General features: G+C 45.4%; 3 protein-coding genes, 1 long non-coding RNA gene and 3 pseudogenes across 5 annotated transcripts; 3 read left to right on the top strand and 4 right to left on the bottom strand.

Annotated features, from left to right (window-relative positions):
• Window positions 1-49,959: 49,959 nt before the first annotated feature.
• On the bottom strand, window positions 49,960-655,058 carry Tmem132d (transmembrane protein 132D). 2 transcript variants are annotated; one of them, XM_060382291.1, is made up of 9 exons: window positions 654,192-655,058; window positions 505,214-506,099; window positions 383,106-383,252; window positions 234,289-234,472; window positions 123,641-123,784; window positions 63,480-63,685; window positions 60,499-60,772; window positions 58,053-58,244; window positions 49,960-53,391 (listed from the first exon to the last, which is right to left on the bottom strand). In XM_060382291.1, the coding sequence occupies exons 1-9, from the start codon at window positions 654,268-654,270 to the stop codon at window positions 52,210-52,212; spliced, it is 3,294 nt and encodes a 1,097-aa protein (XP_060238274.1). In that variant the 5' UTR covers window positions 654,271-655,058; the 3' UTR covers window positions 49,960-52,209. The 2 variants fall into 2 exon arrangements, with proteins under 2 accessions (XP_060238274.1, XP_060238275.1); XM_060382292.1 differs by lacking the exon at window positions 383,106-383,252 and having other exon boundaries at window positions 654,192-654,979.
• On the bottom strand, window positions 301,022-301,409 carry LOC110557622 (profilin-1-like; annotated as a pseudogene).
• LOC132653676 (uncharacterized) lies at window positions 654,101-661,455 on the top strand. Its single transcript, XR_009591462.1, has 3 exons — window positions 654,101-654,237; window positions 655,041-655,627; window positions 659,320-661,455. It is a non-coding gene; the product is annotated as an uncharacterized LOC132653676 (long non-coding RNA).
• Window positions 661,456-775,975: 114,520 nt separating this feature from the next.
• LOC110550162 (large ribosomal subunit protein eL8-like) lies at window positions 775,976-776,769 on the top strand (annotated as a pseudogene).
• A 42,559-nt stretch (window positions 776,770-819,328) lies between these two features.
• Window positions 819,329-822,275, top strand: Fzd10 (frizzled class receptor 10). The gene has a single exon (XM_021639822.2). The coding sequence runs from the start codon at window positions 819,436-819,438 to the stop codon at window positions 821,182-821,184; it is 1,749 nt and encodes a 582-aa protein (XP_021495497.1). The 5' UTR covers window positions 819,329-819,435; the 3' UTR covers window positions 821,185-822,275.
• A 2,577-nt stretch (window positions 822,276-824,852) lies between these two features.
• On the bottom strand, window positions 824,853-864,275 carry LOC110550163 (uncharacterized; annotated as a pseudogene).
• A 32,427-nt stretch (window positions 864,276-896,702) lies between these two features.
• LOC110550164 (proteasome subunit beta type-3-like) lies at window positions 896,703-897,320 on the bottom strand. The gene has a single exon (XM_060383230.1). The coding sequence runs from the start codon at window positions 897,318-897,320 to the stop codon at window positions 896,703-896,705; it is 618 nt and encodes a 205-aa protein (XP_060239213.1).
• Between the last annotated feature and the right edge of the window lie 38,024 nt (window positions 897,321-935,344).

Here is a 935,344-nt window from a genome sequence, read left to right as displayed (position 1 = left end):
TATTCATGGAGATAACCTAGAACCCCTGCACAGATGTAGCCCATGGCAGTTCAGTGTCCAAATGGGAATGGGAAGAGGGACTACCTCTGACATAATCTGATTGGCCTGCTCTTTGATCACCTCCCCCTGAAGGGGGGAGCAGCCTTACCAGGCCACAGAAGATGACAATGCAGCTACTTCTGATGAGAACTGATAGATTAAGATCAGAAAGGAGAGGAGGACCTCCCCCATCAGTAGACTTGGGGAGGGGCATGTGGGAAGAAGGGGGAGGGAGGGAGGGATCGGGAGGGGAGGAGGGAGGGGCTTATGGGGGGATACAAAGTGAATAAAGTGTAATTAATAAAAGTTAAATAAAAAATTAAAAAAAGAAAAAAGAAAAAAAAAAAAAGCAGAGACAGACCAGCCTGGTCTATACACAGTGAGCCAGGACTACATAGTTAGCATACTGAGACCCTATCACAAAACAAACAAACAAACAAACAAACAAGAATTTCCATTCTCAGATCTGGCAGTTTCTTCTAGCCTCATGCCTGGGTTCCACATTGTGCCACCATCTTACCTTTAAAATAGTTTGTCTTTGTGGTTTATACCAGTGTGGGCTGGGTTGTGGTGAGAGAGGCTAGCTATGGAGCATGCTCAACCTCTGTGCTGCACAGAGCCAGAGGTATCTATCTATCAGTGCAGCCGAACACGAAATCACAACATTAAGTTAAAATCTTAAGATTTTTGAGATTTTTTTCCCCCATAACTTGATTGTGCAGTTTCTTGGGCCTAAATTTTGTAGATGACAATGTCATGTGAAAATGTCAAAGGTGTGTCCAACACCTGGTAGTAACTGAGTTGGGACAAGCTAAGCCATGTGAGTTGTGAAGTGTGCTACTCCAGCACAGGCAGGTCACAGGTGACAACTCTCTACTTGAGCTTTGTCAAGCTTGGTGAGCCACACAAGGTCTCTAGGCTCTGTGGTGGCCAGCAATTCAGCCACCTCTTACACCTTTTTCAGCCTTGGCTAGACCTTTGTGCCTGTGAGGACACAAGGTCTGAGATTTGCAATAACGAGTTCTTGGCCCCGGGCAAGGAATGCTAATTGCACATGGCTGTCAAGTATCTACTCTCTCCTTCCTTGTCAACAGAAGCGTGGCTTTGCTTAGGGAGGCAATGCGTCTAAATGACATGCTATGTATCCACAGTCTGAGCCTGCCGGGTGTGACCGAGGGGCTCTGAATAGAATCACCTAGAATGACACTATGAGAGACAGCAGCCATTTCTTCGTACTGTGTAGAATTCAGGTATGATGGCTAGTACTCCAGCAGCTATCTTGCAGGCATTAGGGCAGAGAGAGGTGACAGCTGGGATGTCCAGTGGTGTACTGCCATTTCTGTTTCCAGGGAAGAGAAATCTGTTCTCATGTATTCTTTTCATCCCTTGTCATGAAGAAATTTGAGCATACCTAATAGCAAATGGTATAATACAACATTGTGCCCATGTAACTGTCACTCTTCATCTACAAATGCCTGTCAGTCATAGCCCTGTGGGAACAAGTGGCCCCTCATCACTAAGGAAGGTGTTGTAAAAAGGTTGCTTATAAAGACAGGGCAGCAGATAGGAAAGTCACAGCCAGTTGAATGTGCCTGGGCTGGTGTAGGAGGAACATGCACCTTCCACAGACCTGAAGACATGGAAGGGACACGCCTTACTTGGAGGGGAGCTATGTACAGGGGTTCTTCATAGGAACTGCAGCCGTGTGTATGTGTGTGTGTGTGTGTGTGTGTGTGTGTGTGTGTGTGCGTGCATGTGTGTGCATGGCTCCTGGCTTCATGGAGAGTCTTGACCTCTCATTCCTCATCTTGTTCTCCTGCTGGAGTATCAATGGCAAGATCCACTCAGAAGGCACAGGGAAGCAAGGCAGGTCTATTTGGACCAGGAGCCTCTACAGGCAGATCACGGGGTAGAAAAGAGGGTGGGTGGAAGCTTAGTCCATCCCCAAGACTTCCATGGCAGGTGGTTACATTCTTGTCACTTCAAATAACAGACAATACTTGCTCACAGTCCTGGCAGCCAAGGCCTGGAATGAAGGTGCAGGTAGGACTGTGCTGTTCAGGCTCTCGGGGAGGGTACTCTCACCTCAAGATATACTCCCTGCATAAGCCAGGCAATCCCTGGCTTATGGCCTCATTGCTCTGATATCTATCCCTGGCATTTGCATTGTCGCTCTGTGTTCTTGACTTGCCCATCCCTCTACCCAACAAAGAATCCTATTGGGGTCCACCTTGCAGGATGCTAGCAGAGATTTTTCTAAACATCACTGTGTGCTGAAGTTTGGGACACGCATCTTGGGGGCCACAGTTCAATGCAGCTCACCAGCACATAAAATATTTTAGCCGAGTTAATACCATCTTTTCATGTATCAACCAGACCCTGGATGCATACAGGGCCAGATGATCCAGGATTTTCTGCCATTCTGTGTATATGGAATACTGAATAAAAGTCCCAGGGTTTGTGGGGATGGGTACTTGAGGGCAGCAGGGGACATGTCATCCCTAATTCTGACTTAGCTAAAACCTTCATGTTCTGCCCCTTGGGACCAGAAGGGACACTGAAGAAAGATCTGTCCCCAGGGCTTTCATGACAGATGGCCAGAACTCTGGTAACTCAAAACAATACTAAACGTATGAACACGTGAACATCACCAGCTCCCATGGCTTGTAATTTTCTATTTGGGGTAAATCACATTTCAGAGCACAAGACAGTGTCTCTCTGAAGTAACACTGTGCCACTGACAGGTTCCTGCCGCCAGAACTGTTGCAGGAACGCAATGTGCACGTATAGATAGAAAATAGACATTTAAATATTGTCTAAGTGTATGTATAAATGCATATTTAATAAATATGCCAGAGCTTACAATGCAGAGTTTATCACAGCTCCCAAATTCATATCTATTTAAATGATATCTATGAAGTTATAAATAATGGCTTTAAGCGTATTGCATAAATAGCAAAATAAATAATGAAGACAATAAAAACTCAAGCATATATGTGTACAGCCCAATACCCCCATCTTCATGAGCCTTAAAAATATGAAGTGTTTCCTGCCTAACCCTTTTGCTTGTAGGTATTTACCCTAACAATGCAATCAGAGATGATTAAAGAGACTCATTCATGTGGTGCCATCTGACAGCAGCTACAATGGTAAGAGATTTTGAACAATACACATGGCCAGAAATAACAGATTCCATAATTAAGCAATTGTATGGTTATAAAATTGGGTTGCGTGCAGACTTTTTACTGTATTATAAATGGCATTACCCAGCAAGGAGAAATATCATCAGTGTGTGTGTGTGTGTGTGTGTGTGTGTGTGTACACGTATGCGCACGCACATGTATCTGTTAGGACTCTCTTAATGTAAATGACACTTCCTGCCTACAAGTTGAAATTCAAAGGGGCATCCTTATATTACGTGAAGGGGCTCGGGATATGTCTTAATTTTTTTTATCCACGTTTTTGAAATGAGGGTCTGTCAGGGCCAGCTCTGGGTTTGATTGGTATGTTCTGACTCAAAAAATAAGAGAGAAGAACCAACAAGGAAGATTTCCGGCATCAACTTTAGGCCTCCACAAGCATGTTCACATGCATTCCAACACACTGACATGGGAATACATACACACATTTCAATATGCATGCACATGGGCAAGCACAATGCATACATAACACACAAAGAAAACAAATTCTACTAAAAAGTAAGGGAATCGCTGAATGTGGTGGTATATGCCTGCTATCCTAGAATGGAGGAAGGTAAAGCAGAGGACTGTACTTTCCTCTCCAGCTTGGGCTAAGTAGCAAAGACCCTGCCTCAAAAACAAACAACAGCTGGATGTAGTGGAATAAGCCTTTAATCCCAGCACTTGGGAGGCAGAGACAAATGGATCCCTGTGAGTTCAAGGCCAGTCTGGTCTATGGAGAGAGTTCCAAGGCAGCCAGAGCTACATAGTGAGACCCTGTCTCAAAAACCAGCCAACCAAAGAAACAACCAACCAACCAAACCAAAGCAAACAAGCCAAAACAAACAGAAAACAAAAACAACAAGCAGATGAAAATAACTATAAGAAGACAAAGTGAGAAAAATAGTCACCAGCTGCCCATTGCCTTATTCCTCAGTGACTCAGGGACTCACGTACATGTGCTCTTTATGGAATGAAGACGCTGTAGGCATGGGATACAACAGCTACTTCCTAGGTATCTTACTGGAGATGATCTCTTCCAAGGGGACTTGAGATCTCCACGGGAAGTTAAAATTGAGTTTCCTTTAAGAATTTCATGGGTGGGGCCAGGATGTAGCTCAGTTAATAGAGTGCTTGTCTGGCAGGTAGGCGGGTAGGGCCAGGCTGGTCTGGCATGCACACGGGTTTGATCTAAGCAGAAGCCCAGGCCTTCACTTCAAAATAAGAGCACTGGAGACTCAGAGTCTTAAAAGGGAGGCAGTTTATTTTATATCCTTACAAGTCTGGCTGGAGCTCTGGGTAGATACAGGCAGAGAACAGTCTTCATAGCCCTAGTCAGGCTGCTTCCTTTCTTTCCTCATTAGTGGAGTAACAAAAAGGGTACAGTCTTGCATCCACTGCCAAGAAGCTATCTCCAACTGACATCCACTTGCAAAGGAAAATTTAGTTTTCTCCAATGGAGCCTCATTGGTATATAAATCACACTTACAGTAGGCCCTTTGCCCAGCAGCAGATGGCCAACACATAGAACTCAATGGTATTTGTCTTGTCTCATATTGCTTTGTTTGGGCCCTTGTTTTTGGTCTTACTGGTCTTTTGCTTGTAGTTTGCGCATGCACACACGTGTGTGTGTGTGTGTGTGTGTGTGTGTGTGTGTGTGTGTGTATACTAACATAGGTTGGGTTGGGGTAGCTGACTTCCCGGGAGTCCAGTGTTTTCTGTTTATCTGTATCATAAGATGACTTGATTTCTTATGGATCCCCAACACCACATTAAACCAGACCTGGTGACACATGCCTGTAATCCTAGCACTGAGGTTGTAGAGGCAGGAGGATCATGAGTTCAAGATCATTCATGGCTACATAGTAAGTTCCAGGCCAGCCTGGGCTACACAAGACCCTGTCTCAAACAGCAACAACAATAAAATTGGTATTTTATTTTATACCAATAAAAATTCTAGGAGCTTCTGGCTAATACTGGACTTTAGTCTTCTAGAAAATACTTAATAAAATGGCAGCAGCCTAGGAGTTGAATCTAGAAGATGGGCACACCTCCTAAACTGTAGCCTGAGACTGCTGACCCACCAATTTTATCCAGGTGAGCACAAGACTTTAATCTTCAAGGGTGTTAAGAGGGAAATATGCAGGGACTGTCTCTGACATGAACTGACTGGCCTGCTCTTTGATCACCTCCCCCTGAGGGCGGGAGCAGACTTACCAGGCCACCAAGGAAGACAATGCAGCCAGTCCTGATGAGACCTGAGGGACTAGGATCAGAAGGAAGGAGAGGAAGACCTCCCTTATCATTGGACTTAGGGAGGGGCATGAGTGGAGAAGGAGGAGTGGGGGTGGGGTTGGGAGGGGAGGAGGGAAGAAGCTACAGGGGGATACAAAGTGAATAAAGTGTAATTAATAAAATAAAAAAAGAAAGACCCCCCTCCCCCAAAGAGGTAAATATGGAGAAAATTCCCACTGAAACTTGGCATAGGCCATTCTTGGCCTAGATGAAATCAGTGTCCCCATGATGGGTCAGCACATGAATCGTCGTGTGGAATTCTGACAGTTGGTAGCAAGTATGCTCCGTGGCTTAATGGCAGACACTTGAGGTGCCAGCTTCAATTCGAGGTCATCCAGAGTGATCTAAAGTCTTGGTAGGCAGCCCAGAAGTTAGTTCCTACATGCAGCTAGGTTTCAATCTCTGGGAGCTAAAGTTGCCTTTTTCTTACCATGTAGCGTTAGCCATCGGGAGGTAAAACTCACTAAGAGGCGGCTTCATCTCTCCTGCTGGAAGGTGATCATGGAGAACTCAGCTGGAAAGAGCAAATAGCTCTCTTTCTGTGTGAGTGGCTTATAATCCAAGCTAACCCCAAGCAGTGTAATTAATAGCTCATTATAATTGGAAGTGAGAGTGTAATCCATCTTGCACATTCTTGTCCTTGCATCCATAGCTGCGTCTCCACTGGTGAGTGGTGAAGCTTGAAGAGGCTGTATTTTGGAGAAAGTCTCTTTGGTTAATCTTTGTCATCCTTCACATTTCCATTAAAAAAAAAAGAAGAAGAAAAGAAAGGAATAGTTTATAATGGGTTTGTCACAGCTGATTGGGGCTTCCATGTGGAAATCAACTGTTTAATGTCTCAGCGGGAGCTGAGAAGTTTTCATTAAATCATCTGGTAGAATTTCATCACTGGGAGCAGCTTTCTTTCCTAGGTTCTTTTGGGTTGGACAGAAAGTCACTGGAAAGTCAACAGCTCTGAGTGGTCAGGGAAGGTGTCTAGGAAGATGCTCCCAAGATCCATTCTCTACAAATTTGCACCTAATTCCTGGGTTTTTCTTTCTCATGGGTTACTCCTTCCCAGAAAAATGGTTGGTGGTATCTTAGATACTTTTCTATTGCTGTGAAGAGACACCATGACCAAAGCAACTTTTGTAAAGAAACGTGCTTTAATGGGGGTGGCTTACAGTTTCACAGGTTAGTCCATTATCATGGTGGGGAGTGTGGCAGCAGCCAGGCAGGCATAGCATTAGAGTGTGGCTTTTGGACTTGATAGGGCTATTTGCACTCCTGGACTCATAGCTGTGGATACCTGCACAGAATCAAGCCAATCAAAGTTGTGGCTGGCATAGATGGAGGTGGGAAAGAGGTGCTCTTCAAGGCCCACCTTTACTGAGGACCCATTGGTGGTTGGTAGTTTTTAGGGGAGAGAGAATCGCTCTTTAATGAGGGTACGGCCATTGGTTGGCTTTCCACTCTCCAGTGGGAGGGGCATACACACATGAACATACAGACAACAAACTAATTAGACTTAGCAAGTTATCAAAAAAAAAAGCGTGTTTTAATTTGGGGGAACATGGAAAGAGTAGTAAGAGGTAAAGTTAGTGGTGTATATTATATTACCTTGTATGCAGATGTGTATCTATTATACATGTATGAAGCTCACAAGGAAAAAAAAAGAATTTTTTTAAAGAAAGCAGCTGCCTTTGTTGGACCGTGTTCTAGTAAGTACAGTCTGTCTATATAGAAGCCAACAAGTATATGTTAGACATTTCCACTGATGGCTTAGTGTGGCAGAGAAGACAAAACAGAACTAAGGATGCCTGGAGATGGGGGTGAAGATACTGATACTCAGATACTCGGTGATGGGAGGAAGAACATCTTCACTGAGAAAGGACTGTCCAGAAGGCTGCAGTTCACAAATGTCAGGGGACCATGGCGCTCAATTTGAAGTAAGAGTGAGTATAGAAGCCCTGTGGTAGAAAGGGCCTTGGGAGGAATGGAAGTCAACCACCATTGAGGTTAAGAGGTTAGGACATGAGATCAGATCTCACAGGGTCTCAGCTCAGGGGTGTGCTCAGCTCAGGTGTTCACTCCCAGTGTGAGGGAACACTGTTGGATCATATCAAGCAGGAAAATGGTAGAATCATGTTCTTCCACTGTAAAGAGAGTGGCGAAGGGCCAGGAGGGCACAGTGGTGGGTTGTGTAGAGCTGTAGAGGAGACCTAGAAGAAGACAGACTCTGGATGCATTTGAAGTGCATTTGCATTTACATGTTAAGTCAGATATGGAGTATAACACAGGAGATGAGCCATGGGGTTTTATAAGATGAGCAGCTGAATGGGGGTGGAAGCACCATTGTCAAGGATTGGGGTGTGATCAGCATGGCTAGTGTCTCTTCTTCTTTTACTATAACCACAGAAAGCATAGGAATAATTAATATTGTCAGCTTGACAGTATCTAAAATCACCAAAGAAACAAATCTCTGGGCATGTCTATGAGGAAGTTTATAGACTGGGTTGAGGAAAAATATGGGCAGCACCATTCCATTGGGTGGGGTCCTGGACTGAATAAGGAGGAGAAAGGCAACTGAGTACCAGTGTCCATTGTTATTTATTTCTGACTACATATGAAACATGACCAACTGCCTCATGCCCCTGCTGCCATGTCTTCCCACCATGCTGGACTGTACCCCTTGAACCGTTAGCTAAAATAAGCCCATTCCACTTTAAGTTGCTTCTTGTCAGGTATTTTGTCACAGAACTGAGAAAAGTAACTAATACAGGTGGCAATTGCTTATGTCCGCTGTGTTGGTTTCCCTTGCAGCTAGCTGTGAGCAGGTGATTAGGTTCTGTCCAGATCAGGTTGAAGGCCTCTTTGGAGGAGCTTCCAGGAAGGTCTGACTATTGAGAGCAGCTGAGTTCCCTTTTCAGCCTTCTCCTTGTTGCCCAGAATAACCATGTGATCACTGGTACTTCAGAGGTCATCATGTGACCATTAGTGAGAAGCAGATTAAGTGTCTGAAGGTGTCATTTTTATTGTTGTCATTATTATTATTGTTGTTGTTGTTGTTTTTAAGACAGGGTTTCTCTGTGTAGCCCTGGGTATCCTGGAACTCATTCTATAGACCAGGCTGGCTTTGCATTCACAGAGATCCACCTGCCTCTGCCTCCTAAGTGCTGGGATGAAAGGCATGTCCTATCACACCCAGCTCTGAAGACTTTATTATTAAGTCATCCTGTTAGAGCAGAGCTCATTTTGTTCACGTGAACATCATTTTGAGCTTTCTGTTTTGTGCAGTTGACCTTGCTCTGAAGGTGAGAGATGACAGTAAGAAAGAAAGCCAAGTGTCTATGTGCCTAGGAAGAGCAGGCAGCCTTCTAGATGTCACTGTACCATTGTCAAATGGGTTTCTCCACAGACATATAGAGCTCATTAATGAATTATTAATCCCTGTGCTGCATATAAGAAATAAGTCTTTCCTATGCCCTGCAAGAAAATCAATTTTCTTATTAGCCTTTTGAAATTGGAGAATAGAAACTGGAACACAATGCTCTAAGCAAACATGTTTTACCATTCTGGCTGTTAAAAATTAGCTGACTACCTCCTCTGCATATGCCCAGGGACTGTGCAATCTCTTGTTCTTTCTAGGTAGCACTGAGCGCAGTGTATGTCAGGGCAGAAGAGCAAAGGACTCAGTGGAAAATAAGAGGGCTCTTAGAGAGCCTTTGTAGGCCTCTAAAAATACTTTTACTTCTCTAGAGACATGGATGGGCATCAGTTAAGTGTGAGAGTTTGTTCACAAGTGTTTAGATTTTTAGGGGCTTCAGGGAGAAGAAAAGCAACCTAATGTACAGGGTGTCACATGACAATCTTCTTCCTGTGTAATCTTTTCTCTAGACTAAAGGTCTTTGTCGCTCAAATTTAAGCCATTCGAACCTTAGCTGACATTCAGTAGGGTCGGAACCATTTCCCGACAGTCATACTGTAGAGAGAGAGCTCTCTGCTGTTGCCAGAGTCTGGGGAAAATAGAGAAAGATGTGGTAACCAATCTACATAAGAGATCCACTGAAACGTGTGCACACGATCTGGCCCACGCACCCACACCACCACAGTCGTCTTCAAGGCTTTTGCAGAGTGCTGTACACGGCGTATGCACGTTCCTGCTGTTTTCTTACATTCACGTGGCAATGGGGACATGCAATGTTAATACTTAGCTATTATGAGTTCTAAAAATAGAATGAGGGGCCCTGGAGGTTTGGAACATACATCCCCTTCATACATGTTACCCAGTCTTCGTGTAGTATAGGGAGCCGGAAACACAGTTCCACATATGAATTTACTTGATTCTTCTGTGAACACTATGAGCTATGAGCTATGAGCTACTGAAGCATGTGCTAAAGGATGTCTTTTGTCTCTGGCACCTTGCTGTATCTCTGATTCCTGGCTACCATAAATTGAGTAGCTTTGCTGTACAACATGCTGACTGAATGACCATGTCCCAGAAGTAATGGAGTCAAGGACACACATTGGTGTGGTTACCACGGGCTATTCTTCCTTGGTTCCAGTCACTGATCTCCAAAAAGTAGCACAGTACAGTACCGTGGATTCAGACATTCCTGGAGGATGCAAAGGTAAGCCTCACAGGAGACCTATGATGTTCGAGACAGCTGAACAATTTTGAGGTCTTTTCTCTTGCTCTATCACTTGTAGGGTATGTAGTGCGTACAGCTAACTTCATGGTGGTGTTCGGCTTGAGAGCCCAGCTTCTTTAGGTAATTGGGGTACAGGTGAATATTGGTGATGGTGACTAAGTTCACCGGCCTGCTTTTCCTAGAGTCCCCTTGTTCTCCTCAATAGCTGGGGTTTCAGGGCTGCAGTCAGCACATTCTGAAGCATGGAGTTCAGGCAGAAAGGTGGTATAGCTGCAATGGCAAGCCACAGGGAAGGTGTGTAGCCTGGACATTGCTCTTGGTACTCGGTCCATCTGGGAAAGTGAGAAAGGTTATATGGCCTCTAGACTTGTCTTGGGGAAATGGATGCAGTGGCACTAGTGTCCTAGTTTCAGTACTAAAACACTCAGATAAAATGCAATTCAATAAGGAAGGAAAGGGGCCATTTGAGCTAGTAAGTAGTTAGGGCAGGAACTCAAGCAGGAACTGAAGCAAAACCCATAGAGGATGCTGCTTGTAGGCTCACTTGAATGTTCATGTTTAGTTAGCTTTCTCACATAGCCCAGGACTCTCTGCCTAGGGAATACTGTCACCCACAGTGGAATGGGTCTTCCTACATCAATTAGCAACCAAGAAAATCTTCCACTGACATGCCCACAGGTCAATATGATCTGAGAATCCCACAACTGAGAGTGACTCTTGGCTGTGTCATGTTGACAGCCAAAACTGAACAAGACAAGCAGTGTATCCAAGCTCAAGAATGTGCCTGTGTTTTATTGTGGAGGAACCCAGGATGGCTTGATGTAGGACAAGGATCCTTGTGGGATACAGACTTCTCCATCTGAGGAGAGTCTAGGCCAGGCAGCTTACACATCCCTGAGCAGGACCAGGCACCATCCACCAAGCCTGATTCAGACAACAGAACCACAAACCAATGAGCTGTAACCGTCATAAGCTACTACAATAAATTATAATTAGTCAACTCCATTATACCATCACAAACACCTTATAATAATAAGTGGCAATCATAAGTCTTTGTTACCTATTGCTATGACAAAATACTTGACAAAAGCAAGTCAAGGAGAGAAAGGTGTGTTTTAACGTATAGTTTGAGGCACACAGTCCATCATGGTGAGGAAGGCATGAGGCAGGTTACATGGCAGTCACAGTCAGAAATCATGGTGAGGTGAATCCTGGTGTTCTGCTCATTTTTTTCTCCTTTTTATTTAATCGGGGACCCCAGCACAGGGGGATGGTGCTGTTTATATCCAGGGTGGGTTTCCCTCTTGAGTTAAATCTGTTTTGGAATGTCCTTATGAGACACATCTTGTGTCTTCTAGATGATTCTAAATCCTGTTCAGGTGACAAGCATGATCAACTGTCACAGTAAGTGAAACAGTTCTACCCAGCTCTCTAGGATTTTGTGCAGTTTGTTGGGAAATGATAGCCAAGGGAAAGATGGGTTTCTTCTTGCACTTTGGCCAGATTCTGACAAAAAAAAAAAAATCACAGAGATACTGCCATGCTGCTGTGGACTTTTTCAAATGGAGTTGCTTTATTGTAATGCAGAGGTTGAGCTAGGATCTATGCACTTATGAGAAACTAGCTGAGTCGATATTTTAAAATCAAGACATTTCATAAGAAATCCCACTTTCAACCTCTTTCAAGAAATGAAAGATCTGTCAATGTGCTCCCTGAGGGCAGTGGTGCGCAGAGCTGAGAACTAGCTGTCTGAGTCTGTACAGTGCCTGCTCCTGTCCCTGCCCCCAGGGTCAGGTAGAGGGCTACAGATGGACATTGCATTCTTGGGCTCTTAATTCTCCCCTAAAGCCAGACCTCTGTATGTGAGCCAAGGTCTGTGTTAGGCTTCTCTGAGACCAGATGAAACATGACAGAGTGTCAGCAGGCCCACGCTTGATACTTGGACCCCTCTCTGATGTTATCACCATTGCTGGGGGCTTCTATGGAACCCACTGGGCCTATAGGCATTCATGGTGTTCATTCTTGTGCTGAGACCTTCCTTTACCCATGCTACTCCTCCTTGATTGTGAATGTGAGTTCATCAAACATCGAGCAGCTGGTTGGAACCAGGCTGGGGGAGTTATGGAACTGGCATAGTCCCATACTTCTAGCACTGAGGAGGTGGAGGTAAGAGAATAAGGAGTTCAAGGTCATCCTTGGCTATGGGGCAAGTGTGAGGCCAGTCTAGAGTGTAGGATATCCTGTTTAAAATAATAATAAACAAACCTGAGTGTGGTGGTCCACCCCTATAATCCCAGCATTTGGGAAGGTGATGCAAACAGACTGCCCAGGGTTTGAGGCCAGCCTATACTAATTTAGTAAGTTCCAGATTTAGAATAGCCTAGAGAACAATGAGACCCTTTCTCAACAAAACAAAACAACACAACAGCATAAGACAGTACCATGGCTGAAGAGATGACTCAGCAGTTAAGAGCCCTGGCTCTGAGGACCCAGATTCAGTTCTAATACTCATATGGCAGCTCCTAGGTGTCTGTAACTCCAGATCTGGTGATACAATGCCCTTTGGTCTCTGTGGGCACTTCCCTACATTTGGTATACATAAACTCATGAGGCTGGAGGAATGGTTCAGTAGTCCTCTTCCAGAGGACCCGTGTTTAATTCCCAGCATCCATGACTGATGACTCATAATGGCTGTGACTTGAGATCCAGCTCCAGGAAATCCAACACCCTCTTTTGTCCTTCAGGGATGTTGCACTTACCCTGACCCCACCCTTCACCCATCACACACAGAAAAATAAATGTCAAGAAACAGGATTCGCTTTCTTTATATGTTCAGTTCTACGGCTGCACAGAATGCATTCTAACTTGCTCTGTGATCAGGAGTCCAGAAATTTCCATGTGCTGTTCTCTGTCCTAACACCCATATTTTTTGCTCTTTACCTTTGGCATTCCTTACCTCTTCTCCCTTAGTATAGACTGTGAGGGCTTCATTTTTAAAGGCCGTTACAGAAATGGAATCATGTGGTCTACAAGCCTTGATATTGGCTGTGATTATTACTAATAGCGCAAAATTGGATCTAACTTAAATGCACAGCAGTAGGAGAATTCTTAATAAATAGTTATTGGCATCCTGTGACCTGCCATGCAGAAAACATATGCTAGAGCTGTCTGTGCTGGCAAAGGCAGACATCTAGACCTAGAAAGATGCAGGCAGATCGTCTGAGCCCACTGTCACTCATGTTCCCACCCCCGTCTATAGGTTCTGGGTAGATACAAATAAAGAGGAGTGGAAGTATATACAAGAGACAGATGGCAATGGAGCCACACCCAGAAGGCTCAGGGGTGAACCTGTGTTCACTCCCGTTCTGCACCCACCACCCTTCATTCCCACTCTTCTCCCATCCTCAGGTTGAGGCTGTCTCGAACCTCTAGTCTATTACAGATGTTGCAATAAAGTCTCCAAAAAAGGCACTCGTGCTCTCAGTGTTAGTATCGACTCCACCATCTGTGCCCTGCTGTGCAGACTATCTCTGGCTGTGTTACTAATATGTAATCATGAAAATGACAGCATGGGACTCTCAAGTCCACACCCAGGTTTTCTTCTCAGGTCATTTGTTCTGAGAGAAGCCAGCTGGAAGGACCCCAGGCCACCTCAGAGACTAGTTCACTTAATGGTGGATGGAGGAAAAGCCTTTGCCTGGGGTTTGCATGGATCAGAGGCCTTCCAGCATCTTGAGTGCCTTCCAGCCCCCAAGCCATCAAAGAAGTTACACCTTGACTGAAGCCTTGTGAGAGGCAAAGTCAGTGTTGATTCCTGACCATGACAGCTATTTGTGGATTCAGGAGAGTGTGCTTTAGGGAGGTAGTTGTACAGATGTGTAGTTGTACAGATGTGTAGGTCACTTCTTGCCATGTAACAAATGTCCCCAGTAGAGCATCTGGAAGTTAGTACTAGGGGTCTATACAGACATTGTGGCACAGGGTCACTTATGGGGCTGCCACCATGGTGCTGGTCCTACAGTCCCTTCAAGGCCTATGTGGCGACTGTGGCTTCCAGGGTCATAGAGGTGGCATTGCTCAAACTTTTTTTCTGGCTAGACGGGTCCCTGCAATGCTGCTTTGTGACATGGCTCCTACTTCCTGTAGAACAGTGGTTCTCAGCCTTCCTAACCCATCACCCCTTTATTCACAGTTCCTCATGTTGAGGTGACCCCCCAACCATAAAATTTTTGTTGCAAAATTATAACTGTAATTTTGCTACTGTTACAAATTGTAACGTGGATATCTGTGTTTTGTATTAGGTGACCCACAGGTTGAAAACCACTGCTTTAGAACAAGAGGAAATTCTTGTGTCCCTTTCTTCACAACTCTCATAGACTGTATACCTTCAATAGTTACTTCAGGAAGTACAGGTGCGGGGGTGCACTCCTGTCATCTCAGCACTCACAGAGGCAGAAGCAGTTGGGTCTCTGTGAGTTTGAAGCCAGCCTGGTCTACAAGGTGAAGCCAGGACAGCCAATGCTACACAGAGAAACCCTGTATTGAAAAATAAACCCCCACAAACAACAACAACAAAATTCAGGAAGGTGGAAACCCCAAGTAAGGGGCTCAGAAAGAGATGTCTGGTTCAGCCTGGTTTACTAAAATTAGGATGGTTGCATTCTTGTCTCCTTACGTGGTGTAGGGGGAGAGGGGGGAGTGGGCAGAAACATTCTGGGAGTGGGAGAAAGAGCCAGAGAAGAGGAGGAAGCGGGGGGACAGAAAAAGAAAGAGAGCAGAGCGATAGGGGAGAAGATAGGTGTAAAGGAGAGAGAGGAGACAGAGACACACATACACAGGAGAGTCAGAGAGCACCAGAAAGAGAGAGGAGGGGAAAGAAGGAAAGTGGAAAGATGGAGGGAGGGAGGGGCGAGAGAAAGAATGAAGCCTGGATGTGTTGTTCATCTCTGTTTTTCAGATTTAGTTATTTTATACACATTAGTGTTTCACCTGCATGTGTGAATGCCCTGTGTTTGTGCATGATGCCTGTGGAGGTTGGGATAGGGAATCAGATCTCCTGGAACTGGAGTCATGGACAGTTGTGAGTTACCAAATGCATTTCAGGTTTCAACCCAGGTCCTCTGAAAGAGCAACATTGCTCTTAACTGCTGAGCCATCTTTTTAGTTTCCTCTCTTTTCAACCAATAAGGACGAAAGTCTTATAAGTTAGGGCTTCAACTTATGAATTTTGGAGGACACCCAGTCACATACGTAATATTGCCCATCAGCTCAACTTTTATACCCTAATTCGGAAACAATACCCCATCATTTCTGCTGCATTTCATTGTGGCTCCCATGTAAAGGGGGAATGCTCCTGATGTAGACAGCATGATGTAGACACCAGAGAGGGCGTCCTAGAGACAGACTCCACAGCATGGACACAGCATCACAAAACAGCTTTCAGCAGCCAATCACAGCCCACTTCTTCTAAAGCGTTGGCGCATCCTGCCACTTACGGAAAGCCTTTCTTTAAATTAGTCCCTTGTGCGAGCACACACTCACCTGCACATGTCCTACTCCCTTTAAATCGAAGCCGAGCTGGTCATGGCTTTTAACTTGTTTTTCGTAGGTTGTGGGGTATCTTCATGCAAGTAGGAACAAACATAAAATACATTCTTACTCCCACTACTTTTATTTACACACAGTTTAGCCTGCTGTCTAAAGTGTATCGTAACCCACAGCACACTCTGAATCACTTCTCTCTCCATTGTTGTGAGATCTTTTCACTCTTTTTTTCTAGTTATGTAGAATGCTATTACATATTCCAGTAAATGGTTTGATGCACTTTATCCAAACAATCTCTTATGGATGAGCATATGGTCTTTTTCAAGCACTTGCTATTACAAGAAAATGCCGCCATTAAATATTCCTGTACACACAGCACACATGTGCAAGTCTGCAGGTGAGGGAAACTCGCAGGTGCGGGTGGAGGATCAGAGTGGTATACATCTGTAAGCCGATGGCTGTTGCCAAGTCCGTCCAGATGGAGCTTGTGCCAGTTTGTGTCTCCAGCAGCGACGTCCGAGGCCCTTGCCTCCCACAGCTTCTCCAACACAGCATGTTCCCATGCTTTGGGATGTGTGCCAATCTGCTGGGGTAAAACCACACTACTCCTGCCTACTTTTAATTTACACTTGGGATGCTATGGAGTCTGCTTCAACCTCTTCTCATTTGTTTGTAATTTTTTCTTCTTTCTTTCTTTGAACTGTCCTTGTGAAAATGACATTTCCAATCCTCTGTTTTTCCCATAGCAGATGTTTCCCTAGAATGCCGGGGCCCTCATCTTACCCAGAATGCTCTGTTCTTATTTTACTCATAATGACCCAGTGCTCATCTTACCCAGAATGCTCCATGTATTCTCTCTCTTTTTCTCTCTCTTGGTTTTTTGAGACAGGGTTTCTCTGTGAAGGCTTGTAGATTTGGTTGTCCTAGACTGGCTGTGTAGACCAGGCTGGTCTCAAACTCACAGAGATCCACCTGCCTCCCTGAGGGTTGGGATTACCAGCCTGCAACACCTCCCCCAGCTCTCTGTTCTTATCTTACCCAGAATGCCCTGGTCCTTATCTTACCCTGAATGTCCTTTCCTTAGCCAGAATGCTCTAGCTTTTACCTTACCCACATTGTTCCATTTCTCACCTTACCCAGAATACCTTGGTCCTCATCTTTAACCAGTCTTCTTTTTTTCCTCAAGACTACCTTGAGGAGCAGTACGCCACTAAAAAGACTCACAAAATTCAGCAAGCCTTTACATTACTGATTGTAATTTACCACTGCTGGAGGGTCAGATCAAAAGCAGCAGATAGGAGAGATGCTGTGGCAGGGCCAAGACAGTTGAACAGACCATGAGATTCTAGTGGACAGCTACAGAACCAATATGTACTGACCATGTGCAGGCCATGTGTCCTAACCCCTCCCCCCCCCAAAAAAAAAAAAGGCCAAACAAGTCTCAGAAAACCTCGATTTGCTGTCTGGAGGCTTCATTGAATATTGGCTCTGCATTCAGTAGATAACCACACTGCCAGGGCCCAGACTCACCGCTGTCAGCCATCACCACTCCCCACGCTCCCAGTTGCCAACGCCCACCATTGAACACACTCATAGCTGACCACATTCACCACTGGCTAAGCTCACAGCTGAGGAAGCTCATGGCTGACCGTGTTCACATCTGACCACTCACTTTTGGTCACATAGCCAGCCACGCTCACGGCTGATTTCACTCACAGCCTACCACGGTCACAGATGACCACATTCGTGTCCAAACACACTCATGACTGACCGTATCCTCAGCCCTTCCCTAGGCTGAGCTGATAACTGAATTCTCTTTCCTCTACCAGAAATCCCACTCACTGTTTGGTGATGGTGAAAGGTCCCAGCTCTTCCAATAGCTCAAACAGGATTTCCCCAGAGTCTGTGGAAAGCAATCATGACCAAGGCTCAGTGGTTCATACCTGTCACTCATGCATTTAGGAGACTGAGGCTGGATGAATGCAGGTTCAGGTGCTGCCTAGGCTATGTGGGAAACTTATTTAGACGGTCTCAAAATGAACACGAGGAGCAACTGTAGCTCCCTGGTGAAGTACCTGCCCGGCAGTCTTAAGGCCTGAATTCCATTCCCAGTTTCACACACACAGACACATAGACACATATACACTTGAGAACACACATGAACACACACACACACACCCCACATACACATGCACCCACATACACATTCACAGACACACATGAGGAGGGAGCCAGGAGAGAAGCATTTCCTTTGAGAATGGAAACTATGTTACTAACAACCACACATGGAGATTCTGCTCCTGCCTCCAGAGTTAGCCAAAAGCTGCCCCATTCACCAACCCTGAGAATAAGTGAGAATTAACCACCCCATTTCCTGTGCCTTCAAACCATGGCCATGGCCCTCTGTCATCAGTGCTAGCCTTTTCTCTTTAAAATTTATTTCATTTTGAAGTGTGTGTGTGTGTTCTTGTGAGTAGAGTATGTTCATGTGGCTTCCCCAAGGAAGCCAGAGGAGAGGGGACAGATCCACCTGGAACTGGAGTTACAGATGGCTCTGAGCCACCTGACATGGGTGCATGCCAGGCGAACTTAGGTCCTGTGTAAGATCAGCAAGGGCTCATAGCCACTGAGCTAGCTCTACAGCCACGACACGGGCCTCTAACACTGAGATGTTCTGAAGGCCCCATGATGAGGAGTGTGTTGCGGATGTTTTTCTGAAATGTCTGTGCTTTCTCACTCACTGACCCTGCCTCCAATCTCTCCAACTCAGCTCCCCTTTTCTTCAGCTCCAGCAAGCCCCTTTCTGTTTGTTTTATCAAGTCGGGGTCTCATGAAGCCCTGGCTGCCCTGGAACTTTGTAAGCAGCTGAGGATGACCTTGAATTTCTGATCTCCCTGCTTCTACATTCCAAGTGCTAGGATTACAGGTGCAACCGTCCCTGGTTTATGATGCAGGTCTGGGGTTAGACTCAGGGCTTTGTGAGTACAAGGGAAGCAGGCTACGCCTTGTGCTACATCCCTAACCCTCCTGCTATCTTCTGGTGCTCCATTCTATTGAGTCACAGTTGTCAATCTACCATGCTTCTGAGGAGACAGCTGATCTTCAGTCAGAACTGAGGCAACCCTTCCCTTCCTTTTCCTTGCTTCAAAACTCTGGTCCCTAGCAGCCCTCCACATTCTCTGATATCTCTGTAGAAGATGCACTGAACACAGGCCACCCCATCTGCCACACACACACACACACACACACACACACACACACCTCTGCCCACAGGTCTTAGCCACATTTCAGATCTTTCTCTTCCATGGATCCTAGCTGCAGCTCAGTGCAGTTCCCAAAGCCACCTGCTTCTTGCTCATTGAGAAAATCAGAAATAACCTTTTAAAGCTCTGAACCTCACGTCTACAAACTTACAGAAGGTCCATCCTATAGCTGGAATGAGTTTTTATGCTCTGATTGACCAGCACCCTGCCCCACCGTCCATCAGCTACTGGAACATTCATCGCACGCACAATGTGCCTTATATCCTCTTGCTATCTTTTCTCATTTGCTGGCTGAGCCATGCAAATGCTGGGCAGCTCTGGCTTCTGAGGTACCCAGGCTTCCTTTCTTTGATCTCCTGTGCCTGATCCTTCAGAAAGGTATCCCCAGTATTCTCTCCTTCCATCCTTGATTGTACCTCTCATTTGATGCCGGTCAATGAACAGCATAGAAATTTGGTGAGGTCCATACTACTGAATGTCATGTGCAACACTGGTAATCTGCCTTTAACAGCAGGGAGACAAATTGCTCATTTCCACTTTCCCTTCTATCCTTTTTGTGTGTATGTGTGGGTACACATGTGCTCATGCGTGTGTGTGTGTGTGTGTGTGTGTGTGCACTGATGTGCATGCATGTGAGAATATTGAGGTCAAAGGTTGACACTGGGTCCCTTCTTCAATGGCTCTTGACATCATCATCATTGTCATCATCATCATTTTGAGACGGGTTTCTCGCGGAACCCAGAACTCATGGGTTTAATGAACCTCCGCGATTCTCCTGTCTCTGCCTCTTCAATGCTGGGATTAACCTGAGTGCCACTGACTGGCGCAAAGTGTGCTCAAGCGTGGACCTCCCTCCGTTTCCTGTAAGAGTAAACAAAGTGCAGGTGTGTGGAGAGTGTTCTCCCACAAGGTCGCCTAAGAAGCAGTTTGTCTCCATCTTTCATTCTCTTCCCCCTCTGAGCTTCGTGATTCGGCTGTTGGGGGCAGAGAGATGTGGCCGGCAGGTTTCTTGGCACCTGTCATATCTGCAGCAAGGTCTCAGCTTCCAGAACACTGGGAGCTTGAGCTGAACTGTGTCCCCAAGAGAAGCCCATGGGTTTGAACGACACCTGCCCGCTGCCATGAAACTCACCAGCTTTGTCTTCTTGCTGTTCTCTCCTGCCCAGAAGGACCAGGTCTATCCTAGCTGCTTCCCAGGCTCAGCTGTGAGATTCAGCAGCAGCTGTGATGGATGAGGATGCATCGAAGAGGGCAGTGAGCAGGCAGCCACGGGGTTCCCCCACAACACTTACAGCCGCCAGCTCTGGGTCTTTACCACATCACTCCTAAGCACCTCCCTTGCCTCAAACTGTTGCTCCGTATTTTTAGCAAGGCCGAAAGTTCCCTTAAGCATCGTAATTATCTCCACTGGAGCTGTCAGGAGCGTTTACAGTTAAAGACGAAGTCGGCCCGCTGCCTCTGTGATAATAGGGCGCAGCTGCGGAGCAGAGCTTTGGAGGCTGCTTTACATATGGACTGGGGCTGAGATTGTCCTTCTGGGAGCCGTCCAGGCGTAATTTCTCTTCAGTGGAATGGAGTAAGTTATTCTGACCCATACGGCTTGCACCTCGGGAGGGAAGAAAAATAAATTCACTCAGTAGAGAGTCTTCCCTCGTTAGTGAGTTCTGATGAGACTCATGGGCCGGGCTAGTCTGAAGATGGCAGTACTGGCCACAGCAGACAGACACAAGCCATGAAGGGTTGGAGTGCTTTCGGAACCTGGAGGCTGCGGGAAGGAAGGGAGCCAGAATCTCCTCCGGATGGAAGACATCATATTCGAACAGGGTGCGCTCTGGAGGAGGTGTGCAAACGTGATGGTCGAAACAGTGAGGTCTCCCCAGTTTGAGGTCAGACTCCTCTAGCGCCCAGCTTTGCAACTTCCTGAGCACGTTTCCCACTCTCTCGGTGTGAAGTGGAGTCGAGTGGGCTCTCCGTCTCATATGCTACAGAACAAAGGGGCAGTGATCTCAGTGACTGAAAATTTGGAGGTCACCTCAGATCACGTGTTCGTTGTATCATGACGTCACAATGTCTCGAATCTTTAAGATCTGTGTGAATCAGCTACTCTAGAATGGATAGTGCTGGTCTTGAGTGGAAGGAAGGAAAGGAAGGGCCAGGGTGGACCATGCAACAGATTAAAAAAACAGAACACTTAATTATTTTATTTCATATGTCTGTATCTGAGTGTGTGTATGTGCACTGTGTGTGTGTTCCCACAGAGGCCCCAGAAAATGGCTCTGGGACACTTAGGTGTGTCTTGTCTTGTGGGTGCTAGAACTTGAGCCTGGGTCCTCTGCAGGAGCAACAAATGTTCTTAACCACTGAGCCATCTCTTTAGCTCACATGCAATGGCTTTTAGAAGCTTGGAGGAGCAGCAAGTGTCATCTCTGCCCACACTCTGTTGGAGAGGTAGGTCTCATGCTGTGTCTCTGTTTATGGCTGGAAGGAGATCTCTCTCTCTCTCTCTCTCTCTCTCTCTCTCAGCCTGTTCCTTCAGGAGAGAGTAGGAGAGATACCTTAATCCCGTATGCTATCTGCCGCAGGCCATTGACTTTAATCAACAAACTGGTTGTTCAATTGAACATTAAGTCTTAGAAAATGTCTATCTCTTTGTGTATGTATATGTTTGTTTGCATATGTTTGTGCCTATGTGCATATGTATACACATGTGTGTATACACTGTAGAGGACAAAGGTCAATCTTAGGTCCATTTGACTTTTGAGACAGGGCCTCACATTAGCCTGGAGCTCTCCAAGTATGCTAGGTGGCCAGCCAGGAAGCCCCAAGAATGGCCTGTCACCACAATTGCAGGCAAACACTGCCTCATATGGCATTTTTTCCCTTGGGTTCTGGGGACTCAAACTCAGGTCCTCATACTTGTATGGTAAGTGTTTTCCCAACTGAGCCACCTTCCACCTCAAAAAATTTCAAATCACACACACACACACACACACACACACACACACAGATATGACAAACATACACACAGAGAGAGAAATACTAAAATTGCACCTATGTGTACACCAGCCTACAGGGCCTAAGTGTATCACTCTTGGTGGATCCTGAGTGGTATCAAACCTGGTACATGCTCACTCTGATTTTTTTATACATATGTATGCATGATAACTTGTATAAACTAATCATGGTAAGAGATTAATGCCATGTCTGACTTGATATCAATCCTTGCAATGTTTTCTTTCCTTCCAAAGCCAGCTGTACCTGGCTGCAGAGACAGCCCAGCAGTTAAGAGCACTGGCTGCTCTTACAGGGGACCTGGGTTCAATTCCCAGCACCCACACGGCTGTTCACAACCACCTGTAGTTCTGGAGGACACAGGACACACGTGTGTATAGATAGAGATGCATGCAGGCAAAACAGCTGTACACATGAAAAATAAACAAATTTACAAAAAGGTTAAAAGCCAGGTGTAGTGACACATGTTTGGGATTCTAGTGCCGGGTAGACAGAGGTGGGCAGATCTCTGACGCCTCCAATGAGATCAGGACCAGTGAGAGACCTTGTCTGGAGAACCAGGCAACCCTCTGAGGTGTGCAGGGGTGAGGAGAGGCACGTGTACATGAAGACACAGGGAAACTGCTGTTGTATATAGGGGTGGAATGACCCAGCATTTGGAGAAATGTGTTTGCCTATAGAAACTTTTGATTGCTGGTGTTAGTTATGTGTGTGTGTGTGTGAATATGTGTGTCTGTGTGTGTGTGTGCCCTGGTCACCATCTCTCTCTCTTTCTGTGTGTGTTGTTAAAATTCCTTTTCTGGGGAACAGAAGCACCATTTCCTCACTCCTGATCATCCTAAGGTCCCAATGACAAACCAAGATGTGATTCCACCAAAGCTCACCCTGGGGAACAGATGGGTTCATTAGGATTCCTTATAGAGCCTGAGTGTGGGGTTACTGGCTATCTTGGTCAACATTCTATGCTGTGAAGAGACACCATGACCACAGGAATTCCTATAAAGGAAAACATTTAGCTGGGGCCTGGCTTACAGTTCAGAGGGTTAGTCTGTTATCCTCATGGCGGGAAGCATGGTGGCACACAGGCAGACGTGGTGCTGGAGAGGAGCTGGGAGCTCTACATCTGGATCTGCAGGCAGGAGGAAGAGCATGACGTTAGGCCTGGCTTGAGCATTGGAAACCCCAAAGCCCACCCCGCAGGGACACAATTCCTCCAATAAGACCACACCTACTCTAATAAGGCCACATCTCCTAATCCCTCTCAAGTAGCACCACTCCCTAAAGACCAAGTGTTCAAATATTTGAGCTTATGGGAGCCTTTCCAGTTCAAACCAGGACACTGGCAAACGTGTGGGTGGCCTTAAAGCAGTCACACTGGAGGGGCTGCACCCAGCGTGGATGGTGACTCCCACATGGCTTTGAAGATGGTGCCTCTTCCCTTATTTTCCCCTGTATTCTCTAGCCCTTCCCAAAGGCCATGTGCAGTTAGAATTACATACAACTGCTTAGGAGTGGTAGCTGGACACTCAGGGAAGGTTCTGTATTCTTCCTACTCCACTTCTTTCAAGGGGGAAGATAAATGGCCAGTAGGCTCAGATGGGATGATCTGTGGTGAGTAAGTTCAGCTGGACTCCCAAATATGGTGGTAGTTCAGCTCAGAGTATATTCCTGCACAGTACTGTGTATCTGTGCCTTCTTGCTGATAGGTGTGTGTGTGTGTGTGTGTGTGTGTATGTGTGTGTATGTGCTTGTGTATTCTCCTGTGCACCCTCACTGTCAGCTGTGTGGAGGGGCAGCATCATAAACAAAGCAGCAAGACACAGGGGAGCTGTGTCTTTGAGGAACTTGGACTGTGTCCTGTGCTTGCCTCCTGTCCAGCGCACCCCTCAGGCATTCCCAGAGGACGCTTCCAGCCATCATGGCTTCTTTTTCTCCACCCATGCAGCTATATATTTCTGGTTGTCACAGGGTCGACTGTAACAAGCCCTTCATAAAAGCCTGCTTGGGAGAATGAACATATCTGAGGCCTTTCTTTCCTGTCGACTTTCCACTGGACAGGGAGAGGTTCCCAGAGGGACTCAGCAGCCTGCCCCCAGGGACAGGGCAAACCCTTCCTTGTACCTGCGTTCCAGTACAGCATCCTACAGGTGCCTTACATTTCCCCAGCGCACAAAGCCTCACAGCCACAGCCACAGCGTCCAGCTGCCTTCTCATGCTAATCATGCTGCAGGCTACTCCTGCTCAGAAGCACCAACTGGGGGAATGTAAATTGCAACTTGGGTGTGGAAAGAAAGACACCCCCCCATCCACCCCCTGCAGCAATGAGAGACCGGTTTGGCTCACGTGTGAGTGTCTAGAGCCGAAGTAGGGGCTGGGGTTCTTAGATGGGATTTGTGATTTTCATTAATTAGTTTGAGGGGTGACAGGTCCTGGCTGCAGATCCTGTAGAGCCGTAGCTAACAAGAGCGTCACGGAGTTCTCCACCAATCTCCTCATTGTGGGGCATCAACTATCAGGCTTGGCTACCAGGGAGACATTGCTCTCGGTGTCTGAGAGCTGGAAGCAGGCAGGGCTTTCCAGGAAGAGCAAGAGCCATCTTTATCATAGCCTGGGCAGATGGCTGGCCAGTTGGCTTGCTGGAGAGCAGGTGTCCTGCCAGCATCGCCATAGATGTGTTAGCCAGGCTCACTGACCCCAGGCTCACTTTAACCAAGGGGAAACCCATTTAGGGTTCAAAGCCCTGCCCTAGTGGGGGAAACCAAAGGGAAGGGAGTTCAGGGTATTGGGATTTCTCCCACAACTGCCTTAAGACTCAAAGTTCCACTGCATTCACCCTGTGCCCACTCACCTTTCGAAGTCAAGAATTCACCGTGGCTCTAGAATACAGTGCCTACCCAGCATGAATGAGGCCCTGGGTCCACCTATCTGAGGTAGCACCAGCTATGTAACTGGTACATATATGTACATGCAAGCAAAACACTCACACATAAAATACAGATGAATAAATCTAATTCCACAAAACAAAACAAAAATGACATTAGTATGAAAAATGATGGGGTCATGGTAGGCTCCAAACTGAGATACAAACCTGCCAGGACGATGAGCCAGTTGCTGCCATGTGCAGATGGGTCCAGTGATAATGGACTGTCTGACTTGCAGAGGGCACAGAATGCAGTCATTGACCCTGAAATCATCACAGATCCTGGCCCTCATCCAGGAAATCCCAGATCCTAGACATCAGATGGGATACTCCCTTTCCATGTTCTTGTAGTGTCTCCGTGTCCATCATTTACCTCTGAGTTCACATCCCTTGTACCTCACTGGAGATTCTATCCCTACTCCCTGAGTCACACCCACAAACCTCCACTGAGGGCCTATTCAGGGGAAAAACAGGCCTTCCAGGACCCAGGGCAGATATCCCAAGGGCACGGGAACTGACTTGGGCAAAGAGGGTGGTGCTGGCAGATAAGGACCCTGGGAAGACCATGTGACCAGGGCCTTATCCCTGTGGCAGGGGCTGGAGTGTCACGGCAATGCAGCAATCAGCTCTGTGCTTGGCCAGCGTCTCTTCTGAGCGCCTTGTGGAGCGAGGGCCACATAAGAGTGACCACAGAGAGCTCGGCGAGGGGATCGGGACTTTCTTCCCACAGTGCTGGAAGGTACTGGTGCCGACAGTGTCATTAAAAAAAGCGTGAGGCTGGCCAACCAATCTTCTATGCAAGAGGTTTATTAAGTGGGTATGGAGGGAGTGGGGGAAACAGGGCATGGAGGGGAGAGAGAAAAAAAGGGAAAGGGGGGCGCCCCAAGAGAGAGAGCGTGAGAGAGAGAAAGAGAGAAAGCAAGAGAAGAGAAGAGAGTGTAAGAGAGAGACCACGTGTCGGGGTCATCCCTTTAAGGGGCAAGGTAACCACGCCTTCCAGGTGGCCACCTGGCCAGCCACACATGATGACATCATAGGTTGCTGGGTAACCCAGGAGCAGGTTGTGTTCCAAAATACTAACAGACAGAAGGAAGGAGACATGATAATAGAATGTTCCAGTAGAAGATCAGCTCTTGCCCATCACACACAACCACATGACCTGACCAAAGGGCTGACTGACACCTCGGGGCTTTGACTGGGAGGTGGCCTAGGGCAGAGCATGCCAGGAGTCACACTGCACTCTGTATGGGTCTGAAACCGAGACAACAATCACAGTCACAAGACTCCTGGAACTGCAAACTGCAGATCTCCTTGAATCAGTTCCCTATTAACTGGCTGAAGAAAAAAAAAAAAAAAGTCTGTCTTCTAAAACAAAGGTCATGTCTGAGTAGGTTTTTCTGGTTGTTCATGGGACAGTGAGCTGTGAATAACCACTTTACTCTTCTGGATGCTGAGGGTGAAGGACTAGAAGCCATTGACCAGAGCAAGGTGGCAAAGGCTCACCTTTGTTTCAACCGATTTTAAAAAAATAACATGTGAGGAGCCTTAAAGGTAGAGCTTTCTCTCCTGACTGATGCCTCTGGAAGCCATAGAGAACTGCTCATATCATAGGTGACCCATCCTCCCCTGGCTACATTTCCAGAGACATTTGGAGACACATTTCTGCACTTGGCTGATTCCTTCTGCTGAGTGGCTTGATGTTAATCTCCTGGGTTGACATATCATTTCTAGAAGATTAGGGGGACTCATATTTTGAGGTTATCCAAAGTCCCTTGGTTGCCAGGGATTTTGACTAACCAGATGGAAATGGGTGTTATTAAGGGGCTGCTTGGTTTCTTATAAAACAGAAAACTTAGCTGAAAGCTGGGATAAAAGTGGGCAGGAAAGACTGTGGTCCCAGAGCAGAGGCAGATGACAAGACTGATGGCTGGGCCCTCGGGGCACTGATGTAGGAACGGCATCCCTCCCCCCACCCCCTACCCTTAGTGAAAGAGGTGACAGTATCAACCTGTTGGGCTGCATCCTGGGCAAGGAGCCTCCTTCCTTCCCTGAGCTGATCTGGGATGTTGCTGTCAAGAAGAGGTGGAAGAGTTACAGGAGGCAAACAGTCAACAATGGCCATGCCCTCTGATGGCAGAGATTGCAGTCAAAGCATTTACTAAGTAGTATGAACATTGAGCCATCAGGGTGGAGCTTTAACGTCTCACGTGTGAGGTGGAAGGGGGCCACCAAAGAGGATTATTGGGGGCCAGAAGTTTATTAGACTGGTTATTAAGCAACGGACAAACAGACAGAGGACAGCATGGTGGGGACTCTGAGGAGAGCTTAGCCCACAGTGCCACAGACAGTAGAGTGGGGGTAGGGTTTGGTACTGAAGAGGAATGAGAGCCCTGAGAGAGGAAAACAAGTCTCCTCAGGAAGAAATCTGAGGAAGGAAGACGCTTCATAGCAGGAGGCAAGCCTGAGGCCAGGTTCTCTAGGGGAGAGGGGAGGACCTTGGGGAGTGTGTGATGTGTGAGCTCCAATAGCCACTGGCTATCCTTTCTTGTGTCAGAACCTGCAAACCCAGTCCTCCAAGTGAGAAATCCAGACACCCAAGAGTCTGCAGGCTAGACATTCACAAATAAGTGCTCTCAACAGGGAGCCTGGCAGTGTCTGTCAGAAAGAAAGACCACAAGTGCTGTGGCCAAAGAGCATCCCTTCGGTCTGGGTTGCAACAGAACTGATTAGGAGCCACTGGGTGGGCCCTAACTAAGAGCTGGGCAAATAAAACCAAAACAAAGCCCTTCACACTAGGCTCTTATTTGTATCTCCCTCCCCTGCCGAGTATCTTCATTTCCACCTTTGGAATCTGTGTGGACAACAGGAATGAGTGCTGATTAGGAACTCAGGACACTCTCCCTTGCACCTGTATTCTCAGACCGGCTCCTGTTGTGTTATCTTAGTTGATTATCTCATTGCCAACTTGGGGCTTTGAACCTCTGAACTCAACTGAATTTGAATGATGGAGGTTGAGTTCTTATGCCCTGTCTCTCAGACATGCCACGAGTGATAAATTGCCTCAGCTGCAAACGAGGGACCATCCCTGATTATGATCACCACTCTTCCTGTGGTTGCTTCCCTTTGTGCGGGGGTGGGATGAAACATGTTTGTGTGCTCTTGTGTGTTTGTGGGTCTCATTCCTCAAGCTGACTAGCAACCCCTAACCATCCACCTGCCTCTGCCTCCCTGGTGCTGGGATCATCACCACGCACTACTCCAGCTGGCTTTTTAAACTGTGTACCATGGGGATTGAAGTCGGATCCTGGCACTTGCAGGGCGAGTTACTGACGAATCTATCTCCCCAGTGTCTCAGTTAGGGCTTCATTGCTATGAAAAGACAACACGACCGCGGCGACTTAACTTGGGTTGGCTTTCAGGTGCCGAGGTTTAGTCCATTATCATTACGGCAGGAAGCATGGGGCCACACAGGCAGACATGGTACTGGAGTAGGGGGAGAAAGAAGGAGGTGGGGCTGGCGTGAGCCAACCCCAGAGCTTACCCCCAGTGACACACTTTCTCAAAAAAGGCCACACCTACTCCAACAAGGTCACCCCTCCTAATAGTGACACTCCATGGTTACCAAGCGTTCAAATCTATGAGCTTATGGCAGGGGGTGGGGCATTCAATCCTGGTTGTTCCTAAGGTGGAAGAAAACAAAACCCTTGGCACTTGACTTTATGTTAGTAGAGTCAAAAGCCCATGGCCAGGAGGTCACAGGCCCTCGGTGGAACTGACTAGTGTTATTTTGCTCAATAGTCATGTTTCCAATGGGCATTCTAAATATTTTCATTTATACTCATAGACCCGGATGCTCTTAATCCTGGCTAGAGAAACTCTTTTGTGCAATGGGCAGCAATTAAGGCAAAGACTCAACAACTGGTTCGAGTGTGGAGAATCAGAGAGTGAGAGCTGAGGTCTAAATGGGATATCTGTATCAACATCCCTCTGTCAAAGTTTAGGCAACGTTATGGAAAAGGAGGCAGGAAGGACGTAAGAACCAGAGGATGGAGAGGAACGCTGTGAAGTGCTGTCCTCCAGACACGGTATGGCCATTGCAATCATGAACTCACCATTGCTGTGACTACCTTTATAAGACCTATCCAAGAGCATACCAGTCAAACATCCAGCCAGGATCAAGGAACTCTGGGGGCCCTGTCCATCCCTGTCTGAGGAGCCATTAGCAGTTCATGACTGATGGATGGCCCCCACCATCTATTCACATGTAAACAGCACTAATTAAACTCAGTGGGTTATTGAAAAAGACATGAAGTTAGGAGATGGTTGTGCTGTGTGTGTGTGTGGCCATCTTTCATTGTCTACATGCATGAATTTCTCAAAGATAATTAAAAAAACACCTCAAAAACATCCCTCACACTGAGAAGCATCGAAAGCTCACATACCTGTGTCCCTATTCAGTGGTTCTTTTGTCGTAGCTGGCTGTAGATGGAGGAAACCCCTGCCTGCCTAGCAAAGCTGAGCAATGTGAGTGTGTAATAATTATTTGTTTTATAAGTATGGGTAGACATATTTATCTGTATATTCTTATCTGCTGATTTCATGTGCACATGCTTGGGAGGTGGGAAGCCAGATCCCCATGAAATGGAGTTCCACATGGTTGTACAGATGAAACTGAACCCAGGTTCTCTGCAAGAGCAACCAGTGTTCTTAACCACCGAGCCATCTCTACAGTCCAATGAGAGAGCCTGGCTAAATAAGCCTGACCAACTCCCTGACAGGCTTCATTTTCTTGCTAGACAGAAGAGGCCTAAGAGTTACAGGAAAAAACCACAGAAAAAGGGCAACCAATCAGAAACAGCCAAGACATCTGGCCTGGGGAAGATAAGGTTGCTTAACTACCAGTTTGAAAGTACCCAAGTCTTGACCAGACTCATGTAGCCTCCACGGTCACCAGCCAATCCCACGGTAGGAATTTCCTTTTTCTGGCTTTAAAAAGGGCCCTCAGGCTTCCCTTGGGGTTGCTGCCAGTTTAGAGATGGTGACCCCAGGGTGCTGGACTTCTGCAGAATAAATGTCCTTTGTTGCTTGCATGCTGCTCGAGTCTGGGGTCGTTCTTTCAGTGTGTTCCAGGCCCGAATACCAACAGTGTTTGCTTTTTTTTTTTTTAATTTTCAAGAACAATAGCTTAATAGCTACAGCCATTTAGTGATTTATGCATTGAAATGTAGAGAGAGTCCAATCTATAATCTATAAATCACATTAAATAATTTCTATTCCCTTGAACAAGGAAGCATTTTTTTTTTCCTTCTTCATGCTGTAGTATATTATCTGTGTGAAACAGATGCTGGCTGACTTAAAACAAAAAAAAAGACAGCGTGTTCTACACAAATTTAATGAAGCAGTTTCAACTCTTGTAGGTGAGGTGAATTTTGCAAGCAGCCATCCTGAATCCTGCTAAAACAACAGCTCATCTGTGAGACACAGAGCAAACTTCCAGATGATGGCCCAGTTTGGGGATGCCATAGTTGGGCTCCACATCCCAGGAAACAACAGGCAGCTTCAATGGCTCTGCTTAGTTTCAGTCATTCTTTCAGTCTGGAAACCCGGAAGGAATGGGAGAAGGCAGGAGAAGGAAAAGCCCACACCTTTTAGGCTCAAGGTTTGCTTGAAATTCTATGACGGTGGCAGGCAAGCTCTAGGATTTCAATCTCCCAGGGCAGAAGGTGGCTCTGGTGAAAGACAAATGTGGCTCGCTTTCTCTTCTTTGTGGATGTTAGCTTTGACACTTCTTGATGTGAGTGCTTCCTTTGGAATGCCCACAGAGATCAGGAAATTAGCCAGGGGCCTCGAGGGATGGCAGACAGGTGCCCTCAAGTGAGGGCCGACAGAATACAGTGCTAACAGGGAATAGCAGAACAGGAAGGGTTAAGTGGGGCAGGGGTGGGGATGGAGGGGGGTGAGGTAGAAGTGGGAATACAAGGAGGGGTAAATAACACTGACACTGACGGCCCTTTGAAACAGTCCCATGGGAAATATCCATAGAAAGAACATTGTTGGGAAGACATGTGTCACTTTGTGATGGTCGAAGCCAGGCATCCTGTCGGGAATGTCATCACCATGTGCAGCTGTCTGCTGTGGAAGCTGAAGAGCAGGGAGTCTTCCTCTGGGTGTTGGTGCATCGCTTGGACTTGTCCAGCTTAAAGTTTTCGCTGGGAATTCTGCTTCTTGGATGTGTTGTGCATGGAGCAGATGGGGGAAATGTCTCAGTCAGCCAAGTACTTGCCTTGCAAACACAAGGACCTGACTCTGATCCCCAGAACCCACGTGCAAAAAGTTGGGTGCTCTCGAGTATTCACACACACACACACACACACACACACACACACACACACACACACACACACACAGGATATGTAGGAAGAGGACATCTGTGGGTTCCCCCTATGTCTTGTTCCCTGTGGTCTTCCTGGTTTCTGTTCATTTATACTTAGCCCCAGTCATTTCCTAGAGACTCTGGTCCCCCAATGAGGGGGGTATTTTTAGCCATTGAGCCTCCAGCAAGCTTTGCATCATCAAATGCTGTTTATTTTGCCTTAGTGGAAAAAGAGGCATTGATGGGTTTTGCAAATATACAGGGCCTGAGGATAAGAACGCAGTTCAGCTAGTCCATAGGGCTCATCCAAGCACTAAAGAATTTGCATCCATGAATTCAGTCTTTATCGTTGTATTTTAATTCTCAGATTAGAAAGCTAAACCAGAAGTTTGGTAGATAATTCCTTGGATGTAGACAACAAAAAAGTGGGAGGACCTGGAATCGAGGGAGTTAGGTTGTAGTTCTTAACCCCTTAAGCCCCGCATTTTATGTCTTGCCCAAAGCAAACCAATGTTGGTACTTAAAGTTATCACAAACCACCTGCAGGTGAGGCCATCATTTTCTGTGTGGCTGCCATATCCTGGATCATTGGATAAGGGTGATTTTTGTTGCTGCTGGAGCTCTTGAGGCATCTCCTCCCACACCTGAGAGAAACTCCATTTTTCTGTTGCCCACTGTGTCTACACCCTGAGTTATCTTATTAATCAGACAGTAATGTAGGCGAGGCATATTGTTTATCTGGCGCATAATGGAGAAGGCGTTGCCATGATGCCTACCTGCTCTCCGAGCCTTGAAAAATTTGGATTCTTTCTGCTCAAAGACATTACTTAATAGCTGAAATGTGACTGCGTGCAGGCTTTGCTTTGTGATTTTCCTACAGTTTGTGGAGCATGTGGAGAAAAGATGGGAGAGTTTACTGAAAATGACGTGTGTGAATTAAGAGCTGAGCTTACTAAAATTCATTGTCACGGAGAGATGGCTCAGTGGTTAAAAGCACTGGCTGATCTAGCAGAGGACGTGCATTTAGTTTCCTGAAACCCAAGTCAGGCAGCTCACAATAGCCAGTAACTCCAGATTCAGGGGATCCAATGCTTTCTTCTGGCCTCTGTGGATATCTGCATTTGAATGCACATTTCTACCTCCTACTCTATAAATGCATTGTTGTGGTTTGAATAGAAATGGCCCCCATAGACTCATATATTTAAATGTGTGGTCGTTAGGCAGTGGCACTACTTGAGAGGGATTATGAGGTGTGGTCTTGATGGAGTAGGTGCATCCCTGGGGGTGGGCTTTGGGATTTTCAAAAGCCCAAGCAGGGTCGAGTGGCTCTCTCTTCTGGTGCCTGTAGCTCTATCAGCTACCATGCGTGTCTATGTGCTGTCATGCTTCCCACCATGAGGATAATGAACTAAACCTGTGAAACTGTAAGCCAGCCCCAAAGGAAATGCTTTCCTTCATAAAAGTTGCCATGGTCACAGGGTCTCTTCACAGCAATAGGACATTGACTAAGACATACATAATTAAAAATAATCTTCAAACAGTCATTATTGAAACCAGGAAAAGTGAATGTGATAGTTATATCGGTTGTTACTCTAACAAGAACTAAAATCGCCTAGGAGACAAACCTCTGGGCGTGTGTGTCAGGGAGTTTCTAGATTGGGTTAACTGATGTGAGAAGACAGTGACGAAGGGCAGTGCCATCCCATGGGGTATGGTCTTGGACTCAATAAAAAGGAGAATGTGAACTGAGTATCAGCATCCATTTTTCTTGTCTCTGACTGCAGATGCCGCGTGACCAGCTGCCCCATGCTCCTGCCACCGTGTCTTCCTTACTATGGTGGACTGTGCCTCTAAACTGTGACCTGAAATAAACCCTTGCTCGCTTCCATTGCTTCTGACAGCTATTTTGTTTTAGCAGCAGCAGCAATAGCTAATACATAGGGTAAGGGGCAGAAACTTTGCCACTTGATTGCTGGTTCAGAATAAGATAGCTAGGAGTGTGTGTGTGTGTGTGTGGGGTGTCCTAGGATTCTTTCTATTGCTGTGATAAACACTATGACCCAGAGCTACTTGGGGAGGAAAGGGTTTATTATTCTTTTTCCTGCTGGTGGGGGAATTTATTTTCTTTCATTTTTTTATTAGTGATAGTGTGTTCACTTTGTATCCCAGCTGTAGCTCTTTCCCCTACCCCCTCCTAAACCCACACTCCCTCCCTCTTCTTCTCCTATGCCCCTCTCCCATTCCACTGATTGGGGAGGTCCTCCTCTCCTTCCATCTGACCATAGCCTATCAGGTCTCATCAGGACTGGCTTCTTGGTCTTCTTCTGTGGACTGGTAAGGCTGCTCCCCCCTCAGGGGGTGGTGTCAAGAGCCAGCTACTGAGTTCATGTCAGAGACAGTCCCTGTTCCCCTTACTAGGGTACCCACTTGGACTAAGCTGCCATGGGCTACATCTGTGCAGGGTTTCTAGGTTATCTCCATGAATGGTCCCCATGAATGATACCCCATGAATGGATGGGGTATCAGTCTCAGAAAAGACCCTTGTGCCCAGATTTTTCTGCTCTGTTTCTCCCCTTGTGGAGCTCCTGTCCCCTCCAGGTTTTTCTATCTCTCCCTTCTTTCATAAGATTCCCTGCACTCTGCCCAAAGTTTGGCTATGAGTCTCAGCATCTGCCTGGAGTCCCTGAGGGGTAGAGCCTTTCAGAGGCCCTCTTGATAGGCTCCTGTTCTGTCCCCTGTTTTCTCCCTCTTCCGATGTCCATTTCATTTGCCTTTCTGAATGAAGATTGAGAATCTTACCCAGGGTCCTCCTTCTTGATTAGCTTCCTTAGGTGTACAGATTTTAGTATGTTTATCCTATATTATATGTCTAATATCCACTTATAAGTGAGTATATACCATGTGTTTCTTTCTGCTTCTGGGATCTCACGCAGGATGATCTTTTCTAGATCCCACCATTTGCCTGCAAATTTCATGATTTCTTTGTTTTTAATTGCTGAGTAATATTCCATTGTGTAAATGTACCACAATTTCTGTATCCATTCCTCAACTGAGGGACATCTGGATTGTTTCCAGCTTCTGGCTATTACAAATAAAGCTGCTGCAAACATGGTTGAGCAAATGTTTTTATTGTGTGCTTCAGCATCTTTTGGATATATGCCTAAGAGTGGTATAGCTGGGTCTTGAGGTAGCACTATTCCTAATTGTCTGAGAAAGCACCAGATTTCCAAAGTGGTTGTACAAGTTTACATTCCTACCAGCAATGGAGGAGGGTTCCCCTTTCTCCACATCCTCTCCAGCATGTGTTGTCACTTAAGTTTTTGATCTTAGCTATTCTGATGGGTGTAAGGTAAAATCTCAGGGTTGTTTTGATCTGCATTTCCCTGATGACTAAGGATGTTAAGTGTTTCTCTGCCATTTAATGTTCCTCTATTGAGAATTATCTGTTTAGCTCTGTACCCCATTTTTTAATTGGGTTATTTGATTTGTTGCTGTTTAACTTTTTGAGTTCTTTATATATTCTGGATATTAGCCTTCTGTCAGATATAGGGTTGGTGAAGATCCAGAAAGGGCTTATTTTATCTCACAGGTCACAGTCCATCACTGAAGGAAGTCAGGAATCCAAGCAAGAACTTGAAGCAGAGGCCATGGAGGGGAGGGTGCTGCTAGCTGGTTCACTCACAGGCTCATGTTCAGCTAGCTTTATTAAATAGCTCAGGATCACCTGCCCAGGAATGGCACCCTCCCCCTCCCACACACACACATTTGTCCTGAGTCCTCCTACATCAATTAGCAATTAAGAAAATGCTGCCCACATATCTGCATGAGCCAATCTGATGGAGGCAATTTGCAAGTCTATTTGTTGTCAACTTAATTTAGAAACACACCACTGTTAAACCATAACTGTACCCAACAATATTGCCAGAAGAACCAAACCATCAGGGTGGCAGCAGGTGACTTTGTCCACTGAGCCACTGGGGTTGTAACCAGAGTCCTGACCTTTGTCATTATAGGGCATTTCTGCCTGTTATTGATCTTCATATAAACCTACCGTACTTTTGGGGTGCCTGACTTCCTCTTTATCTTTTCTAACACTGTGCTCATTAGTGCCAAATTAATTTTATTTTTTTAAAAAAAGATTGATTTTCATATAATGTGTACGTGTGTTTGCCTACATATATTTTTGTGCGCTGTGTGCATGCCTGGTACACCCAGAGGCCAGAAAGCATCGAATCCGCTGGAACTGGATTTACAGTCAGGCATATGCCTCCATGCAGGTACTGGGAGTTGGACCCAGGTCTTCTGCAAGAGTAGCCGGAGCTCTTAACCACTGAGCTATCTCTCCAGCCTCTGCCCCTCTGCTCTTTGTTTCCTGTAATCTCACCATTCTTTATCCTTGATCCTGAGACTAAGGACTGTCTATGTGGAGACTTCACACAAACCATGAATTTCACTTCCATCTTCATCAGCTTTGTGCTGAGGAGTGGTCCCCCCTTTTAAGAGAACATTCCCCTTAGTGCCTACCCCTCTCTGATGTTCCCCCAGCACCAAGCCCAGGATCAGTACTGTAATACATGGAGAGGCCTGTGCTCCTGTGTTTCATACAGAAGAGTCTAGAGTCAATTTTGTGTTTCAGGAACCGTGGAAGTGAGTGCAATTCTCTATAAGTAAGTAACTACCCTGAACATCTGTGTAATATGCAAGCGAACCACATTGATGCAGAAGGAGAGGCAGCCAGGCATGGTGGCTCATGCATTTCATTAGTCGACTGACTCTCAGGCACCTGAGTTTCTACACCATTGGTGGTGAGGAGAGAGCACAGCCAGCCGGGATCCCGTCCTGGCTGCCACCCACCATGACTGGCGGAACGTGAATACAGGGACAACCCCAGTGAAAAAGATGAGAATACAGACACTGTATGGCCTGTTTTGGGATGGAATCCAATCCTGTATCTCATTTAACTTGAATGCTGTGACGATGTGACCAGGTAAGGCTGCATGGCTGTTGGAAATGAGGGTCTAATATGTGCCAGGTTGTACGCTGTGGTGAGGTATGTCTCCTATGGGCAAAATCGTGACCCCAGCACTCACAAGAGACTCCATGTCTGCTGGGCACTTGCCGTTAACTTGTGTATTTTCCTCAATAACCCATTCAGGTGAATATTTCTATTTTCCTATTTGATATATGAAGATACTATAGATGTGAGGAGGTTAAAGTTGTATCTAACTGTTGGAGTAGCAGAGAATTCAAGCTCAGGTAGTTGGGCTTCATAGTTGTCTCTTCAACTGCAATACCACACCCCTCCTATAGCGTGCCAATCAAACCACAAGGTAGGCCAAGCAGACACATTCAGGCCCTTTAGACCCTACCTTTGGTCCTCTGTTTTTTTCCAGAGCATAATTATTAGTGGCTAGTGTGTTATCCCAGCACAGAACTTTAACTAGGAAGGTCTGATCTCATCTATGTACTTAGACTCATCCATCAGAGGGTGTTCCATTGCTATGTGATAAAGTGCCCTGTTCCTTTCTATATACTCTCGCATCAGGTAGAGCTGGCCCTGGAGTGAGACATGGGGAGGGTACTCTGTTAGAATGATGTCATGTCTATGGATTTCTGTAAGAGGTGGGCAGCTCAGCTGATACTCATATTGATTTATTATTATTTTTTTCCAAAGCGGGAGTGCAATGCCTTCTGCTAGATGGCTCTGGTAGGATAGCCATCTATGCATTTTATCCTAGGGTCCATCCCGCAGCTGATGACCAAACCTACACCTTCTGCTCTTTGAGTGTTTCTGGGGCTCCTTGAGATGGATGACTTCATACATACAGAGATGACCTCAAGGACGCCACAAAACCAGAGAGGCTGTAGGAGCCAGTAGGTAATGACAGGGAGCCACAGAATCTGAGAGATGCATCATGGCCTTACCTGGTATTTTAGCTAGCTGTTGCTACAGAACACAGAAGCACAAAGCACAGTGGATAATCTGAGTAGTGTTTACCTCTTGGACATGTGCCTTGGCTGGACTGGACTGGACTGGACTCTTCTAGTCCTGTCAGGGCTCATGGCTATACCTGTGATGAGATGGTGTATTCATGAGCAGGTTTATTTTGCTGGCTCTGGCCAGGCCTTTTCATGGGACATCCAACAAAGGTACCAGTTCCACATAACTGACTAACTCATCAGCAGGCTGGCCTGGGCTTGCAATTTGGAGGCAAAATGTTGTAAGGTTGTCCTTAGATGGCCATGCAAAGGTTCCTGCGTCTTGAACTGTCACATGTGACTTCCACCATGCTCTGAGGACTAGCTCAAGTGACAAGGCCACCGCAGATTCAAAGGCTGAGGAAATACATTCCACTCCATGAGAGGAAGAATGCAAACCTCATATCACCACACCATAGGTATATAAACAAATTCATCACAAGGTGGCTTGCACATAGACAAGCTTTATTTGTCAATGAGATGCTGTGAGCTAAACAAAGAAGAAAACAGTGTACATATGAGGAGAAAGATTGAAAATATTTTCTGTGTGTTTGGGCTCTAGTGTCCACCCTGACCCAGACATTTCCGGACACTCAGAACAGTGATTTTCACCCTTTCTAATGCTGAGACCCTTTAATACAGTTCCTCATGGGATCTCCAACTATAAAATTATTTCATTGCTACTTCATAGCTGTAATTTTGCTACTGTTAATGAATCGCAATGTAAATGTAAACATGCAGGATGTCTGACCCTCCCCCCACCATGAGGATTGAGACCAACAGGTTGTGAATCATTAGCATAGAAGGTCCATGAAGGGCATGTAGATCCTGACCAGCCTTCAAGACGATTGTACCCATACTGTGCTGAGAAATCAACCCTGACCTGGTTGTTTCTGGTATCTAGGAATTCTAGAGATTTCTGGTATACTAGAATCTCTGTTGCAAAGAGCCTTATGCTGTGATCTGTCTTTGCACAAATGTGTAGCTGCACTGATGGAGTAAACTGCCTACTGTTCTCTGGAGAAGAAATCCCTTTTGTTTCTTGGTGGGTTATTTGGCTTAGTACCTCAGCAGCTGTGAAAAGGCTGCACAAGGGAGCTGAGCTTTGCAAAGATGGCCCGGGAAACACAGTCACCAGCAGTGGCAGTGGTGTTCTGACCATTGGTGTCCTCTGTCCTGGGGCCCTTGGCTCACTGCTCCTGTACAGCTGTCACCAGTCTTTCCCACAGCATCCCACTGAGACTGTTCCTCTAGCATTCTTCTCCACACAAAGCAAAGGGCAGAGGAAACCATCTGTGCCGGGATGGTCCAGTAAGGCAGGACTGTAGAGATCAATGCTGTGAGAAGAACCTTGTCTACCTGTTACCCCGGGAACCACTCAGTACACACACAGGGAAGCCAAGAACTAAAAGGCAAGCTGTGGGTCAGAACTGTAGAGAGGGAAGGTCTACTGAGAGTTGTATACGCTTCTTAAAGTCTGGCTGGAGAAAGGGCTGAGGCTGGCATGTCTAACAGAAGACAAAACGACAAATTGAAATGGGAGAAAATAGGAATATGGTACCTCAGAGTCTGGAGGCCACTGCTCACCCCTGCTGCCCATTAGAACCAACCAGGCAAAGCTCTGGAAACACAGATGCCTGCACCCGCTTCACATCTATCTCCTCAAAAGTCCTCGGAAGTAAGCCTTTCTCCCTTTTCCCCTCTCTTACCTTTCCTCCCCCTCTCTTTCTTTCCTTCACTTTTTTTCTACCCCCTTGTGAAACAGGGTCTCACTCTGTAGCCCAGACTGACCTTGAACTTTCAGTAATTCTCCTGCTTGAGCCTTGTGGATGCTTAGCTTACAGGTGTGAGATTGCTGTGTGTGTGTGTACGTGTGTGTGTTGACACTTGTTTGTGTGGGAGATGGGCCTTTCACTCTGGATTTTGGGAATGTTCTGAGTACCCTTCAAGAGCTTTTTGTATCTAGGATTTGTGCATTTTCCACCATCCCCACTTCTGAACCCTGGGATGGGCGACATTCCTAGTTTTATTTTGAATATAAAAGAACTGGGAATTATTGAGTAAATCAGCAAAGCTAGGAAGTGGCCAAGCATAGATTAAAACCATGGACTGACCACCAAACTTCAACCATGTAACACTTGATGGCCTGTTACTCCTGACCACCCCTTAAGTCCTGGTTTCCTGAGTGTTGGCATAATGGGCTCCCACTGTCATGCTCACAAGTTTCTCTCTCTCTCTCTCTCTCTCTCTCTCTCTCTCTCTTTTAGCAGAGTTTCTTTATAGTCCTTCTGGACTCTCTTTGTGGACCAGGCTGGCCTCGAACTCACAGTGGTTCACCTGCCTCTGCCTCCCTGAGCACTGGGATTATAGGCGTGCACCACCACGCCTGGCTACCCTGTTTATTTTCAACTCTCAGTTATTTCTTCTGCATAATGGGTTCAAAAGCAGCAGTCAACTCATATGCCAATGCCTGTGACCCAGACTTGAGCGCAGCCCTGAAGAGCACCCTCTGCCACTAAAGATAGCACCCTTGACTTTTTCTACACCCCTTGTCTGGTCTAGGTACCTATCTCTGGAGAACACAATAAACACTGTCTATACATATATGTCTATATATCACAATAAAACAGTGTGTATATGGATATGCACATATGCTGCATGTGTTATCTGTCATGTATATTGCATGCACACACACAATTGTCATCATACATCCCACTCCGGTGACTCATAGCTCTTTCTGCTAGCAAACCTCTGTAGTGTTTCCTTAAGGATGAAAATAGAGATTGCCCCGGACCCCAGAATCTATTCTTCTCATCTCCTTTCACTAAAGGAATCTCTGAACATCAGCCAGGTACCTGAACACTCCTGCGGAAACACTGCCCAGCCTCCCTGACAGCAGAGGGCAGATCAAGGTCAAGTTTGTGCTAATGGCTGTGAATAGAGAGAAGGCTGGAAGCATCAGGGTCACACCCTTATGAATGGACACTCCTCAGGAAGCCTTTTATCTCTTCCCTGTCACACAGTGGGCTAGAATGAAGATTCCATGCACCAGAAGGGATTTCTATGGTAGCTGGTGGCCAGAAGTCCCCAACGCTCCTATAAACCATACAAACCAAAGGATGGGCCAAGCTTGATGACGCAGGCCTTTAATCCCAGCACTCAGGGAGACAGAGGCAGGCCATCTCTGAGAATTCAAGGTCATCCTGGCCTACAAAGTGAGCTCAGGACAGCCAAGGCTACACAGAAAAACCCTGTCTCAAAAAAAAAAAAACAAAAAAAACAAAACAAAACAAAAAAAAAAACAAAAACGAGGAAAGAAGTCCAGAAGAAAACTGAGGTAGAAGAAGCCATCCTAGGTAACCTCATGAGCCAGAAACAGAGTCACCAACCAATGTTGGATCATCATCCTCTGAAGTATTACTTCAAGATGAAATAAACACTATTTCTTTTTCTCCTTGGATGCTTAGTTTGTGTGACATCTGATACAGGGCCATAGGAGAACCTCAGTCCCAGAGACCTCCAGGTGACCACAGGCTATGGACGGAGAATACCATGCTATTTCATTGTTATAAAGCATGTCTGGAAGACCAGCTTAATCTCAATAAGGCGTCTTGCGAGCGTGAAACTGACTGACTGCTTCTCTAACTTATAATTTACTAGGAGGCCAATGGGAATGTGGATATCAGGTTGGAAGCTTAAAGATGGACAGAGTAGCTTTGGAGGCTGGAAATGGAAGGCCAGGAGCCATGGTTCAAGCACAGCTTCTGAGTGCTTGTACAGTCATTTCTTTCTTTGACCCTGGGTCATGTGCTTCACAGTCACTAACTTGAGAAGGATATGCTAGTCCAGCGTGTGTGCCCACCTGCTGGCCAGGCACCCAGGCGTGCTAGGAGGAGCAAAGAGTCTCCTGGTGCCACCTTCATTTCTGTGGCTACAGTTCTGCCACTTGGTTCTGTCCCACCAGGTCTTATAATGGAATGAGGTGACTCCCTGAGGAATTGCAGGCTGGCTGCCATTGTGGTCTTAGCCACTGATCAAGGTTAAAAGGCCATGCTATTTGGTATGCACATGTCTCTGAGAAACAGCCTTGAAACTCTGAAGGCCTGAAGATTAAGACTGGACTCTGGGCATGCGTTTGGAGGCCAGAGGTCAAAGAGTGGGTGTCTTCTTCAATTTCCACCTTTTAATTTAGTTTTGTTGAGACAGAATCTCACACTGAGCCTGAAGCTCATTGATTTGGCTAAATTGGCTGGCCATGGAGCCCCAAGTATCCCTCAGTCCTCACCTCTCCACACCTGGAATTGCAATTAAGCACCCCTGTGCCTGGTTTCTTAAAGTAGATGCTGCAGAACACCTGGACTCAGGCTTGACTGCAAACACTTTATTGTGTGAGCTGTCTTCCCAGGCCCCAAGAATAGATGCTCCAATGACCCATCCCTTCCCGTGGAAAGTGACTGTGATCCTGACCCACTCAAGCAGGAGTGTAATTTGATCATCACTGCCAGTAACATTATCCTTCTTCCAAGATCTATATATCGACACGTGGCTCTTTGCCTATCCAATTTCATGTCGACAAATGGGAAATATTAATTGATTTTGATTTTTGTCTCAGTTATTTGAGAGAAAGGGGTTGTTGGAAAACTTTTTCATATACTTTGGAATATCTCAAAAGTTGGGAAGGGGTGAAATGGCTCAGCAGGTAGAGGCTCCTGCCACCATGCCTGACGACCTGAGGCATTAATGTGTGGCACATAAATGCGCCTCCCTGATGTAATCAAACAGATAAATAAATAAAATAAACAAATGTAATTTAAAATAGTTGGGAAGAAACAGACAGAACCTACTCTGTCATAATAACCCATGGGGGAAATCTCACAATATGGTCCAGCCCATCCCGTTCCCCCTCCGTTTCTTCCACTCCCTCCCTTCTGCCAAGCTTTTACCATGGTCTGGTACCTGGACAACAGTTCCAAGAGGGCACAGGCTGACTTAGCTCATCTCTGACAAATCTCACATCTAATTTCCAGGAAGATCTGCAGACAGCTTAACGAAGTCTGTATTCTCAGCTGAGTTTTCCCTCCCCATGGAGAGACTCAGGTACCAAGGGAGTTACCAGAGACTGCAGCTGATGTTGGATGATCTTTTCTGCTCTCCATCACCCTTTTTCTGTGGAAAAAGGAAAGTCTAGACCTCTCATGGTGGAAGTACTTTCTTTTAAACTCAACCTCTGTGAGGTGGGTGCTGGGCATGTGAGTAGCAGAGGGCCTGCTGAGAACACAGTGGTATCCAGTGTGATCCTGACTCAGTGTGGAACACTGGCATTCACTTTCTTGATTTTTATTGGAAACGTTTACAGAGCTGTTGTTTGTATAACAGTTTACTGAGCTCTTTGGTGTCAGCCTATCATCTGGGGAAGATCATTTTGTGGCTACATAGAGATGCATGGGATCCACCCTCCAAGTGGTTCCCATAATCCCCTCATCTACATTTTTAGTTTTTGTTTTTTTTTTTTTTTTTGTGGTTCCTTTTCACAGTGATTAAGAGTAATCCGTGCAAACAACAGACTATAGTGGAAATTATAATGTTCGAGTTCTGGAGGTCGATCGTTAGAGCCATGGCATCACGCTCTTTGTCCCTTCTTGGGTCACTCATGTTGGGAGAAGCTGCCAGACATGTCAATAGACCTTGATGTGATGCAGGTGGCAAGGCTTCCTTTGAACAACAAATCCCTGCTTTTCCTTTCCAGACTGGTCAGTGAGCTATCTCAGAGGCACACATTGTAGTTCTAACTAAACGCTCAGATGATCATAGTCCCAGTCAGAATCTATCAGACCACATCCCACTGAGAAACCCTGAGTGGAAACCACCCAGATGAACCACTCTCAGGTCCTGATGCAAGGAAGCGTGGCAGGAAACATCTTTGCCAATGGACAGCTAGCAAGCAGGTTTACAGGACTTGTCCACACTGGAGAATCATATGAGCTTAAAACATTGATCTAAAAGTCAATCCAACCATTAAGTTCTCCTCTGAATAGCCCTGCCCAGCTGGATCTCCATCTCTGCCTCTGTGGAGGAGAAAGAATGAGAAAGGGAGGGAGAGAGAGAGAGAGAGAGAGAGAGAGAGAGAGCACCTTGCTTTTCAAAACAGGATTAAGATTTTATTTTGAAAAAAAGCCTAACTTGGGAAGTTTTTTACTCTTGGTGTCTGAGCTGTACATTGGGGCCCCTCCAGGTTCCATGACTGTCTTCCCTATGGGAAATCAGAGGTGATGGTTTTGGCTAACAAAAGCACCCCTGGAAACAGAAGGAATCAAGCACAGGAAAGAGCTGTTAGAGTGATTATTGGTGGTGTGTGTGGAGAAGGTGGGCAGGAAGCTATCAGCCTATCCCAAGGATCCCAGGAAACAGTTTCTTGTCCTGACAGTTTCTTGGCGGTCAGCGGAATTTTGCATCAGGGAGACACTCAGTGGGCTGTCTGTCATAATCTTATGATGATGTTCTTGGGTTTCTTCTTAGAAGATGGTTGCAAAGAATGGATGGTGACGTTCTGTTTAGGGCTCCTGCCTGCCTGCAGGGCAAAGATAAGAGCCGTGTTTGTCTTGGTACTCATCTCTCTCCTGGGGTGTAGTTACTGCTCTTTCTAAGGCTGACAGATCTAAGACTGGATGAGGTTGAGCCAGCCTTAGACATGGAGTCTGACACAAACCTCCAAGGGTCTTCCAGGTAAAGACCCGAGGATGACAGATCTTTCTCACCCTAATAATTCTTCTTGTTACACCAAGAAGAGGCTCTGCCTAGTGACAGCGCCCTCACTTGTCATTTCAGTGAGGTAGCCCGATATGCTGGTGGGACAAGGCTCTCCTAAGTCTTGGCACACTGAGGCAGAGGCACAAACTCAGATCCAGGGACTTTGCTGAAGTCAAAGAGGAGGAGAAGAAAAAAAAGAGGAAGGAGATGAAGGACTGGGATTAGAAAGGAGGAGGGAGGAGAGGAAAGAGAAGGGGATGAAAGTGGGGGAGGGAGAGGCAGAAAAGGGGAGAGGAAGGAGGAGAAGGAAGGAGCTGGAAAAAGGGAGAAGGAGGGAAGAGGGAGGAGGAAGGAGGAGAAAGAACGAGGGAAGAGGAGGGAAGGCCCTTTGGACCTAAAGATGAATAAAGAATGTATTAATGAACAGTAAGTAATGCCAACCAAAAGGCAGAGGTGGGATCCGGGAAGAACCCTACCACAGAGCAGTGTTAACCTGCCAAAAAGCATGGTGCGTGCCAGCGGTTCCTCCTCATAATTCTAGAGTTGCTCAGACCAAGAGAGACTCTTTATTACAGACAGAAAACTTACAGCTCAGGATGACTCAGTGGCTTGTGCTGTTTTCCCCAGCTTGACTGCAGAATGGAGCTCGGGCATGGGAAAGCTCTTTCAGAGGAGTAGGGAGCCCAGGGGGCTTCACTAAGCACAGCTCCTCTGAACAGCTGAAGCCTCCTCTAGGCTCCAGCCTGGAGGGCTGCCCAGCTCTGCCACTCTGAGACAGAGTGTGCACTGAAGTGGGCTGAAGCCCTGCTATTTCCAGACCTTAAAGCAGTGTGTAATGTCTAAGGTGTTTGGGCTAAGTGTAGAGAGGTACCTGCTTCTCTAGAGCTGTAAAGCTTCTTGTCATAACAAAACATGCTCCAAGGGGGCAGATTGGGGTGAAGGCCATTTGGGAGCTGGAGAAACTAACCAGCTAGAAGTTGTTGCAGGGAAAGCCAGGCTCTTGGGCAGTGCTGGCACATACAGCCAAGTCCCAGCTGGCTAATGAGCCCTCTCAAGCCAGAAGAGAAGGGCAGTCAAGTCCCATCATTCTTTGTAGTAAGAATCACAATTAAGCCTCTGGGGATATCTTCGCTCTCAAGAAAGTATGTGTGTTCTGCTCCTTCGGGCCAGGCCTGCATTAGCAGCTGGGTCAGGTCGATCCTTAAAGGGAAAAATAATAGATTGTGGCATGAAGCTGGCCCCTGGCTGCACACCTAAGTTCCCACTGTGACGCCAGGATATGCTCTGGGGAATCCAACTGCATAATGAACCGGCGGCATCTGATCAATATAACCATGGTAATTGGGCCACCGTGGGGGCTACCAAGGTAGCAAACCAAAGTGTCAGTGATGTGCAAGAGCTGAGGTCCTCCTTGTCAAGAAGAGGCCTGTGGGAAGTCCTGTGGTGGCCAGACTCCTCCACATGGTGACTCAGGGATCCATGTGTCAACACCCACATAGAAGCTCCACAAAGTCGACTGTTCTCATAGAAAGTGACACCTGTCACCACTGTCCACAGCTGTTGCCCAGAACTAGTTGGGAAGCTCCATCTGTTACAGAAACCAGGAAAGTAAAAGGGGACCATGTGCAGGGGAGAAGGAGCTTTGTGGAGGGGGGATAGGAGGATATGGGAAAGGTCCCTGCATTTAATGAGGAGGGGGAAAGGGAAGAGATGGAGGGGGGGGATGAATAACACTAAGGATATAAGGATGGTGGAAAAAAAGCCACCAGCAAGCATTATTTTATGTTTACTTAAAATATATACTTAATATATTTGTGTCAATGCATATCTTAAGCAATTAAGTTATGCCACTTGCTCTTGCAAAGAACCAGAGTCAGTTCCCACCACCCATGTGGAGCAGCTCACAGCCACCCGAAGCCTCTGCAGGCTCCTGCAGTCACATGCATGTTCCCAGGAAGTGCTTTTGGCCTCTGACCCATCTCTTCAGCTCTTATGTATTGTCTTAAATCACTTGCATCAGAAACATTATGTTTTGTTTTATTCTGAGCCAGGGTCTTGCTTTGTAGCCCTGGCTGTTTTGGAACTCACTAGATCAGGCTTGTCTTGAACTCACAGAGGCCCTTCTGCCTCTGCCTCCCAAGTGCTGAGATTAATGGCGTGTACTACCATGCCTGGCAGAAAGATTAAAAAAAAACAAAAAACAATAAACAAAAACAAACCTTCCACCAATATAGGACTTTTTCCTTCCCAAGGGGCATCTTTCTCCATGGGATGGATAGAATTATGTCCTCCTAAAGAACCATCAAAAATCTTACCCTCAGTGCCCATGGAAACAGGGTTTTCAGAGATGTAATGCAGGTAAGATGGAGTCATGCTAGAGTGGAGCTGGTCTTATTTATGAGAAGACTGAAAAATAAAGAAACAGTAGGAGGCCATGCATGGCCAGGAGTCATCATAGACCTCAGGAGGAACCTGGAGATGCCCTTAGACTTTTGGACTCTGACACAAACAGAGAGCACATTCCTGTAGTTTTAGGTCACACGGTTAGTGGTGATTTGGAACAATAGCCCTGCAGGTAAACACCCCTCCACACACCCAGAAATGCATCTCTCTCCAATACAGACACCAAAGCATTTTGCTAGTGTCTCACATTTTCAGTGTTAACTGAACCCAACAAGGGTCTTCTCAAGGGATGCCACCAGTCAAGTTGTCTTGTACCTGGATCTCTGGCTGGCAACCTTGTTCTTTCTCATCACCCAGAATGCTTTTGTGATGTCAAGCGGCCAGTGGCCTGGAGGATATGCCCCTCCTGGGACAGCTTCCCTGGTCTACACACTCTTCTTACTGAATGTTTTGCAAAGGCAGAAGCAAGGTGGAGAGGAGCTAATGTGGGCTCATTGGGAGGTGTCAAATGGGTGGTGAATTCACAGTTCTGAGCTTTCCCAGGGGGAAACACACATATTTACTGGCTCACACTCCTAGCATGCCCTAGCACAGCTTCATTTGTAAAGTGGGTGTTAAATGAAGAAATGAGGGTGAAGAAAGAGCTTTTGGGTTGAGACATTCTTGGAAACTCCAGTGGACTGACTGAGCCTGAGCCCCAAACCTAAGCCAGTCCTAGTAGTAGCTTCTAAAACCTCTGGATCAAAGGCTGATAATGTGGGTTGAACTACAAATTTCAAAACAGAAAGGCCTGATCCTAGTGCTGGTATGTGACTTTGTTTCAAAGCAAAATGTGTACATAAACAGGTGTCTTTACAGGGATCTTTGGCCACACTGAGAGAGACCTAAAATGAAGGTAGCAGCAGATAGAGGGTGATTTGGGGGAGGGAGATTCTGGGGATCAAATCCAGGGCCTGTACATACCAGGCAAGTGTTCTACCATTGAGCTACATTGCAGTCCCAAGGCACTGTTTCTAAGAGCCAGAGACATCAAAGGCCACTAGCAAACTGCAGGGAAAGATGCCCCCTGCCTTGAAACTCTCAGAGGGAGTGGATTCCAACAGCACTTTGACCTCAGAAACGCTGTCCTCCAGAGATGAGAGGCAGCATAGTATCCAAGGCTCTTGGTTTGCAAAATCCTTATGGCTGGACAGCTGGATGAGGTCTGTGAGGCAATGAGCAGGCACACTGTCAGGATGTGATGCTGAGGAGACCGTAATGGTGGCTTCAGGATGGTTCCCCCAACATGTAGGCAGTCCACTGCTCTCATGAGTGGTATAGTGAGCACACAGGTCAGGTATGAGAGAGCTAGAAAGCATGGCTTTGTTTACGCTTGAAAGACACCTGTAGGGGTTTTTGTGGTTGTTGTTCATTCAGACTTTGGGTTGTTGCTCAAGTTCTAGGCACGTAAATCATGTCAGAGTGTGTATCTGAAGTTGTTGTGTTCTTTGTGAGCGTGTGCTTGTATGGGTGTACATGTTTGTAAGGTGCACATATGTGTATGGACATGTACACATGTGTGCATGCAAGTGGGGAGGTCAGAGTTCAACCGTGCTTGCTGTTACCGCATGCTGTTCCAATTGCTAGTTTCTATTATTTATTTTGTTATGTGTATGAGTGTTTTCCCTGCACATATGTGCAGAATGTCCATGCCTGGTGTCTGCAGAGGCCAGAAGAGGGGGTTGGATCCCTGGAGCAGGAGTTTCAGGAGGTAGTGAGTCACCTTGTAGGTGCTGGGAATCAAGCTTGGATCAGAACAGCAAGCAGTCTTAACCACTGGGCCATCTCTCCAGCCCCAACTTCATAATTTTAGAAAGTTTTACTTGTTAATTATTATTATTATTTCTAGAGTGTGAGTATGCATGAACACGTCACAGAATGTGTATAGGGGTTGGAGGACAACTTCATGGAGTCTTCTCTCTTCTTCCACCTTCATGTGGGTTCCAGGACTGAACTCAGGCCATCAGGCTTGCACAGCCAGCTCCCTTAGCTGTCAAGCCATCTTTCAAGACCACATCCTGTTTCTGGAAACAGAGTCCCTCACTGTGTCTTGGGGTCACACGGTAGGCTAGCCCTGGCTGGCCAGTGAGTCTTAGAGATCCGTCTGTCTTCACGTCCCCAGCACAGGGAGCCCATGCCAAGCTTTTCGATGTGGGTGCCAAGGATCAAATTCAGATCCTCCTCCTTGTACAGCAAGAACTTTGCCACTGAGCCATGGCCACAGCCCCTTACACTCTGCTCTGCGGGGACTCTGTGATTGTCTGGGAGACTCAGAACAGAACGGTCCCCCTTGCTGCAGCATATTCTGTACTCTCTTAAAAACACAGCTCCTTTCTCTTTCGTTTTCCCCATCTGGGGATGGAGTTGGCTTCAAGAATCATTTTCCTTGTAGGAAGGTGGGGGCAGCTGGAATTGAAGCTCTGTTCCAAGTGTACCCTGGGGTGCAGGGGTCCCCTACTTGCTGACCCTCTATCCATACTAACTATATTCTTTCTCATGGTGTATGGTTTTTAAAGGACAGTAGAATCTGGATATTTTTAGGCAAGAGATGGGGTTTTAAATACTGTTTATTTTAATTTTTCCTTCAGTTACTTGTTTTATTGCTTTTAAGAAACTTATGGATATCACCAAATTATTATACCTTTGTTAGTCCCTGTCTCCAAATATAGAGAAGGCCTGTGAGAGTGACATGTGTCCCACCCGCATGGCAGAGGAGTTGTTCAATAAATGGCTGAGTGACTAGCACTCATCTGTGTGTGTGTGTGTGTGTGTGTGTGTGTGTGTGTGTTTGTGCACACGTACGCACACATGCAAATCCCAGGGCTCTGCCATATTTCTTCTATGAAGAACCATGTTGGGGTAACAGTGAATGAAGTTTGCATCTCATGGTCAGTGTGGTCAATTGTCAACATCAGAAATCATTCTATGTTGCTCTCCATGTCATCTTTTTGAAACAGGGTCTCTCGGTGAACCTGAGGCTCACAGGTTCAGCTAGACTGGCTGGCCTGTGAACTCCAGGGATCCTCCTGCCTCTGCTTCCTCCACATTGGGATTAGAGACACACAGCACTGTGCTTAGCTTTTCATGTGGGTTCTGGAGCTCTGAGCCACCTCCATCAAGGTCAATTTTTGAATACAGCTGTGTGTAAACACCTAGGAGACCCAAGCAGAGGGCAGAATGCCCTCATTGCTCCAGCATACGGGGAGGCTGGGCCAAGAGCTTACCTCTGAGGCTCTTATCTACCATCTGTCAGCAAGCTTTTAGGAGAGAATTACACACGTGATTTATTTTCAAAACCTTTCAGGTCCTGAAAGAGACACTCAGCACATGGTACACTCTGTCATCAAGTGTCAACATCCCCTCGATGCCGGGAGCAGCATTACAGGATGTCAGGGTGTATGTAATTGGATTGCCCTAGATCCTTAATCTACATTTTCATTTACCAAAAGCCATAGCATTGGGAAAGCCATTTGCAGTGGATGCTGGGGCCCTGGGAAGGGGGAGGGTCAATGTGTAGAAAGACAAAGGCCAGCCATAAAGCCGCAGAGTGCATGTTTTATATTTACAGTCAGTAAGTTTATAAATATATATTACATTCTTACAATCTACAATACATTCTACACTTGGAGGGGTTTAGGAGCAGGCATCTGCCGCAGTGTTCAGGGAAACATCACGTGGGTAAGAATGGGAAGAAATCAGAACTGAGGCAACTGAAAGCAAAAGATTATGGAGGTAAAAGGGGCAAGAGTTTCACCATCCACCCAAACAAGGGGAGTCTACTGGGAGACAGGAGCTGGGTGGCTTGCTGGCTGTCAGAACAAAAGGATTAGCACCACAGTCAGAGGGAAGAGGGCATGAGGGGAAGGGGAGGTGGTGGGACTCACAGTCCTCTAGGGAGATTCTCTTATATGGCAGGGACGAGAATAACAAGATGGGTAAGGGGAGGGGAATGAGGAAAGAGAGACAAGGTGATAAAGACAGAAAATAATGGGAAAGAAAACTGAGAGATGGGTTCAAAGGAGACAGAAAGACCCAAAGAGAGAGAGACAGAAAGGGAGAGGAAGAGAGGGAGAGGCAGAGATGGGGGAAGGAGGGAGAGGGAGTGGGAGAGAGAGAGAGAGAGACAGAGAGAGATCGAACTGAAGGGCAGGAGAGAAGGGAAATGGTGATGACGTTAGAAATACAAGGAGACCAGTCTCCTTCATCCTTCAAGGTCATGGCTACTTTTCAGCCCACTATCCTCACTTCACAGTGAGCCGGGGATTGGGGTGGGGATCGCCTGATCATGCCTCCTCTGCCATCTCCATAGGCTCAGCTTTTGAGGGATCTTAGAGACATTGATCAATCATTTTGATTTGAAGCAATGCTAATCCTTTCTGGGATGACTTTGGGTTTGCAATGGTATGCACCCCCAAACACGCACACACAGACACATGCACACCCTCCACATATGCACACATACCCACTTTATGCACACATATGCCCACCCACACACACATTTATACACATGCACACACCTGCACATAGCCATCATCTCTCATGCTGTGCAAGCATGCACAAGCCCACCTTCTTGTCACTTACCTCTTACAGCTCAGAACCACCCACCTGCTCTGAACAGAACCCTGCTCTCTTTTAATACCCTGATGGTAAATTCTTGGACAGGAGACCCAACATGAGTGGCAGCAGACCCCATCACAAAAGAGCCCTCTATGGTTTCTAGGAAAGCATGGAAGGGGGTGGGTAACCCATCCTGAGTCCTGCTTATACTCTGGAAATCATCCTCTTCAAAGGGATGTATGTCCCTGGGACCTTCTCCTTAGAAAATCGCCTGAAGCTGACATAAAGCCCAGGGGAAAGAGAGGCAGGGAAAAAATTCTGAAAATTGTCTTCCCTTTTTCTCTCACAAATAACCAATGGCTGCAGAAAGGGTGTCAGTGGAGAATAGAGATCAAGTTCAAATTTGTGAACTTGTTAAAGGAGCCATGTGGTCTGTACCCAGTGTCCTACAGACAGGAGGCTCCTCTGAATTGCTTCAGTGATGTGTGTGTGTGTGTGTGTGTGTGTGTGTGTGTGTGTGTGTGTTTCTTCACATGTAGTTACAAAGATAGTTGTGGACTCATCTACCAATTTGCTTTCTGCCCTGTTTACCTCTGCCTTGACCTGTCAATAATCCCTGGCCAACTTTGACCCCATCTTTGCAAACTACCAGCTCAATACCCTGCTTCTTGTAGCTAGCTTCAGTGCTAGACTCTGCCCGTGAGCACACTCAGAGTCAGCTCCGCTGCTCTGCTCAGATGGCACACTTCTCACTGATCCATGCATACTCAACCTGAGCCTTTCTTCTTTCTTTCTTTCTTTCTTTCTTTCTTTCTTTCTTTCTTTCTTTCTTTCTTTCTTTCTTTCTTTCTTTCTTTCTTTCTTTCTCATGGTCTGAAGTAGCGACTATCAGAGCATCATGGATCTGACAAAAAAACCAGATTGCTTAGATTAAAGGGAAAAGAGTTCTTCCCTGCAAACCCTCAAACAGGCACCTTTGTTCCAGGTTTGAAAACATCTTGCCATGCACAATAAACTTCTTAAGTTTAACCAAACATCCTGAGTTATGGCATGTACACGGGTACTGACTCTGGGCATCCTCAGCTAAGAGGACATCATTTCCCAGGGCTCCATGGACAGTGTCACCCTTATGGTGTCCTCTTGTCTCATTTCTCCCCTGGGCGCATGTCTACTCCTCATACCCAGGTGGGTTAAAGGCTGAAAGGTAAGAACAACATTGGTGTCTCCATTACACGTGCTCATGTAGCCTCTCCATGCAATTGTGAGGCTCGGGGCACTCCCCGGGGTCCAGGGCCTGGCAGACCCACTTAATGTCATCCTCATTACTCAATGCCATGGTGTTCCCAGAAGGACACCCATCATCTGAGGAGATGGCAGAGAACGTAGAAAATGTCACTCTTTTCCTTTTGGAGGTAGGGGATGTAGGGGGTTCACTTTTCTGCTCTTTCTCGTCTGTGAGCAAGGCTCCTGTGGATCTGAGCAGCTGTCCATTGATGCTGCTCTGAGAATTTGAGCTGAGAAGGAGTTTGCTCTCCTCAAAGTCCAGACCCCTGTCAATGGCAGTGATCTGCTCCTCTTGGGAGGAGGCAAAGTTTATGTGGTTCCCCAACAGCTCTGTCCGGTTGCTTAGCCCAACCCAGTCGTGAGAATGACTCAGACCTTCTTGCTCCTCAAAGGGAACCTGCTTGTGCCTGTATTTCAGGGCAAAAGTTACACAATTAATTAAGAACACCAAGATGGCCAGGCAGAAGACACCCAGCAAAGCATACATCCCAATTTCCAGGTCACTCAACCCCTTGGCTGCCTGATCAGGGTCATGCTCCTCAGGGCCCGCATTGCTCCTGGGGAGGTCCACCTGGTCTGGGAAGCTGGTGAGGTCTGTGGCCATGGTCTGCGAGAGGATGATGTCATCTAACAGGCTTTCCTGGCCTTCCTTCTTCTGGAAAGTTGGCCTCTTGGTGGTACTGCCCCATCCTTCCATGAACCCCATAGATGAGCTGCTGTAGTATGACCCTTCGGGGCTTCCCCATTCCTGAAAAGGCTTTTTAGACCTCCTGTCATTGACGTTCTCCACATGAAGCCCAGCCCCAAGGTGTCCACTCTCACTGCTGTTGGGGTTTGCATCATTTTGTCCAAATTTAACCTTGATGTTGGCTGTTCCCACAGCCAGAACGCTCTTCCGCTTAGATTTCTGGCAAGATTCGCTGATCAACATCTCCACCTTCACCAGAGCCCCCTGTCCTTCATTTTCTGCAGCGATGATGGGCCACTTGAATTTCGAATCCTGGAGGATGGAGACAACCTTTTCATCCAAGGATGTGGCCATCAAGGAGAAGTCCTTTTCATCATAGATGTCCAAGGGTGTGACAGAACCATCACTGAACTGCACCCAACAGCTAATGGCTGCTTCCTGTGGAGCAAGAGAAGTAGGTCAACATCTGCCAGGGGACTCAGCAAACAGGCACACAGGGTGTGTGTGTGTGTGTGTGTGTGTGTGTGTGTGTGTGTGTGTAAGTAAAATTTTCCTGTGGCTTTAAGAAAAAGCCAGTTAGACAATGTAGAGAAAGCCAGGAGACACCCTACCGTAGAACATGGAGGGATATGAATTCCTATAAATAACCAAGGGGTGGGGGAGAACCAATGGGGCCAGAGTAAGCCTTCCAAAATAAGATAGGCATTTGAAGTTGGGGGTCATAGTTCAGCTCATGGAGTGCTTATGTTTAGAAAGTTTGAAGCCCTGGGTTCCATTCCTAGCACCACATTAACCCAAGTTCAAGAGCATACAACTCTAATTTCAGTACTCAGGAAATGGAGGCAGCAAGTAGTTGGGGGGTCATCCTTGACTATGTAATGAGTTCTGGGGTAGCCTAGTCTCAAGAAAAACAAACAAACAAACAAAAACAAAACTAAAACCAAATTAATGTTGACTTATTTTCTCATCTGTTAGAAGACAAACAGTCTCAGAGACTGCCCAGGATCTTCTGTACAATTTTAAATGGCTTGTTGAACTGTATTTCTGGTGTGTGGGCTCCTTCATGAGGGTCACAGGTAGAAATTAAATGTGGTATCATGCCATCTGAGCCCATTGTAGCATCCAGTCACATTATCACACATAACACAGATTGCAGGCATTGATCTAGACACCCCTCAGGGCCAGAGAGGGCCATGGTTTCATTGATCCTACCTTCTCTGGGATACAACTGGCTTGTACTCATCTGGAGATGGCTTAAAGGCATGTGCAAAACCAGCTAGATAGAGTAGGGGACTTTGCCTCTATTTCTTCCACCCTCCATTTCAAGAAATTGGAAGAAACCTGAGAACCAAAGGCAGCCTGCAGCTGAAGTCTCTGTGTGTCTCCATCTCTTGCCTTCTGCTTTTTGTGCTTAGACATCTCCATTCATTCATAGCACGGGACAGTGGCTTATAGGATAGGCTTCTTTTTTTTTTTTTTTTTTTTCAATGCAGTTTATTTAGGAACCTTGAACAATCTTCTGACCCTGGGGAAAGCCAGCCCACAGCTTAAATAGCCTCTGGGTAGCCAACCCCAGCGTGCCACCTGGGCAATGCAGATAGGTCCACATACACAGAAACAAGCCAGATCCTCAGCCTTAGCCAAATATGGAGTTGTTTGTGACAGAGAGCACTCACCATCAGGAAGGTGGAAGGTGGAAACCAGCTCCATCTTTAAGGTGCGGCATTACGCAGCTCTCTACAGTTCCCCCTTTTTGTTTTAGATGCATCAGGCAAGAGGAGAGGTCTGATCTCTGATATTAGAAATAAACTGGGGCTATGTACCGATGTTCATTTAGGTGTCTTCCACCCAAAGAGCATCAGACGATAGGCTTCATTTTAAGAAAAGCCTTTGATCTTGGATATGCCAGTGGATGGGCATGCCTACTGCTTTCTGCCTCCTCAAGTTCCCTGGAAAGGCTACTTCATCCCAAGCCCTGCCCCCATCTCCCAGGACATACAGATTCAAGTCCTGCCTGGGGAACAGGCCCTAGAGACCCATGTGTTGCTTGCCGGCCTCAGCTAGTTAGAAAGGAGATTGCCATGATGTATATCCCTTAAGCTGAGCATCACTGAGTAGGGTCATGTCTTTCCCCTCCCTCTCTCTTTTATATCCGAAAGAGGAAAGACAGACTGAGATACTAGCACAAAAGATGAATGGTGGGAACCTAAATAAAACTGAGGAGTAAGGCCCCCTTGGACACCATTTTAGCTCACAAATAAGGAAAGATATGAGTAATTATGCACAGTAAGATAAAAAATAAAGTGATAAGGTCTCAGGGAAAGAGTAGGGACCAGATGATCTGATCTCCCAGCCAGGAGAGTCCCCCAACCTCTAGCCACCTCCCTATTGATTGGGTTTCCTTTTGTTGTTGTTGTTGTTATTTTAATGTTGCTGAATTTTTTATTATTATAAACAAATGAAAATTTTCAAATACTGCTGGTATCCAGAGTATTACACAGACTTAAGATGATTCATTATATTTTGATCTGTAGTGCAGATGTGATTATTGATGACCTATACCTAGAGGTCATCAAATTTCTTGTATTTAGGAGCACAATTGCCCTTTCTTATTTACATACTCTTACATTTTTCCTGTTTACCTTAAAATATTTTAAAAATTCTAATTTTACATAGTACTATTTTAGCATACAACTTGCTTTAGGATAGAAATATCCCACAAACATATTCTATTTTCTTTTTTTAATAGCCCTCACTGGTGACCGAAGTAAATGTCTCATGGATGGTGCTTAGCTTGGAAGAAACAAAGCAAGAAACAAAGGTGGTTGGTGGCTTCCACACCATCCTTTTATTAGCTGTTGGCCTGAACTGCTATGTGGGAAATCGGCCAGGATGAAGTACAAAAGCCACAGGACCCAGCGCTGACCCACCAGCTTACTCTATTGTGCCAGGAAGTCTCAGCAGAGGATGTCTTTGGATGCCCGGCCTTTTGAAGTTGTCAGGTCAGAGCCAAGCTCTATAAGGGGATTGAGGACCATGCAACCACTCCCAGAGCTACCCTTAGGGGAGCAGGCGATACTCTGCATGTCAGGGATGGATTAGCTCTATTCTGGCTACGTCTTATCACTTTTTAATTCCTAACTGGTTGTGGTCTGATTTTATCATCCACTGAGCTAAGAGGAAAGCTTATCTCTCACCCTTCCTATCTGCACTTTGCAGGCTGGTGTCCGTCCTTCTAGACAAAAGGAGGCTTGATTTTTGCCAAGAGTTCATATCTGTTACTAGGAATACTAACTCTCATTTTTTTTTTCCTAATCCCAAATCTCTCACATAAGACTATCCTATCAGGGATCAATGACTGGCTAGCACCTGAGAGGGAAAGTTGAGGTGCAGGTCTAGCTGGAAGATAGAAGTTTCGAGGTGGTGTCTTGGGCTTTGTCTTCTTCCTGCTGTGAGTATGGTCAGTCTCTGCTGATTCCAGGGGCTTCAAGGAAGCCTGAGTCTGGCAACCTTCCCAGCCGAGGGTAACTGTGGAGGAGGATTTCTGATGGGTAGGGAAGCTTCCAGAAAAGTCCCTCTGTGGGTTCAATGGATATTTTCCCCATGCAGAGAGAACCGATTGTTGTAAAGTTCACCTCATTCTCTACGTTCCATCTAAGGCACAATGTCTGTCCACCTCCGTAGAGGCAGGTAAGCACAGACTACTGTAGATCCACTGTACAAAAACCTCTGTGTCAGTACACTCAACATTATACAACTGCACACATCAGAGTATACTCACACACAGTGCCCACACAATACAAGCTATATATGCTACATACACATCCAAACCCAGAGTACACAGTACACATGCAGGTGTCTACACAAACATGCATACAACCAATGAGACACACAACACAGGACACATGAAGAAGATCAATCCATCCATACACTGAGCACACGGTATGCTTACACAGGTACACAGACACACACATAGGCACATGTACAACACAAAAATGTATGATAACAGACAATACACTACATAAGATACACATATACCCACATGCGGACACATACATGAGCACATATAAGACACACAGACTGGTGCATCTACAGACATATGTCCTACATTGGTTGAACTTTTGTCAGCTTGACACAAGCTAGAGTCATCTGGGAAGAGGCAGCTTCACTTGAGAAAATGCCTCCATCAGATTGGGATGGTAGGCCATGCCATGGGGCATTTTCTTGATTAATAGCTGGTGTGGGAGGGCCCAGCTCATCTGAAAAGCTGGCTCTCGATGGTAGAAGAAAGCAGGCTGAGTAACTCATGAAGAGAGAGATGGTAAGCAGAAGTCCTCCATGGCCTCTGCTTTAGTTCCTGCTCTGAATGTGAGCTGTCAGCCAAATGAGCTCATGGAGTTGCTTTTAGAAATGGTGCTTCTCACAGCAATAGAAACCCAACACACCTCCAGAAAACAAATAACACAAATGCATAACGCAGCCTGTTAGTACACTGGCTTCAAATAAAGAGAAGGGAACTATATGACTCCCGTCAGTTCCCTACTTCTGCCTGAGAAACAAGGAGGGGCAATGTCATCTTATGCTCAGTCTCCAAATCTGCTGGGACCTGGATGCAGGCTGTGGTAATCCTGAGTCTGCTCCTGCCTCTACCTACCTCCCACTGCTGGGTAAGGCCGGCATGCCAAATGCCCTGGCAATTTGGACCAGAGGAGAGTGTGACCCACCCAGGTACCCACCCCAACACACTTGCGTGTGGAGGGCAGGGGAGCATCCTCTAGTGCTTTTACTCTAAGCAGCTGTCGGTCACCCCCTGCAGTGCTTGCCCATCCTGTCAGGGAGTTGGGAGGCAAGAGGCTTTTCGAGCATGTGCTAGCAGATCCTTTTCAGTCAAGAATCACAGGATGTGTGGTGTCTGGAGTACGCAACTCTCCTGGTTAGAGCCTTTGCCTGCTGCAGGGTCCTCACACTGGGCCAACCATCTGGTGTGACTGCTCTGGGGTGTGCTGACCTACTTGGTATATGGTGACCTTACGTAGTGTATGCTGACCTCAGCTTGGGTAACACTCAGCAAACGCGTGTCTCAAACTCCACCTCCTTACCTGCTTGGGCCTCTGCAGAAGTTCCTGGGCCACTGCAGTGGCGAAAATGGCTCTGTTGCTCCCAGGGCTGAGCTGTAGGGACAGCGAAAGCCCCGTTACCAGCTGGACCCCAAGGTCTGTGATGGTCACCTTCTCATCCAGCACAGTGATTGTCTTCTCGGCAAGAATGGCATCTGACAGAGGCGACAGGATCTGAAGGCAGAACCAACATGATAAGGGGGGAGCTCTATGTGGTCACAGAACTTCAGCCATCACCTATCATTAATGAGGGCATGCAGAGACAGGGAGCTCACGGAAGCCCAGGGGAGCAGAAGAAGGCCTCCTCTAAAATTAAGCCTTAGTCATGGAAATGCAATGATGCAAAATGCTTCTGTAGAACAGCATGGGAACAGGCAGCAAGTTCATACTACCCTCCAAATACCGGCACACTAACTCTAATTGTCACTGTGTTCCATTCTTATCTTTAGCAATGGAGATTGATGTCACTGTTCCCTTGAATGTGGTGATTCCTGTACACAGCACAGGCCACCTCTGCTATTGCCAGTGCATCCTTATTTAAAATTATTCAACTTTCAAACAGCTTTATGTCCCCCAGAGAACCATGACTTGGCACCATAACTGTATATTTGTTTCTGTCTCACATGGGAAAGCCAGCATGTAATTATAAAGTAGTGCTTCTTGAGGCTGGAGTGATGGCTCAGTGGTTAAGGGCACTAGCTTCTCTCCCTCCCCTCTCCCTTTTCCTCTCTATCTTGGTTTTTCAAGACAGGGTTTCTTTGTATAGCCTTGCACTGTCCTGGACTCATTTTGTAGACCAGGATGGACTTGAACTCACAGCGATCCACCTGCCTCTGCCTTCCTGAGTGCTGGGATTAAACACATGCACCACCATGCCTGGCTGGCCACTATCTTCTCTTGCAGAGAACCTGGGTTCAGTTTCCAGCACACGCGTGATAGATTACAACCATATATAACTTCAGTTCCAGGGGATATGACAAACCCTTATGGCTCCTGTGGTCACCATGCATGTATGTGGTTCACAGACATACATACAGGGAAAATACTCATACACATAAAATACAGATAAGTAAAACAAATCTTAAAAAAAGAAAGTAGGGCTTCCTCATCTAAATATTATCTTGTCCTGGGATCTTGAGTTTCACAGTTGGATCTCTCTCTGTATATGTTTTTTTTTTTTTTTTTTGAGATGGGATCTTACTGTCTAACCCTGACTGTCCTGAAACTTGCTATGTAGACCAAACTAGTCTTGAACTCACAGACATCTGCCTCTACTTTCATAGAACTGGTATTAAAGGCTTTCACCAACACATCAGGCTTCAGTTTCACACTTTGAGAAACTCGGGACCACGAGATCCAGTGGAATCTTGAACTCTCATCTTTCCTCATATGGCACCACCCACACCGACACTGACACTTTCTGAGTCCAACCTGGTGTTGATAGTCCAGTCTTGACTCTCTCTTCACACCCCTAGTGACCAGGGATGCCCAGCCATGCTTTTGAAGGTTCTAGGGCTGCTCTCTCCACCCTATGTATCCTCAGTCCCCCTTAGGTCTGTGCCTATGTCCATCTGCTCTTTTGACCTTTGTACTTAAGAGCAGCATTTCAATAAAAAAAAAAAAAAACAACCAACAAATCAATATTCACAGGGTCCCCCAGAGCTCATGTTCCATCCACCCATCACCTTCGGTTTACCTGTCCATGACCATTCAAATGGTAATGGGAATGAGGTGAAAGTCTTCAGAAAAAAAAAAAAAAATGAATGAACAAGTTTATCGCCTGGGAACTCTGTGGGACTAAAAGTGGTCTCAGGACTGGATAACTGCCCCTGACAGTCTCTATGCTTCCTGCCTAGGAAGACAGTCCTTTTCTTCCTTGTCAACATACAATTCCTCTTTGGACTTGAATCATCTTTCAAAGTGAACGTTTAAAGCCAAACCCTCCTCTAGGTCCAGGCTCCCAGGTATTGACATTGTCTTTTAATTTTCTTCCTAATTCCTTGATATAAAGCAACATTAAATTTGTTTTTCATCTTCTTCATTATCATCATCATCATTATTATGTGTGTATAGGTCAGGGGACAACTCTCAGGAGTCATGGAGGGATAAAAGGCTCAGGTGACCAATGGTCAGTATGAAGGAGCTGGCTAGGCTTGTGATCCAGGAAGGGCAAATTTCTCTCTAGGTCTTTGCTTCTCAAAGTTCTACAGCTTTGAGGGGACATGACCAAAGAGAGGTGAAACGTTGTTTCTACTATGTGTTGGGTGAGGTGTCTCAGGGTCCTTGTTCTATATCACATTCAAACTGTGTCCTGGGTGATTTCACTAACGCAAGCTCCAAGGAGAGTCTGTTCTGGGCAGATGGTTGAGAGGTTCACCTGACCCAGCAGGAGTACAGAAATTCCTGTCCAACTTTGCCAATGCCTCACCTGGATGGTAGTCATGCCCAGCTCCTGGCCAGTCAGGACCTGCCCTCCTTGCAGCTTAGCAATCCTGGGCTCCTCCACCTGCATGAAGTCAGTTATCAGCTCTGTGATGTCCACCTGCCAGTCAGAGCCCAGCAGGTAGGCCAGGTGTCCCCCGGGATCAGGCGCCTCGGCCACAAATTGGGTTAGGACTCGAACCATGGCATGCTGGTACTGGAGGGTGCATCCTCGGCCCCTCTTCTCGTCATCATCTTCTTCCTCACTGTCCCGAGCTGGCCTGTCAAAAGATACCTGTTTGTTGAGGGCTCCACGAGTCTACCTCCAAATTGTTTCAGCTTGCTCAAGGCTTAGGCACGCACTGAAGATTTGGGTGTTTAACCACCAGTGTGCCAAGAGTTCTAATTGGACAGAATGGAGAGGTATGACAGGTGCTTAAGAGCTTTCCAAAGGCCCCCACCCCCTGGCATTTACTCTGTACCACTGTACCACCCCTCTTGTTAAGCACAGATTGCATTTTAAAACTCAATTCAAAAGTGATTAAATAGTCCCTCCAATCATTAACATTTTATTAACCTGTATTAAAGATATATAATAATGGGTTTCATTATGACATTTTCATACATGTGCATGATGTATTTTGATCATATTCTTCCCCACCATTATCCTTTCTCTTTTCCCCTCCCATTCTTACTGATTCCCTTTCTCTTATTAGCCAGCCCATCCACTTTTGTGTCTTTTCTTGTTTTGGAGGTGAACCAATGAGTTTCACTAGGATTGCTTACAGGATCAAGTGTGAGAGGCTATTTGTAGAAGTCTGGGCACTTTGTCAGTGGCTAAAACACTGAAGATGTTTCTCCCTCTCCAACAACCTTTACCTGCCAGTATATATCAAGAGTCAAAGGCTCCTTGAAGACTTTTATTCAGTTAATGTTTGCTGGATGGACGAGTTTACAAGACCTTTTGTTTTTCTTAATACAAGGTCCCACTATGTAGCCCAGGCTACAGTGCTCATGCCGCAGCTTCCCAAGGGCTGGAATTAGAGATATATGCTATCATGCCTGCCTATAGGATTGGGTTTAAAGGTAGTGACATCAGTGTGGTTTGTAGTCTTCTGTGACTTCTCTCACTGGCTCTGATGAAGCAAGTTGCTGTGTTCTGAGCTGTCCTAGGGAGACATCCACCTGGCAGGTACCTTTTCTCCACTGATCTGTAGCTAGTGAGGAGCTGAGCCCTGTGGACAATGCCTGAATGAGCCTTCTCTGCAGGAGCCACCAGACAGGGTGTCAGCCTCACTGGCAGGCAGCAGCCTTTGAGACCTCAGCTCCCAGGACTTCATTAAGCTACATCTGGATGCTCCTGCACAGATCTGAGAGACCGAACACATCAGTCTTCAAGCCATACTGAGTTTTAGATTAAGGCTTGGCATCATGCAGTGTTCCGGTTTCCTTTCTGTTGCTTTGATAAAACACTCTGACCAAAAGCAACTTGGGGAGGAAAGGGTTTATTTGGCTTATACTTTCAGGTCAGAATCCATCATTGAGGGAAGTCAGGGCAGGAACTCAAGTGAGAACTTGAAGATAAGAACCATGGAGGATGCTGTTTGCTGGCTTCCTGACTCATGCTTAGAGAGCTTGCTTCTATAGCCCAGGGCCACTTGTTTAGTATATGGTGCTGCCCAGAGTGAGTGATTAATAAGACAATTCCCTATTAACATTCACATAGACCAGCTCAATCTAGGCAATTCCTCAGTAGAGGACTCTTGGCTGTGTCAACCTAGCAATCCAGGCTAACCAGAACACACAGAAATATGTAGGTAATATTACAGGGTTATGAAGACTGGCAATACGTTCTAGGCAAGCACCAGAAAGAGGTTTTTACCTTGAAATTGGTGAGATACCATAATCAAGGCAGACAGGAACACGTGACTTCAAACAGACAGATGTTGGCTGTTCCCTACTATCTGATACCTTGTGTACACTGGCTCATTCCCAACATCGTCTCAGCCCCCATCAATATATCAGCTGTCCACTTCTCAGAGAGCTCATAGCCCTAGGTGAGCCCATCAGCTATGGTAGTGTCTGAGATGGGCATCCACCAGACTGGCCAGTTCTCTGCCACCACAGCGTCAGCATCAAGATCAGCATCAGAGTCAACATCATCATCATCAGCAGCAGCAGCTGAAGCACCCGCCCCACCATCTATCCCAGCCCCTGGCAACCCAGTTCTCTAAAGAAATATTTCCAAGGACCATCCTTCTTCTGTCCATTGTACCCACCACTTTCCTCTCCAAGCTATAGCCTCTTCCAGAGGTCACAAAACTAGAGGGGTGAACTTCAAAAGTGAAGATTATCAAGGTCCTCTCAAGTGATAACCAGTTCGAATCCTCTGCTCTGTCATAACCTACAGGAGTCTTTTCTTATGTGTCAGGACACAAGCTTACTTACTCTGACACTTGAACACCTTACTCTATTTCTAGTGCTTGAACATATGCACAGGGGTCCCTGCAGTGACATTCAGAAAGGAGAGCCTGAACATCATGACTTCTCCTCCTTCCAGTTCTCATCTGGCTTTCTGATGGATGATAGGTGGCTCGCCTCTCTACCCAGCTCCACCTGAGGTGTGACAGGTGTACTATGGCAGACAAGCCTCAGACCTCACCTCACCAGTGCCTGGAGTTTAGAACGTCTGCTCATGAATGGCACCTGCAGCTTGCTTCTTCGTAAAGTCAGTTCTCAGCCTGAGCCTCATCCACATGACCCCTTCCCCAAGCTCGTCTTTCTCTAGCTGGGGTTTGTGGCTGGAGTCTAGTTGCCCATGAGGCACCTGAACCCTCACATCTATTCTTGCCTTTAGCTAGCTACCTGTCTGCTTCCCTCCTCCATCTGACCACAGTGGACATGACTTTCTGTCACGGATGCCCAATGCACAGGGTATACATGCATGCATGGATGCACACAAGCACTTATGTGCTCATATACACCTACCTTTTGTTGGAGACAACGGGGACCCGCCAGCCCTTGATCTGGTTCAGCTCCATGTCTGAAACCTCAATCTGCAGGGGTAGCCGTGGCACCCACACTGTCATCTCCAGGGGGCTGCTCAGGTGCTGGTAGGTGAAGCTGACTATCACATTCACCTTGCCCTTCATTTCCTTCCCATTGACAAAGACATAGTCGCATCTGTCAGAAACCTGGGGTCGGGGAGGGGAGGAGGGAGAGAAGCATGGAGAGGGGAGGTGAGCTTCATCACAGTCCATGGTCCAGGGAACAGGACAGCACCGTGTTTGAGAGTCCCAGAGAGAGGAAGGCAGGTGTGAGAAACCTCTAGGCACTAACCGCTGGGTATGATAAAGGTCAGGGATGGATGCTAACCTTACCTCAAGTATCATGTCAGCCTCAGGACCACACAGGAGGCAGCATTTCACACACGACAAACCCAAAACCAAGGCACAATGATGACTCTCGACACCCCAAGGCCATGTTGAAGGGAAAGGAACAAGACTCTCTGTCCCTCTGTTTTTCCCTGCCCCCTCACAGGTGCCATTTCAGCCTAGAGCTCATACTTTCCATCTTAAAGGACAAAAAAAATCTACTTTTAACACTCAAAGGGGTGTTAAAGAAAGCAGACAGAAATGAGTAGGTTGTGCAAAGATCACAAAGGCTTTTCTAGTGAAAGTGCTTTCATCTGCTTTAGAGGCAGCATGGATGCTGGATACACAGGATGGGCTATTGTGAGGCTCAGCCGGGATGGGGAAGTCGATCAATAAGTGTGAAGAGAAATGGGCACCGGGCTCCTCTAAGGAGGACTTTGTCATCTTCAATGTCTGCCAATAGCAAAAGTGCTTAAATCTGATTGCATTGTCCAGTAGGACTAGTGATGGCTGGTTTATTATAATTTGTGGCCTGGATAGAGCTTGCCTTGCTTCAGGGGTTCCGGGAGTCTTTAATTTAAGTCTCTAATTTTCTCTTTATTTCTGTTTATACTCAGGTTGAGCATTTTCAGAGTCCTTGAAAGAGAGAAAGGCGTTGGGATGCTGGGCAAGAGGAGATGAAAGGAGTGAAGAAAGAAGGGAGGGGGCGAGGAAGGGATGAGGGAGACAAGAAGGAGAAAGATGAAGATGGAGAAGGAATGAGGAAATAGGGAAGGAAGAAAGAGAGGAAAGAATGATGGAGGGAGGGAAGGGAAAGGAAGAAGGATATTGTAACAAATTGCTGGTAAGACTCGTTTTTAGAGCAACCGAGTCCATGAATTTAACCCTTAGGGCCTTCCTGCTGAATACGTGACACTTTTAAAGGAGCTTAGAGCTCATCCCAGGTGAGAGAGCCACACAGCATGCTCTGCATTGAGAGAGGTATGGGTTGGGATTCACTTAGCCTGATGTTAAATATAGAACTACCTTCATCTTGGTTCTTTAATTCAATGTTTATTTGTTGAGGGTGACAAATGTTGGTACAAATAAGGAGGCTTTTCAGGGTGTGTGAGGCAGGGTTGTGTAAACAAGGTCAGGGGGACATCGGAGCACAGCTTTGCACAGCACATCTTGGCTCCATGGATCAGGGCTGACCTCACATGTGGCTGAGTAAGACAAGCTATCGTGAGTGGGGTTGGAAGCTTGAGAATCTGCCTCTGGCTCTCTGAAGGTACCTGTGGGGTGCACCCCACCTACATACTCTGAGGCAGTCAAAAGAGCTGCTCAATAGCGATTTCTCCTTCTTCAGGCTGTCAGGGACTTGCCTTCTGCCTTAGCTGCTATTGAGTGGGGATGTGACCATCACTGGCTATGAGCTGTGAACGCCAGTGACATTTGTCCCTTTCTTGCCGGGACTTCACTCTCCAGTGAGTGGCCAACATTGTCTGTTGCCCTCTAGCTGCTACCTTGCTGGAAGGCTGATGTCAGCCCAAGATCTCGGAGTTGGGATTACATGTAGCTGTCGGCACAAGCAGGGGTAAAAAATACAAGCGAGAAGAGCCATTGGGGGGGGGGGGTGTGAGTCACCATAGCCATGAGTAATTTGTTACTTCACTTCATGAAGCTCACCATGACCGTTTATCACACACAGGGGGTGTGTTCTAAGGGCTGTATTCATAAGTGAGAACCTGCCAAATCGATGTATCAGTGGGCTAAGCCTGCCTGAGTGGGACAGATGAAGACAGACAAACTCACACAGCCCCAAACTCAGAAACAGCCAAGAATGTAATTGGGGTCGGCACAGAGCAAGGGTCTCTGTCCTAAGGGACCTTACACACCTAACTTCCAACTTTCAGGTTGAGGAGGGGCCCTCCTAGTACAAAAGATGGTCAATGAGAGGAAATGAAGGCAAACACAGGAAATACCAGCCACAGGGAGAGACATAGCCACACAGCTCCCCATCAAGGGGGTGGGGGAAGGAGGAAGGGTTTGGGCAGGATAAACAGATCATGGTCTAGCCTCAAGGGGAGACTTTGGTGGTTGGCTCCTGGACATAGTTCTCCTAAGCCTATATTCTTGGGAGGGTTTTGATACATCCTAGAGATATCAGTGGCTACGAACCAAGCTTCTTATCCACTTAGAAAATGTTGATGTGTGCTCACATAGGTATGTGCATATTTCTGTGGAGGTCAGAGGTCAATTTTAGCTGCTATTCTCAGGAAGGCAGTTCACTTCCTATCAGGCAGTGTCTTTCATTGGTCTGGGGCTCACCAATCAGGCTCAGATTTCTGAGCCGGCCCCTGGGAATCTCCTGTCCTTGACTCCCCATCTCAGGTATTACTGATGTGCACTGCTGTACCTGGGTTGTTAATGTGGGTTTCGGGGACTGAAGTCAAGGCTTTATGCTTTCCAGGAAAGTACTTTACCAACTGAGTGATTTCCCAGGATTGATTTTTTTTCATTAACTTCTTCTTCTTCTTCGGTTGTGTATATTGAAGGTTTATAAAATGATACTTTGGGGTTAACATGGATACTGGAAGACATTAATACAGTGAAGGAATAATGTATTCCCTGTGATCAACATCTGTTTATGTGGTAGGAACAGCTGGAATCTCATTCACTAGCACTTCAGAGTCAAACCTTAACAGCTAGCATCTGCAGGAACCTCCTGAGAAGTGTAACTTCAGGGAAGTGTGACACAGAGAATATTTGTCTTATATCTGAAGTCACCCAAGCTCATGGTCGTTACTCACAGTGGCCATGGGTGACCAAAACCTCCTTCTGGTCTCATGTTCTACCTCCTGTCTCCTGGTTCTCACTCTGCCCTAGTGTCTCTCAAGTCCTCATACATATATTTGAGCATCCCATACCAGCTCTGCCCCAAGTAACCTGCCCTATGCTCCTCCAGTCCGGAAGACCTACTGTAGCTGGGCTGGCCTCAGCTGGGAAAAATCAAGGCTCATTTCTTAAGCAGACAGGGCTCTCCACACAGGAGGTCCAGGGCAAGCACTGGGCTCCTCCTTATGGAATCCACAGGAGCAGGTCCCCTCTCTCCTTCCATCCATAGCACCAGGAACTTAAACCCTACAGACTGCCCCTTCTGGGAGATGAACCAGAGAGATTCAACCATTTAGGTGAACTGAGAGACTTCATCACTTCTCCTTCAAGTATGATGAACGGTACAGTGTCAAATAATTTATTAACTAGCACTTTACAACGTTGGTGACTTCAAGGAATGATTGAGTAACACTCTCAAGTCCCCTCCATAATCCATTTTCAGACAGTTCCCCCTGCTCTGTGGTGGAGACAAAGCTAATATTTCTGACTCTCGTGTGCATAATCCTGGCACTTATGTGAATTTAATGCTAGCTCTAAGCTCTTCTGGTTAAACGCTGGCTGGATTTAAATCTTATCTAAATATCACATCTGTGGCAAAATTTATGTTCTCTGGGTATTTTTCTTTTTCCCCTTTCCTTTCTTTCAAATGCTACAGCTAAGGATAATGAGCGCTTATCTTCCCTCCCTCAAACTGAGCAAACAGTGACATTCCACCGGAGGCTGCCATCAGAGTCTCAGGCTGGTGCTACCCTCTTGTGATTGGTCTTTATCTTCAGTAGGAAAAAAAAAACACATTAGTGATGGCAGTAGAGGTAAGCACAGCAGCTAACATTTAAAGTTTGCTAAAGCAATATGCTGTGTGTAGCACTAAAACCCTATTCCATCTGTTCTTCACGGTAAATACACTAAATAATATGACTTGGAAGCCGGGCACGGTGGCACACGCCTGTAATTCCAGTACATGGGGATGCAGAGGCAGGTAGATCTTTGTGAGTTTGAGGCCAGTCTGGTTACAAACGAGTCTAGGGCAGCTAGGGCTACACAGAGAAACCTTGTCTCAAAAACCCAACTATGTCTGTCTGTCTGTCTGTTTGATCTTACAAAAAATTTTATAAGAAGGTCAGTGGGATATATATACAGTGGGAAAGCCAGATGAGGACACAGTGAGCATGTGGCCACATATACCCCAAGGGAAGAAGCAGAGGAGAAAACAATTCTGTCATCGCCTCCATCATATGTATCTATGTAACTGTGTATCTATGTATCTACATATAAACACACACACATATATGAAGGACAATGAGGTAAAAGATTTCTTCTATTTAAGCCACTCACCCCACCCTGTGGCATTTTGTTATAAACAGACCCAGAAAACCATGCAGTTGACAGTGCAGATAAACAGTCATCTAAACAGTCCCTAGAGACCATTTTCCTATTTCAGAGGACAGTTACCAGTTTGAATGGAGAGGAGGCTATCAAGGACTGGGGGGAACTGACCTCCTGAGTGGGTCCATGTACCAGTGCCAATGAAAGCTGGCTTCAGGGATGGCCATCTTTTTGGAGCCTTCCCAAGGTCTCATTTGTTTTGGCCTATTTTATTCTTATGGTTTCCCAATGAAAGAGCAACCATTAAAGGCACCATTGTACGAGACAGGAGAAAGGCAACTGAGACAGAGCAGTGTCTCAAGTTCACATGGCTCATTTTAAAAGGCTTGCCACACCCTGGGAAGACGGTCTCAACTGAGAAATTGTCTAGATTAGGTTGGCCTGTGAACTTATCAGTGTGTGTGTCTGTGTGTGTCTGATTGTTAACTGAGGTGGCACCCTGAATTGTGGGTGTCACTCTTCCCTAGACTGGGCCTCTGAACTGGATAGGAGTGAAGAAAGCTAACTGAGTATGAGCAGAAACAAGCAGGCAGCAAGGGTGCATCATCTCTTTGCTCTTGACTACGATGTGATATGATTAGCTTCTTTAAGTTCCTGCCTTGACTTCCTGCAATAATGGCCTGTAACCAAATAAGAGCAAGCCAAATAAGCAACTTTCTTCCTCCATGCTTTCTTAGACAAAATGGAAATCAAACTAGAATATATGGCTGGGAATGTTTTAGAAGAGAGGTTTGTATCCAGGCTATTTCCTCCAGAGCTATTTCCTGTATCCAGGCTATTTCCTCATGGTGAGACCATGGAGCCCCTCTGAGGAGCAGAAGTTGAAGAAGAAAGTGTGTTGGGTGGAAATACTAATGGAAGAAAAAGAGAAGGAGTGGGGCCTGGAAATAAAGATCTGGCAGGACGGATGTTACCAGAGGGCATTCTTTTTGCTGGAGATAGCCAAGCCCTCTGTGTCCCCTCTGTCTTATGTTACCATCTCTAGCCATCCTAAAGAAAGCCCAGGATAGAGGGGACACCATGAGCCACTTACTGTAGTCTATCTTTCCTCAAACACTCCCCAAGGCCAAGTGAGACCTTTCTCAAGGTAGCATAGCAGCTTCATCTTTGTGTATCACATCATGCCTCTTAAGGACGATGGGAAGAAGAACTGTTCATGTCATTGGAATTGTCTTCAGCAGATGCTGTACCCCTAGAACCTGAGTCACATGCCCAGGAGATGATGCCATTCCCAGAGAGCTTCAGCACCTTCCTGGGGAAGAAGGGGCATTGTGCTCAGAGAATGTTCTCTTTGGTTTTTGAACACATGTCTAGAGGCTGCCATTGTCTTCCCATGGTTACTCACTAAGTTTGGATAGAAGAGCATTTTTATAATAACAATTGTCTCCAGAAACTCCGCTTCAGCCCCAGTTGAAAGGACTCAGTGGCAGCCATGGGGGAGGCTATGGAATGTGAAATAGCACCCTGGCCTCTATACTACATGCCAACAGCACCCTTATACCAGTGGGGGCAACTGCAATGACTTAGACACTATCAAAGGACCTACAGGTCTCCCCAGAAGTGATTTGTTCAGGGTTTTCTATATGTTTATTTTCGCTACACAAAAGTCCTCAGCCTGGATCTCAGGACCATCTTCACAATGAAACCAGAAACTTGGAAACACTGGGCATGGCCATGCAGCCAACAGAGTCCTCCCACATCTGCCCTTATGGTCCAATGGCCATTGCTCTAGGTGAGACACAGGGCTCAGAGCAAGCCACCCTGCCAGTCACCTCCACCATCCCCTGATCTTCCCAGAGATTCTCTGAAGCTTCAACAATTCCATCGTCCTTTTCCAGACAGACAACTCTGAGACCCAGCCAAGTTGATGCATACAGCAGATTGTATTTTCCAAAGACTGCCCCTCACCTTACCTCATCTTCTCTTTTAAAGTGACCTTATGATGGCCAAGTTAAAGAGCTAGGCCCAACTCATCCTGGCTTCTCAGCTGGTCTCAGAACTTGCTTAAACATCAGAACTTGATTCCACAGATTGTGTGATCTCCTCCTGACTCTATTTTGCTGTTTCTCTATTTTTGTCTCTGTCTCCTCTCTATGTCTCTCTTTCCCTGCATCTCTGTTTTGCTTTCTCTTTATGAAATAGAATGAAAATTAATCAAACCAGGTCTTGGAAAAGCACGACCCTGAAGATGGAAACTGGGAAGACCAAGGGATGCCCTTGCCTGGGAGCTTTCTGGTCTGTCTCCTCTCATACTCCTGATGTCTTCCTCATCACCCCCCCCCAAAAAAAAGCAAAAAGAAAACAACCATCAGAGAGCCAATATATATGCATTCTCTCTTACACACATGTATTTGTGTGGATTTGAGAATATACGTTGTAAGCAGGTGCTTGTGAATGTGTGTGAACATGCATGTGGAGGCCAAAGGATGAGGTCAGGCAGCAATTGTTCCCCACCTTTTATTTTTAAGGTCTCTCGCTGAATCTGGCGTGCATCAGTTCAAGTAGAATGCCTAGCCAGTGAGCTGCAGGGATCTGCCTGTTTCCCCTGGGATTGGAGACTTGCACCACCATGCCCAGCTTTTATATGGGTGCTGGGGATCGAACTCAGGTCCTCATGGTTGTGAGGCAAGAGCAGCATTGACTGAGTTATCTCCCCAGCTTTGTGTTCTCTGACTCACTCTGATTTCTCATTCTTGAAAAAAGTTTAGTGTTCGGCACTAACATACCGATAACTGTAGCTCTCCCCTCGTTTGGTGCAACTTGCAAAAGCAGGGAAGGACAGGGACAGTTCCTCACAGAGAGAGACTGTCCATGTGGGGCACTGCTCGCCAATGCCCAGTCCTTATGAAGAATCTCACTCTTGTGGTAGGTACTGTGGCTCTGAGAAGAGAGAACCCTCTGCCAAGATTTCCTCACACGCACACACAGCACTCTGCCTGTGTTCACAGAGGGCAAATGTCGGTGATGGTGTGTCCTTTGCTCTGTCCCTGTCCTCACAGCAACCAAAGAAGGACAAGCAACAGCTTCCATGAGTAACAGAGATATGCTTATCACTCAGCCAGTCAGTATCAGGAAAGCAGAACAAGCATGCTGTGTTCCTACAGCCAGGTGCCAGGGAGAGGAGAGAGTTTATCCTTCCTGAGAATAGACAGGATGAACTCACTTCTCCATGTGGGTGGTAACAGGTCAAAGTTAATAGCTCACCTCTCTCACCCATCATTATTACACTGACCTCTGTCTGGGTGCGTTCAGCATAAAGCAACTTCACAACAGTCCATTCTTTAAAGAGGCCATGAGTGTCCTCTCTCGAGCCAGCTACATCCTAGGTAACAGGAAGTGGTCCCTGTTGGTCCCATAGCAGCAGGACCGATGGGAAGAGGATGCCCAAGGCTCGACCTGGGATGTGGAAGCTCCCTATCTTTCTATGGAAGAGGGGTGGGAGTTTGTCCTCTACACTGAATAAACAGTGGGAATGTGAATTCAAATTGTAATGGTTCGAATAAGAACAGCCCCACAGGTTCCTATGTCTGAAGACTTGGTTCCTAGTGAGTGGAACTTTGGGGGAAGAATTGGAAGGTGTGGTCTTGTTGGAGAAGGTAAAACCACTGGGGCTGGCTTTGAGGTTTCCATTCCCAGTGTGCCTGTCCTTGCCTCCTCCACGTCGATCAATGTGTAAAGCTCTCAGGTGTCCTCTTCTCCACACATTTGCTCAGTCATCAAGAACTCTGACCCTCTCAGACCACAAACCCCAAATTACATGCTCCCTTTCATAAGTTGCCTTGCTCGTGTTGTTCTGTCACAGCATTAGAAAATAAATAAGACAGTTCCTTTTCATTCTGCCCAACCACACATTGAACGGTCTTGAAGACAGTTTCATTAACATTAGAAAAGGTTAAGTCATTCCATGTGGGTCCTTCTTAGATTAATGCATTGGGGGCTCCTCTTGCGATGAATTTCTCTCTGTTGCAGCGGTGTGTTGGACTGTACGTGGTGCATTTCTATATTTTCTGCATCCACTGGTGAGCTTCCCATCTGTCTCACATCCCTACCTGGTTCCCGGTGGTCATGGGAGATGACTCCCATCCTTCAGCCTCAGAGAACACATGTCCCTCGTCCTGCTGGAGCAGCTGTGACACCCAGCAGTAAGGTGGGGACTGAGTGGCTCAGGTTGACTTCTCCCTGGATTCTCCGGGTTTTAGGGATGCCCGGGTTTTCTGAGCTCTCCTGTTTCCTCTCCCATGCCTGGGAATTCACGTCTTCCCTCGCCGATGCTCAGTCTGCAGAATGTGCCTCCCCTGCCTGCCCCTGTTCACTTTTGGGTTAGTTCACCCAACCTCTTTCTACCAACATTTTTATTATGAAAAGCACTAATCAGAGGAAAATTGAAGTCGAGCACTCAACGCCCACTGCTTTCCATCGATAATCACCGACTTGCAGTGTTTGCTGTATCACAGATCCGCCTGCCTATCAAAGCTCCACCCATCTGCTTTTATGAGCCCCACAAACATCCACTTCCCATACCCCTGAAGGCTTCAGACCACATGCTATTAACTAGAGTTCAACAATCACGTAAAAGAAAGTGTGACCAAAAAGATAAACCACTTTGTATTCTTACCAGGGCCAGGACACTGTTATCACGAGGATCAGAGACATGAACTCCTTTCATGCAAGTAAGTAGTGTCAGGAATGACAGGGTATGGGTGTAGCCTGAGACCCTCCAGCCTGGGTGGTCCCAGTGGGTAGGTGTTCTGGTGTCTCTCCAGCTGTGTGGCCACCTCTCTGCTTCAGTTACCTACCTGCGAAGTGGGGATGACCCCATCTTTATTAGGCTGTTTGGAGACCCAGTGAGCTACCGTTTGTGAAGTCTCTGGGCTTCCTGCATGTGGTAGGAGGTTTACTGTCTATATTCAGGTCTCGGCTGAAAAGGCAGTGCTGTAGACTGGTGACAGCCGTCGGCAGTACACCCACTTTTCCTCTCAAGAGCTTCGGAACGCAAGTTCCAGCCCTAGGACCCACGTCCTTGAAAAAGAATGATTTCTACAAGTTACCCCCTGACCTCCAGATGCAAACTGCGGTGCTCATGCCTCCTCGTAAATTAATAACAATTTAAAACCCAACTACTTTTTAGGTCTTTATTTTCTTTTAAACTATAAAAACAACGAGGCTGGAAAGATGGATCGGCTCTTAAGAGCACTTGCTGTTAGGACCCAGATTTTTGATCCCTAGCACCTACATGGCGGTTAACAACCATCAACAATTCTAGTTCCAGGAATCTGATGCTCACTTCTGGCCTCTGTGGGTATTGCATGCATGTGGTGCACAGACATACATGCAGGCAAAACACCCATACACATAAAATAAAAATAAACAAGGTATTTAAAAAATAACAGATATTATTAGACACACACACACATATATATATATTAGAATATATGGTAGTTATCTTTATCCATGTGCCTAAATTCCTGACAAGGAGCAATATTAGGGGGGAGTTTAATATGGCTAAGAGTTTGAGAAGGGATATGGTCCATCACGGCCGTGGCGAACAGTGGCGCAGAGCAGGAAAGAGCACAGTCTGGAAGGTGTTTGACACCCACACCAAAGGGCCTAGTGTGGGCCTGGGACTGCGCCTCTGAGTCCCTGGGAGCTGGCCAGGGTGCACTGAGTCAGGCTTTAAGACTGCCCAGCTACGAATGGGGTCAAGCGGGTGTTCTGCTTTCATTGTAGGAAGATCACAAGATCTAAAGGCTGGCCTGTGATTCCCAGGCTGAAGCTGTCCAGTTCTCTTCTATAGGACCCGTATGAATAGCCGCCCACTTCAGGAGTCTAGCTGGGCCTGCTCACCAAAGAGCCTCACGTGCCTCTCAGAAGGAGAGGGTGGGGAGAATCATGGGACTTTCACCGGTGCATCCAGCTGCCCTTCCCAACCAGCTGTAGCTCATTTTTCCCTAATTGCAGGAGACCTCGGGGTCTCAAGGAGGGGCTAGAGCAGGGTTTCTTAATCCTCCTAATACTACAACCCTTCAATAACAGCTCCCCACATTGTGGTGACCCCAACCATAAAATTGTTTTCATTGCTACTTCATAACTGTAATTTTGCTACTGTTATGAATTGTAATGTAAATATCTGTGTTTTCTGATGGCCTTTGGCGAATCTAGGAAAGGGTCCTTTGACCCTCAGGTTGAGAACTGCTGGGCTAGAAGATAAGGGTAGGGACAGATGAGCAGAGGTTCTCTACCCAGCCATGGGCTAGCCACCATTCCTTCCGCTGTGGCTGCCATGTCCTTACTGCATGCTCTGGAAGGAATCATTGGTTCCCCAGAGGGAACCTTGGTGGAGGAGCATTGTTGACAGCAGTGAAACTGGCCATCCGAACACACCTGTAACAACCAAAGCTGGCAGGAGAGCACACCAGTGACAGCCAGGCTGGCCAGCACAGTGGCTTTTCTGTTGGTTCATAGGTGGCTTCTACCTTAGCTGCCCAAGGGATCCCTGGGAACACTGTAATGAAGGGTTTACATACTGAGGTTCCTGTACAGAATTGCTGTGATAGAGAGAAAGAAAGACAGTTTCCATGTGTGTATAAAACTTCCGGAAGGACTCACAGGAGAACAGAGAAGGGACATGGGCCTCAGATCAGAAGAGGCAGGAAGGCTCCGGGTTGTGAGCGCTGTGGATACCTGGATGTCAATTTCCATCCATCATGGTGGCGAGAGGATGAATGTTGGTTTTAGGAGAAGAAAGACCCAGTTTGTGGCAGATTGTTATGGCACCTGATGAAGGCTGAACACCTGCTACATTAGCCTTCCCTACCTGGCTTTGGGGTCTGCCTGTGACAGACTGCTTGTTTGAATTGCTGCTGAGTGCTGTGAGAGGCTGGGTCCCAAGCCCAGGCAGCCATCCCGTTATCCTTGCTGTCCACAAAGGGCATCTAAATGAAAGAGCTTTGTACAAAGTGAGATCACCCATCACTTCTGAAAGCTCCAGCTCAATCTCATCTTCTAAGGTAAACTTCTAGCAGATTCTATAAGTTTCCTCCCTCCCAATCTGTCCACAAAAGCCTGGCTTCCTGAGTTGCTGTGAGCTAGAGGATTCTTTGCCGGTGCTGAGCAACTTGAAAGACAGCCAGCCTTCCCACATGAAGGTGAGTAAATAGCACCTTCATACACACGTCAGGTGGAACTCCCTTGCCAGCCAGGTCAGTGTTATCTGCGAATGGTATGGCTAGTGCAGAGGCTGCCAGAATAGTGTCAACCCTTGCTGCCTCCAAAGAAGCACCTATGGCTTGGCATAGGTGACAAGTTGGAGTGGGCCGTGACCAGAGACATTTGCTCCATCCCTGACACGCTGGCTTCTGCCTCTCCAGGAACCAAGTTATTCATTATCCTTTTTAATAAATTGAATAACTCAGTGTCTGCATAAACCAGCCAAGCTTGTGTTTCATTATCTGTAAATAAGAATTCCGGGAAATTGGAGTGATGGCTCAGCAGATAAAATCATCCGTACAGTGGCAGTGGCTTAACTCCAGTTCTAGGAAACCTGACACCGTGCCTCCATGGACACTGCACACTCATGATGCACACACACACACACACACACACACACACACACACACACACAGATGAAACATGCATGCACATAAAATATAAATAAATCTTTAAAAATTATTTTGTAAAACACAAAGAACAAAAACAACAAAAAATTATGTTGATTGCCATCTGCATGCTTATTATGGCTTCTGTCTCATTTATTTGAGACAGTAATGACTGACATGAAGTGATCTTGGTCTGGGACTCATTATATAGCCCAGGTTGGCCTCAAACTTGGGCAATCTCTCTGCCTCAGCATCCTGAGGGCTGGGATTATAGTCATGAACGCTCAGTTTATCAGGTTGAAACAGACCAGCTGTTGCTAGGCAGAGGCCGTTGTCTGGACAGGCAAGTTTCTCTGGAGACTGAGTGCAAAGAGCGACACTGCAATTCACCCCGTGAGGCAGGGTGGGGGAATGTTCCCTAGTCCCAGCTCAATGTGCTCAAGTCAAGGTCACTGATGGTATTTGTTTGTTTGTTTGACACTCTCATGTTAGGTTGGCTTTCAACTGGCTACATCAACAAGGCTATGACTTGAACATCTGACCCTCCCACCACCCCTTTACTCTTGGCATGTACCACCATACCTGGAGTATATGATGTGGGGGTGGGACCCAGGGCCTCTGGTATGCTAGGCAGCTACTCTGTCAACTGGGGCCCATCTTGGCCCTTGAGGCACAGCTTTAAAATTAGCCCAGGTAAAACAGCAGAAAGTTGAATCCTCCAATATTAATATCCACCGTTTTTTTTCTACATCTATGGCTACATTGTCATATTTATATCTTGTCTGTGGCCTTTAGCTCAGTGGCATCTTCAGCCAATTAAGATGTCTCAGTGGCTGCACAATGTTGGGGTTACCACTGGCCTCCTTTTGTCTCAGTTTCTTTCCTGGCATAATGATGCAGGCATGCCTTACCTCCTTGAACCTCTTCCCACTCCTCAGCCCTGGCTGCATGGAAGGATCAAGGAATGTGGCAGCCTTGTGGGGGAAGCTGCTTGGGATTTTATCTATTTTTATCTAATTAGTGCAGAGAACATATCTTGAATGTGAAGCCATTCAAGGATGCAGCAGCCCATGCAAAGCCTAAGGGTTTGGCTAATTGGAGAACAAAGCCATGCCAGTATTGTGGTGGTAGGGTTGCAGTGTGGGATAATGACCTTGTAGTATGTGTGCACTTGGCAAGAATTAGTGATAAGTATCGACTACCCAGGGGCCTTTGCACAGAGGCCTCCCTTTGAAGGGTATGATAGAAATGAGCCAGTAACGGATGTCTCTGTCCATCTCGGTACAACGTTGTTTTAACATTCACAAAGAGCTTGTCTACTCACGATTAGCATCAGGCAGTTACAAACGAGTAGCTGGTTTTACACAATGGAAGGGATATGCCATTAATGCTAACAGACCTGTCACTGGGAAGATAAGAGGCTTGGTGCTGGAATGAGGATGTCGTATCTCCGGGAACACTGGGTATATAACGGTCCACAGCTGTGGACCATGTGAACACAAAAGTATGCAGCGCCATGACTCATTTGCTTCAGAGCAGCCATTAGAGAAAGACCAACAAACAGTGGACCTGCCCGTCATCTGAGTTCTGAGAGAGACAGGGAATTGTGAGATAAACCAGGACATCTGCTCTGGGGCCTCCCATGACACTGACCCCAGATAACGCATTTCTTCAATTTGTGATATCTCCATCACCCACCCCAGACTGCCCATTCTAGCCCACCTTGCTCTCTTAAAGAAATTTAGCACACTCTGTAAAAGCTGTGCTCACCAAGCTTTCATTCTTTTGTGTGCCAGATCTCTCCTTGCCTCCTAGTATGAGCAAGCCTGGCACGGTCAACACTGATTTCATTGTATCATCTCAAACTTAAGAACAGAGCTTCCTGCAGTTCCTTGACGTGTCTTGAGAGCCAAATTTCCATCCATGCCATGCACTAGCAATAGCCAACCAGCCACATGCAGGAGAAAAATCTGCCCTCTGGGATTTGCTAAAGATTGGGGATTTAAAAGACATCTTTCCAGCAATTCCCCAGGCTTCTGATGGGATGAAAGGAGTGGGTCACACAAATGGACTTCAGAGCCAAGAACAGAAGAGTGGAAAGTTACGGTGGGCATTTAGTGAGGGGGACTCTTAAATTCCCCCCCGAATATGGCTGGCACGGACTGACATGTCTCTCTCATTTTCCCTAGTTATCTTCTAACTGCAGTGGTCATCAACAGTACTAGCCACAGGCAGATGAAAGAACTGGAGCCCTCACTGCCCTCTGGGTTCAGAGCAGCTGTCACCTGGGCATCTGAAGGAAGGTGGTAGGACTGTGTCTAAAGTCTTCGGTGGCCTGGGCATGTAGGCTTTCCTGGAAGGAGGAACTTTGAGTGTTACATCCAGTCCTGGATGAATTATGACAGCTGGCTGCTCATCCATCTGAATTCATATGCATGGAGCAGGGAGGGAGGAGGGAAGGAAAGGCAACATCCCTGAGAGGCCTATGAGCAGCATGGACAGGTGCTACTGGGCTGATGGACCCTGGCCAAGTGTGTTTTCAGGAAATTTCAGGTGTGTTCTGATTGCAACCCTAGAGGGCTCTCAGCAGGATGGAGTGTTATCGCAAATCCCTCATGCCTCCCTTAGATCTCCCTAGCCCGCAAGCTTGTCCCTGCTGTCACTTTCCAAAATGAAGGATCAGCTCAGAAGCTGCAAAGTCAAAGCTCTTATTTCTCTGGGAGAGAAAAATCAAGAGACGAGTTGTCAGAGTCTATCCCCTGAAGCAAACTGCAGTCACATTCTTGAGATCAGCTGTGCCGACTTGCCTGCACCCATCAAGATGACATCTGTGGGCTGTTGATATTCCTCATAGGTGAAGGGGTGAGAGGGGTCACTGGGCTCTCACCTCAGTATCTATCCCTGCTCCCAGCCATCTGTATGCAACACTGCTCTAATTACATATGGCCCCTGGCTAGAGAAGGGGCTAGAAAACGTAGACTAGGGAAGACCAGTGGAAGGAGCTTCAGCTATGCAGGTACAGGGAAGCCACTGTCCACGCTGTTTGGAGACTTTTCAGTGTGGCTGCTTTGGGGTCACCCATGCCTCTGTTTGTAGCCCCTCACCTATGCTTTGGAAGTGAGCCCAATAAACTCATTGGTTCTCCAAGGTGAACTTAGCGGAGTCATACTTTGATTTGTCGTTGGACCTTGTAAGGAAGGGGTAGATATGGTTCATACCCACCCTCTGACTGGGGAGGAATTTTAGTGACAGATAAGTTTGCTGAGATATTTATAGTGTGCTATATCAGTCATCATGCCATGTCTCCAGTTCTCTCTCCCTGAGGGGAAGGTGGAATGCCTTAGCTTCAGGGAAAGGTGTTGGGAGCTCCCCCATCCCAGTGGCAGCCCTCTGGAGCAATGTCAACAGCAGATCACTGTATTCCCCGGGATGCTTTTCCTTCAGGGAGCCTAGTGGGTGATCAGAACAGGGATGTAGAGGGTCAGTGCCATCGTGCAACTGAGGAAATCTCTGAGGAGATGCTTGTGACTGTCAAGTGTTGTCCTCAACAACAGTCCTGTATGCTGCCCTTCAGCTAAGGCTGCCTACTGCGGAGTCTACCGGACACAAGCATCTTCTGTACACACGAGACACACCAGCTCAAAGAGACTCATATCCTAGGAAGGGAGATGAAAAAACACCGGATGAAGCACACCTCTTCAAAGTTTGATGTTGACGGGAGTGAAATGGGGTAGAAGGTGGAGAGACAGGTTGCCCCCTCACACGAGGGCCAGGGTGCTGAGGATGCCACGCCCGTGAGAATCAGCCCCAGAGAAATATTGTCCTCAAACAGGCTGAACGTTCTAGAAACCAACACAGCAGCACCTGCATGCTGCACAGCGTCTCGAGCCAGTCCACAGTCTAGCTAAAAGGAAGATTGTGTAATAGCCGAGTTAGCAACACGTGGCCCTCTGCCCGGTAAAATTGCCCAGGGAGCCTTCAGCTGCCAGGACCCAGTCAGAGACTTTTTTGTCTTACATTTTATTTATTTTGTGTGTGAGGGTGATGTGTCATGCCTACGGAGGCCAGAGGACAACCTGCTGGAGTCAGTTCTCTTCTTCCCACTGTGTGGGTCCCAGGGTCTGAACTCAATTTGTCAGGTTTGCCAGATTGTAATTTTACCCAGGGAGCCATCTCTTTGACCTTCATGCAGAGATTTTGATTCAGCTGGGCAAATGGTATCCTGGGACACAAAGGTGTGTGGAGTAACACATTGAAAAAGAAATCTCAAAAATCAAATTGCCAAGCATTCAGAATGGCCAGCTTCCTCCTTCAAGACCCAAAGCTGCTCTCTCTAGCTTTAGAATTTCAGTGAAAGCCATTAGGCCCTGGGAACTAATTCTAATAATTAAATTTCTACCAAAATATACCTCTCAGCTCTTGAAAACATTAAATTAAATCCAAAATTAAAAGCAAATATTTTAATATCATCCTGAATTTTTCAGAGCACACACACATGTGTGTGCACACCCACATATCACACACACACACACACATACACACACACACACACACACACACACACACACACACCACATGCCAAACTTCAGGCTAGATTGCCTCTGACTGATTTTAAAATTTAGTCATTTTAAGGTGTTGAGATACATCAGAACTAAGCAATTATTGTCTGTTGATGAAGGAGTTGAATTCAAAGTTTTATCCTACCCCTCATTGTCATGTTTTATTCATAATAAATAATTTAAAAAGCATTTTAGAGGAAGGAAAAGTGACTGCAGTCAACTGACATAATAAGAAAAAGGAAATTTTCTGAAACCACTTTAAAGGTCAATAGTCTTTATTTAACAACAATCAACTATTATCACAACCAGCGTCATCACTATCTTTATCGATAACATCATCACCATCATCATGACCTTCACCACCATGACAATCATCATCACCAGTATCATCACCATCATGACCACCATCATGATCATCATTGTCATCCTCCTCCTCCTCATCATCACCACCATCATCACTATCATCATTACACTTACCAAGTAAGAAATTCAGGTCAAGGATGCCCAAGGCCTCACCGGTAACTTCAGTGAAGACAGAACCTAGTCCTACTGACTTCAGATCCCACAGCTGCTCATCTCTCTTTGAATCTGATGCTCAGAGCAGTGAGGGCTATATTTGCATAACCCTTTTCAGGTGGCAGGACCCATTATAATGCAGTGGGAAACGAGCTTATGATCTCTGAGAATTTTTTTTTACTTTTCTGATATATTCTCTGTCCCTTCTTGATTCACTGATCTTGTTTAAAATATAGACATATTACCAGAGCAATGGCAGCTATCTTGCAACCATGAAACAAGTGTCATCAGCAAGAAAACATGATGAAAATGGTACTTCACAATGAAAGGAGGATCCAGTCTCTGCAACAACATCACTGAGCAGCCACAGCAGCCCTGTGTTCCTTATTTCGTGTCACAGATAGGTTCTCATCTTGTTTATTTTACGTTTATGTTGCTATTGTCAGATATCACAACTATCCAGCTATTTGCAATGATGTGGACTCTTTTTTAAAAATTAGTTTTATCTTGTGTGCATGTGAGTGAGTACACATACACACACACACACACACACACACACACATATATATACATATATATATACACATACATAAACATACACATACATATATACACATATATGTATGTGTATGAGTATCTTCATCTGGCCTCTGTCTACATTATATGTATATGTATATGTATATGTATATGTATATGTATATGTATATGTATATGTATATGTATGTAGACAGAGGCCAGATGAGGATACTCAGTGTCTTCTTCCATTGTTCTCCTTATGTACTTGAGACAGGGTCTCCTACTGAATCATTTGGTGTAGGCTGGCCAGCTAGCAAGAGCTCCTGACTGTCCCATGTCCACTCTCCATTGATAGGGTTACAGCCACGCACATCATGCTCGGCTTTTACATAGTTGACAGAGACTTGAACTCAGGTCCTTATGCTTGTCCACCAGGCATTCTTACCCATGGAGCCATGTGCCTGCCTCATATGGGGTCCTAATGGGTCCCAAACCTAGAAACAAAACACAAGAAAACAAAACAAGAAGAAGAAGAAGAAGAAAAAAAAAACAAAACCAAAACCTCCTTGCTGCTTAAGATGAAACTTTCTTTATTTCTGAAGTTTTTCTAACATTTAACTTTAGTTTTGAGAGGTCACAGCTATAATGACGACAGCGGGGGGAAAAAGGCAAAACAAATGAATTAGTTTGAGGCAGATGAACCAGGACAGACACCTCCCCCCCCCAGCTTCAGAGAGCACTGCTAAGGTGCCCAGCTGTGACCTCTCCATAAAGGGCTCAGCCTTGCTAGACAGTTGATTTCCAAAGAGAAGCTACATACCCAATTTTAATATGAATTTTAATGGAAGGGTTTCTTACACTTCTCAATATTGGTCACTGCTCAAAGCCTCCAGAGCCGAATGCATCGTGCATAGGCCAGATGTGACCAAAAGACCTGTAATTTGTAACCTCTGACTTAGAAGGAAAAGCTAATCTCATAATATTTATTCATTTGGGAAATACAGGCGATGGAGCAGATTACAAGAAAGCAGGCCAGGTGTTGCTGCTTTTGACCTTTGAACTGGTAATCAAAACCACCAACAAAAACGAGCCGAGAAATGGGCGTCTCCTCACACTACCACTGATCATCAGCGCAGAGGCAGTAGCCCACCACTGAGCATCTCCAACTTTGTCCCACACCAACAATCCCTCCTGCCAAAGGATGCTAAGTCCAGGTTGCAACCTTGACCTCAGGACTTCCAGATAGACCTAAGTTTGAAAGTCCTTCCCAGATTCCCACCTAGAGTTCTGAAATAGGTCTTACAGTACCACTTGGGGCCCTGAGGGAGAGGAAATAGGAATATCATTATACAGACAGAAAGGGGGAGAGGCATTTTACTCGCAGGCCTATAGGAAGAAACCCATTGTGTTCTCTCTGATAGAAGGTGTCCGAATTTAGGGACAGGAGACATGGCTCAATGGGTAAAGTGTTTGCTGTGAAAGTGTTAGTACCTGAGTTCAAGTCCTCAGAAAGCATGTAAAGCTGGGCACAGTATGTGTCCGCTCCCGTAAGTAAGATGAAGGGAAGACATAAGGGAACTCATGGGCACTCGCGGGCTAGCTAGTCAGGAGTGTGCAGTAGTGAAGGACAGAAAAGAGAACCTGTCTCAGACAAGGTGGAAGGCAAGGTCTGATACCCAAGGTTGTCTTCTGACCTCCATGACTAAGGCAAGGCACACAAGTGCCCACATCCACACACATGGATGTATATACATACAACAACAATAATAAGATGAATAGCACTTGAGGTTGATCATGGGCCTCTATACAAACACACACATGCACACACACACACACACACACACACACACACACACGTATGCACACAAGCAGGCACGCATGAGTGCAAAGTTGGTAAGTTCAAAGAAAGGAAGTGTGTGTGTGTGTGTGAGTGTGTGTATGTGTGTGTGTGTATGTACACATGTGGGGTATGGTTGTGAGTGTGTACCTATGAGACCATGTGTGTGTCTGTTCAGACAGGACTGACTGAGTCTTGCTCACCCAACACAGTGGCAGAAGCAAACCGTACTTCTGCCTCTATGGCCTATATATACCTCTTATATTTATTTAATTTTGTCTTCCTATAATGAAACATATATGACAGACCATTTGGGGGTACAGTATGATGTCCTCATGTGTCCTAACTCTGTGCCGAAGTTAAATCACACAGGTTTGTGACTCCATTCTTAAAAAAGCTTATCTTTTTGTGTGTGTGTATACGTGTGGAAACATTTGAAATCTGTTCTGTTAGCACTTTTGGAGCCTGTGGTAATTGCACATAGTTATAGGGTCTGACGTGATGTTTTGATATGTGTCCGCATTATGGAAAGATTAAATCAGGATAATTAACATATCTATCACTTTATATCCTTATTTAGTGTGTGGTGGGAACATTTAAAATACAACGTTGCAATTTTGAGACATGTGTTACTATTAACTTCAACTGGCACGTATAGTTTAGCATCCTTTTTTCATGTCTATGTACCTGTTGTGTGCATGCTTCTGTGTGTGCACATGAGTGCATATGGGTGCGTGTGTTTGCATATGAATGGAAGCCAGAGGTCAATGCTGGGTGTCTTTCTTGTTCTCTGTCCCTTGATGAACCCTGAGCTCTCTGATCTGGTTAGTCTAGCTCACCAGCTTATTTTTGACGATTCCAGCTCTGCCTCCCTGGTTGCTGCCACACCAACCTTAGTTTTATAGGAGTGTTGAGGATATGAGTCTGGTCCTCACCCTTGTGCTTTACACACAAAGCCATCTCCCAGCCCCTGTTTCAGTATCTTTAAGGTATCACAGCAGCCTTGAACTTTCCTCTTTCTTGCTGATTAGGTTATTTTCTTGCATGTGGTAAGACTTGATCTTAAGTGTAGAGTTTGATTAATTTTGCTAACTGCAATCTCATAATCATCTTTACCACAACAATCAATCTTGTACTAAAAGTGTTACCTGGGAGATTTTCCTTGCTGCATACACACAGAGACACACACAGACACAGACACAGATACACATACACACAGATACACACACATACTACACCATAGACACACACAGAAACACATACCATAGATACAGACGCACACACCTATAGACACAGACACACACACCACAGATACAGACATACAGATAGACACGGAGACACACATACACCATACACACAGACACACACACCACACACACACATACATATAGAAATACACATAAACATACACACCATAGACATATAAACACACAACAGACATCCAGACACAGAAAAACAGACACACCACACACATACAAAACACAAATATGCAGATACACACACAAACACACAGAGACAGTCACATGGAAGCTCTGAGTGGTGATGGATATGAATTTTGCTTGATAGCAGCAATCATTTCATTATATATAATGATACATGTTATATACATTACATATATGTCAAAATATCCTGTTATTCCCCTTATAGACAACTGAGAAAGATATGTGATCTTTTTCCCTTTCCAAATTCACATTAAAATAGATACATGTTGTAGGAGGATGGGAGAGATGAGGAGGAAGGAGGGCTAGCCTAAAGGAAGGGTGAATAAAAAAGCCACATGGAAATTACTGAAAGGCCTGATTAAAAATATAATTAGAAGGACAGTAGAATACATGCAATATGGAAGAAGAGGCGGGAACACCAGAGGTTCAAAGATTAAGCAGGGATGAAAGCTGGTGATGGGGAGGAGAGTGGGGGTCAACCAAAAGGATGTATGAAAAAGTCTGTGGAAAACCATGAGTCAGGAGACTAATTTTAAAATAAAAATTAAAAGAGTTCTAACAGAGGTACCTTACATGGGTGGACAATGTCACTCCCAGAAGACACAGTTATTCAAAGAAAACCTGCAGAAAATACCCACAGGGATAGAATACCACATACATACATACATACATACATACTTACTTATATACATACACACATATAATGTATAACTGTTTTGCCTGTATGTTTGTCGATGTACTGCATGCTTACAGTACCCTCAGAGGCCAGAAGAGGGCATTGTATCCTTTGAAACTGGTGTGAAGTGCCAAGGGTGTGTGTGTGGTAGGACTCAAATCCAGGGCCTCTGTAAGAGCAATAGGTGCTCCTACCCACTGAGCCATCTCTCCAGCTCTGGAGTTTCCTTTTTCTTTTAGTTTTAAGACTGTGCACCATCTAAAGGACTTTAAAAATCTCTGTCTCCAGTGTACAAACGTAGAAAAGCAACTACCCGCCTTGCTGTCAGGGTACCTGCTGAAGCCACAGGCAAGCTCCCCGCTCATCTCTGAGATTCTCACCAAACTCCAAATCAGTATCGGCAGCTATAAATACAGTCCTGCAGATGTGCATTTTATCATTCATTCTTCTGTCTTAAAAAAAAAATTCAGATGGTCATTTTTTAAAAATGGGGACAGCAATGGGGAAGGAAGTGAGAACAACAAGATCCAAGCTGATAAGGTTCGTGTATATATATGTGTGTGTCTCTGTGCATGTGTGTTCACATGACAACCAGATGACAACCTCAGATGTTTTCCTCAAAATGGCATCCTACTTGTATTTAATTAATTCATTATAAATTTGCGTTATTAATTTGTGGCATTAATAATTCCCCAGTACATGTGTGGAAGCCAGGGAGTCAGTTCTCACTTTCTGCTATATGTTGGTCCTGGGGTCTAAACTCAGGTCATCAGGCTTGGCACCAAGTACTTTTACTCACAGAACCATTTTGCTAGCTCCACCGTATTTTTTGTTGTTGTTTGTTTGTTTCTGAGACAGGGTTTCTCTGTGTAGCCTTAGCTGTCTTGGTCTCACTTTATAGACCAGGTTGGCCTCAAACTCACAGAGATACGCCTGCCTTTGCCCCCCAAGTACTGGGATTACAGGTGTGCGGCAACAGTGGCCCCGGCTACCACCTTCTCTTTTGAGGCAGAGTTTCTCATTAATCTAGAAGTCACCGGTTAAACTAGACTGCCTGGCCAGTGCACACAGAGAGCCCCCTCTGCCTCCCCAGTACCAGGATTACAAGTGTGTGCTACCATGCTTTGCATTTTCACATAGCTCTGGGAATCAAACTCAGGTCTTCACTGATTACAAGACAAACACTTTTTCCAATTGAGCCGTCTCCAGGCTGGCAAAGCTGGCAAGACTTGAGGCTAAAATCAGAGCAAGCATTATCCAGAACAAGTGACTGAAAAATTAGGCTTATGTTGGGCAGCGTGTAACAACTTCAAATCAAGTACCATTTTGATGGAAAATACAAGGTTATTAAAAAGAAAAAAAGATTTGCCATAAGCAATGAATTCTTCTTTCTCATATAGTGTTCAGGATATAGCTGTCTTGGTTTTTTTTTTCTGATGCTGTGATAAAACACCCCGATAAAACAAACTTAAGGAGAATTTTTTGTTTATTTGTTTGTTTGTCTGACTCGAAGTTCAAGGATTTGATCCATCATGACAAGGAAGTCAAAGCAACAAGAGCTTGAAGCAGTTGGTCACCTCACATCCGTAGTCAAGAGCAGCGAGAGATGAAATGCCAGTTGATGTTCAGGTCCTCTTATCCCTTTATCCACTCTAAGATCCCAGCCAGGAAACAGCACCGCCCACAGCGGGCGGGTCCTCCCACCGCAATCAGTATAATCATGATAATGCATCCACAGGCACACCCGAGGTCCATTTCTCAGTGATTCTGTAGTCTCTCAAACTGACAGCATCATCCATCACAATGATTACACAAAAAATTCTGTCTAACCACTTGTGGATCTAGGTGGGATCCTTGGGTACCACAGCCAAATCTTCTATCACTGCTCTTTCTACAGTCTCCACTGGCTCCAGTGGAGCTTTCCAACCTTATGAAAGCAACCCTGCTCCTCTGGGTTAGGGGGACAAAGTCCCACCTCCCAGAAGAGACAACAGAGTTCCTAGGGATGAGTAAGACATTCACACCAGGAGAGCACGGTTCATGTTGTCCTATGTAGTTCATGCCCTGATTCAAAGCTTTCTTTAATGTGTATTTCTGCCTGTTCTTTAAAGTGTGTAAAGACTTCATAAGGACAGTTAAGGCTTGTGCTTTGAATTTCAGGTTTAGAAAATTATGATTAAGCTTGTAGTCAACATTTAAATCTATCCAATCGAACTTAAACCTGTGAAATGTGTTATTCTGAAAAGCTTTACAGTTCCCGGCCCGGTGAGCAGTGTGGATTAGTTTGGAGAAATGGAAACTGCCTGACAAGTCGGAACAATGAACGGAGCTCCTCGCTGTTTAACGCTGAAGACACTGTGGACACGCAGCCCCTCTTGCACCTTCAGAGTCTGAGCCGTGCCATTCCCTGACCTTGTCTTTGGCAGCTGAGGATGGCTTGCAAGGTTGGTGGTGAGCTGCTCAAGATGTGAGGTAACCCAGGGACCCAGGGAGAGGAGGGGAAGAGACGAGGTCTAAGTGTGGCATTATAGTTGTGTGGTGTAGAGCAGGATGAGGCAGGCCCTAGAGCAGGACAGTAACCCCAGGCTGGCTCACCCACCACCGAGGAGGACAGCCCTGCTTCCTCGGGGCTGAGAAACTGCATGCAAGCTTCCCAGAGCTTGCAATTGATATGAGAGAGCTGGGTGCGATGACACTGATTTATTCATTACATCCACAAATATTGACTCCTGCGCACCCAGCATGATAATAAGATGTACAGGATTGTAGGGAAGACGTGCTCTCCTCTGGGGTCCTGTTGCCTTGACATTCAGCAGCCTCGTATCCTTTATTAAGTATTTGGTGATTGGATAAAAGTTTGTGCATTTATAAATAAAACATAATAGTTTAGAACTTAGTCTAATGATTCTTTTTTTTCCCCTAAGGATCATATTGTTGTGATATTTTCCAATGGTGTCTATATCTGGCTTGAGAACAGATGGTAGTTATGGTAAGCCGTTTTTCTCATCTATTTGTTCCCTCTTTTTCCTTTCCTCTCTCTCTTTCTCCCTCCCCTCCCTTCCTCTTTCTTTTCTCTCTCTCCTTCCCTTACTTCCTCCTTCCCTTCTTTCAACTAGAACTTCCTGACTCCCTCGACATGACATCTGGAGTTTGTCAGCATGAGTTCTGCATGTTTGGAATGTGAAGGACATTTGGGGTGGGTTTCAGCGGCTGTGCTAGATCCTCTTTTTGCTGCTGTGGGGAAAAAATATCCCCAAGAGATGTAGTTTGATGGAGGAAGCATTTACTTTGGCTCACAGTTTCACAGGACACATTCCATCACAGCAGGGAAAGTGGGTCGCACCCTATCTTCAGTCAGGAAACACACACACACACACACACACACACACACACACACACAGAAACAGAGACACAGAGACAGAAACAGACAAAGACAGAAATAGAGATAGACAGAAACAGAGAGACAGAGATAGAGAAAGAACAGGAAGTCGGGTATGGTTGGTATATAATCTGAAAGCCTAGCCCCAGTGATCCACTTCCTTCAGGCAGAGCTCCATCTCCTGAAGGTCCCACACCATTCACAAACATTTCCACCAGCAGGGGTACCAAATGTTCAAACACATGAGCCTTTGTTGGACATTTCATCTTCAAAACATAAGTACCAACTAGTTTCTGAGAGGTCTATGATGGCTGCCCATGTCTTTGTGTGCACCTTGCTGAAAACACTCATTCTCAGTACGCCTTTGATCATACTTTCTCATTTCCAGCTTTTCAGAATCAAGGGCAGGAAGTAAATTGCTAACCACCAAAGAACAAGCAGCCCATGAGCTCAGCTAGGGTTTCCTCCTCAGACACGTGCAGCTTTTACCGAGACCCACTTCTTACAAAGCACAAGCAGCCATGGTTCCTTGCAACTGTTAACATAAAGTATTTTGCAAGAATACACAGATTATGGGGGTTGGATGGTTCAGTGGGGAAGTGTTCCATGTGCAAGCATAAGGATCTGACTTCAGATCCCCAGCGTGCATGTAAAAAGCTGGCCATGGCGGCCTGTGTCTGTAATACTAGGGAATGGAGGAAGGTGAAGACAGGAGGATCCACAGGGCTCATTGGCAAGCCAGGTTAACCATTTGGTGAGATCCAGGTTCAGCGAGAGACTCTCTCTCAAAAAAGAAAAATAAGGTAGAGACCCATCAAGGATGTCAACTTCTGGCCTTTGCAAGCACACACACGTGCACACAGACACGCATGTGCACACAGACACACAGCACAACACACGGAGAATACACGGAAGGCAAGTTCCGCTTCTACACCAAAGGCTCCCTGAGGACACAGCTTAACACCACCACTTGCTTCTAACACATGCCGTTCAGTTGGCACCTGAGCGCAAGATGCTTAGGCTCTGGCCGTTTGTACTCATTTTGTGATTCAAGGAAGCAATACGCTTTCAATGGGGATGATGTGAGTTTGTTTTCCCTGCCTTCAACCACGTGATGCCCTAGTGTAAAGAGCATCATTGTGTGCTTGTTGTTTGATCGGCGATATTCCCTTGGATTGCTGCACAGGTTTCCTTGGCTTCACGTCAGTCTGATAAAATCCGATTTTCAGAACATGACTGGCAGTCTACCTGGATTCCTGCTTCCCCTCCTCATTTTTATAGATTCGCTTTCCAAGGCGCATCTAGCTTTACGCTTGAGTTGTATCCATTTACATTAATATAACCATTAAAGATATAATGGCAACATGGCTGTCATAATCACCGATTTCACACATCAATTAATTTGCACCAGGCCATTGATTTATTTTTATGAATTGGGGCTGTGATGTCAAACACAATGCAAATAACAATGATTGCAAAGCTAATAAATGCAAGCAGAATATGTAGATTTCATCAAGATGCATTAGCTGCTATCAGTTCCTCCCTGATAACGGAATGCCAGCTCTAAATAAAACCCCAAACCATCTGGTCTCCATAATGCCTACATAATTTTAAGACTGTAATGATTATTAAGAACATAATGTGGCTTCTCAGATGATAATAATTAATCGCTGTTTTCCACGCATGATGCCTAGAATTTCATTGCTTCTCCCCCCAGAGCTGTCACATTACTTATTAGAATATCTAGTGGAGAAGAAGGGTCCAGTGAGCATTACTCAGGAGATGGATGCAGGAGATTCAGAAGTTCAAGGTCATCTTTAGCTGTCCTGTGAACTTGAGCAAAGCCTGGGCTATGAGAGACCCAGCACTATAAAAAGTCATTAGGGCAGAGGTGTAACTCTGTGGTAAAACATTTGTCTAGTATGTGCAAAGACCTGGCTTCATTTTCTTGTTTTTAAAAGACAAGCAGAGAGAGAGAGAGAGAGAGAGAGAGAGAGCAGACATACATACATACAGAAGACAGAGACAGGGACACAGAGGCAGAGAGAGAAAGAGAAAGAGAGAGATACAGAGAAATAGGCAGAGACAGACAGAGACACAGCGACAGACAGACACATATAGATTCAGAAAGTAGTGGGGGAGATATACATATAAACATTGTCTGTAGGGACTTAGTTATTGATTCCATGTTCATGCCCACAAATGTGCAGAAGGCAAAATTAAAAAGAGGGAGGGACTGAGAATGGTTCTTTGTTTCTGAAAAAGAAAACATGGGTTTCCTTCCTACCCCTCCTCTCCTCCTCTTCTTCTGCTTCTTCTTCTGACATATATGGCTTTAAACATCTTGAATGGATGCTATCTACACGTCACCAGGCTAGTATGTAGTGTGTAAGATGAAATCTCAGAACATACCCGGGTTAGGGAGTTGTGAGTTGGCTTGGAGTTGCATGCAGTTGTGCACTGGCTCCAGGAAAATGTACAAAATCCTGCAGAATGAGCACTGATGACAACGAGGACTGGAAAGCTGGAAATCTCAAGGAGTATCTGTCAGCCAAGCTGGGTCAGTGGAGGGAGAGCCACTCAATGGGCCAGAGAGGGCAAAGGATGCTGGAGTGTTGTGAAGCTCGGGAAAGGGAATATTCAAGAAGAGAGGGTGATGAGATTTGTGTAAGCTGCTGAGAGCTGAAGTGCGATGTAGGTGGAGAACACGTCTGTTGATTTTTCACAGAGGGTATGTAGTTTTGCAACCCGGAGAGAGTCACTCCAACCAGGGATGAAATAGACTCCTCTGGGCTGAGGTTGTTTGTGAACACAGACTTGAAGGCACTTCAGGAATATTCAAGAGGTTGAGTTCTGTTGATTTACTTCTAAATTTTTAATCCTGTGAATGCGAGTGTGCGTATGTGAGTGCAGTGTCCACAGGGGCCCAGCGGAAGGTGCCAGATTCCCTGAAGCTGGAGTTACAGACAGAGCTGCCTGATAATGGGTGCTGAGAGCTGAACTCAGGTTCTCTGCAAAAGCAGCAAGTGTTCTTAACCTCTGAGCCATCTCTCCAGCCCTAAGACTGAGCTTTGAAACACCTGTACTTAGGCAGTAGCTGAAGGAATATTTTACACAGGCCTTTCCATTCATTTGAAGGGATCTGAACATACTAACATCTGAGAGATATGTTCATAAAGGGAATAGATGACACATGCAGAAGAGATAAAAGTGATAAGATAATGGGAGTTGAGATCCAAAAAAGACATGTAGCAGATGGTTACAGATGGTTTTAAGACAGGAGGAAGGACCTTATCTATCAAGAGTGAGAAGAAAAGTGGATGATTGTGTACTGGTGGAGGTGGCTTTCATGTTGCTCAGTTTTCATGTTGCTGTGGTCAAATACCCAATAGAAGCTAGTTACAGGAAAGACTTATTTGGCTGTGGTTTAGAGGGGATTGGTTAGTCCATGATGGTGGGCTTGAAAATACAGCCTATATCATTATCTATGTCTATATCTATATCTAGATCTATATAATGTCAATCAGGAAGCAGAAAAAAGAAGAAACAGGAAGGAGCCAGGGAAAGATACAACATTCAAGGAACTATGTCCCATGGTGGTTTTGAAGGAAAAATATCCTCCAGAGGCTTAGATGTTGGAACATGTGGTCCCCACTATGTGGCACTGTTTGAAGAGCTTAGAGGAACCTTTAGGAGTGAAGCCTCCTTGTAGAAAGTACAACACTGGGGGTGGGATCTGAGGGTTTGAGGCCTTATTCTACCTCCTGTCTCCTCATCCTGTATGCTGATGAAAAAAACATGTGATCTCCCTGTTTCCTGCTTTGGCTTCCATGCCTTTCCCACCATGACAAATTTTGTACCTCTGAAATTGTAAGCTAAATAAACATTTGTTTTAAGGTGCCTTTTTGGTCATGCTATTTTTACCAGAGCGACAAAACATAACTAATACACCTACAATGGTAGTGATCTGCTCCCTCTAACTAAAGCCTACCTTCCACAGTTTCACAGCCATCCAGTGATCTAGTCACATCTTACCCCCACCAGAGGAGTAAGCTGTATCATCTGAGTGATCCAACTGTATCTGGAAACAGCACAGAGACACCCACCGGTGAGATTTCCTTGCCTCTAGGGATTTCTCAGTCCCATCAAGTTCCCAGCCCAGGAGTCACTATTATAACCCAGAGTCTCTTTTTCTCCAACATTGGGGTCAGACTTCTCTATGAAGTCTCTGAAGGAGGAGCTGAGGTAGGACGGTGTATTAAATACACATGGTGAGGAATGAAACCCTCATGGGCAGCCACTGGCAATGAACCCATGGAGCAGAAACTCCAGCTGACGGCACGGGGCCCCTATCAATTCAATAAACTGACCATGGTGCTTTGTGTTGGAAGGAACCACCCTTTCCTGGACCCTGTCTGTTGGGGGGATGACTGTTCCACACACATATCTGTTAGAGAGATCACATATGCCTTGGAGGAAAGTCTCTCTATCCTGCTGTCAATCCATGTGGCTCTAGTAACTGGCCTAAGAGATGGCATACAGTGCAAGCCTAGCCAATCTGTGACCCCAGTCTATCAGTTTACACTGCCTCGTCCATAGGTGCAATCAGATGGAGTTCCAGGACCCGACCTTAGTATAAGTGTGTATAACCCTCCCTTTTTTGCTTTAGATCTAACATCTTTCTTTAAATTATGCATACAGGTGTCTGTGTGTAGTTTTATGCATTTGAGTGCGGGTGCCCAGAGAGGTCAGAAGAGGGCGTGAGATCTCCTGGAGCTGGACGTGTGAGCGGCCCAAAGTGGGTGTGCTAGCAACGGTACTTGGGTCCTCTATAGGAGCAGTTAATGCTATTCCATGTTGAGCCATTTCTCCAGCCTCCAGACTCTTTCTACTGAACCGGGACAGAGTCGAGCCTGCCAATGTGCACTCTGAGAACAGAGCTGCCCAAATGAAGAGACACTGGCAGTGGGGTGGTGCCTTTGTGCCAGATGTCAGATGTAGCTTTGGACTTGGCCAACAAACTCTTCTTTGATTTATGTTTTCTGCACCATGGAGGTGTGCCTACTGGCCACTGAATGACCCAACTTCTAGAATTTCCTCTTTTCTACCTTCCAGTTATTATCCTCTGGCCTCCAAATTACTGTTATTTCCTCAAACATGAGTTAGCCACTGTCTCGTTGCTGTGATAAGATTCTTGCCAAATGCAACTAAGGAAGGGAGGGTGTGGTGGTTTGAATGAAAATGGCCCCCATGGGCTCACAGAAGTGGCTTTATTGAGAGGTGTGGCCCTGTTGGGGTAGGTGTGGCCTGGTTGGAGGAAGTGTGCCACTGGGAGTCAGGTTTCAAAGCCTTTGAGGTTTCAAAGGCTCAAGCTAGGCCCAGTGTCACTCTCTTTTCCTGCTTCCAGCTGATCCGGAAGTAGCACTCTCAGCTCCTCCAGCACCATGTCTGCCTGTGTGCCACCATGATTCCCACCATGATAACAATGGACTAAACCTTTGAACTGTAAGCCAGCCCCAATTAAAGACTTTCCTTTATAAGAGTCTCTTCAGAGCAATAGAAACCCTAACTGAGAGAGAGGGTTTATTTGGGCTCGCAGTTGGAGGGTGCAGTCCATCCTGGAGAGGAAAGCATGTGAGGCTCGTTACACATCAGTCCACAGTTAGGAAGCTGAGAGAGATGCTTCTGCTGATCGGCTCTGCTTCTCCTTCCGTCTAGGACCCCAGCCCACAGTCCCAGTTCACATTTAAGATGACCCTTCCTCCCTCAACTAACCCAGCTTGAAACTTCCTTATAGACATATCCAGAGCCTCGTATCTTACACGCTACATCCCACCAGGCTGGCAATCCATATTAGCCATCACTCTGAGTGTGGTGCATGTTGCTTAATTTTTCAAGCTCTCCTCATTAGGGTTAAAGATATCAGCAGTGGCGGAGAGCTGAGGGATGGAGTGGGACACTAGTTCACTTTCTGTGCTCAGCACAACAACAATTAAAAAAAAACTCACCCATTTTTATACATTTACTCATGCATTTTCCAGAACCTGTCTTCTCTAATATGGCTTTTGCCTTTCTCTGGGTCCCTCTGCTAGGCAGTGATTAAGTTGATGAGCCATTTAAATGGATCTCTGTGGTATACCAGCCTCTCTCACATCCAGATGTAGCAGCTAGGCACCCCCCACCCCCCTGAGATTGACCTACTTTGTCATGTCAAAATAATACAAGCTGAAAAATGTTGCATGAGCAAGTGTCTGCTGGCCTCAGGGAAGTTCTCAAGGGCTGGGATGTGGCTCTTGAGTAGAATACTTGCTCAACACGCACAAGACTCTAATGTAAGGGGAAAAAATAGGCTCCTTACAACATATTATTATTGCTGGGGAAGGGAAGGTTTTGACTACGTGAAAGTATTGGGGGACAGAGGGGAACTCCTTGCATGTCTATGCTGGGGACTAAGGCTTAGCAGAAAGGCCTGAGGAGTTTGTTGGGGAGCAAGAGGTTTAGTCTCTGTCATGTGGCAGGCTTTCGAGAAAATGGCTGGGTGTCACAGACTGAACTGTGCCCCCACTGTGATGGCCCATCCTAACTGGCAACAGGGATGGAGTTAAATCATGAAGGGGGACGTGCCTTTGGGCACTTGTGAGGAAGTTTCCAGAATCTTGGAGTGAAGGTTGCCCAAGGAAGGAAGACACTGTGGGTCTTCCTTCAGTGGCACTGAAGTGCGGGTGGCACTGTCCCGTGAGCTGGGAAATCAGACTGAATATAAGGTGAAAAAGGAGAACACCACCAGAGCACTCGCCAACACTGCTACCACACTTTCCTAGCACGATGGGCCATACCCTCAATCCGTGAGCCAAAATAACTTCCTTCAGATTGTTTCTTGTCAAGTAGTTTGCCACAGTGGCAGAACTGCTATTAACAGACTAACTTCCCACATTGTATGTTGATGCTGTCTGCAGGCCAACTTACTCAGAGACAAAGTCTTTAAGAAGGTGACTGTGGATGGGTGGAATTCACAAGGTGGGGTCCTAATGTACTCCCGTCCTTAGAGACGAAGAGAAAGGCCACAGGGATGCTGTCCCTAGACATAGAGGAGAGGTCCTGTGAGGCTGCAGAGACAAGGTGGCTTTGTGTGAGCCAGGAAGGGAGGGCCTCCGTAGACCCCCATTTGGGATCTGGAGGCTCCAGAGAGCCCAGACAATGAATCATGCTGTTTATGTGCCCAGCCTATGAGATCTTTTCGAGGCAGTCGAAGCGGACAGGCAGTAGATGTTTGACGGGGTGAGTGTTTCTGTCAACACTCAGGACCATATGTTACTGAGCCAACACCATCCAAGTGGCAACTGAACCGCACAGGGCCACTCAGCGGTGCCCATGTGTGCCCACCAGCTGCAACAGCAGCAGGCTATCTTTGTCCTTGAGCTCTATGACCTAGCCCTCCTAACCTCACTTGCACTGTGCCTGCCGCTGGGCTGTTGGGGTAATGTGGACAAGGGTGAAAGAATCTAGATAGTCTGATTACACATGCAATATGCTCTTAAGAGTCGAGTTTCAAGTAATAGAAGATACAGTTGTGTTTGGTCCTGAGCTGATGAGCCAGGTACCAACTCAGAGCGTCTGCAGCAGTTAAGTCCTTTGAGTTCTGTCTTTTTATTTCTTCTTCCTACATTCAAAAGCAATTATGATGAGTCCACTGAGCTTCGGCATGGCTGCTTGCTCTTCTTCTGTCTCTTTACACTCAGGCTCTGTCCTCTCATGTCCACTTTCTTCTAATGTCTTCCCACAGAGTCCAGTGGGTTTTAGCCAATGGGTGGCTTTGGCAGGAAGTCCCATCAGGAGGAGAGAAAGGCTGGTAAGTTTCTAACTCTACTTCTTCCCTGGTCGCTGCTGTTTCATGAATATTGTTTTATTTTAATTTCCACAGCCACCGTTGCAAATGACTTGTTATTTTCATAGCTGTTTCATGGGCCACGAAACAAAGTCCCAGGAGCACACAGAACAAATCCTTGAGAGGGAGGGGGCTCATGGCATCTGGTCTATGATTTGGAAATCAGGCATCCTAAAGTCAGAAGTCCACAGCATATTGTCAGGAAACTATGTAATATCACATGAGCTTCATGCAAAAAGGTTTTTCCTAATGGCTGTTTTAGTGCTTATTGATGTGGAACTTGGGAGAGCCAATAAGAATGGGTGGAGACTGTGGCCAAGTGGAGACCCTTGTTGATCTAAAGAGCCAGATGTTATGTGGGTTCTAGCTGACACTTGGCATGTACTAAATAGGGGTTGGGCTGCAAACTCAAGAGTGTCTCATGTCAAGGTTAAAGAAAGTATTTAGCTATTGGCAGATGAGGATGAAAGCACTGTGCTTGGCTGATTTTATAGGATTATTAAAAACAGAAACAAAACCAGAAGGATATTTTGAAAGGAATGGACACTGTACCGAGGCTTGGACAGAACTGTGTAAGCTTCCAGCTTAGTCTAGAAACACAGGTGACCCCAGACACCATCCCTGTATCCCAGGGTCGCTCAGCCCACTCTACTGCCCACGTGGGGAGCAAGCTGGCCTCAGAGGGAGCCTATATTGAAATCCTAGATATGAGACTTGTTGGAACCAACAGGATTACCAAGAGATCTCAAGAGGGATAGCCCTGGAGATCATTTCTCATGGGGTCATTGCCTTGGTCCCCTGTGCAGTAGGGACAGGGACTATCCATTCATCTAACATACCCAGCCAATGGAGATTAACTTTCTTGAGCAAGTTCTACCAATACTTAGCATTAAAAGCCTGACTGTGAGTTTGTACACAGCCACCTGTCCACCAGCAGACAGGCCTGCTGTGGGGCATCCCAGGAGTTTCTGTCTGGAGTCACTGGCTGGTCTTAGCATATCTCTCATTCATAACTCTTCCATGAATTTCTATTCCTTTCACGTGGACACAGGACACTGTAGGGTTTGATCAAAGCTACTTCATTCAACATAAGGCATGATAAGGTTGTTGTCTCTTTAATACTCACATATTCTAATTTTGACTTCAGATGATAGCTACCCAGGCCCTGGATGAGTCACCCTGGTCCAGACTGACAAGAAGATGGTGAGGAGCATGATGGTGTATAATGTCTAGGGACCAATGCAGTGCATCTCAAAGAAAAGATACTGGAGATGAATATTTCCCCTCTGGTTATCTCTAGGGGTCGCCAAAACAATCAAGATTTTTGTGAAGTGTGAAGATTTTAAGATATGGTTCTCTCCTGTCTTAGAATACAGACACAATGTGAGAAATTATTTTATTTATTTATTTGTTTATTGTTTATCTCTGTATTTCTACACTCTGAAGGTGGCTCACATAGATGGGAGTTTTAAGAAACAATGAATGAATGAATGAGAGAATAAACAAGTGAGTGAGCAAGTGAATGAGTGAGTAAATAAATGAATTTTTTTCAAGCCTTCTCCAGCTTAATCATTTTCATGCACTATGCTTTGTCACATTCATATATTTCACTTTTGCTATCAATTACTTTTAAAAAAGTTTTAAATACCCTTAACCTTCTAAGCAAAGTATCTGCAATCCTAGTTTTTTTCTGTTACTTACATTTCTTTCTATTTAATTTTTTTACAATTTATTCATTTTATATTCCCATTATAGTCCCCTCCCTCATTTCCTCCCTGTCCCACCCTCCCTCTCTCTTTCCCCCAACCCCTTCTCCTAGTCTACTGAAAGGAAAGTCTCCTCCCCTGCCTTCTGCCCCTAGCTTATCAAGTCTTATCAGGACTGCCTGGACCCTCTTCCTCTGGGACCTGGCAAGGCTGCATCACCAGAGGGAAGTGATCAAAGAGCAGGCAACAGAGTTCATGACAGAGACAGCCCCTGCTCCCCTTACTTGGGCACCCACATGGAGACTGAGCTGCTTATGGACTACATCTGAGCAGGGGTTCTAGGTCTTCTCCGCCCATGGTCCTTGGTTGGTGCATCAGTCTCTGCAGGGACCCCTGGGCCCAGATTTTTTTTTTTTTTTTTTTTTTTTTTGGTTTGTTGGTTTTCTTACGGAACTCCTGTCCCCTCCAGGTTCTTCTATCCCCTCCTCTTCCATAAAACAACTCCCTGCACTCTGCCTGAAGTTTGGGTGTGAGGCTCAACTGTAACTTACATTTTTCACACGTCCAATACAATGCCTACATATTGCATTTCCAAGAAGGATTTGTGGACTCCCTACAGTCCTCATCCTTGCTCTGGAGTAAGCACGTGCAGGTGATCATGCTGGAACCCAGCCAGTTCTTAATCTGGCCCATGGTTTTCTGACTTTTCATGAATAATCTTAAATCATTTAAGCATCTCTCTCTCTCCTTTAAAACTATTCTTTGCAGGCCAGGGGTGAGGCATGGAGTGGGGACTGATCCCTAGTGTTGTGACCAAAGCAAGCTGCAGATTAATAAAAGATGTTGGGACCTAAGGTTGGAGCAGCATCCAATTCTCCCCAACACTTGTGTGTGTTGCAGTGTGTCCAGCAAACCAAGAAGCCCCGCAAGCGTTTGTGGGTATAATAAGATCAATAAGGCTTGGTGCCTCTGCGAGTCTTCCAAATGGAGTGTTTGAAGAAAAACTCCTTTAGAGACGAAGGGCATGATCCTCCATGCTCCTAGTCGATGTTTCTTTTATTGCCCCTAAAATTTATAAGCCAGGATACTCCCTAATGGGAAGCAATCTCTCATATTAGCTCAGCCAGCCTTCATCTAGCTGGATTTTTTTTTTTTTTTTAATACAGAACCTAGCCTTTTTTTTTTTTTTCCACCAAAGATTTCCAGCCTAGGGAGCCCTCCCCTGAGGGCCATCTTTTAGTGTCTGTTTCTGACTCCTGCACCTTGTTAGCCAATCTCCCTTGCTGATCCGTGGTTATGCCCATGTGCAATTTTACCAGCGTCTCCCTCAGCCCCAGCCTCCTCTTGGATCCCTTTATCTCAGAAAGATCTGTTTGTAGCTAAGTCCCAGGCTGCTGCCTCCCATTTATAAAGGACCATACAAATGCATATGGCTGTTTCTGTGGATGTCCACACTGGTCAATGCCTTGACTGGCTCTTTGGGAAGATACCTTGTCCTTCAATGACACACCTCCTCCCCCTTCATGCTCATCTGTGCATACTGAAAAGGGGGCTGAAATCTGTATCCTCCCTCGCCTCCCCCATTTTCCAGGTTTTCTGAAGGAAGGCAAGACAAGCTCAATTTATTGTTTGAATTCTGGGGCATTTTAAGTCACAGTTTAGAAGAAGAGGAAAATGCATCCATATTCTAGGAAGGTTCTACCAGACCATCCTTAGCTTGTAGCAGATTTCTGCTCTCTGTATTAATCGGAGCATTGGAAAAACAGATGCTATCTTTACGGGAGAAAAAGAACCTGTTCTGATGTCATTTGATGACATGTGACTCCACTCCCTCACCTGTCTACAAATATTTTTACTTTAATCAATTAATTTTTTTCCTGAGAGGATTGAACCCAGGGCCTTGCACAGCTAGGCAGGCACTCTATCACTGAACAGTCCCTTCAGTCCTCTTTTTACATTTTCAATATTTTGAAATGGGGTCTTTAAGTTGCCCAGGTCAGTCTTGAACTTACTGAAGGTAAGCTTTGAATTCATCATCTTCCCTCCTGTGGTAGTTTGAACATGAATGTCCCCAGTAAGTTCATATATCTGAATGCTTGGTCTCCAGTTAGAGGAACTGTTTGGGAAGGATTAGAAGGTGTGGACTTAGAGGAGGCATGTTACTATGGGTGGTCTTTTAGGTTTCAAAAGCCCATGTCAGCCACTTCTAATTAGCTCTTTCTGGCTCCTGCCTGTGGATCTGGATGTGAGCTCTCAGCTGCTGCTCCAGCACCAGGGCTTTCTATTTCCTACATTGATGATCTCACCCTCTAAAACTGTAAGCAAGCCCCAATTAAATGCTTCCTTTTATGTATTGCTCTGGTCATGGTGTCTCTTCACAGCAATAGAACAAACAGTATCTAAGACACTGCCTCAGCCTCATGAGTGGCTGGGATTATACACCTGTACCACCGTGTCTGCTTGTGTGTGTGTGTGTGTGTGTGTGTGTGTGTGTGTGTGTGTGTGTGCAAGCACACTTTTATTCGCACACACATCACATGTATATGGGAGCTAAAAGTTGACAATGGGTGTCTTCCTCAATTAATCTCTAATCTAGATTTTGGGGGTAGGTCTCTCATTGGATACGTGCCTCACCAATTTGGAGATGCTGTCTGGCCAGGAAGTACTAGGAATCTGCTTGTCTCCACCTCCCTGGCACTGAGACTGCAGGTAAACTTTCCCGCTCCCAACTTTTCACACGGGTGTTGGGCACCGGAACTCAGTGCCTCATGCTTGGGTGGCAAGTACTTCACCAACTGAGACATGGCCCTAGCCCGGCTAATCTGGTTTTGAACAAGCATTTTTTAAATGAATAGCATCTGAGAAGGTTTTTCAGAAACATGTGCCATGCTGTGCAAATGAAGCCAGGACAGCAGGGCAAGGCTACCCACTGCTGAGCCAACTTGGCATCCCACTGGGGACCGAGCATTCTTGTTGCAGCAGTGACGGTGTCTGTTCCACCCAGCTCCTTATGATTAGTATCTGTAGCGTTCCTTCTTAAAGCTTCTTTTTAAAATTAATTGTTTTTTTTGAACTGATGCAAGTTGTATATATTCATCACATGCAACATGATATCTTGCTGTGCATATACGCTTATATGTTGTGATTAGGTATGCATTTCAGAATGGCTAAAGAAAACTGATTCTCTTGCATGTTATCTCTCACCCTCACCAGTTTTGAGGATAAGATAAAAAAAATGTGCTCTCTTAACAATTTCCAACAGGCTCTGACTTAACTCAGTCCCAAAGCAATAGATGATACTACATGTACTCGCTTCCTTTAAATTACCCTGACCATAAACAACCCAACGGAGAAAATGGGTTCTTTCAGGCCACAGTTCAGAGTCTGTGCATGGGGAGAGTCAGAGCAAGAGCTCAAGCAGGAACTTGAAGTAGAAACCATGGAGGAACACTGCTTAGTGGCCCTATTTCTCAGAGAGCTGTCTTCCATAACCTGGGCCCATCTGCCCAGGGAATGATGCCACCCACAGTGGTCTGGGTCCTCCTTCATCAATGGGAAATCGAGACAGTCTCCCACAGACATGTCCATAGACATGTATGATCTAGACAGTCCTCAATTTGATATTCCCTTTTCAGATGACTATAGACTGGATCAAGTTGACAGTCAAAGCTAAGTTTGACATCATACAAACCTTTCTTCCTGTAATCTGTTTTTTATTCCTGTTAGTTATTTTTACATAGCTGCAGAAAGCTGATTATATAGAGTATAAGATAAATCTCCTACAGGGCTCTTCAAGGCTCTTAGTAACTTCTCTGAGCAACACTATGTGGTATCTGGGGATGGACTCAGTAATCACGCTTCCTCCTAGGTTAGCTCCTGGTCCTGGTTCCTCCTGTTGAACACTAGATTTGTTGATTGATCTTAGGGACCATCGTAGGGTTGCAGACATCTTTGAAAGGCCATTGCGCTGAGATGTTCCCACTCCCAAAAGCAGCTGAGAGGGAAGACTGCCCAGAGAACAGATTCTGGGGTCTTCCACACCTTTGTCACAGTGTAAGTCTCAGTGTATGAATGGGGCCAAACCCTAGTATTTGATAGTTGTTTCTCTCTCTCATTTATTTTCTTTCTCTCTAGGCTTAGGCAAAACAATTGGATTCCCACAAGAAAGTCACATGTATGTGACTCCCTAGAAAACCCAGGAGAGGATGTGACTGATTTGCAAAATAATTTTTGCCAGGACTGCAAGGTGGATCAGGTAGAGATGATGACCCTAAAAAGAGAGAGGCAGCTACCACCTGCCTCTATTGCCAGCCTTTGGGAACCTTCACTTTGGCTACTGGCAGATAATAGAAACTTCTGTCCATTTTGCTAAGGCTGTCGAAGAAGCCACATGTCCAGGATGGGAAGCCAGCACACTCAGATCACACATAGCCTTGACTCTGCCTCAGAGAAGGGACTTACTTCATCAGATGAGTGACAGTCTAGCCGTCCTATCTGCTGACTCCCCACCCTGCAACCCTGTGAGGACCACAGGCTTTTAAAAAATCTGTTTCCAGGGTTCTGCCATGGCCTCCAGAGAATAAGAGGTACCTCATGGGTGGTTGATACATCCATTCAAGGGCAGTCAATTTCTTAACACAGCTCAGCACAGACACAAGGACCAAGTTTGCTGATTATGTGTAAGAAATAGGACTATTTCTCTTGACCTGTATCCTGGGCATTGCCTAGACATGTTTATTAGGTGATGTGCCAGGTACTGAGGTGTATTTAGCCTAACAAGTTCTGTCAAGCACAGCAGAAGGAAAAATGTGGCAAGGAAGCCAGCCTTCAGTTGTTTTGATTGAACTTTGCAGTTAGATGCTCCCCATTAATGTAGTGTAGCGTAGGGATTTCTTCCCCATAGAGGCGCCTGTGTTCTTGAAAGTCACTCGTTTGGTCAAATTACAACTAGTGAGCTTAAAGCTTCAGGAAATGAGGAATTAATGGGACAGAAGAAAAATGACATTAAATCCTTAAATCTGGATTATAAGTAAGAATGTCTCATCTTTACTTGTAAGTTTCCAAAGTTAGTGCACTCATTTATTATAATCACCCATGTATTTATTATGGGCCTCATGAGTTTTTACTTAGACAGATTCCCATATGGGCCCTATCAGTCAATAAAATAAACAACATTGTTGTTCTCAGGAGTCATGTATTCTCTGAGATATATGAGCGACAGTAAACCAACCGAATAATAAATAATTTCCATCATAGGGTATGGAGGAGAGGAATGGATAAGGGATTGGATCAGGGCAAAGGGGTTGGGAGTGTTCCATGTTTAAAAGCAATTAAGACTTTGAAGTAAGATGAATGCCACAGGATGTTTTGAGGTGATGTCTGAGTAAAACTTGAAAAATGGGTGCAGTCAAAATTATAAATTAGAGAACACGTGATTTGGCCACAGATAAAAACAGCCACAGATTTCCTGCCATGCTGTGCACAGATTAATCACTGGTAATGGGTGAAGGGGTGGGTCTCTGTTGCTCTTCTTATTAGGAGGTGATGTCAGATGTCTCCACTTCGAACCAGAGGACCATTAGCTAATGCAGTACCTATGCAAGAGGCTTTTCCCTCTCATCTCTGAAATGCTGAGCCACCTTTGAAAGGTGTGAGCTAAGCTTTCTGGATGATAACTGAAATATCTCTGACCTTGCACAGTCTTAGATGATGTTGAGACAAATGGTGGGTGTGTTGGATAGATAAGGGGGCTACTTCCTGACTACTGGGAAGAGCATGGAGAACAGGAGACAGGAAAACTCCCAGAACATCTCCTAGTCCATTAGGAACTGACACAGAGCAAACACAGAAAGATCAGGATAGCCTGACTATGGTGAGAGAAAGAACATGGAAGGGACTGGGGCTGGGAAATGTCTGATGCCTGAAGACTGGGAGAAAAATCTAGACCCGTAGTAGGCGGGATGGAGAGAGTCTAGTGAGCTTCTGTGGAGGGACCACATGGTGTCATAGAGAATAGGGGGCAAGAGGAGAAACAAGGAGGCTGGGCAGTGGTGATGGTCGGCTAGAGGCCCAACGGTGGGCAGGCACAGGCAGTGTTGCACGTATGCATGTGTCTTCTACTTAGGTACAACTTGACTAAGTTCTGATTTCCCCCCAGAATTGCCGTTTTCTTACTAAATTCTATTGTCTTGCTGTTTTTGTTTTGTTTCCATTTTTTTCCAACAAGCCACAATCCTGGTTTACTTCTGAAAAGCTCCCTTTTCTTTAGTTCCCACACCCAGATACACCCTACTCTCCATGCCCAGAAATGTTTTGGTCCTACCAAAGGGGACCTCTTGCCTGCCTTTGTCTTTTTCCCAAAGCCAGCACTCTGTCCAAAATGTCATTTCCAAGCGAACTTTTTCTCATGTGTATGTGGTATGTGTATGTTCATGCATGTGTGTATTTGTGTTTGTATGTGTTCATGTATATGTATATTCATGTTTTTGTGTTGTGTATGTGTGCACGTGTGTGCGTGTGGGGGTACATGTGCACATGTACTGGCCTGAGGTTGATGTCATGTGCTTTCCTCAATCATTCTCCATTTTATTCACTGAGATGGGGTCTTTCACCTGAACCCAGAGCTCATCCACTGCTAGTCTGGCTGGCCAGCTTGTCTGCTCTTGTTTCCAGGGTCTGCCCCACACAGAAAGACAGGCTCTAAATAAGGTCAGAAAACTGTGGGTCATGGCCATGAAAGTGAGGGCCAGGGAAGGTGGAATTCCTCAAGTTCTTTCTTATCTCACCCCTCCCTGCTCGATCCCAGAATTCTCTGTCATCTACAGATTACCAAAAGCAAGCCTGGAAAGCAGTTGAATTTCTGGAGTACCTGTCCTTGTGTGTGGCTAGCCAGAAGATGGACTTTTCATGGAGCCTCCCACATGAAGGCTGTCCTGTGCAAAGACTGTTGACAGGCAGAGGAGAGGAGTACCTGATCACAGTGGTTTTGCTTGTTTGGAGGTCTTGTCATAGCTGGGCTGTTTCATTGTCTTCCCGTAACACAGGGCTGTGCACTTAAGTCAGGGCTGTATCCTACATTTAGGGCAAGTGCACCCATTCTATGCAGAAGAGGGAGGTCCCTCTAACTCATTCACTGCCTGTTATCTTGCTCTCTCCTTTTAGCTGTTCTATTCCTGAATCTCTGGTTCTCTGAAGTCCAGGGACAGTTCGTCTAGTCCAGGGACAGTTCGAGCTAGTCAGACCCAGCAGACTCCCATTTTCTTCCAAACCCTTATCTGTTCATCAGAAATGTGATACAAAAGACACCAGGGTAGGATAGGAGCTGAGTGTCTTGTGGGGTGGGCCAGTGTGTTTTTGCTTCAAGATTCAAGCTTGAGAATCCAAGAGATTTGAGCTAACCTACATGAGAAGAGCCGGAACTGATTGGTGAAACCAACCGAACGACCCACGTGGGGAATGAGTGCATGGAAAGAATGGTGAATCTAAAGCCAGTTAATTTGAGCCGGGTTCAACTTGAGCTGAACCTATTTATTTCTTAAATTATAGAATACTGTCTGCATTGAACTTGGAGCTGAACTTTGCAGATTAGACTCCCTAGTTCTTCCTCCAGAGAGAACAGACCTGGGGCCCATCTGCTCTGTGCAAAGGCATGGATGTGATTGTGGACAGGTTGTCTGGGCCCAATTGAAAAGGTGTTTCTGAGATTCCAGACAGATGGAGGCTTGTGTCTTCTGTGTAGTGCTGGGGCGGGGAGGTATCGGGGGGGGGGTATGCTCACAATCTCAGTTTAGAAAAAAGTAGAAGATGAAACCGCAGCAAAATGGAATAAACAGAGACCAGTTAAATGTCTGATGCATTGTCCACCCAGATGGGAATGTTTTGTTCCAGCTGTCCTTGCAGCTGTTGGTGACAGATAATAGTGTGTGGGTGATGTTCACAATGGTCCAGCTTTTCAATCATCAGTCTGGCTATCTATGTCTCTATGTTTCTGGTATGTATGTACGTATCTATCCAACTATCTATCTATCAGTCATCTATCTATCAATCAATCTATTTATCTATCTATCTATCTATCTATCTATCATCAATTCTTCTCTTATCTACCTATTCATCACCATTATCTGACTGTCCCTCTGTCATTTGTCCATCCATCTATTTGTGTTCTGTGTATGTGTCTGTGGTGCACCTATTTTTTTTTTTTTTTTTTTTTTTTTTTTTTTTTTGTCTTTCATCCACCTTTCTCCTCATCTCAGCATTTAGGCAGCTTTGCTTATATAGATCTTCTGACAGGCTCTGGAGGCCCTGGACAGAATCTTGCTTCCACGAAGCTTTTCCACCCTGACAACATTCTGGGAAAGCTCTAACCTCAGATGGCACCCCACAGCCCTGGAGACCTGCCAGAGGCTTTGCTGAAGAACACAGCCCCCAGCTTCTTTCTTCCTGCTGACTGTAGACCTCAGTGAGGTCTGAAGTGTGCAGGACCCTGCTGCAGGTGCCCCGGGCTGTTCATGGGTGGGGAGTAGGAGGTGTCTATTCACTGTCACCTATGGAACACGCAGAAGCTTCACATAGTTACCAGCCTGCCAGGTGTTTCTGCAGCTCACGGCCTGATTCTGCAGCTGACAGCCATCTGACTCATGCTGTCTGCTGCTGTACTCCACAGGGCACAGACTATGGCCCCCATAGCCAACAGGGCACTGCCCCCTTGAACTCCAGTGCAAAGGGGACCAGACCTTCCACAGAGCAGGCTTCCCTCTTCTGCACCTTTAGTCACAGAACGTCCTTTCTTTCTCTGAAAACAGCCTGACTTCACGTGGCTCCCTGTCCTCATCTCCTGGTTCACTGAGAGAGAGAGCTGTGTTTACCTGTGGTGGACAGGCTGAGCCATGCTTCCTGGATGCACACTGTGGCTCCTACTCAACCTTCTCCTGCCCCTGTTTCTTCTGCAATACAGAACCGTGGGGGACCCGAATGATCTCCATGGGAGCTAGCATTCTTGCCATTGCTTGCTAAATCATCACAGCGATCACAAATCCAATACTAATATTCATTTTTTCAGAACTGGTTTTGAACAATACTAATATTTTATGAATGCTCAGAATATAATAAATTAAAGATTAAAATTAAATTCTTAAGCATTCTAGACACAATATTTGCATGCATTTTAGAAATGTGGGCAAAGAACTGAGGATGCTCACCCCTAAACAGGACTCCTATATCACATCCCTGTCCCAAAGGCTCAAGGAATTTTGCCTTCACCACCATGGTAGACTGGACCCCTGAATTCTGAACTGGAATAAACCCAATTAAGTTGTTTCATGTCAGGTATTTTGTAGCAGCAAGAAGGAACATAATGAGCATGGTGGGGTTTTCATTTTGGATTTTGTATGGAGTTTTCACGATGTCTCCTCAACTGGATATCTAAAGTCCTAATGTGGCCCTAGATGAAGAACATCTTAGAGCATCCTTCAGAAAGTTTGGGCACCCCTATTACCATACCCTGACAGTGATACCACCCGAGGTAGCTCCTTGAGCCCGTCTCCCTGGGTGATTGGTGGTGTTCTAATTTTGTTTCTGTTGCCCTGACAAAACACCCTGACCAAAGGCAACTTAGGGGTGGAAACGATTTATTTGTCTTAGAATTCTTGTCTGTTGCTGAAAGGAATGAAGGAAGAAACTCAAACAGTTAACACTCAAGAGCTTGCTTACTCTCATCTAGTTTTCTCCTGTCTTACACAGTTCTAGACTCTCTGTCTAGAGAATGGTGTTGCCCACCGTGGCCTGGGAAAATTAACAATTAAGAAATCATCTCATAGAGCCAACATGACCTAGACAACACCTTAACTGAGATTCTTCTCTGGTGACTGTAGGTTGTGGCAACTTGGCAGTTAAAACCGACCAGCACAGGTGGTGACCAGTGATTCCCAGCATCACAGGACTCCACAAAGGGGTCTTGCCTAGGATTCAGAGAACATGGCTTCCTGTTGTCTAAAACTTTTCTTCAAAGTGTAAAATCTGTCCTCTCTGTATTTACTTGTGGGGCCTTAAGAAACCGTGTTCTTTCTGTTGCTGTGATAAGACATTCTGATCTAAAGCAACATGGGGAGGAATGGGTTTGTTTTGCTTTATATTTCCAGGTCACGCTCTATCATTGAAGGAAGTCAGGACAGGAGCTTGGATCTGAAACATGGGGTCTGATACTTGTTGGCTTACTCACTGTCTCATGCTGAGCTAGCTTTATTCTTCTTTCTTTTTTGAAAAAAAATTTTTACTTTTATTTTATGTGCATTGGTATTTTTGTTTGCATGTATATCTGTGTAAGGATGTCAGGTTTCCTGGAACTGGAGCCACAGTCAGTTGTGAGCTGCTATGTAGTGCTGGGAATTGAACCTGGGTCCTTTGCAAGAGCAGCCAGTGTTCTTAACCACTGAGCCCTTGAACTAGCTTTCTTACATAGCCTAGGCTCACCTAATTAGGGAATGGTGCTCCTCCCATTGGGCTAGGACCTTATACATCAATCCTTAGTCAAGACAATCTCTTATACTGTCTTTTAATTTATTTTTATTTTATGTGCCTTGGTGTTTTGCCTGCATGTATGTCTGTATTAGGGTTTTGGATCCTATAGACAGTGATGAGCTGCCATGTGAGTGCTGGGAATTGAACCCAGGTCCTCTGGAAGAGCAGCCAAGTCTGAGTCATCTCTGCAGCCCCCTAGTCAAGATAATCCCTTAAAGACAACACCCACAAGCTAGTCTAATCCAAGCAACTCTTGAAGAGTGACTAACAGTCACTCTTCCCAGGTGACTGTCAGTTGTATCACCCAGGAAGGTGGGCTCAACTGGGTACCTCAGCAGGTATCATTGTCAGGACAAGACAATAGGAAGCAGAGGAGCTCCTGCCCAAGGTATTATACAGGTCCTGGGGAAGACAATAAACTTCAATGTGCAGACTCCCATCTCCTTCTCAAGCACTCATTAAGCCTCCTAGTACCTTTCTTTCTCTCTGGATTGAAGACCTTTCCCTGCGGGGGTGGGGAGGATGGCAGGTGCTTCTCCATGTCACCCTAAAATTAAAGTCAAGATCCTGCAGTCATTCTATAAGACAGATGGACCTGAAGGATCAACAATGCAAAATACACCATTGCATGAGCAAAGCCTCTAATTCAGAATTGCACAAACACTCTCTTGTCATCATTTCCATGATTAATTTTAGCTCCACCGTATCAGAGGAGGGGAACACGCCACTGGCTGCGTACTAATTATCTACCACTGTTTAATTAATGAGATTTTCTGGCACACTCAAGGGTTGGAGTCACAGCAGGTATGTCATACACATATACTCTAAGCATGATGTGCAAGATGATGTAGCTCCAGGCCTCATTTCAGGAGCAGTGGGTGCTCAGTCCTCGGTCATCATGCAGAAAGCTTCTTTTCTAACGCTGGTTTTCTAAAAAGGAAACGCACAGCTGACCTGTGCTAATCACAAGCTTTCTGTCTAAAACACTCAACATTTCCTTCCATGAACATTAAATTGACGCAGATGTAGAGTATAGAACATATGCCCTACTGAAGCTGTGGTCCGCATGTTTTTTTCTTCTAGATTAGCAGCCCTGTTTTCAGTTGAGGGACTATGAAGTCCAATATAGGCTTTCCGGCCCAGAGATGGAAGAGAATTGGAACATTTTGACCTGAACATATTGGAAGCCTGGAAGAGATTATGCCTGACCCTGGGCTGCCAGCAAGGGGTACTGATCAAGAAACATTCCTCCCAGTGTACCTCGCTCAATGTGCTCCAGAGCATTTGGCAAATGACAAATCTGATAAATGATAAAGTCCTATGAAGGCAACCTATTAAACACCACTCATGCGCGTGGACCATAAGAGTTTGTCAGAGATACCATGGAAGGAAATAACGACTCTGATTCATTCTAACTTAGTAGATGATCAAGCTTTACATTTGTATTTTTTAATTTTCGTGTGTGCATATAGTGTGTGTGTGTGTGTGTGTGTGCGTGCGTGCGTGTGTGTGTGTGTGTGTGTGTGTGTGTGTGTGTAGAGGCCGAACTTGGATGTTGGTTCTTGCCTTCTACTTTGTTTGAAACAGGGGCTTTTCACTCCTGAGTCCAGCAGGCTTGCTGGACTCTCTTCTCTGCCTCCCGTCTTGGCACAGGAGCACTGGGACTTAGGCAGTTTTATGTGAACGCTGGGTTCTTTCTTCTTCCATGGCAAGGGCTTTATCCACTGAGTCATCATCCCAGCTCAATAAACTTAAGTTTAATCAAACCTCTGCTTATTTAGCCATTCATCACTTTTATTCATTCAAAATATAATTACTCTCAAGCGGTTGCCATGTCCCAGGCTGTTAATGAGATCAGATGAGTGATAGATACAAACTCCAGTAGTGGACTGTGCCACCTCCCCTCGTTCAGGTGAGGAGATGCCCATCCACCTTCTATGAAGTAGACTTTTCCCAAGATTCCACATAAAGAGGAGAGCTATTCCAGAGGGGTCCAATGGGAGACTATGTCAGAGGTTTGAGAGCTGAAGAGACAAGTGATGTTTAAAACTGTGCTAAATCTTGCCTATCCCAGACACTGGGAATGAAAACGTTTTGTAGTCATGTAGGTGGGTCCAGCCTTGATCCACTGAAAAACCAGGTCATTCTATACACAGGAAAGCCATAGCTCACCTGACACCTAAGTCTGAGGAAAGGCTCATTCTCTGAAAAATCTCAGTTGAAGCTCTTGATGGCATCTATATGATCCTTTCACTCCAACTTTGATTAGAAGGACTTTGTAGACCTTGGAGGCAGGTTCCCAAGCCTCACTAACTTGGTCTTCTTACCTACCCAAGGCCTGTTCTTGTTCCATCCAAGCTGCCCAAGAAACTCAATTCACTGTCCTATTGTGGTCTTTTCATGGAGAACACAGAGAACATGGGGGAAGCTTGAAGGTCATTTCTGTCCTACTGAAAGAGCTTAGCTCTTTAGCAGGGCGTCATCTCCGCAGCCCTCTTCATTCCTACTGACTGAAGATATGGCACAGTTTTACACATCACCCATATATTCAGCTCTTGATCCTCCGGAAGAACCCTCCTTTTTATGTGGAGGAATTCTAGTTCATAGGAGGTGTATGGGCATCTCCTAACATGAATGAGGGTAGGCGGCATAGTCTACGAAAAGCAGGGTTTCCCTCCATGTAATTCCAGTCCTCGGCATGACAGCCATCAGGGTTGGCAGTCAGTGCCTCTTTTCCCTGTAATTTCTAAGATAAGGTCCCTTTTGCAATCAGTTCTCATGGGCAGCACACACAGCAAGAGGACCAAGAGAATCTATAAAAAAAGGTCTGGGATGTCTAGAGGCAGGAGCATCATCTTGGAGGTTCCAGACCTATCAGGAAGGTCATTGAGTCTGCATAGAAGGCCCAGGAAGTGATGTCAAAGGAACATAAGGTCAAGAAGGTGTATGGGAGACAGGGTGAGCTCCAGAGGCAATTGCAAGCCATTTACCTTCACTTATTAATATTAAAATTTGCATTGAGGGAATTGGGAAGCCACAGAAGAACCAAGTGGAGAAATAATATGATCTATATTTTAATTATTTTTAAAAACCCTCTATTATGTGTATATGTGCATGTGTGTGCATACATATATACATGTGAAAAACTGATCAGAGGACAGCTTTCTGGAGTCAGTATTCTCATTCCGCCATATAGGACCCATGAATCAAACTCAAATAATCAGGCTTCACAGCAAGTCCCTTTCTCACTTAGCCATCTCATCATCTCTTGATGCATGTTTTAAAAGAATCTCATTGAGTCTTGGGTTGAGAACAGGTTTGTGGAGAGGGGACAAAGTCAAGATTCACTACACCAGAGAGAAGACTCATGGAAAATTCATGTGTCCATCTAACCTTGACCACATATATCTAGTTCTAAATAATTAAACCTAGGAAGAATTTGTACAGACATTCTTGTAATTAAGAACACCGCTAAAGGCATTTTCCCAACCAGAAGTAAATTCACAAGTGATCGAAGTAACTAACAGATTCGGTTCTGAACATGAGGCAAATTCTAAATTTGTCATGACAATTATGTACATGCTACAATGCAAAAAAAATGGATGTATAATGAGTTTAGGCATTACACCATGGTTATATGATAGGGCCAGCATTTTTTCTTTTATTTGTGTGTGTGTATATGTGTGAACATATGTGTGTACATGCTTATGTGGGGAGGAGGACAGAGGTAGAGACTGAGTGTCTTTCTCAATTGCTCTCCACCTTCTTTTTTTAGATAGGGTCTTTTGCTGAAATGGGAATATAGCAGTTCAGCTAGACTGGCTGGCCAGCAAGATCCAAGGATTTCCTTCTCCATTTCCCTCAGCTCTGGGATTACGGGGCTCTCCCTCCAGGTAAAGTTTTCCACAGGTCCTTGGGCTTGTATAGCAAGCACTTTACCCATGGAATCAATCTCCTTCACCCCACATCCAGGCTTTAAGTCTGGGTAATGCAACTGAAGAGTCCCCAATCTTCAGCACTTACCTCACCTCACATGATCACATGGGTTGCTTCTTCCAAGAGCTGTACTTCATACAAGGACACCCTCTACAGTTTGCCATAGTCTCTACCGTTCTCTTGCATTTTAACTCATGTAAATGTTCACCTGTTTTTGGTGCTCTTCTAGCCTGATATCTCTTGCCTTAATAGTCTCTGAAGTTCTCATTTCTATAGGTGAGGTGGTGTGGGGAGGTGACAGAAAGGCCCAAGGCTGGTAATAATGAGAATTGCCAAATCTATGACTAAATACTCTATATGAAGATGCTCTGTATTCATTGAGATGGTGATGCCCAGCAAAAGCATGGTACTGGGAGGCATGATCTATGTAAAACTTGTCTCTGTGGATGACTTTCTAGGCTAATTTAGAATATAGGGAAAGGTTAGGTCATTTATGACCTACTTCATTCCATTTTCTGTGCTTTCATATTTTCCAAGAAGGTAAAATTCATGATTGTCTTTATTTTTATTGTCGAAGAGAAAAACAGTACCTAGGTATTGAGTCTTCTATAGGAACAGACTTACTTCAATAAAGAAATTGCAGAGAGAGATAAATACTTAACCCATTTTGCTGGTTACTCTTATTATTATTACTTTTTGTCAAAGTGACATAAGTTAGGTCATCTGGGAAGAAAAACCTCAGTTGAGGAACTGACTCTATCAGAATGGCCTGTGGGGCATTCTCTTGCTGTAGGAGGGCCCAGCTTACTGTGGGCAGTGCCACCCCTGGGTAGGTAAACTTGGGTTGTATAAGAAATCAAACTGAGCAAGCCATGGGGAGGAAGCCATTAAGCAACAATCCTCCATGGTCTCTGGTTCAGTTCCTGTCCTGGCTTCTCTCAATGGACTATGTAGGCCAAATAATTCCTTTTCCCCCTAAGTTGCTTTCGGTCAGAGCATTTTGTCACAGCAGTAGAAACCTAACTGGGACGCCCATTGGCCTGAAGTCTTAACAAGTGGACTGCAGTATCTGTGGCGGAGCTCTGCTTGGGGTGGGGGTGGCAGGTGGAGCCACGGTGGGTTGTGGAAATGAATGCCTCCCTGCCAGGAGATAGACTCCCGCTGGAATCCTTGAGTAGGGATTGGAGAATGTTTCCCATGGAGAACTGGGTCAAAAATTGGCTGAGGGGATAGAGTTTCTACCGCTGCTCCCAAGCTTTCTCTGGTATTAGTTGTGATTCAGGACCAACTTCTTAAGAATAATGAAGGTTGGACTTCAAGAGCAACAGAGACAAGAGCAAAGGCAAAGCTGGACTATGTCCTTCTGCACTGCAGTGATGAACAATTATCTGACAAGAACCAATTTTAGGAACTTGGGTTTATTCTGTCTCATGATCCGAGGAGATAAATTCTGTCATGGTGGAGAAGGCTTGGGGGCAGGAATGGGAAGCAACTGGTCACAAGGAGCCCATAGGTAAGAAGCTGAGAAGAACCAGGAAATGGGACTGGCCTATATTTTGTTTTGTTTTGCTTTTCCTTAGACATTTATTACTTACTTATCTGTAGGTGTTTTGTCTGCCTGTGTATGTATGTGCACAGTATGCAGGTGCTATGGAGGTCAGAAGAGGGTGCTGGATCCTGCGGAGCCTCCTGAGATGTATGCTGGGAACTGAACTCTGGTCCTCTGCAAGAACAGAAGTCAGAGCCTGTGAGATGACTCAGCCAGTAAAGGCTCTTACTTACTAAACCTGGCAACCAGAGTTTGATCCCTGGGATCCAAAATACATAAGGAAAGAATCGAAACCCTTAAATTGCCTCTGACTCCTACACATACACACACACACACATGCACGCACACACGCACGCACGCATGCGCTATGAAATAGCCACACCTCCACGTGACAAAACCACTCTTGCCCCCTTAGCTGTTTTTTTCCTAGGCCCTTGGGCAAGGCTATAAAAACCTCAATGTCTGCCCTAGTAACCTGATTCCCCCAATGAGGCTCCGCCTTCAAAAGTTCCCATAGCCTTCTAGGCCAGCACACTTTCTTTGAGACTAGATGTTCAATAACATGACCCTACAGGGGAAAGTTCATATTAAATCTAAGATTATGCCAACTTTGTTTGGCTGCAGACATGGGTTTCTAATGTTCAGCTTGGAAATGGGACCATGAAGGTATGATCATCATCATCTCTGAGATATAGCAATACCTTTCTAAGCTTTAGTTTCCTTATTAGAAATACAAGAATAAAGATGACTATTTCATGATGTGGTTGTGAGGATAAAATAGAAGATTCATATCTACTATGAAGTAAGCTCCCAGCAATTAAACTGCCACTATGTCAGTTTTCATTATTTTATTGACACCTTCGCCTCCTTTTATTTGCCACAATATCTGGGTCAAATGGCCATATAGCAGTTCTGAGATTGTACATAAAACTTAAAAACTGATGGACAGGTAGGTGCAGAGAAAGATTTTCAAGTGGGTCACAATATGGGGAGAAATGTGTTCATCCAATTGAGCAATTAAAACAATCTAACGTTACTAGGTCACTCCTGAAAACTATCTCTGTTTAGTATCCCCATGGAATACTAGGATTCGAACAGAATCTAGCTGCATGCAAATTTGCATGACCTAACGCATGTTTTTGTTTTGTTTTGTTTTGTTTTGTTTTTCCTCCTAACTTCCATCTACTGTGTCTGCTGAGTCTGCCCTGAATGGGAGGGAGACAAACATGGAGGACTCCTGTGTCCAGTGGGTGACACTCCCCACCAGTTGCCACAAGTTGCACCCTAGTGCTGGGGGCTTATTTAAAAATGACCACTCTTTATGGCTGAAAAGAGAGCTCAATGGGTAATGTGTGAAGGGCTGCATTTGGTCCCCAGCACCTATGTAAACAGCTATGTATGGGGCCTTACTTGTCATGTTATGACTGGGGAAGTGAAGACAGCTGGGTCCCTGCCTACCAACTTTGTAAGATTTGGGTCATAATGAGATCTTGTCTCAAGAAACAAGGAATGACATGTGATGTTGACCTCTGGCCTCCACACAAATGTGTGCGCGCACACAAAAACACAGGCATGAACACACATACAAATAGACTTAGGTGTATTTAGTGACATAATGTCTCTAAATTCATATCATCTGCCCACAGAATAGTGCATCTCTCATCAGAGAAGTTTCTTTGCACAGTGGATGGCGGTTAATCCAGAAATTCACAACTGGTCAAAGTGCTGAGCATATGTGTCAGCAGAGACACAAATGGGATACCAATATCAGCCTCCTTCCAGGGATCAGGGATCATCTTGGAAGAGGGATCAGATTGTAAGAGCCAGAAGTCAGGAGGACCACAGCTAGCCAGTGTCTTTGGGACAAGACAGGACCACTACACTCACAAAGCAGAGCAGCTGTGATTGCCTGCAGAAGATCCAGCCAGTCAACATACCAACGTGGAGAGGAAAGAGGTCATGATTCCTCATGCTCAAACTGAGGAGTCTTTTACGGTTGATGGCCCCTGGGGGAGAGAGAATCAGTTTTCTTCAAGGGTTTGGTCTGGATGGGTCAGTCAGGCTTCACTGGATGGCCACATACCCATAAGTATATGAGCAGCCCAAACTGGGGCTGAAAAACTATTGAATTAAAAGGAAGAAGAAGGAGAAGACAGGAAGTTGGAAATATGGAGGTGGATCTGGATCAGGTGGAGCTAAGAGAAGGAGTTGGGGAGTGAATATGATCAAAATATAACGTTCTCAAAGAATCAATAAACACCCTTTGCCTAGATGGGTGGAAGACTGTCTATAAGGATGTCAGACAGATTCCTCATTCCTGCCGACGGAAGCCTTAGAGAGACAGCCATCTCCTGTATCCATGTGTCCAGCATCACATTCATGTGTAAATGTTGATCAGCCATTCCTCCAACGTGTCTCTATACACCTGCTGAAGACAGAGGAGGTCTTCAAAGGAGGCAGCAGGTACTCTCAGAGAGACACAACTCCCTTACATTGCCTCATCCCCTGTTGGATAGTTAAGGAGGGGCTGCAGTGGGGACGGAGTGGGAGGACAGAGCCTTCCGACTGAGAAGACACTAATGAGCTCTGTCCCTCCTGGTGGCGTCTCTGTGGCTGCTCAAATGATTGGAAGTCCGGTTGGATGTTTGAGAGAGTGAGCTGCTCAGCAGGCTGGCACCCTGTGTTCTTCTCCACCCCAGGAACAAAGCTACTGCCTAGACAAGTCAGCTCTTTGAGCCCCAACTCCAAAGCACCCACTAAGGGCACTGAGTACTCTCCTGAAACCACCCCCTTTCTGTTCCTGTCAGGTGCTTAGCGTGTTAAGTACCCTGCTCCACTTCCCAACACCATGCTTTTCTCCTCACAGCAGGTTGCCCTCCTCATGAGAAAGAGATGTCCACGTAGACCTGAAATGAGGGTATTATAGCTTTTTTCCACAGTCTCCTGCTGGTGACCATCTCTGGGGAGAAGCCAGAATGGGCCAGACGATTCTGAGCTGTTCTGACGTAAATGAGTGTGGTCTGTGCTCAGCTGGGACTGGCTAGAGCTCAGATCCCTTTGCTGTTAACAGTAGACAATGGTGAGCATGGTGGTCCATACCGGAAATGACTACTTGCACCTATGAGTAATACAGGCTCTTGCAGGAGGTGATGAGCTCCCATGGGTTGGCTTCCTACATTCAGTTGCCATACCTGTTGCTTCCTAGGTTCTGTCAAGATGTCCCTCCTGCCCAGTCTCCTAATCCATCCTCCACTGAATGCCTACAGGGAGACACTCTGACTATACTGTTTGATTTGGGGGATGCATTCAGAGATCTGCCCAGGGGACCCAACTCCAAATACATCTTTGAGATGATGTGGTTTGGAACCTCTGGAGTCCCTAGTATGTCCTGATTTGCTCAAGAATAAGAGGTAACCTGAATACTCATGATCAGAACACACTCCAGGCTTTATATAGGAGAGCTCTGGAAGGCACACTTCTTCCTGTTGGCCATGAGCTCTCTCAGAGGCACCTAGGACGGCAGGCAGCTTTTGTAAGAATAGAAGTCAGAGCCTGTGAGATGACTCAGCCAGTGAAGGCTCTTATTTACTAAACCTGGCAACCAGAGTATGATCCCTGGGACCCCAAATACGGAAGGAAAGAATTGAAACCCTTAAGTTACCTCTGACCCCTACACATGTGCTATGAAATAGGCACGCCTCCACACAACAAAAACCATACAGATGGAAGAACAGGGTAGAAAAGAGAAAAATGAGACACAGGGGGGATGGACAAGAGAGAAAGAGGACAGAATTGGGGAGTAGGAGGGTGAGAAAAGGAGGAGGGAGAATGGGTATCTGGTAATGTATCCTTACACTCTCAATACAATCTACTTCAGTAGCCCCAACTCTGATACTTTCTGTCATCTATGACAGTGATTCTTGAGCCATGGGTCATGACCACTTTGGAGGTTTTCATATCAGATATCCTATATAAGATCTTTTTCTTAGGATTCATAACAGTAGCAAAATTACAGTCATGAAATAGTAACAAAAGTAATTTTATGGTTGGGATCACCATAACATGAGGAACTATATTAAAGGGTCACAACATTAGGAAGGTTGAGAAGCACTGTGTGTGTGACATTGTGTGTGACTGTGTGGGTTTGTGGGTACGTGTATGTGTGTGTGTGTGTGTGTGCATATGTGTATGTATGTGTGTGCACATGTGTGTGTCAATAAGTTAGCATGGGTAGGATTTTCCAGGATTTCTAACCCTTGAGGGTCACGTTTGATACTATTGCTAATATATCAGAGATTCTTCTGGGAAATCCATGCTTTCTTAAACAATAAACCCCAGGCATCCTTGAAGGCCACGTCCGGGGAGATAATGGGGTGATAACAGGAGCCTTGTGTGTTTCACAAAGCACCCTGAGTCAGTTTGCTTGTGGATTTCCTGCCAGGAGTCTCTGATATGCCTGGGGACAGGGGCGACACTGGAGCTTACTGGGTCTCTGGCTGAGGCTGGAAGGAAACTAATGAAGATAGAGAGTGTGAGGCCTTGAAGGGAGAAGGTATGTCTACCCAGAAGTTTCCGAGAGCCTGAGCAGGTGGGTTGATGCCACTCCAAGGCTCCCAAACCACAAGGAAGCACCATGTGTTCAGGCGACTGTCACCATCTGTGATATAGAAAGCCACACAGTGGCAGCTGGGGAGGTGTGTGTTGGGGGAGGTGGGATGGGGGTGGGCTGGAGCATTACATTGTGCACCATTTTTTTTTTCTTGTGTCCTCTGCATCTCTTCGAGTGGCTCAGGAGTCATTCCCAAGAACAAAGGGATAGAAGCCCCTTCCTCCTCTAGGCTCGCCCCAGAATCTCAAGGCTGCATCTTACCTGCTCTGATTAGGTACTCGGTCTATCACTGAGCCAATGGCTGGGCAGGAGGACCCAGTGCTGGCTGGCCATCTGGACTCAGCAGTGATTGTTGCAGGCTGCAGATACCCAGTGTGCCCTGAGCATCTTAATGATGTGCCTCCCTCTGCAATGCCCTTTGGCATCTTGTCTGTTTGGCAGGCTGGTTAATATTGACTGTCAGGTTGGTGAGATGGCTCAGGAGGTAAAGATGCTTGTCCCCAAGCCTGACAACCTGAGTTATGTCTTAGTTATTCAAATGGTGGAAGAAGAAAATTAACTCCTGCAAGTTGTCCTCTGTCTTCCACACATGTACACACCACACACACACACACACACACACACACACACACACTCTACAAAATTAAAAATACCATTTGTCAACTTGACAGAGTCTAGAATTACCTAGGAGGAAATCCTGTAGGCTTGTCCATGAAGGAGTTTCTAGCTTGGCTTAATGACTGAGTAAACCAACTCTGAATGTGTGCAGTGCCATACCCTGGTGCTGAGGACCAGCCTTCCTCTTGCTGCTCCCTGAGTGTGCATGCAATGTGACCAGCTGTCTGTCATGCCTGTCATCAAGATTTCTCCACCACTGCATACTGTACTTTTACTTTGTGAGCCATAATAAGCCCTTTCTTCTTTCAGTGGCTTCTGATAGGCCTTTTTCCACAGTAACTAACACAGCATCCTTTCTGTCTCAGTTTGAGTCCCTCCCCTGAGGACTGTTCTGTGACTTCATTAACTGTTTCTTGTTTGTTACTACAGATAGTCAGACTGGAGGGTGCTCTGACTTAGAATTCTTTGACTACGTGATGGTAAGGAAGTGATGCACACTCAATAGAAATTTTACTTTACATATTAATTTTAATTCCCCCCACCCCCGGGCTGGCAGTATGTGACATGGTACTCTTGATTCTGAGTGGCTTCCTTGTCAGGTGTCCCAGGTTATATAACTCCTCTTCCACAAGGCACTGCTTAGTTGGTTCATTTATTTTCTAATGTAGCCAATGCGTTCCATGAAATACTGAACGCACTCTCATAAGGTAGAGTTTGCGTTCCAAAGTTCTGCCTTGGACTATAAATTGATGTGAATGCTCAGGTAGGCAGGGGCAGGGCATGTGGTTCAGGTTCATGGTATTGAACATGTTTTAACTCAAGATGCTCTTGACTTAATGGTGGTGAGACACAAAATGAGGCCACTTTCCCAAGGATTCTTAGCTATGAGTAGTACGTTGTTGAACATTGTCAAAGCACTGGAATGTCAGTGACAGGCCCTCATGCCAAGAACCCTTTTAATGCTTACTTTTCCTTTAAATAAGCTAAGATGTTGGAGGCTGTGGTGATTTGGCTCCCTGAGTGACAGCTGTCAGACCCCCTTCTTGGTGCTTTGGATGGCTTGCTTCAGCAGAGGCCAGCTTTCATTACAGCTAGGCTGCATTGGACACTGCAAGATATCTTGAGGAAGCTGCGTAGCAATTACAGCTGCTTGCTGCCAAGGCACAACTCCAGCTCCGAGGGGTGCTGTCCAAGGCACAGCTGTTTCAGCAGGTTGAGCAAGAGCTTTCTGATGTCACAAGCTTCAGTTAAGCTCAGTAGCCAGTCCCACACAGGCCAGAGGAACACCAGAGTGAGCACTCATTGTGGTGCCCAGCAGAAGGCCTGTGGATGGGCTCACACTTCCAGTCAGTTGGGAGATCCTACTCCTGTGTTGTCCTCCAGTGTTGCAACGTGAGGCTCAGCCAAAGGCTTTTCTTAAGTGATGTTTTCTTGCCTATTTTCAATCTTTAGTAGAGCAAAATGAGCCAGTCACACAAAGTGTAGATGGTGTGGTAGAGAGGTAGGAGGAGGAAAGAGTTGTTGATGGCCATGATAGTAGCAGCAGCAATAGCAACACCAACCTGAGGGTGATTTCAGAGTTCCAGAGAGTGGTAGAAATGGTGGGAAGCAGAGGAGGTGGAGGCAACAAGGAATGGCAGAGGTACAGAGAAGGTGAGAATGGGGGAAAGCCAAGGGTGAAGGAAGGAGGGAAGGCTCCGAGGAGTCATAGATGAAAAACAGCAGGTTCTGGTTTCCGTGCATATTCCAGAGAACTGGCAAGCTTTATGAGTCAGAAGTCTCAGATTCCCTAGGTCCAAACCAAGAGCCATAGCATTAACTCTACAGGAGATGAGGCTCCCAAGCTATTCAGGAGTTGTGACAAGAGCAGGCAGTGCCTGCTGCTGCTGCTGCTGCTGCTGCTGCTACTATTGCTACTGCTGCTGTTTCTGTTGCTGCTGCTGTGATCTGAGGGTTACATCAGCTGCCAGACACTGGTGGTTGAAGCCCAGAGCAAGCTGAGTCCTGACAGTTTGAGTCTCTGGCTTCTAAAACCTGGAGCAGCAGGTCTGTGGCTCTCAGGGCTTGGATCTGTGAACCTCTGGGTCTGCCTTAGGCACTCAAGAGTTTAGGACAGCCAGTGCTGACCCACTCTGACCCACTCATGATTTCTAGCTGAGAGAATTATCATGGCTGGCTCTTTGGAAACAATGGGTTATCCTGATGCAACTCCACCACCACTGGAGAAGCAGCTGTGTGTCATTCATTCACTCATTTACCTTGTAAGCATTTGTTGATCATTCATGATGTGTCAGGTATTGTAAATGATGGGATTGTAACAATGAACAGAATGTACAGGAATGCTGACCTTTCATGGAGCTGATATTCTGATGAGGGAGGTCAAACAATAAACACAGTAATATATATATATATATATATATGTATTCATTTAATTATGTATTTATGTATGAATACAAATGTAGCAGGTTGGAAAGGCAGTGCTAGGTATCCATGACAACGTCACAAATGCTGGGTAGCAAAGGACTCTGTGGGAGGCTAAGTGAGGGCACAGACCACACAGTCATCTAGGGGAGGGTTAGATGTAGAGGCAGAAGAGGGTTCTTGGCCTCAAACAAACCACAGAGACTCTGGGTGGCTGGCATGATGGATGGCAAGGGTACATAACGAGACTGAGGTTGGTATGAGGTGTGCAGTCTGGGTACTCTGAGCTAGAAGGGAAGCTAGTAAATGGTTCTCAGTATCTGAGTGATACTGTTGAGTTGTCTCTAGTAAACCTGGCTGCTGCATTGAAATAGACATGTGGAAGGGATGTGGGAATGCGTGAGTATGGGAGTGAGAGAAGGAGGTCATTCCTTGATCTAGAATCCACAGTGTCCTAGACCAGGATGGGACCCATTCCCAGAGAAGAGCTGTTGAATGTAAATGCCTGGCAAGGAATCCCCAAGAAAGGTTCGTAGAAGACTGGATGTGAGAGCCAGAAAGAGAGAAATCAAAGATGAGCTGAGACATTACTCGGAGACACTGAAGGACTGGCTGCGTGTTGTAAAGAAGGCTCTGGAAGAAGTAGGTTGGAGTGGCATGCTAGGTAAAGTACCACAGCACTCTGCTATTCTGCTGCAGATCTGTCCTCTCTCAGCTCTGGGTAACTGTGCTTCTTAGTGGTCCTGGCATCCTGAGTAGAAACTAGCACTAAAGCAAACATTCTATTTGTGTTTATTGATTACTTCCCAAGTTGCTAGATGTTCATTTGGTGGAGGTTCCCTTCTGGGTAGACAGGCTGCAATACTCTTGTCCGGAAAAGCTGGGTGCTGTGCGCTATTCTTTCTGCATTTGGTGGGAGGAAAGCTCCAAGAATGTGTAGAAATCTCCCTCCCCTTCCTTGTTCACCCTGAGGATGTGACGTGACATCTGTCACCATGGCTCTGCCTGCAGAGTTGGTCCTGGTAGCTACAAACATCTACCTCCCCCACCCTGCTGTCTGGAACCTTGCTGAGAGATTCCTGGCACATCCAGACTGGAGTCTTTGCCCTAAGGCTTCTCCTAGCACGCTGTTGCCTTGAATCATTTTTTGCTTTCAATTTAAAAAGAGAAAAAAAAAAAAAAAAGCTCAGGAGGAAGAATGGAATCAGGGAATGATACAGAGGGACGGGCAAAGTGTGTGATATGTGTGGTGTCCCTCCCTCATGTAGAATTGTGAGGGAGGGTCAGTGGTTGTGAGTCAACTCCTCTCTCCAGTGGCTGGTTTTGTAAATCAAAGTTGGTGTAATCATAAACTTTATGCCTTTATCGATTTCACACAAGCCATCTGGCTCTAAACGCATCATGAACCACGGCTGCTTGTACACCAGTCCAGGTCCTGCCTCTCTTTCTCATACCTTTATAGCTCAAGTGGGTGGAAAGAAACGTTGGTTGTCAGTCCCCACATCCAATTGCCACCTCCCAGGGTCTGGGAAAAGATCAACATCACTTCACAAAGGCAGTGAAGAAAAGCTTCAAAACCCAGCTCGGGGCTAGAGCAGTGTTTGTTCTATTTGGCTTTGCTCGGGGAGACATTCCTGATTTAAGATGCCGGAAAACCAGAATGGGAGGAACCCTGCAGACCCCACAGATCCCAGGTGAGGATAAACATCCATGCCTAAGTGACTGTTGCATGGGTGAGGAACTGTCCACTTGCCTTAACCACGTCTTCATCTGATGACCTGCACTCCACCGAGTCCGACAGACCTTGGACTGTGCCATCTTCCTCTATTGAGATCACCTTCACAGGGACAGCCACTGTCTTCCCAGTGAGGATGGCCGTGTTCAGGATCTCTGCCTCCTGGAAGAATAAACATATTATCCATTACCTACTCCCCACATGACCTGTCACCTGGATGCCTCTTCCTGCCTCCCTGAGAAAGGACTGGTCCTTCACCTGGGCACAGGAAGCCAAGTGTTGCTAACAGCCAGCTGCTGAGAGGCCATTTCTGTTGACACGTGGATTTTGTAGGGACGATGTGATGGGAACACTGATGGAGTAAATTCATAGTGAACACTGTGTTTGGCACCCAGCACCCTTACAAGAGCACTACAAGAACTGACCCCACAAGCTTCACGTCACCAGATGAGGCAGGCAACATTCCTGTTTCTTAGATACCATGGAGAGGCGTTATGATTTTCCCAAGGTCACAAAGCTAGGGGAGAAATGAAAGTGAGACTGTGAATTCCAACTTCTGAATTCTTGCCTCAGTGACTTACACACTTTTCACTTTATATACAACAATTACACCTTGTAAGAGCTTAGATTGGTGATGCCACAAAGAAGATGGGAGTAGCATTGCTTGCTTCTTTCTGTTCCCCTTTCAGCTCCTTGTGACTTCCCACGCTTTTCCTGGGTTCTGGCCTCTGAATGCTGTTGTGGCCAAGATCACACTCCTGCAATCCCTTCAATGAACACAGCTTGTGCATGCATAAAATCAACTCACCCACTCCTAGAGGCTCAGGAAAGCATACACTTTTTCCCCCACTAGACTTTTCCTTTAGGGATCAGACAAGAGATTTGTCCCTGGTTCACCACATGCTCTAGTTGTGGGGTGCAGTGAAATCGGGCTTGAACTGGGCTGAAAACTAGGATGGCTATCCCTAATAGTGTTGAAAGGTAGAATACAGGCTGCACGGATTTCAGGGGTTGACCTGACAAGGTTAGAAAAGGAATGAAGAAAAGACAAACATATAGACACACAGTAAAGCTGGCATCAGGTGAAATGGGCTCTCTGATGGACAAGCCACAGCACTTTGTTTATTATATACATAATATATATGTTTATATACACTTGAACAGGGAGGTTGGATTATTGCATACTTGTAAACAAGGATGCAGGGTTGTTATCTACAGCCAGACATGGAGGCAGGTTTAGCTAATGTCGGTAGGATCAATCTCTCCCGGGGAGAAGTCTTCAGGCCATATATATTGTGGAGAAGCGATGTAGACATTTCTTTCCACACTATCAACATGGACCAGAGGGACTTGCAATTCTCTTGAGCCTCATCCCTGGAAGGCCTTGCCATTTTCCCAGAAGTTTGAAGCTCTGGGGTCTTTGACTTGGCTGAGTCCATGTCAACAACACACATTCACTCTGGAACTCACTTGCTCCCTACATACCACATACCCTTCAGATTCTTCACAGCCACAGCCTCCCACCCCTAGCTCTTGGCATGCCAGTGCCACTGTACCTTATTCTTCCTTGACAGTGTTCCCATGAGGCCTTTCAGCAATAAGCCTCGTTGCATTCTGGGAAATCAGGGATTGCCTAGCCCTGTCTCCTGGAACAACAGGAGACAGTTGGATGTGTGCAGGGTCACCTGACTCAGCCACTGTTTTACTTTGACTAGCTGCCACTGAATCAGGGTGTTCCCATTCTAAACTCAAGATTTGGGGGACTGGGGTAACTTCCTTTGAGACAAAGCTTGTAGATAGCCTTGTGAATTGGATATTTGTGTGGAATCACAACTGCCTATGAGTAGCCTGCCAGAAGACAGAGTAGAAGCTATCAAGTGACATCATCAGTTCCCTTATGGCAACCCTGATCCTAACATAAGACACATTTTTTTCTTTTCTTCACAAGGCTCACAGCTTGTCAACTCCTTTGTCGGAGACTTGGCCTTGGCTGGCATATGCTATTTTCATTCTAAAGGATAAGGCTCCACTTTGGAACATTCTGAAACTCAAAGTCAATGTACAGGCCTCCCAATATCCACTGAACACACTTTAAAATTTTTATTATGTATATTTATTTAATGTGTGTATGGAGAGAAAGAGATAGGGATTAAGACAAACAGACAAACAGACAGATAGACAGAGAATATGTGTGCAGTGGGCATATGTGCCATTGTGATCATGTGTAGGTCAGAGAACAATTTTTGAGAATCTGTTCTCTATTTCTACTGGGCAGAACCCACAAATCAAATTCAAATTGTCAGGCTTGGCTACAAGCCCTTTATGCACTGAGCCATCTTGCCAGGTCCACCATATAGATGCTTCCCTTGGGGTTAAGTGCATTATTATCAATTGTGAGAAATGATAGCCATCTCCATTTTGCTGGTGAAATGATGATCAGCCTCCAAGGTCAAGGAGGCTTCTTTTTACAGTGGGTAACAGTCAAGAAGGAGATGTAGAATTGAATAGAATGCTGGGAATGAGAGACTGTGAGTGCTCAGCCCTAACTGGGACATCAGTATCAACCCCTACAAGGCTCAGGATACATTAAGAAGAGATCAAGGAAGAATACAGAGCCAGAGGACAAAGAGAAGAGCTGTGAAATTCTGTTCTATGGACAGATGTGGCTGATGAACATATCAACTCCCTCCCAGGAGCTAACGTTGCCTGCCCAAGACCTGCACAAGATCTAGCCAGATGACATCCCAGCACGCACAGGGGAGAGGACCATGGGCTCCATTCCTAGCTGAGGAATTATTTGTAGTTGATGAGTCATTTTTCTTCAGGAGTGTGGCCACTGGAAGAGCATCCTACACTCACTGACATGTAAGCAGCCTTCATTGGACACGGAGGGTTATTTTTTAAAGGGGGGGTAGACATACTGAGGGAGAAGAAGAGGTGGGATGGGGTGGGTATGTTCAAGATACATTTTATACCTGTATTAAGTTATCAAAGGGTTTATTGTGACAAATGTACAAGACTGAAGAATCAGGTTCCAGATGACCTACCAAGATCACCTGAGTCCCTTCATGGAGAGAAGCCTCCTCCTGACCTTGGTAGGCAAGAGGAGTGACCAGGTTTTTCTTGCCCTATTGCATGTGATTTCAAAGTGACTTGTCACTGCCACATAAGCTGGTCTAGTCAGAATTTGTTCCATACAGTGGTTGATGACCTGCCATCTCAGTTTCTTAGACAGACCCAGCCTAAGTCATTCTGGTGACCCAGTGTTCCCCAAAGCATGCTCTTGCTGGGTGTGGTTGATTTCTTAAAGCTTTCAATTTCCTATCAAAGATCGATAACCTAACAAGCAGAGTGATAACTTACCACCCCGTCCTTGCCTTTTGTTTGTTTTCTGAAGCTCTTACCACCCTGGACTCACATACTCTCAATAAACAGCAAACACTGTCAGGATGATGAGTGGAGAGGTTTGCATGGATACCACATTAAACACAAGAGAGTTATTAGATGACCACAGAGATAGTAGATCCAATTAGCAATAAGACTGCAGGGCCATAAATAAGCCCTGTGCCTCTTCTCGCCAGTGGGGAGCATCACTCAGTCTGATGCCTGTGACACATACAGATTTACAAACCACTCTCTGTCCCATCAAGTGCGTGAGGGCCTGGGTTTAGTGGCAGAAGCACAGTGCAGAGAACTCTGCATTTTAGCCATCACCCTGAAACAAGACCATTTTTTTTCCACTTAATGGGGAACAATTGGAGTTTGAAAAGCAAAGCAGCCTGCCACTTAGGCTGGCTTCTTGGTGCCACCAAGACACACCTGGATATCTTCTTTTTCCTTTTAATTACTGTGAATTTAACTGTTTTATCAAAGTTGCACATGTTCACTGTTATAAAAAAATCATACCTGCTTGATAGTTCATGAAAAGATGTCCCGTAAGCACTCCCTCCCCGTCACCCGCTTCTGTCTGTTTGATCCCAACTCTCCGGCCCATGTTGTGAGCATGTTCCTATCTATTGAAATAGTATCCTGTATAACATTGTCTCAATGGAATAATTTTTAGATCTAATCTACTGTTCTAGTTTATTGCTGTTGCTGTAATAAAATGTGGTAGTATCTTAAGAGAGACGGTTATATCACATCCACAGTCAAGAGAATGCACACAAGTATGCTCAGTGAGTACTCAGCTCACTTTCTCATATAGCCTATGACCCAAACCTAGGGAATGGCACTGCCCTCAGTGGCCTTGGTCTTATCACCTCAATCAAGTCAATTAAGAAAAAGCAATACCTCGCTGATATACACACAGGCCAACCTCATCTAGCTAGTCCCTTATTCAGGCTTTCAGGTGATTCTAGGCTGTGTCAAATTGATATTTATGTAAATCAATCATCATGTAAGTATCAACTGATGGTATGATAGATGAGGCATTGTCTCTGCTGCATTTGGATCCCTCTCCTTAGTCACATTACATACTCTTGGTTGGGTCTCTTGACTGGACTTGCCTATTACTTCAAGGAAACTGTTCTAATCAGGCATTGGAGAGATCAGATAGAGAAGGCTACAAATTGCAGTTTGGAAATGATTATGCTCTGGAGATCTGATGTGCAGCAGGATGACTGTGGTTAGTGAGAATGTTCTAGATACTTGAAATTTGCCAAGGGAGTCAGGTTTAAATGTCCTAATGCCAATAACAATATCAGATAAACTATGTGGAGCTGATGGCTCTATTATCTACTGTGATGATGGCAATCCTTTCAGACTGTAACCAAAACCACCATCCTGCACAGTGTAGAGCATTTTCCTGTCAATTAAAACTCAATAAAACTAGGAAACAAGATACTGTATTGATTCCTAAATAGTTCTTTGGCATTTCTACAGGGTGGTTGAGGCTGGATTCTATCCCTCAATGCCACCTGGCTTCAGGGACACATGGCTGGAATCTAGAAAGCTGTGTGACTGCTAAGGTGAGGCAATACAAGGCAATGCAGGTTTCACCTGGACTTTTCCCAGGGATCCTTACTGTTGGGACTTAGCTGCCATAACAGGAGGAATCCTGAGTTACAAGCAGAGGGATATGGTTGGCAGGCCTAGAAGAAATGCAACAGTAACATACCAGATAGGGGACTAATGAGGTCTCTGTAAAAACTCCAAGCTGCCACCATCCTGTGTCAGACAAGGGACCCTGGGCAGGAGCCACCTACTCAGGACAGAAATGAAGATGGATGACTGGTGTTTTATGTGAGCATGTTTAATGGCTCTCAAGGCCTTGTCCACCTTGAGAGATAAGTGCTTAGCCATCCTTCAGCCTGTCACATGCTGACTCCCCAGCTTGCAGGAGCCAAATTTTCTGATCCTGCTTCCTCTGCAACTCTTGGCAAACTAGTGGCAGCTTTGAACCTCTGTTTCCTCATCTGCAGAATAAATCTTATAAATGCTACCAGTCACTGGGGTGGACTGAGGGTTGTGTATGTGAAGGTCCTTGGGATATGATGACTGGTGATACCCCAAAGCATGCTGGTCTTTATTTCTTTTGCCTACTCTACCTTATTTCTAGACTTCCAGTCATGCCTAGCCTCTGGGAGCAAGAGGAATTCTAGGTTGTGGAGTGGGGTGGGGTGGGAGGGTATGAACAAAGAGACCTTGTCTGAGGTAATGTGAGCTCTTGAGAGCTAAGTGTCCTGAAAGTGTCCTAAGTGTTCTGTAAGTCAAGGATGGTCTAGCACAGAGTCTGTTCGCGTGTCGGTGTGAAGCCTCTGGGTTCCCAGTCCTGTATTATATAGCCCTTGCTTTGCCCTTTCCTGAATGCATGCCTTTGCAAGTCACTGAGAGTCTTCTTTGCACCTTGCTCTCATCAGCCTGGGAGTCAGATTTCCAGACCACATACACTGAAATGGGGTTAGCAGATGAGCTCAGCTCTTAAGAGTGATTGATGTTATTAACTTTTCAATAAGGTTGGTTATTATTAAGTGTATCATAATGTATGCAGCAACTTATATGGGTCCAATACCTTCTTGGCAAAAGAAAAAGGCTGGAGAGATGAGGGAGGGAAGGAAAAAGCAGAGGAGGAGAGCGAAGGGAGTGGTGGGATAGAGGGAGATACAATCTATCATAACATTCCAGGGGACTCATGCTCCATCAGAAGGTAGAGCAGGATGAGAATGGGACCTTCCTCCCCTCTTGGTGGCTCTGGCATGGGTGCCCTGGGGTTTGTGTGAGCCAGATCTGCTGTGTGCTACTGGGACATCATGTGCTCAAGTGGGAGCCTGAATCTAGGCTCCCCAGCTGTGCATAGTAAGTGCTGCTTTAGTGTCTCCAGCATTAAAGGTACCCAGTGAAGATGGGTTGGATGGAACATAAAGACCTCACCCCCTGGCCTCTTTCATGTCCATCAAATCCACACATTAGGCTTTCCTTGGGGCGGTACAGATGGGAATCTGCCTCAACTGCTTCCACTCCTGGCCTCTCCATAGGGTTCTCAGAGCCTCAAGGTTCCGGCCTGAGCCTCTCAAGGGATTAGAACTTCTGGTATGGTCTGTGTCTGATAAACCGGGGATCCAACACAGGCTGCACCTGGGGATGGAGGTGATCACTTTACTTGGTATGGACAACCTCACACCTGACTCAGAGGGGACAGTTGTAGCTCCAGCCAATCACAACCTTTTAGACATGAGAACAGTTTGCTCATGTCTGGGTTTCTGCAGTGGAACCAAGATCTGATGTTTTTATGTGAAATCCCGTGAAAACTGGGACAAAACACATATGCAGTGACCCAAAGGTGCACCATGGGATTCTCCCCGACAGACTGTGCTCGCGGCTGACAAGGCAGAGGTGCTATGAATCCTTGCCTAACTGTCTGGCCTCAGTAGAGGGAGGCAGGCATTTCCCCCAGGACTTTCTGGGTCACCCAACAGCCTCAGTTCTCAGGGACTCAGGCTCCTCTTATCCCAGCCCACTTGACAAAACGCGCCCAGCATCAGCACAGCAAGTCTTGGCTTTGTACAACTAATTTCAAATCTTACTTAGCGTCTAGTTTTGGAATTAAGCATAGGGTGACAGCTGTTTAATTAACTCCTTAAGCTGATTAGATAGCGCTACTGAAATCCCTCAAGAAGGAATTTCTGACTTAGGGGAGAAGCTGGGACGCTCTGTCACTGCTGCAGGTTGGACTGATGGACTGTGCCCTTCTGGGTCCTGGAGGATGTGGTCAAGCATGGGTATTGATTCAGTGTGTTAGGGCTGCAAGGGAAGAGAAATGAGGATAATAAAAGGAACCTTGACTCTGGCAAGAAAGCACATTCTGAATAAAGCTATGGTACCAAGAAAATCCCCCTCCCACCCCACCCCCGAGGTTACTATGTTGTTTGAATCCCTGCGCTTGCTTGTATTGGTCAGGATTAGCCTCCTCCCCACACAGAGGGTACGTGCATTCCCTTTCACAAGTAATACAAAATCAAGTTAATGAGCTTAAGGCTTTAAGCCAATTTCATCCTCAAGATTATAGCTGTATAAAGAAGTCTCGGCAAGGAACAGGGGGAAGCCCAGTGCTCCTCTGACTGTATGTGTGAGGCTAAAGTTGTTAGGTGACCCAGGACACTCCAGAAATGACGGATTTTCCTTCCTATTTAAGTTTTAGTAGGTACCATGGAGTGCATGCCCCCCAAACCTGGTGGAAGGAATGAACAGGATAAAAAAAAAACCTCAACAACAAACAAACAAACAACACAGCAGGTATGTTGGTGCAAGCTTGTACTCCCAGCACTTGGGATGGAGAGTCAGGAGGATCAGGAGTTCAGGGCTAACTTTGACTACAGAGGGTTTCTGTCTTCAAAACAAAACAGCACAAACAAACAAACAAACAAAGCGCAGCCCAGTCAAACAATTGAATAGAAAGAGCATTGGCCACTTCCCTGGAGGCTCTTAGGGGGCTGACATAAAATTGACTTTTGAATTGTACTTCCTGATTTTCAAGTATGGTACCCCTGAATTTGGGATCTGCTAATTTTAGCTCCACACTGAACCTACGGAGACAGTTACTTGACATAGAATTCACAGTACAGACGGTCCACTCACTTAACATGAGTATTTATTGGCTTCTAACCTATTCAAAGGCCTGTGCAACATTGCACAGATTTTAAAATAATCTTATCTGATCCAAACTAAACTATGTATCTTTTAGCTAGCCTCACATATTCCCACCCCCAGCCTTGACCAATCACCTAATTCCTGTCCGTGGATTTCTCCTCTATGACTGTGCCCCATGAACTAAATCACACTGTGGGTGGTCCTGTGTGTCTGGTTGAGTCCCTGTAGTCTGGTATCGGCAGGTTCCTCTCCCCTGTGGCATGTGCATAGTTCTTGCCCACCCTTGACACCACTGAGTTTTGAAATGTAGAGCAGAATGACTTCTGATGAAGAAACATCAGGTTTTTGTTTGTTTGTTTGTTTGTTGTTGTTTTTTTCCTTCCAAATGCTGGCAAACTCAGCTTAAGAACAACACATATTCCTTTGAGTGGATCTAGCACATAGGCAAATTTCCCTGTCCTTTCAGTCTGAATTCCGTTCCAATGGACCACTCTCTTTGTTTTCTGTTGCTATAATAGAACATCATGGCCAAAAGCAATTTGGAGAGGAAGGGTTTATTTCAGCTTATAGCATGCAGTCCATCATGAGGAAGTCAGGTAGGGTGGAGACCTGGAGGCAGGAGCTGATGCATAGGCCATGGATGGGTGCTACTTTCTGGCTTGCTCCCCATGGCTTGTTTAGCCTGCTTCCTTATACAACCAGGACCAACTGCCCAGGGGTTGTACTGCTCATGGTGGGATGGACCCTTCCACCTCATCATCAACCAAAGAAATACCCTACAGACTTGTCCACAAGGCCAATCTGATGGAGGGAATCCCTCCACTGAGGCTTCCCGGATGACTGAAGCTCTTTGATAAAACCTAACTAGCAGAATCACACACTTAAAACATGGAGAAATGCAGATATGGGATTCAGAAATCCAGGCTTTGATTCAGGTGGGGAAGCAGCTGCTCTCCATGAGCCTTCCCCTTCTTCACATGGGGGAATTCAAGATTCTCCAGGATGTTTTGAGACTGGTATCCTGGTTCAGAAGTTTCTAGAATATTATCACATGAGTAATGTGCCAGGAAACAAATGAAACAGCTAAAGCTGAAGTCTGTAAGAAACACAAAGGATAAGAGAACAAGAACTCAGCTTCCTTTATCTCTTTCCTTTTTAAATAATTTTTACTCGTGCGGATGTGTGTGTGTGTGTGTGCACGCGCGTGTGTGTGGGCGTGTGCCTGTGCCTCTGTGCCTTTTGTGCACTGATACTCTTAGAGGCCAGAAGAGGGTGTTGCAGCCCCTGAAAGCTGCAAGGCCTGTGAGCTGCCATGTGGGTGCTGGAAACTGAACTCTGGCAAGCATGCTTACCTGCTGAGCTATTTCTCCAGCTTAATCTTGTTTTTAAGCGAGATGCTGTTTGTGTCAGAAAACCTATATACAGTGATTCGTAAGGAAACTAACAATATGACTGACTGCTGTTACGCATGCTGACACAGATCACCGGCTGACAGCTGTGGAGCTGACAATGGCTTTTAAAAGAAGTTTCTACTTCACTCCCAGCCCGCGAACAGCAGAGCCACAAAACACGTTCTAAGTACTTAATCTGTGTTGGTAGGTGCCTCCTGATGGCGTGAAGCCTTACTCTTTGAAGCTAGGGGGAAGCTCTGCCCGCAGCCTTCAACCAAGCGGGGCTCTCATCCACTTCTCAATTGCTACAGAAAAATGCATGTCAAATTGTCAAAGGCGACAGAATTTTCCGTACGCCCGGAGAAGCGTATCAGTTTTACGGTTCATGAGACTAAGGAATTAATTCAATTGGTTTGGGAAGGGCAGGCAGAATTAATAAATATCAAAGGGCCGCTCCGAGGCTACGCTTTGCAAACGGGGCCGTTTTGAAAGTGGGCTTTGTTGAGAGCCACAGCCTTTCTGGGACCTGCAAGCCCCAAGGATTTCAGCAAACCCCACATGGGGGCCAGAGCTGGGACCTAATCACCTACGCTAATGAGGGTGCCGAGGCGTGGCTAATGCCCAACAGCTCCGAGTGGAAAAAGTCATCTTCAGTTTAGCCCCTGAAGACACTATGTTCTCTCCCCACCACCTTCAGCAGACAACTTCTTAATTATGTTTTTCTTAAGCAAATGTAAAAACGAATTTGCATGTCTACAGCCCACACGAATTGAAGGAGGGTGGATGCCATGAAGATTACTCTGAGAGATGCGACTAAATCAATTCAGGGCTGAGTCAGCCACCCTGGGCCACTGGCCAAGGGGACATGTCAGCCATCTTTCTCTTCTTTGGTCTGGGGATACTGTGCAGGGAGAAGTCAACATTCTTTGCTACTTCCTGAGATTGGACTACCACTGTCCTCAATAAAGAAAGTAAAAGTCAGGTGAAATCAGGGGAAAACAATCTTTCCATCCCTTTCCTAATCAAGGTTTTGAGGCAGGCAATCTATGATAGTTTGAGAATGTCCTCAACAGGCTCTTGTATTTGAACATGTGGTCCCGGACTGTGGCACTGTTTGGGGAAGTAAACGGAAATTCTAGGGGATGGAGCCTTACTAGAGGGAATACATGACTAGGGGTGGGCTTTGCCTCACCACATTCTAGATTGAGCTCTCTCCTTCTTTGTGGTTAAAGGTGTGACCTTTCAGCTTGTCCTTGCAGCTGCCAGCTGCCAGAGCTCACCTACCAATATGGATTCTCCCTCTGGTACTGTATGTCCAAATACACTCTTTCATGTATAAGCTACCTTGGTCATTGTGCTTTTTTTAAATTTATTTTTAATTTATATAGTTACTTTACATCCCAATCATAGCCCCTCCCCTCCTCCCTTCCACCCTCTTCACCCTATGCCCCCTCCCCTTGTCTTCAGAAAAGAGGGGTTCCCTCCCCCACCCCACCCCAGCACATCAAGTCGCATCAGGACTGAGCTCCTCCTCATCCACTGAGGCCAGGCAAGGCAGCCCACCTAGGGCAAAGTGATCAAAAGCAGGCAACAGAGTCCATGTCATAGACAGCACCTGCTCAACTTACTAGGGAACCAAATGGAGATTTAACTGTAAACATTGGTTACGTATGTGTTAGGGGCCTGGGGCCATAATGCTCTTGGTTGGTGCTTCCATTTCTGTAAGCCACCATAGTTTAGTTGACTCAGTTGGTCTTGCAGCAGTACCCTCCAGGTCCTTCTATCCTTCCCTCCCACTCTTCCACTCCCCGAGCTCTGCCTGATGCTTGGCTATGATTTGGTCAGCTATGGGGGGGGGGGTGTCTCTCAGAGAACAGTTAAGTTAGGCTTCTGTCTGTAAACCTAGCAGAGTATTGTTAACGGTGTCAGGGGTTGGCTCTCTCACATGGGGTGAGTGTCAGGTTGGGTCAGGCATTGGTTGGAAATTTTCTGTCTCTATCTGTATCTCTGCACATTTTGTAGACACCCCCATATCCTCTCTGGAGCCTACCCTGTCGCAGGTCTCCAGCCTGTCTCAGTGATGCCTCCAGCTTTGGTTTCCCTTTTCTCTCCAGGCCCTCAAATCTCCCCTCCCCATTCTCCCTGCATGGTGTTTTATCACAGTGCAAAGAGTAACAAATTAAAAAACACAGGCAAAGCTTAGGAACCTAAGACTTTGCTCCATTTGAGCTATTCTTGCAATCCTTTCCTACAAATAGATTTATTATCCTGGGACTCCCCTCCTCCCCACACCCGCACCCTGCATCACATTACATGCACATCCCACTCCAAGCAACACAGCAGCAAGTGGCTCTACCCTTCAGGAACTCATGGTTTTGATTCAAACACATCTGGGAATTAGACACAGTAGACCAATCCAGCCTGACCCAATTTTGAATGCTTAAATAGAAAGATAAAGTATGTCCTCTGTGTAAACTTTTAGGGTAAATCCCATATTTACCATATTATGCCTATGGATGACTGGGTATGCCTATAATTACAGCCAGATGCATCATGGGAAGGGACCAATTCAGTTAATAAAGGTTTATGTAACTCAGGTCTGTCAATCAAAATCAAAGCATCACCTATGCCCTATTACAAACAACTGACTCCTTCTCTTGATACCACGAGAAGAAGCTCGGAGCTGTACCCAGAGACTCTAGATCGCTCTAGTTCACAGAGTCCATTACTTCCTTGCAGTGTTTTCAACCAGTACTATCACTTTGCCTGTGAATAAAGTTTCTTACCAGTTTACTATTTATATGAGCTTCTTCAGTTCTTTGAACAACATGCTAAGAAAGTAAAACACCCAGTTCAAACACAGACCACTGTTAGCAGTGGTAGAAGCTGGTCTCACTCTGAACAGTTTTAATTACAGACATGCATGCTATGGCAAGGCAGCCATGATGCTGGCTGCTTCCAGGCTTGGGCTTCTTCTCAGATATCTCCTGTGAACACTGATGTATATTCCACTGCCTCTGTTGCATCACCACTGGGATGGCTCATGCTTTCTGGGTTCAAATGTTTCTCCTGAAACCATCTTTCTGTCAGCATGTCAGATGTAGAAAGTGATACCTAAAGTTACTTTTCTGAGAAAGCCCCAAACCTAACCACCTATCGTTTCTTGCTCATGCCAGTCTCATACCCACCAGACTGCCCTGCTGACCCCAGTGCCAACATGCACCACAGATCTAGCCATTCTCCTATAGTCCATCTTAAGCACTGTCAATTAAACCACCAAGAGAAGTACAGCCATGTTACAGAAAAGCAATTGAAAAGCCCAGTTCTGGTTGACTTGCATCTTAATATTTATTCTTCTCAAGATCATGCTTTTAAAAAAAATCACTGCCTTTTACATCCATACTCAAGCTTGAAGATAAGATAGAAAGACAGAAGACATTAGGGAGACATGGCAAAGGAACAGAGGTCCTCATTCCAGTGTCTGGTTGGAACCTCCCAGAAACCGAGAGTGAAGAATTCCATCTGGATTAACATATGTCGTAAAGCCTGCTGACATAAAGGTTTTCCTTAGAAAGATATTTTAAATGAAGATATTAAGTGGTACAAATGTCATGGGAGTAACCAAACATTTTCTAATTAGATTTCAGCCATATTCCACAAGCCAAAACCCATCATTGGTGCTGTTATTGGGGCCAGGAACCTGTGGCCAGATAGCCATAGGCCCTAGGAGAGAATTTATGACTACAGTTCTGCTAAATGGACAGACACAGTATTAAACCACTCCTAAAGACACATGGCTGGAGCAATAGATTAATGCATCTATCAACCATCAACAGAGAACCGCCCCCTCCCCCATTGATAGTGTTTAATACAGAAACCAACAGCTGGTCAAGTTGCAGAGAATAAGAGACTGCAGAATGCTCAGACCTAAATGGGATATTGACATTGCACCCTTTCCTCCCAAGGATCAGGTATCATTGCAGAAAGATTGTAAGAGCCAGAGACAGTGCATAACTACAAATGGTATTTTCTGACACAGCAGGGTAGCTGCACATATGAACTCAGTACACACACAGCCTTAATAAACTCTAACTCTGCCTCATGCTGGATCATCCTCTGTTATTTTCTGCACAGAAGTCAAGAAGCCCAGCTTTACCTGAGCGAAGGTCCCTGCAGAGTCCCCTTGCCCCAGGCTGCTGCAAAGGGCATCGTGGATCTGTGAATTTAGCTCCTGCTTTGCTATCACTGTCAAGTGCAGCGAGGGTGGTCAAGCCCTCCTGGCCCGTCAGACTGAAGGACATGCCATTACTTAACTCACATTTCTTGAATTCATCGTAAAGTCACTTCTAATCAATTCTCATTTTCAACCGATAATCTACACCATGGCCTCATTCTCGTGGTATTTGGTTCCATGTTGCAAACTATACCACTGGCAGATCCTGGCAAACAGCTCCAGGTTCCCCTAGCTACAATAAGAAAATCTCACCAGATCCACAAGGCATGGTGTGTACAACAAGCCACATATCTACAGTGACCAAACTCCTTCATAATTTGGCTCGCACAGCGACATCAGTAACTGGGTCTTTCTTCAGTGCGATGTCCACAGCATCCCCATTTTCTGTTGCTGCTTTTACTGTTATTGTTCTTTTAATTAAGCTGGACTCTGCAGGAGGGCTGCAAGCCATACCGTTTCAACAAAGTATCTATGGTTAATTCTCTCCACTGCATAGCTCAAGGTCATAGGTTCAGTCACACCAGCCTACAGGTTTGCTCCAATTTAGCAGGCTGGGGTGGTGACTCCAGCTCCATCTAAGACTTTTGTCATTATATGAGAAGCCACAGGTTCGTCAGAGCCAAATTATTGTATCTTTCTGAGATCTTGGGACTCCTGAGGTTGGAGACTGTGGAATGATTTGCAGCTCAGGCTGATAAAGCATTAGCAGGTCATGGCTGATTCCTGTCTAGCATGTTAGACCTCTCCTTCCGGGAAGCAGCAGTCAGTTTTCATGTCTTTGTAGTGGTCCTCAAATATAGTGTCAGGTTGACCTTAGCCTCAGATTTAGACTCCGCATTGATTATTATAAATTTGCAATCCAGGAGGATGGGTATCTTCAAAGATGATCCATTAGGCCCCTTTTAGGCCTGAAAACATGTACTCTCAAATGTGGTCCAAGCTAGATCAGTCAACATACATGGCAGTTGACAACACCAGCTGTCATGTCAATATGAACGTGGTAAGTATCACAAGGCCCATGCCTAGCTGAAGAGCTGTAAGCAATTAATGGCTACTAGGAGAGGAAGATTTAGTCTTCTGCACAGATGAGCATCATGATGGGTTATCTAATCACAAGTGAGGACATTCTTATATCAGTAACAGCAAACTGACTAAGCAGCTTCAACAATAAAAAAGTAACAGGTGATGAATTTGAGAAGGGAGGGGAAACAGGAGAAGATGGAGGGAGAAAATAATAGGGAGAATAAAGAAAATTAAACAAACAAACAAATTCTACCATGGACTCTGCATGCTCCAATATTGCTATCTTGTTACTGGATACTTTTTTCTTCTTTTTAGTGAGAGCAGAATTGAGTCTGTGTGTAGGAGAAAAGTCTCTGAAATAAAGAGAAACATAGAATGGATGGAAAGAGGTAATGGGTCTTGTTTAGATTTCATTTTTATTCATGTGTGTATATGCCTCTCTGTGTGTTACGTTCATGTGCAACCAGGTACCCACGGTGTCCAGAAGGGGGTATTGGATCCCCTGGAGCTGGAGCTGCAGGCAGTTATGAGCGACCCAATATGGGTACTGGGAGCAGAATGTATGCCCTCTGCAAGAGCAGCAAGTGCTTTTAACCACTGAGCCACGTCTCTAGCCTGTTAATACTATTTTTACACAATCAACTTTCTGTTTTCAGAGGCTAGGGGATTCAGATAAAGACACCAAAGTCGAGATTATAGAAGCTACAACTTTGCCAACGTGTGGAGGGAACATTCTAGACAAAACAGAAAAAGAATTAACTTGACTATGAAAAGATGTCACACCTTTCAGATGGACTCTTTTCTTGTGAACGAGGTCTGTAAAGACAACATTGTTTTCTCACCCACTGAATGAGATGTGTGACCAGATTTAGAGGGTCAGAAATGGAACTCTACGTTGGCTTGTGGCAAAGATAATTTAAGTTAGGCCATTTCAAAAGAACTCATAAACGTGATTCCAGAGCGGGCAGGGAGCCAGGAATATATCCCACAGCATCTATGATACCGCATAAGGAAGGATGCTAAGAAAACGAAAGCACAGAAATTAAAGGAAGAGAGTGGGCATGTTGAAGAAGCCTGCTCATTTGCAGATCTAAGGGAGTATGAAAAGGAAGGCAAGAGGCACTGGTGTGAAGAGACACAACTTGCCTGTCATAATGTCATTAGAAACAAGCAGCGAGTGGGAGGGGACTGGAGTCCTTGCCTATCAGAGGCTCAGCTGTAACTCTAATTTTCTCAGGCTCCTATCAAGAGAATTTATACTAATACCCAGGCTACATTGCTTGAGAAGACAAATCTCTGCTTGACTTAGGCTTTGCCACCAAACGGCTACATTTCTGTAAAACCTGATTTATAATGACCTGTAGTCTTGTTCCTGTCTGCTCCAAACACAGAGCTAGGCTTTTTCCTCCTTGTTTCTTTTCTAAAATAAAGTAGGTTTCATAAAATGTCCTGTTTCACCTAACTCTTTGAAATATTATAGTCAGTTAGAATCACAAAATCCATATGTAATGTCACTAGTAATGACTTACATATGATAATAGGATAGGTTTTTAATAACTGTTAGAAATATAAGGACCATTACTGCAGAAATTTCTAATGACTTTTTTTTTCTTCTCAAAGACAACCTATGTGGGCTAAATCCATTATCTTCAGGGTATTTTGATAAGGAAAATCTATGTAAAAAGCTCTCTGCGTCCGTATGCAATTGTTAAAGCCCATTAAACACGCTTAATAATTAGCTGGCCAAAGAATCTCATTAGACATACATTAAGTGTGCATGGAAGTCACATTTGAGACACTTCATTAAGGGCAACATGGTGGGCTTTTCTGCATAACTTAAATACAAATTCCAGTCAAATTAAAACTTGAATTTATATCCCTCCCACCTGATCTTGGAGAAGAAACCCTGCGACCACTAGGGAACAGCCTTGCTTGGGCTATGTCTCAGCTAGCTAACAGATCCATTCAGATATGATTTACAATGCAACAAACAAACAATGTGGATGTGTAGAAGCACAGTTCAATGTCTTTTACCAAATGTATGCAATTGCACAGTAATCACCACAGTCCAGTTTGGGGAGAATCCTTCATGTCAAAGTTGGTTCCCTTGCAGCTAATTCTTTTTTTAATGCTCTATTGCTTTTTCAGTCTAGGGTTGTAAGTTTGATAATTTCATACACACAATCATAGAACATATAGTGCTTTCTAAGTAGTTTCTTTCCCTTAGCATGATGCTTTAAATTTTAAAATTTTTCTTTGTGTGTATGGGTATCTCTCTCTCTGTGTGAATGTACATGTGAGTGCAGTTGCTCATGGAGGCCACAAGAGTTCAGATCCCCTGGAACTGGATTTACAGATGTTTTTGAGCTGCTGTGTAGGTGCTGAAAAGTGAGCCTTGATCCTCTGAGAGAACAGCCAGTGCTCCTAAGCACTGAGCCATCTCTCCAGATCCTAACATGATGGTTTTAAGGTTGACTCTCTTCGCTTAACATTCCTTGATTATATGGACACATCTAAGGCTAATTGCATATCGTATCACTTAATGGCATTTGGGCTGCCACACTGTATTTGTTTTAAGAGATTCTCATTTTAAAGCTCTGATATAGGCTGGAGAGATAGCTCAGAGGCCAAGAGTACCATCTAAACTTGTAGAGGTTTTGAGTTCAATTCCCAGCAACCACATAGTGGCTCACAGCCATCTATACTAGGAACTGTTGCCCTTTTCTGGCACACAGGTGTACATGCAGATAGAACACTCATATACACTAAATAAAATAAATTAAGAACAAACAAACAAACCAAGTTTAAAACACCAACAACTCTGATGTAAACCCTTCTGTGGACATATGATTTTGCTTCTTTGGAGGGAGAAAATGTTGAATCAGATAAAAATGGTGCAATTTAAGACGCTAAAAATGCCAGGAGGCGCATGGTCTTTGTTTTTTTTTTTTCTTTGTATTCAAGCTTGCTCTGGTTACCTGGGATCCTCTTAAGTCCCAGATGAATTTTAGGATTGTTAAACATTTGGGGGAAGCACTGCTGAAATTTTGACAGGGTTACTGCAAACCTGTAGATTGCTTGTGGTGATGTGGACATTTTAACTATGATAGATTCTCTAATCCATGAGCATGGCATACTTTCCACTTCTTTGTGTTACGTTAATTTTTTTTTATTACCATCTTAAAATTTTCAGTGCACAAAATTTTCATCTCCTTGGTTTAATTTATCTAAAACTATTTTGTTTTGGATGTTATTGCAAGTTGGCCCTCCTTCCTCTCCCCTTCACTCTCCTTCTTCTCCTCCTCCCTTCCCTTTCCCTTCTCTCTCTCTCTCTTTCCTTCTGATTTCTTTTCCTTGCGTAGCTCTCTAGATATTTTCCACTCCCTTTCCCTCTCACCACATTCTTATGGACCTGAAGGAGTATCTTCTTATCTTCTTATGGTTTTGACTTGCATTTTAGTAATGATTCATGACAGTGAATTTTTTTTTTACAAATATTTGTTGACCATATTTCATAATTTTCTGGAGAAATGTTGTGGTGGATTGAATGAAAGTGGCCCCCATTGACTTATATGTATGCATACTTAGTCCTCAGTGGGCAAGGTGTATGAGAAGAATTAGGAAATATGGCCTTGTTGGAGAAAGTGTGGCCTTGCTGGAGGAGGTGTGTCACTGGGAGTGGGCTTGGAGGTTCCAAAAGCCCATGCTAGGCCCAGCAGCACTACCCCCTCTCCTGCCACCCTGCTTGTGGATCAGGATGTGGTTCTCAGCTACTGAGCCAGCGCCATGCCTGCCTGCTTGTTGTCACACTCTCCACCATGATAACAATGAAAACTGTAAGCAAACCCCCAAATGAATGCTTTTTGAAAATAAGAGTTGCCTTGGTCATAGTGTCTCATCACAACCATAGAACAGTATTAGCACTAAGACAAAGATCTTGTCAACTTTTAGTATGAGAGTGGCCCTTTAATCTTCTTGGGAATATAGAATCTTTTATTTAGCCTTTCACCATTAAGTATGAAGTTAGCCATGTCTTTAGTTTACACATAAATGTATAAATTGTATATATATCAAGATCTATCATATATGTTTATATATTATATAATAAAACACTGATATTTAAAGTAGTTGATTTGAGTATTTATGGAAACACTAATAGAAACATCAGTATAACCAATGTAATTAGCCTATCAATAAGCTACAACATTTTTCTTGTGGCCTTTGTTAAGTGACATCTCAGCCCTCTCTACTGATATGTTTTCTGTCATTAAATTAGTTTGAGTTTTCTAGAATCTGATATAACTATAATAATTTTAGAAAGCACCATTTTCATTGATTTTCAATGATAAGAACTATTTTAAAATTCATCTCAGTCCTTGTGTGGATCTAGTATTCTTTCTTTTGTATTTCTAAGCTATTCCATTTTGTGAACCAGCCTTCCTTGCATTCCTGGAACGAATCCCAGATGGTCATGATGAATAATGTTTTTCATTATTATTAGCTTTGGTCTTTAGTCTTTTCCCCAAGAACTTTTGCAACTGTAATCATTAAGGATAGAGGTTAAAATTTTAATTACCAAAAGATATACACAACACAAACTTATTCTTAAATGTATAGTGTGAAGTATACTTACACTGTTGTGAACCAAACACTAGAAGACATTCATATTCCAAGACAAAAACTTTTTATCCCTTAAGTGATAACTTGGCTTTTCCCTTGGCTCCCCTTTTTCGTCCCAGGAATTTAACTACTCTAGATGACCCATGACATTGGAATAATGCAATATTTGGGTTTTGTGCAACTGGCTCATTCATTTCACTTAGAATTAAACATTCTCAAGGTTTATCTGCCCTGTAGCAGGGGCTCAAATTCTCTTCCCTTAAAGGCTGTATAATATCCCATTACATGGTGGACCTATCACACTTTGTCCATCATTCACTAATATGCCCTGATATGTCATTATGAATAAAATCCAAAGAGTAGGGGAGCATGAATATTTCTGTTAGGTAGATTTTCAACTATTTAAACTGTATATCCAGGATATATGATAGTTCTACTATTAATTTTTGAGGAACATATGTATGTTCCATGGAGGCTGCACAGTTGGATAGCCTCACTTTACATAAGTGTTCTGTGTCCCCTAATCTTATTTTCTGGTCTTTTTTTCCACTTTATGATGGATATGAAGTAAGAGCTCATTATGTGTGCTCTTTTATTAATTTTTACCTTTTTGCTTTTTGCTTCTTTAGACAGGGTCTTGCTATGTTGCCCTGGCTGGCTGGGAACTCTGCTATAAAGGCCAGGCTGGCCTCAGACTCACAGAAATCAGCCCACTTCTGCCTCCTGAGTGATGGGATTACAGGCCTGCCCCACCACTCCGAACCTTGTTGTGGTATTGGCGCATCTCTTTAATGATTAATGACATTAAATATATTCACATGTTGGTAGGCCAGTTTGTGTCTTCAAAGAAGTATCTTCTCTACTATTTTGCCCATTTTCATCAAGTAGAATTCTAGGTTTGTATATTCTGGATATTAACTCTGGGATGGTTAATGGATCCAATGTCACAAAATGTTCCCCTGTTCTCCTCTCTGTCATGTGTAGTCTTGGTTTTCTTGTCTAGTTGTTCAGTGCATATGGCTTTGAGTTTGTATATGGTGTGAGCTAAATACCTAGATTCATTATTTTACATGTCGATCTCTGGCTTTTTCTCCATATTACTTTCTCAATATTTTGTTATTTTTTTCAGTTTCATATTTGTTTTCCCATGTAAAATCATCCTCCTACTGCCCTTCACCCAAAGTCTAGAACTTTCCTTAGAACTCTCTCTCTCTCTCTCTCTGAAAAGTTATTTCTACAACTGTTTTCAAGTCTGGTGACTCTAAAGGACTAACTGCAAACCAATTTTTGATGGTTAGACCTTGTTTTATATATTAATACAAAGCATGAAATCCAAAGCAAGAGGTGGCCTGGTTAGCCAATGCACAGCACTTCAGGGTTCTAGGCACTTTTTGTTTTTTATTTCTGCATTTTCAGAATTCCGCTTATTGGGGGTGTTTTCTAACACCCTAAGATGACAAAATGGCAGCTGGAGTTCCAGACATATCTTCACAGAACCACAAATACTGGAAAACCAAGGAGTATTTCTGGCCTGAATCTGCCTTCTGTTGAGAGAAAATTATTCAATGATAGCAATTGGTACCTGCAGCACTTTGTATAAAATAGAAATGTTCTTCTAAGTAGAAAAAGCTTATATGGAGCCACTATTGTTAGGCAAGAAATAAATGTCCCTGTGCATATGAAGGAAGAACATCCCACCTCCACCTAAACAATACAGCTCATAGCAAGACTCTTTGCAGGTACACACAATCTTACTTAGCTACCCTGAACAGCACCATATGCCTAACCAGACAGCTATCACTGCTTAATAAATACAGGGAGATTATTTCAACTGACCCATACCACAGGCTCTCAAACATGACCAGTCTTAACTAGCATCACTGCTTGCCTTTTGCTCAGGAAGACCTGAATATGGAAACCAGATCTTAGGAGTGGGAGAGGGGTCAGTCCCAGGGAAGGGTGGTTCTATAGACTTCTAATTGACCAAAATGAACAGTGGAGGCTCACTCAGGATCACTAACTCTTTGATCCAAGAGACCACGAGTTGGATCTCAGATCTAGCTGCATGTTGGAGTCATCAGGGATCTGAACTAGGCATCTGCAGATTCCCCACCCATTTCTCTGATGCATAGTGTGGCCTTGAATTTACCTAAAAGCCTTTGAGATGGTTGCAGCATACCAACTTTGATAACATCTGTGTTATGGGTCCTACTTTGTTTTCTCTCTTGCAAAGATTTGTGAAGGTTATCTTTCAGTGCCTTGTGAATATGACTCACTTTGAAATATTGTCTCTCTAGAAGTAATCAAGGCCCTCATCCAATGGCTGTTCTTATATGAGGAAAAGAGTCATTTAGACCGAGAACAGAGAGTATTCTGGCTGATTAGAGAAACAATGTTCTTGAAGTGATGCATTTTTATATGCCAGGGAATCTCCAGAGGGTGAGAATCCTGAAGACAAGTATGGTGGTTTGAATGAAAAGAACCCCAATAGGCTGATAGGAAGTGGCATTATTTGAAATGAGTAGGACATGTGCTCTTGTTGGAATAGTTGTGGCCTTGTTGGAGGAAGTGAATCGCTGAGGATGGGCTTTGAGGTTTCAGAAAGTCAAGCCAGGCCTAGTGATTCACTCTCTCTTCCTACTGCTTACCAACCCAGATGTAGAACTCTGATCCTTCTCCATCACATCTGCCTGCATGATGCCATGCTTCCTGCCATGATGACAATGGATTAAATCTCTAAACCTGTAAGCCAGCCCCAATTAAATGTTTTCATTTATAGGAGTTGTTGTGGTCTTGGTGATTTTCACAGCAATGGAAACTCTAATTATGACCCCAGACAAATAAGGTGACATCAGCCACTGGCCTTCAGAGGTCAAGCACTGTCCTGCTGATATGATGACACAGATTTCAGAACAGCAAAAGTAAAGGTGTTTTTTGGAGCCAACTCATGTTGGCTCTACATTTTCTCTAACATGCAGAACTTCCAAAGGCTATGATTATGGTTCCTTGAGTCTGACTCCGTGTTTCCTAAACACATTCCTCCTAATGTTAGGACAAAAGTGGTTCTCAACCTATCTGTCTCCATCTTTCTTCCCTTCTTCATTCCATTTCCTCCTCCTCTCTCCACTTTATCTGGTGTAGGTATATACCTGGTATAGGCAGGGGTACATGAAGAGAACATGTACTCTTCTCCCAGGCACCTCCCCCGACCTCTTTCTTTCTTTCTTTCTTTCTTTCTTTCTTTCTTTCTTTCTTTCTTTCTTTCTTTCCTTTCTCTCTCTGCCTCTCTGCCTCTCTCTCTCTCTCTCTCTCTCTCTCTCTCTCTCTCTCTCTCTCTCGTGTGTGAAAATAGGGTTCTTTACTGGCCTGGATCTTGCCAACTAGGCTAGGCTGTCTAGCCATTGTATCCTGGGAATCTTCCCATCTCCGTCTCCCCAGAGCCTGAATTGCAAGCATGTACCACTATGAGTTGCCTTTTGTGTGGATTCTGGGGATCAAACTTGAGTCCTCAAACTTGCATAGCAAGCACTTTGCTTTACCCACTGGGTCATCTCCCCAGCCCAATGTAGTTTTCTTTTAGCAAAGAAAAGAGAGACATGGCTGCTAGGTTGGCAACTGATGACGTTTTCTTCCCAGCCCAAATAAACTAACAGCTATTTCCTTGCATTAGGAATAAAAGATGAATCAGGCTTATTGTAGAACACTTAGAGACTCCATGGGAGCCCCCAGAAATAGGTGGCAACCCTGATACTCAGACAGAAACACTGTTAAAACTGCATTTTCTACATTCTCTGGCTCTTTCCCAGCATCTATTTTTTTCCCTCTAAGATATGAAATGACTCCTTGCTTTCCTTCCATGTCACCATGGATACCTTCCATTTCCCATTTTGTTGATAATGTAAGTTTGTTCAATGCTAGTCTTAAGCTGCAGTAAATTGGTTTGAATTTCCCCCAGGGTAGCAATTGTCATGATACCCAGGTAGATGCCGCACCAAAGACAGACCCAGGTGCCTGGAATATACTCAATTCTCAGAACTTTGCTGAATGAATTAAGACACTCAGAATAGTCCTCTAAGATAATGCATCGACTTAGACTGTATGTTGTTTACAAACTACAGCACTGGAGAGCAGAAGAATGGAGGAAGTTACCGGAATCAGCATGGGGAATAATCTCTTCTGCAGTTTAAAAGCTATGAAAGTACTTTGCAATTCTGAGTGTTAAATTTACCTGTCATTATCATTTTGTGGATGCTTTGTTCTGACAAATAAAACTCTTTTAGGTTGAGGAGCTGGGATTTTTTTGATCTGTATATTTATTGTGCAATTTCTGTTTTTTCTATTGTGTATGTATATGTGTGTGTTTGGCATGGTGTATGTATGCATGTTTGTATGCATGTGTGTACATGTATGTGCATGCATATAGAAGAAGGTATTGGGAGTCTTTCTTGATCAGGCTCCATCTTATTATTTGAGGCAGGGTCTTTCACTTAAACTCATGGCTTGCCAATATGGCCAGTCTGGCTAGCTAGCTAGCTCTGTCTACCTTCTGAGTGCTGGAATTAAAGGGGAGTCACTGTGCCCGCCTGAGCCAGAGGTGGTAGATGACTTCAAGGAAATTGTTTTCCAGCACAGTAGGGCAGTTGCACATACAAATGCACAGTGATTGTGTCAGCATCCGTGAGACCTGCTCATGCTAAAACCAGACAAATCCCAATATGAGGTGGGAAGATAGGAACAACATCCTACCACTAACCAAGGAGCTATTGTCATTTCATTGCCAGAGAGAGAGAGAAAGAGAGAGAGAGAGAGAGAGAGAGAGAGAGAGAGAGAGAGAGTTTTCTTTAATGATGTGCCTTCCTGGTTGGTCAGCTACATGCTAGACCCCACTTCCACACTAGCTGGGCAACATAAGCTGAACTCGAAGGGTAAAGAAAAAAAAAAAAAACAAAAACAAAAACAAGAAACCTCAAAATGGGGTGGGAAGGAGTAGGAGGTGATTACAGGAGGACTTCTTGGGTGTGATATGTTGAAAACACATTGTATCAAATTCTCAAAGAATGATTAAAATGTTGTTAGGACACACACATGCACATGTACCTGCATGGACACATATCTCTCCATTTCTGAGAGAAAGCGCTTCAGGCTTTCTTTAGTGCAGCTCTATCTCCTGCAGCTCTCTGGCTCTCTATGTTCTTTCAGGGCACTTGTCATAATCATATTCTATACTCACTTTTGTAATCATATGGTTAAAAGCTATTTTCCTCACCAGATCCCATGCTCCCAGGGGCTAAGGGCACAGCCCTTGTATAGCTTTTACCTTCAGCTCCCATCAAGGTACTTGGGAAAGAGGCACATGATGCAACATAGTAACTGAATGGACAGACTACACATACTATAACATCATTGTGAGTTTGAGCCCACACTAGGCTATAGAGTGAGCTCAAGGCCAACCTGGGTAGCATATGAGGCCCTTAATTACCAGATGACTGTGAAAAAGAGAACCCAAACCTATTTAAGCAGAAGTAAAAATGCATGCAGCCTTACAGCTTGACATGTTGAAGACTTTTGAAAGAGAAATTGTTTGAAGACCCACCCACTGCCCCTGGACTTTCAGCTAAGGGGGTATTTAGTGAAGTGTACTCCAAGTGCCCTCTAGGAGTTCCACCAAAACCCAGAGGCCATCAGTCAAGATGTTATTCTGAATGGATGTTGAACTGTCTTTTAAGTTTCATGAGAATAAGCTTTCATGAACTCTCACCAGCCAGCTCTGTAGCTTTTCTTTCTGCCTAATGAAGTTATTTTTCAAGGAAAAAGAAGTTTGCGAAGCATATTGCTTTGGTTAAATATTTATGCATGAGTCTAGAAGACGCTCCTCTGCGGGCGGATAGCTCAGCAATGTGACTGTGACCTCTTTATTTTGGTGTAGACGTCTAGCATTAAAAAGCCTGGTTTATATGATTGTCGTACATCCACACCAACTTCCCTTTAGCTAGGATTTGTTTCCTACACAATATCCCAGCCTTTTCTTTTCAGTCTTTTGGAGTCCTTACCTTTTAACGGTTTCCCTCCTTGACAAACACAAGAGTTTTAACTGAAGAACTTAATCATCTTCTACTGGTTATCAGATTAGTGCATTTCACTTCATGCCTGATGTGTCTTATGTGTTTTTGTGTTCTCTTTGCAGAGGATTTTTGAGGTATTTTGTTTCTTCACTTTCTTGCCTTGTAAAAATTTGGGTGAAATATTTTCCCCTCTTGTTTTCATTTCCCCTCCTCTTTACGGAAGCTACGTGCCCCCCCTTATTTCTCAGCAGTTAACCTAGACATTTTAATTTTAATGAGGCTCATCATTTGATGATTATTGGAGGAATGAGGCTCTGAAGACAAGGTAAGATGATTCCTCCCTCATCGTGGGGAGAGGAACGTATCTCTAATCTGAGGTCTGTAAGCTCAGTCAGAGTGCCACCTGCCCTTTTTCTTGTTCATGGATGGATTGGCAATAGATTCCATCTTTTTTTCCCCCCTGTAACACCTAGACTCATATTTACAATTGTTAACAAACAATGTTTTGGAGCCTGCACTGGCAGCTCACACCTTTAATTCCAGTTGCCAAAGAAAGCACTATGAGATTGAGCCTAGCCTGGGCTACATGGTGATCTCTAGGCTAGCCTGGGTTACAGAGTGAGCATTTATTTCAAAATACAAAAAGTCAACCCACCTCCCCTCCAAACCAAACAAAATATAGCAAGGAAGCAGCTCACCTGTCTGACATGCACAAGTCTTTAAATTTGAACCTTGGCACCACAAAAACAAAACCCAGCAGAAAACCAACCAATAAATCAGCTGCTAAACAACAAAAGGGTTCACCCTTCACTCCAATAGAGCAGAGTACACCATGCACTGCTCACACAAATGCATATATAAATGACCACACACAGACGAACACATACACACTTACATAGATACAGGTCAAGACAGAATGACTACCTTAGCCATTCTTCAAGAGCTGGTGTCAGCAGACTCCTCTAGTCTTGTGAATTAAAACCATTTCTCTTTATTGTAACCATCTGTTGCATATCTGACTCCACTTGCAGATGAGGACTTCTATCTATAATTAGAACAGGGATTTGAACCAGTTCAATATTGCCTGTACTACAGTGCCATTTTAAGTGGAGTTGGATTTGCATAAATTTGCATACACTGCATAAACAGGAGGAATCAGGTCAAAGTGGGAAGGGTTCAGGAGCTCTCAGGTCAGATGCCAGGGGACCCTCGTACTACACTCTGGATAAGCATGCATCAGCTGAATAAATACATCTTTGCCAAGAAGATGAGAAGACCTGGAAGTATCTGACCTTTGACTTCTTGCCTTCTTGACTCAAGGCTGTTTCTCCACTCTTAATTCTCTAGTTTTTGTACTATTACCTGACAAGATTTGATTTCAATTCTTGTAAAGGTGAGTGTAATGTGAAGTAAATTAGATTCTTTAATGGGGTTTCCTTTAGTATGAGCGAGGAATACAAAAGGCCCAATATTAAATAGCAAATTGTTCTTGATTAAAATTTTTATGGGTTTAGCTAACAGCAGATGGACTGAATCTCTTAGGTAATTGCTTCTATTAATGGCACACCTTGGGATGTTAATTAACCATTTGGATGTCTAGACTTTGATTGGTTTTGTTTTCTTGAATAAATAGAATGGGGAGCTCGCTCAGGTTTCAGCTTGAAATCGGAGCACCCCCTATTTTGAAGGAAAAGTTACTTTGCCAAGGGTTGGAGAGTGAGAAAGGGGAGCAAGAGATAGGGGTGGAAGCCAAGGAAAGTGACCCCCACGCACAGTGAGTCAGGGGGTATCTGTTGCATGCAGCTTCCTGAGTCTTGAGGTAAGGACAGAAAAGTTGGAAACAAGGATCAGAATAGAAAAGAAGAAAAAGGAGGAGGCTGCTTCAGTGGTTTCTGCTTGCTATGCCAAAAATGCAAGTTTAGGAGACCTTCATGGCAGGTTGCTAAGAAGCAGGGCATCTATTTATCTGTTCTGCTGCAGGTGGGCACACATGAAACCTCTACTTTGCCCAGCAGGACCAAGTCAAGGGTCCTACCCATCAGTTCAAATGCCCACTGAGAGTGATCTGTGCTCACAAGATGGTTGCTGCTCCCGATCTTCACAGATTGGATGTGGCACACAACTTGCTTCCAATGGAAACCAGTATTAATACTTCACTAGAATTAATTAGCATTATCTTTTGACAGATTCAATGGACACACATGCGTACCTGCAGATACAAATACATAAACCAACCATTCCCAACCCCAAAGTCTGTTGTGCCCCATTCTTACTAACGGAAGTCCACAGGTCTAAGACTCAATGTCTGTCTTAACAGTGTAGGCGTGTCTGACAATCAGACCATATTATAGACTTCCATCAAAGTCTCTTACAGAAAAACTCCATCAACCTAAAACCCACTATAGTCTACCTACTGAGTTCCTCCCAACCCTTGACAGTTACTGATTTTTTTTTTTTTTTTTTTTTTTTTTTTGCTTTCATGGTTTTATCTTTTACACAATGTCATGCAGTTGGAGTAACACAGCACATTTCCTTTGCAGACTGCCTTTTTTTTCCCTCAGCATTATTCTGGTTCTTCAATACATAGCCATGGCTAGATAGCTTATTCCTTTTTAGTCAGTTCTTTATATTATTTCATTGGCTAGATATACCATAGTTTATTCACCATTGAAGAATATCTTTTTTTACTTCTACAAGTTGTTTATTTTGAGGAAGGCTGCTATAATGTCTATGTACAGGGGATATTCTTTTTAGAATATTAGAATATTTCCTTTCCAGACTCCAGATGTCACTTGATAAATGAATAACTTCCTTTCCCCTTAATTATACAGAGCTGTAGGATGATTATAACATTATGGAGGCCCCAAATCAAAAGGAAGCAAGATGGTGTAAGGAGAAGAAAATAGACATTGTAACATGAAGACCAGCAGCTGGGATGCCAGGTATATCCTGCTATGAAAGAAAAACAGAATTAGTTATGAGCCTTCAAACATCAAGACATTTCCCATTAGATCCACAAGTAAGGTTTCTGTTGAAAGTTGGAGTAACTGTCACACCGGGTGTAGTTCTGAAGTGAAGTCGTTTGTCTGAGTTCAGAGGCTGTGCCTATTTGGACACCATGTGAACTCCCCAGCTTGTGCTTTTCCCAGAAACCCCACCTTGTCAGATACAATGGTTCCCATCCACTCTGCACCTCTCATCTCTCATCTTTCATCTCGTACCTCTCATCTTACACAGAAAGTCCAGGGAGAAGCTGTCCTAATGCAAATTTGCAGAGTGGACATTGCTCACACCTGGACTCACCCCAGTGGACCAATCTCCTAGTCACCAACCTCACCTATGCACTCATCTTCCACGCTAATGTAGGAGGGGAACAGAATTTTCTGCGTGCATGGAGTGGAACAGGCAAGAGGAGGTGGTGGCATAATAATGCCCAGGACAATTGTGCTGGCCCTTCCTTGGACATTAGCAGGGGTTGTTGGAAAGAGCTTAGGAGCCAGAAGAGAAGAAGAATGGCTTTGAAATGTTATCTCGTAAGTATGTCACAGCAACCATGTCACAGCAGCTGTGCCTTCTAGCACCTGCCAGTCAGCGATGAAGGCGGAAGGGGCTCGGGAGACTCTGCCACGAATTTCCTGCCTACTGACAATGAAGAGATTTTGGGAGATGGGGAGGCATAGTGCCTCACTGTGTACCCACTGATGAGCCCATCAGGCTTTGATGGAGCTTCCACACCCAGAGTCACAAAGACGGTTCTCTTAAGCTCCACATCTCCACATGACTCTAAGTCACACAAAAGCTAGTAAACAAAGGGAAGAAATTTGTAAGGAAGGAGGGCAGCTGGTGGGATGGGAGGGAAATAAGAGAGGGAAGAGTAACCAGCATATAACATATGCATTCACAAAGTTATCAAAGGACAAAACTCACTATAAGAAACAGAAAAGATAAATGGAACAGAGTAGGAGCTCAAGAAGGCTACCAATTCAAGGCAGCACAATGGTGAGGGCAGGTATTTCTATCCCACATCACCTGGGGCAGCAGGTAGCACCAAGCCAAACAGCATCACCATCCAGCACCTCACCAGCCCTGTTGATTTGCCAGAACTGAAGGTGAATAAATTTTATTACCTTCCAGTCAATGTCTTTCTGCTCATTAAGCTGCTATCAAAGACCGACACCCCATATAAGCTAGAAAATTTTCTCACCATATCGCTCCCCCTTGCTCAAAAAGGTGGCTCTGAAGCCTTCTACACAGTAGCTCATTTTTTTTTCTCTAAAAAATGTCTGTTAGTAAGTTGCTATGAGGAGGAATCTAGAAGACAGCTCACAGATTTTTCTCTGTTAACTGTTTTATTTGCTGTGGGTATAGTTAACCTCAAGTATGATGTCGGGGATGGGGAGGGGGAAGGAGCAGTTGTCTGCATTTCAGGCCACACAGCAGAAATGAGTGGATCTTGTGCTGTATACCATGTATGTTCAATACTGACAGCAGCCAGAAAAAGGCATGAGATTCCCCCTGAAAGGAGATACAGACAGTTGTCAGCCACCCTGTGGGAATGAGAATTGAACCCAAGACCCCTGCAAAAGCAGCAAGTGCTCACCAATAAGCCGTCTCTCCAACCCCCAGAGTCAATTTTTAAATGATGACATTTATAAAGGATGTCTAGACCAAACTGCAATCCCCACACTCCTGGCTTATAGAATTCTCCATGCATCGTGTTCCACCTGCCTTGAGGATAGTAAAATAACTCATGCTCTGAACTTGACAGCTAAGTGACATTTTCTAGCATTTGCATGACCACAAAAGCCCAATTTGCAACTGCAGACTCTCCTGGGATGCTCTGCTTGGGTCCCTTATTCTATCTTCACGGAGATGGGAAACCCAATTTGAATGCAAGTCACTCCGATAGGCTGTGCACGGGTGGGGAATAAAGGACAGACACTACACCTACCAGGGAAGACTGTTACTTCATGTTCAGGAAAAGAACACTGCATGGCACTTCCCCTTATGTAAGTGGGGGTTTCAGTACCATCTGAAGTCAAAGTGAGGAGCTGGCTACATAGAAGCAGAACATGACACAACCCATATGCCTTAACTCTGCCTGCTGCACAGTCATCCCCGGAAACGAAAGTTGCCAGCCCAGAAGATTGGCTATATTTTGTTGATACAGGGTCTCAAGTAGCTTGGGCTGGCCTTAAATTTGCTACATCATGGTTGACAACCTTGAACTTTTTATCCTCCTGACTCTACCTCCAGAGTGCTGTGATTATAGGTAGAGTCCACCATGCCTATTTTTTTTTCCTTAGATGCTGGATGAAACCCAGGGCTTAGTGCATACTAGCCAAGCTCTCAAAAAAGTGGACACTCGGGGACTTAGAAGCAACAACAGTCCAAGCCAGGGAAGTAGATGAGTCCTGTTATTTATACTCTAAACATACAATCTAAGCGGGATCTAAACTTGTCCCCTATCTTGATGGCATAAAGCTGACTGCTTAAATCTTTTCTTGCCAAAAAGGGGACAAAGGGCTTCCTCATGAAATTGAAATGTCACATAATTCTAAACACTTTTGACCTTGCATTTTGAGGCTGAGAATTATCACCGAGGATTCTGTATTAGTTAGACTATGCTTGCTGAAGGAAACCGTATTTGTTCTCATGATGCTAAAGCAGGGTCATGGGGAGCTTATCTGCCCATCAACTTGGTGATAATGAACTCTGTGTGACCTATTGCCCCTCACTAATTAACTCAGTCACCAGGATGGGGCTCTGTGTATTCTCAGAATTACAACATAGTGTGGGCATTCGTCTTTCCAAAACCCATCCTGCAAAGTAATATGGAGGCAACTCTAATAAATTTGCTTTCCAAACCAATGCAGACCCTCGGTGCCACAGCATAAAATTCACTTGAAATGCTGGAGAAGAACCAATAAATTGCTATTTAGTCTCACACAATGAGCCTGAGAATGAATACTATAGAACAGAGGTGGGTTTTCATTATGAGAATTCTTGTTTTAAGATTGATTTTTTTTTTTTTTTTTTTGGAAAGCCATCAAAATAGAACCAACCTCCTTATGGTACGAGGATGCAGGGGCAGAGCCCAGAAAATTAAGATGAAATCAGTTGTGGGGTTTCCAGGGCCTGCTTGCAGGGTGTTCTGTAATGTCCAAGAATACCGAATGGGAATCAAATTAAAAAAAAAAATCCATGTTTACAATTAGTACTTGCCTCCAATTATCCCTTTCATTATTCTTATGGTGTGACTTAGCTAATTCAACAGCTGATCCATGTTTCCTAAGAGTATGAGGGATGTGCATACGCTGGTGGCGTGGCTGACCCTAAACAGAACATCCATGCCCTCAGAAGACAAGAATGCAGCCTTACAACAGTGCAGCCTCCCCGTGCTCCAGCCCTGGAATCTTTCCCAGTCTTCCTAGACTCTTACTCTGAAGAGCCTCTCATTTGGACATCTTGCAGGCTTTGGACAAGATCTTCCACCATAATCTTGTATGTGTACTGGTCACCATTCTTTTTGTCTTTCCCCACAAGGGAGGCACACATGAACAGGGACTGGACAGTGGAAGGATGCTGATGACTAACATTGAAGTGACAGCCATGAGGTCCGGGAGAGGTTCTTTGTGATCTGGTTATGGCTGTCGTTCTTGCTGCCCAGACTTGCTAGTTGCCTTTTTTTGACCTTCATTTTTTTCCATGAAACATCCCTCACTTGGGATTTTGCATGGATGGACTACAGAAGGCACCTTGCCTGATTTAGCTTCTGGTTGGATCCAGATAATGAAAAGATGCAGTGAAGACAGAATGGAGGGAAGAGAACATGGCTGGATCTTTGGCATCTGGTCTGTTCTTCTAGGGTCTTCTCTGGTTCTCCATGTAGAGTGCTCAGCCTCTTCAGATGGTTTTCTTCTGGTTGGCTCATTCTTTCAATTTACTTTCTCTGTCTCCATGAGGTAGACTTCTCTGTGCCAAGCCCTTCCCATACCCACTGCCTTTTCCCCCTGACTGACAGGACCCCAGTCCCAACATTACTGTCCTTGTCTTAATTCAAGGATATTACCTGATTTCTGCCATTACTTAACTGGTTCACTCTCATTTTCTTTCAGACATGTTTCTCAGATGTTCTCTCTGAGAATCTCTTATTCTCCGAGCCACTCTGTATCTTTTCAAATGGACTTGCTTACCATTACTTAGCTGCAGGGCAGGAGTGTGTGGGACATAGATGGGCTACTAATAATGTTTGACCCTGATGAGGATGTTCATGCTCTCAGCCAATGAGAATACAACTTGACTGGAGAGCAACTCCTATCTCCTAGGGTCATGTTCACATTGCCTATACCAGGGACCAGGAGCAAACAAAAAGACATTCAATTACGCTTTTATCTCCTATGTCGGTTAGCTTTAACTGTTAACTTGACACCACCTAGAAATCACCTGGGGAGACTCCCAATGAAGAATTATCTAGACAAGGTTAATCCGTGAGCATGTCTGGGGGCATTGTCTTGATTGCTGACTGATGTAGGAAGACTCAGCCCATTGTAGGTGGCACCATTCCCTAGGCAGGAGTTCCTGGATAGTATAAGAGGTAAAAAGGCTGGCTGAGAGCTAGCAATGAAGGGTTCATGCACTTATTCTGTCTGCTTTTAACTATGGATGTGGCAGCTTAAGTTCCTGCCTTGACTTCTCCGCAACAATCGACTGTAACCTGAGATTGTCATTCAAATGAACACTTTCTTCCCTAAGTTGATTTCTGTCAGAGTATTTGCTGCAGCAACAGAAATAAAACTAGAGCACCTCCCCAGGATTTTCTTGTGTGGAGGAGGAATGTTTTACTTAGGAGGCTGTTTATGTCAGCAGGCACTGAATCATATAAGAATCAAAATTTGTTTGGGAAGTCTACTTAATTGCCTTTAAATTTCAATGTACCTGGTTTACTGTGAACAGCCCTGCACAGAAATAAAATGCTAACATTAAAAATCACTGAGATTTTAAAGGCTAAAGAAAAGAGAAAAAAGGGAAGGCTCTCTCATTGGTACGCTTGGTCCTCATGATTTTCTAGTTTTTGAACTAGCCATCAAATTTCTTACGTGCTGAGGGATGGATAAAGAACTCTAAGGTGTTCCTGTTTGCCCATGGATTTTTTTTCCATTCTATCTTATTTTAAGCCTATGAGCTATAAAGCATATTCTTATTTCTTCTGAAACACAAAATAGGACAGAGGAACAGCACAAAGCATAGAGTTAGGAATCAACATTTTGATAAAGACTATCTTGGACAAAGACTGTTCTCCTCACCTTGATTTTTACCCTTTCCCTAAGACACAGGTTAGATGATGTTTCCCAGATTCTCTTGGTGCTGAGTGCACTCATGTGACTAAGAACAGGCCTTCACTGGATCATGTGATTTTTCGGGAACTATGCATTTAAGAGAGCAAGTGCGACAACACTTGGTCTTTTTCTACCTCTGCTGGTTGGACATTGGACACAATGATTCTTGGGCCACCCAGACCTTTATAAGATGCTGAGACACAGGTAGGAGAAACTTGGGCTCTTCTATCATCTTGGCACTCTAATCTTTCTCTCAAGTAAATAGTGAGTCTGTGTTCTATTTAAATCCCAGGTTATTGGGCTTGCTGGGGCCATTGAATTGTTATCAACATCAGATCATGAAAACATTCAGTGACTGTGTACAGAAACTGGTTGCTATTCAGAGCTCAGGCTTGAAATTATGACGCCAATATGTTACAGATAACCAGAGGACTCTGAGGCAGAGGAAGAATTTCTCTGGAGAATGAAGCAGAAGGGTACACTTTTCTCTCTAGCTCCATAGACACACTTAGGTGAATAAAATATATTTCAGGAAGGGACTGACAGTGGGAGCAGATGGATAACAGACTGGTTCCCTCACTGGAAGAGCCCAGGTCCTTCAGCATTGCTTGGAACCAAAAGAGTGCCTGGGATCAAAGCAGTGACCACCCCTCAGTTACCTAATGAGGCAGAGGCCTGAGGGCCAGACAGAATCACCTCCCGCTTCACAGAGATGAGCTCATTCCCAAGACCTTCTCTCTGACCTCAGAAACAGAGAGAGAGACTGGGGTTAATTACCCTGCCCACCCATAAAAAATTGGGGTCTAGGAAAAGTAATTAGGTTGAGTTACAGAGAAGCAAAGAAATATTTCCAGATCAAGTGTGCCTGATGCCTGAGATTTATATTTACCCCAACCAGACTTGGGCTACTTCACAGAAGAGAATTCAAACTGGCTGGCCCGAATTCACCCTTCCCAGTCTTGCCAAGCCAAGGAGAGGCCTTCTGGGAGAGCAGGGTTACCTTCATGGTATCTTACTCTGGGATTCAAGCTTCTAGTTTGGTGGTTTGGTTTTCTCTCCATTTGTTAGAAGCCTGGGTTTCTTTTAAACTCGAAGATGCCTACTTGAGGCAACACACTGCAGGTGCAGCCAGATCAACTTATTCTCCCTACAACAGCTTTTGCATGGCTATGACAATCAGCCATGCAGCTTAAATCAGCTTAAAGGGTGAAGAATTCATTTTTGTGTTCATGGTTTCTAATGGAGGGGAAATCCCGGTGAGATAAATTAGCTCATGATGGACCAGGAAGTAGAGAGATAGGAAGATAGGAAATGGTTAGATAGGGTACTTGTCCTGAACTGCTGCCAGTGACCTAATTGTTTCAGGTTAACCCTATCCTTTAATTTTCTAGAACATCCCCAAACAGCATCAATGGCTAGGACTAAGCACCTAGGGAGGAGGGAATAGTACATATGCAGACATAATACCTACTGAAGCCATTTGGACACAAAGCCTCTTTGAAGGAGGGGAGGGCATTGGAAGTAGAAAGGGACAGTAAAAGAAAAGAAATGGGGGTTCTTGAAGGGTTAAGGTTGACAGTGCACAAGCACACTAAAAGTGTGTATGAGTATGTCATGGCAAACTGCATTATTTTGCAAAAGTGTTATATATAAATAGAATATAAATATTCTTTCTTTTGTTGTTTTGTTTTTCGAGACAGGATTTGTGTGTAGCTCTAGCTGTCCTGGAACTCACTCTGTATACCTGGCTGGCCTCAAACTCATAGAAATCCACCTGCCTCTGCCTCCTGAGTGCTGGGATTACAGGCGTGTTCCACCATACCTGTCTAAAGAGTCTTAATATATAATAGAATAGTTACTATAAATTAGTTAATAGAAGAAGATGAATGAATAGAAAATCAATGAGTGTAAGAACCTCCATGTAGAGGTATGGACTTTTTTCTTTGAAGTCCAGAGAGACAATATCTTGAGACATGGTTGTTTGTAATTCCTGAGGCAGCCCAGGCACTCAGCAATCTCTAGCCAGGGCCTCAATTTCAGGGGAAGATGAAGGGAAGCCATTACATCAGGGTGCTGTCTGGAAGGAAGAATTTGGGTGGTTGGAGCCTGTGCTTTCTCCTGGTGCCCCTCTCGATGCAGAGACATTCAGAAAGCTGATGGAGATGCATGCTGGGTTTAATCCCCAGCTTGCCACTTACTAGGTCATTGGCAAGTTGTATAATCTCCCCTAAGCCCAAGATCCCTCTGTAATCAAATAGGGATAAACAAGAGTATCTAAAACGTAGATTTGGGGCAAGGATTAAATGAGATTAAGGCTTCAAAGAGCTAAACACAGTTTGGGCTGCACAAGGACTCATGGCTATTTGGAACATGCTTTTTCCTCTCTCTCTCTCTCTCTCTCTCTCTTTTGTAAAGGGACATGTCAGAGGTTCAGGATCCTCTGTCCATTTCTGGAACGGGCATTGCCAAGGGACCATTCCCTTCCCTTTCTTCCCCTCCCTTCCCCTCCCCTCCCCTCCTCCTTCTTTCCTTTTTTTTCTTCTAGTATAGCAGAGCAGTGGGCTGCACCATGACTCTAAGGGACACAACTTCAAGACTCTAGTTTTCTTTTCCATGACCACTACATCTCCTTCTGGCTTACGTGTGTGTGTGTGTGTGTGTGTGTGTGTGTGTGTGTGTGTGTGTCTGAGTGCATGTGGGGGATAGGTACACATAAATATGAGTGCCTGTGGAGGCTAGAGCTGGAATTATAGGTGGTTGTAAGCCATCTGACATAGGTGCTGGGCATCAAACTCAGGTTCTCTGGAAGAGCAAAGTGTGCTTTTTACCACTGAGCTATCTCTCTAGCCCAACATCCCTGGTTTTTGGCAACTGTTTCTCTCTCTCTCTCTCTCTCTCTCTCTCTCTCTCTCTCTCTCTCTCTCTCTCTCCTCTCTCTCTCCTTAGTTTGCCACTGAGGAAATATTCCCCCTTACCTCTTGATTTGATTTGAGTGGGAGCATGTGACTCATGCCTGGCCAATCAGAACTCTTTTGTATTTTGGGATTCTGGACACTGAGATTAATTTATGAATGGAGCTGTGAGTCACACAGACATAAGGCAGAAAAAAGGTTTCTAGGAATTCCAACTGCATTAGAATCTAGGGGGAGGTGATCTTGATCTCTAGTGGCCATCCCAACACCATGAGAGGAGAGGCTGGCTGAGAAGTGGGGAGAAAGCAGATCTCAGTGACATCATTTGGGCTCCTGGATCCAGCAGCACCTGAAACTAGGCATGTCCTGAACTGACATGCATGATCAGCACAAGCCTTTTGTTGTCCAAGTCACTTTGAGTGAGGGTACCTTTTTCTTTCTGTAGATGAGAGCACTTTGCTGCAGCATTATCTAAGACAGATGAAATCAACTTTTCTCATCTCTGTTTTCTGCTTCCTTCTTTGCTCGGCCAAAATGAAACATGCAAAAATAATCAGCAAGTTAAAATATGTCAACAAAATAGATTGGAATTCTGTTGCCAGAGATATTAATTCAAGAAGTGTTAGTCTTTAATTGTATAAATTGTATAAGTTAATTGTATAAATTTGATAAGACCATAATCCTAATGTATTTATACATAAAAGACAGAGATTTAAGTGGATATTTTTAGAATGTGGCCCAAGTTTAACATCTTATAATCACAGATAGGAAGTCATTAAACAAATAATATATTAAAATGAAATAACTATAAGAAAAAATTTTTTATTTTTATTAATTACAGTTTATTCACTTTATATTCCCCCTGTAGCCCCCTCCTTCTTCCCCTCACAATCCTACCCTTTCTCCCTCTTCCCTACCCATGTCCCTCTGAGGAAGCACCAAATTGCTTTCCAGAGTTGTTGTACAAGTTCACATTCCCACCCGCAGTGGAGGAGGGTTCCCCTTTCTCCACAACCTATCCAGCATGTGTTGTCACTTGACATCTTAGCCATTAGATCTTAGCTAAGAGAGATCTTTGCCATTCTGATGGGTGTAAGGTGAAATCTTAGGGTCATTTTGATTTGCATTTCCCTTATGACTAAGGATGTTGAACATTTCTTTAAATGTTTCTCTGCCATTCAATATTCCTCTATTGCGAATTCTCTGTTCAGCTCTGTACTCCATTTTTTAATTGGATTACTTGATTTGTTGCTGTTTAACTTCTTGAGTTCTTTATATATACTGGATATTAGTCCTCTGTCAATATAGGATTGGTGAAGATCCTTTTCCATTCTGTAGGCAGTCATTTTGTTCTGATGACAGTGTCCTTTGCTTTTCAGTTTCATGAGTTCCCATTTATTGATTGTTGCTCTTAGAGCCTATGCTGTTGGTGTTCTGTTCAGAAAGTTGTCTTCTGTGCCAATGAGTTCAAGGCTCTTCCCTACTTTTTCTTCTAAGCGGTTTAGTGTGTCTGGTTTTATATTAAGGTCTTTGATCCACTTGAACTTTAGTTTTGTGCAGGGTGATAAGTATGGATCTATTTGCATTTTTCTACATGTAGACATCCAGTTAGACCAGCACCATTTGTTGAAGATGCTATCTTTTTTCCACTGAATGGTTTTGGCATCTTTGTCAAAAATCAGTTGTCCATAAGTGTGTGGATTTATGTCAGGGTCTTCTATTTGATTCCATTGATCCACCAGTCTGTTTCTATGCCAGTACCATGCAGATTTTAGTATTGTTGCTCTATAGTACAGCTTGAGATCAGGGATGGTCTGATCTGAAGATTTTTTACTGTATACTCACTCATATAGACCTATAATATAGGATAAACCTACTAAAATCTGTACACCTAAAGAAACTATCAAGAGGGAGGACTCTTGCTAAAATGCTCAATTCCTATCCAGGAAGGCAAAGAGGATGGACATCAGAAGGAGAAAAGAGGGAACAAGTCAGGAGCCTGACACAGAGGACCTCTGAAAGGCTCTGCCCTGCAGACTATCAATGCAGATACTGAGACTTATGGGCAACATTTGGGCAGAGTGCAGGGAATCTTAGGAAAGAAGTGGGAAATAGTAAGATCTGGAGAGGACAGGAACTCCACAATGAGAGCAACAGAACCAAAAAATCTGCACACAGGGGTCTTTCCTGAAACTGATACTCCAACCAAGGACTATGCATGGAGATAACCTAAGACCCCTGCACAGATGTAGCCCATGGCAGTTCAGTATCCAAGTGGGTTCCATTGTAATAGGAACAAGGACTGTCTCTGACATGAACTGATTGGCCTGCTCTTTAATTACCTTCACCTGACAATATTACCAGGCCACAGAAGAAGACAATGCAGCCACTCCTGATGAGACCTAATTCACTAGGATCAGAAGGAAGGAAAAGAAGACCTCCCCTATCAGTGGACTTGGGGAGGGGCATGCATGCAGAGGGTGGAGGAAGGGGGGGGATTGGGATGAGAGGAGGGAGGAAACCACAGGGGGGGATACGAAGTGAATAAAGTGTAATTAATAAAGAATTTTTAAAAAGTGAGATGTGTAATCCCTCCAATCCCTGTCTAAAGACTACACAGTCGTTCATAAAACCAGACAGGCCAGACTGAATTACTGACTCGGTCCTTCCTGTCTGGCTGAACACTCTCAGGCAAGCCATTCCAACTTTGCCTCTGTGCTCTCATTTGCAAAGCCTGGCCAGATGTCACTTAATTTACAGGGCTGGTTTTAAGGATTAAATGAGAGAGTCTGTGTGAAACAGAGAGCGCAGTTGAGAGACACAGCTAAGACCCTCTAGTAGGCACATCATTATTCTTTGCACACTCAGCCAAGCGTCAAGCACACACACCTGTGGGGCGGTACTCACCTTGGTCACTTCTGCAAAAAACAGAAGTGGGGTTGGTGAGATGGCTCAGCAGGTAAAGGTGTTTTCCATGCAGGCCTGACCACCTGTGTTTGATTCTCAGCAGCCACAGAGCAGAAGAAAAGAACCAACTCCACTAAGTTGTCCTCTGGTCTTCACACACATGCTATGGCTCACATGCCACACACACATATCACTGTCATGCACACACACACGCACACACACACACACACACAATGATACTAGACTTTTTAAAAAATAGAAGGAGCCTAGAAATTCCATGTCTCAGTGTCAAATTTATGAATAAATCATTTCAGGTCTATATTGGCTTATGGAATCCCATTGAGAATATATATATATATATGTATATATATATATATACTCTTTATTTTATGTGTATAGGTATTTTTTTCTTCATGCATATATGTGCACCATGTGCATGCCTGGTGGACAACAGAAGCTAGAAGAGGGCATCAGACCTTCTAGAGCTAGAGTAATAGATGGTTGTGAGCTGCCATGTGGGTGTTACGCATAGAACCTGGATCCTCTGAAAGAACAGCCAGTGCTTTTAACTTCTGAGCTATCTCTCCAACCCCAGAGACATATTTTTCCTAATGTCGATTTTATGTGATTATCTTATATTAGCTGTAAGGTGATACCTGTGATGGAAAGGTGTTCATTTTTCACTGTGGTGCCAGGAAACAGTCATTTCACTTTTTAGTTATAGAGAGCATACTGGCTGCATTCACTGACTCGCTCGCTCCCTCACTCACTCACTCATTCATTCATTCACTTTCATTCATTCATTTTCTTGGGTAATCATTTTGGATCTCCAGTGTACATCAAGTGCTATTCTGAGCCTAAAGGATAGCCAACTGTCCTTTAAAACCACTCACAATGAACGGACAGAAAATAAGCAACAGATGAATGTACAAATAACTTCAGACAACACTAAGTGCTGTTAGTCATATATAGGGTCATAGGCTGTGTGTGGTACCTGTGTAGTTTCCCAGAAGCATGGTGTGAGGGTGTGAGGGAAGGATTTGGGTGCACTGGACAAACTGAGCAAAGGGCTAGGGTATACTGGCTTAACAATGCTTGCAGGATTATTGCTTCAACTAGAAAAAGGGGGTTTCCTGGGTAGAAGATGCTGCTTTTATTTGTTGGTTTTGTTTGTTTTTGAGATAGCGGCTTGCCATGCTATTTTAGCAGTATTTGAAGTCATTTTATAGCCCTGGCTGGCCTCACGCCTCATGCATATAATTCTCCTGTCGAAGTGCTGAGGTTAGAGGTATGTGTGTCAGGCCCAGTGAAGCTGTTAATGTGTGTGCATGCACATGAATGAAATGCTTTCATGGGTCAGAAGAATTTCCCTGCATCTGGAATTACAGGCAGCCATGAACCTTCCAATATGGGTGCTGGGAACTGAACCCAGGTCCTCTGCAAGAGTAGCCAGTACTCTTAACCACTGAGCCATCTTTCCTCATAGAAGGCTCACACTTGAGCCCATTGGAGGATGTAGGAAATATTTCCTTGGTAACGGAGAGGGATGGATGGTACAGGGGAGAAGCAGAAATTCTGGGCAGGGGAAAGTCCCAGCTCAAGCACAGCTGCAGATGAACTGATCTCTCATGGAGCCTCTTCCAGAAACTTTGTATCTGTGTCACCTGGCTCATATGTCCCAGCCTGTCCCAGCTGCTCTTACACTATTTGCTGAAAGGCAAAACATTGGCTAATTTCTTATGGTAATACCCTTGATCAAGACAAAAGCCCTTAATTGAATAAGCGATTATCTTTGAAATTATCAGTACACACAGAGGCATAACAAATGACTTTGCTGATGGCTCTTAGCTGGAACCATAAGCTTGTCTTGGTCTTGGGTATGAAATCATTACCCTAATAGGTTTATTGTTAGCTCTCTGGTCACTTACTGAGTTTTGGTCACTGTAAAGGTCTGAGCAGAGCCCCATATTCAAGGATCTACTGAACTCGGAAGACAGGTGAAAGAGGTCAAGACACAGCCATGGTTAAGGAGAGATGTAGGCATAGGCCAGTCTGACTGCTCCCCTCAAAAATACCCCAATCTTTATTTCTATGAGTTATCTCTTAAGTTTTGCATATTTATAAACAATTCAACCTTTTGGGAAAGGCAATATGGTCAAAACAAAATAACTCTGTCTCACTGTGGTACCCCTGGAGTTATAATTTATAAGCTGCTGACCATGGGCTTTCCTGGTCCTCTCATGGGTCAGTGTGAAGGAGTGCACATGTGGGGAGTGTACCTTTGGCCCCAGACCAAAGGTCAGCACCAGCTAATGCTCATGGTGCTCATCCTGCTCTGCAATAGAGGCAGGAGCATCACCAAGGATCTGTGCTTCTTCTGCTACTTTTCTTCATGAAGGGTTTGGCCAGCAGTGCCCTCTAGCAATAAGTACAAAAGAAAAAAAAAAAGAAAAAAGAATAAGGCATGAAGACACTCCCTGTAGTGTCACTATAGGTGGAGGTATTCTTTATCTACATAGTGTTGATGCTGAGCAGTGTTCCACTGCATGCCTGTCTTTCTGGCCAGCAAATCACCTCTCTCCATTTATCTATCTATATATGCACCCATATATTTCTTTTTAATTTTTATTTCTGTAAGATTTATTTATTTGAGGGCTCTATCTGCACGTACACCTACACGCCAGAAGTGGGCATCAGATGCCAGGATAGATGGTTGTGAACTACCATGTGGTTGCTGGGAATTCAACTCAGGACTTCTGGAAGAGCAGGTAGTGCTCTAAGCCACTGAGCCATCTCTCCAGCCCTAAAGAATATCACCTCTTCTGAGCTGATGGTGGAAAGGTCTCCTCAGCTGATTCTCATGTCCTACTGGTCCTATGTTGGGTTTGATGACTTCACCATACTTATTCATCATAATCTGTTTGAAAGACCCATCTCAGGTATCTGTTTACCTTTTTTTTCCCCGGGATCTGGAAAGCACACCTGGTTGGTGGTGTCCTAAGAGGTCATCCCCCTTCCCTACAGCATCTCACCTCTGCCCTACAGTTTCGTTTTCTCTCCTCCCTTCCCTCTTCTTCTGTGTCTTCTCACTACAGACTCCATCCATAGTAAAGCTGTGATGTGACCATTCACTCAGTGAATCTAAAACGGATCTCTCCTGCCTCAGTCCATAGGATTCTCCAATTCCTGTACCCTGTCACATCCAGATCACCTATTAGACACCAAGATGGACCTCCTAGTGTATAATGGACCCAGACTGTCTTGAAGTCAGCTTCTACCCTACAATCAGCTCCTGAGTCCCATCAAAGCCCAACTGCATGAACCATCTCCAAGCTCAGCTCTGCCTCTTTCTCCTAGACATTTTGTTCCTCTTGATTCTTATCCAGCAACAGAAAGATCTTCAAGCTATCCTTACCTCCTGGGTGAAAACCTTCATGCTTGTAGCCACATTGTAGAACCCAGCTCAAGATCATGGGAGTTCTAAGATCTGGCCCCTGAGTCTTTGATCTTATGCTGTCTCCATGTAAGATCTGGCCCCTGAGTCTTTGATCTTATGCTGTTTCCATGTTCTCTCATCATCACACTCCCACCTCAGTTACTTCAGCTGTCATTTATATTGGACAGCATTGGCACTTTTAGCTCATCTCTTCTTTCCTCCTTTCCCCCCACTTCTCCTTCCTATTTTTCCTACACATTGTCACGATTTTCTGAGATATCCCAGGCTAACATTCAACTCAATATATACCTGAAGATGACTTGCACTTGATGTCTCTGCCTTAACCTTTCCAGGGATGGGATTATACACACCACCATGCCCCAGTTTCATGTAATGCAGGGGCTCAAATGTAGGGATTGGTGCATGTCAGGCAAGCACTCTATGGACAGAACTATAGCCACAGTCCCTTCCATTATTAAGGTGTCTTCCGACCTCTGCATCACTGGTTCTGTCCTTCACTCAGGCCTCTGTGCTGTCTCTTTAGAGAACTTTCAGACCACCCAGTCCAAATTGGTTCTTGCTGTCACAATCCTTATGTAGTTTCCTGTATTTAGTATGACATTTTGTCCTCTGTTCTCCCCTGCAGTCCCAGATCTCCAATGAAGAATCAACCCCCCCCTTTCTACCTCTCCAACCTTCCTTCCACTGTCCTAGTAGAAGGCTATCACTTACATTAGAGTGGGAATCTTGCTAGACTTAGCCCTTTTCCCCTCTGGCTTAGAATAAGGCTTGTAGATTGTTACTACTGAATGTGTGAATAAATGGATTATAGTATGAATGAATGTGCTGTTGAATTAACGAACCCATCTGCTGGCCATGAGGCACAGCTAGAGAATACAGAAGTGAAACCATGAATTGAGCAGTGGGCTGTTAAAACAGGGCAACAAAGAGCAGAGAAAGGTCAGCCTGGAGACCTTAATATATTTCATATTTTAATATAAAATATTAAGTTTCTCTAATTCCTGCTGCCAGTCCTAGGGGCTTTTCTGCTGCAGCCCTCCCCTCTCAGACCCACCCTCTTGGGGACTCCATGCTTCATTATTCCATCTGAGTTAGTTGTAGCATTTCTTGGAGCAGAGGCTGGTCTAATTGTGCATGTTGGATGCAGATTAGCATCTTGTTAGTAAAAGCTCTGTGACAACAGGGCTTTGGGTACTGTCACTTAGTGATAGATGGAGATATGATTGAGGGTCCTGAAGGAAAGGCACTGTTGTGAGATGGGGGTCAGGGGCTGTAGCTGATGAAGCAGTGACATAGGCAGTAATTCCAACTGGGACCATCCATCAAGCCACTTGGGAAAAGACCCCAGGCTAAAAGGAAGCATCTCCTAGGAATCTGATAAGCCCTGGATTTTCAGAGTCACTGTCTGTTAAATGTCGAGTCCATCTATGGCGTCAGTATCCAGATCTATGGAACACAGATAAGACAGCTCATCATCATTCCTTCCTCTTACTTCGCCAGCAATATTTTATCCTCAGTGCCACTGCTATAAAGGTAAGTGTTGTCAGAAGCAGGTTCTTCTAACCAAAGCTAAATAGCTGTATCCCAAACCAGACACCCAGGTCCATAAGCTGGTCTGGTTGTCATGGAAACCCTTTAGTACACTGGGTACCACTTTAGTTTACACTGTCAAAGCTCCGGAGTTAAAGAGGACCCCTGGAAAATGAAACTACTTGGTTTATCCTGGAGCCACCTGTGTCATTAAGCACAGGCCTCATCACACATCCCCTTGAAAACTCACACCTCAATGTGTGCACTCCTTAGCTGCCATTACCTCCACAAGCTCCAACAAGCGACAGGTGGAATGCAGTTGTGTTTGCAGGGTCTCACACTGGCCTTTGGGAGAGTGTATTATTACATCCCTCACGGTCAAATCTCGTACTTGGTGAGGCTGTGAGTGTGTGTTCAGTGGATGTGTGAAGCGTACAACTCAGTTACAACACAAAAAACATATATTTCTGTCTCTCTCTCTTTCTGCACCTGGCCCCCTAAACCCCCCATCAACAGACAGCTGAGATGCTTTCCAACTATTGTTCATCTTCAAATGTGGTCACATGTCAAAATATTATCATCCCTCTGGAATTTGTCACAGATAATTACAGTCATGACTAAGTTGAACTTGTATTCTGCTAAGAAATAACGGTTGCCGGGTCTCTTGCAGAGGCGCCCACAGGCTCTCATTTTTGTTAGGTAGAGGAGTATTTGCATTGGTGGTGGCTCTCTGTGACTGTTGCCTCAAAGACTATTTCTGAGTACAGAATAAAAAAAAATCACAACAACAACAACAAAAACCAGTGTTTTCTAATGTAGCAGACATGCACATAAAGATTTTTATCTTTTGGAGTGCATTTTCCCCTGAAGCACTTAGCGTTTAAGTAATGCTTGTGAAACTGACTTGAAAAGAAAGATCAGGGGGTTGTTTCCCTGGGAGTGAGTGATGTTAGGGGCAAAGAAAACACTCTTGGACAAGCTGCTGTAGGGGAGGTGGGGTGGCCATTTCCTTTTAACAGGCTTTACAGAAGAGTCTAATCTTCAGGTTTGTAACAAAGCTAAAAGCAGGACCATAGCCCTCTCCTATCTCCCATGAGGGACATGCCCTAGGGGATTATGCTTTGGTAAAATGGGGCTCCTGCCACATTCAGTCCTGTGAGATGGAGGGAGACTCCTCATTGATTGTTCATGCTCCTATAAGTAACCTCCTTCCCATGAGCTTGTAAACTACCCCAATAAGCTTATTGGTTTGCCATGCCACACATGGAATCATTTGTCTGGCTGATCAGTGCCCTTTATATCTGAGATGAGATGAACAGAATAGACAAGACAGAAAAAGGTCACAAAACAGGGGTTAGGGTGGCTGAATGCCAGGTTGTGATGATACAAGGAAATAACAATCACCCAGGCCACATGATGCGTTGCTACATCACATATGGCTCTGGACCATGCAAGGACCACTTTCCTGGGGATGGCTGTCAATGCAGCATTCAGACTGAACTTTGACTAGCTCAGTGGAAAGTGTTTCAATAAATCTCCAGGAAGTTCCCATGTATGCTGAGTCAAAGAATTCTTCCTGGGGCTGACCAGCATATCTGGCCATCAGTAAGCCCCGACTACAATTCCAGAGAATCACATGCAGGCCTCATTAGGTGAACTCACTGGAAACATAATTAATGAAGGTCATAATCTGAAATCACAGATTTCACAACATGCCCCCATGAGATGCTAGCAAATCAGATTTTTCTTTACTCTGGAGACACAGCGACACAGCTTGCTTTTTCTTCTGCAGGTTGCTTTTACGGAAAAAGGACCCTGAATTTAAACCTGCTCTGCCTTCCCCACAACTGAGAACACCTCTTCCCTCTGGCTTGATTCCCATGGCTGTGGAAGATGGGCAGGAACTGGTCAGATGCCACCAAAACAAGAGAAGGTTTGTGGGCACCTGTGTTTAAAAGCAGCTGGAAGAATTGCTCTCTCTCTCTATATATACCCCACATAGACACTCCTCTCTCAAAGCTGCTGGTTTTGCTGGGATATAGCTCAGGGATACCATTCTTGCCTATCATGTACAAAGCTCTGGGTCCCATCCCCAGCAGTGCAAGGAAGCAAGATGCAGCTGGTCTTTCAGACTGATGGAAAGGAAGGCAGGGCCTGCCCCCCCTAGGGGTGTTTCTGCATCCAGAGGCTGGGGTCTTCTGGTGTGTCTCAGATGGGGTGTGAAGTGGGTACAGGTTAGTGCAGTGGTTCTCAGCCTATGGGTCACAGCCTCTCTTGGGGGGGGGGTCGAATGATCTTTTCACAGAAGTCACCGAAACCATCAGAAAATACAGATTTTTACATTATGATTCATAACAGTAGCAAAATTATAGTTATGAAGTAGCAACGAACATAATTTTGTGGGTGGGGGGTCCCTCACAGGTTGCAGCATTAAGAAGGTTGAGCACCACTGGGTTAGTGCATGCATTATGCCTTAAAATGACACAGAATGACACCTGCAGCTTTCTCCTGCAGGAAGGTACCCTGAGATTGAGAGTACTAATAGTCCTGGTACCTCTGAGGCTGAACCAGGAAGACTGTTTCAAGTTCAAGGCAACTACAGACCACATGTTGAGAATCTATTTCAAAAGAGAGAGAGGTTGGAGAGATGGCTTGATGATTAAGGGCACGCACTGCTCTTATAGAAGACCTCTGCTCAGTTCCCGCCAACCCCATAGCAGGTTATAACTGGCTGTAGTGTCAGGGGATCTGATACTCTCTTTTGGCCTCTGCAAGTATCTGCATGTACATTGTTCATATAGACTCACACAGGCGCATGTGCATATAAATAAACATATTTCAGAATACATGGAAAAGCGCACCCTGGAATTGGTCATCTTTAGTACCTTGTTTGTTCTGAACAATAGGAGGGGTGAGGGCAGCGTAAAGTCTCTTTAGGAATCGCTTATTGAACAGGCTAAGTCCACTGCAAAAAGAGACCACCAAGCTTGCTGCAAAAACAGCAACACAAAAACACCAAAGATTGAGACGCTTTTACTTAAAAATAGAATTTCAGGCCATGCCACAGTGCTAAAGCAGGAATATATTCCTCAAAGAGACTTGAAACATAATTTATATGCTCAGAAAACTCCAGTCCTCCTTGGAGCTGAGATGTACAAAATAAGCCATGCTAAGGTAGAGAGAGGGCAGCTCAAATGTTCCTTGCCATGGGAGGAAGACCCTGAAGCCAAGTCCATGTGGTAGTGTTGCATTCAGGTCCAGCATCTGTTTTCTGGTCTCTCCCTGGCGAGATGCAAAAGCCCTGCTTGAAGGTGACTCTGCACAAGTTGGAGATATTTGGGAAGACGGAGTCTCAATTGAGAAAACTCACCCATAAGACCCGCCTGTGGACAAGGATGTCGTGTGTTTTCTCTATAATTTTCATGGCAAAGCCCAGACCATAGTGGGTGTTGCCACTCCTGAGTAGGTAGGCCTGAGTTGTATAAGAACATAAAGCAGAATAAGCCATGAGGGCCAAGCCGGTAAGCAGTGATCCTCCATGGCCTCTGCTTCAGCTTCTGCCTCGAGGTTCCTACCTTGAGTTTCCTCCTGACTTGCTTAGTGATTGACAATAATGTAGAATCTGTAAAGTGAAATAAGCCCTTTCCTGCCGAAGTTGCTTTTGGTTATGGTGTTCCATCCCAGTGATAGAAACCCTAACAACACAGTAAGGATCTTACGCGGTCCAGAGGATCAGCTATTTGAGACGGTGAGAGCAAGTCCTACAAAAACATGGGAGGAGGCCCACTCTACTTGGGGTGGGAGGTGCATCATTCAGCTGGAATACCTTCATGATTATCTTGTTAAAGGCCCAGATGGGCTGGGTGGGGATATAGGTGACTTGAAAGTTGGAGAGGGGTGTGGACTGCTTATCCCCAGCTGCAAGCTGGCCTTGTTTGTCAGGCATCCAGGCTCTTACTGCACACCCCAACCTTCTCTTGAGACACACAATTTTCTTTAAGAAACAGGACTTGTCTTCTGGTAAGAGCAGCTACTGATGGCTAGATCCCATCCATCAGCTTAGAAGATGCACGTCTCTCCTCAGCCCCTAAAAGAAAATTTCAAAGATGTGTCCACTCAAGAGAATGATATTGATATGACCCATCGGCCATTTTTTTTTTTCTATTTGGAATTTCTCCTGGTATTGTCAACCCAAAGATAAACTATTTGCTATCCAAAGCACAATTTCATTGAATGACAGCCTCAGGGGGATGGGAACTCTTATCAGAGATTCTAAACACTCTAATGTCAAACATGCTTGCAGAACCATTTTTTTTTCCAGTTAGATTTCAAGGGCGCTTATGATAAATCTATGAAAAGAGAGCTACTTACAAGCCAGGGATTTACAGAATTTGCTGGTTATTTGTGTCCCTTCTTTTGTCAATAGCATTAAGATCTGATGTTTGTGTGGGATTATCCACTGACCGGGACCACGGTGAGCTATCAAAATCTGCTTCTCAGATAAATTTGTGCAGGCGCGTGATACATTTATCAGCTCCAGGCATGCTGCCACTCTGTGGAGGAGGCTTTTTGAATCTTCCCTGAACACCAGAGGAAAGGCGGAGGCAACACAGACCATCGCCCATTTTTGCTGACAGTTTCCAGCAATTCCCAAGCAATTATTGTCTAAAAGAGCGGAGTAACAAAGTCTCTGGTTTCTTACAAACTTTTAAAGCAAGATGGCATGCCATTTGTTTACCTAACGCACTGCCCTGAGATTTAACTATGAGGCCCAAATGATGTATTGTTCTCCGTTGAACAGCGCACTCTGGAGAGTCCATGCTTCATTATGCAAAATCAAAAGCATTGCTATTCACTTGAACGCATCTCGGCGTGTCAGCAGCAGGTACCTTCCGTGACTGTCTGCAGGGCTGTCAGGGTCCCACTGTCTGAGACTTCAAAGCAAGAAAATGACTCAAGTAAGTGCCAAGTCTTGCAGGAAGAGATGCTAATTCAGTCTAGAGGGTAGCAATTCCACAGCCAGCAGCTGGGAAACTCTGAGAAGGGCCCTCCATGAAAACAGGAGACTTCAGTATCACAGAGCAAGGCACAGCAGGAAAGGGGGGGGGGACTTTGCAAACGAGTCTGGTATCTTTTATTTTAGTTTGTGTATATTAGTTTGGCTATATTAGTTTGTGTATGCCCATGTGTGTGTGTGTTTTTAAAGATTTTGTTTTTATTTTTAATTGTGTGCATGTGTGTGTGGGGTAGAGATGGGAGAGAATGGTGTTTGTGTGCATGCATGTGAGTGCAATTGCTCATGGAGGCCACAAAAGGGCATCAGACACCCCGGAGCTGGTTGTTAGACCCTCCCATATAGGAGCTGAGTTCTAAGCTTGGGTCCTTTGCAAAAGCAGCAGTACTTTTAAACATTGAGTCATCTCTCTAGCCACCCAGGTGTCTATTTAAGATTTACCCTCCTCTACCAGAAGATGCATGCTTAAGATATTTGCATCCATTTAATATTTTAGCATTATCTTGAAAGGTGAAATATAAGGTATTTCTATTTTATTGCAAATCTTGCCTATTATCACATGAAATTTCAAGACTACAATTTGTCAAGGACAGAAAAGGACACAGCTCCAATGATTGAATAGTTTTGAATGTGTGTAAAAAAATGATGTAAAAAAAAAAAAAAACTCTTCCCCGCCTATTTATCGATGCTATCAAGAATTTGAAAAGAACGTTTACAGAGATTTGATGCAGCCATTTCCAGCACACAACCAGATAGCTAAAAGTCATGTTCAGGCATGTGAGCTTAAGTTTCTCATTAAAAAGTTTTCTTTTAAAAGAGATTTAATTTGGAAGTCATAAACGAATTTAATATATAATGCATGTATTCATTGCTGTGGTACTGTGTGTTTTCTTATTATAATCACGTAATATTAAGAATATGGCTAGTGCTGGTGGTGCAGGATGGTAATTCTTGCTTTTTAGAGGGCCTAGGTTGAAAGACCGCAAGTTCAAGATCTACCTAGGCTGCAAGGTGAGATCAAGGCCTGAGTAACTTAGTTATACTCTGTCTAAAAAAGAAAGGAAGAAAGAGAAAAGAAAGGAAGAAAAAGAGGAAATGCTATATTAATCTGTGGGCATAAGGCCAAGTATTTGGACTATGGTTCAAAATTATGTGTTTTAAAGAAAGAAGTCAAATTATCACTATTTGCAGATGATATGATAGTATACATGAGTGACCCCAAAAACTCTACCAGGGAACTCCTACAGCTGATAAACACCTTCAGCAAAGTGGCCGGATACAAAATTAACTAAAAAAAAAAAAAAAAAAAAAAAAAATCAGTAGCCCTCCTATATACAAAAGACAAAAGGGCTGAGAAAGAAATTAGGGAAACAACACCCTTCACAATAGCCACAAATGACATAAAGTACCTCGGTGTGACCCTAACCAAGAAAGTCAAAGATTTGTATGAAAAAAATTTTAAGTCTCTGAAGAAAGAAATAGAAGAAGATATCAGAAGATGGAAAGATCTCCCATGCTCATGGCTTGGCAGGATTAACATAGTAAAAATGGCCATCTTACCAAAAGCAATCTACAGATTCAATGCAATTCCCATCAAATTACCAACACAATTCTTTACAGACCTGGAAAGAAAAATTCTCAACTTCATATGGAATAACAAGAAACCCAGAATTGCTAAAATAATCCTCTACAGTAAAAGATCTTCTGGAGGTATCTCCATCCCTGATCTCAAGCTGTACTATAGAGCAACAGTTATAAAAACTGCATGGTACTGGCATAGAAACAGAATGGTGGATCAATGGAACCGAACAGAGGACCCAGAACTAAACCCACACACTTATGGACACCTGATCTTTGACAAAGATGCCAAAACCATACAATGGAAAAAAGATAGCATCTTCAACAAATGGTGCTGGTCTAACTGGATGTCTACATGTAAAAAAATGCAAATAGATCCATATTTATCACCCTGCACACAACTGAAGTCCAAGTGGATCAAAGACCTCAACATAAAACCAGACACATTAAATCAGTTAGAAAAAAAAAAAAGTGGGGAATACCCTTGAACTCATCGGCACAGGAGACAACTTCCTGAACAGAACACCAACAGCACAGGCTCTAAGAGCAATAATCAATAAATGGGACCTCATGAAATTGAAAAGCTTCTGTAAAGCAAAGGACACCATGATCAAAACAAAACAACTGCCTACAGACTGGGAAAGAATCTTCACCAACCCTTTATCTGACAGAGGGCTAATATCCAGTATATACAAAGAACTAAAGAAGATGAAAAACAGCAAACCAAGTAATCCAATTAAAAAATGGGGAACAGAGCTAAACAGAGAACTCTCTGTAGAGGAATATCGAATGGCAGAGAAACACTTAAAGAAATGCTCAATGTCATTAGACATCAGGGAAATGCAAATCAAAACGACTGTGAGATTTGCCTTATACCCATCAGAATGGCCAAGATGAAAAACTCAAGTGACAACACATGCTGGAAAGGTTGTGGAGAAAGGGGAACCCTCCTCCATTGCTGGTGGGAATGTAAACTTGTACAACCACTCTGGAAATCATTCTGGCGCTTTCTCAAACAACTAGGAATAACGTTTTCTCATGATCCAGCCATACCACTCCTAGGCATATATCCAAAAGGGGCTCAAGTACACAATAAAGACATTTGCTCAACCATGTTTGTATCAGCTTTATTTGTAATAGCCAGAAGCTGGAAACAGCTCAGATGCCCCTCAACTGAAGAATGGATGCAGAAATTGTGGTACATCTATACAATGGAGTATTATTCAGCAATGAAAAATAAGGAAATCATGAAATTTTCAGGTAAATGGTGGGACCTGGAAAGGATCATCCTGAGTGAGCTGTCTCAGAAGCAGAAAGACACACATGGTATATACTCACTCATATAGACATATAATATAGGATAAACCTACTAAAACCTGTACATCTAAAGAAACTAATCAAGAGAGAGAGGACCCTGACTAAAACGCTCAATCCCCATCCCGAAAGGCAAAGAGGATGGACATCAGAAGAAGAAGAAAACAGTAAACAACCTAGGAACCTGCCACAGAGGGCCTCTGAAAGCCTCTGCCCTGCAGACTATCAAAGCAGACACTGAGACTTATGGCCAACTGTTGGGCAAAGTGCAGGGAATCTTATGTAAGAAGTAGGAAATAGTAAGATCTGGGGAGGACAGGAACCCCACAAGGAGAGCAACAGAACCAGAAAATTTGAACACAGGGGTCTTCCCAGAGACTCATACTCCAATCAAGTACCATGCATGGAGATAACCTAGAACCCCTGCACAGATGTAGTCCATGGCAGTTCAGTGTCCAAGTGGGTTACATAGTAATGGGAAGAGGGACTGCCTCTGATATAATCTGATTGGCCTGCTCTTTGATCACCTTCCCCTGAGGGGGGAGCAGCCTTACCAGGCCACAGAAGATGACAATGCAGCCATTCCTTATGTGATCTGATAGACTAAGAAGGAAGGAGAGGAGGACCTCCCCTATCAGTGGACTTGGGGAGGGGCATGTGTGAAGAAGGAGGAGGGAGGGTGGGACTGGGAGGGGAGGAGGGAAGGGTTTATGGGGGGACACAAAGTGAATAAACTGTAATTAATAAAAAATTAAAAAAATGGAGTGAAAAAAATTAGGATTTGACACTCTAGAACTACCACCAAAAAATAAAAAATAAAAGATAAGCCTACAAAACAAATTATGTTTTTCTTTTTAAATGGCAGTAAGTTTTTCTTTTTCTTCCAGAGTTTATGATCTCACCAGCTGTGCATAGTTGGCTATATTTACAGTACTAGAGAATGCTTCCCTCGGATTAAGCAGACCTTAAATCCAACTAGACCGCTGTTGGTTACTCCCAAGATAGAAATGCCACTGTTGCACCAATGTGGATAGCTTGATAGGTTGGTCATGTTGTGCTTTATAGGTTTTATAGCTGGGTAGGATGACTGATTGCTTTACTCCTTTGGCAGGTTTTCTCCCATAGCTTTTTCCAGTGGTTTCCTAAATAAGACTGGCATAGTGACAACACCAGCTGACATGCCTATGCTCCTAGATGAAGAGTTACAATCAACAGATTCTTAGGAAGGGAAAATGCAATTCTCCAAGGATGATCCCATGGAAAGCTATCCAATCCCAAGAAGTCATCCCTGAACACAGACATGTGAGCAACATTAAACAGAAGCAGCAGGTTTGCATATATATATACACACACAGATATATATGTGTGTGTGTGTGTGTCAGTGTCTGTGTATATGTAACAATAATAATTTGAGAAGGAAGGAGGACATAATACTTGTATGTAAAAAAATCTAAAAAAATAAAAATTTAAATTTGAAAAAAGAAGTAAGAGAGGGCTGCAGATGTAGCTCCATAGTAGAATGCTTGCATATATATGAGGTCCTGGGCTAAGTCCTCAGACAGAATTTTCATGAATCTCTCAAAGATGCTCTACAAGCCCCTCCCATCTATTGCAAAACCAATCATGTTCTGACACATAATAGTTTGTGCAGTACTGATTCAGCATAAGGAATGTTCACATACCATCACCATCTGTATAAGAGAAGCATGCAGAGGCCCCAAGATCCACCAGTGCTCTCCCGATCCATCCCGCTTCTGTGCAAGAAGTCAGATGAGGGACCAGAGACAACAGGAGGGAGCAGGTGTAGAATGTGTCTCCCTGAAAATACACCTGGTCCTTGAGTCAGGTCTCAGCCACCTCTTTTTTCTGCACCCCTAAAGCTTGCAACCCGAAGGAAAACTGCACCAGGGCATTTTTGTGGGTTCTCTATGACTACACTGAAAAAATCAGGTGGCAACATCTATGTCTCTGTGATAGGCTTCCAAGGTGGAAGAACCAGGCCATGGTCACCTCTTGGCCTGAGAATGATTCATGCCTGTTCCCTGACCTAGGCCTTCCTAGGTCATGCTATACTATTGATGCTGGTGTAGCGCAAGGTCCGTGGCAACACCTGGAGAGTGATTACTGAAGAAGGGGAGGGGTTGGTTCAGAGTCAGCAGCAATGGCCCTTTGTGCTCCCAGTCACTGCCTTAGCAATGACCCTGCGTGCTCCCTGTCACTGCCTTAGCCATTCTTTCTTCTGCTTCATAGCTGTACTTGGCTTCAAGAAAAGACACAGCTCTTGACTGCCTCTGGTCAAGTGGCCACTCTACCGCCTCTGATTTCTTCTTTAGGAAACAGGCTCTTTCAAGAGCCCCTCTACTATGAAGAGCTACTATGGGTTTTGCCTCCGGGGGGAATTAAGAGAATTTGGTTTTAGGAAAAAAAGTCATGTAGATTTTATAATGAGATTTTAAAGTATGTCACGAGACAGTGACTTTAAAAGTGGCAATTAGAATTTAATACCACAAATTAGCCTTTGTGATTCATGTATATTTTATTAATTAAAATATCTCCATGTCCCTTGCTCTTCTTGTCCCCACTGCATCTTTCATGAATATTAACAGTGAAAAATAAGTAAACACTTGCTCTTTTGGAAATTAAAAAAAAGTATATTTGTTTTATAAAACAAAAATAAATAAAAAAATCACTTGAATAGTCTTGACAGCTTCAAACTGTTAAAAATTGGAATTAAAAGAAAAGAAAAGCATACTGGGTTAGGAATAAGGCTCAGTGGATAACTAAGGACCTGAGTTTGATCTTCCAGCATCTGTGTCGAAAGCCAGGTTTGTGTTCTTGTAATCTCAGCACTGAAGAGGCAGAGACAGAAGGATCCCAGGGCTCACTGTCAGCTGGCTTAGCCTACCTAATGAATTCCAAGTCAGGGAGAGATCCTGTCTCAAAAATAAAATAAAATGATAAAATAAAATAAAAGGAGGAAGGTAGCCAAAGAGTGACAGCTGAGGCTGTGCTTCTGCCTCCATGTGCATACAGACATACAGACATACAGATATCTTCACATATGCATGCACACACACACATACACACACGAATGCACACTGTGTTAAGCGGTTAACAGGGTATGTATCCTGCACATTAATCTGTGACTGAATACGTGGCTGTGTTGATGGGATGTCACTTTCCTGGTGCTGGTGGCATGGGAGGCCACACACATGCACCAAGGTAGGGACAGGTAAAGACGTATCAGTCTGTATAGGGGGAAGGATCTGTCAACATGCCTTGAGGCTTTAGCGATCTGTTGCCGAGCAGCATCTAACTTGTGCATCAGTTTCTGGTTTGACAAGAGAGCCTGGAAATCCAGAACTTTATTAAATAGCCAATGTTAAAAACCTAGCGATGAAATTTAATTAGAAACTAAACACAATATCTGTGTAACCTAAACATAGCAGCTGCGACCCAGGAAACAGCAGCCTGTGTTTTCAGTTAAAAGGATGTGTCACATCACCTAGGAGTGATTAAGAAGGACCCTCAGGCATCCGGATACTTGTGGGTGACGGTCTGTCATCAGCATCCCAAGGGAGCACTGACCCAGCGAGTACGAACTGATGAACAGGTATCTCACTCCCTAGGAGCTTTAGAAATAAAATAATTTTACTCAGGAGACGATGGAAAGTCAGCTTCTAGGGATGCTTGACAAGCCATTGCTGACATACAAACTTAGAATTAAAGGAAATAAAGAAAGGGCTCAGTTGTTAAGACCCCTGGATGCTCTTGCAGAGAAGATCTGGGTTTAGTGCCTAGCACTCACATAGAGGCTCACAACTGTCCGTAGCTCCAGATCCAGGGGATCTACTACCCTCTTCTGGCCACTGTGGGCAGTGCACTAACATGGCACACAGACATACAGTGGTTCTCTTGGTGCATATGCGTAAAATAAAAAAGTTAAATAAATAAAACTCTAAAAAAAAAAAAAAAAAGAATAGAAAGAAAAACCAGGCTGCACACTGCTTAGAACAAGGCTCTGACAATTCTGTAATGACTATATTCTCTTTCTCTCTCTCAGTGTGTGTGTGTGTCGAGTGGAGACAAGAGGACCACTTCAGCTGTTATTCCTTAGACCTTATCCACCTTCCTCTCTGACAGGGTCTTTCATTGGCCTGCGACTGTGTTGTGTTCTGGGAACCCAAGTGTGCTGTCCCCCAGTGCCAGGATTAGAAGCACACAATGCCAGACCCAAATATTTTATGGGTTTCTGGGATGGAACTCAGGTCGTCATACTTATAAGACACTTTACCCCCTGAGCTATCTCCCTGGCCCCCAGATACGTGCCATAATATTTGCTATCTTTAACTTTATTAACAACCTGTATTATGTTTATTTATGTGTATGTATCTGTGCACATGCACGAACCATGGCATGGTGTGGAGGTCAGAAGACAACTTGTAGGGGTGACTTCTCTTCCTCCACCATCAGTCCTAGGGGCTGAACTTAGGTTGTCCAGCTTACAGAAAGTGCCTTTACCACCTTGCCATCCCTCATTTCACATAGCAGGGGTGAGGGGTATGGTGACGGGAAATCCAAAGCATGTGACATTATTAAATGGGGCTGTTTTTTTCAAGTATAGGTTTATTAATCCATTTATGTTATTCCTGTGTGTGGGCATGTGTTCAAGTGGAGGTCAGAGGACAACCTGTGGGAGTTGTTTTTCTCCTTCTACCATGTGGGTTTTGGGGATTGAATTCCGGTCATGTAGGCTTAATTGGCAAGCACCCTTACCTGCTGAGCCCTCTTACTGGCCCTAATGAAAGATCTAAAGAACAGATTCACAAGAAATCAGAGTTCTCAAAAAGGGGTATTCATGGAGACCGCCACTATTCTTAAACACAGATCATTTTGTCGTTATGGAAAACAAAAACAAACAAAACAAACAACTGAGCAGCCACGAGAGTATTGTGTTTCCCTTTTCCCCCAGGACTGCCTCACGACTTAGATCGACGATGGCCATGCGTCCAGTGGCTATTTCATTTTCATGCAGTCATGTGCGATTTGCTTCTAAATGACGTGACTTCATCAAAGACAGTCATCCAGATAAGTCCATCGTATCTGAAGTGAAGTCCGTTAATGTGGCTTGAATTAATTTTCCCAGTGTTAAAGTGCAAACGAGGCTAATAAAAACGACACATTGACTTTTGCCGAGAATGATGTTCAGTTTATGAGGAATGGCGGCATAAATGAAAATTAGCCCGGAGACAATGTTAATTACGCTCTATCAATTAGGAGGAGGTAATTGAATCACTCATTTCACAGCAAAGCAAACCCTGCTGGCTCCATAAAGGAAACTATAGTATTTAACGCTCTAATTAAGGCCCTTGACTAAGCTGAGTTTAGAGGAATGTACAGTAGAGACACAAACCATGAATGTCTTCTCATCGATCCTTTCCTCTCCCCTTCGGCTGTCTGACTTGCATGTAGACATGAGATAAGAGGCAAACACGGTCAAGTGAGCTGTAGTCCCATAAAAACTCTGATCTTTGTGGGACACATGAATCTACCCTGGGAACACACAAAACAGGCTTACGATTGCAGATGTGTTTTAAAACAAAGTGACTAATTGTGTTTACAGTGGATCCAGAATGTAGGTTTAATTCAGCACAAACTGGAAGAGAAATCAGATCTTCCCCCCCCCCTCGGGTCTTGTGCCATGTGGCAATCATGCTATTTGCTCCACTGTAGAAACTGGGGAGCCAACTGAGAGGGGTAATGGCATGCTGTGTACATGGACACTCACTTTTTGGGGTCCTGAATGTTGGTGATGGGATAGCTAGCCTTTGCCCTGACTTCTTTGGGATTATGAGTTATCTAGGATCTACCCTCACTGAGGACAAACAGAATCAGTTCAACACCTATATGACAGACAATGGCACCTGTTCTCATCATGGGATAGACAGGCTGTGACATTCTCTCTACCTAGTCTGCATGCACTGAGAAGTCTCATAGTGTCAATGTTTCTTCCTGGGTAATGTGACCACCTGATGGTTAACATTGACTGTGAACTAGACAGAATTAAGAATCACCTGGAACACACACCTCTAGGCATGTCTGCGATAGAACTTCTACATCAGGTTAATTGAGGTAGGAGAACCCACCCCAAACGTAAATGACATGATTCCATGGACTAGGGTCCTGAACTTTATTAAAAGGAGGAAGTGAGCTGAACACCAGCATTCATCTCTCTCTGCTTCCTGACTGTGGCTACAATGTGACCCGTTGTCTCACACTCCTGCCACCATGCCTTCCCTGCCACGATAGACTGTATACCCTCGAACTACGAGCCAAAATAAACCCTTCTTTCCTTGTTTCTTGTCAGGTATTTTTGTCATAGCATTGAGAAGAACAAATAATAGACCATCCCATCACCATCATAGAATAGAGATAACCATGACTACACAACAAAGCAGAAGAGTATGGCACTAGCCATGTCTACTGTAACCACGACTGGGTTATCAAAACCCTGTCAGGAGAGCAGAGTGAGTCATAGACTTCTTATCTGAGAGGCCAGCCATTTATTCTCTCCTTCTAGCCGCATATGGTGTTGGGAGGTGCCATAGTACATAGGAAGTGAAGAGTAATCGAGGATGAGTCACTATGATGGAAATCCCATGAGTTTATTACAATAATGTGGGACTTACCAGCGTTTTGCTTTTGACTCATGCTTGCACCCCAACAAGCTCATTGGCTTCCCTATCTGGTCTATGAAGGAATGTTGATTGGTTGTCTCCTGTCTGAAGAGAGTAAATGTTTGTCCATGTCTTCTCAAGAAAAGCATCACAAAAAAAAATGTGGAAGCTCACAGAATAACAGCCTCTCAAGACCTGCCAACTGGCCAGTGCATGTAGCTCTGCTGAAATCCTCAGGATACGATGTGCCCCTAAAGCCAATGTCAATGCCTTAGGGGTTCAACTCAGAAAATTATATCCAGAGCATCAAGGGTTCAGCTGAACCTGGATACCCCCAAGCAGGACGTCTTGCTCTTTTCTCCTCTTATCTCCTTGCAGTGTTCTGCTAGCAGTCCTTCAAGCAACTATTGACACAGAAAGCCTAGCTCAGCTACTTCTAAAAACCCAGCCGAGGATACAGTTGTAGTCACAGGACCCTGAGCACAGGGGTTTAATAACTGAGGCAAACACTGGGGACTGTGGAGAGGCAGCTCCAGTAGGAGTCCCCCTTAGGCAGAGTGCCGGGGACAGCAAACACACGTGCAGGTGAAGCTGAGAGTAGGGGACCATCAGAATATTGCTGATCTTTCCTTGGGAGTCTGTTTCTATCTTCCCCAGATAGAGAGGACAGCAACGGGACAAAGAAACAATTTCATGGAAATCTAGGTAGATGAGCCAGTGGGGTTGCTTATGGGGACATGGGTGACTCAAAGACAGCTGCATCATGGAACCTTCCTCCATTCACAGCATTGGTGACCAAAATCTACAGTAGTGGAATTACCAGGGCATGTTACAGGCAGCTCCATCAAAGACTCTCTGCCTCCCCTAGAAATTGCTTATTGCTTACGAACACAGGAAAGAACACTGTGTGTTTCCTGATCCCATGAGTCTGCGAAGTCTCTAGTGAGTTCCATGAGCCCCCTATGCCTCCCATCTCCTCCTATAATGGGATTTTTGGATCCAGAGGAAATAGCCACATGGCCTAGGGAGTGTCCCTTTCTGATGGTGGGCACTCCAGGCAAAGGCTTTGAACTGTGAAAGGTTCAAAGAACCCCTGAGGTCAGCAGCTTAAGTATCTGCATGGAAAGCAGATTGGAGGCATAGCCAGGATCTCCTGAAGCCCATTTGAGTGACATTTGTTGTAGGTAGAGCGCACATGTGCATGTCCCACAGAGGAGATGCATTTGTAGATGTCAGTGACCTGGGTGGACAGAGGCTTTCGGCTGGGTGATGGATAAACAGCAGCCAGGAGCAAAGAACTGCGTACCAGGAGGGGTGATGACCCTCCTCTGATCCTAGTGCAAGACTTGTTAATAACGAAAGAATTTATGCAACCCTGGGGGATGTGAGTTCATCCTTGAGATCATCAGAGGGAAATGTAGGTGGGATACAGGTGAAAGTGGAAACAGGGGTGAAAATCAGAAAAGTAGAGACATTGACATCCCTGACATATCTGAGTTACTAGAGTGGTAGACGTACTAAGAAGACCTCAGAAGCATTACAGAATATGATGTGTTGGGTAGATGGGCCCAATCCCACAGGTGGGATTTCAACTGCAGTTGATAGTGGCCCTGAGTCTGTATTTACAGATGTTAGTGGCAGATCATATGACTTCCTGGATGCAAGAGGAGAGAGTCCATAGTACCCAAGTCTTCACAGAGGCTCTGTTTGCAAAAAGTCCCTCCTAGACAGGAACTACAAATCATCCATTCATTTCGGAAGTTAACAATTAAACCAACAGACATTTACTTATCTACTGTGTATGTATGTGTGTATGTATGTTCCTGTGTATAGGCACACATATGTGTGTGGTGCACATGCATGTGAGTGTACGTTCAAGTGGAGACCAGGAGGGCTGAGGTCAACCTTGGGTGCTGTTCCTCAGCAGCCATCCATTTTAATTCTGTATATGGGTGGGGAGGTATGAGTGCAGTGTCCACAGAGGCCAGGAAACGGTACCAGATCTTCCTGGAGCTGGAGTTACAGATGGTTGTGAGCCACCTGAGGTGGGCGTTAGGACTGAATGTAGGTCCTCTGAGTGAGCACTGAGCGCTCTTAATCAATGAGCCATCCCTCCAGTCCCAGCCTCTGTTTCCTTCTGTTCTTGAGGTTTTCTTCCTACCCCAAAGTGTCCCCTTCTTCCTTCCCTCTTCCCCTCCATTACAACTAGACCAGCAAGGGGACTCCCATTCCAGCTCTTCCTTAGTCACATTTATGAAAGTGACACCACTTCACTCGGCAAGACTCCCATCCTCCTGTTTCCACGGACTCACTTAAGATGCTAAGAAAATGTTATTAAAGCCCATGATTTTCTTCTTGCCACCAAGAAAGAGATATCTTAAATGAACAGCTTATAGAAAGAAGGCTTTGTCAGCCAACCTCCTCAGAGCCTTGTCCTGGAGAGAAAGTTTCTCAGGTGCTAGCTTCGTTAAGGGTAACATGGAACAAAACTAAGACAGAATTTGAGTTCCAGCCATGCCAGCTCACCACAGTGGCATTCGATCATCATCCAGGAGAAAGAGCTGCCAGCAAATCCAGGCAGAACATGGACCCAAGCTACATGTGGGTACCAGAGTTTCATGTGCAATGTTTAATACAGTGTGGAAAGCACCGCGGTGTTCCCTTACATGAGGCTGTTGCAGTTTTCTTTCTTATTAATTTTGGGTGTGCACACATGACATGTATGTGGAGATTGGTGGTTCGGTGGTCTGCCTCAGATACTCTTCAACCTTACCTTTGGAGACAGGGTCTATAACTGGTTTGGGGCTCATAGATTCAAATAAAATGGTTGGCCACTGATGCCAACATGTCTCTACCTTCTCCGTGCTACACCCGTAACGCGGAGGCTCAAACTCAAGTTCATGCTGACGTGACAAATACTTTACGTACTAGGCATCCTTAGCCCCATCCAGCCTGCTGATAGTTCATCAGCCATTACATGGGACAATGAACTTGGGTGGTCTGCCACAGATGTGGCCAATGAGAGAGGTTCAAAGGTGTGTGCAGAAACATGACACATGGGAAGCAGAGTTCATGGTTGAATACATGGAAAGAGACCTCATTGAAAGAGACCTTTGTGCTTGCCACAGTGCCTGAACCACCGGGAGATGGGGGTTCTCGGCCTCTTTCAGTCTCATGTTGGGAGCCCGTGTCATATTCACGCAACTGGGAGAATCAGGATTCTGGGAGAGGCTTGCTGCAATATTTCTGGTTATAAGTGGCAAGAGGGCCCAGAGAGATGGCTCAGCAGCTCAGAACACTTGATGCTCTTCCAAAGGACCTGCATTCGGATCCCAGCGCTGTGGCAAGTGGCTCACAACCACCGGTAGCTCCAGCTCCTGGGGAGCCAACGCTTCTGTCCTCCTTGGGCACCTGCGCTCATGTAGGCAAACCCACACACAGACACACACCTAAATGTAATTAAAGATAATAAAAGTAAACCTTTTTCTTTTCTAATTACACAAAAACTAGTATGCTCCCTCAGCATTCTGAACTCAGAGTCTAAGTAATATTCTTCACTGAAAGGTGCCACCGGGGCCTTGGAGCATCAGCTTACTGAAGCCTGAGACAGACAGGTACTTGATGAGCTGAGACCTATTATGGCAAAACAAACAAGTAAATAAACAAATAAAAATAAATTATACGTGAGGGCTCAGAATTGATGTGGGTGGGGGTTGGGACTGAAGCTCAGTGGTCAAGTACTTTTCCAGGAAGTATGAGGTCTTGTGCACTGTCTGCAGGACTGACAAATCAATCAATCAATCACTAAACAAACACATACTGGGTGTACGGGAACACAGCAATCAGCTTGAAATCTTACAACCAGGCAAATGAAACAGGCTTGGTGGCTCATGCCCATAACCTCAGAACTCCATAGACTGAGGCAGGAAGATCACAATGAATCTGAGGACAACCTGGGCTATACGATGAAATCAAAGCTGGCTTGGGCTACCTTCATGATAAAGATAAGTTCTGATCTGTAGAATAAAAGAAATAACTGGGAATTCATATAACAGTCAACGAAGGCAGGAGGAGCAGTAGAAACAGTCACTGAAGGTAAACACTACAGTGTCGCCTTTTAGATGAGAGCCATGAGCAGACGTTTCACTGTCTGGGGTAAGTGGCTAGCTGGAGGAACACAGCCTTAGACACAGGGAAAGCATAAGCCTCCTAGTGGAGAAATCTGGCCAATTACTCAATGCTTTGATCACGGGTGATAGATAGGACTTATCAGTGTTATCTAACTCCTTTCATAACACCCCCGAAACACCAGCAGACCTGCCAGGGGTCCCACATTCTGTGAGAAGGCCTGGGTTTCTTAAAATTTTTTGTTTCTCTGTTATGTGTTTTAGGCACTCTTGTGGAAGATAAGTTGGATGTACAAGTGAGAATTTATTTCCAGGCTCTGTTGATATGTCTGCTTTTATGCTGGGCCTACCCTCTGTGAATTTGTGTCACTTTCTGACACATCATACAACCAGGAAGGGCGCTTTGTTCTTCCTCAAGATAGTTCTGACTATTCACAGCCTTTTCTGGTTCCACATGACTTCGTAAAGCATGGATGTATACCCGCAGAAGAATGGAACTGGATTCCTACACTTTACACAAAAATCAACTCAAAATAGATTAAAGACTTAATCTAATACTGGAAGCCCTGTAATTCCCAGAAGAACACAAAGGAGAAATCTCCATGACAGCGGTCTAGACAGTGATTTCATGGATATGACCCCCAAACTTCAGCCATCAACAGCAAAATGTAGATGAGGGGATTCTAACAAACCAAAGAGCTCCCGTAGGGCAAGAGGATCAAATCAACAGAGTGACTGAGATAGCCCCTAAAAGGTATGGGGGTGGGGGAAGGATGGGGGGTGTCTTCTAATTATGTATCTTATATGAAGTTAATTCATGAAATACGCACAGGGCTGCTAATGTTCAATAGCAAAAACAAACAAGAAATAAAGCTCACTGACTGCCAATTTAAAAAATTGCCTAAAGATTTAAATCGACACTCACCTACGAAAGACAAACAAATAGCCGATAGGCACATGGAAGGATGATCATCATTGATGGCTAGGGGAATAAAAATCAAAGCCATGGCAAGGAGCCACCTCGCTTCTGTTAGGATGGGAACATTTTGAAGTAAAGAAATAAAAGTTGGGGAGAGGTAGGAAGGAAGGGAGAAGGTGGCGATGTGGGTGGGAGAGGTTAACCTCTCCACATTCCATTCACAGTGGTCGTGGTAGCCGAGGTCTGAAACAGCCTGGAACCCCACCAATGGATGAATGGATAAACAAAGTGTTGAATATCTATGCAATGGAATACCATTTAGCCACAAAAGGAAGGAAATCGTGCCACACGTGGGAACATGATGACCCTTGAGACAGAAGAACAAATACTGCCACACTTAGAGGAAGTATCTAAAAGTCACAGGCCCCAGCAGGCAGGGTGAGAGCTGCCAGGTCCCCACAGAGGGAAATTAGGAGTGTTTGGATCTGTACAGTCATGCAAGGTAACATGTAAATCTTAGGAACACATGTTACATTGCTCTCATAGTTATAGCAACACAGGGTGTGTAGGAATGTGGTGGAGGATAGAGGTCACATGCTTAGTTCTTGTATCAATGAGGAAAGAAAACAAAAAGCAATGTACATTTGACCAAAGCCAACAGGAGGGGCAGCCTAAAAATGGGGGGGGGGTGCACAAGAGCTAGCTCGGTGGTTAAGAGTCCTTGCTGAGCTTGCAGATGACCAGGGTTTGGGTCCTAACAGCCACATGGTGGCTCATGACCTTCAGCTCCAGGGGAATCTGATGCCCTTTTCCGGCCTCCATGTGTACTGCTGTCATGTACACGTACCCCATCCCTCCCCACCCTCAACACAAAATTTAAACGTAATAAAAAAAGAAATTTAAAAATAAGAGAGAGAAAAAAAATGTCCTTGAAGAACAAAGAGAAAGCAAGGACAGTTGGGGCGATGCAGTAACCCTGACCTGTACCCTTCACACCACAAATGGTTGTTAGCAAGGCATGTTGGGGTTCAGATAAATACATATACAGGCAAAGGTTCATAGCAATGTATATGTGTACATATTTCCTGGTTTGTGGTTTTGTCAATTAATAACATTAACATAACATAACATATTAATAGAACATTAATATTTAGGAAAAATTAGTAAAGAGCCTATGGAAGTATTGCTGTTATGTTTGTGATGTATTTATGTATTAAGATTTCTTTACTTTATGCATATAGGTATTTTGTCTGCATGGATGTATAAGCAGTACATGTATGCAGTGCCCATAGAGGACAGAAGAGGATGTGTGATCTTTTGGACCTGGAGTTAAAGAAGGTTGTGAGCTGCCATGTGGGTGCTGGGAATCAAATCCCGTCCTCTGCAAAAGCGTCCGGGGCTCTTTACTGCTCAACCGTCTCTCTTGCCCTTATGATGTACATTTAAGCCTCAAATTCTTCAAAACAAAGAGGAAGCAAGCCGCACAGGCAGTGTGTCTTCCCTTCATCTCCCTTCCAGGTTGGTCTTAAAGACCAGGTACTGAGGCGAGGGTAGCATGAGACAGGAAAAAGCTGAGCCTTTGTGGTCTTGCATTAACTGGTGTCACCGCCAGCCTGGTGTAAACCTCACAGGGTTGAGAAGCTAAGATCTGAAAGGCCACGTGGCTGCGACACAGCTGGGCTATTCTAAGGAGCACAACTCAGGGAAGCTGACAGCAAGAAGCTGGCTCCGTGTGTCCAGACCTGAGTGGGGCAATAATATATATATATAATATATATATATTATATATATATCACATTGCAAAACAAAAGGACACAGAATGAATGCATCTGTGATGAAATAAAAGCTTCTCTCCTTCCACTATGGAAATTCCAGGAACTGAACTCAGGCCATCAAGCCTGGTGCTAGGCATCCTTTAATTGCTGAGATACTCTCTGGCTCTTACATCCTATCTTTGTTTTGTTTTGTTTTTGTTGATTTGGGGGTTTTGATGTTTTTGAGACAGGGTTTCTCTGTGTAGCCTTGGCTGTCCTGGACTCACTCTGTAGATCAGGCTGGCCTCAGACTCACAGAGATCCATCTGCCTCTGTCTCCCGAGTGCTGGGATTACAGGTGTGCTCCACTGTGCCCGGCTTCACATCGTATTTGGAGAAAGGGTCTCTCACTGATCCTAGAGCTCACTGATTCTGCTAGGATTTTTCTCCAGAAAGTCCCAGGGATCCACCTGTCTCCACCTCTACAGATCTGGGATGACAGGCACAATCCAGGAAACAGGTGGTTGACAGGTGTGCGTTCAAGGACAAGAGAAAATAGAAGAGTATGTTCAACCCAAAATGATGCTGTTTCTGGAGAGGTGGGGGACTGAGGAGGTGGCAATAGAAGCTTCATCTGTATTAGGCTAAATATGATAATATAGTCAGCAGCAATTTGTATAATTAAAATTCATGATAAAAGCAGGCAGGGTATTAAATCATTGACCTATACTAAACGCTTTGTATACCCAGGGCAAAAAAGACACATTTACAATATAAACCTCTCTAATTTGGTAGGTCCCCATTTGCTACTCATTATCTCATAAAGTTTCATTTCTCTGCAGATTTGATTCTAGAGTCAGTACTCAAGGTAGGAATTGAATAAAATTCATAACTCTTAACATTTTCCCTTAAATTGCATACAAAGTACAGCGCAGATGGTTTTGTGTGGTCAGTGCAAAAAAAAATGTTTTTCACAGATTTGAATGCTAACATGCCATTAGGCCAAAGGAGGGAGAAACCAGACAGGTGCAGGGGTCAAGTTAAAAACCCTTGTGATGTCTGCTTGACTGTAAACTCCCTGCTAGTCAGTGTTCATGGCGGGAGATATGTGCCTGCAGGCTTTGCTGTGTTCTATTTGAAAATCACGCATCTCTAATTCGGGTTTGTACTAATGAGGCCATAGGCCTCTAGGGTGGAAGAAGGGGGAACAGAAAACCCCCAGCTTGGGTGTTTCATAGTGTTTTTTTTGCCCCCAGCAATAGGCAGTCTCCATCTCCTTGAGCTCTTTGTTTCTGGCAGTAAGCTTCTTTCTCTGAAATGTTGCCTAGTTCTCCTCACACACAATGGGCCTCTATGCACCCGGTACACCACGGAGAGTGGAGGAGGCTGAGGTGTCCACTCTTACTCTAGACAGAGAACACTTCATACATTTTCATTTTTGCGGACAGAGGCAGAGACCAATCCCTGCTCTAAAAAGGCTGCACAGACACCTTTAGATCAATGGGAAAGGGGACTGTGGGCAATCACCTGGTAGGGCACCCTAAAGCTGAATGTAAACCCGAACCCCTTAGTGATCGTGGCCTCCCCAGCTCTCGGGGCCCCTTATCTACCAAGGATCCTGTAACATTCGCCATTAGACACTTTGACCTTGAACTGTCCTGCTTTTTCATCTTCTAACTCTTTAATTGATGGAGAACAAGAACTCACGAACTGTCTGTTTGCTGTAATGCATGTATTCATTATCGGAGTGTGAGATCAAAGCATCAACTCTCATCTTCCTCCGCTTCAGTTCTAAAGGCAGCTTGTAGGTTAAATATGATGACAGGGCATCTTCCTGCCATCAAGCCACCACACAATAAGTTGTGTGTCAGGTTCAAAGGAAACTCCATTTCTCCACATGCTGGTGGTTAGACAAGAGCCAGCATTCCTCAGGAACTCGTGGAGCCGGCTCCCCTCTAGCAAAGGAGCCCTTTCCCTTCTCACTGGCAGACGAGACAAATGGCTTTCTGTGATGCCTATTCGTGCATAGCGTCCTCCATGCTCCTGTAGTACCACACACACCAGTTACATATTTCAGTCCATGCTGACATCCTGGCCCTCCTTCACCCGAAACTTCTCCAGCTCATGAGCTCCACGCCCCTAGGCACTCACTTCTCCATAAAGCCCTGCTATTTCAGCTCTGCTCCCTTGCTCTTTTGCTTTCTCTTTCTTTGTCTTCATCTTTTGTTCTCCATCCACTCCTCTTTTCTTTATCTGTTCTGCTCCGGCTTTTCTCCTGATTAGATCCAGTCTGCCAGCCACGTTCAGTCTACTACTTTCTCTCCCTTCTCTGGACTCTTCTGGATGCCTGTTCTCTCCCATATAATAAAAACCTTCCCTTAACCATCCTGGGAGCAGCTGCATCATCAGTTTATACCACGTGTCTGCCAAGAGTCGACTAGACTACAGTCTAGTTAATTCTATCTAAATAGGACAGTCTTCCTATTTTTCTCTTCCAGAACTATACTCTTCCTCATCTGGTCCTGGGCACCTCTGTGTCTCATTCTGAACCACTAAGCTCTCACTAAGACCCCTCATCTTCTCTCCTCCAACTTGGATGGGCAAATGTTCAAGACAAGCCTGTTGATTTGTAATTTCCTATGGGAACAGTCCCTCCTGAAAAGATGGCTCGGTGGTTAAAAAACTTGCCGGATAAGCATGATGACTCACCTGTAACTCTAGGCTTGCAAGATGGAGGTGGTGGGGGTGGGGGTGTCCCAGAGTCAGATGGCTAGAGAGACTAGCCACATCAGTGCGCTCTGGGTTTGACAGAGAGATATTGCCTCTGTGAATACAGTGGAGGAGCCACCAAAGATGATTCCTGAACACTAACCTCAGGCTTCCTCATGCACAAACCTGTATGTGCACAAGTACCCCCTAACACGTACCCTCATCCATGCAAAAAATATATATGCATACAACACACACACACACAGAGGAAGGGGGAGGATCTACTTAGAAGGTTCACAAGCCTAGGTACATAAGCTGCCAACAATCGCTGGATATAGGCGGCAGTTTGGTGGAGGTGCCTGCAAGTTGCACAGTTGTCACCTATGCCTGAGTGAGTTTGGTGGTAGGTCCCCCATGCTCCTTAAAGCAACCCTAGGAAACTCACCAAGCTGGACCTGGGTAGAATCATCTCTCTGGCTGTCACTGGTGCTCTATCTGGAGTGACAGATGTCTTCCCCAGCAAAGTCACACACGGTGCCCATTCTGTACAGAGCAGCATGCAGACTGTGGAAGGAGATGCTGGACTCTTTGAGGAAAATGGCTGTGTACTTAGAATCTAACTCTCCAGATTGGTCACTTGGACCCCTAGGTACCACATGGGTCAGAATTTCCTGCAGCCTCTGGGGTCCCTGTGTAGTTCCCTTTGGTTTGGGGTATCCTGATGGTGGGCCTGGGAGTTGGGGAGCTTTCTCAGAGCAGTCTGAGCTGGTCTGAGGGTGACAACCAGACCACAGAGAGCCAGTGAAATAAAACCTTAACCTTGATTTGAGCAGAGGCTGGGAAGGTCAGGGAAGGGAAATACAGTCATTAAATTTACAGGAAGGGGACAGGAATGGTTGCTGTGAGGAACAGAAAGGACAAAGAGATCGTGAGTTTGAAGAAGAGGCCACAGCAGAAGCCAGGAGGTTATGGGAGGTGAAATGGGAGCTGTTTAAGGTGAACATACAGCGCCACCTATGGCAGGGAGGAGTACTGTAGATAATGCGGCTGGGGCATGCCCGCCTTATATGATGAAGTCCAGCTGTAAGAATGTTTAATTAGCCTCCACTTTCACATGTGCCTGCCCTTTTCATTGCCTCCTGACGACTTAGCAAAATAAACTGACTCTCATCTGTAGGTGTGAATTAAATCTTCCTTCCTGCTGCGATGACAGAGAGCATAGGATCTATGGTGACTTCCACAGTCCAGCGTAATGGGGCCTGCAGTGGGACAGTGGAAAAACCCCACCATGTCCCTCCCCACCAGCCTGCCTGGCTCCCGGCAATGGAGCAACCAAGGGCTTTATGAGGAGAGGGAAGCCAGAGCCAGGCCAGGTCCTCCCACTAATGAAGGTATTTACACGAGGCAAACAGATCAAATCTATCCTTTAAGGGTAATTATTTAACCACCAAGAAAAGAGACCAGCATACTGCAACCATAGCCATGCACAGCTCATCTCCAGACGCACATGAGTGAATCAGACCTCTGGCTTCTCTCCCGCCACCCATGCTGTGAGTGGATGTGGGAGGAGTCACCTGGAAAGTCCAAAAGATTCTCTGAAGACACACACATTTCCCTGTTTTCTCCATCTTCTGAGGTCTATCCTGTTTTCCTTTCTGAATGAGGATTGATTATCTTACCCAGGATTCTCCTTCTTGCTTAGCTTCCTTAGGTGTACAGATTTTAGTATGATTATCCTAAAGGGAATCTTATGAAAGAAGGGGGAAATAGAAAGACCTAGAAGGGACTGGAGCCCCACAAGGAGAGCAACAGAACCAAACAATCTGAGCCCAGGGGTCTTTTCTGAGACTGATACTCCAACCATGCATGGAGATAAACTAGAACCCCTGTACAGATGTAGCCCATGGCAGCTCAGTCTCCAAAGTGAGTTTCCTGGTAAGGGGAACAGGGGCTGTCTCTGACATGAACTCAGTGGCTGGCTCTTTCAGCCTTACCAAGCCACAGAGGAAGACAATTCAGCCAGTCCTGATGAGATCTGATAGACTAGGGTCAGATGGAAGGGGAGGTCCTCCCCTATCAGTAGACTGGGGAACAGGCATGGGAGGAGAAGAAGGAGGGAGGGTGGAATTGGGAGGGAATGAGGGAGGAGGCTACAGCTGGGATACAAAGTAAATACATTGTAATAAGTAAAAAATTAAAAAGATTTACTTTGTGTGTGTGTCTGAGTATTTATGTATGTGTGTATATGCATATGTATATGTTTATGTGTCCACATGTGTATGTCTGTGTCTCTATGTGTGTCTGTGTATGCAAATGTGTCTGTGTGTAATATGTGTGTGTATAAATGTGTACGTGTGTGTGTCTTCATATATTTGTGTATATGTCCATGTATGTGTTCCTGGGTGGCTATGTGTATCTCTGTGTGCCTGTATGTATATCTCTATCTTTGTATATGTGTGTATGTGTGTGTCTCTGTGTTTGTGTGTTTTTGTTTGTATGTATGTGTGTCTATATGTATGTGTCTCTGTGTATGTCTGTGTATGTGTGTCTGTTTGATTTCTGTTTGTTTGTGTTTGTGGCACGCAGGTCCCCAAAGAGGCCAGAGGGGATGAGAGCATCAGATCCCCTGAAGTTAAAAGCCTTGTAGGCTCTCCTACAGTAGGGCTGAGATCCAAGCTCTGGTCCTCCCAAAGAGCAGCAAACATTCTTAACTGCTGGGCCATCGCTTCAGCCTTGAACAAGTGCCCTCTTAAATAAATCTTTGTGTTTCCACTAAGTTATTTTGTGTATAGAGAGGTGTGCATGCCACAGGAAACATGTGGAGGTCTGAGGACAACTTGCAGGAGTCAGTTGTCTCCTACTGTGTGTGTACGTGTGTGTCTGTGTTACAAGGATCAGATCAAAGCAATCTGGTTAGGTGACATACCTTTTCTGACTGAACAAACTCCTTGACCCCTCAGCCATTTTAAAACTTTGGTTTTTTGAGAATCTTACTGAGTTTTCTAGGACAGTCTTGAGCTTATTATGATCACCCTGCCTCCAAACAGCTGGGGACACAAGCATGCACCATCATGTATGGATAAGAAATAATTACTATTAATAAACTACATATAACATCATTTCACTGCATGGGGGGAGGTGTGTAGGTAGAAAGCAGAGAAGAAAGTGAAAAGTACCATGTCCTGGGTTTTGTTTCCAAAGATGGAGACTTTAATGGGGGAGAGAAAATCTGGGCGTCGTTGGGCAACAGAGGGAGGGTTTAGCAACAGTGGCAGCTGACCAACTTCTTCCTCTGTCCTCAGGCTCAAAGGAAATAGAAGGACAAGTATGTGGGTGTTTAGGGGAGTGGTCTAACCCTCAGCACAAGCTCAGCAGAGCCACGATCTGACAAGAGGACCCGGTTATATGCTTCTTGAGAAAGACCTCGAGGATGTGAGAGGAGGGTCTCTTGGGAGAAGAGCTGAGGTCATGCGTGAAATGAAAAACTGAAGCATCTTTATCTCCTGCACCCCAGGAAGGTACAGAGGCTGTGGAAAAAGCTTGAAGACTCAGAGTCACTGGGAAGTAGCCAAGAAAGTGTGAGCCTGAAAAGAAAATCTACCACAGTATATGCTTCTTACCTTCAGCCTAGGTGTGGGGAAGAGAGGCCCAGTCGGACTTCCACATTGGGATGAACAGGAGTCAGAGAGCATGATGGTAATCTCAGAAGCTGCCCATATGAACACATCGCCTGTGGTCACATGTGTCTACGTCCACAGGCTGTGGAAGCTTGCTCTATGGCTTTCCAGGACATAAACACACCTCAAAAAAAAAGGGGGTGGGGTGGGGTGTGGAGTCTTATAGGATAAGGGTTGAGGCTATGGCTCACTTGGAAGAGTGGTTGCCAAGCTTGCCTGAGGCTCTATGTTCATATTCACCATTGCATAAACCAGGCATGATGGTAGATGCCAGTAATCTCAGCACTGGGGAGGAACAGGAAGGAAGATCAGAAGTTCAAGGTCATTCTCAGCTACACGGTGACTTTAAGGCTAGCCTGGGCTACAAGAGAACTCATTTTTTTTAAAGGAGCCAAGTTACTGGATATTAATTTTTAAAAATGCCTTCTTTTATTTTTTATGCTTACAGTGGTTCCGGATATGTATGGGATCATATAGGAATCATGAACAGGAATGAAGTTAGAGCAGGTGATGTATGTGGGTGTTAGAGCTGCTGTGAAGCCTGGAAGAGAGCCTGTCCTGCTGTCTATGAGATGAGGGGCTTTACATGCAGTGTGGTTCAGAGGACCTACCCCACCTGCAGGAGTCCCAGGCTCAGATGAGGGGGTCCTATGCCACTCAGGTGGTCCTATGTCTCATCTCTTCATCCCAAGACAGCAGAACTTCAGTCTGATGACAGTAATGACAAAGTCTAAAAGAGGCACTCACAAGAAGAAAAAGTACCTGACTAGCTGGAACCGGTTTCCAGCTTCCCAGACTCACCTCATGCCCCTCCCTGATTTCCAGGAGGCGCAGAGAACTGGGTTCCAAGCATCCCTATTTTCTATATTTTGTTTGTCAAACAAAATACAGTTTTACATACAATATATTATATACTTAAATGTATAAAATATAAAAGTATTATAATTATATATACATATATTTAAATATATGACACATTTTTATATAATTTAATATAAAATTGTGTGTGTGTCTACATGTGGGGACACCAGAGGTCATTCCCTGCTATCTTTCTCCCTCAGGAAGTGTCCACCTTGTATTTTAAGGCAAGGTCTCTTGTTGGGATTTGAAAATCACCTATTAGGCCAAATAGGCTGGCTGAGGAGCCCCAAGCATCTGCCTGTCTCTTCTTTTTCAGTGCTGGATCACTGTACATCAGTTTTTATGTGGGGTTGGGGGAGTCCCTCTTATTTGTGTGGCAAACACTTCATTTACTGACCCTATTTTCTCTATTTTTAAATCACCGAATGCCACCATTCCTCTGCATGCCCATCAGCTTCCTCTGCCCTTTGCATCCAGTCACCTGATAAAAAGATGCTTTTAATGCTTGTTGGAATCTACTCTGTGATTATTTACTTTGTCCCGTTCTGTTTGGTAAGATTGCGGGGAGGGGGAAGGAATCCACTTCTTACCACTGTGATGGTTCACCAAACTGTGTGATCAAACATTTCCTGGATATGTCTGTTGAGTGTTTTCTATTGAGAAAAACACTTAAAATGGCAAAGTTTGAATTAAAAAAAAAAAAAGCACATCCCATTCATAATGTAGATGGGGGCTATCTCTCTGTAGGTCAGTTGAGGTTCTAATTAGAAGAAGAATAAAAAGCATCTCTAAAGTAGGGGAGGATTCTCTGTTGGACTGATTTCAGACTGATTTGCAACATCAGCTCTTTTTGGCCTTTGGGAGGTGACCTTTGAACTCCAGGACACCAGCCCCCCAGATCTGCAGCCTCCCAACCCTTACTGCAAACCCTGGAGTTGCCGAATCACCTCAGGTCAGCAGAGGTCCTAATTAGAAGAAACAAACAAACAAACAAGCGTGACGCTATAATGCTGCAGAACTTAGAGTCGCCAGTGTGTGAGCCAACCTCCTCTGCCCTCACCACATCCATTCTCCAGCCGCTCTTCTGGATCCATGACACAGCTGTGGTCATTAAACTACACGACCTTCTCTCCTTAAGCACAGCTCTAGATCCAATAACAACAATGAGAACCCTCTCTCCCCGTGGCTCACCGTGGCTCACCGTGGCTCAGGAGCCCTCGGACACATCTACTAACTCGTACTTCCATGGTGTGGCAGACACGCCAGGCATGGTGGAATGGATTGCAAAGGGCACAGGTAGGGAGGACAGCTGAAGTTAGGGTCTGTTTATGAGAGCTGCCTCTCTGATCACCTCTCTGGCACCTTTGTATTACATTCCAGAACAGCAATTTTCAACCTGGTCGTTGAAAAACCTGTTCACAGGGGTCACCTAAGACCATCAAAAAACACAGATATTTATGCTATGATTCCTAACAGTAGCAGAATAACAGTTATGAAGTAGCAATGAGAATAATTTTATGGTTGTGGTCACCACAGCATGAGGAACTGTATTAAAGGGTCTAAGTATTAGGAAAGTTGAGAACCACTGTTCTAGAGGGAACAAGAGGTTTGGGGTGCAAGTAAGAGATACTTGTGCTGGACTTGGCATTTAAATATGTGTTTGGGGCCAGTACATGCATGTGTGCCTCAGTGCTCACATGGAGATCAGAGAACAACCAGCAGGAGTTGATTCTCTCCTTCCACTATGTAGGTTTGGGGGATTAAAACACAGGACGCAGTTTGGCAGCAAGCATCTTCACTCATTGAGCTGTCTCACCTGGCCCACCATTTTTATCTTTATGATCAGCAACTAATGTAGATGTCTCTGATCATAGTTTCTATGTCTAAGTGGCTATCAGTCTGGATAAAGCCAATTTCCCATCCCTTCTCCCACATGGCCTAGAGGGTCTATGCGTACAGGGTGTGCAAGGTTCCTGCTCTTTAAAAATGACATCATAAACGGCAGGTCAACCTGAGCTCCCAAAAGCAGAGCCTGGGTCAGGGTTCAGAGGTCATGTGCTTATCAATGTGTGAAGAGTGCCAGCCCTGGAGAAGGAGGGAGGAGAAGAAGGACATGGGAACCAGCATGTATATAGGATGTTGGGGTAACTAGCACGGATGGAGAGTGAGAGACAGACCTAGTTGGCTACGTGTATGCAAGGCTGGGCTCATGAGCTAGTGAATCTTTCAAAAGTCAGGCACATAGGCCCTCGGTTGGGTTGGAACTAGCTTTTCCCTGCTTCAGAAAAGTGTGTGTGGTTGGTCAGAAAGAGTTCTCTGTTTAGAATCAAAGTCCTTGGGCAGGAAGCATGGACAGAGGGGACTCCTGCTTCAGTGTCCCAGCTAAGTCCTTAGCATCAATTGGATGTAGTTGCCCTGGCAACAGCTGAAGATGGAAAGCTAGCCAAAGGCCCTGAAACCAGGTGTGGCTGAGAGGATAAGAATGGAGTAAATGGAACGTGAATTCCTCAGCCCAGTTTCCTCAGAGGCTATCCTGGGTGACTTTAGCCTGGCTGACTCTCACAGCAGGTTCAGGGCAAGGTTTACAGCAAGAAGTAGAACTGCACTTTGGGTAATTTAGCTGACGAAGGGAAATACAGGGAAGGTATCTCGAGGACTCCTGAATCAAAAGAATATCACAGAAAGCAAGACTCAAAAGGGCAAGGACAGAGCATGAAGAGAGGTCTGGCAGCCCAAGCTCACGCCTCTGCCTTAGTGAGAATTAGCTTCAAAGGCCTCCTGGTGCAATGGCTTTCCTGTCAAGTTAAAAATTCTTGGCAGCCTGAATAGTTCAACTCACACGAGAAGTTCCCCAGCCGTGATCACTCAGCTGAAGCTGGGGTGCAGGACCGTGGGAGGTAGGAGATGTTTTTTTAACATCCTGCATCAGCACAATAAATGACACCCTACCAGGAAACAGACATCCCCATGGTTTCATGGCTCCAGCATAGGTCCGTGTCCCTGGTAAATTCCAGATTTAATCTACAGTCTGAGACCAAGACTGCAAGAGGCAACCAAGATGGTGAGCATCACCAGATCCTCATCTAGAGAGAGAGAGAGAGAGAGACTTCCCTGGGGGATTCTGCCTAGGAAACCAAAGTAAGAACCAGTCAATTGACTCAAACCAGAAATCAAGAAGCAAAGAGAGTCTCACCAAAAACATGAGTTAACATCATTCACACCCAGAGCAGAGGACCATTTCCCAGGGGGTAGAAATGGACAAAGCAAGTGGACGCAGTGATCTATCTGTTTCTATTAGAAGCAGTGGTCATCATGAGGAAGACTAGAATAGCTCAGGCTTTCAGAGCTCATGTTTTCCAAAAGCTCACCAAGTGGCATTGCTAAATAATATTTTACAGTCTTGTTATACTTGAGAGCTAAGACTTGTTTTTTTATGCCTATTTTATTTTTTACTTATGTGTACTTGTTCAAGTGTGTGCTGTGTGTGTCTGGGGGCCTTCAGAAGCCAGAAGAGCACATCAGATTCCTCTGAAGCTGAAGTTACTGGCAGTTGTGAGCTGCCTGACATGGGTGCCAGGAATCCAACCTGAGGCCATGCAAGAGCAGTGTGTGCTCTTAACCTGGGCCATCTCTCCAGTTCCTGCATTTTTTTCTGTTAAGAGGCCAACAGAAACCCTCAGAAGACTCCTCATTGGTCAATTGCAGAGCCAGGAATAGACCGTGGGTGGCCCCAGTAGGCAATTTCCTTCACAGGGTGTCACCGTCAAGAGCTCCAGTGGTAGAACAAAGTCCCCTAGCCCACCCCAAAATGTCTACACCCTAAACCCAGGACCCTAGGTATGTTTGCTTCCATAGTAAAGGGGCATTGTGGTGGTGTTGGGAACATGCAATGTCGTAGGCCTTAATGCTGTGTGGAAGAGTGTGTCCTCACTGAGGACAGAGTCATCATGGGGGCTACATAGAGGAGGTTAAGGTAAGAGAAAGATTGGCAAGACTCAAGGAAGGGACCAGAACTGATGGAAGCAGCCTCTAGATTCTGAAAAGATAAGAGGCTTTCCAGAAGGAACAAGGTTCAGGTACCAAGTTTATTTCATCCTCCGGATCTCCAAGGTGTATACTGACTTGGTTTTTTATGCTTATAGCCTTGGGACATATGGTGTTTGTGTGTGGGTTCTTCAGCCAGGTGACACACAATTCTGTCTCTAGCACTGGCTACTGAGATGGCACCAAATGTCTTTCTACCTTAATGGGTCAATGACAGCCCTATATTTATGACTCCTGGGATCCTTTCTTTTATGAACAAAACTGTTCAGCAACTGGCCTTGCTCCTGGGCTAGTAGCCTTTCTGCGCATGCACTGCCCTTTGGCGTATCTGCTTAAGCCACATGCTCCTCATTTTAATTGCACAATGGGCCGACATTCCCACCATCCCCTCCAGAGGATGCAACCCCCCCCAGCACATTTTGAAATCCCCTCACCCCCCACTGAACAGCTGCCATTCTCTAAATCTTTGTGCCCAAACTCCAAATGTGCAGATGCTCACAAAGGATGAGGTGTGAGGTTTCTCTTTCTTTTTTGTTTTGACACCTTTTCTGTCAACCTTTTAAGTACTAAAGATATCTTTGTGTGTTTGGCTAATTTCGCTTTTTGAAAAGCACAGAAAAAGTGTGTGAGATTTGAAGTGTGCCTATGAAAATGATTAAGGAGGTTGGGAAGCAGCCGGGTGAGATGGTTCATTGAAGAAGGGGCTCAGCTTTGCGGCTCACGGAGAAGATTTGCCTCTGCGGCTTTAGAACGCCAGTGAGAACATTCTGGAAATGGCACTGTCCACTTCCTGTCATCCTCAGCAGTGAGTTAAAATGGCACTGTCCACTTCCTGTCATCCTCAGCAGTGAGTTAAACCTAGCGTCAGTAAAGAACTTAAAATGATATTTTATTATTAATGGTATCTGCAGATTTCAGGAGGTCAAAGGGCGGTTTAATGAGAAAACTGGGAACAGCCCTGTGGACTGTTGCCTAGAGGACGCTCTCTCAGCTTCCCTAGCTCTCTGTAAACAATTCTTTCAACTGTTTAGGGACCAATGTGCTCTCTGGAGATAGATTAATCAATCAAATGTAAAACAGTTTAAACTGTATGTGTGTTTGCGTGCACGCATGTGTGTGTGTGCATGTATACATGTGTGCTAGCTTGCAGGTGCATGTGCACACGTGTGCACTTGTGTGTGGAGATCAGGGCAGGGAGGATCATGGGGTACAAGGAAATTATGCTGAAGTATATTACATGCTTATATAAAAAGGCCTTTTATAATGATAGCAGTGTGTACACACACACACACACACACACACACACACACACACATATGTAGCAGAGAAAACTAACACAGACTCAAATTCAGTCCAAAAAAGTTGAGAAAAAGATGGCCCAAGCCTGAAAAAATTTTCCATAAGAATCAGTGATTTACAAAATCCTTCCCCCCAATACCTGCTTTTGATTTTGGGGAAACAGAGGTTGGGCTGAGTTTCAAGGGCTCCCCCTGTGCTGCTGTGTCTCTGAAGGTGTGGTGGAGGAGGATCTTGTGCAAAGTTGGAGAGGGAGACCTCAGACCCTGCACTGGTTTCCAGGTGACTGGGGCAGGGAAGTGGGTGTGAGTGACTGACAAGGTGGGGGCCTGCATTCTAAGCCTAGAACCCACAGGTTCTAGGGCAGGCTCAAGAACACACACAACCTCAGCAATGATGAGATGGGAGGCAGAGGCAGGAGGGTCCCTGGAGCTTACTGCTCTACTTGGTGGAGTTGCAAGTAATTCTCCAGGCCAAGGAGAGACCCTGTCTCGAACAAAAAGTAGAAGATGCTTGAGGAACAACATCCAAGATTGACCCCTGATCTACACACACACACACACACACACACACACACACACACACACAGAGAGAGAGAGAGAGAGAGAGAGAGAGAGAGAGAGAGCGCACTAAGACACCAAGATCTCGCTCTAGATCCCAGATTTTTAGAATTGCTTCCAAACCTCTCTGAGCCTAAATTTTTCTATCTTTAGTATGGAAACAGTAACAGAAAAGCCCCCTTGTGGGCTCTCCTGAGGCCTTACCAGGTCAGTTCCTGCAAAGCCCTGTAGGGGTGCAGTATGTAGTAAGAGTCCATCTGGCTTTGCTATTATTAGGGTAAGTAAATATTAATTTGCATCAAATTGTAGATACGAGAGAGATCATAATTAGAGCCCTAAAAGAGGACATGTTATAATTTCTCTGGAAAATATAGAGGCTTCTGGAAATAAAGCTTTCTACACATAGAGCTTTGGGAGCGTGGCACTCGGCAGCTCACCCACCCGCCAGCTGTCGGGGATGGGTTTAACTCGGGGAAGTGTTCTGAACAGCCGTTCTCTCTTCCCTGACGATCTTATCCCAGGGCCACCCAGCAGAGATGATGCCCAGCTTATTATAAGTGCACTGTAAACAAGGCCTGGGGTTTACATAACACCTTGGCCACTGACGGAGAAAAAGTGCCTCTAAGTGTTGTACTTATGTCTGTTTGTACAGCGATGGTGCAAAATTGAGAGGCTTTGCTAATATCCTGTTTACAGACAAAAAAAGATTAGAAGAAAATCAAGCGGTTTCTTCCTGTATCCCTGCCGGAGAGGCCCTGTCCACAGACAGCAGGGCATGGCGTCTGTACCATGCTGTCTCAATGGCCAAGTCTGGTCTCTTTGCTTTGATTCCATCTTTTTCTTCAGTAAAACAGAATTGGTATCAGGACTAGGGAGATGGCACAGTCGGTAAAATGCTTGCTGTATAAACTGGGAGACCTATGTTTGGATCCACAGCACCCAAGTAAAAGCTGGACATGGTAAATCTTGAACCTATTACCCCTACACTGGCATGATGGTGGAGATAGACAGGTCCAAGGGGTTCACTGGCCAAATAGATTAGCTGAGAGCTGGAAAATGATTGATGAAGACATCTGATGTTGAGCTCTGGCCTCCATCTTCACTCATACTATGTGCATGGCGCCCCCACCCCCAACCTCCCAGGAACATGTACATAGGTGAACACAAAAGCAATCAGTGGCACAATTTACAGGTCAAGTGGTTCACGCCAAAATTAATACCCCCCAAATAATAGCAGGCATTCTCTGTTATGCTTGGAAACTAAGAGCTCCATTGGAGACAGGAGTCAACATCAAAGAAAGCCCGAGGTACATCCTGTCCCAGTTCCCTTCATGCGGAAAATGAGCATTATTTACGGTTCTGGACATGCCTGCAGCAGACAGCCTCTGAGGCTGGTTAACTGGGCATTTCATGTTCTCAAGCAGAACGGTTTTTAAACATGAATTTGTGCCAGGTTCCAGTGCTCACCCACCTGGGAAATGACGCAAGAAAGTAAAAGAACAAGGAAACCTCATGACAGCGAGGGGATGGGTAGGGCTGGGTCGGCTCCCTGAGGCAGGCTTTGGACATGGCTGTGAACACCCTTCTGACAATGCAGAGGCCTGGTAGAGACAGTGATGGAATCAAGTGAGTCAGGAGTGCAGTTTTCAATGGTGATGCTACTATTACGATATGACGTAAAGAGGCGATATGGGACAATAATCAGAAGGTGTATTCTTAAATATTTTTGGACTGAGGGAATTTAGCAATCCCAAACATAACTAGTGACATTCTTAGAGGTGCTATTCAAATGTGCTATAAAATTAGGCTACTAGTTTCTACAGTCATGTTTGTTCGTGTGGGGAGATTTTAGGTTTCTGAGAAGACTGCAAATTAAAACTCTCCATGGAGAGTGTAGGCCTGTGGTTTACAGAGGGCCTGAAAACACTTGGCTCACTCACACACAGGTGCTTGGATAGCCACCACCTCTGTCATGCCTGCCGCTGATGCTCACTTGACAGAAACACCACAAGGTGAGGCCCATCGGTGTCCTCCCATTTCAGGATCAACCAGGCCCATGCTGGTTCTGACATTAGATAGCATCTCACACTCAGCTCTGTGTGGTCATACTGACACTGTTCTCAGGAGCAAGTTCAAGCCTAGAGATTTGGGGGAGGAGGGCCTGTGAGACTTTGATTTAAATCAAGTTTGCAAGGGAAAATTTGCCCTTTGCAGCCACATTCAGAGACTGTAGGACATGGCATCAAGTAAAATGAGTTAGGTATGGAAAGGTAGATCCCACGTGTTCTTAAGCATGGAAGCTAAATTATCTAGCACACAGGAGCAGAGCAAAATGGGGTTTGTCTGTGGTTGGAGAGTTGGGCTGTGGAAGTGATGGGCAAGAAGGATGTAATATTTCAGCTTCAGGAAAGAGCATGAAATAGTAGGAGATTGTTGTGAGTATGAAGCCAGCCTAGGCTAGATACAGAGTAAGTTCTAGGCTAGCCTAGGCTATGCAGCATGATCCTGTCTCAAAATACGATTTCACATATCCCAAATCATATTTACCTGGTCTCTTCTGGAACCATCTCATCTGTTGGTCAGCATCCTTGGAGGACCATCCAGGAACAAGGCTCAGGAGTTCTCCCTTCCTCCCAGCTACACATCACTTACTCTCCTCATTCCCAGTTTCCCTATTGTCCCCAGTGGGTCCTTCAATCATCTCTGTGTCTGGTCTCTCAATATTATCTCCACTCACAAAGAACTTCTTGGTTTCTAGTCCGCACTTCCTATATCCTGACTACCATTGATGAACCAGAATGTTCTCCAAACTCCTCTTAGGAATTTCTCTGTCTTGTTCATATCCTTCTGGCTCATCGGGGCCTGTTCTTCTCTTAGAATGTGACAGAAGGTTCATCCTACTCACTGGACCCTCATCCCTGCATGTCAGTTGACCGGCATCTCTAGAGCCTCAACACCCTCTCTGGCCTTCCAAATCAAAAGGTTTCCTCCTTCCCCAATCCTTAACATCTTACCAAAAAATTCTGTGGGTGCCTTTACAATCTTTGGTCTTATACCCACCACCTCTGGCTTATTTCTTCATTGTGTGTTTAATGCAACTCTGTTTCCCGTGTGTTTGCTGACTCCCTGGGAGGGGCATGCATGGCTATTTTACTTAACCAAACCTTCAGCTTTATTTCCTGAGTGTCAGACAGGATGATTACAGAGAGAATGCATGGCTGGATGAGGAAAACCCTACAAAGCAGTCTTCATTAAGAAGCAACATAATTTTGATTTAGGATAAATTACATAAGTATCATACAAAACACCCACAGAATGCCAATTCATCCATTAATTTACTTCCATTTCTCTGCCACCAAATCCTTTCAACCGACATATTAAAATGCAAGCAGTGTTTGTTTACAATCCCTCATGTTTAAAATAATCAATGACCCATTGCCTTGTTTAGAAATCATAAATTGAATATAGTAAAGAAATTAAATGATTCTTCCGACATGGCAAAACAGCCCTTAGTTAATCCTGAAATGAATAACAAATCATAACAAATAGTGCACACAAGTTATGTTTACAAGGATTTATTAACTAGAGTTTCGGAAAAGAAAGAATTGTCTTAATTCAGTCATCCCACTAGGCCATTTGGAGACACAGAAGGGGAGATGACTGGACAGAGGGAAGGCACTCTGGAGGCTCAGAGCTTTATCTATCTAGAAGAGGAAATAGATGCTGTGGGTGGTTATCGACCAGCTCACAATTTTACTTAGATGTTTTGCTGCTAAAAGGGAAGCAGATAACTAGCTTTTAGCCAGTGTCTATAAGGAGGATTTTCCAAGGCTAAGCTGCTTATATGGATGGGAAGGGTGGACCTTAGTATTCAGGGTGCACGGGGGCTATTCAAAGTCTCTCCCCATTTATTTACAGGAAATAAATTCAGTCCTCTCCCTCTCTCTCTCTCTCTCTGGTTGCCTGAATATCCACCTGAACAAACACTCTTAAAAGGCACTTAGCTGGCTATCTGTCAATAGAGAAACACATCATTATCGACGTTATCTTCAGAGAAATAGCTCTCTTGACCCCCTGTAGCGCAGACTTCTTTTTTCCTTTTGAAAGTTTTAAGGCCATAACAGAGATTGCCCATGTTCTAGTTGACATGTCTAGTATTCTGACTACTGTGTTGCCTATGGGCTTGTACCTGATGCCTGTTCACCTTTGTTTTGTGTGGTTATTGATGACGTTTGGATGTTATTAGATACAGAGGAAAGAGACTTTCTCATCATTTATCTAATTACTAGTTCTGTAATTACCTTATCACTACTTAGGCACCAAATTATCTAGATAGCTTCCACTTCAGAATTCTCTTTACAGTCCCTGAGGATGTGTCTCTTTAATACCCTCTGTCTTTTCTTACATTCACTTACCAGGGCATGGGAGTGGTGTGGCTTTGATCCACAGTAGTAGAAGCTGTGTAGGATGGAACAAGTTCTGTGCAGAGGCTGATCCAACCTATAGCCCAATTTCATGCACAATAGGCCCACTCCTCATCATTTAGATCTCTCTGCATATCTGTGGCATACATCTTTCTCCTTTCCCATTGCTAATGTTGTCTAATCTTCTTGCAGACACTGGGAAAGTTGCCTATCTTAGAGACAAAGCAATTAAAACAAGCTCAGTGTGGCTTTTGCTGGAAAGAAGAAGTGGAGGGCATTCCAAACTCAGCAAAGGTTAATAGGTGGTCAAGCCAGATAATCAAGGAATCTTGAGGGGGGAAAAGAAAGTCAAAATCTTAAGGAAAAAGAAAAAGAAACCAAAACTTGCAGACAACTAACCCATAAGAGCTATACCAGAGTCATCCTGTCAACCTGTAAGCCCTCCCCCTCCTCCACAGCACTCTTAAGTGGGAAGTGGCCAGTGGGGGAACAGTCAAGTGTGCTCACAGACAGAAATAAGATTTCCATAACAGCCAGACCAAAGATTCTATGGCCAAACCAAATTGATGAGGCTAGACAGAGAGGGGCAATAAGTCTCTGATGTCACATCAACAGACAGATGAAGTATAAAGGGACATCAACAAGATCCACACAACTGCTGGGGTTTTCCAGGGAGAATCCATAGGGTGGTTGGGGCAGGTTCAAAGTCCTAAAGGAGCCATTGGGGCCTCAGCAGCAACAGAAAGCCAGACTCTTTGAGGGGGCTGACCTAATGGACTTTTCCATTCATTTTTTTTTCAACTAGGAAAAACAAACTCAAGTATTTGAGTTTTAAAAAGTAGTTATAACATACTAATATTGATATAAAAATTAATTAAGTCCTTAATCTTATTGTCCTCTCAAAGGTAAGGTGTGGTTGCTCAGACCTGTAATCCAGCACTATGTAGACAGATGCAAGAGGATTGCTATGAGTTCCAGGCCAGCCTGGGATAAGAAGAGCAGACAAGATGAAGAAAGGGGAAATACCCAAGCGATTTGAGTTCCACATATGTCCAGGTTGTTGGCTCAAGCATCATGGTGAGGAAGGTATAGCTTGCTGATAAGGTGAAACCCCAGGGCAAAAAGCATTTATGTGAAGCAAAGAATTAAGTTTTAGCATTTTAATATACCCAGAATATTAGTTGAGCAATGAAATGTGATGTGAATCTAAATGAGGCCATTTCTATTATTTATTCATTCATTTGTTTATCTAGAGACACCACTGACATATACCTGGGATTAAGAATTCATTTACTTCGCTAGAGAAGCCTCTTTGTGGAGTGTGCAGTTTTGCAGAGATTCAAAACAACCGATCAATGTACTTGAGAAAGTGTGACTGTTGAGTGCTTAGCCCTAAGTAGTGAGTATTGAACGGCTCTATCAATACCCAATACAAAGGCTCAGAGAACATCTTGGAAAAGGGGGTGGAAAGACTGTAAGAGCTGGAAGATAAGGAGGAGAGCTATGAAAAGCTGTCTTCTGGACATGGCATGGCTGTTACGCTCATGAACTCACAGTAGCTGTGGTCATGTGCACAGGACAGAGTCAACAGAACCATCCAGTATTTCAGCAGGCGGCACTAATTGTGCTCAGTGAGCTACTAACAAACAAACAAGAGCAAACGTGAAGACGAGGATATGTTAGGGTTCCTAAAGGGCAGAGAAAGGAATTGTGGGTGAATATGTTCAAGATACATTGCTTTCCTCTACAAAACTGTTAGAGAATAAATAGATGTATTATTTATAAAAGACTTGTCTTAGATTTATTTAGAAAATAAAGATGTATGTGAAATGGACAGAAGTTCATCTTCTATCAATGTGTATTCTAGTTCAATCAATATCTATCTATCTGTCTGTCTGTCTGTCTTTAGTTTCAGAAGATGACTCCCTCTGGGACATAGACATGATGGAGAGCCATTGGGATTGAATGGGAAAGGGGATGTAAGGTCTGAGCACATAGGTGTTATTTCACACTGAGTAACTAGAATGATGAAATTGTCTCACTGGGATGGGGAAATAACTGGAAAGAATGGGTTTGGAATATGAATATCGTGATTTTTGGTTTAAGACATGCTGGTTTGAATTGCTTACCAAGCAGCCACAAGGAACGAGTGAGCCTGGAGTACTGGGAGGAATTCCATCAGGGAGACACACATGTTGGGATTTTCAACAAATAGATGGTATTTAAAGTTACAAGAAAGCACAAGATTGCCAAAGAAATGAAAGTTGGGGTGCGTGCGTGCGTGCGCGCACACACACACATACACACACACACACACACACACAGAGAGAGAGAGAGAGAGAGAGAGAGAGAGAGAGAGAGAGAGAGAGAGAGAGAGAGAAAACCCCATAGCCACTTCCTTGTATTATCATACTATTCCAGGGACTAATGGTGAGGGATGAGGAGAGAGGATGAGGTAGGAACTGCCTGTGAGCAAGGAAGAGAATTCCAGGTGTGTGTGGTCCCTGAGCCTTGAGTTCCAATGGCATGCCAGGCCCTGTTCTCATCAGAGAGTTAGTTAATGAACCGACACTGACCATATGCTTGTCTCAAGAGCTACCATCAACATGTGCAATTAGAGACTTAGGATCCAAAGGATTTTGGTTTCTGAAGGGCTGGCATGGTGATGGAGTGTATACTCAGCTGCAGATGAATCATCCACATCAGAATCCTCCCCATCCAAGTTTCATGGACCATAGAGAAAGAGTGGGTAGAAAGAATGTAAGAGCCAGCAGGTGGAGAGGAGTGCTGTGAAATGTCAACTTCTGGATGAGATAGGGTTGCTACACAATGTCAGCTCACATCAGCTGTGGTTGCCTGCACACGACCACGCTGATCTAAATTCTCACATGAGTTGGGGAGAGGTTCCCACAGCCCCACTCTTGGCTGAGTTGCTTCTGGCAGTTAGTTGTTGCTGAAAGAGGAAGAATCACAAGAGGTTTGACTCTGGGGGGTGTGACTTCTGGAAGGTAACCCATGTGTCAGTGGGTGAACTCGTGTTCACGGGAAGTGCTAATGGGATTCAGAGGGTCTTTGTCTTGGTTTGGGTTTCATTGCTGTCAAGAGACACTCTGACCATGGCAACTTTGATAAAGGAAAACATTTAATTGGGGCTGGCTTACAGGTTTGGAAGTTTAGTCCGTTATCATCATGGAGGGAAACATGGTAGCACACAGGTAGACGCGGTGCTCGAAAAGTGGCTTAGAGTTCTATATCCGATCAGCAGACAGCAGAAGGACAAAGGAACCCTAGGTTTGGCTTAAGTGTTTGAAACCTCAAAGCCCACCCCCAGTGACACACTTTCTTCAACAAGGCCAAACCTCCTAATAGTACTGCTCTCTGGTGACAATGTATTCAAATCTATGAGCCTCTGGGAAGTATTCAAACTCCTTCAGTCATTAATAACGAATGATATAGAGGACATGAAGTTTGGAAGCAAAATGGTGGGGATACTAAGGGAAATTGAAGGAATTAATAGTGGATAGGTATGATTAAAATAGCAACAATAATTAATGAAAACGAGGCCACAAATTTGAAAGACAACAAGGAGGGATATATTGGAAGACTTGGAAGGAAGGGAAAAGAAGAAGTTATGTGATTATGCTTAAATCTCAAGAATATAATAAATCATTAAAAATATATAAATGTATAAAACATTCCAAGAATAAATCTGGGTGTGGTGGTGCACACCTTTAGCCCTAGTACTTGTGAGATAGAAGCATGTGGACTCTATGATTTCAAGGCCAACTTGGTCTACTCAGCAAGTTCTGGGGTAGCCAGGACTGTACAGTGAAAATGTATCTCAAAAAAAAAAGCAAAAAATATTTTATTTTTTTACAGAAGAGTCTTGTACAATGTACCACTGCAGTGGGATTTCCCAGGAAGATCTGCTACAAGCTGGTTGATCTTCATTAAGATGCAAGTCCAAAAATGAGACATTTGGGCCAAAAGCAACTCTTTTGTCAACCCTTACATACAACAGTTTTGTGGCTATGAATAAGGCTTGGGAGACTGACTCTGGACTGAGTATTAAAATGACAACAAGCCATCACTTCTGGGGATGCTCATCATGGAATATTTAGACCCGAGAGGTTCCTGGGGTGGTACTGTGCTGTGCTGTGTGGCCTTCTCAATCCTTCTCAGCAGGTAATCGTCTGGTGTCTTACAGTTAGAAATGGTTGAAAGACAACCTGAGAAGAGGCTAGTTATCTGCTCCTATGTCCTCCTCAAGGGCCGCAGGCAACAGCTCTGGGGTTAAAAAAGGAGATATTAAGATCCAGGGTCAGTTTCTAAAAGAGCACCATCTTCAGTGTAGAGGAAGGATGGCGAGGAGTGGAGGGCAGGGAGACACGTGGGACTGAGAAGGTGCTGGGGCAGCTCGGGGTATAGCAGCATTGGGTACATGGGAAACGTGATGGTTTGACCATAGATGGGAGGTGAAACCAGCAAGGTGTGCAGCTGGGTTAGAGATAAGGCTGTGGGAACTTGAGAGGAACAGCTGTCAATCATGTAGTTGACGATGTAAATCTCTTCTATATCTAACTGATTGTGTACAATTAACCTATCTTTTATCTCTTTTATATACCATATTTCTACCATATCTTCTGTATTTACCTGTCAACTATCTATCTGTCTACCTGTCTACTTATCAATCATATATTTGCATCTTCTACTTTTGGTTTATCATCCTATATGTTATTCAGACTATCATCTACCACTCTTTTATTTGTCTATCTCCTGTCATTCTTCTATTATCTGTATACTTATCTATCTTATCTGTATACTTATCTATCTTCCCATCATTTATATCTATTTTTGTTCTATCTACCTACCTGTTGTTCAGACTGGGATCTAGCATCTGCCTGTCTATTAATCATCTGTCTACCTATCTATCAACTGTTTATCTATCTGAAACTATCCATCTTTTATCTATTATATGTCTTTTATTTATCATTCATATATAAATACTTATATCTACCTATCATCTATCTATCTATCTATCTATCTATCTATCTATTTATCTATCTATCCATCTATCATTTACCTACCAATTTGTCATCTGTTCTATCACCTATCTGCCTGTCATCTATCCACATCTATTCAGCATCTGTAGCCGTGTCACCTTTCACTTTCTCTGATCCACAGCCACAGCCATCATCACAATCCTTTGCTTATCTGTTCTGTGTGTAGGGAGATCTGGCTTACCCAGCAGTCTGTGCATCACTTTTCATCCCAAGAGAAGAATAAGAACCAGATGATCCCTGTTGTATTGTGGAACCATAATATGGAAAAATACATATGTGGTTGCAAAACATATTATGGCAAAACATATATGTGGCAAAATGTTAAGAGTTTTATTAAGCTGGTGGGGCTAGCACGGTGCTGCTCCATAGATAGGAAGAGGTGGCATCACTAAGATAGAAACTTGCCACAGTTGGCATGGGCAGAGATGTCATAAGGATGGACTTTCCTTCCTGTAGGTCTCATGTTTATAGTCCCACTATGCTAGAAGCTTCTGACATCACACACCTTCCACAGAGCTGGGCTATATATAGCTTTGCTTTCTTATCTTCCAGGAGCCTCACAATCACCCAAAGGCGGGACTAGGCTCCTGCAGCTTGCTCCTTGCAAGGCACACAGATTTGCTGTATCACATGTGTGTATCTAGGGCTGTGCTGGTTCTGCAGATGTACACACACCTCAGTTGCAAGGAACCAGCTTGGGAGTCTGATAAGCTTTTTACGATCATGTGGTAATCAGTAACTCCTCTTCAGGAACCTCAGTTTTTCCATATGAGAAGTGGATGTGGTACCAACCATCTTGACCCTTATTAAGACACTCTTCAGCTTATTTGATACACTCACATCTTTTCTCAGTAGTTTCGCTGTTTATTATTATGACTTCACTACTACAAAAGGAATTTCTTTATACAAAGAATAGACTTTTCTTAAATATGTTGTTTTTATTTATGTATTTGAGTGTCATGTAGGTACAATTCCAGTGGAGGCCAGAAGAAGGCACTAGCTCACATGGTGCAGGAGTTACAGATGGCTGTAAGCTGCCCTATGTGGATACTGGGACTCTTTAAGAACAACAAACACACGTAAATGCTGAATCACCTCTCCAGTCCATTCCCTTAAATTAAAAAAAAATAAAAACAAAATTATGTATTTGTATGTGTTGGGGTGGCAAGCATGTGCCACAGTGCACACATAGAGCACAGAGGACGACTTGAAATAGTTGGTTTTTCTTTCTACCATGTGGGTTCTGGGGATTGAACTCCAGTTGTTTGGGTTGACAGCAAGTATCTTTATCTGCTGAGCCATCTCAATGCCCCTGCCCTGAAAGGATGGATTTTTGTAGAAAGACAAAAGTCATAGGTGCCATGCTTATACTTGGGTTTATATATAGAGTGTACAGCTTTTCACTTATTTCTGCTTCTCCTTTCCTTCTTTTGTAACACTGGGGATAGAACCCACACTATCCCACACAGGAGGTAATTGCTCACTCCTGTAATGAGAATTTTAAGTTTTGGTTTAAAAAAAAAAAACCACAGAAGTATTATAAGAATATGTTTTTGTTTTAATTCCAGGTGGGGATAGGGGACAGCACTGCAGCAGCAGGCTTTGGTTTGCCTCATGCTCTATCAGAGGCATTTTGCCAACTGCAGATAGTTTCGACCATTGTGTGATGTTCGGTATTTTGGGAACTTTTCGGAAGGAATATAAATGCTAGGGTTCCAAGAGATGGTGGCGGCGAGGTTGGTGATTGGTTGTTGGTTGCTGTTGGTCATGTTTTATTAAGCAATCATGTACAAAGAAGAAATGGGGAGAAGAAATTACATATCCTGACAGCGAAAATCAAACTTGCCCCAAGAAAACTGATGCCCCTGATCAGCAGAAAGTAGTCCAACGACAGTGTCACCCCCTCTTTGACCCCTGACTTTATTCAGGGATCTTTTCCCTCACTCCTTATCCCTCTATCTTTCTTTCTCTCCTATCTAGTGATAGGAGGTGTAACCAGGGGTGGGTAAAGGATGGAAAAGAGTGGAATGCACAAAGTAGAAAATGCTGGCTACACAATCCCATGTTGTGAACTGTGACTTGGAAAGGTCATGTCCCTCAAGGGGTGGCTCCTAGGTATCCTCCCACAGGGCAGCACTTTGCTGTTCTAGAGGGCATGTAAAAATCACTCTCTCCCACTCCAGCTCATGCTTCTCATGGTTTTGCTATTGCTAAACTGTGGATAGTAACTTTTCCATGTTTTCGTCTCTCTGTGCACATTGTGTGCAGGTCCATGCACACCTACAGGCCAGAGGTGTTTTCCCCAATTGCTCTCCACTTTATTTTGTGAGACAGGGTCTCAAGGAACCTGGGCCTCACTGATGGAGCCAGGCTCCCTGCCAGTGAGTATTAAGGATCTGCTGTCTCTGCCTCCCCAGCATTAGGATTTCAGACACGCCTGAGCTTTTATGTGCCTGCCAAGGGCCTGAATTCAGGTCTTCACGTATATGTAGTAAGTACTCTGCAAAGCCATCATCTTCTGTCTTTTCCACCAGAGTCTTAAACTTCCCTTACAGCAACGGCCATTCCATTAAACACCGGGTGCGCAGCTGGTCACACGGGCATTGTTGATCACCAGCCCGGCTCATTTCACACGTCCAAACAGAAAAACAGACAGATGAGAAACATCTCACACCAGAAGAATTAACACGCTGAAGCGGAGCTAAGCGGTGAGCCAAAGACAAATGGAATTGATTCTGAAATTTGGGGTGATTGTGGAGGAAGACACAATTAGAATTCATTAGGACTTCGATTTAAGGAGATGTTTAGAGCACCCTGGTAAATGTTTGTTAAATCCTTTCTGATGGGAAGATCACAGGCTACACAGAAATACATTTCAGAGTGTTAAGCCCTGTCTGAAGTGCTGTCTGTGACATTTAATATCTCCGTTGGGGCTCTAATTTAGCTGTTGACAGCTGGCTGCACAGGATGGACATGCCTGTCCCACCTGTGGTCGTGTCACAGTGGCTGTGAGGGTTGAAGCTGGGAAGGATGTGTTTTAGCTACACATGTCTTTTGCTAATGAGGAGTGGTGGTGGGGCTCTTCCTTCACTGTGTCTCCATTTTTATTTTTATTTTTTTAATTTAAAATTTAATTTTATTAATTACAGTTTATTCACTTTGTATCCCAGCTGTAGTTCCTTTCCCATCCCCTCCCAATCCCACGCTCCCTCCCTCTTCTTCTCCTATGCCCCTCTCTAAGTCTAATGATAGAGAGGTCCTCCTCCCCTTCCATCTGACCCTAGTCTATCAGGTCTCATGAGGACTAACTTCATTGTCTTCCTCTGTGGACTGCTCCCTCCTCAAGTGGATGTGATCAAAAAGCCAGCTTATGAGTTCATGTCAAAAACAGTCCTTGTTCCTATTACTGGGGAACCCTTTTGGGCACTGAGCTTCCATGGGTTACATCTGTGCAGGGGTTCTAGGTTATCTCCATGAATGGTCCTTGGTTGGGGTATCAGTCTCAGAAAAGACCGTTGTGCCTAGATTTTTTGGTTCTGTTGCTCTCCTTGTGGAGTTCCTGTCCCCTCCAGGTCTTTCTATCTCCCCCTTCTTTCATGAGATTCCCTGCACTCTGCCCAAAGTTTGGCTATGAGTCTCAGGATATGTTTTGATACCCTGCTGGGTAGTCTTTCGGAGGCCCTCTGTGGCAGGCTCCTGTCCTGTTCCCTGTTTTCTTCATCTTCCAATATCTGTCCCGTTTGCCTTTCTGAATGAAGATTGAGCATCTTACCCAGGGTCCTCCTTGATTAGCTTCCTTAGGTGTACAGATTTTAGTATGATTAATCTATATTATATGTCTAATATCGGCTTATAAGTGAGTATATGCCATGTGTGTCTTTCTGATTCTGGGATACCTCACTCAGGATGATCTTCTCTAGTTCCCACCATTTGCCTGCAAGTGTCTCCATTTTTGAAAAGCATCTTTTCTGTAAGAAGCAGTTCTTTTTAAAATTCATTTTCTTCTGAAGGATTTGAGATTGTTTTGTGAATAAAATGGAAGGCAGTTGACTCCATCACCTAAGGCTTTGTGTACAGTCATATTCACTCTTCGTTTTTCTATGAGGGATTTTCCAGGCTGTTGTCCAATCCTCTTTATCAGCAATCTGCCTTTCTTCAGGTAGCCAACTGACCCGACACACTGAGAGTTCATGCTATGCTAGCACTATCTCATTTTAGCTGTCTTGTGGTGATCTTGTCCTGCTGGGTGAGATGAGCTCAGGAGACCTGCCCTTGGACTAGTAATGGGCCTGTGGTTCTTAGTAGTTATGAATGCAGCTTGGCTTGTCATAGTCTAGTTGAAGGGAAGGACCCCATCCCACAGCTAGAGATGGCTAAACCTTTAATGGGCTGAAAATGCTTCTTATTTAGGGAAGGGAGTTTAAGTAGTAGTTTTGGTAGAGTGGGACATGAAGAACTTGACTAAGCATGTTGGCATACCATTCCTCGCCCATGTAGAGCCCAGTGCCCTGTGGAGACATCACCTGATCATGTGGGAAGTCAGCTCAGTATGTAGCTCTTGCCCACAGAATTCTTAGCCTATGACAGCAGACACACGAGGTCTGATGAGTAGAAAGACAAGGTCCTTTGGCTTGGGGCTGGAGAAGAGAAGTAACCAGTTGGGAGGAGGTAGGGGAGACTGAGAGAAGGAAGATGGGGAGAAGAGGAACAAGAAAGTTCCTTCCACCCTATAATTGTGAGGAGGAACTTATATGTCAAAATCCATGATCTCCTCTCTAAAGATGCTCCCATGAAAAATGAAGGGGAGAAGACAGGGAGAGACAAAGGAAGGCAATAGGGTGGACATGACCAAGATACACTGCATATATGAATGGAAGTTTTAAAAAAAATGATACACAGCTATTTTTTAGGGTAAGTTTCACAGATAACTCTGATTTTCACAGAGGTTCTGATTTTCAATGTACAGCCCCTAGCTTGCATCTCTATATTGAAGGCTCTAGAGCCTTTCAGAGGTTGGACCTAGATGGTGAAGGTGAGTCTCTATGGGGTGGATCTTTGAAGGTTATGCCCTTCTATGGCTCTGCCAGACACTTTCTACCTCTTGGTCTTGTCACTAGGTGAGGAGTTTCCACCTAACACTCCAGGTGCCCACTAGCCATGTACACAAAGGTGGAATGAAATACTCAGGAAACCCTGAGCGAAAATAAATCTCTCTGTTCTCTTACATTGCTTCTGTCAGATATTTTGCTACAGAAAAAGTAATGAACACAATGTCTTAGCAATTCACTGACTGACTTATAAAAATATACAATTGTTACTTCCCCAGTTGTCCCAAGGTGGAATGTTATGATTACCAACCTCCAACCAAAGGCTAATAAAACTTTGCCCAAATGTTACCTAACTACTATTTGCTTTCACTAATATATCCAAACTCAGATTTCAGCATCCATTGAATGTAGACATAACGTTATTGTGTAATTAAAATATTGATTTCTGTACCCCCATATCTGGTTGTAATTCTTGTTCTGAGAATCTCTTGTCTTAATGTTGTGTAAACACTGCTCCCCAGTTGTTCCCTGACATGCCAATAAAGCAGCTTGCAGCCAATTGTTGAATATGGGAGAGAATAGGGATAGACATCCTGCCAGCCAGGGAAGGAGGAGTTAGAGGGGAAAGTAATCCATAATTCAGCCAAGGGAGAGGTTCAAGAGACATCACTAGAAGGAGCTAGAACAGATAAGCTACAATGTGCAAGTATATCTGGAATGTATGCTGAGAGGAAGCTAATTTAGCCTAGAGAGTTAAGAATAGAGTAATAACTGCTCAGTTATTGTGTTGTGAAGCTTATTATTAAACAAATATAAGACTCAATTATTTATGTGATAGCTGGTTAAGAGAAACTGAGAAACACAGTTTATAAAAATAACCTTAACAATTAAAGTTTTCAGTGTTTATTGGAAAATCTTGTGTAAAAGAAAAATTATGAAAGTCAATATGAGTAGACCAGTTGATAAATATATGTTGATAAATATGAGACTGATATTTTTCCTCTGTGCTGAATATGACACAGTTGGTACTGGTTTCAAAATATTTTGAAATTGATTCTTTCTCTCACTAGGAAACATTTTCACTTTGGATCAACACATGTTGCCAACACTATCGCAGATGGAGGCACTTACTATTTCAACTTGAACTTGAGTTCTTTATATTCTGATATACTTTATAGCCATTGACTGGGTGAGCACTGAGTGACAACTAATGAATGTCAAACAAACAAACAAACAAACAAACAAACCAAAAAAACCAAAGGTATGAAATTCTCCAGTCCAATTACCTAAAATATAGCTCGACAATTGTTTAGACAGATTTGCAGCACAGGAAAAATTCTCATGTTATATGCTAGGACTAGCCACAGGATTATCATCATGGATTGCTGCAGCCATGAATCATCTGAAGGAATGGGCGGGCATGGGAGCGTTAGCAGGCCTTCTGGTGTTGGTCTCCTTGGTTTGCCTGTGGTATATATGCAAGATTAGAGTCTCACAACAGTGTGATGCAGCCATGATCATTCAGGCCTTTACAGCCATTGAAGCAGGACATTCTCCCCAAGCATGGTTGGATACCATAAAAAGCTAAAATGTTACGCTCAGGATGTGAGGCTAAGCACTGCACTCAGGGTCAGCCGCTTTGGACCCAGAGAAGAGCATGTCTGATTGCATGCGGGTTGATACCCCAGGTCCCGCCTCTGAGAAAAAGGTATCTGACGGGTTTGATGCTCTTTGGGTGGAAGACACCTAAATGAACATCGGTACAAAGTCCCAATTTATTTCTAATATCAGAGATCAGACCTCTACTCTTGCCTGATGCATCTAAAACAAAAAGGGGGAAATGTAGAGAGCTGCGGAATGCTGTGCCTTAAAGATGGAGCTGGTTTCCGCCTTCCACCTTCTTGATGGTGAGTGCTCTCTGTCACGAACAATTCCACATTTGGCTAAGGCTGAGGATCTGGCTTGCTTCCATGTATGTGGACCTATCTGCATTGCCCACATGGCACGCCTGGGTTGGCTACCCAGAGGCTATTTAAGCTGTGGGCTGCCTTTCCCCAGGGTCAGATGATTATTCAAGGTTCCTGAATAAACTGCATTGAAAAAAAAAAAAACAAAAAAAACAAAACAACAAAAAAAAAACAAAGGTAACCATTGTTCTGTCTTATTAGGAGCTGGTCTTCATGTATACCACATTGCCTTCAAAGACCTGATTTTCTTTAAAAATATATATATTTTTTTCACTAATATGTAGAAGTGTGTGTTTCCATAATTTGAATTTTAGTTTAGGTGGTACAGTTTGAATGAGACCAGTCCCCCACAGGCTCAAGTATAACAGTAGGCTGCCCTGTTTGTGGAGGTTATGGAAACTTTAGGAAGTGGAACTTTGCTGTAGGAAGTACATCACAGGGGGCGGGATTTGAATTTCCATTTCCTGTTCTCTCCCTGCTTCCTGAATGTGGATGCAATGTGGCCAGCATTTTGTTCCTGCCACCAAACTTTTTCTTCCTGCTGCCATACCTTCCACAATATGGACTCTGACCCTTTGGTACTGCAAGCCAAGGTTAACCCTTTTTCATTAGGTTTCTAATGGAAAAGGTGTTTTACCACTGAAACAGAAAGTCACTCAGACAGATGGTCTCTGTTGCCAAATACACATTTCATAGTGGTGAGATGGTGGGTGGGCTTGGAAGTTAGTGGGAACACCTGAAATATACACAGCCTTTCCATGCAACGCATCTGTTCTGAAAATGACTTCACCTTCTTGCTGGCTGCCAAGATCCTGGGCACCGGGGGTGGGTCCACTTTACACAGTAATTTTCTCATTGGCTCTGAGCAAATAGAATCTAGCAATTACAGCTGCCCCTTGGTATCTGTAGGGAGTGGCTCCAGGTGCTCCAAGGAGCTCTAATCCACAGATACTCAAGTCCCTTCTATAAACAGGTTTAATGTTTGCATTGTGCATAGCCTCTGAGGATCTCTTCTCTGTTTATTTATAATACACGCATGAAACTGCGGCCCCCAAGGAACAGAAAAATAAATGGAGGAGGGAGATGAGTCTCCATTTTTCCCTTCTCTGCCTTAACTTTCTCATTCCCTATTAAGTTTCTCTTTTTTTTTTTTTTTTTGGTTCTTACAACACCAATAAGGGGGAGGGGGTAACAGGTCTACCCTGATTAATGAAAAACCCCAAACAACAACTATTCCTGTGCCTGTGGATAGAAACAAAGACCTAACCCCTGCACCAAAAGAATTGCTTTTATACTTTAGGACCCACAGAGGAGAGAAAGACAATTACAGGAAGGGTATTCAAACACAAAAATAAAAACCAAGACCCCTTAGAGTCAGGGTCTTCCCAGCTCTGAGGCCCCCTTGAGAAACATGTAACATTTGCCAATAAACATTTATGCTCTGGGATGAGATGTTTTCCCTTCCTTTAATTTTTTTTAACTGATGGAGACAATAAATCCACCTGGCAGCCAGCATCATGCTGTAGAGCAGGTGCTGTGTGAACAGTTGTTACACATCAATCTTTGGGGGCACAACATTATCAGAAGTCTGTATTCTGTACACGTGGAATGCTTTAGTCTGTATTCTGTACATGTGGAATGCTTTCTCCCTATACTTTGCATCCACAGACAGCTGGCTCTATCTGCAGACAGAGAACCTGCAGCCATTCACATAGGCTCTTGTGTCTGTTTACAGATCCCTTTTCCCAACCACTACTGACCTTTTCCCCGTAAGGCTCATTCATTCAAAAGTCTTTACCATTTAATTCTGATCCTACTCAGTGGATACCACCAAAGAGGAAAACAAAGTTAGCCAAAGAACCAGGGGTACCAAGGAAACCAGGATGGTCAAATGGCCTATGGGAAGAGCCTTTTGAGGGCTTTGAAAGGGTGGGAGGTGTTTTGGGAGTGTTGTGTCAAGGTTTGGTCACCAACAAGCTTAAGACTGAGCTGTCAAACTTCAGTTCATCAGAGAAGACTGAGGAGAAGACAGAAGAATCATACAACATCTGCTATGGTGTTCTGAGTGCTACAGAAATTCTCCATGGCTGAAATTGATGACAAAGCCACTTAGTCACTGCCAAAAGTGCTTTTACTCATAATAGCATTGGTTGATTTTTCTTTTTCTTTTTTCCAGTTAATTTTTTTTTATTTTGTTTTGAGGCAGGACCTCAATGAGTAGCATTAGCTGGTCTGGAACTCAATATGCAGATGAGGCTGGTCTTAGAAGTACAGAAGCCTGCCTGTAACTGCCTCCCTAGTACTGGGATTGAAGGCACACACTACCACAGAGTTCACTTTTTATTTAAAATATTTATTTCATGTATTATTTTGGGTGTATGTATGGTATGCAAGCTGTGGTACATGTATAGAGGTCAGAGGACAACTTGTAGGAATCAGTTCTCTCCTCCCATCATGTAAATTCTGGGGATCAAGCTTGACTGTAATCGCCCTTACCTGCAGAGCCATGTGGTTAGAGCCTGTTTCTTACATTGTAATGGAACTTTCATTAAAGGAGTACAAAAGTCACAGGCAACTGAATCTATGGCATCTTTTTCAGCCTCTGAAGGAGAAACTCAGGTATGGAAAAGTCAGGACTGTATTCATATGAGCTCACAGATTGCTGTGTTGACACCAGAAGCTGGATCTTAAGCCAAACAGTTAAGAACGGCTTTGGCATTGTAGGTAATTAAAAAATAATCACAAGCAGCAAACTGTTTTGTGACATGTGGACATTTACACAGATTTACATTTTGGTGCACATAAATGGCTTTACTAGAACTCAGATCCACCTGTCTTTTTCAAGGTTAAGGGCAGCTTTGGGGTTGAGTTGTGATGGAGATGGTATGATCTGCAAGATGGAAAATATCTACTACCTATTGCTTTGCAGAAAGCATTCACCAACTGCCTGTAGCTATTTCCTGAAAAAGGAAAGTATGCCTCCTTTAAGACTCAGAAAATAAAGGAAACATACAAGGATCAGGAAATAAGTGAAATAAATAAGACAAGGTATGGCTCCAAAGTTACACATATACTTGCAGTTGCTAGGAAGAAAAGACAGACTGGCCCAGCTAACCCCAGGTCAGACAGAGATAGCTCCATGGATGGAGGGCTCATATATTGGTGCCTCTGTTGACTGGCTTTTTACTGATAACTGGCTTTTTGGTGATGCAACTATCTTTGAGTCACCCATGCTCCTGTGAGTAAACCCTCACCCATGCTCTTTAAGTAAGGCCAATAAACTATCGCTTCACCAAGTTGGGTTTGGACGGAATCTTTAGTTTGTAATTGGTACTCTCCCTGGGGGTGAGCGGACATTCTTGTCTCCCCAGAAAAAAGAAATCACACAATACCAACCCTATTGTATCTATCCTATTTGAGCTAAGCCTTCTTTTACAAAGCTTTTAATATTTTGTTTTGTTTTTAATCATAAGTGTATATGTGTTATGTGTAAATATAAGTGCAGGTGCTCACAGAGGCTGCAAGTATAGGATCCTCTGGAGCTGGGGTTCTAGAGGCTTGTGATGTGGGTGCTGAGTTCTGGACTTGGGTCCTCTGTAAGAACAGCAAGTGCTCTTAACTGTTGAGCTGTCTCTCCAGCCGCTCCCCCCAGTAAACATTTATGCAAGAAATAAAACAGAACTTACTAACTACTCTGAAATTACAGTCATAGTACGAGCTATACCACAGTCCACCGATGCACATACTTAAAATCAATATATGATTTTAACTGAATTGTAAAACAAATAGTTTATTGGAAAATTGTACCTATCTGAATGCATACATTATGGACAGAAATTATTCTATAATTGTGCCTTTAGATCTCTGTATTTGGATGCAATGTGAGTAGCAGGAGATGACTGGGTGCTTGTGTGGGAGTCACAAACACCACAGCTGATATTATAACTAGTGCTTAATTGATAGCGTTGGCTGGCAGTAGCTGGCAGTTTTAACAAAGTTCACAGCCACTGTGCTAAATGGTGGTTACCAGCATAAGGCCTTCTCTCTGCTCCCATATCATGCTCGTTAGTTTTTGTCAATTTCGACACAAGTTAGTGTCATATGGGAATAAGTAACCCCAACTGAGAAAATTGCCTGTGGGCAAGTCTATTGGGGGCATTTTCTTGATTAATGATTCATGTGAGAGGATGTAACCCACTGTGGGTGGTGCCATCCCTGAGCAAGAGATCTTATAAAAAAAAAAAAAAAAAAAGGAAAGTGAGAAAACTACCAGAAGCAAGCCAATAAACAGTGTTTCTTTGTGGCCTCTTCAGCTCCTGCCTTGGCTTCCCTCACTGATGTCCCGTGTATAAGCCAAATGGATGTTTTCCTTTCCACATTGCTTTTCGTTTATCACAGAAAAAGATGTTTCTCACAGAAACAAACTACAATACCTACCAAGACCTTCTGTTTGATGAAATGCTAGTGGGCAACAAGCCTTTGGTACAAATCATAAAAGAAAGATTTCAGAGTGTAGTACAGGGTGGGGAAGACAAATAATAGACTCACAGTGGAGTAGGAACCAGCTACTCTCTCGGTAGTGAGAATTCTGAAGTTTTGGTACCTTTGAAATGATGCAGAAATGTTATAGGAATATGTTTTCATTTTAATTCTAAGTGTGTGACATGGGGCTGTTTCACAGCAGCTGACTGTGATTTGCCTCGTGCTCTAGCAGACGTGTGATTTTGCCAGCTGCAGATAATTTCGCTATTTCGTGATGTTTGGAATTCTGAGAACTTTTCAGAGGCAAGATTTTTGGTTCTGAATGCTTGAATCTGATCTGATTATTGTCTATTTGAATATGTAGGTGTAGTGCATGTGTGTGCATATATGTGTGCATGCATGGGTACATGCTTGTGTGTGTGTGTGATGCATGTATGGGTATGCACCAGTGTCTTCCTCTATCACTTTCCATCTTACTGCTTTTAGACAGTCTCTCACTGTCTCCCCTAGACTGGATGGCTAATAAGCGCTCCCAGGATCAGACCCACCTGGCTCTTTATATGGGCACTGGGGATACAAACTCAGATCCCCTGCTCTCTTAGCATGCACTCTTGCCCACTGAGCCATCCTCCAGACCCCAATAATCTACTTTTAAAATATTACTGTTAAATATTATACTGCTCATTATATAAATGCTAGAGCCCTGATAGGTGGGTTCTTGGTTGTTTGTTGTTAGCTGCTGGAGGTCATGATTTTTTAAGTAGTCATGCAGAAAGAAGAAACAAACGAACAAAAAATAAATATCCTGACTATGAAGATCAAACTTGGCCCAAGGAGCTCAAGCCCCTAATCAAAAGGAAGTAGTCTAATGATAATTTTGCCTGCCTCCTTTCCCCTCTATCTATTTTTCTCTCTTATCTAGTGTTAGGAGGTTTTAAGGGCAGAAGAAAAGGAGTGGAAAATGGTGAAAGAAAGAAGAACCCACAAAGTAGCAAAACCCCATCTACATCTCACCTTCTGCATCCACAACCCAAAACTTTCAGAGATGCCCTGTACAATCAGCTAGCAACTGACACAGCTGTTCAGATTCACATTAATCTTATAAGTTCAATGTTAAGCTCTACTCACTGAGCATTCGGCACACTTGATGTCACCAGACATTGCTGTGGCTGCCATACTGAATGGCTCAAGCTTTAGAATACTGACATCATTATATCAAAAAAGACCATTATGTTTTACTTTCCAGTCCGTACTCATGGTTGATTTTTCCTTTAAACAAATATCTTGTCTATTCCCTATGCAAGTCCCAGTGGCTCTACATAGGAAAAACATCCTGAGACATTCCATTTGACATCAATATCACCACCGTCATCCTTGTCTGAACTGTAATCCTTTTATGAACAAAGTAGTCTTACTATTTCAACCACTGGCCTCTCCTCCCCAAAACATATTCTCGTCCTGGCCTTAACAGTAATATTTTAAACGTAGATTTTTGGGGTCTGGAGGATGGCTCAGTGGGCAAGAGTGCATGCTAAGAGAGCAGGGGATCTGAGTTTGTATCCCCAGTGCCCATATAAAGAGCCAGGTGGGTCTGATCCTGGGAGCGCTTATTAGCCATCCAGTCTAGGGGAGACAGTGAGGTTGTGATTCAGTGAGAGACTGCCTAAAAGCAGTAAGATGGAAAGTGATAGAGGAAGACACTGGTGCATACCCATACATGCATCACACACACACACACACAAGCATGCACCCATGCATGCACACATATATGCACACACATGCACTACACCTACATATTCAAATAGACAATAATCAGATCAGATTCAAGCATTCAGAACCAAAAATCCTGCTCCATGCACAAAGGCTGGTAAGGATATATCCTACTCCCCTCTTGGGACCTCTGACCTCAAATTCTGGCACTGTCTCCCCCCATCACCATCTCAGCTACATAGGACTTATGCCATTCAAAACACTCCAACTGGCCTTCATTGGGCCATGGTGTCTACTTTTCCTTCTTCATGGGCATCTATAGCTCCTCATATCTTTGTGCAGATTATTACTGGGGCAGTGGCCCAACTCACTCAGCCTTTTTCCTTCAGAGTGCACTGCTGAGTTTCCTCTGAATCATGCATTGGTTCTGAAAACATCTTGCTCAATTATTCTTGACTTGTTTACCACGTGCTGCTGAGTAGAACTTGTGTTCTTGTCTGTCTTTAAGGCCAACACCAGTGCCTGGCACTCAGTGGAGACTCTGTAGATGTTCCCTGAGTGGGGTGTGCTATTGTGGTGTCTAGGAAATGAATCACATCATGAGCAGTTATCTGCAGAGAACAACTGGTTATACAACAGTTGGGGCTGTAATAACTGCATGGCATCCAGTAATAGCAATAGCCCTCCCGCATTCATTTAGTATCACATACCCGCAAAGGAACCGCAGTTCAGCAACCGCCCTCCTGTCAGTTACCTCTGGAGAGGACAGTTCATTAAGTAAGGAGCACCAGAGGCAGCTCAGGGGGCTGTGATGAGAAAGCAGTGCTCTGAGTATAACAAAGAATCATTTTCAAACAGCTTCTCTGACTTCAGAATCATTTCTCCGTTTCTGATTATATGCTTTCGTCTCTGAATTTGGATTTCCCAAGATCACCTTGAACAGTGCACTTGTCAACACCCCCTTGAACTAACTGACACCCTCCCCTTGTACAGATCGGCATTCTCTCTGCTACAATCAACATCTTGCCCTTGTACCAATCAATACCGTTTTGTACTACTCAATACCTACCTTGCACCTATCAATAACCTCCCTTTGTACTGGTCAACACCCCACTTCAGTGACCAACATCTTTTTGCACAAATCAACACTTACCCTTTGCCACTATCAACATCTCTCCTTGTACACGGCAACACCCCTTGTGTGCCAGCCAACATCCCCTTGTACTGATTGATCCCGCCACACCTATCAATACCCTTCTCTTACACTGATTAACATCCCTCCTTGCATTAATCAACACCCTCTTGTACTGACCTATACCTTCCCCTCTGTTCTCACCATGGGTGAAGAAGCATAGCGAGCTGATCAAGGCCTAGACTCTGGACTCTATGATCTAGGATCTAACTTGGCTCTATGCCTCAATTTTGTATCTTGGAGACAGGCTTACAGGCGCTAAGCATCCCCTTCCATTTGGGAAATGCCCACAGCTCTGAGCCATGATGGAAATCCCACGAGTTAAAGTATGTTCTGGAGAATGTAAGGCCTCACCTGGTACCCAAGCAGCAGTTAAGGGCTGGCTCTAATTATCCAAGCCTGTTTGGAGAACAGCAGCCACTCAACAAACATAAAAAGAAATAAGGCGCCTCAGAGCAGCGAGTTTCCTCAAGGGCCACGGCAGCATCTTAATTTGCACTTGGTTGCAGAAGTATGAAAATGAAAGTGGCAGTGTGCTCTGCATTTGTGACTGGATTTTCAAATAGTCTGAGTGAAACAACGGAGGGGCACTGGCGTGTTAATTAACAGGCTGACATGGGAAAAGAATACCACAGAAAGTCAAACAGAAAGAGCAGAATCCACTTTCATGCCCCAAATAAAAGGAATTCTCATTATCGGAGCCAGAAAAGAAAGCTCCCTTTATAGAATCTAGGGCTCTTTCCCAAGTCCTGATCTCAGCAGGGGGTTGCTTTGGCATGCTACCTACACTAATTTCAGAACCCCTGAGAGATGATGACTGGGGTCCAAATGATGGCTGAGCTCTTCTGTCTTCAGACTCTCCACAGGTGTGTATATATGTGATGAGCTGTGAGACTTGCTTTACACACATCCTTGAGATAGCTATGTGGGTGGATGCTGTGATTTCTGTTGGGTGTAAAGATTAGGGAAGACCCTAGAGTGAAGGCCATGGGGGTCCTGGGAGGGGAAAGAGACAGAAGTGGGCATATACTAGCCCAGTGGTTCTCTAATGCTGTGGCCCTTTAATATAGTTCCTCATGTTGTGGTGACCCCCCAGCCGTAAAATTATTTTCATTGCTATTTTGATAACTGTAATTTTGCTATCATTATGGATCACAATGTCAATAACTGTGTTTTCTGATGGTCTTAGGCGGCCACTGTGAAAAGGTTGCCCAACCCCCAAAGTGGTCCTGACCCATAGGTTGAGAACCACTGCACTGGACAGTCAGTTCCCGTGTATTTTGGTAATAAAGGATCAGCTGATGTACAGTCTGTTTCATTTAAGAATAGACAGGTCCTAGATTGAGTGAAAATTTTTAAAACTCATTTCCTGAGAAGTTTATAAGTTAAAATTTCATGGTCCTGAAAGCATGGGGAGCTTGCTCCATTGAAAGGAATTTCTGAGACACACAAGTGTTAGAGAAGATGGCAACTTTCTCATAACTCCAAAATCATCCATAGAAGGAAAACAACTTGACATTCTGGAGGCTGGAGAGATGGCTCAGCAGTTATGAGCACTGGCTGCTCTTCTAGAGGGCTTGGGTTCAATTCCCAGCACCCACATGGAAGCTCATGATCATCCATAACTCCAGTACCAGACGCCCTCTGCAGGCTACTGTGGTTATTGTGCCTGTTCTTTCTCTCGCATGCATTTTCTCAAACACACACACACTATAATATATAATATATTATATAATATATATGCATGCATATATAATATGCGTATTATATGTAAAATATACACGTATTTTAAAACCCTCAGCATTCATCCTACAGCCAAGTTCATCTGTGTAAGGACAGAGGTACTCAATGCCTATTTATGTGGGTTGTAGAACTTGTGGCACTCTTTCACTCCTTCTGATGAGAAAAAGGCATTTAGATATGAAATACAGTGTGTCAGAAGCCATGCACCACCCTGTAGCTGTGTGCCAAGGAGGAGCCTCCAAGCTCTTCTAAGAAATGCAAACAGCTTGCCCCATACCACACCCTGCTGTGTGGTCTGGTAACTACTGCTTTGGAAGAAGGGCCGGAAAGTGAATGCAAGTTTTTAAGAGATAGAATGAATGGGGAAAGAACCAGGAGGTTCCATCAAAGGGATGCTCAGGTCCTCATAAAGCATCTCAGTTTTGCCTGCTGCTGACCGTGGAATCCAATCAGCAGAAGCTAGGGCTCAACTGATGCCCTTTAACCTCAAGAAAATAGCAGCATCTGCCAAGCCCCTCAAGGAGCACCCTCGCAACGAGGGACATGGCAGGTGGGCTAGGAAGCAAGAACCCGTGCAGGTAGCATACTTGGTAAAGCCAGAACATGCTGTTAAGCTGCACTTCACAAACGAAGGGTACCTGTCACTGCACTTGCTCCGAAACTCCGTATCATACCTTCTCCCCTCTGGACCTTCAAGGCTACAAGCATATCTGTGCCTTCATGTCCCTGCAGCTATCATGAGACATCACCACTGTTAGTATTTATATAAAAACGCCACGCATACAGCCAGTCTTATAAGAAAGAGTTTTTTTTTTTTTTTTTTTTGGATGGAGATGGAGAAAGGGAAGGACAGGAATGGTGGGAGAAAGAGGAGAGAGAGAGAGAGAGAGAGAGAGAGAGAGAGAGAGAGAGAGAGAGAGATGGTAGGGGGAGTGGGCACAGCAACAGAGAGACAGGAGAGAGTAGGAGAGTAAGAGAGCACAAGAGCAAGAAGGCAAGAGGTAGACAAAGTGGTAGGTTGGTCTTTTTATGGCCTCTTCCAAGTGTGTCTACATGATGACATCATAGGTTACCAGGCAACCCAGAAACAGGCTGCCTAAATACTAATAATCACACCAAACCTCTTTGGACTTAAGAGCCCTCTTATTATTGTAAAGGGTGATGGCCTATCTGTGCTAACTGTTATCTCTGGGGTAAGTTTTATCTCAAGCCCCAGATCAATAATACTCAGCATTAAAACTTCAGAGGTGAAGCTGAGACAGAAGCAAAACAAGAACCTGGTTAGGAAATGGGTGCAGGATACTTGTTCTTCCAGTCCCAAATGATACTTGTATTGAGCTCACAGCAACACCCACAATGACAACAGTCAAAACAGCCTCTTCTCAAATGAGCGGAAATAAGGGTTCACTGAATTGTGAGGGGTAGGTATTAATGAGCTTTTAAGGACTTACTGGCCTGGCACTCCTAGCACGGAAGTGCACGCCAGTGTCTCGGAAGCCTGGAATAAGCTGGGAATTTGTTCTATCCCTTGCTCAGGAGACGGTGATGCGAAGCAGCCACCACCCTGGAGCTATACTACAAGCCATGGAGGAGCCTCCCAACTCTTCGAAGAAATGCAAACAGCATGCCTTATACCAGAGCCTGCTGTGCGGTCACCACACACTTATCAGGAAGATGCGTGTTTAATGAGCTTTTTTGTAAGACTCTCCCTCCCTGAGGAAGGAATAACGCTTCACCTTCAATACAGCAAAAAATGAATTTTTTTGAATAGCAAGAATTAAACTCATAGAAATTCATGATTGGTTTGAGAGAATGCAAAAGCCTTCAAAGCCCTAGACATGGGGAGACTCCAGATTTCCTGGAGGTGCAGTTACAGAGCCACTGAGAAGCAGGGATGTGACCTTTGCCCTACATTGATCTCTAAGCTTTCATGGTGTCATAGTCGCAACTGCCTTCAGCACTATCTTAGTTTGTTTTTTGTTTTGTTTTGTTGTTTGTTTTCCCCTCCTTATCTAGCTGTGTTGGGCATTGTATTATTCACGGGCTTTATAAGAACAAATAAAGCTGGTGTGCATTTTTCCTCTTAGAATTTATTAAGACAGTTGAGAGATTCCAATTATAGAAAAGATCAATAGATTTGACCACATTAAAAATTAAACAAGGGCTAGCAGCATAGCTCAGCAGTAGAGCACCTGCCTACAATCCCCCAGTGAGGGGCTGGGGACGTGACTCAGACACTAGGTATTTGCTTACCACATATAGGCTTTGGGTTCCATCCCAGGATATATGCATATATATATATATAAACATAATATACATTATATAATTATATATAATATATATACATACATAAACAAACAGGCAAAATCCTTTGTACCAACTCCTAATGTGTGAAATTAGGAGGCAAAGAGCAACTTGGTAAGAATCCATGTGACATGTCAACCAAAAGATGGATATCACTAATACTCAGACAGAGAAAGGATTTGGACTCAGTGGACCTAGAGTTTCAATTCTGTTAAACGAGAATGCAGGAGTAGCTAGTGCCAGCAAGCCCTAGACTTAAAATGTGATTTCCTCTCCTTTGTACAATGTTTTAGCTTTAGAAAAAAATAAGGAGTTGAATTCCCAGTAGGACAATAAAATGGGCAAAGGACAAATATTTAATAATGAAGTAAAAAATGTTACCCAAGTAGGGCAAATTAATGAAACACCGAGATAAGATGTTTGCTTAATAAATTGTCTATTTTTTAGAAAAATTAATATTCTCTGTTGGCAAAGTTGCAGGGAAATGGGTACCTTTACACACAGCAGGTAGAATTGTAAATTAGTTAAGACTTCCCAAAGGCAATTCAACAGACATTACAAAAATGTATTACAAAATTACATATCCTCTGACTCACATCCTTGAATTAAAATTTATTTCTAAAAGTTTTCCTCAAGGGATCGATGGGAGATACGTGCAAAGATTTCTATATCAAAAACACAGGCCACAATATATTTTATAATAGAAAATGTCTTTATAGTGTTTCAGAGTTATGTTAGGGGTTTTTAAACACATGTTTTATTGCTGTTTTTCTTCCATTCCCATTTTAAATGTAGAGGAATGCCTCAGCACCTATCAGGAGCATATGTCTCAGAATGGCTCAGTTGTCTGCTTTCTCACCACTGTGACATCTCACCTGGTGATCAGGCCAGGGGCAGCCTTGGGCATTCCTTCTTTCTTATGTCCACCTACCCAGGTAGTTTCTAGGAAGGAATTTCACCCCCCTTAGCATCTCTTGCCACATGGCTGAGTTTTCAGCTTAGAAGATAGATGCAAATTGTTATACTCATAAAAGAACACATCTGCCTCTGGTCCCTCAGCCTTCTGGATGCAAAGGTGGACATGATTTTTATAGAGTTAAAGGTAGTTGAGACCCTGGTAGGTGTTGGAAACTGACCTCCAGTTCTGTGTAGGAGTAGTATGCACTTCTTTTTTATTCTTTAGGATAGGCTTTCTCTGTGTAGCCTGTGCTATCCCGGACTTGCTGTGTAGACCAGGCTGGCCTTGAACTCACAGCGCTTTGCCTGCCTCTGTCTCCCTGAGTGCTGGGATTAAAGGCATGTACCTCAATGCCTGGCTTGGATTGTACTCTCAATGGCTGAGCCATCTCTCCAGTTCCAACATGTGTTTTATTAATTTGGGGTCACAGGGATAAATAATATCTTCAGGGTCACTCAGCCACCAATTGTAACATCTAAGCCACAGAGCAACCAGACAATCTCCACACTGGACACACAAGAGAATAAATTTAGGCACCAATCTTAGAAGACGAGTGTGATAAGGTCTTATGTAGAGAAGACAGAGAACAGACCCTAACTTTCTGTTTCTCCTTTGCCCATAATTCTTTCCATACTTGTAGCTAGAATGCTTCTGAAGAAACAAATAAGCCAGGGCAACTCCACATGGGTCTTTCTGCAGTGGCTTCCCACAGCATCAGACCATCAATTCGTCAAGCATTTTTCTGGGAACCATGCCTCTAATTTCAAACCCTCATCCTGGTCCATAGATCTCTGTTTCTCTACGAGATATCTCTCAGTGAACATACAAATTAGCAGATGCAAGGCCATTTCACAATGGTAATAGCTTCCTATGTAAAGTAATATTTTATCAACCAACTAATGAGGACCTCAAAATGCCCTATATATAAGACAGGGGAGTCTGAGCTTGAAATCACTCTTGGGCCCAGAGGTGGCCTTTCATAGAGACTTCTGGGAACTTATCAGACCCACACAGTATTTGACTCTAGTTAATTCTATTCAGTTCAAGGATCAATGATGGCTGCCTGCTGCCTGGCTTTCAGATTGCCGTCTACAGGGCTGTGAACAAGCCTTTTCCTTAGAGAACTTACAGCGTTGCTGTGGAGTATTCTTTGTATCTTGCTGTCAATAACAGGATAATCATAATAGTAGCTACTGTTTATTATATGTCTGCAAGGAATAAAAGTTCTTGTAAGGACCCATGAGTTATTTACTTACTCATGTATGTATGTATGTATGTATGTATGTACGTACGTACGTATCTATCTATCTATCTATCTATCTATCTATCTATCTATCTATCTATCTATCTAAAGTTTTGTTGGGTTGGGGATTAAAACCCGTCCTGGTACCTGCCAGGCAAGCACTACACCATTGAGTTCCAGCCTCAGGTCCAGCAACTGCTGTTTCATTCTTCGCACTAAATACTGGCTCTGATTTTCATCTACCCTCTAAAGAAGAAGTAACTGAGGACCAAATAATGTATGGTTGCATGGTGTGCTAGTTTGTTTTTTGTTTGTTTCTTTGTTTTGTGGGCTTGATGAAAGCTATAGTCTCTGAGAATAGGGAATTTCAATTCAGAAAATGCTTCCATCAGATTGGCCTGAGGACATGTCTGAAGAGCATTTTCGTGATTGATGACTGATATGGAAGGGTCTAGCCCATCATGGATAGTGCCATCCCTGGGAAGTTGGTCCTGAATGATATAAGAAAGTAGGCTGAGTAAGCCAGGAGTAAGCAGCATTCCTCTATGGATTCTGCTTCAGTTCCTGCCTCCAGGTTCCTGATTTGAGTTCCTTCTCTGAATCCCTCAGTGATGGACTTTAAGCTGTAAGTAAAACAAACCCATTCTGGGAGCTGGAGAGATGGCATAGGGTTAAGAGCACTTGTGCTCTTCCAGAGGTCCCGAGTTCAATTCCCAACAACCACGTGGTAGCTCACAACCATCTAAAATGAGATCTGATTTCCCAATCTGATGTGCATGAAGATAGAGTACTCATATACATAAAATCTGCATGGACTGAAAATAAACCCATTCCTTCCCAAGTTGTCTTTGGTCCTGGTGTTCATCATAGCAAAAGGAAGCAAAGCAAGAATTGAGTTGTGTTTTTCTGCATTACAGGAAGGTAGCTAATGCCAGTGGAGAACATTGTACCCTCAGCACCAAGATGAGTGTATCCCTGAGCCCTGTTTTTCTCCCATGGAGATAAGGACTCCCTGCATAGATGCTCCATCACCTTTTAAAACCTATTCTCTCTTTTCCTTGTGGAAGTGTCAAGTCACTGTGGTGTTGATGAATAGAGAGCCCAGCCTTCCTTGCATCTTGGTATGAGCATATATACACTTAAACCAAGTCCTCTGCACAGTTGCATGTGTTTAAAATCCTTAAGTAACTTACATTATGGCATGCATGTTCATCCCATCATCCATAATATTCTTATAAAGACAGGCTTATAACTGAACTACATTTTATAAACACAATTTAAAGAACATTACTTAGAATAAAATATGGTTGGCTATCATCAGTGACATTTCATGGACCCAGTTTTGTTCCCATCTTGGTATTTGTTGACTGACATCCTTGACCCCTAAGCTTGGATCACAGCATGAAGCCTTCCCATTCCCGGTTCCCCAAGTGCTCTCTTACCATGGCCAGTGGTATGACCCCAATCAAGTTTTTCTGGCTCACATAGATCTTGGACACCCCCAAGTCAGATGTGATCTCTCCTGGGTATTCAACCTGCCATGTGACAAGCTGTGTGCTGGGTGGGTCACTGGGTCCTTCAATCTCGATGTCAATCTTCATGACTTCGTAGGGGGCATCATCCACACTGTGGAGTAGAAATGAAGGAAAACAGAGGTGAGAAACTGAGATGCAGAACTCACCTGTGTTAGTTATTTTTACAAAATTGTGTTTGTTTCTCAGTTTCTCTCTTAGCCCAGCTATCACAAAGTAATTGAGATTCTATTATATTTGTTCACGAATAAGTTTCACAACACAATCGTGAGCAGTATTAACTCTTTTCTTAACCTCTAAGCTAATTTGGTTTCCCCCCAGCCTGTATCCCAGATACTTGCATTTTGTAGCTTTGCTTGTTGAGCTCTCTCTCCCGGTCCCTTATGGACATCTCCCTGTGGCTGAATCTCCTACTTCCTCTTCTAACTATTCCTCACCTGGCTGGCAGGAAGTCCAGCCCTATTTTCTTTCCTATGCAGTGATTGGCTATAAGCTGCTTTATTGGCATATCAGGGAACAAGTTGGGAAGCAGTGTTTATACAACATTGAGACAGGAGATTCTTAGAACAAGGATTACAACCAGATATAGGGGGCACAGAAATCAACATTTGAATTACACAGTAATCTTATGTCTACACACCTGTGTCAAAGAATAGAGTTCTTTGACACAGAATACTGGCACCTGTGCCTGTATGCTCCAAGCCTTGAGCAATTTAAGGACAAGCCCCCCTTGCCAGGGCTCTGACACCACTATTTAAGGGTAGCTCCTTCTTTTGAGCTATTCAGCTTTCCCAAGACAGTGGCTGCCTTCTCTAAATGCTCTCTGATCCATTTTTTTCCACGAAGAATAGCTCTTTCCCTGGTTTCCAAAAACATCAACATTATCTATGTTGTTCTTATTTCAAAGCCACAATCAATTTAGTCAGATGTACAGAATTTTAAGGGTATCATGGCCCGTGTTCCACTGATGGCAAGGTAGCATTGCACGAAAACATGAGACAGATGAGAATGTGGGCTTAGGGGTCAGCCTACTGCTGAGAAACATGAAGAAGTCATTAGATACCACCTGGAGACAAGAGGGAGTTGTGACAAATGCTGGTTTCTAGACATCTCAGTTCCCATAGGCATGCCTCTGGAAATGGATCTGGGTTCGATGAGCAGGACTATTTTATTAGCCCTTAGTTACTTTCATTAACTGGCTACTTCTGTCTCTTCAGAGTTTCTTCTTAGTACAATGTCTGCTCTCCTATGTGACAGGTGAGAAAGAAAATGGTTTCATGCCAGCCTTTCTTCAGAAGGAGATGAAAGTAGTATAGGTGAGGACTAAGAGAGGCTGGCTGAGAGGGGCTCTTAATGTAACATTACTGAGCAAATACATATCTAGAGACTCAAGTTTTATATCTTCATGAAAGTGTCTTTAAACAGTGATATTTATTATTATCAGCTGTGGTTTTTCATAGAGGACCGGCTTACAGAAACATGTCAATTATAGCATCCAACATGCACTCTCTCACAGGGAAGCTCAGGGACAGCCACTGTGAACAAATAAGGTTAAGATTGCTGATTAGTGATCATGTGATTGGATGGAGAAAAGCCAAGATAAAATCCACCAATAGAGAAACAAGATAAAGAGCCACAAAGAACAGAAACAAGGAAGAAATAAGAAGATACTTCCACTCCAACCTCCTTCTGTTCCAAGATGCTCTTGATAGCCTGGGTACTGCTCAGAGCATGTATTCAAGGATACTTGGTACCAGCTATCACTAGAGCCTTACAGTTTGGATGCTGGAAGCCCAAATCAGAAGCTGAATTCAATGTCTCAGAGAGGGAGGCAGAGCACAGTAAAGTCTGAAGTAGAGAGATTTTAAGTACATAGCCCACCCCCACCGCTGCCTGGCCAGGAAAGGGTCCAGGGTTGGTAGACATGCAAGCAGAAGTCACTGTCGAATCCTGATCTGTACAGAAGGTGCTTACCAGCATACCCAGAGGTGACAGCAGCAGAGGGGCAGTTAGGGTGGTTTCCTATCAACACCTCCCACCTTCCATAACACCAACCCTCATGAGCAGTGAAGTCTTACAGCAGCAGGGGACCTTAGTGGTAAGATGTGCTGGGACTCTTAATCTGATAGACTAGACAGGACAAACACGGTAGATCTTCCACCGGCCCCCAGAGCCTTGGCTACAGATAACCCTGCACTGCCCTGATAACCCCCCCAAATCGAAAGAGATGGGATGGAATTCCCAACCTGAGGAAATCAGAGAAGGACTTCTACCAGGAAGTAGTCTCTGACTTAATTTGAATGCCTGACATTACCAGCCTCGCCCTATCCGTGAAGGGAGAGAGCACCGCCCCCTTCCCTCCCCTCCCCACACACGAGCAGGAAGAAATACAGACTGATAGCATATACTATCTTCTGTTTTATTTCTTTATACATAGGATCTTACTGTGCAGCCCTGGCCAGCCTGGAATGCTCTGTGTAGACCTGGCTGGCCTCAAACTCAGAGAATCCTAACCCTGCCTTCCAAATCTTGGGAATAAAGGTATGTGCTACCACGCCTAGCTAATTTGTTATCAGTTTTAATTATTATTGTTTAATTTTATTTTTGTTTGTTGACTTATTTTTAATTACATTTATTTATTTATTTCTGTGTGTGTGTGTGTGTGTGTGTGTGCATGTGTATGCACATACATGGGGAAGTCAGACAAAACTCTGTAGGGGTTGGTGCTCTCCTCCTATTACATGAGCTTTGGGGGGAGGACTTAGGTTCTAAGGCTTGGTAGCAAGTACTTTATCCACTGAGTTCTCTCTCCAGGCCTTATTATTTTTATTTGAATTAAAGTTTCTTGATTAGGTTTATAAAGTCTGTCTTTTGGTTAGTCGTTGTATTTTAACTTGATTCTCACCAGAAAAGTATACATTGTTTTCCCTTTCCTTCCTCTACATCTAATATACAATAGTCTTCCTACTACTCACCATACAACTACCCAGACACTCTCCTCTCATTCTGACTATAAGTCTGTTTTTCCCCTTACCCATTCCTTTCTTATTTAACTACTTAAAGATTGAAACCATTAGCTCTAAAAAATATAAACTAGGTTTATTTTTTCAACAGGAACCCTAGCGATACTGTATCCAGATCTTCTAGAGGATACAGATGGAGGTCACAAGTGTCTTCCTGTGCTACTATTATTACTGGGACCACTGTCACATGATTATATATGCCACTGCAGTCAACTCCACCTCCAACAGAAATCCACACAAAGATAAGGCAACTCATCAGGGCACTTACATAAAAGAAAACAAAAAGAAGTGGGGGTTTGGTTCAGTGACAGAGCCTTTGCCTTGAGAGTGCAAGTCTTTGGGTTTAGTCCCCAGCACTGAGAAAAATAAAACAAAACAAAAAAAATACAACTAACAAAAGGGGCAGACTATGTCCCAAAGGACACACACTTTCTGACAACTGAGTCAAACACACAAAGCAAACAAAAGTCAGCAGCCAGCATAATGCATAATGGCATCTCACAAGCTGACATTCTCAATACCAAAAAAGAAAGATAATAAAATAGTTGAAACTCCATAAAAATATTTCACAGTCTTGCTTTAAAAATTAATCAAAGATCAACAGGACCCGGACAAGAAAGTGACCAGAGTAGATGAAATGCTCAGTAACCTTGGAGTGAGGATTTGAACACACAGAGGAAAAAGTCAGCATGTAAATCAACACAGTGGAATAGAACCAAAAAAAATTCTGTAAATGAAAGAATCAGTCAATAAAACTAAATTAAAAGAAAAGACAATGGAAAGCATTATAAATGGACAAGACTGGTAAGAGGATTGGATTTCAGGAATGGTGGCCAAGGCTGAGACAGTGCAAAGAAACATTACATATGAAAGAAAAAACAATAGAAATGACAAAATGTACAAGAAATCTTTGATAATAGTGAAGAGACCAAACTGAGAATGCCTGTGGTAGAGGAAGGCTCTGGGATAAAGCCTACAGGGTTTACACAATTAATTTGATGAAATTATAGCTGAGAGCTCCCCAGACTTTGGAAGCCAAAAAGATATGATGAGAAGGACTCCCTCCATGATGCATCATAGTACAAGATAAAAAAAAATACAAAAACAAACACTGAAAACTATAATGGACAAGTCACAACTCACATACAAAGGCAGAGACATCAGAATAACATCAGCTGTCTCAACAGTAACCAGGAGAGCCAGGAAAACATGGATGAATATATCTCAAGCCTTAAAATAAAGCATTGTTAACCAAGGTTGATACCCTCAGAAACTTCTTGTAAAACTGAGGGAGGAATATGAACATTTCAAGACAAGCAGAAGTTGGAGAAATTGATGTCAATCAAGGAAGTACTATAGATAATCCACAGAGGAATACTATAGATGAGGAGGATGACAATTTCTCTATGAGAAGACACTTAATACTAACGTATCATGAGAGGAACAAATGGATAAAGGGGAGCTGGGGAGCTATCAATCAATACCACCATCAAACCTCAAAGAGGAGGAAGGAAAGAACTATCAATAATCCAGCTGTCCTCATATGTGTCTCATATCTCATGATACTGAGATAAAACAATATCTAAAAGAAATGTGGAGAGGAAAAGGTTTATTTGGCTTACAGGTCATAGTCCCTCACAGAGGGAAATCAGAGCAGGAATCTGGGGACAGGAATTGGAGCAGAGGCCACAGAGGAATGCTGCTTACTGGCTTGCTCCCCGTGACTAACTCAGCCTGCTTTATTTTACATCCTAGGACCACTAACCCAGGGGTAGTACCGTACCAAGTGGGATGAGCCCTTCTACATCAATTATCAAAATGCCCCCCCGACTTGCCCATTGGCCAATCTGATGAAGGCAATTCCTGGTGTGTCAACTTGACAACTGAAGCTATGTCACAGACCTTCAAATATACTTTGCAAGCCACGAGAGAGAGAGAAAGAGAGAGAGAGAGAGAGAGAGAGAGAGAGAGAGAGAGAGAGAGAGAGTCTTGTTTCAAGACACTTTGAAATCAACTTTGCCTTTAGGGTCCTCTTCCAACTCTCTGAGTCCTGTGATGTTTCAGTAAATCAAAGCGAAGGCATGAAAACTAGAGCATTAGCTGTGAACGCTTTACTATGCGTTGCGTTTTGAGAGATCAAACACCGTGCAGATATGGACCCTTGAGTGGAGGCAATATTAATAGCTAAGAACTCAGGATGCTAAGACTCCCAGTCTTCTTTCTGTTGTTGCCATCAAAGACTGAATAAAAGCAAGGTTTCTATTGCTAAGACAAGACACCATGACTGAGAGCAAGCTGGGGAGGAAAGAGTTTATTTAGCTTACATTTTCATATCAATGTTCATCAACAAAGGAAGTCAAACAAGGAGGAAACCTGGATATAGGAGCTGATGCAGAGGCCATGGAGGGGTGTTGCTTAGTGGCTTGTTCCTTGTGGCTTGTTCAGCCTGCTTTCTTATAAAACCCAGGACCACCAGCCCAGGAATGTCACCACCCACAATGGGCTGTAACCCGCCCCCCCTTGGTTACTAATTGAGAAAATGCCTTACAGTTAGATCTCATGGAAGCATTTCCCCAATTGAGACTCCTTCCTCTCTGATGATTCCATCAAGTTGATAATTGTGTCAAGTTGATGTACAAAACCAGCTGGTACCAGGAGGAAAGGTTTGATTTAGCTTACACTTCAAGATCACACTCTATCATTGAGGGAAGTTAGGACAGAAACTCGACAGGAATTGAAGCAGAGACCATGGAGGAATGATGGGTGGTGGCTTGCTCTCAGGAATTATGTTCAGCTAGCATTCCTCCTTCTTCTTTCTTCTTTCTTCTTCCTTCTTTCTTCTTTCTTCTTTCTTCTTTCTTCTTCCTTCTTCTTCTTCTTCTTCTTCTTCTTCTTCTTTTCTTCTTCTTCTTCTTCTTCTTCTTCTTCTTCTTCTTCTTCTTCTTCTTCTTCTTCTTCTTCTTCTTCTTCTTCTTCTCCTTCTCCTTCTCCTTCTCCTTCTCCTTCTCCTTCTCCTTCTCCTTCCCTCTCCTCCTCCTCCTCCTCCTTCTTTTTCTTCTTGTTTTTCAAGACAGGGTTTTTCTTTTTGGCCTTGGCTGTCCTGGACTTACTTTGTAGACCAGGCTGGCCTCCAGCTTACAGAGATCTGCTTGCCTCTGCCTCTCTGAGTGCTGAAACCACGGGCATGTGCCACTGTGACTGGCTTTCAGCTAGCACCTGCTAGCTTTATACAAACCAGGAGCACCTGCCCAGGGATGGTGCTCCAGAAATGTCTGGGTCATTCCACATCAACAGTCTTTATTGATACAGACAGTTCCTCAGTTTATCTTTCCTCTTCCCAGGTGACTCTGGGTCTGTCATGCTGACAATTTAACTGGGATACTAGTCACCCACATCTTAATAAGACCTGTATCTGTGTTTTTTTTTTTTTTTTTATGGATTAGAAACCAATATATTATGGTATGGCCTTAAGAAGCACACTAGTGATCCAGCTTCACTCTGCAACCACCCACATGGGCGACTGGCTTCCAGAGTGTGTGTGAGCACTGCAGTAGCATGGCAGAGTGGGTGGGGGAGAGCGAGAGAGTGAAATTTCACTCCCAACTTAGGCTCCTCCAGATGGTCCTCTGAAGTATAAATTGGTGAAATTTTAGGAAACAAAAGTAAAGCTAGAGGTGGAGGGGCAGGGTGGGGGACTGGTCTAGGGCATGCATCAACTCTCTTTTTAGGAAAATCTTTGAGATATACTCCCAGTAACCCTTTCCAAACACTTTTGAAAATGTCACCTTAGGGTAAGACATGCTCTATTGGGTTAGAAATGATGGTTCATAGGACTGCACAGATTTCCACATCCCTTCTACCATCCCTCTGTACCTCAACACCAGACTCTAAATGCTTTAAATGCTTATGGTACATGTCTGGCTTCCCTTGGATAATTCCTGTTATAGTTTGGATGTGTTTGAACATTCCTTCCTTAGCAGGTGGCATTGCCTAGAGAGATTATGGACATTTCAAAGGTGAGGGCTAGGGACTGAAACTTGGTGAAATCCACTTCTGGGCCCAGCTTCTTGATTGGCCAGATGTGAGCAAGTTAGATCCCAGGCACTTGCCATTCCAGTAGCCATGCTTCCATTATGGACTGTAGTCCCTGATACAGTGATCCATGATTAACTTTTCAGGAATGAGGAAAGTTACTAGTACAATTCTTTTGTAATAGTTTACACATAAGTGGAAAGACCTGTAAGTGTTTGAGAGATGATTCATTGGGACCTCACCACTACCACTTATCAGAGATTGTTGGTACTGGAGTGAGATGATTCAGTCCTTGCCTCTAGAGGACTCATAGTGAGGGCAATGCTTATAGTTTAGTGCTGCTTGTGGCATCTCCTGGCAATCACACTTTGTGGGAAGGGCCGTTGCTTTGGGCTGGGTCTTCCCTCTTGAAGCCCTCAATGGGTGTCACAAACACTTCTTTCACACATTCATATACTAATAAATCTTCACCTTATTGGCTATTCTATAGAAAAATGATGCAAATGTCAAAATAAGGAGATAATGTCCTGCTTAGATTTTTGTCAACTTGACCCAAGCTGGCGTCATCTAGGAAGAAGGAACATAACCTGAGAAAATGGCCTGTGGACAAGCCTATGGTATATTTTCTTGCTAGGTGGACTAAGGTGAGAGGGCATCACCCACTGTGGGCGGTGCCTTCCCGCTGCAGGTGGTCCTGGGCTGTGTAAGAAAACAGGCTGAGCAAGCCAGGGGGAGCAAGCAAGTAGAAAGCACTCCTCCATGGTCTCTGTTTCAGTTCCTGCCCTGGGATGTGATCAGGGGTGTAGCCTAGTAAAAAGCCCTTCCTTTCCAGGTTGCTTTTGGTCAATATTTTATGATTAAAAAAAAAAAAAAAACAGGGCAGAAATCAAAGGCAATCAATGAATGTTCTGCAAAAACGCAGTGAGGAATGGGTGAAGGTGCAGAGAGCCTCACTCCAGGCTCAGCTACACTTTAGAAGGACTCCGCATGACAGTGTGGTTTCATGCAGTGGCATTTAGAAAATTTGCATGTGATGCAGACATGAGTGACCAGATGTCTCCCACGTGGGAGGACCACTGTCTTCCTTGTCTCCTCTTTCATGTCTCATTCTCAAGATTAAAATGGGAATATTACTCAAGCAAATTGTTTCTCCTTAGACATTATCAAGCTATTAAAGTTTTCCATTACTGGCACTTTTTTTTTCCTGACTTCTTCATTACCATTTTCAGTGTAAGACCTTTTATGAGGAAATAAAATATGCGCAATCCTTTTAATGCATATACTTTGTAATGAGATGTTTTTGGTCACTATAAATTTATCTTCTCATGAACTCTCTGGTGACCAGAGTCATTCTGGGAAGAAAAGAATAGAGGTGGGGGGAGAGATGGAGGGGGAAGGGGAGAAGGAGAGAGAGAGAGAGAGAGAGAGAGAGAGAGAGAGAGAGATTGCTTCAGCCACAATGGGCTACACTTTTCCAAGTCCCATATATGTCCCTCAGTCCACCACCAGTCAGTCAGTCAGCAATCAACGTATTCACATTGTTTTGGAATTCTCGTCATTTGCTTGTTGTTCTGGGTGATAGAGGCATAGATTCTAGAGTTATCAATGAAAGGTTATGATCAAGTAGTGGCTTTATAGTATCCTCTGAGCTGGGATTGCACTGTTGCTCAAACTCTATGCAGATACAGTCCATGCCAGTCCAAGACTGGTCACAGTAGGGGTTCATCAGAATGATCTCCATTCTACGAAGAACCCAAAGGGATCAGTGCAGAAGTAGAGTTCACAGGCATTTAGCCTGTAGTGAAAGAGTACTTTGAAGGAAACGTCATTCTATCAGGCAGAGAACCACAGCTCTGAGTAAGTGAAAAGCAGAAGGGCTTGCTGGGAGAAGAGAATCCCAGAGAACCTTGTGCTGGCAGGGAGGTTCCCAGGAAAAGGCGAGCTTGGGCTGAGGTCTCTATGATGCATCAGTAGGGAGACTACAGAGAAAGCACTCCAAAGAGAAGGAACTGCATGGGCCAGGGCGTGTGTGTGTGCGTGTGTGTGTGTTCAGAGAACAGGACAGGACAGTGCAGTGGCAACTGAGGCAACCTCTGTTTTGTGGTTGGAATCCTTAAGAACCTTGGGACTGAGAGGGGCAGGAGGTACAGGTGAGTGGTTGGTGGGGAGGCTGTACAAGTCTTCAAAATCATCCCCAAGCAGGTAGCTACGGCTGGCCAGTCACCTACGAGTCATAGCTTGCTTACGCACCATGTTTTAAGCTGAAATTAAGCTTTAGATTCTTAATTTTGAAAAAAAAGATTATGCAGCATAGAGTATGCATGGTCTATAAAGCTTGGCATATTGCTATCTCACCCCATACAGAAAAAGCTTGCCAATTGCTGATCTTTATCATGAGAAAGGAAGATGAATTAATAACCTTTAAATGATAAAATGATATTTACTTAATTACATTGATACTTCTCTAAAGAGAATATGAAGTAGTCAAGTACTTCTCCCCACAGCTAATGAGAAAGTCTGTATATAAGAGTTGACCCCAGGCTATTCTGGATTGGAACAACAAGAGAAGTGAAGAAATAAAAGTTTGCATAGGCAGGTCCTATTATGAAGGCTGCTGTTAGGGTGAGAATTCATACCCCAGGCTCTTCTTTTTTTATTTTTTTTGTAATAAAAAGTACAAAATGCTCTCAATTGAAATAGAGCAATATGCTAAGATGCAATGGAAAGAGAAGAAGGAAAAGGAAAAGGAGAAGGAGGAGAACAAGTCTGTCATCTCAAGACTTGTCCCTTGCATGCAGACCAGCAAACCCCAGTTAATCAGGATGGGCAAAACACAACCAGCCTTGACCTAGAATGGGGTTAAGTCCCTAGATGAGGTCTTACCTATATTACTTGATTGATACACAAATGACTGAAAAATAGAGATAATGTAAAGTTAAAAAGTAAAAACCAACACAGAGTTTGACCTGCTTGATTATTTGGGACCCTTGTCATCATCTCAAAGCATGAAGCAGAAGTCCCAGGGAGAAATGTGTCAGAGATGTGTTTTGTGGGATGCTGTCCTCTGGATAAGACATGGCTCATGTCTTCTTGAAGCTGCAGCAACTGTGATTTCTGACAGGAGACCCACACAAGATTTGGGCCATTGACATTTGGTTATGCAAGGGAGGGCTCATGTGGACCCACACTTCTTAGAGAATACATAAGCAGTTAGCTATTCTGGGCTTTGATTTGCTGCTGTAGCAGTACATAAGCTGCCCATGTTCCTGTGAGTAGCTCATCTCCCATGCTTCCTGTAAGTAACCCCTCACCCAAATTCCTATAAGTAAGCCCCCCATTCTTGTTCCTGTGAGTTATGCCAATTAAATTTCAGCTAGGCTTGAGTTCGGTTGTTTATTTGTTCTTTTTAGGATGCCCTAGCTGGGGTGTGCAGATTTTTAAATATCTACTCAAGGAAAGTTTACACAAAAACACAGTTACTCATTCAAAATGGTTCTAAAGGGAAGGGGTTTTCTTTGCAAGAGAGGACCTCTCCCACTTAGGCAAAGTTCACATTGCTCTTTAAGAATAAGCCCAACATTCTAGTTAGATGATCAGTGTGTTTGAGATGAAATAACATGACCTCCTAGGTTTTAAGTTTCATTTATTAAAAGACAAGTTCCCAATCTCACCCCTTTTGCTCCCATTTTAATTATATTTTCACCTCTGTTTTACCTGGATTGACTTATATAATTTTTTTATGGTGTACTTCACCTGGTATCCACAGTTCAAGAAGGCTTTCCCATGTTCTAAGGTAATTTCCTTGGAGACAGAGGGAGGAAGACATGAGGGGAAGGTGGGAAGGAGGGAGGGAGGGAGGAAGGGAGAGAGAGAGAGGGAATTGAGAGCAAAGATAGAGGATGGGAAATCAACTGTTTATAAAAGGCAAAATTTTATCTAAAGGCAGCTAGTGCCCTTGACTTCTTTGGGGAGGCCCTTCCACTCCATTCCCAATGGAAAGGCATTTTCCACACTTGAGCTGGAATGGCTTCGGTAGACAAACAGAGGGAGAAAATAACACTAAATCTTTCATCTCCACTTCGTGACATTTTCTTAAACATATTCACTTGGAGATAGAGAGATATTTTATTTTTATACATCTCTTTTTTGTTGCAAGTTTTTCCCCCTAAAAAAGAAAGAAAGAAATCCAATCTGTATGCCACAGACACATTAGTATCCTTGCCAGGGCTGCAGACTGTTCGAGATCACATCTTGTCTGCATAAACAGGTACCTTGGATGCCCAGCATCTGTGATGAAGCTTGAGTCTCTGGTGCAACTTGGGTAAGAACTACAAACTCAGAGTGAGGTGGAATTGTCAAGGACTGTAAGCAAGCCAATGACATGCACTTAGCTCCCAAATCTTGGAATCATGGACTTGGAGATCTGACGAAGGGTCTGTGATGGGCTAACTTAGTGTGAAGGCCCTGTTAGCTTTCTAGCAGGAGTTGATGAGTGAGTATGAGATTCTAGCAGTATAAGATTTCCCATCACAAAATTTTAATTAGAACCATTCTGCCACTATGTCTGGTAATTCTATTTGTCTTAGGTCCCATTCCAATTATTTATTTTTTTAAGTGAAAATAAACTAAGCAGGATTATATATATATATATATATATATATATATTTATATATATATATACTTCATCTAAGCAGAATGTCACCAGGAAGGTCAAAGGATAACAGATGTGAAGGGAGATTCAAGTGTCTTTACAGTACCTTGGTGCTTGAAAGTGGGAAATCAAGCCGCATATCACACACACACACACACACACTCACACACACACACACACACACACACACTCACCTGCAGCTGATAGCCAAAGCATGCCTGATACTTCAGGCATGTATAAAACCTGCAGTATGAGTTCCACTAAAATAAAAGACCCACAGACATTATTGTTCTCTATCCACAATCTCTTTAAGCATGCCATAGAATTGAATTGCTGGATTAGAAAAGCTCTTTTGTTCACATAAAAATTCAAAAAGGCATTATTAATTGGTAGTGATGACCAGTGCTAAATCTACTAATGGTTTTTCTCAGCTCCCATTTGACATGACAAATGACAGAGCTCACAGGCTCTGATGTTTTATTATCCTGTAATAAAATTAATTCAAATACATATATAGGTAATTCCTTCCACAAAAAGGGTTTCTGTTTCTTTAAACCTCCATGTGAAACTGTCACGCCACCACCCATGATCAATACATAATTGTGTTTCAGCCTTCTAGTGCCCAAGGTCTGAGACTGAGGAATTAATTTGCCGGTTGAGGTTAATGGAATGTCAATTAATTTCTTGGTATAAATGTCAATACATTCAGTTAGGCTTTGTGATTTAAATATAATTAAAGATAAACTTCAAGTCAACATCGCCTTTTCGGGTTTGGGATATGATGGGTGATTTACTAAAAATTTCATGAAGCCACAAAGGATGAGAGTTTGCCCGTTTGTTTTATTTCGTCCAGCAAGTTTAGTGTGTTCATTTCCAGTAGAATGAGGAAACAGAAATACGCCCCCTCTTGTCTCTCTCCAGCTTCACAGCCCAACTTTGGCATCTATACTTTCTGTTGCTCACTGTGGAGGGTGATAGAATGGACTTTGGAACAAAATGTACCTGGTCACAGTATAGAATACTGATTATTGCACTAATTAGGGTGCATCAGACTTAACTCCTGTGATTGTTAACTTTAATTATCAACAACACAACCTGGACTCACTGAGCATAGTGGCTCAATGAGGGACTGTTTACGCTGGGGAATTGTCCTAATTAAGTTAATCAATGCCGGAAGACCTAGCCCACTGTGGGCGGCTACATTCCCTAGGCATGGACTCCTTAACTGAGTTGAGAAATGAAGCTGAGCACTTGTAAGCAAGCGATTGTGCTTGCATTTATCGCTTTCTACTCTCGACTGCAGAGGTGATGTGCCTAGTTTTTAAGTTCCTGTCTTGGCTTCCCCACAAGAATGGGATATAACCTATGGTTGTAAACTGAAATAAAGCCCTTATCTTGTAAGTGGCTTTATGTCAGGGCATTTTATTATAGCAACAAGAAAGGAAAGGGAACTGGAACTCTGAAGGCCCCAGATTTGCACACAGTACAGTGTCCCTTAATCATGACCTTTTTCAGTGGCTGTCAGACCTCAGGATATGATGTGTCCATGGTGTGTTGAACTCTAGGTGGGACCATTCCATAGTACAGTACCTGCCTGAATTGCAATGGCAACATACACAGCTGGATGAGGCCATCCTGTCAGTGATTTAAATAAGATCACTGTACCAAAGGTTTAGGGCTGTGTGTATATACAGCTCTAGCCAAGACTTTTGTGGTAATAGCTTGCATCTGAAGGTGAGTATCAAATTTGGCATAAGCTCCATTTAGTGCCTGTGATGGGCCAAGGGAAGGCTAAAGATAAATTTCTCAGTGTCTGACTTTGAATGCCAAACTCCTTCCTAGCTGTGGGTCACAGACAAACTAGAGAAGCCACTTGCCACCCGTGCTGTGTTGTGAATGGTGTCCATGGTGCTAAGTGAGCCTGCTTGGAAACACCTCTGCTCCCAGGGAGACCACACTCTTAGGGACATCAGATTCCAAGAAAAACAGACAGAAGGTAAACTCAACCTCCCTGGGCTGGTCATATCTCCATTACTTCTCTCAATCAAGAATCAGAGGGGCAGATGAATTTCGACTCTCAAAGTTGACAATGTTTCCTGATCCACAGAGCCTGTCACCTCCACCTTATATGGCAAAAGGGACTTTGAAGTAAATTGAAGGTCTTGAGATGAGATTATCCTGGACCATAGGTGTGCCTCTAAATGTAATCCTGACTATCATCATTAGACAAAGCCAGTGGAAGATTCTACACTGGGAGGAGCCCCATGAAGGGCCAAGTAGTTGGAACACTATTCTTTGAAACTAGACAAAGAGCTACTAGACAGACTACTTCAGAAGCTAGAAAACAAATTGTTCCAAACACTTTATTTAGCCAGGTCTTTGCCTTCTGGGCCAGAGGAGTTTCCTCAGTGGCCTAAATCCCAATCACCATGTTCTGCTCAGGAGTATGGGCTGTGCTGTGGCCCCTCTATCCTGTCATTTCTATAGCAACAAGCTCAGCAGCAATTTGCCATGTTATGTAAAAGAGAAGATTAATCAACATCATATATATTATGCTTACAATAATTCAATAAATTATTCAGCACAGCAATCAGTAAATATGGAATGGTTTACAAACAACCAAATTATAAAGTATTTTGGCTTAGGATATGGTTGTATCTACACCATCGATAAACCTGGTGTTTCAGGAGACACCTTAGAAGGCTGGCCATACATTGGCAACACCTGATGTTTCCTGATAATACAGAGGGGGAGGGTTTTGTCTCCAGAGATTATAGGTCAGTTATTAAGTCTGGGATATATGATGGTCATGAATTTAGTGTTCAAAGTATCCCTCTTAAGACTCCACTGTAAAGCCACAATGGAGAACAGCTGATTTTGAACAGCAGAAAACCACCAGTATGAAACAATGGATACTCCATTAGATGGAGAGAGAAGATGTATTGAGAATGGGCCATTTGAGCCCATTGCCCTTTTCAGGTAAGGGGCAGTCACCTGAATATTAATTCAGAAGTTCTGGTCCGCTGGCCTAAAATTCTCTGCAGGCACCCAGATTTCAGGCATCTAGGGTATCTGGTATGCAGAGGGTATTGGTGGACTCTGGGGCATCATTCACATAGTCACTGTGACACCCACTTAAAGTGCACAGTGGTGACATGCACATCTGCATGAGGCTGCCATGCCACCAGTGGCACTAATTACATTCGATCAATGGGCCAAGTGTTTAGGGTCATATATTTGTGAAGGTGATCTAGATTTTGGAGGTGATAGTTTATATTTGAAACTTCATATCAAGCTCCAAATAAGCTTCATTTGGTGCTTGCGGGGGACTGAGGGTAGGCTAAATATTGGCTTCTTCAAGCGTGCCTTTGAATTCTGACTGGCTCCCACCCATAACAGTTAGATACAGACAAGACAATAGGTGCTACCATCACCTCCTCCTCAGAGCATCTGTCTGTAGTCACATGGTGTTTCTGTTTAAAACAGGATCCGCAGCTCCCTCAAATGCCATAGTTACTCCAGGTCTTCAGAGCCCCGGAAAGTCTGATTTGAAGGTGATCTGCTCTACACCATTGGTAACAACTGTCTTTACAACTGCCCAAGGTATCCTATCAGCACTCATGATTTAAACTGAAGGTAGGCACCGATGTTTGGTGGGGGAGCCAGGGGAAAAGTGAGGTTTTGAAATCTGATGATAATCATGGGCTTCTTCACTGAGGTTCCTAGAGGAAAAGAGAACTTGAAAAGGTATTAGGTCCAGACTGTGTTCCCCAGTTCACATTACCCTGAATGTCTCAAAGTTTGACCATTTGGAGATGGACACACTCAAGGATACAGAGAGGAGGTAGTTGGTGAGCAGGAGTCAGTCATAGTCAAATTAAAACAGAAAACAGGCATGAAAGATTCCCCAAGTAGACAAAACCACCCGTGCCTTCTAAATGACCTCAGTTTTGTTTGAGTTGTGTCCTGAGTTATTTTTAATGTCAACTTGACAAAAACTAGTCACCTGAGAAGATGGAATCTTAGAGAGTTGCCTCAGTCAGATTGATTTGGGGCCAAGTCTATAAAAGACTGTCTTGATTGGTGATTGATATGGGAGGTCCCAAGCCACTGTGGGTGGCACCATTCCTTAGGCAGGTGGTTCTGTGCTGTATAAGAAAGTTAGCTGCACAGGAGCCTTCGAATGAGCTAGTAAGCAGCATTTCTCTGTGGTCTCTGCTTCAGTCTCTGCTTGAGTTCCTTCCTGACTCCCCGCAATGATGAACTGTGACCTGGAAATGTAAGCAAAATAAACCTTTTCCTTTCTAATTTGCTTCTCATCATAATGTTTATCGCAGTAACAGGAAAGTAAATTAGAACTAAAAATTCGACTATTTGTTGCAATGTATGTCTTAAGGAAGAACTGCAGTATTGCTCACTGAATCAGAAACTACAAAGAGAAGGATCATAATACTAATTGGGGATGTTGCAACAGAAGAGACCAGCAGCATAATTAAGCAGTCAAACATCTTCCCATCCAATCACATACTTCCTTTGCTTCTATGCATATCTTATGAACTTCTCCACCTATGTCTCTCTGCAGAGTCCCTCATCCATTGATGGCTACAGGGGTAAGAATGCATGAGCCTGACAGCAGAGCTATGAACACAGCTTCCAGACTCAACATTCCAGCAAAGTGAAGCTGATTAGTATTTCTATGGCATTAAAACATGAGCTGAATTGAAGTCCTCCTTACGGTTAAAGATTTAAAATATTGTTATGACACTATTTACCTTTTAATCAGGCCCTAGTGTATTGACACCTAGATCTTTAAGAAGAGATTTTGTCTTGGAACCTGGAGCAAGGACTAATATGAAAGCCATGAGAATTAGCTGCTTACTGGCTTGCTCTGCATGGCTCACTCATATAACCTAAGTCCACAAGACCAGGAATAGCACCACTCACTGAGGCTAGACCCTCCCATATCATTAATCAATCACTAAAATACCCAATAGACTTTACCACAGGCCAATCTGACATTGGCATTTTTTCAATTTTCTCTCAGACCAAAAAAACCAAAAAAACATAAACAACAAAGACAGAGAAGAACACAGACGCACATGGAAAAAGAAAAACAGCAGTGGCAAAGGTAACCATATTTCTGTCCATACTCATGGGAAAAGGAATCCCCCTCCCCCGTTCTGCTATGTGTCTGTCTAGCAATTGGTTTTGATTCACCCCATGGCCACTGAATTGTATCATCACAGGAGAGTTTTTTTCTGCTAAGTTCAGGGAATAAGTACAGTCTACAACTTAGCAGAACTACAGGAGATTAATTCCCTGTATGAAGCTAACCCATGTTTTTTTTTTCCATTCCTATTACCCTTTTCGTGTGACCTCCTTTAATGAGCTATTCTTGTTTTCTAGGGTTAAATGTGGTAATTAAAGCCCATTAAGTCATCTTGGAATAAACTAAGGAACAAGTTATAAAATACTATCTGTAGTTTATTTGTGTGTGTGTGTGTAATGTCCACGTATGCATACACATATTTGTGTGGGGTGCAGCACGTGTGTGTGCATGCACCCTCTCTTGCACATGTATGTGAAAATCTAAAGTGGGTGCTGAGAACCATCCTTGACCCATCTTCCAGCTATGTAGTGGGATACTGCTGTGACAGACCTGATCGTGTTTTGGGGAGCATTGTGGAAGGACTCCGGAACCACTGAGTGTTGAGACCTCAGTGGGATGTTTTGTAGGAGCTTGGAAGATAAGAATGTTTTGAGCAGTGCAGAGGAGGGAGGACTGTGAAATTTGGTTTGTGAAATTCAGAGGGAAGATTAAGGACTCCTTCAGAGCTGTTTGCTATTTTGATGTAAGATTCTGTGGTTCTGGTTATCTGGGGCTGAAGAATCAGGTGTGATTAACACAAGATATCAGAACTACTAAAGTGGAACCTGCTCGTCACTGGGATAATTGATGCTGGTTAGCTGGAGCTATGAAATTAGCAGTGACTAAGAAGATACCAGCTTCACTGAGGAAAAATCTTCTGGGAAGTGTTTTCTGAGAGCACAGAGAAGCTGTGTTTCAGAGGTAGCCATGGTTGTACCTCATGTTGGCAGCCAGACTTGGTAATGTGTAAGAGTCACCCACAAGGTACTGGTTTTGATGGCATGAACAGGTCAGTTGTATTGCTTGGTTTTGTGCGCCAACTTTACACAAGCTAGAGTCACCAGAGAGGAAGGAGCCTCAGATGAAAAAAAGCCTCCATGAGATCCATCTGTAAGGCAATTTCTCAATTAGTGATCAACGGGGAAGGGCCCAGCCCATTGTGGGTGGTGCCATCTGAAGGGCTGGTGGTCCTGAGTTCTATAAGAAAGCAGGATAAGCAAGCCATGGGACAGCATCGTCCATGTCCTCTGCATCAGCTCCTTCTCCCCAGTTTGCAGCCCTGCTTGAGTTCCTGTCCTGACTTCTTCCAATGATGAACTATGATCTGGAAATGTAAGCTAAATAAACCCTTTCCTCCCCAACTTGTTTTTCAATCAAGGCACTTTGTCTCAGCAATAGAAACCCTGACTAAGGCAGGCAGAATCTTCCAATCAACCCAGAGCTCACCAATATGGCTAATCTTGCTTGCTTGTTTTTCTGAGGATTCCCTGTCTCTGCCTTTTGAATTTGAAACTCCAGGTGGGAATTTACATATTTTGGGAGGGGGAATCCAAACTCAGGTCCTCATGTTTGCATAGCAAGTGCCATAATCACTGGACCATCTCTCAGCCCCCTCTCTGTAGTAGTTTTGATCAGAGTCAATGCATCTTTATTATTCAATCTTCTCAGTCCACTATGGTGTGATGGACACATTCCTGATGAATCTGAGAAACAGCTGAAAGATACACAATGGCTATAGCCTCATGGAAATGTTCTCTCTAAGTGAAACTTCAAGATATACTTGGAAATAGTTAGGACATTGGGTCTCAGAGGAGACTACAATTAAAAGTTGTAAAAGATGTTTTAAGGGCAAGAACATGCCTGGGCTGAGCCTTTGAGGCTGACTATACCTACTGTGTCTATACTACCACATCTCCTGGCTTCCCAGATGCCCAGGAGCAGTTACCACCCAGCACTCTTAAAACTAATTGAATGTTGTGGTGAGTCTGTGTCCTCAATGCCCAGGTACATTAAAAGCGCTGCATAGCTGTGAGTAAACTTCTCAGGAACTAATCAGAGATTTTTATAGGAAACCCAAGACAGACCGTTTCAAAAAGAGCTTTGGCTAAGACAGGAAATTAAATAATGGTGTCTCAGCCTGCTTCCCCAGCCCCATTTTAAGGCTGCCTTTAGCCCTGAGACAACTCTGGCCACAGTTTCTGGCTGGCTTTTGATGGAAGCATGCCACCCCCATTTTCCACCCAGCTACTTGCAGGGCTCCATTTACTACTGAGAGAGGCTGCAGAACTGGGGCAGAGGAGGGCAGTTGTTTTAAAATTGGTCAACAGTGCCATAATAGTCTGCTGCTCTTTTTCAGTGGGGACTCATAAGCCACCGGAATATACAGTCAACACAAATGCCTGGCTTGAATAAATTTTTAAAACCAATGTCTGACACAGCTTCCGAGACAGGAAAACATCTGGCACACAAACTCGAAGTGTTATTTCCACCACAGCATGCCTGCAATGCCACAGGGAGATCACCTGGGATGGGGTACAGTGAATCAGACAGGTCCCCTGAGTACTTCATTCCAGCCCTGGATTACTTTTAATGACACTAATTATGGTGATAAGACCATGAAAATGTGTCTTCGAGCTCTCATTCTATGTGAGTTCTTACTTCTAAACACCAGTAAGTCCTTACTGGACTGTGAAGTCCAGGCTGTGTGTTCATATTTCTGCTCTTCACCACCACACACACACACACACACACATACATACATACACCCACACGCACACACACATATGCTCACACAAACACATATACAAACATGACCACACAAACACATGCACAAACAAAATCACAAAAATATATAAACATACAAATACAAACACAAGTACACACATATATGTACAAACATACATATATGTGCATATATATATATATATATCAGACTTGCCACCCATGTGTCTGATTCTGTGGTTGTATGTATGTTTGTGTGCATACATGTGTGTATACACATATATGTATACATACACATTCACATATACCAGACACATGGATGGCAAGCTGACAATTTTCACACATTAATAGTAGAAAGAAGAAAAGGCCAGGGAAGGGATGTGTCCAGAAATCCAGGAAGAATTGGAGGGAGTAAGGGAGTGCATATAATCATTTGACACTGAATTTCTCCAAGAATATATATATATATATATATATATATATATATATATATATACATATTTTAAAGGATAAAATCTTCTCTTAGTTGATTCTTGTCAGGTATTCAGTCACACCCATGAGAAAAGGCACTAATACAAAGTGAGTTTTAAAATGTAAAACTCAGGGCTCTCAAGATGGCTTATCAGGGAAAGGTTCCTATGCATACACCCTTAGGTGCGAAGCCTGAAGACAAGAATTTGATCTTCAAAACTCACATAACGGGAGGAGAGAATCAACTGCTACGAGTTGCTCTCTAATCTCCGAAAGTGCACCGTGGCGGGCACACTCTGTGCGTACACACTAAACAATTAAATGTAATTTAAAAACTGATTCTGAAAAAGATCTTTCATTGAGTATTTTAAAAGTTCAGAGGGCATTTTCTTACAGGTTATCAAACTGTGCTTTAAAATCTTTGCAATCTGAACTTAAGAGAAAATGATGATAACATAGGTATATTTTTTTTAATTTTAATTTTTAATTACAGACCATTATGAACTACCGTGTGGGCTCTGGGAATTGAACTTATGTCCTCTAGAAGAGCAGTCAGTGCTCTTAACCACTGCGCCATCTTTTCAGCCCCATAAAGGTGCATTAAAAAAAGAAAAGAAAAGAAAAACAAAACAGGAACAAGGTAATTATATCTTGGGTTACTGACCCAACATATTTTCCAAGAAACTCCTCATTTCCTACAGGAAATGGCTTCAGCAGGTCTGTCAATGAAGCCTCCTCTGTCATCTTATTGATAATTAAGGCTTTTTTTTTTTTTTCGGAACTTCTGCAGAGATGATTGCCATTTCTGTTGTGGTTGTCACAGCACAGTCTCTCCAGCCTTGGCTGGGTCGCCCTGAAGCAACATGATGCTTCTCCACAGTGGGTTCCAGAAAGAATGCAGATGTGGGCCCAGCACAGGCCCCACTCAGAATCCTCCAGCTTCATCCACATTTGCATGTGTGCACTGCCTGTATGTCTATATGTGTGCGTGTGCACTTGTGCTCATTCACATGTGCCTATATGTATGTGCAGGGCAGGCCTGCACATGTCCATGCATTTGTGTGTGTATATGTGTATGCATATACACACACATGTTTTCTGTGTATGGGCATGTATGTATGTACCATGACAAGTGTCAGTCAGCTCATCACCACTATCCAGACCCTCCCGTTCTGTTTCTTCCTGTTCCCTTTCACAGCAGCACCTGACCTTCTTCTGCCCACAGCCCTCATCTCTGGCAACTACTACTCTCTTCTCAATATCCAAACTCTAATAATTTCAAATGTGACATGAATGAATGGGATTGTATAGGATGTGACCTTTCTGAACTAGGCTTTTTTTTTTTCAACAATCGTCATTTTTTTGGAGCATCCTCCAGGCTTCTGGATATATTCACAGTTCATTCCCTCTTATTCTCAGATTTATTTTCTTTTTGTTTCTTTCAGTTTTGAGATTATAATTTCACCCTTTGCTTTCCTCCCTCCAAACCCTGCATATACCTCTCCTTGCCCTTTTTCAAATTCATCGCCTCTTTTTTAATTTATTGCTTTCTATGCATATATGTATATGTCACTACACATACATATATAATCCTAAATATAACCTGCTCAGTCTGTGTAATGTTACCTATATGTATGTTTTCAGGGCTAACTATTTGGTATTGGATAACCAGCTGGTGTGCCCTCCCCCGGGAGAAGACTATTTCTCTCACTCTCCGTGTTCCTTAGTATCTTGTGTGGAGGCTTGGAGTGCTTTTCCCCATCCATGTTAGCATGTCCACTGTAGCTGTCCTCGTTCAACTCAGGCAGTTATGTTGGTAACCTTCATGAGTGTGGCTTCTAGTAATGTCAGATTTAAAATTTTTAAGAAATAAAATTGATATCGAATCACTTGAGAGTTGTTTGAATGGATCGTCTAGTAAGGAGATAAAGTAAATACGTGTTTGCATTATCTGCATTCAACAAGAGCTCCTTCTGGCCAAGAGAAGCCATGATCCCTATGATCACGGGCTCACTCTGATAAATGAGGAAAAGAAAGAGACATGGATGACACAGCCAGGTAATGCCTGAAATCCTGCAGCCCTGGACAGCTCAACATGTTCCTCTCAGGCACCCTATACTTTCAAACCAACGCTGCTACCAAGAGCAGCCATACCGCATGATGTCTGATGTCCTGCATCTTTCCTGCCAGACTCCTGGTACATAACTAAGAAGTCTGATGATCAATATTAACTGTCAATTTGATTTAGAATCACCTCTGGCTGTGCCTATGAGAAAGTTTTCAAAGACCCATCTTGAATGTGGTCAGTGTCACTCACTTCATGGTCTGGGATCCTGGACTGAACGAGAAGGAGAAAGTGAGCTAAGCACCAGTGTCCACCGCCCTCGGCTTCCTGACCATGCGTGCAATATGAGCAGCTGCCTCACGCCCCTGCTGCCATGCCCTCCCCACTGTGATGGACTGTACTACTGAACTGTGGGACAATATAAACCCTTCCTGCCACAAGTTGTTGTTGTATCACAGCAGTAGCAAAGTCACTAATATAAATAACAGAACTTTAACTATACGCCGGAGGACCCCACCCTGCCTCTCCAAGCCAGTCTAGCAATGACAGCTCATGTGTTCTCAGCACGAGTGACTTTTGTCTGCTTTGGCTTGTTACATAAATTAACACAGATTAGACCCTTCTGCGTCTGGTTTTTTTCCTTTAACACGGGATATTTCCACATGCAGTTGTATGCCATCAGCAGTCACTGCTGTATAGTAGTCCATTGTGAGGATTACCGTGGTGGAGGTCGGCATTTTCTCATTGGTAAGCATGGCAGGGTTCCCCAAGTGGGTCTACACTCTGAGCATCCCAGGGCCCAATTTTGCAAACATACATGCACTGTTTTTCTCATCCTTTCTCAGCAGTGTAACTGCCATACTCTGAAACACAAGGGCATTCTTGGAAAAGCTGTTGATGGCATTGTGAACACTATGGAACCCTCTTAAATTTCAGGAATGATTGAAGTTTCCATTCTGCTACCAAAAGAACTTAAATTCAACAATCCATTTATACCCTCCCACTCCAATCTGGTAATCAAACATCATCTCAGGAGCCGGTTTACAAGGCTCCTTCTCCGAATTTACCACCTTTCAAGTCCTAGCCATTTTAATCAAGAGTAGAACACCTGATCACAGTTCTTTGAACACTAAAATTCCTTCCAGTCCATTAAATTGACAAGGGGTATTCAATTACCAAGTATTACTGTAATCATCCCTGGAAAGTGTCTGCAGGCAATACTTACAGCTCGGAGGTTTGCTCCAGCAAAACACTAACTGCTGGTTGTCCATCGTACTGAAAGATAGAGCTGGACAGACACTCCTCTATTAGGACGGCTCCCAGGGGACTGCACATTGGAGGAGCCCGGCCCAACCATTGTGAGTGGGTTGTTTGATGACAGACAACACAAAGGCTTGGATCTTCACCATTAAATAAATATTGACTGGATGGAAATGGCTGAAAGGAGAAGGGAGGGGGGAATTGAACCAATTCTCAGCCCTAGAAGCTCTCAGGACGAAGAATAGCTACTTTATCGTGACTACATGCACCACTTTATGGTAAATAAATGCCGAGCATAGGGCAATTTTCACATGTCCACTTTGTCCGCCTTGTTAAAAATTTTAGTGACTAGGTAGTCATCATAGTGAGCCTCAACTGTCAACTTGACACAACTGAGAAGAATGAACCTCAACTGTCAGAATCGCCTCCATCAGACTGGTCTGTGTTTGTGGCTGTGTGGCATTTGCTTGATTAATGGTTGATGTGAGCGGGCCCAGCTTATTGAAGTCAGTGCCACTTTGGGCTGGTGGTCCTGGGAGCTACAAGAAAGCAGGCTGAGCAGGCCATGGGCAGTAAGTTAATAAGCAGCATCCCCCCCAGCCTCTGCTTCAGTTCCTGCCTCTAGGTTCCCACCCTGCCTTTCCTGGAGGGTGGATTACAAGGCATAAGGTGAAATAAACCCATTCTTTCCCACATTACTTTTGGTCATGGTGTTTATCATGGCAACAGAAACCTAATTATAATAATTGTTATTTGTCTTCCACAGACTTCATGGAAAGCTGCTTTATCTGTGGCATTGTCAAAGCACCTTTCTGGAATGTTCTAAGACTGACAATGGTCACTTCAGTGTGAGATGCTGTAGTCCAGCACTTCATAATCCGCTCTGATGCTGGAATGGCTCAGGTTGACTGTCACTTTGAAAGGATATGGGATCAACTAAGATATGTACCTGTGGATGGCTCTGTGAGGACATTTCCGGGAAGGATTGACTGGAGGAACAAAGAACCTCCCCCAGAGTGTGTGTGGGGTCATTTTCAACAGCAGCCTAGATATGAAGAAGGGTCTCCTGTATTGGGGGACGCCCACCTTCATTCCTTGCTGCTGCTTCTTTGGCTTTCTAATATAGACTAAATACCAGTACCTCTCCAGGAATCCCCTAGGGCAGTAGTTCCCAACCTTCCTGATGCTGCGACTCTTTCACATCGTTCCTCATGTTATGGTGATTCCCAAGCATAAAACTGTTTTTATTACTACTTTATAACTGTAGTTTTGCTACTGTTATGAATCGTAATGTAAATATCTGACATGCAGGATATCTGATGTCAGACCCCTGTGAAAGGATTGTTCAACCCCCAAATGGGTCATGACCCACAGGCGGAGAACGACTGCTCTAGACCTCCAATACCAGATTAGGACTTTGAGGCACCCAGCCTCATGAACTGAGCAGCTGCTGGGTTCTCAGACTCTCCAGCATGCAGACGACCATTATAGAACTTCCCAGCATGTAATGCATAAGCTGTTTTAGAGAATCTCTCTTGATATATTCATTCTGTTGGTTCTGTTACTTCAAAGAGCTCTGACTTAGATAAATGCTATAGGGTATTGAAGCAGTAAAACTGAGATTCATGGTGAATGTATGCTCAGATATCACTCGCTGGCCTCCTGCCAAGAGGCATCCATGGCCAGATGTTGGATTTCTTTACGGCTGTCAGCACGGGGCAGTTTGTTACCCTCTTGGGATTTTGTGTAACTTTTATTCGATCTGGTTTCTATTGGTCAAGGCTGAATTCTCAAGGGCTCCTCTGTCTATTGCAGAGAATTAATAAACTTTGGGATTGCTGAAGTGGCTGAATGGTAGACCTGAAGCTGAGTCACCAGCTTCTTGGCATTAATGCTCAAGCCACAGTACAGACCTAAGTCTCCACTCAGATATGAGTTCAACAGGATACACAACCATCAGGAACCATCCATGCCATCTGTCAGCTCCAGTTGGCACAAGAAATCCCAGGTTGCCTATGTTCAGATGGATCACCCAAGTTCAGATTTGGATGCATGCGTTTGATTAAGGTACTTCAACTCACATGCAGGCATTCTCTCCATAGGAGGTTCTGGAAAGTGTGAGTCTCTGCTGTTCACCCGAAGGATGTAAAAATGCCAATCCCACCATCTCATCCCACTTCACCTCGATAAAATGGGATACTCTGGGAGGAGCTGACTCCAGGAAGTGTGTAGGCTTTCAGTATACAATCAACAAGGTAGAATTGCTTATATGAACTTGAAAACCCCTATTCTTTTAACATCATCAGTTGTATACACATTCTTTGTTGGAGGTGAGAATTTTTCTCATTAGAAGAATGATTATCTGTAAATTGATGCACAAAACCTAAAACACAGAGAGGCCCAAGGAAATGGCTCTATGAGTATCAAAGTAAGATGGCTTGCCTTGTAAGCATGAGGACCCAAATTCATGGTCAGAATCTATGCTTAAAAAACAACTGAGCACAGTGGCCCACATTCATAATCTTGGTTCTGAGTACAGAGAGCCAGGTGGATGGCCGGGGTTTTCTGGCCAAGCCAAACTAGCAAGTCCTGGGTAAAGATGAAAGACCCTGCCTCAAGTGACGAGACAGAAGACTCCTGAGGAATGGCAGCCGAACTTGTCCTCTGGTTTCCACACACATGCACCCCCCTAAACACACACATATACACTCACACGCACCATAGGATCTGGTGTGGAAAATTTTCACTGAACCCAGCACCAAATTCCACATATAAAGAGAGGTATAAGAACATGTTCTCAACTTTATTCAACCCACTCCACAGGGACAGAGGAAAGGGCTGGCAGGATCTGCACTGAAAGTGGCCAGGGGCTATTTTAATTAGCAAAACCTCCTGTAAATGAAAGCACGACATTTTGTGCAAGAAATGAAAAGTGCAGCCTCTAGCTGCTTGGTTCAGGGTTGGAAATTTAGAAGAGCTTCTTGGAAGCTTAAGAGTTAATCAAACAAGACAGGCAGAGTGGCATCCAACTTAAATAACTAGCACTCAGGAGGCAGAGGCAGTGGGTCTCAGTGAATTTAAGGCTATCCTGGGTATGTAGCAAGTTCCAGGATATCCAGGGCTACATAGTGAGACCTTATGGAAATAGATAGCTGGTAGCAAACTTCATCCTGTAAGGATGAGACGACCTAGGAGAAGCCAACTCTAAGCTTCATTCATTCTCTTCAGATGAAAACCCACTCTGGTCCTGGGCTTCTGGAGAAATGAAATGACAGCTTTCTTGGCTGTTTATGGACAGCAAGGTCTTCCAGGAAGGTTTGCTCAGGAGATCCACCTGCTTCTTGCTGGCCCACCCCAGGACTCTTAATGCAGGATGCACATTTTGAAGGCATCTCCATCCAGCTGTGTTGCTTATTCACTGAGGTCTCAAGCCCCAGAGAGAGCCTCTGTGGATTCTCCACCTGTTTAGACCACCTGTGTACATGCTGGCCTTTGAAAATGAAGTGCCCTTTTTAAGAACAATGCCATTGCTGCTGTTTGAGATGGTGTCTCTGTATCTTATGCTGGCTTCAAACTTGCTATGCAGTCGAGGATAAACTTAAACTCCCGATCCTCCTGCCTTCATTTCTCGAGTATTGGGATGATAGTCATGTGCCACGGTGCTGGTTTCTATTTAGGAACTGAGGATATTAAAAAGAAATTAGCTTTCTAGCTTACTAGATTGGAGGCAATCAGGCTTCTTCTAGGAGGATGCTTTGGTTATCCACAGTCTGAGGCAGAGCTGTGCATATCAAATGATCCCTAATAGTTAAATACCCTCCAACATACAAACTTGCCCACCCATCTTTCTAATGAGCACTTAAAACCACTGTGCGGCTTTGGAAACATCCTGTGCCACCGACTTATGTGGACATTAAAGGAGAGTTCTTTACCTTTATTCCCAGTGACCTGAAAAGCAGACGGCTTCTTTCCCTCTCACCCACCTACCAGCTCCGTAATTGCTATCTGTCTGGTTGATTTTTAGGAGAACAAGGTTAAAAAAAAAATCTCCTTTCTCCTTTAAATATGCAGCAGGAATTAGTTGGGAACACAAATCAAACCTCTGATGTTCTGACAGGATGGTAAGAAGACAAGATTAACTGCTGGGATGGCTTTCTATCTCGTCTTTAGGTTCAATAATTTAGAGCTCGGATTGTTTACACAGACGGCAAACAATATCTCACACTGCATATTTTATGATTGCATTGCAGAGCACAATAGGCCACCACCAACCACTAGTGCATGCTTAACCATTCTCTAGAGAGAGCTATTAGGGAAGAGGCTGGGATCAGCCCTGACACCAGAGGCTCAGGCTCAGATGGGATCAGCACCTGAGGGTGAGCCTCCGACCCTCCCAATTAACCTTGCCTGGACTCAGGGTACTTAGCAAGCAACAGTTTCCAGGCTGCTCTGGGATCTGCCTCCGAAGTACTCTTCCAGATTGGCCAACTGGGAGGCACATAGCATTTATTTATTTCAGATTTATTTATTTTTATTTTAATGTCCGCGTAAGTTTGTGGTACAGGATGCTTCCAAAGCCCCACCGCGGCTTTAAGTGCTCACTAGAAATATACTTATTTTATTTTATGCATGTGGGTGTTTTGCCTGCATGTATGCCTGTGCGTCACGTGCAGACATTGTCCTTGAAAGTCAGAGGAGATGTTGGATGCCCTGGTGTTGCAGATGGTTATGAGTCATGTGGGTGCTGGGGTTCCCTAGAAGAGCAGCCAATGCTCTTAACCATTGAGCCATCTCTCCAGTCCCGAAGGCACGGTCTCTTGAGAGTGTGTTGCTTCTCAGCCCTGTGTGATCACCTGGCATATGGGTTGCACACCCATGCCAGCCTATTGACACTGGGACCCTTGATACCTGAATGAAATCAGGAGCTCTATCAGTTCCAGTTCATTAGAAAAGAAAAGTGTCTGTTGTTAAGAGAACATATGATAAAAATACCTAGTGACTGTGCTTCTCAGGCTCAAGGGAGTATGAACCTGGCAGCTGTAACGTGATGAGGATACCAACATGAACGCTAGGACTGATGCTGCCTCAGTTCCTTTTCAATGGCTGTGGTAAAGACACCACGACAAAGCCAACTTATGGAAGAAAGGGTTTACTTGGGCTTGCAGTTACAGAGGGATAAGAGTCCATTGCCATTAGTGTGGGGAAGTGTAGGGGCAAGTGGGAGGGGGAATGGTTGAGAGCTTAGGCCTCATCTTGCACTCAGGAGAGAGAGTAACAGGAATGGCATGGAGCTTTGAAACCTCAACCCCTCCCAACCCCCAGTGACATACTTTCCCCAGAAAGGCCACATTTTCAGACCCCCTGAAACAGTTCAAGCAGTTATGGGCTACATGTTTAAATGTCTGAGCCAATGGGAGACAACTCATTCAAATCCCAAACACCAACACCATGGCCAATAACAATACTAACACTATCACCAAAGCCAACACTAGAGTTACGGAGGGATGTGAGTGGCCATGTTGGGGCTGAGAATCAAACCTGAGTCCACTGCAAGAGCAACCACAAGAGCAACCAGTGCTTTTAAATACTGAGCACTCTTGAGCCCCACAGGTAATCCTCTTGCCTCTGCCTCATGAGTAGCAGAGACAGCAGGTATATGCCACCAGTATTTCTTGGTCTTCTCATAGTAACTTCTTACCACCTTCTCTAACAATCATTGTCAAAGGTGTATCACCATAGTAGACCTTTCCTTAGGCTGGGATGGGAACATCTCTAATTGGACAGCTAGAAGAAGAGGAGGCATTTGAATACCAGAACTTAATCAAATATACACACTCAGGTCTAGACTGGAGTGCTTGGTGACAGGGGCCTTCCTTCATTAGCCAGGCTTGTCTTGCAGGGGCAGAAATAGGACCAGTTCCATAAAGTGTCTCTCTTTTTTTTTTTTCAATGCAGTTTATTCAGGAACCTTGAACAATCCTCGGACCCTGGGGAAAGCCAGCCCACAGCTTAAATAGCCTCTGGGTAGCCAACCGAGGCGTGCCACGTGGGCAATGCAGATAGGTCCACATACATGGAAGCAAGCCAGATCCTCAGCCTTAGCCAAATGTGGAATTGTTCGTGACAGAGAGCACTCACCATCGGGAAGGTGGAAGGCGGAAACCAGCTCCATCTTTAAGGCATAGCATTCCGCAGCTCTCTACAGTTCCCCCTTTTTGTTTTAGATGCATCAGGCAAGAGTAGAGGTCTGATCTCTGATATTAGAAATAAATTGGGACTTTGTACCGATGTTCATTTAGGTGTCATCCACCCAAAGAGCATCAGACCCGTCAGATACCTTTTTCTCAGAGGCGGGACCTGGGGCATCAACCTGCATGCAACCAGACATGCTCTTCTCTGGGTCCAAAGCGGCTGACCCTGAGTGCAGTGCTTAGCCTCGCATCCTGAGCGTAACATTTTAGCTTTTTATGGTATCCAACCATGCTTGGGGAGAATGTCCTGCTTCAATGGCTGTAAAGGCCTGAATGATCATGGCTGCATCACACTGTTGTGAGACTCTAATCTTGCATATATACCACAGGCAAACCAAGGAGACCAACACCAGAAGGCCTGCTAACGCTCCCATGCCCGCCCATTCCTTCAGATGATTCATGGCTGCAGCAATCCATGATGATAATCCTGTGGCTAGTCCTGCGTCCACTCTGGTAGAATTTACTGTGACAATGGCCACTCTCAGCTGCTCCATCGTAGTATCGAATTCTCCAGTCCAATTACCTAAAATATAGCTCGACAATTGTTTAGACAGATTTGCAGCACAGGAAAAATTCTCATGTTATATGCTAGTGACTCAAAGTCCAGCATATTTTCATTGACAGCCAAGTTGAGCGATTTGCCATAGGGTATCAATTTGCTCCTGCACGAGGTCAATCCTCTGATTGAACACCATCAAGCTTCCTTTTAGTTGAGCATTAATTCCTTTATGTACAACTAAGGCATGAGCTACATTGGCTAAATGATTGTTCAGGGTCTGAGCAGTCTGCCCAGTATGACTCATGGCTAATGCCCCGGTGGTAGCTCCAACAGCCGCCAATGAGATGGTAGTAACAATGGTGGCTGTAGTTCCAAGATCCCTTTTCTGTCTGAAGAGAGTCATAGCGTGAGGGGCATCAACGGGCACAGGCACCCAGTGAGGCATGCGAGTAACCAGGGCATACCTAAATTCACTAGAATTCCAGCATTGGGCAAAAAAGCAAGTATCATTACCACAATTACTTGGCTCTATCTGGCTAATAATGAATAAAAATGGGGGATATAGACAAACAGGTGTGGGCTTATAGGAAATATTATGAGAAGCCTTAACCCCCTCGTTGGAACATCCTGCGTCAGTTCTAGAACTAGCAGTGGTGGTGTCCGAGGTCTGACATAAAGTGTCTCTTGAGTCTGTGGTCAGCATCCAGTATTTTCCCTTGTCTCTGTGGAATAAGTTTATTTTTTTAATTCTATTATTTTTTAATAAAATCTGAGAAAGCATTAACTCTAGACCAGGCTGTATATAAACATGTCCAGGGTGGATTTCTCAGAATCCTTACCCTGGCTCTTAACCCAGAGATTTGGATTAAGTTGTCCTGGGGTGGAGCCCTGACAGTGGCACTTTCTAGAAGCTCCAGGTTCCTGGAAGTCAAGGTGTTAAGAATATTGGAGACAATACACATGCCACTGCCTTTTCTCCTCCTCTGACCTTCCTCTCCCCAGGGAATTCTGATTTCACAAGTCTGTGCATGTATACACAGGTGATTTGGGTGCCTACAGAGTTGAAGGACCTTGGGAAGGGTGCCCTCTCCAATTTGAGAACATGTGTTCTATACCCATTGTGGGAAATTCAAACCCTACAAAAACCAGGTAGGCAGAAAATCCAAGAAAAAAAGACTAGGCCAGATCAAAACAAAACAAAGCAAAAATAAACTGCAAGACAGTACTAACAGTGAGTGGTACCTATTACCTTTTGGTATAGAGATGAATGTGAGAGAAAGGGATGATGGTGGACTTAGGGGTGTGGTCCACCCTGAGAGGATAATTGATAACTATCAATAATGTTAGTGTTAGAGTTGGGAACCAGTGGAGTGCAGAAGAAATGCATAATATAAAAACACATAATGTATATGTACATCAATGTTTATATGTGTATTGATATACACACATGTAAGTTTTTCAGAGGCTTAGGATACTAGAAGCTCAGGTTTGTAAATGATAGTATGTTGTTTCAATATGGCATGGAGTTTATGTTAAGTTAAACATGACTGGACGCACACCATGCGGACCAGTCAATCTCTCTCTAAGCAATAGAATCCGTCTCTGTCTATAGATTTACAATTCCATCTCAGAGTCATGGAGGTGAGGGTCATCTTTGCCCAGAAAGTTGTGTGACTGTGGATGCTCAGAATTCATTGACATGAATGAGTGAAAAGTGAGCGAGTGAGTGAATGAATGTTTTTTCTTAACCACACAGAGTTCTTATTAACAATAAAGACCCAAGGAAGAGCATGTGGTTCAGGAGAGAACCATCTCCCTAGCACCAGTGAGGCTCTTGCTTCCATAAAAATTTGAAAAACTTGAACTCTGATAGTTGAGTGGTGGCTTCTTGGGGACTCTTTCCTGCTTTCTTCTGGGATCAGGGGAGGGCTATGCTGAAGCAGGCCAGGAGGATAGCTTGTGGAATATGAATTTTCATTCTCAGTTTGTGCTGTACCAGCCAACCATTACAGTTTTCTTTCCCATTTTTTATGTTGTGTTTTATTTACCTGCGTATGTGCACCATATGTGTAGGTGCCTACGGAGTCCACAAGAGGGAGCCATAACTAGAATTAATTGGTGATTGTGAGCTGACACATGGATGCTGGGATTGAACCCAGATGGGAGCAGCAAGTGCTGTGTAACCACTGAACTACGTCACCAGGCCCTTTCCCTGTTTTCAATGCATTAAAGTTCTGTTTCTGCTTCCATCATACCTCAGGGGCTGATCATTTCCCCCTTTCTCCTTCTCCACAGACTATTCTGTCTCCTAAAAGGCTCCACCAGCTTTTCTCTGAGGAAGATAATGCAATACCCAGATGGCTAAGACCAGGAGGCAAGCAGCTCACGCAGGTGAAGGTTGGTTCCCTCATGCAGATGACAGGCATCACTGAGAAATGTCAACACCCCATGTAATGATATGGACACAATGAAGAACAGTCACTGCTCACTGGGCTCCTTCCTGGTGACATAAATCCAGAACTGAGAACCAACTTGTGAGACCACAGGAATGAAAAGTCTTCCACTTCCTGGGGGAATACATATTTTTCCCGACAAGAGCCTCATTGACAATTTTAAAAAGCAACAGAGTCTTTCATGATCACCGTTTTCTCTGTAACAAGGCAGAAATCACAAATTGAATTAAATGACTCCACTCTCTGAGTGGTTTTGCCAGCGCCACACATTTTTTTCCCCGTAACAAGCTGAGAATCCTAAGCCGTTGATCAAACTGTGTGATGCTCAGCGACAGCAGGAGAAATAGAAAAGAGAGCGGCCCCTGAGCCAGTGGTTGCAGCTATTACTGTCAATTACAGCCTCTGCTCAGGAGCACTGTGGATATCGACTGGCCCACTCCTGATCCCCTCAGCACACTTCTGTGAGAACTGGGAATACAAAGCTGGAACGTGGGGGATCACCAGCTCCAGACCCCAGACCTTCAGGGCCAGACCCAGCGGGCGGGTGGGGGAATGGAATTATTGAGACCAGTCAGTGAAAAATACTAAGTGTCTTCCCTCAAGTCCCTGCTATGGAAAAATGTGACTCTTCCTCAGGAAGTTTCTCTGATAAGTAAGGTGAAGGATTCCCAAATATGGGCCATCTAGATATGAGAAGACAGAAGGACCATTTCTAAGGAAGGGCTTTGGGAGTGGTACTGAAGATGAAGGTGGCTTGGTGGCTCTGCTGTGCAACTCTGTGCCCAGGAGATGCCCACAAATGTATGTACTGACACATGGCATCATGCCTGCTAAGCATAGCAAAACTGAGAAGATATGTACTTTGTGGCTTTATTTACATTAGATGTTGCAAAAGGCTAAATCTGTATATTGATCTAATGACAGATTGATCAATCAATGACATGCAATGACATTGATCAACTATCCATGTCATGTCATCAATCAATTGATCAACAGATAGATAATCTGATAGTTTGAATAAGAAATATCTTCAATAATTTTGTATTTGAACACATGGTCCCTGGTTGAGGATGCTGTTTAGGGTTATGGAACCTGTAGGTGGTATAGCCTTGCTCAAGAAAGTCTGTTTCTGGTAGTGGGCTTTGAGGGTTTTAAGCTTCACCCTACTTCCTGTCCTTTGTCTGAATCCTCTATGAGGTCAAGATGTGATCTCTCAGCTTTTAGCCGGGATGCCTCCCCAACCACAATGGACTCTCTGGAACAGTAAGCCCAAATAAATTCTCTTTTAGTTGCCTTTGTCATGATGTTTTATCAGAACAATAGAAAACTAATACACAGGAGTAAAAATGTTCTGGTATGGTAGGGGTCACACGACTTGGTAAATAGACCCAGCACTCTGCAGCTGTGTACACAGTGCATGTGGGTGTAATGGACTCTTCTGGAATAAAGCTACAATGGCGGGGAGGGGGACAGATAGTAAAGGAACTCACAGCTGGCCAAAGTGCCAAGAATAAGTGATGGTGGCATATCTGGCCCCAATCAGGACAATTGTGTCACTCTCCTCAAAGCTTAGGGAACATCATGGAAGAGAGAGTGGACAGGAAGTAAAAGCCAGAGGATGGGGAGATGTGCAGCAAAGAGACATCTTCTGAAAGTGGCATGGCCATTGCACACATGGTCTTATCTGTACAAGGCCTGTGTGAGATCAGGTCCATGAACATTATATCTTGGAAGAGACTGGGACCCTGAGGCCCCACCCCTTCCTTGAGGGATTACTGGCAGATAATGGTTATAGGAAGAGTTGTTGCATTTTCCTCAGTGGTGTAGCTACTGATGGGTTGCTTTTCACTCAGTTAACTACCTCACACCCATGCTCAGACAGGAGACTCTAACTAAACTCAACAAATCACATGCAACTATTAGACAGGAAAGTAGGAGGCAGTCTTGTTGAAAATGGTTATAGGAGAAGAAGGATGTGAATGAGGGAAAAGAATGGGAGTGAAGAAGATTTAATTTTAGTCTGTAAATTATGAAATTCATGAAACTGTCAAATAATATAAAATAAATTAATCAAATTAAAGGAAATAAAAACAATGATGCTGGGGATTGGAGCACACTCCCCGCTCCCATACCCACACCCACAAAGAAACAGCCCTCAGGTGAGGGTGCCAGACTACACCTTAACCTCAGGAAGTTCTCCACCAGAAAAAATATGAGATGGAAAACAGAAATTAGTGTTGAGCATAGAGTTTAAAGGAAGCTAGAAGTCACAGTCATTTGTTCTCAGCATTTTAACCCAGTTATGGCTTTCTTTCTTGGTCTCCATGCCATTCCATATGGTCGAGAGACACAGTGGAAAATGAGACTGTCATTTGTACAATTATAAGATCATATCCATAAGAGAAAGCTGCATGTTTATTGCTCCCTCTTCCTTTTTCCGTGGCTTGGAGAGGGCTTGATGGTACTGAGTTCTCAGAATAAGAGCCCCAGAGAATGAGGACAATAAAACAAAAATGGGAATCTTCTGAGGAACACACCTACCTTCATTCCCTGGGTGCCTAGTACTGTGGACTTCCATGAGATGAGAGAAATCACTTGATATCTTCATTCATTGCTAATGAATGTTTAAGAGAACATTTACCTTTTTTGGTTTTATGTGTGTTTGTATGTGTGTCTGTATGAGCATGTGTATGAAGTTCCTACAAAGGCCAGCAGAGGGCAACAGATCTTCCAGCACCAGTGTTAACGGTGAACCACCATGCTGAATGTTGAGAACTGAACTTGGGTCCACTGCCAGAGGACTGTTCAGCCTCTCTTTAGCTCCATGGATTATAGTATCTACGTTGAAATTCTGCCCAAAGATAAAGGACGTTTAAAGATGAACTTAAATATGAAATTTTTATTTCTTAAAACAGCATGCAAGGGCTAATTAATAAAGCCTCACTCTTGTTAATTGCAGAAAGGAGTCTGTATACTTACTTCTATATTATTTGTATATTTTTCTAAAACTTACAAATATATACAAAAAAAATAAAGATAGTCCCAGTGCTTATACACCTGACTCTGATTGGGATTTGTTCTTGCTGGACACACATCACATAAACACACATATGGGTCTATTTAACGTCTCATATCTTTTCCAGAGACCCAAGCAGAAAAGCAACCCCATTCTTATCATTAAACTGATATTCACAATTCTGTCCCTGACCTTTAGTTCAAGGGTACAGACAGGGCAGGGATTTCTGTTTCCAGTGCCCATCCCCTTCACAGAACAGAAATCTCTGCAGGTGTTTATCCATCTCGACAAATAAATGGCCAGTTACAAATCTCCTTTTACCCAGGAGCTCCCAGACTCCTGCTTGTGTGGAAGATGGAGTGCTGACCATCTGCCACTCAGCATGTGCAGCCATCACTTGAGGGTCAGAAACCTTCCTTCACAGAGCTCTTGAATCTCGGGATCTTGAAAGCATGCCCATTCTAATCATGGTCTGCACTTAACCTTTCCAACTTACTCCATAAAACTAAATGATATATATCCCAGGATGGTGATCAGAGGGGTGGCTGTGGAAAACAGAACACCCTCTCCTTTGGATACACATAATTCACAAGAAATCTATTTTGGATTTCTGCACTGTACCACCAAGCCCCAACCCTCCCTTTTTGTTTTGAGCCAGGGTCTCACCAAGGTTCCAAGACTGCCCCTGGAATTGTTTCATAGTTTAGGATGGCTTTAAATGGCAGTCCTCTTCCCCAGGATTCCAAGAAGCTGAGATGACACACTTGTATCACCAGGGATGGTTAAAACCTACTTCCAGAGTAAGATAAACTGTAAGGGCATTGGGGGTATAGGAAGATAAAGGCATTATTATTCCCTGGTCACTTTTCTAGGATATATAGAAGTGCCAGAAATAATAGGGGATTGCTGTTGATTGCTGATTTCCCCAAATAAGACCACAGTCTGTTATTTCTCCATGCTTCCTAGCCCCTAAACTGTGCAAACAGGTAGGAAGTGGCACTCAGAAAGCATTTGATTCTGAGAACTCACAGTAACTTCATTGTTCTCAGCTACATATTTGCTCATCTTAGACTATACAATAAGAGACCACTAGAAAGCCAAGAGCTAGCAGAGAGAATAGGGCCAACAGGGCAGAGGCAGTAAACCCTGAACTACTACATGAAAATGCGCTGGGGCAACAGGTGTGCACAGGACCCAGAGTATGCGCGCGTGTGCTTGCTCAGTTGCCCGGACCACTCTTTTGGTTCTTCTGCTCCAACACCAAAAAGCACCATAATGAGAGAAGGAGATACTCTTATGGGAACTCTGACAAGGACACTGCCTATTTCTGATATTTAGGCTGCAAGCAAGAGAAAGCATGCAAACATGATTAAGGCTGAGAGGTAGAAGCTGTTCAAGTGAGCCTGTGGGTAAATGGTCCCTACCTCAAAGAGAACATTTAGGGATGATGGTCTATCTTTCACCTACTCATATATACCATCTGCCATTTAACTACTATTTATCTATCTATCTATCTATCTATCTATCTATCTATCTATCTATCTATCTATCTATCTATCTATCTATCTTGTATGTACGTGTATGTATCATCATTTATCTCTATCATAATCATCTGTCATAATCTGTCATCATCACCTATCTATCATCTTTCTAATATCTATCTACACTACATATCTCCTCAACTTCCCCCTGTTTATCTCATATTAAATGTTATGACCTATCTTTTTCCTGCCTCCTTTTCTGACTCCCTCCCTCTCACCACCAAAGCACCCATTCATCTAGCAACAGATCAGAATCCTTTATGCAAACTTACAGTACATTTTAATAAACAATTTCTACAGCATGATTATAAAGTTATATGGACAAATCAATGTGTAATAAAAGTTGATTAGAAAATGGAATGAAGAGGGAAGGACTCGTAATACCACAGCTCAATCACAGGCAAATATATGGCACAGAGGAAGCATCACAGGGATAAGAGAAGGAAGGTATCAAATGTAGACATAAGTAACTATCATGAAGGGACCTAAAATCTATGGGAAAAGAATGATTGGAATTTTGTGATGGCAAATTATTATATGAAAAAATAAAGTTATAGCCATCCCAGGTTATAAACATTAAACTCCAGATAAGAAATTTAGTTTTCATTTACTTATTTTCCAAGAGCTGAGTTAGAGAGTTGGGGTGGGAGAGGTCACAGGGTTTAAGCTGGCATCTCAGGAATTACATCAGATTCAAGATGAAAAGCACAGATGGGAAGAGCAGGAAGGAGAAAGATGCTGTGGTGGCTTAAATAAGAAACATCCCCTACAGGCTTGTGTGTTTGAATCCTCAGTCCCCACCAGGTGGTGCTGTTTGGGGAGTTTATGGAACCTTTAGGCCTTGCTGGAGGGAGTTGCTCACTAGAGCTGGGCTCTGGGGGGCTATAGCCCCACCCCACTTCTCTCTCTCTGTCTCTGTCTTTGTCTCCCTCCTTCTCTCTCTCTCTTTCATGAGGAGAAAAGTGTGCTCTCTTTAGTTCCTGTTACCATGTCATCCCTATCAGTGTTGATTCTCCCTCTAGAACCATAAACCAAAATAAACGCTTCCAGAAGTTGTTTTTGGTCACTGTGTTTTATCACAGCAACAGAAAGTAGCTACTATAGATGTATCCATCATCAGACTTCAAAATTATCAGCCAGATGGAGAACCTGATGTCAGAAGTATGTGCTGAGTGTAGACTCAATGCAGACCCCAGATTTCAGATATCTCCACCCCCGTGGCCTGCCAACAGCCTCCTGTGTTCAACTATCCTATTAAGAAGAGCCACTCTCGGCTGTTTTGATGGCAGAAACCATCCTATCTGCACCTTGAAGATCTGACGAATGGACCCCAGGGTCCCACCTACATACTGACATTTTCAATTCACCACAATGGGAAGGGGGCTGTGTAATTTGTACTTTTTTGGAAGAAATGTTCTCAGGGGAAAATATATAATCCTAATGCCAAGTTAAACATATAATATTTTTCAAATTAACTCTAATTGTTCCACGTAGAGTGGGAAATCTACCAACATCTCAGTGGGGAGTGCGTGAGTCACCAGGTTGGCCATTTCAGTACTCCGTGAACAAACTATGTCACATTGTATATCTGTGTCTAGATTCCCAACAGTGAAGAGCTTGAATGCACTCACCCAGTTCTGGTAAGCATTTCTTTAGTTTTGGACTTGAGCTGATGCTCTGCTTCTGGGACACCCCAATGATTTCACCCAATGCCATTGTCAGCTTTGGTGCTCGAAGCCCATGGTACCTATTTGCTGCTTGGCCACATTTCTTTGTTTACTTCTTAAAAGAGGTTTATTTCCGGGGCTGGGGAGATGGCTCAGTGCTGGTCTTGCTGAGGACCTGAGTTTGGTTCTAAGCACCTATGTCAAGTGGCTTGCGAGTGCCTGTAACTCCAGCTCCAGGGGATCCAGGCTGCAGGGCACTATGATTTCTACCCCATGTCCAGCTCTGTGACAATGCGTGCCTGACCTTCAGAGTAATTGGAGCAGAGGTTGGAAGGAAACAGGTTTACAGGGAAGCCAGGTCCCCAGGCTTTATATCCATATCCACATTTACATCCATGTCCACAGTTCCAGGTCCTCAGAAGGCATCAGTCCCTACCTTAGACTGCAGGGAAGTGTGCTAGTTAAAGGGACAGTTTTTTTTTTTCCATCCATATATTGAAGGGTTACTTTTAGAACACAGATAAAGGATTACAGGGAGGGAATCTGGGGAAACTCTCTTGGGAGCATCAATCAACTCTGGGAGCCTCCCTAAAGCCCCATCCCTATGGTTCTCAGAAGAAATCAAACCCCGAGTCTCACATTTGTTGCAGCCAGGATGCCAGCATGTCCCACAGATTCCCTCTATGCTCACTTGGCAACGTTACATAGCAACTAATCAACATACTAAGACCCTCTGCTGGCAGAGTGGAACCACAGAACAGGGTCAATTTGCTAATTGAGAAGGAGGAGGAGTCTTTCATGCTTAAGGGCATGATGCCAGGAGGTGGGCAGTCAGCAGGATACTGGCCTCTGAAGTGGGAAGCACCCACCCATTATGAAGAGTCAAGTCCTGTGCGTGTGTGCACGTGCATACACACACACACACACACACACACACACACACACACACACACACACAGCTGGCTTCACTACAGAACCTGTTGTTACACAACCCTTTGAATTCTGCCATGTTTTCCTCCTGGGTGTGTGTGTGTGTGTGTGTGCGTGTGTGTGTGTGTGTGTGTGCGCGCGCGTGCGTGCGTGCTCTGTCTTGGCCACCAAAGGAGGCTCAGCTAGTTGGAACATACCACTCCCCATCCCCTAGCAAGGACTGTGTTTGGCGCCTTATCAACTCAAACTCAATGGTAGGTATGAATTCCCAGTCTCCCTTGTAAACAAAAGGGTCTGCCCATAACATACTTTACACACCAGCTCAGCCCCTGTAGAACAAAGGTCATGTGACTTGACTCATTTCTGTTGCCTGTTACCAAAGGCTTGTCAAGCAGGGGTATTGTTACAGCCCAGCATGGCTGGGTCATTTGTCTGTGGAGCCAAGAAATGGCAAAGAGCCCAGGCATGTCTCTCCGAGGATGGAGCATAGCAATCACTTTAGGGCCCACAGAAAACTCCCCGAAAGAAGACAGCAGAGTGTAGACTAAATTCACCAAGCAGATGTTGGGTGATGGAGAGTATCAGGGTAGAATGATAAATCTCAGATAGAAAAAGCTTTGAAAACAGATTTTTACCTGAAGAAAAAAAAAGTCTACAGAGCAATAGCTGCTGTAGGCAGGGGGATGTGCTCAAGGGGCCTATGTGAAGCAGACAAGATAAGATGCATCCTGAGCCCTTGGCTGAGGTCCAGGCCTGTGTCCTGTTATGTGTACTGAGGGGAGAGAGAGGAGGGTGAGAGATATGAGCTCCTGCTATCGATGCTGAGTTGAGCCTAGAGAGTTACACAACTGGGGGAAAAATGTCTCCAAAGCTTACATGCTGGTGGTACTTATATATAGACAGACCACTGAAGGTGCCTGGTGCATGTCTGTGGACGTGAATTGGAGCAAAGTCCTGGATGCAGGGGAAGGATCGTCAGACTCATCAATGAGAAGGTGGTTCCAGGCAAAAGGAGTGACAGGATCAACCCCCTTGAGTTTGGCGTGTGTTTGACATGTTGAAAAACAGTGAAGATACCTATGTGGGTAGAAGTTGTAATTAAAGATAGGGTTGGTATCTGAGGGGACCAGAGAAAATCAGCCAGCAACTGAGGGAGTTTCTGATTAGTCTAAGAAAGACTTAAGATTATATTCTCAGTGGGAAGTAACTAAGAGAGACAACTGATGGACATGTTTAGGAGACCAGTTAGGGGCCCGGAGTAATCGGCTCCATGGGAAGAGCACTGTTCCAGAGGACCTAGATTCAATTCCCAGCACCCATATGGTGGCTCACAATCATCTGTAACTCCAGTTCCAGGGGCTCAGATGTCCTTTCTGGCCCTCTGGGTACTGTGTGATGCATATCTGTACGTGCAGTCATGCATGTGCCTGTTCACACTCATACACACACATATAAGCTAAAACAACAAATCTAAAAAAATTGAAAGACCCCCTAGGAACTGGGACTGTAGCTCCGTCAATAGTGTGCCTGCCTAGTATGCACAAAGCCTGACCTCTCACACTACACAAACTGGTGTGCCTGAAACCCCAGTGTTGAGGGGCAGAGACAGAGGACCCCCAGGGGCAAGCACACGCATGCACGCACGTGGGCATGCTCCCTCCGATTTTAACATGGACTCCATAGATTTAAAACACAGGTCCTCATGTTCGCACAGCGAATGCTTAACCAACCAAGCCATCTTTCCAGCCATTGACTTCCATATTTCTTGGTGAAGACTCCTAACACTCTAAAGTTCGCACAGGCCTCTCCCTTGTACATCTCGTCTTCTACAGGAATACATAACACGTGACTTCCCTCAAGTCTTAGGAAAACATTGCTGAAATGGACTGGGTATTTTTTTTATAAGTTTTTTTTTTATTTGTTTGTTTTTGTTGGAAAGGAAAACTCTGTGAGACTCTGTTTACGTAACAGCTGAACCACATTTGTGGTCTATGCTGTGGATTTCCTTGTACATAATATTTCTATAACGTAAATGTTTTTTTTTTAAATTTACCCACTGTATTAAGAATTTAGCATAAAAATATCAAAATGATTGCAAATTATCACTATGAACATATGCTAAATTGTTTGTTTACATGGTTTTGTTCCTAGACATTTATAGCCTTGGCCATTTATCTGAGAAAACCACTGGTTGGCCTCTTAACACAGACATCCTTATTTTGGTCTTCATGCTCACAGTTCCAGATTAACACAACTCAACATGTATTTGTCCTCGCATATGAGAATGTAAGCAGCAAGACACCCAAATATGAGCATGGTAGCATTCATCAGATAACTGAAGAAATGTTTAAAGGGCAGATGAAGATTTTTATGTTTCTTTAAAAAGTCATTTTCATTCCAGTGATAGAACAAGCCAATGAGAAATTTTACCTAGTGGATGCTGAGACTTGGATAGTGAACCCCTTACATGATTGATGAATGTTTGTCACCAATCTTAGGAAAATCTCTCTGCTGGTTAGACTCAAAATATCCCAGAATCATCTGGGAAGAGAGTCTGAGTCAATTATCTAGATAAAGTTGTCCTGTGGACATGTCTGTGGGTGCTTATCTTGAGTGTGGGATGTCTGCTTCCGGTGGCAGCATTCCCTAGGCAGGGCCTCGAATTGTGTATAGATAAAGAAAATTATCTGAGCTCAAGTGGAAAGCAGTGGCATTTATTTCTCTCTGATTTTGACTACGAGCATGAAGTGACTAACTGCTTTGGCTTCCCCAAAAGGGTGATCTGAAACCTGGAAGTGTACGTCAAATACCCAACCCCGTCATTTTTGGCCAGGGTATTTCCGCCATATCATTAATGAATATAGAACAGCAGTACTGTTTTAACTCATATTAACTAAGCCAAAGTGTTTCTTTACATATGACTTGTGGAAACCCTGTCAGCACGCCACCACCCCTCCCAAAACACAGTGGCTGCATGTGAAATTTCTCATCCTCCTGCTTGTTGCCATAGGCACACAACTTTGTGTTTACCTGATTCTCCTTCATCACTTCCATTCTCCCATCTATTTTGGATATTTTAAGCATTTCTTCATGTCGTTGGATTTTAGGATTATTTTGTTATTTTTCTAAAGACCTGTCTAGTATTTCTTCTTACATTATCAAAAGAACACTGAACTGTTATAATTTGTATAAGTGCAATATCGCATTTAGAGTCCTCTGTGCTGAGGGGATGTTTGATTTTATCTTTTCCACTAATGTGGTGGAGGGCCCGTCTAATAGTTCCTGTGTCTCCCCACCCCTTTGTAAAGCTTGGAACTTTTCTTCTACTGCTTTGATTGCTCTTCCATTTCCTTTTGAGTGCTTTTGATGAGACTGAGAGCAATCGGGCTGGGGCTTTAGACACTTAGGAACCGAGATGTTTACACACTGCATATACTGTTGAGAGCTGGGAGAGACAGCAGCATGTGGTCTGAGTCAGAGGCTCCAGAGTTTCAAGAATAATGAGCCTCATGGGATGTGACTGCTTGTGACAATCATCAACACTATGTGAAGATAAGCAGATGCAGATATCTCTGCATATACACTCATATACAGATCCCAAAGACACTGAGTGCAGACCACAGTGAGTCAGATCTGTGGCTTTCAGCCCTGCTCAATGGCCACAAGTTAGGAAAGCCTGTTGAATACACTCAATGTCTAGTCGTATTCATTTATCACTTATTTATCATTTATTTATTCACTAATTTATTTTGCAGAGACAAAGCTCAAACATAGCAATCAGTACAGGCTAGGCAGCTGCTCCACAGCAAAATTATGTGCTATGTACTCCAAAAGATCACCATGGCTGGTGAGATGACTCACGGGGTGGTAACTCTGGACAAGTCCGATGTCCTGAGTTTTATTCCCAGGGTCGACATGGTGTAAAGAGAGATCTGCACCTGATAAGTTATCCTCTGCTCTCCATACACATGCCTCCCCTCAAAAAAATCAATGAGTAATTTTTGTTGTAAAACAAAGATAACACTACTGGTCTGTCTATGTTCTAATCTAATCTAATCTAATCTCCTAGAGTGAGAGGAGAGCTACAGTTGTTGTGTAGCCCAGGATGACCTCAAACTCACTACATAGCTGAGGAACAAAGCATATCTCGGCGGGGGGGGACTCACACAACACTTTCTCATGCATCATAAGAAAAGACAGCAAAGTGTGGGGACACGAGCGCTCACAGATACTCTTGGAAAAAACTCTCAGTGTTGAATAAAGCATCTCTCTCTCTCTCTCTCTCTCTCTCTGTGTGTGTGTGTGTGTGTGTGTGTGTGTGTGTGTGTGTGTGTACACTAGTCATTTCAATTTCAACCATAAAACAAGTTGGGTGAAAAAGCATCCACCCTGCTGATGCCCGACCTGGGGAGTAATTTCCGGCATGAATCATTTCTGCCAGTTATGGCAATTTGGGAAGCTAATTCTTCAACAACCTTTCACAAGCCCTTTGCATTGCTCTAACTCCTGGGAACAAACAGAAGTGTTTCTTTACATATGCAGTGTGAACACCAGGTGCCTTTAAACAGTAAACACGCATTCATCTGTTTTGGAGTGAACACTGGGGAGCTAATACCACAAATACAGGAGGAAGAATCCTCACTGATTAGAGATGAACGCAGAAATGCCACCCAAACCCTGAGTGGCCCATATTGCATATGTTACACACACACACACACACACACACACATACACACAGACTAGAGGAGGTAAGACCTTTCATCCTGCTAATGCTGGGAAGACACACACATATTTATATATGCATGTATACAAATATATATGCATACACTGTGTATGCATGCATGCATGTATGTAAGTATGTATGTTTACAGTGTGCTCTGTGGAGCATGTAAATCAGGGTCATGAATTCCTTTTTACGAATTTATTTTACTCCAAACTTGTGATTTTCTTACTATACCACAAGGACAGAAAGTCAGCCCACAGCCTCTCATTTCTGCTCTATGCTCTTCTATAAGGCATCCCCTTTTCCCCCAAGAACTCCAGCTTCTTCATGTTATTCATTCTCTAGGACAGTAAAAGCCAAGGGGGGGGGGGTTGAGGAATGCTATCATCCAGTCATGATACAGCTGTGCACTCTTAAGCTCACAGTACCTGGGATTAAGACCTACACAAGATTGGGCCAGCTGGAGAGATGGCTCAGCAATTACAAGCTCTTCTTCCAGAGGACCCAGGTTTAATTCCCATAACCCACATGGCAGCACACAACTGTCTGTAATTTCAGCTCCAGGGGATCCGACACCCTTACAGACATATATGCAGGCAGAACACCAATATACATAAAATAAAAATAAAACAAAGATTGGGCATGCCAACATCCTGTCATGGAGGGTGTGATGGTTAGTCACTTGTTACAACTGATCTAAACCACAGTCATTTGGGAAAGAGGTAACCATGTCCAAGAATTACCTCCAACAGATTGGTTTGTAAGCAAGTCTATATGACATTTCTTGACTAATGATTGATGTGGGAGGACCCAAACCTCTGTGGTGGTGCCAGCCCTAAACAGGTGGTCCTGGGTGCTATAAGAAAACAGGCTGAGCAAGCCATGAGGAGCAAGCCAGTAAGCAGCATTCCTCCATGGCTTCTGCTTCAGTTGCTGCCTCCAGGTTCCTGCCAGAGTTCCTGCCCTGACTTCCCTCAGTGATGGACCGTGCTATGGAAGTTAGAGCCAAATAAACCCTTTCCTCCTCAAGTTGGTTTTGGCCATAGGAGCAGAAAAGCAAACTATAATGGAGGGAAAGGGGCTCACAAGAGCCCATCTTCCCCTGAGTATTTATAGGCAGTTAATAATTGCTGGAAGAAAAAAAACATTTTGTTCGGTGGTGTAGTTACTGACAAGGTACCCGAATTTCTGCAGCTAAGCCCCCAGACATGACTCCAATTCAATTAATTGGGTCACCAAAAGCAATGACATGGAATTAGAAGGAGGATGAGTTCAAAATGAGATGGAGATTAGTAGGGGGAAGAGAGGAACAAGAGACTATGATGGAGGGTAATTGCCATCAAAATACATCATATACATTATGTAACACACACACATTCACTAATGAAAACTTCTTAAAAGCACAACGAAAAAGAGAGCTCCCACTGAACGCAGAGTGAATTGCAAATTCTTCCATTTGGCCCGCAAGCTTTCCAGTAAGGAACAGTTAAGATTTGCCTCTTGTACAAACCTAGCAATGATTCCTGCCTTCTGAGGACCACTTAGTAACACACGTGTTTAAATTCAGTCTTCCTAGGAAGTCATATTCAGCTACTCAGCCTCTCATCAGAGGACACACCCACTGGGCTTGGAGAGATGGCTCAGTGGTTAAGAGCACTGGCTGCTTTTGCAGGGGGCTCAGTTCCCAGCACCCACATGACAGCTCACAACTATCTATAACTCCAGTTCCAGGAGATCTGATTCCCCCTCTGGCCTCTGCAGGCACTCCAAGCGCTTAGTGCATAGACATTGAAATCATACTCTCATATCGATGAAAAACAATGACAGCAACAACAAAGAACACACATACCTTCCTGGCTACAACTGCAGGCTCATTTCTGTTCTCAGCCGAATAATATTCCACTGTGTATCGTGAGTTGATAGACATCAGGCTGTTTCTATTCCCTGGATGTTATGAACTGAGCAACAGTGAATAGGGATGAGCAGCTATCTTGGAAACAGGCTGTAGAGTCTTTGGGGTGTATGCCCAGAGTGACAGAACTGGGTTATAAGTAGACCTATTTATAGCTGTGGAGGGACAGAAACAGTGTCCCCTGGTTATGATGTGGCTGTTACACTCACAAACTCACACAGCTATGGCTACCTGTGCAAGACCAAACCATTGAACATACCATCACTAGCCCCACCCCTAGTTGGCAGTTGGAGGCTTAGAAGAATGGACCCTGGTAGACTGCCTATGTTACAGGAGCATGTCCTCACACTCGTGCACATAAATATTAGACACAGTGGATCCCAAAAAGAAAATAGTTGGGTGAGGGAAAGGGCCAGGGATGTCTGGATGGCCTTCGAGGAGGAAGGAGTGGACATGATCAAATTACATTGCAGACATGTAAGAAATTCTCTAAGAATCAGTATTTAGGAAAGGACTGTGGAATATTCAGTCTGTGAGTCTTGGGGCTCATCACCCTGCAGAACCATCTCAGGAATGAGTGTCTACTTCATCTGTATGGTCCACGTGTGGCCAGTGGATTTTCACCAAAACCACAAAAGGCCAGTGGTTTTGCCTTTGGACAAGGTAACCCAGAGTTGTTTATACGCAGGGGTCCTGATGAGTGAAGTCATGTGAGTCTTGGTACCCTCAGTTTGCTTATACAGGTCATCAAGCTGATCAAATGATGCCTGCAGGAAGGCCGAGAGTAGGCACCTCCCCTCAGCATCTTTCAGCATGCAGGTGCACTTATTTCCATCAATTCATCTCTCAGACTCTTTCTGACAAGGTCATACACATTCTCCCACACTATGTTCCAACGTTCTCTTCGGCCCCCTTCGCAGGTGGTACTTCCCCTGACTTGTTATGCCACTCACCTATAATTGTGTCTCCTGTGAGTTTATCGAAGAATGCAGGTAAGATAATCAGGGCTCAAGAAAGCTCAACGTTGGCCAGATCCCATCTTCTGTTTGGTGAAATCCTGTGCGTTTCCAGCTCATCTGTCTGCTACCGCCATCGATCTCAGTGACGGATACATTACAACAGCATTAACATAACAAGGTGCATTTTGCAGAACGTCACGCTTACACATTCTTTATTAGTTCTTAGAAAATTTTGTACAACGCATTTTGATTACATTTAGCTCCTCTGTCCAACTCTTCTCAGATCCACCCCACTGCCCTGCTGACCTAACTTTATGTCCTCATTTTTGTTTTTAAATCCACTGAGTCCAATGTGTGCTGCCCATATACTCCCAGGGTCTGGTCTTCCACTGGTTCCACAGCAGCATAATCCAGCTGTCAGGGGTCATATGCTTAAAGAAAACAGAAAATCCTCAAAGCTTTCAATAGTTCCCTAACTAGGGGTGGGACTTCCTGTCCACATCCTCTCTCAATGGCTTGAGCTCATGGCAGGCCTTGGATTTCAAACATTGGATTAAAACATTGTTTTAGAGCAAGATTCTCTCGCTGTAGCCCAGGCTGGCCTTAAACTCATGATAATCTTCCTGCCTCAGCCTCTTGAGTGCTGCAATGGCAGGCAATGCGCCACCACACCCAGCCCAACATTTCCTACTTTCATTCATAATTTTCCTGCTTTGATATAATACATTGGCTTGCAAATGAATATTCTCCTTTAACATAGAGTTTGGGGGAAATTCTGGTATTCAATCCTCATAAAAATAAGCGGCAGAGAGACAATATGTTATATTATCTGCGACTTACTTTCCTGACTTCAAACGCTCAGGGGCCGTGACAAAACAGATGGTATTAATTTCACAGAACGCAGGTCTGATTTATAGGCATCGTGGTGGAATGACCCGACTGACCTACAAGAGAGCATCCGCCACTACTGCTTCACAAAAGAAACTCGCAGTCTCTCTCCTTCAGTCCATGGAGCAATAACCACAGACAAACGCTTCATCATCTTTCTGTAAAAATATTCTTTTTATAAGCATCTTTAGTTAGTTGCTGATGCTAATAATTAAAAGAAAGAAAATAGAAGAATTTTTTTAAAGCCAGGAATAGAAGCTAATACTAAGTGAAATGAATTTGAAGGTTTTTTTTTTTTTTTTAAGTAAAAGTCCTATTTATTTCATTTAACTATTTAACTACTGGAAATTTTGTTATTACTTTATATGCACGGGTGTTTTGACTGCGTTTATGTATGTGCTCCACATGGTTGGTGTCCATGGAAGCCAGAATAAAGCATTGGCTGGCGCCCCTGTAATTGTAGCTACAGATGGTTGTGAGCCACCATGTGGGTGCTGAGAATTGAATCTGGCTCTTCTGAAAGAGCAGCAAATGACTTAAACCACTGAGGCATCTTTCCAGTCTCACTACTGAAATATTTAACAAAGGATGCATATTGATTATATTTCTATATGCATCTCAATTTCATTTTTATTTAGTTTTAACATTTGCTTTCTTTTTAAATTAACATACATTAATAAATTTTAATATAATTGGTGTAGGACATTGTAGATCTTGACACAAGGTTCTGTGATGTGTTTCTTAGTGGTCAGAGAAAAACAATGTTATTTTAAAAGCTCTTTTCAATATTTTTATTTTTATCAATGTATTCATACGTGCACATGAGTGCAGTGGCCCTGGGGGCCAGAAGGGAGCATCAGACCCCCTGCAGCAGGAGTTACAGGAGGTTGTGAGCCACGATATGGGTGCTGGGAATCAAACCCTAGTTCCTCTCCAGCCCCTGGAAACTTAAAACAGATTTTTGTACAATATTTGGGTTCGTGCTGGGGGTGGAGCATAGGCTCTTGGGCATAATGGACAAGCACTCTGCCACTGAGCTACATTCCCAACCACTCAGGTAATTTTTAATTAAATATTTTGCAAATAAATGCTTAAGAATTAAATAATACAAAAGGATTAAAGTGAGGACAACCCCTCCCTTCCCACAGTTAATTCTGTTTCCTGATATTGGTGACAGTTATTTCATTTTTTTACTCCATTTTTTTTTTTACATTTTTCTGTTTGGAATAATATAAATAATCCTTTCAAAATTCCCTGTATCAATTTTTCAGCAAATTATTTATCTCTGGCCCTTTATCATAGGGCTATTGATCCATAGCATCTGACGTGGCAGGACTGGCTGCAGCTGTCTGGTGGGCAGGACGTATTTCTTCAGTGTGTGTGTGTTTTATGCCCTTGTAACATGGTTTTATTCAAGATCTGTAATGTTTATGTCCCACATGAGTGCGATGTTTTCTTCTGGAACTCTGAGTCACAATTGGCTGTGTTTTCCTTTCAAATAATGAAGGAACCCACGCATCACCTACCAGCACTTGCATTAGTTAACACATTCTCTCTTATAGACACACTTAAATCTGGGGAGTCACTTGTTTTCGAGGAACATGTTTTCATTTTTCAGATGTTATTTAATTTTCATTTGTGTGCTTGTGTGTGGATGTACATGTGTGTACAGGGCCCATGGAGGCTAGAAGAGGGTGTCATATCCCTTGAAGCTAGAGTTACAGTTGGTTGACCACCATACGTAGGTTCTGGGAACTGAGATCAGGTCCTCTTCAAGATCAGGAAGTCCTCTTAAGCACTGAGAAATGTCTCTAGCTCCAGTATCAGGAATTCATATTTATAATGGCTAGTCTTAGCTGTCAACCTGACTACTTCTGTAATTATTAAAATCCCCAAATGAAAAGGCACACGTGTGAGGGTTTGTTTGCTTGATTGTTTGTTGCTTGATTTGAAGTGGAAAGAGCTATTTCTAATGTGGATCCACCTCTATTCTGGGTCCCACCTTCTGTTGGAAGCCTATATAAAAACATGGAAGAAGAAGGCTTTTGTTCTTTGCCTGCCTTCTCTCACCTTGTTAGCATATCCATTCCGTACCTGGCATTAGAGCCTACTTCTTTGGGATTCCAGTGTCTACTGAAGACAACTTAAGACATCCAGCCTTAAGGACTGAACAACTGCTGGATTATTGGACTTTCCATTCATAGGCAGTTACTGTTGGATTATCTGGACCACAATCTGTAAGTCATTGTAATATATCGTGTGTGTGTGTGTGTGTGTGTGTGTGTATGTGTGTGTATGTGAGTGTGTGTGTGTGGTGTATATACACATACACAGAGTGAGAGACATAGATAGAGACAGAGATTCATTCTGTAAGTCCCGTTACTCTAGAGAACCCGGACTAATACATTATTCAAGGTCACAGTAGGTCTTCCTATTCTAGTAATTTGATGAAGTTACATTTAAGGGTGTTTAGCAGTTTTCCACAATAAATGTTCATACTTAAATCAAATTTTTCTGATATTCTAAAAGTGATACTTTGTAATAGTTTTAGTTTCATGAAAGAGCTAAGAATTTTATGGTGATGTTTATAAACCCATTATTTTGTTAACTTTTCTTTCTTCTTTTTTCATACTGGTTCCTGGATTTTTCAGGATACACAGTTATATCCTGTAAGACAGCACCTCTCTCTGTTTTTCCAGTTCTGTGCTCTCATGGCCTCAGTGCTGTAACTGTTGCCATACCACTATACAGTGTAAAGTGGCTGTGGGTGACTAGACACCTCTGTTTCCTCATGGCTGTGGCAGCCTCTTCTCCTTTAGTCTACTTCTTTTCCTCACGAGTTTCTGGCCAGACCAGCATTTCTGACCAAGAGCTGCTCTGGGGGCTCTGGGGGTGACCGCACTTGCTCTATCCTATGCTCCACTTGCTTTTCTCCCCTCTCATCAGCCACAGACGACCCCTGCCTTCTCTGGGTGTTCCCCTGCATCAGCTGATTATCTTTCTTGTTTCTTTCCTGCTAGTACATGTCTACTTTGCAGAGGGGGATGTGAAAACATGTGTTCACCTTTTCCCCTTAGCCTAGAAATTACCAAATGTGGACTCCACTCAAACATGGTGTCATGATCACTCAACATTTTTGTTGTTAATTTTTTTTTAAGATTGCCCTATTTGAGACAGAAAAATGAGTCAAAATGTCAGACTTTATAGCATAGACATTCCAAAGGAACAAAGACAAAGTCCAGCTCATTAAAACTTACCCTGAACTCTCATTGCTAGTATAAAACCCAATTCCCCAATGTTTCTGACTAAAGGACTGGGCTCCAGCCAACACATCCAGATACAGTGAATTGATTCATTTGTTTAGGAACTCTCTGTGAAGGATATGGTTACTTGTTTACAAAAAAAAAAAAAAAATCATTCTTCTTTTCTCTCTTATGTAAAGAACTTTGATTTGGGGAGGGTGTGGGGCAGGGAGGCAGAGGTTGGCAATGAACCAGAGTCAGGGGAGCAGATAACAACTCCATTGCTTATGACTAAGAGTGAGCAGTGCATGACCCTGCTTAAAGTTTTAAAATGCAAAAGTTTGGGACTGGGGAGATGGCTCAGTGGTTAAGAGCTTGCGCTGCTCTTGCAGAGAACCTGGGTTAGGTTTCCAGCACCCATATGGTGACTCATAACTATCTGTAACTCTAGTTCTGTGTGAGGGGATTTGAAACTTTTTCTGGCCTCCACAGACACATATATGTTACACACACACATACATGCAGAACTTACACACATAAAATAAAAATGAATTTAAAAATTTTATTGAAGAAGTTTGTTGTAGATTCTGGAGACATTTTGTGTCCCTATTAAATGGGCAACTCTATAGTGCAAGTTTTGGTTTCTTTAAAAACTCAGTTATGTTATGCAAACAGGTTTTTGTTTTAATCCCAAGTGTGTGATATGGAGATGCTTTTAATTTGTTGATAGCTTATAACAGCCTCATGGGGAGCAAAAGAACCAAAATATCTGGGCACAGGGGTCTTTTCTGAGACTGATATTCCAATCAAGGACCATTCATAGAGATAACCTAGAACCCCTGCACAGATGTAGCCCGTGGCAGCTCAGTGTCCAAGGACATTTCCCTAGTAAGGGGAACAGGAGCTATCTCTCACATCAACTCAGTGACTGGCTCTTTGATCACCTCCCTCTGAGGGGGGTGGGGGTAGGGGCAGCCTTAGCAGACCACAGAGGAGGACAATGCAACCAGTCCTGATGAGACCTGATAGGCTAGGGTCAGATGGAAGTGGAGGAGGACCTCCCCTATCAGTGGACTAGGGGAGGGGCATGGGAGAAGAGGGAGGGAGGATGGGATTGTGAGGGAACAAGGGCAGGAACAAGGGAGGGGGCTACAGCTGGGATACAAAGTGAATAAATTGTAATAAATTAAAAAAAATCTTTCTCCTTTCTAGTAGTCACAGTTTCTGGGACAACTGCCTTGAGGGTGGTGATTCATTCCTCAAGGTTGTAAGTCTCCCAAGTATTTATCGCCTGCCAACTATGTGGCTAAGTGCAAAGTGGGTAAGAAATCTTGACCTTGGAAAGTTTACCCACTCTAAGAGGCTAACATTGAAACAATAAGGAAAAAAATCTATCAGCGGGGTTTGGGCGGTGCATTGTTGAGACACACAGAGAAGAGTAATTACTGCTTGCATAGAAAGCTGCCTGAGTTATCATAACTAACATCTTAGCTGGCCATGAATTCACAATGTCTCCCACTCCACAGTTATTCACACAAGAGCATCTAAATGAAATCAAAATACTTGATCGCACCCTTGAGCTGGAACACAACCCACACACACCTATAGGTACACCCCACTGCCATGCTTTATTGTGAAGACAGAAGTCAGGGGGAGGAACTTGCTTGCCGGGATGACACCCACTGAGTCATCCCACTGAGTCATCCCCCACAAGAACCCCCTGAACCTCTGGGAATACAGCAGGATGCCAGGGCCTCTTCTTAATACCATATACCTTTCTTTTATTAGTGTGCATTACACAGGGTTTGTGTCTATGGCCTTCATTATGTACATGTCTTTGTAAAGGAAGAAATGGCTCCTGGCTCATTGTAATTTCAGAGTATCTAGCACATTGCAGGTTATCAGTTGCTATGTGGTACGTGAAGGAGGGACCTGTGAATTTGCGGCAAGGCTGTGATGATCATTGTTAACTTCACTGCAAAGTCAGGCCCTGCTCAGCAATAAGGGTCTGATTCTCCTTAGTAGAAGCTGTGTCTTCCAGCTTTGCTGAAGCACAAAGGACAAAAAATGGTATAGACTTAAAGTGTGTGGTTTGCTTTCATATGCACTTTCATGTGTTTGCAACAAAGAAACATCCGTGTGTGTGTGTGTGTGTGTGTGCTCTAGCATATAATAAGAATATCAGAGATTTACTCTCTCAGTGGATTTTAAGGGACAGTGAGATTTGCTAGATACAAGTCACCACGCTGGTGACAATATGTCTAGATTTGATGCAGCCTGTGATTTCCATTTTCAACCACTCTGGTTCCCATGCCAGTGCTTTGAGAATCTACTCCTTTTCATTGACTTCAGCATTGTTGGATCCAGAGTCTGCATGGAATGCTGTAGTGCTCCTTTCTGCACCTGGCTTCTTTCACAACATATCATCCCTTGGGTCCATCTGTGGGGTTGCAAGAGACATGTCTTCCCCATGTCTTAAGGATGAAAAGTCTTTCATTGTGTACAGTCACTTTTCTATATCCATCCGTTCATTTCTGGGATCATAGGTGCTTTCTTTGCCTTGGGACTGGGAACAGTGCACAGACCCTGGGCATCTCTTCTTCGGGTGTTCTTCCAGTGCAGACAGTGGTGCCACGAAGTCATTCTGCTTTCACTCCACTAACAGAGTATATTTCCCATTTCTATGCACTTACCAACAGTTAACGCTCATCCTCTTGGCGATAGCCTTTGTGATGGCCGAGTAGCACTGTCAACCTGACTTGATTTAGAATCACCATGGAGACACATCACTGGGTGTGTCTATGAGGGTTTCAGAGAGTTAAGACTGAGGGGGGAACACCTATCTTGCACTTAGGGGGTACCATTCCATGGGTTGGTCCCCAGACTACATAAAAGAGAGAAAGCAAGGGTGCCCTCAGCCAAACCTTTCTGCAGTGACAGGCTCCAGTTGGCAGCTGAAGTTCACTGGGATGGCAGGAGGAAGGTGTGTCCAGACATGGAACTGCTACTGTGGGATCTAGAGAGATGGCGATAGCAGTGTTCAGCACACCCTCGTTTGTTTCGAGGACTCAAGGACAAGGGAGGTCAGGCCTCTTTGCTTTTGGCTGGCTGCTGGCTACTCTTTGTTCATTCAGGACTATGACACCTCCGCCAAGCAATGTCCTCTGAATATGTGTGCTAGGGTTGCGGTGGAATCATCAGGAACTAATTTATTTAGGAAGAAGCTAATATTTTTTTGGTCCTAATTGACTATATCATACTATCTGACCAAAGCAACTCCAAGGAATTAAATTTGTTATTTTCACATATAAATTTAGGAAGTGTTGGCTAAATTAGTTTCAACTTTAAAGCTACCCCAGTAACTCAGTAGCAATGTTCTGGGTTGAGTCTAGATCAATACAGAGAAACATGTAGCAGTGCTGGTTCTTTTTCTTAAAGTATTTATTTAAATAGTTATTATTATGTGTTTATTTTATTTTATATTTATGTGTGTGGGAGTTTTCCCTGTCTGTCTGTCTTTCTTTACTTATGTATGTATACCACATGCATGCAGTACCTGCGGAGACCAGAAGAAGAGGGCATCAGATCTTCTAGAAATGGAGTTACAGATGTTGTTAGTTATCTGGAGAGTGTTTGTTTTACCTTCAACATTATGCAAAATCGAGTCATCTGGTAAAAGGAAACTTGATGACAAAGAGTCTTCATCAGACTGGCATGTGGGGCATTTTCTTGACTGATGTGGAAGGGCCCAGTCCACTTGGATGGTGACAACCGTGGACAAGTGCTCCCAGGTGCTATAAGAAAGCAGCCTGAGAATCACAAGGAGCAAGCCAGTAAGCAGCATTTTTCCACGGCGTCTGCTTCAGTTCCTGTCTCCAGGTTTCTGCCTTCAGTTTCAGATGTGACTTCTCTCGGTGAAGGACTGTGATCAAAACATTTACCTCAAATGAACCCTTTCCTCCCAAGTTGGTTTTCTTCCTTGTGTTTATGACAGCAGTAGAAAGCAAGTCATGGCTGGGACATTCCAAGGTAACTCAAGTCACCATCCTTTTGATACACCATTGCACCTGACTTGCTAACTTTTTACATGTGATGTTTATATTTGTGAGCAGAATTTAATTAGCAAGTACTATCATTTAATTTTGAGCTACTGTCAAGTGTGGACGAGTCTCATTTTTAAGGACATATTTTTGAATTGCCTTTTTTTTTTTTGCTGTGCATCTGTGAGTTTTCACAAACTCACAGATGATGTGGTTCAGATAATGAAGACACAACAGATTTCCATCACCCTCCCCAGCCATTTTATCTGCCCCTTCATGAACAAATATTCCCATTTTCTAGGTTAAGCCGTATTTTAACTATAACATTAATTCATGCTAATGTCAACGAACCAAACCACACAGTCAAGTTAATGCTCCCCCCTACTTTTCTGTGCTGTAAGAGAAATTTTACATATTTGGTTAGGATGAAATTCCACAACTGGAATCCAGAAAACAATATCTGCATAATTAAAATTATGCTGGTGGACTTTGCCATAAACAAAACCAAAGCTTTTGTTTTGGGATGGGTGGTACTTTGCAAGGATGTGAAGAGAGTATCGAGGAAGAAGGAGAGAAGAGGCAGGTGCTCCACAGAGTGAAGACTCAGAGGCAGGCATGTCTCAGAAGAGGAGATGCTGGAGCAGGATAAGTGCCCGAGAAACGCTCAGTAGTTGTCAGCGCATACAGGAAACAACCACAAGGCAACATCCACAACAGGTGGCTTACAAATGCCTGTAACTTCAGCTCCAAGGAATACGACATTTTCTTCTGGCCTCTACAGGCAACTGCACATCATGAACACAGGCACACATGGTTACATGCACATACACATAAATAAAATGAACAAATTCTTTCTTTGTACTGTGAGGCTCACTTGGATACCTAGCCACATAAATTAATCACACATAAATAGCAGTATGTGAAGACTATTTTAAGCTTATAAAAATGTTAGGAAGAAACAGCCTTTCAATGGGTGGATGGTTGAATGGGCTGTATACACTGTTGACTTCTATGTAGATATTTTTTTAGAGAAAGAATTCAGCCCATGTGAAAACATCTGGAAGAATACACATACAATGATTTTTAAGCAACAAAGATGAGTCAATCTCAATTTACTAAAATAAAGAATGCTCACTCTCATTTAGACAGATGTGGATGACATTTTCAGCCTGAAATGCATCATTTGATCATTTTCTTCCTCTGCTTTTCATTTCCTGTACATCAACATGAACAGGGTTCTCAAAACTAGAATTAAAACCAAAGTTTAGCAGAGCTACCACGTAGTAAATGGCTACCACAAACCACCCCTCAGCTGCGGATATCTGCATCAACTGTGCTTTATCATAGAAAGCCTCAGAAAGTGGGTGTCATTTTACGAGTCAAATGTGGCTGGGTGCAAGTAACTCCCTAGAGCCATGTCAAGGTTTGGTGGAAAGAGATACTATCACTGACTGTCGGCATCTTCCACAGATGGGGATAGGTCACTTACCTGATTCTAGATGCTGCCTTACATGTATTCTTAGATTGGAAGCAGAGGTCTGTGACTACCAGCAATGAATTAGGGTACAGTAACATAGTCAGACACAAATAGCACATAAATGCCAGTCTCAGCCTTCACGCAGCAATATAGCAATGCCTACTGCACCCTCATCTTTATATATAAAAAATATTTTCTGGGGCTAGGGAGAGATGGCTCAGTCAATATGGTGTCTGTTGCAAAAAACATGAGGACCTAGTTCAGATTCCCAGGACCCACATAAGAAGCTGAGGGTAACAGTGTGTCTGTAAACCAAGTGCTGGGAGGTAGAGATGATGTGGATCCCTGGGGCTCCCTAGCCAGCCACTATAGCCTACATAATGAGTAAATGCAGGCTATAGAGAGACACTGTCTCAAAACAGAAAGGTGGTAAGCAGCTAAGCTGGGCACATGCTATCAACTTCTGGCTTCCACACACAAGTACCACATATTGTGCATGCATACACCCCCACACAAACACACATCCACACTAACTAATACATATACATGCATATGTGAGTATATGAGCATTTGAATCAGAGCCATCAAGGGTACAGAATTCAATCTTTTATAAAGAAAATAGACTGTGAGTCCCAAATTCATCCATCAGCTACCAGAGGGCAGATCTCCTGGGTGACTCTGGCTGAAGACCTTTTCAGGGCTTTGCATAAAGTTATTCTGACCATTTGTTATAGCTTCCACAAAAATCTGTTCATCGTTTTTCATGAATATGTATGTATGCTAATGCAGACTGAGTATTCTGAATGAAATAGTATTGTCCAGCATCATAACACTCAATTATACCCACCACCCCAAGGACACACAGAAGCATCTCTGTATGTAGATGGCTTACTCTCCAAGAAGCTCTTTGTAAATGATATTGGTGTGACAGAGAAAGAGCATGGCAAAACTTTGCTCAGCAGGAAACATTGCCTTTACCATCATATTCTCCTTTGACTCACAGGAAGAAAACTGCATTCCATTTCTGACTTTGGAAAGACACTTTCTGCCTAAATATGCCGGGAGTCTTTATCCTTTGAGATCTATTTTTGAAAGAGTAGCCTAATAGCACAAGGAAAACAGAGATTCTTTACAATTAAATTATTTTAAAGATTTTTTTAAATTGTGTGTCATTATTTCTCTGTTTAGTTTCCATTTCATTGACCTGTCCTTCTATCCTTTTGGTAAGAGTAGGGTGTTGAAGTCTCCCACTATTAATGTATGGGGATAGATGTGTGGTTTAAGCATTATTAACGTTTCTTTTACAAATGTGGGTACCCTTGTATCTGGGGCATAGATGTTCAGAATTGAGATGGCTTCTTGGTGGAATTTTCCTTTTATGAGTATCAAGTGTCCTTCCTCATATCTTTTGATTAGTTTTGGTTGAAAGTCTATTTTATTAGCTATTAGAATGGCTACTCCTGCTTGCTTCTTGGGTCCATTTTCTTGGAAAATCTTTTCCCAGCTCTTTACTCTCAAGTAATGTCTATCTTTGTGGCATAGGTGTGTTTCTTGTATGCAGCAGAATGTTTACACATCTATTCTGTTAGTCTGTGTCTTATTATTGGAGAGTTGAGTCCATTGATGTTGAGAGATATTAATGACAAGTGACTGTTAGTTCCTTTTATTTTGGTGTTGGTTATGGACACTAGCACAGGTCATGAGTCAAATGGACGTAACAGATATCTACAGAATTTTTTACCCAAATATTTTACCCAAAATAATATTCCTTCTTCTCAGCACCTCACGGAACCTTCTCCAAAATTGACCACATAGTTGGTCACAAAGCAAGCCTCAACAGATACAAGAAGATTGAAACAATCCTTGAATTCTATCAGACCACCATGGATTAAGCTGGACTTTAACAACAACAGAAGTAGAAAAACACCTACACACACATGGAAACTGAACAACTTTCTAGTCAAAAACAACTGAGTCAGGGAGGAAATAAAGAAAGAAATTAAAGACTTCCTAGAATACAATGAAAATGAAGACACAACATACCCAAACTTATGGGACACATTGAAAGCAGTGCTAAGAGGAAAGTTTATAGCACTAAGTGCCTTCATAAAGAAATTGGAGACATCTCATACAAGCAACTTAAAAGTACACTTTGAAAGCCCTAGGAAAAAAAGAAACAGACACACCCAAGAGGAGTAGACTGCTGGAAATAATCAAACTCAGGCCTGAAATCAAGAAATTAGAAACAAGAAGAACAATTCAAAGAATCAACAAAACCAAGAGCTGGTTCTTTGAGAAAATCAACAAGATAGACAAACCCTTAGCCAAACTAACTAAAAGGCAGAGAGACACTATCCAAATCAATAAAATCAGAAAGGAAAAGGGGACCTAATGACAGTCACAGAGGAAATTCATAGAATCATTAGGGGTTACTTCAAAAGCCTATAAAACTTGTGACTTTCAAGTCACAAAACTTGAAAAATCTAAATGAAATGGACAATTTTCTTCATAGACTCCACCCACCAAAGTTGAATCAAGATCAAGTAAACAAATTAAATAGTCCTATATCTCCTAAGGAAATAGACACAGTCATCAAAAGTCTCCCATTAAAAAAAAGAAATTGGGAGGGGACAAGGGAGAGGGCTACAGCTGGGATACAAAGTGAATAAATTGTACGTAATAAAAAAAATTAAAAAAAAGAAACATAAGGAACATTACCAACCTCATTCTATGAGGCCACAGTCACCTTGATATACCTAACCTACAAAGACCCCTCAAAGAAAATTTCAGATGTTCCTTATGAACATCGACACAAAAATACTCAATAAAATACTTGCAAACCAAATCCAAGAACACATCAAAAACATCATCCACCATTACCAAGTAGGCTTCATCCCAGGCATCCAGGGGTGGTAAAATGTATGGAAATCCATCAACATAATCCACTATACAAACAAAATGAAAGAAAAAAAAAACACATGATCTTCTCCTGAGATGCTGAAAAAGCATTTGACAAAATCCAACACCACTTTATGTTTAAAGTCTTGATAAGATCAGGGATACAAGGCACATACCTAAACATAGTAAAGACAATATACAGCAAGCCTATAGCCAATATCAATCTAAATGGAGAAAAACTTAAATCAATTCCATTGAAATCAGGGACAAGGCAAGGCTGCCCAATTTTTCCATATTTCTTCAACATAGTGCTTGAAGTCTTAGCTAGAGCAATAAGACAATTAAAGGAGATCAAGGGGATACAAATTGGAAAGGAAGAGGTCAAAGAATCACTATTTGCAGATGATATGACAGTACACGTAAGTGACCCCAAAAATTTTACCAAGGAACTCTTGGAGCTGATAAATGCTTTCAGAAAAGTGGCTGGATAGGAAATTAAAAAAAATCACTAGTCCTCTCTTTTATAAAAGGCAAATGGTCTGACAAAGAAACTAGGGAAACAACAGCCCTCACAATAGCCACAAAAAAAAAAAAAACAACAACAAAAAAAAAAAAAAAAAAAAAACAACCCATAAAGCATCTTGGTGTAACTCTAACCAAACAAGTGAAAGACTTGTAAGAAAATAACTTCAAGTCTCTGAAGAAAGGAATTAATGAAGATATCAGAAGATGGAAAGATCTCCTATGCACATGGATTGGTAGGATTAACAAATTAAAAATGGTCATCCTACCAAAAACAATCTACAGATTCAATGCAATTCCCATCAAAACACCAACACAATTCTTTACAGATCTTGAAATAACAATTCACAAATTCATATGGAAAAACAAAAACCCAGAATAGCTAAAACAATTCCGTACTATAAAAGATGTTCTGTAAGTAACTCTGTCCCTGATCTTAAGCTGTACTATAGAGCAACAGAAATAAAAACTGCAAGGTACTAGCATACAAACAGACTGGTTAAGAAAATGAAAGAAAAAGAAACATGCTTGTAGAACAATTGAATTGAATAGAAAACCCAGAAATAAACCCACATATATATGGACACTTTATTTTTGACAAGGAAGCCAAACCCGTACAATGGAAAAGAGATAGCACCTTCAACAAATGATGCTGGTCTAAGTGGATGTCTACATGTAGAAAAATGCAAATAGATCCATATTTATCACCCTGCACAAAATTAAAGTCCAAGTGGATCAAAGACCTCAACATAAAACCAGACACACTAAATCTGTTAGAAGAAAAAGTATGGAAGAGCCTGGAACTCATTGGCACAGGAGACAACTTTCTGAACAGAACACCAACAGCTCAGCTTCTAAGATCAACCATTAATAAACAGGATTTCATAAAACTGAAAAGCTTCTGTAAAGCAAAGGACACTGTCAACAGAACAAAATGACAGCCTACAGACTGGGAAAGGATCTTCACCAATCCTACATCTTAGAGAGGATTAATATCCAAAATATATAAAGAATTCAAGAAATTAAATACCAACAAATCAAATAACCCAATTAAAATGGGGTACAGATCTAAGCAGAGAATTCTCAACAGAAGAATACCGAGTGGTGGAGAAACACTTAAAGAAATCTTCAATGTCCTTATTCATCAGGCAAATGCAAATCAGATCAACTCTGAGACTCTATCTTATACCCATCAAAATGACTAAGATCAAAATCTCAACTGACAGCACATGCTGGTGAGGATGTGGAGAAAGGGGAACCCTCCTCCATTGCTGGCTGTGGTGCAAACTTGTACAACCACTTTAGAAATCATTCTGTCACTTTCATAGAAAATTGGAAATAGCACTATTCAGGACCCAGCTATACCAGTTCTGGGCATATACCCAAAAGATGCTCCACCATACAAAAATGACTCTTGCTCAACCATGTTAATAGCAGCTTTATTTGTAATAGCCAGAACCTGGAAACAACCTAGATATCCCTCAATGGAGGAATGGATACAGAAATTGTGGTACATTTACACAATGGAATACTACTCAGCTATTAAAAACAAGAACATGAAATTTGCAGGCAAATGGATAAAACTAGAAAAAAATCATCCTGAGTGAGGTAAACCAGAACCCAAAAGACATGCATGGTATATACTCACTTATAAGAGGATATTAGCCATATAATACAGGATAACCATACTAAAATCCACAGTCCTAAAGAAGCTAAATAACAAGGAGGACACTAGGGAGGATGCTTAATTCTCATTCAGAAGGGCAATAGAATAGATGCTGCAAGTGGTAGAAGAGACAGAACAGGATAGAAGCCTACCACAGATGGCCTATGAAAGACTCCACATAGCAGGGAATTGAAACATGTGCTGAGACTCATACCCAAATTTTGGGCTGAGTGCAGGGAGCCTTAGGGAAGAGTGGAGGGACAGAATGACCCAGAGGGTACAGGAGCTCCACAAAGAGACCAACAAAGTCAATAAATCTGGGCCCAGGGGGCCCTGCAGAGACTGATGCATCAACCAAGAACTATGCATAGATAGGACCTAGGTCCCCTGCTCAGATGTAGCCCATAGGCAGCTCAGTCTCCATGTGGGTACCCTAATAAGGGGAGCAGGGGCCATCTCTGACATGGACTCTGTTACCCACTCTTTGATCACTTCCCCTTGGTGGAGTGGCCTTGCCAGGCCACAGAAGAAAAGGATCCATGCAGTCCTGATAAGACTTGATTGGTTAGGGTCAAATGGTAGGGGAGAAGGGTTCTCCCTTTCTGTGGTCTAGAGGAGGAGGATGGAGGGAAGTAGGTGGGAGGGTGGGACCAGGAGGAGACAAGGGAGGAGGCTACAATTAGGATATAAAGTGAATAAATTATAAAAAATTTAAAAAATAAATTATAAAAATTATGTCTATATGTGTTTGTGTGTGTGTGTACCATATGTGTGCAGCCTCACAAAAACCAGCAGAAGATATTGGAACTAGAGCCATAGATGTTGTGAGCCACCTTGTGGGTGATAAGAATAGAAACCAGGTCCTCAGGAAGAGTAGCCAATGCTCTTAACCACTCGGCCATCTTTCCAGATTGCACATCAGGTTTTACGAGCTTTCTGCTACAACATATTTTGACATGATTTAACCCAACCATGTCAAGTGTGTACTAAAATGATTTTAAGCAAATTGATCTAACTGTGACATCATTTTATAGGTGACCTTGAGGGACAGCCAAGCCCCGCACACACCCATGACTTCTGCACACACCCATACTCCTGACAATCACTAACTGCTTTCTGCCCTTGTGCATCCCATGTTGGATGATCATGTACATAGGACAGTGTGGAGTATGGCCTCGTGTCTTTTTCTTTCACACTGTGCCACAGCTTGGATATGCATCTACAATACATTATATCAAAAGTTGCCACTTGCTGTTTAAGCTGAAAGTAGGTGTTGGGGGCAAGGAGGGCCTACTTTGTCCCCTTCCATCTCCTCTGACATTCCTAGGTTTGTTCCTTGGTTCTTTAAAGGAGGGAGGAAAAGGCAAGAAGCGGCTGAAGGTATTGAAAAACTTCATACCCAGCTATGACTCCTGCTAGGTCATCTGCTCGTTGATGGAGGACCTCACCCCCAGAAATGTACAGGCAGAACAAATCAAAGTGAATAGATTATTGATTTTTTAAGGGGATGTGACAAAATTTGAGTGTGTGTGGGGGGGGATGAAAGTTAGACCTGGGAGGAAGTGAAGTGAATATGATCAAGGTGTACTGCATAAACTTTCTCAAAGAATTAATAAAAAATGTATTTGCAATAAAATAAAAATACTTGCAATAAAAGTATGGTACGCAACAATGAATGAGGTGGGAAGAGAAACCAGATGCTCATCCACAGAGAGGAAACTCATTCAGGAACTCCACCTGATTGCCCCAACCTCCCATCACATTCTATTGGATGTTGTAAGTCCCTGATTAGGTAACTTTTTTTTTCATCCATGGCTCCTTCTCCCTTCCTGCCAAACAATATTTGTTCTTTTACTTTTGCTTGCTATGTACTTAATAAACTAACTCACCCCAAACCCAAAGCATGATGTCATGTTGAATAGGCTATCCAGAGTCACCTTCAGGTTAAAGGTCATCTCAGCATCCATGACTTTGATAGGTGAATGCTATTCCACCATGTGGCTGTAACAGGCTGCACTGGTTAGTTCAGCATGTAGATCTTCGTGACCACCAATGCCAAGAACAGTCACATACATGTATCTGGGTGAAGATGTGGCTTTATTACCAGTATAGAAACTGTTGTGCTATATGATAGATTTTATGTGTAATGCTTTTAAAACTTGACATCACTTTTCTGTTCTTGCCTCGGTTTCCAGACCGCTCTGCTGTGAGTGCAGCTCCCATTTCAACACATTTGCAATTTTGTTTCTTCATCCCACTTTTGCTTTGCCTATAGAAGAAACCTCTGTGGTCTTACTGGCTTTGCACTGATGGGAACCGTGGCCCTCGTGTTCTCTGCACAGGTGTTGCAGTGCAGCCCTGTCTATGCACGTGTGCGTTGGTAATCATGACTGTGGGAAGGGGAACCGCCGCTCTGGGAGACAAAAGCAGGGAGGCCTTGAGCTAACACAGTAGAAAAGATGTTTCACTGTGAGAAGTCGTCGACATCTGGAAAAAAATGGGATGTTGATATATGTGCTGTGCAGTATTTGAGGACTCAGGAAACCTGAAGCCCGGCGGCAAGAGCTCCTCAGAGTGGGGTACCGAGATCACCTACGTGTCCATTAAAGGCCGTGGTCAGCTGCCAGCCAGCAGATCCACAGGAGAGACTCATTCCTCAGAGAACAGGGAATGAAAGCCCCCACTTGTGTCTGGGGCATATCATTTTGTTTTTTGAGATGAGTCTGCCCCTGTGAAAGGCAGGCAGTGGACACACCTCAAAGGGTGGTTGTGAGGAACAAAACGACCCCATGTCAGGAGCAGACATACATTCATCCTTGCCTTACCATTTGGAAGGTTTGCGTGTGGGGTGAGCATCCCACAGGGCTCATGACTGAGTCCTACGTGGTACTTCTGAGAGGTGGTAGAACTTCTGGGATGGCCATAAGTCATGGGAGGTGTGCCCTCCTGGGGGACTGTGGGAACCCTGTTTCTCAGGCTCCAGACCACTTATTCTGACTTACAAACTCTTTCTTCTCACCAGCATCCCTATGAATCCATGTAGATAGCAAGATCTCAAAACTCTAAAATGTGAGCTAAGCTTTATCGCTAGGCATTTTCCTTTCTTTCTAATATCATCCACTTCAGGCATCTTGTAACAGATGCAGCACTGACTAACACATCGGTTTGTAAATATAGTCTTGTCATCTCATTAATTAGCTGTGTGGATTGAAGTTTAGGGAAATATCAAAGCTAAGTGAATGCCAGGAAACAGGAAGCTGAAAAAAGAGAGGAGCTGAGGCATCATGGAAAAGAGACCTACAATGTTTCACTATTTCTTCTCTTTCACATAATATGGAGCACAACATTAAGGAGATATCAGTCAAGGAAGTCATATGCTTTGTGCTAGATCATGGCTATTTCAATGAAGTGTGTATTTGAACTTTTGTTGGAAAAAGCTAAAATCAAACTGTGGTTTTCAAGAAAAATCCAGGATGCTTAGGAAAAAGTAAATCTTAAAAGTTTCTTATGGACGGGAAGATAAAATAAGAGGTTTCAAGTTACCACCACATGACAGGTATTAAGGCTTTGATACTAAAAGGGACAGTTTGGCTTTAATTGCTACAGTAATGGAGCTTTCAGATATTACATTCCACTGAAAGGCCCCAGAGCTCCATTTCTGTATGGTCTCTGCTCCAGTTATATCCTCTGCAGAGTTAACTGAGATTTCCTGATAAGACATTTACACCCCAGTAAAAACCTGTACACAATACCCTATGATTTCACCTTCCTGCCAAAACTACAGAAATCTATCCAGACAGAAGTGGAAACAAAACAAACCAACAAAATGAGATAATGGTCGGACAGGGGTGTACATGAGGTAACCAGAGGAAAAGAAGTAATTTGTGAATTATTTACAAAGTGATTCTTTTAAATTGATTGTTTTTATATCATTGTCTAAATTGGATAATTCATTGTCCAGGTGAGGCTCTTCAAATACCTTGGGATGTAATGGAATCTTAATCACCAGTACATTCAAAAACATAAAAGCAAATCCTAGACATGAATGAGAAAGTAGCCAAGTTCCCAAGCACATCTCTCTGCTGTGTAGTGTTATGGCTGACAGGACATGAACTCAGGAATGCTTCCCCTTGGGCTGGAGAGAGGGCTCAGTGGTTAAGAGCGCTTGCTGCTCAACAGCACCTGAATTCAGTCCCCAGAACCCATGTCAGGCAGCTCACAACTGTCTGTAACTCTAGCTCCAGGGGATCTGATGCTGTCTTCTGGCCTCTGCAGCATTGCATTCATGTGCATGTGTGCACACACACCATACCACATCACACACACACACACACACACACACACACACACACACACACACAATCTAAGTAAATAAATCTTTTTTTTAGAATTGTTTTTTATTCAGAAATTTTTTTTTCCGAACACATATAGGAGGGGGTATGAGTGGGCCCCCTCTGCCCATGTGGTTTTGACAGCAACAAGAAAATGGGATAACACCCCCCCAAAAAAAAAATAATGGTGTGTGTGTATAGAAAGAAGGGGTACTTTAAAAGCTGAAGGGAACAGTGGGGAAGGGGACAAATGAGGTCAGCACTGGGAACGTTGCAGGTGAGAGGCCATTTTATAACACTTCCTGTTGATCAAACCACTGTGGACATCTTCTTTACCCATCTTGGGTAAAGCATGTTGGCAGTCATGGTGACAGTGACATTGAAGGCTACTCCAGTGCTCTTCGTAGGAAGATCCGTCCTGCACTAGTGAGTCCCAGATCACAGAACATTTCTGGCCCCTGGCTCCCAAGTAGCAACCCATTCACGAAAAACTTGACTGGTCTTGCCTACCAGGACACCAACCTGAGCTGGTGTAATGCTGACAAAGGTCTTCCCTGCCCAGACAGAGAGCAAATCCTTGCAGCCACATCCTGACAGGTTCAGCCCACCATGAGGCTGTTGATATAGGCATTCTACCCATACATGGCACTGGTGCTGGGGCTCCTCTGATGGCTGCTGTTGGGGACTGCTGGCTGGGCTTGGTTTGGCAGGCTGGAGGAGGCAGAGAGCTCCGGGCATGCACTGCTGTCCAGAATGCACTCTGTTAGCTAAGTAAATAAATCTTAACTGACTTCTAGATGAACTTTGCTAAAGAGGCCAACCAGATTGCTGCTGGGGCTAACAAGAGCATAGTGGGGCATCAGGAAGCCATTGTCCTATGGCTGACTCCTAGAATCCACCTTTGTGCATCTTGGGTGTACAGTTTCATTGTGGCTTTGCAGATTCACAACAGCATGAAGTTGCAAGAACACTTGATTCTTGTCAACCCCTATCAAGTTTTGATGGTGCATGACTGCAAAGGGCTAGCAGATCCTCACTCCTATCTGGTTATGAGATCATGTGACTAACAGAAAGATCCATAAGAAGATATGAGTGACAGCTCCTCACTCTCAGCTCTGCAAGTGTAGCTGGTGAGATGTGTGCCAGGTGAAAGGGATGTTCCTATGCACACACCTATGGTCCTAGGAGCAGATAGTGGAAGAGCTCAGAACTATGAAGACATTGTAGTCTTTAGACAAACCAGCCAACACTTGAGTTCTACTCAGCACTAGTTCACGGAACCACCTAAAATTAAATACCAATAAATCTACATCATCTCTCCGAAGAAGAAGTATAAAATGGCCAACAGGTGTGGGAGAAAAAGTGCTCAAAATCAGCAAACCTCAAAGACTGTATAAAAATTCACAGCGAAACGTTGCCTCATTGTAGTAGGAATGGCTTTCATCAAAGAGTGAGTGACAAATGCTCAAAAGGATTCAGGAAAAGGGAACCCTACCTCATGCTTGGGGAGCGTGGATTAGTGTAGCCACTATGAAGAACAGTGCGGAGGCTCTTTAAAACGTAAAGTATGAACTCATAGTGGACCTGCAAACTTTGCAGGGGACCTGTACAAACTCAAGCCAGACCCAATCGCATCACGGAGGGGGGAGATGAGCAGGAAGTCCCACCCCCTAGCCAAGAAGCTATTCATAACTACTAGCTTCTGGGAAAGGAAGAGTCAGTTTTCTTTCAGGGTCTGGCCCCTGGAAGGCTGTCCACACTCCAGTGAAGACCCCACACCCAAGCATACATGGACAGCACAAACTATACTCAATGAGTTAAGAAAAATAGAAGGACATGAAGTTGGATGGGTTGGGAAGGAAAAGCAGAACTGGAAGGAGCTATAGCAGATACGATCCATTATATGAGACTCTCAGAGAATTAATAAAAATTGTTATTAAAGAACAACACATATTAAGAGGGAAAAAATAGAGAACTGGACTGTAATGAGCAGCCCTACTGCTGGGTCTACAGCCAAGTGGAGTAAAAGCTTTCTGCCAAAACAACACCCGCTCTCTGTATTCACTGCAGTAACATTCACAGTTAATGACCAAGATACAGAATCAACCTGCTTGCCCATTGACTGACTTGATAAAGGGGCAAAACCAATATGGTATGTATTGTGTACAACCAAACACTGCACAGCCACAGGAAGAATGGATATTGTCATTTGCAATGACAAGGATGGAACCAAGTGTGTGACTTTTTTAAAAGAGAAGGAAAAAAAAAAAACAAGACAGAAAAAAACCAGGCACAGAAAGACTATCTTCACTGGCTCATTGAATGAGGAAGCAGAAAATGGTGATGTCATAGCTGTTGAGAGTGGAGCAGCTGTCAGAGTGTATAAGGAAGATGGGTGTTGGGAGGGAAAGAGAAAAAAAAAAAGCTGAATTGATGGGTCCTAAGTTACAGGCAAGAGTGAGGAGCTCTAAGTGATTAGAATTAAGGATTGTGTGTTGGCCTCTTTGTGTAGCCATGCCTAAATACCTGACAGAACAAGCCAAGGGAGGACAGATGTATCTGGCATCAGTTTTAGAAGCTTCAGCCACAGGAGGAACACAGCACTTTACATCATGGTGGCCAAGAAGCAGGATGAAAAGCTCATAGGAAAGAGCAAAGGTGAGTTAAACCCCAAGGAAAACCCACCCCCAGTAACACACCTCCTAACTGGACTGGACCCCCACCTTTCACCACCTCTTGATAATTCCATCACATTATACATCTATCAATAGATTGATCCATCTATAAGTCAGAGTTCTCATTATTCATTTCTGGAAATACCCCCAAGGACAAGCCTAGAGGGAGTGGCACTTCTCTGCTGTCCTACACATCACCAATATAATCAAGTGCACACGTAAAATTAGCTATCACATACCAATATGTCTACAGTACTAAAGAAAAAGGTTTTGCCATAAATACTGATGGGTGACTAAGGAAGTAGGTGTGTGTGTGTGTGTGTGTGTGTCTAGAGTATTCACTTATTAAATGTCAAAAGTTTCCATCAATTGACACACTTCTGTTTTCTACATATAAGTTTGTTTTGTCTTTTACAGACAGGGTTTCTTGCTATAGTTCTGGCTGTCCTGAAATTAGTTCTGGAGACCAGGCTGGCTTCAAACTCAGAGAGATCTGCCTGCTTCTGCTTCCCGAGTGCTGAGATTAAAGGTATGCAGCACCACAGCCTGGGTACATATAAGTTTAAAGCACATACACACACACACAAAACAAAACTAAAACTAAAACTAAAACAAATTAAAACAGAAGAAAAGTGTGCTATTTAAGTTTCTGGATTATCCTAGGCACTACGTTATGTATTTTTGCAGAAGATATTTCAGCAGAAAAATGACAGATTCAGGACTTGCCACCTATAGGACCAGGGAAGAGTAGAAGATGGTCTTCAGAAAGGGAGAAGCCATGAGTGATTGTCAGACATGACTTGGACCATTCCAGAGCTCAGCCTTCCTGCTTCCCGTCTTAGGCCAGGGACTTCCAGGAAGGAGCTAAAACTGGAACTGTATGTATGGCAGAAGGTGGGGTGATGTCATTTGGCTTGCCTCTTTTAGTCCTTGTGTGGCTTCTGCAATGTCCCCATCAGTGGTCAAGGAGAATACCATTCACTATATCCAGGGATATATGGGTCTCTATATAAGTCTCCTAAGCCTGGCACATGCTCCTCCCACAACACTGCCTTCCTGCCTCAGCCCCTAACCCCAGCTCCTCTTCTTTAGCTTCTCCCAAGGCCAGATGTTCTGTATTACCTCTCATGGTTGTCAAGCTGGACTGAGAACAGAGATGCCAGCTGCTGGATTGGCTCTTATCCTCCAGAGCCATGAACACCAGATGCCTTGTAGGTAACTTTCATTCAAGGCTCTGCTTGACAAAGCAGATCCAGGTCCTAACACATGCCACTGCCTTCTGTCAGCCTTGCCTCCTGGATTTGACAATACCCAATGGTCACCGTGCTTCTACTTCTGACCTCTGTGATTCACTGTACCTTCAACAGTCATATGTATTCAAATCATGCCAACCTTACCTCAGAATCCTGCTGCTGCCCATCCCCCATGCCACCCTCTTTCTCTTCTGATAAATCCACACTGGATAATCCTTTCCACAATCATACCATGTACATGTCTGTCTCAGGACTGTTGCCCTGGTCATTTATCCCCTGAATTCAGCTCTCTTCTTCCACGTGTAGATTTCTTGGATCTCTGCTTGGGTCAATTTCAGAATAAACTCCCTCTTATCACTGGGAAGAAAGTCAGACCTTGACCACAACACTATCTCATCACTTAGCTTTACTTCATTACTGCTAATACATTACCTATAGAGGGAGGAAGGAAGATGAGAAAGAGTTGGAGAACAGGTAGAGAGGGATGTAGAAATATGTGCGGATGGATGGATGATTCCATGAATGGAGAGATGGATAGATGGATGGATGGTTATAATATGGGTGGACGCGTTGATGGATGAATGGGTGGATGGGTAATGGATGAGTGGGTCAGAATAGATGGACAGAAAAATTCCTAGAGGCCAGGTGTATGGATGTGAAGATGAATGACTACATGGATGAATGGATGGAAGCACAGATAGGTGGGTTTTATGTCTTCTTCCTGTAATAGGTACTGCATTAGGGCAGCATTTTCACGTTTTATTTATGCTACATTCACAAGTGTATCAGTTTTCTAAAATTTGGTACCAATTTAAACACTTAGAAGCACTTTGTGACAAATGACTAATTTTTGAAAATGAATAATATTTTATATCGGTTTGTTTTCTTCTTTTTCTACCTCTCATTCAAGCCTTGCTCCTCTTGTGCAAAGGAGGGTTAAAACAGGAAAGAGAAGGAAGCAAAATTAAAAGTCCCCTGACTGGTTTCTTCCATCTCAAGTTTCATAGAAATGGTATTTTTTTACCACTACAAGAGCCAGCTAGATAAATTATAGCATTTTAAGAAATCCTAGGACTGAGCAAGGAAAGAAAAGCCTGCTTCTCCAAAGACAAGGCATATGCATAGCTGCCAGAAAGTGCTAGGCAGGAGAGGTCACCCAGGGAGGGCAGCATTGAGGTGCAACCACAGAAAGGCTCAAAGGGGAATGGGGTTCCTAGTCTTGGATAATGGGTGCTCCTAGTGAGGGCACGTCTGACAGTCAGAAGGGCCTGAATTGACCAACATCCAATCAGATAGATAACTGGACTTCAAAGTCACAACAATGAGAACTGTGGGAAGCAGAAAGTGGCACCTCTTGCACATTGGAGTTTGGGCCTTGGCCCCTTCCCTGTAACCAAAAACCCTTTGGGAACAGGCCATCTGTCCTTGTTTTCTTTCTGTTACTGCGATAAATAATGTGACCAAAAGCAACTTAAAGGAAGGAAGATTTTTATTTCAGTTCCTATGTAGGTCACAGTTTATCACTGAGGAAAGTCACAGCAGGAACCCAAGTAAGAACTAAAACCTAAAACCACGGAGGAATGCTGGTCACTCTGGCTCATGCTGAACTAGCTTTCTTATACAGGGCCAAATGCCTAGAGAGTGGTGCTGCTCACAGTGGGCACCCCCCCCATATCAATCATCCTTCAAGACAGTTTCTTACAGACATAGACATAGGCCAAGCTGATAGAGGCCATTCTTCAGTTGGGGTTACCCCCTGCCAGGTGTGTTGACAACCAGGACTGACCATCACATCATCTTTCCAGAACACCAAACAGTAGCCAGCAACTGTGAGATCTCCTTCATAACCCAATTGAGTTACCTGAGGAGGAACATTATTCTAGAAGTGCTGGAGGAGACGATTCAGCAACAAAATGTCAAGAGCTATAATTCCCCTTCCTTCTAAGATCCTTCCCCTTAATGTTGAGACAGTTATATAAACCCAGGTGCTCCGAGAAAATATCAGGTGATGAGTGAGGGCAGATAGCATGAACATACATTTTGACTCAGCCCCTTAGGTGGATGAACTTAGCCAAGTTGCTTAAGTCTCTGTGCCTCAGTTTACCAATACATAAAGAACGGTAAGTGTAGCCCTTCTCTGGGACAGCTATGGATGTTTAATGTGTTGCTATAGCAGTTTTCTAAGGAAAACTTCATGATAGGCAAGAAAAGCCATGGGCTGTCCAGTGACAGCATGAGGCAAGTTTCTTTAAGATCTAGAACCCTGCAGTCAAGGACTTCCAGGATGCTACCGTAGAAAAGGCAAGCCTGAATACTTACTTAATCAGGGTCAGCCAGAGAACACCTAACAGGGCTGTGAGAAAGTACCTAAACTCCATACTCAGTGTTGATCAGAGCATGACATGAAGTTGCCCAACATGATCAGAGAGCAGCCTGAGTAAATGACACAGTCCAAAAATGAAATGACACCTCTGTCTTTCTGCACTTAGCTTATTTTCACTTACCATGACAATATCTTCTCATACTATTGATTGGTTAGCTTAGACCGTTGACACAACCTAGACTCAACTGGGAAGAGGGTCTTAAAGACAGTTCATCTAACTCAGACTGGCCTGTGTCTGTGTCTGTGGGAGATGGCCTTAATTCAGTTAACTAATATGAAAGACCCAGCCCACTGTGGGTAGTACCATTCCCTAAACACGAGGTCCTGACCTGCAAAAGAGTGGTGAAATCAAGCTAAAAACAAGCAAGCAAGTCAGCATGTATGTCTCTTTGTCTCCTGGCTGTAGATGTCATGTGACTAGCTACCTGAAGTCTCTGCTTTGATTTCCTGACTTTCATTGACTGTAATCTGGAACTGTGGAATGAAATAAACCCCTTTTCTCCCATAAGTTGCTTTGGGGCAGTGTATTTCATCACAGTAAGAGAAACGAAACTAGAATCCCATGTTGTCATAGACAGACTTTCCTTACTTTTGTAAAGGTTAAATAGTATTCCATTTTTTTTCACTGGTTTGTGCCTAGATCGTTTCTGTATCTTGGCTCTGTGCTGCATAAACCAGTCACTTCCAGCTATTCATTTCATTTCCCTCCAGAAGTGGAATTACAGGATTATATAGCAAACTTGTTTTCATTGTGAATATTTTCTATAAATACACGGAACCAATGTATATCACCAACACTTTCCACCTAAGCCACTGTATGTAAAATCTCTGGGTGTGTAACAGCTTAGCTAGTTTTAAATAAATACCACTTAAATGCTGCTAGAAGTAAAATTTAAAAGAATGGAATATAGCCAGCATTTGTGTCTCTTTTATACCTTTTCATATTTTTTCAAATTTGATAACAAACATCTCACAAGACTCTCTTATGATACCATACTTTTACTGAAGAGATGAGAGGAAATGTAAGAATTCCCCCACTCTGCTGGTGGAGTATATGGGATGTGTAACCACCCTGTCCTTTGAAAAATGCCTGTGAGGAACAGAGCAAACAAACCTGGCGTGGAACACAGACTCTAGATAGCTGGGATTCTGTGCTCAGGAAACACTTGTTTCAAGACCCTCTAACAAGGTGCAGTGATCCGAGGGACTCTTCAGAGTCCCAAACCGGAACCCACCTACATACTCTTCAAAGGGATAGGTGCATGACTTTTGATGAGTTTGTTTAATGGATGCCAAGGACAATATCCACTACACTTTAAATTTGTCTAGTATTTAGAAAACAATTTGAATAACATTCAAAGCAGTAAAAACAGACATACAGAGAGAAAATAGAATAATAGAATTTAAAAATTAAAACAGACCAGTTATCTTAATGATTGCATGATAGAAAGTGAGCAAAGAGAAAAAGGGAAGAGATTTTTGAGTGCTGGATGCCAAAAATTATATCTCACCACCTTGGAGATGAGTCTTGCTGTCATTAGTTTGGTAAAAAGAACAGAGAGAGACAGTATCCCATACCACTTCATTTACACTACACGGGGACAGGTTACAGGAAGCCCCAGCCTGTGATTATAAAGGATACAATGACTTTTCCTTTGGTGATGTCTGAGTATTTATGGACAAGCAAGGACTGTAAGAATACCTTTTAGGGACATTCCCATGCTTAGGTCTGGCTGGTAGATGCCTACAGCAGGAATATGGGGAATTTCATTGTGTCATCCACTTCAGACCTTTGTATTTTTTTCTATGTGTAATTCAGTGGGAATTAGCTGTCAAATATCCTGACACTACCAGGGAGGTATTAGAAAGAAAGGAATTGTAGTTTAGAGGGGGAGCAGATCAGAAAGATCACTGGGTTATGAGTTTATGGAGCCTGTCTACAGCATAGAATGCAGAGTCTTGAAAATCCTATTGCCAGCCAGGACTTCTACACTCTAGAGCTACAGTTCTGATGCTCAGCCTGGGATCATGAGCCACACTCTCTGCAGGGTTTCCTTAAACACACAGGAAATTAGGTAGAGAGGAAAGTGAGGCTGCCTGGGAGGTCTCTGGAATTACTGCATCAATGAGGATTAAATCAAAATATCCCAAACTAGAAATGCACAAACCTTCCCTTTGGTGACTGACTTCTGGAGAGTTCTGGAGGGCAGCTAGAGCCCTGCTGTTTGGGCTGAAAGCCTCATCTAGTGTGGAGCAAATCTACCCAGGGTAATCCAGTTGGGCACTGGGTGGCTGCCCAGCTTCTCACAGTGAGTCAGCTGCAGTTTTTTCAATTCTACTTTAGCAGTTCTCAGTGAGTCAGTATTTTTAAATGATAGCTTAGCTCCCGCCTTCAGTACACAGTGAATTAATATAAAAATATTACATTAATATCTTCCCCTTTTCACTTTGCCCACTTTCTATCATGCGAGTATAGGCTAATTTTTTATTTTATTAAAATATTTTATTAAGGTAAATTAATTTAAGAGATTTATTCTATTCGCTCTTTCTTGTGTGTGTTTCTATTCTGAATGTTCATCACACTGTTTTTTAAATATTAGAAAAATTTGAAATGTAGTGGATCGTAGTGTTTTCTTTCCAAATGCAATCTGGTCCCCTTCGGGGTGGATGGACTGCATGTCCCTATTTATTGATTTCAGGCTAGAGCAGGTGGACTGCGTTAGTGAACTTGTGGCACAAGACAAGTGAGATATGAGCCCATGAGCCAGATGCCTAAGGAATTATTTTGTGGTTACAAGAAAGAGGCCAGATAGATTGGATAGATAGGATAAATAGCCAGGATGAATAGACTGGGAGTGGAAAAAGAAAGGACCAGTTCTGTCTCACTGGGTCTTGGGGAGAGGATGCCAGAGACCAAGAGGAACAATAACAAATTAGCATGCATTTCTTGTATAGGCCACGGACTTGAGAGACTGAATGACTGCGCAGTGTGTCATAGCCAAGGAACACTGACACAGGTATACACGGGTATCCTTTTTCCAGACTCCGTGGTTTGTGAATAGAATAAGATTCTCATGTGTCCAAAGAGAGCGAGAGGATAGCCAAGAAGTTGCTGACCTGCAAGGTGATTTACAGAACGATGTATTTATACTGCAGCGATATATAGCTGAACCCCTGGCAGACTTGACTCATGGCAGCAGATATTAGACGGTGATGATGGTCAGACCCAGGTCCCCAAGACTCTACTCTCAAACTCTACTCTCAGAGTAGCCCCTGTAAGCTACTCAAGGCTTGTGAATAATGATGCAAATAGTGTGTAATTAGATTGCACCCTGAACATTCAACCAGCAGAAGAGAGACTGGAATTAAAGAAGGAAGTATCTTCTCCATGTATTTAGGTCAGACTTGTATCAACAGTCACTCTTCATTGATCCATATTTTATTGTCGTTATTTTGGTTTTCTGAGACAGGGTTTCTCTGGGTAGCCCCGACTTTCCTGGAACTTGCACTGTAGAATAGGCTGGTGTCAAACTCACAGAGATCTGCCTGCCTTTGCCTCCCGAGTGCTGGGATTAAAAGTGCGCCACCACCACCCAGCTCATTTGTCCATCATTGATTGGCAATTCTTAGTTCTCTCAGTGGTGCTGGGTAGGATTCAACTAGGAAGACAACTTTCACCAGCATCAAGATAGTTTAGAAGACATTAGGCAGATGTTAAGATGTTCAAAGTGCTGCCTGTCTTTAAAGCAATCTCAAAAACAACTCCCAAAGGTGTTGGTACAAGTGGAGACCACAGTGGGATTGTCAAGATAAGGCATGGAAGAAATACCAATCAAAGAAAACAATCTGGGAAGGATACAGCAGGGAAGACGGATCTCCCCAGACCACACACTATAGCCCTGGGAGAAGCTAATATCTTGGTAGGGGTGGGGTGATGGGGACTGGATATACTGGAAAGGCAATATCAAGAATAGAAAGGAAGGTAGGAAAAAGAGATGAAGATGATGGAGAGAAAGAAGAAGATGCGGAAGAAAGAGAAGGGAAAGAGGAGGGGGAAGAAGGCAGGAAAAAAGAAGGAAAGAGAGAGAAAGGAGAAAAGGAGAGAAGGAGAGAGAGAGAGAGAGAGAGAGAGAGAGAGAGAGAGAGAGAGAGAGAGAGAGATATTTCCCTGGCTAAAGGGAGCTACATTCCCCAGGGCATTGCTCGCTCACCCAAGGCTGGTCAGTGCACTGCTGAAGCCTAGTGACTCAACAGCAGAGTTGTAAGGGGCTCCCTGGGATCCAAGGCTCTCCAGTGTCAGCCCAGGACTCTGTTGAAAGCACTCAAGTCCTAGCCTATGGTTCAATTTTTTTTTTCCTGCCGCTGGGCTGCCGCCGGATGTCTCCCAGGAGGCCTGGATGCAGCTCAGCGAAAGTGCCTGCTTCTCCCACATGAAGGTCAGAGCGCAGTCGGCTTCTGGACAGAAACAGATAAAACTTGGAGTCTCAGCTGAAGCGTGCAGAATGAGGTCTGTGCTCCAAGGCTCCCAATCTCACTGGGGCTGTGGAAAAGAGTTTTCCCACCAAGTTACAGTTAGCTCTTTTTATGAGATTGCGGGCACCAGACGGCAGCAGAAACTCGAAGCTCCGAAGCTGAAGGTGATATCGTATGCAATATTTTAGCTGTTGGATACTGGCGAATGCCTCTGTCTGATCTGGTGACCGCTAGAATGCAGGTTCCAGGGCTGATCCAAGCAGAAGGAACTTGGGACTCTGAGAGGTCCCAGCTGACTCGGGCGGATTGAGCAGTTGCCTCTAAGGGGCTGGACAAACTCCAGCAGTGACCAAGGCAGTTCTGCTATGGCTGTTGGACCAGAAGTCAAAGCCAGAGGTCCAGCAATGAATCCTTCAGGGAGGAGGGAGCCTTCTTTCCCCCAGAATAAACAACGAGTCTCAGGCAATCTTTGATGAAATAGACGGTGCTCTCCTGTTTATTGCATGTGAACAGGGACTTATAAACCTTGGGCAGTGGGAGGGGTTTTGAGGATGAATGCGTGTCATTGGCTGGGACTAGGAAGCTGGCAATGCCGTATTTGCATAGGGAACGGTAACAGGAGACAAGCTTCTGTGATGGACCGCTTGTAACCTTGAGTGACCACCTGTAACTTTGGGGGCTGTGTCATGTGCTCCTGAGGCAGGAAATAAGGAGAGAGCTTTGCCCCATGCCGTCCGTTCTCAGTATTAGATTTTAAGTCTCAAATGTGAGATTTCTGGGGTTTGAACATGCTCCAATCTCAATAGTCCCATGTCAGTTCCTCGGAGGCATGGTCCACAAGCCTGACACCAGCCTCTCCTCTGTCCACTCCCGATGCTGCTCTTCAGGGTAGGATCCTAAAGATTCCTCTATTTCAACCACAGAGTAGCTTTCTGGGAGCTCTTCCCCTAAGGTGAGTATGCAGCACCTAATGAGATTCTCAAGGTGACCCACCTCTGGCTGGGCTCAAATTCAGGTCTGAGCCATCTGTGGGACCCACCGAACCATTCATTCCTGCTCGGATATCATCAAAACGGCTTTCTATGCATTTTAATCCAATGATAAATATGAGATCAAGCCTCAAGCTGTGCAGTGAGCAGTGATGACTCATACCAAGGATCCACGCTCAAGGGTGTCCAGGACACCAGTCAAGCCCAAACTTCCCTAGTGGCCTGTCTATCCTCACTCCAGGTTTGCCTCCCAAATTCTCCCTCTCTTTATCTCTTCTTCTCACCCTTCCTAATCTGCCTTTCCTCCTCATCTCCCCAGCAGAAAGTTTTTTTAGTTCCTGATTGTATTCCCCGTGGGGTTCCAGCTTACGACCCCCAACCTTCTCCTCAGAGGGCCAGCCCCTCTCCATGCTGTGCCTTACTCTCTGAACCAGAGAGAAGCCTCCTCTAACCCAGCATGGGCACAGGCACGTTTCTTTGTCCACAGGGACAGCTTGCAGTTTTATCCTGTGACCCCAGTGATCTCAATCACAATGTCTATAATTTTAAATATGTTTAAACGAACTCTTTGGCAGCTTCATACGACGCATTTTGATCACATTCAGCCCCAACTTCTTCACATAATCCCTCCCCCTCCCACCTCTACCTCTCTACACTCCCCCTATTTCATGTCCCTTTAAAAAAGTTTAGTAGCATGTCTACTCTGATCTGTGCCCTCGCATGCTCTCACAGGTGTGGGGCCATCTACCAGGGCACAGTGAAACTTCTGGGGTCTACATCATTAAAGAGAACTGACTTTTCCCCCCCAGAAGCCATCAGCTGAGTACAGTTCCTTGGTTCTGAGTGTGTGTGTGTGGGGGGGGTCATGAACCCCTTCCTACTCCGTGAGGGAGTGTTGGCTATCGTGACTTTGGGCAGGCAATCACAGTTTCTACGAGCTCATGAGTGCAGTGGCCCCGTCATATCCCTAAGACACCCTTTTTCTCTGATCTTCCCCGGCTGCTAGCTCTTACAGTCTTCCCACTCCTCTTCCTCTATGGTCCATGATATTCAAGATGTAATAGAGATGTCTCAATTGTAGCCAAGCAATCCACTGACACTTGCTATCTGCTCTTTAACCGGCTGTGAGTGTCTGCCTTAACCACCACCCTCTGCACAAACAAAACAAAACAAAACAACAACAACAAAAAGCTTTTCTGATAAGGTCTAGAGATCTGAGTTTAGAGGACACTTTGATACTATGTTCATTTGACAGAAAAATGGTAGTAGGGTCTTGTGCAGAACCAGGCCAAGTATGGTGGGTCTTACATTCAGTGGTTGGTCATATCCCAAACACCCTTGCACTGCAGTAACAGCTTGACTCAGTTCCTGCAGTCCTGGTGGGACTTTCTGGTTGGCCTTTGTAGGAGAACATATCCAGCAGCAGCTTTTCACTGTTTTCCTCTTTCCTCCCTCCTTCCTAGGTGCCTATTGGCATCAAGAAGTCAGTACCCAGGAGGAACTGTCTCTGGATTCCTTCTACTGTGCATACCTCTGTGGAAAGGCTCATGACCTTCCTCCAACCCCCAGTATACTCACACCCAGATATGTGGCTGCCTCTGATCCATCTATCACATCCAGAAATTCAGAGCATCTCTACAGCACACTGCTGTCTAGTTTTTACTCTGCTCCACTTCCAGGGCTATGTACAGTGCCCCATAGAACCCCATACCAGGTCTTCCCTGCTGAGTCCTATATAGTAACAGGTCTTGGCTGCTGTTCGTTTCATAGTATTTATTGAGAATATGATGTCCCAGACCTAACAGGAAACCTGTACATGAAACAGGCAAGATCCATGCCCTGTAGAGATATGACAACTCTCGAGTAGCATACCAGCATCCCATCTTTACTCACTGACATCCTATGTCCATTGTGCTCGCTTACTCTCCTCTCTCTCTTTCACACACACAGACACACATACACAGACAGACAGATATACACACATACTTCTCACACCTCTGCTCTGCAGAGCTCAGGTCATCATTTTCCTGAATGATGACACAGAATGAAAATATTCACAGCATGATAGTTTCTTGGATCATAGATAATGCAGGAGCATCACAAAACTGATGGGAAATGGAAAATTAAATGCCGTCGTTAATGATACATTTGAGACTCCCGTGTTTTACAATTTCTTCTGTTATTTGAAGGAAGGGGAAATGCCATGGTGGCTATTTCTTGTCAGAGCAGCAACTGGGCCAGCCAAGTTTTAATCAACTTGTCTGGCCTTGAGACTCAGTTGGCACCAACTGTCTTCCTAGCCTGTTGAGTTTACTGTTAGCGAGTGAGTTTCCGAGTGGATAGCACTCAACATCTTTCATCTACCACTTCAGGTCCAGATGGGCTATTCTCACTCCGCACTGGTGGGAAGCCTCGAGATCACAAACACCGTGGGGCTGGCTGGTGTCTCACAAGCACAAAGCACCTGTTCTTCTTCCCCCCTCCCCCCATTCCTCCGATGTCACCACAGTGGTTGTAGAAGTAAATGCAGTCTCAGGCTCAGAGGGCATAGGACTAGGGATGCCACTCAATTAGTAAGATGCTTATCTAGCAGGCAGGAAGTCCTGGAGGTTCAATCCCTATGAACCACAAATGTTAGTGCACATCCATAATCCCAGCACTCAGATGGCAGAGGCAAGAGGATGAGGAATTCAAGTCATCCTCAGCTACTTAGAGAGTCTGAGGACAGTGTTAGCTACATGGGATCCTGTCTCCAAAACAAAATAGACAAACAAACAGCACATCAGAAAAGCACCAGCACTTTTATCCAGTGGTATTTTTATTTGCATTTGAGGAATTTCTATCTCAGATACTAGGGTCCAAGGCTTCTGTTCTCAGTCATCTAGGACCCTCTTCCTGCTCAAGACAACAGCTCTATAACGCAATGCCATACTGATTAAACATACTTGCTTTCTTAACTGAAATACCTCACTTCGAAGGAAGCTTTATGGCCTGGCTGTTAAGCACAGACTGGCATCACTCACTTTCAACATAAACAAGCAGGAGGAAAAGAAAGCCACGATATTGATTCCAGATGCATCCTGCCAAAGGTTCTGTGTCTAGACATGAGCAAATGATAAGGTTTAAAGATACTGTGGCATTAGTGGCCTTTCTCCTTGAGATAATAAAACTGCAATAGAAGTGTAAAGTGAAACTTTCTTTGTAGAGGCACAACACTGCAGGCTGGGAAGGTAGTTCAGTGGATAAAGAGCTTGCCATGTAAACCTAAGGACTGGAGTTCAAATTCCCAGAACTCACGTAAATTACAGGAGGCTGTGACACCTCACACCCATAATTCCAGTCTTGGAAGGTAGAGACAGGGCATCCTCAGAGCAAGCAGGTTAGCTCTTGGTTTGATGGAGAGACCCTACATCAGTGAATAAGATAGAACAATGGAGGAAAGGTTTTAATGTTAACCTTGGGTCTCTACATGAATGTGTACACATGTGCAAAAGCATGCATACATTCACACAGGCACACAATGTGTATGCACACACACACACACATGCAGGTATAAAATTAAAAAAAAAATAGATATGGGATTATATGATTATGCTGCCCTTTGCACATCCCAGCTTGCTGCCTTTGGGGGGCCAATGAAATGAACAGACTTTCCTGAGTACATAATACAACAAATGCATGGTCATCCCCCAACTTAAACACTCCTATTTATCTTTGTGTGTATGTGTGCCTGATATGTGTGTATACATATTTCTGTATGCAGGCGTGTGGGTGACAGGACACATGTGTTATAGTCAAAAGACAACCTGAGGTAGTTGGTCCTCACCTTTTACTGTAAATGAGACAGGATCTCTTCTTTGCTATTTATCAATGGCAGTCTAGCTGGTTCTGGAGCGTCCAGAGACCCTTTGTCTTGTCTCTTTCTATCATTGTATTTCTGGGGTTACAAATGCATTCTACTGCTGAAGGTTTTGCATAGACTCTAAAGAGCCAAACTCTGGTCCTTCTACTTGTTATCCAAACTCTGGATAACAAGTTCTTTGCTAACTGAGCCATCTCCTTGGCCCCTCAAGTGAACCTTTTTAAAAAGTGTTTTCATTTATTCTTCTCTCAGACAATATACCTGACCTCAGCCTCCTATCCCTCCAGACTCCACCCAATTTCCCCTGACACCTCTCCTCTCCTCTCCCCCAGATCCACTGTTCCTTTGATTCCCTTGAGAAAAGAGCAGGCCTCCCAGGGAGGGCATGGTATAACAAGATGCGATAATACTAGCCCCAAACCCTCATAACACTCTGGACCTAGTAGGAGAAAAAGGGTTCTAAGAGCAGGCAAAAGAGTCAATATAACCCCACCCCCACTTTTAGGTGTCCTACAAAAACCCCAAACTAAATAACCAGAGTTCATATGCGGAGGATCTAGTAAAGACTCATGCAGGCTCCATGATTGCTGCTTCAGTCTCTGTAAGCCCCTATGACTCCTGCTTAGTTGATTTTGTAGGCTGTGTGCTCCTAGTATCCTTGACCCCTCTGGCTCCTACAATCGTTTCTCCCTCTCTTCTGCAGGGTTTCCTGAGCTCTGCCTAATATTTGGGTGTGGAAAGAATGACACACTCGGTGTACTAACAGTAACCTTGGCCACATAACCCAGATACGTGAATTCATTTGATTCATCAGATATCTTTAGACCTCTGGCATTGCCTCCAGATGGGTATTTCAGTAATTAGAAGTTTCTAGAACTGTTTCTAGGCTCTTCCTGGGCCCTAGGAAACTTGTGCTCATTTGCTTCTGGTGCTCTGGACCTCACACTGTGGATTACCTACCTTTACCGTTAAAAAGGTTCCCTTCATAGGCTTCCCAGACCAATGCTGAAGCATTCCCCAGTCAGCCTTAGTACACTGATGCTGGACAGAGGTTTCTGAACACACTCAACCAGAAAAGCCTGCCAGCGCAGGCAGAGCAGGCTCTACTGAAAGCAGTCAACCACCTCTCTAGAAAGCAGTGTTCAAGACTGTAGAAGCATTGCTAAAACTCAGACCTATATCTTGGCAGAGCTGAACCCACTTAAGAATCCTGTGAGGACTCTGGGTAAGTTCAATCCTCATTCAGAAAGGCAAAGAGGATGGACATCAGAAAAGGGGGAAAACAGAGAACACGACAGGAGCCTATCACAGAGGGCCTTTGAAAGACTCTACCCTGCAGGGTATCAAAGCAGATGCTGAGACTCATAGCCAAACTTTGGGCAGAGTGCAGGAATCTTATGAAAGAAGTGGGAATTAGAAAGACCTGAATAGGACAGGAGCTCCACAAGGAGAGCCATAGAACCAAAAAGTCTGGGCACAGGGGTCTTTTCTGAGACTGATACTGCAACCAAGAACCATTCATAGAGATAACTTAGAACCCCTGCACAGATGTAGCCCATGGCAGCTCAGTGTCCAAGTGGGTTCCCTAGTAATGGGAACAGGGACTGTCTCTGACATGAACTGATTGGCCTTCTCTTTGATCACCTCCCCCTCAGGGTGTGTGTATGTGTGTGTGTGTGTGTGTGTGTGTGTGTGTGTGTGCAGCTTTACCAGGCCACAGAGGAAGACAATGCAGCCACTCCTGATGAGACCTGATAGACTAGGATCAGATGGGGAAGGGGAGGAGGACCTCCCCATCAGTGGACTGGGGGAGGGGGAGGGGTGGAGAAAAGGGAGGGTGGGATTGGGAGGGGAAGAGAGAGGGAGCTATAACTGGGATATAAAGTGAATAAACTGTAATTAATAAAAATAAAACTAATCCTCTGTGAGCTTTTGGCTGCCTATCTGCTGTGGTCTGAGTGATCTGTACAGCTTCTGGGTAACTTGTGTGACATGAGTGTTAAGTAGCAAGCCCACCGAAACAAATCATGTAAATGACTGACATGTTATGTTATGAGCAACACACTAAGAATGAGTAAGACTCTTATACTTGACTATGTAAAGTGGGGTGGATTAAAGTGTCCCGGTCAGGAGCCTGTCCAGTGAGGGATGGCCACAGTGGGGCTGGCTTTGTGGAAGGAGGAATTCAGAGAAAGTCCCTCTAGGTCAAGTGTAGTGACTTCAAGATGCTGACAGGCACCTGGGAAGGAAGAAAGATTCAAAGAATGAAAAACCGATGCTGGTTACAGGTACCATTCTGGAATGTCCCACCTGCACCATAAGACCTGGTTATGTTGCCATGGCAGCAAAAGGTACCTGAGGGGAATGTTTGCCTGGGGGGGGGGGTTGTTGACTCAAGTTTTTGGAATGGTCAAGGAGGAGAATGGAGATTAGAGAAAGATACAGCCTCGGGTCACAGGATGTGGGTAGGGAGGGAATGGTATGTCTTCCGTCTGGCCTCCAAGGTCAGGCTAGGGAGATAGAGTACAGTCTTTGAGCTACCATGTATTCAGACTGGTTCCTCCTTTACTCCAAAATTCTGTTCGAGAAGCATGATGGATGATCCCTCCCTGTCTTCCCACTTGGCCCACTTTCTAGACCTGTGCAGATAATCATTAGTGTTTTGCCTGAGAAAGGGACACTGTGTAATGGTACTTGCCTTGGGGGAAACTATAAATAACCAGCATGCCAAATGTCAGGATAAATGTGCACCCCTGTTAATGGTGATGACAGCGGTAACCGAACCTGGCTTCAGCAGATTAAGAACAGACCATCAACCTTCTATGGACTTGGTCAGTTACACTCCAAGGCCATTTCTGAGGAGGCAGGGGCTGCACTCCTTTGCAACATTGAAAGGCAATGTGGCTTGCACCCATTGCTCTTGCTTTTACCAAATGCTGCTTTGATTTTCCTGCGGTTCTTAAACTCATCACCAATCTTTCCCGGAAACCCAGACACACATGACTGTTGGCTGCAGCAAAGGCATAAAGTCCTCAGGGACCTAATGAGCAGCAGTCCTCCCTTCTCTCTAGTGAAGCACGATTAAATGTGGGCATAAGAAACCCATGGCACTAGGGATTGTTCAGTTAACCACGTGTCTGCCATATAAGCATGACAACCTGAGTTTGATACCCAGAAATGCTATACAAAAGCCAAGCATGGTGGTGTGTGCTTGTAATTCCAACAATAAAGAGGCAGGGACAAGCAGCTCTCCCAAAGCTTACTGGCAAGCCAACCTATCCTACTTGGAGTGGCCTAGACCAGTGACGGAACTTGGCTTTTTACAAAAGGTGAACAGCTCATAAGTAATGACACCTAAGGTCATACTCTTAATCAGTGACTCCCCCTTCAGTTCCAATTACAAAGGATTTGATGATAGTGTATAAAGAGTTCCTAGAATATGGATAAAGAAGACAAATAGTTTTTTGGGGGACGGGAGACTGTCAACTATGAACAACACCATAACACAAGGTATTGAACTACCAGGAATTCCTAAAGGAGAGTAAAGGAAGATGGAAGCAGGGAGCAGAGGCAAATGTCATATATGCAAAGGCACATCAATTGAGAAAACATTGTGTATTCTGGAAGCTTACTGGACAGTAAAGCTTGAGGAGCATGGAGGAGTATCAGTAGACATGGCTGTCTGCGTATGGACATTGCCCAATCTGAAAAGGAAACAGAATTATGCTCTCCAGGCAGCTGAGAGCCAGTGATTTTAACAGAAGTTCACATAGATGTATTATGTTTTAAAGCATGATCTTTCTCTTTCTGTTTAGACTGAACCCTAGAAGACGAGCAGAAGAGGAGGGAGGATTCTAGACAAGGCTACTACAATAATCCAGATAAGAGCTGATGCTGAGAGAGCAGAAGTCAGCAGGTTAAACACCTGATGAGCAGACAGAACAGCTCGTGATTGAAGTCAGAGTGGATAACAGAAGTTGAAAGCAAAGGCTTTGGCCCGAAGGACCCGATATCAGATCTCAATGCTGCCACCTCCCAACTCCGCATCGCCCTGTCATCAGGCTGCCAGCACCACTTTCTCACTGTAAACTGGAGATGATTTTTAATGGCTTTCTTGGGATCATGATGGCTAGATAAAAGAAGACACAAAGATTCATGAGCAGAGTCCTAAATATGTCCTGACCATTTAGCAAACAATACCTGCAGTCTCCCTTGCATGGTTGCTGTTGTTTTTAATAAGATGCAGGTGGGAGGACCCCTCTCCCCAGTCCTCCATCCCAAGAGCTTCACAGACACTCTGCCTGAAGATGGACTAACTCCAACCCCACACTTTGTCCTTTCTTTCCCATTTTTACATCTAGCTCTGTCTAGGTCCTTTCATCAGAAAAGGGACCTGGTTTTCTCCACAACTCTCTAGCCATGGTTGCAATACCAAGAAATTTTCTTCATGAAATTAGAAACTTGTTTGTTCCTGAAGCATGGTATGGATGAGCCACCAAATATTCTCTTACTTTTAAAAAGATCCACTTATTTATGTTTCACTGTCATGAATGTGTGTATGCCTGTATGATGTGTACCTCCAAGGTGTCCTTAGGAGGCAAAAGAGAGCATTGGATCCCCTGGAACTCGAGAAACTGATGGCTGTAAGCTGCCATGTTACAGCCATGTAGGTGCTGGGAACAGATTCTAGGTCCTCTGTAACAACAGTATATGCTCCTAACCACTGAGCCATCCCTCCAGAGCCACAACATTCTTTCTTATGTTAGTTAACAGAGCCCTCATTATCTTCTTTAACAAGAAATGACCCAAGGATTTGTTGGTCCTGAATGCCCTTCCTGCCCCCACCCAACAACCATCCCAAATCAACTCTTTCTTCCATGAAACATATCTTCTGTGGCCCCTTATTTCTTTTCTGGATTGGCTTGATGCAGAGGGAAGTACCATCTGCAGGGAGTAGAAAAGGGAAGGAGGCATGTGTATTCTTTTTCTGCTAGATCACTGGCTCTGACAGAAGTCCTGTTTAGACATCACATCCACACACCTTTTTGCAGGCACGTGGTATCCCCAGATCCAGGATGCTGTTTCTTTTCCTCCTTGTTCTTTCAGATCTGGGGATACCCTAGCTAAAGCCTCTGCAGCCTCAATGTACCTTCTACTCACACTTCCATAAACAGCCCCTCTCTAATGTTACTTAGTTTCTAGCTTGCTCCATGGCTATAATAGCAAGGCCTGAGGCAGGATCTCAGGCAGGCTGCTGGCCTCTTGACCAATCATATTTCTTTTCACAGCAACAGATAAGGAAAGGGGAGAAAACAGAATGATGGTGTTGGTGTGTGTGGAGCTGGTGTTTTACCTGTATTTGACTGGGCAGAGAGTTTTGTTTTGTTGGATAAAGATGGTGCCCTGTGATAATGAGTGAGACATGAGACACAAGAGAAGTCATTACAATTTGCAGTATTTTCTGTGAAAAAGAGTCTCTGAAATGGTTTAATCAGATGCATCTAATAAGGATAATTACATAGTAAGATTCCAGGAATCATGCAGAGGGAGAGAACTAGATCGAAGGCAACTGCTAACCTTCCAGCCAGGAGTCAGTGAGGGCAGGGAAGCTGGGGTAGAATACACAGTGGGGCGCTGGTGGGGCCCCTTGCAGGTGCTAATGGCATTCCCCAGGCAGGCTGACACAAGGCTTGACATTCAGCAGATGCTTTGGAAGGCATGCACAAATCTACTCTCCTGTTCTTTCTTTTCATTCTATTTTATTTGTACAGACGGTTGGTCTGCTCACAGGTCTGTGCTCAACCTGGGTACAGCATCTGCAGAGGCCAGAAAAAAGGGGGGGGGTGGTGGTCAGAGTCTCTGAACCTGGAGTTACAGCCATATGATTATGACGGTTGTGAGCTGCTATGTGGGTGCCGGGAATCGAACCTGTGCCCTCTGCAAGGGCAGCAAGTCCTCTTAACTACTGAGATATCTCCCCAGTCCTAATCTCCACTTCTGGCATAGCTTCTTCAGGTAGTGCAGAGAGGAAGAGGACAGCCAGCTCAGAGGGGCCTCTGAGACCTGAAGGATCTTGGTGGAGCTGTAAAGAGTTGAAAGCACTTCAGGCTCCACTTTCCCTGGTGTGCAGGGTTTCTTTATATACATCTCCCCCCCGCCCCCCGCCCCCCGCCCGCAATTACTCAGAAAGATCCAAAGGCTACTGCCTGCTGACCTGGGTCTGGTGGTCACATGCTTCCTGAATGAACACACTGAGTTCTGCCGAATGGGTTGTAATGGCAGCAGTAACACTCCCATCATGCTCCCTAAAGGTCTCTATGACTTTTCTATTACCTTGACTCTCAGTGAGCCCCACTTAATGACAGTTCTGGGGCAGGATCCTGGCAGGACACCTAGAAAAGATGGCAGGCCAAGGCCCAGAAACTTTCAGGGTTTTTTGTTTGTTTGTTTGTTTTTGCTTTGTTTTTAATGGCTGCTTCCTGCAGTCAAAAATCAAGAAAACATCTGCTTTGTTGAACAGATATGCTTAGCTCACTCTTAGCCTTCCTGCAATGCTGTCTTTGAATGTTATTAAGAATACCTGATAAGCTAGGGTCAGATGAAAGGGGAGGAGGACCTCCCCTATCAGTGGACTTGGGAGGGGGCAGGGAGGAGATGAGGGAGGGTGGGTGGGATTGGGAAGGAAAAAGGGAGGGGACTATGGCTGGGATATAAGTAAATGACCTGTGATTAAAATTTAAAAAAAATGTCTAATATCCACTTATAAAAAAAATTCCTGAATGATTCTCAGCCTCTTTAGGAGGCTATTGAGATGGTAAAGCCCTTCCCAGGAGCTATCCAGGGTTCTGACCTCACGGGCAACCAGAGAACAGTGTCTCTCTCCTGAGGGCAGAAGGGACACAAATAAAAGCCTTTCCATCACAGATGGAAACCACACTTTAAACAAGAGAAGGGGCACCAAGTGTTTCCCAGGGAACAAGCACAGGTACAGACACTCTTTCTGGATTCTTTATATACATGAATATTTCCCAAACACAAGGCTCCTCAAAGATTCCAAAAAAGCAAAGGTTTCCTTAAAACAATTCTACATCCCTTATATATTTTACTACCTGTGATGATGTACAAAGTAACTAGAAAGTAAGACATACTGGCTTTGGTTGTATCCAGAAGTAATTGAGCACATAGAACACTCAAGCACAGCAATCCCCCTGCAAACATTATTGGTTAAGTTTGTGGTAAAGTTGTATTAGGATGGTGTGTGTGTGTGTGTGTGTGTCAGAATGGGAAGAAATAGGTGGAATGTGAATAAAATAGCCAGTTTAAGGACTTATTTTGTTTCTGGGGTGTGTTATAATAAGAACACTCTTAGGACTTCTATAGATTTTTATCAGTAGAAATGACTTATGCCTAGCAAGACACTGAGTAGCTGGCAAATGTTACAACATACCCGGGCTGCAAGCAAGAAAACAGGGAATAGGACAGGATCCTACCACAGAGGGCCGGACTCTGACAGACTCTACCCAGCAGGGTATCAAAGCAGATGCTGAGACTCATAGCCAAATTTTGGGCAGAGTGCAGGGAATCTTATGAAAGAAGGGGGAGATGAAAGACCTGGAGGGGACAGGAGCTCCACAAAGACAGCAACAGAGCCAAAAAATTTGGGCATGGGTCTTTTCTGAGACTGATACTACAATGAAGGACCATGCATGGAGATAACCTAGAAACCCTGCACAGATGTAGCCCATGGCAGTTCGGTGTCCAAGTGGGTTTCCCTAATAAGGGGAACAGTGGCTGTCTCTGATATGAACTCAGTGGCTGGCTCTTTGATCACCTCCCGCAGAGGGGAGTGCAGCCTTACCAGGCCACAGAGGCAATACTGATGAGACCTTATAGGCTAGGGTCAGATGGAAGGGGAAAAGGATCTCCCCTATCAGTGGACTTGGGGTATGGGAGAAGAAGAGGGAGGGAGGATGGGACTGAGAGGGGAAGAGGGAGGGGGCTACAGCTGGGATACAAAGTGAATAAATTGTAATAAATAAAAAAATAAATTAAAAAAGATGAACTTAGGAATTGTCTCTGACATGAACTCATGAACTTCCCCTCCCCCCCTGAGGGAGAAACAGCCTTGCTAGGCCATAGATAAGGACATTGCAACAATCCTGAAGATACCTGATAAGCTAGGGCCAGACAGAAGAAGAGGAGGACACCCTCTCTCAGTGGACTCGGAAGGGGGCAGGGAGGAGATGAGGGAGGGAGGGGAGGATTGGGCGGGAAAGGGGGAGAGGGCTATAGCTGGGATACAAGTGAATGTATAAAATTATTTAAAAAATAAAAAATATTAATTAAAAAATAAAATTAAAATTAAAAAAGATGAACTTATTGGCGCTCTGGTCATGGAATACTGTTCCAGCATCCCCAAATGCCCATTTTACCCTCGGTAATTTCTGTCATCCCTACACTTGTTACTCCTGACATAGGGGATTCTTCAGACCCAGAGAAATGTGTAGATTAAGCTTCATTACTTTTTCTTTTGCATACCTTATATATTCTTTAAAATCCCATGCAGGCAGAAAACGTATCTTGGCTGTTCCCATTGCCATCTCTCTCCTCTTACTCCCCTAGACACCCTCCCAACACTCACCCCTCAGCCTTCATGGCCTCTCCTTTTCCTTTTATGTAATCCACTGAGCCCAATTAGCGCGGCCTGCTGGAATATCGACTGGTGCTGCTGACTTGATCCTGTGCCAGTGACCCTAACTGCAGGGAGTTCATGAACGTAACGACCACGCCTTGTCCAGAAGACATCATTTCACAGCACTCTCCCCACTCTCTAGCTCTTGCAATCTTTCCACCATAATGTTCTCTGAACCTTGTTCAGAAAAGGGTGATACGGACGTCCCACTGAGGGTTGAACACCCCATGGTTACTTACTCTTGGCGCTTTCACCAATTATGAGTCTCTGCATTGCCATCCATCACAGAGCTCATCACGTAGAAGCCTTTTCGGTGTAAAAACTGTTACTTCTCAAATGGAAGATGTACTATTTTTTTATTTTTAGACAGGACCTCATTATATAACTCTGGTTGTCTTTGAATCTTTATGTAGACCAGGTTAGCCTCAAACACACAGAAATCTGTCTGTCTCTGCCTTTCATGTGCAAGGATTTGAGGCATACACTACCTTATACTATTTTTTTTTCTTGGATTTGGCACTTTTTTTTTCTTTCTTTTTTTTTTTTTTTTTTTTTTTTTTTTTTTTTTTTTTTTTTACTTCAACATTGGAGATTGTAGAAGCAGGAGAAACTCCTGAGAAGTGACAGGGAAAAATCCTTTTCTGGGAACAGGAACTCACACGGCCCAGGTCTGAGTGGCAACACTAGTGCCTGACTGCTATAAAGTATTGTTTCCCTGCTTGGAAAGCAGCCCCACAATTGAAATTATCACCTGGCTAAGAGGCCAGCAGTTGTATAATCTATAACTCTCTCTCTCTCTCTCTCTCTCTCTCTCTCTCTCTCTCTCTCTCTCTCTCTCTCACACACACACACACACATTCTAGGACCTGGAGAGATGGCTCAGAAGTTAAAAGCATGTACTGGTCTTACATAGGACCCAAGTTCAGTTTTTCAGGACCCAGACTGAACAGCTCACAAGTGCCTGTCAGTTCTAGAGGACATGACACCTCTGGCATCCTTAGGCACCTGCACTTATGCACATGCCCATAGACAGGCAGATAGACAGACAGACACACTGACACACCGACACACACACACACAAACAGATATGCGCACACATTTTTGCTGCTTATTTTTTGTCTCTTGGTTTTGTTTTGCTTTGTGAACTCCTAGACCTGGTGACTTCTTTGCCTCAGTTTTCCGAGTCCTGTTATTACAAGCATGTAACACCACAACCGACAAGACTGGTCCTATGAAAAGTTTCCTGGAGACATCAGAGTACCACATTCAGTGGCCAGGCCTGGAGCACTGCACAGCATAAGTAAGTGCTCTGTGAGCTCTTGGGCGTCTGCATTTTTGTGATCGGTCTTTGTGGAAGAGAAACCACAAGAGCCATCCAGAAAAAGCCACATGGACACAATATCATGGTAAACTCCTTATCACCACTTAGAAATGACTGAGGGCAGACAGGCAATCCTTACTGCCAGAGATATGGAAATGGAAGAAATGGAGAAACTGAGGCAGAGTGAGTCTCTGCAGTGAGGGCACAGTAAGAGCTTCCTGTCCTGAGCATCAAGCTGTTAATTATAGGACTGGGAGGGAAGGTTGGAAGAAATGCTGAGATGCAATGCATGGGAGAGAGACACAGAGGAGGGGTCAGAGAGAGAAGGAGGCACAGGGGAAAGACCAGCTGGAAAGACATACAGAAACCCCGGAGAACAGGACGGCAGCCTGTCCTCATCTCTCACAGGCTTTACACGCTGCAGTTGCACCACCACCAATGATTTAAAAAAGCATCCTACTTCTGCATTTTCATACTTATAGGGGCTGGAAATAACACAGGGTCCGGACAGTTTTATTACTGGCCTTGCAGAAGGAACTGTTTCGATAGTGCCGTGGTTAATAAACACTGCACGTGTACCCACTCTCAGCCCTGCTACTATGGTGGGGCTCGAAGCATAACACACCCAATTAATTTTACAATGACACTAAATATCCTTCTTTGTTAAACAGAAATTGCCTGTACAAACAAGGCCTGGCAATTATATTTTTGCCACCCTTGGGATATGGTAATAAAGAGTTACTTTGTCCAATTAATGATTTCAAATTGATTACAAGAGGGACTGTGCAAATGTGGGGTCAAGCAACAGAGGATTAACCCGTGAATACACAGCCTTCCATGCAGCGAGTCCAGACAGGTTCCAAAATATAGCCGAAGTGATTGCACGGTGCTGGATAAGACCACAAAGCACAGGCAGCCAGCTTGGGATCCAGCCCTGGTTTTCCATCTTCCTAGATTCAGCAAGAGAAAAATGCTTAACAGGAAGGAGCTTGGAGAAGCCATGTGGCTCCCCTTAGCCTTGGACAGTTGACACAATGTACAGGATGGCTCATTGCGGACTGTACTCAGTGAACACAGTAAGCTGTTACAGGAACATTCGCATTACTGTTGTTTTCTGCAGGCTAAATCTCTAAGTGCCTGACAGTGGCATGTCAGCTCCCAAAAAAACCCAAAAAGTTAGGATTGTGGGAGTATTGTGGAGGAGCTGGCTGAAGGTAGCTATATAAATAGACCTTTTTTCCCATCCCCACTTCTTCAATTCTTTATTCCTTTCTTTCAACAGCAACTCACATTGCCCAGGATGGCCTCAAACTCACTAAGTAGCCAGAGATATTTTTGAGCTTCTGGTCTTTCTGCCCTTCACTTCCTAGTTACTGGAATTACAGGTGCACACCAACATTTTTACAGGCCTGGCATAAATGAAGTGTCTCCCCAAGGAGACACTTGTCTGTCAAACTACTGAAACAATGGAGCCCAGAGAAATGGGAATTTCCCCAGTAATCTCACTCCGAGAGAAGGAAATTCTCTAGCCAGAGAAGGGTAACGGCTTCTAAATAGAGATTACAGACAGTTCTGACAAACTGTCAGAGCACCTTGCAGGAAGGGACTGAAGCCCAGACTACGATGAGGCCAATGGTGGGTGGGACCATGCCCTCATAGAACTGTTTAGATGTGCACTGAACTACATTATTCCCCGCAGCATGGTAGGTGTCAGAGTAGCTGCTTAATGAGCAAATGCTTTAATAAATACCTAATTATAAAAAAATAGGTACTGTCCTGTTTGGAAGACTAGAAAGGAGCAGAATTCTTGCACAGACTTCACAAGTGGTGTATCACAGGATATCTTGCTGGGGGAAATCAGATGTTCGGTCTAAGCTCAGCCGCCCACATCTGGTGAGGGGCCTCTGTTTTCAGGATACAACCCTGGCCCTGCTTCATCTACCCCAATATCGGTATCTCAGTTTCTTCTTCCACAGCTTCTCCAACTTCGACTCCCTCAGCTCCTTGCATATTTAGCTACCTCCGGGAAACCCTAGCCTCCTCTTCCCAGATGGAACCTCACCAGCTATGCTTGACTTACATGACCATCCCCAGCCAAGCATTGCATCCCAGAGGCCACATGTTCTGATGGGGCAGGCTGGATTATGTGCTTATACCTGTTCCTGGGGCAGGAGGGGGGTCATTAAGGCAACCTCAATGTGCAGCTTTCCACAGAGAAGGGGAGAATGCTTGAATAGCAGCACAAGCATTCAACTTCAGAACCTGGAAGTGAAGTGAGGCTGTATCAGAGGTAAATAAGTGACAAAGAAGCCTGTATGGTCAAGGTTCTTGGATTTGGCTTGGAAGCCACTAAGAAGAACTAACCTATATGCTAGGGACTGGTAAAGGGCTGAGAGTCACCTGTGCTAGCATAGTTCTGGCTCAGGATTTGGAAATATGCTGGACTTGCAGGCTGCAGGAGCCAAGCTTAGCCTAGAAGGCAGGAGACCTCTGATGCTCTCTTCCCAGGATGAAGCAAGATAGCAGCTGCGCTACAGAATGCTTGGCCAGGAATCCACTTGTCACCCATATAGGCCAGCAGTCCTGCTGTAGAAATCCCAACCAGGAAGCAGTGTGGATGATATAGAGAGGGCTGAGCTGTTGCTATGACTAGAGATGAGGACAGTTTGAACATCCCAAGAAAGGAGAACACATGCAATATAGGGACAGCCTAGATGCAATCAGTGACTTCAAATATTTATTGTTCCCCTGGGTAGAACCTCCAATCGGCTACCTGCATCTGCTATCCTTTCTGAGAGGAAGCAAAGACATTTTAAAAAACTTCTCTATTACACTTTTGTTTAGCCTATATGTGTGTGCATGGGTACATATGTACATGTGTGCATGTACTCACACACTCAGCTATGTTTGTACTGTTTAGAGATCAGAAGAAAGCTTGCAAAAGTTTGTTCTTTCCTTTCACCACACAGGTCCCAGGGATCAAACTCAGGTTGTAAGCCTTGGCAACAAGCACCTTTAACCACTGAGCCATTTCACCGATCCCAGCAAAGAGGGTTTCAAGGTCTGTCACCACTGGGTACTGCATTTCTGTTGCCTGCTTTCTACCTTGGCTGGGTTTCTTCTTTTTTTTGTAGGAAGGCAGGAAGCATAAACTGCAGGCCTCATTGCTCCCTTAACACTGAGCTCCAGGGAAGCCATGGTGACTACAGATAGTGAAATCAGAAAAGCATGGCTCAGGCTGCCTTGCCAGCACACACATACCCACATGGTATTTGTGGGTCAGGAGACTTGGGTATTAGCCACGCCAGTGTGACATGAATAGTACCATGTCAGACATCCACAGGTGGACGGTGAGACAGAAAGGTCTAGTCCCCACATCTGGCCTCAAAGAGGCTCTGCCAGGCTGCTGGTCATCAAAGAGCCCCGTCAAAGGGATTTTGTTTGTTTTAGCCTCTGTGCATTTTCAAATTGAAAAACATCAGAGGTTAATAAAGAACACAAGTAGATACACAAATAGTTCTCCATTTTTATCTGCGGTTATATTTCTGGATAGCCACCTCCCAGCAGCTGCTTCTCCACTCACACTTCATAAAACAATATTTTCTTTAAAATATTCCATAAACTGCTTCTCCTCCTAGTAACCACGTATTTCTAATTACCCCAAGCCAGGGATGCTGGCTGCATTTTATTTTACTTTCTCTTTATGATAATATAAATCAATTCTAATGTTCTCCCTTTAAAATCTGGCAGCTTCCAGATGGAAGCAGCTGGCTTGCCCTCTTGATGCTGCTAGCTTCATTCAATGGGGCTTCTCTGAAGGAAGCTGAAGTGGCAAGGACAGGCTGCTTCATAAATGCTCTCTCCTGGGCTGTGCCTGAAACGCACAATCACCTGAGCACGAGCAGCTGCCAGAAAACAAAAACAAAAAGAAAACTTGCTCTCTGTAGTTTGATAAAGATAACTGACCCACAAACAAACAAGCAGAGTACCAAAGAAAAAGAGGTCAGCTCTGCATCCTGAAGGTATCATGGGTCTGTTCTGCTCAGACACCAAGAAAACAGGGAACTTTTCTTCATTCCTCCATAGTGCCTCGAAGCAAGACACTAAGATACTTCTTTAGTGAGGTCTGATTACAAGACTTCATTTTGAATTCTTCAGGCCGCAGACCTGGCATCAGCAGAAGCTTGTCTGAAATTCAAATTCTCCATCCCACGCACGAGGCTTCGAGCCTCACCCCTCTCAGAACACACCAAGAGAACTCTTAAGTCTACACACCTTAGAGACACTGGCACATTCACATTTACTGCCACTCCTTTTGCAATTAGCCAAGGTATAGAATCTTCCCAGGTGCCCCTCAACAGGCCACTGTTTAAGAAAATGTGCTATAGATACATACAGTGGAGTTTTACTCAGATATAAAGAAAAATGAAAAAATGATATTTGCAGGGAAAAGGAAGGATTTGGGGATTATCAAGCGAAATAAGCCAGACTCAGAAAAGCAAGAGTTCTGTATTCATCCTGTTGCCCACGGTAAAACCTGGCCAAAAGCAACTTAGGTGACGGAAGGTATCCTTGGCTCGTGCATCTAGCTCACAGCTACTACTGAGTGGAAGTCATGTCAGAACTCAAAGTGGGAACCTGGTGGCAGCCCTGCTTGCTAGTCCGTACAGTGTTATCTCTAATGAACTTACTTCGCAGCCAAAAAAGTGCTGCAGGAGCCATGGAGGACGCTGCTTGCTCACACACAGGCTCATGCTCGGCCGCCTTCCTCATACAGCCCAGGGCCACCTGCCCAGAGAACGGGGCTCCCCACAGTGGGCTGGGCTCTCCTCTGTCAATTAACAATCAAGACAATACCCCTTGCCATAGACATGCCTACACTCCAATCCGATTTCATTTCCTCAATGGAGACGCTCCTCTCAGGGGACTCTAAGCTGTGTCAGGCTGACAGTTACAACCAACCAGGATTCCGATAGCATATGCTTTCTCCTATGTACGGATCTGAGATTTTACACACACACACACATATACACACACACACACACACACACTCAGAGCTTGAAAATTAGAGGAGGATCCTTTGAGAAGAAGAAAACCAGCAAGGGGGGGGAACGGGAGGGGGTAGTAAGTAGCGGTAGTAGTACGGTCCACATGTATATTTAGGGACAATGCCATAATGGTGCCCATCACTCCATACAATAAATATGTAGTAATATTTATGTTGAATTATCTAGGGGTGCCAGCATTTGTATTTCAACCTGCTTTCCAGATGTTTTAAGGCAATGTCAAGGCTTAAGAACTGCTGATACAGGTAAGTGGAGATGTAAAATCTGGACATCCTTAAGAGAATAGAATGTATGTTCCTTACAGCTGTGACTCAAGCAACCATTGTGCACCTGCTCTGTCCCAGACACTGCATCTACCTGTCCCAAGGCCCCAAGAGCAAAGGCATTATTCAGAGTGCCTGCCCTGGCACAGCTTTCCTCGTCTGTCTGCAACTCCAGAGTGGTCCTGGCATGCTTCTGAAATGTAACACAAAGCTTTCAATTACAAAGAGCTAAAGGGTTGGCTTCCCCCCGGGGCAATCAGGTGGAAGGGGGAAATAAGGCTTTAGAAAGCACAGTGGCAAACGCTGGCCGCTGTGTCTACCTCATCTCGAGGCCGCCATTTGTTGTCTCTGCAGATGATCAAAGCTGCAGGTGCGCCGCCAAAGTGAAGTCATGGGAAACATTTTGCAATGTGCTATCCAGAAGCGTGGAACTGCAACCCCAGGGTGCCTGCTGGATACAAAGCCAACCTCTGTGAATTACTTGCCCCCATGGCAGTGTTTTGACCAGGGTCACGTTCCCTTTCCTGCCTTTTATAAGACACAGTGAGTGGAAAGGGTATTGACTATGTAATTTTGAAGAGGGATGGAGTATGACTGCTCAGCCTGAGTCTAGTATGTGAACCAAGTCCAGATATAAATGTGGTTTGATATTAGAAAATCAATCTTTATTCCTAGGCAATCAAGAAAGATACCTTCTCCAGTCTCTCTACTGACAGCTCATAAGGTGGGGCTATTGATCAAGTGACCAAATTTTTGGTTTTGACTATAAAAGACATTTGTTTGTGGGATACAGCTATATAAGATGAGGGCTTTGTGGCTGTTACCTGCAGGGATATTTCCTCTAGGCAACCATGCATGATATTGTAGTAGGGTTCTTTATGAAGCTACCAAGACAGTCTCTTGAAGGACTACAGATTGGGAAAGAATCTTCACCAGCCCTATATCTGACAGAGGGCTAATATCCAGAATACATAAAGAACTTAAGTTAAACAGCAACAAATCAAGTAATCCAATTAAAAAATGGGGAACAGAGATAAAGAGATAATTCTCAATAGAGGAATATCGAATGGCCGAAAAACACTTAAAGAAATGCTCAACATCCTTAAATATCAGGGAAATGCAAATCAAAACGACCCTGAGATTTCACCTGATACCCATCACAATGCCTAAGATAAAAAACTCAAGTGACAACACATGCTGGAGAGGATGTGGAGAAAGGGGAACCCTCCTCCATTGCTGGTGGGAATGTAAACTTATACAACCATTTTGGAAATCAATCTCAGGCAATTAGGAATAGTGCTACCTCAAGATCTAGCTGTACCACTCCTAGGCATATATCCAAAAGATACTCAAATATACAACAAGGACATTTGCTCAACCATGTTCATAGCAGCTTTATTTGTAATAGCCAGAAGTTAGGAAACACCCTAGATGTCCCTCAGTTGAGGAATAGATACAGAAATTGTGGTATATTTACAAAATGGAATACTACTCAGCAATTAAAAACAAGGAAATCATGAAATTTGCAGGGAAATGGTGGGAACTAGAAAAGATCATCCTAAGTGAGGTAACCCAGAAGCAGAAAGACACATATGGTATATACTCACTTATAAGAGGATATTAGACATATTATATAGTGTAATCATACTAAAGAAGCTAATCAAGAAGGAGGACCCTGGGTAAGATAATCAACCCTCATTCAGAAAGGCAAATGGAATGGACATTGGAAGAGGGAGAAAACAGGGAACAGGACAGGAGCCTACAACAGAGGGACTCTGAAAGACTCTACCCTGCAGGGTATCAAAGCAGATGCTGAGACTCATAGCCAAACTTTGGGCAGAGTGCAGGGAATCTTATGAAAAAAGGGAGAGATAGAAAGACCTGGAGGGGACAGGAGCTCCACAAGGAGAGCCACAGAACCAAAAATCTGGGCCCAGGGATCTTTTCTGAGACTGATACTCCAACCAAGGACCATTCACGGAGATAACCTAGAACCCCTGCACAGATGTAGCCCATGGCAGCTCAGTGTCCAACTGGGTTCCCTAGTAATGGGAACAGGGACTGTCTCTGACATAAACTGATTGGCCTGCTCTTTGATTACCTCCCCCTGGGGGGGGGGGGCGTGCAGCCTTACCAGGCCACAGAGGAAGACAATGCAACCAGTCCTGATGAGACCTGACAGACTAGGATCAGAAGGAAGGGGAGGAGGACCTCCCCTATCAGTGGACTGGGGGAGGGGCATGGGAGGAAATGAGGGAAGGAGAGTGGGACTGGAAGGGGAAGAGGGACAGGCTATAGTTGGGATACAAAGCAAATAAACTGTAATTAATAAAAAATAAATTAATTAAAAAAGGAAAAAAGCAACAAATCAAGAAATCCAATCTAAAAATGGGTACAGAGGCAACTAATATCTTTTCTAAAATTGTATATGTGTACTCAATTGTATGTGTGTACACGAATGCGCATACACATGCCACTGCATCTACAGAGGCCTTTTCTCTCTCTCTCTCTTTTGCACTAAGAAATAAGGCCGACCATTTGTCTATGCTAGAGTCAGTTTCTACTCACTCTGGGCAGGTAATGAGGTCAACCACTTGTCCGTGTTCCTAATTTGGGCTACAATTAGATTCCTTGTTCCTCTCCCCTTCTCTCTCCTTTCACCATGTAAGTTCTGAAGATGAAACTAAGGTCATCATCCTGGGCAGCAAGAATCTTTACTGGTTAAGACATCTTGATGTCACCTGATAATGCTTTCTAACAGCATCTGCATTGTGGCAGGGAGTTTTGGGACAAAGAGCCTCCAGATACGTGGTAACAGTGTCACACTTTGATAGATGCCTGAATGCTTGTAGCCTTTTCCAAAACAGTGAATATATCAGCTGTGGAGTAGTATTTGCTCTGGTCCATGGAAAATGACACTCTGAGAATGCTCAGTACTTCAGGCATTTTATTTGACTTAGTCCTTACATAAGCCCATCAATGGGTGAAGTGACTATAATCATTCTCTGCTTAGTGTTACATGCACTAAAACTCAGAAATAAATATTATTCACAGACCAACAGAGAAGCTGCTGGTGTCAAATGAGGTCCCTGGTATTGATGTCTATAGACCTGACTCCTTTCATAGAGACTCAGCCTGAGTTCTCTTGACCACTGTCAGTTTCCAGAACTTGGACTAGCCTCTCATTATATTCATTTAGATGGCCATGGTCTATAGAGCACAGGTCAGGAGAGTTGACCTTCCTTAATGAATGAGTAGGAAGTGTGATTGAGGGTGATTCTTAAGATTACCTCAGGCTTCTAAATGCTTGTGAATATCCTTCCACAAATGTGTGTCCATACACATGCAGAAACATAATTTACACACATACACACACACACACTCAAAAAAAATGAAAACAGAAAAGAAAAGAGCCTCTTTTCACAAACTATGCCCTCAATTTAGAGAAGATAGGAAGGACATTTCTAAAGGAGGGAGAAGGAAGATAATGTGGTCAGAGCCTGAAGATAAGTGTTGATTTTCATTTTAAACCAATTGGACCAAGAGTCACCCTTTTATAACAAAGATTTTGTTTTGACCTCTTTCATCTCTAAGACAAAACACATAGATGACACAATTACCTGAATGCATAATGCAAAGGAAATCTAATAGCTTCTCATAATAAAGACAAAGAAACAGGAGGAAAGGGCCATAATGAGACAGGATAGATTTTGATATGCAGATGAGCATGTAAGTGCTCTGAAAGATAGAACAAGACAGGAAAGGACTTCTGTCACCCACAGAGCCAGGAGTGTGAACTGGTAGGGTTTTCTGGAATGCTGGGCAACTGTTGGAACATCAAAATTTTCTTCACTGAAAAATTATTATATTTTAATTACATGTATGTGTGCACCTATGTGTGAAAATGTACACATAAATATAGGTTCCAACAGAGATTAAAAGAGAGTGTCAGACCTCCTGGAGCTGCAGAATTAGAGGCAGTTGTCAGCCACTTGACATGGGTACTGAGAACCAAACTTGCTTCCTCTGAAAAGCAGCAAACAGTCTTAACTGCTGAGCCCCCTCTCCAGTCTTTCCCTTTCTTTGACTTAACCAGTGGTTGGAGCCCTTAAACTTTCCATCTGTAGTAAAGCTATGCTTACATACTTCTGACTTACGGATAATATGAAGTTGAGTTTGAGAAGCAGCTAATCTGTAGGCAGCTTGTCATCCTTTGCTGGTTTTCCATGAGGATAAATGGAGAATGTGTAGGGTACGCGAGTGCTTCCTCTGCTGACTGAATCTGCCCTCCATAGCACAGGGCATCTAACATCTCCGGTCTCCAAGCCCATGAACACCAACTGACACAGCTCAGCAAATGTGAGAAGCACAAAGAATGACTCTGTACAATAAAACACCGCTAGATGGATGTGTCTGGATGTGTATATCTATGTGCATGCATGCCTGCATGAATGTTCATGTCCACGTGTGTAGAGAATACTTTCGGTAATATGTGGTCCATTCCTTTTCAGGAATCAGAATGGTTAGAATTGTATGAATGGGAGGACACAAGACACTCCCTTGGTTTGCTCAACCAAGTGACTGAAACTATACTTAAATATTATCATGAGCCACTTACATGAATTCCATAAAACAGCTCACAGGCTATATCTCTCCTCAGTGTGTTCCACGCCTTGCTTAGGTGACAGTCATTTGGGTGTTGTGCTGGTGAGTTTTAAATGTCAGCTAGCTACAACTTTTAGAATCACCTCATCTAGGAAGACAATCAACAATTGCCTTGATCGGTTCGGACTGTGGGTACATCTGTGGGATATTGTCTTCTTTGGTAATTGGTATAAGAAGACACAGCAAGGCCCACTGTGGGAGGCTTCATTCCCCAGGCAAAGGGTCCTGGTCTAGATAAGATAGGAGAATTGTGTATGAGAGCCAGCAAGAAGGATCCATTCATTTCTCTCTGCTCTTGACTGGCTGCTTAAGTTCCTGCCTTTACCTACCCTCAGTGATAGACAATAGCCTGGAATTCCAATTCAAACAATTCCTTTCCTCTGTAAGTTGTTTTGATCAGGGTGTTTTATCCTAGCAACAGAAATGAAAATAGAAGAGGTGAGTAGGACCCGAGCCAGGGCACTCTGTCCTTGATCTTGGCATGGCTTAGGACTCCTACATATTAATGACACTTTCTTATATTTGTGGTTGTGAGCCTATCCTTTAATGGCTGAGCCATCTCTCCAGCCCGTTTGACACTTTTTAGTCAGTTCTATGCTGTAGTTAGTACTCTCTTAATTAGGAATAGCTCATGTCTAACTTTGCCACATTAATATCCCATGAGGCAGTTTTCAACCTTGACCTTCTAAGCTCCCATGCAGTGTAGGATGTTCCAACACAATTAAAGGGAGGCTAGGCTTGAGGATTCAGGCAAGCATCCCTTAAGCCAAAGTAAAATTTAGCCCAGCTGAAATCTCAGTTGCAAGGGAAACAAAGTTGGCATCCTCTTAAAAGCCTGATAACAAAAGGTAAAACTTAAGTCACCATCCAAAGCAAATATGAACTGATCCTTTTAAACCAACTGCGTTATCATAAACCCCAGTTGTGACAAACAATCACAGTCAAGGACAAACAACTTCCAGTTGTCAGATCTGCTGCCTTTTTATTAAGAGGGGCAGAATGCAAAGGTTTAGGTTGTCTTTAAAAAAATGTATTTTTAAATCTAAGGCCATTAGCTACTGTTGAAGTATATTGATTTCAAAATGCTAGACAAAGAGTCTCTTGCTGGCTGAGCACCCAGGAGTTAAGAGCAGACTCTGGAGTTCCAGGGAGATGGAGTCCTGGGGGAACCTGCTGATGTCATTAACCTGAAATCTGACTAGATTCTCATCACACGCCAGGCACCGAGAATGCTAGAATACCTAAGACAATTTAGTGAACAAACTAGAAAACACATTCAGGTGTATGTGCATAACAGTAACAATTAAAGAAGAAGTCATGAGTTGGGAGGGTGTGACCCAGGTGGGGTTTCGTAGAAAAATGCTTAATGATATACATTCTCAAGATGTAAAATTCTCAAAAGAATAACAAATTTAAATTTAAAGAGAAGCACCAAGGTATTAATAAGGCACATCTGGTATGCTCCTGTAAGAACCTTTCCTGGAATAATTAAATGAAGGGGAGACATGTCTTGAATATGGGTGGTGCAATGCGAAAAGCTGGGGGGGCGAACTGAATTAAAGAGGGGAAACAAGAAAGAGATTGTGAAGAACGTACCCTGGAACAGGGAATATGAGATAAGAGGGGGTGCCTGGTATGGTGGCTCCGAGACAGTGATCTGAAACATTCTCACTGTGCTCAAAGGGGGAGCAGAGTGAGAGGGTAAGTGAGGAGCCACCTGAGGAGGCCTCACAGGTTAATGAGTATGGGAGGTACAGAGACACTGATACTTCTCTGGGGTAAGGCCAGAGGCCACCAGAGCTCGAAAACAGAGATGCAATGGGATTTTGCAGAACCCCTCTGCTGCTACACTAAGGAGGAGCCTGGGTAGGAAGGGGGACTGGCTCTCCAGCCACCCAGGTTGGAGAGGCTCTGTGGACACCTGTCCATGTCCCAGCAAAGATCTTTGCTGCAGGGAAGGAATTGTTGCATGATCTATGGCCTTTTCTGAAAAGCACACAGTCAGTCATCTCCTGAGGGACGATGGGAGGACACAGATTCCCAGAGGCAGTGTATACTAAGCTGAGAAAAACTGAGCAAAAGGGCAGGCTGGCCAATGCATGGGGAAGGCAGCGCTGTCCATGCTGCTCCATCAATCAGGCATTGCTCACACCAGGCTGCAAATCTACTGTGGTCCCAAAGGTGCTTCTGAGATATGAAGGACCACCGAGGAAGGTGGGCAATGGTTGACGCTGTGTCATCACTGTAGCAGGGTGCTGGGAGGAACAGCAGGGTACAGGGACATGATGGGAGTCATGACACAGCAAGGAGCAAACAGCTAGTGACACTCTGAAACACAGTCAGCCTGAAAGTGGCACACACAGATAAAGAAAAGAGAAGGTTGACCAAGGTCCAGGCCACACACTTCCCAAGTCTGGAATTCCAGAACAGGCAATGTCTACTGAAGCAGAAAGTTAGGAGCAATTTACTATACAAAGAGACAGTGGAAAACTATGTAAGGAGCTTGCCTATGCACAGAAAAGATCATTAGAACAATGTAGAAAGAAGGAATGAAAGCCAGGCCTGTTGGAATTGGCCTGCCTTCCCAGCTAACCAGGAGGCTGAGGCAGGAGGATTACAAGGCTAGCCTGGGCTACAGCATGAGTACAAAGATGCTGGGTGAAACCAAGCATAAAATAAAAAGTACAAAGTGGGATTGACGTGCAGGTCAGCGGTGGCGCATTTGCCTAGCATGTGTAAGATGTTGGGTTCACCCCAATACTTAATACATATATATATATATATATATATATAACATTTTTTCTTATGTTCATTTGGTTTATATATATATATATATAAAGAAGATGAATTATGATTAGAAAGAAGATGAATTATGATTTACAAAATGAACATAAGAAAATATTTTTAGTCTTACTAGTGATGAAGGAAATGAGAATTGAAAAGACAGGTTTTAGCCATAATATGGTCAAGTTTATAAAATTAACATTTACCATGACACTGATGTGGGAGATGAGGTTTTGAATTTGTTAGCAGGGATGACATTAATTGTGGCAACTTTCAGGGAAATTAAATTGGTGCCCCTTAGAAACGTCAGAATCTCACTTACCTAGCCTTGTGCCAGAGGAGCATTTTCTTTAGAGGGCCCTATGGAATACAGGCCACTCTTGCATATCCCACCAACATGCAGAAAGATGAACTTGGCATGTGGTCTTCTCTGGCCAACAGGACACTAGAAGTTTACTGAACACCAGCCTGATTTCTCCTTGGTCCCCTTGACCCTCATAACCCAGTGGCCACATGAGGGAACAGAGGGACCCAGCAGAAATAATGGAATTAACAGTGCTGGCTTCAGGGTAGAGATATGTGTGAGGAAAACCATGAGAGAAATCCTCTGTCTCCCTATCTGGAAGAGTGAGCACATGGCAAGAAGCCATGCTTTTTTTTTTGGGGGGGGGGGAGAGGGTGAGCAGATGGGAGTGGTCAGTGCAGGTGACTGAATTTTTATATATACTTTGAAAGGATTTCTCCCAGTGCATTCAACACTCTTGAAAATCAGATACAGTGAGTGTACGGCAAAACTGACAGGAGTCAGGGGAGCTCACCTCCCTGTTTCTGAGAACTCTGGGGTGCTCCCAATGGTCTCCAAGTGATTCAAAATGCAACATCTGTTTTGCTGTGTTAGACTTGGTTAATTCTGTGAAAGTCTCAGTGGCCTTTGCCACCTTCATTTCCAAGACTCTAAATCTGGTTGTGTGGCTCCTTTTCCAGAACGTTCTACTGAGGGGACAGACATCCAGTCTTATCTCTGAGATCAACATGCTGTGTATGTTTGTATTTGCGTATGCATATCTGTATGTGTGAGCCTGAGTATGAGATAATGCATGCATGTGTGTGGGAGCATACATGTGTATATGTGCATACATGAGAGTGTGTGAGAGTGCAAATGAGCATGTATGCATGTGTGTGTGTGTCAATGTATGCACGTGTGCATGCATGCATGTGCCTGAAAGCATTCTTGCATATGTATGTGTACATGAGTATGAATATGTGTGTAAGCACATGTGAGTACATGTATACACATGTATGCTTGCATGTATATATACATACCTGTGCATGCATGTTTACGTACATGTGTGCTTGTATGAGTGAATATTGTATAGGGTGCCTTGTGTGCTCAAATTTTCAGAAATTCCCTTCACTCTGATGTTAAAATGACTTGAAATCTTAAAAAAATAGATCCTCTCTTCATCCTCATTAAACAAAGGAGCAAAAATAATAATGTTGTTAGGTACATGACATGACACTTTCTTTGTGAATGACAAATTCATCCCAGGTGCTAGCATCCTCTCTGTTATGTTATACACAGGTGCTTTGGTTCCACCCTAGGAATTCTGTTTGATTTACATAGACCCTGGACATAAGGCTAGGGAACCTGTGTGGATAAGAACTGCTAACCTCTGATGATCAGGACTAATTGAAATTTTCAATGAACACTTATAATCCTCTGATCTTGTGACATTTGAATCAGTGACAAATTAAATTTCCCATCATTTGAATGTGAACTGCACTTTACTGAAGTTGAAACACTTGAAAATTGGTTTTAAAAATGCCATTTCAACTGATCACTCAGTCTGTCACTTCAGATGAGTGAAAACATGAAAACCGAGTGACATTGTAAGGAAACGGATGTGTGTGTTTTCTGCCAAAACACCGTGTCGTCGATACACGGGTCATATTGATGAGAACACTGGTACAGGGCGGGGTTCTTGAAGGGGCTGGCACTCCGTGGCTAGACAGGAAGATTTCAGATGAATTACAGACCCCTTGGAAAAGCATCCTTCCCTGGGGAAGCCCAGCCTGAAGGGATCTTCATTTCCCATGCCTTAGCTCTAACCTGGCTTGCACTGTCCAGTACATATGCACACAGTCTATTTACAGCTCACACTTGCTCAAGTGTAACCCTGTTCTTCAGCGTGCTTTCAGGAGGCTCTGTCTCATACCCCTGCACCTGTGCATGAGCGTCTCCATCTCCGCAACATGCTCCACGAAGATTTTCTGCCTCCTCCCTTGATTTGTGTTCTTGCTCTGAGTTTGTTAGCTGCAGCCTTTCCTCAACGCTTCCGAAAGTCTACAGATTCCACCGTGTCTGGGAAGGCTCGCCTCCTCCTCCAGGGATTGGATCAGAGTCTATTGACCGGGTCCTGGCCAAAGGTGACTCCATTTGTTGCCTTTCTTAAAGCATCCACCACGCTTTCTCTCAGCTCTGGACTCGGAGAAAACGTCATCACCCCTCTGCGCTCCCCTCTTCTCCCTGCTTCATTTCTGGGCAAGTCAGAAGCAGCATGGTGTTCACACCTCAGATATAATCACTTCTAAGCCCTGATTCCCTATGTTTGGAAAAAAAACAGTTTCCATATGCAAGAAAGAATAATATGTAAAAATTCAAAATGTGTAATTTCTCATGTAACAATAAATCCAGGTATCACTTACGGGGCTCTTGCAGGAGGAGTGGCAGGAGGAGCTGTCCTAAGCCAGGTCCCACAGTTCAGAGGACTGGCCTCATTTCTAACCCCACAGGGCAACGTGTCCACTGGGCCAAGTGGGACAGTACTCCAGGCCCAGGTGAGTTCTGACTACAAGGAGCAATGTGGGCATTTAGCAGAGAAGACAGGGACTTGAGAGAAGGGAGACTTGGATATGTGGTACCTGGATTGGCATTTGAAGCATTGTGGACAGCTGGGCTTTTCTCCATTTGGAGACCTTGGGGGACCATGTAGAAGAGGCTCCAGGAAATCCACACAGGTGTAAGTGGCTGGCATTTGTTTACCTGCTGACTCATGTCAGGTATGCTGGCAGGCTGAACACCTGAGATTCAAAGCAGCCCCAGGGAAAGCCACCCATACTTGCTTTTGCTTACGGGAGGCCTCCCTGTGCACAGTGGGTACTGTGAGGCTACCTCAGGGGCCATCAGTTTGTGTTGCAGTTGAATCCCAAAACATGCAAAGTAGATGAGGCAAACCCACCTGAGGTCTTTATCCCTGCTCCCCATTCCTGTCCCATATTCTAAGGATGTCCACTGCTATTCCTGTTCTATGCTCTGACAATGAAGCATGCTGTCCACTGCTGGAGCAAGAAAGAGCAGAGAGACCAAGTGACCCCCAGAGAACTCCCCTCTAAGGGTCCCTCTCCCCAGTGGCATATGCAGTCTCATGGTCAGGGAGGAGTTGAGGGCAGGAAGAAACCAGGAAAGAAGATTTTGGCCAAGGCTAGGTGTCAAATTCTACACTTTTACTTGACACTCCAGGTGCTTAGGAAAGTATGTTTGTTACCATGGGAGACCAGAACATCTTTTATTTGTCAGCTATAAGCTTCTTTTTTGACTCTGAATGTTCAGATAAGGGCTGTGTGGAGCTGCTGCTGCTGCTGACATCTGCCTCACGGTCCTTGGTGTCACTCTCTGAAGCCCTTCCACTCTCTGAAGTCCCTTCTTGGACTTGGGACTTCTGGCTTTACCTGGCTACACCTTTACCTTGAGGCTTGTATAGACAGAGCCTGGGTATCTCTCAGTTTAGCATGGTACTTACACACACACAAACACACACAGAGAGGGAGACAGACAGACAGACAGAGAGACTAGGAGAAAGAGAGAAAGAGTTGGGGTCATTTGGAAATCAGAAGGAGGGCTCTCACCCAACAGGTGAGAAGCCCTGTGTTCAATCTCAGGGCCATAAATAAATGTCAGAGGATGCCTTCAGGTGTGCATCCACACATAGTTACTGACAGTTGCAGCTGTAAGTGTCCCTTGGCCTTTTACATAATGTTGAATTTCATGCTCTTTGTTCTCAGAAGGTCATTTGTTCTCTTAAAACTTTTATTTCCTAAAATATGCACAGGACCCCTAAAGAGTCAATCAGTTTGTAAATATAGAGAGCAAGTCGAACTGAAAAAAATCACCATCCATGCAGCCCTTCCAAGGATAGTTACACTAACGGATGATAAAGGTTCTTCTGTGGAGAATATAGTGAGTGACGGAGAAAGTGTGTGTATGTGTATGTGTGTTTGTGTTTGTGTGTGGGGGGGTGTATGTGTGGATATATGTGTGAACACAGGCTCCAGGTTTTCTTGAGGACAGTCACTAAATCCATTTGCTTCCGTGCTGTAACTATCATGCTGTCTTAAAACGATTAGGTCTGATTAGGTGCCTTTCCCAAATTACGCTGTAATTTCTGCTGGCCAAATGACAGTCTGTTAAATACAACTGCTACACTTCCTTTACTTAATTCCCTGACAGTAGATATTTGAGTGTTTCCAGTCCCAAACTACTACATAGGATGCTCTCAAAATAAATACCCTTCAACACGGCTGAGTGCATTCAGCGTAGTTTGACAAACCAACTGATTTAGACCTTGGTATATCTGCTTCGGTTTCTAACGCACACAGACAATTAGCTACTCAACCACTGAGCTGGAGTTTGTAAATGGATCACTTACAGGAGTGCTAGGTTTGATGTTTTAAATATTTGAGATGTTGTGGGTATAGCTCTGTGATAAGGGCATAGGCTGAGCCCATGAAGCTCTGGCTTTCATCTCAACACAACAGCAACAAATCAAATAAAAACATAAAAAATTAATTAATAGCTGCTTGGATATTTTGTCTATATATCTAAATTTCTTCATTCTGGCTAAATAATCCTGATAACCTGGGCTGGACCCACATTTCCAAATAGCAACAGTTGGTGGGATCTGAGATTCGGTTCACATTTAGTTGGCACCATTATTTGCTATGGTCTCTCTTGCAACCTCCCATGGGCTCAGTTCTGGGCTCCCATTCAACCTCTGCCTGATCCACCTGGCTGTGCAAGCCTAGCTTATTTCTCTTCATGTTTGCATCAATTAGTGACAGATATGTCAAATTTTTTTATGCTAGGACCTGAGCCAAAAAATGGAGTTACCACTCTAAACTTAACAGAAATGAAATTTTATAAAACGGAATCTCTTTGAAACTGAATTTTCTTGTCTAGTGCCATTACCTGCAGTTTGTAAATATCAAATGCAATAACTCACACAGAAAGTTCTATGAAAACTGAGAAAAACTCCAACAGGTGCCAGCCATGCACCCACATTCATTTCTTTTTATTCCTGGCATAGAGCCAGACCAAACATCCTGGTGACAGAGGAGATCCTGTATCCAATCCAGTCAGTCCATTTGCTTAGAATGAGCCATGTCCCCTCCAGGGGACAAACATTTTGTGCCCATCACTACTCTCCTGTTTCCTCACTGGATGCCTGTGACTTTGATTTCCTGGTGAACTATGTGTTTGTTGTGGATAAGGGAACCAACATAAGAAGAAATCAGGGCCCAAAGCCATCATGAAATAGACAGCTATTGAAAGCAAAACCTTTGGAGCTAATCTCTAAAAAGGAAACTTCAATGGTGCAGAGCTGCAATCAACCTGGGATCCATCAATACACCCAGTGTCACTTACACTGACATTTTATAACATCTAAGGCAGTGGTTCTCAACCTGTGAGGTCGCAACCCCTTTGGTGGTCAAATGACTCTTTCACAGCAGTTGCATATTATATATCCTGCCTACCAGATATTTACATTACGATCCATAACAGTACCAAAATTACAGTTAGGAAGTAACAACAGAATAATTTTATGGTTGGAAGTCACCACAGCATGAGGAACTGTATTAAAGGGTCTCAGTGTTCAGAAGGTTGAGGACCACTGGTCCATAAGAACACCAAACTAAAAAACTTCCCGGACTTAGCTCAAGCATCTCTTTCCTTAAGTTAAAATCAGTGAGTCTGGTTACCCACGTGGCACTTGGAAACTGGGTGCTTGTGAGATGCTTCCTGGATGTCACGTCTGCTTGCCCACAGGCTTTGCAGAAAAGCAATTACTTTTTACTTTAAGGAAATGGGAGCCTTCCCATACAGAGCAAGGGCTATCAAGGGAGAATTTTGTCTGTAGTGTGGGAACATAGCGCTGTTAAACACTGTGCGAAGAACATCTAATTATGCAACCTACCACTAAGTGAACCAGGAGCAAAAGGTGGTGAGGTTGTGAATGAGCCAAGTCTGCACGCTACACACGGGTGTGCCCCCAGCACCCTCATCATTTTTTTTTTTTTTTTTTTTTTTTTTTTTTTTTTTTTTGCTTTTCTGCTTAGTGATTCTGTTTTCTCAGACATCCAGAGAAAACCATAGCATGCAGATATTCCAAGCTGATTTAAGGTGCTTTTGAGAACCTGCCATACAGAACTTCATGGCAGCTAGACTAAATTATACTCTATCAACTATGTGTGAGCGAACCCTGGAGAGCACGCCAGCAAGAAATGTGTCTCCAAGTCCTCTGCTTCAGTTCCTACCTTGAGTTCCTTCCTGCCCTTGCATCCATGGATGTTGGATTAGAAGCTGTAAGGTGAGATAAACCCTTTCCATTCCAACATGCTCTTGGTCATGGTGTTTTATCACATCAATAAAATCCCAGGACAGACTTCAAGTGGATGCATCAGAGAGACATCTACCTGCATGTTCACTCCCTTTTTATTCACAGTAGCTGAGCTATAGAACCAACCAAGGAGGCAATCAATAGAGAAACGAATAGGAAAAATGTGGGGGGGGGGCGGGGTATGTGTGTACATGCATGCATGTGTGTGTATGTGTGAGCATGTGTATGTGTAAAATGGAATTTTTCTCAGCCATGAAAAATCATCTTATTTTCAGGAAAATGGATGAAACTGGAGATAACTACATTAAGTGAATTAATCCTGTCTCAGAAGGATGAACAGTAGATAGAAGTACCTCTTCTTTGGCACCTCTTATCTCTCATGTGGCACATACCACATGAAACTAGAAGAGAAACTGTCTTGGGGAGGGTAGAGGATATATAGGAGGTATGACCAGCACATGAATAAACTAATATGAAAATATTCAAAGTAAACAAATTTCAAAAAAGGAAATGTTGAGGGGCTGGTAAGATGGCTCAGGGCGGTGAAGGTACTTGCCAAGCAAACTTGCAGACCTGAGTTTAATCCCCAGAACCCACATAAAGATGGAAGAGAAGCCATGCATTGGTTGGATGTTCCCTCAGTCTCTGCTCTATCTTTGTCCCTGCACATCTTGTAAGCAGGGCAAATTTTGGGTTGAAGTTTTTGTGGGTGGGTAGGTGTTCTCCTTCCACTAGGAGTCCTGTCTGATTAGAGGGTGACCTCCTCAGTCTCCATGACCCCTGCTATTAGGAGTCTCAGCTAGAATCACCCCATATCCTTCTAGGAGCCTACCCTATCATAGGCTTCCAGTTTAGCCCAACATAAGATCTTCACCAAGGGAGCAAGCCAACCCTTGACACTATTAGCAGTACGCTGCTATGATTGCAGGTGGAGACTAGCATAGCTGTTCTATGAGAGGCTCCACTCATCAATGGATTGGAACAGATGCTGAGATTCACAGCCAAACATTGGATGGAGCACAGGGAGCATTGTGGAAGAGTGAAGGAACAGACAGAGGAACTGGAAGGGGACAGGAACTCCACAAGAAGACCAACAGAGACAACTACCTGGGCCCAAAGGGGCTTGCAGAGACTGAAGTACCAACAAAGGACCATGCATGGACTGGACTAGGCATAGACAGATGTACATGATGGGAAGCTTAGTCTTCATGTGGGTTCCCAAGTAAGGGGAGCAAGGTCTGTCTCTAACAAGGACTCTGTTGTATGCCTTTTGATCACTAACCCCTGGTGGGGCTTCCTTGCCAGGCCGCTGAGGAAGAGGATATGTTCAGTCCTGATGTGACTTGATGTACTGGGTTGCGCTGGTGGGAGTGGGGCTCCCCTTTTCTGAGGGATAGGGAAGGGGGAATAAGGAGAACAGGAAGGAAAGTAGAACTGAGAGGAGAGGAGGGAGGGGACTATGATTAGGATGTAAGGTGAATAAATTAATTTAAAAAATTTAAAAATCTTAAAAGGAAAAAAAAAAGCCAAAAGAGAAGCAACTCCACAAAACCATCCTCTAACCTCCACATGAAAGCTGTGACATATATACCCACTCCAACACACACACACACACACACACACACACACACACACACACTAATATTAAGTAAAAGAAATTAAAGGAAAAAATGCCTTTGTAATGTGTCAAACTCTGGTTACTGTCGGCCTTTTTATCTGAAAACAGTACCTTTTCTCATTTTGACAATCTGCTCTAAGTATTTTGGGGTGTATCCTACCCACCGTCAGGTTTAGGTTTATCCCAAGCAGGGATACCACCAGCCAAACTTGCAGGAGCAGCACTTCTCATTCTCTAAAGCTCAAAGCAGACATGTGCTAAGCCAGATCAGAGAACAGACAGGAATTTCTAGGTTGCTGTGTTGTGCAATCCTGACTCTCCTTTCCTAGTAGTGATCTCTAGAGGGCCAGCCCACACCACACATGGAGCCCACAAGAATGGTGGAACTGTGTAACAAAGTCAAAATTCAGGGATGGGGAGCCCACACCCTCAAAATCCATCTGTACCCTTCTGTTGGACCTAGAAGCCAAACACCACCATGGGCCTACAGATATGTAAGCCAATCAATTTGTTTTCTCCATTTACTCTATTCTTCTCTGTGTCTTGTCTAACCTTGTTTGATTCTATATCTAGCCACCAGGGTCCAAACTAATCCATCACTTAATGAGGAAATCTTTGCTTACAGCTAGTTCTGTCTAGTCTCTCATCTGACATGCACCACATACAATGAAGTAATTACTGTGACCAGATTTAACATCTAAAGTAGCATTGTGGATGAAAATAGCATTTAATAGGTGATTACTATATGTGAGGCTTTGATTAAGTGATTTGTATAGCAATAATACACATGTACTATAAAAAATATTAAGGCAGTAGAAACTGGTATAAAGTTGCCTCTTTGCCATTCTGTATCTCATTTCAATCAGTAGTTTCTCTGTCCTCTTGCAAACAGTCTACTTAGAGAAGCAAGCATTATTAAATGTGAAGATTCACACATTTGAGTGGGTTTTTTTTTTTTAAGATTTATTTTTAATGATGTGTGTCTGTGTGTGGGTGTGTCTGTGTCTGTATGTGCATTGTAGCTGCTGAGCAATGCTCTACCACTGAGATGCACCCCAATCCCAGTCCTGTTTTTCTTTTTTCTTTTTAATTATTTCTTTTCGAAGGAGGAAGAGATCCAACTGGAAGTCAGTTCATAGAGATGTCACTTTGCCTCATTAACCATAGCCTCTGCCATAGTCTGTGTGAATAATTACATTTTGTTGAATAAATCTAGTGAGTAAATGCCTGTAAATTTAAACAGCCAGAGACCCTGGCTCACAGGAGATGGATGCCATTCCTGAGGGTGACACTTCAGGTTGTCCTCTGTCCTATATCCCCCCACCACCACCACACACACGGTGGGGAGGAGCTTTAGATAAAACACACTCAGGGATTTATATAAAATAAATCTTTTTTAATAAATACAATAAAGTACCAGGGGAAATGAAGGACAAGTGAAACTGAGGGCACCCTCTGAGAGGACACTGTTGATGACCAAGCCTGCAGGGAGAAGATCCTCGAAAGTCAGCGCCCAAGTCACCTGTCCTCTTTCTTTCCCTTCTCTATGGCCCACCTTCTAGCGCTATCTTTTATTCTGTAAAAACTTCTTTTTTTAAATGCAACTGTTCAATTTTTATTTAGAAATTTAAATAGCATTAAGAAAACACAATTGATATTTTTCACATATAAATTAAAGTCCATTTTTACCACATAATTTATCAAATTTGAAGCACTGAGTGTTTTTTTTTGGGGGGGGGTAAGATGTTATTAAACATTACTAATTTATTTTAGAGTAAGTAACAGACTTTATGAAAAAGATGGGATGTATATCATTTTACGTTTACTTGGAAATTTTAATTAGTAAAGAGCTAACAGAAGATGTTAATGATCTGGCACATATTCTCTAGAGATCTTCATACCTGTATACAATGTAGTGTGGTTAGAGCCACACCCTATCCCTTCTTTGCAGCTCCCCATGGGTCCCCTACACTGTGCCCCTCTTCCAGCTTCATCTCCTCTTATTTCTCCTGTTTATAACCCACTCATTCCATGGAGGTGTGTGCGTGGGGGTGGAGCCATCTACTGCAGCATGGCCCACCTACCTGAGGACCACACCATTGAAGAAAACTGACTCTCCCTCCTCCGCCAGCCATCACATGCCAATAACTCCTCAGTAGGGGCGGAGCCCAGCAGCTCCTCCTTCATCCATGCTGGATGTTGACTGTCTTGGTCTCGTGCAGGAAACTCCAGCGGCTGTAAGTTCACGAGTTCAGGGACCCTGTCATTTTCAGAAGACGCTATATAACAACAGCTCTCCCTGACCTCTGGCTTTCATAATCTTTCCAGCCTCCTCTTCTATTGTATTCTCTAAGGCTGGGAGAGAGGAGGTGTTATAGAAATAACTTATTTAGACCTGAGGATTCCATAGACACTTATTCTCTGCAGTTTGGCAAACTGTGAGCCTCTGTACTAGTCACCATCTACTGACAAAAAAAGCTTGTCTAGTAAGAACTGAGAAGTGGTCTTATCAGAAGAAGTCTCTTACGGCCCAGGCTAGCCTAACACTTACTATGTAGCTGTGGATAACCTTGAACTCTGGTTCCCCTTACCTCTCCCAAGTGCTGGCATTAGAATTGTGTGCCTCTAAGCCTGCCTCTCTAGCCCCTTTGCTCCCAGGGAGTGATAACTCATAAGGATTACCTCCTCTATGTTCTCTTCCTTAGAGTCATGTATGACCAGGGAATGTCAAATGTCTAGTCATGACTAAAAAAAAGAAACCAGTTTACCCACTGACTTATGGAGAATGTATTAGAACAATCCCCTTATTTGAAAATCTTTTATTTTTAATCTAGCTATACAATGACGACAAATCCCCAGCTTCAGTCGCTTCTTTCTTTTTGAGCACTGAAAAATCAAAGATAAAAACAAGTTTCATCAATGCCATTTGCTTGCGGCTCACCTTCCCACGTGCTCAGGGAGCAAGTAGGCGAGAGAAACGATAATAAAATGTTTCAATGACTTCTGGGGAATAAGCATCTTCAGGCATGGTCAGAATGAATAATGGCGGGGCTGCGCTTCAGGCTCTGAGGAGAGGCGGTGCTGCCCAAAACCTCAATGAATACAAGTAATGCTAATTGCAGCTCCCCATGTCTTTCTCCTAGGCTGAACTTGCAGAGATGGGTCAGAAGGAAGAGTTTTAGATTCATGCATCTAGTCCAGATGAGCATGGAGGGAAAGTCTGCTCAGCTGGGTCATCATACCCAGATCCTGCTGTGGACTTCAGTTAATTAAGAATCCTGGGAGGCAAGTGAGGGAATTCTGTTCAAAGTTGCTCAAGAACAATAAAATCCAACGTGGAAATTCAGGACTAACCTACCTAAGGAGGGGATGCTGGGAGATGCCAAGAAGGGCTAAAATCAGCAGCTCCAAATACCTCACCTCTGCTTCCCCCAATGAATCGCCATCACCCCTTGTGGTTTCTCTACCAGCCCCTCTTGTTCCCTGAGATAATCTGACTGGTGGAACATTGCACAGTGTAAGCTTGTTGCTAATTCTTCATTCATTCAGAAACAAGCAGGGACCCTCTGTTGTGTGGATATGAAGGTCAGAGGGTAAACGGTGGGAGTTTGTCCTCTCTTTATACCCTGTGGGACCCAGATACCGAACTCAGGGTATCAGACTTGGCACCTTTCCTTACCGCATCATCTCACTACTGAATTATGCATCCCATAATTCAAACCACAACCATGCTTAATTTGCTATCGCATATAAGTAGATAGCACAATAAAAATCACAGAGGGGTGTGTGCAAAGCCCGTTAATGTAAAAGGCAGTTAGAAAGAGGGGCGGACCTGGACAGAAATGGGACAGGGATTAGCAAATGAGATGGAAATGTGTGAAGCTGTGACAGTGGTCTGTGCTTCCAGATCTTCCTGTTGACTTCCGTCAGAAGAGTGACTGATGACGGAAGATAGAGTTCCCCACTCGCTACGGCTCAGAGAACACATGGGCTGAGCACAAGGAGGGGAGCCTGGAGCCTGGTTTCCTGCCCAATCTATTAGACCACTGCCCTATGCTGGCGACCTCACAGGTGACAGGAAAGGAAACAAAGAAACAGCCAAGTGTCCTGTGACACTGGATATGTGGTTTGGAGGATTGCAAACCAAATCTGAGGACAAATCTGAGCAAGGGATTTGAATTGAAAATAAAGAATGGAGGGGAGAATCCAGTCATAACTGCGGCAGTGTAGCATGATGCCCCTCTCCTGTGGGATACAGTGGTGATGTGTATGCATCGCTATCTAGAGAGCAACTCACGGAACCACAGAACCCCTGTTGACACTCTACACTCCATGTGGCTAAGTTGCCCCTTGGATCCAGCCAACAGCTCTGTCTCTCCCTGGCTTTCAGATGCTGTCTTGATGGCTTGCAGTGGATAGCTTGCATTTGCAAATGTCACCTCCACCTGCAGTTGCAAACACATGGGGCAAAACCTGCCCTGAGAGAGTAGGGTTGGGGGGTCCTCCCTGGACACAGTGGGATATGTCTGTGCCTAGTCCTGATCCATGAAATCTGCTTTGAGATATGTCTGGGCCCTATATCAATATATGCTCCCCCCCTCACCTATTTGTCCCTCTTCCCACAGAGAAGAGGAACTGTCTGCTACAGGTCATTAAGAACGCATCTCCTTCCTTCTTGACAAAGACAGGAGACAAAAATCTAAATCCGTTCTTAGCTTAGTGAGCAGTGGAAATGGCACGTATGCTTAATTAATTGCATTTGTGCCTTTTGTGTTTCATTTTATGTACCAAAGAACCTGTGTTTTGTGAGCATTTGCTAAATACTGCCCAAGGTTGCAATACACATTTTAGGATGAATGCCAGCGATGAGATGGGCAGATAAGAGGTGTGGGTGGGAAACATCGCCAAGCCAGGAGCAACAGTATGTACATCTCTCCCTTCCCACACCTGCCTTCTCCTCTGTTAGCAAGGCTACTGTCTGAGTGCCTTTTGTCTATCTCAAAGCAGAACACCACCCATAAAGGATGGAACCTAGACACCAAAGCATCAAGCCAAAATTGAATTCCCAGGCTATCTCAGGAGATGAAAATGCAATAAAGCTGCCAGGATTAGAGGAGAACTCGCACTTAAAATGACAAGCCAAGTGAGAGGTGTTTCACGGAGATGGAGGGGCTCAAGACGTACGGGCTCAGATTAGAAGGAAGAGGCAGGAGGGCAGAGTAGGAGCTGACATGGGCAACCCTAAAATACAATCTCACACTGTGCGGTTTCCCAGGCCGTTAAGAAAAGTGGCTTAGGGAGACACCCTGCAATTTTTCTTATTCTGGGGAAAAAACATCTTATTGTATCAGAAAGTCAAACTCATTTCTCATCTAAAACCTTTCAGATTTATCAAAAATTGCCACAGAATACATGGAAAGCATAGAAAAAGTTAGAGGCAGGTTCCATGCTGTACGTCTTCCAATTTTAATTGGCTTATGATGATTGTGCTCACTAATAAAGTAAAGTAAGATTTGGACACTATACGACCACATCATGGTTGCTCACGTATCCACTTCAAGTATCACTCGCTAGGTTTTCTATGCTGAGATTAAACCGCTCAACATTCGCACTCTAGTTTTATTCACTATGAAATACACTAAGCCAGAGTCAGCTAGATTCTGTCTCTGGGCTGCAGATCATCAGAATTTAGGACAAAGATATGAAGTCACCATGGACAACTGGAATGAAAAACAAAAAACCAACAATGTGGTGCGTCTATGCTGTGAAATACTATTCAGCCACAAAAGGAGCCAAGCTCAGCAACATGGTTGAAGTTGAATGTGTCTAAAACGTAACTGGCACAGAAAGGCAGTGGATGGTCTCATCCGTCTGTGGAGTCTGGGGAACTGGATCTTGCAAGTTGAATGTAATTAATATTGAGCAGAGACTGGTTGTAAACTCAACAAGGACCGACTGACACCCATATGGGCACATATAATCAAACCAACATTGGCTGCCTCACAATCTAACTCCCAACAATCTTTGCTCCAAGTAAAATCCTCCATGGGTCACAGATTCATCATCCTTCCAACTATAACCTGCACTGCATTTGTTGCAAGTGTGTATCTTTCTTTTAAGTACCTGTGATTTTTTTTTCTAACTACAAATGACAGACACATTCACAGTAACTGAGGGGACTGAGCTGGGGGTTTGGCTGAGTCCCTCAAATGCTTGCTGACCAACCATGAGGACCTTCAGGTCTGCAGCACCAACAATGCAATGGTGCAAGCCTGCATCCCAGTACTGAGAAGGCAGAGACAGGAGAATCCTGTGTCTTGCTGATTGGCCAGCCTAGCTCAATTCACAAACCCCAAATTCACAGTGAGATTCTATTTCAAAATCTAAGTGGACACGCTGGAAGGACGGCTCAGTGTGGATAATCCTACAGAGAACCTGGGTTCAGTTTTCAGCACCCACATGGCGGCTCACAATCATTTCTAAGTCCAGTTCAAAGGGATCCAGCATTTTCTTTTGGCCTTCCAGGCACCAGGTATGCATGTAGTTCACATACATACATGCAGATAAATATATACGTACAAAATAAAAATAAATAAAGCTTGAAAAAAATGGGGAAAATGTGGAGACTGGTTGAGAAAGATATTCAGTATTGATCTCTGGCTTCCACAGACACACACACACACACACACACACACACACACACACACGAACAAACAGGCACTTAAAACTACACATGGCAAAAAGAAAAAAAAAATCAAAGTAGAATTGAGAAATACAACCTCACTTGGACTCCTGTGCGTCAATGACAAGACATCCAGAGGGAGGTCTCCCAAAGACTTTCAAGGCCCCCATGCCCCGGTTCACAAGCAACACTCAAATCTCGGCCTAGGTATCCATCCTTTTCAGTGGATGAAACCAGGGCCTCTATTAGCCGAAACAAGTCTGTAATATTGTAATATGGATTCTGAAATAAAATTGAAATTTTGACACTATTTGCCTAGTTCAGAGTCAGAACTGTATCACGAAGATTACAGCAGGTAGGCAAACAGAAGTACTCCAGATTTGGCTGTTTTAAGCAAATAGATACTATTAGCTCACCGAGGGCAACATTCTGGCTCCGGATTTAGCTGGATCCAAGGTACACATTGCTACACCACAGTACCTGCTGGACTCTTTGCCCTGTGTGCAGTACACTCAGGCGGGGCCATGTCACATCCCACAGCCCACACAAGTTCACACATACACAAAGAAAGACAGCACCTTTCAGCACAAGTCCTGGAACCTACACTTATCAGACCTCCATGCACCACCGGTCCATACGTCAGTCTGTGCCTCCAGGAGGATGGTTTAGAGTTCTCTTCCCCTTCCCATGAGTGACAGCCTAAGCCAAGGGTATAAGCACGGGGGAAACAGTGGCTCACAACGTTCTCAAACCAACCCAGAGGGCAGGGACTTTGTATAATTCCTTGTTCAATCCCTGATTCCTCCAGTACTGAACCGCACGTAACAGCTACTCAATAAATCCATGGTGAAGGAAAGAAAAAGGGTATTCCCTGTAGTCAACCAAAGGCACAAGGCCCAGCTCCAGGGGGCATTCAGGTCACAACTTCATGGTAAGCACAAAGTGTCTGCTTGCATTCCATGGATACACACATCCATCAACAAAAGGCACACAAACAAGATCTTATGTGTTACTGCTTTCTGACTGCCTTTATCATTTATGTGTCAAATGTAAAATGTCTGTAGAATGGCTCGAAAGAGCCCAGGAACCTAGAGAGTAAGGAAAAAAAATAAACCAAGAAAACCAGAGATGGGACTGTGCAAGGGAAAAAAAAACAGGGTTTTTTTTCTTTGCTTAAGGATTAGAGGTAGAGATTTCCAGATACAAGGATGTTTACACTAATTAATAAAATAGTGAGTGTTTTGTGAGAGGGAAACCAGGAAGAGAAGTGTTCCACAGAAGATAGGTACTTTATTTGCATATTCAAATGCAAAGGAACTTTTAGAAATAATCTTAAGTATTGTATTGCCTAAGTGTTCTCTTGCTATGAAGAGACACCATCACCAAGGCAACTTACAAAAAGAAGCATTTAATCAGGGGGCTTACTTACAGTTTTAGAGGGTCAATTTATGACCATCATGGCAGAAAATAGACAGGCATGGCGCTGGAGTAGAAAGTAGCTGAGCGCATTACGTTCTGATCCATAGGCAGCAGGCAGAAAAACAGACACTGGGCTGGCGTGGGCTTTTGAAACCTATGTGCTGTGCCTGTGGAGGCCACCAGAGGGCATCAGATACCCTGGAGATGGAGTTATGGGTGGTTGTGAACAGCCACATGGATGCTGGGAACCAAACCCATGTTCTCTACAAGAACAGCAAAAGTTCTTTTATACACATTATTTTATTTTATTTTTACAATTTATTTATTTTATATCCCAATTGTAGCCCCCCCATCTCCTCCCTGTCCCACCTTCCCTCCTTCTCCTCCCATCCTCCTCCCCTAGTCCACTGAAAGAAGGAGTCTTCCTCCCCTACTATCTGACCCCTAGCCACATCTCATCAGGATTGCCTGGATCTTCTTCCTCTGTGGGCTGTCAAGGTCGCTCCACCAGGAGGAAGTATAGGCAGCTGAGTTCATGTCAAAGACAGCCTCTCTTCCCCCTAGTAGGGGACCCACATGGAGACTGAGCTGCCTATGGGCTACATCTGAGCAGGGTTCTAGGTCCTCTCTGTGCATGGTCTTTGGTTGATGCATCAGTCTCTGCAGGTCCCTCCCCAATTCCCCCTGCCCCAGCCTAGATTTCTTTGGCTTTGTTGGTCTCCTTGTGGAGCTCCTGTCCCCTCCAGATCCCTCTATTCCTCACCCCCTTCTTCCATAAGACACCCCGTGCTCTGCCCAAAGTTTGGACGTGAGCCTCTGCATCTGCTTCAATTCCCTGCTAGGTGGAGTCTTACAGAGGACATCTATGTTAGGCTCCTGTCCTGCTACCTCTCTTCCGCCACTTCCTCTGGTGGTGTCTATCCCTTTTGCTTTCTGAATGAGAATTAAGCATTCTCCCTGGGGTCCTTCTTGTTGTTTAGCTTCTTTAGGTCTCTAGATTTTAGTATGTTTATCCTATATTATGTGACTAATATCTGCTTATAAGTGAGTATCTACCATGAATGTCTTTCTGATTCTTGGTTACTTCACTCAAGATGATCTTTTCTAGTTCGAGCCATCTGCCTGTAAACTTCATGATTTTCTTGTTTTAAAAGCTGGGTAGTATTCCTTTGTGCACCACAATTTCTGTATCCATTCTTCAGTTGAGGGAAATCTGGGTTGTTTCCAGATTCTGGCTATTACAAATAAAGCTGCTATGAACATAGTTGAGAAAATGTCCTTATCGTATGGTGGAGCATCTTTCAAGTATATGCCCAGAAGTGGTGTAGCTGGGTCTTGAGGTAGAGCTATTCCCAATTTTCTGAGAAAGCGCCGGGTTGATTTTCAAAGTGGTTGTACAAACGTTCTTAACTGCTGAACCATCTCTCCAGCCCCAGGACTATCACATAATTTTTTTTTGGTATGTAAAATAATATACACGGGGCTGCCGAAACAGCTCAGCGGATAACTGTCAGCTACACAAGCATCCAGACTTAGGTTTGGCTTCCCAGCATTCATTTGTAAAGTGCTAGGCATCGTGGTGCAGACCTACATCTCAAGTGCTGGGAGGCTGACACAGGCAGATCCTGGTGGCTCACTGGCCAGCCAGCCTGGTCTAATTGGTGAGCCATGGGTTCAGTGAGAGCCTGTTTCAAAAATAAGGCAAAAAGCCAGAGAAGACAACATCTAACATTAAACCCTGGCCTCTGCACAGAAACACACAGGGACACACACATGCACACACATACAAAATATATGATGCACTGACAATGGAATGTTTTGGACTCTGCTTCTCCCTGACCCCCCAGATATCATGAAGGGAATATTTGATTTAAAAAAAAAAAGAAACAATGTTCAAGGGCTGAATGTATTTGATTCAGTAGCAACAGCAACTAGGCAAGAACTGTGCTAGTTGAAGCACTGGGAGAGCCAAGGTTCAAGAGAGCAAAGGAGCCAGAAGACGGCAATCAGCCTGGTTTCTTCAGAATAATTGCTCTTTTTTATCTCTTTCCTCTCCTCTCTGCCCTCCTCCTCTCTTGTTCCTTCTTCTCTCAGTCCTATCCCCTCTCTTCTTCCTCCTCCTTGCATAGAAGACTGCTTGGACCCTAGCTGAGCTCAGCACCCTTGGGAAAGTTGCTTTCTTCCTCTACCTTATATTCCTTCCCTTGTAGAAAGGAAATAAATGTATTTGTGTTACAGAACTGGTTTAAGAATGTAAGGCGAGGTGGTGTAGTGGGCCTGGAGAGACGGCTCAGAAGTTAAGAGCCCTTGCTGCTTCCATAGAGAACCTGGGTTTGATAACCTGCAATGACATGGTGCCCCACAACCACCCACAACTCCAGCTTAAGGGGACTGAACACCCTTTCCTGACCTTCAAGGAAATCAGGCATGCACCTGATAACCACGCATACATGTAAGTAAAATGCTGTCTTAGCTACTTGTCTATTGCCATGACCAAGGCAACTTGTTTTTAAAAAGCATTTAATTTGGGGGCTCACAGCTCCAAAGGGTTAGAGTCAATAATCGTCATAGTCTGGAGCATGGCAGCATGAAGCTTCTATCCTCAAGCTCAAGCTGGAGGCAGAGAAAGAAACCTGACTGGGAATGGCATGGGCTTTTGAAACCTCAAAGCTCACCTCCAGGGCCACACCTCCTAATCCTTCCCAAATGGTTCCACCAACTGGGGATTGAATATCAAAATACATGAGCCTATGTGGGCCATTTTCATTCAAACCACAAATATTCGTATACATAAAGTAAAATAAATAAATCTGAAAGAAATTTAAAAAGAGATGTTTCGTACATCAAAATACCTGTTAATGCTTTTCCCAAAATATACTCACTCAAAGAACAAAGGGTTTCACAGACAATGAGCAGTGAGCAGGTATTGAAGATGAATGATAGTGGCTGTAGATATGACTTGGTACTTGCCTAGCGTGCATAAAGCAATGTGTTCAATTCCTAGCACAGTAGCAACATACCTGTGTAATCCCAACATTCAGGAAGCAGAGGCAGGAAGACAGCAAAATTCAAGGTCATCATTGGCTACATAAGATCCTGAGGTCAGCATGGATTACAAGAGATTCTGTCTTCAAAAGAAAATTAGTGACAGGTGCTGGTTGGAAGATGCAGACTGAAGTATAGTTCCCCCATTTCTTATCATTACCAGCCCGGCAGACCTGGGGCTGCAGACCTCATCATTTTATGTGAAAACCCAGACGTCAACATTGGGATGTAAAATGTACCAATTTCAAGCACAGTGTGGGGGAAATTAATCCTATCCACAGTCCACATCAGGACCACAGCTTGCCAACCCACAAACCCTGATTACACTCATTATTTATGAACCAGCACTTTGAGCAATCAAGCCAATTGATGATTCAGAATGTCTGAGCTTGCTGTCTATAAAGGCACAGTGCCATGCCAGCTGGAAAGTTCTGAGGCCACTTTTAGAAGAACTCAGCCTCTTTCACCTCCTCCAAAGCATCATTCTAAGTCCTTGGAAGGTCAATGAGGCTGTAGTTAAATATTTATTCTAGGAGCTAGTGAGAGGGGTCAGTAGGTAAAAGCACTGGCTGCTCTGACGGAAGACTAGGTTTTTCTCCCAGCACCCACATTGCAGCTCAAGATCTTCAGCTTGATGGGATCCAACACCCTCTTCTGGCCTCCACTGGTACTTCAAGCACAGGGTGCACAAACACAGAAGCAGGCATATGCACGCATATAAAGTAAAATATATTTACAAATATGTTGAATCGTAAATAACTGAGTCACATGGTTGGGTGACATTTGGTAAATGTCTACAGCTTCATAAAAACAACCACAATCAAGACATAGAATATGTCCACAGGCCCTGATACAGTGGCCCTCAGGTGTCTACATACTTAGACACAGCTGCCTGAGCTAGCTTTGCATATTCTTTTCTTCATTACATGTTATATTTGTCTCCTAAAGACTTTCATGTATATGAATACATGAGAAACTCCGTATTACTAAGCTTCTTTGGACAAATTTATTTTATTTTGTTTTTTTGATTGTGTGTGTGCATCTGAACACTTGCACATGGAGGTCAGAGGTTAGCCTTAGGTATCATTTCTCAGGAGCAGCCTACTTTGTCTCTCTCTGGGGCCTGTGGTATTCTGATTTGACAGCTTTATCATCTAAACCATCTCCCACCAGCCCCTTCTCTTTTATGGATTTGTGATTCATTGCTACACATCAACACTCCTTCATATTTTTAGGTCTTTCTTATTCATCGCCGGTGTGTGGGGAAGTGTGATTAAAACTGTTGTGACTGGGGCTGAAGAGAGTTAGCTCAGCCGTTAAGAACACTGGCTGCTTTTCCAGAGGACCCAGATTTGATTCCCAGGACCCATAAGGTGACTCACATCCATTTACAAGTCTGGTTCTAGGGAATCTAATGCCCTCTTTTGGCCTCTGTGGGTACTGCATGGATGTGGCATATAGACACAATGCACACAAACACATGTACACATAGAAAGAAAGAAAAAGAGAGAGAGGAGGAAAGAAAGAAGGAACGAGAGAAAGAAAAAAGAGAGAAGGAGACAGAGAGAAAGGCACTGTTGTGGTCACGTAAGAGACTCTGTTTATCTGTTAGCTTTGAAGCTTGCTAAGCAGCTCTGGCTACCCTGGTTCTTACTATGTAACCCAGGCTGGCCTTGAAGTTAAGTTGATCCGCTGTCTCAATCTCTTGGGTCCTGGGGTTACAGGTACATTCCAATGTGCCTCGCTTATGTTTGTTTTACACCCAGCCTTGTTCTAGGTTATATTCCGACATCTTCTATTGAAATTTATGTTTCTCTGAAAGCTCGCTGTGCCAAGTGTCTGTCTTGTCATTTACCATCTGCATATTTTCTTTTGGGAATTCTCTGTTCAAACACATGGCCCATTCTTCTCTAAACTGGGTCATTTGTCTTCCGTCCCGAGCATCATCCCTCTGTCAGAATGATGATTTGCATGTATTTCCTCTTGGTTTTAAGACTGAAAACAATAATATTGTATGGTTTTATGTGCCATCTAAACATCAATCACCCCAGCTTATCCACAGGGGGGGTACTTTCTAAAGAGAAAGATGATATTTCATATCTTAATTTTTCAGATGAGAGAAATAAGACTCAGAAGAAAGTGTCCCAGCTAATGTCAGAGTTGCTCGATTGGGCAGGGTAGAATCACCAACTGGTCTTTCAGTGGCTGGGTTGTTTTTTTGTTTTTTTTTTTTCTTTTTCACCTCTTGTATTTCATTTTACTTTGAGACACAATCATATATAGCTCAAGCTGGCCTTGAACTCTCCGTTGCCAAAGATGACCTCAAGCTCTTAACACGCATGCGCCATCCCAGTTGGTTGGATGCAGGGCTGGGGATCAAGCCCGGGCTTTGAGAATGCTAAGCAAGCACTGTACAGATGAAGCTACACTCCAGCCCTGGCCTCACAGTGTTTTAACCATCTGAGTTCACTCACTGGGATCTAAACCCTATAATGTAGCAGCTTTGGATCTTTTGCTGTTTCATTCCTGAAACCTCAAGGGTTGATCTCAAGTGCAAAATTTGAGTCGCTGCACCGTTATCAAGGATTTAGGGCTTGGGAAAACCAATTTGCTGACTGTCCCCACATCTCAGAAGACCTAGCACTTGTGAGCAGCTGGGGTGGATGGCTTGTGGCCAGAGATTTCTTCTGATTGGTTAGGACTGTAGGTACCAGTCACCTGACACCCCCAACCACAGGATGGTCTCCCGAAGGAAAATCTGAATCACAGTATCATTGTGAACTGTTTCAGATTTTGGACTCAAGGGGAAAACTGAGGAAGATTGTCATTTGGGGTAAGAAATTTATTAGAAGAAATATTAACATCACAGACAGACAGACACAGTGGGAGCATCCGAGGCTCATATGGCCAAATGGGGTCCCTTCTTACAGGTGTTTGAGGCAGATAGGGTTCTCTGCTATGTGACTGGTGAGTCACCCATAGGTGCTTGCAGTCAGGCTGTCTTTGGATGGAGGGAACCTGGGAGCCTGGGGTCTATCTGCAGAATCAGCTCTGAGAATGGAGAGGGACACAGCACAGATGAGCATGACCTGAGAATCCACTGGTCCATGATTTTACAGTTCCCTAATATAAACACAGAGCTTACAGCCACACCTGACAGGAAGCTGGAACTAACTGGCTCTCTTCTTTCACAAGGAGACCATGGTCCCATCAGAAAGAATGTGCTTCTCCTGCAAATCTCTTCCTGGGACTCAGTGACCCTGACCTTACTCCCTCCCCTCTCTAGCACCTGGAATATACCTTGGCTATGGGGTTGGTTTGGTGGCAAAGCTATTAGACAGTCCAGTAGTTCTATGATTCTAGATGGACTGGAGGAGACTGTTGGGTGTTTTCAATTGCACTTGAAAATGGGATGGGCTGACTGTGGGACTCTTGTCATCCATTCATCACAAGGAAGCTGGGCATTTCTGAGAACAAGCTCAACAGGCAGCAAACATAGTTTACATTGGAGCTGTAAAACCAGTTTGTTGACTGTCCCTCTGCGTCCATAGTCCTGGCACTTAGGAGAAGCTGCGGTTGGTAGCTTGAGCTCAAAATCTTCCTTCTAATTGATGATGACTTGGTATGAGCTAGCAGAGGGTCTCCATGGAGGCTTCCTCGGAGGTCTGGTAGGGTTTATCTCTGCAGGAGGTCTCAATGTGTCTCCAAATGTCCACATGTCACAGCAGCCACTAACCTTAGTATGGGTCTCAAAGAAGATCAAAGTAAGAGTGGACATTCACCTTAGGAGTTATTCCCAATGTCCACATAGCCTCTGCTCTGGCCCATTTACTTCAGGCAAATAACCGATCATGTTACATCTTATAGAAGTTTATTAGACTCTGTCAATGGCAGGTGTTCAAAGAATTCACGAAGACATCTAAAGCATTGCCAACCACACACGAGAGCCTAGTTTTCTTTCATGAACCAATAACTCCAACACTGCTGCATCTCAATCAAAACTCTTTATCCCTTTCTCCTCTTTTCCCTTGAATAAACAAGTTGGAGACTTTCTGTCATTTTCAATAGACAAAACTGTGAACGACACACAAATACAAAGTGAGACGTTCTGGGGAGAACGTCATGTTCCTCGCGTATGCCTCTGCTGTCAAACTGTGGTGGGGTTTGGTTTTGTTTTGTTGCTGTTTTTTCCTTTTTTGACACTGAAAGCCGAGACTGTTATGTTATATGTAGAACATTGAAATGTCTCAAGAAATCAATAGCAAGCACACACCTCTCTCATCACACCCATCTCAAAGCGACAAAATGATTTATCTCTCTGTGTGAGCTGCATGGGCGCATATGACCTGTTTTATTTATCTCTGCTTCTTCAGCAGGAGACGAAGGGCCTCGTGTTGATGAGTCACCTCCTGTCATTGGCTGAGTGGGACGGATCTGACAGATTCTTCGACTTGAAAGGATGGCTGATGTTTGGGATTAAGAGAATTTTTTGCTTTTATGACACTTTCTTTTGATGGCTGGGATTTGTTTGAAGCTGGAATCCCCCACAGACAGGAGTGTGACCCTCAATCACAGAGCTGACCCTGACATTCCAGAATGCCTAGTGATGCAAGTGTAGACCTGGGTCACTGTGGATCCCAATACAACCACCTAAATTACCCTGCTGAAGTTTTGGGAGACACTACACTCAAATGGGCCTCAGAGGACATTAAATTCAGCCTATGCCTGAGCTGGGGCTCTGGACTGTCTACCTGGAGCATGAAACGCACATCTCTGGGACAGAAGGAGGAACTGGAGAATAAGAGCTACCTTCCTCTGGCTGCTAAAGCACATTGCCATAGATATAGTGAGTGGCCTAGAACCTCACACCTGGGCTCTCCTGAGTTTTGGAGGCACAAAAGGATGAGATCCACATGCCACAAAGACTCTGGGGCACTTCAGGGCAAATCTACTACCTTGGTTCTTACATCCCAAGCTGCCGCCTCACGCTCAGGGATAAAGGTGGGACCCAGACTCATCTCCTATCCTAAGTGTGCTACACTAATCATGCTCATTCATTCATTCATTCATTCACCACCAAGGTCAGGATGTGCTCACTTCTACAAAGCTCACTTACAAAGGGCTTTGTAAAAGCCCTAAACACTCAGGTTGTAGGGTCAAGGGCAGAGGTCAAGATGAAAGTGAGCTAGGAGGTATTACTCATCCATCCACAAGAGCAATTTCAGCATCCTGGATTTGAATGGTGCTTTTATCCAGTATTAAAATTAGGAGACTCAAGCGCTGAGTCCAGAAGAAGGAGGGGACAGGGAGATGGCTCTGTTGGTAAATGCTTGTCACACAAGCATAAGGACCTAAGATTGACGGACAAGACCCATGACAAAAAGCTGGGCAGTATGCTTCTGTAATTCCAGAACTGAGGAACGGGGAGCCAGGAGGATCCTCAGGGCTTGCTGACCAGCGAGTCTATCTGAATAAATGAGAGATCCTGCCTCAAATAATAAATTGGTGAGCTACTGAGCAAGGCACATGACATCAGTCTCTGGGCTCCAGACTGCACACACGTGCATGTATACCTATACACACACATGAATGAACACAAACAGTAAATATAATTAATTAAAACAGGAGGAAACAGAAGAGAAATAATTAGAAGAGGCCAGTGTGAGTCTGTAAGACAGATGTGAGATGTTTGAGTGAGTTGGCAATCCTCAGGGGTACCAAGGCATCATAGTATCTAACATTAGCAAATGTGGGATCTCCATTTAAGTCCTAAGAAAAAGATAACATTTGAAGATGGAAGAAGGAAGGATGAGAAAGACGTCCTGGCAAGCACATGTGAAGTAATGTACCTTTTTCTTTCCTTTGAACAGGCCCTCTGGAGGAAATGGGCAGGGGGACAGCAGTATCAACAGTGTCTGGCCACGTGTTAAGATCGCAATTGACAATAAATGCTAAATGACATTTTCCTTCCTCATGCAAAATCCAATTTGAGTCGTCTCATAAATCCTGCCTGAGGCCTCCGCTGCAATTTCTTAGGCTCATAACCCCAGCACAAGGTCACTTTGAAATTATTTTGCAGGCCATCTGTACCATGGCATCCACAGTTGACTAAGGGGCAGAAGAGCCCATACTTTGTTCTTTCTGGTGACATATATTCCTTTAAATAAAACCTAACTTCTCGTTCAAGTTTGTTGCCTTAGAACACAGTAATTTTCATCTTTCTTTTTTGCATGATTTTAACCCATATGCTCAGATGACTGAACACTAGGCTATGCCCACTCTAATTTACACTGTAGAGTGGTATCCCTATCCTCACTGGACACCTCTCACTCTTTACTCAGAGAGAAGTTGGTCCCATTTTCCCAAATGTTTCATGTCTGTCACGGCAAGCTCATCAGACTGCAAAACCTCTCAAAGAAAACTGCTTCATCTATAGAAAGCAAACGATTTCAGCCTCAATATCTGGACAGCTCCTTTCCCATCAACTGTCAACCTCAATTTCACACTCGAAAGAAAGGCTTGCATCTTTCCATGGTGAGTTTGTAGTAACAATCAGATAATTAAAACCCCTGCATGTGGGTTTTTCTGTTTTTCTTTTTCTTTTTTCTTTTTTTCTTTTTTTTTTTTTTTTGTGTTCCATAAGACTGGTCTGTGTTTATTACAGATTTTGGCACCTGACAGTCATGAAAGATCAAGGTTCTACAATCAGGAGTGTGTACACTCAGATTTCACTTTCATTTTTCTATACACAATACTGAACCTGGCACACTGCAGGCTACCAAGAAGCCCCAAGGCTTGAATTGAGGAAAAAATATATATTACTCCAGTCTCTCCCTCATTAGCACTGTGTTGTATTTCAGTTTCACTCGTTTGATTATGCCGTGTGTGTTCAAATATGTTTATACAATTTATAGTCATTAGGAAATGAGCTTGCTAATATATATCTTATTTTATGCTATTATAATATGCTAGAAAATGAGCTTTCTTCAACCTTTGGAATAAAAAAAAAAACCCTTAAAATGATTGGATTTGTTTTGCGTTGGCCATCTACTGCTGGGCATAGGGTCTGCTCTAAAGTGTGGTTTGTACCCTCAGTGAGAGTCCATTGGAGAAAACTAATGTTTCCTTTGTGAGTATCTGTCAGTTAAAGGTAGACCCCTGGGTGGAGATGGGGCTTGTGTCCACTGCCACTCTCAGCACAGGGACACCAGATGGCTCAGACCTGTGCAAGCTCTGTGCATACAGCCACGGTCTTTGTGAGTTCCAGTGTGTGTCAGTTCTGTTGTGTGCCTTCTTTCCTTGCTGTTCTCCATCCCAACTGGCTCTTACAATCTCTTTTCCTTGTAGCTCTCTGAGCCCCGAGGGGAAGGATTTGATGGAGACATCCCATTTAGGGCTAAGTGTTTCAAGGTCTTGGAGAGCATTTTTGATGTGCCAGGAATTTTTTTTATTCCAAAGACTTATTTGTTTCATTTTATGTGTCCAAGTGATCGCCTGCAGGAATAAATGTGCACCACTTGCATGCAGTGTCTGCAGAAGCCAGCAGAGGATGGGCAGGTGGTTGTGAGCCATCATGTGGGTGCTGGGAATTGAACCCACGTCCTCTGCATGAGCATCGTTGATCTTAACCACTGAGCCATCTCTCTGGCTTTCAGGCTAGTAATTCTTTGAAACAGTTTTTAATCAGCTCTGTTACACGTTTCCATGTAACTATGTTGAAGATATTTAATCATTTCTCAGCCACTAGAGGCTAGGGCCCTCAGATGGTGCCAGTACCATGAGCAGTGTGAAAACTATGCTCATGTTTACTTTTTATGTTTTGAAGATAAATCCTTACATTAGGAGAATGTTTTCCTTATTTTATTATTGCTGTGACAAAAAATACTTGACAGAAGTAACTCGTGGAAGGAAAGGTTTAATTTGGCTCATGGCTTCAGAGATATTTCAGTCCATCATGGCAAGAAAGGTACAGTAGGATTCATATAGACTGGATTTCTTCCGTTACAGATAAGAAAAAGAGAGTAGAGGCCAAACACACACACACACACACACACACACACACACACACACACACACACACACACACACAGAGTTATAACCTTCAAGGTCAAACATGCACTTCTGTTAGCCAAACCCTGCACCCCAAAGCTCCCCAAACAGCACCACCAACTGGAGAGCAGATGTTTAGACATATGACCTGGGGAAGGGGTGTTACAGAGAAAGACCTTAACAAAGACCAAAGGATTGCTGAACGATTTAATGCTGCTTCCTACTGCTGCCACATTGCTCTTCTATCTAGAAAATTAACTATGGCTTTTCTGTTGTTTATGATTACTCTCAGACTAAGCTTAGCACAGGCTTGCAAAGTAAATAGATTGGAGCTTTTAGCTTTAGGGGACTCTTTCCCTTTGACTAGGCCACATACTGTTCCAAAACCCTGAGCCATTCTTAATGCAAGGGTTATCAGTCTTATGTTTATGAACTCAGAGGTCATGGGCTACAAACCCAGATTGGGGAGAAAATGCATCCTAGCCTCAAACTGAAATTTAACATATCCTCCTATGGGGGAGTTGCCTAGACTGTCCTGTCTTACCAGTTCTTACTCCATACTGCTCAGCTCCAAAATGAGACCCATACCCAATGCTCACTTAGTGTCATGGCCATTGGTCATCAGACAGATTATGAGGCTTGAATCTCATGTTTTTATTAAGGGACACATATGATGCCCCATTGCTCTATAAATATTTTGAAGGCTGTTTGTCACTATGATTGCCTTCCTTGGCCCATGAATTTTATTTTGATGACATTAAGAACATTGTTCGAAGGAAATATAAGTATCACAGAACTGCTAAGTATCCACAGCACCCAAACCAGATGCAACAGCAGGTTTTTAGAAGCAGTAATCCAGAGGATGTATGTTTCTAAGATAAACACTTCGCAAACTATGAGAAATTCTAGAAATACAGGGCACATGCGTTATAAATGAATAATAAAAAGCTTGGCATGGTGTTGAACACTTGTAATCCCAGAGCTGGGGAGGCAGAGACAGCCAGATCCCTGGTGCTCACTGGCCAGCCAGCCTAGCAAACACAGTGAGTTTCTGACTCGAGACATCCTATCTAAAGAAACAAGGCAGGCGATATTATGAGAAAGAAAGCCTAAGTCGGTCTCTGATCTCAGTATACAGGCAACATATGTGCTATATACATACAAATACACATATCACACACATACACAAAATACATATATATATAATGTATAGATATATGCATATATTCATTTTTCTTTGTAATTGTTTTGTTAGCAAAAAAAGTATGTGCCATAGTCACTATAAAAGACTCAAATGGCACGTAATGAGCATTTGGGGGTGTGGTGTCCAACAGAACAGAGATTCACTAATGAAGCCTGCAGCTCCCTGCTTTCATCCTGAGAGAATGATGGCTGAGAAGGTAGTAGCTTGCCCGTTCTGTAACTGACTGGGCTGGCTGTGTGTTTTCCCTACAAGCTTGGACCCAAGCCAAGGTAGGGAAGGCACCAGAGAACCTTCTACCCAGTGATGAAGCTGTTTAGGTTGTTGTCCAAAACTCTGACAGATCAAACATGTAAAAAATGCAAAAACTCACCTTGGCCCTGAGCCATGTTCTGTAAACCTTCCCTGTAGACGCCCCGAGCAGCAGCTCCTGCCTCACTCCCTGCACTGCATCCTGCAATGCTCCTAAGAAATGCCTTGAATTGAAGACCAGGGCTTCTTGCCTCTGTCTCTGGGATCCAGCCTGTCCCATCTCAGGACAGCACCTCACAAGGACACCCATGATGCCATCGTCCAGCTGTAGTTTAGCACAGAACAATAGAACATAGCAAAACACTTCATCCTAACCACCACGCTTTCTGTCCTCTGACTTTCTGAGGGGAAAAATGAGTCTCAGGCCTGCACACACAAATACCTGCAGTCTTGAGTGTTGATTAACCTCTGTGTTGCTGTGATACAAATATGTAACCGAGAGGGTTACATAGTGTGTCACAGGGTTCTGTCCATGGATGCTTGGCCCCATATACTTGAAAAGACCCTCAGACAGCTGGGGTGGGGGGCATGCTCTCTCTCAGTGTAAGGGAAGCAGAGAGAGAAAATCCCAGGTTAATATACCTCCAGGCACTCCTCTCCCCCCACCACCCCCACCCCACTACCCCCATTGACTGACTTCCTGCATTTTGGCTTTGTTTTCTAAAGTTTCTGGAAAGTTTCAAATTAGTTTGACAAGCTAGGGAACCAAGTGCCAATATGAGGACTTGTGGTAAGGGGTAGGGATTTCAGATCCAAGCCATCATAGTCCTGAGAGGCTTGTTGACCATCTGCTCAATCGCAGACAGCACAGCCCTCAGAGCAGGCTGCAGCCACAGCCTCTGCTTGGGATTCAGTCATACTGATGTTTTTCTTGTTTGATTTTTTACAATTAACTTCTGAGTTCAGGATCCCCAGTTCATCTGTGTTGTGGTAAAAATAAACTCTACTGACTTACATTCAAATGGAAATAATTTAGAGGAGTGGGTGACCTCACAGGCTAAGATACAGTATTTTGTGAAAGCATGGCATTGCTGTCCGAGCCTGGGACCCATCACAACAATTCTTGTTACATAAACTATCTTCTTAAGGAGGCAGGGAAATAATGGTCTGCACATACAGCTGCTCAGCAGGTTATGTTGAAAACAATCTCCACACTAAACATCAAACTGTCCTCCCTACCTGCTCCCTTCAGACAGAGACCACCAAGGCTCATTGCCCTTTGAGGATTCCACATGAGTTTTCACTTCTATCATCATCAGCATCATCAGCATCATTATCAACATCATCACCACCAACACCACCACCATCACCATCATGATCAAGTCAGAGTCCCATGTAGCCCAGGCGGGTCTCAGTATCTCTATGTAGATGAAAATTACCTTACTCTCTTCATGCTCATGCTTCTGACTATCAATAGCCATGCTCCACCATGGAAGAAAGGCATGGTGCTAGGGACCAGACTCAGAGTCCTATGCACACTAGACAAGTGCTCTGTCAATCAAATTCCACCCTAGACCTCCATTTTGTTCTGTTCCTTGTTATAAGAATGACCCATAAATCAGACACAATGTTCCTTTGTCCAGTGCTGTGTGTCTCTGCGAGGGATCAGCTGACCCACACTCAGTGGGCACCCACACTCAGTGGGCACCCATCTAGTAGCTATTCAATCATGATAATACGTGACTACAGACAAAGCAATCCCAGGGACCATGCCTGATGCCAACTGACCCCACAAGGTGGCTTCTCACGCAGAGGAGGTCCCCACCAATTTCCTCTGCGCATTTTGAAATTGAACCTGATGTGATTGTATTTCATATTGGTATTCTGCGCACAAATGGGAAACCCAGTTTGCTCTGAAGCGATTTTAGGAATTCGGACTACTGGAAAGGAGCTCCTTCACCTTGAAATGGAGACTGAGGTCACCTGGGATCTTATTACCATGGTAGGACAATTGGTTCTACCTTCAAGACAAAGATTAAGTGCCCAGCAGCCACCAGCATTTATTGACCAAAATTTAATTTAAAGAAACAAACCTCATCAAAATAGCAGGCGAGAAAACTCCTAGTGCTGCTGCAGTTAGGGTGGCAGGCTAGAGCTGGGCTCTCGTCCCCTGAACTCTCAAAGCATTTAAATTGGGGCCAGGATGTGGCCTGGTTGTTAGAGTGCTTGTGTAGCCCACAGGAGGCCCTGGGTTTGATCCTTAGCACCCATAAACGGAGCCTGGTAGTGCATGGCTCTGGTCCTCATGCTCAGAAGGTAAAGGGGAGGGTCAGGACTTCAAAATCATCCTCGGATATAAAGGAAGTTTGACGCCAGTTGTGATTACATGAGACTCTGCCTGAATAACAGTAACCCAGTACTTGGCAGCTCAGTGGGTCCCAAGGAGAAGCTGCTATCTATTCATTAAAATTAGATCTAGAAGTTGAATTTAGCTATAGTCGTGAGCTGCATCTCCTCAAGCATCTGGCTTCTTTCAGCACACTTTGAAGTTGGTCATTACTTTTTAATGAATTACTAGTTTATTCCTTTTCCAAGTGTTCACCGTTTGTTTATCCACTTATTATTGATGGACTTTGATTATCTCCACTTAAGCACTATTAAGGAAAAGGAAAATTTACCGAGATAGAAAGAAATCACTGGGGGGCTTGTGGAGACTGAAGCATCAACCAAGGACCATGCATGGACTGAACCTAGGCCCCATCCGTACACAGATGTTCCAGATGGGCAGCTTGGTCTTCATATGGGTTCCCTAGCAAGGGGAGCAGGGGTTGTTTTTGACAAGGACTCTGTTGCATGCTTTTTGATCACTTTCCCCTGGCAGGGCTGCCTTGCCAGGCCACTGAGGAAAATTATGTACTCAGTTCTGATATGTATTGGGGGAGTCCCCTTTTCTGAGGGGGAGGGGAGGAGGATGAAGAAAGAGGAAGGGAGGGTTGGACCAGGAGGAGAGGAGGGGGCTACTATTAGGATGTAAAGTGAATTAATTAATTAATTAAAAAGGAAGAGACCACTGGTTGCCTAGAGTTGGGGTAGACACAAGGACTCAGAACACATAAACAAAAGGGGATTTCTTTACTGAAATGTTATAAAACTGCAGCCATGCCAGGGATAGTGATTCGTGATTGTAATCCACAATATCTGAGTGGCAGAGACAGAAGAACAAGAGTTCAAAGGTCAGTATGGGCTATTTAGTGAGTTGCAAGCTAGCCTGGTATACATAGTGAGTTCCAGGCTAGCCCAGTTTATATAGTGAGATCCTATCTTGAAAGAAAGAAAAAGAGAAAAATGGAAGAAAGAATCTCTGTTTTTCTCTGCCTCTTACTTAAAATGAACAATCAACAACATTTCCCCACACTGGCTCACTGGACAGCAGACTTGAAGTGGGCTAATGTCATGGCACATGATTTATAAGTCAGAACGGAAAGTGAGGCAGGAATGTAAAGTCCCATGCCCTCAGCACCAACTTCTAACCGTACAAGCACAAATGTCACCCAGAACATTCTTGGCACCCATCAGAAAAAAGATTCCTCTACAAACAACCCCTCGGACCCCATCCACACAAGCAGTAAATGAAGCCAGGCAGAAGAATTCCACCAAGTTAAGGTTTCCAGATGCTGTGGCCAGGTGGAGCTTTCCACAGTGGGACTGTGGACAAGCTTCCCTCAATGGATCACACAACTTTTGCTTTATTTCTCAACGTCACTTTGAACCTCTGTTCTCTTCTGACTGGATCCCCAGGTCCCCCAGAAGTGAAATACCCAAATGTGTCGTTGGCTCCATCCAGCTCACTAGAATCCTGGATCAGGGAGTATGGGAGTGAAACTCACAGTGAGGGCCGCTGTAGAGCAACAAGGTGCACTGAGCACTGGAAGGACACAAAGGCAGCTGGGCCTGACTGTGGTGAGGCAGCACTCCTCTCCTCTCTGAGAGAGAGCTGGGCTTCTCAGAAGAAATGCAGAATATGTTCTCCATAGCACATGCATATCACGAGCAACACATATCAGGACCCACACATCAGGACCACATGCATCGGGACCAAAACACATCAGGACTGCATGGATCAGGACTGCATGCATCAGGACCCACACATTAGGACCACACACATCAGGACCAACACACATCAGGACAGCACACCTCAGAACAACAGGCATCAGGCCCAGTGTGATTGCAAAACGTCACGCTCACCAGCAGACCAAAGAAAGCATCCCCTTTCATTTTGCAGTAAGCTCATACAATAGCTGTAGATAAGAAGCCAATACGAGAATAAAGACTTAGCAATATAGAAACATAGACATAGAAGGAGACATAGACACAGGGGAAAGGACCCAGAATTCCAGATCTCAGGAGGCTGCAGCAGGAAGATTTTGAGCTCATACCCAGCCTGGGATACAGGGTGAGAACTTGCCACAAAAATACAAAGAGGAGATGTCTCAGTCAGTAAAGTGCTCAGTGTAGAAACACAGCAACCTGGGTTTGAGCCCCAGTATTGACTTAAAACAAGCCAGGCAGGGTGGTGTGTGCTTTCAGTCCCAGAGCTTGGGAGGAGGTAATGAGTGGACCATTGAGTTTACTCGCGGTCAGCCTACATTACCTGGTGAGCTCTGGCCCTCTGAAAGGCTGTGTCTCACAAAAAACAAAGGTGGACAGTGGCTGAGGATGCCCAAGGTTGATTCCGGCCTCCACACATCCTTTCATAAAAATGTACCCCTCCTCATCCCTCTCCCACACTTTCTGAAAAGATCCAGAAAGAAAACAAAAAGAAAAATGAGGAAAGAGAAGGAGACCTGGGAATAAATCCAAGCATGGGTAATTGTTCTTATAAGGCACGGATGCACACATGTTCTGGAGAAGCATCAAGTTCAAACACTCACAGGATGACAAACAGCAGCTTTTCAGTCTCCTGTGTGTCACACTGGCTGTGACAGAGACTGCAGGAGCTTTGAGTAAGGCAGACACTGAAGAGTATTGTCTTGTCCTGGTTGTCTGGCATTCTGTGAAATCCCAATTCCAGAACAATCTATGTCAGCCATGAGCCACAGCATGGAAATGTCCATGAAAACCTCGGATGAGCCACATAACACAATTAAGGTTGATATTAAGTTATCATTTATGCTACTTTTTTTTTATGTTGTAGCTCTAGGGAGAAAAAAAGTATTTTCTGTTTAGGGCTCCCTGGAGACCTTGTGAGCCTGCAATGGTAGCTTGTGCCCAAACACAGTAACTCACCGTTACCCACCAAAAAAATGATACTAAATAATTTAACTCTAAACATAGTTCCTTGCTTGAAAATGGGAGATATTAAACACCAAATATATGGATGTAATAAAAAGGCAATGCATGGGTAAATTAAGGCAAGGCATGAGTCCCCACCACAAGCTGTAAAAGGGGACTGAGTAAAAGTTGAGGAGTCATAACTACAGCAGCCTGAGGCATAACTTCAAAGAGAGCTGAGCTTATAATTCCCCTTAACTGCGAAAGCCCTGTACATGAGTTCCTGTTGTCTCCTTGCCTTGTCTGTTTCTCATAAGCCAATGCAGAAATGCTTGTATCTGCAGGGCCAAAACAAAGGGCTGTGGTAACTAAATCTGAGGCCCTGTCCATTACTGCACCCCAAGTGTCCCTCACCTGAAGAGGCATCTACTATCTTGGATATTTCCAGGAGTGGTATCTCTACTCACAGACATGGTATCTCTTGCCCTCAAAAGACACCCACATACGGAGCTCTGTACATGAGGTGATGATAAGTAATAAGGTAAGGACTGGGGAAACAGGTCACTCTGGAAAGCACTTGACCCCAGAGCATGAAGACCTAGAGTTATTGATCCCTAGAACCAATGTAAAAGATCTGCATACTGGCTGGTAGAGCCAAGTGTCTCCCTGGGACAAATTGGTCAGCCAACCTAGCCTGTTGGGTGACCCAAGTTCCAATGAGAGATTATATCTCAAAAACTAAGGTAAAAGGAGATGGAAAGGTGGCTCAGAGAGCACGTGCTGTTAAGACCCAGGTCCTAGCACCCAACTGCTGACTAACAACTGTCTGCAACTCCAGTTCCCAGTGAGCTGACACCCTCTTTTGTCCTTTGAAGACACTAAACACACATTTGTGCATGTAGGAAACACTCACAGATGTAATTAAAAAAATAAGGCAATGGGGCCCTGAGGAATGATACTCAGTGTTAATCCCTGACCCCTACCTACATGCATATGTGTACATGCACTTGACACACATGAAGACATGCATACATGTAGGTCTACAGATATATATGAACACATGGAAGAAAAGAGGTAATGCTTTATATGGCTGTGCTGGCTAGTTTTATATCAAGTTAAGTCACTCTCAATGAAGAGAATGCCTCCATCAGATTGGCTTGTGGACAAGTCTGTGGGACATTGTCTTGGTTGATGACTGATGTAGGGCAGCCCAGCCCACTGTGGGCAGTGCCACTCCTGACCTGGTGGTCCTAGGTGCTACAAGAAAGCAGGTTGAACAAGCCATGAGGAGCAATCCAGTAAGCAGCACTCTTCCATGGCCTCTGCATCACCTTGTGCCTCCATTTTCCTGCCTTAACTTCCCTGGTTAGTGGACCATAAACTTTAAGTTCAAATAACCCTTTCCTCTCCAGGTTGTTTTTGGTCTTGGTGTTTTATCACAGCAATATAGTGCAGACTATGATAATGTCATTATTCAAATTTGCTCTTCTTCAAAATCACACTTTCAAGTGAACTGGGTGTTGATAAACATGAGACTAGGCCACCTCTCACCATTGATGACAGACATACCTCTTAACTCAGTTGCTCTCTGATGAACATGTCACCAGTCTAACTTTTTGCTATTTCCAAAAGGCATTATTGTGAACACAGCCCCTGTCTCTCCCACCTATCTCTGTAGCAGACACACCCAGTGCCACCACTGCAGGGCTGTGTGGTGTTGAGTCACAGACCTCTACACAAACATCTCCAGCAGACAGACCCTCTCACAGATCTCCAGTGATGCACAAAACATCACCACTGCCCTCATCACAGGAAAACCCATTTTATTGTTTCCATCCCTTCTCTGCCGATATACACAGGAATTGCGCCATTTGGGAGCACAGGAAACAACTGTATCATGCTATGGTGCTCGGTCCCTAAAGCAGAACCCACTAAACATACTTGGCTGGAAAGTTTCCTGGTGGACTCTGAGTGTAAACAGGTGGAGAGAGCGCCATCCCTGCTCAACACAGGTGTGTTAGTTAGGGTTTCTATTGCTGTGAAGGGACACCATGACCACAGCAACTCTCATAATGGAAAGCATTTAATTAGGGATGGATTACAGTTCAGAGGTTTAGTCTGTCATGGTGGGAAGCATGGTGTCATGCAGGCAGACATGGTGCTGAAGAGGTAGCTGAGAGTTCCACATCTGGATCCATAGGCTGCAGGAAGAGACAATGAGCCACTAGACGTGGCTTGACCTTCTGAAACCTCAAAGCCTGTCCCACTTCCTACAATAAAGCCACACCTACTCCAACAAGGCCACACCACCTACTAGTACCACCCCTTAAAGACCTATGGGGGCCATTTTTACTCAAACCACCACAACAGGCTTTGTGCACTGTTCACCTTGGAGAATTTAAATTCAGACTAAAAAGAAAAGATGCAGCCTAAAGAATTTGAGTATAAGGACAACACTATCCTTGCAGGCATGCTCAATGTATAGTCCTCACGGTTGCTTCCATGCATGTGCACACATGATGTTTTTAGGTCTCAAGACAGTACGAAGAAGAGAGCAGAGAATTCCCTTAGGAGAACCACATAACAACATGAGAATGAAATTCGTTATTTCCTGACTTGTATACTTCATGTGTCCCCTGCCCTCTCTTTTTCCTATTCGTGCTACTCATATACTTCTGGGTTTGGGGTCATCTACTAAAGCATGCTCAGCCTACAAGGGGCCAAATACTTAAAGGAATAACAGACTCTTTCCTACCAGCCATCAAGAGCCAGTTAGTCCTCAGTTGAGGTAGGGGCTCAGGAACCCCTTCCCACTCCATGTTGGGATGTTGACTGGCTCCATCTTTTGCAGACAGCCACAGCTGCCAGGAGTTCATGAGAGCAGCTGCCTTTCATGTCTAAAAGTCAGTTTCTCTATGGTCCTCTCCAACCTCTGGCTCTAAAATCATTCTCCCCTCTTCCATAAAGTTCCCGGAGCTTTTAGGGGAAGAGTATGGTACAGATGTCCCATTTGTGGGCGAGCATTCCACTGACACTTATTCTCTGCACTTTGATCAGCTGCAAGCTTCTCCATTACCCACCTTCCACAATGCAAAGGAACTTCTCTGATGGGGACTGAAAGCTTTACTGATCTACAGACAGAATACATGAATTTAAATGGCAACTTAATTTATACTCAAAATGGCAAATTAAATGAATTTTATACTACGTCCACTGAGCAGAATAATTGTAGATGGTTAACCTCTGGAGCCTTGAGCTACGCTACTGCCACCATTTTAAACTGTACCTTCAAAGATTTTTTTTTTTTATTGCATTCACAGAGCACCATGGCCGGCTCCAACACCCGAGGATAGAATATTCTAATCATATTAATCTAATTAATCTAATCTAATAGAGTCACTTCAACTCAGAAAGTTCTAAGACCTGCCCCACTGTATCACACATTCTTCTCTACTGAGTAATATTTCACCTTCAGGATATGCTACATTCTATTTATCCCACCTTTGGGTTTTAGATTAAGAGTGATCTCCAGCTCTTGATTAGCATAGCGCCCAGCTCTAGGAACATGAACATGCACATGTTCCTTGTAGGTTCTTGTTTTCTGCTCTTTGGGCACCTGTTTAACAGAGGAGTTGTCAACCCTAACTGTCACTCTGTGTGCCGAAACACGTCACTACTGCCATTTTTTCTTGTCATTTTTACATTGAAGTGTGATCAGTTCCCAGGGATTTCTCTTTGTTATTTTTATACATTTCTCATTCCCTTTCTTCAAGTTTCTATTTCCCGGTGCTCTTTATTCCACTACAATGGTTTTGCTTCCTGTAGAAGTCATTCTAGCAAGTGATTTTTTTTTAATCTTTTAACATCCTCTTGACCTGCAGCAGTTTTTTTCTTCCTGCAGGCTTGACTTGTCTTTGTGACATGATGCCAAGTTTGAATTGTTGGGGTCTGTTCTTATTTCTTTCTGGCAGTCATAATTCCTCTGCATCTGTTTGCATGTGTACATGCTCCTGATATGTTTTGTGCCCTGGACTTTACTCATATTCTGCTCCATTATTAAAGAAAAAAAGAAAAAAAAAGGTACAACTGAGATTGGCTGACTCTTGTCTTCTCTAGTGTGTATTTAGAGAGTGTTCCCTGAGTTTTGAGTCCAATGCTCATGTGGGTTTCCATGGTAATGTGACAAGTGATGGCAAGGATGAATGGCAGGACTGCTCAGCACATGTAACCATCCACTGGAATTCCCACCACATTTCTTCTTTGTAAATTACTGAGATGTTTGCTGGTCACTACGCCACCCATGTAACTCTTGTGTGTCAGGCAGAATACAGATTCTGAATTGGGACATTGTCTAGTTTCTGACTTTTCTTGGCTGCCTGCCATAGCCGTGTTATTCTTTCTGATGAGTGAGAGAGATAGAGGTTGGCAGAAGTCTCCAGGAAGGCTGTGCTGAATAAGAAGGTTCTTTCCTGTCACTCTGACTTGATCTACCATGCTGAGGCAATGTTTGGCACTCCTGCGGCTATTTTAATCTATGAGGATATATGCCAGCAGTTCTCAACCTGTGGGTCATGACCCCTCTGTGGGTCAAATGACTCTTTCACAGGAGTCACCTAAGACCATCGGAAAACACAGATATTTACAATTCATAACAGTAGCAAAGTAACAGTTATGAAGTAGCAAAAAAAAATATGCTTGGGGGTCACTACAACATGAGGAACTGTATTAAAGGGTCACAGCATTAGGAAGGTTGAGAAACACTGATATAAGCTGTGAGGGAATAGAGTATGTGAGCATAGTAGGTGCCTGGGAACCTAACACTACCAGGAGGTGCATGCCTGTTCTGGGTGGCCTTCTTTGCTCCTGTTATGTGACTAAGAAACGAATGTCTAGCTTATTCAAGCCTTTCTTATCAGGTTTAAGAAAATTAAACAATCTTATTTAATTGTCTTGCTTAGTTTTATTGCCAACTTGATGCAAGCCTAGAGTCATCCAGAAAGAGGGAACCTCAAGTGAAAAATTGCATTAATCTGATTGTATGGTGGGCATAAGTGGGAGGGATTATATCAGTTGATGATTGATGTAGGAGGGTCCAGGCCACTGAGAACATTGTCATTCCCTAGGCTGTATAAGAAAGCTAGCCCATTCTGGGCTGTATAAGAAAGCTAGCTTCACAGAGTCGGAGAATGAACCAGCAAGTGTCCTCCTCCATAGCTTCTGCATCATGTTCCTGCTTGAGTTCCTGTCCCAGCTTCCTTCAGTTATGGTCTGTGACCTGGGAAGTGTTAGCCAGATAAATCTTTTCCTCCCCAATTTGCTTTTGGTCATGGTGTTTATCACAGAAAACTAGAACATTAATCTTAACAGTTTGATATATATCTGTCAGGCCTCACTTTAGTGTAGCTTCATGAATTCAACCACAGCTATCTGTATCTAAAATAAAAATTAAGTATCAATTACCTCTTTTTTGCAGCTCATTCTATTACTTAAAATATATTTGTTTTAAAATGAAACACATTACCTATAGTAAGTGGAAAATCAGTTCTGCCTGGAATAAGTAGAAGATCATTAAGAGCAAGATTGAATCCTTGTGATGCATGCCTGCCTGCCTGCCTTCCTGTCTATAAGATGTCAAGAAATCAAGACTTCAAAACCACCCAGTCTCCCAAGACAAGAAAGCTGACACCTTACTGGGGTGGAGCTGTGCTGGGGAGAACTCAGAAGTATGCAGGCTGGTATCATTGAAGTTTATTCAAACTTAAGTCTGTATGCCAAGAACATCATTTGCAGATCTGCCATGGGAACCTCTGGAAAACCCCCATCCTTCAGGCTTTATACATATTTATCTAAGTCGGTGTCTAGCCAGCGAGATTCTGAAACTGTAGACTGGGATCTGGGGGCAAAGAGCAATTAGCTATTCTGCTGTGGTTTACAGATCCACGAAGGCAAATCAAAGCAGATCTGATCGCCGAGATAATAGCAGTAAGATGAGACTCTCAGCAAACAAACTTCTTCAAACAAGGAATATGAACTTGAAGCAGATAAGAGATCTTCACTAACTCCCGCCGAGTTCATCGCTGATACGAAAGTGGCTCCTTACCCATGAAATTGCACCTGTCACAGCGACTTCACTTCATTAAGGCGGCTTCCTGATCCGAGCAAGATTATCAGCAACACACAATCTATGACTCTCCAGCTAATGAAGACTGCCTCTCGTGAGCTCCCACAGCTGAGCTCAGAGTTTTAAGATAACAGAGAAATGGCCAGAGAGAAAGAAGGCTGTATAAAGCAAAACAGCCCCTCAAGCCAAACATAATCAAAGCGTCAACTAAATGATTTTCTGATTTCTGATTTTTCTGATTATCCTTGAGGGGGAAAAAAAAAAGAACCTTGCCTTGCTTCTGCACCACCTGAAATAACGGACCAAGGTTTTCTCTTTATTCTACTCTGTGAAGATAGAAGTATAAAATGAAAGGTTTTGAAGGGGGTCAGGGATAACTATTGAAGATGCTAATATGTGGTATCTAATAAAACTATTTTCATTATGTACATTTTGCTAAGTAGAAAACAGACACAGGATGAATAAAACAAATTCCATGCAGATGTTTTACTGCAAAAATTAATTTACATCCAGCCTTTCCTGGCTCCCCAGCTCTGCCTGCAGAAAACCCAGGTGTCAATCTTCTCTGGAGTTTTCCTGCGACAGCATCCACTAAGACAAATATCCTTCTATGTTTTTCTTGAGTAGACTTCTTTTAACTCATAACAGACTACTTCATAAGTGTGTGTTTAGAATTGAATCCTAATGTTAGTAGAGACAGTTGCATTCCAGACTTCATTAATTGAGCAATTATAGGCATCCTTCTGTGTACCGGGCACTTGCTTGGAGGCTGGGGACACTGCTCCAAGGAAGACATGATTCTGACACCAAAGAAGCCTCTGGTCTAGGCTTCTTCATGAAGTTCAGTCAGCCAACCTGTCACATGAGCAACCTGCACTGTTTGTGTCCTATAGACAGTGCACATTATCAAATTGCACACACGTGTCACTAGCATATTATAAACGGATGTTTGATATACTGAGTCCTCACACTTATATAAGGTACTGCATACAGAGGCTCATGCATGCGTACATTTTCATTATCTGTCTGCATAAATATAATCAAGCATGGGACAAGAAAAGGTCTCCAAATGGGTCGCATCATGATGCCATATCCTTCAGAGAAAAATACCTGGGTAGTCTATCCAGAGTCTTGTTTCTTAACGGACAGAGGCTCAGGATAAGAACTGACTGTTCCACACATTAGAGCGCTTACAGGTGACCTAGACTTGTGGTGTACCAGAAGGCCTGAGTTGTCAGAGCTGGAGCAAAGCTGCTTGTACGTTGAGCTGAGGAGCTACCTTCAAAGTGTGCTACTCTTTCCTTCTGTGTCCAAGATAAACTCAGCAAATTGTTACTGAGAATATTCAAAGCATAAAGACAATAAGAAATAACTTATGGTGGTTCAAATCCCTTTGCATCCATGAGCAGCATTACTGTTGCTTTCAGTGAGTCATGAGAGACAGTGAACAATGGCGCAAGAGAAATTGAAGTATATTATCTGGGATCTTTTCCCCCCACTTGTCGCTCCACTTGTGGTAGAGAATAAAAACATTCATCAACCACATCATTTAGCCATCCATTTATCCATCATCCATTCATGGTTCCGCTCATGTAGCCATTCATCTATCTACCAATCAGCCATCATCCTTTCATTCTGTCATCCAGCCATGCATGCATCATCATAACATTCAGGGATATCTTATTCATCCACTATCATTCATCATTCATCCACCATCCATCTATCCATCCATCCGTTATCCTTTATCTATCATCTATCCACCTACATATGTATCATTTACTTTTCTTATGGATGTGGCCAAATGCCCCATAAGATGCACCTTAAGGGAAGAAGGATTTCTTTTGACTCATAACTTAAGTAGAGATCCAGTCCATCTCAGCAGAGAAGGCATGAGTGTGAGGTGGGGCTGGGAATGGCAGCAACATACCTTTAATCCCAGCACTCAGGAGCAGAGGCAGGCAGATCTCTGAGTTGGAAGCCAGCCTGGTCTATAGAATAAGTTCCAGGTGAGCCAGGGTTACACACAGAAACCCTGTCTCAAAAAAAAAAAAAACTCAAATAAATAAAAAAGGAGTGTGAGGTAAGTGGTCACATTGTATCTGCAGTTAGGAAGCATAGGACAAGAAACAGAGCCTCAGGGCCCACCCATAGTAATCTACTTCCTCTCACAACCTCCCAAATCAGGCTACCAGTCGAAGACTTAGTATGAAACTAAGAAAGCTTGTGGTGGGGCACTGCACATTCAAACCACAATACCACGCATCCGTTCACCCATCTATCAAAACAAACTTCCACATCCAAATCACTCTGTTCGTCACGATCCATGTTTACAAGCATCTGTTTATCCATCTTCATATTTGTTGACTACCTGACACAAAGTCACCTTTGTGTCACAACATTGGTGCTCTTTTTGCAAATAGGATCTCTTTTGTGGGTACACTGGGCTGAGGCTATATATAAGACCAAGAAGTTCCTTTGTGTGACCCACTCCTACCTTTCGATCATCCAGGGCAGAACTCAAACACTGACTTCCTCTTTCCTTCTCTTTTTTTTTTTCAGTCAGAAAAAAAAGAAGGGCACATACAAGAGCTGCTGTGGGTGACCCAGATTCTCCCCCAGTTAACATCAGGTAAAGGAGCACAGAGAGGGAATTGAAGCCAAGCTACCCCTAAATTGGTTTCAAGTGCTTTTGTTAATGAACCAAGGGGGTAAGGGCTAAAACAAGACAGTAATAGCCACAAAGCAAGATTCATCACTTTCATATCATGGGAAATAAATGTATTTTCTAAACACTTGAGTTTTGAAATTTAAAACTGCATTCCAGGAACAATGGGCTACCTTCCTCAATTCATCCTTTGAGTTTTGCTCAATTTTTCAGTAATATGAAGAGCCAGAAGAAACCTAAAAGTGACAAGGAAAATGTATGTGACTAGACTAGGAATTCTCTGAAGCCACAAATGAGGTTCCGGGAGAGAGGAATAAATCAAGAATTCCTAAGTCTCCAAGCCGTTCTTTGCCCAGCTGTGAATTGCCTGTTTCTAATTTGGTGGCTATCAGAGGCAGATCCGGGGTTTTAATTTCTCCCTAGGGTGATTCACGATTGCCTGTAATTCCGCAGCAGGTGGCTCACTGTTCCATCAGAAAGCGACCCCCCAACTCTGTGCACAAATACAATCACATTCCTTATGTTGACATTAGTGCTGTAAGTGGGCTGTATACCCTGCCTGTAAAAGAATGAGTGCTCCTGTGTTTAACACATGCAGAAATACGTTGTAAGAGATACCCCACAATTCTGACTCTTCTGATGTGAATTATAAAGAAGTGACAACTTCAGTTACTGTTGGATGCCACTGCATGGAGAGGTCCTTGCAGGTCATAGAGTCCCTGTGGTCCTATGTGAGTCCACTGTGAACAGTACGTGACTGCCCTGACTGTCTGGAAGACTCCACCCATTTTACCTTGAGCCATTAATGACAGACAGCACACACTAAATACAAACTGGAGTCAGTTAGCAAAGCTGGGAGCAATAGGAAGCCACCTTGGCAGAGAATCTGAGTGCAACACAGGCCAGGTGGGACCTACCTCTTGTCTGAGCCAGCCGATTTCTTCTGACAAATGATGACAGCTGGTGCATACTTTCCAGTGTACTCTGAGCTCTGCTTGACATCCCAGATGGAAGGGCTGCTGGCTCTCACCCCAACGATGCTCACTCCTTTCTTAACCTTGGCCCTGTTGGAGACAGGAAGTGTATGTCTGAGACAGCCCTGGGGAAGTCCCCAGGTCCAGGTCAGCAGTGGTGCCGGAAACATGGTGAGCATTTGCACATTGTGGCTTTGCAGGTATGAACTCATGGGGAATTGGATTTAAACACAAATTTGTAACCACCTCCCTATCCATCTGTCCTAGCCCCCCCCACCCTTCAGTTATCCCCACTTCTACAGAAGGAGCTAGTAAAATGTGCTGGCCTTCAGCAAAAATCTGTCACATACAGAAATAGGATGTCTCTATTAATTAAAATACTGCACACAAAACAACAACAATAAAACCTACCTGAAATTCCTCATAGTGAGAAAACTAAATGGGAAATGGATGTGAGGTAAACATACAGAGATAGCATTCCCAATAAGGGAGCGCCCACAGGGACAGGTTCTGAGCAGCAGACTGTATGAACACCCAGCACTACATCTCATTTTCCCAGCGTCTGATTCTGTGTTTGAATTCCACACAGGAAGACTGAGGTTCAGACAGGTGAGCAGATATTCATGGGTCCCTGCACATAGAGACATTGGGCTGAACAGGACTAGCCAACTTCCATGTTTCTGTTCCTTCCTGACATTCTTATCATCTGCATCCCCAGAACCACAGCTTCCATAATCATCATCATCATGGTCATCTTCATCATTATAAGCCCCACCATCATCATCACCACTCCAACTTCCATCATCATCATCTTCCTTCTTCCTCATCACCACAACTCCATCATAATGATCATCATAACAAATTTCCCTTTATAATCATCTCCACCATATTCTTCACCATTATCATCACTCCAATCCTGATCATCGTCATCACCACCACAACCTCTGTTCTTCACCACCATTACCACAAGGTCTATTTTGACCAACTTGTCCATCACTACAACCCCATCATCATCACCACAATCCCCATCTTCTTCTTCACCAGCACCATCACAAATTCCTCTTCAACAGCATTGCCACCACATCAATATAACTCCCACCTTCATCCCCATCATCATCATCACATCCATCTTTATCACCATCACCACAACCTCCATCTCTTTCATCATCATCATCATCACCATCTCCATCTTCTTCTTAATCATCATCATAACCCTCTGTACTATGGATTACTTGCTCCCAAGTAATCCATTCATTATAATTCTATATCATTTTATCCTCAAAATGTCAGTTGCCATGGGAAATCTTGTTTCTCTAATGGCTTCAAAGTAGAGGAACAGGCCTTGAGCTGCCGGTAGTGAAGGGACTCTGGCCAGCTGGGGCATGGTAAGCATGGCTCTAGCAGGCCTTGCCCTTCTCCATTCTCTCTGCCTTGCTAAAAATTGTTAGATTATGTTCCTAAAGCTAGCCACCAAAATCTATTCCTTTATTTGGCCATTTCCTCCTCCTGAGGCTGACTAACCAAGGTTCAGCTATCAAAATCTTGAAGTCCATTAATGGAAAGCCCTCTTTGGCTCACCTAATTAACATGCTCAATTAAAATTAAACACCTGCCCCTAACAGGGAGTATTCCCCTTTCCTTTTATAAAATGCCATTTTCCTATAGCCATGCTATCTTTTCTCTATTCAGAGGCAGTCCTTATCTTCCAGGATAAATACCCCTTCTCTTGCTCTCTTCCTCCCTTCCCCTTCTCCGTCATCCTCTATCTCCTGTCTTTGTCTCTTATTCCCTGCCCTTTGTCCCTTGGTGACAAATAAATCTTCCTTGTGCCAAAAACGTGGTCTTGGGATGTCCTGGGACAATACTTTTCCTTTCAGACAGGAGAACACTCTGGATTCTCCTTCTATCACTCTGAACTCCTGCTATTGATCTGATAAAACTGATTGCATTCTCTTTCTCTGCCACTCAATGCTGGTTCGTTTGAGATAATGCTACCCATTATCTATTCATGATTTAGCCAAGGAAACATTCACCAAGGCAGTTCACCTCCCATCTGAGACTCCATTTGTCACCTCTCCCTCTTTTCCCTTCCTCCATCATGGAAGAGTGCCATGTAGTCTCATGCTCTTTGCTGCAAAGTATAAATACCCCTGCCCTTACACAGAAGCTGGATGAGGGAGCAAAACAGAGGCCCTCTTTGCATGCATGCCCTCATTTCTTTCTAAGAAATTTCAAAAGAAAAAGCCTCCATGCAATGGGAAGTCTGTGGCAAAAGGACGACATAGTAATTTTCACAGTTTGACTTACAAATTGCCTTGTAGATTTGAAGAAATCATGTGTACCACTGTGTCTTCCCTTTCTTATTCCTTGGGGAGAATATAAAAGGCTTAGAGGCGAAAGTACCTAGGGATGCTTGGAGGCTTTGATTCTCCTGGGGAGGAGATGGAGATACTAACAGCAGTCTGTGTCACATGTTCTGTGTTATACCCATGTGATCAGAAAAGGAGCCCCCAGTTCCTGTCTGTACCTCTGAAATCTTCACAGTTAGAGGCAACAGAACACTCCAAGGAATGAGGTATACAAGAAAATGGAGTCATGCCTGTCCTTAACTATTACTACTTCTGTTGTGAACAATTTTACACACACTGTGCAGGAGAGGGGGTGAGGTGGCTGTGTTCCTGAAAGGCCAACAGAATGACTGGCAGTGGCACTGAGGCTAGGATTCTGGGTGAGTTCCCACCATTTCCTAGCTGAAAATCATGCATTTCCTATGCAGAAAACATGATTCACATCTAGTACCTGGTAGCCTAGAGGGGCTAGGAATGTTGGCAACAAGCCCTACAGAGCACCACATGATCAGTCCTCAGTAGAATCCAGCACTCCTGTGCTGAGAAAAGCTTCTTCCCTCAATGGATAATACTGTACACATGTTGTCACAGCCATTTACTTCGGGGAGCTGGAGTCATGCTGTGTGGTTTCACAGGAGGAGGATTCTGGGAGGTTGTATCCTTTTCCCCTCTGTTCACTAGAATTTGTGTGGTTTTCAAGGTGTGAAGCTGAGCAGCACACATGTCTACGGGGTAAGCCCTTGGAGTCTTCCTAGGGACTTGTTGGACCTGGAGATGGTCTTAAGGACTAATAGTTTCCCACTGAAAGTCTACACTTCCCAGAACTCCCTCATGAACTATGGGAGTCAATTCTACTCCTATATAGCTTACAGCCATCTTCTTCCTGTGGGAATTTTCCCTCATCCACCCACACGACATAAGATCAGGCTCATCCACGCATGTGGGTGAGAACTGAAATGACCCCCTCCCTTTGTTTCAGTCAATAAACAGAGTCCTATCTAGAGGTTAGACTCCCTTGCCCTCCTCCTTGGCCATTTCTGCCTCTCTTAATCCACCCCCAATAATATATCATGGATAACTCCCCCCATACACATACTAGTCTTCAAGAACAGGGGGAGTCAACCACTTATGGATAGACCTGGATGCTAACACTAGCAGTTTTAGAAATGTATTTTAGTATACCTCACTGTTTCCATGCGGGGGAGGGCAGATATGAACATGCTATGTGGGAGTTTTGTTCTTTTGGTGTTGGGATGGGACCCAGGGCCTTATGCATACCTGACAAGCACTCTCTCACCAAGTGACAACCTCAGCAACAATACTGTTTTGTATTTCAGAAAATGACTACAGTAGCAGACTTTTGGGAGGCATCATTTATAAACGTGAGGTTTTATGTACAAGCCTCAAGCCCAGCTGGCCTGAGTGCTCAGGAGAAACTTCTGGCCAAGTAAGTTTGGGCTCCTGCTCTGTAGAAACTCAACTAAATTACAGGTGTACCAGCCAGGGGGAGAAGGGGCTGGGGAGATGGCTCAGTGCAGAAGATGCTTGCTGAGCAAGTATGAGTTTGACCCATAGTACTAACATAAAAGCTGGGCATAGAGGAGAGCGCTTATACTCCCACTGTTGGGGAAGAGACCGGAAGCTCACGGGGCCTTGCCTGCCAGCCAGTCTAGACAAATCCATGAGTCCCGGCTCTCTATGAGAGATCCTATTTCAACAACAGGGTGAAATAACTGAAGATCCCTTGAGATCAGCCCGCAGCCTCCACATATACCTGTAGGGCACTGCACACACACAGAGATCTTAGTGTAAAACTCCATCCACTGTGGACAGCTGTCCTTTCTAGATATGTTAGAATGGATTATAGAGGCTGTCCTAATTACTATGCACTGGAATTTTATTGAATCAGATTTGCTTAAAATAAATAGGTCACCAGCCTGGCTTTGGCAATTGTTTTTATTATGATCTGGAAGGTACTGGTACATAGGTCTTTACTGACATAAGGCTTATCATCCTAAGTAGGTCATTTAGAATTTGGATTATTTTCTCAGTGAGTGTTTTCATGCTCTTGTTTTTGTTTTTAATGAACAGGGCTATTCATTTAACCCTTAAATTACTTGAAGTTTTCTATAGCCGAGTGGTTTTGAAGAAGAAATTCTAAGATTTGCTGTAGAACACTAGAGTTTCCTGAGGAAACACACATACACACACACAGATGGTACACCTGACACGGAGTGGGAAGGAGATGTTTTCCTGGTGGAGGCCCACACCATGTGTGAGTGTCACGTACAAACACCTGCCAGGTTGGCTGCCAGCTCCTTGGAGATGGAGCTGTAGTGTTTACAGAACATGGCGAACTCAAGTTAATCATTCGGAAACGTTTCCTTTCAGAGTTACAAGTGGCGGTTTGTAGAAGCCCGTGGCAGGCAGTTCTTAGAAGCTGTGGAGACTGGCTTCACTGGGTCTGAACCAAATGCTAGTTCCTTCTTTGTTTATGACAAGCAGGTTCCTTACAGTCATTAATGGAAGTTTATAACCCACTCGTGGTTCCATAAATACAGGTTAACCTGACAGCCTCATTACCAGAGATAAACACAGCGCTTGATTTCCGAGGGCATTTTATCGTAGATTTACATTTAATAACACATCCACCATGGTGAAAGCAGGAAAGCCATCATTTTCCCCAGAGCATACCCATGCAGTGTAGGCGGATACAGACAGAACCTTGGGGTTAGGAGATAGTGTGCTTTTAAAATGTAACAGGGCACGCTGTAAAGACTGACATGTGTGTTACGTATGACGTTTATGTTATGTTTATAGCATATGCACAGCGTACACTCACACTGCCCAGGCACGGGATTCAGGAACTTGACTGAAATAGCCAGGAATAGCTGGCAGCCTGGACGCTGAACCCAGGGGCAATTTGGTTATATTTGTTCCTCCATCTGCCCCTCCACGACCCCAGCCTCTTACTCAGGGTGACTTCTTAAGCAACCTGCCCTCTCTGGCAAAGCTGGTCTTGATCCTAAATTGTACATCCAGGGTGTCTGTCCACAACCTTGTGAAAGAGGCTGACAGTCGACCCAAGCTAACTGCCTTAGTTAGGGATTTATTGCTGTGAAGAGACATTACGACCAAGACAATTCTTATAAAGAAATTATTTAATTGGGGCTGATGCACAGTTTCAGAGGTTCAGTCCATTATCATCATGGTGGAAGCCTGGCAGTGTGCAGACGTGGGGCTGGAGGAGCCGAGAGTTCTACATCTTGATCTGAAGGGAACCAGGAAGAGGCTGTGTTTTTCACACTGGGCGTAGCTTGAATATTTAAGGCCTCAAAGCTCTGCTTCCCCAGTGACACACTTCCTCTAACTATCTCCTCCGTTAAGCACACCTCCTTATAGTTCCATTTCCTATGGCCAAACATTCAAACACATGAATCTATGGGCATCATAGCTATTCAAACCACCATAATAACAACCTGTCCAAAAGCTCTCTCCTTTCCTCCCACCTTGCTTCTTTCACTCTATTCCCCGACATTAACATATGCAAATTAAATGCTCATTAGCATATGCAAATGATTGTTAGCCTCAGCAAATGATACATTCCATTGAGGTCAACAGATGCAAATAGTCCTCTAGTATTAACATATACAAACTACCCCCTAATATTAACCTGTGCAGGTTGTCCCTTGCATTAACATATGCAAATGAGCCTGTGGCCTTGACATAGGCAAATGATCTCCTAGCACTACCATATGCTACAAGCTCCAGGTATTAGCATATGCAAATGACCCCTGCATTAATATATACAAATGGCCCCTGTCATTCACATATACAAATTCACCTGACATTAACTTATGCAAATAATTCTGAATCTAGCTCTCCCAGGCTGTCCTTTGGACTATGAAATGGCAGCCACCTCCCATTTGGTGCCTTTTAAAACTAGACAAGAGGCGCTTCATCTGCCATAAGGCTGACTGAGGTGCTCTGATACCCCTAAAACAGGCTTGCTTTGGAAAAAGACATTGCACTTCTCTGATGTAGCAGCTCACAGCTGGCCTTGGTTGTGGAGTGGCTCTCATCCTCTCAGATACTCCAGGGTCAGTGCAGATCATGGTCCTGCTGTTTCCAGCCCTTGTTTTGCAGCACCTGTGTCCTGAGCACCCCAGCCACTGAGAAGAAGGAAGGGGCAAAGAACAGGGCAGGGCGGGCATGTGGCCGTGCAAACTCAGGGGCACTCACAGTCTATGGAACACATTTACTGTCTTGGCCACATATGGTTAGAGGTGCAAAGGCTTCTGGGAATCCAGTCCCCACCTGGACCTGCCAGGTGGGTGACTTGCATTCCTACCTCAGTTAAATGTGTCTTGCATCCTAGAGACACCGGGCAGCACTAAATCCCCTTGTACCGCTGCACACAGGCCCACTGCCACAGAGAAGCTCCACCCGAACAGCCACCAGTGGGCACTCAGCACAGGCACATTTATGAACGGTTTGACACTTGGATTATCAAAAGTGCCTGTGTGCGCAATAAGAGGTACAAAAATGGAAGTTAGAAGTGATGAAAGAAAAATAAATTGGGCTCAAAAGGAGAAATTTGAATATTTTTATTTCTTGTGAGATTTATTTAAAAATTTGTGAGTGCGGATATATGTGTCAGAAGAGGAGGAGGAAGCAAAGAAATTGAAAGAAAAAATTGAGACAAAGTAAAAGACAGGAGGGGAAGTGTCCTGGCGATGGGGTAAAAGACTTTTGGAGAAGTTTAGTATGTACAGAGTTCAGAGTATGAGAGGGAAATCTTGTGTGGCCTGTAAGTACAGTATATGTGTCCAAAAGACTGTTCCGGAAGTAGAAACTAACACTGGCCAAACACCCTAACATTGTCCATAATTCAAACCTGCTCGAGGATTCTCTGGAATCTGAGAATGGGAGGAAGGAATGGGCCTCCAAGCTGCCTCTAGTACAAAAGGGAAGGCTTGCAGGGAGCATCCTTTCATGAGATCTGAAGACTAAAAACTTTTCTGGAGCCTCATCTCCCAGAACACCAAGTCCTGCTAAGCACCAGCACCCATCACCCACAGTTGCACGAGGTTCTCTCTGTCTGCAGAGCGGCACAGAGATGGCTCGCAGCTGGACACCAAACAGGGATGAATGCTGTGCAGACCTTGTAATCAATACTGGAGAACACACTTCCACCCCTCAGCTCAAAGACTACTAGATACTGTGTTGGATTTTGGGAAATGTTTCCCATTTCTTGTTTTCTCTTATTAACTGTGGCCAAGAATAAAACAGTTTCCATTTTCTGTGGTATGGCAGCCAGGTGCCCCATTGGCAATCACTCGGTCAAGTCCACACATCATGCAGTGTTCAGTCCTAGCCCTGTGTCAATATTTTACCTGTAAACGGGCATGAACCTCCCCAGATACCACGGTCTATCCTGTGAGAGTCATGCCTGCCCCCATGTTCCCATGTGCCCTTGGAGTGACACTGACCCAGACCTTAAATCACAAGGTTATAGTCTTTGCTAAGCCTCCTCTATCCTGACTTCAAGGTTGTGGGGGTTTGAATGAAAAATCTCCCAAACAGTCTCGGGTAATTGGCACTTTGGGGGAGGTTACAGGACTGTTAGAAGGTAGAGCCTGGTTGGAGGAAGTTTCCCTTGGGGGTGGGGGATAGACCTTTGTTGGAAGAAGTATTTCACTTGGGGGCGGGGGGAGGAGAGGGGAGTGTTGAGAGTTGAGAGCATATAGCCTTCCAGTTTGATCTCCTGTTTTCTGTGTGTGATTGAAGATAAGCCATGGCTGCCATGCCATCCTCACCACTATGGAGGCTTCCAGAACCAATATAAACCCTTCCATAAGTTGCTTTTGGACATGGTGCTTTATTACAGCAACAGAAAACTAGCTAATATAAGGATTCTGCCAGTTTACGCACGCAGCTAAAGCAGGCACAGACGGGAGCGTGAGAGCAGAGTGATCAACATTAGGCAATTCCAACCCGATAGCATGTTCTCCGGCAGGAAACATATTTTAATGTGCCGTGTTGATATCAGCATATGTGTTTGTGAAGCTGGCAGTCTCTGCTATTGAAATAATTGTATGCTGCGCACAACGTAGCACAAGCAGAAATCAAAAGCATTGAGATGAGAAATAAATATGTTGAGAGATAGTGGCTATTCTTTCATTCCTATGAGCCTTTGGGCACACCTCCGGGGCGTACCTACATTACAGGGACGTTCTGCTTCCTTATCACAAACCACATGAGTACATCAAACCCCACTGCAGGATCGATTTGCTCTAGTCTCAGCAAGAGTGATGGGGAGATCCAGGAGAGCCCCACAGCACCTGGCTGTCAGACAGCTGCCACCTGCTAGAGATTAAAAAGGAAAAAGCCAAAGGCCAAGAAGAATTTGTTCACAGAGAGAGACCCCATGCCTGAGGAGGATGGAGCCACAAAAAGGAGTCAGGTGTGTCAACCAGGAAGAAGTGTGGTCAGGAAAAGATAGTGGTTTCTGAAGGGGGCGGGGTCTTTGATGGGTGTGGCTTCCAGGAAAAGGTATAGCTTCTGAGTGGCCAGGTCCCATACTGCACACCTTGTGGTAAACTTTGGGTTAGCTAAACACTAAGAGGCCATAAAGTCTGGGGGAGTAACTTGTGTGTTTTATGGATGTACCAGCTATCAATAAAAATCTGATTGGCCAATTAGCTGGGCAGAGATAGGAGGGGGGAGGGAGGTAGGAAGAGAGAGAAAGAGGAAGAGAGAAAGGGGGGTAGAAGGTGGGACTTCCTGAGGGGGCAGAATTCTGGGAAGGAGAAGGAGGAAAAGCCTTTGCCATGAGACAGATAGGGAGACAGACTGTGGACCAGGAAGATAGCTGGCCACACGGCTGGATGAGGCAAGGTGGATAGGTTAAACCAGATGAGCTAGCTGAGAGCCTGGCTAGCTAAAGCCTAAGCTTTAAAAAACTTAAAAGATCTTTTTTTATTTATTTTCATTTTTTATTTTATTTTTATGGTCTAAAGGCCGCCTTGGGGCTTAGGTCTTTCTTCACCAAAACATATAACACGCCAGTCTTCAACAGTAAAGGGAGAGCCTGTGCTGTGAAATCCACAGTATAGACCACACTGATGGAGACAGCACAGACTGGAGCCCACCCATGCCTTTATTCACAAGGCAGTTGTACCCACTTTCTAAGTTCATGCTGCTGCTAGGCTTTGCTGTGACCATCTTCCCAATATTTAAGGCACTCTGTTATCTTCCCAAAATTTTACACGCTGGTATGGGCACACAAACACACCCAAGTTGAAAGAAGCAGCCTAATGTCATCAGTCATGTCTGAAACTCTGTTACTAGGACCTCAGCATGTTAAGCATGTGCTAGGTGGGTGAATGAATGAGCCAGTTAATGGATGCACTGAGAGCTAAGAAAAAAGTCAATGACTACACCTTCACCATCATCATTTTAGCCACCATTCTCCTGTGTACCTCTTTATTTGTGCACTATCTGTAATTCTATGTAAATAGGACAAAGGCCAGGTCAGCCACATGGCCATCCGCTGGAACACTCCCCATCCAGGGAAGTTCTGATCATATGGAGTATAATATAAATGGGGCCTCCTTGAGTTAAGCACTGTTCATCCTGGGCATCTGTGTGTGATCGCTGTGTGTGACACGTGCCGCTGTGAGCACAGATCATCCAGGCTACTTTATCATCTCCAAAGATAAGTAAACCAACCTGATACAGAAAGCTGGCTGGCCGCCAACCAGGAATGAACACTCAGTGAAGGGAAGGTGCAGCCACAGAGCATTGCAGCTGGACCTGTGTGGCATGGAGTCCCCTTCCAGGCCACAGGTCTTCTTATAGGACGCCTGATGTTTTCTGTGTATCAGAGACTCTGTAGTCCCAGCATATGCTGAATGGCTTCCTTTGCCAGTTTCATGGCCACTGGCTCTTTCAGGTTGCATCAGAGCATTAGAGCCTCCTGCAGTCTTACAGCTTTTCTCTTCACAACTCAGTGCAAATAAGATGGTCAAAGGTCCATTTCCCTTCTGGCTTTGGCTTAGGGAAGATGTGATAGAGATGGATGAAGAAGGCTGTCAACTCCTACAAAGTATATGTTGGCAAGGAGAAGATTGGCAAGGGGTGACCCCATCTTCCAGCAGAACACATTGTCTACAGAGGACGGTGGCATATATGAGCAGGATCAGGAACTAAGCTGTGACTCCTGTGTTTTCTCACCAATGAGCCAGTCAACAGACGCCTCCTGGCTTCCAAGCACTTTGGCTTTGCACAGCACTGGGAAGACAGACATATTCCAGCCATCCTAGAGCTAGTAAGAGACATGGGTTTTGGAGGGTCCCCCAAAACACAGACACGTCTCTGTGTGTGTATGTATGTGTACACATAGGTATGATATTGATAAGTCCCCTGCAGGTTGTTGCCCAAGGCAGGAAGTGAAGGTACTATAGAAAATGTCCTTAGATATTGCTTACATTCCAGCCAAGCAGCAACTAGAAGGAAGGAAACATGTAAACAGGCTCAGGGCTGCCTTTCTCATTTGATTTGCTCTCTGGTGACTATGGTAGGGGGAAAAATCTCCCTGGTCTCTATAGGAAATGAGCCACCACAAAGCAGTCCAGGAAGATATATCCTATTTCTTGAAAGTGAAGCAGCCTCCATGGCTTATGTTTGGGGCCTTGATTGATAGATGATGGGCTTTGGGGAGTGATCAGATCTTGAGGGCTTGATTGCTAGATTAACACACTGACATATCTATAATGGAAAGGCATTACTGTGGTAAAGAGTGGGAGACAGGGACTTGCTGGAGGAAGCATTCCACAGGAGATGTATGTGTAGGAGCAAAGTCGGTCCTGTCCACCATGACATGAGACATTCCACCATGCCTTCCCTGTTGTGATGGACAGAGCCCCCCAAAGCCTTGAACTAAAACAAGGAATCCCTCCTCATGTTTCTCCCAGGCAACTGAGCATAAGAAAGCTGACTACCACATTGTTCAAATGTTTTACCACTAACAGTTTTACATTTTGTGTGTATGATGAATGGTGCATGCAATGTGGACACACATGTAAATGCAGGTGTGTGTGTGTGTATGTGTGTGTGTATGCATGCATGTGGAGGCTGAAGGAGAAATTTGGGTTCCTTGCTCTATTACTCTCTGCTTTATTCCCTGGAAACAGGTTCTCTCTGTGTCTTGTTTTTTGTTGTTGTTTTGTTTTGTTTTTATGTCTAACCTTGAAGGCTAGCAAGCTTTAGCAATCTACCCAGCCCCTGCCCCAGTGCTAGGGAGATAGATGTGTGAGGCCACACCCTGCTTTTGATATGCATCCTGAGGATCTGAACTCAGGACCCTATGGTTGCACAGCAAGAGCTCTCCCCAGAGAGCCATCTCCCAGCTCCTTGCTCCTTAAGAGAATGTGCTGCTTATGCATTCACCAGCATTCTTGGTTCTCCCTGGAAACCAGCTCCTCTAGGTTCAGAAAGGATAGAGCAGAAAGAATGGGGATCATATGCATCAGGAATGGCAAAGGATGAGAATGGAGGCAGAGAGAAGGTGAGATGGGACAGCCAAGGCTGGAGGCAGGGCATGTGACAAACACAAGATACCACAGTCACTGAAGAAGCACAGGTACTGTCAAGCCTTGGGGGTCAAAGGCCTCCTTCCTGTAGGTCCAAGGGCCTTGGCACTGGCCAGTAGGGAGTGGAACACTGCACCACCAAGGCCCATATTCAGTATCTGTGGCTACAGATACTGTCAACATCTACAGCAGCAGGACCTGCTGAAGCTGAGGCTGAAGATTCAACAGCTGCAAAGTGTCAGGTCATTAACATGCAAGGCAACAAGTCCCCAAGTTGAGGATGGAGAGCCATGAGTCTCTGACTTCCAAAGCCCAAAGCAGTAAGACACTAGCTTTCAAGGCTTGGAGCTGTGAGCCTCTGAGTCAGCCAGTGTGGTCCCCAGGCCTCAGGCACTCCAGGATTGCCGGCCTTGGCAACACTCCTCACCTACTCATGATCCTATGTGACTGTAGCTGAAGGACCTGAGGGTGATCAAATAAGAAACATGGGCTGCCTCTAGGCCTCAATTCTCACCTTCTGCCCATCTCATCTTGAAATAATTACTAACCAGTTCTGACCCTTCACAACAAAATCGAGTAAGACATGGACTTGCACTCCAATGTCAGATATTAGACACTGACTTAAAGTTTAAATCTGTCTTAGAAGGTCCAAATTTAGCCAAGCCAACAAGCTCCACATAGAAAACAGGACAGATATTTACAGAGAAACAGCCCTGGTGTGACAATGTGAACACCAGGGTTTTAAAACATGGGTTACCTCCCAGCCCCCAGATCATTGTGGTGCACAGAGGGTCAAGATGCTCTTGACATTCTGGGTTTGAGAGAAGACGTAGTTTCAAGCTGTGTGGTGGTGATATGGGTCTTTAATACAGGACTCGGGAAGCAGACACAGGTGGATCTCTGTAAGTTGAAGGCTAGCCTGGTCTACAGAGTAAGTACCAGGACAACCAAGGCTACACAGAGAAACCTGTCTCAGAAAAAAAAAAACAAAACTTTTTTTAAATTGTCTGTGAAGAGCCTCAAAGGTCTATTTCCACCATATACTTACTACAATTGCAGGTTGGTTTCTACTGTTTTCAAGGTGACCAGTTTTTATGAGAATTGCTTAAACATACCTCTTTATTTGAGGAAAACTTTCCACACCAAAAGCAGGATTCCAGCCAGAAAACACACATGTTCTAGGATGTCTTTGGGGGAGCCACGATTTTTAATTATGTGGAAAAAATAATATCAGGACGTTGTAAATAATGAAATCAGCATGAATGGGACCATAAGAAACATGTTTTGACTCTGAGAGTTCCTGTCCCCAACTTCCCCCTCTAGAAAAGTAAGATATGTGGATGTCTGATTCGACAAAGTAATAATTACATTCTGTGTATTAACTTGTGGTATTAAGAGATTAGAATCAAGCCCACTCTTTGATGGAGAGACAGGTGATTTCCAATTCTGGATACTGCAAGTGCTTCAAGGATTCTACGTCTACATGTAACTCCACCTTCATAGTATATCTTTTAGCCTAACTTTAACTATCAACTTGATCCAGCCAAGAAATGCAGAGAGGACTGCATCAATGGACAGGCTGCCCAGATCAGACTTGTCTGTGGAAACTGTCTTGGTTGTTAATTGATCCAAGAAGGCCAATCCCACTGTGGGTGGCAACATTCCTTAGGCAGGTTGCCCTGACCTGTATATGGAAGATAGCTTACTGTAAGTCTGTCAGCAATCAATAAGCAGAGTGCCTCTGATGGTTCCTGCCATCCTTCTTTGGTTGTGAAGTGAGTTCCTTGGTTGGAAGTGATTTTGTGTGGAATAGCAAGCAGGTCTATCTTCAAGTGCCTATTTTGACTTCCTGCCCTGACTTTCCTCAGTGACAGACTGTGACCTGAAAGTGTAAGCCAAATAAACCTTTGTTCCCCTAAGTTTCCTTTGGTCAGGATGGTTTATCACAGCAACAGAGAGGAAAACAAAATACAGAATGGACAGCAAACAAAGGAACTGCCATGTCAAAGAGATCTGAAGGTCAATTATGTGTGTGGTGAGAATACACATGTGTGAAAGTGCTTTTGCACATGTGTGTGAGTATATATGTATGTATGTATGTATGTATGTATGTATGTACGTGCATTTCACTGCATTGTGTGTGTGCTGAAGGTGTTTCTCAAGCCTTTGTTTTGAAACTGGCTCCCTGTTGGCCTGAAAGCCATCAATTTGACCTTTCTCACTGGCCAGTGAGATGCAGGGATCCATCTGTTGCTACGTCCCCTGGGGCTGGGATTATATTCTTGTGCTATCATACCAGGCTTCATTTTTTTACCTTCTTACATGTGTCCTGGGGTTTAACGCATAAGCATTTTACCACGTTAAGTATCCTCCCAGCCCCACAGGTTCACAGGTTTATTTTTGGTGGAATTTTGATAGCTAAATGGCCACTGTATTAGTTACATTTTGTTAATGTGATACAACACCATGAACAAAAGTGACTAATAGGTTAAAGGGTTTATTTTGGCCTATGGTTCCAGACGGAGAATCCATAATGGCAAGGGAGACCACAATGGCAGTGGTAGCAGGTTGTCAGAGCAGAAAGCTGAGAGATCATATCTCAACCACATGCAGAAAGCCAAAGAGAGCAAACAGGAAATGGGGCAAGGCTATAAACTCTCAAAGCCCACCCCCAGTGGCATACTTCCTCCAATAAGGCTCTACCTCCTAAAGGTTCCATAAGCTCCCCAAACAGCATGACCTGCAGGGTAAACAAGTGTGCAACACCTGAGCCTATGGGGGACACTTTTCACTCAAACCTTATTCAACAGGATTCTGCCCACTTTCACATTTTCTGACAACACCACCATGCCTAAGAGAGCTTTCTTATCCTTTCTACATGTTCTTATTTCTAATCTCTTTCTGTTCTTAAATACCTTCCACTCTATCTACTTGTTTCTTTAATATCGTATTGGTCCAGGATTTTTTGTGTATTAAGAAATTGCCATTTAGGGAAATCAGTCCATGGATCCTCCTAGAGTTTATTTCAGTAAAGTAGATGCAGCTTTATTTTTTCTGTTTGTTTTCTACCAGTGTATTTATTAAATGATCTGTGCATCTAGCACTTGTGATATGAAATTCCATTGTTAATGTATATTAAACCTGCCTGTGCTTTATGGCTGATGGTTGGCCTTGCAATTTGCAGTTATTGGTCTGAGGACCTTCTCACACTCCGGATACCTTTTGACACACTTTAGTATCTTGCAGGGCAATTTTCTTCCTATGGCCTTTTCTTTGGGGGGGCTATTTTGATGTCTCATATTTCAATAGGAAACCATTTCCGTTTGCATGTTTTCAAAGGCACTTTGAGTTTAGAAAAGAATAAAGAAGAGAGGAAAGAAGAAAGAGGCATAAATGGGGCACAGAGTGTTATAAAAATGACTCCCAGGTTTGGGCCATGCCAACCTTCAGTCAAAAAGTAGCACATACCAGTCAATTATAGGGTGGTGGCTCGCAGCAGTCATTCTCCCAGGAAGATAAGTGGTAAGTGTGCTGTTGGGGGACCCGGGTGACTCCTGAGTTGACTGTCCTGGATCCTATACACATAGAAATCTTCACAAAGAAGCTGATGAGGGGTTTTACACTGGTGGTTTTCCACATTTTTTACAACAGCCCTGCACCCAATGAGGATGAGAATAGAAATAAGCCTTTTCCCTCTTTCTAGTTGAGGGTGGGATGCAATCTCATAGATGAAGCTCAGGAATGGCCCCAAGAGCTACAAATAAGGAGGGAGCCTTCCTTCTATCACCTTTCTCTTCCAAACCCTTAAGCTTTGTAAGGGTTTGAGACCCTCAGCTATTTCACCACAAAGAATAAGGAAGCATACAGTGAGCTCCTGTGAAAGGAGAAGGTCTGGTTAGCTTTTCTGTTGCCTTGATGAAGTGTTATAACCAAAGTCAACTAAAAGAAGAAAGGGTTTGTTTCAGTTTAAGCTTCCAGATTACAGTCTGTCACTAAGAGAAGTCAGGGTAGAAACTCAGGCAAGAATATGGGACCAGACACCATGGAGCATTGCTGCTTACTGCCCTGATGTCTGGCTCAAACTCAACTTTATTCCTTATCTAGCAGAAGACCACCTGCCTTGGGGAATGGTGCTGCCCACAGTGGGCTGGGCCCTCCTACATCAATCGTCTATCCAGACAATTCCTCACAGACATGACCACAGGCTAATCTGATGTGGGTAGTTCCTTTGATGAAGTTCCTTCTTCCCCATGACTCTAGCTAGGTTTATGTCAAGTTGACAACAAGCATTCAGCTCACAGAAAGGAATAAGTCTTACTGTTTATTTTTGAGCCTAGATCCAACCGAGCCTGAAACACAATCACTGGCTGTCTTTCAGGTAAGAGAAGGCATCTAACCTTTGTAAATTGATTTCATCATCTTGTATTCCTCTTGTATGTTTACCTTTTTCTCCTATTGTGGTAAGAGCACTGCTCTGGCTTGAATATGCTCTCAAAGATCCCATAATGGAAACTTGATCTTTAATTCAATGGTGTTGAGACCTGGGTCGTTTAAGAGGTGATGAAATCAGGAGCACTCTGCCCTCAGAAAGTAGGTTAGCAATCACAGGAGTGTTTTCTGGTGGGTTTCCTTCAGCTTTCTTCAACCTGTCCTCTGTCTGCCCCTGTGTTTCCTGAAAAATGCTGTTGTGCTTGGACCTTGGACTTCTCAGACTCCAGAGCTGTGAGAAATTAACCTCTGTTCCTGATCACTTAACAAGTTTCATGCATTCTGTGAGAGTCCCAAAAATTAAGAGAAACATTTAACATAGGGTTCCCATGTCTAACAAAAGTTCTAGTTCACAGTAACTGTCGCCTCCTCAATAGAGAGTGGCTCTATGAACTCTTCACCTTGGGTAATTGAAAAATTGTGTCCATCTACCCATGATTCTCCTTTTTGACTCCCCAGCTAAGGTGACCATGCTTACACTCTGTTTGTGTGTGTTTGGTCATTTTATGTCCCATCTGGTGACAGCATTTTGGATGCACAGAGCAATTGTGGCCTTTTTACAGCATTCACACCCTCATTTAAGCAGCCAGTGATAGAGAAGAAGAACTGAGTGTTGGTCCAGCTGCGTGGCTCCATCCTGGCACTAACTCTGCCTGACCACTGACTGATGACAGGCACTCAGCTGCCCCTGTGCCTTCTCATCCAGCGAGAACAGGAGAGCCTGGCCTTACCAGGCAGAGGCAGGCAGAGCCGTTACCTCTTCACATCCACTTTGGGCTGAAGATCACACCTCTGAGCTGGACAGTAGGTCTTTCAGCACTGAGTGAGTGGCAGTGGATGTTGTTCTAGAACCTTCTGTGAAGCGAGTGGCTGGGGCCATGCGGGGACTTAACGAACCCCAAGCTCCAGCTAAGTCTCTTGTTGGCCTGACTTCTTCCCCTGTGCCCTGAAGTCAGCTCTGCAGTCTATGACTACGCATTTATTTATTAATTTTATTTCACAAACACTTAGCATAGCTCCTCTCACATCTACTTATGATTGTCTGATGAGCCAAGAAGCCACGTTAGTTAATCCCCGACACTTTGCTGTTAAGTGAAATGCTCTTAAATATACATATATATGTAATGCATATGTTGATTAAAATATTATCATTTTAATGGGGAAATTACGATTTTTCATTCCAAGTAGGCAACTCTTCAGGTGACAAAAGCTTCATCAATATTTGTATCCTTTTAAATATTTTTAGGTGTGTGTTTGTGTCTGTGTCTGTGTGTACTAAAATATAGGTCTTGTCCATTATCAGGGACAAGTAAATGCCCACAGGTTCTCCTTGTTGTTGTTTCTATATTTACTCGCTGATAGGAAAAGGCAGGAGAAGCTTTCCCTGGGTTAGTGCAGTACAGGCTGTAGGTGTTTGGTACCTAGGACACATACATAACGCCAAATACAGTAGAACGTGTTTGTGACCCCAGGTCTGATGAGACAGAGACAGGAGGAGCCCTGGGGCTCAGTAGCCAGGTAGCCGAAAATACTTGGCAAGTTCCAAGCTAAAGAAAGACTCTGAGTAAAAGAAAAATAGAAAGGAAAGAAGGAAGGAAGGAAAAGAAAAAAAGAAATGTGTATTGCATACATGCATGTGTATAAATGTTTGTGAATCCACAAGGACATCCGTGTCATTCCTAACACACTGTCCACTTTGCATTGTTTGTTTGTTTGTTTGTTTAATGAGAGCCTTTTTTGCCAAAGTGAATTGTTATTCTCCACATACCAATTTTCCTGTGTCTGGGTAAAAACGTTTGACAGTCACTGCCCCAGGAACTGGGAAAAGCACTTTGGAGTCCCACTGCTCCTGGGCTACACAGAGGGAGTCTTAGGAGGGGTGGCTTCTCTGTGATTGCCCCTTGACAATCACAGGTACCAGAGCACAGAACTTGCATCTCCCTTCCAGGGCAGTACTCACTCCATGACCCCACTTCAGGGCACTTAGCAGACCCCTTGCTGGAATGCTGTGCTTTGCCAGCTGCCAGCCGTTCCACATCCCACACATTTAAGTAAAGATTTCACAGCCATTACCAGTCTCGGTAATGACACCTGCTGAAAGCTAAGTATTCTGCGGGCTATAAACCACAAAAAAAGATCCAGGCAGTTGAAGATGGACACTGTGATAAACAAGAAGGGACAGCTGTGCTTTTAATTGATTGATTCAAGTCTTCACACTGCTGCAGCCATCTCCTCTTCTGAGTCCCTTTGATGTTCTGTAGACATGGCCAGTCTTATCCTCAGGGGCTGACGGTCAAGGAGGAGAAGGAATGTCAGGAAGGTCCTCTTTGATGGATGAGTCAGGCTGGGACAGGCAGACCAGTCTCAGGGATTCTCCTGTAACTCTTGCCTGTGTGTTTAGAGTCCCAGGTCAAAGTTCAAGGTCACCACACCATGCAGAAGAGACCCCACCTCAGAGTGCAAACACAGGCCAGTGTGGTGACATTGGCTCTGGTTCCAGGTAAGAGGCAAGCAAGGCCAGCCACATTTACTGTCAGTCTTCAAAGGACTCAAGGTTTTGTGATATTGCCACCTCCATCACCACTTTTTGACCAAGGCACAGGCATTAACAGGAATTAATTCACCTTTGGTATTATAGTAACAAATGGTTTAAAGGATCCCACGTATCTTAATCACTCTAGCTATTTTCTGTTACTATGATACACATCATGACCAAAAAGCAACTCGGGAAGGAAAGAATTGATTTCAACACATAGCTTATCGTCCATCGTGGAGGGAAGTCAAGATAGGAACTCAAGACAGAAGCCAGGAGGCAGGAACTGAAGCAGAGACCATGGAGGAACACCGCTTACCAGCTTGCTCTTTGTGGCTTGCTCAGTTTGTTTTCTTATGCAACCTACCACCATCTTCCTAGGGGTGGTATTGCCCACAGTGGGATGGGCTCTCCCACATCAATCATTCATCAAGAAAATGCCCCACATGTTTACCTACAGCCCCATCCGATGGAAAAAAGTCCTCATTCAAGGTTCCTTCTTCCCAGATAAACCTACCTTGTGTCGAGTTGACAAAACAAAGTGAAACAACAACAAAAAAACAAATCCTAATCATCACATCTTAGTTATTATCTCCTGACATGCAGAAATAAAGAGATGGAGCAAGATATGTATTCACTCCAGCTAACTTCCAATCTTCTAACCAAGATATCTGCAGATACAGGACATAGATATCATACAGATTAATGTTTCTCCCTTCTACACCCAAGACCCTGGGCATTTCGGTCTATAAAGCAAGCATACAAATCAAGCATTTATTGATTATAAATAATAAAGAAATTTATTTTAAAACAATTCTTTGGTGTGCATATAATTTTGCCATTTGTTAAAGTCAAAAGAAAATTTGAATATTCATGAGATGGAGTGCTTATTTATTTTCATACAAGTAAACAAATCTTGGCTGAATATCCAACATTGCAGGATGGAGAGCATCTTTGCTGTTTTTCAGAGCTGATCAATAATTTGATTTTATAATCATCCATGCTGAGAAATCTGCTTCATACAAATGCATAATATAAAATGGAAGAAATGTTTAGAGCTATTTCAGAAATTATTGGAAATTTTTCCCAGTCTGAAGCCAAAATTAATTCATCATTTCTTATGAAATTCAAGTCAACAACTCAAACAGCAGGGTTTTTTTTGTGGTTTTTTTTTTTTTTTACATCAACCATCCTAACACCACATGATCCAAAGATTATAAATTTGACACACTGAGGAAGGAAGGTAGGAAAAGATTAAAATATGAAAAAGTCTTTGTTTTCTATTATTAAAATGCTTCTGTTTCCATAACAACAGAAAACTTTGTTCTAGAAAAACACCTCCATTCACAGTGTACAGTCAGCTCAGATCTGAGCTGGGGAGTTGCATTACTGGAGTCAGATGGAGCAACGGCTTGCTTGATGCAAAGTGTGAGTATTTTGTGTTGGGAACTGAGACCGCAGTGAAGTCACAGAGTGCAACCTGGGTTAGCTCTGCTGCAAACACCCCCGGGTGCACAATGCATTTGCTTTTGGATTGAATTGTGTTGTGCACACTTTCAGATACTATTGCCTGACCTTCTGCACTGAGTTACACAATCTCGTTGCAACCATAGCTTCTTAAGCTGGGGGACAGAGCATGGGGTCAGGTGGTTTCTCATCTAGAAGAAAGAGTCAACCACACTGTGTTGATGTGAAGCTGCAGGCCCCACCACCTACCCACCCACCTCTCCTTGATGCACATCACAGGCTCTATCAGCTTGGGGAGGTCTGTTTGACCTCAGGAACATGAAGAAGCAAGGTATGAAAGGACACCAAGGCTATTTTCTATGACATAGTATTATTCCACTTTCACGAGCTGAATTAATGCTCAAAATTACAAACTTTCTTTTAAAAAAAAGTGTAGGTTTTTTTTGTTGTTTTTTTGGCTTGTCTCAAAATACATTATAATTCTTAGACTTCTTGCCTTGATAACACCCCGCCATGACGGACTGTGTGCTCTAAAACCATGAGCCAAAATAAAACCTTCAGTTATGTTGTTTTTGTCAGGTATTTAGTCACAGTAGTGAGAAAAGAAGTTGATCTAGGGATCACTTTCTCTCCTCTACTGAGAGAAGCCTGGAGACCAGAGAACCCAGGAGAGTAGGTGAGTGATGGACATAGAGTACCATCTGCCACAACAATGGCCCAGATCAAGCTGAGGGCACCTGAGTGACACGCACCAGGCACATGAACAGGCTCTTGGCTGGAAGGATCACCTAAGGAATTCCATCTGCAACTGCAAGATGCAGAACAAAAGGGATCATTTACCACAAGCAGACAAGATAAAAGCTCAGTTACCGTGACAAGGACTCCCACTGGAATACAGACCTATTGCCCTCAAGCCCCTGTCTCTGAGATGATGTCTCTCCTGTTTCCTCTAATTCCCTGGTGGAGGGCAAGTCGCTTGAGTAATTCCTTTTGTCTCGCTGCACTTGGAACATCCACCCCTCTCAACAGCTATTTTACCCTGCCAATCCTTGGACTGTCAGTAAAAACAATGGCAGTAATAGGAATGGAACAAATTGCAACATCCCTTGCCAAAGCTTCTTTTACAATGAGCAGGGAGAAGCTGATTTTACAGAACTTATTCTCCTCTTTGGTTGGTGCCAACCGCCCAGAGGCTTTCAGTACAGAGCTGGCTGCACATGGCTGGCCCTGATGCCCGCAAATAGAGTCAACCTATCACAGAATGTGTTTGAATTTGAGAATGCCCTAATGAAAAGGTAGGTCTGGTTTGGGCAGTACTTTTCCAAGATCAGACTCTGAATGGCTGTGCAGCCAGAGAATCAACTTGGCACACCCATCTGGCAATGTGGTGGCTTGAGCAGGTTTTGGTTAACTGAAAAGAAGAGTCTGCCTCTACTTCATCAATACAGCAAGAGAAGGGACTCTTCTTTCAAAGACGCTGATGTATCAAAAGGCACAAGATAGTCCTTAAAGGCGAAAAGAAATCGTCTGCATCTTAAAACTTAATTTTGTGGTTCATTCATTTCTCTGTTTCTTCACTATGGATGCAGTGTGTGTCATAATATATATGGAACTGCACACCATTCAAAAGGACTGATACCAAGAGGTTTATTTGAGGAGAAGGGGAAGGGAGGAGAGTTAGAGCCTGAGTTAGCCATGAGGATGGAGAGAGACAGACAGATAGTGGGAGAGGGTAGGAAGAGAGAGAGATGAGTGAGAGGAGTGAGGGGGTGCCCCAGAGACAGAAAGTGGGCAGGCAGGTCATATCTCTGCACACTTGGCACACTTGGTATAGGTGATGACATAGGACAAAGGTGGTGACCTAGGGTGTTGTCAGGTCCCAAGCGGCCCCTGAGGGCAGGCCAGTTGAATTGCCTGCACAACAGCATAACATTCATCCCTTTTTGTTTTATTAAAAACTGAGGAACTAGGAAGGGGTGGCAAGGAGGGAATGAAGGCGTTAGACTGCTTCTCATGCAAGTCAAGTTAAAGTATATAAATGCAGGTTCATTGGAAAGAGCTCTTGGCCACCAAGCAAGGGTGGCCTGGGGGTAGGGGAGGAAAGAGAGAGGCAGAGGGAGAGAGAGTAAAGTAAGAGCACCAAAATGTCCAGATTGTGTGGTGAAGTGGTGGGGGGGGTAGCCTGGTAAGTTCAGGGTATAGGGCAGAGTTGCTAGCCATGCCCTGCAGCATTAGGGACCTAACAATATGACCGGCTGCTCAGTGCTCCTGCAGCTCTGCCTTCCCACCATGATGGAGTCCACCTTCAAACTAGGAGGCAAAATAAGCTCTTTCTTCTGTAACTTGCTTTTGTTGTGTATTTTGTCACAAAGGTAGGAAAAGTGATAAAGATATCATCCAAGCCTTTCAGTGTTCACAGTGTGAGCCTGATAATTCACTGCATAGCCCTAGAACCTGCATTCAATAGCAATCAAACTAAAGAAAGAGATTGCTTCTCAAAGTGAACAGATCTTCTGACACATTTTTCACTGTTTACTCCTCAATTATAGATATAAGGAAAATAGGGTATGAGAACACTGGATCAAAATGTGACAGTTATCTCTCGGGTGCCGGGTTGTCTTGTTTTCTCATTACACAGCAAAAATACACCCTCATTAGATGTTCTCCAGAGTTCAGAAGGTGCCAGAGGAGTTTCTGATTTCCTCTGCATCCCTGCCTCTAGAGTATCCAAGTTACCTTCACACTGTGAATGTGGTGGTATAGGGCCCTCAGAAGAATATTCCCTCTGTTCTGTGCTGTCTTCACCCTCTAACACACACCCATGGGTGCTGACCACTGCACCACTCACCAATTGTCCATTTACCAACCTCAAAGAAAAAGATGCCATTTCTGCCTTGGCTATTTCTCCTCCCACCTGGATCAGAATGGAGCTTCCTCAATCCAGTCCCACCACAAACCCTGACAGGTATTTCACTACACGAAAGCACTCCTCTTTCTTCTCCATCGAGGCGACAAAGCTCTGCCTTCCACGAATGTTCTGGTGAAATGGACAAGGTATCACAGGGTATCCCAAGTTGGCAAAATATACCTCGAAAAACAATGACTGCTTGATTGCCTTCATTTCAAAGCAGTGAATGAAAATGATTTTTTCAATTTTCCTTGGACCACTTTTATATCCAATGGCCCAATAACCCGGTGACCTTGCTCACATGCAGTCTGGAAATGCACAGTCCAATCAGATAACACCTGGTCATGTGGCTCTATTTAAATTTAAATTAGTAAAAACAAAAATTAAATAGGTTCAATTCCTTGGTTGCATAGCAACAGCTCAAGCATACACAGCCCACATGGATGAGCGCCATGGGTGCACAACCCATGTGGATGAGGGTCACAGATGCACAACCTACGTGGAGGAAGATCATGAATGTGCACACTGCATGGATGAGGAGCACTGACACATACCCCACGTGGATGAGGACCATAGATACACAGCCTACGTGGAGAAGGGCCATGGGTGCACAGCCATGACGAGGGTCATAGCAGTGGGCAGCACAGTTTTTATTCTATTTCCAACATCCGAGGAAATTCCATTGGAAAGCAATGCTCTAGAGTAATTTTGACAAAGCTCTGCATCCCCAGGCACATTTTGAAGTTGACATTTAAAATTTTCCCTTCTAGGCTACAAAGGTTGGAATTTTCAGTATATTGAAACTATTGACATTTCCAAATTAACTGTTACATCTTTCTTTTAAAAGTATTCTCTAGACTCAAAATACCAGGGTGATTTGATACCCACCATTATTCATGTAAAGAAAAAAAAATACAAGGTCTTCTTTTCTACAGTTAAATTCCCTCAGTTATTTTTTTTTTTTCTATTCCCCTTCCATTCCCGTTATCTTGTTCACAGACACTTACCCTCAATACTATGCTGATGACTGTATGTCTTTTATGGATCATTCTCGTTGTCTGCAGTCAAAACACATAAAAAGAGTTATTTTTTTTCCTGGTAATCCTGAGCCTCTAAATAGTTACTCCAAGAAATAAAAGAAGAGTAAATGTCAGAGACTTGAGCTGGGGACACAGAGTCATGGTTAGCTTTGGCTGTCAAGTCAACACACTTGGGAAGAATGGCCTGTTGGGCATGTTCGTGGGGATATTTTACAACTGCTAATTGATGTGGAAAGTCCCAGAGTACTATAGGTAGTTCCACCCCTAGGTAGGTAGTCCTAGGTTGTAGAAAAAAGCAGGCTGAGGGGAAGGGGCATGGGAGGAGAAGAGGGAAGGAAGGTGGGATTGGGACAGGATGAGGGAGGGGGCTATAGCTGCGATTCATAGTGAATAAATTGTAATAAATTCAAGCCACAGGAGCAAGCCAGTAAGCAGCACCCCTCCATGGCCTCTGCATCAGCTCCTGCCTCCAGGTTCTTGCCTTGAGCTACGGCACTGGTTTCCCTTGATTGGGAAGCATAAGATGAAATTGAACCATTCCTCTCCCAGTTGCTTTGGGTCGTAGTATTTATCATAGCTAGCTAGGACATGGAGAGATGTTGTAGAAAGTGTGAACTTACATTTACAAAAAGAGTAGCTTCTGGGAACCTGACATAGAACATGGCTGGAGATGAGTATGCTCATTACCCAGTGTACATCCATAGCAAACAATAATATTGTAAGCCTTCAGTAATTCAGTCTTCTTTGTTAATTTAATACTGTGTGTGTGTGTTTATGTACACATGTATGTGCAGGCACACACATCCATGCACCAACCAGATGAGGACCTTGGGTGTCTTCTCTCACTTCCTGCTGTTATTTCCTTACGATAGTATCTTACTGAATTGCCAGTTTTGGAATAGATTGACAGCTAGCAAGCTTTAGCAATCCTTTTATCTTGAAGCCCCAAGCCCTGGAGATACAGGCATGCAGATCCATGTGTGTTTTTTTTCCATGAATTTTGGGGATCAGAGCACGGGCCTTCATGCTTATACAGCAAAGGCTCTTGTCCACCGAGTCTATGGTGCTGAAAAACTGGGTATCTTCATGCAGAAAAATGAAAAAAAAAAAAAACGAATTCTTCCCTCTCACCGTGCACTCTAATGAATTACAGACCTCAACTGAAATGAAACTTCTAGGTGAAAAAGTAGGGAGTGCGTGTCAAGATATAGGTATAGGTAAAAACTTTCTGAATACAACTCTGGTCGCTTGGGAAATAAGGTCAATAATCAACAAATGTATTTCACAAAGCTTTCAAAAAGCAAAGGAAACTGTCAATCAAATGAGGGATTGTTGTACTGAATGGGAGAAGATCTTTACCAGTGATAAATCCAACAGTGACTACACAACAAATAAAAACATCAAACAACCCAATTTTAAAAATGGAGCATGAAATTGAACTGAGAATTCTTCAATAACGAAATAAAAAATGATAATAAACAGTTTTTAAAGTGTTCAACATCCTTGGCCATCAGGGAAATGCAAACAAAAGCTACTACGAGATTGTATGTCACCTTAGTCACAATGGCTATTATCAAGAAAATAAATGAGAACAAATGCTAGAGAGAATGTGGGAAAAGTGGAAGCCTTACCCGCTGTTAGTAAGGGTTTAAATTGTTACAAACACTACAGAAGCCAATGTATAGGTTTCCCAAAAAGCTGAATATAGAACTGTCACATGACCCAGCTATAAATGTCTAAGAACACATATTCTGCATAAAACACTAAAGACAGACCTATCAGAAGTCAGATCAGCTTGTGCTCTGCTGTAGCAATGTATGGCCCCAACTCCTACTGGCATCAACAGAAGTTCATCCCATGTTTGTACTCATGGTTCCATATGAACAGGCAGCGATATGAGGCCTCCATCACTACCCAGGGCTTCCAAACATTTCCAAACCAATGACTGAGAAAGCAAGAAGGCTGGCATCTTAGCTCAGACATGCTTCCACAGAACTGACATTTTGAACAAAGAATGATCTGAGTTTACCACATAGGATTGAGGGAGCATAATAGTTCAGTGGGATAGACCTTTATTGTTACTTTTCATATAGCTGTGAGAAGATGCCTGACAAAGGCAACTTAAGGAAGGAAGAGTTTATGTGAGCTCACAGTTCAAGGGTTGCAGTGCATCATGGTGGGAAGCCATGGCGGCAGGTGTACGAGGCAGCTGGTCACATCAACTCTACAGTCAGGAAGGAGAGAGATAAATGCTGTTGCTTAATTTGTTCTCTCCTTTTTATCCAGTCCAGGACTCTAGCCCACAAGATGGTGCTGACTACCTTGAGGTTGACCTTCCCTTTTCAGTTACTTCTTTCTGGAAATACCTTCATGAATGTGTATGTGCATGCTCACTCCCCCCTCCACCTGCTCCTAAAGATGTGCCTTATATGTTATTCTAAATCTCATGATGCCAACCAGATTAATAATCATGGGTACTATCTAGACAGAAATCTGAAAGTGATGCTACAATATTCCCAGCCAAGGATGTTTGACATAAGGAAACAAAGCCAAAGATATTAGGGAGTTGGACTCACAAAGCCATTACCAACAATTTCACCTTGATGGGTGGAAAGCCCTACACCATGGAAATTCAGCCATGTCTGTGGCACCAGGATGACAGTGACCTTCCCAACCAAACACAACAGGGAAGAGGAAGTGTGGAAAACGTAGCACAGCTTCCGAAGAGAATGTAGGCATGCTGGTTATTTTTTAATTACAACCTAGACTTCCCTGGGAAGAGAGCCTCCATGGGAGATTGTCTGGGTCACGTTGGCTCCCAGGTCTGTCTATGTAGGATTGTCTTAATCCAGTTAATTGATGTGGAAAGATCCATTCCACTGTGGGTGGCACCATTCCCTAGTTTTAAGGTGGTTGAAACGTATGAGAGAAGCAATCAAGATGAGCAGAAACAAGTGAGCTATCTTGCATACATTCACTTCTCTCTGCTCTTGACTGTGGGTGTAATGTGACTAGATGTTTAATGCTCCTGGCTTAATTTCTTCCACAGTAGTGAACTATAACCTTGATCTGTAATCTAATATAAATCTCTTTCTCTTTGACACTAGGTGTTTAATTATTGATAATAAATAGTACATGCTATTTATTATATATATGAGAGTTGCTTTTTTGGTCAGAGTATTTGATCATACCAAAAGAAACAAATGAGAACAGGTAGGGACTGGGATTGTGATACACTGATGACATGCTCATCCTCACGCTCAGACTTGGCCTTGGGTGGAGAAGAAGAGGAGGCTACTTTCTACGCCAATGAGATGGGGCAGTATGGCTCCAAATCCCAGGCTTCAAGTTATGGAGAGTGCTCTGAGAAATGCTCAGGGAGCATGTTATCAGTGCAACACCATTCAAGCCTTCAAACCCCACCCATGACAAAAGTGACTTGTCACCAAAAGCAAAGACTGAGGGTGTGACAATTTGATCAGGTTCTGTTTCTGCATCAGTAGAAGCAGAGAGTTAGTGAGTAACCCCATGAGTGTTGTTTTGTGTTTTTTTTTTTTTTTTAATCCAGTCATAGCTGACATCTGCTTTCTCAGACACCAGAATTAGTAGATGACACACAAGGTCTGCAGTTGCTTATAGGTCAGCGTCAATGGAAGATGCTGGATAAGTGAGCAGGATGCCTCCACTGTGCTCTTTTCTTCCTCTCACTTTTAAAATAAAGTAGATAAGGAGACAAGATGAAGGTGAAGACTTTGGCACTAGGTATTTAATTATTTTTCATAAATAGTATACACTATTTATTATATGATACATTAATATATATGTAGAGAATTCAGAAAATATATTCTTTTAAATCTGCTGATGCCCATATATCTGCTGACTGGCATTTTCACCGTGCAAGACACTGTTCTTCCCATGCTCCTGCTGACTGGCATTTGCACCATGCAACACATTACTCTGAGATAAAGATATTTCAGTTTAAAACCTCCCAGGGGTCAAGAGGACATTGGTGGTCAGGTAGATGTGTAGCCAGACCATAACCCACTAGCCTAAGCCTGAAGATACCAGTTCTAATTTTCAGACACTCTTTAACACAGTATATCTTTCATCTGTACTTATACTATTTCATACACCCCAAAGATGCCCAAGTCCAGAGACAGTAAGCCTATATTCCAACTCCCCCTCCCGCCACACACACACTCTGGCACAGATGACTTAACCTAGACTTAGTCCCACTCCCTAAGTCAGAGCTATATTAAAAATTGCTCCACTTTGGACTCTATTCTGAAATAGACCCCCTCAAAAAAAAAAAAAAAAAAACTCAGCTCGATAAAATCTTTCATGTGGAAGCTATCTTCAAAGGCTTTTGATTTCTTTATGGTATTTTTTGATGTGTGAAGCATAAGCCCAGGTTGGCTCCTGCCATGTGAATCTAATCTAAGCCTAGTAATACAAGGAAGGTCTCCATGCTGAATATACCCTTGTACAAATCAGATAACAGGCAGGCGGTGCACAGGCACTGGCCTAAAATGAGAAGACTGTTGGAGGGAGGGAGGGGCAGGCAAGGAAATGAGGAGGCTGGCGCAACGAAAGAGTATCAACAGGGGTGACATCTAGGCGTAGTGCACACAGTGTAACGGCAGCCCAATTGGCAGCTTAAATTGGCACATGCATGGAGGAAACACTGATGAACACCATGCCTAGGAACCAGCGGGATACCTAAAATAAGAATATGTACTGTGCATCCCCTGCCAAACTATTAGAAAGAGCAGGAGACCCAATGGTCCTACTCATGACTTTGCAAAATGAATGAGCCAAGCAGGTGAGGGTGGGTTAAGCCCTAACGACAAAGGACAGCTAGAAAATAAGCAGTGAACGTGTTTCTCCCAGTGTTCCTGCCCACTGACCTCTCCCCTGAGCCAGAGCTCAGACAGGGTCACCCACTTAGAATGTCATCAACCACTGCCCCTAAAGGCTTAAGGTAGGACCCACACACCTAGTTCCCCTGTGTACACTCGGAAGTGGCAGGTCTCCTGCACTAATTTTCTTTCAGCAGCAGAAGCTACATGAGCACACATGATCTGAAGCGGATGGGCAAACTCAACTGCATTGTGAGCGGGAAAGCCGACTTCAAGGTGAGGAGGAAGACCTACTTTACAGGAATGGGGGAGACCCAGGCCAGTTCCCTTCTCTGGGGGCATGACTAAATGACTACAATGACCACTGCATGATGCAGACATCCAGCAAGATTTCTTAATGACCGACAGCGGTAAGTATACTGATATCAAAATCTAACATACCAGGAGAGAGTAAGCAAGGGAAGTGTGGGTTGAGGGGCTTTGGAGGAGGCCGTGCACTATTTAGGCTGTGACAGCGTATCAGCAGAGAAGGAATATCCTTTCCGTCTGACCCTAGCTCAGGATGAATACTCCACACAACCCATTCTATTTGAGCACCTGCTATGTGAGGTCCCTCCCAAAGCCCAGGTATGGACTCCTCCTTGACAGTTGTCCTCCACTTGACAATGGTGACTAAGGCTGGTTTTTCTAGGATGAGTCTTATTTGTGAGCTACCAGGCATAGAACCCACTCGGTGCCACGCAGGAAAGGGTTCAGCATATCTTCATGTCACAATATAGATTTTTCTGCTTGAAAACCTGCTTCAGACAAGTGCTGGGAGTCCCTCAGATGCTGCTGGAGTCAGAATAATTCATGGAAAGCCGTCGAGCGCCACACACATGCTGTCTGAAGCTTCATAACATACCCACACAAGCTCTTATTAAGGACCACAGTTTTCAGCCCTGTGAGACAGAAACCAGTTATCATTACGCATCTCCAGGAATGCAGATTAAAATTAAATCAATTTGTTTATCTCTGGGTTCTCTGACCAATTAACATTTCAGAAAGGAAATCGCTCTACACACACACACACACACACACACAAGGACAACCCTCATTCAAATGGATATATTAAAAATATCAATCTCAGGAGGGTTTTGGAAATAAACTTAATTATCCAAAGGGCGGGAGACCATGTGGGACTCTGCCAGTGTTGGTGCATCCGGCCTTCAAGGCACCGGCTCCTGCGCTTGTAGAAGGTGACATTTCCTTGTAAATTCATTTGGTGCATCTCCGAGTTTGTGTCCCTCTGGATAATTGTCACCTTATTTTTTTTCAAGCTTTTGTGTTTCTAAAATACTACTTAGGAAGTGTTTTTGCAATAAAATATTTTACACTTTTTCTTCTACGTTTTTCCTTTATTGTTTTAATTCGCGCAGAGGATAGCAAGCCTCCTGTGGCACTTTCCTACACACTCCGTTTTGGTTTATTCCTGTCCCTCTTGCTGTTCTTCCCCACCCTGTTGGACCCTCCCACTCCCGGTTCACCCTTTCCACTTCTGGTTTCCCTCTTTTACTTTATATACTATAGGTTTTCTTACCCTTCACATCTGTTACCTTAAGGTCACTTTTAACCTCTCTCATGGACTCCTTTTCAGTTCCCTGGTCTCTGTCTACCTCACTCCCACATAAACACACATAAATAAAAAATAAATACCAGGATCTGCAAATGTGACAGAACACATAGTATTTGACTTTTCTGGGTTTAGACTACCGGTGTTTCTGCCTTTTTCTCTACCTCTCCCTTCCCTTCCCTCTCCCTTCCATTCTGTCTCCCTTTCATTCCCTCCCCCTACCTCTCCCTCCCCCTCTCCTTTCCCTTCTCCTCCACCTCCCCCCCCTCTGTTACAGCTACAAAAGAAACAAAGAAGAATGGGTTTATTTTGATTTACAGCTCCAGTTTAGAATGTCTCACTTCCAGCAATTAAATCACAGTGGCCAGAGTGTGAAGCAGCTGGTCACCCCCGGGTCCACATCAAGAAGCAGAGACAACAGAGGCTGGTGCTTGGCTCACTCCATTCCACAGTCTAGAAGCTCAGCTCAGGGAATGGTGCCATCCACAGTGGGGCTCTGATGTTTGTTAACCTAATCAACAAAATTCTTCACAGACATTCTCAGGGACAAACCTTTAATGAGCTAGAATAATCCCTAGCAGGTTAACTCTGGAGACCGGTCCCCTAAGTGATTCTAGATAGTGTCAAGTTGAAAATCAACACAATCACAGCCCAGCTTTTAACAGAACCAGGGCTATTTATTAATTCACAAATGACCTAGGCTCTGAAAAAAAAAAAAGAAAGAAAGAAAGGTTTCAATGCAATCCAAGACATCTAGCCCAAATGCACCCACTTCTAATATTGAGGTTCAGCTTCTGAATCATGTGCTGAAACGTTGCCTTGACACTGTCAGATCTTGATGGTGTCATGGGATGGATGCCAGGTGCATCTAGTACCAGAAAGAAAGGGATTGTTGCTGAGGCCCATTTACCCAGGAAGAAGGTTGTGCCCGACTGCCAAGCAGGCTCACTTCCTGTGGAGACCAAACACATCCTGTGTGGGCGGACAAAAAACACTGGGAACAGAGGACCACAGCGGGTGTGAACAGACCTGAGTTATAGCATCAGTTCTGGAAGAGGACATCTCCTGTCACACCTCAAGAAAGATTCAATTCCAGATCCAATCTGATCTCTCCATCCTGGAACCACTGTGCGCCTAAACTGGTTTTTCTGGACATGGGAAACAGTAACAACATGCCTGCCCACCCCATGTGGGCCATCCCAAGGATCAGCTGAGACTGTATGAGAGTGAACTTTACCCCCTGCTCCTTGCCCCCCACCCATCACACCTGCACCTCCAAACACATCTGCTTGCCCTGCTCATACGACTTCCTGGTCCATATGTTCTCAGATTCTTGCTCATTTGGATACATTTTGTGGTTTCTTTGAGATTCAACTTGGAGAAAAGGTCCACTTGAGAAATCTGCCCTTATCTTGCTTTTCATGACCTAAATCAGATAAATGCCCCCTGTACCCAAATGGGATACCTGCCCCTAGCATGCTCTCTTATCTCTTTGTGTGTGTGTGTGTGTGTTTGTGTGTGTGCACATACCATAGCATGCGTGTAGAAATCAAAAGATCACCTCAGTATCACAGTCCTTACTTTCCACTTTGGAAGATAAAGTCTGTTTGCCGCTTGTTGCTCTGTATGAGATCCAGGGGCTTCTGGCTTCCCAGGGATTCACCTGCCTCTGCCTCCTGTCTTGCTCTAGGCATGCAGGGATCACAGGTACATGCTACCAGATCCAGCTGTACTTGGATTCTGGTTTTCTGTTTGTCTTTTAACTTAGGCCCTCATGTTTGGCAGCACTTTACAAACTGAGTCATTTTCCTGACTCCTTGACTCCCTCTCATCACCACCTCCCAGATTCTATCATGCCCAAGAGAAGCTCAGGATACAGGCTTGTAACACCACAGGCGGATTCATTATATGGAGAAGTGCCTCGGTCCGTTCCACATTAGGCAGCAGGCTATAACTGCTAGGTAGCATTCTCCAGAATAGCATTTCAGCATACAGTACTATCCCATCAACTATCTGTTTCTGTGAAGCCTCCAACACCTAGCTCGATGGCCCATGAGACGAGGCTTTCTGCCTTTCTCACTGCACACTTGTTCCTCTATCTTTTATGTATTTTTGATGCTTTGAGCTCATGGTTTGGGGACATGCGCACCTGTGTGCAACTGAGAAGGTCTTTATGTATCTCCTCTTATCCTTCTTCCTTTTATCCTCTTCTTACTCTCTGGCAAGGCAACACAAGGACACACGGAGTCTCCCTGAAGAACAAGGCATGGCAGCTCACACACAGGAAGGCAACATAAGAGAGAGCTATTTTTCTGGTTGACATTTTAGTCTGAAAAATTCAAACTACCAAAAGGCTCTTCCTACACTGAACATCTAAAGGTCAGTAAAGTTGTCCTTTCCAGAAGAATCCAGGGCCCTTGGGGAAGGACAGCCTGAGTGTAAAAGGATGTAGGGGTATAAGGGAGAGAGGACACATTTTAGATTTGCAGCTTAGATCTTGCAATCAGGGATGACAAGTGTAGGAGCCATCAAACAGCTGGGTACCTCAGCATAGCTGCTCTACTGTGCACAGGAAGGATAGGAGCCATATGTCCATGAGAACACAGGACAGTAGGAAGTAAGGCCAGAAAGGGACTGCTATGTCTCAACTGACTGATTTATGTGTTGTTATGGTATGTATTTGAATGCTTTGCCTGCATACGTGTATGTGTACCGTATGTGTGCAGTGCCCATTGAGGCCAGAAGAGGGCATTAAATCCCCTGGAACTAGATTTCTAGCTACCATGTGAGTGTTAGAAATTGTACCAGGTCCCCTGGAAGTACAGCCAGTGCTCTTAGCTACTGAACCATCTCCCAAGCCCAGTTTATTTTTATTTTTATTGCTTGGCTTAACAAAAATGCTAACAGTAGGCACATGTGTCAATAGGAACAGGAACCAGGAGACTGAAACCTCAGTGTAAACATTGATACTACATCCTCTTTATAGCAATGGTGTTCCAACCCCAGCTCAGGAGGGATCACCCAGTAGTCATGATGTTACAGAATGTTGAGCTATCTCCAAATTTCCCAGTTAGTAGGTATAAATGAAATGAATGTCTCTGTGTCTACTGAGAGCCTCTGGTCCAGGGTCCATAGTTTGAGAACCACTGCTTAATAGGCTCCTATGTTGAGACACTGTGGCCAACTGTTAGTTGCTAAAATGTTTGCATGCTAGGAATTATTGGCATGATAAGAAGCTTTGACATGAGGGATGGAGAGAAGACACTCCTAACTCCACACCCCGGCCATCAGTCAAGGGTCCAAATGGATAACCTACCTAACAAATTAATTGAGCTCTTCTGACCCATCTATGGAGAAGCCAAAGTGAAGGTGAAAAGCACCATGGAAGGCTCCGGGTAGAATCAAATTAGAAATTCAGTCTAGAGACATGTGGGAGAATTCTATCATAGAGATATGAATCATCCAAGGGGATTCTCAGACTGTCCTGTCCCTTCCCTGATGATCAGCTATTATACAAATACCACTGACTTTGGGGGTGAACCTGTTATTTGACTGTCTATACAGCAGGCATTCCATACTATGCAGAGTGGAAGATGCTGGAAAGGTAGAAGCGCCTGTGTGTGTGTGTGTGTGTGTGTGTGTGTGTGTGTGTGAAAAACTTCTGTGTTTCATGCTGAAGAAGTAAGAGAATTTCATAAAATTTGACTACAAAATTGTCACTGCAATTGAATTTGGATTTTAGAAATTGCAGAGAGAATATGCATGAAACAAAAGGGTGGTTCCAGGTTAAGGCAGTAGCTCTTACACCTGTGAAAGCCAACCATATGGGCTTCATTGAGCCAACAGGCAGGAACCCATTGCTTCTTTGGAGACAGTTGCCGCAGGACATGACCTAAAGGTGCCTGCAGGGGCTGTCTGAGACTGCAGTGGTATGAGAACAGGCTTCTCCTTTGGCATGTTGTTAAAGCAATGTTGTCCACTGCAGTCACGATTAGACCTTTTTGGTGGAGCACAGCCTCCTTATCCATACCTCAATATCCCAGTGGTTTAGAGTGCTGGATTTGACTTCCAGCACTCACATTTGGTTCACAACCATTATTTATTGATCAGGGCTCAAGATTTTAAATGCACAGTTATTGAAACCCAGGAACATCTAACTAGGAGCCAAGAGCTATTCTGAGACTATGATCACCAAAGACCACAGGAGGGAGGGGAATCCAACTCGGGTCATTGCTAGCCACCAGTGAAGGAGCCCAGCTTGCCCCAAACTCCACTGACTAACTCCTCTTCTTTCTCTTCTCTCACTCCATGCATCCTCTCTATTGAAATCCCCAAATCCAAATGAGGCTAAGCTCTTTCCTCTGTGACTAGACATTCTAAAATAGATCTTTTCATTTCTAGCCACTGGTTTAAAATACCATCAGGATGCACTGCATGTGAGTGCCTCTAATTCTGACCTAAGCGGGATCCTGAAGTGGACAAAACAGAAAGGTGCGTAGACCCAAAGACTAACTGAACTTCAGGTTCATGATTGGATCGTACACAAACCACAGACAAGAGTGAAAAGCACTGGCCATGAGATTACAAGATTGATCTAGCAAAACCTGGAAAGACACACAAAATGTACAATCAAAACACGAGATAGTCTCAGTTCCCCAAAGCTTTCATAGGCTGATGAGAAAAGTAACTACGTCCCTTGCTGGCTAGCTCTTTCTTGTATCCGACATTCCATACTGGTAAATTCTATGCCCATGGATTGGCAAGTTTTAGCTCACTATCAATGATGTTTATTTAAGGAAAAGGCTAAATCCTAGAAAAGGGGACTATAGATACAGCTCAGGGGTTAAAAGCACTGGCTGCTCTTTCTGAGGACCTGGGTTTGGCATCCAGCACTCCCAGCTGATTCACAACCTTCTGTATGTTTTGTTCCATGGAATCTGATGCCCTTTTCTGGACTCCATGAGCACAGCACACACATGGTGCACACACATAGATGTAGAGAAACACACACATAAAATACAAATAATTTTTAAATGATGTTTTAAAAAATTCCTAGAAATTTCTGAGGTCACATGACCACTAACAAGCCATCTCTGAATGTAGATCAACATATGGTTGAAACTGACCCAGTAACCTGAGACTTGCCATTGATGTTGGGGGAGGATGTTGCTTTGCCCACATATTATAAAACATAAAATCAACTCAGAAATGAAGGTGCCTCCAGAATGAACAGGGATAGTGCTGGTGGGAGAACAAGCCTGTTTTGAAATTAGGGTGCACTAGGGAATATATGATCCCAACTGAGCCAAAATATATGATCCCATCACAGCCAAAGGGGGCTGTGTTCTCTTCTGTCTTCAGAGAGGCTTTGCTGGCTAGAATTATTCTCCTTGCAGCAGAGTGACCACTGACTGCCTATAAGTACCCATAGCTATCTGCTAGTTACTCTTTGGGATCTGATAAAACATGGGCTTGAAGTGTGCATGAGCAATACAGGGAGATCAAGACAAGCAGCAGAAATGGCTGAGTGTGCCCTTGGAAGTCCCTTTGAAAAATGAGCATTGCCAAAACCAGTGAGTCGTCCTGAACCTGTGGAAAAGCCAATTAGAAACAACTTGACACTATTCTTAATCCCCTGTTCTAGCGGGAAAGGGAAGAGAGAGAGTACCCATGATCTGATATAAGGATTATATAGAGAGATAGGTTTAAATGTGTGCATGCATGTGTGTGCATGCCTGCATGTATTCGTGCATGTGTGTGTGTGTGTGTGTGTTGAGGTTCAGATATGTAGTGGCTGCACATGCGGGTAGAGGCCAAAGGACAACTGTAAGTGTTGTTCCTCAGACACTGCCCACCTTGTCTTTTGAGATGAGGTCTCTTGTTGACCTGGAGCTCAGCAAGTAGACTAGTCTGCCTGGCCAGCAAGGACCCATCTGCCTCTACTTCCTTAATGCTGGTTTAGAAATCCGTGGCCCCATGCTTAGATTTTACATGCCTTCTGTGACTCAAACTCAGATCCTCACGACTGTGGAGTAATCATTTACTCACTCAGCTATCTCTTCAACTTAAGTTTGGTTAAAAAAATATGTCCATGGGTGTTTTGCCTGCATGTCTGTCTGTACAGCACTAACATTCTTGGAGCCTACAGAGGCCAGAAGAGGGTGTCCAGTTCCCTGGAGCTGGAGTTGCAGATAGTTTGAAGCCTTCTGACCCCAGTTAATTTTTAAAGAGCACTATAGGTGAGGGAGAGTTAACAATAAGTGTCATCACTAAGTACAGTCTTCAGACAGTACAATCCCAGAGGTCAATCCTTGTGACCGGGACATCAAGCAGATGTTCACTGCTCAAGTACAGCATGGGAGAGCAACGAAGAGGTCGGGCCACACATACTTCTGAGGCCACCAAGACCTTGGGAAGAAAAGAGCCCGCTGATGGCTCCTCAGAGGCTCTTGAGTGGAATCCACACTAAGACAGGACCCAGAAACATGTCACATGAACTCAGATTGTGCACATTTGGACAGAACCAAAATTTCATCCAGCAGCCTGCAACCTCTTTGGAGCTGACTGGACGTTTCATGTCACACAAATCAGGAATGTTCCCCCAAGCAAATGTACACAGTGTATCCGGCAGGGTGTAGCTGTGGGACCTGGGAGATGTATCTGGGAAACAGGCTGCACTGAGGGCAGGTGGGAATGTTTTAGAATCTGATGGAAACCACCCACTTGACTGCCACTTTGAAGCAGAGTGTCTGTGGGGAGCTCGTTCCTGGACATACCAGACTCCTCAATGCACAAGTTCCCAAATCTATCAAGTTCAAGTCTTATATAGTGTATGTAATAGAAGATGCACGTATCCCCCACTCTTACCCCATACCCATCAGGGCATGTCTACATGACGTATGGTACCGTATAATACAATGACAGCATGATGTGTAATTTGCTATTATTCCATATTGCTTAGGGAATAACACAAAGAGAAAAGCCTGTTCATTTAGGAAAAAAAAGAAGTATTTTAAGATGCTTGGAAACATAGACAGGGACCCCACCACCACAGAGAACAAATTTATAATCACCCCCTAGATATTTGTGCTGGGATTCTGGGGAAAGCAATTTAGTGTTGTTGAAATATTTTCTCTTTTAAATTAGCCCAATGGAAAGTAAAATAAGATTGAGTCAAATTGATTTTTAAAAAGCAAATGCTTCTTGGCGCTCTTGCTTTACATACTCTGCTTGAGAGCAGGGTTATCTCAGCCAGCGGAGGCATCAGATGTTGCAAAGACTTTATAAACACGTTTGTGAAAGCCATTTCTTGGAATATTTATAATAGGCTATAAATATAAAAATGAATTAGTCTGATGGAACCAGGGCATGTGGGGGATGGGCCGAGCAGACCCAGTTCAGGGGTGGCTGTGAGCCATGGAGATGCAGCGCCTGGTGATGTCAGCTCCTAAGGGATCTCTTCCAGCCAGCTGGCCAGCTTTAGCACTGGGATGCTCCATGGGGTAGGGGGAGAATGAAAGAGAAAAGGGCAATGGAAAGAACCATACAGGACACAAATCCCTTGAGACTAAAGCTTCCAGCCTCTTACAGCTTAGACAAGCTAGCCCTATCCCTGACCCATCTTAGAAGAATGGGAGCTTGAGATTTTGTTGCCCAGGTAATAGTTACTAACATCTGCCAGCAACTCTGGCTTCCGAGTACCTGACAGAAAAATGACCTAGGGACTCTCAGAGTAGACTAGAGACTTCCAGAGACTTCCAACTCCAAGTCTCAAGTTCAAATTCTCCACCAATGTTTTAAAGCTATAACAGAGGGTGTGGGGTAGGCTGTGAATGTCGCTTGGTTGTCAGAGCGCTTACTTAGCATGCACAAGGCCCTGGGGTCCATCCACAACACCCCATAAGTAGAATCTGGTGGTGCATGTCTATAATTGAAACACTCAGGAAGTAGAGGCGGGAAGACCAGAAATTCATCCTTGGCTACAGAGTGAATCTAGGCCAGCCTGAACTACAGGAAACCCTGTTTCCCACCCCACCCTCCAAAATATAAAAGTATAAATATGGATTATGTTTCTTTAGAGTTTATAAGTGTTATCCTTATACAGACATTTTTATTCAAATATTCACACTTTATTTGTAAAATCCCAAACCTGGAAACAGCTCAGAGCTCTACCAAAGAAAAGCAGATAAAGTGTAGATGATATGGTTTACACAATGATAAGTACCAAGAAAGGGAAGGGATGATTGACATATGTAAGTACATGAGTAAGTTCCCAACACCATTACAGAAAGAAGTGATGCACCAAAAACTGTGTATCATATGACTCTCTCTATACAATGCTGCAGAAGCCGGCTTGGTGACACAAACATGTAACCCTAGAACTTGATGGGGAAGGATATTGAGGAAGGAGGGTTATCAAGAGTTTAGGACCAGTCTAGGCTTTGTAGAGTGGCCCTGTCTCAAAATAACAATAACAGCAAACACCAAAAGGGCATGCGAAAGAAAGAAAGAGAGAAAGAAAGAAAGAAAGAAAGAAAGAAAGAAAGAAAGAAAGAAAAGGAAAGAAAAGAAAAGAAAAGAAAAGAAAAGAAAAGAAAAGAAAAGAAAAGAAAAGAAAAGAAAAGAAAATCCATTCTGTGATTTTAACATAAGAAGGACACTGGAACAGGAAACAGAAAGATTGTAGAAACAGGGCAAAATGGTTCTCCTCTGGACATAACAGGGCCACTCCATTTATGAACTCACTGTAGCTGTCGTTGCCTGCACAAGGCCAGGCCAGTCATGAGCTCCCATTCATAACTGAGGAGTTATGGAGGGTTGATGGCTTCTGAGAGAAGGAGACTCAGTCTTCTTTAACTGGGTGACCCTTAGCAGGTCAAGCACACTCCCCATACCCAGGAATACATGGAAAGCACAAATTGGATTTGATCAGTTATTAAAAGAAAAAAAAGAAAAAAAGAAAAAGACATAAAGTTAGGAGGGGACCGACAATAGGGGTAGGTGACAGGAGGGGATCTAGAAGGATCTAGGAGGAGTAAATATGATCAAAACATGTTGTATGTATAAATTTTTCAAAGAATTAATAAAATGACTACATTAACTTAAAAAGAACAATGATTTCCTAGGTAGCTATCAAAAGCATAGAAACTGATTGAAAAGGGACATAGTAGGTCCTCATAAGACTATGCCTTATAGTCTGTCTCCAGACTGAAGGTTTCTGCTTTCCATTCCGTGGCCATTTTACACCAAGAGCTACAGAGAAAGACTGAAGTCTAGTTAATGAGATGCAAGCTGGAGAATTTGCCTCAAGTGCACTTACATTTGCAGGTTACTTTGAAGTATATCAAAAATAAACTGGATTAATAGATGCACAGAAGGGAGACTCAATTGCCACACGATACAGATGTGAGTGGAATGCTGGGAGCGGAAGCCAGAACTGGTCTGTGTGAGCCAAGAACACAATTTTATCAGCATGACTGCCTGCCCAAAGTTCTTATATAGAGGGAGGGTTGGGCAGGCACAGGAGCTTTTTGTCGAGTCTGACAATGCAAGTTCAAACCCCAGAACCCAGAGCTGGAGAAATGGCTCGGCGGTTAAGAGCCCTGACTCCTCTTCCAGAGGACGGGGGTTCACCCAGCCACCACGTGACAGCTTACAACTGTCTATAACTCCAAACCCTAGAACCCACAGAGTGGGAGGAAGGAATGCACAGACACAACACACACACACACACACAACTATGAAAAATAAAAATAAACAAGTTTAATATTAAGAGAGTTGGCATATAGCCCAATGGTAAAATATTTGCCGTGTGTGTTTGGCTTTGGGCTTCATCACCAGCACAAAGGGAATTTTTTTGAATTGGGAAAATATACAAGGGCCCCCTCCTTTATGAAACAGAGTCATTGGGGTACCCAAACAACCAAATTAAAAAAAAAAAAAAACTAATAAAATTCAAACATCACATGGGCCAGGATTTGCATTTGCATTTCTGTTTTGCATAGAGGTAAAGCCAGGGGACATTAGTGAAATCAGCAATGGTGTTTAAGAGCAGAAGGTACTTTATGAAGGTTTTGAGCCCATCATTACCCTGACCTGCAATGGCCAGGGATAGAAAGCCAAATGTCACAGCCATCACCTTGCCTTGCAGTGGTCAGGGACAGAAGGTCAGCTGTTAGTCATGGCATTCCACAAGGTAGGAGAACCTAAGAAAATTGCAACTTGCATAACAATCCAGTCTGAAGTTTCTTTCCTTCCTAAGGGATTTCAAAACAAAGAGGAGGGAATTCCATAAGGTTCTATATATAAAGCCTTTTTTCCCCCTGAGACATGGTTTCTCTGTGTAGCCTTGTCTGTCCTGGACTCACTTTGTAGACCAGGCTGGCCTTGAACTCACAGAGATCTGCCTGCCTCTGTCTCCCAGAGTGCTGGGATTACAGGCCTGCACCACCACACCTGGCTTATAAAACATCTAAAGCAGTTCCTCAAACATCTTTTTGTGAGGTTTAGGAATGGAAACTCTGATTATACATTTGAGTGACCCACTGAATCACCTCCATAGCCCGTGGGGTGGGTTTAAGTCACCCTGTCTGATCAACTGTTTGTTCAACAGAAAGTTGAGAAGCATAGAGTTGGTTCTGAGCCCTATAGGGAACAGAGCAAGAAGGAGAAACTTTAACAGATGAATGACAACAGGAAGACAGTTCTAGTATGGTACAGCGATCATCTTTTGATGGATGTGGGCATTAGAGACCTGTACACCTGCAGAAAATCAACAACTACATACCAAAAAGCCTGGCGTCTCTGTCTCTGTCTCCTGTTTGTGAATTCACTCCACCTATAACAACAATAGTGGGAGCTGTGACAAACATCTCTTCTTGTAGTAGCTGTGAACCTGGAACCCAGTCCATGGCTCCTACAGCACTCAGACTGCACCAGGTGACTAAATAAACAAATAGGACAGAAGGCTGGAAAAGAAAGCAGGGTGTGCAGTGGCCATGGAGAAAAGAGGACAGCAGGGGTCCCATGCTGACTGCACACATTTGCCACATGGGACAAAAGGTCACCAGGTCCTCAAAGGTCACAGACAATGCCCAGGCCACAGCACATGTGTGGAGGTGAGAGCAAAACTTGCTGCAGTTGGTTGTCTCTTACTAGCAGGCTCTGGGGATTGAACCCGGGTCTGCAGGTTTGACAGCAAGTGCTTTTACCCATTGAGCCTCTCACCAACCCCAGCGCTACTCTGATTCTTATTCCCTAAGGCAGTCTGTGTTTGTAGTTGATAACGAACATGAATTTTAATAAGTTTTCTCTTGTCTCTATTGATTTTTTTCTACATAGTTATGGAGTTGGATGCAGATCGGCTGACTGAGAGGGACCCCTGTTTGTAAATATACTCTCTGCTAGTGTCTGGGTGTTAAATGCTCCCCTCCCCCCAGAAGCCCATGTGGTAAAGCTTTATTCCTGTTCTACTTTCACCTTTGTCAGTGTTTGATAAACAATAAAAAAAAAGCAACGACGGGGAAAAAAGAGTTTAATTGCAGACTACAGCCCATGATGGAGGGGAAGTCAAGGCAGGAACCCAAGAGGCCAGTCACATGAAATCCACAGTCAAGAGCAGATAGAAATGACTCAAACTGTGCTGCCTGCTGGTTTCTGTAGTGTTTTTTTCTTTCCTGTTCTATATATTTCAGGACCCCCCTGTCTAGAGAATGGTGTTGCCTACAGTGAGTGATGTCTTTCCCACTTCACTCTATGAATTCACGATCAGGACAGTCCCCCTCAAAAAATCCATTAAAAAAAATTCTTTGATTGAGACTTTCTTCTCAGGTGACTGTTTCTAGGTTGTGGCAACTTGACAGTTAAAATTATCACAGTCTCCTGGAGAATAAATACTATGGGAAGATGGTAGAGGTGAAGGAAGGAAGTTAAGTTATTGGGGTATGCCCTTGAACATGATATTTGAATCTAGGTCCCTTTCCCCCTTTTCTCTTTGCTACACAAATGCCATGAGCTAAGCAGGTTCTTCTGGAAGACACTCATGCTATGATATTCTGCTTCAATTCAGTCCCAAAGAGTTAGGGCCTAGCAGCAATGGACTAAGACTTCTGAAGCCATTGGCTAAAATAAACTTTTTCTTCTTTTTGTTGATTATCTTAGGTGTTTTGTCACAGTGATGGAAATCCAGTTTTCTTGACACTTACTTTATTTTAAAAATTGAGTTTTGGGTTGGAGATATAGCTTGCTCATTAAAGGCCAAGCTTCACAAACAAAACATCAAAGAAAATGGTCTTTGAACATGGCTATGAAGTTTTAGTCTTGTGATTGGGTAGCTTGACTTCTGATTAGCCATATGGATTGCCTCAGCCTCTAAGATATGATCAGATATGAGACAAGCCGCAAGATAGGACTGCTTTTCCTCTCTGTGCCTCCATCTTCCATTCAGAACATGTCTTGACTAGTCTAATGACCCACAGAGAGACTCTGGACAAGACCAGGAATGTTAGTTACTCCTTGTTACTGTGACAAAACACCAGACCAAAGCAACTTAAGTAGGAAAGGTTATTTTGGTTCACAATTTGAAGATAAAGTCCACCGTGGTAACAAGGCAATGGTGGCAGGAACATGAGGCAGATGGTCACATGATATCCACAGACAGGAGGCAGAGAGGCATGAATAATGGTGCTCCCTTTTATTCAGTCCAGGGTTCCAGCCCATGGGATGGATATCCAGAGTGAGTCTTCCCATTTCAAGTAACCTAATCTAGATAGTCCCCTGTAGATATTCTCAGAGGTATGTCTCCTGAATGACTATAGATGCTGCTAAAGTGACAATCAAGGTGAATTATCACACAAGGCTTATGGGCAATTGCCTTTACACAGTGTGTTGGCACCTGGCATGGTTCCCAGCAACAGACATCACCTTAAACACTAAGATGTTACAGAGAAGTGTGAGAGGGAGCATTGGGTGACTTCTCTGGATATCTAGTAATGCATGCTGGGTAGCTCACAGGGAGAGAAAAAAACAGCTGTCAGAGGAGCATAAACCATCTAAGGAGGATCTCTGTGATCTAGTAACAAGCCTGTGTGATGTGAACAAAGCCATGCACGGGGGGTTGCACCTGTTTAAACCCAGAGCCACCCCTGGGAAGTCCACTTAAATATCACATGACTATTTCCACAGTGACAACAACGAAGAAAGTGACAGTGACACTGACTACAGATTTGAGGGTTGGGTAAATAGCTGCCAATTCAGCAATTGGATCAATGCTGGCTCAATTAATAGTCACTCAATCACTATGACCTTTACTAATTGTAGTGAAAATTTTGGTTTCTTTAAAAACACAGAAATGTTATGTGAAATTATTTTTTTTAAATTGAAGGTGTGGGATATGAGGCGGCTTCAGATTGCCCACAGTACTGACTATGATTTGTCTCATGCTCTGGTAGGGGTGTGATTTTCCCCAGCTAAAGTTTGGATGGAATTCTTGGGATTCTTCAGAGGGTATAAAATGTCAGAGCCCCCCAAGAAAGGCAGTGGCATTCCCTGCTGCTCCTGCTGCTGTTTGCTGTTTTCTGGATTGCTGGCTACTGTATTGCTGGTTGGAAATAATCAAACTTTCCCCGAGGAACTCAATTGCCCTAATCAGCAGGAAGCAGTCTAATGATATCAATGTCCCCTTTCCTCTCTAACCTTATTTCTCTCCTACCTAGTGTTGGGGGTTTGGAAAAGGATACGTGTGGTGTAGGGAAGTGTGGAAAAAAAAATCAATAAGGTAGCCAAAATTCTGGTTACAGCTAATTAAAGAGGAAACTGAATGTTGTGAACATGTTAAACAAAAACACCAGAGCAAAAAATAATTTTTAATATTTAAAATTTAATAAAATGAGATATTCAAGCTATCATCACCACTTTCTCTCCTCATTTTTAATTAATTCTTTGAGAATTTTCTACAAGAGATTTTGATCACGTTTACTTTACCTTCCCCATTGCTGAGATAAAGACTATGACCAAAATCAACTTGCTGAGGAAAGGGTTTATTTGGCTTACATATTCTGACCATGGTCTATAATTGAGGGAAGTCAGGGCAGGAACCTGAAGGCAGGAACTGGAGCAGAGGCCATGGAGGAATGCTGTTTACTGGTTTGTTTGCCCTGACTTGCTCAGCCTGCTTTCTTATAGAACCCAGGACCTCCTACTCAGGGATGGCACCACCCACAGTGAACTAGGCCCTCCCACATCAATCATCAATCAAGAAAATGTCTCACAAACCTGCCTACAAGACAATCTCATGTAGGCATTTTCCCAATCCAGAGTTCCTCTTCTGAGATGGCTGTGGCTTATGCTAAGTTGCTGGATAAGTAGCCAGCACACCTCTCAACTGTGTTTCTTCTTCTTCTTCTTCTTCTTCTTCTTCTTCTTCTTCTTCTTCTTCTTCTTCTTCTTCTTCTCTCCTTTTTTAAAGCCCTTTGAACCCAATTCATCCTTTCCATTTACACTAGAATATGTGGTTTTCCAGTGGAGTGTGGCTGACCTACCAGAGGCCACATCCTTAAAGAAAATCAATTCTCCATTCCTTGGCAGCTATCAGGTGCCAGTAGCTCCTCGGGTAGTGGTGTGATTCCACACCTCTCTTCTGTTACACTCTCCTCCCAAGGCTCCCAGTTATCTCAGAAGAGGGGATGGAAAGGTTGTAAAAGCCAGAGACAGTGGATGACATCATGGGACAGTGTTTTCTGGATATCAGAGGGAAGTTTGAACAATGTGCTCATAGTGGTTGTTACATTATCCATAATACCTATACAAGCTCAAGCCAGACAAAACATTACCATCACTTTTTAATAAAAGGCATGGGCACACTAAAAGGGAGGGCTAGTTTTAATCCCCACAACACACGGCTTTTCATGTTTATGTAGTGAGGATGGAGTTTTGCAAAGACAAGAAGGAATCACCATTACTGTTGGCTCATTTTAAGATCACAATTCAAAATCTGAAAAAAAAAAAAAAACCATAAATGAATAAATTCCCCAAATCAGCATTTTCTGGACATTTGGAAATGCACCCATGGCACAGCCACCAGAGGAGGTGCTACCACTCTGCACAGCCTGGCCCATGCCCCATGGCCCATGTGTTATTATTAACTATGACTGACCCACCCCTCTGATTATGGATACATTATTGGCTGACTCCAGCAATTCTTTAAATGCACAAGTATCTGGATTTGATCATGTCGACTTACAATCTTGACTCCTAAAATTATTTCTTTAGTTTTTGTTGTACATCAAATGTCCCCAGCATTATTAACATCAGCTTTAAATTGAGACTGTACCCATGTTCTTTGTTTTCAATGTGGAGGTAACTGGCAGAAGGGAACAATACATACAGATACTGCAACTCTCCACAAGGAATGTATAGATACAATGCATTTCTGATCAAGATTCCATCGAAAATTGTGTGAGAGGTAGCGTATCTTCATAATTAATTAATTTAATCTATGTGCAGCTGTGTGTGTGTGTGTGTGTGTGTGTGTGTGTGTGTGAACGCCATGCACATTCTGGTGCCCACAGAAGCTAGGAGAGGGTATCAGATCCTCCGGAACTAGCGTTACATGTGGTTGTGAGGTACCATGTAGGTTCTGGGTAAACGTACTACCTACCATGCCTACCCCAGTAGGCAGAGAAGGGTGCTGCCTTCTCTGGTATATTCCCCATTCCCACCAGTTGGCTTATACAACGGCAGGATGAAGTATCTGTGCAAGGGGATTAGTGGGGCCCAGCGTTTTTCTACACCTAACTTACCCCTGTATTTTTAGATTAAATATATGGATTTTCTGAATATCCTTGGTTTTAGTCTTTTTCAAGACAGAATTAAATGGTCCCCCTTTAAGGTTCCTTCCTTCCTTCCTTCCTTCCTTCCTTCCTTCCTTCCTTCCTTCCTTCCTTCCTTTCTTTTTCTTTCTTTCGGATTTACTTCATTTTAATGATGTAATATGTGTGCATCTGTGTGGGGTATTACTATGTAGCTGTGAGAGTAGTGCCCATGAAGGTCAAAAGGGAGCACATATCCCCGGGGCTAGGGCTACAGATAGAGCTGTAATGTGGGTGCTGAGACCCTTTAAAGAGCAGGACATGCTCTTAACCACCGAGCCATCTCTCCACCTCACCCCACCCTAGCTCTGTGCTTCTTTGCATTTGCCCTTCTATCTCTGTTGTATTTTCATACCTATCAGTTCTATTTGGCCAAGAGAGGCTCTTTTACTTTCCTTCCTCTCTGCGTGAATTGCTTCCTTTGGTACTTCACTAATACATTGCTGTTATTTTTTATTTCTGCCTTCCACATCAAGCCCCTTCTATGTCATTTAAGTCTCCTTACTAATGAGGTATCTGGGATAAAATACACTTCTGTGAGTGCCCTGTCGTCTGTGAGTCTGGGGTGAGCAAACACCCCAGCCACACCACAGTGTTTCCTGGACATGGGGTCAGTGTGATCTGGTCTGAAATGGCTACATTGATGCAACCTTCTCTGCACACTTGCTTCCATGATGCCCGTTCCGATGCAGCTGCCATGCAAGATCCCTCTTTTTTGCCAATTACCCATCATTTCTGTCAGTACACTGCTAAGCTGAAAATCCCTGCAATTGCTATTTCACTCTCTGCCCTTCTTCCCCATAAATCTGGCGAGAGTCTGGCAGCCTGTCCAGAGCCTAGGATAACGAAGTCTGCTCCCATCCTTCTTCCCTCGCTGTGAGGGTGACAGGTAAGGAGTAGATCACTCAGGATGAAGTTTCGGCTGTTAGAGCAGAGACCAAAAATAATAGTGGCTTAAATAAGACAGCAGTTTACTTTTCTGGAGGCTGCTAAGGTACAGACGGTCTGGTGCTCATAGGTACCTTCACTCCGCTATGCTTACTGGTTTGTGCTCACTCGTCCCCATAGTCCAGGGGGGCTCATTTCCATACATATATGCTGCAGAGCACAAGATGGAAAGTGGAGAGCCCTGGACCATTTTCATGGCACAGTACCGGTCCTGAATCCCTGGGTTCTGATGATCTGCTTTCAAGATAGACAAAAATCCTTGGAGACTCCTGTGTGACAAGGAGCTGGGGACCTCTCCTGCACATCTCAAAGAGGAAGAAATTCTTCCCATATTTAAAGCCTTTTATTACAGGATCATGCAACAGTCCTAAGTAATTGGATAATATAGGTCTCACCTCCTGTCCTAGCTCTAAGCATCCATTAGGCAGTAGGCTCCTGGGGGTGGGCCTTTAGATTTGATAGCTTGAATCCATTTCCTGTTGGCTCTCCCTGCTTCCTTGCTGTGATGCAATGTGACCAGTGACCTTGCATACCTTCCTTGACATGATGGACCATTCATGTCCCTTCTTAAAACAGAGGCTCAATAAACCCTTCTTCCCTTAAGTTGCTTCTGCCAGGTCACAGCATTAACAAACACAAAGCAAGATAGAAAACTGAACTCGGGTACCATGTTAACCTGAGTGAAGGCTGGAGGACTGTCTTGGTCTGGCATGCATAACAAATCTATGAGTAGATGCAAAAAGATGGTTTGCTTCCCTGGTATTGTGATAAACTCCATAACCAAAAGCAACTTAGTGAGGAAAGGATATATTTCAGGATACACTTCCAGGTCATAGTCCATCTTTGAGGGAAGTCAGGGAAGGAATACAAGACAAGAACATGAAGCAGAAATCATAGGGAAATACTGCTCACTTTACCTCACTCATTCTCAGCTACCTTTGGCTTTGTTTTTATTTAATTATTTTAATTGTATGTGTATGAGTATTTTTCTGCATGCACCACATGTGTACATGCACATGGAGGTCATAAGAGGGCATGGAATCCCCTGGAACTGGAGTTACAGATGGCTGTTAGCTGACTTGTAGGTTCTGGGATCTGAATACAGGTCCTCTGCAAGAACAAGTGCTCATCACTCTCGTCCCATGAACTCTTTTATATAATTCAGGAACCCCTGTCCAGTAGTAGCATTGACCACACAATCAAGACGGTTTGGCATAGATATGACCATAAGCCAATCTGATTTGGGTAATTCTTTTCAGTTGAGACTCTCTTGCCAGACTCTTGGTTGTGTCTAGTTGACAATGAAACTAATGAGGATAATAGATAAGTGAAAAGGGGAATAGAGCTGGCTAAATACCAAGGAGAGGTCTTAATTGCCATAAAGACATCAGAAGGTCCTTTTGTGTTCAGTTCTACTCAAAGACAAAGTGCAAATTCTATACAGCTACTACTGAGAGAGAAGTTATTTGGAGAAGGTTGGAGGTCTCCTTTGGCCTCACAGGCTGTAGCTAACAAAATCCTGGGCGGCTTTTTTCTTCATGCCCAAGGAAACCTCAACAATGCTTGCTGATAAAACTACACCAACTCAAGGGAATGGAACTTAAAGAAGTCTATGAGGTCCTAGACACTTTTTTATTATTATGCCACTGGTGAGAAGGAAGTAAAACAGAGCCAATCCAGGTTCCTTTTGCTATAGCAATGGAATATATCAGAGCTGAAATGACTGGAAGCTGCTAAGCGGGGGCTGATTTTAAATGTGTTGGAAAGTGGATGGAGAACACACAGACAGGAAGATGTGAAGAATGATTGTCCTACTTTGGTTTTCGTTGCTGTGAAAAATCACGGATCAAAATCAACTTGGGGAAGGAATGGATCATTTGGCTTATACCTCCCAGTCACAGTCCATTACTGAGGGGAGCCAGGGCAAGGAATCAAGGCTGGAACCCAGAGGCAGAAACTGGAGCAGAGGCCATGGAGGAATGCTGCTTGCTGGCTTGCTCTTCGTAGCTTGCTCAGCCTGATTTCTTATACAGCCGAGGACTATGGTCTCAGGAATGGCACTACTCACAGTTGGCTCGGCCTTCCTACATCACTAATTAAGAAAATGCCCTACAGGCTTACCCGTAGGCCAATACAATGGAGGCAATTCCTCATTGAGGTTTCCTCTTCCCAGTGACTCAATTTATTGTTGAGCTGGCAAAAGGTAGCCACCACAATGGGACAAGAGGAAAATGCTGGTAATAAACATCGATTGTCAAGCATTGCTGCTTTGGGGAGATGTGTTAATTACTTTGATCATTGTTATGACCAAAATACCTGATAGGAAGCAGCTTAAGGAGAAGGATTTATTTTTGCTCACAGTTTCAAGGTACACAGTCATGGTAGGCAAAGGAATCCTGCAGAAGGTAACTCTCATATCCACATCTTAGTGGGGCAGGGAAAGGGAGGTGCTAGAGCTCAGTTTCTTTTCTCCTTTTTAATCCATTCTAGGACTTTAGCCTACAGAACAGTGCCACCCACATTTAAAGTAGGTTTTCCACCTCAACTGGACTCTGGAAAAAGCATCACAGAAACATCAAGAGTGTTGTTTCCCTGGTGATTCGATTTCAGTTCATGATGCAGATTAACTATTTTTTTAAACTTTGTGTGTGTGTGTGTGTGTGTGTGTGTGTGTGTGTGTGTGTGTGTCTATAAATGTGATTCCTTAAAGCTCCCTGGTTTGGGAACGTTTGAGTGACTTCTATTGCAATCCACCAAGAGCTTCTTATTTCTTTCACCTTCATATGCATCATCACGATGTTTGGCAACCTTCTGTTGCATATTATTTAGTGTATGGCTAAGGTAAGTCTTCAGAGGCCCCACCTGGGCAAATTTCCAAGGCATTCTAAAACAAATACAAACTTGATTGTGGACTCCCTTGATTCATGGTCAGGCCAGAAATATGTGAACATACGGCACACTGACCCAGGCAATACATGAGGGAGAGAAAAGCAAGTTCAGCCAACGATACACAGCCCTGCTGACTCCTTCCCTTGGCATTCCAAACGGAGTTTAACAGCTGATTCAGCTTAGCAACCCCATAAGCCATGTGGCCTCATTTAAGACAATGATCTGCCCCTGTGTGGTTTACACATTTAAATTAGTCCAGAGATTTTCTTGACAGTTATCACGCTCCTGTTCTGAGAAGGGAATGTCATTAGTGTCACATCAAAGCCTGGAAATTACTGTGCTGTTTTCATAGGCATCTCAAAGGTTGATTACCAAGAGGCCCTCAGCCAGGCACAATGAATCACCTTTAGCTTTTACAGAACCAATATGAAAAAGGAGGGGCTGAGATGGCTTCATGGTTGACATAGCTCCTTTATACAATGCTGTGACCAAATCACAGGACCAAAGCCACTGCCCCAGGTTGCTTTTCTGTTGGCTCTATAAACAGCCTGATCAAAAAGCAAGTGAGGGGTTTGTTTCACCTTAAGACCTCCAGCTTGCAGCCCATCTTTGAGGAAAGTCATGGCATGAACTTGACTTTCCTCCAAGGCAGGAACCATGGAGAAATACTGTTTGCTGGCTTGCTCAAAGGCACCTGCTCAGCTAGCTGTCTTATACAACCCAGGACTATCTAGGATTGTACCAGCCCTTTTACATCAGTTAGCAATCAAGAAAATGACCCACAGGCCAACCTGACAAGAGGCAAGTTTTTCGACTGAGGTTCCCTTCCCATGTAGGTTGTATCAAGTTGACCACCAAAACTAAGCAGGATCCAGGCACTGTGGCACACACCTGTAATCCTAGCACTCCTGAGGCAGGGGCAAGTGGATCTCTGTGAATCTGAGGCCAGCCTGGTCTACAAAGTGAGTCTAGAACAGCCAAGGCTACACAGAAAAACCCTGTCTTGGGGAGGCAGGTGGGGGGGAGGGGAGAACCCTAATCAGGGTAGCTAGCCACTTAAAAGAGGAAGGATCTACTCTAGCCAACCGTTTGAAGGAAATACAGTCCATCCTGTAGGGAAGGCATGGCAGCAGGCATGTAAGGCTGAAAAGTCAACTGCATCAAGCAGTCAGCACGCAGAGAAAACAGGAAGTGACCAGACCTCAAGTTCTCCCTCATTGGTGTACTTCCTTCAGCAAGGCTCCACCTCCTAAAGGTTCCACAACTTTTCTAAACAGGACCATCAGCTGGGACCAAATGTTCAAACACACACACACACACACACACACACACAAATCACACATTAAGCCAAAATCTGTCCCAGTGTGATCTAAGCCTTCCTAAATCCTGAGGAAATCCTGTCTCAAAACTGTCTGCCTCTGCCTATGTCTCCAGCGGTCACCTTTGCTCTACTGTCAGCTCCCTGTGGCAGTGGCAGTGGCCCTGACTTCCTTCACATCCTGTCTGCCTCGTCCATCTCTGACAAAGCCAATGTACATAACAGACACTTAATTGACACTTCCCTGAAAAGCCGCCTGTGCCTGGGAGTGTTGCAGGGTGTGTAGACAGATCGTTGCCCCTGGCACAAAGGAATGAAAGCAATGCAAATTTACCTTGTTCGATGGACTCGGGTTTATCATCACAGACAGGCAGAGCCAAGAGCTAAGCATGAATCTATATAGGTTAATGGCTTTGTTTTACAGAGGCAGAGCCAAGGGAGAGAGCAAGAAGGAAGCGACTCCGAGGCACAGATAATGTTACAACCAGATCCCAATCAGAAACCTGACCCTCTAATTAATTCTAAGTGAATCTGATAATATGAATATGGCGGGAACTGGCATTTAAAACCTTAGCTTCCATTCCCCCTTCCCAGCCTTCGCTCTGTATCAAATGTCTACCTCGTACCTGCTTCAGATCCTGTGTGGAGATTTATGGATCTTAGATGTGAGCGTGGGGGGGAGGGGCGCATGGAAAGGGTGTATGCAAATAGGTAATCTGAGAAATTGAATGCAGTGAAGTAACACAAGATATCCTTGCTATGATGCTACTTTGGGGACTTGGGAAAAACCCCCGGGGTGTCTCCAATGAGCTGAGGACTGCAGATAAGAATGAGCCCACCCGAGTGTGGACTATAAAACTATGGCTAGATTTTTTTCAGCCTTCCGTAGTCACAATCTTCCTTATGGGACTGTGCAGTTCCTCCCACACAAAGGGACCAAGGAGGGGGTCTCCACACTTTGACTGTGAACAAAGATTTAACCCTAGTCATGTGGTTAAGTCCAAGAGTTGAGCAGATCTGACATACTATTCTTGTGGAGCCTACGCATGTGTACATAAACCATAGAGCTATTCCCAGGAGCAAGTCAGAAGATGGGCATTTGGAACGGAGCTGGCCAGAAGCCAGCAGGCTGTAGACATGAGTTGAAACTCAGTGAAAATAGACCAGCTTGTAGGAGCCTGTCCCCAGGCACCCAGAGGAAGGGGAGCCATCCAAATGTACATTGCTAGCTGGGCATGATGTCTCAGGCCTGTAATGCTATCACTCAGGAGGCTGAGTCAGGAGAATTGCTGTGATTTCAACACCATCTTAGATTATACTGTGAATTCCAAGCCAGCCTGGGCTCAAAACTACAACAATAATAAAACAAACACCCATGGCTTTGTGTTCAGTGTTGTCTATGAATGTTCTGGGCTGTAGCTGACTGGCATCATTGAGGACAGTTTTGGAAATAAGTGTTCAAGGAAATGATAGGTGGTAAGGTTCAAAGAGAGAGCAGGTGAGAGGCTAAAGGACAGAAAGCCTGGTGTGAAAGATGCTGGTTAAATGTGGATGTCTTAATAATGAGCTTGCAGATTGGTACATAAGGAACTGGGTGGGTGTGGTCCCAACAGCTCTCCTGGAGACTGTATTGGGATGTCAATGGATATTGGAAGGTATGTAATAAACTGCCAGGTTCTGTTCACCTTGTGGGTGGGTATTATGGTAAGGGGAGGTGAGGACCTGCTGGGATGTGAAAAGTGGTGAATGGGAGATACCTCAGCCCCAGAAGTTCGTGCCTCTCTCTCTCTCTCTCTCTCTCTCTCTCTCTCTCTCTCTCTCTCTGTGTGTGTGTGTGTGTGTCTGTGTGTGTATGTGTGTGTGTTTCTCTCTCTCTCTGTTTCTCTCTCTTAGTCTCTCTCCCCTTTCTCTTTGTTCTCCATGTGTGTGTGTGTGTGTGTGTGTGTGTGTACATTCATACACTTATATACACGCATGTAAGTGATTTTACCATTCACTTGTATGGCTGAAGTAGTAACCAAAACCTGTGCTATCACATGGGGAAATCCTCATAAGAGAGATTCTGCACTCTTGATTCATCTCTATGCACATGCCAGTAACCAGAATAGCATGAGATTTTTTTGTCCCCAGGTCCCAAAGTGCTCAGAACACACTTACAAATAAAATATCCCCTAATCTTCTGTAATGAACACCCGGTATTTGCATGCGGCAGAGCTGTGGCACTTCCCAGCATGATAAGGAAAATGGTTATATGGAAAAGGTTTCTAGCAGGACTCCCCAGAAGCAAGCGCCGTGTCTGCAGTACAAACAGGGGAGAGTCCCTGAGGAGGGAACATCATCTCTCCACGCATCCTAAGCACATCCCCTTGGGTGGCCTGAGGAGGAACATAGGAACATGCATTCTCCTAAATGGAACACAGAAAATTTTCCTTTGAAAATGGGGGGGACAGAGAAAAAAAATCCAAATGTAATATTCATGCTCTCACTGGAATTTCAGGTATGGCAGGAGCTTAGGAGAGAGAGGTAGGTATCTTGGCTGAGCCATTCTCTGCAGATCTAAAACATCCCAAATGTGGTCCTGCCTGTTGTCCATCATGGGTCATTTCCCATATGGGCTTTGGACCACCTGTGGGGCTCAGACAATTGTAGATATTTATGGATTCCAAACTGGGCTTTGTGCTCAGAAGTGCTTTATTGAGGGCTGAGGGTGGGTCTATTCAAATATGAGCTTTGAAAAATACATTAAAATCATACATGGAATTCAATCTAAAGTACTAAGTGGGAAATAGGAAGAGAAAACTTAGCAACCTCCCCAGGGCATATTACAGACACACACAAGACTAAAGAAAAGAGAGAAATAGGAGCTGGGGAGAGAACTCAGCAAGCATGTAGACCTGAGTCCAGCACCCACGTAAACAGATACTCATGATGGCATTTGTCTGCAATCCCAGCATTGGGGTGGGGACACAGAGGAGGATCCCAGGACTTTACTGGGTAGCCAGGTTAACCCACTCTGTGAGCTTCAGCTTCAAGGCGAAAAGATACTTTGGCGAGGGATTGAAGAAGATATCCAATGTCAACCTATGGCCTCCATATGCACATGTACCTGCATTCATGCGTACCTGCATGCCTGTGTGAGTGTCTGTGCAAGCGTGTGTGTGTGTGTGTGTGTGTGTGTGTGTGTGTGTGTGTACTCACACACATATACATTAGGCACACAAAATTGAAAATAAAAGAGAGGAAAAATAAGGAGTTCAACCAGAAAATCACACTGTACACAACTGGAGGTACAGAATATTCTAACACGTTGAAAGTTTCTTATAAGATTTGGGGACGTTTTCACACGCTACACCTCTCGAGTGAAAATGTACCTGAAAAAATGTCCCCCCCCCCCGTTCTTTTCTGACCTTTTGAGGTTTGCAGGGTGTGACTGATTTTAGTTCTAAGTGACCCAGAGGTTCCCTTCCAAATGGCCACGAAACAAATAAGCTTCAGGCCAAACCATATGCATGCAGCAAGCCTGCCTCTGACAGATGAGCCTGGCACCCAGCAGTGAGGATAGCAGAAATTAGCAGGGCGTGCTGCATCCACAAAAGACAGAAGGAGAAACACAGGTATGTGGAAGGCATGCCTGATACACTCACTGCCTGGACTTTTAAAGGTCACTGGGCATTAGAAGATTGTCTGTTTGCACGCAGTCCATTCCTTCCTCTCCTCGTACCACAGGCAGTACGTAGGCCTCTTCCTCACCCAGGATTCAGCTGCATGGCTTCACTGATTGCATCTTAAACTCATTTGGCCAGTATGTGGCCAGTCTCCACGGATGGGCACTTGACACAATAAAACACAGGTCCCTAGACTCACGGAAGTGACTTGGGACTTTATCTCTTTACCCAATGCCCCCCCCCCCAGAGACTGCTGAGAGATAGAACATAAGCCACACTTTCCCTCAGCCACACTTTCACCAAAACCATCACCGAGCTGAGCCTGCAAAGGGAGACAGGGCTGAAAAGTGGCAAGGTTTTATGAAGGCAATACCCCTTGGAATTCCCATTTCTGTGAACTAATAAATTTCCCATTTAAAATAAAAAATCTGCCTGAGTGGAATTCTGTCAATATTCACATATTCACTTCTAATAGATTATCAATGAGTACATTATCAATGCTTGTATTTCTTTAAATATCTGTTTTCGATTTTATTTGTGTGCGGTGGGGGGCGGTGAGTGCAACTACCTGCTACGGGGGGGGGGGGGGGTTGAGAAGCAGATAACAGATGCTCTGGAGCTGCAGTCATCAGGCAGCTGTGAGCTACCCCACGTGGGTACTGAGAGCGAAACTCCGCTCCTCTGGAAGAACAGCATGGACTCTTAACCCCTGAGCCATCGTCTCTCCAGTCACAGAAATGTTTACATTACAACAAGGGCCGTAAATAATAATGAACAGAGGGTTCTAAATAACAAGTTCTAAATGCCTGCAGCGATGTAGTCACCACACACAAACTCACTTCAAGTGCAATAAAGATAGATTTAAGTCAAAACTGGTTCCTGACACCACACATTTCTTTCATAATTAGTCACAATTCATAATGCCTCCCTCTGAAGCCCTTGCATTTTAACCATAGTGTCATTGCTCCAAAATGTTCACATCAGGAGCCAGTAGAGGCCATAGATTCTGTAACTCAAGGACTTTCATTAGCCTCCTGTCTTTGTGTTTTCATTACCTGAGTTTGACCACAACTATTTATTTCTCTCGTGGTGTCTACTCACTCCTGCTCTGGTACAGAGCACAGTCTTGGACCCCAGGGGCAGAGCAACTGTGTACACACAGGTGATTTCTGGAAGCCATCAGGTGGAGAAGTTTGCAGTGGGCAGTGATTACAGCCACTTGTGTGCAAAGGGCACACGAATCTCACAGGTGTGTAGTGATCACAGCGGTGTGTGCTTGGAACCTGTGCAAACCTCACAGGATGCAGTGTGCAATGAGCACAGCCACGGGTGTGTGGAGGGCATGCAAGCATCTGCCACCAGGTAGCTCACCACAGGACTCAGCTAAGAGAGAAACAGATATCAACACAGCTATGGAGTGTCTCCATTAATGTGCTTCTTAAAGAGGGCAGAAGAGTTACCTGGGTTGTCAGTATCTTGACTGAACTTTGGGGAGGACATCGTGGTGAAGGAAAGTAGGAGAAATTGGTGGGGGAGGGGATTGATGAATGGAAACAGTGGGGAGGAGAAATCAAGTTAAATTCATTCTTGTACCTAGCACCATATGCCCAATGGTGTAGACCTGTTTGCCAACTCATTATTGCTCTCCAGATCTGTTGTTAGGTGGATCACGTGATCACATGCTTTAAAAGACAGTCTTGAGCATAGTCTGAGGCTCAGAGGGACTAAGCAACCAGCATGGAGATGGTTCACACACCTTCTGCCCAAACATGCACTGCCAAGGTCATTGATGTCCCACAGTATGGGGGTACAAGCATCACAGCTGTTGAACCCACAGAGACCCATCATCATCAATGAGAGTCCAACCAGCCCTAATTTCACTCTTAGCACTCAACCACCATGTAAATCCCATCACTAGATGGCCCAGAATATCATCACCATTTCCAAACCCCCTGAGCTCTGCCCGTCCATCCCTTTCCCATCCTCCCTCTCCAAGCACTGACTTTTTTATATTGTAATTCTGGGCAGTCTTTTCACACCATGTCCTTTCACATCACCACAGGCACTGAAGTTTCCTTTGGATCCTTCATAGCTCTTCTCTTTCTAGTGCTGGACAATATTTATTATCTGGATTCCTATGGGTTTGATCCTTTCACCCATTGAAGGGCATGTTGGTTGCATCCAAGCTTTGGCAATCAGAAATAAAGATGCTGTAAGCAGGCACACACAGGTTGCAGATCTTTCTGTGGGCATCCGCTTAGCTCCTTTGGGCGGTATGCTTGCTAGTTTTATGTCAACTTGATACAAGCTGGGGTCATCTGAGAGGAGGGAATCTCAATGAAAAAAATGCCTCTGTAAGATTAGACTGTAGGCAAGCCCATAGGGCATTTTCTTAAATTAGTGACTTATGAGGCAGGGCAGAGTCTGTTGTGGTGGTTCTATCCCTGAACTGGTGGTCCTGGGTTCTGTAAGAAAGCAGGCTGAGGAAGCAAGCCAGTAAACAGCACCTTCCATGGCCTCTGCATCAGGTCCCACCTCCAGGTTCCAGCCCTGCTTGAGTTCCTATCCTGACTTACTCCAATGATGGATTATGATCTAGATGTGTAAGTAAACCCTTTCATTCCCAGCTTGCTTTTGGGTCATGGTGTTTCATCAAATCAGCAGAAACCCTAAGATAGGTGGTCACCAAGGCCCATCTGATATACTATACCCTAGTTTGAGACATTTTTTTAATTGGAATATCACAGATATCAGATATCATCACTTCCAACTGTGAACCAATTGTCCACCCTCTGGTCATTGTTCTCAGTCAAATTAGGAAAGAAGAGATGCATCAGAATCATTGTAACACATGTAACCACTCGGAAAATGGCAGAGATAGGGAGGGCTCCCTCCCCATTGCCTGGAGTATCATCATCTTTAGATAGTGAGGCATGAGATTTAATTACCATTATCATTATCTCAGCCTGACTAGCTGCAAATGAATTCTTGGTTCTAGGTACCCAGCCAAGGCACAGAGTTAAAAATGCTGTTTACTGACCTAATATTAGGCAACACACATGCACTCCCTCCTAAGAAAACAGTCCTAATTAAACTAGCCTTACCCTCAGGGAAGATGAGGTGGTAAACAAGAGATGGGAGATATTAATTTAGAACAAGTATGCTTCCACTTTAGAGAACATGTTAATTTTGGTATCTTTTCCTCTTCATCAAATATTTATAAAAATTAATCGCTTGCCATTAAAAATATCTTAGATGGGCTCACTCCTAAATACTCTGATCACAGCTTCAGCCTCTGGTTTTCCTCGATTTCCGTTTGTATTCTGTTGTGGAACACTGGAAGCAAACCCGATGGGTAACCGCATCTTTGAACCGGTGGGTGTGATTAGAAAAATAATGTGTGCTTGTAGTGAATTGCTTTTTATCACAACATCATAGTTTTCCTATTCTGCTGCTTTATCTGTAAAAGAATATCGGTAAAAGGAAACTTACTTCCTTGGGAGAATATCCTAGCTTACGTCGCCAATGATATATGATGGTTCTTAAATATGGGTGTGGAGATGGAGGGGAGAATACTTAAGTGCTGTGGGGGTGGGGGTGGTAGTATCTAATATCCTCCTGAAAACTCTTTGATCGACACTTGGGTCTCAGACTCAGACAATCCTATTGACCCGTGTAATCCTTTCCAAGCAGTTTTTAATTATACTGGGGACTTTGTGGTCCAGGCACCTGTGTAGGTGGGGAGGAAAATGTGCTGATCTGCAAGTATGCATTTGGAAGCCGGGACACTCAGTTCCTACTGTAAATTAAGAAGCTGGCCATGAGGGTTTTTTTTTTTTTTAATATACTATCCTTTATAGGTCAGAGGTCTTGGTTCCAGTCAGCAACAGCTATACTGAATCTGCAAGAGTCAATAAATGAGCTTTCATGATATGAAGCCAAGACCAGGAAATTACAGCCAGCAAACCAACTTCTGCTGTTCCACCAAGCTGTTGCTTCATAGCTATGACCTCTCATGTAGGTGAACATGTTATCTGGGGGAAAGGACCAGAAGGACACTTCAGACACATGCTGGATGGAACACTCTTCTTGCTCTTCTTCATGAGGTCTTGGGAAGTGAGCCTGAATAATAGAACATCCATACCTGGGATGACAATGCTTCCATTATCTGGAAGTATAGAATGCTAAGAGGAGGTCAGGATGGGTATTGATTGAACCAAAGCATAGAGTCCTCTGTAGACTCCCTTGAGAATGACTCAGTGATAACTTGGGGGTGGGCAAGGAAGATACTGTTGAACAGTTAAAGCCTGGTGTGCTCAGCTATATAGACTCCCAAGTAGCCTGAGAGCCATGAAAAAAGCAGCTAATGTTCCCCTGCTTTGTTTATATGGTGTAGATTAGCTCGGAGGTGAGCAGGCTTTCATAGAATGGATAATGATAGAAGGCCATGATGGACAAGGTAGATCAATGATGACACCAAAACCACCCTCCATCATCACTCCAGCCCCAATGAAGGTATGACACACTCAGATGCCGCTTGGGGGAAAAGATGAGAACATGGGAACTGAAAAACTATGGCTAAGTACTAATTGAGGTGAGTTTTCTGTCACTTGAATAAAAAGAAGACGGGGGAGAAGACACTAAATTAAATAGGAAATAAAATTGTGTTATTTGTATACCAGTGTGTATCATCTACAGTAATGCCATCTATAGGAAAGTCTTGCTTTTGGGGGAATGGTGGGAGAGGGACTCCCAGATTGCACCTGTCCACAGAAGGGAAGGGAAATGGTGGCAGGTGCAGCTTTGTTTGCTGTGGTCCTTTGAGCACTGAATAATATTCATCTGCAACTGGGAGTTTCCTTGTCTTAGAATTAGAGACATTGCATTCTCATCTCTTTGTGTCCATTCTTTACTTTCTGAGCAGTCTCTCCATGATGGGGAGGGGTGTTCCCAAGATGACTGTGTCCAAGTATTCTGCTAGAGGGACAGATACAGAACAGCAAAGCTATGATACCACCACTGCTGGTGACCACAGAGACATGACCCAGTTTAAAACCAGCCACAGGAAAAGAAAGTGGGATGATCCAGGGGGGACTAGGTAAGAGGATTCCGAGTGGAGTGGCACAGATGGTAAAGTCCTTCTAGTAAGAACCTGTGGCCATCTGTGCTGCACTACCAATACAGGAATGTCACTTGAAGCTCCTTGTTCCCGTGCCTACTACAGTACTATGGGCTACCTGGGTCTTTACTGGTATTTGTGACTTACAGTGACCACCTGGGTGATGACTAAGTGTAACTGTTTTCATGGTGACCTCTGGATAGTGGGTCTATGTCAATGGTCATTGTGACAGGTTGGGTGGTGACTTGGTGTCTATAGGCATGGTGACCCCTGAGTGATGACTTCACATCCTGGAATCATGGTGACCCCTAAGTGGTACCTTAGTATCCTGTAGTCATGGTGACCATCAGGTAGTGACTTGATGCCCTCTACTCATGATGATCCCTAGATACTGACTTGACGACCTGTCTTCATGGTGACCCCTACGTGATGACTTCTTGCCCTCTACTCATGGTGACTACCTGGGTGGTGTGACTTGGTGTCCTAGAGTCATAGTGACTTCTGTGTGGTGGCATCATGTCCCGTGATTATGGTGATCCCTGGGTAGTGGTGTTCAGTCTAACCATCACAGTGACCCTTGGATGGTGGTGTTATATTTAGTAATCACAGTGTGTTCTGTGTGGTGACTTTGTGCTCTGTTTGCCCAGCCCTTCCAGAGAGCCTGCTGACACTGTAAGAGTAGAAGTCCCACCCACACATTGAAGAGTTAACATGGAATACTGGCACGGGCCACATCTCTGGGTGTGAACAAAAATAATTTTACCAGGCAGGGCATTCAAAGGACTCAAAAGTTTACCTCCTAGGATCTAGGGACAAAGCTTTCTTCTGTTTGGGCAAGGCTAATCCTACACACAGCCAGGGCTCCTTGAGTGACTGCCACTGAATGAACAAGGGTCAAACAATTCCAAAATAAATTAACCACACATTCTCATGCGTCCTTTTCTGAGTTTGTGAGCACCTGTGGACAGCATAAGTCCCCACCCCCCAACCCCCAACCCCAACCATCAAAGCTGTGGAGGTGGCCTGCTGGGTGTTCATGGCATGGGTCCAGCTTTTGTTCCACCAATTGGCATATGCTTTCCAGAGCAAGAATAGCAAGTGCTGAGCTTCTCTGCATCTTGTGATGACAGCCAGCCCCAGCGGACATGCTGATGGAGCTGAGGAGGAGCAGGGATGTCTGGCCGTTTGTGCTGGAGTCTGTGAAATATTGTTTACTGTGAGGAAAGGCGGATGGCATATCACAAGAATAGAAAGAAAAAAGAAAACCAACAAGTCCCTGGCTTTTTAAACTAGGATCACCATGAAGGCTAAGTCATGTTCTAAGGAGATTTAATGCAGCCTTCCTCTTCACACTCAAGCATTAGAGACAAGAGCACGCATTTCATTCTCCTATGTGTACAGGCCTCTCCATTAGCAGAGCAGAGAGACTTGCAAAGATTTTCAAAATATCAACTTCTCTACAGGGAGTGGATGACAAGGCCCAGACGTGGAGAGCCTGATGGACTCCGTGGCACATGTCCATCTTAATTCTGTCCAGACCTGTGATTGCTTTTTATCTGTGAAGATAACACAGGTAATGGAAGCAGGTGGATGAAACAAGCTCACACAGGATTCTCTTGACAGATACTCTTGATGAGGCCAGTTTGTACTATGGGTAGAAGCACAGCTAAGTTTCCCTTTGAAACCCTCAAAGATGTACCTTCTTAGCCATTTTGTTTCTGAACAAGAGTAGATGGCATTTACAAGATAGAAGAAAGCCTTAAGGATGAGAGAGATGGTTCAGTGGATAAAGGCACCAGCTGTCAAACCTGATGAACTGAGTTTGATTCACAGAACCCATAGGATGGAAGAAGAGAACCAAGTCCTACAAGGTGTCCTCTGACTGCCACATACATGCCTCATGAACATGGATGCACCCACATGCAATAAAAGTTAAAAAAGAAAGGAATGTGCCTTTAGAAGAGCATACTACCTCCACTGACTGACACACTCTTCACTTCTCTCTCCCTCTCATTTACACCATCCCAAGTCCTCACTATTTCACATCCTCCCCCCCCCCCGCCAACAAATCACCCACATTGGCTTCAGATCCACATGTGGGAGTGTAGTTCTCAACGTTTGGGCTTAAATCAGTGATCTGGCAGCTGTACTAAAACAGATTGCCAGAGCTAGCCTGATTAAGGTCAAGGTGGGCCTCCTGTGTCCATCACTAAATGTCCAGATGATGCTGAGACTGGCAGTTTAGGAAGCAGTTTGCGAGTCAATGTACAGAGCTTCTCAGCCAATCACTGGAAAGACCATGGCAGACTTCTCAGAGTAGGGCAAAACAGACAAGAGGAGAAGAGGCAGAAGCTAACTATCAGTTCTGGCCCTCAGAGGTCTATAGAAGGCCCTTCCTACCCCTCTGTGACCTGCACACTTGGCCTTTAAATAAGAGAACACCCTTCAAGAAGTTACAAGAAACCTGGCAATGCCAGGATGATCATAGCCATCATAAGTTGACTTAGACTAAGCCTCAGTTATAGCAGGGACGAGTTGGGCCTCTCAACTGCACATGCTGGCTGTGGAGAGATGGCACAAATCAAGAGTCTGCACCTGGTGTTGTGTAAGCTCTGTCCTTAGCTCAGCCTGCACAGGAAAGCAGCACTTCTTTATTCTCTTTCCAGGATGGACTCTTCCTCCTTTTTCTGCTCTGCCCCACTTCACTTATCTCTCCATGCTGCCCTGGAGGCAATGGGTACCAGGCCTTATGAACCCAAGGTCACAAAGTTCTTGTTCTGCCTTGCTCTGGCCAAGAACTATGACTGTTGTTAATCAACATGACATGCTACCCTCCTCTAGGGACTGTTCAAAGTGAGAGAGAAAACATCAGTGTATTTTAAAATTGACCTTGTGCCCTGATCTCACATGAATACCTCCAAAGTCTTCATTTCAAAATACATTAATGAGTCCATTTCCTGTTTAAGTAGAAATGACTTCTGGTCTACCCTGTTTTCCTTTATTGACCTGTATGTTCATATTTGTGTACTAATGCACATGTACGTGGGGGCACACGTGAATGCATGCATGTGCTCATATGTGCATGTCTGTGTGTTTATGTCTACTGTATGTGAACTTGCCACCAGCCAACCTCACTCAGGTGTCTTTCCTGATACACCATCCGTCCTTTGGGAGAGGGTCTCTCTCACTGGCTTGGAATTCAGTGGTGAGGCAAGATGTGTTGGCTAAAGAGACCCCGGCATCCTCTTGTCTCTATTCACCAGCACTATGATTACAAGTAAAGGCTATCATGCCCAGCATTTCACACTAGTGCTGGGAATCAAACTCAGATCCTCAAGCCAGCACAGCATGTCTTGAGCCATCTCAAGCTCCAAGTTTTCTTTTTCTAGAAGTCTAACACTTGTCAGAGAGGGCCAGCCTTCTTTTCAATGGAGGCAACTTGCTATTTACTTCCTAAAACATCCTTCTAACCACTTGGCTACCTGGATGGGAGGGAACAGGGCTGTCCCTTCAGTTCACAGAAATGAGTCTGTCATGTAACTGTGAATTTTATGAATACAAGAGCTGAGTCCCTCACATTATGAACAGGTAAGTAAATGACGATGCTAACAGAAAATAACGATTGGAAAGCAGTTCTACTCACCCATAAGTGAATTACATACTTGTTCCAAGGACATCTTAGGAAGTAAACAGCATATAATCACAAGGATTTACAGGGCAATTAGGTTAAGTACTGACAAAAGTGCATTAGCCTGACATGGTGCAAACATCCTGATAACAGACAGACAGAGGCTCTGGTCCAAATTGTTCTCCAGGGAACACTGTGCAAATGCCTCCATCAGGAAGACCTGCAATCTTCATATAGTTCCAAACTCGTGATCTCAGCTGCACCCCAAAGTTTCCAAACCTCCATGGAGGTCTTTTGATCCAATTTCATTTCTGACCAACTAATGGATGGGTGTTGGGAATATTTTAGCTGACAATTCCAGGCCACAGTCCATCACTGAGAGAAGTCAAGGCAGAAACTCAAGCAACTACTACTCACATCATATCCACAGCTAAGAGCAAAGGGAAACAAGGATACCCATCCTGCCTGCCTGCTTCCCGCTCTCAGCCAGTCCCTTCCATTCTAGGGCTAGGACTAGCCTAGGACCCGCTGCCCTAGGGAGTGATGTCACCCATAGTAGGATGGGTCAGTTAACAATCAATACTCTCCTCCACACCAATGCCACAGGCCAACTTTATCTGGACAATTTTCTTCTGAGGCTCTTAATTCTTAGGTGATCCTAGATTATGTCATGCTGGCAATTCAGAATGAAACAGCACAACTTTTCCTATGCCTTTGCCACAAGCAGAGACTACCCATCAGTCTATCTGGTGAATGTATTTTGTTCATCTTCTCACCCTCCTTGTGTCCTACAAGACAGACAACTCCTATGTACAAGACAGATATGCTCCTATGTACAAAAGCATGGCTCTGTGGTCCCAATCTAATTATAAAAAGTTTCAAGATGGAGTAGGATGTGCAACTACTAAATAAACACAAATCTTCTACTGTGAAGATTCCAGTTTTGAAAACAGAGGAGCTTGGGTGGTAACTAGTGTATTCCCCAATTATACAGCACATATCTGTTTCTGAGTAAAGTTGACACTAGCCACTTATAAAGGCTCTTGTGTTGAAGGCTTGGTCCTCAGGTTGGGTCTATAACTGAGAGGTGACTAGATTCTGCCTGTTCTGGTATCAGTTATAAATCCAATGATGGGCAGGTAATTGGATGCCATTACAGGCAGAAGGCAGAAACTTACTGAGGTGGGACTGAGTTGGAAGAAGTAGACCACAAGAGGATATATCCCTGGGATCTGGGATCTGTATTTGTAATAAAATGAGTCAGCCAGTCTCTCTCTCTCTCTCTCTCTCTCTCTCTCTTTCTCTCCCTTCCCATCCTCCCTCCTCCCTCTCTTTCTCTCTCCTTCTCCACAACATTCTTCTTTACCTCCGTCCAAAAGCAATAGAGTTAGGTGAGCATGGACTGGAATCTTAGACTGAGAGCCTGAATATGACTGTCCACTTTTAAGTTGTTTTTCACATCACAGCGACATGAATCAGACATGGTGTCCTCTCAGCAATAAGAATTGTGCATGCTACCCTCACAAGTCCTGTGTATCTGGGGGAATTCCTCATAGACACCCTACTACAGTCCCTGACTATGGTAGCGGTCTGCTCTTTCCTTTCTGCATCCTCCTTGTCCACACCCAAGTCAAGTGCTGAAGATTGTAGAAGCATCACTCTCCCATCCTGTTCCTCACTCCTGGAAGACTGGTCAGGGGTGTGGCATCTAAAGCTTATTTTTAGGTCTGCATGGCTTTAGCACAGACCTTCCTGCTCATAGCCAATCTGGTGTGCACTAATCTTGGCTCTCCTCTTTTGGCAACATAAGGATCCATGCTCCTCTACCTTGCAATGCCACCAGTTCAGCCCATAGTAATTTCACCCATCAGGAAAAGGAACGATGGAAAAACCTAGTAGAGACACTGACATCACTGTACTGGATGTGATTCAATCCTTTAAACATGCTCCTATGCACAAAAGCATGCCTCTGTGGTCCCAATCTAATTATAAAAAGTTTCAAGATGGAGTGGGATGTGCAACTACTGAATGAACATAAAGCATCATCAAGGGCTTTACTTTTATTCCTTATTTCCAAATGATGAGCAATGGTATTAGAAGTTTCATCAGTCCCCAAGACGAAAATACAAAAACCTCATCCATTTACCCAACTCAGAAATGTGGATGAGGACCAAGACCAAGGGGTGGCTTATCAGGTTCAAAGAGCCATGATCTAAAAGGGATAAAATTCTGCAATCGACCTAGTATTCAGTGGGGGGGGGGGCGCCAAGGACATGATAGGGTTATCTTTTCCTATGATAGACCCAACATACAATGTGGGAGAGGGCAAGTACAGAGTAGAGATACCTTCTCTTTGTGATAGCATGCATTGTAGGCCAAAGACAGTAAGGGCCAAGGACATGATAGGGTTATCTTCTCCCATAATAGACTTAACATACAATGTAGGAGAGGAGAAGGACAGAGGAGGGACACCTTCTCTATGTGATGGAATCCAGATGCATGGCAGTAGACAGAAAAGGGATAATTTCTCCCCATTATAGACTCAATGTGCAATGGGGAGCCAAGAACAGAGAGGGACTCCTTCTCCGTGTGGTAGACCCAGCCTATACTGTTGGTCAAAGAGAGAATAGGGATATTTTCTCCCCAATTTACAATGCTGATCCAAGGATAAAATAGGGACACCTCCAGGTAGTAGACCCAGCATTCATTGAGGTCAAGGACAGACAGGGGCACCTTCTCCACATGATAGATCCAGCATACAGTGAGGCCCAAGAAAAGAACAGGGACAACTCCTCCACATAACAGACCCAACATGTAATGGAGAGCCAGGGATAGAGCGAGATACATCACTCAGAAAAGGGAAGCAGGGGAGCATGGCAGTATGAGACGCATCTGGATCTCTGCTGGACGGACTCAGAGACATCGCCCTCTACCGAACACAGGGAGGTTTTGTGTTCATTCAATGATTCTGATAAGTAGGAGGAATCTCTGCCTCCATCACATGAATATGACTGTCTACTTTTAAGTTGTTTTTCACATCACAGCGACATGAATCAGACATGGTGTCCTCTCAGCAATAAGAATTGTGCATGCTACCCTCACAAGTCCTGTGTATCTGGGGGAATTCCTCATAGACACCCCACTACAGTCCCTGACTATGGTAGCGGTCTGCTCTTTCCTTTCTGCATCCTCCTTGTCCACACCCAAGGCAAGTGCTGAAGACTGTAGAAGCATCACTCTCCCATCCTGTTTCCTCACTCCTGGAAGACTGGCCGGGGGTGTGGCATCTAAAGCTTATTTTTAGGTCTGCATGGCTTTAGCACAAGACCTTCCTGCTTGTAGCCAATCTGGTGTGCACTAACCTTGGCTCTCCTCTTTTGGCAACATAAGGATCCGTGCTCCTCTCTCTACCTTGCAATGCCCTCCAAAATGTCTGATGGGAACAGTGGAACCATTCCTCCTTCCATTGACCCGGCAAAATAACCAACCTTGTGCTAAGAATCACAGTGGGTGGGCACTGCTGCCTCAATGAGGTATTTTCAGCTCTCTTGTGGCCAGATCACATGGGGTCATCAAGAATAAACCTGTGCCTCCATCTCAAGGACCAGGAGCATGGTGGCATTCTGTTTGCAGGAGTTGAGGCTTATGACCCAAGCTTGGAGTACAAAAGAAGCTGCAGGGGTACTGTGTAAGGATTGGGGGGCAAGTTAGTATATAGCGAACCCTGTAACATCAGGTCAAGTCGGAGAGCCAGCAGCAGAAGTCAGACCACCAGGTTCTAGAACCTAGACTCACAAACATTCTGCCAAAGGAGGAACTAACTAGTGACTGAGCCAAAAACTAGACTAATTTTTCCCACATGAGCTATTTTTGAGATGATTCCATGGCTTGGTATCTTTAAGGCCAGAATAAGTCTTTAAGGCCAGAATAAACTGTTCCACGCTGTTCCATGCTGCAAAGAAGCTGGGGCAGCAGGCTCCTTGTCAGTGGCCCAGGTTATCCAGAGTCTTGATGCAAAGGAAGCTGGTAATGGGCTGGCTGATACCATATGGAGACAGGGACTGTTGCTGCTCTCTGTCCCTTAATTCAAATAGGTCTGTTCCTGGAGCCTGAGTCCCAATTACATGTCACTAAAATCTCTCCACCATTGTGAGCTATTGTTCAAGATTTGGCTGGCAGTGGGGTGGGGGAAGGAGTGGGCTGAAGCTAACCCAGCAGTTATGAACTCAAATGCCTAAAATCCTTCAGATCCTGGAGAGAAAGAAGTGGGTGAGAGCAGGCTAGTAGGGACTGGGTACAACTGAATTTTACCAATGGCAGACAGTTTTCCATCTGAGCAAACCGAAGCCCTGAAAACCTGGGAATTCCACACACCCAGAAATTAAATAAAACAAAACAACAACAACAAAAACCCACTCAATTCCAGATATCCTGGGGTGGGAAATGCATACACCAACAAAACACCCCGTCTGTAATCCAACAATCTTGAATATCTAACCTTAGTCCTAATCCATCTATTCTTTTCCAGGCCCTGTATACTGGGTCTTGACTCTCCTAAGATTAAAGACACATAAAAGCTAATTTATTATGCATGTAAGGAAGCTGTGTTTTGTTGACTGTTTCCAGGTGATGTCTAAAGCTTAGCATGTGATGATACAAGAGCTACAAGTGAATAGGAGGCATCTGCCTATGGTCAAAGCCACAAGGTAGAAAAACCAGTGTTCTGTCTGGATATAAGGCTGAGTTAACCTTTCCCGGGGAGGCACTTCTGCAAGTATCTTCATGGTGTGGATTACTGGAAAGGTTCAGGTAGCAAGTGGCAAAAGGGTGGTATGTAGTAGCTGACCAGCTGAGCATGGACACAGGTTCAGAACTGTCCATCATACCTGCGACACCCCGCTGTCCATCTAGAAAGTGATATCTGTGTGGTTTGAATAAGAAATGTCCTTCATGAGTGCACACTTGAACATGTGGTCCCTCCTGATGGTACTGTTTAGAGATGTTATGAAACCTTTAAGGGGTGGAGCCTGGTTGGAGGAAGTATATCACTGGGGAATGGTTTGGAGGGTTCATGCTTTCCCTCATTCCCAGTTTGCTCTCTTTGCTTTCTATGTGTACTTAAAGACAGGATCTCTCAGCTTCCTGCCCTGGCCGCCTGGCTGTCATGCCTTCTTCACCATTACAGACTCTCCCTCTGGAACCGTAAACCCAAACAAGGCTTTCTCCCAAAGTCAGCTCAGCATGGACATAGGCTCAGACCTGTTCATCTAAAAGGGCAGCATCTCAGTCTATTTAGACTGCTTTAAAAGAATGTTATAGCTGGGTGCTATGGTTTCAATATGTAATGGCTGCCACAGGCTCATGAAGTCAGCGCCTGGTACTCCTTTGGTGGTGTTAGCTTGATATATTCTGGAAATGTAGGAGGTGGTGGTTAGCTGGAGAAAGTGGTCTCTGGGTTGTGTATTATTTTTGGTTGCTTTCTCTCCCCCTCTGCTTCCTGGTTGGCCACAAAGAGAACAGTCTCCCATACATGCTCCTGCTGCTACAATGTTCTTCTGAAGTTTGTGGGAACCAATGAGCATGGACTAAACCCCCTAAAGCTATGAACAAAGCCTCTCTCCTTCTAAATTGCCCATCCATGGGTTTCTGTCATAGCTATGAAAAGCTAACTACTACATAGCAGTGTCTTAGGTTAGTTCTCATGGTTCTGACCATTTATAGTAAGCACCCATTCTTGCTCATACTCGGGACCTCTGCAGGATCATGAAACAGACAAACCTGTCCCCTGAATGAGGACACTCACCTTATCTCCGAGGGCCCCACTCTCAGGACCTAATCATCTCCCAAAGCTACTTGCCAAGGCAACCACCTGGGAGTTAGAATTTTAACCTATGAACTGGGATGGGGCATACACACATTCTGGCTATAGAGGGTAGAACATGGCATTGGAAGCCAATAGATTTATGTCAGACATGTCTGCTTCTTCTGACTCTCCCAACTGTATGGACTGTCACTTCTCTGGGCCACACTTTCCCAAGCAACTGTGGTAACTGCTGTGAGGACCATGGACAACATGGGAACCTGCCAGGCACAGCACTGTGGACCACAAACTTTCAGTCACACAGGGTAAGGGGAAATGCCATGGTTGTGAAGCAGTGAGTGTGTGCCAGGATTCCACTGTTAATTTACAGGCAATTCCACTAGCCTACCCTTGGGGACCTAGCAATGTCTTACATCATCACCTGCAGCCCTCAGGTGTGCCACTGCTGTTGAATAAAGAGACTGCCCTGACACCCTCAGCTCTCTCTCTCTCTCTGTCCTCACATTCTCTCTCTCTCTGTTCCCTCCCTCTATCTGTCCTTTTCTGCCCTCATGGCTCTGCCCCCATCTGTCTGTCTGCCTTTCTAAATGTCCAATCCCCTCCTCCTTTACCTCTGCTCCAGGCCCTAACCCCTCTCCCCTCCCCCAATAAGCCTCCCTATACCAGATATGTTGCATGGAGTAATTTCTCAGGGGCACACCTTGGCATGGCTGGCACACCCTGTCTCATAATGACACATTATGACATCTACACTATGCTCGCTTCGAGGCTCTTACAAGGCTATGCTCTGGTGTTGTCTCTAAACCCACAGCTGCAAGAATGTCTTCTTGTTTGTCCCTTGAACAAAAATCCTTGAAAACATTTTTGATTTACAAAATCAGAGAGACAAAAAACAGTAAGAGTAGAATCATAATGCTTATGATGACTGTGTGGACAGCTGCCTGCACTCCAGCCCCTACAGAATGCCCCTAGAGTGTTCGCTCAGCAGATTCCTGTGACACCCATTGTGTACCAGGCAGCACTCGATCCCCCAGTCCCACAAACTCATTCTGTAAGGATAGGAAATGTCTGTGACTTTCCATATAACAGAGCCATTTACATCTACTCAGCCCTACTCCAACTAAACTTCAATGAATTCCATAATTTGGGTATGGATGGAATCTTTTATCCCAGCGCTTAGAGATAAGTGGGTCTCTGAGTTCAAGGCCAGCATGGTGCACATAGTAAATTTCAACCCAGCCATGGCTTACATAGTAAACTTGTCTCAAAAACAAGCCAACAAAACAAACACACATGCGTGTGTGCATACACACACATAAACACACACACAAATCCAACAGATTCATATTGCTTTAAAAATCTCACATTCTTCTGATAATTAAAGTCATTATGGATGTAAAATCTACACATACACACTTTCACAGGCACACAAATGCATTCACACACAAACAAAGACCCATATATTGGCATTTACAGGTACACAGAGGCACATACAAACACACAAATTCACAGGCATCAGGACATCCCCCATACACATATTCACACACATACATACAAGAGCAGAATGGACCTCCTCTACCCCTGTTAAGCTCACTCGGGGTCACCGAGCCCTGTCAATCACACAGCTCTCCACCATGCTATCTATACTTCTCCCAGCACAGCCTACCCCAGAACCCAAGAACTCAGGCAGGATGATCCCACCGGCCAAGAGCTAGTCACCTGATCACATCCGAAAACACTTAGTCCATTTCCCTGCTCCTAGCTAATTTCCCAGAGTGCTTTTACTCCAAAGGACTCCCCTCCTCCATCCCTTTGATTTTTCAACTTCAGCCAAATTGCCTTCATTTAAACTCAATTAACTTCTGAATGCAGAGGTATCACCCTAATCCCATTTGCTGAAGGAAACTCTCCTAATGTGTCCATTACAAATTCCCATCTTCAGTGTTTTCAATAGAAAGATCATCTGACATTTGGTTTAAAGGTCTGTCTGCAGTATCCTCCAAACTCATTAGACAACTTTCTTTGAACCGTACTAAGTTCCCATAATCATTTACCTCTTCATTTAAATACTGTAACATTTTTTGAAGGGCATTTCATTTCATAATGGAGTCTTTTACCCTAACACCACAAGAACAATTAAAATATAACAGTGAGAATCCTCTAGAAAGACTACAGAATGCACTTGTGGTAGGTCACTGAGCCCTAAGAACAGGCTGACACGGTGCCACCCAAGCCAGCAGCACTGTGGGTCAAGCTGCACATATCCAAAATGCTTTTGCCCCAACCCTGCTCACCCTGTGATGGTGACCTACTGTGGGGCTGGTGCTGGCTGTTTCAAGCTACTCAAGTTCAAGGGCAGGAGGCTCAGCCTTCCAAACTCAGCTCCAATGTCATTCCCACTCTTATTGTTTCACAGGCCTCCTGCCCACTTGTTCCACTCCTGCACCTTCCGGTGGTCCGTGCTTTAACTCAGAGGCGTCTTTTAAAATATCAAGCCACAGCATTCCCCCAGATCCACCCTGAAAGCTGCTCCGACAACTGCAAAAAGTGAAGGCCACATTCCCTTCGCCCTGATGTCCCTGCCACCCAGGCATCAACAACCTTCCCTGTTCTGACCTCACTCCTGCCCCATTGGGGGGTCTCACTATGTAGGTGCCTCCCCCAGTGGCTGCTCCTGCCCAGATGTTCTCTTCCCACATCCTTGCTTCTGTGATCAGAGAAGATGCTCTTAGGCCCTTTCCTGGTGTCATCTGCTCATGCTGCTGCTGCCGCCTGGTCTGACTGCCTGGCAAATTGATGTGGCATACGATCCCACCATGGTTTCCCCTTTCTGGGAGAACTTACACGTTAGCAGGAAATAACTCTGAACTCAGTGTGGAGGCCCATGGGCCAAAGAAGAGACTGGGTACCACTTACCTGTCCCATGAGTGTTCTGTACACACTAACCCCTCCCTCTTCTCTGCTTCTGCAGTCTACTGAAGTGAGGTCTTGCCTAGGCCACACTGTGGGAGAGTGTGCCTACCCATTCTGTTTCAAGTACTTCAAAAGATGAACATGGTAAAAATGTCAAGGATGTGAAACAGTATAATCATCATCGTTCTTATTTAATGAGAGTACAAAGACAGAGGGGCTAAGCAAATCCCCAACGGACACACAGCTTCTTAGGAGATGCTATGCTCTTGCTCCTGCTATATTATATTAAATTGTCTCATTGTAAAGGTTCTTCCCATCTTTCCTTTCCTCTGTCCTTCCCTCCCCCTTTCCCTCTTCTCTCCATTCCTCATCCCATGCTTTTTAGAAGAGTAAAGAAGCTCCTTCTCCTCTCTGAGCTGCAACTTCAAATGCTACCCAGATTAATGCAGCAGCTTCTCCTTCCCCACAAAGACATTTATTCTATACATTCTTTTAAATGCAGTCTCTGGATCCTCCAAAAGAGTATCTAAGTAATGCACTGCATTACTAGCCTGCATCTCAAGGGGCTAAAGGTAGGTGTTAGCAGGGTGCTGTCAGACCCTGAAGTTCACACAGGAAGGGACCTGGAGGGCTTTGGCCAAGGGCCTGGAGGGCTCCCAGGCCAGTGTAGAAGACAGAAAACCACACAGATATCATAATAAAGGGATAGCGGGAGTAGGATGCACTGGGAGGCAGGAGGGTTTAAAGATTCTGTGGGCAGATGGGGCAGAAGGGAACCCCCATACATCTACTGTGGTAAGAAGGTATGGTGTGAGCCAGGCAGCGGTGGCGCACGCCTTTGATGGCAGCACTTGGAGGGCAGAGGCAGAGGCAGGTGGATCTCTGAGTTTGAAGCCAGCCTGGTCTACAGAGTGAGTTCCAGGACAGCCAATGCTACACAAAGAAACTTGTTTAAAAAAAATAGTGAGATGTAGATATACTAAAGAAAAGGTGTACTTAGGGAAAAGGTTAAACTGAAAGGCACTCTAACATGCCATATCCTCGTCTGCCCAAATCTCCAAATACAGAGAAGCCTACCGATTACGGCGGGCAACTTGAAACAAGACAGAACCACCTGGGATGCGAGGCTCTATGAGGGACTGTATACACTGGGTTGGTCTGTGGGGCATTGGTCTTGATGAGGATAATTCCTGTGGGAAGACCCTTCTCACTGTGGGCTGTGGGTAGCATTAATCCCTATGCAGAGGACTTGAGCTATTCAAGATTCGTGAAACTGAGCTGAACACAAGTAAGAAAATAAGCATGAATGTATTTACTTCTCTCTGCTCTGAAAAGAAGGAAGAGAAAGAGAAGAAGGAAGAGAAATAGAGAAGGAAGAGGGGGATGGGAAGGAAGAGGAAGAAGAGAAGGGCTAACTCATTTTATGACTTCACACTAAAAATATCAAAACTTATTTTAATATTGTGTGTTCTTGTCAGTCTGGTTGAATTCTCTGGGGACAAATGTACGTGTGTGTGTGTGTGTGTGTGTGCATTCATGTGTGTGCTTATGTGTGCACAGGTGTATATATTATGTATGAAGGCATGTGTGTATGTGTCTCTGTGTGAGCGGGTATATGTGTATGTTTATGTGTATCTATGAGTGCACCTGTGTATGTACAGGTGTATATGTATATGTGTAAGCACATGAGGATATATATGTGTACATCTGTGCGTGTGCAGGTGTATATATGTGTGGAGAGAGACGGTGTGTGTGTGTGTTTGTTTGTGTTTGCATGGTCACGCATGCTCTTGGTCCTTGACGTCTTAAAAGACAAGCCCCTCATAAAAATTTCTTTATCCCTCTCCTCTCCGTCCTTACCACAGAGTGCAGTGCCCTCGATACAGGACATTGCTGAATCAAATCTTTGGTTGACTGAGCCAATATGTGAAATGACCCAGTCATAACTCTACCTTCATTGCCTGGGAAACTATACAGCAACGACTATGTCATTTTTGATTACACAAATATATCCTGCTCTGCCATACTTAATCATCTCTTGATGGGCATGAAGCATATTTACCACTTTTTCACCATTCAGTTGCTGCTGTGAATATTCTTACCCATGTCCTTCAGAGCCCATCTCAAGGCTTCTCCTCAAGTAGAATAAACTCAAGTGGTGGGGGCTGCACGCTTCCAACTTTCCTGATGGCAAAGTCTCCTTGGGGAGTGTGTGAGACTAAGGAGAGTGGGGGACAGACAGGGGACCCTCCTAGTGTGGCAGGATCCTTGGGCTGGAGAAACATCAAGATGAAAGCAGTCAGGGGAGGACCGGATACTCCTTCCCATCAAGGGTTCAGGTGAGAAAATAGCTCAAGAAAAGCCCCATCTCTGGAAACAGGAGAAAGGAGGTATTATGCCTTCATTCATTCATTCTCATTCTCACCTAGTGCTCTCTTTCATTCTCTCTTTCTGAGTAAAATGGATGATTGATCTTCTTTACCAACAACTTGATTAGATTTAGAATTAGCATGGAAACACACCTCTGGGTGAGTCTACGAAGGTGTTTCCAGAGAGGTTTAACTGAAGTGAGAAGACCCACTCAGAATGTGGGCAGCACCATCCCAGGGTCTGGGGTCCTGGACTGGACAAAAAGGAGGAAGTGAACTGAGAACCAGCGTCCATCCCTCTCTCTCTCTGCTTTCTTTCTGTAGATGCCATGTCATGTGACCAACTGCCTCATGTCTCTACTGTCATGCCTTCTCCGGCAAAATTCATCCTTCCTTCTTTAAGTCGCTTTTGCCAGGTATTTTGTCACGTATTTTGTCACAGCAATGAAAACAAAACAAAAAACCCAAAAGACCAACATGCTTCCAACTTCTGTGTTCTTTCCTCTCCCATAGGAGGAACACTCATAATTGTAGATGAGCAGCTTCTTCATGGCTTCAGTCCCACAGACCAGCAAGCAATTGCTGCCTCTTCCTACAGAGAATATAAGGTTCCATAGAAATGCCATCCAGACGTGAGATGTTTCAATGAAGCACACACACAGTAGCTGCAGCAGGTAAAGGTAGGATTTGTTACCTTCAGCACAATTAGTTGTGTTACACACATCATAGCTTTTAATCCCCTAGGATGTTCAGAGGGGGTATTCCATTCCTCAACCTGGAATGTTCTGAGCTTAGTGCTCTTGTGGAAAATCACACAAGTAATTCTAACTTGAAACAATTTAACTTGAAGCATTCCTTGTCCAATTAAGGTGGAGAAACATTGAATTTACGGCACTAGGAAGTGGTGGTACATGCATGTACCTGTTTGCCCATCCGGTCTCTTGGAACATTGGTTTCTAATGGGATTTTAATCAGTGCTCAGCCCAAAACAGGGGAGTCCCATGGTCTATTAACTTTGAAACACACCGGTTAAATATGTTCAGTCCCTCTTCTTTGCACACATTCTTACGCCATATTGGTTCAAGGTTCTATGAATCTGTCCCAGAGCAATGCAAACTGCAGTTTCTCCAAGCTTTAATTAATGATAATCTTTCTGCAGCCTACAATGGTCCGTCTTCACGCTTGCCTTATTCGGGTTGAGATACACCAGGAGAACACTAAAACATATCCCTGGGTGTGTCTAAGGGAGCTTTTCAAGATGAATAGATCACAGGAGTGATCAAGGAATTAATCCTTGGTGGGTTCAAATTTGAATAGACTGTTGGAAGGTACTAGAACTGGACTCAGGCAACTAAGGAGCCCACGAAAAAGATGTGTGGTCCAACCAGAGAAGATGACTATGAGATGAAATGGAGGAAGGGATGAGGCAGCTGTGAGATGCACTGACTATCTTTGTGAATACACACAGCATGTGTCATAGTTCTTACCAACTTGGCAAAGATTTAGATATGCCTGGGAAGACAGAACCTCAGCTAAGAAAATGACACATAAACCTGGCCTGTAGGGCAAGCCTGTTGGTGTGTTTTCTTCATTGAAGATTGATGTGGGAGGTCTCAGCCCACTATGGGTAGTTCTAGGGACAGGAGAGAGCAAGTTAGGCACGCCAGTAAGCAGTGTTCTTCTCTGGTCTCTGTGTCAGTCCCTGCCATCGAGTTCTTTAAGTTCTTGGCTTAACTTCTCTCGATGATGGACTCTATCCTATAATGTAATAAACCTTTCTCTCTCCAAGTTGCTCTTGCTCATATGTTTATCACAATATTATAAACCTAACTAAAACAGTATGTGATATCCAGTGACATTGCCAACTGTGGCCCTGACCTCACCTAGTGGTAGGCTGTCTTAACCTCCTGGTATTTGTAGGAGGAAGTCAAAGTGACACAGTCCCTTGCTTTGAACAGCACTGCCCCATGGGGTGGGTTCCCCTCACGCTTGCATTTGCATCCCTTTCCTTTGCTTCTTTGGGTCCTTCTCTCCCCTTTCTATTGTTGTCTCTATCTCTGTCTGCCTCAGTGTCTCTGTCTCCATCTCTCCTCCCAACTTTGCTCCATCACACCCACACCAGCTACCTATAGCACACACTCCTGGCCCTTATCTTCTCACCACACACCTTCAGTGCCTTCCACTGCCCCCATCTGGTTCACTCTCCCTTATATTCCCCTTTACCCCTCTTCTGCCTTCTATATTCCTTCCTGAGCCAGTCTATGGCTGCAGCCACAAACAAGCTCCGATTGTCCCAACCTCACACCCCACTGTGCCTTCTCAACATTTGGTGGCACTAACCAGAGTTATAATTTTATGCTTATATGAATATCAATATTTATTGACAACTTGACAAAACAGGATCTAGAATCAATGAAGAAATAAGTCTCTGAGCATGTATATGCCTATACTTAGATATGCTTATTCACAGCCCTCTATTTAAATGTTAATCTCATTTCAGGACCCTGAAAATAAACTTAGAATCATACTGGGGTCACTGGATGTCTTTGTTCTTCTTTCCAATGGGGCTAGAGCAAATAACTCTGTTTTTGATACTATTTCCTATTAATTTGTCTGTTTTTATTAACCCACTGAGAACAGATGGCTTCACTTAGCTTCTGGGGGTGGGGGTAGTGGACACAGGCTTCAATGACAAGTTTGGTAACCATGTGCTCTGCTTGATGATACCCCTGCTGCTGTGTCCTCCATACTTTGATAGACTATACCATGAAACCAAGAGCAAAACTAAGCCCTTCTTTCTCCACTGTGTTTTTCTCAGGTATTTTGTCACAGTAAGTGGAAAAGTAATAAAAACAGTGAACGTTTCTATTTATCATGTCTGTTCCTCCTACATCAGCCACTGTACCCATCACTTATCTATTGGGGGTTGGTCTGGTGCTATGTATTCAAATGCTAAATACTGGCCCTCAAGATCCAGATCTGGTTGCCACCCAGACACCATTGTTATGTAAGCCTTGCTCCCCAATTTAAAGTTGGTTGGTTAATAAAAATAGCTAGAACCTTATAACTGGGCAGAAGAGAAGTGGGCAGAGCTTAGCTTCCAGGCTTTGGGTCTAAGATGGGGACCGGGAAGCAGGAGAGAGAAGAGAAGATAAAGCTGAAGAAGAAGGAAGTTGCCATGGTGCAGTATGGTCCATGAGTATGTGGCCATGAGAGCTGGCCTGATGCAGCAGAAGCAGCCCAGGCAATAACAATTATGGCAAGTAATATTATTACTTATGGCAAGGGAGACAAGGCTGGGAATAGGAATATAGCTTATAGGGTTGATGCCTACCCAGCTCTGGTGCTTTAAGGCTTGTTAAAAATCTAAAAGGTCTTTGTGTCTTTTATTCAGGAACTAAATGGTCTGAAGCGGGGTAGAAAATCCAAAGAGATATTTAGGAGCAAAGGAGGGTATAGCAAACCCTCCCAAAATAGTTAATGCTTTACTTATCTTAGTCTTATATTTTACAAGGATTAGGTCCAATAGCTTGGACAAGAATACAATTTTGCCATCAAAATTCTTCTCAGAGATCACATAATGGCTCAGCTGCTTAGCATCCAACACTGCTGACCAACCATTGCCACCATCAGGGATTTGCTGGTGAGTTTAGAATATGTTCCGTAAGGACACCCAACTTATGCACCTTTTATCAAAGCTGCTGGTATGTATAGCTAGTCTCAGTTGGTGAGGTTGTGCAGCTAGTGATGGCCCAAGCAAATATCGAAGGTCCATGGCTACTACTGGGTTCTCTCAGGGTGTGCACAGCACCTGCAAAGGGCTTTGCACAAGGCAGAGCTTCAATATGGATTTTCTGGGCATCTGGTCATATGGTCTTTAAAGCACAACATGTTTTGCCACATACATACCAAGCACACCATCCTCTGCATGCAAATTTGCCAGGTGTCCCTCCCACTAGCCAAGAGTACCAGTTTGTTCTAGTTTCCTTGGTGCAGACTAGACACTATCCAGTTTTAATTTTAAAGTGTTTCCATTTGGGATGTAAAGTCTGCATGTTGTGTGTACTCCAAGGAAAAAAGACAGATGGAACTGTTGTGAACCAGTACAATCTAATTGTTGCAGCTTTGAGTTCAAAGCAGCTATACGGAAAAAGAGGAAATATGAAAACATCAAGAAGTTAGGGGACACCTGGCATATAAGGGCCACTGGCTATAAATGAATGAAGGAGCAGGGCCTTGAAGGGGCATCATACAGAAAGGGATTTTTCTAGAACATTTAAGGAAAAGGATTTGGGACACAGAAAGAAAGCAAGAGGTTCACAATGGGCAGCCTAACCCAGTAGAGGCCATTCATAGTACTTGTCTTAGTCACTGTTCTACTGCTGTGAAGAGACACCGTGACCAAGGCAGCTCTTAGATAAGAAGGCGTTTAATTACACGCTTGTGTTCAGTTTCAGAGGTTTAGCCATTATCATGGAGGGGATCATGGCAGGCATGATGCTAGAGAAATAGTTGAAGCTACACCCTGATCCTCGGGCCAAGAGAAAGAGAGGAATACTGAGCCCGGGTGTGGATTTTTAAAACTTCAAAGCTCACCTCCAGTGAGACATTCTTCCTACAACAAGCCACACCTCCTAATCAATCTAATCCTATCAAAGATTCCCACTCCCTGGTGACTAAACATTCAAGTATTTGAGCCTATGGGAGACATCCTTATTCAAACCACCACAGTTCTGATGAATAAAGTCAACCTGGCATCGATGTTTGTGGTGTTTATTTTGTTTTTGGTGTGTGTGTGTGTGTCTGTGTGTGTGTCTGTGTCTGTGTACAGGTGCACATACTGTGCATGCATAGAGAGGCCAGATGAAGATATCAAGTGTCCTGCTCCAATACCCTCTGCCTTATTCCTTTGACACATGGTCTCTCGCTGTTAGTCAACAAGCCCCATGGCCTTCCTAACTCCATACCCCCCGACACACAGTGCTGAGAACATAAGCAGAGATACAATGTATGCCTGGCTTTTGTAGGTACTGGGGATTTGAACTCAGGTCTTTTTCCTTGGTTAGTAAGCACTCTTAGTTTCTGAGCTATCTACTCAGACTTTTGAATGATCCTCTTAATCCTCAACATGACCACCTGGGGTAGAAGAGTATAATAATCATTGTCATTACTGTTTTGAGGGCAGAGACAATGGGAGCATAGTCATTAATTAGCTTTCCCAAAGCCACAGGTGAAGAAGGGAAGGACAGGATCAAATCCAAAGCTTAGTGAGGTGATAGCCTGAGGTGACAGGCTTCGCTCTGCTGGGGGCCCTGCTACATGCTCAGGAGAAAGGCTCAGAAATTCCTCACAGTCCATCTCCACGCTCCATCCTCAAATCCTGCAGAAGCCTGTCAAGAGACACAGAGCAGGAAGCAGCAAAGGCTGAGTGTGACCACCAAAACACAGGAGCAGCGAGGGGTTCATCTACGGAAGAATTCCGGGAGAAGGGTGGTTATTATCTTCAATTGTGCATCCCCTAAGGAGCCCACTTCATAGGTCTCAAAAAAATGTTTGAAAGGGAATTTTAGGGAGGAGGTGGTGTGATTAGGGACAGGAGGGGGACTACAGAGTGCGGAGGGGGTCAGGGAGTCCCAGTGTTAGCATACAGGCCATTCAGCTGGCCTGGCTTCAGGGTCCTAGCAATTGTTTATCTCATCTTCTGCTGCCACCAGGTGCACCAGCTGTGTTTGAGATATAAGGACCCCAGGTACCCCCAGCTTTCTTTCTCTCTCTCCTCTCTCCCTCTCCCTCTCCCACTGTCTGTCTCCTTCTGGAGGAAGTGGAGGAAGTAGTGAGAGAAAGCTGCATGACTGATGACCCCTGGGAGGAAGTGACAAACTCTGAGCTGGGAGAAACTCACCACGGGAGGCAGAATGAGGTTTCAGGACCCTGCATCTCCCTCCCAGGCAAAGGTAGTCCACACTCTACCCTGAAAGCATGCTGATCATTTCTGTCCTGTTAGCTGACAATCAGAGGAACAATCAGAGATTGGGCGAGCCTTTTATTTAGTGAAGAAAAACCTCTATTTGGGAAAGGGCTGGCTTTCCTGTTCAAAAGTTATTCTGTAAATTATACATAATTTTATATTATTAAAAGATACAGAGATACTATGATTTTGAATGTAATGTGGTGAAGTTACACAAGTCATTTGCACACCCATCATCTCATATGCTCAGTTTCATAATGAGAGTGTTTGAAATTTGTCCTAGCATTCTGAACTGTGGAATACACCATTATTGAATGTTTCCAAAGCACACTATTACTAAGTATCCATCCACAGATGATGGGTTAACAACATAAAGTAAGTATACACAGTGGAGTACTATGCAGCCTTCAAAAGCAAAAGATACTCTATGAACCCTCTGTGAGTAAAGTGGAGCAGAAGATTATGCTAAGTGAAACAAGCAGGCACAGGAACACATTCCTAACTATATGTAAACTCTGTAAAAAGGGAAGAGAGAGGGAAGATAAGGAAGGGACCCAATAGAAAGGGGAAGAGCACAGGAGACAGGAAGAAGAAAGAGGGAGGAAGAAGAGGAAAAAGGGGAGGGAGAAGGAAGAAAAGGAGGATGGAGACATAGCCCACCCTAATAGGTTGTAAACATACCTATAACTCCTGTTCCCACACAAACTCAATAGATCCTTAAACTTACCATATTAGAACCCTATTAAGGACTGTTAATTTACACACACACACACACTCCACATACACCATTCCAAGGACCACATAATAGCAAACAAAGCCCAGGAAGTAAACAGTGCTCACTCTTCTCAACAAGAGATCATCACACACACACACACACACACACACACACACACACACACACACATCTTTTGCATATGGTGACCAGGAAGAGGCTGAGCTACTGGGTACCCACCCTGAAATGTTGTCAAACGGCGTGCACGCCATCCTTAGGAATATCATCTAGCTCTCCGAGCAACATTTATACAGAAATGGAAAGACCTGATCTAGGCTGTACTCGGGCACAGTTGTAACAATATCAAAGTCTTCCCTGGATGCTGGGGACTGAAAGAGGAGCCACCTGCCTGGTTGGCTGGAATAGCAGGGTGGGGTTTCATTTCCTCCAAAGCTCTTTAAACAGTGAAACCCAGGACGGATTAGTGTGCGCTCTTCAAAACCCATTTCCAACTGCTTTCTTTCTTCCTACAGAAGTTCCCTCTGTGCTGTGGCCTAGCCCCAGCACACAGGCCTTTCCAGCCGGCCCCTCCCTAGCCACCCCCTCACGATCATCCTTTCTGTTTTCTCCTTGGTTGTCAGTTGTGTCAGTCTTACCAAACTGAGCAGAACAATGTCGAGGCTAATTCCACTAACCAGGCCTGACCACCCTCTTTTCAATCTTTCTCTACTGCCACTCACCTTCAGAACATCAGCTCCAACTGCCTTGTGGATAACGGATGTCATTAGCCACATGGAAATCACTTAGATTCATCAGTTCACTAACTCACACATTCGTTCATTCAGTCAGGATTTAGGCAGCTTTCCCTTTACCCTGACTGTCCACTGTTAAAACCTGTAGGTAGTTCAGAAGATCACCCATAAACACGACCATGTCCAGTTCACTTTAGACCCTACATGGCCATAAGCATGGAGCTGAATGATAAACATTATTTGCATTTGGCACCATGAAAGTTTTAGTTTTAATACCGCCCCTGGTCTGTCCTCTGAGTTAGAAGGCAAACTTCACTTTTTATCCCTTTTCAGACAAGGGAGTAGAGAAAAAGGAAGATCTTCCTGGAAATTCCTCTGTTCTTTTCTGCAGAGATTCATAAACTGTATTCACTATGGGTGAATCACCTATGGATACATTAAAACCCAGAAAATCTGAAGTTTTCAAAAGTTTTCTGGTTTCAAATTCTTGCAAACAACTTCTATCCATCTAAATTATTTAAAGGATATAAGCTACCTGGTCTTACTTTTGTTCAAATTAGGTAAATATGAAGACAAAGAGGGAAAGCAGATTTATGAGTCTTCTGGCCAATGCCAGAGAAGACAGAAAACTTGTTACAGATTTAACAGCTGTCACCAGGGAGCAAGCAAGCCCTGGCGTAAAACAGGGATCCAAGGCAGAAGGCGCTTGCTAAGAGTTTAGTGAATGTGGGGGCTGTTTTTTGTATTTTTCTGTCTGTGTTAATACCCTTTGAAAGCAGGGAGCCTCAATTTGTGCCCCCAATTGCATTCATTTCGCCAGCCCTCTGGGATTGGAAGTACATCAGAATGACACCTCTGTGTCTGCAGAAGTGTGATGGATGGCTGGGGAACTCCGGCTCATGTGCTGTCGGGGTCCATCACTCTGACCATCCATCTCCCACTTGCAAGCCTAGGCTTGGCAGCGTCTTTCATATTGTTTCATTTTCTCATTATTTTCGAGCCACAACTGAGGCCTTCACAAACTTGGGAGCAACTGAGAAGGAACACTGGAGCTTTCAAAGCCTTTGCTCCCAAAACTTAAAAAAATATTCAACCTGAAAGATCCAGTCAATAACTTTTGAGGCTTTGTTTTCACGTAAGTTAATAGAACGAGTTATTTTTTTTTTCTGCCCAAGTTATCCTTCAATGTTGCTAGTCCAGGAAGGAATGGAGCCTGTCTGAAACCATTAGGAATCATGGTCACCATGGCAACTTCAAGGAACACCAGTGAGTGTCCCTACCTGTGCTCTACCCATTCAGTCCCTGGCAAAAACTAGGGGTTTAAGAAAGTGACCTGAGGGGACTGGGGTCAAAGTGTGAAAAGCACAGCAGTGCACGCATGAAGCCAGGCTTCTACATCCAATGCTGGGGAGAAGGAGTCAGGATACTCCTGGGGCTCAATCACCAGCTTTACTGAAATGGTAAGTGTCCACTTCAGTGTGAGATGTTGTCTCAGAAACAGCATCTGAGAAGGGACCACACACACACACACACACACACACACACACACACACACACACGTCCTGATGACTCTGAACTCACGAATCATCTAAAACACCTCAATTCCATGTAAATCTTGAAAATAAACCTGAAGATGCTTATATCCTTTTTGGACTATTCTAATGTAAATTAAAATGTCAGCTGCACAGAAAATGGAATCCTGGCATATCTGAGTTTGAACACTTTATTTAAACACTCATGCTGAAGTAGTTTGCTTTATACAAAGAGGAATATCATTTTGTCACCTCAGTATTCTCCATGCTCCCACTATAGAGTTATAAGACAGGGTTTTGCCTTTTTTGAAATGTGTTTTACAGTTTCATTAACACCTAAGAGATTACGCAAATAAATTATTTTAATCCATAAGTTTAGCTTTGTAATTTCCCTATTTAAAAGCGTAACACTGTTGGGGCTGGAGAGATGGCTCAGCAGTTTAGAACAGGGAGCAGCACAACTGCTCTTGCAAAGAGCTAGGACTCAATTCTCAGCACCCAAATAGGTGGGTGGGGCCAACATCACAGGCCCCACCCATAGACGAGTAGCTACAAGCCAGGAATGCCTGCTGAGAAGAGGAAGAATCGGTTTTCTCCATGGGTGAGCCTCCTGATAGGTTATTCAATCCCAAGTGCTCAGCCCTGACCACATGGACATATGAGCAACACTAAATGGACTCAGCAGGTTGTATTTACATATTTTTACATATGTGTATATACAAATAAAAGCATTATGTATTATGTTATGGTATGTATGTACAGACCTATCATAACATAATATATATACATGCATATGTATATACATATATATACACATACACACATATGTGAATATATACACATGTGTAAATACATAAATATATACATGTAAATATACATACATATATAAATATATGCATATAGATTACACATATTTATACCATAATATATAATATTTATAGTTGTATACATACATTTATATATATAAATACAACCTGCTGAGTTTCATATCTATATATGTATATATCATAATATACTGTATTATATTTATAATATATTAATATATTTTATATATTATGTCTTATTTTGTATATTAAATATTATACAATATAAATATATTGTATGTTTATTTATGGCATATACTATATATACCATAATACAATAAATAATACCATAATGCAATCTATGATATCCATCTTTAGTATACATATCATAATGTAATAGATATAATGCTATGTATATAAGTAATGATTAAGAGGTCATGAATTTGAGAGGGGGTAAAGAGGACTCTAGAGAAGTTAGAAGGAGGAACGGGGGTGAAAATAATGCAAATTCAGTGCTCATGCATAAAATTCTCCAGAAAAAGAGAAATAGATAATAAATTACCCTCAGTATAATTTTGTTAAAAGGGAATTAATGGAACATATATTGTTCTCTGTCTTCTGTCATTTAAGCAGCCCTTTACCTTTGGGGCGTATTAACTTGGCAGACTCGCTGCCACCAGTAGGTAGGGAGCAATGCCATCAGTCAGCGCCTGAGACCTCCATCATATATCCCCCTGCTTTCCTGGAAGGCAGATGTGTCCACAGATGTGTTTGAAGTGCTTTGATTTATAACTTTATTTTGTAGCTATAAAAAATTTTATGAAGTAGTTTCTGGGTTAGAGCTTGTTATTTGGGGCAAGTGAATGCATATTCCTGGGCCATGGTCACTCATACTTGGCTCAAGAATAAAACTATCTCTTACTCCCTGTGTATTGTGAGTTCAGAAAGTACAACATATGTAGTACCTTATCAGGAGTTTTCTCTGCAGATTTCATCCCTTAGACAACTCATCCTTGCTTCCTTCATTTTCATTCTGAGCCTTCAGAGAGTGATGCCCTTAGTCAGAATTCCCTCAGCTCGACCAAACTGCAGCCATGTCACTGGCTGGAGGCCCGGATCTCCTTAAGTTACTCAAAGCCCTAACCAAACCAACCCCAGCAAGCCTCCCTTCTGGTATTACAGAAAACCAGAAATTCCCCCAGGAAAGATCATTCTCGGAGCCTTTGAGATGCAAATTCTCTTTATAGGCCTCTTTTCAGCTTTACAACTCAGTTTTACAACCCAGGACACCCTGGAGTCACCCTACTGAGAGAGACCAAAGAAGGGAAGACTGAGCCCTCCCCAGTCTCCCTGGGAGGGCAGGAATTCAACTCAGAGGAATTTCCCTTTAAACCATAACCTTGACCCTTTGCTGGAAAAAAGTGAGAAGTTTTCCTTTTCCTTTGCTTAAGGCCAATTAATGAACAATGGTCCATTTGGGCCTCCCTTCACTCTTGCCTATAAACTGTCCATAGTGGATTCAGTGGTGCCTGCCTCTAATTCCAGAACTATGCAAGATTGTGGATGGAGAGATGCCTCAACAATTAAGAGTTCTCACTGTTCTTCTATATAGCTTGGTGTCCAGCACCCACCTGGCAGCTCACAACTCCCTATTGCTCCATTCCAGAGCCTCTTCTGGCCTGCACAGGTGTCTGTACATATGCACACAAACACACACATTCACATAAATAAGACTTTAAAAGTCCAAAGCCATCCTGTTATGTAGCTAATTCAAGAATGTCTATACACTAAACCTGTTAGAAGAAAAAGTGGGGAAAAGCCTTGAACTCATTGGTACAGGAGACAACTTCCTGAACAGAACACCAACAGCACAAGCTATAAGGTCAACAATCAATAAATGGGACCTCATGAAACTGAAAAGCTTCTGCAAAGCAAAAGATACTGTCATCAGAACAAAAAGACTGCCTACAGATTGGGAAAGGATCTTCACCAACCCTATATCTGACAGAGGGCTAATATCCAGAATTAAAGAACTCAAGAAGTTAAACAGCAGCAAACCAGTTAATCCAATTAAAAATGGGGTACAGAGCTAAACAGAGAATTCTCAATAGAGGAAAATCGAATGGCAGAGACACACTTAAAGAAATGCTCCATGTCCTTAGTCATTAGGGAAATGCAAATCAAAACAACCCTGAGATTTCACCTGACACCCATCAGAATAGCTAAGATCAAAAACTCAAGAGACAACACACGCTGGAGAGGATGTGTAGAAAGGGGAACCCTACTCTACTGCTGGTGGGAATATACACTTGTACAAGCACTTTGGAAATCAATCTGGCACTTTCTCCGACAATTAGGAATAGCTCTTCCTCAAGATCCACTATACCACTCCTAGGCGTATATCCAAAAGAGGCTCAAGTATACAACAAGGACATTTGCTCAAACATGTTTGTAGCAGCTTCATTTGTAATAGCCAGAAGCTGGAAACAACCCAGATGCCCCTCAGTTGAGGAATGGATACAGAAATTGCGGTACATCTACACAATGGAATATTACTCAGCAATAAAAAACAAGGAAATCATGAAATTTGCAGGCAAATGGTGGGAACTGGAAAAGATCATCCTGAGTGAGTGTAATGAGCCTGTAAGACAGCAGAGCTGTCAGGAGCAAAGTTAAGAGACATTTTTGGTGACAGTGACTGGGCAACACCCTTAAGTCATTGAGAGCTTGTAAGACAGCAGAACTGTCAAGGATAGATAAGAAGATATTCTTAGTGACAGTAACTAAGTAACGCCCTTAAGGCAGCTGGCGTGTGTGTGTGTGTGTGTGTGTGTGTGTGTGTGTGTGTGTGTGTGTGTAAGAATGATAAGCTAAGAGATGCTCTGGAATAAAGTATAACAATTAAAGTAACACCCTTAAGGCATTAAGTAATGAAATTAGGTAATGTCAGCTGATTAGCAGCTGGTGTGTGTGAAAGAGCAATAAGCCAAGCCATGCCCCAAAAAGTGTATAAAACTGCAGCCTGAGCCTACGCACGTGCAGCAGGCTAGACTCGTGATGAGGAAGCCACAAGACCACCAACAACCAGGCAATTCCCTAACAGCTGTTTGAAAATCCCAGACCACCTTAACAAACTGACCCTGAAAGGGCCACCTTATCAGACCAGCTCTGGAAGGCGGCTCCTGAGCAACCACAGCTTCCTTTGCATCTGAGGCCTGGCTGGAGCAGAGAAACTCCGAGGCCTATCAAGTCATCAGAAGACACACCTGAGGTCCAGCTAGAACTTCGAAGTTCCGGGACCTAGAAGACACCAATGCTGGGACGCAAAAGTGCCCGAGCCCATACCTGTGGCCAGGTTGTATTCCCCATAAGATGTATAATGTGCTATGCAATTCTTAGATATCTGTGTGATTTGTGTGATTAAAGCAGCATTTAAAAATCATTCTGGCATTGGCTTTTATCAATACCTTGCTGCCTTTTGTGGCGTCTCAGTTAAAGTCCTCTGGCATAATCAAGTGCTCGTGACAGTGACATATCCCAGAAGCAGAAAGACACACAGGGTATATACTCACTCACAAGTGGATATTAGATATAATATAGGATAAATATACTAAAACCTGTACACCTAAAGAAACTAATCAAGAAGGAGGACTCTGGCTAAAATGTTCAATCCCCATTCAGAAAAGCAAAGGGGATGGATATCAGAAGAGGGAGAAAGCAGGGAACAGGACAGGAGCCTACCACAGAGGGACTCTGAAAGGCTCTACCCTGCAGGGTATCAGAGCAGATGCTGAGACTTACAGCCAAACTTTAGGTGGAGTTCAGGGAATCTTATGAAAGAAGGGAGAAATAATAAGACCTGGAGAGGCCAGAAGCTCCACAAGGAGAGCAACAGAGCCAAAAGATCTGGGCACAAGGGTCTTTTCTGAGACTGATACTCTAACCAAGGACCATTCATGTAGATAACCTAGAACCCCTGCTCAGATGTAGCCCATGGCAGCTCAATGTCTAAGTGGGTTCTATAATAATGGGAAGAGGGACTGTCTCTGACAGGAACTGATTGGCCTGCTATTTGATCACCTCTCCCTGAGGGGGGGAGCAGCCTTACCAGGCCACACAGGAAGACAGTGCAGCCACTCCTGATGAGACCTGATAGACTAGGATCAGAAGGGAAGGAGGACCTCCCCTATCAGTGGACTTGGGGAGGGACATGGGTGGAGAAAGGGGAGGGAAGGTGGGATTTGGAGGGGAGGAGGGAGGGAGCTACAGGGGGGATACAAAATGAATAAACTATAATTAATAAAAATAAAAATAATTAAAAAAAAAAGGATGTCCCACAAAGAATAAACAAGCAAGCAAGGAAATTTCCCCACAAAGGCCTCATTCCACTGCAACTGAGCTCTGAGTACTGCCTTTAGTCCTTGTTGTCTCCCTTGATAGCATGGCTCAGGCCCCTTGTCTGATTGCTGAAGATCCCCTGAGGCTTTTTGTCCTGTTTTGAGACCTGTCCAAACATCTGACAGTTTCATAGGCCTAGGGGATGGGTACTAAGGGATCTTGGGTATAGAAGACCGGTTCAAACTCCCTCTACTTTGGAATGACTTTTCTGCATTTTTTTTTTTTTACAATCAAAGACAAAGATTTGGAATGAGGGAGTCAGACAGCTAAAAGAGCAACTTGAATTTATAAAAAACAGCCATAAGATAGCAAATTACTAAGCATAACTGCCCTCATCCACATTCGCACAGTGGGAATGCTGTCGTTTGCATTTCTCTCCAGGAAATAAACAATACACACACACACACACTCGCATGCGCAAATACATACCCAGACAAACACACACACACACACACACACACACACAGAGACACATATATACACAGAGAGACACATACAGACGCACACACTGACACACACAGACATATACATACATACCCACACAGAAAGAGATACACAGGGACATACACAATCACATAGGCAGACATATACACATAGCCCAACAAATACGGATACACATATACACACTTTCAAGTCAAAGCAAGGCACCTGGACTCCAGGGTTTCAGCCCATCCCTTACTGCAGTCCACAGTTGTGGCATCACGCTCCGGGCTTCCTGGGCTTCTAGGACCCTGTTTCCTTCACCATCTTTCAGGGTGACTTCTGTTACTCACAGGAAAAATCAGAGTCACCTCTTTCATCCACATGGTGCCAACATGGCCACCAGAGTGTCACGGTAAGCTTTGGGGTGGAAAAAACAATGTGAAAGTGCAATGAAGGTATGGATCCCCTTGGCCTCAGGGACCAGAAGAACTGATCCCATTCTTAACTGCAGCACCTCTCACCTACCACCACACTGACAAATCCCTAAAGAGGCCCCCAAATAGTATTTCCACAAAATGCTTCCTCTTAAAGGCACAGCACTAGTTCATGACTGGGCCCTCTTCTTCCCCCCTCTGATTTATCATTCATAGCAGCATAGAAGGCCAGTTCCTCAGGACAACCTCCCATCCAGCTGATTAATTTCAGAGTCTCTGAGAATTTGAGTAAGAGGCTCCTAAAAAACTCAAATGAATGAATGAATGAATGAATGAATGACTCCTACAAGCAAAACTGGCTAGGAAGAGACCACAGGAGCTCACTAAGGCTATTTGCATGATTCTCAAGGCCCAACCAGGTTATTCCCTGTCTTCCCTGTGATCTGTAATCCTCCTCCTGGTGTCGACACAGGAGGATGTCTCCAGTTGCATCTGACAACGCTAGAGCTAGAGCAGTGGTTCTCAACCTGTGGGTCATGACCCACATGGGGGTGTCAACCAGCCTCTTCAAGGAAGTCACCTAAGACCGTTGGAAAACACAGATATTTACACTATGGTTCACAACAGCAGCAAAATTACAGTTACGAAGTAGCAACAAAAGTAATGCTCTGGTTGGGGGGGTGGTCACCACAGCATGAGGAACTGTATTAAAGGGGTGCAGCATTAGGAAGGTTGAGAAGCACTGATGGCCAACCTCACTGTTAGTATTCTTTCTCTGCCAGGGCCCAGTGACTCAGGGACAGACAGACACACAGACACACAAAGAGACAGACAGACACACTCCTGGGGACCTGCCTCTGCTCTAGGACGGGCCCTGGCTGTAGTCTGTTCCATCGGCACCAGGCTCACCTCCAGATGAATTCTGTCAAGCCTGCTCGAGAATAAGCTCCCTCTTATAACACAATGTCCTGCAGAGAGTGTCTTAAGGGGCTATTATTCTATTTTTGGATTTTCATGGTGACAGTGTCTCATTGTGTCTCATTTTGTGGCTTACTGAGCTGAGTTATCTCATGAAAATTCTCTGAGTGTGAACTGCAAATGCCTCCAAGATGCTAACACAGCTCCATCCCACCTTAAGCCAAGCAGAAACAAACAAACAGCAACAACAACAAAACCAGCAGTTCTGTTTAGTCAGGGGGATGAAGGTAGGGGTACCTCAATATAGTCAATCTGAACAGAGGTGCTGCAAGCAGCCTGCTGTGGGTGCTGGCCAGCAGGAGCACTACAGGAAGGCTAAACTAAGATTAACTGACTAATTTGGGCTTTTTTTTTTTTTTTGGAGGTCTCATGCCTCCCAGGTTATCCCTGATTTTACTATGTAGCTAAGGCTGAACTGGAACTTTTGCTCCTCCTGCCTCCCCCCACCTGCAGAGTACAGAGATTTCGGACATGCACCACCACCCTATGTTAACATGGGGCTAGACCCCGGAACCTCATTCTACCAGCTGAGCTAGATATGGCCAGGTTAGGACTGAGCTGACAAAGGGAAAGGGCTAGAGGGAAAGAGGAGATGGGAGAAGTTGGGGAGGGAGGCACACACACACACACACACACACACACACACACACAGCACTAGCTAATGGAGATTTGATTGTAGCCTTTGAAGAATTTTGGGAACAAAGCAAAATTAGTTCACCTTCACTAACGCAACAGAACACTCCTAAATTCCACTTCCGATAGTGGCTGCACAAGTCCCCAGGAATGAAAGGTAGACAACCCTTGGGGCACAGGTGTTATTGCCCTTGTTAGCCCAGAAAACACAGAGGGCGTTTCAGGTCCCACAGAGCCAGTGACATCAGACGCCCAATATGCCACCATAAATGCTCAGAGCACCCTCCTTCTATTTCCTCCTCACTGAATTTCCATTAGTGATGCTGTGCATAGCTTCCTGTTGCTTCCTCAGCTTTCAAAATTCCTCCAGATCTCCCTCATCCCCTTCCTTCCTGCAGACTTACACGATCCAATGTGAACCTATAATTTGGGGCAGGCCCCATTACTCTGAGCTTCCTTTTTCTTTTCCACCATAAAACATCAACCCTGAACAAGAAACAAGTTCTCTACCTCTCAGATGCTTGAGGAGACCCTCCTTCATACTCAAATCCTTTCATTTTGAACAATGACTAAGCATCCTCACTGTAAATCAAAACACAACAGCACTGTAAGGCAAGGGCTCTGGGCGATGGACTGTCCTTAATGTTAGTGTGCCCGTGATTCTGCCCTCAGGGACCTAGCAAGTGCTTACATCATCACCTGCCGCCACCGCCACCGCCACCACCACCACCACCACCACCACCGCTGCCAGGTACAACCGGTGTTTGAAGCCCCATAAAGGACTGCCTGCCACCCCAGATCTCAGATCTCTCTCTGTTCCAATGCTTCCCTTCTGTCCTTCCTCTGCTCTCATGGCTCTGCCTCACTCCTCTCCATTACCCCCAGTAAAACTCCTTATACCAGATCTGTTGTGTGGCATAATCCCTCAGGGGCATACCTTGGCAGGGGCCACCTATCACCCCCTCACTGCATCATTATATTTCATAACACTTAACATCTGACTGAGGAAATCAGAAGGTATTACAGCAGAGGAATCTTTAAATATGCTCTGACAACAATTAAGGGTTTCTCCAAAACAGCCCAAAAGGTTTACTGGAATGAGAAAAGGGGTGCTTTCCTTACATGGGCCTCTGGTATATGCAGGAACGTTGCCCACCTCCACCCCCAAATCACCTACACCTCACTCTACAGAGGTGGGCGCGGAGAAACTCACAGATCACCTTCTTTTCGGCATTCATATGTGTGTATTTGTGTCATGTGCAGATATGCATGTACATGTGTGTGCATGTATATGGAGATCAGAGTTAACCTTGGGTGTTGCTCCTTGGATGTTGTCAACCTTTGTAGAGACATGGCCACTCAGTGGCCATGGACTCACCCAGTAGGCTAGGCTGGCTGATCAGTGAGCCCCAGGGATCCGCCCATCTCTGTCTCCCTAGTGCTAAGATATATGAGGAGCTCACCATACCCAACTTTTTGCCTACATGTATGTCTGTGTACCTTATGTGTGCAGTGACTGTGGAGGCCAGAAGAGGGCATCAGATCGCACAGAACTGAGTTATAGGTGGTTGCGAGTTGTTATGTCAGTGCCAGGAACTGGACCTCGGTCTTTTGGAAGAACAGCCAGCACTCTTAATCACTGGGCCATCTCTCCAACTCATATGCCTAGTTTTTTTTACATTAGTTCTGAGAATGGAACTCAGATCCACATGAACCTGCGGAAGCCACTTTACCAATGAACCACTGGCCATTCAACTACCTACTTTTGAGAATAAAGTTTTATTGGGACACAACTATGTTTGTCTACCTGTTGTTTTTTTTTTTTTTTGGGGGGGGGTTTGTATGTTTTGTTGTTGTTTTAAGAATTCTTACTGTTCTTGCAGAAAACCTAGATTCTGTCCCCAGGGCAAATATGGCAGCTTCTAACTGCCTGTAACTTCCAGCCTCTATGGGCTCCTGAACATAACTGGTAGATAAAACCTCAAGCAGGAAAATACACATACACATAAATATAATAAATAAATACATAAATAATCTTTGAAAATTCATTGACAAACCAAAATGGACGAGCTCATAACCCTCCCAGTATATGCATGGCACATGGTTTAGGGGACGGCTCCGGGAAGAGGGGTGATACAAAGGTTGTGACTGACAGGTGCCATTCTGGGCACTTGTGGTCAGTGATACCATTTAACCATCACAAGAATCTTGAAATGTCAACGCTACTTCTCAGGTTCTCAAAAGAGTATGCTGGTCTGAGGAGAGAATCTGAAATTCCCTGAGGCCACGCAGTAAGCTATAGAGTCAGATTCTTACCCACATCAATTGTTTTGTTGTTGTTGTTGTTCTTGTTCTTGTTGTTCCTTTGTTTAAGGTTTTTGGAACAGTAGCCCAGGCTCTCCCCAAACTTGTAGCTGAGAATGACCATGAACTCCTGGTCCTTCTGCCTCCACCTTCAGAGTGCTGAGACTTCAGCCTTGCACCATCATACATGGCTTCTCTCTCTCTGTGTTTTTTTGTTGTTGTTTGTTTGTTTGTTTGTTTGTTTTTTCTTTTTGAGACAGGGTTTCTCTGTGTAGCCTTGACTGTCCTGGATTTGCTTTGTAGACCAGGCTGTCCTTGAATTCTCAGAGATCCGTCTACCTCTATTTCTCCAAATTCTGGGATTAAAGATGTGTGTCACTTTGCCTGGCTGGCTTACATCTCTTGATCCTTACTAATTACCAGGCACTGGGTTTTGATAACAGGATAAACATGGCATCATTACAGAACCAACTTTTAAGTTCCTTAGTTTTTTTTCCCAGATGCCTACCCCCATCTATGAGAGATGGTAAGTAAAATAGAAAAGTGGGAATGTCCCTCATAGGGTCATGTATTAAATGTGTAGCCAACGGTACTATATTGACAGGTGATGAAGATTTCAGGAGGTTGAGTCAGTGAACAGCTGAGGGCAGTGTTTTATTCCAGTCCCTTCCTCACTCTCTGCTGCCTAATCTACCATGGTGCAAGTACCTGTGATATAGATGCCTACTGACAGTGTGTTTTTCTCAGGACAGGACCAGAATCAGTGGAGCTAAGGACTATGGATGAAACCTTCAAAACCATGAGCTAGACAAAGTCTTGACTCTCTTTAAAAAAAAAAATACAGAATTATAGAGTTACTTGTAAAATGGCATCCTTTAGTCACAAGTATCATACATGAAGGGATCTCAAGAATGTACCAAGATGGGGGAGGCAGAGCATCAGATGAGGTAGAAGGCACCTTGGTCATTTGACTGGGAGCTGACCACACCACACCACACCTCTTCATACTTCTGTCATCTGTATGGTAACTGTCACTATCATTTCCTTATTTTTTTAAAATAGAGTCATACTATATAGACTAGACTGGCCTTGAACTCAGAGAGATCTGCCTGCCTCTGTCTCCCAAGTTCTGAGATAAAGGTATGTGTCACTATAGCTGGCTGAAATTCTTAATTCTAGAACAATTGGCTTCAGTTAAAATCATTTTAGACTTGGAAAACATCCCAGACATGTCATCATGTCATGCAGTGTATATATATGTATATATATAGTAAGATATGCTTTATATAATAAGGGTCTACTTTAATATATGCAGATACATTTCTGCATATATATATGTATCTATAAAATGGACACTCACCACCTAAGACTAAAATTTTAAAAATACAAGGTGTTAAAAATCAAATGAAAGCCTCTATTTTCATTAAAATTTTAATTGTATATATGTGTCTGTGTGTTTATGCATGTGAGTGCAGTACCTTCAGAGGCCAGAAGAGGGTTATAGGCGCTTGTGAGCAGCCAGATGATATAGATGCTGGAAACTCAACTCAGGTCCTCCAGAAGAGCAGCAAGTGCTCTTAACCACTGAGCCGTCTCTCCAGTGCTTCTCCAAGTACCCTGTATTATAAACTGTATATTGCCATTTATGCAGCTATAATTATGTTTTCAGCACACACATTCATATTTATATTGGGTTTTACATATTGTTATTTTGCAAGTGTAAACTTTTCTCTTGATCAGGAGGTATCGTCTCCTACCCACAATCACGTCATTTTGCTCAGTGTTAAGCTCCTGCTGGGGACCCAGCTGTCCTTCATTTATTTATTTCTGCTATGGAATATGTTGAGCAAGCATTTCGATCTCTAAATGTTCCTTGGTGAGCAGTGTGTGCGCTGTTTCCAGTGTTTACTGTGCACACTCGAGCTTCCTGTTTAGCCCAAGCCTACATTCCATGAGTGAGCATTTCCTCTGCGGTTAGAAGCCAACAACTGAGTCACAGGCACTTCATCGCTACTGCAGATCCCAAATGCTGCTCAAGCTGAGAGTGAGGTTCCTCCTTAAGGGAAGACTGGCCACAGGAGCCCTCTTTTCAACACACATGGCTGACTTTTATTTATTTATTTTTTCATCACACTTCAGTCTTCCACTTGTCAATTTGATGGGTATGAAACGGACTTCCAGGGAGTTAAACTTTTTTATTTTGTATGACTGTTTCCTCATTTTTTTTTCCTGGAGGACCCAGCATCTTTCCTGATGCCTTACTGTGACTCACCTGTTCTTGGATTCCCCCATTGTCCCACAAATCTTTTCCACAACAGCCTGCAATTATTGGCCTTTCACCTGTTATGGCTTATCTGCAGCCACGGACACACTCCTGATACACAGGGAAATTAGAAGCTAGCCAGGCTTAACCCCAGCACTCTCAAAACCATAGCAGCTCCTGTCTCACCATCTTTGAAGACAGACAGTGAGCTTCTTCCTAAAAGTACAGGTCTGCCATTCTCTGCACCTGGCAGGCAGGGAGTGGGACTCTGGCTTCTCATTCTCCTTCTCCCTGGATGTGCCAGCATGTTGGTCATTATTCTGACTTTTGACAACCCCCTTGCTTTTTCGGCTTCAATGCAAAACACACAGATTTACTGGGAATGGTAGTTTGTGCCTGTTATTTCAGCACTTGGGAGGCTAAGGCAGGAGGATTGCCAAGAGTTCAAGGCTAGCCTGGGTATAGTGTGACACCTTGCCAAGAAGAGGTAGAAGAAGAGGGGATAAGAGGAGGAAGAAGAGGATGGAGAAGAGAAGGAGGGGAAAGGAGAAGAGAAAGAAAGAAGGAATGGATCAATAGCAAAGCACAGACTTAATCACTCTCAAAGACCCCTCAGAAACTGAAACTCTCTTCACCTTTCTTTTTTGAAGATTTTATTGGGGCTGAGGGGCACAGCTGCAGCTCCAGGCTATATCTAAACTTTGGAATCTTTGGACCAAACGAAAAAAGTCCATTTCTCAGCCTGTTTTTCAGCCAGTTCCTACTCTCTTATTTGAGGAATATACTGAACTATTAATGGCACGTGGGGGTGGGGGATGGATATACACGACTATAAAAAGGTACAAAGCAGAGATATTGAAACCACATGTGTCCACAAGCACAGGTGAAGGAGAGACACAGGCCATTAAAGAGTCCTCTTTTCTCATCTCACAGCTGGTGCAGCATTAAACAGCCCCCGTACAAATGGAAATGGACGTAACCCCTCATCAGCAGGAACAGAGAACAACATTGGAGCCTTCAGGTTCCCACAGCATCTATTTCCAGCTTCCATGTGATGGATTTTCATCATGCCTCTTTTCCCTGAGGCACAAATATGCTGGGTAGCTGTTAGTACTATCATCTGCCCCTTTCAATCTGCAGGTAAGTGATTGGTGTGTGGATAGGTTCATGTGTGTGCTGGTGTACTTGAAGGTCAGAGGTTGAAGTCAGATGCCTCCCTCAATCACTCGCCACCTTATGTTTTGAGACAGACTCCTACCAAAGTGGTGTCCACTAATTCAACTAGACTAACTAACTACACTATAAGCCCCGGGGATCCTCTTACCTCTGCTCCCATCAGTGCTAGGATTATAAAAGGATGCCATTGTGCCTAGCTTTTTACTTGTGTACAGGGGATTGAACTTGCTTGCATGATGAGCACTTTACCTACTGAACCATCTCCCCAGCCCCCCAAAAGGAGGAGTTTTGATATTACCTGCTTGCAGCCTCTGGCTTAGCCACACAAAGGTGTCATTCAGCCTCATGAATTGTAAATAGCTATTTGCCAGGCCACCCTCATGAGGAAGCTTCTCTGAGCACCCACGTTCACCAGGTTTCCAGCTAGAAAGGATGCCTTGATTTTGCCTGTCCCTGATGCCACCCTGTGCACACAGCCATTGAAGCCTTCACTGAACAGACAGCTGGCTGGAATATGTTCCATGACAATGGGACTGAATGGGCCTGGCCTCACATCTCAAGCATCATCAGGGAAATAAAAGTCTAAAAGCCTTATAGCCATCATTTACACATTTCCAGTTAAAATGAATGCCAAAAGTTGAGAGTATAACCTCTCCCCTTGAAGCAAAAGCACCTTGTACCTTTAAGGCTAATGCAATGGGCCATTTGCCTTCCTCTCATTTCAATAGCACTTAGCAACCAGTCAGGGGTGGTAATGGTCTGCAGGAAAACAGCCGTGGCCAGAAAAAGGGAAACATGTCCAAGGGTGACCTTAAACTCAGACAGTCTATGCTCAACTTGCTCCCCAAGAATGGGCTTGTGGAGTTTTGTGGAGCTTCTAGGCATACACCATCAATTTCTGGGTGCCCGTAGTTATCTTTTACATTTAGCATCTTTGAACTTGACTTTGACCGTGACCTTGCAGATCTGCTGTGGACGCTGGGCTAAGACAGGGGTCAGACAGAGCCCGTGAGTGGCATCCAGAAGCCAGCAGTTTGGGACCAGCCGTCATGGGTAGCAGACACTATAGAAAAGAGTGTGGTGTCTCAGGTAGTGGTAGATCTGCAAGGGGTAGCCAGATGCTCTGAGGAGCCCACATGTGTATGCTCATAAAGCTGAGACAGCAGGTGCTGACACTTTGGGAGGGGCAAAGGGGCATCAGAAAGGTAGAAAATGAATTATTGGCTGAGGTAGGGCTCATTAGAGTTAGAGCACTTACACAAATATTGAAAACAACTGAAAGTTGCGTGGAAATATCTTGGAATTTCCTTTCTTCATCTCTCCTACAAAGCTTCCACAAAGTCCCTGACAGTCACTGTGGTTTTAGCCATTGTCATCACTACACATCCCTGGTCCTGTTTAAGTCTCCCAGACTTCTTCCTCAGTTCTGAAAGCTGTTTGTATAAGTCAGCACTGCAGAGGCACAGCAGGCTTTTATGGAACCTCCCTCCTGGGCCCATAGACCCATTCCACTGTTTCACATGGACACTTCATGGTCAGAGGCTACCATCCACACCATCTAGAATAATGTAGAAGGTTCTAGCTCCCGTATCTCTCCACATAGCGTCTGTCCCTCCTGACTTCTCACCTCTACCATGGCTGTTAGAAGCCTCTTTCTAGATGTGCTCTTTAGCTACCTGACACAGGCTTCCTGACTGGAATTCTGCAACCTTCTGAAAGCCACGGCACACACAGGTTGGGTGGTTCTCCAGTAGCCACTGAGTGGGGGAGTGAAGCTATGCGATGACAGACATGTCCTTCCCTTAGCTACTCTGGGTTTAGCAAATAGAGAGAGGCTTCCAGGAAACCTAATTTTCACAAATTGCAAAGCACATTTCAGAAATAGAGATCAGAGAGGATGAAAGGTGGTTTGTTGGTCTGAAAATGTGATGCTTTGTTGGTATGCTAACCCATCAGTCCCGGTAGCTCTCTCAGATGAGAAAGCAGACATTATCTTTATTATGCCTCTGTAAAGGCCAAACTGCTGCTGAAGGGTGATTTGATGCAGTGGATACTTAGCTAGGATGCTAGGTTGGGGCCTAACTGTGCTTGCCCTAAAGATGTCTCTACTCTTACCTACTTCCAATTTGAATGATACCTAACTTCACTTGATGGATGCCTGTGCAAATACACAGTTACCCCCTTATTCCATCAACAGCACCCCCAGATCCACAGTGAAGGCAAACAGCAGACAGAACTAAGCCATGTGTATGAACATAGGTTCTCCAACACATGCCTCTGAGACAGCTTCATTTAAATCGGACACAGTAAGAAATTAGTGACAACAACAAACAAAAAATAAAATAATTGTGGACAATATATTTTGACAAAATTTATGTTACTGCTTTTTTTTTTTCTCAAAATAGACATGTCTATAATCCTGATGCAGAAGGATCATGAGTTCTGAGGGACAGAGCTACATAGAGTTTGAGGTCAGCCAAGGACATAGAACTACCCTATCTCTAAAATAAAGCAAAAACGGTAGACATAAACTTAATTGTATTTTTTACCTTTACAGCTTCTCTGTGTTTACATACCAGGACAAGATTGACAGTAAGAACTGCCACACCAAGATAGCTGCTCTGAGAACTGAGATGGCTGCTGTGTGGATAACAGGCAGGAAGTGTATACCTTATGGATTTGGTGGATAAAGAGATAGTCATGGTGAGACCAAGCAAAGTGTCATGATACTTTATCAGGCTGATCAGAATGACCTGTGCTTTGAAACTTAGGCACTGTTTATTTCTCTAAGTTTCTGATTCATGCTTTTAGACTATGGTTGACCGTAGGTAAATATAGCTGCAGACTAGGGACTTCTTGTACACCTATATTTGGTTTCACGTAAATATTTGGTTTCCCACATATTCATTTTACATTAGTCAGATGGGTGCTCATCTATGAACATGAAGCTGGATACATGGAAATATAAGACACACTATATAAAGACAAGGTGAGTATGCTCCTTTCCCTGTACATGCTCTCTCTCTCTCTCTCTCTCTCTCTCTCTCTCTCTCTCTCTCTCTTCTCTCTCTCTCTCTTTCTCTCTCTCTCTCTCTCTCTCTCTCTCTCTCTCTCTCTCTCTCTCTCTCTCTGTGTCCCTCTCTCCCTTCCACTCCTTTTTTGCCTACCCTCCTATCTCTCCACTGTGCACCTTTTCTGCTTGATCAGACAGTGAGATTTGGAGTCTTCGAATCTCCAAATGTACCCAGTATCTTGTGGTCTAAGCTGAATGCGTGAAATGTGGCTATGCCCATCTTCATGTGTTGTACATGACATTAGGGTGCCTATGGTTACATCTGACACAGAAAGAACCAAGCAAAGCTGAGCATGTCCATAGATCAGAAGGGCATCAGAAATACAGTTGGGGGGGGTATCATGCTTGGACAAGAACAGGAGGGACAGCCAGGATCCTGAGCTGAGCCCTCAGGTCCAACACGAGCTGTGCAAGATGCAAGCTTAAGCTTTTGCTCTTTCCTTCCCGGGACACTTTCCCTCTAAGGCAATGAGAATGTGCCTAACTTAGATTCAGAGTCAGACTCTTTTTCAGCTTTTGCAAACTTAAGTGTCTCTGAATCCACAGAGCCTTCTAACACATGTTTTTCTATCCCTTACAGCTTTATTCACAAAGAGAAGTCAGGTTTAAGCTAAGGAATAGCACAGGCAGAACCTATGACCATAGCTCTGACGCTAGGCTTGTTTCCTAACCCAGAAGGATGGGTGACTATAGGAGGCAGTCACAATCAGGCTTGCTCTGGGCTGAAATTAATAGATATAAATATAGTTATTTAGTAACATGATGATCCATTTATCTCATTGCAAAGAAATACTGATATGGAAAAGCTATGGAAGCCCAGGAATATGACAAACTATCCATCAAAGATCCAGGTTCCTTTCAACTTCCTACTCTGTCTCATTCAGATTCAAACCCTCAGTCTCCTGATTCAAGGTCAGAGGCAGAGCCCAGGCAGAGCCCAGGCTGTTGCACCAGGTAGGAATCAAGAAAAGGACAAGATGTGGTTTAGCTATTTGTATCTTAAATGAGGACCATCCAGAAACTGCTTAGCTCTCAACAGAACATACTAGGCTAAACATCCAACCATGACCATAAAGGATTCAAGAAAGAAAAGAATTGAAATAGACCTATTGACTCCAGGACAAGTCAGAGCTCTATTAGCAAGGACTGGGCAGGGTAGAGGTCGGTTAGGCAACTAGCAGTTTCCAGCAGAGTGACCGTGAATTAATTCTGAATAATTGATAGCAAAGCAACAGGCAGTCCATCTGTGAAGACCCAGTATAAGAGTAATTTTTAATCCAAAGTAGTGATTGTTTCCATGGTCCACAAATGAGTTTGCTTTACAGTGGACTGGAGAGGCTGGAGAGAAAACCCATCCTCCATGTTGCCAGGTTGAGTTGCTACAGCTGGGGTTCAAGATTCTCACACAAGGCAATACCACTATTTGAAGGTCCTTCTAAAAGAAGAAAAGCAGAGAGGACGAATGTGATACCTACACATCTTCTCATGCTTTCCAAACAAGGAGTCCCTGCGGCTTGACTTTGGGAGTTCAAAAAGAGAGGGGCCATATAGGTGGCTCTGATAAAGTGCCTGTTGTCAAGCATGAGGAGCTGAGTTCAAGTTTCAGGTATCTACATAAAAAGCCATCCACAGCTTCACAAGCCTGGAATCCTAGCACTGGGGTCAGGAGGATCATCTCCAGGTTAGATGACAGAGTCCAGTTCAAAAAGTGATGTGGACTGGGCAGTGATAAAGGATGATACAAACACATGAAGACACAGATACACCAAATGCCCAGGCACACAAATAAAGAAAGACTAGAGAAATGTCTGCCATCGCAGCTTAAGTAAAGGCAAGAAGATGTGATGACATTGAGACCCACCATGGCCTTCTGGATAAATCAAAATTGGGTCTTGTAGCACAGCTCTTCTTGGGATGTCCTGTCTTGTTCTCACCACAGCTTGGGCCATGTCAGACCTGGGCTTTCTGAAGGCTGAAGAATCTCAGCTGCAGGGAGAATATCACCTGCCTGGCAGGAAGTGGCACTATCTCAGAACCAGATTGACAAGACCATTAGAGAGCATGATAATGAGGGAGAAATAACCCCTCTGAGATGCTTTTCTTCTCAGTGTTCGGTAGTTTTCATCAAAAGAATATAAAGAATATAAAGTATACGCTAGCGAGCAGGCTTGCTCAGAAAATGTAAGAACCCTTAATTCTAGTCAGTGAGGAAACGAAATCACCAAAGGGCTGAAGAGATGGCTCAGCAGTTGAGTATGCTTGAAGATGCTCTTCCAGAGGACCCAGAACCTACATGGTGGCTCCGACCAGCTATAATTCCAGTTCTAGGGGATCTGATGCCCTCTTATGGACTCGGTAGGCACTGCACACACATTGTGCACAGATGTACAAACAGACAAACACTCATACACACAAAATAAAATAAAAAATATAAAAGTCACTCACTGTCAATCCTTAGGCATTGGTATGACAATATCAAAAGTGATGGCCGCAAATAATATTCACGGAGCCATCACAACACAGAATTCTGTCATAAGCAAATTGAACATGTAACCCTGCCACAAGCCACGGGCTCAGTCTTTCTTCTATGAGAGGGCTCAGACACAGAAGACTCAGCCAGCCCATCCCCAGAGCCTTAAACCTACTTCCTTATCACTGCTACATAGTAATGCAGTTAGCACGCAGTACCATCTTAGGTTACAGTCACTCCAGTTGCCCCTCTCTCACTCCGAGAAGTCAGCACACACCCCTCCGTCTCTACGAAGAGAGTTGATGAGCAACACTTGCTATACCTTGCAAACCTTGAAAAAAAGGGAGCCCCCACACTCCCCCTTGCATTTGCAAACAAGGCCTGCCCTGCAAGCTTCTGCCTTGTGATACAGCTAGACTTTCCTTAGTAGGATCCTGATATTTAGCAATAGGCTAGGTCACATGTTATATAACTTTCTTCTCCCCAGCCCTGCCCCCCCCCCAATTTTTTTTCTATAAGAAACAGAAATACCTTTTTGTTCTTTGGGTCTGAAGGTTCATGCTCTCTCTCTCCAGGGTGCCACCATGGCTGCTTATGGCCTTGATGCTACTGTTATCCTAATAAAGATTCTCTAGAGAATAATGTCACCTCAGCTTCCTTTCCACAGACATGCTTTATCTTTCGATAACAACTGCCCTACTTAGCACTTAATTAACACAGCCTGGAGTCACCTAAGTGGGAAAAAAAGAAAAAAAAAAAACTCTCCATAGAGGGATTGTCAGATTAGACTAGCCTGTGGGCATATCTGCAGGGAATGGCTTAGACTACTAACAGATACATGGGAGCCCAGCCCACTGTGGGTGGCACCATTCCCTTGGGAGGTAGTTCTGAGCTGCATATGAAGGCTAACTGAGCATAAGCCTGTGAAAGTCATCAAGCAACATTCCTCCATGGTTTCTACTCCAACCTCCTGCTTCATTTCTAGCCTCGATGTCCTCTCAGTGATGAACTGTGACCTGGAAGTACAAGCCAGAATAAAATGTTTTATTCCCCTAAGTACTTTTTGCTGAGAATGTTTCATCAGGGCAACAGAGACAAGAACAACCGCCTGAAGACATTGCCATCCTCTGCTTACAATGAACATACTCTGCTCTAGGTAGCTTTCGCTCTATACTACTTCAACCCTAATTGTGACGCCTTCATCGAGGCAGATGGGGTCATCATCCTCTAACAACTTGCTATAGCTCATAAAGCAGCAGTGATAGATACTCGAGGAGGGTAGACCCAGAACTGGGAGACAAGTCTGTCAGTAAAGTGCTTGCCATACTAGCCTCAGAACCCAAGTCTGATCTCTAGAATCCACACAAAGAAAGCCAAGAGTGGCAGCATTTGGTTGTAAGCGCAGCACTGATGAGACAGTGATGGGTGGAGCTTGCTGGTAATCCAGCCTGATTCCTGAGAGACCCTATCTCAAAAAACGCAGTGGGAAAAAAAAAAGCCTGAATGTAATGTCAGACTCCAGTTGCTGCTCAGAACACAACACTCTCAGCAGCCATTCCCTCCTCACAGACACTGACGGGCACCTGCTGTCATACTGCGTGCGAGTCGCTCAATAACACACCTCCCCAGGGTCTCTACCTTGGAAAGTGAGTTTACATCCAAGGGGGCATTAGTGGCCACACAGCCTGCTCCTTAACCATTTCCTTTCCCCCTGTCAGGAAATCAGAGAGACTAGTGCAGGCATGTGCTCTGAAATCATCATTCTCAGAGAGCTATAAGAAAAGATCCTGACCACCATTCGGGCTCTCTCCAGAGCCCCTACCCTTGATGTCTGTCTGTCTCTGGAGCTGGGACCTTGCTCTCCACAGAACCCTTACCATGCTGCTATTTTGTCTGTCTGACCATGGTATTAATGACTCTTCTAATGGACTCCCTTCCCCCAACAAGCCATTTCAGTGAGCTTCTTCATCCCACGTATGAGACCATTCAGAGACTGAGTGAGACAGCTGACATTGAACAGTGCTTCCATACATGTGCATTTATGCTCCTACATACTCACATGTGTACACACACACACACACACACACACACACATTTGAAAAGAGAAAGAAAGCTGGGGAGTAGCATGAGGAGGCCCAGCCCCCCATGGAATCTGTAGCCCTCGGGCTATGCAAGCTGTCCTCGGGAGATGCAGAAAAAATGAGAAGCCAAAAGCCAAGATATTTATTGGTGAGAAGAAATGGGGCAGAAGAAAGAAGAGAAAGCAGAAGGTTTTCGGACTCTTGCAGTCAGTGAGGGAAATTAGCATTTTAATTTCCTACTTAAAATGCCAACCTCTTCTATACAAGGACTAAATAAGTTAGCACATCATGGCTTGTAGAGATTTGCAAACAGCTTCTTGAGAGTTTCTAAACTTTGCAAACTGGGTAATGAACATCTCCGGGGCTCAAAACACGTTACACCTTTCTCTGCCTCTCACACCTGCAGTGTATATAGGTATGTTGCCTTTTTCTGACATATATAAAACATGCCTCTTTTGTGATGCTAAGGACTGAGTTCACAGTCCTGTGCATGCTTAAGAAAGCATTCCACCCCAGAGCCATACACCTGGCCTTTGCTTTACTTCTCATTTTGACACAGGGTCTCACTAAGTTGCCCAGGTTAACCTTGAACGTGTGATTCCCCTGCCTCAGCCTGTGTAGCAGGTGGGAGAATACATATCCCATTAGACTGGGCTAAAATAAGCATGTTATACCCACTCTGATATACTTTGATTTTATCTATTGCCTAATCATTAAAAACTTCAAAGTGACAGCATGTTTTAGTTCATTTTGAGAAAATGTGCCAATCTGAAATTCTGACTCTTTTCTATAATTAAGAGCTGTCAGGTTGCAGTGGAGGGGTCTTGAGGGAAATTTAATCATTTTCTCATTTTATATGAAATAAGTTCTATTTTAATTCTACTGAGGCTCTATAAAGAGCAAAACTTCTTTCTGTTGCGAGTATGCTTTTGAAACAATGGTCCCAGCTCCTCCAAGCCCCGGCAGACATCACAGTAGGCTGCGAGCCTGAGGGAGCCCAGTGCAGAAGAATCCCAGGAACACACATATGTACAATTGGCAGAATCCGTATTCATTCTCTCCCCAATTTGCAAAAGGAAAAGGAGAAATAATCTGTATTTGGAAGCGTTTATGAAAAACTCTTGGAAATATTTCTGATGTTTCCCTCACTGGGCTGTGGAGTCACTGAAATGTCTCTTGGCAGGAGAGAGAAAAAAACAAAGACTAGGTAAATATTGAGAGAATACATAAAAAAATATTGTTATGTGATATCCCTACCAAATAGAGGAGAAAAGCAACCTCAAGTGAAACACACTTCAACTTTGGGAAGCAGCATTAGTTTTGAATGAGGATAGATGGCTGGCCTGTCTTGCTGAGTGAACAAGATGAAACAGTCATTATAACATGCCTCCAATACGAAGCATGAGTATTCTACAGTGAGGAACAAGTATATGTGATCTGTACCAGACCGCAGGAGCTGCCCTCAGCACCCACAGAACACCGTTCGTTTGAACCAAGTGATGTGATAGAGGTTGAATATTGGCCAATTAGCAGAGAGGTGGTAGGAAGATGAGAAGTCAGGTAAACTGAGGTGCAAAAGGGAAGACACAGTAGGGGTGTCAGCGGCTTCCCAAAGGCACAGTGCTGGGTGCACCTGCTGACCAAGGAGCTGGACTTAGAAGCAGGAGAGGCACCATTATCGGCTGTTACAATAAACAACAGCTACTTTACATTCAGCAGACAAGACAGCGTAGCACAGCACAGCACAGCACAGCATCCGTGTCTGGCTTGTTCCCCTGAGTTAAATGACAGGACCCAGAGATTGTGTAGCAGGGCAAGAACAGATCACACAGGGCAAGAACAGATCACACAGGGCAAAAGGTTCACCCACACAGACATGTGGCAATAGCTTGGATTGTCCCCTCAAGCTGTTATGCTGAAAGCTTCCTCCCAGTTGGCTCTGCTGTTGGGAAATAGTAGAACCCTTAGGAGGAAGTGTAAGACCTGGGGTCTCAGCTCAGGAGTTCAATCGCGCCCTTCCCAGAAACTCCCCCAGACCAAGACTCGTTGCAAAAGCAAGAGGTTTATTTACCATTGTACAATGGGGTCACCCCCGCTGGTCAGCAAAGAGTGGCACCGGGAGACAAAGGCCTTCAGGTTTTTAAAAGAAAAATTGCGGGAGATTTGAAGTTCTAGTTTTGGCAATTTAGGATTAGATGAGGAAGCTATAAAGTAAGATAATTGGTTAGTCTTAGGTGTTCAAGCTTGGCCAGTCCTGCCAAGTGTGGATGCAGCTGCAATTGAAGGTGGGGGTGGTTAGCTCATCCTTGAAAATTAGGGCTGCGGGCTCTTGGCTGGAGGTCAAAAGCTAATCAGAAGAAGTCTAGGTTTGTTGCTAAGAAACACTATCTCAAGGACAAGGGTCTGGTCCTTCTTTTGCTGAGTGAAGGTCATTGCTTGCTTGCCCTTTTTTTTATATCTGTCCTCACGGATAGGGTCACATTTCTTTACTCTCTGGAAAGGTACTAAGAGGCTTTAGCTTAACATGGACCTAAAACTCAAAACTATAGGCTTTAGAAGACATATAGGTTACAAAGTTATCCTAACCCTTTCAGAAGTAGGGCCTAGCGAAAGGAAGGAAGGAAGGAGATCATCGGGGTCATCCATCTTTCCCTCTCTTGTTTTGTTTCCTGAGCACCATGATGTGTTACACCGTGATGTTACACATCACGCCAAATCCATGTGTTACATCGTGATGCTCTGCCTTGTCATAAGCCCCAAAGCAGCTGACACAATGAACGACAGGTGGAAATCTCTGACACAAAGGGCCATATAAGCCCTTCCTCCATTTAAGTCAGTTCTTGTCCTGTTAGAAAGATGGAAGCTGACCGGGAAGGTCGAAGTTGTGCTTCTGACTATTAGACTCTAAGATGCCCCAGTGAGCTCCCGTCCAATGGTGGTGATATAAGTATAAGAATGTAAGTATAATCATATACTTGAGGTGGCAATGAGTTAGGAGGAGATAGACCATTTTGGTAAAGGGATCTGGAGCCAGGTGGAAGGAGCTTTTCTTTAAAGAAAAAGTACAAGCCAAGGAGAAAAGGAAAGAAATTTCCAGGTGCCCTCCCAGCCAGACCTTGCTCTCTCCACAGCTGGTTACTTCCTCCAGCCAGGTGGCCATGTTCAGGTCAAAGGCATACAAGCCAAAATGATTGTCAGTAAAAAATAAGGCAGACTCCCACCATGGTCCTCTGTCCCTCACTTCCTGTCTGCTGGAAAGGTGTGAACGATTTGAGTCCTGTAGGATGGCAGACCTCAGGGGTAGCTGAGGACCCACCCCATGACAGTCTTCCCATGGTCACTGGCTCTGTGTGAACCAGGACACGCTGATTGTCCTGGGCATCTGAGACCTAGGGCTGTGTGTTGCGGCAGCTCATCTTGCCTTCCCTAACTGTTACGGGGTAGCAGTATGGCTTAGGCAACCAAAGTCAACAGGAGCCTGTTTGAGAAGAGGCAGGAATAGTGCGACTGACTTGTTGTAACAGACTGGCTCAGTGTAAATTGATCCAAGATGGAGTTAACACTGTGTCATCAGCTGTTTCTCAGTCCCAGGGCTGGCGGTTGGTTTTGGGTTTGCGTTGACTGTTGATACTTATTTATTGTATAAATATAAATTATCATTTGTATCCTGAAAGAAACAACACAACACAAAACAAAACCTGTGTCATCTATTACAATTAAAGTCACATTTAAAAATTTCTTGGGTCCTCTTATAAAACCTACATAATCATGCCATCTACACACACACACACACACACATGGGTAGGTCTGTAGGTATTTAAATACGTTAGCAGATAGTCCTAGGAGTCTTAAGACCTGCATAGATCCATGTGACCATCATTGTCAGGGGCAACAAAATCATCCCCCTGAGGCTCTGCAGAACATCCCTCTCTTCAACATCCAACCACCAGAATCTCTTATCACTGTGGTCTATTTATGACAATGCCACAACACTGCAATAATGCTATAGGCATCCTTTAGTAGTTGTGATTTTTACTTAGTATATCTCCTTTAAAGCTGTTTTTCTTTCTTTTATTTTATGCATCTTGGTGTTTTGCCTGCTCCAATGTCTGTGCGCTGCAGCACGCAATGCCGATAGAGTTCACAAGAGGGCGTCGGATCCCCTAGAAATGCAGATGTAAACAGTTGGGAGTTGCCATTTAAGTTCTGGGAATTGAACCCAGGTCTTCCACAAGAGCTGCCAGTACTCTTAACTGTGGAGATTCTCTCTAACTCTATAAAGTTAAATTTCAAAAACATGGCAGTGACCTGGAACAGGAAAGCCTGGGTAGTGCTTTATATTACATATATATATATAATATCTATTATAATTATATATGTATAATATAATTATATTTATTACATATGATAATTATTGGATTACCGGCTTGTGGGACACATGGCCCCATTTTCTCTAAACCTATAAGCTTGTAAAATATCAGTAATAAAAACTAGTCTTTAATCTGGGAAAAGTTATCTCTTTGATGACCAATTTACAGACCAGGGGAAGTGCAGTGTGATGGGTGGCAAAGAATCCAAGAACCCAGGGAGGAGGAGTGCAGGCAGACAGAGCCACAGGGTCAAGCAACCCATCCAGGCTGGAAAGGGACACACCCCCTGCCGGCAGGCTCAAAGGCCATTTTTGCAGCCTATGCTTTGCTCTTGAATGTGGGCCTCCAGGACCCAACAGTTCTAGACCTAACAGGGCTAAGCACAGTTTCCTGCTTCTCTATAAAGAATCATTACCCAAAACCTTTCACCTCTGAGGGCCAGTATGTGCTGAATGCAAAGGTCAAAGGGCAGATGAGGGCTAGTTAATTAGATCAAAGGCATCTTGTGTGACACAAAGATAACCAGCTGTGACAAATGAGTGTTGCTCCTCTTGAAAAATGACACAAGTTTTCTTAGGCCCAACTGTGTGTCCTAGTAGCTTTGAACCTGTCAGGGTAGTATCCTGAGGACCCCACACCCTCTTCTTTTGCTTTCTCTCAACAGCCTCTGGACAGTCAGCAATACGTCCATCTTTTGAACACTCACAACTCCCATCAACATGGAACAGGAAATGAGAGACCCAATGAGAGGCAGCACAAGAATTGAGACCTGCCAGCCCCAGGGCTTTCACCCAAAGTTAGGAAGGAAATCCAGAATTCAGCGGGTAAAATATAACAGTTCCCTTGTGATCTCTTCCAGCGTTGACTGAGCCCGAGGGAACATTTGGCAAAGACCGGAACCATTTCGGGTTCTTACAGCTCACATAAAACCAGACACAGTAAACCTGTTAGAAGAAAAAGTGGGGAAGAGCCTCGAACTCATTGGCACAGGAGACAGCTTCCTGAACAGAAAACCAACAGCACAGGCTCTAATAGCAACAATCAATAAATGGGACTTCACGAAACTGAAAAGCTTCTGTAAAGCAAAGGACACTGTCATCAGAAAAAAATGTCAGCCCACAGACTGGGAAAGGATCTTCACCAACTCTACATCTAATAGAGGGCTAATAACCAAAATTTATAAAGAACTTAAGAAGTTAAACACCAACAAACCAAATAATCCAATTAAAAAGTAGGATATAGAGCTAAACAGAGAATTCTCAATAGAGGAATATCAAATGGCAGAGAAACAAATGGAATACCAGTCAGCAATTAAAAACAAGGAAATCATGAAATATGCAGGCAAATGGATGGAACTAGAAAAGATCATCCTGAGTGAGGTAACCCAGAAGCAGAAAGACATATATGGTATATACTCAGTTATAAGTACATATTAGCCATATAACATATGATAAACATGCTAAAATCTATACTCCTAAAGAAGCTAAACAACAAGGAGGACCCTAATAAGAAGATACTTAAACCTCATTCAAAAGGCAAACAGGATAGACATCGGAAGTAGGAGAAGGCAAGTAACGGGACAGGAGCCTTCCACTGAGGACCTCTGAAAGACTCTACCCACCAGAGTATTGAAGGAGATACTGAGACTCAGCCAAACTTTGAGCAGAGTGCCAGAAACCTTAAGAAAGAAAAGGGAGATAGAAAGACCTAGAAGGGACAGGAACTCTACAAGGAGACCAACAGAGCCTAAAAACCTGGGCCCAGGGGGGGCCTGCAGAGACTGTTACTCCAACCAAGGACCATGCATAGAGAGAACCTAGACCCCCTGTTTAGAGGAAGCCCATAGGTTGCTCAGTTTCCAAGTAGGTTTCCTAGTAAGGGGTACAGGGACTGTCTCTGACATGAACTCAGTAGCTGGCTCTTTGATCACCTTCCTCTGGGGTGGGGGAGTGCAGCCTTGCCAGGCCACAGAAGAAGATGATGAAGCCAATCTTGATGAGACCTGATAAGCTAGGGTCAGATAGAAGAGGAGGACATCCTCCCCTATCAGGGGACTAGGGAAAGGACAGAGGAAGAAAAGAGAAAGGGTGGGTGGGACTGGGAAGAGAAGAGGGAGGGGGCTGCAGCAGGGATACAAAATGAATACATTGTAATAAATAAATAAATATGTTCAACTTCCTTAGTTATCAGGGAAATGTAAATCAAAACAATCCTGAGATTTCATCTTACACCCATCAAAATGGCTAAGATCAAAAATTCAAGTGACAACACATGCTGGCGAGGAGAAAGGGTAATTATCTATTTTTGGTAGGAATGTAAACTTGTGCAACCACTTGGGAAATCAATCTGGTGTGTTCTCAGAAAATTAGGAATAGTGCTACCTTCAGATCCAGCTATACCACTCCTAGGCATATATGTGAAATATACTCATACAACAAGAATATTTACTCAGCCATGTTCTTAGCAGCTTTATTTGTAATAGCCAGAAACTGGAAACAACCTAGGTATCCCTCAACTGAAGAATGGATACAGAAATTGTGGATTTACACAATGGAATACTACCCAGCTTTTAAAAACAAGGAAACCATGAAATATGCAGGCAAATAGATGGAACTAGAAAAGATAATCCTGAGTGAGGTAACCCAGAAGCAGAAAGACACACATGGTATATACTCACTTATAAGTGGATATTAGTCATATAATATAGGATAAACATACTAAAATCTATAGTCCTAAAGAAGCTAAACAAGAAGGAGGACCCTAGGGAAGATGCTCAATCCTTATTCAGAGGGACAAATGAGATAGATATTGGAAATGGTAGAAGAGAGGGAACAGGACAGGAGCCTACCACAGAGGGACTCTGAAAGACTCTACTGATCAGGGTGTCAAAGCAGATGCTGAGACTCATAGCCAAACTTTGGGCAGAGTTCTGGGAATCTTATGAAAAAAGGGGGAGATAAAAAGACCTGGAGGGGACAGGAACTCCACAAGGAGACCAACAGAGCCAAAAAAATTTGTGCCCAGGTGTCCCTGCAGAAACCGATACCCCAGCCAAGGACCTTGTGTGGAGATAACCTAGAACCCCTGCTCAAATGTAGCCCATAGGCAGCTCAGTCCCCATGTGGGTACCCTAGTAAGGGGAACAGGGGTTGTCTCTGACATGAACTCAGTGGCTGGCTCTTTGATCATCTCCCCCCTGGGAGAGCAGCCTTGCCAAGCCACAGAGAAAGAGGATGCAGCCAGTCCTGATGAGACTTGATAGGGCAGAGTCAGATAAAAGGAGAGTAGGACCTCCCCTATCAATAAACTAGGGGAGCAGTATGAGGGAGAAGACAGAGGGAGAAATGAGGGTGGAGGCTACAGTTGGAATACAAAGTGAATACATTATAATAAATAATAAATAAAATTTAAAAAGTAAAGAATAAAAAAAGAAAGAAAAAGAGGGAGCAGTAGTAAAAAAAGAAAAATTACAGCCAATGGTTCTGCTCAGCACCTTACAGTGCTCCAAAGAAACACTTCATAGGCAGGATGGAGACCTGGAACTATCCAGTTCATACAGCCCATGTACTTGGGGAGCATAACTGCACTCAGTAAGATTGCTGAAGGGTGTGGCGAGACAATCAGAGACATCACCACCCTAAAAGATGACCAGGTAGTCCCATCAGCAAAGCCAGGCTGTCACACTAGGAGCCACCCTGCACCTTTAAATGGCTTTTATCTTAACTATCCCAATCATTCAATCAAGAGATATGTTGGGCTTCAGCACCCAGCACCCCTGCTCTGCAGTAGAGGTCCCTGGGAAAAAGGCACTACTCCATAGCAAAGGAGAAAAAAAGCTAGAGCAGAGAACAGTCAAAGAACTGGTCTCCAGCTGTAGGAGGGTCCCTGGGAAAGAAGCCAGTTGAGGAGGACAGAGGAATGGCTGGAGTCCCAGTGATGTCCTACACTCAGCACACAGAGAGGTTATCCAGTTCATGCCAGCTGCTCGGGCTCTGCTCTGCTGTACTGTTTGACCTTACTTGTCAGCTCATCTGCACCGTTCTTCCCCATGACTTAGGCACAGAGGCCAGTGAGGATGAAAGAGGGACCTGGCCCTGTTCCTCAATGGGAGGAGTGTCCAAACATATATAGGCATTTCCAATCCAGCAGTCTCATTTCCTCTGCATGAGATTACAGGAAGAAGACTCCATGGGTCTGATGAGAGGAGGTGAGACATCTGGCTCCTTCTTTAGCCAACCCTGGCCCTAGTCTCCCTTCCCCAGTCTCTCCCTTTGCCCATAGTCTCCCCCCACACCTGATAATATGGCTTTCGTTACATTTTAAAAATAAATCTAAAGAGCTGGGGTCTGCTTGATGGCTAAAACTTTTGCCATGCAAGCATCAGGACTGAGTTTGGATTCCAACAACTTACATAAATGCCAGCCCTTCAGTAATTCCAGCCTTGGAAGGCAGAGACAGGGGATCCTTAGAGCAAGCTTGCTGACTAGTCCAGCCTATTGGGGAGCTCTGGGTTTGAATAAACAGAAGGACAACACAGGATAACCTCAACCTTGGGTCTCCACATACATGTACATGTATGTGTACCCACATACACATCAGTGCATGCAAAAATATCATGAACACATGTGCACATATAAAATCGGAAAAATAAAAATAAATTTGTGTTTTATATCTTCATATGGAGGGAAGGGAAAGGAAGCTGAGACTCAGCTCATTGTAGCATCTCACCCTGGAATACGCTAGCTGGATACATCCCGAGTTATTATCAAAGAACATGCCTCCTAAGCGGCTTCCAGCATGCTCCTTTCTGTATTTGTTCTTTGAAGTTTAAGTCAGAGGAAACCTGCTACTTATGTACTTACCAGCGGACTCTCAAAACGAATCAATGCTGGGAGTTCAAAGTGACCTTAAGTTGTCTGTTTGCATTTCCCCTGACACCCTGCATTTCATGGCCAGCTGAACTGAGCTGAAAATCTGAATCCATTGCCAACCTGTGCTTGAGGTCCTCCTTGCTCTTTGTTTTTATGCTCTATAACACCTAAACAAGGAAAGAGCCCAGAAACTGGAGCTCAGTGAGTTTCAAGGACCCTTCCAAGATGCACGGGGTTGGAAGCAGTGCTCAGGCAGGTACCCACAATGCCTGACCTCATGAGCTGCGCTATTTTTCTTAAGCTTTCCCAGGGTCCCAATGAGCAAATACAATGCTTTGTATCTGAAAATGCCATTTTTGGCAATGACTAATGTAACACCAGAAGTACCAGGAAGGGCCACTATTTTTCATATAGCTACCTCTCCCCCCCCCCAGTAACTACTTTTGTTCCCACCACTCATGCTGTTTTCTCTGCCCCTCTTTCTGGATAAATAAGAATTAAATAAATAGAATTCATCTCCCACAGAGGCCCCAGAAGCTACTCTGACTCACTTTCTAGAGCACAAAAAGATTGTGGATGAAGAGTTCTCCTTTGCGCTCGCTGGTTCTCACAGAAGTCTGCCGTGATTCTATTCTTCAACCGCCTTCCATTTCTCTTAGAGGTTGCAGACAGACAGACAGGAGGAGAAACTTGCACCACTCAAATGTGTTTTTCCTACATTCCTTAGTGGGAGTGTCCTGAGTGTGTACTCTGTTAGTCCTGGGGATTCTGGTGGGCACAGACCACACACAGCTGCCTTCAGTGCAATACAAGGCTAAGTTCACATAGAAAGACAGGCCTGGGCATCATTATATGCACAAGAAAAAAAAAAGAATGTGGAGTTACACCTGTGTAGGGTCTATTTCCATCATCATCGTCTATCATGGCGATGACTATCATAATCACCACCACCACCATCCCCACGATCATCAGCATCACTCTGTCACCATCATCATTATCATCATCACTGCCACCACTACACTTGTTACCATCATCACTATCATGTTCATCTTCACCATCACTACCATCGTCATTATTACCACCACCATCATGACCACTATCACCTTGGTCATCATTATCACCATCACAATTATCATGATAAGTAATATCATCGTCATTTATTGCCAATTCCAGTCGCCTCATGCCTGGGACAGCGACTCAATACTTTGTAGCAGACATCTGTCATGTGACCTAGTTTTCACTCCCTCTTCTGGAGAGCACTCGGATTCCCTGATCAGAGTGGTCACCGCCTATAGTTGGTTGATCTCTTTGCTGTAGTAAATGGAGAGGCTGGGCCATTAAAAAGGGTAGTGTGCATTCTCATGCTCTGGCATGGCCAGTGTACCCCAGCCATGCCCAAATGATGTTCCCTCTTAGGATGTAGGAGTTTAACAGATGCCATTAGGCATTTACAGGATTGGTCTGGACATGTCCTCCTCTTCATTAGAGCCCTGACCCCAATTTTAGAAGAAAGAAATGCCTTGCCTGTGTGTCCTTCATAAAGGTAATTTTAGGTGCTAACTCTCCTTACAAAAGCCATGCCTGTCTCCCCTCCACTCCTCAAAGCTGGCAAGGAATTATTCAAGGTCAGGGGACTTAGCGAGGGCCTTTGCAGGATACAGCAATGGCAGGGCGCTGATGAGAGACTCATGATGACAAGTGGGAGAGGTGCATGTCCACACCAGCTTCTGGGCCCCAGCTCTGTCAACACTCCTCCTCCGTTATTAATTCTTGAGTCCCTCAGTAACTACCCAGGAAGCCTTTACTTAACTTTTGTTAAGTTAGTCATGGTGTAGACTACAACTAGAAATATTCTGGGATGCATCTTGGTTTCCTCCACCTTAACTAGAACAAGAGATTTCCTGCTAGATGGAGGTCAACTCATAGGAACCCTGGGAGAATGAATGAAGGCAAGGCCAACTGCAAAGCAACGCATCATTTTCTAAAGCCCCAAGTCCTCTGCAAAGTAGCTTGCCACCTGTGATGGCTGTTCTTGGTTGGCAGCTTGACTACATCTGGAATTAACTAAAACCCGAGCAGTTGGGTACACCTGTGAGGGAGATGTTCCTTAATAAAATTATTTGAAATGGGAAGAGCTACTTTTAATCCAGATCTTTTGAGGTGAGGTGGAAAGATCCACCTTTAATATAGGCCACACCTTCTGCTGGCAGCCTATACGAAGGACATGGAAGAAGGAAGCTTGTTCTCTTTGCCTGCTTGCTCTTGCTCCTGTGGGCAAATGCATGCCTTCATTTGTATTAGAGCCTACACACTTTATGGGGATTCTGGTGTGTACAAAGATGAAGACCAGCTGAGACATTCAGCCTCGTGGACTGAACAGCTACTGGATTCTTGGACCTTTCATTGGTAGACAGCCATTGTTGAACTAGCTGGACCCCAGCCTGTAAGCCATTCTAATAAATTCCCTTTAAATATAATTATTCTGTATGCATGTGTGTGTGTTCTATAGGTTCTGTTCCCCTAGAAAACCCTGACTAATAAACCACGCAAAAGGTATCCCAGACACATCCCAATCATGACTCCCTAATCACAGGTCAAATAGTGTTTCTCCATGCCCTTGCTTTTTCTTTTATAGGTCTTTTCTTGGCAAGAAAACCCACTGAAACGGCTTAATTCAAAGAAATTTTCATATTTCAGCTTTAATTAACATTTATGTGCATCCCTGCATTTTTTATGTATGTGTGTGGGGGGGGGGGGTTGCACACACTTGTGCATGTCTGTGCATGAAAGGCAAGAGATCTGCCTCAGGTGTCGTTTCTTGGGAGCTAACTACCTTACTGAGATACTCTCTCCCACTAAACGTGAGGCATGCTAATTCAGCTAGATTAGCTGGCCACCACCATACATGAGGTTTTTTTTTTCTTGCGGGTGCCAGGGATCAAACTTGGTGCCTTGTATTCATATGGCAGACTCTTTCCTATATGAGCCATCTCCCCATTTCCCATAGCGTCTTAAATCTGACAGAGTGGTGGGTACAAGGCTGTCAAAGAGCTCTTGGGCATTTAGTATTTCAAAGTGCAGAGCCCTCTGCAGGCTGTAAGTGGTCTTTGATAATGATCATTATCATCAAGTGGAATCTCTTCATTCAATAGACTTGAGAATGGCCCTTGGGAAAAGCCCTGCTTTGTCTTAGTTCTGCCTTTTATAGCTCTGGTCTCTGTCCCCTTGGCATTGAATAAATATTTGGCTCCAGCCCCATTCCAACCTGAGGATCAGGGCTTTCTAGAAATTCAGTTTCTATGCAGGAAAGATAAAGGGACAGCTGGTGTAGAGGGACAATAAGGGTCCCTGGGTTCATCTCCAGTTTGGCATTTGGGCAATCTGAGTTTCTGAACCCTATGTTCTATGGGGAGAGAGATGGGAAAGAGAATGGTGAGTGGGACCTCAGAGCAAAGGGCACAAGCGCTGTGGGTGCTTCAGCCATTCATGGGAAGGAAAACATTTTCTGAGATTTAAAGGAACGTGGATGTCCATGAAATGAAAGTGCTTTGCTTTTCTTCTACAACAGGGGCTTTCAAGACTAGAGCAGCAGGGTTAGAAAGATTTTTATAAGACAACCAGCTGTCTATTGGGGCTTTCTTGTTCTCAGGTAGAATCACCCCTGCACCCCTACACACACAGAGAGAGACAGAGCCAGAGAGATACAGAGAGAAAGAGAGAGAGAGCACTCATTAAAACGTACTTATAATTTGGTACCCAGAATAGAAAGTCTACCCCCTCAGACATTCTCCACAGCATCTCTTATGAGGTCACCAACACAGATAAGCCTAACCCTATTTGTGGAGATTCAAATGACAATCCCACCCCATCACCAGGTTCAAGCTTAAATTGTCTACTTAAATAAACAGATTAGGTCCATTTGAGATTGGAGTATATTACTCCAATGTTTAGCAGGCAGACACCAAAGCCCAGGGAACATCATAGAAGAGGAGGCACGAAGGAGGTAAGAAGCAGAAGAAGGGGCGGAGAGCTGTGAAATGCTGTGGTCTGAGCGTGACATGGCTGCTGCCCCCATGAGGATGTGGTTACCTGTACAACTTCAATGTAGTCAAAAATCCCAGCATGAATGAGGTTGACCCCTTACTGAGGAACTAGTAGCAGCTGGGGGAAGGAGAGCCACTTTTGTTTTTTTTTTTTTTTTTTTTTGAGGATGATCTTAGTGGTAGCTTTCTCTAGCTCCAGTGGATGACACCACCCTATGCGCATATGATGTTGGGAGGGTGAATGTTGTGGGGATATGTGGAGAGTTGAAAGGGGAAATGTAGAGTAGATACATTTCATTAAATATAATGTAAAAATAATTACCAAAAAGAAAAAAATCTTAAAACTAGATTAATAATGAATGGATTCTAAATAAGTGTATTTTTTCTCTGTATCTGAAATCACCTAATCTGTGACTTACAACTAGAGCTAACAAGCCTACAAGCATGCTCTGTATTAGTTTCTGAATGTGCAAAGGCCTAAGCCTAACCCCATGGGCTCTGTGGCCCAGCAATGGGGATGCCTCTTGGGTTTATTGGAGAGCTAAGATAGCTGTTCCCTCTAAGGACTCCAGGGAACATATTTACTGTATCACAGATGATGACAGGATAACAAGCTTTTGTGAAGCACACAAACACACAAAGAGGTGTTTCCAGAAAAGCCTAGAAAACTAGGGGACAGTGAGATTCCTCCTCTGGCCCAGGAATCCAACCACCAGTCAGTGAGCAGCATGAAGACCCAAGAGAGGATGGTATGTATTATAGCAGAGGCCCCCTTTTATTATTTATTTTTACTTTTATTTTATCTAGCTCTCTCTCTCTATCTATCTATCTATCTACTTATTTATGCAGACAGGGTTTCTATGTAGCCCTGGCTGTCCTAGAACTCACTATGTAGACAAGGCTGGCCTCAGTGATTTTCATCTGTTTCTGCCTCCCAAGTTCTGGGGCAAGAGCAGGTACCACCATGCCTGGCTTTTTTTTATTTTTTAGGTTTATTTATTTCTGTATTTTATGCATATGGGTACTTTGTCTGCATGCACATCTGCACCCCAGAAGACAGCATCAGACAGTTGTCAGCCTCCGTGTGGGTGTGGGTGCCGGTGCCAGGAATTGAACTTAGGACCTTTGAAGAGCAGTGAGGGCTTTTGATCACCGAGCCATCTCTCCAGCCCGAGCCCTTCCCTCTTTCTAAAGCCATGGTTTCTAAACAAAGTAGTTCCTCTATAATCGGGTACCTTTAAAGATGTTACATAAGGCTGTTGAATTTGGAAGTTGAAGCACACACTAGCAGAGCATGGGGAGGGCTTGTGGCCAGCCGCAGCATAATCTGCCAGACAGGGGCAAAATGAAGCAGAAGTGTGGCCACAGCTCTACAGATCTCTCTCCATCACCCGCCCCTTTAGCTAATCCCCAGATGCACAAAACACGAAGCCAAGGTTTTTTACCTTCCAGTTTTAGCCAAATTCAATCATTAGACAAATGTTGTTCACTAATGTCTACTGCTTCAGTCAAAATCATAAAAGGAACCCCCGATGCCAGTTCAGAATTAACTCAACTTAAATTTGTGAGTTAAAGCAAAAGAATGACTTGCTTCCTTCAGCTCACCACCCCTAAACAAAACATAAGAAGAGAGTGGAAGAGAGAGAGAGAGAGAGAGAGAGAAGAGAAGAAACAAAGAAAGGGAGAGGAGCTAGAGATCTAGATGCTGAAATCAGGTTAGTAGCTAATGAACGTGAAAACCCACAGGCAGCATGGATCCCACATGCAGTTACATTCATATTCTCAAGTGTCACAATAAAATTAATATTTTGGGAGCTGGAGAGATGGCTAAGGAGTTAAAAGTACTTGATGCTCTAGCAGAGGACCACAGTTCAGTTCCTGGCACCCTCATCAGACAGTTCACACCATGGATAACTCCAGATCCAGGGGATCTGATGCCCTTTTCAGGGATCTGTGGCCACTGCACCCATATGGTATGCACACACAAACACACTCACACACACAGAAGCAAAGATAAAACTAAATTGAAAAAGCAAGAAGAAAACAAGTAATGTGTTGCACAGCAGGCCAAGTCACGTCATGCTGAGAGACACTGCTTTTCGGCCAACAGTATTTGTCCCAACTAATTAATACAGTCAAATTCACCTACATTGAACATGGAGCTAAAGTCTTTAGTTATATCACAACTGACACAGGCAAGTTCTTTTTACATACTGTATTCCAAAAAGAATTTCAGAGCGTTTTTCTAAAGTGTACAGTGCTTCCTTTAAATGTCTCCTCTTTGCTACAACCTTACATAAGACACCCAAGATCCTACCGTATATTCTCCACCCTTTATGCTCTTTTATTTCTTTTTTAAACAGCATATTCTATTTCCAGGGAGAAACAAAGTGATAACTTTAAGGCTGGTACCACTTTATACTTAGAGCCTGCCTGTCTGGAATAGATTCTGAGTTGGCAAAGCCATGTTCTCCTTCCTCCCTGACAACTGTCGCAACTGAGTTTGCAGTTTCGCTGAAACTGTGAGGTGTTTAAAGACCTAATTGTGAAGTAGCTGATTTGGGGAACCTTCAGTGGCCTGAAGCTTGTCAGTAAACCCTCCACAAAGGCCAAGGGATCCCAACAGCCTCCTTGACTCTTCTGTGACAGCCTGGATGTTTCATTAATATTAAAAAGAATGTTTGATGGTTCTGGAGAGTTGGGTCAGCAGTTAAAAGCCCTTGCAGCTCTTTCACTGTACCCTAATTCAGTTCCTAAAATCCACATTTAAAAACCATCCATTACTCCAGCTCCAGGGTGATCTGATGCCCCCCTCTGGCCTCTGCAGGTACTGCATTCATATGCATACACTCAAACAGATACATACACACAATTAAAAATAAAATAAATATTAAAAAAATAAAGACTATTTTCTGAGCTGATGAGATAGCGTAGTCAGCAAAGTGTTCACTGTGAAACCATGAGGACTTGAGATTGATTCCCAGAATGTATGTAAATCAACAGGGTATAGCAATAAAGATTCGTGGTTCAGTGACCAGCAATGCTACAGGGTAGAGAAAAGAGGATCCTAAGGTCTCACCGGTCAGCCAACTAGCCTAACCCGCAGGTGCCAGGACAGTGAGACACCTTTTCTCAAATCCAGAGTGAGCATCATCTGGGGAAAGACAAGAACAGTTGACCCGTGTCCTCCATATTCATGCACCTGTGGACATGGTCACCCCCACGACACCATGCCCATTCTCGAGTAACCAACTGGAACCATCAAACTAGCCCTTATACTTCACGGGCACGTGAAGATCTACAGGCAGATCCTCGCTAGAGGCGTAACAGCGTGGCTGGGCCCCCAGGGCTGCCGCAGCCAGATAAGAGAACCTGCTCACCTCAGTGTGAAGCGATCCTCCGTGCAGTTCCTGGAGACGGAGATGGGGAAGGTGAGCACATCTCCTTGTCTCACAGTCTTGGGAACATAATGAACGGCCACGTTGCTATCCAAACGCAGATCCCTCAAAGGCGGATTGCTGGGGGTCTCCCGAAGAAAGACACTCCCAATTCGGTGCAAAGGGGGGCTAGATTCATCGACATCATTGTGGCCCGCCGCAGCGCCACCACCCTTCCTCAAGTCCTCCTTGGCACAGTCACCTCGCTCATCCCCTGGCTGAACGGCATAATACAGTTCCACGGGGCTCCCCTCTGGCTGCTCTGTGGGCCTCCTGCGCCCGGACACCACCGTCGGGGGATTGAACCAGCCCGGCAGCATCTCCAGCTGGGCCACGCACAACCCCAGGGCCCCACCCAGACGGCAGCTGCCCCGAACCTCTCTGGTCTCTCGGAAAGCAAAGACCCTCAGGCAGGGCAGCTTCTCGTCCCTGCGGTCATCCCAGTCTCGGCCCACGATGTGGAAGAGCACTTGCACTTTGGGATGGCTCAGGTAGACTTTCTCCTGGAGGATGTAGGCCTTCAGCCTCCAGTTCAGAGAGAATGCGTTGGTGAATCCGAATGGGTTAGAAGGCAGCATCAAGTCCTGGGGCACTACCTGCTCCAGGGAGAAGGGCCCGTAGCTGGCATTGAGCACCGGCAGCCGCTTGGACTTGTAGATCAGGAAGGATTCAACCCGAGACTGCAGGCTGGAGTTGCGCATGATGTCCTGGTTGGCCTCCTTCAGGAAGAAGGAGACATCGGCGTTGTTGATGTGGTACGTCACCGGGAGGTAGGTGGGAAGCAGGGAGAACCTCTGGATGCTCTCCAGGATCCCTCGGCCTTCCGTCACTGTTGGGAGGAACCGAGGGCAGGTGTTAGCGATCCTGGGACCCCGGATTTATAGACTTGGAGGGTACGTCGGTAACTACCCACCACCCCCACCTTTAGACCCATGATGCAATTATGAATTATCCAGTGTTTCTTCTTTGAATCAAATCAGTGTATGGAAAATACACGTAACAGGGTTGGGTAGATGGCTGGCTCAGTTGACAAAGTGCTTGCCATGCAAGCAGGTAGAAAGAAATACCAATTTCCAGAATCCCTATTAAAAAAAGGAGCTGAGCAAGCTGGAGAGATGGCTCAGCCGTTAAAGACTGAGCTCACAAAAAAATAAAAATAATAAAAAAAAAAGGACAGTGTTGCATGTCAGTTTGCCTGTGTCCAGGGCTGGGGAGATGGAGACAGGAGAGTCCCCTGTCTCAAAAACTAAGGTAGGGAGAGATTGTAGATGATTCCTGATATGGACCTCTGGCATTTTAGTTTTTTTTTGTTTCTTGGTTTTGCTAGAGGGGATGTCAGTAAGGGTTGAAAAAGAACTACCATCTCATCAAATAAACTATGGGTTTTCCCTTGACCAATCAGGTAGAACAAACTGGACTGGGAGTGACCTTTTTGCCCCCATATGTCCAGAAATGACAAAAGATGTAGCAAAAAGACCACAGTCACATGCCATACCTTCTGGAGTGAATCGAAGGGTAGAGAGAGGAGAAGTGGAACCTGAGTTGGCGAGAGACCTCCAGAGACAAGAAAGAGGGTGACCACACCATGCTGACCACAGGGTCCTTTGAGTAGCCTGGACCCTCAAGCCAAGAATATGAGGCAGCATGTACCTTTCATTACACTCATGACCTGTGAAGATCGTTCTGCTGCCAATGAACAAAAAACATTTTTTCTTTTCTCTTTAGGGAACATATTCTCCCTCTGGGGGTTAAAAAAAAATCCAACATGTTATTTTTACAGTTTGCCTTATTTTCCATAATAAAAAATCCAGACAAAGAAATTACACAACCCACAGCAGCCATTTAGAGAGCTTTGGAACAGGAAGCTACTGGCTTGAGTAGCCCTGACAGTCCAGGCACAGCTGTACCAGCCTTGCTGCAGGCCACAACAGTACCAGTCACGTGATGATCCCTGGTTCTTTGGAAATGTCACTGACATCCCTCCAACAATCTGCTTCAGCGTCAGTGGCCCCTGTGAAAGCACCCCCAAGCACAATGCCATCTCAAGTCTGGACCTACATCTATCAGGCCCATCGGGGACAGACTGTCCCTGGATTTGCCACTTGCAGCTCGTGGGACAATCAGCAAGGCACTGACCTTATTCACTTCAGAGAGTAAACCAAAACTGCTGTCCAAGTCTGAGAACACAGAAGCATGCTGCAAACAAGTTTACATCTATTCCAGGTTGACAGACACCTGTATTCAAGCCCATTTACACAAAATGACAAAAATCTCTTGGTATAGTGTCACCAAGCTCAGGGCAGGATGAGTCTCCCCTTTATGTTAAGACGAACTATCTGGAACTGTTAATACATGCATACTTGGGCTGGCCCAAACAGTAATTCTATAGGTTACACCCTAACTGATGTGAATTTCTTTTCCAAATATCAAAATATACAAACTGGGAAGATAACTCGGGGGATTAGGTATTTGTGAGTGTAAGGCTGCAGTTCAGATTCCCTTGAACTCATATGAAAAAGTCAGAGGGACGTGGTGGCCTGTCTGTAATCCCAGTACTTGAAAAGTAGAATCAGGAGATCTCTGGAGGCAATCTGGCTACCTAGGCCAGGTATTAGCATACAGGCAATTTAGCTAGCCTGACCTCAGGGTCCTAGAGATTGCTCAAGTCATCGCCGGCTGCCGCCATGTGCGCCACGTGTGTGTGTGAGATATAACGGCATCTGCCACCCCAGCTCTATCTCTCTCTATTCCAGCTTCTCTCTGCTCTGTTCCGCCTCTCTCTCTCTCTCTTTTTCTCTTGCTCTCTCTCTCCTCTCTGTCTCTCTTTGCCCTCATGGTTCACTCACTGAATCTACCCACCTTCTCCAGGCCCTCACTCTTCTCCCTTCCTCCCCCAAAAAAAACCTTCTTTATACCAGACATGTTGCATGAAGTAATTCCTCGGTGAGGGGCGTTACACCTTGGCACGGACCCGCCATGGTACCCTCCCCGACGGTCCCCTCCCCCACCCACTGCATCATTACAGATCATAACGCTGGGGAAGTTAGTGGGTGCCACTTCACCAAGAAACCCTGCCTTGGTAAGGTAGACAGCAATGGAAGAAGACACCAACAGCAAGCCTGTGCACATCCAAGCACGTGTGCCCACATACTTATCAACACGTACATACACACACGGAAACATTTGTCTTAAACATCAAGATTCCATGAATGTTGAAATTGTGACTCTCAACTTGAGGGATTTAGAGTTGCCGTGGACGTGGTGTCTGTAAGGATGTTTCCAGAAATGTTTAACAGAGGGAAGACCCACCCTAAGTCCCATGGGCTTAGAAAAAAGAGTGAGCCGAGCACTGGCATTCATCTCCCTCTGTTTCCTGACCGTAGATGCAACGTGACCAGCTCTCCCATGCTCCTGCCACTATGCCTTCTCACAGTGATGGACCATGAGGCCGCAAACTGTGGGTCCAACTAAACCTTTCCTCCCTTAAGTAGCTTTTGTCTGGTGTTTTGTCACAGAAATGTGTAAAGTCACTAACATAAGCCTAACAAGATGCCTTACCCAGTGAAGTGCTTCGTGTTTTAATGTTTCTGGAAAAGGTTCCTGATTTGTGTTTTCCCCCCAAACCTGGCTTTCCTTATCTAAATGTCAGCACAAAGAACAAGCAGGCATCTTCTGTGAGTTCTCTGAGAGGATCTTCCTGCTTCCTCCCTCCCCTTGGATGCATTCTCCTTCCCCTCCTTCCTCCCTTCTCTCTCCCCCACAACAGCCCTGTTACAATCCCATCCTGCCCCTGGCTATGTCTGCTGTAAAACCGATCTTTCTGGAGCACTGATAGCACACCTCATGTGTGTGGGGACTCAGGGTCCAGTCCCCACATGTGTCCTATACAGCACAAATATCCCACATCTCTCTGAGCTTCTCTGTGAATTTCTACAGACCAGCAGGGTGCATGACGTTTTATAGGGGTCTCATGTGTCCCCCCTTGAGGTCTTAAGGGGCGCATCCAGCAACAGGCACTCAGTAAATATTTGATAACAAACGAACAGGCGGGTATGCAAACAGGTTAAATGTTTTGCAAGACCTTTTCTTCACACCATGACTGTAATCAGGATTGCCAATGCTTCCATCCCACTGAAAGCACCACATAATCCCGCTGACAGGGATTTGGGAGAAGAGGACCCTCCCTGGGCCATGAAATTCCTAAAGGGACACCTTACATCCAAGGTTCCTCTTGACTATTCAAAACACATCTGACACTTCCCAGAGCAACTGCCTTGGGCAGCCTCAAGCCAGCTCACCATGCAGTCTAGAAACTGCCAAAAGGTCAAAAGTGCAAAAGAGAGCAGGACGGGCATCAGCACTGGGCACCCAGGCCTCCCGAACCTCCCTGTTGAACATCTGACCCTGCTGCTCAGGGACACAAAACTTAATTGTGCAGCTAATTACACAGCACCAGGTCAACCACACTGGGTCCTCTAATACTATTCAGGAAAATAGTAAAGCAAGAAAAGGTCACAGCCGGGCATCGGAGGGGAAATAACTCCAGCTTCAGCTCTCGAACCACCATGGTGAAAGATCCGATGCTTACAGCCTACAAATGTCTCACCAAGACCCACAGCCCCCAGGTGGCTTGCTTTTCTTTCTCCCTCCCTGTCCTAGTGCCACCTCACAGGTCTATGGCAGAAAGGCTTTGTTTCACCTTTGTTTACTGCTCACAGTCTACCATTGGGGGAAGTCAAGAGAGGACCCTAGAAGCAGGAACTTAAGCAGTGGCTATGGGACAACCTTGCTTACTGGCTTGCTTGGCCTGCTTTCTTTTTGTTGTTGTTTGTTTGTTTGTTTGTTTTTGGTTTTTTAAGACAGAGTTTCTCTATGTAGCCTTGGCTCTCCTCTGGGTAGACCAGCCTGGCCTCGAACTCAAACAGATCCACCTGCCTCTGCCTCCCCGAGTGCTGGGATTATAGGCCTGCCGCACCACGCCCTGCTCAGCTTGCTTTCTTATACCATCCAGGACCACCTGCCCAGGGCAGCACCACTCACAGGGGCTGGGCCTTCCCACATCAATCATTAATCACAAAAATGCTGGTCCACGGGCCAACATAATGGAGAGATTCTTCAGGTGAGGTTCTCTCTTCTAACCACCACAATCCCCTTTTCTTTTTTCTTTTGCATGTGTCTGTGTATATTAGGTATATATGGTGTGTGTCTGTGTGTTTGTTTGCATGTATGGGAGGATATGTGTTTATACACATGTGTGCAAAGGCCTGAGGCCCGCAGGAGAGTCTCCTCAATCATTTTCTACCAAGGTCTCTCAGATGGCCCCAGAACTTGATGGTATGTTTATATAGCTAATTGCTTGCTTTATCTTCTGCACAGCACACTTGCAGGCCAGCCTCCAAGCCCACCCAACACTTCTATGGCATCTGGGATCCTAACTCTCCTCTTCAAGCTTCTGTAGCAACTGAAGCTTGAAGCTCCTTCCTAACTGAGCCCTCTCCACAGGCCGCTCCCTCCTTCACTTCCTCCATATTTCTCCATCCTTCCTTTCTACTCCCTTTCCATATCTCTCTCACTTTTTGCCTCTCTCCCTCTCCACACCTTATAATCTACAAAATGGCAGCCAACTCATTTTACAATGCCCAGAATTGTTACTGTGACACCCACTGCATTCCAGTTCCCAGAAAGACACCTTCTATCACCTAAGAATGCTGTCTTATTTCACATAAAAATGAGCCAAGTGTCTGCCAGGCATGGTAGCATAGGCCTTTAATCCCAGCACTCAGGAGGCAGAGGCAGGCAGATCTCTATGGGTGCAAGGCCAGCCTGATCTACAAAGTGAGTCCAGTACAGCCAGGGCTACTGAGAAAAATTCTTTCTTGAAAAACCAACCAAAGAAACAAACAAACAAAAAAGCCAAGTGTCAAATAAGGAGCAGAGCATAGTAACAGCAAATGAGTGGGCCATTAGGACAAATAATCAGCTTTCATTTGGGCATCATGGCTGTGATATAATGGGACGTGTCCTGCTCACCAGGGGCAGTCATAGACATTTTATATTAATCTTTACACTGTTGAGACAACACTGCTTCCTCAAGTAATACATATAAGAAACAAGGAAGATGGCCACCCAAACACAGAACTCTATTCTTCCCTTTGATGGTCCGAAAGGAACAACTTGGGGAAAATGTCTGTAGATAAAAGACCAGCTGGGGTAAGCTAGGAGGTACAATCTGGGTCCTGCACACTGTGAATTCCTGAGAAGCCGGTAGGATTCACACATCCCATGCAGAGAACAGCACAATCCAGGTTTCCTGACACACACAAGGACCCAGTTCTGGTTCAGTTTCTGGTAAGTACAAATCCCCCATGAGGCAAGCTGACAAAGTCAGGCATGGTGATCCACACCTGAAATCCCAGCACTCAGGGAGGCTGAGGCAGGCAGATCTCTGTGTGAGGCTATTCTGTTCTACAAAGTGAGTCCAGGACAGCCAAGGCTCCACAGAAAAACCCTGTGTCAGAAAAAGAGAGAGAAAGAAAAAGAGAAAACAAATATAATACATAAATATCACTTTCCTGTCGTCTAAAATGCAGTAAATATGGGACACCTCATAATTTTGGTCCTAATCCTGGCAGCCCCTCTCATGTTGTGTTCAAGAGTCAATCTGACAGAACTGTCTGGTTTTGTCAGAGCAAAGGCCTGAGCCACCTGGAGAACCTATCAGTAACTCAGTTTCCTCTGTCCTATAGAAGAAATGGGAGGGGGGTTTACAGATTTGTGGCAATTGAGAGGCTTATAGAATCCATCCCCCATGGATAGAAAGAGAGAGATGGGGATCCAACCAGTTTACCATCATCTGAGTCAGAGACTAAAGGTCATGCTACTCAGGATGCTCAACTACCAGGGCTTTTTCCTGAGTTTTGTCCTCATCAAAGGCAGCATTGATGTAGGACAGAAATCTGCCACAGGTCACAATCCATCACTGAAGGAAGTCAAGGCAGGATCAGATGCAGCAAGCATGACGAACACTGTTCATCAGTCTCATGCTCAGATCGCTTTCTTATACAGTACAGATCTAATACCTAGGGATGGTGCCACCCACAGGGGGCTGGGCACTCCCATGTCAATCATCAATTAAGGCAATAACCTCAGCAGACACAGACATGAGCCAATCCGATCTGAGCAACTCCTTAATTGAGGTTCCATCTTCCCAAGGGGCTTGATATGGGCTGGGTCAAGTAGACAACTGAAGCTAACAAGGACACACAAGAGGTTAAAAGATTCCCATGTAACAGTATCATCAACCCACAGCCAGCATTTCAAAGCCATGGCTCTTCTCTGCCAGGAGCATCTGAGCCTTAAGGACATGCTTACCCATACACCCAGGCCACTGACTCAATGTGATGGAAACAGCAATGACTCTAACAACTGTGAGTGGGGACATGTGCAGCCCAGTAGGTCCCCTACCCTATGGGGATTTGAGGAAGAGAGGGTAAAACTCCAGCAGGAGATCTGGAAGGGTGCAAGAGCAAGGAATGTAATGTTCCTCAGCTCAGCGTCTAGAACCTTCCAGGTCACCCCATTCTCCATTCTCAGCCTGGGGACAGTGCTTTTCCACTGCCCATGACATTCCCTCTCTCCTGCATGTCCTTCCATCCCACCAGGCACTCTTTCTTCCTTAATCAGACCTCAGAGAAAACAGCTTCTAGGCCTTTGCCATGTTAGGGGACCCCTTTATGGCTCCTCCCCAATCACACACACACACCCATGGGTCATCCTCACTCACCTCTGCCCAACCAGCCTTCCACCTTGATGCAGAATATCCGATATTTCTCTGTTTGGGTGAGTCACACTGGAGAACCTGGAGTGTGCCAGTTCCCTTTACCCTCCCTGGAGAATTATTCATACAGTAACAGCACATTTGCTAACCCCTTGTTTGGTGGCTCCTTGGCCATGAATGAAGAAGGCAAGCCTCTGAAGGCCTACTCAGGGGGGCATTTTTCTTTCCCTCACTTCACAGTAAGTAGGACCAGAGACAGTAGGTGACTCATCCAAAACCACACAGGTATCAGATCGTCTAAATCAAACTGAGCGCTAAGCAACTTGGCCCTCGATGAGCTGCTATGTGATCTCAGAAGCTATTTTGTTCTCAAGCATTTTGCATTTTTAAATAGTAATTTAAGTAGTATTCCACCCAAAGAGCACAAACCCAGGGAACACCCAACTACACAAACACATACAACACACCACATACTTAAACACATATAACACACATACCACACCACACACATTACATAACACAAACTATATGGCACATACAAATATACGCACCACACTATACACCAACACACATAGATTACACACTACACACGCCACACTACACACAAATGCACACAAACAGAATACACACATTATATACACACGTTTATACATACTATACAACATGCATGCACAAGCACACACACAAGGTATCATGTTGCAGTGCCATGCAGAATAAACATATGTTCTCCCAATCTAAGGGCCTCAGATGTGGGCAATGTAGGTAAAAGTTAGGCCACCCCCAGGCCTTAGGTTGAGAGTGAGGATGGCACGTTCTGATACCTCATCTCTGCCATAGGGTGCTCTGCCAGTGTAGAGGTGGTGGACACACTTGGGCCATCTAGTACCCTTTAACTGAGAAAGCACCAGCCCAGCCAGTCACAGTCTGTCTGGAATCCCCAGAGCACAAGGTGAGAAAAGACTTCTCCACGGCCACCCTGACCCTAATCAGAATGAGCTCACAGATGGGGAACGGCATGGTTAGTGTAGACACTCTCCTGAACCACTAGATTCATTGAAGAGAGCTGGTCTTCAGCTCTACAGACAGCTCTGTAGGTTGAATAACGAAGGAAGCTGGTGCTTTACGTAAGCCTCTCAGGGTACACAGTGAGGAAGGCAACCCACACAGGGCGTAGCCCCTGCCACTGTACGTTTCAGTGTGCAGAGCATCCTAGCATCGCAAGTAACTTGCTAAAAACGCGTGTCTCTGGAGGCTGAAGTTATATATAACAAGGTCAAGTACATTCCTGTCTTAATTCCTCCACTGGGCTTTTTACAAGTGTCAGTGTCACACTGTGCTGCAGATCCAGGGCCCTCGGGAGCCATGTCTGTTTAGCCTCAGGAGGCTGAGGCTCTGTAGGAAGGGGAAACTGCAGAGCAGACTAGGAAATGAACGCTTGCAAGATGTTTCCACACATCTGTAAGCACCATGAAGAGCCCAGAACAGGTTCGGAGAAGAAGGAAAGTGGCTAAGTTTTCAGAGATCTTCATGTCTCCACGGCCTACCCCACCACAGATGCACTGAGATTTCCAATTTTTGCAGTTTCTGAGGATCTGAACTCGTACCTGTATGCTCACCCAGCAAGTTTCACCGGCTCTTCCAAACACTGAGTTCCCCCTCCAGGTACAGTTTCCTTTTAAGCATCAATGCAGATAACACCAAATCTGTGTAGTGTCCATAGATCCCAACACCACACAGAGCATCCAATCCTTATGTGAAAGCTGTGAAAACAGATACTATATGCTCTCATCACTACCTCTAGCCACCCCACCCAGGGAATAGAGACACTTGGGTCTGAGAGCAAAGGCTCCCCTCTAATGCAGCTGGTGATTATATGTACACAGAGGACACTCAGGAACAGTAGTTCAGTCATGTGGAGCTGACATTATTGCTCAAAGGTATAATCCCCCAAGACACCAAAAACAGAAACAAAACAAAAACGATAAATTAAGTGTGGAGTGTGAATGCACTGGCCACATAGGTCAAGGATCTGCCAGGGAAGTGAGTTATGGGCACCCTCTCCATGAGAGGGTAAGGACCAGGCTCCATTGATAATCAAAGTGGCCACACAACACTGGCATTTTGTGTGTGTATAGGGAAATGTAATAGTCTCTGAATCACGGGAAAAAAGTTGACAAGAATCAGATACAAGGCTCTCTTCTCAGAGCTCAAGGGATGCATGGAGAGTCGCTGTTCCTGGAAAGGACCATTCAACAACACACAAAATAGCTTGCATGTCCTCTTCTGCTTGCCTATTTATGTCATCTTACAAAATTATGTACTTGCAAAATTAAATGTTTCGAAAATGTTCTGTGCAGTGCCAGTTGTAAAGAGAAAAATTAGCAGCCAGTCAAAGATCCCATGAGAAGTCTACACAAACAACCACACCGAGCTCCAGACCACTGCAGGAAGAGAACCTGAAGTTTCTTGCTTTGGATGGGAAAACTTTGTGGCTGAGACTCCCAGAAAAACAATCTCTACCTGTGTTAACTGTCCCACAAGACTGGCTGACTGGTTAGAACACCAGTGAGCACAAAGATAAAGGGCCAAATTATCTTAAGCTACGTTAGCACCCCAACAGCCATTTATTGCCAGCCTCTGTGTGAGATAGCATCTTTTCTTTTTTATTACACAAACTTATTCACAGCATAAGATTTCAATTGTCTAAATGCAGGCGTCACTGTACTCTTCTAAATAACTTCTAAGAAACCCATTGATCACTCCATATACCTTATTCATACTTAATAAGTGAATTGTTTGTGTTACTTTATTCTTTTTTTTTTCTTTGTGATGCATCAGGTCAATCTTCTAACAAACAGACCCCTACCTTCTCCCAACTCCGAAGCTAAGATTGCTGTCAGATATGCCCGAGGTCAATAGCAGAGATTTCCCTATCTACCCTAGGTTTTCTAAATGAACTTGAAAAGTATCTTAATTCATGACTGCCTTTGTTCTATTATTTTAAAAACTTCATGAAATAGTTCTACTGGGATGTAGAATTTGGGGGAACCTTGTCCTAAGTCTGAATTCTGTCTGTTTGCTTTTGTTTGTTTTTGTTTTTCTAGATAGTGTTTCTCTGTGTAGCCTTGGCTGTCCTAGAATTCACTCTGTAGACCAGGCTGTCCTCGAACTCACAGAGATCAGCCTGCCTCTGCCTTCCAAGTGCTGGGATTAAAGGTGTGCACCACCGCCCTGCATAATGTGAATTCTGAGGCTGAGATAAAACACTAAACACAACCAACTAGGGGCTGAGGTTTGGCTACGGCTTATAGCTCTAATACATCGTGGGGAAAAGTTGTGCAGGAACCTGGACACTGCATACAGGCTTGCTCCCTTTAGCTTTCTCAGCCTGCTTTCTTATATCCAAGGACACTTGTCTAGGCGTGAAACAGCCCACAGTGGGCTGGGCCCTCCCACATCAATTAGCAGCCCAAACATGGTAACCACAGACTTTTGCACAGGCCAGTCTGATGGAGGCAATTCCTCAATTCAGATTCCATCTTCCAAGGTTTCTCCAACCAGTGTTGACAAACAACAACAAAAGCTGAACAGGCACAGATCGGAATCTGTATCCAGTTTGTGGCCACTCATACTCGATTCCAGAATAAACTTTCTTAATTCCCCTCGAAATGAACGCTGTGGGCTTGTTTGTTTCTTTGTTTGTTTTGTTCTTTGTACCTACACCCTTGTCTAGCTCCATCTCTCCTGGGAATGAAACTTTTAAAAAGAAAAGAGGAAAAAAATGGGGAAATAGAGGGTGCTAGAGGCTGACACAGGCCAGCTGTCAGTGGCCCCAGGCCCGAACTAAGCATCTTGCCTTGGCGTCATCAGCGAGAATATAAGGTGAGCAGAGGACTCCATGCACACATCTACTACCTGACTGTAGATCTGGAAGCCATTAGGAAAGTAGCCTGATGCCCAGCACTCTTCTGAAACCTCTCAGCATACAGGAAAAAAAATAATGTCATTAAGTGGCTTTATATTAAAACTATCGGACTGTCACATCTCATCAGTATTTAAATTGTTTATATTCATATTTAATTTGTTCAGGGATTGAGCAGCTTAAAAAAATAAACACAAACAACTGTCTCCTGTGTTTGCTGAGGGCAAAGTCATTTGGAGTGATTTAGCCCATACACCATATTTCCGAAAAGGATAAAGGACAGAGCAGGAGAGAAAGGGGGAAAGGACGGGGATGAAAGGAAAGGGTAGTCACATGCAAGAGGGAATTTCTTATTAGGAACAAGACAAAGGACCCTTTTCTATAGTATACCTAAGACCAGGCAAGGTTTCCAGCTTTTTCCAATGTGGTTTTGTTTTGTTTTGTTTTGAGACAGGGTGTTACTATATAGCCCTAGACTGGCCTGCACTCTCCATCCTTCTGCCTCAGCCTCTTGAGAAGTAGGACTGTAGGTATGTACCATATCACTTAGCCCGCAGCTTTTCCAGTTCTGAAGTGAAGGAAGCTGTGTTACACTTTGAAAGGTGAACTGACATTACTACAAAAATCATTTGCAGACACACAAAAACATTTCACCATAAAGGGGGACTTGCACCCACATAATTCAACATCTCTACTCCACAGAAAGTCCTGCCTGTCTAGCCTGTCCTTTGAGAAGGTTCTAACGCCTCTCTTGTATAAGCCATGTCTGCTCTATGTCTATATACAAACCATGATTTTACCCTCTTATGACAATTATCTTAAGCAGCAAAAAATAAAGATACTGGGGGATCTGTGGACTCAGGCCTGTGAGGAAGTCAGGTGATAGGTGTTTCTATGCGTTTCATGGCTGCATCTGCACACTGTCTATGTCTGTGCCTCGACTCCACTAGGGGAATCCAGTTAGGGATATTCATATGATAGGGGTGGAGTAAAAAAAGAGACACAGGGTCACAGAGACAGAGGAGAGAGACAGAGAACAAGGGGAGAGGAGGCAGAGTGGAGAGGAAGAGCATCATGTCATTCACCAAGCTATGAGACCAGACTCCAAACAGACACCAGTTTCTCTGAAGGGGACTATGTCTACAGACTTACAATGATCACCCGTCAGCCGGGTCACATTTTGAACATGGTGCGTTCTGTCGACTTGGTATAACCTAGAGTCACTGGTTAAGAGAGTCTCAGTGAGGGATTCTCTAGATCAGGTGGGCACGTCTGTGGGAGATGTCTTCAGTGCATTGACTGATGTAGGAGGACCCCGTTCAAACTGGATGGTACCATTCTCTAGATCAGCAAACCTCAACCTGTGGGCCGCAAACCTTTTGGGGGTCCGCCGACCCTTTCATAGGGGTTGCCTGTCAGCTATCCTGCATATCAGATGCTTACATTACCATTCACTACAGGAGCAAAACTATAGTTATGGAGTGGCAACGAAATAATTTTATGTGTGTGGGTCACCACAACATGAGGAGCTGCATTAAAGAGGCACAGTAAGAGGAAGGTTGAGAAGCAGTGCTCCAGAATGTATAGAAAAGGAGGAAGTAAGCACATGGATACATATGAATGCATGCATCCATCTGGCTTCCACGTTTCTGCCACTTCAATTTCCTCACAATGAGGGACTGTAACAGGATCCTGAGGCAATTAAACCCTTTCTCTCTTAAGGTGCCTCTGTCAGGGTGTTTTATCATAGTGACAGGAGACTAAACTAGGGCATACACCTTCCTGTGGCTTCCTTGTTTCATATCTGGGGATCTAGCAAGCAGAACCAGACAGATGCAGCTTGCAGGATAATACGAAGACCCTGACGTATCCCTCTAGAATCATAGACCCAAATAAACTCTATAAATTGCCTTGGTCATGGTGTTTTTATCACAACAACAGAAGAGTAATTAATACAGTGCCCCAACACCAAAGCCAGTGTGGACATTTTTTTCACACACCTGGAGAACAGCAATTAGTACAAGGGTACTGGCTACACTCAAGCGGATGTCCCTAGCCACCATCCCTGAACAGCAATGCATCCTTAACTCAGGAATACAGAACAACACCAGAGAGAATCCTAACTATAGCTGGCCATTTGCCCAAGACTGGCATGCCACCCCACATACATCCATGTCTTAATCCCTTAATCTGTGGATCTGTTATCTCATGTGGCCACAAGGTTCCTGAGATGTGATTAGGAGATGAATACAGGAGGATTTACCTGGATTAGCTGGGAAAGAGGTTCTGTCATGCAAGGTCCTTGAACTGGACCTTGGAGGCAGAGGAAGATGGAGCCCAAACAGCTGTGTTGAACCACTGGGTGTGTGGTGACTTCTGACAAACCCAACAGAATGTTGAAGTGGTACCAGCTTGCAAAGGCTTACGATTTTTATATGATCACATTAGTGCTATGCTGTACATGTGAAACATCCACCAAGAACCTATGTGTTGAGCGCTTGGTCTCCAGCTGGTGGTGCTGGCAGGGGTGATGTTGTGGGATCATTACAAAGTGGGACCTACTCGGAATAATTTTATCATCAGAAACGAAGCTGTGGGGTTCAGATGCCTGAAGCTGCTTTTACGGATGATTCCTGATCCCAATCCTCCCCACCCCCAGATTTGAGCAAGCAGGCTTGTGCTTCTGATGCCACAGGCATTAGCCACTTCTGCCACCAAGCCTTTCTGCCATGATGAATGGCACCCTTAAAACCTGAGACAAAATGAACCCTCTTCCCTTAAGTTGCTCCTTGGAAGGTATCTAATCATAGTGACCAGATGAGTAACTAAAACACATTGCATCTTGAGGTGAAAAGGGAGCTGGCAAATGTGGCAGGTAGAAGTTATTTTCTCAAAGCTCAACAAACGTATCAGACATCTTTGTGTTGGAAGTATCGTGCTTCCGAGGCCACCGTGGTCCCATGGTAGCTAGTATAGATCGCTGAGTGGAATACTGACCCGTGCTAACCCTATGAAGACCAATCATGCAGTTCATGGGTTATGGCAGCCCTGAGAGGAAAGGATGCCATCACCTAGAAGGCTTTTCCATCTAAAAAGATGGGAAGAACAGACAGCTTTGAAAGAACAGCAGGGATCTAGCTTCACATGGCTGTGAAGACCCATCACTCCAAACCTCCTGATAGATGCCATGTAGCTCTCTCCTATTTCACACGTGTAGGCTTTTTAGTGCAATGTAAAAGTCTGCAGACATCCCCAGAGAGCATTCCGTATAGACTGCCTTTGCAGTTCTGTGCTTGATCTCACCCAAAAGGCTGAGAAGTTATTGCTTGTCTTTTTTCTGTAAAAAGTGTCAGAAAATCTAAAGGTAAGCAACTTAAACAAAGCAAGGAATTTATTATACCACAAAAACCTAAGAGCCCAGAGGGATCTGGGGCTTACGTCCTGGGCTTGCCTCTCCCACAGTGGCTCACTTATCAGGGCAAGCAGTTTATGCTACATAGCCCTAGAGGCCTGGGTGCACCCCAGCTCCTGTGAGGACCCAGGCCTGTACACAGTAGCTTGTCTCTTGTACTACTCTGGACATGAAGATCAAGGGGTCCACACTGCTATGGGGCCATCACTAAACGTAAGGTACAGAAAAATGGGCTGTGACCATCGCCAGTCATAGACACCTCACCACACTGTGGGCTGCACCTAGACTTTGACTAAGGAGTGTGAAAGGGAAGGAGCCTCTGGGTGTGTGGTACAACAAACATAAAGGCCTGGTGCCTCATGACAGTGAGGGTTTCTTCCTAGTTAAGGCAAGAAGAACATCATAAGGCATATGATTCTGCTTTAGTCAGTCGCACTGCCTGCCTGCCTGTTTGCCTGTCTCTGTCTGTCTGTCTCTCTCTCTTTCATAGGGTTTCATGCAGCCCATGCTGACCTTGAACATCCTGAGTATCCACAGATGGCTCTAAATCTTTTGTTCTCCTGCCTCCACCTCCCTTGTGCTGGGTGCATCCCATACCTGTTGTACATGGTGCTGAGGATGGAGCCCATGGATCTGGTGTGTATGTGTGTGTATGTGTGTGTGTGTGGCAAGCCCTCTGCAGACTGAGCCACATCCCCAGCTCTGCAACTCACTCTTTGGGATGCTGTGTCAGCATTTTCATTTTGGCTCTCTTTGGACATCTGTTAACTTTTAAATGGGTCCTATAGGGACAATGAAGGAGAAAGGAAGGGGGCTATCTATTGTGTGTTTGCAAGCACCTGACTCTGTTACATCATCAAGTGTTCCCAGAGTGCTTTGCTGTGCAAGTCATTGTCCCCAGTTGATGGGTCATCACCTGGCATACCCATGTGCTGGCATTTCTTCTTACTGATGGTATGGCTTTAGACAAATGGCTCAACTATACTTGTCCTCCAGTCTGTTCATCTGTAATATGAGGTGATCCTCATAGCTGCTTCACACAGTTATTGGGCAGATGATGTGAGTTATTCCTATAAGGACGATTAGCCAGCATATAATCAACATTAATACTATCAGACATGGCAACCTCTGCATTCTAATGAGAACCCACCCAGAGCTGCCTGTGCCCTCTAGACCAAACCTGAAGATAAAGGAGAAAAATAAATCCACTCTGAGGCAGTAAAAGAAAAAAGAGTGTGTCTCTTCCAACAGGAAACAAACTCGCTGTAACATAAAATACAACAATACCTGGTGAGTGCTGGATTGAAGTACTCAATGAGAGAATTGAGTAGTGCGCGCGCGCATGCACGCGCACACACACACACACACACACACACACACACACACACACTTGCCATGAGTGACAGAAGCAAGGGTATCTTTGTCACTTAGTTTTGCACCAAGCCCTCATGCAGGAATGCCGATCTGGGCTTCCAGAACTACGTGAAAAATTCCCATCTGGAGCCCTCTTGTTCACGTGCTGGAGTCTATCAACACCAGAGCCTCTCTGAAAATGTGAAGTAAATTACTTACTGTACTGGAGAGCACTCACTTCAGAGCCCTCCTTTCTGTGGAAACACAGGCACCCTCCATTGTGAGAGACTTCAGGGTTACACCTTCCCGTGATGAGGTTATTTCACACTCACAAGGGAAATACATTGCTCTCCAACGAGCAGAGTCTTTTGAACTAAGCTTTCCTTGGTTGTCTATCTGCTGCCTTTGTCAAGCTACTTAATGGGCGCTATTTAGCATTCAAATTTTATAGCCAGTCACCTGGTACCTTATTCAACTAAAAGGGAGAAAAGAGAAATCTCAAGTTGAGGGGGAGTCTAGAGTGCATTTTAGGAGACAACATTGTGCTACTGATTTCTCTCAGGGATGGATTTCCATAGATAAGGAGAACACCATCCAAGAGAAAACTGAGAGGTGACATCCCCTGTGCCCAGCAAATAACAACACTATTCTAAACTGAAATAAGATATTGAAATAACTGTGTTCTGACATCACAGGGAGAAAGGTGTGTTCCTAATAAAACTGTCTGTGACTCATAGGCTGGAAAAAGCAATGGAAAGGCATTAAGTCAGAGCCCTGGTTAATTACAGCATGCTGGTGGGTCGCACCCAAGGGTCTAGACCCTGCCTGGCATTGTTTGGTTGGGGTGTTTTCTATGGGTATTGGTGAAATGGATATAATCTCTTTTACACGATGACTCAGAAATGTATTTAAAAGTTGAAAACTTTATCCAGCTGAATTACTGTCAAAGACATCCTGTCCATCAAATATATCTGTCCATCAAAGACAATTTTTGTCCAAAGACATCCTGTCCATCAAAGACATCCTGTCCATCAAAGATATCCTGTCCATTGAAGATAGCCTGTCCATCAAAGACATCTTGTCCATCAAAGACAGCTTATCCATGATTTGGTGGATGTTAAGGTACCGAGGATGAATTTGCTGATGCTGAAATGGTCCGATTGTGGCTTGAACCCTGTCTATCAAACATACAGTTGGTGGTCCACTGCCCTGTTGTCACGGTAGACATGGTAACAACGTGGAAAGATACTATGGACTATGGATTCTCTAGATAAGTGATTCTCAATCTTCCTAATGCTGCGACCCTTTAACACCATTCCTCATGTTGTGGTGACCTCCAACCATAAAATTATTTTGTTGCTATTCCATGACTGTTGTAATGTGAATATTTACTATGCAGGATATCTGATCTGTGACTCCTATGGGAGTCACAACCCACAGGTTGAGAACTGATGCTCTAGATGCTAATAAGAGGCCTCAGAAATGAGGGAGAACCATGGCAGCAAACAGGGAGGCAGCGTCACTTACAGTACACGCCATGCGTCTATGTGGTGGAACCACAGAAACAGAACCCAGAAGATGCAAAATGGGGTTGGATGTTGGCAACTAGCTAAAGAACTGATGGCAGCTGGTGGGATCTGTAGATGGGGATGGATAAGTAGGAGTAAGGGTTTGAGAATGTGGGCCTCCTTGATACTCACAGTGACTCAGAATCCTGAGCAAGGCTCTAGCTCTTCATCTCATATCCCCTCCCATGGCGCACACCCAGGACAGCCCTGTCTTCAGAAGGAGCTGTGGTCATATTGTCAGACTTTGCTTTGACATTTTGTGCTGAATCTACAATGAAGGCATTAATGGCCTTGACAGTGTGCTTTCTCTCAATGTTCAGGGGGTTCCAACCACCACCAAAACAGAGCTTGATAAAAACTCTGCACAGAAATCTGGGGGGTTCTCCATACCAGGAGGTGTCCTAGCTAGGGCATATGACAGGGAGGACTTTGGTAAGCAGGACACAGTGAGCTTATGCTTATTGTGTTTGGTCGTAGTCTGCCTGTCTTCTATTAAGATCAACTTCGTCTAAGAACAAGGACCCAGGATTATCTACAGAAGCCTCATCAGCAAATAAGCACAAGTATAGGATGTCTTAGAGCTTAGTAGATATTGTGTTACACACAAACACACACTCAAAAGAAAAACCAGCAGTGTTTTGCACAAGGATCCCAGCTTTGGTTCCTCCAGGATCTGTTCCTCAGCTTATAGTCCCACTAGACAATTGAAGTGACAACCATAGCCCTGGATATTTTGTCACAGGGTTTGGACTCAGATAGGACCAACCTGTGGCCCTGCAGGCAGCCTGCATCTCAGGACAGCTGTGAATGTAGCCCAGAACACTCGTAGATTCGTCTGGAGACTATATAAAAAAAAAAAAGACACCCTTCCAATACCCTCTAGTTCTAACATGTGTGTGCATACACTTGAACACCTAAGCAAACATAAAAAAAACAAAACTGAAAGCCCCCCAAAAGCCAGTGACCTTGAAGGGGCATAGGGAGATGGGGGAGTTTCCCTAGAGCAGTAGTCCTCAACCTTCCTAACACTGCAACCCTCTAATACACTTCTTCAGGTCGTGGTGACACCAACCATAACATTATGTTGTTGCCACTTTATATCTGTAATTTTGCTACTTTATGAATCTTCATGTGAATATCTGATATGCAGGATATCTGATATGTGACCGCCCCCAAAGGGTTCACAACCCACTGCTTGAGAACCACTGTCCCTGAGTCTCTCATATACACCCTCATAATAGAAGAACCCTCTGTTGTTGCACAATGGACAAGCTGGCTGGAGAATTTATCCACCTTCCCAGAAAGCTCCCTTAAAACCAGGACAGAAATAAAATGAGCTGTTTTATTTAAAGCAGCATCTGTGTCAGAAACTCACAGATAACTCTCTTCTTCTTTTCATATGCCAACAAACCCCGTTTCTGAGCAAGAGCGTATTTTTACTCTTTAATATGAGAAATTATAATTAATGGGCAGTCCACTCAGTGTCACTTGGAGATGTTTTCTTCTACAACAATCAGACACTTTCTCCTGTAAGGACTCCAAAGCCTTGACAGCCTGCAGCAGCAACATAGTTGCAGTAAAAAAAAAAAAAAAAAAAAAAAAATGGGGAAATCGAAGAACTGGTCAGGAGCTGAGAGCTTGGGATCTTTGGGTAGCATCACCCAGAGCTAGTAGGGCTGGGGTTGTGGTTCAGTTGGTAGATGACCATCCCTAGCACCCCATAAACCAAGCCTGTGTTCCCAGCACTTAGAGGCAGAGGCCAGAAGATTAGAAGTTCAAAGTCACTGTCTTGCTGCATAGAGTTTGAGGCCAACATGGGCTACCTGGGAGGAGGCTGCAGAGAGGGAGAAGGGTGGCTTTCTCAGAGCTGAGCACCCTTTCCACCTCTTTCCTTTCCCTCTCTCCCCTTCCTGCCCTCCCTTCCTCCTCTCCTTTTCCTCCCTCCCCTCCTCTCCCTTCTCTCTTTTCTTCTTTCTTCGGCTTCTTTCTCCATTACTTGAAATAGGCTGAGCTGACTGAGCCGACAGAGAGCATGACAGAAGGCCTCTCTGAACATTCTCTCCAGTGGGAACAGACAGATGACAAAGAAGGCAAAGAAAGGCATGGTCTCTCAAATGTTTAAGAGGCTGTGAGTGGAAACAGAAAAGCTTTGCTCAGACAATCAGGGTGGGACTGGGGACACAGGAGGATTAGCACAGACCATGTTCTGTGTTCTTTGTTTCTAGCAGCCTAGTGGGCCTGGTCAGCCTTTGAGGAAAGGCAGCAATGCAAGAAGGAATGAGCCTCAGGCAGAAGCACAGAGCTACACAAACCCTGCTGTGTATGTGAGAGGAACAGCAGGGCACAGCATGGCAGGATGAGTGTGGCCTTGGAAGGCACTGTGGGCCCCCTGAGAAACGGAGGTATTTTGAGATTCTAAGCCACTGGGGATTTTTGAGTGGAAGTTTGTAGTGATGTTAAAACATGCCACCCAGAGGCAGAGCCTGGCCATTCTCCCCTGAACGTGGGCCAGAATACAGCAGATAGAACTGCCTGGCTCCCAAAGCGAGATCGCAAAGGTGTCAGCTCTCTGGTAGCGAAGACTTGTAGCCTCTCCAGCCACTGGAAAGGGAACAGGCTGCCTGGTAAGGCCTGCCATGTGCTCTCAGATTCATAAGCTTCATAGCCGTGGCTAGTGGGCACAGGTACTGTGCTAGCTGTGGGTCTGTTATTAAACATTAAGAAGATACAGCTCTGAGAGAGTTCTGAGAAATTTTTAGGACAGTCACTCTGCTTAAGGGATGGAAGGTAAAAAAGGAAAGCAGGGCCAGGAAGCTGTCAGGAATAATTCAGGCAAAACAGGGCAGGGCCCCTGCCCAAAGCAGCACAAGGCACAAGTGATAAGTAGCTATAATATAAATGACATCCATGTCAGAGGTGGACATGAGAGTTTGCTGACTGAGCAGATGCGGAGGGACCCACTTTCCCGGTGCACCTCATCTTCCCTTGGTACTCTATTGTACAGAGTTATCTCCCTTCCATTGCAAAATGTGATGTAAGAATCAGAAGGTGGGCCAGCAAAATGGCTCAGAGGATAAATTAAAGATGCTTGCTGCCAAGCCCGAGGACCTGAGTTCAACCCCCTGGACTCAGGAGGTGAAAAGAAGGAACTGACTCCGAATAGCTTTCCTCTGCCCTCTACATGCATGAGGCAACACATGCACACCACACGTGCACACATGCACACATACACACACACATACGCACACACACATGCACAGAATACAAATGAATAAATAAAATGTTTGATTTATTTTTTTTTTTAAGACTGGAGTGAAACAACTGCCTCTGCTCCCAATCACAGATGTCAATCTGGCAGTGACTCCATGGAATGACTTACAAGCAGTTTGACACTGAAGCCATTTTGCCCACGTGGGATTGAGGGAGGACAATGCTGTCCAACAGGGTGAGACCTAGGGTTAGTTCCTCATGAAGAGCGAAACAATCGAGATACTTAATTGCCCTTAATGAGCTATCTCAGTACTTTCTATTCAGACCGCTCCTCCACCAGGACCTAACAAAAACTGACAATGCCAATGTGTTTACAGAGACCGAAAGGCTATCCACAGAGCCTTCCTCTATTGTCTCTGGCATTGTCTCACGGAGCTTCTGACTCTTTTTTCTCCCTCCCACCAAAATGCTGTTCATCTCTTCAGGTTCTGATCAAGCTCCACCTCCTCAGAGAAGCGCATTTTCGGACCATCTTTGGCTCCATATCCACCCTAAACCTTTTCCAACAGTTATCTTGTGCTCCCCTCATTGTGCAGCCAGCTGCAGAGGTCACAGGACTTCCAAATAACAAATACTTTATCAGCCCAATGACTCCATAAACCCAATCAAAATCAAGTTCACTCAAATATAGCCTTTGCTAGTTGAACACACTTGTGATAATCAAAGAAAAAAAAAAAAACACATCTGTGTAGTTAACATTTGAGACTGAAATGCCCAGTCCCCAGACTCATGGTTTGAATTATTTTCCCTTATTGGCGGCAATATTTGGGTAAGTTGAAAACCATTAGGAGCCTACTTGGGGGCAAGCTTTGAGAGCCATTCCTTTCTGGTTTTTATCATGCTCTCTGGTACCGGATTTGCTATTGAGTGTGAACAGTGTGACGAAATATAACGTGGCAAGGGGGTACAATGGCGGGCTCATGCCAAGGTGTACTCTTGAGTAATTAAGCCATGCAACAGATCTGGTATGAACAAGGTTTATTTAAGGGAAGGGAGAGGAGTGAGGACCTGGGGAAGAGGTAGAGGCAGATGAGTGAGCATGTAAACATGCAGACAGACCGGAATAGAGCCAGGAGGGCAGAGAAAGGAAGGTTAGAGATGGGGGTGATGCTGATGACAGAGAGAGAAAGCACCAGGAACAGAGAGAGAGAGAGAGAGAGAGAGAGAGAGAGAGAGAGAGAGAGAGAGCAAGAGAGCTGGGGTGTCTGATCCTTGTGTTTGCAGCACACACCTGTCGCACCTGGCAACAGGTCATGATGTAAGCAACTTTTAGGTTCCTGGGGGCAGGCCAGCAGAATCGTCTGTGCTAACAAACAGTTTCTGCCAGACAATCCAACCACCATAACTGAACCACTCCCCATGCTTTTACCACTGAAACCATGAGCTGAAGTAAATTGCCCCTCCCTTAAGTTGTGTCCGTCAGAAACTGTAGCCCTGGTAGGGTGAAGCTAACTAACACCACCTGTTAAAGGAGAAAAAAAAAAAAAGACATTCTGTTTAACTTAGATGTTGATTCCTGGTTTGTTTCAGGCAATCTATATCCATGAATTAAAAATGAAGGCTATGGACCCTAAAGTGGTGGAGATGCAAGTTTCTTTAAGCTCAGAGTTTGTCTCATACTGAATACATCCCCCATCTCTCAGGGATGACAGTGTACAAAGATCAGTAAACAACCACACAACAGAGAAAGTTATGGGACCAGAATGATAGCTCAGTTGGTTAGCAGCACCTGCTTTTCTTGCTGATGACTTAACTTTGGTTCCCAGAACCCAATCTGGCAGTTCAAAAGCCCCTAGAATTCCAATTTCAGGGCTATCCATCTCCCTCTTGTGGCCACTGTCGGTACTGCACACATATGCACATACACATAAATAAAACAAATATTTTTAAAAAGAAAGTTAATACATAAAAGGCAGTGATCTAACAATGATTATATCTCAGGTGCTAAGATCAATATTTTCCATAAGATATTAGATGCAGAAAGAATTTTGAAATGCCCATCGTTTCAACATAGCATAAAAAATTAAAAATTGAAGTCCAGAGAATTTAAAAAGTTAAACAGTCAAAATATTAAAATCAGAAAGAAACACCCCACAGATTTCACAGCCGTTGTGTAGAGACTATGTCATTACACAGAGAAGAGAAACTGGCTAGTGAGATTGTGTTACACTCCTTGTGGACATCTTTATCTTTCTCCTGCCATCTTTATCACGTCAGGCATTATCACCGGCTTCATTACCAGAGAACAGAACCTGGAGGGTCATGGATGTACTGTGCTCATTTTTGAGTCCAGCCCGGGGTCTGGCATGTAGACATCCCCAGTGTAGTATTTAACTATTGAATAAAGCAGAATATGTCACATAAATTTGGCAGCCCATTGGATATGATATCTTAGAATTCAACTATGAGATGGCTAGACACATGTTATGGGTACATGTGCGTGGAAAGTGTAATGCTGTACAATGATAGAATACAATATTACTTTGTATTTGTGTCTAGACAATAAGATTATATTTTTCAAAGCAAAAAATCTGGACTCTGTACACTTAGCAAACATTCATGGCTGAAAGAAGAAAATAATAACATAATAGAAAAGCCAATAACAAATTAGGCAAATGATTTAAACACACAGTAGCTGGATGAATTCCTGAACATAAGGCACAATGTTAGAAGCTAAACAATAATGAGAACAGAGGCTGGGGAGACTGCTTGGCAGCTAGGAGCACTGGCTGCTCTTGCAAAGGACCTGGGTTCAATACCCAGAACCCCATTCCCAGTACCCATGCCAAGTGTCTCACAACTGCCTGTAACTACAGCTCCAGGGAATTTGATGACTTCTGTCTTCAAGAGATACAGCACAAATATGGCAGATTTACCCACACACAGACACATCTAGACACACACACACACACACACACACAAATAAATAAAGAATATTTTAAAGACAATCATCATTTAAAGATGAGCGCAGGCTACAAGACTTCATGTAAATAAAATTCAAAAACTGTCAAAAGAAATGATTGTTAAGACTGTGATCCTCTGTGGGAAAAACTGGAATTTCTGGGATGAGAGGATTCTGGGGTACAAGAACATTTCATGCACATGTCACATGATAACTATCCACTCCTGCCATTTTTCCGCAGGCGTTTTATTCCAAAATAAGACAAGTGGAGGCTAGTAAGATGTAAATCACTTAGCATGTGACGCTAACAACCCAAGCACAATCCACACGTGAAGGTGGAAAATGAGAGGAGACTCCAAAAAATTGTCCTCTGACCTCTATGTGTTCATGTTCCCATACACATACAAGGCACACACATTAAAACAAAGGATCCAGTGACACTCCACTTAAATTACATCTACACATATATTTTTTAAAGTAAGGACAAAATAACATGTTTTCCTATGACTTTTTCAAATATCCTTCATATTATTTATTCCTCATCCCTCCCTCTGCCTTATTCCCTTCCCCAGGTAACCCCTCTTTCCCCCCATACCCTGTTCATAGCACACATGTCCTACTATTCCCCCATCTAAAGCTACCTTTCCCTCCTCCCCTCATGGTCCCTTTCCTTGTACTTTCTGAAAGATCTAGAATTACTCAGGAAATAAGCTTCCTGGCACGTCTGTGAGGGAGATTATAAATTTATTGGGATATAAAGCCTATTCCTAACTGTGGGCTGCATCATTCTATGGCCTGAAATAAGTAAAAATGAGAAACTGAGCCCCATCATTCACATCTCTCAGCTTCCTGTCTGTGGATGTCATGTGACCCACTGCCTCCTGCTTCTACTGTATCTTCCCTCCATGATGGACTGTATACCCTTGGACTGTGAGCCACAATAAATCTTTGTTTTTTTGTTTTTTTTTTTAAATCTTTGCTTTTGTCAGATATTTTGTCACAAAATTAAGTAATTAATACATGTTCTCATTTTGATTGCAAGCCATAGATCCCCTCCTTGAGTTCAGACAGTAAAAGCAGACAGAGCATGAGCTATGGACAGCAAAGGACAACTCCTGCCTGGTCCATTGCCCAACAATCCAAATTCAAGCAGACCAAACTAGCATCACACAGCTCCCTATCTCTCTCAGTCTCTGTCACTGAGTATATATCTTTGATTCCCTTCTCTGGACATCCACTCCTCTCTAGTATTTTTCTTTTTTCTTTCTGGTAACAGACAATCCTAAAGACACATCACATTTCCTGTTATGTCTATGAAAAAGAAATGTTTCCTCAAGAAGTCACCTTCCGCAGCTAATCTCATCTATAACTGTGTGATACTTCCTCTTTATGAGACAGGAGAATTATTTCCTCCTGATGTTGGTTTCACATAAACTGAAGTAAATATTATTGTACTAGTTATAGGAAAACAACCCGCACAGAGAAATATGTATTTTGTGCCTTAAATACTGATTTCCTGGAGTATTTTCATAAGAACTTTGAACATAATGTAAACTATTGGATAATTCTGAAACAAATAGACTGCACTACAAGAAAGCAAAGAAGATAAAAAAAAAAGGGGGCCAGGGACCAGACGACTGCAGAGCCATTGTTGGGTGAGAGAGATGGCAGAGCGGCAGGCAAGCTCAAGCAATTGCATTTCAATAGAAACAAGGGCAACTTTTACTTTTAGAGATGAAAAAAACAAAACAAAAAAAAAAACCCGTAAACTTTTCAACTTAGCACAGATAAACGTTAAAGATAAAATGATCTGGAGTGGGGGAGATGGCTCAGTGGGTAAAATACTGCCATGCAAGCATGAGGACATAAGTTTGGATCCCCAGCACCACATGAAAGCTGGGTATGGAGGAGTGTATCTGTGTCTTAGTTGTCTCTCCATTTGCTGTGATCAAAAGCAGGACAATCCAACTGAGGAAACATATATACCTTATAACAAAACAAAGCTTTAGGAGAATATAGTGAAGTGTTTGTACTTTGGTGGCATTAAATGGACCTAAAATATGATTCCCAGGAGAGCATATGGCTACTCGGATTAAGCCCCTCCTTCATGAGAGAGACTAGCCCATTTACACAACTGGACATTTAGCAATGTCCAGGCCTTAACCTGCCAGACTTCTTGAGTGCCATTCCAAAGAGGACAATCAAAAGTCTATCCACAGGGTGTCAAAAGACCTTGGTGGACAAGTCTCCTTAGGGAGACAACCATTTTGACCTAAAAGAAGCACCAGTTAGCCTTCCAGTGCCCAACCACTGAGGACTTAGCACTGATCAGTAGGTGACATCACTGAAATCTTGAGAGATTTCTATTGAACCTCGACTTTCTTATAACACCTGAGTTAAGCAAGCTTCACACCTGTGCTTGTCATTATATAACTGGCTGTGTACACCACATGTTCCCACTGTCTCCTGGGATAGCAACCTCAGCCAGGCATAATTGCCTTAATTTACCTGTTTCAAAGCAATGTGGAAAGGAAAGGGTTTACTTCAGTATACACTTCCAGGTCATAATCCATCACTGAGTGAAGTTGGGGCAGGAACTCAAACAGGAGCAGAAGCAGACAACATGAAGGAAGACACTTCTTACGCAGCCCAGGACCACCTGCTGAGGGAATGGTGCCACGCACAGTGAGCTGAGCCCTCCTGCATCAACCATCAATCAAGAAAATCGCTCACAGACATGGCCACAGGGCAATCTAATAGAAGTAATTCCTCAGCTGAGGTTTCTTCTTGCCAAGTAACTCTGCATTGAGTCTTGTTGACAATAAAAGCTAACCAGAACATCTTTTCTCTGCTGATTTCATCAGATATTTTGTCACACTTTTTTTTGCTGTAGATTTGTTATTATAACTGTGAAGAGATCATCTGAGTTCGTATGCATATTTCAACTCAACCTGCAGCACAGACTCCAGATGCAAATAACCTGCAAAGTTACAGGACCAGGAAAAGCCACTTTGAAACATAAAGTACAAAGCGCAGTAAATGAAATTACCCAAAACCCCATGCTGACAGGATTAGCATGGCCTCATTGAAGCCCAGGGCCACCTGATTTGTAGAATGCAAATTGAATTGCACATTTGTTGGGGGGTTCATCTTTCTAGTTTTTAGCCATCGGGGAATGCCACAAAGACTCATTTGAAACCAAGAAAACTGAAAAAAAAGAAAAACGAAAAAGAAAAAGAGAAAAGAATAATCCTTCTCCCTCTAATAATCTCTAAAGGCATCCATCAGGCAGCAAGGCCTACAGCATTTCCGTGGCCAAAAATGCATGGTATTGATCGGCTATTACCGAACAAGCTAAGCAGATTAAATGGCTCTTCCACTCCTTCCTCAGAATCGTAGTTAATTGTCTCAGCTATAATATTCTGCTGAATACCAGGGAAAATCAATGAGATTAGAGATCTTCCCACTAAGCCTAACTGGCCATGTCATTCTTTTCTGACTGAAAGAAAGCAGTCTTCATCATCTTCTTCCAGTGTGCCACCTGTGCATGCCTCCCACCAAACATAAAACAGATGTGAGTGCAGAAGAGAAGAAAGAAGTGGGGAGAGAGGAGAGGAGAAAGAGGAAAGGCAGAGAGAAGAGAAAGGAGGGAGGGAAAGAAGGACAGAATGAGAAAGGAAGAAAAGGGGAAGAAAAGAAGGGAGAAAGAAAGAGAAGAAGGAAAGAAGGGAGGGAAACAGAAGAAAGGACAGGAGAGACCACACCTCAAGCACCCTATCTTTTCTGTGTGGCCTCACACTAAAGACTCCGCAGACCCGTGAGGAAGGAAGCTCTATGCCTTTGAGGTGAGATAGGGGAGCACACACCCAGCTTAGAGTGTCCATTTTCACCAGATGATCTACTTGGAGACATTGCTCTCCTTGTGAAGGACTCCCTCAAACCTGTTCTCACTCATTTTCAGTGCTCCGAAGTAGAAGCATATCCAGGGCAGGTACCAACTCCAGGCACACAGTGGGAGCCCTCTAGGAAAGAAACCACACACATCCTCTACAAGCTGCTTTTTTCTTCAAGAGTAATTGGCATAGTCCCCATAGAGTTGTTCAGCTCAGCTGATGGGGGAGATGGGGAGTATGGAAGGTGAGTCTGCAGGTGGACCGAGCTACAGCCTCAATTTACACTATACCTTGCCAGGAAAAGACACAGCTCTGTAGACCTGCCCTATTCCGAGGCCAGAAATTCAAGCATGAAGCAGAGAGAGGCCAGGCCTCCTCCCTCAGCACACCCTTGGGTAGTATAACTTTAGAGTCACCGCCTCCTTCCTGCTTCACCCTGCTCTATGCTCCTGTAGCTGACCTTTCAGAGAAATGATGGCTGCCACCCACATCTACACTAAGGGAGACAGGTGTGGGTGGATCCCGAGGGTGGGGGATGGGGACTTGCAGATCCTGATGAACTGCTGAGCCAGGCAAGAAAGGGATGGGAGCAGTAAACAGAAAGATGGAAGAGTCGCCAACTCTCCCCCATGGGCCACTAAGCGTGAGAGGAACAAATGAACCCACACAGGCCATACTAGCTTCTCTGTTTGTGACATGCAGGAAGCACTAACAGAGAGGCAGAAGTGGAGCTCCTGGGCCACGTGCAAACTCACACACAGGAAGCTTTCCTCTGGGAGGCAGCATTGGAAGTTTCCATGGGTAAGCATGCCCCGTGAATAAACTGAATGTTCTGCACCCTCCAATTCATTCCTGGAAGGTAGCCTCCATGATGGCAGCAGCCACAAGACCTCCTTACCTTCTGGTTTCCAGCCATAGAAGTGCTGGAAGGGGACCAGAGAGATCTGGTGTTTCCGGCTCATTCACTCCAGCTACAGTCAAAGCCAGCTTCCTCAAGCCATAGCTCTGCAGCAGTCACCTGAGCCCTGCCATAAAATATCAGGAGCATCACACGTGAGCAAAAGGAAGCTCTTCGTGCCCAAGTTGCTTCTCTCAGGCATTAGGTCACAGCAAGGAGAAAAGTGACTAACGGGGTAGCAGTGAGCAGACTCCATCATCAGAGATGATGCCCCGATGCCTGCACATCTGTGGGATGCTCAGCCTCCGTTTTCTTGAACAGGCAGTATGCAATCTTGTGTAGGAAAACGAGTTGGGAAAGCACCACCTGGGGAGTGACGACCCTGCGCTTCTAAACCCTGTGCATAGAGGCATGACTGATAACAGAATCAAACACATCTGATATTGACAAGACGGTGAGCTTGGAAGGCTGATGACTACTCAGGTACCAGCAGGATGGTTGAAGTAGCAAACTCCCAGGGTCAGCTGACTGTTCCTGTGTCTGAGTTTTGCACTAAGGTATCAGTTTCAGCATGAGGTCTGCCCCCCTGGCGACATTCAAGGTGCACAGTACAGCACTGCTGGTTGTGCGTGGGCTGGTGGACCCTGAATCTCTGGGGCAGAGGTTCTCAACCATCCTAATGCTGCAACCCTTTAATACAGTTCCTCATGCTATGGTGACCTCCCAACCATAAAATCATTTTTATTGATACCTCAAAACTATACTTTTTTACAGTTATGAATCAAAATGTGAACAATTTCGGAGATAAAGGTTTGCCAAAGGGCTTGCAACCCACTGCTCTATAGCATGCTCATCTGCCATCTCTGAGGCTTGACCCCCATGGAACACAGCTTCCTAGTTAGGAGGACACAGACAGCAAGGGAGGAAAGAGTAACAGTGGCCATGAAGCTGCCCCTCCATCTGGAACCTCCAAGGCTGTGAGTCAAAACCAACCCCTTTCTTTCTAGCTTGCCTGGCCTAGGGCATCGTGCTAGTGACAAATGAGAATGAAATGAGAATGCCCTGGAGATGACTCAGTTGCAAGCACAGGGACCTGAGTTTAATCTCAAGACTCATTTTTAAAAACCAAAAAGAGGGAGCGAGGGTAGGTGCTTGTAACCCCATTACTGACATGGTAGTGAGCCAGTGTGGGTCAGCAAGCCAGCCTTGCCTACTGGGAGAGCCACAGGAGACTGAGAGGCCCAGTCTCAAAATAAATATGCACGGTTCCTGAGGCTGTGTGGTGGCATCCACTCACACACCCACACACATATACAGACATAAATATACAGGCACATAAGTACATATATACATATATATATATAGGTATACATATATGCACATGCACTCATAGACATGCTCACATATACATGCACATACATACACACACATATATACATATATCTACATGCACACACATTCATATATATACATAAACATGTACACATATATGCATGCATATATACATGTATATATACACACATACACACATGAGAAAATAAACTGACTCGGGGAGCAGTAAAAGACAATAGGTCAGGCACTCACCTCTAGATACAATGAGCAACTACACCAAAGCTCCCCAGAATTGAGACTAAGCCTTAGGGACAAGGTGAAGAAGCATGGCGCCAATGACGGCCAATGTGAGGGAGAGTCAGTCCTCTGCGGGGCAGGACAACAAAAGGCTGGGAGCCTGTCCATTTGTTGCTGAGCTAGCAAGTCCTTTCAAGGACCCTGTAGGGCCATAGGGGCCACTGAGACAGCTGCTCCTGCATGGACTATGGAGTTGGTACTTAGCAAATGCTACTTTAAGTATCCCTTATGACTGAATGCTGGTGCCATATTAAGGGGCTTCCATAGCCTATTTACAAGTGGAAAATTGTCATTGTGGTGCCATTTGTTGTTCTTCCTGTCTGAGATATTGCTTCTTTGATGTTCTGTCCTTGAGGGGTAGAGCAAGTAGTTACAGCCAGCCACAGAGACATTGTAAAGAATGCCAATTCTAGGAGCATGATGGGGTCCCAATTTATTCCCAACCTAACAATCAGCATCTCCAGCACCATGATGTCACAGGGGACAGGAAGTAAAAACCAGAAGAAGGAGATGGATGTCCGGTGTCCAGTAGGTATTGGCACTCCTGTTCTTAACCTCATGAAGGCAGGTGTGCCTGCAGCTACAGTGCATGACCCCAAGAAAGATGTTTAAGGCTCAATGCTGTGAAGTTTCAGTAAGAACCTCTGAGGAGAGCAGGCTCTCCCCTCCCAGGCTCATAAACAATTAAGGCTTTTGATCCACGATTGATTGTGGGAAATATAGCTTAACATTAGAAACAGTGCTCCACGCATGCCTGTCTCCTGGGGAGCTCGTGATTGGCCCTCCCTCTGACCCTTTGAAATAAATTGCTAGCTGCATGCTGCTGACACAGACCCATGCCTCCAAGCTCCCTGCTGGCCTATCCCTAGAAGCTCTGCTGTTTAAAGCATCAGAATGCAAGAGTGCCACCAATTTTAGTCACTTCCTAACTTGCAAGACAGAAATGCATGAGGAGGAGAGACCCTGTAGGCTGACCAGGCAAACCTGAGCAAATGAGCACAGGGCGCTTGTCTCAGTCCCTGAAGACCTAGGGAAGCCACAATGCAGAGCATACACAGCCCAGAGAAGCTTTTCAGGAGACTCTTCCCCAATCCAAGGGTAGACATCTGTTCTTCCGGCTGATTACCTAGCCTCCTCTGTCTCACACAACCTCCAAAATCTTCTCACAACCTCACATCCTCTCTCCCCTTTTAGATGACCCTTAACCAGGTCTTAGTGCTTTTGACAGGGAGAACAATACCCTAAAAAAAATACAGACAGTCCTGAGGATGCAGCTCAGCTGGTAGGATGCCCACCTAGCATGTATGAAGCTCTGGTTTCATCCTCAGGACCAGATAACCGGCATGCTGGCGCATGCCTGTTTTCCCAGCACTGGGGGAATGGAGGCAGGTGTTTACCAGAAGTTGAAGGTCATACTTGGCTACCTAGGAGTTCAAGGACAGCCTGATCTACACAAGACCTGGCCTCAAAAACAAATAAACAAACACTAAAACCACAAAAAAAATGTGTGTAAGCCCTAGGCATAGAAAATCATTGTTTCAGCTTCCATACTTAAAAAGACTTTGCAAGTGGCCTTGAGCTAGGGAGAAGTCCTGAGCACAGAGTGGGCTCATGGAGGCTACTGGGATCTTTCTGAGCAGACTTGACAGAAGCTGAGGTGAAGAGGATGCTTCCATAGAATGGAGGCCAGAGTCACACCGTCCAGATACTTCTGGAAGCTGAGAAAGTCGAAGAGAGGAGACTCTTCACCCGCAAGGCTCACAGTAGGAAACAGCCAGTCTCAACCAAGTGGGACCAGGTTACCCTTTGACTTACAAAACACAGAGAGAGAGAGAGAAACAGAGACAGAGACAGAGACACAGAGAGATTTTTCTGGCAGTAGCCTCAGGAGAGAGATGGGTGTTAGGACCAGGTCTATGTTCCAAAAGCACACAGGAGCAGATGTCAGCTGAAGAGTCCTATATGTATTAGGAGGTGATTTAATTTCCTTATCTACAAAGTGAGTTGATCCCACTTTGATCCCATGAGTGAGTTTGTAATAAATAATGTGTGTGTGTGTGTGTGTGTGCATATGCGTGAAAGTCAGAGGCCAACCTTAAGTCACTCCCCCCTTATTTCCCCTTATTTTCTCATTCAGGTTGCCTCACCCTTCCCTGGAACTCACTCATTCAGATAGACTGCCTGGCCAGCCAGCCCCAGGGATCCACCTATTTCTACATTCCCAGCCACTAGGAATACAAATATATATATGCTAGCATGATTTTTTTTAACATGGCTCTGGTGAATAAACTTGGGTCTTTGGTCTTTAACAACTTAGCCATCTCCTCAGCACACAAATCATTTTTTTTTAATTGAGGCCAGCTCACTGGTCTCTGGGCAAGGGAGTGGGGGTGGCTCAAACTCCAGTCTTGGGCTCCCAAGTTCTAGGAGCACAGACCTGCACCTCCACAGCAAACCCACCAATCATTGTCTCTGAAAGTGTTTAGTGGATGCCAGAGGGGCAATGCTAGCTAAGGCCACAGCAACTGATACACCATTTTCAACTCCTTCATAATGCAAAGCTGACAAGAGAAAAGACAGCATCGAGGGCACCTGCTTAGTTCTGTGACACAGGTATTTCTCTTAAAAAGGAGATTTCTGACCCAGAATCACATGTGTCTGGAAGATTCCTATGTAACTATTAAAGGGGAGAAGGGAGAGAGCTTTTGAATTGTTTCCAGCTAGAGGAAACAGGATGGAATGGAATCTGGGATAGAGGCAAGAAGAGGCCTTGAATACAGAGGGCCTGTTTCATCCACATCGTCAAGATCTCCAGGTGTTCTAGTTTCTTTTCTGTTGCTGTGACAACCACCATGGCACAAAGCAACTTGGGGAAGAAGGAAGTTATTCTAATTAGGCTTCCAGGCTTAGTTCATGACCAAGGGAAGTCAAGACAGGAACTCAAGGAGGAGCTTCCAACAGACCATAGAAAAATGATTCTCAACCTGTGGGGTCATGATCCCCAACAGAGGCTCACATCAGATATCCTGCAAATCAGACATTTATATTATGATTCAAAAGAGTAGCAAAATCACAGTTATGAAGTAGAAACATAATAATTTTATGGTTGTAGGTCACCACAACATAAAGAAACATATTTAAGGGTCACAGCATTGGAAGGGTTAAGAACCACGCTATAGAGAATTCAGCTTACTGGCTCACTCACCCATGCTTAGATAGCTTTCTGTTATACTCTAGAACCATCTGCCTAGGGAATGGTGCCTCCCACAGTGGGCTGGGCATAACTCCTATGTCTATTGCCAGTTAAGACAGTCACTCAAAGACATAGTCCCAGATCAACCAGACAAAGACAGCTAATGCTAACTGACACCAGTAATCTGGGAAAGAGTTGCCTAGGATACTCCGAGGCAGACTCTGGACTGTAGACCTAGACATGAGTACCCCTAAGCTTCCATATACTAGATACTTTGTTGGTCTCACCCCAGCCTCTCAGGAAAGAGAATCAGTGTCTCCTAAGGGACTGGAGATAGTCTCGCCAAAATAGGAAACCACAATAGTCCTTACAAGGCATTCTTCCAAAACAGCCCCAAGAAGCCATGTTCTTTTTCACAGTATCTGCTCATTTCCACATATTTCATTCTGGCTGTCACTGTATTAGTCACTTTTCTTATTGCTGTGACAAAATACAAAGGCAACTTAGAGAAGGAAATATTTACTTGAGCTCACAGTCTGAGGGTGTGCAGTCCGTCCTGGTGGAGAAGGCATGGGGGCAGGTGCATGAGACAGCTGGTCAGATGGAATCAACAGTCAGGAAGCAGAAAGAGATGGATGCTGGTACTCAGCTTGCTTTCTCCTTTTTATTTAGTCTTGTCCCCCGTCATGGGATGGTACTGTCCACATTCAGGGTGGGACTTCCCTCCCCAGCTCTCTGGACACACCCTCAAAGACAAGCCCAGAGGTGCATCTCCTAAGTGATTCTAGACCTAGATTTATTTATTCTAAATAACACTTGATGATCTTTCAAGGGACCCATATCAGGCAGCTCACAACCACCTGTGACTCCATCTCCAGATGGAGATGCCTCCTCTAGCCTCCTCACACATCTGCACTTCGGACACATACCCACGCAAAAACACACATGCATACAACGAACTCAACACAAAATAAATATTTTTGTGAAAAACAGAATCACAACCATAAACCACCTGAGGTCCTTGTTAGTACCTTCCAATTACAGATCGTAGGGTTCTTTCAAGTTTGGCCAGCTGTGGCTACCTTCCAACGTACTGTTTCCCCCAGCCCAACCAGCTATGTCCTTCACATCCTCTGGCCTTGCTAGCTTGAAACCGAGGCAGCAGACACCCAAATGCATGAGTCCACACCCAACTCTAGCTCTTGCTGTTCCCTCCATCCCCCAATGTCTTCATTTCAGCTGGACCTCATCACAACAGCCAATTACTCAGGACTGACACGATTAAATGAGACAAAGTCTGGGTCCTGTGCACTTCCAGGATAGGCTCAGAATAAGGTCTATGAAATGTCAACCAACAGAGTCACCATAAAGAATAGTATTTGTTGTTTTTTTTTTTTTTTTTTTTTTTCAGCTGTAAGGTTTTTCAGGATATAGAACACAACACACATACACTTCCTATGGGATTTGTGGGGGTGGGGGGAAGAACCCAACAACAGAAAGAAAGAAAGAAAGAAAGAAAGAAAGAAAGAAAGAAAGAAAGAAAGAAAGAAAGAGAGAGAGAGAGAGAGAGAGAGAGAGAGAGAGAGAGAAGAAAGAAGAAAGGAAGGAAGGGAAGGAGGGAGGGAGGGAGAGAAAATACTGGACCTCTAAAGGGTGATTACAATATGATATATTCTGCATAGAGCTGAGCTCTCTTAAATCCAGGTTCTCCATGTAAAAACAGACCTACCTTGGTACTATTGAATGAAGATGACAGTGGAGTTCTGAGCAATCAAGGGGCAGCTCCTAAGTGGGCAGTTTCAGATGGGGGCACATCCAGCACATAATATTCTTTATGGTGACATTTCATATCCTTTTGTCAAGAACCTGACCTATTTCACAAGATGGAGCCAGAAGAGTGTATGAGCTCCCTGGGACAGAACCACAGATAGGGATAGGCAGGACAAGCCCATAAATCACCTTATCAGGTAGAGAGGTTGCATACAGACACCTAGGAGAAAAGAAAAGCCTGAGTTGATTGGAAAAAGCCTTGGGAAGAGGCCTAGCTTTGAGGGAGAGAAATGGGGAGGTAGCAGTAAAGGTCCCCATCTTATCTCCACCACAATGAAAAGCCACCCTGGGGTTTGGACAGGAGTCTTTCCATTTCTTTTTTTTTTTTTTTTCTTCAATGCAGTTTATTCAGGAACCTTGAACAATCATCTGACCCTGGGGAAAGCCAGCCCACAGCTTAAATAGCCTCTGGGTAGCCAACCCCAGCATGCCACGTGGGAAATGCAGATAGGTCCACATACATGGGAGCAAACCAGATCCTCAGCCTTAGCCAAATGTGGAGTTGTTCGTGACAGAGAGCACTCACCATCGGGAAGGTGGAAGGCGGAAACCAGCTCCATCTTTAAGGCGCGGCATTACGCAGCTCTCTACAGTTCCCCCTTTTTGTTTTAGACGCATCAGGCAAGAGTAGAGGTCTGATCTCTGATATTAGAAATAAATTGGGACTTTGTACTGATGTTCATTTAGGTGTCACCCACCCAAAGAGCATCAGACCCGTCCGATACCTTTTTCTCAGAGGCGGGACCTGGGGCATCAACCCGCATGAAATCAGACATGCTCTTCCCTGGGTCCAAAGCGGCTGACCCTGAGTGCAGTGCTTAGCCTCGCATCCTGAGCGTAACATTTTAGCTTTTTATGGTATCCAACCACGCTTGGGGAGACTGTCCTGCTTCAATGGCTGTAAAGGCCTGAATGGTCATGGCTGCATTACGCTGTTGTGAGACTCTAATCTTGCATATATACCACAGACAAACCAAGGAGACCAACACCAGAAGGCCTGCTAACACTCCCATGCCCGCCCATTCCTTCAGATGATTCATGGCTGCAGCAATCCATGATGATAATCCTGTGGCTAGTCCTGCGTCCACTCTGGTAGAATTTACCGTGACAATGGCCACTCTCAGCTGTTCCATCGTAGTATCGAATTCTCCCGTCCAATTACCTAAAATATAGCTAGACAATTGTTTAGACAGATTTGCAGCACAGGGAAAATTCTCATGTTGTATGCTAGTGACTCAAAGTCCAGCATACTTTCATTGATAGCCAAGTTGAGCGATTTGCCATAGGGTATCAATTTGCTCCTGCACGAGGTCAATCCTCTGATTGAACACCATCAAGCCTCCTTTTAGTTGAGCATTAATTCCTTTTTGTACATCTAAGGCATGAGCTACATTGGCTAAAAGGTTATTCAGGGTCTGAGCAGTCTGCACAGTATGACTCCTGGCTAATGCCGCGGTGGTAGCTCCAACAGCCGCCAATGAGATGGCAGTAACAATGGCGGCTGTAATTCCAAAATCCCTTTTCTGTCTGAAGAGAGTCATAGCGTGAGGGGCATCAACTGGCACAGGCACCCAGCGAGGCATGCGAGTAACCAGCTAGTAAATTTACTAGCATTCCAGCATTGGGCAAAAAAGCAAGTATCATTACCACAATTACTTGGCTCTATCTGGCTAATAATGAATAGAAATGGGGGATATAAACAAACAGGTGTGGGCTTATAGGAAATATTATGAGAAGCCTTAACCCCCTCGTTGGAACATCCTGCATCAGTTCTAGAACTAGCAGTGGTGGTGTCCGAGGTCTGAGTAGGTTCAGGAGACCATTGCCCCCAGGGGAGAGACGTGCTCCATGTAAATTGACTAACTCCATGTTTTCCTCCACTTTGAAAGTCATTTAAGGTTCTTAAATTATTTTTTCCCTTTTTTTTTTAAATTTTTCATCAATTACACTTTATTCATTCTGTATCCCCCCATAAGCCCCTCCCTCCTGGAGTCTTTCCATTTCAATTGTGCTTCAGATCACGGTGGCCTCCAGGATGGGAATGGCCGGCAAGGAGCCAAGAGCAGAATCTGGCAGGATGCCTTAAGACTGAAGTGGGGAAACAGAGGACATACTCTCAGACCAGGGAGGTAGAACTGGAGATGGGAAGACATCACCAGATTCAAGCTACATCCAGGCAGCTGAAGACTTGAAAATAATCCTAAGAAGGAAGTGGGCAGTGGGCTGGGATGCTTTGAGCTGAACAAAGCTATGATCTCTGTAAATAATCACCATTTCTAACACACAAACCACACCAGTGGGAGGAAGATGATTTCAACCTGCACTTAAACCACATGGGATGCTTCCAAATGCTGGGGCTCCTGGTAAAGATAGGAAAACACTGCATACTGTAAAGAAGAGAGTAGGGAAAGATGTGCAGAAAGAAATTTGCATCCACCTTAGTCTTTCTCTCCTGAACTGCTCAGGATTTCTGGCTTGGTCTTGGCAGTTGTAGCTTTCTATCCCAACTTGCTAGAGATCATCGATCACTCTCCTCACACTTTGTCGTCATCCTCCAATCTCCCATGCTCCAACTTTACAAGATACCTACATGGCGCTTCTTCCTACCTGTAGTCCACAGGCATCACTGACCTGGTTCCCTAGAGGACTCTTGTGTAGCCTATCTCCCTTGCTACATTTTCCTGCCCATCCAGAAGCCAGCAGTCAGTCAATGAACACAGTCCCCTCTGCTTCCTGCAGAGCAATTGATTGGGTCTTACAATGGCCATCTTGGTCACCAGTGCTTGGTGACAGATCTCCAATGCTCCACCCATGAGATCACACTGGCCTCCTTGCAGTGATGGTGACAGTCTAGCTGCCAGCCAGCATAAGCCTCTGCCTTTCCCTCTACTGGGAGCTCTCACAGCTCCATGACCTCAGAACACACTCAGCTGGCTAATAACTCTTCACTGTCATGTGTTGCACAACCACACTGCAGGTACGCACAGAACCCGATTTGTTCTCCTATGTAGCATCACCCAGCATCCATCCACACAGTTGCATGCCTTGTGCCAGCATCTTCTGCTTCCCTCACTACCATATTGTTTTTATGACTGCAAGGACTGGAGTGTTCCTGTGCATCTGTGATAGGACAGGGTATTTGGCACCCATGCAACTATGAAAGAGCATGGCCTAAGTACCTGATTATAAGTGGCTATCCATCCAGAAAGCTGTAGGTAGTGCAAAGACACACAGACATAGAGATGGCGATGGCCATGGCCATGCCCCCACCCAACCCACCACTCCACCTATTCTATCCACAATCCACTATGATTAAAACATGGTGATAAAAGAACATATTAGGTCTAAGGAGTTCCAGGAGGCCTTGAGAAAAACAAAATTAATTGCACCTGGGGAGTGGTAAATCTATAGGTCTGTAAGCCTTAGAAAAAAACTGTCTCAAACTGGAATCATCTGCCTCTAGCTAGGTCCAAGGGATATGGGTGCAGTAGCTTATAGAATCAACCCATAGGGACAGTTGAATATGAGCTATCTGGGTGGTGTACCAACTGAAGTGTCCAATATGGGCTCAGATAGAAGGTTCTGGAGTTGACTGCAGTGGCTGGGCTTGTCCTGTTTCACAGCTAAAAATATCCTTGTTTGTTGAAAGCTTGGTCTCCAGGAGGGTACTAGTGGGAAGAAATGGAGCTTTGGAGAGGTGGGCGCTGGCTGGAGGTCTTTAGATCTTTTACATCTGTAAGAGCAGTAGTTCTCAACCTTCCTAATGCTGCGACCCTTTAATACAGTTCCTCATGTTGTGGTGACCCCCAACAATAAAATTATTTTTGTTGCTACTTCATAACTGTAATTTTGATACTGCTATGAATTGTAACACAAATATATGATATGTAGGATATCTGATATACAACCCACGAGAGGGTGGAGACCCACAGGTTGAGAACCTCTAGAGGAATTTGCAATTGAAGTAAAGGATGGGGCCTCAGCTCTCCATCCACCCTTATGTTTTCCCATTTCTGTGCTAGCAGGTAAGCAGCCATGCCAGTAAACACTTCCCACAATGAAGTACAAGCTCACCACTAACCCACAGCAAGAGACAGACTGACTATGGAAATTCTTCTCTGGAGGGAGACTCAAAAGAATCAAGAAAATCATGCAACGTACAAGTCCCAGGAAGTTCAGAGAGCTACTAGGTTTACAAGACCTCTTCTTAGGCTCTCCAAGCAGTAGGAAATCACTGGGGAGAGATGACTTTCTCTGGTGGAGCTGCCTGCAAGTTGGGCAGGGAGCTCCTGGGATGCAGCTTTCATGAGTTCTCACTCATGCTGGGGCAGGATTTTGGTTGGCTACAGCTGATTTAGAGTCACCCATGCTCCTGTCAATAAGCCCAGTAAACTTGTTCATCAAGCTATAGTTTGGTCTGTCATTGGTACCCTGTCTAGGGTGAACACAGGTCTGTTCATGTTCATGTGTCCTAGGGAAAAGTCACATTGTCGTCTGAGTCCATCTGAAGTTAAGAAACAGGAGCGGGTCCATCTCCATAAAAATTTTCAGAATCTGTTCATCAAATCCTGGCCTCCTGCCCTAGTACCTTCAGGTATCAATGTCACCTGCCTGCACTCTGCATCTGTGTTTATAATTTTGACCTAAGGAAACATGGGCCAGTATAGGCTGGTGTCAGAGGACAAGGAGTGACAATAGGAAGTAGCTGCAGACACGCAGGCAAGAGAAGGCTGGCCTACAGTCGCAGATCTTAGGTCTGTGGGTTGCTGTGGTGGCTTTGCTATTGAATGTCAGTTGATTCTGTTTCTAAGAATGTTGACAAATTAATTTAATTATCTCCTTTTGGAGGCAAACCAATAATATAAAGTTCAAATCTAATTCTAAATCAGGTCTCAAATAGAAGGTGGCAGAGTACAAGATTCCATTGGAGCCACCACTCCCACTCATGGTGCCAAGGAATGGGTGTGTCTCACAGACCCTTACACTCACGCACTCATCCTAGCCCGCCCGCTCAAGGCAGTTCCAGCCTGTGTGTCCTTCCATCTGCAAACCTTCTTGTGAGTGCGTTAGAAATCTGAGCTTCAAAACTTCTGTTTACAACTGAGTGGAACCTCTCCTTTCTCAGATATGTCAACCTTCTTCAGGACACACAAACAGCATGGAGACCTAGTGCACTCTCCTGTCCTCACTGGGTGGGTTATGGATACCAGGCCTAGGGTAATGCGATCAGGAGAAATAAATCCTGCTGTCAACACACCCCAGACCTAGAAGGTTCTCAGTCTGTCACCTCGAAGGCCCACAGCAGCTGCTGTCATAGGCTGCCCTTTGGAGAGTGGAGAGAGACTTCTTGTACCCCTGTTTGGCCAATCATTAGCATAGCTGGAGTTGTGTCTGGTATGTTCCTGTTGTGGTTTGAACATGCCATGCCTCCCACAGGCTCATGTGTTTGAACACTTGGTGCCAAACCAGTGTCGCTATTCTGGATGGTTGTGGAACTTCATGAAGGTGAAGCCTTGCTGGGGAATGTGGACTGCTGGGTGAGGTTTGAGAGCTTGGCTTCATTTTCCTATTCACTTTCTGCTGCCTGGCCGTGGGTGCCATGTGACCAGCAGTCTTACCCTACTGCCAAGGTGCCTTGCCCATGGTGATTGACTGTATTTCTTCTTATGTTATGATCATAAGTAAACCCTTCACTAACTTGGTTTTTTCCAAGGTATTTGGTCATATTGATGAGCAAAACAACAACAATAAATCCAGTGCCTCTCATGCATCTTTATACTTTTACTCTCTATGTTGCCAATACAATGGGACACGAGGGGCCTGTACCAGGGGCTACAGTGTGTCCAGGTAGAGGTGAAGACCCCCATTCATGTGATACAGGACTGGGCTGCATTTGGGAAACAGAATTTATGTCTGGCTGACAGAAGCTGGCTGGCTAAACGTTCCATCCATCTATCCATCCAGCCACCCATTCACCCATCCATCCCCCTCATCTATTTGTCAGTCCACATCTGAGCAGTGGCTATGAGCCCACTGATCTCCTCAGATGAATGCCCATGCCCCACACCACTTCCTCCTTTCCACAGCCCCCTAAATATTTAATTCCACAGGTGTCTATTCTGGGCCTGACCTCTCAACACTAGTGGGCACAAAGGTCCCTTTGGAAAATGCTCCCCTGTGGACCCCAAAGGTCAAGGTCTCAGAACAAGCAGTACTGTTCTGTCGTGCCTGCCACAGAGAACAGCTTGGTGTTTGTACCTTGGATCCATGAAGTTGGACAGGGCCTCCAAATGCAGGCCTGTGATTCCAGCTATTTTGGAGGCTGAGGAGGATTACAATGAGTTCAAGGCCTACTTGGGCAACTAAGTGAGCCTGTATCTCTAGGATCATAGCTCAGTGGTAGAGAGCTTGCATGAGTGAGACCCTGAATTAGATTCCTTGTGCCATGAAAAACAACAATAAGCCCGCCCACCTCTGTGTCTCCAGTGGGATCTGTATCTGAAGCTTCTCTCTACTCCTGGAGTGACTTTGATTTTGCTCAGAAAAATTCCTGGAACTTGAGCAGCATTTCCCACGCAACTCTGCTGGGAATCAAGCTGGTTCATCCACGCTTCTCTCCGATCGCCACCCTCCTGATGGCTTTCCTTCCTGGGACCTTAATTAAAACTAAGCTCACCAGAGATGCCAACTCACACAGGATTTAATCCCTCATAATGTCTTACCAAACTTTACTATTGACTCAGCAAAATCCCTAATTCTTTAAAGTGAGAATGAAAGAAATGTCAGTTTGCTCTACTCTGTCTCTCAGACTACAGGGAAGTATTTTTCAAAGGGTTAGAGCCTACCCTCTAAGGTGGGGGGACACCCAAGGGTGTCTATATTTAATAAGTGATGAAATGTCAAAGAGTGGTGACGTTTTTTGCTATATTTTCAATGCTTTTATTACGAATTTTGCCTCCAACTCTCCTCCTACCTTGATGTGAGATGCAGGTAAAATGGCATCTGTAAATTCTCTTTCCTTCTCATTCTTGGATAACAGGCCAAGTTATTGCTGGGTGGGCTGCTCCCAGAAGGCTGTGGGGTGGGCTACTGAAACAAATCATGGATGGATAGATGGATTAATGTATATGTGAGCAGACTGATGGGTGTATGCATAAGTGGGTGGGTGGATATATGAATGGCTAAATAAATGGATGATTAGATGAATGGGTAGTCAGATGAGAAGGTGGGTGGATGGGTGGGGTAGGTAGATGGAAAGATGTGTGGGTGGATAGATGGAAGGATAGATGGGTGGAAAGATGGATGGATGGGTGGATGGATGAATTAGTGGGTGGGTGAGTAGATGGATTAACAGATAGACAGGTATATGGTTGGAAGAATGGGTGAGTGAGCTAGTGGTCCATGGAAGCTATAGGATGCAGGCATGTGAAGCAAATACACATAACTTCAAGATGTCCTAGGTATAGAAATAAGGTCAATACTTGGAGTCTGGGTACCATTTGTCTGTGGAACGGTATAGGTTGGTCCATCCTCACTTGCTGACCACCTCACTTGATTCGCAACAAGACTATACCCAAAAGATGAAGAACAGTGTCCCCAAAACAACTTGGTGAGAAGTCACAGAAAAGCAGAGATTTCAAGGACGAGTGTTCAAATGTCACATATGCCCACTACCCTGTAAGAAAGCTCCATAAACACTCAGGACTAAAGTGCCTGGTGATCAGAGTTTGCTTAGCACAAGGAATGCTGAACATGATCTTTTCAAAGACAAGAGATGGCCACTTAATTGTCACTTCTCTATAATCCAGATGGACTGAGCACTTCTGTCAGCTCAGTGAGCCTCAGAGCACACGCATAAAGCTCCCCCATTCTCCCACAGTCCCTCTGGCCCCCGCCTGGCAGTTATATCCAAGCATCCCAGACTCACGTCCAGAAAAGCCTTTGTCTGAACTGTGTACAAGGGGCTGCAAAAACAACAACAACAACAAAAATCCAGAAATCAGAGACCACGGGATACCAAGTCACCCGAAGAGCTGAAAGGAATGGCCTTTCCCCCTAAATTTTTATCAGCTCAGTCAATTAGGAATTATTTTAAATTATTAGACTTTCCAGCGCTCTGCAGATTTCATGGAGGTTTTGGCAATAACACCCCAGATCACAGTAGCCTTGCTTCCATAGATCAGCAGCCATGTTTATTTAAACAATTTAGTATAATTGAAAATGATTTTCTTTTTACCTTGAAAACTACTGGCACAGTGACAAGTTAATTGAGAAAAGACAGGCACACTCACACACTATTATGTGACAGTAGGTGAGTACTGGGACACTTACCATCCATCAACAGAAGGAAATTGAAATGTGCATTTCCTGTTTTCCTATGAACGTGGCACAGTGGTCTAATCCTCAGCTACACATGAACCACTGTGTGCTGAGCAAACTCAGCTAGCTGCAAAAGAAAGGTTTTTTTTTTTTTGACTAATTGATGTTTTTCCATAATTCCTCTTTTCTTTTTACCATAACCATTTACACTATTCCTTTTATTGAAACGGCACTATGCCCAGATATTTCTAGACCTCAAATAGTCACTTTAAGTTGTAAAACAAAGACAGGCTCTTAGCTTCTGATATTTAAAACCTGAGGTCTGCACTTGAGAAATGGCTCAGTGAATGGAGGGCTTATTACAAAAGCGTAAGGACCTGAGATGGGACTTCACATAGTGGGGCTAGGTATGTGAGTACAGGCGGATGTCTATAACACCAGCTGTGCTATAGTGCAAAACCAGGCAGAATCGGGACTCTCTGGCCAGTCAGTCTAGCCAGAAGGGTGATCTCCAGGTTCAGTAAGGGATCCTATGTCAAAAAATAAGGTAAAACCAGACATGTTGGTACATACTTGTAATGCCAGTACTCTTGAAACAGAGGCAGGTAGACTTCTGTGAGTTTGAAGCCAGCCTATTCTATATAGCAAATACTAGGCTGCCAGGGATACATAGTGAGACACTGTCTCAAAGATCAAGGAAATATATAGGTAAGGCAGAGAGTGATATAGGAAGTGTGTGTATAGCCTCCATACACACTTAAACATCCACACACAAAGCAGCAAGTCCTGAGGTTCATTTAGTCTTACAGATGTTAGATTTCTGAAACTCATTTCCTTTCTGTCTTCAGTTCTTGAGGCCACTGTCTGCCCTTTCTGCTCCTGGGTTTTGCATTAGCAGAGCTAACCAGCCTCGTGGACGGACATCTGGAGAACCTGTCTAGAATTTTTCGGAAAGCCAAACTTGAATTTCCTCTCTCCCAAACACCGTGCATCCCTTTGAATGCACTGTGGAAAGGGAATGCCCAGACTTGGCATCCCTCGGGCAACAGACCACAGTTCCTCTTCAACCTTCTTGTTTGTCATTTTCCTGGGGTCTCTTCCCCACAGTGTGAAGTCAGGCTGGAGATGATGTAGCTGTGGGGAACCTCCGTATTTTATTTCCTAAGCAATAACTATTCACGTACATTTGCATTATATTTGAGATTATAGGCGTTTAGAGAACGTGTAAAGTACCCAGGAGGAAGTGTGTAGAGTCTATGTAAACACCATATGATTTTATGTGACAAACTAGAACATCGTAGATGCCGTTACCAATCTGTGTGGACACCTGGGGACAACAAGGATGAGTAAAGAAAAATGCCAGGAAGCAAATGCCAGGAAGAACTGCTGAGGGAGGGAGTTTCACCTGGCTGCTCCTCTCAACCACCTCCTGGGGAAGTCTTGGCAAAAGACTGACAGAATTTCTCTCTCTCACACCCATTCCAAATAGGCTGGGAGCCCTGAAAGCAGAAACCATTCCCTACATTTCCAGGTTAAACCCTGGGACTCAAAAAAACACCATAGGTGTCCCCACTCCACCATGGCAAAAAGACAACTGATACATCAGGAACTCTGAGAAACAGAGGCAGCAGGCTAGGTCTCAGGAAGGCAGGAGTGCTGACTACCAAGAATGGAATCATGGGATCTGGGATGGGATCTGAACTGTGAAGTCAGGGTTGGATCACAGCAGGGGGAAGGGATGAATGGGAGAGTGGGTGGTGGGTGAGTGGGTGGGTAGGTAGGAGAATGAATGGGTAAGTGGGTGGGTGTATAAATGGGTGAATGGATGAGGATATGAATGGGTGAATGTGTGGGTGTGTGAATGGGTGTGGGTGGGTATGTACAGGCAGCCATAGCTTAAGGCCACGAAGAGAAAAGCAAAGTATCAGGAGGCTTTGTTGTCCCTCAGTCAGAACTTAGACACCCACCAAGAGACAAAGAGGGGGCGGAAAAGTTCTCTAAGAGTAAGCTTGTGGATAAAATGCTTCTATGTTGGATTAAATTGTGTAAAAATAAAAAAAAAAAAAACTACAATCGGTAGGAAATGAAAAGAAAAACTGAGATGAGATTCTGCCTTCTATGTCCTGTGGTCTAAACAAAGGCTTAGAGATCCCTACTCCTTCATGGCTAACCATGATTATGTATATATGAGTGTGTACACATGTTTGGTTTGGAGATGGACATGTGTAAGTATGCATACATGTGTGCCCTTCATGTGAATGCCAGAGGACAGTTTCAGGAGTCACTTCTCAGACCCTAGTCACTTTGTTATGAATATGTATATGGGAACATGTATATGACTGTGATTTTGGAGTCCAAATGAGAGCATCAAATTTTCCCTGGAGATAGAATTATGGGCATTTGTGAGATGCCCAGTGCAGGGTCCTGTGCAAAAGCAGTGCATGCTCTTAACCACTGAGCCATCATCTCTCCAGTCCCCTCCACCTTGTTTTTCTGAAGCAGGGTTTCTCACTGATCTGGAGCTCACTGATTAGGATACACGTGTTAGCCAGTAAGCCCTAGAGATCTCCTGTCTCTGCCTTCTCAGAGCTGGGATTATTAGCCCATGACACCACATCTGGCTTTTGATTTTTGTGGCGTTTTATCCACAAGCTTACTCTTAGAGAACTTTTCACCCCCTCCTTGTCTCTTGGTGGGTGTCTAAGCTCTGACTGAGGGACAACAAAGCCTCCTGATACTTGGCTTTTCTCTTTGTGGCCTTAAGCTATGGCTGCCTGTAGATACCCACCCACACCCATTCACATGTTCAGACACTCACACATTCACATATGCACATGGGTGCTAGGGATCAGATCTAGTTCCCTCTGCTTGTGTAGTGTGCCTTTTACCAACTGAACCACCTCCTTATCCTCTCCTGTTATTTTTTCAAAACACTGAGCAGAAGTGGGGTAGAGCCACGTGACTACATTCTCACCCTCCCGGGGTCATGACCTGAAGTATTTTCTTGAAGTAAAAGCATCTGCAAAGGAACAATATCCCAAACTTGGACATACAGCCTTTTGAGACCCCTGTCCTTTCCAGGTCATTTTAAGGTCTCTGAGAATCATTTCAGGTTCCAACCAGGTCATTCGTCCCTGGATGGGAGCCCCTCCCTCCACAGTGCAGCCACAGACTTGCTTGTCAAGAGGCTTTGTGGTCCCACTGAGAGGCTAGTAGTCGGATAGATCCTCAGTATGCTGAGGACATGAGGTCTCGCTGCTCATCAGATTTCTGCACATACCAGAGTATGGCTGAGTGCTGGCCAGGGGATGTGTGGTTCCTATCGGAGGGAGCCACTCATGAGGATTTTCAAACCTGTCATGGAGGTGGGTAGACTCTTGTGGTGGGAACCGATTAGATCCCTTCCTTTATACAATTACTACCACAACAACTACCACTACTAACTACTATTATTACCACTAGTCGTATCACCACTACCACTCGTATCGTTATTATCCAGTCGTCCAAAACCAGTCAACTCTAAGGGAGAAAAACAGTTGATTATTAATCACATCCTAAACATATCAAAGTTTTGTCTCTGCCAGAAACATTTAAGACTTTTTTTTTCTTTTCCTTTTTTTTTTTTTTTTTTTTTTTTTTTCCTTTTTTGGTTTCCTTGAAACAAGGTTTTTCTGTGTAGCCATGGCTGTCCTGAAACTCACTTTATAGACCAGACTGGCCTTGAACTCATAGAGATCCTCCTGCCTCTGCCTCCCAAGTGATGGAATTAAAGGTATACACCATCACACCCGGATTTTAGACATCATTTTTGAGACACCACCCACATTAGAGAGTATCTTCGGTCTTCTGCTGAATGTCGTGTGTGTGTGTGTGTGTGTATGTGTGTGTGTGTGCTTCCATTGTCAATAAAACTTGGCTGACCACAGAGCCTTCCTTTTTCTACCATCTTAGTCTTTAAATTGGAAGAGAATTTTCTGAAACCCTCGATGACACTACTGTGACAGTCTCACTGTAGGATGCTAAGGAGTATGTCACTAACCTCACAAAGTCCCACCAGGATGCTTTACTGAGCCGTGTATTAAATATTAACTATGCAGCTCATCACTAATTAAGTAATTAATTTTACATCCCAAGCTCAAGTTCTCCTCCCTCCTCTCCTCCTAGTCCCTCCTTCTCCCCTCCCCTAACTCCTCCTTCCTTTTCTCTTCAGAAATGTACATCAACTGCCTTAGCACATCAAGATACAGTAGGACTAGACGAAGTTGTTAGGAGTCTCACACGAAAATCAAGCTGCACACCTGTTACATATGTGTGGGGAGCCCAGGTCTGTCCCAGCCATGCTTTTCAATTAGTGGTGCAGTGTCTATCACAGGCCCTTTGGGTGTACAAGTTCTCAGTTCCCTCATTTAAGTGGGGAACTTAAAGTCACTAAAATATATATATTTTACAAAAGCACATCATTCCTTTCACCTTTTCATTGTTGTTAGTTATTGTATTTCGTTTTATTTTATTTGACAGTCTCTCACTATATAACCCAGGGTGGTTTGGAACTAAGAGTTCTCCTGTGTGGAGCTTCTCTGCTTTTGAAAACGAGCCTCTGCCTTGGCAGTGGAGACCTAGATCCAGGTCAGTAGATTGTCATCTGCTGGAGCAGCTGCTTCAGCCTCACAGGTCCCCACCTGATCAACCCTGCTGTTCTCAAAGGTGAGCGAAGTGGAGTGGGTGCCTGAGTCACCAGTGCCTACCCTTTGCCTGCAACTGCTCATCCTGTTGTTTCTATTTCTTCTGTCCTCCCTCTCTGTTAGCTGGAAGTAGAAAATAACTCGCTATCTTATTAATTTAAATATGAACAAGATGGGAGTTGGGTAGAGGCTATTGCTCTTCAGATTCTGTTACAGTCATACTTCCCCCCCCCCAAAAAAAAAAAAAACACATTTAGGAGAAAAATCCCTGCCATACTGGGGCTCTCCAATGACCTGAAGGCTTATGATTTTATTTCTGTCTGAGCCAGATGGTAAAGTCTATAGAATCAAGACCAGGGTTGAACGGACCCATCTGCCATAGGCTCCTTCTACTCAGCATAACAAGAGACCCAAGGTGTCAGGCTCATGAAGGCAGAAAGAGGAAGGTGGTATCAGGAGAGGGGTAGTTGTGGGGGGAGGAGAGGGGAAAGGAAGGGGGGGAAGGATCCAGGCGCTCCTCCAGGGATGAAGAGTCAGTTATATGAGAGGACTTAGCTCTGAACACCACACATCTCCTGGCCAGCACTCAGCCATACTCTGGTATATGCAGAAATCTGATGAACAGCAAGACCTCATGTTATAATGGTGAGCCCTAAACAGGACACATCTATACGACCAAACATGACTCAGTGATTAAAAGGATAAAAATGTGTCCCATGCTAGAATGAGGATGCACCTTGAGGATGGTGAGCTCTAAGGTGCAAAAGAAAAGTACTGGATCCCCCTCTTGCCCAGCTCCATGAGATCTCCAGGGAGGTCCAGTCAGACAGGAAGACAGGAAGCTGAAGGATGGGCTGAGGATGTAGCTGGAGCCCTGAGTTTGATCCCCATGCTCTGTATAAAGTGGGTGTGGTTGGTACTATGATCGGAGTACTCAAGGAGTGGAGGCAGGAGGGTCAAAGTACAAAGTCCTCTTCAGCTACATAGTGAATTCCAGGCTGGCCTGGGCTATAGACCATGTTGGAAAAGGAGAAAAAGGGAGGAGAAGGGGAGGAAGGAGAGAGGTGGAAACAGGGAGGAAGTGGGGAGAACTATGGTGTCAGTGATGAGACTGGGTACAGGGAAGACTATAATCCAATGGTTACCACCCCCAAGCTGGACATGGTTGTGGTTGCCCAGCACTATGGATACACCTAAAGCCATGATTAGAAATGGTCATGAAAGTATATTCAATGATTCTGAGGGCCATGGCTAAGAATAAAACTTTTAAAAACAAAACACACGCTCTGAGAAAAGGCCAGAGCATGCAGATCCCACATGTTTGTTGCTTGCCAGATTCCCAGGGTGATTATCCTGGCACCTCCATTGCTCAACTGTGTGTATACCCTTGTCACCCTTCCTTCTGTGTGTAGCAAAGTCAGGGTCTGGCCTTGCTTTCCTGGTGGAGGTCACCGTATCGCTACCTCCTTCAGCCTCTCTGTCGCCTCCCCTTCAGGGGATGCTAGTCCTCCACAGGCGCCTGGGCCTACAGCTGCACACACGGGTGGTAAAAAGACAAGCAAGGCAACGTGGCAGTAGTTATGATGACAAATGCAAGTCAAAGTGAAGAGTTATGGGAAAAGGGAATAAAGCCTTCTTAGATTCTGTGATCCAATTTGTCTTTTACGGGTGTGAAACGTGTCCAAAAGTTTAGCATCAAAAGGAGCTAAACATGCAGCCTCAGATAGTAGCATACAGCACCTGTCACCATTTCAAAAATTAATAGCACCCGTGGAACCGTGGGACACTGGGACTACGGCATCCTGTAGCTGCCTGTTCCCTTTTAACTTGCTATCTTCTGCAGAGGGCTCGCCGCCCAAAGGTTGCCAATGCAGCTTGTTCTGATGATGTGTTTGTTATTTCAAATGCCAGCTATATGCCAATGACTCAAAAATTCAGATCCCCAGCCAAAATCCTGCCACCGAGCTTCGGACCCTTGGATGCTGCTGCCTACTCAGCAGCTCTCCTCAACGTCTTCCAGCGCCCCCAAAGCCAGCCACGCGAGTCTGCCCACCTTAACTGTGTTACCTTGTATCCAGGGCAGGCGCACGGGACACGTGCTGGTCAGATCCTTTTCTTTCCATCTCAGGGGTCACCAAGTGTAAAGGCCTCCTCCACCCACTCCTCTCCACCATGGTTCAAGCCATTCCTTTGCAGTCCCCTTCAAACATTTGTGGCACTATTCAGTGCCTCCAGAGCGGCTTATTTTTATTTGGTTTTTCCAACTGCAAACATGATCACAGCCTTGCTGGAAAGCTTCACTGATTCTTGACTCTCATCATTTGGGAAAGAGGAAAAAATGTCAACCTGGACCTCAACAGCCTGCATCCTCGATCATGTCAGTCCTCTTAGTAGTCTACCATTTTTCTTCAATGCCACCAACTTCCTGATTGCCTCGGATCTTTGTCAAGCATCAGTCCTCTATCCAACATGATACTTCTCCCTTTTCAATTTGCATAACCACCTTCTCTCCCTTAAAGTTCAGCTTAGTGCTGGAAAGAGAGCTGAACCAGTGAAGCCCCCTTGCCATGCCAGCAGAAGGACCTGAGTTAGCTCTCTAGAGCTCACATAAAACTCCAGGTATGGTGGTATGCAGCTGTGATCCCAGGGTTGGGGAAACAGAGGCAGGTGGATCCCTAGGGCTCGCTGGCTAGTCGGTCCCAGCCTAATCACAGTTCCAGGTACACATGAAAGACTGATTCAAAAACCATGGGGTGGCATAGGAGTAGTGGCCCTCCTCTCCAAAGGCTGACCTCAAGCCTCCACACACAGGCATATACACTTGCACAGACACCTGAGCACACCCACATATGCACCTACACACGTGTGAACACAAATACACACCACAATTCAACTGATTTAAGTAGAACTCACCCAGAAAAAGGGTTTATTTCCCTCAGGCCTAGAGAAGACTCCTCATAATCTCTCAAGGAAATTGTGCTTTAGAAAACTAAAGTCAATTATTAACACAGTGCAGTTTTGTTTGTTTGTTTTTTTAATTCGGTGCCTATTTCTACCACTTGAATAAACAGTCGGAGGAATAATGCCTGTTTCACTTAACTCTGTATTCCTAGGACATCCAAAGTGCTTAGCAATCTATGTTCACAACGTGGATTTGTTTTGTTGGTGAGCAAAGGCATGGGGAGAACATGTTACAGGTGGCACCAATTCCTCTAATAACAGAGATGAGAGTTAACTCATTTGTCAGCTTTTGTGCTTGTCCTAAAGGCATTCCAACTTAAATATTTTGAAGAAGAACCCAGAATTAGAAGTTGTTGTGGGTTATTGATATTTATTATTGATTTATCTTTTAGTTAATCAGTGGTTATTCCTTAGCCAGCTGTATATCCAAATCACCACACTGAGACTGGGATTTATTTAATTAACCTAGAGCACAATGCTGGGCAATAGTTATTCCATCCTAAACCTCCAAGCCCGCATAGTTTCCTACCATTCAGATTTCCCACATTATACTTGCTTTTAGTCTTATCTTAGGTCCAGTTCATCTTTCCTCCTGGTTCCAAGAACCTCTTCAGGATTCCAAGTCTTCGCCTGCTGATTTCTCCTCTCCAATTCCTCCTACTCACTTCCTTCTCCTCCCCTCTGGGCCAGGATGTCCCATCCTATTCTCTCCATTGCTCAGCATTGAGGCTGGTTGTTTTATTGGCAATACAGAGAACAAATGGTGGCGTGTTTACACAAACTTGAGACAGGTGATGCTTAGGATAATCATCACAATTCAATGTCCAGATTGAAACCAGATAGTGGGGGAGAGAAATCAGCATTTGCATGAACAAGGGTAAATTATATACATTCCACAAGAATGTTATAGAAGTACTGGAATTTCTGTGCTTGGTGATTATTCTTTTTGGAGGATATTTCGGGAACATGTGAGCAATGCTGCCTGATGACCTAGCTCCGGAACCACTGAGGTGATCTATCAAGTTCACAGGCACAAACAAAGGCAACAAAAACCTTGCCACACCTGAATTCCTCCCCACTGCAGGCTGACAGCATGCCTTAGCTACTGAGCTACGTTAGTGTAAGTGGCCACTCTACCAGGACAATAGATTTGGTGGAGGGCAGGCACCCGTCACCTTCATATACTCCACAGAAGTGGGCATTAGTGCTGGGGTGACGACAGCTCAAAGGTTCAGACCATGTACTGCTCCTGCAGAGGACCTGAGTTCAGTTTCCAGTACCCCACACTGGGTGGTTCACAACTGCCTGTAAACCAGCGCCAGGGGCCCCAATGCCCTTCCTGGGCATCTGTACTCACCTGCATATAACCACACATAAATATAATTTAAAGAAATAAAACAAGACTTCTAAAATACTTATAAAATCAGTGCAGCCTTCATGTGAGAGGAGTTGACTGTCAGGCCCTGTGACCTGTAGAAAAGATGGGCTCTGCTCCCAGTTCAGAGACCCTCAGATGCTTGTTCCAGGCTCTCAGGATCTGCGGGAGCCAGATCCTCTGCTCAGCCTTCCATCAAGGAGGGTTATTATAATTTCTTGCCCATCAAATGAGACAGTAGGGAACATTCCATTTGTAATCACACACCGTAATCCCAGCACTCGAGCTATTATCTTTATCTGCCCCCCATCTCTGAGTCTACTGTACAAAGAGAATTAGAGACTGTCAATCCTGGATATCTGTCACCATGGTTACTGATACATATCCATGATAATTCAACCTTGGAGCAAAGTCCCTTTCAAAACTTGACCCACTGTGAGGACCAAGCTGATCCACCCCCACTAGGCTCCCAAGAGATGTTTGTGAAGCCATGACACATCAACTCTTTGGAGCTTCTAGAAGTCCCCCTTTCTCTGTGGTCCTTGAAATCTTGGTGAGATCTTGTGACTGAGTTTTTAATCAATAAAACAGACAAAAGTGACTTGAGTTGCCTCCATACTGGCTTTTAAAACCATCTGTCTTGGGGCTGGAGCCATGACTCAGTGGTAAAGAGCACTTATTGCTCTTGCAGAGGGCCAGATTTGAAACCCAGCTCCCACATCATGGCTCACAGCCATTTATAACCCCACATTCAGGAGCTCTGATGCCCTTTTGTGGCCCCTGTGGGTACCAGGTACACAGGTAGCACACAGACACATATGCAAGCAAAATACTGACATGTATAAACTGAAATAAACATTAAACAAAAATTTTAAAAATCTGCCTTTGTGTCACTCTCACAGTGTTAACATAGTAACAAACTCAACGATGTTACAATGTTGACATTTGAAAATATATATTCTAGGAGCATTAGACCAGGCCACAGCTGGAGACTTCCTCTCAGGGAAAGCCTTCTACTAGAGACTCACATGAAAAAGCTCATGTGCCTGAGAAATTAACAGCTAGTAGGTAAAGGAGCTAATATTGTGGTTTGTTCGCAACACAATTGGCCCCATCCTGACAGATATACCAAATATGTGTAATAAAATTGCAAGCCTGATGGGCAATCCAGATTGTCAACTTGATGTTGATCTAGAATCACCATGAGAACACACTTCTAAGCATGTCTGTGAGGAGTTTCTAGATTGGGTTAGATGAGGTCAAAAAAAAAAAAAAAAAAAAAAAAAAACCATCCTGACTATGGGCTATACCCTCCCATCAGCTGGGGTCCTGGACTGAATACAAAGGAGCAAGTGAGCTGAGCCCCAGCATCCATCTCTCTCTGCTTCCTGGCTGTGGATGTCATGTGACCGGCTGCCTCACGTTCCTGCTGCCATGCCTCCCCACCATGGTGGGCCTTACTCTCAAAGGGTAAGCTAAAATACAGTCTTCCTTCTTCCCTCCTTTGCTTTTGTCATAGCAATGAGAGAAAAGCAAAAGACCAGGGCTGGATTGATGACCCTTTGGTTAATAGGGCTTACTGCTCTTGCAAAGAAGCCAAATTCAGATCCCAGCACCCATATAAGGAGGCATACAAGCATCTGTAACTCTAGCTACAAGGAAATCCACCACCCTCTTCTGGCCTCTGAATGCAACTATACTCACATGCACTCCACACATACATAATTAAAGATAATAAAATAAATCTTTTTTAATGAAAAGCAGCTGAAATAACAAATAAATAAATATGCATGCTCCCAAAGAAATAGTCATATTATACATTAAAAAATCTGAAACAATGTTTACAAAATTTTAATAATTGTATCTCACTAATGAACTATAACCAGATTTTATTTTGTTCTTTTTTTTTTTTTTTTTTTTTTTTTGCATTTCATAATGACTGCCTCTTATGCTAGCAGTAGCTTTTACAAATGAATCACATTTCATTTCTTAACAAAAGTTAACCATCATAAAAAACAAAGCAAAAGAAACCCAGCTGAGTTGACTCCAGGGTTAAATGTCTTGCATTGAGCCCATCAGTCACAATGCTAGTAAACATGGAGAGATCCCGCCATATGACGACACGCTCCAAACGGAAGAGTCTGGGTGAAAAGGCAAGCGCCCTGTCCCCAGCCCACACACTCAGCTGGATCTGACCCCACGTAGCACAGGATCTGTGCAGTGAAGGCTCCAGGAACTGCTATTTACTGGAAGCCCTGTGACTTCTCCTTTAATCTGTTAGAAAATAAATGTCTTTAGAAGCGCTGAGAGAATGACTAAGGCAGCCCAAGATATGACTGATCTTTCTCTACTTGTCTTCTCTCTCTCTCTCTCTTTCCCTCTCTCTCTCTCTCCCTCAGTTGTGCATATTCTACTGGAAGATTAAAAAGGAAAAACGGAGATTCAGCCAGGAATAGTCATGGGACAGGATACAGGAGACAAGACCCTATTTAGGTTCAGCCTCAGTATCAGCCTAACAAACACATCTTGATTTCGGCTCCACGCCTTGGCTGTTACCAACAACCTCCAGTTCAGAGGCTGCACTGAGCCTCTGGGCTGGAACCGGTAGGAACAAGGGGAAAGGCGCATGCTTCTCCCTGGTATGGCACAGCAGCAGATCTGAGGGCTTCCTGGCTACACAGAAGAACTAATGGCGTCCTAGAACTGGACAGGAGTTGTTTCCCCTTAGAGCATTCTCTGTCTTTGGAACTGGCAACACCACTCCTTCCATCCTTTTTGCTCAACCACCCCCATATGCCTGTACCCTACAAGCCTCTCTAAACACAACCCGGTAGGCTTCCTCAGAAGACAAAGCCAGCTCCCAACTCTGTCTATTTCATTTATCTTTCCTCCTTCCCTGGCCTCTGTCTCTCTTTGCTCTTCTGCTCACTATTAGCTCCCCAAACTGGACACGTCTCCCATCCGCAATAGAAATATGGGGTATACATTTTTCTCTCATGGTCTACCTTTGTAGAAACCTCCAGGCTAAGATGAGTCCCAACCATCCATTTCCATCCTTTGCTTTCTTTGCAAACCTCAGCAAGTATGCTGGCTGCAAGGGCCTCCTGAAATGCTTCCACTACATCACAACCCAATGGATCTCTATGACCCAGGCACTTAGTCACACTTCTGCTCTCCTGACAACACATGAGCAAACAGAACCTTCCACATCAAACACAGTGCTATCGTATTTAAATACACTACATCTGAGACCTGAAATCACTATAGCAGATTTTCTACAAGAAAGAAATACAAGCCTAGGCTTGCCTTGATCTTCCTGCCACAACCTCCTAAGTGTTGGAATTACAGAACGGCTTACAAAAATTGAAGTTGTGTGTGTGTGTGTGTGTGTGTGTGTGTGTGTGTGTGTAAAGAAGTCAACTTTAGATGCCAGCCATATTACTTTTGGAGAGACAGGACCTTTGATTGGCCTGCAGCTTGACAAGTAGGTTAGGCTCACAAGCCTGGGGGATTCCAAGCAAGCACTCTATTGCTGGGCCACATATCCAGGCCATTAAAAAAAAAGAGAGACAAGATTTTACTGTGTATTCATTGAGGCTGACTTTGAACTCTCTACATATCCCAGGCTGACTCTGAGTTGTGATTCTTCTGCTCCTGGCTTCTGAGGCTGAGATAGTATATGACCCCAAACCTGATCGTTTTTTTTTTTTTTAATTGTATCTTATGTCAACTTCTAAAACTCCAGAAATCTTAACGCTCAGTTACCTGGCTTTTCTTCTGAAATATCAACTCAGCAAAATGCGGGGCATGAGCTAGAATGTCAATAACAGGTTGCCCTTCAACGGTAAGCCCCTCTGCCCTATCTCCATCTTGCTCAGCAGCATAGTCTGCTCTGCTGGCCTGCGTGGGCAGTGCTTTCTTCTGAGCCAAGCTCCATAGGTACCCTTTTCTGAGACGTGTGCCTGTCTGGGACATTCCTCAAGTCTTAGTAAATAACACTTGAGAAAATTTTACAAATGCACAAAATACTTGAACTCCCTGAATTTGTGCTGTGAGCTATGATACTTTCATTGTGTTTTCCTTTCCATTTACTTCCCTGTGACACAGAAGAATTAGACGTTCATGGCACATCCGACATCACCTGCCTTGATTCTCCCCCCCCATCCCCAGCCTGGAAAGGCATGAAATAAAATTACGGAGGCCCAGTGTACTGCCTCTCCTCCTGGAAGTCTACCCAGATCCAAACAACAAGAACACCGGAGGGTCAGGAGAGGTTGAAAAGCAAAATTACTTCAATACAACAGGAAAAGAATTTTAAAAGAGCTGAACAAATTTCAGGCTGTTCTCCACCCCCACCCCCCACAGGCTACACAAAGTTTCACAACAACCAGGCTCTAAGGAATCAACGTCATCTGACTGGTGTGTGCGTGTGTGCACACACGCTTGTATGTGAATGGGATATGTATGTGCATATGTCTGTGTATGTGTGTGTAGATGAATATATGTGCCTGTGTGTGTGCGTGTGTGCATAGGTGTATGTGTGCACACGCCTACATATCTATGTAGGCAGGTATATCCGTGTGTAGCTACATTTGTGCACTTGGGCTTGTGTATCTAAGTATATATGTGTGATCATGTAGGTAGAAGCCAGACTTCAGTTATCATTCCTCAGGCATTACCCATCTTGGTTTTTGAGATGGAGTCTCTCATTGGCCTGGCATTCATCAAGCAGGTAAGGCTGGGTGGGCAGTGAGCCCCAATGATCTGGCTGTACCCACTTTCTCAGTGCTGGTTACTACAACTGCATGCCTCCATGCCCAGCTTTTTTTTTTTTTAACATGGTCCTGGGGGTCAAACCAGAGTCCTCATGCTTGCAAGGCATGCACTCTATAGTGGGAGTTATCAACCCAGGCCTGTTCTTGACCCCAAACCATGCTCCATATCAGCTTCGCTAGTTTCCCCTTTTCTCACACCTCTGTCATCATCTGTGATGTCTTTGTGTGTGTGGGGGGCATCATCCTAGCAAACCATAACTTGAGGTGAACCACTGAAAGCCTGCACGGAACAGAACAAGGAAGGTTTCGATGAAGATCACGGCAGCCACAGGAACAGAGCCTGCTATCAGCGGCTAGCCACAAGCTCCCTAGACTGAGCCGGAACGATGCACCCTCATTCAGTCCAGCCACAGACAAATGGGGCCGCCCATCGTTCTCAGCCCAGCGTAGCCTCATACCCACGAGGCAACGCAGATTTATTGAGGATTTTCCTCACGCCAAGGCTCAAGTGGCTTTCCTCTCTGCTTGACAGCCTGTTTCTACCGTTCCCAGGTAAGGAGAAAAATCACATTTGTTTCCAATTATCTCTGAGAAGCTCTCGCACACGCCTCAAGTGCAGCACGTGTGGGACATTGGGGCTGGCTGCGCAGCAGGGGCTGAGGAGAGAAACAGCCTGCAGACTCTCGGCTGGGAAAGGAGAATCTGGCATTATGCAAGGACCAGACTGTAGGGGATGAAGTGGGAACACTCAGAGGCTGGGGCTCCACCCTAGGTCTCCATCCAACAGACATTCCTGGGGACTTCTAGAGTGCCTGAGAATGGAAAGCTCCTTTCCAAGATGGTTCTGTCCAGGGCAGTGATAACTCCTTTGTCACCTAGGATGAGACGATGAGGCCTTATGGGGAAACACCTTTGAGCTGATTGTTCCTGGGGATCATTAAAAAGGGAAGCTAACCACAAGGCCTTTGAGTTTCTGCAGGTTTTATCCTGGCAGCACCAAACAGATCTGGATGGACTCACACAGCGCAAGGACAAACCACAGAACCTCTGGAGTTAGGAAGAAGATTGTTACTTCAGCTCCACTGTGTGCCCCTATGTGTACGTGCACGTATGTGTCTGTGCGTGCATGTATGTATGTGTGTAGTTGACCATGTGTGTAGCATTTATGCATCATGCTGAGCACAGTCTCTAAGTTCCTGGCAGTATACTGGGATGCCTTTCTGAAAAACCAGTGAAGCACTTGTCTTGGGTTCAGTAAAGTACCACTGGCTTCTTATATCCAGCAGCATTGAGGCTCCAAGGGACACATCCGTTCCTGCCTCACATCTATTTCAAACTCTTCCAGGGCTCTATGGGCAGAGGGTGGAGCAGCGGCAGCCATGTTGAGGTATTCATTGCTCTCTGCCAAATACACACCCACAACCACTGTATTTCAGTGCTTTGATCTTGTGAGGGATTGCTCCTCTCCACTGGACATTTTAGGTCCCAGGTCAGACACTGTACTGATTATTTGTTCCTGAGAGGCAGAATAGGACCTGAGTTCAAATCCTAGCTCTGGCATTCACCAGCTGGGTGGTTTTGATCACCATATAGCACGTGATAGGATCAGCAGACAACACCGATGGGTCGTTCACCACCCACCGAACTAGTTAGAAAGTCGGGCCCCATCGGTGCTTGCGCTCATGCACGCCGCTAAATTCCTTAAGACCCAGGGATCTCAAAAACAACAAAGAAATCCAAAATCTACCACACACAGCAAAAGTCACTGTACACTGCCACAAGCAGAGAGAAATGTCCACAAGCTGAATGTAGGTTACCTGATGGTTAACAATGGAGTATGCCAAACACACACACACACACACACACACACACACACACACACAAAATACTGTTGATAGAGAAGTTGGCCGCATTATTCAGCTCACTTTATTAATTTATTAATTATTAATATTTATTAATTAAAAATTCATTAATCTGTTCACTCGTTCACGCATTTGCTTTTGCATTTGCAGGCAGGTGTGTGTATGTATATAGGCGTGGTGTACGTGCCTGCGGAGATCGGAAGTCAGTCAGATGTCTTCCTTGATGGCTCTCCCCCTCATCTTTCCTCGAACCTGGAGCTCACAGATTCTTCCGCACTGGCCGGCAGGTCAGCAAGCCCTAAGGATGCTCCTGTCTGTATGTCCCAGCGGAGGCGGGTTCCAGCTCACAGCCACGCCTGCCTATGTACAGAGGTCCTGGAGACTACGCTCAGGTTCTCACGCTTGTCCCACAACCCCTTTACCCAACGGAGTCATATCCCCAGCCTCACTTACCACATAGAGAAACCGAGGCACATAAAGCGCAGAAGCACCTGCCTATGATCCATGACAACACATTATGACACTGCGATACCCCTCACCCCCAGAAGGAACGGCAGCATCCAAGGATAACCAAGGACACAGCCTTCCCACTCAGGATCACAGGATGGCACAGACTTCAATTTTTTTCCCCTCAGTAAAGTCTACAACCATCTCTGTGTGAGATGCCATCTATCTATCTTAGCTTCTTTCAGGGTGCACAGTAAAACCTAACAGAACTAGCTAGGTCATTTCTTACCCAAAGAATTTAAATCTGTTACATATGCATGAGAAATTCAGTTGATATAATTTGAGGCTTTCACGGGGGGTGGGGGGAAGCACAGCTTTTATAGAAAACGTTGTATATTTGTTCTTAACTTAATGAAGTGAATTCCATATTTAGTCAAGAATTTGATCTTTGAATTTGGGGAATTCTAAGGGTTGGCTGTAGCTCAGTGTTTGCCTAGTATGCACAAAGCCCTGGGTTCAATTCTCAGCACCACTTAAACTAGGCATGGTGGGGAATGCCTATAATCCCAACACTGGGGAGGTAGAGGCAAGAGGATCAAAAGTTTAAGGTCATCCTTGGCTATATAGCAAATCTGCAGCCTGCCTCAAAAAAATAATTATAATAATTAGCAAAAAATGACTGCATGGTAAAGGAAGAAAGTCATTACACCCTTGGATCTCAGCCATCCAGGTCCTGATGCTGCCTAGAGAAAGAGCTTCCTACCCAGGGTCCAGCCGTGTGAGTTTCCCATGAGCCTCCAGTCTCAGGCTCTCTGCAGACACCCCTGGAACACAACTGTGCAGCCATTTTTATGTGTGAGCCCGTGAGTTAGTGTCTGCCAACTGTCTCCATCCCTTCTGATAACAGGCGCTACATGTCTCTAAAAGCCAGGGCAGGAAGTGGAGGGGCACAGCCAGTCTGAAAGGAGACATTGAAGGCAGCTGCAACCAGGAGGGCCAGCTGCCCCTCTGGTTTTCCCAAGGCTGGCTGAGCCCAGGTCCTGGGACCCTGTGAGGGGGAAGGTGGGTGCATTTGAGCAGGGCCTGCTGTAGAGATCTCTGCTCACCATTCCTCTTTCTCGGGGTCTACTGGGAGCTGAGAAGTTGCAGGCGCTGACAGAGGGCACAAGATTCATTGCTGATGCACTGGGGGAAAGGAAGCCAGGGCAAACAGAACCCTTTTCATACCGTGCTGCAGAGCAACTTGCGGAAGAAGTCAGGGGTTTGTTAGAGCCAGCCTGAGGGAACACAGGCCGCTTCTCTGGGCAGCAGCCACTTCTGGTTACCCACGCATCCTGGATACAAATGGCCTTTGGGGCGCACAAGCTCAGTCCCAGGGGAAATCTGTCTTTACAAAACAGCCCAATGAGAAAGGCACAGCCATCCCTTAATCTGATATCCAAAGCCGAAGTCATAGCAAGCAGGGGACAGGGTATGGCAGAGGGACGCAGACCACAACTGGAAAGCAGACTGGACATCTTGGGAAGCTGTGTTTTGTGAAGGGGAGCTGTGTAGAACTGCAGGTGTGCTGCTTGCTTCAAGAGAACACTTCTCTACCAGAGGACACACGGGCTTTCCAGAAGGAGCTGGGTTAGGGAGTCAAAACAGAAGGTATGTAACCCAGGAGAGCCAGTGCAAAAGTCCTGAGGTAGGCATAGGTGTAACCACTCCCAAGAACAGTGAGAAGGCTCATGTGCAGCAGAGTGTGTGGTGAGCATCCTAAAGATGGGCAGAGAGGAGTATCTGGACCAAGGAAGATCTAGAACAAACTAAGCCTGTGAATGCCAGGATGGCTCCCATAACTGAGTGAAGCTACCATGGGAATCAGCAATGGAGGGGCTCAGAACAAACCCTAACAAAAGAGACCTATCACATGACCCAGACTTAACACTTTCAAGCATTTATCTGATGGACACTTGCAAGTCTAAATTTATTGCCACACTGTTTACAAGGACTGTTACAAAGCAACCTGGGTATCCAACAACAGTGGAATGCAAAAAGAAAAGATGGTACATCGACACAATGGAATTTTGTTCAGCCAGAATAAGACTCTCATTTGCTGGAAAATAGAGGCAACTTGATAAAATATTATGCATGTTAAGGCAGATCCTAGATGTTATGTAAATGTGTATTTGTACATATGAAATGTGATAGGAGTAGGGCTGTCTGGGGAGGATGAAGGGAGTGAACAGGAAGGATGGGGGTGCTACAGTAGGGTAGAGTATATGAGGGATACCTGCTCGGAGGACATTAGCTACCCACATGAAAATATCCTTATGATACCCAGGACCACATACAAAAGTATACATCAATAAAACGTGATTCTGCATTGTGATATAGAATCACCCACATGACAATGGGACCTGTGTTCAATAGCCAGAGCTCATACAGAAGTCAGGCATGGTGGCACACACCTGTAATCCCAGTACTGGGGAGGCAGAGACAGGCAGATCCCTGGGGCTTGAAGACAAGCCAGTCTAGCCCACTCCACACACTCCAAACCAATGAGAGACCTTGTTTCAAAAACAAAATAGATCACGTCAGGAATAACACCTAGAAATAACCTCTCACCTCCATGCATGTGCACACACGTATGTGTGTGAATGGATATACACACACATACGTGCATGCATGGGTGTATTCACATATTAAATAAACAAATGCATGAGTAAGTAAACAAATATGTTTTCTATCTGCCCTCTGCCTAAAACTCATTTTTTATAGTTGATAAATATAAATATAGTTGATAAATAGTTGATACCCACCTTTTCCTGGGGTACTGGGCCCAAGTCAAGCTCTATTGCACACTGTGAAAACCATATTGATACTAATGATAAGTGTATTATAAGCTCTCATTCAGATGCACATGTTCCTTCAAATAAGCTAAGATATTGGGAAATGGGGTGATTTGGTTTCCTAATGGACAGCCCAAAAGTCATTCCCCGGTAGCCAGGCTGCCTGGAGCAAAGAAGAATCAATCAAACAGCCAAATGAACTTCCCTGGTGCCAACTGCAGCCATTTGAACACTCCCCACACATCTTGAGGAAGCTACACACACTTGCAGCTGCTTGCTGCCCAAGAGCTGTGACCAAAGGGGGTTCACCGGCCGTCTACAGATGTCTGCTGCTGCCACATAGCCCAGGCTTACAAAAGCTACTCCTGGCCTAATTTGCAATTCCTATCAAGGTACAGCAGAAGGAATGCCATCAGCTGTGAGTGGCACATGTGTGAATCTACAGTGAACTACACCCTGGGGAATCAGTCCAGAAAGATGACCATGACGAACATGCAGTGAAGATCCCAGTGTGGACAGTAACACAGAATTGCTGGTTGGATGTGGTATTAGCAAGCCAAGAAAATGCCAACTCAAAAACACATCAGCTCGGCTGCTCTCACTGTTCTAGCACCAGCTTGCCTACCGTCTATCTTGGGAACGTACTGTTTTATCTTCTATGAAGCGTTCTACCCAACTACCCACCCCTGCCTGCCTATGTATCCATTTGGTACTAATTGTAACCTGGTCTACTCTTGCTTTCTCCTCTTCTTTGGTTACACACCAAGACCCACCACCTAATGAACTTGAGCAGTGTTGATGGTTTGAAAAGAATGGAGTCTGCACTTAAACACTTGGTTTAAAAAAAAAAATAAAAAAGCCACAGGGAACAAGCAGAGGAAAAGGCCCCACTGTTATGGTGTGTGTATCAGGCCTATCTAGTCAGTGGTCCCAGAACCAAGTCTACTCACCACAGAGAAGCAAAAGCCTACTGGCTTAGCACTCTATGGCAGAGATTCCCAGGTTCACCACCTAAGAAATGATAAATCAGCTACATGCAAGGCCTTCTAGAAGACCATGGGAGGAGCTTGACCTTCCAACAGCATTGGTCTAGGTTTGAAGGGGCTTTTTAAATATTTATTTTATTTTTAATCACGTGTGTAGGGGGAGGTATGACCATATGAGTTCAGTGCCTGATGAGGCCAAGAGAGGGAGTTGTATTCCCTGGATCTGTTACAGATGGTTATGAGCTGCCATGTGGGTGCTGGGAACAAAACCCAGGTCCTTTGGAAGAGCAGCCAGTGTTCTTAACCACTGTGCCATCTCTCCAGGTCTTGTTTAAGATTTTATTAGTCTGTTTTCTGGTCTGTTTGGGGGTGGGAAGGCATTGTTTTGAGATGGGGTTTTATGTTTTTACTGTTGTTTATTTAAACATTTTAGATTAACACATGAAGTAATTGATTTTATCATAAGAATTGCTATTTAGACCAACATACTCATCTGGAATTTCCTCTGTAGCCCTGGCTGGCCTTGAACTCATGATCTTTCTGCCTTTGCTTCCTGGAGGAAGCTATGATCATGGGCATGTGCCAACACACCTTGTTCAATGTCATCTTCTATCTGTTAAATATCAATTGTCCCCCATTGTCCCGGTATCCCAATATTATCTCTTTACAGGATACATAGCAATGACCATTGTCTGGCTACCAAGGCCCCCTTGAGATCCCTTCCAAACCCCCAACAGACTGAAAAAAAAAAAAACCCATATCCACTATGCCTTTATATGTAGCTACATGGCACTGCAGGTACCCTCCCTTTCTAGCTCATGACCCCTCATGTCACTGCCTGACGCTTTGGAGTCACTGTTATTAATAAAACAAATGATTTCTTGAACACCAAAACCTTGATAACAGGATAAATTGAATAGAGACAACTGCTAAGTGGCTGTCAAGTGAACTAATGGGAGGGCCCAATACACAGTGAAGACACAGTGCAGAGATGATTCATATCCAAGGCAGGGTGATCTGGACCAGTAAGATTGCATCACATTAGCCAGTAGGTAGACAATTGAAAATGCACATTTTGCTTATTTCTAGAACTTTCCATATAATGCTTTCAGATGATAGCTGACTGCAGGGAGTTGAAACGACAAATGGAGAGGAGTGCTATTGTCCCACAAAGGAATAAGACCACGTCAACCTTATTTCTGATATACTATAGGGAAAAAAAGACACTCTCTGGCTTCCTGCTTGGATTGTCTTAGCTATTTAACCAATTAATCCATTTTTCTCCCAGCAGCAGCATGCCTAGTAATAAACGGTCTTTGGTCTTTGGAGCCAAAGACCGTGTACCTTAATTATTTATGTGAGTTCTCACTTCTTAACTAGGGAAAAGTAGCAGAAATGACTTAACAAATCCAATACTCATGAATGAGACAATAGGCTTCAAAGAAAAATGTCCTTTGCAAGGAGGAAGAAAGAGGCATCATTTTTTGTTTTATTAGTATGAAGCCTCATTAGCTACTTTCAATCAGCATCCCTACTTTGGAGTAGAAAAACAGATCTGTGCCTTTGACCAGAGTTCCTGACAGCTGCATGGGGCCTGTGATATTGCCTTGTTTATTAACAAAGGCACCCTTAATTATCTAAGGCTTCCAAGCCATGGTTCTCAGCCTTCCTAATGCTTCAACCCTTTAACACAGTTCCTCATGATATGGTGACCCCCAACCATAAATTTATTTTTGTTGTTACTCATAACTGTGATTTTGCTACTGCTATGAATTATAATATAAACATCTATTTTTTTTTATAATCTTAGGTGACCCCTGTGAAAGGGTCATTTGACCCCTACCTCCCAGGGTCATGACCTCAGATTGAGAACCACTGTCTTAGAGACAGCTGAGAGCTGTGACAAGCTGGGGCCATGAGATAGGGCAGGGTGTTCTTGACATCCCTTACCATTATTCTATGTAAAAATCAAATTTGGCAGGATGTAAAGAGCCTGTCCCTGAGACAGATGACACTGTGCTTGGAAATAGAGAGCTAGGCAGCAGCTGCCATGATAATGGGACAGTCAGACCCCACATTGGCCACTGTGACACTATGGACACTCTTTATACATCACCCAGAACTTAAAAATTGTCAATCAAGGCCAGGTATAGTTGGTACATATCTAAGTGGTGGTAATGCATTTAGTGGCTGGTAATGCCAGCACTTAGGAGACAGAGGTAGGTAGAACTCTGCGTTTGAGGCTAGCCTCATCTACATAGTTGAGTTTCAGGCCATCTAGAGCTATTGAAGTGACACCTTGACTAAATAAAATAAAACAAACAAACAAACAAACAAAAGTCATGTGGGACAGAGAATATCTGTGAGACTCAGTCTGTGAATCCCACTTCCGAGCTTTGATCTGCAGTGTCTCTGGAGACCTGAGCCTGTCTCCTTCTCCACCCTGGGGTTGCCAGAGAATCTCCTGTCCCACCCGGTGACTGTGGCTCCAGGCAGCACCCCAGGCTGCAGCATGCCTGAACTCACCATCTTTCACAGAACACACCTCCACTAACTTCCAGGGGCACCCCCAACATTCAACAGGAAACTCTCAGACACAAGCACGCTTTAAATATGATATAATGTAAAAAGCCAAAAGAAATGGGAATAACTGCCAAAAAAAAAATAACTTTGTTTTACTCATAGCATTTTTAACAATGTAAGAAAAATGGAATAGGTTTAAAAAAAAAAAAAAAAGACAAACCAATCCTTTTCTCTTTCCCTCCTACTCTTAAAAAAAAAATCACAATTAGTGAAAATTGCCCCCTGTAAATTGCAAAATTTCCTGCCTCACTGTGCAAGTAGCTCCCACAGTCCTGATCTCGCTGTTTGGAGCCCGAGGCTCAGACTGCTGACACCCAGGAGAACACATCTGGGGCTTGGCTGGTGTTGATCTCCAGCTGTTTGTGGCTCCTGGGAGACTCATCTGAACACTCGATCTGCACGATCTGGCTAACGTTACTGTGATTCTGTGGCACCTCTGGGTACAGTTACCCTGAGCATCAGCATTTTAGAAAATATTTGCAAGTTGCCATTTCATGGGGATAATTTTAGATAGTTGGAGACTTTTAAGCTACATATATATTCAATCTGGTAACTATGAAAAGCAGAGACTTGAACTCTGATCCTCACGTGGCTTCCTCTTTACTTATCAGGTAGAATATTACTATAGCCCGGCATTGTGGAACTTAAATTCTGAATACTGTTTTGTTTCTTGGGAAACATGTTTCAGACAGTCTGAATTAGCTGGACCTCCATTATCAATTATAAAATTTATAATTGTTGTGAAAGAGGTAAGTTCTGGATTTAAGAATTGAAGGACAATAGTAAATGACCGAACTCTTTCTCCTCTTCCTTATCTCCTTCTCCTCTTCCTCCACAATTCCTCCTCCTCCTCTTGGTCCCTCCACTAACTCGTTCTTTTCCTTAAGAGCTCCAGACAGCTAAAGCACACCTGCCTTGGTATGCATCAGCCTAAGAAGACATTCATTTCTTCGCTTTGAGTAGCAGCAACCATTGTTTCTGAGAAGCTTGAATAAAACTAAACCAGTGACTTTCAAAGCCCAGAGCTCTGACCTCCTACCCCTGGGCTCCGAGGTGAAAAGACAGACCCACACACCCCTGTCCTTTAGCCTCCCATGATCTAAAGCCTTTGTGAGAAACTAGGCATCAGCCTGTAAAAGGAGAGGTATCCCACAGAAGTTTGGATGTCACCTGTCCTTAGGAGAGAGGAAGACACGGTGACCTACTCCTGGTCCCCAGCAGCGATCATTGGGAAGCAGCAGCCTGGATGTGTCTCCATGGAGACCCACTCACACCTTGCTTTGCCCTGGAGTGCTCATCCCTGCCTGGTTCCATCAGCAGGGGAGTTTGTGACACAGATCCCTTGCTCGGCAACACTGTCATGTTGGACACCCACCAACAGTGAAGGAACAAAAGGATAGAGAGGCAGGGCTGATCCCCCAAGTTCTTATCCCTTAAATGGAGCCTGTGGCTAGGCTCTGCCTTTGATCTCCAGGGAAGGGACAGCAGTAACTACCTTTCTGGGGGTGTGCTGACTTAAAAGATGCTCAGCAGTGCTCGGCTAACAGTCCCCATGGCAGGCATTCACCTTAAGCAGGGTCCCATAGCCCTGGAATACAAGGGCCTGGAGGGAGTTGGATGTCATTGGCTTCTGGGGATGCTGCACATGCTTTAGGTTGTAAAATGAATAACAAAGAAGCACCTCATAGAAATCCATATTATAAATTACATTCCTTACTGGTTTTCACTTTAATTTTTTTGTTTGTTTTTGAAACAAGGTTTCTCTGTATAGTCTTGTCTGTCCTGGAACTCACTTTGTAGACCAAGCTGGCCTCGAACCCACAGAAATCTGTCTGCCTCTGCCTCCCAACTGCTGGGATTAAAGGCGTGCACCACCATGCCTGGCACACATTCTCATCCTTTCAAGTCCTGAGTGTGGTATCTGGTTTCCATCTCCTCAAGACCTCGAAGACCCAACAATGCAGATGTCTCTGCATTCCTATATACAAATGTGGGTGTGACATGATATCTATGTCATAGAATAGTTCTAAACACCAAATGAAACAGACCTCCTAAAGCCAACGGAGGTAATTTAGAGAGATGTCAGCTTGGAGGGCAGATTTCTCCATGTGACAACTTGCCATACACAAGTGTCTCTAACATATTTCAAAACGTATTGTTCTGCTAAATACTTATTTATATTTTTTTATCAGTTAAAACTACTTTTAAAAGTGATCCCCAGATACAATGGCCTATACAAGATATAAGCACCACGTCCTCCTAAAGACCTGTGCTGGCCTAGAGAGTCTGAAACTTGAATGTGTGGCTTCGATCTCACATTCAAAAGTGGCTGCACTACTCCCCCCCCCATCACATCTACATTCCAGCTAACAGAAAGCAAAGTCTGGGGAACACGCATGCATCTGTCTTGAGGTGAAAGCTAAAAGTTGAACAAATCATTTGTCACGTTGAGTTATAAGGCAACTGTGAGACAAAGCAGTGGCTGGAACCTGGTGTCCAGGACTTGGGAGTCGCCTCAACTGAGATCAAAGATAAGAGTCCCAGGACCACAGCAGCTGCATCCATTCATTTGTACTGAGTTTAAGATAAAATTGGAGATATCTGTGTTCTCAGCAAACCAACAACTACCTGAAAAGTAGGAGGCAAAAATGTTACAGGACATACCACACATACCCTCACCCTGGTGAAGGTTAAGTATTTAGAAACAAGCCAGAATCTTATGAAAGAAGGGGAGATAGTAAGACCTGGAGAGGTCAGGAACTCCACAAGGAGAGCAACAGAACCAAAAAATCTGGGCACAAGGGTCTTTTCTGAGACTGATACTCCAACCAAGGACCGTGAATGGAGATAACTTAGAACCCCTGCACAGATGTAGCCCATGGCAGTTCAGTGTCCAAGTGGGTTCACAGTAATGGGAACAGGGTCTGTCTCTGACATGAACTGATTGGCCTGATCTTTGATCACCTCCCCCTGATGGGGGAGCAGCTTACCAGGCCACAGTGGAAGACAATGCAGCCAGTCCTGATGAGACCTGATAGACTAGGATCAGAAGGAAGGAGAGGAGGACCTCCTCTATCAGTGGACTTGGGGAGGGACATTGGTGGAGGAGGGGGAGGGAGAGTGGGATTGGAAGGGGAGGAGGGAGGAAACTACAGGGGGATACAAAATGAATAAAGTGTAATTAAAAAAAAAGAAACAAGCCAGAGAGCACTAGAGTGGGATGCCTTTTGGGACCTTTGTGTTCTCCCTCCCTCACTCACTCCCCCTCTCTCTCTTTCTCTCTGTCTCTCCTTCTCTCTCCCCTACCTCTCTTTGTGTGTTAGCTTTATTATTTATTTTTATTTTATGTGAATGAGTGTTTTGCATGTGTGGTCAAGTACATGCAGAGGCCAGAAAAGGGTATCAGATCCCCTGGAACTATAATTATGAACAGTTGTGAGCTGCCATAGGGTTGCTTAGACTCAAATCCAGGTCCTCTGGAAGGACTGCAAATGTCCTTAATTGCTGATCCATCTTTCCAGCCTCTGGGCCTTTTGTTTTCTTCTTGGAAAAAAAAATCAGGGAGGGGAGAGCCACGTTGTAGGAATGGTCCCTGGTGCAGAGGCATCATGGGAATTAATTAGCAGAAACCATAAGGAGGACCTGATCCCCATATCTTGCCTGGGTGACACCCAGTGGAAAAGGACCAGTTCTTCACACCTCCATTCATATCACTGCTGAGACATTAGTTCCTCGGCCTCACCTCCCTGCAGGGAGGCTAGAGATGTCCCCCAAGCTCCCAACAGGTTCTCTCTTTATAGCTCAGTCCAGATATTTACATTTTCAGATCCATAGGTGAGCAAAAGTCCTGTCTAGAAAGCTTTGTCCTGAGCTTGGAAGTAGCCCAGGTCTGTATCTCTTCAGGGCTCCAAAGCTAGAATTCAGAACCAAAGACAGTCCTACTAGGTAAGGTTCATTCTGCCCTCTCTGAAGTTGTCTAAAAGTCAGCCCCATGAGACCTGAACGGTCTGATGTAGTCATAAACTTCAAGTATTTGAGACCCTCCCCTATACCCACGCCCCTTAGCCAGAGAGCTCCTAATGATAAAGAGGCTTTTCCTGTGCTTAGAAGCACAAATGATGACTAGAATAGCCACTAACATATTGGCTGCAAAGCATCCCAGTTAATAAATTGCTTTTCTAGAGTTACAGCTAGGTGAGCCACCATGTGGGTACTGGGAATCAAACCTGGGTCCTCTGGGAGAACAGCTAATGATTAATCACTGAACTGTCTCTCCAGCCCCTGGGTCTCTGTGTCTTAATTCTTTACTCAGGAAAAATTTTTTAAAAGCCACATTCTTTGTTGGGTCGACAGATGACCAAACCTGAATTATATCCCAGTTCCCACTGGAGGAACCAAAAGTACAGATTTTAGGATGACCTAAGCAGAAAGAACGGGTCTCATCTACACGAAGTCTGATGGTACTTCCCCTCACACTGACGTCTGGTGCGATGAGCTTGGAATTCTGGTGCATCAAGACCTCTGGATTTGGAGTCTACCAAAAGTAAACGCAGTGAACAGCCCAGGTGCAATCAATAGGAATGTCACTGAGGAAACAGAGGGCCCGTAGGGGCTCCCTCTGTGATATCCTTGCTTCATCAGCTGTGCCTGAGAAGCCAAGAGTCCCGAGTGCCACTCACAGGTCTCAGCAAGGTGGGCACTGGTGGTCAGTGAGATCAGCAACTCAAGATTCCAAGTTTGCTTCAGCCCACACTCTTTCTACTTCTCCTATGCTGGAAGTCACGGCTGGTTGCCAGGGACTCTCAGGAGAAACCATCTTGGCCCCCGGGCACAGTGCTGCAGGGAAAAATAAATAACCAGCAACAAAAACACCTAGAAATGCCAGCATGGCTCTCTGAGAAAGCAGCTCACCGCAGTTACAAAGTAGGGTCAGATGTTATAAAGGCCTTGTTCTTTAACATATTTGGTTTGCCAATTTTTAAATTAACTTGTGAAAAATCCATTTTACTTTCCATTACCTTTTTTTCTTTTGATGTCATATCTTCCCAGAAGGGTGGCCTATGAAAGAGCAGCAGAGTCCTCTGTGGTCCTCGGTGCAGAGCCCAGTTCTCTGCAAGCCCTTGGCCACCCTGCCCACAGAAAATATTTCTCTCTCTTCTGCTTAGGTTGGGTCTCTCGCCTTCCCTTGAAGCCATATATGTAACCGGAAGTCGGATAAGCACACTGCCCCATTCCCAGGATGAGTGGAGACCAGACAGAAATCCATGTGCAAAATTAGGGTTTTTGCAGGGGGGTGGCTCAGTGGCAGAGAACTGACCTAGGATATAAAAGTCCATGGGTTCTGTCACTAAGCACACCATCTTTCCTTTCCTGCTAAGTCATCAGCGGCTAATCCTAGCACTTGCAAAATAAAAGCAGAAAGACAGCAACTTAGAAGCCAGCCTGGAATACATAGCAAGGATCTGTCTCAAAAGAAATTAATTAATTAAAATTAGAAACTGCCTGTGTGGATCTTATGAGGTCTCTGGCTCTTCTTGATGAACCATACATGGCCGCCCACTCCATACCAGAATTATTTCTGTTCCATCAATCCACCAGGAGCTCCTACAATCATGAGCCCTCACACTTAAATCCAGATTCTTAAATACCAAAGTTTCTGAGACCAGAAAACCAGTGGGAACCAGCAGGAACCAGGGAGAACCAGGGGAAACCTTTCCTTAGGGCACAATAGAGTCTCCCTCCTCCCTGGGCTCCTTCCATACCCTACCTCTTCTCAGACGCCACCTCTGTCCCCTCCAGGCTCAGTGTCCATCGCGCCCATAACATGAGCTGCCCCTGCCTGGGGTCCTGTGCCCATCCTAGTGGACTTTTGGCACTGTGCTTCCTCCAACTCAATCAAGACCATTCCATGAGACCCTGACCACCAGCCCCAGGACACTGCAAATGTTCTTATCCATCACCACCCCCCAATTATATTTTAACAGCTTTTCCCAAACAACCAGAGTACCCACATTTATGAAATTCTAAATTGAGGGCTGACTAGATGGCTCAGTGGGTGAGGACACCTGATACCTACTCTACGGCAAAACACAGAGTGGCACCAAAGCATCCTTCTGCCCATTCTAAGGTCAGGCTCTCTACGAGTCCGGATGATACAGTTAGGAACAAGGAGCAAGACAATCAGATCCTTCTTCTTCTGGTTTTTTGATTGGTTTTGATTTGTTTTTTTACATTGTGGTGCTGTGTTTCTGAGAGGACACACAGAATCCCTAGAAAGCATACAGTGGAAAGAGAGAAGTGGCGTTTCCAGGTTTTTCTCTGATTTCCACACTATACAGGCACACACACATGCATAAATAAGAAAATATAATTTAGAAAACTGAATTTCTTTTCAATGGAAGGAGATTTCCAGGGTAGTGACTGTCATTGGAAGCCAGAGATGCTGCAGTGTTTTAATATTTCTCTCTGACATCTGTTGTCCCAGGACGTCCCCGTTTCTTCTCTCCTGGAGATGGATGTATAATGTAAATCACATATGTCTCTTTAATTTCAGTAGCCTGCATAATACTGTTCACCAAGGCACAATCAAATTAGGAGTGTCTTGCTTGGAGAAGGCAGGATGGACCAGAGGGCCGGATCAGCCAGCCCAGCTCATCAGAATCACAAAAGCTTATATTTTAATATGAGTTGCCGGTGGAACCGAGATCTGAAAATAGATTGATCAAAAATAAAATGAGAATTTGAGTCCTAGAAAGAGACCTTGACTTTTCAGAGGGACATTTAATGTATGTCTGCACAGGACAGCCTATATAGTTATGGGATCCGCTTTATCTCTTCAAAGATTAAACATTGATTCCAGAACCAAGTGGTGGAGAGAAAGAAAATCATTTATTCTGAGTCATTGTCAAGGAGGAGGTGGTGACGCATTTTCAATGACTTAAAAACTCTCATTGCCTTGAACTCTTCTCACTTTAGAATACAAAAGAAACACTTTTAATTTAGATTCCCTCCCCCACCCCCCATCATAGTCCTGGGAAGGAACCACCACAGTCATAGATTTGGGCTCCTGCATACATTCCTAAGAACCAAGGTCTCAAAATCTAATTACCAAATGGATCTCCCTATTTCAACAGCTTTAGGGGGGTTTACTCACTGATGCTTGGAAACATGGCTGGAAAAAATCAATTTGTAAAGCAAATATTCTAATAGCCATCCTCTGAGTTAGACCATCTGTAAATCTGCCTTTAGAAGTGCACTCAACATACCCCTCACCCTCACTGTTAGAGGGAGAAAACAGGAAGAACTGCAGAGACGACTCCACAGATGTCCTCCCTCCTTGTACCAGATGCAACCTCTCTGTAGCTTTCAGGGATATGCAAAGGTTATGGGGATCCTGAGTTGAACTCTTATGCCACCCAAATCCAAATCAAAGACTTGAGGCATCTAAGCAGAAAGCAGAAATAGGGTAAAGAGTGACATCCCAGTTGGTAAAGTGCTTGCTACATAAGCTGGAATACAAGCATGCCTTTAATCCAGGAGAAAGAAGCAAGCAGATCTGAGTTCAAGGCCAGTCTGGTATAGAGCAAGTTTCAGGTAAAGAAAATCTTAGGTCCAGCCACAGGGGTACATGCCTTTAATCCCAAACAATGAAGGTAAGGTTAGTTTGTAGAAGGAAGCACCCATGTTTGAAAGTGATGTCTAATTGAGTGGCAGAAAAAGTGACAAATCAGAGATTTGACAATACAGTATATGTTTAACTCTCATGAAAAGAAAGAGGAAGGGGAAACTACTTAATGGGCAATGCAGAGAGAGAAGAGATGTTTTACCAGGAGAGTTTTACAGAGAGAGGCTGAATGATTGAATAAGCTAGAGATAGCTGAAGACAGAAAGAGCCAGAGAATGAGAAGGAGCCAGAAGATAAGAAAAGATTGCTGGACTTAGTTTGAGGCCAAGCAGAGCAATTCAAAAGCCGAGAAAAAAAAAAAGCCAGATTGAATAAGTCAGCACAGAGAGGAGTTTGAGCCAGAACAGCTGAGTTGAACCAGCCAGCTATGAGCTCAGAAGAAGGAGAAGAAGAAATACTTACTCAGCAGTCAGTCTCAGAGGCTGCAAACATTCTAGGCCTGGGTTAAATGGTACAGAGGCTAGAAGCTTCCAGGACTAGGACTAGGTTAGCAGACAGAGGCAGTAATCCTCCAATACAACAGCAGAAACAGGTGAATAAAAGTTCTTTTTAAAAACAACTAAAAACCAACATCCTGAGGCTCACCCTGCTTCCACATGCATACACGAAAGCACATGCACCCACCCATCAACCTCACACATACACACACACACACACACACACACACACATAAAAATCAAAAGTATAAGGTTCTTTGATGAACAAAACCTATTTCCATGCACCAAATGGTGTCCTGGACAAAACCTGTCTCCCTGTCTGCAAAGTGGGGTTGCCGAAGGAATGAGAAAGGACAAGAAAGCCATGGGAATAACTCGATGCATATATAGACTTCGTTTTCTATCGCTGTGATAAATCACCATGGCTAAAAGAAACGTGGCAAAGAGTTAATTTATTTTGGCTTCTAGTTCCAGAGAGCTAGAGATAACCCATCACAGTGTGGAAGACATGGCAGCAGGAGCCGGATGTGGGCTGATCCCATTCCCATCCACACAGAGGACGGAAACTAGAACACGGTTATAAGCCTTGCAAGTCTACGCACAGTGATGTGCTTCCTCCAATAAGGCTCCACCTCCTGAAGGTTGTATGATCTCCCCAAATGATGCCACCTACTGGGTACCAAGCATTGAAACAAATGAGCCTGTGAGGGACATTCTCATTCAACAGGTGAGCCATCCTTTTACAAATCCTCTTGAGCTACTGTTTACTTACTGTCAGAAACCCTGAAAGCGTGCCAGGTAAATTCACAAATACCACCAGTGAAAACAGCTATGAAAGAAACAGGCTTCCTGGAGTGACTTACAGATGAATCCGACTGCATGGGGGTGCTCAAAAATATCTCCTTTAGCTAGTAAGGGTAAGACATTAAAAAAAAAAAAGAAGTCTGAGTAGACCTTGAGAAGGAAGAACCTGTTTGGACATATATTTTCTGACTATAGGTTATTATACTTCAATTTTCATAGCAGGAAAAATATAGAAAAATACAAAGAAAAAATTACAATCACCATAATTCACTGCCAAGAGGGAAAATTGCACCCACAGTCCTGGATATTTTTTTTGTAGAATGATATATATTAAATTGTATTAACTAGGTACACACAAGGCTAGAGTGATGGCTCTGTGGTCATGTATTTCCATGCACCACTACTCTTGCAAAGAACTAGAGTTTGGTTCCCAGCACCCACATGGAGACTCACAACCACTTCTAACTCCATTTCCAGGGGATCTGACACCCTCTTCTGGCCTCCACCAGTACTACGCACACAGTACTCAAGCCTATACACATACACGCACATAAAAATTAATAACATACATGCCTTCCTAATTATTCATTTATACTTTTGAATGAACTGCAGAATTCTTTTGTTTAATTAGGTTTAAGAAAAAGACTGCTATTTGGCTCAGAATGAGAAAAATATAATTTCAGAAAACTACATTATGAGGTATTGAGCCTTTCAATATTTTATGTGTGTTCTTTCTGGCTGCGTGTCTTATGGATTTTAATTCTGCTGCCCAGTTCTTTCAGTTCTGCACATGTTCATTATGTTATTCCTAAATCATTTATGGTTCTGTTATTCATAGATAAAATCTATTTCCCCCACATTATTTGAAAAATAATTGTTGCTATCATTGGGGAAATTATTATCATGACATGCCAGTAGATGTTGGATATTCTTCTAATTATCCAGAGAGAGAATCATATCCTCTCTAAATAATGATCTTTCTTTCATGTAAATAAAAAGTATGCATGCACTGCAGGCATTGCTGAAAGATACTGAATGCAATTAACCTGTGGGTCACATGACAGGCAGGCTGCTGGGAAGTCACTCTGGCTCTTTGATGGTCAGGCAGAACACATCTGTTTGACTACTCTAACCTGAACACTGTCATTTCGTTGTTGTTGTTGTTAGAAAGATTTATCCATGAATAGTTAGTTACGATTTTATAATGTTCTCCCCTACATTAAAAACATTAGAAGGTCTGGGGAGACGGCTCAGGAAGCAAGAGTGGTTATTGTATGAATGTGAGGACCCCAGTTAGAATCCTTAGCACCCACATAAAGAGCTGTGCACAGAGGAGCATGTCTGTAACCTGGCATTGGGAGGAAATGGAGACAGGCAGGTATCAAGAATTTGTATGACAGGAGGCCAATGAAAACAGTGCACATTTCTCAAGGCAATAAGGTGAAGAAGGGTTTGGAGGAGACGCCCAATATCCTGTTCCGACCTCTTCATGCATGCATATTGGACTGTGTAACTGCACACTCATGTGTGTGCAACACACACATGCACACACATGCACACGAGCACACACACATGCACACACACACACACATACACACAAACATATACTTAATAACCCAGCCCAGGCAGAACAGATGAATTAGTTTCTCTTCCTGGCCCCTATATAACTCTGAGCCTTCTCCTGACTCACTGCATTGCTTCTAAGAGTTTCTGACCATCTTGGTTATTTCTATCTGTCTGTCTGTCTGTCTGTCTGTCTATCTATCTAATCTATATGAGTGTTTGGCCTGCATATAAGTCTGATGTTCACAGAGGCCAGATGAGGGTGTCAGATCCTCTGGAACTACAGTTACGGATAGTTTTGAGCCATCACCGGGGCGTTATGAACTGAACCTGGTCCTCTGCAAGAGCAGCCAGTGCTCTTCTCTCAAGCTGTTTCTCCAGCCCCTACGTTCATTTGTTTTTGAGACAGACTCTCCTTATGTAGCTCAGACCTTGTTTGTCCATCTTTCTGCCTCAAGCCCTGACAGCTGGAATTCTAGGCCTGTGGCCCCTCACTCCTCACCCAAGCCTTCTGATCGTCATTTTCCTCAGGAGCATATGAGTTCATCATACAAAGTGTGATGGGCCTTTGTCCCTGGATGACAGGCATGCAGTGCAATACCTACTTCATACAGAGCCACAACGTGGAATCCAGGGCATGTGCCTACAAGGAGAGCCTTCTCCCAGATGAGCTACATCCTCAGCCCCTGGTCACATTTTCTGAGTCCCTTTTCTGTGTCCCCAGAGAACTGAGAGGCTCAGATACCTGGACACCTATTCAGATATCCTCATATAGCTGCAATGCTTAACCAGCTGCTCATGTCTCTGGAAGCAGGCTAGCCCCCATTTGCCAGATTCGCCCAACCCTGTTCTGCCTTCTTCTGCCATCTGACCAGCATGGTTCCCCTTGGGGACTGTTCTTTCAAATTTCATTCAAAAATGTCCCTGCACACTTCAGTCATTCCATGAATTCAAGCAAACAGGTTCTCTACCAACTCCACCATGTTAAAGTCCCCAAGAGCCACTCTCCATGACAGCCCCTGACCAGGACCTCTCCCACAGTGCTCTCACACACTACTTCTGGGATTAGCTTTCGCACTGTGTATTCATATTGTTCAGAGAGGAAGTGGTTGCTGACGATGCAAATCTGTCTGCAGGCCCCCATGGACATCTGCCTGCAAACAACTTGCAGGTCAGGAAAGGGAGCAAGCTGGACCTACTTGACTTGGGCTGGGCAGAGTCAGATGACAGTAGCTGCATTTAAGCAGCCTGGTTTCACTTCTGTTGCTGTGATAAAATTACTCTGACAAAAACAGCAAATTAGCCTACAGTTTCAGAGTCTGGACCCTCATTGTGGAGAAGTGAAGGCAGGAACTTTGACCAGCTGGCCATGTGATGTCTACAGTCCGAAGGAGAGAGAAATGAATAAATGAATAACTGCATGCTCACTCACTTGCTTGCTTATGCTCAACTCCACTCCTTCACTCTCACATGGTATGAGATTCCTCGGGGTAGGGAATGGTGCCACCCAGGGTGGACTGGGTCTTCAGCATCAATCAACTTAGTGAATATAACCACCCCCAAACACACTCACAGGCCAACCCAATCTAGACAGTCCCTCATTAAGACTCTCTTCCCAGGTTACTGCAGGCTGTATCAAGTCTACGATAAAAGTCAACTGAAGTCCTGCTACAACTAACTGGTCAGCAGCCTGGCACCATTGCTTCGAAACTCCCTCCCACTGCTCCAATCCATGCTACCCTAGATAGCACACACCCAACAACAGGCACTAGGCAGGGGGCTCTCTGGAGGTCACTCAAGGCTCAACAATGAACTCTAGAGCAGGATGAGGCCCCAGGAGTTAGCCTGAGAAAATGTGCAGAATGTAATTATTTCTGCTAACTCGACTCTGACTGATGGCCCCGACCTCTTATTTAATGTAATGTTATTATTTAATGCAGGGCTCTATTTAGGAAACAGCAGCTTACATTCTCAGCCAAACTGCAGGCTGAATGTGACCGCTCAGGAGAGGGCTGAGGGCAGACTGACCCCGCACAGGCAGCTCATAGCCCTGACACTGCTTCCTTGAGAACACCTCTCTTTCACTCCGTCTGGGGAATCCATAGCCTCCAGAGCACTCAGAGCTGGAGAGAAGATAAAGATAAGGTGAGGCGACAGGACCTTAAGTTGCCATGACAGAAATACGAAAGAACAGAAGACTGGCTCAAAGCAAGGTCACTTCTGAGGGCTCAGAAAGGAGAAGTAAGGACAGAATACAGCTACGCCCGGAGCACACCAGGCTGAGTGTACAGCAGTGACCCCAGAAGACAGGCCCCTGAAGATAGAGATAAGGAAAACCACAGAAAACCCATGGGGGCAGATGAGGGAAAAGGGCCCAGTGAGGGCCATACACTCCAGCTGTGTCCTTGCTCCTGCATGCAAACAGTGAAGGGAAGGTGGGAAGGGGAAAAGGAGGTGCCAGACACAGGGAAAGTGGAAAACACTGAGCACACTGTAGGTCTGACAGATCACAAACCAGTAGGAAGGAGGGAGAGATGATAGAGAGAGGAAGGGAAAGGAGAGAAGAGGGATCCCAGAAAGGAGGTAGAACAAGAGAAGGGAGGGGAGAATGGGAGGAAGGTGGAAGAAAAGAGGGAGTAGAGAAGGTAAGAGGAGGAAGGGAGAAAAGAGGGAAGGAGAAAAGGGAAGAGGCAAAAAGGAGGAAAGAGAAGTGGAAAGAGATGTGGAGAACCTGATAATAGAGGAAAGTTAATAGATTTCTCTACACCACTTCCCGAAGTATACAGACAACAAATTTGCTCCGATCTTCAAAGACAAGCAAAAATGGTCACAGGAAATAGCAGTAAATCCATGAAGACTAAGTAAGATTGAAGAAATCCTTGGCCCTAACTCCAGCCATATTTTATTTTTAAAATAGGAAGAACATAAAGCCCTCAAGCCGGTTGCTTGGAAATTCACAGAGTCTTCAGGGACATCTTGGGTCATGTTATAAATAAAGCCACCCTGTAGCTGGCTGGCACATCCTCACTCAGTGAAGGGGACCCGTGGGCATGCTGAAAGACCAACTGAAAGGCAACCCACAAGGGTTGGGGGTGGGGTGCCAAATGTAAAAGCAAAGAAGCAGGGCCAGTGCTCCTGACAGACAGGCTGAGTTCCCACCAATAAGATGAAGTCTTTCCCGATGCTCCTTAGACCCCCAAGGGGCTCACCTAGAAAGAGGATCAGAGTCCCCAGGGAGATGTTTTTTAAAATGAATCCTTCAGAAAGGCCAGTGATAAAAAAGAAACAAGCTCCCTGCTAGCCTAATGTAGGACAGACAAGCAGAAAATATAAAAGATGAAACTCAAACTGAGCGAGGACAGTGAGCAAAGGGCTGTATGGACGTCTAAAGGAACAACACGTGAGTGTGAGCTGGTTCACATTAATAAATTTGGAAATCTAGAGAAAAGGGGGAATGCCTCCAGGAAACTGTACATTCTAAAAGCACGCACCAGGAGAGATGCAATTATAAAGTAAAGAATAAAGCTATAAGAATGACAAGTCATGATCAAGGGTCCTGGTCTAAGGAAAAGCATCAGTATCAGAAGGGAAGAAAAGAAAGCCCCGGATGACCCAGGCTGGAGGGGAAAGGAACAGCAGGTCAGAGAATAAGAACATATAACATAGGATAATCATCTAAAATCTGTGCACCTAAAGAAGCTAAGCAAGAAGGAGGACCCTGGGTAAGATGCTCAATCCTCATTCAGAAGGCAAACTGGATAGACATCAGAAGAGGGAGAAAACAGGGAACAGGAATGGAGCCTACCATAGAGGGCCTCTGAAAGACTCTACCCAGCAGGGTATTAAAGCAGATGCTGAGACTCATAGCCAAACTTTGGGCAGAGTACAGGGAATCTTATGAAAGAAGGAATCTTATAGAAAGACCTAGAGGAGACAGGAGCTCCACAAGGAGAACAACAGAACCAAAAACTCTGGGCCCGGGAATCTTTTCTGAGACTGATACTCCAACCAAGGACCATACATAGAGACAACCTAGAACCCCTGCACAGATGTTGCACATAATAGCTCAGTCTCCAAGTGGGTTCCCTAGTAAGGGGAACAGGGGCTGTCTCTGACATAAACTCAGTGGCTGGCTCTTTGATCACCTCCCTCTGAAGGGTGGGAGTAGGGAGGGGGGAGAATCAGCCTTACCAGGCCATAGAGGAAGACAATGCAGCCAGTCCTGATGAGACCTGATAGGTTAGGGTCAGATGGAAGGGGAGAAGGACCTCCCCTATCAGTTGACTGGGGGAGGGACATGGGAAGAGATGAGAGAGGGAGGATGGGATTGGGAGGGGAAGAAGAAGGGGGCTACAGCTGGTATACAAAGTGAGTAAATTGTAAGAAATTTTTAAATGAATTTAAAAAAATCAACCAAAGTGGGGGAAGGGGGAATTCTAAGGAGAGCCTCCATCAGCATCAGCTTGGTATCCTGGGCCTCAGGGGAGGGACAAAGGAAAAATAAATGAAAGACATAATGAAGTCAGAAAAAGGAGAGGAATGTATCAGTATCTGGGGACAAAATGAGTCTTGATTCCCTTACTTGCTTGCTGGTTGAGACAAGGTTTCACTTAATCCAGGCTAAGCTGCCTTGAATTCCTGATCCTACTGCCTCATCTCACCAGTTCTGGGTTTGCAATTGTGCACCCCATGTTTGATTTAAAAAAAAAAAAAAAGCTTAAGACAGTCTAAGAAACCTGAAATATTGTTTCCTTATATAAAAGAAAAAGAAAAATACTAAGTGGCTGAAGATATGGCTCAGTGTTAAGAGCGCTCACTGTTCTTGCAGAAGAAAAGAGATTCCATTCAGGGAGTGGACAAGGCAGCTCACAATGGGATATAAGTCCAGTTCTGGGGGTCTTTGCAGATTGCCCTCTGCAGGCACTGCACACATGTGGTGCACAGGTATGGGTGCATTTTAAAAATCGTTATAAATTTTAATAAAAATGTGTTAATATAGTACTTAAGTTATATTTTCAAAAGCCCAAGTAATATAATTTTGTGAAGTTTTGACTAAATAGTACCCTATGAATAATCGAACAAACTTAAAATATTTACTAATTTTTCAATCACGATATTAATACGTGGAAATTATACATATGTATCTATAAAATGACCTGTAATCTTGGGTCATGTGTAAAAGTTCCCTTTAAAGCAAGTAAAAAAAAAAAAAAAAAAAAAAAAACTACTTCTAAATAAAATTCCAGCCCCAAGCAACATAAAAGAAATAGGAAGAGAAAAACAAAAGCGTGTTGACATCATGTGTGTTGATAGCATGAAGAATCCAATTGAATTAACAGAAAGACTGCAGAAAAAAATCACATCATCTATCAGAGAGGCTACAGACAGAATTTCAAACCAATAATGTCTTATTTTATAAAGGCACAGCAGTTAAGACATGCAATACAGAAAGATTTCATTTATAGTTCTCCGGAAAAAAAAAAAAAAACCCAGCATCCAAGAGTATATTTAACAATACATTCCCTCCTCTTCTAAGGAAGGTGCTTACACTTGGCCTGAGAAAAAAAGCTGCTACGTCCCTGGAGAAATGACCTGTATGCAAAACTGCACCATCAAACACCGGTGTCATTCCTTCCAGAGCAGTCAGTAGGCTCCATCTCAATGTCACCTGGGTCCTGCCTCACTCTCCCACTCTGTTCTTGCCCTCACTTGCCAACTTTATATCCCTTAGGTTCTGGTGTCTCCCTGTACCCACATTTACTGGACTCTGGGTGACCAGATTCCAGGTACCTGGGGCTCTCAGTGCCTGACTGTGACCCTGACAAGGTGATCCTCCAAACACGTACTCCTGCCCTGCACTGTCTTCCATGACAACCTGAAGACTACTTTGTCATCATTGCAGAGTCCAGGGCTGGTGAGTGTATGGCAATCATCTCTGAATACATCACTTTCCTGGCAAGGCTGACATTGTAGATGATCAAGGCTGTTTCTGATCTCATTGTGTTGGGGCCATTATCCTAGATTAGACATTATCCAAAGTCATCATAGGAGAAAAAGACATCCAGCCCCAGAGGGTAAGAGAGAGGAGATATGGCTGACTTCTTCAGGAGTGGGCATTCAGGAAACAGGACCCTATTCCTATGTCACCACGAAACTGAATGCTTCCATCTAAAACACCTATTTTAGCTATAGAAGAACCCCGCCTACTTTGGCCTTGGGTCACCTGGACTGAAAATGGAACCAAGAAAGATACCTGAACAACCCAGCCCACAGAACATGAAGTTTGTAAACATATGTCATCAGCAATGGAAGTGAATGCACTTATGAAAAAACCAATAGTACACAGTTCCACTCCATAGGTGCATCCTGAGGGTACCTTATCTTAAAAGTCCCCAATTGGCAAGCTCCCTCCTCTATGCTCTCTCTCCCACCCATGGCATTCTCTCCAAAGGAGCCTCCACAAGCTGACTGAGTGCCCTTTCTGGAGGTGAAGATACAGCACCCGCTCTCCAGTCTGCACAGTTTCTCAGAATCACATGCTGTCTTTTCAGTAAAGCATTTTTGTTTTGCTTTTCTCTAACTGAGTAGAACAGATCATCCCATTATCACCTGAGGATCTGACTAACACAGTAATGTATTACTGGTATTTTATATATTTAAAAATTAATACTGTGGGGCTGGAGAAATGACTCAACTGTTATGAACACTGGCTGCTCTTCCAGAGGTCTTGAATTCGGTACCTGGCACCCATGCAGTGGCTCACAACTGTTCTACAACTCCAGTTCCAGGGGATCTGATGCTCTCTTATGACTTCCATGGGCACTGTATGCTCATGGTATGTAGACAAACACTCATGTACAAAAATAATAACAATTTTTGAATCCTAGTTCACTTCCCTTTCTTCTACCACTACCGTTTAGACCCCTTCTTCTAGCTTCCCCAAGGACTATTCCGGAAGGTATCTTCATTTCTGGATCTATCTTTCTGATCCATCACAGGCCTGATGCTGCAGTTTCCAGGACCAAGGCCATCCGGTATCTCTACATGATCAGAGTCACCTGCTGCTAGCCTCTGTCGGGCCTCCTTGGTGGGTCTCCCCAGCCCGGCAAGCTCTTTGCTCTTAGAACCAAGAGAACACATGCAGTTGATCCTGCGTTCAACGAGCTCTTCTCCTGAGTCAGTCTCTGCAACAGGCAACCAAGATTGTCTCAGGCAGTCTCCTGTGTCTCATTCCTCTCTAGAAAAACTCCTTCAACTTTTGTGTGTATGTCTTGTGTGTGTGTGTGTGCGCGCATGCATATGAACGCAAGTGACTACATGTCCATACATGTGTGTTTGTGTATGTGTGAGTGTATGTATGTGTCTATCTCTGTGTGTCTGTTTCCGTGTAGACCTGTGGAAACCAGAGCTCAAGCTCATGTATCACTCCTCAGGAGACATCCACCTTGATTTTTGAGACAAGCTCTCTCACTGGGGCCTGGGGCTTACCAAGTAGCCAAGGCTGGTAGACCAGTAAGCCCAAAGATTGCTCCTGTCTTCACATGGATTACAAGTGAGTGCTTCCCTGCCCAGATTTTCACATGGTTTCTGAAACTCAAACCCAGGACCTCATGCTTGCTTCAGGAGTATTTTGTAACTGAGTATCACCCCAGCCTCCTGACGGTTAGCTTAGCGCCACTCACTTTATACTTTTCATGCTGTATGGACTTGAAAAGATCATAATCGCAAGACCACTTCACCTTCCAGTTTACATTCCCTGGCTTCCTATCTCGCTGTAACTGATAACATCTAAAGTACCTGGCACAAGCACCCTCTGTGCACAGTGAAATCCTCCAGCCTCCCGGCAGTTTGTTGTTGTTGTTGTTTGTTTGTTTGTTTGTTTGTTTGTTTTTTAGCTTCACCTTATTTACTAAGCAAACTCAACCCACTCCGGCTCATTGTTCCCCTTCACCTAATCTCCTACCAAGCCTAGGATGACAGTAAAGTTCCCAGTGACACTGATACCACCTTCTCACACCACTTGCAGTGCAATGCAAACATCATTTTCACAGACACAATTCTGAAGAAGCCCATCTTGAAGCCCCTGCCGCTGGTATGCCACCAACTCTTTATACACCCTTCAGGTTGAAATGATTTTTCTAACCTGTTTCTGAATGTGTCTTCCGTCATCCCCTCTCCCATCCCCCAGCAGTCTGGGGCCCCACAAGGCTGGAATCTTCTCCAGACACCACGAAGTACTGGCGGATTTGTTGTGAAGATATTTCAGATGTGCAAAATGATGTTAATTGCAGTGTAGTAATTAACCCAGTGCCACCTGCTAAACAAAGGTTAGTGCATACACGCAGAGGGTTAATATGCAGTCACGAAGGGAACAACTTAGCTCTCCGTGTTGCAAATTAGAAAAAGAAACTCACAGAAAGTGAAGAGCTCAGAATGTTCCAGGGAGTGAAAACAACAAGCTTCAACAGGGAGAATGCACAACTGCTGCAGACACAACAGCATCGGGGACAACTCAGTGCGTGCAGCTCACCAGTGTATCTGCCCCAAGGGATCTGCCCCTGTGCACAGAAATCACATTCCCAACCACCACACACTCTGAAGATGATTCCCAACTGTTCCAGAAGCAAGCCTACCCTAAGGGGACCAAATGCTCTTCCAGAAGAACATGGAGCCCACGTTTTAAGTCAGCCCACTCTGGCTAGTGGCATAAAATAGCTGCCAGGGACTATTTTTTTTCCCAAACTGGTATATATTCATTGTACATGACACTGTTACATAAGAACTTTCAAAGAAGATTTGTTCTTACTTGTGTGTTTGCAAGCATGTGTGCATGAGTGCATGCCTGTGTGTGTGTGTGAGTGTGTGTGTGTCTATGTGCATATGTACAGAGAAGGAGGCCAAAAAAAGGCATTACACTTCCTGGAGCCAGAGTTGCAGGCATCTGTAAGGAAGCTAGATCCTCTGCAAGAGCAGCCAATGCTCTTAACTAAGTTATTTCTCCAACCCACATAAGGAGATAAGATTACATATTGAAACTTCTCTCTCCCTTTTCTCCCCTCCCCTAACCTGTGGTTCCCCTTTAATCCTCGAGAGAGTCTGTTCTTACTTTCACATCATATAGACACACAGGCTTTGACACGTCTATATGAAATCTAGGATCTACAATGAAATAAAATAAAACGCTCATCTTTCTGAGACTGGCTGAATATGCTCAGTATAATAGTCATCTCTAGCTGCGTCCACTCTCCTGAAAACACCACAGTTTAGCTCTTCTTTATGCCTAAACAGGATTTCACTGTGTGTATGTACCCCATGATCCTTGTTCATTCCCCTGCTGAGCGATGCCTAGGTTGGCTCTACGTTTCAGCTACTGTGAACAGCACTGCAGGAAACATGAATGTTTAAGTGTCTCTGCGATGTGGCGACTTGGAAATCCTTTGAGAAAATATCTGAGAGTGTTGTAGTGGCTTACACAGTAGGTCTATTTTCAGGGTGGATTTTTTATGTTCATTATCTTACAAATTCTACTTTAAAAAATTTATGTCATGTGTGTGAGTATTCTCCTGCGTGTATGTCTGTGACGCTGTGTATGCTTGGAGCTTGTAGAGGCCAGAAGAGGCCACTGGATCCCTAGAACTGGAGTTACAGATGGTTTTGAGCCACCATCTGAGTACTGGGAATTGAACCCAGGTCCTCTGGAAGAGACACCAGTGCCCTTAATCACTGTAGCACCTCCTTAACCCCTACTTTAGGCTGATTTCCATAGAGGTTTACATTCCTTTCAGCAGTAGAAAAGGACTCCATGTTCTCATCCTCACCAGCACGTGTTGTTACTGTTTTCTAGGGGAAGCAGGGAGGGGGATGGGCTCTTACTATAGTGAGAATCTGCATTTTCCTGATGGCTGGTGAGTTGAACACATTTTAATGTTTCTTCTTCTTTTCAAAGGTGTGTGTGCACCTGTCTACCTGTATGAGTAACTCAAAGTTCCCCCAAACTGGTTTTAACCAGTTCACTCAGTTTGCTTTCCTTGCCTGACGGCATTCCAAACAGCAGTTATTTTCTGTTTCTGGGACGTCTGCTGTTGCAGTTGTCTTCAAGGACTTAGCTAACAATCAGAAATTAAAGCTATTTTTCTCTGAAAAAAATAGAGACAAAAGCTGTGATTAAGTAGCTGTGTTGATTCAGGATATGTCAGGCAAGGCTTAGTTCTTGTCGACATCCAGACAACCCAAGAGATGTTAGGTCGGCAGCTGGAAACCAGACGGCATGCAGCTTGTCTTCCTTTCTCTCCACTACCTTGGTGGGTGGCACACACTGGTTGTGATACCTCGTGTCAACTTAGGTGAATCTAGAATCACCTCAGAGATGGGCCTGGGAGATTACCTTGATTCCATTCATTGATTTGGGAAGTCCTGCCCACTGTGGGTGGTGCCATTCCCTAGCTGGGATCCTGGAGAGTGTGAGTAGAGGAAGAGAACCAAAGAGCAGTATGCATTCATACCATTCTGTTCCTTGTTGTAGACATGATGGTGGCAGCTACTTTAGGTTCCACTGCCTTGACTCCCACAGCGTGATGGACAATGCCCTCAAACCTTAAGCCGAGAAAAACCCATCCTTAAGTAGCATTTGTTTGAGAATTTTGCCACAGCAGCAGGAAAGGAAACTAAGGTACAGGTTTAGGATGCTGCTGCCCCGGGGGTGTGCTGCTAAGCTGTTGATTACCTCAAGCAGCACCTGCCTGAAGAAAACCAGGACCAGGTGCATCTCCAAAGCTTCCCAAGTCAACATTTCAAAATACATTTTTTCTAGGGCCATTTCTATCTTTTTAGTTTTGAGACTGTAGCAAGAGACACTTCAGGATTCGAATATAGGTACACATGGGACCACAATTTAAAACAAAACAAAACTCCAGTATCATATTGTAATGATGACTGACATATATCAAAATATCTAACATGGCTTATCAACTGGGACAGAGTTGAACATGAGAACATACCAGTTCCATTCCAGATAGGGAAACTTGACTCTTTTAAGTAAGCCAGTCCGAGGCCCCTGTTTCAACATCTACAGGGATATTCTTGGGGCAAAAAGCCTACTTGACTTGCCGTCTTCCTGGACAAGACAAAGGCTCAATATTGGTTACAGGAAACTGAGCATAAAATAAAACACACAGATGTAGAAAAACTGAAATAAAAAATGAAGTTAATTCTACCTTTTAAGCCTATTAAAAGGAGAAGAAAATTATGGAAGGCACAATTAAGATGAAATAGGAGAAAGGGCTTTTTGTAAGCATTTCTTTCCAAGTCTCTGGGAAAAAGGCTGATTTCTAAGGCAGGGGTCAAAGGTTGGCTTTGAATTCCTCCTGGCATCTCTGTGTCGTTGATGCTTTTTTTTGCCAGTACGAGGCCTCTGATCACAGCATTTGCTAAAACGAAGTCAGATGACATCTAACATGTGAGTGAATTATTCTTCCAAAATACCAGCATAGTTCTATCGAAGACAGAAATTCTGTAATAAAATCGCAAACAGGAACCTAAATAGATAGCATATTTCAAATAATGAGTCAGCTCTTACTGCAGCCATCCAATTTCATCCAAGAATAGCACTTGGCTAATTAGCCAGGAGTCAGCTTAATCGCAAGCTGACATTCATGAGAATAGAAATGGATTGTATGAAAAAATTGTTTACGGCTTGCAAAAGAATGGTTAAGGCTGGTAATGTAGGAAATTGGTGCAGTGGGCTCACTTCTCATAAATATGCAAGGGCTGCAGTTAAAACTCCTTGCAGAAAAATCTCCACAGCACCTTCACATTTTCATGTCTGTGTGTGTGTGTGTGTGTGTGTGTGTGTGTGTGTGACAACAACCCCAGTTCTCATTCCTTGGGTACCACACTTTATGTTCTAAACTCAAGAGTAAGTTTGGCTGGCTACTCCATGAGCCCCAGGAAGTCATCTGTCTCCCCTCCCCAAAGCCAGGTTCCCACAGCATGACCAGCTTTTAAAATACAGGTGATTGAAACCAGGTACTCAGGCTTGTAAGGAAACACCTTGGTGAATGAGTCAGCCTTGTTTAACATGTATTGATTGAAGAGCCACTGAGTGTCAGGTGTTGTTCTATGTTCTTTACATCCGGGGTCTCTGTTTTTAAGAGCATGGGATAATAAAGCCTGTTCTGGTGCCTCGAGTGCTGTTTAGCGATTCCCGGGGTGTCTATCTGTCCATCTCAGCCTCAGAGATTCTTCATTTACTGGTTGGGAATCCAATGGGGGCATGAGGGGAAAAAATGCAAGGTAATGGTAAGCTAGTGAGTGTGTGACCCTACATAAATGTTTTCTAAGATGGCAGGCCACCTTCTCTCTAAAAGGCATAAGCTTGGCTGCCTCTGCACGCTTCCTGGATTTGTGTGGATGACAGGAGAATAGAAGGTCCCATCGCTGTCATTCCTAAGAAGCCACTGAAACTTACATGACACCCCATCTCTTTCTTCCCCTCCTGCCAAGTAGCATGACCCCTGTCTGGATGGAGAACATGATGAAAGTGAATGAGGACACTTTCTTGGGCTGTCAAGTCCTTCAAGACAAGAGACAGGCCTCATCCTTCCTACCACCCTGCTCCATGTTGCCAACACTGTGCTTCCATCACAGTGTGAGTCTTCCCAAGGGCTCCAAACTCAGGATTAGCCACAAGGTTATTTAAATACTGTCATCCTATTTAAATAGAAAGAGAGCAGAACTCCATTCAATCCAGAATGCACCTACTCAGGATTTTACACTCTAAACCTTCAAGAGGGCTTTGGGACTTCACTAAAATGTAAAATGTAGTGACTCTGGCATGAATGAGCTCATGTTCTCAGCACAGAGATATGATGACTATGAGGGCAGAACCTGGAGGAAGAGGCCAAGCTGAATTAGATGACTCTTGAATTTTCATTAATAAACCCAAAGGAACTGAAGAAGGCCCAAACCAAGTTTCATTGAACCTAAGGGCAGTGATGATGACTCCAGTTCTCTGGTCACCCCATAAACTCCTCTTTCTCTCTCTTTCTTTTCTATGTGCTCCTGGTTTTCCATCTCATACTTCCACCCAAACTCTTTGAAGAATAAATCTGTAATGAACCATTTATTCCCTCACAAAAAAAGTATTCTACGTTCAAAACGCACTTGAGGGGTACTAGACTCAAGGTATAGACACAGACTTTCCTTCCTTAGGAACCCCCAAGCCTTCATTATAATGCTACGTACCGTGAGCCTGCCTCTTCCAAATGTGTCCCAACAGACAAAATGAATTGCATGGATAATTTCACACATGGGATGTACATGTAAAAGGTCACCTCCATTACAGGATGATTGAACTAGTTCAATCATCCTGCTTTTCCATGGGATCTGGGTTGGTGTTTTTTTGTTTTGTTTTGTTTTGTTTTTCTTCTTTTTTTTCAAGGTCGGGTGTAGCTCACACTGGCTTCAAACTCCCAAGTTAGCCAAGGATAACCTTGAACTCCCACTCTTCCTGCCTCCACCTCCTGAGTGCTAGGATGACAGATGTGTCCTACACGTCCGGCTTATGTGATGCTGAGGACTGAACCCAGTCCTCATGTTAGGTACCTGTGCATGCTAGGTAAACATTCAGCTGACTGAGCTATTGTCCTAGCCTCAGGGTTTGGATTTAAGAGGAGCAAATCTACCTGGCGCCTCCAAATCTACCTGGGCATGCAGCAAGCGCATTAACGGACCTTCAGGTCCACAACTCCTTTCCAAACTTCAAGCTAACTGGAGAGGTGATCGCGGGTCATGCCACAGCAGACACTGGTCTTCATGTGTGTATACATCATCTATCTGGTCTGAAGAAATATAAGATATTTGGGTTCTAGTAGGGCAACTCAGTGGGTAAAGTGCTTGCTCAGCAAGTATGAGGACTTGAGTTCAGATCCCCAACACCCACATACAAAAGCCAAGTGCAGCCAGGCATGGTGGTACACCCTTTTAATCCCAGCACTTGGAAGGTAGAGGTGGATGGATCTCTTCAAGTTCAAAGCCAGTCAGGCCTACACTGGATGAGCATGTCTCAAATAAATAAATAAATAAATACATAAATACATAAAAAGGAAGAAAAAAGCAAAGCAAGGCAAAGAAAAGAAAAAAACCGAGTGATGAGAACTTGTGCACATAATCCTAGGGCTAGGAAGGTAGAAATAGTGGCCGTCTGGGGCTTGTTGCCCAGCCAGGCTAGCCAGTAAGCCAGTATTAAGTCCAGTGAGAGACTCTTGTCTTGAAAAATGAAATGGAAATTGACAGAGGAAGATGCCTGGCATTGGCCTCTGGTCTCCACATGGACATGAACAGTCAGGTTTATGTGTCTCTCTCTCCCCTCCCTCACCACACACACACATGTACCTATCCCTCCCCCCAAGATAATGAAAAGAAAAGGAAATCTAGAACATTGGACAAGTATTAGTTGAGGACAAAATGGAAACAGAAGATGGCATGAAACACACCTGGGCTCTTTGGGGCCTGGGCTACTCAAACCTTGGTGCACTGGGTACCATCTTGGGAAGAGTCAGCTACAGAGCCGAGCTCCTAAGAAAGACACGAACCTGCATTTTCAGCCAACCCCCAGTGAAGGGGGTCACTGGCCACATTCAGGCAGCAGAGATCTAGGCAATGCCGACAGACACTGCTCTTTGGTGGACTGTGTGACAGCTGCTTAATGAGCCAGAGTGCAGGCTTCCTTTTTGGGAGGGCTATTTCATCTCTTACTGTGGCTTGGGCACCATGCTAGGTACTGAGGACATCACAGAGCAGAAGACAGATGGGGTTTTCCGACTCGCAGAGCCAGTTCAGTGGGGAGGCAGAAAACAGGAACATCAGACCAACAGTAAATGGGAGATAAAGACAAGCTTGAGGACTGAACTGATAAGCAAGTGACCCATCAGAGGGCAGAAGTGAAGGGTCAGTCATGCAGGAATGGCCAGGAAAGGGAATCCTGGGGACAGACACTGATGCTGAAGGGAGGAGCTGAGAGAGCAACCGGGCCAAGCCCTGTAGGAGGACCCATGGGATGAGGCCATTGATCCCCACATAGACTTACTATATACTACAATGAGTGGACAGAGGACAGACAACCACAGTAAGGTAGAGTCCGGAAGATATCAGACAGAAGCCCCTGGAGTCATCTCCAGGGTGACCTGAGATATATCCAATGCCTTATGGGAACCGGAAATCTTTTGAGAGAGAGAGATTCTGGGTCTGGGGCTTAAACTCCTGCAACTGGTGTTCTCAGGCATCTGGCAAGGTCCATCCCTACCAACAACAGCTCGCAGGGAAAGCAGGCTCTGTCCTGACAACTCTCTGTGCCCACATGCCTTTAAACCATGATGTTTATACAAGGGTCCTGGAGTAACAATGTAGGACGGGTTTCTTGACTGTTCAGCTGCTCCAGGAGGTTGCTGGAGAAGACAGGGACTGGAGGTCAAATGTAAAACTATCACTCACTAGCTGTGACACATTCAGATAGCCTCTTTCCAACTCAGTGTGTTAATCTATGAAATGGGACCCAGACCTATTCAACATAGCTTGAGGTAGAATTGCTGGGTGTGATTAGAGAAGGCAGAAAGTATATCTCAATGTTGTCTTTTTGGTTTTGTTTTTTTTTTTTTTTTTTTTTTACAAGAAGCTGATTTAAGCTGATAGGAAAGACTAAAAATAGTTATTGCTTTGCTTTGAGGTAAGGACACATGGTCGGTTGGCTCATTCATTCATTCCCCAATTCACACGTCTCTGGGGTAACAACACACTGCACAGAACACAGAGAGAGGCAGCAGCCTGCTTGAGATGATACAGCTGCTGGGAGTTGCAAGGGGACCTGATAAGAAACCTGGAAAACAGGAGAGAAGCCAATTTGTAAACATATTTCAGCCCATGGAGCAAGAGAGATGGCCTTATAAGAATAGAGACCTGAATTTCATCTGCAGAACCCACACCAGAATTTCAAGCCATGGTGGCATGCGCTTTGTAATCTCTGCTCTAGGGAAGTGGAAACAAGAAGACTCAAGGACCTCGATAGTGAGGAGAGACCCTGTCTCAAAAAATAAAACCAAAGCAGATGGAACCTCAACGGTGATAGCTAAGGCTGTTCTCTGGCCTCCGCACATACTCAAACTTCAATTTATGAAATGGAATCAGGCGGTAATTGGTTGTTTTCTGGAAATTACTCTGGACCTTGTCCTGCCAAAGCTCTTCCGCCTGCAAAAGAGCCTCCAACAGCATCTCTGGCCAAACCCTCACATGATTGTCCTGACACCTTCTGATGTTTTAAAAATGTTTATGACAGCTGTGAAGACTCAGCCCTGCCTCCACCCCCACCTCCACTCCTTTTTTTGTTGTTGTTGTTGTTGTTTCAATTATGTCCTAATCCATCACAGAGCAACACTAGCTTGTGTTACAACAGGATGTTCCAGTCATCAGAATTGTTACAACTGGATGCTTTGAATCATCAGAATTTGTCTGCTGAGGCCTCAGATTCCAAGAGGGTGGTTGTCAGGGGTGGTCATGTCCACCTGTGGTCATGAGGGTGGGGCTCTGGGGCGAGATTAGCACCATTCTGAAGAAGTAAAGAAACAAAACAGCATCCTCTCTCCACCACGTGAGTGGTGAGCCCACCTGTAAATAACCCTAACATCTTGATATTGGTTGCCTTGCCCTAAATGACCCAAGTGTCCTTGTCTAAGCTGTCCAGCCCATTGCAACCAAAGATCTGAGATCCAGGAATCAAGGAGTCATGTGTTGGCCTGGACCTGAATTAGGGGTTCAGTTGCCTCCAGACACACCCTCCAATGCTATAAAATGCTTCCTCTATAGCTTGATACAAAGTACAGACAGAGCTCAAGCCTGTCTTTGAGGGATGGTCTCTGGCTAGCTGGCTGTTTTCTGTCAGTCTTTGACAGCTGTTTTATAGGTTGGTCATTTGTCCCTTTAGCATCGATCAGCAATCCTTTCCTCTGGGCAGATGGCAGCTTTCTCTCTGGGTTCTTTAAAATGTCTTAGGAGCCACATAATATGGTCTTCTTTCTTGGTTCTATCTCAGCCTCTTCTCTACCCTCATTTAACCTGGCAGTGAAACCCTCATGGGGATGCTGGAGAGAAGTTTGAGTCCCAGGCAACTTCTACAATGTCCTCTGGATCAATTCACAAGAGACACGTGAATCCCCTGCATACCATGACACCCAGAAGGGTCCTTTCTGCCCCCTTCCACATTCCAGGAGCACCATATGCTAAGCTTGATGTGTTCACTCACCACCTTCTGACCAGAGACAGGTGCACCATGGAGCCGAACAGCCTGGGTCACAGTCACGTGACTGTGTACTATGGTTTCTCCCAAAAAGACTAGTAATCCCGTCCCAGTGCACCCCCCACCCCCCAAGGATGATGACTCCATCAAAAGCTTTATCCTGATACCTTCCTCCCAGACATGACCATCTCACTGAGAGACTCTGGGTGACAGATGCATCCAAGATGGATACAATAAAGTGTTGGGGACCATTTGAGGTTGAAAAATCTCAGAAGTTTGCATGTGACTGTCCAGTGGCTAGGGTGGAGCCTCCACTGCCTAAGTTCCTGAATCATCCTGGTGAGAAGGGGCTTGTGCTCCATGGCAGTGTTAGGGTCACAGATTAAGTAAGAACACATTTTTACTTCAGGAAACATAGGGAGAGATCAGGGTATGGCTAACACAGCAAGACAGGCATCCTCCTGGACAGGCAGCAGGAGGACTGGGTGACACCACAGCTTCCTGAGGATCCTAAAAGCCTAATGTTAGTGTTTGTACAGGGAAGAGGAACAACAGCATCCCATCCCAGGGACCCACCCAGGACCCACCTCAGGACTGTGACTCCATCAAAAGCCATTACCCTGCCCTGCACCAGATACCAACTACCATAACTACACCTGGCTACAAGCCACCACTTAACCATTCTAAACTGAAAGCCAAGTAAGCCATCCTTACTTTGGACGGTGACCAGCAGAATTCCTGATAAGAGAAAGGATAGATACCTTGGGCACCAAGCAGCACTGAAGCCTCTGTGGACTTAAACCCATATAAACAAGAGCTTGGGGGCCAGCAAGATGCTCAGTGGGTGAAGGTGCCTGACACCAAATCCGATGATCTGAGTTCAATCTCCAGGACCCATGCGATGGAAGAGGAGAACTGACTTCTGAAAGCTGTCCTCTGACCTCCGTGAGTACACGGAGGTGTACTCCCCCAACACACACGTAAATAAACGTGATACAGCCAGAGCTTGGTAAGCAAAGGGGTGGGGGCTTCAAGAACATGCAACCATCTGTGCTCACCCTCCATCCTGTGACACCTAATAGGCTCATTTCACTCACCAAGATGAACTCAAAAGAGCCCTTCGTTGGGCTGCTGATGCTACCTAGTTTGGTTGGCAGGGGCTAATTTCACATGTCTTCCTAACCTCGACTGAGCTCTTGTGAGATGCTTAGTCCCAGAACCATGCCTCCACTGGGGCATCACCCTGCTGTGTGATGGTGAATTCAACAGGAGCACTATGTGAACCCCAACAATGATGTGCAAAGACTGTGGCAGTTTAAATGGGGAAATACCCTCCACAGGCTCAGGTGTTGGAACATTTGGTCCCAGTAGGTGGCACTGTTTGGAGAGGTTGCTGAAGAGAGAATGTCAATGCAGATGGGCTTTCAGGATTTACAGCCTGACCCCACTTGCCTGCTGTCCTTCTCTGCTTCCTATGTATGAATGGCATGTGACCAGCCCACTTCCTTTTCCTGCTGCCATTCTTTCCAAGCTGTGATGGACTCTGGTCCCTCTGGAACCATAGGCCAAGATAAACTGTTCCTTCCTCAAGTCGTTTTGGTTGTGGCATATTAACACAGTACAGAAAAGCTACTGACATGAAGGCCAGATGCAAAAATCTAATTTGCTTTCCCAGAAGGGACAAATGTAGCAAGAGTGGACTTCAAAAATACATAGCCTGGTATGGCAAGCCCAGCCAACCACTGCCAGGAATGGAAGTGTTCAGGTAGGAGCTTGTCTTGAGCCAGTGGCAGGGAGAGAGGAAAGCATTACAGAGAAAGCATTACGGAGGAATGGGAGAGTCCTCGCACAACCTGGCTGTCAAACAGGGGAGATAGGAACAGCTTGGAGATGTCTTGCTTGAGGCACCAAAGTGACAATTCTATCATGAGCTGAGAGGCAGTACTAATAACTTTATTATAAAAATTAGAGTACAGAGACCTACACAATGCATTAAAGTATGGGCTGCTGTGGTTTGAATGTGAAATGTCCTCATCGGCTCCTGTGTTTGAGCACTTGGTCCACAGAAGGTGGTGCTGTTTGTAGAAGCTGTGATTTGATCTGTCTCCTTTTCCTGCTCAGTCTCTGCTGCCTACCAGCTGTGATGTGAACAAGCAGCAACCCCCAGCTCCTGCTGCCATTCACTCAGTCATGGTGGACCAAAATCCCTCTGAAACCATGAGCCAACATGTCCCTTCCACCTGTCAGGTAGTAATAGGGGACCAGAAGGAAATGCAACATTTGAAAGCTCAAAACACTAAACCGAGCAATTAAAACCAAGCTTCCGTATACAATTAGCCTTCGGAAACTCTACCTACACCCTCTGAACTAAGTGCTGCTTCCATCCTAGTTCTAACGATGCAGAACCTGAGGCATGAGGAAACAAGCCAGCCCAACAGCCCACAAAGATAGACGCCAGAGCAGGGCTAGGTCTCTGTAAGGTGACCCATGATCTCCAAGGTCCTGGAGCTTTCTCTGAGTGAACATACGTGTCGGTACAGTATGGCTCATCCCTCCCCATGTTGTGGCTCCTTGGCAAAGAACAGGCTTTGTACAACATCTAGCAATGCTGGTTTGGCATTATGGTTTATTAGGCTGAGTCCGCAATCGTTTCTGTCCTGCCTAATTACCAGTTGTTAGAACGTGTGTTCTGAGCAGGTGCTGTTGAGGAAGCCAGGCTCACTTTGTTTCCTGCTGTGACATTTCACTAAATTAAATCTTCAAGCTTTCCCCACCACGGACAGAGACATTCTTAACAGATTACAGAGAGCCTCAAGTGTAAAGAGGTATCTGCGGAAGTTCTTGTTTGTTTGTCGATGGGAGAGAAAAGTTAATTTTTTTGGCTCCCCCACCGCCTCACCTCAAATGAGTGCCTTCCATGCTAACAGATGCAAAGTGCAAGGAATGATGCCTCTAATGTGAGCACGGACCAGAAAGCAGATACATTTGGAAATAAAATATGAATAAACAGCTTTCTGCCTTTGCTAAGTGATTAAAAAAGTAATCTTCCCAAAGCTATGTGCCACACATTTGTTTATATTAATGTTAATAACTCACAAACTAATGATAAATGTATGATAATTTATTCTAAGTGAAACAAAGTGTGCCCCGAAGACAGACTCCATAAATGGAAGCTCATGCTCACCCGAGTTTGGGGCAGGAGCGTTAATAACTGGATTCCCCTACTGCAGCAAAAATTATCATATGCAAATCACATGCAAATGTGCCCCAGGCAGCCATATGGGGGCTCCAAGGGAGCCTGGGAAGCAGAAACCCCTGGCCATGTTCTGGGCAGTGACTTCTCCCTCTGTGTCAGGGCTCAGACAGCCATTGCTCTCAAGTCACGGAACTCCATTAACTTGCTCTTTGGGGATATTAAGATTTAGGATCCTTCATCTCACTTTTTTGTACATAAATAGAATTAATAAAAGCCATCTAATGTCCTATTACATACATTTAAAAACCATTAAGCCAAACTATGCCTGTGAATTTAGAAATTATGTAATTATTATCTTCATAAATAATACAAACAATTCCAATTTATCCATGCAGACAGACCCAAACTCTATTAGCACCCATGTGGTCTCTCCCTCACCCATCACTGTGATCATCCTCTGCTGTATGGGACACCCATGAGGCAGCAGTCACTCAGATTAAGGAGGAGACTGCTTGGCACTCCATCTACAGTGGCAAAGGAAAGAGAGAAAGCAGGGAAAGCAGCTGTTCCCAAGAAATACTGCACTTGCATTGTCAAGGAGAACACCACCAATGCCAGACTCAGTCTCCGCATTGAACCAATGCGGTTCACATTGGTTCACACACCAAGCACGAGGCTCAATAACCAGAGATCAAATTGCCGTCACTCAGATGTATTTCATTAACAGGTTATTAGAAGGAACTTGTGGAAGCCTCAAGAGACAGCAGGAACTCAGGTCCACAGCACAGACGCCAGGCTGACCTCAGATAAGTCATGTCATACTCCAGCCTCCACGCTCCAAGGATGAAGTAGGATTAAGAGATTCTGCTCCATCGGTTGTGGGAAGAGCGAACAAATATGCATGCCCTCAACATGTAGGTAATATCCCTCCTTGGACATACATGAGTTAACTTATAGCACTTAAACAAACCCATTTTCTAACGATGTTTCTGTGGTGGTTTGAATAGGTTTGGCTCCTATAGATTCATGTGTTTGAGTGCTTGGCTATAAGGAGTGGAATTCTAGGAGGTGTGGCCTTGTTAGAGTAGGTGTGGTCTTATTGGAGGAAGTGTGTCACTGTGGAGTCAGGCTTTGAGGTATTATATATATGGCCAAGCTCCACAAAACCAAAAAAAAAAAAGTCTCCTCCTGACTCAGATTAAGATGTAGAGAACTCTTAGCTCCTCCAGCACCATGTCTGCCTGCATGATGCCATGCTTCCTGCCATGATGATAATGGACTAAACCTCTGAAACTATAAGCCAGCCTCAATTAAATGTTTTCCTTTATAAGAGTTGCCGTGGTCATGGTGTCTCTTCACAGCAATAAAATGCTAGACAGTTTCCTCAATCACATACATGATTTTAATGTTAAATTATATTTTGTATATAGTATGTGTTTACCTTTAGTCCTCTCAGTAACTAAATAGAGTATATAATATTATATTTTTATAATGTAAACATGAAAAAATAGTAAACAGGTGATGGATAGATGGGTGGATGGATCATATATAAAGATAACAGATAGATGGACTATTGATTAGTACATGATAGGTAAAGGATAGATTGAAGGATGATAAATGGATCATTAAGTGACAGATGGATAGTAAAAGATAACAGGTGATAGACAACTGAAAGGCAGATAAAAAGCACATGATAGATTAATAGATTATAGATTGAGCCACAAGGTGGTGATGGCACACACCTTTAATCCCAGAACTTGGGAGGAAGAGGCGGTTTGATTTCTGTGAATCAGAGGCCAGCCTGATCTATAGTGTGAGTTCCAGGACAGCCAGGGCTACACAGAGAAACACTGTCTCAAGAAACCAAAAAATAAAAACTAAAAAAGATGATAGGCAGATAGATATAGATAGATGATAGATGTCAGCTAGCTGATAGATACATAGATGAGAGATCAAAGAGTTTCATTTCACATGTTTTAATCAATAAAGAATTCAAATGTTCTCTGTCCTCTTCCTCCTCCCTTCCTCTCTCTCCCTAGCTCTCCACACTCTTCTGCTCTCCCTCTTTGGCTGAGCCCTTGAGGTGTCTCTGCCAATGGGCTCCATACTTCTTGTATTCCCACCACACAGTTGAAACAAAGTCTGTCAGCCTGATTTATTTCCTGAACCCTCAGGCACCCTCCAAGGACGGGGATGCCCTCCCTGGCCAGCCCTGGGTGAAATACTGCTTCTGGAATGAGAGGTGGCTCTTGCCCCGCCTGACATCACCTGGCAGAACAAAGCTGGCAATCCTATTCCCTGCCACTGTGTGAGAAAGTGAGGCAGGCTCTAGGCCCTGTGTACTGGGTCATCTAGGTGGGCACTGTTGTTCCCGCGCAATGCATAAGGTAAAGGTGCCTCATCCTGAAAGTCGGAGTCTCAGAGCAGGAGCAAGTGGGCTGGGGAGGCCTGCTGCTGGATCCAGTGGACTCCATGTGAGATAGTCCGTGTGGATATTTCTAGAACATTGTAGCCCAGTAGACTCCTTCACTTAGAGTTCCAAGAGACATGAGAGCTATACTGTTTAAAACAGTATTAGCTGCCTGGTTTTCAACTTTGGGGCAAGAAGCCTTGCTGTTTGAGCCTAGAGACCTTGCCCCAGTTCACAGAGCTTCCAGAAATGACTGGAAACCAGCTACCCTCAGACATCCAGAAGAGTCTCCAGGCTGCTGGTACAGTATTGTCAGAGCAAAGAGGGAGGGGGGGATGAAGAGGGGAAGCTAAGAAACGGAGGAGCTATAGCAGCCTGTGAACAGTAAACACATTCTTCATTCTCCCAACCTGCAGACCATGGGCCACACCCAAGAACACCGCCAAGGAGAGCAATAAATGTGTCCAACACAAAATCCTAAGCTCATATATTATAAGGAGTTTTTCCATGTTTGTTGTTATGACCTTTAGAGGTGATAACCTTATGGTATCCAAAGATTGGACATGTCTGTGGGTCATTCCCTCTATTGCACTAAGTCCTAGAGAGCTAGGTTCCTGAAATAAGCATTCTTTAGTGCCTGGTATTTGCTCAAAATGCCATTCAGTGGTAAAGCAAGACCAAAACCCAGTCTCACCAAAAAACAAGATGAAGAATGTGGAAGCCCTTCTCTGGCTTCCTTACCCTTAGGAAATTGCAAGCAGGGGCCATTCACTTCAGTACATCTCTGCCTTCGCCCCAGTAGGTGTAGGCTAGGTTCTATGTGTTGATATTTTGCCAAGGTCTGTGGCTGGAACCTGCCTTGCTGCTGTTCCTAGAAGCATAGTCCTTCACTGTGTTGGAACATCTAGGAGTTCTATAGGGTCTGACAACATCTCCACAATGCCCCTCACACCTGTCAGAATCCATCTCTTTCTGGTCTCAGCCATGTCAGCCAAGCTTGCAAAGTGGGGTAACACTGCCTAGCACTTTAGGAGGCCCCATTCCACTACCTACCCTGGCTGGACATTATCAGCCCCCGCCCCTGGCACAGAAGAGTCTTCACAGTAATGTCCTTTGCAAATGGCCAATGGCTCCAAAAAAAATCTGAAGCCCTTCTCTCTAGAACTGCTCCTGCTCAGGGGCAGAACAGCTCAGTTTCAGGTTTGTATTGCAACAGCACGATTGAACTCGGTCCCACCTAAGCCCTTCAGACATTGCTCCAGGTGAATGGTCCTCATGTTGTTCTGGGTGTTCGTACGTAAACTACAGTTTGGTATGTGTGCAGGGGAGTGTGTGATCACGCTTGTTCAGGTGTATGTGTGTGAACTTGGACATGTGCACCTGCACATGCATGTGTATGGACGCTAGAAGACAACCTCACATGTGGTGCCTTGGGAACTGTCTATTCTTGAGACAAAGACTCTCACTGACCTGGAACTGACCAAGCAGCCTCGGCCAGTCCAGGTGCTCCAGGAACCCTGCTACTTCTCCATCCCCAGTGCTGTGATAACAGGTGAGAGCCACCTGTTTACACCGTGCTGAGACTCCAAGCCAGGCACTCGTGTTTGCAAGGCAAGTGCTTTGCCAGCTGGGCCACCGCGGGAGCTGCTTGTAACACAGACTCCAAGGACATCATTCCCTCACACACCGCCGAACTTGCCCATTTCTCCTCCCTTCCCTGCAGGCATGTCCTCAGCTGCAGCCCCAGCTTTGCTCTCTCTCCTATGAACTGCTTCTAAAGCAAATAAGATGACCAGGTCTGGGGATGTCAGCTGTTGTCCCCAAATGCCTGCACACCTAAAAATATCACTTCAGATCTACAGATGGGACTGAGTCCACAGAGGGGTTGAGGACAGCACAGTGCTTAAAAACAGCCCGATTCTACTAACCATGGTGAGTGGAACCACGTGCTCCGCTCTGCACAGCCTGCAACTGGGGCCACGTGACCCCTTGGGCGTCTGAGCTGTGAGGGGTGGGGTGAGCCTACAGATCTCAGGCATTCTACCTGCATCCACTCAGGCTGGCAAGCATGGCACTATGGGAACTGAAGTTTGATGGACAGCAGCGGCGTGCCAAGGTTGATGGACGCAGTTGAATCTCCACTGAGGATGCTCACTGAGCACATACCCACAGAGTAAGTGAGGACACCTATGTCACAAGATGCATGCATGTTGGAGGGTCAATGTTACATGTGTCTGTCACATGAAGTGCTCCTGGGTGAGGAGAAAGAGTACTGGGAGTTCAGGAACAAGCAGAAAATAAAGCAAAACTGAGCTTTGGCTGAGCTAACCACAGTCTGTCTTCAAGTTGGTAGAGAAACTCAATTTGGAGGTTTATAATAGCCACCCCAAAATACTGCGATATGGAAGGGACTTGTGTTGTCGGTGAAAATGCAAAATCCCTGACACAGAGACTTGTCTGATTAAATGTGTGGTGTGTGCCAGCTTCCTCTGACGTGAGACATTCCCTCCAGAAAAAGAAAGAGGCTCGTGAGACCAGAGGGCCAAGTAAACTTCCCAGGTCTGAGGACGTGGAAACTTACAAGTTTCTCCAAGGTCCTTCTCCACTGTTATGGATGAGATCCACAGCTGCTCTGGGAGAGCGCTCTCTTACCTGTGGAGCTGCCTGCAAGCTGTAGAGAGAGCTCCTGGGTTGCAGCTTTCTTTTTGCAGTTTTCACCCCTGTAAGGGTGGGCTTTTTTTTTTTTCTATAATAGAACTGCTTTTAAGACATCCATGTTCCTGTGAGAAACCTCTCACCCAGGCCCTTGTAAGAAACCTTTCAGTCACGTTCCTGTAGGTAACTCCTCACCCAGGCTCCTATGAGAAGCACCTCACCCATGTTCCTATGAGTTATTTCAATGGTTTACCAGGTTGGACTTTCATATAGTCATTACTTCGGTGTGTTATCAGTTTTCTTTCTCTCTCTGTGTGTGTATGTGTGTGTTTGTGTGTTGCATCTCCCCCAGAAAGGCTCTCACAGGATGCTGGCCATGTACCAGATGATCTCCCATACTTCCTTGGTGCCTTTGCAGTCAGGTGATAAGTGTGACAGCCAGCTGTGATCAAGTGCTGAAATGGCCAAGCCCCCCTGGTTACCAACTCACTTCACAGTCTAGCAACGCCCCCACTCTTACCCCAGGACTAGGAGAACCCTCAAGAGCCAGAGGGCAGAACTACAACATGCTTGGGTTCTTATCAGCCAGATCTTTGAGCTCAGGACTCTATCATCCTGCCCTAAATATCTAGTGGGCACAAAAAGGAAAACTGGAGTGTTTAGTCTGAGACATTGCAGCACTCACAATTTAGGCAACTCTCCCAGGGCAGCAATCGAATATCAAGTCATCTGTAGGACAATTTCCTATCCATCATATCTAATACGGAGTGAGAACACATCCCACATTTAATACCACCGCAGCAGAGCCTAGCTATAGAGAAGACAGATTTTTTTATGAAGTTCTTAAAACAGTACTTTCTCCCCCAACTGCCTCTCCACCGTTGGCCGAAAGTCTCTGTTCTACATGTCCTCCTCTATCTCCGCAGGTATTTAGGGTCTGGGCCTTCATGAGTTCGGAGTCCTTGAGACAAGGGGAAGTTCCGTCCACAGGGTCTTGATACCTTCACACTGTCCCTAAAGTTGTTGGATTTTAATTAAAGAATCCACATAAATGGATGCACTGCTTGTGTCTCTGTGAATAGAGATGATGATGATGATGGTGTGTGTGCTCATGCACGTGCGCGTGTGTGTCTGTGTGTGCATGAATAATCTTCAATGTGAATAACATAAGAACATTCCACATGCCATAAATGTAACTGCATATAAACTGTCTCTTTATCCAGTAAAAGTGGTGGTTCTACATGGCCTCTGCTTTCCTTCAACATGCCCTCAATAAACACTTCCCATGAACCATTAAAGTCAGAAAAGGGCTCCCTAACCCCACAGAAAAATGATGAATGGCTGTGGGAAACTGGCAAACCGCTCCCTAGATATGGTTGATATTCGCAGATTAACTAAAGTGATATGACTCTCCTTACATCTCCACAAAGAAAGATTTTGGCAGCATGTTAAAAGATACTTTGAAGCTATAACTAGTAACAGGCCAATTAAGATAACTATTAATGGATCTATCCTTCTGACTGACTGCATTTTTTTTTTTTTTTTTTTTTTTGCAAAGCAAGAAAGACAAAGCAGAGGAAAAAGATGAGTATGTTTTCTGACAGTCTGTTTTAACTTACAGGAGGAAGAACTGTGGCCCAACGACATCCTTCCCTCAGAATCCTAAATATGGCCTCGATGTTGTTTAAATGTCCCTCAACAGCTTGACTGTATGTCTGCCAGCTCCTTGCGGTTTATCCTTAACAGTTTCGTGTGTGTATACGGGGTATTTCTGTTGTTCTCATGGGCCCCGTCACTACCTCTTCTCTTTCTTTTTAAAGAGTTAATTTTATCTTAATGTGTATGGGTGTTTGCTTTCATGTGCTTGTATGTGCACAGCACACGTGCGCAGTGCCCATGGAAGCCAGAAGAGGGCATCAGATCTGCTGGAACCAGAGTGACAGATAGTTACCCCTGGCCAATGACTCTTAAAAAGGGCACACTGGAAAGGAAACGGTGCTGTCGAAATCCCACACGACTTTCTAGGTGCCACCGGCGACATTCACAGCATATGCTTGCGGTTCCCTCTACACTCTTGTAGCTCAGGACAGGACTCGGGGCCAGGAGCAGGCTGAGCACACAGTACCCAAGCCCAGCCCCTTAGGGAAACATTTCCCAACAATATTAACATTTAGTATCTACATAAAATAACTTATTACTGAGTGATTTGGGGTGGGGTTTGTTTGCTTGCTTGTTTGTTTGTTTAATACTCAATCAAAATTCAGGTCTAGGGTGTCACCGAGGAGGCGGTGCTGGCTCTGGACAGAATAACAGGACTTGTATATACAAATGGACTTATTAACTGGTTCTCAACCTGTGGGTAGCAACCTCTTTGGGGGATTTCATATCAGATATTTACACTAAGATTCATAACAGTAGCAATTTGCATTTATGAGGTAGCAACAAAGTAATTTTACGGTTGGGGAGGGGGGTCATCACAACATGAGGAACTGTATTAAAGGGTCACAGCATTAGGAAAGCTGAGAGCCACTGTGTTAAGTCATTAAGGTCATAAATATATATTTACAAGTACACAAATGGCTTTTAAAGTTTTCTCTAGCAAAATCAGGATTTTTTTTTTTCTCTTTTCAACAAGAGAAGGAGAAAGAAGAAGAAAAAAGGAAGGAGGGAAAGGAAGAGAAGGAGGAGGGGAGAATAGCACCTTTATTTGATCCTCTTCAATGATGCAAATTTCTCAGATTGAAGCATTCAGGATTTAACACAGAGGTAGAGGGAGGGGGGGTAAGGAGGAGATATAAATTCCCGCTCTTGCCCAGACCTCACTCAGAGTTGAGTTTTTCCCCCCACCAAACGTAAAGCTTCTGGCATTTTTTGATTTGTTGCTAATATTTTTATCCCAAGCTACAACAGTAGACAATTTATCTCGCAGGTGCACACCCGTGTCTCCCTCCAAATGAGTGGGCTGCAGCGTTGCACGGCCTTTCATGGGCCCCCGCCTCTTTGCAGTCCATGAAATATACATGAGGCAGCTCCACGCCACCTACAAATGAAAAAGTCAAGCAAAATTTACAGTTGGGAGGAAGAGCTCCCAAAGGGGCCTGGCAAGGCTAATTTAATACAGCCGTCATGTACAATTACATACAAAATGCAATTCAAAACATCTTACCCACCCCCTCCCGCTTCAGATGAAAACTAGAATGGCCCAGACTTAGAGTCAAACAGCTGTCCCACCAAACAAAGACATTAACCTCGGACGGATTTACTTGCTAGTAAAGTCTGATCATTCGACAAGCCTTTCAAGAACATTTACTCTCCCCATTACAGAAATTGCTACACTGGCTTTCTGGTCTTAAACAAGGGCCATAAATCTGGATTAAAAGCTGGGGGTGAGCTCTCCCTAAGTCAGGAGGTCAATGCCATCGTCCTTAAATCACTCATTGCCCTGGAGTGGGTCACTCCCCATACCTAGATGTCTGAGGGGGGAAAAAAAACAAAAACATATATCCAGAAGAGATTGAATACAGGCACTATGGTACACAGACCCCCACACACAAATTAATTAATTGATTAGTTAATTAGATAAAATGTGGCTATGAGAGTTGTCACAGCTAATCTTGAAAAGGCTGTGAGCGTTGGCCCAAACCACAGGCAGACAGGAGGAAGAAGGGACAGAGGGGACTTACGAGGGGCACAATTAGGGGACGGAGGATCCCTTGGCACTGAAGGCCAGCCTGGGTTTCATGATGAGTTCCAACCAGCCTGGACTGCAAAGTGAAACCAGATAAAGCAAAAGAACAGCGATGACCTGAGGGTGCTGACTGTTCAGGAAGCTGAGGGAGGGAGAGAAGTAAGGGTACTTCTGCAAAAGCCCCTTCACCCTGAGCTCCTACAAGCAATCCTAACAAAACTCAGTGGGTCATCAAAAAAAAATAAAAAATAAAAACAAAGGAGACCATCAAAAGTGAAAGGGGAGTAAGAGAGTAATGGGTGACAATGATAAAAATACATTACAGACACACATAAAAAATGTTAAAAAAATAAAGAAAAACTGAAAAACTTCCCCAGACAATACATAATGGCACACATGATAATTCAGTACAACTGCCAGAAAAGCTAAACCTACATACATACATATTACATGCTTATGTATGTATTTGCTACATTATATTGGGCATGATACACAGAGCACCTCTCCATGATAACATAACTATAACACATACTTTAATTGTGTTTTCATTTTATGTGTATGGGTGTTTTGCCTGGATGTATGTCTGTGTACCACACATGAGCAGTGCCCTTGGAGTCCAGAAGAGGTCTTTGGGTGTCTTGGAACCAGAGTTACAGACAGTTGTGAGCTGAGGTGTAGATGCCGGAAATCAAACCTAGAACTTCCGGAAGAGAGGCCAGTGCTCTTAACTCCTGACCCATCTCAAATGTACACATTTTAAAGTCTCAATAATAGTCACCACAACTTTCAAGGACAGAATCAAACTTGCTCTATCTGGCCAGTATCAAAGTTCAATACAAAGGGAAAAAAAGACTCCTCTACTTATGGAAATCTATTTATAAGATTAAAAACAGAAAGAAAGGGAAAAGAAACACCACAGGTGGGAGGTTCAAAGCCCCACTAGAGTTGCCTAATTAGATGGGATGACTTCTTATTTCATGAACTCAGGGCTGGGAGATGGCGAAATCCCAGTTTAATCAACCCTTGGCCCCATAGTTCCTCAGAGAAATTTTTTTCCTCAAAGCTGTGAACTTCATCTGAGGATTTCTTCATTTTACCTTTTGTATGTCCTCCCCTCTGATATCATAATAATGAAGTGCATGGAAATGTTAATGTTAGTTGGGATTTTCATTTAAACTCTTTCTCAAATTTTTGCCCTCAGATCTTTTTTTTTTTTTTTTTTATAGATGAAGTTGCAGAGAAGTTCATATAGAAGGGAAAAAAGAGAACAGCAGAAGGAATCAGAGGCAAACAGGTGAGTTTGTTGGTATTAAAACAGTAATTGTGTCTTAAGAAAATTTTCCCCAAAAGTACAAACACCTGTTTTAGGCTCCAGTGGTGAAAAGTATGCTTGGAGTCCCAACATTGCCATGACCTATCCTTTCTCTTGTCTAAGATTCATTAAGGAGAGACTAAATCCAGCCTTAAAGGACCAATAGCAATGGAAATCCGAGTTACAACACTTGCTACCAGTAAATGAGGAGTTCAGACCAGCTACCAAATATAGGTGTCATCTAATTTGCAGGACAAAAGTGGTTTTAAGCCACCTGGCTGCTGCGCTGGGTAATCATCCAGCACCCCCACCTGCTATTCAAAACAGAGAAAAGAGAGTCAACCTGAGACTCAGGCAAAAGCTGGAGATATCACTGAGTTGCTGACTTCTTCTGCTCTCTCCAAACAAGTTCAAGTTCACTTCCTAGAGCATAAGAAAACCAATTACTTCCTGCACCTCGTAGTCTCTCGATATCTGAGAAGCAAAATAATATGTAAATTGACCAAGGGAAATAAACGCAAAATTAAAATGCATGCACATTGAAAATAATGTCCACAAAGGAAATATGTTCTGGGGCTCATAGTCCAGGTGTGGCTTTCAACATGACCACCTCTTCCTTCTGAAGAGCTTAGACTTGGCTCTTGGCTGGTAATGGGCTGTGTAAGAGATCTCTCCAAACAACAGAAGATGTGACATCTATATGATCACAAGCACCATGTTGTTGTATGTTGGCCCAAAACAGAGGGCAGCTGTTCTAGTCTCATCCTTGTTGCTATGATAAAATATGCGTCAATCAAAAACTAACTTAGGGAGAAAAGGTTATTTCAGATTTCAAGTCCAGCTGATGCAGGAGTTACAGTCCATCATTTAGTAGTGTTCATAGTAGAAGTTCCTTGGGACAGCTGGTCATACCACACCTACAGTCAAGCGCAGGAAGAAAAATGTATGCATGCTCACTGGATTGCTTGTGCTCAGCTGGACTTCTTTACACAGTCCAGGACTCTTGCCTAGGGAATGGTACTGCCCACATTAGGCTTGGTCTTTACACATAAATTAACAATCAAGATAATCCTCCACAGGCATGCCCACAGTCCAACCCAACGTAGACAATCCATCGTTGGTTTTGTCTTCCCACATGATTCAACCAAATTATTGTGTTTTTAAAAGTAATATCTGAAATTAGATGTTTCTGACCCAAACGAAATATCTCCAATGACATATGAGTTTTGATAGTCTGTAGACCAGTCTCTTCTTCCATGAGAGCAACTGTTGTGATCTGAATGGGAACTGTCCCCACACAGGCTCATACATAAACATTTGGTCCCCAGCTAGTAGCTCTGCTTCAGAAGGTTGTGGAAGCACTAGGAGGTGGGGCCTCACTAAGGGCAGAGCTTGAGATCTTATAACCCTCCCCAACTTCCTGTCTCCTGGCTCCTTCCAATTCATTCTACCTGTTATCCTCTACCCAGATGTATATCAAGGAGAGGGGTCTCAGTTGCACACTGAGGAGTCACCTGTCTGCCATGCCTTCCCTTTCATGAGGGACTGTATCTCCTCAAATTACAATTCAACCTAAACCCTTGCTCCCTTATGTTGCTTCTTTGTCAAGTTTTCTGGTTCCCACAATGAGAAAATTAACCAACACAACAAAACAACAGATGTAGCTGATCACAGACTGATGGAGTCATTGTCTGTTTCTGCAGGAGTCTGTCTCTCTGAGCTCCGGGCTCCTCCTTGGTATCTGGCATGGGAAACACTCCAAGATAATTTCCTAATGGTTCTGCTGAACATACTATCACAGAAACTTTGTTAAGATTTCATTCATAAGGGATCCCTGGAGGATCGTCCTTGCAAATCTGCAGGAGCAAGAACACACAAGTGACTGATAATGATAAAGTGTGTCTGGGAGCATAAATACTGTAGCTTCGTTGAGAGAAAAAACGGTGGGCTCTGTGATACATTTATTCTAACCATAAGATATTAACATTTTTGTTTGTTTGTTTGTTTGTTTGTTTGTCTCTCTGTTTGTTTCAGCAAGAAAGAGTAGCAAGAGATCGTTAGAAGGTTAGGCAGGGTACGGAGAGATGGCTCAGTGGTTAGGAGTAAGTACTGCTCTTGCAGAGGACTTGAGTTCAGTTCCCCACCTGGATAACAACCACACTCCAGAGGATACGATGCCCTCTTCTGGTCTCTGAGGGTACTGCACACAAATCATGCACATTCCCACCGAAGAGATGAATAATTTAAAAAATTAAACTTAAAAAAAACTAAGGTTAATGCTATCTACAACTTCTTGGTCACAGCTGCTATACACCAGGCTGACGTATAGAATACTCCTCAGAGGCTAAATATCTTATTTTCAGGAAGATGTGAACTTAACTTGTCTTTTCACTGGGTTTTATCTCTTTAATTAGTCACTTCAGCTTCTCAAATGCCTCAAGATGAATCACAAAGACTGAAACGAATTTCTGAGGGGCCATTTTCATTCCTACTAAGAAGCCTCTTGAGGTTCTACGTCTGAGAGCAGAGGTCAAGTCCTTTCACAAAACACGTGTGGGAATGTCTCTGAGACACGCATAAAGAAGTGAATTCTTACTCAGCACTCACCTGCCTCTTGACTCTCCAGTTTCCCGTCAACACCCTCTCCGCTGGCTGCCAGCCAAGTGCTTCCCATTCCTGCCTCTCCCATAATTACAAATTATCGTTTGGGGCTGACACATGCATTCTCCACCCAGAATGGAGTATAGACCCGGTAATTAAAAGAAAATTGCTCCAGAGAAGAACCACTCGACACAATTTACAGAGATGACAGAGTTTATAAAGCCACAAGGCCACCAGCCTCCATGAAAATCCAGGCTCTACATCACATGTACATGTGTGTGTGCATATATGTATGTGTGTGTATGTATGTATGTGTGTGTGTGTTCATGTGTGCACATGCATGTGGAGAGCAGAGGAAAACATCAGCTTTCTTCCTCAAGTACTACCTGCCATTTCTTTTGACACAGGGTCTTTCACTGACCAGGACTTCACCAAATAGACTAGGCTGGCTAACCAGTGGGCCCCAGGGATCTGCCTATTTCTCTCCCCAGTACTGAGCTTATGAGAGCCACTACCATAGCGAGCATTTTTACTGGGGTTCTGGAGATCAAACTCAGATCTTCATACTTGTGAGGCAAACACTTTTCTAACGGAGCCATCTCACATTTCCATAGGCCAGGATGCCAACGCCTTCAGCAGTGGCATGGTCATATTTGACCAAGTATCATATTCTAAACCCAGACACATCCCAGTGTGTTCTGTATGGGTGTGCAGCTTTTCCAAGCACTGCCCTTCAGTGTAGAAACAATCTCATCAATAATATTAAACAGATGCAAGCAATACTATCTCTGTTTTTCTAGGGAAAGGGCAAACTGGCATTTGTGTCATCTGCCTGAAAAAGGAAACAGAAGCCTTGGGGTGCAGTTGACTTTGACTCCACAGAAAAGCAAATCCCTTAATTAAAGCATGCGGTAACTGGGCTTGAACTCTCTCAGGAGCTCTGTAGGAGCAGCTACCCGTAACGAACACCTTCCATGCATTCGCCAGTGACTCATAGCACTACGTGGTAGCCAAATGCCTTCCAGGAAACAACTCAAGAGGGAAAGGATTTATCTTGCTAAAGACTTAGGAGAGTCTACAGCGGCTGTAGGAGCTCTGTCTGATGTGGGTGAGAGAAGAAGCGTGCGGTGGAGGAATCTGCTCACCTGGTGGCAGGTGGGAATCAGAGAGGGAGCCAGAGACTAGGACCAGAAACAGGCTTCCAAGTCACACTTCCAAGTGGCCTGCTTCTTCCAGATGTGCTGCACCTCCTAAAGTGTGTACCGGTTCCCAAAATCCCATCAGCATCTGTAGACCATGCCTTTGGTTAGAAGCCCACGGGGGGCACTGCAAAGCCAGCTGATAACCTCCGCTGACAGAAAGTGTCTGCATTAAAGCCCCCTGTCTTTTATCAGAAGCTGCTGAGAGTAGAAGCTGAGGGACAGATGGTGGGAAGTGGCCAAGACGGTGCTCTGTGCTGGTCACCATCTTGCAGGCAGACATCTCATACATGATACTGCACTTGGATCTAATATGTATTAGTGTACCCTGATGTGCAGATAAGGAAACCGAGTCAGGGACCTTGGCCCTATGAGCACCCAACCAAGCCCATGGTTTCCCACCACATTGCCTACCTTACCAAACAGTTCTCTACAGCATGAGAAAAAAGGAGGGGACTCAAAGTTACAGCAATAGTCTCAGCCTCCTACTGATAGGTGATTTTCTACTAAAATTCTGAACTCCCATAGATAACCATAGAAATGAAAACTGTGACCCTCCAGAATGAACTTCCGGGGCAGAAAGTGTGCAAGTCAAGGGGCTGATGACCACAGTCTGACAAAACGGCAGGCTCACTTTTCTCTACTCAGGGTGACAGTGGTAGAGCTGTGCCTTAGGGTTGGGGAGAGAGTGCACCTGTGACCCCAAGAGTAGGCAGGGCATTTGTGTACAGGACACTCCAGCAAGCCCCCGGCAGCTCTGCACTCAGCCTTTCTGCCCTCTGCAGGTAGAGGACCAGCCACGCACTTTAAAGCTCACAGACCAACTCACCAAGCAAAGGTGGGACGTTGGAAGAAATCCAGGTAAGTAGGAAGACCTGCTGTGACCTTTTCAATCTAGCCTATCCGCATAGGGACACGTTTTTAGTGTTTGATTCTTTTGTGCTGCTAGTGTGAGGGCCACGGAGAGTTGGGGTGTAGCCTGATCAGCAGGTGTGGGTCCCTGAGGGCCAGGCCTATGAAGGCTGGTCTTTCCCATGGATCTGACCTGTCCTCTCCGTTTCTCTACAGTCCTGCCACTACCTAGGATGGAGATGCTGCACCCCTTCTGTTTCCACCGGGGTGGACAGAAATCCCTGCAAATCCCTCTGGGACAGTGAGGCAAAATAAATCTTTCTGACCGTAAGTTAATTTTGTCATGACACAGCAAAGTAAAAGTAGTTACTACATCACATGTAGTCAACACGGAGATTCCTTGGAGCGTAGCCCAAGGGATTAGGGCAGGGGTGGGACCCTGCTCTTGTAAGGTCATGTTGCTTTGAGCTTGTGCGTCTGGAGGGGTTTAGGCGTAAATGTGATTTTCTATGACATGGTGCCCGTGGGAAACAGAGTTTCCTGAACCAATTCGCAGAGCCGAATGAAGAATTATAGGGTAGAAGTGGGTGTATGTGAATGGGAGTTCAGCCAGAGGTGGATGTGGGAGAGCTTCTTTAGACCAACACCAGGCTGAACCTTTGGGATCAGCTCCAAGTCTCTTGTGGGGCACCCTACTGAGATGTCCCTGACAGGATGGACAGGGCAGCATCACGACACAGAGTCATTATCATCCACTGTGAGCCATCTGCAATTAGAGATCGCAACGCAAAACACAGCTAAACAGGACTTTAAAAAGTTCTTTGCATTTATCTGTTTTATATGTGTGCGAGTCCTGGCATTGGGGTCAGAGGACAACTCACAGGATTTGGTTCTCCCCTTCCACCACGTAGATTCCAGAGATAGAACTCAGGTCATTAGGCTTGGTGGCATTAGCTGAGCCTTCTCAAAACCCCCCTAAGAAGAGTCTTTTAAGGGGTAATTTTGTAAAGAATGGCTGCTGTCAGCTGGGGTTTTGTTGTTGTTGTTTGTCTGTCTGTTTTGAGGCAGGGTTTCCTGTAATCCAGGCTGGCCTCAAAGTCACTGTGTAGCCAGGAATGGCCTTGAACTTCTGATCCTAAGGCTTCTACCACCTGAGTGCTGGGTTACAGACATGCAACAGTTTTTGAGGTGCTGGAAATCAAACCTAGGTCTCTGTGCATGCTGGATGAGCTCTCTTCCAATGGACACTGCCCCCCCAACCCCATCACTTATTTTTATTAGTTCAAGCAGATCCCACAGGAAGAAAGGGCACCATTCCTACAAGTGATGGATGGCTAACCACCTGGCGGAAGATGCGAGGGAAGACTGAAGCTGGTACTGGCCTTGCAGTGGAAACAGCCTTCCAGACAACATGATAGAAAGCTTTGGCCAAATACTGAGCCCAGCTGAGCACAGAGACAAAACAGTGTGTACCAAACTTGTGGGCCAACCCTTAGCCAGGGCAGGCATGTGCATGTGTCCCTAATCCAAGCCCAGGAAAAGCTTTCCCCCATGTAGAATAGTTTCTCACATTATTTGAAAATCAATTGACTCGCTTTTTTCACGTTTAGAATTTCAAAACCTCCTGGCTCATTATTAACCTTTTTTTTTTTTTTTTTTACCAGTTAAAACAGAATTTCTTCTCTCCAGCAGCCATCCTAAACACTAAATTGAAAAATTGTTCATTTACAGCAAGTTGCCACATTGTTCATCGCATTGCACACACTGCATCAGGAACACTGCTCTCAGTAGGAGGTAATTGTGATTTTAGTCACAGCGAATGGCTGTGTGAGAGATTGACAATGGTGACCGAAGCCTTACTTGTAACAGTAAAAAAAAATAAAGACAGCCCAAAGTCAGCAGTTTTCTGCATGTATACACATATGCGCGTGTGCACGTGCCTGAGTACTAGCACTTTTGCAGACCTCACACACTCACACGTCTGTAGCACTCCTCATCCCATGTGTGCGTGTTGTGCACTGCGAAACTCCAGATGAAACGTTCACATCCCAGTCACACCTTTAGGGAACAGATAAATAATAAGCCAGGCTTTGTAAGTGCCCTCGTCTCTGTCACAGCCATTCAACTCTTTGGCTTTGGTGAAGAGCAACCTAACACATCAGTGTGGAATTGGCCCTGCTTTGGTAAGACTTTGTGTCTGAACCTGAAAAGTGAAAGGACAAATAGTTTTCCTTTCATAAAAAAGAAATCATAGTCATATTTTGGATTTTTAAGCATTTTTTTAAAAGTAGTAGGTTTCCATAATATAGCGTTTGTCCTGGTTTGCCTAACATATGAAAGATTCCAGCTTCAAAAATCTCCCAGCTCGTGGGGCTGGAGGATTGATTCAGTGGGTAAGAGCATGTAACTCACCTGGTAAGACCCAAGTTCTGTTCCCAGCACCCACATTAGGTGGCTCACAACTGTCTGTAACTCCAGCTCCAGGGGATCTGTCGCCCTCTTCTGGCCTCCACAGGCAAATCACTCGTGGGCACGTACCCACACACAAACACACACAATATGCACGTGTTTCTACCTCCTGGCCCAGAACCAAGGACAGGCTAAAACCTTTAAGACCTTTCCCTTAGAGACTCTTTTTTCCAACAAAGCCCCACCTTGTAAATGTCCCACAGCCTCCCAAAACAGCACTACACAATGGGAAACAAGACTTCAAAAATGTGAGCCTCTTGGAGATATTTCACATTCAAACTATAATAGTGTTTTTATAAAAACAAAACAAAAAAAAAGTGGAAACCATCCCACCTCTTTTAAAGTATGAGGCTACAGTGTGAATGTGCCATTAGTAATCCAGAAAGAGAGTCTCACTGGCAGTAAATTTGTGTTGACCTTGGCTAGCCAGCCTCTAGCACTGTGAGCAGTACCATCTAAAATTCACTCCTTTTATAAACAAAGACAGTATTGTCTCCTTGTGATGAATTAGTTGCCCATATTTTAATTATTAGGGATTTTTACATAAAAGCCTGGATACCTCACTCAGAAGGAGAAATAAAATAGACATTGGAAGTGGATGGAGGGAGGGAACTGGATGGGAGATGGGGTGAGGAGGGGTGCAGGGGTGGGGATCAGATGTGGGAAGAGAGAGGAGGGCTTTGAGAAAGAATGGAAATTGGTGGGGGGGGCATAACTGGGACTCTGGAGACCTGGGAAAGGGGAGGCTCCTGTGACTCTATGGGGTGATCCTAGCTGAGACTCCTAGCAGGAGATATGGAACCTGAAGTGGCCACCTCCTATCGCCAGATGGGACTCCCAGTGGAGGGAGGGGGACACCAACCAACCCACAAAACCTTCAACCCCAAATTTGTCCTGCCTGCAAGATATGCAGGGATGAAGATGGAACAGAGATTGAGGGAATGGCCAAGCAATGACTGGGCCAACTTGAGACCCATCCCATGGGAGAGCAGAAACCCCTGACACTATTAATGATATTCTGCTCTGCTTGTGGACAGGAGCCTCGCATAGCTGTCTTCTGAGAGGCTTCATCCAACAGATGATAGAAACAAATACAGAGACACACAACCAAACAATAGGCCAAGCTCGGGAAGACTTGTGGAAGAGCAGGGGGTAGGGGGAAGGTTTGAGGGAGCCAGGGAAGTCAAGGACATCACAAAAAGACCTACAGAGCAAACTAAGCTGAGATAATGGGAGCTCACAGAGACTGAACCAGCAACCAAAGAGCATGTGTGGGCTGGACATAGGCCACACACACATATGTAGATGTGCAGCTTGGTCATCATGTGGGTCCCCTAACAATTGGAGTGAGAATGTCTCAGACTGTTGCTTGCCTTTGGATCCCTTTCCCCTAGCTGGACTGCCTTGTCTGGCCTCAGTGGGAGAGAATGCACTTAGTCCCACAGCTACTTGATGTGCCAGGGCAGGTTGATACCCATAGAGAGAGTCTGGGGAGGGGAGTGTGAGGCTGGCACAGGGAGGAGAGGAGGGGAGGTTGCTACAATCAGGATGTGAAGTGGATAAATAAATTAATGGAAAAATAAAGTAGATATTCAAATTGAAATTAAAAAACTGGATACACCCTTTCCCTAGAAAAACCTGAAACTCTAGAAACACAATTTATTTCCCATCACACCAGGGGACAAATGCTTGGCCTTGAATGGCAGCTGCTTTTGGACAGAGCACACATTCCCTAGGTACATGGCCCTTTCTCTCCCTGCCCATTTGTTCACATCTCTTCAAGGATGTCCCAGTTGTTTCTACAGGCATCCAACCTGTGAACTATGAGTTACCCCATGCAAACCGTAAGCACAAAACACTGCAGATGCATTGGTCCTTTTGGTCAGGCAGCATAACTCACCATGCCCACCCAAATGCAATGAAAGAACCCAGAGAAGGGCTTCTTACTGCAGGGTCATTCACTCTGAGTCCAGATTGTGTGTCTAGAGGGCACCTACAGAAGACTGAGAAGTTATAAGTGACTTTGATCCACTGAGGGACAAGACATTACCGCCTTCTCAACCTCAGAGGCTACTGCATAATTGGGATAAAAGGAAGATTTTCTGCATCAAACCTCATGATCTTATCCCAGCATCCTTTGAATGAAGACTTCACAAATACATATGCATATTTATACTTGTGGAGCAGATAAATAAATACATCATACATAATCTTGTTTCATCTACTTCATCTCAGAGTCTCTCTCAGTAATAAGTTAACCACCTGGCTATGACGGTTCCTTTTCATTGTCAACCTGATTAAAATTCTAATCACCATGGGTACACACCCCTGGGTGTGTCCGTGAAGGTGGTTATGAAAAGGAGGAAGGAAGACCCACCCTGAATGTGGGTGGCACCATCTCACGGGCTGAGGTCCTGGACTAAATAAAAAGGGGAAAGTGATCTGAACCCCAGCATCCACCTCTCTGCTTCCTGACTGGATGCCATGTGACCAGCTGCCTCACGCTCCTGCCATAACGCCTTTACTGCCATGATGGACTGTGAACCCTCAAACTGAGAGTCACCATATATTCTTTCTTCCTTCAGTTGCTTTTGTCGGCTATTCATTCACTACAAGTAACAAATACACTAATTTTCATTCAGTGTTACATTTTAACCAATTTCAGAAACTTTTTGAATATTCTTAACTTTCTGAAAAATCTTAATTTTTAGAAGATTATACTCTGACGAGGTTTTGTCCAATCTAGCAGGATAGGCCTAGAAGAGCTTCCCCTATTCCAGAGTTTTTAGAAGGCTGACTTACAAGTGTCACAGCAAACTTGGGCTCCTGTCTTGAAATTTCAAACCCCAAACCGGGTACAAAACTCACACTCATCCATCACCCTTGCTGGAGACCTTCTGGGGACTTTCAGGCCTGATGATCCCATGGAGCCAAGATCTTGTGATTCCCTCATGGGTTGTGCATGGGTTAATGGTGTTCTGTACATTTTTCTTCTCAAAACCCAGCTGCCTTTCTACCCTCTGGGTCAACCTGTTCAACCATGACCTCTAAACTCTCCATTTCCGCTGGCTCAGACCAGCTCATAGCATACCCCCACCACCACCAATGAGGGTCATGGGACAAGCTCGTCTGCTATGCCTCTTTGTTTCTGAGCTCAGGAGCAACATGCTGACATCGCTAAAAGAATTTAGAAATAAATCTAATGGAGGATACTCCTGCATAAAGTGGTTTATCTGAATTCTGTCAAAGGTGCTCAAATGAGCAATGGCGTCTGTGAGTCAAAGGCACTCTGTTAGCTGTTTAAAATTAAACTACTCCACTTCCGTATATTGAGAACATGTGAGAGGCACGACAGACTTTGCTCCACACACAGAGATGAGCTTAAGTGGAAAAGATGGAAACAGCACGATGATGAGCTGTGGGACGCACAGGATGATGGGACTATACTGGTGAGATGGTTCTTCCTTCTTAGTGGATCCATCATTGAAGTGTTCTGGCATGGACAGAGGTGGGAACTTGAGGCCACTCACCAGTTCATCCAGAGAACCACAGGAAAACACAGACTAGTGAATGGTGATGGACTTGTCAGACTAATGTGAACTGTTGCATGAAGACCGCCATAATTGTAGCTTGGGTGGAAGTGTGAACCACAGACTTTTAGATTGGTCTTACAGGGTTTGTTACCAAGGAGATAGAACACTGGAGGGCAATGTTGTAACTCTGATCAAACAGGAAAAGGCAGTTGTGAGCCATGGCTGAAAGAGCTTCCAAGCTACAGAAAAGTCAACTCCTGGGTCCCAGATGAAAAAGAAATCCTTCTGAAGAGACCAATGAAACACTTTCCTTCCCATGGAACACAGTGCTGAATCTGCCATCATGAGTTGGCTTATGGCTTCCCCATGACAGGCCAGGCTCCTAGCTCTTCCCCTCCATCACCACACAAGTATAACACCATCTGCCAGCAGCTGGTGGATAGGAGAATGGGAGAGATTCTGGCCCAATGGTTCAACAGCTCAGTAATATAATAATTTATTTCCAGAGGTCACATATGCACCCTGGAGACCATGGTTTATGATACCATCTTCTATTCTTGGAGTTTCTGAAGAGTTAGCTTTCAGAATTTTCATCATGAAAAATAAAAAGTGAAGAAAGGATAGCACAGGAGGTGATGCACACATGAGCTAGCTCTTTAATGATGGCCATTCTACAGTGTGCAAGTATTTTGAGCCATTGGGTATTATACCAACAGATGGTATAATATAGTATTTAGGCTGCCACAAAGCTGGGAAAAGTTTTTTTTTTAAAAAAAAAAAACAAATATGTGTTTTTTAAGGGGAAAGTAAGCTGTGATGGTGAGCAGTGATGGGATGATGGCACGGGGCAGAGGGCTTTTGGTGGGTGATGGGAAGGGTGTAGCTGTGACAGCATTCCCACAACTCTGTGCACACTTGAAACAGAGAATCTCCAAATGCACACTTAAACTTGTTTTTGAAGACAATGATGACTTAGGCAAACAGGTTTGAGCATCGGTAAAAGTTTACACCCACTTCTGATGAGAGACTTAGTTCTGCCAATATGAGCATAGCCCACAGGCACAATGAAAGTCTACCCCAGCCCCTAGCACAGCCTCCCAGAAGCCACAAGGAGGAGTCAGATATTCCTGGCTTAGCACCTAAGGATGCTATATCCACGCCAGCGTCTATCTGGGTGATCACACACCTCCACCTTCTGGTCTGCACCTGCTGGAGAGACTCAAGAGAGACCCAGAGAAGGGGTTCAAAAGCCCAGGGCTGAGCCAATCTACCATGGTCCCTCTGTCTATCTGCTCAGGGCCCAGTGGTTCTCCTAACCCAACCTGCGCCATAGACTCTGGCTATCATGCAGCAGAAGGGATGAAGGTCGGGGCAAAAGACAGCTGTGGAAGGACGAGCCACACTACAGGGAGTTGTGGACTAGCCACACTTATCCGTGAATCTGAGCCCCAATTACCATCTCTGGGGTACAGAATTATGTGTCTACCATATGTGTGAAGGTCACCTTAGATGGCAGAAGAGGCTTCAAATCCCCTGGAACTGGAGTTACAAGTAAGGTTGTAAGCTTTTATGCAGGGGCTGGGAATAGAACCTGAATCTTCTGGTTGAGCCATCTTTCCAGCCTCTTGACTTCTTTTGGGTTTTGAGTGGGGGGGAAGGAGGAGTACATTGCTAATGTAAATTTCCTCTAGCACAACACTTCTGTGACTGTGCAATGAAGCTCTCTGCCCCTCCCTTTCTCAGGCTATGTGTCTCTTCCACTGGGGTGCTCCCAAGCTTTGAACTTTACCATTGGTCTGCCACCACCTGTACAGCCTAATTCCAATGATGTCTAGGAGTGATTAAGAGAGTTATCAAACCCAAGTGGGGGTCCTGTGAAACCTACCTGTGAAAAAGGAAACCAGGAAATATACGTCCTCCAGTCTCCACAAAGGAAAGAAATGAAGTTCCAAATGTACAAGTCTAGAATACTAGCAGAAGCGCAGGGGCGAGGGGACTCTGCTCACTGCTGAAAGGTGGCAGCCACATTGGGGAATAAAACCCTTGACCTTGGCATCTGCTACAACTCTAGGTTTGGTATCTTGATTGAGCCAGTGACAGAGATATCATCTGACTATTGACAGAGATAGTGTTGATTCACAAGGGGCTATACCTGCACAGAGGGACACAGGTAGCACAAACACTTCCTTCTGAGACACAGACATGCCCAACAAATTCCACTTCAAAAATCACGAGTATCTGCAGCTTTTCATCCATCTGTGTCTTTCTGTATGGGTTTCATCAGCTACACACAGTAGTAAACCTCTTTACTGAGTTGTTATGAGATTAACACTGAAGCCCATTAATGCTGGTCTCCCCATCCTGTTTCCTTATAGGAGACATTCAGAGGTCCAGAAGAGTGAATCTGGTTTGAACAGGAACTGGGAAACAGCAGGCATTTCTAACACCATGAGGTAAACTTTCTGATCAGGTAAACTTCTTGATTACAAATGGAACTGGCTGTCTACCACTGCACAGATCCTTGCAGAACCCAGGCTGGCTGGATCCTCACCACACCAGCTAGGTAGGACTTTGCTTTCAACCAGGCGCAATTCACTGCAACATCTTCAGACAGACAGTCTTGCTTCTTTTTTTCCCAGATCTCAGGGAGGAGGAGGAGAGTAAATACTGTATGTGTCAGTTTTCTACAAGCTGGTTATTGTTGTCAAAAAGCCAGAGGTGTGATGTTTTCTCAACACAATCTGCAAGCAGCTCTCAGCACCCCATTCCCAAATACCCATCCCTCCATGAAGTGTGACCCAAAATCAAAGGCTCCAGACTAAAAGACAAGGAGGGTGTAGGAAGTCCCTGCTTGAACAGCTAAGGTAATCGCCACCTTGTCTACAAAGACATTAATACAAGGTGTTCTTTGCAAGGCTTGTGAGCAGTGGGGCTGAACAGGAGCTTGGGAGCCCTGCTGTTTCCACTTCACTCTGCACACATGAAAGATGAGACGGACCCAAGTACCTTTCTCTGAAAATCAGAAATCACTGTTCCATGGGAACGGATGTTCCTGAGGTGACAATGGAGTGGGCAGCTCTCCCAGGAAAACCTTCAGTCTCTTGAAAGACCTACACAAGGAACAGGAAAGATGGCTCAGGGGTTAAGAGCACTGGCTGCTCTTGCAGAGGACTCAGGTTCAGTTTCCAGAACCCGCGTGGCAGCTCACAATCTCCTGTCACTTCAGTTCTGGAGGAATCCAATGCCAATGCCCCCTTCCGGTATCCTCAGGCACTGCACACATGTAGTGCATGTACATCCATGCAGGCAAACAGTCAGAAACAAACAAACAAACAAAAGAACAAAAACAAACCTTTAAAAATCTATATGAAGCCGGGCGCAGTGGTGCATGCCTGTAATCGGTGCACCAGGGAAGACAGAGGTAGGCAGATCTCTGGGAGTTTAAGGCCAGCCTGCTCCACAAAGAGAGTCCAGGATAGCCAAGGCTACAGAGACAAACCCTGTCATGAAAATATGGTGTGTGTGTGTGTGTGTGTGTGTGTGAATTCTATGCCCTACCTGTGAAAAAGGAAACCAGGAAATATACGTCCTCCAGTCTCCACAGAGGAAAGATGTTACTACACACTTCAACTCATTGTAGCAGATACGTACAGCTAAAACTATCTTCAGATCTTTCTCTAGCTCACATCTGAGACCTGATGGGCAAGGAGCCCTGGAGCGGAGCAGATGTGTCCCTCTTCATCGTAATAAACAAAATGGAAGGCACGATGGCTCGCCAGGAATAAGCAGGCTGCAATGATTTGTCCTGATGATACCATTTTGCTGATTTACAGCATCCGGAAGGGGGCAGAAACCCGGGCGATTAAAGAGAGCCAGCCTGCTGTTGTCTGTGTTATTACAAACACAAACAATGGGGACCTAAGCCGATTTGTCAGAAGCATCAAAAGATCTCAGCAACAGGAGTCCCCAGATCCCTGCTCTCTGCAGAGTCACTTCAAGGGTCAGACCCTGAACCTGCACCAGAGAAAGGGGCCATCCCACTGAGAATCTTCACTGCCTAGTCTCGCAGCCTCCTTTGCGAAGAGGCTGAGCGTGCAGATGAACTGTAGGACAGAGGCCTTTAGAAGGGACTTTCAATCGCCTGACTTCACAATGCTTTTTACATAATTTTCAAAAGGTCCATCTCCTTGGCTGAGCTAACAGTTAATGAGAGAGTAGATTCTAAAATTGAGCTGACTGGCACACAGGCAGCCTGCTAGTGGCCGCAGCACTGAAGAAAGTCACACCCCTCCCCAAGCCACCAATTATTAAGCATCCCTCAGGGAGGGCAGGGCCTTGAGAGTACTACTTCTTCCAATGATGAAAACACTAAGGGCCCTGATCTCGTTGAAATCCTATACCTCCCCAGGCTCCGGTCTCCACTCTCCTGTCACGCATGTATGGTAAGCTCCCACACATACATGAGAACATGGCATGTACCTCCTCTCACAAGCTAGCTCCCAACTCTGAGAACTTGCTGAGGACAAGAGTCAGTTCTCAAGCCAAGAACCTTCCTTTCTCTGATAAAAGGATTCTGGGAATATAATAAGCCCCGATGATGCAGTTAATGAGACTTGGGGCCTGGACTATAGATTTTTCAGAGAAGATAAATTTCCATGTTCACCACACAATTTGACAAATATGTGCAGAGAAACACATCAGCCTGATTCTACTAGTCGGCATGAGTACACATATCAAAACACTGGCCTCTAAGCTGTGAGCAGCAATATTTTTGTAGAGCTGGCAGGATGTCTCAGCGGTTAAGAGTGCTTGATGTTCTTCCAGAGGACCTAGGATTGGCTCCCAGCACTGGCAGCAGGTGAGTCATGTCAGGTGTGTGTTTATGTGTGTGGTATAAAGGGTGAGTGTATGTGTGATATGTATATGTGTGAAGGGGTATGAGTGAGTGTACATATGTGTTTATATGTATGTGTGTGTGTATATGTGCATACATGCATGTGTGTATGTGTGTATGTGTGTACGTGAATTCCAGGTCCAGGGGATCTGATACCTCTGGCTCCCACGGCAACTGTATTATCATGTGCAAAGCCAACACGTATTCATAACTAAAACTGAAAACAAATCTTTTAAAATTTCTTAAAAAGAAATAAGGAAATAATTTTTACTTGTCAAGTAAAATCAAATAAAAGTTTTAGAGCAATTATGAAGTGAGGGGTCTGCGAGTTGCAGGGCTTATTTCCCAATATACTTTGTACACATCCGACCCCATACATATTTTAAGGATTGCATTTCTATCAATCATACTTCAAGAAAACAGGACAGCAAAGGGGCAGAGGTCAGGAAGCCCTGATGCCCAGATCCCACCTACACAATGACAAAGGAAAAATATGCACAGTTTCTGATAGCTGAAAACTCTGGAAGCTAGCCCATGACATAGGAAGCATGTGATGTCAGTGTCTACGAGCATGCTGCTGGTGTATCCGCCTACAGGCTAGCTGCTCTCACACAGGGTCAGAGCTGAGAAGCTGAACAGAGACAGTGTAGTCCCCAAGACAGGCCCTTAGGCTGTGATCCTCTGGAGAGCAAATGACAAGAGAGACCTGGACATGATAGTCCCTCTAGGTAAGGCTTCATACGGCCCATGGAGTTCTTGTCACAGGAACAGCCATCATGTGACCTGCTGGCCAATTCAGCCTAAACACAACAGAAACTAGCGGAGTCTCACATCCAGGGTCCAGGGACAGCACAGTTCCTCCCAGGGGCAGACCCACGTCTGGGTGACAGGCATTCCTTTAAACACTGCTGCTTTCCTTCCTCTTTGGTGTGGCCTCGTCTCTCTCCCACAGACATATCGGTGGGTTCTAATGAAGGTTAGCTTGGAACAGGGGAGCTGAGCACATGGTTCAGTTGCTAAGGCCTTCGACACACAAGCATGAAGACCTGAGTTCTTATCCCCAGAACCCATGTAAGAACATACACAACAGCTGCATATCTCTAATTCCAAACTCTGGGAAACAGAGAGACAAGCTGGCCAGTTGGTCTAGCCATATTGGTGAGCTCCAGGTCTTGGTGAGAAACACTGCTTCAAAAAATAAGGAAAAAACAATTGAGGAGGGCAGCTGGCATTGACCTCTGGCCTCTACCAGCACGCACCTGCATACATACTCACACATACACTGAAGGGAGGCACAGGGACAATCAGCCCATGAAGCTGAGAAGACAGGCAGCCCCTGAGGGCTTTGTGGCAGGCGATACTTGAGCAAAACTGTCTTGGCAGAGGATAGATGAAGCACAGGCTTCCTCTAAAGCAGGCAGAAGCCATCCAGGACCCCATGAGCCTTGGAGATGCCAATTCTGCCACTGATTTTCAAAAGACACTGGACGTCCAAATGTATGCCAGTTCTCTTGATTTGAAAACACTGACACTCCTGTTCAAAAAGCAATGGAGGCTGCCTGCACTTGACCGAGCACGGCATGCCCACTGGCATCATCTGACTTGCAGATGCCATTTTGTTTTCACCAGCCTAGGCAGCTCCAAGTTCCAGAGTAGTCAGTGTTGTCACAGCATCCTTCCATTCAGCATCCATTACTGACCAGAATGTTCGTATCTCCTTAGGCTCCATCCTCAGCGTGGTTAAAACGCTCAGGCTCCCTTCAAGAGTGCTGGCACACTTGCCTGGTCTCAAATGATTCACTGCTAGTACCAGAAACAAGAGCTACAAAAGCCAAACACGAGCAGAAAGAGGCCGTGTCACTGCCCGTGTGAACTCTCTCTGCCAAAGGAGTAAGACCTTAGCATGGTATGTAAATCCTTTACCAGGTCCAGTTACCTGCTGGCGCAAATGTTGTCCTTGACAACCTCACTGCTAGATCTGACCAATTAGGACAGAGACACCCAGTGCTTTAATGCACTAAAGCCCCAACAGGAAGAAAACAGTCCTTCATAGCTCACGCTCAGACACTGTGCTCTGTCTGGGAACATAATTGAGCTGGAGTGAAAACCATGGCAGAAGGGTTATGCAGTTGGCTCCCTCCTCGTTGCTCCTCTCATGATGTGGCAGTCAGAAAGCTTCCAACCACAAATAAGGCAAACTTACCAGAGAAAACTTAAAACACAGCTCGTCGGTTCTTGGAGGTGAACAGTTTTGTGGTCAAGCTATAACTTCAGGTATGGCTGCATCAAGCCTTAGACAAGGCGGCTCTCAAAGTTCCCAGCTTGCATCTTTTTATTTGTTTGTTTTTTGTTTTGTTTTGTTTTGAAGATAAGGGCTTCATGGAACCCAGACTGGCCTCTAAGTCGCTGTGTAGCCAAGGATGATCTTGAATTTCTGATCTTCCCATCTCTACTTCCCAAGTGCTAGAATTATGAGCATGTACTGCCATGTACTATTTATAGGATGCTGGGGGTCAGCCTCAGGGTTTTGTGCACACTGGGCATTCTACGAACAGAGCTCCAGCCCCAGCTGTGCCTTCATCATCTTTGCTGTACTGCTTTCCACCAAATGTGACCTTATCTCCTTTCCACTTCTCCAACAACAGAAACAAGCCCCTGTCTCCTCTGCTACAGTTTGATCAGACGCCAACCTCTGACTCACGGTGGCCAGGCAGTGGAGAAGATCCATTGCCTCTCTCTGTATCTCCCAAGCCTGACCTCACCACACGGACTGCTTTAGGGGATGGCTTCCCAAAAAGAAATAAGTTGCTCTGGCAGGAAGCTGCTGTGGAGGCTGTAAGCACAGATGACATCAACAGCAAAAACAAATCCCACCCATGGCCCTGAACAAGCCTAATATTTACGAACTAGCAACCTCCCCCAGGCCATGCAAAGACAAAGCACAGAGCAGGGAACTATGAAGCCCACCCCAGAGCTGAGACAGAAGGGAGAATCGTAATAAATCTAGGACTTAACCACGTATAGAGAACCATGTTGTGAGCAAGAGAAAGCCAAAGCGACTAACTTCCTAAACCCCCTCCGCGACAGGGACAAGTGTCTCATCAGGAGCACAGTACAATGAGCAGAGGGAAGGGCTCAGCAGAGAAACATCCCTACTGTGTAAGACAGAAAAGAGCATGAGACATCTCCTTCCTTTGCCTCCTCACTGAGCCTGAGATAGCCACTGGGTCACAACAGCAGGCACAGGACCCTGCTAACAGCTTGATGTGACATGTGTGCACAGCTGGGAGACATGCAGCTGTCTGTGTTGACAAGGTCTCACTATATAGGCCTGTCTGGCCTGGAGGTCACTATGTAGATGAGGCTAGCTTAGACTCAGAGATTGCTATGCTGCTATTTTCCTCCCCCATCCCGAGTGCTGGGATTAAAGGCATGCACCGCCATGCCTGGTATGTAACAATCTTTTTCTGAAAGCTGACTCCCCCGATGTCTGTGCTGGCACTGAGGTAAGCAGTTTGTCCTCCGAGCAACACCACAGGAAGCCACTGGAGTGTCCCCATAGTAACCGCTCCATGTAGCACACACTCAAACAGGTGTAAAACCAAAACCGCGCAGAGAGGCCACTAAAGTGGAGAATCTGTGTTACCAGGCTGTATCCTGTTCTAGAAGTTTCTCCGTGACAGCCAAGGCCACACGTATTCACCTAAATTCAACAGACAGGACTGACAAGACTGAAGTGTAAAGCCGTCTTTAGCAAAGTGACTTTTAGGGCCCTTTCCAGAATATTCCTGCCAGGAACACGGGGCTGGAAAATAGTAAAGGTTCTTACTGATTGTTTTAGGACACTGCCCTAAACTACCTTGCTTAAAAAAAAAGCACTTGTTCAGCTGGGCTATATACACAATAAAAGGGAGAGAGAGAGAGAGACAGAGAGAGACTGTGTCAGGAGTCCCCATGGGCTCCTCTCTTGGCCATGTCTAGCTGACCCTCACATTGAGGGATCAGCCTTAAGGCCACCTGGCTCAGCCCCTCAAACTCTGACAGACCTCCTGACAGCTGTTCCTTGAGACCCTGCTGAGGCTCAGGCAGCCCTTTTTTCTATTGTGAAAGTTAACGTTGCTTAACCAAAAAGCTGTGCTCTGGCCATGGGGAGATGAACAGTTTTGCCACAAAGCATCTCCTTCATCTTAGCTGTTTCCTTCTGCAGTGGGCCAATGGCAGCCACCTGCAGGGACCTGGGGCAGGAGAGGACACAGCCAGAGTTCTGTCCCACTTCATACTACACTATATTTCAGCATCTTATACCCCAGGTCCCCTCGTTTCTTTTGGAGGCTTGTTTGGCCTCTTCTTTACTGTTCCATTATTGTAGAGACGGTAGCTGTGAGCTGTGTGGATAACACGTGTCTTCACCTCCTGTGTTCAGCCTTCAGCTCTTCCTTCATTTAAAACCCAATGTGTGGGATGGAGATGGTTCAGAGCGCTTTCTGCTCTTGCAGAGGACCCAAGTCAGGTTCTAGCATCCAACAGGAACACCTCACAAAACTGCAGTTCCTGGGAATCTGACCCCTATTCCGGTCTCAGAGGGTACCTGCATGCATGTGGAGCCCATACACGTGCAGTTAAAGCAACCATACACATAAGGTAAAATAATGTCTCGATTTTAAAACTGGAGCAGGCTGGGCAGTGGTGGCACATGCCTTTAACCCCTGCACTCAGGAGGCAGAGACAGGCAGCTCTCTGAGTTCTAGGCCAGCCTGATCTACAGAGCAAGTTCCAGGACAGCCAGGGACCCTGTCTTGAAAAAACAAAACAGGGGCTCTAGAGAGATGGCTCAGTCATTAGGAGCACTCACTGCTCTTACAGAAGATCTGGGTGATTCTCAGCACCCACACGGAAGTTCACAACCTCCCACAGCTCCAGTTCCCGGGAATCCAACATCCTCTCTGACCTCCAGGAGTACCAGGCACACATATGCTACACAGCATGCATGCAGGCAAAACACTCACACATAAAATGAATAAATCTAATTTTAAAAAATTAAACACACACAACCAGGAAGAGACAGTATTCTCAGTCTAAGCTGTATCCAAATTACAAGAAACGCACACTGTTAGGACACCAGTTAGAATACAAGCTTATCAGGGAGTCATACCCAGGCACAGCGCAGTGATGGTTAAAAACGAAAATGTGGGGAAATGTATACCAACCTAATATCGATTTTTAAAATCAAAGTGTTTATACTAGAAGGAGAATAAATTTCTAAGCAAGCGGTAAAACGGGGGGGGGGGGAAGGGAGCAAAATATTTACGTAAGAATCTGTTCACCCGGAATGCAGAGTAAGGTTAAACATGTAAGCAGCTAACAGCAAAAGCTCAGAGACTTCTGAGAAGCAACATTAAAATCCATAATTTTAGTTAGAAATGCCAAAAGCTTCCTCTCAGTGAAGAAAAGATGTAGACAAAAAAAAAACAAAAACAAAAACAAAAACAAACAAACAAAAAAAAACAACTTAGCTCAGTGCAGAATAGCTAATAATACTGTGAACCGCCCAGCCTACTTACAGGACACTCTGCCCAGAAACAGCAATGGCATCCTTGCCAAGAGCACAGTGAGGGTTTAACAAGATAGACCCCATTTTAAAACGACCAGGAAAGGTGAGCGGTGGGAGAGTACACTTGCAATCCCGGAGCACAGGACACTAAAGAGGGAGACCTCGGAGTCCATGAACAGCCTGTCTACACTGTGAGAGCCTCCCATCAAAGATAAGCACTCCTTAAACATATGCATTCATTAACAAAGTGTACGACAAGCAAAGTGGAACAAACAAGAAGTTTACGGCAGACACTTCCGGCCCTAGCCACTCAGGAGCCTGAGGCAGGGGGATGGCAAGGGAGGATTGCCTGGGCTGCATGACAAGCTCAAAGCCAGTCTGGGTAACTTGGTGAGACTCTGTTTCGAAAACAAAAAGATAGAAAGAGCTTGAGGTTGCAACAAGGCTCCATGGGAGGGTTTCTACACAGCACAAGGAAGCTCTAGCCATCTTCCATATGCAATATAGAGCCAAACAGGAAGGGGGCCAGGAGCCCGCGAACACTTCAGAAGAAACCACAGCCACCTACCTATGAGTCAAAAGCAAGTCGCAGCGGACATTAGCAAACTAAGTATAAACTGTAAGAAATAAAATTATAGCCAAGCCTGAGAGACATAGCTAAAACAGTGCCTACGGCAGAACATAGAAGTTGGTACAGAAAAAGAAAAAGCTCAATATATTATGTAACTGTGCATATGAAAGAACTAAGAGGAAGAAATTCAACACAAAGCCAGAAAATAAGAAATATTTGAACAGGACTCAATTAAAAAGTGACAAAAATATAATAATAAAGAAAAGCCTGTAAAAATAGAAAACCATTCTTTTAAAAAAAAAAGACAGACGGGATCTATAAACTCCAGCCAGGCTGCCCAAGAAAAAGGAGAAAGAAACATATTGTAAATGGCAGGAATGAAATAGGACCTGTCACCAAGGTCTGGGAGGCAGGAAAAGGCTAGTGAGAGCTCAAAGATCTGATTTCTATCTACCTGACAATTTAGATGACAAAAAACAAATTGTCAGCAGTCACTAACTACCAAAGTTCACTGGTTATAAAATAGAGCCTTTGAACCATCTGACAATGATCAAAGAAATTTAATTTACAATTTTAGAGCTTGTGGGGGAAAAAAAAAAGCCAAACCCAGATGGTTTCGCAAGACAAATCAAACATTTAGAGAATGATGAACTCCAAATGCAAACGGGTGTGAGCTTGCCTCGCTCCAGGAAGCAAGCTTTACCCAGGTACCAAAAGCAAACACAGAGCAGAGTTAGTGAAGTGCTTGCCTTGCCAGCCACAGGGTCTGAGTCCAAGCTCAGAACTCATGTTTTAAAAAATAAAAAGCCCAGCCTGGCAGTACATGATTGTCATCCCAGCACTGGGAAACTGGAGACAGGAAGATCCCTGGTGCTAGCTGGCCAGCCACCCTAGACTAACTGGTGAGTTCCCAGGCCAGTGAGAGATCCTGCCTCATAAAACAAAGTGGACGGTATGAGACTAGAAGTCTCTGGCCTCCATGTACAATCACACATGTATACCTATAGATACACACAAAAGAAAGAAAAGGGAGATAATCTGTCTTATATAAAACCCAAATTTGTCTATACATTAGCAAATTAATACAGCAATATATAAGTAATTTGACACCACAAACCATTTGGGTTTCTACAGAACTACAAATTGGGTTGATATTTGAAGATGGAGTCTACCATATCTAGAGAAGAACTTAGAAAAAAACAATCAATGCAACAATTGGACATGAGAATGTTGAGTGCCTTGAATCATGGAGCCTCTTAGCCGGATGACATTGAGTGCCTTGTATCATGGAGCCTCTTAGCCGGATGATGTTGAGGGCCTGTATTATGGAGCCTCTCAGCTAATCAGGGAGACACAAAACATCCTAATCTCCACAAACAGAATCTACAACTTAGAACTAGCATCAGACTTAATGGCATGAAGTGGACCACCCACCCTTGGGGACAGGGCAGAGGGTGACTGCTCTAACTTAATATTACTCCAGAGGTCGTAGCCAGTACAACATGAAAGAGAAGGAAGACAATAAGGAATAAAGACAGAAAAGTAAACAACAATGAAATTCACAGATGACACGATTAATCAAGGACAACATTCCCAAATGCCTAACAGAAAAGTGACCTTAATGGGGCTGGACAGGTAGCTCAGTGGTTAAGAGCACTGGCTGCTCTTCCAGAGGACCAAGGTTTCATTCTCAGCACCCACATGGTGGCTCACAACCACCTGTAACTCCAGATCAGGGAATCTCACGCCCTCTCATGGCCTCCATGAGCACTATATCCACACGGTCACAGTATACATACAAATGCTCACTTACATAAAATAAAGGTTTTTAAAAGAAGAGAAGCAACAGTTTTACAATAAATAATACTGGGGTAATTCATCATTTCTATAAAAAAAATGTAAATCTTGACCAATTCTGCACCAAACATAAAATAACCAAACATGTGTCACAAATGTTCAAATGGCCAGTATTTACAAAACTCCCAGAAGATGGCTTCTAAACACATCAACAAAAGCAATTTTCTCAAAGAAAGAAGAGAGGAGTAAAACTTTTCAAAATGAAAAGGGAAATCCACTCTACCATGGGTATATTAAACAAGATGTTGGGGAAAAAAACCATTTTCAAATCATACATATGATAAAATTATTATAGACAAACCCAGAGAGATGGTCCAAATTAGTTGCCTGTTTTACAACAGTAAAAGGATTTGGACAGACCTTTTTACAGAGATGATATACAGATGGTAAATGACCACACTAAGGCCTTTGAAACCCCATTAGTGATTAGGGAAATTCAAATCAGAACTACCACAAGGGGCTATTATACCCATGCTAATCCCGACATGGTAAAATTCCAGGGTGCAAACAAGAAGTGTTGGCAGGCACACAGATCAGCAGGAGATGCCAAACAGTCCCACCGTTCGCAAAACAGTTTGGCGGTCCCTTTAATGTCAAACACATTTCCCATATGTCCTAGTTAACACTGATTGTCAACCTAACACAGCCTAGAGTCATTTGTGAAGAAAGCCCCTGTTGAAGAATTGTCTAGATCAGACTGGTCTGTGGGCATGTCTGTGGGGTTGTCTTAATTATTAACTCATGTGCTAATGCCCAACCCACTGTGGGCGGCACCATTCCTAGGCAGGAGGGCCTAAGAGGTATAAGGATGCTAGTGAACCAGCCTGCAGCATTCCTCCATGGTTTTGTTTTGAGTTCCTGCCCTGACTTTCCTCAATGACAGAGTCTATAACCTAGAAATGCAAGCCAAATAAACCCTGCCCTTTTAAAGTTACTTTTGGTCACTGTTTCATCACAGCAACAGAAAATTAAACCTACACGTGACCCACCATCCCATCCCTGTGTATCTACTTAAAGATGAAAGAAAAAGTGTATTCATGACAAAACCATACAACGACTTCCCAAGAAACAGCTGAATCATCCATCATGTCCCGGCTAAGCTAAGCAGACTCTTGACTCAGCCCACCACACCCACATTCAGCTACTTAGAGAAATACCAAGAGTGTTGTTGTGCCTGGAGAAGGGGGTGTAAACAAGTGGGGCTGTGCAGATAACACACAGCAGGAGTCTCATCTTGTAAACCACGAAATGATCAGGATGGACCAGACATTCCCAGGGGAAAGGGGTGTGGCTTGGTACTACAGGAAGACACCCTGTGGGGAAGGTGGGAAGGCTCTATATTTTGGTTATGACATGGTCATTAGAATTGTGTGCATTTATCAAAATTTATCCATAAAAGGCTGTGTTTTAGGACTGGGAAGAAGGCTCAATTTGTTAAAACTTGCCCTGCAAGGACTTGAGTTTGGATCATCAACACTCACATAAAAAAAAAATGGGCATAACAGCACACGTCTCTCTAATCTTGGTGCTGGGAAAACTGGAGGGCCCTTGAGGTTTACTGACTAACCAATCCAGTCAAATCATTGAGTTTCAGGTTCACTGAGAAGCCTTTCGTCCATATATAAGAAAGACAGTGATTGGGGAAAACACTCCATGCCAACCTCTGACTTTCACACATATGTGCATGCATGCACACGTACACACACAGGTGCACAAGTTAGTTTTATTGCATTCAAGCATGTTTCAAATACACAGTTCTAGGGAGCAGCAGGAGCTCAGCATTCTGCGTTAACAGGTTAACAGTCCCGCTCACCATGGCTCTTCACAGTGACCTTGCCTCCTGCTTCTCAGCCTTCATCATATTTTAAAACTCCATGGCAGAGCTACCGAGGCACCATGTGACCATTGGGGCTTGGGTCCTGGCATGTTGATTCTGATATGTAAGCCAGGCTGAGACCACGCCTCTATTAACAACAACAACAACAAAATGTTTCTCTGGGATTTCTGGTTCTGCAACTTTGCCCAAAGCAAACTTCACAAACTCCAGCACCCACTTGCATTTTTCAAAAGTAATTTCTAAGCATCCCCATTGGAGTTTCAACAGTTGCTAGGGATGCGGTTTCTGGCGTATTGAAAATTCTTGACATTTGAAGGTTCAGCAGTTGCATCATTCCTTTGAATGTATCTATTGGAATATAAATAACAGACACCCACCACCATCCATTATAAAATCAAGGAGAAAGTCTTCATTAGCAATCAGAAATATTGTATTGTTCCATTTTCCCCAAAAATGCTTAGGAGCCTTCTTCTCCCTGGCAGTTTTACCTTAACCCAAAAGATGCTTCTAACCTTGACAGTCAAGCATCCGTCAACCTATTGTGTCTTCCAAAAAGAAAAAAAATCCCTGTGCTTACATATCTAGCTGAAGCTGCTTTAAGTTGTTTCTTACTTTAGGCTTCTCCTTATTCAAAACTCTCATTAATGGGCTGGAGAGATGGCCCAGGAATTAAGAGTGCTGGCTGCTCTTACAGAGGATCAGGGTTCAATTCCCAGCACCCACATGGGTGGCTCATAGCTACCTGTAGCCCCAGTTCCAGGGGATCTGATGCCATTTTCTAGTCTTCAGAGGCACTGTATACCATTGTACACAGATCAATGTTCAGGCAATATGATGCATATAAAATACAAATATATAAATTGTTTATTCTTCTTTAGAAAGTTCACGGGGGCATGGTGATCACTGTACAATCAAGGCAGAAACATAATGCAACTTAATAGAAACATTGCAGGTTTAAAAGAAAAAAGAGTCAGTTTCTTTATTGCTTGCAGCCATGTAAAACAGATCATGAAGGAAAAGCCAGAAGTTCCTTGAAATTAACAGGAAAGTGGTGAAGGGTAGGTAAGCTCAGGAGGCCTGCCCTCCCCAAGACACTACAGACAGAAGGTTGTTGGGAAGGAGGTTTTCTTCAGTGGTGTGGATGTAGGTAACTTGCCTATGTTACAATGTATAACACCTCACCCATGCTCCTGAAAGCAACAGGGATAAAAATCAATGGGTCACCAGGGAAAGGCATAAAAGTAGAAGGGGACAGAAGGGGGACAAGACAGAAAGCGAAAGTGATCATCTGGCCAGGAACGAGTAACAGAATAAACAGGATCAAAATACATTGTGTGTGTGCCTGTGTGTGTGTGTGTGCGCGCGCGTGTGTGTGAAATTAAAAGGAAACTGTATATATCAGAAGGAAGTACACTTCTGCACAGAGCCAGGGGCAGAAAGTGAACCGTGCGCTCAGGATTCAAGAACCCAGGGTGCTCTGTGCTTATTTCCCTTTTTTTCTGAAAGGTACTGAATACAGAAAACTGTGTCTTCACACTCAGCAGCCCACACCATGGGATCATGGCAATGAAGGAAGAGAAGACATGCCTAAGAGGTGGTCCTGTAGGGACCTCTGCCCTCCCCCATCTGGAGTCAGTGTGCTCATCAATCAAGAACTGCAGGAGAACCCACATTTGGGGGGACCTAATTCTTACCCCAAAATACACTGACAGCACACCACCTGTGTTCAGACTCACACCTCTGACATAACAGAGTGAAGGAGATCCACATCAAGAGTCTACCTGTGGCTGGTCTGTCCCTGAACAGGTCTCCGAGCCCTGTTGCTTATCTGTTCCACATCCCTTTTAACTCCCAGGGGCTTTAAAGTTATAAAAGAGTAAGTGAGGAGATGGCTCAGTGAGTAAAAGCCTGAAGACCTGAGTTCAATCCCTGGAACCTCTGGAACCTCAGCACTCCTACAGAGAGATGGAAGGCAGAGACCAAAGAATCAGGCAGAGGCCAAGGGGTCAGTTATCACGGAGGGTGCTGTGCAGTGGCAGAAGCAACAAGAGAGACCCTGCCTCAAAACAAGAGGGAAGACAAAGACAGGTGGAAAATTGTCTCCTGTCCTCTACAGGCACCATGGTGAGCACACACATGTGTATGCACGAGTATACACACACAAACAGAGGCGGGGGGGGGAGGGAGACAAATGTATGCACAAATAAATTAAAATAGCATTCTCTTCCTATCCAAAATCGAGGTAACACCCCTCCCCCGGGGTGACATCCAAGAGCACATATTCTAAACGGCAAAATGAACTATAGCACTGAAGAAGGTCCTGCCAAGCCATTCTGGGAAAACTAAGAGAGTGTAACCATGACCTTTAGCCCCACTGACACTGCAAGCTTTTGTCCAAGTGTGAGTATTAGGCTATCAATAACACCAGCGAATCTTCCAAACTGGTGTTCCTCCTCATTTTGACGTTACACTTATCCGAACTGCAGGCAAAACCCAGCTCCCTAATGCGTACCACCTAATTAGGGAAATCAAGCAAGACATGTTCTTGGAACAGATACACAGAATCCGGCGCGATTGAGGCAGGCTTCTTTGTAAACTGCTTTCACAAGTCTGTAGTCAAAACCACTGCCTTCCCCCCACCCAACCTTGTTGAATGGTCCCACCCAGAATGTTAATCACATTACTCAAACTGCCTTTTCTCCCTGAGAATCCTCTGTAGCTCCACAGATCTCTAGTCTCGGAACACTGAATGCCTGTAAAACAAGTGATTGTGTGTTTTGATGCTTGCTTTTAAGGGAGCATAATGCAAATATTTATTCACCACAGTAATTTGCATTGTGCGTGTCGTTTTCACATCTAATTAAGGACTGGGAAAAATTACAGTCGTTGGAAACAAAAGCTTACATTGCATTTAAATACACATTCAAAGGGTGGAGTTAACTTCTCCATGAGGGTGAGATTCCAGACTGGGACTCACCACAGAAGCCGAACTGTGGAATCACCCAGAAGTTTAAAAGCTAGAGGAAAAAAGCTGAATGTGTATGTCTCTCGTTGGACACTGTTGTGGCTCTAAGAACTGGACACTGCTGTCCTGTTGGTCACTGGCATCCATGCTCCTTGATGCTGACAGCATGCCCTCCCTGTGTCCCTGGGAGAGTCTTAGAGCGCTACTCCAGCTGTTGCCTAAACTTGCTGCCTTCACTGCCACATCTTACTGAGTGTGGTCCTTGGTTCACAAAGGCCTCACAGAGCAAGAACTTGGGCTGTGACTTGGATGGAACTTTTAAGGAAAAAAATAAAAGCCTTCTGTTTTTCTGAATTGAGGGTAAGGGGCTGTAACTCTGAACTAGGGCTTCCTTTGCCTGATGAACAGACAGATGGGCAGTGCTCTTCCTGAGAGGCAGGCAAAAGAGCAATGATGCTCTGGATTCTCAGGTCTCACTGGAGCCCCCAGATCAAGCCCTGCCTGATGTCAACTCTCGTCCCAACATATCAGCTAAGTGAAGTAAAGAAGGTCCAACTGGGCGCCTTCAAACAGGAAACCAAGTACTTTCTGGCTTATCCACCATGATGTGGACTCACCTGATAACACTCTGACTCCAGTGGCCTTGCAAAAAGTTCAGATTTTTCTACAGCTCTTACACAGATATTATCATGAGAAAAAACTGTCTGCTTAATGGATGAAGCCAGATGGAATTCTTCTATCCAATTCATCATTCTAGGGGGTTCCCATTTCAGACTCTGAAGAAAGGTGTAAACAGTTGTAGACCTGCAATGATCCCTTTGAGGCTGCATCCTCAGGTGCTAGTCCAGGGCAGCAATATAGACTTCTTTAAGTTGATAAACCACTGGCCCTTCTTCCCCACGGCTTCTAGGTCATGGGGACTGCTTCAAAGGCATAGGTATGCACAGCTGCCTAGAAACATCCTCATGAAAACCGTCAACAACTGAGCAGTCTCTACCAAACCAGGCCCAAGAAAGAGCTCTCGAATCTCCTCCCATAATCCTCTTGGGAAGCAAAATGTAAAAGCAAAATGTAAAACAAAACATACTGACATATGTTTCATGTCAGTAACAGTCTTATGGTTTGAATCTGAAATGCCTCTATTTTTATTAGCATGTATGAACTACACGTGATGGGTTTCATTAGACATTTTCATACATTATATACTTAGATCAACTCCACCCCCAATTCCCATTCTCCTCCTCCTCCCATTGTTCCCCTTTCTCTTCCCACCTGGTCCCTGTCTACTTACATACCCCCCTCCCCCTTTCCTCCTTCTCCCATACATTTATTTATTCTGGTGACCCAGTGAGTTTCCCTAGGGGTGCTTACCTGAACAGGTGTGACAGGTTATTTCCAGGAGTTTGGGCTCTTACCAATGATTATACTGAAAACAATGTCTCTCCCTCAGCAACAATTATCTGCCTACAGACACTCAGGAAAGGGAAGGGCCTCATGAACTTCTCACCCCAGCCCTTATTAACTTTCTATAGGTCTTGTGTTGGGATAAACTCATGAGCCCTTCTCCTTACCATGACAGGATGTAAGCAGGCCCAGTCTTACTGAAGTGTTGCAAGACTAATCATTACAACTGCTGTGAGTTCAAGAGTATAATAATGATGTCCCGCAAAGACTGCCATGTTGAAAGCTTGGTCCCCAGTGTGATAGGAGTAAGAGACTAGGCTTGGTGGGGGGGGCAGGTATTTGGATCACAGGGCTCTGAACTCATGAGAGGATTAAGCCATTGGTGGGGATCATAGCTAAATGGGAGGGGATAGAAATTACAGAAGACTTAGAGTTTTCGGAGGAAGAGAGACATGCCCTTGAAATGTGTATTTTGTTTCTGTCCTCTTCCTTTCTGCCTGTCTGCCACCTCATGTTCAACACAAGCTGAACCTCTTTTCCCTGGCACATGTCCTCCACCTTGATGCACCATCCAAAAACAGCAGAGCCAGTAGAGCCAAAAGCCAAATCCCGAAACCATGAGCAACAGCAAAAACTTTCCTTCTCTAGGTTCATTTTTTTTTTTTCAGGAATGTTGTCACAGTAACAGAGACCTAACTTATGTCAGTAATTTCATTTGAACAGGTCAAACTCTTCTGTGGCCTCCACACTGGCACAGGGATGGCCAGAGCATCCCCTCAAGCTCAGAAAGCCTGGATCTTGTGGTTGAGACGTGCAGATGGTGTTGAAGTTTGACCTATGCTCTGGCAGATCCTCATGAGCAGCTTCCTTGGCTGAAATGAAGATCAAGCAGCAAGTAGAGCAAAGGGCTGGCCCTGCGTGAGCTCAGCATCTACTCTGAAAGTAACAATACAGTGTCTGTTGATTTCAGGCAGCCCTATCATATGGCGGAGGGGCCAGGCCCAGGGTCACAGGTGAACCAGGGATCCTTGGATTTAGATCAGAGTTAGAGCACACTGTAGCTAAGACTTCCCAGTGGCAGAGGCTGCTCACAGTGCCCAGAAAACATACACAACTCAATATGGTGCTCTCTGCCATAGTGGGCTATATTATATGGTCAGCTGATCAGAAGTTTGGCCTACAGTGAGCAATGGCCAACTGGTGACAGAGAGAGGTCAGAAAGGTCCCTAGGGGAACTCAGGATGACAGCCTTCGTTACACATGAGGAAGCCACTTTTTTCTCCACTTGGGTTACACCAAGCTATGCCGACCCACCATGCCTCAGTTTCCCCCATTTACTGGTAACCCCCTGAGAGGTGATGTCACCATCATATCTAATCATTGCTTTTGCTGTATTCACAGTTGGTCCTCAAAAATAATCTGGGATTTCAGTGAGATTCCACTTTGAAGATAAAAACCTAGAGGCAAGCAGATTCCTCAACGGAACATGGATAGGTTATCCAGGTACTCAAGCCAGGTGGTGGGAGTGGGAAGGGGGTCTTGTGTCTGATGGAAGCCACAGAGAGAATCACTCATTCCAAGCAAGAACGTGTGCCTGGAGCTTTGGTAGGTGTCACGGCTATCTGAAGGAGACATGCCTAAGGACACCTTCTATTCCACATGTAAATGCATTTTGTCTCCTCACAACTGTGAAATTAAAGACTCTTTCCCTCCACAGCCAATATCCTCACATGTAGCATCCTCACAACGCTCACCCTGCAGACCCTGGGACCACAGTTGTAGACAGATCCCCAACACTCTACAGGTTCCCGACGTTTTCCCATTTCCCAACACCTCCACCATCAAAAGCCAGCATCCTAGGGCACAGGACCACATTCTTAAACAAGCAGAGCCTCATCACTACACTCAGAGGCTATCAAAGCAGTCAGCGGGAATCACCAGGAATGGCAAAAGCTGACAGCGGCCTCAACTGAGGGTCACTCAATAACTCAGACTCCTCCCCACCTCACAGTGTGGGGTGGGAGAGGCCAAGCATGCAGGAAAGAACTTCACAACGAACAGTCTACAGTGGCCAAGTAAATATAACTCCAAAAATCAACAAAACAAAACCTTGTTGTACATTATAGCAAGAAACTGCATTATATAATTGTCCAGCAAAGGCAGAAAGCCCTAAATTGTGGTAAGGCATTAAATTATATATATTTAGCATATATTTTTAAAATGCAAGGACATGCTTATATAAACATATGAACTCAAAAAACTTGAAGATAAATTAAATGTAAGTCCTATATATAAGTGGTTTAAGAACTCACACAAAAAAACAGAAATACATAAAAATGCAAAGCCACTAGGATTAAGCAGTAAGACTGTTTCCTTTCTTCTCTCTCATTTTGAAGTAGCTTGAAGTTGCTTATCACAAAAATTAATAAATAAAAATAACTGTGGGGCCTTGAAAATGTTAGTTCGCAATTAACAGAGTTTAACTGCTCTTTCGGAGGACCTGAATTTGAGTCCCAACCCCCAAGTCCAGGCCATTCACAGCATCCCATCACTCCAGCTTCAGTGGATCTGATGCCCTCTTCTGGCATCTGCAGGCACTGCATCCATGTGGCATATACACAGACAACATAGGGAAATCAAGTAACTGCATTCGGGTAAAGTGAGCAGACAGAAGGAAAGAGAAAGAACAGAGTTCAAAATAAAAGAAAGCTGAGGATTAATCTTATTAACAAGACCAAGAGCACAGCACCTGGAGCTATGGATAGCAAGTTCTGCCGTGAGAGACCACAGGTGAAGAGAGACCAACCCTGGATCACACAGAAAGCTCACCCTGTTCACAGGGCAGGAAGTGCAAACCACGGCTCTTCCCAGTTCTGACACGCAATGAAACGTGTTTTCATGCTTCAGCTCAGAGGAGGGAGCTGAGTCTAAATGGATAGTGTCTTTTTTAAAAAACACCATATGGGTGTGTCCTACATATGCAGAGATACTGGCTGAAGAGAGCTACAGGGCTCAGTCTGTACAGATAGATGCTGGGGGCATCCTGAATTCAATTGTCCAAGAGCGCCTCCCTCTTCTCTCTCCTTTTCCCATTTCCTTCTTCCACTTCTCATCTCCCTTCCTTTCTCTTCCCCATCTCCTTCCTCTTTTCCCTTCCTCCTCTCTGCTTCCTTTTTACCATTTCCTCCTCTCTCTGTCCCACCTCTCTCTCCCTCCTCTTCCCCTTCCCTCTCTCTCTTTTCTCCTCCCTTTCCTTCCCATCCTCCATCTCTTCCCCTCCTCCTCTTTGTTATTTCTTACCATTTTAGATATTCCCACAATCCCCCATACTTCACTTTCACTACTGTAAAATCTGAATAAAAGCCAGCTCCAGCTTCCCGAAACAGACAAGCAGGTGTTGTGCCAAGTAAACAGGGGACAAGGCCCAGCACAGTGCTAGGTACTGCGGGGTGTTTTTCTGGGTGGCCACCGGAAGTGCAGAAGCGCATGAAGAAGCGCAAGGCTGGAGCTGGCTCTCTCCACAGGCTAGGAAATATACCCGAGTCTCTTCCACTGTGACACTGACTTGCAGGGACACTATCTTAAAAGCACACCCACATCTAAGCCCTCTCTGAAGTTCCGCCCTTCCCTAGGAAAACCATCTTTACTCAATAAAGAAAGCAGACATGGGGCCAGAAAGCCACATACCCGGGAACATACGTGTTTCCAAGACTTTCACTTTTCTGATGCATTTTGACTTTGGGTTTTCCAGCCTAAGCTTGTGGTTTTAGCAAGAGGCTGCAGCTGCCATGCTGTGCACCTGCCTACCGTCATGCTGTGCACCTGCCTACCGTCATGCTGTGCACCTGCCACACCAGGCACCTGCCAAAGAGGTGGCTGCTGGGAACAAGGAGGGGTGGTAGGCTAAGAGAAGGCCTGTTTTGAAACCACACTGGCCTACTGCTGTGGCGACCTGAAATTGTCACACACGCTTCTGATCTCAGTTGGGAACTTATTCTCCCCGTCCCCCCACTGCCACTCAAGTGGCTTTGTTAAAAGCAACCAAACAACAACCAAACAATGACATGTGACCAACGCTGGATGGATGTAGAGTCCTATAAACGTAATAATTTAATGTCACTAAAAACCCTTTGCCTCTCTGTCCCCTCGAGTGTAGATCTGAGTCTCCCATATGACTATGTGCTTGGGGTCAGAGAAAGAGTCGAGAACCAGGGATTTGAGCCCTCTTCAAAAAGCTGTCTTTCCCATGGCCGCTCGTCCCTGTTCTGAATATATGCCCTTGATTCCATTCTCAAACGTTGGCCACAAGGATGTTCACGTTCAAGTTTAGGGACGCATCCTGTATCGATTCTTAATTTCTGAAACTGAGGTCAGGCATGGGCTGTCATGTGTCTTTATGTAAAAAAAAAAAAAAAAAAAAAAATCCACCCTAAATTTAACACCCTAAACCCAACAATTTAAGGGCTGGAGAGACGGCCGTGCAGCTGAGAGTGCCTGCTGCTCTTGCAGAGGACTCTAGTTCAGGCCTGAGAATCCCTGTCACGCAGCTCACAGCCACCTGTAACTCCAGCCTGCTCCAGGGGATCTCATGCCCTCTTCTGGTACCCACGGGCACTGCATCATGTGCACACAAACCCGCAGAAACACAAATACACATCCATTTTTTTCAAGTATTAATTTTTTATGTTTATTTTTGCAAGAGCCAGCATTTAAGATGAATGCCTTTTGTTTTAATTCGTCCCGCAGCAGGTTTTGTTAAAAAAAAAAAAAAAAAAAGACAAAGTTGCATAAAGGTACCCTGAATCTCAGCTCTCATTTTGTAACAGCAATGGCTCCCTGTTCTTTTTGCTTGAGCCCCCACAAGATTATTTCCACCGCTTACCCAAGCTTGATTCTGGCATCCAAAGTTCAACTCACTGATCCATATGCTCACAGGATCCCACACCCACCTCTTGTGAATAGGAATACCATGGATCTGTCTTCTTTGCACATGTTCCTTCCTCCCCCTTTCTCGTCAGCCTCCCAGCAGTCACTAAAGAGCATCCTTTAATCCTGGATGAGCACAGGCCACCCGCTGACCTTGCGTTACCCAGGAAGCCATGTGTACAGGCACAGTGCACACACAAACATACCCACGAACCTCTGTTCTCATCTGCAGATCACTATTATTATTATTATTATTATTATTATTATTATTATTATTTTGCTGTGCATGTATGCATCCTGTATGTGTGTGTGTGCGTTTGTAAAATAGAGGATCACTTTGGATGTCATGCCTCAGGACGCCACCTGCCTCGTTATTTGAGTCTGAATCTCAGAAGCCCAGAATTTACTAATTCAGCTAGACTGGCTGACAGCAAGCCTAAGGGCATCTGTTCCCCTCTATCTCCCCAGCACTGGCAAGGCAAACACATATAACCACACACCTTTTACATGTGGGTGCTGGGGATCAAATAGAGAGGACCTAATGTTTACACAGTGGGCACTTAACTGACTGAGCCATCCCCCCAGTTCCATCTTCTTCAAGTAGCTGTCCTCACAGTATCATACGCCCTCTTCAACAGCCCTGGAATTCAACTCTAGATCTCAGTCAATTTGAGGTGTTATTCCCAATCACCAGCGACAAAATAAAGTGTGAGAATATTAAACAGCATGGTACCTTTTTATTCATTTTCCCAATATATATTGAGTTTCTAGCATGTCCTGGGCTCTGAGCTTACACTAAAGGGAAACTCTACTTTAAACCCTCAAGGGCCACTCCTGCTGGACAGATAGCATAGAAATACAATCACAGCTGACACAGAGCACAGCTGGTAGGGAGGGGAGACAGGGGGAGCCAGACCCGGCAGCTCTTCCTCCCCGGATCCTGATCCTGGATCAGTTACCCAACTTCTCTAAGCTTCAGGGTCATCAGCTCCACTGGTTTGTCTGCAGGTTTGTGAATATCACCTAAATAAATCTCTCAGCACGATTCCTGTCACCAATAATTGCTCAAAAAATTAACTGTTATAACTATTGACCAGTATATCCCTGTAGCCGTCTGAATTACTCAGAAAGACAAGGAGCCTTTTACTGCCAGGCAAAGGTTCTTCAGGCAATATTTTATACTCTTAAGAACACTTAAAAAAATTTTATTGACCCTCTGCAATGTCCAAAATGCTATGCTAAATACGAAAGAGAAGTCAGAGATAGAAAAAAAAATAGGTATTTGTTACCCTAGGGGAACTTAAAGTTTCTAAGAAGGGCTACAAACTGGGTTTTAAATGTCACCTATGTACTTGTAGAAGGTGGGAGGAGGTGTCTCAACCTCTCAAAATTATTAATATCCAAATCCCTGGGTCCTAAGTATTTAATCACCTCATTTTGGACTTAAAAACCAGGATGAGAGTAAATGAAATCATGGATCATTTGGTGAGCATAAAAGCCACTGCATGTACTCCAGCAAGAGGAGAGGCGGGAAGCATGCACACAAAGCAGGTAAAGGCCTGAGGAGGAGACAGGGGAGATGCTGCAGGGTAGGAAACACAAGGAGAAAAGAAGAGGGACTGAGAAACATGGTAGCAACCTTGTGTGTGCCACTTGGCAGTCTAGAAGAATGGGTGGGGGGAGCCCCAATCCAGCTGGCTAGTGGCCACAAGGGGCTGTGAGGGCCAGAAGCACCCTCCTCAGAGTGCCCTGCTGCTGTGCTTTCAGCATCCAGTTTCTGCTCTCTGAAGCCATAACACTGGGGAAAGTTTGTTACAGCAGCTGTAGGGAACTCATACTCACTTGTACCAAGAGAAAAATCCATCCTTGTCTCCATTGGGTTTGTTTTTTTTGTTTTTTTTTTTTGTTTTGTTTTTGTTTTTTTGTTCCTGATAGTTTTTGTTGATTTGTTTTGTTTTGAACTCACTGTCTAGTTGAGGATGACCTTATGTGCTTCTTCAAAAAATCACACTCACGAATGTATGTGTGGGTATGAACATGCCATGGCTTGTGTGTGGAAGTCTGAGGACAACTTGGAGTCAGTCCTCTCCTTGCCCTGTCTGTGTCACAGCAACCAATTACCAGCAAATGCCTTTACCTACAGAGCCATTCACTGACTTGTTGTTTGTTTGTTTGTACCAGCTGAGCCCCTCACACAGGATATGAAACAGTGACCAAGTTTTCCATTCACTTGGATGATTTTGAGAATTGGTGTTGATGCTGCCCACCCAGTTCTCTCCAGCCTGCTGTCTCCCGACTCCACGCAACAGCAATGTGACCTTCATCATTCCTTCTGCCCCACTGATACCAGCTTTCTTTAGACCATGGTCCAGACTCTCTTTTTGCACAGCCTCCTCCTCCCCAGGCTATCCTAAGAGCTGACATTAAGCATCAGAAGAAAGCTCCCAGGCAGTCACTCTGGTCAAATGCTGGGGCACCTGCTGGGAGAGATGCTACTCCTGCCCTTCCAAGTACTTGCAAAGGTACAAGCTCAGCTTCCTTTAGGTGTGCTTTCTTTCTCTTGCTTTCTTTCTCCATGCAGCACAGGCTCAGAGAAGCCAGACCAGGCCTGTGTACTGCCTTTTTCTCACTACTGTATCCTCTGCATTGAGCAGTACTCCTGGGGGAGGGGCATTATTGCCTTGAATTAGAAATAGGGGGCAGGAATGAAGGAAGACACAAGACAAAAGGAAAGCGAGGGTGTCCAACAAGCCAGCAAGGTTTCCCCCTGTCACTTGAAACAAAGTGTTTGTGGCACTTTGAAATTGAGTGAAAAGACTATCATAAATTTCTTCAGTGTGAGTGCTCTTGAGGACCTAGCCCTGTGTCTCTGGAACACTCACAAATACTTCTTGTACAGGTCTGGGGGTCACTAAAAGGTGGCCTTCAGTATTTGTTGGATGGATGGATGGATGGATGGATGGATGGATGGATGGATGGATGGAGAGATTTACTGGATTGGATAGATGGTGGATGGGTGGATGAACTGGACTGGACAGGCAGATGGACAAATGCATAGATGGACAGGTGGAGAATATTGTATTAGATGGATGGATGGGTAGGTGGATAGATAAATGGATGGACCGGATTAGATAAACAGATGAATGTATAGATGGTTGATAATCAGATAAATACATAGATGAGAAACAAACAAGTTAGAAATATTACAGTGATGCATGTTCCCATAATTGTGTATTTTTATATATTTAGTTCAGTCCTTTATCTTGACTTGTTAAGAGCAGAACACATGTAAACAGACCTTCCAACTTTTAAAAACTTATGTATGTTAAGTTGTTTTGTTTTTAAAACATATTCATATTGCGTAGCCCCGGCTTGCCTTGAACTTATGATCCTCCTGCCACGGCCTCTGGAGATTACAAGCATGTACCATACCTAACCACATGCAAGCATTTTCTTTCAATAAAATTATATTCCATCATCATCAGTTCAAAAAAGAAAAAAGAAAGCTTCCTGCCTCCGTAGTCCCCAGACTTCTAATTCTTACAGCATTTGAACATGAACAATAAAGCCAGTTTCCCTCTTCTTTCCTCCTCCCCAACCCTATATGTGGACACACACTCCCTTGCTATCTCTCCTTCTGAGTTTTTCGTGCCATAAAAGGGAGCCTTTATGGGACAATCACTATAAACTGAGGTTCTCTCCTTACCACCCAAGGCTTCAGGAGCTTAACCTTCAGAGCATAATGGAGGCTGTTGACATGGAAGCCATCATTCCAGGATGGGAATGCCCCTCCAGGACATCCCATGCACCCAGCCGGAATCAGTTAGTGCCTGGCATCACAGCCCAGGCTCCTCTCCCAGCATTGTGGGTATCAGCATCTGCTTCTCATGAGCGATCGTGTGGCAGAGAACAGGATGCAGAGTGACTAGTAAAAGAGAAGGTGGGGACAAGCGGCCTAAAGTGGCAGTTTCTAGACATTGCATGTAAAACCTGCCTTGGTCTCTGGCTGTCTCCAGTCTGCCCACAGATCTTTCTTCCTTCCTTCCTTCCTTCCTTCCTTTCTTTCTTTCTTTCTTTCTTTCTTTCTTTCTTTCTTTCTTTCTTTCTTTCATTCTCAGCTAAGTGTCCTTATTCCTGTCCCCCTTCAAAAAGCTCAGAGCCATGTACTCACACATCTGCAGACAGCAACATCGAGTTTCTAACCAAAACTATGGTGTAAACACAAGACACGAGCTACCTGACCATATCAGGTCACTCACTGGGGAAGTTTGGGGTCAGAAGCCAGGGGCAACAGTGAATTGTGTGTTTCATGTCATGGTCCCCTAGGTCCCAAGGAGACAGAACAGTTTATCTATGTATGAATTTCTAAGGAGCCAGGTGAGGGTAGGCTGGCAGTATTAGCTCATGAAACGGATACATATATAAAGTCCAAGGTCACTGGGCTGATTAGCCAAAGTCATTAGCACATGAAATATGTGTTCTATTGTATTTAAGAGTTTCTATTGAGGAAAAACAGTAAAAGCAGTAACATAATAAAGTAGGTACTTAATATTTGATACTAACTCCATGTTTCATCCAGTTGGAGACAAGTTAAATATTTTAGAGTGTGTGTTAACTTGTTTAAAATTCTCTCCATTATAGCCCATATTTGACTTCAAGTAAGTTAGACCTGCAGACATGAGTCGGGGGATGGCTCTATGGATAAAGTATTTGCCTGCTAAATGTGAGGTCCTGAGTTCTAATTCCCATCACCCGTGTAAATGCTAGGTAGGCATGGCAGCCACCTAGAAACCCATCAATTTGGACACAGGGGATCTCCTAGGGTTCATGGAGAGACCATGCCTCAATAAATAAACTGGAAAAAATTTCAAGAATATGCAGGCTTCCAACTTCCACACACATGTACACACACACACACACACACACACACACACACACATACACCCCCATCTGCCCATACACATATCCAGCATGCAAACCACATGCCACACACATAAGTTTTAAAAACAAACTTACAAACCCAAGAGGGAAGTAGGACAAAAAGTGGAACACTGGGCTGCCCTTGGGTTTACGTGGCGTCTGCCCCCATGAAATCCCTTTTTACAGTTTGATACCATCCTCATTCCTTCCAGCTGAGAGCCATAGCTGAGCTACCTCAAACGTGCTCAGCTGGGCTGACAGATGCATGAAGGCTCCCACATTCTGACCGGCTTCAACAGCCTGATTGAGGCAGGCTCCATCTCCAAAGTCCATGCACAGCACTTGCCCCGAATTCCATGACATAAACATTACTGACAAGCTGGGTTCTAGCCATTCAGAAAGGAGATGCTCCCCCAACACACAGTACCTTCTTTGAGGACAAGTTCAAAAGCATGAAGGGAAAGGTGGCTCCCTTCAACACAGCTGCTCACAATGAAGGCGTCAGTACAGGAGCAAGGGAACACCATTGTTCTTGTAGTAGCGCTCTGTACTTTGCTTAATAAGACCTTGTTATTGTGGAATAAAAACAGAGACGTCTAGTCTTATCAAACCAAGCAACAAGTATACAGCAAGCTTCCCGACCATGCTGGAGGCAGGTTTTTAACCTAGGGCCTGTCTTTTCACCAACCTCCTCTTTGGTTTCCAGTGTATTCTACACCCCCAAAGCTGTGGCCCCCGGGGGGGGGCGGGGGCTGCTCCTTCTTAGCAGACCTGAGCTCCTTACAGCAGCACTTGAACAGACAGTGGAGTGCATAAACACCTAATCTCTTCCTAGCCAAACCATTCCCACACAAAAGCCCAGCGAGCGATCTGCCTAACTCAACAAGATCCAAAGCAATTAGATTCCCAGAAATCAGAAAAGCCAGAGACCAAAATCAACATATCATTAAAACATTGTGCTTGTCGACTGGCTGGGAAGTTTCAAAGAGAGATGTCGCCTGATAAATATTCACAGAAAAAAATATGTTTACAGGGTTTTTCCAGCACACTGAAGAGAATCTCGACTTTTGCTGAGAAGGGGGGGGGGGTCGTGTGGGGGGGGGGGAGAAACTGCCCCAAACAGAAACCACCTATCAGTCAAGAAGATGTGTAGTGTCCATCTACAATGTCCTGTGGCTACCAAGGCTCTGCAAGGCATCTCTGTCCCAAGCTTCCAAATTTGCTTGTACCCAGCAGGGAGTGGAGGGAGCCGGTAGCAGAGCAGGTAAACGGGGTAGGAGGTGTTCCCTCCCTCCACTCACAGCCCAGGTCAGGACCGGAACAGCTTGGGTTACACTGACAGTAGAACATCGTGTGGAGACAGTGTCCTCACCACAGCAGCTGCAGGAGGCGGACCCAGGAGACCCTGGGCTGAAAGGGACTTGTGTTCTTCAGGGTCCCACGGTACGCTCGCTGACATTCCTGTCCAGCAGAGCTGTTCGGGTTTATTTCTAAAGAGATTAGGGCAGTTGGGAAGTCCACTCCAAATTCCAGGAAGCTTCCAGGTTCAGGATAGCATAGGCTTCCCCCTTCTCACCTTGTGGATTAGACACACTCTCCTAGCGCATCTTAGCCAGACTTCTAGGGAAATCACCTGCTACCAGGGTGCCTGCCCCAGACCTTGGCCACAAGACTCCTGCCTGCGTGTGCGCGTGCACGAGCGCGCACGTACACACACACACACACACACACACACACACACACACACACACGCTTCTCCGGGCCGCCCACATCCATACATACACATCCACTCCCAGCAAAGTTAAGTCCCCGGGCCGAGGTGGCCCCAGCGTCCTCACCTTTGGAAAAAAGGGCAGCCAGGCTGATGAGCACGGGAGACCAAAGGTACCACAGCGTCCCCATCTCAGATGGGCACATCCTGGAGACTCGGAGCGCGGGTCCTCTTCTCCTCCGTGGTGTCGTCTCTCTGAAGGAGGGATGTCGCCAGGTCCCCAGAGAACAGAAGCTGAGCTGGATAGCCAAGACGCATCTGGCTAGGGACCCGGAGCAGCAGGGCCGCCCTGTGCCGGGTCCCCACAGGTCCACAGCCAGGCCGCTCGGGCTCCGGGGTCCCGCAGCGCAGGCCGAGCTCACCTCAGTGATTCGACCGCGCTGAGAACTGGCTCGTGAATTGAATTTCACTCCACAAGGGGGGTCTCCGGTGCTGGGTCCCCAAGCGCGGAGAACGCTCTGGGGGCTCCGGCTGGGCGGCCGTGATGGGCTAGTGAGCGCGGGCAGCTGCGGAGCTGCGAGGCTGCGGGGCCCGGGGCGCGGGCAGAGGCGGCGCGGGGGTCCCCAGGCGGGTGGCCAGGCGCGCGTGGGGACCCGGGAAGCGTAGCGTCGCCGCCCCCATCCCGCGCCACGGGGCTTCCGAGCGCGCGCTCCTCCGCCCAAAGTTTGCGGGGCGCTGCGGCTCCACCCCAGCCCGACCGGGCTCCCCACGCGCGCCCGGCGCACGGCCGGCTCCGGAGACGCGCGGCGCTTGGGGCGGAGGGCGAGCGGCGCGCGGACGAGGAGGCGCGGGCCCGGGGCGGCTGCATCCGAGCGCACCCAGCACAGCGTGCCCAGGCGGGCTGGGGCTGTTGCTTTCTAATTTCTCTCTTTTTCCCTCTCTCTCTCTTTCTCTCTTTTTCTCTCTCTCTTTTTAGGCCCCACCCTTCTGGAGTGACAGCTGTGAGCCCCAATCCGCAAAGTAGGTCCCACCTTCCTGGTTGCGGGGCGCCCAGCCTCCCTGTGCGCGAATGGGAGGTGGATACTCAGAAGAGGACATGGATACCAGCCAGCCCCGGAGAGCACGCGTGGGGACCAGCGTGGGTGTCTACACTCACAACAGGTGTCGAAAGGCCCTCTGCCCTGCTTTCTCAAAGCCTCGGGCTGCAGGCAGTCCTCAGGCAAGGACAGACAGCTCAGGACCCTTAACATAAACGGAAGTGTTCCCAGTTGATCTCTTGAATGTGACCCTGGGATCCCAAAATGACTCCCAGATTCCTGTCCCTGGAAGATTTCCATCCTGGCACCGCTCGAGGGAAGATGTTGCGCTGAGAACCTGATAGGCTCTCTGTTCATGCCTTCTGGAGGCTCTAAGGCAAACTCGCACCCAGATACCTAATTCCCAGGCTAGAGTTCCGAGCTCAAGTCCTCCTCACTGCTAAGGGGAGCCTCGGAAACAAGTCGATTCTATGCGGATTCAGAGAGGAAACCCAGACTCAGTTCAGCGGGGGATTCACTTCTGAGGGTAAAAATGGATTGTGTTAGTTAATTCTCTTGTCGCTGTGACAAAACACTTAACAAAGACAACTTAAGGGAAGAAGAGCATGTTTGGGCTTATGGGCAGGGAAGGTATCTGAGTTAGCTTTCGTCCGGTTGACGTGAACTAGAGCCGTCCGGGACGAGGGAACCTCGATTGAGGGACCGCCGCCATCAGATTGAGCGCCTCATAGGCAAGCCTGTGGGCATTTTCTTGGTTGATGGTTGAGTGAGAGGACCCACGTGGGCAGTGCCACCCCTGGGCAGGTGGTCCTGGGCTGTATAAGAAAGGCGGGATGCAAAAGCCGTGGAGAGCAAGGGAGTAAGCCGCAGTCCTCCGCGCCTTCCCTGTCAGGTCCTGCCGCCAGCCTCCTGCCCCAACTTCCCTCCATGGTGGATTTAAACTGTGAGATGAAATAAACCCTTTCCTCTCCAAGCTGCCTTTGATCTGTGTTTTTATCACAGCACCAGAAGCCGAACTAGGACGGCATGGCAGCAAAGAGCATGAGGCAGGCGGTCACATTGCATCTGCAGTCAGGAAGCAGAGAGAAAGGGGGGGGGGGGCTGCTGCCCAGCATTCCTTCTCCTTTGTATTGAGTCCAGGGCCTTGGCCCATGCACGTTAGCAGCCACATTCAGGGTGAATCTTCCTCTTTTGGTTAATCCTTTGTGGGAACACCCAGAGGTGTGTCTCCATGGTGACTCTAAACTTATGACATGATTAACAATCACAGGACTCACAGAATCTCCCTAAAGGGGACAGTCTGTGTCTGGGAGCTACAAAAATATCACCAGCATTCTCAGCTTCCTGACTTCCAAGGGAGATCAGAGAAGCCAAGACTGTCCTGCCTAAGACTATCTTTTCTGTGTATTCTCGCCTTTGGGATAACAGTTTCTGCGTTGTCCTGTGTGTCTTTCTTAACTTTTGTGGGTTTGGGTGTTCTTTTGTTTAGCTGTTAAGCTCTGTGTGTGTGTGGGGGGGGTCTGTTTCCTATAAACTTTACAGAGTTTATGAGGCTGAGAGCCTGGTTGACATATCTGCTGTCCACAGTCCAGAAACGGATGTGGCCCGGGTAGATGGCACACCAGAATGTCATACTGAGGCCACCCTGAGGCCGCCGTGATAGAATGTACGATGAGAACCATCAGTACATATCACTTCTTCCTTTCCCTGACTGATGGGGGAAACTGAGGCTTCTTCATCACTGCATGCACTTCCCTGATTGATCCCCACCTGTCTAACCAAGCTTCCCTCCTTATTTCTCAGTGCTAGATCCAATAGTGTGTATTCAAGTATATTTGTAAAAGATTCACTTATTTTTATGTAATGTATGTGAGTGGTTTGCTTACATGTATATAAATACATCAGATCTGTACAGTACCCACAGAGACCAGGAGAGGCCAATCCCCTGCAACTGGAGTTGATGACATTTGTGAAGCACAGTGTGAATGCTGAGAATTGAACTTCAGTCCCCTGCAAAAACAGCCAGTGCTTCTAAACACTGAGCCTTCTCCCAACCCCCAAGTCTATACATTTTTTATTTCATTTTTATTTGTTTGTTTGTTTGAGACTGGTTTTCATTGTGTCGTTCTGGCTGTCCTGGAACTTGCTTTGTAGACCAGAACTCAGAGATCTATCTGCCTCTGCCTCCCAAGTGCTGGGATTAGAGGCATGTGCCACCTCTGCTGGTTCCCAAGTATTTTAAAGACAATACTTAAGTTCAATTCCTAGAAGCTAATGGCCTCTAGCTTTTATTTTAAAAATGACTTCACTTTTTTTCTAAATCATTTTCCCCTGAATTGTAAGCAGCGGGTGACTCTTTTAAGCTATATCACTGCACAAGGCTTCTCTGTATATGTCCTTAAGATGAAAGAGTCTAGCTGCTGCCTGGAATTTCTTCATCATACATAGTTATCTAGCAAACGTTTTCTCTATTCAAACTGTGCGGACCTGATGAGTGGCTAAAATAAGAGGTAAGAATGACTCCCCCTCCAGTTCTCCTCACGGGGCTGTTGAAGTGTGTGTGCCCACTCCTCTGCCGAAAATTAGCACAGCAGCTAATGGTGGGAGAGCCGCTCCCCAGGGAGACCTACAGGCATTCACGGCAGCCTACCAGGTCCTCGGCTGCAGTCCCGTGCCAGAGGGACCCCTTCCTGTTGGATTCACCTGCCCTGTCACTCTCAAATCAATGGCGTTTTTCCTCCAAGAATATGTGTTTCATCTGCAAAGCCATAAATCAATTGGAAGCAAGTTCTACTAATGATTAAATAGCACTAATTGTTCATGCCTGACTGTGTGACGCTTGACACAAGGGAACAAGGAGGTTGAGTTCCGATGCGCCCTGGTGAATAGGCACTGTTGCAGGCACTTGCACCATTTCAGGCACGAGGGCATCACCGGAAACCAACTATGCAAGGCTGAACACCACTCCCCCCCCATCCTTCTGATGACACGTGGAGAAACTCAGGCAAGCTCCACTGGGAAGCACCCTTTGAGCAATGCCTTTGAGTGTTCATTTCAAAACAGCAGAGCGCACATGAGGGGCCAGTCCGTGGCACAGGTACAAAATGAGGTAAACTGCAGAGGGTTTGCCTTTCAATGCACAGTGCAGGATCTAGCTGGAATTTACTCATGGTTTTTTACATTATTGATATTTTTGCTTTCATATAGACCGCCCCCCCCCCCGTGTCTCCTTTGAAATGAAGTTCCATCGGTTTCTGAAGCATGGGGAATTCTAAGTTGCAACTGGAACAAGGAGCTCCAGAAAGGGAAGCCCACATGACCCTGAACCTTCTCTTTAAAACGAAACAAAACTTCCCAAACTTCATGATACGGTTATGAAATCAGTCAGGGACAGATCGGGCCCATGACCTATTTCGTGGGCACACTGAGCTCCAGAGAGAGTGCCTACGTCGGTGGGGGCCGCTCCTGCCCCTCAGTCCTTCCCAGCAGGCAGGTGACTGACTGGATCTGAGCACCCCTGCCTCCACTAAGTTGAGGCAGCCAGCAGCCACCTGTAGCTCTCCTCGGCGCCTGCACTGCTATGGAAGCAGCTCCAGAAGCCTTGGCTGCTATAGGCCGGTGGCGCCCCCTTGAGCCAGCAGCCCAGCACGACTAGGAGTGCAGCGAAGCTTTCTGCCTTCCACAAAGGAATTTGGCAGGAAACCAATTACCTTGAGTCCCCACAATCCTCCATTCTTCCCAGTGACTGTGCTCCGATCTGTGCTGTTCTTTGCCCTCCCTTCTGTCCTTCCCGCACTCACATCCTCCCCGGGTTCCAGGGTGTCTGAGATTTCTTGTATGGCCTCTTAAGTGAGCATAGCATGGCTCTCCGTTCCCCATCAAGTATTGACTCGTGGGAAGGACTGCTTAGATAAACTCCGCTTCCTGCCGCTGAAGGCTTGATGGGGTGAGGATTCCCTCAGGTGGTTGGCACGGCAAGTCGGCTGTCCAAAATCCACCTATGCTTTCCATTTGTCCCTACGTCTGTGGCAGAAACTGTCTCTGTGCTCCTGAAACCGGCTGCTTCTCTCTGCTAGAGAGCCAGTGTCTCACTATGGCCCTCCTGAGGTGACATGTGGCTAGGCCCAAAGCACGCAGCTGGGGGGTTGTATGTGGCTTCCAAGTGGAACTCAAGACACCTCAAGGTGACCCCCCAATCTCGCTGTGTTCTTCCCACAGGTCCCGGTTGAACGCAGGAAGACCACCCCAGCTTATTTTATCACAAAGTCTGTGTTTGCTTGGCACATATGCCAAGCAATATGAGACGAGCCCAGTGTGATTCCATACGGCAACAACCAAGTGGAGGCTTCTTGGATGGCAAGAATGAAACGGAACTGTGTTCACTTGGGAAGGCTTGGACTTAGTGTGCCATGATGGCGTACGGTGCGCACTGACCACCCAAAGGTAACCAGAGCGCCCTTGGCATCCTGTCAGAGTGCTATGACTGTGGGCTTTGCTGGTCCTAGGAGAGGAACCCTAATTCTTTTGCTCCTCAATTGTTGCTTACTCTCTCTGATATTTGGTCTCTGCCCTTTCTGACACAAGACTGACCAGCTGTCTCCAGACAACTAACCAAGTGATCAGAATGCTTCTACAAGTGTCCCCCTCTGGCTACTATTGTTTTCAGGACCAGAGAGGATGGAAACTGAGGCTGCCAGGCTCAGGAGTCCAGATGACACTGGTGCTGTGTCCAGTAGAGCATCATTTTGATGTCAGGAGCCAACAAGTCTGTTTGGAGTGCTTACCTCCTCCATGAGGCTGGAAGAGATACTTCCAAGCTGGGGGCTGGAGCTGGGCCACCTTCAGTGAAGCTCTGTGTCAGCATGGAGGAGCCAGAAGGTCAGCCAAAGCCCAACTTTCCCAGAACAAGACAGTAGCTGCCATTTCTCCCAGCCAGTGGGTCCAAGCACAGTCGAGCCCTGACACTGCGGAAGCCTGAGCCACAATCCTGTAATGAGTGCAACATTTGACAGGAGTCGGAAGGATCAATTCATTCCCCTGGCCCCGCATCCAAATAGCTTGATTTCTCTTGTCCATTCAAAAATCAAATCTTCTAATGGGCCCGAAAGGCTGCGTGCTCCAGGGGAGAGCTCACGACCGACCCGGCTTGCAAGAGGGCTTGCCACAATACGAAACGCCTTCCTCTCCCATCCCCACATCAGAAATCACTTATTGAATGGATGTGCAGGGAGTTAATCCTGCCTGGTAGGAAGGCTTAACAGCCACAGAGGGGGGAGTTCCAGCCACCAATTTGTGAGTTTCTAACATCAAAGCTCTGTAAACAGGCCGCATTGTGGTCACTCACAGTGTGAGGCTCCGAGTGTATTTCCTATGGCCCAATTTGGAGTGACTTAAAGGAGTTTCTAGGGTACGAACATATTGAAGTGTTGAGGATGGGGGAAGCTCTCACTTAGAGAGACTCCCATGAGGTACCACAAGCCTTCCAACACCACCAAGGTAATAAAAGGGCCTCTCCAGCTTCCTTTAGGCACTGACCTCCCTATACCGGTAGAGCTCTGTGTGAGATTCGGGGATGGAATGTTAAGGACGCGCCTGACTGGCCTCTTACTCGGCACCAACCTGCCACTCAAAGTCGGTATGGCCCCTCCTACACAAACACATACATGTCCTCAGGAAAACTCTATCAAGTCTGCGCCAGCTTCCCGGTTTTATCGAAAGGTCTGTGTTTGCTTGGCACTTAAGCCGATCAATATGGGATGCATCCAGTGTGACTCCACACAGCCAGTGGCTTGTAAACTCCAATTTGACTTGTCACATGAGCAACGTCAGTCTCAGAAAAGAAAAAAAAACAGTGACTAGTGACTAATGATTCACTTGGGAGTGAGTTCTCTGGGTCTGAAAATAACACAGAGGCAGTGACCAAGTGGTACCACCACTGATGTGTGACTTCTCTTGTGGGGGATGGTGGGGGCAAGGACAAGCATCCGTTCACCCCAGGCACAGTGCCAGCGGCACACCACAGAAATGAGTCCACCCAAGACTGGCTTCCTCGTGGTTTCGTGTGTTCGGGGTCACTCTTAAGAGCGTGCTGGGCTCCGGAGGCAGCATTGCTTTGCGGCATGAGGAACAACCCCAGCTGGCAGAGCCCTGAGCCTCCACCCCACCCCCGCCCTCAGCAGTTGCTCTTCACTTCTGCTCCTTCTGGGAGGACACCTCCTAGGTCTTGTAACTTTCTTGTAACCTGTGTGAGCTCTTTACTCCTTCCAGGAGAGACTGTAGTTATTGTCTGGAGGCAATAACTACAAGGCAGGTGCTTAAGAGGGAGGAAGTATAAAAAGATAATTCAAACATTTCCCCACATTAAAAAAAAAAGGCAACACAGGGTCTATTTCATTATTTTTACTATTTTTTTTAATGGGCACCAAGGCTGTAAAGGGATGGGGGGCGGTGACTGTGATCACGTATTTCATTTTTCGCAGCTGCAGAGCACAGCTGTGCTTTACTCTGGGTCCGGGGCACACAGATGGCTTGGGGAGAAGCAGCAGGTGCGGCTATGGGTACATCAGTGGGCCTGCAGTGCCTCCTCGTGGTAGCATGTGGCAGTTCAGACACCTGCTTTCCCTGAACAACTGGACCAACATCTGTCATAATGAGCTAACACTTCCCTTAGACAAGTTCTGTGTGTCTGTGTGTGTGTGTGTGTGTGTGTGTGTATTTAAAACTTCGAAGGTTTCTCACGACATTATACAAGCATATGAAGGTAACCAAGGCAATAAAGATTATGGAAACCCTGTGTCTGGGTCTATGGAGTGACAGAAAGGTCCTTATCACTAATAAATATGTACAGCGGCACTGCTCATGGGTATTTACCTCAAGGACCCTAAGTCAATATATCTTATATTTTGCTCATCAGTATTCACTGCTTTGCCTTTCACAGTGGCTAAGATACGGAGGCAAAGTAGGTGTCCACCAGCAGAAGAATGGATACAGAAAATGTTTGTACACACACAATGGGATTTGATTCGGCCATACAGAGGACTGAAATTGTACCATATGCAAGAAATGGAAGCAACGGAGATAATGAAACTGAGTAGACTAACCCGGTCCTAGACAAATAACACGTGTTTTCTCTCTACTGTGGCTCCTAGGTCTCACATAGCCACATAAAGCCAATAGGTATAAGCTGAATGACAGCAGAGGTGAAGCTGTCTAGGAGATAAAAAAGGCTCAACAGATGGGTCAAGACTAGGCAGTGGTATGTGGGAGAGTTGGAGGTGAGTTCAAAATACAGAAAACAGTTATAATAGTTTTACATGAAAAAAAACATCATGGAAGTGATTTGAATTATTTCTTTCACGTTCATCCATATCTGAGTTGAAATTTAGTTTTTCTTTGAAATGTGCCAAATATCTAATTGTTTTCATAGGGTGTGCCACCAGCACTGATCTTTATAATACAGATTACTCAAATGAATGAGCTGCTTCCTGGCACCACCTGTTCACAGAAACCTCATATTGGCCGAGGCTGGGGGGGGTGGGCTCCCATGGGGCTCTTTCACAAAGATACTAACCCACTGGTAAGGGCTCCTCCCCATGACCTCACCACCTCCCAAAGGCCTCTCTTGACACCATTCTATTACTGGAGATGGCAATACCCACACATGAATTTAGGGGAGACACACATCAGGCCTATGGCACCTACACTCCAGCATCAAATGGGTTCCTTGTGGTGGGGGCTGAAATCATGGCAGAAGCTTTCTTTCCCTGGATGCTGGGTATGGGTGGTGCTGTGGACAGGCCTGGATATATATAAGTTTGCATGTGTGTTTCAGGTGAGAGATCTTTCTGATGTAGATGAGGGTTAAGGTTACTGGCCATGACCAGTTAGAACAGAGAATCTTGGCACTCTGGAGACCCCTGACAAGCAGAATGATGGAAAGCCTATACTTCCTTCTCGCCACCTTTGTAAAACAGCCTCACAAGATCACACTGGGACTTCCTGTCAAAACTGGCCCTTGATGTTCACCGTTCCAGTTCGATCCAAAAGCGACTACTTGTGTCTGGCTGTTATCTGGCTGTGTGTTTTAAATGTACCAGAATCCAAGCTGTTGGGGTCCCCCCCCCCGCTTTTTCTTTGATTATGGCATTCCTGGATGGGAAACTACTTTGGAAATAATTTTTGGAAATTTTCATTATGAGAAATCTGTGCTTCGAGTATACATATTTAGCAAATATTTTCAAACTCTTTCCAAAAATCAGCCTTCGGAAGTTCCCAGCTTGGCTGGAGTTTCTGGGCCAGCAAAGCTAGGGTTAATCACACATGCTCCCACCTGGAATACGGGCTGACTACAAGTGAGGAAAAGAGAAAGGGGCTGACCATTAATGGTTTACACAACATACTTTCCCCTCTCTGTCTGGTGCTCAGTCTGTGCACACACCCGTCTGAGCTGATGCCTGCCTTCACGGGGTTCTAAGAGAAACTTGCTTTGCTTCTGTGGGTCTCCTGTGCTCTTACTAGAAAGACGTTTTTTACAGGGAACAGAGAGGTTTCAGGTGGAAAGGCTGTCAGCCACCGTGCTGCCGTCACCTCATTCCCCCAGTGCTGTGAGCCCCCTCTGTCTCCACGCACACCTCGCTCTGAGAAATCAACAGCGAGCTGAGTCCTCATAACAGAAGATAAATTACCCATTGTTTTCCCTCCTCGCAGTGAGGATTCTGTATCTGATTTGGATAGAGTATTTGGGGGAAACATAAATCACGTGGGAGGGGGCTGGAGAGAAAGATCAGTTGGTACAGTAATTGCCTTAAAAGCATAAAGACCAGAATCAAATCCCCTTCTGCAAAAACAATCCCAGTAATGGCAAGGGGAGACAGGTAGATCTTTAGGAGGATCACTGCTCGGCCAGCCTGGCCTATTTGGTGAGCTCCGGGCGGGTGAGAGACCCCGTTTCAATACACAAAGCGGATGGTGCCTGTGGGATGACAGCTGGGGCTACTCATCTCCGTATACATGTGAGCAGGTACACACATGCGCGCGCACACACTCACAAAAGAAAAAAATATATAAATCAGACTTGATATTCCTCAGCCCCAAAGCTTCCCAGGCTGCTTGGCCTGCTCCACCAACGGCCAGAGTTCTTGGCAATGCTCTCCAAGGCTGTGAGACCACCGTCCACATCCCCAGCCACAGTACTGCCTCCAGTACAGCCTAATTCACAACAGGCAGTCTTTGCATAGACAGTCTCCTGTTTGAGGAACACTGTGCCATCAGACACTTCTATGGTTCATTCATTTCCTCGAGGTCTTGGCTGAGCACACTTCATTACAAATGCCTCCTGGTGATATAATGTTTAAATAACTGCTCTCATCTTGTACTGTCTAATCCTGGGTTGGTTTTTCTAACAGGAACCAGCACTAGTAATTCCAAGTGTGTGTCTGCTCAGAGATCTGGGAGCTCAGGTAAACCCCCGCCACCGCCAAATCAAGCCTTGTCTTTTTCACTGACAGCTCTGTTCACTCTGCTCAGAGCACGACAGAGCAATGCAAGCTTTCCATGCACTTCTGCACTGATTGAGCAATGGCTGGGGCTGGCCCCTCTGCCCACTGCCATGGCTCCCTCAGTCTGAACTGGCAGGTTGTCTCTGCCAGGGCTGTGTTTCTTCTGCTATTATGTAGCTACTGTCTCTTGGGAGAACAACTGTCCAACTTATTGAAGAGAAAGATGCACCCAAGCCTAAGGTCGAGTTTATCAAACCCCTTGTGATTTTGAGAGGAAACTGAGGCAAGATTTTTCTTTCTGAATGTGTTAATTACTTTCAAGTATCTGTGACCAAAATCTGGGATGGGAAAACAGCAGGTTGAAATGATTTGTTTAGGTTCCTGGATTCAAAGGGTTTTGTTCACAGCCCTCAGCTCTGGGTGCATGATGAGGCCGAAAGGCAGGGAGGTCAAAACATGGCAGAGAATGAGAGCTACGACAGGGAGGACTCACCTAAAGACAGAGACAGACGGCAGAAAGGAGAGGAATATAGGAAGGAATGATGACAAGCCATTTCCTGTCACCCAGGCTGATCGGGAACTCACTGTGTAGCCCAACCTGGCCTTAAACTGATAGGCAATCCTCCTGCCTCAGTCACTCAAGCACCAGGATCCAGTTCTGACACCAGGATCCAGTTCTGAGCTCCCCAGCCCAGCTCACTAAGTCAGTTAGTTGCTAGATGGACTCAGCAGCGGCCCCTGCCTCAGTTGTTCTGGTTTTGAGTCCCCTTGGTTGACATAAAGACAGACCCCACAGAAGCACACTTGGCAGGGCAGACAGCGACAGGGAGGGCAAGCCTAAGATGGCCTCTGTGATTAGGAAGCGCTTGGTCCCGCAACAGGTGTCCTGTCCTCATCACAGCCAGATGAATCTCTTTCCACAACTCCCTGCCACACTGCAGTTATATAAACACCCAGCAACACTGTTTTAAAACGGCGTGGCGTCTGACACTCGGTCTGAACTTGTAGGTACAACAACTAGGGCACAAACTCCGAAAATGTGCGATGGAGCGGCTTCCAGCCCAGTCAGCATTTCCCAGCTGCACAAGGAAATGAGGACTCAGCAACCAACACACACCTGCCTCCCCTTATCACAAAGGAGACGCAATAACCTGAGGTGTCTGTTCCCTTTCCAGATCTTGGCATCTTTAATGAGAGGGTGGGGGGAGAGAGAGAGAGAAAGAAACTTTAATAGCAGCAAAAACAACAGAAATTAAGGTTCTTAACTTCCAATTTCAAGATGAGTTCATTAATGGGTTGGGACTGGAGCTCTGGCTTCCTGGATGAGCGACATGCTTTCATGGTGTTCTCTTTCCAGTCCATTCCCCACAGAGACAATTTAAAACCACGCTATGAAAACCCAAGCTAGCTTTGACCTTGCACAAGCCCAGTATGCTATATTCAGAGTCAGACAAGGGATCCAGGTGGGGAAAAGCAGTTTTGTAAAATGCATTTCTGTCCTGGTAGAAAATCCACACTAACCATTGTTCTCTAGTACTGACTTGCTTGCTCCATGCTGGAAGCACTTCCACTAACAGCCTTAGCTTGTCATCTAACAGCCCAGTAAGCTTGGTGGTAATGTGCTCTATATGCTTCAGAGGTCTAGGAACAGAGGCTCTGGGGGTTTAAGGAACTTGGCTACAGTTGCACAGCTCTTAATTCAACCAGCATGAGGTTTTTCTCTAGGTCCCTTGGCTGTGTCGCTTCAACATTGAACTGGGAAATGACCAGCTTTGGGGAGTCTCAAAGTGAGTGTGAATAAGACTAGTTTCAAACAGGACTCCACTATGGGGATTGAAGTGGGAAGAGGTGGAATCTGAGGGCTCTGACCTCATCCATGGGTCCATCCCTTGATGGATTCAAGATATAGCATCATGTGGGGTAGGGCTTGGCTCCAGGGAGCAGGTCACTGGGAGGCGCCAGACCTCAAAACAAAGGTAAGAATAAGCCCAGAACCTAGGAGAAGGCTCAGAGGGTTGAGATACTTGCTGGCCAAACCTGAGGACCTAAGTTCAAATACCAGGACCCACGCCCTGGTGGAAGGAGAAACCAGACTCCCATAAGTTGCCCTATGGCTCATGAGGGCTTCACACAACTAAGCACATTTTTTTAAGCAATTAAAAAATATTTACCATGTGGTTTAATCCCAGCCCTTGAGAGGCAGAGACAGGCAGATCTCTGAGTTTGAGGCCAGCCTGGTCTACAGAGCAAGTACCAGGAGATTCAGGGCTAGCTACATAATGAAACCTTGTATCAAAAAGGAAAAAAAAAAAAAAAGTCAACATAAGAATGAATGAATGAATGAATGAATGGGTAGTAAACAATTGGTTTTGTTCAGCTGCCCGTCCCCTGCATATTCCAAATAATTGCCTTTACCCAGACAGGGGCAGTATGTCCTCCAGGGATGGGCAAGTTGCTCCCCAGTGCATTCTTCTCAATGTGACCCTCATACTCCACCCCAGGGGGCTTCTAATGTTGACCTGTCTACATAGATATTCCTCACTGGTCACCAGCACGGTGGCCATGTGACACGAGGTGACAACTGGAGCTCTGACAGAGTGGAGTGCACCTTGCTTGCTGGAACCCAGAGGCTCATGTGCTGATCGCCTCAGGCCGAGACAGCTAGACCCCATGAAAGAGGCCACAGTTGAGTGTCTCAAGAAATAGTCCTAATAGCAAGGCTCTCAGCAGAGGCTCATAAGCTTGCAGAGTCCTCCTGGGTCCTCCAGCATGTCACTGGGGCTTCTAAATGCTCCCCAAACACGGTCCTTGTGCCACAGGCAAAACAGCCAACTTGACAGTGTTTTCCACAGACCCTGAGACCAGAAGAAAAATAAGTAAAGTTGCTTTATACTATTGAGTCAACCTGGCTTGCTACCCAGAAGAGGGACATGGGCTAATGATTTAGAAATCTCTGTGACAAGAGTTTGGGGGGGGGTCATCTGGGTGATGTGAGCCTCATGGGAGCATTAAATATGTGTGTTAAGGGTGGTGGAGGAAGGGCCACTTTACCAGAAGGTGCTGTATGTGGTCACTGAAGCAATGTTTTTTGGGCATCTACTTACAACAGAAATCCTAGAGGGGAAAATGAGTGGTGGGGGGAATGTGTGGTCCTGTGAACAGTCAGAAAAATTTTAGAATTCAGACGTTCAGGAGTTCTAGACATCTGTTCATCTTTGTAGACCAAGAATCCAAGACACAGACTCTATAGGAATGAGAGAAGGCTGCTTAGGCAGCAATCCTAGAGGAAACCAGGAGGGTCCATGCAGGTCACTCTAAAGCTGTGGTTCCCAAGTTGTGGTTCAAGTCCCCTCTGGTGGTAGAATGGACCTTTTACAGGGGTCACCTAAGACCACTGGAAAACACAGATTTTTATATTATGATTCAAAACATTGGCAAAATTACAGTTATGAGGTAGCAATGAAAACAACTTTATCATTGGGAGCCGCCACAACATGAGGAACTGTATTAAGGGGTCACGGCAGCAGGAAGGTAGAGAACCACTGCTCTAAAGCAAGCCAAGATCATGCAGGGTCCCCTGGAATAAGCCACAGCTACTGCCAGTCCCCCAGGGCAATCCAGATCTAATAATGCAGGCTCCTGAGACCCAGGGTTCTGGCTTTATTTTGTCTGCCACAGACTAACCATACCGTTCATACCTGGGACACACCACCTAGATGCTCCTCTCCAACTGGGAGGGACCTTGGCTCATGATGATGGAATCTAACTTCGGAGAATCAGGGCAGTAAGCAAGAAGCAGTTCTACTCATTCCTGATGACTTCTATCCCATCAAACTCAGAGCCCCCCAACAAACATCTCTGAGACAGGTAGGCACCCCAAATCTCTACCAGTGACTACAACCACTGTTGTAGTCAATTGGCAATACAAGACACAGCTCTTCCTCCAAAATGTTAAGAGTATTTTTGTGCCAAATATGAGTGACCGGGGCTCAGAAACGCAGATTCGGGTTTTCCAAGAACCATATTTCAAAGGGCTAATACTTTCATGGTCTTTTTATAATAATAGGACAAAGAACCATATATCAATGCATTTTTTTCAGCAACATTTGAGGGCTCATCAGGCAAGCAGGATGCATACAGCAAAGCAGAGAAATCTCTGATGTAGGTAGGTAGCTTAAATAATATCTGAAGACTTTCTCAGCTTTTGGGTTGGTGGAAGCAAGGAGGTCTAAGTTAATATAGTTCAAAGGTTATCTGATGGCCAGGCACAGGAGTAACAAGTGCTTACTAAGGAGGCTGAAGATAGCCCAAGATAATTGCGACCTTGGATCTGTGACCGTCCAACTCTTCACAGTCAGGAGGTCCTGATCTAGTCTGAAGAATCTTCAACAAAGGTGGCTGCTTTTACAGTGTCAATTCACACAAGTATCTACCTGTCTACACCTGTATCCTAACCTGCATACGGAGCTTGAGGCCATAAATCGGTTAGACACGGATGCACCCAAAATGTATAAGATATAAGCATCTGTAAGTGTGTGGGGCTAGCCAGGGAGTGTTCTGCAAAAGCTCTTGATGGCAAAAGCTGAATATGTAATCGGTAATAGTTGAATCCTGCCAGACCTTCCCTATGAGTCTGACTCTAACGTGTGGCCTGAGTACACCCACCTGGTCAGCTCAGTCTTTCCCGAGCTGCAGTGATTGGTCTAGGAGGTGGATGTGCAGGTAGAGGCAGGCAGTCACAGGTGCCCTCTGAGAGCCCTCAGGCTGGCACACGGAGGGGAGAGTCTGTTTTCCTCTGCCGGAAACACAAACAACAGCAGCAACCCCGGGCCCCGGGGGAAAAAGACCTGGGAGACGGAAGCTCATGATTGACAAATAAAAGGAGACAGAATTCTAAGGAAGCCCGAAAGTGTGGAAGTGCTTCAGGCTCGTGAGAGTCATCCTTTCCTTCAGTGTGTGTCACACATCCAAGTAGCATCATTTTGCATCAGCAACTGACCTCCTCCAAGAGCAGGTGCTGACATCTAATTGGCACTGAAAACTACAATCATGACAACCACCCGATGTTGTTGGTGGCTTTTGCCATGTGAGTCTGGCTCACACTCCATCTTCCTAACAGCACAAGACTCATTAGTTAATTACTCACGGAGCGCACGTCATTATCTGTCCTTAATTGTCACATCTGAGATTACTGTTGAAGTGTCTTCCTCTATCAACATGCAATAGATTTCCCCCTCCATAGCTTGCTTGGCACCATCTTCCCGACGCATGCAGGTGGAAGCGTCACCCAGCATTGCAGCTGCCTAGCTGACCATATTTTATTTTATTTTATTTTATTGCTTTAAGTATATGAGTGTTTTGGCTACATTGAACATGTAGGAAGAGTTTTGGTTTCCAGTTACGTTTTTGCTTTAATCCTAAGTGTGGGGTATGGAATGCTTTTAGTTTGTCCACAGCTTATAATTGCCTAGTGTGGCTCAGAGCGGGGCATGGTCTTTGCCAGATGCAGTTAGTTTAATCATGAGGACTCTGAGAGGGTATAAATACCAGAGCCCAGAAAGATAGAAGGATGCTTCGAAGAAGATGGACGGAGGAGGAAGAAGGCTGCTTGTTTCTCCTGCTGCATTTGATGTTTGCTGTTGCTGGACTGCTAGATATCCTGACGACTGACATTGGTATTTTCTCAAAGAATCCGATGCCCCTAACAGCTGGAACTAAGTCTACAGAGGTCTACGTCTCGTTCCCCTTCTAACCTTCTTTCTTTCCTATATAGGGTTGCAGGGTTGGAAGGGAGGTAAGGGAATAAGGAACCCCATAAGTAAAGTTTTTTAAAAAAAACAGGCACTGTATGTGTATGTACACTTAAGTCCCTGAAGAGGCCAGAAGAGGGCATCGGATCCCCTGGAACTGGAGAGACATGTTGTGAGCTGCCACTGTGGTTGCTGGGAATCAAATCCAATTCCTCTGCAAGAGCAGCCAGTGCTCTTAACCATGGAGCCATCACTCCATCACCGCTTGTGAGTCATAGGATGGTTTCATTTCTTCTCTATCCTGATTCTCTGCAATAGCTGACCCTGCCTACTTCCTCATACATGTTTTGTTTCTTCTCTTTTCAAGATCCACCTGTCTGTTAATGTAAGAGGTCATCTTCCTGTTAACCTTTGAAGTATGCTTGGAACATGGCTTCCTTGTTTCCACACATATCCTCACCCAGTTCCCAGTCTTACACCATGGAGAGGTGGCTCCATGTCAGTCTGAGAAATTCCTCCTGTGGTCCAGGTGGGATTTCAAGTCCCTGTTGAATGGACTTCCTCAGACCACAGTTACATTTTGGTCAGTAAAGTGCTTGCCTTGCAAACATGAGGTCTTGCATTTGTTCCTAGACCCCACATAAGAGGCTGGATACGATAGCATGTGCTTATAACCACAGTCCTGGGGAGGCAGAGACAGGAGGACCCCTGGGTCCTGGCCATCCAGCCTAACTTGACCAGCGAGTTCCAGGCAGGGAGAGACCATTTCAAAAGATAAGGTAATGCCAGGCATGGTGGCACATGCCTCTAATTGCAGCATTTGGGAGTCAGTGGCAAGCAGATCTCTTTGTGTTCAAAGCCAGCCTGTTCTACATATGAGTTCCGGGACAGCAGGGCTATGTCCCATGCTGTCAAAAAATAAATCATACAAAGAAAAAACAAAATAAAACAACAACAAAACCCAAGGTGGGCATTGCTTGAAGAATGCCAGCTAAAGTTGACCTCTGCCCTCTGCACATACGTGTGCATGCCCAGTACATGAGTACTAAGCATACATACACATATGCAAGCACATATACACACACCCACAAAACTTGAATTTCCTGCAGCAACACCGAACACATACCTTTGATTATCTCTATAAATCCTCAGCTATGTTTAAAGCTTTTCTCCCAGTGTTCTCTTGCTTACAGTAACCCAACAATCCTGCCCTTACCTCCCTTCCATGACTCTGCCCTCCCACAGACCATGGCTGTTTCTCTTAGGATAGAACAGGAAGGTCTTGGTTATCTCTTCACACTAACACCAGAGTACCACTGTGAAAACACAAATACCTTATTTTTCTTTCGTCTAGATTCTTCACTGGCTTCCTGGTACCTAGTGGGAGGTTCCCTTCCCTCATAATTTTCTGAAAATCTCTTTTGTCTTAGAAGAGAATGGACTTTTTTCCAGATCCCACAAAAAGTTTATGATATGCCCTGAGATCATTTAAGGCAATGTACATGGTCTGCTGTCCTACTATGTGCTTTAGCCTGCTGTCCTACTGTGTGCCTAGACTGTTTAAGTTTGCCCTACCTTTAAAGCAACATAGACAATCTTCTTTCCTTGGATTTATGTCATGCAATAGTTTTTACACCCTAAACACATAGCTTTAATCCCAAGTTGTGTATTCTCTGACCTAGAATGGTGTGTGTGCATGTGTGTGTGTGTATGTGTATGTGTGCTGCAGTAATCATTTGCTAATAGCAGCTAATGCATTGAAAGGAACCTTATACAACAAATATCCCATAAATGTTGGAAGCAACATGTGGATATAGGTTAATAGCATCTGTGTGAGGTTTTAGGTGCAGTTCTGGGTCATCTGGCCAGTAATGTAACTTCTTCCCTATAAACCTCTGTTAAAGGATTCTGTAAAGATCTCTCATTTCTTTCCCATGTGTTATGCTGTCAGTGCTGTTTGATAAATACGGAGCAGAGCCCCATGTCATGTTGTCAGTATTGTTTGATAAATACAGAACAAAGACCTTTGAGGACAAACCTCAGACACACAAACACACAGGCAACGGGGACAGACAGATCATACACACACACACATACCGGAAACAGACAGGCCAGGAACTACAAACTACAGATAGACAAATGACAGGTTAATGACAAACTGACAAATGACTCCAGGAGTTTGTTTTCTCTTGGTCAAACTAATCCAAGAGGAAATTTGACTTCATTCCTTAATATGACATTGCTGTGTTCTGGTGTCCCTCTGAGGCTATCTCTAATGAGTCACCTGCAGCATCATTCACCTCTCTTCCCGGTACTCAGCCTTCCAAACTCCCCAATAGAAGCCCTTTAGATGGACCAGCCTCTCCCTCTACCCCTTCGCATAGCATCTCCCCATTTCTTAGGACAGATTTCCTCGCTACTCTGTACCTTGTAGCTTTAATGTCATCGGCCCAGGATACCCTCTGCTTACCCAGGAAGAGGACACTCAGCCTGTTGGCTCATTCTAAACACTCACCATGTGTGTCACTCTCAAGCTCAAAGCATGCCGGCACACTTCTTCAGAAACGGTATGACTTGCCAAGTGTATGATCTCGGCGCCTTCCATGGTAAGACACGTAGGCTCTCAGATACGTCCGTGCTTGCCAAGTCAGGGCAGAACTAAGTCACGTGATCTTGGCATCTTCCGGTTGGAAATCTACAACCGTTCTCCCTCCATATTCTGTCTCAGTGTGTGTCTTTGGGACACTTCTTTACTCTGTCCTATTGCGCCTGGAGTCCTTCCTTTAGCTCTGTGAGAGATCCCAGCAGGTGACCCCGAGTGTCCTGCAGTCATCTTGCAACTGTGAGACAAAGGCAAAAGACTCAGGGAAATATCAGCTCTGAAACCTGTGAACTGCTGAGCTGGGGTCAGGGACTTGCAACCTTCTGAGACTTCCACAGGGAGGAGGCGGCCTGCCAGACACAGGGACCGATCAGTGACAGCTGAAAACTAATATTGGCCATGGCCAACAGCAGTGGCTGAAGGCCCATTATCGACGGGGCTCGATTACAAGCCAAAAAGGTAGTGTTAATTACTGTTCTGTCTCTGAGACCAAATGCCTGGCACAAACAACTTGATGGAATGACAGGAGTTTAATTGTGCTCATGGCGTTGTCTTGGTCCACCATGGTGGGGCCGCAGCATGGTAAAACAGCTGAGCTCCTGGGGGCAGGACAGTGTGGAGGAGATGCTTCACATAGCCAACCAGAAGCAGAGGTTGGAACTAAACCAGAAACAAGGACAAGCACTGACATGACTTTCAAAGTGTCCTGTTTTTACCAGCTGGGCCTCTATAACCTTCAAGACCACACTGCTACAGGGAGCCATGCATCCAGAACACAAACACATAGGTGATGGTTTAGAATCCATTCATGACCAGAGGCTTAGAAATGTAAGTTTGGGGGTATGTGGAGCTGAAGGTGAGTCGCCTCCTGTGGGGCGGACCACTTCACTTCAGACAGAGGTATGTCTGATTTCTAGTTCAGTAATGTGAATGAGAACAGCCCCCACAGGTACATATGTCTAAATGTTTGCTCCACAGTTAGTGGAACTGCTTAGGGAAAGGATTAGGAGGTGTGGCCTTGAGGGAGAAGGTGTAATACTGTGGTCATGACATTTCAAAAGCCAACATCAATCCAGTCCTTCCCTATCTTCCTCCGACTTACAGATTAGATGTAAGCTCTCAGTTAATTCTCCAGTGCCACCCTTGCCTGCATGTCGCCACGTTTCTCCCTGCTGTGCTGGGAGACTCACAGTCTGAACCTGTTAGCAAGCCCTCAATTAAACTCCTTCTTTTATAAGTTGCCTTGGTCCTGGTGTCTCTTCACAGCTTTAGAACAGTAACTAAGACAGCACATATTTCTGAGAAAGAAAACCCTTCGGAATGATTTATTGATCTTTACATATTTAAACTAAGATTCCAAAATATATACCACTGAAGTCTATCATCACCCCCTAATTGAAACCACTGTTTCCTCCAGCAGACATAACACAACAGCTCCTTGAGAAGGCTCGCTGCACAAGAGAATACTAATCTGTGTGGCTGCATTTTCTCACAGGCAGATTTTTCTCCTTCTGGAGTTAATTATGGTATGAGATTGGGGTGCAGTCTTTTTCTGTCTTCTGACAGAAATAAAAATAGTGTTCTAAAACTTCTTTAAAAACTGAAAAATAAAATCATAGTCTAGGAACTGAATTGTTGAATCAGCTACTAAAAGCACTGGCTGGTCCAGAGGACCAGTTTCAATTCTCAGCACCCACAAGGCAGCTCACAATTATCTGTAACTCCAGCACCAGGGGATCCAATGCCTTCTTCTGGCCTCTTTGGGTACTGCACCTACATGGCGCACACATATACATGCAGACGAACACTCATACACACAAGATAAAAAAGAAATGAAATATTTAATAATAATAATACAAAATAAAATCATACACTGACATAATAAACCTCAATTTTCTCCATTCATCTTAAGCAAAGGAAATTCCACTGAGAAAACCCCATCTGAAGTTGGGCTCAGTGGATAATTATGACTTTAATATGCAGCAGCCAATCCATTCAAGTAAAATCTTTTTTAAAACTTTCAAAATTACATTTATCTGTGTGCTGACTTATATTAGAAGGAGGCACAGGCCTGAAATAGCGTATGTGGGAGTATCAGAGAACAAGTGACGGGTTTCGGGTTCTCTCCTTCCACCACGGAAGGAACCAAACCTGGACCATCAGGCTTGGCAGCAAGTGTTTTTAACCAATGAACTATCTCATCACTCCTTAGGGGTTTTGTGTTTGTTTGTTTTTACATTTTTCTTTATCGGGGAAAGGGCAGTACCATGGCATGCCTATAGAAATCAAAGGATAACTTTTGGGAGTTGGTTGTCTCCTTCTACTATGTGGGTGCCAGGGATCAAACTCTACTTCTTAGGTATGGCAGCAAGCTAAGTCACTCAGATAGCCCCCTAAATAAAACCCTTCTAACCCACCATGATTAAACACACAAGATTGCTTACTTCTAGGAGTGTGTGTGTGTGTGTGTGTGTGTGTGTGTGTGTGTGTGTGTTTCCCCATGTAAAGCATTCTTTGCTGAGACCCAGCCTATGCACATAATCACGGAATATGTCTATGTTTCCTGGAGCTTTAATCAAAGCCATTTCTTGTGCTATAGCTATAATACAGCTATTTCTTCTGAAAAGCTGCATTGTAGAGTTTTAATAATCACATTGTAATTCAACATAGTCATCCTCCCCAAATTTACAAGTGTCATCAGCAAACACTGTGGGAGCCTGACATTGTATAAAGGCTTTATCTTGATTGGACGCACAGTGGGCGGCAGGTACAGAAAGCAGCTCTCACTGGAATGGGTAGGTGACTGGCAAGGTCAGCCGGGTCCTGTTGCTGCTGTTATTTTATTCATTATGCATTTAGAGTTCCGAGTCCATTTATTTCTTCCTTGTTTCTCCACAAATAGATGGAGGTGATGTTTGGTTCACTGAAAGGCGCCCTTTCCCCCCACAGCTTTGAATGCCTGAAAAGGCTGACCTTGCTGAAGGTTCAGCTTGTATGGGAAACTTACTTCGAAGCCCAGGGAGCCTCATGAATAATCTGGACCTTAGTGCCTCTCCAGATGTGTCTCAAGATGCTAAGGGCCACAGCAGGTGCTCCCCGATGCTCCCCACCAGCAGAGGACAGGCTTCCAGCTGAAGCCCCCCAGCCCTACACCAGCCTCGGTTCCTTTTCTCTTCTGTCTGCCACTTTCTGACCCCTGTGGCTCCTTCCGGGAGCCCCGGTGAGGCTCTTTGGAGGGATCCGCACAGGGAAATGAGCTTTCTAACTGCTTCTTCAGTGGGATTTCCTCGAGATGTGCAAGACGAGGCCAGCAGCAGGCAACCGTCCCCAGATGGACCATTCGCGTGATCAGGCTGCCTGATACTTGGGACTGAACCCTGGGGCAGACTGTGTGTCTGCCATCTGTTCCGTGAGCTGAGCAACAGAGGAGGATGTGTGTCAGGGCAAGGCTGGAACTGCGTGTGCAGGGCGGGGGGGGGGGGGACGCAAGGTGTCAAGCATACAGTGGAGGGGGCTGGGCTCCCTGATAAAGCTTTTAGCTGCCCAGAGGAGTAGGCCCACTGAGTGCATTCATTCTGAGTCTGTCCTGGCAGATAGGGAGCACTGGCAAGCAGAACCTGAAAACCACACACACACACACACACACACACACACACACACACACCATTTTCTTGAGGTTTCTATTACACCTCCTGAAATAGTGGGTAAGTGTGTATGAATATGTGTTTGTGGGGGGGTGTATGAGTGTGTATGTACATATGAGTGTATATATGAGTGTGTATGTGTGTATGTGCAAGTAAGTATGAGTGTGTATGAATGTGTGTGTGACTGTGTGTGACTGTGTGTGAGAATATGCATATGTGTGACAGTGTGAATGTGACACACACATATTCATACACACCGGCTGTCTCCAGGTGGAAAGGTCATGGGTCCCCTAGTTGTTCAGCTGTCCCAGTCTGGGGCTGAAGGTCTGGAGAATGCCTAGAGAGCTGCTTTCTTCAGTCTGTGTTGGAATCCTGAAGCAGCAGGTTCTAACACCAGTGAAAGAATGACTCACCATCAGGATAGATAAACTCACCAGCACGGGTGAGCAAAGCCAACAGCAAAAGTTTCCTTCTTCCACGTCCTTTCATGGGGGCTGCCACCAGAAGATGCGGCTTTCCACTTCAAATGATCCAGTCAAAAGCCCTTTGCAGCCATGTCCAACTGCTTGGGTTTTAGTGTATTTCAAACTCACAGTGACAATGGAGACGAGCCATCACACTGAGCTTACAGGCTGCACCAGTATTCTCACTTCCACGATGCTGAGACTTGAACACAGGGCTCTCTGAACGCCAACAACTGAGCTGCACCCCCAGCCCTCAAGTCCTTACCCACTGCAGTGCATAGTAGATACTCCCTTGTCAACAGAAACAGAAAACAGTATCTACCAATGATGGCTTAAGTTGGAAAAAAAAAACAAAAACCATACATCTAAGACTTAAAGACCAAAAACCTAAATAACAGATTAAAAATCAAGCCTAAATCCCAATCCAATAAAGTTTTAATGTAGCAAGAGATAACCTGAGTTAGTAGGGGTGGACTGACTGGAGGGGTGGGCTGACTGAAGGGGGTGGGCTGGTTGGGGGGGGTGGTCTGATGGGAAGGAGGGCTGGTTGGAGGGGGTGGGCTGGTGAGCAGGGAGGTGGTGAGGGGAAGGACTCCACCCTTTAGTGAGATCAAAACTAAATCCCAGCTGTAGGTCACACTGTAGAATCTCTATGCCCATCAGGTGTAACAGGTACCCCTCAAAGGAAGGGATGCCTCACGGTCCTTGCCCACAAACTGCTTCCAGTGCAGGAGTCCTTCTCAGGAAATGCTCACAAGACCCTCTTCATCAACTCCAAGACCCACATATTCCTCATTAAACATCTGCAAAATTACTTACCTTCAACAAAGTTATTCCCACAGCTGAAAAGAAAAGGAAAGAAACAGCAGGCCAAGTCCTGATGGGAATCCGGTGTTCTAAGTTGACATGTGATAGGCTTAAAATAAGAAAGAGAAAATGAAGTCTCAGCCTTTACCTCATTGACCCCCCCCCCCCCGCAACACTAAACAACCCCATGAATATTTCACTCCCAAATCAGCTTATAGGACCATAAACGGAAAACAAGTCTGTTTCCCAAGCAACATCATACATGCTCAGAAAGTCCCAGGATATCAAATTAATAAGCACCATTAATAACTAATTTGAATCGCTTCGCCTAACCCATTGAATAAACAGCATTTGCCTCCCAAAAGCTCGAGGCCGCCATTAAGCAAGAAAAGGAAATGTGGGTTCCATGGCCCAGTGCCCACACTTGACAACGAACGAGCATAAATATAGCTTCTTCCCTACTTAATTGTTATCTAACAGCAAAACATGTGGGCACTCACAGGGATCAGAAAAGTCATTTTTTTTTTCTAAGTGTATACATTCCACCATGCCTCTGACTGTGAGAACAAGGAGTAAGTTGAATGCTGGATGCTGGTCCGTGGTGGATTGCTTGGGGGCTGTGTCCCAACACCTGCCCTGCCCCAGCTCCGTAGAGCACTTGAAGTTCATTTCACCTCCATGTTCTATTTGGGCGAGTCCTCGGAAAGTTCAAGGGGTAGGATGTTCCAGGATCAGGCACATGCGCAGGTCCACCCCTCGGGCAGAAAGGTAGGTACCCCATGCTGTTGATTACGTTATGTAGTTTCACCTCCCGACTGCCATCCCCACCCCCAGGATGGCCCCCACTCCTCGACTTCCGTGAACTCTAGTGTCCCCTCTTTCCATCCCTGTGGTACCTGGACTGGGTTTGGATGGTTTACATACTTTTACGTGCACCTGCTGGCTCTTGGCAGAAGGATTCTCACATGTCTTGCCCAGTCCCTCATGAAGCGACCCTCCACATTGTATGCCATGTTGTCTTCCACTGCCCTGGTCAGGGGCTCCTTTGACTCTGTTTAGACTTCTAAAGCTGAAGCTATGTAGCCCAGGCTAGCCTCAGACTTACAGCAATCCAGCTTGCCTCTGCCTCCCGAGTGCTGATATTAGTTATCTTCTTTCTGAGGCCACCATCTTGAGGCCGTATAAGGTAAAAGAAAAAAAAAATCATTGCTTATCATCACTTACTGATAAAGGCGGAGAACTCACTGGGTTCTGTGCACTGTGGCTGACTTGAGCTGTAAACAACAAACAAACAATTGTTTTTAAAAGGCTGGGGGACAGCAACTACTTCAGAACGATTGACCCCTTTCTTTTTCATCAAGTTGTTTAAGCCAAATGTCAGATGATAACCTGGCCACTGTCTACCTCAAACCACAGAGCCAACCAGGCTAGGGACCTGGCTATGGACAGGCTTACTAGGCGGTTTGCTATAGTGCCCATGGTTTCTCACCTCTGCCTCTTCTAAGTCTCCTTCTCCAAACCTGGGTCTCAGGTCCCACATCTCCAGTCCTTTCAATTGCAATGCTTCTGCTATCCCCATTGTCCTGGCCACCCCTGCTCTGGGACAATGCTCATTGCATTGTTCCTGTTTCTCTCTAGAACACATTACCCACTCCCTTGCCACCTCTGCTGCTGTTACTACTGCCACCAAGAAGGTGGTAACAGCTTCTCTGCTGTCATCCCCGCTCCTGTGAGCTCAGCCCGCTCTACAATAAAATAATACGTAGTGCGTATCTATGAGGAAATGGCTCAGTGGTTAAGAACACTGCTGATCCTCCAGAAGACCCAGGTTCAAGTCTCAGTACCCACATGGAGGCTCACAACTGTCTGTAACTCTAGTGCAAGGGGACCCAATGCCTCCTTCTTGCCTCCAAAGGCACTAGGCATACATACAGTACAGACGTACACCCATACACCTAAAGACATTTTTGAAAAAGGAAAAAAGTCACATGTACTCCCAAAGTTCACCCCCAGTCACACAGGTCCTCTACAACAGCACCACCAACTGGGATTCAAATGTTCAAATGCCTGAGCCTATGGAAACATTCTTATTAAAAAAAAAAAAAAAAAAAAAAAAAAACAAAAAAAAACCCCTAACATAGGCTGATTGCCTGATTGACACATAGAAACCCTGCCAGCCTGGTCCTGGAGAGGAGGCAGGTGCCTCTTCCTATGTCTGCTTGATAAGGATTGCCAAGATGTGGTGGCCTGTAGCAGGGGCTCTTTGATGTTCCTTGCAGTCACCTGCATAGGGTCCCATAGCAGAAAGCATATGATTATCTTCCTAGGTCTTTCTGCAATGAATCAACTCATGCTTCCTCCAGGAAGAAGGGAGGGTTGTCTACCCTCATCATCTCAGAAAGAGCAGGTAACCTAAAAAAAAAAAAAAAAAAACAAAAACAAAAACTGGAAAATTGGGGAAATGGTTATTTCCCAATAAGAAAATGAGGCTGCCAACCTCAAAAGACGCTAAAAGAACCCAGAGCAACCAAACTTGAAATGTCACACAGTAACAAAGGACTTCTGAGCTGCAGCCTGGAAAAGACATTCTCACGCCACTGTGCTTTTCCCACTGGATAAATCCTTCCTGGCTTAAGTTACCTGTGCCAGCCATTCTGTCATGGTGGCATGAAGAATAAACTCACTATGCTTCACACCGCCACCTAAGTGTCTTTTCAGCCACTGCCTCCTGGGCAGGAAATCTGCTTTGCTTAGCATGTATGGCTCCAACTTTAAGTGTCCCTCAAGAGACAATGTGATGCTGGGGCTGACGGGATGGCTCAATGGCTAAAAGCACTTGCTGCCAAACTCAATGACCTGAGTTCAATCCCCAGGACCCACTCAGAAGTAGAGAATGGACTCCTGCAAGTTGTCCTCTGACCTCTACATGTGTACTTTGACATGCACACATACACACAAAGACCACCTCAAATGAATATATATACATATATTGTATAAATATATATATATTTAAAGGAGATGTATGGTGTCTACAGTTTTTGTTTTATGGAGACAGGACCTGGCTGTTCATCTTGTTTCTACCATCCCCAAGCCATGTTACCCTGAGATTATACGCAGTTTCTCCAAGCACAGGTTCCTCTGTGAAACAGAGCAGGTGGGTATCAGCAACTCCCCTGAGGATCAGCCAAGAGCTGAGCCCTTAGAAGCTCCTGTCCAGGAAATGCTTATAGCTAATGACAAGCTGGAATGGGCATATTCAATTAGTAAGCCACACAGCAGTATAATGAAGTATGCATTTGCTCTGAGAAGCCACTGGGCTCTCTGTCAAGCTCACAGAAGACCATAAAGTCAGCAGAGAACTGTCTGGTAGAACTACAAAGCAGAGTCTTGGCTTTAACAGTGGTCTGCAGTTCCTGCTACACAAAAAATGGATTCACAACACAGAACCCCAGTGAGGTTCTGTAAAAAGAGAACCTGGACCTGGAAAGAGGGAGCCCATGTTGTCCATGTTGGCAATCCACAGATCTAGAAAACAAACACAACCCCCTACACAGATTTCTGAAGCACTGCTCCCAGGCAAGATAATCCATCATCCTGAAAACAAACATCCATTTTATACTCGCATGCCAATGAGGATGTCCTTATTTGCATAATGGTGGTGATTTGCATGGGATGAAAATTTGCCCAGTGAGTCTTGAGCTCAAAATACATTCAAATGGGGCACCAACATTACTATAATTTCTTCAAGGATCCCGGTTTAGAATTATTTATCTAATAAAAGAAAAAAAAATATTGTCTGTAACATCTCATGTGAGAGTTGGTTTTAAACTACACTTGAGGGCAGTAAGGGAAGAAAGGAGGGAGGGAGGAAGGGGGTAGAGCTTGCCTGATTATAGTTTGTGCTGGAAAATGAACTTTAACTCAAAGGGGACATCTCTGGACACAGCAGCAAAACCCTTTGTGAGCACCTGGCCCACAGAAACAATGGCCCTACAATCCTAAGAAAGGCTCGAACCAAGAGTGAACGCTGTATGTCCCTTCCCAGAAACAGGAAGGAAAAGAAGTGCTCTCAGAGTGGGTGACAACGCACTTGGCTCTCAAACTTGTGGCACAGACCAAAGCGTGCCTAGAAACATGAGTGGGAGGACAGTGTTGGAGACAGTCGTCCATTGGGCTAACCGTTCTGAGCCTCTTTGGACCTGAAAGCTTTCCAAAAGCTGTTTGACTCCTCTATGCTTTGTCTCCCCTGCTTCATCTCCATTACAAAGGCAAGTCCTGAGTGTTAGGTCTCAAACCGGGACAAATATTTAAGGTGCCTATTTAACATAGCAAAGCAGAAATTGGCTGACAGGTTCTCCCAGGATACCTCAGTCCAGTCTGTTACTCTTAAGAGACAATGAGTGAGCTATCCCAGGATCAGAAAGACACAGGGTATATACTCACTTATAAGTGGCTATTAGACATATCATATAGGATAATCATACTAAAATCTGTACACCTAAAACAGCTAAGCAAGAAGGAGGACCCTGGGTAAGATGCTCAATCTTCATTCAGAAAAGCAAATGGGATAGTCATTGGAAGAAGATGAAAATAAGGAACAAGTCAGGAGCCTACCACCGAGGGCCTCTGAAAGACTCTACCCAGCAGGGTATTAAAGCAGATGCTGAGACTCATAGCCAAACTTTGGGCAGAGTGCAGGGAATCTTATGAAAGAAGGAGGAGATAGAAAGACCTGGAAGGGTCTGGAGCTCCACAAGGAAAGCAACATAATCAAAAAATCTGGGCCTAGGGCTATTTTCTGAGACTGATACGTCAACCAAAGACCATTCTTGGAGATAACCTGGAACCCCTGCACAGAGGTAGCCCATGGCAGCTCAGTCTCTAAATGGGATCCCTAATAAGGGGAGCAGGGACTGTCTCTGATATGAACTCAGGGGCTGGCTTTTTGATCACCTCCCCTTTAGGGGGGAGCAGCCTGACCAGGCCACAGAGGAAGACAGTCCTGATGAGACCTGATAGGCTAGGGTCAGATGGAAGGGGAGGAGGTCCTCCACTATCAGTAGACTGGGGAAGGGGCATGGGAGGAGATGAGGGAGGGTGGGATTCGGAGGGAACGAGGGTAGGACTACAGCTAGGATACAAAGTAAATAAATTGTAATAAATAAAAAATTATATTAAAAAAGAAAACAAATATTAAAAAGAGAGAGACACACACAATGTGACTGACATAGGGGCTGCCAGGGTGGCTCAATGGCTAAAAGTGCTTGTTGCCAAGCTCAATGACCTGAGTTCAATCACTAGGACCCACTATGGAGGAGAGCATAGACTCCTGCAATGATTTTTTTTTTAATTACCTGCTTTCTTTTGTATCTTTGGCTCTCCTGGTTGTAGCACCTGGCTCCCCTTCTCTCCTCTCTCCCTCCCCCCACCTCCCCACATGGCTCAGGGTCATGTGCACTCTGGACTCTCCAAGATGTCCCTGCCTCTGGGGATGCTCTGTTTTATCTGTAACATACTTTCTCCTTCACCATACCTACAAACGTCATGTTTCCTTTTCCTCCTCCTCTTCTTCTTCCTCCTCTTCTTCTTCCTCTTCCTCTTCCTCTTCCTCTTCCTCTTCTTCTTCTTCTTCCTCTTCTTCTTCTTCTTCCTTATTCATCTGGTGCCAAAACTGGGACCAATCATGTTCCTTTCCTTTTATTTCTTTTTTCATTCACTGAAAAGCCACGGTGTAAGTCCTTGCACACTGATACTGACACATGCTACTCAGGTCAGCCATCTCACTTTTCTCCTCTTTTTATTGTTTGCTTGTTGTTTGAGATTTTGGTATAGCCCAGGTTGGCCTGCCATTCTTAGTGTCCTCCTGCTGAGCACTGAGTTTATAGTTTGTGCCACTGCAACACCTGGGGCTTGTTGATTCCTTTCAGAGTGAAGTTTTCTCTCTGTTGAGAACAGCAATGAGTTTGAGGCTTACAAGTCTTAGGATGGCCACCGACTGCCTCTACCTGCCAGGTGTGTGCACCTTGAGGGACTGCCTGGGTGATAGCCACCTTCTTGCCCAAGCTTTCTCTTCCTCTGGTCCCTAGAACTCCTGGAGGGTCTCATCAGCTCCTGGCAGCCAGTCTCCTGTGGCCTCCTTCAGCTACATCAAAAGAGGAGTTGGGGGTTGGGGGACTAAGGGTTTGGGGTTTGTCTTGGAACTACTATGACAGGGCCCTCCGGTGACTAATGACTGACTCAGCATCCTGAGTGCCTGTCACCCTCCTAGACTCACTTACTCTGCCCCGGGGATCTCACAAGTCAACTCAGCAGTCTTTCCTGTGCTCCCTGACCTCTGCCCCGACCCCTGCCTCAACCATTCAAGTCCCCAAGCTTCACTATCATTCGAGGCATGCTATGTGCTTATTACTGTAGAAGCCACACTATGTGCTTACTGTTGTAAAAGACACATTATGTGCTTATTACTATAGGAGCCACATTACTGTAAAAGCAAGCCATCGGCTACAGGTCTCAGCACCTTCTCTCAGATGGCACCTTCTCTCAGTCAAACATGCTGAGTGTCACTTACCTACATGGGATGTGCTAACATCAGCCTTATGCTCCACATCTCCTTCCGACAAGGGAGGTGACAACACGCGTAGCTGCCGTCACTGTAGTTCCGGGAAAACTTAGTTTGGGATTCTATCCCAGACTTTTCTGGACTCTACGGATGGTGGCCGTTCCTTGTTTTCATAAATGAAAGGATGCACTAGCCAAATGTGTCTGTCTTTCTGGCTTTTCCCAAAGCTCGAGAGCTCAGCGTACATCAGGCAATGTTTATCTAAATCTCTAGTGCTCAGGATGGACTGATGGAAAGTACTGAAGCTGTTGTCGTAGTGCAAGCCTGTGATCTCAGCACTTGGAAAGCTGAGGCAGGAGGATTTGTGGGAGTTTGGGGCCAACCTGGGTCACAGAATGAGATCTTATCTCAAAACAAATAACAGAGCATGAAGGGCTGACTCTGTACAAGGGCATTTGACCAGGGTTAGAGACAACTGGGTTTCTGCCCAGTATCTGCCAAGTGCTCTTCTGGCAGATCCCACCAGCATCTCCTTGGCAGGCGTTCATGACCGTCATCAATTCCTGTTGAGGGCTCTTTGTCATACCCTCAGAGGTGTCACCTTGTCAGTCTGGCCCATCCAAAGCTCTCATGCTCCCAGCCACCAAGTATGAAGCTGTGCTGAGATGGACTAGAGCCAGAGATGTATATTGGGTTCTTTAAAATGCAGCAGGTTTCTAGCCAAGCCTGGTGGTTTGGGCCTGTTATCCAAGCACTTTTGAAAAATGAAGCAGGAAGATTGTTGATTCAAGACCAATCTGGATAATTTAGGCCACAGTCGTACGCATGCATGCATGCACACACACACACACACACACACACACACACACACATTAGTGCCTTCTCTCTCTGGCCTATAGGCCAGGAAGTAAAGCATGGGAATCAAGCTTTTTCAACCACTCCAACTACCAGTAGTCAGGACAAATTTTCTAAGGTAAATCAGACCTCAGGACAGTTTTCTAAGATCTAGCCACTCCTCTGAGGAGCCCCCCTTCCTGCCCCAGTCAGATGAACCACAAAGATCCCATCCTCTGTTCATACCCTGTGCACAAGAAAGAAGTAAACTCAAGTTAAGACAGAAGATTCAGCTGGGGGTGAAGAACAGGAGAATGGGACGAAGGAATGTGAGTGTGTGTGTGGGGGGGGGCACAAAGAATATCTGGGGGGCAAAGGTGATCCATCCCCAAGAAGTTTGTGGTAACCCAGCTGGGCAAGACTGCTTCTTCATTCCACTGGCTTTAAATCTCAAACCAGGGACAAGGGAAGGTTGCAGAGAGTCTATAGAGAGGAGAGACAACTTGTCACCTAGGACTGGGACATGAAGAGATACAGACTCACTGGAACATGAGGCCGGCAGAACAGTCTATGGGTGACAAGGTACACCTCCCTCAGAACAAAGCATACTCAGTCACAGCCATGACCCCAGCCAGGCCATGAGTGCAGCTGCCCTGGTCTCCCTCTCACTCTGTGAGGAAGGATAAATTACAGGCTCTGTTCCAGATCTCAAACAACAGAAAGAGCCTCTCCCACACGAGGGCTGGTTTTCAGAAACCATGTAAAGCGAGAGTTCCCCAGGAGAGGAAGGCTAAGATGAGCAGAACTACCCTGTAGGCTAACCTGTGAAGCTCAACTCACTGAGCCAGGGTACTGCTGTGGCTATGCTCAGTCAGCACAAGAAGAAAGAAAGAAAGAAAGAAAGAAAGAAAGAAAGAAAGAAAGAAAGAAAGAAAGAAAGAAAGAAAGAAAGAAAGAAAGGAAGGAAGGAAGGAAGGAAGGAAGGAAGGAAGGAAGGAAGGAAGGAAGAAAGAAAGAAAGAAAGAAAGAAAGAAAGAAAGAAAGAAAGAAAGAAAGAAAGAAAGAAAGAAAGGAGAAAAGGCATGAGCCCCAAGTCTTTCACAGGCTGTTTACCCAAAATGCAATATGCACAGCCTTCCATTGATGCTTCTTTCAACCAGTGATGGGAGAGCCAAATATCTCTTCTCTGACAGCAAGTTTTGTGACACAGTGCAAGGATAGAAAATACAAATGGAAGTCACCTGTGCTCAAACATTTTCATTGGTTTAGAGGAACAAGTGGGGCAGATGGAAAGGAAGAGCTGCTAAGGAATCCCAAGGTTCCTTGCTGTCAATGCTAATATGATAGCAAGAACTACAGCAGCCATCCTGTGACTATGAGAAAAAGATTAGGGGGCTCAGACATTCGTCCTTGGATTTGATTAAATCATGGAAGCAAAACTTCAGGACTTTGGGACTTTTGATAAGAACTTGCCAGTTTTGTAAATTACCAGCAATGAGTCTCATTCACATGGTACAGGGGAAAAAACTGAAATAGAGAACTGTTTCAAGTGTGTGAAGAGGCAAGTTGGCACCAAATCCAGTCTGTCTGAATTAGAGAGCATGAGATTAAATAAAACCCCACCGTAGAGAAAGAGACATGTGGGCAACTTTTGTTCAGTCCTGATTAGTGAGATGCATGTTTTCCTAGGTGAACTAGACAGGTCGTTGGAGAACATTCTTTGTGGTCTTACACGGTTGTCAGCAAGCCTTTCTGCTTAGCTGGGATGATGTATCTTTCTGGCTTAACCTACGCCTGTATGTTCTGGAAAGCACTGTAGAAGTTATCCTGTGGGTAGCAGACAGGAGTGTACGCAGCTTAGAAAGGCAGCTGCCGTTCTGTGGTTTCTAATTCCCTTCCTGGCATCTCTAGAGTGGCGCTGTGGGATCCCATCTTGCCTCCTGCAGGGGAAGGAGCTGAGCTCCATGGAGTGAGACAGGAAGCCCTGTAGCTCCCAGTATTGCTGCCATAGGCCATGAGCAGGCTCTATACCAGAGCATTTGTAGAACATTCTGTATACACAGAATCACTCTTTTACACTGTCTTATGTGTAATACATAATTCAACATCTATTTCATAAATATGAAATAATCTTGGTTCTCAGTAGAGATGCATGCCTTTGAATGCATTGAAGTCGTGGGCTGGCTTTTCTTATCCTTTTTCTTGCCAAAAAAAAAAAAAAAAAGTTAGAATTATCAAAGAAACAAATGGTTGCCTTGCTTTGCCTCAGAAAGTTCTAGAAATAAGCACAAAAGCAAATCAGAGAAGAAAACAGTTCCAGAGGCCACACCTCCTAGCAACTGAGCCCACACTCCTATTGTGATCTCAATTCCATCCCCAGGGAGAACCTAATGTTGGTAGAACTTAATGTCTGTGGAAACTGAATGGGGGGAGTGATTAAAGAAACCCAGCAAGAAGGTTAGGAACATGGGAGGTAGATCTAGAGGCTACTTAGACCTCTCCTGATGCTTCATCCCATCCCATGTGCCTCATTTCATTCTCACTCACCACAGACCAGAACTCTTTGCTGAGTGGGAAATAAGTCTGCAACAGCTCCGAAGCTGTAAAGCTGTGGAGGCCCTGCCACACAACTCCCAGCGTTTTTTTTTTTCTTTCTTTCTTTCTTTTTTTCTTCACAATTTATTCATTCTATATCCCTATCGAAGCCCCTCTCTCAACTCCCCCAGTCCCATCCTCCCTCCCTCTTCCCCTCACCCCCTTCCCCTAGTCTACTGAAAGTCCCCTTTTCCTTGCCATACTGTGCCCACACAGTGTGCCGCTGTGCCCATAGCCTGCACAACTCCCGCTTTCATCCAATATCTTGAGTTGGCTTGAAGGAACGCCACCATGGACCCAAATGTCAACGTGACAGAGAGATGGGGAGTGAAGACATGGTTGTTCATAGGTGATGGTGGGATTTACCAGGTGCCAAAAGGACCCCAATACTCCCTGAGAAAATGAAGGTGCCAACAGGTAGATTAAAAGTACATACTCCACCCCAGGTCTTTAGACAATAGCTAGGTGAGAGGCTGACACAGACACAGAGCATTATTCAGCTCCAGTGTGGCCCAGGCTGCTCTACTGATCTGTGATCTAAAAAAAAAAAAAAAAAAAAACCCGCCAGCCACCTATGTAGGAAGATGAGTTCCCTTGACATCCCCAGCATGTGGAAACCTGATGTGCTGTTTGATCTTAGTGCTACGTGGCTAGTCTTGCCTTTATTTATGGTTTGTGAAATCTAAACTGCAGGGTTACTTGATTACATTTTAATTGCATCAGGAATAAATAAATGCAGATACTTTCTTTGGAAGACATCAAAATTCAGGGCTAAGGCTGCCATTCCCATCAACTTCTCCCAAGACGGAGACTCTCCACTTTCCGCAGAGACTGTCTAGACCTCTGTTTATCCTGAATCCCTGAGACATCTTCCCCAAACCTGCTTGAGGTGTTAAAGCAAAAAAACCTGACAGTTTTGAATTGGTTGTGTATGTTGGAGACAGGGTTGAAATAGAGCCAAGGAGCTTTGGGACCATTATACTGCATTTCTATCAAAAAAAAATATATATATAGCTTGGAAATATGTAGACACTATTCCATGCATTTGAAACCTACCTGTTACAATACATCTCCCGCTACAATACATCACCTCACTAATGAAAACGCTAAATTGTTTCCCATTTCCCTTTACAAACTTGCACTGAAATAAACGCCCTGATTTGAGGAGGAAGAAAAACCTTTTTGTGGCAGTTTTGAGAAATAAAATATGACCCTAGAACACTGGATTTACACACTGCAGGTAAATAATTGGTACTCGCGAGACATGAAGGGGGTTTGGGAGTGTCAGAAAGTCAAATAATGCCTGATGTGCAGTCTGGCCCTTCAGTGGTTATCTGAAACATGAAAGGTCTTACCAGCTGTTGCCAAGTGAAGATGTACACACTCTCAACAGACATCACTTAAGAGCTTCCCCCATGGTGGTACAGTATTCCAACTGGCTTTCTTGTTGCCATAATAAAATACAGTGCCCCAAACCAACGTGAGCAGGAAAGTTCACAACTCCAGGTCACACCCATTACTGAAAAGAGTTAGGGCGGAACTCATGGCAGGAACCTGGAGGCAGGAACTAAAGCAGAGACCATAGAGAAATGATGCTTTCTGCCTTGCTCCCTAGTTTCAGCTCAACTTGCTTTCTTATACAGCCCAAGAACCCCTGCTCAGAGATGGCACTGGCCATGAGAGGCTGTGCTCTCTTATATCAATTAGTAATCAAGAAAATTCCCAACACATATGCCTATGAGCCAATCTTATCACAGCAATCCCCCAGCTGAGACCCTGAGCTGCATTAAGTTGGCAAGAATGCTAAGGGACTGCAGCTGTTGCTTTATCTCCAAGATATAGAAGTCTGCTTAAATTCTTTGAGGCGGGGCACTGAAAAGATGTCCCAGTTAGTAAAGTGCAAACGTGAGGACCTGAGTTTGATTCCCAGCACCTGTGTAAAAAGCTGAATTTGCTGCGATGCTGGCTTGTTTATACCTGCAATCCTAGTGTAGAAAATGAAGGATCCTGGGAGCTCACCTGACAGTCAGTCTAGCTCAGCGGGTCTCAGACTTCCTAATGCTGTGACCCTTAATATGGTTCCTCATGTTGTGGTGACCCCCAGCCATAGAATTATTTCATTGCTACTTATTCACTGCAATTTTGCTACTATTAAGAATCGTAATATAAATATCTGATGTGGAGGATAGCTGATATGTGAACCCCAAAGTGGTCAGGACCCACAGGTTGAGAACCGCTGGTCTATCTGAATAGGAGCACTTAAGAGAGATAGTCTTAAAGAATAAGGTAGACAGGACAGCAAAAGAGGAAGAAAGAGGGCATTGATCTATGGCCTCTACACAATACAGTCACTCATCTGCACACATGAACTTGTGCACACACTAAACAAACAAACAAATACATTAGAGTGATCAAGCCTCACCCTGAAGCATGGCTCCAGAATGGATGGAAATAGGACCTGCCTGTTGGAAAGAAGACTGATCCAACTGAACTAATTTCCTGAAGCCTGCCCAGGACCGGTCTGGGTATGGGGATGGAAGTTGGTTTGGCACAAGCCTTCACCAGGGGACCACTCAGGAGTGGCTGCAAGAAACCTGCCTGTTGTGGAGCTGAAGCCTGACTGGGAGGCTTCAGACAGGTCATCAGGGGTAGTCCCTGAGCAGAGCTGAGGATGCGGGCCACACCCCTGGATAGGGTTCCAGAGAGGCATCTGTCAGTCTGTGAGGAGGGTGTCACCCTTAGATGGTGCAGGGACAGGTGGATGTTAGTCAGCATTCCTTCCATAAAGTCCAGAGCACATTTTTTTTTCCTTTTGGGGGCAATGTTTCTCTGTGCAGCTCTAGAACTCTCTCTGTAGACCAGGATGGTCTTGAATTTGGAGATCTGCCTGCCTCTGCCTCCTGCAGGGATTAAAGGCATGAGCCACCACTGCCCACTGCCCAGCGCTCCAAAGTGTTTTTTGTTTTTGTTTTTCCCCTTTCAGGATAGTGATCAACAGCTTTATTTTCCTCGAAATCAAATTGTTTATGGTTCTCAGAGTTACTTCTAAAGCTACAGTCAGCATTTTTTCTTTAGAGCTCAAAGGAGGGGTAGGAGAAAAAGACAAGAGAAAGATAAGAAAGCACTCGAAGAGGCTAGAAGAGGGTACTTTTCCCTGTATTCTCAGTGGGATGTGTGGCAACACCAAAGGCCCAGCTCCAAAGAGAGAGCCATCAACTCCAGCCATCAACTGGTGGTGAGCCCACCAGTGTACCTCAGAAAAGGACCAGTAGTGGGGAGGAAGGAGTGGAGTGGGGAGAACACAGGGGTGAGAGTAACATGTTTGAAAGTTAGGGCCAGGACCCAAAGAGAGCTGAAATCTGAAGGACTGACTCATCACTTATATTGAATAAATGTCTCTTTAGATCTCAAATCACAGATGGTAACAAGGAGAGACCCTGCTGCCTTCTTCCCACTTCCCATAATTCTCAAGGCCAGCCTGTAGTCAGATATTTCATCCAGACATTTTTAAGGAAATGTTTTAAATAAAATGCTCACTTTCTTCCCAGTGAACCCAAGAGTGCTTGCTATGAATGACAATGGTGCCTCCAGTGGGCACTGGAGAACAATTCTCCAGGATCTTCAGCTTGGCCCTGGCTGAGGTCATCACAGAAGAAACTGTGTCTTGTTTCCCTCCAGTAGTCAGACCCAGTTGAGGACCTTGGATTCTGTGTTTCCCCTCCATGTCTGTATCTGGGGTCTGGACACCTTTGAGCCAGTACCAAGAAGCACTAGATTGAAGGAGAAAGCCCTTTGTGGTCTCACCACTTTGGAATCACACACTTTGGACCCACATCTTCTCCAAGATGCTGGAGTTGCGGGATTTTTGCTTTCACACTCTTGCTCAGAATATTTGTGTATAAGGTACTAGACATAGAGCTGGTTTTCTGCCCGGGGAAGAGGAAGGAAAATGGGAACAGAGCGACATGTCAAGAGGGCCAGGCCATCTACTCACGAGTGTTCAGGAGGCTTTCAAGGCAAAGGGGGAACATTCCAAAGGGGCACCTGAGAGGAAGGGACCACTGATAGAGGGGAAGAATAAAGAGGCAGGGAGCAGTTATGGAGGAGGAGAATGGAGGGGGCAACCCACGGGCAGAGTTGGAAACAGAATACCTATAGTCAGCAGGAGTTAGGACAGCCAAAATGAAGCCTGGCATCAGGCCAAACCACATGGATGGCAGAGCCTTTCCTAAGAAGATGGGAGGGTATATAGAATAGCAGTTCACAACCTGTGGGCTGTGACTCTCTTGGGAAGGTTAAACAACTCTTTCATAGGGGTTGCCTAAGGACCATCAGGAAACATAGATATTTATATTACAATTCCTAACACTAGCAAAATTACAGTTATGAAGTAGCAACGAAAAGAATTTTATGGTTGGGGGTTACCACAACATGAGGAAATGTATTAAAGGGTCTCAGCATTAGTAAGGTTGAAGACCGCTGCTATAGAAAGATGTGGTTAATCCAAGGTGTCCCTGCAGGAGCAGAACCTGTGGCCCAGATCGCACAGTATCTCTGTTCCCACCCTCATCTCCTGGCAGAGGCCAAGTCTAACCAAAACACAAGAAGACAAAAGACATCATTTCTAAAGCTCAGACCTAGGGGCATGGAGCCATGGAAAGGGGTGTAAGGGACAAACACAAAAAAATAACAGATGTGGTGGTACACATCTTTAATCCCAGCACTCAGGAGGCAGAGGCAGGTGGACCTCTGTAAGTATGAGACCAGCCTGTCTATACATTGAGTTTCAGGACAGTCAGGGTTATATAGTGAGACCCTATCTCAGAACAAACAGAAAAGTAATGCAAGGAAATATCCAGTTCTGCTCTGTTTCAAAATGACGTTGTTAGAGATTGCTCTGCAGAAAAGAACCTTGGCCCTGTGTCACATGACCTATACATGAAAGGGCTACAGAGCACCTGACAGCCACCATGAAACACCTGACCAAGGAGTGAAGAACCTTCAGGGGGAAATCATGTCCATTGGAGGGTAGTTTTTGCTGCCCTCACATAGTGAAGGAGGGAGAAGGAACTGCACAGAAATGGGCGTAGCCGACGCAGGCAGAATGGCATGAGGGATGGTCTCCCACTCAGGGCTAACATCATCTTTAATCATGAGCTTCAGAGGAGACGTCGCCCCTCTCCATAACATCCATAAATTACCCTGGTGTACTTAAGAATCAGACTGGTTGATTTATAACTCGGTTCATTTATAAAAGCCAAACTCAGCCACCGATGACAGCGGCTGCCTGAGACACGGTTTAAAGGGAAGGTAGCCCACAAATTATCCAGGGTTTTGGTTTGAAACAAATTATTCAGGAGTGTGGCGTCAGCAGGAATTGGGCCGCACATTAATCTGTGAAAGAAGAGCCCCATCTCAGTGTCTGTCTTAGTTTATCGCTTCAGGATGGTGGAAGGCTGACAAAGGAGAGAGTGGGACACTAGGGGCCAGTGGGCCCAGGTTGTAGGTGATTTGGGTCTAAGGTCATTTCGGAGGCCACCAAGAAAAGTGTGTGTGTCAGCTACTACTAAGTAGCAAATGATCCCCAAATTCATACGCTTCAAACAACTGGAGTTTCTTCTCCCTCCCCCACTCAGATAGGGCTCCATATTTCTTAGACTGTATTTATAATACATAAAATAGCTATTTTTTATATACCTTAATCAGCCAGAAAACTGCTACAGATAAAGCACTGAGGGGAAAAGAGGAAAGAAAAATCACTAGAAGAAGCTCACTTTCCAATGAGGCACTGTGCATATAAGAGCACAGAAGTCCTAGATACTACAGGCTGGATTCAAGGGACCAGACGAAGACAGAAATAGTAATCCATTCAAACACTTACATTTATTTCATCACTGTTTCTGTGCCTTAGGTGTCTGAGTTGGCTTTCCTGCATGCTTTGAGAATCGAATCTCTGTGTAATGAGAGCTGAAGACTGCTCCCTGGGGCAGCAGGCACAGGGTTCTCCAAGCTCCCCTCAGTTCTTTGCCTTATGGACCCAAGATGGATTCTGCCTGTTTCTCTGTTGCTGTGAAGAGACACCATAACCATGGAAACTCTTATAAAGAAAAACATTTAATTGGGGCTGGCTTACAGTTAAGAAGTTTAGTCCATTATCATCATGACAGGAAGCATGGTGCCATACAGGCAGACATGGTGCTGGAGAGGTAGCTGAGAGTTCTACATCTAGATCAGCAGGCAGCAGAGAGAGTGACTCTGGGCCTGGCTTGAGCTTCTGAAACCTCAAAACCCACCCCCAGTGACACACTTCCTCCAACAAGGCCACAGCTCCTAATAGCGCCACACCCTGAGCTAATGGGGGCCATTTTTATTCAAACCACTACACCAACTTGATCATGTTTCATGGCCCCTGAATATTGGAGCCATGTGATACTGTCATTTTGGTGAGAACTTGTAGCTCCCATCGCTCCAGTGTCATTTTCTGAGAAGCAACTGAGACCCTGCTGTGCAGGGGATCAGACAGGAACAGGGCTAGGAGGAGCTGCAGAAAGAAAAGAGGAGAGAGGGAAATACCAGACAAGAAAACACATCCAAGCTGCAAGACAGGAAGGTCTCAGAGACAAGTCATTTCTGGGTCTCCGAGCCTTCTTCAGTGGCAAGCAGAGGCATGGAATTAATTCTGGGACAAACTTAAAGACTGCTCAGCTCTGCTTCCATTAAGCTTTGTTTTTTGGGGGGTCTTTTCATTTTTTGTTCATTTTACATTGTGGCTGTGGTCCTACCCTTCATCTCTCCCTCTTCTCTGCACCCCCCCCCCCCCATTCCTCAGTAAAGAAGTTCTCTTTCCCATTTACTATAACTCAACAAGTTGTATCTGGACTGAGCCTATCTTCTTCCCCTGTGGCCTGGCAAGGCAGTCCCGCCAGGGGGACGTGATCAAAAAGCTGGCAAGTGAGTCCCCATCCAATGCAGTCCCCACTTCCCTTACTAGAGGACCCACTTGAAACCTAAGCTGCCCATCGGCTACCTCTTTGTAGGGGGCCTAGATCCAGTTCATGCATGGTCCTTGGTTGATGCTTCAGTCTCAGCAAGCCCCTCTGGGGCCTTGTTAGTTGGCTTTGTTGGTCTTCTTGTAGAGTCCCCGTTACCTCCAGGTCCTCCATTTAGCTTTGTAAGGCAGACCTGCATCCAGTTACGCACCAAGGACATCACCATGGACCATTTCTCATACCTCAAGAAGCTAAATCAATAGAAAACATCTCCCTTCCGATTTGCAGCTCCATCTCAGAGAGACCCTGATCTTCTATTATAGTTCATCCACTGAGTGCCCCAGCTCCAAAAATGCCTTAGGGATCATGAGGCAAGGCTATGGGTAGTCAGCATCTGTCTAAGCTGCCTCCCAGGGATTAATGGAGCTTTTGAAGAGGTTTTATTCAGCAAATTAGCATGACCAGGATCCCATCATTGGTCATGCTGGCTGCAGACAGAGGAGGAAGGAAATGGGACGTGGTACTGTGAAGGACCACTGAGAGCCCAGGGATCATACAGGAGAGAGAGAGAGAGAGAGAGAGAGAGAGAGAGAGAGAGAGAGAGAGAGAGAACGGGGAAGGCGCTGGTTAGGTTTTTTAGTTTTTGTTTCCAGTTAGCTTTTGTCAAGTTGACACAGGCTAGAGTAATTTGAGAGGAGAGAACCTCAACTGAAGAAGTGCCTCCATCAGATTAGTCTATGGGACATTTGCTTGACTGATGATTGATGTGAGAGGGCCCAGCCCACTGTGGGCAGTGCCACCCCTGGGCAGGTAGTTATGGGATATATAAGAAGGCAGAATGAGCAAGCTAGGAGGAGTAAAGCAGTAAGCAGTATTCCTCTGTGCCATAGAGTCTATGGCCTCTGCTTCAGCTCCAGCCTCCAGAGTCCCATTCTGCTTGAGTTCCTGCTCGAGCTTATGATGGAATATTACCTGTAAGCCAAATAAACCCTTTCCTCTCCAATTTCTATTTAGTCATGGTATTTCATCACTGGAACAGAGACCTAACTTACACAACAGGGGACAAGGCAAGCTTGGAGAGTAAGTCAGAAACACTGTGAAACACACTGTCATGCTGGACAGCAGTTGTTGGGCAAACCAGCCGGGCTCCAGACTCCGGTCTCCCTGTCCCAGCCTGAATCATCACTACTGTGACTCATCTCTGAACACCTACCATGTCACAGACATTTGCTTCATTTCGGGAAGAAATAGGAGTATCCCAAACATGGCATGTCCCCTAAACATTTGTGTGCTGGAAACTTAATCCCCAGTCCCTTGTGTTCAAGAGGTAGAGGTTGGAGAGAAGGCCTCCGGGAAGCAGTTGAGGGCAGAGAAGGCCACAGAAAGCTGTGCTGATCTCCCGGCAAGATGAGAGGGACCTGAGCCGGCACACTTTTTTAAATTTCCATGCCATGCCCTCTGCAGTGTTAGCATTTCAGGACACTTCCTGGCTCATGCCCGGGAGATTCCAGTGTAATTCTCATCAACTCCCCCAGACGCATGAATAGAAGACACTTTTACTTATAAGTAACTTGGACTCAGGTAACTACTCTGGCAACAGAAAGTAGGCTCAGACAATCCCCCAGCCCACCCTACCCCCTGTCACTCACTCGACACCAGCATGCTTGGCCACAAGCCTTGTGTCTTGTTTCTCTTCCTGATCACCAGGGCCATTCGGAATTGCTTGGCTTTCATCAGATGGATTCTAAATACATTATACCCTGAACTCTACAAGGAAAATTAAGACTTGGAGTGACAGGCAGACTGTCTAAATAACAATAACAAATGGTGAAAGTGTTTCCCCTTGTTAGTCCTGATTACTTTAAGATCAGAGTCATCCTTGGCATTAACATCACCGTGGTATCTCTGAGCTTGGACTCATCATCAGGCTGCGAAGAGGGACAGTTCTTCGGCTTGTAGTCCTTGGCAGGCAACAGTAAGAATCCAGGAGGAATTAATTAGGCCTCTGATTGAGTTATATTCATTAATATAAAATGTAATTTTATATTAATGTAAGTATAGACGTGACTGTATTTTATATTTTAGAAATATTGAAGCTTAAAATGATGGCCCTGCTAGACAGAGAAGCCCATGCATCACTAAACACAAGATGCCATCAATCATAAGATAAAGCAACACTGAATGGATCATCAAGAGGGAGGATCAGAAGTTGGCTCAGCCCATTGCCCTCCCAAGGCTGGAAAACCTGCGCCCCAGATTCTTTCAACAGAGAAGTCTTGCGCCTGTGTGATGTTTAGTGTTGTCAACTTGGTGTCATCTGGAACCATCTGGAAGACAGGACTCTCGGCATGTCTGTGGGGAACTACCTTGATTATGTCCCTTGAAGTGGGAAGACCTGCCCACTGTGGGTTGCACCAATCTCATTTAAGTGGAGGGAGGGAACTGGATAGTAGCAAGCCTTCACCCCTCTGTTTCCTGAGTGGGGATGCCGCATCACCAGCCATCTTGCTGCTCCTGCAACCATGCTTTCCCAGCCTACTGCCCTGTCTTTCCCACCATAATAGAATGAGCCCTTGATTGGTGAGCCAAATTAGCCCCTTTTTACTTAAGTTCCTTTTATCAGAGTATTTTCTCACAGCACAGACAAAGAAACTAAGACAGGTGAGTCAGTGTGCTGAGCAGGGAAACTATGACAGAGGGGAGGCACAGTGAAGGCAGGAACACAGTTGCTTGGGAGTAGACATCCGGGAAGAGGAGTCACAATGGTCTCTGGTCCCGGTGATGAAAGCTATTCTCTCCACTGCAGCTGCCCCATGCATCTGGTGGGGAATTGTGGTGTCTCAAAGGCTGCAGTTGCATCCCAGTAACTACTAGGGAGCCACCCAATTAGGTCCTTCCAAGTGGCATCCAAGGTGGACCTCCTCATATCCCACAGTTATCCCTTATCCACTGCAATAGTGTCTCTAACCTCCAATCCAGCCCTGATAACGGACAGTTCCCAGCCCACCCAGACTCCCACCAGCAACAGTGAAGGGACAGACATGGCTCCACATTGCCACTCTTGCTAGCCTGTGGCGTTTCCCCAGACTCCTAGGGACCTCAGCTCAGCACAAACCAGGATCTGTGACTTCAATGCTTTCACGAACTTCAGAACCAACTGGTATAGTGAAACAGAGTTGGAAATTTTGTGCAAGATGTTTCAATAGAGGCTTAATCATGAGGAGTAAGAGAGATACTCAGAAGAAAGGAAGGCCATACCAAATGGGGTGTGTGCTTCCCAGTGGAGAGCTACAATCATCTGTCTTCGCAGTCGTTTTGGGTAGCCCTCCAGTTCCCTCTCAAATGATTGCTAAGCAACCTTCATTGCCTTCTCCTCTATCCCTTTTGAAAAGAGATAACTGGCGTGACTCTGGCGATGCCTCGGATGGAATGTTATCATATGAGAAGGTGAAGCCAGGAGACACTAGGGTTGCAGATGGGGCTTAGGACATATCCTATCGCTGTGAATGGGGCTTCTGGTGAGGTTCTTAGGGAAGGAACCACAGGGTTTGTCACTGGGAGGGAGAAAAGCCTTAAGCGGTTAACCGTGCTGGGATTCCTGCTCTGCTGCTCCTGAGTGGCTTCAACTGCGTGGGTAAGCACCCCTCCCACCTTCTCATAGCACCTGTTTCTCACTTTTGAGAAAGAATCATTTGGGACCGTACATAGATTTTTAATTATTTTATTTTATTTTTACCAAGCACTCTTGCTTAACACCTGCCAAGCAGAGTGCTGTGCTGGGCCTCAGGGCTGGGACACCTGCTGGGCCAAGCCTTTCATCCTGGCTGTGAACCTCACCAAATATAAAGAAGCTAGCCCTGAATGTCACGTCCTTGTTCAAACGAGATACACGGTTTGTAACTTCTCATGGTCGTGAGCCTGAAGCACTCTGGCTTGTAGGAAATGGGCTGAAAGCCACTGCTCACCACAGGAAATGGGACATTGAGGTAAGGTCATAGGAAGGGAAGCCTAGAAGGAAACCCATTCAATTACTGCACAGTTCGACTTTAATTTGAAAGAACCATCTTAATTGACTTGGCTCAGCTGCAGGTAATAGAAAGGTTAAATCAGCTTCAAATTTTTATTTCATTCACTGTGAGATGACTGATTTCAAATATTGAACTTCCCTCAGAAGAACAATAAATTACTTTCTGAAATATAGATTGTGCCAATAATGGATGACTTAGACATAAATGGAATTCCAACATCTTGGGAACATAACCTTGTATGCATTTTTCTAGAAACACAGAGAAAAAGAGTGGGTTGTCTTGTGTTTTCAGATTACATAGAAGTGAGCTGCTGTGTGAGCTGAAGTTTTCCAAAATGTTTGAGCATCCACAAGAAGGTGAACGCTCTGGATTCAAAATGCTCCAAACTGAACTCCTCAAGCAGGTATGGTGGTGGAGCTAGACATGGTCCAAGAAGAAGACATGAATGACAAGGCTAGAGCTTTCCACAGTGTGCATAGCCAGAGAGCACCATTTTATTCTGTTCTCTGAAACAGAAGTGAGTACAGAATACAAACTGTTCTCTGAGAAAGGGCCTAGTTTTCTCATCACAATGACAGACCACTGGATGGAAACAGCCCAAAGGAGGAAGATTAATTTTGACTCCCAGTTTCTGTGGTCTCAATCCACAGTTCTCAGCTTGACTCTTGATTCTGGGCTCATGGTGCCACTGAAGTCCACAGTGGCAGGAACACGTGGTGTGGTGGAGGAGATGATTCAAATCATGATGGGCAGGAAGCAGAGAAAGAGGGAGAAGGGAGAACTTCAGATCCAGTATACCCTCTAAAAGCACATACTCAGTGACCTCTAGCTAGGTCCTACTTTCTAAAGGTCTTAGAACCTTCCAAAATGGTGCCAGTTGTGGTATAAGTTCAACAATAAGACTGTTGGGCTCAGAACCCAGGCTAGAAGCAAAAGATAAAGGGAAAGGATAAGCTAATGTCTACAAAAATATATTTCTGTTTCTGGGGTGCCTACCATGTATCATCTCCTTCCACACTGAGGAGGGGGCAGGATGCAAAATGCACAGAAGTCGGACCATACTAGAGCTTAGCTTCAGATTTTCTGAGGTGTGGGGAAGTTCTACATCATGTGACCCAGCCTCACACAGCCTCTTTTTGGGATCACAGAGGCAGGAAGGCACTAAATAAAAGGAAAGTTGTAATTCCAGCTCACCATTGGCCTAGGATATGGGGAACAAGATTAATATTCATTGTAGAGCCTTAGAAAATGTCACACGTGAAACAGAAAATATGTGGGTACCAGGGGAGCAGGAGTATATAGAGAGGGTGGAGAGCTTCCATCAGATGTCAAGAAAGTGACTAGAGAGATGGTTTAGTGGTTAAGAGAAGTGGCTGCTCTTGCAAAAGACGTGAGTTTAGTTTCCAGCACCCACATTGACTCACACTGCCTCCAACTCTTCTCTCAGACACCCTCTGCTGGCTTCTGAAGACACCAGACATGCATGTGGTACACAGACATACATGCAAGCAAAACACATGCATAAAATAAAAATAAGTATATCTTAGACAATTATTTTTTAAGATGTCACAAGGGACTATTGAGAGAGTGACATCCAAAATCATACCAATGCAAAAGGTGTGGGCAGACATCCTGATAGACAAAGGGTTCTCAACCTTCCTAATGCTGTGACCTTTTAATAGATTTCTTCATGTTGTGGTGACCACACCCCCAAATATAAGATTATCTCATTGCTACTTCATAACTGTAATTTTGCTACTATTATAAATTGTAATGTAAATGTCTGGTATGCAGTATATGTGATATTCCACCCCTGTGGGGGTCATGACACACAGGTTGAGAACTACTATGATAGACAAAGGGGTCTCAAATTCATCAATACAGTAGGGAAAAATATCCTCTAAGATGCTAAGCAATGGCCTTGTCTTCTACCTTCTGTCATCCAATGGCACCTTTCCCTCAGGATGACAAGAACCAAATATCACCCTGTCTTGAGAGACATTGCTGGTAGAAAGGGCAAACAAGTAGAGGCTGAGCTGGAGACATGGCTGTGCTTCTGAAGGAGCAACTGGGCCAGTTTGCCCATGATAGAGTAAACACAGGGACTCTTGGGTTGTCAAGGTACAGGAAAACATATTCACAAGGTCGATTGGCTATTGGAAGGTTGGTTTCTACTCAGCACAGAAGTCACCAGGAGGCTTTAGTCCTTCGGATAGATAGTGTTAGGTGACTTCTCTGTCCTCCAAGTGACTCTTTATTCTGAACCATCACAAAGAGCATCACCTGACATGGTGGCCTCTGGCTCCCTATTACATTTGGTCAATTGCACAGGATCAGGGACAACAGCCTGTTGGCCCCCATGGTGATCTATACTTCTAAAGAGTCAGATAGCTGTCTCTCAGCCATACCTTCTTGTTCCTGGTCCCCACCTTCTATCCCTCATCTCAGTTCTAGGGACAGAGCAAGCAGCCCCAAAGAACAGGACCACCTCAGACCTTTACAGGTTTCTGCATCCTTCTAATGCAGCCACCATAAAGCTGCAGAGGAATGAGAAGGCCCAATAACCCCAGAGGGTTCCAGGGTTAGTCGAGCAATGGGGATACTGTCTCTGTCTCCTTCCCTCCTGGATGTCTCTCATTCCATCTCAAAGATGCACACAACAAAGGAACACATTGGGTTTCAAAAATAAACCGTGTTAAATAAAAAAGGCTTCAAATGTGTTGCCTAGCTGGAGGCAGTCTGCCATGTTCCCAGGCATCAGAAACACCATAGCATCTGTTTGTAGTTTTCAGCCTCCTGAGTTCATACAGAGGTAAGGAACAAGACTGCAGTGGCTTGAGGACAGAGGATCTCCATTCTATGCCCATGGAGTTCTGATCCAAACACTGGCTTCCACAGTTTGAAGGAGTACAGCAAATCAGACAGGTTAAGGTCTGGGGTATATTACTGTGCCCATCAATGCTCACAAAGGTCAAGGTGGACACACACTTGGTGTTTCCAGATTTTGAAAGGGTAAAGCTGTGAACTGGGAGGAAGGATGAGCAATTTTATAGTGACAGAAACCTTGATGCTGAGAAATGGTTAGTGTTGCATTTTGCATGTGCAATATCTGCTGCAAGTGTGTTGGTAATGTACTTATGATGTAAGCAAGCATAGAGACCTGACTTCAGCTCCCAGAGCCCCACATAAAAAATTAGGTGGGGGGAAGGCTCCCAAAGCCCCCTGCCTAGCTAAAGAGCTAATAGCACTTGATGGTGGCTGGGGAGGGAGAGTGTCAGTTTTCATCTGTGATGACAGCCCCCATAGGCTGCACATGCTTCAGTGGATAGTCCTACACCCTCCACACACCAGCAGTGCTAAGTAGACAAAGGACTTTTTAAAAGAGTACGTGTTGATGGGAGAGAAAAGTATGGGGAAATGGGAAGAGTTGGAAAGTGGAGCAGGGGTGATAAAAAAAAAACTCAGTATATTGGAAACTGGAGAGATAACAGAGGAGTTAAGAGTACTCGATTCTCTTGCAGAGGACCCGCGTTTGATTTCTAGCATGCACATGGTGGCTTATAACCACCTCGAACCCCAGTTGACCTTCCAAGGTATCGTATGTCTTCTTTTGACCTCCAATGGTTCCAGGTACACACATGCAGGCAAAATACCCATATGCATAAACAAAATAAATGTTTTTTTAACCCCAAACAAACTGTGACAGGGCAAAACAATGTAAAGTTTCCTCCACCTTGCACTCTTGCTGTGGCCATTTCAAATTTAGTGAGAATTTGATCTCTTTGATGGAGAATCCCATGGAAAACTATCCAATGCTATTCTAGGAACCCAAGGTCAGGATATCTTAGCTAACATATCTAAGCTTCTGCTACATGGCCTGTTTATGCAGAACCCTCTCCTGCTAACTGCTTATCTCAGCTTCTGTTAAACCGCTTGCTTCTATGAAGTCCCCTGCAGCTGCTGAGAATGATTCCAGTATGTTTTCTACCTTCAAAGATCCTGTGTGCTGTACATTTGGGGGTAACACCTAAGTCCCTGATTGCCTGGGTATGGTCTCAACTGAAATAAAGACTGTCAATTGGCTATAAACGATGTCTGAGTGGTCATCTCAGGTGGGCTCCCCAAAACAAAACAAACAAAATCACATAGTATATGCATATGTGAAGCTCTCGTGCTCGCTTCGGCAGCACATATACTAAAATTGGAACAAAGCTCTCAAATGATAAATTAAAAATATAAAATTTATAAGAAAGTATCAGGTGTGACAGCACATGCCTGTAATCCCAGCACTGGGGAGGTAGAGAAAGGATATTCCTGGCATTCACTAGCCAGCCAAGTTAGCCAATTAGTGAGCTCTGGTTTCAGTGAGAGATCCTGTCTCCAAAAATAAGATGGAGAGGAAGCCACCTGACATCAACCTGTAGCCACTACATACATGTGCACACACATGAACACATATACAACAATAGAAAAAAAATAACTTGCCATGATTTCTTTGGTCATAATAATGAGAAAGCAGAATGAGAGAGTGGGTTCTGTCTGCCCCACCTGTACTTTCTGTATGGTGCTAATGTAGGTGTCCATGCCAGGAAAGATTGGAGTCCATGCCATTTTTCCCATCCTTCCTGCTAAACAAAGCTGATGCCACTGGTGCAGCCTACACAGCAAACATGAGAACAGTCTGGAAGGGAGAATGAGAAAGTGGAGAGACCAGACCCACATCTCAGGACCCAGGCAAAAACTGGGTAGTGAGATCTATAGGTCCTGCTGTGTCTTGGTTCTCCCCACTGGAGAGCAAGCAGACAGTAGGAACCTCAGTGGCCTTCATAAGATGAATCCCCAAGGGGAGCTGCTCTCTTCAGCCAGGATATAGCAAAAGGACCAGTGTAGCAAGACAGCAAACATCGGTCAGCGGAGGTGAGACCAGGAGTTTGTTCTGCTGGTCAGGAGATTAAGGCCAGCCATCCTGAAGGTGAGCAGAGCCTGGGAGAAGCAATATTGAGATACAGCTGCCCCAGCTCCATGAGGATGGTGTAGGATTATTAGTGTAGACCCCAGCACCTCACACTGCTCCCCCCACCTCAGCAGGACCAAGATTCCCTCTCCCAGGTGTGGTGATAGAGAGAGGAAGGATGAAGGGAGCTGGGTAATAAAGGGGTTAACAATTCTCTTCTGTCCCTGGATGGTATGGCAACTAAGGAAGCCTGTTGTGGTTGTAAGGCCTGTATAACCCCATTTCTGAAAAAGAAACTCTGTCTTAAGGGTAGATGACCTAGGTATAAACTCCAGTTTCAAAAAGGAGACAAACCCACAAAAAATGTTCTTTGACCTTTGTTAATATTTAACCATCACCCCTAGCAAGAGGCTAATCAGTGAATACCTGAAGTTTACCCAAGTGTTCTTTATAAAAGGATGAGTAAAACAATTACAGTTTGGTCCTCTGGGCAAGCAATTTCCTCCAGACACCCAATATTTGCTAAATGTCAATCAATCATAAAACTGCTAAGCTGGAATTTCCCAAACCTTGATGTAACCCTAAATAAGAACCCTCTCTCCCTGAGCTTGGGGCTCTACACTCAAGAACCACTGCATCAGTAATGGTTTGGGCCTGAGCTTGAGCTTGTAATAAAGACCCTACTGCGTTTGCATCAGAATCAGCTCCTTGGTGGTCTTTGGGGTCTGAAATACATGGGCATAACAGTGGCAAGATTTAGGTAACACCCAGAGCCTTATACCCCTGAGGCTAAAGTGACCAGGCTGGAACCAAATGAAGTCTTTCTTGTGCTGAGAAACCAGAAATTATCAATGGTTTCCCATTCTGAGAAGTCAGATCCCCAAAAGTAGATGGCACACTGGAAGAATGACCTAGAAAGGTTTAAAGCAGCCATGCAGAAATACTGGTAAGTGATTAAAAGAGAATTTGAGACAGATGATCAATAGAAATAGCAAGTGTGGGCAAGCAGGTAAGTAGAAGACCTAAAAATAAGCCAGATTTTGGCAGAAAGATTAAAAAAGAAAAAAAAAAAGTTGAAACAAAAGCCTCCTCACACCAGCCTTTGGAGGCAAAGGAAGAAAAAGCCTGGCCTGTAGCACAAGGCAATAGAAACTCTACAATCTGAGCACAGGGAAACAAATTTGAATGAAAATAGGGAAAAATGAGCCTTGCAGACAGGTTGGGTGCATCACAAAGGATTCAACACTGCTTTTAGCGTCTCAAAGGGAGAAAGAAATACAGTCAGTCTAAAAGAATCACAGCAGGACAAACTCATTGAAAACCACACACACTCAACTTTGGCCAGAAAGACACTGGAATCTGCAGGCTTGAAGCTGTTAACCCCTAATAGTTTACTCTAAACAACCTCATCCCAAGGAACAGCCTCAAATTAGAGTTAGAAGTTAACACAAAGCAGGAAAATTCTAAAAAAAGCACTGAAGAAAACCACTGAAAAATACTGAAAAAAAAAAAAAGAGCCTGCTGTAGGGAAGAAATGACTTTGGAGAGTCATCTTCTGGAAACTGTGGAGGCAGAGACAGTCAAGCATTTTCCTAAGAGCAGAAAGAAAAGAACAGTGAACTTGGAATTGTACATTCATTAAAAATATCCTTAGGAGGTGATGAAAAATCAAGGCCTTCACAGAGCAAGCAAAACCAAGAGAATGGGCTTCCAAGAGGGTCTCCTGAAGCAGAGACAGAAATCAATGTGTTCTAAACAGAAAGATAAAAGAGGAATGAGCAGAAGAAGCAAGGGAAGGAGAAAATGAGGGAGGGAGGGAGAGAGGGATGGAAGAAAGAAGGAGGAGAGGGAGGGATGGAAAGATAGAGGGAAGGAGAGAAGAAGAGCTAGGAAGGGAAAAAGGAGCAGAGAAGATCTGATAAATAATATAATTTTAAAAATTAAACCTGTAACAGTAGCATGGTTTTCCTGCAGGGAGGGGAGATGCTGAGATAATTATGTCATTATGGGCCAGGGGAGGAGAGCATGAAGGGCATGAAGGGAAGTGGGACTAAGTTGAATCTTTAAAGCCAGCAACAACGATGTTACACAAAATGTAATTTCTATAGTGACCACTAAGAAAAATCTATACCAAACAATGCACTCAGAATGATTGTGGATAAGTTAAAAGGGCATTTTAGAAAATATTCACATCATACATGTGGAATCGGGAAAGGAAGAGAATGGGAAGCCAAAGCAGAAAACAAAAAGTAAAATAAAACAGCAGGTGTTAGCCCTTGAGATCAGCAATTAAATTCACTACTAAACACACTGACGTTGTGGATGTAAACATGTTTTTGTTTTGATTCCAGGTGTAGGTTATGATTCAGACTGTCCACAGCAGCAAACTATTCGTCTGGTGCAGGCTCTGAGAGGGGCCTCTTTGCTAGCCAAAGATAGTTTAATTCTGAGGACTCTGAGAGAGAATAAAGGCTAGAGCTCAGAGAGTGTTTGGGGGGGTTGCAAGGAAGAAGAAGGCTCTTGGTGTTTCCCCCTGATGCTCCTGATTGCTGTTGATATGGTTGGATGAGAAGTTGGAGATATTCTGAAATGAAGATTGGACCCTAACCAGCAGGCTGTAGCTAAGAGAACTCCTCCTCTTCTCCCCACTAACCTCCTTTCTTTTCTACCTGGTGTTGGGGTGTTGGAAGGAATTGGTGTGGAGAAGGAAGAAGAAGAAGATCAAGAAATGTAAATAAAATAGAGTAAAGAAATAGCACCAACACACTAATTACAGATAGACTGGGGTCGGGGGAGGAGAGGGTGGAGAGATGGCTCAGAGGTTAAGAGCACTGGCTGTTCTTCCAAAGGTCTTGAGTTTCATTTTCAGCAACTACATGGTGGCTCTATGACCATCTATAGTGAGATCTGGTGCCCTCTTTTGGTGTGCAGGCACACATGCAGGCAGACTAAAAATAAATAATAATAAATAACTAAATCTTTTTTTAAAAGTTGGAAATGGAGAGTTTGCTCAGTGGTTAGCACTTGCAGCTCTTGCAGAGGACAGGGTTTCAATTCCTAGCATCCACATGGCAGCTCACAGTTCTCTATAACTCCAGTTCTAGGGGGATCTGATGCTCTATTCTGGGCCCTGCAGGTACTACACCCACATGGAGCACATACAGACAAAAAACTCACGCATACAATAAAAATTAGAAAGACAGACTGTCAAAGGGATCTTCAAACAATGACCATGTGATATGCTCTTTGTGAAACTTATTTCAGATAGAAGTATATAAGTTAGTTGAAAGTAAAATAAAAAATACTGTATGCCAAAGAAACATTGATCAAGAGAAAGGAGACTCTTTTTCAAAGTGAAAAGTGAAAGGAGGGATGGGGATATAGTTCAGTTTTTTTCTGGGCATGCATGAAGCCTAAAATATAACAATAAAGATAAATAATAAACATGGTATGGTCTCGTTTCCTGGAAATAGGGTCTTCTGATAGAGTACTGTCCAAACAGAAACCTGTTCCATTGTTACTTCATCAAAGTTAGATGAAATCTGTAGTCTCTTTCATCACTCAACATGTTACCTGAGTTATGGACATGTGGTTGGACATATTGAGATGAGGAAGAGCAGGCAAAGAAGAGGTTACAGCAGGGCTGTCTGCCTCTCCAGTCTCCCTTTCCTTCAGGGAACACTCCCTAGGCCTAGTGCCTTCACTTCCCAAGTTGATACCCTTAAAGAAAGAAGGTGGTTCCATCCTTGCTGGGTCCTGAGCGCCTGGGAAACTGCGTGGGACTAGGTAGCAATTGAGTGTGTGTGTGTGTACACACAGGTGCACATGTCCATTATAAGAAGGGATGGTATGTTTGGCTGACCTGCAGGTGGAAAAGGAGGTGTTTGAAGACACGTGGAAGGCTTCTGTAGTGTTGATGTGAAAGGGCTAATAACTCCAAAGCTCCCAAGAGACCCCCAGGAGGTCCCAATCTGTTTGGCTAATCTGACTCTATGCTCAGAACATAGAAAAACCGTTTCTGGAAAAACCACAGCTCGAAGGCAGCCAATCAGCTTAAAGGGCTTGAGCTAATGATTTAGCAAACCTGAGGGAAACACCTGGGCAACTCTGTAAAGTTACTAAACGTTTAGCCAATCCTAAATCCCCCCCACCTCCTGAATTAGCCAATCAAATGAAAGTTTACCTCACTCCTGGAAGTCTCCCAAATTGCCTTTAAATTGAGCCTTCATGCTCACATCGGGTACCCATTCTAAGTGGTAGCCCCGGCGTGCTGGTAAGTTTCTGCAGAATAAATGCTCCTTGCTTTTGCGTATAATTTGAGTCAGGTCCTTCTTCAGGGATTCTCGGACCCTAACAAATGTTTAACTGTGAGAACATGTAAACATAGAAACATTATAGAGAGCACTGAGCCTTGGCTGTGATTCCTCAGATGCTATGCACCTTCTTTTGTGCCGAGTTGAGGTTCTCTCACTGGCCTGGAACTTGACAAGTAGGATAGGCCACTCAGCCTCTGAGCTGCAGGGATCCTCCTGTCTCCGCCTCCTCCCCAGCACTAGGATTTCTGCACATTTGGCTTCCTTACATGGATTCTGGGGGCTTGAACCTGGGTCCTTGTGCTTTCTCACTGAGTCATCAGCCCAGTCTGTGAAGGAATGGCTTGTGTAAGCACCCTGAGTGAAGACCCCAGAAAACAGGTGTTGACAGTACAACTCACCCATCCCTAAGTGACTCCTCCTGTGCTCTGTCCACACATCTTCCTCCTCCGTGAACCTCCACTTCAGTGAGAACACGACCCTAAGCCTGTTGGAGTTCTTCCCCAAAGCCCAGTAACAGCTCTGTTAGGGTTAGGGATGAGAAATAATTATACACTGGCTTCCACCCTACCCAAATCTAAAGACATGGATTTGGCTGGCTCTGTGGCCTTGGTGGGCTGCAAAACTCCACTGCGTTTCTTCCCCCTCTTGAGTTAACACCTCCACTGAGAAAAGCACTGCTCTGTGGCCAGGTTTCTGCTGATGTCACCAAGCTTGGAGCAGACAAGCAAGCTCAGCTCCACCGGCATCTTCCTGTCCAAGCACAAGTGGCTACAAAGCTGTCTCCTGACCCCAGCCAGCCTTGTTCTGCTCCTTGGCCTGTGCTTCTGGAGTGTTCCATCATGAGCTCAAAGGGTGAGCTGAGCCATCAGCTGGGGGTAAGGGAGCTGATTTATCTTCTCCAGGGAGCAGAAATTGAGGTCAGCCAGGACATGAGGTAGCTAATTAGAAAGGACCCCAGCTGCTGAGGGGAAAGACTGCAGAGCTACCTGGAGATCAGGTGCAGGCAGTTTCTGGCTTCTGTGAGTGTGGCTGCCAGACTCCTGCTGCTAGGAGGGGCCTACCTGCATCCAGGGCAACAATGCTTCCCCAACGTTTCTCCCCACTTTCTCTCAGGACATTTTGCTCAAGGAAGGGACGCTACTTCTGTTACTCAAATCAGTCCAAATACTGCCAAAGCCGGGTCCCCTTGGATCCAGCCATGGAATTAAAGGATAGAGATCAAAATGGAAGGAGGTGGGGGAATACTGTGGTAAAGGGAACAGAACATGAGCCTCGCTCTTTCTCTTCATGGATTACCTGAAAATTGCAGAGAGGTGCTTCTTCGGGTGTATGAAGGAGTTGGTTTCAATCCCAAGAATATGTTGCTTTCAAACTCCTAATAGCAGGAATCTGAGGAGAGGCGGTATAGGTGTCTATTTTTAAGAGGCTGGCAGTTGAAAACAGCTGTCCTCCAGTTCATACCAGTTATAACGCTGAGGACTTGGGAAGCAGAGCCCAAAAGAATAAAAGACCCTACCCCCACCTGGTGGGAGCCCAAACCGCACCTGCTGTCAATCACTGGGAGTCCTGGCCAAGCACTGACTCTTGAACCCTGTTTGGCCAGGGCAGACCCGTACAGACAATATCTCCTTTTGCACAATTACGAGCTTTTTTTGTGAGTTGGGGAAATAATGTCTCCAAGATCATTAGGAAGAGCAATGATGGATGTTAACTTCATGAAACACGAGCAAAGGTATCTTGTGTGCTTGGCCCATGCTAGGACCCTTTTCTCTTCATAGCTGAAATGAGTCTCAAAAGATAGGGGGAAAAAGTATTATAACATGAAGCATTTCTCAGCAATCCCACTTAAAAGTCTGTGGGTGGCTGTAACCAGTTTTAAATGATTGAAGGAGGAGCTTGGGAGACAAAAAAAAAATCTAATCTCATTCTTCTGTTCTATTTTCTTTTTCTTTGAGATTTTTTTAAATCATTATTTTTTAAATTATTATTATTTTTAGAAGAAACCTTGCTCTGAAGAGAAAGAGAAGCTTGGAAGCCACTCAGCTGACATATTGTATTACATCTTTGGTCCTTAGCAAAGGAGGAAGCCCGTTCCCGTTCTGCCCGGACACCAGCAGGAAGGGGCATGAGAGGGCTATTTGGCTGGAACCCTCGGAGGCAGAGGCTAGGAAAAGAGAAGCTTCCCCCTGCTGCCGATGGTGGCACTCAGGGACAGGCCAGAGTCTTGCCAGCAGGCAGCTGGAGATTCCCTCCCTCCCTGGGAACAGAAGACTGAGCTCAATGAGCTAAGAAGCTGCAGCTCGGGGATGGCTAACCAAGCAAGTGTGAGCACACTTAGAGTAAGGCTGCTGTCACCTGGGAGGAGGGCTGCTTTAAGCCACATTAATCCCATTGATTGTGTGTGTGTGTGTGCGTGTGCGCGCGTGTGCACGCATGTGCATTCATGTGCACATGAGTGCGTGTTTGTACTGGCCAGAAGAGGACATTAGGTCACAGGGGCTGGAGTTCCAGGCAGTTGTGAGCTGCCGTGTGGGCGCTAGGAAATACACGGGCCTTCCAGAAGAGCACGCAGCGCTCTTAACTGTAGAGCCCTCTCTCCAGGCCCCTGTCAGGTATTTTATCACAGCAACATGATGACTAATACAGTCACTTCGAACTTTAACACATTTGAAGCAAGCAAAACCAAGTCATCTACAATTTCCAACCCACGGTGGATTGGTGGATTTATTTATTTACTTTTACCCCAAAAGCCTTTACCATATGCAACGGACGGGTCTCCAGGAGGCACTGTGCCACCAGGGAACAGAAGCCCCGTCAGGCCAGCGTTACACTAACGCTGACTATGTGCTCAGTTTGGGATCACAGACTGCAACCAGCTCCTCTGGGGCTGTTAGTGACTGCAATGCCATGATCATTAATGAGTCTCTGCTGCCTATCCCAGAACAGCAACTCTCTAGAAAAGTATGCACAGAAAGTCTTAACTAATCATCAGTGGGAAATGCTTCTTCCAAGAAGTATTGTAGCCTGTTAATACGTTGACCTCTAAAGCCTGAAACCCATTAAGAGATCTGTCCACAGCAAACTCGCCAACTGCCGACTGATGGCAAAACACTGACTTTAACAGCAGTACAAAGCATGCTTTCCAATTACACGGGACACGGCTTTCCAAGGATAGGAGGAAGGCAGGGGTTGCTGTGTGTCCGTGGAGCCCGTGGCTGCCTGGCGAGTGCCTACATCACTCATCCATCTGGTCCGAGCGCAGTTTAATGGCTCCAGAGTTGTTCGAGGTGGGGATACCATCAGGGAAGCCAAGGGACTGATTCCTGTCAGAGCCTTCGAGAATGGTTCTGGGGAAGCAGGGTAGGGTAGGAGAATCACTGAATTCTAAGGAACCTTTGAAAGGGACATTGTGCACTAGAGGAGGGGACGTGAGAGGAGGCACAAGGGACCTTTTGGGACAAGGACTGCTTCCATACCAAATGTGGCTATTTGACCATGGGAACACAAAGCAACACCAGTTCTGACATCCTTAGATGAGTGGGTCCTACTTTCCACATGAGGCCACCACCTCCCCCAAGAGATGAGATCTGGTTCTGCCTCTTGCAGTGGTTCTCCTCTGGCAAACTTCTGTCTCCAAAAATATTTACATAACAGGAGCAAAATCACAATTACAAAAATATTATTTTGGTTGGGGGAAGGGGCTCACCACAACTTGAAGGGGCTACAGCATTAGGAAGGCTGAGAGCACCGAGTTATAGCGTGGAGGTTATGCCTGGAACTTCACAGGCTCCGTCCCCAAGGGAGAATCTGTTGAAACCCTTAAACTGGAGTCTCCTGTTAGGAAACCAGTCGACCTAATGCACTGTGGCATGTATGCAGGACAGACACCAGAGGCCTCGGGCATCTCAGGATAGCAGGGAGGGTTTCAGATGATATGCCTCTGCCAGGAATCTTCTCATATGGGACCCCAGAGGGCACTGGGCTACAGAGCAGTGACAGCCACCAACCGTGACTCTGGCCAACCCCTGAGGCCACCACCCACAGGACCCTGGGGTTCCCCAGTGCTGTGGTCATTTTGCCGTACAGAATGGCAGCTGGGCCAAGGATCTGGAAACTGACCCTGGGGGGGGGGGCAGTAGTTTCTAAATTCACATCAAGAAAGAAACGATAGAAAAGGTGCTTTAAAAAAATCTTTATTTTTGGAAGTATTTGGGGAAATTTGAGTGCAGACTGAAATTAGACATTGAGAAATTGAGGCTATGGTGGTGAGGGATACAGCCATGCTCTGCAGCTGTCTGTGGAAATGTCCATCATTGCGCCAAACCATTAATGCTGTAGGATTCCTTTTAAGTGGTCCAAAAGCAGAAAGGGAGAGCGATGAAGGAGACACAGAGAGAAACAGAGATGAACGACAGGCAGAAATCAGAGAGATGACAGAGACAAAGGCACAGAGACAGGGATGAGTGTGACAGATGAGAGACATAGACAGAGCTCAGAGACAGAAACAGAGATATGGATGAGAGACAGAGATGAGAGAGGCAGTCTCAAGAGCTTCTGTGTGCTCGCTGTAGGGCTATTTCTACATCGTACATGTGTAAAAATACAGAGCAAAGGAAGAAAGAAGTGAGACAAGGGAAAGAGGACTTTTGAAGTGTTAAGTCCCATGATGGTAAGAAAAGCCGAACTGAGCTGACCCTTCAGGATTTTGAAGAGTGAAAGACAGTAAAAGGTCACTATGAAAGGGAAGCCTGGAGATGCTGGGGGAGGGGAGGCAGCTCCTCTCAGGCCTCGCCCACCCGGAGTTGCTCACAGGGCCCCCGCTAGGCCTGTTCTCATAGGCTGATGGCTTTATTTTTGAGACAAAAGGATAGGCAATTAGCTGTATTGGTGACACTAGAAAATTATCCAAATGAGCTATTAGTTCAATAATAGTAATCAGATGACAAAAGCTACGGGCCAGGGCTCTATCTCTTCATCGAGGATCACTTGAAAGCAAGCAGCCATTCCTATGGGCTGGGGGAAAAAAAGACAAGACACACATACATCACACACACCCACATACACACCACACACCAACACACATCATACATATACATGCACACATCACACACACACACACACACACGTACATACCACACCACACTTACCATACACACATACACACTCGCTTTCCCTCAGATCTGAGGTTCTTATGTACAGGTAGAGAGAGAACAATCTTTCCTTATTACACACATGGTCAAGACAAGGGACGGAGCATACACAGCCATGTGGGGATCCAGGAGATTCAGGTAAGCACTCAGACACCCCAAAGCTCCCCTAAGCCTCCTCCTAAACCTCCTCCACCTCTCTTGCTCCCCCACTGAGGACAAAGCCGCTGATACAGCAGCCATACTGAAGCCACGATTTCCTGGCTTTAATCATCTTTCTGAAGAAAAGTACATTAGGAAAGGCCTCCCGGTGCCAGTGTGAAGGTCAGCCAGATAATGATAAAAAGCTCCGCACACAACATAAAACTCCTAAGAGGACAGAATTCCAGCTCTCTTCTCTGGGCTCCCTAATAAGCTAATAGATGGCCCGCCCGGGCTCACCTCCACAGCCTATTTGTTGAACGGGTGATGGAGAAGTTCTGAGACTCATGATGACAGGTGGCCAACCACAGACTAATGGGGCTGGTTGACATTCAGGCAACGCCTGTGCAGTCGTCCTGGTCTGTGACAACTATGGCTGTGCTCTGCCCTAAATAGCAAACACCAGCCAATAAGGTTCTTCTGGGTCAGGAGTTTGTGAACTTCTGCAAAGGGTAGAAAGTGAATGCCAACTCTCTTCAGGTACCACATGGCACCTGTCGCAGCCACTCAGTATCACTGTGGGTGGGCCAGAGCAGCTAGAGGCCCTTCTGATAAAACTTTACTGAAAAAAACCAGAAAGTTGACTGTATCTATTCAGAATTCCTGTTCTGGCACCACTGGCTTCCAACATCTGCAGCTGCTGTTTCCTGTGAAACGTGCTTTTTTTGCGTTACAAGATAGTGCTTTTCTTTTTATTCTTTCTCCCGCAAACTTCACCTTTCCAGAGAGTGAGAATCGGCCACACATCACTCAAGGTGAGGTGAGTGTTACAACAAGAATGAACAACAGAGACACTGTTACTTTTTTGTTTTCTGTTTTTAAAATGTAACTTTAAAAGAAGAAGATGTACTTAGTTTTATTTATGTGTATGTGTGTGCCTTTATGTGTTTATGTGTACCACGTGAATACAGGAACCTGTGGAGGTGAGAAGACGGTATAAGACCCAGGGGAACTGGAGTTACAGATCGTTGCAGGTGCTGCGAATTGAACCAGGTCCTCTTCGAGAGTACGCAGTGCTCCAACTGCTCAGCCATCTCTGCAGCCGAGCTTTAGGAACTTTTCTAAGTGACAAAACCGATGGTGGCTGTGTCCTCAGATGCAGCAGCAGTGGTGGTGGCTGTTGAGAGAGGAGAGCGTGAGGGTCCCTGATGCCTCATTGGTCAGGTGACTTGGGTGGAGGATCAAGATGTCAGAGGCATAGCTGTCAGGTGACCTGTGCGGCCTTGGAGAAAGGCAAGCCAAGGGACTTTCTAGGCTGCCTGACAAGGACAGAGATGGAGACCCCATGTCTGGGAGGCTGTGAAGTGGCAACATCAGAAGACTGTCTCTGTCTTCAGAGATGAACTAGAGAACAGTTCACAGGATGGAGACCTCCAGGCACGCAGTGAAGGACCCAAACTGTTGGAAGTCAGCTGTGAATTCCTGTAGATGGACAATCCAGGATGGGAGCTGTAGGCACGAGTGCTCGCCCACCTGTCCACTAGGAGTTTGCTTTTGTCAGACTGTGCAAAAAAAAAAAAAATTCTGTCTAGGAAGTATTACAAATGCTATGGGCACCTGTGTTGTTGTTATTGTTGCTTCAGAAAGGTGTGTGTATATTTTATACTCTCAGGAGTAGCAAGACTTTCCAATTGCTCGTGCAGGCAGCTTTGCTGTTGCCAATGGCATGACACCTCTGTCCTTGACTATTTCCTCTTCCTCTCTTCCCTCCCCCTCCACCTGCTGAATCTGTCCTACTGAGCGCCTCCCCTACCCCTTCAGGCTCAAAGACCCTGACTCAGTTTTTGGTCGGAACAACAGTGCAAATCCACCTCTCCAGGTCCCACCTTCCATCACACCTGTCCAGCACCTGTGCTTTATGCAAAGCTTCCCCCTACGGACACCAGCACAGACTTCCAGATCCTTAGGTTTTGAGATGTAAACTGAAGTGTGGTTTCTGGGATAAAGGTGAGTTCTTGGCTCCTTTTCTCTTGCCAGACTATACACAGGTCCCATGGGTAGCAGATGCTGGGAAAAGCAGACAGAGAAGAAAAACGAGCCTCAGCCAGTGACTGGAAAGAGGCTTGTCTCCTTTCTGCTGGTCTGGCTCCTCACGGTAGGAAGCAGGAGCTGTGAACATCTGTATCTGTCAGTATTAGTGAGGCAATGCTGCCTTAACAAACAGTCCCACGCACTGATACAAATCTGAGTCTCTCCAGAGAATGTGCCTCTTCCCAGTCAGCCGCAGGACTCTCTGGGATTTTTCTCTCTGAGATTCAGACTAAGGGAGCTGCTGGAGAGTGGAGAAATCATGACAGAGCTGCACATCAGTCTCAAAATGTCTCCTGACACAGGCATACTCATTTCTTCCCAGAGTCCATCTGCTGAAGAAAAGTCACATGACCGTGCTTGTCACGGCAGGGCAGGGATGGACGACCTTCCTATGGGCCGTGTTAGGGAAAATTTAAGGGGGAAAGTAATTGTGTCAGTTTTAAAATACTGATTTCTTTTTTAACTAGAAATTCCCATTCTATGTAGATTTCACATTCTGAAAATCTCTAGGGGGAAAAAATCTCATAAATTATTCATTTTCATCTGGCCAAGCTGAAGACCTCAGGATCACAGAGCTGAGAGGCCTCAGCACACAGATGTATGGGTCTGTGCCATAGTTGGGGTGCATAGCTCAGACCCTCAAAGCGTTGGTCATCTGTCCTCATATACTATGTATATGAGTTACAATTTTTTTAATGAGATTTATTTTTTTATTGAAGTGTGGGCAGTGCCCACAGCGGCCAGAAGAGGGCACCAGATCCCCGGGAGCTGGATTACCAGGCACCCTGTTGTGGGCTGCTTGATGTAGGTGCTGGGAACTGAACTCACCCTGCGAGAACAACAAACACAGAGACCACCCTCCAGCCATTGCCCGGCAAATTAAAATGCTAGCCCAGGAGCTCCTACCCTGGCTTCAGTTCACAGAAAATCCCCAGAGGAGGGCAACCCGGAAAACAGCACCTCGGCTTGCTCTGTGAGCTTTGCTTGTTTCACAGAATTAGCCGGCCACAGAAGCTGCGCCATCCATGATAATTCACAAGAGAGAAATTGTCACTTTTCATAATTCAGAGGCCAGAGTAATCGCACCACTCCTCCAAAAGATGAATCTGCCAGCCGTTAGGAAAGCCTAACAGCATTTGACAGATGCACTGGAAATGCCACAGACCAGAGAGCCATTTGTCACTGCTGGCATTTGACTGTCAGAGTGGGGGGGGCGGCCAGGCCTTAGCATTTTGCCTCTGATGAAAAACAATTAAATTCAGAGTTCCGTGCTAAACGTGCAGGTTGCTTTAGAAAGCGAGTCTGCCACTTTTTTAAAACCCCATGAGGAGAAGGCACCTGTGGAGGCTCTTCCTGTGTGGGCTGCTCCTACGGACGGCGTTAAGCCGCCAGAAGCACCGCTTGTTCTTAGTGAGGTCCCAACTCTAGGTCAACTCAGACAGACTTCACAGCCTCCGACCCAGGCACCCAGAGAGGGTTCTAGTACAGATGAAAGTCTACTGCTGGGTTCCAGACCTGAAGCTTACCCTGAGAGCCTCAGACTCAAAACATTGTTCTGGAGGGTGGGTGGGAGGAGGGAGGAGTGAAGGCCACAGGGTGTCCCTCACTGGAAACTGGGCTGAAGTTCCATATAACCAATATCCAAGGTTACGCTTTCCTTTATGTGTCTGTGGCCCCGAGAGCTCAGCCGGCACCATCTGCTCACTTCAGAGATAGAAGGGGTAAACTGGGGAGGGGGGGTGGAGATTTCAGTAAATTGCATAGCTGTCCTCACTGTAGGGACTGATGATGGGAGGGCAGACACTGTCTGCTGTCAGCACTGCTGTTACCCACATTGTCACCACCATCATCATCACCATTATAAGCATAATCGTTGTCACATCATTGCCATGACTACCATCACCATCACCATTTATCATGATTATCATCGCTATCATCATCACCATCATGTTTACCAACACCAACCAACCATCACCATTATTGAGGCAGAGAAAGGGAAATACAGTGAAACCCAATTTTTCTCATCAATATCATTTCCACCATAAGTAGCTAATGTTTTCATTCTTTTTCCTCTCTCAACTGTGCAAAGACCAAGTAAAGCTCACAGACGTTTACTTTATATAGTTTGGCCATTCTGTTTCTCCATGATGTAATACTTTCAAACTGACTGATTTCACTCAAAGCCTAGAGCTTCTCCTGAACCTGGAACGATGAGCATTTCTGGACTCTTCCACTTGGCAACAGTCCCAAGGGTCCCTCTCCAAAGATGGCCTCTCTCTAGCTCAGCACAGTCCTCACACATTGTGTGATGGTTTAAATAAGCCACACTCCCAGATCTGTTCTTGTTGGTTTATGGCTTTGCTCTTCAGTGCTATTTGATTTAGATTTTCTTTTCTAATTTGCCAATTTCTCTCTTAAATAGAGTCAGTGCTATGAATACTAATAACATGAGGACTTTAATAACATCCCAGCTCAATCACCCCAAACACCTAAAGAATGGATTTTTAATTGAACAGCATTCAGAATTCAAGATTTCTGTTCTCTGCTCTACTGCAGAGAAACAGAAGTATTTATCCATATAAGCCAAAGTCACAATGTTTAATGTGCATCCTTCAACAATGGTTCAGGAGTCACTGAGTATCTCTGTGCAGTGAAAATCAAGCCACATGCAATGACCTGTGTTCTCTACATAGAAATGGTCTTTGTAGGTTAGGCATGTCAATCTGACTCAAGATAGGGACATTGAAAACTAGTGATAATCTGGACAAAATTGTACATTTCAAAAGCAGTTGTCCACATATAAGTATTTTCTACAGATCAATAGTGTAAGGAACTAAAAAGCTGGGCGTGGCTCTCCTACCACAGTCACTGAAGTGGGAACAGGGGACTGCACCTGAGTGGCCTGCAGGTGTTTGTGTCCACACTTGGGGATTGGCCACAGCTTTCTTTTGGACATGGAGAAAATCAAGTTATTTTTCTTGCCAGGACACTTCAACCTTCTGGCTTCTCTCTGTGGTGGTTGATCTCAAAGACAGAGAACTCCATCTCCAGATCACTGAGAAGTCTGCTGTGGGAGCTGGAGTCAAGAATTGCAAGGCTTAGCAAAACTGTTGATTATAGGTAATACATGGCAGCTGAGTTAACTCAGCTCTTGACTATAAATGCTGGCTGGTTCTACGTGTCTGGAACCAATGGATGGAGACCAACCAGCCAGCTATAACTGGGGATATCAAAGAGCTGGGATGGATATCAAGGCTTGTTGCTGTAGGATATTTGATCCCATTGTGATCCCTGAGATTGTGAACTGTAAAAACCTGTCTTTTGTTTGGTGTGGTTCAGCCCTAACACACACCTTTAATCCAAGAACTTTCTCTTTATTGTAAACAAGTGATTATGATGTGTTTCAGCCCTGACACACAACTTTAATTCTAGAGCTTTCTATACACAGGATTTAATAAAATTAACCCCAGGTCAAGAGGTGGAAAGTAACCAGCTGACAGGAATTAAAAGAAAGGAGGACCTTTATTTATTTTTATTTTAATCACAGTCACTCACTTGTATCCAAGCCGTAGCCCCCTCCCTTCTTCCCTCCCATTCCCACTCACCCTCCCTCATCTCCTAACTGCCCCCTTCCGAGTCCACTGATAGGGGAGGTCCTCCTCCCCTTTCATCTGACCCTAGCTTTTCAGGTATCTTTGGGACTGGCTGCAATGTCCTTATCTGTGGCTTAGCAAGGCTGCTCCTCCCTCAGGGGGGAAGCGGAAGCTCAATGAGCCTGTCACTGAGTTCATCTCAGAAATAATTCTTATCCCCCTTACTAGGGAACCCAGTTGGATACTGAGCTACCGAAAGGAAGACCTTTGAGAGAAGAGTATTTAAGCTAACATGGAAAAGAAGAAGGGCACTTTAGTTCTCTAGCTCTTGGGCTTTAAGCTGTTGGCTTTTTCCTCCTGGGCTGTTGGGTGAGCTAGCAAGCCTTTTCCTCCTGGGCCATCAGCTGACTAGCAAGCTTTTAGCTTTAGACTTTTGGCTTTTTTCCTCTTAATAGGGTGTTTTCTCTGCCTCTCTGAGCTAGTAAGTTTTCACCCCATCATCTGGCTCCTAAGACTTCATTGGCAAAATAGAACGGTTGGGATGAACCGTTAATAATGGGATTTTCATTTATTATAACAACTGTTGGCCAGCACTGAATGACAGGGACTGGAGAGCTGATTCAGTAGGCCCAAGAGCCTCCAACCCAACACAGCAGACCTAAGCAGAGACACACAGAGCAGCTCTCTTGGCTCCAGGTCAAGACATGTCAACAAATACCAATAGCCTAACTTTTGTGCAGGGCACTTTGTGTATATATAGATCATTTCTTCCTTGTCACTGTGGCTGTGCTGATGAACCCATTTCCAAATAAAGAATCAGGGCAATAGCAGAAAGCAGCTAGAAGCAGAACTTGAAATGGCATCTGCCTGATTATAGATCCCAGAGATTCATTCTATATTTCAGGACCTAGAGACTCAACCATCCTATTTTACTCAAGCTACTGGTGACACCTGCCACCACACCGTTGAGAGCCATAGAATGAAGGTCTAGCGAGCAGCAGCACGTCATGCTCAATACCAGTGTGTAAGCAAAGAATACTTTCTCCTGCACATTCAGTTGAAGGTGACTATCATAGGCACGGCCAGCGTTTACTGCATGTGCTCTGACTTCTACATGCTAATTTCAACATAACAGACAAGCCAGAAATCTTGGTGTCTTCACTCAGCGCACCCTTGACCTTCTACTCTCATCATAGCCAAATTGGAATCACAGCATTTCCAGGTGATTGTCCTCCATGGTGGAGGGATCCAAGCTCTTTCCTATGAACTACTCGGCATCAGAGTGTGTGGTAACAATGAGAATGGGGTGGAGGACAATTTGCAAAAGTGCCGTTAAGAGGAAGACCTGGAATAGACTGTGTCACTTCTGCCCCCTTGCATGGACCCTCTGAGGTCCATGAGTTGGGAACTGGGGACACAAAGACACCTGTGCACATCTTCTAACTCTACAGTGAGCGTCACAGACCAAGATGGCGCCCAGAGAGTTTGATCCCCCGAGTCTTGATTCATAAAGTGAAGGTGAAGTGTCCTATCAAAAATTCTTATTTGACAACACACATCAAAATGCCCTAAAGAGTCATGTCAATATCTAGAGCCTTGCCCACCACCCCTATATCAACAGATTAAAGGCCCAGAGGTGGAGAGCGGGTGCATCGAATGCGAACATGTTTTTGTTTTGATCCCAAGTGTGGGATGTGGAAACAGTTTTGGTATATTCCCTCTCAGAAAACAGTCCCCATGAAAAGGTTCAAGTCTGTCAGCTGGAAGCTGTCTGGTGAGGAGGCGTGGTTTTTGTCAGCTGAAAAACATCCTGTACAGACTTTGCTAGGACATAAAATAGCTTAAAAACAAAGAGAGATCACTTTGCATCTTTTCGTTTCTTCATGTCACATCACGTTGAGATGCTCCTAGAAAGGGTCTAGAGGACACTGTGGGGTTGCTGTTGTGTTTGCTGGATTGCTGGTCTATTCTTTAGCTGGACTTCTGGAATGGAAATGACTGAGATTGGCATTACCCATTCCTCCCCCCAAAAATAACACCCCTAACCAGCAGGAAGTAGCTAGAGAGGTCTGGGTCCCTTGTCCCTACTGACCTGCTTTTTCTCCTAACTAGTGTTAGGGGCTTTGAAGGGAAATAGAGACATGGAAGAACCCGAAATAAAGCACGCTTTTGAAAAAAAAAAAAATCTAAGCCTGCAAGCAGGTGAGTCCAATTCAGCACAATGCTCCAACCCTTTTTGGACAGAGATGGAGCGAAGAACCCCGAACTGTATGATTTTCAAGCTTTTCTTCCACCTTTGCATCATTTCCCTTTACAATCTGAAAGCTGAAAAATCCAACTGAGGATTCATATTCTGAGATGTGTGTAAATGCATGTGTGAACATGTTCATGTATGTCTATACATGTGCACATGCCTGTTAAGTCCAGTGGCCAGGTCCCAGCCACCTCGTCTTTTGAGACAGAGTCTCTCCCTTGTCTCTGGCTCACCAATCTGGCCAGGCTGGCTGCCCAGTGATCCCCAGGGACCCACCGTGTCTGCTTCCCCAGCTCTGGCATTATAAGCATGCACCCCCATGCCTGGAGTCTGGAAATCAAACGCAAATCCTCACGCTGTGACTGAGCCACCTCTCCAGTCCCTGAGATTTGTAAGTAACCACTCTGCTCCCAACCTCAGGTGACTAAGGTGACCCTTCAAGATCCCTGTCCTCATCTGGATAAAACTTCATGGATGTCTCCACAGCAAATGACTATTCCCTCCAGCCTTACCCTGCTTTCATTGTCTTCTCGACTCACCCAGGCATATGCAATGTCCCTGGGTGAGGAGTCTAACTGGACACCCATGCCTTACCCGTACAGCTCTCACGGAACCCTAAATAAGTCTGTGTCCTCCATCCCTCCCAGCACCTACAGTATTACAAATACTCATTCCTCTCACTACATCTAAAAGGATTGCAATACCAGTGACTTCTGGTCCTATAAAAGCCAAGCAGTGCTTTCCTCTTAGGGAGGTTCATAAAACTACACTAAAGTTGATGGATAGCTGCCATTAAACGGATCGAGGCGGTTATGCTGAGTCAGAGGGAAATTGTGGCTTGGGTATCGACCTGAAACTTTCCTCCTTTTCTTTAAAAGAGTTGCCCTATCCTCTTTTCCCCTTCACTAGACTACAGAGAATCAATCAGTAGCCTGGAAAGAAAGCTGTACATAAGGGATGGTGAGGGACCAAAGGCAAAAAGAAGGATATTCAGAGAGAGTTCCTCTCTGAGAAATTCCACCAGAGGTCAGAGACTTTTTAAAAGCTCAACACTAGTGTGGACTCCAGAAGCCACAGAACCCCACCCCTAAGCTCATCATGGATGAAGGAGAAGGTTCTGGCACAGCACGTGGAAGCCTCAAGGTGAACTGAGAAAAGCAACCTGCCAACCAAGCAAGCAAGACACAATACTGTGGTTGCAAGAACAGCCACAGAGAAGTGATGAAAGAAGTAAAAACAAAAAACCGTGGAAGAGTCCTAGACAGACCACGGTGGAACCACTTTGGCTGGCTAAGCCACATCCGGCCACATCCCAATACCTCTGCCCTCTGTAGCTACACATTGGTTGACTTCCTTGTCAATGTGACCAGATATGGGACAAAAGCACGTTAAGGACAGAGGGATTCATTTGGGGCTGACTATTGGAGGGCACAGTTCATCCTGGCAGGGAAAAATATTATAGCAGCAGGAGCAAAAGGGCTGGTCACATGGCATCCACAGTCAAGAGGCAAAGAGAGATGAATGCGGGTGCTCAGCTTACTTTCATTTATTCAGTCCAAGACTCCAGCCTAGGAAATGGTGCCGCCCACCTTTATGGTGTGTCTCTAGGTGGTCTGGATCCTGTCAAGCTGGCCATTAAGACGAACCATCACATCTCATCATCCTAGGGAGGAGGCCACCTCTTCGTGCTGAGGTCACCTGTGGTCACAGATGTTGGCTATAATTCAGAAATGACCCCAGCCTCTTAACATGACAATGTGCCACCCTCAGAAGTCAGAGCTGGGTCTTGTTATCTTCTCTCATAGAGAGAGGCCGTACCTCCTGGAAGCTCCCTGACTGTCGCTGCTCCTTGATCAGCACTTGCCTAACATCTGTGTTACAAGAGACAGGAGAACAGGACTGGTTAGCCAAGTGACTCTTGGGGGCACCACAGCCAGCTCCCATCCTAGAGGCTTTTAACAGACAGCTCCTTTGAGTGGATTTGTAGTTTAGTCTCTGGGCTCCAAGAGGGATTCACACCCAAGTTCAGATGGTCACAGACCAGCTGTCAGAACATAGTGACCATTAGTGACAAAAAACAGAGGAAGGACATAAAGTAAGCGGTGGTTTCCCTCGTTCATCTGGATTTATATTCTTGTTTTTTTGATGTTGTTTGCTTGTTTTGTTCTGTTTTTTGTTGTTGTTGCTTTGTTTGTTGTTTTTTGAGCTAGGGTTTCTCTGTGTAGCCCTGGCTGTCCTGAAACTCTCTCTGTAGACCAGGCTGGCCTCCAAGTCAGAGATCCACCTGTCTCTGCTACCTGAGTGCTGGGACTGAAGGTGAGCACTACCACTGCCTCGCTTGGTTCATAAGCGTTGTCTTGATCATGGTGTGTCTTCACAGCAATAGAAAAGCAACTGAGATACCCCCTCTCTCTCTCTCCTCAACCTTCCACAGGGAAGATCTGCTTTCTGGGCAACAGCTCCAGTACTGCTCGCATCCTCCTGCCTGGCGTGAGATCGGGAGATTCTCATAAGTAGTAGTACCTTATTTTACCACCATGCATGCATCCCGTCTGCCTCCCTTAGGCCTCATGCAGGAACGTGGGGCCTTGCTCGCAAAGGTCTATGAAGCCGCACATCTCTGTCTGCGGATGGTGTCAGCGATCTTGTCACCAAAGGAAGCTATCCTCATTCTACTAAGACAACCAGGCCGAATGCTACCAGGGAGTATGGTGTCTCATTAGATGGTGACTCTGCCTCCTGGGGCTCTAGGAACCTGACCTGATGGTCATCCACACAAGAACCTTAAAAACAGTAATAATCCACAAAGGAAGATGAGCTATGGCCACCTTGGCTTTTTGCCAGAGCCTGCACACTTCACTGTGAAGACCAGTGCGGACCATCCTGAGGTCCAGGTGCTAAGGTCCAGGACAGGGTCCTGGAGGAAGCTCCCCTGGGCTTCTCTGGAGAGGGGGCTAATGCATCCTTAGACCAGTGCTGTCCTGACCATAACCAGTGTCCTTGCTGGGGGCCACTCAGAAGCGGAAGCCCCAGTCCCATGCAGTGTTTCCCCACATGCCTTATGTGGAAAATGCTCTCAGCATTCATGAAGCTAACCCTGTAACCAGCGGAGCCCCCTCTGGAGCCCCCTCTACCCCACACTCCTGAGCTGCCAGCCTGGCATGAAGCTGCAGACATGGCTGGACAGACCCTTCTGAGAGATTTTCAGCCCCAGTGATGGCTAAACCCTCGCCATGGACCCCCTCTCCTGAGTTCTCTACTGAGAGGGAGGTCAAATGGTGACCAGGCTTCCCCCACCCCCACACTGCCATCCCCACCCCAGCCCCATGGCCATGCTGACCCTGGCTGTCCCTATGTAATTACCAGGGATGCACCTGGGGCCCTCGGTTGTGTTTGTGTTTTTCACTGTCATCCTCATCGTCATCTGCATGAGCAACTATAGCTCTTGGGTTCCCTGTGGGAATCATGCCCCTGAGCTTAGTGTAGGCTTCGTGGAGAAGGCCTTGGTCTCAGACAAGAGCACACAGCTGAAATAACATCTATCACTGGCCTGGAACTGGCCAGGTAGGCTAGGCTGGGTGAGCAAGTCCCAGATAGTCTCCTGTCGTTGAATGCCCAGTGATGGCATTACAAGCGCATATCACTGTGCCTGCTGTTTGTTTGTTTGTTTGTTTGTTTGTTTGTTTGTTTTTTAATTAGGGTTCTGGGGATCAAACTCAGGTCCCTATGTTTGCGAGGTGTGCACTTTAATACTGAGCCATTTCTCAGCCCCAACATGGAATTATCTTATAAAAAGCCTCCCTGAACTATAGCCCGACAGAGGGAGTTGGCAGGGAGACTGAGAACACTCACTGCTCCTCCAGAAAAATCAACACCTACAGAACAATTTACAACCGTATATAATCTCCAGTTCCGAAGGATTTGGCGCCCTCTCCTGGCCATTGCTGGCACTGCATGCACATGGTAGGGAAGCAGACACGAAGGCAAAACAAAACACATGAAATTAATAACAACAACAACAACAGCAACAATAATAAGTCAAATAAAAGAAAACCAGGCACAAAACCCTTCCATCACCAACCCCTAGCCCCTGTTGATGTAGGTGCTGTTTAGCCCAGCCCATGTTTTCTAGAACAGTCAGACTGGCAGACAAGGACCATTTCCAATCTGTAACTCAGTGCATCAGACAACAGACACAATGATGGATCAATCAGGCACCCTATCGTGAAGGGTTTGCCCGAACTTCATCCTGTGCAGCCCCCTTTGCCTCAGAAGGACCCAAGTACCCATTCGGCCTTAAAGGCCCATTCAGCGCGCGCGCGCGCACACACACACACACACACACACACACGCAATACTCACAAAGTCACAAAGTCTGACCTCAGAGATCCTATCAGGCTGGGGGAGAAGCCCACGAAGCCCCAGGCAGAGAGCTGTGGTCTGAAACAGGCCCCCAGCCCCCTCTCCTACACACAAGGCTCCCATCACTTGGCAGCACTCGCCATCCGCCTGTAGCCCAATCAGGACCCTTTCTTAGGGATGAATGCTTCATTTTCTCCCTGTTGAGAAGGGGAGGGAGAGTGTTTCCCGTAGCCTCCGAAGCCAATCACCTCATCAGACTCTAACTTCCTGCATCTGCGTGTGATAAATAGGGCTTCGCAGAGAAGGACTACGAAACAGTCACCCACCTCCCCCGAAACCTCAGAGCCAGCCAACAGCTTCCCAGCCAAACGGAAGAGGTAGAGAGAAGCTGCTGTGCGGGCCACGAGGATCTCGGGCTGGTGCGGGACCACGCCAGGCTGTGGGAAGCAGCGGATGTGCCTTAACGAAGCAGTGACGAGAGCTGCGTGTGGATGCACGCCTTTAATCCCAGCCCTCAGGGAGGCAGTGGGGCGGTCACTGTGAGTCCCAGGCCAGTCTGGTCTAAAAAGCGAGCCCAGGACAGGCAAGGCTACACAGACACAGTGAGGAGAGAGGGGGTAAGGCAGACGCTCGGCTCTGGGCACCACTGGGAAAGACTGGAACACCTCCACAGGAATCTCTCCATAGTAGCCAAGGCCAGGCTCGGTGGAGCTCCACCCTCACCCGCTACGCGGAAGGATTTCCTCATCGTCTTCATTTATTTTCCCGTTGCTGTGATTAAATGCCCAGGGAAGAGCGAAGGGTTTGCTGTAGCTCGGAAGTGCTATAGTATGGTCTGCCGGTTCAGGGAGTCAAGGCGGCTGGAAGCACAGACAGGAAGCAGACAGGGGTGGACGCCAGCGTTCGGCTTGCTCTCTCCTCACACAGTCCAGGATGTCCCCCCCCCCCCCAGGGAATGATCCCGCCCAGTTAACATGGCGCTTTCCGGACAATAGCATACCGAGCAAGGCAAATCACCCAGGGCCAGACAAACACAGCATGTTCTCTCCTATCTTTACCTCCACATCTTTAGGTGAGCTCTTGCCACCCCAGAAATCTACAAGTGGTCAAGCTGAGGGGAACAAGTGAGGAGGGCAGGAGGGATGAGGACGGTGGACAAACGACACCCAGGACTGGCGGATATACCTCATCTACCACACAATCCTCACGCGTTAGACTAAGGGAGCACCGAGGAAGAGGGCGTGGGAACACTGTAAGAGCCAGAGGACCGGCGCATCGGCTGCAAGATAATATCTTCTAGACACGACAAGGAGGCTGCGCGCATGGGATCCCAACAACACGGTGGCCAAAATAAGACCTACACAGTGACACCGTAAGTGGACGTGCCAGTGCGAGTGGGGAAATCCCCATACCTAAATGAAGAAGTGGGCAATTAACTTCTGCTGAGGGAGGAAGAATCCATTTTCTCCAGGGACAAGCCTTCTGATCGTTCATCCAGGCCCAGCTGGTCAGCCTTAAAATGCATGTACATTTGAGCGACACTAAATGGACTCAGTAGATTGTATTTATATACTCGAGCGTGTGGAATGATTAAAGAAAAGCATATGGTTCACCCTGCATCAGCTGACCTTGTGGAGCTAATCCTGACAGGATGCCTCTAGGCCCACCAGTCTTCTCAGGTGATTCTGTGTATCATCAAGCAGACAGCTGAAATTAACCATCACTCTTACGAAAGAGGAAATAGTGTTTTCTTGCCTAGCGTGTCTGATCTTTTCCCTAACAGCACTAGTATCAAACAAAACATGTCATTTGATGGCCTCATTCCAATCCTCCTCCAGGTGACAAGAGTGCTTTTGTTGAAAGCAAACATGACCCTGGACTCACAGCTAAGCATCTTCAGGCACCCAGGTTACTAAATGGAACATGCTAACTGCATCCCTCAGGGTCTCCATGGAGACAGGATTCCTCTGCATATGGGCGTACAAGGAGGGAGAGATAGGACATGCTGATGAGAGGACCGACAGATGGAGGTAGATCTTCGCTAGATTGTAGGTAGATGGGTTGATGGGAAGACAGGTGCACATAATCAACAGGTTGTAGATAGACGGTAGCTTGATATAGCTAGGTAGATGGCTAATTAGTAGAAGAGTGATGGACAGGTAGATGGATAATTGATGTGTTCATGAGGACCATATGAAGTAAAGCTCCCTTTGAAAGCCACATTTGTGTTGAAGAATTTTCACAGCTTGACTGGCTAGATAGAATTTCATTGATGGTGGGGAGTTTAGAAAGTTGCAGATCCAAGGCCAAATTATCTTGGGCTATCTTTTGCTCCCTTACCAGCCATCCAGTGTCCGCCTCTGCATTTGGCCATCCTAATCAGCTTTAACTGTCAACTTGACACAGCCTAAAGTCATCAAAGCCTCGATTGAAGAATTGCCTAACTCAGATTGGCCTGTGTGCATGTCTGCAGGGAATTCTCTTGGTCATTAATTGATTCAGGAGGACTCAGCCCACTGTGGGTGACACCATTCCCTAAGCAGGTATCCTGGGCTCTAGAAGAAAGCTAGCCAAGCCTGAGCTAGTGAGTGACTGAGTCAGCAAGCAGCATTCCTCCATGGTTTCAGCTTTCAGGTTTCTCTCTGACAAACTGTGACCCAGAGGCATAAGCCAAATAAATCCTTTCTTCCCCTGAGTTGCTTTTGGTCAGAGTGATTTATCACGATAGCAGAAAGAAAACTAGGACACTGACCCAACATCCTTTGACTGTCAGGAGAAACCTTTGGGACATGCTAACAAATGGCTTACTTCCACCACTCAAAATGTAATAATGTTCTCAAACAGCATCTGACACCTATGGCAGATGTCCTACCCTTGGCTGTAACCCATCTACCTGGTTATTCGATACGTGTATTTGAAAAAAATGCCATGACTTACAGCTTCCTTTTTGTTCTGTAACTATAAAGAATTCCACCTTGCCACAAATTATTTGGGGTTGAATCGGTGTTCCCGGATCATGGTCACTTGTATTTGGCTTAAGAATAAACTCTCCCTGGCTGTGTGGTGGTGGCAACACGCCCTTAATCCCGTCATTCTGGAGGCAGAGACAGGTGAATCTCTGAATTCGAGGTCAGCCTGTCAACAGAGTTCCAGAACAGTGACAGGTACACAAAGAAACCGTGTCTCAATAAACAATCACTGTGAGACGAGAACTGTCATTTATGCTGATAAGAGACAAATGGATGGGTGGGTGGTTAGATAGTGGTGCCCCAAGTATAGAGGCCAGAGAGAAATGAGTTAGATAGATGATGCTAGAAAACAGATAGCTACATCTATAGATAAATGTATAGACAAATGATAGATAGATAGATAGATAGACAGATATAGATGAATGATAAATAGAAAGATAATAGATACATATATGAATAATAGATAACTGATAGATGTAGATAGACAGATGATAGATGTTAGATGATAAAAATAGTTAAATAGATGATAGATAATAGATGATAGATCATGACAGATAAATGATAGATATATCTATAGATAGATGACAAATAAATACATAGATATAGATAGATGGATAATAAATAGACTGAGAGATGATAGATACAAATATAGATGGTAGATAGACAGACAGAGCAGGAGGAGGGAGACAGGGACAGGGAAGGGAGGCATGAAGGGCAACATTGATGATGTCTAGGAGCTGCCTTCCTGGCCTCATGCTCACAGTCTGTGGATTGACTTGCAGGCTGGAAGGTCAGGGAGGAATTCTAGGCTGCAATCAGGAGGCAGAATTCTTTCTCTGGGCAATCTCAGTTTTAGTGTCCTTAAGGCTTCGGCTGACTGGATGAGGCCCACCATGGCCAGGAGCGCCATTTAGTCAATAAACAGAAATATGAACCACATCTCTAGATGGGTTCCTTTACACCTAGACTATCCTTTATCTGAAGACCTCCCCTCGAGGTGCAGGTGGCTACTTCAAATAATGTACCTTCGCCATACAGGCTACTGCTGGCTCTGTAGCTGGGTGTGGGACAGCCTAAACAAAAATCAGTAAGCTCTGACCTCTTCAGTCTGGTTTAGCATTAGCGGGTGTGGGAAGCCGCTGAAGACAGAGCAAGGCACATAGCCTGAGTCTTCGTCAGGAGGTCTCAGGTCAGACATAGGATGGATTCATCCCTGAGAAAACTCACTGAGTAATCGGAAGTCAGCCTCAGTATTTGGAAATAGACTGCCTGGGATGAGGAGAGGAAATGAAGGCGAGAAGGGGAAGGGTGGAATCTGGAAGGACACAAAGTCAGGCCGGAGCAAAGGCAGCTTTGTTAGGAGGAAAAGAAGCAATTGCGAACAGAGAGAGCGAAGCATCGCCTGCAGGAACTGTAGTATAATGCTGCCCCCTGGTGTTCCTAGAGAAATATTACAGCTTTAAGGTTTTTCATCAAGGGCAAGTTTGTCTAACAGCCAGCATCCATCATCTACAGGAGTGGTTCTCAACCTGTAGGGTCAAAAGACCCCTTCACAGGGGTCACATATCACACAGTTTGCATATCAGATAGCTACATTACGATTCATAACACTAGCGAAATTACAGTTATGAGGTAGTAATGAAATAATCTTATGGTTGAGGGTCACCACAACCTGAACCGTATTAAAGGGTTCCATCATTAAGGTTGAGAACCACTGCTCTATGCAAACCTCTGTGAGCAGCTGTCTGAAAAGAACAACTAAAAATGATGCCACTCGTTATAATTAATCAGGCTCTTCTGAACATATAAGGAAACACTTGAGATGAGCTCTGTGCTGTGATTTGCCCAAACTTTCTGAAGGCTAAAAACGTATGACATTATAAAGTTATCCCGTGAAACCACAGGCCAGACACAAAGTCCACATCAAATCTCCATGGCCCAAAGCATTCTCGTTACCACCATTGTATTAGTCAGGGATCCCTAGAGGAACAGAACTGATAGAATGGATCTATCTGTATCAAAAGGGGGGCTTTATTAGAGTGGCTTACAGGCTGTGGTCCAGCTAGTACACAATGGCTGTCCCCCAGCAGAAAGGCAAAGAATCCAATAGTTGTTTAGACCCTGAGGCTGGATGCCAGAATCCTGAAAAAGCAGGCCCTAATGCCTTGCAGCAAGGCAGAAGAAGTTGCCAATCAGGACGAGAACAAGCAGGCACAGAAGCAAAAGCTTCCTTCTTTCATGTCATTTATATAGAATGTGTAGTCCAGATTTAGGATGGGCCTTCTGCCCTCAAGTGATCTAATCAAGGAAAATTTCTTACCGGTGTGCCCAGTTGCTTGGGGTTTTAGTTAATTCCGTATGTAGTTGACAAGCAAGAATAGCCACTGTAACCATTATTATCAGCAATATCACCACCATCACCATCACCACCATCATGATCATCATTTCCATCACTGTCATCATCATGATTACCATAACCAACATCTATAGCATCACTACCATTGCCACCATCACTATCATAACTTCCATCACTACCATCATCACCATCATCATTGTGATTACCATCAGCACCTTTAGCATCACCACCATCAACATCATCATCATCCCTAGCACTAGCACTATATGACCATAATCTCCACTAACATCACGATCATTGTCATCCTCACCATCACAACCATCATCCCCTGGGGTGCTCATCATACAATCATCCCACTACAAGTCCTTCAGATTTTAGCAGCCAATATCAGTCCTGTTCTTCCTGGCACGTGCTTCTGCTAGGTACGTGTTCTGAGTATTGGTGCGCCCCCTGATGCTAGGACACTTGTCAGATCCTGATGAATCATAAAATGCTTCCCTACACCCTTTTCTAGAGCGAGCTGCGTGATGCCACAGGGGCTGGGCAAGTGATGTAAAGAGACGAGGCGGGCCAGATGTGGTTCACCATTAAACAAAGGGCTAGCCCCTCTCCCAAACAAGGCTCTCTCATTATTCTTTCAACACCTGACACACACACACAATCTCTCTCTCTCCCTCTGAGCTTTGGTAAAAACATAAATGTCAGTGAATCTTTCCTTATTAGACAGAGATCTGGGGAACAAGCACAAGGGTATCCATTCAGTCAGGAAGATGGCCAGGGTGAAAACATGTCACACTAATGACCATCTATGGCCCAGTTCTGGAGTAACAGCTGCCTGAGGTTTCCTGATCTTTCTGTGTTTGTGTTTAAAGTATTCCTATTTTTAAATCTACATATGAGGTTTGTTTAAACAGCATATGAGCCACATAAAATAGGTCTACAGTGTGGCTCGGAGTTGGACTACTGATGTGGGGTTTCCAGGGCAAGTTTCATGGGGCCTCCACACTCTAGCTTTGCCACTTCCTGATCCTGTGACCCTTAGCTACAGACAAAACATTTCCAGTCTATGTTGTTCTACAGGAAAGAAAAATGGCCCCTCAGAGCAGATTGTGCAATGATACACACAGTCTTTAAACATGTACCTCTCAGCTGGGCATGGTAGCCTACATCCATAATCCCAGCACTCAAGATGCTGAAACAGGAGGGTCACAGGAGAGTCAAAGACATCCTGGGCTGTGGAGTGAGACCTTGACTCAAATACCCATCCATTTTTCCCCACCAGTGAACCTGGAGAGAAATTCAGGACACAAAAAATGCCTGGCATGATTCTGCAGGTCAAGGGTGTCCAACCCTTTGGGGTTTTGTTTGTTTGTTTGTTTGTTTGTTTTGTTTTTGTGCAACACCGGTTGTAGAATCATCTCAGCCATATCAAATCCATGGATGTTCAACTCATGGACCACATAAAAATACATGTTTTCTGCGTGTGACATTGGGACATGACATCAACAAGGGCCATGCTCAAGAACCATGATATATAAAACAAACAAACAGTGTTTTAAGTAAATTTATGATCTTGTGTTGGTCCACAGTCGCTTGAACCTCATGCTGTTGTGGGCCATAACCTAGGTGGTTCTTTGAGAAACGAGGAAGAAGCTCTGTTGCTTCCTATTAAATTTCATTTGTATGAGTGTTTGCCTGAATGTTTGTATGTGCACCACCTAAGTGCAGTGCCCACGGAGGCCAGAAGAGGGCACATATCCCCTTAATCTAGAGTTACAGGTAGTTGTGAGCTACCACATGGGTTCTGGGAACTAAATTCATTCCTCTGAAAGAGCAGCAAAGATGTTTTAACCACACAGCTCTCCCTCCAGCCCCCTCTTGTTGCTTTTCAAACATCCAACGCATCTAAGGGCCAAGTCACAATTATACATTTGTGTCTGCAGGTAAATAATTAAGAATCCTTCGGTTCCTGAGACAAGTAAATCTGCTGAAATGGAAAACAAAATATGTGAGCTGTGACATCAGTGATGAAGAAAATAAATCTTGCAGCCTCACCATGGAGGTAAGAGTGACAGTGACGATGCTGCCATGATGATGATTGATGACAACAATTATTAAAATACATTTGCGGACTACATGTGTGCCAGACCCCACTGCATATACTCATCTGGATCATATTAATGACCTGCTACATAACATCACTAGTTAATTTTAGATCCATATCTACTAAATTATATCCACAAATTATATCTAATCATACTGTATCAGATTTAATTCTCAGCTATCTAGTAAAGCACATGCCAATAACGTTTCCATTCTACAGAGAGTAAAATTGAGAAGCAGGTAAATGGAGTGGCAGGGCTGGAATGGGAGCCACGGATGCCATCCCTGGAATCTAGATGAGTCACTCTACTCTCATTCCCTGTCCCAAGACTGTGCGACAATGGTGGGAGCCCTTTACAGGCACAGAAGACAGCCATCACAGGTGCACTGGAGAGGATGGGAGATGGCTCTGTAGTTAAAGTGCTTCCTATACAAACACAAGGCCCTGAATTTGATTCCCAGATCAACATAAAAGAGCTGGGCATGGTGGCATGTGCTTTTAATCTCAGAGGTGGTGAGGTAGAGAAAAAGGGTTAGTTTGGCTCCTGGTTTGAAGGGATACAGTCTATCATGGTGAGAAGGCATGGTCACAGGAGAGTCTCAGTTAGGGTTTCATTTTGGCAAAGAGACACCATGACCACAACAACCCTTATAAAGGGAAACGTTTAATTGGGGCTGGCTTACAGTTTTGCAATAAACCGTTATCATCATGGTAAGAAGCACAAGCACGGTACCTGTAAATTTCATCATTTCTTTGTTTTAATTGCTGAGTAGCATTCCATTGTGTAAAAGTACCACAATTTCTGTATTTATTCCTCAACTGAGAGACATCTGGGTTGTTTCCAGCTTCAGGCTATTACAAATAAACCTGCTACGAACATGGTTGAGCAAATGTCCTTGTTGCATACTTGAACATCCTTTGGATATATGCCCAGGAGTGGTATAGCTGGATCTTGAGAAAGCACTATTCCTAATTGTCTGAGAAAGCACCAGATTTATTTCCAAAGTGGTTGTATAAGCTTACATTCCTAGCAGCAATGGAGGAGGGGTCCCTTTTCTCCACATCCTCTCCACCATGTGTGCTCACTTGAGTTGCTGATCTTAGCCATTCTGACGGATGTAAGGTGAAATCTCAGGGTCGTTTTGATTTGCATTTCTCTGATAGCTAAGGATGCTGAACATTTCTTTAAGTGTTTCTCTGACATTTGATATTCCTCTATTGAGAATTCTCTGTTTAGCCCTGTACCCCATTTTTTAATTGGATTACTTGATTTAATTTCTTGAGCTCTTATTTATTCTGGATATTAGCCCTCTGTCAGATATAGGGTTGGTGAAGTTCTTTTCCCAATCTGTAGACTGTCGTTTTGTTCTGACGACAGTGTCTTTTGCTTTACAGAAGCTTTTCAGTTTCATGAGGCCCCATTTATTGATTGTTGATCTTAGAGCCTGTGGTGTTGGTGTTCTGTTCAGGAAGTTGTCTCCTGTGCCAATGAGTTCCAGGCTCTTCCCCACTTTTTCTTCTAACAGGTTTAGTGTGTCTGGTTTTATATTGAGGTCTTTGGTCCACTTGGACTTTAGTTTTGTGCAGGGTGATAAGTATGGATCTATTTGCATTTTTATACATGTAGATATCCAGTTAGACCAGCACCATTTGTTGAAGATGCTATCTTTTTTCCAGTGTACGGTTTTGGCATCTTTGTCAAAAATCAAGTGTCCGAGTTTATTTCTGGGTCTTCTATTCAATCCTATTGATCCACCAGCTGGCTTCTATGCCAGTACCATGCAATTTTCATTACTATAGCTCTATAGTAGAGCAGGGATGAGATATCTCCAGAAGATCTTTTATTATAGAGGATTGTTTTAGCGATTCTGGGTTTCTTGTTATTCCATATGAAGTTGAGAATTTTTCTTTCAAGGTCTGTAAATAATTGTGTTGGTAATTTGATGGGAATCATGAAATTTGCAGGCAAATGGTGGGAACTAGAGAAGATCATCCTGAGTGAGGTATCCCAGAAACAGAAAGACACACATGGTATATACTCACTTATAAGTGGATATTAGACATGTCATATAGGATAATCATACTAAAATCTGTACACCTAAAGAAGCTAATCAAGAAGTAAGATGCTCAATCTTCATTCAGAAAGGCAAATGGGATGGACATCGGAAGAGAGAGAAAACAGGGAACAGGACAGGAGCCTACTACCGAGGGCCTCTGAAAGACTCTACCCAGCAGGGTATCAAAGCAGATGCTGAGGCTCACAGCCAAACTTTGGGCATAGTGAATCTTGGACACAGGGAATCTTATAAAAGATGGGGGTGATAGAAAGACCTGGAGGGGACAGGAGCTCCACAAGGAGAGCAACAGAACTGAAAATTCTGGGCACAGGGGTCTTTTCTGAGACTGATACTCCAAACAAGGACAACACATGGACATAACCGAGAAACCCTGCACAGATGTAGCCCATGGCAGCTCAGTCTCCAAGTGGGTACCCTAGGAAGGGGAACAGGGACTGTCTCTGACATGAACTCAGTGGCTGGCTCTTTGATCACCTCCACCTGAGGGGGAAGCAGCCTTACCAGTCCACAGAGGAAGACAATGAGGCCAGTCCTGATGAGACCTGATAGACTAGGGTCAGAAGGAAGGGAAGGAGGACCTCCCCTATCATTGGACTGGGGAGGGGCATAGTAGAAGAGGGAGGGAGGGTGAGATTGGGAGGGGACAAGGCAGGAGACTACAGCTGGGATACAATGTAAATAAATTACAATAAATACATAGATAATATTACAAAAAATAAAGCATTGTACATATAGGCAGACATGGTGCTGGAGGCGGAGCTGAGAGTTCTACATCATGATTCTCAGCCAGCAGACTGTCTCCCACACTGGGCCTAGCTTGAGCACATGAGACCTCAAAGGCCACCCCCACAGTGACCCGCTTCCTCAGACAAGACCACCTCTACTCCAACAAGGCCATATCTCCTAATGGTGTCACTCTCTCTGGACCAAGCATTCGAACACACAAGTCTATGAGGGCCATTCCTATTCAAACCATCATGAGGCTGCCTGTTCACATCTCCCCTGAAGCAGAGAGAGAGAGAGAGAGAGAGAGAGAGAGCTCATATATAAACCTCAAAGTCTGCCCCTCCTTTACCCCCTCCTCCATCCCTACAGTCATCTACTCCCACCAGATAGGCTCTGCCTTACAGATTGTACAACTTTCCAAAACATCTCCACCAGCTAGAGATTAAGTATGGCTGTGGGGACAGTTCGTATTTAGGCCATAACTGCACAAGGGGGAGGGCTGAGACTCTGAGTGAGAATCAAGAATAACACTCAGTAACTTGGCGGGGGGGGGGCGGTTCTCGGCATGCTTCTGGAACTGGTTTGGTTTTGCAGGAATGGAGAACAATGCTAAGGCCCCAGCTTGATCTTAAGGTGGTGTCTCTGTCCCAGGTGTCTGTTTTATTTGTGTGTTATGCATATGGGCATTTGCCTGCACTCATGTCTGTGTGTGCCTGGTGTCCTTGGAGACTGGAAGATGGCATTGGATCTCCTGAAATGAGTGTTGCATATGGCTGTGACCTTGTCAGGTATTTGGGCAAAGCAATAAGGAAGGTAACTAACTGGTAACCAACTTCCTCACCATCTTTGCTCTTCGTCAGCATCCATGGAAGCTCCAGGACAGGGTTATCCATTTCCCAGAACTTGAACTTCTGAGTTCTACCCATTCGAAGTGACAGCTGGGATCTTCTTTCTGTTCTGTGCAAACCAGAGCAAAAATACTTTCTAGGGCTGGGGACTCGGCTTAGGCAGTAAACCACTTGCCTCACAAGCAGGTACACCTGAATATGAACACCAGAACTTATGTGGAAAAGCGAAGCTTGGTGACGTGTGCTTGGCATCCCAGCACTGGGGGGTGGGGATGGGTGGGTCTTTGGGGCTCACTCAAACACTAGCCTAATCCCCAAGTTCCAGGCCAGGGAGAGGATCCATCTCAAGAAACAAAGTGGACAACACTTGAGGAATGACACCCAAGATTGACCTATGACCTCTATACACGTGTGCCCACACATGAACTCCTCCCAACACACACAGAATGAAGGTTTTGGTGCCACTGCCTCCCATCCTTAGAAAGCAATGCATTTTGGAGGATGAACGCTGAGACTTGTGCCTGGGATATAGTTTAAGCCCCACCACCCGTGTGGGCTCTTTTGGCCATCAGTAGTCTAGACCGAAACCCAGCCTACAGGAAGCTGAGTTTCCAGATCAGCCCTTCTTGACCTTTGATGACTTACTTCAAGCAGTTTGGCCTCTGGGTGTCATAAACAGCTTAGAGCCTAGAAATACAACCCTCCTTAAACAAACCATCTGAAAGAAACATGAATAGGGAACCATTTGGGAAGATTAAATGGGCTGGGCTATGGACACTCATCACTGTGGCTGCCAGGCTTCATCTCAGAAGCCGAAGGGTCTGTCCTCATTCAGAAATGTCAGGACAATTCATCACCCTAGGTAGGAATGTGAGGTGAAATAATGTTGTTAGCTTGTAAAATATGGGCTTTCATTTCCCCTATATCTGTCAATCTGCTTTATGGCTGGTTCAGCCTCGTAATAAAATTTGAAGGAATTAGAATAGGTGCTGGGTCCCACTGCTCTTCAGATACACTTCTGTAAGCATAAAGCATGCCACACGGACACAGAGCTCGGAGGAGAGTGTTTCTAGGTAGAAGCAAATGATCTATAACAAATAATCATTAAATCATACCTTATGTGGCCCCATAAAGAGAAGACCAATCATACCAAAGTTGTCCACTCACATCTCTTATACAGAGGAAAAAGCCACACATACTCTGCTGGCACCTTCAATTGTCAACTTGATACAACCTAGAATCACTGGAAAGAGAATCTCAATGAAGGATGCCCTATATTCCATTGGCCTGTGGACATAACTACAGGGATTGTCTTAATTAAGTTAACTAATGTAGGAAGACCCTGTTCACTGTGGGCAGTGCCATTCCCTAGGCAGGGTTTACTGGAATGTATAAAAGTAAAAAAATGAAGCTAAGATCAAGCAAGCAAGCAAGTGCACAGGGATGCATTCACCTCTCTCTGCTCTGGACTGTAGATGAGATATGATGAGCTGTTTGAAGTTCTTGCCTTGACTTCCCCACAATGATGAAGTATAACTTGAAACCATGAACTGAGATAAAGCCTTTCTTCTCTAACTCTCATAAGTTTTGTCAGGATATTTTATTGTGGCAATAAAAAAATGAAACTAGGACCCACACCAACTTTGAACTCAAAACATTATTCGGAACAGAAGCTGTTAGGCCGAAATAAGTGTATATAAAATAGTGTTCTCTCAGTGTCAGCTTCTGTAAGTGGAGAACACAATGTGAGGTGACAGAGGACAGAGTTGGATTACTCACAGTGGAATCTGGGTGATGAAGAGGGATGGAAGAACTCAGTGTTGTGATGATAGTGACTTGGAATCAGTCACTTAAAGAATCTCATGGAGGTTTACCTAAAGTGGAGGAGATTCCTCGTTTCATTCAAAGAAATCAGTGTGTGGAATTTTTCATGAGATCCCCAGTCATGCTGGGAATAAACAATACCTACCTCCTTATCAGAAGGTTCCAGAGAAACAGAAGTATGATTCCACCAAAGCTCACCAAAGGAGACCGATGAGTGCACTGGGCTCATTTGGCCGAGCTAAGGTGAGGGGTTACTGAAAGGTGTGTGGGTGACCCCAAAGCAGTTACACTAGGAGATCTTCACCCAGCATGGATGATGGCTCCCCACATGGTTGTGCACATGGAGTCCCTTTCCCTAGGCTTCCCTAGCCAATACACACCAGCCCCTCCCTGAGACGTGAAGCTGTGTGCTGTTAGAGCAGGGTTGTGTACAAGCAGCTTGAAGGAGTGGCTGGAAACTCAAAAGGGTGTGCAATGAGCCTCTTCCCACTCCCTCCTTTTCCAATGGGACATCAACAGCCCACAGCCTCTCAGGATGTTCTCTTGCTAGCAGCACAGCCTAACTGAAAATCCTAGCTGTTTCACTTGCAGGACCACTCTACCTCCCTACACAGGAGCTAACCTACAGGAGCTATGATGGTCAGTTTTAGTTAGCTGCTCGACTGGATTGAGAAATGTCTAGAGTGTTAGTGAGCCGTGCAATTGGGGATGTCTTTGAGAGAAATTCCAGATAAGTTTAACTGAAAAGGAAAGACAAGAACATGAGCTGTACCATCCTGGAAGATGGGGTCCTGGACTGAACAAAAAGGGGAAAGATGAAATCTGGCAAAGAAGCAGCTTTAGTCTCTGTGTTTCCTGACCCACCAAGATGTGCATAAGCACTCTCACACCATCATAGGCAGGAACTGGTCCTACCAACATACCTGTCATGATGGATGGTATCCCTAGAGCTGTGAAACAGACCCTTCCTACCTCAAGTTCATTCTTGTCAGGTTTGTTCATGGTGAGAAAAGTAATTTAAAACATGGGTACACCCTGAAACTTCTCCAAGGCCACTCATCCCCTCTTTTGGCAGACACGGGTCAACATTAACAATGCAGGCCAATGGGTTCTAGGTACCAGCCATGCATGTCTGTTCATTTTAGCCAACTCTAGGGCATTTCAGTAGATCCATGGCTTACTCCTCTGGGTTTGCAGGCTGCTGCTATGTATGCAAACCTCCCAGAGCTCTGAGATGACTCCATCCGTCTCAGCAGCGCTGACTGGTCACAGGAAGTCAATAGGAACCTCTGGGCAGGGAGTCAAGGACACAGGCCATGCATTTATTAGTCTGCTGGCTTCTTTACTTCTCAAGTGCCTGCTACAAGCCCAGCACTGTGCTCTCTCCAATTCTGTCACAGAAAACAAGGTCAGATCGGCGCCAAGCTCATCCGATGAATTAATTCATCTAATACTGTCTAATTGTTGTGTATGGAAAACAAATTGCGCTTCAGGAGAAGGCTGTCATTTGTCTATGGAAACATCCCTCCACGCTGTCTGATCAGATTTCCATGGCCTTCGATGTCTCTATGACCCATGAATTCCATGACAACCACAGCAACATTGAATAAGTCTTATGGATACACACTCTATCATGGATTTTCTGTTGGGGAAGATGGGCTGGAGCAGGGGGGCCACTGACCTCTAGCCACCAGAAGAATGAACTTGGGGTTCATCTATAGCCACCCCCAGCATCTCCTGGTCTATAAATGCCTGTCCTGGTTGTTTACCTCTAGGCTAATGGTAATGTCTGGCTCTATGATTTAATGGAAAAAATTAAATTCATGTCTTGGGTTTTTGAGGTCATGTCTAAAATAACATAGGAAGTGATCTTGCTTGCTTTTTTGTGAGATATCTTGATGCACATTGAAAATATTAATACTTGGGGAAATATTGACATTCACAGAGAGATGGAATGCTGGCTAAATTTGGTGCCACCCAGATATGATACGGGGATTTTTTTTCTCCCCAATTCTATTTCACTATGTGATTATAATGCCCTGCTTCTGTAGAAATGTTTGGTTTTCTATGCCTGCCCTTGATCTGAATAATGATACAGGGACATTTATTTATTTGTCTGTTTATCTATCTATCTATCTATCTATCTATCTATCTATCTATCTATCATAAGCTTTAGGTACAATAGCTGAGCAGGTTCTGATCTATTCCAACCCAATAATACTGGCCTGGCCTCTGCCTCAGCCATTTTTCCCTTTACCTGCCATCTTAATCTCTCTCCTTCTTCATTCGTGTCCTGATGGCAACTCCTTCTGCCCTCACCTGAGACTCTCTCTCCCCTTCTCTCCCCGACTCTCATTCTGGGCTGGGAAGTCCCACCTTTTCTCTCTTGTCCAGCTATTGGCTGTTCAGGTTTTTATTTAGCCAATCAGAAGGTGATGGAGAAAAATGTTTACAAAGCCTTGAGTCAGGAGACGCTTCATTATAGTGACAATACCAAAGTCTAGCCTGTAATCAGATTTCTGCCAGAACAGAAATCAGCATTTGAACAATACAGGGACGATCTTTGCACAGTGCACAAAAGTATTTTCCCTACACTTCTGGGCTTATCCTTCTTTGTTGATAATGAAGCACAAGAGGTAGAATGGCCATAGTGAGCCCAGTGTGAGGACAGTGAAAAAGGTGCCATTTTAATTGGTAGTCAGCAGCAAAAAAAAAAAAAAAGCCATGACGCCATGACTACAGTCAACAAGAGTTGCTCTGCAGCCAGGCATGGTGGCACACACCTTTAACCCAGCACTTAGGAGGTAGAGGCAGGCAGATCTCTGTGAATTTGGGGCCAGTCTGATGTATAGAGTGAGTTCCAGGACATCTGGGACTACCCAGAGAAACCCTGTCTCTAGTGATGATGGTGTGAGCCTGAGTGGCATGTTTCTCTGTGCTGTGTTCATAGTGCCCAGTGGAGGATGGGCAGATGCCCAGAGCTTAGGGGTGGAGAGCCAAGTGTTCTGTGTCTAGAAGCAGGGGTGTTTGGCTAGTTTACAGAAACAGGGAATTTGACCCAAGGAACTGATGTTGACCGGGAGGCTGTTGTCATATACTTACTTAGAGCACTATAGCTCCAGTCCCCAAGGCAGCCTGTCTTGGTTAGGGTTTCCATTGCTGTGATGAAGCACCATGACCAAAAGCAAGCTGGAAAGAAAGGGTTCATTTGGATTACATTTCCATATAACTATTCATCGTTGAAGGAAGGAGCTGATGAAGAGGCCACAGGGGGGTGCCGCTTAGTGGTTTACTCCCCATGGTTTGCTCAGCCTGCTTTCTTATAGAACCCAGGACCACCAGCCTAGGGAGGGCACCACCCACAGTGGGCTGGGCCTTCCCACCTTAAACACTAATTAAGAAAATGCTCTACAGGTTTGCCCACAGCCTAATCTTGTGGAAGCATTTTCTTAATGAAGGTTCCTTCCTCTCAAATGACTTTAGCTTGTGCCAAATTCACATAAAACGATCGAACGTACAGACCCATCTGCTACGACCACAAAGCGGGAGTTACACGTGCCACTGAATAGGGCAAGATGCTGTTCACGCTACCCATAATGCCTCTCGAATCTAGCAGCTGTGTAATGGTGCCCCACACAATCCAAATGAACATTAAGAAACCAGTTTTTATTCACCCAGAGTGATGTCAGCCAAACAAAAATACCCTCAAAACACGAGTGAGTTTTTCAGCCTTTGCATATTTTTTCTTATCAAAACTTACTTGCTAGGGTCCAAAAAGCACAAACACGGGTGGAATAAGGGTAAGAGCCCAGCATTTGGGGTTTCAATTTTGCTAGAATAATACAGACCAGGTGCTTTTTATTTTTTCATTAAAAATATATTCAAACAAACAAATATATATATTTAAGCTTGCTGGGGTAACCTCTGAAAGAATAAAGTAGCAGAAACATGTTCTAATCCACCTTTGATCTAGAAATAAAGGCCTCTTTCATCAATGTCCAAGATATAGATGTCTGTGTATTAATATATATATATATATATATATATATATGATTTTTTTTGAGCTAGGGTTTCTCTGCATAGCCCTAGATGTCTGGAACTCACTCTGTAGACCAGGCTTAGCCTTGAATCCAGAGATCTGCCTGCCTCTTGCCTCTTGAGGGCCAGGATGAAAGGTGTGTACCACCACAGCCAGGCCCCAAGACACCTTTTCAAGGTGCTGGGGCACCAGGTTTGGAAAGCAGAAGTGGATACTGCCCTCTAGTGGTGGCACTGAGAACAAGCATTCAAGCACCTTAAATTCTTTCACCTTAAATTTTGTTGTGGTCTTAATTCAAACTGCGAGCCACATTTTCCTAATTTCACAAGAGAACAAGAAGCAGCTGCCATCAGTATGTCACAAACACACAGACATGTTTTACGATACATCGGGAAGGCTGGGAAATATGCATTGCTCAGTAGAACACTGAAGTTCCTTATTTTCTGACCCTAGTCCTGGAAAGCTACTTTAAAAAAAAAAAAAAAAAGTTTGGTGTTTTGGTTATTTTGGCTTGGTATGTTAGGCGTTTTAAGAAACAAGGACTTATAACCAAAGTCCCCATGCCTTGATTCTGCCCTGAGCAAATGGAAAATTGAAAGTCTCTCACATGTGATTGTATCTGGCTTTAATGATCATCTTTCTGGAACATTAAAGCCGCTGAGGATAGAAGAAACGGAGGAGGCAGGTGTGTGAAGACCCACACAAAGGGTAAATGTATTAATTATAGCATAATGGACATCATCGTGTTTCTTCCCCGAGACTTAACTTAGCCCCATTTCAGAGCAGTTCTTAGACTGGAGAGAGCTTGCCAAACACGGTGGCTCCCTCCACTGCAGAGGAAGTTGGGCACAGAAGCAGAGCTGGGAAGTTCTGGTGACTGCTCCAGCTTGTCCCTCTGCCTCAGGCTCCAGTACCACTCTCTGCTCTGGCCTCGTTCCTAATTTTGATAATTTGCCATGAATCTTGAGTCCTGGGTATTCATTTAAGATTTCAACTGCAAGCCCCAGACCTTGGCATCTCTTTGTGAAACAGTAGTTTGAAATCTGTGGGTTGTGACCCCTTTTGGGGGGTCATGTATCAGATATCCTGCATATTAGATATTTACACTACAGTCCATAACAGTAGCAGAACTACAGTTACGGAGTAGCAACGAAATGATTTTATGTTTGGGGTCACCACAATTCAAGGAACCGTGTTAAAGAGTCACAGCATTAGGAAGTTGGGAACCTCTGGCATAGAAGATGGCACTGTGCAAAGCAGAGGTTGTCGGGAACTTTTCCCAGCCACCAAATGTGACAGCATAGTTTTCATAAGAGAACTGTTTTCAGGACTTGACTTACAAACATGAGGACCTGAGTTTGAGTCTTAAAACCCACATTTTAAAGACAGGCATGCAGGGCTGGGGAGATGGCTCAGTTGTTAAGAGCACAGCCTGCTCTTCCATAGCACCCGCATGGAGGTCCTCAACATCTGTAAATCCAGCTCCAGGGAATCTAGTGCCCTCTTCTGGCTTCCCCGGGTACCAGGCACTCACTCAGTACTCATACATGCACGATGCAAACAAAACAGTTATGCATGTAACATAAAACTCAAAATTGTTAAACCCTATTGTGGTGCCTCCCACCCCAAAATCCCCGCACTGGGGACATAGAGACTGACCAGTGAGATGCTGTCCAAACGCTTTCTGTGTACTGAAACAGTGAGTACCATTTTGACCACAAGTTTTGTAGGGGATGAAGCTTCTCCTCTGATGTAAAACTCCGATCTAGGAGCACTTGAATGTTTTGCTGCCTGTTGCCTTAGCAATGCAGGACTGGGACAACTTGATCAGACCAGCTAGCTGTTTCCAAAGCTCCCCTTCCTCATCTCGGTTCCAAGCCATATCTTAACTATGGTTGTCCTAGTCACTCTAGCCAATGATGCCTGCTCCCAGGGAAAGAGCATCGCTTTGGATTTACGATCACCATAGCTGGGCTTCTCCTCTGCCCGGTGGCTCTCCAGTCTTGCTTCGTTATACCACAAAAGGATTGTAGCATGTGAGAGCCCCCAATAAGTTAGAGAGCACAGCAGAAGCAACTTACAGAGGCATTTGCCCACCAACCCACTTTAAAGTGAGCGACCTTAAACCAGTGTATAGTGGAGATGACTTAATGTTCCCTGCCCCACCCCAAAGTCTTTCTGGAGGGTCTTGGATCCATTGGCAATGTCTGGCTTTTGAGTGAACCCGGTGGAAACCCTACAAAGATGCTCCTGGAAGGGAGGGGACTCCACAGCCTTTGTCTGGGACACAGCCTCTGCTCTCCACAGGGTGGATTCTCAGAGGTTGGGTTTTGGGGTTCCCTAACATGCTTTGGGCTTTGTGCTGACAAGTCTATGTTTCATCAGAGAAACCAGAAGTGAGTAGTGCTTTAAAAGCTTGAAAATTTTGTGTTTAGAGGCTGCTTGAGATAAACTTCTCTGAAGCTTCCCCCTACTATCAATGTGTTAGCAGACTGGTCCCAACTTAGGCTGGCCTACCCAGAGGCTGTAGAATCTTTAAGAGGTAGGGCCTGATGGGAGGCCCTTATTTCATGGAGGAGTGACCTCCCCACTCCACCCCTGAGATAGGACCTCACGTATTGTGGTGTGACTCTGAATTCCAGAACCTCCTGTCTCTACCTCCTCAGGGCTGGGATCACAGGTACATCACCCCAACCCTTTTCTTCTTTCTCTCTTTGCTTCCTGGCTGTGGTGTGCGCAGCTTTTCTCTACTTTGTGACCCTTGCCACAAAAGACTGTGTCCTTTCTTCTCCTCCCCACCATCCTCCCTCACAGACTCCACGTAACAAGACTAAACCTTCTACTGCCGGGATAACAACCCTTTGTAAGCTGAACTGTCTCGTGTATTCAGCTGCAGGGACAGAATTGAGTGACGAAGCTCCCCAAGTCAAGAGGCAATGAGAAAGGAAAGTCCCACTGCAATAGCTCCCTCCACACACATCCCCACAAGGCAGGGCACAGTCTCTCAAACTATCCAGTCCCCAACAGGTCAGAGCCTCTCTCATGGCCCGAACTGCATCAGCACTGCCAGGCAGACAGACATTTCCCTGGATCTCTGCTGTCCCCTCCAGCCTGTGTCCTGGCTGTCTCCATGGCCAACCTCTGAGAATGTACACTGCCGGCAATCCCCTCTGTCCCTCTCAGACAAAAGCTTCCAAGATATTCTGGGTGTTCTTTTAACAGCTTAAGCCACAGGCCCAGTTCACGCTCAGAAGATGCCGGGCGAGTGCGGGTATTAATTCTGAGAGATTCTTTGCCAGTGATTCATGAGAAGCCGACGATGTGCACCCTGGGGACCTGTCTGATGGAAATCGGATGGGCCACGAAGCCTTGAAGTTCTGCCTCTGTTCTGTGCCTGTGTGAAATTCCCCACACTGTGAGTAGGACCCGCCCAGGCTGGCAGAGCACTGTAGGTCTCGGCTTCTCGCGTACAGTACAGTTGGCTCAGAAAGGAAGCCATCAAAGGAGAAAAAAAAAAAAAGATTCATCCGTTATCCCAGGCTCTTGCTGCTGCTGAATGGGAAGGAGGTAGATGGCACACGTCCTGAACAGTCACCAACAACATGACAGTTCGCAGTCACCTGCTCACCTAAGTGACTGCCACACGGCCTCCCTGAGAGTCAGCCAATGGCTCATCCCCTGTGGCTCCCCAGGTTGACAAGGTCTTTTTGGCAGCTCAGCTTCTGTCAGGGATGCAAAGGGCTCCTGCGGGGGAGGGAGGGTGTCTGGATGCAGGATTTCACCTGAGCACTCTCCTTTAGCCTCCCCATCAGAGTCTGCCCACACCCACACCACCGCCAGCAGGACTCCCCAACCGCCTGTGTGTCTGTCCTGGGAAACCTGCTCTGACACGGTGTGATGTTTCCTTAAGGCAGGCCCGCAGCAGGTCCTCTTTTGTTGTCTTTCCCTCACGGGATCAGTACCTAGGAGAGGCATCTCCTCCTTCAAATTGTTCGCACAAGCGCCTTAGTCAGGAAGCAACGCAGCAAGGTCCAGCTGAGGAATCCCGGGTCTGGCTCAGATGCCAGAGGCGCTGTCTGCAGGGTCACCAGCCACGGTTGATTTCTGCAAAGTCTCTCAAGCCTCTGCCAGTGCCGGGTCACAGCCCTGGCACTGAGTGTGAAGAGAAGGGCATCTCCTAGAGGGGAGAGAGTCCAGAGCCAGCAGAAGAGGAAACAGCAAGGTCTCCTGGGTGATGTTCATTATTTTCCTCATTATTTTACCATCACACGGAAATTTTTCGTTTTCTTTTTTATCGAGAACAATGCTTTTCATATATAGTCTGATCATGGTTTCCCAGCCCTCATCTCCTCTCTCGTGTGGAATTTTTAATGAAAATAGGTTTGTGTAAATGTGTCAGAATTTTAGCCTGATATCTTAGCAATGAAAGAAGACAATGGACCCTGTGAAATGGCAAATGGCTCAAGGGAGCTGCCCGGACTCAGCCACCCTCTCAGAAGAGAATTAATGGTGCACATGAGGCAAGGAACAGGGGGCATTCTGGGATTGGAGGAGATTAACCAGCCTTCAAGTGGGGCCTTCACACCCCTGCCCCAGTGGCCCAGAGAAGCGCCAAAGCATTCTCACTGGGAAGCAAGAATCTAGATAATAACAGGCCTGCCCAAGGAGACACCTTTCATCTCAGCATCGCCGCACACTTAGAAATGTTAACAGTTTAAGCGTGTCTGTGGGACGCTGCGGCATCCAAAGGAAGAAGGTAGCTCAGGCATCTTGCATTTCCCCATATGGGAATGGGGCTTAACAGCTATCCTAACGACGGCCTGCGGGACAGGTGCCATTAGCCCTTGCCACAGATGGGGTGGAGGGCGCCCCACGCACTCCCTCCCCAGGGGAGTCCCAGAGCCTGAATGACCTGCAAGGGATGGAGTACAGGAGACTCGGATCATGAGAGGGACCCTGGACTTGAGAGCTCATCTGCTGCTGGGGAGACGGCTGGGAAAATGGCTGCACGTGAAGCAAAGCTCATCCATGCTGCGAGAGCGAGCTGAGCCGTGAGGATGACTGACCGAAAAACAGACGTTTGTCCACAGCAGAAACGAAATGCCAGGGGACAGTGGGAGAGAAGAAACCGCAGACAGCCCTCTCACTGACCGGTCAGAAGCCCTGGGAACAGATGCTGGAAGACACAGGGGATGGCAGAGGGGCAGGGCCAGTTTCTCTGATGACCCACTTGGAAGCTTCTCCACAAGTTAAGCAAATGAACATCTATCTGGTCCTGAAGATCCAATTCCAGCTGTGTGGAGAGAGGCTGAAAGCAAGAATATAGCACACACACCAAACACACATACAAACATATACACATACCAGGCGCATACAACAATACACACATACAACATGCATATACACATACCACATACATACATGCATGCATACTCACATATACATATACAACACACACATACAAAGTTATATATACACTCACACACATACACACATGTACATAAACATGCACACACAAAGATACACACATGCACATACACACATATATGTATACATACATAGGCACACATATGCTTATACAGACACACACACACTCCTGCAGACTGAGCTGAGGGCATCTGTTCATACCATTCCAGTATGGACTCACCCAGGGGAACCTACCCACATAAGCTTGTTATGGAACCGCCCAGAGCACTGAAAGGCAGAGCCCAGCCTAACTGGAAGGGACACCAGGGCAGCAAGAGAAAAAGGGAAGGTGATCAAATGAATGGCTGGGCCCACATGAAGGTCAGGTTCCCACGTATCTGCCTGAGGTCGACCCCGGAGGAGATGGTTAGCTGCACAGGTTTTTTTCCCTGCTGGACTCCTGAACTCTGGGATTCTTTCTCCAGGACCACACCACAAGCACACCTCCCCATGCGATAATGTTTTTACTTCCATGAGATGGCCCCACAGTCATGTTAGAAAGGCACCTGCCCATCAGTAAAATGACAGCAGCTGGTCAACTGTGACCTGAGGCTGGCTGTAGATTCCAGAGTACAGCAAAAACAGACAAGATGTTTGTGAGAATTAAATGCATTCAGTAAAGTTTGTAATAAGCGTGATTGCATGTGTCATTCTTTTACCACTCAGCATTTGTATCAGGAAAGTGTAGCATTTTAATATGTCCCTGTGTGTGTGTTTGTGTATGAAGCTCAGTCTGCAGGTGTGTGTGTGTGAGAGAAGTGATGAATGATATAGATAGATAGATAGATAGATAGATAGATAGATAGATTGATTGATACATAGATAACAGATGATAGATAAAGAATGAAAGCTATATAAAAGATAAGATAGATAGATGATAGATAGATAGATAGATAGATAGATAGATAGATAGATAGATAGATGACAGCTGACAGACTATTCACAAATTTTCTTGCCAACTTACAGCTAAGCCCCTCATCTCCTAGAATGCCCTCACCCTCCTGTCCCCAGGCTAATAAAAAGAAAAGTGTGCAGCCTGAGCAGACACAGCCAGGAGGCTCCTTCTCAGAGAGAGGTGCTACACCAGCCCCCCCACCCCACTCCCGTGTTCTGCCTGACCCACGCTGCCTGCAGGGAGCTGAGGTGGACGAATCTCGGGGACACTGTGAGCAGTGCTGTCCCGATGCTCTCCGAAGCTGGCTGAGAGGCGCCATCTTGCCCAGCCCTCACACTCCCCTGAACTGCAATCACCCATTGTGAATGGAGAAACTGACGCAGAAGCCAGTGAGCTTGCTATTCCCACAGAGAGTCACTGAGGGGTCTAGGTTCTACCAAGAGAGTCTGTTCATGACTGGAAGTGTGCCCAGAGGCTACACAGAGCCCACTCTGAGAAAAGTTCCTCCCCTGTGTAAAGACTTGCCACAGATTCGGTTGCCTGCCTGTGAAAACTGAGATCCATAAAACATGCAAACAGCTGGGCATTGGTGCCTCTCGACAGACCTACCATGGTGTTCAACCCTATGGCTGCCTCCCCCATCAGACCTGGAGACCATTGCCTGGTTATCTGCAGTGTCTGAAACCTGCCACAAGGGGGCAGCATTCACGCTGTTTAAGAGGAACTCGGGACCCTGCCACAGCGGAGAATCTGGCTATTAAAGCAGAAACCCGCGCTTTCCTGTCCTCTTCCCACAGCCAAGATTTAGCAAATTGCCCTGAGGTGCTCTGTGTTCAGGAGCCTCTGCAAGCATATATTCACACATATGAGTATATACGTACATATATACATACATACATACATACATACATACACACACACAATCATGAACAACCTGCCTATAAGTGAATGTGTATCTTTGCTCTTCCAGAGGATCCTGGTTCAATTCCCAGAAACCATATGGCAGCTCAGAACTGTCTGTAACTCTAGTTCCAGGGAATCTGACACCCTCACACAGACATACATACAAGCAATACACCAATGCACATAAACAAATAAATAAAAAGAAATCATCAAAATATTTTAAAGAACATGCACACATGATCATGCTTGCATGCAGTTCCATATATACGAAAGCAAACTTGCACTGTCACACGCATGCTCACATAAGCATATGCATGCAGGTGCAGAGAGGCCTGCATGCACACACATGCATACTCCATAAGCACACACATGCCTGTGTGTCTGATGCGTGTAGACACGCACATGAATACACACATGCATGCTCACACACATATGAGGTTTATACACGCCTGTGGCGTCTCACGGGATGAGTAACGTTTGCTCGACATGTGCCCAGGTGCATGATACTGGGATGGAGAGCCTCTCCACTTCAGGCCTTTGGCCCTGCCATTTCCTGTTTAAATTCTGCTGAAACCACATGCTGCAACCTGAGCTGAGGTACACACCTGCTCTACAGACGTGTCTCATATGGTCCACTGACTGTTTATAAACTGAGCTGTCAACGCTGAGAGACTGATGGATTCCGCCCACACCTGCACCATCCTGGAGCCGGTCTACCCACTGGTGCTGTATCTGTCATCCTTGCCCTGTGATGATTCGGACTGAGCAGGATGGGGTAGGGGAGAATGCAGCCCCCGTCAGTGTCCTCTGACAGGATTGCAGTGTGGAGCTGGGGAGCTAGCAAGAGGGCTTGAGCTCCTCCCCCTGCTACAGAGCTGGCCCAAAAGTGTTCAGAGCTGGAGAGGATGGAGGCAGGAAGCCCAAGATCCTTCTAATGAGTTTACTCAGCCTTTGGAATATCAAGTATTTGTTTTCCTAAGACTAGAAAGAAGGATCAACAGTGGGGGCCCCCTCCTGGGCGGCCCAGCTGGCCTGTCCTCCCTTTGTTTGGGCCCCTAAAGAGCTGGCGCTTATCAAAGGCCTCTTTGCACCTGAGGCCTGGGTACCCAATGCCTTCAACAAGGACTGAATAATCCCCTAAATCCCCAACCAAACAGCCGCTCTGGCAGAACTGGAGGGCAGTGGCTTTGAACTTCAGTCCCAGAGGCTTTAGCAGGCAGCGGTGGCCTTTCTTTGAGGGCAGAACTGCTCTCCTTTCTCTGGCAGACGGAGGTGCTGATGACCCCATGCTCTCTTGGGAACCTAAGCCACCAAGGCTACCAGTGCCTCCATAGTATGGCCAGCTACCCACAGCCCCTAAAAGCTTCCTCTCCCAGAGTCCTCCAACCTTGAGCCTGGAGCCCACCTACACTAAGGCAACTGACAGCAAGGCATATTTATTCTATGAAACTGGAAGCTGTTTAAAGTATTTTATTCTGATATACTCTGGACTTAATGATCCAAAACATTGCAGAGAAATCCCAGGGCCCTTTCTTCAGGTAATGCAGATATTGTGTGTCCTTCTATCTTATACATACACACTCATGCAACACACATCCACAACATATACATTGCACACACACACCACAGAAACATACATACTATGCATACCACACACCAGACACAGCCCCATTTGCTGTTGTAGGGGACTGTCCATTGAACCAAACTGCCCCCATCGTCAAGCGTTCTGCTGGTCCTGCTTGCAGAAGAACGTTACAGCTGGGTCTCTTGACTTCGGCCTTCCCTCACAGAAAGAGGGGCAGGGAAGGTCATGTGGCCCTCACCTGAGCATCCAACCATCCCTCTCAAACAGCTGTATTCCGTTCTGCTCTAAGTGCACATGGTCTCGGGGGAGGGGCTAGAGGCCAGCAAGGTTGAGGGGAGAGTCACCTCTGCTGGGTGAGGATCTCTCAGTGTGACCGCTTTAAGGTCACCCCTGCTCCTCGCTGTCACCCCTCACCCCTACCCTGTAAGTGAGCCTAATAAAAGCACCGGTTGCCCAGAATGAACTTTGATGGAATCACACCTCAGTTTGCTGGGGCCTTAGAAGGAGGAGGAGACAGTTATTTGTCTCCCTCAGGGAAGGAATTTTAACAACCTGTACCACACAATACACAACTCACACATATCCACACAACACACACACACACACACACACGTGAACACAGGTACCCATACCACACACAGACACACATTTTCATAAAGCCACACAGGTTCACACAAAAACATACCACATGCAGACACACCACAGACATGTGCTTACAAACATGCACACACATACACATGCACGCACACACGCACCAGAGACAATATACGTGCATAAAGGGTCTGGAGTGCATGCATTCGACTTTCCAGTGTACCAGTCTAGAACAGAAACCATCTTTTCTGAAAAGGCTGCCATTTCCAGGCAAAGATAGTGCCTCGCCCCACCACAGCCCTGTCTTACACACACACACACACACACACACCCGCCTCACAGCCTACAGAAACACCGTCCTCATTTACACTCAAGGACGCATGCAGCCCTGAGGGACACGGTGGGGGTGCAATGGGACCCAGCCCTCCTGCAACTTGTCTCTACCCTTCCCCGTGTGGTTTTAGACGTCTTGAAACCTGTTTCACTCACTTCAAGGTTTATCTGGGCGGGCTCGCCAAACCGGTGGGCAGAGTCCTCCCCACTGTTTTTAAACCGGTGCCACTTAAGAAGAAACAAAAACAAAACCTGCTCTATCCGATCCGATGGGTAAAACTACTCAGGTTTGATGTTATCGGTGGGAGCGGAGAAGCCACGCTGACCAGAGACAGGGTGAATTAGCAGACACTTTTTGGGCAACTGGGTACAGCTATTAAAATTTCAAGTGGGGAGTGCTGGGGACACGGCTCTGATAGTAGAGAGCTTGCCTTGCACGCACAAAGCCATAGGTTCAATCCCCAGCACTGCAGGAATGGGCATGGTGGCACACACCAGTAATCTCAGCACTCTGGAGGCAGAGGCAGGAGCATGTGAAGTTTGAGTTTATCTTGGGCTAGCTATGTGGTTAGCTTGAGGCCAGCCTGGGCCACATGCAGCCCTGTCTCCATAAAGAATTAAAAATAAATTCTTTCCACTGAGGGCCTTCCAGGATGCAGTCAGCAGCAGGCCCCACACCTGGGCTGCTGTGTGGAATAGGAAGCATGTGTTCCAGTGAAGACGGGAAGGGAACCACAGCCATGAGGGATAATTGCAGCACAGCTCGAACTGGTAAATATGAGGGATCTCTTTCTAAAAACCACTGATGCTCAAGACAAACAAGGATTTCTTTTCTATCCCTGTTTGGGGTGAGACCCAGGGATGGGTGTTTACAAACCTCTGCCTCTCTTTTCACTGATTCAGCCAGAGCAGAAACATTGGTGCACCTACCCCAGGTGTTGATGACTCACCATGTAGATCCTCACGTGGCCTACAGGGGTGCAACTGAGCAGGATTTGGAAAGGGAGGAAGGGAGGAAGGGAGGAAGGGAGGAAGGGAGGGAGGGAGGAAGGAAGGAAGGAAGGAAGGAAGGAAGGAAGGAAGGAAGGAAGGAAGGAAGGAAGGAAGGAAGGAAGGAAGGAAATTAGGGAGAGAGGAACAAAGGAATCTTTCTTCATGGGTTTATTACCCTACTGTGAATTAAGAGTACAACAGCCTTGTGAGACCCAGAAATCAGCATTCTACTCTCTTCCTCTACTTTCCTCCAGCTCTTACGCTCACTCTTTCCACCTCTTCTTCCATGATGTTTCTTAAACCTCATGTTATAGATGTCCCCTTTATGGCTGGTCATTCAACAGTTGTTCTTAATCATCTCTGCAGTTACCACTGCCCACCGCAAAAAGAAGCTTCTCTGACCAAGGCTGGCTGCAGCACGGATCTATGGCGTAAACACAAGAGAAAGCCATTTGACGGGTACATCATGTCCGTGTAGCAAGCCGACAGCAGTAGGTTGTCCGCCGCTGTCTGTGACTAGGTTTAGGGTAGCAGACATGAACACCTTCCTCCTGTGGAGCGGGCCACAGATCCGACCAGAAAGTGGTTGGTTAGTCCCATAACAGACTTGCCACCCCTGCACCAGAGCTTCATCTTGCCTAGCTGGTCAATATTGTTACACACAGGCTCTACAGCTGAGTAAGATCTCTGAGGACAGCATGTCGCTGCAGCTGTCACAGCACCTTTGGATACTATGAAAGCTAGCCAGCACAGAGAAAGCTTCTCTATGTCTTCAGATGAAGGCCAGTGGCATCTTCAGCAACAGAGTCTTGCTATCTCATCTGGTGGGCAAGCAACAGCAAGTAGCAAGCACCTGTGTTAGGGGCGTCTCAGGAGCCCCCTGACCAACAATTATAAGGAGTTAGCCCACCCCTGGCATTGTTTTCCTTTGATCTGACGTATGGCTTTGGGGAGTTACATTATCCGCACATACTGGGTACCCCTGTTCAGACTCTTTGTTTATATTTTTTTATTCTCTTATCAAGTATCTTAGTGACCTCTTGAGACCAGTTCACAGATACCAAAATGACAACAGTAGATGCTGAAATAATTTTCCCAAGATACCCAATGAGTAAACCCAGACTAACCAGTCTGTCTCCAGATAAGACCCTCTTGAAATCTCTCCCATACAAACTCCACACACTGCTACTGAGAGCTGTAGGCCAGAATGTTGACCCCATGGACACTGCTAGGTTGAGGAAATTCACATCCCTTGTTCCTCCTCTTTGCATTAAAACATCTTGTTCCATCTGATGGGATGAATACCTGCATCCATCCTTCCTGTCTGACCCCCTCATAGTGATGCCTGCCAATTCTGGGCCCCAGAGGGGAATTTAGGGACCCTGAACACTCTGAGAAAGAAAAGTGTGACGATGCGACCCATTTTCTTAAAATTGTGGGACTAGACAAATAAATACTTGGTGATTCCTCCTGAGTCACTGTCACTGGCTATGGATCAGTTTGAAATGAGATATATGTTTCGTCCACCCATCCACTGTCTGTCTACTCATCTACTCTCCATTCCTCCGCTATTCATTCATTGTCCGTCAGCCCATTCACACATTGTCCTTCCATCTATAGATTGTCTATTCACCTCTTCAGTCACCCATCCATCTGTCATATTTATCTGCTCATTCACCATCTGCCTGCCCACTTCCCTGTCCCTTGTCCATCGAACTCATCTGTCCATTACTCATTGGTTGTGCATCTTTCCACCATACCATCATCTTCTCTATCCTAGTGATGTTACATTCTGAGATTCTGCAGGTCAGGCCGGGGCCATGCTTTGCTGCAGGGCCTTGCTCTCCATGGCACAGCTTTGCCAATCATGTTGCCTTGGTTCCTGCTTTATCACCCCCTCCTTAATTGCATAGAAAAGTGTGTTCAAGAATTAAATTTGCTTTTCAAAAGCATGATTTTTAGGTTACCATACAAAATAATGGATCTCATCATGGTATCCTCACACATGTGTCATAGCTTTTATTTGTTCCCCTCCCACTAAGAACCTAATTTTAATGTACATAAAGCAAGGTTTGTTGTTTCTTGTAATCTCCCAGCAATGACAAGGTGGCTCCTTCAAGCCAGATTAGACTGCGGTCCAGTGCCAGCATAAACAACAGCCTGTAGTGTTTGCAGACACCAAAAATGAGTAGGAATGGGAGCACATAGCCCATCCTCTGAGACCTTTAAAACTACAAATACAAAGAGGAGTTAAAATGAACTAAATCCTTAGATCACTACCCTTTATAAATTACATTACAAATTACACGCACAGACCATACCACTTTCCGTATAAAGGTGACGCTATTGTCCCATGAGTTATACAGATGTGGAAACCGAGGCAAAGTGTAAATAGCAACTTAGCTAGGTAGTACTGAGAAGAGCCAAGCCAGCAGCACACTGCCTCCTCTGGGAATATCCCAGAACTAGGAGACTGAGGATGGCTGTGAGTCTGAGACCAGACTGAGCTATAGAATAAGAGCCTACCTCACCCTCACAAGGAGAGAGAGAGAGAGAGAGAGAGAGAGAGAGAGAGAGAGAGAGAGAGAGAGAGAGGAAGGGGGGAAGAAAGGGAGGAAAACAAGCCCATGTTCCAGCTCCTAGACTGTCAGTCATAATCGCAGCATCCTGTGCAGAGCACCGATCGCCCCATCTTGCAGTCAGCTGAAAGTCTGCAGAAACCTCTGCTTAACTGTCACAAAGGTGCCGAGTTAAAAACAGAAACCTCATTCAAACCCGGCTTCACGACTGCAGTCACCTAAGCATCCTGTCCCGTGTTTGTTGTCTCTGATCGGAGCCCAGATCCACTGTGTGCTCGCTAACCTCCCAACGCAGCCCAGAGGGCCCTGAGCGCCTACTGTGAGGCTCGGGCCCACCCCTGCGGAGGTTGTGACAATAACAAAGGCTGCCCTACTTTCCGTAGACAACGGTGTCAGCCTTATCCTGGATGCTTGCCTGGGGACGGAGCTGAGAAAAGACATACACACACGTGTGCGCGCGCACACACACACACACACACACGTGCACGCACACGCACGCACCTCCACATAGGAACTCTGAGGAGCCTAATGCCCTCGTGGAAAAAGAGAATCTGAATGTGCTAGGCTTCAGGTTTCTGTATGAGAGTAGATGATGGGGCCAGAAGAGGAGAAAGCAGGAATTTTCCTAAGCTAACAGGAGGAAGCACCGAGAGAAACACCATGCTCCTCCAGTCAACCAACACCCCCAGGTGTACATCTGTTTGTATGTTTATCATCAACTTTGACATGGGAAGCCTCAAGCAGGAGCTGTTTGGTTGGTTGGTTGGTTGTTTTAATTCAAATATGGCAAGGCATACCTAAGAGTCTCAAGGGCTTCATATCCTTAAGGACTTGGGGCAGTGAGCTTAAGTTATAAAGGTGAGAATGTTTTGTGGTTACACAATCAGGTGTGGGTAAGCACTGTGAGGCTCTTGTCGGTGATATCCTGGGGAATCTCTGGTCTGCCCCAGAATGAGATCACTTAGTGTTATCAATGGCTTCTGAGGATCTTTAAAGCTGGTCCTCATTGCACCATTGTAGCAGTCATTGTTCTCATTCTAGAGGCAGTGGGACCCCCAAGGGCATAGATCCTCAAGAGGAGAGGGGCAGGTATGAACATGGTCTCCCCAGAGTATCCCAAAACTGGGCATAACGCTTTGCTTCTGAGTCAGGAACGTGTGGGTACATGGCTGTGCTAGGAAATGGCTCTAATTCTGAGTCTCTCTTGATATTGGCTAAAGCTGGACTACAGCAGGAGACAGGGGATCTCTTTTCAAAATGGCACACTTCCATGGCTGTGGCCATGTGGTCCTCTCAAAGGAGATGCATGAATGCTGTAATGACAAGGAATCTGGCTTTCCCTAGGTGAAGAATTCAAGAGAGAGGGCAAGAAAGGGGCCACCACGCTTTGATGATATAGTTTTTGATGACATAGCCACATCCCAATACTTCCATCATCCTTGTCTACTTAGGAGCCACTCAAATCCAGCTTGAAGGAAGAGGAGTTCATTCATGCTTTGTGAAGAATGGAATTGCTGAGAATTTCAAAGTGCATTTAGAAACCACCAGAAATGTTCCAGGGAGGGGAGCAAGGCCACCACTGAGGCAATCAGCCATGCAAAGGCTGCTTTTTCCCAGTTGGTATTTGGAATGTGTGTATCAGACAGTGCACACGGCCTGGCCGTGGGAAGCTCACAGGTGGAACAGAACATTTCCAGTTGGGAAGAGACTTGTAGAGTCCATAAATGCTGCCTGTAAGTGCTCACACACTGTACATCCACCCTGTAAAACCTCACTGTGCTCTGACTTTGCCCTGGGGCAAACAGGCAGTGATAATAAGTAAAACTTTAAGTGATGCTTGTATGGCATTTGGGCAAGCTGAAAAATTGACATCTGCTTTCAAACTACGATGGTACCACCAGCCCAAAGAAAAGCTCACACGAGTCCGTCATCAAGAATAATATGAATTTCTTAGTCATTAACATGTGCAGCAGTGTAGAAGAGGACAGCTGTCTTTTCCAAGAGTCCCCAATGTACATCCTGCCAAGCTCCTACTCCTATTTTTATATGGCTTTAAGCCTACAGCAGAATTCATGCAAACTTCGGCTCAGAAGCCTCACTAGTGTCAGGGAAGTAAAGTGACCACAGACTCAGTGTGATGGTTAATTCTAATTCTCAACTTGATATAAACTAGAATTACCAAGGAAGAGAGTCTCGTGAGGTATTAGCTTGAGGGGATGTCTGTAGGGGATTGTCTTGATTGCCTTGATAGATGTGGCAACACCAAGTCTGAAGGCGGCATCACCATCCCCTAGTTTTAGACCTTGCACGGTTGGGCTGGAAAAGTGGCTCAGAAGTTAAATACACGGGCTGCTCTTCCTAAAGGTCCTGAGTTCAAATCCCAGCAACCACGTGGTCGCTCACAACCATCCAAGATAAGATCTGGCACCCTCTTCTGGTGAGCAGGCACACATGCAGACAGAATGCTATTTATTATATAAATAATAAATAAATCTTTTTTTAAAAAGTAGAGAGATCCAGCTGAGCACCAATCTCTCTCTCTCTCTCTCTCTCTCTCTCTCTCTCTCTCTTTTTCTCTCTCTGCTCTTGACTACTGATGTGACTAACTGCTTTGAGTTTCTGACTTCCTCTCAATGGTAGACTGTAACCTGGAATTATAGGCCGGATGAACCCCCTTTCCCTAAGTTGCTTTGTGTTGAGGTATTTTATCACAGCAACAGAAATGAAACTAGAACGCTCGGGTTTGGGATTCTGCCCTCAGCAGACAGTGTCCACTGTGGGGAGAATGGCTTGTTTTGCAGCATCCTGGCATGTAGCATGGCTAAACAGCACCTGGATGTGAAAACAAGGCCCTCGGGGCTAGACAGAGGACTCCGAGTGTACAGGCATATACTGCTCTTCCCAGAGGACCCAGGTTTAGATCCCAGAACCCACACGGATGGTTCACAGATGCTTATAACTGGAACTCCACCTTTGGCGTCTAAGGGCATCTACCCACCCACATATCCCCACCACATACATTTGAAAACCTTCAAAGACAAAGGCTCAAGATTCTCTGGCTAGAACTTGTAGGACCAGTCTCCTCACACATTGGAGTTGACCAGCATGTGTCTCTCCAGCATAGTGTCATAGGACAGCTCTAGAGGCGACTCTGAAGGTGACTGAACAGGAAGAACCAGTACAGAAGCAGGGTAGCAGGAATGGACCAGCACCAACAAGGGCTGTGTCACAGGTTAAGTTTCCAGAGAGAAAAACCAAGCTGAGCATTTGAAGAGCCATGAGGCCTCCCAACCCCAGTGACGCCTTTAGTTGTGTTGTGGGAGATTTTGGGAGATGGTAGGGACAAGACCTTCCCTGACTCCTAGGTAGAAAACCTAGGGACAGGAGCAGAAGCCAGCTTGGCCTCTTGTCCCATGAGAGGTGATGGAGCTGAGTCAGAGTGCTAGAAGGAGAGATGGGTCGAGGATGCTCATCGTCAAAGGACAGATGATAGCAATTGTCGAGCAGGTAACAGAGCCCTTGGTGGAAGGGAGTACTTCTAGCAGACAATATTGAGACGTAGTTTACATTTTAAATTATTTTATAGAAATCCATCAAGAGCTACAACACATAGCATCATTTACCTCTCTATCCGTACCCTTGGGAGGCCAGGCCTGTTGTGGTGTCGGCTGCTGAAGTAAGGACACCGAGACTGAAAGAGGTCAGATGTCGAGGGACCTGTTCAAGGCCATGGCAGTGGCAGAGCACATAGTCCTTGGGGAATAACAACTAAGCTTTACACGTATTTAAGGGACTGCTGACATTTAACTTATTAACAACACATGGCCAAATTAACAGAGAAAAGTGTATTCTCTATGCATACTAGGTGAAGGACACAAGTAGAACGTCCCTTTTGTGCCACTTATTTCTCAGAGTCAGCAGAGGAAAGTTTGGGAAAGTTCCCATTAACAGTCCCCTTGGGCTTGGATGAAAATCTCTGGTGTTCTTTCTCATGACAATCACAGTTGGCCAAAGCAGATCTCTTGTGTAAGTGCCTCACTGGTTTTGATCCTAAGGATAAAAGTGGAGTTTGTCCATCTTAGCAGACATCCTTAAAGACATCTTGGTCTATTTGCTCCTGGGTAAGTAACTAAAGCCCTCCCCAAACTTAATCCAATGTCAAGCTGACCTACCAGAGATGATGCCCAGGGCCCCAGTGAAACATGTAGACAGTTGGCCTTCAAGCTCCTCATAAAAGTCTTGTCCTGGTATAGCCAGCCTTGGCAATATCCTTATGCTCTTCCTCTTTGCCCAGAAGGACTACATCACCCCCCTCTTACTGTGATTTCAATTATGATAAAATTCTCCAAACACTCTCCAGACTTTCTGAAGAGGTTTGTTTATTCATGTCTGTTTGTCCTCACTCTTAACCAAATAAGTCTGGACAGTGACAGTACTTACTTTCAACGAAGCCCCATTACTGAAGATTATTCAAAGGAAAGCCAGATGTGTATGAAGGAAAGTGAAGATGTATAAAAGGGAAGTGGCAGGATGTGATGATGGCAGTGGTGGTGGTAAAGATGTTGGTGCTGATGGTGATAACAGTAATGCTGATATTTGTGATGATGGTGGTGATGGTGATGATGATGATGGTGAAGATAGTCATGCTGAGGGAAAGAGTGATGGTGGTGGTGATGATAGTGATGGTGACAATGATGGCAAAGGTTATGGTGATAACAACTGTGATAATGATGTCAGCAGTGCCGATGGTAATGATCATGTCGATTGTTACAGTGATGATAATAATGATCATTGTGGTGACTCGTATAATGGTGCTGCTGATGCTGAGGCTGCTGATTCGTGACAAGGGTGATGTGGTTACAGTGTTGACATGGTAATGGTGGTGGTGGTAACAATGATGGTAGACACTGTTTCAAGCACAATTTCCTGCCCTGGGTAGGGTGCAGAGGTCTGCACATGTTTGGTCACTAACAGTCATTACAACTTCATCTTTCCTAACAAAGGTCCCAGTGAGCTCTTTGGGCTCTAAAGACCACACTCCTGACCCCTTTAAAACATCTGTTCCATAGACAAAGAAGAAAAGCTGTAACTAGGGAGAACCAAAGATGAGAGATGGCATCAGTGCCCCAAAGATGACCAGCTCCACAGTCAAGAGGTCGCTTCAAAGTCTGGGTAGTTACCCACAGTTACTTGGAGGGAACAAATGTCAAATGATGCATTACTAAAGGCCAAATGAATGTCTCTAAAGCTGCTCCGTGGGAAACCTTAGGAAGGCCTGGGTGCTGAAGGGAAACTTCTTGAAAGTGACCCTGAAGGCTGTAGGGTCTGAGAGCAGACCTCATTTCTCTGATTTTTCTCACTGAGTAATCAAGAGTCATCATCTCCTGCCCTTAGATCTGGGCTGTTTGTGACTTCTCCCACAGACCACAATGGACGAACACCAGCATGAGGGGCTCTGGGATGAGGTGCAGAAGGCCCATGTAGACCCCCCTCATTCTGCTAAGCTCTCACTGTTGGGATCCTATGACATAAAAATGTCACCTGCGGATGCGTCAGGTGGGATCCCAGCCTTGCCTCTCATATTTCAGAGCAAGAGCATGTGACTGTGCAGCTCACCAGTGTGTCCATACATTCTTAGTGAAATAGCACAAGAAACAAGGTGATTAAAGTTAGGTTCAGACACAATGCAGAGATCCAACTACTGTAAGCAATCTTAGGATTCAAGACTCAGAGAGGTTTAGTTCTCTAATGTCACCAGCATCCTACAGGCAGGACTCTTCCTCTGTCCAGGATACCAGGCCCTTCTCTCTCCTGAATGCATATGTGGCTTTGCCCTTGTGGCTTCAAGATAACTGAAGAGTGCATCCATGCTCAGAACGGTAAGATCCAAGGTCAAAGGACCAGCAGGGGCAACCTCTATCCCTTGGAAGAGGGTGACTGTTGGTGAATCACAGCGCACAACCCACTTGCATCTACCTTATGGTTCAGGACGGGGTCACGTGACCATCTCTGCTGCAGAGAAGTCTGGGACACTGAGTACGTCAGGTGTTTTGGTTTACAAACTAAATGGATTGCTCTGAGAGAGGGCAGAGAGGCAGACCAGATCTTGTTCAGCTCTCTGGTACCAGCTATTATGTCTAAGGCTTTCTAAGTACTCAATCGACATTGGCTGCCTTTTGACATGTGATAGACTTGGCAAAAAAGATGCACCATCAGGAGATTAAGAAAAATGTGGGGTAAGGAGGCAAGGATCAGGGGCCAGGGGTCAAGAGCTGGTGGAGAAGAAGGCAACATCTTTATATTCCCAGTTTTGAGACACTAAACATAAAGGGATTCTTAAGACTCGGGAGCTGGCAGCAACCTTAGGTCAAACTGGTTGCAACAGATCTTGAGGGTAAAAAGCAAATACATATGCATTTAAAGAAGTAGGGGTAGAGGAAGAGCCTGGGAGCCTAGGCTTGAACTCTGCTGGAACAGGCCTGTGTGTTCCCTCCCCAGAGGTCCTTCTAGGTCTGGAGTGTGCTGCTGTCTCAGAACAAGACTTCACAGGCTAATTGATTTCGCTCTCAGGAAAACTGCCCTGCCAAACAACCCAAAGTTGTCTTTCTTTTCATATCATTACTTCAGATAATGGCTCCCTGGATCAGCGTGAGAACCTGGTGCCCTCCTCGATGCTTATCCTGGCTAATGCTTCTTAAGTGCCCTCCCCCTCATTGGCCAAGCAGTTTAATACTTGCAGGATTACCAACTATCCCCGGGCCATTAAACTTTCCTCCCTGGTGGGTGGGGGCTGGAACCAGGCTGGGAAACTACCAGAAGTCATTAAAAGTAATTTGGTTCCAGGTAATAATTATGATCCACCTGCGTGGCGCTCTTCCCAGCCACTGAGACTGCAGAGGCCTCCCTCCACCTGGACTTGTAGACACGGGATGCAGGGTAAACCTGGCAAGGGGGAGAATAGTGGCAGAAAGGGTTAGGAAGGGGGCTAGAACTCCTCTCACTCACAAAATGGGGGGGGACAAAGAAGAAGAGAGGTGGGGTGTGCTTGGTGGTGTCTCTCTGTGGATCAGAGTAGCTCCTCATTGCTCAGGTACACAGCCACGTGTCCTGGTGTCTCACAGTGCCCAAACTGGGGACTGCAGATGCAGGCTGGGCTGGTAACAGATGAATGGATAAGCGGGTGTCTAAGGACCTGGAGGCACTGCCAGCCTCCCCTGCTGGGAGTCATTGTGGAGCTTCAAAGCTGTGTACTAACAGGACCCCAGCTCGTTCGAGGAAAGCAAAGAGTCAGCACCACCATGCCACATGGATGGGGGAAATGCCGATGACTGCTGAGAAAGGGAGAACCAGTTTTTATGGACAAGGCCCCTTCTTGGTTATTCAACTCCAAGCCCTAAACATATGAACATATGAGGAAAACTGGTACCTGTGAGTTTTGTATATCTATATGTGCATATATGTGTAACAATAATAATTAAAGAAAATGAAGCCATGAGAGAGAGGGAAACACACATTGGGTAGAGTTGGAAGTGGGAGAGAGGAGGGTAGAAATTATATACAGTATTCATGTATGAAATTCTCAAAATTATAAAAAAAATAAATTTAAAACATTGACTTGATCTTCCTTGGCTTTTCAATTTTGACAGTTTTAAAATTTAAGCCTGGTGCAAGTTAAGCAGAACCATGAGAACCTGTGTGGCTCCTGTGCCAGCATAGGGTCCTCCCCGGCCTGTTACCTACCTCTATTTGGGAGAACTCATCATGGAATGTTGTTCTACTTTAGATAGATTTGGGGTTCGGGTTGCTCTGTTTTAGTAAGTTACATTCTGACTGAGCCTTGCAATTCTTTCCCATGGGGTTTGTTTCCAAATAAAATTACACTGGTGTACCATTTGTGCTTTAAAAATAAAAATGCTTCGTGGGCCTGAAGACTGGATCAGCAGATAAGAGCACTTGCTGTTCTTGCAGAAAGCTGGAATCTTAGCCCATATGAGGACTCACAAACACCTGCCTCTCCAGCTCCACTGAATCCAATGACCTCCTCTGGCCTGTGCTGGCACCTGCATATACGTAACACACACACAGACACACAGACACACACAGACACACACACACACACACGTAAGAATAAAGTACAGAAAACCAACTCTGCTCACAGGAATGAAATTCCACGAGTAATAAATTCCCAGTCTGATGACTCTTCTTTTGTTTGGATGCTTTTCTGTTCAGTCACAGTCTCTGTCTGTTTGTCTGTCTGTCTTTCACACACAGACACACATACACACTTTGTCTCTCTTTCTCCCTATCTCATACATACACATTCTGTCTTTATTTCTGTCTCTGTCTTGTCTATCTATTCTGTCTCTCTGTCTCCCTCTGTCTTTGTGTGTGTCTGGGTGTCTGTCTCTCTGTCTTGCACACAGCACATTCTCTCATCTGTTTCTCTCTGTGTCTCTGTGTCTGCCTTTCCTTCCGTCTGTGTCTGTCTGTCTGTCTCTGTCTCTCTCATGCTCTTGTTCTCTTGCTCCTCAGAAGACCCAGAGGAGGGCATTTGAACAGGACACACAGAGAGATGGCCAGAACTCGCCAACCAGCTCTCAATTGGCATGACATATGATCAAGATGAGTTAGTATGAACCCCACCCCCAGCCAGCATCCAGCCCTATGGGTGAACATTTTTTGCTTGCAGCTCTAGCAACATCTTTGTCTTACTTAATCAACTAGCTTATCTGCTGGTATGAGAGAGCTCTGGTGAGCAGCAGAAGGCTGGCATGATGGAGGTGGACAAAGAACTAGCTCCTAGCGTCCTTGCAGCAGGGGGAGCAGGAAGGTTTTATCCTCTGCCACAGAAGTAATCCGCTTATGCCTGCTCTTTCAGTCTGCCCTGGTGAATGCCCCTCAACTTCAGACACTATGGGAGAAAACTTCCAGTTGGCCAAGTGTGGCCCAGATGCCTGGGCCAAGACAGGAGCCAAGGGGGACTTGAAGACTGGACAGTAGAGACTGCCCAGTGTGGGGGAATTCCTGAGAACATTGCTCACCAAAACTCATCAGCCTCCTCCTGCCTGGCAGAGAGCTGGTCTGCATTTCCCAGGCTCCTCTGCCATTCAGTGCTAATTAGCTAGGTTCTCAAGCCCTAGCCCACAAAAATGAGCAAAAGCCATCAGACCCGGCCCTTGGACACAGATAATGCCCATGTTCCCTGCACCTCGTGACTGGCAGCCCAAAATGATCCCAGAAATACATGTCAAAGACAAGTATCTCAGCTAACATGGATTCCCTTGAGATCACAGGGACAGAGAGCCCTACTCTTAACAATGCTATGGCCAAAATAAGAGCGAGGGTTACTTGGGGTCAGAATCCTGGTACATTCTAAGCACAGGGAAGAAATTTAAGTGAACCCTGAAGGTTGTTCTCATTGAAGCCCACCCTGTACATTATTCAATGCATGAGAAAGAGTTTGGGGGATTCCAGCTCGGGTGGTTGGGACAGCAGTCTTATAAAGATCAGTGTAACAGGTCACATGTGACTTGGACAGGGAACCCTAAATAAAGGCAATTAGGGACACTTTGGGGTGTCCTTTCTGCATCCTCTCTTCACCCCAGATGGTCATGGATTCCAGAAAACCCCAACGAGAGGGACCATCGTCACTGGAGAATATGCTGACCAGCCCCGCCCCTGGGCACTTTATTTTCACTGACTTTGTGACAACATGAGTCCCTAGCTCCTTTCCCTCCAGGACAGCAAAAGCTGTCTCCAGAAACTTGGCTCCACCGGGGACCTGACAGAGAGACAAGGTTTTTGTTGTTGTTGTTTTCTTTTTGAGAGCTTGTGGGAACATGAGGAGGAGGCTGGCTGGATTGTGTGGGCATTCCAAATGTAATCACGAATTCTGTACACCCTAACAAGTGAACACCAATTCTGCTGCCAATTAAGGTCTCCACATATTCTTTCCTCCAGAGATAGACCCCCTGGACAGCCCATGGTCAGTCTCCTTGCTTACCTAGACTTTTGCCATTCTCTTTCCAGTCCCTGGCTTTGTCCATCCATAAAGAATGGCAGGAAATGTTTTCACCCACTCGCAGTGTGTGAAGGAATCTGTGTATCAAAAATGCCTGAAAACAAATCGCATGACTGCCCATAGTGTGCGTGATCTTTTTTTTGGGGGGTTCACCTTATTTATTTAATCTTGAAATAATGCATTATGTACCCCAGATTGACCTCAGACTCCTTATGTACTCCAGAATAACCTTGAACCCCTGATTTTCCTACCTCTATCTCCTCTATGCTGGGATGACAGGCATGTGTTACCATGCTCAGCTGGTGCTTTTGTATGATATGAATGTAAAGGGATTTTCTGCAATGTTAATAAAGGGACCTGAGGAATCACAAAAGTGAGCCCTTATCAGTTATTATTGTTGAGAATCAAATGGGAATGGGTTTTCTTTCTCCTTAAAAAAAATAATAATTCTAAGCTGGGCGGTGGTTGCACACACCTTTAATCTCAGAACTCAGAAGACAGAGGCAGGCAGAACTCTGAGTTCAAGGCCAGACTGGTCTACAGAGAAAGTTCTCTGATAGCCAGAGCTACACAGAGAAACCCTGTCTCAAAAAAAAAAAAAAAAAAAAAATCTATCCAAAGGATCATAAAGTCAAAGTTATATTTTGAAAGAAGCTTCTTGGGGCTGGAGAGATGGTTCTGGGTTTAAAAACACTTTGCTCGTTTTGAAAGCACCCTTGTTCAGTTCCAGTACCCATTCTGGGCAGTTCACAACCACGTGTAACTCCAGAAGACCTGACTCCCTCTCCTGACCTTCCTCCACACACGTGCACAGGTAGGTTAGAGAAAATAACTCCGGGGTCCTACGAAGTCTCAAGCACATCTTAGGGCTAGTTGCCTGGGCCTACACAGGAAGTGATCCAGGAGAGGAGGGAGGGAATGATGGATAGAGGAGTCTTGGACACAGAATGACCACAGGACTCTTCTGTCCAAGAGTCCCTGAAGCATTCGTTGCCTCTGTCACCACCTAGAGCTTCCTGAAGGCTGTCTCTACCAATCACACCCTTTGCAATGTGGGGCCACCTGTACCTGCCTGGGAGTATGAGTTTGGCAGACAGGAGAATGCCCTCGGATCAGAGTGGAGTCTACACATGCCCACCAGCCTGAAACAGAAGTGGACACACAGCAGGACAGCTGCTGCTGGCCAGGAGGCAGGATGCCGGATGACGGGCTCAAGGGATCCCAGGCTCAAGGGATCCCAGAAAACCTCTTGTTCTCCCTCATGTGGCCAGTGGGGAGATGGAGAGTGATCTTCCAAGCCCCATATTCAAGAGTCCAGATTCCCATGTTTCCAGCTGAAAGGGGGTGAGAACGGACAGTCTTCCTGGAAGGCAGATAAGGGCCAGTGCACACAGCGCCAGGCCAGGAGCCCTTCAAAGCCACCGCTCCTACCCCATGGCTTCCTGTTTTCTGCCCTGCTCACACTTCCCTCCCTTTGTCTCCCAGGCCCCAGCAGCATAGTTTCATGGAACCAATGTGAAGCTCCCCAGCAATGAGATCAAAGGCCTCAGCCACCCCCCCATCCCCCGCCTCGCACGCACACTCCTACTTGACTGTCTGACCCATTGACTTCCTCCCTATCTGGTCTGGCCATGCTATAGACAGATAGACAGCTATCAGGGCCCCACAGAAGTTGGGCAGCTTCCCCACCTTCCCCAAGGCCTGGACTGTGGAACTACAGAAACCCTGGCATCCCAGAAACCTGCTGATGAGAAGCTGATAAACACACAGGGCTGTGCGTATTTTCACAGGTCTGAGACCAAAATGCCTGGAGTTAATTGTGCTTTTCAAGAGAGAGAGAGAGAAGGGAGAGAGAAAGAGAGAGAGAGGAGAGAGAGGGGAGGGGTGAGGAGAGAGAGCCCAGCGTCTCCCACTGGCACCAATGGCATGTGTCTCTGTTTGCCAAAGTTGTGGAAGCCTGGAACTCCACAATCACAAAACCATTCCTCTATGTGCAGCCTAAAGAGCTCACACGGTGCAAAGTCTGTGTAGAGAGAACACAGAATGCGGCCAGGCTCCCCTGGGAAAAGTAGAGAACAGGGGACAGGGAGGAGGGCGCTCCTGCCACCTGTCCAAGCAAAGGAAGGGCAGTGTCCTGGCTGACAGTTTTTGTCACTTTGACACAATCTAGGGTCATCTGAGCAGAGGAACTCTCAACTGAGAAAATGCCCCCATCAGATGGGCCTGTGGGCATGTCTGTGGGCCGTTTTCTCAAATAATGATTGATGAGGGGGGCCCAGCCTGCTGTGAGTGATAGCACCCCTGGAGAAAGCAGGGGAAGCAAGCCAGTAAGCAGCACCCCTCCACGGCCTCTGCATCAGCTCCTGCCTCCAGGTTCTTGCCCTGACTTTCCTTTATAATGTTCTATAAGCTGTAAGAGGAAATAAAGCCTTTTCCCCCAAGATTTTTGTTTGTTTGTTTGTTTTGTTTTTGGATCAATATTTTACCACCACAACAGAAAGCAAAGTAGGACACGCAGGCATCTCAGAACACTGGGAACCCGTACCCCAGCCTGGGACAGGACATCACCTTCTTTGAGGTGGGTTGGTGGGTTTAACCTGTGTGACAGCTTGCCTCAGAAGCGGCATGCTGGGTCAGCGAGGGGTTCCAGGAATGTCCTCACCGATGTGTCTCGGGCATTTATAAAAGCCACCTGCCTTGTGTTATTCCAAAGCGTTGGTCCCATCCCCAGATTGTTCTGAAAGCCCCAGAGAAAGGCTATTTGTCAGGAAAAGGAAAGAGAATTCCCGTTTCCGTTTCAGACCTGGGGAAGCTACAGCCTGGCAGGGAACAGCTCTGAGTTCGGGCTAATCTGATTCCTCTCTGTCCAGAGGAGCAGTTTGCATTGTTTCGACTTTCTCTTCCCAACAGGCGTCTGCACAGGATACTGAGCCTCTGTTAGCACCTTCCAGCCGCTTTTGTCTGCCTATGAGCTCAAAATAACCCGCAGCCAGTCTGTGATGAGTCAAGTGGCTTATGGTTACAATGAAGCAAATGGAAGGGTATACAGTCAACCAGTGAAAGATCCAAGTCTCTCCAGAGGAACGAGGTAGGAAAGCCACGATGCTATCATCTCCGGCCGTAAAACTCTCCCATCCTGGAGGGTACAAATTTCACCTCCCAAAACATCTCCCCTGAGTGTGGAAGACCTTGTAAGTGCAAATTTCACATCCAAACTCTGGGAAGGCAGGAAGAACAGTGGCCTTGCCTTCAGCTTGCCTGGCAGCCCTTGTAATTAAAGGTGCCTTGTGCCATGCCCGTGTCCATTTCTTTATTTGCTCTCATGATAGCTCAGCAAGGTGGATGGTCATCTACTTGTAAACAACCCTTTGTCTTAGAGAGGGGAAGGTACCTGGGTGGGAATGTACAGTACACAATTGGTCTAGGAGACCCCTGAGAAGTTCCTTGGACCTGTCTGTCACTAGAAAAAGTCAGCTTAGAATCACACTGAGGTGGTGTTCTCCATAGCCCCCAAAGGGAACCATCTCCTCCTGTCCGGATGCACCAGCCAACTGTGGCACCCAGTGGAGTGTGGCTCAGCTGTGAAGAGGGGTGAGGAGCTGGCTCAAGACACCGTGAGTGGACCACAGACGCATGATGACGGGTGAGGAGCTCTAACACAAGGAGCCGCTAGAGGTGTGGTTCAGACAAACACAAGTTCCCGGGGGCTAGGGGTGTGCCTGGGGCTACAGCACTCTGGAATTGGGAATGGGCAGTAGCTTTAGGATGGACACATATGGCTAGGGTGCCTCCCCCAGGGATTCCAATGTCCTGGGGTCCCTCACCAACGTGAATAGTAGAGCACCCTAAAGGACACACACACAAACGTGGTTCCATGTTCTGCTTCGTCCCTCGGGGCATCCAGATGTCACAGAACACCGAGCTGGGAGGGAGGGAGCAGAGTCTGGAATGGGTGGGCTCTGCAGGATTCCAGTCCAGCTAGGGGTGCGGGGAGGGGGGAGAATGCCTACTCTGAAGATTTTATCATTATAGCTCTTTTAGATCAGTGGCTGATTATTGCCCTTCCCCAAGATGAACAACAAGAAGGAGCAGAGCAGTTCGGGTGCTGGGTGCAGCTTGCTGGCAGGCGACAGCGGGAACTCAGGCTCCAAGTGCTAGAAGCTAGGCCAGGCAGCAGCAGGAGCTTGGATGGGAATTCATTCACCCTGGGGAGAGAGGACCCTTCCCCAAGTGTTACAGTCTAGTCTAAGCAGCCCGTCTCAGGCGATCCTCAGTGAAATAGCTTGTGTTCTTCATTCCATGTGAACGGGGACCTTGGGGAGTGGGAAGGAGCTTTGGGGAGAAATTCATTCTATCGACTGAGGCTAGGATGCTGGTGATGCTCTGGGGAAAAATTCCAGGTGCCGTGCTACATAACTGGCTTCCAGCTTGGGGGTCACTGTGCTGCATGCTCAGAGGCAAGCAAGGAAACAGGGAGGGAGCTGTCCCACTCCTACCATCTCAGGACGAGATTTTAAATCTCAGTGTTTGAGATTTCCGGGGTTTAAACATACTCCACTTCACCAGTTCCATGCCAGTTCCTCTGGTGGCACAGTTCACATGCCCCACACATAAACACACACACAAACACACACATGACAGCCAGGCCTGGTGGTGCAGATGATAATCCTAGGTACCTGGGAAGCTGAAGCAGGAGGATTCCAAGTTCAAGAGCAGCCAGAGCAAATAAGTGAGACCCTGTTTCAAAGTACAAAGCCAAAAGCAGTGTAGGGAGCAGTTCAATGTTAATTTGCTTACCTGTTTACCTGGCAGGTATGAAGCTAAGGTTAATCCCCCGTACCGAATAAAAAGGCTATTTCTTCTACCTGTCTACCTACCAAGCATCTATTTTCTAATCTTTCTATCATCTATTATCTATCTCTATCATTTATCTATCGATCATCTAGCTGAACAGAAACACACACACACCAAAAGTAAAGAAAAATCTAACCACACTGAGATGCTCCTTGCCCAGCATGGAGCTAACGTGAAAATAAAACTGCAAACAGCACTGAGACAGGGAGGGCAGCTGAAGCTCAAGTCTCAGGAATGGGACTCACTGCTGTGCGGCCAACAAAGAGCCCTGTAACAAAGTCCTGCAGACAAAGACCCAAGCTACAGTCATCTGTGTCTCCAGGCAGGAGCCTGGCTTCCCATGCCTCCTCCCCAGAGCTCCTCCTGAGCCTGTAGACAGCGTCTTTCCCCTGAGTCCTCAGTGCCTGGCCCTCTCTGTGTGTCTGTCTTCTGGTCTCCTCTTCCTACCAGGACACCTGTCAGACCACAGGATCACTGTGGTCATGTCATTTTACCTCACTTACTTAAGCTGCTTCCGTGAGCACTCTCACGTTCTGAGGCAGTTGGCATTAGGGCTTCCACATAGGAATGGGAAGAAGGCGTGGTTGAGTCTATAAAGAAGTTCTCTGTGGGAATTCACCTGCCGAGCCCTAGGACAGCTGCACACATGTCCCCACAAGCTGCCACCTCTGTTCCTAGAGACAGGTCCCAGTGTCATAAGATGATGCACATGTGCTGGATTTTTGTATGAACTCAAAGCAGTGTGAATCACAGCAGCCCCTGATCTGGAGACTACCCGTGTCTATAGGGTACTGGGTGGACATGGCTATAGATGCCTGTGAAGCAAGACACAGTGCAAATACAGAGCCATTTAGCCAAGGGCCATGATGTAGCCATATGCTCAGAGCACCCCCTCCCCCAGTTTTACACACCTTGTCCAGACATTTCATAATATGCAAACCCCACACTGTAGTCTCTCCCCAATGCCTAGACGGAAGCTGTTAGCCCAGGACCAACCTACACATGGCCATGCAGGAACCCCCAGAGCCTGACTGGTTTTCTTCCCATGGTCCACCCTTTATGATGTGCTTGGGAGTTGGGAGACTCAAAGGAAAGACATTCATTTGAATATGGAAGTCTGGAAACCAAAAAAAAAAAAAAGTTCCTCTCTCTTTTGAATTGCATTTCTGAGAGCATGCGGTCCTTTGTGCCCAGAATAGCAGTGAGACAGGATAGAGAAATCAAACTCTCTCAGGGCCCTAAATGAGGAGGTCTCTAAAAAAAGAGACCCAGTGTAACGTGAGAAGGTCTACCATTCACTCCCACGAGGCTGTCGAGGCTGAGAGACCTTGCATGGTGAAGAGCAAAACAGAACTTTCTGGAATGATAATTCGTCCCTATCTGATAGGATGTTTACATTTTTTTTCCAAACTTCATTGAATTTCACTCTTTATAAAAACCACATATACATACATACATACATACAAACTCAGACCTTACCAAATCAAGTTCCTCTAAGAGAGTTGGAGTTCTCAGCCCAAAGTGGGGCATCTTCATAACCATGTTCAGGGACCATCACTAAAGAAGAGGAGGAAAAAATGTAGGAGCCTGTGGGTGGGGAGGTAGACAGGAGGTGAGCATTTGATTGGTTCTCAAGCCACAAGGAGGTACTGCCTGAGCTTATGCTTCTAGCACCTCAATGACAGAGAGACAAGGTACTTAGGCTGTATCGATGGGTCTCTGGCATGTTATGCCAGGATAACCTACACCATGCGCACAGTGTGTGGAGCAAGGAGCTATCCTTCTGTTTTTTCTGTCTCCCAGTTGAAGCCAGACTAGACCTTGCTGCCTTTGTCACAGTCCTGAAGCATTTTGGTTTGCAACTCCAAACCGAAGGATGACTATAGGATTCCAGAGGAGCAAGTGTCTATACCCCAAAACTGTGGAGCTGCAGTTACTACTACATGGAAAGGCTCAACATGGGGGCTTCTAGAAGGACGCCTCTTAGAGCTGGTGGGATTGCCCATCAGATGCTCTGAGGACACCAGCCTGCCAACCAAGGCCGAATGTGCTGGAATGCTAGATGATATCCACTATGTTGAAATGTTCCCTTGAGGAGGGAGGGGGAGACTCCTGGGACTCTGTGGATAAAGGAAAGTTCATGTGTCCAGAGAATAGAAACTGGGAAGATCCTGGAGGACCGCCTCCCCTAGATAAAATGGAGTAAACTGCTGGAGACCCTGACCAACTGAACTGCAGAGAAGAGGTGTTTGGACCATGGAGCTGGCTGCAGACTGTCCAGAGAGTTTCATAGTTGCAGCTTTCAAGAGCTGTCATCCATTCCGGGTGGACTTTTTGATGATGGAGCTACTTTTTCATCTTTCCTTCTCTTGTGAAGTAACTCCTCACCCATATTCCTGTAAGTAACCCTAATAGTAACTCAAGTTCACCATGGTTGTTACCTTGATTCGCTGTGGGTTCCCTTGCTGGGGTGAACAGACTTCTATGTGTGTTACTTCTCCCCAGGAAAACTCTGTCACCCAACAGGGATCCTGGATACTCCGTGTATATCTGTTCATTGGCCTGAGAAGGGCTGTGCTATCAGCTGAGCTGAGTCTCTGTAGGTTGGTCTCCAGGGTAACAGGGATGCATGGAAGTTGTGTCCCTGGAAGCAGGGCGGCTTTGAGAAAGCCGCTTTAGAGCTAGAGGGCTCTTGAGTGAGGCTGAGCTCAGGGGAATTGCACACACTGGTCACTCCATCAGCAGTGACTGAAGAAAAGCAAAGATGTGTAAGCCTGGCACACAGAAGCAATGCGCAGGCTCACAGCCTGCGAGCCTTCTGCCATCTGGCTAGTTGGTGATTTACAGGGTGATTAAAGAGTACCGAGAGAACCTCTGAGTGTCCAATTGAGCAAAGGTCTATAATTTTTTCTAATTGGCCTGGAATATTAGCAGCACCCACCTTGTGCATCAGGTAGGCTCCGCTTGCCCCGGACAGCACCCTGTAAAAGAGTCTAATGCTTTCTGCACCTGGTGTTGGCCAAACTCACCTCCAAGCACTTGATTCAAGAGGTTGGTATTTGCAGGGCCCAAGGAGGAGTCAGCCATGATCAACCCAAGTTTAAACTTGCCTCCCTCTGTACCAGGCTGTGGAAGCCAACAGACATTCTACAACCAACATGTCTCCCTGTCTTGCCAAGTGAGGATAATTATATCCAGGTGGGTACCAGGAGAAATACATAAGATCCAAGCAGGAAATTGCTGGGCAGTGACTGACCCATAGTCAACAGCAGGAGGATATATGCTAGGGAGCAAAAGAATGCAAAGCCCTGACTGGAGGACAGCACGCCATGTCAACTTTGACCTTTCTGAGCTGCGTGTTACTTGAATACAACACAGGCTACCACAGCAAGGTGCCATAGACGAAATGGCTTACCAACAGCAGGCATTTCTTTCTTAGGTTCTGGGGTCTGAAGTCCATGGCAGGGGTGCAGGTATGGCTGGATTCCAGTGGGCTTTTCCTCCACCAGGGTTTTGGCTGGGTCCACACATTTCAGAAAACTTTGGAGAACACTAGCTCCCCCACTCTCTTATGAGAAAACGGACTCTATTTCTACCCAATATGAAGTGGTCACGGTTAATGTTGTCAACTTGACAAGATCTAGAATTACCCAGAAGACACATCTCTGGGTGTGTTTGCGAGGGACTTTTCTAGACTGGGATGACTGAGGTGGGTTAGACCTACAGTGAACGGGAGCTGCACCATCTCGTGGGCTGGGGCCACAGACTGAAGAGGGAGAAAGCGAGCTGAGCACCAGCATCCGTCTCGCTCTGCTTCCTGACTGTGGACACAGTGTGACCAGCTGCCTCCTGCTCCTGCTCCTGTTCTGTCTCTCTGTGATGTACTATATCTCCTCAAACTGTGAGCCAGAACAAACCCTAATACCCTTCAGTTGCTTTTGCCAGGTATTTTATCAAGTGATTAGAAAAGTAGTAATCAGACCCACTTCCTAATTCCTTTACCACAGGCGAGGGAGGCAGGACGGCCTATTGCGATGCTTTGTTGTGACCTGAGCAGACTGCCATGAAGGTTGGCCTCAGAAGCTACACTTGTGAAAAACTATATCCTTTATGGCTTAAATATGCAAAGACCCGCACAGGCTCCTATTTGTAGGGTTTATAGGCCTGGGTTTGGGGCTATTTTGGAAGGTCCTACACATTCTAAAACGTAGGATTTAACGTTTGCTTTAGGGACAACCAACTCCTCTCTGATTTGATTTGAGGTCTATTTCATGAGGAAACCATACCCTAGTGCTGTAAGGCTGGTTAACAACCCATGTCCCGGCAGCATGCAGGCCCAGGTAGAGCACTTACTGCTGTTATTTAACTAAATTGGCATAGCATTAAACTGCCTTCTAAATTCCATGCTTACACCCATAGCAAAATCTGCTCTCAGCTTTAATCAGAGAAACCTCTCTTTGCAATAAACATTTAGAGACGCCTGGATGCCCAGATTGCTGAAGGCCCAGCCAAAACCAAGACATTTATCCTACCTTGACTGGAGCTCAGGAAATAATGGCAAAAGAAAAGGTAGAAAATATTTAAGACCTGGAGAATAAGGATTGATATATTGAAATATCAATATTGGAAAATAAGGGTGAGTGGCAGCCAGATACCATTCTCTCTTCTCAACACAAGCACTGCAGTCATGAACTCACAACTGTGATTACCTGGGCCTGCACAAGATTGGCAGTGACGGCCATCAATCATTGGAAGGGGAGGGGCTCATGAGGTCATACCCTTTCCCACTGAACCCTTAGCTAGTGATAGAGTCTGAGGAAAGGAGAGTCACTGTCTTCAGTTGTATACCCACTGTTGAGCCTGTCAGGCTCCAACAGATTGTTCCAAACCCACGGTCACACAGAGAGCCCTGGTGAAACTCAGTGGGTCACCGAATGAAACAAATAGATATGAACTTGAAAAAGAGGTTGTTGAGAAAGGGAAAGACAGGTGAATAGTAGGGAGCAGAGAGAAGGCAGTGTTCAGGAAATCACTGTTATTTTTAATAAAAGATATTTGGGGCTCTCTTCTCTAGTCCAACAAGATGCCCAAAGGAAAGAAGGCCAGGGGAAGAAGGTGGCCCTGGTCCCCACTGTCATGAAGAAATAAGAAGCCAAAAAGGTGATCAATCCTTTGTTTGAAAAAAGGCCCAAGAACTTTGGCATTGGGCAGGATATCCAGCCCAAAACAGATCTCATGTGCTTTGTCAAATGGCCCCACTACATCAGGCCGCAGAGGCAAAGGGCCATCCTCTACTCATGACTCCAAGTACCTCCTGCCATTAAGCAGTTCAACTAGGTCCTGCACGGGCAAACGGCTACCCAGCTGCTTAAGCTTGTCCACGAATACAGGCCAGAGACAAAGCAGGGGAAGAAGCAGAGGCTACTGGCCCTTGCTGAGAAGAAAGCTGCTGGGAAAGAGATGTCCCAACTAAGACAGCACCTGTCCTTTGAGCAGGACTCAACACAGTCACCACCTTGGTGGAGAACAAGAAGGCTCAGCTGGTGGCTTGCCCATGGTGTAGATTCCATTGAGCTGGTGGTGTTCCTACCTGCCCTGTGTCGAAAGATGGGGGGGCCCTACTGCATCATCAAGGGAAAGGCCAGGCTGGGGCGGCTGGCCCACAGGGAAGACTTGCACCACGTCACCTTCACACAGATTAACTCGGAAGACAAGGGCGCTCTGGCTAAGCTGGTGGAGGCTATTAGGACCAATTACAACGACAGACACGAAGATCTGCCGCCACTGGGAGGACACGTCCTGCATCCTAAATCTGTGGCTCTCATTGCCAAGCTGGAAAGGGCAAAGGCTAAAATACTCGCCACTAAACTGGATTAAATATACACTGCTAAGTTTTCTGTACATAAATATAATTACAAAGTTTTTTTTTTAAGGTATTTGTGAATGTAGAAAAAAAAAAGTAGGGTCTAGTTGGTGGGAGCGAACCCCTAAGGGTGAGTCTCCAGGATATTTTGTCCCTGGCCCCTTCCAGCCACGATCTGTTTCCTGTCTTCTGTGAAGATCAACCCTCCATCTTAGTTCCTACCACCAGGATGATCTGCCCAAGGTCAGGGGGAAAAGCCACTGCAGACTAAACCCTCTGAATCCACGAAGCAAGACAATCCTTCTGTTCAGTGCTTTTTTCAGGCATTCAGTCACACTGAAGCTAAAGTTATCATACTCAAAATAAAAGGTCAAGGCAGAATCTTACAAGGTTCCAGCACCGTCCTTCACATTGTCCTTCGACCCGTAAGGGTGTACACACCTGAACACCCTGAACACAAGCACTGCTGTTGCCCGACGCAAAGGAGAAGCTGATTTTAAAATAAGCATTGAGCGGCTGGATTTGTGGCTCATTTGGCAGAAAGCTTGCCTGGCAAGCACAGATTCCCCAGAACAACATCAAGTGGGTATGATGGCATGCGCCTGTAACCCCAGCACTTGGGGGTGGGAGGACAGAAGGATCAGAAAATCAGCATCATTCTTGGCTTCATAATGAGTTGAGAAGCCAGCCTTAACTACATGAAAGCCTGTCTCAAAAAATAAAATTTAAAAAAGAGAGAGAGAGAGATGAGAAAAAAGGTTGGCAACAAGGCTGATTCTGCTTACAAAACTGTTCCTACCTTGTTTGTGAGCAAAATAATAAGATCTAGGCTTTTTCCGACTTTTGTCTGCCCTCTTTGTGGGCTGTCTACCTGCCCCATTCAAGCCACGGGGTCTTAAAAGCCTTTTTCCCAAGTCACCTTTGCTTTCCTCAATAGATCTCCACCACCCTTTATGATTTCAGATCGGCAACCAAACATCGTCCCCATGGCAACAGACGAAGGAAAGTAAACTTTTAATTACATCCCCAAATGTAGAGCTGTCGCCAGTGTCTGCCATGCTCTCCCCCAGCAGCAGACACAATTCTGGATTCCGTGGGCGGCCCCGCTTTTTCAACCCTCTGGGTGTTCGGTCTCTAAGTGCCTTAATGGGAGGTGTGTAACGCTGGCATTTCAAAGGGCCCCAAAGAGAGCCTTTCATTTTCCACAGCAAAGTAACCGAACTCAAAACTTTTATTAATAATGTAAAAGGCTCTCTCAGCATGAGGAATCTGCTCGGGAAAAAATGCAAAGAAATCAGAGGGGACTTTACTTTATCAAAGAGCACCCGAAATAAAGGCTGGGCTTGGTTCTGAGTGGAGGAGGGAGGTGTGCCTACCTGGAGCAGAGGTCAGTCTCTTTTCCTCCACCTGGGTGTGACCTTGAGAATGAGCGCCGTCCAGTTGGTCCCAAGCAGCCCTGCGGAGTCTGCAAACACACTGGTGGTTGTCAGGTAATGGCCCAGAGCTTTGGCATTCCCTCTGGGGCAGAGCAGCGCTCTGCTGGTTGTGTCTTTACGCTGTTCCAAATTCATCTCTGGGTGTGTTCCAGTTTCTCTTCCAGTCCTGTAGCCCAGCGCAACTTCCATCCTGATCTAGGGAAAGAAGCACCTTCAAAGCCAGGCAGGGTGGCCATATCACACCTGTCATTTCAGCACTCCCAAGGCTGAGGAAGGAGGACTGCAATTTCTAGGCCGGCCTAAGTTACTTAGAGAGACCCTGTTTCAAAACAAACCCCACCCGCCTAAAAATAAAAAGTAAAATAAAATAAAAAACATTATCTTTTGATTTGGCCCTTTTCTCTTCCAGGTGAAAGGTCATTCTAATCCATGAACTCATTAACTAGTAATTAACATTTCTTTCTTCTTTTCTTTGCTCTCCCCAACTTTGTTGTGAATTATTTAAATTCCTGAGATTTTTTTAAGTCCTCGCAAACAAACAAAAAAACCCCAATAATTGTTATATACTTCACTTGGTTAGCCCAATTGGATACAATTAAGTGAACACATATGGTTTTGCTTGCTTATTGAAACTAATAAAAATAGCATATTAATAAAAAATTCCTAAATTTGCCCACTCCCCTCTCTCTCTCTCTCTCTCTGTGTGTGTGTGTGTGTGTGTGTGTGTGTGTGTGTGTGTGTAGAAGGTGTACCACACATGAGGAGTTGCTAAAACAAAGCAAAATGAAACAAAAACTCCACAAGAAAACCAGTGTACTGGCAAGTTTTATGTCAAATTGACACAAGCTAGGGTCATCCTAGAGAGGGGAGCCTCAGCTGAGAAATGCCTCCATAAGATCTGGCTGTAGGCAATCCTGTAGGGCATTAATTAATTAATGATTGATGGGGGAGGCCCCAGTTCATTGTGGGTGCTGCCATCTCTAGGCTGCTGGTCATGGGTTCTGTAAGAAAGCAGGCTGAGCAAATCATGGGGAGCAAGCCAGTAAGCAGCACCCCCTCAGTGGCCTCTGCTTCAGCTCCTGGCTTCAGGTTCCGGCCCTGTTTGAGTTCCTATCCTGACATTCTTCAGTGATAAACTACAATATGGAAGTGTAAATACACCCTTTCCTCCCCAATTTGATTTTTGGACATGGTGTCTCGTCACAGCAATAGAAACCCCAGCTAAGACAAACGGTGAGTTAGTTTTGTGTTGGCCAATTACTCCCACACATGAGGCCTGCCCTGGAGTGTGGGGGATTGACCCCTTGATACTCCATTGGAGAAAACTGAGTTTTTCCCTTCCCAGCAAATATCAACTGCAAATAGCTTCTTGTTTAGGGATGGAGCAGTGCATCTACTTTCTCTTTTCAGTGCTGAGATTTTTGTCTGGCTTAAACCTGTGCAGGTCTTGTGCTGTCACAGTCTCTGTGAGCTCGTAAGTGCATAAGCCCTATCGTGTAAGACACTGCTTCCTTGAGTCATCCATTGTCTTTAGCATTTACACTCTTTTGGCCTCCTCTTCTGCACAGGTCCCTAAGACTTGAGAGGGGTTTGATGGAAACACCCCGTTTAGGGCTCAGTGCTCCAGTGTCTCTCTCTCTGCACATTGACCAGCTGTGGCTCTCCATGTTGATTGCTGTCAACTGCATTAAGAAGCTTCTCCGGTAGCTCGCCCTTGTCTTTTGAGAAAGGGTCTCTGTCTCTCACTGAACCTGGAGCTTGAACTCATGGACTATCTGGGCACTGAGCTCCAGGTATCCGCCTGTTTTGCCTCCTAGTGCTAGGAATACAGATGCTTGTGGCCACTCCTGTTTTGTTGTTGTTTATACGTGGCCTCTGGGGATCTGAACTCAGGTCCCAGCATGAGTGCTTTGCTCACTCAGCCATCTCCTCAGCTCCCTGACTATAGATTTTCTTGAATAATAAACACATAAATGCTTTTAGTCTATGTGTAGACACAATGGAGTCAAGGAGAGCTGTACTCAAGGCTCTGCCGACCTTGTGTTTATCAGACCTTATGCCAGCCTACGTTCCTTTATTGGTCACTTTTTATTAAAGTGAAACATGGAGAGAGGTGTAGGAATCAAGTGTGTGTTACCCACAGCACTCCAGCACCGACTCTCATGGAGCACTTCCCATGCCTACCTGAGTCACTGTCTCAGTCACTGTCCTATTGCTGCGATGAGACGTCACACCAAGGCCGACTCTTATGAATGGCAGCATTTAACTGGGGGCTTTGCTTGCTGTCTCAGAGGCTTAGTTCACTATCGTCATGGCAGGGGTCATGGTGGCATTGCATGGCTCTGGGGCAGGACCAGAGAGCTACATCTGACCCAGGGGGCACGTCGGTCTGGTGTGCGCTTTCAAAACCTCTAAACCCACTCTTGGCAACACACTTCTTCCAAAAAGGCCACAACGCCTAATCATTTTGAAGTAGTGCCACTCTAGCTGGGCAGTGGTAGCACATACCTTTAATCCCAGGACTTCTGTGAGTCTGAGGCCAGCCTGGTCTACAGAGCCAGTTCCAGGAGAGCCAAGCTACACAGAGAAACCCTGTCTGGGAAAACAAAATCAGACAAACCCCAAATAGTACCACTCCCTGATGACTAAGCATTCAAATATATGAGCCTATGGGAGTCATTCTTATTCAAGCCGCCACACTCCCCAGGCTTTGTAAAACCTAAGCCTCGGTTAGCCACTGGTCTTCCTTGCTGTGACAAAACACCTGACAAAAAGCAACTTAAGGAAAGAAAAGAGACTTGGCACATGGTTTCAGAGGGTTCAGTCCACTGGGATGAGACAGTGCTGTTCTGGAAGGCCAAGGTGAGACAAGGCTTCCCATGCACCCCGAACACTGATCAGGAAACACCTTCAGGGCGGGGCTTTTCACCTCAGTTCACCCAGTCTAGAAACTCCCTCATTCACAGGCCCAGAGGTTCGTTCCCATGCTGAGTCTAGATTCTGTCAAGTTGACAATATTAGTCATCACAGTGACCTGACTGGGCTGTGGGCATCTTGACCTGTTCCTGACTCACCAAAATGACCTCCAATGGGGCTTCCACTGGCTTACACCATCCCATTGGGAAGCAAAGAATTTGATTCGCAGGCCTTCTCTGGCGCTGCTAGAGCTGACAACTCCCACCTTGCCTATCCACGAGATTTAAAGTGCCCAGGATCACTGCAGTGCCGTGAGCACCTTTAAACTGGAGAATCAAGCTAAGCCTTTTGGCTCTGTGTGTATGGTGCTTTCCGTGCTACACCTGCAGTGACATTTTACCATAATTAAATAATCAGAAAAACAAAACAAAACGTCTTGTCTACTGTCTAGAGACAGAGGGGAGGGACGGGCAAGAGCCTGTACTGAATGTTGATATTTATCTAGGAAGAGCCTTGCTAGAGTTAGCCGTGCATATTCAGGGGGGTGGAGGCTGGTGGGAGGTTTAAAGGGCTGAGGAAGGAAACATCGGACACTTGAATTCAGAACTTCTGGTCAGTGGGGAGTGGCAGAGTAGCGTCACTCCGAGGTTCAGCAGACGGTGGCTGAGCACACATCCTTGCCTTTATCCTTTTTTGGATGAGACTGTGGGGCTCCCATGCCACGTGGCCACTCTGGCCTAGCTTCTGTGACAGCCACCACTGGGCACCATGTGGAGACCTTCCCCTTCTCACTTGCCATCTTCCTTTGTGTTCAATGATATTGGGGTTGATGAGGCTGTACCATTCCGTTCCTTCCTCCATTCAGACCTGTTTCACCCTAGGATCTTTCCTGCTCCAGGGTTCCTTGGAGGAGGCCCCCAGATGTGCATAGGCCTCCAGCTTTCTCCAGCCCTGGACTGTGTCACTCTTCATCTGTCCTTGCTCTGTGAACTCAGATAAGAGCCTTGCTGCAGAGAGGTGAGGGAGGTTACAGAAGGAGTCTCTTGTTGGGTTTTCCTGCTTATCATTTCCCTCACTATCAAGCTGGGTTTGGGGACAAATACCAGAGACTACATGACAGTGGTGGTGATGTGCACACTTCAATCCCCTCAAGGGAGCACTGTATATACTTTCAGCATCTCTCTCCTCGAATCCTCCCTAGAGGGTCCAAAGATCCTGTATTACTTCTAAGTTTAAGATATAAAACTCCACCCACAGACAACACCAAATAATAATATAATGACGATAATAATAATAATAAAGGCAAATGAATCCACTAAACAGACAGGGACAGAACTCCCTCTTTGCACTTGGGAAGACAGAGTGGACCGTGTCCACTCTCAGAACCAGGATGATTTGGCTAAGCCAACCTCATGCCTGTGCTTTGATAAACAAGAACAGCAACTCGGATTTGAGTCCTAAGCCAGGAAAGGCGCTTTCAGCTCCTAGGGTTATCCAGGTAGACCACGTGGTTAAAGGAAAGGCAGTAGCAATGGTCAGAAGTAAACCACTTACAGGATAGGCCCCAGCAGCGACCTGTCTGTCCCTCAACCTCCTACACCCAGCACTGACCTTGGAAAATCCCTTACTACATGTCCAACCAAGGAGGTCAAGCCAGGACTCTGGGTCAGCCGCCTTTGTGGAAAGTGTCTTTTGATGATTGATTAGCTAATGCTGGAAACAGCTCAGGATCCAAACCCCAGTTCCTCAGAAAGTGTTAAGCAGAGTTGTTAGGGGATCAAACAGGGAGGCCTTTGTGTGGGGTGCCAGGATGGTTTTGTTAAATTATGAAACTGGCTTCAATAAACCGCCCGGAGGTACCATCTCCAACACACTTAGCACCCACCCCTACACAGTTCCCCGAGCTGATTGAATTATTTGTACACAACTTACTTTGCTTTCATAGGGCATTCAACTGCTCAGAGACCCTGAAATCGTTTACAGCCAATTCCTGGCATCTGGCTGCCGTCAGGAAGGTCCTGATGGATTTTGTCTTTAAGGGATGAAAAGGGGAATTGGATCATCCTGCAATTTAATGGAGGCTGTTGCCAGTGGGGGAAGGCCTCACCCCTGTTGAATCTGGCTGCCTCCTGGCTGCTGCAGAAATGATTTTGTGAAACTGATGCAGGTACCAGGAACCTTTGCAAAGTAGAGGAGATGCTCTGAGAGCCTGAATTTTATGCTAAGAAGCTTGCAGCTCTGACTCTGGCTTCTGGGAACACAGCTCTGAGACAAGCCACTACCTGTGCTGCTTGTCTCTTCTGAGACCATCATGCTGTGAAGGGCACAGGCTAGAGTAGAACCAGAGACCTTCAAGCTACTCCAAACGCTGAGCATCTACCCTGTCGCTACCTCCAGCTGACAGGGAGCCATGGGCAGTGAGTCTTCCACCCAGCCCTGCACAGAGCTGAGAAGCCAGCTCTGCTAAGTCCTAGGGACCTGCAGGTACATCAGCAAAGCATGTGACAATTGCTGCATTGTGCCGCAAAGCGTTGGAGTCCTTGGACAGCTGGAACCAGCTCTGCCCAGGAACCGACTGCCCTAGGGTGGCCTACCAAGAACAGGAATCAAGAGTACTTCGGTTCTAGGGATGAGGAGAGACCTCCGGGTTTGAGTATCTGCTGTGTTGCAGCCTGCCAGGCCCTCACTGTCATTTAAACCTATGAGGAGGGACTGGCAGAGGAGCACAGAGAGTCTCAGCACCAGGGATGTCTATGTAGCCTCCTGCCCCCAAACAGGCTCACATGCTGGCGTCAAGGGGCCACCGGGAGTCATGTGGGAACACTGTGGGTGCCATCAGGCAGCAGCTGGCTGGTAAGCGGACGTTGTCCAGCTAAGACTCCTCCCAAGGAACAGGAAGTGAAGCTAAAAAGCTACAGTTTCCATGCGACAGAAGGCCCTGTGAGTGGTTCTATGATGATGTGGTTAGAAGAGGGGTAAGGGCCAGGGCTCAGCAGTGAGGGCAGCAACATGGGAATACAGCAGAGGGGATGCCAGGCCCAGGCTGCCAGGCCCAGGCTGCCAGGCCCAGGCCTAGGTTGGCACAGTTCCATGGCAACATAAGTCTCCACCTGTATCAACATGAGCTGTGGATGGCTTCTTGGGGGTAAGATGATGATATGTGTGTGAAGATGGCTTTGCGTGCTGTTCTCAAGAACCATCCATCCATTCTGTGTTTTTGTAAAAGTTTTATTTCATTTTATGCATATGAGTTTTACCTGAATGTATGTCTATACACCACACATATGTAGCACCGAGGAGGCTGAGGCAGGAGAATCTTGAATTCCAGGGCTGTGCCTGTGACCTCAGAATGGGAAAGGTTGAAGCAGGAAGATCATGAGTTTGGATTCCACTCAGGCCATACAAAGAAATCCTATCTCAGGTCAAGAAGCAATTATCACTGACTGGACAGGTGTCTCCATTCCATCTCTCCACACCTGCTCCATGGACACGCAGTGAAAGTCTAAAAGAACATCCTGGATTTGACCTTTTAGCAGTTTGTGGCACTCAGGAGCAAATTCGATTTATTAAAATTAGCTTGTATTTCAGAAGCTGGCCTTGTACCGCAGCAACCAACTAGTCTACCTCCTTACGCTCCTTGCCTCCGAAGAGAACCATCATTAGTTCTCAAACTGCAACAGCAAACAGCTGTAAGAAAGCACCTCATGGGGCTGGAGAGATGGCTCAGCAGTTAAGAGCACTGGCTGTTCTTCCAGAGGACCCAGGGTTCAATTCCCAGCACTCACATGGCAGCTCTCAACTGTATGTAACTCCAAGATCTGACACCCACACAGACACACATGCAGGTAAAACACCAATGCACATAAAATAAAACTGAATTTAGAAAGGAAGAAAGAAGGAAGGGAAAGAAAGAAAATGCCTCATGATCCTGCCCCTCCTCCGTGTTTCATTTGATGGCTGCAGAAAATTGTATGTAGTTTTCTCTACTTCAAGCTCTGCAACTCTTTCTCTTTTTTCTTTCTTTCTTTCTTCCTTCCTTTTCTTTCTTTCTTTCTTTCTTTCTTTCTTTCTTTCTTTCTTTCTCTCCTGGCAGCTATAACTTCCAGGGAATAGACACAACAACGGGTCCCAAGTCTAGAAAGGCTGGAGAGAGAGCGAGATGAATCACGGTTCTAAAGGCTTGGCTCAAGCTCAGACTCGGTGTCAAGGACCATTCCTCACACTTTGGCTGCTCGGTCCTCACCCCAGCCTGCAGCTCAGTGACAGCTGATGCAGATGAGGGACAGCTCCCCTTCCATGATGTGAGGCTGGCCAAGCACTCTGAAAGTCACCCAGAGATGGCTGGGCTTTCTCCGTGTACACAGGCTCTAGGCCAAGCTTCTGTGAGCCTAAGTGCTGGCAATGGGTTTTGAAAGGAAACAGCAAGCCACACAGCTGTAGTCTCGGCATTCAAGGTACAGAATAATACACTGAGGAGCTCTGGTCTCCATAGACTATGGCACCTTGGGCAGGGGCTATGATTTCCTTCATTTACAACTGAAGAAACTGTCACGGGCCAAGTGACAGCTGGATATGTCTAGAAAGGCTTTCTGCACTTCTCATTAGTCCACTGGCTTCAGGTTCTAAGTGTGGCAAGGGAGGAATCCCATTACTCCGTTCAGTCAATGCTCATTTCCCTGCACACCCGTGCTTGTTGCACATGGTCGCTTGTGAGTACCTGTGTCTGCGAGCATTTGGAGGCCAGAGGTCAACCTCGGGGGTGTTATTTTTGTGACTTGTCGATTGGATGAGTGAAATGTGTGGTAGAATAACACTCAGCCATGAACAGGAATGAAATAGTGATTTGTACTACTGTGCGGGGAGAGGGGGCCTTGAAAACATCAACCTGAGTGAAAACAGTGAGGCATTAAAGCCTCATGCCAGATACATACTTTGATATAAAGAGTCCAGAACTAACAAGTCTGTAGAGAGAAAATACACATTTGTGGTTTCTAGGGGCCCCGGGGGATAATGGGAAGTGGCTAGTAATAAACAGGGCGGGCCTTCTTGGGGTAAAGGAAATGTTATAGAGTTAGAAAATGATGTTGATGGCCTGACCCAGAGGTTCACTAAGACCAGATGATTTTACACAGGAAAGCAGTGAATTGTGATAGAGGGTGGGTAGATAGACAGATAATGATAAATGATATATGGTGGAAAGGTTATTGAGTGTACACAGGTAGATAAAAGATGATAGACAAAAGACAGACACGTGATAGACCGACAGATGGTAGATAATCTCAAATTTTTCAGTGTTTCCACACAGGACTTTCTGACTAACAGGTTTCTCCACCAACAAAGTGAACCAATTCAAACCCAATCAAAAGCATAAAGGCAGGTTTTTTGAGAGGCAGCTCCTGGGCTAGTTCACCTACCTCACAGGCGGAGGAGGTCAGTGAAGCCACGCTAAAGCAAGGGGCTTTGCGGGTCCGGGGCGCAAGGGGCAGGGGCAGGTGATGACATAAGAGATAGAAGCTGGGATTATGCCCGTTTAAGATCCTGAGCCGCTGGGCTGGCACTCGTGGGTGGGTATCGGGAAATGCAGAGATGGGGAGAGATGACATGTTAGAGATAACGAGTTTCCTCCTTGTGGGCAGGCCAGGTTGGGGGAAGGGTAGCAAACAGGGTTTCTTAGCTCGTGCAGGGGATGACTAAGGGTTCCAACCAAACATCGCCTTCTGGCATGAGAGCAGCATGCGTTCAGTTGAAATCAAAATTTTAATTTTTAAACTGGCACCTTCTCGGGAGTAGCAGGCCCTCAATAGATACAAAGCTCTATTAGGTTGTATTGGGCAGGGGCGGCAGATGCAGGCTCTTTGCCGGGGGCAGGGTTCAGGGCCGGGGCTCAGGGTCCTGAGGTTGAGAACTGGATGCTGGTCAGGAAAGGTAAAAATAAATAAATAAACAAACAAACAAATAATTAATTAATTAAATAAAGTTAGTTTTAAAAGGAGGGAGAGAGGGAGGGGAGGGAAAAGAGAGAGAAGGGACAGGCGTTGGGAGGAGAAGAGAGAGAGAGGCTCAACAGGTTCGGGCATTCAGTGGATTTTGTATTTTGTGGTGTTTTAAGGGAAGGACTACAACCATAATTCCAGGAGAATCTAAATGTGAAACTCGGGAGGGGCTAGAATCCTGCTGCTGCTTATCATCTGTGGCTCTAAATTTCTTCACAGCTCTGGGTCTAGTGACTGAGTCCCTGCTGACCGTCACTGTGCACCAGCCCCCCCAACCTTCCGATTCAGATTCACCTGCCGCCTCGGAGGTCCCAGGAAGCTGCACACAGCCTGGAGGAGAGCACGACCTCTAGCTCAGCTAGGATGCTCTCAAAACCTATAGTTGTTGATTTCAGAGAAGCAGAATGCACTCGCTCATGTGTCATTTTCTAGTAGATTCTATGAACTTCAGGAGCCCAGACCTTCCCAGTATCAGCCCTCCCTACATCTTACTGCAGATTAAGGATTTGAGTCCCGGCTAGAGGGTCATAGGATGTTCTACAGATGAGTAGGGATATAGCTAACTGGTAGAACGTTTGCCTAGCATACACAAAGCCCTGAACTCAACCCACAGTGCCGAAAAGCAAGAGTTCTGCAGTTCTAGCTGTGGACAGAGTCAGGAGCGGAGCTTGCTGGGTCTGTGCTCTGTAGCCTGAGCCAGGCCTGGCTCTACTCGAGGAGAGGGTGAGGGGTAAGCAACTAAAATCCAGCAAGACTCCAGTTAAAGATCCCTGGACGTGGTCATGATCAAAGGGGATTCAGCAGTGCCTGGGGAGGCCACCACAATCTTCATAGCCGTGGGCATAGCACTTGATGGGCTGTGAATCCAGGCTGCAGGACAGATGGACACACACTAGGAACCTGAAGAGGCTGACACACAGAGAGAGCCTGGATAGAACTCACCCTCTGCAGCCTGGCTGATACCTGCTGGGCAGCCCTTTCCGGGAGGCTCCCACAACGTCTGCCATCCTCGCCAGTGGGCAGTGCCTTGGGCATGGCCTTGCAGCAAGCAGCAGCTGAGCAGAGCTCTTTCCCACCATCCAGGCAGAGCCCTTGCTGACCCTGCCCAGCCTGTCTCAGAAGCAGCAGGGGTGAGGCAGAGGGGATGAGAAGCTGCAGCTTCAAAGAACAACAGCAGGGCTGCCTGCTCTCTGGGCAACTCCCTCTGGAGAGGCAGGAAGAGCTTCAGCCTGCCTGCTGGTCCATGGGCAACGGGGCAGACTTCCAGCCCCTGGAGGCAGCTGACCCTGAGGCTGAGGCCCCAGGAGGCCTCTGCCTGAGCTCCCTGGGCCATTGTGCTTTTCTGTTTTGGGGCTTCTTGGCACCTCTTGGAAGCCACAGAAGCCAGAGCCCTTCATGCTCTGAAGTGCAACAAAGATTATTAGAAGTCGACAAGTGGCCCGGAACAAAATGGCAACATATTTTATTTCTCATAACCCTTTCTGAAGGCATTAAGGGAGGGTGAAAACCATGTTGGTATGTTGGGAACTTGAGAACTTCCTTGGGAAAGTGTGTTTGGATGACAGCTACTAGCTGCTCAGAATTGAACTTTCGGAGCTTTTAACCCCACCACAAACCCCACCTCAGGTGACTGCAGTATTGGTAAGACAGAAGGAAGATTTATTTTAAAAATCAAGGAGATGGAGAGATGGTTTAGTGCTTAAGAGCACTGGCTGCTCTTGCAGAGGACCAGAGTTCAGTTCCCAGTATTCACATGGTGTTTCATAACTACCTGTAAGTCCCGTTCCAGGGGATCCAACACCTCTTCCACCCTCCTTGGGAACTATACCCAAATGAATATACCCACACAGAGACACACACACATGCTTACCCATAACTAAAAATAAGAAGCTGGAGAGATGACTCAGAAGCTAAGAGCACTAGCTGCTCTTGCAGAGGACCTGGGTTCAGTTCCCAACATCCACACAGAGACTGAGAGTCATCTGTAACTCCAGTTCTAGGGGCACTGATGCCCTCTTCTGACCTCCACAGGCATCGGGCATGCAAGTACTGTAAATATATACATGTAGGCAAAACATTCATACCCATAAAATAAACGTCTTAAAATTTAAAGATTAAAAAAAAAAATCACTAATTTCCAAGAGGCTAGAGGCTTCACAGCTTGGTCCTTAGGAACAAATGTTGGGATGGTAGGAAGGCAGAGTGTAGAGAAGGCAAACGGCAGGACAGTAAGGACTTAGAACCCACCTAGCCAGGGGACGATGGTCTCCATGAGTAGAGAACATTCCAGAGAAGGGCTGAGGTAACACTTGACCAGACAGAGCTGGGTGGGAAAGGCTGCTGGGAGTCTCTTGGGATTGGCTAAGCAATGCAACAGAGGAATTTCCAGGAATCTGAAAAGAACATCTAAGACACAGGATAGGAGGGATCCAGGTTGCCGGGATTAGGGACTCAGAAGGGACCCTGAGGATGGTCTCATTCTCAGTAAACCTCCCTAAGTAACCTGGGTAGATTTGTTTCCTTTGTTTCTTTCTCCTTCAGAAAACTGTTACTTTGTGAGCAGCTTCAGTAAGACTGAGCTTCTCCCGCCAGGGCCATTGGGACCCCCAAGGCTGCATTAAGCAGAGATCCTCAGTCCATTGCCCTCAGCCTGGAGGGCAACGACGTGGGGATAGGAGAATGCACAGCTATCATCACATTATACTAGTCTACATGTCTGCATCCTGGTCCTTGGGACCATAAACATGAGGCCTAGTGTGACAGGAGGGACTTTACTGATGTGAGTAGGTTGCAAAGGGAGGTATCTCAGAAAATGTACTCACTGGAGAGGAAGCAGGAGTTTGGTGCGATGGAGGAAGGAGCCTAAAGATTGCCCCAGCCTCTCCAGAGTTCAATGGGGGAGGAAGGGTTGCCCCTCTCTTGTCCCTCATGACTGAGCTGGCCAGTGCTGGGCTTAGGGATAGACTGAACAGCTGACACAGTATCTGGACCTTACAGACAACTGTGCCCTAGTCCTAGGCTACACCAAACAGCAGTTGGTCATTTGCCTCTCTCAGCATGCTGTCAGCCAGCAAACCCACCTCTGCTGGCCCTATTAGCCTCTCACTGGCCCATGGGTACAGTCTTCATTCTCTCAGCTGCGCAGCCCCACCCCCCGCCACCCCCCAGCAGAACAATCCAGAAGATGACAGAGATGTCGGCAAGCTCCGGGGGAGAAACCACAGGAAAGTCCCCTGGACCCGTCTCCTCAAACTTTCCTTTGATTGTTAACTTTTTGCCCCCAAAATTTCTTCAGAACAGGCTTCTGGATGTTTTTCTCAGCAGCTCACACAAGTTTTGGCACAAGCTCACATCTCCTTCCTGAGCTGGATGGAGGCAATGAGAACAGTCTCCTCGGCCCTTCAGATTCTCAAAGGAATAATAAGGCTCCCCCCCTTACCCCCACCCCCGCCCTGTGCAATTAAGAAGGAGGTGAGGAGATGAAACGCATTCCAGGCCACTGGGAAGTTCTGAGTCTCAGGTTCAGATTGAAACACAAGACAGGACTTGTGGCCTCAATGACTGGGGTATCCTGAGCTGGGGCAGTGCCCAGGGCCTTTGCCTCACACGATGAGCTCACGGTTGCAACCTTGTGAGGCTCTGACAGGCCTGGGGTCAGTTCTACTCACCAGCCTTCCAAGCCAATCTTTCGAGAAACTGACCACCGTCCTCTGACCCCCGAGAAAGCCCTGCTCAGCGATAGCTGTGTGGTCCAGTAAGTTCCCTGCTGCCTCTACTGGGTGTGACAGAAGCAGAGCACAGCCCTTGCAGTCAGAGAGCTGGTGAGGTGCTGGCCAATGGTGGCCACTGTGTGCCACAATCATTTCTCCCCAGAAACACCCCCATGCAGGTCCCTGGCTGCGGAAACAGCCTCCTCTTTCCTCCTCAGGTAGTTCTTGGGGACAGCTGGCCACACCCTGCAGAACTTAGTGATGCGCTTCTCTGGGGTATACCTGTCTGCCAGGGCATCCTGATCTGTACCTGATGTGGAGGTCAAATGACCCCTGTGGCTAAGAACCTCCTCAGCCCTGAGAGCCTAATGGGCCAAGGGTGGGGGAGGCATAGTTTAAAATTGCCCCCGTTGGCTAGTCTGAGTGCTTCAGGGACACAGCATATGCCTTTCCTTCTCTCTTCTCCTCTCCCCTCCTTTTCTTTCCCTTTCCCTCCCTTCCTTTCTCTTTACCTTTCCTTCCCTTAGCCTCCTTTCCCCTCTCCTTCCCTCTTTACTGTCCCTTTCCTTCCCCTTCCCCCTCCTCCCTTTAACTCTCTCCCCTCCCCTCCCCTCCCCTCCCCACCCTTTTCTTTCTTTCCTTTTCACCCTTTCCCTTCCAAAGCAAAAATGATTAGTACTGATTGGCAACCTGGCAACATGCCCAGTGGGAGATGAGAGATGTCTAGTAACTCCAAAACCCCCGAGAGACCCCCAGAAGGCCCCAGTCTGTTTGGCTAATCTGACTCCATGACAGGCTTCATTTTCAACTTTGCCTAACTAGGCCTGAGTTTCTGGATTTTTTTGGAACATAGAAAAACAGTTTCTGAAAACAAAATAAAACAAACAAACAAACAAACAAAAACCCCTGCAGCTTGCAGGCAGCAAATCAGCTTAAAGATTAACACATGGGCTTAAGCTAAGTATATTGATTGATTCAGCAAACCTGAAGAAAAGTCCTTAGCAACTCTAGAAAGTTCTTAAATGTTTAACCAATCTTAAATCCCCCCTACCTCCTGAGTTACCTCATGCCTTCTGGAAATCCCCCTAACTGCCTTTAAATTGATCCAATGTGCTCACTTCAGGGCAGGGTCCCATTCTAAGAGTGGTGGCCCCAGCATGCTGGAAATTTTCTGCAGAATAAACACTCCATGCTTTTGCATGCTACTTGAGTCAGGAGTCTTTCTTCAGTGATTCTTGGACCCTAACAGAAGGGGGTTTCCAGAGCAGTTAAACTGAAGAGGAAGGACACACCTTAACTGACCTGTGAGCTGGGGCCCTGGGTTAAATGAAAAAGAGAAAGCAAGCTGAGTACCAGTGTCCATGTCCCTCTGCTTCCTGACTGCTGGTGTGATGTGACAACCACATCAAACGCCTGTGAATAAATCCACTCAAACTGAATAAACGTTTCCTTCTGCTGCTTTTGTCTGGGTGTCTTACCACGGCATCGGACAAGAAACCAGCGTAAGAGACCCCCAGAAAACCCGATGGCTCTCCCAGCTGTAAGAACACAGAGGAGACGCCATCTCTACAGCCCTGGCTCTGCATTGCAGCCTCTGCAGCTGATTGTGAGTTGCCTAGGCCCGGATTTTGACGCAGTGGCCATCGCAGACCCAGACGGTGCTAGCGGTTGGATCCTTCTTTGCTTTATCTTCTCCAGCTAGTGTGTCGCCCTCCCTCCTCTCTGTACCTGCATAAGACGAGGGTTTATGTTTTCATTCATGTTCTAGGAAAAAAAATAGCATATGTTTATTGTGCAAAGTGATGAATTCCATAATTCGTGGTTTTTATTCAAGTGTCCGTTGTATTTGAACACACTACCCCATTCATGCCGTTCTCAGCTGGCATAGATTTTTTTTTCCTCTGTGACATTTTCCATTGGTCTTTTGTATAAGTTGAAGAAGAAAAAGAGCGACTCTAGCTTGCTCAGGCTGTCAACAAGAGCCTGGAGGAGCAATTCAGACAATCCCAGGATTTGAAACCACTAAACTTTCATTTATGTGAGTGCATGTGAGGGTGAGTGAGTGTGTGAGCGAGTGTTGCGTGCACTCCAGATGACAAACTCCCTTGTCATCCCTAAGGTACTGTGCTGACAAGTTTTATGTCAACTTGACACAACCTAGATTCACCTGAGAGGAGGAAACCTGTTGAGAACATTCCCCTACCAGACTGACCCGTGCACAAGCCTGTGGTACAGTTTTTCTCCATAGATGATTGATCTTCCCATGGTGCCGCTCCTAGGCACCATAAGAAATCAGGCTGAGCAAGCCGGGGGGGAGCAAACCAGTAAGCAGCACTCCTCCATGGCCTCAGTTCCTGCTTCCAGGTTTCTGCCTTTGGTGCCTGACTTTTCTTCAGGCTTGACAGTAAGCCGTAAGATGGAATAAACCCTTTCCTCCCCCAAGTCGACGTCGTAGCGTTTATCACAGCAATCACAGTTACCATCTACCTTGTCATCTGAGATGGAGACTGTCCCTGGCCTGGAGGACACCAGCTTAGCAGACTGGCTGGCTGGTGAGCCCCAGGCATCCTCGTGTCTCTGCCTCCCCAGTGCTGGGGTCATAAGTGTGAACCACCATAAGTGTGTTTTGTTTGTTTGTTTTTAATAACATGGGTGTTAGGGACTGAGCCCGGGTCCTTGTGATTGCAAGGCGATACTTTACGGACCAAGCCACTTCCCGGACTTTCAAGTGTGTGGCATTTTGCAAATACTATGAACAGTCTTTGTTTTATGTTTTTAGACTTTAAAACAAATACCTTTCTTTAAGCCCTAAACAACTATTACAGTATACAATAGGTATATAATAAGTGCCTGCTAATTGTGTGACTGGCAGGCAGAACAATGCCGTCCTCATCAATACCTTCAGGACAGGGACTATGGCCCTGTCCCTTACTTAGCATTTTCCTAAGAAAAGTTGAGGACCCTGAAGGGAAGAGGGCCATGAGTGACCCAAGGACCCAAGTGATTCCAGTCTGACCCCTCCCAGCTGTGGCTACTGGGAGCTGAGGATAGAGATATGAAACGCTGGTGATTCTGAAGATAAGGGGAGGAAATTAAGGACTGGTTGCTGCTGACGCCTGAAAACAAGAGCCCCTTGCAGGATTGCAAAGCGGACTCATGTACACAGACATCCAGACCTCCATCCTCATCAGAGAGTTGACCTGTGGTCTAAAGCCATGAGACTGCTGGGATTGATGGTGGTGGCCATCAAGTCCTCTCCTGTGACCCTGGCTCCATGTTTTTGTACTACTGAAGGGCACAGGATTCATAACTCATAAGACAGAATGATTCCAGCAGGGGCTTTTCAGCCACCAGTCCCTAGGAACCAACTCAGAGGTCCAAAGACATGTAAAAGAGAAATGGCGTGCTAGTGAGGTGGCTCATGGGTAAGGGGGCTTGCCACCAAGTGTGATGACCTGAGTTCCATCCCCAGGATCAACATAGTGGAAGGAGAGATCCTTCAGGTTATCCTTTGACCTCCACATGTGCCCCATGTAATACACACACACACACACACACACACACACACACACAAATAGATAAATGAAGAAATAAAGGGGAGGAAGCTAGAGAGATGGCTCAGTGGTTAAGAGCTGCTTTTGTAGAGGATCAGAGTTTGTTTCCAATACCTGCACTGGGAATCTCACACACAAGCACCTATAATTCCAGCCCAGGAGGATCTACTGCCCTCTTCTGGCTACCATGGGTACCTACTCTCACAAGTGGCACATACACACACACACATACACACACACACACACACACACACACATACACACCATAATTGAAAATAAAAATCTTAATAAAATAAATAAATAAATAAATAGAATTAATAAAATAAAAACGAAGAGGCTGCCTTGTTTTGTTGTGGTTAGAATGTGACATGTTGCCCTCTGGTCAAGGGTTTGGCTACTTTGTGGCTGCTGTGCTGTTTGTGGAGTTTCGGGAAGCTTCAAGGCGGCAGGCATAGATGATAGAGATGGGTCACTGAGTGTGGGTCTTGGAGGGCAATGGCCTGATTTGGGGTGTCCTGATCTGCCAAGCTATGAGAGCCGCTGTGCTCTACCAACATGAAGTTCCCCCTCCTTTCCCCATCATGATTTACTGGAACTGTAGACCAAAATAAACTCCCTTCCCTTAAATAGCTTCTAAAAATTATTTTATCGCATCAATAAGAAAACTAATTCACATATTCCCCTTAACTGTATCATCTCTCCTGAGTGTACCCATATTCTCCAGGGTGTGCTGTCCCCACGGTGTCCCCCGGGTAGGAGTCTCAGCTATGAGTCTCTGCTTGAGGCTCCATAGAAAGTGAGCATCCTTCTCTTCATAGATATGAACCAAGTTCTAAGCATGTCTATTATTGGCCAAATTTTGCTCAGGTTCCTACCTATGAACCAATCACCATGGCTAAGAGATATGGTGTCATGAGTGGCCACCGTTGCATGCAGTAAGAGAGAATGAGAAGAACACAAAGGAAGCTTCATGGAGAAAGCATAGGCTCCTATGCTCTAAGATGTGGGGCAGGGGCTGGGTGTTTAAAGAAGGGTCCTCTGCAGGATCCAGGAGCCTGTGCTGGCTCTGCTGAAAGCCACCTGCTCTGTTGCCATGAACAAAGAGGGGCCAGGGCCTGTGACGCATGCTGGGACATCTTTTGCTGAAAGGATGCTATAGAGGCTCTGGTCACAGTGCCAATGTAAGCCATGGCCCTCTGTAACAGTCCCTAGTTCCCACGGGAAAGTCAACCAGGGGTCTGGCCACAGCACCCAACGCTGGGTCATTCTTGTCCCTGGTTTCTCCATTGGCAGTTTCCACCCTGCAGCTGTTCCTTGGATTCCTCCTGCCTACCCTTTCCGATGGACAGGAAACACTTGCTCTAGGGCTTGTTTTTTCGTGGTCTCTACAAACTTGAGCCTTATCTTACCCATGGGAAACAACTGGCTTTTTCCATCCCCACCAACCTCTGCATCATCCTGAGAAGGCCATGAAGGGGAGGGAGGACCTCTAAGAAGCTCAAGATGGTCCTCTCTGAACAGCCTCATAAGTGACCACCCTAGTGAACTCAGAGCCAGGGCCCAACCTTTCCACTTCCTCATGAGTCTCTGAGACCCCTGCCCCATGAAGGGACAGCAGACCTCCGCAAGGCCACAAACAGTGGCTCATGGCTAATTTTGCTCAGGCTGGCTGAAGTGGCACCACCAGACCCAAGAGCTCCTGGCTGAGTTATCTGGCAGGAGCTTCAAAGCCCTTTGAGGAAGCAGGCCAAGTTTTCCTCTCTTTTAAAAACAGAATAAAACAGCAACGTAAACAAACCCTGGCAAAGGAGAAAGCCGAATGCCACTTTCACCTTCTGGGCTTGCTAAAATGGAAGTGCCCAAGGCCACCACGACCCAGCCAGGTTCCACCATTGCATCCCCCACACCCAGCACACTGCAAGGTATGCGCAGTGGTCACCCAGGAAATAATTACAGGACTAGGCCGCAATTCCCAGAGCTACATAAAAAGCTTAGGACACAAATACCACACCATCGCATCCGTAGGTCCCTGCAGGTAAAGATCCAACAGAATAGGGTCATTGCTGTTGTCACTCTTGTCGTGGGTGGAAGTTGATATGCTCCCATTGATAGTAGGCTTTCTACAGACTGGGGTCATAGCAACCTCTTGTGGTCTATCCATGGACTGTCTCCACAGAGTGGGCAAAGGCTTCCTCACAGCATCCTCAGAAGAAGCCAAAGAATGCTCCCTCACCATTCCTGACTTACTCTCATGTCCATTGGGAGCCTTCATCTATTATCACAAGCCCACAAGAATCCCGCGAGGACTGCCTGACTCTCCTCTTGATGGGGAGACTCACACTGATGGAAGGAGCAGTTGTAGCTACTTCGTGATGGAGCCCAGATGGGTTATTACCCACAAAGCATCTTTGAGTCACCATCTCCACTTCTCTGAAGGTTTCCTTGAGCAGCCTTGTACACATGGACATCGTTAAAACAGACATCAGATTCAAGTTGAAACAATGTATCAGCCTGAGTGGTGGGGCGGTATTTGGATAAGAAGTCAGATCTCCTTTTTGGTCACAATGCTACAGAATGGCTTCCCTGGGAGCCTCACCCGGTACAGTAGTTAATGGTGTATGGGATCGCTGTGTTATTGCATGTGACCCTGAACGATCTTCAAAAGCTGGCTCAGTGGTAGAAAACTCTCCTCCCAAGCACAAGGCCCCAGGTTCTATCCTCAGCGCTGTCAAAACTATAGTTAAACTGTGTGAAGCCACTTGCTGTGATGGAGATCTACCTGGCCACAACCAGCTGGCCAAACCGCAGCTCACTCTCCACCCCTGTGCCTCCGTTTCCCCACCTATAAAATGGAGCCAATAAGGGTGATGTCATAAAACCTTAGAGGAGTCACACCCCTAATACACGCAAAAGCTCAGGAAGAGTGGCTGAAACAGAACTGAGAAATTTCACAAGGCCTGTCAGGAAAGGTGACATAGGCTCTCAAGTCCCCAGGATGCCCATTGCTGTTATTCTCATTTTGTCCTCCAGACAGACAAGCTGGGTTGATTCCTTCCCAGCCTGGCTTCGGAGGAAGAATGCCAGGTTCTGCCCCACTAACTTCTCAGCTCCAGGCAGCCACTGGCAAGAAATATGTAGAGCAGCGGTTCTCACCCTTCCTAACGCTGCGGCCCTTTAATACAGTTCCTCGTGTTGCGGTGATATCCCCGACCAGAAAATTATTTTCGTTCCTACTTCGTAACTGTAACTTTGCTACTGAGTTGTAATGTAAATATCTGATATGCAGGGTATCTGCTACATGACCCTGGAGAAGAAGTCATTCAACACCCCACACACATCTCACAACCACAAAGGTCGAGACCCACAGCCTGCTGCACAGGCTCCTTCTTAAGGAGGGAGTCCCTAAAGAGAGGGTCCCTCGCTTATCTGTCCCTGAAGGCGTGCCCCAGCTGTCATTTGTTTTCCTGAAATGTCTCCTGATGAAGTCAGGGGTAGGAAAGCTTCTTCTTGAGGCTTACTTCACAGGGCAGAGTACAGGAAACGAGCCTGCCTGGTTTAGTTAGCATGGTCTAGTGTCACAGGCCTCTCATCTTAGCCCCTCAGGAAGCTGAGGCAAAAGGAGAGTGAGTCCATGGCCACTTACAAAGTGAGTTCAAGCCTAGCCTGGGCAACTCCATTAAATCCAGTCTCAAAATTACAGAGGAAAGTACTAAGAGTTGAGGAGCAGGGATCCCCAAAAGTTACATTCAAATGCTAAACTTGGACGCCAGAATGTTACTCTTTGGAACAAAGGACATTTCAGCAAGCTGGCACTGCCCATAAGGAGAGATGTAACACAGACACACGTGGGGAAGAGGCCTCCTAAAGAAGAAACAGACGGGCTTGAAGAACCATAAGCCAGGGATGCCTTAACCAGCAAACAGAGGAAAAGGCAAAATGGCAGCTTTCTGGAGCCTTCAGGGGCAGTCTGGCTAACTGTGTACTTCAGAGTCTGTCCTCTGGTCTGATTTTATTGCCTTATGCTCCTCGCCCTCTTATTCCACATGCCCTTGCTTCTATGGCCCACGGATACTAACCTGCTTGGTGAAGACTCTCAGCTTGACCGAAAGACTAGTTAGGGCTGCAGGGGAAATAAGAATAGTTAGAGCTGTAGGGACAACAGACATCTGGAAGTAGACCCTTCCCAGACTCCTGTTCTCTTTTACGTCAGTGAAGCATTTAGGCCTTATTGAGCCACTGGGAGGCTCATCTGCAGGCAGGAATCTACCTGGAGGAGCGACCTGGGTGCCTCATCTCCTGGGTGTGAGTCACACACAGACAGGTAAATACCTGGCCAGCCAGGAGAACAGCTGCAAGGGAGACTCCAGGGGGCCAGGAGAACCACACTTGCCCACCCAGTGTCACATGGCTGAACAGTGACAGGTATGCAAACAGGGCCTGCCCTGTATCTAAAGGTAAGTCTAAGCCTAAAGGAAAAAAACAAAAAAACAAAAAAAACAAAAACAAAAACAAAAAAAAAAACAGTTGTGTCTCTCCGCCTGACCTCTCTTGGGTGTGCACAGCAAGCCACTCCCATGAGCCATTGGCACACCCTCTTCGGGACACAGCCCAAGCTGGCCAGGGGCCAGCCTGGGGTGCGTCAGCAGACCCCAGGTAGGAGGTGTGTTGTGCTGATGGAGGTGATTTCAGCAACCATGAGTCACTCGTGACAGAAAAGCAGGCTGGCTCCAGGGCTTGGAGCTGAAAGCTTGCCTGTGAGGACGGACGGGGCCAGGGTTCTCTGATCCAGGTGTCTACTGGAGAGGAGGATGGTACCACAGTGTAGGAACACGCAGCTCCAGGGTGGAGAGAAGGGGTGGTAGCCAGCCTGGCACCACACAAGAGGGAGTCAGCTTTGCAGTACCACCATCCCAGGGTGGGGAAGGCAGGAAGGGGGTGGCAGAGTAGCCGACATAGCCAGCAGCAGCCCTCAATACTCTGCCACGTGAATAGAAGCACCTTGTCAAACTTCCCGCCAGCACTCAAGGGCTCAATTTCACAATGCAATGAGGCTGTTAGAGGAGAAAGCAGAAAAACAGTGCTTTCTGTTCCAGCTGGGCTCCTGGACTTGGCATTGTACCACTATGCTAACCACGACTCAAGATGGTTCCTTCCTCCTGGGTCCTCAAGGTTTCTGACAGTCCTGTGCTTCTGGTATTGACCTGGTCTGAAATGTGTCAATGAGATCGCACTCTCACTTTCACACTCTCTCACCGTCTGCCTAGAGGCAGAGTTCTTTGAGCAGGATGTGCAGGCTGCACTGGATCCTAATGGGCATCCAGCTGGCACAGGGCAGAGGCTCAGTGTTGACCCAACAGAGGGGTCAATGGGAACAGATATGTTGCTCAACCTCCAAAGACTCACACCCCACCCCAGACCTGTGTGAGCCACCTAAATATGGAGAGCACCCTAGACCTGCAGGAACCTGCCTGTCCTTTACCAAAGTTCCCCTGTTAAGGAACAGACTGAGGTACTCAGGTAGAAAGTGGCATGTTCATCCAGCCTCTGGCTGCAGGGGAGGCAGGGTTGAGCGAGGGTCAACTATCAGGAGCTGCACAGAGAGGAAGCTGTAGGGATGGACAGGGAGGCAGGGATGGTTGACAGATGATATGAACAGAAGCATGATGGCTGATGGTTTCTATAGAGAAATATGTAGAAGAAAAAGAGATTCATAGAAAGATAGCTGGATGGATGGATGGATAGATAGATAGATAGATAGATAGATAATAGCTAGACAGATAATTGTTAGATAACAAACAGATTTTAGACAGATAATGGATAAAAGATAACAGGTAATTGATACATAGAAAGATGATAAATGATGAAGTGATGAAATATTAATAGGGAATAAGATACACCAATGGTTCTCAACATTGGTAATGCTGCAGCCTTTTAACACAGTTCCTTACATTGTGGTGACGCCCCAACCATAGCATTATTTTCATTGCTATTTCATATCTGTGACTTTGCCACTGTTATGAATCATGATGTAAACATCTGATATGCCGGATATCTGATATGTGACTCCCCCACCGTGGGGTTGTGGCCTACAGGTTGAGAAACACTGATGTAGACAGATGACGTGAAGAGCAATGGAGTCTGACTTGTTCCATGGAGCCAGCTCCCTGCTGCGGACCAGAGCTACCCCAGCAGCACAGCCACGGGCTGAAAGCTTGGGTGGTAATATTCCTTATTCATGAGCCCTAGCTCTTCTTCACTCTCAGGCCTTGCACTGCCTGGCTGTGAAAACCCACCCACATCTACAGAGCTACGGCCATGTCGCCTGTGAGCTGCCTTCTCCTCAGCTGCGAGGCAGGCTGATGCCCTCTCTTTTGCTGGAATGCAGGACACACTCTGGGTGGAAAAGTGGAGGCTCAGAGGGGCCATAGAAGCTGCTTGGAGTCCTGCAGCGCAGGACCAGCGCAGGACCAGCAGATGACACCGCCAGCCTCTGGGGCTCTAAACGAGCAAAGAGCACTCAGAGTGAGCTCAAAGATGACCCCCAACCCTGAGTGAGACTCTGCCATTGCCATCGCAGCCACCACCCAGCCTCACAGTAGAGCCTGCGTCTCTCTAAGTCTCTTGTAAGGATGACTGGCTGGCGCCTCACGGTCCCCAGCCCCATGCCTGCTTCCAGACCACCCAGAGTGCTCCTCCAACCCCGCCACACTTCTCCCCAACCCCCCACTAATGGGAATCTGCTGGAGGAGAAGCTTTCCACACAAGACAGCCTCATGATCCCCAGATCCTCCCAAGGAGCCCCTTAAAAAGCCAGAGGCACCAACGGACTGGCTACAGGCACGGCTGTGTTCTGAGTCAACCCTGGAGGAAGGCCTTTGTCCCTCTGTTTTTCCAGGCCTCCTGCTGCATGCCCGTGGCAGTTGCTGGTATTGTCTCATAAACTGCCTCTGTCTTTGTGGACAGGGAAGCAGTCTTGCTTATGTGTGTTCATCCCCAGCCCCCAGGAGGTGAAGGTCTCTCAAAGACACCACTGGACACGCTGGATACCAAGCTGCACTGCCCCCCACCCCAGACACACAGAGAGAGCGATAAAAAGTAGAACAATCAGACATGTGTGTCTGTCTGTCTGTGTGTGTGAGAAAGAGGAGAGAGAGAGAAAGAGAGAGAAAGGGTCAATGGGAACTACCCCCTTCTCTTCAGTGTGTGCGTGCATGTGTGCCTGTGATGTGTGTTAAAGTCAGAGGACAACTTGGGAGAGTCAGTTCTCTCCTTCCATCATGTGGGTACCAGAGATGGAATTCAAGTCATTCAGGCTTGGCTGGCAGCAAGTTTCTTTACCCACGGAGTCTTCTTCCTAGCCCATCCTGGGGACTTTTAAAGGGACTGCGGGAAGTATGTCACAGCCAAAAGCGTGAAGGAGGGGACAGAAGCCTCAGGATCCTTTCTGCATGCCCTTGGGGAAGCATCGCCTCCTCTGCTTGATTCACCAAACCTCTGGGAACCTGTCTGTCTAGACAGAAGACTGTGGTGACATGGGGCCCATTCGTCCCACACTCTGATCCCCGAACTGGATAAACAGCTGCTAGGCTGGCTTGCACTCAGCACTTATAACCTCCTTGGACAGTTTGTTTTGGGTGAGTGACAAGCAGAAGCCAAAAGTCAACCTGTCCTGTGTCTGGGTGGACCCCAGTGGCCAGACAAGTTTACAGACGAAATCAAAGCCAGGCTGCCTTTTTTTCTGGGGGGGGGGGGGGGGAGCGGGAGGCTGTTCAAGGACACAGAAGGTAGAAAGTGAGTGACACCGAGGGCTGGGGAGATGGCTCTGTAGGCACGTTTGGCTTGTAAGCACAAGAGCCCAAATTTGGATCCTCAGAACCCATACAAAAAAGCAGGACACAGAGGCTCAAGCTTGTAATCCCGGCAACCAAGGAGATGGAGACAGGGGCATCCCTGGGGCTTGCTGGCCAGTTTAACCTATTTACTTCGTCCAGCACGACATGTGGAAGGCACATTGTGGACGAGTCAAGGCGGCCTTTTGGCCTCCAGACACACGCACACACAGGTGCACAGAAACTGACACTGGGAAGACAAGGGGGAAGGGGTAGTTAGAAGTAATGTAAATGTCCAGTCATAGGGGAGCCACAAAAACTATGGGGGGAGGGGTTACGATGGGAAGAGGAAAGGTCATTTACATGACCTTTGTAAAAAAAAAATTTTTTTTGAGAGGGAGGAACTCTCAGGACATCTTAAGTGAAAAACTCACAAGGTTTCAGCAGGGCCCCTGCAGTGGGATTAGAATGAATGGTGAGCAGAGAGATGAGGAGTCCCTGCATCGGGACCCAGTGACCATCGACCGTCATGTCTCTCTCTGCCTGAAGTTCACATTTTGTAGTCTTTTAGTCACTTTTCTAACTGTCGTGACAAAATCAACTGAAGGAAGAATTGATCCAGGCTCAGAGTTTGAGAGTATAGTCCATCTCATGGGGGGACAGCACGGAGGCAGCAGAGTGAGGCAGCTGGTCACGCCGCATCCACAGTCAGGAAGCAGAGACAGATAGATGCTGGCGCTCAGCTCACCTCCTCTTTTTTATTTGATCCAGGACCACAGCCCGTGGGACAATGGCATCCACGTACAGGGTAGATCTCTCTTCAGTTAAATGGGTCTTGAAAGACCTTCCCCCAGCAATGTTGCGGCTGTGATTCCAAGTCCTCCCAAGTTGCCGGTGAAGATGAACCATCGTGCCTAGGTCTTCTGTCTTCTGTGATGGCCATATGTGGACTGTGAACAACAGAGCAAGTGGTTTGGGAGTCTCTGTTTGCCCTTATTGATGGTGAGAATCCAGGAACAGAACAACAAAGAGCAGTGGGCAGGACCAAAGTTGAGGCCTCAGAGTGCACACCATGCTGCAGTGGACGACAAGTCTGTGATGGAATTCACAGCCTTTCAGGAGTCCAGTACACGCCACCGTTGGTCCACTTTCTTCGGAGATCATGGGAGCCCCAGCCTGTCCTGATGCTCCACACACGACAGCTTCAATGATAGACACATTATTCCTCCCAGGGAAAGCCGTCTCAGAAAACCATGCAAGAGTTCAGAGAGGTCCTGGCCTCTGTGGCCCCCAGCCATATTCCTAGACCCTGCCTGGCTCTTCTTCACCCTGAGCCCTACATAGCGCCACCACCAGGTTTCCGAGATTGTGAGCACACACCGCATCTGGCTTTGTCTCTTTGCACGCAGGAACAGGCTGCTGAGTCTCTGACCCTATTCTCTGGCTAGGAAATGGTGACAGTGACCATGGCATTCTTGGGACTTGTGGGGTGATGGGATGCAGACCGCAAGATGACAGTGGGTCAGGACTGGTGTCTCAGGAATGAAAGCAATTCACCAAGAGCTCGCCAGACTCCTACACATAGCATCCTTCTGCCTGTCTGTCTAAGAGTCGGTGACATCCTAGTCCTGGCCTGGATACCACAGTGATGCCTACTCTTTATGGAATAAATAAGAGTGGGAGCCATGCTTCAAAGAGGCAATGCCTTTAAAAGTTGGTCAGCGTGATCATGAGAACCAAATCAAGAGCTCAGGAGGTGAGGTGAGGTGAGGTGAGATGGACAGAGGGAGGTAAGAAGGACTCAGGGGAAGACTGAGCTGGAACACCATCTCCCTCAGCTGGCTCCTAACAACACCTCCCCACCGGACAACACACACACACTTCCAGTGATATCAACATTGCTTTGTCAAACACATCTTATCTTGCAAGGGCCTCAGGAGAGCAAATGGACACCCCCAGTGACTGGGCTCCCCAGAGACCCAAGGTCCCTTTCTTCTGGTTTCAGACTTAATATTGACTAGGGAAGCCAGCAGAGGGTGTCTAGAACACCTCTCTGGGTTGGTCCAAATTCTAGGAATACTCACAGGTATTTCTTGTCCCTACAGGAATGAGCCTTGCCAGCAGCATAAAAACAGTGGTCTGGAAGGCCTGGAGCAGTGGCTCAGTGGTTAGGAATGCTGGCTGCTCTTCCAGAGGACCCAGGTTCAATTCTCAGCACCCACATGGCAGTTCACAGCTGTGTAAAACTCCAGTTCTATCGGATCTGATACCCTCATACAGATATACATGTGAGCAAAAATACCAATCCATGTGAAATAAAAATAATAAATTAACAAACAAACAAACCAGAAGCCCAGAGACCTGTTTTGCCCTCAGTCACTCAGGCCCCTAAGCCAGCGCTAACCTGACCTTGAGGGGCATGAAGCCAGTCAGGAGGGCCAGTCAGGAGGAACTGGTCTCTACCACACAAATAAACACCCCAGAGTGAGACTTCTGCTTCTTCCCTCATTGTCCTCATGGTCTCTTCCCTCTCCTGGGAGAACCCAGGGTACTAGGGCCTGGAAGAAAGAGAAGAGGGCATAGAAGTTAGGAATATTAATTCTGCCAGAGGAGCAGCCGGTGTAGAACCATGTGGGCCTGGCAATTCCAGATGCCCCCCACCACTCCCGAAGCACCAAAAGGAGGCCACTGTAGATTCTCCTTCTTGCCCAGCTGAGCCTCACTCTCATCCCTCCCTGGCATCCAGGCAGGCTGGGCCTCCCATAGGCTGAAGGGCCTGAGAGACCACCACCGACTTCGGCCAGGTGGGAGGAATCCTGCTTCCTACTGGGTAATTAGGCTTCCCAACTCGGCCCTGTACATATAATTACACTGCTTCCCACGCAGGGAAACCAAGGCAGAGGCCCGAGCCTTCTCTGTGTTGCAACTGGGCTGTGGCCCCGACAATCTTATCTCACTGTCTGCCTGGGTGCAGGATCACCCCAGCTGACCCAGAGGTCCCCACCTCCCTGGGGTCAAGAATGCACAGAGGGCCCCACAGGTACTAAAGGGGCCAAGTTGAGTACGAGGCAGGACTGGTTGGCTGAATCCCATCGCATCTACAGGGCACAGAGTCACCTTCCTGCAGCCAGACCTGGGACCAGACAGTGAGAGTTTTGGAAAAGCTGAAACAAAAGCTCTGGTTTTTATGTAAACAGTGGATGCTTTGAAGGTCACTAAAGGTCATGAGCAAAATCACGTTCTTTAACCACTGCTGTATAGAGCAAAGGAGACAGGGGGGTGCTCTGGGAAACAAACAGCAGCCTGCAGGTGGTGGCCCACGCCTTTAATCCTAGCATTCAGGAGGCAGAAGCAGGTGGATCTCTGGGAGCTGGAGGACAGCCTGGTCTACAGAACTAGTTCCAGGACAGCCAGGGATACACAAAGAAACCCTTTCTAGAAAAACACAAACACAGACAGACAAACAAGAAACAAACACCGGCTGTGTGACGTAAGGCAAAGTCAGGGTTTCAAGTATTCTATTAGCTGTCTTTTAAGAATTACATTTGATTTGCTTACTCTGTGTGTACCTAAGTTTATGTGTATGTGTTTGTGTGTGTTAATAGTTATTTCTGCCAACGCAAGATCAGACCAGATTAAAAGTAGATAAAGGCAGGTTTAGTAGATGCTCCTCCCAGGCAAGTTCAAGGTCCCAAGGAACGGGGCCATGGAAACCTCACAGCCATGCTAAGGCTAGAAGCTTGGATTGGGGGGCGGGGGGTGCTTGTTAGCCCAAGTTTTCTCACCATGAGTGGAGTTGAGGGAAGGAGAGAAAGTGGGAAGGTGGCGTTTTTAAGCTTGTGCAGGGACAAGCAGGGGTTCCAACCAAGTGTGTGTGTGTGTGTGTGTGTGTGTGTGTGTGTATGCAGGAATGCAATGGTGCTCCTATAGCTACTGTTTAAAGAGCAAAGAGATGGACTAGAGATGTAGCTCTGTTGGTAAATGCTTGCCTAGTACACATGGTACCCACGGTTAAATCTTCAGTACCACATGAACTGGGAGTTGAAGCTGGACAGATGGCTCAGGGGTGAAGAGCATGTGTTCTTGCAGAGGACCTGAGTTTGTTTCCCAGCGCTTACGCTGGGCAGATCACAACCACTCGAGTTTCAGGGGGAATCTGATGCCCTCTTCTACCCAGGCATTGCACACATGTGCATATACTCCCACACAGACAGGGACACACACATAAATAATAAATCTTAAAAAAAAATAAACTGGAAGTGATAGTACGGGCCTGTCACCTCAGCACAGGGGAGGTGGAGGCAGGAGGATCAGGAATTCAGTCATCCTTGGCTAGGGATTTTTGAAGCCAACCTGGGCTACATGAGATTCTGTCACAAAAATTAATTAATTAGTTCTCTAATTAATTAATTAAAACAATCCCCACAAGAAAACAAATAAAAACCAAAGAGAAGCCTTAAAAGAATACTATTTTGTTATTAATATTGTAAGTCAAAATATTATTTCAATTTGTATTCATAGAAAATGGCTGAGGATCTGTCCCCTGTGTGCTCCATACATGGTCGACATCTCCCTTGGTGTGTGGTCCCTGGGTTCCCTGTCCTCAACATCTCCCCATCCACCTTGGACTCGTTCTGGAAGATCAGGAGCATAGGTCCAGTCAGGACATTGGAGGCCCCAAGAATCAGTGCTTAGGCCAGAAACTGATCGCCTGTCTCACCAACCAGCTCGAGTACAATCCCAGCCTCCCCACCCCCCCCAGCCCAGGATCTCTTGTACCATTATCTCATTTTTCTTTATGGAGATCATCTGTTTCTGTGGACACTGACCGTCCCTCTCTACTTTGGCTCTGCCTCTCAGCCCTCACCCTCCATGGCTGCCAGAATCAACTCCTGCAGCCAAACATGTGACCCAGAACCTCAACACAGAGGGTCACCTGAGCTCTGTGCTTCTCCTGCAGCAGCAGAGCTTTGAGTGGTGACATCTTCAGATGTGCTTTTTCCCCCATCTTTGCTCAGTCAGAGGGGCTCCCGTTGCCTTTCCAAGGTCTCATCCCTCCACAGAGATCTCTCCTCTACTCCCAAACCAAACCAGATCACCTCTCCCTCCCCTGCCCCCCACACCTAACATTCCCTACTCTGCCCCACAGGTTTGCAATCTGGGCCTCAGAGGGGGAATTCCTTCTCCTGCCCTAGCCTGCACTCTCTGAGCTCCCTTTGAGGTCTGTCTGGTGGGAGTTCTGGCTGTGATGCCAAGAGCATGGGGACATTGTCACTCTACAGTGCTTATGGAGTCTCTACAATCTTGTGGCAGTTGCCATTCTTGGTTTGCTCTTAAGGAAATCAAGGTTAGATTTTCAAGTGCTTGGTCCATGGGCTGTGGATGTGTGAGCTCAGACCACTGAGCTAAAGTTATCAGTCAAGAAGTCCCCAAAGGTCCACAAACAAGAAACATTATTGCCCTTGTCCTTGGTCATCCAAACTACATGTTAAACACTATTGTTAAAGACGCCACACAATTTGGTTATCAGGTACAGAGAAATCAGCCTTCAACTGACCAGGAAATACACACCCAGCTGGCTAGTGTTCATTGCACCTTCAGCTTTCATAACTACCTTTTTTTTGTAGAAGGAGCTATGCAGGCTGTGAAGGGGGAAAAAAAGTCATCAAAGTTTTTATCCAGCTCTGGATTTAGGCAAGATGAACACATTGGTACAACAGTGACGGAACTGTATATGGGGTACCAACTGCTCTCTTGACTAGACTGCGGCCTGCTCAGCACGTGGTAATTCATGCCTGGTACTGCATATATGGTCAAAAATCATGGCCTATGACTTCCCTGGATTTTCTAAATGTTCATGTCATTAAACATAAATATATATATATATACTTGTACTGCTCTCACAGAGAAGCTTCTTGTTATAGTGGGCAGCAGTTAATGTAGAGATTCCTTACTGCTCAACAAGAGTTCAATGTGACTCTCCCTCAAGGTTCAGGGGACATACCAAAGAATGAGTAGAAAGCAAGTAAAAGATGGAGGAAAGGGAGGAAGCACTCTGAGCTCAGTAGGGACCTCAGGTAGATGACACTCTGTAATTACAAAGCTTGGAAGTGGCCTCTCCATCTCTTTCCTGAAAAACTGTGTATACTGATTTTATAAGAGCCCAGCCTGCGGTCTGGCAGAGACTTGGTCCTTCTAGAAGCAGGAGCAGATACATATTCCTGAAAGGCAGCCCTGAAAGGGACCTCAGTGTCCTTTAGGCAAAGCATGCTGGGAACTTTTTTTTTTTCCTGTGCATTCCATTAGGCACTTAAAATCTGAGGTGCCCTCAGCCTCCTGGCTTTATAAACCACATCAAAAGCCTTTTCGGGGATATTTCTCCTCTGTGAAACCTGAAGCCATCAGTGACCTGCTATTATGTGGGTAATTAGGCCACTCCCTGGGCCTGGTGAATATACACACTCAGGCTGCCAAAGCTAGAAGGAAACAGGTGCCTCCCTACGTAGGACACCAGTGACCCAACTCCCAAGTCCCCACCCTAAGAAGAAATCTTACTTCAAACCCCTGATGACTCCTGAGTCAGCTGGAACGGGGTTGGCTATGCCTTCATACAGGGGCAGTGGGTGACTCCTCTGGGCTTTCCCCACTCTGCTGCAGCAGCTGACCCCAGAAATAACTCATCCCACAGGAACAGCCCTGTAGTTGTTAAGTGGATGCTGTGCAGGAGTCCTTGCTGGGGACAGAGTGCCTCACGGTCCAAATGCCACACGCTGACCCCGGGGACCAAACCTAAAGGACCCTGTAGATGTTGGCCACCAGTCCCTCAGCTCCACTTGGGTGTTTGTCCTTCTCCCAGGGCACATCCCAGCTGGCCTATGCCAGGTACCGTGCTTCCTGTCATCAAGGTCAGTGTATCTCCTTGTCATCCCCACTGGGCAGATATTGTTTGTGTATGTGATGGTAGGAGCAACAGCAGCAACCCTGAGGGTAAGAGAGAAGTTAGCCTAGGCCAAGCTTATAGACTAAAAATGGCAGTAAAGCAGAAGAAATAAAGACAAATTCTTGACAACGTTTTCAGCTGTCAAATAAATGAGCACCAGAGCTTTTCTGGCTGTGGCCTTGCATTTCCAGGTCACATCTGGCCCGTTGTTGTACATTGCCACTAGAGGCTACTAGGATTTGAATGGTCTTCCTGAATGCACTGAGTATCAGGATTGCTTGGGCCCCATGGCCCAGATAATGCTCCTCCCAAAGACCCATGAAAACATGGACACAGCCATGGGAAGGGTCCCCGTCATAGCACGAAAGAGGCACTGTGGTAAGCATAGCCAAAAGCTGGAGAACCCAGTGTTCATGGATTTAAAACACATGAGCCAGCCCCTTCCATTAGCGATCCTTAGTCAGTGCCTCCGAGAAACTCGGAGCTGGATGCCACTCTCCCAGTTAAAAATTAAGGTCTTTGGGATGGGTGGTTGTGGCACACACTTTTAATCCCAGCATTTGGCGGGGCAGAGGCAGGTGAATCTCTGTGAGCTCAAGGCCAGTCCGGTCTACACAGCAAGTCCCTGGATAGCCAGGATTATACAGTGAGACCTTGTCTCCCTCCTACCCAAAATCATTGGACATTTACTTTGAGTTAATGCGGTAGCGTGTGGTGGCTGAACCTTCTCCTCCCTGGGTTGGTTTTGTAAGATGTTTATCACAGCAACTAGGACAATGAACAAGGTTATGGTTGATGTAGAGCAGCCTGTTGACTTCCGTGACACAGCCGAGTGGTCACGTTTGTTGTTGTTACGATTAAAAAGCAGACAGGAAATGAATTAGGGGGGAAGGATTTCTCCTAGGCTCATGTTCTGAGCATGCAGTGGGAGCTACATGGGTCTGCGACTCCTCACATACTCACATTTGGGAACAGGAAGTAGAGAGCCAACAGGAAGTCCCTAACCCTCAAAGCCATACCTATGAAACTCAGTTCCTCCGGTGAGGTTTCATCTCCTGGAGATTCTATGCCCTCTCAGAGCAGTGTCACCAGCAAGGGCACAGGGGGAGGGGCTGGCGGCATCAGCTTCCATCCCTCTCTGTGGCCTGAGTGTGCAGTCTGAGCCACAGCCTCAATCTCCGGCCGCCAAGCCTTCCCTTCCACAGTGGAACGCATCCCCCGACTGTGAGCAAGAACAAGCCCTTTCTCCTTGTGTCAGGTTTTTAGTCACAGCATCAGGAAGAACAAGTGACACACCTACAACGTTAGCAGGACCAAGGCCCTGCCCTCAGCTTTCAGCACCGAGAATAAAAATACAGTTTACATGCTCCTGGGGACAGATAAGCCACATCTCAGGTCCCTGGGTGAGGTTAAGCCCTCCAAGGGAGGATAAAGTCCACAAGAGACAGCTCAGCAGTTAAGAGCACCGGCTGCTCTTCCAGAGGTCCTGAATTCAGTTCCCAGCAACCACATGGTGGCTCACAACCATCTACAGTGAGATCTGGTGCCCTCTTCTGGTATGCACACATACATGCAAGCAGAACACTGTATAAATAATAAATAAATCTTTAGCCAGGCATGGTGGTGGGGTTACAGAGTATTGTAATCCCAGAACTCTGGCAGGTGTATCTGTGTAAGTTTGAGGCTAGCCTAGTCTACATAAGGAGTCCAGGACAGCCAAGGGTGCACAGAGTAACCCTGTCTTGGGGGGCGGGGGAAGTCCATGAATAGCTTCTTCTTTCACCAGGAAACCCAGATCTACTCATGGGACCTTCTTACTACCCATTGGCTGGTGTCCTACGTCTGTGACGGTGGCCTCTACCTAAGGGTGAGGAGCAGGCAGGTACCCATTAGCCTAGTGCTTGGCTTGACTGGCTGACTGGGGATGATGGCCAACCGAGTAATACCTAGTGCTGCTGGCTGTCACACCTGAGGTTCTTCCCCTGGGACAGCAGGCATCTTGGCCCTCATCTTCTGTGCTAGGTGACAGCTGACTGCCCAGACTTGCTAGGCAAGTCCCAGCCCCAGCAAACTCAGCTGCCTCTGTAGCCCGGAGTGGCTCTGGCATGAAGCCCTCACTCCGAAGGCAGCAGCTGCAGAATCCACAGGGCTTGCTTGCCCTTCCCTGTCCTCTGCCTTTTGGCTTGGATTCTGATTGGGCTTCTGTGCTGGGCCTGGAACAACTACAGTGGGGAGTGGGCTTCAAGATCTGCCCAGCATGTTGGCCACCAGCTTGGGAGGGTTGCCTTTATCTCTAGAATTTGAACTTCCCCATCAGGAGGACAAGCATTGGTGTATACAGGAGTGGGGTGAGGGGGAATAAAATAGCTTACTATGCAAGCATGACGACCTGGATTCAAATCTCCAGAACCCATTTAAGCTGAGCATGGTAGAGAGTGTCTGTCATCCAGCGGTACCATGGTGAGATGGGAAGCAGAAATAAGAAAGTTCCCAGAAGCTCCAGGGGCAATGAGCCTGGTATACACAGAGGCCAAATAAAGAGACACACACACCCCCTTCTCAAATTAAGTGGAAGACAAATACCTCTGATGTTCACATACAAAAGGCTGACTTCCTGGATATCTGAATAAAGCCCAATATGTGACCATCAACTTTTTGATCTCAGGAGTCCAGACCCCAGCCTTGTTCCCCCAGTCGTTTCTCAGCTGAGCTCTTCCTCTACCAACCCCACCACCACCTCAACTCAGGCTTGACAGAGCAGCCAGGGATTCGGGAAGACTGAAGTCAGATAGAAGCATGCACCTCTCCAGAGCCCTCCCAAGGCTCCAGTCTTTTCACTCACAGTGTAATCACAGGCTCACTAAGACGTGCCTGCCCGAGTCTCCCTCCTGGGCTGGTTAGTTTTTGATACAAGCTACGGTTGGTCATCTGGGGAAAGTGACACTCGACTGAGCACATGTCCCCTTCAGAGTGGACTGTAAGTAAGTCTGGGGATCATTTTCTTGATGTGGGAGGGTCCAGCCTATTGCAGACAGTGCTATCCCTGGGCAAATGCAAGCCACAGCTGGGCATAATGTACACCTTTAATTCCAGCACTCGGAAGGCAGAGGCAGGCAGAGCTTGGTGAGTTTTGAGGTCAGCCTGGTCTACAGAGAGATTTCCAAAACAGCCAGGGCTACCCAGAGAAACCCTATCTCAAAAGAAGATGGAGCAGGAGGAGAGGAAGAAATAAAAAAAGCAGGAAGAAGAGGAAAAGGTGGAGGAAGAAGCAGCAAGCTGGGCAAGGCACAGAGTTCAAGCCAGTAAGCAGCATTCCTTCATGGTCTCGGCTTCAATCCCTGCCTTCAGGTTCCCTTCATGTCGGGCTGTAAGCTGTAAGATGAAATAAACCTTTTTTCCTCCCCAGGTTGCTTTTGGTCATGGTGTTTATCACTGTAGCAGACAACAAAGTAAGACAGATTTCCCAAACTGCCTCTGTGCCCTGCCTTCTTCAGTCACTCTTTCCTTGATTATTTCTCAGTCTTTTTTTTTTTTTTTAAACACCCAGACATTGATTGGGCTCTAGACCAGCAGTTCTCAGCTCAATTGGGTCGTGACCCCAATAGGAGTCACATATCAGATGTCCTACACATCAGATATTTATATTATGATTCCTAACAGTAGCAAAACTACAGTTATGAAGTAGCAATGGAATAATTTTATGGTTGGAGGGTAACACACCATGAGGGACTGTGTTAAAGGGTTGCAGCATTAAGAAGGTTGAGAACCTCTGCTCCGGACTCAGCCCTGATCAGTGAGCTGGCCCTCCTTCCCACTTCCGTGTGGCCTCCCCTTACATGATGCCCCTTTGGCTCTGATGCTGTTTCTAACTGTCCCTCCTAGGTCTGCAGCTGCCTCCTTCCATCTCCTTCAGACTCCTGGGCCTTTCTACTCTTCCGACAACTTCCCCAGCATTGAAGATTCACTCTGCAGTTCCCCTAGCTCCTTCTGGAGGCCATGTTTCGGGACTCCAGAGCCATCTGTTTATAGCCTTCCTAAAGTGTATTCACAGGGTTCTTCCTCCCTTGATTTCACTCCGTCACACGTCTTAAAAAAATAAAATAAAATTGGCATTATTAATTACCCTCATTTTAAAGCAGAGGAAACAGAAAGTGGATCAGAGAGGGCAAGTAACCACCCTGAGATTCCACAGCTGAACTCAGAAACAAACATCTCTCCCTGACTTTGAAGAACCCCTTCAAAGAGATGGTATCACACAGATACTTCTCCATCTAGGAAGAGGGATGACAGCCACACAGGCTCCTGTTTCTGAAAGTTCTGAAATGGTTGCTGACATTTCTCTGTACACACTGTTGGGAGGAGGCAGATGCCACTTAGGACCCCTGGACCAGATGGGACTTCTGGGATCACAGTTATAATGGGACTTTTGCACTTCAGTTTCCCATCTCTGAGACGAGGAGAACCCTTTGTCTTGCTTCACCAGCTCTTGTAAAATCAAGTATCTTGGTTTGTGCCAGGAGCTCAGTAGGTAGACATGTCAAAGGCCCACTGTCAGTGACTCACGTTGGCTTTTAAAGGATTTATTTCTGGGATTTTGTCTCATTAGTAGTTTGCCGTGATAAACTAATCAACAAGAAGCCACTTAAGGAAGGAAGTGTTTATTTCAGCTCACAGTCTGTCATGATGGAGAGCCACAGTAATGGGTCCGTAAGGCAGCTGGTCACATGGCATCCACAGTCAGGAAGCAGAGAGAGATGGATGCTGGCTCTGGTCTCGATTGCTCCTTCTTTTGATTTAGGCTTCTGGGATGGTGCTGTCCACAGCTAGGTTGGGTTTTCCAACCTCAATTAATCAAATATAGAAACTCCCTCCCAGCAGCGACCTGGGAAGGGTCTCCAGGGTAATTCTGGGTCCTAGGGAGTTGACAATCAAGATGAACCACGACAGATACCTGGGCTGTATTTACTGTGGTCCCCAGACTTTCCCAAAGCCCTACCCAAGAAGTATGTCACATCCCATAATGCACTGACATTGCATGTCATTTTGGAGACAGCCTTGTAGCTGTCCTCGCCAGACTGGGTTCCATTTTTCAGGTGAGAGGCCCAGAAACCAGAAATAGCTCAGCCCTAGTCACGGGGTTCTCAGCCTTCCTACCACTGCTGAGACTTCCTAATACACGTGACAACCCTCAACCGTAAAATTTCTTCGTTGCCGCTTCCTAACTGTAGTTTTGCTGCCATTATGAATCATACGGTAAAGATCTTATAGGTCCCTACCTTTATGCACTGATAGGCAATCCCTGTGAAAGTGGCCTTTGACCCTAGCCACCACCCACAGGTTGGGAATGACTGCTCCACAAAGTGGTGGAAGGGTTTTCAGACCCAGTCATGGCAGCCAGAGCTGGAAGTTGCCCCGGGGTTGTGTCCAGAAGGGGCCGTTTACTATGACATCTTTGTAGGCCCCCTCACCCACGCAGGGAGGAAACGCGTGGGATGGGCCAGCTTCCAGGCGAGGGAAACCCCGGTCCTGGGGATAGGCAATGAGTAAAGCAGAAAGAAACATGAAACTCGGGTGGTGGACAAAGGCTAAAGGGAAGCAGAGGCCTCAGACGCACGAGCCCAAGGTACAACGGTAGAAGCGGGGGTTAATTTCAGCAAATTGTCTCCCCGTGCCCTCTGGGACATTAATGCAAAACAGAATCACACATTTGCTTGCTTCATTTGGTGAGAGAATTCTGTAAATTTTTTCTTTCTTTTTTTTTTTTTAAGAACTCCATATACTCATAGGGTGGGTCCATAAAAGCCTTGGAGCCTTGGGTTTGGCTATTTTTCAAACAGGTCACCCTTGGCAATACAAAGTCACTTAGTTGGGTGCACTTTACACCTCTTTAAAGATTTATTTATTTATTTATTTTCAACACGCTTGTGTGGAGGAGGCTGAGACAGAAAAGCTGTGCTGTGTCTTTAAGCAGGGAGGAGCGATCGGCAGAGCTGGGCTGTAAAAAGGCTAATGCGCTGTGGAGGAGTAGGAGTTTAATCTAATTTAGTTGGAGGGTGCCTGTCTGCGATGTTGTTTTTTGGAGTGTGGGAACAGAGGAGGGGAGCTGCCCCCTTGAATGGTCCCTTCTGCGCCAGAAGCAGTGGGGAGCCAGGCGACGCCAGCGATCCAAGGCCCGGCCTTGAAAGAGGATTAAAGCCGTGCTTGATTTGCAATTCACACGAAAGCGCCCCGCGAACCTCTGGTAATATTTCAATCCACATTTCAAGGGAAGTGGCCTTAAAATAGCGGCCTAAATTGTTCTGCAGTGGCCCGGACACTCCTTCATGCATTTTATGACGCCGAGGGCGTAGGGCTTTTTTCTCCTTGCACCTCACCACCCCCACCCACTATCTTACAACCAGTGTTCTTAAAACCCGTTCTTAAGTTTGAGGCTACCTGCACTACTTTTCTGATATGAGAGGGGTGTGTGTGTGTGCGCGCGCGCGCGCGTGTGTGTGTGTCTGTGTGCACATGTGCGCGCGTTTAGTGCATATATGTTTGTGCGTGTTAACAGAATATCACTTACGAAGACTTAAAGGTTATTTCCTACGAAGAAAAAAAAAAATTGTGAGGGAAGTGGTGGGGCCAAACCCAATTGGTTGGAAAACTGAATTTCTCAATGTATGCCTTTTAAAAAGACCAAGTAGATCACCTTCCTTACCCTAAGGGACAGTTTGGAAATGCAGAGGGCTCGAGAGTTTTCCAACTGGATCCCCGAACAAGAAGGTTCTAGAAAACCGCCTGTAAAGTCAAAGCTACCAAGACAAACTTTCAGGAGCCAGCCGGACCCCCTGGTTCATCTTCGAGCTGGCAGACAGGATATTTATGGCTCTTTATAACCTCTGCTCATATCCCACTCGTTACTCTTCCAATTAGCCTGTAACAGGCTAAGCTTCCAACTTAATTTCTCCTTTTTGTAGGAGGAGCAGTACTTTTTTTTTTTATCTTAAAGAGATTATTTAGGTTCTCTCTAATCCCATTTCAGAAAACCCTCTCAAGAGTTTATGGTTCCCTTCACCCAAGACACACTAAAGAAGGGTACAGCTTTGATTGCTGGTGTGCTCCGTGTCAGAGCACTTTTTTTTTCTTCTTGTGACTTTGCCAGTTTAAGGGGAATAAAACGGGGCCTTCCTTTCAACTCCCCAGCACCTCCAACATTATTTGGCTCAAGCCACCGCTTGGCTCTTAACAGTATTCCTTCTAGAACACCTTGTGCCTTCCTTACTAGTCATTCTCAAGGACTTCAAGATAATATAAGACAGCATTCTGAGATTTTACATGGATAAATTAGAAGACCTGGGGCCCAAAGTCTTAGGATGATATTTAAAATCATGTTTAATTATAAAGTTTCATTTAAAAATCCTTTCTCAAAATTTTAGAAGTCTAATAAGATTTCCATTAATTTAAACATAGCCCTATTCCCAGGCCAACCCCCAAAGCTTTCTCTTCCCTCTTTTATCCCTGGTTAAATATGTAAATAAAATGTCTAAAGTCGTTCTTCAAAGAAGACAAAAGAAAAAAAAGAGCTGAGAGGAGAGAGACAGCCATAAAATTCCTCCCAGCTCTCCATAACGCTTGCCAGAGGGGGGCCAGTTTCCGAGCCAGGGCTGAGCAGCAGGGGACCCGGCGGCTCCGGAGTCACACATCTCAAATCCCACACACAGGAGAGAGAAAAATAAAATATCTTTTCAGCTGGAGCCATCAAAAGGGCCCTTTCATTTATTAGTTAGAGTTGTCTTCCCCTCTCGATATCTCAGGGCCCTTATTTTTAGATACGATACTAGTGTGTATTTGTTGCTTTTTTTTCCCCCTGGTTTGGGCAGATGGAAGAAATTCTGTTAGCTTTTTCTTTTCTTAATATATTTAAAGGGAGTGGGGAGAAGAAAGGAACGTGAAGTGGTCATGGCTAAAATAATAGGTCTGAACACTGTAGAATTAACCAGAGCATAAAAGACCAATTACGTGGGGCTGTCTCAGATAGCTTACACCCTGCTCCGGAGCTGAGCTCACCCTGGCTTCTTTCTCGCTCCCCCCACCCCCGGGGGGAGGGAGGATCAAAAGAGAAGAGAAGGCAAAAGTGTCAGGAGAGACCCCTTGCATCCAGCCCTCTTAAAGCTAAATGATGGCCCAGCAATCTTACCTAACTTAAAAGATTTTGAAAACAGCTTGCTAGATTCTTAAATGTCCAATCACGCTATCCTTATACAAGCCGCAAGCTCCAGCCACACATCAGGTTTTCCTTGGGTCAGTAACAGCGTGGTGGGTGGCGGTTCTGACTGCGTAAACAGCCTTCCGGACCACTGTTTCCCTGGACCTAACCTCCCGTAAAAGACAAGAGACCAGGGGAATCGAAGGTGAGGCATGAGCCTGCCCGCAAGGATTCTGAGGTCCCGGGCAAGCCCCGGCCTCAGGTCTGTCGGCTATGCCTGACAAATGAAAGGGGGAAGGAAGGCGAACCCCCCGGGTTTCCTGCAGATGGGACGCTGAGGCCTTGTTTTAATTAGAGGCCAATCCTCTGAAGGAAGCGCAGGGCTGGGCGGGGAGGAGGGGTTCTGGGCAGCCCCACTCCTAGCTTGGCTGTTGCAGCTGGGCACCGAGGGTTTTCGGGCGTGTGAGCACCTAACTCGGCCCTGGGGTGCTCAGTACTGTCAGAAAGATGAGCAGGGAGCTGCCCCGACGCAGCCGCGGGAGTCCACGCTGGCGGTCCTGGTAGTTTCCCAAACACTTCAAACGCAGACTTAGATAGGAGGGGGAGTCTAAGAAGAGAGTGGGCCACCGCCCAGTGGGCTGTTTATCCAAAGTTAAGAGTCTGCGACAGGTGACGCACCGTGGTACCCAGGAATTGAGTGGGCTCCCAGGGTGCACTCCCTGTGCGAGAGGGCGGGGGGGAAGGGAAGGTTAGGAGGTGGAAGCTGTGTCCTTGTCACAGACTAACCTAAAACCAAACGAAGGGCGGTAGCCAGGCCCGCGAGGCACAGAGAGGCCCCTCCACTCTGCGTGGGAACCAGCCGTGCGCGCGTAGGCCGGAGCTCAGCCTCCGCCTCCCAGGAGGGCGCAGGCGGAGCACATCTTTCGCCAAATAATATAAATATACCCAACTTCCTATAGTAAATAAACTCAACCGCTTGAAGAAACCACCAGCGGGCTTGGCGCGATGGCCCCCAACATGGTGGTCTTGGAGGGGCATCACGATTCAAGCGGAGCCCCTCTTCCCGGGGTGCGGGGTGTCAGCCGCCCGGAAAGTCTCCTCCCCGTCCCCTCCTCTCATTCTTTTGAGTAAACCTTGCAGAAGAGGCCCTAAACTCCGGCTTCCCAGGTCCCCTCCCCCTCTCCTGTGCTCGGTCCTTTTGAAATTTCAAAGGCAGCCCCTCCCCGGAGCCCAAGCCCCGCGCCCCCGGCAGCAAACCCCCGGCCTCGGGAAGATGCGGGCAGCTTTACAAGCCGTGGGGCCACTTTATGAGTTCGGCCATAAAACGCAAATCCCGTGTCTCTTTGAAAGTGCCCTCCGCCAGGGACCCATCGTAAAAGTAGAAGATGCGTCCCCAGCCCCACAGCACCGGGTGAGGATCACCCTTACCCGGGTCCCCGCTAGTCCCCAAACTTCCCGTAACCTCGGCGTCCGTGGACAATCCCGAGGGCCCCCCCAACCCTGGACAGGGAGAGCAGGCGGAGAGACCCGCAGGAGGTGAGGCTGGAGGTCGGGGTCCAGCTCCAAGCTGGAGCTGAGGGCGGAGGCTTCCCGGGGCGCAAGGCTTTCTGATGCAAAGCAGCGCCGGGGCGGGGCGGGGCGGCAAGCGGAGGCGGGGCCTGTCACCAATCGCCTTCCCTCCCCCCCCCAACCCCCCTACACACCGCTTTCCTCCCCTTTGCCTTCTTTGCAAGTCTTCTCATCCCGGGACGCCGAGCTGGAAACAGCTGCGGGCGCCGGGAGGGAGGAGCGCCGGGGCCTGGGGCCACGGTGCGCCCGCGCTGCCCCACCGCGGTCCGCAAACGCGCGCGCCCGGAAGAAGAGGCCAAAGTTTGCGCGCAGAGCGGCGCTCGCTCCGCCGTATTGTTTGCAAACTTCGCTCCCCTCCCCCGCCGCCCCCGACTCAGCCGAGGCCGCGCGCCCACCGCGGGGGCTCCGGGCGCCGCGAGCGCTCGGGCCAGGCTGGACGGGCATGCGCGGGGGCCGGAGCCGGGGCGCGGAGCTGCTGGCAGCAGCAACAGCCCGTGCCCGGGAGCGACGGCCCTGAGCGGCGCGGGGACACCGCGGGCGCCACCATGCAGCACCCGGGCCCGCGTCTGTGGCTGGTGCTGCAGGTGATGATGGGCTCGTGCGGGGCCATCAGCTCCATGGACTTAGAGCGCCCCGGAGACGGCAAGTGCCAGCCGGTGGAGATTCCCATGTGCAAGGACATCGGCTACAACACCACCCGTATGCCCAACCTGATGGGCCACGAGAACCAGCGTGAGGCGGCCATCCAACTGCACGAGTTCGCGCCGCTCGTGGAGTACGGCTGCCACGGCCACCTCCGCTTCTTTCTGTGCTCCCTGTACGCGCCCATGTGCACGGAGCAGGTCTCCACACCCATCCCTGCTTGCCGGGTCATGTGTGAGCAGGCCCGGCTCAAGTGCTCGCCGATCATGGAGCAGTTCAAATTCAAGTGGCCTGACTCCCTGGACTGCAGCAAGCTCCCCAACAAGAACGACCCCAACTACCTGTGCATGGAAGCACCGAACAACGGCTCGGACGAACCCAGCCGGGGCTCTGGCATGTTCCCTCCGCTCTTCAGGCCTCAGAGGCCCCACAGCGCGCAGGAGCACCCGCTAAAGGACGGGGGTCAGGGACGCGCAGGCTGTGACAACCCGGGCAAGTTCCACCACGTGGAGAAGAGCGAGTCCTGCGCACCTCTCTGCACTCCGGGGGTGGACGTGTACTGGAGCCGCGAAGACAAGCGCTTCGCTGTGGTCTGGCTGGCCATCTGGTCCGTGCTGTGCTTCTTCTCCAGCGCCTTCACCGTGCTCACCTTCCTCATCGACCCGTCGCGCTTCAGGTACCCCGAACGTCCCATCATCTTCCTTTCCATGTGCTACTGCGTTTATTCGGTGGGTTATATCATCCGCCTCTTCGCTGGCGCGGAGAGCATCGCGTGCGACAGGGACAGTGGGCAGCTGTATGTTATTCAGGAGGGGCTGGAGAGCACCGGCTGTACCTTAGTCTTCTTGGTACTTTACTACTTCGGCATGGCCAGCTCTTTATGGTGGGTGGTCCTCACCCTCACTTGGTTCCTGGCTGCTGGCAAGAAGTGGGGCCATGAGGCCATTGAAGCCAACAGCAGCTACTTTCACCTGGCAGCCTGGGCCATCCCGGCCGTGAAGACCATCTTGATCCTGGTGATGCGCAGGGTGGCAGGGGATGAGCTCACGGGTGTGTGTTACGTGGGCAGCATGGACGTCAACGCTCTGACTGGCTTCGTGCTGGTCCCGCTGGCTTGCTACCTGGTCATCGGCACTTCCTTCATCCTGTCGGGCTTTGTGGCTTTATTCCACATCCGGAGGGTGATGAAAACGGGTGGGGAGAACACGGACAAGCTGGAGAAACTCATGGTACGCATAGGGGTCTTCTCCCTCCTCTACACCGTGCCGGCCACCTGTGTGATTGCCTGCTACTTTTACGAACGCCTGAACATGGACTACTGGAAGCTGCTGGCCACCCAGCACAAGTGTAAGATGAACAATCAGACCAAGACGCCCGACTGCCTGATGACCACCTCCATCCCTGCCGTGGAGGTCTTCATGGTCAAAGTGTCCATGCTTCTGGTGGTAGGCATCACCAGTGGGGTGTGGGTCTGGACTTCCAAGACCCTGCAGTCCTGGCAGCACGTGTGCAGCCGGGGGCTTAAGAGAAAGAGCCGGAGGAAACCAGCCAGTGTGGTCACCAGTGCAGGGATCTACAAAAAGGCCCAGCATCCCCCAAAGTCTCACCCTGGGAAGTATGAGCTTCCCGCCCAGCCTTCAGCCTGTGTGTGAAGGAGGCTGGAAGAACTGGATGGACAGACGGAGCCCAAATGGGCTGCTTTTCTTGGTTGGCTGGTTGTTTTTTTTAATCAAAGTGAAAAATACACATATACATGTGCATCCATACATATGTATGTGTGTATATAAGGTCTACCTTGAAGTTCAGAATGACGGGATAGGCTGAAAGTAAAGGGTTCTGTTGTGTTTGCTGCCTCCCTGAACGGTCACTCATTAACGAAGGAGCCTCTCCTGTAACTAATTTGTGGTAAAGTCATTGATCAAACCATCCTCAAGAAAACTTTTGTTTAGGCCTCAAACACACATCTGTGTATTCAGAAGACTCTGCTGCCTGCTTAAAAACTTGAGGCCAGAGAGCTACTTTGCAAGCTAAATAGCTCCCCTTGAGCCAGCAAATGAGCCACCCAAGGGCCTGCTCTTCCCCCTCCCAGCAAGGCTGCTGTATAGGGGTGGGGTGAGAGGCAAGGGGATGTAAAAAGGGACCCTGAGCAATCTATCTACTCGAAGGCCTGCCTGCAGGTTCCTTAAAGAGAGTCCCGCCACCAGCCTTCATAACCGTCTCTCTACCCACATAGAACCCACACTATTCCTCACCCCCGCAGATCTAACACTGGAGAATTCAAATGGTGTGCAATACTTTTTTTTTTTTTTTTTTTTTTACATTTTCCCCTCTCCCCATGAAATCAATGAGAAAGAAGTGTTTGGTTGTAAATAAAAGAACAAAAAAAAAATCATCTAACAAAAGAATTAAGAGGTCCAGGCCTCAGGAAAACAAACAAACAAAAAAAACCCTTCAGCCTGATACATTTTGCGGCCTTTTTTTTAATGGAAACCGAGCCGGTGTGCTCTACACATTGGAACTGATTTGTGGAGAGGAGGGGGAGGGGAATCAGTGGAGAGCACCCGAGGGCTTATTGACTCTCAATTGTTAAACAAATGATTTCCATGAGTGGTCTAGAAGCACTTGGGAAGACAAACTTTGTCTCCAGCCAGGGAGGGCGATGCCTGCCTCTGTATATCTGTAACATACGATATTTTTTCATGCTCCACTATTTTATTAAAAAATAAAAGACGTTCTTTAGTTTGCTGCTAGTCACTGTGCATTGGTGAGGGCAATGTTCTCCATTCTGGACAGATTCTGGGTACACAAGGCTGGTTGGACATCAGCCGTGAACTTGAAGACAGGCAAGTTGTGAGGCTGACAGCATAAAATCCTCCTGGAGATGACCCTTGCCCACAAGGCCCCATGGACATGGGATGCTGAGTTCACGTGCACCCAGGAACCCTGTGAGCTCCCTCCAGGAGCCTGCAAAGGAGAGGCAGCTTCTGACCAACTGTGGGCCCCAGTCTGAGTAGGCCACTCTACTGCAGCTCTGGGGCCATGGGGTGAGTTTCAGAGCCGGATAGGTGAAAGTGGAAATAAATGGGGTCACCAGCAACAAGGTCAGAAGCTTGGCCACCTCAAAGCTCCTGGCATCCTCTGTGGTCATCACTAAGGTAGCTATAGGGCCTGGATCCACTCACTGTATTAGGACTTGACTAAGCCAAAGTTTTAGCTGGAAGGACCCAAGGGCACAGTTCAGCTCTGAGGTGTTGGGGGGAATATGTAGACCTACTCTGCTGTCCCCAAGGCCTGCCTGCCCAACTCTGACCTCAATGGCTCAGAAGCAGAAACACGACTAAATTGTGGCTCTCTGAAACAAGTGTCTGGAAGGAGGGTCCCCCTCCAGCAAGACCAGGCTAATGAAGGACCCAGAAGGGTTGTGGAAGTTTCACGGGGTCACGGATCTTTGTGCAGGAAGTACAGATGGAGTGGGTAGTCTAGGAGCAAGAAATCAAAGTGCCAGGTAGCGGGGCCATCAGCATAAAAGAATGCAGAATTGTGGAAACAAAACCTCTATGTTGACTATTGCTGCCCTCGTCCCCAGAAGGTGACACTGAAGAGTGTGTCTGTGTGTATCATACACTGGTGTGCCAGCTGGCCTGGCCCAGGCTCATCTGCTACCCTGGGCTGTCGTGGTGGTTAATTGTGGAGGCTTTGAAAGTCAATCCAGAGGAAAGCCAAGCCAAGGACATGGATAAGGCCTTTCTTGTTCAGCTGTGAACCTGTTTCACTGTGGGGCTGGATCACAGTGACAGGATCTTGTTTACTAATATCAAGAGACTTTTCAACATGTGGCTAGGGCAAGGGCAAGTGTGCCATAGCACGTGCCTCTTTGCCATGGTCCACAGTGAGAACAAACAGCCTGGGGCCTCTAACCTGCCTGTTTCCCTGCTCACTCTCTCCCCCCCCACCCCCACCCTATCTGTCTTTCTTTTGCAGATGAGTGCTATCCCAAGCCAGACAAGATAGTTGATTTAAAGAAAAACATCAAGGCTTAAAAGTTAGAAAGCTTACACCTATGCACACTTACAGACGCATGAGCGTGCACGCGAGAGCACACACACACTGCTTATATTTGGACCCTTCAGCTCCGTACAGATCTCAGAAGGGAACTGCTAATCTTAATTTCTTAATTTGGAGATTGCAGGCTTCGCTCCAGGACCACAGTTTGGTGAATGGAGCTGAGAAGTGACGCAGTCAGAAGCTGCCCAGAGAAGGTGGATAAGAAGGTCACACAGCACACAGTCTGGGCTCTCCCACCACCTGACAATGCTCCCTCACGGGTCATGCAGGAAGTCGTGCAGCCTCATAAAGGAGATGGCAGCTCACATCTCATGACTTCCAGCTAGTGGGGAGGTGTCCTGAGGCAGGGTTCCCCACTGGGCTTGGGAGACCCAGCACAAATGACTGCAAGAGCACAGTGAAGCTGCTGGGTCATGCAGAGGGCCGAGGCAAAATTATGAGTGGGGGATAGAAAACCCCAGAGGGCCTGACTCATGCCCCTCATATACGCATCACCAAGCAGAGGGTCTAGTCCATAGAGTACAGGACATAGTAAAAGAATGGGAATGACAGCAGGGGACACAGGCCAGGCAGGTGTGAGAGCCTCTCTGGACCACTAGTTCAGGAAGTGATCCTTTAATAGATGGGGCGCGGTAGGGAGATCCAAGAAACATCAGGTGTCTATATGTCCAGCCCTCTGGCAAGGAAATTCAAGGTTCAGAGAGGTCAGGAAACCAGCGTAAGGTCCCAGAGCTTATCTTTTGAGACCGCCTCTCTCTAAACCAGGAGCTCACCAGCTGGGTAGACTGGCCAGCAAGCTCCAGCAATCCTCTTGTCTCTGTCTCTCTCTAGCAATGGAATTAGAACACACACCACCGCACCCCAGTATTGACAAGGAGCTAGGGGTTCAAACTCAGGACTCCTCTGAGAGTCCCAGAAGACATGTGTTAGGTACTACCGCCTGTACAGCCCACTGCCACAATGGAGAAGCCAGGGCTGCTAATATGTTCATTGTCCCTCCCCTCGGAGTGTCAGCCTTGCCTCACTAATGGTCTCCAAAGAGAATGAGCTTTGAGCTCTCCTTACAGGACCTCTTTTCCGATGCCAGGCACAGGATTCTGAGAATACCCTCTGATCTCACAAGTGTGAAAGGCAGCACAGTGGCTTCGAGCAGCGAGGGGAGACCCCAGCTCTGTGACTTTGAACACCCTCACATCACAGCCACCTCCCAGGGACAAGGGCTCTGTGCTGGCTCCTCCCCACGCAAATGGATGGCTCAGTAGCAGCAGCAGCAGCAGCAGCAGCAGCAGCATGGAGATGAGAAACGCAGACAGGCTGTAGGGGAGCCCCAGGATGACATGGGGCCAGGGGTTTTCATGTTTTATTAAGAGTGCGAAGGCCAAGCTGGGGGGGAGGAGGGACAGAGGCGTTTGAAATCCAAAAAGAATGAGTTTCCATCAGGTAGGTGAGCTGTTGTAATTGGGGACACCCCTAGGAAAATGACACGGTTGGATCCCTGGCAGATCCTCGGCAGCCTGTGGGAACTTTCAGAAGTCGCCGTATCTTGCCTTTTATTCGGAGACATTTTTAATTAAAAAATGGGGATTTCCAGCCTCTCCTCCAGGGGCTTTAGTGTCAATGAAAGGATTCAAAGCCATTCCTGGCCTGGCACCCGACTCTGTCTAGAAGGCAGAATCTTCCTGGGGCCTTTGGAGTAGTGCTCCTCACCCTGAGCACTAGACAGTATCTTAACGACTATTCGTACCTTTTGAAAGAACTCTAAAAGCAGGGCAGGTGCTTGGCTGTACTTCCAGCATGTGCGAAGTTGAGGTAGCTGGCTTGCCAGCTCAAAGTCAGCCTGAGCTACATAGGGAGACCTGGACTCAAAACAAGGAAAACACACTCCCATGGTATCCCAAGGACCTCTGTGTTTGTTCTCCTCCCACTGTCCCAAACATACACACTGCCCACTGTTGCCTAAGTACAGCATTCCTCACTGGCAACTTGATTTCCCCCCCCCTTCTCCCCTCCTGCTATGACTCTTCAGAGGCTACTAACAATTCACCAAGGTCCCCTCTGTCACCAGGGCCCATGAAGTCTGGCTTGGACTAAACTCAGAGGTGGAATTCAAATCACTTGCTTTTCCTCATTTGGCATGGAGTAATGATTCTATGATTTGGTGTGTTCCTTGGAAGAACATGTCTACATGGATGAAATGAGTTGTTGAAAGGGAAGAGAAAGGTAGGCTGTAAAACTTGCTGCTCTCCCATAGTGGATGAGAGCCAACTATTTTCCATCAGTGAAGCCCAGAGCTCTTCCATGCTTAGCCTAAGCCCATCTCCCAGGTGAAGAGGGGACACCAAAGACCACAGCCCCACAGGGAGAAAGGGAATGTGCTGTTTATTCTGACCTCACCTTCAGAGGGCTTTATTTTTTTTTATTCCTTTCTTTCTTTACTATTTTAAAAGATTTATTTATTTATACATGTATGCCTGCATGACAGAAGAGGGAATCAGATCCTATTATAGATGGTTGTGATCTACCATGTGGTTGCTAGGAATTGAACTCAGGACCTCTGGAAGAATCCAGTGCTCTTAACCACTGAACCATTTCTCTAACCCAGGGCTTTATTCTTCTCCGTAGAAAAAAAAAAATGTCACAGGCCCTGACGAGACTGCTCAGTGGGTGAAGTGCTCTTTAAGTATGAGGAGAGGACTTGAATACAGATCCCACGTACAATGCCAAGTGTGGCTATGCTTGTCTGAACTCCTCGTTCTGGGTGGTGGAGACAGGAGGAACCTGGGATTTTCTGGGCAGCCAGTCTAGCAAAAATGGAGATCTCTAGATTTAATAACTCTGTCTCAAAAGAAAATTAAGGTGAAGATGTGATAGAGGAATCCATTATGTTAACCTCTGGCCTCCACATGCTCCTACAGCAGCATGAACATCACATACATACACAAGTATACACGCGAGGCGGGGGGGAGAGAAAAGATGTCACATAAATCCTAGGCATTAAACTAATGTCCAAGCAAGATACCCCTCTAGCTTAAGGAAAACCCATCTTTCCATCTGAGTTATGAAGCATATCCTGCGGGACACAAGAAGGGGCTGTGCACACCAGGGAAAAGGGAGACGTCTTAGTTTTGCTTCCTGTTGCTGTGATAAAAATGCCCTGACAAAAGCAACAGAAAGGAGAAGGGTTTATTTGGCTCACAGTTCAAGGGTACACAATCCATTATAGCAGAGAAGTCAAGGCAGGCAGTCGTGTGACATGTGTAGTCAAGAGCAGAGATATACAGATGCATGCATGCCTGGACACAGAAGGCATTACCACAGGAACAGGAACTGTAGGCATTTGGGCCACTTGGTGTAACGTTAGCAGCTGCTGGGACGGATCATGTATCGACCACTTCTGTGTGATGGTAGGTTGCCGGTGTGCAAGTCCTACTCTATGGCTTGGTGGATCAGATAACACCACCTCATGATGGGAAGCTCAGGTTGCATGGTAACCTGGTGGTCCATTGTCAAGTGATGTTCCCACTAACGCCCCAGTAACCAGCTAAGAGCTGTCTCTCAAAGGGACAGTAGTTGTCTGCAGATGATGGTTGACCCTTGCACGAGGATCTATAGGGGCTTGTCATTCACCCACAGGGGATTGCCACAGGCTCCATACAGCACCCCTATCTGACACTCATACCTCAAGTACCATTGAGTCTGCTGGGTCATATGATCCAAGAGGTAGAGCAGCCTGCACAGCAGCCTGGACCTGTTAAAGACCCTTCTCCTGTTCTAGATCCCACTCAAAGCTAGCAGCTTTCCGAGTCACTTGGCGTATGGGCCCGAGTGACTCACCTAAGTGAGGAACATGCTGTCTCCAGAATCCAAATAACCCACTGGGCACTGTGCTTTTCTCTTGCTGGTAGGAAGGACCAGGTGCCACAGCTTAGCCTCGCTTTAGAAGGAACACCTGTGCATGCCCCACGCCACTGAACTCCTGCACGTGTCCCGAAGGTAGAAGGCCCTTGAATTTTGGTTGGATTTATTTCCCATCCTGGGATGCACATATGTTTTATCAACAAGTTCAAAGTGGTTGCTACCTCCTGCTCGCTTGGTCCAGTCAGCATAATGCCATCAATACAGTGGATCAATGTGATATTTTGTGGAAGAGGCAGGTGGTCGGATCTCTTCAAACAGGGCCAGTGTGTTAACATACCCTTGAGGTAAAACTGCAAACACATACAGCTGGCTTGGCCAGCTGAAAGCAAGCTGCTTCTGGTGGTCCTTATGGACAGGCACGGAGGAAAAGGCATTTGCTAGATCAATGGCTGCATGCCATGTACCAGGAGATGTGTTAACCTGCGCAAGGAAGGGGCTCCACATTTGGTACAGCAGCTGCAATCGCAGTTATCACTTGATTCATTTTGTGATAACCAACTGTCATTCTCTTTGAGCCATCTGTCTTCTGCGCTGGCCAAATGAGAGAGTTAAAGGGAGATGTGGTGGAAACCACCAGCCCTGCATCTTTCAAGCCCTTGATGGCGGTATTGATTCCTGTGATCCCTCTGGGGAAGAGCGAAGAGCTGGCAGACAGAGGAAGTACAGAACTGGGTGGCAGAGGAAGCTAGTTATAAATACCAGCTAGGGTCATGTGACCAGCCATGAAGATTGTGATTGGCTTGAGTGCTTCTGTCTTATTTTGTTAAGAACATGCTTGGACATACATACATATATATACACATCTCAAGCTAATCCCTGTGTTTTATTTGCTTTATTTCTTCATTGTGTGATGGAACTTTGATGGAGACAGTACCAGTGCTAAAGTAGTGCTAAAGTGGTGTAAATCTATGTAGTCAAATTTAAGTTATGAGACAGTAAAAGGCCATGCGTTCACCAGGCACAGTGGTGCACTGTAATCCCAGCACTCAGGGAGGCAGAAGCAGGCAGATCTCTGTGAGTTTGAGGCCAGCCTGGTCTACAAAGTGAGTCTAGGACAGCCAGGCTACACAGAGAAACCCTGTCTCAAAAAAAAAAAAAAAAAAGACTAAGCATTCCAAATACCTTGCCTGCTATTCTGAGGGATACAGCTAGAGTTTTATGTAAGACTGCTGTGTCATATTTGGCAGAATTGTGACCTTGTTATCACTCTCATTTGGAAAGAAAGTTAGCAAGACCAAAGGAGACACGATTGGATGTCAAGTTGACAAGAGGAGTCAGACATTTAATCTCAGTGGTCAACCTTACTGTATCTGAAATCAACCAATAGGCCCAGCACTGGACAGACCTGTGTGGGATTTTCTCAGTTTCCTTGAATTAGGAAGACCCATACTGAATGCAGGTAGCACTTTCTGAAAACCCAGATACAAGGAAGTCCATGAAAGAAAAACTTTTGCTTTTCACGTGCTCGACTTCACATGCCCCTTCACATGGTGGCATTTTGATGCTGCCACCATTCTGTGCCGACATCAGAAATGAGGCTCTTTGGCTTCTAACATGATGACCCAGTGGCTCTCTAGGAATCCCTCAATGCCAAGCTGACATCCAGCCTCTCTGGTGTGAAGGCAGCCATTGCTGGATATAGTCATTCTATGGATTCTGTTCCTCTAGGAAAAGACAGGTGTGAGGAAGCCTGTCTTTCCTGCACAAAACGTGAAAGTCATCTGTGTTGCTGCTGCAATCATTTTGTGGCCATGAGGCAATCGCCCTGACATTAAAGCCAAAACTCTGACAGGTACTAATCAAGAAGCAGCCAGCCTTGTTATGACTTAATTAAGTGTTTGTACCTCCAGGCTTCTTGTTAGGCAAGGTAATTAAGTGCCTGATATATACATATATATATATATATATATATATATATGTATGTATTTAGTGTCAGCACATTGGGCGTCCTACTCTTAGGAAAGTAGATTTGGTAGTCAACCAGTTTAGGGATCCTCAAAGTTTATCATGGATACAAATCGACTGGAACTTTTGCTAGAGTTCATGTGTTAACTTAGCATATCTGAGTGGACCCAAGCACATTTGTAATGAAGTTCCGGTACAGAGAATGGCCATTGTTCATCACAGTGGGAGCCTGATGAGTGTAAATAAAATATAAGATCAAATTCCTTAATTTTGTTAATTTTGGTTTTTCAAGACAGTTTCTCCATGTAGCCCTGGTTGTCCTGGATATCTCTCCCCCACCTCTCTCTCTCTCTCTCTTTCTCTCTCTCTCTCTCTCTCTCTCTCTCTCTCTCTCTCTCTCTCTCTCTCTCGACCTGGCTGGCCTTGAACTCATCTAGATCTGCCTGCCTAGGCCTCCCGAGTGCTGGGATTAAAGGCATGTGCCACCACTTCCCAATTTAAGATCAAATTCTCAACAGCCACAAGCAGCAGAGAGTCCTGGGAAATGTGGCTCGAGTGTCTGCCTAGCAGGCACCAAGCTCTGGGTTTCATTCCCAGGACCACACAGAGGTGTGGTGGTACATTCCTGTAAACCTAGCACCTAGGAAACGGAGGCAGGAAGATCACAATTTCAGTGTCAATCACAGCTACATAGAAAGTTCAAGGCCAGCCTAGCAGCCTAGGCTACCAGAGACCCTGTTTCAAAAAAAAAAAAAAAAAAAAAAAAATAGGGGAGAGAAAGGGATGCTGAGCTATGCTGCTCTGCCTCACCTTCCGGCAATTCAAGTGATTCTTTTCCTAGCCAGTTTCTGCCTTAATTGTTGCGGGCTCTCAATTAAAATCCAAACCCTGTATTACTTTCAACCTGCTTCCCTATGGCTATTTCCCATGAGCTCTGCTTCTCTGTCTCCCAAGTCTGACTGGCTTTCTATACAGAAACCCGCCCACACATTTGATATTGAGTATTAATGTTTTGCCCCCTAGGTCTTTCCTGATTATCATGACTATTATCCAAGTGGCTGAGCATAGTGGGACATGAAGACAAAAAGAAGGACACTGGCAACAAAATGAAAGCATCCCACCCAAGTATGGCTTGGTGGATCTTTGAGTGTACAGCGGTCGGCTACACGTTGGGATCCAGGCAGTTCCAGTGGAAGTCCCTATAATGTAAGGGCGGCTATACTGCTGACTGTAAATGACACAAGGAAAGCAGGGAGGACTTCCACCGTGTGCCATCCAGGCAGCCACACCATGGAAGACCCCTCTATCCCCCAATTGTTTACAACTTTATGCCTTGAGGATAACTTGTTTTGTAGTTCCCTGAGCAACACAGCCTCCATTTTCAGCAGCTCAGCTGTGCCTGCTTTGCAAGAAGCACAGGATCAGGCTTGTTGACTGTTGACTTTTCCTCAGAGAAAGAGATTAGAGAGAGACATTGGGCCCTCACCTGAGATTCCAGCCACGCCTCCCCTCCCATTTGTAAGCAGTTCTGCCCTAATTTCATGTAACCTCAGAGGTCATTGAGGTTACAGAGGAACCTCACCTAAGGTTCCCGCTGTTTTCTCTCACGATCCTCAGTCATTTGTATGCAATTATGCCCTTAATTATATAAGGCCTCAGATCTCAGGAGGTACTAGAGTATATAGACGGGGGAAGTTAAATGAAGGGGCTCTTTGCGGGTGGTCATGGGGATGCCATCATCCTTGATGGGTAAAGACTTAGGGTCACCCACACTCCTGTCACAAGCCCATCACCTATGCTCTGTAAGTAAGCCCAACAAACTCATTGGTTCTCCAGGGGGAACTTCGGTGAAGTTTGGTTTGTCATTGGATCCTTGTGAAATGGCTGTAATATTGTTTACATCTCCTCCATGGAAGAAATTCTTGAAACAGGCAGGCACTTCACTCCATGTACAGGGAGTAGTCACTGTTCACCCAGGCAGGAGCCTGATGAATGTAAAGAAAATATAAGATTAAATTCTTAATAGCCACACACAGCAGAGAGTCCTGGGAGACATGGCTCAGTTGCTCGAGCGTCTGCCTAGCAGGCTCAAAGCTCTGGGTTCCATCCCCAGGACCACACAGAGGTACCGTGGTACACACCTGTAATCAAAGCACTTAGGAAGTAGGGGCAGGAGGATTAGAAGTTCTGAGCCAATCCACAACTACAGAGGGAGCTTAAGGCCCACCTAGGCTACACAAGAGCCTGTCTCAAAAAACAAAAACAATACGGGTAGGGAGTTAGAATGTTGGCTCCATAGATAAAATGCTTCGCCCCTAAGTGTGGGAATCCCAGAACCTGTGCAAAATCTAATTAGGTCAGCACTAGGGAGATAGAGACCAAAGATGGGGCAAGATGGCTAGCTAGAACAGCCAGAGTCAGCAAATGCAGCTCAGCAAGCTACACCCCTCTGAACAAATAAAGTGGAGAGGGACTGAGGACACCCGACTCAGCCTTGGGCCTCCACACACGTACACATGCATTTTGTGCATCTGTTGCTGGGAACACACATGTGTGAATAACATACACAAATTATTTAGAAAGTTCACAACTAGATATTAAATCTATCACATTTGAGTCAATAGTCAAGAAAAAAAATTCTCTGGAGGATGAGAAAGGACATGGTCTGCTAGAGAGGGTGATCAAGTTGTCGAAGGACAAACCTTAAGATAGGACGTCAAGCCAGGTGGTGGTGGAACCCGCCTTTAATCCCAGCACTTGGCAGGCAGAGGCAGACGGATCTCTGAGTTTGAGGCCAGATTGGTCTACAGAGTGAGTTCTAGGACATCCAGGGCCACACAGAGAAACCCTGTCTTGAAAAAAACAAAAACAGCAACGACAAAAATAGGACATCAAAGGAGTAACAAATAAGGCCTAGTGAGGGGTTGGAGAGAAGGTTCAACAGTTAAAAGAGCTTGGGGGCTTGGTGTTCTTGCAGATGACAAGAGTTCAATTCCCAGCACTGCAGTGGCTTTTGAAATATTTGAATTACATTTCTATTAATTTAATGTGTGTACATGCGCCATGACTCATGAGTGTAGCCAGAGGACAGCATGTGGAAGTCAGTTCTCTCCTTTCACCATATGGACTCCAGGGCAGAACAGGTTGGCAGCAGGTGCCTTTAATGGAACTGCCTAGCAGGCCATTTTGACTTTGAGACAGGTTGCCTAAGTCCGTCTTGAACTCGATAGCCTGGGGAAGGTCTTGAACTTACCGTCTCCCCTGCCTCAGGCTTCTGGGCCTAGCTAACAGTAAATATTCTTATGAGCTTACCAAGAAATTCTTGTTAGTGCAGAACCAGAACCAAAGCTAGTTTTCAAAACGATGGTATAATTACATAAAAATATAGAATTCTGTAACTCCCCCGCCCCCCCCCACCCAAAAAAATTAAATTAAAAACACAAACCTTTTCTAAAAGAAAACTAAGGAGATGGAAGCTGTGGCTTCATGTCTGGGGCTGGCAAGTCAACAGGAGTTTAGCTTTTACTCATTCCTCAAGGAGCCTGTGTCATTTCCCAAATACAGCAGCACCCCGCCGATTGCAGCCAGCGGACACAGGGATCTGTTCATATGTAGAGAGATAGGCATCCCGTCTCACTCTGGCAGGGACCTGAGTCACCCATCATGCAGAGGTGTTGGTAAGTGTCTGTCGCTATATCCTCACAGGAACCACTGGATGTATGTGGGCAGGCTGGTTACATCACTGAGGAGTTGGTAATGGTGAAGGCTTGGAATAGAAAATGCCATGTGGTCAGAAAGGCAATCCATGGCATTGGCACTGTCTGGGTAAACGGGCCACACCGCATTGCAGAGCAGGCCTGGCCCAGCTGGGACAGACCAGTGTGGGCCCTGCTTGCTTACGTGTGTGTATTGTCCTTCTGATCCACACCCCTGCCCTGTCAGTAGTTAAACATTCTGAAAATCACCTCTGCTGTTCTGGGAGCAAATCGAGTTACACAGGACAGGGTGTGGCTTAACGTCTGTGTTTTTGTAAAATGTGTCCATACCTGGGAATGAGAATATTTTACAAAACTCATCCATAGCTACTGGATGGTTTCTCAGTTTCAAGTTTTGACAATAAATGTGTGTTGTGAAGAAAGAGGGTAAAAAGGGGAGATTGGTGGATAAATGATAGATGGATGATATAAGACATATATAGATAATAAATAGATCTCAGACATAGAGACAATAGATGATATACGTGATAGAAGATAGGTGATGGGTGGGTAAGTTACCACTTAAATAGATGCATAGAGATTGGTAGATAGATAGATGGTTGATAGGTAATTGATAGATGATAGATTACTGATGACTGATAGATGAGAGAGGATAATGTTTGAATAGATAATTAAGTTGGTCAATAGGTTGATTGATAGACAACAGATAGATGATAGATAGGTTGTAGATGATTCTTGGGTAGACAGATGGATAGATGATTGATAGATGGATAAGTGATTGATTGATTGATTGATTGGACACTGCATATAACACCTACTTCACTTTCTGCCAATCCAGTGCCCGCTGAGGCTAAGAAGACAGACAGCGATGCCTGGCTGAGCGCAAGGGGCAGTAGGTCAGGAGACCCACTAGCCTCACAGCGTAGGTTCCTCATGGCCTCATTGTTCAGTTGCTCCCATTACTGATAGGGGTTCCCAGTGCTGACAGACATCCCGACTCTTGAAGAGGAACTCTAATACTGCTGCTGTTTGCTGAAGTCATGTAAATGGTAACTGTGATTAGGACTTTACTTAGCATGTGTACTCTGTGTCTCCTCTCCTGGCCTGCCACCACCATGCCTCAGAGCTGCGGCTTCTGTTACCATGCACGGGGCTTCAGAGCTTCCTGTGGGTGCCTGGGCTAGGAGTCCCACCCAGCTCTCACACTCCATCTCCCTCTCCCACAGGCACTCTAGCCCCGCTGCCCCTGGCATCTTGTCCTCAGAGATTGATTCCTCTTGCCCAGGTACAAGCACACAGCTGGCCTTGAACTTTTACTGAGTAACTTTAGTGTCCTCCTGTCGGCTCCCGGATCTTCCTGTTTGGTCCTGCTTTGCTTGCTTTTTCTCTTTTACCCTAGTTTTCTTCACATATGTGAGTAGCAGGTCTCAGTGTGGCATTTTCAGACCTATGTGCCATCATACTTTGTTCTTATTCAGTCCTGCACTGCTTGCTCTTGCTCACCCCTCTTTGGTCCCCTCCCTTCCCTGGGAAGTTCCTCCTTCTGCTTTCATGCCATATGTCTCCCATTACCTTTTCTGTCCCCTCCCCCTCACTCAGACCTCTCTTCTCTGCCAGTTCCCTTTCTACTTTCATCTCCTATGTGAGTGTGTGTGCAAGTGTGTGCTTGTGTTTAGATGTGGATACTTGGGAAGGGGGTGGAACCTCATGTGTTGCCCCCCCAACCCATGGTCTTGTGAGCAAACCCAATTAAATTCACTGAGTTACAAAGGAAACAGATGAAAGGAAGAAGAAAGGAAGAGAGAGAGAGAGAGAGAGAAAGGAAGAAAGAAGAAAAAATAAAAGTAGAAAAATAAAAAAATAATAATAACTAAAAATAAGAAAAAAAGTAGCTGAGGCAAAAAGGGGGAATTGTTAGAAAGGAGATTCTCAGGAGGAGGGGAATAAAAAAGAATACTTGAGGGAGAATATGACCAAAATATATTATATATGAGCGTGAAAATGTCATAGTGAGGGCTAGAGAGATGGCTCAGAGGTAAGAGCACTGGCTGTGCTTCTAGAGTGTCTGGAGATCCTGAGTTCAATTCCTGAATGGTAGCTCACAACCATTGGTTCCCTCTTCCGGCATGCAGGTGTAGATGCAGGCAGAACATGGTGTAGATAATGAATAAATCTTTTTTAAAAAGAAAGAAAAAATGTTATAGTGAAACCCATGATTGTGTGCAATTAATATGTGCTGATAATCTTTTGGGGGGAGTAAAAAAAAAAAAAGAAAGAAAATAAAAAAGGTTTAGATTTAAATACCACAACGTTCGAGATATACTCCCTTGAACCTGGGTTGTTTTGCTTAACACAGTGATCTGTGGTATACTGTGACGCCTGCTGGATCCTTCACACTCCATGCAGTGACCCATGTCCCACTTCCCAAGTGTCTGCTATCATTTGAGAGGGGTTTGACCAAAGGGCTGGAGCCACGCTGTGGAGGGTGATAACGCTTTGCACCTTTCAAGCGTGTTCTTTGAAACAGTCCAGCAGGGGATAGCAGACATGGTCTATCTTTACAACTTTTAGAATTCTGGTAATTTTGAGTTCAGATTCATGACTGTCTGAATTTGAAGGAGACTCAATATCGTAGGCTCCTCAACCTTGGAGTTCTCTGACTTCATCTGTGGCACATCTGTGGCCCTATGGCGGAAGCTGGGGGCTGACCCAGTAACATTTCTCTCTTGCTGTGCAGGGTTGCTGTGGTTAGGGTATTGTGAACACCCCTACCAAGAACCACCCTAGAGCTGTGTTATATGTGGGCCTGGGAACTGAGTCCAAATTGGAGCACATCTCAGATGGTTAGTGGGTCGTGGCATTGTCTTCCTCAGGGTTCTGAGGACTGCAGGGATGATTGCCTGTAGTCTGTCCGCTTGCTTAGGGAGAGTTAGTGCCATGTGTGTGGAGCCCGGAGTTTCTTTTCAGAAGTTCTGAAACCAAATTCATGGGGACGCCATGTGCTTAGAGGAAAACTCTTCCTCAGCGACATCATCTTGAGCTTCAGAGATGGGTTTCCAAGTTCCTAACTATGAGTTCGTATGACACGACCAAGTGACCATAGTCCCCAGTGCTGTGCTGTGCTGGACGGGGGTCGGGGAGCAGCTGGGGAAACAGCTCCCCAGGGTAACTTGCAGATCTGTTCCAGGGTTCTGAAAGGGACCCTTTCATCTTCTCAGGAGCTAGTGACTCACAGGGTCTGGCATGAATTGGCCTGTCACTTGCTTCTGACTGTCCTGGTAACAGCTGCAGTTATGGATCTACTATTCCCTGTGTGTTCTCTCTTTTCCCCTTTCTCTTCTCTTTTTCTCTTTCTCTCTTTCTCTCTTTCTTCTTCTGTCCCTCCCTCCTTCTCTTCTTCTCCACCTTCTTCTTTTTCTCCCACCACCAGAGCCTCCCCTGGTGGCCAGGCCCCTGGATACTCAGAACCCCTTTCACAGTGAGCATCAAAAGGACTGAATGAGCCTCCTTTGGCCTGCACTTTTGTCCCAGGGTTTCATTGCCAGTTCTCCCTGAGAAGGACAGAGCCCCATCTCCAGAGAGAAGACAAAGCTGCTCCCTTCTCTCTTGGCCCATGTTCTAGCTAGTCCCCTCAGCAAAGGTGCTGGATTTTTCCTCCAAATGGACAGCCTGCTTCCTGTGGACCCTTTCCCCCAGGGAAGCGTCACTATCTGCTGTCAGTGGCAGCCACCGAAAACTGGAGACCTGGGGACCTGACTGTTAGGCCAGCAGGCAGGGAAGGACACTCTCTGTGGCCCAGGGTGTTTATTCCTGGGAGAACCTGGCTTCCTGTTTCCATGGGGGGAAAGGTTTAAAAGGCCTCATAAAAAGGGCTCGGAGGCCCCAACATCAAATGACTCTTGCCAGGCAACCTTGCATGAGTTAAGCTGGGAGGAACCAGAACATAAGGATTGAATTTCCCCAGCAGATCCATGGACTGTCACTTCTGGGGAGGGATCCTGTCAGAACATGTCTTGGCAGGGAGCCAGGCCTGAAATCCTTTGAAAAACTGAGTCTACGCATTGGCCGTACCTGTGTCCTGTGTCAGTAGCAACTCAGGCTTTGAGGAATTTACTTATTTTTTAAATAAATGACAGATGAACTGTAGGCAGGGTTCATTCTAATTTAACAAGTCCCAAGGCTTTGTCTTGTCTTTTTGTTGTTGTTTTCTTCTTAGGAGATGGCCTTGAATGGGAACACCATACACTCTTGTTTTCTGTTGGTTTTAATTGTGATGTCAAAGGAACGAGCAGTGCTTTTCTGGTGCTCGGATGTTTCTGGTTTAGACGAAGGCTCCAGGAAGTGCAGAGCTCATTAAATCCAGCCCTGTACGGAGGGGGCCTGGCAGCCCTTCCTTTCACCTGTTCCTGAGATTTATATACCCCATAGCCTTGGCAGGGGGCAGGGGGGCAGGGGGGCAGCCGGCTCCACATCTGACAAAGTGGGTTCCTTAGCCAGAGGAAGTGGGGGGGGGAGAAAGCTAAGTATTTGGGAAGTGAGCAGACATAAAACCAAAGCTTCTAGACCTGCAGGAGGCCACTGTGCCAGGAGCAGGTGCTGCCAATGCCTGGATGCTATAGGTAGGGCAGCCTTCTTTGCCTCCCTCACCCCTCTCTCCTTCCTCTCCTATCTTTTCCCTCCCCTTCTCCATCTATCTTCTCCTTTTTCTTTCCCTTCCTCCTTTCCTTCTGTGTCACTCTCTCCATCTCTTTTCCACTTCCCTTTCTCTTCCTTGTCTCTCCACTCCCTTTTCTTTCCTTCTTTTCTCCCTCCTTCTTTTCTTTTTCCCTCCTTTCTTCTTCCTCTCTTGCTCCAGTATCTTCTCTTCTCCCCTCTCTCCCTCTCTTCCTCTCTCCTTCCTCTCTTCCTCCTCCCCTTTCATCCCACCCCCTCTCCTTCCCCTCTTGTTTTTCTTCCCTCATCTCCCCTCCCTACCATTCTCCCTTTCTTTCTTCTCCCCCTCTTCTTTCTCTTTCCCATCCCTCCCCCTCCTCTCCCTCATCCCTTTATTCTTCTCCCCCTCTCTTCCTCTCCCTTCCTCTCTCCTCTTCCCTTCTGCCTTCAGCCCTACTCCCTTTCTGCATTCCCCTTGAGAAAACTTTAAACACTGATGGCAGGTGATATGGGAGGGGCACAGGTGTATATATCCATGCTTCACTTTTCTTGCTCCTGGGGTTGCTTTGGAAGTGGAGCAGGATCTGAGGCAATGGTGGAGCTGTAGGAATAGAGCAGCTACACCTGGAGACCCACCACTCCCTTCCTGCAGCGACTCTGTCTTGGGCCACTCCTCCTGCCTATTTGGTGGCCAACCCTCCCCAGTGGACACAGGACAAGATTAGAAAAATTGTTGGCACCTGTCCATCCGGGTTCTCCCATGTGGAAAAGGTCAGAGAGTGACATGTCCAGGGTCCTTAAAAAAACTGTCTAGCTTCTGTCTGCAGGGATGTCATTGCTGTGGTCCAAATGTATGTGCTGGAGTTCACAATGTGTGTCCTTTGTGACCATGAAGCCGTGTTGACAACTGGGACCTTTCAGAAAGGCGGGGCTCCAAGGACTCTGAGGGCCCTGTTGTCAGGGATGTTCTCTAAGAACAGGGGTGATCTACAGAGTCTGAGGGAGCTGCTCTTAGGGGAGGGTGAAGGTGGCTATCATGAGAGCAGGTTTGTCACCAAAGCAAGCTGGGCACCCCTCCTCTTTCACCTCACAAAACTGTGGGATGGCTTAGCAAGGCCAGCCTCTGGTATTCTGTTATAGCAGCAGAAAGCTGATCAAGACACTGGGTGGTGGCAAAATGGAACTTGAGTGCAATTTGAAACACAGGTGCAATCGTAAGAATAATAGGCACTGAGTACCAGCTACGCAGTCTGTCTGTGTCATGCTGTAAGCCTACAAAGATGGAGGAGCCCTTCCATCAACAACTCCTCTTTAGATATCAGAGGGTCTTAGCATCTCTGTGCACTCCCTTCCTGTTCATCCTCAGATCTTCTCTCTCCTTCCCCTACCCTACTCTGGCATCCTGGCTCAACAAACTCAGTCTCCAGAGCCCCTCTGCTCTAGAAGATCCCAGCTGTGGGACACAGGAGGGTGTATTCCAGGGCACACATGAGACACTCAACCCTCTTCCTTCCAGTCAGCTTAGATGCAGTCTAATTTCAGTCCAGCTCTGTATTGGCTGTGGCGGCTCATCTTTAGGTAGCTGAAGGGGGGGGGGGGGGTTCCCTCAGTATTGGGAGGGTGTGGTCCTGAGGCTTCACCGTGTTGTATTCTTGGGTTCACTGTCCACCGTGGTTCTCATGACTCCACACACACACACACACACACACACCTCTATGGGATGTTCTTCATTTAAATTCCCTCCAGGGAAATGTTCTGTCCTGTCCACTCAGGCAGGCATCACAAATAAAACAAAGTACAAAGAAAGAAGTAGCAGGCACTGATGCCCTTGCCCAAGCCTCCAGCCCTGGAGCTGGAGACTTGGACTCAGCTGTGGCAATGGTGACTTCTGGCAGCCCTCTCCTCTCACAGGCTCAACTGGCCTTCCATTTGGTATTAAAGATGTGGAAATCTTAGGTGCTTGCCTCTTCCTGTAAGCCACTAGCCCTGTCTATGGTCTCATCTAAGTTACCCACTGTCTTAGTTAAAGTTTCTATTGCTGAGAAGAGACGCCATGACCATGACAACTCTTATAAAAGAAAACATTTACTTGGGGCTAGCTTACAGTTCAGAGGTTTAGTCCATTATCATCATGGCAAAAAGCATGGTGGCATGCAGGCAGACATGATGCTGGAGAAGGAGCCAAGAGTTCTATATCTGGACCCGCAGGCAGCAGGAAGACAGAATGACACTGGGTCTGGCTTGAGCTTCTGAAACCTCAAAGCTTACCCTTAGTGACACACTTCCTCCAACAAGGCTACACCTCCCAATAGTGCCACTCCCTATGAGCCTATGGGGGGAGGGGTATTTTCATTCAAACCTACACACACACAAAGTCTCTGGCTCTTAGCATCATCCCCCTAGAAGATGATGACACCAATATAGTAGTGTCCTCTGGGTACCAGGGCAGGGCCTATGATGGATGCATTTATCTGATTCATCTACTCATGGCCCACTATCTAAGTCACCCATATAGACATTAGTGAACATCTGTTGATTTGTAGGGAGCAGAAAAGCTGACACACATGTTTACGTATGCCCACAGAAATATGCACTGTCCTGATCACACAGGAAGGGGAAGTGAGGATTAAAGAAACAACGGCCGGTCTGGGGAGATGGCTCAGTCAGTAAAGTACTTGCCATGCAATCATGGGGACCTGAGTGTAATCTCCAGAACGAACTCGAAAAACATGATGTGAAGGTACACATTCGTAATCCCAGAGTGGAGGAGGTGGAGTCACGGAGAGCTCTGGGCTCAGAGACCAGCCAGCCTAGCTGAATCAGCAAGTTCCAGATCTTAGTGAAAGACCCTATCTCAAAAAAAGGGTAGCTGGCTCCTGAGAAATGGTCCACTGATATAGGCTGCATCCCCAGGCAGCACCAGAATGCTCTTGACCTCCCAGCAAAACCCACAGGACTAGGTGAGCAAGCATCATGTGCATGTGTGCGTGTGTGTGTGTGGGGGGGGTCATTTTATTAGACTTGAGGACAAATGTGAGGAAATCCACCAAGAAGTTCAGAGAGAATGAGGAGCAGGTGCCAGGGAAAAAGAGGGTCCTCTGGTGTTCATCCCTTCACGCACTGCCTGCCGGGGGCTTCCTTACATTCATCTTTTCCCACCTAGTTACCTCAAGGTTTCCAATCCAAGTGGCTTGCGTCTCCATGTGTTTGCCTGTCTTGGGGCCTGCGCTGCAGTTTGATGGCTTATGATATGTGTATAGAATTACACAAATGTAGCCACAATCCACTGTAGGGTATATGGTGTTTGTGAGTACACATGTGCTCATGTGTCCACGTATGTGCAAGTGGTCAGCCATGGCTATCTTCCTCAATTATTTTCCACTCTGGTGTGGTTTGGTTTTGTTTCCGAAACGGGGTCTCACTTTGTAGCCTTGACAAGCCTGGAAGTCGCTATGGAGACCAGGTTGGCCTAGAATTTAGAGAGATCCTCCTGCCTCTGCCTCCTAAGCGCTGGGGTTGAAAGTGTGTATCACCTAGTTTTTTGAGATGGTTTCTCACTTGGCTTTTGAGCCCACCAATTTGGCTAGACTGGACAGAAGGTCTCAGAGATATGTCCACTCATTTCTGCCCCCTAAGTACTAAGATTACATACACCACCATGCCCTTCTTTTTTTAAGATTTATTTTTTAAATTTATTTTTCGATTACATGTATGTGTACGTATGTGCTGATGTGCATATGAATGCAATTTCTCTTGGAAGCTGGAAGAGGGTATTGTATCCCCTGGAGCTGGTCTTAGAGGTGCTTGTGGGCCCCCTGATGGAATGCTGGGAACTGAATTCACGTCCTCTGCAAGAGCAGCAGATGCTTTTGACTGCTGAGCCATCTCTTCAGCCCCATTTTGTGATTTTTATGTGGGTACCTGGGTCCTCAAACTTGCATAGGAAGTGCTCCACCCATTGAGCCATCCTTCTAACCTCCACTGTAGGACATTTCTAGTGCTAGAGAGAGAGAGGGCGAGAGGGAAAGAGAGAGAAACTCCAAACCTTTCAATAGTTGATTCCTAAGTCCCCTTCTCATGACTCACCACCCCCATCCCCCAACCCCCACTGCAACCTCTAATCTTCCCATCTTTGCAGCTCTGCATTGCCTGGCTGAGGTTTCCTTCTGTCTGGCTTTGTCTGTGTAAAATGACATTTCCAAGAGTCCTCGACACCACAGTAGGTGTCAGAATGCCACTGCTTTTTTTTTTTTACGTCCAAGTCCAAACCCCGTTCGTTATGTAGAGAGACCCCATTGTGTCTACTCGGCCACAGAGGCATTTAGCCATCTTCCTGTTTGGACCATCGGAGCAGAGCTGCTGGGAACATCTGTGCTCGTGTTTGCGTGTGGACATGTGTTTCCATTTCTCTCTAGGTTGATGCTTTAATCCACTCGGATGGTAGGTTCGTTTGATGTGGAGAATGGATTGTTCCAAGTAGGGAATTTCCCAAATATAACTAACTAACAGGAGGGAAGAGTTCATTCTCCCCCGGGATAGACTGACTGGGACAGAAAGCTGTGTGCTTCCACCCATTTGAGCAGTGGTCTGCTTCTGTGTCTCCTCCCAGCCTACCTGGTGGTGGACAGTCTCATTTCTTCATTGGCCTGCTTTCAAGGCCCCTCAGCCCTACCAGGCCACCCACTTTCAAGAAGGTAAATTTTACATGACCCCTGCCCCCAAGCCTCAGACTACTTGGTCAGCTTTTTCTCTTCCTGTGTCTAGAATACATCTTTTGGTTTAAAAATGGTAATTTTTTGGAATACAGCTTTTTAGCAATGAACCGGTTTTTTGTTCTGTTCTGTTCTGTTCTGTTTTGAGACGGAGTCTCACTGTAGAGCCCTGCATGGCCCGGAACTTAATATAAAGACCAAGCTGACCCCTAACTCACAAAGATCCATCTGCCTGTCTGCCTCCCCAGCCCTAGGATAAATGGTATATGCCATCATGCCTGGCTAAGCAGTTTTGTTTTTTAAAGATGGCCTTTATTTATTCGCTTCATTTCTGTAATCTCTCTCTTACAGCACAGGGACAGTGAGGAGGACAGAGAACAACTGGCAAGAGTTGGTTCTTGAACTCAGGTGCTAAGGCTTGGTGGCAAGTGCCTTTACCCAGTGAGTTATTTAGCCAGCCCAGAATATATCTCTGTCACCACCTCTTCTCACTGCTCACCCCTACCCTACACCTCAAATCTCCCCTGTTCAATCTAAATCAATACCCTCAACCTCCTTCCTTTCTCATTCATTCTTTCTTTCTTTTTTTTCTTAAATGATACTAAAGTTTAAGCTCATCATCTGTTGAGTGCTGGGCAGCCTCCTGCTACTTACACTAGCCACGGCTTTATCTTGTTTCTCTCTCACACCTTAATGAATAAATCCGTCTGAATGCTGGTAGAACCAGGGGCACACATTCAAGCTCTTTGTCCTGGCATTTAGCAGATGAAAACTTTGCTGTTTGGAAATAGGGTCCTTTTGGATTTTCAGTGGATATTTATACCTGTTATATAAAAGCAGAGAATGGCATTGTAGCGTTATTTGGGCTTAGAGCGAATGGAACTTCAGAGGCCTTGAGGTGTGTATTATCTGAGCCAGCCTGTATTTCTCTCCAGAAGGCACATGTCAACACACACACACACACACACACACACACACACACACCAGAGAACAGGTCCTTTGGCCTCAGTTGATATAATTTTCAGGGGCAGGTCAGAAAGAGAGGTGTATGGCTATGAAGGCATTGACTGGCAGACCCATCTTTCCAGTTATTGCCTCCCCTCTTCCCTTCTGTGGGTGATTGGCTGACGAGTTCAAGGGCCACAGAGTCACAGGATGACAGGAATGAGTGTGCCAGTAGGGAAGGCATAACCTTCTTCAGCAACGCCAAGGGGAAAACAGGCTGAGTCCCAGAAGGCTGGGGGAGGGCAGAACAGACAGAAAGGACACAGCATGGGCCTGGAGAAAGGGCTCAGTGATTAAGAGCTCTTTCAGAGGACCTGAATTTGGTTCCCAACACCTATGTCAGGCAGCTCACAACTACTTGTAACCCCAGCTCCAAGGGCTGGGACACCCCGTTTTGGCCTCTGTGGGCACCTGGAGTCACATGAACTCATGAAAGAAAGTCTCTCTCTCTCTCTCTCTCTCTCTCTCTCTCTCTAAAAGAGAGATATTTGAAAAACAAAAGCAACCAACTAAACCCTACTGGTAATGTCCCACCCTGTCCTCTCCCATTGCTAACTCCAGCACAGGGGGATGGGTGGACAGAGCAGCTGCTCTGTGGCCTGTAACAAAATATGGACTTCAAAAGTTTGCCAACTGTTTCTGGAATGTGGCTGCCACCAAGTCCCCTGAGCTTCAGTTCCTAGCACCTTTAGTAGCCGTGCCTGACAAAAGTGTCAGGGGAGCATGTTGATTATCCAGTGTCCAAGCAGTTCTACACAAGGATGTCAGGACCCATCCTGGGGTCTTTAGAGGTCTCTTTTACCATAACTATCAAAAAAATAAATAAATGGCTCCATGCCTTGGGCTTCCTTCTGAGAACAGCCCTTCCCCAGGGATAACAGACAGGTATCATGGTGTCAAACAATAGATGCAGGCCAGACATCCTCAACACAGGTGTGTATGTGTGTTTGGTGAGCTCATGCACATTCCTGCATGTGGAATTCGGGGGTCAGAGGACAACCTCGGACATCATTCACCTTTTATTTAAGACAAGGTTGCTCATTGGCCTGGAACTTGGCCAAGTAGGCTAGGCTGGCTGGCCACGGAGCTCTAGGGATGATTTATCTCCACCTGCCATCTTACCATCAATGGGATTATAAGATTACAAGGGTGTACCCCACACCCAGCTTTTTATGTGCTCTCTGGAGACCAACTGGAGGCTAGAACGTGGCGTTGGCTAGCAGGAGCTCTGTGATGGGTTCTGTTTTGTGCCTGTGCTCTGAGGAGCTACACTTGGCATCAGTTCAGCTGACTTCAGGTTCTTTCAGTTGCTCAAGGTCCTGAATGAGACAGGCCAGTTAACCAAGCCAAAAACAGTGACAACCTAGGCAGAGCCAGGCCCCTGTCTTTGGAGATAGGCTCTCTTTCCCAGAGCAAGCATAAAGGATGCTTCCCCAAGGCAGACTGATATTTTCTTAGGAATACAAACACCTAATTGGCTGGCACTAATCATATCAGCATCACATTTGGAACCTTAGGAAACTCTGGATATGGCTGAGCCAGTTCAAAGTGCTCCTGACCACTGGTAGCCTCCATGTTGCACACTCCTGTGGGGTCCATGAGGAGGACTCTGTGTTGTCTGCTATTGCCGCTTCATTTCCCCTAGCTGGCCTGGCCCTCTGCAGAGGAACTGGAGTAGACATCTGGGTGGAGCTGGGGCAGTTATGCAGCTGACTCTACAACAGTCAGGTTGAAGAGTGTCCTTGGGATATCAGGGGCCAGGCAAGCCTATCTCCTGGGAAGGCGGGCCCTCTACTGTGGCAGGTGGGACATGGAAGGCAGCCCCTCTGCTTTGGGGGATGGGTATGTTTGAGGGGTGGTGCCATTTTTATGCTGTAGTACATGGAGTTTGAGAGTAGAGCATTTTCGGGGCCAGCATGGATGGCAATCAAGCAGGAGTCAACTGAGGGCTTTGACCTTCAGGCTACTTTTACAAGTACAGAGAGAGCAAGACTCCAGAAACGGACTCCGGCTTCAGGCCAAGTGAAGGCCCTATGCTCAGAGCCTGGGCTTAGGTCTCAGGCTTTGCAGCAGAAATTTCCTCTCTGACCGGAGCTCTGTTACCTAATAGCCAGCTAATAACGCGCTTAGAATGCCGGAAGGGCCCAGGCGCCAGAAATCTATTTTTAAGGAACGAGTCTTTTCCATATGGGCATCCAAGAGGAGTTAGCATAGCAAATGCCGACATCCAATGGACAACTGCATGCTAAGTTTATACTGCAGGGTAAAGAATGCTTTCCCTTGGAATTCTTCGCAGGGGTGTGTGTCCTCGTGACAGAGAACTCTGTAAACAGCCTCTCCATATACCTCAGCATCAGGGCCAAGCTAGCTCTACCCATTCGAAGTTTTATTATTTATGCGTATGTTTGCATGTATGTATGTGTATACATGTATGTATGTATACACACTACCCACGGGGGTCAGAGGATGGCACTGGATCTCCTGGCAGTGGAATTACAGATGCTTGTGGGCTGGCCCTTGGAACCGAACCCCAGGTCCTCTGCAGCCAGTGCTCTCACGTGCTGAGCTGTCTCCCCGGCCCCTCTGCTCTATGCTTGATGGTACTGGTGGCATTTCACTTTTATTGCAGTTTGCATGGCTTTGACAGAGTGTACCACTAGGAGAAATAAATGCTACCCAGGTCGTGTTCTGGATACAGGAGCTAATCAATCATCAATCAATTCTTGTTCCTATGTTGCAAGAATTCCTTCTTTGGGGAGACATAAGACTACCTCCTTTCTCAAAGGTCCCAACAACTCAAAATACCATTCCATTAAAGCTCACCCTGGGGAACCAATGAGTTTATCCTACTTACTTGCAGAGCATGGGGGACTCTCACAGCCAGTCTTGGTGAAAGGTCTCCAGTCAGCCTGGATGATGGTTTCTTTATAGCTGCATAGTCAACCTTCTCTTGAGTATATACTCTAGCCCCTCCTCTAGGCAGACCCTCTTCTAGGCAGGCCCTCAGGCCACACGCAGTTAGGGAAGAGCTGCATTGCACACTACTGGAAGGGAACTGCTGGAATCCAGTGACCCTCCCCACGCACTCCTTCTTTGTGGAGTGCGAACAGATGACCTTTTGCAAGCAGGTCCTGATGATCTGAGGAAGATGGCGGCTGCTTTGCCTGGAGGACTGGGCTCCACTGGTAAAAGCCGTGGGCTCTCCTTCAGGTGACGCTGCCTGTGGACTTATGCCTGTGATCTGGTTACAGGGTCAGACTCTCTCCTATCCAGACCTGCTCAGTGGGCTCCTCGGGGTGAGCCAGCACCTACTTGAACAGCTCTCTGTGGACTTCAAAGATGAATGAATGCTTAAAAGATATAGACTCAGAATAAAATATATTGGGGGGTGGTCCAAGGTCCCCCATGAGCGCCAGTCCTCCTTCCCAGGCACACTGACTTGCCCTTCCCAAGAGCTTCCGAAGGCAAGTTCCGACACTTGAGAACAACTTTGATTCCCACACTCTGTGCCCTATAAATCTGAATGTCAGCAATTCTGCTCACCACTGTTCCTGCATCTTTATTCACAGTGAGGGGTTGAGGAAGAATCACAGAAAGAAAACAGTCCAAACAAATTAAAGGACAGAATCATTTGACAAAATATTTTTTTAACCACCACAATTTTTTTTTCTGTATAAAGCTATGCTCTATAAAATAAGGATTAAAAAAAAAAGTAGATAAAAACAAAAGAAAAGGGTAAAAATCACCCCATTTATGTGCCCAGGCATTGACGGCACATGAATGTGTTTCTCTTATTTGAAATACAATTCGGAAAATGAGATGATGCATTTCATGCTTTCGCTTGAGGTACAGAATTTCCTTGGGACAAATTCCTGCGATAGGGTCTCTGGGTTGAGGGCTGCAGACAGAAAGCAGACTTGATTTAGAAGAAGCCTTGCCTGACTGGGGGAAAGCAGAGACCTATCACTCCGTCTTCCAGGATCCCAGGAGAATTTTGTAGAGGACAGGAAAGTCCCAGGGAGCAGATATTTGAAGTGTCGCTCTCCCTAGGTCAGCCAGCTCCAGATGATTGCCTGAGGGTTTTTCTCAGTGCTGGGGGTGGTACATGCTTCCGAAAGCCACAGGAAATTACAACGCCAGCCTGGATGACAGGTCATTGCTGGGTACTGCCTGGGCATGGGTGCTGGAGATCTCAGGGCCCCTCTCTGTGGGGAGATAAGCAAGAATTTGATCTGTATCAGAATCTATTCTCTGGAGCCCCCACCACTTTCTAGGCCTAAGACACACAAAGGAATTGATTCTCTGGAGCTGGAGTTGCAGGCAGGTGTGAGCCACATGATGGGAACCCAAGCTCTGGACCCCTGGGAGAGCAGCAAGCTCTCTCAAATGCTGAGCCGCTTCTCCAGCTCCTCACCAAGGAGTTTATGAATGATTCTGCTTTAGTGCCTTTCCGCTTAACACTATTTCCTGCCAATTACTGAGCATGTGTTTGAATGTTATTAGTTTAATTGGCCTTTGAGCTGGTAAGATGGCTCAGCAGGTGCGTGCCAGCAAGCCTGATGACCAGAGTTCAATCCCTGAGACCCACATGGTGGAAGGAGGGAACTGATTCCTGTGAGTTGTCTTTCGATCTTCCCATGTGCACTGTGACGTGTGTGTGTGTGTGTGTGTGTATTTGTCTGTGTGTCTATGTGTGTTTCTGTGAGTGCTTGTGTGTGTATATATGTGAATGTGTGAATGTGTGTGTATTTGTGCATGGTCAATGCGTATGTTTTTATGTGTCTGTGTGTTTGTATAGGAATGTCTGTGGTGTGTATGAGCGCTTTTGTGTATGTGTGTATATTTGTGCCTGTGTGTGTGCATGCTTGTGTGTGTGTATGAGTGCCAGGATGTACAAATGCTTGTGTATGTGTGTGAGTGCCTCTTTGTGTGGGTGCCTGTGTGAGTCTGTGTGTATGTGTGTGTGTGTGTATGTACATGCCTGTGTAGGTGCATATGAGTGGCTGTGTAAGTCTGTGTGCATGCCTTCCTACAAACACACAGGGTTTTTCTCTCCATGCAGCTGTCACGGGCTTTTGGGTCTGTTCCCAAGTAGAATCTGGGGCCACAGAATCTGAGCACTGATGAATGCTGTGGGCGCACATGTTGAGTTGCCTGCAGGAAGGTGATCCAGCTGACTCCCTCTCCTTCAGTCCATGGGACACCCAGAAATGCTTGTCCCACAGACCGTCAGCATCAGGCTGTGCCCCGTTCCTGCCAGCATCAGTACCTCTCTGATTTCCGCTTGCAAGGCTTCGCTGGAAGCAAGGATGAGCACCCTGTAGCAGCAGTACCCCTGCTTTCTGTTGCAATTATCGCTGGCCTTTGTTTTCTTCTGAGGTGCTTATCATACGAACTAATAAAAGCGATACATAGCAACAGTTTAGCTGGGTGTGGGAGTGCACACTTGTAGCCCCAGCACTTGGGAATATGAGGCAGGAGGATTACTGAGAGTCCGAGGACAGCCTGAGCTAAGAATGAGACACTGTCTCATAAAAAACCGAAACAAACACTATGAAACAGGGAACACAATGCCTTTAGTCCCTGGTCTCTGCCTCCTAAGTCCCATTTGTAAGTATGCTGCCCGCCTTTTTATTTTATTCAGTGTCTGATTCTACTTGATTCGCTGTGGTGGAGGTCACGCCTAGGGCTTCATTGCCTCAGCTCTGAGAAAGATCTGTTTCATAGAGAATGAATTTTAATTTTTATGTCCTTAAGTCAGCCAGTTGGTTCCTACGTTAATTTTATCAACATGCTTACATATGAATCCCTGAAGTGATAAAATATTTTCTCAATTCTTTAACACACACAAACACACACACACACACACACACACACACGATTGAACCCAGCCCTTGTTTAACCTAAGCAGACTTTCTATCACTCAGATATATCCCCAGCCCTTCATCTGTGTTTAAAATATTGCTAAGGGCCAACAAGATGGCTTGGTGAATAGAGGTGGTTGCTACCTAACCCAGATAATCCAAGTTCGATTATCTGGACCTCCTGGACCTTGGCCTCAAACTTCCAGGTGCGCGTTATTGCATGTGCACACACACTTAAAAATTAATTCAATGCATTTTTTAAAACAATTTTTCAATCCTTTGTTGTACTTTCCAAAAGCATAACTTTATTCCCGCCCTGGGACTATTCTAGTATTTCCACATTATTCTCTCTAACAATCTGGGATGCTTGCATGTGTCAAACAAATTTATTCCATCTTGGATTTTCTATTTAATAACCCATTATAATTTTATTCCCACATCATAATGCAATTTTAATGACCTCAGCTCCGTGGCCTCTGATTATTTAGCAATACAGGTTCCGCCTTTATTCACTCAACAACCTTGATTTGTCATTTTGTCATTTGTCTGTCCTCAGCCCTGTGGACAGATGTCGGCTCCTCATTATTCCTTTGATGACTTATCCTCGTGTGTGACCTTTGAAACTGAACTTAAATTTTGTCAGATGACATACACGACACACACATTTATATCGTGGGGACTGTCTCATTTATCAGTTTGCTTGGATAGCTTTAGAGTTTTACAAGTCTTAAAGAGAACGCCAGTCAGGGCCGGCACGATAGCTCAGTGGGGTAAGCACTTGCCACCGCGCCTGACCACCTGGAGTGGACTCCAGGACCCCCATGGTGGAGGGAGAGAACTATTCCTGAATGTTGTCCTCTGACCTCCACATGCATTCTGTGCCACTCCGATGCAGGTACTTACCCGCACACGTTGCCACACAAGAGAGGGAGCACGCATGTGCACACACACACACACACAGAGAGAGAGTTAAAAATCAAGTCAAATCTTTAAAAAGAAAAACGAAAGGACTAGTGGATCTGTTCAAGTTCTGGTTCTCCTTTTAAGTGCCTCAACAATGCACTTGGGAATCCTTCCTCGTAAGTACTTCATTTTAAAAAATGTACATGAATGTATTTGTTTAGTATATTTATGAACCTTTTTGTTTTTGCTTAGTGGATTTTCATTTTTAGTATGAAAAATGAAATGAGGGTCCTATTATCATTATTGAGACAGGGTCTTGTATATAGCCTGAGCTATCCTCAAACTCACTATGTAGCTGCATGACCTTGAATTCCTGCCTCTTTCTCCCAAATATTTGGGGTTATGGGTGTGCACTACCATACTTGATTTATTCCATGCTGGGGACTGAGCTCAGGGCTTTGTGCATGCTAGGTAATTCTACCCACTGAGCCTCACCTTCAGCCTCCATTTAATTATTTTAATTAACATCATTCCTCATTTATTTATATTATATTTCATAGTCTCTGTGTGTGTTTGTATGTGTGTGAGTGCAGTACCCTTGGGGCTGAAATTACAGGCTGCTGTGAGCCAGCTGACATGGCTGCTAGGAACTGAACTTGCGTGTTCTACCACAGCAGCAAGCGCTCCTGAACGCTGCACCATCGTTCCAGCCCCGCTCAGTGAAACTTTTAAATAAACTCTTAGGCTGTGGTTAGTGAACACAGCTCACACCACACACCTTTGGGTGGCCTGATTTGGGGCATCTGACACTCATCTGCAGGTGGGGCCCACGTGATGGTAGTGTTTTATCTTTTCCTCCCTTTTCTTGCTCCCGTGCAACATCTGGTTCTAGCCACGGGGTTGGAATGCCTCCTAACAAGAGGTCCACGGAGGGAGAAGGGCAGGGTGACTTCCCACAACTCAGCCTGACCAGACAGTGTGGCAAGAGTCACCCACCAGTCCAAGCAGAGAATCCACAGTCAAGGAAATGCTTTCACCACGCAGTATTGTCGCTCAGGTGGTGACTTTACAGAATGGGTCTCTCTCTAGCTGTCTGTACTATGAGCACATACCGCATTAAGTTCTTGTGCACAAGAGATCATAACCCTCTCTAGCCTAGAGATACTGGCTCCGCCCCAACCCCTCCTCCAGTATGCTTGCAAATTAGGCCAAAATTTCACACAAAGTGCTGGAAGGAACAGTGGGACACTCAGGTGAGGGTCCTATGACCCTCCCCACACCCTACTCTGAGAGAACATCGACAGTTCTCAGGCTGCTCCTGGATGCTCACATGGGAGCACAGCTGCTCTGATGAAAAAGAAAGGCTGTTTTGCTGGGAGGACAGTTCAGTACAGCAGAGTACGTGTGCAAGCGTGCCCACGAAGGATCCAGGGGCCTCTGGAGTCTCACAGATAAGCGTGTCTCAAACTCTTGAGTTTGGAAAAAAAAGACAAGCAGTCTATAGCTACTGTGGACCAAAAATCACCTTTGTTCAGCTGCAAATTAGAACTGAGCACTTTAAAAATATCAGCTTGTCTCGGAAAGCAAGAGCAACACAGATGCATGCTAGCACAGACAGCACTTCTAATTCAACTCCATTTCCTAAAATGCAAAAAGTCATGGAGGAGTACGTTGTTCCTGAGTTTCGAAAAAGTCTCTTAATCTCCGACTTAATCAAAGACAGCTGGCTCCTCATCAGCGTAGCTCCGTCCAGTGACTCCCCTGAAGATAGTCACGTGGGCTGTGGGCACTCAGCCATTGTCTTGAAGAGTGGGAACAGCTCAGGGAGGCGCACACAGCAGCATCCTGAAGTTGGCATTTTTTTATTAAAAAAAAAATGATTTTATTTGTTTTTATTTTCTGTGCACAGAAGTTTTGCCTATGTGTATGTTTGTGCACACCCCCCCCCATTCCTACAGTGCTCACTGAGGCCAGGGTGTCAGATCCTTAGGAACTAGAGTTCTAGAGTTACAGATGGCTGTGTGCAATCCCACATAGGTGCTGGGAACCAAACCCAGGTCCTCTGTGAGAGTACCAGGTCTTCTTAACTATTGAGCTATCGCTCCAGCTCCCTTGAGACCTGTTTTCATTTTCCCATCTTGGGATAGCTCTAAAATGCATTGTGAGATAGCTAGATAGCTCTAGTGCTTTGTTCAGGCTTTCCTTTGGCCATAAGATGAGGAGTGTTCCCAAGCCTGGGAAGGTGAATTAAAACAAGAGTCCCCGCTACACAGGTGACTCGGCCCTGCTGTGGGTCATGGGCACATCATGTACTGTGGTCTAGGTGTGTGACACTCCATGCCATATGTGGTCATTTTCACTCAAGCCTGGCTCAGTCTTCCCTCTAGGAGATCAGTAGGAAATACCTGTTCCGGGGATGTAACACAGGGAACCGTGGAGTGGCCGGCAGACACCGTTACTGTATATCCCCTGTTATTCCCAGGCCATGGTCTACTCTGCCTTTACCCCTGATAAACCAGCAGTTCAGGCCCTGGCCTCTCTGTGCTGTTTGTCTTCCACTTCTGCCTGGCTAATGTTTCACCCACCTGCAGCCATCACACCCAGAGGGAAAGGAGAAGAGGTGGAGAATGTGAGGGTTCCTCCAGGGTTCCTCCCTCCTGCCTTCAGCCCCACCCCAAAACCATCTGTTTTTCCAAAGAGAGTAAAGAATTTTTGGAAGGCCCCAGGGTACTCCTGGGGACATTTTTGTGGGTTCACTGCTGTCTTGCTCAGTTTCTGTCTGCCATTGGGCTAGCCTTGGAATAGGGTCTGAGGAATACAAGCATCTCATTTCTGAAGGAGCAACTCACTTTCAAAGTCACATTCCTCTAAAGCCAGATTCACCTTTAGAGGAGCAGCTAGAGAGAAGTAGCTATTCTAGGTAGGCAAGGATTCCTGCCTGGTTGGATTTGCTTCTTCATTTGGTCTCTAATGTATCTAAAATCTGCTGCTATTGACTATGACCCGGCACAGCGGGGCATCACTGCCAAAGCACAATGTGATGTGTAGAAACACACACACACACACACACACACACACACACACAGGTTCCCATTTGAAGCCTTCAGTGGTCCATCACTGCCAAAGCACAATGTGATGTGTAGAAACACACACACACACACACACACACACACACACACACACACACGTTCCCATTTGAAGCCTTCAGTGGTCCAGGTTGGTTCACAGCTTGATTTATTGTGTGGACTAACAAGCGTTTCATCTGCTGCCTCCTGGGAGTGTGCTCAGGTGCTGTAATGAACACCTCCCCTACCCCCACCCCCAGCACACAATGCAGCCAAGCTTCGTGGAGCTATTCTTGTCACAATGAGTCTGCAGGGGGCAGCGGCGTCCTCATCCTGACCCACTTCCTGGGGAGACTTTCTGTCAACTGGAAGCTTGCTTCCCCCCTTCCCTTGATGGTCAGGGACAGGGGGTGGAAGTTTCCCTTGCCTGAACACGTCAGGGGTTAGGCAGACAGCTGTCCAAACAGGAGCAGGAAACGCACAGTGTAGGTAGGTGCTCCATACCTGCAGTAGTCGGTACTCAGGGTCCCACAGCCTTGGGCTCACATCTCTCAGTTCTACATTTCGTCTTCAGTGCTAGCTCCTGCAGTGAAATAGGACCTCAGTAAGCAAGATGCAGGACCGTGCCTAAATGAGAGGTGTTGAGAAAGAAGAGGGTAGATGAAACATTAAAAAACAAAACAACAACAACACTCGTCTAGAAATAGCACTGTGCTGATTTCTGAGAACAAACCGAGCTTCTCACTCACAGGCGAGGCCACAGAAAGCAGCGGAGGCTGGCGGCATCATGGGGCTGCACAATGGGTTTGAATTCACCTTCTGAATGCCCTGACTCTTGTGATAGCTGCTTCCCCAAACACTAGTGTGATGAGTACTCCGTCTGCTTGTCATGTGCGATTTTAGGGGACCCAGCATTCAGGAAAGCTCTTCCTCGTTCCTGGTTTGGGGTTCTGTGTCACCTAGAGACTCCCTGGGTCTCCAAATCTCCGTGTTAGCCCCTTCTCAGCTATCCAGGCTGTGACTTGAGGATAGCTTTCCAAAAAAAACAAAAACAAAAACAAAAAAACACCAAAACCAGACCAAAAACCCCTGGTGCTTCTGATAGAACACTCACTTTATCAAATTCCACTCATAGGTGACCCAAGCCCATGCTAGAAGTATTGTGTAAGTGTTATCTCATCAAAGATTACAAGGGCAGATTCCCATTCTACCTAAGGATCGTCATCACACTTGAGGCTGTGCTGGTGACCAGCCAGCTGCAGCTGTCACACTCACTGAAGCAGCATCGGCACCCGTAGGGCAGTTGTTCGCAGGGCCTATGCTCTGGGAAGACTTGTTCACACACAAATGAGAGATCCAGGACAGTTACTGGAGGATGGTTTGTGAGAGCGAAAACTTACTAAGTGACTACTGCCTCCATCCATGCCCTGAAATGGTACCAAATCATCAAAGAAGTCAAAAATGTGTGTGTGTGTGTGTGTGTGTGTGTGTGTGTGTGTGTGTGTGTGCGCGCGCGCATGCCCGTGCGCGGAGGGGTGGTGATACTGGGGTTTGAACCCAGAAATTCACAAACACTGTCTCTGGGATGCAGGCCCAACCCTCTTTCACTGTTTTCCACATGTTTACAAGTGTGTAGGAGCTTGTGCATGTGGACGTCCGAACACAACCCTGATCGTCTCTTTAGTCACTCCCTGTATTTTTTTTTTTTTTATCGAGGCAAGGTCTCTTGCTGAACCTGCAGCCCACTGACTGCAGCTGGCCTCAGGCCAGCTTGCCTTGGGGTCCCTGTCTCTGACTCCCTTAGTGCTGGGATCACAGGTAAGTGCTACACCTGCCTGGCTCTGCCGTGGGTTCTGGAGGATGGTGACTCGGAGAGCCTCACAATGCATAGTAATTGATTTCTTCATCGAGTCACCCACCTAGTTCTTCCTTTTACTTTTAATTTTGAGGCAACCTCTTCCTAAGTTCCCTACATTGGCCATCCTCGAGTCTATACAGACCTTAAATGTCTGGTCCCTGGGCCTCAGCCTCAGGAGCAGCCCGGCCGCCAGTCTGCAGCACTGACAGGCTCATTAACACACTGTGGTTCTGAAGAGCCCAGGGCGGGGCAATACTGTTCACAGCGACTGGGCTTCGGGAACTGGTGGCCTTAGGAATTTGTCATAGTCTCAGGTACAGGCAGGTCACTCCAGTCCCGGAGAACCAAAGTCTATACTTCCCATCTCTGGCTTGTATGCAAAGCATCTTTAACAAAAAAATACCCAAAACAATTGGTGTAAAAACTGAGGTAGAATGTATGCAGCATGAGCTTTGTGACTGTCACATTCATAGCTTAGTTTAGTGCTGATGGCTGTTACGGTGACCAACTGTCACCTCACCTGTCTTCTGTCCTCTTGTGGGTCTGAAGCACACATCCCTATGCACCCTACCTTTCTGGGATACTTTTTCTTTCTGTCTTTAGTAGATCATTGCAGACAAAGAGGCTGGGTTCCCAGGACCACTACATGCAGACAGGAGCATGCAACCCAGCCGTGGAAAACGAAGGTGCCTCAGGGGCAAACGACCAATGCGATACAAGCAGGGTCTTAGGACATTTGTCTTGTGTCTCTTCCATTTGTATGCACAAGTCCTTCCCCTAGGAAGGCAGAGTCAGGAGTGATTTTATTATTTATTTATTCACTTTACATCCTGGTCTTAACTCTATTCCTACTCACCTCCCGCTGCCTGCCTCCCTCCCTTTCTCCCCTCCCATCTCTTATTCTCAGCAAAGGGGAGCCCCCTTCCTATCCACCCCAGCTCAGCAAGTTGTATCAGACCTGAGAGTGTCCTCTTCCTCTGTGGCCTGGCAAGGCAGTCCCTCCAGGGGGAAGTAATTGAGCTTTTATATTTATTTTCTCTTTCTCTCTCTCTCTCTCTCTCTCTCTCTCTCTCTGTGTGTGTGTGTGTGTGTGTGTGTGTGTGTGTGTGTGACAGTGTGAATGTAGAGTTGTACAGGATTGTCCGCCTAGCCGCTGCCATCTTCAGGAGTTCCCAAAAGATCATCTCAGCTGGGGTTGTTAACTGTTAACCTTCCCTCTTGAAAGGAGGGAGTGGGGAGAGTTTGGGGAACCCTCATTTGAGTATCTGTCTGCCCCTCCCAACCAGGATGATTGTAAACAATTTTGTCCTATTGCTTATAGTCTTAGGGAGGAGCTAGAAGAGAGAGGTTGGGAAAGACTACGGGAAGGCTGGATCTCTGAATCTGTGTGGCTATGGGAAAGCTATTATCTCTGCTAGGCAAAGATGTTCCAGGTCACTTTTTTGTTTGTTTGTTTGGTTTTGTTTGTTTGTTTGTTTTACTTCTGTAAGTAACCCATTACCTTAAGTAAACTTAATAAACTCGTTGGTGCCCCAGGGTGAATGTTGGTGGCATAATACTTTGGTTTGTCTTTGGAACCTGAGGGAGGGGGATGACAATATTTACATGTCCCTGGGGAAGGGATTTTAGCAACAGGAGGTCAGAGGACAATCTCCCTTCTTCCACCACTTAGCTGTCAGGGATCAAATTCAGGTTGGTAGCAAGTACTTTTACCTGAGGAGCCAGCTTCCTGGCCCATTCCATCCTCCTTTTAGACAGTGTGACCCACGAACTGGGCGCAGTAGGGAGTTTACTCAGATTCCACTTCAAGGTTTGTAGAACCTGAATAAGGTATTGTGGGATAGCAAAAGGGATTCCTAACTCAGTCTGGGGAAGGGTAGGTGGGTTGGAGCTGGGAGGGCTGCCCAGGAGGGAAGAGGAAGGAAAAAATAAAGCACGAGTCTCTGGGAGAGGAAGCCACAAGTGCTCCCTGGAGAGAGACTTAGTACCAGGCAGGATGGTACTGGACCTTGGGGCAGTCAATGAACAATATCTGCTGGGCGAAGCTTTCATTCCTGGTAGGGTACATGCAGAGATGAGAGGATTGTGACATGGGCTCAAACTATCAAGGAAAAGAAAACAGAAGTGTGGGGGGGTGCTGTTGAGTGTTGAGGCTATCAGGAGAGAGGGATAATCAGACAAAGAGGATACACAAAGGCCCTGGGGTGGAAGCTGCCTGGCAAGTTCAACCAAAGCAAAACCGATGTGGCTAGAACAGAGTGAATGTGAAAGAAAAGAACAGTGACCCACAAACTGAGGCTTGCTGACCACTGAAAGGTCTTGGCAAGGGATGTAGGAGCTACCAAAGCTTATGAGCAGTTGAATGTGGCATGGCTGGTCTTCAGGTGCCATCTGCTGTGGGAGGTGTTGAGACAGGAAAACTAAGTCCTAAACAGACGGAGTAGCAGGAGACCCCTGTGGCCAACCTGATGAGACTCATGAAGGATGTGGCAGTATTTGCCATGCCTGGTGGCTCAGGCTGTCATCCCAGCTGCTTGGAGGTTGGGAGAGGGTGGTTTAGGCAAGAGGATCACAAGTTCAAGGGGAACTTGGGCAATTTAACAAAAGGCTAGGGCATAGCTCATCGGTAGAAAGTTCTGGTCCACAAGAGAGAGACCTTAGGTTCAATCTTGAACAACAACAACAACACACACACTGAATGAACAAATCATCAAAAGTGACTGGATGAAGAACACATTGTTAATGGTAGGACTGACAAAATCAGCTGGGCTGGAGGTTGGAAAAGAGATGTCAGAAAGGGATCCAGAGGTTGGGCTGAGGCAGCAAAGAGTGGGTGGCCACTCCCGGGGAGGGGAGAAACTGGAGCGAGGCAGGTCAAGGGTGTGAACAGAAGCTGGGTGCGCAGCTTCTTCCAGAAGACCAGCAGCTGGGAACAGAGCCAGGAAGCCAGGAAATGTTCAGGTTGTCCAGGGAGTGCCAGCCCTGGAGTTGCACATGGAAGGGGCAGGTGGTGTGGGCAGCAGCAGGTGTGTGAAGAATCAAAGACAAAACAGAACCTCTGGGCCCAGGGCTGGGGGTTTGATGGACAGGTGTGACTTGGGATAGCCACTCATGGATCTAGGAAAGTTGTCAAGGGCAGACTGTGTTTCCCTCCATCTGTGATGCTGGTGATGGTCAGTCTTGTTTATCTGCTTGATGGGGTTTAGAGTTACTATGGAGACAGATAGGCATGCCTATGAAGGAGCTTCAAGACTAGGTTAATTGAGGCGGGAGATCCACTCTGAATACAGCTGGCACCATCCTTAGGGCCAGAGTACTGGACTGGATATAAAAGAGCTGAGCATCAAGGGCCATCTCTCTCTGCTTCCCGACCGCAGACACAGTGTGACCACCTGCCTCACGCTCCTGCCATGGCTCTATGATGGATTGTCCTGTCATACCATGAACCAAAATAAATCCTTCCTTTCTTCCTTAAGTGGCTCTTATTGGGAATGTGTCACAGCAGTGAGGAAGTGACTAATGAAATTCCCTGAGTGCTGAAATATGTCGTGAATTTTTTTTTTTTCTGTGCTTCTGGGAAAAGGGTTCTGCTGGGACTCGGGGCATAGCCACCTACTCTCACTTAGATTTGGCATTTCTGCATATCCCTAGACCACTGAGCTCTCAGACTCAGCCAGACACTAGGTAACGATCATGGATCTCTGGGTGCAGGAAGGAAACCACACAGAGAACTCATTGTCTAAGCTATCACGCGATTGACGGCCAGCGCTTCATTTCTGTGGAATAGTCTGAGAACAGAATCATCCACACCCAGGATTCTCACATAGTTGGTCACGAAGGTAAGAGAGAGTGTGACACTGAGGGAAGAGCAGTCAGATTCATCATCATGGTGTAGGTGATGACTCAGGTGGTGGGAAGACCCCAAGAGTGTCCCTATGTATAGAGACAGCAGTGAAAAGATCAAAATGGACAAGGCCGTGGCTGCTGGGAGTCATCATCTCCTGGCTGTCTTAGTCTCCTGGGATTGTGGATAGACATGTATGGAGAATGTATAGGCTTCCTACAGCTGCTGTAACAGAGGATCCTGCTGTTGCTTGAATGGGAAAGGCCGCCCCGCACAGGCTGACATTTTCCAGCCAATGTTCTCCAGCTGGTGGCACTGTTTTGGGAAGCTGTGGGATCTTTATGAAGAATGGCCTGAATGTAGGAAAAGAGACACTAGTGGCAGCTTTGGAGGTTATACCACCTTCTGATTCTGGTCCTTCTCTGTTTCCTGGTCCTTTGTGATGTGAGCTCTGTGCTTCCGCCACCATGATTCTGCCATAACTTGCCCACCCCAATGCACTGGGACCAAGTGGAACCATGAGCTGAAATAGACGCTTTCTCCCAGACGTTCTTTCTGTCAAGCGTCTGGTCACGGTGATGTGGAATTGATCAGGTCAGACTCCAAACTGGGTGGCTAGACAACAGAAAGCAATTGCTCATGAGCCGGGGACAGGAGTTCACAGTTGGCATAAGAGCTGCTGGCTCCTCCCAGACCCGCAAGGGAGAGTCTGCTGTGGATACTACCAGTTCCATCTGTTGCCCTAGTGTGGGAGGAGAGGGCTCCTCACCTTGCAGACACACCTCTCAAACTATGCCTGAGCTGCTGCATGGCCTTTTCTATTGTGTCTGTGTCTCCTCTGTTTCTTGGAGGAAGACTAGTCAGACTGGATTTAGGGCCCACCATAAGCTAGGATGAATGCATCTTAATTAATTACATTGAACACTATTTCCAGGGAGGAACAGGCTCTGAGGCGGTGGGTAGACATGAAGTTGGAGGATGCTAATTACCAAGGTCCATGCAGAAAGAAGACCAAGCCATCCTCCTAAGTTGTCAGTGGATGGATGGAAAAGTATGTGGGCAGACAGCAGGCAGGACAGGGAGAAATCTGCGTAGCCAAAAATCAGGAGGCCAGGGAACCACTAAGATCCTCCTTACTTAACAGATGTCTCTGAATACCCAGATGAAATCCTCCCAGGTCCTCCATCTGGTCTCCAGGGTAAACTCACCATGAAGTGGTGCAGATCAATGGCTTTGCTGTACCCACCCATTGCTAACTAATGCTAGCCCTTGCCTTCTGCCTTTTCCCTGATCCCCAGACCATTCCAGGAGTGGCTCAGTCCAGCATCCCCTGGGCAGAGCCCCAGGCATGCTCCCTGATCTGAGAAGAGATTCAAACATCAAAGGCTATGAAATTTTACCCTGGAGCAGGAGAGCAGAGGCCCAGAGCTGGCAGAGGAGATCCTGGGAAAAGCTAATGGCTCAGTGCCTCTGGTCTGGGAGTCGGGGAGAAATGAAAGTGATTGACAACTTGGGAGATGACCTCATCTCCGGAGGTGGCAGCTCCTGCACCTGCCAGGCTAAGGGGTGGACTTAGAAGACTAGTCCAAGGCCTGGGGGTGGGGTAGGGGGCTTCCTATGGAAAACACCAAAGCAAAAGGAGGAAGGAGACAGGCATGCCATCCCTTGACTGTCTTCATAAAGGCTTTTTGTACTGATTAACATGTCACTTGCTGTGTCTGCTGAGGTGACTCTCAAGTCTAAAACCTTTCTGTAAGGCATGTTAGCGTAAGGAAGTCTACCAGAATGAGAGCACCTCTTGGCATACTTTGGACATTTGTACATTAAACCATGATGCACTTTCCACAGCGCTCACACGCCAGCTCTCTAGAGAACTTTTGATGTACTATAATCTGTCAATAGTAAAATAAAGACCCAACCTCTGTCTACTCCCTGATCCACGCAGTCCATGGACGTCAGCTTAACATGGAAGAGGGGGATTCAGGCTGTGGGGTTAAGGAGGATGACAAGTCACTGACCTGGGTGAGCCTGCTGTAATCCTAGTTCCCCTCGAGAAAGGGAAGACAAAGAGGATGGAGAGTTGGAAGGAGGCAAGACTGCAGATGATCAGAGAAAAGCCATCAGGAAGAGTCTTAGTCATGAAGGGAAGAAAGAGCCAGGATATAAGATGTTTCAGAAGTCTCTAGAAGCTGTGGAAACCAAAAATTAAAAAAATAAAATAAAATAAGCAATTTTTCTTTGTACTACTAAGCAAAGTCCTGACCACAGCTCAGAACTATCTCAGTTGGACCTCTAACATACAGTAGAAGAAATGAGTGTGGCAAGTCACAGTGAACAACGCCACGAGTCACGACAGCGGTGCTGGCCCCACCAATCTGACCAGCACATTTGGATAGACGTGGATAGAGAACATGGGGGTTGTGCCACGGGCGACTGGATAACTGATGATTCTGCTGGCTGCTGAGTTGGTAAATATCTCTGAGAGCCCCCTGGAAAGTAGCTTGTACATGTGAGCCAGGTGGCACACCCACCTGTCAGCACTACCAGACCTCACTGGACTCTGGGCATCCGTTGGTGCTCTGTGCACCTGACTCCTGCTACTGCAGAGGTGTGTGCCCTTTGGTTAGCTCTTGGTCTCTGTCTGCCATTGGGAACATGGAGGGTGGGGTGGATTCAATGGCTGACCTCATATGAACCTTGACAGAGTCCAGGAACGGTGGCGACTGAGTGTGATGAGATCCAGCCTTAGATGTATATCCACAGGGGTGCAGTAGGTGAAGGGGTTTTGGACCCCACGGTGCTCTACACTCAGATTCTTACAATTCAGAACCCAATTCAGCGCCTCTGTGGAGGAACCAGGCTCCACCAGAGCGCAAATGAAAAGAGGGAGCAGAGAAGTAGATTCTTTGAGCTGCCACCTCCTCATATCTGCTCTGTGGCAGGGGCAGTGCCGTGCGTGTGACCCTTTGGGCAAAGGCCGGTAGAGCCCAGGCCAGAGCTCAAAGGATGCTGCAGTATTCCAGCTTCTGGCCATACCTTTGCTCTCTTCTCAGCATCACCCCCTTCTCGGGATTCGGGAACACAGATGTCTGAAGCTCCTGCTCCGAGATCCCTCACCCAAGCTGGCAGGCAAGGTAAAGCCTGGGGCTGGGGAGCAATGCAGGGGTAACGTGTGCTCAGTATATGTAAGGCTTGGACGTAATCCAGTTTCAATGGTAATTAAAAATATTAGCAACAACAAACAACAAAAAGGGCTGGCAAGAGGGTCCTGGGAAGGTGAAGGTGCTTAGCTCTAAGCCCGGCAGCCTAAGATTGATCCCCAGGACCCACACGGTAGAGGAGAATGATTCTCTCCAGACTTAACAGTGAACACCTTTAATCCCAGCACTTGGGAAGCAGGGGCAGGCAGATCTCTGTGAGTTCAAGGCCAGCCTAGTCTACATTATGACTTCTAAGTCAACCAGAGTTCTGTCTAACCAGGGACCTGTCTAAAAACAAACCACAATCAAAACAAAACAAGAGTGAAAAGTCTTCTGGCAGCTCACAGGCTCCAAGAGAGTCACACAACTAACTTTCTATCAATATGGAGGCCTGGAGGAAGCTGGGTGGATTATGAGTGATCAAATGCTTTCTTTCTGAAGGGATAGAAGGTGGATCTGGGACCCTTGAACCTCTGAGCACAGGTTTTGGGTGCATTTTAAACCAACTTGTAGTTTTGGGAAGACATCCCTAGAGCCATATAGTAATTGTAAGTGGAGTCAGAGTCAAACACCCATGTCAGCTTGCTCAATATAATCTTATCCCTAAGCAAGCAAGGTCAAAGACAAGCTTCTAAGGTGGTCATGGTGGCCCATACTGTATTCTCAAACTCTCCAGAGGTGCAGGCAAGAGGATCAGGGGTTCAAGGCCAGCCTTAACTATGCACAAAATTGGAGGCCAGAGTGGACCATCTCGTCGTTGGCTCTTATTTTTATTTGTGAAAGCAAAGGAATGGTGTCTCTATCTCCTAAAGTTGTTTTTTGTTGTTGTTGTTGTTTTTTGTTTTTGTTTTTGTTTTGTTTTTTTTTTTTTGCTTTTGTTTGTTTGTTTTGTCAAAAACTGTAATTCCACAGTTCCTCACTGGTGCTCTGGTAAGGGTGGTGACAGGAACCACGCTTATCATGTGCCAGTGTTGTAAGAGTCTTGAAAGAAGTACTGCGTCTTTCCTGTACTTTCCCTGTTCCCCTTCTGCCCCCCCGGGCTTCACAATTATCTAAGACAACAGCACAACCCAAAAGGGTCAAATTGGAGGTCCCCTACTGCCACTGGCTTATAAGGAGGAAAGGGCTCAGGGCCAAGCATTTTTATTGGCAAGCCCTTCTTCCACCTTTTCTTTCAGGGAAAATTTCCTAAGACACCTTCTAATAGGTGTGTGGATTTTCCCCAGTGGGGGTGACGTGAGAGAGTCCACACCTTTTTTAGGATAGGAGGTTAAAATATTCCCTCTTCCCACTTTATTGAGGAAGGCTCCTAGGCCCAAGGACACACAATTCCAGCCTCTGGTCCCCAGCAAACACTGGGACTAGCTACCTAAGGAGGACACCCCCCTCCCTGGGCACCTCTCTCTGCCTACCTTCCCCAGGAGGGCTTCTGGGCCAGAGAAGCAGGAGAGCTCAAGTTTGAAGTTGGGGAGATGCTTACAGGGGAGATGATTACCAGAGACCTTTTGGGAGAAAGTGGGGAGTGACAGGAGACCACTGAGGTCAAAGGTTACCTCTGTGTTGAAGATGAGTTTGTGTAGTGGGCTACTGCCTTTGGGGAGGGAGAATGTGTGATCGTCTAAGAGTCTAGAGATCTGAACCAGTGGGCCCCAGTCCAACAGCTTAAAGGAACATGAAAGATAAAACCCAGCACAGGGAAAGAGCACCCTGAGGGCTCAGCCTCCAGTTCTGGAGCTGGCAGAGGCGATGTGGGTAGTTAATATTTTCTTCTTTAACATGTTACAAGTCGGCACAGGAAACCACAGGGAAGCCTTTGGATCATCTGAACACTTTCTCCCCAACTTCATACATTCTCGCATTGAAAGAATGCTCTTCAGAGGGTTTGTCCCCAGGGTTCCATGTTTGGCCTGCGACCTCATTCCTGGGTACGTCCCAGCCTGTTCCCCAAGCACAGAAGCCTGCCTGAGCACCTCACCTGTGTGTCCTGCAGGCACGAGGCTGACAAGTCTGGTCGGAGGCCCTCTCCTTCCTGCATGCTCATCCTAAGGGCTGGAACCTCAGCAGTTACACACCTGGCCTAGATCTGAAGACCTGAGCTCTGCACTCACTAATAGCCTTCTCCGTTCAAACCCCCAGACCCTTGCCCCAGGCTGGGCAAATCACCTCTGTTTGGCACACTCGGAAAACAGTCATCAATGGGGGTGGGGGCATGTAGCAGCCTGTTTATCTGCCTAGGTGTCTATTTTCCCAACCAGACCATGAATCTCCTGGGGGCCAATGGAAAGACTGATTCATCTTTTAATCCCCAATTCCCAGCAGCACCTGACAGAAGATCTCTGTAAGTATTTGTTGGCTTCTTGTTGTCAAGTGACTTCTTGCAAAATGTTGTAGTACCGGAGAGGCATTGTGGGTGAGAGAGAGGCAGGACTGACCACAGCTCATGCTCGCTTATCAGTCCATCTAGGATCTACACTAGGGGCCCTGTGACAATGGGAGCCAGAGCCTCCCAGATAGCAAGGCAGACAACAAACACATAAGCCTGTTCACCAAGAATGGATGCACATATTCCAAGCAATACACGAAGCAGTTTGAAGGAGCTGAACGCTTTACAACAGGACACCACAGGGGGAGCTATTGTTCATGCCACCATCCTGGAAGGCCTCTCAGAGGGAGAGAGAATTAAAGAGCCACGAGAAGAACAACAACAAGATGGCCTTGTTTTGTGAGGGATGCCATATTGCAGAACCAAGCTGACTGGAGATCATGGGGGGTCCAGTGCAGTAAGAGGTAAAACTAACTGCATGAGCAGGGCCGGGCTGAAGGGGACTGAGGGTAGAACAGAATTGGAGTTTGTTCCCAAACCCAGGAGAAACCATCAGAGTGTTTTCAGCACTCTGGGAAACAGATCCAAGGTCCAGGAGAAGGAGACTTACAAAACTCTACTGGTAGGGTGCAGCAAGGCGTGGTGCAGGCTTGAACTCAGAGCTGGCAGTGGAGGTCAAATGTACAGTCAAGGTGCAGGGCATTGTGTGCATGCAAAGTGGAGGAAGGCATTGCAGTCTCAAACCAACATGTGGATGGTGACTTATGGAGTTTGGGCTTGAGTGGGAGTCAGGAATCTAGACCCACTCAGACATAAAGAACAGGGAGGAGTCAGAGTGGGAGACACTGAGAGGCCTGGATGGAACTCCCATGTGCATGTGGGATGTGGAGGAAAGTGAGGGAAAAGGAGGACCGGAAGATAAGAGGCAGGGAAACTGAGGCAGAGAGTGCAGGAGACACCACGGGACTCCCGAGTGAGGACTAACCACTGAGCACAGAAATGTGACTGATGTCTTGAGAAGCCTGGGTATAATAGACAAATGGTATATCCAGGGGAATGGCCAAAGGCCAGAGGAAGGCAAGCCTCTGGGAATAATAAGACTGGACTGCACCATTCCCATGAGGCAATGGTTTGAAGAGAACAACAGGTTTCTTGGGACACAGGGCAGTTTATGACAGGACAGAATCCATGATGTATTGTCATGGGGGAAGAAAGAGACATGAGCTGGGTGTGGTGGTATACACCTTTAATATCAGCACTTGGGAAGCAGAGACAGGTGGATCTCTAGGAGTTCTAGTCTAGTCTAGTCTACATAAGTGAGTTTCAGGTCAGCAAGGGCTACATAGCGAGACCCTGTCAAACAAAACAAATCAAGTAGCCTCCCTAAACAAAGGGAAAGGCACACAGCTAGAAGGCAGAAGAATGGAGATGATGCATCACAGTGACAGGCAGGTTGAACACTGCAATTGTCCCCAAAACAACACCTCACTCATGGAAATCATGGATATTTTAGACATATTTATATAAAAAGTACTTTTTGGTGGGCACTTATCTGAGCATGCTCAATTGGAGGTCATAGTTCATGAAGGGAAGATGGACATATTCCTGGCCATGTTTAGCTCAAGTCATGAAGCCAATTGTCAAAGGCTTAAAAAAAAATGAGGGACATATCTGGGTGTGTTCAACTTGTGTCATAAAGATGGTGGACAGGGACTAGAGAAATGGCTCAGCAGCTAAGAGTGGGTACTGTTCTTGCAGAAGACCCCAGCTGGGTCTTACAGGCAGCTCACAACTGCCTGTAACTGCACCTCCAATGGATCTGACACCCTCTTCTGGCCTCTACATGTACTGCAGTCATGTGCGTGCGCGCGCGCACACACACGCACACACACACACACACACACACACTTATAACTGAATTTATTTAAGAAGATGGGCAGAAACATTACACATGCTCGTCTTCATTTTTCCAACAACATTTTACCTGGCACCAAATAAAAGGATACACATAGAAGGTGCATAAATATGAGAGTTTCCCTCGCCTAGCTGTGGACATTGTTACCTGAGGAAGTGGTCATCTATGGCAGGAAGACAGTGAATTAAATAATGAAAAGTTGGATCCTGCCTGAAGCACCACGTTCAGGAAAACACCATAACCTGGACCCTACTCCACATGACTGATGGAAAGCATCAGTGAACTCAGAAACTGCCCAGCACTGTCAAAGTCCAGGAATAGACATGACTGGAGTCAGAGCTGTGGAGGACTCTCTCTTTGATCTCGGAATATCTGTACAGGGCAGGCAGCAGCAGGAGCTGAATCAGAGAACCAGAACCTGGACAGGGACCCAGGGCAATAGGACAACCCTTGCATATCTGAAAATTCTGCAGTCAAACACAGACCACGGACCAGTACCAGCAGCTAGGGCTTCCTTGTAGTGTGAATAAAGTCTCTGCTGAGGGCTGCTGCATCCCGCCTAAGCTGGTCTCAGGGTCACTGTGACCTCTCCCACCCTGTCTTCCTGACTTCCTCAAGCTTCCTGCCCTCACATTCAGGCCCTGGACTCTTTGGAATGTTTCTAGAACACTTCACCTGGGGCTTTATCCTTTTCTATCCTTTGCCAAAAATACTCTTTCCTGTAAATCTTTCCATGAGGTCTGATTCCTGTCTTCCAAGCCTGTGTCTCAGTCGGCCCTCCTCTGGGACATTTTCCCCAAATGGCCCCTCTGAATGGACCGCTTTGTCCGGCCTATTTACTCTCAAACAGTAGTTGTATGTTCCTTGTTTTGCATACTCAATAGCCACGCTTTCTTGCACGCTTTCTTGCAGGTCAGTTCTGTGACTATCCATTGTGACAATTACTTTTTATCAACTCGACACAAACTCCAGAGGCACTCTGGAGGAGGGAACTTCAGTGGAGGCAATGCCTTCATCAGATTGGCCCGCGGGCATGTCTGTGAGGCATTTTCTTCATTGATGATTAATGTAGAAGGGCTCAGACCTCTGTAGGTGCTGTCACCCTTGGGCAGGTAGTCCTAGAGGATAGAAGGCAGGGTAAGCTAGCCGCAGAAAGCAAGGCAGTAAGCAGCATTCTACTCTAACTGAATGTGGTCTTGGGTCTTGGGGAAGAGGCTAGAATATATTGGCCGAGTAACACATCTTCTCCATCTTCTCCACCAGGGAGAAGCTGTCATCCTCGCTGGGTAGAGACTTTTTCCAGTGTGGCTTCTTCAGGGTCACTCATGCTCTGTAAGTAAGGCCAACTGGTTCCCCAGGGTGGACTTCAATAGACTCATACTTTGATTTGTTGTTGGAACCTTAAGGCGGAGAGTTAGATGTTCCCCAGGGAGGGTGTTTTAGCAAAGGTCTTGGTCCTGTTTTTTTTTTTTTTTTCTTCATTCTACGTATTCTACAAGGGAAGAGGGACCTAGACCTTTGCTTATGGTTAAGAAGTTCTCTCATTTTATACGTACTTTATTGTTTAAGGTAGTTGAAGTTCACAGCAAGACTGAGAGGAAGATCTGAGGCTTCCCTGCAGAGGCCCAGCTCTGCCCCCAGCAACAGCCCTTGCAGGGGTTCTGTTTTTGAAATTGGCCTTGCATTGTCCATTTGACACTAAGGGTCCAAGGTTCTCATTGGAGTTCACTCCTAGCGTTGGTGGCAATCATCCATCTTTTCTCTGCCTGCTGCCTGTGTTCTTTTGGGTGCTGCAGACAGCCTGGGAACAGAAGAGAAGGGTGAAACAGGAGTTTCAAAACTACAGTGTCCCCACTTCCTCACACAGAATGCCTAGCCACGCCCCCTCCCACAATCCCCCTGGAGGCCGGGGCAAAAGCCCCACCTCCCTACATCTCATTCTCCTCCCGCTCCCTCCCCATCAAGTCCCATGAAAATATCAAACAAGAAAGTAAATCTCTTCCTGTTTTTCAGAAGCCAAACTTTAGCGAGTGGCCTTTGATCCACAGATGTAATTAGCATTAGAATTGGAGATTGAGCGGATATTTGTCTAAAAGCATTAATTTAAATCCTGGCCCACTTTCCCCCTTATCAGCACTGTAATTCTAACAGCGCCCCTGGCAGAATCAGAAATCAGAGAGGAAGAATGAACAAGTGAGTCTTTGCGCACCCAAGAGCACAGGGAAAACCCCACAGATTTTTTTTTTTTTTTCTGAACCAGCACAAATGGAAGTATTGTTGACACACAAATAAAACGCCACATAGTTCTCTCTTCAAAAAGAATAGGAGATAGTTCATTCTGGAGTCAAATATGAATGACCATGGCCTGCGAACACAGATTCAGGGTACCCCAAATACCATGTTCCAGTGTGGTGACATGTGTGAAATGCCATGAAGTTTCTGTAGAAACAAAAGAAAGTAACACGTCAAGTTACTTTTCAGCTCCACTAATGGAAACTGTGATGGTTTGAGTGAGAACGTGCCCCATAAGCTCATATATTTGAATGTTTGATCTCCAGTTGGTGGAACTGTTTAGGAAGGGTTAGAAGGTGTGGACTTGTGGGAGGAGATGTGTTACTATGCGTGGGCCTTGAGGCTTCAAAATCCCATGTCAGGCTCAGTTTCTCTCTCCCTCTGCTTCCTGCTTGCAGAGCAGGAATGTAAATTCTCAGCTACTCCTCCAGTACCATGCTTGCCTGCCTATTGTCATGCTCTCCACCATGATGGTCATGGATTAACACTCTGACACTGTAAGCAGGCCCCCAATTAAATGCTTCCTCTTGTAAATTACCTTGGTCATGGTATATTTATTTTCACAGCAATAGAAAGTAACTAAGACAGAACTATCAGGTAGGAAGGTGCTGGGTAGCAGTTTCCTCCATGACTGAGATGCTCCATTCTTCAGGAAAGCAACTAAAACCAGGAAGTATACAACTCAAAATACCTTCAGAAAGTCCCTGAAACTGACCCGATTTACTAGGTTCCTCCTTCCCCAAGAACATATAAACAGAAAAGGCTGCTGAGAGTCTCTCTCAGACAAGCCAAACTGCAAAGAAGACACTTGAGACAAGCTTAGATACCTGGTTGAAGCAGGGACCAGCCAAGCAGCCTAAAAGAAACGCAGGCCAGCTGAGGCGCCTCGAAGTGGCTCAGACCTACTGAACCACCAAGAAAGGGCACTTTCTGTTGACCAATCTGTTGACCTGCCTGCAGACTGTGTGTGCGGCATGCTCCAAGTTTCCAGCTTTTGTGAGCTATCACCCACACAGGGGAGGACTTTGTTGATTAGCTGTCTTTGAGCCATTTTTGCTCCTGTAGGTAACCCCTCACTCACACTCCTGGAAGTAACCCCAATAAAACTCATTGCTTTGTCAAGCTGGGCTCTGATGATATCTGTTCTCTGGTCTGTTGTGGGCTGCCAATCAGGGATGAGTAGACCTGGGTGAGTGCATGGGTCCCCCCACCACCACCCAGGAAAAGTCCACCACACAACAGCAGGTTTCAGAGCATGGTTTCTGGCAGGAAATAGAGACCCCTCCCAGGCAGCCTATAAGCTACCAGGTGATTCTATGACCTCTGCCCATCCCAGAGAGTGGATCCCTCTGTCCAAGCACATCAATCCTGGTGTTGGCATATTTGTTCTCTTGAAGCCCCTGGCAGAGCATGAGCTCCCACGTCCCCCTTGTCTCCCCAGTGCCTCTTTGAGAGTGGCAGGACTAACGGCATTTCAATGGGCTAGTCTCTCGTTGGTATTCTCCCCTGCCCTGCTTCCTTGATAGTGTTATCCATCTTTCTTCATTTCCTAAGGAGGAAAGAAAGTGACTATGGCAGAACAAAAGCCAGAGCAACAGCGCCCAAGGCAGCTCTCAGAACTTTATCATAGCCACCACGGCAGCGATAATTACGGGCAGCGCTGGAGGGGCACCATCTGTGCCCAGGACCCTGCTCCTTTCACACAGGATAAAGAAAAGCATCACGGAAATTCCATGGAGGGGCCAGGGCTGGAGCTCTGCAGGATGGTTTGGCTGTTTTCAGAGTCCCCTCCTAAACTGTCCTAGGAATCCAAACTCCCGGAGAAAAAACTAAACTTGTTGTGAGACTTGAGGGTGGGAGTGGGGAGGAAGACAAGGCTATAAGGAAATGGCGGCCAGCTTATTTACTCATCCGTGTGGCTGCTTTTCAGTCTCTATTGGAAATGTGGGTGAACCCATCACAAGAGAGCAACACTCCCTCCGCCCACCCACAATCAGGTCATCTTATCTCCATGTCCAGCAGAGCCACAGTGGAAGCCAGTCACAAGTCCCTAAAATGGTCTGTGAGCAAAAGCAGAGCTTGTAGGACAAGACTTTCCTCCCAGTGGTCCCCCCTAGCCATGGTGCACCCTGGAATAGATAAAGTAGGGAGCAAGGGCCCTTAAGTCAGAGACTTAGAGACAAGGATAGTCAAGGTTAGAATGGGTGCATATACAAGGATCTATGAGTGAGGGTATGCGAATAAGAGTGTGACAGACTTATTACGCTTGTGTACATGAGAGTGTATACATGAGTCCATGTGTGTATCTTGGAAGGCACGCATCCATGTTTGCATGGATGAGGGAAAATGTGTGTGTGACTACGTGGCTCACGTGTGTGTGCATGTGTACATGTGCGAGTGTGGATGAGAGTGTTTTTGGGTGCATGTATACATAGTATGTGTAAGAGGGCAGCTGTACGAAGGTAATTAATTATTCGTGCACATGTGTGAATGCATGTGAGAATTCACATGTATGTGTGTAATTTCACTACTTATGGCCACGGGTCCATGCATGTGTGTCAGGGAGTGTCTAAGCATGCATACCTATATGTGTGAGCATGTATGCATGCATCAGTGTGTGTTAGCATGTAGACGTATGTGTATAGTGGTTCCAGTGAGAATGGCCCCCAAAGGCTCATGTATTTGAATGTTTGGTCCCCAGTTAGTGGATCTATTTGGGAAGGATTAAGAGGTGTGGCCTTGTTGGAGGAGGTGTGTCACTGCGGGTGGGCTTTGAGGTTTGAAAAGCCCAAGCCAGGTCCAGGCTTGTTCTCTGTGCCTCTCTGCTGATGTCAGCTCTCAGTTACTGAACCCGCACCCTGCCTGCCTGCCTGCTGCCATATCCACCACCATGATGGCCACAGACTAATCCTCTGAAACTGTGAGCAAACCCCCAATTTAATGTTGTCTTTTATAAATTGCCTTGGTCATGGTGTCCCTTTCACAGCAATAAATAATAACTAAGATAGTAAAACAATGTGTGAATGTATCAAGTATGTATATGTATATGTTCAATATGTATATGTATATGTATATGTATATGTAATGATATGTATGTGTATGTATATATGTGCCAACAACCATGTGTTACTGTTCTAAAGAGTAGCACAGTTACAATAACAAAGTAACGACTAAAATAGTTTGGTGGGTGGGTTGACAGGCAGGGGTCTCCACAACAGGAGGGACTCTATTAAAGGGTCATAGCATTAGGAAGGCTGAGCCCCACCAAGCCGGAGGCTTGCCTGTCTCTCTTCTTTTCACGTACCTCATTTGGATCATCACTTCACACAGCTTGTGGAGAGGAGCCGCATCTGCCTGGAAGACTCACTCCATTCTGTCCTGTTGGAGACTGAAACCTCTGATCGCGCTAAGCAGAATGAAGAGAGCTGGGATAGAAAGGCATGGAAAACACGCGGGACCTGTGTCTCCCAACAGCGTGTCAATATCCTGACACTTGAGGAAAAAATACCTGTCACCTCACCCATTTGCTAAAGAGGGCACAGCCGGGGAGCTGGCTTCAGGTCAGACACCACAGCCCATCCCAGAAACCGGCCCAGACAGCCCCTTGCCCAGAAAGCCCCATCCTTACAGAGAGCATTTTGGGTGATGGCATCCTGCACGCTAGTGTGGGGTCTTTCACAGCCACCATGCTGAACTCCTTCTCTGGTGCCGCCCCCGAGGCCTCTGAAATGCAGATCTATGGCCCGTCATCACTAAAATGTGGTCACTTATCAGTAAGTGAAGACTAACAAAACCACGGTCCTTGTGACGGAGACAACAAGCAGACAATCAGCGAATATATCAAAAGGTCTTTCACTGCAATAGGGAGGTCGCCTCTGCCAACATTGGAGACCGGCAGTGCGCAGGAAGGTACCTTGACGGGAACTCCCCCTCCATGACGGCAAGCCAATGCCTCGCTGGGTGTCTGCCTGCGGGCTGAACAGCAGGGTCTCCACACATGCGCAGGGAAGTGGGACTTCCACAGGCGGTCTTGCGGAACAAAGGTGGAGATGCCATCAGCTGGGGTCAGCGGTGGAGAGGCTGGCCTCTGTCCTCTCTGCGCACTCGGTAAGCCTGCCTAGGTGTTCTGCAGTGAAAATAGGCTGCTCCTGCTGCGAAGTCCTGCAGACTGTATTCCACACAAGCCCAGTACCAATATGGGATGGGGGTGGGGGGAGGCTCTCCATTGTCAAAAGGAAATGGTTGGTAGAGCTTTGATTTTTTTTTTCTAAAAAAAAAAAAGAAGCAGTAGTTACTTTCAAAGTCAAGAGAAGCATTTTTTTTCTTTCTTTCTTTCCTTTTTTAATACAAAGAAAGAAATAGCAACAGTGGGGTGCTACCTTGTTCTGTGTGAGCCCTTTAAAATTCCAGCTTTGGAAACACTATTTTCTTCTTCCTCTTCCTGCATGAGGCTCTGAACAACACCCAGATCACTTGCCTCTTGGGATGTGGATTGTGAAGGGATCCCCCTGCCTCCCGCCTCCCGCCTCCCGTCCACTCTGCACCCCACTGTCACCCCCCAAACAACTGCTGATTCTGCAGCCAGGGCAAGCGGGGGTTGATAGGGTCTGTTCCCCCTCCCTCCTCCCCATAATGCAGGGACACAGATGGGGTGACCCCGGAGCAATAGCAATTTTGAGTGGGTCAAAGTGGCTGAGTAGAATGTCCTATACCATACAACCCACCTTCATCTGGACACCGAACTTCTGCATGACAGCTCATCATTACCCAGCAGGCGGTAGGCCTCCCACTTCAATGACGTTCATTTCGTGGAACAAAAAAAAAAAAAAAGAACCGGGTGTATGGAGCCGCACCACAATTATTCTAGAAATTGCTTTGTGTTGTGGTGGAGACCAAAGTCTGCAGAGCCTTCAAGATTAAGTTCCAGAAACCAGGCCAGCTGAAGTGCAATGTCCTGCACATGGAAAGCTGTTCTTGACACTGAACCCCTCAAATGACTGAATGCAAGAATATGCTATAGTTTGACAGCTCACCTCAAGAACATTTTCTAAGGAAGAAAATAAAATACCTTGCTAATGGAGCCATTTGTGTGCGGTCATAGGCCATTTTAGACAGCTTACTTCAAAGACACCGCTTGTGCTGGGTGAGTCCGCTGACCTCTCCCGCCACAGGTTTCTCTTCTGGATTCCAAGGAAAGCTGCTGCTTGTGGGTCTGGTCAGAGGCTCTGAAAGGGGAGGAGCTCTGAGGGGTAGCCTAGAGCCAGGGACCCACGGGAAAGCAGGCCGGCCCTGTCTGAGACAAAGGAAAATGGACATAACCCCCTCATGCAATCACACATGCATGTACACACACACACATTTGAATGTGTGTATACAAAAGCAACTTGAGAAAGATGATTCCCTTGTCCTTCATGTCACACTCCACCACTGAAGGCAATGAGGGCAGGAATTCAAGGCCTTTCCCTGGCTTGCTTTCTGGTTCAACATCAGCTATACAGCCTAGGACCACTTGCTCATGTGTGGTACAGCCCACAGTGGCTGGGCCCTCTTCCACCAATTAACAGTCAAGAAGTGCCCCCATGACATGTCCGCAGGCCAGTCTGATGAAGGCAATTCTTCAATTGGGGTTCTCTCTTCCCAGGCCACTGTAGGCTGTATTAAGTTGACAATCAAAACTAAGCAGGACAACTACAGCCACCACAGAATGCCGGGATTGTGCTGCGTGAATCACTTTCTGGAAAGAATTGAAAGCACAGCCTCAAAGAGCTGTTTGTGCCCCATGCTGACCGCTATGGGTTGGCCACTGTTAAAAAAAAAAAAAAAAGGAAAAAGGCATCAGAGGAGTCTATTGAGTGATGAAGGGCCAATAGAATGTAGGAGGCTCATGCATGCTGCTGGCTGCCTTCACACACACAGACATACATACACACGCACACACCATCATCTCATCATGCTCTCACCCACTCTCTCTGTCTCTTTCTGTCAACACTGACACGTTCTTTGTAGTCACTATGACTGGGGTGACTGAGCCCACTGAAGAGGGTGTGCACAGGGGCTGCCAAGGAGGATTCTCCAGGGTCCTGGTCCCACTTTTAGGCCCCAACCTGTTGACTCTGCTGTCATGGTTTTTATCTTCTACATTAGTACAACATCAATTTTTATTTCAGAAATTTTGAACTTTCTAGTTATTCATTTCCCCCCAGCAGCAGTCACGAATGCTTCCCCAGAGGTTTACCAGGGTCCGTGTTTCTTAACCTGTGGGTTGTGACCCCCTTGGGGAGGTCCAACAAACCTTTCACAGGGGAGAGTCTCCTAAGACCACGAGAAAATGCAGATGTTTATATTAGGACTTAGGACAGCAGCAAAATTATAATGATGAAGTAGCAACAACGGTCTCAACAAGGTTTGGGGGTCACCACAGCGTGAGGAACTGTATGAAAGGGTTGCAGTGTCGGGACGGGAGAGAAGAGCTGATTGCAATGCCTGCTCTACCTCCAGCTCTTTGACAGACTCTGATAAGCTCCCATAAGAACCCAGGAAGGCGTGCTCTCTTTCTTTCTTTCTTTCTTTCTTTCTTTCTTTCTTTCTTTCTTTCTTTCCTTTTCTTTTTTTTTTTTTTTTGTAAGACATTTTCTTTTCTTTATGAGTATGTGCACCTATCTGGATGAGTGTGTGCACACATATATGCAGGTATACAAGGAGGCCAGAAGAGGGCATCATCTCCCTGCATTCAGGAGGCAGAGGCAGGTGGCTCTCTGTGAGTTTAAAGTCAGCCTGGTCTACATAGCAAGTTCTGGGAAATCCAGGGCTACATATCTCAAAAAAAGAATGGCTGGTGGCTGGAGCTGGAGTTTGTGTTCTGGTTTTTTATTGGACAGTGCCTTCCCTCTGTCATGTTCTATCTCTGTCTTACTGAAGAGTGCACTGTACACAACGACAACGTGGACTTTACAAAGACGAAGTCCCTGGAGTACATTGATGTTTACTGTACAGACCTCTGTACTTTGTCAAAATCCTCTGATGCCCTTTCCTGCATCTTAGATGCTCTCAGGGCACTTAAAATAGATAACATTGTAAAGAAGGCGTTGAGAAAGGCAGTCTGTGAAATATAGAATAGAATTGTAAATTTTGATGTGGCAAAAGGAAATGTGTGTGTGTGTGTACGTGTGTATGTACATTGAGTATACATGGTATGTGCACGCGTGGGTTTGTATTTATTTTGTGCATGCATCCATAAATGTGTGTGCACGGGCTAAAGAGAAGATTCAGTTTCTAAGAGCGTTTGCTGTTCTTGCAGAGGCCTAGGTTTGGTTCCAAATAGCTACGTGGTGGCTCACAACCGCTTGTAAGTCCAGTTCCAAGGGATCTGATTCCCCCTTGTGGCCACTATGAGCACTGCAGGCATGCGTTGTACAGACAGACACGTAGATAAACACTCATAAAATGAAAGCAAAATTTAAAAAATATTTTTAAATGTGTGTAAAGGCATGTGTGGTGGGTGCTTTTAATAAAAATGGCACCCATAGGCTCATATATTTGAATGCTTAGTAACCACAGAGTGACATTATTTAAAAGGATTAGAAAAATTTGGAGATACGGTCTTATTTGATGAGGTGTGTCGTGGGGGTGGGTGGGCTTTGGGATTTCAAAAGCCCTTCTCAAGCCCAGATTCTCCCTCTCTATCTGCAGATCAGAACGTAGCCCATTAACTATTTCTCCAGCACCTTGCCTGCCACGCCTGCCCCCCCCCCCCCCGTGGTCCCACCGTAATGAAAATAGACGAAACCTCTGAAACTGTAAGCAAGCCCCCCCAATTAAATGCCTTAATTTATTAGAGTTGCCGTGGCCACAGTGCCTCTTTACAGCAGTAGAACCCCGAAGGCACACTGCGCATATGCAAATGCGAGTACACATTCGTGCATGGGGGATTTGTTCGCTCAGGTAACGACACTGGCCGTATCCCATAATAGGAAAGAACAGCCAACTGCTGCACCCGTATATCTAGCCTCTGGACGGTTTATTTATTTAAGGTGTTTTGTCTTGAGCACAAGTGCTATCACAGGAATACATTTGATGAGCATGGCTTCCTGGCGTACAGCAAGAGAGCCATTAATATCAAATACAAATGTAAAATATAAATGGCTGCATTTGTTGAGGGATGAGCCCTTCACTTAAACCAATATACAAACTGCTCTGGGACTAGAAATATAAACAGGAACACAGTCTGTGGACGTAAATAAGTAAGAACGAACGAATGCTATGAATATTAATGGGGGCGTTTTCAGCACTAGCTGTGGGTCCTCAGGCAAGTTCTTTCCCTCTGAGCATTTGAATAGGAAGAGACCTCAGTTCCAATCTTGAACACTCACTGTGGGGATTAGAGAGTGAGTGCAGGCTGTGTAAGAGGACAGCTTCTCCCTGAGTGCCCCAAAACTGTGCTTTTCAACCTGTGGTTGAGACCCCGAAGGGCTCGAAGGACCCTTTCACAAGGGTCACTCACCTAAGGCCATCAGAAACATCAGCTATTTACATTATGGTTCACAATGGTAGCAAAATTACAGTGTCTGGCCCCCAGGTGAAGGGTGACATGGCTTGAGGCGACGTGAAGGGAAGGCTGCATATGGTTAGTAGGAGGTGAAGGGCAGAAAACTCTTTTGTTCCCTGGAGGAACACCCAGGCTGTATGAATGTGGAAGAAAGGCATGAATACTTAGAGCACAATGAGGCATATTTCGGGGATCTTCGGAGGGAGAAAGAAGCGAGTTGTTTAGCCCTGAGGAAGGGATGTTTATCAGAATCTTGTTTATAACTGGAGAGTAGGCAGGCTGGGAGCAGTTTGGCTTACTGATCCCTGCTTCATTTGTGAGGAAGAAAGCAGAATTTATTTATTTATTTATTTATTTGGATTTCGTGGGTGAGAACTCCAGCCACCCAGAAGCAGGCAGACTCATTTTCCCTCTAAGCTTCACCTGAAGCTGTCTGTGTTCTTATGCTGAAGATCAGACTCTCCAGTCCCAAGTTCAAGGCTGTGTCTTCTGAAGCTGCTAGGAAAAAACAAACAAACAAAAACCAGGAAACACAGGCTGGCCCTGGTAGGGCCTCTGGGCCTGGGGTTGCTCCCTCGAGTGCAAATTCCATGTTTGACAACAAGCTAATGCTAAATCCGGGAAAAGGAAAAAGTGTTTGTTGACAGAGATGATTGTTAGACACATTAATTTGGAAAATTTTGGGGGGTAGGGATTTCCTTCAGTACCCCTTACGAGGTAACAGGGCGACAGGACTAAGCTGTCTTCCCCACATTCTGGAATGAGGCTGAAATGCTTTCGTCATTAATTAGATTGTGGCTAGAATGCACAAAGAATGCATTGAAGCCACCCTGCCCCCCTCTCTCTCTTCACTCCTTTCTCTCTCTCTCTCTCTTTGGAAAAAAACATATGGCCCAACTTTATTAGGCATTAAACATTTCCCCCCCATCCATTAACTCTGCCTGTAAAATGTTTCTAAGGATCTGCAATGAGAGGGACACATGCACTTCTGAACAACCCCTTGTGTTTTAGCTGGGGGACCCTGGTTTCCTCGCTTGTCTCTTGTAATGCCTTGTGTTTTTCCAGAGAGCATCTAAGAAGGAGACGGAATTCCAAGCCACAAAGAAGAAAAGGAAATGAAAGGTATTCGGTAGACTCATGGGGGAAGTGCTGGCATGGAAGCAGGAAGCTCAGCCTTTCCTCCAGGAAAGGAAAGGCGATGGTGGGGTGTCAGAGTGGCCCCAAACATACGTAAGGGAGGGCTGCGGAAATAAGCTGTAAACTCAGCCAACAAGCGGAAGTGGTACTCAGGGGGATACAGCGCCCATTCTCTTCTGAGATGTAAGAGTGAGGGGCCACACCGCTTGTCTTCGGAGCCAGAGTTTGTAGCATAGGTGCTGTCTCTTCCCCAGGAACATGTCCTGATCTGTGTGGGATAGCATAAAGTCCACAGGACATCAAAGAGAAAAGCATCACAGTGACAGACAGCATCTACCCACTCAATCATCTCGTCAATCAGTGCAGACCTTGGATGCCACCAAAGATCTGGTTTCCATTTTTGCAAGCCACATTCATACCAAAGTGGGAGTCTATATTAGGAGCTCAGGAGTCTTCCTGTTTGGGCCTGTTAACTTGATACGATCTAGAATAACGTAGGAGACAAACCTCCGGGCCTGTATCTATAAGAGGGTTCTAGATCGGGTTAATTGAGGTACAAAGACAGACCTTAACTGTGGTGGACACCATCCTAAGGACTGGGATCCTAGACTGGATTCAAAGAGGAAAGTGAGTACCAGCATTCATTTCTCTCTGTTTCCTGCCCGTGGGTGTGACAAGCTGTCTCATGCTCTGACCACCATGTGTTCCCTGCCATGATGGACTGTGTAACCTTAAACTGTGACCTAAAAAAAAAAAAAAAAAAAAAACAATAATAATAACCCCTTTTTAATTAACTTGCTTTTGTTGGATATTTCATCACAGCCAAGAGAAAAAAATTAACTAACACAATTTAAACCGTACAATTATCTACAATTTCTCCATATATTAAACTATTTTACAACATATATAATAGACACAGCAGAACCCAGCGGTGCTGTCTCTGAGAACTCCCACACTCCCCTCCACCACCATCTGATTCCTAGATATTCTCCTCCTGCTCCTGCCCCTGCCCCGTTCTTCTTTTAGCAGGAGCCCTACCATGCGGTAGCCACAGAGACCTGTACATGCCTCAGATATAGCTCCCATCACTCTTGTGCTTCAATCTTCCAGCAATTTCCCATTCAACTCAGAAAGGACACAGAGTCCTGACAGGAGGATCCTCCCAGCACAGGCCTCCTCTCTCTAGCTCAGAGTCTGTCCATCCTTCACACTCCAGGATGGACACACACATTCTTCACACTCCAGGTGCACCTGACCTGGAGCCTTTGTACACTCTGATTCTCCTTGCACACTCTGATTCTCCTTGCACACTCTGATTCTCCTTTCACACTCTGATTCTCAGCCTTTTCACTCTCCACACTGATTCCCACCCAGTACACTTCTTTTCCGATCTGTGCTGCATAGTTTCATATCAACTTGACCCAGGCTAAAGGCATCTGAGAGGAGGAAACCTCAAGTAAGAAAATGAGATAAGCTCAGACCGTATGCAGGGCTGTAGGGCATTTTCTTAATTAGTGATTGATGGGAGGGGGGGGCAGCCAGTTGTGGGTGGAGACACTCCTGAGCTGGTCGTCCTGGGTGTTATATTAAGACCTAGCAAGCCATAGGAAACAAGCTAGCAAGTAGCACTCCTCCCTGGTCTCTGCATCAGCTCTTACCTCCAGGTTCCTGCCCTGTTTGAGTTCCATTCCTGACTTCCTTTGATGATAAACAATGATATGGAAGTGTCAGTCAAATAAGCCCTTTCATCCCCAGGTTGCTTTTGGTCATGGTTTTTCACCATAGCAACAGAAACCCTAAGACACCACCTCAACTTTCCATTCACACATCTGCTTCCTTGAGAGAAATCTGGAAATGTTGGTCAACATTCTAGCACGTGACCCCAGGATTCCCTGTCATCCCACAGTCCTTGTCACCAGCCAGCAACTACACCACAACCCCTCACTCCCCTTTGCTATGAATCTTATTTAAGGTTGACTCCGGATAGCTGAAATTTCTGTGTATCTTGCTGTCATCACTACTGGGTCTTCATATCTTTACCCAGAATCTGGTCCATGGTGAACAATAGTGTTTAGCAAACACTATTGAACAAATAAATGAGTTAGATTATAACATATAAATTGGATTTATAAGCTCAGTCTGGTTATGGTGACATATTAGAAGATTCTTTTGAGCATGAAAGAAGAGAGACATTACATCTGGTGGCCTTTTTGTGAGCTTATCGCCGCGGAACACTAGAAAGCCAAATAATGAAAGGGCCTCCTTTCTTTAGCTACAGGCTTCTTTTAATGTAGCATCAAGAAGGATGAGATTTTGGCAAGTGGAAAATTCTAGTGCTTTAATCATGATCCACCCATCGATTTTCCAAGAGGAGCTGTAGGTGGGGTTTCTACTGTTTGATGTCCCTAATTAGAATGCAAGTCCCCCTTTCCCCCGTGTCTGTTTCAAAAGCCCAGATCTCTTTACAGATGTCCAGTCTCTGACTTCTCAGCAAGAAGTAGGCTGCAAGCCTGAGGAGGTGTTGTTCTGAGGAATCTCTGAGCGAGCACACTTGTGATCAATATGCCTAGAGGTACATGCTCAGCAGTACCCTTGGTATCCCTTGGAAGGAGGCACACCATGATCAGCAACAGCCCTACTTGTTGGCTAAACTTGTACTGTTGTATTTCGGATCTTCAGTGTCCCAGACAGCCTCGCTTGGGTCTGTTTCTGTAGGTGTGGGCATCACAGTGAGGTCAGCCCTGTTCCTGTTCAGCGTGCCATCCTCCACCCCCTTATTTCCTGCCCTCTGTGCTCTTGCCCCTCCCGTATTGAATGACCTGTGTTTTCTGCCTGATGTTCTGGTCCTCCAACACAGAGGGTACCTTCATTTCTCCAAACAGCAAACACACACAGGGAAACTGGCCTAGAGGTATACAGATACAGGTTCCTCTTTTGTACTGGTTACCACTGTTCACAAGCAAGTCTTTCAGCTGGTCTCCCCCCAGACTGGAGGAGCTATAGACTAGTCCTGAGTCTAGGCTACAATGGCACTTGGGGCACACAGCCTTGGGGATACATCAGACCATGCTCCAAGGCTCATGCTTCTGAACTCTGCTTGCAGAGAGACCCCAACACCTAAGGCCATACTCCAGAAAGGATGTGGGCATGTGTTCTCTGAATTGCATGTGTGTGTGTGTATTTCTTCCCCTTTAATTGTTTTATGTGCTTTTATTGATTGAATCTTTTATTATTAAGTTCCTTGTGCCAGATGGTTAGCTTCCTATGTGTCAATCATGTGTTTTGTTCATATCTACCTTCCTTCCCCTTCTCAAACATTCTGCATATGTGTGCGTTTGCATATACATATAAGAATCATGGGATGGTTGTACTCTGAGTCTGGTTTATTTTGCTTGATATAACTTGTCTTGGTTGTTTTAAATGTCAAAAGTCGTCTAGACATTTAGCTTGACCATGGGAATGTCTACAGGGGAAATGTTTTGTGTGTTAATTGGTGCCAGAGGGTTCAGCCCACTGTGGGAGGCACCATTTCCTAGGCAGGTTATTCCCAGCCATATAAGAAATCTAGTTAAGCAAACAAGAGAGCAAACCTGCAATCAGCATTCTGCTCTTGCTACTTCAGGTTCCTGCTTGAGTTCTTTCTTTGACCTCCTTCAATAATGGACTATGACCAGAAAGTGTGAACCAAATAAATCCTTTTTCCCCCTGGGTTGTTTTTTTGGTTAATCAACGTGTTTGTCACAACAACAGAAAGAGAGCTGGAGCTCATAAGAAACTCCAACTCCATCCTTTATGTATTTGTTCTTCCTTGTGGCTGAATCAGACTTTGTCTGTGCTAGGGGCATATAGATATTTTCTTTATCCACACCTCTGTTATAGTTCTGTTGGGGCACACTGAGATGCTGTATTTGAACACTAAGGCTGTTCAAATAAGAAACTGCAAACTTAGTAGTTTAAAAACATAGACAACTATTCCCCCGTATTTATGGGGACTGAGTCTTGAACCAAGATACCAGCGGGCTCATTTTCTTTCAGGATGCCTAGAGCCTACTCTGTGTCTCTCTAGCTTTAGCTCATGCTAACAGTGCCCCTTTGCTTGAAATCCTAGCCACAAGTTTCTGTTTTTCTCTGTCATCATGTGGTATTCTCTCTTGATGTCACTGTACACAGATCACTGGATGGATGACCTTAACCTTCTCTGTATAGTTCTACCCACAAAAGTCTCTTTCCAAATAAGGCCTTCTTCTAAGGTCCCAATGGAATGTGAACTTTAAGCCAGTGCCATAAGCTCCCCACTTTACAGCTAGAGGGAGTAGGAGGGACAGGGGCCCCAATAGACTTCTTTGTTCAGTGGACAAGGAATGGACAGCCAGCATTTCCAGGTCAGGTCCAGCCTTTTCCCTTGCTTTGTCCTTGAAGATAGCAGCACTCCTGGTCAGCAAAGGCACTAGAGGGAAAAGGAGGCTGCCAACAAGATGCTACATTCACAGGAGCCACAGGAATTTCCTGATGTTCTCTTACAGGACTCAGACACCATTACTACTCTAGCACCTCCACCTGGTCACATGGGTAGCATCTCAAATTCTAACACCAGTGTGAAGAAGCTCCTGAATGCTGCCATTCCATGGGAGACTTACCTCAGATGAACATGGGTCCTGTGGTTCATTCCCTAATCTCTCAGCGCACTTTCACAGAAACAATTTCTTGAACGTCTTACCTTTACAGGGAAGCACCAGCAGGGCTGTACTGGCTGGTTTTGTATCAACTTGACACAAGCTAGAGTCATCAGAGAGGAAGGAGCCTCTGTTGAGGAGATGCCTCCATGAGATCCAGCTGTAGGGCGTTTCTCAACTAGTGATCAATGGTGGAGGGCCCAGCCCATTGTGGGTGGTGCCATCCTTGTGCTGGTGGTTCTGGGTTCTATAAGAAAGCAGTCTGAGCAACCAGGGAAAGCAAGACAGTAAGCAGCAGCCCTCCACGGCCTCTGTATCAGCCCCTGCCTCCAGGTTCCAGGCCTGCTTGAGTTCCTGTCCTGACTTCCTCCAATGATGGACTATGATCTGGAAATGTAGGCAGAATAAAACCCTTTTCTCCTTAGCTTACCTTTTGGTCATAGTGTTTTTATTACAGCCATAGAAACTCTAAGACAAAGGCCTTATCCAGGGACCCACAGAGTCCACTTTGAGGAGTTGGTAATAGTGTGGGCTACAGTAACTCCGTGTCCCCCATTGTGCCTACATCCTGTTAAGAATAGATAACCACTCCAGACACTAGTTTGCACTTTGTCTTCTGAATGACGTCTCTGCTCCACATGGAACCCACACATGAAGCCCCTTCATATGACTATAAGATGCCAAGAGTGTTTAATGAGCAACTGCTAATGTGATAACTAAAGAGATACTGACCCTCACACAGTGTTCTAACAGCTTTTCACAGATAATCCTGCCTCTCTCTCTCTCTCTCTCTCTCTCTCTCTCTCTCTCTCTCTGAGACAGGGTCTCACAACATAGCCCTGGCTAGCTTAGAATTCCTTATATAGGGCAGGTTGGCCTTGAACTCTCAGAAAGAATCAGCCTTCCTCAGTCTCTCAAATTCTGGGATTAAAAGCACATACAACCTGGCCCTTCTCATAATTTCTATTTTTATCTCCAATCTTCAGATAAGGAAAATTAAATTCAGGCAGAATTATGATAGCCATATGGCCAACAAGTATTTTGGCCTTTAAGGTGATTTTTTTAATCAACAGTCACATTTAAAAAGAAGCTGGAAAAATAATCCTTTGGAAAATATTCCATTTATAACTAAGGGAGCAGTGCGTGGAAGTTTCATGAGAGTCAGTCTATTTGCACGGTCTCAAAGCACCTCACTGCCTGCAAGAAATGTATTACTCATGAGGGAGGGGACAGTCACCCTGCAGAAGATGAATCTGGCTCAGTCTTACCTGGAGAGTCATTAGTTTTCCTTTAACCAGCATTTACCACCTGCACTGCTAAATAAAACACCGTCCTTGACCCAAAATAATTTAGGCCATCCATCCATCATCTCTAGATGTCAACTGTGCAAAGGATGTCTGAGGTCGAGCCAACTTCCCTGGCTGGCTGGGTGAAAAGATTAAAAAGGTAGGTGGGAAGGGTGGGGGCTCGCCAGGCGGGAGGTTGCACAAGGTCCTTGTCGAACAACTGTACTCTCACCAGGCACAAGTAACAACATGAAGCGGAGGCCCCAGAGGCAGTGTTTACACCGAGCCCTTTTCCTGTGAAGAATGGGGCTCGTGCAACTCCTTGGGTAGTGTCTGGTAGCCTAGGGAGGCTTGGAGAACACTATTTGAAAGGGATAATTAATGAAGGTGTCAGAGCTAGCCTTAACTGTGAGCCTTGGGACCAGAAAGCTAGTCCAGTTTTTTTTTTTTTTTAACTTAAAAACAGTGCAAACAAGAAGGTTTCATTGGAGCAAAATGCGTTCTGTTGTCTACCAAATCTAAAGGTGATTCGAGAGAATACAGTGATACTGTGAGAGTGTTACACTTTGGATTCAGTTTTCTTTCTTTCTTTTTCTCTCCTCTGTCTTCAAATTATAGTTTCTTTCTAGTACTGTAATACTTTGCAATGCTCATTCAAAAGTGCAATGGCCAGGTTTGGCACTGGCTTCTAACCCCAGCTACTCAGAAGGCAGGAGGATTGAAGGTTCAGGGGTTTGCCTAAGAGTGAACTCGAAGCCATCTGGGTGACTTAGTGAGACTCCCACCCTACCTCAAAATAAAACATAAAAAGGCTAGGGACATAGATTGGTGGTAGGGCACTTGCCTAGCCTGAGTAAGGCCTAGCACAAAAACAGAACAATCTAGCTCCCGGAAACTAAAAGTCTGGAACAGAGACAGACATTGAATCAAGGCTGACAAACATGAGCATCAGCCAATACTTGACTAATGGAAACTACTCACTGCTCCTCAAGAGGCTCAGAGGTTCATTAGAGGCAAAGGAAGAATGATGATGGTGGTGGTGATGATGATGATGATGATGATGATGATGATGATGATGGTGATGATGATGAACATAATGATGACAGTGATTATAGTGATGGTGATGATGGTGGGAATGGTAATGATGTTGATGCTGATAATGGTCATATTGATGATGGTGATGATGATGGTAATGATAGTGATGGTATTGATGGTAGTAATGAGGGTGGCAATGATAATGACAGTAAGGTTGATAAGGATAACATTGTGATGGTGACAATAATTATGACAGAGTGGTAATGTTGGTGGCAACATTATGATAGAGATGGTAAGCGATGGTCACAGTGAAGATTGTGTTCAGGGGAACCATGAATACGGTGGTGATAACAATGGTGGTAAAGGTGATGATGAAGATGATAGTGGTGATTACAGTAAGGATGGTGATGATGGTGGTAGGGGTTGGTGGTGACAGTGGTAATGGTGGCAATCATAGGAGGAAGAGCTAAAGGAAGAAAAAAAAGAAAAAAAGAGAGATGCTGCCATCACTTTTCAGAAGAGAGGAAAAACTGTAAGCCTAAATACCCACCCTTAGCCTTCCTCCTCACCAAGAGGGGTGTCTTCTTGCAAATTAGTTAATGTCTCCGGGTCTTAGTCTCTTCATCTTCAGAACAGAGCTTATAAGACCTATTTTAAGGCTACTGATAAAAATAAGCAGGGATATCATTTAAGTTTTTAAAGCCAGCAAAGTGCTTTCAAAGGGTGTTTGATCAAAGAGGCGTGTTAATACCTGCTTTTCCCTCTCGATCCAACTCTCCGGAGACTGCACAAAAATGTAATTATACACGCTTTTAAATTTGAAGATCTGGGGGGATCTAAAATGCTGCTGTCAGTAGAAAATTCCAAAAACACCTGAAAACGGGAAAGCAGCTGGGGTGGTGAGGGGTCAGATGGGGTCAGTAGCTGCTGTGTGTCCAGCAGCCAGGGCTGAGAGGGAGCCAGCAGGGGCCACTGCAGAGGACCTGTGTGCCAAGGCAGGAGGATGCCAGGTGCTCCATTCTCAAAAAAAATTTTTTTTTGGTAGGGATGAAACTTTTGTTCTTAGACACCAATAAAGTTTAAGATTCAATATGATTGAAAACTTAATTTGCCTCTAGAAAAACATAATCGCTGTAGAGAACAGCTAAAGGCAAATGGAATGAATAAACGTAGCTTAGCTCACCTCACTTTATTTTAAAAGAGGAAAATATAAAAGATAAACAAGACAAACAGAAAATATCCCGCATATACCACAACACGATACAAAAAAAAAAAAAAAAAAAAAAAAATCACATTCAGGCAATTCTTCCCCTAAAATGTAAAATCTGCTCAGATTCTATCAAGGACATCACTGTGTCAGCTTATGAAGCTCATATTTAGGATGCTCATAATTTAAAAATAAAGGAATATACAAAGAGTGCAATGTTAGTATTAGACAAGTTCAAAGTCAGAGGACAAAAGGAAGTTCAGACTGCCAGAGGCATAAAAATTATTTTTAAAGTACATTTAATTTTTAAAATTGTGTGTGTGTGTGTGTATGTGTGTGTGTGCCTGCAGTGGCTCCATGAGAGTGTTGGCTCTCCTGGAGCTGGAGTGATTAGTGTGGGGAGCTGAAGAAGCCTTGAGAGAATGTTTGAAGAGTGAATGAAGTCCTGAGTAATTGTTGACACAGGCAGTGGGCAAGGCCAGTTCAAAGGCCAATGCTTTGGACTCATGGGGAACTGACAAAGCCCTTCATTCGTGCAAGTCAGGTTTGGAAAGGCAAAGCCTTCCTCTGGTCTAAATACAAGCATTTATAGGTGATCGATGTGTGCAAAAACCAGTAACTGCAACTTCCTCCACCCAGATATTTACAGCTGGAGGCCGCACACCTATAGACCCTGACCACTGGGTCTAACCCCTCCCACTGTGCTGTACATAAACACTCTGATGTTCCTGGTCGTTGTGCAGGTAGTTGGTGGCACTCTGCAGCACAGTGCTCACGGTCCCACCTGGCCCCAGCTTTTCTGCACATCCCTTTCTTCATCCCTTTGCCACCCGAATCTGGCTTCTAGACCCAATCTGTGCAGGTCTTGGTAGATGTGAGCCACCCAGTGTGGGAGCTGGGAAGTGAAACTCTACAATAGCTGCAAGTGTTCTTGACTACCGAGCCACTTCTTCAGTCCCACTCTCCAGCTCCTAGCATGGCCTAAACATCATACGTGGTCACTTGAACTCTGAAAGCAGAGGGTGGCCCTGTCTTGCCTATAGGCTAAGAATAGTCAGACAAATGATTCAAGGAAACCAATGATGTATATGCAGACGCAAGACTCATCAGGCTGTTATGAAGGTTGGGTAGTGTGAGGACTAAAGTTAACCTCTAAGCCCCACTTGCCCAAAGACAGATAACTTCCTGGAGCACCGGGGACAGTTGTTCTTGTGAGATAACAAATCATGGGTTTCCACATGGTTGGTTGCCCCAACTGCACAGGAGATCACACATAGGCAGGAGATACATAGGTGAGAAGTGTGTCAGGGTCTATGCTTGCTCTCAGTTGGACAAAAGTGGGAAGTTGCTTTGTGGGTTTGCTTTATAGACATCTGGACAAAGTAGCTCATGGCCATTGTCTGGGAATCCCAGGTATGGACCTGGCCAGTGTCCATCTACCTGGCCAGTATTAAAGTTTGTTTTAGTTGGATCATTGTGGAACTGGTCTTTCTCCTCGTGATTTTCAGTTTTAACAGTATCTCTTTGGCTTTAACTGCCCACTGCAGTGCTGTGTCGATCCCTGTTGAGCAAAACAGTTGCAAACCAGCCAACCTGACATGGGAGGTTTGCCATTTCCCACCATGGGACTATTCCTGATGAGGTCAGCATCCACATAGCTGGATACCAGCAATCATTCGCAGTTTACCATTTCCTCCCTGCAGACAAACAAGATTCAGTTCAGCTCAAAAGCATGTGGGACCAGGAGTGAAAGTAGACAGGAAGGAATCTGTGGTGTTTCTCGCCAAAATAATAGATTATGTTAGTTAATCTTGATTGATAACTTAGAATCGCCAAGGAGACACATCTTTACGCATGTCTTTGAGGGAATCTCCCGAGGGGTATAACTGGGGAGGGGAAAACCCTTACCTTTAGCTGTGAGTGATGGCCTCACACGGGCTGGGCTCCTGGACTGAATGAAAGGAGAAAATGAACTGGGCACCAGCATCCATCTCTTTTTTCCTTCCTTACTGCAGATGTCATGTAACAGCTGCCTCATGTTCCTGCTGCCATGCTTTCCCTACCGTGATGGACTGTGTACCCTTAAACCATGAGCCAAAACAAACCCTTTCTTTTTTAAGTTGCCTCTGTTAGGTATTTTGCACATTAATGAGAAAAGTAGTGAACACATGTATTTTACATAATTGTAAACTTACATAAGTTAATTTTTATTAGTGCACAATCATTATGCATCATAGTGCTGTATATTGCTATCATGTCATGGGTCTTACTCAACCCTTACTCTTTCTTGTCCTTGTTCCCTACTTTGACTGTCGTCTCCCTTCTTCTTCCCAAATAGAAGCCTTCTATTTCCGTGTGTGTGTGTGTGTGTGTGTGTGTGTGTGTGTGTGTGTGTGTGTGTTTGGCACATTGGGAACACACACAAACATTTGCCTTTCTTACTAATCTGTCTTATTTTCCTTAAAGTCATGATCTCTTCTCCAGTTTTAGCTATTTTCCCCAAATGACATCCTTTCATTCATTCTTCTTTATGGCTAAATAAAACTCCATTGTATATACACACCACATTTTCTTTATCTATTTATTTGGCAATGGGCACTGAAGCTGGTTCCATATTTTGTGGATAGCACCACAAAATAACCAAATGTGTCATCCTAATGTCTTTAGGATACACATGTAGGAGTGCTACAGCTAAGTCATATGGTTAATTCTAATTTTCAGGTTTTTGAGGCCCCTTCACAGTGATCTCATTAGTGGCTGCATGATTTTACAGTCTCACCAACAGTGTCTAAGGATTCCTTTCTGTCACACCCATGCCACCATCTGTATATAATGTAATTTTTAATAATTTTACGTTTAGCAAAGGTCTTGAGAAAATTCCAGAAGATGTAGCCATCAGCTCTTCCTGGCTGATATGAACTGACTCCAGCTCGCCATAGCCCAAGGCTGAGAATTTACCAGAATTTGAAGAGGAAGAGTCACATGAATATCTGTCATACAGAGTCATGTGGACTCTTTGTCCATCACACGAACACTCGGGGACTATATAGTGTGCTGGTTGTGGGCATGGTGCAAGCCAGGAAGCTTACTGTGTTAGCCATAGCATCTCAGTCCTGGAGAGAAATGTGCTCCATGCTAAGAATTCGAGCTCATTCTGCTAATGGGGATGCAAACATTAATGGGAACTGAGGCCCCCCCAAAGTGTCTCTCCATTCTCTGTCACCCCAGGGGGGCATGAACGAGAAAGAAAACTTGTGGATTATAATTGCTTAAAATAGGATGTGATGTAAAAATCTAATCCCTTCTCCCCATTCCCAGTAAAGTTCTATAGACAGAGAAATTATGCTTAATGCCAGTGCGTTGAAGGTAAAAAGAGAATTCTGCTCTCCCTTTGGGGGAAGAGGAAGGACATCTCTTTAGAGCTGTCGGCTTTCACAAGCCGTGATAAATTATTCCTTTTCATTACCGATTTGCTAAGCAGGAGGCTTGGCGTAATGGCAGAAATTTTCATTTAATTTTCCCAGTCGTAGATGACTGAAGTTCCCAATCTGAAATATACCGTAGTTATTTTTTAAAAAGGAGTATTAGGTGTACCTTAAGGAGAAGATAACTGTTCATATAACATGGCTGTTGTTTGGCTAGGGATGAGACACTAGTCCTGCTCTGAGGACAGTCTGTATCAGGTGCACATTTCCCAAAATTCTTTGGTTTGAGAGTGATTGGCAGGTAAAAATATCATAAATGGGCCCAGAAACTTCAAGCTTAGGACTCACAGATTCCAAACAATTCTTGATCAAGTATTTTCATTGGAATGAAGTGTGTGTATGTGTGTCTGTGTGTATGTGTGTCTATGTGTGTGTATGTGCCTATGTGTGCAATACCCTCAGAGACCAGAAAAGGCCACCAGATCCCCTGGAGCTGATGTTAATGGGCAGTTGTGAGCCATTCAATGTGGGTGCTGCAAACTGAATCAAAGTCCTCTGAAAGAGTTCTTAACTGCTGAGCTGTCTCTCCAGATTGTGTGTGTGTGTGCATATGTGTGTGTGGACAACAATTGATCAAATGTCAGAGTTCTTTATGTAGGGCAAACCTACATAATTTTGGAAGCTCTCAGTCTCATACATAAAAAATTGCAATTTTATCATTTATAAATCACGATCATTTGTTTATGGAATTAATGATGTAAAATTGTAATTATGTGCACAATATCTATGCACGCAGAAGAGCAGAGCTCCTGAATAGGTATCTTCCCCCATTACTTCTGCTGTTCTCATGCTCTTAGGCTAAGCTACACAGCAACCTGACACTCACAGGCCTTTCCACCCCTTAGCCGTCACAGAGGTCTTGCTAGGGAGTCTTCACATTCATTTTGGGCCCTGAAATAGGTACTTAAGCATCGGGAGAAGATGATAGGTCTCCTCTATCTTCTAACCATCCAAAGCCAGGTCTGGGAAAGTATGGGGGCTCTTACTAAGCAGATGACATTGAAGTGGGAACTTTAGAGGAAGATGGGATGGATTTGAACTAGCAGTTTGGGGACAATAAGATATAAATAGGTATCTTCAATAATAAGAGAGGACTATAGTTAACTTTTTAATCTGTTTTAATTTATTCATTTTCTGGTTTACTTACTAATTTTTTTTTTATCAGAGTCTTGCTATGACACTCTAGCTGGTCTAGAACTCATGGCATCCTCCTGTCTTAGCCTCCTGTTAGGATGTGTGTGAGCCACCACATCCCATTTACTGAATTTTATTGGATTAGCAGAGCTACTGAGTGAGTAGAGATTGCATCACTCTAAGTCACATGATTTTTACATTGTTCAAGTGGGGCTCATTTAATGAGCCCAAATCATCCAAGCACAAATCATGCAATTATATTAAATGAGTACTTTGACTATATTCTAAACATTCTCTTTGCATGTTTACCTTGATACCCACTTGCTTCATTTAGCTGGTCAAATGTTGAAGCTATGTCAGGCTCCTCTCTTGATCTCTGCTCCTGAAACCCAGTTTCTAGGTGGCGGTTTCTATGATTGGTACGACTGCTCTTCAGAAACAGATCACTGAGCTGCTCACTGGTCTCCACTGCATGACAGAACAGTGGACACTCAACAAATATCTACTGGCTAATGCTATGTGGTCTCAATCTGGAACTTTCCCCAGGGGTGCATATGCTGGAGGCCTGGCCTTAGCTAGGAGTGCAACTGAGGGGTGATTGGATGATGAAGGGTCTGACCCAGCTGATAGGTTAACCTCATGTGGATTCATGATAGAATGGATTATCAGGAGGTACTGACGACCATGGGAGGGGCCCCAAAACAGGAAGAGAGTTATTGGGATCTTTAAGGGTCTATCTTTTTTTCCTTGGACTCTTCTCTTTTCTTCTTGTTGCTTCCTGTTTATCATGAACTGAGCTGCTTTGTTCCAGGACATGCTCCTCCCTTGATGTTGAATCCTCTGGTTAGTTCTCTATATATTGTCACCACAATCACCATCCTCCCCACCGTCATCATCACCATTATCGCCACCATAAACATCATCCTCACCACCATCATCATCACCATACCATCACTGCCATCACCCTTAACATTAGCATCATCACCATCATCATCACTATCACTACGATCATCGCCATTATCCTCACCATCACTATCATTATCAACACTATACCATCACTACCATCATCCTCAATATTACCATCATCATTATTTGCACCACTGTCATCATCACCACCATCATTGCCATTATTATCACCACCACAATCATTATCCCCAGTACCACCATCATTGTCATCACCATTATCATCACCATCATCATTATCACCATACAATACCACCGTCACCCTCATCATTACCATTACCATCACCATCATCCTCACTATCACATTCATTTTCAACGTCACCACCATCACTGGGCTGGTTAGTTTTTGTTGTTGTTGTTTGTTTTTTGTCAGCTTAACACAAGTTAGGGTCATCTGGGAAGAAGAAGCCTCAGGTTGAGAAAATGTCATTTTCAGGTTGTCCTGTAGGCAAGTCTATGATGCATTTACTTGGTTGATGATTGATGTGTGAAGGCCCACTGTGGGTGGGTGGTCCTGAGCTGTATAAGAAATCAAGCTGAGAATGCCATGGGGAAGCAAGCCAGTAAGCAGCACTCCTCCATGACCTCTGCTTCAAATCCTGCCTCTGGGTTCCTGCTTTGAGTTCCTGCCCTGACTTCCCTCCATGTAAAATGTAATAAGCCCTTTCTTCCCTAAGTTGATTTTGGCCAGTGGATTTTTGTTTTGTTTTTATCACAGAAACAAAGACCAAACTAAGACAACCATGACTACCACCATCATTACCACCACCACAACCATCACCAACTTGAGAAAATGGGTACTGGGACAGGAGGAAAGCTCTTGCCTGCCAAAAATCCTTGTATTCTTGTTTTCCTATCTCCTCCTCCCCATAAGTCCTTGGGTCCTTCGGGTTCGAAATCCTGCTGTTGGGCCCACAGCAGCATCTCAAGAGGTTGCCAAAGAGAACCACAGCACATCTTCAAGGAAGAAAGGGAAAAGTTTCTGCCAAGGCATTGCAGCTCTCTGGAAGGAGGTGGTATCGAATAAGATCCAGCCCCAGGCTGCCACCCACCTGCTCAGTCACCCCCAGGCCCCTCCCTGGAAGACACCTGGGTGTAGAGGATGTGGAGTAGTTGGTCCAGTTGGCGGATGCTGGCAAAAGGGTGCAGGCTGTATTCACAAAACCCGCTGATCCAGAAAACCATTACAGGGAAAGGATTTTTCAATCTCAGCAGAGGAGGGGAGGGGTAGAAATTAAAGGGGAAAAGGAGCAGAAATAAAAATAACAAGGCCATTAATCTTTCATCAAGTTAAAGGGATGAAAAGGAATCGCTTTAAGTATCATTTCTCCCTAGCACCACAAGCATGTTGCCCCCTGCTAACTTCAAAGGCTCTGAAAAGAAGTTGGTTAATATTGTTGGCACAGTCTCAGGCCGCGGTTTACTATTGCTTCAGCGAGATTTTTCTCCGCTTTTAAACAAAGAAAGCATGAGGGTCGGGCACTCATTGAGGGGAGACACGCAACGTAAAAGGTGCCTTTGTGTCCCGTGTGAGGCCTTCCAAGAACAGCTCTCTGCCAGCACACATTGGTGGCAGACAGTTTGTCACAGATTCGAACCATCATCAAGCTCACACACACACACACACACACACACACACACACGCACACACACACAAAATCCTGCCTTGAAGGGGGAGGGGGAGAGGGAAGGAGGAGGGAAAAACATTGTTTTCTTAGCTCAGCAGGCCCCTTCTGTGGAGTCAGGCCTGGTCCTTTGCTCAGCATCTGGCCTCCTGGTGGTCTCAGCCGAGATGCAGTTGGCCAGAAAGCAAGCATAGCATTTTTTGCTCACAGTCAGTGTACCAGGAACCCCTCGCCTGTTATAAGCTTGAGTGATTGGATGTTCTTCAAGGTGGCTGCTATTTATACTGAAAACAAAGCTAATTGGTGGTGAGTGGTGGGCCTTTGTGGTTGGGCCAGGGCTCCGGGTAGGTGCAGCTGAGTGGGTGAGGTTGTACCACCTGCAATGCTAGGGTCTCCGAGCAAAGTGAGAGCAAGAACAGATGTGCTTGCTCAGAGGGTGAAGGACCTGTTCCAGAAAGATATTGTTGGAGCCCACCAGAGGGCTTACAGAAGGCAGTGTCCCTTGGTGGGTATTGTGACCATTGTCCCCCATGCCAGTGGAAGGTTGTTGTCACAAACGTCCAGCACAGTGGGTGTGAGCTGTGTCTCACCATGGTGTGTGGTTTGACTAGCATCCCACTACAGTAGAAGGTTGTACCAATGTCTGCCATTGTAGGTACGATTGCCTCTGTCACTCCATGATGGTTATTGTTGCCAGTTTCTTTTGGGTAGTTGCTCGGAACTAGACAGGCAAGGAACAGGGAAAGCAGACAGAGAAGGCAACCAAGCTGATTTTGCAAAGCTGGAGGAGGTTTGGACTTGTACTGTGTCAAATCACCCAGATCAAGACGTTAATGATCCCAGTTCTCCTCAGCCACCCCAGAGTAGCTTGGAACTTAGAGCCTCTATCCTCCATGTTTTCTGCTTTTAGAATGCATCTTCACCCAGCCTTGAGAGTTTTAGAGCCAGAGTGACTCAGGTTTACTCGCTCTGTGTGTGTGATTCCGGAAAAGCTGCCCCTGACCAGAGGCTCCCTGTTTCTACCCTGTAAGGAATACAGATGTTCCCAGGGGAACACTGAGGGATACTTGAGACAGAATACAAGGACCTGTTGGACATGCAGAGGGACTCATGAGCACAGCTCGGCTGGCATCATTTGTCTCAAGTAGCCATCAGTCTGTTGAGAACAATTGGGGGAGGTGGCCGGGAAGATCAATGTGATAATTAATATAGACTGCTACTTTCACAGGATCCAGAATCATCTTGAGGACAAATCCCTGGGTATGTCTTCTAGGAGGAAGTTTCTAGATTGGGTTTACTGGGATAGGAAAATCTACTTCAATGTGAATAGCACCTGGTGATTCTTAAACCTATAGGCATTTCTTGTATGGAGGATCTACTCCTACCCCTGGCTATCTGCATGTGTCCCTCAACTGCTTCCAATGGTCCCTGAATGTATGAATGAATGAATGATTTTATCCACTGGTAGTTGAAACTCGGACTGTGCAATTCATGCTTTGAAAAGATTTATTTATTTTATTCTTATTTATTTTATTTTATGTGTGTAGGTGTTTTGCCAGCAGATATGGCTGGTCACCATATGTATGCAGTACCAGTAGAGACCAGAAGAGGGCATCTGATCCTCTTGAACTGGAGTTACAGATGATTGTCAGCCACAATGCGGGTGCTGGGAAATGAACCTCAGTCCTCTGCAAGAACAACAAATGCTTTTAATTGCTGAGTCAACTCTGCAGTCTGCCATTGTTTTTTTTTATTATAAATTTAAGAGTAAGGATTAAAATAGTAAGTCCTTTGAATATCAATAAATATTTGTCATCAAGCACCAAAACCAAAACCAAACAAACAGGAAAAGCAAGGCAGGTTGAGCTGGGCATGGTGGCAAATGTCTATGATTACAGCATACCTGAAAGGCTGAGGCAGGAGGATTGTAAGTTCCAGACATGCCTGGGCTACATATTATGACCCAAACTTAAAGATGTGTAGGGTAGTACAAGAGATTGTAACCCACCACAGCAGATTTGGTAGAGGGGAACGGGCTGTGTGGCACAGGGCACCAGTCACAGAAAAGAACAGAGCAGATGCATGCTGCCGACTCAGCCTTATATCTAGGAAGCTATGGTTCTACTTTCCCTGTAGCGGTGAGGAGACAGGAAGTGCTCATGAGGCTCTGTCTCTGTCCACTCCACAGAGTAGTATCTGCCTGTTTCTTGCTGGAGCCTGCCCACCTCAGGGTCTTTTTGTCAAAGCAGCTGCTACTCCCACTAAATGGTCAATGCAGTCATGGGTGGCCCACTCAGTAAAAAAATGACGAACATTCAGTTAAACAATTCTGAGGGTGGACTGTGGACCAAGAACACTTTTTTTCTTTTTTTTTTTTTTTTTTTTTGAGCAAGGGGAGATGATTGTAGTCACTGGCTGAGCAGAAGGCAATAAAGTGAAAGGTCATGTTGCACATAGTACTGGGTTTCACAAGAATTTTTTAAAATAAAAGTATATACTATGCTTCAAAATACATATTTTTTTTATCGGTGTGCATGTGTGTATGTGTGAGTTTGCATGTGCATGCAGGTTAGATGCCCTCAAAGGCCAGAAGAGGGCATCAGATCTCCTGGAACTGGAGTTACAGGAGGCAACTGGAGTTGTAGGGAGCTGGGAGCCGCCTGATGTAGGTGCTGGGAGCCGAACTTAGGGTCCTCCGCAAGATCAGCAAGTGCTCTTAACAACTGAGCCACTTCTCCAGCCCCCTATCCTGTGTTTTTTTTTTTTTTTTTTTTTTTTTGAAAGAAAGGATATTTTATTCAAAAGAAAAACAAGAGAATGAAACTGGGACCAGGGCATAGGGTTAGTGCATCTGGGCCTTCAGTGTCCTGGTGGTGACCTTGTCTTTTTCAATGATGTGGACGATGATGCCCATGCCTGACACGGCATCCCGGTGCACAGCATTCAGCATGGCCTGGGAAATGGTGTCAAACAGGTGTTCTGAATCCATGTTGGGCTCCCAGAGAGACTCACACCTCCCATACATTTGTTTGGAGTGGGTGCAGCTGATTACAAAGTCATCAGTCCCCATGGGGCAGCCAGTGAGGTCTAGAGAACAAAGGAAGGGCTTAAAGGTCTTCAGGTCCAACCCAGTGATGACAGGCTCTGTGTAGTAGGGACCAAACCGTTTCTCATATAAGAAGTTGGCCACCATGCTCATGAGGGTGTAAGGCTTGACTGGCCGACTTTCCTTCAGCTCATACAGGTTCAGCTGGAAATTGAGGCCCTGGACAACAGTCTGGACATCAGTGGCCATCCTGGCCAGGCCTATGTAGAGCCTGTCACCCATGGGAAAGCTCTTCTGGAAGTCTGTGGTCACCATCTGGGCTTGGTTCCTGAAACACCTGTCTGCAGCAATGGCCACACAGTTCTTTCCCTTCATGGCCATGACAGCCCCTCCATTATAGGACAAAATAGACATGATTGAGCTGTAGCAGGACTCCGATCGCCACTGTGGTGCCTGCAAACCCGCTCAGGATCTCTCTGGGACAACACTCTCACCGAACCCCCTATACTGTATTTTGACAGTGTTCTCCCCACTCCTTCGCCTCCTCACTCTTCTTGTCCCCTTCATCAGCTAGTGTTTCTCAACCTATGGGTGACAACCCCTTTGGGGGGGGTCACATATCAGATATTTACATTATGATTCACAACAGCAGCAACATTACAGTTATGAAGCGGCAATGAATTAATTTCATGGTTGGGGGGGTCACCACAAGATGAGCTGTTAAAGGGTTGCAGCGTTAGGAAGGTTGAAGACCACAGCTCTAGAGACTTTCTCTTCTACTTCTGTGTTAGATATACATCTATGCTTGTATGTTGCTATTAATACACATAATATATGATTCATAAATGAGAGAAAACATAGGATATTTGTCTTTCTGAGACTCACTTAATTCACTTAATATAACGGTCTTTAGTTGCATCTATTTGCCTGCATTGACTACTATTGCCTACTATGACTTCATTTTTCTTTATGGAGTAAAAGTCCATTGGAACATAAACCACATTTTCTTTACCCATTCCTCTGTTGAGTCATAAAGTATTATTGTGACTTATACTTCAATAAGGATTAATAGTAAAGCTTTTAAAAAGACAGCCTAGTAAGAATTTTAGCACAACTTTCACTTGGCCTCATTTCTTGACTGGTCTAACATTTTGCATAGGAAAGACCCTTAGCAGGCAGAATAAAGAAAACCCTTGATTATCCTGGGATTTGCTTAATTATATATTTCTCCCACTATCATCCTCAGCCTGGTTCCTAATTTCAGAAGTTTTTGGTTTTTTTCTCCTCACAAATATTTAGATTCCCAGATTGCCACATCTCTTCATTCTCTGGTCTGGATACAATATTCTAGTATGGTGTCTTAGCCTTGAATTTGCAGTGATCCTCCTGTCTCAGTTCCCTGAGTCCTGGGATTACAGGAGTGTGCCACCTTGAACCCAGTTTAACGCTACTCTTAGAAAGATCTGGCTTGCTCCCTAAACGCCCAACTAGCTAGCAGTCAGCAAAGGCTGGTAAGAACAGATTCTGGAGTTTCACAGTCACCCAGAAGATGTTATACATTAAAACAAGGCACCATAGAACATAAAAGGGGAGCCTCTTCATGAGGCTGGGAAGATTCACTGAGGACATTCCAAGGCGTTAGCTGAGGAAAAAGTAGGAATGAACCAGATGAAACATGAGCATGGCCTAGCCCGCTCCAGGAAGAAGATGCAGGGTTGCAAAAACTGTGCAAGAGACAAGGGCAAGTGTCGGAGCCCGTGACATGAGGTGTCCTAAGTTTGCACAAGCACTGCACGGGCTGCCTGGGAGGACCTGACAGACCACTTCAAGAATCCATCTTTGGTTGCCAAGAACACAACAGCATGGGCTGGGGAGCAGTAGAGACAAGAAATTCATGATGACGCGCAGGGTTAGAGGTCAAGGGCTACAGGTTAACATGGAAAAGGACAGCATGGGTGTGTGTTCTTGTCTCTCTCGATTTAAAGCCACCAGGATTCAAGCTAGTGACCTTATCTAGTCCTGGTCGCCTCCCTTAGGCCCAACCTCTACACGCTATAGTTGGATTAAGTGTCCACCCTCTTAATAGTTTGGGAGTGGGGATTTAATTTGAACAGGTGAACCCTTGGGGATATTTGGGCCACACCAAACCCAAGCAGCAGACTGGGAAGCATGTGGAGGGAGAAGAGGGAGAGAAGATTTGGGTTCCTTCTAGCTGGCTGGGGTGGTGGGGGTGGGGGTAAGATGAGAGATGATGCACACACCTGTCTATTTGAGCGTAGGTACCAGACATATCCGCACAAGAGAGTGGTACCCACTGTACAAGACCATCTGCCAAGCCAAACAACCTCTGCTTAAGGGTACTCGTTCTGTACTCGCTTGCAAAAGATTATCTCAGATGGGTTTGTAGACTGATATCCCATCTGGTGAGGGAGGAGGAGATCTTGCCTGAGTGTCCAGCTACTCCCTACCAGCTGTTGTGTGTATCCCTCAGTGAACTTGGCCTCTCTAAAAAGCTAAGCAGCAGTTCTCAACCTGTGTGTCGCCTCCCCTTGGGAGCTGAACAACCCTTTCGTAGGCATCACATATCAGAGATTGACGTTGTGATTCCTAACAGTAGGAAAATTACAGTTATAAAGTAGCAACGAGATAATTTTATGGTTGGGGGTTACCACACCATAACTGTCTTAAAGGGTCTCAGCACTGGGAAGATTGAGAACCACTGGGCTAGAGAATATAGGCTGGGGATGATTAGGGGAATGAGACTCCGTCTATGCAGCTGTGGAGAAACCATCAGCCCTGCTGGGTAAAGACTTCTGAGTGTGACCTTCTGGGGGAGGATCCCTCACCCGCCTCTAAGTAGCCTCATGTAAGCTCTGTGAGGAAGCCCGGTAAACCAACTCTGGTGGAATTGTACCTGTTTGTCGTTGGGACCGTAGGCAGAGATGTGAGTGTTGCTCATCATCTCTCCGTGGGGAGGAATTTTAGCAACAGTACTATCTGCAGGAGGTCCATGGCTATCAGACGCAGGTCCAGGGCTAGAGCTGGGTTGGACCTACTGGACACACAGCATGGAAGTTAGTGCTTCCTGAGAATGACCCATGAGCTAGCCCATCCCAGGCTAAGCCTGCAAATTCGATTCTGCTCCAGTGAACCATAAGGGGAAAGCCCAGATGATCCTGATTTATCCTAACATCTCAATAATTTCAAGGGGATTCTCCTACAGCTCATGAGAATCTAAGCGTCTCATCTGACTTGGCCTTACTGTTCATCACCGGCCTACTTATAATCCTTCGCTTTGACCTTATTATGACTGTCTGTCTATCTATCTATCTATCTATCACCCACTCTTTTTTTTTTCTTTTTCTTTTTATGTACGGCAGTGTCATGGCATGCTTGTGGAGGTCAGAGGACAGCTTGCAGGAATTGTTTCTGGCCCTCCACTATGTGGGGCACAGGAATCGAACTCAGGCCGACAGGCTTAATGGCAGGTGCCTTTGCTTGCTGAGTTCTCTGACCAGCCTGGATGTAGACTTATTTGTTTTCCCTAACTCTTTTTTTATTTATGCTTTTCTCTTGGAGCATGGGGCCCAGAAATTGAGCCTGAGCCCTCCGAAATTGTATGTTCCAGGCAGCGGGATCGCCACCTTCCATCTAAAAGTCCCGGCTTTGTCGTTGTCCGTGGAAGCACAGTGCTGATGTGTGCATGATCAGGAAGGTGGATACTAGGCCCTCAAACCTTGTGCTACGTTTCCTCTGCCCTCAATGCGGTGTCCACTTGGCAAACTCCCTAGGTACAAGGCCCACGATCTTCAGACTGAAGACGTCTCACCCCGACTTTCTGTCCACAAAACACCGGCTACAGCACAGAGGCAGTTAAAAAAAAAGACCTAATGAGTGTAGCAAGCCACGCGGATGCATGACCATTTTTCATCTGAAGCATAGGATGCTACACAGCTCTGTTGCAAGGCTTGTTTCCAGACCTGTCATTCTAGTCATTCAGGAGGCTGAGGCGAGGGGATGATAAGTTCAAGGCCCACTGGGGGCCACAGAGTAAGTTCAAGACTAGCCTGGGCAGCCTAGTGAGCCACAGCCCAATCTGAAAATAAAAAGCACAAAGGGGGCTCCAGTAGGGCGCTTGCAGCAGTAGGAGGGTGCTGGGTTCAGCTCACAGCATGGCAGAAACAAGCAAACAAAAAGTCACAGCAAGCATAGCAAGCTGGCTTGGCGGGAGGAGGGGCTTGCTGCCAAATCTTGACGACCTGAGGGTTTTTTTTTAAAGAGTTTACTTTATTGTTTTCAATTATGTATATATGCCGGAGGGTGTGTGTAGATGGGTGAGGGGGCTTGTGGACGCCAGAGGTGTTAGATGCCCTGGAGCTAGAATGAGAGGTGGCTGGGAGCTGGCGGCTCGGTTTGGGTGCTGGGAATTGAACCCGGGTCTAAGTGATTCTAACTGCTGAACCATCTCTGCAGCCCCAAGATGTCCTGAGTTTGCCCTGAGGGACCTGCCATGGAAGGGTAAAATGAACTCCTGAAAGGTGACCCCTGGCTTCCTCACACGTGCCATGCATGTGCACATGTGCAATGCATACACACTCACACAAACACACACACACACACACACACACACACATACACGCCTCACATAGACGCAACTTAAAATTTAAACAGGAATCTTCTTTAAATACAATTGCCATAAACTGGGCGCAGTGGTGCACACCTATAATCCCAGCACTCAGAGAGGCAGAGGTGGGCGGATCTCTGTGGGTTCGAGTCTGGGACAGCCAAGGACACACAGAGAAACCCTGTCTCAGAAAAAAATGCAATTTATATAGTGGGGAGTATAAATTTGAACTCAGTACTAGGCTCATGGGCCGTTTCATCTACAACGAGGGCCAGGGAGCCATGGAGAGCTGCAGATGATTTGGTAAGCAAAACAAACGTGTGTGTGTGTGTGTGTGTGTGTGTGTGTGTGTGCGTGTGCGCGCGCGCGCCTCTGCAAGCCTCAGGCATCCACCAGAGCCCTAAGTCACAGATTTCTACAGCCACACCACAAGCTTGAAGGCTCACTTTCCTTCCAAATCCCCACTCTTCAGCCACTCCTGGTCACTTACAGGCCACCATTTTTCAAGGTCCACTACAAAAACACCTCAGGCTTTCTTTAGGGTCAAATGATGCATTCATTGTAGTACCTCAAGTACCTCCTCGCCTCTGCGAAGTTTCGTAGGTCCTGCTTCTGCTATTCCTAATAGCTGGCATTTCTAACCTCCCCATAACACATGAACTTTGTAAGAAGGTAACACCAAGCCTCCACCAAATTGAGGAGAAAGGCCCCAGAGCCATGTAAACACGAACAAGGCTATATTTACTGTGGAGTAAAATGTTTGGAAACAATAATAAATCTTCAGTCTTTTTTTTTTTTTAAGGTTTATTTATTTTTATTGTGTGTGGTGGGGAGGGTTACCTGCACATATATGCAGCACAACATGCAATGCCCACAGAGGGCAGAAGAGGGCGTCTCATCCCCTGGAACCGGAGTCACAGAGGGTTATGAGACACTATGGGAATTACAAACAGACCCCGGGTCCTCCACAGAAGCAGCAAGTGCTCTTAACCACCAAGCCATCTCTCCACACCTCTGTTGCATTTTATTCTGTTTTTCTTTGAGACAGGTTTTCATGTAGCCTAGGCTAGCCCCAAACTCACTATGTAGCTGATGCTGAGGCTGACCCTGCTTCTACCCCTAGAGTTCCGGTATTACAGGCATGCTCTGCTGCATTTGTTTATGCTGGGTACAAAACCCCGGGCCTTCCTTGCATGGGGCAAGCACGCTCCCAACTCAGCCATAGCTGCAACTCTTAAGAGGCATTGTTTAAGAAGCTATTTGCAAATCATCTTGCAGGAAGCGACCTCTGAGTTGCAGCTTCTTCTAAACCGGCACCTCAGGAGCCCTGGGATGGTGCAAGCTCTTCACGGCATCACCCCATTCTGTCCTCTCTTGCTCTCAGGGGTGAGTCAGCATGGCTCTGAGGAAATGAGCCCTGTTGCCATGAAGGTTGCCCTTCTGAACTTGGCAAGGCCAAGATCCTCTACTCCAGGCTGCCCTTACCGCACCAGGCTCCCCTCCGGGTCTGCGTTTTATGTGTTCCGGTTAAGATCATTATAGCTGGCCCGCGTCAGAACTGTCTGCTCTTGCCAGGAAGCTGTTGGGGTTGAGAGAGCTAGAAGGTGGCATACAGAGCTTCCGAAGCACCGTTTCAAGATGGGACAGGACTTTAGACATACCCTTCACCAGATGCTGGGAACAATCTCACTGCCTGGCAGAGCAAACAGCAACACCAGAAACCAGAAACAAGACCTATGCAATGTAGCAGAGATGAGGAGGGGCAGAAGGTACTACAGTGAACATGACACTTGACCTTGAAGAAATCCTGAGGAAGCTTTACAAAATGGACCTTGGAAAATTTCACCCAAACCCTCTGAACAGTTCAGGCGTCTTGTCCTCTGTGTGGTGCTGGCTACAACTTTACGGAACCCTTGAAACTCACGAGACCTTTCATTTTTCAGACAGGATGAAGTATCCATGCTCTCCTGACATGGCTCCTAAAGATGAAACCTAAAACACCCTTAAACCTGCCTACCCGCCCCCACTCCCCCAAACTCATGTCAGGCCTGAAGTCAGCTGTGACTTCTCTGATTAATTCTGAGCTTGGGCCATCTGCGGCAGTTACATCTGTATTTAATTTGTTCAGAAGCGCAACGCTTGTAAGGCACCTTGTATCACCATCTCGACAAACCCATTCGTGCAGTTGGGTGATTTATTAATGAATTTAGCTCTCTGCCTGTTTATCTCAGGGAAAGCTCTAGCTTGCATTATTTATGCGTTTGTTTGCATGCTGCGTTGGAGGAGGCAACACACACACACGCACAAGCAGGAAACACACCCATGAGCACACAGCCCAGGAGCTGACAGGATTGTGTTGTTCAGGTTTTCTAGGACACTACCAGCTCAAAGGTTATGAGCCCGTGGTCACACAACTTCCCAGTCATTCTCAGAGATGAGCCGTTTGGACTTGCAGTGATGTTTGGCAATGCCAGGGCACAACATTGCTTGCTGCAGTTCGGGCAGGAGTGGAGATGGGGCTACAGGCATGTGGTAGGCGGAGGTCAGGACAGTGGGTACAAAGAATCACCCCCTCTAAATGCCATAATTCTGGAGTGAAGCAGGTATGGCTTATGTTAGCTTTTTTACTTTGCTTTGTTTTCAGGTTTGCTTCTTAACCCACTGCCACTAACATTCCTCAAACCACATATCCCCGGGTTTCCTTCCACATGGAAGTTTCAAGGTGCCCCACGAGCCAGAGATCCACATCCCTTTGTGGTCCCTGGCACCTGTCAGTGGGCAGGACACATAGCATGCCTCTGTCAGGATGTGATAACCAAGGCCACCTATTACACTGCCAGCCAGCCCTGCTTGCTTTTGCTCGAAACAGCCTCAGCTTTCTGAAACACAGGTTAGAACGGGGCTGCAGTGTCCTTTGGGAGCACAGCATTGTGGTTCTCTGGACCTGAATTGAATAATGCAGATTCTAGACATTGTCATTTGGGGGACAAACATTGAAATGAGCTGTTCCCCTTCTTACCCTTAAGGTAACCTCAGTAAAAGACAACTTATTAAAATAAGCAGAAAGCTTGCTGGAGCTGTTCAAGTTGGGCCAGCCCACCACTCTGAATAAAAGACATCGAGAGTATGTCACGGAGAGGGTCAAAGGTGTTTCAACTTCATTAAAGAGCCTGGAGAAGGGTGGATCACTTTGTATCTGCGATTTCAGGAAGATCATTCTTTTTTTTCCTTCAGGGCTGGTATTTGTTTTACATCAATGGAGAACAAAGCCGGTTCCCTTTATAACATGCATGGCAGGGCCGCAGTCTGGGGCTGACCTTCTACAACTCTGCGCTGGACAGAGACATGACTGTGATAGAGGGAAAGGGGGTATGTGTGAAACAGATCCCTTTAATCAGCTTAAAAAAAAAAACCCACAGTGAACAGTCACTTCTCTTATTGAAAAGTTTTAACTTCACCTTCATCAATTTATAATCAGAGTTCCTCTGGTATGTTTGATTCCCGACAAACAAGGATAAAAGTCTGGTGCCCCCATTGCTAATGAGATGATAAAACAGCAGGAATCGAGTTTTTAATTACTACAGACGAGGCACTGGAGAGGTACGGGTGATATTTTCTGTTGCATGTCTGAGTTGTAACTTCGGGCTCATGACAGTCCTGCTGAGCATTGGAGCCTTTGAAGATCACTCATTTTTTGTCTCCGGAGAACATACAAAAATTTCTGAGCTTGTGTCCTGGGGGGCTGGCAATTATTGGCGTAACCTGGCCCAGGTTCACTTCTCCCAGCCTCACTGCGCGGTACGGATCCGGTTTCCTGACGCCATTCGGACGAGAGGGAAATTGGACGTTTCAGGATGTCTGTGAACTCCCCTGTTCGGCCGGTGCCGGCCTTCCCGCTGTCCATGAATAATAAAACGCTTCATTGAATTGGGAGCTTTCTAGTGTACACTTCTCCATTTCTTTTCAAAGTCACGCTTGAAGTTTTGTTTTTAATCCTGATTTTTATGCTCACTCATAGGCGTGTATCATACATATCACTCCCAAGCCGTTCAAAAATGTCTCTCGAGTTATTTCCTCCGTTACTGCCGAGAGTTGGTAGATAAAATTCTTGCAAAGGTGCTGTCTTAGGTCAAATACAGAGGTCATGTGTTCTTAGCCTGTTCTAATGGAAACTGGAGTAGATGCCATTATCCTGTATACAGCCCCTCTCCCCCCACCACACACACACCTCACTGGATGGCCAAGAACACTCAGCAAGTAAGGCACCCTGTATAGTCATGTTTTAGCTATGAAAACCTGAGCACAGAATGAGTCACCTGTTGTTAGTCAACCGTCACTGTGATGAAATACCTGAGGATGATAAACTAAAAAGGAAGGTTTTATTTCAGCTCATGGTTTCAGAGATTTTCCTCCATGGTTTATTCATTGGCTCCCTGTTTCTGGGCAGTGGTAAGAGAGATCACGACAGAGGGTAGAATGTGGTGGGACAGAGCTTTTCCTCTCCGGGCAGATAGGGAGATGCAGGAAGGGGACTGGGATAAGCTATCCCCTTCACCACCCACCCTCCAACTTCTTCATGCAAAGCTGAACTCCTGCAGTTTCCACCCAACGGTTACACAGCTACAGCCCTGTCAATGGCTTATTCCACTGATGATCAGAGCCTCCCTGGACCCCTCACTTCCCACCTCTGAACACAGAAGCCCCTGGAGACTGGGTCTTCAATGCATAAGCTGTTGGGAGAAGATTTTAAATCCAAACCATAATTTTATGGCTCTATAATTTGTGGGCAGTCACCACACTGGTCCAAATCCAGCTTTGAACCCTCAAGTCCCTTCTAAATTTTAGAGTGAGGTTCCCCTCTGCATCAGAGGCACAAGTATAGACTGAGTCTAAGAAGTGGTTTAAAATTCTAAGACTTCAGATCCAAAACTTGACAATGGACTCATCTTTCCACAAATGGCAAAGGCCAATAGAACCTGCCTTACCCATGTCCCCCTCCTCACAGAATCCTAGCTTGTTAGATATTTCTGTCTTTACCAAATATGGTTTGAATGCGACTGTTTTCCTTAGGCTTATGTACTCGAGCATTTGATCTTCAGTTGGTGGCACTGTTTGGGGAGGCTTAGAAAGTATGGTCTCATTGAAATATGTCACTGTGGTAGGCTTTAGGGTTTTTAACTTTGGGTTTAGGTTTAAGGTGTGAGCTGCCAGCCTGCTGCTGCAGTTACCACTCCTGCCTGCCACTATGGCTCCCAGATATGACGGTGATGCACTCTTATCACTCTGGAATTGTAAGACTAAATAAATCCTTTATCCTGTAAGTTGCCTTGGTCATGGTGTCTTATTTCATTAGAAGGAAAGTAAGGAAACAGCAAAGTAGAATTTCTGGTCTTTAACAGACGGCATGTGCAGCTGTGTTCTTGACATTGGGAGTTGGGAATATTCTAATGGTGGCTGAAGAATCCATTGCTTGCATGAGTCAGTAAGGACAATCCAAACCCCAGTGCTGTCTGAGGCATTCTGGCTCCTGGGATCTGGTGGGCACAGCTGGCACGCTCTGTGGAAAACCCATGGTTCTACCAAGCTCTGGGCAACAAGGGAAACACCCATTAGGAAGTCCTCATAGAGGCCTGACCAACCTCTCCAGGAAGTGGCCAGCTTGCCTGGGCTATGTCTCCTTGTATGGCAGCAGTCTTTAGGCCTCATTAGATGCAGGGCCAGGAAGGAAATGAGTCAGTGTGACCTTGACCGTCCTGCATTCTGGCAGTAGTGCCTTTACCATGGAAAGCTTTATTACAACCGGGGTTCAATTGACATCTCAGTGCATCCTTTCTGTCTTGGAAACCAGAGAAAGATTGTTGTTGACAGATAGGAAAACTGAGGTTCACACTTCACAACTGCCTGGCTAGAGGTCCAACAGCTGCTAAGAGCTAGACAGGAGTTCTGGCTTGCTCTCTCTTTTCTCTGATCTCTTTCATGCCCCTCAACTGCCTTGACTCATGAAGTCAATAGCCCCCTAGATACAGTTATTTGAAGGTCACCTATGCTATGCTATGGACAGACGGTACCAAAAAATATTTATGGGCTGGGGCTATGGCTAAGTCACTAAAGGGCTTGCAATGCAAGAGTGAGGGCCTGAGTTAGGATTCCTAGTACCTAGATAAAAAGCCAGGCTGACCGAGAACACCCATAATTTTAGTACTAGGAGGTAGAGGAGGGTAGATTCCCGAGGCTAGCCTGCAGCTAGCCTACCTAAATCGATGAGCTCCAGGCAGAGGGCTGGTGAGATGGCTCAGGAGACAGAGGTGATTGTTACCAAGGGGTGGCAACCTGAGTTCTAGTCCCAGAACCCACATGGTAGAAGGCAAGAAGAACTGACTTTTGATATCCTCAGAGCTGCTCACATGCCGTGGCTCAGGCACACACACAAACATGCATGTAGACATCACATACAAAAATAACTTTAAGGACATTTAATCTGCATGGAGATGATTACAAAATACTGTAATAAAAGCCATGGGAAGCAACCTGGACGCACACAGGCATGATTTAAAGTCTTTATAGATTGGGTAAAATGTGGGAGGGGTCACCAAGAGACTGGGGCTCTTCAGCTGTCGAAGCGGTGTGTCTTGACATTTATTTACAGATCTCCTACTACTTAAGGGTGCAGGGCCTGGTGGCATACCTGTAACCCCAGTCCTTGGGAAGAGGATGTGGGAGGGTCAGAAGTACAAGGTCATCTTCAGCTACTTAGTGAGCTCAAGTTCAGCCTGAGGCACCTGAGACCCTGTCTCAGCAAACAAAAACCTGTGGTGATCATTTCATCTCCCCACTCCGCCCCTTTTAATTAGTATCTTTATTCATTTAAACTTTTCACACAATGTGTTGGTCATATTCACTCCTCCTCCCCTGTTCCCCAGATCCATCCTCCTCCATCCTTACTTTCTCCTCCTCCTCCTCCTCCTCTTGCACCTTCTGTGCATCTTCTTCCTCTTCCCTTCTTCATAGTTTGTGCTGCCCAACTGCTATTGGGAGTTGGACCTTCCTTGGAGTGTGTTTGAACTGCCAGGGATCGCATCATCGAAATGACTCTCTCCTTCCCAGCAGCTATCAGCTGCGGATAGCTAGCTCCTCAGCTGGGAGCTGGACTTCCTGCCTCCCACTTCCCTCCATGATGAGATTTTTATCTGCCTTGAGCTTTGCAAGATCTTGTGTATGCTGTCATATCCGAAGTGATGTCATACATGGAACTGCCTTTTTACCAGAAAAACAGCTCCCTTGTAGTTATCCGCTGCCTCTGCCTCTTATAATCTTCCACAATGATCCCCAAGTCTTGAAGGGGTGGTGTGGTTTGCACATCCCATTTAGAGCAGGGCCTTCTCTAGTCTCTTACGCTCCTTACATTGACCAGCTGAGGGTCTCTGTGTTAACTGTCATCTACTACAAGAAGGTTCTCAGAAGGGGGCTGAAGGACGCACTAATCTTTGGGTGGAGCAGAGTCATTAGAAGCCATTTTAGTACCATGTCCATTTAGCAGGGTTATAGAAGTGCCTTCTCCATTTCCTGATTCTTAATGAAAACACAAGGAAATAAAATGTCATATAGATTCTCACTTATACTCAGCCGTGGTCAAGTCACAATTCTCAAAAAGAGAAAAACATGCAGGAGAATCTGTTCTTTCTGCTTTCTTTTTAGAGAGGATTTTTCAGAGCAGCTTTCATTTAGAGAGAAATTAAACAGAAAGTACAGAGGGGTACAATATTCCCTGTGGCCCTGTCTGCACACACCCAGCCTCCTCAGCTTTCAATATCCACAAATAATATGACTATGGCAACAGTACTTTTTAGCCAAGCACTCCTGCTCGAGGCCCCCCTACTCGTGCAGTGGGTTTGGATGTGTTCAATGTCGTTTACCCCCCTGCCACCGCATCAGGCACAGAGGTTCAGTGCCTTGAAATCCCTCTCTGCTCCCTCATCCATCTTTCCCTCCCCCAACCCCTGGCAACCCGGCATCATTCTCTGCTTCATAGTTTTGCTACTCTGGAATACTGTGGAATTTTCAGAGTGGCTTCTTTCACTTCGTAATGGCCACGTAAGCTTCTCCTGGGTCTGTGTAGGGCCGCGTGGCTCTCTCCACAGCGTGACAGTACTGTCTGGTTGTGACACAGTCTTTTCATCTATTCACTCATTTCAGGACAAGTCAGTGCCATCAGGTCTGGGCCATCATGAAGAGAGTTGCTTTTAAATCCTTTGGGTAAACACCAAGAGACGTGTCCTGGTTGGTTTCTGTCGGTTTCGACACAAACTAGAGCCACCTGGGAAGCGGTGGCCTCAGCTGGGAACGGCCTCCATCAGCTTAGGCTGTGGGCAAGTCTGTGGGGACATTTTCTTGATTGTTTACTGATGGAGGAGGGCTCAGCCCACTGTGGGCCGTGCTAACCCCTGGCAGCTGGTTCTGGGTTGTATAACAAAGCAGACGGAACAAGGCAAGGGGAAGAAGCCAGTAAGCAGTGACTCTCCATGACCTCTGTTTCAGTTTCTGCCTCCCGGTTCCAGCTTGAGTCCTATGCTGACTCCGCTCCCTGTTGGACAATGTCATGGAAGTGAAAGTCAAAGAAATCCTTGCCTCCCTCAGGTTGATCTTGGTCAGTAGTTTTTCACAGTGATAGAAAGCTGGCTAGAACCAACATGGTTCTTTAAGCCTGTGGTCAGAGCGTGTTGAGTTTTGCAAAAGTCTCTTCCACAGTAGCTGTAGCAGCTTCCATCCTTACCACGGTGGGTAAGTTCGTCTTCTTTCTGAGGCCTCCCTAGCACCTGCTGTGATTGGTGTTCTCTATTTAGGGTGTTTTTAATAGTTGCACAGAAGTATTTCATGGTTGTTTTAATTTGCAGTTCCCAGGGCTGGAGAGTTAGCTCCATGATTGATTAAGAATGCCTGCTGCTCTTTCAGAGGACCAGTGTTCAAGTCCTAGCCAGTCTTGTTGGGTAGCTCACAAATCCTGTAACTCCAGCTCCAGGAGATCTTTGCATGCCTTCAGCTTTCCTAGGTACCTGTTCATATGTGTGCATGCACAGAAATGCACATACACATAAAATCGATGATAATAATACTAATGAATTTTATTTACAATCTCTTAATGACATAATGTTGAATGGCTATTCCTGATGACCTTGCCTTTTCTAAGCGAATTTAAATAGTTGGTTCTTAGACTAGTGAAAGGCTTGGGAACAGACCTAATGGAACTCCTGATTTTCCCGTGCCTGGGATGGTGGGATAGGCCATTCCTCTCCTCTCTGACTCAGATAGACCACTCCAGTCTTTCATTCCCTGCAGAAAATGAAGCTTCGGCTTGGATAACACACTTCACTCTAGATGAAAGGGACTTGGGACCAAAGCTTAGTGGATACCATTGTAACTCTTTGAGCAGAAAAAGTATGCATCGCTAAAATATTAATTCTCTTGTGTCAACATTCAAAAAAAAGACAATATAACCCTAACCCCCTAAATCTTCTACATAGAAGAAAGGGGTTAAGGCAAGGACAAATGAAATCTTGGCTTTCTTTATGGACAAGCATCAGGGGTTTGCACAACGGTGGCAGGTTCCGAAAGGCAAATTGTTCAACGGATTCAAAACAGAATTAAATCATGTAGTTAGCAAAAGATCTGACTGATGTCCCGAGTGGTCCTATGCCCTGGCACCAGGAGATAAAGACACTTGGCTGGCCATTTGTGGTGGTGTTAACACATTTGTCCTGTGTGTCCCTGCCCAAAGACCAGTCACACCCTGGGAAGTCCTGTGCCATTCCCCCGCTATGTTAAAAATGTGTGCCTATTTTCCCAAGCATGCTTCGATTAAAGGGAGCACATCTGTTTTAAGTCCCCCTTTTATGAAAATTACTGTGCTTCCTCTGCATGCTTATCTTTTAATTTTGAAATTCTTTGTAGCAATAACTCAAGATAATAACCAACCATATTTCTGGCTCCTTTAAAAAATAAAAGATGGGGGGATGGGAGGGAAAAAGAAAGAGGCAATGTGTCATTTTTGAGCTTTGAACTCCAGGTTCTGATCCTCCCCCTTTGGGCTCAGGGCCTCTTCATTTGCGTTTAGAATGGAGAAGCCCCCTGGATTATGCTGCCAGCCTCCAGGCCGCCGCAGACAAGCCCAGCTTGAGACTTGGGACTATTCATCACGCCCCCGGCAGGGGGGAGCCCTCCTCTCTTTCCCCAGCTCATCAGAGCAGCCCAGCTTCCTTTTCCAGCCTCTCTGCCCCGCCCCCAGCCCTTCCCACAAGCCTCTCACTGGAGGGATGGACGGCTGTGGCGACTACGCTGTGCCTCTCGCGCAGACAGCGCGGCCCTGCACACACCCCACACCACGCTAGGTCACAGCTTGACACCCAAAGCTCACGCCCCATTTAGCATCTTTGTTTTGAGCAGTTTGACAAAGGCAGAACTTGTTTACCAACTGTCCTTTGCTTTTAACTTTTTTTTTTTTTTAATCTGTTCTTCTTGAATGTGTGTGTCTTACGGGGCTGGAGGGGGCGGGGCGGAGGTTTGGTCTGCACATACACCACATACGTTCAGTGCTCACAGAGTCCGGAAGAGGGCGTCGGATCCCCTGAGACTGGCATGATGCTGACTGTGAGTCGCCATGTGGGTGCTGGGAATGGGGCCCAGGTGGTCTGCCAGAGCAGCCGGTGCTCTTCAGCGCTGAGTGTCCTTCCCAGCTCCATGTCTTTCTGCTTTTAAAGTATTGTGTTTTGAGAAACTTTTAAATTTAACGTGTGTGCTTGTGCACGTGTGTTGACGTATGCACACAGGCATGTGCATGCCGTAGTGTGGACATCACAGGACAACTCTGTGGAGTTGGTCCTCTCCCTCCACCTTTACCTTGGTTACAGGGATTGAACCCAGGTACGACGCAGGGGTGCCTTTCCCACTGAGCCGTCTGGCCAGCCCTAAACTACTCTTAAAGCCCAGGTGGTTCTCAGGTTGTATTTACCCTCCCGAGGTTTTGCCCTAAATTGTTACCTCCACGGAGGCAGGGAAGAATGGGGGGATGCTTAGCAGAGGCGGTGGTGCACAGCTGTAGTCCCAAGCTTGAGAGCTGAGGCATGAGAGATGCAAAAAGGCCTAGGCCAGCCTGGGCTCTGGAGTGGGGTACTGTCTCTCCCCCTCCCTCCAAAGAGAGAGAGATGGGTATCCAAGAAGGGAGCACTCTGGGAAGGTACCTGAAGAGAAGGCGTCAGAGATGGGAGGAATACTAGGGTCCTGGAGGGCTCAAGTAGGTGGACGCTTTGGCTGACCCACCTTCTGGTAGCAAGACACATCTGGGCCCACCTCTCCCACTCTGGAAAAGAAAATGGAGACATTATCTACAGTATCCATGACATCAAACGAACCCTGTGTCTCTCTTTGTCTCTCTGTCTCTCTCATTCTTTGCCTCTCTCTCCTTCCCCTCTTCATCCCTTGCTCCTTCTCCCTCTCTCTTCCCTCTCCTTCCCTGCTCTCCCTCTCCCCACCCCTGCCTCTTTGGACACCAGGCATACGCACGGCACACATAAACACACGCAGGAGAAACACTCGTGTTCGTAAAAGAAATACTTAAAAATTGAAAACCTCAAATGCTCTTGTCTACCCAAATGGCAAAGGCCTTGTCTCCTGTCAATCATTTTTGACACCCAGAAGGGAAAAAATATGTATTTTGGGTTCTAAGACTGTTGGATGAGACGGGGAAACAAAGTGCTTCAATGTGGGTCCTCCCACGGTTTCCCACTAGCCACTTTGGCAAACCTTATTCATCATCGATTTTTCGCAGTACTTCCCCTGGTCCCTCAGCTGCGGCTACAGAAGTCCTCCATTGCTCTGACCCCTCCCCCACCACGTAGAATGGCGTCAACTTCAGACAGGGTAGAAAGAAGAAAAACTAAGGGGACTTGGGGAGGGAAAGAAACCCTCCCCTGGAATCTACTTAAAGCCACCAGAGGATCAAGATTCCCGCACAATTAACAGAACTTGCTGCAAAATTTGCCAACATAGGGAAGTATTTCTTTCATATGGAGGTGTTTCAGATAACACTAAAGAAAGGGGCTGGAGAATTGGCTCAGTTGTTAAGACCACCGGCTGCTCCTCCGGAAGACTTGAGGTGGATCCGCAGCACCCACACGACGGCTCAAAACCATCTTTAACTCCACTTCCATGGGGGCTCTAACGCCCTCTTCTGGCCTCCATGGGCACTGCATGCACATGGTGCATAAACATACATGCAGGCAAAACTCTCATACATAAGATGAAGATTTAAAAAATAAAAACAAGAGTCTGGAGAGATGGCTCAGTAGTTAAGAGTGCTTGCTTAGTTCCTGGCACCCTCATTGGGCAGCTCACGGCCACCTTAACTCCAGCTCCTGGGGATCCAGTGCCCTCTTCTGGCCTCTGGGGGTACTACACACACGGTGCCTACTCACACAAACACATCTGCATATACATAAATAAAAAATACTTTTTAATAAGAACATTAAAATAGCAATGGATGATAATGAAGGCCTTGATGTACATGACAAAGTGTGACTTTTCTGTTTTCCCATATATAAAGCTTCATTTTCGCAGAGCGCACACAAGAACCCCCATTTACAAGGGAAGATAATGTCCTTAATCTTTTGGTTTTCTCTCTTTTTAGTGTGTATGAATGTTTCGTCTGCACATCTGCATGTGTACCATGTGTATGTCTGGTGCGTAAGGAGGCCAGAAGAGGGCATGAGATCTCTTGGAGCTGGAGTTGCGATGTCTGTGAGCTGCCGTGAGGGTACTGGGAACCAAATTCAGATCCTCAACAAGAGCAGTCCGTGCTCTGAATCACCGAGCCATCGCCCTGAAAGATGTCTTAACCTCATTATGTGAGGCACCTCACAGATACTTGCACAGATTGCTTAGAGGATGATGACAACAGTGAAGCATGGGCAGGTTCAGTAGGGACAAGGCCACCAAGTGGGTGTATGTGTGTGCGTGTGCAGAGGCCAGGTGACAACATCCGGTGTCATTCCTCAGGAGACATTCACCTTGCTTTTTGAGACAACGTCTGACTGGCCTAGGGCTCAACAGATAGCGTAGACTAGTCAGCCAGTGAGTAATGGGGATTCTTCTGCCTCTGCCTGACCTTCTCTGGGATTGCAAGTGTGCCCAGGGCCTGGCTCTTTACCCTGGTTCTGAGGGATCAAACTCATGTCTGAATGGCAAGCACTTTGCCAAAGGAGCTATCTCCCAGCTCCAGGAAGTGAGAATTTACTGAGGTTAAAAGGAAGGCTTGCCTGTATCTCAACCCGGCCATCTTCGTCCCTTAGCTGCTTGCTCTTAGCTTTTTCCTTGGCTTTGAGAAGCCGAGGCTGCTGGCTCCACCACCTTCAGTGAGTTCCCTTGCACATGGGCACAGCCCTGTGTGTCCTGCACTGTACCCACCTTTACCTGCCCCATCAGGGGCAGGTGAAAAAGCCCCAGGCTTTTCTGGGACGGTGCTGTGACACTCCACTCCAGCCTCCCTGACCCCACTGTGCCCACACAGACTCGTCTGGGACAATGCCGTGGCACTCCTGATACACAGGACACGGCTTTCAGAGCAAAACAGCCTTTGTCGTCGTCACATCGGCTTTGCCTGCTTGCAAGAGGCCACCCTGAGGCGGCCTGTTGACAGTTACTATCCCCTCCGAGAAGGCCACCCAGACCCTCGCCTAAGATTCCGGCTGCTGTCTCCTCCTGCTCCTCTCAGCCAGTCATATGTGATTCTGCCCTTATCTGTTCCAGGCTTCGGGTGTCAGGGGGTATTGGGCTATGCAGGTTTGGGAAAGTTAACCAAGAGGTAAGTGTCTGCTCCATGCAGTTTAGGGAAAGCTGTAATCTACACTGGGAACAGGCTTAACACCGTGGCTTGCAGAGGAATTTTAATTCAGAACATGGCTGCTCTGGCAAGAGATCACATCCAAAGACCTTCTAGGTCTGGCTGCTCTGGTTGAAATACAGACACGCTTTTAATTCCAGGAGACAGAGGCAAGCAAATTTCTGAGTTCAAGGCTAGCCTGGTATAGAGCAAGTTTCAGGAAAAGAAAAGCTTAGATCCAGGTGTGGTGGTACACACCTTTAATCCTAAGTAATGAAGGTAAAGTTAGCTTGTAGAAGGAAGCACCCTTGTTTGAAAGTGATGTTTAATTGAGTGGCAGAAACAGTGATGAATCAGAAAAATACTTGACCAAATAGGATACACCCAACTCTCAGGAGAAGAGAAAGGAAAGGGAAGCTACTAAGGAGCAATGCACAGACGAGGAGGCAGTTTTACCAGGAGAGTAATAGAGAAACAGTTTGCAGAGAGAGAACAAGCTAGTTCACTCAGGTAAAGACAGAGAAACCAGAGAATGAGAAAGAGCCAGAAGATTAGAAAAGATTGCTGAAGTTGGTTTGAGGCCGAGCAGAGGCAGAGAGATAAGCCAGATCGAACAAGTCAGCTAGGAGTTTGAGCCAGAACAGCTGAGTTGAACCAGCCAAGCCAGAGCTCAGAAAGAACAAGAAAGGCTGAGCTTATTCTGCAGTAAGTCTCGGAGGCTGGAAGCATTCTAGGCCTAGGTTAGATTGTATGGAGTCTAGAAGCTTCCAAGTCTAGGTCTACTTTATCGGGTGGAGGCAATAATCCTCCAAGACAACAATTCCCTCAGAAGAATAAAAGTTCCTTTGATAGTGGCTGTTCTAGGGTCTTCCGCATTCCTGTCAGTAAGTCCTCACTGAAGCTCTGCGAATAAGCCCAACCAGCTCATTGGCTCTCCAATGTAAATTTTGGTGGGTTGGCACTTAGGTATCACTAGGACTTCATGGGGAAGGGAAGCAATGTTCTATGTGTCTCCCAGGGACAGAATTCTCCAGACACCTCCTTGTCCTGTGTACTCTGGCCACATTGGCTTTGTGTGGCTCTGCAGCATGGTGGCTAGCCACTGCTCAGAGGGAGGGGGTTTTCCTTGATACCTGATCCTTGTTCTTCCTTTTCTCATCCACACTCAGTCAAATCACCCTTTTCCAAAGCTTTATGATTATGGTACATGACTGGAAAATCACTCTGCTTGCTTTGGGTTTGTTCAAACTGCTGGTGGTCATTCAATGAATTAATTCCCTTGGCTCTGTGTGAGTTACGTGAGGCCACTGAAATCACCAGAGCCTACCCACTCACTCTCCAAGAGGCCTCCACCACAGCACAATCCTTATGGCATTTTCTGGCTGTCTGTGACTCTTTCACACTTGTCTTCACCCAGCAGGTGGCCGACTGTATAGGAGACTCTGTGTGTATGTGTGTGTGTGTGTGTGTACACATGTGCCTTTCTCAGCATCTCCTTAGAATACCTCCCCCCCCACACACACCATCTTACCTCCTCCCACCACAGGCCACCATAAAGATCTTCAGAGTTTTCCTTTGGGGCACCCATTGACCCTGTTTGCCACAGACCAGAGCCTGTGTCTCCCTTTCTTGATGCTGCTATGTGACATGTGAAAGCCTCAGCCTTGCACACCCAGCCCCACTGGGCTCCATCTCTAGGCTCACCGCTGCTATTGGAGAACACCGCTCCTCCATGAGTTCTGGCTCTGGAAGGACCTTTCAGGCATATTGAGGAAGACTAGGGGTATCTGTAGCCTGCCATTTCCGGGCCATTGCTACTACAGAGATGTTCTTCCAGGTCAAAAAAAACAAAAAAATAACAACCATCTGCAGAATGGAGACAGAGGGGTCTAGGGAGGGACACAGGCTGCTGGTCCTTTCGGTAAACACTCTCTACACATACCAAACCTTCTGTTTTGTTTTTCCCAAACAGCACCCCACACATACACACTCAGCCTCCTCCATCTTAAACCCATATTCACAGTGGTTCTCAGTCCCCTTAGCCCAGCTCCAGTGCCTCCCTAGTCTTGAATACATTGAACCCTTTGATCTGTATGTCTTGGTTGTCCTGCTTTTCCCCTCCTGGACCACCGGCTGGCTCATCTCTCTTACAGCCACAGAGTTCCCTGAATTCCTGTAGGCTTCCCTCAGACATCATCTTCTTAACAGGAACACATACATCCTCTGACCAGGCTTAAACTCACTGTCCTGTCCTCAGTACCCTCCCTCCCACTTTTTTCTTTTTTGCCTATGCTATTCTCTCCACTTCCTTGGCTGGGCTCAGAACTTTGCACTGTAATTCTTGTTCACAAAGGATCCCCCATGAGGCCTCTGAACCATGGAGCCAATCCCAGTAGCCAGGACACAGGCAGCTCCAGCTCAAACCACCTAGAGAGCAGAGCTTAGAAAGTATGTCTGTTCTGGAGGAGGCCACACCCACTTCTGGAAGGCCACGCCCCTTCTTATTGAGGCCACAGACCTCTACAAAGTGAATGGTCGATAGAATAACGAAGGAGCACCTGCTACCTGCTTCTAGGTCTTCTCAGTATCAAAATCTGACCCCGGAAGGCGCAAACACAGCTGCAGATTGAGGCTTGGAAAGCGATAACATATTCTTAGCCAAAAACTACCCACAGATACTTTCAAATTTTAATTACCATGGTGAACTGAACAAGTGTCCCAGCTTGGGAGAAGAAAAACATCTCGTGATGGTGAATGCTCTCTGCTCAAAAGTGAGGTGTGGCCTCATGAGGCATGTATAGTTTTCATCTCCATTTGAGCTATCTTGATAAGTACCTGTCTATAGAGATGAATAATCCTTTTATATAGAACCTCAGAAATCAAGTCTTTTTAAAATTTATTTTATATGTTTCTCTTTGTGTGTGTCTGTGTGTCTCTCTCCCTGTCCTCTCTCTCTCTATTTCTCTGTCTGCCTACCTCATGCATGCAGTATCCTAAAGTATCATAACTAAGGTTATGGGTCTGCGGGTTCTAGAATTGACCCCAGTCCTCTACAAGAACAGTACCTGTTCATAACTGTTGAGCCATCACTTCAGCCCTGAGATCAAGTCTTTATTATGTACAATGTAGTTTTAATTGTTTTTATTTTTTATGTGTTTGTGTGTTTCTCGCTGTGTGTATGTGCCCATGTGTGGGAGTGCTCCAGGAGGCCAGAAGAGGGTGTCAGATCCCCTGGAGCTGGCGTTTCAAGCAGTTGTGAACCACCAAGAGTAGGTGCTGTGAGCTGAACCCGGGTCCTCTGCAACAAGCGTACTTAACCACTGAGCCATTTCTCCTGCCTCTGTGGTGTGATATAATGAGTCACATCAACAGGGTGATTGGTTTTGAACCAGAGTTATTTTTTAGAATTACAGGATATAAGTGGTATACACTTTAAAATAGCCTTTGGTGTTTACAAACAAATATGTTTCATTTCACCACCTGAGAAAATATGAAGTATTTAGATGTGAGGACTTCAGTCAGAAGCTGGAGAATGGAAATGGTGGCACTGAACCAAAAGGAAAGCTCAGGGCCTGAAAAGACCATACAACAGCTAAGAGCACTCTCTTCTCTTGAAGAGGCCTTGGGGTTTGGTCCCAGCTCACAGCTCCCTGTAATTCCAGTTCTAGGTGACCTAGTGCCCTCTTATGGACTATTTGGGTACTGCACCCATGTACAACCCCGCCCCCCCCAACTCAATTTAAAACAAATCTTAAACCAAACAAACAGAAGGAGTGCTTGGTACTAGGGAGATGCTCAGTTAGTAAAACATTTGATGCACAATTATGAGTACCTGAGTTTTGACCCCAAACATCCATGTAAAAAGCTGGGCACAGCATCATGCATCAGTAATTCCAGTACAGCAGGGGTGGCAGGAGACAGGTGGATGGCAGGAGCCTGCTGGCCAGCCAGCCTAGGCAGTGAACCCCAGGTTCAGGTGGAGAGCAATTGAGGAAGACACCCAATGTTGCCTGTTGACTTCCACACAAGAAGGGCAAGACTTCAGATAGCCAAACCACTTTCCGTTCCCTCAGGTGTATTCCTGCAGGTCTGATTGCTCAGTCTCGGGGCAACTCTGTGCTTTAAGCGGATGAACTGATAAACTGCCTTCCGGTATAGCCACCCCATTTCATAATCCAACTACCAACGCCGAAAGCTTCTGCCTTCCCTTTGCTCCTTTCGAGGTGGCTGCACTTGCTCTTGTCTGTAAACCTCCTTCCCGCTCACTTCTGGAAGGCTGGGGCATTTGCTTCAGATCCTAAAGCTAATATGACGAATGACCCAAAGCAAGAGGCTTTGTGTGTACTGGGAATTTGAACTTGGGTCTTCATTATTGTATAGCACGTGCTTTTACACACTGAGCCGCCTTCCCAGCCTCTTATTCTGGTTTCTGTATGCACTTCTTAATGACCAAGTAGGGTTTTTTTTGTTTTGTTTTGTTTTGTTTTGTTTTGTTTTTTTTTTTTTTGCCTTTCAGAGACATCTGTTCAAACCTCTGCCCATTTTCAAAAGTTGTGTGCAGCTGTTCTTTCCTATGAATGGGTTGCAAAAAACAGAGGCTGGGTCTGAGTCTCCCGTCTCATACGTGGCTTCAAAATGCTTCCATGGATTCTGAGAATTCACTTGCTAGCTCTTTAATAGTATATTTTGAAGCACCGATTTTTTTTCCTCTAAATTTTGATGGGATTCACTTTGTCTTGTTTCTTATCTCCGTGCTCTCTGTGTTTTACCTAATGCACCAGCATCAATGCAGGCTGTGATGTTCACATCTTTAATAACACCATCTTAGTTGGTGTCTTGGCTCCATTTTGGTGTTTGTTATGTTTAACACCCTATGGTACAAGGTTATGGTTGGGTTGCACCTCCATTCTGTGGATTGTGGGGTTGCTGCTCATTATCTATCTATCTATCTATCTATCTATCTATCTATCTATCTAGTTTGTTTTTCAAGACAAGTATAGCCTCGACTGTCCTGGACTCAGTTTGTAGACCAGGCTGGCCTGGAACTCACAGATATCTGCCTGCCCCTGACTGCTCAGTATTTATTGAAAAGATCAGTCCCCGCACTATCGTGGCCCTCCTGAGGGTAACAAGGCAAGTTTCTTTCTGGGCTTCACACTCAAGCATCTTCATCCATAAGCTTCTTTCCCTGTAACTGGTTAGAGAGAGCCTGATGTAGGAAGCTGTTCGTGCTATTGTCTGTGAACTCTTAGCTCCCTTCCTGCCTGCTCTCCAACTCCACCCCACATTCTGGGAAGCTGATGGAGTGGTTGTATCCATCCTAAAGCTGATGTGACAAATGACCCCAAACCAGGGTCATTTTTCTGCTTTTACTAGCAGAAATTAACCCTTCTACCCTTTTACAACTTGGCGGAAGTGGGGGAGGGGGTCTGAGATGCTGATATCAGCAAAGGCTCTGGAAAACTTCTGGGTTTGTTTTGCTTTTTGCAGGGTGTTAGTGAGGGGATGTCATGGAAGTCCAAGGTGTCCCTCTGCAATAAGTTTCCATGCTCCAATCTTCATCTCCATCTGCATGTGACCTTCTCCCTGGTGTGTCTCTTTGTGATTTCTCTTTTGAAGATGCTGGCCATCCCTGTCTGAGGGCAGTTGTCACTAATTATACTGATGAAGGTGATTTCTGAGTAAGGCTACCCTGAGATTGTGGGTAGACATGAACGAAGCGGGAAGGATTCTCACAATCAGGCCCTAGCCAGGCTCCTTTGCAGAATGGATTCCAGCTGTGGCCATCCATTTCAGGCAGCAGCTGGGATCAGGGGAAAGTGCCCGTGGTGGGGGGTGGCATTTCTTCCCACTCCCTTTCAGCTGTGGTATCCGCAAGGCCTGACTGACCCACTGTCAGCTCCATGCCCTCCTCCTCTTCCCCAGACCTGGGGACAGTGACAAACCCATTGTTATTTTGTCCCTGGATGCTCAGCTCCCTCCTTGCTGTCTCTCTGACCTCTGTGGGGAAAACCCTTATTAAAAGACAACCACCCGGCCACCTGAAGGGAATCTGTTCTCCCACAGGGCCTCTGATAGAGTCAGCGATTGCAGCTGCTTTGCTCTGTACAAGGGATAAAGGTGATCTTGGCTGGGGTGAGTGGCTTTCGCATTTTATCTGCACACCAGCAAAAAGGGGATCTGTGGGGCTGTGCCGCACACTCTAGTAACACTGCTAAATTAAAATTCCCTTTAAAACCAGGAGTGCTGAAGGATAGCTATCCGGGCTAAGTCAGCCAGCCTGACGTGCTTGCTTCCCGCGGTGCCTATATTCTCCAGGGTCTCTCCCGCCCAGGCCGCTATCTCCCTACCGTGCCTGGTGGTTTGATTACCAAGCGCGGCTGGTGTCCCGTTTGATAATATTCCTCTGAGGGACCAATCCGCAAACCCTCGCATGCGCTGTTGCGTCCCGCCACGCTCATTGAGGCCTGGAAAGACAGGCACCCTGTGATCCTGGCTGCGAGGTCTGGCTGCCAGAGATAGGAGCGTGCCCATTCTGGGGGTGGGGGCGGGGGGGGGCGCTGTCTTTTCTGAAGAAAGAGGGACTCACGTTTGTGCCCCCACATGGGGCACAGGCAAGAGGGTAACCTCTGTTGCGCTGACAGATGATGACGTCATCTCCCCAGAAACGCCATTTTAGAGACCAGCCCCAAACTATAGACTTAGACGCTCTCCGTGCTCTGACTACATTGACTGTTGGACCTAGGTCACTTAAAAAAGTGGGAGCCTGTACCTTGTAAGGGTGTGTGATTTGTGTTCATAAGAGGAACTTAGCTTTGTTTCCATTAAAATGTAACATGAGCGTTTTCAAGTGCTGCCAAAGGTTCTTGTGTGAGTGCCAATAATTGCTGCATAGATTCACACTCTAGGGCTATTAATGGCTGCTTTAGCCAGTCATCTGTATTTGGCATCAGGTTTGCTCAAGATCTTTTAGTGTCATCCCGACGTCGCCATGAGCATCCTTGTTTCTGATCTCAGCACCTCTTTCTGACCACCTCCTTGCACCTAGTTCTTCAAAAGAGAATTCAGACGTCAAAGGTCCCCACATCTTGAAGAACTGATCCCACAGACAGATGGGATGTATTTGTCTGTGTCCTGCCATCATGCTGCTGCCCTCTTATTTTAAATGTTTATTTATTACCGTGTGTGTGTGTGTGTGTGTGTGTGTGTGTATGCACATGCAGAAGTTGGAAGACTATTTTCAAAAATTTATTTCTACCTCCCACCTTTTACATATGTTCCAAGACTCGAACTCAGGTCATTGGACTTGCACACCAGGCACCTTTACCTGCGGAGCCTTCTTGTTGGACGCTACTGTCTCTTAGGCTTTGTGATGAAATACGAAGGTCTGATGACATCATTCTCCTTTGTCTCCTGCTGAGTGGTACCACACACATATACACACACATTTTTTCCAGTACTACGTGTGACTATCATCCCCATCCATTTATTCATTTTAGGGGACTGGCTAGAGTCGTAGGAAGACTTTCCAGTTTGAAATTAACCTTTGTCAGAAGCAGTGTTCCTAGTTTGTTGTGTATGCTTTAAGTTTGCTTCTGAAACGCATCGGGAGATGGAGCGTTTAAAAGTGGGTGTGCAGCCATGCTCATCGGGCTTTTCCTCACTACTCTTCAATGAATCACCCTTCATCATCTTAAGAAAGATGTATTCATGTTATGTGCGTGTTTATGTGTAAGTGCCTATGTCAATGCATGGGCAGAAGCCAGAAGAAGGCATCCGATCCCCCAAGGCCTCCTCTCCTGAGGCACACCCCTGCTGCTTCAGCTTGGGGGAGCTCTCTCTTTTCCCTTAGAGGCCATGTTGCCTTTAAGATAAACACAAATTTGGCCTCTCACTATAGTTTCATGCCTCCTTCTGAACAGAGCTAGTACTCCTGTCCCTTTCCCGATTTCGACCAGCAGATAGACAGATAAGTGACCTAAGCATCATAAGCTCCCTGTGAGCTTTCCTTTCCCTTTGTTTCCTCCTTCCCTTCTTCCCTCCCCCCTCTTTTTCTCTCCTCCTCCTCCTCCTCCTTCCACCACCACTCCCAAGAAAAAGTACTTAGATCTGGGTCTATAGCACAGACCTATCATCTCAGCTACTCAGGAGGCTGAGGCAGGAGGATGACGAGTTCAGGATCTTCCTGGATAGCAAAATGAATTCAAAGCTATCCCAGAGTACATAGTGAAACTCTGTTTCAAAATAAAAAGTGAAAAGGTATTAGGGATATAGATCAGTGCTAGTGATCATGTGTGAGATCCTGGGTTCAAGTCCAATTCTAAGGGGTGGGGAAAGGGAGGGAAGGGTCAAGCATGAAAGTGTTTGGTTTGTGACCAAAGCACCAGAGTCCTGATGACCAAAACAAACTGGCCTTTAGAACTGGCCTTTCGAAACCTTCCTGGAAGGTGCAAGCCACCCTTCTGTATTTGAGAAACCACCAGGTGTAATCCCAAAGTCCAACCCCCCACCTCTGTCTAGATGCTACACTGTGGGAAGACCCTGAAAGCCCCAGATCATAGTTCACCCAACCCTATGCATCTGGGGATGTCATCGCCTCTGTACCTGTAGTGATGGTCCAGTCTAAGCTTTCCCACCCAGAAAAGCAGCTGAGATGTACTGTCAGCCCTTGGCTTGTCCATGACAGTGAGTCAAAAGCAGCTACTGGAAGTGACGTTGAGTTCCCCAGACATCTGACCCATTGTGCTGGTGCAAAGAGGGCTCAGAATAGCAGGAGAGGGTTTATTGTCGTTACAAGCTATTATTATTAGAAAGAGAACTGGGGTTGGGGAGAGAGGTAGTCATAGTCAAACCAGAAAACCCCTGGCTCTGGAAAGCAAATCAGAAAGCCAGATGTTCCCAAGCCACCTCTGGCTGTGACTCCAACATAGAACCTGACTGGTAAAAACATGAGCTCTGTGGAGAAAATTGCTATATTTCATGTGTGTGTGCCTGTTCACTTGCCTGTGTTGTGTGTGCGCTTGGGGAACCAAATTCCAGGGATCCACATGCCATCTCCCCAGACCTCTCCCCAGGGCAGGGGTCAGGGAGGAACTCTCATACAAAACAGCAGGCTGCAAGCTTTCTTGGAACTCCACCAGGTGTCCCCCAATGCCAAGCTGTTGATGGTAGTATAGACTTCAGATATGTGTTTGTGTCATATGTGCAGCAGAGCCATCATAAGTGTGAAAACAGTCACGTGGTCCCCAGTCCTCAGAGTTATAGGGCCTTGTTGGTTATACCAGCTCTGTGGCAAATGCTGTACCTGAAAGCAGCTCCCCCCCACTCCCTCTGCCTGTACCCCCAGACATGCCTCCTACCCTTTCTGTGTAGAGGAGAGGAGAGAAGCCCGGGAAAAGGCAGCCCTGAACCATCTCAACTCAGAGATAACTCATACTTTAGCTGCGGCTTTGGGGAGAAGGTGTACACTCCAACCTGGTTTCCCAAGGCTGTTCCACTCTGCTTCCAGGGCTTGCTTCTGACCTCCCCTTCTCCTGTCGCCTCACCCCATCATGGGACATTTACATGACATCATTCAAAGGCTTTGATGGTCCTCCCTGTTTATCTTCCCAAAGAAGCTGAGCACAGACAACTCTCACATTGTATTTATGTAGCTTTAACCCCATGACCCACCAGAGAACCCAGCAGGTTCCTGCTTAACAAATGGCACCCCCCCCCCCCGTAGGGAAATAGCCTAGGGCCAGCACAGCCTAACTCAGGAAGCTGTGCCTGAACTTACGAAGTTTTCATCTGTGCAGACAGATTCAAGAGATCTGGGGAAGACTGGTTCCAGAGCCTCTTTCAAAGTTCAGCTTCAGGGGGCTGAATGTCTCACTTCCTAGGTTCACCAGGAGCTTGACTTAGTGAGACATGTTCATAACTTTTACCATGAAACTGATGTGAACATGATACTCCTCACACCTCAGATACATCATAGCTTGTGTCTGTGTTCTGTACTGCTGGCTCTAAAATGGAAATAAGCTCCAAGTTTTGACTCCTATCTCAAAACTCAAATGGCATAAAAATGCATAGTGTGAGTGACAAAAATTACTGCTATTGCCTTAGTCTGGATTATCTGTCATTCTAGAGCTCCAGATTCACATGCAATGTGCACACACACATGCAGTACATCTCTAAGTTCATGGTTAAAGAGAGTTGTGTTGTAAATAAGATTAATATTTACTAACAATTTTCTTTTAGTAATGCTTGCTGTTAATCCTAAGCAGCTGCATAACCAAATCACCACCCAAAGACTGGGTTTATTTAGTTAACCTAGAACACAATGCTGGGCAATATTTACTCCATCCTAAACCTCCAAGCCCTCATAGTTTTCTAACGTTTAGATTTTCTACATTATACTTGCTTTTTGTGAAATATTATGTCCAGTCCATCTCCACATCCCCAAGATCTGTCCTCCAGCTCCCTCTCCTACCTCTCTCCCAAGCTCTGCTCTCTCACCCTCTCCCTCTCTTCCCACTCATTTCTGGCCCTCTAGCTCCTCCCCTCTTTCCTGTCTTCTGGCTCCTCCCATCGCTTAACATTGTGTCTAGTTGCTTTATTTTGGCCTGTTTATACAAGAGTTGAGACAGGATGCTTAGAATGAGTATCACAATGCAATATCTGGATTGAAACGGGGGGGGGGAGAAATCAGCATTTGAATGAACAAGGGTAAGGTGTACACATTTTAAAAGAACATTATACCAACAGAGGTGCAAGAGAGAGAGAGAGAGAGAAGATGGTCCAAAAGGAAGGCAAGAGAGAGAAGAATGGAGAAGTCCCCTGGGAGGAGGCGAGGAAAGGACGGAGAGAGAGGTTTCCCAAAGAGGTCATTCAACACAAAGCAATTTGCAATTGCTTAACTGTGTACTATTTTATGATAATAAGCACACACCTACATGTAGCTTTTTAATGACTGAAAATTGCTATGGTGTGTACCATAACTTATGCTAACTTGCATAATACCCACACAACTGGGTATTTCTGCGGTTGCCACACAGCCTGTTCTCCTGACATTTGCTTTTTATAATTAATTCTTTTTCCTTAGGGGATGATGGGCATGGTCACCCTTAAAGTGTATCAGTGAAAGCCAAATTGGAACTGCACTCATAGGTACTATGAATTGAATAAGAAATGTCCTCCATAGACTCATGTGCTGGGACACATGATCACCAGCAGGTGGCACTGTTAGAGAGGTGTGTGTAACCTTTAGGAGGTGGAGCCTTGCTGGAGGAAGTATGTCACTGGGGGTGGGCTTTGGGGGTCATAGTACAGCAGTGTTGTGCTTTCTGTTCTCTCTCTGTTTCCTGTATGCAGATAAATGATCAGCCAGTTTCCTGCTTCTGCCTGTTGCCATTTCTTCTCTTCTATGAGGAGACGCTTTCTCTCTCTCTCTCTCTCTCACTCACTCACTCTCACTCACTCTGAAACAAAAAACCCATAATAAACCCGTTCTTTAAGTTGCTTTTGGTTATGGTGTCATATCACAGCAATGGAAAAGTAACCATATAGATATCTAATGCTAAGCTGGGTATAATGACACACACCTGTAATCCCAGCACTTGGGGAGGCAGCGGCAGGTGGATCTCTGTGAGTTCGAAGCCAGCCTGGTCTACAAAGCAAGTCTGGGACAGCCAGGGCTACACAGAGAAACCTTATGTTGAGAAAGAGCGAGAGAGAGGGAGAGAGAGATAGAGTGAGGGAGGGAAGGAGGAAGAGGACTAATGAAAATGAGGCCACATTTAAAGAAACATTTTTAAAGCTTCATAGCATTCAGAGCCATAAGTGTGATAAAATTCAAATATATCTGTGAAAAAGTCACTGGTTTAAGTCCATGGATATTGTTTGATGGGCAAGTCATTCTCTATTCTAGTCACGACTAAGGTCTATCTCCATCTCTGCTTGTCCATTCTGGGGGTACCCACAGCCACCCAAAATGCCACCACAGCCCTTTGCCTGTCTTGAACCCCTGTTATATGAAGCCAGGGTTTCTCATAGTATGGTCCCTGCACCTTTAGCACCAGCTAAAACCTGCTGGAAATACAGACTGTGGTCCATCCTTGACATGCTGGGCTCACACTATGGGCCAGCACATAGCCAGCCGCATTTGCTCAGAACCTTTTCTGCTGGGAAAATTGCTGAACTTAGAGGTTCAGCTTACTTTCACCTCATTCCCAGGATGACTCACTTACACCATGATCTCCCACAGCCACAGCAGAGTTGTCCTGAAGAAATGTACCTAGCTTAAGCCCCATGAGTGTGCATTCCTCAGCAGTCACTCTGCCTGGCCAATGCCTGTCCCTTTTTGGTTTGGGCAGAAATGCCCAGTTGGGGATATACAAAGTGCAAGTAGGTATAGGTAGGATGCACGGCTAAAATGATTTTTTTTTCTGAACAAAGAGAACAAACTGAGCACCCCCATACCGTGTGTATGCAGACATGACAGTGTGCGTGCGATGTTAGAGATGGAACCCAGAGCCTCTACATGCTAAGCAAGCACTCTACCATTGAAGTTGTCTTAATTATATTTAACAATACAATGATTTCTTGCTATCCAAAGCAGTTTGGTTCTGAAACTCTTTGTGAATACTAAAATCCTCAAATGCCCAGGCAGGCCCTGGTAGAAATGGTGCCCTACATGCCTTATGGGACTAGGGTTTACCTATCAATTACTTAGGATAGATCCAATACTGTGTAATTCTATGTCATTAGTTGCCCCGTACGATCATGGAGTAACAACAAAGGAGAAGACAGAGGTTCTCAAATACGTTCTGTCTGAGAATGTTTGGTTGCATTCACAGAGGGAGAGCCCACAGGTGAATAGGTCTATCAGTTAGCTTTCTTTCGCTCTGATCAATTACCATAGTCAACAGCAACTCAGAGAAGAAATTGTTTACCTTGGCCTACAGTTCCAGAGTGATGGGGGAGGCATCATCCTGACAGGATGGCATGGCTGCAGGAGCAGGAAGTGGAGAGATCACATTGTATCCACCCATAGGAAAGAGAGGGGAGAAGGGAGGGGAAGAGGTGAGGGAGAGGGAACAGAAAGTGGGTTGAGGCTACAAGTTCTCAAAACTTGTTCCCAGTGATATGCTTCCTACTTCCTCCAGTGAATCTCTACCCTCTAGAGGTCCCACAACCTCCTCAAGTAGTGCTATCTACTGGGGACCAAGTGTTCAAACACCTGAGCCTGTGGGGGGACATTTCTTATTCAAACCATCGCAGGAGGGCTAGCTGGATGAGAGTGTATTGCTGTGGTCAGCAATCCGGATGCCCACTCCTGATTCTTGGCCACTTTGCAGTACCTTCTAGGGCTCTCCAGGTCACTTGTCATGATCTGCCTGTGTGGGTCATTCCTGCTGTGACAATCATAGATAGACCCTGAAACATGATATACATACCTACTCCAACCTTGGAGCTTAGTCTATGTAGGATACCTGCAAGTGGCTTGCAGAATCCCAGAATCCCTTGGGACTTTGACGTTGTAGCATCATCACCACACAAGCGCACACACACACACACACACACCAGCCAGCCAGCCCACTTTTTGTGCTCACAGGTTGTGTGGCAGCCTTCTGCTTGTCAGCTCCCAGAACAATAATTCACTTTGTTGTCATTATTGGTTTGGCCCTGGAACTTACTATGTAGACCAAGCTGGCCTTGAACTCCAAGAGATCTACTTGCCCCTGCTGGGATTAAAGGCATGTACCACACATCAGGCTTGTTTCCTGATTTTTGTTTGTTGGTTGGTTTTTTGTTGATGTTGCTTGTTGTGTTGTTTTGGTTGTTGTTTTGTTTTGAGCTCTTGCGATGTAGCCCCAGGCTTTCCTGGAACTGCCAGGCCTGCTGCTTTAGCTTCCCTGGTGTCCATTAAGGGTTTGTGCTACTAAACCTGTGAAGGTCTAGCTATGCCTAGTAACTGATACTTTAGGGTTCTGGCCAGCTGTCAATATAGAAGAAAAGTTTACATTACAATGCTTCCCTAAGCTGCTCTCTGGGTATTTTTAAAACTTGAGGTGAGCTCTGTGACATCAGATACATATGTCGTTGGGAGAACGAGGGCAATGCCTGCAGCTTATGGTAACACTTCCCATGGATTTAGAACGTGCATTTGGTAGTTCATGTACCAAGCTGTTCCACAACCGCACATGGTTGCTGTCATTACTTCTGTCCAGTGCTGTCCGTTCAGGACCAGATGGTTTCCAGATGAGTTGTAATTATCAGTTTCTTGCTTTATTGCACCATCTACTGGTCCCCTGTGGAATAGCTTACTTGTTTGTCACCTGTGGAAAAGTTGTTTGAGCTTTTTTTTCTTGTTTTTAATGTTTGTGTAACAATTTGCTTTAATTTTTGTTGATGGCCAGCTTCAACATTTAACTAAGGGCAAACTGAGTCAGGGCATAGATCCATGGCTGGTGGCAGGTGGCCCAACAGACCTTTTCCGAGGGTAATTTTGCAGGGCTGGAACCGATGGTCACGACTGTGGCTTCCACTGATAGTGGCAAACTGAAGGGCCAGAATTAAATTGCTGGTGTCGGTCGGTCAGCCAGTGCTGGTAGCTTTCTGGCATGGGCTTACACCTATTATGATAAGCTTTGGCTAGGGCTGTTGTCTCCTTATGTTGGCTTTCCACTGGTAGTGGCCAAGTGTCTAAAAAAGGAAGAAAAGGGAGGAGAGAAAAACACCACATACACAAACACACACTTACACTTGATCAAGTAAGACAGACTCCAGCAGGTAGGTTCCAAAAAGCTTCTTCTTTCAAGCTTCTCTTACTTTACACACATATATTTACATGCATGCATACGTACATCCACCCACATTCACACACATTCACATATTGGGTGGATGGAAATGAAGTCCAACCTCACCAGCTATTGTACATATACACCTATGTACATTATACGGTTGATGAATGGAACAAACCCCAAAGAGTGGGCTCAAGACCATGTTTTTATTCTTTTTCCCACAGCTTATATATCTCGGAAAAATCTTTCAAGCAGCACAAAAATCACAACGTGGTTACGTTCTGTTTTTCTTTAGGTAAATTATTACAATGAGTATACGTAAGAAAAACATGTTCCCCAATACCATCACACGAAAAAAAAAAACCATGAAAAACGAGTTAGTCCCAAGAACGCATATACACTTGTAACTAAACAGCTCTTTGTATAAATTAACAAGGTGAGCAAGCAAGGTAATCTCTCAGCCAGCTTTTACTGGAGGGCTGCAGTCTGTGGTTACAAAGAGAGAGTCAGTTATCTTAAAAAAGTAATCTTATAAAAGTCTTAAAGGAATCACAAATCTAAGCTTTTATATAAAAAACAATCAGCCATATCTACTACTTGAAATCTTTAAGGTGTGCATTTACTCATTAATGATTTTTATTAAATCATATCAGGAAGCCGAGGACAAAAACAAGTATAAGGAAATCAATTGTCTCGATCAACAGCCCAGCTTGAGAGTGTCATGTCAGCCAGTGCTACTTTGGGCTATTGTTTCTGTTCACCAACCTTAAAAAGTCCCTGACTTTACTATTAAGAGTGTACCTTTCTGAACTTCAAACTGTTCTCTAAGATTTTCTACGTCAGAGCCACTAGCATAGACATCTTTACTTAACCTTGCTAAACAATCCATTTTCCCAAATTCTTTCTAAGGGCAAAGGTCCTTGTTAACAGGCTACATCTGTAGGTTCCTTTCAAGGGTGGTGGTTGAATCATTAATCAACTCCAGCAACAATGCCTGAATGAGATCAACTGTTGTTATTTGTAGGTGCCAGTGACACCGCCCAGTGAGTTTTCATACAACTCATATATGATGAGGGATGTGGTGACCACAAGGGTAATAAGCAGAGCTATGCTCCATGACAGCATGAGGGCCTCAGGACACTAGTCCTTGGGGTTATGCCCCTCCGAGACAAACTCATCATGATTGTGCTAACCAGTGAGCATCATTCTATGAGTTCTAGATCTGCTTTGCTCTTGTTCCTGTATGGATCCCAACAAATTTAATTTTTTAATTTTAATTTACTCATTTTACTTCCAGGTTGTAGCCCCTTCCCTCTTCTCCCCTGTCCCACCCTGTTTCTCTATCCCCCCTCACCTACTCCCAAAGCATATCGACACTTTAACAAATATTCATTTCTCCCTTCCCAACTTTACCGAATCAGGGATGTGTCTGGTTTTTAGAAGTTCCTCCAAGGCTCTTTATACTCAGGCTAGCACTGGAAACTCTGGGATCTAGCCCTTCACCTTCACTCAATCAGAGACTTACAGGGCTAGGAAACTATCACCCCACCCCCTCCCAGGTCCTGGCAAGTATACACTTTCGATCATAAATGTAAGATGCCGCATCTGTTTTGTAAACAGAACTTAATAAGCAAACCTGAGAAAACCTCATGTATCTATAGGTTGAATATTCCTATTCTGAAAACCCCAAGTCTGAAGTGCTCCAAAAATCAAAAACTCATGTCAGCTGACATGACACCACAGGCGGAAATCCCAGAGTTGACCTCACAAGATGGCCCAGAGTGTAAACACCTGGCATGATAGCACTGTTAGGCTGTGTCTAAAGTGAGCTTTAAACATGAGTGAATTTCATGGCTTGACTTCATTCGCAACTCCAAGACAACCTCATTTCATACATGTAAATATTTTGATAGCAAACATTATCCAAAAATCCCAAACAAATGCCAAGCGCACAAGGAAGAAATGTCTATGTCCCTTCTTTATTTAACTAACTCAACACAAGGCGTCTTGATTCTTGTGTTGGCTGCAATAGCTAGCTCGCCATCTATGGAAAGGGCAGTCTTTATCACATATCCCGAATTGTGTTGCTCAAACGATGTGAGCGGCCCTGCTCTATCTTACAAAGTTTTTATTGATTTTACTGCAGTGGGCATTGATTCCACGCGGGGAAAGGCTGCTAACAGAGCAACTAGCTCAGGGTGGATCCGGAACAGCTGCTTACGGATCGTTGCAAGTGCTTAGAACACAAGTGTCCTACCTAATCTCGCCAACTCAGTTACACCTGTGGTGGGTGGGGCACAAGGCACAGGATGAAGCCTTGGCTGTTTCTGGGCTCCCTTTGTAGACCAGACTGGTCCCGAACTCACGGAGATCCTCCTGCCTCTGCCTCCTCAAGCGCTGGGATTAAAGGCGTGCACCACTGAGCCTGGCTCCAGGATGACTCTTAACCTGTCTTGTGGTGATGCTGCAGCAAGTGGCAAACCTGCCTCGTCTTGGCTGGCACTGACCAGCCACCCACTCCGAGAATTCCGAAAACTAACCTGTTGACTTATCCTTTTGTATTTACTTCAAATCTCGCGTTTTTTGTTTTTCTTTTCATTTTATTTTTTAAATTCTTGATTAATTACATTTTATTCACTTTGCGTTTCTTAAGGGGTGAAATGGCTTGTGGTTTTTAAGGCCCAGCAAAGCTGGAGTCCCAACTTCTCTGCAAGGACGCTCAAAGGCCAGCACTGAGGTAGGAATCTCACCTGGAACAAGGATCAGAGGGTGGGCCTTAGAGCAGGGGTCGCGAGGCCCCGCCCCACGCAAAACGGCCACCTGTGTGGCAGCCAATCAGGGCGCAGCATGTGTCTGCCTCGCCGTTAACCCAGAAGTCCACGGAGGTAGCTCCCCAGGCCCGTGCGAAGAGGCAAAGGGATCTGACAGTTGGGGCTGTTGGCAGATTCTGCGGCAGGTGCAGCAACAGTGCGAGGTGGTGGCAGCCCGGCGGTGCCCGCGAGAAGCCTGCGGCGGCGTGAGGAGCTCAGGAGCTGCAGACCTAAGCGTGCCGAGCACGGGAGTCACTATAGGACCGACGCTGCTGGACTACAACTAACAGGGTCTGGAACCAAGCTGTGCCCACCTTGGAACCAAGCCTCAGCCTCGACAGACCTGTGGCCAGGCCTGATCCCCACTTGTTCGTAGGCACGGTCCTTGTCCCCATCTCTCTTTGTGCCTGTGCCTGGTTCCTACATCTTTTCTGTGCCCGAGCTTCATCTGTACCTCCTTCTCGGCCTGGACCTTGTCCTCTCCTCTCACTGTTCTGGGACTATTTCCCACTTCTTCCTGTTCCCAGGCCTCATCCCCACCTCTCCATGCCTAAGCACATTCCTGCCTGTATCCCCACCTGCTGCAGCCTCCAGCCCTTTTTACCTGTATCTCTACCTGGTTTCCCTACCTGCCTACCTGTCCTTTCACCTCTGAACTCTGATAGTTAACCATAGCTGCTGTTAAAAGATGGCAGAGGGAGCTCTGAGTTTCCGCAGGTTCCTCTGAGACCAAGTTATGGGGTCTTTTCTTACCCAGATATTCAAACTCCATGAGGGGTCCAGACCCCTGGGGGTAAAGAAATCAATTCACAGTTCAAAGGAAAGGTGATGCCTCTTGGAGTTGGTTCTCTGGGGATGGGAGCCAGGGAAGCACAAAAATAGTGAGCGGGTAGAGTTAGCGTTTTGAAGTAAGTGATTGGCCCTGTAGTTTGGGAACATGGGCCCCTAGGCAGGAACTAGAGGGCCCCAGACATAGGGGGCTGGAGGGGAAGGTGGGGGAGGGGTCGTCTTTGCAATGGGAGAAGATTGGCACCTCAAAGTTTTGCCCTCCTAGGTGTGGCCTCTGGTGGCATGGTCTGATGCAGCCAGAGCAGTAGCCAGCCTCCCTCTGCTCTCTGTTGCTGTCAGCTCTCCCCCGTAACGTGGCCGTAGCACCTTTGACATTCTCGAGTACTCCATGCAATAGCTTTTTGTTTTGCTAGCTGGAGCAGGTTGTCTAACCTGTTGTCAGACTGCACTGCCCGGGTATATGGAAGCCATGTTCTAAACTGTTCTCACTGGCTAGCCACAGGGCTTCTTCCTGCAGGCGTGATCGCACTAGCATCCGACTGGGACACCTGTGAGATTGGAAGGGGCCAAGCTGAACATCTGAGCTGACTGGGGGGTTGGAGGGTAGGGGCTCGTGCCGTGCAGAAGCAGCTTGGGGAGAGGATAGCAAGTTGTTGACCATTAAAAGGTGAGCTAGAATTCTTTTGGTTCACAGAGAGGGAAGTATGTCAGCTAAGGCATCTGTGACATCCCTGAGTCATGAGGTTGGCAGGAAGAGAGAGTTGTGCTTGCTAGAGTCTTTCTCCTTCCATTAAGGCAAGGGTGTGACCTGGCACTTGACACAGACCCGTTGTATCTACCTGTGCTTAGCGAGAGGCTTGACACAAGCTATGGTGTGCTGTGCCTGACAGATAACCATGTGTGATGTGCTTTGAGAGTAGCTGGGATTTGCTCAAGGTTCAGGTGCTGGAGCCCAGATGACTCCATCACCTTCTCTCCTGTGATAGGCCATGAACTTGCTGCTGGGAGTAGGCTAAGCTGGGAGCTGTTGGTGCAGGCATAGCAGCAGTTTAGGGAGTGTGGTTTCTCCTCACAAGGCTGGCATTCATGCATGCAAACAAGACTGTGGGAGGCCCGGGAGGTGGGGTTTGGCTGTGTTCCTTTCAAGCTGCAGTTGGAACTGAGGAAGTCTTTGGAGGCCACCATGAGTCTGAGGAAGGGCTCTTTGAGCAGCCACCTGGAAATGAGCTACAACTAACTGCCTCTCTTCTTTGTGGATAATACTTGCTATGTGTGACTCATAGATCCACCTAGGAAAGAAAGAACCCATCTCAACCCTGTAATCCTCTATACACTGGCTTCCTAAGTCTTCTTATCATAAATAATCCAACTCTTTTTTAAATTGATTTGATTATTATGTATATATTATGTATTGCTGTGACCTAAATGTAAGTGAGGTGGATGCCTGCAGGCATGTTTGTGTGTGCCTGGTGCCTGTCAAAGCCAGAAGAGGCCTTCAGCTTCCCCGGAACTGGTGGTTGTGAGCCACCATGTGCCTGCTGGTAACCAAGCCCGTTTCTACTACA

The sequence above is a fragment of the Meriones unguiculatus genome, chromosome 4, assembly GCF_030254825.1.
Source record: "Meriones unguiculatus strain TT.TT164.6M chromosome 4, Bangor_MerUng_6.1, whole genome shotgun sequence".
NCBI lineage: Eukaryota > Metazoa > Chordata > Mammalia > Rodentia > Muridae > Meriones > Meriones unguiculatus.
This window is presented reverse-complemented; position numbering and strand designations above follow the sequence as displayed.

Bases quoted from the DNA above. Each gene is read 5' to 3' on its own strand.
- Tmem132d (XM_060382291.1), bottom strand. From the start codon at position 654,270: ATGTGCCCATCTGAGATGGGGACGCTGTGGTACCTTTGGTCTCCCGTG. The intron at 60,773-63,479 runs GTAGGTGTATAT...ATCTTTTGACAG, and splicing joins CCCGTTGTCTCCAACAAAAG to GCCAGCTCGGGACAGTGAGG. The intron at 53,392-58,052 runs GTAAGGAGGTGG...CTTGCTCCACAG, and splicing joins TTCTGCAGAGGCCCAAGCAG to GAAGCAGCCATTAGCTGTTG.
- Fzd10 (XM_021639822.2), top strand. From the start codon at position 819,436: ATGCAGCACCCGGGCCCGCGTCTGTGGCTGGTGCTGCAGGTGATGATG.
- LOC110550164 (XM_060383230.1), bottom strand. From the start codon at position 897,320: ATGTCTATTTTGTCCTATAATGGAGGGGCTGTCATGGCCATGAAGGGA.